Raw genomic sequence first — 1,153,433 nt, 5'->3', positions numbered from 1 at the left:
TGGATGTATGCACGAAAAAATGTCACGTTCCACCTGAGCCGAGCGTGCAAGCGAGAGCGCGGAACAAGCGATAGAGAGGCAAGATCGGACTTAGCGTTCGGATTGTGACGCATCTATCTTCTACCACTGTCTGTCTCACTCCCCGTGTAGGTATCGAGATTGTAAGTACGTGCGTCGGCCTCTACACAGGCCAGCGAGTAGGGACTCACGAGCATGCAGTGACGCGCGCGCGAGCTATGTTGGCAGTTGGCACATACTTCACCGGTTCGACCGATATTTTAAAATTAGAGAAACATAAATAAAGCATAGCATATTAAAGGTCATTGCGATCCTTATTTTAATTTTTAAGCGTCCTTAAGACGCTGAAACAATCTAATTTAAAATGATTATTATTATAAGGAAATTAACATTAGCTTAGATAGATAGATAGCTTCCTATTTATTTCCTATATACTATCGACCGTTCCCAATATTCAGTCTATCACTTGAGATAAAAATCGTAAATATCGTTGACTTTTCTGTCCCAATAAACTTATCGACGGTAACTCACCTTATCTGTACACGCGATAGATGTTTGTATGGAAATTTCAATTCACGTGTCCCAATATCAGGCAATAAGAATGACTTATCGGGTATATTGGGACAGCTTCAGATTATTGACAGCTAATTACTGACAGTAGAAGGTAGTAATTTATCTCTATCTGTAGATAGTATATTGGGAACGGCCGTAAGTTGTGATCTTCCAACGCATACATTACTATCTGCAAGTAATGTAGATTTAACAACGAAAGAATATTGATTAAATATTACGATTACATACCTTTTTTATATTATACAAAAAACTAAGCTATTTTTATAAGTTTTAAGTAAAGAAGTCAACCCTAATGTCGTCAGAAGAGGTAAGAGTCACGCGATAGAAAGAGAGGCAACTTCTAGGTGAATAAAAAAGTATGTTGCTTATTGTATGACAGCAAGAGTTTCTATCTCTATCTCTCTCTATTTATTGATTTTGCGGATTGAGACTTCCGTACTTGTAATATTATTATGAACATAAAAAATAAAACAATATTTATGAACGATCTTCGGCTTCATCTACAGGATCTACTTTACATTTGATAACCATGACATATCACGATTTATGAACTTTACGGCACTCGAACGGTTGTCTCAGTTGAAGAGAGCTCGCACGGAAAGCGAGAGGTCGCGGGTTCGAGTCCCGCATCGTTCTTAATTTTTTTTATAAAATATTATGGCTACGTCATATAAACGATCGTAGAAATAGATGTTTGCTCATGACGTTAGCACGTAATATTATCGTTCGTAAGCCGAATTTACAGACAACCAATCTTTTATTATAATAAGTGATCGGACGAACAAGAATTTCACTTAATAGTATTTGAAACTCAATATTCTGAGCGGCTTGATAGTCATTAGTCACTTTGAGACATAAGATGTTAAGCCTCTCTCATTAGCATAGTAATTTCACTAGCTACAGGCCTAACAGGGGCTTTCTACTAACACAATAATAAACTACAATGCAAATAGTGCTTGGCAACGGAACTAGATGCCGCTGTGGATCTGCAACCGCTTATAGTATGAATTGAAAGGAATTGTCATATGCTTAGATTAAGGATTGGTCTCGGCGGCGCTCCAACCGCTACCGATAGACAGACACCGCATTAAAACCGCATAACTACGCACAAGTGGGCGCCAAGCCAATACTCAAGCCAGTCTCGAACAATGTGTGACGGTGACATGCCACATGTTCTGTTAAACTTTGCTAATAATTGAAACTAAAATGCCGCGTTGCGTAGTAAAACTTTAAAAAGAATACTACAAGAAATAAGAAAGACACTGGGATCACATATCATCAGTATTTTGTATTTTTAACCGATTTCAAAAAAGGAGGAGGTTCTTAATTCGTCGGTATTTTTTTTATGTTTGTTACCTCAAAACTTTCGACTGGGTGAACCGATTTTGATAATTCTTTTTTTATTTGAAAGCTGGTGCTTCCTTTATGGTCCCATTGTATTTTGGTCCAGATCTTACAATGGCATCCATCAGAAAACCTCTTCAAATCTCTCTCTCAAAGTCTTAAATTTGCTATACATAGGTATAGCAAAGTGGATGATAAATTTACGAATAACTCAATATCGCAACAACCGATTTCGAAGATTCTTTTGATGTGAAACATCTATAGCCGCACGTAAAACCGATTTCTGGCGTGGCGACGCATGCCGTGGCGACGCGTCGCCTTGTCACAGTAATACCGTCCTCAGAGGCAACATCGAATATAACTATTACCGAAGTCACTGATTAAACGAATTAAGTAGTCACGATTTGAAATAAATTCGTAAATTTTTGTATTTTATGAAAATAAATGTTTATTCAATAAATAGTCATCGTTATCTGGAACAAAATCGTAATATTTTATTTTATCATTATGACATATTTAGTTTCTATCACAATATGTTTTTTTCTGCATATTACTTTTACAAAATAATGTCGATGTTTCACATCTGCCAGGCGTCCCGTGACGGCTCACATTTTTTTATTTAAAAGAGCTGTACATAAGTCACAGGATTCAAAAGCAAATTCTATATTGGTACCAAAAGTATTACATGATATTAATTGATTGGGACATTCTTTTAGGTGACAAAACCTGTGTCAGAAGATCCCGCTCTTCCATATTTATAATCACTTAGTAGGTACCTTACACTAATAAGGTGTGGGTGTGTGTGTGTTTTTTTTTTCTGAGGGGAAAAATACTTTTACGTATCATAAGATCAAGATCGTATTGATCTCGTATGTCGGGCTCGGTTTGAAGGCCAATACCGACTAAAAAACCGCCTCTTCTTCTATCTCCTTAGGCCCCATGGAATCGCCGCAAGGCATTTCTTCACGGGGGGAGAATCTAGTTTTTGCTTTTTCCAACTAAAAACTATAAATTTACTACAGTGGCTTTTCTTGCCCTCTCTAACCTACACAAGTCTTTTAGTATTTCTGCCGCGTATGCACTAGTTGCAACCCATGCTACTTCAGAAGTAAGCATTACGCTGATAAGGTTATCAGGTGTAATGCTTGTACCTACTGTCTTCTCCCATTTGTCCCGAGCGGTTATGTATCGATGGCATTTAAAAAATACATGAATTGCATCTTCAATTGCGTCTGTGCAGTTTGGGCAATCTGGGGAGTCTTCGTGTTTAAATCTGTGGAGGTACTGTCTGTAACATCCGTGGCCAGAGACCATCTGGGTCAGATAGTAGTTAACCTCCCCATGCTTGCGGTTAACCCATGGCGCAATTTCGGGTATCAGGCGGTTGGTCCAACGTCCCTTACTTGAAGTACTCCAGCGTTCTTGCCATCGTTGCAAACTCTTCTGTTTTTGTTTGCTTTTGAGTTCAGCTGGCAACATTGAGGTTTCCGTCTTCATGTGATGAAACATCGCTCTACGTTCTTCAGCCAGTATGTCTGGCGGTAGGGTTCCAGCTATGACAAATGCAGCTTCGCCCGAGACTGTACGGAAAGCGCTCGCTACGCGGAGAGCACTCAGTCTGTAAACTTGTGTGACTTTGCGTTGTACCTCTTGCTTTGCTAGTGCTTCTGACCAGGTGGCTACTCCGTACATCAGTATTGACGTAACTACCGATGCAAGAACCCTTCTTCTTTTTTGTTTTGGACCACCTACATTTGGCATGTGAAACATCTATAGCCGCACGTAAAACCGATTTCTGGCGTGGCGACGCATGCCGTGGCGACACGTCGCCTTGTCACAGTAATACCGTCCTCAGAGGCAACATCGAATATAACTATTACCGAAGTCACTGATTAAACGAATTAAGTAGTCACGATTTGAAATAAATTCGTAAATTTTTGTATTTAATGAAAATTAATGTTTATTCAATAAATAGTCATCGTTATCTGGAAAAAAATCGTAATATTTTATTTTATCATTATGACATATTTAGTTCCTATCGCAATATGTTATTTTCTGCATATTACTTTTACAAAATAATGTCGATGTTTCACATCTGCCAGGCGTCCCGTGACGGCTCACATTTTTTTTTATTGGAAAGGATATACTTCAAATATAGTTTGGTGACAGTTTGTTTAGGTTCTGATAACGGAATCCATGACAAAGTAGCGGAAATCTTCAATTCTTAGGAGCAAATTAACGATACTCGGACGAATCTTATTTATACACATATTTAGATAAATTGTTAGTTAGTGTACTTCAAATTCTCTAAAAATCAAAAAATCTGAATATTTTTAACAAAAAACAACCGACTACAAAAACACTGTATATAATATGCACTAACAAGTTTGAAAATAATTGCGTATTTTTAAATACAATCTAATTAATTATAGATTAATTAATTAGATAATAATAATAACAATAATCGTAACTAGAATTAGATTAATTAATTAGATCGTATACGCAATTATTTTTATACTTAGTGCATATTATATCTATTGTTTTGGAATAGTGTTTTTGAAGTCGGTTGTTTTCTGTTATTTTTTTTTATTAATTTCAATTTAAAAGAACACGAAGCGTTTGTTACAAAACTTTAACCATGCCATTGAGTGTCAAGATGCCACGCACGCAAGCAACTTTACAAATAGCCAATACACACTACAATATAAAGTTGCCGTTATAAAAAGCCATTTTCTTAGTTAGTGTGGTAGTAGTTGGAGCGCAGCGGAGACCAATCCTTAATCTAAGGTCATATGTATTGAAATCTCTTTGACTGAATTATTTGTATTGCAAATATATAGGTATTTGAAAGTGAAAAAAAATATAGGTTCCGGAAAAGTAATTAAATTATATAATATACTAGCTGACCCAACAAACGTCGTATTGCTATATACAGTAATTAAAAAAAATCAATAATTAAAATTTATGCCGATAAAAATTGGAAAATAATGTCAAAAAAATATATATTTAGGGGTGGGTCACCCTTATCATTAAGGGGTATGAAAAATAGATGTTAGCCGATTCTCAGACATACCCGATACCTATGCACACAAAAATTCATACAAATCGGTTCAGCCGTTTCGGAGGGGTAAAAATAAATATTTGTTTGACGGAAGCAACGCTCCGTAATTAAGAATAATAACAAATTTTGAGTTATCCCCAAGTCACGCCTAAAGAAGTCTTGCTTCAATAAGATTAGTGCATACCATAATCTAATATATAAAATTCTCGTGTCATGGTGTTAAACATTGAACTCCTCCGAAATGAAATTTTGAGAGCCCAGTATGGGTAGGTCTGAGAATCGGACAACATCTATTTTTCATCCCCCTAAATGTTAAGGGTGGCCGAGACGATGTTTTTTTTTATTTTTTTTTATTTGTTTGACTATGAGTCAACATTAAAAAATACATACAACTTCAAAATTCCACCTATCTACAATCAACAGTTACTTTTGTATCGCGATTTACAACGTTTGCTGGGTCAGCTAGTAATAATATACATTTCCCCAGTGAACGCATTGCCTATTAAAAAAATGATCTAGAATTCCCATCAAATAAGCAGTTTAGTTTAAAGTATTAAAATATAAAATCAATAGTGAACAGAGTGGTGGAAGACAAACTAAAAAGTGAACCCTGAGTCCATAGATGCGTGACTGCAGAGAACCGGATGAAGCAGTCTGGGGATTTTGGCATCTGTACAAGACAGCTTCCGGTACCAAACGTGAGAAACTATTTGATAGAACAGAGATTAAATAGTATTTAACCGACTTCAAAAAAGAGGTACTTAATTCCAGTGTATTATTTGAAGTTTTACTTCTTAAGGCGCGTTATGAAAAAATTATGAGAGTGAAATTTTGAAATGCGCGCGCATCACTTTAACACAAAAGTAACAGGTTGAAGTTGGTTATTAAAATACGTCTTTTATACATTGACAATTAACAATTAATGACATTTGACACATTTCTAACAAATTACTTTTTTTTTTTTTATATTAATTCGTTCTTTCGAACAGGCTATAGCCAGGGGCCTTACTGCCTTGTCGTTAGTATTTTCATTTCTTGGTATTTATTATTTTCACTATTTTGTTTTACAAAAAGTCCAATCCAGTTTTCTCATTTCATCTTACATTATTTCCATTTTCCTTTTCCAATTATGTATATTCGATAGAGAATATTTATAGTAGTTTCTTTCATCAAATCCAATCCAGTCTTAAAGTCATCAGTTATTTTACCATTTCCGTTAATGTATAATTCTCTAAAGAATATTTTCCATATTTTCCTTTTAGTAAGTCCAAATCCAGTAATATAGTCTCTAATAATTTTCCCCTTTTCTTAAAGTCAAATCCAGTGTAATTTGCATAACTTTTTAGAATAATACCTACCTATTTACATTATCTGTTCAGTTCGCGAATTGCGCTATGCTATTACTAGTTGTATATGTACAAGTTATAACGTATTTACATAATTATAAACAAATTTACAACGTATGTATCTACAAATTACAATGTATTTACAGTACTACATACAAATTTATACAAGGACATATAAGTTGATGTGTCCTTTAATAGATCTATTACTGAGAGCGGGATTATATTGGGTGCACCATATATTTCCAGTAGCTCATCCATCAGCACAAGGCGCTGTATGCCAAAGGACGAACAATCAAAAAAGATGTGATCCAGAGACTGATCTTGTTGCTTATTACAATGGTCACAAAAAGGAGAGGAGACAATTTTTTTGCGATGAAGATGAAAATTCAATCGATAGTGACCAATACGCATTCGTGTTATTGTAGTATAGAACTTTCTGTGAGCGTTATTTTTAAACTTACAAAACCAGGGTGTGCTATTAACGGGATTATCTAACAAAGTATACGAATGAGCCTTATTTTCAACTTCTGTACAATTGTACCAATATCTTCCCCAAAGAAGAGTCATACGCTGTTTTAGATTACTTATTATATCTGTATATGGTATGTTAATGTCTAGATCTTTGCAATCAGGATATAGGGATAGATCGGATATATTAATGATAGTTCTAGCTAGAAAATCAGCGCTTTCGTTTCCTGCTACTCCTATATGGGACGGGACCCAAACGAAATCCACTTTAATATCGATTAAACATAGTTCGAACCACAATTCCTTTATAGCAAAAATGATGTAATTGATGTTAGCACTCATTTTGTTATTTGACAAACTTTTTAACACACTCATACTATCACTAACTATTACCCACTTCTTATTAAGTTGATTTTGTTTCTTAATATGCTTTAAAGCAAAAAGAATAGCGACGGCTTCAGCAGTAAAAATACTGGCATATCTATTAATCTTAAAGCCAATACCCTTCCTAATTTCAGGAAGGTAGATTGCAAAAGAAACGTTATTATTGTTTTTTGCGCCATCCGTATAAACAAATTTACAATTAGACCATTCTGACAATAATACATGAACCTCCTCTTTTGAAGTTAAATTTGGATCTATTACAACATTAATTGCAGAATATTTACATCGAAAAGAACCTGCATGGCAGGGAAGTATATCATTATTCCGATGAATATTTAAATCTTGTAGAAATTTAAAAAATGAAGAAAAATCTTGCAAGATAAACAACTGTCTCTGAAATGAAGACGATTGATAAGCAATAAGATTCTTAAGAAGATTGTTCGTCGGCAAGCTATAGAGCTTTAAAATAAATCTTTCTTTAAGATAACTAAATCTAATACACAAAGGAGGAAGGTTGGCCTCGATTTGCATAGCAGCTATTGGGCTAGTTTTAAGTGCACCCAATATTGTACGCATACATTTATTTTGTATTTTATCCAGACTATTAACAATTTTGCTGTCTGCGGCGAAACAATGAAAGCCATATTCAAAATGACTACGAATAAGCGATTTATACAAAATTAACAATATTTTAGGGTCCGCTCCCCACGACGTTGCACACAAAGATTTTAATACATTATAAGCTTTATTCGCTTTAATTATAACACTATCTGTATATTTTTTCCAAGAAAGTTTTGGAGTAAATGTTACACCTAGAAATTTTATGTCACATGAAATAGGCAATGGAATGCCATTGTATAAAATGGGAGGCAATATGGTGCGTTTACGACCAATCACAAAGACTTTTGATTTGGTTGGATTAACATTTAAATTAAGATAAGAAAAGTATTGATATAAATTTACAAGTGCTTTATTAATAGTAGCGGCTAAATTAATCAGATCAACTCCCGATACATAGACGACTAAGTCATCTGCATACTGCAGGTTTACTATATTTGGCCCCAAAATAAGGTTCAATCGTCTTATGTACATAATAAAAATTAAAGGAGACAATATTCCCCCCTGACAAACACCTAGAGAAGAAAGTCGTGGTCCATACAAATGTTTATTAAATTTTACATATACTTTTCTGTCAGTCAAAAAGGATTGCATCCAATTTATTATTTTACCTGGTATCCCTAACATTGATAACTCGTCACAAAGCACGGCAATATTTACACTATTGAAGGCACCTGAGATGTCAAAAAATACAGACAAAAGATACTGATTACTTGCTAAACATTGATGCGCATCAAGCTGTAACTGCGCTATACTCTCCCTAGAAGACCGACCTTTGCGAAAACCAAACTGATTATTAGGCAAAAGACAATTTTGTTCTATAAAGAACTCGAGACGTTGTTTTAGAAGCTGCTCAAATATCTTCCCAACACAAGACGTGAGAGCTATAGGTCTATAAGAGTCAGGTAACATTTTATTTTTGTCTGGCTTTAAAACTGGGATTAAACAGTCTGTTTTCCATTCTGCAGGAATAGTATTCTCCTTCCATAGGCGATTAAGATTATTTAAAAAGATGTTGAGACTGTGGCAATTAAGTTTTTTGAGTAAAATATATGGAATGGTATCAAGACCGAAAGATGTATCTCTTCTAGTAAATAAAGCGGATTTTAGTTCTTGTAAAGAAAAAGGCTCTATCAAATATTTATTACTATCATTAACAACATTTACATAGTTAGTTAACTCATTTGATACAAAGTCAGAAGTATACTTTTGTAGAAAATCTGGAATCCAACTATCATTCAACACACTGTCAGGAATGTAAGTTTTGTTAAATTTGCGCATGTATTTCCAAATTGAAGACAAAGGAGTACAACGATTAAATGAATTGCACAAGCCTATCCAGCTATTTCTTCTTTCACTTTTTAAGATAAGTTTTTTTAAAGCCCGCAATCTCTTAAACTCCACATAATTTTCATCAGTGGAGTTGTTTTTAAAATTAATGTAACCATTTTTAGCATTTAAAACTGCTTCTGTACACCTCTGATTCCACCAAGGCAACCAAGGATATTTAAAAGATTTTTGTGAACAAGAACTAGTAACATTATTACTATTAGAACTTTTGGAAAACAGACAGCTAGGGATTGACTGCTTGGCAGCAGAAAGTAAAATATTACAAAAGGAATTAAAGCATCTATTGAAGATAAAGTGTCAAATTTAACATCATCCAAATAAGAAACAACTAAGTTACTATACATATTCCAATTCACCTGCTTATAATTAGGGTGAGTGGGCAAATGTAGATTATTACATAATGTGTTTTGAAAACTACTACTATCACTACTTACTGCCATTTTTATTATTACAGGGAGATGATAACTACTGCCCAGAGGACTGTCAATAACTGACCAGTCACATAAAAGAGCCAATGATGGAGTTACCAAAGTCAAGTCAAGAGCATTAGGACGCCAAGATGGAGATCCTATTGTGGTAGCTTGACCATTATTCAGAATAACAAGACCATTCTCATCTATAACCTCTAAAACATCTTTACCTCGAGGCAATGTATCAACACATCCCCACAACATGTGATGAGCATTGAAATCACCTGCAAATATCATTGGCTCTGGAATGGACTTAATTAAACTGTTTAAATTGTTTTTATTAAATGGAGGATTTGAATTGGAAGGACTGTAAAAACTCACAATACTCAGTTCTTTGTTATTAATTTTAATTTTAATGCAAACATTTTGTAGAGCACTATCAAAATATGTATTTATGTTAGAAAATGTGATATTATTATGAATAAAAATTGCTACACCATTGTGTTTATTACCACAATCATTCCTTATTGTGTTATAGCCTTTTATTAAAAAATACTGATGTGGTTTTAACCAAGTTTCCGAAATTATAGCAATATGGATATGATTTTCATATAAAAACCTTGTAAAAATAAGCCTATTACTAATAATACTTTGAGCGTTCCACTGCACTATATTCAATGTATCCATAATAACAATTAACTAGATGTCTTTTTTCTAAAAGTGTTATTCAGAATTTCCTTAATACTATTTGAATTTATAGTTAACTTATCTTTATTCGTACAAATTTGTAAAACTGCTTCAACCAAGAGGTTCATAAATTTGTCAGATTTTATAAGATTGCTCAGGTGTGTGTCAATATACTTTGAGTTTAATTGAGGGAAAGCAGATTCATTGAAGAGATCTGAGTATCTAACACTACGGGACTTCACTTTGTTTTCTTCAATTTTTTGTTTTTTCAGAGGACAGGTAGATGAGATAGCTATGTGATCTCCACCACAGTTGGCACATTTTGTTAAAGTTTTTGGACACATTTTAAAATTGTGATTGTCAGAACATATGGAACAAACTTCATTGTTTCTACAAAATTTAGCAATATGGCCAAATTTCATACAGCATAGACACTGTTTAATAGGGGGTACATATACATTAACCTCATGCCTCCAGTGATCAAGTGTTACATACTCAGGTAACAACGTTGATGCAAATGTGACTGCAACAGTTTGCGTTGGAACAAAGGAGACAACACCCTGTGGGTCCTTTACTCGCCGCATGAACCTTCTCACAGCAATAACTTTTTTACTCGATGCAATTAATTGATGAATTTTTTTGTTGGAGTAATCAGTGGGAACAGAAGTAAGAACTCCAGTGACCTCCGTTTCAGAAGCCGGAATTGAGGCAACCATCTCCAACTCGCTAAGTAACTTTTCATTTTTTAAAAATACATTCGCATTGTTAGGCAGGTCAAAGGTAACACCAACTTTAAAAGCATTAACGGACCTCAGGTGCAACACACCCGATACGCAATGCCTCCTGATTCCATTTGACAGACCCAACCTGTCCTTGTCTGATATTTTGACTTCACCCTGCTTGCGATTGAGAAATACAATAAATTCCTTCTTATTTGAATTTTCGTCGTACAACCTATAATAATTTGTCGCTCTATAAGGGGTATACTTCTCTTTATCCTTTCTTCTTACAATGAGACGTTCAGTCACCTCCGCGTCAGATACCGAGGATTCGGATAGGGGAAGTTCGTCTGCTGGTTCTGCGTCGCTCTGGCCGTTCTTCGGCCTTTTACCTGTACGCTTCCCCATGGCGATGGGGAAGCGCACTTAACAATTTATATATACAAAAATCGAATATTTATAAACCAGGATAAACAATTTACAAGTATGAAAAATATATGCACAATGAACAATAATTTAAACAATTTTTTTTTGTATAAGCGCGCCTTCCTTCGTTCACTCGTTCCCGCCAAACCCTAACAAATTACTTTGATTGTTTGTTTGGTTTCTTCGTCCATTAGGTCAGGCAAAGGTTTCAAGCCAATACAGCCGTATTCGTTAATATTCAATAATTTATTTCACGATTTATACAATATAGTTCTTTCTACAAACGTAGAATAGCACGATGAATTAATAATTTTAAGGATTTGTTTTGTTATACGCACGCAAGAAGTTATACTTCTATAATTATATAAGTGTACACACACTTTTTTTATATTTCTCTCTCTTTTTGTTTGAAATGATATTCTCGCAGATTGGTCTCATAGCAAAACAAATAAATCGAATTATGAAATGTATGAATAGGTAATTGAGGGAACTCGAGGAGTATAATTCTATATAGCGGCGCTTTGTTGAAAATTTTATATATAGAGTATTGCTGGCGCACCCCAGTATCAACTCGACACCTGATTCGCACGAAATTAGGATACGATTCCCACCATCTGGATGTGTGGCGGTCCTCCACAAAAAGTAATATTATAAATTGCACCGAAAAAAAACTGAGTTTCAGAAGTCAAGTTTACCGCCACAAACAAAATGAAAGCTAACAGCTATAAATTAAACATAAAACAAACCATCATAGCACAGTGTAATCGAATACAGAGGACTCAATGTAATTGACTTAGCCGCGCCCGCTTCGAAAATGAAAGTAATGTCATTATAAACGGGCTTTTAGCCAGTCGAGATCCTGTATAATTGTATTAACCCGCTAAAAACGAAGAACGGGATTTAAAGTAACTTTTGCAGCATTTGGAATATGAAACTGTGGTTAGCGCTTAAATAAGTACCTAAAGATGAAAGACGGCTCAAATAATGTTCTGACGAGTGCTTTGAGTACTTTTTCGTATCGACCTCTGTTGTCATTGAAAAACGGTGTAGAAACTTGTACAAAATTTGTTAAGTAGGATATAATGTTATAGTAGTAGCATAGGATCAAGGGCGAGGCTCTTTTGCACAGGATGCCGGCTTGATTATAATAATAATAATATTGACACACTTTTTACACAAAGTATCTTGCCCCAAGTTAAGTATATATAGCCTGTGTTATGGGTTACAAGACAATGATATATTTAATACAATATACTTACTTAAACATACTTAAATTCATATAAACATACATAAATACATTTAAACATCCATTTTCATCATATAAATGCTTGCACCTACCGGGATTCGAACGCGGGACCTTAGCCTACAATTAGCTTAGTAGGTAGGATCGCTAACGACTCGGCTATACAGGTCGTACTATGGGTACCACAACGGCGCCTAATCAGCCGTGAAGCAGCAATGTGTAAACATTATTGTGTGTCAGAAGGGCGTCGTAGCTAGTGAAATTACTGGGCAATCGAGACTTAACTTCTTATGTCTAAAGGAGACGAGCTCAATTGTTGTGCCGCTCAGAATTTTTGGGAATTTTCAAGAATTATGCCCAGCAATGCATTGTAATGGGGTATCAATTACCATCAGCTGAACGTTGTCCTCGTCTTGTCCCTAATAGTCGTAAAAAAAGTGCTCAGTGGACACATGACATTGCCCAGAGACATCGCTTCTTTGAGTCTTCTACCGCTTTTATCACGGGCAGTGTTGCAAAAACATGACATATCGAGACATGGACACTAAAGAAGGCCGACAGAGATCGGATTGATGCCTTGCTGCTGTCCAAGGGGGACAGCATTCCGCACCACCCAATCTATCCTTAACACTCTAGGTGTAAAACCAAGACTCTCATCCATGTGCCTGCGTAGAATCTTAGAGTTCTTTGGACATATCGCCAGAAAAGATGGCCACAACCTCGAACAACTGATGGTTACTGGGAAGGTAGATGGACGACGAAAGAGATCGCAGCCCTTTAAGATGGTCAGACCAAATCCGCACATCTCTAGATACCGGACTTCATGACGCACTGCACGTAGCCAAAAATAGACACAGATGGTGAACTATTGTCAAAAAGTTGAATTCTCAGAGAAATCACGACCCTCAGCAATGATGAATACGATGCGAGGAGGAGGAGGAGGTTGCAAAGAGCTGTTTGACCGATTCCTTTCCACCAAGCCACAAATAAGAATATCATACCCACCTTCTGGATGTCTGACATTACGTCCAACCAAACTATGATATAAGTTTCCTTATGCATTGCTTCCAGTACCGATAGTATACGATATTGGTACCTTCAAAAAAGCTCGAACACCTTCTTTGAAATCCGGCAACCCTCCTGTTATTGCTCTGGTGTTGCAAGAGAATGTGGGCGGCCGGATTAATTTTAAATCAAGTAACCCGTACGTTCGGTTCTTACTCTTCCATAAAAAATAGTTCAATATATTTAAATGCTTGTAGGCTGAAACAAATGTGATAACTCAGTCTTGTGTCTGAGGATGCCTCGTGTAGAAGCGAAACATGTGTCTAATTGTTTGAAGACCAATATTGGCGGAATCAACACTTAAAAAAACTCAAAACATTTATATAGTGATAACTCCATTAAAGCAAGGTTAATAATGCGGAATTCAATTATTTTTTAATCTATACTCATTACATACACAAATAAAATTTATAAACGATGCGGGACTGGAACCGGTGACCTCTCACGTTCCATGCGAGCGCTCGTCCACTGATTCAACCGTTCGATATAGGTATCGTTCATAATTCTTGATAGGTCTTATTCAACTCTCAGTTTGTTTATAAATTTAATTTGTATAAGTGAGGGTTGTCACTTCAAAAAATAACAAATTGTTTGTATTTATAAAAGTTTTACATTTACAATATCCACTCGTATAAATATAGTTATGTATAAATTACTCTGGCAATTCTTACTTCGACTGAATTTATTTATTTACAAGGAAACATAACAAACACATCACAAGAACTGAAGAATATAGGAAAGAGATACAAAATATAAATATAGATGCGACCTAACACATGTTGCACAAATACAATAATAACAAAAAGAAAAATCAAAAAACAGTCACAAACGCAAACATTCGCAGAAGTAACTAATTTGATTATGCGCATTGATACAAAAGATGTAGACAAATTAAATTAATTAAACTTGGGGCAACGATAACAACGATTTTAATTCTAAACTGTGTCTGAACACAGCAGGGGAGCACGAAAATATGTCGATGTCAAGAAAACTATTGTTGTAAGATTTACACATTCTGTGTAATGGCGCGCGAAACCCAATGTTTGTTCTTGGGGACGATAGCTCAAAAGTAATGCATAAGCGGAGAGACCTGGCTGGGACATAAAAGCCTACGAGACTGAGGAGCTCAGAAGATGTCAGCTCACCAGTACATATCTTCTTTAAAGTTACACAGTCTGTTATAGTGCGGCGCTGACATAGCTGAAGAAAGTTGTATTCAATGAATGAAACAATATGTCTGTGGTAACGTAAATATATACTGAATACTTTGGATTGAATATTATTATTGTTAAAAAGATTGGCTGAATAGAAAACTAAATTAATTTTTGTTAAATATGTTTCTTGCTATAAATTCGATCAATTGACTAAATTTGATTTAAATTATTTTAAAATAAATATATTGTGTTGCATTACAAGATTTGAAAATTATAAAAAACTAGCTGACACGACAGACGCTGTTCTGTCAATAGAAAAATATATATATAAGTATTCGTAAATAATAATATGTCTAACGCCATGGGAAATGTGTAATAAAATTGAGTTAAAAATGTAGTAATAAAATGATAAGGATTACTAGCATATTTGTGTACAGCTTATGCAATACAGCTTTATAATTGCCAGTATTTTAAAGTATTAAAATGGATATAGTATGCTATCCTTTAGAGATAGGCATATACCATCGTGGACCTTTGTGTAGACCTATATAAGATACACAATTCAGCTATAAATTATTTTGATATATCTCAAAGGGCTAAGACAGAGGTTTTGTGGAAATCTCCCAGATGCCTTATTTTTTCCGACACCAACAAATATCGTTAATTTATATAAAAACTAGCTGACCCTACAGACGTTGTTCTGTACATAATTAATAAAATACTGTTTTTTCGTAAAATACGCTCCCTGTCGTTAAAAAATGAAATCGTTTCACAGCAGAACTGTCAAACAGTGCGTCAATAAATTCTCTCATAGAACAAATGTCGATACAAAACAAATATTGAAAATAAAAATAAGTATGGGTCCCAAATCGAAATAAAAACTATCCTATCTCTCAAGTTGGACCAAACTGCACTCCATGAAGTAATCCCCATTAAAATCTGTTCTTTAGTTTAGGAGTCCATCGCGGACAAACAATGTGTCACGTAATTTATATATATTAAGATGTAAACAAAACCTTACTAAATTATATACTAAAACCTTCCTCGAGAACCACGCTATCTATTGGTGAAAACAGCAGGAAAATCAGTGCAGAAGTTTTTGAGTTTATCGCGAACAGACAGACAAACAGACGCGGCGGAGGACTTTGTTTTATAAACAGTAGTGATATAGACATATGCAAATGCATTTCTATTGTGTCAGTACATATATAAGAGTCTAAAATAACAAGTACTTTGATTTCTATTCAAAAGCTAGGTGTCAGTACATTACTTTTTATCACTTAGGTACTATGCTGTATGCAATGAAAAAGGATCAGATCATAAAGGGAATTGTCAACATTCAATACAACTCTTTACGAAGAAAAAAGTTGAGCCGGTTCTACACTGCCACCTCCAATCCAATTTCAATTAACGTGTCCAGAGGAGCGTTAACACTGCTTGCTATACGCGTCCCGTTCTATAGTTAAGGTGAGGACACATTGTGGATTAAAAGGGATTAATATATTATAATATTGTATCCGATGAGTATCTTGTATAGTCTTTTTACAAGCTCTACTTTTTCTCGATATATAATATAAAAATCAGATAGAATCAGTAATATAAATTAAATATCTTAATGACAATAACAGTTCATATTATGTGCCTATTGGAAAGAAAGAAAGATAGAAAGAAAAAACATTTATTTCAACACATACACAAAAATAACAAAATGAAGCAATTAAAAATGTATACAAATATAAAAGCGTGTGGTGTTTAAAAAGGAGCCACTCAGCATGTGTTTCAACACAAGTGTGTTGCAACGCTGATCTTCTGTGACCCCCGAGTGACACGGGAACCTCGAGGGCGACAACTCGCCTGTATTAAAATATTACTATACTAATTAAACTTACAACAATTAACTACTAAACTAAACTTAAAACAAGAACAAACATAAAAATAGTAATTACAATTATTAATAAAATAATGACAAATAATTAAATAAAATAAAACAAAACAAAAATCTCCAAGTCTCTTTGAACGCAACTAATGCTGGAATACTGACTTTGATATTCATTTACTAGATATTTTTTCATTTTTAATTATTATTTCTATGACCTTCTATAATAATATATAGAACGTCATTGGCCTATGTTATAGTAACCTTTACCACACAAACATGTATGTTTATTCGAACCTAAGGTCTGCTCTTGTGATACCTCTGTTGTTACAAGAGAGTAAGTCCTCCTCTTTTAAAAATATCTAAGCTTTTTAAAGCAGGAGTAATAAGTAAAATTAATTTATTTTAAAATTAATTTAATAAAGCTTCCCTTACACATAACATTTTGTATTTCTATTTATAAACATTAAAGTGTACATTCAAACTTTATAATTAAATTATATTACAAATTCAAAAGTCATTTCATCACTGTTAGTACGAGCACCGTAATTACCATTACGGTGGTAATACTCCTGTACTGGCTAGATTATGCGTACCACAACGGCGCATATTTCTGCCGTGAAGCAGTAATGTGTAAGTATTACTGTGATTCGGTTGGAGGGCGTCGTAGCTAGTGAAATTACTGGGCAAATGAGACTTAACATCTTATGTCTCAAGGTGACGCACGCATTTATTGTAGTGCCGTTCACATTTCTTGTGTCGTATCAATTACCATCAGCTGAACGTCCTGCTCGTCTCGTCCCTTATTGTCGTACAAAAATCTGTAATGACCCATTTTGTTCACACTCATCGAGAAAACCTTTGCCTCATTTCGAATAAATGGTATGAAAAACATACACAAATAAAATTTGAAAACAAAATTTTATGAACGATGCGGGACTCAACCCACGACCTCTCGCGTTCCGTGTGAGTGCTATCCCAACTGAGCTAACCGTTAACCGTTACCGTAATGAAGAAAATATTTCTTCTAGATATCTCTAAAAAATAACACAGTTAACTTCTAAGATTTTTGTACTGTACTGTGTAGACGTAGCCTTACAATCGACTACTCTTTATTCAAATATCTCTCAGGCGGGGCAGGATGCTAATTACGTAGCCTAGGGTGTCTAGAGCCTATTGGAAGCCTACTTTGTGTCATAATAGAGAGTGCTGGAACACAAATTAAGACAGCATTGATTGAGAAAACTTTCAATTGAAAATTTTGATTGGGTGTTTCAAATGATTTCGGTTTGTTAGCAAATGGGAAACTTGGTAATAATTTTAATTTGTACCACCAATGTAGTATAAAAACTAACATTTTGTTTATCAGTGGCGGACGTAGAGGAAAATTATTATATTTTTCAAATAGGATGTGAAATCACTTATTGAAAGTAAAAAAAAAACTACCACCCATTCCAAAGTGAATGCCTCAGGTCTGAGAAGAATGGGCGCAACAAACTCAGCGGGCATTTTTTTTTTCATCAAAAATATGTTTTACAATTAAAGTAACATTTACAAAGTAACATTGTACAATTAAACTTATTATTTAATAGCCTGAGGGCGGTCGCTCCATTCCCAATCTGTGGTATCATTAAGAAAGTCATTTATGTTATAGTAACCTTTACCACACAAACGTTTTTTAACAATTCTTTTGAATAACGTAACACCTTTGTTTTGAACATTTTCTGGGATCTTGTTGTAAAAGCATATACATCGCCCCACAAAAGACTTACTAACTCGACTAAGCCGAGTAGTAGGCATCATCAGTTTATGTCTGTTCCTGGTGTTAACATTATGGTTATGACAGTTTCTGGCAAATTCACTTATGTGCCTATGAACATACATTACATTATCAAGAATATATTGAGAAGCAACAGTCAAGATGTTAATTTCTTTGAATTTTGCTCTCAATGATTCTCTAGGACCTAGGTTATAAATAGCACGAATAGCCCTCTTCTGCAGCACAAATATTGTATTAATATCAGCAGCGTTGCCCCATAGCAATATAAGTAAAATAAAGTATACTAGTCGCGCCGTATATATGTCAGTTAATTGTCTAATTTTTTTAACCGCGTATGCTGCAGAACTAAGTCTGTTCGCCAATCCTTCAATATGGGGGTATTGTAATTTGTAATCTAGAGTTATGCCAAGAAATATAGCAGATTTTACTGGTTCTATCACCTCTCCGTTTAACAAAACATTTGCATTTACATTTTTGACATTTGGTACGGTAAATTTAATGAATTTAGTTTTCTTGCTATTTAACAATAGGTTATTAGCGCTGAACCAGTACACGATGTCAGATAAAATATCGTTCACTTCGTCATACATAGCTTGGTTTCTTTTCACTTTAAAAATCAGTGAAGTGTCGTCCGCAAACAATACTACCTTATGTTTTTTCTCTATAAGATTAGGAAGATCATTTATATAGATAAGGAAGAGGAACGGTCCAAGAATAGACCCTTGTGGTACCCCCATACTGAGAGGAGTCCCAGGAGATCTCCTGCCATTCACGTCGACCCTCTGAATTCTTTTGTTTAGATATGAAGTCAGAAGATCGAGCGAAGTTCCTTTTATGCGATAGTGGTATAGCTTCCTGACCAGCGTTGAATATTGAACACAATCAAAAGCCTTAGATAAATCACAGAAGATGCCAAGTGCATTCTGCGATTCCTCCCAGGCATCAAAAATATTCTTGATCAGCTCAACACCTGCATCCGTTGCTGAACGTCCCCCAGTAAAGCCAAATTGTTTCAAATGAAGTAACTTATGAGAGTTAAAGTAAGTAAGCATTTGGCTTAAAATTATTTTTTCAAAGTTTTACTAAGGGTCGGCAAAACCGACACAGGAGGATAGTTGTTCGGGTCAGAAGAGCATCCCGACTTAAATATTGGTGTAATTTTACTATGTTTCAGAAGGTCAGGAAACACGCCACGATTAATACAATTATTAAATACTATTGCAAGATATGGTGCTATGACATCAATTATTGAACTTATTATTTTAACAGAAATGCCCCATATATCAGCAGTTTTTTTCATGTCTAGAGATTTAAAAGTTTTAATTATTACTACAGGGCTAACAAAACTAAAATTGAAACTTTGTTGACATCCTATAACATTTTCCAGAAGAAGTGACTCAGCAACACTGGTGGAGGAGACAAGAGTGTTTGTGATAGAAACTGGAATCTCAGAAAAAAAATTCTCAAAAGCAGTAGCAACTTCCTGCTGAGATTGAACTATTGTATTGTTTATTGATAGATTATATTCAATGTTGCGGTCTTTCAATCTTCCAGATTCCCAGTTAATATTATATTGATTATTTATAGGTTTCATTCAAAAGAAAATGATACCTGGATCTTAATTTAAAAAAAAAATAGTTTTGGTGACATACAACAGTACCTTGTGCCTGTACTGCAAGATGGTGATTAAAAAGGACATAATATTATACCAGGGAACTCGTAACAAAGTATCAAGTCCATTGAACTGAAGAAGATTTTGCAAAAGAAAACAAACAATTAATTTTGAGAGACTTATTGAAGTAGCTTTTATTTACATAAAATGCTTTAAAATTGATTAATTTTAATTGTAACCATATTTTTGCACTAGGGTTTTTGAGTAAAAGTTATACCAATAATAATATATACATCTTAATATATATAAATTACGTGACACGTTGTTTGTCCGCGATGGACTCCTAAACTAATGAACGGATTTTAATGGGGATTACTTCATGGAGTGCAGTTTAGTCCAACTTGAGAGATAGGATACTTTTTATTAATTACAATTACATTTTTTATTAAATACACGACGACAAATAAACATACTAACTCAGGATACCCTAAACTTATGAAATATGGCACTATTACATCTGACGACCCTAAACAAATAGCAGACATGTTTTCAAAATATTTTCAGTCAGTTTTTGAATCTCAAACTGGTTCAAGTCGAGATACTGGTTACACGGTTGACGAGAGCCATTCCAGTGACTCGGATATCATTACAAATAATTTATGTTTTTGTAAAGAGGAAATTAGTAAAGAATTGTATATGCTTGACTCTAATAAAGGCCCTGGCCCAGATCAAATTAGGCCAGTTTTTCTCAAGCGTACATATCGGTCAATATGTATACCTCTACAGATTTTATTCAATAAGTGTCTCTCCGGTGGTGATTTTCCTCATTGCTGGAAATTATCTTATACAACGCCTATTTTTAAGTCAGATTCTAAGAGTGATGTTGAAAATTAGCACCCAATCTCAATCCTTTCCGCAATCCCTAAGGTCCTCGAAAGATTAGTGCACCGAAGCATTTATTCCGGCCTAAAGCCTGTTGTTATAGACCAACAGCATGGCTTTGCAACGGGTAAATCTACTCTAACTAATCTCCTTGTTTTTACTAATTATGTTTTTAGCGGTTTAGATAGTAAACATCAGATAGACACAATCTATACAGATTTTCAGAAGGCATTTGACAAAGTTGACCATATAATTCTATTACAAAAGTTGTCTTTTAATGGTATTAAAGGAAATCTTTTGCGATGGTTTACAGCTTACCTACATAATCGTGTTCAACCGGTGATTATAAATGGGTATACTTCATCTCAAGTATTAGTGACATCCGGCGTACCCCAGGGCTCAATCCTTGGGCCGTTGATTTTCTCCTTATTTATCAACGACATATCGACGTGCTTCCTACATTGAAATTATTTACTCTATGCAGATGATATAAACTTATATAAAAAGATACTTACACCTTCTGATGTGTCACTGATACAGGAAGATCTTGATAGGCTCGACGACTATAGCAAAAGATACAAATTATTTCTGAATTATAATAAGTGTCAGCATGTCATCTTTACTAGAAACACCCATAATATAATCACGTCCAACCTCACCCTTGGAGACCATGCCCTTGAATCTGTTCACCCTGTCAGGGATCTTGGGGCCCTTCTTGACCCTAAACTAACCTTGTAACCTTAAGCATGTGGGCATAATTATTAATAAAGCTTACCGAATGTTAGGCTTCATAACCCGTGTCACCAGACCTTTCAAAGATAAAGCCACATTTATTTACCTTTATAAAACGCTCGTGCAGTCTCAGTTGGAATATGCCTGTCCAATCTGGAATCCCCATTATGCTATATATGTTACGCAGCTGGAGGCTGTACAAAAGAAATTCTTACGCATTTTAAACTATCGTATGAATTGTGGTAGGGCTAACTACAATGAACTTTTAAAAACATACAATTTACTTTCACTTAGCCAAAGACGTCACTTAATAGACTGTGTCACCTTAAGAAAAATATGTGTGAATGAACTAGCTTGTCCTGAACTTCTCGAGCTTTTGCCATTCAATGTTCCTGCCAGATCTTTACACACGCACAGAACTTTCAACCTACCGACTCCTAGAACCAATATTGGGTTTCGCGCGCCTCTTCACAGAATGTGTTCATCATTGGATTCTCACATTAATGTCGACCTGTTTTCGCACTCCTCTACTGCTGCATTTAAGACTAAGTTAAAACAACAATTACTGTCCTTACCTTAAACCTTGTATATTTATTCATTATTATATCCCTGTCCGTGTCTTTATTTATAAAATACTGTGTATTCTTTTGTTTACTTATCCTATCGTTCTGTTGTCATGTATGTAAAATTGTATTCTTTTGTGTTCTCAGTGAAACTGTTCTAGGATATATCCAATATTGTAATTTGTATATTTATTTAACTTTATTTGTACTTTAGTGATGTATCTGTTTGTTTCCTTAATAAATAAATAAATAAATAAATAAATAAACACTACCACCGCTTCAGAAACAATTGGCGCTCTGAGACGGAAGAATTGGCGCAAAAAACTCTTCCAGCATTCTTTTTTGCGCTCTTTTTAAGTTAGCTTTAGTTATTAAAACTGACTGTATTACTTATGAAAATAAAATAAGATTCAGTGCATTAAAATCTAAGCCTTTAAAAGTCCAAATCTAATTGCCACTTAAGCTAAATCAACGCGGGAAAAGTCAGAGTAGCGCGCTTGTATAACAGCTACCTGTTGCTCAAAAGACAGGCATTTCATTATTTGCCTTCATTTATTAAGGTTACGATCCGTAACCTCGGATATACCCGATCCCTGGTGTTATGAGATTAATAATTAGTATCTCGGATACTCGCACTGTACAAGGTTCATGTAATAGCTTATTATAAGCCTTATAAGCCGTCAAAGCTTCGACACTGACGAGGGTAGTTGTACCTCGTCATTATGAGGCTAGCCCTCATAAGGTTTATGTTCTTTATACTAATTAAAGGCATAAAAGGCATTTATTTTCTCAAAATGGATTCCTTTCGAATTCTTTTTCATGTCATTTCTTATATACTAGATACTACTACCGCTTCGGAAACAAATGGCGCTCTGAGAGAGAAGAAGCGGCGCAATAAACTCTCCCAGTATTCTTTTTTTGCTATTCCTACTAGTGGTCGCCCGGAGGTCGACATTTGAAAATAAAACAAATCAAATCAAAATCACTTTATTACATGTAGGTCACGGAAATGACACTTATGAATGTCAAAAAAAAATATTTTTCTAATTGAATCTACCGTCAGTTCGTAAAGGGCGTTGAGCTGAAAAAGAAAGTGGCAAGAAACTCATTGCCACTCTTTAAATCAAAATTTACTTTATAATTCCTTTAATTTTAAGATTAAAATTAATTAGGGTTAATTTATTGACACGGGAGTGTGTCAGGGATTGCAAATAATACTCCACTTATAGGGACGAGTCTTTATTTGCCTTTACTTTTCTTAACGTGCACTTCGCCGGTCTGCCGCTGTTCCTCTTGTCGGCGGCGGTACCTTTAACGCGTCACACCGCACCGAACACTATGTCTCTTCCTCCTGGAACACTTCCACTTTTCACTACTTCTTCTTTTCTTCTTCTTCTTCCTTACACTTTCGAGTCAGAACTAGAACTGCCGTAGGCCACGCTTGGTACGGCTTATATACCCCCGGATCTGTCCTATTTTCAAAATGATTCTCCCATTCCATCTTTAAATTTAAATTGCACTAGAAATTTCTTTTAACTATTGTTATCCTGCTTACATATTATATATCCTCTTTACACTGTTCGATTTGATCTTGAACTTACTAGAAATTTCCAGTAACTTTACAAAATTCAAAAAAAATCCATACTTTGGAAGGTGTATCGAACCCGGCTCTACAGCGTCTAAAGTAAACACTTTACCGCTGAGGTACGAGTATTGCTGACGGAGTTGTTGAAATTAACAATTTGTTGAAGTTTGACAACTCTCATCATATACGTCGAAGCGTTGCTACGCAACATTAACAACGACTATATACCACTACAATGTATGTGTGCGTTATTTAGGCAGTAATGTTTCTAATATTTATTTTAATTAATTTAATGTATTTATAAGGCATTTTATATATGAGAATTAGCTTTATGCACTTCTTCTCCATATAAACTTTAACCGTGTTAAATTTCACGTTCATCTCTTCGCACATATTTATAAAGGTACAAATTTCAAGCTTTATTTTCCTGATAAGACTCATATTAACATTGATCACGAGAAATTTGTAACAAAATTTAAAAAAAAAATTTAATAGTGAAATTGTCATTCGAAAACGATTATTTTTTGTTGTTAAAGTTTTTTAACAGGCTTTTCTTAAAAGAAGGTTACGATTATGAAATTTTATATATTCAAATTCAAATATTTTTATTCAAAAAAGGATTCAAAATCACTTATTGGACGTGAAAAACTACCACCCATTCATATAGACTGCCTCAGACCTGAGAAGACCGGGTGCAAGAAACTAATAGGGCATTTTTTTAGAAACATATGGATTACAATGTAATATCGTACAATAGAAATGAATTAAAGAGCCTGAGGGTGTTCGCTTCATTCCCAGTCTGTGGTATCATTAAGAAAATCGTTTATGCTATAGTAACTTTTACCACACAAACGTTTTAACAATTCTTTAAAATTTCGTAACAGATTTGTTTTGTACATTTTCTAGGATCATATTGTAGAAGCATATAAAAGACTTACTAACTTGACTTAACCGGGTGGTAGGCATAACAAGTTTATGTTTGTTTATACAAAATTAAAGTCTTTTTCGAGTTCTTTTTAATTCAAAAGTATATCTTGTATATTTAAAAAGTAATTACAATTTTAAGAGTGCGATACTTGGTTTTGCAGGCCTGTATTGGTTACTTGATGTAAAATCTATAATAAATTCGTGCAAAAATCTTTTACAATTTAACAAAATCCTACTAATATTATAGATGCGAAAGTTTGTAAGAATGTATGGATGTATGTTTGTTGCTTTTTCACGCAAAAACTACTAAATGGATTCTTGAAAATTTACAATAATAAAGCTTATAAAACAAACAGAAAAATAAAACATACATATAAAAATACCAACATACTGAATCGCTAATAACTTGGGCATTCGATAGAACAAAAGACACATTCTTCCTTTATTTCTTTAGTAGTTTAATCAATCAGTCAGTTATATTTTTTTGAATAAGGTACATACATATAATAACATACATAATAAAATGCTATTATAAACAAGATTTAATTCAAATTTTCCATGAATGTTCACAAAAATTGGAGAAATATAGCACATAGCGTCCACACGGACTACGTCACGGGCATCAGGTAGTCTTTAATAAATTTTAGAAACGCGAATCGCTTAAATAACAACATTAATAATTACGTTATCATAATGTATTAAAATATACGGTAAGCAGTCAATCTCAAACAATGGAGGTACTAAAACTTTTATCCTTTTTCCGCCATTAAGTTTACGGTAACCGATAAATCGCAGAGGTTTACGTTTTACGTGTTACTCCCACATTACTTAATGTCAATGAAATACGCTTAAAAACCAGTGCTGAAGCCTTTGAAAATGATAAAAAGTGAAATAAAAAATAATAGTAGGATGAAACCCACTGGAAACGGAAGAGAATGTAACAAAAATGAAAGGAAAAATAAATTACGGGCGATCTGAGGTGTAATATGTAGCATGTTCCATATTTAGGCTTTCCCCCTTATTCATAATGGTCCGCTAACTTTAAACAGCCGCTAAGGAGTGTTTTTTCTCATTCTGACTAAGGTCAATAGAAGAAGACAGAGCGAGAATTAGCAATGCTTTAAGTTAGGAGACTATTATGAAATAGGGGGTTTGTTTATACTAGCTGATGTGTCTATCTGTATAAAACGTCATTGCTTACGACATAAAACGACAGTAATTTATTTCAAGGTTCGCGCTATCATTAAAGGCATTTTCATAGTATTATGTCCTATTTTATATTGTTAATGCAGTACAGCTTATAACAATACCATCTTTGTGATGCAGACTAGCCCTCGCTATACACACTATTTATAACCTAGGTGCTAAAGAATCATTAAAAGATTTTTGTTTAAGAAATAACCAAATTTAACTGTTGCATCTCAATATATTCTTGATAATGGTATGACGAATACAGGCATACGAAAGGTGTACGTTTTTTAAAGTACCCATGTCATACCGTCCTGGGAACACCTCACAAGGCAGCTCATTCCACACCTAAATAGTACGCGGATGAAAGTTTCTTGTAAACCGCACTGTGTTGGTCCGTCAAACATTCAGATTGTGAGGATGATAGCGTAACTTTTGGCTTGTCATGCGAAGGTGTATTTGGCGGCAGGAATCAGGTGAAACTGCTCTTCGGAACACTCTCCGTCATAATTGCGGTAGAGGACACAAATAGTCTTACCAATATAACGTTGGCCTAAGAAATAATAATGAAAAGATAAATGCAAAAACCTAATGTAAAAAATATAGCTATAGCCTACACGAGCTTTACTTATATAAAAATATTCTTTCGTTACACGGTGTAACAGCTGACACTGCGGATTTTTTGTATGAACGTCCTGCTCGTCTCGTCCCTTACTATCATTAAAAAAAGTGCGCTTTTTAAGCTGAAGCTTAAAAAGATTCAAAAAAGTAAATTCCTAATTCATAATTATTTATGTAAATATAACATATATCAATTTCCACTGTAAATTGTGTGAAAAAAGAATTATTGAAATAAGGAATTTAAAGATAAAATTTACTTGTTTGTGAGTAGGTGACCAGTCTCGGATAATTATGTTATAATGCTATAAAATAACGTATGATAAAATAATTATAATATTAAACTCGAGAGAACTTGATAAGATTATTAAAACGAAGAGTAAAACCGGTTATGATAAACTCGCTACTGTATCGAATTTAAAACAAGTTTAAATAAGTTTCCGTGGTGTAGCGGTTATCACATCTGCCTAACACGCAGAAGGCCCCCGGTTCGATCCCGGGCGGAAACATAGTTTTTTGTTAATTATTAATTAAAGAAATTATGTACCTTGTTTTTTAAATATTAGGGGTTAAAGTATGAAGTTGCTGATCTATACTGAAAAATTAAATTTCGTTTGTTTTTTGTTCATTTAATATTTAATAACCATTATTTTCTTTACATTGCTGCCATCTAATAGGAAGATTATTTTGGCCTTTGCGATAGAACTGTGGTGATCTAGATTCGACAAACTGTGTGAAAGTATTTTGTAATTTGTACTGGCTCCTTAGAAGGAAACGTTTTATCACGTAGAAAATTGTCTGGCGAATACGGAGGGTGACGAATGGTTTTTAATTGCAGTTCCTGTTGAGTTAAAACGGTGTCACATGCTGTATGAGGTCTCGCGTTATCATGGAGCAATAATGTTGAAGATTGATTCATGAGTCGGGGCTGTTTCACTGCTAGTTTTGCTATCATTGTTCGGAGTTCGGCACAGTAGACATCTGCCGTTATTGCTTGACCAAATCGGAGGAAGCTATAGTGAATAACACCATGCTGAGACCACCAAACAGCTACCATTATTAACCTTTTATTGGTAAGTTTTGCTTTAGGACAGTGTTGCGGTGTTTGACCTGGGGTCACCCATGGCATTCTTCGCTTACGGTTATCGTTAATAATCCACTTTTCATCGCATCTCACAATTCGATCCAATATTTCTTCGTTTCTGTATCAATTCAACAAGGCAACACAAGTTTCAACATGCGTTTCTTTCTGCATATCAGTCAAATCATGAGATACCCATTTTTGATATGATTTATTTTATTGATTTGACGCAAATGAGTCAATGTTGATGGTAAGGTTACGTTACATCATGTCGCTAATTCCTGGGTAGTTTGGCTCGGATCGGCTTCCACTATGTCTTTCAATTCATTGTTATTCACCTGTGTGGGCGGTCTTTCACGTTTTTACCAAACGTTTAAACCAAAAATCGCACGGTGCGATTATTAGCAGTCCCCCCTCCAAGCGCAACATAGATATTGATGTTGATTCTGCCGCGTTAGTTCCGCGTCGGAACTAGTATTCAAAAGTCACTTGAATTTTCGAAGTATCCATCTTTTTTATCTAAGCTGAATGAAAAAAAAAACAACTGAAAGTCGATAATCGAATGTAGCACATTTTTTTAAAGGTGAAAAAAGTTTTACTCAAAAATCTCAAACCATGAAGATTCTATGTCAATTCGGAATACCTATTACAATAAAACGGCAATTTTATACTTTAACCCCAATAGGGGTATTAAAATCATAAATAAATAACATTAGCCATATCTTAGATCATTTAACGTCTAGATAGACTGTGAACGCTCCCTTATTTGACACCAGCTGATTTCAAGTATAACGGGCGTGACAGCTTAGCTTCATTCAATTCACACAATATAAATGATTAGTTCACCTAATGCTGTTTTCACTTCTAAAAAGAGTTAAAGAGATGTGAAATATGTGTTTCCAGCTGAATAAACAATAAAAAATTAATAAACTGTGTTTGGAAGTGAGGCGCAAACAGACTACGACTGCTATCCATGAGAAAAATACTAAAAGTTCTGAATGTCTGGATTGTTCTAACCTTTAATATATACTAGAGTATATAATATAATAAGAATGGCACAATGTACAAGACAATTATAATCTATACTTAATGCCCAAGACCATTCAAATTCAAAGGATATGATATCACTTATTGCAATTAAAAAACTACCACCCAAAAACGAACCCTTAATAATAATTAAGAGTTCGTTTTTTTTAAATTTAATTTTGTAGTTCTTAGTGGTTGGTTACCCTGCCTGACCTAGAGGTCCCGGGTTCGAATCCCGAATCCCATGCAAACATTTATATGATGAGTAAAATATGAGGATAAAAATCCATGACTCGAATAACATATGGATGTTTGTTTCCGAGTCATAGATGTTTGTAAGTATTAATATATGTTTAAAATAATCATATTCATTAAAGCATTATTATCATTGTCTTGTACCCATAGTACAGGCTAAATGTATCGTTTGGGGCAAGATAATTTTTGTAAAAGTGTTTCAATATTATTGTATTATAGTACAAAGTCCTATCTTCTCGCCTCAATAGGGCTAACCAAAACCCAAGCGCTAGCAGCTATATTATTTGAACTAGCTGACCCGGCAAACGTTGTTTTGCCATATAAAGTATAATTCACGCGATAGTTTTATAAGTAATAAAATATTGCCTATATCATAGCCTGTACATCATTTTGTTCTATTGTCAATAGTTTTTGCAGCGCACGCAAAAATAGGTTTTCGATTTTACACCTTGTGTTACAAAATAGCAATTTTATTACGGATCCCTTATTTTGAAAAAAAAACATAGCCTTCCTCGATAAATGGACTACCCAACACTGAAAGAATCATTCAAATCGGACCAGTAGTACCAGAGATTAGCGCGTTCAAACAAACAAACAAACAAACAAACAAACAAACAAACAAACAAACAAACAAACAAACAAACACTGCAGCTTTATATATAAGTATAGATAAATTATTTTGAATATTATTGTATGTTTAAGTAATTATATTCTTTAAAATATATATTATCCTTGTCTTGTACCCAAAGTAGAGACTATCCCTAGTTTGGGGCAAGACAGTTTGTGTAAAAGTGTGTCAATATTATAATATTATATTATCACTGACTTAGCAAACGTTGTATTGCCGATATTAAAATCGCGATACAAAAGTAACTGTTGAACGTAGATGGGTGAAAATTTGAAGTTGTATGTATTTTTTAATGCTGACTCATAATCAAACAAATTTAAAAAAAATGTGAAACAAATTTTAAAAAAAAATCGCGTGGACCACCCTTAACATTTAGGGGGATGAAAAATAGATGTTGTCCGATTCTCAGACCTACCCAATATGCACTCAAAATTTTATAAGTATCGTTCAAGCCGTTTCGGAGGAGTTCAATGTTTAACACCATGACACGAGAATTTTAAATATTTATATATATAGATATATATATAGACTTTGTTCTTTTAAGTGAAATGAAAATTTGAACAACTATAATTGTTTTAACAGCATGTGATTTAACACTTCTTGGGTTATTACAATATATCGGTTTATTGGGGTATTATATCAAACAAAACATAAATTATTTAAAAGGTACGTTGTCACATAAACAAATTATTTTCATGTCACAGCTTATTCAAACTCAAAATCTTGGAAATGATTCACTGGAGTGAATCGGGAACCCGTGACAAATCAGTATTAAATGCAACGATAAAAATAAACAATATCATTTCATTACAGGGGGCTCTTATTTCATTTTAAATATATTTTTTATAAACGTAAATAAGGTGTGTTTTTTGTTTTCCTCCAAAGATCTCATATGTAACTAAGCAGTTAATTTCCATTTTTATTTACTACCGATCCGCCCCTTGCACTCCTTGCATCAGAAAAAAAAATTGCATTTGCTTTCCATGATAGAAGTGAAAACTTCATAAAGATGACGTATGTCATTCTTAATAAATTATTTTTCTTGTTCTAAAATCATAAATAAATAACATTAGCCATATCTTAGATCATTTAACGTCTAGATAGACTGTGAACGCTCCCTTATTTGACACCAGCAGATTTCAAGCATAACGGGCGTGACAGCTTAACTTCATTCAATTCACACAATATAAATTATTAGTTCATCTAATGCTGTTTTCACTTCAAAAAAGAGTTAAAGAGATGTGAAATATGTGTTTCCATCTGAATATACAATAAAAAATTAATAAACTGTGTTTGGAAGTGAGGTGCAAAAATCCATGCGAAAAGTACTAAAATTTCTGAATGTCTAAATTGTTCTAACCTTTAATATATACTAGAGTATATAATATTATAGGAATGGCACATTGTACAAGACAATTATAATCTATATTTAATGCCCAAGACCATTTAAATTCAAAGGATATGGTATCACATAATGAAATTCAAAAACTACCACCCATTCGAAAAAGTATGCCTCAGACCTGAGAAGAACGGGCGTAAAAAACTCAGCGGGTTTTTTTCTTCATAAAAATATATAAAACTAACTATAAAACTAATTATTTAAATAACCCGAAGGGGGTCGCTCCATTACCAATGTGTGGTATCATTAAGAAAGTCATTTATGTTATAGTAACCTTTACCACACACACGTTTTTATACAACTCTTTTGAATTTCGTAATACATTTGTTTTGAACTTTTTCAGGAATCTCATTGTAAAAGCACAAACAAAAGACTTACTGTCTCGTATTTACAGAGTAGTATAAGTTTATGTCGGTGTTAACATTATGGTTATGACAGTTTTTAGCTAATTCACTTATGTGCCTATGTACATACATAACCTTATCAATAATATATTGAGAAGCAACGGTTAACATATTTATTTATTTAAATTTTGCTCTCAATGATTCTGCAGAACGTAGGTTATAAATAGCGCTAATAGCGCTCTTTTACACTGTGTACCAAATAAGTCAAATTTACAGAAAAATAGATATATCTCAGCGCTTAGTTTTCTATAGGATTTTAAAAGAAAATAGTACTTATTTATTTCTTATTGTAATTCATGTACTTCACAGTATTAAAATACTCCTTGAAGATCAACGTTGGAATGAATTTCAGACATTTGATAATAGTCCAATAATGCACATCCTGTATAAACTCCCCGAGCGATCCTCGAGCCTCGCTACATACGAAGCGAAGCGCTGGTCCCTTCCGCACCAATAAACTTTCCATATTGTGAAGTTCTAATTTGAAATCTGTTTGCGTTACCGCCTGATCGACTTCTCTTCATAGATGTTTGTTTTTAATAACTATTGTTTGAAATCGTTCCTTTCGTGGATTCAATTCACGTTGTTGTTTTCTTACGAATCGATATATTACTTTTGATCAAAATCAAAAGACTGAAAAGTTCCGAAGTGATATATACAGAGATATATTTACCTGATTCCTGCCACCATAATAATCATCACCAATCACTTTCTTCTATGTGTGCTAGTTCGTCCACGTTGCGGTTTTCAAGGAATTGTCTACCAAATACAATTGAACTGTCAAATGAGCTTCTTTCTGTGATGTTCAGGTTGATACGACATTGGTAATAGCAAAACAGCATGATCTAGAAGACCGACAGACCCGTACGCTCGTTTTTCATTCTCTGTCATGAATAAGAAACACTCGATTTCCATCAATATATTGAGAGGGACTAAAAGTACTTTTGCGTCACTCTCCAAAAAACCTTATAATAAATTCTAAGAACGAAAAATAATTATCAAATTTTTTCTTTTTCTTATGCTGTTTGATCTTGCTATTCCCCAAGTTACATTGTCGTAGGTGAACTATATTTATTTAAAATGGCTTTAATCGTGGTTTCGGAGTTGATACCGACTAGTTTCGGTCCATTCGGAGTTCTTTCATCAGGGTGAGTGTAGTGAGTTTGCTGTGATGTCCCGTTTCAACGTGCGGATTTGCGCTCGCAGTGCGCGGCTTGACAGGGCGGCGGCGTGGTTTGCGCCAGATTGCGCGTTGATGAATTGTCGATGCGCACGGACGCACTGAAACTTTTGCGTTACTATTGATGTTCGTGAGTGCACAAATGTACTCACAATGTCCACTATACAATCATCGGCACTATGGGTCTTTTTTATGACACGGAACGAGACGAGCAGGATGTTCATCTGATGGTAATTGATACGCCTTGCCCATTAAATTGTAGTACCGCTCAGGATTCTTGAAAAACCCGAAAATTCTGATCGGCACCACAATTGCGCTCATCTCCTTGAGACATAAGATGTTAAGTCTCGTTTGCCCAGTAATTTCACTAGCTAAGGCGACCTTCAGAGCTAAACACAATAATGCTAACACATTACTGCTTCACGGCAGAAATAGGCGCCGTTGTGGTAACCATAATCTAGTCGGCATCCTGTGCAGAGGAGTCTCCTACTGGTAAAGTTCTTATTCCGAGATGCGTTTAGCAACACGGTATTCCAAGTAGGATCACATCCAGACTTGAAATTCTACGAAATTCCCTATTTGAGCTTCAATTAGTACGGAAATCCTTAAAAATATATATGGATCTCAATAATTATTATATGAACAACAAAGTTACGTATAAAATACGTACAATACCATAGTTCTTAAGTGACAGTTTAATTATTACCGACAGTCGTAAAAGTTCCTGAATTACTCCAGTTAACCCAGTGACCCCGCTATTTTCCAGTTAAGCCGTTGTGACAGATGTGTTACAGCGTTAATGGTTAATAATCACGCGAATGCCACGCAATTGTCACGTTCACTGAAGTCCTATAGACTTCAAAAGCGTTTATTTGTTAAGCATTTCCCAATGATAAATTAGTTTAGAAAAAAAATTCACTAATTCACAGAAGTATGGTGTTACCATATCGGGAAACCTAATGCCATTTTTATGGAATAATGATGAAAATTGGTCACCGCACCTACTTTTTTTCAATTAAAATTTAAATATTTTTATTCAAAATAGGATACAAAATCACATATTGAAGTCAAAAACTACCACCCGTTCGATAAGGTATGCCTCAGAGCTGAGAAGATTGGGCGCGAGAAACTCAGCGAGCTTTTTTTTTTTTGATAAAATCAATTTTTTATCGACATTTAAAAAGATGGAAGTCGGTCTTGTTTATAAGAAAAGGAAAAAAGGCAATGAAAAACGGGAGGATTCATTCTCCAGCCCTTTCGCATATTGAAAAGTATATGTGAAAAGTTTGAAACAGTTAGGATTAAGCATTGTGAGAATTATTCTTGGAAAAACCAAAACATAAATAGGATGGTTTATGTAAATTAAGACATTAATTAATTTAATTTAACATACAATTAGTTTATTAAATTAATTTATTAAATTATTAATTTAAGATCGTAATAACAATAATTAATTAAATTTAGATCGTCGGAATACGTTGGATGTGGGCAGCGCAGGACCGATCATCGTGGAAATCTCTGAGGGATGATGGTGATGTGTAATTATAGCGAGAAATAAAGGTTAATAGTATTTATTTAATTAACCCGAGTTACAGCGATAAATTATCAAGAAAATTAACCCAAACACAACAATATAGTGAGTTGGTGGGTAAAAAATGAGAAGTAAACTTTTTTAGACATATGACTTCTTACCAAAAAATGTATTTATGTTTAAAAAGCGCTGGATGTGTTTGAGGATAGGTATACAATGATTCGGTACTTAATTTTTGAACAAACATCTTTAAAAGTTAATGAAGTGTGGATACATCACTGCACTGTAATCGCAAGCGCCACAAGTCCGTGAGTTCACCCTCCCGCTTCTTACTTCCGCGCCCCTCGATCAGCGTGTAAGGCTCCATTCACACAGACCGGCTCGGAGAGCATCGACTGGCAATGACTCTTCTTTTCCGGCACGAGTTATATTCTTGCAACTGACTGGAGTTAACCAAGCCGTTTTACGTAGACCGGCTGGAAGAGCACAGAGAGCCGTTTGGGTGAACACGTTATCAGAGGCAGTGGGTGCTGGTTGGCTCCTCTTATTGTTTAAGACTAAGCGCGTAGGTTTGTTCTCAAGGATTCTCAATACAAAAGAAGTGAAATGTAAAAATAAACCCTATTACAATGAATCAAAACTTTGCTTTAAACGTCATAAAACTCTCCTCTCCGAGCTGGTTAGTGTGAACGGAGCGAGCCGAGCGTTTGTACGTGCGATGACCATGCGTTGCGTAACGAACTTCATATTTTTCAGCTAAATACGTAGTGGTCAATTCATATTATTTTAAATAAAACACTTTTAAATGATTTAAAACGAAAACGTCAAAGATAATATTTGTTGAAGCAATAAATGGCGCTAAGCTTCATAATGACAACTATGACAAAATACTATCTTTGACTCATTTCATCTGCAGTCCCCCTGAAAACGAGATTTGGAAAGATCTTGAATCGCTGGGCTACCTAAAAAAATGTAACTTTTACGGAAAAATCGAATGGAAAAACACAGTTCCAATTACACGCGTTAATCCTTTAAAAGTGTTTTATTTAAATGTGGTCGTGTTAATCAAAGAAAAGATAATTAATATTCTGTCAATCACGTCCGCGAGTGTCATTAGTGTTGTCACTATTAATGCTGTACATAGTTTTTTTTCTGTTCCGTGGTTAAATGAAGCAACTAGTGGGCCACCGGTAACTGATAAATTTTCTTTTGCAACAGCTGTACTATCTCAAATATTTCCTATAACAACTACAAACCACTATGATTGTTCTAGGCTTGTGCCATTTATACTCGTATCTGAGTAATATATTAAGTATTTTTCAAGAAGTACTAAGTGGCTTTAATAGCTGACCTTGCGTGACAATACGAAATACAATGTGCTTCCCAGTCCCCAAGTAAAGAGGTCGAAGCTTGTTAGTAGAGTCAACATTGTTTAAAGCTACGGGCAGGAACAAAGAAGTAGTATATATATTTATTTATATGATAGGAGGCAAACTGGCAAAAGGCTCATGTGAGGAAAAGTGGCAAGCGTTTGCTCATGGACATACGCAACACCAGGAGCACATGAATAAATAATTTATAATTTGGCAGTGATGTCGACAAGCTAGGACATCATGGACTGTCATCTTCTCGAGACATGCCGATACTTACGTACTTAACGATATCATACGCCAGTCTCTTGCCACCGTCAATGTGTCAAGTCTACTTGAGCCGACTGGTATTGCAAGACACGATGGCAAGAGACCGGACGGTATGCGTTTGATTCCATGTAAGATAGGTATGGGATGCAACCTCTTCAGACACACTGGGCCCTTCCCATCTACACGGAATCAACAAGAGAGCTGGTGCGGCTTGTGAAGCGGCTGAAAAAGCTTAAGCATGCAAATACAGGGGTTTAGCCTCCGAATATGAATTTGTCACATTCGGTGTCTAGATCTTTGGTCGGTGAGGTCTTAGCGCTATAAGGCTTTTTATGGAAATAGCAAAAAGGTTAGTCGATATCACAGAAGACCGAAGAGTAGACATCTACCTCGGACAAAGAATTAGGCTAGATATTCAAAAGGGGGACGCTGCTAATATCTTGGGGACGTAGCCGAAAGGGACTCCTTTAAATGATATATTTTAGTTATCTCAATATATTTATTTCTTTTGTGCGTCTGTTGCAACTGAACTACTCCTAAACGGCTGGACCGATTTTAATAAAACTTTCTGTGTGTCTTCAGGTGGATTCGAGAATGGTTTAGATTCACAGTTGAACTATCTGCGAAACGGTTGGACCGATTTTGATGACTTTTTTGAGAGATCCAGTGAATTTGACATTGGTTTAGCTCCTCAATTCCGTCCATATAATATAATTTTCCTGCTCATGTGTAACATACACTGTGAACTCCTCCTAACGGCTGGACTGATTCTTCAAATTTAAAACGTGTGTACAGGGCAACGTCTGTGAGGTCCACTAGTTATTTTATATTTTTTAAGGTTATTAGTTTTATGTTCATTGTTGTATTATATACTTTTTTATTTCTGTATAAATAAACATATATGGTAGATAAATTATTTTCATTTAAAAAAAATTAAAAAAAAAACAACCGACTTCAAAAACACTATTCCAAAACAATAGATAAAATATGCACTAAAAGTGCAGTCCTATACACGATATAAAAGGCATAAAAGGCATTTATTTTCTCAAAATTGATTCCTTTAGAATTCTTTTTGATGTCATTTCTAATAACTACAAGATACTACTACCGCATCGGAAACAAATGGCGCTCTGAGAGAGAAGAAACTCTCCCAGCAATCTTTTTTTGCGCTCTTTTCAATAAAAATATACAATATTGGACAGTCATTTCTGTCGCTATAAAATAATCACAATCTAGTCCCAGGCTGTCCGATCATTTAGATATTCAGCAGTGGAGTAATAGGATTTACGACAGAGCCATTTTTTTATAAAACATTTAAATTAATTTTTAGATAATGCCTGAACAGTGGCTGGGACTTTATTATAGAAGTGTATACATTTACCCTTATTTACACATGATCTACCTCGTTGCAACGAAGTGACAGTGTCTACGTTCGCAGATGACACGGCAATTCTATCTCGTAGTATATGTCCTAGAGAAGCGTCCATGATTCTCCAACGCAGCTTATTCAAATTGAAAAGTGGCTGAATAAGTGAAGAATTAATGTCAGTACCCAAAAGTCAGTCCAAGTAACATACAGCATAAGGAGAGAAGTCATCCTCCGGAATACTCAACTCCCCCAAAACAACTGTGATGAAATAAATTTTAAATAGGAGTTTATATTGGATGTTAGGACGGAACTCCAGACTGTCACTGGAAAATAAATTGCTTATATATAAGACCATCTTGAGGCCAATATGGATGTATTTTTTTTTATATATTTCCTCTTAGGCAAGACACTCTTGTAATGTAATACTTTTTTTTTATGATAATAAGCGACGAGACGAGCAGGACGTTCAGCTGATGGTAATTGATACGCCATGCCCATTACAATGCAATGCCGCTCAGGATTCTCAAAAAACCCGAAAATTCTGATCGGCACTACAGTTACGCTCGTCACCTTGAGACATCAGATGTTAAGCCTCATTTGCCCAGTAATTTCACTAGCTACGGCGCCCTTCAGACCGAACCACAGTAATGCTTACACATTACTGCTTTATGGCAGAAATAAAGCGCCGTTGTGGTACCCATAATCAAGCCTAACTTGTACTAATATGCGCTTCCTTAAACGCAAGTAATATAAATGTGAAGGAAGGAAAGAACCAGAAATCATATTTCTCCCAAAACACGCAATTTATCCCAGAGCTTCTTTTACTAAAACAATCCATCCCACTTATCTATACGCTGCGAAATAAAACCAACGGTAAAATGCATTCGCCTGAACCGGAATTCAATTTGGGCAAAACGTAAGCAATTCTCATATCGACGATCATTTTTCCCCTACACTTGTTTCCCCAACAATGATAAAAAAGATTCCATGCCTATCGAAGCATTCGTTAGGGGGACGGCTGCAACTCGATTGCAATACATAAATATTTAGATTTGGGTTCACGGTTATTCTTTTCGTAGTTCTACAAGTCTCGTAAATACTGTTAATGGTTGCAAACTTAGGAATGGGTTTTTCTTTCATGAAATATTTATTTTTAACACTTTTTGTATTAACTTGGATTACTTTTATATTCGAATTAAATAAGTAGCAGTAAAAAACATCTAAAAAACACGCTTTTTATAGAAAACCAAATTGAAAATTTAGTTTGAAATTTAAAATATACAACAATTGCTGCCTTATAGACGATATATGAAAATTATAAAAATTAACAAAAATCTTATTTTGCAAATAAAAAAATGGAATAAATGTATCAAATTAAAGTATTGTCATCGGTCGCCATAAATCTACGAAGTTTGATCGAATTCTGTCCGTTTCACGTGGGTCAAAATCGCGCCCAAATGAGTCGGTTTCAACAACACATATTATATACAGATGAAGCTTAAAAAAAAGCGTGTAAAAAAGCTAGAGATGTAAATGTATCGCAGATTTGATTCCCGCATTTAAGTTCCTTAAATTTCATTTAAAAATTTTATAATACAATATATTTCTTTAGATGAGTTTTGTAAAATTCTTCCAATCTTCAATATTTTTTCACGTTTCATAAGATTAAAATATAATACACTGATAGTATATTATGCAGTTATAAATATATAAAAACAAACAAACAAACAACAATCAAACGTCGGCTGGATTGTTATTTGGATAGCTTTACCTCCATACAGTAATAGAACAGTACTTTAACTTCATTCTAGAGCGCCCGAACGCACGCACACATACACAAGATTTACACCGGCTGCTAAGCAATCTTGGGGAGACAAAACTATTGAGTCAATCCGTATGCCCGCGCCGCCGAGACTAGTTGCTGTCCGAGTTAAATTAGCTGCACCGTTTGCGTAGTCTATCTTTTTGTATGTACCAACCCTAGCGCTCCGAAGGCGTAGGTATAAATGTCAACGAGACCGCTGAGTTACGCTACTATTCTTGACTTGTACCGTGGTTATAGCTAGATATGATAAAGGATTGGCGCACCGTACGGTTGTGAAATATTGATAATGAAGCCACAATGTAATAACACATAAAAATCACAAAATCTAAAATGTAACCTACTCTCGGAGAGTTCCAATCTTAAAAATCATCAATTAAAAATCATAATTGTCTTTGATTTAATTTCAAATAACACATGACAATCCAGTAATATTCAATATGGCCTAAGTACAATGAAAATTTCTCTTAATAATAGAAAAAACCTATAAAAGCTTATAAGAGTCACGCAAAGGGAGGCACAGAGAAAATATTTTTACTGAGGAGAAAATGTTTACTGACCAGCAACATTCTTATTCCCACAATGACCGAATTTATGCTTAAAGCTCTGTTAATGATCCTCGATTATACAGCAGAGTACAATTTGGGCTTATCCGACTTCAGTGAAGGTTAGGTGGGGTGTGAGCCTGGTATTTTGGTAAAAGAGCTAAGTATACCGCTTCAATCTATTTTTAATGTAGGAGAGATCGAAGAAATTTGGGCACCTCTGCGAAAAAAAGATAATTAAATAGCATTCCTTAAGTATGTCACAATATTTATACCACATAATGAGGAGATCCGTAAGAGAACCAGTCACCGAAGTAGCCCAAATGATTGCGAAACTCAGGTGGCACTGGGCAGGGCACAAAGGTCAGATGGCCGTTCGGGCAGTAGAGTCCTCGAATAGCGACCAAGTACGGGAAGACGCAGTGTTGGTAGACCTCCGACAAGATGGAGCGAGCAATGGTCAAGATCGCCGGAATACGTCTGATGAGGGCAGTGCAGGACCGATCGTCGTGGAGATCTTTGGGGGAGGCCTTTGTCCAGCTGTGGATGTCTTCCAACTGATGATGGTACTACATGATTACCTAAAATATCTGCCATAATATGTCAGCATTTTACAATCAATCTCAAAGTTATAAAAGGAATACTAAAACATATCCTTCAAAATATACAACAAAATATATAACAATACGTCGAACCGTATAATATTGTGTTGATATTGAATTATACTCTGTGCTCCATTTACCCACAAACCTAATAAGGTCACGTATAAATCCGTGTCAAACTTCAAACGTGATCGTGAACGAGAGACAGGGATGTCTGACATATGTGCCCGATACATAATCGTACGTGACCTGTGTACGATACAATTTGTGACAACGAAAACTATGCAGAAGCATTAAATAACAATATAATGTGCTTAGTTTGGTTCGACAAGAGTTTTGTACACAAATAAAATTTGAAAACAAAATTTTATAAGCGATGCGGGACTAGAACCCACGAGCTATGGCATTCCGTGCGTGACAACCTGAGAGTTGAACAAGACATACAAGATTTTATGACGATTCGTCACTCAAACCGTTAGCTCAGTTGGCAAAGCACTGGCACGGGACGCCAGTGGTCGTGGGTTCGAGGCCCGCACCGTTTATAAAATTTTGTTTTTCAAATTTTATTTGTGCATAAGAAATTGTTAAGAGTTTTTTAAGCGACTACAAAAAACGAGGAGGTTCTCAATTCGTCGCCATGTTTTTTTATGTTTGTTATCTCAGAACTTTCGACTGGTTGAACCGTTTTGATGATTCTTTTTTTATTTGAAGGCTGGTGCCTCCCGTGTGGTCCCGTTTGGTCGGTGTCATCCAAGATAGGTTTGTTACTACATACAAAGTTATAGGTGAGATGTGCTTGAGTCGTGAGGAGGCGAGAGCGGGTCGCGGCGGAAGGACACCGATGCCACAAATAACAAAAATCGTAACTAGAATTATATTAATTAATTACATTGTATAAAAATACGCAATTATTTTTTTTTTAATTTTAGTGCATATTATATCTATTGTTTTGAAATAATGGTTTTAGAGTCGGTTGTTTTTTTGTTAAATTTTATATTTATTTTTTAACCCTTCAACTAATTTTCTTCTGGACTGTCGCCCATGTGTCTGTCAGGAAGCTGTATCTCATAAACCGTAATAGTTAAACAGGTGAAATTTTAGCAGTTTTATTAAAGCCTCTTTAACATCAAACTTTATTATTACTACAAAATTGTTACTCTGTGAACGGCTAGATCACTTGGCGTTGCGTAGAGACGTTCATTTTGTGTCTTCTACCGCTGCAGTAGGAGGCTCCTTTGCACAGGATGCCGGCTAGATTATTGGTACCACAACGGCGCCTATTTCTGCAGTGAAGCAGTAATGTATAAGCATTATTATGTTTCGGTCTGAAGGGCGCCGTAGCTAGTGAAATTACTGGGCAAATGAGACTTAACATCTTATGTCTCAAGGTGACGAGCGCAATTGTAGTGCCGCTCAGTATTTTTAGGTTTTTCAAGAATCCTGAACGGCACTGTATTGTAATGGACAGTGCGTATCAATTACCATCAGCCTTCCTCCACAGTACGGTTTTCAAGGAACTTTCTTCAACAATACAACCAAGCTGTGGAATGAGCTTACTTGTGCGGTGTTTCCGGGACGATACGACATGGTTACCGTCAAGATAGAGGAGCGTTCACTTTTCTAATAGACCGGCAGAGCTCTTGTGATCCTCTGGAGTCGCAGGAGAATGTGGGCAGCGGTGATCACTTAACATTAGTTTACCCGCATTTACGTTCGTTTGTCCTCCCCTTCTATAAGAAAAATCTCTAACATATATTGTTACTGTATATATCTACAGTATATGGAGTTCATAGTACAAATTCTGAAGAAATATAAATAAGTAATTGCGTAGTAAAACGTGACTAGAGAATCCGTCTACAATAAGTGGAATCCCCTGTTGCCTGTGACGTCAATTTATATTGCTAAACGTAAGTTATAGAAATTTTCAAAGGCCAACACTGAGTCACGGAGTAGTTTTGAGACATAGACAGACGACAGATAAGTTTATCACTACAAGACACTTCCATTACGCTGTATGTACAATTTGTGATGAGACGTAACCAAAGATTAATGTAACATTGATGACTGGATGTGTCTTATTGTTGTGTATACAGAATTTTATCTCACTGTGTTTCAATTAAATTGAATAAGTCACTCTGAGAAAAATTGTACGAGTGAAATTATATCCTCAGAATTGCTTCAGTTAATCGATTTTCATATACCAGCCCGTGCTACACGCTCTAATAATTTGTTTCATCTCTCAAAAACCAGGGCAAATACTGGTATACGTACGCCACTACACAGAATGTTCTCCATAACTCTAGATTTAATGATGTAGATATGTTTTCGTGTTCCTCTAAAACTTACAAACTCAGAATAAAACAAATCCTGGCACAAACAGAGTAAGTTAGAAATCACGTAATGTCATCTAAATTGTAACAATGTCTACCACTGCATTATGTTACATTTATTTATTAACTGGTTGTCTGCAACTAAGTGTAATGTAAGTGTAAATTTAAATATTAAGTGTACTTAGTGAAACCGTTTAAGGAGACATCCTTGTGTCCATATTTCTATTTTTACTTTATCTACTTTATGTTTAAGGATGTATCTGTATTTGTTTCCAAATAAATAAATAAAATCGTAATATTAATTTATTTATTAATAGCGGCTTCTCAATACATATATGAAAATACCATGTAATACCACGGACTAGTAAAAAAAGAAGGACTCCGTGCCGTGATATTAGCAAGTGAAGCACCTTTATGATAGTGTGTGTGTACCAGTTACACAATTTATTCTCCCTTAAATAATGATATATCTACAAATACTTTTATAGTATTGTTTTTACACTTTTTCACAACGCAGGACGGCATTTTTAAAATATGTTATTGCCACGCAAATTGATCTGTCACAAACGATGGCAAATCTCATAATGGCGGCCGATCGGCTTGTATTAGTCTAAGTGTATGCGTGGGGCTATGTATTTACACGTTTACCGGCTTGTTTTGGTGCCTCACTGTTATGTAAGGTGACACGGAGTCCTTCTTTTTTTACTCGTCCGTGTGTAAAAAGAACATCATTAACTCCATAAAAAATGTAACGTTCACAAAAAAATACAACAAAAAAATATCAATTGTATCAAACACGTCTTCACAGAATTGTGTGGATAATTATTTTTTGGCTAAAGTGGAACCCGGGCATGTATGTCGGATGCAGACAGACTGATGGGCACTGGTCGTCACGCATTTGGTGCCTCGGGACGGGCAAGGACTTCGAGAAAAAGATGGCGTGATGATCTGGATACCTTAATAAGACCTGGTCGGAGCTGGCACAGGACCTCCTTCCAATTCTTTAATAATAATTTAATGATAGATTATAATAGCACGAGTGAATACATTCATAATATAGATATATAAGTACACACTATCTATACAAGAAATAATAAAATCATTATTCCAAAGACGAGACTCCGTAAAATATAAACATATTTGTATGTCTGCGTGTGCAGTTCTTCAACAAAATTCCTAATAATATTTAGTATGTTTAACTCCTTCTAAATTCAAAAGAATCGCCTCATTCTAACTTAAAAAGACTACTTACTATAAGATTAAAAAATGGTATTAGGTAATAAAGCTAGCTGAAGAATGATGGGTGGACCATCGTCACAACTAACGGTCGTTCCCAATAAACTATCTACAGATAGAGATAAATTACTACCTTTTACTATCAGTAATTAGCTGTACACCTGGGTCTTCCGCGCAGGTCCTCGGGGTAACTGTTCGGGGCGATGGCCCCTTTCAGTAGTTTAAACGCCGCCTGCAACTACAGACGGGGCACTGGGTGGGACCGGTTGGTAGTGTCATGTCCGGTGGTATCCTGCTGCAGTGCGATCGAGCGATCTGCGGACTGCGGCAGGGTGGTAGGTCCGTAGTTGGCTTGCGCCCGCCGTTCAGTGAGGACGAGCCCGCCGGTAGTGTACCGGTGAGCGCCCATTAGCCAGCGGCGAGGAAGCAGTCATGTCCTAGGAGACTAGGTCACGTGGTAGTCCTCTTATGTCCGGCGGTCGTCGATGGTATGGCGCGATGCCACGCAAATGCTGGGATCGCGCTCCATCGGCGCGCGCGAACACAGAGGTGCTCAGGCGACGAACGAAGTCCTCCAGGCTCTCCATGCGCAGGTCTCTGGAGATCACCTGATTCCGTACGAAGCGTGGTGCTCCGGAGACAGTGTGGAGCGCCAGCGACTGCTGCACTCGCAGCGACTTGCGACGCGTCTCGCTTGTCAGCGTAAGCCAGGCGGGGGCAGCGTAGGTGAGTCGCGTGCGAACGTACGCCTTGTATACGCACAACTTCGTACGGAGGGGGAGGTAATTAGCTGTCAATAATCTGAAGCTGTTCAATTATACCCGATAAGTCATTCTTATCGCATTGTATTGCAACGCGTGCAATTTCCATACAAGCTTCTATCGCTGGTAAGCTATACGTCGTCCCATTGGCAGACAGTGTGTACGGATAAGGTCAGTTACCGTCGATAAGTTTATAGGGACAGAAAAGTCAACGATAGTTACGATTTTTATCTCAAGCAAGAGATAGACTGAATATTGGGAACGGCCGTAAGTAAAGTTACAAAAATCTCTGTTCAACGCCATCTATAAGTTTTTATTGAAACTACATGGGCCCACAAATTATTGACTTGTGAAATGAAGAATGGTGGTGGTTCATCTAGTTATCATGGATGGCACTAGATGGACTGCAAGGAAAACGTGTGAAAAGCTGAAATAATAATTTTAAGGCTTCACCTTGTTGAAATTAGAATCATATTATTTATTTAAAACATTGGCAACGAGACAATCAACTTTAACCATTACATTAAATGAAAAATTATTAGTTAGGTGGACCATCGTCACAACTAACGGCCGTTCCCAATATACTATCTACAGATAGAGATAAATTACTACCTTTTACTGTCAGTAATTAGCTGTCAATAATCTGAAGCTGTCCAATTATACCCGATAAGTCATTCTTATCGCGTTGTATTGCGACGCGTGACTTGCAATTTCCATACAAGCTTCTATCGCTGAGAAGCTATACGTCGTCCCATTGACAGACATTGTGTACGGATAAGGTCAGTTACCGTCGATAAGTTTATAGGGACAGAAAAGTCAACGATAGTTACAATTTTTATCTCAAGCAAGAGATAGACTGAATATTGGGAACAGCCGTAAGTAAAGTTACAAAAAATCTCTGTGCAACGCCATCTATAAGTTTTTATTAAAACTACATGGGCTCACAAATTTTTACGTGTGAAATGAAGAATGGTGGTGGTATGCACCGTTCACCTAGTTATCATGGATGGCACTAGATGGACTGCAAGGAAATCGTGTGAAAAGCTGAAATAATAATTTTAAGGCTTCACCTGGTTGTCATTGGAATCATATTATTATTTATTTAAACACTACATTGGCAACGAGACAATCAGCTTTGCAGAATGTTAATAAATTAATTCTTTAATATAATATTATTATGATGCACTTGAACACGTTCTAAATACCAGGCCTCTCGAAATAGAATCTCGCGCTTAGTACGTCAACGCAAGCTACTTTAATTTCCATTTTTTTAAGTTTTTGATTTATGGTATACATGATTTATATTATATTGCTGAGAACATAATTTCATTGCCATTTTGATATTTTTTCTTTTTTTGAACAGGAAACATTACTATCATCACATAATGTGAAGGGTAAAAATTTCCAATCCTCCTTTTTTACAATGTTTACCACTCTACCTACGTTTTGCGTCGGTGTAGGTTTTATTTTATGAAAAATTTGGATTAAAATTATTTTAAACAAATCTTGATTGAATTTTCTACCTTATGGTTTACAAATAAGAGTCAAGATGCTTCAGATCTATTAAAAAAAAATTGTTGAAAGCGTGCAATTTCTGTTGATCGTCAATTCGGTGGGTATGTTTCTGCATGAATATATCATTTTTTTTAACAAAAAAACAACCGACTTCAAAAACACTATTTCAAAACAATAGATATAATATGCACTAAAAAGTATAAAAATAATTGCTTCTTTTATTTTTCTAGAGGAGTAAAATACATTTACGTATAATTGAAGACCCCGAAACGGGGCCCATATGTCGGGCTCGGGTGTAAACACCCCCTACCGACTAAAAACCTCCTCTGTGCTGATAGCCCTGAAGGCTTTTACAGCGAAGCCGGGCGGGGGCCTTGGAGGCCGACAATGTAGCTCACGGGCGCGGGGCGTCTCGGAAGGAGACTCGAACCTCGGACCGCCTGCTCACTAGGCTGGATGGAGAGAAGATCACTAACGATCTAATATATCTGTTAGTCCAGTGGACTCTAGGTTTGATGAGACTTCGCACTCGCCGGCGAGTGCGGTGATATATGTATGTAAGTATGTGTCACTCACACATAAGTGTGTGACTATTTGTGTGTAGTGTTATTGTAGGTGTGTGATTTGTGATGTGAGTGTGAGTGGTGTTAAACGATTACAGGATGAGGACTATCTCGTCAGGCTTCTATCAAAGTATGTGAATCGTATTATATTAGGTTGTGGCCGCTGGAAATCGTCAAAGTGACGAGTGGCAGCAGTTTGATGTACACGGCCGCGCCTACGTCTTCGAGGGCGGTGTGGTTGGTTTGGTGTCGGTGTTGGTGATGGTGTTGGTGTCGTGTTCGCGATCGTAATATAGTCGTCCGGGTCGACTAGTACGTGTTGAGGTCGCCTCTGTTTGTTCAGACTGTGGTCTAGAGGAGTGTAAGCACATGCCTCCCTCACAAAGATATTAAGGTTCTCGGCCACCTTATCAAAGTAGCGTCGCGATATCTCCTTGAAATGTTGAGCGATGGTCGGCAGCTCAAGATCGCGATGGAGATCTACGTTACGGCGGCGCTCCGGTGGCCGTGCGCGTGAATCTATTCTGAACCACTTGCAAACGCCGCAAGTGGCTCGGCGGCGCGTGGACAAACACGTAGCTTGCGTACGACATAATGGGACGTACGATGGTCTTGTACAATGTCACCTTGTGTCTGAGCGGTAGTTTGCTTCGCTTGCACACAAGTGGATACAGGCGGCTAAGGACAAACCGGGCTCTATTGCAAACCGTGCTGATATGTTTTGCGAAGTTCATGTTACTGTTGAACGTAACACCTAAATATTTATAATGTTGGGCCCACAGAATAGGGGTCCCATATAATTTAACAATAGGTATAGGGGCCAAAGATTTTATTTTATTAGTATTACCAAAGAGTACCGCTGCACTCTTTGAGGGATTGACTTCAATCCTCCATTTTCTGAACCAGTCTCCTAGTTCATTAACGGCGGCCTGAAGCACTCTTATATGAGTCGCGAGGCACCCCCGAGTGGCTCCATAATAAAGAGCCGTGTCGTCCGCGTATTGTGCGATTTGCACTTTCTGAGACCTCGAGAGATCACTCGTGAATTGTGAGAAGAGGGTCGGGGACAGAACTGAGCCCTGAGGCACTCCCGACCTGATGGGTTGGGGCGTGGATAACGTGCCTTCTACTCGATAGCGGAAGCTTCGTTCAGTAAGGTAGGCTCTTATGATGTGCACAAGCCTGTCTGGCATACCCAGTTCATACAGCTTAAAGATTAAGCCGTTATGCCATCCCTTGTCGAAAGCTTTCGCGACATCGAGAAAAACGGCCGCTGTAACTGTACGGTATTGGATTCGTTTGAGAATATACTCAGTGAGTCGGTGGGCTTGTTGGGGACACGAGTGAGCAGTCCTGAAACCAAACTGATGGTCGGGTATCATGTTCTGCTCCGCGATATAATATTTGAGGCGCGCGAGAATCAGACGTTCGTATAGTTTACCTAAAAAGTTAATTAAACTAATGGGTGTATAACTACTGGGACAAGTTTTACGTTTACCAGGCTTGGGAATACCGAAAACAATGTATTCCTTCCATTGTTTGGGGAACGCGCAATGTAATAGCAGTATATTAAAAACGGTTCTAATAAATTAATGAGTGTGGGAGGCAGGATTTTAAGAACCCTGTTATTTATAGAGTCGGGCCCCGGAGCCTTTTTGGAGTGAAGCTCCCAAATAATTCCTTTCACCTCTATACTAGAGGTGGGTTGTATTGGCTCGCCTGATGGGCTAAGAGAGATGCGACGTTCAACTTCACAGTTTACTTCATTAACATGGGCTGGGTCGGTAGCTGCGTTCGGGGTGCACTGACTCTCGAGACTGTCGGCAAAGCACTCCGCCTAATCCTCGTCATCGAGGGCCGGCAGCAGTCCCGGTCTGTCCAAAGGAGGCATTACTGTAGGCGGTTCCTGTTTGAACGCGCGAAACGTAGAACGCCACGTGCGTCGGCTTCAGGTCGCTGAGCAAGCGGTCCCAACGATCGCCGCGGAGTATCGAGTTGGCTCGGAGGGAGCCATTACCGAGAAGTGTAGTGTGTCTGTCACTGAAAAATAATTGCGTATTTTAATACAATCTAATTCTAGTTACGATTATTGTCATTTTTGGAATCGGTGTCCTTCCGCCGCGACTCGCTCTCGCCTCTCCTATAACTATGTATGTAGTTACAACCCTATCTACGATGACACCGCCTCCAAAAATAACAATAATCGTAACTAGAATTAGGTCAATTAATTAGATTATATAAAAATACGACATAATTTTCATACATTTTAGTATTTTTGTTATTTTTTTATATTTTGATTTTTAGTGAATTTGAAGTAGTGTACTTCAAATTTAAATTCAACTAACAATTTGTTTAAATATGTGTAGATATAATAAATTTTTAATACAGCAATGAACGTAAGCGCTTTGCAATTTGATAACAGACACTAAGTTATTCTGCCACAGATCGCACACTTACTGTAAGTTGTTAAGGAGTTCCATTGATCATCATATTCGACTACGACAATTACTGTAAATGACTTATATATCCTAATAGCATAAAAAGATTCGGCCGAGTATCGTTAATTTGCTCCTAAGAATTGAAGAGTTCCGTTACTTTGACATGGATCTTTGAAGTATATCCTTTCCAATAAAAAAAGAATCATCGAAATCGGTTGGCGCGATATTGAGTTAATCGTAAAGTTTGCTATACGTATGTATAGCAAATTTAAGACTTTTATGGTTTTCTCATGGATGCCATTGTCAGATCTGGACCAAATTATTAGGATTGGGACCACACGGGAAGCACCAGCTTTCATATAAAAAAAGAATCATCAAATTCGGTTCACCCATCCGAAAGTTTTGAGGTAACAAACATAAAAAAATACCGATTAATTGAGAATCTCCTCCTTTTTTGAAGTCGGTCAAAAATGTTATTATATTTTTTTTGTTTTAGTAAGAACACTTATTAAAATAGTTTATTAAAGCATATTACAAAATTATGAATTAACAAAACAAGTAATAATAAGTATCATTAATTTTTTTTTTTAATATAACTAATTTTCCACTTTTTTCGAAAGAAATTTCTGTGTAAAATAAAATAAACACAATTTGAATTATTTTATACATGTTCTTATGGCTTGTTTCAATAGCTGTAAGATACATTCACTCAGATCAAAAGCAATCCAATAATACGCATTGACAGAACGCTGCGCGAGCGCCATAATCGCACCGATCTCATCACCGATCTACTCCATACCGCGCGTATCATAGAGTGCTGATTCGCTTTGGTGAAATTACCCTAACTATAAGCATTCTTTTGCTACACCTGAAATAATACGCATAGATAGGTACACTTTCACACGCAAAAATTCGTGCGCCAAAATTGCCCGGTATTCTACTCTACGTTACGGGACATTCAACGTTTAGACAGCCCGGAACGCGAAGGGGTAGCCAAACTGTTACTATGTGACTTATGAGCATACTACACTGGCAGCATTTGTTGTCAGTTATAACAGCTGTCAGGCCTATGGACTTGCATCCTGTACCACTAAATTTTAAAAACAGCTGTCATATGTCATTCTAATAATGTAACCGGTTCGTACGTAATTCAGTATTGACTGATCAAGTATCAAGTGATTATAATTCACATTCAGTTCGTTCAGACTTCAGATTCACATTTCACGTATTACAAGTACAAATCCAACAAACCATAGTTGTTTATCGATCCGTTTCTCAGATAATATTGTAAAAAGTTCAAGTGATTTGTGCTTTTGGCGGTTACTTATTAATTGATTTAGCACTAAATGTTTGTACATCAACAATTAAAGCTATAAATTTAAATAATTTATTATAGAAAATACAATGTTTAAGTTTTCAATAAATGCTCTTCGCCGTTTATTTATTTTATCTTTTTATATTTCTGTGGTGATTTCATATGAAGTGGACACTTATGATTTCCTCATGCCTAATGTGTATCCGCATCGGGTGAGTAATTCAGCATAATTATTAAATACAACTACAGTTAACTTTATGTCATACTACCTTATTGTATACGAATTTAATTAGTAAAGAACAAATACATAATTGTCGAAGTATTATTATCAGATTGCCCTTTGTTAAATTACTTATATTTGTGATTATTTTTATTAAACATGTTTGAGTAATAATCTTATTTTATACCGAATACCGAAGTTGGTACATATATTTTCACTGTGCAGTTATCCAGTTCTTATTTGGTTCACACTTTCGTGGATATAACTTAAGAGGCTACATTTAAATATTGTGTCCTCTCTTTTTTATGTTCAGTGACCTTAACTGTATAGTTTTGTTCTTTTGGGTCTTGCTTTGTGATAGTACTTTATGTCTTTGGAGCTATAAATTTTCTTATTTCTACCTTTGTTACTATGGATAACTGTTTGCTGTTATTTTCTTTCATTAGCGCATAAAAGTCTCAAACAGAGTCATACAAGTAGTTTCTGCTTTATTTATTTGAAATATTCATTCAGCAAATGGTATTTTAGGTATATAATATTTAGTGATCCTAGTATAAAACAAGACTATGTATTTTTATTTTTTTTTATTAAACTTTAGACCATTGGTAATGTGATCATCAGCTTAAACTAAAACACAATCAAACAAGAGTAGTTAAAAAAAATACAATTTACAAGAAAGGGGGGCTTCTCCCCATGACCCTTTCAGGAAATTTAAATTTTCCTATGTTGGTCAGGCCTCTATTTTTACACCAATAATTACTTTTTATAACATTATATAGAAAGGAGTTACAAAATGTGATTCTCTTTGATGTGACTGTGACAAGATGAACCATAACCATTTTATAAATTTTTGAGAAGCACTAATGTCGTTTAAATTCAAAATAAATTTCATATACAGTATTCTAATATTTAAAAATTAGTGTCCATTATCTATATATATAAAAATGAATTGCTGTTTGTTAGTCTCGCTAAAACTCGAGAACGGCTGGACCTTTTTGGCTAATTTTGGTCTTGAATTATTTGTGGAAGTCCAGAGAAGGTTTAAAAGGTGAACAAATAGGAAAATGCTGCTAAATTTAATAAAAACAACAAATTTGTTTTTCCTTTGATGTGGCCATACATAATTTCTATGAGAGAATTTATTTGACAAATCTGCTGTGAAACAATTTAATTACGACAGCAGGGTGCATATTTTACGAATTAATTTTTGATGTTATGATATAATATTGACAAATTCATATAAAACATTATTTTATTTATTATATACAGAATAACATCTGTCGGGTCAGCTAGTATTACATATTTTGTTATCATGACAAATTATTGTGAAATAAAGATGTAATCAAGCATTTATCTAACTTATAACTAGATAGAGATTAAGAGATAGACTTATGTTGTGAAATTTAATAGATTATAATATATAATAAACTAGCTGACCCAACAGATGTCATTAAATGAATTTATGAGAAGCCTTCACAAACCTATTTCCACTTTATTTACTATTATTTTGTCCCCACACTAAACAGAGCCTGTTCTGTAGGCAATCAATTTACATTCGTCATTATATCGTTACCAATAAGAAGTGAAAGGTCATAGAGTGCACTGTGTGTGTGAGTGTGTGTGTGGGTATCTGTTTAATCAAGTATTAACGTTTTGTGAATGCTATCCTATCACTTTAAGAATAGTTTGAAAGAATGAAAGAACTTAAGTAAAAAATCTTATTAAGAAGTAAAAAATCGAATAAATTGATCTTCATATACATTTATAGATATGCTAATTGGTAATATATATACTACACTAAAATACTCTTTTTATAGAAATACTGCCATAATATATATTTGATTTCTTGAACTACCCTTGCAAATCTTTACTAACTGTTGTGTCTTCTTGCATTCAAATGATAATTAAATTTAAATAATGATTTATCTGTTTTAGGATGAGCTGTATCTGTGTACTCCAATAAGAATAGCACCAACACAAAAATTCTACATAGGTTTGTATTTCAGAGATATTTGTTGCATATGATGATGTTGTTCTGATTCCCAAGAGTGCTTACAGAGTAATATTGTTGATAGCTAGTTCATCATATTTTCATTAGAGGAGGGACAAGGTTGTAGAGATTCACCAAAAACATTTAACATTATATACCTTTTGTCTGTAAATTTTATTTTTTTAGGAAAAAATTGCACTTTCAAAAATGATTATTTTTTACCTTCTTCCAAGAAGCACCTACACAGATTACAAAGCATAAAATTAATAAAATTTGTCGTTTATTAAATTAGTATATGATATGTTATTTAACTTTACAGTAGTAACAAATAATTGATATTTGCAGTGGGATTCAAACCAAATGCAACAATGAACACGGCTCATCATATGTTGCTCTATGGATGTACAGAACCGGGATCTAATGATTCTGTTTGGTAAGTTTCACTTAACTTAGCTGATTTCATTTGTGTTTATTAGTTACAAGTGACCGTGAATGACTCTCTTGTGTCTCCTATCTACTTTGTAACTCTCCGTTCTCAATGTAACTCTTTATTAAATAAAGATATTATTCACTCTGGGTAATATATGAATCTGAATAGTTTTTGATCCCGACCACCTAGTACTCGAAGCAGGTTGGACTTAGTATCCCGAATTAGGAGGTTAAAAATATTGTAGTTGATAGAGCTTTAGTCCACGATTATAATGATACCACTCTTATTACAAGGTAATGCACCATTCCACCGAAAAAATCATTATAACCTAACCTCAAATTATGACATTTTTAAGGGTTGGGACATTTTAATGGGGAGGAAAGAAAGGGAAACGCCAGCCGCTGTCGCGGCCCGCTACACTCGGTTCGTGCGTTGTTTTAACTGTTCTAACATAACCTCAGCGATATTTATAAATTATAGAGAGCTTTCGTCCACGATTATAATGCTACTAATCTTATTACAAGGTAATGCATCAAGACCTTTCCAACAATATATTATGTGGGTCTGTAGGTATCTATTCTGCTGTATATAATAATATAGATGTGCCAGATATCATTAGTACCCATATCTATTATTGGCATATATTAAATGGACCTTTACATTTCCACAAATTTAATCACTAACATAAAATTCTCAATATTAGCATGCTTAGATGATTTATATGTCTAGATCTTATTGTTTTTGAGCTAGACAATTGGTGAAAACAGGCCAGTTTTATTACTTTAGTGTGTGTGTGACAAGCTACATCTTACACTCGCGATTTGTATGTCACTTTGTGTTAGTGTGCGTGTATTTGCGACGTTTTCACACCTGTCATAGTAGATCTATATCTAGATGTATAAGTGATCTAAGTAAGCAGCAATGAAATGATTTTTTTAATATTTTATACTAACACATGAATTTTGCAAAAATTTTGTTAACAAGATTATACATTGTCGTATTATTTTTTCTTGGGTACGCCACTCACATTTTTTGACACTTCTTATACAACTATTACATAAAATGTACTTATTTTGTATGTATTATACAGTTGCTATTATATGAGAGCTGTCCTTATGGTTGGCTTGTGTTGCATTTAGTTGGGGAATATCGGTTGAATACACACTTGCAAAGAACCTGGCAAATGCTTCAGCAGCTGCAGCTCCCGTAAGACTGTCATTCTGGTACTTTACCGTTATCTCAAACCCTCCTTTATATTATATGCAATGTGCTTCTAGAATCAAGAGTATTGCATTTAATATTAATTTCTATCTAATAGGCCCAGAAATCATCTAGTCGCTGGGTTTTCCTCCAATTTTCTATGTAATTTAAGTTTAATTTTAGTGTTTCTTCCTTCCTAACCGTGAACCAAACAGGCTATCGTTTACAGGTAGAGTTTTGCCGACATTTTCTACGCAAACAGTTATCAGACTGTAAATCATACTATAAAAAACATCTACTGCGTTATTAACATCGTGAGATTCTAAAACCGGTTCCCAGGCTATATTTGACAACATTGAATAAAGCAATTGAAATTCACGTTTACTCAAGCTCCAGTATTTCGAAGGGCTTATATTACTAGAGTCAATGATCTTTGAGCAATGAGGTGATTAGACACCTATAAGTCTAGCGGAGGGTGCACCCGTGCTACTTACAATCACCTTACAGGAACCATCCCGCAGCAAAATATCATCTTAAATTCCACCGTGTCAATTTCCTATTTTGTTTACATCTTTAAGTGACAAGAAAGATAGAAAATAACAATAGTAATTTTTACTGTGATTGAGCTATTTAGGATTCTCTTGGGATAGCTTGAACACCAGTTGAATAGCGAGTGCCATACGGTTTAGATCAAGGTAGCTCAGCTGGTGATCTTGTGTATATCACTCATAAATGGGTGCAAGCAGTAAAAGCGAATGGTATAATCGTTAGCCGTGGGTCTAGCATAGCGAAAGCCTTTGATCGAGTATGTCACAAAGTGCTAATGGGCTTCCCGAGAAGTAATGGCAAATGGGTTACAAGCTTTTTGGCTACTCGGAGCATCAAGGTTCTTGGTTGATATTGTATGCTCAGGCTTAAAACTGGTGTCCTGCTTGGCTGCGTGCTTACCCCTACACTGTTACTTCTGCACGCCAATGACATGCTGCAAATCAGCGGAATTCATTCCTATGCATACGACAGCAAAGGCTTTTCCTCTTGACCAATAAAATGTCTCCCTTTGTTGTATCCCGTTGATTCGATGTTACTCCTCTAATTGGCACAACTTATATCGGCATACTCGCCATCGATATTTCAAGCTACATTCAGTTCCGAGTTCATTTGGAAGAAAGCGCGTAATTGGACTAAAAAAATCCTTGGTGTAATTTTAGTAAGCCGCCGACTGCAACTATATAAGGCGCAAATTCAGCCTCACGGTGCTCCTAGTATCAGCTTCTGCCATTAGACCGCATATATCAAAAAATCCAACAATAAGTTGATAAAAGTTAGAATATTCGGTGTACCTTTTAAGTCGGTTAAAAAAGGATTCTTATATTTTTTAAAATTGATTTATTTGTGGCCATCGAAGTCCACACCCCGCAGATGCATTGATGAATTTGGGAAACCACCATTACCTATTGGTTCATGTTGAAAGATGTTTTTTTGACAGCCTAATTTATACTTTTGTTTTGGAACTTTTTATGTACCTTCGTTGTCCAGGAAGGTACTGGTTTTTCAAAGCGGAAATACTGTTTACTTCCTTACATTGATTAAAAGAGATTCAGAAATGCGAGTGCGATTCAACAAAAATAGTTCTAAATTATAATGCTGTCATTTATTATTAGCTACAATTCGGACAGAAAACTCATCAAATAGTCATATTCTCCTTATCTGCGAGATATCTAATCGTGGAAATGGATTGGACGAGGCTCTACTGTATGTGGGCGATGTATTGATCCAGTGAAACAGTGGGATGGGATTTCATTCAAAACGATTCGTCGCTTACGATCTTACGACAACGCAAAATAAATTAGCTTCTATTCATTGGATTGAATTAATGCTAGACTTTTGCGCAAGGGCGTAGCTAGGATTTTGTTAATCAATATATCATAGGTAAATGCGAATCTAGATTCAACCATTCATAGTAGGTAGGCAAGGGGTGCCTAATGGATAAAGAAGGGCGTTTAAAAACAATTGAATATCAACAGGTACATCTTCTTTGACATATTTGCCTGATGATTTAATTGTTGTCATTGACTTCGTTCTATTTGATGTTGCAACAAACAAATAACTCCTATCTATCAACAAACATAGCATTGTACTGGCAATTGTCCCTATTGGTATTATATATTCTTGATCATATATTGACAATATAATTGTAATCAATTTGTTACAAGTCGATGTCCCAATACACAAAAATTGGGGTTGAGCAGGTTATCAACTGTAAAGTAGATACTGTAGATGGAGCCACAACTTGAGAGTTTGAACAAGATATACGAAGTTTATCAACGATACGTCACTCGAACGATTTGCTCAGTGGAATAGCGCTCGCACGGAAGGCGAGAGGTCGCGGATTCGAGTCCGCATCGTTCATAAACTCTGTTTTCAAATTTGTGTAATATTATTATTGTAATAAGTGATATAGGTACATGGCTGGTCCAAGCTAGACGCTTAGCGCGTCTATCGGGCTATGCAGTCACAAACACGCCTTTAGTGTTCATGTTTTTAACTTTGATTTAAAAATGATTCTACAAATACTGTTGTACTGTGTCAAAATACAGTAGTAGTATAGAATTAAATTGTTAAAACTTTCGTGAGTCATTATTAAATTATTTATTCATCCGGTTTTACTCACGTTTGATCGGTGTCGGTACCGACTAGTTTCGGACCATTCGGAGGTCCTTCAACAGGGTGAGTGTGGTTGGTTCGCGCACCTCTTACTGCGGCCTTTGGCTCGTAGTGCGCGGCTGGACAGGGGGGGGGGCGCCGGTGGTGATGACGAGCACGGTATCTCTGACACTGTGTCATTATTGGTGTCCACGGGTGCACAAAATGTACTCACAATGTCCACTACGTGATCATCGGCACTATGGGTCTCATTGCGAGACGCGTTTTGTAACACTGGTTTCCATGTTGGTGGCAGAGCCCACCCCTTGTCTCTATTAAAATTAAGTCGACAGTCAATTTCAATGGCTTCCAGCAGCTTGCGAGACATAAACTTTTTATTACGAGCCAATACTTTCACCCTATCGAACCTAATATAATGTGACGTGTCGGAGTTTGGCAGAGCACGCCCTAAGCTGAAGGAACTCCGAATGGTCCGAAACCTAATTGGTACCGACACCGATCTAGCGAGAATATAGACGGATTAATAAATGATTTAATAGAATAGAACTTCAACTTCAAACCAGAGCTCCCGAATCGCACACATACACACGATTTACACGGCCGTTAAACAATGTTGGGAAGGCAAATCTATTGAGTGCCACGACGTACGCCGCCGAGACTATTAGCTGTCCTAGTTATACTCGTATAAGCTGCGCGGTTCCGTCCGCATCGTCAATCTTTTTGTATATGTACCAACCCTAGCGCTCCGTAGACGTAGGTATAAATTTCAAGGAGACTGCTGAGTTAAGCTACTGTTCTATTACTTGTATTGTGACTGTTCTGTGCAATTTTAGAGACAGGATAGTTTATATAATTATATCGATTTATCGTGTTATACTTTTTTGTACTTATGATACTCTCAATGGCCAAAAACTTTTTAACGGTTATATCGACAGCTTTGGTTCAGCTACTGAAGCAAGTTTTCATTAAAAATTAAATACAATTTATAATACAAGATAAGAATTTAAGAATATTTTTACATTTTTGAATTGTCTGTTTGTTGTTTTTGTGCATTTCAATGAAGCGCTTACTACTGCAAAGAAAATATTTTGTCTCCTGCTAGTAGGGGTCGCTTAGTGTAGTTAAGTATATGAGATGACATAAGTATAGGTGAAGGTAAAGTGGACGAAATGTGACAGGATCCTACTAAGGAGGAATGAGACTAAAACGTTAATTAATTGGTGGTGGTGTAATTATAAAGTCCAATATTATAATCATCCAACGTATTCCGGCGATCTTGACCAACACTGCGTCTTCCGGTAGGTACGTGGTCAGCTTCGTGGACTTTGCTGCCCCAACGGCAATCTTGACGTCGAACTATGTGACCTCCTTATTGGAATTCATTAAATTAAAAATTTTTGGAACTTATTGCTAGTATTAATTTTATTGTTATTTTATATATTATCGTTTCTTCAATTGTATTTTCTATTGGCTGGTTATGCCTGATAAATACATGATTATTACTATTATCAAACTTGTCAATGAGCATGACTTTCAAACGTTTATTTATTCATGGCTGCTACATAATATATAAATTCGTATTTTATTTAATTTCTGGTTAATACATTTTAGGAGCTGTGGTGAAATGCAAAGCAATGAAGTAGATGACATGTATACAACCTCCAGCCCTTGCAAGTCGGGATCTCAGGTAATATTACTGTTTTATGACAATAAGAGACGAGTTGAGCAGCCCGTTTTAGCTGATGGTAATTGATACGCCCTGCCCATTAAAATGCACTGCCGCTCAGGATTCTTGAAAAACCCAAAAACTCTGAGCGGCACTACAATCGCGCCGGCTAGTTATGGGTACCACAACGGCGCCTATTTCTGCCGTGAAGCAGTAATATTTATACATTACTGTTTCGGTCTGAAGGGCGCCGAAGCTAGTGAAATTACTGGGCAAATGAGACTTAACATCTCATGTTTCAAGGTGACGAGCGCAATTTTAGTGCCACTCAGAATTTATGGGATTTCAAGAATCCTAAGCGGCACTGCATTGTAATGGGCATGGCGTATTAATTACCATCAGCTAAACGTCCTGCTCGTGTCGTCCCTTATTTTCATAAAAAAAAACCTTAACATCCTGTGCAAAGGGATTTCTACTGGTAAGGTACTAGGCTAAAGTAACTTTCCTTTCTGTACGTTACTCGTGGATGGTTTTCAAGAAATACTTAATACTTTGAGTTCGCTAACGATCGTATTATTTAACGACTAGTGTATATAACTGTAAATAGTGTGACTTACGACTATGTCGCCGTCAACTGCCTTGCTAACAGCATTTAATGTCCGCTTTCTTATCATTTTAATGTTCTTCTCTGTCTCTAATAAATAACCTAATTAACAAACATGTATTAATACTATTTAACAACCTCAACGAGCCAGCTAGCTAACCGAACATTAGAAACTCATACAAATGATTTGAGTTTTCTTTAGTGTTAATTCGTCCAATATTTGTCTTTGAACAATTCGACACGTGTTTCGCCTCTACACGAGGCATCCTCAGGACGTGTTGTCTCGCCAAAATTGCCAAAATTGCTTAAAGACAAATATTGGTGGAATTTACACTAAAGAAAACTTATGGATTTCCGCAAAGTAACGCCTACTTCAATAGAATTTAATATAGAAACTCATCAAATCATCATCAACGCATGTAGAGTTTAAAAATCGAACCAAATTGCGATTAAAGTCACATGTAGGTACACGAAATAAAAATATAACTCTCAAGATACCTTTTATTACAATATCTGTGCCATCTACACTCCATCATAACACTGGCCAGAAGGTATGGTCGTCCAACGAGGTTTTATGCTACTTTCTTATGTCAACTGTCTACAAATCCTCACGGGACTCACTTGATGGCAGGTTATTAGTATCATCCGTCGGTTGAGCTAATTGGGAGATTGGAGCTAAGTTATATATAAAACGTGCAATCTGCACTACACGGTCGTCGAACCGAATCGAACCCGCTACCTACCACTTGACCTATTATACCCCTCGCTAGATATCGCATTTCTGAAAGTCAAAGGCAAAATCAAATAAAGTTTATTCAATTAGGCTTAAAATAAGCGCTTTTGAATTGTCACTATAAATATTTATTTCAAATTACAAAATCTACCATATGTTCGGAAAAAGTAGAGCTCGTGAGAAGACCATATTACAATTACAATGGCTGTAATATACGGCACAAATTAGTTTGTAAGTTGCTGGCTAATGGTAATCCATTGGCCATGTTTTAGGTTTGTTTCTAGATTGATGTTCATGCTCTGACGATTTTCTAGCCTGGTCATTGTAATGTTGCCAGCGAGAGCATATGAGGCGGCGATCACTTAGCCTTCATCATCTGTAGAAACTCCATTCGTTCCATCTATACATATTTTATTATAAACTCGTAACAATACTGTACATTAAGTATTTTTTAAATTCCAGAAATTATACAATTTTTCTCTGTATATCCCGGCAAATAGCAGAACTCATGAATTCAAACTTTGCATGAATTCTTACGAGAAGTCGGGACAACATATTAGCTTCCGTTCTCAATATATCTATCTACGGATAGAGATAAATTACAACCTTTTACTGTCAGTATTTAGCTGTCAATAATCTTAAGCTGTCCCAATATACCCGATTGGTCATTCTTATCGCCTTATATTGGGACGCGTGAATTGCAATTTCCATACAAACTTCTATCGCTGGTAAGCTATACGTCGTCCCATTGACAGACAGCGTGTACGGATAAGGTGAGTTACCGTCAATATGTTTATTGGGACAGAAAAGTCAACGATAGTTACGATTTTTATCTCAAGTAAGAGATAGACTGAATATTGGGGACGGCCGTAGGTCTTCATATTATCAGGCCAGATGCAGCAAAGTGTTTTTGCAGCTTTAAGAGTCCACGCGGACGATGTCAGGGCCAGCAGATAGTATACAAAAAAACCTACCTGTAATTAAATTAAGAATTTATAACATGTAAGTGTGTAACATAAATATAAAATGAATTATTGTTTGTCGTGTACGACATATACATAAAATTGATTTTATGCTCATATAAAATCAATCTCATGCATACGAATTCATTTGTGCTGCGGAAAATTCAATACTTTATATGAAATAATATTGTATTTTCTTTATGACTACGATTATAATGTTTCTCGTTAATTATTTATTTATTTTACCTTAAACAGTACAGTCGTAGATCAGTTACACTAATTAAAGATTTGAGTACCTACCTACCTACATATACATAAATTGAAATACTATGTTATTCTCACAGAAAACAAAAAAAATACTGTACAACAAAATACTCCGCTTACCTTCGAACAAATCGCATTTAGGCTTATATATGTGGTCATTTTATTATCTTATTCGAGTCCTAGAAGCTACAGTAGCATGTCATTACCGCGGTAGAGGGAGTTCATACCAGTGGAAGGCTCCTTTGCACAGGATGCCGGCTAGATTATGGGTACCACAACGGCGCCTATTTCTTCCGTCTGTCTGTAGCTAGTGAAATTACGGGGCAAATGAGACTTAACTTCTTATGTAATATAATAAAATATATATAATAGCTCGTCACCTTATACATATATATAATATATATGTATGTATAAGGTGACGAGCGCAATAGTAGTGCCGCTCAGAATTTTTGGGGATTTCAAGAATCCTGAACGTCACTGCATTGTAATGGGTAGGGCGAATCAATAACCATCAGCTGAACTTCCTGCTCGTCTCGTCCCTTATTTTCATTAACAAAAAACTATAATTTTTTCGCTGGAGGAAAAACGAATTAGTTTAGAAGTTTTCAAAAGTTTTAATTGATTATTCAATTTAATATTTCCACTAAGTGATACTTTTGATGACTATAGATATGTTAATAAATAATGATCAATTAATACATTGTGGTTGGAAAGTAGGTTATTGTAAACGAGCTATCATTAACACGCCTTTGAAGAAGGGTTTTTAATTGCTTCTGCAGCACAAACTTGCTGGTAAAACTGGTAATATAACATGACCTAATAAACAGTAGTTTAAAAGAAGATTGAGAATTTAATGCTCTGACGTACCTACGGACTCATTAATTTTTCTTCGTACAAAATCAAATAAAAAAAAAGTAAATAAACTAAAAATATATATATTCTTTAAGAATTTTCATAAATACGTTTATTTACCCTTACATATGATGTTGATCTTTTTTAACTAATACGCTTTTATTAGCTTCTGCTGTATGTCTGTTTGTAACCGACTCCATTGGACTTGATTTTGTTTACCTTTTCAAAGACAATCGTTCTTGAGGAGTAATCTCCAGTCGTGCGTCGGAGCTGACACACACTTTCTTTTTTGCAGGTGGTGTATGCCTGGGCCCGTGATGCTCCGAGTCTCCAGCTGCCTCAAGATGTCGGCTTTCTGATCGGCGATGGCTCGCCTATTAAGTACCTGGTGCTGCAAGTCCACTATATGGCCAAGTTTCCAGGTATAATATTACTTTATCTAGTCTATTCAATCAAAGGAGATGTGTCTACTTCACAACCAAGTGCTCATTATTATACAACAAAAAAGCCAACCAATAGATATGTTTTGGGTTAATGTCGGTTTCAGAAAATCTTATGAAGTCAAATGTTACCGGAAAAAAATATTAGGTATCGTTTAAATCTTAAAACTAAAACTTAACTAAAGCTTAAAGTAGAGTTTTGTAAACTAAAATATTATATTTTATACTAAAGGTCGGCCGCTCCTGTGATTCCTCTGATGATGCAAGAGAATGTGTGCGGAACACCAGGTGACCCGTACGCTCGTTTGTCCTTCTTTTCCATAAAAAAAATATTATACACTTATATTATATAGAGGATAATGATGCATGCGTCTTGTCTGGTTCTGCGCAGGTTACCCATAATAATTGTATAATATTACTAGCTGAGCCAGCAAACGTTGTATTGCCGATATTAAACGGCGCGATACAAAAGTACCTGTTGATCGTAGATGGGTGAAAATTTGAAGTTATATGTATTTTTTAATGCTGACTCATAATCAAAGAAATTATAAAAAAATGTCTAAAAAATTTGGCGTGCACCACCCTTAACATTTAGGGGGATGAAAAATAGATGTTTTCCGATTCTCTGACCTACCCAATAGTCACTCAAAATTTCATAAGAATCATGAGAATGAGAGAGTTTAACAACAACCACCGCGACATGAGACAATATGACAATTTTATATATTAGATATTTAAGAAGCTAAGTTGTTCTATGACTGGGAGTGACTGACTGAGTTTCTTATCACTTCTTCTCTCCATGTCAAAGCCCCTTTACGATCTGATGTAGCTATGACGTTTACCAAGTGTTGTTGCAATATGTTATGTTATTGTCATTGTTGTAAATGAATATTATTGTATTCTATTCTATAAACTTTGTTATTTATTACGTATTGCGTATTAATTTCGTGTTCAAATAATGGTAGCAGTATCCATAATAATCCATAGAGGTCCCGGGTTCGAATCCCGGTAGGTGCAAGCATTTATATGATGAATATGGATGTTTGTTTCCGAGTCATGGATGTTTAAATGTATTTATGTATGTTTAAGTAAGTATATTGTATTAAATATATCGTTGTCTTGTAACACATGCTATATGTGCCTAACTTAGGGCAAGATAATTTGTGTAAAAAGTGTGTCAATATTATTATTATAATACCAGCTATTTTTAGATACACAGACAGATACTGAGAAACAGTTATGCGATTGTCTACACACTGTGTCAGGCAAGAGTATTAATGATCGAAAAATTACTTTTATTGCAGAAGGCAAAACGGATGACTCTGGTGTTTTTCTACAGTATACGACAAAACAGTGAGTATTCTTTTATCCTTGTCATAAATCCAATTAAATAAGATCTGCAAAACTCATAAATAAGTCAGTGTTCATAAACGCCAATTACTTGCAGAATGTTTTAAATCCTCCTTGAAAATAGGTTGCAAATTATTTACATAACAAATTATTCAGATTTGCAAGGGCGACATCTCAATTCAGTATCCTAATATGCAAATATTGGAATTGAGCAGGTTATCAACAGCTGTAAAGTAGATTCTGTAGATGAAGCCACAGCCTGAGAGTTGAACAAAGCATACAAGATTTATCAAAGATACGTCACTCGAACGGTTGGCTCAGTTAGAAGAGCGCTCGCACGGAACGCGAGAGGTCGCAAGTTCGATTCCCGCATCGTTCACTAAATTTTGTTTTCAGTTTTATTTGTGTAATAAATCCCAGAAGTGAGGGTTATCACTTTAAAACATAACAAATTGTTTAGATTTGCAAGAGCGATCTCAAGTAAATTTCCTAATATGCAAATTTTCGGGTTGAGCAGGTTATCAACTGCAAAGTAGATCCTGTAAATGAAGCCACAGCCTGAGAGGTGAACAAAGCATAGAAGATTTATCAAATATACGTCACTCGAACGGTTGGCTCAGTTGGAAGAGCGCTCGCACGGAACGCGAGAGGTCGCGGATTCGAGTCCCGCATCGTTAATTAAATGTTGTTTTCAGTTTTATTTGTGTAATAAATCCAAGAAGTGAGGATTATCACTTTAGAACATAATACATTGTTTAGATTTGCAAGAGCGATCTCAAGTCAATTTCCTAATATGCAAATATTGGTGTTAACAGCTGTAAAGTAGATCCTGTAAATTAAGGCACAGCCTGAGAGTTGAACAAGACATTCCAAGATTTAGAGCCAGACCACAACACTGCGTCATATCGCAAAAACAAACATCGTACAGAAAACGTATTTTTACGTAATATTCAGAATATAAATTTGATTCGATACAGAAATTTTGAAATTTTTGAACCGACTTCTAAAAGGAGAAGGTTCTCAATTCGATTGGTATTTTTTCATAAGCATTTTTCTTTGTATAATTAGTATTCTGCGACGTCGTAGATTTTTACGATGCGATGCCGCAACGCAGTGTTGTGGACGGGCCCTTATCAAAAATACGTCACTCAAACGGTTGGCTCAGTTTGAGAGAGGTCGCGGATTCGAGGCCCGCATCGTTGATAAATTTTGTTTTTAAGTTATATTTGTGCTATTTTTTTTTGTAGAATGCGTCGTCAAGCTGGAGTGCTGCTGATGGGCACAAGTGGCGTGATCGGTCCGAATCGGGTGGAACATATGGAGACAGCTTGCACGATCCGGGAGGATAAAGTGATACACCCGTTTGCGTTCCGAACACACACGCATAGCCTTGGTGAGTTTGCTGGGACGGGGTTGTGGCGTTGTGATGAAAAAATTATTTTGGGTTAAGCTCGTTAGATATTTTTTTATGACAATACGAGACGAGCAGGACGTCCAGCTGATGGTAATTGAAACGCCTGCCCATTACAATGCAGTGCAGCAGAGGATATCCTATAAACCCGAAAGTTCTGAGCGCAGGCACTATAAATGCGTTCCTTGAGACATAAGATTTGAAGGCTCATTTGCCCTGTAATTTCACTACGGCGCCCTTCAATTCGAAACACAGTAATGCTTCACGGCAGGAAACGGCGCCATTGTGGTACCCATAATCTTTGCAAAGAAGCCTCCCACTGGTAAAAGATTGGCTTGTCTTGATAAAGGATACTATCTCTCAATATTATATTTAAACAAACAAAAATTACCCGCCTGTTTTAATTGTGATATTTTTTTTCTATTTCTTTGAAATACGTTCCTAGATTTAAGATACATTTTATAAGACCTAAGAAATCGGTTATGTGTTTTAAAATAATCTGCACGCCAAGTTTCGTATCTTAAATAAAAAAATATTTTTTTTTTAAATAATATCGTAATATTTATAAATAACCAGTGTTTAATTGTTTTTATGAATCAGAAAAAAACTGTGCCCCGCCGACTCTCTTAGTTATTGGCTAATAGCGATATTATAGTATCTTATATATATGAATATATATGAATCTCGGAAACGGCTCCAACGATTTTCATAAAATTTAGTATACAGGGAATTTCGGGGGCGATACATCGATCTAGCTAGGTCTTTCAATTTAAAAAAAAAATAGTTTTATCCGTGTTTTAATGAGAAACAGCTACAATAACATTAGAATACAAAGGTAAATTTCGCCACTATGTACAAGACTGTAATAGCTCAGATGGGACATTGGATGATCCGGAAAGCAGAAGACTCCGGTTCGAATGCAGATCTCCTATTAGTTTTTTTTTGTTCAAGTTTTGTACTTTCTTAAAAATCCGGCTCGGTCTAATATCTATAACTCAATTCCAGGTAAGCTAGTGTCAGGGTACGTGGTGTGTCAATCGGAGCGTGGGGACAAGTGGAACCTGATCGGCAGCAAAGACCCCCTGTTGCCCCAGATGTTCTACCCCGTGGAGGATCCCACGCCCATCCGGCCTGGTGACATAGTGGCCGCTCGCTGCGTTATGAACAACACTCACAACCACGTCGTCAAGATTGGGTGAGCTTCCATTGGCTATGGTTCTGACGTAACTCCCGGACTTCTAACACTTTTGGATGGAAGAGGAAGATAAACGAGCGTACGGGTCATAACTACAGCCCATTCTCTCTTGTCACTCAAGAGGAATCAGGAGCGTTGCTGGCCCTTTAATTGGTTGTAATTGCATTTTCGTTTCAAAGTACCTATGTCGAATCTTTCTGGGGATACTGCTTAAGGAGGTGCATTTAACTGTAAAGTAGATCCTGTAGATGGAGCGACAACCTGAGAGTTGAACAACACATACCAAGATTTACGAACGATACCTACGTCACTCGAACGGTTGGCTCAGTAGTAGATCGCTCGGATGGAACCCGAGACCCGCTGTTACGAGTACAGCATCGTTCATAAATTTTAGTTACATATTTTAATATATATATATCACTTTAAAATTTACAAACTGTATCCAGTCAGTATCCCAGGCAACAAAGCAAAAGATCCGATTTTGATTCCAGAGCAACAAACAAAGACGAGATGTGCAACTTCTACCTGATGTACTGGGTGGAGAACACGTCTCCTCTGCAGATGAAGTACTGCTTCTCCGCCGGGCCGCCCTTCTACTACTGGAGCACCGCGCAGCAAAACTTCAACCGAATACCGGACCTCGACGACTTTCAAGACAACCACGTGTAAGGAAAACACTTTACCAAATACTCTTGTCCACGACTGTATGACTAATCTTGATTATTTATTAATTAGATTCTACTTACTTAGTTGATGTTTTACCACTAACACATTAATGTTAAACCGGGTCTGATGTGACTGTCCCCGCATGGCAGTATAAAGGTCTACTCATACATGATTCGCATTCGATTCATATACGGTATTCGCTGCCACTGCGGGTAGAGCGACATACCGCGCGGGTTTCTCTCAGGTATTTAGTTTCAAGTTTCGCGGCCAGGGCGAACTGAACGGTATTCGCTGCCACTGTGTGTATAGCGACATAACGTGCGGGTTTTGCTTAGGTATTTAGTATCAAGTTCGCGGCTAGGGCGACCTGAACGGTATTCGCTGACACTGTCTGTGTTTCGTTCAGGTATTTAATTTCAAGTTTCGCGGCTAGGGCGACCTGAACGGTATTCGCTGCCACTATATGTAGAGCGACATACCGCGCGGGTTTCGCTCAGGTATTTAGTATCAAGTTTCGCGGCTAGGGCGACCTGAGCGGTACTCTCTGCCACTGGGTCTGTTGATGTAATGGATCCAATTTTGTTCTTAGCTGGTGAGTCAATTAAAGCTAATATAAGTAAAATATCCTTTTCATCACTGTCCATCGCTCATATCAGAAGCTGGGCGGTGTACATTCTTTGGCGACACAGAAATTACTGGCAAAAACTTCTCACTTTCGTGAGTGAAACTCGATAACCGCGCGGTATTGTATCCACAAGGGCAGCGAAATCCGCTTTGGTCTGAACAGTAATATTACCGAATACCCACTGGGTTTTCTATATCGCAGGCGGTCGCGGATACCGCTTGGATTTGAACAGGCCTTAAAAACCACGAGGTTGGTAGTCTCATGTGACGGCCCCAATGCGGTGTGATCTGACCGTCACTGTGCATTCACATATTTAGTGATACATTATCTTTCAATAGTTCTTTATAGTTATGTTAACTTATACTAGGGCCAACGAGATGAGAAAAATAATGTAAACAAACGGACCGTGACTGCGTTACATTGCGAAAACGAATGATTATTATCTCTGTCTTTATCACTCGTAAGCAGTAAGACGTCAGTTGGTGTCGTTGCGTGTTTCGTGGTACAGGAAAGCAACAACATTTGATCCGCCATTTTGTGAACAAGTTCATACCTGTTTGGATTGCGTTCGAAGTGATACATAAGTTTTAGTTTCCGTATTGACTTTACGTTATATCATTATTAATCCGTTTCTTGTTGGTTTTGCTGTTATTGTGAGTAATTGTTGATTTTAATTATGTAATCAGCCTAACAGCTCTAGACAACATTTGAAATATAATATCAATTAGTTTTAATGTTCAAAGATTTCGACGAAAATGTTTTGAACCCCTGAAACTTTGTTTACATTCTTTATCTCTTCTCGTTAGCCTTACTATACACTATATTTGATTAGTTTATTGAAATCATGAGATTAATTTTGACATCTGTGCTTATTATTCGATTCATGCTATTAGGGTTGTTTTGATAAAATAATTTTATACCATTATTAATTTTGTAGCTATGTTACAATGAGATCTTAAAAAGTGCACAAATGCACCACATAGACTGAAAATATACTAACGTGTAGACGACCTGGCAGCTCCTAATACGTGCCAATTACGATTTGGCATTTGTTGTGTGCGTTAGCTGGTTTAATATTCGCAACACTGAGCGCAATTCCAAGCGTGGCTGAATCGATTGAAAATCGGTTACCATAACAATAGGATTCGCATGCCTTTTCTATACGCTAGTGTATTCTAACGGCCTTACAAATAAAATTGACAAAGTTATAACTAAGCATAAACCAAGAATATGTAAAATGTTTACAAATAGACATTTTGCTCACGAATGGTTTGTTCGGACGTATAACGTTTCCCGCGTTTATTTGCAAGGCAGCTTGTCATTCGGAAAACTTCAGAATTATCATTGTATTGACAGTGTTGTCAACGATATTGTAAAAATTTTGCATTTTCTTTGTTTATCATCAGTTATAACTTTATACCAAGTTTATTTGTAAGGCCATAAGTCTTATAGTTAAAAACATAAAGAATTTTTAGATTGTAAGAATTATTATTTCCCCCTTTTTGGTGACAAAATATAACTTTAATTTAAGTAGTTTGTTATGTTTTAAAGTGATAACCCTCACTTCTGGGATTAATTACACAAATAAAACTGAAAAAAAAAAAATTCTCGCACGGAACGCGAAAGGTCGCGGGTTCGAGTCCCACATCGTACATAATTTTTTTTTGTTTTATTTGTGTAACTTACTTTAAGTAATAAGTGAAAATGCAAACCTATTTATTTAATTTACAAAATGCGAACTACAATTTACTCTATAAATTAATTTACAACATTAACTTTGTTACTAACGATACTCCTTGTAAGAGATTTATGTTTATAGCTGATCTCGATATTGTCTGCGAGTCCCTTTTTCTCTAGCAAAAATTGTATTATTTTCGTGGATATTTTCACCTTCCCATAATATTCATTTAATTACAATCTTATTAATAAATATACATAGAATAGAAGAAAAAGTATTGTCGAAATTATATTTTAATATAATTATATATTCGTAGTACGTAGTATTTGTTAGTTGCCAAAATAAAATCTCAATATTTACGTCTATCACATTCTTCTAGTCAGCATCCAATCACGTTCTAAGATGCCTAATTATGTTACGTCCGTTGTCATTGTCAATGTCACTTTCGTGACAATGACATAACAACGTAGCTCAATAGTATAACTCTTTGTATATGAGGTTTTAACTTTGTTTTTTGGAAGTTATAATTTATCAAAAGGCAATGTATTTTATAAAATAAAATATTGAAGTACTTTACGGAAATCCATAATTATCAAAATGTTTTGAGTTTTATTTAGTGTTAATTCCGTCAATATTTGTCTTTTAAACAATTCGACACGTGTTTCGCCTCTACACGAGGCATTATCAGCATATGTTGACTCGCCAAAATCTGGCACGAGGCGATTATTGGCGGAATTAACACTAAAGAAAACTCAAAACATTTGGATAAAAGGCAATGTATCAAAAGGCCATCTCGAAATAATTTTATTGGCAAAGTGTAAATATTAAGTGGTGGTTAAAAACGTCAAATTATATCGCACGAGTTAGGAAATCTGTTCTTTAAAGAAATTAATATTTTAAATCATTTCGCTCATTTCTAACTTTACATCATATTCGAAATATGTTTTCAAATTGCGTTCTTCACATTGTTTATATATTTAACAATGAACTTATAATTTTAACTTAAAATTCGAAGCATTTGTGTATGTAATAGTAGATTGCCACAGTACTTAATAATCACAGTATCTATATTTGAGAATTTCTGAAAGAGTACATGATAATAATTGTAATGCTTATACTCTAGAATTGAGTATATCCCTAGGCTATTGATTTTAAAATATATATATTTTTATTTTATTTGTAAATTCCATTAAGTTTGAAACTGTATTTCGGTGACATTAAATGTCGAAAATATAGACTAAAAGAAATGCTATTTTAAATAAGTAACTAATATCTCACAATATATCATATTTTTGAAAAGTCTGACATATTTTCCAGATCTGACGTATTTTTAATATTATTTATGTACGTTTTAACACTAACATTTCAATCTAAATGTATATGAGAGTAATTTAATGTTTTTTAGGTTCATTTATATTTCTGTACCAAGCTCGACTTCGAGCGGTTTTATAAGTAATTCATTGTCGGGATATATTTCACGGGGACACCACGGCGGCGCAACCAGTCGCCGCTACCAAAAAAATGTATGCAGCTATTTAGAGAGTTACTCACCTGGTGTCCTGTGCTTGTCCTGTGGTTGCGCAACCAATTTGATGGTGCGACCAGCTCGGAAGCGTCATGACTCTGGTGTCTAGTTTGGTAGACTGGTTGCGCCACCGTGGTGTCTCTGTGAAAATCAGCCTTAAGTGTCCATCTTACGATCCAATGATATGTTTAATAGTTCTCTATGTTTTAAGGCATTTTTTTGGTATATGGACCAATGCGGTTTAAAAATATCAAAAAAATAACCTTATGTGTAAGGTTTTACATTATTCATTGATTTATGGTGTACCTACAGAAATATAGAAATTTAAAATAGGTCCTAGTGTTTACTGAGAGTATTTACCCAGATGTAGCGTGTGTTGCCTGTTGTTTTAAATTCAATCAGAGAAATAATTAGGAATTGATATCAAATAGTTCTAATGATCTCATGAGAGTATTGATGTACTATGTATGACCAATTTGCATGCCATGACCAAAATCTTTCTTTTATTACTTCAAAATTTCTTTTATATGTTTCTTAACTAGTTTTACATTTGACAAATTTTGTTCAAATTCTTATTCGTAACTCTTTAAAAAGGCATAAGGCATTTATTTTCTCAAAATTGATTCCTTTAGAATTCTTTTTGATGTCACTTTAAACATTACCATCTCTGAGAGAGGAGAAACGGAACAAGAAACTCTCCCAGCATTCTTTTTTTGCGCTCTTTTTATTAAAATATACAATATTGTCATTGTTATTGCTATAAAATTATCATAATCTAGTCCCAGGCTGCCGATTACTTAGATATTCAGGCATTACCTCTGGTAATGTGTTTGCAAATGTTAATTTCGCATTTATAATGTGATTTGCCGAATGTTTTTACAATATGCGCTAGCGTCTCCATTTGGTTAAATACTCCAAGATTAGTAAGTAAGAAAAATATATTTATTTTCGGTGTCTAATGAGATATCAACGACTTGTGCATCGCTTACTGGACTTCGATTATTGTAAATAATGTTTCTTCCTCTCTTATTCTTACACTTCGATTATATCTCGAAAGTGTTTGAATGACAGAATATTATATTGGAGGTGCTCCTAGTATTATTTTGCAAGTGCAATAGCTTTTATTAGTAGAAAATTAATATTTTTATGAAATTTTATTTATGACTTTATATTTTTTCGCCTTACCTATTAATTTATATGTTTTTTTAAATTGCTGCAAGCGCTCACAAGATACACATAACTTTAAATTTTATTATTAAGTTTACTTTGGTCACGCAGTAGAGAAAATTTCGGTGATTGACCTAATACTCTTTGTCAGATACAAAGAGTATTAGTTTAGTATTTCTTGACACAAATTTAATTGTAGCTTTGAGACCATAGTATTGTATTTGAAAATTTATTTGCAAAAATTTTTTCTCACAATTTTTTTAATCTAAGTACCTATTTATAATATTTCTAAGGCACTAAATTTTTTTGTGTGATACTGATAACTGGGCAAATGAGACTTAACATCATAACTCAAGGTGACGAACGCAATTGTAGTGCCGCTTAGAATTTTTGAGTTCCTCAAGAATCCTCAGCTGATCCTGCACTGCATTGTAATGTGCAGGGCGTATCAATTATCATCAGCTGATCGTCCTGCTCGTATTGAACGTACTCTCATAAAAAAAGTTCTCTGGCCGCCTTAAACCTTTAATTACATCCATGTCTTATCGAATGATACGAAAGACAGAAGATTTAATATGTTATTAAATTTTTCAACGTTATATCACAATACTTAGATTCTTTGAGACTTATAATAAAATTTAAAATATTATACCTTCTCTTACTGAACTTGAAATATTTTAAAATCTTCAAGAATCATTGAATACAAAACGCCATATTTGTCAAAACCATAGACTAAGAATATAATAGCGTAGCCTGACAGCCCTGCAATGCATGGCTGACTGTTTAAGACTTATCAATCGAAATCGCTTATTTTTCTGTATCTCTGATAGAGATATTCTTGTCTCTGGCACGTTTTGGTTGTCTATACACTATTATATTGTTATTTTACGGTCGAAATCCCACAAGCCCACTAAACATTAACCATTTTTTGATTTCGTGACATTCCAGGGACAATAGCATTGAGTACTCAAATGAGTTGACTGCTTTTGCTACATTGTTGTTTTATAAATTGTATATTTTTAACTTTACATTAAGGATTGGTCTCCGGTGCGCTCCAGCTAGATACCTATTTCTTGTAGTATTATTTATTCAAAGTTTTACTACGCAACCCGGCATTTAGTTTCAACTATTAGCAAAGTTTAACAGAACATGTGGCACGTCAACGTCACACATTGTACGACGCTTACTGAGACTGGCTCGAGTACGCCCACCTGGGCGTAGTATGAGTTGCCGCACTTTGCGACTATTCCTGCGGTATCTACTTGGAGCGCAGCGGAGATCAATCCTTAATCTATGTTTTCTACATTCCTTCTACTACAAATTGTATAAATTGTTTTTTCTTAGAAAATGTGTCAACCTGTCATTCCTAATTAATGTGAAACCTCTTGTTGTATGGTTACAATGTTAGATGTGAAAAATGTATACAATAATAAAGTATTTAATTGCAAGGATTTTTATTATGTCATTATATCGATTAGACCAGTGAAATGAAATGAGTGTAGCTGACCTCTTATGTGCTCGCATTTTTGAAGGTAAGGTATTTTTTTAAATGAAAACAAGGGACGAGACGAGCAGGACGTTAAGCTGATGGTAATTGATACGCCCTGCCATTTCATTGCGGTGCCGCTCAGGATTATTGAAAAACCAAAATATTCTGAGCGGCACTGCAACTGCGCTCGTCACCTTGAGACATAAGATGGCAAGTCTCATTTGCCCAGTAATTTCACTAGCTACGGCGCCCTTTAGACCGAAACACTAATGTTCACACATTACTGCTTCACGGCAGAAATAGGCGCCGTTGTGGTACCCATAATCTAGCCGGCATCCTGTGCAGAGGAGCCTCCCACTGGTAAGGTATGTCTTATACCCATTCCACAATTTGGTGGTATGTAGAAGAAAGTTTCTAGAAACTGTAGGTACTATGGAATTACGCCACACAACCCGAGATTTAACGTCAAATAACTATTAAAGGGCTTAAACTAAGCGATTTCGAATCGTCGTTAAACATATCTAAGTAATTAATTTTTTATAATTTATTCCAAAAGTGAGGGATATCACTTTAAAAATATCAAATTGATTTGATAGAGCGATATGTCAATTTACTTATTAGGAAATTGACATCGCTCTGATGAAAATGAGGTTTTTAAGATTAATTAGTTACTTATAGTACCTAAATATTGGTTGGTGATTTCATCTTTGAATATCAGTACAAAAATCACTCAAGTAATACAGAAATATTGGAATGGACATTCAAATGTGAGCCTTCTTGAGTGTAAATTCCGCTAGGACGACACGTGTTTCGCCTCTGCACGAGGCATCCTCAGGAGATGTTGACTCGTCATATACTGGTACGAGACTCAAGTCTCGTCTCAAGACTGGATCTTGGAATAATTATGCATTCCGCAAAATAACGCCTAATTCATTAACAATTGAAATGGGCAGTTAACAAAGAGTGGTAAGTAAACATATTAATTGTCCCATTTAGAATTTCAAAAAAGTATCGAAGTTCTTGATATTTAATGCTTGATTCTCTTGGGACCCAAAACCTAAAGAATAACTCCATTTATTTTTTCTTAGAGAATTAATTTTATTTTTGAGTTACGATAACATGGAAAGCATAGAAAGCTCCATGAAAATTTTAAATTCATAACAAAGTGTAGTGTGTAATTATTTATGACTTTATATTTTTTCGCCTTACCTATTAATTTATATGTTTTTTTAAATTGCTGCAAGCGCTCACAAGATACACATAACTTTAAATTTTATTATTAAGTTTACTTTGGTCACGCAGTAGAGAAAATTTCGGTGATTGACCTAATACTCTTTGTCAGATACAAAAAAGTTTAGTATTTCTTGACACAAATTTAATTGTAGCTTTGAGACCATAGTATTGTATTTGAAAATTTATTTGCAAAAATTTTTTCTGACAATTTTTTTAATCTAAGTACCTATTTATAATTTTTCTAAGGCACTAAATTTTTTTGTGTGATACTGATAACTGGGCCAATGAGACTTAACATCATAACTCAAGGTGACGAGCGCAATTGTAGTGCCGCTTAGAATTTTTAAGTTCCTCAAGAATCCTCAGCTGATCCTGCACTGCATTGTAATGTGCAGGGCGTATCAATTACCATCAGCTGATCGTCCTGCTCGTATTGACCCTTACTCTCATAAAAAAGTTCTCTGGCCGCATTAAACCTTTAATCACATCCATGTCTTATCGAATGATACGAAAGACAGAAGATTTAATATGTTATTAAATTTTTCAACGTTATATCACAATACTTAGATTCTTTGAGACTTATAATAAAATTTAAAATATTATACCTTCTCTTACTGAACTTGAAATATTTTAAAATCTTCAAGAATCATTGAATACAAAACGCCATATTTGTCAAAACGATAGACTAAGAATATAATAGCGTAGCCTGACAGCCCGGCAATGCATGGCTGACTGTTTAAGACTTATCAATCGAAATCGCTTATTTTTCTGTATCTCTGATAGAGATATTCTTGTCTCTGGCACGTTTTAGTTGTCTATACACTATTATATTGTTATTCTACGGTCGAAATCCCACAAGCCCACTAAACATTAACCATTTTTTGATTTCGTGACATTCCAGGGACAATAGTATTGAGTACTCAAATGAGTTGACTGCTTTTGCAACTTTGTTTGTATATTTTTTAACCTTAGATTAAGGATTGGTCTCCGCTGCGCTCCAGCTAGATACCGCACTACCTAAGAACAGTAGCTTTAATATTACGGCAACTATTAGATGCTTGTGTGCATGGCGTCTTTCAAATCTTGTAACATACGTTTCGTGTTATTTTATATTGAAATTAATAATAGAGTCTTTCTAATTTCTTGTAGTATTATTTTTTCAAAGTTTTACTACGCAGCCCGGCATAACATTTCAGTTTCAACTAATAGCAAAGTTTAACAGAACATGTGGCACGTCAACGTCACACATTGTACGACGCTTACTGAGACAGGCTCGAGTACGCCCACCTGGGCGTAGTATGAGTTGCCGCACTTTGCGACTATTCCTGCGGTATCTACTTGGAGCGCAGCGGAGATCAATCCTTAATCTATGTTTTCTACATTCCTTCTACTACAAATTGTATAAATTGTTTTTTCTTAGAAAATGTGTCAACCTGTCATTCCTAATTAATGTGAAACCTCTTATTGTATGGTTACAATGTTAGATGTGAAAAATGTATACAATAATAAAGTATTTAATTGCAAGGATTTTTATTATGTCATTATATCGATTAGACCAGTGAAATGAAATGAGTGTAGCCGACCTCATATGTGCTCGCATTTTTGAAGGTAAGGTATTTTTTTAAATGAAAACAAGGGACGAGACGAGCAGAACGTTAAGCTGATGGTAATTGATACGCCCTGCCATTTCATTGCGGTGCCGCTCAGGATTATTGAAAAACCAAAATATTCTGAGCGGCACTGCAACTGCGCTCGTCACCTTGAGACATAAGATGGCAAGTCTCATTTGCCAAGTAATTTCACTAGCTACCGCGCCTTTTAGACCGAAACACTAATGCTCACACATTACTGCTGCACGGCAGAAATAGGCGCCGTTGTGGTACCCATAATCTAGCCGGCATCCTGTGCAGAGGAGCCTCCCACTGGTAAGGTATATCTTATACCCATTCCACAATTTGGTGGTATGTAGAAGAAAGTTTCTAGAAACTGTAGGTACTATGGAATTACGCCACACAACCCGAGATTTAGCGTCAAATAACTATTAAAGAGCTTAAACTAAGCGATTTCGAATCGTCGTTAAACATATCTAAGTAATTAAATTTTTATAATTTATTCCAAAAGTGAGGGATATCACTTTAAAAATATCAAATTGATTTGATAGAGCGATATGTCAATTTATTTATTAGGAAAATGACATCGCTCTGATGAAAATGAGGTTTTTAAGATTAATTAGTTACTTATAGTACCTAAATATTGGTTGGTGATTTCATCTTTGAATATCAGTACAAAAATTACTCAAGTAATACAGAAATATTGGAATGGACATTCAAATGTGAGCCTTCTTGAGTGTAAATTCCGCTAGGACGACACGTGTTTCGCCTCTGCACGAGGCATCCTCAGGAGATGTTGACTCGCCATATACTGGCACGAGATTCAAGTCTCGTCTCAAGACTGGATCTTGGAATAATTATGCATTCCGCAAAATAACGCCTAATTCAATAACATTTGAAATGGGCAGTTAACAAAGAGTGGTAAGTAAACATATTGTCTCATTAAGAATTTCAAAAAAGTATCGAAGTTCTTGATATTTAATGCTTGATTCTCTTGGGACCCAAAACCTAATGTATTAATATTGTATAAATAAATAATAATAATAAAATATAATAATTTAATATTGCAATAGCACACTACATTACCATTACACGTCAAAGAAGGATAGTAAATGCAAATATCGCAAGCGAAAAAGAGATAAATCTAATTTGTTAATTGCTTCGTATTTGAATAGAAAAAAAACAAGTAATTCATCAGATATGATTTTATACCGTACACCGTGATTTATGCCTAAATTACCATTCATTCTTGAGTTCATGTAGTAAAAGCTATAGAGTAGTTAAACTGCATTGAAATTAGGTAGATAATGAGTCATTCATTTTATAAAAAAATAATTTAATATTGATTATAATATATAGCCACATTGATGATATCAATTATTTATACATAAAATAATAAAAAACAAACAGACACCAAAACAAAACCGAAAGGTATGGTAAGTAATCCCATTTTTACAATTTTATGGACCCCAAAAAGTTTTAAGTTTACAATTATTATTTTTGTATCTTATATTTTGTATGAATGTCTTGTTGTTGAGGGTTTATTACAATAAGGTAATGGGAGAAGAAGAAAATGATCCATTGATTCTTCTGCAGTTAGCAAATAACACTCGCTGTCTACATCCGCTACCTACCCTAAAACTTGTTTTAGTAGTTTGATCGTTCACGACCCTATATACGCACTTGTTTATTAAAAATTATTACATTTCGTATTTACATTCACTGCAACAACGACTTTTTTACATCATTTCCTAAAATATTCTACCTCGATCATCCCGCAACAGACAGCATCAATATTTCGTCATTTCTGTACCTGCATTAATCTATGATCGGCTTGGCGGCGATCGGCGTTGTCATGGCGACATATTTATTTTGTTAGATAAATAATGAAATGAAATAAAATGTTATAATTCATGATTTCTTAACTGTGGTATGTAGTTCTATGGTTTTTTTTACTTTCGTAATTAGTGCATCTTCCCATAACACAAGACGGCATTTTAATGTTGTACCTATATCAAATTGTAAGCAATTCTGTCAACAACAAACGCGCGTGTACCGTTTTCGTATCGAGAGAGCGACTACGACCAAAGGAACCAATTGACTCCATTTAGGCGATTGATTTTCGGCGCGCTAGTGACATATCTATCTCTTTTAATACTATAATGTCATTGTTTGTAGCTTAAACTTTGGATAGGTCTAAAACGAGAGATATTTAGCTAAATTTTTCAGAAAATTTTCATTTCATCGTACCATAGTTTAGACTCCAGAGTATTTGACACAAAAATATGGACAAATCTATTGGAATCACAAAAGATTACTTAATTTCTCTGAATACATGTTTCCATTACATTTATATTACATTTTCATGGAAGATGTTTTTATAATCATTTTATATTTGTGTCAAATCATGAGACTTAAAACGCTACTAAGAAGGAGGTAAGGTGATAAGATATTACGATTTAGGGATGGACTTAATAATGCGCAGAGAGTTATAAAAACATTAATATTTGCAACGTACAGTTGGTAATTATGGTAGAGTTAATAAGGGTGTGAGTGATTCTGGGGGGGAGAGTAAACAGTGTTCAATGCAGGGATCGACCTCCGAAGGCCCCCTCCTCCCAGCATGTCCCCCCAACTGTGCACGTCCCTCGCCCTGCACGGCGTGTGGTGCGAAACAAGTGTGGATATTGAAAAATAATTCTTTTTAACCTTAAACTGAAACAACAATTTTATGTTCAATCAATAAATTAAAATGTTTTGGTTAAATTGTGAGTGATTGCTTGAAATATTACGTCAATATTTTTTTGGAACTGATAATCGAACCAAATGGGTAGGTTAACCTATATAATAATTACGTTAAAACGGAGTTACTTTATCTTTTGTTCATAATCCAGTCCTGTTATCCAATTGATTCCAATTCTTTCCGAAAAAATACAGCTTAGAAAGCGAGAAAGGCAATATATCAAACGAACGCACTGGCGTCAAAAACCCAAAAACACTTTGATCAACCATGTAAAACCTGAGTTGATCAGTGTTTCATATTGAAGCTTTGCAAGTAACTGTAGGTATGTGTAGCTATCGTCTGTGCCAGTATGTATTATTATATTATCTTTGAAGGGTTTAGACCCACAAAAGTCAATCTAGACTGGTGCAACCGTATTGAATATTGCGTATCACTAATGATGAGATGATAATGATATTTACTATAAGGCAAGTACATGATAATTTTTTCAATTGTTTCCATAACATTATTCAAAACATTTCTGTAATACCGCTATCTAGATGTAGGTAAATAGTGCCAACAACAAAACGCGTAAACGTAGGGTATCAAACCTTCCACAATGTCGATCTTAAGTGTGTAGAATATGTGTAGAAGGAGTTGGTAATTTAAACACACACAATTTTTATAGAGTTTCCTTAGAATTCACAATAAGTAATGAATGAAACTCAAATTTAGCACTCTAGCTTACATAGGGCACGACCTTCAACCGTGATAATGCTAGCAACTGTCAGGTGGCACTGCTGCGGTGCCAACTAACTTACACGAATCAAGTTAATGATAACTATAGTACATATAGTTATTTCTAATTACAGTGATAATTGTATAAAGTTTAATTATTAAGACAATAATGAATAACAGTAGTTCAATAAATGTAATTATTAATAGGGATATCTAATAGCTTGATGATGACGTCGGGAGTGCTTGTTAAGAGATTAACTAATTAATATAATAATCTTGCTGACATGATATGGTTGTAATATAAACAAGACCAAAAGGATCTTCCATACTATTGCATCTGGTTCCGGCAATGTGACGTGTGCAACCCATCTGCGTACGACTCCGCTGTCTCCACAAAATCATCGCATATATCTGCAATATGTTTGTCTACCTGTTGAGTATTGAGAAGTGGACGCTTTATTAATTATGGTAAAGTGCGTGGGCTTTATAATTAAATTGATTATCATGATTTTAAATAGCGCTCATTTAAGTTAGTACTTATTGTGCACCAATTAAAAGCTTCATTGAATAAATAATAATAAAGTACGTATATATTTTGAAACTGGGTTATGGATATAACAGTTTATCGTTTTGCGAATGATGACACAACGTAAGTATTCACCTCAAGTCAAGTAGTAGATATGATAGGATAATAACCTACCATCATTGTTCTTTCCACCTCAAACGTTTTTAAGTAGTTATTTAATCGCAAGCTTTGTGGAAATAGACATAAAGTCCCTCAAGCAAACTAAAGTAATTTACTTAAGAGTGGGGTTGTTGGTTCAAATTGGAAAGCTTTGCGGAATAAACTGTAAACATTTTATGAAACTGATTCCTTTGCGAGTCTGTGTTTTATTTCAAAAATAATAATAATACTTAGAGTCAATTTCTATATCGTTCTTTCAGAACTAATATCGACATTCTAACTATTAGATTCATTTAACATTTCATTCTCCGAACTGTATTTCTAAAGCTCCGTGAATGCAGTACGACTTTCATCAGATCTTTATTATTTGTTGGCTATCCTTAACCATCATTATGTCATCGGGCTGTCAAAACAATAACAGTATAGTAGTGTAGCTCTGGTTTTAAATTGTGTTTAAAAATATATTATAGACATTCAGTTTTTTAGTAAAGTGATATAAATCGAGGTGCAGTAAGTGCCGTAAAGCTAGTTTGCTTCAATTGTGTAAATATTGTTTTACATTTCTCAAACAGTGCAAGAAGTTACATCATACCACTATTGAAGGGAAGCGTCGCGTCGAACAGGAATATTAAAGAGTTAGCATTATATATTCTATTATTCAAGAACTTGATTGCATGTTACTTTGAAACAAGTTAAACTATTGCTATATTCAAACAAAGGCATATCAAATAACACTAACCACTACTTTGAATGTTGTTATTATCATTACTTAGTATGTAGGTAGTTCAAATTCCAATATCACTGTAGCTATCAAACTGTAAGTTGGCATCAGACAGTGACGGCTACGCTTGCGTCAGCTAACGTCTATCCAGACGGCATACGTCAAACGACCATAGGCATTGAAGACAAATCAAACAAGGTCAGTGTTGCCCACTCAAAAAAAGTAATTATAATAAAACAGAAAGGAAGGACAATTTAAGCTACTTTTTGACGAAATGAAATTAGAAATGCAGAAACAAACAAACATTATATTCGAAAAAATGAATCAAAAGTTAGAACCCCTTATAGAAGAAAACAAAATCATGAAAAACAAAATAGAAATTTTGGATAAATTACTTAGAAAAAGATAGAAACAAAAATAACATTATAATATTTGGATTGTCAGAAGAAGAGAAATCGTCATCAGAATTGCTCCAAAAAATAAAAGATACGTTGAAAACAGATCTAAAAATCAATCTGGAAGCGACCGATGTCTCAAAGGTTCATCGTATTGGTCTCTTGAACAAAAAAAATCAAGGAAGACCCGTTCTGCTTGCGTTTACAAACAGCTGGAAGAGAAGCGAGATACTGAAAGCTAAAAAAGGCCTAAAAATATCCTAGTTACAGAGGATTTTCTTAAGGAAGTGTTAGAAAGAAGGAAATAATTGAAACTGAAACTCTTGGAAGAACGTGCAAAAGGAAAGATTGCATTCATAGAATATGAATATGATCAGTTAGTGATAAAGGACGGAACCCAAGTAACGAAAAAAGGAAAAGAGATCAATCAACTTCGCCAGGAACCAGACTAAGCCCAAAAAACCAACAAACGCTTCATTATCAAAAGAAAACAGGAAAAACGCATTCGATATTATAAGAGAGAAATCAAAATTACAAACTAATACTTCTAACTCATCTCAAACTAAGTAGTAATTAAACACTACCAACCGTAGACAGGATCATCCCAACCCGGCTGGTCACCGTGGGATTTTAAGTGACCAAAACCGTCCATCACATAGATCAACCATAAAAAGCCAAAGTTCATTAAAAATTTGCACGTATAATTTAAAGTCACTAGCTTCAACTACACGCTTTCTAGAACTGATCAACGCACTAGAAAATGTAAATCATGATATTATAGGCCTTGCTGAAGTCAGAAGATTAGGATGCGAGATTGAAGAACACACAAATCATATCTTCTGTTTTAAAGGCGAAACAAAAAGTCTTCACGGAGTGGGCTTCTTAATAAAGAAACATTTAAAACACAATATAGTTAAATTTAATGGTATATCCGATATTTTAATGCAAAGATTGGACACGCTCAGAATCACGATCGCCTAGTAATGGGACAACATGGTTATGGCACCAGAAATGAAAGAGGAGAAAGACTTCTACAATATGCCTATGAGTATAACCTATCAATAATGAATTCATTTTTTAAAAGAAAGCCTAGCCGTAAATGATTTCTCCAGGAGACAAGATAAAAAATGAAGTAGACTTCATACTGAGCAACAGACCAAAGAATATTACTAACTTATAAATACTAATAAAGTTAACTTCTCATCTGATCATAGACTTGTGCGAGCTTCAGTCACTCTAAAAACACAAAATCTGAGCAGAAAAAACTTCAAACAATTCACAAATCCACTAAAATCTGAAACAGAAACAGTAAACTACAGAAGAACACTAGAAGAAAACTTATTAAAACAAAAGGAAATATTTGAAAAAAATAACGATGTTCCGAACTACTATAATAAATTGGAAGAAGCAATCATATCTTGTCTTAAAACTACAAAGGAAAAAACAATCAAAGAACATAAAATATTCAAAAATAGTACATTAGAACTAATAAAGAATAGAGAACAGAACTAAAGACGGCTAATATCAAAACAAAAGAATTAAAAGAAGAACTGAAATCGGTATATAAAAAGACCCACAAAGCCATCAGAGAAGACTATCAAAATTACAGACGGACAACCTTAGAGAAAAGTTTGCTGAATTATAGAAGTGCTAAAAGAGCCAACAAACAATTAAACTCACATAAAAGTTCGATTCACGATCTCAAACAGAATCAAAACAAAATTCAAACAAGACAAGACATAATAAATTGCGCAACGTCCTACTACAGAGAACTTCATAAAAAACCACCATATTCTTATATGTTAAATGAAACTACCATTGAGAGTAAGAACGAAAATAGAACTTCAACTCTAACTGAAGAAATAATAGAAAAAGAAATATTGAAAAATATTCAAAAATTAAAATTGGAAAAGAGCTTTGGCCCAGATAGAATCAGTAATGAAGCCCTGAAGATAGGAGCTCCATTGCTTATCACTTTCCTAACGAGGTTATTCAATATGGATGTAGAATCGGGAACAGTTCCACATCAATGGTGTAAGTCAGAAATTATACTGCTCTATAAGAAAGGAGAGCCAAGAGACATTGGCAACTATAGGCCAATTAGTCTTCTATCCAGTTTATATAAGCTTTTCTCATCATTGCTTTTCGGCAGAATAACAGACAAAATAGACAAAATGCAACCAGTAGAACAAGCCGGGTTCCGTTCCAGTTTCTCCACGATGGATCATATTCAAACAATAGAACAACTGATAGAGAAATTCAAAGAATATAATCAACCACTCTATATAGGGTTTGTAGATTACTTTAAAGCATTTGATAGTATTACTCATGGCTCTATATGGGAGGCATTGACATCATGCAATATAGAATACTGTTTTATACGAGTGATAAAAAAAAATTTTACTTACAAAGTACGAGTACAATACGCCTCGAAACTAGAGGAGAAGAAATAAAAATAGAAAGAGGCGTAAGACAAGGAGACCCTCTTTCACCGAAACTGTTCATAGCAGTATTGGAGAATGTCTTTAAACAATTGGACTAGAAGGCCAACGGCATATGGATTGGCAATAAGTACCTAAGTCACTTAAGATTTGCAGATGACATTGCACTTTGACAAGCTTTGAATAATGCTAGCAAAAAAGTTGACCTACATATGAACACCAGTAAAACGAAAATCTTAACGAATTACCATCATAAGCCTATAGAAATAGACTCAAATCAGATACAATTTGTAGAAAATTATGTATATCTTGGGAAGCAAACATCTTTTAACTCTAATAGTAACGAAGAAGAAAGAAGGATCAAAAAGTCTTGGAACAAGTTCTGGTCGCATAAAGAAATATTAAAAGGATCCTTCAGCTTAGAGTTAAAAAAGGTGGTAATGGATACATGTATCTTACCATGTCTCACATACGCAAGCCAAACATGGGTGCACACAAAGAAAATTAAACATCGGTTATTAAACAACACAACATGCCATGGAGAGAAGTATCTTGAGGCTCAGAAAGATACATAAAATCCCCAACAAAACCATCAGGAAAAAAACAAACCTGACAGATATCCTTGAACATGCATTAAAAATGAAATGGCCATTGCCATTGCCTAGCCACATGGGCAGGACATGTGGCTAGGGTCCCAGACCAAAGATGGACTCTAAAAGCGACAACATGGAGTGGTCCCTCAGGTAACAGATACCGAGGCAGACCCAAAATGAGGTGGAGTGATGACCTTCTTACAGTGGCAGGTAAAAACTGGCTAGAGAAAGCAAAAAAATAGAGAGTTGTGGAAGATGGAGGAGGCATATACCCGGATGGGATCAAGATTATAGTTTAAGTAATAACATTAGTTTAAGGTATATTTTTAAGTTACTTACACATTAAAATATGTAATCTATAACTCTTGAATAAATATGCTTATTATTATTATTATTATTATATCCTTAACCAATTTTGGCTTTCTGGTTTATGTCTCATGTAATAATTTGTAATATGCATATATAACAGAGATATCAATAATATGATTCAAACTAATTCAAGACTATAAACGACTGGAATCCAAAAATGCGCTCACCCCAGCTTCGACCAGGCTGATAGTATTATGAGTAAACAACTGACGCTTTACTAAAGTATAGCAAACCAATAGTAACTACTGTAGAAGTGAAAACTTCATTAGCTGCGTTGGACATATTTTGGTAGGGGAAAAATCTTATGGGTTCGCGTCACCGAAATGCCCATGACTGGCAAACGCGATATATAAATAATTTAAAATATAAATATATTATACTAAGACTCTTTTTGCATGGGTGAAATCTCATGAGTTCGCGTCACCGAAATGCTTTCAGCAGTATATCTGTAGCTATACAGCTGACGTATTGTGTAGCATTAGTGATGTGTAATGTGTATATCTTATATGAGAAATTGAATAGATTTAGTAAAAGGTTCAATGTGTGTGCATACACTGCATTTGTTGCACAATACAGTGCCTTGTTGAATTAATATACTTATTATTGAAAATAAGTTTTCAAAATAAATTGTAATTAAGATATTTCAAATCTAAATACATAAAGTTCTAAATTTTCACATCTATCGGCAGTATACTCACAATTTATTTAACAGTGTTGGACTGTTACAACTTAAAAACCAGTTATGCAGTTTTTAATTTTATTCATTACAAACAGATCAAATACAAATTATTCCCCATTATAATATTAGTACAAATAAATATTATTAAGTACAAAAAAAAATGTTGTGTGTATAAAGTACACATCTCAGAAGTGAAACTTCTTTGGAAAACTAATTTTTAAATCTCGTTTTACATATTTACATTTCAAATCTGTTCTCTAAACCAAATGTTTTTTGTCAATGGCCTACATGGCTTGTACTTGTAAAAATATAAGGAAATAAACCTAAAAAATTATTAAATAAGATATATGAAAATAATGAAATAAAAATAAAAGTAGAGCCTTTATTATTATTATTTTAGTTAATTAAAATTTTAAATTAATTATTTAATTTAATAATAATTAATTTTTTTATTTAATGAAATGTCGATTAGGGATTAATCAAAATGATAAAGGGATAAATAATAATCCTAAAAAAGTTCTAATTCAATTAAATGATAAGTTAAATAAATTAGTTGAAGGATCAAAAATAGAAAATAAATTATTTATCATTTTCAATTTAAGTAATTTATTTTTTTTAATTTTTTTTTTTAATTTTATAAAAATTAAAGTAAATATACTTAATAATTTATAATATTAAATAAAATAAAGATAATAATAAAAAAGAATAATTGGAATATTCAGTTAATAGGTATTATTTGAGGAATAAAAGAATATTATTAGATGTTCTACTTACTCTCGGCCACGCGCTAAACCTGCACGATACAACGCTAGTAGGGGAAATGTTCTATTTTTCTAGCCATTTTGTTGAATTCATAATTATGCGCGGCGGACATCTTGGATTTAAAAAAAAAGAAAATGGCGCGAACCGAAAATAGTGACGACTTGCAAAAAAATTTCTCTCATACGTGGATAAAGATGTTTCACTTCAATAATTATGCTATGTGTATCCTCTTTCGCTTATACCTTAAGAACTATTATACAAAGCTGTAATTAAGCAATATTATATTGGAATTATATAGCGATCACTTTCTACGCAGGAATTTTTAATTAAGATCAATAGTTATAATGACGGACGACACCAGGGAAACTAGTAATTGAAGCCTGTCTATATGTCAACCTTCTTAAGGCTGGCTTGTGTAAAAGGCAAACGCTTAATATTTTATGAGTTAATGTCAGATCGTACAGACTTAAAGTGTACTTTTTCCAATACTTATAATACAAATTAACACATAAGTTTAATTAAGAGCTTGTTGGGGTTAAATGAATGCTCAATAAATACTTACACACTATTTGCGACCATTTTGATAGAATAGTCAATGAATCAGCCAGAAACCTGATAATTATATGTGTTTTAAGGGTTCCGTAGCCAAAAGGCAAAAACGGAACCCTTATGGATGCATCATGTCTGTCTCTCCGTCCGTATGTCACAGTCACCTTTTTTCTGAAACTATAAGAACTATACTGTTGAAATTAAGTTATATTAAGTTGAAAATAAGAAATATACTGGTAAGTACATGTATTCTGTGAACCGCATACGAATTTTCACACATAAATAGAAAAAAAAAACAATAAATTTTCGGGGTTCCCCATACTTAGAACTGAAACTCCACAATCGAACAATCCGTATGGATAGGTCTTAAAAAATGATTTTGAGGTTTGTAATATCATTTTATAATAAGCTGAATAGCGCGAGAGACACTTCGAAAGTAGTGACATGTGTCCCCCCTGTAACTTCTGAAATAATAGAATGATAAAATTAAAAAAATATATTATGATGTACATTAACCATGCAAGCTTACACCGAAAAATGTTTTGCACGAGATCTAGTAAGTAGTTATTTTTAATAGTACTTAAATCCTACTAATAATAATAATATATACCGCAATTTACCTTACCAACTCAAATATAAAAAAATCATATTATGTTACTTGCTGCTACGGAACCCTTCATAGGCGAGTCCGACTCACACTTGGCCGCTTTTTATTTTCTTAAAAGTAGATATTTTATGTAAACGTTAACATATATAATACCTGGTCCATTTGATTATGTATTAGTTTTGCTTATTTCTCTTAGAATACGGCCCAAACTAACAATTTATCATACATTATTTCTATACCTCGAACATTTTTTTGAATAGTCCCAACTATAATTAAATATAGATTTGCTTGTCTAATCCCTTGAGTCTCGAAGAAAGAGGATTTATCAATTAAAGTAAGTCTTATAGCTTTTTGATATATTAAAGTGATCACTTAAGTTAGTTTCTCATCTATTACACACATACCGGCTGTTTATTTGTCATTTTATAGAATCCCTCTAAGGCAAAGTATAAAATTAAATATATTTTATACATTGCCTCTATAGTCCAGTTCTTCTAATAAATTATAAATTTATAAACATTGCCCTTACATATAGTAAAGTTATTGTTATATGTTGAAATATTTGAATAATAAATTATTGAAGAACATGGTGTGTGCCTGTGTACTTATTTTAATAATTATTGGAACTTATTTTAATAATTATTGGAATAATTTTATATTATTTTCATGTTGTTTTAATTCCTCACCATGTGGATGTGTGGATCCGCACGCCTTCCTTTTAAGGCCGTCAACGCTCCTGTGATTCCTCCGGTGTTGCAAGAGAATGTGAGCGGCGGTGATCACTTAACATCAGGTGACCCGTACGCTCGTTTGTCTAAAAAATTCCAAGTATTATCAAGTACTTTATAATGGTTTTTTTTTACTGACTTCAAAAAGGAGGAGGTTATCAATTCGATCGGTATTTGTTTTTTTATGTATGTTATTACATTATCACCGATTACTCTGAGATTTATGATCCGATTTACGTAATTCTTCATTTGTTTGATGCGAAATAGATGCCATTTGGTCCATATATTTTAAACATAGTTTAGCCCAGTAGTTTTCATTTTATGAACATTTATATAACCGATATAAAAAACTGAAAAGTATCAAATAACTTAAAATTGAATTTATTACACCTCTTATGCAAACCTTTACCTTTAAAATTAAAAAAATACTATTATTTGTATGTGCTACATATTGATAGCTTTGAAGTGGGTGCCAAGTCAAATGTAATAAAGGTACCTACACTCGCCACGCGTGACTCTGAGCGGGATAGCTACATCTAGAACAAAACAATCCAAGCCGACAGACACGCGTGGCCAGACAACCTAAATAATTCCAGTAAGTAAGCTGTTTATAATATTAAGTTTTATTTTGTCTAGGGCTTGGCACTGACTTGAAACCTATCAATAGGTAGCACATATAAATAATAGTATTTTATTAATATTAAAGGTAAAGGTTTGCATAAGAGGTGTATTTAATTAAATTTTTAGTTATTTGATACTTTTCAGTTTTTGAAGTAATTTTTTTTAAACCTAGTTTTTATTTTATTTAATTTCAAACTTTTTTTTTTCACAAAAGTTTAAACAGGTGGCGCAACAGTTCCAAAGTACAGAGGCAGCAAGTTGTATTTGTAAGGCTTGCTTCGTCGAAGCCTTAGTGAAGAATGGCAAGAGTTGAACAAGAGTTGTTATGGTTTTAGAATTTTTATTTTTGAACGAGAACAGAAATTGTTTAGATGTAGCTTTTGTGGGACATTTTGTAAACATAATTAAGTTAGTTTTATTGTAGGTACTTATTTCTATAATTTGTGGAATTATGGAAATATTTTTTGCCTTGCCTTTTTTATGAAAATAAGGGACGAGACGAGCAGGATGTTCAGCTAATGGTAATTGAAACGCCCTGCACATTAAAATGCTGTGCCGCTCTGGATTCTTGAAAAACCTCAAACATTCTGAGGGCACTACGATTGCCCTCGTCACCTTGAGACATAAGACTAGCTACCGCGCCCTTCGGACCGAAACACAGTAATGTTTATACATTACTGCTTCACGGCAGAAATAGCCGACGTCGTGGTACCAAATTAATGTTATATCAAATCGGAAGAAGGAAATAACACTTTGAACGTGAAAAGTTTTTTCGAAATACCATTTACCACCATCTCAGAAAAGGTTGAGCTTGTTGAAGTAGAAGAAGTGGCAAGAAACTCATTGCAACTGACACCAGAGCAATCACAAGAGCGTTGCCGATCTTATAAAGTGTCGAATAAACGTTCAAATGAATTCCAAAACCGAAAACTCATTAGTAAGAAGCGGGCGAGAATCAAACCAGGGGGCTCTGTGGTTCAAGTCAATTAATCATCAATCAACTTATTGCGATATCGATGCTTAATATTCATATAAATGAAATATTTAATTAATACTCAGTTATTATTATTCTATAGCTTACATACAGGGTGGCCGAGAAGTTGACGTCCAAAGTTAAAATTTTAATTTGGCTCATTTTATTGGCCAATGTTGTGGGAAGTTTTTAGAAATAATTAGAAGCCATAGGCATTCTATTTCATTTTTGATACCTTGAACATTTTCATGAATTTAGCTGGTGCAGTTATCTTGAACTTACGACTCAATTCTGAACTAGTTCCGCATTGTCTAAACTATTCATAGTTTCTTATGTGGTTATTGCAACTGTAGTTAAAATTATCAACAATAAAATTAACTAAAAGTGTTCAAACAATTAGAAAAAAGTCTTAAAGCACAATTAGGTGAAAAAAGCGGATAAAAGGGGCAAAAAATATTATCTCCTAAACTACGCAAAATCGTAGATACATAGGGGTGATTCGGATACACATCACCATGAGGCTTTCAAATTTTAGCTTTGGATGTCAACTTCTCGGCCACCCTGTATATCGTTGATGATTATTATCTAAGCAACCCACAGGTCGCATGAACAGTTTTATCTTTTACTGTGCTATTATAAAACGCGAAGTTATTCCAAATTTAAAACTTTTTCTTACCTTTGTCACTACATAATTGCATGACAAGGAAAAGTAATTTAAATGTTGGAGTAACTTTTCATTGCGTTAGAATTTATTTAAATAGGCGTTATTTAGCGAAAATCCATAATTAAATCTCGTGCCAGAATTTGGTAAGTCAACATCTCTTGAGGATGCCTCGTGTAGAGGCGAAACACGTGTTGAATTGATTGAAGGCGAATCTTAGCGTAATTCACGCACATGAAGGCTCAAAAGATTTGGATATTGCTTTTATTAATTAGTGTTTAATTATTTCAGTTTAGGTAGTTAAGTTACAAAATTTTATTTTTCAGTAAATTACAAAACAAGCAATGTATATCATCTACTCATAAAAGTATACCAGTGGGAGGCTCCTTTGCACAGGATGCCGGCTAGATTATGGGTACCACAACGGCGCCTATTTCTGCCGTGAAGCAGTAATGTGTAAGCATTACTGTGTTTCGGTCTGAAGGGCGCCGTAGCTAGTGAAATTACTGGGCAAATGAGACTTAATATCTTGTCTCAAGGTGACAGGCGCAGTTGTAGTGCCGCTCAGAATTTTTGGGGGTTTCAAGAATCCTAAGCGGCACTGCATTGTAATGGGCAGGGCGTATCAATTACCATCAGCTGAACGTCCTGCTCGTCTTGTCCCTTATTTTCATAAAAAAAAAGTGTCAATGTTATTTAGGACGACGCGCAATGTAAAACAACTTGTATCTTTCCTTTCAACTATTGTAGATTATAATTTGATTTCAGCGTGGTATATACTTACTCCATGTGAAAAAGACACTGCAACCTTTGGCAAACACACCAATTGAATTAATATTATATATTTTATTCAGTACACATACGGCCTTAGATTAATGATTGGTCTCTGCTGCGGTCCAACTAGATACCGCAGGTGTAGTTGCAAACAGCGGCAACTAATACTATGCCCTAGTGGATTCGAGCCAGTCTCGAACAATGTGTGACGTTGAGGTGCCACGTGTTCTGTTAAACTTTGCTAAAAATTGCACCTCAAATGCCAGGTTGCGTCGTAAAACTTTGTAAAAAGAATACTACAAGAAATAAGACAGACACTGGGATCAGATATCTTCAGTAAGTATTTTGTGTTTTATTCATTTCAATGTAAAATAAGACGTATGTTACAAAATTTGAAAAATGCCATTGAGTGTCAAGATGCCACACGCACACAAGCATCTAATAGTTGCCGTAATAAAAAAGCTATTGTTCTTACGTAGTGCGGTATCTAGTTGGACTGCAGCGGAGACCAATACTAAATCTAAGACATACGGCCTTATAAATAAACTTATGCATATTTTTGGTTTATTCTCAGTTATAAAATTATACCAAGTTTATTCGTAAGGCCGATACTATCAGGTTAAGGGAAGTTATATTATCTAAAGCTTACCCTATCCTCAATTTACTATTAATTATTGTAATTGGAACAGCTTCATCTAACTATTTCGGCTAGACTTTCAATTTGATATCTTATATCTTTAAACGAGCAATTCTTGTATATATATTATACCTATATATATATAATAGAAATCTCGCAAAGGGCACACAACGATTTTCATAAAATTTAGTATACAGGAGATTACGGGGGCGATAAATCAATCTAGCTAGGTTTCAGTCAAAAAAAAATAAGTTTTTACCGTGATATATTGAGAAACAGCTACAATAATATTAGAATAGAAAGGCAAATTTCGCCACTATATACAAGACTATAATAGCTCAGATGGGACATTGGGTGATCCGGAAAGCAGAAGACCCCGGTTCGAATCCAGATGTCCTATTCGTTTTGTTTTTGTTAAAGTTTTGTACATTCTTAAAAATCCGAGCAAGGCCCGGTCGTCCGGATATTTGACCATTACATAAGACAATGTCATGTAGTTACGTAAACAAATCGCAAAGAATCCGGGCTCTACGATCGATAAAGCTCGGAGCTGTCCTACTGTAAGTGTACTGTAATACACAACATTATCTTCAATAGCCAGTTTGTTAACACTAAGCCAGATATAACGCCCAAAGCGTCCAGAATTAGGCGTTCGAAAATACATGCACGATGCGTTTAGCGTTCGTACTTCATACGTTTCGCGGAGCGCGGCTTGAACGCGTCTACCCGGTATCAGCTGTGAGGTCAAGGCCATCCGGGTCAATGCTGAGGCTCCGAGCTCCCAGGGGTTGGGGAGAAGCGTAGGCGTCGCCATGGCAACCGGCCCACGCCACCTACGTACCCAGGTAGTCAATCAATTACCTAGCGAACGCTCCTACGAGTAATGAGATGTGATTGGATCAACCCTGCACTGACGCAGAGTGCTGTGTTGTTTTGTTCATTTTATGGTACCTATAAGTTGATTATATTATAACTAATTTAAAGATGAAGCGACAATTTATGCTTGTGTAAATAATTTGTTAGACAAAAACTGTTATTTAGATCATAAGCTACCTTCTTACTCTTTGCTTCGTTTCGATATTTTGTGCAAAAGCCTGAATAGTAAAAAACATATAAGTTATTACGTATTTGCTACTAATAAAAATACTGATCTAAGCCGGATAATTTTATGCAATATTGGAATAAAGGCAATTTAACTGGGGAAATTCAATTTGGTTAGGTAGGTACAACGTTTGGTAGATTGAAGATTCCCAATTTAATATTACCACCTATAAAATATGTATGACTTTGGATAAATAATCGTGTAGACATAGCTCAAGTATCAGCAGTTATTATATTTATATACAAATCAATGGTAAAGTTTGAAAGATTGGACATTTTTAAACCATTCGCTTATATACGTAATTTTATCATTAATTTCTTTTATTGAAAAGGAGGACAAACGACCGTACGGGTCGCCTGGTGTTAAGTGATCACCGCCGCCCACATTCTCTTGCAATACCAGAGGTATCACAGGAGCGTTGCCGGCCTTTAAGGAAGGTGTATGTGCTTTTTTGGTAGGCATCCATGTCGTATCGACCCGGAAACACCGCACTAGGAAGCTCATACGACAGCTTGGTTGTACGAAAAAGAAATATCGTTGAAAACCGCACTGTAGGGGAACGCCACACATCCAAATGATATTCTAATTTGTAGCGTGTCCTACGAAGTTGGAATACGGCGGCAAGAATCAGATCAAACAGCATTTTTCAAAAATCATTTTTCTTATGTTAACATTAGTAAAGGCCAGTCCGTAAAACCAGTTATGCCATATACCTATTTGATTTCGTTACATATTTAAATGTATTTTTAGCCGAACAAATATTTTTTTATGAGAGAAAGTGACAGGACAATACGCCCTGTCCGTTACAATGCAGTGCCACTCACGATTCTTGTGTGGCTTCGCAATTACGCTTGTCACTTTGAGGCATAAGATCAAGATCAAAATATCTCATTGGCCCAATTATCTCAGTCCAAGTCAACTTCGGCACCCCGAAACCGAAACACAATAATAACGCTAGCACATACTGTTTCACGATAAACGACATCCTTCTACAAAACCTCCAAAAAAAAAGAAGAAGTATTGAAAAGCTGTGAAATAAAGAATAGAACAAATTGTTAAGATTTGAATAAATTTGAAAGAGCGACATCTCAAGCAATTTCCCAATATGCAATTATTGGGGTGGAGCAGGTATTAACTTTAAAGTAGATCCTGTAGATGGAGCCACAACCTGAGCATTGAACAGGACTTACCAAGATTTACGATCCATGCGTCACTCGAACAGTTAGCTTAGTTGGTAAGAGCGCTCAGACAGCAGCCGAGAGGCGCGGGTTCGAATCGCTCATAAGTTTAAGTTTTTTTTTTAGTTTATTGATCAATACAGAACAAATACATACATTTTTGTTTTGATTTTAGTGGTATTTAATTATGTAAGTTACAAATTTAATTTGAATAATCAATCCCAGAAGTGATATCTTTTTAAATATATCAAATTGTTTAGTAAAGATAAGTCGAAATTGTACGTTTATTTAAAAGTTGACTGAAGTGTGGGTGTACACGCCAGCTACGAGCTTCCATGAATTATAATTACAAAAGACAGTTACTACTAACAACAAAGAACAAAAATCGATATGTACTTAAATCAGTCCTTCAGCCCGACTTGTAAACAAATACTCGCCGTGAATAAATAAAGATCCCATATACATTATATAGTAGATAAGTAGCACATGTGTTTTCAAGTCGCAAAACATTATATATTGACATTTAAATTTGTTTTTAAATTTTCATTCAAAATAGGATTTAAAAAATACCAATAATAAGGGACGAGACGAGCAGGACGTTCAGCTGATGGTAATTGATACGCCTGCCCATTACAAGCCAGTGCCGCTCAGGATTCTTGAAAAACCCAAAAATTCTGAGCGGCCCTCGTCACTTTAAGACATAAGATGTTAGTCATTTGTCCAACAATTTCACTAGCTACGGCGCCCTCAAACCGAAACACAATAATGCTTACTGCAACAATACTGCTTCACGGGAGAAATAGGCGCCGTTGTGGTACCCAAAATCTAGCTGGAATCCTGTGCAAGCGAGGCTCTCTCCCATTGTTGAAATCCCACTAGTTACAAAATATTATGTAGTATTGTACAATAAAATTTATAAATAAAAAGCTTCCGAGAAGCTTCTCAGCCTCTGGTATCATTAAGAAACTCATTTTTACTATAATAATCTTTACCACACAAACGCTTTTAACAATTCTTTTGAATTTGGTAACACATTTGTTTTGTACTTTTCTGGGATCATGTAAAAGTTCCGTTACTGAAAAAATATTTATTAGTACTATTGAGTTAACCCGAATAATATCAGCAAAAAATATGGGCCATATTAGATTTCACGAATTTTCATTTTACTCGTAAAACACCAAAAGATTCATCAATTTCTTTAGTAGCGTTTGAAACCTATATAATGTAAGGTTAATATATATAAAGGTATTCAATAAATTTATTTAAGTCTTACTTAAACATTTTACATTTTCGACTAAATTTTAGCCACTTGTATCCGTGCACGCGATACATTGTTAGAAGTAAGAATTTATGTTAATTTTACTAAATAATTAATGTGAAATACAATAGTATCTATTTCAAATTTAATTTCGTTTAGATATCAAATTATTCTTATTAAGGATTTCAAGGAACTTTCTGCCACGCACAACGCGATAATATTCCATTGGGCTGCATTAGTTTTGTGCTCGGCATAATTTCTAAAGATTCTAGATTATGCTAAACTTACACTTAGCTATGTTTTACGTAGGCAGAGTCTGAGCAAAGTCATAGATGTTATCATATAATTATATCATAGATGTTAAGAATAAGGTAGTAATTTTTGAAAGCAAAAACGTTTTATGTTTTAAAAAAACACGATAAATTATTTATACACAGAGGAGTGTGACGCTACGAGGCGTAGAGACACCGTGAAAACCATTGAAAATGTGCACGGGTCAATTCCCCTGGTGTTCAATGCGCGTGTGATCCTTCGGACTTGTAGCCTTTATCGCGTAACTAGAACAAGCCTTCTGAAAGGTTGTCGGTCAGACATGTGTATGATAAATAAATAAATAAAACATCTTTATTATTTAATTATTTATTTTAGACAACAATAGGTCCATATATAAATGTTAGTGAAATAGTCTTAAACTATGTTAGTAAAGACAATAATAAATTACATATAGATGTTAATAAGAAACTTATTCTACATTAGTTGATATAATTAATAAACTTACAAACAAAAGCAGACATCCAGTGTACTTTCAATGCGCTGTCCTGTCCGTTGGCTTAATTAATCTTATTCTAGTTACGATTATTGTTATTTTTGGAATCAGTGTCCTTCCGCCGCAACCCGCTCTCGCCTCTCGCCTCCTCACGACTCAAGCACATCTCTCCTATAACTATGTATGTAGTAACAAACCTATCTTAATATATCTAGATATCTAGACTCCAAAAATTACAATAATCGTAACTAGAATAAGATTCATTAATTAGATTGTATAAAAATACGTAATTATTTTTATACTCTTTAGTGCACATTATATATATTGTTTTGGAATAGTGTTTTTGAAGGCGGTTGTTTTTTTGTTATTTTTTTTTTATTTTATGATTTTTAGTGAATTTGAAGTACATTAACTAACAATTTGTCTAAATATGTGTAAATATACTAAACTTTTCAGTGCAACAATGAACGTAAGTACTTTGCAATTTGTTTACAGACACTGTTCCGTTACTTTGTCATGGATTCCGTAATCAGAACCTAACCAAACTCTCACCAAACTATCTTTGAAGTATATGCTTTCCAATAAAAAATAATTATCGAAATCGGTTGGCGCGATATTGAGTTATTCGTAAATTTATGATCCACTTTGCTATACGTATGTATAGCAAAATTTAAGACTTTTATGGTTTTCTCATGGATTCCACTGTCAGATCTGGACCAACTTACAATGGGACCACTCGGGAAGCACCAATTTTCAAATAAAAAAACTGTCTCGCCTTATCTACAGATAGAGATAAATTGCTACCTTCCATTACATTTAGGTATGACATCATCGACGGTAAAATATTCGAACACAATCTTAGCTTAATACAAGATATCCTTTGAAAATAGGTACCACCCAGGGCGATAGGAAACAGGGTGATTATCAAATCAAAACCGCGGGAAACTTGTACTTATCTCTCATGTTACGATTTACTACCGAAATTACTTAACGTAAGCAATCCTCCACTTGTGGCTCCTAATCTAAAGTCGGATGGGATCTTAAGACCGGGGTGGCGCCGTTGAACACCTTGCGCTCTTGAAACTCCACTTAGAAACCTATTGAGTTGCCAACAGGCGCCTTGAGCGACGCCGCTGTATTATTTTATATAACTGACCTTTATTGAATAATCCTCGAATATATTGCTACAAGTAGCGCCTCATAGTCGTTGTAAAGTTAAGTGTAAGGCACTTGGCATTATGCGCATTGATCACCTAAGACAAACTTAATCGTAGACATTTCTGCGTTAACATAGCCCAAGAGACTTGGGCGTTACAGACTAAACAAGCGCATTGGTGTACAAGGCAGGGCGAGACAGTACTTCACTATAAACCACCGCCTGCAACTATATAAGGCGCAAATTCAGCCTCACATGGAGTACTGTTCTCACCTCTGGGTGGACGCTCCCTATTCACAGAATCTTCCATTAGACCGCATACAACGAACAGCGGCTCGAATCATCGACGATCAAGTCATCTACAATCAGTTGATTCTTTGGCGTTGCGTAGAGATGTGGGTTCTCTCTGCATCTTCTACTGAATTTATCACGGGAGTGCATAAAGGAGCTATTCGTGTTGATTCCAACGGCCAAATTCCACTACCGGACATTACGACAAAATGCAAAATACCACCCGCATCACGTTGATGTTTGGCATTCCACATTCCGCGTTTTGCAAGAAATTTCTTGCCTCACACAACCACTTTGAGGATTCAATTACCAGCTGCTGTGTTCCCGCACCGATACGACTCAGGGACCATCAAGAAAAGAGCATACTCCCACCAAAGCCACCACGCAAAAAGCAGCTTAAACGCATCTCTTGATACGGATGTCCATGGGCGGCTGCCTCACCTCTCCCCATCCCGTGTGCTTCTTGCCCGTTTGCCCCCTCTTATATAAAAAATCTTAAACCTAAGCCTCAGAGATTGCAGTGTAGATTCTGTAATGCAGATGAAACCCCGTTAAGCATCCTTTCTCAATGTGGTGCTTTAAGGCCGCCATCCCAAGAAATCGCTAAAATAGCGCATTATTGAAACTATTTCTTGATGGTTTATATAAAGCTTATATTTTTACAAAAAAATAATTATACATCTACAGAATATGGGAAAAAAATTTATGTTTTCTTTACATTTCTATTTTTTATAGACTATGTGAAAAAAAATCACCAAAATACCCCTTACTGTTACAGTTGGAGCAATACTACTCGTAATCATTCAATCTAGATAAAAATTGTACGAAAATTTATTAATTGCACCAATACTATTTAAGGTGACATAATTTTGTTAGTTTTGTAAAGAAAATTGAATTATGTTTGTAATTAATTAAAAATGCTTCTAATTCTGAATTAAAACTATGGCGATCTGGTGCGAGAGAGGTTATCTAGCTCAGCTCGATTCCTCAAGGACATCGGCTCGGTCCCCAGCCTTAATGCGCAAACACAGCATCCTTGTGGAAAGACCAATTCTTCATCTTGAGATACGTTCGCTTACTGCAATAGATAGTATAATGGGGTTTATCAGTCTCAGCAGTGAGCTATAATTAACAGTAGCTATCACAATAGAACAAATTGGTCGCAGTGAAACATTGCTCTCCTGAACAGTATTAAAGTCGCTTTACCAAACATAACCATAGCTCAACAGACGATCCGTTTTTGGTCAACGGTTTTATGACCTGTAGACATAAAGAGCCTTGGAAATAAAAATAAAACAGATTTGGCCCTTGAAATATACACGCAGCCATAGGTTCGATTAACTCAGATATCATGTTTTAGGCCCGTTGTATCACACAGTATATAGACGTATACCTGCTAAGAATAATGACGACCAAATATGCCATATGTTTTATGACGTCTATGAATATCGTTTTAAATAAACTTCAAAGCAGAACCAGGCGTGTTAGGTACAAAAACAAAACTCCGGACGCACGGAAACCTCGAGGTAACTAAGCGGTCGGTTGTCAATCGCTTATTGCTACGGGCCTGTCGCTTTTATTCCCATCACAGATACATTTTTTCCTTTCTCTGTTTCTTCGATGTAGTATCGATGTAAAAGTCCAATTGTATCTAAAAACTTATTACAATACTAGATATAGATAGTTATTCTATCCTTTATCACCGTGTGAGTGGTGAGATAGCCTTGGCTTTGTATAGCTCGACCTTACAGACACAAATAAATAGCTAAGTAGAGGGAAAAGAGCCTGCAGTCTTAATCACGCACCTCAGCCCTGATTATAACTATATAAATAACTAATAATAGTAGTACGAGTAAAGTAGATTTATGAATGTGTTACGAACCCAACGCAGCTCCAAATTTTAATGGCGCGCATCTATTATAGCTATTCCTTTATAAAAGGAGTAACTTAGTGAGACTCTTTATTCTGTGGCAGAACTATCATAAATTAATATTATGTATACTAATTTCACAAACCGTATCAGAAAATATGTACGTTTTGGTTTCATCCTATTCACAGTATTCACAGTTCATAGATCTTAAATAAGTGCCCAGTGGTAATTGGGCCCCTTGGTTAATAAGATAGTATATTCTAACAACGTCTTAAAAGCTCCAATAATATTAAAAATGAACAAAAATACATTTATATACCACTGAGAACAAACAGCTTTATAATATGAAGTATGTATAGCTTAAGAGACCAGATGGATCTTTTACAGCCGACGACGTAGAAAACGTAAGAGTACTGATGGCCCACCACTTTCCGGGGGCTACCTATCAACCAACTGTAGCAACGCCTACACAACGGCCTCTTGACGAGGACTGGCGTAGAGCGGCAAAGATAATCAGACCCCGGGATATAAGGTGCGCCATCAAGACTCTGAAACCCTACAAGTCAAGCGGTCTAGACAACATTTTTCCAGCGCTTCTTCAAAAAGGCCTGGATATCCTAGTACCGCTACTAGTCAAGATATACCGGGTAAGCTTTGCCTGGGGCTATCTTCCAGAGCAATGGACTAGGGCTAAAGTACTATTTATACCTAAGGCAGGCAGAAAGGACTACTCCCTGCCAAGCTCCTTCAGACCCATTAGCCTAACCTCCTTTCTCCTGAAGGTTATTGAGAAAGTCTTGGACAGACACATAAGAGAGCATGCTCTAAGCCTAAAGCCCATTCATAGTTCTCAACACGCCTACTGTAGAGGCAGGTCTACAGAAACGGCCCTTCTACAACTTGTGGATAGAGTCGAGAAGGCGTTACAAGACAAACAGATTGCACTTTGTGCGTTCCTAGACATTGAGGGCGCCTTTGACAATACCCTGACAGACACGCTGGTGAAGGGACTAATTAACAAAAATGTAGACTCCACCACTGTCAAATGGGTAAGGTCAATGCTCTCAAATCGCAAAGCTCTAATCTCCCTCCATGGGACATCACTGGAGCTATACACTACGCGAGGTTGCCCACAAGGTGGCGTTCTTTCGCCACTTCTATGGACACTAGCAGTAGACGAACTACTTAGTAAGCTGGCAGAACTCAGAATTGATGCACTAGGGTACGCAGACGACCTAGTTATTATCGTCAGAGGTTTCTGCCAAAGCTTACTAAGCTCTATACTGCAAAAGGCGCTAAACACCATCTCACAGTGGTGTACAGCCAACAAACTGTCAGTCAACGCAGGAAAGACTGTTATTGTGCCATTCACGAGGAAACGGAGACTTAACAAACTGAAGTCTCCCACCTTGAACGGCTCTACTTTGGAATTCTCAGCTGAGGTTAAGTATCTGGGAGTCACATTCGACCAGAAACTCACATGGAATTCTCACATCGACAAAGCCGTGAAAAAGGCTAAAACAACCTTGGGTGTATGTCGACGTCTGGTAGGGAGACATTGGGGAATGCGCCCCAAGATCCTCCTATGGCTATTCAAAGCAATTGTGAGACCAACAATCACATACGCCTCCATTGTGTGGTGGAACAAAGCCAACCAGAAAACAACTGCAGACAGACTAAATAGCCTGCAGAGACTTGCCTGTGTGTTGGTAACCGGAGCCATGACGTCTTCTCCTGGTGCGGCCATTGAAGCAATGCTAAACCTACCGCCTCTTCCACTGTTCATACAGCAAGAGGCGAAGGCAAGCATGCTGAGGGCAATCGCCCAGGGGGGTTCATGTAACTGGATGTCGCAAACGCTTAGGACCTTAGAGGACTCAGTTATGCGAGACCACATATAAGCATGTTACCTGATCAGATGATTCCACAATTAATCTCTGTTAAACACTATATCGTGGAATTACCTTCCAGGGACGACTGGATGAACAACAAAGTCACGTGGAAGGACGGGAGCCTCATGTGGTTCACCGATGGGTCCAAAATGGAAAATGAAGTCGGCTGTGGGGTCTATGGAGAACGCCCCAGGTTTAAATCCAGCACAAACCTGGGAAGCTTTACCTCCATATTTCAAGCAGAGGTGTACGCCATCCTGGAATGCGCGGAAACCAATATCCAAAAAGGCTACTTCAATCATAACATATACATTCACTCTGATAGTCAGGCAGCATTGTTGGCTTTAGACGCTGACTTGACGTCGTCTAAGTTAGTCAATAATTGCGTCGAATGCCTGAATTCATTAGGCATGAAAAACAGAGTGATTCTCAGATGGGTCCCAGGGCACGCCGGAATCATAGGCAATGAAATGGCCGATGAGCTCGCAAGAGCTGGGGCTAAAGCAGTCCGATATGGTCCGGAACCCATTTGTGGACTGCCAAAGAGCGCCATCCGACACACCCTGAGTAACCAATGTAAACAAGAAGCACTTAAACGCTGGAACAACTCTTCAGGTTTAAACCACTCTAAAGCACTGATAAGGGCATTCAACAGCAGCTATGCGAATGAAGCCCTATCATTGAACAGGAAAAATCTATGCATACTCACTAGGATGCTAACCGGGCACTGTCGCCTAAACAAGCACCTCAGTGTGGTCGGCATCAGAAGCGACAAGGCTTGCAGGTTCTGCCTTGAGGATGATGAAACACCTATTCATCTACTCTGCGACTGCGGCCCACTAATGCATAAGCGTAACACAATCTTTGGCAACTACTTCGTACCTCCAGATAGTGTTTGCAACACTCGCGTCAAGGAACTACTGCGGTTCGTAAAGGCGGTAGGGCTTGACGATGAGCTCTAGTATGAGTGGCGAACACAATAGTCCAATTCTGGACGCGGTGTTACTAGGAACCTTCTAGGACCAGGAAATAGCCACCCTCTTCAAATAATAATAATAATAATAATGTATTGATTTGTCTAATATCAAGTTTTGACGGCTGCTAAGCCCTTCCATTAAAAAATGCCCACACGGACTGACCACCTACGAAATTTTACTACATAAGATAGTGGATTTATATTGAGATATATTATAGGTTCATGCAGGGATAATGGAATATAAATTGACTGAACACAGATGAATCACGGAGTAGTAAAAAAAAGGACTCCGTGTCACCCTACATAACAGTGTAGCACCAAAACAAGCCGATTAACGTGTAAATACATAGCCCCACGCACTGACTTACACTACTACAGGCCGATAGGCGCCCAGTATGAGAATTGGCATCGTCTTTGACAGATCAGTTTGCTTCTCAATAAAATATTTTAAAATTGCCATCGTGCGTTGTGAAAAAGTGTAAAAACTATACTATATAAGTATTTGTGGCCATACAATATGATTATTTAAGGGAGAAAAAATTGTGTAACTAGTATCCCCCGTAACCGCACACACACTAGCATAACGGTGCTTCACTTGCTAATATCACGGCGCGGAGTCCTTCTTTTTTTACTCGTCCGTGAGATGAATGTAAGTTTTGGGAAAGGAAGGAAACCACTAGGAACTAGGGATCAGGCATGGAAATTGGTTAGATTAAAATAATAAAATATCTTAATCTTAATAAGATGGGATAAATGAAAGTGCAAGAAGTTTTGAAAGAATAGTAGAAGTCTGGAAAAATAACATTATGTCAGCCTACTCTATATAATCGTAATACATGCCATCAGGCAAATGCCATACTCGTCTGGAAACTTTACCTCATAAAATATTTTGAATGAAAAAAAACCTGAATTTATAATTTGTCTCAACGGACTGAGCTAATATTTCAAGTGACTAGGATGTCAATCGTCATTTAATTGACTGGATTAATTTTACATTAAAGGAAGAAATGTCATAGAGACGGCTAAGCTAAACTGGTTTCTAAGAAATTGGGCGTCATATATAATAATAATATTGACACACTTTTTACACAAATTATCTTGTCGCAATATATAGCCTGTGTTATGGGTTACAAGACAATGATATATTTAATACAATATACTTAATTAAACATACATAAATTCATATAAACATACATAAATACATTTAAACATCCATGACTCGGAAACTAACACCCATATTCACAATATAAATGCTTGCACTTACCAGGATTCGAACCCGGGACCGCTAGAGATATATAGAGCGGTCCAGGTCCTGCCACATTTGGAGTATTGCTATCATCTCTGGTCTTGTGCACCCCAATATCAGCTAGAACCATTTGACCTCTTGCAACTCAGAGTTGCTCGAATTATAGTATTTTCTTTGATTGACGCGAGTGTTACACATTTAAATATAACACTTTTAAAGGATTAAAACGCGTGTCTCTTCCCTCTCGATTTCGTCTGAGTCCCCCTGACAACGAGATCTGGAAAGGTCTTGAAACGTCGGGTTAGCTTAAATAAAAATCTAACATTTACGCAAAAATCTAATGAAAAAACAGTTACAACTACAAACGTTTTAATCCTTTAAAAGTGTTTTATTTAAAAGTTGCTCGAATTGTCGCGGATCGAGTGCTCTGTGGACGGCTCGATCACTTGGCGTTACGTAGAGAGGTCGCTTCTAATTCACCGCATTTATCACGATTGGTGTTCGGAATAGCTATTTGAATATCTTCCCATTCATCTGGATTTGTGGCATTCTTCCTCAGTGCGATTTTCGAGAAACTTTCTTTCACGTACAACTAAGCTGTGGAATGAGCTTCCTTGTTGGGCTTCCAGCATGTCTTTCCTTTAGTGAATTTCCCTTACTGGGCTGCGGTGATGACTAAGCATCAGGAGACCCGTACGCTCGTTTATCCTCCTCTTCAATTAAACAAAAACTAGATTTGTAATGTTTGTGATGAAATAACAGACCACAATCAGTAAAAATATATTGATCAAAATAGTAAAAGGGCCCTTGTTGTATAAGATCTACCATCAACTGAGTCCCGTGGTCATCCGATGATGTCTGATATAAAAGAAAGCGACCAAGTGCGAGTCAGACTCACCCATAAAGGGTTCCGTAGTACTATGTTAAACAATGTAATCAAGTAACATAATGAAAAAGTGAACTAACTGAAATGACATATTTAAAAAAAAAAAAACTACTAACTAGGTCTCGTTCAAACCAATTTTCGGTAGAAGTTTGCATGGTAATGTACATCATGTATTTTTTTAAGTTTTATCATTCTCTTATTTTAGAAGTTACAGGTAAGGCGCAAACTATTCAGCTTAGTAAAAAATGATATTAGAAACCTCAATACCATTTTTGAAGACCTATCTATAGATACTCGACACGTATGGGTTTGAAGAAAAAAATTTTTTGAATTTCAGTTCTAAGCATGGGGAACCTCCAAAATTTATTGTTTTTTTTTTTTTCTATTTTTGTGTGAAAATCTTAATACAGTTCACAGAATACATCTATTTACCAAGTTTCAATAGTATAGATCTTATAGTTTCGGAAAAAAGTGGCTGTGACTTACGGACGAACAGACAGACATGACGAATCTATAAAGGTTCCGGTTTTTGCCATTTGGCTACGGAACCCTAAAAAGATACTTATTGGATTAGTAACACGTTCCATTAGCCTCGAGTTATGAACCTAATTTCGGATGTGATTCGAAGTGTTAAGTACACGCGTATTGCCTAGAAAAACATAAACGTGTAACAATTGGCGAACAGCCAAAAATTTTCTGTTCAACGTCCCAAGTAATATAGTTGCGGTGTTTACCTACCATTAAATATATAGCCAATCAGAACGTTGATGTACATGCTAATAATCGAGTTAACGTTATTGTAATGTTAAAATAATAAAGTAAAATTTGTTGTCTTAGGAAAGAAAAGAAAATTTTTATGGGGTATCATTTTAGTTACATAATATCTGTTAGAAAGTACGTTGATACAAAGTAACTTTAATTTTACAAGTATTCTGGCCTCACAGTAGCATTCCCTGTGTCGTGACGCCCAGTCTCTTCCCCTACATTAATCTATACATATATAAATGAATTGCTGTTCGTTAGTCTCGCTAAAACTCGAGAACGGCTGGACCGATTTGGCAAATTTAGGTCTTGAATTATTTGTGGAAGTCCAGAGAAGGTTTAAAAGGTAAATAAATAGGAAAATGCTGCTAAATTAAATAAAAACAACAAATTTGTTTTTCCTTTGATGTGTCCATACATAATTTCTATGAGAGAATTAATTGACGCACGGTTTGACAGTTATGTTGTGAAACAATTTCATTACGACAGCAGGGTGCATATTTTACGAATTAATTTTTGATGTTATGATATATTATTGAGAAATTCATATTAAAACATTATTTTATTTATTATATATACAGAACAACGTCTGTCGGGTCAGCTAGTACAAAATAAAAAGAGTTCGTGCGCAAAAGTAAAATTTGTTATAAGTATTTAACAACTGAATTATTGCCCACTTCAGAGAAGATAACAAATTAAATTTAAACAAAAGGTCACTATTGCAATTCACACCAAGCTGTCCTGTGTTTGCAGGACGATACGACATGTGTACCTTCAAAAAAAGCGCGTACACTCTTCCTTAAGGCCCGACAACGCTACTGTGATTCTGTTTAAGAGAATGTGATTACTTTACATCAGGTGATACTTACGCTCATTTGTCCGTCTCTACCATAAAAAAGATTTCTCTAACTTGGACGAAATTTCCTTCTTGCACTTCAAAAGCAACTCTCTTGTGATTCCTAGATGCTATAGCTGGCAGGTGGCACTCACTATCGAGTGACTCTGAGCTCATCAAGAAATAAGGCATCCGAATGAAAATATATGTATGTTTCAGTATTAGAAAATTATTCAGAAGCCATTACTACTCAGTTACAAATTTGAATAACTTTAACATTGCGACTTCTTGGCCCAGTGGTTAGGGCCCCTGACTATTAAGATCTCGACTAGTTCCGAGCTCGAACCCTGAAAGGTGTAAACGTGGCACCAACGTGGTATTCCAGCGATCTTGAACAGATCGTCGGTCCATCATTAAATATTATAATTGCATTTAATTCTTTTACACTTTATTAGTTTTTTATTATTAAAACGTGATATTAAAGTTTTTCTCGCCCACATTGAGAACAAATATTTCACAGCGATACAACCGCGGATCTATAGATCACGTTACATTGCCACGCCGTGTAACTCGATCTGCGCAGGCGCTTTCCGTATACGGCGTATGGCGTCGTCGACCAATCACAGCCTTGATCACGCCCATCTATGCATTGTATAGCTATAGTCTACAGATTTTCACGCTTACACACACGTTCAGATAATTCCGTAAAATTATTAAAATAATACATTTATTATTACTTTACTTTCTAAATACCAAATAGCGTTTCAAGCTAATTTGTGTTTTCAATTAGATGTTTCTCAGTGTCAGCTTTAAGTTCGCCTAAATCTACACAAAACTTTAGTTCATATTTATCAAATTTCAAAAATGTTATATGTCATGGAAGATAATAATAATAACTTTTACCAGCGGCAGGCTCCTTTGCACAGGATGCCGACTAGTTTATAGGTACCACAACGGCGCCAATTTCTGCCGTGAAGCAGTAATGTGTAAGCATATTTGGTCTGAAGGGCGCCGTAGCTAGTGGTATTATTGGGTAAATGAGACTTAACATTTTATGTCTCAAGTTGACGAGCGCAATTGTAGTGCCGGTCAGAATTTATGGGTTTTCAAGAATCCTGAGCGGCACTGCATTGTAATGGGCAGGACGTATCAATTTACCATCACCTGAACGTCCTGCTCTTCTCGTCCCTTATTTTCATAAAAAAAAATCGTGTTTTTTCACTCGGAAATACGAACATGTTGACGAAATAAATTAAATTGATTTATACATAATCTGATGCTGCAGCCAGGGTTATCTCTTCACTATGGAACTCTTCAAGGGTTAGTAGCACGGTCACGAAATTTTTTATGGAAGTTTATTTTTTATATCTGGTCACGTTTTTCTAATAACTGCTGCTGCTGTGATAATTGGCACGTTACAAGGGATCTCCATACTAATTATAAAATCATTTTAAATTTGAAATAACTTCTTAAACATGAAATATTCTCAATATAAATCAAATTTTTGTAGCCTTCCAAGCATAAGTTAATTATATTTCCGAATCCTTACTGAAACAATACCAATTAAATCGGAGACCACTCAAAATTTGTTTTACAGCTTAAGATCTTTCATAAAAACCAATAAAACCATCTTACATAGCACAGGAAATAAAAATTTACAACTGTAATTCGTACACGTTTGTCAAGATGTTCTCTAGGAAGTTAAATAGGTCGAGAAATTGGCCTCTAGCCAACTTCAGCTTACTCATAGCCGATGTAGCCAACGCACAGGCTAAAGGTTACCACTTTACTCAGAAGTTTTCATGGCTTCATTACGTGAGAACTGTAGCACCTCACTGTTACTTGGTTTATATAACAGTAATTAATGAGAAGCCTGTCGTAGGTTCTCGTATAAACTCGTGCACTGGAATGTTTTAATTAATCGATGGTATTTGCCATATAACAGATCTTACCTGAAGAGTCTTTTTATGACAATAAGGGACAAGGCGAGCAGGACGTTCAGTTGATAGTAATTGATATGCCATACCCATTACATCGCAGTGCCACTCAGGATTCTTGCAATACCCAAAAATTTTGAGAGACACTACAGTTGCGCTCGTCACCTTGAGACATAAGATGTTAAGTCTCATTTGCACACAATAATGCTTACACATTACTGCTTCACGGCAGAATAGGCGCCGTTGTGGTACATACACCTGTAGCATCCTGTGCAACGAGGCTCTCACTGGTAAATTCCCTTAGTCGCCTCTTATAACACTCTTGGTATATAACACAGTGTATGAACAGTCTGAACAAAAGACTTAGAATATACTAGCGTATATTTACCTGACAGTCCGATAATGCTTGACCAATTCTGATTTGTCAATGTATGCTTTAGCTAGTGGGTAGCTATTATATAGAAGGGACTTTATACCAAGCATGGCAGACTGTTTATGACTTGTAAATCAAAATCGGTTACAGTAAAGTATAGATTCGCTTTCCTTTTCTATCTTGCTGTATCTGCATTAGTTATGTTCTTCTCTCTCGGACACTATGTTCGTCTATACGCAAATATGTTGTAAGATAATGATTTGAACTGAATTGAATAGGATTCTACACACAAAACATCAATAATTTGTATTCTCACTAGATTTAATTACGGAAGATGGCCTTAACTTTTTCATAATCTTCTGTATAATACTTCGTTAGGAATCATATCAATAAAGTACCTAATGAGAGAGAAAATCATAAATATACTGACTGAATTTATAAATATTTCAAAGGTAAGCTTCGTGCTTCTGCAAAGAACACCTACGCATATATTTCCCTATCTATTGAGTAAACTCAGCAACTGTAAATTCGTAAACAAGATATTATTGTAGGTAGCATTTAAGTTTTCCAATCGAGACGTGGGCGTTTAGTAAGTCCGTTACGTGGATATTTGTGGGACATTTTAATGATTGCAGTGATAATAAATGGTGCCAAACAACTGCTTAATTTATCGTTCCGTTTGGTAATTTGGATACATTTTTAATATTGATTTTTATAGATAAAGTGCTGATTCAACGTTGTAACACTGGTCCAACTTTTGAGTTCTAAAAGTTGGTACCACAACTGCGCCTATTTCTGCCGTGAAGCAGTAATGTGTAAACATTACTGCTTTCCCATTGGTGAAATTGATTAAAGACAAATCATAGGGGAATTTTAACTCAATAACAATTGGATAATTATGGATTTTGCAAAATAACGCCTACTTTAATAAAATATGTTCCCAAATGTAACTTTCTAATTCTCGCAGTGTTCCATTTTCAAACACCGTAATTGTTTTTTAAATAATGTAATATAAAATGACCTGTCCGGAAACTTCCAGTACAGCCCACGTTTTTACTAAATCGAAAAGAATGAAGATTTTTATGAGAGACCAAAATTACTAGTAGCTTTCTATTACGTCAAACGTAAATCATGACAATTTTCGAATCTTGGTCTAGATCGGCATTTCGACAGTTGGCTAGACATGCATAAATTGAGGTCATCGTCTCTTAACACGTACAGTCGCATGCAAAAAGATAAAAACCGTTAGCAACAAAAAAAAATTGAAAATTTTAATGAACCCCGACCAATGTTACTACAATTGCTAAGAACCATCCCCATCATATCTGGTTACAAAAAACAAATCCGCATCCAAATAGTATCGTTAGTTAAAAAGTTAAAATGCCACAGTCACATAATAATTGCCCTTTTATTTCCTTAGCTAACATAAAAAATATACTTACATTTATTTAATATTTACATAGTGAAGGCCCCTGGTGGGTATAGTCTCCTCCAACAATTTCCAGGTTTTCCTTGGCTTTGCTTTCTGAGTCCGGTTTTCTCCAGTAATTTTTATGATCTCATCAAACCATCGTTTGGATGTCCTTGGAAACTAGCATATAAATATACAAGGGATAAAAATGCAAACAAACAAACAATGGAAAGAAAGATCTTGAATATAAAGCTGAAGGACGAGTAAATAAAATCAGGAAACATTCGCAATAAAACGAAAGTGATAGATACATATGAAAAAGACTGATGTGGAAATAGGCTGGTCGTATGGCCAGATCAACAGACGGACGGTGGACAAAGATCACGAATTGGTCTGGATCACGAGGCAAGAGAGCTAGAGGACACATAACAACATTGGGAGTTAAGAAATGGAAAAAAACGGCATAACTTTTAACTATTCAAGGCGTAATATTCCAATGGTACCAACGCCTCAGCTGTTTAAATATATTGATGAGTGACGATCCATATAACCCAGTGGCTATTGATCCTGCTCACTTAGCTGGAGGTCCCGGGTTCGAATCCCGGTAGGTGCAAACATTTATATGACGAATGTCTGTTTCCAAGTCATATAAGTTTATATGTATTTATGTATGTTTAAGTATATCATATTTAATATATCGTTGTGTTGCACCCATAGCACTGGCAATACTAATTCGGGGGAAGATAATTCGTGTAAAAGTGTGTCAATATTATTTATTTATTGAAAATTAAGCCAAACTTTATACTAAACCTAAACCAATATATTTATATAATAAAAAAGTGAAAGATCTTCTTAACGAATAAAAACGGTTACTTAACACTTTTGTATTTAACTGTACAAATTTTCAGCACACATTCGCAAGTAAAATCTTCCCAAGTACAGCTTCCAAAGCTGGCGAACCGCCAAACCGATTCTCAGATAAACATTGAACACTTTCTCTTTGAAATTAAATCAATTTTCATTTAGTGTCGTTAGTACGATGTTCGTCTTTTTATTAGCTATATCCATCATAGTCTACATAAATGTTTAAAACATTAGATATTGAAGTATTTTTGGAAAATGTCACCGTTTCAGTAGAGCTTATATAAGGCCGTGTAAATGTAACGAATATAATTCTTCTCAACTCTTAAGTGTAGCACTTAGACAATAAAATATAAGTGAAGTCTTCGAAAACAAAGATTAGAGGAGTCCTAAAAATGTTGCCAGTTACAATATTTTTCCTGGCAGGATGGACTCTGTTAATTGAAGATGCTAATATCATTCGGCTTATACTTATCATTAAGAAACCTGTTTGCATTATAACAGTATTAATAAAATGATGCATTTTCAAAATTTAACCAGTTTTACCAGTGGGAGACTTCTTTGAACAAGATGCCGGCTAGATTATGGGTACCACAAAGGCGCCTAACGGCTGACCCAAAGGCCATCCACGCAAATTCCCGCTAATTCCATACCTAAATGCTTCAAATTATACGTAATAAGACATTTACATACATACACACACACACAGAAACACGCGCAACAAACACACACACGCACACACACGCACACTCACACACACACATTCATGCCTACTGACGCACTGACACGATCTAGGTAATAGTCAGGGAAGCTTCCTAGGACCTTAAAACGTCAAGATCTGATGAAAACTCGGTTATTGAAAGACGCACCCCAGTATCAGCACGATCCATTTGACCGCATGCAACGTAGAGCAGCTCGAATTGTGGGGGACCCAGTGCTCTGTGAACGGCTGGATCACTTGGCGTTGCGTAGAGAAGTCACTTCATTGTGTGTCTTCTACCGCATTTATCACGGGGAGTGTTCCGAAGAGCTGTTTAACCTGGTTCCTGCCGCCGAATTCCACCTTCGCACGACACGCCGCAAGTTAGGATATCATCCTCGCCATCTGGATGTGTGGTGGTCCTCCACAGTGCGGTTTTCAAGGAGCTTTCTTCCACGTACTACAAAGCTGTGGAATAAGCTTCCTTGTGCGGTGTTTCCGGGACGATACGACATGGGTACCTTCAAAAAAAGCGCGTACACCTTCCTTAAAGGCCGGCAACGCTCCTGTGATTCCTCTGGTGTTGCGGAAGATTGTGGGCGGCGGTGATCACTTAACAACAGGTGACCCGTACGCACGTTTGTCCTCCTATTCCATAAAAAAAAACTCATTAAAACCAATAATTTCCCGAAATTTTGAATGAATTTCCTTTTTTCTTAGCGGGAAGTAAAAAGTGAAATCTTGTAATAACGAGGCTAGTGATTTCATCTACCTACAGATGTATTCTGTAGGTATATGTCGACCTACGTCTGCCTGTTGCACGGCGTCGCTGGCACCGGGCCAACTTCTCGGTTTCACGACACACACTACGCCTCATATCGTGCCAAGGTGCTACATCTATATAACATCGTATTCTATGCTTGTTAACGTATTCGCTGAGTTCTGGTCTTTTAAAAGCAGGTCACTTGTTGGTAAGTGATCGCAAACTTCCTTACAATACCCAAGACATTGACTTATTTACATACTAGCTGATGCCCGCATTCGTCCGCGTAGGTAAAGAGTATTTAAAAATAATAAGATTGGAATTTAAGATTATTTCATGCCCTAAGTCACTTCCGGTTCCCGTTTTCGCTCCCGTTCCCAACATATTATTATATAAACCTTATTTAGAGGAAGATTGCTTTGGCAAACTAAACCTTCTATTGGAATAGGTATAGCTCATCGAAGTGAATTTCAGTTTTTCATAAATCCCGCGGGAAACATAGACTTTTTCCGGGAAAAATGTAGCCTGTGTCCTTTCCCAAGCTCTTGTCTATCGCTTAAACAAATTTCATCAAAATCTGTTCAGTAGCTCCGCCGTAAAAGCGTACATTCACATTTATATTATTACTAGGAATTTGTTGTTTGAGGATTTGACAACTGCATCTTGGCAATGTATATGTTTTTACAAAATAATCCCAAAACACAATAAATGTATCTCGTAATTAAAAAGAATGTTATAAAGCGGTGTTGTGGTAAAGATTATAAGAACCATACCTTAATACTATTCAATTTTGAATATTATTTCATTTAAATCAATTTCTTGGGAGCTAATCTTTGATCTAAGATTTTCATCTTTGTAATTTTGAACAACATTCGGGACCACTTTTTGTATGAGCTCGGTTGTTGTTTCAGTAAACGGACAAAAATCGACAGGAAATGAAACGCACCCAGCCGAATCATTACAGGGATTGTGCCATTACCAAGGTCACTGAGTTGTATAGCAAATATTTTCTCCAGATCTATCATTTTTCGATTCACATAATATATTAAATATTGGGGTTGAGCAAGTTATCAACTGTAAAGTAGATCCTGTAGATGAAGCCACAACCTGAGAGTTGAAAAAAGAAAACAAACCATACAAGATTTTATAACGATACGACACTCGAACGGTTAGCTCAGTTGGTTAGAGCACCGGCACGGAACGCCAGAGGTCGTGGTTCGAGTCCCCGCATCGTTCATAAAACTTTGTTGTTTTTCAAATTTTATATGTGTATTAATCCTAGAAGTGAGGGTTATCACTTTAAAAACATAACAAATTGTTTAGATTTACAAGAGCGACATCTCAAGTCAATTTCCTAATATGCAAATATTGGGGTTGAGCAGGTTATCAACTGTAAAGTAGATCCTGTAGATGAAGCCACAGCCTGAGAGTTGAACAAAGCATACAAGATTTTATAACGATGCGACACTCGAACGGTTAGCTAGGTTGGTTAGGGCACCGGCACGGAACGCCGGAGGTCGTGGGTTCGAATCCGCATCGTTCATAAAATTTTGTTGTTTTTCAAATTTTATTTGTGTCATCTGCTGGTGTTGACCGTGAAATCACTGGTAAAATCATCTCTACACCAAATCAGTTTTTGGTTGTATTGCAGATCTTTCATAGTTGAGTCTAATGCCTCCAAAAACTTTTTATGTGCCGTCGTGCATTCATCCCACACTATCAACTTACACTGCTGCAACACCTTTGCCAATGCTCTTCGAAATGTTACAATATGTCGTACTTTTAAAGCGTTGAATATTTAATGGTTATTTTCATTTAAATAGATACATTATTATTATACTTTAAGACACCTTTGACGTCAACTGTTTGACTGGTAGTTTTTTTAAATAAAAGTGCTGTTTTTACTATTTTCCTACAATTTTTTATAATTTTTCTTTATTAAAACCTTCCATGTAGCGTAAGGAACTTTCAACACTATAGGTCGAGCCGTTCTTTTATTATATTGATAGGTTTGAAGTCGGTGCGAAGCCAAATGTTATAGTAGGTACCCTCACTCGCCACGCGTGACTTGAGCGGGATAACTTCGTCTAGAACAAAACAACCCAAGCAGACAGACACGCGCGGGTAGACTTCCTTAATAATTACAGTGAGTAAGCTGTTTATAATATTAAGTTTTATTTTGTTTAGGGCTTGGCACCGACTTAAAACCTATCAACAGGTAGCACATATAAATAATAGTATTTTATTAATATTAAAGGTGAAGGTTTGCAGAAGATATGAATTAAATTAAATTTTTTGTAAGTTATTTTATACTATTTAGTTTTTGAAGTCGGTTTTTCTTAACGTAGTCTTTTGTAGTCGCTCAATTATTACATTGATAAAATGATTCCATCTTGTTTCTTTGTACAGTCAATCTATCTTCCTTCAGCATATGACCCAACCACCCCATTATCTTCATCTTCAGTCACTACACTTTTATTTTCACGTCGCCTCTCTTACTATACTTTTTTTTAATCTGACACTCAAACTCACTTCAAACATACGCAAATATATACGAGTCGGTTTGAGGGAAAAATGGAAACCTATCGGTAATCTATTATACAGAAATCTTTGTATTATATAGAATGATATAATATATAGAATACCAATCTATCATCAATAAAACTGTATTAAAAGGCATTTATTCTCTCAAAATTTATTCCTTTAGATTTTTTTTTGATGTCATGTCTAATATACCAGATACTACTACTGCTTCGGAAACAAATGGCGCTCTGAGAGAGAAGAAGCGGCGCAAGAAACTCTCCCAGCATTCTTTTTTTTTTGCGGTCTTTTCAATAAAAATATACAATATTGTACAGTCATTTCTATCGCTTAAAATAATCATAATCTAGTCCCAGGCTGTCCGGTCACTTAGATATTCAGCTGTGGAGTAATAGGACTTACGACAGAGCCATTTTTTTTATAAAACATATTTTAAATTTATTTATAGATAATGCCTGAATAGTGGCTGGGACTTTATTATAAAAGTGTATTTGTTATGAGGTTACCAACTATGTTGCCGCCTATACACGAAGAGTTATAAACAAAAGTATATTATTGTTTTTTAAAATCTTATAATAATTAAAAAAAAAACTCATGTCTACATTTTCCTCCAAGTCACGTAAAACATGGTAAATTGACAGGGTCTATACTGTAGAATCTATAATATTATGTCGAAATTATCATCGAAATGAGTATTAAATTTCAAACGCATAACCTAACCGCGTGAAAAGCCATTCGTTTTCATGAAAAACGTTCATTAGGTGCGCACGCGCTTCTGACGCATATGAAAGATGCGCGACGGCCATTTTTTAGTGCGCTCGCAACTTGGCTTCGCGCCAGAGACGCCGTTTGGACGGTTGCCAATACATTCAACCCCTCTACGCCGACACAATGTACCGCAGACTGTGCTCGAATAATAGAAACGTAGATTTCTTCAATACAAACTTTATTATGAAATAACTAACCAACTATAATATGGAATGATTTGTCAGGAAACTTGAGATTTCTTCTTAACGAAGTGACCCTGCCTACTGAGCTAGATGATTCTTAATATATGTTTCCGAGTCATGGATGTTTAAATGTATTAATGTATGTTTAAGTCAGTATATTGTATTAAATATACTGTTGACTTGTACCCATAATACATACTGTGCCTAGTTTGGGGAAAGAAAATTTGTGTAAGAGAATGTCAATATTATTATTATTGCCTATGAGTTGGAGATTCGATAGTTCGTTAGAGGATAGTTTAGTAGATTATATAGAGGATAATGATGCGTGTTTCTTGTTTGGTTCTGCACAGGCACCGTAAGATTTTATACTATTATATTAAACTAGCTGACCTGACAGACGTTGTTCTGTACGTAATAAATAAAATACTGTTTGTATGTATTTGTCAATAATTTTTCATAACATCAAGAATTATTTCGTAACATATGCTCCTTGCTATTATAATGATATTGTTACACCGCAGAACTATCAAACCGTGCGTCAATTAATTTTCTCACAGTAAATATGTCCACACAAAACAAATATGGGGAATAAAAATAATTATGGGTCCCAAATCGAAATAAAAACCATCCTATCCCTCAAGTTGGACTAAACTGCAGTCCATGAAGTAATCCCCATTAAAATCCGTTCATTAGTTTAGGAGTCCATCGCGGACAAACAACGTGTCACGTAATTTATATATATTAAGATAGGCTAAGTTGTTATATGATTCAAAAGATGGGCTGGGAGTTTCTTATCAGTTCTTCTCTCCTTGTCAAAACCCTTTTACGAGCTGATATAGCTTCATGACGTTCACCAATTTTTATTCATGAAAATAAGGGACGAGACGAGCAGTACGTTCAGCTGATGGTAATTTATACGCCCTGCCCATTACAATGCAGTGCCCCTCAGGATTCTGGAAATACCCAAAAATTCTGAGCGGCACTACTATTGCGCTCCTCATCTTAAGATATAAGATGTTAAATCTCATTTGCCCTGTAATTTCACTAGCTACAGCGCCCTAGAGACCGAAACACAATAATTACTTCACGGTAGATAGCTGCCGTTTTGGTACCCATAATCTAGCCGGCATGCTGCTTAAAAGAGCCTCCCACTGGTAAAATTTTTACCAATAATATGTTCACCAATATGTAATGTTATTGTCACTCCCTTGTGGTAAATAAATATGTATCTATATCTTCATAACGGTGCTGCAAGTGTAAGTAATGGGCTACTGAAACTTAACATCTTTTTCAAGGTGACGAGCGCAATTAAAATTCCGCTCAGAAATGAATGTTCACCGAGAATTCTCAGCGGCACTGCATTGTCATTTCTAGGGTGTATGAACGTTTTACTCGTCCTGTCATCTCTTATTATAAAAAAACTTTTGAGTGATTTTTTTTCAACATGTAGTTGGCAACAGTTGCATATTATTTAAGCATAACGCTAGTGAAATTACTGGGCAAATGAGACTTAACATCTTGTCCCAAGGTGACGAGCGCAAATGTAGTGCCGCTCAGAATATTTGGGTTTTTCAAGAATCCTGAGCGGCACCGAAAAAGATACAAACATGAAAAGCATTCTCTGTATGGAAATCTTATAATTCAAGCAATCTGATGTTACAAATTCCTAAACAAAAGCATTTTCTTCGCTGAATATATCTTTGATTAAACTCAAATCGCGCTTAGATCGATTTCGTTATTTTAGATTGAAGAGAACAAATCGTTTTAATTATCGCGGGCCAATCCGAAGTCCCATTAATTTGCACAACACTTAGGATGTAAATGTAAATTTGTTCTGGCTGTAATTTCTTGGTACTTACATGGGAATTTTCGGACTCTTCATCGACCTTCTTCTATACTCTATGATTGCCGCTCCTGTCTATGTCTGTGTTAGTACGTGGAACTTCGATTTTTGATTTTTTTTTTCTAATCATTCTAATCATCTTAAATTATATTTTTATTAATATAATATTATTAAAATTTTTATTAAGCTTACACCTATAATGCCTTAATAACTTATTATCTAGCAGAAATCTTAGTAATTCTTAAGCCACCATTTTGGCTTCGGTTCAGTATCTATTTTTGACTTAAATTTGCAAACTGTAGAGATTTGTCTCTCTTATCCTTGGTTTATTATAACTTAAGATCAAAATGTTTTCTAAATAAGATCAACATAATCATTATCTGTGTCTCTCTGTTTAATATATAAATAACCGACTTACAATTTTTTCAGAACAATAAAATATGCACTAAAAATTAAAAAAATAATTACGTATTCTTCTACAACTAATCAACTTGTTTATAAAGTTCTCCTCAGCGAAATGAAATGAAAAATATTATACAAGTCAGTCAAATTATGACGACAATCTATTTTTGGAATCGTTGTCCTCCCACCGCGGCCCCGCTTTCCCCTCTCACCTCGTCACGCCGCACGTGCGATACAAGCACATCTCACCTATAACTATATCTGAAGTTAGAAACCTACCTTGGCTGACATGACAGGATGACAACAATCTATATATATATATAAAAATGAATTGCTGTTCGTTAGTCTCGCTAAAACTCGAGAACGGCTGGACCGATTTGGCTAATTTTGGTCTTGAATTATTTGTGGAAGTCCAGGGAAGGTTTAAAAGGTGAATAAATATAATATTCTCCAAATTTAATAAAAACAACAATTTAGTTTTTCCTTTCATGTTTCCTGATACCATCGTTCAGAAAACAAATTGAAAGAATAGTTTAAAATGAATACCTAATAAGAATTTTTATATCTTTCTAACTTTCTCAGGAGGTTAAAAATAAATTTAATTTTAGCTTACTGTAGTTGGCAGATTAACAACAATTGTTAGCTATCTATCATATTATTTTTTATGTAGAGTGGTAAGTCATAAGTTTGAGAGTGACAATGAAGTATATAGGCTTAGAATGCAACGAGTTCGTGCAAATCAAACAGCCTTAATATTTTCATTCGCGCTGACAAAACACCTGCCGGTGAACACACAAGGAGGTTTAATTCACCCACCATTGACGAAGTGGCTGTTGTCAATGTGGGAGAAAATTTACAATCTAAAGCAATTATTAGACATATTTTCTATTATTGACCAATTCATAAAAAACATTATTTTGTTTATTATTTACAGGACAACGTCTGTCGGGTCAGCTAGTAAGGAATAAAATCAAAACAGTGTGACAATCGTAGATTGTATGTATCATAAGGGAGCAAATATATTATTTTGCGCCCGAGATACACTCTACTTTTCGTCACCATAAGGAAATAAAAGGCGCCTCACATTTTATTGTAATATTATTATTTAATAAAACATAGAGTAACAACTAACTTGAAATTAAAGAGTATTTGACACATTTTCGCAATTATGAAAATTTTTTTGTAACAATTTATTTAGAAATAGAGATTGTCGTAGATTTTATAATGTGCGTGTTTGAAATAATGTCCGAATCTGGCTTATTTTGTGGAAAATGTGACCGTGAATATTATTATATATTTTTTTTTAAATATCCCTTCCCATTCATCATCATCATCATCAGCTGGAAGACGTCCACTGCTGGACAAAGGGTTCTCCCAAACATTTCTACGACGATCGGTCCTGCACTACTCTTCTCGACCAAATCTGGACCAGATCGTCGTTCCATCTTGTGGGGGGCCTACCTACACTGCGTCTTCCGGTACGTACGTTAGATATTCCCATTCTGTTACCATTATTTTGTTACGATTGGTTATATTTTGGAGAAAGAAATCCTGATTTTTGAGTTCTGATCCTGATTTTTTGTCGGAACTACAGTCATTACACACACTGATAATTGTCTCACCCGCGTTAGCATAACGGTATCTTGTTTTAGAATAAATCTTTATTCTAGAATTTTAAAAATTTAGAATAATTCTTTATTCTTAAATCTGAAAACGGCCTCAACTGATGTTTCTCATAGCTGGAGCGTTGCTGAATATCTAGTTGGTCATCTAGTTATACTCGTCATATTACTAACACATAATTTTATATTTACGATATTAATCTTATTATTCTGAAAAAAGACTATCGACATAATTCACTTAAAACGTATATAAATTCGTTTTTTAACCAATTTGTTACAGAAGCCTTCCAACCCACACTTCACTTAAAGGGCTTTACATATTTTAAAGGTTAATCTCGATAAAATTTATTCTTGTTTTCAGATTATGATATTTTCATTTACTTTTACTTAGAATATGAAATTGGTTTTACACTAATCCTTGGAACGTTTACACAAAGTTTTTGTGTTAGAAATATCTAAGTAAGGTATCAGTTAGGTATTTTATATAATTTTTATTAATGCCATTGGCCATTGAAATGGCAATCGTCCTCATGGAATGACCCTATTGGCTTGGGCACGGGAAAGGGCGCTGGTGTGGTTTGCGACTTGCATCAACACTCGGGCTCCTTCTCATGTCCAAGCCACTTCAGTTGTAGCCTAGGACTGCTGCTTCGACTGCCAAAGACAGCAAACGTCGCAAACATGTAGGTCTCAGTGAGTCTTACATCTTTTTACTGTTTGATGTTGAAACCACAGAACAGAAAAAACTAGTAGAAGTGGCATCATGTTATTTTACTATGGAAACTGATGTCGCCAAACTAGCACATTTATCTATTAAATATGTAATACACACACTTAATTCCGGCTTTATGATAGGCCTAAATTCACAATCACGAAAAGACATTATTACAAATTTATTTACATCAAATTCGAACTTAATACAATTACGCTAATCTCATATTGTTAAAGTGATAGTGACAACCTCAGAACTTTTCTTAAATTGAGAAAAATAACATGTAAAAACTAGAAGTGATAGGAACTCTATAACCATATATTTGACTTCTGTCAAAATACCTAGTGTTGTACAAAAATGAATAAATATCGATAGGTTAGTGAAAACTAGAAATGATCTAATATTTTTGTTCTTAGGTATAGTTTTATTGAAAAAGGATGGACAATATTTAGCTCAATTCATATAAAATCAAGACAGCGTACACGAATAGTCTTGGAAAGTTACATAATCAATATTATATTTACCTGGGAAGCAATACACGCATAAAACACACGGACTAGTAAAAAAAGAAGGACTCCGCGCCGTGATATTAGAAAGTGAAGCACCTTTATGTTATAGTGTGTGTGCGGTTACGGGGTATACCAGTTACACAATTACCAGTTATAGAATTTTGGGATTTTCAACAATTCTAAGCGGCACTGCATTGTAATGGGCAAGGCATATCAATTACCATCAGCTGAAAGTCTAAAAGAACCCGCGACCTCCCAGAGGTTCTTTTATTGTGTAGTATTTATTATTTGTTTTTGTTTTGCGCTAACTGTAAATATATTCTATGTCCTCCCTGGTGCTAACAATTCTGCCATTATCAAGTATACATTTTTATCAGTATAATTTTGAGTGCATATTCGTGCATGTTGCTTACCAGTGGGAGGCTCCATTGCACATGAAGCCGGCTAGATTACGGGTACCACAACCGTGCCTTCAAGCAGTAATGTGTAAACATTACTGTGTTTCGGTCTGTAGGGCGCCATAGCTTGTGAAATTACTGGGCAAATGAGACTTAACATCTTAAGTCTCAAGGTGACGAGCGCAATTGTAGTGCCGCTAAGTATTTGTTTTGCTTTTCAAGAATCCGGAGTGTCACTGCATCGTAATGGGCAGGGCGTATCACTTACCATCAGGTGAAGGTCCCGTATTTTCATACAAAAAATGTTGTAGTCGGTACTTCATTTATACCAATTTTCATAATCTTATATAATATAATAGGTATATTATTATTATCATAATAATAGCAGGACCGTTTAAAATAATACTTAATAAACATATTGGTGTAAATGGACCATAAAAGGTAAACGACATCGCGTTCTGGACTGAACAAGATAGATGTCTCCCTCAAGGCTTGAGACATCTATCGAGTCGGAAATGACAATTTTTATGCTAAGTGATTCATTCGATGTTTTATTTTTTTTTAAGTGGAACGACGTCTGACTCACACACACGTCACAGAAAGCAGCTGCGAAAGGATCTCATCTTACTTTGCGCACGGCACACGTGTCCAAAGTACCATTTCACTATTGATAATATCGTAAAGCCCATTCCATTGCACACTAAAAACGTCATTATTTTGGCTTCGTTTGGTATCATTTTGCATTGTCAATGTTTCACCTTGATTTTCATTCGGGGCGCGCCATACCGCGTCTGTTTTGCTTGGACGCAATTATCGGATTTACTGTTATTGTTTCAATACGGTAATACTTTATCCTCAGTCGCAATTTCAATTTCGAAAGCAATTTCAAAATCGAATAATAGCACATATTTGTAGTGACTCTCATAATTATTAGCAATCTTGAATAAACCACATTAATATGAACTTTGGAATGTTCAGAAATCGTGATTACATTATCGATATTTCACGAAGTTGAAAAGAGGTTGCTATTTGTAAATTCGAAAATACGCGTATAAAGGCTAGATGTTTACCCAAAGTAAGAACCTCTATTAAGGCGAGATAGCCAGCAATAGAAGATTAGACCAGGTAGGAGGTCAACTGTGAAATGTACCGACTTGGTAGGACTAGTGTCTTCTGAGGAGGCTCCTTTGTGCCGGCTAGATTATGGCTACCCCAATGGCGCCTATTTCTGCCACGAAGCAAAAACATTACTGTGTTTCAGTCTGAAGGGCGTCGTAGCTTGTAAAATTACTGGGCCAATGAGACTTAACTTATTATGTGTCAAGGTGACGAGCGTAATTACAGCTCAGAATTTTTGGTTGTTTCAAGAATCCTGAGCGTTCATTTCGCAGTCGACCTCCTACCTGGTCTAGTCTTCTAGTCAACTTCTGCTGGTCAATAAAGAGTCTCTATCTCGCCTGAATAGGGGTACTAACTTTGGCCAAATATCTTCCGTTTTTATGTACGTAGAGTCAAACCACCGCCCACTATGACCAAGTGATGAAAGCGATAGAATATTGACCTTCGAGTGCGTAAAGAAATATAAAATACCTCAAATGACTTATATACAGAAAAAATATTAATTTGAAAACAAATACAAATGCTATAGAAAGTAGTAGTTATAATAATAATAATTCCTAAATATTTTGTAAAAAAAAATTAAGAATGTGATAAGAAGTATAGATGCCAGCTAGATTAAGGGTACCACAACGGTGCCTATTTCTGCCGTGAAGCAGTAATGTGTAAGCATTACTGGGTTTCGGTCTGAAGGATACCATAGCTAATGAAATTACTGGGCAAATGAGACTTAACATATTATGTGTCAAGGTGACGGGCGCAATTACAGCTCAGAATTTTTGGGTCTTTCAACAATCCTGAGCGGCACTGCATTGTAATGGGCAGGGCATATCAATTACCATCAGCTGAACATTCGGCTCGTCTCATCCCTTATTTTCATTAAAAAAAAACAAAATTTACGGGCATTGCGCACTGGAACGGTTAGCTCAGTAGGTAAGAGCGCTCGGACGTTACCCGTGAGATTCGAGTTCCGCATCGTTGATAAATTTTGGTTTCAAATTTAATTTGTATAAATGTTGTAATAGTTAAAGAATGCGGTTCCTAGGAAGATAACCTAAAAATATTATTGTGCTGGCGTTTCTAATAGCAAATAAACTAAATGAAGTATCACCTCTGCAACAAGACTAATAACAAAAATCTTTCGTCTGAGAAGACGGCAATGAGGGGAGGAATGCAAGAAATGTCCAGTATCAAGTCGAGGCGGGAGGCAGACGGCTAAATTTAGCCGCGCGAGTCTCGGCGTGTGTTACAGCGCATGCGCGTTGCCAGATGTTTCATGCAGGACAATGGAACAGGTGATGGAAAATTAAACTTTATGAAACCCTGGTCTCGTTTAAACCCAGGTGTAAAGCGATCTGAAATAATTAAAATATCACAAATACACTATAACGTAAATCACTTCTGACCTAGTAGCTACGCAGACTATTTAGGTATTCTCGAAGTTCAGAAATTTATTCGGTTTAAATGTATTATACCGCACACAACATTTAATAAAAACCTGTATCTTCCAGAAAAATACGTGACTTACTACGTAGTAGTCCGACTATTATCATAGGATTTATTTTGTATATATTATGTTGAATTTTGTTAAAAGTTATGATTATACAATTTTTTTATATGAAAGTATATAATGTAGCAGTAGGCAGTAAAGTCCTCGAACGGTGACCACGTACGGGAAGGTGCAGTGTAGCTAGGGCCCCCACAAGATGGACCAACGATCTAGTCAAGATCGCCTGAATACGTTGCATGAGGGCCGCGCAGGACAGATCGTCGTGAAAATCTTTGGGGGAGGCCTTTGTCCAGTTCTGGACGTCTTCCGGCTGATGATGATGAGGAAACTTCTTATCACATCTTCTCTTAATACAATATAGTATGAATTCATTTGTACGGCAATTATTCTAGGATAGAAGCAAAAGACAAAACAAGAGGACAATTAGGAAATTATACAATTTCCTCGAAATTTAGGTTTTTTTTAAAGGCGTACCTAACGGTTAATATGTTTGGTACAATTCGTCACGAATATATAAGCCCGATACGTAAAATATCATATTAATATAAATATGAGAAAAGAACGAATTGCATACAATGTCTTATGGTACCAGATTACGCCAAAATCAACAGCATGCATTGATTGATGAATGAAATATAAGAGAATAGCTTAGAGTTTTCCAAAGCTCATATATCTTTTAATAACTCCGAATTTTCGCACTGAAAAACAGGAGCTATTCCACTTTTCGATACCTAATTGATGTATTGTGACATTTATCTTAGTATTTCGTTCAATCTCTGTCAAGTTTTACTATTGTACGAAATACAGTTGTAAAAATAAATTTCAAAACGTTGATAAAGTCAACGACTCTTGAAAATTATTGTCATGTTCACATTTAAAACTTTAGGACCAGATAATTCACCCATTTAAATAAAAACACAGACTTCTTCAAATTATTTAAATAAATGATTCATATTCTTACAAAGTAATACAGAATTCCTGCATAAACTTTGATCACTCCAGGTCGCATGAGTTCTACTGTAAACTGCTCGAGAGATGGTAGAAATGCATATGATATAACCACGGACGAGTAAAATAAGAAGGACTCCGTGTCACCTTACATAACAGTGAGGCACCAAAACAAGCCGGTAAACGTGTAAATACATAATACAAATACAAGCCGATCGGCCGCCATTATGAGATTTGCCATCGTCTGTGACAGATCAGTTTGCATCAAATAAAATATTTGTAAAATGCCGTCGTGCGTTGTGAAAAAGTCTAAAAACAATACTATAAAAGTAATTGTGGATATATGATTATTTAAGGGAGAAAAAATTGTGTATCTGGTATACCCCGTAACCGCACACACACTAGCATAAAGGTGCTTCACTTGCTAATATCACGGCGCGGAATCCTTCTTTCTTTACTAGTCCGTGGATATAACTATTGTAAATTATACGATTCAATAAACATATTTAACTCCACAAAAAATCAACTTGTCAGTATTAAACGGAGATTTCATACTTTTATCCCTATACTTAGATATCAGATATCAGGACCATGGCAATTTCATGTCCCTGCTTATCCCTATTGTAGACAGGGTTGATTGGGTGTATGTAGTATAAATATGAACTAGCTGTTGCGTATGACTCTGTTTTATAATACAGAGAAAAAATGTCGGCAGCACGTGCGGTCTTTTTGCCAATGGCGTGAATCATTAAAGAGACTCACCGACAATTTAACGTTATCCAATATCCAATATCCACTTTCATGATTGACGTATACACATATCGCATATCATATTACATATATATGCTGCAATTGTGGAAGAAAGATTGAACAAAAAATAAAAAAAGTTTATCAATAAAAAACGATTGAGTGGTTTTCTGAAACCACGCTAAAAGTGAAACTTTTTACACATTATAGACATATGACTAAAAATTTATGGAATAATATTCAATTAAGGGTATTAAATTAAATTTTATGCTTGGAAAATTGGAATGATAATGGGAAATAATAAAAGTAGACTAAGTCTCCAACTAATATTTTTATTGAACTCTGTGTCTTAGCCCTGGTTAAAAATATTGATTGAAAAGTATTAAAAATGATAAAATTTTAATACTTTTGAAAACTTTCAATTCTTTTTCATGTATATATAGATATACAGTTTACATGGGGTGACTGATTCCCAATACTTTTCAATCAATAGTTTTAACCAGTCTCTTTAATGATTCACGCCATTGGCAAAAAGACCGCACGTGCTGCCGACATTTTTTCTCTGTATTATAAAACAGAGTCATACGCAACAGCTAGTTCATATTTATACTACATACACCCAATCAACCCTGTCTACAATAGGGATAAGCAGGGACATGAAATTGCCATGGTCCTGATATCTGATATCTAAGTATAGGGATTAAAGTATGAAATCTCCGTTTAATACTGACAAGTTGATTTTTTGTGGAGTTAAATATGTTTATTGAATCGTATAATTTACAATAGTTATATCCACGGACTAGTAAAGAAAGAAGGATTCCGCGCCGTGATATTAGCAAGTGAAGCACCTTTATGCTAGTGTGTGTGCGGTTACGGGGTATACCAGATACACAATTTTTTCTCCCTTAAATAATCATATATCCACAATTACTTTTATAGTATTGTTTTTAGACTTTTTCACAACGCACGACGGCATTTTACAAATATTTTATTTGATGCAAACTGATCTGTCACAGACGATGGCAAATCTCATAATGGCGGCTGATCGGCTTGTATTAGTGTAAGTGTATGCGTGGGGCTATGTATTTACACGTTTAGTGGCCTGTTTTGGTGCCTCACTGTTATGTAAGGTGACACGGAGTCCTTATTTTACTCGTCCGTGGTTATATCATATACATGTCAACCATCTCTCGGGCAGCTCATTTATGCCTCTACAGTAGCATTCTTGCGACCTGGAGTGAACAAACTTTATGCAGGAGTTCTGTATTACTTTGTAAGAATATGAATCATTTGTTTAAATATTTGAAGATATCTGTGTTTTTATTTAAATGGGTGAATTATCTGGTCCTAAAGTTTTAAATGTGAACATGACAATAATTTTCAAGAGTCGTTGACTTTATCAACGTTTTGAAATTTATTTTTACAACTGTATTTCGTACAATAGTAAAACTTGACAGAGATTGAACGAAATACTAAGATAAATGTCACAATACATCAATTAAGTATCGAAAAGTGGAATAGCTCCTGTTTTTCAGTGCGAAAATTCGGAGTTATTAAAAGATGTATGAGCTTTGGAAAACTCTAAGCTATTCTCTTATATTTCATTCATCAATCAATGCATGCTGTTGATTTTGGCGTAATCTGGTACCATAAGACATTGTATGCAATTCGTTCTTTTCTCATATTTATATTAATATGATATTTTACGTATCGGGCTTATATATTCGTGACGAATTGTACCAAACATATTAACCGTTAGGTACGCCTTTAAAAAAATCCTAAATTTCGAGGAAATTGTATAATTTCCTAATTGTTTTCAATCAATAGTTTTAATCAGGGAGAGTACGACACATATTAAAAAACAAACAAAATAGTGTGGAGCACTGGCACAAATGAGTAATAGTCTATTCACTACACAGTCAGCTGCTGCGAACTATAGGCGCTGTCCGACCGTCACGCGACATGCAACACACAGCCGAAAGGGGCGATGTAATAAAAGTTTCACTTTAAAATATGTCTACTTCAAGAACGCGCTCTGTTATTCCCAACTATCGGGTGTGTGCAAACTAAGTCACATGCTATAGTCAATAGCTAACAATATATATTACCTGAGTGAGCCCCCCTCATTTGATAAAAACCACTGAATCATATGTTTTTTTATGCAATAGGAGGACAAACGAGCGTACGGGTCACCTGTTGTTAAGTGATCACCGCCACCCACAATCTCTTGCAACACCAGAGGAATCACAGGAGCGTTGCTGGCCTTTAAAGAAGGTGTACGCGCTTTTTTTGAAGGTACCCATGTCATATCGTCCCGGAAACACCGCACAAGGAAGTTCATTCCACAGCTTTGTGGTACGTGGAAGAAAGCCCCTTGAAAACCGCACTGTGGAGGGCCGCCACACATCCAGATGGTGAGGATGATATCCTAACTTATGGCGTGTCGTGCGAAGGTGGAATGCGGCGGCAGGAATCAGGTTAAACAGCTCTTCGGAACACTCCCCGTTTGGTTTTCGTCAAATTGGTATTAAACTAGCTATAACCAGCAGAACAAGTCGAACGTTAACTCGTTTGTCAAATATATGACAAGAGTTTAGAAGTAAATAGCAAAGAGCAGCTGAACATACAAATCCAAATCAAATATATCGTTTTGGAAAATTTTCCCAAGAATGACGTTTCTAAGAAAACTTTCCGATTCAGGTACTTAATATGTCAGTATTATAATTATAATGTTTACGTTGGCAATTTTGACGGAAGTAATAAATCTTCAATGCAAAATAGTGAACTTGCCAAAATCAATATGAATGATATCTTACTTTGGAGAAATATTTCTTCATAAATACATATTGCATTTTCCATTGATTGTACCTACCTATTGCATAATACATAAAATCATGTTAACGAGCTATCTACATCCACCATATCAATTCAGTCTTGGCCAACGATTTTTCACCATTACGTCCTACATAACTAACATAATATCGTTCTTACACCCTTACCACCGTCGTCATAAGGCTGATAACCGCATGCGCTGGTCAATAATACATTCTACATCGATCGTATACGAATCGAATTGCAGCTCTATGTTAATAGTGTTAAATTTGTTAATGGCGTGCGTTCTAGTATAGTATGGTTGCATAAATCACTCACGCACACATGCGCATAGGGCGGCCATCTTGCTTGCGCTTGGGCAGCGGATGGCACGTGCGAGCTATTTTCAGCAACGCGCCTCCCGCCCTAAACCCAACTGTGAATAATCCGACGTACTCAACACGTTCGATGATTTTCTTTTTGTAGTATTTTTTGACAATAATTTTATATTACAGGTTTAAATAATAGGGGATGGCTGAATGATAACTCTTTATTGCGTTAAAAATAATGTTACAAATTTGTAGATACATGTAAAACAGTTATGGTAGCACAATTATGCGGCCTTATCGCTACCCAGTGATCCCTTCCAGGTATCCTAAAGATGATTTTATTTATAACTTGGCAAAGGCAATAAATAAACATATCTACTATGGGATATACAGTCTTCACGTGCAGATTTCATTATATTATTATGCGCATATATAAGCTATTTACACGAGTAAAGTATGTAGGTACGGTACAAGTTTTAAACATTATATTAACAATGTGTTAGAGTTTTAAATTAAAACATGAATGGTAATAAATAGTATGTCTATTTTTGAGTGCATTTGCAATATCTATTTATCTTAATTTTTAGTTATATATATATTGATCTTAATTTTTGAGTTAAATCCGCTTGGGTTGTTTTATTCTAGACGAAGCTATCCCGCACAAAAACACGCGTGGCGAGTGTAGGTGGCTTGGCACCGACTTCAAACCTCAATCAAATCAATAGTTAGTATTTTATTAATATTAAAGGTATTACGTTTGCATAAGAGGTGTATAAATTAAATCTTTATTAAGTTATTTATTTCTTTTCAGTTTTTGAAGTTGATGTTTTTTAAACGTAGATTTATGTATTTTTTACTTTTTAGGGTCTGTAATAAGTTGTTCTGTAAACTATAGTAGGATTTTTCTAGAGTACATTAGATAAACTATAAGATTACGTATGCATTTTAATGTATATATAGAATAAATTTTTTTTAGAGTAAGTAGCAGCGGTAAGTAGAAGCGGCAACAGTAAGCGCGCAGCATCTTTCGTAAGCCTACCCGGCTTACGAGAGATGCTGCGCGCCTTAAACAATATAGGTCCCAAGAAACGTCAACGGAAAAAAGGAACCGACTACGAAATATGCTGTTCGAAACTCTATTTCACGTTCTTGTGAGACACTGAAATATCGTTAAGAACATTTGTAGGTTTTAAATTTGAACAGGTTAATACTTAATACCTAATGATACATAATCAACCTAAATGAAAACTCCTAAAAAGCCGTAAACAAACTATAATAATATTATCCACGTCAAAAAAGATTTTCATAAAAAAATTTCATAAAATGAGAAGTACTGGCCCAAATTATGTGAAATTTTAATGGTAACAAATAGCAAACATTCCGGCATCAAACTAAAGAAAAATCATGTAATTCGGATCATAAATTACAGCCAAACCTCCCCCTTTTTGAAGTCGGTTAAAAGTAAAGAAAAAAATTGCATGTATTGAAAATTCTTAAGATAATTTTTTTCAATAGCTGTTGAAACACGTTTTTGAATTTTTCAGTATCTGTTAGATTATTCTTTGATGTTCAGTGTCATCAACATCAGTCAACGTTTTTCATTTTGATCGTGGGTTTTAATGAGGCGTTTACTGTGACGAGAGATTAAACGTGCCGCAACGCGCTATAATAATGTATAGTAAGTAAGGACATTAATGGAGGTAAATTCATCTTTTTCTTCTACAATAGACAACTTATATGTGCTCCTTACTTGCGTTCAATTACTAGGATTGTATTCATCCGAGTGATAAAACTTAACCTTCATAGGATCACTCGTGTCTATCTGTCCATCTGTTCCAGCATACTTACACACCGAATAAGTCTTAAAAACTAAAAAACTAAAAATTTATATGAATAATAAGAATAGTTTATTACAAACTAAACAAAAAATCTTTTACAAAATGAACCTTTTGAGATGTCACATGAAAATTCTTATTGCGAGTGTCACAAACGTGAGTATAAACATTTTTATGGTACCGAAGCAATGATGTACCAAATACATATAGACAAATCACGTCATATAAAAACAAAGCCGAATTATGGAACATACCACAAATTTCACCAAAATATGCTTCGACTACTATGTCTATACTTTGCCACATTTACTCCAATTATTTAAATGCTTATTATTTATTCAGTTAGGTTACGTTTGTTGAATTTAGAACCCGATTCGGACAGTGACAGTTGACTCAAGACGAGAAGAAAAGTGTGCTTACATTGTCTTTAGGCCGCACTTTTGCCGTTCCGCTATCAGACTGCGAATGATATGTCCTTACACCTAGTAGGTATAGAACGTCATTGCTCTTTTCCGACACTAAAAGAATCACAAGAGCGTTACCGGCTTTCAAGGTGGGTTTAGCTTTACCTATTTGAAGGTCATATCGACCTGAAAATACTACGAATTGAATGAACTCATTTCACAGTTCTGTTGTACGTACTGGAGAGTCCTATTTTTTTTTAAATTAACCTTGCCATATATCTTCTTTCTGGTCGTCCTGTTCTGGTAGATTTGTTTGTGGTCATGTAATGTTATGTGCATTGACTGTGGTTTTTGCTAGACCTCTCTAGACTTCTATTCGTGGCGACTGAATTTCACATCAGTTCCATATGGTAGGGATGATATCCTAATTTGTGGATTGGGTAATTGTCAAATAAAGTCATATCACCAATATGATGACTAAACATATTCTTCTCTGAATATGTTATAATTCTTTGTGTGTCAATTTCAATACAACAAACGTCCATTATTAATAAATGACTGCGCCAGAAACCTTAGATTACCTACTCATAATCTATGCACCACTTAAATATTTAATACAATTCAATTGGTATGCAATGCTACAAAGGAAAAAGATCAATAAAGATTTTAAACTATAAAGCTCTGCAATCAACTGTCTATTAATTATTATTGTCTTATAAATAGTCATGTCCTTCGTTTGTTATTCTATTAGACTCTTGTGTTTTACTTCATCTTTTATTATCTTAATATATATAAATTACGTGACACGTTGTTTGTCCGTGATGGACTCCTAAACTAATGAACGGATTACTTCATGGAGTGCAGTTTGGTCCAACTTGAGAGATAGGATAGTTTTTATTTCGATTTGGAACCCATCATTATTATGATTTTCAATATTTGTTGTGTATGGATATATTTTCTATGAGAGAATTTATTGACGCACGATTTGACTATTTGACAGTTCTGCTGTGAAACAATTTCATTATAGCTAACAAAAAGCAGTAATGATGTACTATCATATATATGAGAGATTTCCACGTATATAGTCACTCATCGCAATATCTCTGGAACCATAAGGCGTAGAGACTTCAAATTTGGTAGAAATATTCTTTTTGCCGAGTAGAGATGAGCTAAGAACGGATTTCAAGAAATACCATCCGCAAGAGTTTTTTTATATAACAGAACAACCTCTGTCCGGTCCGCTAGTATAATTATAAATTTGAGTAGTTTTCTCTCCAAACGCAACATCTGGAAATGCATCAACTATTTACTGCGATAACAAACTGATCCCTTGTATTTACTATTAGCCATTATATAAATCATGGCACAGTTGTGTTCTATTGTTGAATGAAGTAATTATTGAATTCTCTTTGTTCCTCTGGTGATTCCATCTAACGGTTTAGGAATGTAGAATTCCTAACATATTTTATAAGTACATAAAACTAATGTCAAAGATGATCAAAAAGAAAATAAAAGCATATTATATTAACACCCTGGCAAAAAACTAATTAAAACCTATTTAAAAATATATTTATTGATTAATTTCATTGAAAACTAAGCATTTAAAGAAATTATTACCGATTTTACCAACCTGCTAGTGTTAGGTCGGTTAACATGCTTTCTTTCTTTAAGCCAAATGCTTACTTACTTTAACTCTCATAAGTTACAACATATGAAATAATTTGGTTTTGCTAGGGGTTGTTCAACAACGGATGTAGATGTTGAACAGCTAATAAAACATATTTTTGATGCCTGGGAATCACAGAATGGACTTGGTATCTTTTGTGATTTATCTAAGGCCGTTGATTGAAATTGTTTAAAATAAATGTATTATGAAATTCAAAATAATTGTCAAAAAAACGTTTGTGTGATAAAAGGTTACTATAACATAAATTACTTTCTTAATGATACCACATATTGGAAATGGAGCGACGTTCAGCTGATGGTAATTGATACGCCCTGCCCATTACAATGCAGTGCCGCTCAGGATTCTTGAAAAGCCCAAAAATTAGGAGCGGCACTACAATTGCGCTCGTCTCCTTGAGACATAAGATCTTAAGTTCCGTTTGCCGTTTGCCCAGTAATTTCACTAGCTACGGTGCCCTCAGACCGAAACACAGTAATGCTTACACATTACTGCTTCATGGCAGAAATAGGCGCTTTTGTGGTACCCATAATCTAGCCGGCATCCTGTGAAAAGGAGCCTCCCACTGGTGCTCTTGTTAATTATATGAAATCAAAAATCTGGTTTGAAAATTTTGTTATCAAATTAATTTTAGGTTTTAATTTTATAAATATTAATGATAGCATTGTGAAATCCGACATGTTTCAGTATAACTGTAGCGTGTTCTTACTTAGAAAACTCTATAACATATTTTGGACGTCAATTCACAAAACATACTGGATTATCAATTATATTATGTCGGAATTCTTAAGTACAATGTTACTGGGAAATAAAAATTTCATTTCGTTTATAAGCCATCGAATGAAGATAATAAGAGATTAATCTGATCCATCAAAAGTTTTCTTACTCCCGCTTGGTCTACTTCCTTTTGCAACGAGAAGGAACATATTTAAAGGCCAATTTACCAGTAGGCGCAGCAAGCGCAACTATTGCTACTGTAACCTATTTTGATTGAAGTCGTAAACTTTAAGCCACGGTTGTAATTCACAAGCTCAACAACGGCACCTATTTCTGCCGTGAAGTAGTAATGTGTTAGCATTGTTTTGGTCTGAAGGGTGCCATAGCTAGTGAAATTACTGGGCAAATGAGACTAAACATCTTATGTCTCAAGGTGACGAGCGCAATTGTAGTGCTACCCAGAATTTTTGGGCTTTTCAAGAATCTGGAGCGGCACTGCATTGTAATGGGCGGGGGTATCAATTACCATCAGGTGAACGTCCTGCTGGTCCTGTATTTCCATAAAAAAAAAGAATATTTTGGCAAATGATTTGTGCGACTAATTATATCAACTGTGAAGTATATAATGCACAAACGAAGCCAATCTATTTCTGCAGTCTAATATTAATTTGAACATGGAGCAAACCATCGGGCTGTCACTGAAGAAACGCGACTAACAATCCAGTTGTTTGAAACAGAGCAGGCGGCCGTGAATAAGTAATAAATGTTAGTAGTTCACTCCTTGCACTGTTGAGGAAATTCAATCAACTTCGCAGTGTATGGAAGGCATGGCAACTCGGAAACTTTGTGTAATTGTTTAACATCAAAGTAACTTTTTAACATGTAATTGTAGGTATAATAAAGACTTGTTTGAATTGCTATGTTCCTGGTACTGAAGAATCATAAAGCTAAAAATTTAAAGAAATTAAATTCTGATTGTTGATTCGATAAATGCTACACCAATTGAAAGCAGGCTAGAGAAGAAGGCATTTCATGTGATGTATAAATAAGATCATATGCAGAAAGTACTTTTTTTTAATGAAAATAAGGGACGAGATGAGCAGGACGTGCAGCTGATGGTAATAGCTACGCCCTGCCCATTACAATGCTGTGCCACTCAGGATTATTGAAAAACCCCAAAAAATCTGAGCAGCACTACAATTGCGCCCATTACAATGCTGTGCCACTCAGGATTATTGAAAAACCCCAAAAAATCTGAGCAGCACTACAATTGCGCCCATTACAATGCTGTGCCACTCAGGATTATTGAAAAACCCCAAAAAATCTGAGCAGCACTACAATTGCGCCCATTACAATGCTGTGCCACTCAGGATTATTGAAAAACCCCAAAAAATCTGAGCAGCACTACAATTGCGCCCATTACAATGCTGTGCCACTCAGGATTATTGAAAAACCCCAAAAAATCTGAGCAGCACTACAATTGCGCTCGCCACCTTGAGACATAAGGTGTTAAGTTTCATTTGCCCAGTCATTTCACTTGCCACTCACTTCATGGCGCCATTCAGACCTAAGCAATAATTTTTACACATTATTTCTTCAATGCAGCAATAGGCGCCGTTGTGGTACCCATAATCTAGCCGGCATGCTGTGCAAAGGAACCTCCCACTAGTACTGCAGGTGGGTCGGTCTTTCAACGACTTATCTTAAGCAGACTTGGATTTGTGATTTCCCACCCCAATTATGCAGCTAAAACAGCTAATTACCGAGGACTTTTTCAATCAGGTTTAACTGTAATTTTTTAGTCTGTTGTTTTCTTTTCTTTATTATTTTATATTATCGTCGTTTTATTGTCTACTTCTTATTAGGTTTATTCTTCTTCATTACTTTGTATGAAATAATTTATATTATTTAAGCACGATTCTTATATTGGATGCAGCACCTTACAAACTAATTTGTTTTATATATTACTGCCATTGTAAAATACTCTATTTGATTGAAAAGAGTGGCCGCTGAGTTTCTTGTATGTTCTTCTCACGCGCTTATCTTTTTCCCATTATATGGTAGTTTCAGTAATTTAAAAGAAATATTTATAGTGATGATTTAAGCGTTTTACACGATTACTAAAGCGTTTAATTTAAGCATAATTAAATAATGTTTACGTGACTTTGACTTAATTCTGATATAATAATATGTTCATTCCATGGAACTACAACGACGCCTATTTCTACCATGAAGTAGTAATGTGTAAGCATTACTGTGTTTCGGTCTGAAGGATGCCGTAGCTAGTGAAATTACTGGGCAAATGAGACTTCACAACTTATGTCTCAAGGTGACGAGCGCAGTTGTAGTGACGCTCAGAATTTTTGGGTTTTTCAGTAATCCTCAGCGGCACTTTGTAATAGGCAGGGTGTATCAATTACCATCAGCTGAATGTCCTGCTCGCCTCGTCCATTATTTTCATAAAAAGAGAATATTTCTTCATCTTAAGACCGAAATTTCTATCTTAAGTTACTTAAGTATTCTTTCTACAATGTTTAGAGTTTCTTCTAGATAGTTAAAGAAGCAATAGTCACTTTCTTGCTATTTTAAAGTATTTGTATATATACTCAGAACCTGGAATTCGAAACCATTAATCTTATTTTAATACTGAGTCTATATGTCAAGAAATAAATTATATAACAGCATGATCATTCAACACCTGGCTTCAATCCAAACATAGTGTCTGTGCCATAAGTCATATTCTCACTTCATTGAATAGAAACAGAATAATATACGATTTTCTATTTGTACCGAATCAATAACGGCTGTTGCATATCTATAAAATAATCCAGTTATAATAAAAAACATAGAAATTTAACTAGACTGTTTTTAGCGTTTCCATGGCGCTACCATTTTCAGTTAAAACTTTATCTAAAATTTATTATTCATTTTGTACCAATAAACATTTTACCAACTACTGAAGTATAGTTGGTCTCTAATTAATGCCTATGGTACTACGCTGTAATTGTCTAAGCATTTGTATATACTATTCCAAATAAATTCTTGGGAAAATATATTATATTTGCACGTGGAAGTTGCATATCTAATTTTCTTCAATTATCATTTTTTATTAGTAAAGATCTACTTATTTTATAGTGAACCCAAGTGTCTTATTGCTGAAAAGAACGAGATATTTTCTGCTATTAGAAACACTCCGATGTGTTAGTTTTTTCTTTTATCCTCTATGTTATTGTTTTCCTCCAATACCTGTAATATTGTCAGCTCGATACCATACTGCTATGTCATAAGCTTGGCAGTTGCCTGCGCATTCGTCACCGAGCTGGCGTGAGCTGCGTGAATGGGCTGTGGCGTCATGAGGAGCAAGCAGACAGCGTCTCGTTCAGAAACTCAGCACTAATTTTACCATCTGGCCCGCACACACCACTAAGTTTAGCCGCCCCGAAGATAGCCCAACCATCGCGCACAAACTTTTCACAATTAGACTATTATTTTTGGTAGCAAAGTCAGTCGGTCGATTATTAATAGAGGCTTTTCCGAGTTTATATTCGTTACGTGTGTTGTGGTGTTAACTTTTAGTGAATTTATACATAGACGCTTATAAATAGGATGTGCTGCGTCTGACGAACGGGGGAACACCTTCCTGAAATATCGTAGCACGGTCAGTGGTTCGCGTGTTTTTCGACGTATTGGTAAATGATTATTTATAAGTCGAAAGCGAGGGATTCGCGGGAGTGCCCCCGAGTTGGCGCTTGGCTTTATGACTTGCAACAATTGGAATGCGCACTCAAGATCTTCGAAACATTCTTCCTGGTTGATATGCTCGATTTCTTCTAGAATTTCGTAATTCCCCCTGACATCTGTGTAGGTACTTCAATTTTATTAAGTCTTTAACAGTATAAGTCGTTGAAACTTGAAGCTAAATTGCTGCAGTATGCTTTTCCGATAGGATCTTCTTAATTGGCCTTAATGAAGAGTATATTATTTTATTGACCTAATGTAATTCAACGATATAATTTACCAGTGGAAGGATTTGCACAGGATGCCGGCTAGATTATGGGTACCACAACGGCGCTTATTTCTGCCGTGAAGCAGTAATGTGTAAGTGTGATTCAGCCTGAAGGGCGCCGTAGCTAGTGAAATTATTGGGCAAATGAGTCTTAACATCTTATGTCACAAGGTGACGAGCCAATTATAGGTGCCGCTCAGTATTTATGTGTTTTTCAAGAATCCTGAGCGGCACTGCACTGTAATGGGCAAAGCGTATCATTTACCATCAGCTGAACGTCCATTATATTCCTCTTTTTATGAAAATCCAAAGAAGTTATCACTTGATAAGTGGTCACTCAGTAGTCCCTTCCAAGCTGGCTTTCAATGCATATTTAACAGTTGTTGAAAGCTAAAATTTGAGTTTGTCATGAACCTCTGGCGGATACTGATAAAGATGTGGTGTACAGTTTTTTATTCCTACATGCCAGCCCCTAGCATACAGTTTGATGGGAATAGACAGCAGGATATGCTCAGTGTCAACCAGATACTCATAGCCGATTGTCTCACATGTTTAAAAAGCATATTGTCGAGTTTAACTTCAACTGCTGCGGATACTCATTAAATGTGGTATATAGTTTGATGAGTATTGGCAGCAGGAGATCCTCAGTGTCTGAGAGTCGATCTTCTGATAGATATTGGAAGCTTATTGTTGAGTCTTACTTCAACTAATGCGGATACTCATACAGAAATGGGATACAGTTTGATGGAAATTGGCAATGGGACATCCTCAGGTCATACTCAGCAGCAAGATGACTTAATAATATATATTGTCATTTAATACAGCTAGTATAAAATGAATAAATTGAAAGTGTAGCTCATTTATAAATCACAGTTATGAGAGGAGTGGCGTCAGAGGCATTATGACATGAGAAATGCATTGGAACAGAAAAGGGAGGCACACTCCTAACCCCACTGAGCCAGACGGCTGAAGGTATTTTCGTCCGGCCCGATCTGTCAATTTGAATTAGCAATTGCAACATATCCAAAAGCTTCTACTATTCGCTACGGGTATATATACTATATGATGCCCGCGGCCTCAGCGTAGATAAAGAGTTTTTTAAATAATAAGCAAGTTTTGAATTGAAGATCATCTCATATTCTATTCCAGTTCCGGTTCCCGTTTTCGTTCCCGTTCCCAACATATTATATGAATCTTATTTCGAGGTAGATTGCTAGGATTGATTAGGTTATTAGTAGGTTATGTATAAAATTAATGAGCGCATCTCGCCGATAAACATAACGTTTGACGAGTAAATAAATATAATTTAAATGTAATTTGATATATGTTAATAAATAAAAAAATAAAAAAAAGCTCCGGCGTAAAAGCGTAACAAACAAACTTGCATTCACATTTATTATATGTAGGGATGTGTACCTCATGGAATATATAGGAAATTCACATTGTTTAAATATTGTATACACTACACCACACTGCAAGGCAATAAATAATATTTGTAAGACTCACAAATACACGAACTTTTTTTTATTTCTTAAATAATATCTATAGTATAACTAGTTGCCGAGTTAGTTGTAGTTAAAAAATCTATAAAATTATAGAAGCATTATTCAACATAAAAAAAATTAATACGGATCCCTTAATAAATTATATAAATAAAATAAAATAAAATAAGCCTTTATTGCTGTTCACAAATATTATAAGTGATACTTAATTAAATATAAACTTAAATCTAAATTATATGTTATGTTAAACAGCTTGTCTTTCGACAAAGGCCTCCTCTAAAGATTTCCACGCCTCTCTGTCTTTAGCTATTTGGGTCCATTTAGGTCCAGTTACTATTTTTACTTCATCTTCCCAACGTTTAGTAAGTCGCCCTTTTCTTCTACTAGTAGTAGTAGAAGAAAAGGGCGACAAACCTTAATAAATTAAAGAATGATTTATTGATTCCACTTTCTTATCATGACAATGGTTACAAGGTTGTATGAGTTAGTTGTAATTTATTAATTTTTTTATTATTTGTTTTGTTATTATGTAAGGTTGGTATGTAAGTACTATCGGGACCATTATCTCTGGAGCCCTATTACGAAAATCGAAGTACGAAGTTTCGGTTGACGGATCGCACATTATCCTATTACGAAAGTGTTTCGGATCCGAAAATCGAAACGAAGTTCGCGATAAGACATTGTGTCTTTCGTTTACCTTATTCCCAAATACACTTATGTCTATGGTTCCGAAACGAAATCCGTCTGCACGATTCGGAGCCGAAGTACTTTCGTAATGGGATTTAATTTGAAGTTCGTCGTTCTTTCGTTGCGGACCGAAACTTCGGCTGTCGATTGTGGTAATATGACGGCGATGATTTGACGTCGCTTTGTTACGGTGTGCAAAACAAGCATCACTATTACAGATATTATTAATAAATAAATAACGATTTATTTTTTCTGAATTATTCATTGATGTAATGATGTTGTGTTGTGATGCTGATTATTATTACTATAATGGTGAAAAACCAAAGAATATGGGTTAAGTACAAAAAATATTTATTAATCTACTATATTATATATTATGTTGGAACTATTAAAGCGACAAAGAACAACAGAAACCGCAGAAGTATTAACAAAAAAACAACCGACTTCAAAAACACTATTCCAAAACAATACATATAATATGCACTAAAATAAATTGCATATTTTTAAACAATCTAATTCTAGTTACGATTATTGTAATTTTTGGAGGATTCTCAAGAAACCCAAAAATTCTGAGCGGCACTACAATTGCGCACGTCACCTTGAGACATAAGATGTTAAGCCTCATTTTCCCAGTTATTTCACTAGCTACGGCGCCCTTCAAACCGAAACACAGTAATGCTTACACATTACTGCTTCACGGCAGGAATAGGCGCCGTTATGATACCCATAATCTATCCGGCTTCCTGTGCAAAGGAGCCTCCCACCCATCTTTTAACATATTCAGTTATATTAAATATTAGTGTATTACCTGTTATTTTGTCTCGAAGTTATGGCATAATAATAGTATACTAAAATCTTACAGACTACCGTTAATTTTATATTTAAGTTAAATTAAATCTAGGTAATTTAATTCCTTATTGTTGTTAATTAAAGCTAACCTAGTCACATGATAAGGTAAGCTAACAGCAATACTTAAATAATTTTTACGTCTAGATAGAGTCTCTTGCTGTTAGACAACCGATGAAAACAGGCCAGGTTTATAACTTTTGTGCGCATGACAAGCTACGTCTTACACTCGCGATTTGTATGTCGCTTTGTGTTAGTGTGCGTGCATTGTTCAAGAATATAGGTTAACTGTCAAACTCAATTTTTTCGACGTGTTCACAACTGTCACAATCTATCTAGATGTATAAATGATTAAAGCATGAATATCAAAATATCAAAAGATGTCAAATCAATTTAATGAGTTCATTGTAGTATTTTATGCAACAGTTGTATAAAGAGGGTCAAAAACATGAGTGACGTGGGTTGGGTGGTTGATATCACTAGTCAAATTATAATATCACAGCTTTGACAATATACCTCCGACATATACATATAGGTAGCAAAGACAGCTAAACTAGTATAAACTGTGTTTTAGTTGCCAGTTACTTCTAAGCATGAAAATAATAAATGTATGTAATTTAGTATGTACTACGTAATATTACTATGAACCCCACCATACCCAACCTAAAGTAATTCTCTGGTGAACCAACACAACTGTGCTTTTTTTGGCGATATTAATTTAATTTTGTTTTCTTCCTACTATAAAATGATCATTTCTTTTCAAAACACTTTTCATAAGCATCAACAAAAAATATTTAATTCAACTTGAACAATACCGCTCCATCCCCATTCGGCGTAATAAAACCCGACGGCCATCCTTGACTTTAGAAAAACAAACAACAAAAACGTATTCCTGTAACGGTGGAAGAAAAAAATGAGACAAATTGTTACAGGAAACGGGCCGCATGGCGAACAGAAGAAATCCGTCGGTCATTGACCCTCCGGCGCCCGGCCCGGTGTGTGTTACCGCCCTAATTGCATCCGCTTACGGTTTGGAAATTCAGGTGATAAAAGATAGAATCTGAAAAGAGTCCTATCCGAAACATTTCGTGACAGCAAACGCAAATATGAAATATTTTCACTAAGATTTTTATACGATTTCTATCAGCTTCCTCTGTATCTATACAGGATGTGATTGTTAAGTGTGCCGTGGTGATTATTCAGTAACTTTTTTTTATGAGAGTAAGGGACGAGACGAGCAGGACGTTCAGGTGGTGCTAATTGATACGCCCTGCCCATTACAATGCAGTTCCGCTCAGGGGTCGTGGAAAAACCCAAAAATTCTTTTCGACACTATGATTGTGCTCGTTACCTTGAGACATAAGATGTTAAGTCTCATTTGCCCAGTAATTTCACTAGCTACGGCGCCCTTCAGATCGAAACGCAATAATGCTTACACATTACTGCTTCACGACAGAAATAGGCGCCGTTGTGGTACCCATAATCTAGCCGGCACCCTGTGCAAAGGAGCCTCCCACTGGTCTCCAGGTTGTTACAGTTATCAAAACAATTCGAACTGATATCGAATGTACATTACCTTATCAATAAATTGACATCAATAACTTTTTAAACATCAAACAAGTCGTATACAAAATTGAAAGATCAAACACTTCCATACATTTAGTAAGAGATTACTAGAAAGGTCATTGTATAAATAAGGCTTTCAATGCTATAGTAAAGATAATAATGTTATAATAAGAGGTGTTTCTTAATAATACATACACAAAACATACAAATGAATTATATATAATATTTAATACTGACCCACTTTTACACAAATTATCTTGCCCCAAACTAGGCATAGCCTGTACTATGAGTACAAGGCAACAATATATTTAATACAATATACTTACTTAAACATACATAAATACTTAAGTATTTAAATACAATGGTATACTAATAGTGATAATTACATTAATACTAGTATTAATTCTAAAATTAATTCTAAATGCATTATCTCTAAAGGCAGTATTATAAAGTTTACAAATCATTTATATTGGATATTCAAGTGAAGTATACATAAAATAGTATTAACTTATTACCGAAAAATTATCACAATGAAACAGTTCTAGGTCACAGGTAGTTCGTTATATTAAAATTATATTTTGTTAATATTACAATTATTTAATTTATTATATTCATTTAATAATCACATTAAGTTAATAAATACCATGCCTTATACTTTGGCTGCACTTTATAACCGGTAACTCGTAAATTTCACGCTCAGCTAATAATTCAAGTTTTCTTCACCCTAGTAATGAAGTATAAACATATGTGAAATCAATTCAGACGGGGACTATATTATGAAATAATTTACCCTCCCCTCGAATTAGTTGCGCCGGCGCACCTTGGGTAGCATCTGTAGGTTTCAGGACTACACACCTGTCATGTCCGCGTTAGATGAGACGGAGAAGTAGTAATATTTCTTTTTTTGAGCTTTCAATGTACAGTGCGGTTTTCAAGGAGCTTTCTTCCACGTACTACAAAGCTGTGGAATGAGCTTCCTTGTGCGGTGTTTCCGGGACGATACGACATGGGTACCTTCAAAAAAAGCGCGTACACCTTCCTTAAAAGCCGGCAACGCTCCTGTGATTCCTCTGGTGTTGCGGGAGATTGTGGGCGGCGGTGATCACTTAACCACAGGCGACCCGTACGCTCGTTTGTCCCCCTATTCCATAAAAAAAATCATTAAGGTGGTAATTTAATCAAATAATTAGGGCTTATACCCTATAAATATGTAGCACGTACTTAAGTAATATTAAAGGTATAAGATTTGGACAAGAGGTGTATTCAAATCTCTATTAAGTTATTTTATACTTTTGAGTTTGTGAAGTCGGTTTTTTTAAACGTAGTTTTTTTAACTCACAATTTTTAGTTGAAGCTAGAGTTGTACTTATCTCACTTGAATTAGAATTAAAATTCTTAAATCTGAAAAAGGCCTAAGCCTAATTCTTCTTAATGATATGCCAAAGCAGAAAATGTGACTGATTGTATCGATCAAATTTAATCGATTCTGAATCTATCGAATAAAATATAAAGTACGATTAGTGATAATGTTACGTTACAATGTATGTAAAAGGTACTATTAGACGGACGCACTCATTACAAACCTTGCTACAAATTACATGCAAGTTTAAAATAATTATGCTTTTCAATGTACTAATTCAATTGTTTAGCAAAAGCAACTGCTGTTTGCACATGTTTACTTATTATTAGTTATAATTTTGTTGATCCAGCTCGGTGGTCGGTTGGTATTGATTTACCGACCGACTCGCCGCGATTTACATTTTGAATCACGCCCCAGTGTATGTAATGTAATTGCCTTTATGCGCCGAATGCCCATCTTAGCGTCTCTCATAATATTTATTTTATTTGAAGACTTATTAGGCCAGTTGTTAGTAACTACTTAGCTAGGACCTAGATTTGAATCTCAGGACTGCTCATTGCTCACCAGTACGGTTTTAAAAAAAAATCTTTGGTGGCTTTGAGTTTCCATATTCATACTGTGCTTCTCAGGCGTATAAAAATAGGGAAGTCCCAGGTCTAAAGGTGTCATAAAATGCGACTGAGGGCATTTACCAATGGCTCCTTTGCACTGGATGTATTATGGGTACCACAACAACGCAATTGTGTGCCGTGAAGCAGTAATGTGTAAGCATTATTGTGTTTCCGTCTGAGTCCAGTGAATTAACTGGGCAAATGAGACATAAGATGTTATGTCTCAAGGTGACGAGCGCAATTGTAGTGCTGCTCAGAATTTTTGGGATTTTCAAGAATCCCGAGCGGCACTGCATTGTCATATCAATTACCATCAGCTGAACGTCCTGCTCGTCTCATCCCTTATTGTCATAAAAAAAAACTTGGTTACTTTCGAATAAAGTGCGTCGACTATCAAGGATGATGATCCCTCGGGTGATACAAGAGTGGAAGCGCTGATGATCATATAAAGTGCTCATGCTGCGTTCTGCTCTTACATAAAAAAAAATTTTTATTATTAAATAGCTGATACCCGCGACTTCATTCGCCTACACACATGACTGAGCACGTAGTCCTTTAAAATTTGTTGTTTCTTATAACTTTAATAACTTTATATTGCAATAATTTGGTAGATAAGGGCCAAGTTTCTAAGGAGTAAAACTTGGAGACCTAATTGATATCTGGTAGTTTTCCCGTGACGCGCGCATAAATGTTAACTTTTACCATTATATTGATATAGATGAAGATATCGCAATTTTTTGTAAATAAGTGTCTGAGGACTAAAACTTAAAACCTTAATTGAAATCTATCCAGTAGTCTTTCCGTAATTTGCGCACAAATGAAAACCTTTTTTTTATTTTTATATATGAACGATTCTGTGACATGCATACTTAAATAAATTGTATCGTTGAGGGGTACCTGAAGTCAAAGTCATGTTTTATACGTGCTCAGTAAATAGGCATAAAAGGCATTTATTTTCTTAAAAATTATTCCTTTAGAATTGTTTTTGATGTCATTTCTTATATACTAGTTACTACCGCTTTGAAAACTCTCCCACCATTCTTTTCTCGCGCTCTTTTTAATAAAATATACAATATTGTACTGTCATTGCTATTGCTATAAAATAATCATAATCTAGTCCCAGGTTGTCCGATCACTTATGTATTCAGCTGTGGAGTTGTAGGATTTACGACAGAGCCATTTTTAAAATACCATTTAAATTTTTATTTATATATAATGCCTGAACAGTGGCTGGAACTCTATTATAAAAGTGTATACATTTACCCTTATAGCTATTATGTATCTTATGAAGCCTACTAAAATGAGTTATAAGCAATTCCTTATTTCTTGTGTTATAATAATGAAAATAACAATTAAGAGCAAAAAGGTGACGATTTTTGTGAACGTATATTAAATTTTCATAAATGTACTGACAATGAACAGTCATAATATTTATTTCTTTCAATTTTTCTTTGGGTGACTGTCTGTAACCAAGCTGATATACAGCACGAACAGATCTCTTTTGCAGAGCAAACACTACATCAGCAGCATGACCCCACAGTAAAATACCGTACGTCATGATGCTGTGAAAATAACTGAAGTACACAAATCTAGCGGTCGCAACATTAGTTTACTCTCTAATCTTTCTATAATAAAAGAAATGACAAATTTCATTTAATAACCTTATAAACTACAGAACGCATTAGGTCGCTACCCTCACACTCTCGTCTCCCCTCCTTCCTCTCCAACTTCCGGCCCAGCACCTGCGCCGGCGCAGAACCAAGCTTATGGCTTTTTAATATTCTTCAACAGTTTACATTTCATGGACTTTTTGTTTTCAGTGTTGATTGCCGTGTGATGTATGAACTGCGTTAACGAGATTTTTAAATTGTCGTTAAGTTGCGTATTAAAATAGTATAGTCTGTAAAATGGTCATTAATTTTGCTGTCACGACTTAAGAGTTGTCACCTTTTATGTAAACACAGTAATAATAAAATAATAAGGAAACTCTCCTTACTTTTGAAACAATTGTATTTTCGTTACGTTTAATTTATAGAAAATTCTTCATTTATATAGATTAAAATTCTAGTAACCATATCTTGAACATAAGTCGCTGAAGTACAGATTACAAAGCAGAAGAAAATTCAAAACAAAAGTACAATTACAATCAGATTCCATTTATTTTAAACGCGGTTGTCATTTATGAATCTATTTATATTAAAATAAAAGTGATTACCTCCGTCCACACTCTTCTAATCACCATAGGAATCACAGGAGCGTTGCCGTTGTTTAAGGTGTGAATACACAATGAAATAAAATTGCTTAAACTGCGTTTATTTGATAATGAGAATATAGTTTGAACAATATCCTACAATGATATCCTACAGTCAATGAAAATGTCTTTTTTAATGATACCACAGATTGGGAATAGATTGACTGCCCTCTATCAGGCTATTTAATAATAAATTTATATTTAAATTATATTGTGATTAAATTTCTTTTTCTCATTAAGGCTAAACTTTTCCGAAATAGTGATAAAATATTTTAAATAATTTACAATTTGACCTGAAGTGAATAAATATTTTTTCTATACCAATAAGGGATGAGACAAGCAGGTCGTTCGGCTGATAATTGATACTCCCTGCTCGTTATAAACGAGTACCGCTTAGGATTCTTGAAAAGCCCAAAAATTCTGAGTGGCACTACAATTGTGCTCGTCACCTTGAGACATAAGATGTTAAGTCTCATTTGCCCAGCAAATTTACAAGCTACGACGCCCTTCAGACAGAAACATAATAATGCTTACACATTACTCCTTCACGGCAGAAAAGGGCAACCTGTAACCATCCTAATCTAGATGGCATCCTACAAACGAGCCTCTCACTGGTAAATAATGCTTCTTTCTTTCAAACAAAAGGAGGGTAACGTTAATATCGAACGATTCACCTGAACTGCAGCGCAGTGCAAACAAAGCAGCACAAAGTTGCATTCATTATTCAATACCAGTTAAGTGGCAAAGCATCCGCCTACTACGAACATATATAATTCAGCCACTGACTTGACACGTCGACGCCTGACGTATCCACCCGACCCCCGACCCCAGGGGTGGGACGTCAGTTCCGTTCCCAATTATGCACACGTTGAAACGTCGCAACCACTTAGCTGGATGACCCTTAGACCTATTGGCCTTTTTATTTTTGTGAACGAGGTTAGGATGTTCGCAAGGTCGATATCTATAATTTACGTTTAACCCTTTTTAAAATCGTGTGTGAATGTGACGTGGAAAATTTTACGAAAACATATTTTTATCGAGGTATTTTTTTTTTGGCCTATCAGAAGCTCTAGTGCGAGTTGGCATAATGAAGAGAGTTTGCACCTTTAGGTTTTTGAGTAATTACCGTCTTGCATCCAGATTAACCATCATCCATGGTTATTTCGTCGGCCATCTATCTACAAAGTGAAAGTTTATAGAAATGAAAGTATATTGCAATGAACTACACACCACACTGATTAAAGGTCTATATTATATAGAATTATAAAAAATGTTAAGAAATATTAAAAAAACGGGCTTGTTATAATATGTTATCACTGGTATAGGTGATAGTTTGTAGTTCTCATAACTAGAAACAACTCTGAATAGAATGCAAATAGCGGATGAGACGAGCAAGACGTTGAGTTGATGGTAATTGATACGGCCTGCATATTACAATGCAGTACCGTTCAGGATTATTGAAAAACCCAAAAATTTTGAGCGGTACTACAATTGCGCTCGTCACCTTGAGACATAAGATGTTAAGTCTCATTTTTCCAGTAATTTCACTAACGGGCGCCGTACTTTCAGACTGAAACACAATAATGCTTACACCTACTACCACTACTATCTAACCATAATTTAGTCGCCATCCTGTGCAAAAGAGCCTCCCACTTTAAATTATTATTAACTATTTTAATTATACGTATAATTTATTACATCAATTTACACTTTGTACATTAATTTACGTAATAATATATGAGAACTGCATATTATTCAACTTCAGTCCTTGATGAAGGATTAAATCCGTGAGTAAGAGTTTATCATTTTATATTAATTAAATTTGTTTTTATAAAGTATTAGTCTTTAGATACAAATACTTTTTTTTGTAATAATTCATAGGAATTAAATTTTTTTTTTACTTAAATACTTTTTTCTCAATGTTCCAAAGTCAAGGTAATGTTCGAAAATAGAGATAATGAAAAAATATTTTATTAAAGATTGCGATGTTTTGAACAAAATAAATGATGATTGTTTAAAATGTTTTGTTAACTATATGGATCAGAGAAAAGCCGAACATAATATGGAAATTACTAATAAAAATTTTCAAATTGTATTTTTGAGCGAACTTGTATAGGAAGTGTGTAACGATGAAAAACAAGCACACATTAGCCTTATATAGAAATAAAAACAAAAGCCGAAATGCCGATACAGCACGAAATTGGATCGAGTGAAAGACGTAATGGTCTTTATGACTCAGATAATAGAAGGCCTCTGTTAACACTGGTTAATGTCTTAATGAATATGACTCGCTAAAATGCATACAAGCAAATCCAGCTGAACAAAGTCAGAGACAAAGCTTATAATAAAATAATAACAATGCATACCAAGCGCAAATCATTTAAAACTTAATTAAGCGCTAACAAGTCTCATTAAAACGTCGACGATTTCCGAACTTTTTGAAATAACTGCAGTCCGAGCGAACACCGAAAACCGCTTAACCTGTTAGTTTATTAATGAAAATTGAGCGACATCCGATGTAATCCACTAATATAGACTCGGATTCGCCTGAAGCCTAGAAATCTAGGACAAGATATTTCGGTACTGATACCCGCTGCCTGCACTTTCCTGATTAACTGTTTCATTAATTAATTGAAACTAGTACGTGCAATCTGTTTTGTTTGCACGACTTGAATAGTAATTATACAATCGTATGATTATCTGTTTTAATATTAGATTTTAAAATACGTAATTGAAGTAGTGTAGATATTGATTCCAATCAACGTATAATTCAAATTAATGAAATAGAAATTAGCCTCGCATATTTATATATTAGCATCGCCAACACAATAATCATTAACTAATTACATTAAATATTATTCTAAATATGTCTAAGTGTTACTGCACTTACAGGCAACGACTATATAACCCACCTATACATAATTTTTGAATTTCAATAATTGTGAAACATAAGAACTAATACTTAGATACAATATAATAAGATACAATACAATTATATGGTTAGTTTCTTTAAAGTGGAAATTAATCAAAATGTACATTTTTAATTTTAAATGAAATCAAAAAATTGGGAAGTTATCATTTATCCTGACTTTTAGGAACGGAATTATTAGTTAGTCAACAATTACTATATGACTATAGACGATATCTGACGACAACTTCGTGCGCGACCGCCCCACGGGGTGACAGGCGTAGCGGGGTCGGGGACAGGTGTAAAGATTTCAGCGGGTGGCAGAAGGTGTTGCGGGGAAGGGCAACGCGTAACACTGCTGTAAATAGCGTTTTGCTAACCGCTGCCGCGCACCCCGTGGGACGGTCGCGCAAGAAGTTCTCGGACTAAAGCAGCTAATTACATCAGGCACTATCATATAAGTTTTACTTCGAAAATTTGAAATTAGGCATCACATAACGCTAAGTCAATTAACACTTCATTGCTTATATTTATACGATCTTCTATGAAGTGTTATTTAATTAATTTGGACTGTCTTAACAACAGTTTGGCTTAAAAGTCCAAATTTATATTCCTGTTTTGGTTATTACTCAGTCTGCCGATTCTAATTAAGATGGTATATTCATTAAAATGATTTATTTCAAAATTCGTTTTAATTCCATTTGGTCTGTGTAAAGCTTCAATTAACCACTGTATTAGCACGTGCGTAGGAAAACATATTAAATTATTAAAATTGCAAAATCAGTTATGGCTAAATATTAGACCGATGTACCTGAGATTCCAAGGCAAGATGTCTGCAGCTGGGGGTCCCCCGCTAATCCTCTAGGAACTCCTGGTGCTAAGGCGCGTGTTACTTCCTCGCGGCGTGTGTTACATCGGTGTTCTCGGGAACATAATGCGAGGCGATTAGGTCGTTGATCACTCATGAAGCCTCAATTTACAATTATAATATAATTACTATGCGTATATTGCGTGCGAACTGTGTTGCTCGGTGAAAATTTGGTTATATTCGGCGCAAGAGACAACTGTCATTAGATTAGCCTCGCAGATGACAAAGCGTCTGATGTCTATGGTATCTCTCTGTGTTTTTTATTTCTACAGGAAATCGCCTGCTCTATAATTTGACATAACAAAATTACAAGAAAAGAGAATAGATAATTCAAACAAATTCAAACCCACATGCACACACTCACTAACACACACACACACAGTTTTCAGACTTGTATTCATTGTGCGATAATTGTAAAATTCAATTTCTCAACCATTAAAAATGTATAAGTATGTAATCTTTGAAATAAACGAAATTTAATTTAATATAATTTAATTTTAATAATTCCGGTGCATCCACCCACTTTTGAATAGGCGATGTTAAATAAATTTGGATCATATTAATCGAAATTAATAAACAAGAAAGCGATAATAAACACTTACTAACTACTTCTGCTAATAACTAGATACTAACTTACATTAAAAAGGCTGACTTTATATCACAAAACTGTTGCTTAATAGCGTCGTAAAACAATGACGTGTCCATTCACAATAAAATGATAGAAGACCGAAGTCTTTAATCAAGATATGGACATCTGATTGTTACTTATGGGGCATAAGTTGGTTCCCAAGGCAATCAATCGAATAATAAAAATATTGAAGAACTCTGAGAACTTATAGAAACTTATGTTTACGCCAGACTAACATACAAAAGTGATAATGAAATAGTTTGTCAAATCACAGCGCTTATGTTATTCGTAATTTTTTATTAGTTTCAATACGGGCAAGTTTTCAGTAATATACAGGGTGTAAAACAACTATATCCTAAAGGTGGAGTGTTGCAATTCGACCATGATTCTGAATATATTGGCACTGATAATTTACAAAATAAAAAAAATTGTGTTACGGATTATTTTTATTTTATTAGAATAAAAATACAATGCAATCAATTTTTAAATCATAACTATCTAATTATCTTTATTAATAGTCCCTAAAATTATAAGAGACCAACATATAATAATGTATTTCGGCGCAAGAACTGACAGCAGGTACTGTACACTCCATTACAATGCTTCATACAACAGTCTACATTTTTTTTTATGGAATAGGAGGACAAACGAGCGTACGGGTCACCTGTTGTTAAGTGATCACCGCCGCCCACAATCTCTTGCAACACCAGAGGAATCACAGGAGCGTTGCCGGCCTTTAAGGCCTACATAAATTTTTGACTATATTTTGCAACTACAGAACTTTAAGCCAAAATGCCAATAGCTATGATTCAGATATAGGGAGCTGTACGAGACCCCTTCCGTATTCGGAGGTTTTTTTGGTTACACCCGGTAAACTTTAAAAAATTCTGTTAGCTTTGTTCAACTCTCAGGTTGTGGCTTCATCTGCAGGATCTACTTGACAGTTGGTAACCTGCTCAACCCCAATATTTGCATATTAGGAAATTGTCTTGAGATGTCGCTCTTGTAAATCTAAATAATATGTTATGTTTTTAAAGTGATAACCCTCACTTCTAGGATTAATACACAAATAAAATTTGAAAAACAAAATTTGATTAACGATGCGGGATTCGAACCCACGACTTCCGGCGTTCAGTGCCGGTGCTCTAATCAACTGAGCTAACCGTTCGAGTACCGCTTCAATATAAAATTCTGCTTGCTTTGTTCAACTCTCAGGTTGTGGCTTCATCTAATTACTTTGCTTCAAATTTTTCTTACGTCAAATGTCAATAAAAGAAATTTTTTTGAGATTCCAAAAGTGCACGACTCGTTGTGAATTTATTAAATAACTTGTAAGATGCAAAAAAAATATAAAAAATAAATGAAAATGAAAAGTAAGAAACAATTTAATTTCAAACTTCGTTCAAATTTTTCCGCGAATATTATATATTTTATACGAATTCAAGACCCTCTAGCGAGTGAAGTTAATTACCAACAGAAACAATAGGATACTAGTACTAGTATTACCGGCGGTCACCAGACACAATTTAGTATAGTATTAAAGCTCTGTTTAGGAATAAAATATAGGTAACACACGGCTGCTCAAAGAACAAAACCTAGTTACCTGTAATAAAATATTAATAATGTCACTTGCTTTTATTTAATTCACCATAATTTGAACTCTTCGATTGGTTGACATTGCGTAGTAGTAGTCTTTGGTAGCCCTCTCATACAGTAAAAATTACAAAACTATCCGTTCCTTGTTTACACCGGGCATTATTTTTAAGCAACAAAGAACCAAAGTGAATAATTAACATAAATTATTAATTTAATTTAATTTTGAAACCAAACAAAGACCTTTATATTGTGCTTTTCTCTGTCGTGAGAAGTAATAATAAAACAAACTCAACGCCAGCACACAAAATAGAACCCTTAAAATGAAATATTTTATAAAACAACACGTAATCAGCCCATACGAAACCGCCCACGATAGTTAATATTACCTACGTCACTTTGACGTCAGGGCTCGGCAATATGAAAGCCGAATGCAAGCAGGATGTTATCGACCGATACCATTACAATCTATGGTATACACTTCAAATCATTGAAAATGTTTCCAATACATCGTTCGTTCCAATTACCGATATTACAATAAGATTAAACTTCAGATGTTACAGTTCAGACAATGCGCTGTTCATTTATCTAAAAGCATGCCGATCCCGATGTGGTTTTATAATTCATTGCTGGATTTCTCGGCTATTCTTCTATACTGTGACAGGTGCTCCGGGAAAATCAGAAGTATTATTGTACCTACAGTGATAAGTTGATTGTTAGTCTAGCTTTTAAACTTTTGCTTTTAATATTCGTATCGTGTTTATTGTAGATAAGTATACTTTAGATAAAGATATTTCTTCGTCGTCGTCGTACACTTTGATTTGATAATAACTGTGGTGTCCAATAATTAATGTTTCATGTACTCCTTAAATATTTGATGACGTAGTACATAGAACCGTTGATGCTTACCACTGTTCCTCTGGTTTGATCCTCCCTCCACGAAACAATGTGTTTTCGGGTCAAATTCATAGGTACGTTTACTCGACTCTTGATAGGTCGTCAATGCTCTTGTGATTCCTCTGGTGTAACAGGAGAGTATGGACCGCGGTGGAGTATGGGACCCATACGTTCATTAGTATTCTTCTTCCATAAAAGAGTTCATAGAAGAGCTATATACAAAGGAGCAGATAATTTTTAAGGATATTTTCTTCAGTTTGGATGTCTTTTTTGATTAAAACCTAAATAATATGATATTGACTGTGTGTTTTCGACGTCCAGATAGTTCACATATTACTGTTATTATTATTAGTTACAAATGATTTCAAAATAGTTTAAGATGAGTTTGACGCTGTAAAATTTTTAACCGGCTCGAAGGACCAAAATGGTCACGATGGGTAATCTTAAAGATCATATTTGTGGACTGTATGAATTAGGTTGAAGGGTCTCCTTGTAACACTAATTAGCATAATGTAGTAAAATTCCAGCGACTAACCTTGATATCTTCTGCAGGCCCCGCCAGGACGTCCCTCAAATTATCTCATCACAGACACAGCTTATTTGCAATTCCGACCAAATTCTAAAGATCTCAATTTTTGAAGGCGTGGGGTCTACACACTACATGGTGCCTCCGCGAATGACATCACAATCCAAGTTAGCTCTTTCATTATATGCAATGAAGCTCATTAGCTCAACCACTTAGATACCACCATTTTAATCATAAAATAATCAATCCAGTTTTACGCTTGTAAGCAATATTATTGTAGCTTAATTAAATGTTTGTGCCCAGTTTGAATGTTTGTAGATGAAAATTTCTTGATTGCGGATTAATGACAAAGATTCAGATGATAAAAATTGTTTTCAGTTGCGGAGAGTAATATTTTGTTTATTTGATGAATTATCAAATTCAAATTCAAATATTTTTATTCAAAATAGGATGTGAAATCACTTATTGAAAGTCAAAAAACTACCACCCATTCCAAAATCCCTCAGGCCTGAGGGAAATGGGCGCAACAAACTCAGCGGGCTTTTTTTTTCATCCAAAATATATTTTACAATTAAAGTAACATTTACAAAGTAACAAAGTAATATTGTACAATTAAACTTATTATTTAATAGCCTGAGGGCGGTCGCCCCATTCCCAATCTGTGATATCATTAAGAAAGTCATTTATGTTATCGTAACCTTTACCACACAAACGTTTTTTAACAATTCTTTTGAATAACGTAATACTTTTGTTTTGAACATTTTCTGGGATCTTGTTGCAAAAGCATATACATCGCCCCATAAAAGACTTACTAACTCGACTTAGCCGAGTAGTAGGCATCATCAGTTTATGTCTGTTCCTGGTGTTAACATTATGGTTATGACAGTTTCTGGCAAATTCACTTATGTGTCTATGAACATACATTACATTATCAAGAATATATTGAGAAGCAACAGTCAAGATGTTAATTTCTTTGAATTTTGCTCTCAATGATTCTCTAGGACCTAGGTTATAAATAGCGCGAATAACCCTCTTCTGCAGCACAAATATTGTATTAATATCGGCAGCGTTGCCCCATAGCAATATACCATAGGACATAATGCTATGGAAATAACTGAAGTATACTAATTCCTTCTAATATAAAAGTAAACGGAACATGTGATCAGCCTAGCGAAACTCTTTGAGAAAAAAGCGATTAACTCGATTGTATGAAACGTGCAGTCATTGATAGATTGACAGATGAAGACTAATCTTGTAAAAAACAGAGATAACCAAAATCCACTACGAATTATGCAAAGCTAAGTTTGAAAGCAAACAGTTGCTTTCAAATTTCGATTATATTCGTAGCCGGATTACAATTCGTCGCCCTATCGTAATTACTATTTCTATCTTATGTCAAATCTCACTTCACGTTTCATACTAAACTAAATTTCAATATTTACTTAGGTAGTCTCGTCTCTTATTACGTAGTATTTTTTCTTTGTAGTATTCTTTGCGCGTGACTAGATTGGCAGTCATTGAAAGGGCTCATCGAATAATCTATATATCAGAATCAAGTACCAGAAATAATAGCTTCACTCATACAAGGGATTACGAAGGAATTTACAATGTTCGTATGTAATGTATGTTAATCTCTAGGAAATCTAGTTTAGATTTTCAAGCTAATCGGTTAAGTCCTCTCTTGTGGAGAGCTCAGCGATTGATAACTGTGAATACTGCTTCTCTCATTGACTAGGTATTTATACATGTATAAGAGGACTTCTGTTTCATACTTATGTCTCAGCAAGCTATCATTACATTCAAAATTATGGATTTATATTACTTAGTTTTAAAACGTTTTCAGTTTTACAATAGTTGAGAAAGTAACTTCCATAGTTATTAGTAAAGAAGAAGATAATAGGGAAGTAGAAAAATGTATCTAAATAATATATCAGTTATCCTCTAACAGTCACTTATATGTTGTAAAATATTTGATAATATATTTTTTGATTATTGCATATATAAATTTAAAATTACAATATTTTATTGTTTCATGCTTTTTCTAGCGTCATTTTTAAGAAGTTTGGTTTTAGTTTTGAACTTAGTAAAATTCTCGCAGCGAATGATTTTCGCAGAACGAAAACGATTATCTGGAGAAAAATATTTATAGTCGTAAGAATTTCTTTAACAATGAATAATAATACTATAATGTTAACTTTTTTGCATGCTATTTAAATGAGCCGAGCCGAAGACAAGGTATTTATTTAAGATCTATAATGTATACTGTATTCGACGCAATAAATAAATTTCATTTAATTTTAGCTTATAGTTAGTGGTCATACCATATCCTTACTTTTTGGTATTATGCAACTGCACACTATAAAAGTTGCTCCAACGACAGCTGTCTAACTAAACAGTCCACTGTCAAACAGACGGACAGATATCAGAATCTTTGTGCAAATGTCCCCTTGATTACCATTTGGGTACTAAACCCTATAAAACTATCTAAAAAAGATATTAGGCTGATTAATATAACGAGAATTCTTGGTCCAGCATTGACGAGTCAACATCTCCTGAAGATGTCTCTTGAAGAGACAAATATGTGTTAAAGTGATTTAAAGAAACTGAATTGTGAATATAAAGTATATAATCCGTAATTCTTTTTTTATGAGAGAATAATGTGAAGCTGGATTTGTGATGTTTTAGTGAAGTTTGCAAACTGTGACCAAAACTAATTAAAAGCACCGCGTTTTTGTTTGCCATCGTAGCGCACGCGGTGCATTCGTCACTCATAAGTCGTAACCTGAACGTGCACAGGGGGCAGGATGTGAACCACATGGCCTGCCGGCACGGGCGTTACTTCAAGATATCATAATATGGACATTCCACCACAATATACTAAAGATAACACAAAAAACTGTTAGAGATCCCATGTTTGATGCGTTTGTGCCACACTAACTCATATATGATATATTATAAGTATAGATATAGCATAAGCATAACCAAAATAAAATCTATAGTAAATTTATATTACAATATCCAGTACAAAGCAAATATACACAAATCAATTCTTTGTTTAGGGAATAAGAGCGTACGGGTGACCTAGTGTTTAGTGATCACCGCCACCCACATTCTGCAACACCAGAGGAATCACAGGAGCATTGCCGGCCCGTAAGAAAGGTGTACACGCTTTTATTGAAGGTACCTATGTCGTATGTTATAAAAAACGGTTGTTTGTTGGAAATTGTTGCAATTTTTTTGCTAGTAGACCCATAATAATTCACTCACTTTTTTTAAACTGTCATGTTGGCCTATAAAACATCAATTTATTTATGTAAGTTATCTTTAAGTAGCCATAGTTTAACATATCTTTTAAATTTATTTTTGTCATATTAAAATAATTTTAGAAAAGGTATATCCATATATTGATAACCACATGAAAAATCTGTACTCAATGTTATATGTTAGGTTATCAGAAGCACGTGTGTAAGGCAATTTCATACGAACGAACTTAGTAACCCGTCTCTTTATTTTGGAAATATTAAAAGCGTTATTGGAGTTTTACATCATACAACTTTACTTTAAACATTATTAAAACGAGATAGGTATGTTTTATACTAGTTTTTAAACATGCCGATAATATTTTATGACTTTTTATTGTTTGCTTTTTATTCAATAGGTTTTTTTTTCGATTTGTGTCTATTTGTGGCTATTGTTACTTGTGTAAAACACATAATATAGTCATGCAATGTTTCTAAACATATAATTAGAATCTATCTATATTATAAATAAACTCTAGAGGCGACGTGTGTTTCTTGAAACTAAAGAAAATTGAACCCAAAAATACAGATTAAAAAAAATCTCCATCTGTTTTGTCTGTTTTTAACCCTTAATTAGGCGCATTAAGGAAATCACACAAGTAGTCGCATGGGTAACATCTGACCCCAAAGCTATAAATAAAAATGGAGTAGAAGGAACTCATACAATAAAATATATAAATAATGAAATGGTTTATAGAAATCATAATAAAAAAAATAAGAGTCACGCGATAGAAGGAGAGGCAACTTCTAAATAATAAAAATGTAGGTTAATAGCGCTGTGCAATCTGAATTTCATCTTATTGTTTGGCCGCAAGAGTCTCTATTTCTTTAATTGATTTTTCGGAGTGAGACTTCTGTACTTGTACTATTTCATATTCGTCTATACTAGATTTTTTTTGAGGGAGATTAAATACTTATTACTGACATTGTTCTCCGATTGAACACAAAAATACAAATTAAAAAAAATTATCCGTGTGTATGTCTCTTTTTTAAACACGCTGATCTGTTGAACTTCGCGACAGACTTACACGATTCTTCAAAGACTTCAGCGTAGCCTGGAGTAACGTTTAGGCTGTAAAATCGTTGCACGGAGCAAAAGTTGTTTTTGTTTTGGTTTACATACAAAATCTATTCTATAAAATACTTATTTACAGATGCATCCCTCAATTGATATTCTAAAATATAATTCTACTTAATTTCATTACTTAGTAACTAATGTTCTTACATTTTATTATCCAATTTCAATTATTTAGATACCAATTTACCGACATTCTGTAATATTTATATTTCTATGACAACTTGTTATTCATTATTATTAGTACCATCTTATGTATACCCATGACCACAAATAAATGATAAAATGAAATGAATTTTCCTATAACCGATTGTGCTGCCTTTGTCGACTGGAGCTTATTATACCCGAACGAGCGACACATAGCCGAGTGTGACAGCTTTGTCTTATTCAATCCCATCAAACCCACAACTTCGTCCGCATTAAAAGTCTATATAGATCTCCCCCGGGAACTTTTAAAAAAGATGTCACATTACGTGTTAAACATGTGAAACGTATCAATGAATATCTTAAGCAAAAATGGACAAAAAAAATAAGAAAAAATCGATTACTCACTGTAATAATTGGCCTCTAATAAGATGGACCTTGTCAAGCAGACAGACAGTCAGACCTATGATTTTAGATAATTTTAATCGGACTTACAGAATGTGAAACTAAAATTACCGTTGCGTAAAATTTTCTTATATTCCTTATAATTTTGAATTCGGTCGGAAACGTTATCGATGCTGTGGTAAGGATAATTTAATGCAGCTGCTGGATAATTTAATGATATTTTAAATGAAAGATCTTTGATTTAAAAAATGATCCACAATTCGTTATGACCCGGAGAACAATGAAAACTATATTGATATTGATGCATACCACCGTGTCTCGTCATCAAATTCCTCACGGTAGTTTGAGACGCGCTAAAACTTATTTTGATTTGTCAACGTGTACGATAATGTGTGTGTGATGTTTAATATTAAAAATACTAAAAACTAAAATTTAGGACTTGTCAATCCAAATCGGTTACAGTAAAATTATATTCGCTTTCCTTTTCCATCTTGATGTATCTCCGTTTGATTTGTTCTTTTCTCTCGCTCTCTTTGATCGTCTTAAGCTAGTATACTGTAAGTCTATGATATTATATGTATACTCTTTTATCAAAACTCTTCATAACGTTGAATCTCAAAAAAAAAGTTTTGGTTGAAGTTCAACGAATGGGCGACTAATTGTGAACATAGCCTTAGAATATTTCAGCGTAGACTTGCCCTAAAAAGACCCTCAACCTAAGAAGTTTGTAATTGCGCAGCTGCATTGCTAATTTTAAACCAGTATGCAAATCTGCACTTTTGCACTTTTAATGGCTTCCTTACGTGTTTTATGGTCAACATGGACTCATGGGGATAAACATTTGCAAGAGATTATTAAAGTTGTTTACATTTCATATTTATGTTCTCTCGATGTTATTAGATTAACTCATTACTGAAAATTTATTTTATCTGCTACGGCGTTTCTCATCACTACCACATCAGTTTTTATACGTCCAATATGGGACATAGGCTTCTCCTTCTATTCATTACTTTTGAAAGTGGGAGAGTCACGCTGCTGTCTTATGACGTCAGCACAATCGGGCCAGACTCGTCCGGGTTACTTACCACACTCGCACAGAATACCGGCGTGAAGTAGCGGCCTAGTGCCGCTATGTTTCGCATAGGTTAGTGTCGAGGACCGGAGGCCATTCCCCCCCGTCCTTTCCCCCCCCCCCAACAAAATATGAGAGCGGTCCTATTACCCCAGGAGGGTACCGGCTCTTGTAGAGCCGGAGAATCCCTCCCCGAGCATTCGCGCTCGGGCTGCCCCTCGTATTCTGGGGAGGGCACAGTACCGCGTATGTCACAGGACAAACAGGGCAGCAACACCACGGCACCCCGCTCCACGCTTAATGTGGACTTTTGTAACATCCGGGGAATTCACTCCAACTTAAACGCCGTCCACCACCACCTTGAGACGGCGCAGCTGGCCTTGTGTTTCCTTACGGAGACGCAGATATCTCGACCTAGCGATACGTCATATTTAACGTACTCCGGGTACAAAATTGAGCATAATTTCATGCCTCATGCCGGGGTATGTGTGAACGTTAGGGAGGATATCTGCTGTCGCCGTCTCGGCAATTTTGAGGGTAGGGGCCTGTCTACTCTCTGGCTCCGCGTAGATTTAGAGGACCGCGTCCGCATCTATGCGTGTGTCTACAGGTCCCATAGTGGTAACGCAGAAACGGATCACCTCATGGGCTGCGTTCAAGCGGCATTTGATGACGTGCTTGCTCAGATCCCCTCCGCTGAAATCGTAGTCTTGGGTGATTTCAACGGGCACAATGCCGAATGGCTTGGATCACGTACCACAGACTACGCAGGGCGATCTGTGCATAATTTTGCATTGGCGTATGGTCTGTCCCAATTGGTTGAGTCGCCGACGCGGCTCCCGGATGTGGATAGCCACATGCCGTCCTTATTGGATCTTCTGCTGACATCCCGATGGTTACCAGGTCTCTGTCGACGCCCCTCTCGGAACGTCCGACCATTGCCTGGTCAGGAGTGTAGTGCCTATCCGACGCCAACGTCGCAAACCACCAGCGACCCGCCGCGTTTGGCATTACAAGTCAGCAGATTGGGATAGGATGCGTTCCTTTTTTGCATCCTACCCTTGGGGCAGGGTTTGTTTCCTTTCGGATGATCCTAGTGCCTGCGCCGTTGCAGTAGCCGATGTGATACTGCAGGGCATGGATATTTTTATACCAAGCTCTGTAGTACCGATCGGTGGCAGATCACAGCCCTGGTTCGATGCGTCAGTTAAAGCAGCATCTGACTGCAAAAAACAGGCGTATCGAACTTGGGTTGCGGCGCTGGGCTCAAAGGATCTGAACTGCAAAGTTCTGAAGAGGAAATATAACCGTGCCTCCAGATTTTTTAAGCGGCAAATCGCCCGTGCGAAATCGAAGCACGTCGTCAAAATTGGCGAGCAGCTTTCCAGTTACCCGACCGGAACACGCAACTTCTGGTCGTTGTCGAAAGCTGCTCTTGGTAACTTCAACCAGCCGTCCATGCCGCCGTTGCACATGAGGAATGACACCCTGGCCCATACGGCAAAAGAGAAAGCCGATCTCCTGTGCACTCTTTTTTCCTCCAACTCGACTCTTGACGACAACGGAAAAACACCGCCGAAAAACATCCCGCGGTGTCAGAGCTCCATGCCTGAAGTACAGTTCCGACAGAAAACTGTTAGGCGAGCTCTGTTTTCGTTGGACGTCAGGAAGTCGAGCGGGCCGGATGGCATTTCTCCAATCGTGCTTAGAACGTGTGCCCCTGAGTTGACGCCGGTGCTAACGCGTTTATTCCGGCACTCTTATTCAAAAGGCGTAGTCCCTGATTCATGGAAGTCAGCCCTTGTCCATCCGATCCCAAAAAAAGGAGACACTTCGAATCCGGCAAACTACAGGCCTATTGCTATTACCTCCCTACTCTCCAAACTTATGGAGAGCATAATTAACCGCCAGCTCTTGGTATACCTTGAGGGTCACCAGTTGATCAACGACCGGCAGTACGGCTTTCGCCATGGTCGGTCGACTGGCGATCTTCTGGTATACCTAACACACAGATGGGCGGCGGCTATTGAAAGCAAGGGGGAAGGCCTGGCAGTTGGTCTGGATATAGCGAAGGCCTTTGATCGTGTATGGCACAAGGCGCTCCTCGCAAAACTTCCATCATTTGGGCTTCCCGAGAGCTTATGCAAGTGGACCTCCAGCTTCCTCACTGGGCGCAGCATACAGGTCGTTATCGACGGTTATTGCTCGAATCCCAAGCCCGTGAACGCTGGAGTGCCCCAAGGCTGTGTGCTATCTCCCACGCTGTTTCTTCTGCATATCAATGATATGTTGGACACCGCCAACATGCATTGCTATGCAGACGACAGCACTGGTGATGCCGTATACACGGGCCATGCAGGTCTCTCTCGGGAAAACGTCGACCAGTGCCGGGTGAAACTTGTGTCTTCTATCGAGTCCTCTCTCGAGAAGGTCGCGGAATGGGGTAAGTTGAACCTTGTCCAATTTAACCCCCAGAAGACTCAAGTTTGCGCGTTTACCACTAAAATAACCCTATTTGCCGTATCACCGCTCTTCGAGAACACTTCCCTTAAAGCCTCGCCTAGTATCGGAATACTGGGTCTCGAAATCTTGAGCAATTGCCAATTCCGTGGCCATCTGGAGGGCAAAGCCAAACTGGCTTCAAAGAAACTGGGCGTCATAAATAGAGCACGGCAATACTTCAAGCCGGCCCACATTCTAGCGCTCTACAAAGCGCAGGTCCGGCCTCACATGGAGTATTGCTGTCATCTCTGGTCTGGCGCACCCCAGTATCAGCTCGATCCATTTGACCGCGTGCAACGCAGAGCAGCTCGAATTGTCGGGGACCCAGTACTCTGTGAACGGCTGGATCACTTGGCGTTGCGTAGAGACGTCGCTTCATTGTGTGTCTTCTACCGCATTTATCACGGGGAGTGTTCCGAAGAGCTGTTCAACCTGATTCCTGCCGCCGAATTTCACCTTCGCACGACACGCCACAAGTTACGATATCATCCCCACCATCTGGATGTGTGGCGGTCCTCCACAGTGCGGTTTTCAAGGAGCTTTCTTCCTCGTACCACGAAGCTATGGAATGAGCTTCCTTGTGCGGTGTTTCCGGGACGATACGACATGGGTACCTTTAAGAAAAGCGCGTACACCTTCCTTAAAGGCCGGCAACGCTCTTGTGATTCCTCTGGTGTTGCAGGAGAGTGTGGGCGGCGGTGATCACTTAACACCAGGTGACCCGTACGCTCGTTTGTCCTCCAATTAACTAACTAACTAGTCGTAATTGAACTTTGGAATATGAAAAGACTACTTACTGGAGGTATCTAGTTTCTAGCGTAAGGAAAAATTTTATGATTGCGTGATTGAATATAAAATAACGGAACCAAATTAAACTAAATAAACTTTAACACTAGTGCTTTATTTATTTAGGTTTAAAATGAGGTAGACACTACCTAATTGCCTATATGATATGCACGCCCTTGTATGTATTGCGTTTAAACCAGTTTTAATAAAATGAATCTATAATCCACAATTTACATCATCAAATCAGTAAATGCCCCAATTTTTCCAATCAATCTTGGATACTAGTCCATAAAATTATAATCTAAAACTTTTAAAAAGAAATGTCTTTTAAATATTTGGCTGTGGTGTAGTAGCTGTAGGTGTAAGTGAAATAAAAAGAAACATCACTGCATTAAATCAATTTAATGATATGATAATTCAGAAAATACAATTTTGATAGGCCCAGTTGTTAGTAGTCCTCTCTTAGCCTTTTCCGCATTACCTTGATGTGTTTATCTGCATAACGCATACTGACCTTGGACATAGCTGACACGAATGACGTGACCCTTCTGAACTTTCATGCATAGGTTTCTAGCACGCAACTAAACGTATAAAACTTTAAAATACCTTCATAAACTAACCCTAAGTGAAGCTTTGTTTGTTCTAATTTTAAAATGAAATTATAAACACTGTTCTTTATTAATATTCAAATTTAGGAATGGCTTGATATTTTAAGTTTTGTTTTGTAAATAGGAATTGATACAATAGCATTATTATTTAAATATCAATTACAATATTATGTAATGCTTTGTAGTACTGTTCTTAGCATTTCAGTGACTTCTACGAGAGAAGTCCATAAAAGCTATCAATATGCAGAAATTATTTCTACTTCCACTTCGTCGTACATTAATTAAGACATAGCGTAGAATAAATGCAGTTCACTTAGAATTTTGATTATTGTTATTATAACAAGAGAGGTTGAAACTGCCTGCGTTGTTGAGACAGCTCCATTTCCTCCATCGTTACCACTTTCATTTCCATTGTCATCATCTTCGTTTCCATCATCAGCGTCTTCATTTCCGTTGTCTTCTTCAGTATTTCCACCATCATCTTCCTCGTTTTCATTATCGGTTTCCTGATTTTCATCATCTTCTTCATTTTCATTATCATCTTCTATTCTGTCGTCGATACCCCATCTGCTCTTGGCATCATTGAAATAGTTTTCGTAAATTTGTTCCCAAAATGTAAGAGTTTCCTGCTGAGGATTTTGAAGTTCAATATCCAATGATCCACCATCATTTATATGCACTTCCTCATCATCAAGAATTCTTAAATAATAAGTATTGTTGGACGTCAAAGGCCGCCACTGTACGCTCGATGTTTCACTCTTGGGGTTCCTATAAATGTATAAAACTTACAAATCACTATAAACTGCTGCATAAATATGTCTCGAATTAAAAAAAATATCAAGTTTTGTGGTTAATGTAACTGAATGACAAAAAGACTTGATAGATTTTGATCAACATTAATAAGAACTGGAATGTTTTTACATATGATATGCGAGATAGCACCCTACTGCCTAGTGCGTCATCGATACTTTGCTGCTAATAATCCTATTAGTGGTGCTACTTTCTGCTGTCTACCAGAAAGAATCGGTAAAACCACATCTAATAATCTGGACCCAGTTTTGAAGTCCATGTACACACCACAAACAGAGTCGGCAAGTTGTGAGCATCAGTTTGTATTAAATATTTCATTTAAAAATATTAATTAATATTAGTGATAACTCTATAATATTATGAGTTCTACAGTGATTTTCTTTGTATGCCTTCTACAGCTCCATTATAAACCGCTTTCTTACTGACCCATTTTAATTAGGAACTATTTATTTTCCTCATAAATATGCAAACTAACACACAAAATGATATCACATTTTTTCTTACTTTAATTACTTACCCTGTTTTAGCAAAGTTAGTCCATCTTTCAACTAAAATATCACTGACAGCAAGATCATTGGTTGAAATCGTAGTTTCATTTTCTACATCTTCATAAAAAAGATATCCAAGTTCCTCATTGTGTGCTGCTCCGTTAGCATTCAGAGGACCCACAAAAATTGATCCGAGAGGGCTTTTGTAAGAAAATTGGTAAAGGTACACGGATGCATTACTTGAAACAGCCCGTTTTTTTGCTTCTCTAATTGCTGATACCGTAATCATAGTATCACCATGATAGTATAAATAATTTTGAAAACTATTAATATTTATAGAGCTGTTTCCGAAATAAAAATTCCTTATATCTTTAACAACCAATTGCTCTTGCTCTTCGCTCTCAAAAATCAAATCAGATTGTACAAATTCAGGAAACGACTGATCCATTTTCTCCAACCAATCATCTTCTATTGCTTCTTTATACCGGATGGTACCTTCAATATCAACAAAACCAGTCAAAAATGGGATATTTAACTGTTCACCACTACTCAAAATTTCATGCGGAGACTTTGTTAAGAAAGGTACAGTGCCGTTTATTTCTCTCTCCAAACAGGGCGCAAAAGCCATTGAGTTGTCGGTTAAATTAAGATCATTCAAAACAGCCATAAGAGCAGATACACTTACACGTGTAAAAATATCAGATAGCATTTCTATGTCAGTTACTGTGTGTCCCAGAGCATTGGCTACAATAAGAGCATATTTGAGGTTATCTCTTGTAACTGCCCATGGAGTCATTGCGGTTCCACTTTGAGAGATAGCACTGTTCACAAGACCAATGGACATTTGTGATAGAGTGATTAAGTCAACTGCAGCGGCACCACTTCCATGTCCAAAAATAGTAACATTTTCCGGATCGCCTCCAAACGCTATAATATTTTGCCGTATCCATTGTAAGGCAGCGATTATATCTTTAAGTCCAGCGTTACCTGGAGCGATAGAATTGCCCAAGCAAAGGAAGCCTAGTATAGATTCTCGATAGTTTAGAGAAACAACAACAACATCCTTATCCATAAACCTTTTAAATGATATTTCTGGCTCCAATACCCCATCGAATTCGTTTCCTTTAACCCACACCATAACTGGTAAGCGACTTGTTTGATTAAGAGTTGGAGTAAAACATTTACTACCAAACAATCCTCTGTTCCTTCAAAGCCTTGTCCAGTAGCTCTTACACATTTAACATCATTTCTGTTTGCAATAAATGGTGTTTGAAAGTTTGGTGGCGGTCTTGGTCCCTGGAAAATAAATTTGAATGAAATTATACACACAATTGCTACTTAAAAATTTTATTCACGTTAGTCTTTTGCGAGACTAGCCATAGTCTTTAAGTATCTTATTTTAGCATTTCTCTAAGGATTACTAATACTTACATTTATTTCACAAATCAAGAGAGTAGTGATATTCCATTCATAGTCAGTATCATTAAATTCTACTTTCAAATCAACATCAAAATATACTAGAAATTTCTTTCACTTGATAAAGCTAATAAGTGTAGACATGTAAACTTACCTTAAATCTATTAATGCCTGACGTTGAATCAGCATACGGTATACCATAGAAGTGGTAATACTCATTGTACGTGCCAATAACTATTCCTTGAGAGATGTTCACTGTAGGCGGATCAATTGACTCCTGGCTCAATGTCTCACCAATAAACAAGTATAAAATAATAAACCACATGATTGTTACCATTACACTAACCGTAGAACACAAATGATATGCCTACAATATCTTATCAGGATTATTTCTCTTGGTCACTTGAAGATTTATCTTACAATATCTTATGCGAGATAAAGTTACACAAACAAAAGTACTAAAATTTATCCAGCCTTAGAATACTATATCGAGAAATTGTTTGTGCACTTTTGTCGCTAACTATGGGCCTTATGAGAAAGCTCATGGTCACTCAGAGGGCAATGGATAGGGCTATCCTTAGAGTTTCCCTGCGAGATGGAATCAGAAATGAGGAGGTCCGTAGGAGAACGAATTAAAAATTCCAAATTTTTGCGAAACTGAAGTGGCACTGGGCAGATCACATCCTTACCGGGATCTCCAGATTAATAAAATTTTAGTTTGTATATATGACCGCTTTGTGTTATATGATTGTATATAAGATCCATATATAACGATCAAAGTCGAAAGAAAGCTTATAAACGAAAGAGAAAGATTGTTGCGTTTGAAAGAGAAGAGAGACCCTTCGGTGGCCTTCGTTCGCTGTATGTGACTTGACAATTTTGATTTGTCAATGTGTGCGTTAGCAAGTAGTAGCTTAGACATACATAGTCTCGTGTCAGATTTTGGCGAGACAACACGTCCTGAGGATGCCTCGTGTAGAGGCGAAACACGTGTCGAATTGTTTTTAAAAACAAATATTGGTGGAATTAACACTAAAGAAAACTTAAATCAATTGTATATGTTAAGTCTCATTTGCCTAGTAATTTCACTAGCTACGACTCCCTTCAGACCGAAATACAGTAATGTTAACACATTACTGTTTCTTAAATACTGTTAAGTATGCGCCGTTGTGGTACCCATAATCTAGCTGGCTTCCTGTGCAAAGGAGCCACCCATTGGTATAGCTTGCTTAGTGCTCAAAATACTACTTAGCTATTTTCAACCGTGGCTTAAAGTTTACGACTTCAATCAAAATAGGTTACAGTAGCAATAGTTGCGCTTTCATATTCTATCTTGAATATAGTCAAAGTCAAAAATATTTTACGAACGAAAAATTAAAAGATTGCTCGTCAACGTATATATAATATAATATCTCCAAAATGGCAAAATGTCATCGAAAAAGTGGCACACATAATATATTATACTGTGATTAAATCTTGAAAAAAAAATGTATCGAAAACCTGATAGTTGAACAAAGAAATATCAAGATTTATGAACTTTACGTCACTCGAACGGTTGGTTCAGTGGAAGAGCGCTCACACAGCGAGTCGAGCTCGAGTCCCGCATCGCTTATAAATTTTGTTTTCAAATTTAATTTGCGTAATTAATCCCAGAAGTAGGGGTTACCACTTTAAATATATATATATATATATATATCTCCGTTAGAGATGTTCACCTTTCTCTCACGCATTGTTTGTCTTTTTTTTTTAATTTATTTAATCATAAATATATGCACAGTTGGTACTTAAATTTTACATCTCCCAAACTTTTGCAACAGTTTGTTGGCGAGTTTACGCTCTTAGACTATATCATACTATTGTGCATCTATAATAAATTATACCTAATTATGTTCGTTATATACACTATTACTAATACACATATAACATTACACACATAACATTAATTAGTTATCAATTCATAATATTCCTAAAAACATATTAAAATCTTACCTGTATACATATAACTACACTATACTACTTTAAATATTAAGGCTTACGTGGAGAAAGTGCTCTTTTAATTTTTTCTTAAGTACTACTTTACAGTCTTTTTTATCCTCTCTTAACCGTTCTATACTATTAAAAAATTTCTATACGTCTATGACGTGCAAAAGGCGAAACGTAATCTATAAACGTTATCTTCGCATATCTCAAGAGGCCCGATTTACTTGAGAATTCGCAGACATATCGACCGATGAAGATATAATATTTTCTGTACTTGTACCCCGTCCGGGATCAACAGGATAAGTAAATAAAGATCGTCACATAATATACGATAAAGAAGAAATCGACCGTTTTTATTGTATTGTTTGGGGAATAATTCTTGTCGCAGATAGTTTGTAGAAACTTAAAATTAAATCTCTTTGGCTGTACTAATTGGATCCGGCTAGTTTAGATAACATTAAATATATGTAATGAAGTCAAAGTCAAATAACTTTCTTCAATTAGGCTTAAGTTAGGTTCTTTTGAAACGTCACTATAAATACTTCTTTAAAATTACTGAATCTATCATATGTTCGGAAAAAGTAGAGCTCGTCAGAAGAACATAATAATATAATAATAATATTGACACACTTTTTACACAAATTATCTTGCCCCAAGTTAAGCATATATAGCCTGTGTTATGGGTGACAAGACAATGATATATTTAATACAATATACTTACTTAAACATACATAAAGTCATATAAGCATACATATAAACATACATAAATACATTTAAACATCAATGACTCGGAAACAAACATCCATATTAATCATATAAATGCTTGCACCTACCGGGATTCGAACCCGGGACCCCTAGCTTAGTAGGTAGGATCGCTAACTACTCAGCTATACAGGTCGTCTATACATACAAAAAAAGATGGCTGTAGTATACAAAACAAATTAATTAGTAAGGGCTGCATCATCAGCATGTTCAGGTGTCATTTAAAGAGATGTTTTGAACCTTACTCATATTTAAACGTACAGGTGGTCGTCAGGGCAGCAAAGTCCTCAAATGGCGACCACGTGCCGGAAGACGCAGTGGTGGTAGGTCCCAAACAAAATGAACCGATGATATTGTCAAGATCGCCGGAATAGGTTGGATGAAGGCAGCTCAGGACCGAACGTCGTGAGAGAACTTTGAGTTAAACCTTTATCCAGCAGTGGGCTTCTTTCGGCTGATGATGATTGTACGATTTTTGAAGAGATTGATAACTGGTGATGAATAGTGGATATAATAATAAAAATAATTATCACCATCACGAGCCTACTGAACTATACAAGGTTCCGGGTTCGAATCCCGGTAGGTGCAAACATTTATACGATGAATATAGATGTTTGTTTCCGAGTCATGGATGTTTATAATATGTATTTATGTATGTTTACAGTATATTGTATTAAATATATCGTTGTTTAGTGCCCATAGTACAGGCTAGGCCTAGTTTAGGGCAGGGTAATTTGTATCACAGTATGTCAATATTTTTATTACTATTATGTATGAAACGTCGTAGTCAAATGTCAGTTAGACTGCGTAAGCTGTCACAAAATCAGGGCTTACTCACAATAAGGTGGTACTGTGTATATGATGTGATTTAAAGGGTATTGTTCATTGTGAACTTTTACCGCCAGGCAGAACCATAGATTTTGAACTCTACTGCCAAAAACTGATGAAATTAAAGCATGAATTTGAAATAAAGCGGCCGGCATTGATCAATAGAATAAATAGGGTGTATTTCATCATGACAACCCTAGATAAACATCTTAAGACACTTAGCAACAATGAAAAGAGTTTGGCTTAGAGGTAGATAATATTGCATCCACCTTCACCACCTTAATCGGAATTCTCCTTCGTCGTCTCTTCAGAATTCTTTAGGCAGTGTTAGGTTAACTTCAAGAGAGAACTGCCAAATCTTATTGAGGTGTTTCTTTCATTAAAAGTTCCGAAAATTCTACTGCACCAGGATCACGCCACTATCTCCAAAATGGCCATAAGTCATCGAAAATTCTTGAAAAAAAATGTGTATTAAAACATGGTTCAACTACCATATATACCAGAGACATATCAAGATTCATGAACTTTACGTCACTCGAACGGTTCAGTGGAAGAGCGCTCGCATGGAACACGAGATGTTGCGGGTTCGATTCCCCGTTCATAAATTTTGTTTTCAACTAATTTTTAACTAAAATTTAATGTGTATATGTAACTCAAAAACAACTAAAAATTATCACTTTAAAAAATAAACAAATTATATGTATCATTATCACACTCAAGCCCAGTTTATCCAAACGAGCGTTACAAAGCCGAGCGTGACGGCTCAGTCACATTCGATTCCCACAAAATAAACAGCTAGTGCGGCTTAAGAAGTTTTCACTCAAAAACTATATATAAGTTTTAAAAGATTTTTTAAATTAATATAACAACATACTTATTCTTATCTAAGTAAATTGTTCTTTTTGATACAGCGAATTAATGAAGCTAATAATTAAATACTTATCAGTGGCTTTCATATGACTGTAAGTTTTTGTATTTCATCAAATTTATGATAAATATCTTTTGTAAGCTTCTATTTTATCCCATCTGCAATTTAGAATACTCGTGTTACAAATTACAGGACGCGTTCGTTAGTAGGTTGAGTACCTATCATATCAATCTTGTCTGACAAACTACTGCTCACTTCAAGTTACTGGATGGGAATGGAGCGACCACCCTCAGGCTATTAAACAGTAAATTGTATATAAGAAGAGAAGAACCGATATTTTATATTTTATGATTTAAAAAGAAAAGTGTGAGGCATAAATTTTCGAGTGAGTGGTATGTAGTTTTTGACGAATTATAAGTAATTTTAATTCCTTCTTTGAAAAAACGTATTTGTTTTTATGAAAATAAGGGACGAGACGAGCAGGACGTTCAACTGTTGGTAATTTATACGCCCTGCCCCTTACAGTGAAGTGCCGCTCAGGATTCTTGAAAAACCGAAATTTCTGAGCGGCACTACAATTGCGCTCGTCGCATTGAGAAATACGATGTTCAGTCTCATTTACCCAGTAATTTCACCAGCTGTGGTGCCCTTCACACCTAAACACAATAATGCTTACACATTACTGCTTCACGGTAGAAATAGGCGCCGTTGTTTCACCCATAATCTAGCCGGCATCCTGTGCAAAGGAGCCCCCACTGGTAGAATATTTGAATTTGAATTACTTTTTCTACTAGTTTCTATATGAGAGGAGAACAAAAGTGCGTTCGGGAGGAATCACAGGAGCTGTGCTGGTCTGTAAAAAAGATGTACACGCCAATAAGTAATAATAAATAATAATATAAACTCTGAGTTATAAGTGAATAAATGCAGAGCCTGTTAGAAGAAAATAACAAGCATTACATTTTGTTTTATAACTTTAATATTAAATACTAGCTGACCCGACAGACGTTGTTCTGTATATAATAAATAAAATAATGTTTTTATATGAATTTGTCAATAATATATCATAACATCAAAAATTACTTCATAAAATAGCACCCTGCTGTCGTAATGAAATTGTTTCACAGCAGAACTGTCAAACCGTGCGTCAATAAATTCTCTCATAGAAATTATGTATGGACACATCAAAGGAAAAACAAATTTGTTGTTTTATTTAATTTAGCAGTATTTTCCTATTTATTCACCTTTTAAACCTTCTCTGGACTTCCACAAATAATTCAAGACCAAAATTAGCCAAATCGGTCCAGCCGTTCTCGAGTTTTAGCGAGACTAACGAACAACAATTCATTTTTGTATATATAGATTAAAGTTTCTTCAAAATACTAGTAGTAAATTAATTAGGTCATTGACCTATCAAGATCAGTAAACGCAAACGCAATATCGTCTCCTATAGACCATTTGTGTCAATATTAAAACGTGTCGCAACAACGACTGAATTGTGGACCTTATGGCATGGGAATAGGGATGGGTTATTGCTAGTGTTGGTCCAATTTTTTCAGAAGTTCCCTTAGAGGGGGTGAGGTTAGCAGGACCTTGGGGGCGGGGTACAGATGCTACACACGTGTGGAGACAACGCGGCTTCATGAGAATTTCTGATTCATTGCCTTTTGTCATTCGAAGCGAATACTTTATTTGATTCCTTTTTGCAGTATTAATTATTAAATCAATTACATATGCTCTGAATTATTTTTGTTTTTATGATGATTTCATTGGAACGCACATTATTATGATATATCGTGGCAAACAAATTCTTTGATTGGTGATATGAAAGAGTTAATTAAGTTTTTATTTTACACATAGTTCGACGGATAGATTGTCGTTGGGGTAGTAAAGTCCTCGAATGGCGACCGGAAGACGTAGTGCTGGTAAACCTCCCACAAGATGGAATGAAGATGGATGGATGAATGAGGACAGCGCAGGACCGATCGTTATGGCGATCTTTGGGGAAGGCCTTTTGTCCAGCAGTTGACGTCTTCCGGCTGATGATGATGGCGATGAAATATTTTTTTAGACAATTTGAACAAATTTTGAAGACCCATATAGCCCAGTCGTTAGTGACTACAAAGCTAGAGGTTCGAATCCCGATAGGAACAAACATTTATATGATGAATACGGATATTTGTTTCCGAGTCATGCATGTTTATTTGTCAATGTAAGTTATGTAAGTATTAAAATACATCGTCGACTGACATATGGCTATGCCTAGTTTGGGGATAGATAATTTGTGAAAAGGTGTTAATCTAATACATATAGAAAACACTCATGTCGCGGTGTTTGTAGTTAAACTCCTTCGAAACGGCTTGACCGATTCTCATGAAATTTTGAGTGCATATTGGGTAGGTCTGAGAATCGGACAACATCTGTTTTTCATTCCCCTAAATGTTAAGAGTGGTCCACGGCAATTTTTTTGACATTTTTTTTTAATTTGTATGATTATGAGTCAGCATTAAAAAATACATACAACTTCAAATTTTCACCCATCTACGATTAACAGTTACTTTTGTATCGCGATTTTAATATCGGCAATACAACGTTTGCTGGGTCAGCTAGTATATTATAATATTTATATGGAACAATATCAAAAATTTTGGAATTACGTTGTTTGCTACAGAGACGTTCATGTAAGCATTTAAAACTTGATATTAGGCCTTTAAATACTTAAAAACATTTAAATAAATTACTTTTATGGATTAAAACGCGTGTAACATTGTTTTTACATCAGAATTTTGCGTAAAAGTTACATTTTTATTATTATTTTAGTTATCCGACGTTTTCAGACCTTTCAAGATACTATCTCAATACATAAAACTACTTAAAAACAGTTTATTTAGTAGCTTACACTTTTCTTCTTTAGCAAACTTTATCAAAATAACATACAATCACCTTTTTTGAATTTACCCTTCTTCATAAATTCAAATACAATATTAAATATTTTTATTCCAAATTGGATATGATATCACTTATTGAAAGTCAAAAACTACTAAAAATCCCAATATGTGGTATCATTATTAAAGTCTATGTTGTAGTATTATTACTTATTATTCTTATTAAGATTTAAGGATTTCAATGCACTTAAATCCTAGGATCTATTGTGCCCCCTTCTTGCGCTAGCGCAACTAAAAAGTTAAGGAGGAGAATCGAGTTACTGTGCCGAGATTTAAATTATATCCTCGAGACCTATTACTTTTAAAAGGCGTAGGATCCTCAGAGGGTCCAGGCAGAGCACGTCCTCTGCTTTAAGTGAAGGTGTTTTAAGACACCCCAGCCGGATTCTGGCAATGGCTTCGCATTCCAGAAGAATGTGTTTGGGGTTTCCGAAGCGGTAGTATTATCTGTATATTAGAAATGACATCAAAAAGAATTCTAAAGGAATCAATTTTGAGAAAATAAATGCCTTTTATGCCCAATTAACCTTTTCTGTAACAAACACAAACGTTTTTTTTTTTAATAATTATTTTAATTTTCTGGATCTTGTTGTAAAAGCATATACATTGGAGTTTCGTTATTTCTTTAACGGACCTCGACCTACTACCGTCCATCACGCACCTCCTTGCCTGTCTTCTTACAATTACATGAAACCTTTTACGCGTGTTTTCTTAACATTTATACTCTTGACCGGCGACCTCGGCGAACCATTGACGATCAAGTAAGGTACTGAAAAGGGGCCAGGGACTGCCAATAAGAACGAAATAAAGAGGTTGTTGCCAGGGCTCGAAAATTATTGTAAAAAAAACTAAATTGAGCATTCCCCACTAATTACTTCATTTTTTTCTTTTTCTACGAAATCTGATAAAAATATAAACCATTTATTGATTACAGGAGACCCTGAGAAACTCATGGCTTACATAATTAATACGTCTAGATAGTCTCTTGCTGTTAAACAACCGATGAAAACAGGCCAGGAATATTACTTTAGTGTGCGTGTGTTTCGCAATTTGTATGACACTTTGTGTTGGTGTGCGTGAATTGTTGGTGTGCATAAATAGAGATTAGTTCTAAACTCAATTTTTATAATATAAAGTATAAATGATCTAAGACTGGTGTATATATTATATCACATTTGCAAAGCAAAATTGAAAATTATTGCAAATAACTACGTACAGAACCCTCTCCTAGGTCGACTGGAACTACGCCAATATCTTTATTAATCAAGCGATGTAAATCCGGCATCAAAATATCTGAATTGCCGACAAATCCAGCACATTTCAAAACTGTTTATTATGAATTCCTATTCAAATCAACAAAATTAAAACCAATCGTCAATTATCTAATTAAGTCAGGTCGAACATAGGTCGAAACATCTTATATTTTAAGATGTTTCGTTAGTTAAATTAGAAATCTTAAAAAAAATAAACTACGTTTAAAAAAACCGACTTCAAAAACGGAAAAGTATTATATAACTAAAAATTTTAAGTTTTAGTGTCAGTTAATAATAATATATAATCAACTTGAATGAAAACTCCAAAAAAAGCCGTACACAGAAAACAATTATGTCATCCAAGTAGACTAAAACTTTATACAAATGTTCATAAAATGAAAACTACTTGGCCAAACTATGTAAAATTTTTATGGGACCAAATGGCATCTGTTTCACATGAAACAAAAGAAGAATTACGTGTATCGGATCATTAATCTCAGAGTAATCGGTGTACATACATAAAAAAAAATACCGATCGAATTGATAACCTCCTCCTTTTGGAAGTCGGTTAAAAAAAGAAATAAATAGATAATAAAGGCCCTGCCCTACCAATATTTTTTTCAAGATTTATTTTCTATTTTGTATTAGTACCTAGTTTAAACTTAAATAAGTACAGTTTCAACCATCAAGTGAACCCTTGTCTGTCGCTATATAAAACAAAAAACAGTAAGGGATTCCCGTTTTAAGTAAATTCTGTTATCTCCCGGATAGGACTCCTGCGATAGTTTTCAACATGTGGCAAACCACGTGGGTCCCGCACAAAAAACTTGTAACCCTTATGCCATATCTCCATATTATGTGCTTATTAAACATCAACCGTAGCACCTGGTTATAAGATTTCTAATTGTTTGCATGTTTCTGTGTTTTAAATATGCTTCCTTAGTTTTACCTTGTGGGAGATTCATATGCAAGAAGCAAGAGGTTAAAGAGTGTGCAACACATTCATTGCGTTAAGATCATTTTATTTTTTCCATCGCTTAGTTTACTTTCGATACAGAAGACCTTGTAGATGTCTTATGTGCTCCTAGTCTGTAATTTACAAAAAACTCTTAAATAAAACACTTTTATAGGATTAAGACCCGTGTAATCGTAACATGTTCTTACATTAGATTCTTGCATCAAAGTTAAAATTTTATTTTAGTAAACCTGATGTTTAAAGACCTTTCCAGCTCTTGTTTTCAGGGGGACTGCAGATGAAAATCTAACAATACAGTTAAAATTACACGCGTTTTAATCCTTTAAAAGTGTTGTATATAAATGTGTAAATGTTACACTCGCGTTAGTGAAAGAAAATACTATGTTTCTAAAAACTATTCATTCCTACATATATTTTTATAATGATAACTAGAAGTACGTAACTTGCCTGACTTATTTGTGTTTGCAGTTTGGATTTTGGAATGCAATGAAAATGAGAATGAAATTTTAAATTTAAGCTGCGAGGATTGTGCCGCCGGCAGAGGTGGCTTTAAACATAAACCGTACCATTTTTAATGTGGTTACTACGTCGAAGCGAGGAGCCTTTTACCAGTTGAAGGCTCTAGTTATGGGTACGACAACGGCGTCTATTTCTGCGGTGAAGCAGTAATGTGTTAGCATTATTGTGTTTCGCTGTGAAGGGCGCCGCAGCTGGTGAAAATACTGGGCAAATGAGACTTAACATATTATGTCTTAACTTGATGACCGCAATTGTGGGGCCGCTCTTTTTGAGATTATCGAGAATCCTGAGTGGTTTTTTTTTTTATGAAAATAAGGGACGATTAATTTTTGAATGATATTGTCTCTGTATTAATATTGTAACTGTATTCTCACATCGTAAACTCACTTGGGACCATAAATATTTTTTTTAAAGTAGGCTTCTTGAAAAACCCCAAATTCTGAGCGGCACTACAACTGCGCTCGTCACCTTGAGACATAAGATGTTAAGTCTCATTTGCCCAGTAATTTCACTCGCTACGGCACCCTTCAGACCAAAACACAGTGATGTTTACACATTACTGCTTCACGGCAGATAAAGGGGCCGTTGTGGTACCTGTAATCTAGCCGGCATCCTGTGCAAAGGAGCCTCCCAGTGGTGGTGGTGCTGCATTGTGATCAATTACCATCAGTTGAACGTTCTGTTCGTCTTATCACTTATTGTCATATAAAAAATACTTACAAGAGATATCTTTAGCATATTACACACATCTCAACACATCTGTTAGGTTTTTCTTCGGTTTTTACCAGTGTCTTTTCCTATTCTATTTCCTAAAAGTGGGAGGCTCAAAGGAGCCTGTGGAAAGGCACAGGATGCCGGCTAGATTTTGGGTACCACAACGGCGCCTTTTTCTGCCGTGAAGGAGTAATGTGTAAGCATTACTGTGTTTCGTTCTGAAGGGCGCCGTAGCTAGTGAAATTACTGGGCACATGAGGCTAACATCTTATGTCTTAAGCCGACGAGCGCAGTTGTAGAGCCACTCAAATTTTTTGGGGTTTATAAATAATCCTGAGCAGCACTGCATTGTAATGGGCAGGGCGTATCAATTAACACCAGCTAAACGTCCTACTCGTCTCGTCCCTTACTTTCATTAAAAAAAATGAAGAGTAAAACGCCGTATCCTTACAATGTAATGCCGTTACGAATTCCTAAATAATTTCTCAATTAGTAACGTAGAAAATAAATAATTATATTTGTTTTTGTGCTTGTATAGTTAATTAGTCTTTTTATAGCTTAAGGTTAGCAAAACAGTCACGTTTTCGGATATATTTGCGCTCTTATTTTCATAACAATAATGCTTCAATTATATGAGAGTCAAATTACTCTACTTTCGTTTACGTTATTTTATAGTTTTATTTAATAAATATTATGTTTTGGAATATTATATTCACTTCTCATGCTCTGAAACTGCTTATTTGTGCACGATATAGGCTGCACAAAATCGATTTTTGTGCACAAGTGCATTAAAGTATCTACTCATAAATGTATCTATATTAAGGCAAAGAAAATGAGCCATACAGCCAAAGTTAATAAAAAGTTCAGAGATAGAATTTGTTATTTTATAATATTTAATTTAATTTATTTGCCCTTTGTGTTTTTTTAAGACATAAAAGATATTAAAATTTAAATAGTTAAAATACGGTAGGTTATTTAATTAATTAAATATATATATATATATTACAAAATTAATTTAATAGTAGGCTGTATAGGTCTGGAGCCCAAGCCTAATATCAATGTCGTAAGATTAAAAAAAAAGCGGCGGGAAACATGTCTTGTTTTTTCGTGCGTTTATTAATTTCTTAAAATTTGCTAACATTGTTAAAAATGTCCATGTTATACTACTGTTTTATTTCCTCGCAATCGAAATGAAAAGCAGAGTTTATAACTCGTCCACAAAACCATTGTATCCTCGACAATACTATCAGCTAAAAGATTCGTATATAAATGGTTCATTTTGTGCACTCGTTGTATAATCTACTATTTATCGTGTGGAAAAATATAAAAGGCTTTGCATATAAGTCTGGAGTTGGGATTAATCAATACTTCAGGATTAGAATATTTATACGTGTTCTTTTTTTATGGAAAAGGAGGACAAACGAGCGTACCTGGTGTTATGTGATCACCGCCGCCCAGATTTACTTGCAATGCCAGTGGAATCACTCTTGTGGTGCTGACGTGTACGCGATTTTTTTGAAGATACCCATGTCATATTGTCTTGGAATCACCGCGCAAAGAAGCTTATTCCACAGTTGTGTAGTACGTGGAAGAAAGCAGATATCCTCCCTAACATACACACATACCCCGACATGAGGAAAAAAATAATGCTCAATTTTTACCCGGGGTACGTTAAATATATTTCGCTATGTCGAGATATCTGCGTCTCCGTAAGGAAACACAAGGCCGGCTGCGCCGTCTCAAGGTGGTGGTGGACGGCGTTTAAATTGGAGTGAATTCTCCTGATGTTACAGCAGTCCACATTAAGCGTGGAGCGGTGTGCCGTGGTGATATTTCCTCGTTTGTCCTCGGCCATGCGCGGTTCTGTGCCCTCCCCAGAATACGACGGGCAGCCCGAGCGAGAATGCTTTGTGAGGGATTTCGACTCTGGTAAAGCCGGTACCCTCCTGGGGTAAAATCTCTTTGAGGGTACGTCTAGGTAGAGCTTCTTGCTTTAAGAAACAGCATGACAAAAGTCCAGGTTTATTACTTTTTTATGCATGATAGCTACGTCTTGCAATCGCGACACGTCAGTCACGCTATGTTAGTTTGCGTGCGTTAGCTGAAATAGAGGCTAACAGTTAACCGCAATTTTTTTTGACGTGTTCACAGGTGTCAAAGTCTATCTAGTCAGTCAAAGTCTAACACTTCTGCCGTTAAACTGGTTATTTTTTAATTAAATAAATTCTTCTAAAATACTTATATCTTTCATTTTTGTATGATTTAATAATTAATAAATTAAAATTTTTGCTCAAAGCTAATAGACCAAATTACTTTATTTAAAAAAAAAATGAGTTGTACCTACGAAATTGCAATTATGTATTTATCTCAGGGTATCTCAATCAAAACCGCTTATGAGTGTTAATGCGGAAAAGAGAGCCCAGTACTGAACTCGGGGTATCAAAAAGTTACCATCGAATAATCTGTACTCGGATGATCACTTTGTTGACTCAAGCCTAGTGTTACGTAGCCGAGCGTGACAACTCAGTCTCATTCATAACGCACAAATAAGTTTTATTCGCAAGTAACTTTTAGCCATTACAATTCTTATTTCGTTGGGTGTTTTATTTCCTGTACAATAGCATTCCTAATTTAACTTTAACTTAACGTATTTTGTCGTTTTATACTCCTTTTGAAAATGCTACAAACTTTCCGAACCTCCAACGTGATAGAAGCCTTACTAACTATAAAGAAAAACAAAAATTTTGTTTTTCTAGAACTACGCTAAGTAAACAACCAACGTGACATTTTAGGGTTCCGTTTTTGTAAAATATACATTGTATTGTATTATTCGTTAAGTCTGAATTAACAGTGAATCTTTTTTTTTTCATAATGTTTCTGAAAATGTTTTTGACATGGCAGCCAAATTCAATTTTTTTTCTTATAATAATAAGGGACGAGACGAGCAGGACGTTCAGCTGATGGTAATTGATACGCCCTGCCCATTACAATGCAGTGCCGCTCAGGATTCTTGAAAAACTTAAAAATTCTGAGTGGCACTACAACTGCACTCGTCACCTTGAGACATAAGATTTTAAGTCTCATTTGGCCAGTAATTTCACTAGCTACGGCGCCCTTTAAAAAGAAACACAGTAATGTGTAAGCATTACTGTGTTTCTTTTTCTGCTTCACGGCAGAAATAGGCGCCGTTGTGGTAACCATAATCTAGCTGGCATCCTGTGCAAAGGAGCCTCCCACTGACTGGGATAATCTTACTGTTACCGAATGGTATTGAGTCATGGTAGTAACAGAGTCTTGATATTTTACAATATTAAGCCCGTGATGATCAGACCTTCGTTATTGTAATATAAAGGCTTATGTGGGAGGCTCCTTTGCACAGGATGCCGGCTACATTATGAGTTCCTTAACGGTGCCTATTTCTGCCGTGAAGCAGTAATGTGTTAACATTATTGAATTTCGGTCTGAATGGCGCCGTAGCTAGTGAAATTACTGGGCAAATGAGACTTAACATCTTATGTCTCAAGGTGAGGAGCGCAATTGAAGTGCCGCTCAGAATTTTTTGAGTTTTTCGAGAATCCTGAGCGGCACTGCATTGTAATGGGCAGGGCGTATCAATTACTTTCTTTCGTCGCTTTTTTTCAACAAAAAAAATTTAGGTACAAATAATTCCAGAATATACCGTTTGCATACCGGTTTTTGGCCAGACTGTGATTTGCAAAAGATTTCTGTAAGCCTTAAAAATTTTGGTAACGTCATATATTTAATATCACTAGCAATAAATTCAAATCGAATATTGAAGTGCTCGCCACATTTCAGTGCATTAAACCCGTAAGCGAATGATCGTTGCGCACGCGCCGACGCTCCGTCAAGGGGAAGAGTATATAAATAGAGAAGCAACAACTCACGGATTCTTGCGTTCAGATTACAGGCTTGACGGCTGCTACGTGACTTAACGTATGGCCACTTCATGAAAATCCTCTATCGTAAAATAAAATTCTGAATTTCGAATAAATTTCTGATATGTTATAGTATAAAGTTATACCGTGTATTATATTATATAAAGTCTTGAAGTAGTAATGTGTAAGCATTACTCTGTTTCGGTCTGAAGGGCGCCGTAGCTAGTGAAATTACTTTGCAAATGAGACTTAACATCTTATGTCTCAAGGTCATGAGTGCAATTGTAGTGCCGCTCAGAATTTTTGGGTTTTTCAAGAATATTGAGCGGCACTGTATTTTAATGAGTAGGACGTATCAATTACCATCAGCTGAACGTCCTATTCATCTCACTCCTTATTGTCATAAACAAAATGGTATCAGACTAGAACCTAGTTCCGGTGTCCCTACCAACCCCTCTGGTAGATAAGCGTTTATACTAAAGAAACGTACCTTCCATAGACACATAAAACTCAAATTGTATGTGGTACCTACTTAAGAATACTTTCGATGTATAACATCTAATACACCAGGTTAGACCATCTGTTGACTTGGCGAAGTGTAAAATATCATATCTATACTAATATTATAAAACTGCAGTGTTTGTTTGTTTGTTTGTTTGAACGCGCTAATCTCTGGTACTACTGGTCCGATTTGAATGATTCTTTCAGTGTTGGGTAGTCCTTTTATTGAGGAAGGCTATAGGCTATGTTTTTTTTTTTTCAAAATTAGGGATCCGTAATAAAATTGCTATTTTGTAACACAAGGTGTAAAATCGAAAACCTATTTTTGCGTGCGCTGCAAAAACTATTGACAATAGAACAAAATGATGTACAGGCTATAATATAGGCAATATTTTATTGCTTATAAAACTATCGCGTAAATTATACTTTATATGGCAAAACAACGTTTGCCGGGTCAGCTAGTATATTATATTTATTCAAAGTCAAAATCAAAAATAAATGGAGGGGTTGAAATAGGGAATGGCAGTGGCTATGAAAATTCGTCATTATCGAAGATAAAACCATTAAACTTTCTATTAAGGCACTTGATAAGAAATAATTTATAAACATTAATTGTTCGAGCATTTTTGAAACTTTGGACTACCTATGTAGGAATCCATCCCTATGGATTAATGTTCACAGGAAAATACTTTTTTTTATGGAATAGGAGGACAAACGAGCGTTCGGGTCACCTGGTGTTAAGTGATCACCGCCGACCACAATCTCTAGCAACACCAGAGGAATCACAGGAGCGTTGCCGGCCTTTAAGGAAGGTGTACGCGCTTTTTTTGGAGGTACCCATGTCGTATCGTCCCGGAAACACCGCACAAGGAAGCTCATTCCACAGCTTTGTAGTATTTGGAAGAAAGCTCCTTGAAAACCGTACTGTGGGGGACCGTGACAGATCCAGATGGTGGGGATGATATCCTAACTTGTGGCGTGTCATGCGAAGGTGGTATTCGGAATCAGGTTAAACAGCTCTTCGGAACACTCCCCGTGATAAATGCGGTAGAACACACACAATGAAGCGACGTCTCTAAGCAACGCCAAGTGATCCAGCCGTTCACAGAGCACTGGATCCCCGACAATTCGAGCTGTTCTACGTTGCACGCGGTCAAATGGATAGAGCTGATATTGGGGTGCGCCAGACCACAGCAATACTCCATTTAAGGCCGGACCTGCGCTTTGTAGAGCGCTAGAATGTAGGCCGGCTTGAAGTATTGCCGTGCTCTATTGATGACGCCCAGCTTCTTCGAAGCCAATTTGGCTTTGCCCTCCAGAGGCAATCGCTCGAGATTTGGAAACCCATTATTCTGATACTAGGCGAAGCTTTAAGGGAAGTATTGTCGAAGAGCGGTGATACGACAAATAGGGTTTTCTTAGTGGTAAACGCACAAACTTGAGTCTTCTGGGAGATAAATTGGACAAGGTTCAATTTACCCCATTCTGCGACCTTCTCAAGAGAGGACTCGATAGAAGACACAAGTTTCTATTAAAGAGACTGTCCATATGCGCTGTATCATAGAAGAGGGGAAAGAGTAATTTGTATATTATTGTGTTTTATTTGAAAAGTATCCTGAAAAATAAAAAAAATTATGCCCAAAGTAACTATTCAGTGCAAACAAAGTCGCGGGTAAAAGCTAGTAAATAAATAATTAAAAGAGGCTAGATGCAGGGTACAAAAGAGATTAATGTTCAATCATCAAATTCAGGCGGGGTAACAAACCTTTACTTATGCCTTATGCTAGTCCCTATACCAGCGGAAGGCTCCTTTGCACAGTATGTTGGTTAGATTATGGGTACCACAACGGCGCCTTTTGCTTCCGTGAAGCAGTAATATGTAAGTATTATTATGTTTCAGTGTGAAGGGTAGCAAAGGTAGCCTATGTCCTTTTTCTGTACTAAATACGCTCGCGCTGTGTACTAAATAACTCGCACAGCCACTTTGTGGAATCAACTACCGGCAGCGGTCTTCCCGAACAGACCTTAAAGGCCGGCAACGCATTTCTTGACACACCTGTTGTTGCTGATGTCCATGGGCGGTTGCCTCACCTCTCCCCATCCCGTGAGCCTCTTGCCCGTTTGCCCCCTCTCATATAAAAAAAAAAAAACAAAAAAAAACTAAATTTTATCAAAATCAGTTCGATGGTTTAGGCGTGAAAGCGTAACTAACACACTTACATTCACATTTATAATATTAGTAGGGATTGAATTAAAGAAGCTAATAGTCAAAACTAAAAAAACCTTTGTCTGGTGCATTGTTAAAGTGTTTTACATAAAATTTAACACTACATAATTTGTAAATCAAATTATAATAAATATATTATATATTTTCATTCTTTACCAATTATTACCAACCAGCTCATAGCTATAGTTACAATATTAACGTTAAAATTCTTATGTTGCAATCCTGTGTCGGTAACGCGACCGGCTTCTTAAACATTGCTGAGTGCACTCTAAGAAGAAAAATGTTATAAGTATAACACTGACTAGTAAAAAAATAAGGACTCCGTGTCACCTTACATAATAGTGTAGCACCAAAACAAGCCGATTTACGTGTAAATAAATAGCCCCACGCACACACTTACACTACTACAGGCCGAAAGGCGGCCATAATGAGAATTGTAATTGTCTTTGACTGATCAGTTTGCGTCTCAATAAATTTTTTTAAAAATGCCATCGTGCGTTGTGAAAAAGTGTAAAAACGATATTATAGAAGTATTTGAGGCCATATATGATTATTTAAGAAGGAAAAAAAGGTGTTACTAGTATCCCCCGTAGCCGCACACACACTAGCATAACGGTGCTTCACTTGCTACTATCAGGGTGTGAAGTCCTTCTTTTGTTTTTTGTCCATGAAGTATAAATGATAAGATATTTGTTAAAAAATAAATCTCTAGTGTCAAAAAAGTTTCAATCAATCGTTAAGACTCATTTAGGTTCTGGAAATTTCTAAGTACATTTATAACAAATATTCTTAGAATATATACTTCTTACTTCTTGAAAACTATTTACTTTCAAATTTATGAAATATTTTTAATGAAAATAGGATATGATATGACTTATTGAAAGTCGAAAACTATCAGCCATTCGAAACAGTATGTCTCAGACCTGAGAAGAACGGGCGTAAGAAAGTCAACGGGTTCTTTTTTACATAAAAAATATGGTTGCAATGTAATATCGTATAATAAAACTTATCATTTAATAGCCTGAGGGTGGTCGCTCCATTCTCACTCTGTGGTATCATTCGTAACAAATGCCTATTCTTGAATTACCTAATCTTGGCATAAAAGGCATAAAAAGCATTTATTTTCTCAAAATTGATTACTTTAGAATTCTTTTTGATGTCATTTCTTATAACTACTAGATACTACTACCGCTTCGGAAACAAATGGCGCTCTGAGAGAGAAGAAGCGGCGCAAGAAACTCTCCCAGCATTCTTTTTTCGCGCTCTTTTCAATAAAAATATACAATATTGTACAGTCATTTCTATCGCTATAAAATAATCACAATCTAGTCCCAGGCATGATCGGACATCATTTAGATATTCAGCAGTGGAGTAATAGGATTTACGACAAAGCCATTTCTTTATAAAACATTTAAATTTATTTATAGATAATGCCTGAACACTGGCTGGGACTTTATTATAAAAATGTATTTATTTACCCTTAAAGCTATTATGTATCTTATGAAGCCTACTAGAATCAGTTACAAGCAATCCCTTATTTCAAGTGTTATAATAATGAAAATCACTATTAAGAGCAAAAAGGTGACTATTTTTGTGAATGTATATTTAATTTTCATAAATGTACTGACAATGAACAGTCATAATATTTATTTCTTTAAATTTTTCTTTGAGAGACTCTATAACCAAGCACATAAATACTGAAACAAAGAAAAATTTTTTCTATTGAATATAACATCTATTACTTTAACAGTGTGTTAGCTTAATACATAAATATAAAACAATTTTAAATAAAAAAAGCTTATTCGAAGTGGTCTCCATTGGCTGCAATACAGTCCTTTAAACATTGAGGCCAGTTATCAATAGAAGCACGCACTCTGGGAAAAATCTTTACTGCAAACCGTACGGATTGTTTTACCATAAATTATAAACCAGCGGATTAAAATCGGGACTAGACGATTTCTCTTTATCACCCCACTCCATTTTAATATCGCAAGATATTGTAGAATGTATTGGCGCCAAAATGAGAAAACTCTATGAACAATCATATTAAAATGACAGATTCTAAATTCAAATGCAACATTTTGTTTTTTGTGTATTTATGGCTATACTATGTTTCTATGACTATGTATGCTTTCAGTTTCTTAGGTAGTAACTTCCATTAAATTTAATATTGAAGTTACTCGAAACGTGTGACTACATTATATCACACAAAGTCAACAAAAGTTTCGTAATTAAATTCGAGTTTATTTTTCAAAATTCCAGTCGCACGTCTCGTCTTGATTAACTTGTCTGTAATAGGGAAATGTACCATAATATGTAGAAGTAGAGCTCAATTTTGTCTAAATACTGCTATTGTTATGAAATCCAGCGTGGGTGTTTAATGGTTGTGTAGTGAGGCCTGGGGACAGCTGTCGCCCCCTCGAGCTGTCAGAGGGGTTTGTTTACACCCGACTCAATGATCGAACCACTCTTTCACATACATTCATATTAGAATTCGTTGTCTGTCGTTTTCAACTTCTCAGCTAAGTTAGTTACTGAATTAATACTAATATTTTTTTAGATTTAATTTACAAATAATTGAGACTGTGATATATACTGTCTACATCTTAAATACACTTTCAACGTTGATATATCGTGGTGTTTATCTACGACAGCGGTATATTAACCTCGACTGGCACTCGCCCAATAACAAGTAGTCCGCCATAAAATCTCTTAGAAGATTTACTTTTCATTTCAACAAGAAATGTAAATTATTAAACAGATCCCAATGGAGCGAATTATGCTAAACGTGATTTAAATAGAGTATTAAATAAGTGAAAATTCAATTGTCATTTTCCGCCCTCAAGCACACGCCCAAGCAAAAGCTCTAGGGCGGGCGAGATTCGTGCTAGCGCCTCTAGCGGCGGCGACGTGAACCACGGGTAGGGCGGCCATTGGCCGGCGGCTGTGACGTCACGTCGCCGGCAGCCAATAGGGGGGCGAGTGCTCGCGGCTGGCCGCAGTTTTCGCCGTCGCGCCTCGGTACAAGTTGTGTCGCTGTCAGGCCCGTTCCCCGCGCCCCCCGCGTTCATCTCGGCCGCATTCTGTCTGTGGGTGTCGCGCTGTATAGACTTCGCGTGTGTCGCTCAACTTAGTGCGCCGTTTGTGAGTGCTTGCTATTCCAATCGAGTGACAGTGTGACGAAACCAGTAGTCCATCGCAGAGGATGTTAACAGCTCACGGTAAGTGCTAATATAAAGTCGATGGACTCTTATCTCGGGCGGCGCCACGTGAATGCTCTATTTATAAGATGTAAACACGCGGCTAATTCGATTTGAAACAATTGCACTACTCTACAAAACGTAATACGGAATTAATTCGTTCTGACAGTCCGGTAACAATCTGCAACTGCATAGATTGCCGAGTTCCTGTAAGACGGTCCTAATAGAGTAATGAATTGTGTGTCGCGTACAGTCAAGAAACGAATACAACGTGAAAATGATTGCATCGTGTATTATTTGTATATTTGGTTGGGTTGGTTGTCGCCAGCGCGATAACATGACCTTGAGCGGTTCTGTCACGATTGCCGCTGCCGCATGACGAGTGCCGGCCGGTAAGCCTAAAAGATAATACGAAAACAATTAATTTCAATACAATCTTAATTAGCTTATCTTGATTAGGTACCACATACTAAAATATAAACCGTTTTTAAAAGAATTTAAATGCAATTAATAAATTAATTATTGCGGGTAATTTGGATTTTTGCCGTGGATATTGTCGGCATATTAACAAAACGGACAACTAAAAGAAGATTTACAATATCATAATGTGTTCTATTTAAAATAAAATAGTCTTATTAAAACGAAATAAACAGCTAAAAGTTTAACTCTTAACAGCAAAACAAAAACAGTAGAAGCCTGGAGTACCGATGCGCTTCAATTAACGTTGTACGACCATTTAAATGACTAATAACATGAGTAATTAGTGACCATAACCGTCATTGTTTCAGATACTGTGCTTAATTCTGAGGAAATTCAAGCGTAAATTAATTATGCGTTCGGAAACCGAATGAATAACTCTTCTAATCTGCTTTTGTTATGTCACTTTATGTTATCCTAGTACTTTATTCCTCTATAATGAGGTATTTAAAATACCAATAAGGTATGAATGCTTAATTCTTTTTCTAAGTTGTTCTTATATTAATGGCGCGTTTATCCGGTTGTATCACCTCGATTCAGTCAGGTTTGTAGGGCTTGGAATTCTTCGTTTCACAAACACTTTTCTTATAAAGTAGTCAGTCACTTAGTGATTCTTAATTATACAATTATTTATACAAAACAATTATACATTTAAAAACGTATAGTTACTTAACGAATATATAGGTAATTATGCTGAATTAATTACCCATTCATTCCTACATACACTAACTAATCCAATTAGAAAAACTACGAAGACGACCTTAAAGACTGGTTCTTGTGAAAAAAACACAAAAGTACAAAATTATGAAGATTTCGGATTCTCATTCGCACTTCACACACACTCGTTTATTTGAAAGATCACTTGGCACATGAGTCGAGAGTGCCGTCTCTGTCTTCAATGAGAGAATGATGTAGGTGCGAGGAGGACGCGTCGTATTCGCGGAGTGCGGTACGCGAACCGGCCATGCGAGATGCTCAGTCGTATCATAAATATTAATCAGGCACTGGTGTCAACAGCCACCGCGTAACGTGATACCGCCTCGACCCGCTGTGCGCCTAGTAGTCGCCGATGACGAGACATACATGTCTATATAATAGAAGGACACGCAATTTTAGCAGATCAGTGGCCTAGCCAGACTGTAAACAGACAGTTTACGCAAAACAATCAAAAATGTGTTAATTTTCAGTAAATTTGTAAGTTTCTGATCACATTGGTCTGTCATTTTAATTTTAGCAAATTGCGCACAGAATTTCGTGACCAGTTCCTCATACTATTAGTGGGTCAAAGAAAAGAAAAAACAATAATATTTATCAAGAACATATCCGTAAAGGCGCGTACGCAATCTACCGTGACCTGCCCTACTCAACAACGCTTTGATTTAAATATAACATAGTTATTTGTGTTTTAGTTTTAACTGCTATTACATCCTTTATTAAGAAACCAATTAGTGGAATGAATTGCTCATAAAATTACGCCAAGCAGTGTCATAATATTGTAATTATGGAACATTATATCGAATTTGATTCCAAATCATTATCAAGTAAAACGTGACTCTGTTATGGAAGAGGTAACCAAATCCACTTAGCGTTAAGTATATGTACCTGGTCTGTGTATGCACGTCTAATAAATAATGTATTTAGCTACTGGCTGTTGTATCCATTTAAGAAGGAAAATAAATCTAAATTCAAATTAGATTCTAATACGAATTGCTATTAGTGAAATTTAATGCGGGCGATATCTATACGATTATTTAGATAAAAAAAATATACAGTATGAATAAAATGAAACTAAGTAGCTATTGCGCCTCTGTAATGTATATCGACTCTGTAATTTAGTAGGATTCGTCAGTAAGACCTAGGTAACACTGAAAATCTTTAGAAAATGAAAAGTGGCTTAATGTAGAAAGTTGCCAATACTTTTAGGTCTTTTGTATGGCTATCTCGTCAAATATTCAAAAGTCCGTTTTGCGGAGTGCGTTAAAGTATTGTCGTCGAATTTTTTCCAAGACAACAGGCAAACAGCGATTGATATACCAGTCTGCAGTAACTGTCCTTCCATCTTCTCGCAACTGTCGCGAATTGACTTTTCCGACCAAAGAATGAGGCTATCATCTTTTTTCCTTGATTTCTTCCACCCACTGAGCTGATTGTCTTTTGGTTTTGGGTTCGTAGCAATATATCCAGCTTTTATCACCTGTGATGATTGTTAGTTGGTGAGTCACCGCCGTTGAACTTATCTAACATTTGGCGACACCAGTCCATGCGAAGGTGTTTCTGGCCGTCGGTTAAAGTATGGGGAATCCATCTGGTACAAAGCTTCCTGAAGCCTAAATGTTCGTGTAATATTTTTTGTCTCATACCAATGCCTAGGCTTGCCCGTATCTGCTGATAGGTCACTCTCTTATCTTTCTCTATCATGCGTCGCACAGCACTGATGTTATCTTCAGTAGTCGCTGTTAAAGGACGTCCCTCACGCGGATCATCATTGAGATTGCTACGTCCACGCTTAAACTCGTTAAACCAATTGTTAATAGTGGTACGAGATGGGGCTTCATTAAGAAATGCTAATCGCAGCCTATATTAGCTTTGTTGTTGAGTAAGCCCACAACGAAATTCATAATAAATCATTGACTGAAAATTTTCTCGCGTTAGGTTAATTTTCACGTGAAACAAGAGTTTAAGATTTGCTGCCAATTCACAAAAAAATGGCAAATGAATGAAAATATACTACATAAGGTTACCAAAGAGTTCTAAAATTGAATTTCAAAAAAAGTTATCATTAACAATATTTCTAACTGGCCAGTTTTAAACATTTTCAGTGTTACCCACGTAATAGAGAAATAGAGTTTCGGTCTTGAGCGGTGATAAAAACATATACAGACGTAAAGACTTAATGTGACGCATACAAATATGTAAAGAAATTTACTAAATATGAGGCTAAAAGACAAAATAACGAAAAATTAAGTGCGGTGAGAGAGTAAACAAACTAATGGACCTAATAAGAATTGGACCAAAAATAGTAAAATGAAATTGTGCAGACCATAAAGAGGAAGAGGGAGGCTTTTAGTCAGAAGTGGGATATATATATAAGAAGCATAATTGGATAGTATTTTATATATTAATAAGCAATAGTAAATTAATACGTAAAAACCATAGATTATTAATACGTCTAGATGTAACAGCTCTGAAAACGTCGAAAAAGGTAAGACGTAGCTTGTCACGCACACCAAAGTAATAAACCTAGTCTGTTTTCATCGGTTGTTTAGCAGCAAGAGGCCATCTAGACGTATAAATTATCTACGATAAAAACATGATATAAGCTTGATATTCGTATTGTTCCAAGCAGGGGTCGAACTACCAACCCGTTGCTAGATAGGCAGGCATGTATGGCACTCAAACAGCGGGTACGTCATAGCTCTACTTTTTTTGTAGCCGCGTGTGAGTAACGATCGTTTAGCACATGTGTCCAGACATGTACGTGTGCGTGTATAGAAACACGTTATGTCAATGTAGAGTCACTCTCTGTGGGCTTGAAGTTTTTTTTTAGTCGGCTTTATTGCGCGTTTTGTTGCCAGTTGAGCGTACTTTGCGATGGAACTCGTTCTTAATTACTGGTAGCTTTTAAGTATTTACTTTGTTGGATACAGTTTCGCAGTACTTTTATCGAATACCAAGATAAATTAGCATTATCTGATGAGAACTGTCTAGCTTGTAAAGTTGGAAAACTTTGTGTCTCTAAAACTCCATCTCTACTCTAATTTTTTACTCTTTTATCAGCTTGAACGATTTAGCAATGAAATGAAATGAAATTTTATTTGCAGGAAACATTGTACTTAAGATATTAACATAATATTATTGATAATCCAATATGTTTCGTCAATTGACATGCAAAATATGTTACAAAATCGTCTAAACACTGTTATACCGAAACATGTCGGATTTCACAATGCTATCATTAATATTTATAAAATTAAAATTTAAAGATATTATAATATGAGACGTAAATAACTTAATAATTCATTTAGTACCTATGTATAATGCTAACAAATTGAATTTCATAAAAGTATATTAATTTATATATATTATTATCAAATAGACTAATTTTGTTTTGAAAAATTCATTTAAACTATATAAGCACTTATTTATTAACCACTGATGCAGTCTTCTTTTAAAAACTTTGAACGGTAAATCTTTCAATTCATTGGGCAATTTATTATATATTTTCACAGACATGCTGTAACAATTTCTACTAAAAGATGCAGTTCTACAGAAGGTCATTATGAGTTTATTTGGATACCTTGTGTTTAAAACCTACAGGCTTTTTTTTATAGAAATCACACATATGTTTTTGAACAAATAGGCTTATCTCATAAATGTATAGGCATGGCAGCGATAGAATTTTCAATTTTTTAAATAGCGGTAGACAAGAATCTAGGGGGGCCGGCTCCACAAACCACAAACCGACTTGCCCCATATGACCAATCCATATCTTAAAGCTGAAACTACGAATGCATGATTTGCCATCAGCACTGGTTTTCACCAATTGTTTTTGACACGCGTCTGAGGACAAATACATGTTGGTTAATTTTTTTGCTAATTTTGTCAACATGTGACTTGAAGGACAAGTTGCTGTCTAAAGTAATACCAAGAAAATTGACAAGTTGTGCTTCTTTAATATTCTCATTATGATAATTAACATTAATATCTTGTCCTTTCCCATTCTTATTATAATACTGCATATACAGCACTGAGAAGATGGAGTTGACGAAAAATACAGTGTCTCAAGAATTTGTTTTTCTTTTTTCTTAAAAAGTAATTATAGTATACTCTACTATTCCTAGACTCTTTTAATTTACCATTATTTAGTGTGTTACATTGTTTCAATATATAATAGTGAAACAATCAAACAATATGATAATTGTCTTCCACACAAAAAGTGCAGGAAAAAGCATGTTAGTATTCACTTGCGTAAAAGAAGCGTTTAGTTTTGTCGTGTCACACTGAAATCAGCCCTATGTCACGGGGGCAAGGTTGTAATTCGTGTAAACGAACGATGACACTTGTCACGTATTAAAAGCATGGGCCACTTGTAACTAGAGTCACGAGTTGTTACGTAAGAGGCAGTAGTAATGTAGAGTTCATGCGGAATTTAAAACAGTGGCTTCATAGACCGTTGGTAAAAATTAATGAACTTGAACTTACGGGTTGGGATTGGACTCGATTGTGGTGGCGTCGTGGCGCGGTTCAATTCCCTTACCTAAAATATGGTCGAGGGAGGCGATGGCTGGTCCATGCGTCATGCTCGTGAACGTGCTCTACTTGTGGTGGTTGGATGATCCTGTTATCGAAACCTCTGCTATATGATTTTATAATTAAAGTTATTTAATATATTTTTATGATCGTCAATATAATGCTTACTTACATAATTCTAAGGCTGAGATTTATAGAGCGTACTTAGACTTTGCTTAAGTTAAACTTAGCGAACTTTAAGCTAAGCATTATCTTTGATTTTGTTTTTATAGACATTTCACAACTGAAATTATGCTGAGCTCAAACTAAGACAGCCCAATGCAAAGGTCAAGTTAGCGTTTTATTACACTCAGCTAAGTTTTACTTAAGTAAAGTCTGAGCATAGGCTAAGTATGCTCTATAGATCTCATCGTTAGTAACATTGAACGTACTTAAATTAAAAATACGATAGTTAACTTCAAAAAAATGCAAAAATGTTCAATTGGGTAAAAATCGTAGCATATATCTGAGGTAGCTTATACATAGATGTGGTTAAGTATAGGTTTTTATTATTTAATTCTAGTAAGACTTATGTAACATATAATTAAATCCCAGGGGTTCAGTACATAAATTATAAAAAAAAACGATCTATTCACATTGTAATTAAGAGACCGAGGCCAAAAAAAGTTTTCAAATTAGTTTTAATTTTTGCACGCTTAACTAAGAAATAGCCAGGGTCTTCAATCTTAGAACATTGATACTGGTTAGACAATTTTAATTCCCACTTACGAATAAAGATGCTAGTTATAATTTCATTTAATACATTCTTAGTATTTCGAATCGAAATACTTTTGACGTGTAGAGATTAATAGATTTTGATAACTCCACTAGCTTCTAATGATTTAACTACATAGGGCGAAAATATGTCGTATTCAAAATAGCGGTAGCTAGCCCATCCCTATCTACATTACTGGTTTAAGTATCGATTTAGTTTCTGTAGTTATTTAAAGTGCCTACTTCAACTAACAGATGGCGCAACATGAATTTCCCATCTCAAGATGGTCTATCTAGATCTCTATCGCCAACGATCTAGATTGATCTCTATTTCGCTTAAACAAAATGTACCTACTCCGTGGAAATGGCTAAGCCCAACCACCCCGTAGTGTATGAATCGTTTAAAGAAACAGAGACTTTCGCTTGTTGAAATCTATACAAGCAAATCTTACTTAAATAATACTTGATATTTAACAAAAAATATATCACAGTATTATTATAGTTCTTACAACAAAGTGACAGTAAATTACTTACGTAATCGTATGTCAGCCTTGTTAACGCTCTGTAATATAGTGTTAAATCAGATATAAATGCTCTTGAATTAACTCATAATTTAAATAATTAAACGAAACAAAACCAAATAAGTCATGTTCCTGCTTACTTTGACATATATCAATACTAACTGCCTAATTAGTTCTTAATATATTTATTACATAAAAACAGCTACTAATAAGTACTTATCTTAATATATATAAATTACGTGACACGTTGTTTGTCCGTAACTTACGTGACAGTCTAACTTAAGAGATAGAGATAGTTTTTATTTCGATTTGGTGCCCATAAATATTTTTATTTTCAATATTTGTTTTGTATGGACATATTTTCTATGAGAGAATTTAGTGACACACGGTTTGACAGTTCCGCTGTGAATCAATTTCATTATGACAACAGGGAGCATTATTTACGAAATAATTCTTGATGTTTTGAAATATTATTGGCAAATTCCTATACAACAGTATTTTTTTATTATCTACAGAACTTTCGTTTTATATATTAAACAAGTTACAGTCAAAGAGAATTAACTTCATTTTCTTTTTGGTAGGAGAAAATCTTATCTCTCTCTTGAGTTCGCCTCTCCGAAATGCTTATAGCAGTGTATCTGTAGCTATACAGCTGTTGTATTGTGCTACATAATTAGGGCCGTGTATATATTATAATTATTTTAAGTGAAATTGAATGGATTTTGTTAAAAGATCAATGTGTATTCAATGCACAGCACACTATGCATTGTAGAAATAAGTGTTTTGGTTTGATTAATATATTATTGAAAATAAGGTTTAAGAATAAATTGAAATCATTAATTTAATTTTAATACTAATAATATTGACACACTTTTACACAAATTATCTTGCCCCAAACTAGGCATAGCCTGTACTATGGTTACAAGACAACGATATATTTAATACAATGTACTTACTTAAGGCGACACTAAATGCCGGCGACCTTGAGCGATATAAGTTCACGGCTCTTATGTAACAAAGCCAATATTTTCAAAATTCTTGCGTCGAAAATTTAACATTTTAACAGGCGCAAACAGTTTAATTGCTTACAATCCTCATTATTGATTACTAATCGTAATAAATGTACCAACACAAAAAAGTAAAAGCTATAAGAACAACTTTTATGAGAGCAGTATACTAAACAAATGCATCATGCCGAGAAAAAACTTGTTCAACTGCAAATAAAACTGGTAATTTAGAATAGCTCTGCAGTGTTAATTTTAACTAACAGCAAGCATTAGCAACCTACAAGTAAGACTTAAGGGTATGTGTAACAGGATAATGTATTGTCCATAGCTCCAAATGCTATATTTTCACCACAAAACTTGTCTAAAACACCTTGTTTGCGTGTTTTCTGCTTACTCTTCGCGGTAAACATACATCAATACATTTAAACATCCATGACTCGGAAACAAACATCCTTATTCATCATATACCCGATTCGAACCCGGGACCTCTAGCTTAGTAGTCAGAGTGACTAACCATTCGGCTATATGTTTTTAAACATTATGAAATTTCTTATTGTAATACTAAAAGTTCTAAGTTTTCACTTCTTTCGGCAGTCTCTAAACCTGCGAATTGCCTGCCTATGGCGATGGAGACGAAGGTTATGATACCCTGGACAGCAAGGCACAGAGGAATTCCACCGCACTCAATTTTGTAACAGTTTCTTCCTCTCATACCAATTTATTCCAGCGTTCCAGACTTCGACTGTCATTACTTTTTTAACCAAATTTTAAATTATCTCACGAAGAGTTGCATGTAAACACAACCATCTAATCAGATAAGTATCTGCTTGGAGAATTATATAATTATTTATCATCCACGTGTTGGCTTAAGGTATTAGCACTATCGCTCTAAGTCAATATTACGGTCTATGAATTTGCAAACATGCAATAAAAATTTAATAAGTTTAAGAAATTTAAGGTTACTGAGGTAACCTTCAGCAATGTAAGTAAAAAGCCTATAAGAAGAACATCTTCGCGTTAAAAGAGACGTTGCGGTAAAGGAAGAGGACGCTTGCCGATGATCACGCGAGTGCCTTTTTTCGGGAGAGCGTTTTCTTTTGGTGAGGTAGGAAGTAGTTCATATTAAAAATTTATGTTTTTTTTTATGAAAGTAAGGGAAGAGACGAGCAGGATGTTCAGCTGATGGTAATTGACCTGCCTTGCCTTTCAGTGCCCCTCAGGATTCTTGAAAAACCCAAAAACCCTGAGCGGCACGACAAATGCGCTCGTCACCTTGAGACATAAGATGTCAAGTGTCATTTGCCCATTAACTTCACTACCTACGGCGCCCTTCAGACCGAAACACATTAATGCGTGCACATTACTGCTTTACGGCAGAAAAAGGCGCCAAAAGCATAATCTATCCAGCATCATGTGCAAAGAAGCCTCCCACTGGTAAATGCTCTAAGTACAGTGTCCGTGAGGCCATAAGTTTGACAAAACTTGACTTAGAATATTTATCATGTAATGTAATCATATAATCTATGTTTTTAATGTGAGTTTATATTGTAGCAGGGCATAGTGCTAACTGGATGTTAGCTGATTTGCCAATTTACATACAAGAGGCGTTGTCAATAGAAGTCAATGACTTGTGGAACCCGCATTAAACACAACTTTGTTCGTAATTAGTAACTATGTCTGTAGGTGAGTGGAGCGCGCGACTTGACTAAGTAGAACATCATCCCTACTAGCGGTGATGCATGCAAGTTGTCGACATCACATCTACGGATAAATCTTCGTTTGGTCATCTTTATTTTATTTATTATAAACAAATTATATTATGCGACACTGCATTGTATTGGCAGGGCGTATCAATTACCATCAGCTGAAAGACCTGCTCGTGTTGTCCCTTATTGTCTTAAGAAAAAAATAATAACAATAGAAAAACTTAATCAGAGAGGCTTAGAGCATTAATACGTCTAGATCTTAGTATATTGACACTAGATAGACTAGACTTTATGACAGTTGGAAAACGTCGAAAAAAATTGAATTTAGAACCAATCTCTTTTTTGAGCAATTCACGCACATTAACACAAAGTGTCATACAAATCGCGAGTGTAAGACGTAGCTTGTCACGCACACTAATCTAATATTCCTGGTTTTCAATAACAAAATAAAATAAGCCTTTATTGCTGTTCACCAATGTTATAAATGATACTTAACTAAATATAAACTTAAATCTAAATTATATGTATGTTCAACAGCTTGTCTTTCGACGAAGGCCCTCTCTTAAGAATTCCACGCCTCTCTGTCTTTAGCTGTTTGGATCCATTTAGGCCCAGCTGCTCTTTTTACTTCATCTTCCCAGCGTTTAGTTTGTCGTCCTTTTCTTCTACTATCATCTCTTGGATACCAGTCGGTTATTATTTTTGTCCATTTTCCTCATTTTTCTCTTAACATATGTCCTATCCTTTTAACTTACTAGACGTACACAAATCTATCCTATTACGCTTACTTATATTTCAATAACCTATTGACAGAGAGCATTGGACTATAACTATATTGGACATAACTATGGTTAGATAAGATCTTGTTATCAAACGGTGACAGCAATGTATCCGTAAGTTAAGCTAAGGGTAGATAGGTTATTGAAAACGGACGTAAATTATCTATGCAGAGAGGTATGAGAAAAAATAAAACTGCACATTGAAACCAATAATGAGGTTTGTCTTAATTTAACATGGCAACGTAGTGACAAATATTTATTAATTATAAGTAATTATGTGTTGGTTGACCTCGCTTTTGTTCGCTAATTGAATTGCAGTAATTATTATTCATATTATTTTTATATGTTAATTCTGATTTAACACCTACATGTTTTTTTTACTTAGTATTTATAATAGCCAGGTCAAGAGTACACTAAAACGAAGAGCATGTATGAAAGGAATAATGAAAGTGGACGAAGCGAAACAAGTATGTAAGGATCGTAGCAAGTGGAAAAAGTGGTCTCTGCCTACCTCTACGGGAAAGAGGCGTGATTATATGTATGTATGTTATAATAGTAGATTTTGTAACGATACGTCACTCGAACGGTTAGCTCAGTTGGTTAGAGCACTGGCACTGAACGCCAGAGATCGTGGGTCCGAGTCCCGCATCGTACATATTTTTTTTTTTATTTTATTTGTGTAGTTATAATAGTCTTACAATATACTAGTCTATATATTTACAAAGCGTAACTATTGTCACTTTAACATTATTATTGACAATTAAGAATCAGTCAGTCACTTTTGACATTAGCTCTTCTCAATGTTAAACCAATGTTAGCTAACACACATATTGACAAATCAAAATCGATCACAAATTATTGGGCTGTCCGTTTGTCTTTACGCTAGTATATAGAAGCGTCGGTGGCACAAAAGGTTGAAACTTTAACTCTCATTACGGAGCCCCCGTTCGATCCCGACACGTACCTACAGGACGTACGGATTTTCGAATTCATATGTCGACATTTTATAAAGTCAGCAACGCTCCTGTGATTCCTCTGGTGTTATAAAATTGAATGGGCTGTGGTGATGTTACCATCAGGTGACAAGTATGCTCTTTTGTCCCCCTTTTTTATTAAAAAAATATTTATTTATTAATATTCGGGAGAATTACTATTATAACTCATGAAATAAAAAACTAATGAAGGCTACTTAAAAGTTTCCAAATTTATGCAGAACTATTGATATAATTTAATTTTACGCCTTAAAACTATCTTCACGACAATTTTTTAATCTGGAAGAACTTATGAGATAAGGTTATTTTAAATTTGGGCTAGATGTAGAAAATAAATCTAGATCTACGTCATTTAACAAGTCGTTATAACTTCTGCAGGATCTAGTAATGAAGCTATTTGCACGATAGTTCCTCGCCATGAGTGTACGTAAAAGACTAGCGGCCTTACAAATAAACTTGAAAAAAATAAAAACTTAAACTTAAAATATCGTTGACAACGCTGCCAATACAATGATAATTCTGAAGTTTTCCGAGTGACAAGCTGCCTTGCAAAGAAACGCTGGAAACGTTATACGTCCGAACAAACCATTCGTAAGCAAAATGTCTATTTGTGAACATTTTACATATTCTTGGTTTATGCTTAGTTATTACTTTATGCCAATTTTTTTAAGACCGTAGGAGTATTGGAAAAGCATGCGCTAAATGCGATATTGTTATGGTATGTTTGACATCCGCACCAGCCATCATCACCAACATTGACGGGTGCGCTGACATATAACGAACCATGCAGTTTGCGTAACTTTGCAACCTTTTTTTATGGCATAGGAGGACAAAGGAGCGTACGGGTCACCTGTTGTTAAGTGATCACCGCCGCCCACAATCTCTTGCAACACCAGAGAAATCACAGGAGCGGTTCCGGCCTTTAAGGAAGGTGTACGCGTTTTTTTGAAGGTACCCATGTCGTATCGTCCCGGGAACACCGCACAACGAAGTTCATTCCACAGCTTTGTAGTACATGGAAGAAAACTCCTTGAAAACCGCACTGTGGAGGACCGCCACACATCCAGATGGTGGAGATGATATACTAACTTGTGGCGTGGTGTCGTGCAACATCTACGTATTGTTGTATTAATTTTATACGCTTTATATTAGCTTCACCTGCATGTTTGTATGTTTGTAACCGATTCGACGACCGACCGACCTTTGGGCGCGAATTTGACCCACTTTAAACGGCTAGATTTCGTTAAAACCTTGTAGATTTATCGAGGACCGATGACATTACACTAATTTGACTAAAAAAGCGTGGGGTGCTTTTTAATATATTATTAAAATAATAATTCTTCAACACTCCACGCTTTTTTTTTACAATAAAATGATTTTTTTTTTACACTATTTACAATTTAAATTTATTTTATATTTTTTAGTTGAATTTAATATAAAGCGTGCTTTTTAGTTTTTTTTAAACTATTATTTTTTAAAGGTTACTATAGTCTATGCGAAAAAAGAACTGACATAATATTTGAGGGCGCAGCTTCATTCAATTACCACTACTTTTGTAATGTTGACAACAAAATACTACGACTATGACATCTTGATACTTGTAAATTATTTTAGAATATAATGTTTTCATATTCCGTCTCAATAAATATTTTATAGGATGAGCCATATAAAAGTCACAATATTAGTTCCATTTTATGCCACGACGGTTCTCTTTCCGTACAGACTTTAAACTATGTATTTAATTGGAGACGTTGGATAATTTTTACGTCTAGATTGATTCTGTTGCTGTTAGACAACCGATAAAAACAGACCAGGAATATAAGTTTAGTGTGCGTGATAAGCTACGTCTTACACTCCCGATTTGTATGACATTCTGTGTTAGTGTGCGTGAATTGCTCAAAGTAGAGGTTAACTGTCAAGTTAAATTTTTTTCGACGTTTTCACAGCTTTCATAGTCTATCTACGTATAAATGATCTAAGTTGGAGCAAATCATAAATGTGCATGCCATGGATGTCATGACTAAATTATATTAAAAACAAAGTTCCTTTCGCTAAATCATATACTGACGTCTAAATTATAAGTCATTCTGAAAAAATCCCTGCTTTTTTAATAACCGCGGTAACAATCTACCTTACAAGTCATAATAATTTAATTTAGTAATGATTATTCATCCTAAAATAAAATATCAGCTTGATAAAACATCGAATACCTAACAAAAGCAATAACAATTAATTTATATGTTGACATTACAAGCAGCCTTCAATGTCAAGTACATAAAAAACATGTCTAGAAAACGATCTTCAATTTTTAACTTGATTCTAAATTTGAATGCACTTTTAATTTATTTGCATCTCTGTAACGCAACACGTTAAACAGAGTCCTGTTATAACGCAGTTAATACTATCATAATATTCAGGATTCTGGTAAGGATTTTTTTTTTGGAGTTATAACTTCTTATGGGAGGGTTAACCGCTCCGTAACGTAACGTGTTACGGCGCTAGTCTGTCTTGCTTCCCTTTCTCTCACTCATACGGCAGCCGTAGGCAGGCTCCTGCTCTCTGACTCTAACCAATTGTTACTTTTATAGAATTAAATAATGATACTAATAATGTACATTCACAAAATTGTAATAAACACTTATTCAAGACTTGTAACTAAGAATAAAATATATTTTATAAACAATAAAAGATTCTATTAATAAATAACCTTTCCTTACATTACTATTAATATACATAAAATTTAAGTTATAACCTAAGCTTTTCTCAAGTTAAACTATTTCAATATTAAATAGTTCAACTAAGATTAGTTTCATTTCATTAGTTCATTATAAATTGGATTGGTTTAGCTTAACCACCATGATATGGTCATTAAGAGATAATTTTCGTGTGCGGAGCCCTAATTCATTTCCTAAGTCACTATTATTACGTATTATATTTTTTTTTATGAAAAAAAAGGGATGAGACGAGCAGGACGTTCAGCTGATGGTAATTGATACGCCCTGCCCATTACAATGCAGTGATCCCGCTCAGGATTCTTGAAAAACCCATAAATTCTAAGCAGCACTACAATTGCGCTCGTCACCTTCACACATGAGATAGTAAGTCTCATTTGCCCAGTAAGATTCGAATTTTAAAAATCTATTGAGTTGTCTCTGAACTTAAGTATTTAAAACTCTATGTAAAATAAACTGCATATTGAACTTATCTTATGAATAAACTATTTGATAGATAACAAGATATTTTTTGTAACATTATAGTATTGATGTTTTATATAAGCGACTTTAAAATATCTGTAAAGACAATGTTGCTTACAATACTTCCACTGTTCGTTTCGCAATATCACGAGGGGTGCGGTGGAAGAGTCCGGGGAGTAAGGGGGTCGGGGTATGTACGGAGAAGGTTATCAGTATTGATAAGAGCTCATCCATCATTCGGTGTGTCTACTAGGCACGGAAGATTTCGAAGAAGGCTGAGAGCGACATCTGTCTTCATAAAACGTCGAGACACTTTTTCTACCAAAAATCTGTTAATTCTTATAAATGTTTTAGCTTTATTACCCACAGCCTGCCGCGACTGCGACGGGACGATTTTCATACTTTAAAAAGGAAATAAATTAATGTAATGTTAAATGCTTAACTTAAAATGTTTATTTACTAATGCGTTGAAGAATATATAGATTAAAAACTTAGTAAAGTGCATCAGATGTAAAGTGATATTTTTTTTTATATAAACAGTGAAACTGTTGAATTATTCCATTAAATAGCCTAGTTAAACTCCTTCGTCGCAACCAAACTAGACAGTAAGAATTAAATAGTATTTTCTTTTAGTAAAAAAAATAATGTTAAAGGATTATAACGCATTTATTTGTAATTAAATCAAATCAAAATTAAATTGAATTGAATTAAGTTTTATTATATTAATTAAATTAAATTAAATTAAGTTTTATTATAATAATTAAATTAAATTAAATTAAGTTTTATTATATTAATTAAATTAAATTAAATTAAATTTTATTATATTGATTATATTAAATCAAAAATTCAATTATGCAATGTTAATTAATTAAATATTATGTACTAACATAGTTTCTAAGAAATACTAACACTTATGGGCCAACAGTCTGAAAAAAACAGTATTTTATATTTTTTATTTTTTATTTGTAGTTGAATTTTTACATTAGATATTTGCGTTAAAGTAAGTGAAAATGTGAATGTGCAAAATTCACATTTAACAAGTAAATACTCAATAAATATAGTTTAAAATATGTTATAGCTACAATTAATAATAAAAATTAAGCCATTTTATTCCGCACTAAAAACAATTAAGATTTAAAAAACCAATAATCTTAAGCTATAAAATGTCTCTTAGTTCGGCGTGCCGATTGGCAAAGGATTTCCACTCTTTTCTGTTTTGGGCATCTCTTCTCCAGTAAGGTCTTGCTGTCAATTTTATTTCATCTTCCCACCTTGTGTGCTTCTTCTTCGTCTTCCTCGTTTTCTTTTGCCATCTCTTGGGTACCATTCTGTAAGTCTTTTTCTCCATTCCCCACTTTACTTTATTCGTAATTTTCCTTAGGTCAGTGTTTCTTATCTTATCCTGCAGTTTATAACCGGCCATACTCCTCTCCATTGATCTCTGTGTTACGGCAAGTTCCTCTCCCAATGCCTTGATTAGGGTCCAACTACAATATAGCTACAATTACATGCTATTAAATATTCACACCATTATGGAATTGTAATTGTTTTTTTTTAATGAAAATAAGGGACGAGACGAGCAGGATATTCAGCTGATGGTAATTTCGTATAGATTACAATACAGTACCGCTCAGGATTCTTGGAAAACCCCAAAAATTCTGAGCGGCATTACAACAGCGCTCGTCACCTTGAGACATAAGATGTTAAGTCTCATTTGCCCAGTAATTTCACTAACTACGGCGCCCGTCAGACCGAAACACAGAAATACTTACACATTACTGCTTCACGGCAGAAATAGGCGCCGTTGTGGTGCCCATAATCTAGCCGGCATCCTACATACAACCTAGATTATTAAGATTCCATTCACATGTCGCTTACTGGTTGCAACTAGACTGTTATCGCTTCCAATGTTCATGGCACAGGCGTAATGGCGGGATATCAAATATTGACTCCTTCGCTATCACCTTACGTCATACACTGGCATTTATTTGCTTATATATTTACGCAAATTATCGTTTTGGCTCATTGCTGTAATAAAAGATATAATAAAACACTTTAGTACTGTCCGATGTTAAAAATTATTTCAACGCATCTTTTTCTCTGTATTTAAATTTTTTTTTCCCATTTACGCAGTAATTTTTGTATTAATTATAAAGTTATATCTAATATGTAAAATTCTCGTGTCGCGGTGTTTGTAGTTAAACTCTTTCGAAACGGCTGGACTGATTCTCATGAAATTTTGAGTGCACATTGGGTAGGTCTGAGAATTGGACAACATCTATTTTTCATCCCCCTAAATGTTAAGGGTGGTCCAGACCAAATTTTTTTTTAAATTTGTTTGATTATGAGTCAGCATTAAAAAATTCATACAACTTCAAGTTTTCACCCATCTACGATCAACAGTTACTTTTGTATCGCGATTTAAATATCGGCAATAAAACGTTTGCTGGGTCAGCTAGTAATGTATATATTCGTATCTGCTTAGTCCTTAGTCAGACGCAGGAACGAAAATGAATGGCATATAAATAGGTGTCAAATTCAATAAAGTAAATTGAACTTTAATATAATTACAAAAAGTTCTTATACTGCGTAATAGGTTGGCACTATTTTTGAAATTCTCAAACAAACAAATTATCAAAAACAAAATTATAATCACCCTTACATTGTTGCACATGTAGGTACGCAGTCTGTGTCAGTGCCTACTGTAGCGCACGGCTACTAGTTTACTTACAGGGCGTTCCGAAATGATATTATAGGAATTTTATTTATTTACGGTGAATTATCTTTTTTTATTTTTTATTTTTTTTTGATATTTTCTGGGATCATGTTTGACGACCTGTATATCCGAGTGGTTAGCGATCCTACCTACTAAGCTAGAGGGTTCGAATCCCGGTAGGTGCAAGCATTTATATGATGAATATGGATGTTTGTTTCCGAGTCATGGATGTTTAAATTTATTTATGTATGTTTAAGTAAGTATATTGTATTAAATATATCGTTGTCTTGTAACCCATAACACAGGCTATATATGCTTAACTTGGGGCAAGATAATTTGTGTAAAAAGTGTGTCAATAGTATATGTTGTTATAACATAAATAATATTATAGCATCGTAACTTCATTGTTCTATCGCTAATCTACGCGACAAACTTATGATAGTAATCACCACGTAAATCTACAGATAAAATTAATAAGATATGTTTATTTTATTTTCATAATATTTGGGAAACTTTCAGCTATATAGTGACTTGGTTAGTAATTTCTTATGTTACGGAAGGCCTTTTATAAGTTACCGCTTTTATACAATGTAAGAACAACAACATATTTAATTTGCTAGTTTATGTCATAAATAAAATGACGTATAACATACAAATATAATTTAATTTAAAGAAATAAATATTATGACTGTTTATTCTCAGTACATTTATGAAAATTTAATGTATCTACACGTTCACAAAAATCGTCACCTTTTTGCTCTTAATAGTGATTTTCATTATTATAACACTAGAAATAAGGGATTGCTTGTGACTAATTCTAGTAGGCTTCATAAGATACATAATAGCTTTAAGGGTAAATGTATACACTTCTATAATAAAGTCCCAGCCACTGTTCAGGCATTATCTATAAATAAATTTAAATGCTTTATAAAAAAATGGTTCTGTCGTAAATAATATTACTCCATATTGAAAAGAGCGCAAAAAAAGAATGCTGGGAGAGTTTCTTGCACCGCTTCTTCTCTGTCAGAGTGCCATTTTTTTCCGAAGCGGTATTAGTATCTAGTAGTTATTAGAAATGACATCAAAAAGAATTCTAAAGGAATCAATTTTGAGAAAATAAATGCCTTTTTGCCTTTTATATATAAAAAAATAACACGTAAACAAAACGTACGTGTAGACACACAAACATTTATTATAATATACTGACATTCATCCCACACTATTTTGCTTATACACTCTACACTATATTGATTTATATGATATGTGTCCAACATGTCCCACGCCCCGCAGAATCCACCTCCTGAGCTGTTTCGGCGCCAAACCCGACGCCGACCACTCAAGATCAACTTGTGCTTACAATAGTTGAGATATCGTTATGCAGTTTATGTTACGGGTTGCAAGATAAACAAGCATGGTTATTGTAAACAAAAACGTGATTTATGATAGATTCGTGCTATCATATCGCCGCTCTATCGGAGTTTTACGAGAAATTGTCACTATAACATAACTTAACGCGTCAAAATAAAAATATTGGAACTGAATTCTTTGTATTATTTTTACTATTGTGGACACGTGATAAATTTTATCTTATGATTTCTTTCAAAATAATATTTTTTTCAATAAAATAATTTTCCCGTTGTATGCTAAACAAAAATGGCCGCCGTCAGCTAAAGCCAAATAAATACTAATATTATTTTGCCTTCAAAAGCGTGGCACTTTGTTAATTAATAATACACCCGGTGAAAAAAAAAAATTTTCTCTGGTATTTTTGTCTAGGAATAAGTAGATATTGGCACTTTTTTGACGGATGTCTTGCCGTGTCCATGGGGTAACGGTAGTATAGGACCATACAAACGCTAGCATTCTTTCTAAAAGATAGTTAAGTATTTGAAGTATAATAATAATAATTTATTTCTCTTAAAAACATAGTTTACAGCAGCTAGTGGCCGGAGTCACCTTTTAGGCAAATAATGCCTGTACCAGGTGTCTCCGCTCTTCCATTTCAGCAATGTGTTATTTTTAACAAAAGTTTTATTGACATGTTGGTGAAATAATAATAAAGTTATGAAATGAATATAAATTTACAATTTAAATATTTGTACCTAGCGTTATTTTTGAACACCTTGACAATTACAGCGATATAGATTTACAATTACAATTTTTAATTCTTAAAGAACATGTAAGTCATTTTTTATTATTATAAGATATACAATTAATCAGAATACTCAGGAAATGATGAACATATTGTAAAATATTAACAATGAAATCTTAATAATTCTAAACAATGTCATGGTCTACCTGTGTTTGTTTAACAAAGTAGGTAATTATTAAATAGTATGAGGGTTGCAGCCATTTCCAATAGAAAATGCAAGAGCAAATATTGACGGGCTGATAAGACGACCCCGCATTCTAATGCGTGATACCAAGGTTCATTAGAATGGCTTTCATTGCAAATTGTAGGCTCAGGTTTATTTATCTGCTTCTACCCGATACTTCGTTCATATTAGGCCTTGTCCACACAAACAGAACGACAACGAATGAAAACCAGATAAAAATCACATATCTCTTTCACTCGCCTTGCATTTTTCGTTTCATCCCGAATTTTTTTGGGATCCCAAAAAAATTCGGGATACGACAAATACGTATTTTTTACATCTCAATTTTTTCGTCGATCTATCGGACATTTGCGGATTCAAATCTCCACGTAAACTAATTAAACGCAAAAAAGCAATTGTGTGGATTTATGAAAGAAAAAAATCTAATTTATACATATTATGTTCTTCTTATTATTTATAACATTTCTTTTCTTATTCATAAAATAAATATATATAATGTAATAAAAAAAAACTTTGTCAGTGATAATAGCGCAAAGTAACTTATGAGTTTTATATCCGGAGATTTTGATGTCAAAGTATGAGGGCAATATTGACATATCAGTAGTTACGACATAGCTGAAGAATTAGGAATTGACCACGAAACAGTTTTGATCCATTTGAAAAAAAAATACACAATATAGTCCGATATTAGGGTGTCACACCCGCTCACTGACAGAAACCTACTTAGCCGTGTATTTGGGCCACCATGATTTTCCATATATTTCTCCATTTGTTTCACGTTCGTTGTTGGTTTCGCGTCCATTGGTCCCAGAAAATGTTAATAACAAAAGTATTACGTTATTCAAAAGAATTGTTAAAAATGTTTGTGTGGTAAAGGTTACTATAACATAAATTACTTTCTTAATGATACCACAGATTAGGAATGGAGTGAAAGTTTAATTGTACAATATTACTTTGTAAACAAAATTTTTCGATGAAAAAAAAAAGCCCGCTGAGTTCGTTGCGCCCGCTCTTCTCAGGTCTGAGGCATTCATTTTGGAATGGGTGGTAGTTTTTGACTTTCAATAAGTGATGTCACATCCTATTTTGAATAAAAATATTTGAATTTGAATTACTGCTTCACGGCAGAAAATGTCGCCGTTATGGTATGCATAAACTAGCCTGCCACAAAAGACTCAAGAAACAACTTTCCACATATTCGAAACCATTCGAAAACCATTTTACCTTCTCATCTATGAATGAAAACAGTCGGGACGCTTCGGCAGCATTCGTGTTTCTTCGGCTCAAGGTCAAACGGTGCGACCTCATTTCTAGGAGGATCGATGGGTGCCTAACCCCAAACCGAGTTCCAGTATTCGTGCTTTTTCAATGTCAAATAAATATCGCCTACATTGCTGGTTTCCGTGACAAGCTTTTTCTTCGACGAATCATACTCTTTCTTTTTATTACTAGACGCACAATAAGGCCGTTTTTGCTTCGTTATTCGGAAAGCCTTATCTTATTACATCTTAACACAAATCGAAATCACCTTGAGTTACGCCTTTCATTTAAAGTTAACTTTAAAAGAGTAAAAAATTGGGATAAAAACGGTCCAACAATTTAAAAGAAATACCTTTGAATAAATAATCTCGTTTTTTTTTTAATGAAAATTAGGGATGAGACGAGCAGGACGTTCAGCTGATGGTATTTGGTACCGCCCTGCCCATTTTAATGCTAAGGATTCTTGAAAAACCCCAAAAGTTCTGAGCGGCACTACAATTGCGCTCGTCACCTTGAGATGTAAGATGTTGAATCTAATTTGCCCAGTAATTTCACTAGCTACGGCGCCCTTCAGACCGAAACACAAAAATGCTTACACATTACTACTTAACGATAAAAATAGGCGCTGTTGTGGTACACATAATCTAGCCGGCATCCTGTGCCTCCAAGACCGTACACGATTAAGAAGATATTATATATATATATATATATATCTGTCTAATATATAAAATTTTCCTGTCATGGTGTTAAACATTGAACTCCTCCGAAACGGCTTGGTTTCTCATGAAATTTTAAGTGAATATTGGGTAGGTCTGAGGATCGGACAACATCTATTTTTCATCCCCCTAAATGTTAAGGGTTGTCCACACGATTTTTTTTCAATTTTTTTTACATTTTTTTTTAATTTGTTTGATTATGAGTCAGCATTAAAATACACACAACTTCACCCATCTACGATCAACAGTTACTTTTGTATCGCGATTTTAATATCGGCAATACAGCGTTTGCTGGGTCAGCTAGTATATATATATATATATATGTCGCAGGTATATTGTCAAAGCCGTGATATTACAATTTCACTAGTGATATTTTAATTAACTGGTACATTGTCAATCAACTTCATTTCTTACAATTTAATGGCCTGGTTTTATTGACATTATAATGTCACGAGTACACTAAGGGTTGGAAAAGCGTCACGTGTGCCAAACGCCTTTATAAATACCAACCATGTAATTACATGAACTGGTGCTCCAATACTTTTGTATAATATGGAATATGCATATTTTTAAGCTATTGCATAGCTTCTATCGCGGTCCTTGAGCGTGGAGACCGAATCCAGAAATTCCGTAACGAAAATAACCTAACATTTACTTACTAGATGTATATAGATATTTCGGCACAGTCATAACAGTTGCCGTGGAATAGCGGTTATCACGTATGCTTTTTGTGCAGAAGGTCCCAGGTTCGAGCCTGGGGTACATCTTGATTTTTTTAATTTTTTTTTTTTTTTTATCACGTTTTTTTAATTATTATAATTATGACAAGCATTTTTATTTAGTTTCACCTGTCCCGTTGTCTGTCTGTAATCAAAGCTTGCAAGTTAAATTTTACTCACTTCTCGTTTGCTTTTTTTTTAAATTAATTTTATCAAAAAAAAAAACTGCATAAATAAAGTAAATAAATAATTATAATTGCATAAGTTGATAAAAAATGCTATGCAATAGCTTTACCGCGGCAGTCCCCGAGTGCCACACGTCTTTTTTATATTTTAATCTATAAGTTCTCTTATACCTTTGGTTTTCAAGGCACTTTCTTCTACGTACAACCAAGCTGTGGAATGAGCCACCTTGGTGGTGTTACCAGGACGATATGTCATGGGTTCCTTCAAAAAAGAGCATATGCCTTTCTAAAAGGCTGGCAACGGTCCTAAGCGGTCTGAAAGAGAATGTGGGTGGCGGGGATCACTTCGCATACTTACTGATGATATGTGAAACAAGCATTTTAGTTTCAATTATTAGCAAAATTTAACAGAACATATGGCACGTCAATGTCACACATAGTTCGTGACTGGCTCGAGTCCACTTAGGCGTAATATTAGTTGCCACACTTTGCAACTACGCCTGTGGTATCTGTTTGGAACGCAGCGGAGATCAATCCTTAATATAGAGTACCTAAAACATTTAATCAGTTTAGGTTACGTACGTTGAATTTAGAACCCGGAGAAAAGTGTGCTTACATGTTCTTAAAGCACACTTTTGCCGTTCCGCTATCATACTGCGAATGATATGTCCTTATATTTGTAAAGGACGTTATTACAATCTGATACTATAACTTACATCATGTGAATATCGTTAAGTAATTGGTCAAGAAGTAAATTATCTAAAATTCCTTCCTGCAAAGTACTTCGAATTTTATCAAAATTTTGCAAACGCTAAAATGATAAGGTTGGTTACGTATTAAGATAACTTATATCTTACTCTTATCATTTGGAGATAATAATTTGCGTTGATTAAACCACTCCTACAATCAGCTGCTTTAATCTTTTAGAATTTTCTTACAAGTATAAACGGACGTAGTCCCTGAAAAACGTTCCAAGCCACAAACAAGACAACAAACATTTTAAGGAATTCGTGTTTGAAGTTTAATAAATATTAGTGTATTATACATGTGGGTTGGGCTACTAAGTCATGATGTCATTTAAAGAGTGATAGTAGGGCTACCATTTTTTGTCAGTCCGTTACTCAAGTTGAGGAATGATGTCCAAATATTATCCCCCTTATTCATAATGGTCCGCTTACTTTAAACAGCCGCTAAGGAGTGTTTTTTCTCATTCTGACTTAGGTCAATAGAAGAAGACAGAGTGAGAATTAGCAATGCTTTAAGTTAGCAGACTATTATAATAAGGGGGTATATGTTTTGGTCTTACTTACACTAAAGGCATTATATTACGTACTAGCTGACCCAACAGACGATGCTCTGTACATAATAAATAAAATACTGTTTTTTAATGAATTTGTCAATAATATTCCCTAATATCAAGAATTATTTCTCAAAATATGCTCCCTGTTGTTATAATGAAATTGTTTCACAGCAGAACTGTCAGTAGTAGGGATTCGCCGGTTCTGGCTCACAGTAGTGGGGATTCGCCGGTTCTGCCTCCCCGGTTCTGGCTCACTTCTTCGTGTTGCCTACTAAAAAAAAAAAAAAAGAAGTTTGGTGTCAAACTGGGGGTTTTGATGTATTTCCGAGCGATTGCGCTGATCCGTTTTTCGATATCTCTTATAGTTACAAAGTTAGCTTTTTAAGTTAAACAGATCCATACTCATTACTAATCAGTGGTAATTAACCTAATGATTGGTGAGCGACTCAATGTCGATTCTTTGAAAGTGATAGATGTAATTAGTAAATTACCTCTCACATTCGTTACTACGATTAAAACGACAGTTTTGTGCTGTGTTTATTATTAAGTTAACAGATGATATAAATAAAGTATATAATAAAACATCGTTGCAGATTGTATCATTTTAAAAATATTTGATGAAATCATTCAAACTCTTCTTATTAAACTTAAAGTATAGATACATTAAACAGTACTCGCAACACATGCTGCGGTAAATAAATTCTTTACTCTTGTAGTATTGTGGATATACATTCTGCAATTGCTTTGTAAAAACCTCAGCTTGAATCCCTGACTTGGACGATCATATGAATTGAAGTATTGTCCAATAACCTGCTCACCAATATGTATTGCAACCTAGTGAGAGCCTGGCTTATTTTCACTATCTACATTGTTGACAATATAACAGGGCGTTACAACGTATATCGACAATCGGTTTGCTGCGTAAACATTATTTTGAATACTTAGATCAAATTTCTTCAAATTTCATTGTATTCATATTACCGTCGAATAATGTATTTAAAAGTTATTGGATTACAACTTACAATAAAACAAAACATCATTTTAAGTACATATTTAATTTCAATATTATAAGGCAATATAGTAGTAAGTTTAACTAAAACTATTACACACCTTTACAAACGATCAAACATAAACAAAACTGCGGTAATCTACTGAAATATTATGATTTTTATCAATTTTATTGTACAACTTGAGTTAAGTGATAAAGCTCTTTGTCATTTTCTTAATGTAACAAATTTTGAGATAAATAAAATACACTTTAGTTTCTGTGATTATTTCCTTTCGCGAATATATCAACAATTCGACCATCAGATTTCCTCATCGAGTCATTAATTATTTTTAGTATTAGTTTAAGATTTTTCTTTCGCCAAACATATTATAGAGATCAGGTAGTTATATCTTGAAACTAATTGACATGGTTGAGATTGTATAAAGGTTGCAATTCATCAAAGCATCAGGTGATTTAGATACAATTTGTGTCACTGACATCATTCAAAAATATTATAAAATTATTTACGAAAACTGATTTTCCACACCCACACACAGTGCACCCTCTACTACAAAAAGGTTTCATATAATATAATGAGACAATTTATTGTTAAACTACCATTTATTGATTATATTTAAATAGAACTATTTATAAGTAAAACAATATACAGTACCTACATCATAACTTACTCCACAAGTTATATATCTAAATAAAAGATGTATCTACTCTCATTCTTTTCAAAAAAAAAAATCAAACTTAAAACTTATATAACATTTATTTTATTTTATGATGACTCCAAGCTAAGGTATCAATATAATTTGCTTAATATACCGTTTGGTATGACAAAGTAGATTTATTTATTCGTTGAGTGAAAATATTATGCTTTATTGACTTAAGTCTATGCATTGAACAATATTCATTGTTATTATTGAAATAGGCATTATTCATTTTCATATACTTACTTAGTAACACTTATAAAATTTGGAGTTGCAATTTCCCGCAACATCTTACGCATATATTTAGATCTAAGTCCTAGGAATTCATTAAATATGTTAACTTTGTTCCATCTTTAAAATAGCCTAACTTCTTATTATTGAGTTTTAGATAACAAAACATTTGTTCGGCATTGTCAGATGTTTCGAAACGCAAATGTGAATCAGGTTTTATAACTCTTTAAAAATTTATATATTAAAGTATAAGTATCAGTGTACAATAATTTTAATATATTTTGAAACTTATTTAACATATAGTTATAGTAAAAGTCATCGTATTAGAGTTTTAGAAATATTCAATATACCTGCAATATACCAAATAAATATGTTTATTGAGGAACAATTTAGTCTTTTGTAATTGAACTGCAACCAATTTTCATTTTAAAATAGATAAACTATGGAATTCTATCTTGGCAATGAAATCATACAGTGCAATTTTACATTTACTCTTTTTTCAATATTTTCCGTTGCTATTTATATATTTGAGGTATTCATTAATTTATAAAAATCTTTTTGAAATCAGATGTAGGTAGCTTGTTTATGCATGTTTGTATTTAAATCTATGTAATTTTGTAGCCATGCGCTTTGTTTGAATTTTAAAATAATATGATTTTTTTATAATGAGACGATTTATTGTTAAACTACCATTTATTGATTATATTTAAATATAAAAAAATATAAATAAAACAATATACAGTACATACATCATATCTTATTCCACAAGTTATATATCTAATCTATTCTTTTCAAAAAAAAATTCAACCTTAAAACTTATATAATATTTATCTTATTTTATGAGGACTCCAAGCTAAGGTATCAATATAATTTGCTTAATATACCGTTTGGTATGACAAAGTAGATTTATTTATTCGTTGAGTGAAAATATTATGCTTTATTGACTTAAATCTATGCATTGAACAATATTCATTCATATTTTCAAATAGGCATATCTTATAATTTTCCATTTTCATATACTTACTTAGTAACACTTTTATTAAATTTGAATGCGTATTTTCCCACAACATCTAATACATACGTTTAGATCTAAGTCCTAGGAATTCATTAAATATGTTAACTTTGTTTTCATCTTTATAATTATCGTATCGTACTTCTTTTTATTGACTTTTGGGTAGCAAAAAATTTTTTTCTGCAGTCAGAGGTTTTGAAACGCAAATGTAAATCAGGTTTTATATCTGTGTAATTTTTTTTATATTAAACTATCAGTATCAGTGTATAATAATTTTAATTTATTTCGAAACTTATTTAACTAGTGAAAGTCATGGCATTAGAGTTTTAGAAATTTTCAATATATAAAATCCCAACTAAATATGTTTATTGAAGAACAATTTAGTTTTTCGTAATAGAACTGCAACCAAATTTTCATTTTAAAAAAGATAAACTATGGAATTCTATCTTGGCAATTAAAATCATACAGTGCAATTTTACATTTACTCTTTTTTCCAATATTTTCCATTGTTCTTTATACATTGAGTTATTTATTAATTTATAAAAATCTTTTCGAAATCAGATGTAGGTAGCTTGTTAATGCATGTTTATATTTAAATCTATGTAATATTTTAACCATGAGCTTTGTTTGAATTTTAAAATTCTATGAATATTTTGTTTTTTCTGTGTGTGTGTGAGTGTGTGTGTGTGAGTGTGTGTGTGTGTGTGTGTGTGTGTGTGTGTGAGACATTGCTTTAAATTTCTGAAGTAAATAAAATATGTATTTTTATTACGAAGGTTTGGAACAAATTTTATGCTTTTCATCCGGAACATCAAAATTTGTACGGACATCTACCCATTCAAAACCTTCTGTAGGAAGGAATGGAGATACAGCCTATCCATAACGGTTATTAGCATCAAAATAAGTTATAAACGACGTTTTTCTTTGTCCTGTTCTTATTTGCCAGAAATATTCACAAATAAGGTCATTACAAATTTAAGAGTAGGCATATGTTTCGTCTTGAGAGACATGCAAATATTTCAGTGGTTTCGTTTTATAATATTGTAATATTATTTGTTTAAATTCGCTTTTTCATAACGATTCCTACATTGAGATATACAGTCTCAAATACCCGATCCAATAAAAGCTGTTTGTTCAAAGCCCTAAAGTAATTGTTATTTAATTTTTGTGCATTTTAACATAGCACCCCAACTTAACCCAGGCGCTGTATAATAATGTGCTGGATCTAGACCATATTATGTCTGTAAACATAGAGCTCGGAAATTTTCAAATACATATTTTGTTTAGAGTGAAACATTGATTTTAAGATATAAATCTGAATTATCTAACTTATAATCTTCATCGGAAATATGTGTGTCGGTAAATGTATTGTAAAATCTATCACGATCATGGAGTGCTGAAAGTTTTAAACAATCGTGTGGTGTTATAAATTCATATCGATAAATTCTTTTTTTCTAATACGTAAAAAAATATTATTATTTGGAAAATTTAGTCTTAAATTTTGAAATTGTTCTTCCTTCAAATATTTGACAAGTTTGTCTAAACTGAATGGAAAAAATTTAAACGAATCAACCTTTCAGTTGAATTTTACGATTATTTAATTTTATAGTTTTTGTGAATGCCTTGTATTTTTCTTACGTTTGAGGAATAATATCAATTACTTTTTCAATAGAATTTAATGCATGAACAACGGAAAAGATATTTATTATTCAAATCATCTTACAAGTAACCTCTATAAAAATAACGTAATGCAATTATATATTACTTTAAAAAAGTCACAGTTAATGAATCAGCTTTTTGTAATAGAATAACTTCATATTAAGAATAAAAAATATTTCTTATGAATCTTAATTACAAACAAGTTGCACTAACATTTAATAAATGTTAAACGTAACGTAATGAATCTTTTACGTTTTCATTTAAAATATTTCGCAAACTTATTTATTGAGTACTTATTCTAAGATGAAACTCAGTAATTGAAAAAATCAAAAGTAATTTTAAAAAAAGAGAAAAAATTAATCCTCACCCTACATTATAGTGCAACTACATGTTTGTAATTAAGATTCATTAGAAATATTTTTTATTCTTGAACAAAATCAGTGTGCAGACTAAAATTAACGTAAAAAATTGTAAGCAATCGAACAGATTTCTCAAATAGATATCATATCATTTTTGATAGAGTTCAAAAACATTTCTGGTGATTCTAATGTTTGTAATTTGTAAGATTTACTTACTCTTAATTTAATATGAAGTTATTCTATTACAAAAAGCTGATTCATTAACTGTGACTTTTTTAAAGTAATATATAATTGCATTACGTTATTTTTATAGAGGTTACTTGTAAGATGATTTGAATAATAAATATCTTTTCCGTTGTTCATGCATTAAATTCTATTGAAAAAGTAATTGATATTATTCCTCAAACGTAAGAAAAATACAAGGCATTCACAAAAACTATAAAATTAAATAATCGTAAAATTCAACTGAAAGGTTGATTCGTTTAAATTTTTTCCATTCAGTTTAGACAAACTTGTCAAATATTTGAAGGAAGAACAATTTCAAAATTTAAGACTAAATTTTCCAAATAATAATAATTTTTTACGTATTAGAAAAAAAGAATTTATCGATATGAATTTATAACACCACACGATTGTTTAAAACTTTCAGCACTCCATGATCGTGATAGATTTTACAATACATTTACCGACACACATATTTCCGATGAAGATTATAAGTTAGATAATTCAGATTTATATCTTAAAATCAATGTTTCACTCTAAACAAAATATGTATTTGAAAATTTCCGAGCTCTATGTTTACAGACATAATATGGTCTAGATCCAGCACATTATTATACAGCGCCTGGGTTAAGTTGGGGTGCTATGTTAAAATGCACAAAAATTAAATAACAATTACTTTAGGGCTTTGAACAAACAGCTTTTATTGGATCGGGTATTTGAGACTGTATATCTCAATGTAGGAATCGTTATGAAAAAGCGAATTTAAACAAATAATATTACAATATTATAAAACGAAACCACTGAAATATTTGCATGTCTCTCAAGACGAAACATATGCCTACTCTTAAATTTGTAATGACCTTATTTGTGAATATTTCTGGCAAATAAGAACAGGACAAAGAAAAACGTCGTTTATAACTTATTTTGATGCTAATAACCGTTATGGATAGGCTGTATCTCCATTCCTTCCTACAGAAGGTTTTGAATGGGTAGATGTCCGTACAAATTTTGATGTTCCGGATGAAAAGCATAAAATTTGTTCCAAACCTTCGTAATAAAAATACATATTTTATTTACTTCAGAAATTTAAAGCAATGTCTCACACACACACACACACACACACACACACACACTCACACACACACACTCACACACACACAGAAAAAACAAAATATTCATAGAATTTTAAAATTCAAACAAAGCTCATGGTTAAAATATTACATAGATTTAAATATAAACATGCATTAACAAGCTACCTACATCTGATTTCGAAAAGATTTTTATAAATTAATAAATAACTCAATGTATAAAGAACAATGGAAAATATTGGAAAAAAGAGTAAATGTAAAATTGCACTGTATGATTTTAATTGCCAAGATAGAATTCCATAGTTTATCTTTTTTAAAATGAAAATTTGGTTGCAGTTCTATTACGAAAAACTAAATTGTTCTTCAATAAACATATTTAGTTGGGATTTTATATATTGAAAATTTCTAAAACTCTAATGCCATGACTTTCACTAGTTAAATAAGTTTCGAAATAAATTAAAATTATTATACACTGATACTGATAGTTTAATATAAAAAAAATTACACAGATATAAAACCTGATTTACATTTGCGTTTCAAAACCTCTGACTGCAGAAAAAAATTTTTTGCTACCCAAAAGTCAATAAAAAGAAGTACGATACGATAATTATAAAGATGAAAACAAAGTTAACATATTTAATGAATTCCTAGGACTTAGATCTAAACGTATGTATTAGATGTTGTGGGAAAATACGCATTCAAATTTAATAAAAGTGTTACTAAGTAAGTATATGAAAATGGAAAATTATAAGATATGCCTATTTGAAAATATGAATGAATATTGTTCAATGCATAGATTTAAGTCAATAAAGCATAATATTTTCACTCAACGAATAAATAAATCTACTTTGTCATACCAAACGGTATATTAAGCAAATTATATTGATACCTTAGCTTGGAGTCCTCATAAAATAAGATAAATATTATATAAGTTTTAAGGTTGAATTTTTTTTTGAAAAGAATAGATTAGATATATAACTTGTGGAATAAGATATGATGTATGTACTGTATATTGTTTTATTTATATTTTTTTATATTTAAATATAATCAATAAATGGTAGTTTAACAATAAATCGTCTCATTATAAAAAAATCATATTATTTTAAAATTCAAACAAAGCGCATGGCTACAAAATTACATAGATTTAAATACAAACATGCATAAACAAGCTACCTACATCTGATTTCAAAAAGATTTTTATAAATTAATGAATACCTCAAATATATAAATAGCAACGGAAAATATTGAAAAAAGAGTAAATGTAAAATTGCACTGTATGATTTCATTGCCAAGATAGAATTCCATAGTTTATCTATTTTAAAATGAAAATTGGTTGCAGTTCAATTACAAAAGACTAAATTGTTCCTCAATAAACATATTTATTTGGTATATTGCAGGTATATTGAATATTTCTAAAACTCTAATACGATGACTTTTACTATAACTATATGTTAAATAAGTTTCAAAATATATTAAAATTATTGTACACTGATACTTATACTTTAATATATAAATTTTTAAAGAGTTATAAAACCTGATTCACATTTGCGTTTCGAAACATCTGACAATGCCGAACAAATGTTTTGTTATCTAAAACTCAATAATAAGAAGTTAGGCTATTTTAAAGATGGAACAAAGTTAACATATTTAATGAATTCCTAGGACTTAGATCTAAATATATGCGTAAGATGTTGCGGGAAATTGCAACTCCAAATTTTATAAGTGTTACTAAGTAAGTATATGAAAATGAATAATGCCTATTTCAATAATAACAATGAATATTGTTCAATGCATAGACTTAAGTCAATAAAGCATAATATTTTCACTCAACGAATAAATAAATCTACTTTGTCATACCAAACGGTATATTAAGCAAATTATATTGATACCTTAGCTTGGAGTCATCATAAAATAAAATAAATGTTATATAAGTTTTAAGTTTGATTTTTTTTTTTGAAAAGAATGAGAGTAGATACATCTTTTATTTAGATATATAACTTGTGGAGTAAGTTATGATGTAGGTACTGTATATTGTTTTACTTATAAATAGTTCTATTTAAATATAATCAATAAATGGTAGTTTAACAATAAATTGTCTCATTATATTATATGAAACCTTTTTGTAGTAGAGGGTGCACTGTGTGTGGGTGTGGAAAATCAGTTTTCGTAAATAATTTTATAATATTTTTGAATGATGTCAGTGACACAAATTGTATCTAAATCACCTGATGCTTTGATGAATTGCAACCTTTATACAATCTCAACCATGTCAATTAGTTTCAAGATATAACTACCTGATCTCTATAATATGTTTGGCGAAAGAAAAATCTTAAACTAATACTAAAAATAATTAATGACTCGATGAGGAAATCTGATGGTCGAATTGTTGATATATTCGCGAAAGGAAATAATCACAGAAACTAAAGTGTATTTTATTTATCTCAAAATTTGTTACATTAAGAAAATGACAAAGAGCTTTATCACTTAACTCAAGTTGTACAATAAAATTGATAAAAATCATAATATTTCAGTAGATTACCGCAGTTTTGTTTATGTTTGATCGTTTGTAAAGGTGTGTAATAGTTTTAGTTAAACTTACTACTATATTGCCTTATAATATTGAAATTAAATATGTACTTAAAATGATGTTTTGTTTTATTGTAAGTTGTAATCCAATAACTTTTAAATACATTATTCGACGGTAATATGAATACAATGAAATTTGAAGAAATTTGATCTAAGTATTCAAAATAATGTTTACGCAGCAAACCGATTGTCGATATACGTTGTAACGCCCTGTTATATTGTCAACAATGTAGATAGTGAAAATAAGCCAGGCTCTCACTAGGTTGCAATACATATTGGTGAGCAGGTTATTGGACAATACTTCAATTCATATGATCGTCCAAGTCAGGGATTCAAGCTGAGGTTTTTACAAAGCAATTGCAGAATGTATATCCACAATACTACAAGAGTAAAGAATTTATTTACCGCAGCATGTGTTGCGAGTACTGTTTAATGTATCTATACTTTAAGTTTAATAAGAAGAGTTTGAATGATTTCATCAAATATTTTTAAAATGATACAATCTGCAACGATGTTTTATTATATACTTTATTTATATCATCTGTTAACTTAATAATAAACACAGCACAAAACTGTCGTTTTAATCGTAGTAACGAATGTGAGAGGTAATTTACTAATTACATCTATCACTTTCAAAGAATCGACATTGAGTCGCTCACCAATCATTAGGTTAATTACCACTGATTAGTAATGAGTATGGATCTGTTTAACTTAAAAAGCTAACTTTGTAACTATAAGAGATATCGAAAAACGGATCAGCGCAATCGCTCGGAAATACATCAAAACCCCCAGTTTGACACCAAACTTCTTTTTTTTTTTTTTTAGTAGGCAACACGAAGAAGTGAGCCAGAACCGGGGAGGCAGAACCGGCGAATCCCCACTACTGTGAGCCAGAACCGGCGAATCCCTACTACTACTGTCAATCCGCGCGTCAATAAATTCTCTAATAGAAAATATCTTCATACAATAATTGGAAATGAAAATAATAATGGGTCTCAAATCGAAATAAACACAATCCTATCTCTTAAGTCTAAATTGCACTCCATGAAGTTAATCCCTATTCAAATTCTTGCATTAGTTTAGGGGTTCACTGGGAACAAACATCAGGACACTGGATTAATATGTTTTAAGGCGACACTAAATGCCAGCGACCTTGAGTGTTATATAATATTATTTTTAATTCGCATAATTTAATAATTATAGATCCATTGATTATTTATAAGATGACGAAAAAAAATTGGTAAAAAAGTACGTGGCTCACTGATATAATATAACTATAAGATAATTTTGGCAGCAGTTTCTGACAAAAACATAATCACATTATTACAATCTCATCTTCTTATCGATAATTTTTTTTAAATAGTTTTTATAGAAATTTTACCAGTGGGAGACTCGTTTGATTATGGGTACCACAACGGCGCCTATTTCTGCCGTGAAGCAGTAACTAATGTGTAAACATTACTGTGTTTCGGTCTGACTTAACATTTTATGTCTCAAGGTGACGACTGCAATTGAAGTGCCGCTCAGAATTTTTGAGTTTTTCAAGAATCTGAACACTGTATTTTAATCGACAGGGCGTATCAAATATTATCAAATCAAATCAAATCATCTTTATTTGCAAGATAACGTAATAATAAGATGTTGTTGGCTTATAATTAACAGGTGCTCTTATCCTAACCCATAAGGCATACAAACTTATAGTGGAATACATAGTTAGTTCACGTTTTAATTTCTGTAACAATTATAATATACTGTACTATACTAAAAAAAGATATACATCCCAAGCAAGCTTAAATTAACATCAATCATACAATAGTTATTATTTCATAGGCTTATTCATTTTAATTTATAATATAATGTCATTAGCTACACAATGATTTCAGATTCAGTCGAAGTTAATTTTTATTATTTACTATTTTATCGTCAAGAAAATCTTTTAATGAGTAGTATGCTTTTTTTATTAAGTAAGATTTGAGTGACTTTTTAAAGTAGAATTTATTTTCACGCTTAATATTGTCAGGTAACTTATTGTAAATTGTTGGTCCCATGCAAAAGATGCTGTTTCGATACAACTCTGTTCTGGACTTCAAAGGTCGTATTTTTGTTTCATATTTATTGATATTATTTTTTACCATAACTGCTACTTCATAAATATATATTGATGGTATGCTAAGAATATTTAAATTAATAACGTGAGGTTTACATGATTCGGTTGCTTTTAGTGAGCAGACAGATCGTCATCTGAATGTCCTGCTCGGCTCGTCCCTTATTGTCATACAAAAAACTTTAACGCCTGTAGTAATCGTCATCATACATGCTCTAAAGTTCCTACATTAAAATATCTTTTAGCAATTTGGTTAAATTTGTGACACTAGAACCTGTTAATACAAGATACCTATTCTATATAGGCTCACGATACTTAATTGAATTCTTCCTTAATACCTAACCTACCATCTAGATAGCTTACATTTAAAAAAATATTTATGGTCCCAAATGAGTTTACGATGTGAGAATACAGTTACAATATCATTAATACAGAGACAATATCATAAAAAAATATAATTTTAAATTTTACATACACATTAACATACAAAGACAGTCTCTCGAAGAAAAAATTTAAGAAATAAATATTATGACTGTTCATTGTCGGTACATTTATGAAAATCTAATATACGTTCACTAAAATCGTCACCTTTTTCTCTTCTTCTAGTGTTATAATAATGAAAATCACTATTGATTTTCATTATTATAACACTAGAAATAAAGGATTGATTGTAGCTTATTATAGTAGCCTTCATAATATACATAATAGCTTTAAGGGTAAATGTATACACTTTTATAATAAAATCCCAGCCACTGTTCAGGCGTCATCTATAAATAAATTTAAATGTTTTACGAGTATTAAAAATAAGCTCTGTCGTAAATCCTACTACTCCGCAGCTGAATATCTAAGTGATCCGACAGCCTGGGACTAGATTATAATTATTTGATAGCAATAGCAATGACCAGTACAATATTGTATATTTCATTAACAAGAGCGCAAAAATAATGCTGGGAGAGTTCCTTGCGCCGCTTCTTCGCTCTAAGAGCGCTATTTGTTTCCAAGAGACATAAAAATAGTAGTTTAAAAAAAAAAAAACACGCTTTTAATAGAAAACCGAACTAAAAAATAGAAAATCAAATTAGTGTAATGTCATCGGTCCTCAATAAATCTACAAAGTTTGAACGAAATCTAGCCGTTTAAAGTGGGTCAAAATCGCGCCCAAAGAAGTCGGTTGCAAACATACAAACATACAGGTGAAGCTAATAAAAAGCGTATAAAAAGGCATTTATTTTCTCAAAATTTTATTGATATATGATAACTTTAGAATTCTTTTAGATGTCACTTCAAACACTACCACCGCTATATGGGATAGTTTCTTTCGCCGCTTCTTCTCTCTCAGAGCGCCATTTGTTTCCGAAGCGGTAGTAGTATCTAATATATTAGAAATGACATCAAAAATAATTCTAAAGGAATCATTTTTAAGAAATTAAATGCCTTTTATGCCTTTTTCCAAAATCTTGCCAAATTTTCTTAAAACTATGTGAACGCTATCTACTTTTATGTAAATCCAATTATTAAAAACTCAATACGTTTACGTTGATAAGTAAATGTCATGATAACTGTGTACTTCCTTGTTGGTCGGTGCTCGGTTCGACCGTTCGTATTGTCTGCCCACTTCCTTGCACGACAACCTTGTGACGTCACGTGGCTTGTAGACGGGTCATCTTACTGCTCAATAATTAATTAATTCTACGAAATCAATATTAAATACTATGAAAAATTCTAGAAGTATGCCTCAGGAATCACCGGAATATATACGGAGGGCGTTCAATAAATAGTGGGAAAGGGTTAAAAACTCTTTTGAAACCAAAAACCGTAAATATGGGCTGGTAAAACTGGAATATTGAATAAATTAAAAAAGTTACAATATCTTATGTTATTTAGAAATGGAAGTCTTTCGTTTTCAGTTTGTCAGAGCTTGTTATCAAAAATGAATTAAATTCAATTGTATGACTTAAAAAAAAGAGAACAAAATCTTTTTGCAGCTCGTAGAGTCACAGTCTTAGATCATCTAAACGTCTAAATATTACCGCTGTAAAAACGTCGAAAAATTGAGTTTAGGTCTAACCTCTATTTTGAGCAATGCAAACAGACAAACACAAAGTGTTATACAAATCGTGAGTGTAAGACGTAGCTTTTCACGCACACTACACTAATATTCCTGGCCTGTTTTTATCGCTTGTGTAACAGCAAGAGACTCTATTTAGACGTATAAATTAATTCTATGGTCACAGTACATTTTATAGCCGAAAAAACTAAGATTTCAATTGGTAGTGTTTACAATCTATTTATTTTTTGGAAACAAATACAATACATCTTTATATAATAAATAGAAATAGAATTAAAGATGTCTCCTTAAACCGTTTCACTGAGTACATCCAATATTTTACACGAATCCTAAGTAACCGCGTACTAGGTTCCCAGAATGCTTACCGATTAAGATGACCCAGACAAGCAAATAGGACCGAACATATCTGGAGCTTCTTTGGAATAGTCACAAATAAATTCTAAAATTTTCCGATTTATATCCATAGACAATTTCACTATTATGATCCAGATTCAAAATTACGGTCTACGACCTGGAAGAGACTATTATTTCCAACCCGTAAAAAATTAAGGCGAGCCGTTCGACGGAAAGATCATGGGGTTCTCTTATCTGGAAATGTATCAGTAAAGGTTGAAAAAAAAAAATTGAATATCTTAATCATCGAACTACTGTACTGACTAATCGGTAATATTTACGTGTACTTATCTTAATTTTAAAGGAATTTTACAAACATGATTACATACATTAATATTTGTGATTTTGTAATTCTTTTGGCCCGTTAGGGAAAAATTATCAGAATGAATTTAAACGATGCGCGCACACTACGTCACCGAAATTTGACATTTTTTTTTATACGTGTGGGGGGTTTCCACGGCCTGTCACTCCACCGGGGTTTTCGGTAGGTTGGTGTGTCGGAATCGAAGCGACTAAAACCACACGGCGTACCATACCGCGCCTTGGTCCGGGCGGTGGAGTCAGGGACACGGATATTTTTAAATTTCCTTATTACTAATATTGTTCTATCTACAACCGTAAAATAGCACCACGAATAAAAAAATAAAGGATTTTTGTTACGCCAAAGAAGTAAATCTTTTCGCGTCCGTTCATAAGTAGATACACACACACACTTTTTTGCATATTTTCATTGATTTGCCATATTTTTGATATCATTCGTACAACACACGATAATGCTACGGCGCCGAAGAACCGCGCAAATTAATATAATTCATTAATTGCAACACTGACGAGTTGGCAGACAGAGAATTTAGATCGCCTAAATTAAAAACAATTTCTTTGTATTACTACTGAACCTAAAAGCGTTTATTACTGTTCAAATAAGATAATACACATTTATCTTGAAGTACAAAAAAAACATATCTAAATTTCCTTTATTTTATTGAGTGGATATCTATTTGCAGGATCTATAAAGTTAAAAAGAAATAGGTACTAACAGTAACAGTATATTTGATAAGTAACTAGTAGATAATCTTAATATATATAAATCCAGTGTCCAATGTTTGTTTTCAGTGAACTCCTAAGCTAATGAACGGATTTTAATGGGATGCATTCTAGTCCAACTTGAGAGAAAGGATAGAATTTATTTCGATTTGGAACCCATAATTATTTTTATTTCAAATATTAGTTTCATATTTTCTGTGAGAGAATTTATTGTCGCACGGTTTGACAGTTCTGTTTCGAAACAATTTCAGTATAATCTAACAACAGGGAGTATATTTTACGAAATAATTCTTGGAGTTATGAAATATTATGGACAAATTCATAAAAGCAGTATTTTATTTATTATGTACAGAACAACGTCTGTCGGGTTAGCTAGTATTTTTATAATTATCACCGAATTACACAGCTTGTTACAAAAATCTCAAGATTTTGAATATTAACAAAATTATTATTAGTATTATTAAATTATTAGAAACAAATATAAAAGTAAATAAGTGCGTGTCTATTTTACTTCATTATAAGTGTAAATGTTTAATTACACATTTTTTTATAAGTAGGCTCGTTAACGCTAATAGAAATAAAACTCATACACGCTAATGATATGCAAGAATTTATGAGAAAAATATGCTGACAAATCGTCCATGTTATTTACAAAGCAAGTTGTACTATTCATTAGTTGAAACGATCGTAACATCTAATATGTTTTAAATAAACCATGACACTAAAAAAATTTAAATCTTTTAGATGTCATTTCTAATATACTAGATACTACTACTGCTTCGGAAACAAATGGCGCTCTGAGAGAGAAGAAGCGGCGAAAGAAACTATCCCATATAGCGGTGGTAGTGTTTGAAGTGACATCTAAAAGAACTCTAAAGGTATCATATTATATCAATAAAATTTTGAGAAAATAAATGCCTTTTTATGTCTCTTTTTTCTAACCGGACTAGCATCACACCCCAAAATAAAATAATATGCAATGCATAATAATAATAACATGCAACGACACCTTCTAGGCCGTCTTTGCTATTATCGTTTCAAGTTGTATAGATGTATTTGCCATACAATATACATACTTATTAAATATTATTAAAATAATTAAATGTGATTTACTATTCAACAGGATTTTTTACTACCAAGTAATTTAAGTCATTTTGTTGATCGTTTATGCGTAGAAAGTAATGCAAATGGCGGCCTGAGAAATAGGAAGTCGACGAGAAGGGTTGAGTTACTTCTTTTTACATTTTATTTATCCGCAATTTTGTTTTATTTATTCAATTTTAAATGGTCATATTATATTCATTACATAATTTTTGGATATTTACATTTTGTGTAAATGATACCAAATTGGTGGTCAGAGTCTGGCATGATCCTTAGCGCCTAAACTATGTTTTGACTTTTGACACTCAACAGCGACATAGCACAGATAATATTAGTTTTTCAAGGTTTGCGCTTAATTCATTCACTCTGACATCGTAAAAAAAATCAAAATATTAGTCTATGGTTACGATAAACGAGAAAGAATTCGAACATTTGTTAGAGTATGATAGGTGCGAAATATTCGGAGTATTATCGTATCGTTCCGAATATATCGTTGTCGATTTCGCGAGTAGACCACCTGAAAGTACGCTGTATGTTTAGATTTACTTGCGAAGTTTTGACTCGGAAAATAAATTTTGATGTAAACTTAAGTATTTTATATTAATTTCAACTTTATAATAGCTCTTCGCGTTCCTGGGAAATAGCCTTGCCTCGCGGACAGTGAAATTATACAAAAGTTGCTCTTTAAAGTGAAATTTACCACTGGGAGGCTCCTTTGCCCAGGATGCAGGTTAGATTGTGGGTACCACAACAGCGCCTTTTTTTTAAATGAAAATAAGGGACGAGATAAGCAGGACGTTCAGCTGATGGTAATTGATACACACTGCCAATACAATGCAGTGCCACACAGGATTCTTGAAAAACCCAGATATTCTGAGCGGCACTACAATTGCCACCTTGAGACATAGGACGTTAAGTCTAATTTGCCCAGTAATTTCACTAGCTACGGTGCCCTTCAGACCGAAACAGTAATGTTTACACATTTACTGTTTCACGGCAGAAATAGGCGCCATGGCGTTTCTTTCGTGCAGTGAAGCAGTAATTTGTAGTATTGTTTTAGTCTGAAGGGCGCCGTAAATATTAAAAATATTGGGCAAATAAGACTATTGTTCTACTATTATTAATAAATTTAGATAAAGTCTTATTGATATTAAGAATCTATGGTATTTATTATTTAAATCAAGTCAAACTTTAGCAGCAAGGTAGACATTGTTTCGCGATGTCTAGAATTGCGGAAACGGCGTTGTATTTTTTATTCGTCATTTGATGGTCAATGCCGACACGGCCTTGCTCAGTGGAGCACGTCTGATCTAACAGTTGCATAACTCTAACGTTTAATTTGCTAATGAATGACTCGATACTATTCGACTCGATCGTAGCAACTCAAAGGATCGAATGATTATCGGAATCGATAGCTGGCATTTTTGATATCCCGATAACTTATTATTTAAAAGGAAATTCCCTTATTTGACAAGCTTATGTTAAAAGTGTATTTGCTTTGAGAAGTTTACTCGGTGTGCATAACCTAAAATGTATTTTTATGTATGTATGTATTTTTACTGTTGTACAAGGCGCTGTGCGACTTGCCATGACTGACACGACTATGATTATTGCCATCTAAAGTCCTAATATTTAACTATTAAACGAATATATCAACCAATAGCGTGTATTTTTTCTTGATCTCACTTTCTCTCCCACTCGTTCTCTCTTTACTCTCGCTTTATGGCTAAGTGCTTCATGCTACGTTCACCCTTTCTCACTTTCTCTCTATGGCTCTTCTTGGACAAAAAGTTCAAATTTTCGTGTTACTTATATTATTATTATTGTGTTTCATCCGCAAAATGTCACCCAAAGATATTTCTCTTCAAAAAGTTGTGTACAACGTTTGGTAAGTCAAATGTGGGAAGATTTTAATTCCTTGCAACACTAGAAGAACGATAGTAGCATGTAAATGTATAAAAAATATTATTCTGAGTGTAATGACTTACCCTTACATGTTGATCGGTGATGGCTAAATACAGATTTAAAAAAAACGTTTTTAAAATGTTAATTCGAATGCTACATCGCTCGTATTTTTAAAATAAAATAGTTACAAGGTCTTCTTATTTGACTAATTATTTACTCAAAGTCAAAATTCTATTGTGTGCCTATTCAAATGTGTTTCATAAGAGTTTGTGATTATATTTTATTCTTGGGATAATAAAACAAATTAAACTTAAAAAACATTGGTAATCAATAAAGGAATCGCCTCCAAAAAGTTGCTAATCAAATATTCATGTAAAAGCCTTGAGAATAGTAAAAACTTTCCGAATCACAATATCAAATCACTGACAGCTGTATCATAGAGAATGACTGTTTGTAAACATCGCCACAGATAACCTAACAAATGTCAATTGTACAGACGTTATAAAGTGCACCAAGTCAACGACACCGAGTACAACATGAGTAGCATTAGGTATTATCAAGTTAGCGTCATTGGTCGACGTTCGGATATTTTTAGCCTAGGCCGCACTAAAAATAGCCCACAGTACTACAGTTATTACTGAATTAATATTTCTAAAAATGGATCGTCTACGCGCGAATGATAACGGCAACACTGATAGTAGCGTCAACTATGACGTCACTTAAACCTGTTTGATCGTTTTTATTTGGTTTTTGATTAGCCGTTCGAAGTATTTAACTTTTGAGTTATCTATTGAAACAATCTATATCGCAATTCCATCTAATAGGCTCCGTAAAATTGCTTAATCTTTTAAAGAGGATTGTGTAAAGTATACTTAATAAAGTACAAAATGATATTAAAATATTTATAACCTGTTAAAAAAAATTAAATGCATCGTAAAAAAATAATTAACATGTAAAGCCTATTATAATGTCAAAGATTATTTTAATGATAAAGATAGTTGGAATTAATGTTCTAAATTTTGTTAGTGTATATTGTTATGCTCATTTGAATGCTATTGTAATTTTTGTACTTCATCCTGACTTGCACTAAATAACTTATAAAGTTTTACAGTGAAAAAAGATTTTTTTGACTTTGACTTATAATACAAAAAAAATAAAGTACAAATCGTTTGTATAGACTTTTAATCTTCTTTCTTTCGACAAAATGTTGAAAATTTTTAAATTTTTAGACTAGTGCATGTTTTAAATAAAAATTATTGGTATTTGTTAGTTTTTATAGTTTTATAATCAGCTTTATATATTAATATGTTCTTTCGAAAACAAACTTTAAATATACATGTTTAAATAATTATAGTGCAATTAATATATTAAAAGAGTATGAGAGCGAAATTGACACTATATAGTAATATATTTCTGTGTCAGTAATGTCTTTGTTCTGTCAATATGCCACGGTGATATATCTTAATATTTGTAATTAATATACATGTACAATACTCATACTGATAAAAGGTTTATGTGTTGACTAAGCCTAACTATTAGCTTACTTTGTCAAGTGGCCTTTTCTTTCTAGATATTATTACGAGTCTTCAAATTAGTAACTATTTAGTAACTATAGTAATTTGTTCAGTAAATTAATTTCACCGTCGATTTCTTTTTCAATTAAATGATTGCATAGTTAATCAGCAGTATGAGTTATTCATTGAGTATAGGGTTCAGTTTGGCGTAAACATTGCCGCAGCCCTGACGGGTTGTGTTCAATCGTTTTTCCGCATAGACTGTTAAACGGGTCACCTGCAAAATGATCCTTTCACACGCATTCGCCTTATTTGTCTACGTCGTTGTTTTTCAAACCTCTAGCACTTATCTCGTGTAACATTTTAAATACACTCCCTTTTTCTTTGGGAAGCAGGGATTTTAATTTTTAAAATATCTCACGTCATATTCTTGATAATGATATTCTATGAACAATAGAAATATTATCGAATTTTCTAGAATTTCTGATAATCATTATTATGTTAACGCTAGGAACAAACATAAAATTAATGTTTCTACTCTGTTAAGTCCTTTATTGGGCGATGTCATGTGTTTTTACATGTGATGATTCCAGAAAATGTATGAAACAAACTAAGTGTTACGAACGAGGTAAAATTTACTTTAACATAAACTACCTTCTTTCTTAAGATCACTTCCCAAGGAGTGAACCATAACCCTGGGATGGAGAGATCGTGCTCAAGCAATTTAATAAATAAATTTGATTTAATTGTAAAACTATTTAAAAAAATAAGCCTGCTGAGTTCTCCTCAGGCTCAAAATATATGCTTAAGAGGCATATATTTTTAAGTGCGTGGTAATAAGTGATTGTAAATCTTACGATAAATAAAAAAAAATTGAATTTATAATTAATAAAATTACTACAGATTAATAATGTTGTAGAAAATACTGATTTGTTTTATGTATAAATAATTTATATCTGTCAGCCTTAGAGCTACCTCTACTCAAAAGAATTGAAAACTCACTACCTGTGTGAGTCTTCAATACTTTTGAGTCTACGATCAAGCAGTTACCGTTGAATATCTGTTTCCTCAAAGCGAAATACTTCCGAGCTACGCTTTTCCCTATCTTACTTATTACCATTCCAATTGTGTCGTGTTTATTTACTACGTTGACATTGTGGCTAATGATTCTATATGTTTTGTTTCAGGTATGTTTTCATTTGCGATGAGTTAGTAACTAAAAATCAGTTAGTAATCGAAAATGAAGTACTGGAAAAATGGATTGAAAAGCAGTTGTGGATCGTAGGTTTGGATTTTTGGTCAATTTTATTTTATTTATAATAATAATAGTACGTATTAAAACAGGCATACAGTCAACTACCGATTCTTGCTCTTAATTTTTATCTAGGAGATTTTTAATTATTTTAATAACTTACATAAAGCAGTTTATTCATCAATGCCAATATTTATTAGCGTTGGTTTAGTTATGGATCAAATTCAAATTCAAATATTTTTATTCAAAATAGGATGTGAAATCACTTATTGATCGTCAAAAATCTACCACCCGTTCCAAAATGAATGCCTCAGGCCTGAGAAGAATGGGCGCAACAAACTCAGCGAGCTTTCTTTTTCATCAAAAATATGTTTTACAATTAAAGTAACATTTACAAAGTAACAAAGTAACATTGTACATTTAAACTTATTATTTAATAGCCTGAGGTCATCATAAGCTGAACATAATTTGAAAAAGATATTCAGATTTATTTTAAAATTTAATAACGTATTAAAAATTTGAGTAATTTAGTCAAAGTTATTGTTTAATTCTGAAGCTACTGTTATGTGTACAAATTGGAACCAGTTGTATTTGAAAATCGAGCAATTATTATTCTGGAATCTACTATTTAACCACAAAAATAATATATAAATACTATAAATTGTTCGCAGTGCATTTAAATGAACTATGTGTATAATACTTACCTACACTAAAACAATAATAATATTAATATCTGTAAAATACCAGATAAGCAATACTACTACTCATACAATTTAATATTACCAAACATAAGCCCTTATGTTCCCATTTCATATAAACTGAATATAAAATAAACACATGAATGCCAAGGTTTAACAAAGCCACGCTGACGTCATAACTCACAACTCCACACTTTAATTTGGAACAATGCCCTTACAATGAAGCAACTGTTAACTTTAGTTCAATCAATTGTTTCACAAGGTTACCGGGCTAGTTCACAAAATTACGTCAAATCATTTGAATTTCAATAGATCGACAATTTCAACGTGCCTTACACCAGCTGTTATAATATATGAGACAACATACAAAATCATTAACTGTTATTATTTTTATTGTAATGATCAAAACTAGTCAAGGCGCTATGATTTACCATACGAACCGTATGTGCGAGTGAGCGGGCTTCATCGGTAATACCGCTCCAACGTTTTGTGAGTGCAAGTGTAATTATATAATGAATAAGATTTTAAAACTATAATAAACACACGCACATTTTAAACATACTTTAGTGGTTGAAGTAATGAATAATTGTTATATTGTAATAGTCAAAATATTTAACGAGAATAACTTTTATATAACATGAGAGTTGTAGACGATATGACATCACTTTATGATCACCTATTGTAATAAAGTATCTTAAAACTGTGCCACTTCTAAATTTACAATACTATTTCACCATACTTACTGATTCCGGTACATGTTTCAGCAAAATTTATACAAGACGTCCCAAAGTGAAGAAGGACATGAAGGGAAAGTACCTTAATTATCGTAGATGTTATTTTTAAAAGTAAGTAATTCTGCATTCAAAGATTTTCTAAAAATTACTTGCCTCGTCTGGGACTCACACCGACTTAAATGTACCACTTCATAATTAAAATACTTTACAGCATAGTTTTTTTTGTTTAAAAGATTGGCGATTTGCGTTAGACAGGAGAGATCACATTTTGAGCATTTAATTAATTAATTTACAAAAAATACCCACTTAATTGACTACTTTCTCATATCTATATATCATAAAAGTAAGGGTTTTTTTTTTTTTAAATTTAAGCCGATTCGATTTCCAGACGAGGCAAGTAATTTTTAGAAAATCTTTGAATGCAGAATTACTAAGTTTTAAAAATAACATAAATCTTCTTTCAGTAAAATACCCTATCTATGATATTTAAGGTACTTTCCCTTCATGTCCTATAACTTTGGGACACCCTGTATGTATCTCTACAGATAATAACAAAACATGAAACATTCGCACAGGAATTTCCACTAAACTATAAATACTAAGATACGCATAAAGATTTACTCTTAACGCAGTGTCGGCGCGAGTAAAAATATTATGTTTAATAGGCACTTTTACTGTGTCATATAATTGCCTTTACAGACCGGTCTGCTGCTCGGTGCTTCGGTAGCAACGACTTTAAATTGCTGGTTGCTGCAGTCTGACATCGCTTGATCACTGCCATGCTCTTAAGTGTCCTGATATGAGGGTAATTTGAAATTTTATGCTGTTTACGCCGCTAACTGCATAGAATATTCTATTTTGTTTATTATTTTTGTAATTAGTCGCAGCGCTTACATTCTTGTTTTATTCTTCGGACCGGATGAGTGGCTAATGAGTGAGTCGGGTCGAATGCCAAAACAATTTATCTCTGGATTTTTTTGAAGTTGTCATTCTTTTGGCGCGTTAGGGAAAAATTTTCAGAGTTAATATTTAAGATGCGCGCGCACACCGTCACGCAAATTCGACACCCTGACTTTAGCTGCTCAATTAGAACATATCACACTTCAGCTCCTAAGCCTTTTGTAACTAATAGGTCAACTGAACCACAAACAATGGACGAGGATTAAATAAATTTCAATATAAATTTTATATTAATTTGTAAAATAAAAAATAATTTCTCTCTTATTGTATAAAAATAATTTAATGATATTTAATTGCACGTTATTTAACTAAATTATGCGGTAATTATATTTATTATATATATAATTATATAAGTTAAGGAGTTCACTGGGAACAAACATCAGAACACTGGATTTATATATACGAGTATATATAAAGATGAAAAGAAGTAGCAGGTAACTTATTGCCACTCTTTTAAATCAATACTTACAGCCTGAGAATTGTACATATTATTTTTATTACAATCTATCCGAAGATTACATGAGTAAGTTAAAAAAAACATAAAACTAATTTAATTGCAAATACTACCAAAGTTGTTGTTTATTGCATGTGTAGCGATGTGATGGTAAACTGAACCATATGATTAAGACTGAATTGAAAATCTAAACCAATCTCAAATTCATCGGGACACACAAAAAATCATCAAAAGTGGTCCAGCTGTTTTGGAGATAGTTCAATTGTGAATCTAAACCATCCTCGAATCCACTTGAGCACACACAAAAAAATTCATTCAAATTGGTCTGTTTAGGAGGAGTTCACTGTCAACACACGTATACAAAAGAAGACGAAGAAATTATATATATATAAAGATAACGATTAATATAACAACATTAAGTAAGAGAGAAATAAATAAAAGAATGTTTCTGTGACAAAATAATTAATGAATTAGTAAATCGTCAACTAAGTAAGTGACCCATAACGCAGAAATAACACGAAATATTCTTATAAGATTGTTATAAGTTCCATTTATATTACTATCATAATTAAATACTGCTTATATGTACTCATACCAATTCCCAATAGTCTTCGAATTGTCTCGAGGATAGATCCTGGATCTGAGATGGATCATATCATAGTTAATCCGCGGGTTCTCTTCAAGTAGCCGCTTAACAGTAGCCACATTATTTTCGTTGACGGCAGTTGAAGGCCGCCATTCACGAAATTCGTCATGTAAAGAAACCCGACCTCTCTTAAATTCAGCAAACCATCATCTCACGGTGCTCAAGCAAGGTGCTTCTCTCCCAAAAGCAGTTTGAAGTCGAGCGGCACAGTCTTGCGGTGGGAGAGAACTTCTAAAAACATAAAAAATCATCGCTCTAAAATATTTTCGCCTTAATTACATTTTCGTTGCGTTCGTAGAACTTTAATGTGTGATAAAAAACTATTGACAAATGATTTCCCGCCTATATATTTTTTTAATTACTATGAAGGTTACAACGTTTCAAAAAATTTAACATTCGAAATTCAAATAGTTCCGATTAGCTAGAAGTGCAAAACTTTTAGTGTGCCCCATGTATATAATACAATTATATAAATTAGAGTAATACATTTATTATCGATTTCTTACGCAGGATATTGTTTGACCCCATTTCGATACAATATCACGGCCTGATTCTGTTTCCTCTTTGCAAATTTGCTATATATTTTTACTTCTGTATTTTATAATTTTTTTTAAATTATAACTATTGGCCTGCCATCTGCCTATTATTAGGAATCCCCTAGAAGACTCAAGTTTTCGCGTTAACTACAAATATAATCCCATTTTTCGCATAATCTCCTCGAAATACCTAGTTTAATATCGAAATACTGGGTGAACCATACAATTCCGCGGTATCTGGAGGGCAAACTTTACTTTAACTTTCTTGCGCCCGTTCTACTCAGGTCTGAGCCATACTTTTTCGGATGGATGATAGTTTTTGACTTTCAATAAGTGATATGGTTGCTCAGGTTGTGCAGTTTATCATCTGTAAAGTAAATCCTGTACATGAAGCCACAACCTGAGAGTTGAACAAAGCATACAAGAGTTTATGACGATACGTCACTCAAACGGTTAGCTTAGTTAGAAGAACAGCCGCACGGGACGCGAGAGGTCGTGGGTTCAAGTCCCCCATCGTTCACATAATTTTATTTTCAAGTTTTATTTTGTATTTTAATCCCAGAAATAAGGGTGATCACTTTAAAATCATAAAAAATTCTTTGATAGTTCTTTTACTTTCAGATATCCCCTTGGTAAATAACTATCCTACAAATGATTTAAGTTTTCTTTAGTGTTAATTCCGCCAATATTTGTTTTTAAACAATTCGACACGTGTTTCGCCTCTACACGAGGCATCCTCAAGACGTGTTGTCTCGACGAGATTACAAATCTCGTGCCAGGTTTTGGCGTATAATTAAAAACAAATATTGGCGGAATTAACACTAAAGAAAACTTAAATCATTTGTATCTATAATTATGGATTACCGCAAAGTAACGCCTACTTCAATATTTTTTTTTTAATAATCATCCTCTTTGTATGATATCATGAATACAAATTATACGAGAGAATACAAACCAAGTTATCTTAATTAGTAGCTACCAAACTAAAATTAATAATTAAAATTACATTTAAAGTAGCTAAATAGTTATATAAATTTAATACAGATTTAATACGATGGTTATTGTAATTAAAAGGATAATGTATTTCTTGCCTTGATGTTAATGTTCGATCATTATCATTTTAGCAAGTACAGTTTCCCCTTACCATGCAAATATAACTAAATTATAAATTCTTTTGAAGCTCCAAGGCCGCGAAGTAGGTTTCGGCTAAGATTGTTCATTGCTTTTGCTGGGTAATTATTGAAATTATTATAATTGAAATATAAAAATGTGTTCGCATTACATATGTTGATAAATTATCAAGACTTAGCCCCACGTTTGACCTGTTATTATTTAAATTATATGTATAGACTAACCGTTCCAGCCCGCTTCGCTCGGCGAATTTTCAAAGTAAATGAATTAAACAATAAAAAAGTAACCACAAACTATCTAGGATGAATTTAGCATTGAATGGTGGTAGTTTTATGTCAATACTATCAGTGGTTTAGGCGTGAAACAGCCTCTAACAAAGACCATTTTCATTATATATATTGATAGAAGTTAGAACAAGATATTGCTATCTACCCTTATTGTAAATTTTACAAAGTTGAGGTGGTTTATCTTATAGCAAAGTAAGTGATCTATTAGAATTACACATCCTCGATCAAATTCAAATTCAAAAACACTTTATTCATATAAGTAGGTCACGGAAATGACACTTATGAATGTCAAAAAAAATAAGAATATTGTTTCTTATTGAATTTACCGCTACTTCGTAAAGGGTTAAGCTAATAAGAAGAAGTAGCAAGAAACTCATTGCCACTCTTTTAAGTCAAGATTTACATTTTAATTGTTTTACAAATCATTTCAATTACAATATATGCAAAGTGACGCAACAAAAATACTCAAATGTCAAAAACTAAAAGGCTTACGCGAGTAAGTCATTAAAAAAAAGTAAATTAATTTTTATAAACACAAGAGTAATTGAGTACAGTAGATGCATCAATCCACACATACAGTAAATAAATAAAGACGCAGTATGCGAGCTTTTTATTAAATAAAATATATAATAACTTTAATTTTAAGATAATTAAATAAAGGAAATAAAGGAGCAAACCTCCCGGTAACAGAATCATTCAGCCACCACCACCACATTGGTTGAAAAATGATAGAATCGGGAACTCCGTGGTATCATACATTATTAAAAACGCACGCACCTTTAAAGGTTTGTTGTGGTGGTTAAGTTTATAATTTTAATCATACATAAGTTGTATTATGTAAGTATTGCATGTGATTAAAAATACAATGTCACAACCTCTGATGTCATTCAAGTCATTCAGTCACAATTTACACCTACATCTGCGATGCAATACTATGCTTTATCTAAATAATGTTTCGACATTCATTATAAAATAAATCAAATTATACATATAGCCTTAGATTAAGGATTGGTTTCCGCTGCATTCCAACTAGATACCGCAGGCGTAGTCGCAAAGTGCGGCAACGAATACTACGCCCAACTGGGTGTACTCGAGTTCCTTCTTCGAGTTTACTTCTGTTAAACTATGCTAATAATTGAAACTAAAATGCCGGGTTGCGTAGTAATACTTTGTAAAAATAATACTACAAGAAATAAGAAAGACACTGGGATCACATTACATCAGTAAGTTTTTTTTTTTTATAATTACAACAAGATGCTACACACACAAGCATCGGATAGTTGCCGTGATAAAAAATTAAAAGCTATTGTGCTTAGGTATTGCGATATCTATTTGGAGCGCAGCGGAAACCAATCCTTAATCTAAGCCTAAGTCTATAGCCAATTTGTTCATTAAAAGACTAAGTTATAAATGTTCCTTACGATTGTGTATTATACAATTTTGTATTCACAAGAGTCACACACGTTACAATGTAACAATTTTTTATGATGAATTATCTGCGTATTAACTTGACATTATTCATTGTATTAATTTAAGTCGTTTTGAGCTCATTATGTAATAGAACTTAACATATTAATTAACTTCGTTTCTCATTATTCCTAACCAATTCAAGAGCTAATATAAATTGGAAATAATTTATTATAAATTTTAATGTGTAAGTAAAATCGCTCGATAGACATTAATTTGAAACCCAACGTACTTAATCGACTTCAGTATTTGAAACTAAACTGTGGGTTTCATAGATGAAAGTACATTGTACAAATTTATAGATAATATGATTGGAAATTGTATTGGGGTCGACTTTGGTGTATATTTCACAGTCAAGGGGGCGATTTTTGAATGTCGATCGCTCGAGTTCTAGGACGTGTATTCGAGATTAACTGATTAACAACATTTTTTATAAGAAGAACATAAATGCCAGTCGGAGGCTTCTTTGCAGAGGATGTGGCTAGGTGGGTACCTCATCGGCACCTATTTTTGCCGTGAAGCAGTAAAGTGTAAGCATTATTGTAATTCGGTCTGAAGGGCGCCGTAACTAGTGAAATTACTGGGCAAACGAGACTTAACATCTTGTGTCTCAAGGTGACAGGCGAAATTGTAGAGTCGCTCATAAGTTTTGGGTTTTTCAAGAATTCTGAGCTGAACATGCTGCTCGTCTCGTCCCTATAGTCATAAGAAGAACTCCTCAAATAAAAAGTTATAAAATATGACATAATGTAACACAGACAATGTAACCAATACATCGTGTTTACCTAACCCGTGTCTCGGCTGATGTGAAGGTTGTCGCCGATCGATAATGATGATCTCATTGTTAGACAATCAAGGAAATAACTATCACAAGCGACCATGGATTTTTGTTAATTGTGTGAATTCGTACGATTTTCATTGATCCATTGATTGTACGATAAGAAAATATTACGACTAAACTTGTAGCTATCCTATTTTACCTACGTACCACCAGTGAAGACTCCTTTGCACATTGTGGGTACCACAACGGCGCCTATTTCTACCGTGAAGCAGTAATGTGTAAAATCTAGCCGGCATCCTGTGCAATGGAGCCTCCCACTGCTAATGTTTTTGTAGTTTTGCTAATCGCTAACAAGAGATACATTATTTATTAAAGCAACTCTCTCGCTCAACGTTTTTCTGTAATTAAGCAGATATTATGACTCATTAAAATATACTTTTTGCTTATTTTTCTTGGTCCACGTAATATTTAACTTTTGTAAATTATTTATTTTTAATGTTAATAAGTAAATTAGTAAAAAGCCCTATAATTCCGGCGAGAGCATATTATTATAATTACAATATTAACGTATAGTAACTAGTTATTGATTACTAGGATATTGTTTAAATAAAATTAATATTACCTAATATTAATTAAATTTCGAAGATTTATACCTTTTAATACTTCTCAAGCCGGATCATTTACTATATATAATTATTTATAATATGTTGGCTTAAGTTGCGTTAGCACATTTAATTGAATAAATTCTTTAATAAATTTTAAAACTTTTACCAAATAGAGACCAATTTTCAATCAAGATTGAAAATATCATTCAGTAGTAGTTGTGTTATCAAAAAATTTGGAAGTGAAAACTTTTTGGTTGGGGAATAACTTATGGGTTCGCGTGACGGTTGATTGACCTCGCCATGCTCGATAAATATTGTGTCTATAAAATTTGCCAATGACTCCCCAATGAACTTAAATCTCTTTGAAGTCCTGCATTTGATGTGTGATCAAATCTTGAAAAATGAACCAAAAATATTCGGAACCAAAATCTTCATATAGGAAATATAATCTTTATATCAAGTTTATGAATATTATATAAATTGTAGAATATATTTGTTATGGATGAAATATGTTGAAAATCCAATTCATTAGATTGCTTTGTTTTTAAAAAAAATATATAATTATTTATGTTAATGTAAAAATTAATTCAAATTCAAATTCAAAATCACTTTATTCATGTAGGTCACGGAAATGACACTTATGAATGTCAAAAAAAAATTTTTTTCTTATTGAATCCACCGCTACTTCGTAAAAGGTTGAGCTAATGAGAAGAAGTGGCAAGGAACTTATTGCCACTCTTTTAAATCAAGATTTATGTAAAGTGATACAACAAACATACTTAAACGTCAAATAGTCAATGCCTTACACGAGTAAATCAAAAAAGTAAATGTAAGTAAATACAAAAGAAAAGTTATTGAGCACAGTAGCTGCATTATCCACACACAAGGTAAATAAATAAAGGTATTCTGTGAGAATTTTATAAGGGATTATATATAAAAAATAATAAAAATTATATAAAAAAGGGATTATATATTAAATACTAAAAGTAAAACTAAAAGACTATTACAATATTTTCTTTGATAAAACAATTTCTAATTAAAATACTTCTTGAAAAATATTTCTTAAAAACCCGAAAATAAAGTTACCACATTAATTATGAAATTGAGAATTTGTCATTGCAACTGTACACTGACAGCTTTTTACCTAATAGCTTTTATATCATAATGACGACCTGTATAGCCGAGTGGTTAGTGATCCTACCTACTAAGCTAGAGGTCCTGGGTTCGAATCCCGGTAGGTGCAAGCATTTATATGATGAATATGGATGTTTGTTTCCGAGTGATGGATGTTTGTATGTATCTATGCATGTTTAAGTAAGTATATTGTATTAAATATATCATTGTCTTGTAACCCACAACACAGGCCATATAATTTGCTTAATTTGGGGCAAGATAATTTGTGTAAAAAAGTGTGTCAATATATATTATTAATAATATTTTCCCTCCAAAAATCGTAGTCTTAAGTCGTGTCTAACTAAATAATTAACTTAAATATTTTGATATCACCGTATCATAACAAGCCGTATCATAACAATACGTAATATATAACAATAATATTAGATAACACTTAAGCACGCTGTTATATAACCTGGTGTCAATGTCAAGGTATCGAGCCATAACGAAACATAACACCTTTATCCACGCAAGTACGAAAACTATTAACATTCACGCACAAGGCATTTAACAGGATAAGGGTCCAGTATTATGGGCCCTTATGAGACTACCAAGGTACAGCAGATTATTAGTACGACATCAGGAACCCCATGTATAAATCTTAAATCATATTTTATACGTCTAGATTCTTGTTTCTCAACCTTATTTTGCGCACCGCCCACTTTGAGAATATGTTTTTTCTAGAGTATTTTCGTGTATTTTTATGCCTTTATATCTCATGCCTGACTATATCTGCGCCATTTCAATGTCCCCTAATTTTCTCTGGGTGTTCCACTGCCCCCCCGAAAGTCTCAAACGCCCACAAGAGGGCGTTATCGCCCACGTTGAGAACCTATGGTCTAGATAGACTATGACAGCTGTGAAAACGTCGACAAAGTGAAGAAAAATAATTTAGAACTAACCTCTACTTTGAGCAATTCACGCACACTTACACAAATTATCACGACGTAGCTGGTCACGCACACTAAAGGATAATTCCTGGCCTGTTTTGATCGTTTTTCCAACAGCAAGAGACTCTATAGATGTATCAATTATAAGAGGCATAAGCAATGGCTAACTGTACATATGGGCAACCACAAAAACTGATTTGGACTTCTAGAAATAAATATTATTAATACTTTGGTTTTATCTTTGATTTATGTATTTATAACACATTTAAATAATCATTACTAAAGAGGGCAATCGGTAAACTTTGCCATAAACTATCTATGTACAGGAAATACCACCTCCGAGGCAACGAATGACGTTAAACTTCACAATGACAAATATCTCGACTCCTGTCAACCGCCGTCACTCTGAAAACCAAAGCATGTAAATACTACGTAATAAGAGGCGGACTGCCTAATTAAAACTTTAAATTTAGTTTAGTATGAAACTTTTTGAATGATGATCGAATCGCGATCGAATAGTTGCGTTTTAATCCTTTAAGAATAATTTTAATACAATACTAGCTGACCCGACAGACGTTGTTCAATATATAAAAAAAAAATAATGTTTTTAAATGAATTTGTCAATAATATATCATAACATCAAAAATTACTTCGTAAAATATGCACCCTGCTGTCGTAATGAAATTGTTTCACAGCAGAACTGTCAAACCGTGCGTCAATAAATTCTCTCATAGAAATTATGCATGGACACATCAAAGGAAAAACAAATTTGTTAATTTTATTTTATTTAGCAGCATTTTCCTATTTATTCACCTTTTAAACCTTCTCTGGACTTCCACAAATAATTCAAGACCAAAATTAGCCAAATCGGTCCAGCCGTTCTCGAGTTTTAGCGAGATTAACGAACAGCAATTCATTTTTATATATATAGATTAATATTTTTTCTACCACACCCCTATACAGGTATTGGTTTATTATTAGTATACTTTTGTTGTTTATTTCTTATAAGAATCAGCTTATTATGGGATGAAATCACCTGAAATAAAAAAAATATTATTAGATTGTTACCACTAATCTCAAAAAAAAAAAAATTTGGATCTCATTTTATTTTAGAACACCGATTTATATTTTTTTAATTTTTCGTTACCCTCGCCCACATACGTGCAACGTATTTGAAGTTGGAATTTTATTTTGTAAAAAGTTTTATGTAAAAAATAAGAACGCATAATATTTAAAAATAAACTAGTAGATATTTTAATAAAAACACGAAAATATTTATCTTTCTAAACCTATTATATACAATTCTCAAATTATTTTTACTAACCATTTCTTATCATTCATCAAAATCTTAGAATTTAATAAAATATACATTGTCTGCAATTCAGACACTATATGCATTCTTAATAGGCTATTAATATGCAGGCATATAAATACAGTTTCTCAGTCAACTTGTAATTTTCTCGTCTCTAGCGTTACCTAGGGACAGGTGCATGTAACCATCTACGGTTTGCAAGTGTTTTTGTCCATCGAAGGAATCCAAACTATTCTGTACTGTGTCGTAGTAGAGTCCAAAATTACTAATGTAATACTGTACAGTTGTGTTCCCATGGTATTATCGGCGTCGGACGTTTATTTTTCAACAAGTCTAGATGATTCTGGTTTTGCAACTTACTTGACAGCTCGAATTATGTCCTGTAGATTGAGCTGCGTCGATTAAAATTTCAATTACAATTTTAGTTAAATTATCGCCTTGGTAAACAATGACGATGGTAAATACAGGGAATATTAAATAAATCGTTCATTTTTAAATATGCTTTTTTTTCGACCGCACAAAGGAAAAGGGCTACGTTAGTTATGTGAGACTTACGTAAAAACCTGTGGTTGGCTTTGGGTAATGTGCTTTCTAAGCCTTCATCGAATGCGATCTTCTCTTGGGGAGAGAGAGTTTCAAGTAGCACTCCCTTGGAGTACCTATCTGCGGGGATATCGCACAGAAGGTGCTATCTTATTGGAACTTAGCGACATCAGAAGAATGATCACAAATGGGAGGTGAATCTACATGTATCTGGTACCTGGCAATCGCGAAAGCTTTATAGAGGAGATAGAGCGTGTTATATGAGATGAGAGATACACCTCTAGGCTTCACTCGAACCGCACGATGTGGTAAGCTTTAAGCGCTAGAGGTCTTATAAGGAGATCACCAATTGATGATGCTCCATTAGCCATTCCACGACAAGACGGAGAATTCGTTCATCTCTGCACTGCGGAGTATACCTCTTCCAGATCATTCAGTTCTGTTTGGAGCTGGGGAGGTACTGCTCGTGGAAATAGGCATTTAATGCCTGGGAGGCAGGGCTGATTGTCACCATCAATTGGAGAGTAAAGGCATAGTAGTTCTATTCCTCAGTTGTGGATTTTTTTTAAATATGCTCAAATCTTAGATCATTTAGGTCTAGATAGAATGTGACAGCTGTGAAAAATGTCAAAAAAAATTAAGTTGACAGATAACCTATATTTTGAGCAATGTATGCACACTAACACAAAGTGACACACGAATCGCGAGTGTAAGACGTAGCTTGTCACGCACACTAAAGTAATAAACCTGGCCTGTTTACATCGGTTATCTAGCAGCAGAGGCTATTTAGACTTATACATTATGTAAGGCTCAAATTATTATTATAAGAAACAGTTTTTTTGCTGAATAGCTGTGTAATATAATACCAGTGGCAGGCTTCTTTGAACAGTATGCCGGCTAGATTATTGGTACCACAACGGCGCCTATTTCTTCCGTGAACCTGTAATGTGTAAGCATTACTGTGTTTCGGTCTGAAGGACGCCGTAGCTAGTGAAACAACTTGTCAAATGAGACTTAACATCTTATTTCTCGAGGTGACGAGACGAGAACAACTATTGTAGAAATTTTGGGCTTTTCAAGAAGCCTGCGCGGCATTGAATTGAAATGGGCAGGGCGTATCAATTACCTCCAGCTGATCGTCCAGCTCATCTCGTCCCTTATTTTCATTAAAATTTTATTACACTTGTAACTAAATAATAAGAAATATAAATCAATATTAAAGGAAAATATCTTCAAAAAAATTCAAAAACTTCAAAGGATTATAACCGCACACGAGTCAGATCATAGTAGGACAACTTCTTTTGACCTTGAGCGCGGCCATTTGCTTTTTTTTTGCGCGCGTTCAATGTTGCCAGCATGACGGCGTGCGGTGTGTTCGCTTTTACTTTTTTATTTGTTAAAATGGCAACTCGTTATGCAACTTTTTTGCCGAGGGAATGTTAACTGCGAATTATTTTTTATAATAATTAATGCATAATGCTTGTAAATATAGTCGTACTTACAATTGAATGTATACTTAACTACTTAAATACTTTACCAGTGGGATGCTCCTTTGCACAGGATGCCGTCTAGATTATGGGTACCACAACGACGCCTATCTGCCGTGAAGCAGTAATGTGTAAACATTACTGTGTTTCGGTCTGAAGGAAGCTAGTGAATTTACTGGGCAAATGAGACTTAATATCGTATGTCTCAAGGTGACTAGCGCTATTGTACTGCCGCTCAGAATTTTTGGGCTTTTCAAGACTCCTGAGCCGCACTGCAAAAGATTGTAATGGGCAGGGCGTATCAATTACCATTAGCTGAACGTCCTGCTCGTCTCGTCCCGTATTATCATAAAAAAAACTATATGTAGTTATAATTAACATTTAAGACTTAACTATGTATTTATATTTTAAATGACATTAATCGTATAGATATTTATAATTTATTGATAAATTATTTAAGATAATTGAATACAATTAATTACCGCTTACGATTCGAGTTTTAAAACAAATTTAATATTACTATTATTTTTAACTTTCGATACGTTGGTAAGAGACGAGACGTAACGAACTTAGTAGAATATCAAATTGAAACCAGTATTTTGTGAGTCGGACGTGCAAATAAAGAGGTCGGTACTCGGTACGTGCCATCGACCAAGATATATAACCATAAACGTTTTAATTTTTTTTTTTCGAAAGAAACAAGACGGGGCTTTCATAATATGTAGAAGATGTCTAATTTAATAACATCGCTACTAGATACCGCAGGCGTAGTTGTAAAGTGCGATAACTAATACTACGCCCAGGTGGGCGTACTCGAGCCAGTCTCGAACAATGTGTGACGTTGACGTGCCACATGTTCTGTTAAAATTTGCTAATAATAATTGAAACAAAAATCACATATCTTCAGTAAGCATTTTGTATTTAATTAATTTCAATGTAAAGTAACACGAGGCGTATGTTACAAAATTTGTGTTGGTGTGTGTGTATTGCTCAAAATGGAGGTTAACAGTTAACCTCAACTCAACGTATAAATGATCGATGCTAGAACAAATTCAATCAAAAAACGCTTAGGCCATGACTTTATAATGGCAACAAACGGAAGCCGTAGTACTTAAGAGCAGACTGGTACATAACAAGATCAAAGTTAGCATAACCAGATGACAGATAAGTAACAGAAGTTGTAAAATATCGTTATAAGATGTAAAATATTTTTTTTCTTAATTAATTAACCCATTATATTTACAACTAGCCACTGACCTCTACTATAAACTACTGGACTGGCGGCTGTCAAAATGCTTTTGTGCCTGTTTGATATTCGCCATTTTGGCGCTGTTGGCCATATGGCGAGAGTCTGCGGTACTAAAACTAGTGATGACAACCTCAGCAAACATCGATAGATGGTGGGAAACTATTTACAAAAAAATGTGTACTTTATTACGTTGATACTTGAAGTGTAAATAACACGTAAAACGAACGAAATTAATTAAAAATGCATAAATACTTCAGAGTACTGTACGTTCCTTTACAGTCATTTGCATTATACGTCAAAATTAGTTCTCTTGACGCTCGCGAGTGGCGCTTCAAAAAAGCATTAAAAATTGGTTATCAAACATATGGAATAGCCTATCGAGTGGTATTTACACAAGTCAGTGGCACTAGCTTACCCGCAACATTGTCCGCACTTACTTGTGTAAATGTAAAAAAAATTGTTCCAATACACACGCATATATAATACACATTACAATAATGTATACATTGAATTTTTTAACCGACTTCAAAAAGGAGGTTCTCAATTCGATCGGTATTTTTGTTATGTATATACACAGATTACGCTGAGTTTTATGATTTACGTAAATCTTTAGTTTGATGCAAAATAGATGCCATTTGGTGCCATAAAATTTTTTGCATAGTTTGGCCCAGTCGTTTTCATTTTATGATCATTTCTTATGAAAATTTTTGTTTACGTTGATGATGTTATTGTAGTTAGTGTACGTTTTTTTAGGAGTTCTCAAATAGTATTTTATAAATATTAAAGGTAAAGGTTTGCATAAGATATGTATTAAATTAAATTTTAATTAAGGTATTTTATACATTTTTAGTTTTTGAAGTCGGTTTTTTTAACGTCGGTTTTTATTTTTATTTAAAGGACGCAAAAAAGAGTACTACTGCCAGAATTCCTTGTGCCGTTTGTTCTCTATCAGCGAGTTTCCGAATTTCGAGAAATTATCTGCATTTTACTACCTATGACTCGGGAACAAACATTCATTTTCTTTATATTTTTATGAGTTCTTCTCCTCATGTAAAATCCCGTTTACGAACAGATGTATATTCATTACGTTAACCAAGTCTTGTTGGAATATGTAATGTTATTGTCACTCCCTATGGTAAATAAATATATTTCTATTTCTCTATTTCTATGTATCATAATAATTATTTAATTACATACAAAATCACAATTATATTACCACTAGCTGAACCGACAGACGTTGTTCTGTAGATAGTTAAAAAAAATACTGTTATATAGGAATTTGCCAATAATATTTCAAAACATCAAGAATTATTTCGTAAAAAATGCTCCCCGTTGTTATAATGACATTGTTTCACAGCGGAACTGTCAAACCGTGCGTCACTAAATTCTCTCATAGGCTATATGTCTATACAAAACAAATATTGAAAATGAAAATAATCATGGGTCCCAAATCGAAATAAAAACTATCCTATCTCTCAAGTTGGACCAAACTGCACTCCATGAAGTAATCCCCATTAAAATCCGTTCATTCGTTTAGGAGTCCATCGCGGACAAACAACGTGTCACGTAATTTATATATATTAAGATTAAATATGTAATCAGCTAATTTATTTAAACTTTCTTGACTACTTTTATTTAATTTATTTAACTATTTTGTTTTAATTTTTAAATCTTACTAGTATAACTATAAGTGAAAACTAACTACTAATTACTAAAAAAAGAATACAATTACATTAAACATCACCCTTGCAGCTACCGGGCTTAGAACCCTGACCGTCAGCTTTGTTGTCAAGATCGCTAACCACTTGACAAAGATTTCGTTAAAATCATTTGATAACCATGAAGATAACCAATAAATCCCTGAAACACAGGCAACATTTGGTAGCTGTATTTGATCTAACAGATAAATTATCTCGCTTTATCTAATCCTGCCTCCGAGTTTTCTGCCACGTTCTGACGATTGTATTATGATACCCGCTATAATGATTACTTTATAGATATCAATTCAATATGTTGTATGTTTTTGCGATATCACATTTCATTATTATTATTATTTTTAACAATAAGGGACTAGACGAGCAGGACGTCCGGCTGATAATTGTAACTCCCTGCCCATTACAATACAGTGCCGCTTAGGGTTCTTGAGAAACTAGACAATTCTGAGACATAAGATGTTAAGTCTCATTTGCCCAGTAATTTCACTAGCTACGACGTACTTCAGACCGAAACACTATGTGTAAGCACTATAGTGCTTACACATTACTGTTTCACGGCTGAAATAGACGCTGTTGTGGTACCCATAATCTAGCCGGCATCCGGTGCAAAGGAGCTTCCCACTGGTAAAATATATATATACTTGTTTGGTCTTCGTACTTTTTACTCAGAATTTTTCATAGTTTTTAATATTGATTTCGTAGAATTAATTAATTATTAAGCAGTAAGTAAGTAAGCTGGCATCCTGTGCAAAGGAGCCTCCAGCTGTGAAAAGTGCCCGAAAAAATAAGCCCGCTGATTACAATTCAGTGCCGCGCAGGATTCTAGAAAAGTCAAAATCTTTTTTATATATATAGGTATATATAAGAGGGGGGCAAGAGGCTCATGAGATTGGAAGTGGTCAGGTTAGGTTAGGTTAGAAGTTTCGTGTGTTTCGGTCTGAAGGGCGCCGAAGCTAGGGGAATTAATTACTGGGCAAATGAGACTTAACATCTTACGTCTCAATGTGACAAGCGCAATTGCAACACCAAGTGACAAGAGATGCATTATCGGGTTAGAGTATGTACTATGCTTGAAGATCGCCAAGTCCTATCGATTCGGCAAAACTGCAGCGGTTTATTGATTCCACAAAGTGGCTGTGCACTGCAAGAAGATGTAGATGGAAATTGGCATTTCAACCTGTTGTCCGGTGGTGGAATTCGGTTGCTGGTATCCACACGAACAACTCCTCGATAAGTAAAGCAAGAAATAAATCAGAATAGCCTAAGAGCTTGTTTCCACTTGTCGGGTGTTGGGTCCGGATCATAATCAGGTATCGGCGCTCTGTTTACATACGATTAATAATCTGTTATTGGCCATGGTCGAAGCTAGCAAATTTTAAGCACGCAAGACGTCTGTGCATGATGGAAGAAAAATCTATCTAAGAAGAAAACGAGGAAAGACAAACACGGAAAGAAAATATTGGGTGCACCCAATCCTGAGAAAAAGATTAAGTATGGGAACAATTCAGAACTTTATAACAGAATCGAGAAGTGACGAAATTAAGGTTTTCAATTATCTTCGTGTATAACTTTTTTTCGGATGTAGAGGACTGGTAAAGTACCCGACATTTCTTGTCGGATCCCACACAGAAGTAATTCGAAGCAAGCGAAGAAAACAGCACATGAGTCTTAAGAGATGTGAAATCTCAAATTTAAACGACAGATTTGCTTAGAAATCTTAGAGATATATCGGAACAATAGAAGATCTCTCATAATAATAATAAATAATTAGTGGCTTATTGTTTCAGAACAAACAGGCATATTTTACTTAATGTTACTATTCATGGCGAAATCCCATTGAAAAATTAACGATATCCAACTTACAAAAAACCGGATTGCTCATTCACGGCCTAAGAGTTCCATCCTTATTAAAATGATATGAACGAGAATTAAAATTAAACGATGACCCTCTAAATAAGTAAAAGTAAACATCTACTTCTTCTAAGGCAGTCCCTCACTGAGGATCATGATACCGTTTACCAATTTTCCAGATTGCCGTTCTGCACTTCTAGATGTCGGTTGCTTTGCGGAAAGCGTTACTCAGCGGGATCACCATCTCGTTCGATTTATTAGGTTCACTAACAGATTATACACTATTACTAGCTTATAAAAATAAAGAAAATAAGTATTAATTATGGTGCAAATAAAATTACGGGAAAACCGGCATGCATTTTTGAGTTGCACAAGTGCGGGGTTGCAAGTTTACAATCAAAATAATGTATTATACTAGTATAAATAATATAATGTACAAGTGAACAAGCAAAAAATAGTATTAATTTAATTTTGGATTTAAATCAAAACAAAGCATAAGTTATGTGGTTTCTGCACTGATAAATTGATGCAGTATTTTTTTGTAATCCTGAAGGGAGCGGGAGTGGATGTGAACACGAATAGTTTTGAAAAGATTATTGTGCTTCCGGCAGATCCTTTCTAAAACACCATTGGTACCGTTCCATATAAATTTTGTTTAGATAATAATATGATGTGGTAAAGGGGCTCCTCTTTCCGCAATTAAACTACAAAGTTTTTGCGTGCAGTATTGGCCAGTTACTCCAACCAGCCTAGCTCCTTCCAGAAGTTCAGAACAGCAGGTGTTCGTAGACTTCTCGGAGCTACGGAGTGGAATTACTGGGGAAATGAGACTTAACATCTTACGTCTCAAGTAAACGAGCGCAATTCAGAATTTTTAGGTTTTTCAAGAATGATAAGCGGCACTGCAATGTAATGGGCAGAAAGAAAGTGAAAGCGTTACAAACAAACTTATTAAACATTTGCAATATAAATGAAGGGATTATATAATTATATTTATGGGTACCACAAAACGTCGACCCGCGTCAATGACGTCACACCACAATTATATTATCATCACTGCGTCGCTTCAATATTTGCGTGTTATATTGCACGTGCTATCATTGATTTTTGAAGCGTGACGTCATAACCGGCCGCCATGACACGTACGAGCGTTTTCGCGCGTAATTCAAAATGTTTTCATAAAAATACTATAATTTGCCTTACAAGTTATTTTATTGCTGAATTATAGTATTATCTCGTCGTGTACCGACATAATAGATAAGAAATCAATAATATATCTTCATGATAATTATAAGGGCAGAAAATTTGTATCAAAATCCATACCAAATGTGTTCTTTATATGTTTACATGTTTGAATATTTTGGCGAAATACGATTCACGCCTGTTACAATTCACATACAAACTTTGTGCATTATTCTTTTTTTTTTCAGAGCCTTCAAAAAGACTCTCTGAGTTAAAATTTGTATATTTTATATTGGCAATTTATTTATATTTATTTTATTCATTTATATACTTAAAACACTATGTAACAGTACTAGGGTATAGGTATTAGGGCAATCGACCTCGTCTATTGCCTACAATTTCCACCATCGCAGGACTCACTAGCTTTCCTTTCTTGCTAGGTGAACAATATTTTACAATTTAGTATACAAATAGTGCAGTGCCATTCTTCTCGCAGATTTTCAATGTTAACTTTATTTTTAGTATCCGAATTGTATAAAAGCAGCCATTGAATGCCCTGTAGTACTTTCATTCTTTCGTATAACTTCGTTAGCACATTTCAAGGGCAGAGTGAGTCAGCCACAAAAGAAGGTAAATCTCAACAGTAAGAATCCAAAAGCCCACCTTAAGACGTTAAACCTAAAGTATCATTTTCCGCGAAAGCGTTTCTAGAGTATCACAGATTGAATAAACAGCTTGACACAGTTTTCCGTTTCGGGTCAGTCGGGTGCCTGTGGCCGGTAAACCAAAAACAATTTGTCTCAGAGATGGTTTGTAATATGTGAATGTAGATCACTTTTTTTACATCACGCTTAAGTTAAATTACCGTTGAATAAATAAATAAAATAAGCCTTTATTGCTGTTACTAATAATTACCTTATTTTCAAGCTATTGCGCGGGCCTTGAGCATGGAGACCGAATCCAGAAATTCCGTAACGAAAATAACCTAACACTTACTGACTAGATGTATATAGATATTTCGGCACGGTCATTACAGTTTCCGTGGAACAGCGGTTATCACGTATGCTTTTTGTGCAGACGGTCCTAGGTTCGAACCTGGGGTACATCTTGATTTTTTTAAATTTCTTTATTTTTTTATCACGTTTTTTTTAATTTTTATTATTATGACAAGCATTTGTGTTTAGTTTCACCTGTCCCGTTGTCTGTCTGTGATCAAATCTTGCAAGTTAAATTTTACTCACTTCCGTTTGCTTCTTTTTGAATTAATTTTATCAAAAAAAATACTGCATAAATAAAATAAATAAATAATTATAATTGCATAAGTTGATAAAAAATGCTATGCAATAGCTTTACCGCGGCAGTCCTCGAGTGCCACACGTCTTTTTTAATATATATTCTTAACTAATTCCTAACGATTTTTTAACAGCTTGTCCTTCGACATAGGCCTCTTTCAAAGACTTCCATCTTTCTCTCTCTCTCGCCATTCTCATCCATTCTGGGCCAGCCACTCCCTTAAGGTCATCTTTTTATTTGTCACCCTATTACTGTTACCAAAAGTTAAATTGACTCTTCGATTTATGGTTCTTGTTACCTAAAATTATATAATATTATATTAAATAGGCTAAGTTGTTATATGATTTAAAAAATGGGCTGGGAGTTTCTTATAATCTCCTCTCCCCTTCTCAAAGCTCCTTTACGAACTGATGTAGAATCATGACGTATGCCAAGTGTTGGTGCAATAGTTTATGTTATTGTCACTCCCTATGGTATATACCTATTTATGTTTGTATTTTTTTTTATTCTAACCGCGACTTCTGATTTAAACTTAAGAACTTTCCAATTTTAGTAGAAAACTATGGTATTCTTAGGTATATATATATCTTATTTGTATCCCTGACAACATGATATGATGATGTAAAGACGTGATATCAATCCAACTTACATTCGCATTTGCAATATTATAACAAGAGAATCTGTTGATCAAATCACAACCTCACCGTATTATTTGCAAGGCTAATTATGACTGCAAGAACATTTCATCAATATCGATCCAGTGGCATAGGAGTCCATCGGGAATTGCTACACACACATCGATTTATATATTTAAAAGTATGTAACATTATTGGGGTTCATACTCATTTACTCCTTCAGCGAAATCTACTGTTTGTCCGTTTGTCCAAATCGCTAATTACCTACGGCCTAACAAATTAACTTGATATAGTTATACCTGAGTATAAACCAAGAATATTCAAAATGTTGACTATATCGCTGACAACACTGTCATTACAATGATAATTGGACGTAGTTAAGCAGAACCACACAAAGGCACTTTTGAGTTATAAACATTTGAAGTTTCAGCTCTTAATAATCTTCCATATATAAATATCCTATATAAACATCCAAAAAGAAACAGCTTCGGTGTACATTTTCAAAATAAGGTTCACTACATGACAATTTCGACCTTCAGGAGTACGATGGCATACTTAACTCTATTTTGACCAAAGTATGGTTTGAGTATTTTCTGCATAACTACGTCCAATTCTGAAGATGTCAAGCAGGCTTGCAATTAAAAGCGGGAAACGTTATACGTCCAAATAGACAAATAATAAGAAAAAATATCTATTTGTAAATATTATATTATTAAAATTATTATTATTAATAATTATTATTTTCTATTTAATTGTGATTATGACATATCTTAAACGTTTATCTGTTACTAGCTGACCCAGCATTGTATTGCCGATGTTAAAATCGCGATACAAAAGTAACTGTTGATCGTAGATCGGTGAAAAATTGAAGTTGTATGTATTTTTTAATGCTGACTCATAATGAAACAAATTTAAAAAATTAAAAAAAAAAGTCGGCGTGGACCACCCTTAACATTTAGGGGGATGAAAAATAGATGTTGTCCGATTCTCAGACCTACCCAATATGCAATAAGTTTCATGATGTATCAAAAAAATCGGTCAAGCCGTTTCGAAGTAGTTTAACTACAAACACCGCGACATGAGAATTTTATATATAAGATTTAATTAAAATCAAATTAAACTCAACAATGTAATGTAATTTAAGTTAAGATGCGTATCACTCCGGCTAGGTATAAAACTGAATGAACCACATCAATGTAGATGTGGCGTTCAGGTAGATGCTCTTGGACGCCACGGGTTATCCTGCCTAAAATCGGCAGGCCGTATTAGTCGTCACGCCAGCATTAATGAAGTCATCCGCAGGGCATTTGCCGCTCTTAATATACCAGCTGTTTTAGAGCCAAATGGTACCCGCCGCGATGGCATCGTCCTGATGGAATGACGCTGGTGGCTTGGGCACGGGGAAGGGCGCTGGTGTGGGACGCTACTTGCGTCGACACTCTGGCTCCTTCTCATGTCCAAGTTACGTCAGTTGGTGCTGGGGCTGCTGCTTCGACTGCCGAAGACAGCAAGCGTCGCAAATATGTTGGTCTCAGTGAGTCATACATCTTTGTGCCGTTTGGTGTCGAGACACTTGGCCCGTGGGGCCCAGAGGCGCGGAGAATGTTCAAAATACTATCTTCGCGCCTCAATAAGGCTACTGGAAACCCAAGCGCTGGCAGCTATTTCGGTCAACGGATCAGCTTTGCTATCCAACGCGGTAATGCTGCCAGTATTCTTGGTACGCTTCCACGTAATGATAGTTTTAGTTTTATGTAGTCGTAGTATTGTAAATATAGTTACAAGATTTGTTTTGATTAAATAAGAATTGCTAGTTAAGATTGTTTGTATATCTGTGGGTGAAATGCCTGAAATAAATGAATTATTATGATAATAATTATGTAAACACTTTCATGTTCTTGGTTTTTTCTCAGGTAAGTTATACCATGTTTTTATTAATATATATCTACATTTTATTTAAAATATGAGTGCTTGTACATATATTATCGTTTCAGTTCAACACCTTTCTAATAATAACCTTGAAAAATGTGTAGAATTTATTTCCGTTATCAATAGCACTTTTGCAGCTCCAATGGGTGAAATTGGTGGTGGAGCAATTTTTATATCAGTTTATTGATCCCTTTGAAAATTAGTATCCTGTTATATTTGAACATACAGAACATTTTTGACGTATCCTTTGCTACTACCACTATAACAGTACAACGTCTAAACAGTTTATTTTTAAGTGGGACTACTTCTGGGATTAAATATACAAATTTGATTTGTATCAAAATTCATGGACGATTCGGGACCCGAACCCGCGGCTCTCGGGTTCCGTTCGAGCGCTCTTCCCAACTAAGCTAAATCTTAGCAGTTGCAAGAGCGACATCTCAAGTAAATTTCCTAATATGTAATTATTGGGGTTCAGCAGGTTATCGTCTGTAAAGTAGATCCTGTAGATAGAGCCACAGCCTAAGAGTTGAACAAGATATACCTAAATTTCGTTCGATGCGTGACTCGGACGGTTGGCTCAATTGGTAAGAGGGCTCGGACGGAACTTTTTTTTTATGATATTAAGGGATGAGACGAGCAGGACGTTCAGCTGATGGTAATTTAAACGCCATGCCCATTACAATGCAGTGCCGCTCAGGATTCTCAAAAAACCCAAAACTTCTGAGCGGCACTACAATTGCGCTCGTCACCTTGAGACATAAGATATTAAGCCTCATTTGCCCAGTAATTTCACTATCTACGGCGCCCTTCAGGCCGAAACACAGTAATGCTTACACATTAATGCTTCACGGCAGAAATAGGCGCCGTTGTGATACCCATAATCTAACCGGCTTCCTGTGCAAAGGAGCCTCCCACTGGAACTCGAGAGGCGCGGGTTCGAATCCGGCATCGTCCAAAAATTTTGATACAAATTAAATTAGTACAGCGCGTGCTGCCTTTCGCTAGTATTTGATAAAAAAGAAAGATATAACATTTTGAATTATGAGCTGATGAAACTTCCAATCCAACGAATCTGGACTTGTGTAAGACCTCGTTAAAATCTACGCTAGCTTGGCAAGAGCACTCAAATTGTGTTATTCAAAGCCGTACTCGAAGAAAAATGTCCAAAGGAATGAATTCGATTGAAGCGTAACATGTATGTAAGATTACCGTCAAGCTTTATTAATAAATATTTTCTTTTATTGCAGGCACTATTTACATCCGTATATCATATAGGTACCGAATAATACAAAAATATCTTATTCTTCTATGGCGTAATAAAACAATATCCTCGTGTTATTTTACGTTTATATATATCATTAAATTATTTTTACGAAATTAGAGAGATTCTTTTACATTTGTATATAATGTGAAGAGGCTTGGTTGCTGAAGTATGGTACAAATGGTCTAGTTGACCCGCTAACGTCAGGGTGTTGAATTTTCGTGACAGTGTGCGCGCGCATCGTAAAATTCACTCTGATAATTTTTCCCTAACGCGCCAAAGTATCTATAACTTAAAAAACTCAAGTACAAAGTATAACCAACCAAGCAGAAGCTACAACAAAATAAACAACAAAGACTCCCTGCGTCCAGATAACATCTGATCAGGCGCCATCTTTAATAATTATCATATGAACAGCAACACAAGCCACAATTGTCAACCCGACAATGAAAATGTTAAAGACATCGCCCTGACCTGACTGTCGGTTATCGATAATGCATGTAGTGTACAAAACGTGGATGTTTACTTCAAATATATTGTTATAAGTAATACATTGTGTACTTACTATGTACATTGTCTTGCGTGGCTTTCAATCAATGTAAGGTTTTCAAGGATTCTTTCTTGCTGGGAGACTCCTTTGCATGCGATGCAATATAAGTGACGTTCTATACACATTTAAACATACGCTCGTTTGTCCTCCTATTCCATAAAAAAAGCGGCCATTTATTATAATTAAGTACCTTAATGATGGGATTTAGATCTAACTATATGCGAGCTCATATAGGCTTGTAATAGCTTAACAAGCTAATATATATTCCAGTTTGATAAATATTAAATTACAAATTGTTTAGACGAAGACGAGCCAACGTACGCGTCACCAGATGTTATGTGATTACAGGAGCCTTGCCGGGCTTTGAGAAAGGTTTGCGCTTTTTTCGCAGGTAACCATATCGTATCGTTCCGGAAACAGGGCACAAGGAAGCTCATTCCACAGCTTTGTTATACTTGGAAAAAAGTACCTTGAAAACCAGAACTGTGGATGAATACCACACATCTAATTGGTGGGGATGATATCGTAATTTCGGCGTAAACTCTTTCCGTGGACCTCTTCTGTATTCAAATTAAAAAAGTCCAGTCTATAAACGATGACGTCAGACAAGTCGCGTTGTTAAAATCCCACGTTATTACAGTCCATTGCTTACAATGCCATCAATATGTACGGAACAACGTCGCGGCAATTGTTATTCCTTACACAAAACAGTTGGACGCGAATTAGTGACAAAACGCTGTCGTTTATTGCTGTCTCAACGAATTGGAAATTTATACATTTCCTTACTTGTGCCCTGCGAAGGAAACTACATACCATTACGGGCTTAAACATAAACTTAAAACTAAAAAAAACTAGAAAAAGCAATAAAAATAAATATGATTAGTTTTTTCGGACGTATAACGTTTCCCGCGTTTATTTGCAAGGCAAGATGAAGTCTTGTGGTACAGTTTCGACAGTGAGAACTGCACTCATCCAACGTATTCCGGCGATCTTGACCAGATCGTTGGTCCATCTCCTGCGGATCTCCTCATTTCTGATTCGATCTCGCAGTGAAACTCCGAGCATAGGTCATCAATTGGCTGGAATATTTTTGGTCAGTATTATCTTGATTATGAATGTATGCAACATTATGTAAAGCAACGATTACAAATTATTTCAAATATTAAGCTCATTTATATAATATTGACACACTCTCACACAAATTATTATGCCCCAAACTACGCATAGCTTGTACTGTGGGTACAAGGCAACGATATATTTAAACATATACATATAAATACATATAAACATCCATGATTCGGAAACAAACATCCATATTCATTATATAAATTATTGCACCTACTGGGATTCGAACCCGGGACCTTTAAGCTCTAATCATTCGGCTATATCGGTCGTCAAAACTACCAGTATTATTCTTTATTCTGCCGACCACTGGCTTTCAATATATTGCTTTGATTGCTTTTAATATAAGAATTAAGTATTAAGCGCTACATTGACTAAAATACGCGTTAAATACGTCCGAAATTAATTCAACATCCTTGAAAATGTTGGCCGTCCACGAAAAAAGTAATTAAAATATTACCCACCATATTAATTCAATTGTAAACTTCAACTCACACACACTAAAGCAATGTCCCTTTATCTATAGGCGTTTGTATGTGTGATTAAGTGACGTCACATTGTCGATTGTCATAACAGTCACGGCTAACGAGCAGTCGGTCATCGGAAACGGTTTGGTTTTGCGTTGGTATTTATTACGGCTGTGATTACCGATTAAAATAAATAAACATTGGAGGCAATCATTAAACGGTTGCTTACAGATTCAAAATGTTAATTGAGAGGATTTATTTGGCTAAACAAAAATGATATTGCGTTTCGTATAGGTGTTTAAAAATGTTTGCATGTGTATGTGCGTGTGTGTGTGTAGAATTTGTTTTTTTTTTTTCAAATAAGGCTGCTTAAGTGTCTAAAAAATTAAATTACCTATACAATGACGTAAACTTTATTCTGACATTCAGATTTTATTTACCATGATAAAATACTGAATTAAATTTAAGTAACCTGCTTCAGTTTTAAGTTCTCATTGTATAGTATAAAATAAAAATATTATATGTGTAGTTAGTTACCTACTGCTACTTCATGGAACTAAATTTTGTTTTAAATTAAAAAAAAATAAAATCAGTTTCCTATAAGGAAACTTGTTTGGATTATTATATTATTTACAATGTAGCAGTGTTATACTTTCCCATGCCTTGACTTAGCTTACGTGGCGGAATATCTCTGAGGCCATTTTGGCTATTATTACTGGATAATTAGCTGCAAATGATCTTTTTGGGTTCTCATTTCTTGCGCGGAAATCTAACTCAGTTTCCAAAATAAAATTGAACTAGCTTAAGCCGACAGAAGCTATAATATTATGTCAGTGAATCTCCCGGTAAAATCCATCCAGAGGTTTCGGAGGTACAGACAAACTGATGCAAACTTTCATATTAAGCTGTTTTTACGATAATACAAGCAGGCACTCCAATTTTATTTATATATACAGATTATCGTTATATGAAAAGTATAATCCACATATGCAATAGTTGTTACTGTCCAGTGAAATTTGTTCGGAATTCGGAATCGCCCGTGTCAACGCATTAATATTCATATCTCTGTAAATTGAACAGCTTTCGTTTTCTCTGAACTTGACACAGTTCACGGTCTTTGCTATTAAACATCCAAACAACGGAAGCCAATGAATATTGAACCTTATCTCGCTTATAATAAGATGTATGTGTTTGCATTGACTTGAAGGACATCTTTCGTTTGAATTCTCCCGCCCCAGGTGACAGCTCGCAGGCCTCTTAGAACGAAGAGTCGGGTCATGAAAACTTTGCCTCCCCTTCCCCTCCTACACAGCTGACGTCATCCCAGCCATCTTGCCAAAGACGCGTTGCTAAGCAACGCAACAACGCGCTATAGAGCTTTACAATGTTCGTAGGAATTACTTTCTGCATGATTAGCTCAGTAAGTCTCGAGCACCGACACAGTTGACGTGATTGATAAGCTACGATGAAATATGTATTAAATATTAATTAATAATGGAAATTACCCGCGTTCATTGTGATAGCCTAGACCACAACAATGCTGATTCATCTCACTCGCCCAACAAATCATAATAAACAAAGCGCATATCAAATGAATACGCGACAAAATTTAAATGCAAAACTTTTGATTATATAATCTATCTATATAAAAATGAATTGCTGTTCGTTAGTCTCGCTAAAACTCGAGAACGGCTCGACCGATTTGGCCAATTTTGGTCTTGAATTATTTGTGGAAGTCCAGAGAAGGTTTAAAAGGTGAATAAATATGAAAATGCTCGGAATTAAATAAAAACAACAAATTGTCCTCCGTGGTTCCGAAATCAAATTGAGAGAATAGTTTAAAATGAATAACTAATTAGAATTTTTATATCATTCGAACTTTCTCAGGGTGTAAAACAAAAACTTAATTTTCGCTAACTATATCAGATTATTTTTATGTAGATTGATAAATCTTAAGTTTTGTCACCAATTAAATTTCTGAAACCAAACTATTTTATTTGACATTTGAAATTGAGTAACAGACTGTATCATAACTGTGTGTGTCTGTCAAAATCAAATTGAAACCTTATAAATATCCAGTATTTCAGGAAAACTCTGTTTTGTAAGTAAGTAATATAATAAAAAATTATAATAAAGTTGCATTCATACCGAGCATTTTTTTTATTTGTTTTAAATCAGGATTCCTTTTGTTTGTTTTAACTTTATTTTATAAAAAGTTTAGGTCTTTTATTGTTCCATTGCGGGAGTACGAAGTCTGCCGTGTCAGCTAGTTGATAATTATAAAAGTATCTACATGACTCCGCCGATATATTTGTTTTCGATTTTGACACATGAAATTCTATTCATATTGAAAAAAACTTTATTCGCAAACAATGTGGCTTTTTATAATAGTAGAATATTATTTATTACAAAATAATAATATAGAAAACAATCTTAATCTTAATATATATAAATCTCGTGTCACAATGTTCGTCCTCAATGGACTCCTAAACTAATGAACGGATTTCAATGGGGATTACTTCATGGAGTGCAGTTTAGTCCAACTTAAGAGATAGGATAGTTTTTATTTCGATTTGGGACCCATAATTATTTTTATTTCCAATATTTGTTTTGTTTGGACATATTTTCTGTGAAAGTATTTTTGACGCGCGGTTTGACAGTTCTGCTGTGAAACAATTTCATTATAACAACAAGGAGCATATTATTATGTTACAATGAAAAATTATTGACAAATTCATCAAAAACGGTATTTTATTTATTATGTACAGAACAACGTCTGTCTGCTCAGCTAGTAAGTATATATAAATTACGTGACACGTTGTTTGTCCGCGATAGACTCCTAAACTAATGAACGGATTTTAATGGGGATTACATCATGGAGTGCAGTTTAGTCCAACTTGAGAGATAGGATAGTTTTTATTTCGATTTGGGACCCATAAATATTTTTATTATCAATATTTGTTACTTACCAATACTATAGTTCACAGCTGCATATTAGTAGTATAATTCACCATACCTTAGATTAAGGATTGGTCTCCGCTGCGCTCCAACTAGATACCGCACTACCTAAGAACAATAGCTTTTTTATTGCGGCAACTATTAGATGATTGCGTGCGTGGCTTCTTTCAAATTTTGTAACATACGCTTCGTGTTATTTTACATTGAAATTAATAAAATACAAAATACTTACTGATTATATTTTTTTTATGATAATAAGGGACGATACGAGCAGGACGCTCAGCTGATGGTAATTGATACGCCCTGCCCATTACAATGCAGTGCCGCTCAGGATTCTTGAAAAACTCAAAAATTCTGAGCGGCACTACAATTGCGCTCGTCACCTTGAGACATAAGATGTTAAGTCTCATTTGCCCAGTAATTTCACTAGCTTCGGCGCCCTTCAGACCGAAACACAGTAATACTTACACATTACTGCTTCACGGCAGAAATAGGCGCCGTTGTGGTACCCTTAATCTAGTCGGCATCCTGTGAAAAGGAGCCTCCCACTGGTAGATATATCACATATCCATCCCAGTGTCTTTCTTATTTCTTGTAGTATTATTTTAACAAAGTTTCACTACGCAACCCGGCATTTTAGTTTCGATTATTAGCATAAGATAAGGCTTACACATTACTGCTGCACGACAAAAATTGTTGCCGTTGTGGTACCATAATCTAGCCGGCATTCTGTGCAAAGGAGCTTCCCACTGGTGAAAACATTCATTTAAAAAATGAAAAATATATTAAATCTCAGATATATTATCCAGTGTACAATTGCTGGTTCAACGAAACATCTCTCTCGTCAGAAGTTCAAACAGTGGGCGGACACGTGCAGCTAGGCAAATATTTAACCCCCTCTTGATCCCTGGAAATGCAATCAAATTCCCTCCACCCACGCACACTGACGATTCATTAACTATTCAATATGAAAATAACATTAATATACAATCAAATCACAAAATATGCAAATAAGAATCTTGAATTGTTCCCAAATAGTATTTTCTTTAATTGACGCGAGTGTTAAACAAAGCATTTAAACTTAAAAATTATCAGATTTCTGCCGTGAAGCAGTAATGTGTAACTATTATTGTGTTTCGGTCTAAAGGGCGCCGTAGCTAGTGAAATTACTGGGCAAATGAGACATACATCTTATAGGGTGATGAGAGCAAGTGCACTGTGTAAGTGTGACTCATAATTTTTGTGTTTTTCAAGAATCAAGAGCGGCACTGCACTATAATGGGCAGGACGTATCAATTCCCACCAGATGAATGTTCTGATCGTCTCCTAAAATGTGCTCCTGCAAGGGTTGTGAAACGTCGGGTTAAATTAATAAATTATAAAAAATTTAACTTTAAAAAATACAGCTACTACAAGCATTTTAATCCATTAAAAAGTATTTTTTTCCGTACCTGACTGTGATATTCTCAGGTCTGTGACACTCTATTTTGAATGGGTGGTACCTTTTGAGTTAAATAAGTGATTTTAAATGTTTTGAATTTGAACTTGAATATCACAAATCCTGAATGTACAATTACCAATGAATATACACACTCTTCCATAAGTATGTTCCCTAAATTTTTATGGAAGCAAAAATTTCGACTGTGACACACATTCCGTGAAAAGTTCAGGTCAGTGCCTATGCTCGTAATAAAAGTAAAGCCTTATAGATTTTATACGTACGGATTTCTTATGCCAAGATTACCGATGACTATTTTGTGTAAAGCATGCTTATATCATGAATATTATATCGAAAGACAACTTATAACATATAATATTTAATTTCATATTTGAATGAAACATATTTGTATCACCTTTTTGAATTTGAATATTAAGGTTTTAAAAAGGAGATCTTTATATGAGACATTTGACTTTATTTATGCTTAAATAATTACTGATGACCATTTTGTGTAAAGTACGCTTATATCTTGAATATAAATATATTCCGAAAGACAGCTTGAATTTTGTTCATATTTGAAAGCATCAGTAAGTTTTGTATGCCCTTTTTGCATTTGAATTTGAATAATCAGGTTCTGAAAAGGACATCTTTACCTACATGAGACATTTGATTTCTTATGCTCAGATTACTGTCGACCATTTTGCGTAAAGCACGCTTATTTTATGAATATAATATATTCTGAAAGAAATACAGTTTAAAATACATTCTTCAACAAATTATTTAAATGAAGATCTTACATGAGACGGCTGTATCTCTAGAATTGAAATCTTGGCAAATTAATATTCATATACTTACATTATTATCTATGTATGTATAATAAAAATAAATGTGATAGCTAGTTAAGCTAGCAGCTTAAACTAGCTGCATTCCATGCATTTCTATTGAGGCCTTTGTACAAGACGTCAACCGGATTCCCTTTGCCAACTTTCATAAACACCTGTTCTATCTCCCTCACACCCTGCGCGTGTGACCTTGTCGGGGGTAAGGGGTCGGGGAGGCAAGGGGAGACAGGGAAAGCTCCCACGCGTAACGAACAACTTTTCCAATACAAACTCTGTACCGTTGCGTTAAAGTTTAATTTTCTCTGCGATTTCCATTGTACAGCGCCTCCGATCCCTGAACATATTATACTTAATTCCTGTGATTCTAATTTACTTTATAATAACAACATGGAGTTGTTTACGTCATTTGTTCACCACATATTAAGTTATAATAACTTGTGTGTACTTAAATTATTGTGATTATCTGTGTATCGTATTGATTTTGGGTTCTTATTTATTTCACTAGATTTTTTATTCGTATCATTATTTCATATGATTTAAATCTAGATCAAATATTTTTATGAAAGTAAATTAAATATTATCCAATTCTTACAGTCATATGCGAATTATCGCACGCTACTAAAGTTCCGTTAAAATGCCTGGTTAAGCATTTGTTAAAACTTAGAAAACTGCTCCAATAAGTTCAAAAAACATGTTCAGTTTTACGATTTCCTACAGCCGATATTTTGAGTCATACATAAGTAACTTTTCCATAGTGGGTCAAGCTACCTTAGGAAATACATTTGGGATATTTCGCCATAGTATCACAGCCTTATGATCCCGACCACTTAGAGACCCAAACTCAATTTTAAGCTTTTCTCACCAAGACATTTCCGACGATATATTTATGGGGCTCTGTGGATTGCCATGACCATCGAGCCTGCGCTGCCCTCATCCAACCAATTCCGGTCCATCTTGTGAGGATCCTACCAACACTAAGTCTTCCGGTAAGTGGTCGCCATTCGAGGACTTTACAGCCTCAACGGCCATCTGTCCATCGAGCTATGTGCCCTGCCTACTGCCGCTTCAATTTCGCAACCATTTGGGCTATTTCAGTAACTTTGGTTCTGCTACGGATCTCCTCATTTCTGATTCGATTTTTAAACGCTTTTTATTAGCTTCACCTGTATGTATGTTTGGTTGTAACTGACTCATTTGGGCGTGATTTGATGACCCACTTTTAACGGCCAGATTACGTTCAAACTTCGTAGATTTATTTACGACCGATGACAATACATTAATTAGATAAAAATATTCCATTTGCAAAATAAGATTTTTGTTAATTTATTTAATTTTCATTTATCGTCTATAAGGCAGGAATTGATATTAATTTAAATTTCAAAATAATTTTTCTATTTTTTAGTTCGGTTTTCTACAAAAACGTGTTTTTTGTTTTTTTTAACTACTATTTATTTCTTGTCTACCTAAATGTTGGCACAAGGCTTGCAAAAGCTGTTTCACAACGAAATGACAGGAAGTGTTAAAAAACATTTTATGTTTCATAAAATATTAAATAATACTCTTTCCATTTTGCGTAGGTTGAAAGGCTCTACTGGCGCTCAATCAATAGGAGGTAGAAGCTTTCAACCCAGAGAGAGTGCTACGTTTATTCTGTTTTTAGTTAAAAATGATACTTGTTATTTAATTATAATATCTACATTTTAGAGGCGTTTGTGCCATAGAATATTTCTATTACGACTGGTTTTCGGTTTTTTTAATGATATCATAATTAAATGTTTTTAACTTTCCGCTAAGAAAATTTTAGAAGTTATTAGTTTAAACTTTAACCCCGTTTTTCGAGAATCGAATTTAAATTAGATCACGATGTTTTAAGGTCCTAGAAAGCTTCCTGACAATATTGGGAATACCCACGACGGTGTCTGCATGTATGTGTGTGTGTGTATGTATGGCATGGACGGTCCGATTCGGTTCGTTAGATCTTAAGAACGAAGAAAAACTACGAAAAAAATAAATTCATGTAATTTTTTGGAATAATTCTAAGTAATCAGCTTTAAACATCAAAAAACCACGTCGATCGATAGAATCTGTTGAGTCCTTCGTGAGTTATCGTCGATGAAAGAAAGCCGAAAAAAGTGTTTTTTCGGAATTACTTCGAAATTTCATGTTAAGAGGAAATGAAAGAAGTATTCTTAATTGCACAGTTAAATTAGATTACCGTTAATCGGTAAGGCCACATTATATCTGCTGGGACGTGAAGCCTCTTCCCGTTCCCCTTTCACCCCCTCGCTCTCGTCCTGTTGCGTCAGTACGGTTTTGCAGTTTCATTACCGTTAGGTACATGTCGTGATAATTTCGAGCTACCACTGCCTTGTTTTTGAAGTTTTCATGGTAATGTTTTGACTTTTGTTGTTAATAGTTCTGTAGTTTATGTTGTTCTGTTTCGCTATAATAGTTCTGTCAGAAAAATTAATACTTTTATAGGTAGGTACTTAAACTAGTTGCTTTCATTGATTTTTCATTATTATAATAATAATAATTAATCAGCATCACAACACAACACCTCTACATCAATCAATAATACAGAAAAAATAAATCGTAGTTTATTTTATTAATAATAATATTAATATTATTTAGTGATGCTTGTTTTGCACACCGCAACAAAGCGACGATGTGACGTCATCGACGTCAAGTCCAGAGATAATGTAACCGAATAGTAACTGGCATACGTTTCTAAAATAATATTACATTTTCCTTCCTATTAATGAATTATCAAACCATTCCAGTGAAACACTCTAAGAAAAAACCGATTCACTCGATTTTATGAAACGCGCAGTCATTGATAGATTGACAGATGACGGCTATAATCTTGTAAAAAACGGAGATAGCCTAAATCCACAACCTTATAAGCAACTGTTCGCTTTCAAACTTAGCCGGATTATACTTCGTACATATTATTACTACTATTTCAAACTTATGTCAAATGACTGCACGTTTCATACTAAACTAAATTTCTATTTTTACTTACTCAGTCCCGCCTCTTAAAACGTAGTATTTACATCCTCTTTGTACCAAACAAAATATTGCGGTGTAAATAATAAATAATATTTAACCCCATGCCCCGAAATATTTACCCAACTTCATATTTTGTATTGCAACAATTGTGGTATTGTATTTAAACCTGTTGGATGCCAAGTTGAAGGTACATTGAAGTGCGCAGGTCCCTTTAAAATTATGTGAAGGCTTTTTTCACCATTGTACACGTACGGTTTACGCTCGCGCGCCTGTGTTATCCTTTTAAGGGAAAATGCAATGAGCCATAAGAAAAAAGGGGACGACAAGGTCGAGCAAGCCTATTGTCTCGGCTGCAACTACTTTCCACTACATTAGGTGTTGAAAATAGGCTTTTACTTAAGTAAATGAGCTTACGAGAATGATTCCCTAATGACCATCATCCCAGGAAATGAATGAAACACATTCAAAAGCATGGTAATAAAAGTAGTTTAAAAAAACTAAAAAACACGCTTTATTATATATATGTATTGTCAATCCCCGATAAATCTACGAAGTATGAATGAAATCTGGCTGTTTGAAGTGGGTCAAAATCGCGCCCTAATGAGTCGGTTACAAACAAACATACATACAGGTGATGCTAATAAAAAGCGTGTAAATACTTTTGTGTTTAAAGGTTATTATAACATAAATAATTTTCTTAACGATAACAGACTGGGAATGGAGCGAACACCCTCAGGATATCTTAATATATATTATAAAATACGTGACACGTTGTTTGTCCGCGATGAACTCCTAAACTAATGAACGGATTTAAATGGGGATTACTTCATGCAGTGAAGTTTGGTCCAACTTGAGAGATAGGATAGTTTTTATTTAGATTTGGGACCCATAATTATTTTTATTTTCAATATTTGTTTTGTATGGACATTTTTTCTATGAGAGAATTTAGTGACATACGGTTTGACAGTTCCGCTGTGAAACAACTTCATTATAACAACAGGGAGCATTTTTTACGAAATAATTCTTGATGGTTTGAAATATTATTGGCAAATTCTTATAAAACAGTATTTTTTTTATTATATACAGAACAACGTCTGTCGGGTCAGCTAGTTTAATTATAAATTTTAATGTACGATCTACATATTATATTGTAACTAAATTAAAAAAAAGCCCGCTGCGTTTCTTGCGCCCGTTCATCTAAGGTCTGAGACTTACTTTTTCACATGTATGAAATACGTTCAATAAGTGATTTTAAATCCTATTTTGAATAAAAAAAATGAAATTGGAATTTTAACATCATCACAAAATTTATTGAAAATTATTTTAAGGGTTTTTCAACGAAGGTAGTCGATAGGAGACCTATTTTAAGACACTGTTGGCCGTCTGTCATTGAGTGGGTATTGAATGAGACTGAGTTGTCACACTTGACTATGATACGCTCAGCGAAAGTTCAGGCAAAATTTTAATGTAATATTATTTGTTTTTTTTTTTAATTGTAAATTTTCATTACCTACTTCATAAAAATACTGGACAACAGAGTTTAGTTGGTTTCGTATTATTAACTTAAACTTAATGATGTGTTCACTTCTGTTATATGGCGTTAGTTTATTAGTCTTTGGTTCTACTATATCATGTACTGCAGGATGTGGCGACCAGATCAGACTACGGTGCACCATCACTAGGTCTGAAGTAGAACGACTGGGAAAGATTTGGAGGGACAAGAGGATTACCAAGAAGACTAAAGTCAGATTGATGAAATACTTTGTGTTTCCAATATTTCTCTATGGTGCCGTAACTTGGTCTCTAAGACTGTAGGATTGCCGTAAAATCGATGCATTAGAGATGCATTTCGCACCAAGGTATCCATCCTCAAAATGCTTCGTATTAAAGACAGACTATCTTCAATTGTGCAACTAAGAATACTGAAGTTCTTTGGTCACGTCTCTAGAAATGAGAAATCGATGGAGAGACTGGTAGTTCAGGGCCAGAAGGAAGGCAAGAGAGCACGCGGTCGTTCGCCAACCCGCTGGATAGACGCCATCACAAAGGCTACTGAGTCCATCATGATCCAGTGTACTCGCAACGCCTCTAACCGTCACAATTGGAAGCACATCGCCAGGAGAGCTACCCTTAGAAAGGATATCGACCTACCGAACACCCCACAGTGTACCGGCAATGCAACCACGACCACTCTGAAAAGAGTGTCCGACAGAGAAGCTAATTAGTCTTTATTCTTGTAAACCTCTGAAGAATGTCCCATAAAATTTAATGAGTTAAATTTAATATGTTCTAGACTTGAATGTTTTTACTTTCAATTAAAGAGGTTGTCATAATATTAAAATTGCGTACAATACAGGGTTATTTAAAAAAGAATTTATACTTGAAACGTCGATCACGAACTGACCAAACAAGATTGCTTCGATATAATATGAAAGTTATATCTGATTCATAAGCGTTGACAGACGCGTAGAAACAGGAAATAGCTGTTAATTTCGAAAAGGACATGGATGATTTTGATCCAATATATATATATATATTATGTATAATTTATCCGTCTAGATGGAGCCTCTTAGCCACTTGATAGACCACCGATGAAAACAGGCCAGGTTTATTACTTTACTATGCGTAACATGCTGCGTGTTACACTCGCGATTTGTATGTCACTTTGTGTAAGTGTGCGTGCATTGCTGAAAATAGAGGATAACTTTCAACCTGAATTTAAAACCTAGCCTATCTAGACGATTAAAAATGATCTTAGGTTCAAAACCAGTCAATTGTGATGCGGACATCGTACAAAATATGCCCACTATGTACTCTTTAAATAATATATTGTTTTAGTTGGTTATAATTATATTTAGACGTAAAATATCTTGCAGACTAATTTTTTTGATGTAAATTTATATTAGGCGTTAGGCCGACTCGAAATTACAAAACAAACGAATAAAAATTAAAATAGTTTAAATCAATGTTCTGTTATTTAGCCGACGAAAAGTTATTACTTTCCGCACTAGTGCTTTTCAATTCAATCGTTGTTTTTTTAACTTTTTCCTCAATAATTGCCCTAACTGCTCTTATTACTTCACCAAGGATTTAACTGTTTTTCATTGATTTACATTGACGTACTTTTAGACTCACAACTGCTTATTAAAATGTCCGAGCGGTTGATTATGGTGCGAAAGAGACAGACAGACGCGAACACAAGGCAAGAACATTTTGTTTAGACATTTGAAATGTCATTATTTAGCAAAATGATTAAAAAAGTCAAGTTAGTTACATAATTTTATTAATTTAAAGGGGCACTTACCTGAAGTTCGACACTCCATCCTTTTTAAGTTTGGATATGCTGTTATTTAGACAGTTTGTGAGTCTCGTGCCAGAACTTAGCGATTCCACACCTCCTGAGGTTGCCTAGTATCTCTACACTACTATTACGCGAAACACGATGAATTTAAGACAAATATTAGCGGAAGTTACACTCAATATAAATAAAAAAAAACATTAACAAGAAAAATGCACGCGTCTAAAATATATTCTACTAAGTCTTGGCGGTATGGATCAAAATCATCGCTAAAAGGATTCTATTAAAAAAAAACCGCCAACAGGCATCAAAATGCCTCACTCTATTATTGTTAGTGACATTTTTTTTTGTCAGACTAACATTGTATTTTATGATCATTTTGGAAGATAGCCTAGGGTCATTTACGTGCAATGTATTCTATGTTAGACACACAATTGTATTTGAATAAGTTATGAACGTTGAACGTCAAAGTGGAGAACCACGACATTCACCATTATATCTTCAATTATTGACGGCGATATCCGGTGATTTACATAATTCTGTTCGTAATCCAGGTGCAATACACCTACTGCTTTCCATTCATTTAGAAACGATTAACGTAGGTTGTTCATAATATTATGCTTCATATAATGTAGGTACAAAAATATCAATAAAAATTAAAGATTATTATTATTCAATCCTGAATTTTATAGGGATGATTTTTTTTAAAAAGCAACTGTAAATTTCGGTACAACTGCAAAAAGTAATGTCATTTTGTCGAAATGGAAATGTTTGAGTCGAGTGAAAATGAACAATCTGCAAGTGAAATTAACCATGTATTATAGTATCAAAATTAAAAAAAGTAAAGAAATCAACATTGACCTAGAACAAACAACTAGACTTCCAGTTTTCGCCGAGTTGCGTTTCGACCGCATTGTCGCATGGATTGGTGCGGTGTGATTGGGCGGTTTTTGTGACGTATTAGCCCTGTAAGAGATACGTAACAATGGTGAAGAGACCAAATTTGTCATGTTGTTTTTGTGTTTTATTATTTCTAATTGTTTCAACACGTTCAAGTTCTTCATATTTATGTATACTTATTGATATCCGCAAATTAACGCCAAATTCAATAAATTTTCTCATCAATTTTGTTCATTATACTAAAAGTTTATTAAAATTTGATGAAACAGCTACTCCGATTGTCCATTTAAACGTTTCTTTGAGAAATATTTTATCAAAAATAAATAAAAGCCATTTTTACTTCAACCACATATTTATTTTGAAGCCGACCTTGTAAGAATGACTTTCGCATTTGGCGGCATTTATCCCTATCAGTAACAGTAATTACCTATGCAATACAAAATAGTTATCTGATACCGTATGTAATATAGTTTTTTTTTTAATGAAAATAATGGACGAAACGAGCAGGACGTTCAGCTGATGGTAATTGATACGACCTGTCCATTACAATGCAGTGCCGCTCTGGATTATTGAAAAACCCAAAAATTCTAAGCGGCACTACAACTGCGCTCGTCACCTTGAGACATAAGTTGTCAAGTCTCATTTGCCCAGTAATTTCACTACCTACGGCGCCCTTCAGACCGAAACACAGTAATGATTACACATTATTGCTTGACGACAGAAATTGGCGCCGTTGTGGTACCCATCCAATCTAGCCGGCATCCTGTGCAAAGGAGCCTCCCACTGGTAAGCGGTTTGTGGTAGTATATATAATGAATCTATTTTGTTAACAGATTGCAGCTGTTGACGTATACAGAGCCAGCCAGCCGACCGGCCGCCATTTTTCTCTCAGCCGTTCCCTTCTAACCCTCCAAGATTGCTGCCACCATGGGTCGAAAGAAAATACAAATATCTCGGATTACGGATGAACGGAATCGGCAGGTTAGTGAGGCTATTAATTTATGTTCACAAACATCACAGATAAAATTTGAAAACAAAATTTTATGAACGTTACGGGACTCGAACCCACGACCTCTTTACCGTAGTCTACGGAACGCGAGAGGTCTTAAATTTTTGTTTTCAAATTTTATTTGTGCATTAATCCTAGAAGTGAGGGTCACTTTAAAAACAAAACAAATTGTTTAGATTTGAAAGAGCGACATCTCAAGTCAATTTCCTAATATGCAAATATTGGGGTCGCGCAGGTTATCAACTGTAAAGTAGATCCTGTAGATGAAGCCACAACCTGAGAGTTGAACAAAGCATACAAGATTTTATGACGATACGTCATTATGAAAAAATGATGAGACAAAAATTTTAAGATGCGCTCGCGTCTCTGTAATACAAAAGTAACAGTTGGATCCTAAATTTTTTTAACGTTTCCGTCATTCTTTATTTTTTCTCTTCATTGCCCTCTGAGCAACCATGAGCTTTCTCATAAGGCCTATAGTTAGCAACCACGTCTGCGTACCGTAAGTCATCACTGGCAACACAAACTGGTTAAAACCTTCGTCTACAGACACCGAGGTAGTTGGGACAAGAAGATTTCGAATTATAAGAATTCTACCAATATTTATCCCCATCACCTAAATATTGTCAAGTTTCATTAGAAATTACATCATCCCTTCTCTGTTCGGTGGTATTGGATCCTCACAATCATATCAAGAGGTGTGATCTGAACGCAGTATGACCTGATTCTTGCTGTCAGATTCGCGATATTATCATTCGACCAAAATGTAGGACATACATCCGTAGGATAGGCATTCACAGGCCGAAATTTAATGCGTTCCTTTGAAAAAAACTGCATGCCTGCTTTAAACGACGACAATAATAAAATAAAAATAAAATAAAAAAGCCTTTTATTCCCATACTAAATTACATAATTAAGTTAAACTAAATTTAAAAAATTAAAACAAACTTATAATTATTGTTAGTAAACCCAACTTAAGCCTAATATTATAAGAACTTAAAAAGAGAATAGTTTTATGTAAGTAATTTTTTTTTCTATTTCTTAATAATTAATGTTTAATTAGTAGTATGGGCCCCTCTTTGGGTGAAGGCGGACTCCAGTTTTTTCCACACTATACGGTCTTTGCCCAATATTAGCCAGTCTTATCCAGCGTATTCAATCACATCATCAGCCGACCCTACCAACCCTCCATCCAAAAAAAAAAAAAAACAATGACAATATCCTAGTATTATTACAACAATCCTTTCACAAAATGTACTTACCATGGACGCTTTTATGCCCTTCTGTTCTATATAGCTTTTTATAGCTGTTATTAATGTTTTTCTATCTTGTTTGGAAGATAAATTAAATAGAAACGAACGATCTTAAGGCAGTTTATTCATCTGGAAACAAATACATTCTTAAACATACAGTAGATAGTAGTAGTAAAACAAGAGATTTTAGAAGTTACAGGTGGGGACACTCATTTTACCATTTTCGAAGTGACTCTCGAGCAAATTATTCAGTTTAGAAAAAAAATATATTACCTCAATATCATTTTCGAAGACCTATTTATAGATAGAACATAAAATACTAATTTTATAAATAATTATAATATTATAATACAAATTAAAAAATAAATCGTTTTGCCGATCCACTATATACATACCACTTTAATTATCTATTGAGAAACTTAAAAATATAGTGAGCGTATCTATGTTGTCGTAACAAAACTAATTAATTTTATTTAAAAAATCCTTTCCCATTAGCAATGCATTTCGTAAAGATATAAAAAAACGAATGAACATATATTCACTTTCCTTCCTAGTTACTATATTATATATAACTGCATATATATATTCGTTATTCATATACATATGAAGAAACAAAGCTGCATTAAGCTAGGTGGTTGACCCTTTTAAAATAAAAAGTTGACTTGATATTACCCAAGGTTGTACGGTTTGCAGTACCTGATCCCACAGACTCTATATATACTTATGATATTTCTTTATATACATTTACATTCTTTTAATCTTTCGTAGATAGTAGCTTTACTGGTCTATCGGGGTCTTGTTTCTATATTTTTAATTCATCGTTTTCGAAGCTATTTATTATTATGTATGCTACCAGTGGGAGGCTCCTTTGCACAGGATGGCGGCTAGATTATGGGTACCATAACGGCGCCTATTTCTGCCGTGAAGCAGTAATGTGTTAACATGGCTTTGATTCGTTCTGAAGGGCGCCGTAGATAGTGAAATTACTGGGCAAATGAGACTTAACACCTTATGTCTCAAGGTGACGAGCGCAATTGCAGTGATGCTTAGAAGCTTTGGGTTTTTTTAAGAATCCTGAGCGGCACTGCATTGTAATGGGCAGCGCGTATCAATTACCATCAGCTGAATGTCCTGCTCATCTCGTCCCTTATTTTCATTTATAAAAGTTATACACTTTTTTGGCGTGTTAGGGAAAAAATATCTACACCCAAATTCGACACCCTGACGTTAGCTGGTCCTACCAAGCCTCTTGTAACTCATTTGTCTACTGAACCACAACCAATGGACGATAATTAGATAAATTTCAATATGTTAATGTTGTTTTATAAAAAATAATCAATTGTATAAAATAATTTAAGGATATTTTAATAAAAGCTTAATCAACAAAATTTTGCGGTATAATAATATCTTCATTTTTTTTATTTAAAACCTTCTTAATTAAAATATTGTTCTTTCTACAAACTTGAAATAGCACAAGGAATAAAAATAATTAAGTATTTTGGTTCTTCACCCTTAAGAGGTTTATCTTCTTGCGTGCGAACATACGTAAGTACTCACACACTTTTGTTGTGTTAAATTAGTTTAGTTATTTTGATGTTTATGTGAAGAAGAAGAAGTTTTTCACAGGATTCTGGCCAGAAAGTACAAGTCTTTTTCTACCGTGAAGCTGCAGTTGTATTGTGTATGGAAGAAGAGGACAAACGAGCAAGACCAGAGGAATCACAGGAGCGTTTCCGGCTTAAAAGGAAGGTGTGTTTCAACAAGGTATCCATGTCGTTTCGTCCCGGAAACACCGCTCAAGGAAGCTCATTCCAAAACTTGGTTGTACATGGAAGAAATTCCTTAAAAACCGCACTATAAAGAAACGCCACACATCCAGGTGGTGAGGATGATATTATAATTTATGGCGTGTCCTATTGTGTGTCGATTTGAAAAAACTCAAAAAGTGATCACTTTTATTCTTATTCGAATCACCTCAGTGTTGCTACCCCTGCGGTCACCTACCTTACGTGCATCGTAACAACCTCGCCATACAAGTGCGTCACACCTCAAAAAACATCTCTGAACCGCACCGTACATAATTAAAATTGATTAATTTATTGATAATTTAATCTCAGTGATCTCATCGATAGTTCATAACATCGATAATATATTATACTATCAAATTAAAAGACAAGATGGGATTATATTTTGAACTTTTTCGTTTATGCAAAATCGAACTCTTAATATATAACATATCATATGATACATAATAGCTTTAAGGGTAAATGCATACACTTTTATAGTGAAGGCCCAGCCACTTTTCTGGCATTGCCTATAAATAAATTTAATGGTTTTTATAAAAAATGTCTCCGTCGTAAATCCCCTACTCCACAGCTGAATATCTAAGTGATCGGACAGCCTGGGACTAGATTATGATTATTTTATAGCAATAACAATGACAGTACAATATTGTATATTTTATTAAAAAGAGCGCACAAAAAAATGCTGGGAGAGTTTCATGCGCCGCTTCTTCTCTCTCAGAGCGCTATTTGTTTCCGAAGAGGTGGTTCCTGATGTTCATGGCATCAGAAGGAATTCTAAAGGAATCAATTTTGAGAAAATAAATGCCTTTTATCAATAGTTATTAAGTAGACCTACACATACATATAATAACGTTGATTGTTGTACTAATACTCACACACACATACAAAAGTAATTTAAATTTACTAAAGTATCCTAAAACGTATTGTTAAGTATATCCAAATTGTAAAAGGTATAAAACAAACTTTAGATATTTTATAAAACCATAAGCGATAAAGGTATTTTATTTTGATATAAAATTTGAGAATCAATTTGTTACTACCAGATGCGAATTAGAAATAAATTATCATTTTTTATTGTCTTTATGGATCCCTATTTTTGCGATAATGGCTTACACATAAAAGATACATATAATATGCTGTCGTAGGCTGTTTTGTAAGACTATTTAAGGCGACACTAAATGCCAGCGACCTTGAGCGATATGAGTTCACGGCTGCCGGCCCGCCATCTATGTAACAAAGTCAATGTTTTCAAAATTCTTGCGTGGAAAACAGTTTATATGCTTACAATCCTCGTTATTCATTACTAATCTGAATAAATATACCTACACAAAAAAGTAAAGCTATAAGAATAACTTTTCTGAGAGTTGTACTAAAAAAATGCGTCATGCCATGCCAATAAACCTGTTTAACTGCAAGGAAAAGTGGTAGTTCAAATAGGCTCTGGAGTGAAAACTATAACCAACAGCAAGCATTAGAAACCTACAAATAAGACTTAAGTGTATTATATGCAACAGGATTAAGTGGTGTTCATAGCTCGAAATGCTATATTTTCACCAAAAAACTTGTATAAAAACAGCTTGTTTGCATGTATTCTGCTTACTCTTCGCCTTAATATAAATATTTACATTTACATTATATACATGTAACACTAGCAGTTTTTCCAGCACACGCCAGAATAACTCGCAGATAGTAGATTTTTTTTCTACTTGACACTTATGAGTACCACAACGGCGCCTTTTTCTACCGTAAAGCAGTAATGTGTAAGCATTATTATGTTTCGGTCTGAAGAGTAGTAAGTAGCTTGTGAAATTACTGGGCAAACAAGACTTAACATCTAATGTCTCAAGGTGACGAGCGCAATTGTAGTGCTGCTCAGAAATTTTGGGTTTTTCAAGAATTCTGAACAGCACTGCATTGTAGTAGTTAGTATTAGTAGGTAGAGTGTATCAATTACCATCAACTGAACGTCATGCTCGTCTCGACACTTATTGTCATAAAAAAGCTATATTATCGTGGAAATTCATTGAGCTCCATTTAGTGGTTATTGCGTGAAATTGCAACAAAGTTTATACATAAGGATACGTCTATAAGTCCGTACTTGTTAAACTGTGTGTACAGGCACAATTAATACGAGTGTCGGTGGTAGCGGTCGTTGGCCTTAGACGATAGTGATTCGCAGAGTGGTCTGCGGACTGATAGCGCCGCATGTGTTGCTCCTGACTTCGAACACTAAGGTCATCATGCCCTTCTAACCTTACTAACGAACCACTTCACTATCATCTGCTTTTTATGGTGCAAAAAGCTGGTACAGTGTAATTACAGACACATAAAATATTCTAGCATAAATCCTTTTTTTTCTTTATGAAAGTTAGTGACAAGACGGGCAGGATGTTTAGCTGATAGTAATTGATACGCCCTGCCCATTACAATGCAGTGCCGCTCAGGATTCTTGAAGAACCCAAAGCTTCTAAGCGGCACTACAATTGCGCACGTCACCTTGAGGCATAAGATGTTAAGTCTCATTGGCCTAGTAATTTCACTATCTACGGCGCCCTTCAGACTGAAACACAGTAATGCTTACACATTACTGCTTGACGGCAGAAATTGGCGCCGTTGTGGTACCCATTCAATCTAGCCGGCATCCTGTACAAAAGAACCTCCCACTGGTATGTGCAAAGGACCTCTCACATCGAGGTTTGCTACTATATGGGTCGTTATTTGTGATTCTTCCTCTCTTTTACTACTACTACGTTCATTATGTATAGTAATTTCTGCGTCCAAAATATTTTGTAACATGTGACACTAAGGCAGATCTATAGAGATTAGACTTTGCTGAGATTTTTAGTTTCGTAAAACTTAGCTGAGTGTGATAAAACGCGAACTTCAATTTTGCAAATCTGGCACGAGACTCCATTTTGGCGAGTCCACACGTCCTGAGGATGCCTCGTGTAGAGGCGAAACACGTGTCAAATTGTTTTAAAAACAAATATTGGCAGAATCAATACTAAAGAAAACTTAAATCATTTGTATAATTATGGATTTCCGCAAAGTAACGCCTAATTCAATAAATTTTCATAATTCCAGCTGTCAAATGAATATAAAAACGAAATCAAAGATTAGGATGATAAGCTTACAGTCAGCTAAATACGCTCTATCGATCTTAGTCTTAGAATGTAAAAATTTAGAAGTTTCTTAAAAATCCATCGGAAGGAGCATGTTAAATATCCACAAATGAAAGTTGATCATTTGACCGACTTCAAAAAGGAGGAGGTTCTCAATACGATCGGTATTTTTTTATGTATGTACACCGATTACGCTGAGATTTTGATCCGATTTACATAATTCTTCTTTGGTTTGATGCAGAATTTTAGCCATAAATATTTGACACAATTTCGCCCAGTAATTTTCATTTTCATACGACTTAATCCCTATTAATAGGGAGTATTTTATTAATATTAAAGGTATTAGGTTTGTATAAGACGTGTACTAAATAAATATTTATTAAATTATTTATTACATTTCTGTTTTTGCAGTCAGTTTTTTTAAACGAAGTTTTTTTTTTTGATTAATCAACCCACAGATTGGCAATCTTTCTGCTGTGAAGCAGTATTGTGTTCTGGTCTGAAAGGCGCAGTAGTCAGTGAAATTACTGGGCTGATGAGACATAACACCATATAAACAGCTCAAAATGATGAGCACAATTGTAATGACGCAGAGAAAATTTTGCATTCGATCAAGCATTGTGGCACTGCATTATTGCAGGGCGTATCATTTACAAAGTACACACCCTTCATGGTGCAAATTATATGGAGTAAGTCCATCACAGAATCGTGCCCCAAGATAACAACGTGGAGGACAATACACATTAGAATTGATAAACTTATAACGATAGCAGGCAAAACATGGTTTAGTATAACTTTATATAGAAAATAGTGGAAAAAGTAAGAATTTATTTTTATGAAAATACGGGACGATACGAGCAGGACGTTAACTGATACGCCCTGCAGTAATGATTAATAAAGATAAATTAAGTAATGTAATGGACATTGCAGTGCCACTTAGGATTCTTGAAAAGCCCAAAAATTCTGAACGGCACTGCAATCATTGTCACCTTGAGACATAAGAGGTTAAGTCTCATTTGCCCAGTAATTTCACTAGCTACGTCGCCCTTCCGATCGAAATACAGAAGGAAAAGGAGAAAAACGAGCGTAAGAGTCCTGACCTGATGTTAAGTGATCACCGGCGCCCACATTCTCGTGCAACTCCAGAGGAATCACAGGAGCGTGTTGAGTTTTTTTGTACGTGGAAGAAAATTCAGTCATCAGATGGTGGTGTTTGTCAATATGAATGTAACCTGTTAATAACGGCTTATATTATTCAAATTCAAATTCAAATACTTTTATTCAAAATAGGACTTAAAATCACTTATTGAACGTCAAAAACTACCACCCATTCGAAAGAGACTGCCTCAGACCTGAGAAGAATGGGCGCAAGAAACTCAGCGGACTTTTTTTTTATATAAAATATGGATTACAATGTGATATCGTACAATAAACATTTATAATTAAAGAGCCTGAGGGTGTTCGCTTTATTCCCAGTCCGTGGTGTCATTAAGAAAATCGTTTATGCTATAATAATATTGATGTCATATCATCATTTAATCGAGATGATATCGATAAACAATGTAGCACTGCTAACCAGTTGTTACATCATTGTGATAAGAATCAAGTTAAACAAACATTTACATACAGCTGACGTTACCCAAATTGTCAAAGCAATATCACCGGTAAGGAAATAAATTCCTGTACAAATTTTCTTTCAAATTTAATTAGTAGCAAAATTTATGGACGATGTGGGATACGAACCCGCACCTCTTGAGTTACGTCCAAGCGCTCTTACCAACTAAACCAACCGTCCGCATGAGGCATGAGCATAAATCTTGATATGTTCAACTCTCGGATTGTGGCCAGATCTACCAAGTGGGAGGCTCTTCTGCACAGGATGTCGGCTAGATTATGGGGACCGCAACGTCGCCTTTTTCTGCCGTGAAGCAGTAATGTGTAAGAATTATTGTGTTTGGGTCTGAAAGGCACCGTAGCTAGTGAAGTTACTGGGCAAATAAGACTTAACATCTTCTGTCCCAAGGTGACGAGCGCAATTGTAGCGCCACTAAATTTTTGGGTTTTGCAAGAATCCTGAGCGGCACTGCATTGTTATTGGCAGGGCGTCTCAATTACCATCAGTTGAATGTCCTGCTCTCGCTTCTCTTAATGTCATAAAAAAATCTACTTTAGAGATGATAGCCTGCTCAACCACTATAATTGCATATTAGGAAATTGACTTGAGATGTCGCTCACTTCTGTCGCACACTTAAAATATATCAATTAAACTAAATTGAAGGACCAATAATCTGTAATACAATAGACTTACTATATTTACAATACTAAGACTACATAAAATTAAAACTATCATTACGTGGAAGCGTACCTACTAAATTTGTATATAATATTATAATTACAGTAGTGAAGGAAATCTTTTAAAAAATTCCAAACTGTTTACATTCCTGTAATACACAGGAAATGACGAATAAGGTTTTCGTTATGAGGAAAATATGGTAAATATGTAAAAGTATGAACATTATTATCATTATAATTGTATAAATTTTGTATTCGTGTTATATTATGACTCATATTGATTGTCTTTTGGTATTTAAAATCATTGCATTGTAAATATAATTATTTCGTGACCCTTTTCACAAATTTAAAATTATGCACATTGTTTTAAAATTAAGACACAATATATTCATAATGCTTATTTGACTTCTACTGTTAGCGACACAGTAGACAACAATGTCATTTGAATTCATTCAAATCTTATTTCTGTACAATTTGTTATGTTTGAAAGTGATAACCCTCACTTCTGGGATTAATTATTATACAAATATAACTGAAAACAAAATTTTATGAACGATGCGGGACTCGAACCCGCAACCCCTCGCGTTCCGTGCGAGCGCTCATTCCAACTGAGCCAACTGTTCGAGTGACGTCTCGTTGATAAAATTTCGTATCCTTTGTTCAACTCTTAGGTTGTGGCTTCATCTATAGGATCTACTTTATAATGAATACAGGATATAGTTGATAACCTGCTCAACCCCAATATTTGACTATTAGGAAGTGACTTGAGATGTCGCTATTGCAAATCTAAACAATTTGTTATGTTTTAAAGTGATAACCCTCACCTCACCTCATTAATAAAACGTAAGTGTTTTATGAACACAATAACCTTATGACAAACTTATATTCACACACAACTTTATTCCACACACATACAAATGGAGACACACCCTCTTATTCATGAATATGGTTTATTTAAGTTTTTTATTTATTTTTTTAACTTGCTTGCTTAAGTCATTGAATATATAATATTTATTGCATCATACTACATAGATTGTTTATTAAAATTATATGTAAAATGAAGCTGTTAATGTTGATTAAAAAGCGCAGCAATGACTTTCTTGCTACTTCTCCGCATTGAAGCTAATCCTTTTGATAAGTCGTGGTTATTGTTAAAATAATACCTATCATTTCTTTAATCTAAATGAAAAAAATATATTGGATTTGATTTGATGTCACTCACTCAACCATACAACCTTTACGATAAAAAGAGGTTATTGATTGTGTTTTTTTTTAAATCATATAATTGTACCTTTTTTTTTTTTATTAGTTAAATGATTTGAAATTATTTGTTAACCATTAGATAATTAAAAACGTTTTAAATTTCAAAATTATTACGTAATAATTTTTAACATATAAAACCATGATATTTTTATTGTATCTGAATATAATTTTGTAGATGAATATCTAGTTCATAGCAGCCAATTTATAATATTAAATTTTCACTTACAGGTGACGTTCAATAAAAGAAAGTTTGGAGTAATGAAGAAAGCCTACGAGCTCAGCGTCCTCTGTGACTGCGAGATCGCTCTGATAATCTTCAGCTCCAATAATAAACTTTACCAGTATGCAAGCACGGACATGGACAAGGTAGTTATATAAAACAAGTACCTATACTAGTAAGATAGTCTCTAATATATAATATTATATAACTATGTAAATTATAATTGTAAAGTGTATTCATGAAAGAAATTTCAAATGTAATTTAATATTGCCTCAAAAACCAATTCTGAAATTCATATCTGAAGAAATATTCGAGTTTTTTTTGGATAAAATATGAAGAAAATAATGAAAAAATATAAAAATAAATTTAAATATAATATAATAATACTAATTTTCAGAAGTAATTGTATCTGTCTCAATTTCAGGTACTATTGAAATACACTGAGTACAACGAGCCACACGAGTCGCTCACCAATCGCAATATCATCGAGGTACATGAAGTACGGCGTCATCTGTGTGCCCGTGATCGCAATGCAATGTCCATGATATTGACTTATCCTATTAACAGCGTGCTTACTTACACTATTTCTTTTGCCTATAATTGTTACTAAAACAAAAACAAAAACTAAATTCTTTTACTACTAATTGTTGAAAAACTTTATCTAGATCCTTTCGTAAAATCGATGTTAGTAATAGCCTCACACGATCCCGTAAAACCAGCATGTTTATATCCTGTTAGAAAAATAGTGTTAAACACCAGACACCATTTGCTAACAGTTTATGATCACACACCCCAAATGTTTATGTTATTTTTCTCCGTACAGCATGGGTTTAGATTTGTTTGTGTTTATTTGAATTAGACGTGCCTACCTGATCTGTTGATCTGTCAGGATGAAGTCGGTGTTGTATCATTGCATTCGACACTACACACAAATGTACGCTAAAAAGTTTTCACTTACAATTAGGTTAGCGCTTTGTTACTTGATAGCACTCTGACCCTCAGTTAACTAAACAAATAACACTGTTATGATTTGATTACTAAAGAGGGTGTTGTTTTAATGCATGCTAGATTATTCGATCAATATTTAACGTTTTGGCTCGTCAAGCCACCTGAGCTTGTTTCGCTGACACTTACAGGCGCTAACGAAGAAAGAGCATAAAAATGGAGTGATGTCACCGGATAGTCCTGAAGCAGAGCCTGAATATAACCTCACACCACGGACCGAAGCCAAGTACTCGAAGATAGATGAAGAATTTCAAATGATGATGCAGAGGAACCAACTGAACGGAAGCAGGGTTGGCGTTGGCGTGACTGGGAGTAACTATAACCTGCCCGTCAGTGTTCCAGTTGGGAGCTACGACCAGTCACTGTTACAAGCTAGTCCTCAAATGCACACCTCGATAAGCCCACGGCCTTCGTCTTCGGAAACAGATTCAGGTTGGTATTTTTTATTCCATACAAAAACTTACGACTTAATGAAAGTAAAGATACAATAGAACCATACTTTTTGGTGTAATAAATTTCAAATATTTAAGCTACGTAGTTATACTGTGTATAATATAAGTTATATTTTAAAATACTATATTTGTCCCATCTTTTTTGTTTTATAAAAATTATTTAAGTCTTTTTACGTTTATTGATCGTGAAATAATTTTTAAATGCCTTAAATACTACTCTCCAATCACATTTTTTATGGAACGATATTTATTATTCTTTTTTATTAGATATAGTTTTGACAGCTGACAATACTCAATTTACATATAAAGTTTCAATCATCAGGCCACGGTTATACTAGAGGTATCTATACTCTCGTCTAAGTACCATACACTTGCCAAGTGTAAACCACCAATACTTTTGATTCCAGTATACCCCAGCGGCGGAATGTTGGAGATGTCTAATGGTTACCCTGGCTCGGGCTCCCCCCTGGGGTCTGGTTGCACAACCTCCCCGTCACCGGGACCGGCTCCCTCCCCGCACCGACATCCGCACAAGTCGCACGGACACGCGCCGCCTCCACACCACTCGCCTCGTCATAACAACCTGCGTGTCGTCATACCCAACTCCATGCCACCGCCACAAGATGACATCTCATATGCTGGAGAGGTGAGTAGAGTGTATCTTTTTAATGCTAAAGTACGCTCACGGCGCAGATATTTCGGTCATTGACCTCCTATTCAGAATCCGATCACGGCGTGCTTGTCAGTAGGACAGGTGGTATTGAAGTCTTGAATGTCTGATCCAGTCTCTGCTCACTAGTCCATATTGAGATAATATGTACTTCGACCTTTTAGCTTATGATTTATAACTTTATTTACATTACATTACAAGTTATTCGAAATAATTCTTACCTATTAAAAAATTTGTACTATTACAGTTATAATTTTAACTGCCGAAAAATCAACTCATTAACACTATCTAAGCCGTAATTTGATTGTTCGGTTATAATTTCCAGACTCCACTAAGCTACTCAGGACTTGGCAACTTCGGACCACAGGACTTCAGCATGACATCGGACATGGGAATAGGACTATCATGGGGCGCGCACCAACTGCAGACGCTTCAGCACAACAGGTACATGTCTGTGCCCAATTTATTTTTTTACATTTTTTAACGCATGCTTACTACAACTAACATACACTCAATCATCATTAAAAAAAACTTTTTAATCACTTATTAAAAGAATAATTTAATGAAAAGTCAGCATCCATTTGAAAAGATTTATTCAGTCTCTAATGAAATGGTTATTGTAGATGATAGCTGCTTTTTCTTGCTTGCAATAACAGAAGACTTAGTCAAAATCATTGAAATCTAAATAAACAGGTAATAGAACTGTTATAAGTGCTAATTCCTTGCGGGATGACTGCAGTCTATTTAATTACAATACATTGCTTAGTATGCTTGCAACGCTCCTTATAATGCGGATCATGCGCAGGAATTATGTACAAAATGACGACAATACAAATTAATTAAGAATTTCATACTTAAAAATTGATCATCTTATATTTTAATCCAAAAAACATCAGTTTAATAAAAAAAGACTTACAGATGAAATTAATATTGATATATTTGCAGAATGTTGAAGAATTTCCCTAGTTAGTTATAATAAATACTTGCTAGTTACCTATAAAACACATGCGAGGGGACATGTTTAACGTAGATATATCGCTATATATGTATATATGCTTCTAGTACCTTTTTATTTAGATCAATGTGGTCAAGACGCTTTTCATAGTTTAATTAAGATCATAAATTTATAAGAATGTTTTCTGTCATTCATACGTCACGTAATATAAGATAAGATAAGATCATTTATTTGTAGTCATGGGTATACATAGATGTTTCAAATCACAATAAAAGTTCTCCATTCCTTGCCCGCATGCTGTGGCGTACAAATAGTAATTAATAACAAGTCAAACAAATATATTTATACACAATGACAGTTAATTGTACATATCAATAATTGAATATTTTGAAATAACATATAACAAGTGAAATTGGTAAAAAGAAATTAAATTAAGTAATATGATATTTAAAAAATGTTAATTGAGTGTTGTATCTGAAAAGAAGTCTTTTATGGAATAGTACGATTTTGTCACTAGCACATTAAATAGTTTCTTTTTAAAACACGTCAACTTAAGTTCTGTGATAGTTGTAGGTATCTTGTTAAATATTCTCGGCGCCATTTCAAGAACACATTGTACATCGAAGCTGTGTTGCTGCCATGTAAACGTAATCTATCCTTGCTTCTCAAATTAATATTGTGGATTTGAGATGTTCTGATAAATGTATCAGGGTTAGTTTTTACAAATAATGCTATTTCATAGATATATAGTGAGGTCAAAGTAAGAATTTTAAGTTGGTTAAAGAAGGGTTTACAACTATCCCTTATTTTAAGACTACACATTGACCTAATGCAGCTCTTTTGGGCTTTAAAAATTATATCTTTTACGCATGAAAATTACACTAGATAATATGATAATATTATATAGTGTAATTTTCTTACTATTTTGAAATACCAATTTTCTATCATTAAAAGATAATATAATGATTTTACGAATAATATCTTAATAAATAAAATGATGTATTAAGAATGAAAATTATTAAGAAGTAATAAATAAAAAAAAGTTTTTTCAATAGATCGGTAAAACAAAGCAGCCAGGAAGTTCTTGATAATCCTGTATATAAGCTAATAAAATGTTGAGAGCACCTTCATTGCTGTCGAATAAAATATCATAAGTTCAAATGTAACTAATTTCCATATTCTTAAAATATTAAATCAATCATTACTAATTATTATAAAAAAAATTAAGCTCCACCGTAACAGCTGTTCGCTGCCGTGACCAGGATTCGAACCTGGGTTACTACGGCCACAACGTAGGGTCCTAACCACTAGACGATCACGGCTATCGGAGCGATTGCTGTTGTAACGAAATTAAAGATTAAAAGCTGAAAATCGATAAATTTTACGCACGAGTGCAGCCAAATTAACTCGAACACTTTTTGTTGAATGAAAAAGTACAAAAGGTTTCATGCCGTCCACTTTACTGAAATCCAATCGATTAAAATTAAATGATTTAATACAATGTTTTGATTTTAAATCTTTTTGTTACAAGGTTTTTGTATCTTTTATTTAAATGAGTAGTATGTGCCATAATTGATTTTCGCTTTAAAGCGCTTCATAGATTCTAATTAAAAACGACCATCAAGACATCTTGGAACTATAATATACTAGCGTATAGACTGCGAAAGAGATGAACATCTCTTACGGAGAGACAGCAAGATAGAAAAGGAAATTTCTTGTTACTAACCGTAATAGAAGCCGATTTTGTATTCACAAGTCGTAAGCTTGGCTTTTTTTTTTTGAAAATGAGGGACGAGACGAGCAGGACGTTCAGATGATGGTAATTGGCACGCCCTACTCATTTCAATGCAGTGCCGCTCAGGATTCTTGAAAACGCCAAAAATTCTGAGCGGCACTACAATTGCGCTCGTCACCTTGAGACTTCAGATGTTAAGTCTCATTTGCCCAGTAATTTCACTAGCTTCTAGACCGAAACACAGTAATGTTTACACATTACTGCTTCACGGCAGAAATAGGCGCCGTTGTGGTACCCATAATCTAGCCAGCTTCCTGTGCAAAGGAGCCTCCCACCTGTAAAATTCCTAAATAATAATAAACCACTAGCTAACACACACATTGACAAAATGGAGCACGCATTTTCACGCTGTCAGTTTGTCTAAACGCTACTTTATTCGAAATTTATTGGCTATACCTATTTTGTTCTTCGATAATTAAGTGGAAATGCGTCGATAATAATTATAATGTGTTTTTGTACAGTAGCAGCCTACCGGTGCTGGGTGGTGGGACCCCCCCTCCGGCCGCGTCCCCCAGCAATGTAAAGATCAAAGCGGAGCCGGTCTCCCCCCCACGCGCACCAGATCACCTTCACCGCGTCTCTACCGCACCACAGCCAGCACATATTTCTGGCATCATTGATGGTTAGTATTGCTAAGGTTCCATGACCAAAGAGTCGCATTCAGTATCGTCATCATTCCAGCCGGGAGACGGCCACTGCTGGGAAAAACCTCTCTCAAAGATCTCCTCGACGACCGGTCCTGTTTTGCCCTCATCCAACCTATTCCGGCGATCTTCACCAGATCATTTTTTCATCTTGTAGGGGCATTCCAACAATGCGTCTTCCGGTACGGGTCATCTGTCGGTCGAGCTATTTGTGCCCTGCCCACAGCCACTTCAGTTTCGCAACCATTTGGGCTTTGTCACGACTTTGATTGGATGGCGGTGGGGCAGTTAAGTCCTCGAATGGTGACCACGTACCGGAAGACGAAGCGTTGGTAGGCCCCCCACAAAATGGGCCGACGATCTGGTTAAGATCGCCGGAGTAGATTGGATGAGGGGCAGCGCAGGACCGATCGTCATGGCGATATTTGGGAGAGGCCTTTTTCCAGCAGTGGACATTTTCTGGCTGAAATGGGTTATTGATTTATGTTGAATTAATAGTTAATATGAAGATATTAACTTCCAGGTTCAATAACGTCAAGTAATTTAGGTTCTCCGGCAGGTCAGGACATGCGGCATGCCAGCAACATCCCCATCGACTACGAGCAGCCGCATACCAAGAGACCCAGGATCGAGAGCTGGGCCACATAGCTAGGCTGCGAGGCCTTCGGACCTTACCCGAGGCCCCTTCACCCGCACTGCTAGACGGTCTTGGTTAGGCCTCAGGCCTCATTCTGCACCAGCTCTTATTCGAGGCTGCTCCTTTGAGCTTTCGGTTCCCTGCCGTCCCGTAATCGCTCTTTTCCTGGTGCTGGCTTCTCCGAACGAACTTCTCTGGACGGTGCTTCAATGGCACGGGCAAATCAATAATAATGGAAAAGGGCGTTAGTATAAACCCTTGAGATTCCCTTAGTTTTGATGTTATCAATACCCATGTATACGTAACTTTTGATGTTGGCACATCCCGGTCCATTTGAACTTTAGGGTTTAATGTTATTGATAAGAACTAGATACAGCTGCTTGATTCTGCCCCTATAATATGTACTGTAACGGCCTTACAAATATAATTGGTATAAAGTTATAACTAAGCATAAACCAAGAATATGTAAAATGTTTACAAATAGACATTTTGCTTACGAATGGTTTGTTCGGTTGTATAACGTTTCCCGCGTTTATTTGCAAGGCAGCTTGTCATTCAGAAAACTTCAGAATTATCATTGTATTGACAGTGTTGTCAACAATATTGTAAACATTTTGCATATTCTTTGTTTATACTTAGTTATAACTCTATACCAAGTTTATTTGTAAGGCCGTTAGAGTTCTATTCCCTGTAAATAAATGTTAAATGTGCAATCCGTGCCATTGTCTGTTTAGCTTATATATTAAATGTTAGTCAAATAAATTTAGTCATAATATAATGTATGATCAAACCAGCCAAGATGAGAAGAGTGCGCCAGAGACGATGTACAAGTGGACAATCAAGGAGAAAGTGGACTTTGTGTTAGTGTTTTAATGTTTTTTTTTGTGCCATTTTAATTATCATAGTGTGACATCCGAACTTTGAATCTTTGTAAAGTAATCGTTAAGTGTAGTATCATCACAGAAGATAATAAGTAATTATGTACTATTAACATATTTATACACGAAATGCATAATGATATTTACATAATATGTATACACGTTAGGTACGAATGTTATGTAATGTAAGTAGGTAATAAGTAAGGATAGATAGACTATATGAATATACCACACGAAGCTTTAAAATTCTTATGATAGCACTCGCACTTGTAAAAAACACAGAATGACACGAATAAAAATTATTAATATTACTATAAAATTTACAAAGAAAATCGATCTCACATTGATCATTGTTGCAATTTGAACGTGCGAGAGTAATTCATTAGCCAGACCAAATAATGACGTCAATTTTGAATATGTATCATTATAGCTATTACAGTACTCGAAGTACATACCTACCCTAAGTTTAGTGGCGGTAAAGTTAGTATAGACGCGCTTGTTAAATACTTTCGTTAGTGTGAACTGAAATGTTACATATTTACAAATAATATAAGTATGTTATTATAACTTTATTCGTAAATGTGACAAATATTTTTTATATCGCACTATTCACATAGAACAGCCCTATTTTTAGACATAACTGGTATTGAAATCTATTTGATATGCACCAGTAAGAAAAGCTCAGTTCCGGCCATTTGAAAACTTTTCCATCAATAAATTCAATTTCAAATATTTTTATTCAAAATACCATGTGACATCACCTTATTGAAAGTCAAAAAAAATACCACCCATCCTCCAATCCAAAATGAATGCCTCAAGCCTGAGAAGAATGAGCGCAACAAACTCAGTGGGCTTCTTTTTTCATGAAAAAAAAATTCCCCTAAAAACAACTATTCCCCTGATTATGACATTCATAGGCGTTTTATATATAACCGTAAAATATTTAATAAAAAATATAATTCTACATACCTTAAATAATATTCCAATTCCAATACACTTGGTATTTATTAAAATTACATTTTGCTATGAAAGGATAAAATAAATACTAAACTAAATTTTCGACTTAAATAAATATAAAATAAAATATTTTAAGCCTTTTAACATTTCAATTGAAATGATTTTCAAATAATGATTAAGAAACAAAAAATACTTCTAATAAATAAAATACTTACTTTAACGGACAAGAGACGTACTAGGGAATCATAACATTATACAGTGGGGCCCCTTTGCACAGGATGCCGGCTAGATTATGGGTACCACAACGTCGACTTTTTCTGGCGCGTAACAGTAATGTGTAAGCGTTACTGTGTTTCCGTCTGAAGGTCGCCGTAGCTAGTGAAATTACTGGGAAAATGATACTTAACATCTTATGTCTCAAGGTGACGAGTGCAATTGTAGTGCCGCTCACAATTTTTGGGTGTTTCACGAGCCCTGAGCGACACTACATTGTAATGGGCAGTGCGTATCAATTACCATCAGCTGAACGTCCTGCTCTTCTCGTCCTTTACTGTCAATTTTGCTGCAACAGATTCCAATTAAAATACTACTAAAACTAAAATGAATAAAAATGTGGCCGGAATTACGCAATTTACTTACAGATTATTTATTTTGCTATCTCCAAATCCAAACTATTATCCAATGCAACAAAATGACATATTTCATCTTCTCAATTAGACCACTATCACACTGTAGTTGCCTTACTCACGGTGCCTATTTATAAACCATGAAATGTTTCATATACAATGTATGCAAATTTCACTTTCGTATATCCTAAGGTAGTAGATCTATAAATTTTGCATAATATTTTAAACAAGGAACTCGCAGTTAATAGCTGCGAACTGTTTCTCGTCCTCGAAAGCACGTTTTACTGCGCTGGTTGTATTGGGATTTACAAATATATATTTAATGTAAGATAGCTATTGTAATGTTTAGCATTGACCTGTATAAATACCACTAGACAGGCTATTCCATAATGTTTGACAACAAATTTTTGTGCCTGTTTGAAGCGCCACTCGCGAGCGTCCAGAGAACTAATTTTGACGTATAATATAAATGGCTGCGAAGGAATGTACAAGACACTGAAGTATTTTTGCATTTTGAATTAATTTCGTTCGTTTTCCATGTTATTTATCAACGTAATAAAGTACACACTTTTTTTGTAAATAGTTTCCCACCATCTACTGATGTTTGCTGAGGTTATCATCACTAGTTTTAGCACCGCAGACTCTCGCTACATGGCAAACAGCGCCAAAATGGCGAATATCAAACAGGCATAAAAGCACTTTGACAGCCGCCAGTCCAGTGGAATATAAAAGAGGTCAGTGATTGTTTAGTCACATTATTCTAACGTCAAAAATTGTTACGGCGCAGTGTTTTCTTTGTAACCACGGTAACGGAGCAGTAAGTCCGTGTACTTCTGTCTCGCTCGTAAGGTTAATGACCGAAAATATTTGTGCACCACGACTATAGTTTATATTCTTTATAATTATCGTTTTCATGTATATCTATCTAAACCAATTATATGAATGTTGTTGTAAATAAAATCACTATTTTAATACATGTGTAGATGTTAAATTTGCTACTTCAACTCACAGTAACAAAATGGATGTTATCTGTACAGGGAAGTGATGAGTTCAAAGTTTGTAAGCCTGAACTGTTTTTTCACGTTGTATATACACAACTAGTTAAAATGTATTTTAATATCGATTTGTAGAGTTCCAGTGTAGGGCCGTAGTTATAGCGTGAACTTCTGAGATTTTGCACTCATCCGACTGTGTTCTTTAAGAAGAGTTACTTTGTTCATAACTACAAGGTACTAGAAACAATAGAATCGCATGCCTTTCGCTAGAGGTACTTTGAATTAATATTTAATACGATTTTGTTCAAATATACATTCGTATCGGTACTATAATCAAATAAACTATGGCAGTTTATTTTCAGATTCAATTTTTTTTGTTACTTCTATTACGTTACGTTTAAAACCATTATATACAACACCAATATTCAAAAATGAAAAATTTACAGTTCTGTTCGAAGCTATGGAGTTCATTATATTATTTTGTAATAATGTGATAAGTAAATAATCGATCGAATTTCCGAGTCGTAATTTCAAAATACAAGTATTGAGAGAGTACGAGATACGAGTTAATTCGACATCGAGTTCACAATCGAGTAAGTGCAATTATCGAGTAAGTTCACCCTCCTACTGTTTGTATTCGTTAGTTATTGTGATAACATGTCTATGTTGATTCTTGTAAATTATAAATGTGTGTTGATTTGATCGTTCCTAATTGTTCCTTTGCTGAACTTGTACGTGCATTGTTAAAATTTGCTCAAATTATAATTGGCAGTGTTATTCCATACAAAATCCATTACTCGGCAATACTATTGTTTATTATATAAATTTGTGCCGAAAGCTGTTGTTAACAATATAAAGTGGACTGTAATTTTTGTTTAACGAACTGATGAAGAACATAATAATTTACCTTTCTTATAAATCCCTTCTTTTTTATGAGCATCCGAACAAATTATTTGTAAACATTTAAATTAATATTTAAAATAACTACCAAAATTATTATTATTATTATAAGATTTCCAAAACTTTAGTTAATATTTTCTATATACAAGCACTGGTCATATATACTCCAGTCGCGGACAAAACTGACCAATTAACTTTCTGTTTCGCTCACTCAAACGCGTGACATCTGTATCTTGTGAGGTCAACGTCCGACATTTTGCTTCGCCACCGGACTGTAGTATGTTATAATGATAACTAACAACATCTCTGTCATTAATATTGTACAATAATTATATCCGTCGATTGCACTATAAGTAGCGATACTTCGACTTGTATTATAAAACATAAGCTGGTATTGGGAGCATAATTTCCGAGGTTGTGACTTACTATCGGGAATGATTTCTTATAATATATCTTTTCTCGCACAACTGTGTTGTGTGTTTGTATAAAATTGTTTGCTTTGATTGTTTAATTTTTTATCTACCTTTATACCTTGGCAAGGGTTACAGCTGCCTATTATAACACGCAGGTCTATTTTACAAACATCGAAAATGGAAAACTTTTAATCTTCTATTTCCTACCAAATACTTCCTTTATAGTTTTAAGTGGTGATTATTTTAATGCCATGCAAAGTATTTCCAATTTAATTGTGTTTTATAATAGAATTCGATTTATTTCGAGTTGTTTTGTTTGTGTATAATTATGGTAGTAATATAGACCTGCCTGGTTATCTATGTTTAACCCTGTAGGTCAATACTGTGATGTAATAGCACCCCGCTTCGTAACCAATCAACAATCAGTTCATTGCATTTATAAAACGTAGACATAAGTTCCTCTGGATCATGCCGGATTACCAGAGGTATTTGTTAATACTTTCCTTTTACGTCTCGGTTTAATCAATCCAAATAGTTTCTAGAACTATATACATATCCTTTACGAATACTCAAGACAATTTCATGCTATGTCGTAACATCAGTTGTGCAATACATACTATAGTATCATTGCTTAGATAGTAGTTAGTAATTACTTTTGAATACAAAGGAAATCTGTTGTATTTTATCGGTATTTTACTGTAAATTCTTCGATGTTTCGTGGATATTACGGTTGTATAACGCCAGTTATCTTGAATCCTGAGAAGGGTTAACACACTCTCTCCTCGGCACGCTATGATGGCATTTTTGACATTTTTGTGCTAAAAACAACTTCAGAAACTGATTGTTGTTTTTTTCGGAAACGTTTTAATTGTAAAATTATTTCACATCACAATTAAAATTTGTCAAAACAGCCATAAATATTTTTCAAAGTCATAGTTGACCTTAGCGCGATTTGAGGAGTGGAAGAAGTTAGCCCCTCTCAAGTGACAAGTTTTTTTGACGTGGTATAAGTCAGTGTATGATTATTTTAGGAGGCCGGGCCAATTTTTGCATTATTAAGGTCACGGCTATGTATTGTTGTGTGGCAGACATCTGTCAGTTTGTATAAATGAACCATCTCAGTGGCTGAATGGATATATGTGTTGATGGACAGTGTTAGAAAATTGTTATAAATTATTTTGATGACTGTTCGAAGGATAATAAAGAGTTGGATGTCAGATTTTGTTGTTATTTTATCAAGTACTAGCTGAGCCGACAGACGTTGTTCTGTATATAATTAATAAAATAATGTTTTTTATGAATTTTTCAATAATATATCATAACATCAAGAATTACTTCGTAAAATATGCACCCTGCTGTCGTAATGAAATTGTTTCACAGCAGAACTGTCAAACCGTGCGTCAATAAATTCTCTTACAGAAATTGTGTATGGACATCAAAGGAAAAACAAATTTGGTGTTTTTATTTAATTTTTAATTCCGAGCTTTTCCTATTTATTCACCTTTTAAACCTTCTCGGGTCTTCCACAAATAATTCAAGACCATTTTTCCAAATCGGTCCAGCCGTTCTCGAGTTTTAGCGAGACTAACGAACAGCAATTCAATTTTATATATATAGATATACAATGCAATTGTAAAATCCATTGAACTACTAGAAATCAAATTAACTTAATTTTAACCGCAAGAATTATATTAAAAATTAACATATTTAAGAGTTATTAACTAAAATTAATGTAATTGAAAACTATCTACACTCGTCTACAAGGTAAGTAAAATAAAACACAAGATATATTTAACTAGATGAAAACTACCAAAAGCTACGAATTATAAAACTACCTCTCCAAACATTCCCTTTGAAGCAGTACTTGCTCTTGTTCTTTTCTTGACATAGTCATCATTTCTCCATAATATTTCTGCAGTAAACATATTCATATCATTATCAGTATCCACGGAGTTAGAACTTCTGAAATCATCTTCATAAAAATCATAGTTTTCATGCACTGCTATATCTTCTTTACTGACATGTATAATTTGTCCGTTTAGAGTCACATTTGATTCAAAACTTGTTGATTTTGAGTTGACATGCGATACACTGTCACTTACAAATATTTCATCTGGAGTTGACTGTGGTTGGATCATATCATCTAAACTGTCACTAGATGAAAGCCTTCTTTTTAAGTTGCGACAACGCTTAGTAAAGCCACCCATAACTTCGGATGTTAATGCGACGGCTGCTATAAGGAACCCAGCACCCAGCAAAAGAAACATTCCTTGTGTATCTTCTAATGTTAAGCCTTTTTCCTCTACTGTGGTAGTCCTAAGTGAAGTTGATACAACCTTAAAGCAAGTGATTATTTTATACATTAAAATGGATTCGTATAATAATATATTTGAGTCTTATAATCCTCCCAGTATTTGATGAGATCAAAGTTAATCTAATAAAACGGCTAAACAGATTGGGATGCAAATTTCATAGATGTATTGAAATGAGTTTTATCTTCCAAATGCTTATTGTCCTATTAATAATTACGCTATCCGCTTGTTAAAGCCATTTTAGCTACCAAACTGTTCTTTCTGGTAAAGTTTGAAGAGGGTTAGTGTTTTACTAGTAAAACATATTGCAACTAACTTACAAATCAAAATTATGCATATGTCACATTTTAGACTCCTGTCTAAATATTTACTATATATAATAACTCGAATTAATTTGAATGAAACTGTTGATCGTAGAAGGGTAAAAATTTGAAGTTGAATGTATTTTTTAATGTTGAATAATAATAAAATAAAAATAAAACTTTGTCAAAAAAAAATTTGCTGTGGCTGACCCTTATCATTAAGGGGTATGAAAAATAGATATTGGCCGATTCTCAGACCTACCCGATATACACATAAATTTTCAAACAAATTATTTTAGCCGTTTCGGAGGAGTTTGGTAACAAACACCGGGACACAAGAATTTTATAAAAAGTTGTAAGGTATATGACAGCATCTGCCCTGCATTAAGCGTCTATTAGTTTCTCAGATCGATGTCTGTCATTGTTAATTCCAACGAGAAAGTGATGGACTTTATAATATGTTAGCATTGACGTACTTTAAACAACTACATTCCCAATCGCGTATTAACAAGACGTCATCAAAAAATGTCCGAACAGAGTTGTATACATTAAGTCATACAGATAAAATAAAAACATTCATTCAAATTAACATCTTATTTCGTGGCAGTAATGTTCAAAGTCTATTGTATACGCTCATTAGGAGCTCGGACGCGAACACGAGGCAGGAAAATTTTGTTTTAGCAATCGAAATGTAAAAAATGAAATTTTGCAAAATTATTAAAAACGTGAAGTACACAATTTTGTTAAGTTAAAGGTACAATTACCTGAAGTACGATACTCCAGCCCTTTTAAGTTTGGATATGCTGTTATTTGAACAGTTTTTCACTGAATACTATCATTGCGTGGCGTTGTACTCAAAGCGCGGTCGAAACACAACTGAACGAAAACTCTGTCTAATAGAGGCGTAGGCAGGGTATAATTTTTGAGCGTGATAGTGGGTCTAGTTGCTTATTGTACGTCTATGTAGGTTAGAGTAAAAATCATTGATTTTTTTCAAATTATAAGCAGGAAGCCCGGTTTAAAACGATGAAATATAAATTCAACTAACCGACAAAAGGTTACCCTTGGAGCTCCTCTGCATTTCCCATCGCATTTCGTCAACAATTTTATGTATGATTCCACTTTGATACATTTGCCTAATATCATTATTAAATTTTGCTGCAAATATGGATTTTTTGGGGAAAGCTATCGTGACCCCAAATGGGACGAAGCATTCATTGGAAACGTGGAGAACTGCTCTTTTTGATCTGAAAAATTATGTTAAATTTTTACCCTTCTACGATCAACAGTTTCATTCAAATAATTCGAGTCCTGTCTAAATATATAGTAAATACTTAGACAGGAGTCTAAAATGTGACATAAGCATAATTTTGATTTGAAGTTAGTTGCAATATGTTTTACTAGTAAAAAACTAACCCTTTTCAAACTTTACCAGTAAGAACAGTTTGGTAGCTAAAATGGCTTCAATAAGCGGATAGCGTAATTATTTATAGGACAATGATCATTTAGAAGATAAAATTTATTTCATTATATCTATGAAATTTGCATCCCAATCTGTTTAGCCGTTTTATTAGATTAACGGTGATCTCATCAAATACTGGGAGTATTATAAGACTGTTGTTTATGTAGGATCAATGAGTGAGAAAATAATGAATTCACTTTTAAAGTAAGTACCTATGTACTATTTTATAGAAGCAGCTGTTAAGTATTTAACAATTGGCTTTGCGCTCTATAAGGGAAGAGTTAATACTCTAACTTCGAAGGCCGGTATGTATAACCTAATAACCAGATATAGACCTATACTGCCGGAATCGATATTCAGGGGATTTTTTATGGAAAAGGAGGACGAACGAGTGTACGAGTCATCTGGTGTTAAATGATCACCACCGCCCACATCTTTTGCAACCCCAGAGGAGTCATAGGAGCGTTGCCGGCCTTTGAGAATGCAAGGTTTTCACTTAACAGCAGGTAAACCGATTACCCGTTTACCCTCTCTAGTACAATCATCACAATTGTGATATTTTGCCCTAGCTGGAATGTCGACTTACAAAATTTACCTTCGATGCGATTTGTTCTATATTTCTGATAGAAGTTTTTCCGGATACAATATAATAATAACACACTTTTACACAAATTATCTTGCCCCAAGCTAGGCATAGCCTGTAACTATGGGTAGAAGACAACTATACATTTAATACAATATGTATACATAAATACATATAAACATCCATGATTCGGAGACATCCATATTCAACGTATAAATTTACCTGCCGAGATCGAACCCGGAACCTCAAGTTCAGTAGGGTCACTAACCGCTGGGCTATAAGAGTCGTCAAAAAAAAATATAAAACGTCTTACAAGTAGGTAACTATAAATATTTAACAAAAATGACTGGTTGAAAGTCTTTTTGAGGTGATAACGTCTTATAGCAGGGCAACCGCTTCGTCACGTAAGGCGAGAGAGAAGTACCCTCCGAAAAAAAACAATTAAAACAAAATTGTTTCTATTATTGCTAAGTAATAAATTTTTGTAATAAATAAAAGTTTTCTGAAATTTTGTGCCGTTTGCGACACTTTTGGTTTCTTCGTCCAATATTCAAACCCATATTCGTTAATATTCAATAATAAATTGTCAATGCTGTCTTTTCAAGATTTTTAGATGACATAAAATGCAGAAATATCGTTGCTAATTATTCTAAGCAATCGGCTATCATGAGAAAATTGTTAATTTTATAGGATTAAAGATATTAATAATTTACGTACTCAAAATTCTAATGTTCTTTATAACGTAGTATTTACATCCGCTTTGATGTACATATTCAAGAATTGTTACTATGATTACAATATATTTTATAATAATTAAAAAAAAATATATAACAATCTAAGCTTTTCTCAAGTTAAAAATTTCAATTAAGTAGTCCAACCTAGATTCGTTTAAGTTATGGTCAAGTCAGGCGTCCCGAGATGCACACGTTTTCTTACATGTCCCAGTTAAGCACACTAAGTGTTATTTACTTACTCAGATTTCGAAAAGTTAGCTTGAATTAGATACTCCAGCTCAGATTTGGATCCCAAAAAGGCGTACGGAAAAAAGAAAGCTTTTGTAACATTTCGAATGCCAGTCTCTATGTCCCTGACAAATTCTAATTTTTTCATCAGCTTATTTGTATTCTGGTCAGAAGAATTAAGAAACCATCTCTCCCAGCCGCCTCTGTCTATAAAAACAAATAATAATAATAATATAGACTAGCATTAAAATCTTAAACTTAATAGATATGAATAAATTTAAACTAATATTTGGTTATCTTTCCTAGATCTGTTTGCCAGTCGGCAAAGGCCTCCTCCAACCTTTTCCATTCCTTTCTTTCTTGAGCCACTCTGTTCCATGTGACTCCTGCCACTTGTCAAACGTCATCGTCCCACCTTTTCTGTGGTCGGCCTCTTTTCCGTTTGCCTTCCCTTGGGTACCACAATGTCACCCTTTTGATCCATTTCTCGTAATAGAAACAAAGGAGTTTGTAAATTTCTTTGGTATCGGATTGTTTTTTTTTTATCTTAGAGCTCGGGGAAGATTCTCAAAAAGCCGATACGTGCAGTGCACACTACCTGTAGATAGTCTACAACAACCAAGCGACACTCTCTTAGAACAAAGCGATACACTCGATTCTATGAAACGTGCAGTTATTGATAGATTGACAGATGACGGATATAATCTTGTAAAAAAAGGAGATAGGACGAAATCATCCACGTTTTAAGCAACTGTTCGCTTTCAAATTTAGCCAGATTATACTTCGTCGTCATAATGTAATTAATACTATTTCAAACTTATATTAAACCATTGCACGTTTCATACTAAACCAAATTTTAATTTTGACTTAGGCAGTCCCACCTCTTATTACGTAGTATTTACATCCCCTTTGGTCTATGATTTCTCGGCACCAGGCCAGTGAAAATTTTAAATATATTGTCAAGAAGATATTGTTCTGTCTTGACTATGGTCAGCTTTCCAAAAGACGTCTATAAAATACGACTTATTGTTGTGTTCTTTTCAGGCAATAAACATGATTTTTTTTATGGAATAGGAGGGCAAACGAGCGTACGGGTCACCTGTTGTTACGTGATCACTGCCGCCCACAATCTCTTGCAACACCAGAGGAATCACAGGAGCGTTGCCGGCCTTTAAGGAAGGTGTACGCGCTTTTTTTGAAGGTACGCATGTCATATCGTCCCGGAAACACCGCACAAGAAAGTTCATTCCAATTCCTTTGTAGTACGTGGAAGAAAGCTCCTTGAAAACCGCACTGTGGAGGACCGCCACACATTCAGATGGTGGGGATGATATCCTAAATTGTGGCGTGTCGTGCGAAGGTGGAATTCGGCGGCAGGAATCAGATTAAACAGCTCTTCGGAACACTCCCCGTGGTAAATGCGGTAGAAGACACACAATGAAGCGACTTCTCTACGCAAGTGATCAAGCTGTTCACAGAGCACTGGGTCCCCCACAACTCGAGCTGCTCTACGTTCAAATGCACGCGGTCAAATGGATCGAGCTGATACTGGGGTGCGCCAGACCAGAGATGACAGCAATGTTTGACAGATTCTAAATGTATCTAGATTATAATATTTACTTATTACTTTGATTTTTTGCTAACCTCATCTTACGATTTTTCTGTTACATACAAAACCAAAGTCGGAGTCAAAAAAACTTTATTTATTAAGGCTTACACTAAGCGTTTTTGAATCGTCACTAAATTTTTCATTTGAATTACTGAATCTTCCATAATATGTTCGGAAAATGTAGAGCTCGAGAGAATAACATACAAGAAACTCAACGATCACTCTTTTCAATCAAATAGAGTAAGTATTTTACAATGGCTGTAATATTCTGTATGTATTACTCTGTATTCTGTATGTAATACTCATTAGCTCAACCCTTTACAAAGTAGCGGTAGATTCAATAAGAAAAAATTTTTTTTTTGACATTCATAAGTGTCATTTCCGTGACCTACATGAATAAAGTTATTTTGATTTGATTTGATTTATTCATAACAAATTAGTATGTAAGGTGCCGCAACCCTTGCTCCTTAGGTTCGCCCCGAACAGAACTGCGACCATCCTTTTAGTAATTTCACTAGCTATAGCGCCCTTTAGATCGAAACCAATAATGTTTACACTTTACTGCTTCACGGCAGAAATAGGCACCGTTGTGGTACCCATAATCTAGCCGGCATCCTGGGCAAAGGAGCCTCCCACTGGTATAAAATAGCACTTGTATTACTGTGACCCGATTTGAAATGTCTGAATGCGAATTAATGTCTTATGTGCTAAACAAATAACAGAATACTAAACGGTGGTCTCATATACCATATGGCAACGGCAGCATACAGGAGGTTAAGACAAGATAAGACAGTTTCTATGATACACTTACAATAAACTAGCGTATATATATATATTTAGCGCAGCCTTATTGTTTTTCCTTATGGAGACACAGATATCTCGGCCTAGCGATACAAAATTGAGCATAATTTTTTGCCTCACGCCGAGGTGTGTGTACGTTAGGGAGGATATCTGCCTACTCTGTGGCTCCGCATAGATTTAGAGAACCGCGTCCGCATCTATGCGTGTGTATACAAGCCCCATAGTGGTAACGCAGAAACCGATCATCTCATGGGCTGCGTTCAAGCGGCAATTGACAACGTGCTTGCACAGATCCCCTCCGCCGAAATCGTAGTATTGGGTGATTTCAATGGGCACAATGCCGAATGTACTACAGACTACGCAGGGCGATCTGTGCATAGTTTCGCATTGGCGTATGGTCAGTCCCAATTGGTTGAGTCGCCAACGCAGCTCCCGGATGTGGACAGCCACATGCCGTCCTTATTGGATCTTCTGCTGACTACACATCCAGATAGTTACCAAATCGCTGTCGACGCCCCGCTTGGAACTTCCGACCATTGCCTGGTCAGGAGTGTGGTGCCTATCCAACGCCCACGTCGCAGACCATCAAGGACCCGCCGCGTTTGGCACTAAAAGTCAGCAGGTTGGGATAGGACGTGTTCCTTTTTTGCATCCTACCCTTGGGGCATGGTTTGTTTCCCTTCGGATGATCCCAGTGCCTGCGCCGTTGCAATAGCCGATGTGGTACTGCAGGGCATGGATATTTTTATACCAAGCTCTGTAGTACCGATCGGTGGCAGATCACAGCCCTGGTTCGATGCGTCAGTCAAAGCAGCATCTGACTGCAAACAGATGACGGCAAACTACAGGCCTATTGCTATTACCTATTGAAAGCAGGGGGAAATCCTGGCAGTTAGCCTGGATATATCGTGTATGGCACAAGGCGCTCCTCTCAAAACTTCCATCATTTGGGCTTCCAATGATATGTTGCCGTATACACGGGCCATGCAGGTCTCTCTCGGGAAATCGTCGACCAGTGCCGCGAGAAACTTGTGTCTTCTATCTAACTTGTGTCTCAAGTCCTCTCTTGAGAAGGTCGCGTAATGGGGTAAATTGAACCTTGTCCAATTTAACCCTCAGAAGACTCAAATTTGCGCGTGTACCACTAAAAAAAACCCTATTTGTCGTATCATCGCTCTGGGACAACACTTCCCTTAAAGCCTCGCCTAGTATCGGAATACTGGATTTCGAAATCTCGAGCGATTGCAATTTCGCGCTCGATTGGAAGAAAAAGTAAACGGGCTTCGAAGAAGCTGGGCGTCCTAAATAAAGCACGGCAATACTTCAAGCCGGCCCACATTCTAGCGCACTACAAAGCGCAGGTCCGGCCACACACGGAGTATTGCTTTCATCTCTGGTCTGGCGCACCCCAGTATCAGCTCGAAGCATTTGACCGTGTGCAACGACGACCTGCTCGAATTGTCGAGGACCCATTGGTCTGTGAGCTAGATCATCTGGCTTTGCAAGAGAATGTGGGGCGGCGGTGATCACATAACATCATTCCAGAAAAAAAAAGGAAAGCGAATATTGTTTCTGTTACTGATTTTGAACAGTCAGCCACGCTTGGAATTAACACCTTAGTATATTGAATATTAAACCACTAGCTAACGCACTCATTGACAAATCAAAATTATCATCGTGGTGTCAGGTCATCTATACGCTAGTATGTTCTAAGCCACCACATCACCGTTTTACCAGTGGGAGGCTCGTTTGCACAGGATGCCGGCTAGATTATGGGTACCACAACGGTGCCTATTTCTGCCGTGAAGCAGTAATGTGTAAACATTACTGTGTTTCGGTATGAAGGGCGCCGTAACTAGTGAAATTACTGGGCAAATGGGACTTAACATCATGTGTCTCAAGGTGACGAGCGCAACTGTAGTGCCACTCAGAATTTTTGAGTTTTTCAAAAATCCTGAGCGACATACTGCAATCAATTACCATCAGCTGAACGTCCTGCTAGTCTCGTCCCTTATTTTCATTAAAAAAAAGTCTATGACCTCTATTATGGACACCTGATGCTATATTTAGAGAAGTCTAACAAACCTAGTGTCCCCACTCGGTAAAATCCACTCAGTAATTGCTGAACGCTGTCTACTGTCTCTGGGTACAGGGGGAGAGTCACAAACGCTATTATAGAACCCGTGTAACAGCTTGTTATAATGATTGTAAACAACCAATACCAACCTGAAATAAAATATTAATTTTAATATCATCATCATCAGCCCGAAGACGTCCACTGCTCGACAAAGGCCTCCCCCAAAGACCTCCATGACGATCGGTCCTGCGCTGTCCTCATCCAACGTATTCCGGATATCTTGACCAGATCATCGGTCCATCTTGTGGGGGCCTACCAACACTGCGTCGTCCGGTATGTGGTCACCATTGGTCGAGGACTTGACTGCCCCACCGGCAATCTGTCCTTCTAGATATGGTGCCGTGCCCACTGCCACTAGTTTCGCAATCATTTCGGGTATGTCATTGTCTTTGGTTGTACGGATACGGATTTACGGATTTCCTTATTTATGATTCGATCTCGCAGGGTAATTCTGAGCATAGCCCTTTCCATTGCCCTCTGATTACACCGTGCTAGTTAATTTCCTAACTATATTGATATATAATATAACAGTCATTAACTTACCAATTAACAGCCTCGTAGTAATCTTGTCGGTCTTACTCCAGGAGTTCTTCCCGACAAATGTAAAACAGTTCGTGAACGTCCCAAAGACATACCAAAACATATTCTCAACTTCACCTGTGTTGTTTATCAAGTGGCTCAGGGTATGTTTATCAGAGAATGCCAGAGGGAAAATAGCTATTAAATACGTAAATGTTAAAGCAACCCATACATGCCAATGAAATGGTCCTAGAATTGCGCGATATCTAAAAAATTATAGTATTTAAGTTAAAATAGTATACACATAGGTACATCGCGTTCTCCTAATTTAAAGAAATCTAAGCACAGGTCCTTCAAAAATGTTGTTTTTTTTTCTCAACATTTGGTCTTGTCTCGTTTTTTAGTACCTACATGATTTTTGACTGTATTCTTCTAAATACAGCATAAAAGTTTTTATTGATAGAAAACAGTAGCAACTTAATAGAATAGAATAGAAACACTTTAGTAGCAATAAAAAGACAAATACCTTCAATTAATAGTATTAAATACAATCTTAAAATAATAAATTAAATGAATAATGTAACAAACATAATTCAAAAAAAAAATGAACTGTGTGGCGCGTGATTAGCTGCTAAAAGGAGCTAACTCAGTACATATGAACAGTATAAATGAACAATCCGCGGTCGGTTTCATATTTTATACTCCTACGTAAAGAAACAGTAGAGGCTTAAATTGAGTTTGTTGGAGAAGATTTTTGGTATTTTACTTAATCTTTGATACAATTTGATCACAATAGTAGCACAAAAAATATTAAACGTAGCTTATTATATTGAACAATATGCAAAATATGCCTATGTTTATCATTTGCATAAGATATGAAAAACACTTAGGTACTAAATATTACACTACACACACACACACTCACGCCTTGTTTCTGTCGGGGTAGGCAGAGACAATAGAATGCCACTTGCTTCTATCCTTACCAACCTCAAGCGCTAAAGAAAGAAGAAAGAAAATTTTCTTTTATGAAACTACCTTACTAAATGAATCCGTTCACATAACCAACAGAAAACATTTTTGAAATCAAGAAAACAAAATCGATACCTTGGTAATGCTGTCGATGCTAAAGTCACGAATGCCGCACAATCTTGAGAATGTGCGAAACTGTATTCCATGTCCCTGATTATTTCAGTTGTCAAATATAACCCCGCAACTCCAATATCAGATCGTTCGAGTGCAATTTCATTTGCAACTGCATCACTGGGTCTGTCAACATAATATACTATGTCAAAACTGATTATGAATAAAGTAACTCTTGTCATTTCGTAAAATATATGTGATAGCCTTATAGTAAGGGACGAGACGAACAGGACTTACAGCTGATGGTAATTAATACGCCCTGCCCATTACAATGCAGTGCCGCTCGGGATTCTTGAAAAACACAATAATTCAGAGCGCCACTACAATTGTAGTGAATTTTGCTCGTCACCATAAGATGTTAAGTCTCATTTGACCACTAATTTCATTAGCTAGTGCGCCCTTCAGACCGAAACATAGTAATGCTTACACATTAATGCTTCACAGCAGAAAATCGCGCCGTTGTCGGCAATCCTATGCAATGGAGGCTCCTACTGATTGCTTATTACATTAAATTTTATTTTATTTAACTTGCAGCTTAAATTATGGTTGAACTGAGTAGAAATCCTGTGGTATTTTCCGATGGTCTTAAATAAAACAGTTGATATATTTACCCCAAGTGGAGGTCGCGTGGTTCCACTATCTCTATAGTAAAGTTGTTTAGTTCCGATAGCACCTTAAGAATTCTTATTTCTATTCCATCCCAGACTATCCGAGGGTTTCCACCGTCTGCATCAGCTACATGTCTAGTAATGTACACAATATTGTTAATTCGGATAAAGATAATTTTATTTTTAATATGCATTTCACCTTTTATCGGACTCGGTATGCTCTGTGCATCCCCAAAGCGGTTAAAAAATGTTAAAAAATAAGTACTTTGCGTGCCGTAGCCAGCCTAGCGAAACTCTCTAAGAAAAAAGCGATTCACTCGATTGTATGAAACGTGCATTGATAGATTTACAGATGACGAATATAACCTTGTACAAAAAAGAGATCCACTACGTTTTAAGCAACAGTTCGCTTTCACACTTAGCCGGATTATACTTCGTGCTCTTCTTCTTCTCTTTGGCCGTAGCAGGCAACTAGGTGTTATGATGATGTATGAGTCACGCTGCCAATTATAGCGATACCATGAATTGGCCAAACTCAATCTGATCCACTCTCGCACGGAGAAATAGCGGCCAATGTGACAGCGGTCGTGGAAAAGATTTTAAACATACCCACAAGACAGTTTAACGCCAGCATTTGAGGGTAAAGACCTATCTACTCTATGGTTGCTCGTATATGGAGAGGACCGCACATATGCACATCTACGAGTGTTTTTGTCAAGATGTAATTGTGGTAAAATATAATAAAATCTGAAGCACAATGAAAATAAATTTCTTGATAGAAAAAAAAACCAGAGAATAACTATCCTCTGCTTCCATTAAATGGCGCTCTTTCGATGCCATATAAATCGTCGAATTGAATCGGTAAAAAATCTCACACTTGGCACTCAGAGCTTGACATTTTTTATCGTGTTAAATTACAATATTTGAAGTCATAATTAAATTTCTAAATAATATTTTACTTCACCTGCTTGTGATGCCAGGTTGACCTGTTATAGACTATAGTTAACACAGTATTTGTTGGATGCAATTACTAATTATGACAAGTAATCACGACCATCATGTTTACGAAGCACCTTATACAAACAATGAATTGAAGCTCTAAAGGTTGATGCATCCAATACACGATAATTAATATTTATACAGTTTATTCCTTATTACTTTTTATGAAATATATTATAATAAATTATTTAAACACGATTCATATTTTGCAACACCTTATAAAATAATTTGTTATGTATATTACAGCCATTGTAAAGAGCTCTATTTGATTATAAAGTTTTTCCATACATATGCTAAATTCAGTAATATAAAAGAAATATCTATAGTGGCTATTCAAAAGAGCTTTGTTTTAGGCTAATTGAATAAAGTTGATTTGAATTTGACTAAAACATTATAGGAAAATATTTTGACTTGACTGATATTGAAAAATATTAAATGACGTAAGCGTTACGTAAATTGTTATTGGCGACCGCGCAAACTGCTTATCATTTTACTGGTATTCGGGTGATAACAATTACGATACCTGCCGAATAAAATAATTGTTTTACAATTATTGTATTCGATATTTTTGAATACTAATTTGTTAAAAGATCTTGCAACATTCAATCTAATATTATCCGTCAATCCTGAAACTGCACGTACATTTCAAGCTGTATTATTTATAATAAAATTAAAAAATATAGTCTTACTTTTTGAAAACAAATGGTGGTTGGTTCGCAGCTGCGATAAGAAATCTATGACCTGCATAACCCTCACTAATCTTCCGTGGAAATAAGTTAACGTTCCTCGAAAATTTGCCTTTTTTCCATGATGTGAGAATAAAAGGTTTACTGGTGCCTAATCCATCAGAATATAATTGATGTGTGTAAAGTATATACGGGGCTTCCTAAAAACAAATACACTAAGCGAACTAAATATTTATAACAATTTTATATTCTCTAGAGTTGAAAGTCACTTCCTTACCAAACTATCATCGTCTTCCTTAAAACTTTGATCAATGACAAGCAAATCTGCAAAAATTCTTGACATTGAACTTGATAAAAACTCTTGAACAGCCCATTGAGAAGATTTAGTAATTACAACAATTTTGTTATTAGATTGTTTCCCTAATACACTAGCACTGCTTTTAACGTCATTAATAAATAAAATGTAATGCAGACATTCGTCTTTTGGACGCAGAATATTTGGTTCTATAAGACGTTTTTTATCATCTATAACACCGTGAACAAAGTCTACAGGAAAATTTTTCATAAGGTTTTGCAACAGATATCCTTCAGTTGAGTTGATTTGATCATCGTAGAGAATTACAGGTGTGCAATCATTTAGATAGGTTACTGTCACGTTATACAAAAGTTGAATGAGAGATTTTGATTGATCGTAAGAATTACTTTCATTTATAAAATGCTGGTGCCACATTTCTTCCCTAGTTTTTGGATTACCTCGAAGTACTGTGTCAGAAGATCTTTTATTTATATGCTTCAATCCAAAATTCTTTGCAATATTCATATAAACTTGAAGAGCTTTATCTGTTTCATCATTTATATTCGTAATATTACGAATAATACAACCTTTTTCATTAATCTTCGTGTTTTTAAATATTTTCAATTGCAATTTAGATAGATAGTATTCAGTATTTTCTTCTATTTTACAAATCGCTACACTGAAAATACTTGAACATATTATGAAGCATGATATTTTCATTTTGAAACACAGTGGCTTGACAAGATTCTATTCATGTGAAATACCTGCTGCACTTATTTTTATATCAGCAGCTATTCTCAAAGACCTTGAGTAGAATATGACATTGTTCAATATCAGGTGCTATAATTGAAATTTCATTTTTTATTAGATCAGTGAAAGCTTTTCGTGCTGCTATCCTAGTAAATTACACTTGAACTTATTACTTGAGGAATAACAAATGCGAGTATTTTGGAAGCCTTGAATTGAGTTCAAAGCCTGCATATGTATAAGTAATAGAAAGGTTATGATCAAATTGATTTGGACATAATTGAAAATGACCGGATAATTTAAAATCGCGCATTACTCATTGGGCAGCACAATAAAAGTATGTGTTACATTGAACCATATAAATGTTTGAATAAATTTGTTATAATAATTTGAATAAAATACATTCTAGAGGATTAAACAGCGAGTTATTGTAACTGTATATTCGTCATAAGTTATTTGCGTAAAAATTGCATTTAACCCGACATTTCGTGATATTTGCAGATCAAGTTTTTCAGGGGGCAATAAATAAATTATAAAAAAATGTAACTCTTAGCTAATGTAAAGATTTCAGTTACAAAAACACTAGTTTTAATCGTTTAAAAAGTATTTTATTTAAACGCGTGACACTCGCGTTAATCAAAGAACTATTACTATATACTATTGTTATGATAAATAAAGATAATTGGCAGTAGAATGCTGCTTAAAACGTTAGTATCCATCCCTACCCTGTGGCTTAAGAAACAAATCAGATTTGTTTTTTTATGATAATATAAGACGAGCAGGACGTTCAGCTGATGGTAATTGATACGCCATGCCCATTACAATGCAGCTCAGGATTTTCAAAAAACCCAAAAATTCTGAGTGGCACTACAATTGCGCTCGTCACCTTGAGACATAAGATGTTAAGCCTCATTTGCCAGTAATTTCACTAGCTACGGCGCCCTTCAGACCGAAACACAGTAATTCTTACACATTACTGCTTCACGGCAGAAAAAGGCGCCGTTGTGGTACCCATAATCTAGGCATCCTGTGCAAAAGGAGCCTCCCACTGGTTAATAGAAGAATAACCCTGACTCCATAGCAGTTTTACCGGTGATTGCTTAGTGTAATATGATTAAATAAAGATAACATAAAAATTTTAATAGACGTTTTTGTTGGTATTACTAAAACCACACGTTGTCCTATTACAATAGAGAGACCTTCTCCTCTGTTATACACTCTTGACTTGACTTTTAATAGGGGAATCCACCTCAAAATTTATCGCCATTTCTGTCCGTAGAGGTGATTCGGGTACAACAAAATGGACGTAATTAAGCAGAAAGGATTCAAACCACACAAAGGCTCTTTTCAGTTACAGGGATTTGAAGTTTCAGTTTCTCTAAATAAAATTCCATATAAATATCCAAAAAATACAGTTTCTGTGTACATTTTAAGAATAGAGTTTTCACTACATGACATGATTCGACCTTCAGGAGTATGATTGCATACTTGACTCTTTATTTTGACCAAAGTGTGGTTTGAGTTCTTTCTGCTTAACCACGTCCAAATATGAGACAGGACACAGTAGATTTGATCTGGTCGGTCTAATGCGTTCCACTTTACCCTGGATGACAAGGCATTCTATCAAGCAGCCGCCTCGCATCGCTACATATCCAAAGATATCGAGTATTCGGAACTGCACTTCGGCAGCATTTATGAACGATGCGGGACTCGAACCCGCGACCTCTTGCGTTCCGTGCGAGCGCTCTTTCCAACTAAGCCAAACGTTCGAGTGACGTATCGTGAGAGTTAAACAAAGCATACAAGATTTTATAATCACACGGAACGCGGGAGGTTGCGGATTGGAGATCCGCATCGTTCATAAATTTTTCTTTTCAGTTTTATGTTTGTAGATAAGATAAATGCTGTTTAATTATTTTGAGAAAAAACGGTTACGATCAATTACAATAAAAATATTACGAAATAAAAATATGCAATTAAAATCTTAAATATTTCTCACAAAGACCTTTCTGTTATACTTATCACTAAAATTATGAAAACGGGACGTGTATACAAATGACTTACCTAGTTTTGTTTGATATTAAGTTCCTGGAGTCTAGAAAAGTTTGTGTGAAAAATACACAAAGTATTAGTAGTAGAGAGAACCTCAATTTCATTTCGTCATCTCACACCACCATATATTGTGTTTTTTTTATGATGATAAGGGACGAGACGAGCATGACGTTCAGCTGATGCCGCTCAGGATTCTCAAAAAACAAAATTCTGAGCGGCACTACAATTACGCTCGTCACCTTGAGACATAAGATGTGAAGCCTCATTTGCCCAGTAATTTCACTAGCTACGGCGCCCTTCAGACCGAAACACAGTAATGCTTACACATTACTGCTTCACGGCAGAAATAGGCGCCGTTGTGGTACCCATAATCTAGCCGGCTTCCTGTGCAAAGTAGCCTCCCACTGGTAGCCACTACTATAGCCACTACTAACTACACCTCAATACTTAGATTGATTTCTTTTTATAAATATATATTTCTCAGTGAACATCTCAAGCGGTTGAAGAATTGGTCTTTCCAAAGAGATGCTACGTTTAAGCAGTAAAACTTAGATCATTATACGTCTAGATTGACTGGACTGTAGCAGCTGTGAAAACGTCGAAAAATATTGAGATTTGAGGTTGCCAGTTAACCTATATTTTGAGCGCTGTAAGACGTAGCTTTTCACGCACACTAAAGTAATAAGCCTGGCCTGCTTGCATCGGTTGTCTAACAGCAAGAGCCTTCATCTAGACGTATATATTATCTAAGCCTTAAAATATCACAATTATAAATCTCATGCGCTACAATGACATGAAGTTTGATTGACGCTCTTTTCCACAGGATGCCGGCTAGTTTATCGGTACCACAAACGCGCCTATTTCTGCCGTGGAGCAGTAATGTGTAAACATTACTGTGTTCCGGTCTGAAGGGCGCCGTAGCTAGTGATATCACTGGGCAATTGAGACTTGACATCTTATGTCTCAATTGCCCAAATTGCTCAAATGCCGCTCGGAATTTATGGGTTTTTCAAGAATCTTGAGCGGCACTGCAATGGGCGAGGCGTATCAAGTACCATCAGCTGAACGTCCTGCTCGTATCGTCACTTATTTTCATAAAAAAATACACATAGTAAGTATAGTAAAATTTGTGAATACAATAGTGCCTTATATCCTCAAGTATTTTTCCGAGCTTTTACTTTAAGCTAAAAGAAACTCTGCAGTTAACTAAATAAACTCTATAATTCTACTTTTGGAGGTGAGGGATTAAAACAAAAAACTCGTTAAATAAAACTTTATTATCAGCACATAATTCCTTCAAATTATGTTCTATAAATTCTGTTTAGAAATCATATCCATGGTAAAAAATCAAAGCCAAACATCAAATACATCCAGACAAAACTACCAAATTTAAATATTAAAGTAGGTACCTATATTTACAAATACGTTAATATCAAATTAATTAATATTTGCTATATTACCTGACAAGGTATGTAAAGCATCAAAAATTTATTAGAAATTACTTCAAAATAATCAAAACTTGTTGGAGATTCATTTATTCGATACAATATGACGTGCCAAATTTAATTTGAGACATTGATGAAATTTCATTGTTTTCACATTTTTGCAGTCAATCTCCCTGAAGTCATTCCAAAAAGATCGCTAGTTTTCGTGTAATTGAAGCAAATAAAAAAATAGACGGTCGCAAAGACATGTGCTACATCTTCACGTGATGTAGACAGACGTCTGCACAACAAATTACTTTGATTATCAAAAGGTTTCAGCTCAATTCTTACATCTTATTAATAATTTCACTAACATAAAATACTATATCTATATTTACAATAATATAATGAAGGCAGTGTCCATAATGTTGGCAAGAACAAAATTATTTAATTTTAATATGGCTCTCAAGCATTTGAAATATAATATTAAAAATTCAATTATCAAAATTAAATCGAGCCAGATTCAGCATATAAAAATATAGATTTAAACACTAATAGTACTGCAATTAATTGCACCAATTTCTAAAGCTATCCTAAACGAACTACTTAAATAATTAAAAATATCTATTAAATAGGTAGTTTTCGAAGTATATCTCATCCTAGATGATTGAAAACATACAATATCACAGTTTCCAATACACATTCATTTTCTAACATCAGTAAGCAATTCGAATCACATAAACGATGATTTTACTATATCCGTTTTCTGACCATCGAAATCAAAATGGCACTAAGTATTCGAGTGACAAATCAATTTTCTGTAAAAAAAAAACTCTAAAACCACATAAATACAAATCATAATATCTAATTGTTGAAATAACTTTCAAAATTTATGAATTTCTGGTGTTATTGTATAAATTAAATTGCTTCAACACATTTCTATATCTATGTTGCAATCTGCTAATTTATTTGTGGGTTTTTCAAAATATACTATTCAGTATTTTAAGGACAAAACGATATTCGCCTCGCTGGCTTCAATCTATTTCTAGTCTTAATTTTGTTTATTTCTCTTCTAATTCGTTATCGACTCGTGAAGATCTGATGCCTGACTTTCCAGTCCATGGATAGATTTCGGGACATGGCTGACAAGTCCTCATGTATCTGACACCTGATTTGTGCCATAGATTACATACTTTCGGATTGTTGCACTTCTTCGGCCGATCCTGTAAATAAAGAAGAAAAAAATAAGAATATTGAAGACTTGTTCCCAATATCCAGTCTATCTCCTACTTAAGATAAAAATCGTAACTATCGTTGACTTTGCTGTTCCAATAAACTTATCGACGGTAACTCACCTTATCCGTACACGCTCCTTGTCAATGGGACGACATATAGCTTACCAGCGTTAGAATTTTGTATGGACATTGCAATTCACGCGTCCCAATATAAGGCAATAAGATTGGCTTATCGGATATATTAGGACAGCTTCAGATTATTGACAGCTAATTACTGACAGTAGAAGGTAGTAATTTATCTCTATCTGTAGATAGAATATTGGAAACGGCCGTAAAACAGATATAATATAATAAAAAAACGTTAATAATATTATCTAAATAAAGCAAGTGGTATTGTACATTAAAAAACTTGAAACAAATGTAGAACAAGAGATAGAAAAATATTGGATAAAAAATTTATAGCACTTATAATCCTGTTACCTGATAGTTGCATTGGAACGGCTGGAAGCTATTAAGCCTTGAGATGGGTGTGGGATCACGCACCCACTGAAGGGCTTGCCAATTCGTTATAATCCAAACGTCCTTCATTTTGTTGATGAAGTCCAGGAACATAATAAAACCTTCCTTGTGGTGAGCTTGAGTGAACCAAGCCGCATGATAGAAAAGTCCAAACGGTGCTCTAAAAATTGGGGATTATTTAGTACGCGATAGTCGTTGTAGCATTAAAAATTTATAATGGAATATAGGCAAAAACAAATCAATAATTTTAATTCTTAAGAAATATCTAGATTTCAGCTAAGCTCAAGATAATCATGAAGGAACTTATTTAAATCATTTAGAGCGGCAATTTGTCACACGGTGAAAACACTCTCGTAATTCCTCTGGTTTTGGGATCATGTTGCATCGGTGATCACTTTAGATAGGTCTGGAAGCTCATTTATTTTTCTCTTATTTACTAAATAATAGAATAAAAAAATTTAAAAACATTTGCTTGGATGTGTCATTTTATCTACCTGTACCACAATAATCGGAATTACAAAGTAAAATTGGCCGAACGACATATTTATTTGTAAGCCCACAAATTAGGAGCCTAGTTGCAACGCAGAATTACATGAGCTACATTAAGTGGTTTGATTTTCTAGAATGTTTCTCAGAGCTTCTTTATCTAATTGCCAACCAAACCTGCCATGTGAAGTGTACATCCATATAATATTCAAGGAACTTTCTTTCACCTACAGACAAGCTCTAGAATGAACATATTTTCGTGGTTTTTCCAGATATGACATACCGAAAAGTATGTTTAGTGTATTTGTTTTTGAGAGCATAAGTAGCGATGATCACATACCATTATGCTTAATACTATTTTTATCCTCCACTAAAAAACATTTCGTAAAATATGGACCCATCATACTGCTTGGCGAAAAGGAGAATATTATATGCATGTTACTTTGATATATTTTCACGTTTGCCTTAATTATTAATACTTCGTCTTTACGATTAAGGTGTGCCTGAACCTGTTACTAGTGTAGTGTCTGTCGAAGTTCTTCAGGATCATTTTGTAAACATTTTCGGCCTCCGGTGGATTTGCACAAGCATCTCCCATAGAACACCTGCCTCCGTTAAGATCCTGCCACATCACCATAGGGACTTCCCAAACACCTAAAAATGTTAATTTATATTAATGAAAATGTGCATTGCATGTGTGTTGCATGATTAAGTATTAACTACAATTTAAATGTAAATTACTACGATTTCTGCAAATATTTGTGTCCAAAAATGCTGCATTCAATGTAAGAAATCGGTTCAGGTTTGTTAAAAAGACCTAAAAAGGCGCTTTAAATTTGTGTGGTGGGCGTCTAGTCGTATGTGTCCATTTATGTTCTTGTAAACAAAAGACATTGTTTTGTTGCCACCTGCAAGACGTAGATGCGTCGAGCATTTTAGTTATCAAAAACATAAGTGTCCGTCTTAGAAAACTGGCCTAGTGTCATGCGGTGGCGGTCAGACACCTACAGTTAAAATTCAAAGCGCCCTGAATTTTTATAAATTTGGGTTTTTATGAACATAAAGGACGAGACGAGCATGACAGCTGATGGTAATTAATACGCCCTGCCCATTATAATGCAGTGCCGTTCAGGATTCTTGAAAAACCCCAAAATTCTGAGCGGCCCTACAATTGCGCTCGTCACCTTGAGAAATAAGATATTACGTCTCATTTGCCCAGTAATTTCACTAGCTACGGTGCCCTTCAGAACGAAACACAATAATGCGTACACATTACTGCTACACGGCAGAAATAGTCCCTACCTCCTCCTCCCACTGATAGATACAAAATTGTTAAGAGACAGAATCAACCGTCAAAGAAATGCCTTCGTTACCGCCCTGTGACATTCTGCGATTGATATTAAGATTGCAGTGTCCACTTTCTTCTACCACGAAAATGTGAAATTTGTAAGTACCTCAGAAACAGTCCCACAGTGCAGTGTGCTATTCTAATAACAACAATTGAAGGTAGTCAATGCAATTAAACATTACTAGAATCATTCATCATTAAGGGCTAAAAATCATTGCTATTGCGACCTATTTCTGCTACGATAGTTCTACTCTGGATTAACACTCGTATTCGAATACTCTAATACTCAATGGATCCCTTTGTTTTTAAAATCCGAAGGAAAAAAACAATTGAACGTCAAACTATTCAGTGTTGTCCCTTTTGAAAGTCTACAATGTTTTAGCTATCATGTGAAAAAGTTCTACTCTGAAACGGCACACCAAGCATTTTATTTATAATATCCAAATTAGCCGAAATGGCAAATACATACTTTAACCCTAATACTTATTAGCAGTTCGGTTTTATCTGCTCCAAAAGATATATCGGTACTAACCTGGATATGACTTAGTTGGGCACGGTGGAATCATACAGTCGTGGAACAGTTTGTAGTCGAGAGTGTACGGCCAGCTTGGTGGTTTGTTCTCGTAAACCGGTAATGACGAGTCATAGGTGAAATTCGAGTCATACAACATTTTAAACATTTTATTGCCACCAACAGAAAGGAAAGGCGCTCTCATTCCTCGAACATCCTCTAATTTCACGCCTCCGTATGCGGCTAATAATTCTCGCTGACCACTTACTTCTCTGTTCCATTTCTTTTGTGAGAATTGCTCACCAAAACTATGGCTGTAAATTGATAATGATTAACTTACACTCACAAAATATTAATCGATATATTTTTAATCATGTTTGAATGCAAAAATTAATTTAGTATAAGTAAAAGAAAAACTCAAAAAAATCCCAGTCCAATTCAATTTAAAGAACCATACAAATGAAGCCCAATAAATTAAGATAACTTAACCATAAGCCTAGTATTTAGAAGAAAGATTCTTAAACCCTCAGCAGACAGAAAGATCAAAAGATTTCTGTTTTATGTGTGGTTTTGTAACAATAATGTGTGGTGCAATATATGTGTTTCTCAAACTTACGATATCGTGTGCGAGGCCATTTCGTGTCCAGCAGAGTATAAGTTCTGAACCTGACTGTAATCCGTCCATTCGTGTGAGACATAGAACGTAGCTGAGATGGGACAACCATTAGGATTTACTCGTCCTTTTTCAAAGAGATCGCTATACAATCCCTTGTTTAAGTCATTCACGGAATCGTCGAAAGTCAGCAGCACTATTTGTGGTACACTCTCCACCGGCATATCACCTATTATGTATAAGGATATGGATAGTGCATGTGTGTGTGAATTGAGAGGTGTATAAGTTGTGCCAGGAAAAAGGAAAAGAATTTTACAAGGTTTTAGTAAAATAATGATAGAGGAAGGTTAATTAGAATGGAAAGAAAAGAAATAAAAAATATTATTAGTAAATTAATTGCTCCAGCCCTCTTTGAAATATACTGATGGCCAAGAATAAGTTTGGAAAGTTATAAGCTGAGGGTACCTTCAGAATAAAGTAGTTATCGAAGTACTATTATAAGGTCATTTAATAGTCTATGAACTTACGATATAGTGTGGGAGGCAAATTCGTGGCCATCTACGTATAGGTTCTGTATTTGACTGTAGTCAGTCCACTCATGGGACACATAAAAAGTAGCAGTTATTGGGCAACCGTTTGGGTTGACTCGACCTCTCTCAAACAATTCTTCGTAGTACGGTTTATTTAGGTCATTGACAGCATCGTCGAAGGTGATGAGTACGATTTGCGGTACTTCGTTTACAGGTAAATTCCCTGAGATATTCAGCAAACTTATTAAATTAGGTGAGTTACATAAATACTTAAGATTATTTTACGGAAAAAAATCATATTAAGTAAGGAAAATTATCTGCTTAATTTCTTGCATTTAATTTGATTGCGCGGTCGGATAAATATTAGATACATTGTCTATTTACATTTTTCATTTTTTAAATGTCTTACCGGGTATGTCTTTTCCACCACAGAAGCAGTCTGGCAAGAGGCAAACATCTTTTCTGCACTTGGCAGCTGTTTTATCCGGTGTTGGTGTAGGGTACACTGGACCCGGCCTTCTTGGCGGATTGGCGTAAATGTCCACAAATTCGGTGGTTTTTGAAACAATAGCTGTGGATGGTTTCAATGTTGGACGCATTCGGCTGTTCAAAAAAAGATTATTGGTTAACCGCGTGCACTATAATAGCTGATTTCTTTATGAAAATAAATATATGAATGTAGAATAAGCAACTTTTGATGAACTTTTACAAAGTTGTAAATGAAAAGCGTTTGCAATGGAGCATATCATTATGATTATCTAACGTTGGAGGGGTTCCTCTGTTTGGAGCCGGCTGTGGTGACTCAGAGACACCCAAAGTTGAGTAATGCGAAGAGCCACGACCGCGAGTACTGACAGGCCTGTAAATAATAAAATGTATAATTGTAGGTCCAATATGTTTTGTAATTAGTATGCGTGAACGAAGAAAAAAGCGTGTCTTATAATGATTTTATTATTATTTTTATCAGTTTACTTGATCATAAAATAAAAAATAAGTTTACTTAAATATTCTTACCTTGATTTTATAAGTCAAGACAATTTCTTTTTAGACATTAGTAAGCGAACTTACACATCCATGCAAATTCAACACGACGATCTTAAAGCTTAACATCGTGTCAATCTATGTGCTTACTATTACAATAATGAATTGCGATGAGGTGCGAATTAAGTGAATTAGCTACATTGAGGAACTTTCTACTGTGATAACTATTGCGACATAAAATATGTAGTACACAGCCAGAAACGTGCAAAAGATATACGGAAATGGTCACGTCAGGAGTTAACAATTCAGATATTCTTTCTCGACCGACTGGAAGTCCCCCAATGAAAAAAGAAAAATAAATGCCAAAGCGAAAGTTGAAGAGAGGGTGCTATTAGAACATTCGAAAATTTTGTAGTCATGCGAGTTACTACGCGATGCAGAAAGTTACGCCATGTTGTAACAGGACTTTGAACGAAACCTTCACCTCTCACATGTGAGTTTGATAAAAATTTCAGGCTGTTTAGATTTGCCGGTGAGTAGTATACCTTTGGTATTTGATTTCGTTGCATTTTGGATTCGCTTGCAGACCGTTGTCTGTAGAGCAATTTGACGAAGATTGATAACTCCTGCGTCCACCTCCAAGGTTTGCCGCAGCTAACTTAATGGCAGGATTGATTCGAGAGGCCCGTGTAGGAAAAGGTATGCTCTTAGTTAGCGTCAAATCAATTTCGTTCTTAATTGTCGTCGTCGATTTTGTCGTACTTGTAGTCGAAGCAATGTCAGATATAGCATCACCAACTACAATGGGGGTTAATAAGTCAGACTTACTTGAACTACTTAAATCAGTCATTTTAGTCGAAGTAGTCGTTTCGTCATATTTTTTTTCAGTTGTAGTAGTAAGTTTATTATGGGGTGTTGATTGGCTATTCACAAGCTTGTAATATTTTCGAGATTTATGAGCTTGGGGCTTTGATGTGGCTAATTTCGTAAATTTGGATTCATGTGTTTCAGGTTTTTGAATATTTATGAATTCATGATTTGTAGAACTTTCCATCATGGTTGAAATATTTTTTTTATCATCTAATTGTATTGGCTGACTTGCAAGTGGATTTGTATCAATTGATAAATCAGGAGTTAGATTTTTATCTTCATAAGCATATTCATATTTATTAGAATCAGGTATTTTGATAGGAGCCTCTTCTGCATCTGTACTGGTAATAATTTGAAGATGCTTAACAAAATTTTGAAGAGGCTTTTCTTCCACGAAATTAGATTGCTTATTTTGGAATCCAATGTATACTTCTTTAGGTTCCGGAGGTGATGGCTCTAAAAGTGTCTCTATAGGTGGCAATGTGGTAGATAAATCATTATCAAAGAAAGTTTTGATGATATTCTTTATTTTGCTACTCAAGATTTCAGTAGTTTGATCACTTATATCCTCATCAAATACATGATACGTATAATAAGATGGCTTTCGGTGGGCGTCTATACTTTCAAATTTGTCTATATCTTTAGGTAGTATGGTGTTTTGTGAAGTAGTAGGTAATGAATAATCGGGGTCAACATTACCTTTTTTGTTTCGTAAATTATCTAATGTTTCGTATGGAGAAATAACTGGATCATCCCAAGGATGACTACTGATTGGACTTTGCAAGTTTTCATGCATGATACTTTTTGTCTTCACTTGAAAGCTTTTAGAGTCATTTTGTTTCTCATCGTTGTTTAAGTTATATTCTCTATTAATATTAGCTTCTGTTGGTATATCTAACTCCTTTCTGCTTAAAACAGGTGAAGCTGGCCTTTTTATAACTGTTTTCAAATAATATTTTGTTGTTTCGGTGGTAGTTGGTAGTGATGTACCCGTCGTAACCAAGATATCATCGTTAGGCTTTAGTGTCGTTTCACGAACTTCGGGTTTTGTAATTTCGTCTGTTGATGATTTTTCAAACTTCATGTCTTCCTTATATGTTAACTCGTGGTTGATACTAGATTTCAATTTTTCTTTAAGCTGGTCTGAGTCTTTTTCCGTATCAAAATAATACTTTTGAAAGTGTTGTTTTTTCTTACTGAAATTATTACTGTTACTTCTCTCTGTATAATTAAATGCTTCAAAAGGCTTAGTAATAACTGTTAATGTGTATGGATTTTTTGTATTATTTATATTGTGTCGTATTGAAAATCCTGTAGTTAAAGCTACCATTTTTTTACTAAAATCATTGGTTCTTGATTGTATTATTTCAAGATTATTTTTGTTATTAGTCAATGAACGTGAAGTAGGTCTAAGTGTCGGTATACTCTCAGTCAAAGGTAAATTTTCATTTAACCTGTGTACGTTATCAGTCCTTTCAAATGGCTTGGCTAGGGAAGACAAGTAATTTACAGTGGGAAAAGTCGAGGATGTAGTGGAATTGGTTGTATTTTGATAGGATTCGCGTAAGGGCTTTTCATCAGTAGACAATCTGTTGAATAGGAAAATAAAACTTTCTAATTGAAGTTTCGAGACTTTGAATTTACGAAAAAATTTTAGTTTATGTACCATTTGGATAATGTTATCTACAGATAGAAACCGTTAATGTATTAATAATAATTATATACTCGGATATTAATACAAAGCAAGATATTTAAATACCAGTTGATAGTTAGTTATCGTTATAAACATGTTCTTTAAGATACCACAAAAGCTATTATACACATCTAAGGCCCAATCTATATTCGATACCCTTATGTATTTCGATTGTAGTGCGCTCTACCACAATATACTGTTGATTTAACATGTAGACCAAAATTTTGAATATTTACATAAAAATCACCAAGTATTTTGCTACATTCTTACAATAATTATGAGGCTGGGAGATTAATTATAGTTATATTATTTCAGTGTCACTTTTTTTCCTTGTATTTTTCTCGATACTTCGGTTATACTATTTTGATTTTTCAAAATAAGGTGAAAACAATCTTTATGATAATATGACTTGTTGCAAGTTAACATGTAATGATTGATTCATGATAATATAATGTTGATTCTTGTTAGCGAATGAATAATAATGATGATGATTTTTATGAGAAAGCCAATGAAAACTCTAATTGATTGTATGTTTTGTAGTACCTTGGAGAATATCGGGATACTGTTATAGCTTCAGTGAATGGTGCAGTAGTTGGACGTTTTGTGGTAGTAGTCGTGGTTGTGGTGGTAGTTGTGGTAGTGCTTGTTGTAGGGGGAATTGTGCTATAGGAGGTAGCTTCATATAATGTTGTTCTCACGTTGCTTGGGATATGATCATAGCCCAACTCATTACCATCGCCCCTGGATTAATGTTGTAATTAATATTGTTTTAAGGCACAATTAAATAATATAGACTAGAAGAGTATCGAAAAAAGAGTTGTGAAAAAGTATTCTAATTGCAGAAATTACCTTATTTGCTGGCGTATGGCAGTTTGGTATTGATTTTGATTTGGAATCTGAAAGTAATATATACAATATCTTAAAATCATTACATTATTTTATCTTTATTTTACTCTATGTGATTTTGTTATATATGAACATCATCCTGCGCAGTATTATGCTGGATAATGTAAACCTTTTTTATTAAAGTTTACATTTCAAGACCAATAACCACCTCCACTGCTCTAATTCCTAATGATATACCATCAAATGCCTACACATGTGGAACTGGTATAACAAATTCATTTTAAATAATATTCTAGAAATATTGTAATTCAACTGAATAAAAACATAATACATATATTATTTTGCAAATATTGTGATTTTACAACACTTCATGAATGGTAACTGATTTGATTTACACGATTTCATCACCGCTCATCATCATTTCCGCCGGAAGACGTCCTACTACTACTACTACTACTCGACAAAGGCCTCCCCCAAAGATGAATATTATTTGATTTATTCTTAAGTAAATGTATAATATGCTGATAAGAATACTTACTTCTCCTTGAATGAGAGCATCGTCATAGTCATCCTCCAATACAGGTCTTGGTGTGTAAGATTCTACCGGTCTGCGCGACGGAGTCGGTGGTGGTGTGCCTCTGTAGGTCTGCTGGACTGCCGGTCGAAGTGAGGCTGGGTTATATTGCTGCACATAATCTGCCAAAACCCACCAATTACCCGTTAGAGAATAAGTGCCCGCACCCAGAGAATTCAGAAAGGAAATCTTAGAGGGTTTTTTATGGTTATTATTTCAGAAAAGTTATATTCTAGTTTGACTACTTATGTACATTACTTTGTGTATTTGATTTTTGATTTTGCTCTAGGTTAAGTTGGGAGTAGTAGTTAGATTAACGAGTTCCTATATTTATATTCAATGAATGAACTGTTCAATGTTAGAAATTGTGAGAAGAAAATAATTAAACGTAATTATTATTTTAAGATACATTTTAATTTAGTCGTAGTTACAGATAAAAGAATATATTAACTTTTTACAGTGCGAAACAACTTTATGTTAATAAAATAAACATGTTTCACTATAAACATAAAGAAACTGATTGTGTCATTACCTGGGTCTTTATACAATTCACCATCCTCATCGTATACGGCATAGTATGGATCATATTGATCAGGACTGTAAGCTTGGGAACTATTGTAAAGCATTTTAGGCCTTGGACTTGCGGAATAAGCTGTCGGTGTTACTCTCTCAGTTGGCTCCAAGCTGAAATTATAAGAATCGGGCTGGTGAAATTTTTATTTAAAATATTACATTTGCTGAAGTATGTACAAGGCCATTGAGTTATAAGTTAATTAAACATCACCAGTCAGCAGAATAGTCTGTGCAGTCAATGAAGTCGAAATAATTAGTCGAAAGTATAGGATTAGTAATAGTGCAACTTTACATAGCCTTCTGAACCATTTTGATTTTTAGTATGATAAATTGCAGTCGATTATTTAATTTCCTCGTCAAATTGTACTTGTTGTCGTTACCTGTTACTTTTATCGTCATGGCTAGTTTTAGTAAAACGAGTCTCTTGTCTTATGCTGTCAGATGGCGTAGTCTGTTTCATTTCCGCCACAATGTTGTGATGTCGTATTTTTCCTCGATTCAACAGTTTAGTATCTTCAATAATATCTATGTTTTCTGGAGTTGTCGGCTTCGCCAGTCTATGTCTTACAGTATATGGCCTAAGTGTGGTTTGATTTAAATATTTGGGTGGCTTAGGAGTATTTGGGTTTGGATTGTAATTAGGTATCTTAATATGAACCGTTCTATTTCGAGGCATATGATTAACAATAAAATAGTCATTATTTTCATGTTTATTGTCAACCATTACTGTGATGGGTAGTTTTACATTATTATTTTTAAATGGTAGCCTAAATGGCGTTTTGGTAGCAACCGATACATCATTGTGATTTTTGGTAACACTTTTGAATGTTATAGATGTGTTCAGATGAGAATTGGTCATGTCATCGTACTCTTGATAGTTTTGCGCCATTGGTGGGCGTTGTGGCTTCACTTCAGAACTTGGCATATATTTTGGTTTCACTACTGGCTCGTAATAGTATTGTTCATCTTCATCATCGTAGTAGTAATCGTTCATCTCAGGTGATGGTTTCGGTATTGGCTTACGAACTGGGGGTGATTTCGTGCTTGTTGTAGTGGTTGTTGCCAGAGTATTTTGGGAAATATCATATGCTTTATTAGGTGCATGAGAAGATGGTCGTAATGTTTGTGCAAATAAACTTTCAATATTAGGGATATCAGAAATAGAAGGCCTTAAAGTAGACCTTATATTTGAATAGTCTGTAGATGGATTTTTCCAGTAGGTTTGCAAAGCTGCCAAATGTTGATTTGCAAGCGTTGTTAGTGGTTTAGGAGTTGAGTGTTGAAATGATGATAAATAAACGTTATTTGGATTGCCAGTTGTTACCGTAGACGGCTTTATGCTTGATAATATATTGTCAGGTATTTGATAATTCTGCTTGATGGATAAATTTATGTTTGACGGTGTTGACGAAGTTTCTTGGTGATACTGAAAATTTCCTTTATGTTCGTAAAGCTGTTTGTTGTTATCTTGCTTTGGTGACCCAAAAAAGTTATGATTGAGTGGAAGTTGACGATCATCATCAAAATTTGGAGGTTTGAGCTTTAGAGCAGATAGTTTAGGTGTAGTTTCGTCGTGTTCAGTATGACTACTATGAAATTTGTCATAGTTGTTATATGCTTGCACGTTATGCTCAATCGGCTTTTGAAAGGATTGTGGCTGTTTTGTAGAAGACAGCAATTTTATTACATTTTCAGAATTATTTAACCCAGGAGGAGTATTGAATGGTCTAGAACTAGTGCTGAATTGAGAAAGATGCTTATTATTTATATTTGACTGAACCAAGTCTTTCTGATTATTGGGTACCACTCCAGACGCTGAATAGTGGGTACCTCTTAGCTTATCGATAAAAGCATCAAAGTCAAAATCAGGACGTGCAAATGGGTTCTCTATATTGGCAAATTTATAATTAGGATGAGTATATCCACGCGGTAAATCTACAGAGATAGGTTTAAAATTATTGTTATTACTACTGTCTTCATATTCTTCTGATTCTTCATCTTCTTCAGATTCATCATCATCATACTCTTCATCTTCTATGTCAATAGGGTTATTTTCATTTTGTTTTTCATCTTGGACGCTTAGATTATTGTTTTGATTCTTTGCTTTAAGACTGCTATGCGTGTTACTAGAACTGTATTTATTCGGTATCGTAGATGCTGAATAATTTTTTATAGGTTTTCCAGTGACATGTGTCGATGATAATTGAGATGAATCTATAAATGCGAAAGCGTTTGAGTGTTGAGCGGGTGTAACGCTTTGCACAAAGTATTGAGAGTTTGGATTTTGAACAGATGTGATATATTTTTTATTATAAGAACCGCCATTTAAGGATAAAAATTGATTACCATTGTTACTCAATGCTGATATTGGAGGACTTTTTGTAATAATGTGATTATTTATATTTATTTGAGAATGTTTTTGCTTTGTTGAATCAGATAAACTAGGTTTAAATGGTCTTTGGGAGTCAAAATCTTCAAAATGATATGTGTGGTAAGGGTTAGCCGTGGGATGATGGTGCCGTGTTGCACCATTAGGATTATTATTGTTTACATTATAATCAGAATTATATCTAGGACTTTGAATATTTGGATTATAATTTGGGTTTAATTGCTGGAAACTTCCCTCTTTATGATTTTGCCACTGTTTTGGTGGAGGTTTATAACCATTTTTTAAATAATATCTGATTTGTCGTTTTCCTCTCTCACTACCATCTTTTAAGGCGTCATAATCGTAATCAGTAGTCATTGGCTCTGTACTATCTTCGATGTATTCGAATTCATCCTCATCATTTCTCTTGGTCAGATTAGATAGAGTTTGCTCAGCAGAAAAAAATTGTGATTCAGTTGTATCACGTTTTCTTCTGAGTAGAGTCTTCTTTGAACGAGGACTTTCGTCTTTAGTTTCAATATCATTAGTCTCAATGTCTATAAGTCGGTCAGAAGTATTAGTCAATGATCTATATTTGTTGTCACTGAAAAAAATACAAACAGTCACTAAAATCACGTTGATGTTTATTGATAATTCTTGTAATGTTTTATTAATCTTCAATTCTATACATTTTTTTTTTCAAGTTACAACTTAAGAAATACTTAGTTAACCAATTACCTGTATGTCTGTGGCGCAGTCGTGATCGTTGCGGCTCTTCTTTCATCTACCTGAGTTCCAAACGAAAATGATCCTAGTTTACTATTTTGATTTATTGAGGCCGGGATAATATTTGCATTTAACGTACGACTAGACGATATCCCTTGAGATATATAGCCGTCTCTATCCTTTTGAACTTGTCCTATTGTTGATGGTTGTCCTCTATATACTCTTTGCTGTCTATCTGTTTCTATTTCTTCGACAGGAGGTAGATCGTCTACTTCGGCATATAACTGTTGCTGCTGTAAATTTAATACTTGAGCATGAGAGAAACGGCCTAATTCAAATTGACGGCAGTAGGTTCTGTAGCAAAGACACTTTTTAATTAATTTCATGAAAGAGGAGGATAAGCGACCAAGAACGAACAAGAGTGACCCGTATGGTCACCAGATGGTATTTGATCACCACCCCCACTATCTTTTGTAACACCAGAGGAATCACAAGAGACCTTATAAAGCATCGACTAAATCATATAAATAAATCATATTGGTATGTGGCTGGCGAGGATCGAACTGGGGGCTTAGTAATGAGAGTCAACGGTTCGACCTATTGTGCCACCAAACCTATATATATCATCAATGATTTAACAGAATAATGATGAATATGGGAATAATATATTTCACAAACTGAATTATTACTCTGATGTTACAAACAAAATACAACAAAACAATACAATTTGTAAAATGCCTGTGCCAAATCTTACAATGATTGGATAACTCAAATAGCTTTCTAGTGTATCTTGGAGTTATAAGGGCTTGCTTTGTGAGCATTATTTTTTTTAATTTTGTAGTTATCATCGTATGCTACAACACGGTTCGACATGCTCACTATAATGGCATTGCTTGGCGTCGTGTGTCGTCTTCTTCCCTCCCCAGCATAAGGGAAGTCATTCTTTACCTTTACCTTTTCGTATTCTTGACGGCTGTACTTAGGCTGTCCCCGTGAGGTGATGACAGGGTTGGGTTGTGTTCGAGCCGGCGGTGGGTTTCGGCGCGGAGCAGGTCTGGATGGGGCGGATTGTCTTTCATTCAGTCTCCCAAGGTCTTCAGCAACCACAGCGCCTGTAGCATCGCAACCCACATTGCGTGGCCAATCACAAGTTTGAAGTTCATGGCTGAAATATAAGTAAATTTTTTTAACTCAGCCGTGAATAATAAACATTTTATAACTATGTTATCTACAAAACTTGACCCCATACATGCATTTGATTTAAAAATATGATCATCTGAATCTGGAGTTAATAAGTTGTACAAATCATGTCAATTACTGTCCGGCTGGTCGAGAGGGGGTCATGTCCGACACTGGACGTCTTTCAGCCATAAAATTAAACTTTACATTAGGCTCCTACTTAAAAAAAAAATATACGCACTAAAAATAATATAGTTCAGTCAACACATGATTTAATGCTGTTACAGAATTACTAGCCTATCCAAGCCTAGCCTATCTGACAATAATGTAAGATACTAATATTATATAAACTAAGTATTCCATGAAGTTTCATCATCATCATCAGCCGGAAGACGTCCACTCCTGGATAAAGGCCTCTTCTCATCCAACGGCCAATACACCCCAAATATGAAAACAGACACTGAGTAGGTACATAAAAGGAATTAATTATGTTTACCTGTACATAAGACCCCCAGTACACGATTCGAGCAATGAGCTGCCAAATACACAGACGTAATAGAGGGTACAGTCGGTAGGGTGGGGGTAGTAGCCAAACTCCTCGGGACAATCGAAGTCAACTTCTCGTTTGTTGTTCGCGACGGGTACACTTCTACTGGAACCTGAGCGCTGCCTGGAACGTTCGTGTGCACCAAAACATTCTGAAACAGATGAGTTTTACATTAGCAGTAGTACTCAGAGCTATAGTTATTAGTTTAATACAGGAGCCATCGATCAGCAGATCACCACTACCCGCAATCTGTTGCAACACCATTAGAATCACAGAAGTGTTGCCAATCTGTATATTTTTTTATGAAAATATGGGATGCGACGAGCAGGACGTTTTATTGATCGTTATTGATTCGCCCTGCCCATTACAATTCAGTGCCGCAGAGGTTTCTTGAAAAATCTAAAAAATCTGAGCGGCACCACAATTGGGCTCGTCACCTTCAGTCGTAAGATGGCTGAGACATTATATGTCTCATTTTCCCAGTAGTTCCACTAGCTACCGCGCCCTTCAGACCGAAACACAGTAGTTTACACATTACTGCTTCATAGCAGAAATAGGCACCATTGTTGTACCCATAATCTAGCCGGCATCCTGTGCAAAGGAGCCTCCCACTGGTAGTGGTATGTAGTATAGGTTGTACATAGTCAAATAAACTTTATTTAATTAGGCTTAAACTTAGCTCCTTTGAATCGTCAATATAAATATTTATTGTAAATTACTATGGTCAATATGATCAAAAAAGTAGAGCTCGTGAGAAGAACATAACGGCGAAACAGAACGGCCATTCTTTTCAATTAAATCGAGTACTTTACAATAACTGTTTTTTTGTCACCCTCTTACACAAATTATCTTATCCCAAACTAGGCATAGCCTGTACTATGGGTACAAGACAACGATATATTTAAAAAGTAAACTTACTTAAACATACATAAATACAAATAAACATCCATGACTCGGAAACAAACATTCATATTCATCATATACATGATTGCACCTACCGGGATTTGAACCCGGGACCTCGAGCTTAGTAGGCAGGGTCATGAACCATTCGGCTAAATTAGTTACAAAAAATGTATCAGACACCCAGCGAATGATTCTGTTAAGTTTAGGTAGCGATCGGATTATTGGAAATTGAAGAAATTTCAATTATTATTTTAGTAGGGATAGTAATTTTACATTTTTTCTACAGATTAAGTTAATTTTAGCACAAAGTAGTAAGGGGATTCTGAAACTAAGTTGAAACGAACTTATTTTTTGAAAAATATACCGATACAGTTAAATATAATTAAGAACGATTTGAAGTTTCTAAAGATTTTTATCTAAATTATGTATTTTGTGTATTTTTGTGTTCCTTCTTAGAAGTAACTTGTAATGTTATGAAATGGCCACATAAATTAGATCTTAGATCAAACGGTATTAGAAATATATAATAAAATAACAATTTTTCCAAATTTGATTTGTCGTATCTTTAAAGAATTAATTAACATAGTTCGAAGAAGTGATGTAATAAAGTAAGTATTGCCTTGTTATTTTTATCAAGATAATTGCGATAGGATTAGGCGATTTACACAACAATTAACATGCAGTTTAACAAAGAAATCCACTATCAGATAGTCCATCGTATGTCGAAAGCCGGTAATTTTTGTTCTAATCTGAGCAATTACTAAGAGTTTCTCCACACATCCGACCTTGGAGTTAAGTTTTAATTATACAAAATTAAAGTAGGACTACTACTTTATAGATATATGCTTAACAATAGTACACCTTATTACGAATGCGAGAATAAATTTTTAAAATACTTTTACATTACTTCAGGTAGTTAGGATCTGGCGAAGATCCCTGGAATAGGTTGGATGAGGGCAGCGCAGGACCGATTGTCGTGGAGATCTTTATTTATTTATTTATTTATTGAAAAGACCAACAGCATAAATATTACAAATTAGTCTTAAAAATTAGTGTACATATAATAGCCAATTACAGGTCTCTCTATATAAACAAAAATCAACTAATGAGTTTTCAACTTAAATTACTTTAACTTATAAACAAAAAAATCGACTTAAATGAATTTCAACTTAATTTACTTTAACATAATAATATGTATAGTTTAAACATTAAAAGAATAATATTATGCGTATGAATGCGAATTTAATATATATATATCTATTATTATATTATGTTATTATCGGTTATAGTGTTTATTTTATGTTTGGATGTGTATGTGTGCGTGTAGTGTGGTTTGTGTATATGTGCGTGTGTTAATGTACCTATTTGTTCGGTTTATATTGCTCCAGTAACATTTTTTGTATCTAGTCTATTCATTAATATTTTAATAATTTCTGTTTTGAAGCTATTTTTACTGCGATTATGAATGTCGACATTCGAAAAAACTTCGTTGTAATGCTTACAAATTCTGTTAATGGGAGAATTTTTACCATAGTTCGTAGTGTAAAATGATAATGAAAAAAGAGGCGTATTTCTCGTTCGTTTTAGTGGTACATTGAAGTTAATACTAGCAAGTAATGTTGGGGAGTCCAGAAGATTAGTTATTATATTAAATAAGAACATTGTATCTAATAACGTTCGTCTGTCTACTAGTGAAATTATATTATGATGCATGCAGCCATCTTTGTAGTTGGAAAAAATTTTATGACGAAAGTTAAGGTGCCTTATAAATTTAGCTTGAATCTTTTCAAGTTTTTCAATATATGTCATATAATGGGGCGACCAGATACAACTTGCGTACTCTAAGACACTACGCACGTATGCATAGTAAACAGATTTAATACATTCAAGGTCATTAAATGGTTTGCAGGTACGTATCACAAAACCTAAGCTCTTGAACGCTTTATTCGCAACGTAATCAATATGCTCAGACATAGTTAGCTTGCTGTCAAAAATAACACCTAAATCCCTAACAACACCTACTTTATTAATAGGAATTCCATTTAGCGAGTATGTAAATTGTATCTTATTTACCTTACGACTAAACGATATCTGTTGACATTTAGGTGCATTAACTGAAATAAAATTGTTTTTATAATACTCAGATAGATTATTAAGAGTAATTTGTAATTCAATGCAGTCATTATGATTGTGTACTTTGTAAAATATTTTTTTATCATCTGCGTATAAAAGATGGTTGCATGGATTAAAATATCTGTATATATCATAAATATATGCGTTGTAAAGCAATGGTCCCAGGTGAGATCCCTGTGGAATACCTGATGGAATTTTCACAAAATCCGATCTGTACCCACCTACTATCACTGCCTGAGATCGATTAGACAGGTATGATTTAATCCATCTTAACAGATCCCCATGTATACCTAGACTTTCTAATTTGGCTAGCAAGATGATGTGGTCTACGCGATCGAAGGCTTTTTCGAAATCAGTGTAAACCACATCAACTTGACCACCATTTTCCATATTTTTAAGGACAAACTGTATAAATTCAGCTAAGTTCGTCAGGGTTGACTTATGTTTAAGAAAACCGTGCTGTGAATGACTTACTCCATTCATAACTGTGGGATAAATTTGATCGTAGACAAGTTTTTCAAATATTTTACTAAATGTATTAAGCATTGAGATAGGTCTATAATTATCAATTTTGGATTTCGAATTTTTTTTATGAATAGGTATGACATTAGCCTCTTTCCATTTAGATGGAAATATGCCCTCTGATAAAGATCTGTCATAAATATATTTGAGAGGTTTAACTAACACTCTGGCACAATTATGAATAAAGATAGGAGGAATATTATCGGGTCCGCTGGATTTATTAATATTAATCGTTTTGAGTAATCGTAATAATTTATTTTTACAGACGCCAGCCTTACCAATTGCATATGCGTCATTACATTTGGGTAATTGAAGACTGTCAAGGTTATAGTTTGAGGCGGGTTCGACAAAAACACTTTTAAAAAAAGTATTAAAACCATTACATATATCCGGGCCGTTGTTAAAGACTTGGTTGTTCAATGATAATGTCTTCGGGTAATTAGATTTTCGTCTCATGAGTTTCACGTAACGCCACATGTTTTTAGGACAAGTTTTAATATCTTTTTGAATTTTAGTTATAAATTTGTTATAAAGTTCACATTCTAAATTTTTCGATCTAGCTCGAAGTAAAGAAAACTCAATATAGTCTAGTGGGTTGTTAAATCTTTTCCATTTAGCATGCATTTTAGATTTTTCTCTGATAATTTTATTTAGTGTATTATTGTACCAAATGGGATAGTGATTGTTCTTATTTATTTTATATTTAGGTACCATCAGGCTGATGCATGTATAAATTTCATCATAAAAACATTTTAATGCGCAATCTACCGTGTCACATGATTCAAAAATATTATGCCAATTAAGATTGTTTAGGTAATCTATAATTTTATCATAACTACATTTTTTAAAATTATACTTCTCTATTGAATTTTCTTCCATGAAATTAAGTGATATATTTGAAGCATCAATTATTAGACATGGATGCGCTGAATCCTCACTGACTAATGAGATCAACGAACGAGTGGTGGAGGCAGAAAAGTTACTAAATACAAGATCTAAATTATTATTATATGAATTTTTAATAAAGTTTCCTTGTTCTAAACCTAATAAATTAAATTCTTCTAGTAATAATTGCCCTGCATTTTGAATTTCTACAGAACCCTTCTTAGTAAAAATTGGCCCTAGACAGTTATCCCAATTAATATACGGCAAGTTGAAATCACCTACAATCAAAAAATTATCATTTTTATGTGAATTCATGACATATGTGATACTGGAAGTAACATTTTCTAAAGTATGAGGTAAGTTATTATTAGGTGGCGCATATATTACTGCGATATGTAAGTTCGCACCAACTGAAATATTGAATGAACTAGCCGGAATAGTAACCCATATCATTTCGGTTGGTTGCACTACATTGTTGTTAGTCAAAAGGAATGCCCCTAGCTCACTGCGTACAAGTATCATAACTCCACCCCCTCTGGATGTATTCGTAAGAGCTAAATCTCTGTCTATTCGAAACACGTCATATCTAGGATCGCAGAATTCACTATCTAAAATCCCGTCGTGTAACCAAGTCTCTGTGATTAACACTAAGTCAAAATTATGTTTATTTAATTCCCTGTAAAATTCTAAAGTCTTTGTACGTAGGCCCCTAATATTTTGGTAAAAAATAACTAACGATTTATGAGTCATTATTTAGTTCAAAATTACAAATTGTGTAAAAAAGATGCAACGATAAATACAAATAAAAATTACTAGTGTTAGACGCCATTAAATTAATACAGCTATCAAAATTTATAGTAAGTAAGTGTAATAATAAATCAAAAAAAAGTGTAATAATAAAACAAAAACATAATGCGTTATTATATCGTATGAACAGAGTGCTATATAGCTTTAGCATGATCATTACATTATCTATCAGACATAATCGACAGTAAAAGCATAATAATGTTAAATATTGTATAATGTAATATTTAGTATAAAGTATAATAATTGTGGTAGCAGTATCGTGATAAATAAAAAAGCATAATAATGTTAAATATTGTATAATGTAATATTTTGTATAAAGTATAATAGTTGTGGTAGCAGTATAGTGATAAATAAATTTTGTTGTGTTTGAGTTCCTTGTTACTTGGTGATTATTATAATATGTATTGTTAATATACGAGTAAAAATAGTGTGAATATATATATACATGATAATATGACTGGGTGATTGCGTTGGTGTGTAATGCATGTATACAATAGTTAACTGTAATTATCGCAAAAGTAAATATGCAGATCGGTACTGAAAGTGATGGACAACAAATCACTTTATTTTTGAGAGATCTACCTCTTTGTTTATAGGTATTTTCGGAGATTTGTCGTCCCTTCGCACAAAAATTTGGCAATTTCGAATCCATATATACTTGTATGATTTTGATTTTGTAAGCTCTCGACACTTATAAAACAGACTTTTATTTTCAAGCGTGAGGTGTTCATTGACAAATACGCGCTGGTCGCCCTGTAGTCCCATGTGTTTACGAGTAATACCGCGACAGCGCCGTACGCCCGCTAAAATGTTGTCCTTAATATCACGGTTTTTGAACTTGACGATAATAGTGCGCGGTACACCGGGCCTCGATTGCTTCGGTTGTATGCGATTTACAAATTCTATATCCTGTGTGGTTAGGGTGACGTCGATAGACTTGGCTAACTGGATAATTAAGCTATTGAGCTGTTCGTTATTGTGTTCTGGAACTCCGATTATTTCTAGATTTAATAGTCTGTCCCACTGCTCTTTATTCTGTATTTGCGCGCTGAGACGAGCGCACTCAGTTTTCAATATAGTTATATCCTTTTCCTGTTGGCTAATAAGCTCAGACTGTTTTTCCAGGACGGATACTCGAGAGTCCAGTTTGTCCTGACGATCAGCGGCAAAGCAGGCTCCGGACTCGATCTCATTTAATCTAGTCTTAATATCTTTAAGTGAATCTGTCACTTCCGTTTTAAGTAACACGAAATCAGATGAGAATTGTTCCATTTTTTTTGATATAACGGATTCGACTGACGACTTTATGATATCAGAGATGGAGTCCATTAGATCTTTTTGGTATTTTAACATGGTAGTTTCACAGTGACATCCGATATCATGCTGTTTTCTTTTACGTAGGTTAACGTTACTTATGTCCATGTTGTGGCGAGCAATGTCAGGGTCCGACCCGTATCTGGATGGCGGTGTACGTTCCATTGTAACCAAATAAGAAAACTACTCCGACCGTTTGAGAATGCAATACGTTAAAAACCCAACTCAGTGTAGGTAATAGATACACGGTACACACACAACAGCGTACACACCTTATCACTGATGATGAGTTGAAGTAAGCACTACGTATATCTTATTCACTCACCCACGAACGCGTTACTATCGAGTGCGACTGCGATAGACACTTTGTTATCACGCAACACTGGTCACTATAATCTTTGTGTTAAGTTGATAATCCCTTGAGCTAACTTGTAATTAAATTGAAATAATATTAAAACAGAACGGCGCGCACGATCGACCTGAACGAGGCACACGCCGGTAATAATGATAATAATATCTTTTATTTGACACACACATAAAACATTACATAGCTACAAAAATAAGAACAAAAAATGAAAAATTATAACTAAAACTAACCTAGAACATATTTTACAAAGCTTAAATAAATAACTTTCCCCAGATATTATATTATAGCAGCTGTGTGGCAGTGTGTATCAAAAGGGATGCTACTTAGGTTACCCGTGACTATTGGTCACAGCACTGATTTTCAGTCGCTTCCGTTTGACGCTTGACGTCGCGGTGCTGAGTAATAAATTATTAGGCAGTAATAAATATTTATCCCAACATAATATTATATAAAAATAAAATAAAAAAAAAAAACCAACAAAATGTCCAACCTAGTACTGTTAATGCCCATTATTTTTTGAGCAACCAGAGCTGGCCAATCTGATCCGCCATTACGTATTGCTTCATTTTTACTCGAAAGTTTGAAATTGTACTGAGGTCTCGCAATGGTGGTGGCAGGTTGTTCCAGCATTTGGTCGCGCTATAACGAAAGCTACCTCTGAAGGCAGCTATATGATGTTTAGGCACGTTTAGCATCCAGTGTGATGCTCTGGTACTATAGGCCCTGTTTTTATCCCCTAGCAATGACAGTTTTTATATAGATAAGGAGGCATATGATATGTTATAACTCCAAAGAGTAAAACTGCAAAATGTGTGCGCCTACGCCTGTCGGACTCTATTTTTTATTTATATTAATTATGTTGTTTTTTTAATCAATATTTTATAAAGGTATATAAATGTAAAAATAAGATTCAATTGCAATAAATAAATTATTATTAATTTAACCTGATTCCTGCCGCCGAATTCCACCTTCGCACGACACGCCAGAAGTTAGGATATCATCCCCACCATCTGGATGTGTTGCGGTCCTCCACAGTGCGGTTTTCAAGGAGCTTTCTTCCACGTACTACAAAGCTGTGGAATGAGCTTCCTTGTGCGGTGTTTCCGGGACGATACGACATGGGTACCTTCAAAAAAGCGCGTATACCTTCCTTGTGATTCCTCTGGTGTTGCAAGAGAACGTGGGCGGTGGTGATCACTTAACACCAGGCGACCCGTACGCTCGTTTGTCCTCCTATTCCATAAAAAAAAATTACCGACTAAGATTACCATAACCTTGCAATGATCTGTAAAGTAAGTAACAGTAATTATAGTCAGCTCTCGACATTAGAGGGATGTGAATTAAAAATTTCTTATCTCATGTTAAGTCACGTTGCAATTTAATCACGACCGCTAGCACTGTGGGATTTGGAGCGAGTGTCCACTCTCAACGTAAATCATGTGAAACATTCATACAGAATTGTATGACAGTTTAGCTGAAGTAATTCAAATGTACCGGTTGCATTATCTCTGGACCTCACATCGATGACGTCACACCGTCGCTTTGTTACGGTGTGCAAAATAAGCATCACTAGACGAATATTATTGATAATTAAACAACGATTTATTTTATCAGTGTTATAGATTAACCAGTGGGAGGCTTCTTCGAACAGGATGCCGGCTAGAATATGGGTACCACAACGTCGCCTATTTCTGCCGTGAAGCAGTAATGTGTAAGCATTACTGTGTTAAGCGCAGTTGTAGTGCCGCTCAGAATTTTTGGGGCTTTTCAAGAATCCTGAGCGGCACTGCATTGCAACGGGCAGGGCGTATCAATTACCATCAGTAGACCGCCCTGCTCGTCTCGTCCCTTATTTTCAAATAAAAAAATATTGATGTAAATGCAATTGTGATAGTAATTATTATTATTATTAAAATGATGAAAAATCAATCTGGGTTTGAGTATAAAAGTTTTTATTTTTCTGCGACACAGAATAACTGAAACTACAGAACTATTAACAAAATCAAAACGTAACAATGAAAATATTGAGACATGTAATGTAGGGTAGTTAAAATGCAAAACGTACCGACGCAACAGGACAAGCGCGAAGGGGTGAAAGAGGAACGGGAGGGGGTTTCACGTTCCACAGAGGTCCAGAGAATATAAACAGTGTTTTTTAATGAGAAAAGGTAACGAGACACGTGAACTCTTTTTACTTAATCGAACCTTGGGAAGGTTGAAGAGTTATAAAACAGCTTAGGAGTTTGTTATGTATTGCAAACTTAGATGTTTGTTACAAAATCACACAAAAGCCACCGAATATATTTTTTATTATTATAATTCCAACTACTATGGGGCGATATATATGCTTTTACAACATGATCCCAGAAATTTTTTAAAACAAATATATTACGAAATTCAAAAGAATTGTTAAAAAAAATGTATGTGTGTGTTAAAGGTCGCCACGGACTGGGAATAAAGCGAACACCCTCAGGCTCTTTAATTATAAATGTTTATTGTACGATATCAAATTGTTATCCATATTTTTATATTTTAAAAAGAAGCCCGCAGAGTTTCTTGTGTCCATTCTTCTCAGCTCTGAGGCAGTCTCTTTTGAATGGGTCGTTTTTGACGTTCAATAAGTGATTTTGAATCCTATTTTGAATAAAAATATTTGAATTAGAATTTAAAAGCTTCCCCCTAGGTGTGTAAGCAACAACTAACTTTCGCCGCTTATTAAACGATCTTACAACAAATTCCAAGATAATAGCAGTAGGTATCTATAGTTCCAATGCAATAAAGGGTCCAAATTCATAATTAAAATTATGTCATAATACTGGTTTATATGTTTTTATATGAAATTCAATATTTTTTGTTTTAGTGTCATGAACGCTGTACATATACATATATACATTTTTAATAGATGTCACTTCAAAAATTAGTTAAAGTTATGATTAATTATTGAATGCTTAGTGTAAGATCTTGAATAGATAAATCAATCAATTTAAATAAAGAAAAACCAGAAGCAACTTTCGTAAGCCATATGATGAAAATGATATAAAGGTCATTGAAAAAACAACATTAATTATTGTTTTATGTATTCATATTATCATAATTACTTCGTAACTAAACAGGTAAAAGCTAAGTTCGTTTAAACTTTAAATGTTAAGTGCTTCCCTAAGTATGACTATGTAAAACAGCATCCTGTGAAGTTAAAGTTATTATATACTGCCCAGTATCAATTATATATAGATCACTTGATACTTGAATACCTTGACATTTACTTAACTTCCATATAAATTATTTCTTTGTACTTAGTCACAACTTAAATTTTGTAATTTATAATTTGACATATAACAAACTCTTGGCCTTACAAATAAACTTGGTATAAAGTTATACCTGAGAATAAACCAAGAATATTCAAAATGTTGACTATATCGCTGACAACACTGTCCATACAATGATAATGCTGAAGTTTTCCGTATGTAATGCAGCCTTACAAATAAACGCGGGAAACGATATACGTCCGAATAAATCAATCATAAAAAAATGTCTACTTGTAAACATTTTACATATTCTTGGTTTATACTCAGGTATAAATTAATACCAAGTTTATTTGTAAAGCTGTTTTGATTTGTTTACTAAGAACTTAGTAAAATCTGCATGGTGTAAATATGGATTCAAGTTATTAATATTTCTTTACTCCCAATCTGAAGAAGAAAGCAGTAGGGTTTTTTTTAATTATAAGCACTTAAGATGTTAATTTATAGACTATCCCCCTTATTCATAATGGTACGCTAACTTAAAACAGCCGCTAAGGAGAGTTTTTTCTCATTCTGACCTAGGTCAATCGAAGAAGACAGAGTGAGAATTAGCAATGCTTTAAGTTAGCAGACTATTATAAATAAGGGGGTGAAGCTTTAAAAAACGTATAACTTTTAAATAAACTTATAACTTGAACATGCTATATGTTTGAATATTATCAAGACTAATAACACAATTTTTTTTTTTAGAAATAAAAAAAAAAAAAAAAATTCCAAAGTTTCAAATATATGACAATATTATATGGTACGTAGCGTCTTATTTCCGACATAAGCCTCTTTTAAGTTTTGACACCCTTTTAATCTACTAACTACTAATTTTAATCTAATTTACCAGTGGGAGGCTCCTTTGCACAGGAAGCCGGCTAGATTATGTACCACAACGGCGCCTATTTCTGCCATAAAGCAGTAATGTGTAAGCATTACTGTGTTTCGGTCTGAAGGGCGCCGTAGCAAGTGAAATTACTGGGCAAATGAGGCTTAACATCTTATGTCTCAAGGTGACGACCGCAATTGTAGTGCCTCTCAGAATTTTTGGGTTTTTTTACAATCCTGAGCGGCACTACATTGTAATGGGCATGGCGTATCAATTACCATTAGCTGAACGTCCTGCTCGTCTTGACCCTTATTATCATTAAAAAAAAGTCTAATCTAATATGAACAATTTTCTTCAGCTTATTTAAAACTACAGGCATGAAAAGGCAAAGTAAAACAAATACTTATTGATTAAATAGTATAATAATCTATAATATGTTAATGAGTGTGATTATTAGTAAAACTAATTTATTATCATTATATCATCGATTTTATGATATTGAATATAATTTAACAAAGCGGAAAAATTAATTACCGGTAATTGTTAAAAAAAAACAATCTGAAGTCTTTAAATTAAACATATCCAGGAAGTTGGCAGTTATTAATGTGTTGCGTTGTTAAAGTTTATTACGATTATATTATTTTTATATTTATTTTAGTACGTTTAAACGATCAAAGTTCATTGAAAGATCACATTTTATGATATCCAGCCCATAATTAAATAAAAAAAAAGTAGGAATGCGCCAAGGTTGAATTCTGTGCCCTGGCCTGTTTAACGTTTATGGCGAATTAATCATCCGGGCGGTACTTGAACCTTGATACAAGGGATCCTGCATTGGTGGAAAATGGATCTCTGATCTTAGACAGATATAGCGATTTTCATTTTTATATCAATAGAAATAAGGGATTGCTTGTAACTAATTCTAGTAGGCTTCATAAGATACATAATAGCGTAAGGTAAATGTATACATTTTTATAATAAAGTCCCAGTCACTGTTCAGGCATTATCTATAAATAAATTTAAATGTTTTATTAAGAAATTGCTCTGTCGTAAATCCTACTACTCCACAGCTAAACATCTAAGTGATCGGACAGCCTGGGACTAAATTATGATGAATTTATTGCAATAAATAAGAAAAAAATAATAACAATGACAGTACAATATTGTATATTTTATTAAAAAGAGCGCAAAAAAAGAATTATGAGAGAGTTTCTTGCGCCGCTTCTTCTCTCTCAGAGCGTCATTTGTTTCCGAAGCGATGGTAGTGTTAGAAATGACAGCAAAAATAACTCTAAAGGAATCAATTGTGAGAAAATGAATGCTTCTTATGCCTTTTAGACATTACGGTGAAATGGTGGTCCTGGATACTAAACTTATAAATATTTATCTATCTTTAAGGTATGCCTATCTTATAATATGAATCTTTATAAAATTAAGGATAAAGCAAAAAGTTATAATATATTATAAAGTGTACACAATTCCGATGATTTTCTCTGTTTCATCATAGCTGAATTATAAAAACCACTCTCGTACTGATGAAATATTATACAAATACGATATTATTATGAACTAAATGTTTTAAGGCTATCAGTGTACAACAAATCTTATCTTATAAGGCGGGTAACGAAATACCCAGAAATATCATTAAACATAAAGTCCACGATCTAGACTATTGTTACACCACATAAATGCTTAAGACACAGGCGGGCTGTTATTTTGCAATGACATTTTCGAGACAAGTGGGCGCAGTGGCTAACAACCTGCTGGTTCGATTCCCGGCGACGGATAGCGACAAACGCCAGCCTAGTCGTGACTGACGCAACACAACAATTGTTTGTAAGTGGAGTATATTACGTTTGGTATAAGGGACACGCTTAAGCAATTTAGAGCGTATTTAAATTCTCCAATTTTATTTTTACTATAAGTTTCTTTATTACTTTTTCTTTTTAAGGACATAATTATCCTAGCTCTCACTTGAATAAAACATTACTTATTACACGCAATCGCATGATTTTATCTATACACTAGCCGTTCCCGCGCGTTTCGCTGGGCGAATTTTAAAAGGATTTTTTTTTTCATCTTATTACAAAACAATAAAAAAAATAAGTAACCCATCTAGGATAAATTTTGCATTGAATAGTGGTAGTTTCATGTCGCTACTATGAGTGGTTTAGGCGTAAAGAGCCTCAATCAAAGATCATTTTCATTATGTATGTTGAGATGACAGTTATGAATGACAAAAGTTTTCTTTATTATTAATTTACCACCACTTTAGGAAAGGTTGATCTATATTTTTTAAGTTATTACTTTACTATATTTACAAAACATTAAAACGTACTACAAAATGGTGTAAAGTGATTTAATTTAATAAGAAATTTAAACGCTAACTCTTTTGAACCACACCAATACTATCAAATTTACATTACACTTACAGTAATTTCATCAAACAATCGGCTAACTAGAAATCTATAAACTAAATAGCTTACAATCGTACACAAACAGAATAGTTACTTAATCCGTCGTGATCGCAATTCTCAGCCATACGCCTTCCCTTGGCGTAAGATAATCAGTGGTTATCCGGTCTAATTAGAATACAACCAGTGTTTAGCTGTCACGAGCGATTGAAAACGTGACTTGAAACAAATTTGTAGTGAAATGGATCACTTTCAGATTACGTAATAACATCAGCTGCTTATACGTAATTGAGAGTAACACTAGGTTTTGGATCGCTGAATACTTATAGCCTAAACACATGATCGGATTTGGTTCGGCGGAACTCTGAAGCGCTCCGGTAGCGAACCATATTCGATGGTATGTCGCGATATGCATCGCACAAAATTATTATTATGCCCTGTGCTTCCCAGGGGCATAAAAAGGAATAGGGAGCTCTCAGGCCCATGGGTATCAGTTACCAATAGGAGGCTCCGTTGCACAGGATACCTACGAGCTAGATTATGAGTACCACAACGGCGTCTTTTTCTACCGTTATCTCATTAATGTGTTTTGGTCTGAAGGGCGCCGTAGCTGGTGAAATTACTGGGCGAATGAGACTTAACATCTGATGTCTCAAGGTGACGAGTGCAATTATTACAATTGCTCAGAATTTTTGGGTTTTTGAAGAATCCTGAGTGGCACTACATTGTAATGGGCAGGGTGTTTCGATTACCTTCAGCTGAACGTCCTGCTCATCTCGTCCCTTAGTGTCATAAAAAAAAAATTACGGTCCGGAACGTACCAAGTACGATGCCGGACCACCGTACCAAATCCGATTATATGTCTAGGCTATAATAAAAATCATCACTGCTGCATTGATTCCTTTGGTTTTGTTAAAGAGCATGTTTATTTGTGGATGGTCAAAGTGATGAATAGCAAAAAATGCACAAACAAAACTCGTTGTTGTCTAACAGGAATAACCCAGTTTATGTGGAGATGAAAAAAGGATAAAACAGAATTATACTCCTGGGTAGGTTAAAAAAGTAAACTAGAACTGGAGAATTACCGCGCAGAGGGTTCAATAGGAACTGTTATAACAAGCCAAGACAATGAAATCACGCTGAACTGAGGTATTTTTTATTCAACTTATAATAAATGGCGGAACAAGTTCTATCGCATCTCCTCACAAAAAACCTAAGGAGGTCGTACCCCGACTTTAAAGGACGTTTCTGTTGTCCCTCTGCTCTGTAAAAGGAGGGAATGGTGATCAATTATTATCTGGTAATCTTTATTTTTTTCTTTGCTTGGTTTCATTTCTACAACCAAGCAGATAGAAGAATTTTTTGAAGTGAAACTTTCTGAAGCCTAGTTGGTCACTTTTTTTTCATATTTAAGAGGGAGGCAAATGGGCAAGAGGCTCAGTGATGGGGAGCGGTGAGGCAGCCGCCCATGGAGATCTGCAAAATTATGGGACAAAAGACTCCTATAAGGCTCAAATTCGGCCTCACATGGAGTTGTCACCTCTAGGCGGGCGCTCCCCAGTGCCATCTTCCCTGTACAATATAAGACTGAGTAAATATATTCATGAAGAGTTCATAAGTCAAAAACCCTGTTACAACAGTTTCCAAAAGATTTGCTTCCCATGAGGTAGACTTACATCGTTATGTTCAATTTTAAAATTTCCATTATTAAATTATGACAATACGCCTTGAGTATTATCTCGTTAGTGAATTTCGACACCATTCTCTGGTTATATAACAGATGCGATGACTGACAGACATTTTTTTATAATTAAAAGAGCCTCCTTTTCCGTAAGTCAAGAGCCTTATTGAATGGTTCATACTTTTAAATAAGTAGCATATTATTATGTTGCAATAATCAACTTTTTGCTTTCAGTTATGTAATTATACTTGACCTGTGACTCGTTGGTCGATAAATCAAATTGTTAAAGTTATAAAATATAATATTTGCGTGATTATATATTAGGACCTTTATTATATTCAGTGCGTTATTAAGAGCTCAGTTATTCAAATACGTATGCTAGCAACATAATCATAGTCACTTGACACAAATAGTACAAAGCATACAAGTTAAGGCGAAGAGTAAGCAGAAAACACGCAAACAAGGTGTTTTTAGACAAGTTTTTTGGTGAAAATATAGCATTTCGAGCAATGAACACTACTTAATCCTGTTACACATATCCTTAAGTCTTATTTGCAGGTTGCTTATGCTTGCTGTTGGTTATAGTTAACACTCCAGAGCCTTTTTGAACTACCACTTTTCCTTGCAGGTAAACAAGTTTTATGGCATGGCATGACGCATTATTTTAGTACAACTCTCAGAAAAGTTATTCTTATAGCTTTTTATTGTGTAGGTATATTTATTCAGATTAGTAATGAATAACGAGGATCGTAAGCATATAAACTGTTTTCCACGTAATAATTTTGAAAATATTGGCTTTGTTACATAGATGGCGGGCCGGAAGCCGTGAACTCATATCGCTCAAGATCGCTGGCATTTAGTGTCACCTTAAGATTTAGCTTTGTCTTATGTTCTTTAAACCACCGGAGACTGGTAACCTTTGATGTTATACTTATCATTCATGTAATCTATATTATAATATTCAAAATAGGATGTGATATCGACGAGATATATATACGAGACAGGCAACGCCTAGTGTGGGGGTCATTATAAAATGTTACTTTGTACATGTAAAGTACATTTTTTTTGTACATTTTCTGGAATCATATTGTAGAAGCATATACATCGCCCAATACAGGACTTACTAACTCGACTTAACCGAGCAGTAGGCATAACAAGTTTATGTTTGTTCCTCGTGTTAACATTAAGAATGTCACAGTTTCTAGCAAATTCCTCAATGCTTATGAACATATAGAACATTATCAAGAATAGATCACTTATTGAAAGTCAAAACTACTTAGTCGAAAAAGTATGCCTCAGACCAGTTCTCAGGGCGCAAGAAACTCAGCGGGCTTATTTTATTCATAAAAAATATGATTACAATGTAATATCGTACAATAAAACTTATTATTTAAAAGCCTTAGTGCTGTCGCTCCGTTCCCAATCAGTGGTATCATTAAGAAAGTCATTTATGTTATAGTAACCATTGCCACACAAATGTTATTTAACTATTTGTTTTTTAATATAGTAAAACATTATCTGGTATCTTTAAAAGCATATATTACGCCCCACAAAATACTTACTAACTCGACATAGCCGAGTAGTAGGCATTATAAATTTATGTCTGTTCCTGGTGTTAACATTATGGTTAAGACAGTTTCTTGCAAACTCACAGTATGTACATACATAGCATTATAAAGAATATATATATGTATAGCCCAAGAAGAATCTGTTATAATTAAATTATTAGAATTTCATTTTATTACAGCATTTGATTACAATTTATTAAATTGCATGCATGCGTTTGGAATTGTATGGCGTTTAGACTAAAACATTTATGCAACGATGGCTTTATCTGTCTTATTTTGTCTATCTTTGAAGGCCTAATGCTCTGCAGTGAGTTAGCTGAGAGATTTAAAAAAAATGTATGTTAGGGACTAATATGTTATCTCCAATCCGAACGTTTATAATTTTGTATAACGTAAAAATACCATGTAATAAAAAATATTGAAATGAAGCTGACTTCAACTTTAAATTTGCTACTGCTTCTAAACTACTGGTGACATTTTTATCGCTTTTGTAAGAGAGAATTGCTATTTTATTTCCCTATAAAGCAAACGTTTGAAAAGTTAAAAAAAAATATAACTTTGACAAAAGGGGCTTTATACTATATTCAATTCAAACGGCCGGGGGTCGGGTTCGCGGGTCACGGGAGGCAGTGTGCCGCTGACTTTTACATGAATTATATCATTGAAATAATATATATATATATATATATATATATATATATGTAGGATATCATCCCCACCATCTAGATGTAAATCGGTCCTCCGCTGTGCACTTTTCAAGGAGCTTTCTTACGTACTACAATGCTGTGAAATGGGTTTTCTTGTGCGGTGTTTCCGGAACAATACGACATGGGTACCTTCAAAAAAAGTGTGTACACCTTCCTTAAAGGTCGGCAATTCCTCTGGTGTTGCAAGAGAATGTGGGCGGCACCCGTACGCTTGTATGTGCTCCTTTTTCCATTATAATCCAAGTTAAAAGTGGTTTTAACTCGGATCACAGCTATCAACAGATGATGCCCTTAGGTCGGTCTTCCATCTATTTGTTTCCTCTCCTACAAAAATCATAGTCTTGATTTTACATCACAGAAGTCAGTTATAAGATTAATTTTTAAATAATTATTAATGACTTAATCATTTTAAGTTTTTAATAAGTTAATAAGTTTATGTATAAAATAGTACAAGCAGAATAAAATTTAATATTTTTTGTTTAACAAACTATCAATTACTAATTCTTTAGGAAGTTATTAAATGACCTCTCACCCAAAAATCAGTTAAATGTCGATGTCAATCAACCTCTAAATCCTATACAATTAAGTTTAATAAATATGCCTTTTACATAAGAAGCTTTTTCCTAATACTCAATGTTTAATTATGTAAGTACACAACAATGGAAACATGCTACATCATGTATTATATATACTAGTGTATCCGACATAAAATTGTTTTGTCGAAATAAAAGTAAATTGTTGTGATTTTAAGAAGCTATTTAACGCTATTTTAAACTTTTAAACAAAAGTAAGAACTAACTATCTCTTTCTTGAGATAAAAATCGTAACTATCGTTGACTTTTCTGTCCTTATAAATCCGTACATGCTGTCTGTCAATAGGATAACGTATAGCTTACCAGCGATAGAAGTTTGTATGGAAATTGCAATTCACGCGTCCCAGTATAAGGCGATAAGAATGACTTGTCGGGTATATTGGGACATCCTCAGATTATTGACAGCTAATAACTGACAGTAGAAGGTAGTAATTTATCCCTATCTGTAGATACTATATTGGGAACGGCCATTAGAGTACTGCTTTAGATTTTTCTAGCTATTAACAATTTACATTAATATATTAAAATTCATCGCTTAAATGTCATTGATTGTGACGGTGTCGTAGAAAGGGTCGTTTCTTCTGGCTGGTCCACGCGTCATGCGCGTGAATAAACGCTACTTGTACATGCATGATCCTGTGATCAGGAACTCTCAAATTCAAATATATACATGCGAATGAAGATATAATATCACTTATTGAAAGTCTCACTCAGGTCAGTGAGGGTCACTTATGACTGGGCCTCTTGCTGCTAGACAATCGATGAAAACAGGCTACGAATATTACTTTAGTGTGCGTGACAAGCTACGTCTTACACTCCTGATTTGTCACTTTGTGTTAGTATGCGTGCATTGCTCAAAATAGATGTTAACTCTCAACCTCAATGTTTATCGACGTTTTCACAGCTGTCACAGTCTATCTAGACGTTTAAATAATCTAAGACCGTGCCTTATTTCCTAATAATAAATGATAACCAAGACCAGTGCTATCCAATCGTTTAGATATAACTGTTGAGTAGTTAAAATTTACAGCAGTGACCTTTTTTAATAAAATCAATGAATATCCAAATGTTTTGAGTTTTCCTTAGTGTTAATTCCGCCAATATTTGTCATCAAGCAATTTGACACATGTTTCGCCTCCTCATCTCCTCTCTCTCATTGGCATCCTCAGGAGATGTTGACTCGCCAAACTCGGGCACGAGACACGGCAGTCTAGTATTGAGCTGTTTGAAGACAAATATTGGCGGAATTAACACTAAAGAAAACTCAAAATATTTGGATAATTATGGATTTCCGCAAAGTAACGCCTACTTCAATTAAAATCAATAAACACTATTACGCATATCATTCCTTCAAACAATAAAAAAACTCTTGTTTTGTAAGGGAAACATTAGCTGAGACCTTTTTCAGATTTAAGAACTCTGAAATAACATACCGTCGCGAAAACGCGGGCGAAACAATATTCATTGTGTTAAGGACAAATGCAGCTCCGATTGAAAGCCTTAGTTAAATAAACAGTCGTTAAAAAAAACTAAAAAACACGCTTTATATAGAAAGCCGAACTAAAAATAGAAAATTTATTTTGAAATTTAAAATTAACATCAATATAGACGATAGATGAAAATTATATAAATTAACAAAACACTTATTTTGCAAATTGAAAAAATTGAATAATTTTATCAAATTAATGTATTGTCATCGGTCCTCGATAAATCTACGAAGTATGAATGAAATCTGGTCGTTTAAAGTGGGTCAAAATCGTGGCCAAATGAGTCGGTTACAAACAAACATACATACAGGTGAAGCTAATAAAAAGCGTGTAAAAACTCAAAAAATCAGGGTTGTGTCCCAAAACTAACCAATTGTAATGAAATTTAAGAAACTGAATGAGAAGGAAATATTCCTTGTATGGCCTTTTAAGGGTTGCTGGCTGTGGAATTTGCACATTAATTTTAATGAATATAGACAATGTCTCAATGTAGTTATCAATTTATATTAATTGCATTACGCGAACCTTGTGTATATATATTTTCATTTCTCATACTCGGAAAGTATTGTCGTTTTGGTCTGATTATTGGGTAGAAAATGCTGCTTCCCTCCACAGAGAGGGAAAAACTCATACAAATGAACTTTAAAAATAGAACTGCTGTCCGTTGTGAAGAGTTTTATGTAAAAGAAAAACTAATAAAAAAAATGCTGCGGCCATGTGACTTTCTAAACAGCCAGTGAGAACTTAGCGCAAACTTCTTTGGGCGGAATAAGCCGCAACAATTACGCGGTGAGTTCCATATTTAAACTTCAAAAAGTGGACATAAATTGTCCTAATTTGACAATTAATTTTAAATAGGTACCACTAATATTATTACATATTATCTATGAATACTTTAGATAAACAAATAGTTTTATTTTCCTCATATTCGAAATGAAAAGTAGAGTGTTTAACACTGGTAAAAAAAATCAATTCCTACTCGGACTATAGCCGTCTAAATACCACGGGTAATGATTCTTTCGACCCTCGGTTAACAATCTACTATTTACGAGGGGAGGTCAAAAAGTTCGCGGAATGACTGGGAAAAAAGATGAAATGATACATTATGTTATTTTTCCTTTTCAATATATTCCCCCTTAACACGAATACATTTTTGGGATCTGGCATATAACTTATTAATACCGTCGAAAAAATAGGTTTTGTCTTGGGCGTCAAAATACGCCGAAATCGCCGACTTGACTTCATCATCGTCTCTAAATTTTTTTCCACGCAGCTCTTTCTTCATCTTTGGGAATAAATAAAAATCGCTAGGGGCCAGGTCTGGACTGTAGGGTGGATGGCGTAGTTGTTCAAAACCGCATCGATGAATGGCAGCCGTCGCAACATGACTCGTGTGAACGGGCGCGTTGTCGTGCAAAAGGAGTACACCTTTTGTCAGTTTTCCTCTTCTTTTTTCTTTAATAGCTTCTTTTAATCGGTCCAATAGGGAAGCGTAGTACTCTCCCGTTATAGAAACACCACGTTCTTTATAATCGATCAAAAGAATACCTTCAGTATCCCAAAAAATAGTCGCCATGATCTTTCCGGCCGATTGCGACACTTTAAATTTTTTTGGGGGTGGTGTGCCTTTTTTGTGCCACTGCATCGACTCCTGCTTTGACTCAGGCTCATAGTGGTGAACCCAAGTTTCATCACCGGTTACAATTCGGGCCATAATTTCTTCCCTAACTTCTCCACAGCGGTCCAAATACTCGCGGGAACAGTTGACGCGCTCACGTTTTTGCAGCGGCGTGAGCATTCTCGGGACCCACCTTGAACACACTTTACTCATGCCAAGATGTTGATGAAGAATATTTAAAATTGTGGTTTCTGATACTCCAACTGATGCTGCAAGTTGTTTCTTCTTCAACCTTCCGTCTTCCAATACAAGTTTTTCAACTTTTTCAATGATTTCCGGCGTAGTGGCCTCAATGGGCCGTCCAGGTCGAGGATCATCTTCAATTGACTCCCTTCCTTGCTTGAAAAGGCCGTGCCATTTGTAAATCATGGTTTTACCAGGAGCAGAGTCTCCGTAAACAGCTAACATCTCTTGCAAAATAGTTTGAGGCGTTTTTCCTTGTTTGGTGAGGAACTTTACGACGGCGCGATGTTCAATTTTCTCCATAGTGGCTAGTTTGTTCCCGATTTACTTGTTCACTCGTTTGTAACTCGAAAGCTAATGACCCAATTAGGCTAGAAATTGGCATATATAGTAATTATGAGTTACTCAAGTAGCGGCTACCTGGAGGAGCGACCTCACCCCCGCCAACCCCGCCATTCCGCGAACTTTTTGACCGCCCCTCGTATTGTTTTATCGCAAATGAGTGTTGACCTCAATGCATAACATAATGTCCTCAATCAAAAACAAATATTCCACGAGTGGTTGAGATAATAGACGGCTGTCATACATTCTACATCATTAGAACAATAAATCATATTTTATTACCTTGCGATTTATATGTTACCAACAAATAGAAGTGCGAACAATCTAATGCAATATTTACCTCAAAACAATATACTTAAGTGCCCAGCAAAGTGCCCAAATACATTAGAATTTGTACAGAAAAATAAATGTTTTTTTTTTAATGAAAATAAGGGACAAGACGAGCAAGACGTTCAGCTGATGGTTATTGATACGCCCTGCCCAATACAATGCAGTGCCGCTCAGGATTCTAGAAACCCCCAAGAATTATGAGCGGCACTACCTGCGCTCGTCACCTTAAGACAAGATGTTAAGTCTCATTTGCCCAGTAATTTCACTAGATACGGCGCCGTTTTGGTACCCATAATCTAGCCGGCATCCTGTGCAAAGGAGCCTCCCACTGGTAAAATTACAGTTCATAGTTACATGTATTTCAATGTATCGCAAGTTTCTCAAACGATTGAAAGGAATTAATCCTTATATCTAATTATATTTTGAAATATCCTGTTTGTACCGGATAAAAACTAAAATTTAATTTCTTCCATAATCGAGAAGTTCATTTATCATTTTATCCAACCCTTTTTAAGTTGAATTAAGTTTAGATATAACAATGCGATCTGGAGATGACAACTAATTACATAATTAGTTATAATATTATTACGAAGATTAGAGTTGATCGATAGGAACTTAAAGATGTAAGGGAATATTGACCTTATAAAAGGCATAAAAAGGCATAAAGGTATTCATTTTCTCGAAATTGATTCCTTTAGAATTCTTTTTGATGTCATTTCTAATAACTACTAGATACTACTACCGCTTCGGAAACAAATGGCGCTCTGAGAGAGAAGAAGCGGCGCAAGAAACTCTCCCAGCATTCTTTTTTTGCGCTCTTTTCAATAAAAATATACAATATTGTACAGTCATTTATATCGCTATAAAATAATCACAATCCTGTCCCAGGCTGTCCGGTCATTTAGATATTCAGCAGTGGAGTAATAGGATTTACAACAGAGCCATTTTTTTATACAACTGCAACGTTTAAATTTATTTATAGAAAATGCCTGAACAGTGGCTGGGACTTTATTATAGAAGTGTATACATTTACCCTAAAAGCTATTACGTATCTTATGAAGCCTACTAGAATTAGTTACAAGCAATCCCTTATTTCTAGTGTTATAATAATGAAAATCACTATTAAGAGCAAAAAGGTGACGATTTTTGTGATTATACTTGATAATCTAAGGACGACTCTGACATAACCTTTATTTTTTATCGTTTTAGTAATTTTCGGTATCAATTCTTAGTGATCTATAAAAGTGGAGTTGTTTGGTTGATTGATTTGTAACGGATAGATCAAGTGAACATTTAGTGTGATATAACAAGCAAAATTATAAATTTAATGCTGTTGTATTATTGGTGATCTCTATTGGTCTGTAAGGAGGTAGTGGTAAGGTGTTACCAAGTAAGAAGTATATTACTGGCTGCTGGAATATGTAGTAAATTTTTTATTGAATTTACTGGTGTTTTCCAAACCCCTATTCTCCTGACACGTAATAATGTTATAAAATGTGATTTTAGATTTGAATCATCATCATTATCAGCTGGAAGACGTCCACTGCTGGAGAAAGGCCTGCCCTCATCTAACCTTCTCCAGCAATCTTTACCAGATCATCGGTCCGTCTTATGGGGGCCCTGCCAATACTACTGCCTACTAAAATTGTTCAATTAATAACTTCGTAAACTTAACCGTACTATTTTTTTTACTGTTTATTTTCCTAATAACCGTTGATAATCAATTCACTGTTATGGTCCTTTTAAATATTACAAAAAGTATTTTTCTTAATGTGTGATATTCATAGTACCTTAGTGAAAAGAATATATAGATATCAATACAAATTGATAGTTATACTGAAATGGAATATTGTTAAATTAAATTCAACAAAAGTATTTGTGTATCTTGTGATAAGATCATATCTTAATATATATATTTCTTGTGTGCGTGTGTATGTCACTGAACTCCTCTTAGACGGCTGGACCGATTTTGATGAAACTTTCTGTGTGTCTTCAGGTGAATTCGAGAATGGTTTAGATTCACAATTAAACTACATCTTAAACAACTGGACCTATTTTGATGATTTTTTTGTTTGTTTCAGTGAATTTGAGATTGGTTTAGATTCTCAATTCCGTCCATATTATATAATTCTCCTGCTCATGCGTATGTTAGTGAACTCATTCTAACGGCTGGACCGATTTTTCAAATTTAAGACATATGTACAGGACAACGTCTGTCGGGTCCACTAGTATCTTCATATTATTTTACGGTAAAAAATGTTGTATCTTGAAACATTTGATCGTGACAAATAAAAAATTTGTAATTGTAATCCATAATATTTAAACCTAAACCTTTTCCGAAGTGATGGTAAATGTAAAAAGAAAAGATACCCAAAGAGGATGAAAAATTACGTGATAAAAGCCGGGATTGTCCTAGTAAAAATTGAAATTTAGTTTAGTATGACACGTGCAGTGACGTAAGTTTGAAATAGTAATTAAAATATTATGGCGACGAAGTATAATCCGTCTAAGCTTGAAAGCGAACACTTGCTTAAAACGTAGTGCATTTCGGCTATCTCCGCTTTTTACAAGATTATAGCCGTCATCTGTCAATCTATCAATGACTGCACGTTTCATACAATCACTATTTTCTTAGAATTTCGCTAAGCTAAAGACAACTTTTGAAAATAATTAGTGTCATTTCCTTGTCGTACATAGATAAATTGATTTTATTATCACTTATAAATTTTAATACACAAATCAGACTCACCCTTAGCCATTTCTATTCAACTAACAAAACTACCAACATAATAAATTAGCAGTCGATAGCGCGCGAAATTGTAACAGCTCTTCCGATATCCGTATACAGAGTGTCATAATATTGCAACAATCGGATTAAGTAACTTGGAAGTTATAAAATAACGGTCGTAATATTTCCTCCCGCAACTTAGAACTACCTGGTAGTAAACTGCGTACTGTTTTGTTGATCAGTAATGCCATATCTTTAGCATTCCATTGACAATTTTTTTTGGTTGCAACTTTAGTCAATAATTAAACTTTTAAATTATTACGTATTGCAAATGGTGTTACAATTCATGATTTTAATGACTGTGCATAAAAAAAACTTCTGAAAAGCGAATTGTATTATATATGGAATCTATTTTTATGGAAGAGGGGGACAAAAGAGCGTACCGGGTTATCTGGAGTTAAGCGATCACCGCCGCCCACATTATTTTGAAACACCAGAAACATCAATGGAGCGTTTCCGGACTTTAAAGAAGGTATATGTTTTTTTTAAGGTACCCATCATCGTCGTATCATCCCGGAAACACCGCACAAGGAAGTATATTCCACAGCTTTTTAGGACATGGAAGAAGAAGTTCTTTCAAAATCGCAAGAGGAACGCCACACATCCAGATCGTGGGGATGATATCCGTGTCTAATTTGTGGCGTGTCGTGCGAAGGTGGAATTCGGCGGCAGGAATCAGGTCAAACAGCTCTTCGTAATACTCCACGTGATAAATGCGGTAGAAGACGCACACCGAAGCGACGTCTCTACGCAACGCCAACTGATCTAGCCGTTTACTGAGCACTGAAGAGATAATTCGTATAGCTATGCGTTGCACACGGTCAAATGGTTTGAGCTGATACTGGTTCGAGTTGACCAACTAACATCAGGGATATTGAATTTGAGTGTTGGAGTGCGCGCACATCGGAAAAATTGACTCTGATAAATGTTCTCATACATAATATTATCATATACCTAAAACTAAAAACCTTAAAAAATATGATAACTAATACATATTATTCAAAGGAGTCCCTAAAAGGGCAAGGTTCCGAAGATACTGGCAGCGTTCCCCCTTTGAATAGCTAGACTAATTCTTTGTCCGAGGTAGCTGCCAGCTTTTTGGTCTCCTGTGATGTTGACTAACCTTTTTGCTTTTTTTTTAAAAGAGCTTTATAGCGCTAGGACCCCACGGACCAAGGGTCTCGACACCGAATGGGACAAATTCATATTCGGAATTCCTTAACATTAAAAACTGTTTCACAAGTAACGATTATATTTCTAAATGTTACAGCGTCATTCCATTACATATATTTATGAAATAAAATTACCTATTGTTATACACTAGTTGCTATATTGGTTAGCGTGGCTAAGCCAATCAGAGCATAATATTGTTATAAAATACTTTAATCCAGTTATACAATATATTATATTGTAACACAAATATGCACTTCGAACGAGAGTAATAAATTTCTTGTGTAATTATTTTTACACAAGTGCAAATAAAACTAAATGTGGCCCGCATCTGTGGCCATTAAGGCTAACACGAAGGCTGTGCTGCGTGAGATCATCGGATAAAACCTTACGTGCTCCTAAACATGCGTCTTTAGACGTGTGGTCTAAGTTATATTATTACAGCGACTTGGCTAAAAAAATTAAATCTTACATTTGCCTATTGCTTTAAATTTAATTATTAATATCCATTTAAATGACATATATCATCAAATTAATTATATTTAAATTAATTACAGGTAATTTGGGCTAATTTTTATAGGCACCTTAATCCTTCAACATTCATTTAAAATTAGTATAATCATGAAAACCGGATAGCTGCAGAATGAAGCAGTGGGGTTCTTGTACTAGGCATACGATTAAACGAGAAAATTTTGTATGTATAATTTTCAACCGGAAACAGATCAAATTATTTTGTATACTTTTTAAACAGGTACTTTTGTAAAAAAAATATATTTGCATGGCAACTTTAAAATTCGCCACCTTTCTTTTGTTGATATATAGGGACAACAATAATTATTATTGCCACTCGATCAAAATTATATAACGTAAATGAAATATTTTCCAGCTGGTTTTTAACATTTTAAGGAAATAAACTCCAATGGGGTAGCGGACCATAATTAACAAATAGAAGCCAGTGAAGGGCGGATTGTGGGATTTGGCCTGAAATATCTTTCAAGTGCTCGAAACTAAAATAAAATTTCAATATTAGTGGTAGGGTTGATCACCTATTAATGAATCACCCAATAAATCATTGCTATCACCTACCATACCCGTCTATCGCAGAGAGACTTTAAAAAATAAACGCTGTAGCACTGAAATTTGTGTATGTGTGTCTAAGAGTATCAAAAATCGAGTAAAAAGATTATTGCAATGACTAATAATTCTTATAAAATAAAATAACTCTAATCGCTAATTTCGTAACTTGCACCACAGCCGCTATATTTATGTGTCTGAGATAAATTCTGCTATACACCTTAACTAGTCCATTTCGAGTGAGAATTGCATAAGAATACGTCCACACTGTAACCACGGCCTGAGCTTGGCATCCATTACTGAACGATTTATAGCTTCATACATTTAAGTAATTCTTAGAAATCATGCTAACATTAAAGCTACAAATTCCTTCGTATATATCATCTTAAATTATGCTCTTATTTTTATTTGGAAACAAATACAGCTACATCCTTAAACACAAAATAGACATAGGGAAATAGAAATAAGGACACAAGGATGTCTCGATATCAAATAATTTTCATCCACGAAAAACCAAGCCTTGGAATGAGATTCCTTTTCCATTCCAGGATGGGTTCCAAAAGAAGCACGTCGACATTTCAAAAAGGCCGGTAAGAATGTGGGCGGCGGTGATCACTTGACACCGAGTGATCCGTACCCTCGTAGTGTCGTATGTGGACTGTAAAATTAATACAATATAACACAACACTATCAATGTAGATGTGGCGTTCAGGTAGATGCTCTTGGGCTATCCTGCCTAACAATTTTAGGCCTTATCAGTCGTCACTCCAGCACTTTGCCGCTCTTAATATGGAATGACCCTGGTGGCTTGGGCACGGGGGAGGGCGCTAGTGTGGGATGTGACTTGCTTCGCAGCTTTGGCTCCTTCTCGTGTAAAAGTTACGTCAGTTGGTACTGGGGCTGCTGCTTCGACTGCCGAAGACAGCAAACGTCACAAATATGTATCTCAGTGAGTCTTACATCTTTATTCTGTTTGCTGTCTATACACTTGGCCCGTGGGGCCCAGAGCCGCGGTGAATGTACTACCTACGCGTCTAAATGGCTTCTGGAAACCAAGCGCTGGCAGCTGGCAGCTCCTCCACAGTGCGGTTTTCAAGGAGCTTTCTTCCACGTACCACAAAGCTGTGGAACGAACTTCCTTGTGCGGAGTTTCCAGGAAGATACGACATGGGTACCTTCAAAAAAGCGCGTACACCTTCCTTAATGGCCGGCAAAGCTCCTTTAAATTCTCTGGTGTGGCAAGAGAATGTGGGCGGCGGTGATCACTTAACACCAGGTGACCCGTACGCTCGTTTGTCCTCCTTTTTACATAAAAAAAAGCTAATTCGTTCAACGGATCAGCACAGCTATACTCAGCGGATATGCTGCCAGTATTCTTGGTACACTTCCCCGTAATGATAGTTTTAATTAAATATAATCATATATAGTATTGTAAATATAGTTATAAGATTTTATTTGTTGAATAAAAAATAATGACACAATACATAGTGATATACAATATCACATAAATTTTTCCTACACAATAGGACAAAGTATGTAACAAGATCTTAGTATGTATAAATAAATAAAGTTAACTACTAATATGTCTTAAGTATATTTCAACATAATGAATTATTTCGTGATATAATCACAGTGTTGCCATGGCTTACTTGTTATTATTACATATGTATTTTAATCAACTGGAACTATCAGACTGCTCTAGAATAGTAAAAGGCGGTAGTCTTAAGCCTTCGTAAAATAATATTAACGTCAGTGTAACAGCTGGTTAAGGAAACTATTTTCTGTATCAGTTACGTAGTATTTGTTCGAATTGTAATAGGAATGGTTACTTCAATGTAATAGCGTTTCTGCTGTTAGAGCTCATTAAATTTGACTTGCTTGCAATGAAACTGGGTACAGTCGTGACGTGAAAATGAATAGTGTAACTATTATATTTTTTTATTTTATTTTATTTGACAAACCAACAATATTCATGCACAAATGTAAAAATATCAACAAGGAGACTTAAAACTAAAAGACACAGCAAAAATATCAATAACCGGCATGTACAAACGATTTACGGCCGTTCCCAATATTCAGTTGATCTGTTACTTGAGATAAAAATCGTAACTATCGTTGACTTTTCTGTCCCAATAAACTTATCGACGGTTACTCACCTTAGCGTGTGCGGAACACGCTGTCTGTCAATGGGATGACTTATAGCTTACCAGCGATAGAAGTTTGTATGGAAATTGCAATTCACGCGTCCCAATAAGGCGATAAGAATGACTTATCGGGTATATTGGGACAGCTTCAAATTATTGACAGCTAATTACTGACAGTAGAAGGTAGTCATTTATCTCTATCTGTAGATAGTATATTGGGAACGGCCGTTAGAGACAAACAGATTATTTAAAGTAGTGTAACAAAAATAATATAATTTTTACATATTAGGTCCCTGACGCAGGGACTCAATGACATTATGACGAAATCAGGCTGATGTGGAATTAAATAAATTGAGTTGCTGATTATTTTGAGAAAGTGTATCAAATTGGGGACAAATACGATTGATGAAGGAGTGATATGCTAGGTTAGTACGGCTACGACTATCTTTAAATATGTTGTTGGTACAAACTGTACGTTTAGGCATTTTACAATTGAAATTTATTTTTGGTAATAATGAAGTATCCGTTTGATTATTAACTATTTTATGAAGTAGCATCGTGTCAAGCAGTATATATAAGTGTATTCTGTATATTATATACTTTATCTTAGCTCTGACCAAGAGCTTAAGTTAGCAACCACGTCTGCGTTCCAAATGTCATCACTGGCAACATACACTGGTTAAAAACCTTACTTAAGTCAATTACTCAAATTTGTACCCCCAGATTTATAATAAACTTGTCCAGCTATGTAAATTTAAAGAAAACTCCATCTTCAAGGCTATAGACCTTCTATCAAAATATTTAATACAACTATCCTATAAGGAAACTGAAAATTTTCTTAATCCACACAATTAATACTTGTAAAGTTATTACTCCCATGAGACAGGCATAGCCTAGTGTGGGGGTCAGTATAAAATGTTAATTTGTACATGTAAAGGGCGAAATAAATGATTTTGTATTTTTTTTGAATTTCTTTTGCTAACCATATTTAATGTGATATTAACGTATTCACCCACTGTATCTAGATTAGATCTAACTTTCGATACAGGAATATTCCATCTAAAATCCTATAGTAACGGGCGTAGATTGATATTATCGGGGTTGCATCGGACTACGCTAAGCCTGAGGTCATTATTTGATTTGTTGATACTCATACCACATTTTAACTGTTGTAGGTGAAAAAACTCCCATAAAAATCGCTTTAAGAAAAGACTCCTATCAAAATTTCAATGCAATATATGTATAAGAAATACCACAGTCATATAATCTTAATATATATAAATCCAGTGTCCTGATGTTTGTTTCCAGTGAACTCCTAAACTTATAAACGGGTTTTAATGGGGATTGAGACCCATAATAATTTTTATTTCTAATATTTGTTTTGTATGGACATATTTGCTAAGAGTTTGACAGTTCTGCTGTGAAACAATTTCGTTATAACAACATTGAGCACATTTTACGAAATAATTCTTGATGTAATGAAATATTATTGACAAATTCATAAAGCATTGTATTTTATTTATTACAGCACCTGGCAAACGTTGTTTTGTCATATAAATTATATATGTAAACCTTCCTTGAGCTTCAACGAATCTATAACAAAAGATTTCATTGAGATCGGTTGAATAGTATAGGAGTTATTAGGGAACATACAAACATATATTCTCTTTTATATATATAGAAGATAGATTTAAAGAACAACGTCTGTCGGCTCAGCTAGTATTTAATATAAAAGAACCTCCGAACATTCATTTTAAAAATAAAATTAAAACAAGTGTGACAACATTCAATGTCTTTAAGAAACTTTTAAAGGACACGAGATATTACGAAACTTTGAATATAGGTTACGCGTTAACAATTGCACTCACGTAACGAAAGTTAACTACTTGAAGGACAGCTGATCTAGCGTGCGAGTGACTACAGAAGTACTTTGCACGTATATCCTGTTATATAACTGTTAAAGAGTTTGTATGTAATCGAGAGCAAACATAATCTAACTAAATAATCAATTTTCGAACGTTTATTTACGTCCTGTATAGCCCAGTGGTTAGTGACCCTGCCGAATCCCGGTGGGTCCAATAATAAGGAATATTTAGTATGACGAATATATATAATGATTTAAGTTTTCTTTAGTGTTAATTCCGCCAATATTTGATTTTAAACAATTCGACACGTGTTTCGCCTCTACACGAGGCATCCTCAGGACCTGTTATCTCGTCAAAATTAAAAAAATCCAAAAAAAAGTCTCGTGCCAGATTTTGACGAGACAACACGTACGTATATTATATATGTATATATAATATACAAATGATTTAAGTTTTCTTTAGTGTTAATTCCGCCAATATTTGATTTTAAACAATTCGACACGTGTTTCGCCTCTACACGAGGCATCCTCAGGACGTGTTGTCTCGTCAAAATCTGGCACGAGACTTTTTGTGGATTTTTTTTAATTTTGACGAGATAACAGGTCCTGAGGATGCCTCGTGTAGAGGCGAAACACGTGTCGAATTGTTTAAAAACAAATATTGGCGGAATTAACACTAAAGAAAACTTAAATCATTATATATATTCGTCATACTAAATATTCCTTATTATTGGACCCTATTATATTATATTATATATATAAGTATAATGAATTAAATATGTCGCTGTCTTGTACTCATTGTACCGGCTATGTGCCTAGTTTAGGGCAAAGATGTTTATGTAAAAGTATGGCATTTATATATTATTATAAATATATATTATTACACCAGATAGACCGATGATCTGGTCAAGATCGCCGTGATAGGTTAGATGAGGGCAGCACAGGACACATCATTGGGAAGGTTTTAGTCCAGCAGTGGACGTCTTTCTGATGATGATGATGAAACAAATATTATGCATCGAATGAATGAAATTATATGAATAGAAGAAATGTGTACCAATGAACTTTTATAACAAAAATATATCTCTTCATTTATATATTCTGTTCATAAATATTTCTTGTATATATTTATTTAACTACAGTGCATATAGATTAATGCATCTACTGTAACTGTTTGGCGATTTTATAATATAACTAGCTGACCCAGCAAACGTTGTATTGCCGATATTAAAATCGCGATACAAAAGTAACTGTTGATCGTAGATGGGTGGAAATTGGATTTGCATGTATTTTTTAATGCTGACTCATAATCAAACAAATTAAAAAAAATTAAACAAAATAAAATTGGCTTGGACCTTTAACATTTAGGGGGATGAAATGCATTGTCCGATTCTCAGACCTACCCAATATGCACTCAAAATTTCATGAGAATCGGTCAATCCGTTTCGAAGGAGTTTAACTACAAACACCGCGACATGAGAATTTATATATTAGATTTATTGAACTATTTATGATATGACACTAAGCATGTGTTAGTTTTTTATAATCATGGATAACCTTTCTCAATAATTATTATCATTTTGTAGATCAGTTACCTGAATTTGAACAATCAATTGAAAATAAGATTACAATTAACAATGTATTAGACAGTCAAGTTACTTCCGTTGCTTGTGATCTCATTACGATTAATACAAACTATTGTATAGCAATAATAAAATGTTCACAAAAATACTTATTATTACATAAACTATTGTTACAAGTGTTACATCTGTACTAAACAGCGCCTTTCATTGAACGAAATCACGATACGATCAAGGAAACTTACGACAGATTATTCCAACACAATAAGTGTATTTGAAAAATCGTAATATTTTCGATTCAAATAATAGAATTATTGCTTAATTTCTGCTCTAGTTGTTATTGGATTCAATTCACGAGTCTCCTGACAGTACAGCACAAGAATTAATCGGTAGTTACAGAGTTACCGGTGAAAGTTGCCCGCTTGCCCGCTGTACTTTGAATATTGATACTGTTACGTTTGAAAGTGATACAAATTATGCAATTTGTATCATTTTAGATATTGCTATAAGATTAGTCCGCTACGCATTAGTGCATGCTAATTAATTGATTTACTACTTCAAGCTTTACACGCAATATCTTATTCAGTGGAGTCTCCCTTGCACAGGATGCCGGCTAGATTATACCACATCGGCGCCTATTTCTGCCGTGAAACAGTAATGTGTAAACATTATTGTGTTTCGGTCTGAAGGGCGCCGTAGCTAGTGAAATAACTAACAGTCTCAAGGTGACGAGCGCAATTGTGGTGCCGCTCAGAATTTTTGGGGTTTTTCAAGGATCCTAAGCGGCACTATATATCATGAAAAAACCCGTAACCGACGGAGGCGTGCTGTTGACAGTCTACGGAGACACAATCCTCAGTAGTGAGGGGACGATGGAGAAGAAAAATAATATCAGTATAGATATAAAAAGACGAGTATATCAGAGATTTTATAATATCGATCGTAAATTCAACTTCATATTGCATAAGAGGTTGACTAACAGCAGTAGTTAAACACGATATCGTATGTGCATATGGCATTGACCGTCATTATAGGGAAAGCTGTAGTACTTGAGGACTTTGCTTTTTCTTTTACATATTCGTATTTATCTGGCCTTACTTTTAGTGCTGTATGTCATAGAGTCAAGTTACTTAATAGGACTTTTAATTATTACTGGCAACACCGGATCAATTACAAGAACATTGCCGAATTTGAACCTTTTAGACGAATTGTTTGCGTTTTATGAGTTACATAATACAATAATATAACTGTAACATAGTATTAGTGTATATTGAATATTTTGAAGTAAAACTTCTTTAGACGCGACTGAGGTAACTCAGATTTACAACGGATTTACAGACGGAAACAACGATAGCTTCCATCAGAAAATTAATATAATTTGAAAAATAAATTTGGAATAGAAAGAGCGACATCTCAAGACAATTTCCTAACATGCAATTATTGAGCAGGTTATCAATTGTAAATTGGATCCTGTACATGGAGCCACAGCCTGAGAGTTACAATACATACCAAGATTTACGGTCGATGGGTCATTCGGACGGTTGGCTTAGCTAAGAGCGCTCGGACGAAACCCGCGAGGTGCGGTTTCGTGTCCCGCATCGTCCATCTATTTTGGTACAAATTAAATTTGTATTTTCAGCCTCATTAGCAGTCTAATAAGTTCACTGTCTACCCGTTTTTCAAACCTGGACACAATAAAGCTTCTACATTTCTGCTTTACAACAGAAAAAGGCACCGCCGTCCACAAAACCAGCATTCTGTACAAAGAGGTCTCCCACTGGTATAACCTCATTCATATGAACGAAGATATATCTTGTTAATTTTCTTTACTTAGCCTTGTGCTGCACTTAATCTGTATTATTTAAAATATGGTTTATGTTGTTAGGACATATTATGAATAATAATGATGCAAATATTTTAGCAGTGCTTTAAATATGCCGACACCGTTTACGAAATACGTCCTTATAGCTTTGAACAAGATGTAAGTATATTAGCGTATGCGTTTATAGTTAAAGGAGTCTTTTAACTAAAACCTTATACGCTCATCCAGTGTTATTTAAATTAAATTTCATTTCAATTAAGATTTTTATTTTAAACTTATTTATTACTATCGACAGTGGGTAATAGTAGCATCAAGGTTGTTATCGAAAGTGCATGCTCCGATATAAACCCTATAAATGCTGGTGTCCCGCAAGGCTGCGTGCTATTCCCTACACTTTTGCTAATGCATACCAATGATATGCTACAAATCAGCGGCATTCACTACTAAGAAAATGACAACACAGGGTATGCCTCTTACACCGGCCGTGCCAATATCTCTCGCGATAGAGAATCCAGGCTATGCTATGCAAAGAAAAGGGCACGATCGAGTCATCTCCGATCTGCTTGATTATTGTGTTGTATAGATATGTGGGTTCTCTGTGCATCTTCAACTGGATAATATCACGAGGACTGCTTGTACAGATTTTGATACCAGTAGCCAAATTCCACCACCACCAGGCATTATGTCAAAATGTCGAATTCCACCCGCATCACGTTACGTCTGGTATTCAACAACCACGCATTTTGGGAGGACTTCTTGATTCGCAAAGCCACTGTGGGATCAATTACTGGCTGCAGTTTTCCAGAACCAATTTGACTTAGGGAACTCCAAGCTTACTAGAGCATACTGCCAGCTTAAAGGCCAGCAACGCATCCCTTGACCCCTGGTGTTGCGGATGTCCAGGCGAAGTTGAATCACCATTTCCTATCACGTGAGCTTCTTGCCTCAAAAAAACATTAGAAAAAGCCACGTTTGATATTATAAAAATTGTAATTACAGTTTGGTAGTGACAACACATTCTTTAAAATAACATCCAATTTAATTTTCTTACATTTTCGATGGTTAATTTATTAATGGCAATCTGTTTATCTTTTATTCATACGGTACGGCCAACTATCCATATCTAATGAGATGTGCTGCTGGTCCGATCTTAATCTCATTTGGGTAACCGTCGATTCTTACTTCGATCTTCTGACTTCATATCTAAGCAAAAGAATTCAGAGGGTCGACGTGAATGGCAGGAGATCTCCTGGGACTCCTCTCAGTATGGGGGTACCACAAGGGTCTATTCTTGGACCGTTCCCAATATACCATCTACAAATAGATATAAATTACTACATTCTACTGTCAGTAATTAGCTGTCAATTATCTGAAGCTGTCACAATATACCCGATAAGTTAATCTTATCGCCTTATATTGGGACGCGTGAATTGCAATTTCCATACAAACTTCTATCGCTGGTAAGCTATACGTCTTCCCATTGACAGACAGCGTGTAGGTACGGATAAGGGACAGAAAAGTCAACGATAGTTACGATTTTACTAAAGTAGGCCACAACCGGAGAATAAGAAAAGGCCCTTAATGAATTCATCGGTTTCATAATTTAATTTAGGTAGATAAACATGTAAGACATGTTAGTGTACAGAATCAATTAAAATGCTAATTACTCCATATCAATAAAGGAAACCTAACCACTTTTACTGAGGTCTTTGGCACTGATACTAGATTGGCGAGTGTCAGGAATTTTATTGAGATATAGCTGGCAAATTACAAAATGGCGCGTGGCAGATAAATCAACTAATTAATTATTAATAGTATCAATATAATCCTCATTGATTTATATGAAGATAATATTACATGTCAGAACGACAAAAGCGCTCCCATTGCAGCGCCATATTATTATCTACACTTGAGACAGTGTAGGTATAAATAATCCCCGCAGGCTCGAATGGAATAAAGTATAAACCTATATATACTAGTGGACCTGACAGACGTTGTCCTGTGCACACGTCTTAAATTTGAAAAATCGGTCCAGCCGTTAGGAAGAATTCACTAATATACACATGACCAGAAGAATTATATTACATGGACGGAATTGAGAATCTAAACCAATCTCTAATTAACTGAAACACAAAAAAAAATCATCAAAATCGGTCCAGCGACATTAACGTCTATATTTATTATCTTAATAATAACAATAATTCATTTACTATTTCTTCATCAAACAGGATCTAACAATCCTTAAGTAATAGAAATTTAGATGAAATCCCATTTCATCAATTTTTTATTTTTAAAGATTTAATTGGATTTATTATTTTAATTTTCTTCACTAGTGTGAACGAACGACCTCTGCTATAATATTACTAGAAGTCCACTAATTATGTAAACTGATCTACATAGCAAACAGCGACATCTGTTAGATATCCAATAAACTTGTTAATCAATTTAACTTTCTTAGTGTTTTTATAGTAATTATTTGTTGTCGCAAAACATAAACCCATCATTTTCGCTATTAATATTAATAAAATCTCTCTTTATGACAAAAATGCTGAGATTTTGCTGTAAAACAATTTATTCGCAAACGTAAAAACCTCAAGATACGTATTGAAGACCCCGAAACGGGGCCCATATGTCGGCCTCGGGTGTAAACACCCCCTACCGACTAACGTCGACAAGTAACCGACAAGATACGTACTAATAAAATAGTAGGTTTAAATAAAAAGTAATTAAAAAAACTGTTGCACAAATTTAATTGATTTATCTCTTGTTACAGAATTGCAAATTCTCCAGCCTCAATCCGTAACAGTTTCGTAATAATTATAAAAAAATATTGTTACGCACGTAACAGTTTTTACAACGCGCGCGACCTTGACTGAGCGCCACCTAGCGGAGTAATGAAAGTTTTCACTTTCATTGAAACTTGAAGGTTGGAAAAGTAGACTAACTTTCACAACTGAATGTTAAATAATTGTGATTTAATACACTTGACATATAAAGGTACCACTATATATTATAAACAATAGTTTTCAATGATTATTTGTCCATTCAGTATTTGTTTGATGATATTTTTATCGTATAAAAATAAATGCTAGATCAACTGGCTAATATTGCAAACTTTCTTTCCAATAATTATTAAAAAAACTTTTTCTGTAGACTTAAAACAGTTACTGAATAATTGACTTATTAATTTTAAAATTTAATAATATCGACTACTATCAAAACTACAAATCAATAATCTTTAAGAAATTAAAGTGCTATTATTTTAATTTGATTTCAAAGAATCATTTTATAAGGTATTAAGATTTAAGTTATTCGAATGTTTAAACCTTAAAGCTTATATTAAAATATCCATTTAACCTTATATAACCTTTAAACTATCCATGAATAAAACCTTAATCACTGTGTGTATGTAAAAATAGAATCATATTTCATTTCAGAGATGAACTAACCTAACTATAATGTATTATTTCAAAAAAAAGAACAAAAATATTATCAGTTATATAACCTTTTTGAATTCGCTAAAAAATATATCAATGAGTGTAAAGGAGTTTCGTTTCATTAAGTTGGCAGCACTTCGTAAGTAAGTAACATAATACTTAACAATGAAACTTCGACATAACAGACAGTCTATTTGTACATGTGCGTCTTAAATCCAATTTAATAGGTGAAGAACAATAATTTGCAAGCCGTTTACAATGTGCTAATACGGTAGAATTTATTCTTACAAAACAAGCACATGATTGCAATAGACGAATGTTGAAACGAGAATGTATAATTAGTGACCGATATGATAACTATCGAGTATCGACACAAACCCTAAGGCATTTGACGGAAATTACTCAAACGGTTACAATAAGAATACAAAACAAATGAGAACTTACTTAGGCTTACAAACTAGATAGATATTCTAAGCAGTTTGATATTTAAAGGTGTTTTTTTTATGAAAATTAGGGACTTAGGAAATTAGCAGATGGAAATTGATACGCTTTGCCCATTACAATGCAGTGCCACTCAGGATTATTGAAAAGCCCAAAAATTCTGAGCGGCAATAATAATCATTTCTGGGATAAAATATACAAACTTAATTTGTACCAAAATTTATGAACGACGCGGAACCTTTGCAGTTAAAGCAGTAAATTTTTTAAATTTCGCCACTAAATACAAGACTATAGTAGCTCAGATGGGACTTTGGGTAATCCGAAAAGCAGAAGACCCGGTTCAAATCCAGATGTTCCATTAGATTTTTTTTTGTTCAAGTTTTGAACATTCTTAAAAATCCGAGCAAGGCTCGGTGGTCCAGATATTACTTATTTATTCGTAAAACAAATAATTCAGTCAATGACATTTCATACAGTGAGTGGGTGCGGGGTTTTTGGGCGCAATTTATATAGCAAAACAAACTTTGCTGAGTCAGCACTTGTACTTTTTAAATAATAAAATTTAATACATTTAAAGATATTATCATTAAGTCCTTATGTATTGACGATGACCCCAGCTAACCTATAGCTAAAGATCAGGTTGAGTAACTGACAAGTGACCGCAAAGCATCTGACCGCGACTACAAGAGTATTGACCGCTTGTAACTATCAGATAACGAAGATGGGTTAGGTTAGGTTGGTTGGATATTAGCTGTTATAGTTAAATTTTTAGTCAATATTAACTTTAACAGTAGCGATGACTTTATATTATTATACATCATATTATTATGCTTCATATCAGCATAGCCTGAGTGTCTCATTGTCCCATTTTTTCATTATTTCTATTGTTTTTCTTTGTTTTTATCTTGCTTTCTCTTCTTTGCTATTTGATGTAGTCATGATATTGTATGTTAAATTTTTTTGGACTTTATTTGGATAAATTTTAAAATGATAATTATTTAATATTAAAATATTTTAAGTTTAGAATAAGTGAACTCGCTATTGCTCACATAAACACTTAAGTTTCATGAGGATGGCTTAAATTGTTTAGAAGTTTGTTTCTTGTATATTTTGAACAATAAAAAAAACAGAGTATTGAATGTGTCGCCCCTTCGTATTCCTTGGCATAGTTTAAGTTAAAAAGAGAATTATCAAGTCAATATCGAATATTTATTTGAAACTTTTGACAGGTTTCTATTTAGCTGTTTAACATTGTCAAAAGCTTTAACTGGCGAAAATTTGACGGCTTCAGTTAAGAGTTAAAGTTATGACGTTATTTAAAAGTTGTAAAGTGTTCCAACTCATTTTTTTGCTTAACCAGCACTTCAACGTGTTTGTTATTGCTAAAGTTAGTTGGTGAAACCTAGCCTTAGTGTTAATAAAATTACTTTAAGCGACTGCTTATGAGCAGTAAATTATAATTTTTATTCATTGCTAGATGGGAGGATTAATTTCTTCAGCCGTTTGTAGTAAGTGGTTCCAGCTTGGCCAGATATATACTGGCAATGCCTTGGTGAAGACATTCACCAGTACAGTTCATGCAAAGGAGCCACAAAACAATTAATGGAACCTTTATTAATCCAAATCTTTGTTCAGACTTTACTTACGTAATACTGAGTGTGAAAATGAATGTACTGACTTGACTTTTGCATTGGGATGTCTTAGCTTAAGATCACTATATTTCAGCAGTCAAAACTCAAATGATTATACAAATATGACGCTACGCGTACACTCAGCTAAGTTTTGCTTAGTTAAAGTCTTAGTGTATTAGCACTAAATTATTTTTACTTATTATTATTACTTTAAGAACACTTTAGTACAATGAGACCGGCTCTACTTATAAAAATCTTGCAAAGATCGCTTTGACAATTAATTATTAAATAACGAATACGGCTGTATGGGCTTGAACCCTCTGCCTGTCCTAATAATGGACGAAGAAACCAAAAAAACGCAAACGTCAGAAAATTTTAGGAACAAACTTCAACCTTTGCGTTACAGTGATGCGCGCGCATTTCAAATTTCACTCTCATCATTTTTTCATAACGCGCTTTAATAATGAAAAGGCTAAATATTATAATATAAAAAAGGAAGCTTGCTGAGTTTCTTGAGCCCATTTCTGAGGCATAAGTTTCGAATAGGAAGGTCCTATTTCGAATAAGAATATTCCAATTTATTAATCTAAAAAGGACGCGATAGGCGATAATATATACTAAATTAGTGATGTATTTATCCCGCGCTCAACGTACAACAAACATAAAAACAACCTAACTTCCCTTCGAAAAAGCCCCCAAGCCGGTTTAACAATCTATTATTCAATATTATAACAATTTACAAACAGTTTGACAGTTCCCGTCACTGCGCTAACCTTGTATTATGCAATAATGCAAGTCACCATTCACCAAACAAACTACTTCAACTCCATTGTTAGGATATAAGTTACAGTATCAAAACTAATACCTGCAGACAATAGTGAACATTTTGCAAATGTCAATGTTTATAGATGTCTCAAATAGGTTTATAGCCTACGTCGTATCGAAAAAGCTTTTAATAGCTTGGTATGCAATGACGTTCTATACATATAGACAAACTAGCCGTTCCTAGGCAAATTTTAAAAGGAAATCAATTAAATTTTATTCATAACTTTTTTTATTCATATCGAGTGCAATTCACGGAGAAATTGGTGTTAATCTGTCTTCATCACACATTCGACGACTCGTAGCTCATACGTCTTATTAGTGGGAAAACAGCAATAAAAAATGAAGGAACGTTGGAATTCGAAAAATAAGTAGCCATAAACCAACCATCTAGGATAAATTTCGCATCGAATGATGGTAGTTTCATATCGATACGATCAGTAGTTTAGGCTTGTAAGAGCCTCAAACACAGACCATTTTCATTATATATGTATATTAGCCGCTCCCGCCCGCTTCGCTGGGCGAATGTTAAAAAGAAATAAATTAATGACGGAACGTTGAAATTTGTAGAATAAGTAGCCATAAACCAACCATCTAGGATAAATTTCGCATCGAATTGTGGAAGTTTCATATCGATACAATCAGTGGTTTAGGCGTGAAAGAGCCTCAAATAAGGCCCATTTTCATTATATAAATATAGAAATATAGAAAAAGATCATGTCGTATAAAAGCAAAGCCGAAATATGGAACATGTCACAAATTACACTATAGCTTCACCTGCTATTTCTTTACATTGCCGCATAAAGGTTGATCCATCCAATATACGATAATTTATATTTATACGGTTAGTTCCATATTACTTTTTATGAAATAATTTATATTATTTAAACACAACTCATATTTTAGATGCAGCACCTTTCAAACTAATGTGTTATGTATATTACTGCCATTGTCAAATACTCAATTTAATAATTGAAAAGAGTGGCCGTTGTGTTTCTTGAATGTTCTTCTCACGAGCTCAACGTTTTCCAAACATATGGTAAATTCAGTAATTTTAAAGAAATATTTATAGTGACTATTTAAAAGCACTTAGCTTAAGTCTAATTGAATAAAATTTATTTGACTTCGACTTTATCTTGAGATTGACAGATTGTTTATTTGATGTGATGATGTGGCAGTGATGTGACAGTGACAGTTGACACACAACTAAGCACAAAGTGTGCTTACATTGTCTTTAAGCACACTTTTGCCGTACCGCTATCAGACTGCGAATGATATGTCCTTGAAAGTGTATAGAACATCATTGTTTGTATGTATCTATATAACAGAATCTTTGAGCGTGATTTTCACCCACTTTTAAACGTCGAATTCAATTGAATCTTTGCACACGTATCAAACAGCGATGACAATGCTATAATTTAAATAATCTATCGTAGTTTTATTATCTTAGTATCTATCTGGACCCAAGGCAGAATTTCACGCAAGTAAAGTAGAGACTAGCGAGCTAGTATTTACTTTTTGATTATGTCAACTCCCCCCCCCCCGCACCTTCCTCCAATGAGACCCGAATTTTTACTTTTGCGCATGTACATTGTGCATGGTATTTCTAAAAGCACATTAATAACGGAATTGACATGAAAACATTATAAACTACAGTAATAAACTCACGAAGATCAAACCTTATGTCGTAACAATAAAAACACGTCGGCAAGGAAGGGACTTTTACAACGCATTATTAAATATTAGCCAATAATATGAAAACAATAGTATTTACCTAATAATTACAACTTATCTACCATTACCTCGAAACCTATTGTTACGGTGCCAACCTTGCGTTATAACAAATTTCACATGCATAATCTATCGGAAACAATTCTAATAACCACACAGCAATCGAGTCGAATTATCGAATTACCAATCGATTAAATTAAGTAGGGTTCATCGATCTTCCACGCGGATGTGTTTGTTATTATCTGTATTTTTAATCGATTCTCGATTAGTTTTTGAATCATGTATGGTTAGTAGATAGTCTTACGGCCGTTCCCAATATATCTACAGACGCTGTCCCAATATACCCGATGAGTCATTCTTATCGCCGGGATGCATGAATTGCAGTTCCCATACAAACTTGTATCGCTGGTAAGATATACGTCCTCCCATTGACAGACAGCGTGTACGGATAAGGTGAGTTAACGTCGATAAGTTTATTGGGACAGAAAAGACAACGATAGTTACGATTTTTTATCTCAAGTAGGCCACAACCGGAGATAGATAGATAGAACGGCCGATAACTCACTTTTTCTTAAATCTTTTGTTTCCAATCGATTATTTTATATTTCATTCATGAGGCGATTTAAAGCTATCCCAGCCATCTGGATGTCTCACGTTCCTCTGCGGTTTTTCATTAACTTTCTTACACGTATAACAAAACTATGGAAGAAGCTTCCTTGTGCGGTGTTTCCAGGACGATACGACATATTATGAACTATCGTCAAAATTGTCAAATCACTTTAATGTTTTTTTTTTCCTACAGTCATAATAAACATGTAGGTCGAAATTAGCTTGAACATAAAATTCCTAAGTCACTGTTATCATTTTATTAGACACCAACATCCACCAATTGTCATACAATCTTTTTCGTGCAAATATAAACCTAACTGTTTTTTTATGATTTTAAAAGAATCATCGGCGAAGTGTTTGATGAAACAATTTTGTCGACGGTACGTTAAAAAAGTGTTTATACTTTTCTAAAAGGCCGACAGTGATCCTGTTCCTCTGGTACTGCAGGAGAATGTGGGCAGTGACATTAGTTCAGTAACATCAGGTACGCTCGTTTGTCCTCCTCTTTTTAAAAAAATTGTTTCAAATTTTCGATATAAAACGTATTTCCCAACCGAAAAACGCCGTAGGTTACATATATAAATATTTGTAATGCGTGTTTGGTCCTACACCAACCATAAATCTTCACAATTCCGTTCAATAAGACTTAAAGTAATTAAACTCAATGAGGAAAGTACTAGCATCTCATAAATATACAGAGAATGTAGAGTATGAAAGTAATCTAACATCTTCCCTTTGAATGCGCCGATGCACGAGAGAAAGTTATTAGCCCAATAATGACCACTCGTGCACTTTTTCTTACACTGTTGTTTGATTAAGACTTAAATGGAGGGGCTTGTAATGAGATTTATAAAATGTAAGAGATAATTTAAAGTTTGAATGAAGTTTCGATCAGGCGTGTAATATCTATTGCAAATTAATTACTATACTGGAAGAAAAACACGGAGGTAACTTTTTATACAGTCTCTCAAAGAAAAATTTAAAGAAATAAATATTATGACTGTTTATTCTCAGTACATTTATGAAAATTTAATATACGTTCACAAAAGTTGTCAACTTTTTGCTCTTAATAGTGATTTTCATTATTATAACACTAGAAATAAGGGATTGCTTGTAATTAATTCTAGTAGGCTTCATAAGATACATAATAGCTTTAAGGGTAAATGTATACACTTCTATAATAAAGTCCCAGCCACTATTTAGGCATTATCTATAAATAAATTTAAATGTTTTATAAAAAATGGCTCTGTCGTAAATCCTATTACTCCACTGCTGAATATCTAAATGATCGGACAGCCTGGGACTAGATTGTGATTATTTTATAGCGGTAGAAATGTGTTTCCGAAGCGGTAGTAGTATCTAGTAGTTATTAGAAATGACATCCAAAAGAATTCTAAAGGAAAGAAAAAGAAAAAAGCTCACGTGATAAGTAGTGGTGAGTCAACCAACTCTGGACATACGCCATACAAGGGATTCAGAGATACGTTGCCAGCAGGTAGAAGTATATTCTACGGTTCGGGAAAATAGAAGCCAGTAATTGACTCCACAAGTGGCTATGCGAGGCAAGAACTTTCTTGGAAAACGCGCGGTTGTGGAACGCGTGGGTGGAATTTGGCATTTTAATGTAATGTCCGGTGGTGGCATTCGGCCGTTAGTATCAACCTGAACAACTCCTGTGAGCACTCCCCGTGATAAATCCGGTACAAGATCCAGAGAGAACCCACATCTCTACCCAACGCCAAGAAATCTATGACTACTATATTATAATTATCATAAAAATGGCTATGACTAAAATATAAACTACTCTTTTACACGACTACAAACAAAATGCAAAGGTTTTGCTTACATGGTTCCGTATGCAACAACACCCCAATTAGAATTAATTCATTATCTAGATCATTTTCTGTCTACTTATATCTCTCTCCATCTCTTTTTCAAGGTCGAAGTCAAATAAACTTTATTCAATTGGGCTTAAACTAAGCGCTTTAGAATAGTCACTATAAATATTTCTTTTAAATTACTTAATTTACCATATTATGTTCGGAAAACGTTGAGCCCGTGAGAATAACATACAAGAAACTCAATGGCCACTCATTTCAATCAAATAGAGTATTTCACAATGGCTGTAATATACAAAACAAATTAGTTTTTAGGTGCTGCATCCAATATATGAAACGTGTTTAAATAATATCAAATATTCATCGAGATGTCAAAAAACATAAAATGCTAAAAGGGCTTAGTGATGACAGATTTCTTAAATTTAAAGAAGGCTTAGATTTTTAGCAATAGAGGTTACAAGTTTAAAGGGAATTTCAATGTTGTTTAAAGAATCTACGAAGTATAAAGTCATATGAATAGCAACCTTTAACGGAATTGTACAAAGTGTTTATAATTCAGGTTAAGCATGATAAAGGAATTTCGTTATGAACCTTACAATAAATAATTTGAAAGAGCAAGGGCAAAGCAAGTTTGTTCACACAACAGGGAAGTGTTTTTAGCTTTTATTTATCTTCGTTGCTTTTGAACCTGCATGATGTCCGTAAATAACTTTGTCGAAACAGACTCCGTATACAACGGTATTTAAATGAGCATAAATCATTTGTTACTTGGAAATGGAAAACGAACCGTTATTTTGGAAGTACTTCGAAAGGTGCTTGAGTTTTAAGAGTACACTTGTCGACGTCACTTTGCGTTATAGGTTGGGTTTCCTTTCAGTTCTTCCTTCTCTTTTTACGAACTGATGTAGCTTCATGATGTTAATCAAGTGTTGTTGCAATATCTTATGTGATTTTCACTCCCAAGTATTATTATTAAGTAGATTGTTAACCGAGGGTCGAAAGAACTAATTCCCGAGGTATTTAGACGCCCGAGCGCAGCGAGGTCGGCTATAGTCCGAGTAGGAATTGATACTTTTACCAGAGTTAAATACTCTACTTTTAAAACGAGTTGTTTATCTAAGCACAAATTACTATCCCGCCAATTTATGTCGACTTTTTAAATTTCAAATATGGAGCTTACTACGTAATTGTTGCGGTTTATTCCACTCAAAGAAATTTGCGCTAAGTTCACACTAGCTGTTTAGAAAGTCACATGGCCGCAGCATTTTTTAATTAGTTATTTTTTACATAAAACTGCTATGAACAGTTCTATTTTTAAAGTTTATTCCGGCCCAAGGGTGGGAAGTAATTTGTATGAGTTTTTCCCTCTCTATGGAGGGAAGCAGCATTTTCCACCCAATAATCAGATCAAAACAACATTACTTTCCGAGTATGAGTAATGAAAAATATATTTATATTCTATTCTCTTAAGTTTTACAAGCCATGTAATTTCATTAGCTACGGCGTCCATCAAACCAAAACTCAAATACTACTTCCGCACTTCTTCTTGATGACAGAAAAAAGGCGCCACTGTGGTACTCTTACCGATAGTTTATCCAGTGGAATAACACATACTATGTGTATGTATTATATTACCCGGGAGACCAAATTGAAACAGTTATCAAATTGCCTGCCTATTAAATGGTCGTCAAATCTGCCCGAGTGGCATATTTATATGTATACATTTACTTATATAGATAACATTAAAAAAAATCATTCAAATTAACACCTAATTTAGTGGCAGTAATGTTCAATGTCTATTGTATACGCTCATTAGAAAAAGTAATACGTAATAATAAGTCACGCGAGAGACGGACGCGAACACGAGGCAAGAACATTTTTTTTTAGCAATTGAAATGTAATAATTCAGCAAAATGAATAATAACGTCAAGTTAGTTACACAGTCTTGTTCACTTAAAGAGCATTTACTTGAAATACGACACTCCATCCTTTAAATTTGGATATGTTGTTATTTGGACAGTTTTCACTGAATACTTTGTCATTGCGTGGCGTTGTATTCAAAGCGCGGTCGACGCGTTGGCAGAGTTTTATTTCCGACAATTATTGAGATTGTGAGTCTATTTATTTATTGTACGTTAATGAATCGAAATGATTAAAATATATTGCGATATATTCAAAGGTTAAATAAAACATTTTATGGTACATCATTAAAGAGTCTAACTATTCTAGTAGCTTATGTAACTCGCTCCCAAAACTCGACGTATTGCAAACATACATTGTTCTTTTAAAACTGTACTTGTTTTGTGTGTTAGCGTAAATCCGAAACTATTCCGTGACACGGAATATAAATTAGGAACCTCCATAATATATTACGAGATAAGAATTTAAATGTTATATTTATGTTTGTAGAATCATTTTTAACATTACTTTGCAAATGATGCAATTTCGGTCAATGAACAATATTATAATAATAAAAATTTAAATTAAAATTAAATTATGAATTTTTTATGTTAGCTGTCGTAAGACAAGTATAGAAATTACTTGATGGTAAGTAAACAATTGTTTTTATTTTTTTTTTTAAATGTTCGCTTATGTTTTTGCAGGCAATAAATACTCTTACACGCCAATTATAAACAAGTAACGCAAAATCTGAAAAACATAATAGAATAATAACATTTGTGATGTAAAAGGCGTTAGACTTCAGTAAGTCTTATCAACTCAATAAAAACAAAACTCATATTTATAAGTGACAAGAACTTGATAATGTTATAGCAAGTTTATAGATGCAGCACCTTACTGTCTAATTTATTTTGTATATTACTCTATTGATTGAAAAGAGTGGCCAATCAGTTTCTTGTATGTTCTTCTCACGAGCTCTACTTTTTCCGAACAAATGGTAGATTGAGTAATTTAAAAGAAATATGTGTAGTGACGATTGACAAGTGCTTAGTGTAAGCCTGATTAAAAAAATTTATTTTACTTGGCCTGGTGTTAATTGTTTCCCATGATACCCGCCCCCAATCTCTTGCAAGACCAGTGGAATCACAGGCGCGTTGTCGGCCTTTAAGGAAGGTGTACCCATGTCGTATCGTCCCGGAAACACCGCACAAGGAAGCTCATTCCACAGCTTTGTAGTACGTGGAGAAAGCTCCTTGAAAACCGCACTGTGGAGGACTGCCGACGGATATGGTGGAGATGTTAATTTAAGCTAACAACCACTATATGATAATATTATTAACCTTTTAAACTGTGGGGGGCACCGTGATGAGAGTCAACAACGGTTCTACCTTTTGCACTACCAACTCTTTTTTACATGCAGCAAACAACTTGAACGGCTATTTTTATTATCCGTGTATCCTAAATTCCAAAAGAAACGTATCAAGGCGACAAACTGTGAAGCAACACTAAACAGTTCCCATGAATAATACTAAAGTTAAACCAAACTTTATTCCACAACAAGCTGCTGCTAAAACGTTATATTTAAAAGCAAAAATGTCGATTCGAACGATGTTATCGCATTTACAACAACCTATAAATAAGTATCTTAAAAGGTATTGTATGTACGACTATCCTTTTAAGAATTCACGAGATGGTAATTCGATATAATGTTAACTTCAAAAGGCTTAACTACAGATAATGCATTGAAGCTATTCCCGATCAATGCAAGTCAATCAAAGATTCATCGGTCCTCTTGGAAAATGCATTAAAGGATTGGCAACATAAAAGGAGGTATCAAAGGTTATTCGATCAGATACCACCAACACGTTCTTATAGTCTGAATACATGATCGGATTTGATACGGCCGGACCATCGGACGATTCTGTGGACGAGAGTGACCGCCTTATATGTTTTTCTTAGGACAATAAGGGACGAGACGAGCAAAACATTCAGCTGATGGTTATTTATACGCCCTGCGCATTACAATGTACACCAGATTCGTGCAAATCCCAAAAATTCTGATCGGCACTAAAATTGCGCTCGTCTCCTTGAGACATAAGGTGTTGTCTCGTTTGCCCAGTAATTTCACTAGCTACCACCCCCTTCGAAATACAATAATGCTTACACAATACTGCTTCACAGCAGAAACAGGCACCCAGTGGGAGGATTCCACAACCGCGCCTATTTCTGCCGTGAAGCAGTCATGTGTAAACTTTACCGTGTTTAGGTCTGAAGGGCGCCGTAGCTAGTGAAATTACTGGGCAAATGAGACTTAACATCTTAAGTCTCAAGGTGACGAGCGCAGTTATAGTGCCGCTCAGAATTTTTGGGTTTTCCATTAATTCCATCAGCTGAACATCCTGCTTGTCTCGTCCCGTAGTTTTATAAAAATAAACCGTTGTGGTTCCCATAATCTAGCCGGCATCCTGTGCAAAGGAGCCTCCCACTGGGAAAATATACGGCCCAGACGGTAAAAATAATAATTTTGTGCGATGAACATACCATCAAATATGGTTCGCTACCAGACCGCGTCCTATGTTTCGGCCGTACCAAATCCGATCATGTGTCCATAGCCTTATGAATCTCATGTCTATGGAATTAATTCGCTGCTGTCATTGAGATTACAACCGAAAGTAACAGAGGTCATTGTAATGTCCTGATTCTTGTAGAGGAAGCGCTGGCCATGTTAGAACCTTGGCCAATTGACGGCTCAAACATCGTCCATCTTGCAATTCAATTCCCAAACAATGTCTTTATGGATAATCTACAAGGGATAAACACAAAGTTGATTGTTGAAGGCGGAACAATGTAATAATATCCGTTCTATCTGAGACAATGGCTCGTTAGTCCATCTGTTGTATAACAGCAGGTGCAATCTAGCAATGTCAGACAAAAATTGTCCATTTTCTAATTTAACGCGCCAATTGTAAATTGTTGTGTAACAATCTTTCTGAATGCTGCACGGTGCGTCGCTTTGGCGCGTTAAGGAAAAATTATTAGAGTGAATTCTTACGATGCGCGCGCACACCGTCACTTAAATTCGACACCCTAACTTTAATGGTCAACTAGACCGTTTGTATCATAATTCAGCCACCAAATCTCTAGTAACTCATATGTCTACTGAACCACAACATTTGAACACAACTAAATAAATTTCAATATATGTATATTTTTTTAAATAAAAAAAAGTTTCATTTTAATTATATAAAAATATTTTATGATATTAATTAAACGTTAATTAACTAAATTATGGGGTAAAATTGATAAGAAGTCATTGATTGTATTAAATACCTTATTTATTACTATTTTGTTCTTTCTACAAATGCACAGGAATAATTTTTTTATGGATATATATAAATTACTAGCTGAAAAAAATTTGGTGTGTAAAAAATAGATTACGACCGATTCACATACCTATCAAATATACATATAAAATTTCATAGAAATCGATCAATAATTTTTGGAGGACTATAGCAACTAACAATGTGACACGAGATTTTATTTATTACTAGCTGACCCAGCAAACGTTGTATTGCCGATATTAAAATCGCGATACAAAAGTAGCTGTTGAGGTAGATGGGTGAAAATTTGAAGTTGTATGTATTTTTTAATGCTGACTCATAATCAAATTTAAAAAACAAATGTAAAAAAAAAATTTGGCGTAGACCACTCTTAACATTTAGGGGGATGAAAAATAGATGTTGTCCGATTCTCAGACCTCAGACTCAAAATTTCATGAGAATCGGTCAAGCCATTTCGAAGGAGTTTAACAACAAACACCGCGATATGAGAATTTTATATATTAGATAATAGATATGAAATATTTACAAAAGAAGAGAGAGGAGACATTAAAAGGAAGTTGGGCTTTGAAATTCAAGTGTTTTATAAAACATAGTTAAGTCCTTGTATTTGACAAAGTCACATTGATATTTAGACTACATTGTTTAACCTTAAAGCTTTCAAAATAGGCGGCTTGAATAACTATTATTATAAGGCCGACTTGACAGGTCCAACATTTCAAACTAGGTTTCAGATAATGAAACATGAGTCAAGTGGAACGAATTAAAAAACTGAAGTAATCGCGACGATCTAAATTCGGTTGAGGTTATTAGTCTTGTGTTCTATCGCGACGTTTTAATGAAATCACAGATATATGCGCATTACAAATAAACTTTATTCGATTCCCGCATCGTTCATAAAATTTTGTTTTTCAAATTTTATTTGTGTATTAATCCTAAAAGTGAGGGTTATCACTTTAAAAACATAACATATTGTTTAGATTTACAAGAGTGACATCTCAAGTCAATTTCCTAATATGCAAATATTGGGGTTGAGCAGGTTATCAACTGTAAAGTAGATCCTGTAGATGAAGCCACAACCTGAGAGTTGAACAAAGCAAACAGAATTTTATAACGAGGCGGTACTCGAACGGTTAGCTCAGTTGGTTAGAGCACCGGCACGGAACGCCGGAGGTCGTCGGTTCGATTCCCGCATCGTTCATAAAATTTTGTTTTTCAAATTTTATTTGTGTAATAAACTTTATATATAAAAGAATATGCAAAAATGTTTGCAAATAGGCATTTTGCTTATGATTGGTTTAATCGGACGTATTACGTTTCCCGCGTTTATTTTGCAAGGCTGCTTGACATTCGGAAAACTTCAGAGTTATCATTTTTTTTAAATTTATTTAGTGGCATGGGATGCAAGTCCATAGGCCAGAATTATCATTGTATTGACAGTGTTGTCAGCGATATAGTCAATATTTTGAATATTTTTGTTTTATACTTGGGTATAACTTTATACTAAGTTTATTTGCAAGGCTATTATTGTCTAGTCAATAAGTACAAAAAACTATTAATTCTTGATAAGGCTTCTAAAATATAAGCGATGGTTCATTCTATTTGTAATGACATGTAGACAAATGTATCGAAAGTATATATTCGCAAGCGCATAAAAAAATGCAAATTAAGATGAAAAAAGGAGAGCATTTAGTATTTCGTTAATAACTCAAAATCTATTAATGCATAGAAATTATGAAAAGGAAATTTCAAATAAAAACCTTTCGATTCTATTTTTACTATTTATAATTTTAGTTCTCCTGGGACTTTATCGTTATTATTTGAACTCCGTAGGCAGGCTTCTTTTTTTCATAAAAAATATAGGTACAAAGTAATTGTATACAATTAAATCCACTATTTAATAGCCTGTGGGCGGTCACACCAATTCCATCATATCATTTAGAAAGTCATTTACGTTATAGTAACCTTTATCACACAAACGTTTTTTAATAATTCTTTTGAATTTCGGATAACATTTGTTTTGAACATATTCTGGGATCTTGTTGTAAAAGCATATACATCGCCCCACAAAAGACTTACTAACTCGACTTGGCCGAGTAGTAGGCATTATAAGTTTATCTCTGTTACTTTACATTATGGTTATAACAGTTTCTAGTATATTAACTTATGTGCCCACATACATTACATTATCAAGAATAGATTGAGAAGCAACAGTCAAGATGTAAATAACAATTTCTCTAAATTTCAAATATATTTATTCAATGACATCTTAACAGGACAGTTTTGTAAGCTACTCGACTATTGAAAATCAATTAGAATCAAACGTTGCGATATTCACAACTCAATAATTAATTGATTTAGTGATCAATCTCTTTCAATTCGTTGTTATGGTGACGAAATTGTAGTGACTTTTGCGTAAATTAAAGATTAGCTTTTTACGTTTATTATTATTGTGACACGTAAATAAGGCCGATTTCCAACTTTATTTATTACGTTAGATTAAGGATTGGTCTCCGCTGCGCTCCAAATAGATACCGCAGGCGTAGTTACAAAGTGCGGCAACTTATCTACTACTACTCCCTAGTGGACTCGAGCCAGTCTCGATTGATGTGTGACGTTGACGTGCCACATGTTCTGTTTAACTTTGCTAATAATTGAAACTAAAATGACGGGTCACGAAGTAAATATTTAATAACACTAAATTAAATATAAAAGATCAAATAGCATCAGTAAATATTTTGTATTTTATTAATTTCAATATAAAATAACACGAAGCGTATGTTACAAAATTTGAAAGATGCCATTGATTGCCAAGATGCCACACAAGCTTTTAGATGCTTGCAATTATTAGTAGTTGCTGTAAAAAAGCTATTGTTCTTAGGTAGTGCGGTATCTAGTTGGAGCTCAGCGGAGACCAATCCTGAATCTAACTTTATTATACTTCGAGTCAAAGAAAATTATTTAAAGTAGGATGAAATTAGTCACAAAATCCTTTTTGTTCTAAATAGTGATTTTCGTTATTATATCACTAGAAATAAGGGATTGCTTGTAACCTATTCTAGGAGCCTTCATAAGATACATAATAGCTTAAGAGGCAAATGTATACACTCTTATAATAAAGACCCAGTCGCTGTTCAGGCATTATATAAAAATGGCTCTGTCGTAAATGCTACTAATCCACAGCCTCGGACTAGATTATTATTATTTATAGCAATAACAAAGACAGTACAATATTGTATATTTTATTAAAAAGAGCTCAATAAAAATAGAATGCTGGGAAAGTTTCTTGGGCCGTTTCATATCTCTCTGAGAGTGCCATTTGTTTACATCAAAAAGAATCAATTTTGAGAAAACAAATGCTTTTTATGCCTTCTAAAAAATATAAAAATAACCAAACAGAGAAGCAAAGATCTTATTTGAAAGAATATTCATTAAGTATTTATTAATCTTATATTTATAAAGCAAATACACTGTGAATTTATCACAGCAAAATGTACCTACTAGCTGGTGTCGTATTACGAAAACTTCAAAACAAATATAACACATTGATTGATTAGGTTGGACGGCAACTTTGGTATATTCTTTCTTAAAAATCAACACGGATCCGACTTAGTTAACTAAAGATTGATAGGTTAGATTACGGATATCTATCTCGAGAACAAATTGAAATTGAATCTATCAATGTTTTGTTATAATATTCACTAACATGATTGATTTATTATTAAAATTGTATGTTATTTGTTGCCCGACAATTGCGGTTTGAAAGGCGCTGTAGTTAGTGAAATTCTTGGGCATATGAGACTTAACATCTTATGTCTCAAGGTGATGAGCGTAATAGCGATATGGCGCTTAGAATTTTAGGTTCAATCCTGAGCGGCACAGCATTGTAATGAACAGATCATAGATAGAGATAGCTTCAAGAAAACGGAACTAAACAGATATAATATTATAAACAATAAGACTGTATGCGTTGTTATTTATCCCACACACTTAAGCCAGTATCAAGGATACTCCTACGATATCATAACTAACGAATATAACCCATATTGGGCAATGCATTAAAGATATTGACTGAATTTAAGTGCTATCAAGATATAATATAGATAGATAATTTTATACATTTACTTAATATTATTAATTATGTATTACTATATATGAATAGTACTTCCTGGCATCAAAATTATTATAAACGCAAGTAACGTCAATACTTATAAAGATATTTTTGTAGTAAAAACATATTTGCATAAGCCATACATGTCCATTGCTTACAGATCGATCAATTTAAATTCACAAACAAACAAATTACGATATCATTCCCACCATCTGGATATGTGGCGGTCCTCCACAGTGCGGTTTTCAAGGAATTTGTTCCACGTACAACAAAGCTGTGGAATGAGCTTCCTTGTGCGATGTTTCCGTGACGATACGACATGGGTAGCTTCAAAAAAGGCGCGTACACCTTCCATAAAGGCCGGCAACGCTCCTCTCATTCCTCCGTTGTTGCAAGAGAATGTGGGCGGCGGTAATCACATAACACCAGGCTCGTTAATTGCCCTCCTATTCCATAAAAAAAGTATAATTGCTATATTTTTTTAAACTATGCCGAACTCACATCAGTGCGAATTCTAGTTAGATTTCCTGTGGTATTACAAATTGTTAGCTATAAAATACAATGTTAATGATTATCAAACGGAAGCAAATATAGCTTAACCCTAATCACCCCAGTCTGTGTTAACGATCCCATTTGTCATGTTGCATAAGCTAACACAAAGTCAAGTTCAATAATAGTGAAAGTTTGACCTTAGAGGGATGACATAATGTGACCACAGAGTATAGACATAGATCGCAATGTCACGACTAAATTGTTGGAATTATTAGCAAAGAGGATGTAAATACTACGTAATAAGAGGCAGTACACGTGCAGTAAGATTATTGACATTAGCTTGAATTAGTAATTACAATTGGGTGTTGAAGTATACTCAAGAAAACGTATTTCTGCTATCGCCGTTTTCGCAAGATTATAGCAGTCATCTGTCAATCTAACAATGACTGCACGTTTCATACAATCGATTCAATCGCTTTTTTCTTATAGAGTTTCGCTCATAGTATTTTCTAGGTTTGATAATTTGATGTATTGCTATCGCAGTTGTATTTCTTTTGCTTGGTATTACGAGTTTTATCGTATTTTTGTAATATAGACAAAACAGTGCTAGAAATATGTTAAAAAAAAACAAATACCAAACGTTGAGAGCTTAGGCAATTTGACGTATAATTAATGATCTCAGGTTGAAAGAATAGAAATTGTAGCAGCTTGTAGGTTTTTTGAATATTAGGCTATTGTACAGCCTCAACTACAAATTAAATCAAAGATTTTATTTTGGTTTAATTCTAATTAGAGCTTTTTCAAAGCCTCTTGTGTATCACATGTCTACCGAACCACGACCAATGGACGAGAATTAAATATATTTCAATATATTGTATAAGTTGTACGATAATAAAAATCTTTTCTTTTTATTACATAACGATTATTTAATGATATTTACATAAAATAGCGCAAGGAATATATTATATTTTTTTTAATTTTTGTTTTATTACACCAAAGAAGAATAACTTTTTGAGTGCGTAAGTACTTATGTACACACATTTTTTTAGCTATTACTCTCTTTAATTCTTCATCAAGTGAATTAAATATACAATGTCGATATAATTATGTTGCATGCTTAGATTAACTGTGTCCGCTGCGCTCCAACTAGATACTGCACTACCTAAGAACAATAACTTTCTATTAGGGTAGCTTTATACTGTAGTGTGTATTGGCTATTTGTAAAGATGCTTGTGTGCGTGGCATCTTGACACTCAATAGCATATTTCAAAGGAAAATACGCTTCGTGTTATTTTACATTGAAATTAATTAAATTCAAAATACTTACTGATGATATGTGACCCCAGTATCTTTCTTATTTCTTGTAGTATTATTTTTACAAAATTTTACTACGCAACCATGCAAAGGCATTTTAGTTTCAATTATTAGCAAAGTTTAACAGAACATGTGGCAAGCCAACGTCACACATTGTTCGAGACTGGCTCGAGTAGGTACGCCCACTAGTAAATGCCACCAATCCTTAATCTAAGGTTGCACTACAATGCCATCAAATAACTCTCATAAAAGTACACTCGAGTTCATATGCCAACATACATCTGTCAGCTATGCACGAAGTATTCGCAAGTATACCCTTGACTTTTCAAGTCATGTTAATGAATAACCTATGAAGCTCTGGAATCCAGTTCAGGACAACTTCCGCATTACTTGACACTACTTTTATTGACCCCGTCTTGTCGACATAAATGCTTATAATAAGAACACTTAGCAACATAAGTACCTGTTCCACCGGCATAATTACAGGCGAATCTCACTGCAACCAAGTCTTACTGCAATTATTGTACAAGAACTAATTTACTAGTTTTCATTATAATTTTTCTACTATAACATTACTGGTAATAAAATTAAGACTGATGAAACTTCCCTATTTGAAGTGATAACTTCACAGCGCCGCTAAGCGCTGAGCATTTTTCTTGGGATGGGTATAAAATATTAAACTCGCGTCAGGACACGTGGCCTGATCCAAAGTACGTAAGACAGTTGTTGAAATTAGGGATGAAAGATTTATACTTCTACTAATAGTTCAGCTATTTGAACTTAATGATCATACGGTCATTGGAGCAGTGGTTGAATAATTGTGATTGCGAAGCCGAAACACCGCGAGAACGAGGGATCGAATCTCAGCCGTGAGATGTTTTTGCAGTTTTAATAATTTGGATTTAAGCTTTGTCGTTAGCGAAGACTCTCCCTAAGGCGATAGTTATACTAGTATTTCTTTATTCAAGTTTTCACTTCGGACAAACTTACATTCTTATCACAGATTGGGAATGGTAAGGCCGCCCTCAGGCAATTAAATAATAATAACTTTTATTGTGCGATATTACATTGTAGCCATATTTAAAAAAAAATCCGCTGAGTTCGTTGCGCTCGTTCCTCTCGGGTCTGAGGCATATTTTTGAATAAATATATTTGAATTTGAATATGGTAGGATTTTTAAACAATACATTAACTAATCTATCAAAACATAGTTGCTGGTGGAAAATTGGCAATGAACAAAATAGTTTTATGAACTTTTCTACGCGTCGAGTAATTGTGTGAGCTGAACTACATCATCCTCATCTATATTTCAGCCGAAAGACGTCCACAGCTGGACAAAGGCCTCCACCAAAGATCTCCACGACGATCTGTCCTGCGCTGCCCTTATCCAACGTATTCCGGCGATCTTGACCAGATCGTCGGTCCATCTTGAGGGGAGCCACCAACACTGCGTCTTCCAGTTTACTAATTATGGATGATAATAATAAATATAATTACTTTCTTCTTTGCCCAGGATGCCGGCTAGATTATGGGTACCACAACGGTGCCTATTTCTTCCGTGAAGGAGTAATGTGTAAGCATTATTGTGTTTCGGCTAGAAGGGCGCTGTAGCTATTCAAATTACTGGGCAAACGAGACTTAACATCTTATATCTAAAGGAGACGAACACATTTATAGTGCCATTCAGAGAGAGTGGCAATCCATTGTAATCTGCAAGGCGTATCATTTACTACCAGCTTAACCTCCTGGTCGTCTTGTCCCTTATTGTCATAAAAAAACTACGGTATTCTCCCGAAGTACATATACATATAATATAATGATAGATTCAGGTACCTATTATGTAACTCAATTTAGTCATCAAAATCAATAATGGTCTCCTCTGTTCGTTTTTAAATAAACAGAAAAAGAAGTAGCATGTGAAAGTCAATGACTTTCATATTTATCGTTTTATTTTGAAAGCAATTGACAGACCTCCGAGTTCTCAGAATGTTCTAGAACGAATCGATTGTATGGTAGTGTATAAAGTGCAGTACTTTTCCGATAGATATCTAAGGACAGGTACTGGCTAAGTGAACGTAGTTGGCCTTCACGAAACACGCCTTGTAAGGGTTGCCATGCGGAAATAATAACAAAAAACTAGTCCACATCTATAAATCATAAGAGTGCGCTTACACGATAATTATTTTTAGCAAAAAAATCGTTCAGTGAGTTATCTTAACTGAGATCTTTAGAGCGTACTCAGACTTTACTTACGTGTTAGCTTAGCATCTTAGATAGTCTATGCGTCTAGATAGAGCATCTTGCTGCTAGACAACCGATGAAAACAGGCCAGGTTTATTACTAACCCAAATATACTACAAGTCGCTCAGAATTTTTGGGTTTCTCAAAAATCCTGAGCGGCGCTGCATTGTAATGGGCAAGGCTTATCAATTACCATCCGCTGAACGTCCTAGTCGCTTCGTCCCTTAGTGTCATAAAAAAACATGAGATGTGATATCCTTAATATGACGGGCACAGTGCTATGTGATAGGGGTTTATTGTATTGTGCTGGCCATCGGTCCTTTTGTGATGTAAAGGACTGACGACACCGCGTAACACAATCATGCTTTTCCCATCAGAAATTCATATACACATAAATCTAATGAAAATTTGTATTTTTCCCCAATCTTGTTAAAGTATTTTCATTAATTAGGTATTTTCTACATACGCGGCTGCTAAGTCATCTAAGCACCAAATGATTCCAATTACCTGAAAGTAATAAATATAATTAATATTAATTAACAGAAAAACACAAAATACACAAGACTCTTTGCGCGTAAAGCCGAACGATGAAAATTAGAGTAACCCAGTTTTATTATTCAATTATAAATAAAAATCCAACGTGAACCCCATAACTGATAAAGCTGTTATTTGTGTCAATATAATATCGAGCGACACTTCTTTTCATTTAGAGATACTGTTCTCACCCCTGGGCCAGAGTTTCCCAGTACAAACTTTTTTCATTTGACCGCATAAAAGGCATTTATTTTCTCAAAATTGATTCCTTTAGAATTCTTTTTGATGTCATTTTGAATATACTAGATACTACTACCGTTTCGGAAACAAATGGCGCTCTGAGGGAGAAGAAGCGGTGCAAGAAACTCTCCCAGCATTCTTTTTTTGCACTTTTTTCAATACAACGAATTCTATCCGAATTCCACCACCGGACATTACGTCAAAATTCGACCCACATCACGTTACGTCTGGTATTCCACAGCCACGAATTTTGCTAGGACTTATTGCCTCGCCCAGCCACTTTGTAGAATCAATTACCTGCTGAATCATCAATGATCTATGATAAAGGCATATGAATAGGCCGTTTGATGAATCTTACTGCATCTTCAGCAGTCGAAATTCATCCTCACCGCTCCTTGCTTCCATAAAAAAATTATGTCTGAAACTTTTGACTTACGCAGCCATTTTATTGAGTCCTTTGCTCCTCGTATATTCTCGAACCAATACGAGTTATGGATCTTCAAGCAACGCAACTATTAATGTTAAAGTTCATGGTTGCCTGGTACAAAGAAAATTGAGGACTACGAATTACATACTTAGGCTTTTGATAAATTGACATTACTTTCAGGCTTTTCAGTTGCATGTATCACAGATAAATTGACATTTGAAGAAAATACTAGATATTATATTACTTCCATAGACTATTGTATAGACAATCAAAGAGAAGAACGTCTCTAACGGATATACAGCAAGATAGAAAAGGAAAGCGAATCAATTTGTTAGTGTAACCGATTTTCATTGACAGGTCGTCAACAGTCAGCCACGCATCGAATTAGCTCCTGACTATTTTGAATATTATACCACGCATGCATAATCAGGCTGTCACGTCATCTGTGCGTTATTATATTTAAGTCTATTAGTGTAGCAAAGTTTGCGTCACAATTACAAACATTTCAAGTCTCAGACTTGTATAATAGCACAGATAATAGTTTGATTTATAACGAGCTCTAGTTATCAAACCGGTGGGTCGACCTTGTCGACTAAAAGAATGAGTTATTGCGACTCGCAAGGTCGGCGAAGAAAGTTTACTTGTGAAACAGCTGTTGCATTGCTGAGCAAACTAAGCCCACAGCAATGCGAATTCTAATTAGATAGATTAATATTATACAGATAGTAAAATTTAATGTTTTTGAAGCTACTTTTGGCGCGTTAGAGAAAAATTATAAGGGTGATTTTTATCAAATTCGACACCCTGACATTAGCTGCTCAACTAGACCATTTGTATCATACTTCAGTTACCAAGCCTCTTGTAACTCATATGTCTACCGAACCACAATTAATGGACGAGAATTAGAAATTTCGATATTTTATTTCATTTTATATACAAGTTCTAAAATAAAAAAATAATCATTCCCTAAGAGTACATAAATTATTTAATAATATTTAGTTACACGTTATTTATCAAAATTATGCAATACAATAATTTTTTCATTGGTTGTTTTTAATACCTTCATTATAACAATATTGTTTTTTCTACAAACGTAAAATAGCACGAGGAATACATTTTTATAGGATTTATATTTTATTACTTCGTTCTTTAGACTTCTTGTGTACTTTTTTTGTACTGTAGCCTATCCGTAGAGTGAGCCTTCGAAATGTTTCGCCCATAGATCCTTTATACGTCCAGATACAATGTGAAAGCTGTGAAAACGTCGAAAAATGAGATTGACTGTTAAACTCCATTTTGACCAATGTACGCACACTAACACGACCTGACATACAAACCGCGAGTGTGAGACGTAGCTTAGTTAAGTTACTTTATTTATTTAGCTATAACGTAAATCTTGTTGATATCGTTTACGTTTAAATATTCCCGTCATTTGTAGTATTATAAAGTGTACGGTATTAAACTTATATGTATTTTTATTATAACATTTTAAAATCGCTTATAATTAACTTCACAGTTATTTTTCTTAAAAGTTAAAAGGTTTTATGTTATTAAGGTGAAATGTATTTTTTTCGAATGTACTTATATATGTTTAACATATTTATACGTACATTATGGAATACTATATAAATAATAATTACTTTTTCTAATGACAATAAGGGACAAGACGAGTACAACGTTCAGCTGATGGTAAATTAGTGAAATTACTGGGCAAATGAGACTTAACAACTTATGTCTCAAGGTGACGAGCGTAGTTGTAGTACCGCTCAGATTTTTTGGGTCTTTCAAGAATTCTAAGCGGCACTGCATTGTAATGGGCAGGGCGTATCAATTACCATCAGCTGAACGTCTGGCTCGTCTCGTCCCTTATTTTCATTAAAAAAAAAGGTTATTGACACGCCCTACCCTACTATTCCTATATTCTATACTACTCAGGATTCTTGAAAACCCAGAAATTCACCAATTGCGCTCGTCACCTTGAGACATAAGATATTAACTGCACCCTTCAGACCGAAACACAATAATGCTTACACATTACTGCATCACGGTAGAAATAGGTGCCGTTGTGGTACCCATAATCTAGCCGGCATCCTGTGCAAAGGATCCTCCCACTCACATGTATTTCTGTATTCATCAAAGTACTGGTCTTGTCATACAATTTAAATCCCGGCACACGTTTCCTAGTCAGTAGCCTCGATTTTTTTTACAGCTCATTTGTTTTTACAATAGATCCTAGGATTTAAGTGTATCTAAATCCCCTTCTTATAATAATAATAATAATAATAATAATAATACTATTCATCTAAATATTATTATTTTAATAATGATGTGTGGCTAGCTACATTTTTTGTCCGTCAATAACATATTCAATATAAGTAATTGAACAAACAAACTCACTCAAGGTGACGTCCGCCTCTGTGTCCGTATGTAAAAGCATCGCTTTGACCTTCTGTTTGTTGAGCCCACCGCTTAGAACTTTACATTAATAAACTTCCGTACGTAAGACTGAATTCAGGGACAGGCACACATAAAATAATTGAAAGCGAGGACAAAACACTTGCTCGAATTATCACTTAAATTGGTTTAAATAAAGGACTTTTAAAAGGAATAAACTGTGTGTAATTGTAATTGTTTTTTACTTAAGGTTTTTGCATTAAAGTTACATTTTTATTATTATACTTTTATAAACGAAAATACTAATTTGGTTTAAGGCCGCTATACCAATAAATCGACAAAATATAGTGTTGGAACGATTAATGGTTTATATAAAGTTTTTATTTAAAAAAAAATGGATAGATAAGATCTTGTCCTTAAACGGCGACAGCGATGTATCCGTAACTAGAGATACGTTATTGAAATCAGCCGTTAAATAAAACACTTTTAAAGAATTAGTGCGTGTTTGTAACTGTGTTTTTACATTAAATTTTTGCGTAAAACTTACATTTTTATTTTTATTTTAAAAACAGAGTTACAATTACACGCGTTTTAATATTTTAAAAGTGTTTTATTTAAATACCAAGGTTTGTGCCAACTATTACGTTGAACGCAATAATGAATATGTAATAAAAAACCAGTTCTTTGAAAATAATTACTCAAAATGACATAAAGTCATACAAGTGACATATATAATATATTAATTTCGTCACACGTCATACTGCCGTTCTAAAATTGTTTCACAAAAACATGTTTTGTTTTAATGCTATGAACATTTACTTGTACTCAAATGTAATTGTTCATATAGAAACTTTAACAAAAGCCGAAAAAGACACTTTAATAAAAGTGCGCGACTTAAATATATTGTTTATAGCGACGACCTGTATAGCGGAGTGGATAGCGATCCTACCTACTAAGCTAGAGGTCCGGGTACGAATCCCGGTAGGTGCAAGCAGTTATATGATGAATATGGCTGTTTGTTTCCGAGTCATCGATGTTTATATGTATTTATATATGTTTAAGTAAGTATATTGTATTAAATATATCGTTGTCTTGCAACCCATAACACAGGCTATATATGCCTAATTTGGGGCAAGATAATTTGTGTAAAAAGTGTGTCAATATTATTATTATTATTATTATATAACTACAGTGGCTATGAGCTCCTGATATTCGGTTCAAATATATATTAATTTGCACAAAGTAGATGTAATAAATAAATATTATTTTGAATAAATCATCAGTAAACTCTGCTTATCCCCTAAAAATATATATGTTTATTCATTTAGGTCATGGAAATGACACTTTTGAATGAATAGTTATTACCATATACCACCATATCGGTAAGGGTTGAGTTCTAATGGGGAAAGGTGCAAAGAAACTCACTGTATCTCTTTTAAATCAACATTTGCAGATACATAGCTTGAAAATAATCTAATTATGTAATAAGATCAACGACATTATATTTATAAACTCAGTGATCGAGCACAGGCCCCAAGCTGAGAACGATGCCCATTAGACTGAGCACTACACACTACACACTACTCACAACTCATAACACTCTCACATAGTCATACACACTATACACATATCTATTTAATAATAAAATAAAATAAAATAAAATAAAATAAAATAAATTTCAAAATCCCGCACAGATATCCACGAAATCCGATTACTAACATACTTGTGGAACCAGTAAGTAGGACAAATGCCCTTAAACATTCTCCATTATCAAGAATGTGTTCTGAGTACAATCGATTTTCCGCGTCCATAAAAGATTTTGATATTTTTCATGACACAGTGACAATTCTGAAAAAAAAACTAACCGCACATTTCTGTCTGTAAATAATAATAATATATTAGTTGATATTCATACAAACTATTTCTTCGTTATATTGTATCTATTATTGTTAGTAATCTGCTTAAAATCCATGTTAAATTTGTAGGTCGAACTGTATTTTGTATTTAAATTAATATCTTACAATGAGAGTGGTGTATGCACCAGTAACTGGCATTCATACCAGATTACAAACCTATAAGACCATAATTATTTTTAATGTTTTGTATGTAATGCTGTTGGTGTGTCAATAAATAAATAAATAAATAAATAAATAATCATGAATCACAAGCACACATTATTCAGGACTTCTTCTTCTTTATTTTATATAATTACCATTTATTTGCCTGCGTTATTATTTCATTATAATTTAATGTGCCAAACTTTGGTAAAGGCAATACATGCATATAGTTTATAGTATTAACCTGTAGAATAGAAATGCTTTAAAGTTTGCTTAAAGTAAATAAATAAAATAAAAATAAATACTTATTCGCAGTCTGAGAGCGGAACGGTGTGCCTAAATTTGTCTTTAAGTTTTTTTAAGGATACTTTTCTCCTTAGTCGTGTGTCAACTGTCAATGTTCAAATTGAGTTTTAAATTCAACATACGTAAACTAAGTACATGTTTTACATTGCTGCTTAGTCACTAAGAATATTTTAAGCAGCCTGAGTAAATGCGGCAATGTATAGAAATATCAGTCGAAGCTTATTATAGTGTAATTTGTGGCATGTTCCATATTTCGGTTTTGTTTTTACACCACGTAAGTTAAAAAATTAACATAATTTAATAAAAATAAATCGAGTTATTGAGTACAGTAGATGAATCAATCCAAACGCACTAAAAAAGGTTAAGCGAGCACTGATTTCACGATTATACGGATATTTAACTATAAATATATTAAATAATGGTTAACAACATGAACCAGATTTTCTGACAAGATCATTCTGCCATCACAAGTAGAGCAATTTATAAACATGACGCATGGACCAGCCATCGCCTCCCTCGACCATATTTTATGGAAAGCAAAGACCCAACACACGAATCTAAAGAAAGTTATTTATATACTAAGTTAGTTAGTTATATCTTGATGAAGTAACAGTTGTCAGACTGCCCCACATAGAATAAAATAATCAATTAATTAGAACCCAGTAAGTATTACATGCCGGTCAAGTATTCAACTTAACTGCATACGTGTGCATGTGCATAATTAATTTTTGCGTGGGAAAGATCTGACAGCAACAAGTACTTACTAATTAAATGCCTCGGCATTTAGAATCCGCTAATATCAAATGTGTATTCCTTGAACATGATTACGAATCCAATGATTTATATTATAATAATATTACTTCAAACATTATTAAAATCGCATCATCTTAATATATATAAATTACGTGTCACGTTGCTTGTCCGCGATGGACTCCTAAACTAATGAACGGATTTTAATGGGGATTACTTCATGGAGTGCAGTTTAGGCAAACTTTATAGATTGTATAGTTTTTATTTCGATTTGGAACCCATAATTATTTTTATTTCCAATATTTGTTGTGTATATATTTTCTATAAGATAATTTATTGACGCAAGGTTTGATAGTTCTGCTGTGGAACAATTTCATTATAACAATATATTCAAACAGCCAAATTTCAGAACTTCCAATGTGTCCATACTAACAGCAACGATTACCGAAAATCCAATTTTACTGCTCGAAAAGAAATTAATAAATAGAAGTTTAAAAAAAACACGACACAATTTTTATGTCCTCGATATGTCCTCGATAAATCTACGCAGTTTGAACGAAATCTGGCCGTTTAAAGTGGGTCGAAATCGCGCCCAAATGAGTCGGTTACAAACAAACATACATACAGGTGAACTTAATAAAAAATGTGTAATGAAAAGAGATCGGATACATATCTGTGATAAGCAGCTGAGAATATAATTACGGAAGAAATATGCACAGACACGGTGAAACTGATGCATTCCAATATTGGATGCGGAAAGCGAATCGACTTGTCGCCGCTGGTTATGTTATTATCTTCTGTTATTTGTGTTTTTTTTTAATGTTATTTATGGGTTCGACTCCCGGTAGGTGCAAACATTTATATGATGAATATGGCTTGTTTATTTCTGCGTCATGGATGGTTATATGTTTAAGTAATATGTATTAGATATATCGTTTCTTCTGCCCATAATACAGGCTGTCCCTATTTTGGGGAAAGATAATATGTGTGAAACTGAGTCATTATTGTAATATTATTAGCTTCTATATTTAAGCTTTTAAGTTGGTGTTCTGAGATTATAAAGACATCTATCGATTTGTCGATAATTATATGTATGATAGTCGCGTCCTCTTTCTTCAATGTGGTTCTTCTACGGTAGTTTTTTGAGGAAAAACCACAACCATTGAATCTAGTGCAAGAATAACACAATATGAATGACATTGTTCCTAGAGGGTACTATTACATTCATAAGTGTCATCACTACATAGTATAAAACAAAGTCGCTTTCTGTGTCCCTATATCCCTATGTTTGCTTAAATCTTTAAAACTACGCAACGGATTTTGATGCGGTTTTTTTAATAGATAGTGTGATTGAAGAGGAATGTTAATATGTACAATAACATCCATTAAATTGTGGAGAAATACTGTTATTTTTGAGGTTTCTAATGTGGTGTCGTAAATAATTACATTTTTTCCGCTTACATTTCAAACGCAGCCTGAACCCCGAGATTTGTCAAAATATTGTACTAAGTATTGTACACATGGAAAAGGTCTACTGAAAACTCCGCTATGGTATATGTCTGTCTCTTATGGATATCCCACAATAAGATTTTTTTGTCATTTACTTTTTACGACAAATAATGGCAAATTTTCGAAGCGATTTTAACCAATACAGCATTAATCGTTATCTAATTAAAAACCTTAAATACATTTTTGATTTTATATAGATCTATATGGCCCTTTACAGTATATTATTTAAACGAATATTTTCGAAAATATTACACATTTAATAGCACTTTGAATTTGGCACAGGACAACGTCTGTCGGGTCGGGTAGTTTTATTATATAATAATCAAATTAAAATGTAATTATTATTGTCTTATGTAAAACTTAGTAACGTATTGTCTATATTATACTTTATTTACCATCGATTTATAGTTATATTGAATTAAAAAGCATTTCACACCTAAGTATTTTATTTTTTACTACTAAATAATACTACTACTTATATATCAGTAAGGATTATGACATGGTTGTAAAAAATACATCATAAGTTACTAGAATCATAAAATTTTGGTAGATGAATTACTGTTATAAATCTGTTATTATTAATACAACTCTGTCACGCAGTCTGAATCGATGCGGAAGAGAAGACACGAAATAGAAAATGAGGGAAATCTTTACGCAGTGCTGAATATATTGAAAGTCGTTCTACTAGAAATAATTTTTACAACGAGGAAAGTAATGTATAACATCACTCGATTTATATGAATATATAGTGAATATTAAGAAAAGAGTGATACAAATATTTTAATAATATCTTATTGTTTTTTTTTATATAAAATTTTTTCATACTCAAAGACGTCTGGTCTAGTTGATAAGAGCACTGTGCAATATGTTAATCAAACAAAAACACTGTGTCAACAATGCACAGTATATACATTATATACACATTGAACTTTTCACTAAATCCATTCAATTTCACTTATAAGATATACACAGCACTAATGTTGCACAATACGTCAGCTGTATAGCTACAGGTATACTGCTATAAGCATTTCAGTGACGTCCTATAACTGTCTCACTATATATATTTGTATATATTTTTTTTAATTATTTACTTATCACGTGCGCTAAAAATAACCCCAACGCAGCTAAAGCTTTCACTTTTTTTTATGATAATAAGGGATGAGACGAGCAGGACGTTCAGCTGATGGAAATTGATACGCCATGTCCATTACAACGCAGTGCCGCTCAGGATTCTCAAAAAACCCAAAAATTCTGATCGGCACTACAATTGCGCTCGTCACCTTGAGACATAAGATGTTAAGCCTCATTAGCCCAGTAATTTCACTAGCTACGGCGCCCTTCAGATCGAAACACAGTAATATTGCTTCACGGCAGAAATAGGCGCCGTTGTGGTACCCATAATCTAGCCGGCCTCCTGTGCAAAGGAGCCTCCCACTGGTAAACTCCTCACTTCAAAAATAAATCATAACATTACGAAAGAAATCTACCGGCGCCATTAATAATAACCTTAAACATAAACACAGTGTAATTCAACACAGAGTGTACTAAATCAAGTATCAAGTGTGCCACAACGGTTTCATAACCGAGAGGTATGAGAAACTGGTCAATGGAATAATAATTATTGAACGAGGGAGTTAAATTGCGAAAATTCTCGCAGTGATCTGTACTAACGATGTTATTGTGGACGCCTACTGCTGCCAACCTACTCAAAAAATAATATAATGCGCTAACAACATATTTTATTTAGTGCCTAGTTTTAGCCTAGTGGCTAGCGATCCTACCTACTAAGCTAGAGGTCCCGGGTTCGAATCCCGGTAGGTGCAAACATTTATATAATGAATATAAATATTTGTTTCCGAGTCGTGAATCGAACATGACTTAAACATACATAAGTATGTATATTATATTAAATATATCATTGTCTTGTACCCATAAGAACAGGCTATGCCTAGTTTGGGGCAATATAATTTGTGTAAAATTGTGTCAATATTTTAATATTTTTATCTATCTAATATGTCAAACACTTGATAGAATGCGTGGTAAAATATAATACAGTAATTGTATGTTAGAGTTATCTATAACATTAAAATACTCAACATAACCTTAACTAACCTTTAAATCTTATTTTAGACTGTTGTAGCAATAAACAAAAGGAAATAAAATAAATATTAATGAGTTACACGTTTTGTTTCAATTTATTAAACTGATATATCGTCAATTAGTCATTTGTATAGATAAAAATTCAAAGCTTTTATTTAACAATCACTTAAAATGAGTCACAGTCTAGACAAGCTACCAGTTATAGAAAGAATTCGAATTACCTAGCATTATCTAAATGTGCAAATTTTTTAAGTTTCGAATTCTAAAGCAGTTAGTATAAATTAGCCGGGACTTAATGTGATAGAAAAAAAAGTTTAAAAATAAATATGATGACAATATGTTAAGTTTTCCGTCCTATTAACTGCATGCTTTTTGCGTTGTGATTAGTTCCACCACATAGTTAATTGATAATGACATGAATGACTCATCACAATATCTAATTAGGTACTATTTTTTCTTTCATCAACATCATCAGATGTAAGACGACCACTGCTGGACAAAAGCCTCCCCCAAAGATCTTCACGACGATCGGTCCTGCGCTGCCCTCGTTCAACGTATTCCGGCGATCTTGACCAGATCTTCGGTCCATCTTGTGGGGGGCCTACCAATACTACGTCTTCCGGTACGTGGTCGTCATTCGAGGACTTTTCTGCCTCAGCGGCAATCTGTCCGTCGAACTATGTGCCTACCCACTGCCACTAAAGTTTCGCAATCATTTGGGCTATGTCAGTGACTTCAGTTCTCATAGATTCGATCTCGCAGGGAAACTCCTAGACTTATAAATTATCTAAGGTATAAATGTTAGAAATTTTAGCGATAGTAATGATAAATCCGACGGCTATTTGTAACGGAATGCGGCCGGCTATGTACAAGTGCTTTAGTTTGTGTACATTCTATAATGCAAATGGCCTCAATTCTTACTTACATAATCCAATATAAGACTTGTCGCTTTAGAAGTAATATATCTTGTCGGCTTACTTTAAATTTAGGACTAAGGAAACGTTTACAGTTTATTATTGATTACAAATAGCATTATCAAAATGAAATCGAGACAGGCTTTGCAATAAAGATACAAAGATAAAGATTACAATACCTTATTACGTCAAATTTCACAGATGAGATTTTTTTATGACAATAAGGGATGAGACGAGCAGGAAGTTCAGCTGATACGCCATGCAAATTACATTGCAGTGCCGCTCAGGATTCTTGAAAAACTCAAAAATTCTGAGCGTCACTACAGTTGCGCTCGTCACCTTAAGATCTAGGATGTTAAGTCTCATTTGCCCAGTAATTTCATTATCTATGGCGCCATTAAGACCGAAATACAATAATGCTTACACATTACTGCTTCACGACAGGAAAAGGCGCCGTTGTGTTACACATAATATAGCCGGCATCCTGTGCAAAAGGAGCCTCCCACTGGTCCCACAGGAGAGGTCAAGTAGCTATATTATGTACTATTTTTATTTATTTTTTTTTACCTCGATATGTAAATATATCATAACTTTCAAAATTACCTCACAGTGATGAGGAGAAATATGTCTCAAATTATAACCAGTAGTACAGATTTTTCTGAACATTCCAGAATATATGGAATTATTTTGTTTTGGGGCCATTTAAAGGTTTTGTATTTAAGTTCTCATTTTTCTTACACAATAGTAAAGTTAAACATTATTTTCAAATCAAACCTAGTATTTTCATACATCGTTAAACATTTAAATAATATATTTTAACAAATGAATTATAAAAAAAAACTTTAACGCAAATACATTATATAAAAAATAGAATTTAAATTGAACGCGTTTTAATCCTTAAAAAAGTATATTATTTAAATTATCAACCCTAATTGTTAGCATATTTGAAATTTAAAACAGGTCACTGACTTATAAAGGCACTCACAGATATTAATATTTCGTAACCAAAGCTGCATATCGTAATCTGGTTTCCAATAACGACTCGTTGACAGCGTTACCGGTACAAGTGAAGTAACCATTTTCACTTACAACCTTTTACTTTTCTTTATTATTCTGTCCCTACTTTTAAATCTTTATTAAATTTTCATTTTTATAAAAAAATTGGAATGTACATTACTGTCTCTGCGTTATACAAATACATATACAAAAAATTATTTCAAAGATAAATAAACTTTAACGGAAAAAGTGGAGCTCGTGAGAAGAACATACATGAAACTCAACTAGAAACTCTTTTCAATCAAATAGAGTATTTTACAATGACTGTAATATTTTAAACAAATTCGTTTGTAAGGTGCTGCATTCAATATATGAATCGTGTTCAAACTTAAAATCGTTTGTATAAATATAAATTATGCTTTTTGGATACATCAACCTTTATCAATCCTACAAATACATAATAGTAATTAATATTAAGATATTAATTAGAAGTTTAGATTTTAGTAAAGAAATTAACAAGTAACTGTATTATTATATAATTAAGCAGCCAACAGACCTCTTCATCGAACCTTTAACAAAAAACAAAATAATCGAATCTAGTGTAAATAAAACCTAATTCTGACCTACTTCACCGTTAAATCGATTAACTCGAACTCAAATCGATTAGTTCCTCTCGATTCTTTATATTGAGCTGTAACAATCGCTTGAGTAACATAGCACTGGTTTTAGTGTAACATTAACTTATGTGTTATAATCTAACCTGAATAAATATATCTGATCAATCAATTATTCCATCACAAATCTCAATTATATTAATTAGTAACTATTATACTAAAGTATATTATAATGTACCGCTTAAAGTTTGTTTTAAGTTAAGATAATAAAACTTGAAAAAGCGAACCCAAGGATTTACTTACTTCTTTACTTAAAATCACTTATTAAAAGTAAAAAACTACCACCCATTCCGAAAGCTATGCCGCAGACCTGAGAAGAACGGGCGCAACAAACTCAGCGGGCTTTTTTTTTTCATAAAAATTTAGGTTACAAAGTAATATCGCACAATTAAACTTATTATAGTCTGAGCGCGGTTGCTCCATTTCCAATCTGTAGTATCATTTAGAAAGTCATTTATGTTATAGTAACCTTTACCACACAAACGTTTTTCAACAATTCTTATCTTATATCAGAATTATGTATGTACATTGTAGGTATCATTATTTAATCCTATAAAAGTAACAATTGGTTAGAGTGAGAGAAGAGGAGTCTGCTTACAGCTGCCGTGTGCGTGAGAGAAAGGGAAGCAAGACAGACTGACGCCGTAACGCGTTACGTTACGAAACGGTTTACCCTCCCATAAAAAGTAATTACTTAAAAAAACATTATTAAATGTATGAGAATATCTGTCTAAAGTAATTTGGTACTATTGTTTTTTCACCGGCTGTTAAATAATAAAATAAACAAAATAACATTACGCAAAGTTCCCTCTGACATGACAATAACAATACAAGATGGCCGAACAATAGTGTTTGGCGGGAAGAGGTATTAATAAGGTAATTAATCAAGTTCTCATTTGATTACGTGAGCGGATGTGAATACACTGTTTCATACAATGCCTTATTAGTTATACACAGAATGTAGTTAGGAAATCCGTTATATTTAATTAACAACAGTCTAAAAAGCCTCACAGTTTTGTTCAAAGATTGTTAATGAAGCAAAGAATTTGTAAGTTTAATACAATTAGTTACTACTATTTTCAATACGTTAAGTATAGGTACTACTAATACTACTATAACGTATATTATGCCAGAATGGGTCTCAGTGAATCAAACTTCTGCTGTGAAGCCACTAAAGGCCCCAAACACATCCTACATAAATGCGCGGCCTTTACCAGGGTCAGGTTGGGGTGTCTTAAGTGCCTAACTAACCCTCTGAGGATCCCACGCCTCATAAAAGTAATAGGTCTTGAAGAATTAATTTACACTTCGGCACAGTAAGGACAGGTTGCCTATCAAGTAGTCTCGACTTCCACATCTCCTTTTTATATAGAGGGACTTGAGGGCAGGCGCGCTAGTGCAAGCATGAGGCAATAATTTATAACCTAAAATAAAGTGTTTTTTTTTTTTCGGAAAAAATTTCCTTTTCGTCATAACAAATAAATTAATAACATTATGATTTAATTCAAAATCTCAAAACAAAAAGTACCTATTTAATTAATGCCTTGTCAAATGTCTTTACTCTTGCATCCCTTTGTGTTTGTGTTTGTTTTAACATGTGTATCCGGCCTAACGCGCAATTTGCAAGCGTTTTATTAATTTCAATAGACTACTAACTATACAGCAGTATGCTAGTTTTAATATTAGAACAATGAAGTTTTATATAGTTATATTTTTTGGTCGACTAACGGCCGTTCCCAATATACTATCTACAGATAGAGATAAATTACTACCTTCCACTATCAGTAATTAGCTGTCAATAATCTGAAGCTGTCCCAATATACACGACAAGTCATTCTTATCGCCTTATATTGGGACGAGTGAATTGCAATTTCCATACAAACTTCTATCGCTGGTAAGTTATACGTCAACCCATTGACAGACAGCGTGTACGGTTAAGGTGAGTTACCGTCGATAAGTTTATTGGGACAGAAAAGTCAACGATAGATGATAATTATAAAGATAGTTACGATTTTTATCTCAAGTAAGAGATACACTTAATATTGGGAACGGTTTAAATTACTGAATGACTTCGACTACATTAGCGTATATACGACCTTACAGCCCAATAATACGTGACCCATTTTGATTTGTCAATGTGTGCGTTAGCTAGTGGTTTAGTATTCAAAATACTGATACCAAACGTGGCTGACTGTTTACAACTTATCGATAAAAATCGGTAACACTAGCAATATTTTCTTACCTTTTCCATCTTACTGTATCTCTGTTAGAGATGTTCTTCTCTCTCGCACGCCTTGTCTATATGCTAGTATTTCGTAAGTCTATGCTGCAGAAAGATTCATTATTGTTTTCATTAAATCTAAAAAAAGGTTTTTTAACATTTAAAGCTTCTAAAACGAAAAAAGATCTGCGTACAATTTAATTGTTTCGCTTTCGAGTCTAAATATCTTTACTGTATCCATATAGCCATCCTACCCACGAAAATCCAATAAAAAGCTACATCCAAACCCCTTTAGGGTATGCGCAAGAACAACAATAAAATTTAGTATCTTATATTTCCAAATCAGGATACACTTTAGCCATTATACGAGTATTGACCTCATCAGTTCCACTATCCTTAAACTTCTTAAAGTGAACAACCTATTATAGAGCACTGACCCATCTTCATTTAGATCACATCAAGATAATTTCTCTTTCATTGAAAGATGAACATTATTTATATTAAATTAAAGATGATTATTATAAAACAAAACTTGAAATAAAATCGAAAGTCAACTCCGTCCAGTAATACTTTCGATAATTCACAAAAACAAATTTATTCTTAAACTTGCGGGACTAGATTCCAAGCTTACGTTAAGTGGTATTGAGTTTTTCAACATTATATTTAGTATCCAGATGTTTGGTATAAGATATTAATGTTTGTGTTTTTATGAAGAACTTTTTATCTTGTTTTATAACAACGCGAAAGTTTATTGAATGAGGCGTAATTTTGCTCAAATATTTTTTTACTAAGAATCACTATTTGTAAGATATCCTTGTTCTAAAAGTTTAAAAAATTACAACCTTCATGATATAAACACATTTACGCATATGAATATATACTTATTCAGGCACTTTATATAAGAAATAATGTGGCAAAAGTCCATTATATTACCATGGTTGCTAAGGAAGTTATTGAAAATCAAAATCGAAATTTTATATTTTTTCCTTGAAAATGATAAGTTTTAACGAAAATAAAGTTGTAGATCATAAAATTAGCTATAAAAATTATCCTATATTCTTGGATACAGTAAGTTTTATCGAAATCTAAGAATGAGACTAACTCAGATCTTTGAGTCTCTGTCTAGAACTCTGAAAGTCAACACCTCCTGAAGATGCCTCGTAAAGAGAGAAAACAAATGTCGGATTTTTTTTATGGAATAGGAGGGCATTCGAACCTGATGTTAAGTAATCACCGCCGCCCACATTCTCTTGTAACACTAGCGGAATCACAGGAGCGTTACCTGCGCTTAAGGAAGGTATACACGCTTTTTTTTTAAGTTAACCCATGTCGTATCATCCCGGAAACACCGCACAAGGAAGCTCATTCCACAGCTTGGTACGTGGAAGAAAGTTCCTTGAAAACCGCACTGTTTCTGATAAAAAATTTCCTAAATCTGTCTAACTTTATCATATTAAGTATTCATAATAGTAAATCAATATTTTAGACCACCTAGCCAATACTCCTTTTCATATAGCTAATATTACGTAATAATTTAATAATTCTCGGTTTGAATAATATTGTTAAGAATGGCTACTAATTTAAGGCTTATTTATTTTGTTTTAAGCACATAAATCTTTGCCTCAATCAATTTTAATACTTTAGTCACGAAATGCATCAAAATACAATAAAAACAACTTTTGTTATTAAGGTAAACTCTATAGCCAAATATAATTGTTCAATGACAAAAACCAAGCTTTGACTGTTCTGACACTTTTATAACGTATAACAAAGATTTTAGCAATTATGTGACATTGTTTGTCAATTAAAATTTTATTAAGTTAAGATAAATGATCATATAAAAGTCTAGATGGAGCCACTATCTGCTAGAGGACCGATGGAACAGACCTGGTTTATTATTATAGAGTGCGTGACAAGCTACGTCTTACACTCGCGACTTGTACGTCACTTTGTGTTAGTGTTCAAAATAGAGGTTAACTGTTACCCTCCATAATTTTTTCGACGTTTTCACAGCTGTCTCAGTCGCTCTATACGTATAAGTCATCTAAGTTATTAAGTTATTTTAGTGGAAATTAGAGTACATATGTTACAACAAATGTTTTTGGCGTGTGTCACCGAGTGAGATAAGGTCTTAATGATGGTAGGTGATTTTTTTATATATATATATGGGGCGAACGGGTAAAAGGCTCACCAGGCAACACCAGGGGGATCAAGAGATGCGTAGCCGGCCTTAAGAGTGTGCTCTTTCCTTTGTGTGAACGTTCCTAAATATACTATCTGCAGATAGAGATAAATTACTACTTTCTACTGTCAATAATCTGAAGCTGTCCCAATATATCCGATAAATCATGCTTATCGCCTTATATTGGGACGCGTGAATTGCAATTTCCATACAAACTTTATATCGCTGGTAAGCTATACGTCGTCCCATTGACAGGCAGCGTGCACGGATAAGGTGAGTTACCGCCGATAAGTTTATTGGGACAAAAAAGTCAACGATAGTAACGATTTTAATCTCAAGTAAGAGATAGACTGAATATTGGGAACGGCGGTAAGTCGTAAAGGTTCGGGATGAAAATGAGGTTACGCTCGTCTATAGTCATAAAGGACTATAATCATTAGCTTTACAATATTTATTCATCATTTTACCTATTTTGGGTATATTAAATTATCCATAAAGAGAGAGAGAGAGAGTAGTAGTGACATCGCTTCATTGGGTGTCTTCTACCGCATTTATCACGGGGAGTGTTCCGAAGAGCTGTTTCACCTGATTCCTGCCGCTGAATTCCACCTTCGCACGACACACCACAAATTAGGATATCATCCCAACCATCTGGATGTGTGGCGGTCCTCCACAGTGCGATTTTCAAGGATGTTCCACGTACTACAAAGCTGTGGAATGAGCTTCCTTGTGTGGTGTTTCCGGGACGATACGACATGGGTACCTTCAAAAAAAGCGCTTACACATTCGTTAAAGGCCGGCAACGCTCCTCTGGTTCCTGTGATTCCTCTGGTGTTGCAAGAGAATGAGGGTGGCGGTGATCACTTAACACCAGGACCGTACTCTTTTTCCATAAAAAAAAAAAACGAAAAAATTTACAAAGTTTTAAGGTAGATAGTAAAACTAAGCCATGTCATGTATGTTTGTTTGTAACCGTTACATAAGAACAAGTTATTACTTATGGCAGGCCATATGGATAACCTTTACTTGAATGCTGACATTTAAAGAGTTTTTGCAATATATACGCATATTCTTCATAAATGTTAAGTGATATTGATACATATATATATTCTGTTTATTGAAGTATAAAACGTAAATTGAAAATTTCATTGAAAGTGCAATCATCCAATTGGGAGAAAGGTATTTAAATAATTTGTTACTTTTTTAAAGTGATAAACCTCACTTCTGGGATTAATTACACAAATGAAATTTGAAAACAAAATTTATGAACGATGCGCGTTCCGTGCCAGCGCTGAGCTTTCAACTGAGCCAACCGTTCGAGTGACGTATCGTTGATAAAAACTTGTATGTCTTGTTCAACTCAGGTTGTGACTTCATAGTGAAGCCACAACATTAAACCAAAAAAAACAAATTGTTTAGACTTGAAAGAGCGACATCTCAAGTAAATTTCCTAATATGCAAGTATTGGGGTTGAGCAGGTTATCAACTGTAAAGTAGATCCTGTAGACAGGGATAAAAACAGGCCAGGAAAATTAGTTTAGTGTGCATGAGAAGCTACGTCTTACACTCGCGATTTGTATGACACTTTGTGTTAGTGTGCGTGCATTGCTCAAAATAGAGGTTAATACAAAATTTAATTTTTTTCGACGTTTTCACAACTGTCATAGTTTAACTAGACGTATATATCATCTAAGATATTTGTGTTTTTACTCGTGGAATTCGAAATGTAAAATGTAGAATGAGTAATGCGAGAGTATGTTCAGATTATTGACACATGACGTAATAAATAACACTCTTTATATAAAAATTAAAAAATAAGACCTTAATAATCTATAAAAAAAAAATCAGTAAGTTATGGTGAAGATCGCGGTCGGCAGGTAAGGTGCCCATGAAGCTGGCAATGTTACCTCTTTGTATGGCCAAACTTAACCTCTGACAGAAGTTTTATTACAATAAGGGACGAGACGAGCAGGACGTTCAGCTGATGGTAATTGATAAGCCCTGCCCATAACAATGAAGTACCGCAAAGGCCACTTGAAAAACCCGAATATTCTCAGCGGCACCACAATTGCGCTCGTCACCTTGAAAGATAAGATGTCAAGTCTCATTTGCCCAGTAATTTCACTAGGTAGTAATGTCTACTACTGCTACACGGCAGAAATAGGCGCTGTTGTTGTGCCCATAATCTAGCCGCCATGCAAAGGAGCCTCCCACTAGTATTGCTATACCAAGTAAATAAGTAAAAGCCAAACCCGTTTTCCGAACATCCTATCCATTGCTATTATTACGAATAATATTATAACCGTTCGAATAATTATCGTTCTATTGCGTACATTCACTCGTAATTGCGTGTTTAGAGAAAAATGCGATCGGCACGCCATTTCCGTAAACACACCTGAGATAGGTGACTTAAATAGCTCATTAATTATTAAACTTTTAATAATCGCTCTCACCTTTGAAATCCTGTAATTAATATCAATAGAACATTTTTTTTTTTATATAAGAGGGGGCAAACGGACAAGAGGCTCACAGGATGGGGAGAGGTGAGGCAACCGCCCATGGACATCCGCAACAACAGGTGTGTCAAGAAATGCGATGCCTTTAAGGTGGGAGTATGCTTATTTAAAATTTTATAGGAAATATAATATAATGGATATGTTTCATTCCAATTCAATTAATTTTCACTTAGTTATTTGACGGGACGAGACCAGCAGGACGTTCAGCTGATGGTATTGATACGTCCTTCCCATTGCAATGTAGTGCCGCTCAGGATTCTTGAAAGTCCCTAAATATTTTGAGTGGCACTACAGTTGCGTTCGTCAAGTTGAGACATAAGATTTTAAGTCTCATTTGCCCAGTAATTTCACTAGTTACAGTGCCCTTCAGACCGAACAACAATAATGCTTACACATTACTGCTTCACGGCAGAAAAAGCCGACGTTGAGGGTACCATAATCTAGCCGGCATCCTGTGCCAAGAAGCCTCCCACTGGTAAAAACCCTAAGTCACCTTACGACATCCTTGGGCCTGCGACTTCCTTATTCTTCTTATGTCCCGAGGGAGCACAGAAGCGTTAAAGAAGAAACGTTGGCCATTATATTTAGATCCTGAATCTGAAACATGGTTTTTCACATACGAGTCATATGGTATGTGAATATATGAGGGATCGCAAGAGCGTAAAAACTTGAAATTATTATGCTTTAGATACAGTTAAAATAGTTTTATTTAAATATTTAGATCAGTAACATATTTATAATTTACTCGATTACTAATAGCAATGAAATACCGCAGCTAAATCAAACATGATTTGGAAAACCCAACACTGGTCAGTTATAAGATACATTCTGCATATAATCTTGCGCAAACAATGATGTCAACGGTCGTCTTAAACATATCACGACCTTGACCGTTGAATATTACTTCACAACGATAGCCGGAATCTATTGGTTTATTTAAGACATTTAATTCTTTGAAATCGTGTGATTAAATAATAAACATTAACCAGCTCCTTTGCACAGGAAGCCGGCTTTATTATGGGAACCACAACGGCGCCTATTTCTGCCGTGAAGCAGCAATGTGTAAACATTACTGTGTTTCGGTCTGAAGGGCGCCGTAGCTAGAGAAATTACTGGGCAAATGAGACTTTACATCTTATGTCTGCAGGTGACAAGCGCAATTGTAGTGCCGCTAAGAACTTTTTGGTTTTTCAAGAATCCTGAGCGGCACTGCATTGTAATGGGTAGGGCGTATAAATTACCATTATCTGAACGTCCTGATCGTCTCGTCCCTTATTTGCATTAAAAAAAAATTAAGCTCATCCTAAAGCATAATTATCCAAATGTTTTCTTGAGTGTTAAGTCCGCCTATTACAGTAATTTGTCACTAAATACGACCTTTAATCATAATTATAAGGTTTGATCTCAAAGCAGTGAATAGTGTTAAAAGAATATATTTAGTTTTATTTAGATTAATTAAGATAATTTGAGCATTAATTAATATTAGAATGATGTAAAGTTATGTGATTGATTAATTTACGAATGAATGAAAAAGACAATGACACTATGTCCATTGCTGCATCTTCTAACTCACCTTAGAACTCCATACACGTTTAGCTATTAATCTAACTCAAAACGGCCTTGTGCGTAAAATTAAGGTGAACTAGAACACACTAAGATTGAAACAAAAATATAATCTTATTTTTTTTATATAAGAGGGGGCAAACGGGCAAGAGGCTCACGGGATGGGGAGAGGTGAGGCAACCGCCCATGGACATCCGCAACAACAGGTGTGTCAAGAAATGTGTTGCCGGCCTTTGAAGTGGGAGTATGCTTTTTTCTTGTAGGTCCCTAAGTCGTTTCTGTTCGGGAAGACCGCAGCCGGTAGTTGATTCCACAAAATGGCTGTACGCGGTAAGAAATTTCTAACAAAACGCGCGGTTGTGGAATGCCAGACGTCTACGTGATGCGGATGGTACTTTGCACGTAATGTCCGGTGGTGGAAATCGGCTGCTGGAATAAACACGAACAGCTCCTCTGAGCACTCTCCGTGATAAATGCGGTAGAATCTCTACGCAATGCCAAAAAAGCAAGCCGATCGGAGATGACTTGATCGTCGATGATTCGAGCCGCTCTTCGTTGTATGCGGTCAAATAGAAGAAGCTGGTACTGGGGAGCACCCGCCTAGATGTCATATTATATTATTATTGAAATATTTCACATAAAAATGTTATTTTACATAAAATAAATTTTACTTCAGTTTAAGCAATTATTTTTAAAATACCCTAAAATCCATTATGTTTTCCGAATGTACTGAAGATTAAATGTATATTAATTGATTATAATTCATCGTAATATTATAATAATATTGACACACTTTTATACAAATTGTCTTGCCCTAAACTAGACATAGCTTGCAACATGGATGCAAGACAACGACATACATACTTAAACATACATAAATAGATACATAATATAAATATACATGATTCTGAAACAAACATCTACATTCATCATAAAAATGTTTGCACCTACCGGAATTCGAATAGGGACCTCTAGCTAAGTGTGCATTGTGACTAACCACTGGACTATATGATAAAAAATTATATTACCTGTCGTTAATTAATAATTAATTATTTAACTGATTCATAGAGATGTTCCAATGAAGCAATGTTATTCGTTTCACTCCTGAATCGAAAAAGTAATTTATTTTATATTATTTGTAAGACAAACAGTACATTAAAAGAATATATACAACTATATAAATAAAAGAAAACCATTTACATGTCTTCGAATATGTCTAGATATACTACATTCGTGCATCTTAAATTATAAATAGAAAAACAAACAATTAAAAGAAAAAATATAAGTACTATTTTCTTAGATCGATTTAAAAAAAAATTGTAATTAGAAGTTAAGACTCCGAATTCAACCACTATTTAGCTATCGATTTTTTAAAAATGTTGAATGAGACAAAGGTCAAACTGCAGGGAATTAATATGTTGGTTTATATAATTACTAGATCTGATAAAGAAAGAACTCTGTCTGAAATGCATTAGTAATAATTCTATGGTGATTGTGGCTACCTCTAAATGCCACTAATAGTTGTAATCTAAGGTCTTAACAATACAGTAAACTTATTAATATCAATTTAAAATAACCACACAACATAAACATCTCAATAATAACTTACGGCCATGAATTTCTCAAATAAACATGACCTCTCGCTGCTTCTAAGTACTAAGTGGTAACTTAGCTTCACTTGACACTTGTAAATGTAAACGAGAAGCTAATGTTTATGCTAATAATTTAACCATATGATATTGTGTCTAAACTTGTGTTGGATGAAGTATTGTTTTGAATTGTGAAATGTATTACTAGTCAGAGCTATCAATACGAACGCACACACATACAAATCTGTAGTGTGTCATGTTAAAGATCCTTTACAATAGCGGCCTTACAAATATACGTGGTATAAAGTTATACTACACAATGTTGACTATATCGCTGACAACACTGTCAATACAATGATAATTCTAAAGTTTTTCGAATATCAAGCAGCCTTGCAAATAAACGCGGGAAGCGTTATACATCCGAATAAACCAATCGTAAGCAGCATCTATTCGTAAACATTTTCCACAGTCTTGGTTTATTCTCAGGTATAGCTCTATGCCAATTTTATTTGTAAGGCCATACGAGTTTAAATATCGTTCTGAGAGTTTCGTAGATTAGATAAAATAATATCAAAGAACAGAAATCTTTAAGAATTGAAATGCCATCAATATTTTTCGCTTAATATATATAATATAAAAAAAATGTAGTAGGCGTTACTTTGCGGAAATCCATAATTATCCAAATGATTTGAGCTTTCTTTAGTGTTAATTCCGCCAATATTTGTCCAATTCGACACGTGTTTCGCCTCTACACGAGGAATCCTCAGGACGTGTTGACTCGGAAAAATCTGGCATTGAATTTTGATTTTGATTTTCTCGAAACAATTAATAATATAGTCAAATACGTAATTTTTATAATAAATTCAGTACAACGCTATTTTAATAGCTGTATTATATTCAATGAAATGAACATTAGAAAAATTGGAGAAAATTTGATCTATTGATGAGCTAGTTTTGAGGATCTATTGATGAGTTTTTACTTTGATAGAATCAAACTAACACTACCAATAGACAAACCACGTCGTATAAAAACAAAGCCGAATTATGGAACATGCGACAAATAACATCGTAATAAGCTTCGACTGCTATATCTATACATTGCCGCATTTACTCCACATGCTTAAAATATTCTTGGTGAATAAGCAGCAATGTAAAGCATATATTCAATTTAGAACCCGATTCGTACAGTGACAATTGACACATGTCTAAGGTGAATAGTGTAATTATATTGTCTTTATTTACACTTTTGCCGTTCCGCTATCAGACTGGGAATGATATGTCCATAAATGTGTATAGATCATCATTGAACACGACCTACTTATGGCATATATTATCGTGTTATACAGTTGCTAAAGCCTTCTCCTATGTACTCTATGTTTTGTAAGTGCTATTAAGCTGCTAATAATGAACGATGAAAATAGTGCACTAAATTGAATGTTACCAACATTAATAGTTTTTCATATGAAACTTTGAAAGGTTTCTAATTTTGCGCAAGCGAATTAAGTATGTCTACGGCAAAATAAAGTATCTTTCGTAGTAATTGTATTTCGCTACATAAATAAAGTTCTAAGTGAATATATTATTTCAAAATCGATGGTGCAAGCTATACATTAAATGCTTACGAAACCGGCTCGAGAGAGGCAGAGGATTGGAGATGTGGTGCTGGAGTTGTAGGTTGAGGATACCTTGGACGGCCAAGTGTCGATCCTCTCACAGCTCAATATAAAAAGCCGTTTGTCCACGATATGCCACCAACGAATTCTCTCGTATTTTGGCCACATAATGCGAAGTTGTAATGAGAGCCTGGAGAAATTGTAGTTGTAACACAAATGGCAAGCGAGCCCGAGGCCGATCTTCTACCAGATGGACCGATCAAATAAAAGATATCCTCTCACAGCTCAAGGTGCCCGAGGTTTAGCAGAAGCCGATGGAAACAAATATATCACTCCAAGTGTGGATCACTTGTTGATGACCACAATCCTCAGTCATGAGGGACCACTAGAGAGAGAGAGAATATGCCTTATTTGATAATTGTACCAGTGAGTGACACTTAAATTTTATTCAAGTTAACTGTAAGCATATATCGACTGAATTCATATTTCTTTTTGAGACAACTGAAAGACAATTATCTATTTAAATTTTCTATGATAATTTATTATAAAATCAATAATTTCCAATATGGCATAAAGCCTTGATGCAAATAATTTTGTATCACAATAAACCCAAATGCTGACAAAGTGAGATATTATCTATTAAGATATTTAAATTAATACTAATGATGTCTCGAGGCAAGGCTTCCGACTAAATGAATTCTTTATTTGAAATTTATAGAAAAGAAACAGCGACTGTCTTATTAATAAACGTAGTGTAAAGTTACTTCAAGTTTAAAATTACTTCTCCCTGTTATGTAATTCTGTACTGACAAGGGTACAGTAAAGACAAAAAGTTTAATCTTGGAGTAACTTTACTTCGCGTGTCTTCAAAATATAGTATCAACTGTATCAATAGGGCTATTGGAAACCCAAGCTATGGCAGCTATTTTGGTCAACGGATCAGTTTAGTTATCCAATGCGGAAATGCTGCCAGTATTCTTGGTACACTTCCCCGTAATGATAGTTATATATTATATATTTATATAAGACATTAACAAATAATAAACAAAAATTTATAAGATTTGTTTTGTTTGACATATTGCACAAAATGTTATGAGTTATCTTCGAAGAGAGAGAGAGAGAGAATTAGAGAATCGAACCGAACGACCGCGTTAGGAAGCAACGTAAAACTCTTCTTCAATCAATTTGACAAGTGTTTCACCTGTACACGAGGCATCCTCAGAAGATGTTGACTCTCCGAACTCTACAACGAGAGCCAAAAAATATTTCCCAACGCATAGACTTAGTATCTAGTATATTTTATCCTGTATAAACGACCTGAGAGTCCTATTTTGCATGACCAATAATGTTTTGTTTTTTCAAAATATTTCTATGGAGCCTATTCTAAGATTGGCTGACTGTTTACGACTTGGCAATCAAAATTGGTAACAGTAATAGTTGATTCACTTACCTTTTCTATATCACCGTTAGCTCTCAATAGTAAGCAAGTCAGGGGCTTAGTATTCAAAATATTACTATGGAGCCTATTCCAAGATTGGCTGACTGTTTACGACTTGACAATCAAAATTGGTAACAGTAATAGTTGATTCACTTACCTTTTCTATATCTCTTCACCTGTGGGAGGCTCCTTTGCACAGGATGCCGGCTAGATTATGGGTACCACAACGGCGCCTATTTCAACCTCTGTTTCATTCTGTCTGAAGGGCGCCGTAGCTAGTGAAATTACTGGGCAAATGAGACTTAATATCTTATTTCTCAAGGTAAGTGCGCAGTTGTAGTGCCGCTCAGAATTTTCGGTTTTTCAATAATCCTGAGCGGCACTGCATTGTAATGGGCAATTACCATCAGCTGAACGTTCTGCTCGTCTCGTACCTTATTTTCATAAACAAATTCTTTCGTAAGAGAATGGTAATCTGTAATCGTGTCTCAGCCTAATCTTAGCACGAATTAAACCATTAACCTTTCGCTTGGGAAAATATGACAGAGCATTACAAAATAAACTCATTTACGTGAGTACCTTCTATACAATAACCATGACTAGAGGAGGGACGTGAGAAATGCATCTGTATTCATATTTAACCTTCCTCGGTATTGTGGATGATATAATACCTGAAACAATAAAAATTAATTACTTTTTATTTAGGTTTATGGCAAATTTTATTGGTTGAGAATTTTTGATAAGCTCACAATATCATCAATAGCATTGTGAAATAATATAATAATACTGACACACTTTTTACATAATTTATCTTGCCCCAAGTTAAGCATAATAAGCATAGCCTGTGTTATGGGTTACAAGACAATGATATATTTAATACAATATACATACTTAAACATACAAAAATTCATATAAACATACATAAATACATTTAAACATCCATGACTCGGAAACAAACATCTATATTCATCATATAAATGCTAGGTGCAAGCATGCTGCAATAGATTATCTTAATTTATATCGTTAATATTACAAATATATTTAAATATAATGTTTAGCTTAAATCCATTGATGTATAATAAACAACTAAACGCTTTTCTTTTAATTGTGTTTAGACCGCGCTTTAGATACAACGCCGCGCAATTACAAAGTGTTCAGTGAAAAACTGCCCATATCGAGTATCTTAATACAAGTAAGTGCCCTCTTTAAATAAACAAAATTACTTGTTACTCACTTGTCGTTAATAATGATTTTGCTAAATAATTACATTTCAATTGCTGAAAATTCATAGCCGGCGAAATGTGCGAAAGAGACGTCCGTCTCTTTCCCACATTTTGCACCATAATCATTGAGCTTTTTGTGAGCGTATACAATAGACTTTGAACATTACTGCCACTAAATAAGGTGTTGATTTGAATGAACGAAGTTAATGTATAAGTACCTATATTATATAACGCCGCTACGACATTTTTGATGACCTTTTAGTAAGCTATTGTAAATCTAATTGTTTATAGTAGGTTATTGCTTAAATCTGACAATTATGTCAGTTTTCAGTTTATCATACAAAAACGCGGGAATAATTGTTTTAATCAATTTTATCTAAGAACTGATCCTCTGTGCTATTACTAATTAACAGAAAAACTTTTTAAAAGTATATTAGATTTTCCTTTTGGACAATAATATTAAAAAATCACTGTTTTTTATTAGAAAACTAGCTGATATATACATACATATATATATTCAAACATATATTTTCTACTTAATTTGTGGACTGTATTTCCTATTTAGATCACAAATTAAGGCGATCGCCCACGAACCATTATAAAATATTTATCTAATTAGTATATTATAAGGTAGGTAGTGGGAGGACTTCTAAATATTCAACTAGACTATATTTTAAATGTCAAATTATGTGAATAGGATAAAGTATTTATTATTAGCTGTTACCCGTGACTTTGTCCGTATTTTTCAGTGTAACCATATAAGCTGGTGTTTCAATGCTGTCACATGCATATATACAATACAATCATAATATATTACTCATCGTTAAGGTAGCGTTCATAATATACATTTTCGATCGACAGTTTTGTCTCCGACTTACTTTGTAAATCCAACTATCACAAAAAGACTTTTCATTTCTCGGGTTAATATTACAGCCTTACGACACTTACAAATAACGTGGCTGTCTGTTAGCAATATAATTTTAAAAATCGGTTCAGTAGATCCATTACTTACTCCCTACAGCCTCACAAACTTTATTTCTTTATAATATAAGTAAGTGTAAATAATGTTGTTGTGAAATGAGAGCCTAACTTAATACAAAAGCACATATGATGTGTGTTTAGCAAGCAACGATGTATTTATCTATGTAGTTTGCTTATATTTATTTAAATTTGCTTATCTTATATCTTTAAACGAGCAATTCTTGTATATATATATATATATATATATATATATCTATAATCTGAATCTCGGAAACGGCTCCAACGATTTTCATAAAATTAAGTATGCAGGGGATTTCGGGGGTGATAAATCGATCTAGCTAGGTTTCAATCTAAAAAAAAATGGTTTTATCCATGTTTGAATGAGAAACAGCTACAATAACATTAGAATACAAAGGTAAATTTCGCCACTATATACAAGACTATTAAAGCTCAGGTGGGACATTGGGTGATCCGGAAAGCAGAAGACCCCGATTCGAATCCAGATGTCCCATTACTTTTTTTTTTGTTCAAGTTTTGTACATTCTTAAAAATCCGAGCAAGGCTCGGTCGTCCGGATATTATTTATTTAAATGACAGCAAAATACATAAAAGTTTATTAAATAATAAGAAGTAATATATATAGAGACGACTCAAACCCTCCTAGCTTATTTGACTTTGACCTCAAGGCCAGTATAAGAGTTTTCAGTGGTGGACAAATAGATTATTATTTTAATAGATAGTTTTGTTAAAAACTGACTACCAAGATAAAGAAACTGATCACTTTTATAGAGTGTTTATTACATTAACAAAAACGTTTACTTTTCAAGCACATATGATTTCTCTCTTAAATTATTATTTATTGCTTAGCCGGCATAAAACATTGCTAATACTTCCAGTTTGTATAGCAAGTGAAAACAGCGTCGACATCACTCACACATGCTCAGCTACAACATAATTAATGTAATTTGTACAAGTGTGCGTTAGCTCTCATTTCATATTCGAGAGACGTATTTATGTTGAAGATATTGTGGCAATGTTTGCTTTAAGAAAATTTATTGAATTAAGTCTCGTGCCAGATTTTGGCGAGACAACACGTCCTGAGGATGCCTCGTGTAGAGGCGAAACACGTGTCGAATTGTTTTTTAAAAACAAATATTGGCGGAATTAACACTAAAGAAAACTTAAATCATTTGTATAATGTTTGCTTTAATAATAAAGGACTTTAAGCTACGTCGAGCGGTTTTGTCTGCTTATCAAGTAATGTGTAACTGGTTCTACCCTGGCTTCCCATCATAGAATCTCAAACAAAAGCTTAAATAACTATAGACCTGTAGATTGCCGGATCCGAACTGTCTTCTTTTTTTTTTGGTCGGATGAACAACGGCTAACTTCCATGAGTCCGGGACTACGCCTTTGGAATATGAGTACCCGGAATATACGCAGCGCCGGCGTCAACTCAGGGGCAAACGTTTTAAGCACGATGGAAGAAATCCGGCCCGTTCGACTTCCCCCTGACATCCAACGATAACAGAGCTCGCCTAACAGTTTTCTGTCTGAATTGTAGTTCAGGCAGAGAGATCTTATTATATATTATTATTACAATGTTAATCGAATCACAAATCAGGAGATATATACAGTATAGTAAAAGTATAGTATATTTTGTAATTTTAAGTTCCCCATAATTGTCCTATACTTTAGAACTACTAATTGTAACATAAGATTAAGAAAATTGTATTCTATATGATGTGGTGTGCTTTAATAAATTAATAAAAAATAAATTTATTGTTTTCTGAAAATATTCTCATGAGCTGCGGTCTGAAGCGAATCGAATTTTACGTGTTTTCATTCATTCATATTGTTTTAAAAAAACTGCAGTTTATATAGTTATTTTTATGGGATATTCTTCACTTCTGTGGTTGAATTTACAAGAGATATTGAGCGCAGGATATGTGTGTGTGAGTGTGTGTTTAACTTGGCTTATAATCGTTTACAAATCTTTTTAATGATCTGTGAAATCATTGGTCTCCGATAACAAAGAAAATTTAAACAAAATAATACTTAAAATTAAAAGAAATACGGTTTACTTTCGAATGAGCAACGAGATATTTAGGGGTCATTACAAACCAGTCATCAACAGCGGCTACAACACATGATATAACAGACTGCGAAAGTCCATTTCTCCGATACATACGAAAAAGCGGCACGCGATTTCTAGCTGACTTTGCATGTTGGCGTTCAGTCAAGACTAACTGCCAAATCAATGAAATCATTCTTATAGATGGTGAATGTAATCCAAAAGGAAACTTTTAGAATTAAATTGATTTAAAAAGAAAAAACCGGTCTGTTAGTGTCAGTCAGAACTTCTGGAATTGTACAGATTAAGTATGACTTAAAAAAAAATCAAATTCAAATAAACTTTATTCAATTAGGCTTAAACTAAGAGCTTTTGAATCGTCACTATAAATATTTCTTATAAATTACTGACTCTACCAAAGGTATGTTCGGAAAAAGTAGAGCTCGTGAGAAGAACATACAAAAAACTCAACGGCCACTCTAATTAATCAAATTGAGTATTTTACTATGGCTGTTACATACATAACAAATTAGTTTGTAAATGACTACTTCCATTATATGAGTCATGTTTAAATAATATCAAATATTTCAAAGTAATAAAGAATAAACTGTATAAATATAAATTATCTCATATACCTTTAAGATGGGGCTAAAAATCTCAACGAGACTTTTATTACAATTTATTTAAAAGCAAAAGCTTACTATAAATGTAATAATTACATATCTTAAGCTATAATAACGTGTATTTAAAAACAAATCAAGTTTCATTATTTTACAATAAAAAGTATAATTTGTGCCAAAACTTAACCACGATATTGGAATCGAACCTGTTGTGGGAGATTACTACCCAACGGTTTAACCAATTAACTAAACGTCTAACATATGATACATAAATCAATATTAATGTTTCTCATTTTTATCAGTAATTTCTATTAAAGTTATCATAATAATAAGTTCATTTTTGTCCGTAACTTCTATTAAACTGGATATTTCACAGTAAATAATTTTACTTTACTAAGAAACTTTTTTATATTTCATTCTTAGATTAAGGATTGGTCTCCTGGACTTGGATTAAGTATTTTGTAATTCAATGTAAAATAACACGAAGCGTATGTTACAAAATTTGAAAGATGCTATTGAGTGTCAAAATACCATGCACATAAGTATCTAATAGGTGCCATAATAAAAAGCTATTGTTCTTAGGTAGTGCGTGATCTGGTTGGAGCGCAGCGGAGACCAATACTTAATCTAGGATATCATATTTATTATAAATATCTAAAACTATAAAAAATATCAGAAACCTATAAAATTCAAATAGACAGCTTTCATTAGCAATATCTAATAATAAAAACGTTTTAAAAATTACAAAACTCAGTTTTCAACATAACAATTTAGATTTATAGTGTACGTTGTATGTTTCCAAATTTTACAGAAAGGTTATAGATGAGGTAAAGATCTGCACATTCTCACGAATTCTTCACCGATTGCCAATACCCTGCCTCCATCATGTGAAAAGCACGCAACAATACACACTTTGCAACATACACTAATTGATTACTCAGTAACCCTGCGAGGCAGAAGCTGTCTAGCTCAAATCTGAACAAGTTTAACCGGAAAACTGTTGGAAACGTAACGGAATTGACAGCTACGGCGCACTTCAGACCGAAACACAGTACTGCTTACACATTACTGCTTCATGGCAGAAATATGCGCCGTTGTAGTTCCTATAATCTTGCCGGCATCCTGTGCAAAGGAGCCTTTGACTGGAAAAAAACTATTCAGCAATATATTAGTTCTCTTTTTGGTAAATTAACAATAAATTTTAAAGTGAATGTGGTTTTAAAAATAAATGTGAGCTTAATGACTTTATTACTTGGAGAAGTCATACTTCGTTCCGCTGGAAATAATGCAAACAATGAAAATACATTTTCAAAATTAAGTTTAATACTTTCTCTTGATAAAATAATTTGAGGTATTATTCTTAAATCTAGCTTAACTATTCTTTCACTTATAACTCTTGAATCGCGAATGAATTTGTTGGAAATTAAAGACTTAAAAACAAATTTGTAATTTGTTAGAATGAATGGGAAGACAGAACTTAATCAGACTAAATTTTGACTTCAAACTCAAATATTTTTATTAAAAATAGGATTTAAAATTACTAATTAAATGTCAAAAACTTCCACCCATTCGATATAGTATGCCTCAGACCCGAGAAGAACGGGCGCAAAAAAATCATCGGGCTTTTATTAGTAAAATTTCGCAACAATATAATATCGTATAATAAAATTTATTATTAAATATCCTGATGGCTGTCGGTCACCTAAGTAGCCTTTACCATACAAAAGTTTTCAACAATTCTTTTGGATTTCGTAACATATTTGTTTTGTACATTTTCTGGGATCATGTAAAAGCATATACATCGCCCAACAAAAGACTTACCAACTCTACTGAACCCAGTAGTAGGCATAACAAGTTTTTATTTGTTCCTAGTGCTAATTATGATTATCACAGCTAACCTACATACTATTATCAAGACTATATTGAGATGCAATAGTTAAAATGTTTATATTTTTTATTTTTCCTTTCCTTAATGATTCTAAAGAACCTAGGTCAGTGGTCGGCAAAGTGCGGCTCCAAAGCTGCATGTGGCTCTTTGGCTCCTTAAGTACGGCTCTGGTGGGAAGGAATAATAATAAGGAATAGCCACGGAAGGCGCAATAATATATTCATTTAAAAAAAATGGTTGGAAAAAAAATTCATCTAATTTTGATAAATTAATATTCGCTCAAACTTTCCAAGGAGATGCAAGCACACTGTTCACTTAATAATTGTTTATTAAGTATGAAATTTAGTGTACTACTTATTTAGTGTAGCATAATGTATAAATATAAGTTTAATAAACAAGCAGATTTGACTTCCAATTTATTTTTAAATGTTGTAATGTTCATATTTAGCTGTTTGAGTAATAAGTTTGTTGACCACTGACCTAGGTTATAAATAGCGCAAAAAATCTTCACAAATATGCTTGACTCTTCATACTATTTAAATAAAACACTTTTAAAGGATTAAAACGCGTGTAATTGTAACGGTTTTACATTAGATGTTTGCGGAAAATTTACATTTTTATTTTAGTTGACCCGACGTTTCAAGATCTTTCCAGATCTCGTTTTCAGCTGACTTTTACGCAAACATCTTATGTAAAACCGTTACAATTACACGCGTTTTAATCCTTTAAAAGTGTTTTATTTAAATGTGTAACACTCGCGTTAATCAAAGAAAATAATTCATACTATTTGACAAACCTCAAAACTAAACGCAATATAAATCAACTTCTATTTCGACGATTAACCAAAAATCTAAATTTACGTACAACAATTCTTGCTCCACTTAAAATTTATTTCTCATTACGTATTCAAGCAATCGTTGCAACGTAATACTTTTAATAATAAAATAAAAAGGTTAAAAAATATAATAACAACAGTGCCAAGCTCTTGCATAGCTTTAATTACTTTTATTACCGCTTACGCAACTTGTCAGACGGAATTAACAATGAGATTGTTTGAGCTACTTTCACGGTCAGCAATGGTGGGTGTACTTTCTTTGGAATTCATTGTTTTTGGTCATTATACGGTCACTGACGTAAGGTTTGCTTAGCTAATCGTTATTCGAGCGACTTGTTGTCTAGGAGTCGATCCGAATCAGGTATTTTTAATCACTTTTTAAATTCATTGGGTCGAAGATACGACTTAGAGTTACATTTTGTTTGAATTATTTGTTCTTCGGTCGTAGTATAGTTTACTTTTTACGTTATAAATACAGTAATGTTAAGCGGGACCTCTGTTAATGTTAATTATTGACTCTTAAATCTGTCTTTAGGTTAGTAAGTACCTACTTAATAGAAATGTAGATGGCAATGTAAATGTTACGTTATATGATAAAACGTGCTATTAATATTTTTCCATGTTTGTATAGGAGGGAATATTTCGGATTTCGTGAAAATATTTTTCCAAGAAACTTTTAACTATTATTTACCACAAGGAATCGAAAACAGTTTGGGACTGAACGGAAGTGAACAACCTTATGATCTGGATTAGTTATATCATATAATCGTTCACTGGAGTTTAAACTTTCATCACTAACAAAAAAATTAACATTGCTTTTTGTAGAAGTTTCTCAGGCTGTAATCCCAGGCAAAGGCGGAAGAACTTCTTTTCTTATTTGAGGAAGCTATTAATTATTACTTGTTGTATCTGATCCGAATAATAATTGTTGTAGCGAAATATATATTACTACCTGACCCGACAGACAGAGAGTTGTTCTGTTCATAATAAAAAAACTCTTGCGGATGGAATTTCGTAAAATCCGTAAAATCAATCAAAATTCTTAGCTGACCTCTACTAAGTGAAAGAATATTCCTACCAAATTTCAAGTCTGTAGCTCTAAAGGTTCCAGAGATATCGTGATGAGTGATTATATACGTGGAAATCTCTTATATATATATAGATACTAGCTGGCCCGACAGACGTTGTTCCGTTCATAATAAAAAAAACTCTTGCGGATAGAATTTCGTAAAATCCGTTCTTAGCTGACCTCTACTCGGTGATAAGAATATTCCTACCAAGTTTCAAGTCTTTAGCTCTAATGGTTCCAGAGATATCGTGATGAGTGACTATATATGGGGAAATCTCTTATATATATATATAGATATGTTATGTTTTGTCGTGATTATGTCAGCCGATACGTCACGTGTCAGAGACAGAACCATATGTGATTGAGATGCGATAACGAATATAAAATACCGGTCCATTAGGAAATAAACAAAAGTTGATTGGCTTCTATGCAAATAATTAAGAAGATTATATTTTTTAATTTTATTTTTTTTCTCATCTTTCGTGAATAGATACGGTATCGATCTAGTCAGCCTATTTTGTCGTGTTATTTTTTTTGTAAGAGTTTTCAATCAAATATTCATTAATTTTATAATGAATGAGTCAACAAATAAAAAATAAATTAGTATATACACGTAGTAACGTATCTAGGAAATATATGTTTTACAAAATTAAGAATTGTCACAGAAAACCAACCGGTTATAAAGTCATTATTAAAATTAGCGATTCAATACTTAACCGTTTATATTTTTTAATTGCTATTTAGGCGAATGCGTAATGCCGTTGGGGTAAAAAATATTATTTAAAGACGCTTACAAACCCACTATAAATGCTCTTTTCAAAGTTATATTAAAGAGACCTTTTTCATGCATACTTGTTTCGTAAAGGTGAGAGTATGTCAAAAAAAATTGTGAGGTATTCAATATAAAGCACTTTTAAAACTTTAAAATTTTTAATTTCTGACCAACAATCGTACAAACCAAAGAAAAAAGCCTAAAATAACCATTAGTTAATCAAGAATATACCTCCAAGTATAAAATGAACACATCCTTTCTCAATAATTGTTTCGAAACCACTAAAAAGCCATAAATATTATAATACCACCTACATTGAGAACAGGTAAAGCCTTGAGGCGACCTGCAGTTTGTCGCTTAAGTGTCTTTAATTGTGTAAACTTTAACCTTATATTATATAACTTAAGCATCATCAAGTTGGTAGCACTATCAATAATCGATACACAGTTCCTATTTGAATTTTTAAGCGGTAGTTTACGATTGTTTTCTTTTTTTATGATAATTGACACGAATTTTTAAAGGATTAAAACGAGTGTATAACTGTGTTTTACCTTAGATCATTAATACGACTAGATAGACTATGACAGCTTTGAAGAAATCGAAAATAATTAAGTTTAGAGTTAACCTCTATTCTGAGCAATGCACGCACACTAATACACAGTGAAATGCAAATTGCGCTTGTAAGACGTCGCTTGTCATGCACACAAAACTAATAATTCTGGCCTGTTTAATCAGTTGTCTAACAGCAAAATACTCTATGTAGAGGTATAAGTTATCTGAGGTAATATATTTTGCGTAATAATAGATTTTGCGTAAAATTTACATTATTGTTATTTAAATTATAATAAATATTAAAAATAACATCTTAATAATTATTATACTAAAACATACCTTTAGCTATAAATATCAGTACATAGTAAAGAGAAAAGATTTACTTATTTGTTTTGTTTTTGGCAACTGAATATTTTGACTAAACCGGCTATTTATATTTTCTAAATTTTTAAGAGCTGTCAAACATAGCACTGCGTTCAAGTTCAAGTTTCGTTGTTACATTTATAAAATAATTTTATTTTAATCCATGTGGGTTCTTTTTGTATATGAAAATATATTTGTTTTCTTTACTTATGTAAGTTTATACTTATTAGAGTATTTGTTAGTAGACAGAACATGAAACATTTGCGCAGAAGCGTCAAAAGTAAACTAAATACGCAATTTATCACCCGAGTTCGACAAAAGTGCAATTCCACTAATCTTATGTACCGAGGCCCTCTACTTCGTCTCACACCTATAAATTGTAACCTTATTATCTTTAATTTTCTGCCCTTCTTAGACAATATCCAATTTTTTTTTTCAAAGTATTTGAATGTATAGAATGCTTTATCATGTGCGGTTGTAAAGGTTTAAAAGTTTTTTTTTAATTAAACTTATGTCTTTGCATATATATATTTTATGTGATAGAAAGTGTTGAGGCAAACATCTATGGACATCTGCAAAACCAGGTGTCAAGAGATGCGGTCTTTGGAATGAAATTATTTATTTTGCTTTGGAATAGGGTATATGGAGACCACGAAAGGGGTTCAGGACTGTTGGGAGGCAGCCAGCAAGACGATTTGATAATAGCGGCAGGGAAGGACTGGATGCGGAAAACTCTGGACCGCACAAAATGGTGAAAATGGAAGCGACCTTCACTCAGCAGATCTATCCAATGATCAAGGTTGAAGAAGAAGAAGAAAAAGGGTATATATCCTTTAATATTACAATGTATACAAGTCAAAAATATTATAATAAGTTAAAATAATTTCTCATACCCGACTGTATAATCCTTACTTCTGATTGAATATGTCTGATCTCTTCAACATATTGTATGTTTGACTCAGTTAAGATCTACATGGGATGCGTTACATAGCCCTTATAAGTTAAATAGTTTAAGGAAACATATTTGCATAGTTTCTTCACAAAAGCCTAGGCCTTTTTGTATAAATTACTCGTATACCTAAGTGACGCACAGACGCGGACAGAATTGTAAACGACGCTGCTTGAGACATACGACCTTGGCCGGAATAGTTGTGATTTACTTGATTGCTAATGATTTACGAACATCAGACGCGCGTTTACGTATCGACATGAACATCAGTGTGTCAATGTAGAGTACCGTTAGCAAAACAGTGAAAGGAATGGGAGTGAAACGAAACTGCAAGTGACCTGTTATTACAAAGTATATATTCTGTTTATTCTCTATAGCAGATGATATCAGATATCAGAACAATTGGAAGAGAATTCGCAATTTTAAAGAAGATATTAATTCTATAAATAGAATAGATGTGTACTGTAAGATATACCCGGATATAGAATATGTTTGTTATATAGATTTTTGACTGGAAGTCACTTACTTTACATGTTTTAAAATAAACTCAGTATTTTCTTTGACTAAAGTGAGTGTTACATATTTAAATAAAAAACTTTTTAAAGCATTAAAACGCGTGTAAATGTTATTACATTTACTTTGTTGAAACGTCGGGTTAACTAAAATAATAATAATAATAAAAATATAACTTTTACGCAAAAATCTGATGACTTTATTTTAACAAAGTTACAATAACACGCATTTTAATTATTAAAAAAGTATTTTATTTAAATGTGTAACTATTGCGTTAGTCAAAGAAAATAACATGAGAAATTTATTTTGAAACATTTGCTCACTAAGTACACTGTTTCTTGTGTTTTTAGCATTTCTTTTCCTCCTGAATATATCCTCCAAATTCATGAAGGAGGTTTTAAGTCATAGTATGTCACAAACCTAGCGCAGAGCAAAAACTGTCTCAAATATTTATTATACTTCTGATGAAAATTGGCAGAAAGCGGCAAGAGGAGAAAAAAGTTTTCTGTACAAATTATTTGTATGTAATGAAAATTTTACAGCGTAAATACTAGGTGATTTAATATGGACATAATATAAATAACAAAACAATAGAAAATAATTTGAATAAATTATTGTAATTGGATTGGCTGAATATATAGAAACTGTTGTCCTGCCATCTCAAAGAAAGAAAAGAAACTTACTCCCGCAAAATTACATTTCTGCTTAATTATGATTATTTTAATACACGCTCTATTGAAAATATAAAAAAATAATAAAAACTAAATTAGAACTTTAATGTGTAGGTGGGTTATATATTATATGTTTCGTTAACCATGTCATGGACAGTATTTCGATGCCGTCAAAATAGGTATTTTAACCTTCCAAGATACTTTACTAGTAGAACTTAAATCAACACTAAATGATAGATTGGATTTTATATATTGACTCCGTTAAAAAGCGTTATATTAAATATAAAATAAATTTAAATATAGTAAATATTTTTTCAAAATTTTGGATATGAATTTAAACATGAAAATATGTACCTAAGATTGAGTTACAATAACGGTTAAAAACAATAGTTAAATACACTTTATTATTCTATGTTCAAATTTTTAAGCTATAAATTCTAGTTATTCACAGCTGCCCGATATCGTACATTAATCTATTAACTTCTCAATTTTCATAAAAATATTACTTGCTCCGTTGAATCTCATTATACATGGAAGAATGTGACGTTATAAACAGATAAATCATATGATGCATTATTATTATTACTACAAAATCAAGTAACTTATATTTTTACGATACGACATGAGCCGTGTGTGTCGTCCTGGAACTATCTCATACAAGGAAGCTCATTCATTGCCTTAGTTCTTTAAGTTCCTTGAAAACATAACTGTAAAGGAACGCGATGCGTCCAATCCAGTTGGTGGGGATGATATTCTAATTTGTGACATGTCGTGTGAAGGTTGAATTCGACAGTAGGGCTCAGGTCGAACAGCTGTTTATAACGTGATAAATGCGGTAGAAGACATACAATGAAGCGACGTCTCTACGCAACGCCTAGTGATCTATCTAGCCTTTCACAGAGTATGTATAGACATCTATCATATCATACAGTGCCTGTCAGTCTGCCATTTGACATAAAGATGTCATGTGCCTGCATCGTATAGTGGCAGTACCACGGCCACATTATTTCAGGACTTCGCTGGAACGTGAAACCCCCCCGTTCCCCTATCACCCCGTCGCGGTCGTCCTGTTGCCTCAGTACGGTTTGCAGTTTCATTACCGCTAGGTACTTGTCGTGATATTTTCGTGCTACTACTGCTTTGTTTTTTAATTTTCATTGTTACGTTTCGACTTTTGTTCTGTGTCGTTATAATAAATCTACCAAAAAAATATTTTTTTTTACTTTAACCAGATTCTTTCATAAGTTTTTCACCATTATAATTATAATATTAATCAACATAAAAACACAATACCATTACATCAATCAATAATACTGATAAAATATTTTTTTTTATTTATTCGTAACAATAATATCCTAGTAAAGCTTGTTTTGCACACCGTAACAAAGCGACGATGTGACGTCATCGACGTCAGTTCCAGATATAAAGGGTAGTTAACATATATATTTGGGAAATATTGATCTGTCCAAAGAAAGTTGCGTGGCAAAAGCTATTATAAAAGGCAGCATTCATACATACATCAAACATGAATTGTAACTTCTCAACAATACTCTTAAATTCTTTGTGACAACTTTGACATATTATTGTCGCTTTGTGTACTTCAACGCATGAATCTACAGTATATTATGCATGATGTGCAGATTTGAACTCGTCAATTTTACATCATCGAAGGCTATTTTTGGTTCGCCGTTATATTGAGCTGTGGATACATGAAAGTAGCATTACTTATCGAGTTTTCCTGTGAGCAATTTAGCTGCTTCCTACTACCGAATTCATAGAAAAGAATAGGGAAGTCCCAGGCCCATGGGTGTCGTAAGAGGCGATTAAGGACATTTACCAGGGGGAGGCTTTTTGCATAAGATGCCGGCTTGATTATTGGCGCAACGGGGCCTTTTTCTGCCGTGAAGCAGTAATGTGTCCGCACTACTTTTGCTGAACGAAAGCTGGGCTGTCAGTCAGCTTACTTATAGAATAAAATAAATCGTGACCTAAAAATATATCCTATGACATTACATCTTTGCAAAAAAGCTTTGAATGATTGACTAACTTATCTTATTTAAGATAAAGTGGAAAGTCTTCTGATCAGACTGACATGACAAGCATTCTACAGATGGAACCCAATTAAAGGTTCAAACAAACCCACATGCACACACACCCGCTCATTCACGTTCACACACTCATACACACAGTTTTCAGATTTGTTTTAATTGTGCGATTATTGTAAAATGTAGTTTTTAATCATTATTGTTTATTTCCATATTGTTTATCATTTGTGTATCATGTTCAATCAAGACAATCATTTAAAAATCTCATAATGCACTTAAAATTTATTTAAATTTAAATAAAGTGTTCTTTCAGTAAAATGTTAAATCGACAATATTTCTTACTTACTTACTGCCCCTCCATGTGGCATAGTCGTGGTACGTCCTGTATAGATTTAATTGAACTATTTGTTTAAATCCTTATCATATATAACAATAGGTTTATAAAACAGCCATTAGCTAACACGTTGTATTCTGACAGCCATTCGTTTGACCTTCGGTAGCGGATAAGAAATCGAAAGTAGTCTGATTTCTGTTATAGAGCTTAGACTGCCAATTAAAATACCACTCACCTAATAGTGTTATGGTTATATCAACAAATGTAGACCTGGCTCTTTTATTCAGTAAAAATACTTTGTTTTTGAATTGAAAACTTCTTTAGCGGCGATGAGTTATTTTTTATAATATGGGTATAAAATGTTAAACTCGCGTCAGGACACGTGGCCTGATCAAAAATTGGTAAGACAGTCGTTGAAATTATGGATGAAAGTCGATTTTTCTGTAAGATAAACTTTTTAATGTAAAATAATTGTTATTGTTCTGAAGTGTTATTTTTTTTTGTGTAATATAAATTGTCATTTTGAATTTATTGTGGAACAGTGGTGAACTATAAGTGAACATGCTATGTTATTGTACAATAACTGTTCCCGCAAAATTGCTCAAGCAAAACCGATGCGATGTTAGTGTTTCATTGAAAGCTTTGCGAAAGACGTGAAATATTATATGTATTTTACTCAACAATATGTAACTTTGAATCTACGAGACATCAAAGTCATAAATTACTTCATCTCCAATGTTATTTTAGACAGTTTCTTGAAAATGCGCAATAACTTATGAGATTTGTAAACTATATATTGGCAACTTTGTATTGCAGTGATATTCAGATAAAAATAAGTTAGATTTATTGAACCGACGTTTTGTACAAAAGCATCATATTTCCATTCATTTATGAATATAAAGTTATTTTCCCTTGTTCATTTATTTCAAGTTTAAATACTATCTACTATTATTACAAAAAAATAATTTAAACATGGCTTAGACACGTGTTTTGTTAAACAGTGACCAAACTATAACAACGTAACCTAACAATAATGATGTCTTTATTGGAGTTTATTTTTTTCTATAACAAAACAGTGTTTAGCTTGTGTTTAACTAAAATGTCAATTGACACAACATAAACTGTAGTGTACAGGAACAATCAATCTTAATATAATCTATCTATCTATCTGTCATCATAAAATAATCTAAATCTTTCATAAGAATATCTATTCGACACACCTTAGACAAGCTTCGACTCGTGTTTAAATATAAGCAATGTCTTAAGATTGTTGAACGCTATACACTAGAAAGACACAGATTTGTTAGTACAAACAGAACTTTTTTTAAACAAGTCTTCAACACATGTTTAACTTATTTGTAATAACACAGTATATTATATCTTATAAAACTTTATCTATTAATAAGAAATCTCCAATATGCTCATGTCATCGGCTATTATCTCCCAATATAATAAAACTCTTTCGACTTACTCATTTTGTGAAAATAGAAAGATTTTATAAATATTTAAATCAAATCAAAATCATTTATTCATGAAGGCCAAGAGAATGACACATGAATGTTAAAAAAAATATCTTGTTGAATCTACTGCTACTTTATAAAGGGTTGAGCTAATGAAAAGAAGTAGCAAGAAACTCATTGCCACTCTTTAAAATAAAGATTTACATTTTCATCGCTTTACAAATCATTTCAATTACAATATATGTAAAGTGACGCTACAAACATACTTAAACGTAAAAATAGTCAATGCCTTACGCGAGTAAGTAAAAAAAGTAAATATAAATTAATACAATTTTGTTGCAATATAATATTGTTTTAGTTATTAAATTATGAATTCGATTATAAATAAGATAAATTTATCGACGTAATAAAACCAATTATGATTGATATTATCAATCACCTGTCGTATTATACCCGCGCAGTGCGTAAATTTGCGCACGCGCATGCCTCCATTACACAACATAACAATTACTGTCCGTTCGCAACCGCACAATTAACGTCTATTTCCAAATACTTTGGTTAATGAATCGCATGAGAAACTGGTAGCTTTTTGCCCGAGTTATTTCTCATAGTGACAATGTGTCGCGATACAAGCGATAAACAATGAAAGTGTCTTGACAACTTATGGGAGCCTGGTACAATATAGGCTTAGACTATAATTGCTCGTACTTGTGAAGACTTATTTTGCTTTCGATTCAATAATAATTAATAATAATAATAATAATTCAATAATTTCCCTTCAATAATAATAATATTGACTCAATATTACACAAATTATCTAATCCCAAACTTTGGATAGCCTGTGCTATGGGTTGCAAGACAACGATATATATAATACGATATAATTATATAAACATACATAAAAACAAATAAACATCCATGACTCGGATACAAACATCCATATCAGCACATTATTGCATCTACCGGGATTCGAACCCGGGACCTCTAGCTGAGAAGGCAGGGTCAGTAACCACTGAGCTATATGGGTCAATGTGGCTTTTTAGATTGACATAGAATTCTTAATAATGTTGAAGTCAATCGAATTATATCTAGGCATTATTCGCATTTTGTATCTTAAAATAAGTCTCTTTTAATTCTCTTTGTAGTCTAAATAACAAATATTAATTATATATATTAATTATAATCATATATCAATTTAATTATGATATATGACAGGAAATAACCCTCTTTATGTTATTATTAATAATTTCAAAATACACAAAATATTAAATAGATTCATTGAGCATTTAATAAATATTTCTTTTTTAACTATACATCGTTTTGATCATACAAACTGACTTTCCGTAACTGTATATTCATCATTACTGGTCATATATACGCCCGTGAAAGTATTAATTGTAAAATTCATGTTATAAATACTATTCATACTAGCAACGAACTGTCATGTTATTCTCTCGATGAGTTGTAGGTTTATCAATTCATTCGGTAACTGCTTTAGAAAAGTTAAAAGAAATTCGGCTAGCGAGACAAATTACGCAAGACCTTGCAAAGAAAGCAGGCTTGATATTTTATACTAAGAGTTGAGATTTTACCGTTGCTTTACTAATAGTGAATAAACAACTTTAACTATAGCTAACAGATATGTTTGAAGCGAACCCTCCTATTCCTAGACTGTGCAAGATGGTAAACACTCATAGTGATTACATCGATATTAATTTCACGTCTTCTGTCAATACAGTTCGTAAATTATTTGTATGTAAGTTTAGTGAATAAAATGTAGTTACAACAATTATATTCCTCAGTCTTATATAATAATATTTAAATATTAAATCATTTAAACATTATTACTTGTTAGCACATATGTTTTTTTTTTCTTAAACTAATATTTACTTTGTGAAAATTAGAGCATGTACCTGTAATTGTTTGTTACATTAAATAAATTAAATAAATTTACAGATTTTTATTAAATTGATATTATAATAGAAGCCTTACTCTTACATTATTTACGCATTAGATTGCTGTCAATAAATTGTAATAGTACGAACAGTTCATTGACCAAACATACATTGATTACCTTTGTTTTTACGCACGGTATAACAACGTTAAAAGTTACTTCACTTTCCCTGAACAAATTGCTAGATTATATTATGTATTTATGTAACTGTGGGTATTTGTTCATCACATTTAAATAGCTTGTCTGAATTAATTATATGATTTACCTTTGCCGGTACACAAAGTGTAGAGTATTTATATAATCTGTTTCACTGATAGAGCAGCTTCATTATAGTTATAAATTTATTTTATTTTATAAACATATGCGCATAAAATACAAAATATCAACTCTGAAGACAAAAGCTGTCGCCGAAATAAAAATTATTCTAAATGGTTCAGTAAGAATACTTTCTAAAAGTATTTCTCGCGTATTTTTAAACTATTTATAGAAATAGAAAAACTATTATTGTTATTTTATTTGTAATAATAACATTAATTTTAATAATTAAATAAATAAAAACCTAGCTCTCTGTGAATATATATAACATACTTGTGTAGATTTAAATAAAACGTTAGTAAAATACACTGGTCTTAAATTCAAATTGAGAATTTACCTCCCTTTTTTAAAGTTACCAAATTTGTACTTAGTTCAGTTATATTACTCGTCTCCCGAGACCTTATAACCTAATTAATACAAAAATAAATATTTTCAGAATAAATAAATATAAATTTTAATTTTTTTAAAACTACATTTGCATAAAATACTCGATATGTTTGATATAAGCTAAAAAAGGTATTTAATTTCTCAAAATTGACTCCTTTAGAAAATAATTCTTTTTGATGTCACTTCTAACACTACCACCGCTTCGGAAACAAATGGCGCTTTTTAATAAAATATACAATATTGTACTGCCATTGTTATTGCTATAAAATAATCATAATTCAGAGCCATTTTTAATAAAACTTTTTTTATAGATCATTATCAACCTGAACAGTGAATGGGACTTTATTACAAATGTGTATACATTTAACGCTTAACCCTTAAAGCTATTATGTATCTTATAGCTAACCTGCAATGACAGCTAACGTAAGAAGCGCGGTCGCGCCGTAGTACTTCATAAAGCCCATCGTACACTCACAGTCACTTCACTGCACTACCGCATCACGCGTCGAATCACGCGGGAAGTCAGCTCAATACAGTGCCTTTGCTAAGCACGTTTCGTCGAACCACCACTTTGCGACCGGCCGCTTGCGACTCTGTGGTGGGGGCAACCAAATGTCACCTCTCAGGGTACTGATTTCAGGATGTGGTACAGATATTGCATTTCACAGATTATGTACGCAGTGGTATTTAAGTTCAAAGGGGGAAGTGTTATTTTAATACGTTGAGTAATAACTTTCATGCGGAAATAAATTCTGATATTTCTATTAATTTATATTAAGTCAAATTATATGTAGGATTTTTAGTTAGGTCACAGAAAGAGCGTTGATGTCTTTTCAATACAGCGTTATTTGTCTACGAGAATCGTCGTAGCAAGGAAAATCGTATCAAATTCATTCATTTATTCAAAATAGAGAAATAGAAAGAAAAGAAATTTAAAAACACTTCAATAAAAAACCTTGTTTATAATTAGTTTTAGTATTATAAGCTCAATATCATAGTCATTATTTTATGCGACTTATAATAAATTAAACTTTAATCGTATAATAAAACGGCAAAAACAGATTCAAAATCTACACAACATATTTTATAATTTGAAACCAATATTGACACTTCAGATTTTTATATAAATATATTTGAATTTAAATACAGCTCCAAATTTTAATGGATACATTTAAATCTATATACTAATTATTAAAAATTAATTGACTGTACATATTATCAAACTTTACCCTGTATATATATATACATATATATACTTATATATATATATATATATATATATATAAAGAGTTAAAAGTGTTGAATTACTAAAGAGGTTTTAAATAAAAAAATCGGTATATGCCTGACCAATGAACAAAACAGGAAACTATATTAAGGCGAATTTTATAATACAAAATACAGCTAGTTTTTGTTCTTTATTATTTAAATAACATGAGGTAATATAACAATATGTATATTAATAATTGTGTTAAAATTACTCTGGTAATTTTGCTCTGATTGAACACTCTCCTTTAGTCGACTTGAGCTGACTTTACCCAAACAAGCGTTACTTAACAAAGCGTCATAGCTTTCCTAAAAAAAATAAAGTCATCGCGTGTAAGGGTAGCCTGAAATTACTGCCCTTTATTAGGAAAGGTACACACAAACTCTATCTGTATGTCTTCTTAGACTGGCATCAAAACCTTTTCTATTGTAGGTACTTTTGATATAACCTTTCTCAGTATAGCATCGATCAGCCTATTTTTTTATAAAAATAAGGGGCGAAATGAGCAGGACATTCAGCTGATGGTAATTGATACGCTCTGCTCCTTACAATGCAGTGCCGCTCAAGATTATTGAAAAACCCAAAAATTCTGAGCGGCACTACAAAAGCGCTCGTCTCCGCTGATGTTAAGTCTCATTTGCTCAGTAATTTCACTAGCTACGGCGCCCTTCAGACCGAAACACAGTAATGCTTACACATTACTGCTTCGCGACAGAAATAGGCGTCGTTGTGGTACCCATAATCTAGCCGGCATCCGGTGCAAAGGAGCCTCCCACTGGTAAAGCTAGCGAAGATTTTGCTAAGCCCTCCATCGCATCCACACTATAAATCACCCTATAAATCAATTTAGGTTTAGGTTAAGGTAATAATTTCTAAATAACAGTAATAATTCGTTGCGCCGTTCGTTTTAAATCTATAAGGTTGCTATACTGTATCTATTTAAAATAAACTTCTTCACAAATAGGTACAAGGTTTCTGGCGAAAAAAACTACGTTTAAAAAAATCGGTTTCAAAAAACGAAGAGAAGTAACAAAAACTTCATTTATGCAAACTTTTACCCTTAATATTAATGAAATACTATTATTTATATGTACTACCTATTGATAGATTTTAAGTCGGTTCATAAAATGAAAACTACTGGACCAAACTATGGAAAAAAAATTTTTCAGACCAAATGGCAACGATTCCGCATCGAACTTAAGACGAATTAAGTAAATCGGATCATAAATCGAGTAATCGGTGTACATACATAAAAATATACCGATTGAATTGAGAACCTCCTCCTTTTTGAAGTCGGTTAAAAATATACTTCAAATATTGACCACAAATAATAAAATATGTTGAAAGTAAGTGCAATAGAGTGCAATCATATGATAATGAACTTAAATCTAATGATATAATACAAATAATAACACAATATAACTAAGTAGTCGTATATTCACACCATATAAGACAAGTTATGCATTTATCTTGGAAATGGTTGCACAATCCGGCGCTTTCTTATATTATTTTCACACGTTAAATATTTTCACATGAAAACGTCAGCAGTTATTGCTCAAACAATAACACTTGTCGGCCTTAGTAAACATAAATCCTTTAGAGTTGAAACATTAAAATTGTTCACATATATATTCACACTAGTACATAGCACAACGACTATGCAGACAAATGAACACTATTAATTACTAAAATTTAAGCTGAGGATACACTAGATAAAAAAAATTAACGAAAAAACAACTGACATATCTAACTATTCCAAAACAATGTAAAATAAATTAATAAAAAATTGCGTATTCTTCTTCAACTTAATAATCAATTTATTTTTAGAGTTCTCTTAAGTAAAATTAAATAAAAAATATTAGACTACCTAAAAGTCAATCAAATTATTAGGACAATATCCTCCTCCTCGCGTCGGTTTCCTCAGTGCTGAGGGTCTTGATCATCTCGACAGAGTCCTTTGTTGCGTATTATTTGCCGCCATCTGCCCCTGTCGGAAGCAGAGTGTAAAGCGTCGTGGACAGTGGTTTCAAGGGCAGTGCGAATCTGATCGGTCCATCACATGGGGCTCCTTCCTTTTGGTCTCCTTCCCTCCACCTTCCCTGTTACCATCAGTCTCTCCAGGTTGTCTTCATCCCTTCTGGCGATGTGGCCGAAGTATTCTAGGACCCTACGCAAGCAGATGGTAGAGAGCCTAGTTACAATGCCCAGACGTTTCAGGATCGACACATTAGTTCGGTGTGCTGTCCAAGGTATGCCCAACATTCTTCTCCAGCATCACATTTCGAAGGCATCGATTCGTTTTCGGTCTGCTTTCTTTCAAGTCCATGTTGCAGCGCCATATATGAAAATGGAAAACACTGATCGCACAAGACTGGTCTTGGTTTTCATGCTGATGGTTCTACTCTTCCATATCTTCTCTAATTGTGTCATGACGCCTTTTGCCATGCCGATCCTACGACGAATCTCTCCCTCGCAAGAACCATCGTTGCAGATTTCAGAGCCCAGGTATTTATCTAATGTAGTTATAATTATTATTGTTAATTTTGGAATCGGTGTCCTTCCGCCGCGGCCTCGGTCTCGTCCTCGACTCGTCACGTTGCGCGTAGTACACAAGCACGTCTCACCTATAACTATTTAGGTATATAGTTACAAGCCTACCGTGGCTGACACCGACTATAACGACCTGAATCATCAATGATCAAGTCATCTCTGATCGGCTTCTTTGGCGTTGCGTGGAGATGTGGGTTTTCTCTGCGTCTTTTTTTAATATGAAAATAAGGGACGAGACTAGCATGACGTTCAGCTGGTGGTAATTGATACGCCCTGCCCATTACAATGCAATGCCGCTCAAGATTCTTGAGATACCCAAAAATTCTGAGCAGCACTACAACTGCGCTAGTCACCATGAGACATAAGATGTCAAGTCTCATTTGCCCAGTAATTTCACTAGATACGGCGCCATGTCCATGGTTGTTAAAGAAAATCGCTTGTCTAATGGTGATAAAACGCGTCATTTATCTCTGAGACCTTATCTGCCTTATTAATAAACGCAATGTAAATGTACTCCAAGTTTTAATTTAATTCTCCCTGTCATTTAGTTCTGTAGTGAGAAAGGTAAGATAAAGACAAATAGTTTAAACTTTTAAATTTTGGAGAAACTTTACACTGCGCTTATTAATAAAACCGAATGTGTTAATCGAAACATAAAAATTACTGGTACACATTAGGGGTATTAACCTTGAATACGAAACGTAATCATTTCAATAATAATGTGCTAATGCCAGCTTTAAATTTTTCTAATTTATTACATACTAGCTGACCCGGCAAACGTTGTTTTGCCATATAGATTAGTTTTAGTGTTCGACCGTTTTTTCTCAGACTTACTTTTTAAAGCCGACAACCATGACCACGAAAAAGTCTTTTCATTTTTCGGGTTAATATAATGCAGCATAAGCATAAAATTGTGGCTTATTATACGTAAGAAAAAATTTAAAATCGTTTCAGAAGTTCCAGAGATTATTTATAGCATGCAGATTGCAGATTTCTTTTCTACTTACTTCACACTTCTTTTATATTTTAGATAATTCACACAATATTTTTATAAATTATAAGCCTATGTGTTATTCTGGTGTGTAAGCTATATTATTGTAAAGTTTCATCAAAATCCATTCAGAAGTTTTTGCGTTAAAGAAGTACAAACATACATCCAGACATACAAACTTTCACATTTATAATATTAGTAGGATAATTCTTGTTTATTATTATATTATTTAGTTTTTTTTTATCTAGTTATTGATAAGAAGTTCTTTTACGTGGGATTCTTCACGTTAACCTATGCTATTTGTTAGTTACTGTTTAGTCCATTTATTCTAGCAATGGACAGGTAATGTTCATTTCCTTTTTATTTTTTTTAATTTTGAACAGGTAATATAGCCTTTTTCTTTTCAAAAAATATTTTTTTTAATCATGGACCAGCCGTTGTCTTCCTTAACCATATTATAGGAAAGGCAACGACCCGCCCCACGACGCCGCCATAAGAAATAGCATTTAAGCGAGCATGATGAAGTCTGTCAAAAATAGTACACTATAAGATATATATAAGAATAGTACACCAAAAAAAAAGACACTGTAGCATTTATCTGTATTCTTTTGGTATTTGTGAAAAGTAAAACTCTAAACTTATATATTTATGTTGGTAAAACTATGACACTTATGTCAAAATCTTCCATTTGTATTTACAGGGTAGATCCCTACTGTACTTCTTTAATATCTCACAAAGTTTAAAAGGAATTTAAAGGAAGGTAGTCCAAAAAATATTCAAACTTGAAGCAAATTGTCGCCAGTGTATTCACAGACTTAAACGCGGCCTCTTTGATAACAAAGTTTAATCTATTCGTACGAGAATAGGTGAGCCAGACTACTGAATATGCAGTTATCTATGTTTGACGGTGTTTGATATTATATCTAATGCAACTGTGTGCTCACGAGTAATGACAACCTTGTGAGATTTCCAATGAAAACTAGAGTATGTGTGATGACATAATAATAAGCTGTGATCTGTTAAAAATTTTCTAATTTGTAATATAAACATTATAGCTGACTTAAATTATTTTCGGGGTAAAACTTTAATGTAATGATTTGTTTTAGGATGAAATATCAACTGGAGTTGCCTTAGATGTACACTCGAAAACCACAAACAATCCTATAACCCGTACAAATTAAAAAGCAGTAGACCTTAGTGGACAAGTTTGGGCTTTATTCAGAGTTTCTTTTGTTTTAGTTATTAGTTTGGACTTGTTACTGATTTGTTTGAATAATATATCGATAACGATGGTAATCTTATATATAAAAATGAATTGCTGTTCGTAAGTCTCGCTAAAACTCGAGAACGGCTGGACCGATTTGGCAAATTTAGGTCTTGAATTATTTGTGGGAAACCAGAGAAGGTTTAAAAGGTGAATAAATAGCAAAATGCTGCTAAAATAAATAAAAACAACAAATTTGTTTTTCCTTTGATGTGTCCATACATAATTTCTATGAGATAATTTATTGGCGCACGGTTTGACAGTTCTGCTGTGAAACAATTTCATTACGACAGCAGGGTGCATTTTACGAAGTAATTCTTGATGTTATGATATATTGTTGACAAATTCATATAAAAACATTATTTTATTTATTATATACAGAACAACGTGTGTCGGGTCAGCTAGTAATTAATAATTATATACATTGCTGATACCCATTGGGAGTATTAACCTCATATATCAAATAACATGCGTTATCATTTTCGTTGATGCTAAGAACTTTTTCAAAATATGCTAATTCCAACTTTATATTTTCATAATTTATTGCATATAAATCCTGTTTATCATTATATCATTTGAATAATTTAGTTTTTGTTCTTTCTTCTTCTTTTTAAAGAAGTTCTCTTACGTGGCGTTCTTTTCGGAGAACCAAAGTCACCCACATAGCCCGTGATTGTTCTGCTGATTGCGAAACTGAAGTGGCAAGGCACATAGTTCGACGGACAGATGGCCAGTAGGGCAGTAAAGTCCTCGAATGGCGACCACGTACCGGAAGACGCAGTGTTGCTAGGCCCCCCACAAGATGGACCGACGATCTGGTTAGGATCGTCGGAATACGTTGGATGAGGGCAGAGCGGGACCGATTGTTGTGGAGTTCTTTTCAAGAGACAGTGACCGGAGACAGCACCTTCTATTTTACGTATTTTGTCCCTGTGTAGTCTCATCAGGTTGCGGGCGAACCTCTTCGAGGACACCGGAACCGCATTCTTTGTTTGCCTGCATTCTTTGCTGTGTTGCATCCTATTATAAAAATGACAATAATAAAATTCATCGTTCCAATAACCCATATAGTATTCGATAACATGGTCGTAAGTGCATCATTGCAACATTACGTAACTTAAGTGAACGAAAAACAACCAGGTCACAGTATACTTTCGCGCAGCATAACGACCTACAATTTTAATATCGATTTGAATCCAATATTATGTTTGTTATGATCATTGGACACGAGGCTCACGTCAGTGAAGCCCGCAAATAGCAAAGAGGATGTAAATACTACGTAATAAGTGGCGGGACTGCCTAACGGCCGTTCCCATTATTTAGTCTATCTCTTACTTGAGATAAAAATCGTAACTATCGTTGACTTTTCTGTCTCAATAAACTTATCGACGTTAACTCACCTTATCCGTACACGTAGTCCGTTAATGGGACGACGTATAGCTTACCAGCGATAGAAGTTTGTATGGAAATTGCAATTCACGCGTCCCAATATAAGGCGATAAGAATGACTTATCGGGTATATTGCGACAGCTGTAGATAGTATATTGGGAACAGCCGTATGTAAAAAATGAAATCTAGTTTAGTATGAAACGTGCAGTCATTTGTGGATTTCGGCTATCTCCGTTTTTTAAAAGATTGTATTCGTCATCTGTCAATCTATCAATGACTGCACGTTTCATACAATGGCGTGAATCGGTTTTTTTCTTAGAGAGTTTCACTAGGTTGGCAAATAGTATTTTAAATCACTCTTCGAACATCAAAAACTACCACCCATTCGAAAATTTATCCCTCAGACCTGAGAAGAACAGACACAAGAAACTCAGCGAGCTTTTAATTTTTTATAACATTTCGTTACAATAAAGTTTATTATTTAAATAGTCTGAGACCGGTCGCTCTATTCCTAATCTGTGGATAAGAAATTTATGTATTACGTTATAGTAAGATTTACTGCATAAACGTCTCTTAACAATTCTTTTGTACTTCGTTACACGAGTTTCGTACACTTTCTGGGACTTACTAATTTGCTTTAACCCATAAATTATCATATATTATAAATGCCATATTTATCATTATTACTGTACATTTGACCATGGACTATCAAATCTCATTAAGGGCTTACCCTTAAGAGCTCTTTTTTTCATAAGAGGACGAAAATTTTTAAGCTGTCTGTAACAAAGTGGAAAATTAAGTTGAAGTTGTTATAGTGGGATTTTAGTCAAGGGTTAAAATATCTTCATATCAACAGTACTCCTTCTGACTCTTTTTCAGGGTAATACTACCACCACTGACTTCATCTGTTCTGCAACTTGGCTCTAGTGGTTCTGGAGTACCGGATCTTCAGAATATGTTACAAGAATAAAAAAATAAGGATAGAATATATTTTAGAATAACTGGAAAAGCGAAAGCTTCTTTATAAAACATATTAATTACAATTAATTAGAATTAATCATTCTTGTCCAACACCATCTTATTCTTGTCAAACTGAATTTGTGTCAAATAAAAGTACTTTATGGATTTTTTTATGAAATTGGTTAGTTGTTTTATAGTCAATCAGTTAAACAGTGGTAAAAGTCAACATTATAAGCTGTATGTTATTTATGTAAAATATACAACTGTTATAATTACAATAAAAAATGTGCTTTATGATGACATTGAAGGGTCACGACGATTAAGTCATTATAAGCGAATGTCATATTTAACATAAAAGCATGTCCAAACAAAATCTTAATCTATATATATAAAAATGAATTGCTGTTCGTTAATCTCGCTAAAACTCGAGAACGGCTGGACCGATTTAGCAAATTTAAGTCTTGAATTATTTGTGGAAGTCCAGAGAAGGTTTAAAAGGTGAATAAATAGGAAAATGCTGCTAAATTAAATAAAAACACCAAATTTGTTTTTCCTTTGATGTGTCCATACATAATTTCTATGAGAGAATTTATTGACGTACAGTTTGACAGTTCTGCTGTGAAACAATTTCATTACGACAGCAGGGTGCATATTTTACGAAGTAATTCTTGATGTTATGATATATTATTGAGAAATTCATATAAAAACATTATTTTATTAATTATATAGAGAACAACGTCTGTCGGGTCATCTAGTATATTATATAAATCCAGTACCCTGATGTTTGTTTCCAGTGAACATCTAATCTAATCAACGGATTTTAATGGCGATCACTTCATGGATGTATTGTGATTTAGTCCAACTTGAGAGATAGGATAGTTTTTATTTCGATTTGGGACCCTTAATTATTTCTATTTTTAATATTTGTTTTGTATGAACATATTTTCTGTCAGAGAATTTATTGTCGCCAGGTTTGACAGTTCTGCTGTGAAACAATTTCATTATAACATATTATCTTTTACCTATTCTGTGATTATAACAATAGGGACATTTTACGAAATAATTCTTGATGCTATGAAATATTATTGACAAATTCATAAAAAATATTTATTATGTACAAAACAACGTCTGTCGGATCAGCTAGACTTATTTTGTTTGCCATTTAAAGCTGAAATCCAGGAAAAAAGTGAAAAAAAGACTTAACTTTCAATGAATGTTGAAGGAAAGTAATAAAATCCATTGTAAATTTATTGAATTAGGTGCTATTTTTGCGGAAAACCATAAGTTTTCTTAAGTGTAAATTCCCCGTAAGATTTGTTTTTAATCAAATCGACACGTGTTTCGCCTCTACATGAGGCATCCTCAGGAGATGTTAACTCGCCTAACGCTGGCACGAGGTCTCCTGCGGAATCTTAGTGAAATTTACACTTAAATAACCCCAAAACATTTGGATAAAAACTAGTTATAACTATTATCACTACATTTACATCATTATAACCAAACGGTCATTATAGTCATTATCATCAGCCCAAAATGTCCTACGTAGGCCTCCCCAAAGAATTCCACAACGGCAGATCTTTGACGACATTTCTGAAACGTTTCTTATGCTTTATCATCTGGGGAGTCCGATTGGGTAAACGAAGAGCAGATTGAGTTGATGAGGTGTACAACTGCCGACAGGAGATTTAGATCTCATACGAAATCTATGGATTGGACGAAATTATCTTTGGTCTTCAGTTTTGTTAACAGACTATTCCTTTAAACAAACACCTCACAAACACTATTGATTCTTTTTTAAGTTATTTTTGGAATGAATAAATTAGCAGTTCGCCTCAATTCTGTAGATTTCTACAAATTTTTTTTTCCTCTAATTTCTTTTTCTTTTGCAAAGTGTCTTTCGAGTTTCCTATATTCTGACATTTCAAATGAAGATTGTTATCTCATATCGCGACATGTGCTCACAGTAACGATTGTCTGTATTCAGAGTTTTACCTTTTTTGTTTCAGCGGATCTTGTAGTACTTGGACCATAATGCTAAGACAGTTGTGTCAAATTAAGTGTTGTGATTCTAATCCAAGGATTAGAGCACGACTAATCCGGAGTGTAAACGAGCAGACGAGACCTTTCTTCGTACTTCAGAGAGTCCTTGAATGTCCTATGCGTAAACTATCAACTATTGCTTCCAGCTGTAGTATCTTCACATCCATCCTGAGAGATTATAGACTGCCTATTCAAATTCTTCTTCTAGTGATTTCTAGCACTCGCTGTTCCACCGTTACCATAAAAATGGAAGTGGTTGCCACGGTCACCATGCTTGGCATGCGGGTTGATGGTTTATTATGAAGTTAAACGTTGCTGGCCATTTCTCTATATTCTCTTACGACATCCAAGGTTAGAGCTGGGGTGGTTCTATTCTAGTCGGGAACCGATTTGCCACCTGAACTGGGATTATAAACTGACATTTATTAAGCGGGATATGCAGGCAGTAGCTATAATTTCTGACAGAGCAAACAAAGTTGGGTTAACAAATTAATGAAGATATTGGTATTCGCCTTCCTCAAATCAGCTCCAAAATCGTCTGACATCAAAAAAAACTATGCCAAATTTCACACTCCTCTCTCTTCAAGAATTAACATACGATACATAAATAAATTAACATCCTGTGAATATTCATATACATTAGTTGGTGATAGAGGTCATTACGATTCCGCATAACTAACTTAATTTGTTAATATATTTATATTCCATTATTATCAAAAATTATAAGTTCAGAATAGTTCCCCATATGTGCTACTGCGAAGGCAACGTAAGCAGTCTTGGTAATCATGGTCTATCATGTACTTATATTGGTATTTCCCGCCATGCCACCTTGAACAAGTCCTCCACAGTGCGGTTTTCAAGGAACTTTCTTCCACGTACTACAAATATGTGAATTTCAGGGACGATACGACAGGGGTACCTTCAAAAAAAGCGCTTGCATCTTCTTTAAAGGCCGGCAACTAGCCTGTGATTCCTCTGGTATTGCAAGAGTTTGTGGGCGGCTGTGATCGTTTAACACCAGGTGACCTGTACGCTCGTCTCTCATCCATTTCCATAAAAAAGAAATCATTCGTCTTGGATTTGCATCAACATGCCGGTAATCCTAGAGCCGAATGGTACTTCAGGTGACAATGACAAGATATCTGATACTCCTGATAGCAAGACGTTGATTTTCTGGAGTTGTGAGACTGAAAACTAGTGTGAGATGCGACATGTGTAAAAAGGCATAAAAGTCAATTATTTTCTCAAAATGAATTAGAATAATGTCTGATATCACTTCTAGCACTATCACCGCTTCGGAAACAAATGGCGCTTTGAGAGAGAAGAAGCGGCGCAAGAAACTCTCCCAGCATTCTTTTTTGCGCTCTTTTTAATAAAATATACAATAATGTATTGTCATAGTGCTATAAAATAATTATAATCTAGTCCCAGTCTGTCCGATCACTTAGATATTCAGCTGTGGAGTAGTAAGTATTTACGACAGAGCCATTTATTAATAAAACATTTAAATTAATTTATAGATAATGCCTGAACAACGACTGTGAATTAATTATAAAAGTGTATATATTTACCGTTACAGCTATTATGTACCTTATGAAGCCTACTAGAATTATGTACAAGCAATCCCTTATTTCTAGAGTCATATATATATATATATATATAAATATAAATATACAATATTGTAGTTAGTGCTATAAAATAATCATAATCTAGTCCTAGGCTGTCCGACCACATAGATATCCAGCTGTGGAGTAGTAAGTATTTACGACAGAGCCATTTATTAATAAAACATTAAAATTAATTTATAGATAATGCCTGAACAGCTACTGTGAATTAATTATAAAAGTATTTACCGTTAAAGCTATTATGTATCTTATGAAGCCTACAAGAATTATGTCAAAGCAATCCCTTATTTCTAGAGTCATATATATATATATATATATACATATATAGTGCCTAATTGATATAATATACATACCAACGGATCCTAAATATTTATCAAATAATAAGGCCATAAAGTAATAATTGACATTAATAAACATAATTCAATATTGTGCAATGTGGTTACAAATATGCATACCACAATATAAATTACTTGTTTAAATACTTTGCACAATATTATATTGATTATGGTCAATAAATTGCTCTGTTATTACGTATTTTATATTGCCATCCATTCACTAATGCAACTGTGTTTATTTGGATTAGGAGTAAGCGAGTTAGTGATGGTCCCTTCAGAATTCTTCAGATTAACTTCAACAGAGGACGGCCAAAACTAAACCTAAAACCAATGGGGGGCTCTATTGTGTCGGCTAGATTATGGGCCACAACGGCGCCTATTTCTGCCGTGAAGTATATTATATTATATTTTAGATTCTGGCAATACTAATAATAGATTTAGTTGTGAATTTATGTTTCAGTACATTTCATTGTAATACACTGGCCTTCAAAAGTAAGTATCACACTTTTAAAATTGGGATAACGTTTTAAGTTCATAAGATATACTTTCGAAATAAAAAGGACTCCAAAGAGAATTTAATTTTGTACATAAAAACTTTATAGTCGGTAACCTTCTTTTAAGAGTTGGCTGAAAAAAAACTTCAAAAATAAAACCTTTTTCAAAGTGGACGTTTTCGAATTACAATTTTACCATTCACATTTTTCTTTCTGTTTTAAATTTTTTTCAAGATCGATGGTTCATGTTTTAAAAATTTATGCTAAAAAGCACATAACATTTATTTATCATGCCTTTTTCAGTTGAAGAATGTGCTATAATCATGGCTTTTCTGGAACTAGGCATCAGTATGCGTTGCACTGCAAGAATGGTGGGTGTGACGGTACGAACGGTCCAGAAGGTAAAGCGAAGGTACGAAGAGACTGGACACCGTCTGAGGAAACCTTGTAATGGCAGACCCAGGTGTACCAGTGCCCGAGAAGATCGTTATATTATTTCCACTGTGTTAAGAAATCGCCACCAAAATGCAGTTGAAGTCCAGCAACAGCTACTTCAGAGCCGAAGGGACTATATTAGTGACAGTATAGTGAGAAGAAGACTTGCTGAAGCAAATTTGAAACCCCGAAGACCAGCGAAAGGCCCAAAACTCGAGAGACAGCATCGAGTAGCGAGACTGCGATACGCCCGTGAACACATGCAGTGGGATGAAGAAGAATGGTCAAGAATTTTGTTTGCAGATGAGTCTCGATTCTCCCTTTACACTTCTGATGGAAGGCGAAGTGTTTACAGGCTACCTGGTGAGCGATAGCTTCAAGCCTGCATCTCAGAAAGAGTCCAATACGGTGGAGGCAGTGTACATGTATGGGCTGGCATATCTTCAGGAGGTCGCACAGAGCTAGTAGCCATAGAAAATGGCACCATCACTGGGCAAAGATATGCTCAAGGGATTCTCAATGAGTATGCAGGGCCGTATTTAGCAAATATGGGTGATGGCTTGATGCTGATGCATGATAATGCCCGGCCACACACGGCTCATATCGTACAAGAGTATATTCAGGAAGTCGGAATCAGCGTGATGGCTTGGCCATGAAGAAGTCCTGATCTCAACCCGATTGAACACGCCTGGGATGAGCTTGGGAGGCTAGTCAGAAATCGCAGACCACCACCTACTACCCTCAGGGCACTAAAGCAGGCCCTGGTAGAAGAATGGGAGAATATTCCCCAACATCGGCTCCGAAACCTAGTGTTCAGTATGTCGAACCGGCTTGAAGCTGTAATCAGAGCTCGAGGAGGCAATACCAGTTATTAAAAATTAAATAACATGTAATACATTTTAGTTGAATTTTTTTATACTAAACTAAAAATGTCTATTTTCATTGTTTTATCTTTTTTAAATTAAAAATGTTACTTATGTATAATTTTAGTTTCTAAGAATTAAAGCCTATAAAATTTGCAACAAAATGTTTTTCATCTTAAATCTTTACCTTCTATAGTTAAGAATAAAATTTAATTTGAAAAGTGTGATACTTACTTTTGCAGGCCAGTGTAGTTGTAAACTTACATTGTACTTTCATTTATTTCTAAGATAACTTCTAAGGTAACAAAAGCGTACCAATTCTTTTGCTTATAATTTTTGTGACCTTATTATTTCATAGGCTATAATCGCTTTAAATAAATGAATTAGATTAAGTCTAATGACCTAAGTACTAAGGAAATATTTTCAAAAATGCTTATGCCCGATTATATCAAAAATTAAAAAATAAACCTTGTACAAACCAAGACCACTTATAAAGAGGATTAATATCAATACTACCCGCTAAAAGTTTCTTATAGAAAACACCACCTTTGGGTGCACTTAAAGGTGAACCAAGTCGTCCTTTTAGAATAGATGGGATCAAAAAAATAATACTGCCAAGTAATAAGGGCCAATATAACATAGGTAATTTGTACCATGAGGTAAAGTCGAATGGCATAAACGACAGCATGAGTGTTACAATAGCTATGTAAGCATGTAACTATGCATTGGGTATTCATTAGTTTTTTTACCACCATGGATTTTTCTAATTTAGGTGTGGATAACATTTAAATATAGGGCACTATTGTTGGCTATCTACCATACATTTCCATGCGCTTTTATGGCTTGGCATCGCGTACAAAATATAATGGAGTTTGGTCATATAATACTTTATATTTTTGTAGCCAATGCCATGACACTAATATATTATAGTAATGATTATTACCGAAGTCATGTTTTTTTTATGACAGTAAGGGACGAGACGGGCAGGAAGTTCAGTTGTTGGTAATTGATACGCCCTGCCCATAACAATGCAGTGCAGTTCAGGATGATTGAAAAACCCAAAAGTTCTGAGCGATTCTCATTTGCCCAGTATCACTATCACTAGCTATGGCGCCCTTTAGACTGAAACACAATAATGCTTACACATAACTGCTTCATGCCAGAAATAGGCGCCTCCCACTGGAATGAATAGTTTTGTATTATGGTTAGAGGTTTTTGTATTATCATTACAAAATCAGAATAGAAAAAAAAAATATCATCGTCCAAATTGTATGAGTTTTGAACGTAATAACGCCTACTTCCTTAGATCATTTATACGTTTAGATAGACTGTGACAGCTGTGAAAACGCACAAAAAAAAGGCTGACAGTTAACCTCTATTTTGTGCAATGTACGGACACTAACACAAAGTGTCATACAAATCGCAAATGTAAGACGTATTTTGCACGCACACTGAAGCAATAAACCTAGCTTGTTTTCATCGGTTGTCTAGTAGCGGGCGGCTCTATCTAGACGTATAAATTATCTAAGCATACTTCAATAAAATCTCTTATATGTTATTGTGACGTATTTCTACTGTAAAAGCAAGCTTACGAAATAATATAATAATTAATGAAATACTTTACAAGCAATTTAAATTTAAAGTCACTGTAAGTAACACTACTTAATTGCATAATGATTTAAGTTGTAAGTGATTAAGAATCATTTATTCCACGCAGCGATTTGTAATTGCCTTTATTGTTGTGTACTCATATGCAATAGTTTCGCCAGTGAATTGTTCTACTAAAAAGTAGTTTAAAATATTTTTAAGAGTTAGCACAGAGTTACTTTACTCACGTATATCAAGATAGCCGTAGAATAATTGATGTAATTGCTTTCGCCTGAATTTGGGGGTATGACTTAAAATTGGAGCATAATATTACCATAATTATGTGACTAAAATATTTACTGGAACTATTTTCCAAAGTCTTTTTGTTTATGTTATACTTTAATGGATATAATAAATTATCTCTTCATAGTTAATAGGCAATTAATAGTTAAAAATGCGGTTATAATAGTTATAATGTATGAAGTCCTTCTTGCTGTAGTCCGACAACTTCGTGCGCGACCGTCTCACGGGGTTACAGACGGTGGCGGGGAAGGGGGGATTAAGGATGTAAGCGGATAGCGGGTGGGATTGCGGGGAAGGGCAACGCGTGAGACTGCCGTCCCGTAGTAATGGAGCGCATTCCCAATCTGTGTGTTATTTATGTTATAGTAACCTTTCGCACATAAACTTCATTACCAATCCTTTTGAATTTCGTAATACATTTGATATGAACATTTTCTGGGATTTAAAAGCATTTACATCGCCCCACACTTACTAACTCGACTCAGCCGTGTAGTAGGCGTAATAAGTTTATGTTTGTAGCTGATGTTAACATTCCTAATAGAGGATCTGACAGCCCGATAATATATATTGACACACCTTTACACAAATTATCTTGCCCCAAATTAAGCATATAGCCTGTGTTATGGGTTACAAGACAACGATATATTTAATACAATATACTTACTTAAACATACATAAAAACATATATACATACACATAAACATACATAAATATGTAAACATCATGATTCGGAAAAAAACATCAATATTCATCATATAAATGCTTGCACCTAATGGGATTCGAACCCGGGACCTCTAGCTTAGTAGGTAGGATCGCTAACCACTCGGCTATACAGGTCGTCATAATGCATGACCAATTTCGATTCTTCAATGTGTGCGTTAGCTCAGGGTTTAATATTCAAAATACTATGGAGCTTTACGACTTATCAATGAAAATCGGTTACAGTAAATATAGATTCTATAATATATAATATTTCCTTTTCTATACCCTTATAGATTCGTCATGTCTGTCTGTCTGTCCATCCGTATGTCGCAGCGACTTTGTTTCCGGCGTTCGCTGCTCCTTGAGCACTATCAGCAATATTCTCGGCCCACACCCTTCTATCATGGCGTGTACTCATCATTTGCATACAAATGTGTCATAATGGATATTGAGGTTTCTCTTATAATTTTTTCACTTTCAATGTGCTAAAATGTGTGTCCCCCCCCCCCCCCCCTCCCCCAAGTTCTATCCTTATCAAAATCTCCACGGTAATTACCGCGGTGTATAATGGAGCGTGGGAATTGCTTCAAGGCTATTCTAGAGGTCCTGCCGCTACTATTAATACTTAGAGATAAGGAAGGCGGAACCTTGATTCTGTCCACGTACAGTTTGCCAATTCTAAACTCTAACTACTTGTCTCTTAGATATAATATCTGATACTCATTTTCTTTTACTATTGCTAGTCACTTAAAATGACGTATTAATATTTAAAATTTCAAAACTTCTTTTGACGCGCTAGGGAAATTTATCACATAGAAAATAAACATAATTTCAATATTTCACCAATGGGAGGCTCCTTTGCACAGGATACCGGCTAGATTATGGGTACCACAACGGCGCCTATTTCTGCCGTGAAGCAATAATGTGTAAGGATTACTGCATTTCGGTCTGAAGGGCGCCGTAGCTAGTGATATTACTGAGCAAATGAGACTTAACATCTTATGCCTCAAGGTGACGAGCGCAATTGTAGTGCTGCTCAATAATATTTGGGCTTTTTCAAGAATCCTGAGCGGCACTGCATTGTAATGGTCAGGGCGTCCCAATTACCATCAGCTGAACGTCCTGCTCGTCTCGTCCCTTATTTTCATTTAAAAAAATATACTTAGTCTGGCCATAAATACTCTTACAATTAAAAACAAACAAAATATTATATATTATAATATCTTTCAATTTTTTGTTAGTAAAAAATATAATATTAATGATGGCATTGTGAAATACGACATGTTTCAGTCACGGACGAGTAAAAAAAGGAGCATAAGTATTTAAGTATGTATGTATGTACTATGTAGTGAGTATTTTTTTACTAGTCCGTGGTTGACAGTATGAGAGTAGTGTGTTGGTACTTTGAGCACAATTCAATGTACCTAATTATACAGACATATGCTTATAATGCCTACTACTCGACTAAGTCGAGATAACAAGTCTTTTGTGGGGCGATGTATATGATTTTACAACAGGATCCCAGAAAATGTTCAAAACAAAAGTATTACGTTATTCAAAAGAATTGTTAAAAAACGTTTGTGTGTAAAGGTTACCATAACATAAATGACTTTCTTAATGATACCAAAGATTGGGAATGGAGCGACCGCCCTCAGGCTATTAAATAATAAGTTTAATTGTACAATGTTACTTTGTTTCTTTGTAAATGTTTCTTTAATTGTAAAACATATTTTTGATGAAAAAAAAATCCCGCTGAGTTTGTTGCGCCCATTCTTCTCAGGCCTGAGGCATTCATTTTGGAATGGGTGGTAGTTTTTTGACTTTCAATAAGTGATTTCACATTCTATTTTGAATAAAAATATTTGAATTTGTATTTGAAATTGAATCGAAGTTGTACAAAAAAGGGGAAGTATTCTAAATAAGTCAATAATAATTATGTAGACAATTCTATAACATATTTTGCATGTCAATTAACGAAACATATTGGATAATTTAATAATATTATGTTAACAATTATTTATATTTTTAATACAATATTTCTTGCAAATAAAATTTCATTTCATAACTATAATTGAAAGATCTAAAATGTAAAATACTTTAAGTATTCGACACAATAAATAAAATTAATTTCATTACAACATATGACCAAATAATTCTTGCTACAACGTTAAAATGTTTCTTTTACGAAACTCAGTAACACAATTAAATTTATTCTTCGGACGTAATTTTGTTATCAAATAATTCGTTTTATATGATTCTCTTTATCTGCAGTGCACCACAATCCAATAATATTGTTCAGATATTGTACTGAAATTAAGATTGTAAAATCTAGTTTACTCAATTGCATGAAATGTATCTAGTACTACCTGACCCAATAAACATTGTTCTGTACATATTAAATAAAATACTGTTTTTTTATGAATTTGCCAATAATATTTCATAACATTAAGAATTATTTCGTAAAATATGCTTCCTGTTTATAATGAAATTGTTTCACAGTAGAACTGTCGAACCGTGCGTCAATAAATTCTCTCATAGAAAAATATGTCCATAGAAAACAAATATTGGAAATAAAATTAATTATGGGTCCCAAATCGAAGTTAAAACTATCCTATCTCTCAAGTTGGACTAAAGTGCACTCCGTGAAGTAATCGCCAATGTAATCCGTTCATTTGTTTTTGGAGTTCACTGGCACTTACTTTAGGACACTGGATTTATATATATTAAGATAAGATGAAAACGAGCCTATTAATCAAAAGTATTTTGTGGCTGTTTTTATTTGCTATGGAAATTAAAAATATTTTTGGATAGTTTGTTCATAACTAATAAAATAATTTTTGATGTATCGCTTCATATTTAACGTAATTGAAATAATTTATAAAACGATGAAGGTGTCAATATTATATAAATGTTGATCAAGGAATTTCTTGCTACTTCTTCTCTTTAAAGCTTAATCTTTTTCAAAGTGGTAGAGTCGGTTAATGGTAAAATGTATAATTTTTTGCATACAAAAGTGTCATATTTTTGGGCTAAATAATATAATTTTTGGATTGATTCAGTAAGATGAAAGTTTTACTTTTTCTAACGTTTTATTCCTGAATACATTATATAGTATAGCCACATGTTCAGATGAAACTGATATGCGTTTAATCCGCTTCAAGTATGAGAATAGAAATAATTCTAAACTATTCCATACTAAAATACAGTGAGTAAAAAATATCGGCACAACGATAAGAATTGCATATGAGATTATAGTTTTTATTACACAGCATTAAAGAACTTTTCACTGTGTATTAGATCTAAGAATGTAATGTTGTGTACCCCATCTCGATATAATCTTGGGTCACGACCAAGCAAGAACTATTCGTTGTGTCGTAAATTTTTGTAAGCGCTCGAGTTTCCGCGTGCTTGTCTCTGGAGTGTGGGTTCTGTGTTGAAGGAGATCTTACACTACAGATGAGATGCAAAAGATATGTAGTAAATTTATCATTGTTCATTGGATGTTGATTGAATTTTAAAAAATTTTATGGAGAAGGAGGACCAACGAGCGTACGGGTCATCTGGTGTTAAGTAATCACCGCTGCCCACGTTCTCTTGCAACACCAAAGGAATCACAAGTGCGTTGCCACAAGGAAGGTGTTTTTGACGGACGCTTTTTTAAAAGATACCCATGTCGTATCGTGCTGGATAAACCGCACAAGTAAGCTCAATCCACAGATTTGCAAAGCTTCTTTAAAACCGCACTGTGGAGGACCGTCACACACCCATGTATATGGTGGGGATGATATTCTTATTTGTGCCGTGTCGCGCGAAGGTGGAATTCGGCGGCAGGAATCAGGTGAAACAGCTCTTCGGAACACTCTCCGTGATAAATGCGGTAGAAGACACGCAATGAAGCGACATCTCTACGCAACGTCAAGTGATCCAGCCGTTCACAGAGCACGTGGTCAAATCGAGCTGATACTGGGGTGCGCCAGACCAGAGATGACAGCAATACTCCATATGTGGCCGGACTTTCGCTTTGTAATTTATCTTCATTACTTTAACCAACCTGGGTTATCCCAGAATGTTAGCAGCCTATTTAACTGCTGCAACCTTCCAGGAGCGATACTGGAGATTAGGTGATGTGTTCCCAGTGAACAGGCATGCTCCTGCAATCCTTCCAAATACTGAAACCTCATAATTATGATCATAGTATCAATAAAGGAAAAGAAATCGGTGTGAGATTAACACCACATGACCATTGACTTCATCTTTATGAAGTGGCGGCTCAGTCTTATTCAATACTGAAAAAATAATGTGCTGTGTGCGCTTAAATGAAAAGTGAAATCTTTAACGGCAAAAAAAGGCATTTATTTTCTCAAATTTGCCTTAGAATTCTTTTTGATGTCATTTCTAATAATTACTAGATACTACTACTGCTTCGGAAACAAATGGCGCTCTGAGAGAGAAGAAGCGGCGCAAGAAACTCTCCCAGCATTCTTTTTTTGCGCTCTTTTCAATAAAAATGTAAAATATTGTATAATCATTTCTATCGCTATAAAATAATCACAATCTAGTCCCAGGCTGTCCGATCATTTAGATATTCAGCAGTGGAGTAATAGGATTTACGACAGAGCCATTTTTTTATAAAACATTTAAATTTATTTATAGATAATGCCTGAACAGTGGCTGGGATTTTATTATAGAAGTGTATACATTTACCCTTAAAGCTATTATGTATCTTATGAAGCCTACTAGAATTAATTACAAGCAATTTCTTATTTCTAGTGTTATAATAATGAAAATTACTATTAAGAGCAAAAAGGTGACGATTTTTGTGAACGTTTATTAAATTTTCATAAATGTACTAAGAATGAACAGTCTTAGTATTTATTTCTTTAAATTTTTCTTTGAGAGATTGTCTATAACCAAGCTGATATATAGCACGAACAGCTCTCTTTTGCGGAACAAACACTATATCAATGTAAGCAGCATGACCCCATAGTAGAATACCGTACGTCATGATGCTGTGAAAATAACTGAAGTACACTAATCTAGCGGTCGCAACATTCTCGTACTCTCTAATCTTTCTAACTGCATATGCCGCAGAGCTGAGTCTATCAGCTAGATGGGCAATATGTGGACCCCACTGAAGCTTTTTATCTAACGTGATACCCAAGAAGACCGTAGTGTCCACAAGTTCCAATCTCTGGTCATTTATAAGTAGTTTAGTTTAAGAACCGCCTTAGAGAGTTGTGACGGGTATGTATGAAATCATCGGTGTATCTTTAATAAAGGTTTAGCGTAGAGTGGAAAACAAAAAATAGTAACATCTTACTCTATGACCCGTCAGAAAGAAGGAAGGCTTCTTTGTATAGGATTCCAGCTAAGTGGGAACTAAAGCGATTCCTTTGTCTACTCTAAAAACAGTAATGTGCAAACATTATTGTGCTTCGGTCTAAAGGGTGCCGTACGTGTGAAATTATTGGTTAAAGGCCGCTTTCCCGAGAAATCGCCAAAATAGCACATAATTAAAACCGTTTCTTAACGGTTTATATTAAGCGTTTATTTTTACAAAACTATAAACTATACGCTTACTAACCTAACCTTACGAAGTACTCTTAAGTTCCAGCCATGCTAATTAATCAGTCATTTACCAATAACTATTTAACATGACATAGTTTTGTTATTTTTGTAAAGAAAATTATATTATGTTTGGAATAAATTAAAAATGCTTCTAATTCTGAATTAAAACTATTGCGCTCTTGTGCGAGATATGTAACCTAGCTCCGCTCAAATCCTCAAGGCCGTTGGCTCGGTCCCCAGCCTTAATGAGACTTAATTTCCTAAGTCTAATTCACTTTATTTAGTGTGAGTGCGTTTGTTGAAAATAAATGTTAACTGTTCGCCGCTATATTTTTCGACGTTTCCACACCTGTCACAGTCTATCTAAAAGTATAAATCATCTAATTATAAAGGTATCGATATTCACCGGTCGCATTGCATTTGTCTATATACACCTCAAAAATAACTATGTGCAAATATACAAAATTAATGACAGCTATTATAACAATCGTGTTTCTAATTAAAATACCAAATGGCACTACAAAATTAATGACGCTTTATACTTATGAGCTGCGTAAGACCATTTGTGACGACCTTGCGACGACCTTTCCGTCAAGCATTGAACCCTTTCAACTATCACCTGGTTTAACGAGAACCATATCAATTACTTTTTGATATACGATTACAACTCGTATGATACTACAATTATAGGCTATAATTGTACATTTTATAGTTAATCTGATTGTGTTTCCGTCTTATATGACGTCCGTATTACCCACAGTATTATATCCTGGATATGTTTATGTATTTTTGCATAAATTATTTCTACGTGGTTAAAAGAAACATTAAATTATTGGCATTTTAAATGTAATGGTAAGGTAATTCGTTCTACTTAAGACTTCTGGGCATTTTTGTCTCTTACTTTGTTAACAAACCAGCGTGTGTACGAAGCATCCTTACACAAACAATGAATTCAAATAGCCTAAAGGTTGATGCATCCAATCTATATTATATATATATGAGATTTCCGCCTATATTTTAACTCATCACGATATCTCTGGAACCATAAGGCGTAGAAACTTGAAATTTGATAGGAATATTCCTTCCTTTCACCGAGAAGGGGTCAGCTAGGAACGGTATTTAAGAAATTCCTCCCGCAAGAGTTTTTTTTTATTATGATCAGAATAACGTCGGTTGGATCAGCTAGTATAATAGGTGAAGCTCAGAATAAATTTAGCTGTAATGACTATAAAAACAAAATCAAAGATTAAAATAATCTAACACTGAGCTAAGTTTTACGTAAGTTAAGACTGAGCAAAGCCCAAGTACGCTCTCTCAAGTAAGATCTCAGTCTGAGTTCGGCGAGTCAACATATTCTGAGGATGCCTCGTGTACAGGCGAAACACGTGTCGAATATTATCTTGTAAATTGAAAATGGAATAATTTTATCCAATCAATGTATTGTCATCGGTTCTCGGTATATCTACGAAATGTGAACGAAATCTGGCCGATTAAAGTGGGTCAAAATCGCGTCCAAATTCGTCGGTTACAAACAAACATACATACAGGTGAAGCTAATAAAAAGCGTGTAAAAACAAAGATATAGTGTGTACTAGTCAGAAATAATAGCCAACCAAATCTGTACAGAAAATACAAAGACGTGCAATTACGTTGGTCGGTTACCAATTCGAGCGCAATTTATCTCGCTGTCGGCTCGAAGCCACAAGCCTTGTTCGGGAGCCTTGGGTATTAGAAACGACTGAGTAATTACCTGTTCTTTGCACTAAATATGCTTATAAGGAGATTGTTATAACCAGCAAAAGCTATTGTTTCAGTTAATGATCGTTTTGCAGATTTTTAGGCGTCATTATTCTCTTCTATTTTAAATTATTTAAGGAATATATGCCGTGAAATAGAAAAGAAATATATCGTCAAACAAAATATAAAACGGTTAAGAAATCATTGTAAAAAATAAACACTCTGAACTTTTTAATTAACACTCGTTACAGTTTCGTACCTCAAAAGGAAAAAGCGGATCACTTTTTACGTCCATCTGTCTGTCCGTCAAGAACCTTTATCTCGGGAACGCGTTGAGATATCAAGTTGAAATTAACACCATATATCCAAAGTATGTCACGGATAGAGATAAATCACTACCTTCTACTGTCAGTAATTAGTTGTCAATAATCTGAAGCTGTCCCAATATACCCGATAAGTCATTCTTATCGCCTTATATTGGGACGCGTGATATTCCATAGAAAATTCTATCGCTGGTAAGCTATACGTCGTCCGATTAACAGACAGCGTGTACGGATAAGGTGATTTACCGTCGATAAGTTTATTGGGACAGAAAAGTCAACGATAGTTACGATTTTTATCTCAAGTAAGAGATAGACTAAATATTGGGCACGGCCGTAAAAGCTGAGAAAAAAAGCGGCCAAGTGTGAGTCGGACTCGCCCATGAAAAGATCATAGCAGCAAGTAACATAATATAAAAGTTATATAGAAATGAAAATGATATTATTTAAATTGAAAAGGCAAAAATCTTTGCTCAAAATCATACAGTGCAAATTAGCTCTCATCATTTATACGTATTAAAAAAAAAAAAACTACTTACTAGATCTCGTTCAAACCAATGTTCGGTGGAAGTTTGCATGGTAATGTACATCATATATTTTTTTTAGTTATCATTCTCTTATTTAAGAAGATACAGGAGTTTTGAAAAACAGTGGCTGTGACATACACGGACAGACAGACAGACATGAATAATCTATAAGGGTACCGTTTTTTGCCATTTGGCTACAGAACCCTAAAAGTAAACGTGAAAAGAAAATACGGCCGTTTATGTCGCAAAAAACATACATTTGGACTCTCTCACGAAATAAAAACTTTCCGTTCACATATAACTATGAAATTAATCATTTACTAGACAAGTGGGAGGCTCCTTTGCATAGGATGCCGGCTAGATTATGGGTACCACAACGGCGCCTGCTGCCTTCTGCCGTGAAGCAGTAATGTGTAAGCATTACTGTGTTTCGGTGTGAAGGGCGCCGTAGCTAGTGAAATTACTGGGCAAATGAGACTTAACATCTTATGTCTCAAGGTGACGAGCGCAGTTGTAGTGCCACTCAGAATTTTTGGGGTTTTTCAAGAATCCTGAGCGGCTCTACATTGTAATGGGCAGGGCGCATCAATTCCCATCAACTGAACATCCTGCTCGTCCCGTCCCTTATTTTCATTAAAAAGAAACACCATCTTGTTCTGCAAGTATAGGGAAAAGTCTGAAAATTATACATTTGTAATTGAATCATAAAAAACAGGGTCTTCATGCAAGGAAACGCGATATAAATTTTAAATTGAGTTAATCGTGTCACACAGGGTATCACATGAAAGGGCTTCATCGGCACAAGCTTTAAATTATTTTTATGATGTAAACTTTTTGATTTATGACGAAGAAAAAAAAACTTTTCCGTTTTTTATAAGTATAGGGTCAGCTCGATCTTCTCAGGTTTTTAAGCTTACTATTATACAGGCTGTCCCAAAGTTATGGGACATGAAGGGAAAGTACCTTAAATATCGAAGATAGGCTATTTTACTGAAAGAAAACTTTATGTTATTTTCAAAAGTTAGTAATTCTGCATTCAAAGATTTTCTAAAAATTACTTGCCTCGTCTGGGAATCGAACCGACTTAAATGTAAAAATAAACATCCCTACTTTTATGATGCCAATCGAAAGAATGGTCAAAAACTAATAACTCTTCTTAAGTAACATAGTATTTTAAAAGAAAGGAACAACGTAAAATGAATGTTTTCCTACTTGAATTGGTACGAGTGGACCGATTAGATGGCCGGCCAGATCCCCGGACCTTACACCATTAGATTTCTTCTTTTGGGGATATGTGAAAGCTATGCTATACAAAAAGCGATACGAGAACGAGGGCGAGTTACAAACAGAATTGTACAATATCATATCGAGTATTCACCATAAAATGATAAGAAAATCTACAGGCAGCGGACTCATTAAAATATTGGCGATTTGCGTAAGGGATCACATTTTGAGCATTTAATTAATTAATTTACAAAAAAATACCCACATAATTGACTACTTTCTTTTAAAATACTATGTTACTTAAGAAGAGTTATTAGCTTTTGGTCATTCTTTCGATTGGCATCATAAGAATAGGGGTGTTTTTTTTTTACATTTAAGTCGGTTCGATTCCCAGACGAGGCAAGTAATTTTTAGAAAATCTTTGAATGCAGAATTACTAACTTTGAAAAATAACATAAAGTCTTCTTTCAGTAAAATAGCCTATCTTCGATATTTAAGGTACTTTCCTTGCATGTCCCATAACTTTGGGACATCCTGTATATACTTTTGGAAAAGTAACAAGAGAGGGCGCTTTATCAATATTAAGTAAGAAATTGCATATTTGGAAAACGCTATCTCGTATTTTATTGTTTGGTATAGCGGCATAGGATACACACTGGCAAAATTTCAACTATTTGAATATACACACTGTCAAAAGAACAAAACAGACAGACAGACACACTGACGGGTGGACGGACTGACTGATGAACAGCGGAACCATAGTTATAGGGTTCCCGTCGGTGTTTTGTGTTCCTAAAGAGGGCTTTTAGATCAATTTATAATATGCGACCAAGAGGCCAAGAGACCAAGGCCTGGCTTCGAGAAAAATTCAAGTTGATAATCCTTACCCTGCTTCAACAGAATTTTATACAATATCTTGCTTTATACTCAGGTATTATAACTTAACGCCATGTTTATTTGTAAGGCAAGAATTAGGTCAAACTCTTGAAAAGATGCTCGGTCCTCTTTAGTATGTTCACGACTGTTGATCAAAAGTCAAAAAGTTAAATCATCAAGTTGCTGGCAATTTTTTTTATAATAATAATGTTGACACACTTTTACACAGATTATCTTAAAACCCAAACTAGGCATAGCCTGTACTATGGGTACAAGACAACGATATATTTAATACAATATTCTTACTTAAACATACATAAATACATATAAACATCTTGCACTTAAATGTTTGCACCTTCCGCGATTCGAACCCGGGACCTCTACCTTCGTAGTCCGGGTCACTAACCATTCGACTATATGGGTCGTCATGGACCCTTTTGGGGACTCAAAACATTCCGCAGTAACATTTTAAAATAATTGAACTTTCTTATTATATTCTGTACTTACACATGTTAATTTTTTAATAAAAACCACCTATTTCACCACTTTTTCTTGGGATAGCGGCCTTTAGTGGAGAATCTACGCATAGACATTTCAATTAATTCATAGTACTACAATGAAGGTCGTTTCAAAGAAGTTCGCAATCGCAATAATACATAAACATCGTGACGGTGTAATTAAAACTGTATTGTTTCAAAATGTAATGCAACATGTTATTGTGAACTTTAAAAGGGTTAACTTATTTCGCAAATACAAATAAACCTGCGGCTTGTGTGCTATAAATTTTCAAATAATAACATCGTTGTGAAACCGTGGTGAATGCACTCATGCGTATATGTTATAGGGCAGCTCTGAGATATAATTTGTTAAGGCGCTACCTTACGATAAAATACATTCATGTAAGGTCAGTACAGCTTCTTGTGAGATAATTGTACTGACCTGTTTAAATGCTACTGGACAGACTGTTCCATATGTTTGACAGCAAATTTTTTGTGCCTTTTTGAAGCGCCACTAGCAAGCGTACAGATAAATAATTTTGACGTATAATACAAATGGCTGCGAAGGAACGTACAATATTCTGAAGTATTTTTATATTTTGAATTAATTTTGTTCGTTTTCCGTTTTATTTATACTTCAAGAATCAACGTAATAAAGTACACAATATTTTTGTATTTTTTTCCTTTCGATGTTTGTTTAGCTGAGGTTGTCATCACTAGTTTTCGTACCGCAGACTCAGACAGGCGCCAAAATGGCGAATATCAAACAGGCACAAAAGCACTTTGACAGCCGCCAGTCCAGTGGTATATAGTAGAGGTCAGTGGATAATTGTGAGTATCCGTATAAGAAGACATACGCAGCAGAAAGTGTACAATTATTTACAAATGTAAAGATTTCGGAAAGAAAATTTGAAAAAGAAATTGTGGAAATTTTATAACTATACAAGCTTTTACCCGCGACTTCGTCCAAGTTGAATAGTTACTTTGGGCATTTATTTTTATTTTTAGGATACTTTTCAAATATGCAATACACAATATACACACTGCTCTCTCCGCTCTTCTATGATACAGTGCATTTCCCTTGTCACTGTGGACAGTCAGTCTCTTTAATAGTATTTCCCTGTGAACTTTAATCTGCTATTTGATCCCCATGTAGAGAACTTCAAAAATGTTCGAACAAATGTGTTTAAATTATTTCTCAACAAGTGAAATACAAAGTTACATGGTTTTATCTTCGACAATGACGAATTTCCACACAAACTGCCATCCCCTATTTCAACCCCTCCATTTATTTTTTTTGCAATAAAAGGAAACCTGTGTCCTTTTTCAAGCTATAGTCTGTCTCTGTACTAAATTTTATCTAAATCGGTTCGGTGGTTTAGGCGAGAAAGCGTAACAAACAAACTTACCTTCACATTTATAATATTAGTAGGGAAGTAAGGATGTACAATACTTTGATTGATGACATTAAATTAAAACTTTCATTAAAGTTGAAAATAAAATTTCTGCCGTGAAGCAGCATTGTGTAAACATTACTGTGTTTCAGTCTGAAGGGCGCCGTAGCTAGTGAAATTCCTGGGCAAATGAGACTTAACATCTTATGTCTCAAGGTGACGAGCGCAATTGTAGTGCCGCTCAGAATTTTAGTGTTTTTCAAGAATCCTGAGTGGCACTGTATTGTAATTGGTAGGTCGTATCAATTACCATCAGCTGAACGTCCTGCTCATCTCGTCTCTTATTTTCATATAAAAAAAGTTACAAGTGTAAATGGTAGAGTTGCAGACCAAAACTCTATATAGTTACAGCTTAAGCTTATGCGGCTACGTTTATTCAAATTCAAATATTTTTGTTCAGAATAGGATTTAAAATCACTTATTAAACGTCAAAAACTACCGCCCATTCGAAAACGTATGCCTCAGACCTGAGAAGAACGGGCGCAAGAAACTCAGCGCACGGCGGGGTATAAAATGGTATAACTCCTTCACATTGCTTTCTATATAGCCCTATAGTTCTGAGGTCTACTAGTCCAGGGGTTTCTACCATTTATAAAGGAAGTATTTCGAAAACCCACTCCTTTAGAGAAAGTAATTTGTACATAATATATATATGGCGATATTGAATAATTGCGAAACTGAAATGGCAGTGGGCAGGGCACGTAGTTCGACGGACAGATGGCCTTTGGGGCAGTAAAGTCCTCGAATAGCGTCCATGTACAGGAAGATGCAGTATTGGAAGGTCTCCCACAAGATGGACCGACGATCTGGTCAAGATCGCCGGGATACGTTGGATGAGGGCAGCGCCGATCGTCGTGGAAATCTTTGGGGAATACCTTTGTCCAGCAGTGGACGTCTTCCGGCTGATGATGATGATATATGTGGCATTAAAGTCTTATGCAAAAGCTGATAGTTTACAAGAACCTTCCAGAAAGATATACGTGCTTATGTTAGGAATTCCTAACACAGATAAAGTACGTGTACATCATAAGACAACCCACACATTACAATGCTTGAGATAATGAGATAAAAATTATAAATAATCTACAGCTTCTAAGCCTTTATTAATATTTTAATAAGTTTTATGTCATATACAAAGATGTATCGCTGTTTCGAATTCAAAGTCACTGACATAGCCCAAATGATTGCGAAACTGAAGTGGAAGTGGGCAGGGCACATAGTTCGACGGACAGATGGCCTTTTGGGCAGTAAAGATCTCGAATGGTGACTATGTACCGGAAGACGCGGTATTGGTACGTCAACACTCGCGATTTGTATGTCACTTTTTGTTAGGGTGCTTGCGTTGCTGAAAATAGAAGTTAACAGTCAACCTAAATTTTTATCTCCGTTTTCACAGCTGTTACAGTATATCTACAAGTATAAATTATTTAATTTAAAATGTATCGACATTCATCGGTCGCCTTGCATTTGAATACGTAGACACCTAAAGAATGGGCCGACAAATATACAAAATTAATGACAGCTATTAAAACAATCGTGTTTCTTATCAAGCACAATTCTATAGTTAAAACTAGAGGACTGTAGACAGGCACGGGAAATACTCAACAACATTGAAGCCAATTCCAAATTATTATTTCTTCAACTTAATCAGATAACGGCGGCCCTAACTGGTCACAGTCCTTATAATAAACATGCATTTAATATAGGCATACCGAACTAACATCCCCTTGTGCAGGGTCTGCATGGTGGCAGAGGATACTGATGCAAATGTACTTCAACTTGTCCAGGTATAGCGGTTTTCATCATCTTCACCCCAAACACACTTCAGACAGTCTTTAGGAAGGACAACAAATATATTCCTACACAGTCTTCGAGTTGTGGAAATTAGCCAGATTTTACCGTTATTGTAACATACCAACTCAATTTGAATAAATTTGTGGAATGACTCTTCACCATCAATGCGACGATATTAAATTAATAAATAAAGTTATATAATATAATTTCATTGGCAAATTGGTAAAAAATTACGATTGTTTCTGAAAAAAATACGGGTTGCACTCCGGGAGTGCCAGCAGAAGTGCACCAATTGCTTTATTTATCAGTATAAATACACTAGCATTTATGTGGTTAAATACAATATTCATTTATTGAACGCTATCGTATATAAAAATAACAATTAATATTACATAAAAAATTTAACATTTCAGAATTATTACAATTATTTAATATTAAAAAGTTTATCTCCCAGAAAAATCTGCTTTCATCCATAATTTCAACGACTGCCTTACGAATTTTCGGTCAGGTCACGTGTCATGACGCGAGCTTAACATTTTATACCAATCCCAAGAAAAGTGCTCAGCTCCGCTAAAGAAGTTTTACCTCAAAAACTAAATCTAAATAGCATAGTTACGTTGCATTTGTTGTAATATTGAACTATCGAATGAAATATACACGTCTGATTATGGTTAGTAAACTATTATCTATTCCATCTTCTGCAAAAACTACATTCTTTCCCGATTCAATTTTACTTTGCCACGATTTCGACTGATTCCAATGTGAAAAATTCAATTTAAATTCCTTCAAGATTCCCACACCCACCTAATGCTCTTGCAACTTTATAAATGAGGAACGACCACAAGAAATAAATTATAAACAAAACTGGAAGTTTTTGCAAAGAAAAATTTATTCTTGTCTGATTGTTTTAGTCTACAAGCGCGCCAAATATATTTTTGTAATGTAAAAACCTAGTTTTTGTATTATTTTATTTTTATATACTTTTATTTATATTATAACAATATTATCAATTAATATTAACGTCTTAGATAATTTTTACGTCTAGATAGACTGTGATATGTCTAGTTAGACACCTCGAAAACAATAGCGGCGAACTGGCAGCCTTTATTTTCAGCAACACTCTAATAAAGGATGGCGAGAATGCATGTATTTTGGGACCCACTTAATGAAATCGCGTACATCATGGAAACTTATTAATAATTGTAGAACATAACAAAACTAATAAAAAAGCAAATCGTAAGTAAGTCTAAAAAAGTGGGAGACTTTTTCCTCCACCTAAAAGTAAAATATAACCTAAAATTATTAATCAATATCTATTGTTCAATCAATAATTTGTATCTTAAGTCTATGCCTGATTACTGTCTGCTATAAAATAATATTATATATATATGTAGAAGATTGGCCAGCAGCTAATAATTGAGGATTTACATTTCATTATTTTTTCAAGCAGGTATCGAATCTTTTAAAGATACTTACCTACTGATTTTAGTATCAAAAAACGATAATAATCTTATTGTGAATTACTACTGAATCACTGATTTGAGTAGGTATAGATAATATGTTATATTAAAAGTTAAATTATTAAGTTATTAAATTAAGTTTGATTTGAAAAACAAAATTTGTTTTTCACTTTTTATTTGCGTAGTTTTAAGTGAGGGTTATCACTTTAAAAACATAATATATTGTTTAGATTTACAAGAGCGACATCTCAAGTCAATTTCCTAATATGCAAATATTGGGGTTGAGCATGTTATCAACTGTAAAGTAGATCCTGTAGATGAAGCCACAACCTAAGAGTTGAATAAAACAAACAGAATTTTATAACGAGGGGGTACTCGAACGGTTAGCTCAGTTGGTTAGAGCACAAGCACGGAACGCCGGAGGTCGTGGGTTCAAATCCCGCATCGTTCATAAAATTTTGTTTTTCAATTTTTTTTTTAGGTATAGATAGTTTGATAGTGTCGAATCATTCATATAAAAATGACGGTGATGTCAAAAAATGTAGATGACAATCTAAGATGATCGTATTCATAACCAAGCCCTAATTAAGTTTTCAACTCTATCGTGTGCTCAAACACTGTTTTTTTCTTGTTTTTTACAAACTGCAAAAAGTACGTACAATTTTGAAAACTGGCAACATGCTTTCTCCAGTGTTGCAAGGAGCGGTAATAGTTTGAACAGTTTGTTATGTTTTTTTTAAAGTGATAACCCTCACTTCTAGGATTAATACACAAATAAAATTTGATAAGTAGATACTTAGATACGTCACTCGAACGGTTAGCTCAGTTGGAGAGCACTCGCACGGAACGCGAGAGGTCGTGGGTTCGAGTCCCTCATCTAACCATACATATAAATAAAATTGGAGTGTCTGTTTGTAATATTTCATTAACTGTTTTTACTATATGTATATTAATATATATCCATACACCAAAATAATATTTTTTTTACAATTTTTGTCTGTCTGTCTATCTGTTTGTTCCGGCTAATCTCTGAAATGGCTGGACCGATTTTGACAGGATTACTTTTATTAGCAGGTTGCTGATGTAATAAGGAGTAACTTAGGCTACGTTTATTTTAGAAAAATGAAGTAATTTTGCAATATTCAAGAAACGGTCTAAATAATTTATATGGCAAAACAACGTTTCCCGGTCAGCTAGTGGTTCATAAAATTATGTTTTCAAATTTAATTTGCGAAATATAGTTTGGTTCATAGCTATTTTAATTGTGCAACCAGCGCTGTTAGAATTGTAAATATTTTGTTAAAGTCTTATTGTACCGCAACGTAATTGCAATTTCAACACCTGCACTTAAAGAAATAATATTCATATTTGCATAACAATGCCGTACGTTACAGAAACCTAGCCGCATTTTAGGTAACGCTTACAAAAAGCGCCTTGAAAATTGAAATAAGCAATGAAAAATAAGTGAAAGTTGTTTTTGTAATGTATATCACGATTCTTAAGAATTATGGCTCAGAAACATTACAAATTAACAGTTTGAACTGAATGAACTGACTAACCAGATTGACTAATTCCTCATTTTCGCAGATCAATTTTGATCCTCTGTTTAGTAAATTATAAGAAATAGAAACTATGTCTAAAGTTTATTTTTATTTATTTATTTGTTAATGAATGTTACAGCTATTTATTAAACAATATAGATATAGTTTCTAACGATTAGTGATAAATGTACAATGTTCACAACTATATACGGTGAATTAGGGACACATAAATGGATTTTATTTAATAAATGAATTTTCAGCGGCATAAAACCTCTTTGTTTTTACAAAAAAAAAAGTTAGTGGTGAATGTTAAATTCTCACAACGATATTGGAGTAATATGGCACATATTTATTTATTACAATAATGTAAATGGATTCGCTTTCAAACTTAAAAGGCAAAAGGCATTTATTTTCTCAAAATTGATTCCTTTAGAATTCTTTTTGATGTAATTTCTAATAACTACTAGACACTACCACCGCTTCGGAAACAAATGGCGCTCTGAGTGAGAAGAAGTGGCGCATGAAACTCCCCATTCTTTTTTGCGCTCTTTTCAATAAAATCGCTATAAAATAATCACATTCTAGTCCCAGGTTGTCCGATCATTTAGATATTCAGCAGTGGAGTAATAGGATTGACGACGGAGCCATTTTTTTATAAAACATTTAAATTTATTTATAGATAATGCCTGAACAGTGGCTGGGACTTTATTATAGAAGTGTATACATTTACCCTAAGCCAGATTATACTTCGTCGCCCAAATGTAATTAATATTTCACACTTATGTCAAATCTCACTTCACGATTCATAATAAACTTAATTTGAATATTTACTGAAGCAGACCCGCCTCTTATTACGTAGTATTTACACAATATTTGAAAAACAAAATTTTATGAACGATGCGGGATTCGAACCCACGACCTCCGGGGTTCCGTGCCGGTGATCTAACCAACTGAGCTAACAATTCGAGTACCGCCTCGCTATAAAATTCTCTTTGCTTTGTTCAACTCTCAGGTTGTGGCTTCATCTACAGGATCTAATTTACAGTTGATAACCTGCTCAACCCAAATATTTGCGTATTGGGAAATTTACTTGAGATGTCGCTCTTGTAAATCTAAACAATATGTTATGTTTTTACAGTGATAACCCTCACTTCTAGGATTAATACACAAATAAAATTTGAAAAACAAAATTTTATGAACGATGCGGGATGTGTATTAATCCTAGAAGTGAGGGTTATCACTTTAAAAACATAACATATTACGTAGTATTTACATCCTCTTTGGCGAACAGTTGCTAAAACGTAATGGACTTCGGCTCTCTCCGTTTTTTACAATATTATAGCCGTCATCTGTCAATCTATCAATATGCAATTGTATGAAATATACAGTATATTTCATACAATTGCTTTTTTCTTACGGCCGTTCCCAAAATTCAGTCTATCTCTTACTTGAGATAAAAATCGTAACTATCGTTGACTTTTCTGTCCCAATAAACTTATCGACGGTAACTCACCTTATCCGTACACGTTGTCTGTCAATGGGACGACGTATAGCTTACCAGCGATAGAAGTTTGTATGGAAATTGCAATGCACGCGTCCCAATATAAGGCGATAAGAATGACTTATCGGGTATATTGGGACAGCTTCAGATTATTGACAGCTAGTAATTATCTGTCAATAATCTGAAGCTGTGTAGTAGTAGAAGATAGTAATTTATCTCTATCTGTAGATAGTATATTGGGAACGGCCGTTAGAGAGTTTCGCTAGGCTGTAGCTCAAATCAAGATATATTCCATATTAGATATAAGATGAATAAATAATTCTTAGAATGATATTTGAGTTTGATTTAGATACATAAATTAATAATGAATTAACTCATGTAATTGTCAAATAATTAATTTACTACAACCAATAGTAAGGAATGTTAATTATCACAAAACATATTTGCGAACATATCTCGCATAATATGATTTTAATTATGATTACTTTTTTATCCTCTAATCATTAAGTTAAAATAAAAATAGAAACGTCTACTTCTTTTTTTTTATTAGTCAAATTTACTGGTGTTATTTTTATTGTGAACCATCATCATCCGGAAGACGTCCACTGCTCGTCAAAGACCTCCCCCAAAGATTTCCACGACGATCGGTCCTGCGCTGCCCTCATCCAACGTATTCCGGCGATCTTGACCAGATCTTGTTGGGGGCTTACCAACACTGCGTCTTCCGGTACGTGGTCGCCATTCGAGGACTTTACTGCCCCAACGGCCATCTGTACGGCGAACTATGTGCCCTGCCTTCACTTCAGTTTAGCAATCATTTGGACTATGTCGGTAACGTTGGTTCTCCTACGAAACTCCTCATTTCTGATTCGATCTCGCAGGGAAACTCCGAGCATAGCCCTCTCGATTAGCGACCATGAGCTTTCTCATAAGGCCCATAGTTAGCGACCACGTCTGCGTACCGTAAGTCATCACTGGCAACACACACTGGATGAAAACCTTCGTCTTCAGACACTGTGGTATTTGGGACGAGAAGATTTTACGGAGCTTCCCGAACGCCGCCCATCCGAGTTGGATTTTACGAGTGACCTCTTTCGCGAAATTGGACCTGCAAGAAAATCAGCAGAATAACAAACTCGGCTCTTTTGATTTGTGATAAAATTAAAATTGTGTTACGTTTTTGATTTTCAGTATTCCAAGAGATTTTTTTAAATCAATAAAATTTACACTGTTTCATATAGCGCTGTGTTTCGCTTCCTAAATATCTAACGCGCCGTCCTGATGAGTACCTGTTTACGTAGGTCACACTAAAAGTTATTCATAACTTAAAAAAATAACATATTTTAACCAAAATATTATGTTTATTTTATTTTTAGTCGTCTTTCGCGAACTTTTTTTACCACCCTGCGTAAACAAATCGTAGAATACCTCTCGGCATTAACAGTCTTTTGATCTTCAAGTGGAATTTTGTGCACATGGGACCCGTAGCTGAGAAAAAAATGCGATCAATTTTTTACCAACGTTTCTCGCCCGCTTCGACTAAAGTGTAGTTGGCCTGTTCTCTTTTTCAAACACCCATTCACAAGATTGCTGTTTTTTTTTCGGGTTCAAAACAATAAATCCACGTTTCGTCTCCTGTGACAATGTCATAAACAGCATTAGAATATCCGTGTCATTAGCATCTGTGAGCACCATTCCACGCGAGCCCGCTTCTGCTCCGCTGTCAGTTCATGGGGGACAACAAAATTTCCGAACTTTCAATTCTTCGTGTAAATTTTCAGAACTTGGCTTATACCAATCCCCAATAGTCCTCGAATTGTCTCATAGGTAATCCGCGGATTTTCTTCAATTAGCCGCTTAACAGTAGCCACATTATTTTCGTTGATGGCTGTTGAAGGCCGCCCCTAACGAAATGTAACGAAACCTGAGCTCTCTCAAATTCAGCAAACCATCGCCCCACAGTGCTCAAGCAAGGTGCTTCTCTCCCAAATGCATTTTGAAGACGAGCGACACAGTCTTGAGGAGAGAGAGAGAGAGACTTTTAAAATCATAAAAAATCATCGCTCTAAAATCTTTTCGATTTAATTCCATTTTCGTTGGGTATGTAGAAATTTGATGTGTGATAGAAAAGAATTTACGAATGATTTCCCGCCAATTGTTTTTTTCATTACTAAGAAGGTTGCAACGTTTCAAAAAATATAACATTCGAAATTCAAATAGTTCGGATTAGCTAGAAGTGCAAAACTTTTAGTGTGCCCCATGTATACAGGGTGTCCCAAAGTTATGGGACATGAAGGGAAAGTACCTTAAATATCGAAGATAGGCTATTTTACTGAAAGAAGACTTTATGTTATTTTTAAAAGTTAGTAATTCTGCATTCAAAGATTTTCTACAAAATACTTGCCTCGTCTGGGAATCGAACCGACTTAAATGTAAAAAAAACATCCCTACTCTTATGATGCCAATCGAAAGAATGGCCAAAAACTAATAAATCTTCTTGAGTAACATAGTATTTTAAAAGAAAGTTGTCAATTAAGTGGGTATTTTTTTGTAAATTAATTAATTAAATACTCAAAATGTGATCCCTTACGCAAATCGCCAATATTTTAATGAGTCCACTGCCTGTTGATTTTCGTATCATTTTATGGTGAATACTCGATATGATATGGCACAATTCTGTTTGTAACTCGCCCACGTTCTCGTATCGCTTTTTGTATAGCATATCTTTCACGTCTCCCCAAAAGAAAAAATCTAATGGTGTAAGGTCCGGGGTTTCTGGCCGGCCATCTAATCGGTCCATTCGTACCAATCCAAGTAGGAAAACATTCATTTTACGTTGTTCCTTTCTTTTAAAATACTCTGTTACTTAAGAAGAGTTATTAGTTTTTGGCTATTCTTTCGATTGGCAGCATAAAAGTAGGGGTGATTTTTTTTTACATTTCAGTCGGATTGATTTCCAGACGAGGCAAGTAATTTTTAGAAAATCTTTGAATGTAGAAGTACTAACTTTTAAAAATAACATAAAGTATTATTTCATTAAAACAGCCTATCTTCGATATTTAAGGTACTTTCCCTTCATGTACCATGACTTTGGGACATCCTGTATACCCATCCTGCTCTGATCCCGTATGTATGACAAAAACCCACATATATTAAATTGTTATCAAGTTGTTGTGGTAAATTACTGAACACGAACTTCGATCATACGATTTTTTCAACAAAGTGAAAGTTCACTTGTCACCGCCATCGAAAAACATTCTAGAACGAATCTAATTATTACTGATTTCCTTGATTCTTTAAGTCTCTTTTGGTGATAATCTCTCTGATGACGCGTTTATCTATCAATGTATTTCAGAAACTAATTGCCTATAAAGAGGCCGGTCACAACAACATAAGTATTGTGTATTGCATAGCTTTAAAACTACACTAACCGCACATTACCACCACTCAATTGTACTTATAAACCCACCAAACAACATTCAAAACCTTAATTAAAATGCTTAATGGCACCACAAGCGATCGTGACAAATCCAATCAATAACGCATAGGTAATGAAGTAATTGAACCAACATATTTCTCCACAAGACATGTCGTAAGTTTGCCTTGAATTATTTTCGATACATTGTTAACAAATTATTTATAAAAGTTATGTATAACGAACTTGATTGGCGATTGTCATTGCAAAACGCAGACAATAGTCGATAATTTGAAAGATCTACGTATCTATTTTGTGAAGGTCTGTGAAAAGCTTGAATGAAGCGATTTAATTTGTCTTTTAAATTAAATCCTTCAAAAAAATAAAGGGTTGTCGGCGGAAGTGAAAACTTGATCATTAACGTTGTGCATTTTTGAATATTTTGGAATGATTAGGGACTAATTTCGTATGAATTGCTTTATTGATCAGTATAAAGTACCAGCATTTATGTGGTTAAATACAATATTCATTTACTGCGCATAAATTTAACACTTCAGAACTATTACAATTATTTTACAGTGAAAAGTATATCTTTCAGAAAAAATCACATTCTTGTGTCTTACGAATTTTTGATCAGGTCACGTGCTCTAACGCGAGTTTAACATTTTATACACATCCCAAAAGTGCTCAACGCCGCTCAAGTAGTTTTCATCAAAGCAGATCTTTAGCAACATGATATTAAGTAGTACTTAATACTACTACTGAATACTTCCTTATTATTCTAAAAACAAGATAAATAGACATTAAAAGACAAAAATTAATGGCAACCTTATAATGTTTTGCGTAATACAAATTACTTCATTATTTGTCAATTAAATCAACTATTGCAATTGCTCTTAAAAACCTCGTCACATTTACAAAAGATCAGTAGAAGTTGTTCCATTAAATCCATATCTATTAGCTATTAGTTTTGATAATATAATAAATATTTGTAATAAAGGACGTATAGTTAAATGTTTTAGGTGTCACGTAAGAAGCTTCGATACTTTTAAGTCGCTGTTGGCCATGAATTTTTTACGCAATTTTTACATCTACGTCTAAAGAGTTATTGAACGAAACCGCCTGTATTAGGATGACGGATATCCTTATAAAAACCAGACGAATAAATTATGTTGTTCAATAGGTGTATGACAATCGAGATTAAGATACGCTTGATGAAAGATTAATCGTTTATATTTCCTATGCCTGTATACCATGGTCCAAACAAGTGCTTCTTCTTGCCATAAATACTGAAACAAGGAAATAAAAATTTTCTATTGCAAATAGCATCTATTACTGTGTAATGCAATCACAACGATTCGGTTCTCTTTATCACCCCACTCCATTTTAATATCGCAAAATATTGTACAATGTATTGGCGCCAAAATGAGGAAACTCAAAGAACATTAATATAAAATGACAGATTCCACATTCAAATGTTATATTTTGTTTATCTTTAAGTATAACAGTATTTATGACCAGACAAAGTATATAATGACAGCAAATCTTAAGGTAGATTCTTAATGTAGCTTGAAGAAGAACAAAAGCACAATACAATAATAGAACAGTACTTTAACATCAAACTAGATCGCCGGAATCGACGCACGCACACATACACACGATTTACACGGCTGGTAAGCAATCTTGGGAAGACAAAACTATTGAGTGCCACGCTGTACACCGCTGAGACTGGTCGCTGTCAAAATTAAATTAACTGCGCCGCGCCGTCCGCTACGTCAATTTTTTTGTATTTACCAACCCTAGCGCTCTACCCAGAAGTAAGTATAAATTTCAAGGAGAGCGCTGAGTTAGGCAACTGTTCTATAACGTGTATTGTGGCAAAAGTTTTATGAGGAGAATGTATTTGATGGGAAGTAACTACATCTATCTACGTTCAATGAATTATTACCAACCAAATTTGTATCACCCAAGAAAAGATTTAATCAAATACTCCAACCACATAACCACGAATACTCTCTCAAACGGATACTTAAAGTCTGTTTGCCAAGAGTTTAAGTAATTAGAATTTTTAAATATATTGGAAAATGAATTTCGCGTATATTTTGATGTACTCTAAAATCGTCGGAGAATCACTAACCAAGAGCTATTTTTTGGGCCGCCCATGGTATTTTGTGGACGTCACAGCCAAGGACAAAGAAGGCTCCAGTGTGATTTTCTAAATATTTTCTTCCTGTGCCCCCATACCACAAAACACTGTGCGCAAAGATAAGCGACGCCCTTCATACAAATTGCGATAACTGGACGTGAGTCGGCCTTCCACGCTGAAGCATAATATTTGAACCTACGGACTATAAAGTCCAATCACAAATTATTGTATTTTGGAGACCCTAATATAAATGTAACGCATTATTAAATAATAGATATTTTAATTTGTGTGGGCAAGTTGGTCGCGGGAGACCTCGTAGAGCATTCGTGGACCAAATTGGGGACGTTTTGAGAAAAGGAGAGGTCCGGAGCACCCGCGACCGGCGAGCATGTATGAAAAGAGTAATGAATGTAGAGGAAGCGCGTGAGGTTTGTAAGGATAGAAGCAAATGGCATTCTATGTCTCTGCTTACCTCGACGGGAACAGGGCTTGAGTTTATGTATGTATGTATGTAGATATTTTAATGAGTGTAAAATCCGTTGTCGCAATTTACAAACGTTTCTCTAGAAACGAGTTATAGTAAGCGACAAAATGACTAGCGTATTTCCGTCGATATAATTCGGTCGATTAATATTTAAAGGTCGTCTAGTATTTTTGATCTAGTTTCATTATTAATCTCTGAATGAGACAATGTCAGAATATTTTACTTGAACTACAACGTAAGACCTTGCGCTACATTTAGTTTTTATTCAGTTGTTATAAGTAGAGTTTCTAATAGATGAAAAATTATATAATAAACTTGTAGGTTGGAGGATATATTTATCGTCATCATCAGCCGGAAGACGTCCACTGCTGGACAAAGGCCACCCCGAAAGATAAGCGATCTGAACCAGATCGTCGGTCCATCTTATGGGGGGCCTACCAACACTGCATCTTCCGGTACATTGAATCGTAGACTCTCTTCACAGATCCCGGTTCAAACCTCGCCCGTCAAGTACCAATGAGTTATCGGTTTTCGAATTCATATGTACGTTTATACGACGCTTTTTAAGGTTGGTAACGCTCTTGTGATTCCTCTGGTGTTGTTCCTCTCTCTTGTTAGAGAGTTTGGGCTGAGGTGATCACTTACCATTTCCATTCGTATTTACTCGTTTGTCCTCCTCTTGCATAAAAAATACAATTATTAATCAAACAATAATCCATTCATGTTTATTAATATAAGAAACTCGCGAAACTTTAATATAAAAAACGCAGACGTTGTACTGTATACACGTCTTAAATTTGGAAAATCGGTCTAGCCATTCTCGGAGTTCACTAACATATTTGGGCAGGAGAATTATATATCGACTGAATTGAGAATCTAAGCCATTCATAAAATTTACTGTAACATAAAAATTATTTAGTAGTTCAATTGTGAATATAAACCATTCTCAAATCCACCGGAAGTCAGACAGAAAATTTCATTAAAATTGATCCTGCCGTTTCTTAGTTAGTTCAATTATGAATATAAACTATTCTAGAATCCACCGGAAGACACACAGAAAATTTCATTAAAATTGATCCTGCCGTTTATTAGGTAGTTCAATTGTGAATATAAACCATTTTCGAATCCACCGGAAGACACACAGAAATATCTATTAAAATCGGTCCAGCCATTTTTGAATTCCTCATTCAGTGACAGCACAGAAGAAATATATATATCCATAACATACGACTTCAACTTACACGATTACCACTCAGCCTATCGCGTTTGGATCGAAGAAAAAAAATGCTGTGTAATTAAACCACACGACAAAAGTGAACGTGAGGCAAGGTTAGTAATACGAAATAAATAATAATATAATTCTGTATAAATGACGGTGGAAAATTTTGGTACGCCTTGCGTCATTTTTGTCGCATTCCCTAACGGCCGTTCCCAATATACTATCTACAGAATTACAGATAAAGATAAATTACTACCTCCTACTGTCAATTAGCTGTCAATAATCTGAAGCTGACCCAATATACCCGATAAGTCATTCTTATCGCCTTATATTGGGACGCGTGAATTGCAATTTACATATAAACTTCTATCGCTGGTAAGCTATACGTCGTCCCATTCACAGACAGCGTGTACGGATGGTGAGCTACCGTCGATAAGTTTATTGGGACAGAAAAGTCAACGATAGTTACGATTTTCGTCTCAAGTAAGTGATAGATTTAATATTGGTAACGGCCGTTAGTTCGATTTCTAATGTAAAATTCTATTCATGTAATAAGTGTAGGTAACCTATCGTCAAGAAAAACAATGAGTGATTTTTTTTAACACTGAGATATAAAAATATTTATTTAGGTAAGCACTGAGCTTGAGCTTGGGCAGAGCACTGGCACTGAACGCCAGAGGTCGTGGGTTCGAGTCCCGCATCGTTCATAAAATTTTGTTTTAAAATTTTATTTGTGTACAAAAATATTATTGTTCAATAAATCACAAGGAAAATCATTTAATAATTTTTGATTATTCTTTATAGCGCAGTCATTTTATATAAATGCAGAATCTGTGAGTCAAAAACTTGTTTAATATGAGAAATTATGCTTGAGTTAATTGACCCTGGGTGACTGTATCTAACGCGTCAATAAGTTGTTTTTTTTTTGTTTTCGCCAGGTCAATGCTGTGTCATGAGTCATTAGACTTTCAAACCTGTCGTGCAGGAAAGCGCATCATTAAATGATAAACGCATTAATATGCGTAAATCCCGCGACTTTTACCACGTAGCTTAATACAAAGAGGATGTTAATACTACGTAATACGAGGCGGGACTGTGTAAGAAAAAATTGAAATTTAGTTTAGTGTGACAAGTGCAGTCATTTGACAGAAGTTTAGAATTTCTAAATAGCAATTACAACATGGCGACGAAGTATAATCCGGCTAAGTTTGAAAGCGAACAGTTGCTTAAAACGTAGTGGATTTCGGCTATCTCCGTTTTTTACAATCCGTCATCTGTCAATCTATCAATGACTGCACATTTGATACATTCGAGTGAATCGCTTTTTTCTTAGAGAGTTTCACGTATGGCCTATACGAGATGAGTAATCTATCTTTAATTAACTCTCGTAAAATATTTTTGTAACATCGTACATGAAAAACTACACTTTAACGACACTGTGCACTTCTTAAGAACTATTTTTTTTTAATTTTGCAATCAGCCTTAGGTATTTTTTTTTTTAAATTTAATTAGGCGTTATTATGCGAAAATCCACAATTATGTTATAATAACCTTCACCACACAAACGTTTTTAACAATTCTTTTCAAATTCATACATAATAATATAACGTGTAAAGACACATGTCGTATTTATCAATCCATTGAAAGAAGAAACCTTGCGATCCTTCCTCATTCTATGCTCAGACAGCGCCTGAAGCATTGAATTTGCATAGTCTTTATGTATATAGATAGATTCTGACGTGTCTTACAACATCTAGAAGGCTTACTACAGTATGGTAGAATATATAGTGGATAATGATGCATAATTCTTGTCTTTGGTCTACCTAAAATTTCATAATATTATTTTAAGTAGGCTGGGCTGGGAGTTTCTTATCAGTTCTTCTCCCCATGTCAAAGCCCTTTTACGAAATAATGTAGCTTCATGACGTTTGCCAAGTGTTGTTACAATATGTTATGTTATTCACAATCCCTGTGGTAAATAAATATATATTTATATATATATATATTCGATTCTCATCAATATATGTTGGGTGATTTGAAAAATTTGTTCTTAAATAATTATAAAGTCGATCCTTATCCGCCACGTACCACAGCATAACTCGAATTCCCATGTACGTTTATTTGGCTCTTTATAATATCGGCAATCTTCTTGAAAATCCTCTGGTGCTAAACGAGAGTGCCGGCTGCGGTGATCACTTACCACCAGGTGACTAGTGTATGCTCGTTTGTTTTCCCCTTCCATAAAGTAAAAGTATTGGTACAAACAAAGAATTGTGTTTGTACTTATGTATGCACGCAAGAAGTTATACTTCTTTGGCGTAAAAAGCAAAAATGCTTAAAAATATTTTTTCCTCCTGCTATTCTACTTTTGTAGAAAGATATAATATATTGTAAATATCTTGCAAAGATGGCTTGAAAATTAATATTAAATAACGGATACGGCTGTATTGGCTTGAACCCTTTGCCTGTCCTAATAATGGACGAAGAAACCAAAAAAAAATAACGAATGTCGCAAATGTCAGAAAATTTTACAAACCAACTTCACCCTGTTACTTAGAGTGATGCGCGCGTATCTTAAAATTTCACTCTCATCATTTTTTCATAACGCGCCTAAAGAAGTACAACAATAATAATAACATTGAAATTATTCTTTAGGTAGGTCTGAAGGACAGAATATAAATTTAAATAATTGAAACACTTAAAATAGAAAATAAGATTAGAATTGTATGAGATGTTATTTATTACTTTAGTTACAAGGCATAAGTTGATCCTATCAATTTCAAATTTAAAGAGAGGCTTTCCATTATAAATGATATTATAAGTTATGATTCAAAATTTGTCAAATTCAGCAATCATAAGATGATCAAACAAGCTAATGAAATTTGAAAAGGTGAGGAAGTGCTAAAAGGTTATAAGTCCTTATAGCTCTAACAGTATCAGCAATTTATGGGAATGCATTTGATTGATTTGCTGCAAGAGATTTCTGTTTTGTAATTACACAGAATGATTGTGGGCTATTTTTTTTTTTGATAACTTATATCCAAAAATAACTTTGATGATATTGGCAAAGTCATTATTGTTACTTTTTCATTTCTCGTCCAGCTTAGACATTTCAGTTCAGAAGTACGTGACGGGCCTTGCGATAGATTTCTGTGATTCAAAAAAGAGGATTTCGTCATTGTTTCTGGCGGAGACGTTAAGAAGTAGTTTCATGTATGTAGATTTATGTTCGCTAATTGATGAAAATCTGTCAAAATCTAAGTCGATGAAAGGTTCTGAGTCCTTATAGCTCTAACAATATCAGCAATTTATGGGAATGCGTTTGATTGATTTGCTTCAGGGGATGCAGCTTTTCGTTTAGTAATGCCACCAAATGGCTGCGGGAATCTAGTGTTTTGTTCGCACCCTTCTTTTCTTCCATTAATATTCAATATTGGAATGTTCTGATATGCATTTAAAAATAATTTAACTGAAATCGGCCAAGTCACTAATGTTACTTCTTCCTTTTTCCTCCAGCTTAAGTATTTCAGTTCAGAACTACGTGACGGGCCTTGCGATAGATTTCGGTGTTTCAAAAAATGAGGACTTTGTCATTTTTTAACGTCTCCGTTAACGTTAAGAAGTAGTTTCATGTATGTAGATTTATATTCGCTATGGATATGGAATAATAAGGTTGGGGAAAGACAGTATGGGTGAGAATCAGTTAACGTTGTATACCTACTACGCAGTTAGTCTTACTCAGTAGTTTAACGTCCGTTCCCAATATACTTTCTACAGATAGAGATAAATTACTACTGTCAGTAATTAGCTGTCAATAATCTGAAACTGTCCCAATATAAGTCATTCTTATCGCCTTATATTGGGACGCGTGAATTGCAATTTCCATACAAACTTCTTTCGCTGGTAAGCTATACGTCCTCCCATTGACAGACAGCGTGTACGGATAAGGAGAGGTAGCGTCGAAAAGTTTATTGGGACTGAAAATTCAACGATAGTTACGATTTTTATCTCAAGTAAGAGATAGACTGAATATTGGGAACGGCCGTTACTCAGCAGTCTAACAACCGTTCCCAATATACTATCTACAGATAGAGATAAATTACTACCTTCTACTGTCAATCATCTGAAGCTGTCCCAATATAAGTCATTCTTATCGCCTTATATTGGGACGCGTGAATTGCAATTTCCATACAAACTTCTTTCGCTGGTAAGCTATACGTCCTCCCATTGACAGACAGCGTGTACGGATAAGGTGAGGTAGCGTCAAAAAGTTTATTGGGACAGAAAATTTAACGATAGTTACGATTTTTATCGCTAGTAGGCCACAACCGGACTGAATATTATTATTTTCAAGTAGGGAGTAACAAAAACATGTAGGTACTATGCTCCAACTATTCTTCATAGGTCTATGACGAATATCGCGGTCTATGAATGCTTCATGTAAACAGAACTACGCACATTTCCCATCGCATAAAATACTGCAACGCCCACTGTTTAATGCAAATGTTATGCGGTATCGTATCGTATCGCATGGAATCTGTTGTCACCGAATGTCGTAATCCTGCATTGTGTTCCTCAGATATTTTATCTAAGTTCAAATAATGACATTGAATTGGTTATTCAATAGTTCTGTTATCAGATTACATTTGGAATGTTTAGCATAACACACCTGAGTTTACATGTTACCAGTGGGAGGCCCCTTTGCACAGGATGCCGGCTAGATTATGGGTACCACAACGGCGCCTATTTCTGCCGTGAAACAGTAATTTGTAAGCATTGCTGTGTTTCGGTCTGAAGGGCGCCGTAGCTAGTGAAATTACTGGGCAAATGAGACTCAACATCTTGTCTCAAGGTGACGAGCGCAGTTGTTGTGCCGCTCAGAATTTTTGGTGTTTCAACAATCCTGAGCGGCACTGCATTGTAATGGGCAGGGCGTATCAGTTGCCATCAGCTGAACGTCCTCTCGTCTTGTCCCTTATTTTCATAAAAAAAAAAAATTTCGTGTTGTATGTGGAAACAACTATCGCTTGAGTCTTCAACAGAATAATTGAACATAACTTCAAAGCCTGTGTTCACTGGTATTGAAATAATTCATATAGTAATAAAAAAACCGACTTAAAAATCTCAAAAGTATCAAATGACTTAATAGAGATTTAATTAAATACACCTCTTATGCAAATCTTATACCTTTAATTTTTATAAAATACTATTATTTGTATGTCCTACCTAATGAAAGGATTAAAACGGCGCTTACCCGCTTGAGTTGTTTGGTTCTAGACGAAGCTATCCCGCTCAAAGTCACCCGTGGCGAGTGTGGGTACCTGCTATTACATTTGGCATGGCATTTAGAAACACGAAAATCGTTTTATAAATCTCAGTGTCATCGGTGTACATACATAAAAAAAATACTAATCGAATTGAGAACCTCCTCCTTTTCGAAGTCGGTTAATAATTAAATACAGTTCATACTAGTTTAGCTGTCTTTGCTTCTTCTTCTTCGTCGGATTACTCTTGACAGAGCAGTCGTGGTCACGTCGAACGACGAACGATTCTACGCCTATTGCTACGGCTATTGCTTCTCTGGCACATGTGTTGAGGGGAGTATTGGTTAAGGCTTTGATCTGGTCTGTCCAGCGCATAGGGGAGCGTCCTCTTGACCTACTGCCGTTGACCCTTCCCTGAACAACAAGTCTCTCTATGGCATGCTCTCCACGTCGCGTGATATGTCCGAAGTATCTGAGGATACGGGCTCTGACTATAGATGAAAGCCTTTCTTTCACCTTGAGCTCTTCAAGTATCGAGACGTTTGTGCGGCGTTGTGTCCAAGATACTCGTAGCATTCGTCTCCAAGACCACATTTCTAGTGCGTCAATCCTTTGTCTCTCTCGTTCTTTGACTGTCCATGTTTCGGCACCATATAGTAGTATGGGAAACACTAGAGATCTTACTAACTGAACTTTAGTCTGTCTGTCTGTCTTTGCTACATGTATGTTAATAATATAATTTAAAAATGTATTTTACACTTCTACTATTAATGATGTTGTAATATTTGAGAAATAAACGTAATTAATTATTCAACGAATATAAAATAGCGAGTTTTTTCTTCGCTGATAAAATTGCATGTTTTTCCGCGTCAGTGACTATGTGCTTTTTTATTATATACTGATTCTTGGTAATTATTAACCAATAAATCATGACGGAGCAGTACAAAACGAAGCTTAAGCTAACTTTTGTACATTAATTAGTGACCGTGAAATCCTGATTGCATGGCCTTAGTTTTGGAATCTTCCAAGTATACAAATTAATATAAAACCACAAAGTAGGGATGGATACTAACATCTATATATATAAAAAATAATTGCTGTTCGTTAGTCTCGCTAAAACTCGAGAATGGCTGGAGCGATTTGGCTAATTTTGGTCTTGAATTATTTGTGAAAGTCCAGAGAAGGTTTAAAAGGTGAATAAATATGAAAACTTTCGGAATTAAAAAAACAACAATTTTGTTTTTCCTCTGATGTGTCCTCGTCGTTCAGATATCAAATTGAATGGATAGTTTAAAATGAATAACTAATTAGAATCTGCATCTGTCTAACGTTCTCAGGAGGTAAAACACGCACATAAGTAAATTTTTTAGAAACTGTCATAACCATAATGTGAACACCCGTCCGTCTCAGGTTTGAGTCATACTTTTTCTAATAGGTGGTAGTTTTTGACTTTCAATAAGTGGTATGATATGTTAGTGATTTCTTCTCTGGAACCTATATATACTTAGTAATCGCAATACAAATAATTCAGTCAACGACAATTCACACAATACTTAATTTATATGGCAAAACAACGTTTGCCGGGTAAGCTAGTTGAGAATATTTCAGCTGGAATTCAAATAATTATTGGATATTTTTATACAAGGTAAGTAATGTTGTCATTTTCCTTATAAATGAGTCGTAATAACACTCTCAATTTATTTGTAATACGATATTTCAATTATTAGATTAGCGTGGGAACTTTGTCCAGTTTAATATTTACTTACCATTACAATAGCAGGACCAGTATAATTTGATCTGTTCACGCCCATGCAATTTTCGCAAGAATATTACTCCACAATAGAATTTCTTAGCAAACGACTGACCCTTCTAGGTAGGGCTTCCAATCCAACGTGCACACCCTTAAATTTTTATTCTATTCTAAAAGGATGTAGCAATAAACATCACGAAAATACGAAAAAGTTAATAACTTGATTTATTAAGAATAATAATTCACGCAGATTACCCTATTTTGCATCGCATGCACGCTTTTTTTCTGTCCTGCAAATCCCGCGGATCCCGCGCCCTTAATCCCGCATCTCGCGGAATTGGAAAATGGTGCGGGATCCCGTAAATACCGAGATCCCGCGGGGTTGAAAATTCATAGTTCCGCAAATGCCGAGATTGAATACAGGCCGCGGGATTGGAAGCCCTACTTCTAGGGTACGCTTTTGTTAATATTTACTAGCTGACCCGACAAACGTTGTTCTGTACATTATAAAATACTGTTTTATATGAATCTGTTAATAATATTTCATAATATCAAGAATTATTTCGTAAGATATGCTCCCTGTTGTTATAATGATTTTTTTCACAGCAGAACTGTTGAACCGAGCGTCAATAAATTCCCTCATGGAAAAGATGTCCATACGAAACAAATATTTGAAATAAAAATTACTATGGGTCCCAAATCGAAGTAAAAACTATCCTATACCTTAAGTTGGACAGAAACTGCACTCCATGAAGTAATCCCCATTAAAATACGTTCATTAGTTTAGGAGTTCACTGGAAACGAACATCGGGACACTGGATTTATATATATTATGATAATAATTTGGTATCGAGACATGCGGCCCAGCGGCGCGGAGATTGTACAAAGTACTATGATGCGCTTTAATAAGGCTACTGGAAAGCCTAGCACTGGCAGCTATTTTGGTCAACGGATCAGCCTAGCTATCCAACTATCTGTCAGTATTCTTGGTACACTTGATATTGTTCAAATTCAAATTCAAATATTTTTATTCAAAATAGGATGTGACATCACTAATTAAAAGTCAAAAACTACCACCCATTCCAAAATGAATGCCTCAGGCCTGAGAAGAATGGGCGCAACAAACTCAGCGGGCTTTTTTTTTCATTGAATAAATATGTTTACAAAGTAATATTGTACAGTTAAACTTATTATTTAATAGCCTGAGGGCGGTCACTCCATTCCCAATCTGTGGTATCATTAAGAAAGTCATTTATGTTATAGTAACCTTTACCACACAAACGTTTTTTAACAATTCTTTTGAATAACGTTACACTTTTGTTTGGAACATTTTCTGGGATCTTGTTGTAAAAGCATATACATCGCCCCACAAAAGACTTACTAACTCGACTTAGTAACTCGACTCAACCGATGACTAGTAAAATCCATTCTGCGTTAGGGTTAAAATAAAATTATCAAAAAAATTCAAACATTTTTTTAATTAAGATGTATTTTTTCTTATCTTCCCTATAATGGAAGTACTTTTCCTCCTTAACAAAACGCTTATGCTACTTCAAAGGAAGGTAATATATGTCTGACACAGGTTCTGAGAACCAGAAGTCAGACATATATGGCATTGCCCATTATAATGCAGTGCTGCTCACGATTCTTGAAAAACCCAAAAATTCTGGGCGGCACTACAATTGCGCTCATCATCTTGAGACATAAGATGTTAACTCTCATTTGCCCAGTAATTTCACTCAGCTATGCTAGATTATAGGTACTACAACAGCGCCTATTTCTGCCATGAAGTATTTATGTGTAAGCATTATAGTGTTTCGGTCTGAAGGGCGCCGTAGCTAGTGAAATTACTGGGCAAATTAGACTTAACATCTTATGTCTTAAAGTAACGAGGGAAATTGTAGTGCCGCTCTGAATTATTGGGTTTTCAAGAATCCTGAGCAGCACTGCATTGTAATGAGCAGGGCGTATTTTCATCAGCTGTAACGTCCTGCTCGTCTCGTCCCTTATTGTCATAAAAAAACCTTACGATCAAATAACCCGGACACGTTGGTCATAAATCTTTCAAAACAAAATGTCATTTAACAAGAATTTTTAAAATGTCAAAACTATAAGGAACCGCCATAACAGTGCATCTTTAAAATTTATTGGATGCCGGTCAGCTTACTGCCTTAATACTTTCTGTTTAAGAATTTTGTGTAATAAACGCTTGTAATAAACGACGTAGAATTATTTAAATAAAACACTTTTAAAGGATTAAAACGCGTGTAATTATAACGGTTTTACATTAGATGTTTGCGTAAAAGTTACATTTTTATTTTAGTTAACCAAACGTTTCAAGACCTTTCCAGATCTCGTTTTCAGGGGGACTGCAGATGAAGTGAGTCAAAGATTGTATTTGTCATAGTTGTCATTATGAAGTTTAGCGCCATTTATTTCCTCGGAGGTGGTATTTGCTGTACACAGATGGTTTTTGGCAAAATTTACTGACAGTGTCATCTTCTTTTTCGGTATGTGTAGCTTACTACGCACACTAGTTATTAGTGTAGAATTATTCCCGGGCAAGTATTTCTGTCCCATTCAATGCCCCCCTTTCAACTGCTTAAAATAATAGAATGTTCTCAATCAATCTGCTTTTTGTTTCGTGTTTGTTGATTAAATCCACTTGAAGTGATAATTTCTTATGTTGGGGTATGTACTTCAGGGATTATGTTATTTTTTTATGGAATAGGAGGACAAACGAGCTTACGGGTCACCCGGTGTTAAGTGAGTCACCGCCGCCCACATTCTCTTGCAACACCAGCGGAATCACAAGAGCGATGCCGGCCTTTAAGGAGGGTGTACGCGCTTTTTTTTTGAAGGTACCCATGTCGTATCGTCCCGGAAACACCGCACAAGGGAGCTCATTCCACCGCTTTGTAGTACGAGGAAGAAAGAACCTTGAAAACCGCACTGTGGAGGACCGCCACACATCCAGATGGTGGGGATGATATCCTAACTTGTGGCGTGTCGTGCGAAGGTGGAATTCGGCGGTAGGAATCAGGTTAAACAGCTCTTCAGAACACTCCCCGTGATAAATGCGGTAGAAGACATACAATGAAGCAACGTCTCTACGCAACGCCAAGTGATCCAGCCGTTCACACTGGCACTGGGTCCCCGGTTCAAGTCCCGCATCGTTCATCAAAATTTTGTTTTCAGTTTTATTTGTGTAATTAATCCCAGAAGTGAGAGTTATCACCTTAAAAACATAATAAATTGTTTAGTTTAAGTTATCACTTCTGTCAGGCGTCCCGAGACGCACACTTTTTTTTTAATTAGCAGTACTAGGTGAGAGACATTTTATAAAAGGAGGAGATATTTTTTATGATCTTATTTTGATCGGATATTAATCGGAAATGTCGAAAGGCTTTATAATACAATTTTAATTATAAATTTTTAATTAATATAAAATATAAAATCTTATTTATTAGTATCAAGAGCTATAAAAACACAAACCCAAATAAATAAACGGTTTCCTTGTATTGCCATATTATTCCAGTGAACAAAACAGCTTGTATATCGCTAATAATGATTTTTGAAGTTATACTTCTTTAGGCGCGTAATGAAAACATGACGAGAGAGAAATTTTAAGATGCACGTGCATCACTGTAACACAAAGTAACAGGTTGAAGTTGGTTCCTAAAATTGTCTGACGTTTGCGTCATTCTTTATTTTTTTTTGGTTTCTTCGTCCATTATTAGGACAGGCAAAGGGTTCACACAGCCGTATTCATTATTTAATACTTAATTGTCAAAGCCATCTTTGCAAGATTTTTACAAAATTGTTCTTTCTAAAAATGTAGAATAGCACGAGGAATAAATCGTTTTAAACTTCGTTAGGCCAAAGAACTATAGCTTCTTGCGTGGATATATAAGTACATACACACATATTTATTTCTATTCTTAAATTATTTTAGAATCGTCATATATAACTACGTACTGATCAAATATTTAACTAAACACCCGGTCTGTATATAATTTCAAATTTAAACCTATGTCCATTGTACAACGAAAGGTCACAGTAAACTGGACGATAAGTCCACTTTTGATATACACAATGGAATGTATGAAACACCTTGGCATTTGAGAATTGGTTCATATTGTTGACGTGAATTGAAGCAGGATTTATTTATTGATAAATTGTGCCTAATGTCCTTGTTTAATTATTATATTCACTTATGAATTAACTACATTATAGAATAATGTACCTAATGCGGATGTAATTATATGGTCACAAATGCCATTGAAGTCGTATTTGAAACTTGAAAACATTCAATACAAGCAATTATAATAGACGTATTTAAGTATTCATTCTTGTTAAAGATGTTGCCTCGCCTTGATTTTCGAAATAAACTTAGACTTGGTATGTACTGGCGTGTAGACGACCAAACAGTCCAATAATGTGTGGTTTTTTTTTATGAAAATAAGGGTCGAGACGAGCAGGACGGCTCTCTGTTACACCTATGATAGACAGATGCTTGTTCAAGGGACAGTGACCGGTGACAGAACCTACTGTCTTACGTATTTTTTCCCTGTGTAGTCTCATCAGGTTGCGGGCGAACCTCTTTGAGGGCACCGGAACCGCATACCGGTCAGTTACCGGTTAGTTGATCACCGCCGCCCACATTGCAACACCAGAGGAATCACAGGAGCGGTGCCGGCTATAATAAGTTAAGGATGGTTTACGCCCTTTTTTTTAAGGTACCCATGTCGTATCGTCCCGGAAACACCGCACTAGGAAGTTCATTCCACAGCTTTGTAGTACGTGGAGGAAGGCTCCCTGAAAACCGATCCAATCCTTTGTTGTTTCGCCATCCTGTTAGGTGGGATTGTTTTGTTTTTTCAAGCAGCCTATTTTTAAATTGGGCCTGAGCTATGGCTAGCATTGGTTCCGGTCCATATGCTACAGCTTTATCACCACTCCTATGGATCATATTAGTTGATCATATATAGACGCCAGGGTTATCATAAGAGAAAAGCAGTCTAGAGCAAACCGAGGAGAGGATTAAAACTTCAAATCAATGATTTTGAAATTACGAGCGACCCTATTGGTCGGCTTATTTTTGGTAAGAATAAAATATGTCTGTCTGCATTTTAAACACTCACTTACACGCTTTCTATTAGCTTCACCTGTTTCCATGTTTGTTTGTAACCGACTCATTTGGGCGCGATTTTGACCCACTTTAAACGGCAGGATTTCGTTCAAACTTCGTAGATTTATCGAGGACCGATGACAATACATGAAGTATAAAATGATTCCATTTTTCAATTTGCTATACAATGAGGCTTTTTTCAGGAGGATTGCTTCAAAAAAGGAGGAGGTTCTCAATTTGCCGGTATGTTTTTTTTTTACTATTTTTATATAAAGCTATAGTTCATAAGATATCGCGACAACACACAATGCTCATAAAACATAGTTTAACCTTGAGAGATTCAATATCACTCAGTCTAAAACAATAATTTGTCATGGCGTGTATTTTCGAACTGGTCGTGTTTCTACAGTTTAGGCCAAGGCTTGCCACTCGCCATAATAGCAATTGCAAAAACATTTAGAGCAATTAAAATTTATACATTTCGACTTGTACAGACAATAACAGTATATTATTACGAATACCCTTAGATTAGGGATTGGTCTCCGCTGCGATCCAACTACATACATACATACCACACTACCTGAGAACAATTGCTTTTTTACTATGGCAACTATTAGATGCTTCTTTGCGTGGCATCTTGACACTCAATGGCATCTTTCAAATTTAGTAACGTACGCTTGCTGTTATTTTACATTGAAATTAATAAAATACAAAATACTTACTGATGATATGTGATCCCAGTGTCTTTCTTATTTCTGTTTTCACGACATTTTAGTTTCATTTATTAACAAAGTTTAACAGAACTTTTGGAACTTCAACATCACACATTGTTCGAGACTGTCTCGAGTACGCCCTCTTGAGCGTAGTATTAGTTGCCGCACTTTGCGACTACGGCTGCGGTATCTAGTTGGAGCGCAGCGTAGACCAATCCTTAATGTAAGTGAATACCTTTGTATTAAAAAATATGTATCTCGATCAATGACGTTCGCGAGGTGATGCTCCGACATACCAACTTAGTAAAACGGTTAGCCAATCCCTATGAAAATTGGTATTCTGCTTTATTTGAACACGGAGAACAGAACTTTTGATTTCATAGCTATGAAGTCAAGTTTAAGGCGACACTAAATGCCAGCAACATTGAGCGATATGAGTTCACGGCTGCCGGCCCGCCATGTATGTAACAAAGCCAATATTCTCAAAATTCTTGGGTGGAAAACAGTTTATATGCTTACAATCCACGTCATTCACTACTAATATGAATAAATGAACCTACACAAAAAAGTACAAGCTATAAGAATAACTTTTCTGAGAGATGTACCAAAAAACTGCGTCACACCATGCCAAAAAACTTGTTTAACTTCAAAGAAAAGTGGTAGTTCAAAAAGGCTCGACAGTGTTAACTATAACCAACAGCATGCATTAGCAAACTACAAATAAGACTTAAGGATATGTGTAACAGGATTAAGTAGTGTTCATAGCTCGAAATGCTATACTTTCACCACAAAACTTGTCTAAAACACCATGTTTGCGTGTTTCTTGCTTACTCTTCGCCTTAACAGAGACATACCAACTCACTATAACGGTTAGCCAATCTTTATGAAAATTGGTATATATATAACACGGAGAATATAACTCCTGATTTCATATCGATAAAGTCAAGTTTATTTTTAATAAGTCTTGAAAGTGGTGCTTTGCTATTCCGGAATTGGTAATTTAACAGAGAATAAGAAATTATAGAAGGTAATATTACACTAATAGCCGAGTTTTTCGTTCGGTTGTACTGCAAAAACCATAAGATGCAGCGTGTTTTGGAGAAGTTTTTAGTGTTTGATATGATAGGTACATATTATTTTATTATTAACGAGGTAATATATAATAAAATTAATTAATCACCTCTGTTTGTACTTTAAAAATAATCGAAAAAAAAACTATTTTTAAGACAGCAAAATACCGCTATTACTATAGTTCAAGCCGGCCCACATTCTAGCGCTGTACAAAGCGCAGGTCCGGCCACACATGGAGTATTGCTGTCATCTCTGGTCTGGCGCACCCCAGTATCAGCTCGATCCATTTGACCGCGTGCAACGCAGAGCAGCTCGAATTGTCGGGGACCCAGTGCTCTGTGAACGGCTGGATCACTTGGCGTTGCGTAGAGACGTCGCTTCATTGTGTGTCTTCTACCGCATTTATCACGGGGAGTGTTCCGAAGAGCTGTTTAACCTGATTCCTGCCGCCGAATTCCACCTTCGCACGACACGCCACAAGTTAGGTTATCATCCCCACCATCTGGATGTGTGGCGGCGGTCCTCCACAGTGCGGTTTACAAGGAGCTTTCTTCCACGTACTACAAAGCTGTGGAATGAACTTCCTTGTGCGGTGTTTCCGGGACGATACGACATGTGTACCTTCAAAAAAAGTGCGTAGGTACACCTTCCTTAAAGGCCGGCAACGCTCCTGTGATTCCTCTGGTGTTGCAAGAGATTGTGGGCGGCGGCGATCACTTAACAACAGGTGACCCGTACGCTCGTTTGTCCTTCTATTCCATAAAAAAAACAGTTCCAAACAAACTTTAAAACGAATGCAATACAAGCATTATTAAAATAATCTATCAATATATCTGCGACGTATATAAAATACACATGTATGCGTCACTAACGACCAAGACTATTATTTTATTCGAAGGCAAAAACAATTGAGACAATTCGTGACATTGTAAACATGACCCGCCGTGAAAAGGTTATGTCAATTACCAGCTGTATGAAAAGTGCATTACACGACTAACATAAGAATAGGTAACATACGCTAACTAAATTATTCAACGTATTTCACAACCCTTCATTGAACAGAAGGCTGATTTCATCACCCCCTATTATCATCCGTGCAGTGTCAAATTTCGCTAAATATTCTCATGACGATGCATGTAACCTCTGCCTTAAATATGACAATAGCTCGTTGATTGCAACACATACGAGTAATCGTACAAGTTCAATACCAGAACGAGAAGAAAGGTCGTGGAGTAAATTTCGTACTTTACCAGAGGCTCCATTGCACAGGATGCCGGCTAGATTATGGGTACCACAATGGCGCCTATTTCTGCCGTGTAGCAGTAATGTGTAAGCATTACTGTGATTCGGTCTGAAGGGCGCCGTAGCGAGTGAAATTACTGGACAAATAAGACTTAACATCTCATGTGTCAAGGTGGCGAGCGAAATTGTAGTGCCGCTCAGAATTTTTGGGTTTTTTAATAATCCTGAGCGGCACTGCAAGGCATATTAATTGCCATCAGCTGAACGTCCTGCTCGTCTCGTCCCTTATTTTAATTTAAAAAAATACTCTCCTGACGGTGTATGTAACCTCTGCCTCAAATATATGACAATAGCACGTTGATTGCAACACATAGTCGTACAAGTTCAATACCAGAGCGGGACGAAATGTCATGGAGTAAATTTCATATTATTTGGGCCATATTTTATTTGATGAGCCATATAGCCGAGTGGTTAGCGACCTTGACTACTAAGCTAGAGGTCCCGGGTTCGAATCCCGGTTTAATTATATGATGAATATGGATGTTTGTTTCCGAGTCATAGATGTTTATATGTATTTATGTATGTTTAAGTTTGTATATTGTATTAAATATGTCATTGTCTTGTACCCATAGTACAGGCTATGCCTACTTTGGGGCAAGATAATTTGTGTAAAATTATGTCATTATTATATTATGTTAACTTTATTGCCTATTTATGCGTCTGCGTGCATAACAAGAGTGTTCCGAAGATCTGAAATTCTTGATATTTATAATCTAAGTCCTTAAGAATCAACAAGAGGAAAAACTTTAATGAAATAAAGTTTTCAATGAACTTTCTGCCAAGTAGAGCCAAAGTTTACTTCCTTTGCGCATGAGTAATTTAATAAGAAATGGGTACCCAACAGAAAGAGCGTTCAGAACTACCTATTTCTATGACAATAACGATCTTGTAAGTCGTTTGCTCCCTCGGCACAGGATGCCGGCTAGATTATGGGTACCACAACTACGCCTATTTCGGCCGTGAAACAGTAATTAATGTGTATGCATTATTGTGTTTCGGTCTGAATAGCGCCGTAACTAGTAAAATTACTGGGCAACCGAGACTTATGTCTCAAGGAGACGAATTCAATTGTAGTGCCGATCAGAATGTTTGAGATTTTCAATAATCCTGAGCGGCACTACATCTAAAAATTCACTGATGTTATTTTGTACAAAGAAGATATAAATTAGTGAATACAAGATTATATAGAGATTCAACAGTATATATATTAATATCTCATAATGATTCTCTTGGATTTAGTAATAAATAACACGAAAAGCCCTCTTCTGCTGCACAAAAATGGTATTAAATAAACAGATGGCTTAAGCTGCCGCATTAGATATTTCACAAAAAAAAAGTATGTTGCTTTATCAATCAACAAATTGAAATAAAACTTCCAAACTATTTTTACTGATGACTCAAGATGATAGCGATTTTATAATAATTTGTATCTTTTTTTGCAAATGGCCATCGCAGTCTTTAGCAGGGAATAATCTAATACTTCACATTTGTGTATCTTCAATATTTATGATAAACAATTTTTATATGATTTAACTATTGTATTGACACATAATATTTATGATTGATAACTTTACCGTGTGCATGACTGACAAGTCATGGGCAGTTAATTCATTAGGAATGAATATGACTGCTTGACCTCGGCCCCTTAGGGGTCCAATTCAGACAGATTGACGGTACTGTGTGTTCTAGTAGGGTCAGAGGGCGCCCCCACTGTTAAGCTTTACTGGTGGATCTTGAGTTTCATATTCCCTTCACTCCAAGTATTCCCAATAGCCTTCACTTTTGCATGATTGCTCGTTGACAGGTCCACTAGTGACAGCTATGTTTACGTATTCCTTAGAGATTTTGTGAGTTTTAGGCTTAATTAGGTATAAGACTATAATAATTAAGTTTCCCTGCGAGATCGAATCAGGAATGAGGAGATCCGTAGGAGAACTAAAGTTACCGACATAGCCCATAGTTCGACGGACAGATGGCCGTTGGGGCAGTAAAGTCCTTGAATGGCGACCACGTACCGGAGGACGCAGTGTTGGTAGGCCCCCCACAAGATGGACCGATGATCTGGTCAAGATCGCCGGAATACGATGGAAGAGGGCAGCGCAGGGCTGATCGTCATGGAAATGTTTGGGGGAGGCCTTTGTCTTTCGAGCAGTGGACGTCTTCCGGCTGATGATAATGATGAATTCAAGAAAAGCGCGTACACCTTCCTTAAAGGCCGGCAACGCTCTTGTGATTCCTCTGGTGTTGCAGGAGAGTGTGGGCGGCGGTGATCACTTAACACCAGATGACCCGTACGCTCGTTTGTCCTCCTATTCCATAAAAAAAAAAAAATGGTGGTCGATTGGGACTTCGTGACAGCGTTGCCAAAGATGATCGTTGGAAATTTTATTGAATTATTAACTTAACCATTTATAACACTATACAATTATTAACTGACTATGTATTTAATAAACCTCCAAGTTTGTGACACATGGGCAGATCCTGACTCACACTGGCGGGGTCTACGCGCAGGCACCGAGACAGGCGGAAACGAGAGGGGCGTCTGAGGGAAGAAGGGAGAGTGGGTATACCACTACGCCTTATAAACTCACGTTATTTACAAACAACAGGTATTATAGTTGTTGTTGAAGTCAAAACTTCTTTAGCCGCGTTGGGCACTTTTTGGTAGGGGAAAATCTTTTGGTTTCGCGTCACCGACATGATCATGACTGGCGTACGTGATAAAAAATAATAAAAAAATATATAATTATATATAGTTAGACACTTTTTAGATGGGTAAAATCGCGAGAGTTTGCATCACCGAAATGATTATAGCATTATATCTGTAGCTATACAGCTGACGTATTGTGCAACATTAGTGCTGTGTATATCTTATGAGTGAAGTTGAATGGATTTAGTGAATAGTTCAATGTTTATATACTGTACATTGTTGAAATAGTGTTCGTATTTGAGTAATAATTTAAATGTTTTTGAACATTATGAAATTTCAAATTTTAATACTTAAAGTTCCATGTTTTCACTTCTATTCGCAGTGTCTACAACTGCCAATTTTTTCTTGTCTATTCTGTTGCATATATCGCAGTTTTCGAAAAGTAATAATTTTTGATGCAGTAAATATGCTCTTGATGAAGATATATTTGTAACGCTTGGCATCTTCTATTTTTACTTTTCGCATTCCGCCAGCAGTAATTAGTCCGCATTTCTATTATATGTGCCTTTTCTTCCATCAAGTATGACCTTAGCATTATCGTTTTTCTTATGTCTCCAAGTGATGAGCGCAATATTGGGTATTTCTAGAAGCTTTTAAATCGAATTAAGAGTATGAAAATTACAGAACAGTTTGAACAGATCTACCAGTGGGAGGCCCTTTGCACAGGATGCCAGCTAGATTATGGGAACCACAACGGCGCCTATTTCCGGCGTGAAGCAGTAATGTTGCATTATTGTTTTTCGGTCTGAAGGGCGCCGTATCTAGTGAAATATTTCTGGGCAAACGAGACTTAACATCTTATGTCTCAAGGTGACTAGCGCAGTTGTAATGCCGCTCAGAATTTTTGGGTCTTTCAATAATCTTGAGCGGCACTGAATTGTAATGAGCAGGGCGTAACAATTACCATCAGCTGAACGTCCTGCTCGTCTCGTCCCTTATTTTCATAAAAAAATATGTGTCTTTCTGCCATCAAGTTATGACCTTAGCATTATCGTGCTTCTTATGTCTCCAAGTGATGAGCACAATATTAGGTTTTTCTAAAATCTTTTAAATTGAATTTAGAGTATGAAAATCACAGATCAGTTTAAAAAGATCTTTTTTGGCTGTTCTGTGATAAAAATCAAGTAGGTACTTGTATTAAGAGCAGCCTCGTGTCCGATAAAATTAACGCATTACAAGACAAGTCCGGGGTGTAGACAATAGAGTCAATGTCATTACAATCACGACCATATTCAGTTTATCTATAAATCTGTTAAGGCGATTTCTCTATGCATGTCGTTCTACGTGATTAGTCTGAAGCTGTTTAAAAGTATTAGTAGACCTTAGATTAATGATTGGTCTCCGCTGCGCTCCAACTAGATAGCGCTGGCAGCCGTAAAGTGCGACAAGTAATACTAAGCCCGTAAGCGTACTCGAGCCAGTCTCGTGTGGTCTCGTGGCGAACAATGTGTGACGTTGACGTGCCACAATGTTCTGTCAAACTTTTAATTAATTTCAATGTAAAATAACAAAATTTGAAATATGTCATTGTGTGTCAAGATGCCACGCACACAAGCATCTAATACTTCGTAATAACAAAGCTATTAGTAAATCTTAAATGATAAACGAAAGTCAGTAAAAAATTATATTTTTTGTGAGAACAGGTTGAACGATATGCTCTGTCCATTACAACGCAGAACCGCCCAGGAATACCGAGACATAAGATGTTATATCTCATAAGCCCCGTAATTTCAACAGTTAAGGCGCCCTACAAACCAAAACAAAATAATGCTTGCACAGGGCAATTCGAGCAGTCTATAAAATGCGTTCAAGGGATTCATTGAGAGGAAAGTTTAGTGAAAATCATATTATGACAGTACACTGCCAGTACGTATACGAGAACCTCTTGTACGCTCATAAACATACTAGCCAAATTCAAAAGAATAGTGATGTACATAATGTCAATACTCGAAACAAATATAAACTCGCAATTCCATCTACTAGGCTCCGTAAAATTGCTAAATCTTTTAAAGTGGAATGTGTAATTTTTATAATAAACTCCCAAATAATATTAAAATATTACCTATTAAAAATTTAAATGTATCGTAAAAAATAAATTAACATCTAAGGCCTATTATTATGTGAAAGATTATTTGAATGATAAAGATAGTTGGAATTAATGTTCTAAATTTTGTTAATGAATATTGTTATGCCCATTTGCATGCTATTGTAACTTTTGTACTTCATCCTGACTTGCACTAAATAACTTATAAAGTTTTACAGTGAATAAATATTTTTTTGACTTTGACTTTGACAGCCGGTAGCCTATATGGAGAGAATTCTCACACAGGTAAACGTGCGTGGATGGAGCGCCTTAAGTATAATATCTACTAATCAATGGATCGATTTCGATCAAGGTTAAACTTTTGTTTGTGATACACGAATATGAATGAATTACGACCATCTCTTTGTGATTGATTAATGATTCCATTTCCAATCAGAACGATGCTGCAATACTCAATCGAGATGAAAGCTAATCAATATTGATAATTGGAATTCAAAATGGAGTCTGTGTTCTGTTTGCGATACAAAACGGGTTCGCGGCTTCACTTGCGTCCGAATGATTCGAATATGTACATTTTTAGTTATTAAAATACAATTATATTACGTCTTAGCAACAGAATACTCATACAAAACAATACTGGCTGATTACATTAAATTAAAACTATCATTTCGGGGAAGTGTACCAAGAATACTGGCAGCAGTTCTGCGTTGGGTAGCTAGACTGATCCGTTGACCAGACTAGCTGCCAGCGCTTGGGTTTCCAGTACCCCTATTGAAGCGCGTAGGTCATTGTACATTCTCCGCACTTCTGGGCCCCACGGGCCAAGTGCTCTCGACACTAAACGGCACAAAGATCTAATCAGAAGTAAGAGTCTCTATTGTATTAACATTATAATCCTACATCCTGACTGTACTTCATGTTATAAGATTGCATTTTATCATTACGTTCCAATTGTCTTTGTCTCGCTTCATCAAAGAATTAGTTGTGTTTTTTTTCAGATATTTAATTCCGTGAAGTACCCACTACTTATCATAGATACAGTAAATTTTAAGATTATACATTAGTTTCACAAAATGATTATTTTATATATGAAAATACATACTAAAATTGTTGCTGTTAGTAAAAGGGGACTTCTCAAAGTTTTCACTAACAAATTAATAATTATTAGAATAACTTACTTACCGCAATTTTTTCACCGCTTTATAGCAGCAAATATACTATGCCTGCGATATAAAGATAATTGGAGCCTACAATATGTTAACCCGACCTCTTGTAATTAATAATAATGCAAAATTGAATTTTATCTATACTGAAGTTTTTGCGTCTTGCCTGGACATATATACATTCATAAACTGACATCATCATCATCATAACAGTCGGAAGACGTCCACTGCTGGACAAAGGCCTCCCTCAAGTATATCCACGACCAATCGAATGTATTCCGGCGATCTTGACCAGATCGTCGGTCCAACTTGTAGGAGGCCTACTAACACTGCGTCTTCCGGAACGTGGTCGTCATTCGGGACTTTACTGCCCCACTGGCCCACTTCCCACTGCCTCTTCAGTTTAGCAACCATCTCGGCTGTATCGGTGACTTTGGTTCTCCTACGGATCTTCTCATTTCTGATTCGATTTCGCAGGAAAACTCTGAGCATAGCTCTCCTGCCTTCTGAGCGACCATGAGCTATCTCAGGAGAGCCATAGTTAGCGACAACGTCTGCGTACCGTAAGTCATCACTGGCAACACACACTGGTTGAAAAATATCAAACTAACAATAAACTGGCTAACTTTTTTGAGTTAAGTATTTTTTGCAGAACGCACCCAACCACTATATTTTTTAAATATTTAATGTACAGTTTTCACTTTGTTACGATTTTAATAAGTACTAGCTGGTACCCGCGACTCCGTCCGCGTAGATAAAGGGTTTTATAAATTAATAAGCAAGTTGTGAATTAAAGACTACTACCTCATGTCCTATTCCAGTTCCGGTTTCCGGTTTCGCTCCCGTCCCCAAGATATTTATTATATGAATCTTACATCGAGGAATATTGCTAAGGCAAACTAAACCTACTGTTGGTATAGATAAAGCTCATCGACGTGAATTTAAGTTTGCACAAATCCTGCGGGAGCCATGGATTTTTTCAGGATAAAATGTCCTTTCCAAGGTCTAGTCTATCGCTGTACCAAATTTCATTACAATCGGTTCAGTAGCTCCGCCGTAAAAGCGTAACAAACAAACTTAAATTCACATATTTTATAATATTAGTAGTGATGTGTAGATGAGAGACTATATTCTACTTCACATAAGATAATATTTTACTGTATATTTAAGTGGTTATGAATATGTATTTAAGTTATTATAAGCTCACAATGGGATATTTCGGCTGCACTTACGCCTTATTGGTGGCGAGGTTAAGTGAATAGTTACGACCTTATACTGAGGTTATCCGTTTAATTACTTCAACAGTGCATATAGTGCGAAATAGAAACAATGTAATCGTTTGTATCGTAAAACCTTTGTGTTAATACATCACTATTCGTTGTTTGTATGGTACTGACCCGCCATGTACACAGGTACTCGTGCGTGATGAGTTACTTGAATGCAGGGCCGGATTTAAACTTAATGCCGCCCCTGGGCACCGGAAAAAAATCACCACCCCAATACTGGAATTTTACTTAAAATTATAATTTATATATTTTATTTTTCAAAACTGAAATAACTAATTTATTGCAGAAAGTATTAAAGTTTTTATAATATAAAATATAATTATTAATTTTTACTAAACGTGCCAAAATTATAATTTACAAATAATGGATAAATTACATTTCTTGAATTATCAATTAAACCAAAAATTATGAAGTAACAGAATTAATTAATCATATTGAGCAATCTTGATAAGATTTTTTTTTACTTTCAAAATTTTTCCGCCCTAAAAAATCTGCCGCCCTGGGCACTTGCCCCAACTGCCCCTAGTGTAAATCCACCGCTGCTTGAATGAGAATCGCAGAGGCGTATGGGTAACGCAAGTCTCAGCTTATTGTGCACATTATTCGTATTCTATACCTTAAAACAGTAAAAAAACCTTATACAGAGTTTATTAATATATACACGCAATGACTATTTCATTGTTTACACGCATAATATTTTGTCATGGACAAATTTAGGCTTTGAAATTATAGACTTAAAAAAAAACAGTGTAATCTTTTGATAATTATATCATGGATGTAATCAGGATATACATGGGGCACACTAGACACCTTCACTAGCTACGGCGCCCTTCAGACCAAAACACAATAATACTTATACAATACTGGCGCCGTTGTGGTACCCATAAACTAGCCGCTGTGCAAAGGAGCCTCTCAATGGTAAGGATCTAAACCTTATTTGTACATTATGTGTTACGTTGTCATTTATATTATAAATATATAATTAATAATAATAATATATAAATGGTTCATCTTTATTTGTATTAATATATACCTATTAATCGAAAATAAAACACAACAAATATGTTGAATAATAATGTAAAAATTTCAATTATATGCAAAGAACAGGCCAAGTTGTGAGATTAACTATAATCTAATTACATAGTAACATACATATTTCTTAGGCTAGGCTTACATAACATTCGTGAAATGAGTTGAGTTATGCAATACTCTATTAACTGTATACGTTTAGTTATTTTGACCCAATAGTCTACAACTAACTAATCATTATTATGACACTATTTGGAAATATTTGAGTAATTAAGAAACTCTCATCCTCATCATCAGGTGGAAGATGTCCACTGCTGGACAAAGGCCTCCACCAAAGAATTCCACGACGATCGGTCCTGCTCTGTCCTCATCCAACGTGTTCCGGCGATCTTGACCAGATCGTCGGTCGATCTTGTGGGGGTTCTATCAACTCTGCGTCTTCCGGTACGTAGTCGCCATTCGAGGACTTTACTGCCTCAACGGCCATCTGTCCTTCGAACTATGTGCCCTGCCCACTGCCACTTCAGTTTCACTTCACTTTTATAAGAAACTATACTCCTATCAAATACACACTACCCGCTATATCATAGTCTCATCATTATTATCATAATGTTACTGATCTGAAAAAATTATATTGGCATAATATTATACGTACGAATGTATTAGCCAACTTAGAATAATGGTGGGTTCACATGGAGCGATTTTAGTTGTGCTAGTTGTAGAAATATCGTTGCTAATAATAATTAATATTATTTAGAGAATGTAACGCGACTGGATTTCAGAGTGACGGATTCGGAGAGAGACTATCTATTGATGGATTGGATTTCAGAAGATATTTCTGGGTATTAAAAATGGCATCTGAATAACTTATTAAGATCAGTAAAAGAGTAGAGTCCATTAATTATTGTTATTGTTAATAAAAACTTTCTTTATACTAGTCACTGCACAAATTCACCCTGTGATTGATTCAAAACTAGTCAGTACTAACACCGATTAATGTGCAGTAAAGCCGATTTGAATAAAATATATAACTTAAACATTTATTATTATTAAAAAAAAATAAAAATATAGGTTTAGTGCTTAAATAAAATAAAAAATATAAATGTGTTAAATTTTCGTTTTTGATTTTGATGTGAATCTGTTCATATAGTTAAATTCGCAAACTAAGTAATAAAGTACGCAGTTGTTCAACAAAATTCTAAAATGGCACCATGTGATCCACGCTTTAACGAAGTAATTATAAATTCACTTACTGCTGAAACATACAACAGACATTTTTGTATAATAATATCCATTTTTTTTAGTTATAAGGATCAACAAACAGAAAAATATTCGATCTTAAATACACTACTACAACACAATGGAAGCGATCGCCCATGTTTGTATCACTTAAACAAAAGAATTTTCTCAATTAAATAAAGAAAACTTTATAATAAAGGCGAAGAGTAAGCAGAAAACACGCAAACATGGTGTTTTAGACAAGTTTTGTGGTGAAAGTATAGCATTTCGAGCTATGAACACTACTTAATCCTGTTACACATATCCTTAAGTCTTATTTGTAGGTTACTAATGCTTGCTGTTGGTTATAGTTAACACTGCCGGGGCTTTTTACGAACTACCGCTTTTCTTTGAAGTTAAACAAGTTTTTTGGCATGGCGTGACGCATTTTTTCGGTACTTCTCTCAGAAAAGTTATTCTTACAGCTTGTACTTTTTTGTGTAGGTCCATTTATTCAGATTAGTAATGAATAACGAGGATTGTAAGCATATAAACTATTTTCCACCCAAGAATTTTGAAAATATTGGCTTTGTTACATAGATGGAGGGCCGGCAGCCGTGGACTCATATCGCTCAAGGTCGCTGGCATTTAGTGTCGCCTTAACTACTGGACGAATTCTCAGAACTCATCAGCAAATTTATCTCTGAATAACATAGGCGGTAATTTATTTAAAATATTATAGAGTCCCTATAGAAATTGATTTAATGTAAAAATATTAGGAAAGCATCACAGCCAATATTGGTATGCAAAACATTGCTGTTCAAAATACAAAGGCGTTACTTTTTTTTTCCTTCTTATACTGTTCAGCCTTCACATTCGGGCGTAAGCGACATGTTTTAAATAATACTTTAATTTTTGAAGTGAAAACTTCTTTAGACGCGTCGGGCACTTTCTCGTTGGGGAAAATCTTATGGGGTGCACACCCCATCAACATGCTCTAGACTGTCGCACTCGATAAATAAATAATTAAAATAATATATAAATATCTATTATAGTTCAACACTTTTTGGATGGGTAAATAAATCTCGTGAGTTCGCGTTACCGGAATGCTTATAGCAGTATATCTGTAGCTATACAGCTGACGTATTGTGCAACATTAGTACTGTGTATATTATCTTTTAAGTGAAATTCAGTGGATTTTGTGAAAAGTTCAATGTGTACATACTGTGGATTGTTGTAATAGTGTTATTGTTTGATTTATACATTTAAATATTATTGAAAATAATATTTAAAACATTATGACATTTCCAATTTTAATACTAACAGTTCTAGGTTTTAACTTTTTTTTTTATTTACATTAAAGTTAACAAAAGAAAATACTTAAAGCTAGCATCAGAAAACCACACGGGTTTGTAATATATGCTAACAAAGAGTTAAAATCTAGGTACATTAACTACAGAACATTAGTGCCAGTTAGATAAATTGTGTAAATATATTTATTTTAAGTGACTTAAAAAGTGTGTTTTCAGTTTTTTTTTAATATTACGAGGATTTATACAGTTCCGTACATCAGTGGGTAATTCATTAATTAGGCGAGGAGCTAGGTAAGCATTCGTTGGTTCACCATATCTATTGAGCGCGCTCGGAGCGCATAAACAGCCCCGAGTGACGGCCCGCGTGCTTACAGGATGTTGTACTTTATCCCAGTATTTAGTATTGAAAAAGTTTTCTTTTAACATTGAATATTTCATCAGTACCTGCACCGGTAAAATTTTGCAATGTTTAAAAAGTTCAGTTTTGCAATAGTCACTGATTTTTGTTAGGCAAAAGTTTTAATATTCTTTTTTGAAGCTTAAATATTTCATTCAAATAGGAGTTATATGTACGTCCGTAACTACTCAAACCACATTGTATATAAGATTGAGCTAGAGAATTATATGGGTATACTTCTATAGATACTCTCTATAACTGCAATCTTTTTTTAGTTCGTAACCTGTAAGTAGTATGTATATCAAACATACAAAATATCAATGCTATTTGGTGTATAAATAACTTGATGATTTATGATCTGTTCATTATTGCAACACTTAAATCATGCCATGTTAGCCTTTAATAATAAGGTGTGGGTGCTAATCTGCTGCTTTAAATCGTAATGTCGATATATATTTAGATAATACCACGTATAAATAGCTGGTAACCGGTGCGCTTTGCTTCACCTAAACAAATATATTTACACAAAATTTCAAAATACAATTAAAAATCCTTTTTGTTAACGTATACTTAAACAAAATTCTCGTGTCACAATGTTAGTTGCCATACTTCTATATTAATTAGTAGGCCTGAGAATCGGTCGTAATCTATTGTTTGTAACACGATTTTTATTTATTTATTTATTTATATGGCAACACAATGTTTGCCGGGTCAGCTAGTCTTTATATATAAAGATAATATAGAGGCAATCTTTATACAAAAACAAATTGCAAAAATACTTACTTTTATATTAGTACTTTAGTTTTTCTCAGTATATCAAACTACCTCCTCCTTTATAATTTTAAACGCAAATCCAAGACAAATTGAATTACCGCGCCTTAACGTCTAAACTGTTTTGAATAGTGATATACCTACATAATTTATTCACTTAACGTCGTAAAAGAATCAAAATTTTAGTATATGGTATAAACGATAAAGAATTCGAACATTTGTTAGAGTAGAGTAGGTGCGATATATTCGGAGTAATAATGAATATATCGTTGTCGATTTTGTGAGTAGACCTCCTGGAGTCCTAAGCCATTTGTTTCACAGTTTGATAGCGAGCGGGAGATGGTTACCTTGATACCAGCACCGCTGTCAATATCGAGACTAGGGCAAACCCTATCAAAATATCCAGCGGGATGATGAGATTTGACAGTATTAACCTCAAATGACATCGAAATAGATAGTAACAATTGACAGAATAATAATTATATCACCCATTTACAAGTAGGTATGTTATACAACTTTAGTTATGTCATTCATATACAAGATATTTAACGATTTACTCAATAAATCATACATTTCGAAAACATGATTACCTGAAGATTTCTCGATAGAAATGAATCCCAAGCTAATAACTTTACGAACGGTCACCAGACTTTAAATACATGATAACAAAACTAAGTGTTTTCCATAAGAATTTGCACCAAACCACCAGTTACACCATATTCCTCCCAACCAGACCATAAGGGACGGGACAAAAAGGATAATTGATTAGCCCTGCCCATTATAACGCACTGCCACTCAGGATTCTTGAGGAAGTCACAAATTCTGACCGGCACTACAATTGGGCTCGTCACCAAGAGACTACCTAATTTCACTACCTACGGCGCCCTTCAGACCAAAACACAATAATGCTTACACATTACTGCTTCACGGCAACAAAAGACGCCGTTGTAGTACCCATAATCTAGATCTAAATGTCCTTAGTTGCCCTTAATTACCCTTGGTCCTAGGACTTATGGCTAATTGTAACAATATTTTAATATTTTCAACGAAAGCGGCACAAAATCTTCAAGCGTCGATACAACGTTACACTTTCCCATACGCAATAGCAATCAGTTCCGCCTAGCACCTGTAATAGTTGCTTCCTTCTGTTTTTATATCACCAATTGTTACATATTAATCAACTTATTCGTCTTCACAATTGTGAGAGTCATTGACTGAATCAACGAGTTTTTAGCTTAGAGCATTCAACAAATCGGAGACGAGTCCAAGGAAATATCCTGAAGTTAAAAGTTTAATCTATATAATCTAATATATAAATTTCTCATGTCGCGGTGTTTGTAGTTAAACTCCTTCGAAACGGCTTGACCGATTCTCATGAAATTTTGAGTGCATATTGGGTAGGTCTGAGAATCGGACAACATCTATTTTTCATACCCCTAAATGTTAAGTGTGGTCCACGCTAATTTTTTTTTTTATTTTTTTTTTTTATTTTTTTGATTATGAGTCAGCATTGACAAATACATACAACTTCAAATTTTCACCCATCTACGATCAACAGTTACTTTAGTATCGCGATTTTAATATCGGCAATACAACGTTTGCTGGGTCAGCTAGTATTATATATAAATGAACCCCTATTTCTACAGGTCACACTATAACTTGAGAACGGCTTTACCGATTTCATTCGTCTTTTATTTAAATATTTTCTAATACTTCTTAGAAGGTTCTTACATTTAATAAAATAAAGAAAATTGCGCAGATACTCAACGACTACTTACTTTTATTATAAACTATTTTAATGTTACCTTAAGTCAGTTTCATTGGTTTAGAGGATAAATAATTTTTTTTTTTTAACAGAAACATGTCTGCGGGTCAGCTAGTAAATAATAATATGCCTACTAATAGTATAAATGTGAATGTATGTTTGTTTGTTACGCCTTCAAGCCTAAACCACCAAACCGATTTTAATAAAATTTAGTAGTACAGAGATAGACTAGATCTTGAAAGAGGTCTACCTTTTATTGCAAAAAAATAAATGGATTGGTTGAAATAGGGGATGGCAGTTTGTGTGGAAATTCGCCAAAGAAAAAGATAAAACCATGAAACTTTGTATTTAGGCACTTGATAAGAAATAATTTATAAACATCGAGCATTTTTGAAACTTTTACCTACATGGCGATGAAATAGGAGATTAAAGTTCACAGGGAAATACTATTAAAGAGATTGTCCACAATGACAATGCGCTGTATCATAGAAGAGCGCTGCCAGCAGCGGAAAGAGCAGTTTCTATGTGTATTATTTGAAAAGTATCCTAAAAGAAAAAAAATGCCCAAAGTAACTGGATGAAGTCGCGGGAAAAAAAAATAAAAATAAAAATAAAAAGGCTTACTTATATCTTTACTTATATCTTACTAAATTAAATCTTTTGTATCATATTATTTAAATACTAACATACAAACAACAATACCTTATTACTTTACCTATATAGGACCCTCCGTTCTCAAAGGTTAAGGCGTCTTAGAGGTTTTTAAGTATCCCTATTCTTTGAAGTCTCCATCCGCTATTTAATATCATCAGACCACCGTTCGACCGAGTTGATGGTTGATCTCTAAAAGCCAAAATGTTACCATCAGAAGTGGTTATTGGTGGGTATCTTTACGAGGTAGAAAGAGGGACAGCTTAAGACTAAAGCTCTGTTCAAACTGAGGTGAATAACGCGCTTGACGTGGGACGCGTTTTAGAGCAATTCGCTTAGCCTCTCAAACTCACGACTTCGCGCGTATAATTTTTGGTTCTTCAGTGAAGAAAAATCAATATCCCGCCGGGTGTCCCGCTCTTGTATCGCTTCAACTTGAACGACTACTCGCGTCAATTTGAACACGTCCATACAAGTTAGCTGACACAATCGGCGTGAGCGACTTCCGTCCTGCGTCCCGCGCGATAGTAGCCTCAGTTTGAACAGAGCATAAATAGATTATCTAAAGATTTCGTCGATGTCAAAATAATTTCAAACTTCAAAAATCAAAGTTTTGAAGTCTGTCGGTTGTCAATCTATGACGGTTATCCAACAACTTTGAGCGGGAAGCTATTTATCACATTACTATTTAAAGAACAGCTGATCTATGTCGGCCATGTTTTTTTGCGTTCGAGTGCTTAAAATAGGTTTATAGAAGGGTCCTAGCTACTATAAGTATATATTATAAGTCATGTGAGCTTTATCGAAGAGATAATGAGCGTTTTAGCTGTAATATGCGATTATGATTACCATTTTTTAACAAGTGTATAATATTAGCGATGTTTTAAATCTCCGCTAAGTCATTATGAATAAGACGGTCAGTCGTTAACGGTCAATAGATAGGCCGCACTTCCTACATGTGCGATGTTCAAAACGGATGCATAAATACAATGTTATGCGGATATATTAAATTATTATCTGTATAGTATGCATAAGTCTAATTTTATCAAGATTATGTTCGTGAACAACATTGAATATAAAAATTAATGTTGAGGTTGTACGATAATTCTAAACAACAGTGAATTATTACGAAAATTAATTACAGCATTAATAATAATTTGAAATTGTATCGTTATTGTGTGTGAATAAGAGTCATTATTGCTTGATTGTTTGATAATATAATTAGATCTGGGTGGAGTAGGTACCTACGTTGAAAGGACTTGGAATAGACCTTGAGAATTGAAAGTGCGGACTGTAAAGTGTAAAGTACAACCGGAACACTTATAGACACTGTGTATGTTACAAGCGCTTGTCATTATTTATCACTAGCTTCTACCGCGACTTCGTTCGTGGTAAATTCGAATCTTGCGAAAAATTTAGGAATAAAATGTATTCCGTAACCCTGACAGAGTAAATAAATGTGCAAAAATTCATGTTTTATTATGAAAATAAGGGACGAGACGAACAGGACGTTCAGCTGATGGTAATTGTTGCTGCCATTACAATGCAGTGCCGCTCAGTATTCTTGAAAAAACCCAAAAATTCTGAGCAGCACTACAACTGCGCTCGTCACCTTGAGACATAAGATGTTAAATCTCATTTGCCCAGTAATTTCACTAGCTACGGCGCCCTTCAGACCGAAACACAGTAATGCTTACAAATTACTGCTTCACGGCACAATTAGACGCTATTGTGGTACCCATAATCTAGCCGGCATCCTGTGCAAAGGAGCCTCCCACCGGTAAATGTTGATCATTAATTATCAGTAATTAAGGCATAACATAGGTACAAACTTACATACACATTAATTTTGTATAATTAATTGGACTGGTATTTTTAACAGTATACAGTAACGTTGGTACAATTCTGTAAAAAAATAATTTATGAAATTATCAATTTGACTGTACCTATCAAAATAGCCTTTTCGTATACGTATATTATTTAAAGTTTTAAAATTTATTTTTAACTTATAAAAACCGATTACCTTACATATAAGTCCATGTAAATTTGCCAGAATACCTAAGTTCTTTAATGTACCGACTAAAGCAAACAGGAGATCATTTTATGTTACTTTATGTAAAATCCACAGATAATCATGGTAAAATCTGTTCCGTATTGTGTGGTTAAATAATTAATTATTTAAGTAGGAACTTGGGTACTTCGGTCCATATTATGATATTATAAATAGTATCATAATTTACAATTATATTCAAAATAATAATCTTATATCTTATATATATAAATATATATATAAATGAATTGCTGTTCGTTAGTCTCGCTAAAACTCGAGAACGGCGGGACCGATTTGGCTAATTTTGGTCTTGAATTATTTGTGGAAGTCCAGAGAAGGTTTAAAAGGTGAATAAATAGGAAAATGCTGCTAAATTAAATAAAAGCAACTAATTTGTTTTTCCTTTGATGTGTCCATACATAATTTCTATGAGAGAATTTATTGACGCACGGTGTGACAGTTCTGCTGTGAAACAATTTCATTACGACAGCAGAGTGCATATTTTACGAAGTAATTTTTGATGTTATGATATATTTTAATATTATTGACAAATTCATATAAAAACATTATTTTATTTATTATATACAGAACAACGTCTGTCGCGTCAGCTAGTGGTAAATAATATTATCTAGACTTCTTAAAGCCTGCAAAATAGTGTTCGCTTTATAAAAATAACGCAATTGAAATTAAATAAATGACCTAACCGAAAAATCTTTGTGAAATACATAGTTGGAAAAATTAAGTCTCTATAATGAAAAACATTATATTGTACCTACATAGAGCTAAACTTCTTATGATTGAAATTTTGGCAAAAGAGACGGGTCTGATTGTATTGGTCGGGCTGTTACTGAGCGCTCACTCCCGGCCGCTATCCCACTACTGCCCGATACGGGGACTTTTGGCTGCTGGGTTTCCCCCCTGGCCCGGTTCGCCCCTCCTTAGTTAACCTGCACCCCCAGACTCCTCCGGGGGGTCCATATTAATACCAGGCTTAGTGTGGACGTCCAGTCAACATGAGCCACACAGCACCAGAACTCCCGACCTCAAACCATCCACCGAATCACACCTCCGAGAAGCCGGATTACAGGAGACGCCACACTCCCAGTCGAGCAGTGAGTTGAAAATAACTACCATAATATACAAGTCAACCATAGAATCGAGTCAAATATAAAAAAAAAATACTTTTTATTTGTGTAAATATTAACAACTATGTATCACTTAAAATTTTTTATCAAATTCATCAATAATTAATACAAATTATGTGAGGGAAATCATATTTTATCAATTTTCTTTAAAACACTTTTTCAGAAATTCGTAATTTGCGACATCTATGTATTACCAATGCAACTAACAACGCATTGTAATGTTAAGTTATTAGGTCGAATACAAGTGTATAAAAAACCAACTAGGTGGCAGTTATCCAAACAATATACTGTATGTTCTAACAGCAGTTTAGAATATTGTTTAAATTTTTGTCTGTCTGTTGGAAACCATAGAGTAACATATTATGGGGAGAATAAAGTCATCAGCTTGATCGCCGATCAGGCGCTATCTCGTAAAAACTGGAAGAAATTACATTTTCTATATCTATAACTACACTACCTATACGTGCCTGTATATACGTCTTTTATGATTTAATTTTTATTCTAATATTTTAAACTAATTTAGACATAAATAAAACAACACATCTAACTACTTTTATATTTATTTACATTAAAATTTATATTAAAACCATACTGTATCAATCATACTGTTATAACTTGTCGGTTTACTGCCGTAAGAGAAATTGCATATGTAATTTGTAGATAAATTCGGAAACTAGATATCATGAGGATTCATTTCATATATAAAACAAATATAGTAAGTAATTATAAACTATGATACACAAAACAATAACAAAACACTTGACATATAATTGACAATTCCGCCTGCAAAGCAATTTTCAATAAATTTTTTCTCTAAATTTTGGCTCGGATACCTGATACTTAAACATAAGCCTATTACAATAATTATTAGGTATCGTTTCTGCATATTTAAATGAATTTACTATGTATTAAAGGAAACAAAAGAATTTAAAAAAACAAAAATTAATTAAATGTGCAATACAATGTATTCTGAAAATTCCGTAAGATTTGAAAATAATACTTAAATAAGAAATTGAGTCAAATGTCTCGCAAATTGGTCGCTAACGCCATCTAGCGATATAGGAAACTACTAAAGAGAGCTAATCGGCCTCCATAGAAAACGCCAATGTATAGAAGTGAAAGGACCCTGTTGGAAACTGTGATAAGAGCTGTTTCATAATTAATATTTTTTGTTGTTTTTAGTACGGCGATCATGCCATAACCAACTGAAGAGGGAACTTAATATTTCTATTGTGGTAATATACAGTATTTTATTCTGATTGTATTAAATGTAATATAATACTAATAAATGGAGCTTCATTGATATTGAATCAATTTTAATATGACATCCTATTTTTATTATGATTTATGATTGATGATGAATGAACAAATGTGTGAGGTGAAAAGTCGTTATGTAATAATGCCATATCAGTGATTCTTTCTTCTGATTAATGATATCTTTTTAGTCATATCAGTATATATATATATATATATATATATATATATAGATACAGATATCAGTATATAATTTTAACTTCGAAGCGACGTCACAGTGCCCTGTTGCGCTGTGGCCAGCAACGCGACGTTGCGTGATGGACCCTCACAATCTTGTTCTAGCTATAGACCCTCAGCCATATCGTTTGGTTTTATTTGTATTTGTTTTGGCCACTAGAGGAAGAAATGAGAGAATATATGAAAAGTTTTTTTCTATGGAATAGGAGAACAAACGAGCGTACCGGTCACCTGGTGTTAAGTGATCACCGCTGCTCACAATCTCTTGCAATCACAGGAGCGATGCCGGCCTTTAAGGAAGGAGTACGCGTAAAGTTAATAAATATTATATTTAATTAAGTATATAAAGTGGGCGTGGCCTGCGGTTATCTATCAGGTTTTTGGTTTGTTCGCACTCGCTAGTTGCAGCCGCGCGGTCAATTGAAGTTTTCGTTTAGTTATTTGTTATTTCTTCGTTTCTTTTTCAATGTGTTTCGACAAAATCTTTTAGCCCAGTACATCGTACGTAGCTGACGAAGGTGGTGAAAGTAGTTCGGAATCTGACGGTGAAAGGAGTTCTCTCAGGTAATTGGGCAGCTACAGCCCCAACCCATCCCAACTGTTTACTGTACCCCCGCGACTCCAGATAAAGTGAATTCCACCGCGTCTCACCAGTCATCCAGTGCAGCATGGCCGGACTTTAAGTGGCATTAATTTTTATTTTTATATGAACCAAATCGGGAATAATATTCAGACTTTAGGTTTCAGGACAAAGGAAATCTGAGCGGGTTTTATATATACATATATCATATCATTTCGTAAAGGGGCTTTGATATGGGAACTGATAAGAAACTCCCAGCCAGAATTACACAGAAAGCCTTTGCTGTCAAACAAGCTTTAATATATTTCTTGAATTTGTGCTCAGTGAGCTGGGACTCACTAGGTATACTGTCTGTTTTTTTTAATATACATTTTATTACTAAAAAAAATAAACTGGTTCTCAAATGAAGAACTAGCCGTCCATGGCCATGAAATAAATTAAAAAAAAACTTTCAGGTTTTACTGTCTTTTTTTTAATAGTGTCTATTGTTGAAACTTCGATTGTCAATTTTCAAACTCAACGATTTTTAATTATTTCGTGACATCAATTATTAATTCCTTAAATTTATATTAATTTATTCCAAAGATTTAAAAGTTTTGAAATGGAACCAGCACGTTTAAATTGTTGTGAACGGTATGTATCACATTTCTCTATTCGACAGTCGACACTGTGTTTGAAGTTGCGCGCTTATTATTATTGATTTTCCTTCAAAAATAGTCTTGCGAGCTACGATGTAAATAAATGATAAGCCGCTTCTTTCATTCTTGCTTATTTTTAGATACGTGAGTCTAAATAAAAATCCTGTTATTTCAGTGTCACGGAGTGTGTTGGTGCCGACGTTTCGTATCTGTCTCCTATAAAACCAAAATTAAGAAGATTTGTTGACATTTACTCACCACAACATCTAAATAAAACACCTAAACACGTAAGTTTTAGCGGTTAACTGGCATTTTTAATCATTCGTCGAACTATAACTTAGAATGATCCAATACTTTGCAGAGGCAACAATATTTGGGCTTAACAAATGAGAACAGATATAATACTCCAGAGAAGTGTATTGATGTTGACAATAGGTGCAGGTATGTTATTATAATCTGACAAAACTTTTATTTATCATTATCTCCCTAATGGTAGCACTTCACATGGCTATTTGTATTCGCTATTGGGTGTTTGTTGTATTTGGCAAAATATATGACGTTCAGGCAAACAGGCCCCTGAAATCCACTGACAGACAACGGATTGACGCGTTTGAGATGTGGTGCTGGCCCCACATGCTAAGGATACCATGGATGGCTTACCGCACTAACACCTCGATCCTTAAACAGCTTAAAATAGGGAGCAGTCCATGTCTATCCATTACATGTCTGCAGCGGATCATGAGATACTTTGGCCTCATTGCACGACGTGGTGCTGATGAACCTTGAATGTTTGATGGTCACCGGGAAATTGAGGGGAAGAGACCAAGAGGCCGGAGCCCACAACGCTGGTCTGACCAAATATCCGAGCAGACTAAACAACCCATGCTGCACTCCACCATGCGACAGACCGAAACAGATGGAGGAAAGCTGTAGACGAACTTAAGCGGAGTTACGATCCTCAGCAATGAGGGAACGACTGTGAAGAAGAAGAAGGCAAGCATGCAAATAAAGGCAAATACAACCATCCACACATGGCAGTCAAATAACAAACACACAAACATTTGGAAGCAGAATGCAAGGTGTTTACAGACACTAAATTCTAAATATGGCCATTGTTTGGACGTTTTATTTGCTTATTTGCCTATTTGACCCCTTTGTTGTGCCTCGAAAAACCAACAAACGCACGGTAATGTGTATTTGGTATTGGCCTTATTTTTCAAATAAGGCCAACACTTTGTCAAATAAACTGTCCACACATGGCAATTATTTGCCAAATATAACAAATACAAATAGCCATGTAAAGTGCCACCTATGGTAGGCATTTATTATTGTTGATTATAAATACCATTTGAATGAATAACATAGGTAGGTACATTTCGATTAATTTTGTATTGGTCACATGAAATGTATAACTAAATTCAATAATGCAAAAGGGACAATGTTTATTAGACTTTGTCAAAATAATATTTTTTTTTGAGTAAGTACAAGGTTTTTTTGTTAGACAAAAAAACCTCCTAAAAGATGACCTCAATATCTTGAACACTGAAAAACTTATCTTTTTATATATATTATATATATAAAGATTTTTATTGTTCCAATCTCTTTTTGTAGAACAGTCAAACCTCAAGAAAAAAATAGAAATGTATGTTACGACTGTTCATTTGAGGGTAATCAGAGTTTTCCCCGGCTGAAGCATAGGGTGAGGCCTATAAAGATGGATTTAGAAACTCCAACTAAGGTGAAGCCATCTACAGACATAGTTAGAGGTAAGACCTTGTCAAGGATATACTTGTGTGTACTATTACAATTAGATATGTGCCAACTATCATAGTCGACCACAAGTTGGCGATAATTGCAAACAACACCCACTACCTGGCTTCTTACCTTCTATGTATTTGTCAATAAAATTGATGTAGGGGGAATTGCAATAAATAAAAACCTTGTTTGCTTATTAATATTTTTATTTTATAATCATTCGATACATTTTGAAATGTAACAAAAAAAATAAAATTTGAAAAACAAAATTCTATGATTAATGCGGGATTCTAACCCATGACCTCCGGCGTTCCATGCCGGTACTCTAACCAACTAAGCTAACTGTTTGAATACCACATCGTTCATAAAATTTTGTTTTTCAGATTTTATTTGTGTATTAATCCTAGAAGTGAGGTTTATCACTTTAAATAACATAATGTAACAAAAAACTTTTCTTTGGTAATCAGGCTCCAAAATTAAATTATACTTGTTAAAAAACTATCTACTCAGCTTGGACAAACTAATAGGGATCTTTACAACGGATGAATTAGACGGCCAAATTGATAATCTGCACATCTCTTAGTAACAATAATATATTTATTTAAAAAATAAGTTATTTCATAGTTGATTGTTTAGCATGAGAGCAAACAATAATTTTAAAGGTGAGAGTAGTCTTGTCAATCCAGAATGGAGCTATAGATTCTTGAGTACATTCTGAGAATTACACTCAAGCCTGAAGCCTGTGTTGCTCCCGAAATGGACACAAATTTTTATCCTCATCTCTGAGAAAAGTAAATGCAACAAATTAATAAGATTTATTATTTACATTAAATGCTTTGTATCATTATTTTGGCATATGATACAATGTGTTCTCCACATAATAGGTATAGGTATTCACGGGCTACTTTCCGCAACTCGACGTCTGCTATGCGGCTATTTGGCGTCATAGGGTTGGGTTGCTAATCTTGCCATCCCAACTCCTCAAGGTAGTTACTCAAACTTCTGATGCCACTCACCCATGACTTCGGGGAGAGTCCTCGGTGACCCCAGGTGTTTGGCCCGTTCTGCACATAATATAATATAATACTTCCAATCTCATTACTTGATTATTAATTTTAAAATAACGAAGATGGAATGCATTTTGCATGTGCATTCACAAACTTTTTTTTTTATTGACATCGACTTTATCATACAGCAAGTCACTTGTTTATACAACACTTTTTATTTTTATTTATTAATATTACAATAATTATAACTTATGAAATAATTAAAACTAATGAAGGCTACTTAAAAGTTTCCACATTTATGTAGACCTATTGATATTATTTAATTTTAATTTTACGCTTTAAAACTATATTAATACAATTATTTAAATTGGAGGAACTTATTAGTTAAATTTATTTTTAATCTAGTACTAGATATAGAAAATAAATCTAGATCTACGTCATTTGACAAGTTGTTATAACTTCTGTAGGATCTAATAATGAAGCTATTTGCATGATAGTTACACCTCGCCAAGGGAGTATGTAAAAGGCTTGGATACGGATTGGAAAGGCATGCGCTACTAGTCCCAAGCATGCACAAGTAACATAAGTAACTCTGGACAGTCAATCTTACTGTTCGCTATACTGCATAAATACGCCAAATCTGCTGTACAACGCCTCTGCTGAAGCGGTAGCAAATGAAATATTTTTTTAAAACTTATTATTATTGAAACTTATGATAATTTAAAATCACTGTTTCATTATTCAAAGTTTTAATTACTGAATAAATATGTTGGTCAATATATGTTTTTATAAAATTGAATAAATATCAGCAGAAGCTCATTCTACAGTTTCCAGCGATATAATTTAACCAAAAGATAGGCATATTGATGATTGAAATATTTTTTCCAGTTGATGGCCCCAATGGTCTTCGCTTTAATGCTTCTCTGGCAGCTGGGGATGTAGCAGGGTCACCTGGACCTTCCCAGTCAGATCGGATACAAAATATTAATAGTAAAGCTGTGTTTACTGTTGAACCAGCTACTACGAAGGTAATTGGTTGGCATTATGAACAAATTATAAACAATATAATAAATTATTGATGGTAAAGATTCAATTTTATTTTAAATTTTAAATGGGAAAATAATTTAATCCACTATATTTTATGTTATATTTTTTAATATAATATACTAGCTGAGCCGACAGACGTTGTTCTGTAGATAACAAAAAAAAAAACTGTTTTATAGGAATTTGCCAATAATTTTTTATAACATCAAGAATTATTTCGTAACATGTGCTCCTTGTTACAATGAAATTGTTTCACAGGAGAACTGTCAAACCCTGCGTCAATAAATTCTCTCACAGAAAATATGTCCATACAAAACAAATATTGGAAATAAAAATAATTATGGGTCCCAAATCGAAATAAAAACAATCCTATCTCTCAAATTGGACTATTCTGCACTCCATGAAGTAATTCCCATTAAAATCCGTTCATTAGTTTAGGCGTCCATCGCGGATAAACAACGTGCCACGTAATTTATATATATTAAGATTTTATAACCACCATATTTTAATCCATAACAGAAAGATCTATTATATTGTAGCTTTATGTACAACATTCAAAATTTTAATAGTAAGATGCGTACAAAAGCGCGTCTAGCCATCGATTATCGGCGGCCGCGTACCGCGTGGTGACGAGAGCATTGCCGCGCTCGAACATGCCGAGGGGCGAACTGCTCACTGTCGGTTTTAGAGACCTCATCAAACAAGCTTGAAGTTTTAGTTAAGCCTAGCGAAACTCGCTAAGAAAAGCGATTCACTCGATTGTATTAATTGTGCAGTCATTGATAGATTGACGGAAACGAGCCGAAATCCACTACGTTTCGCCACAACTGTTCAATTTCAAACTTAGCTAGATACTCCTATAAGTTTACCTCGCCAATCGCCATACTGTAATTACTTTTATTTCAAACTGATGTCAAATGACTGCACGTTTCATACTACACTAAATTTAAATTTTTACTTAGGCAGTCTCGCCTCTTATTACGTAGTTTTTACATCCTCTTTACTTTCAGACTTCAGTCGTTCGCTCGCTCGCTCGCACGTTTTAGTTATAGTGAATGAGCTCGCGCGGTGAATACGTAAATTTATTTTTATTGTGTCTAACAACGGCTTCTTAACTGATGTCTTCGAGAAGTTTCACGCCATATTGCAATCTATTTAGATATAATTTCTTCATCCACCAACGAATGGATAGACACTGATCACATGATTGTGTTCATTATGATCATATTTTTTTTTAGACAATAAGGGACAAGACTAGCAGGACGTTCAGCTGAATGATGGTAATTGATCTGCCCATTATAATGCAGTTCCGCTCAGGATTCTTGAAACCCTAAAAATTCTTAGTGGTACTAGAATTGCGCTCGTCACCTAGAGACATAAGATGTTAAGTTTCATTTGCCCAGTAATTTCACTAGCTATGGCGCCCTTCAGACTGAAATTATTGTGTCTACTACATCTTCTTAACTGATGTCTTCCAGTAGTTTCACGCCATATTGTAATCTGTTTTGGATATAATTTATTAATGCTCCAACGCGTGGAGGGACACTGATCACATGACGGTGATCATTGTAATCATATTTTCAGTGGGAGTGTAATGGATCAGAAAGAAAGTGGCAACAGAAAAGGCTTACAATAATAAACTGTTTGTTTAGCCGCGGCGGGCTGTTTAAACTGGATCGGCTGCCCCATGCGGCAGTCGCGATAAACATATTGGCTCGCGTGCAAATAAACATCAACTCGAATCGAACGGTTGAATGAATATTTCATTTGTCCAAAATTCTTAAATTTATGTTGCAATATTCGAATAGAATAGAATAGAAACGCCTTATTTGCATTAAAACACACACCTTCAATTTACAGTATAAATCTTAAAATAATAAATTAAATGAAATAATTAACAAAAATTATTAAATAAAAAATGAACTGTGCCGCGCGTGATTCCCTGCTAATAGGAGAGGTCCTGAGTGAGGACTCAGTACATTGTTGGTCAGTGCAGAAGACTCCAACACAACACTGGTTTTCAGCAGCCCCTTGTGACATTTGGAGTATTACTGGAGCTATTATTAAATGAGTTTAAAAATATGCTTCAAATTGTTAGTGTTTCTTATAAAACATTACGTTTTTATTTTTAGATCCTGATTGTTAATAACAAGGCATGTTCATTACTTGGCTACTCATCGGGTGAGCTTTGTGATCTGAAGTTCTCTGATCTTCTCCGTAACAGAAGTCACAAAGCATTCAGATTACACACAACAGAGGATGGTGATACTTCAGAAGATGGCACTATTGTTTTATTAAGTGGAAAGGTAAGAATTGTAAAAGTACAAAATTAGCAGACATACAAAAAATTTATATTTTGGGAGAGACAAAATTGTGCATCGTTTTATGCAAGTACAATAAAAAAATAAAAATAAAATGAAAAACACCTTATTATGGTGTAATCTTTAATGAATCTTTTCTACTGAAGTAAATAAAAAAATATAAGTTACAAGACATCTGTGTTTTTGAAAAACTGAGTTGCCTTGACACACATGATAGTGAAGACTATGCTTTTGTCTGTGTGTCTGCATACTTTTTAATAACTAATTTTGTGTATAACAATAATATTCTGTTATAGGTTGTAGAGTTGTTATCTAAAGATGGAACATTGGTGCAAGTTTCTCTGTGGATCCGACAAATAGATAGTGATGGACCATGTTTGATCGTTGCTGAACCAGTTACCTGTAAAAATGTTTTGGTATGATTTCATCCGATTACTTAACGTGAATTAATATGAATATCAAATAACTCTTTTGGCCAAAATTTTTACAATACCTCAATCAGGACTGATTCTGAATTTCGCAGGCCACAAGTTAGAATATCATCCCCACCATCTGGATGTGTGGCGTTTCCTCCACAGAGCGGCTTTCAAGGAACTTTCTTCCACATCCAACCAACTTGTAGAATGAGCTTCCTTGTGCGGTGATTCCGGGAAGATACGACATGGGTACCTTAAAAAAAGCGCGTACACCTTCCTTAAAGACCGGCAACGCTCCCCTGGGGTTGTGCTGTCCGTCACAAACAGTTTGACACTCCTGTTTTACCACCGCCACCGCGAAATCACTATACTTGCTCACTTTTTAACGTTCTTAATGATTCTTTAGGACCTAGGTTATAAATAGCGTGAATGGCCCTCTTCTGCAGCACAAAGATGGGGTTGGCTATTCTATATATGTCCATAAATCTTTTTATATTAATACTAGCTGACCCAGCAAATGTTGTATTGCTGATATTAAAATCGCGATACAAAAGTAACTGTTGACTGTAGATGGGTGAAAATTTGTAGTTATATGTATTTTTTAATGCTGACTCATAAATAAAATTAAAAAAAAAAATGTAAAAAAAATAAAAAAATAAATTCGTGTGGACCACCCTTAAAATTTAGGCGGATGAAAAATAGATGTTGTCCGAGTCTCAGACCTACCCAATATGCACTCAAAATTTCATGAGAATCGGTCAAGCCGTTTCGGAGGAGTTCGGTCCCGCACACAGTGACACGAGAATTTTATATATTAGATTAGTATTAAATTTTTTATATTAATGACAGTTTAATTGAAGCCAGAGCGTATAGTTTAAGTTAAATATGTATGGTAAATATAAGGTACCTATTATACCAACTTACTTAAATTCAATGTTTGTGTAATAATACTTCGTGAACATGATGGTTGTGATTACTATCATATAACTAGTAGTAATTTCAAGTTGCCTATTAACTCAGGTACCCCAAAATATTTACTACACCTTGAATGTTTCAGTTCACAATTGATGCAGAAACTGGCATAATTTTAACATGTGACGGTGAGGATGCAGGGCTGTTGTTTCAAGCTGATGCTGCAGACAAACTTGTAGGGATGCCTATAGCTTCGTTGATACCCTCTATACAGATACCAGGATATGACACTAATATTCCGAAAAATATTTCTAAACAAAAGGCTGCAGGTAATTTATTTTAAGGTTTAACTAGTACTAATTCGACGCTCTAACATGGCGCCTATTTATGCCGTAAAGCAGTAATGTGTAAGCATTGATGTGTTTCGGTCTGAAGGGAGCCGTAGCTAGTGAAATTACTGGGCAAATGAGACTTGACATCTTATGTTTCAAGGTGACTAGCGCAGTTAGTGCTTCTCAAAATTTTTGGGTTTTCAATAATCTTGAGCGGCGCTGCATTGTAATGGGCAGGGCGTATCAATTACCACCAGCTGAACGTCCTGCTTGTCTCGTCTTTTATTATTTTTTATTTTCATAAAAAAAAAACTAATAATAATTATAATATTTACCATGATTCGAGGATTTTGGGGTTTCACCAGATTTTTAGTCCATGCCTATGCATTCTCAAAACAATTGACAGATTGATGTCTGTTTGAAAAGTTTTGACATTCCTCCTGCAAATCTAGTATGTATTCGACTCCACATTTGCTCTAATGATTAACAATTTAAAATTGATAAATACTATCTCACACAACAAACACATTATGTGGTAAATTTTGATTTCGAAAACCTTTTTTGAATAAAAATATTTGAGTTTGATATACTAATAAAATCACAAGATTTGAAAATCTTGGATTTTAATTACTGTTAAAGATTCCATTTTGTCAGGATGGGAGATATTATAAATACTTTTAAGATCATAATGATAGATTATTCATACACTAAAATTGAGGACTCTTTAAAGGAACCTTTGGTTAGGCACATAATTTATAATTTGTGTATTGCAGGTAGGACATTAGATGGTGGATCATTTCCATTGTGTCTATGGATATCAAAACCAGACACAAAAAATTCGTTAGCATCTGCAAAAACAAATGAGAGATCTATATTTGAAGTTAATGTGAGGGTAAGTTATAGTAACTGATTATTTATAATAATGTAATAGGTATTATTTTAATAATGTAATAAATTGTTTTCAAGAACGTTTTCTAAAGGGGCATGCCATAAAACAAAATGGGAGTTAGTGATAAAATTAGCCTAATGAACGAATGATGTAAGATGTGATTCCCCAAGTGTTGCGATAGAGAAAATTTTGCTGCGATAACAGCAGAAATGTCCTGACTTACAAACACACATGCCCTGATATGAGGCTAAAAATTGCGCTCATTTACCCAGGATATGTAAGATATCCTGTGTTGTTCAGTCGAGATATCTGCGTCTCCGTAAGGAATAACTTAGGCTATCTGCACCGTCTCAAAGTAAAGGTGGTGGATGCGTGATAGTGGAAGATGGAATGGATTGTTGTTGCTCGATTGTCTTCAGTAATACTTGGGGAGGGGTTCCTCGACTCTGCCATAACCCCACATTGTAGTCGATGGATGGGGAACGGTAGAGCTCCCGTTTTCGAGACTAACTTATGCGAAACATAGCGGCAGTAGGCTGCTACATCACGCCGGTTTTCTGAGCGAATGTTGCACTAATCTAGCTAAGTCTGGCCCGTTCCTACTGGACGGAATCATAGCTGTCCCGACACCATTGGGTCTGTTTCCCCAATTTTTTTTACGCCCCGAGAAAGCACAGGGCAAATTAAGATGTATTTGCTATTTATCTCGACTCCTAGTATGTTTCTACTTAAATTACAGGTGACAAATAATGTAAGCGGACTGCTAGTAGTCGACGAGAGTGGTATCATAACCGCATGCAACCAACATTTTGCAATGCTGACTTTCGGGAAACCGCAGTGTGACGTAATCGGCCATCACATTGAGCATGTTATACAGAACTTCTGCCGGGAGGCTGACCTGCTGAAGCTGCATGAGCCCAACAGGAACATGACCCTCTCGCCCGTTCCCAACGATGGCGATGACGATGCTGATGATGTTGGTGATGATAATGTGTCAAGTATGTCGTCCTATTAGACCTTATAATGAACTAATACATCATATAATCATGCAAGCACTTATATGATGAATATGGATGCTTGTTTCCGAGTCATGGATGTTTAAATGTATTTATGTATGTTTAAGTAAGTATATTGTATTAAATATATCATTGTCTTGTAACCCATAACACAGCCTATATATGCTGGACTTGGTGCAAGATAATTTGTGTAAAAAGTGTGTCAATATTATATTATATAACTAGCTTTTAATCTTCGTTGAATGTGTATCACCTTCGTGGATGAAAAAATATCATGTGGTAAATTAAATAAAACGAGATGCTCAGTAGCTGATGTAAGCAGAAATATCTCCGATTTGAAACGATATTGTTCTATTGATAATTTTGTACTACGACCATTTTGGATTCAAACGCTTTGTCCCCGAGAACCTTGTAAATTATATCAATATCGTTGCAATGATAATTTAGCTCGGCGGAAATCTAGAATTTCGAAAATGACCCCAAATTCGTTCTCTGGCATTCCCAGAGCTCTTGAAATGTTTCTCTTAAATTTCATAGCTTTCCTTGGCCTTCATCTATTAATGTGCACACGAAATTACAGGATAAAACATAGCCTATATCCCCTGACAAAGTGTTTGCACAATGTCATAACTGGTTAGATGACCAGTTGAGTAATTAGGCTTGCAAATGTAAAATATGCACTATTTCCCATTAACATTATCCATAAATTTTCTATTTTCGAAAATGAGTGTTTATAGATATGCCTGGCTGTCCCTAGAAGATTGGTTTGTCGTTCGAATAAGATCAGAGTTATTATTCATCTATGCATGGCCTAACCTACCCCTTAACGTATAAATAAAATAAGCGGCCATTTTAAGGGATGAATGAAATATTCAACAAAATACAGTTGTGATGAGCCTTAAAAATTTTACCAGTGTAACTGGTGTATGAGTATTACATTAAAATAAACAAAAAAGAAAACCTTAAGGATTAAGATCAAGTTATACATAGACTTTATACAAAGTATAAAATAATAATAATGACAACATAATAAAAGTCCAAAACCAATTATTGTCAATAAATTAAAATATTAATATCCGTTAGGTAGTCCTTAGTAAGTATAAGATAAATTACATAAGATTATCACATATGGAATTTTAAAATGTTTTTATTTACTAAAAGTAGTACTCCTTTTGACGACCTGTATAGCCGAGTGGTTAGCGATCCTACCTACTAAGCTAGAGGTCCCGGGTTCGAATCCCGGTAGGTGCAAGCATTTATATGATGAATATGGATGTTTTTTTCCGAGTCATGGATGTTTAAATGTATTTATGTATGTTTATATGAATTTATGTATGTTTAAGTAAATATATTGTATTAAATATATCATTGTCTTGTAACCCATAACACAGGCTATATATGCTTAACATGGGGCAAGATAATTTGTGTAAAAAGTGTGTCAATATTATAATTATTATTATTTTACAGTAGTCAGGTAATTTATTGTAAATAGTTATTGCCATGTGGTGTGTACTCTTTCTAAACAATCTGTAGCCTTTTAGGCGGCACAACTAGTTTGTTCCTTCACTCCTCATCAAACTCATTATAACTTTAAAAATAGCTTGGATTTTTCATAACTAAGTAATATCAATTCATATATATTGTATAGATAGGGTAAGGGAAGAACATGATACTTCTTAAATAAAGGCCCACAGATGTCCAATGGTTGCAATCCATATAATGCTCTCAGACAGGACATGCGCCATTGGACTGATACTATGTTTGAAGCCCCCTAAGTTGTAGCAGTTGGACATAAGTCAGCCAGCAAATGATTCCAGAAAACAGCCTGTGTGAGGCAGAAAGTTTCTGTTGTAGAAATTTAAAATAAAAACTGAAATTTCTCTTCTAAATATATAGTTAATCAGAATTATGTGTTTGTTAAATTATGGAATACCAATAATTGAATTCTTAAAGCATATAATATTGTTAGACTTGCCATTTTTTGATATGTTTAGTTTCAGATACTGACGAAGATTCCTGCGGAGCCTTTAACGGAAGTCAAAAGTCTGCTTGCACTTCACTCAACATCCAACCATCAATGCTATCCATGAATAAGGATAAATCATCAAGTGCTTTATGTCTTGACAAATCGAGTAGTCTAGTGACGCACACACCAACTCCGACACAGGACATGGTGTCAAGCATCAGCACAGAACAGAGGAACGACACCTCCGCTCTCCCGGATGTTACGTCTGCCATATCCGGTCTATCGATAGATGAAGACTTTTGCCATACATTATCCAAGTCCCGCTCGGAAAATATCCTCCGCTCTGAAGAAAGCAACCCGAGACAAACTAAAGAGAACGATTCTATATACTACACATCGCAGCATTCACAGGAGATAACACCCACTGGAATGTCACCCAAAATGCGGTTGTCTTTAGACTGCAGTAAATATAAGTGTAAGGATAGAAGCAGTGTGTCTTTGGACTTTAGTGATTCGAATGAGACGAGCGCGGATTTCCTGACGCCGATTAATGAGCTGCCTCCATCTGGATGTGACATTGAGGCGTTGCCCAAATATAATGGTAATGAGAGTGTGGATAGTTTGAGTAATGATGTGGATTTGGAGACACAAACGGAATCAGCACCACAGAAGAAATTTGAAGGTAGTTAACAAAAATTCACGCATTCATATCAACTATTTTATATAAAATCGAATAATTTTACAACAATAATCACTGCGCTCCGGGACAAATGGACCTATCCCAAAACAATACCCCTTTATAACTAACTGCATTTCGGACATAACGGAGGATACTTCATTACATCACAATGGCATGCGAATATCATATAATATAAATATATAGAGCTTTAAATATTTACGTTGAAACCGACGTAAAGAATTGCACTAAATATCAAAATCCCTTGGAAAAATAATCGATGTAATGGCCAGCGTTTGCCTGCGTTTGTACAATACATTAAATGTGGTAGTAAAAAGCTGATGAGCTTATAGGAACTATACTTATTTGTGATGACATGTTTATTTAATAATACAGCGTCATTATATAAAGTCTTACGGCCTTACAAATAAACTTGGTATAAAGTTATAACTGATGATAAACAAAGAAAATGCAAAATCTTTACAATATCGTTGACAACACTGTCAATACAATGATAATTCTGAAGTTTTCCGAATGACAAGCCGCCTTGCAAATCCGAAGAAACCAATCGTGAGCAAAATGTCTATTTGTAAACATTTTACATATTCTTGGTTTATGCTTAGTTATAACTTTATGCCAATTTTATTTGTAAGGCCGTTAGTGCCTATCCTTATTTGTCTTAAGTTATAAAACTAAACGCGTAACGTTAAAAAACGACCACATTTGTGATACCTTAGATGAAAGAAGGTATGGCGATGGTAATCCTGTAACAGGTGACTCCGATTCAAGAAATTATTCAATTATCCTCTTAATTTCTAGGTATTTCAAGCCATAATGCTAATTCTTTGCCGTTATTATATATTTATTATTATATTTACTCTGCGACAGAATGTAAATTTACTGTTTTAATTTTGATAAATCAATTATTACTTTGGTAGCCAGTGCTTTTTTTAGCACGAAGTGCTGTATGCTAAATACGATATTGAACTATTATTGGGTATGTTAATTGGTTTGACGTCATTTTTAGTTAGTGTTAATTTGGATATGCTGAGTTTTGTTACCATTGTACAATGTGAATTTGATTCTGATCAATTGAGTTTGTGAATAGTTTGTTTACTTAGTGTTGTAAGAAATATAATATATTTTTACCATTGTTTAGATGAGCCACCCGAAACCCCGTGTTTAGCCAAGCGTGCCCTACGGTCAGTTGTGACTACATCTACACCAACTCACTCTAGGAACAGTAGGACTGATTGTGAATGTACCACACACGTACACAAGGATGGCACTTACAGAGGTGTGGTACTGCACAATGATGGCACTGAACTAAGTAAGTACTTAAACTGCACCATAGAAGTTAGAATTGATTGTTATTTTTATTCTTTTATCTACACCCATAATATAAATCCTCTATTAAAGATTCTAAAACAGTTAGTCATTGCCAACATTAAACACCCAATGTCCTAAAAACCATTACATCATCCGAACGATTGATGTAATGTTGTACTGAATTTCATTACAACACTCCTTTGTTTTACTAACTGTTTTAGAATCTTTAATAGAGGATTCATATTATGGTTGTAGATAAAGTCTTGTATGCAACTGTTGATAATTAGGTATTAAAACCCACATTCGTGTTTTATTACCACTTATTACACAACCTTTGCTTACATAACTATATCATACAGGCTAGTATTCCTGTTCTACAGGTTACAGATACAGTGTTTGTGATGGTATTGATGTATTAAAAAGTATTCTATTATAGCTTTTTTCTACTCTACTTTTATCTGTCATTAATACAGCCACGATCATTAATATAACTATATACTTTATTGAGTCTTTCATGAAGTCTATACTCTATGGTTTAAAAAAGCATTGTTTGCCGTACTACAATGTCGCCAAAAAAGCACAATTTTCTTACGGCCGTTTTCAATATCCTATCCACCCTAAGTTTAACTTACGGATACATTGCTGTCACCGTTTAATGACAAGATCTTATCTATCCATAGTTATATCCAATATAGTTATAGTCCAATGCTTTCTGTCATTAGGTAATTGAAATGTATGTAAGCGTAAAAGGATAGATTTGTCTACGTCTAGTAGTTTAAACTAAGGATAGATAGGTTATTGAAAACGGCTGTTAATGCCACAGACAACTTAATCTAGGTAAGGTTAATTAGGTAGGCTAATAGAAATATATTAGCTAATACATAAACTATTTTTTACGAAACATAAAACTAATTATTTAATGTCAACTTAAGAAAAAAACTTTTAATATAAATTGCCAAGATTCTGGTAGGTATAATCTGTAATTTACAAGTCATTTCCCGTGTTGGCTATATAGATGTACCTTTGCCATTCCTTGAATTAAAAATAGAATCACTAACCGGAAGTTCGGAAGTTGGGGTCTCCAAAATGGCCGTTTTGTAAGCGTCCACAGCTTCTTCAGGTGATGAATGAATCTCTGACCACGCAATTTATTCTTTATTTTAGGGAAAGTATAGAAATCATTAGGGCTTAGGTCGAGGCTGTACGTCGGATGGTCTAATAATTCTATGTTTTCTTGCTCTAAAAACTCTTTTGTTCTGTGCGCGGTGTGAGAACTCGCATTATCGTGATGGAGGATGATGGTGGTGATTTTTAAAACCAAGGAGTTTTCAATTAAAAAGATTTGATTATGACAGGAACAGTGGAAATATTCCATTCCCTATACTTTCAGTGCAGCCCTCGTATTACATAGTGTTTACTACCTCTCTGGAATCACTAAAAACAGTGTCAGAGCAGTGGTATTTGATTAAATTTTGTTTTGTACAGATGTGGTGTACACAGTGTCGAGCATGCAGCTGAGTAGCGGCCGCACGGTGCGATGCGTGTGGCTCGGCGTGAGGCGCGAGCATACGCTCGGACACGCCACGCTAGCTTCGAGCCTCCCCTCCACTGCTGACGATTCGCTCGCCATGGTATGTATGGCTCCATGTCATAAAGGCATAAAAGGCATTTATTTTCTCAAAATTGATTCCTTTAGAATTCTTTTTGATGTCATTTCTAATAACTACTAGATACTAATACCGCTTCGGAAACAAATGGCGCTCTGAGAGAGAAGAAGCGGCGCAAGAAACTCTCCCAGCATTCTTTTTTTGCGCTCTTTTCAATAAAAATATACAATACTGTACAGTCATTTCTATTGCTATAAAATAATCACAATGTAGTCCCAGGCTGTCCGATCATTTAGATATTCAGCAGTGGAGTAATAGGATTTACGACAGAGCAATTTTTTTATAAAACATTTAAATTTATTTATAGATAATGCCTGAACAGTGGCTGGGACTTTATTATAGAAGTGTATACATTTACCCTTAAAGCTATTATGTATCTTATGAAGCCTACTAGAATTAGTTACAAGCAATCTATTATTTCTAGTGTTATAATAATGAAAATCACTATTAAGAGCAAAAGTCAACGAGAAAACGAAAGTCAGTCATGTCGACGAGAACACCAGAGCATGGGACATGCCAGACTCGACTCGAGCGTACACTACCTGCATTACCAAATACCGTAAAATGTGTAGGTGATGTCATAGTGAAATTTACGAAATGGTGAATCATTGATAAAAAGGGGGTCTACGTCTAACATCAACAATTTTTTATGCCCATGCTAACCTAACCTAAACTAACAGGGATTTTTCTTGTTATTGAGTATATTGAAAAACTAGCTGACCCGGCAAACGTTGTTTTGCCATAGAAAGTATAATTCACGCGATAGTTTTATAAGTAATAAAATATTGCCTATATTATAGCCATCATCATGTTGTTGCATCACATCATTTACATCATTTTGTTCTATTGTCAATAGTTTTTGCAGCTCACGCAAAAATAGGTTTTCGATTTTACACCTTGTGTTACAAAATAGCAATTTTATTACGGATCCCTAATTTTGAATAAATGGACTACCCAACACTGAAAAAATCATTCAAATCGGACCAGTAGTACCAGAGATTAGCGCGTTCAAACAAACAAACAAACACAGCAGCTTTATAATATTAGTATAGATAATTTAAATATTATTCTTTTATTGTGTTTTTTTTTGAGCTGATGGTCTGGTTACCAATGCTCTAAATAAATAAAACTAACTTACTAACGAAAACGTGATATGTAAATAATTCATTGTTAGTTATCTAATAGTTGTACTAATACAATCTTTTTACACACTCTGTTGAGAAAAGATAATTCATTAATTCAATCATGGTTTCCCTGTTTATCATGTCAGTCACAATACCTTAAAAAGATCGCGACAAACGGCTTGGCCGGGACTTTCCCTTAGTCTTTTGCGATTTCCGTCATCCAAACCTTTCAACTGTGTTCAAAATAATCTGATAATGAAATTGTAAATAAATGATAAAGCTCTGGATCTTTTAGAATTATATTTCAGTTGTATTATACAAATTGTTGATTTCAATGCGGTGGGAATTCAGTAGTCACTATAGGCGCGCCACAGGGTTAAATTTTGGGTCCTTTTCTCTTTTTATCTAAGTATATGAATGATCTCGTATTGACAATCATGAAATTGTATTAATTGCTTACTTTTTTTTAATTTAATCGCAGACAATTTTATTTTTAGAAGGTGAATTAGGCTATTCCTAATGTAGTCATTTGATTTAATTGGCCTAATATCTATGCTAAGTAGATTAACTTTTGCATAGCGAAAAAAAATTACTTAATTTATTTTGCCCAACGCAGAACAGTTTAGAATTATTATTTATATTAATACAGAAAAAGTCGAGTTAGTGGAACCGATGGTATTCTTAGGTATAAGTTGAGTCTCTTGAGTATAAGCTCCAGTGACCATACATTGATAAACATGTAAAAAAACTTACTTTTGCTACGTAAAAAAAAATCGTCAACTTACCGATGCTGATGATACCGCAACGATTGCTTATGTAAGTTACTTTCATAGTGTAACTAGCTGAATCAGCAAACGTTGTATTGCCATATAAAGTAATAAAAAAAATCAATAGTAAAACTTTGGGGTATAAAAAACAGATGACGACCGATTCTCAGACCTACTAAATATATCGCAAATAAAATTTATCGTACTACCATAATCATTATATTCGATTGCCATCTTGCAACTCTATTGCGTACCTATTTGTGGATGGAAGAGAACAACATTAAAATCGCGATACATAAATAGGTGTTCATCGTAGACCGGTGAAAATTTGAAGTTGAATGTATATTTTAATGTTGAATAATCATAATAAAATAAAAATAAAAAATTTAAAAAAAATGTTAAGGGTGACAACCCTTATCACGTAGGAGTATGAAAAATAGATAGTAGCCGATTCTCAGACCTACTGAATATGCGTATAAAATTTGGTAAAAATCAGTAAAGCCGTTTCGGAGGAGTATGGTAACTAACATTGTGACACGAGAATTTTATATATAAGATTACTCTGTATTCTACTCTTGCGTTATACTGTTGACATAAACACCATCTTTGTGCTGCAGAAACTGGCGATTCGAGCTATTTACTTGTCACTCATAATGGTGGCAACAATATATATTTGAAAATATTTTATATGATCATAAAATTATAATCGTAAGTTCATCAAAAAGGTGTCATGTCTATGATTTATGTAATGTAAAATCTGTGCTCCCTTGGCCTGAGACGGCTTGCAAGTAACGCGTGTGTTGTGCAATAAGTAAATAATATCTACGAAATTATGTGGTATTATTTCAAGACATAACAAAAGGGATGTTCGCAAAATAAGTACAACTAATTAATATAAACTACAGATGTATTAAAAAATTCTTCACAAAATTAGAATTCCAAGAGAGCCAGGAATGTACAAGTATCTTTTACAACAAACTTTCCAGCTATTGCTGGAAATTTCAAGGAAATTGCAAGGACCTTGATATTTCAAGGACCTATATTACAAAATATTAGATTATTAGGATGACACACAGCCTTGGGATCAAAGCTGCTTAACTACAATTAGCTTAAAATAAGTAATAAAGTAAGTAATAAAAATAAACGAAGATTGTAGTAGAAATATTTTTAAATATGACTTAGTTAGTTGTTTTCAAAATTAAAAACATGCGCAAGTGTTAGCTTAAGTGACATTAAAGAATAAAACATTTGAATTTAAATACAATTTAATAAATAATAAGAACAAAAAAAAAAACCTTTTAGAGAAATAATATATAGTTTCTTAAAAATGTCAAATACCATATTATTTTGTGTATAAATAACTGAATCAAACAAGAAGTCTGCTTAAATAAGCGACTTGAATAAACAAAATATTTGATAACATAATATATATAATAGCTATATGTGCGTCCGCTAGAATGTGAAAGGTAATTTCATTGTCGAGTGTATAGCTGAGGTGTCCGAGTGGTTAAGGAGTTGGACTTGAAATCCAATGGGTTATACCCGCGCAGGTTCGAATCCTGTCCTCAGCGAAATTATCTATTTTGTTTTTTTTCTTTTATTTTTTAACTAGCATTTTTTTTAAATTAATTACATTATAATTACCCATATTTTTTAAAATAAACATAAATACTGTAGTGAAAATTCGGCTATTGATATTAAAAGTGCTCTCTTTAAATGTTAAAAAAGTTTACTTCTTTTTGATTTTTAAAAAGATAGTGATGTCATTTTTCTGATTAGGTAACATACTTTCGATATCTTTTTGATATCTGTAATAGTTACGGAATAATCGCCTGGTCACTTTTAACGATTACACTCTGTATAATATTATGTTTATTGTATGTAACAGGGCAACAAGTCTGCTAGCAGCAGACCGCAGTCAATGTCCCTGAGTCAGTGCGGAGAGGAACAAACCGCTGGAGAATTCGGGAAACACTACGTAACGCTTAAACAGATTGGTATGCATTCATTCACTACTCGGTTACTATTTAGAAGAAGAGAATTTTTTATATATAAAATCGCTTATAAAATGCTCACAGAATACCTTTATTTATTTACGGTGTGTGTGGATGATGCAGCTACTGTACTCAATAACTTTTGTTTTGTATTAATTTACATTTACTTTTTTTGACTTACTTGCGTAGGGCATTGACTATTTGACGTTTATTATATTATAGAAAGAAAATCTTTTTTTTTGACATTCATAAGTCTCGTGCCAGATTTTGGCGAGACAACACGTCCTGAGAATGCCTCGTGTAGAGGCGAAACACGTGTCGAATTGTTTTAAAAACAAATATTGGCGGAATTAACACTAAAGAAAACTAAAATCATTTGTATAATTATGGATTTCCGCAAAGTAACGCCTAATTCAATAATTTTTTTATTCATAAGTGTCATTTCCTTGACCTTCATGGATAAAGTGATTTTGATTTGATTTGAAGGAAACTGCGGAAAATTTGATTGAAACAAGTTAACAAATAATTAAAAATGCAGTGGACAAGCTTAAAATAATTAAAGTGACTCATTACTGATTAACACATTAAAAAGATGTGCTGGGAGTTTCTTATCAGTCCCCTTCACGAACTGACTTCATGACGTTTACCAAGTGTTGTTGCAATATGTTATGTTTATTTATTTATTTATTTAAAGGTGCTCCAACAACACATACACAATACACTCTTAAACTTAAATATTGCACGAAAATAGATCCAGTGTATGAGTCAATTACAGGTGCACACATTATAAATGAGAATCATTTCTATTGGGCACTTATATACGGTATATAAAAAATATAATAATAAAAAAAATATGTGTTATTGTCACTTATAGTAAATACAGTGAAACCTGGTTAAGTGAGACATCAAAGGACCTGCAATGTCGTTTCACTTATAGAGGTATTCCACTTACCCAGTGTCTCAGATATACAGGTATAAATAAATATCTGTCTCATTTACAGAGGGTTCCATTAATAGAGGTGAGAATACAGGTTATTTCAGTTATACAGGTGCGATCATTAAATAAAATAACGTGTTATGTATGTAAATGAGTTTTAATAAAAAAAATATTATGTACTTAAAGGTAATCATACAAATATTCAATCACGTTTTTACACGTAATATGTATGTACGAATATGGAAACAAAGAGTAGAATTTGGCACATTGAATTCGGCACAAATTTCTTCGCGTGTCTTCCCACTTTCATAAACGGATATTAACTTCAGTTTTTCACGTAATGATAACGATTGTAGCTTTCGTTTTGACATTTTTCAAATAAACATCTGTATGATAGTAAAGCGAAACTAAAACTAAAGGTAATTGAAGCTCAAAATTTGTACTTACGTACTTGGAATTACGTGTGGAATTTGTGGGTAGAATAAGAATGAGTAAACAAACTATGTTCTCTAAACTTGAATCATAATGAAACCATTTGCAAAATTACTATAAGTGTATATGAGGTTCGTAAATTGCTTAAAGCTTTAAAAACTAATAAGGGAGCTGGCAGTGATGGAATCCCACCGATTTTTTTAAATAAGTGTGCTAACAATTTAGCCTTACCGCTATCCATAATATTTAATCTCTCCATTAACGTCTTCAGTAGTTTCCCTGATGTGTGGAAAGAAGCACTTATATTACCGTTACATAAAAGCGGATCAAGAGCCCAAATAGAGAATTACCGGCCCATATCGATTCTGAACGCAATGAGTAAGTTATTCGAAACAGTTGTCTATAGATACATATGCCCCATTATAACTAGATCTATTCCCTACGAGCAGCACGGATTTATGAAGAACCGTTCTACCGTTACAAATTTAGCTGTTTTTACGGATTACGTAGTACAGAGCATGGACGAGAAATATCAAGTGGATGTGATCTACACGGATTTCGAAAAAGCATTTGACCGAGTAGATCACGTAATTCTACTGCAAAAACTAAGCGTGCTAGGCGTAAATGGGAGCTTACTTCGGTGGTTTACTTCATACATTAAGAACCGTATGCAAGCAGTTGTGACGGGTAGTGCTAGAAGTAACTTTGTAATAATACCCTCAGGAGTACCACAGGGGTCCATCCTAGGTCCGCTTTTATATAACGCTTACCTATTTGATATTGGAAGTTGCTTCCACCTTGCACAGTATTTAATGTTCGCTGACGACACAAAAATATTTGTCAAAATACGTTCACTTGACGATTGTCATAAACTACAACATGACCTAAATGCATTGACAGAATACTACGCAAGGAACAGAATTATAGTTAATGTTAAAAAGTGCCATCATATTACTCTGACTCGTAAAAAAAATATAATTGAATTTAACTTCAAAATTAATGGCACATGTATACCCAGAGTGACTGCGGTTAGAGACCTGGGTATCCAAATCGATGCTAAGTTTTCAATGAATGAGCACGTTGATAATGTAGCAAATAGAGCTTTCAAACAACTAGGTTTCATAAAACGAGTGACCCGTTCCTTCAGTAATCTGGAATGTATAAAGGCACTTTACTTTGCGTACGTCCGGAGTATTCTTGAATACGCATGTAATGTCTGGACACCCCAATATATTATACATATCGAAAGGCTTGAAACCATACAGAAACAGTTTATTAAATACTTAACTTTTAAAGATTTTAAAGAATTCAACAGTTATGAGGAAGCGTGTTCTCACTATGGTATCGACACACTGGAACAAAGAAGGAATCAAAGTGACATGTTACTTCTGCAAGCAATTTTGAGTGGCTCCATCGACTGTCCTAGTCTACTGTCAGCCTTTTCATTAAACGCTCAATCTTTAAGATCGCGTCACACGCGCCTTTTACATGTTCCCAAACCTAATACAAATTATGCCCAAAATTCCATAATTCCGCGTCTGTCACGAATTTATAATAAACAGTACGCTGAGTTTGACGTATTTCACTTATCAAAAATTAAGTTAAAAACAGAAATAATAAAACATCATCGTAAAAAATAACAATAATAGGTAACGCAACACACACAAACACACACGCACACACACACACCACACACGCATACACACACCACACACGCACACACACACCACACACGCACACACACACCACACACGCACACACACACACACACAGACACGCGCGCGCTATTGTAATCTTTTATTTGTTAGTATATATAGTACATTTTTAAGTCTATTCTGTTAATATATGATTTCTTTTTATAATTTAAAATGTATGTAATCCTTAGTGGCTTTATGTAAAACCTAGGTTAATTTTGTAAAAATAATTGTTGTGTACGCTGTTGATTACTTTTATAATAAAAAAATAAAAATAAAAATAAAAAAATGATGATAAATCGAAAGAACAAATCCCAGATATAGAGGTTTACCTCGTCCCACTAACAGAGGTAATTCAGTGCCAAAGTGTTGGGACCTCAGCATGAGTTCCAGTTATGGAGGTTTCTCACTTATCCAGGTCCCACTTAACCAAGTTTCACTGTACATATATTTCTGTTTTATCACCGTGATTTGCGTCACTCAAATAATTTTTAGTATTTTAACAATTGGTGAAAGTGCTTAGATCATAAAAATGTATACCAATAGTGAATACTCATCATTGAGTAGTTCATCAATTCCACTTTACTAAATGATGCGTTCGACGCGCAAACACCATTCTTTGTGGTTTCCTTTCAAGTAGTATGAATTTATATTATTTTTATGACGATAAGTAACGAGACGAGCATGACATTCAGCTGATGGTAATTGATACACCCTGCCTATTACAATGCAGTGCCGCTCAGGATTCTCTGAGAGGCGCTACAACTGCTCTCGTCACCTTGAGACATAAGATGTAAAGTCTCATTTGCCCAGTAATTTCACTAGCTACGGCGCCCTCAGACCGAAATACAGTAATGTTTCTACATTACTGCTTCACGGCAGAAATAGGCGCCGTTGTGGTACCCATATTAACATTATAATATTATTCATAATTAGTGTCATTTGATTGACGTACATGAATAAAGTGATTTTGATTTGATTTTTGCTTATTTCCTTGAAATCAGGATGGATCACTTGGCGTTGCGTAGAGACGTCGCTTCATTGTGTGTCTTCTACCGCATTTATCACGGGGAGTGTTCCGAAGAGCTGTTTAACCTGATTCCTGCCGCCGAATTCCACCTTCGCACGACACACCACAATTTAGGATATCATCCTCACCATCTGGATGTGTGGCGGTCCTCCACAGTGCGGTTTTCAAGGAGCTTTCTTCCACGTACTACAAAGCTGTGGAATGAGCTTCCTTGTGCGGTGTTTCCGGGACGATACGACATGGGTACCTTCAAAAAAAGTGCGTACACCTTCCTTAACCGGCAACGCTCCTGTGATTCCTCTGGTGTTGCAAGAGATTGTCGGCGGCGGTGATCACTTAACAACAGGTGACCCGTACGCTCGTTTGTCCTCCTATTCCATAAAAAAAATCTCCTTTGAATTTTTTTGTAGTAGATACGAAATTTGTAAAAATTCGCTGGATTCAGCACAATATTGGTATTTATATTATAGGCAAAGGGGCGTATGGCTGCGTTAAAATGGCGTACCGCAGGTCAGATCGATTGTTGACGGTGGCCAAGTTCATCCTGAAGGAGAAGGTAGGCGCACAGTTCTGGGTGGACGGGCCCGACGGCAGGAAGGTGCCGCTCGAGCTCAGCCTGCTGATGTCGCTCAAGCATCCCAATATTGTGAGTCCTATTTTTGAAGTTATACTTCTTTAGACGCGTTATGAAAAAAAATGAGAGTGAAATATTAAGATGCGCGCGCATCACTATAGCACAAAAGTAATAGGGTGAAGTTGGTTCCTAAAATTTTCTGACGTTTGCGACATTCGTTATTATATTACACTTTCACACAATTTATCTTGTCCGAAACTAGGCATATATACATACTTACTTACACTTACTAAATATAGACATCCATGACTTAATGGATGTCTATAAGTATTTTTAAAGTTTGCACCTACCGGGATTCGAACCCGAGTACTCTAAGCTCAGTAGGCAGAGTCACTAACCATTGGGCTGTTCCCATATTTCTTTAGCTGATATAATAATAGTTATATTGATTTTATTTCGGATTCAAATCAAACCAAAGTCACCGACTTTTATTAATTAATTATTATATATAATTAATTTCTCTTAAAACATAGGTTTACAGCAGCTAGTGGCCGGAATCACCTTTTAGGCAAATAATGCCTGTATCAGGTGTCTCCGCTCTTTCATTTCAGCAATGTGTTATTTTTAACAAAAGTTTTATTGAAATAATAATAAAGTTATGAAATGAATAGCAATCTAAATATTTGGAAAATTATTTTTGAACAATACCACGACATAGATTTACAATAACAATTTTTAAAATCGTATCTAGCGAGCCAACCGATCCGACAGTGTGCGCAGTATGCTGTTGCGATTGTCGCGCATGCGGCGCATGGTAAGAGAGCACCGCTTTCGCGTGATGGCCGCAAAGCCATCTATCAGCACCCGGAACGCGTTATTTATTGCATTGAACGACAAAAAATAGTTAGGATATCAACCCCACTATCTGGATGTGTGTCGGTCCTCCACAGTGCGGTTTTGAAGGAGCTTTCTTGCACGTACTACAAAGCTGTGGAATGAACTTCCTTGTGCGGTGTTTACGGGACGATACGACATGGGTGCCTTCAAAAAAAGCGCGTACACCTTCCTTAAAGGCCGCTCCTGTGATTCCTCTGGTGTTGCAAGAGAATGTAGGCGGCGGTGTTTACTTAACTTTTCATTATATCATAAAAAATGTCGTCCGCAGGTTAGCGTGATAGACATGTTCGAGAATGATAAATATTTTCAAATGGTGATGGAGAAGCACGGCGCCGGTATGGATCTGTTCGAGTTCATCGAGAGGAGACCCAGACTGGACGAACCTTTGCTCAGCTATATATTTAGACAGGTTGGCTTATAACTCAGTTTAGTGGGAGGCTCCTTCGCACAGGATGCCGGCTTTTATATGGGTACCACAACGACACCTAATACTACCGTGAAGCAGTAATGTGTAAACATTACTGTGTTTCGGTCTGACGGGCGCCGTAGCTAGTCAAATTACTGGGCAAGTGAGACTTAACATCTTATGTCTCAAGGTGACGAGCACAATAATTGTACTGCCGCTCAGAATTTTTGGGTTTGTTCAAGAATCCTGAGCAGCGCTGCATTGTAATGGGCAAGGCGTATCAATTTTCACCAGAAATACGTACTGCACGTCTCGTCCCTTATTTTAATTTAAAAAACATTAATTATGTAAAATCGCTGGTAGACCCAATAAATTAATCAATTTAGCAAATTATAGTTTCATAGTTGTGTACAACTATAGGCTTTTTTATATTCAGTATGCATATATTTGAATTGTTAACATGGTACCGTCTTCAAAATATTAAAAAACATAAACCCAATTTTTTTTCTTTTAAATAGAATAAAATTGCGAGCTAATTGAAACTATCGAACTGTTCGCATGGATTAATACCTGCTTGATCTATTAGAATAGAAGTAATTTAACATATTATGTTGTAGTAAGGCATTACTAGAGATTTTGGACAAATTACAGAATTAACAAGGATTCATAATACTCATATTTTTTTTTAACAGATTGGCCAGGCTGTCGAGTATTTGCACTCGCTCAACATTCTGCATCGAGACATCAAAGATGAAAACGTTATCATAGACAACAAGTTTCACGTGAAGCTCATCGATTTTGGCTCAGCAACGTTTATGAGCAAAGACACATTGTTCTCGACGTTCTACGGGACCACAGAGTATTGCAGCCCAGAAGTACTGGCTGGAAATAAGTAAGTTTTTTTTTGTATTAATACTACTAGAAACAAACAAACTTGTTATGCCTAGTACTCGGCCAAGGCGAGTTTATAAGTATATATATATGGCGATACACACAAGTTTTAAAAGTAAAAAAAAAAATTGCTCCATATTTGAATAAAATTAATTTAATGATATTTAAATACACGTAATTTAACTAAATTATGCAGTATAATATTTTAATTGGTTGTATTTAATATCTTCTTTATTACAATATTGTATTTTATACGAACTTAAAATAGCGCGAGGAATATTTTTTTAACGATTTTTGTTTTATTACGCCAAAGAAAAATAACTTTTTGCGTGCGTACATAAGAACACACACACCTCTCATTATCCATCTCATCACCATTCATTATCCAACCAAATTTTCCATGTAATTCTATAATTGCAGGTATGCTGGTCCCGAGCTAGAGATGTGGTCTATGGGTATAACTCTCTATGTGCTCACATTCTTTGTCAACCCCTTCACGGACATCGAGGACACCATACAAGGTCCACTGTCTTTCCCACAGCTTGTATCCGAAGGTATGTAAAATGCACTACATATAATAGTCTTCAAATTCAAATATTATTATTCAAAATAGGTTACAAAATCACTTCTTGAATGTCAAAAACTACAACAATAAACTGCCACTGACCTCTACTATAAACCACCACTGACCTCTACTATAAACCACTGGACTGGCCGGCTGTCAAAGTGCTTTTGTGCCTGTTTGATATTCGCCATTTTGGTCCTCAGCAATCATCGATGTGATGGTGGGAAACTATTTACTAAAAAAAATTGTGTGCGTAAAAATTAACGAAATTAATTCATAATGCAAAAATACTTCAGAATATTGTACGTTCCTTCGCAGCCCATTTGTATTATACTTCATAATTAGTTCTCTGGACGCTCGCGAGTGGTGCTTCAAATAGGCACAAAAAATTGCCTGTCCAGTGAGTGGTATTTATACAGGTCAGTGTAAACTACCCATTCAAAATAGAGTGCCTCAGACCTGAGAAGAAAGGGCGCAAGTGGGCGCCTATTTCTGCCGTGAAGCAGCAATGTGTAACCATTATTGAGTTTCGGTTAGAAGGGCGCCGTAGCTAGTGAAATTACTGGGCAAATGAGCATTTTATGTCTCAAGGAGACGAGCACAATTTTGGATTTTTAACATATACATGTTAAAACTCATGCACGCGCTCATCCACACACAAACTCACACAATCGTTAAACCATTGCTTCCAGTCATACAGGTCTGCGAGCCTAAATTAGCAATCATAGTCACTGTGTAATGATTTTTAATATAATTAAAAAAAAGTTTTTAAGTTTTAATTCTGTAACTGTTTAAGTACTTGAAATCATTAAGGCACTAATAGCTTGTAAATTGTAAAAGTTCTTTTTTTAAATTATTAAACTTTAATAATTTAAAAAATCTTTAATTAAAGTTTTATTGATTAAAACCTTCATTATAAACATGAGTAAATTTGACATCACCGCGAACCCAATACACTCAGTACTCACCCTGATGTCACTCCGAATGGTCCGAAACTAGTCGGTACCAACTCCGATAAACCGTGAGTAAAGCCGTTTTAGACAAATAAATATTTTTTTTAGTAACACCTTGCCTAATTTACTACTTTACTTGTGCACAGACTTAGAGCACCTGCTTCGGTGGATACTGTGCAAGGAGCCGAGCCAGCGCTGCACCGTGGCGCAGCTGATGGCGCATCCGTGGATGAAGCAGCCGGTCAACATCAAGCAGTACATCTTCCACGAGATTCTGGAGTGTGGTCGGTAACCCAATAACCCTGTCCTGTCATGCTTACTACACCAACTTGCGTGTTACCATATGGAATTTATCATCTCTGGTCTGGCGCACCCCAGTATCAAGTGGAACTATTTGACCACGTGCAATGCAGATCAGCTGGAATTGTCGGCGACCCAGTGCTTTATGAACGACTGGATCACTTGGCGTTTCGTCGAGACGTTAATGTATTCTGTGTCAGCTACCGCCTTTATCATGGGGAGTTTTCCGAAGAGATGTTTCACCTGATTTCTGCCGGCGAATTCCACCTTCGCACGACACGCCAAAAATTAGGATATCATCCCCACCATCGGGATGTGTGGCATTCCTCCGCAGTGCGGTTTTCAAGAAACTTTCTTCCACATACAATGAAGCTGTGGAAGCTTCCTTGTGCGGTGTTTCCGGGACGATACCACATGGATACCTACAAATAAAGTGCGCACCTTCCTTAAAGGCCGGCAACGCTCCTGTGATTACTCTGGTGTTGCAAGAGAATTTGATCGGCGGTGATCACTTAACACCAGGTGACCCTCGTACGCTCGTTAGTCCTCCTTTTCCATAAAAAAATAACTATATTGAACAGAAAAAATATTCTCAGCCTTACTTTCGTTTATGAATGACACAAAAATGAGAACGACTTATGTAGTTATTTATTTATTTCAGAAACAAACGGTTATACAAAACTTTTAACAATTTATACTTAACAATACTTAAAAACCTATAGTTTCCTTTATTTTTAAACATAATGAACTAGATTTGCGCTACATAGAGTTAATATTAAACAAAAATCGATACTTGACATAAAAATGAAATATAATTTAATTATATATGAAGAGATAGAGGTTATTATAAAGATACAAATAGATTATAGCATTAAATTAACAAATCAAGAAAGAGTTTATTTGAAACATTTTTTTAAGGTCGACAATTTATCAAAGAAAACATCTGTGTCAACTAGATTTTCATTATCATTAAAGTTTTTACAAGCACGCTTAATAAAAGAATTTGCACCATAAAGTGTTCTACTACCTGGTATATAATACAAATTTTTAATACGACAACGACGCTCACGCCTGCGAGGCACTCTTAAATGTATCCGATTTAGTAGTGAGGGGACGTCAATATAGCTATTAACAATTTTGTATAAAAGGACGGATTCAACACAATTACGGCGGGATTCCAATGGCTGAAACTTGTGATGATTCAGTGATTCGGAGTAGTCAACATAATTATATCCTGTTCTGTGGTCCATAGATTTTACAAATTTTCGTTGTATTCTTTCTAAGCGGTTAATATCACATTTAAAATAAGGGTTCCATACCGCACACGCAAACTCAAGATGACTTCTAACAAAGCTATTGTAATAGTTATTTATGCAACTGTTGTGTAATGAGGGGTATTAAAACACGAATGTGGTACTCGTGTGATACTATTATCACATGAGTGTTTTAATACCTAATTATCAACAGTTGCATACAAGACTTTATCTACACCCAGAATATGAATGCTCTAAAAGATTCTGAAATAGTTAGCTTACTAACATTAAAACAGCGAGTTCTAGTAGTAACCTAATATCATCCAGTACTGATTATATACAAATAAACTAAGTATTAATGAAAGAATTATTTATTTTAGTAGTAATTTACATTTTGTATAGTGTAATTATTAAAATTCACTTGAATATTATGTCCTTTGCAGCGTTTAAAATATCCGGCGGTGTGCTGTCAAAACTTGAATCGCTCATTTTTTCAAGAATAATGGCGGTGTTTCGAATAACCTACCTTTTTTTTTACGTTCTGGTAGTGTGGAACGCGCGTAAACGAAAATGTTCTTTTTTTGAAATTCATACAGATATCACGCATCGAGCAATAAGAATGTGGCTGTTTGTTGAAACTCTGTGCATGAAGGGATCGAAAAACAAAAAACCAAGGAGTTGTTGTTATGGTATTCAGTACAACATTACAACACTCGTTTGGATGATGTAATGTTTATTACGACATTGGGTGTTTTAATGTTGGTAATAAGCTAACTGTTTCAGAATCTTTAATAGAGGATTTAAAGCATGGGTGTAGATAAAGTATCTTGTAGGTGAGGGAGTTCTTAAATGGTTTACCAATCCTTAGTATTAGTCCTAATTGCTGGTACGATTTAGATATAATGGAATCCATGAGAGGTATAAAAGTCAACTTAACTTATACTGATTTTTCATTCAAATTCAGTCAGTTTATTATCCATTTTTAGTACTCCTTGTCTAAAGAAAAACATTAATTAAATTAATGGCCCAGAAATGAAGAATTACATTTCATCATCATTCGGCCATACAGAACCCACAATAAATTCGGTTGGTGGCGATTATTCCAGTTATCATCGGTTATGGTTGGGGTTGATCACTAATCATCACTATACCGCTTCGGAAACGAATGCCACGCTAAGAGAGAGGAACTGACCTGAAGATTAAAAAAATAAACAGGAATTTCTGATATAAAGTCTTATTAATGACTTGACGAATACGTCGATATTTCACTAGCACTAAACACAATAATGCTTAGACACCACTGATTGACGGCAGAAAAAAGACACCACTGTTATGGCCATCTCGCACGCAGACTGCGCTAGGAAAACTCCCACTGGTAAATATAAAATTAGGCGTATATTGTAAACTTAGATCATTTGTACGACCGGATAGAGCCTCTTGCTGTTAGCCAACGCATGATATCAGGCCATGGCTATTACCTTATTGTGCGTGACAGCAGATACGTCTTATACTCCCGATACGTCAGTCACTTTGTTTTAGTGTGCGTGTGAAAATGGAGTCTAACAGTTCGCCGGTATTTTTTCGACACTTTCACGGCTTTTGAGTCTATCTAGACGTATAAATAATCTAAGGGTGTTAATTAAACATCGTAGTACCTCTTAATCTAGATTGGGATTATACTATGAATGTAATTAATATGAATTGTTATCATTATAGATCGTCACGAAGCCAATCCGGAGATGTACTTCAGCGGCAGTCTAAGCTCACCGAGAAGCAGCTCTCCTTTGTCACTTGCTGATCCTCTTGCTAAAGGTAGACTACAAGTGTATTTTTAAGACAATAAGGGACGAGACGAGCAGGATTTTCAGCTGATGGTAATCGATATGCCCTACCCATTACAATACAGTGCCATTCAGGATTCTTAAAAATCTAAAAATCTGAGCGACACTACAATAATTGCGCTCGTCGCCTTGCGACATAAGATGTTCTCAGTGTGATGTTGAAGTCTCATTTTGCCCAGTACTTTCACTAGATACGGCGCCTTCCAGACTGAAACGCAATAATGCTTACTCATTAATGCTTCACGGCAGAAATAGGCGCCGTTATGCTACCCATAATCTATCCGGCATATAGCCTCCTACTGGTGATAATTAAGTAAGTGGGGCCACCCCACGCGTTTCATTGCTGCAAAATCAAAATCATTTGATCAAACTGTTTGCTTATAAGTATAGACTTTCAATATTCAATCGTAGAGATACAAAAGCTTGCTAGATAGAAGAACATTTCTAACGGAGATACAGCAAGATAGAAAAGGAGAGCGTATCTATTGTTTCTGTAACCGATTTTCATTGACAACTCGTAAACAGTAAACCACGCTTGGCTCCTTAGTATTTTGAATATTAATCTACTGGCTAACGCACACTTCAGTAAGTATATTGTAATCTGTAAAATATTTTTGAGTAAATAATTTCATGGCATATTAATAATAAAATCAAAATTTTGTATCATATTACATTTTATGTTTGTTTTATTGTTTTTACTTGAAATTTGAGTAGTTATGTTGTAGTGCTTGATATGACTACATAGTGCTAAGATTAAACAAATTATATTCCGCATAAAATCGAGTGCCAAGAGTAGTAGAGAGTACCTATATGGGGTTAGTTAAAGAGATATATTGAGAAACATAATATTATATATGCATAATAACTGATTTTGAAAAACTTATTGACAATATTCTAATGGAAGTGAATGTTTTCCAAGTTATAGAAAGCTTTTCAGATATGGTGCCACCGATGAATTCAATGCAGAAATATTTTAGTGTTAGTGTGCGCAATTGCAATGCACATTGGTAGAAACCGGGAACTACTGACCTACTGTCAATTGGAAATTCATGAGAGATACAACCATCAAATAATGGGCATGGCATAGACTCGACCTATTATTAAATCATGGCTCCGAAACGTCCAGGAATGTACCAAAATCAACTGAGTAAAAGACCTATTTCACTTAAAACAGCACAATATTCGCAAAGCGGACTGACGGCTTGAGGGCTGAAAGGGGCTTGCTTGTTTGCCTGATCTCACATCAGTTTATTTTTGACCAATCAATCAATCAATCAAGTACCAATATGTGAAGGGCGCGTTTGTTTACAGAACGGTGGAACCCTTCGGAGGTGGCGGCGCGGTCGGAGAGCAAGAACGTGTCTGTGGAGGAGCGACGGCGGCTGGCCCGCGATCCCCAGTCTGACAACTACAGTCTACGGTCTTCTGCCGACGTACGTACAGTGACAACAAACATGCAACACATACGCGAGGCTTCACTGGCACTGTCATATTAAAATAAACTTAATATCGTATACCTTTAAACGAGCAATTCTTGTATATATATAATCTGAATCTCGGAAACGGCTCCAACAATTTCGGGGGCATTAAATCGATCGAGCTAGGTTTAAATTTAAAAAATGTAGTTTTATCCGTGTTTTAATGAGAAATAGCTACAATAACATAATACAAAGGTAAATTTCTCCACTATATACAAGACTATAATGGCACAGATGGGACATTGGGTGATCCGGAAAGCAGAAGACCTATTAGTTTTTTTGCTCGAGTTTTGTACATTCTTAAAAATCTGAGCAAGGCTCGGTCGTCCGGATATTACTACCATAATAGACGAACCTCGTGTGAAAGTGAGATAACTATCCTTACATAAAAACTTAAATGTGAGAAAGATACGTATCTTAATAGATGAAGACCATGAAACCGTTTTGAAACAATATAGTGTCCATTAGTCTCCGGTCACATTGGACCGCGTTTTAATTTTAGCGTTTTTATCGTTATTATTCTGTATTTTAACGGATATTAATTAAAAAATATAATGGTGTCGTAAACTGTATTAGATTGTGTTGTTATATATAGCAACAATCCAACTAAAGAATCATTTGACAGTTAAATTATACTGATTCTTCAATACTACTTTCGTGATGTTTATTTTCGTAGAACATGTGCTTAGTGCACATGCTCAATACTAAATAATACATTTTATATACGTAGTAAACACACATTCTAAAGATTATATTAATTAAAAAATATGTGTTAGAAAATAAAATATTGTATACGTGAATATGACGCCGTTTATCAATATTTGTCATAGGGATTTTCTAAAAGCAAAATACTACACACATCACCAACTCACTAAAACATCTGTAAAACCAGCACACATGAACTTTTTAAACTTAGACTCGCCGTAATAAAGAGAGTATTTGTCTATAACGCTAGTATACAAAATTTGTGCATATTAGCTTCCCTTTTGAATGGAATCAGTGCACACAAATTCTTGGAGTACCTATATGAAAACCACCCAGGGGAATCAATTACAATATCGTCATGATTTTCGGTTACGCGCCATGTTTGTTTTTGTTTGAAGTGCTACAGTACTGACTGACAACTCTGTCATTTAAAGTTTATTAAATACATTGTCTATACGTTTTTTTTTGAGTTTTGGTAGCTAACACGCGTGAGTCGAGTGTTATTACAGTTTATAATTACATTTTCTCACAGTGCCTATTAATAACTTGTGTGTAGCAGTTTTTATTATCTTATTGGTGGTGGAGTATTTTTACTAGTGAGTATTTATTAACAATTTAACATAGATATCTAATTGCGTGCTTACTAACTTAGACTTACTACCAACTTATCCATTATGGATATAACCCCCCCAGAACCTCCGGATCCTCCGGATATTCCATTACCTGGATCGAAACGTCTTTTACAGGACAGCGCAATACATAACGCAAATGCAGTCTCTAAAAAGAAAATTATTGATACCGATATGGCTTCTGCATCCATACAGAATATATATAATCACCCAACTTTAGTTGTGGGGATTAAAGAATACACCTCATTAGATAAAGGTCCATTTATTATTCATGTTTCCCGCACTGAAGAAGATCCCTCTTCAGGTTTAACAATCAGACCTATAAAATTTGGTCAACTTTTACACAGACATAAAGTTGCCAATATATGCCCGGATGGTATTCAAAAAGTTGGTAGGAATAAAATAGCAGTAATCTTCAAATCAGCTTCAGATGCCAACAAATTTTTAGATAACCCACTTTTAACTGCAAACAAATATGAAGCAAATATACCTAATTATAATATTACAAAGATGGGTATTGTCCGCCAGGTTCCGGTGGACTTATCCATGAATGAGTTTGTCGAGTCAGTTGATCTTCCCACAGGTTGTGGAAAGATTTTAAAAGCTCGCAGACTCAATAGAAAAGTTATTGAGGATAATAAAGTTTCTTGGATCCCAACCCAAACTATAGCTATTACTTTCCAAGGACAATCACTGCCTACCAGAATATTCCTATTTCATAACTCCCTTCCAGTAGAAACTTACCTTTTCCCCACTATTCAATGTCAGAACTGCAGCAGATTTGGACACATTAAAACTACACGCAGATCCAACTCAAGGTGTTATAAATGTGCCCAATCCCACTCTGGTGACTCATGTAATATACTAGAAAAAGATGCAAATTGTATTAATTGTTCTGGACAACATTTTTCCACCAATAAAGATTGTCCTGAACATGGTAGGCAAAGAACAATTAAAATAATAATGTCGCAAGAGAACATCTCTTATGTAGAGGCAGCAAAGCGTTGCCCAAAATCTACAACGCCATTCACAGAAATTCTAAGTAATCCTTCCTCATCCCATAATGCCCCTACAACCCACACGAGCCAGACTAGTATTCCTTCTGCTCCAACTACCTCATATAGGAAAACTGTTACTTCTCTTCCACACTCTAGAGCCCCATTAAGCAAGTCCTATGATAAAGCTGCTCATCAGGCCATTATTGCTGAGGTACCTTCAATGTTCCCCAATGGCTCAGCATTAATGCATCAGTCAATTCCCTCCTCTACAGTACAGAATGAAAACCTCCTGGAGGTTCTCCTTTCACTCATTCTAAGTCTCATATCAAGTAACACTCTTAACATACCGTCCAACGTTGCCCATAAACTATCTCACATCTTATCCCTTTGTAACAATCATGGGCCCAGTGACCATCCTTCAATGGAACACCAGAAGCCTACGTCCTAGGAAACCAAGCCTTATTCATCTTATAAATAAATACCTTCCCTCTGCCATCGCCATATCTGAGACATGGCTGGCCCCTGGATCACACTTCAGGGTCCCTCAGCATCAGCATGCCTCAGGGATGATCGAGCAGATGGTGTTGGTGCAGGCTGTGCCTTATTTATAAGACGCACCCTTCCCTTTTCCCTTCCTTTTCAATAATCCTTCCAAACCAACATCCTGGTATATATATATATTGTTGCTGCAAAAGTTTTGAACATCTCCATGGTCTCTATATACATCCCTCAACCTCATTCAACTATGATTGCAGACATCCTCTATTTAATCTCGTCTATTCCCTCCTATGATTCTAATGGGAGATTTTAATGCACATCACATGTCTTGGGGCTCTAGCACTACTGATTATTTTTCTCTTTCCCTTCTTGATATTTTTGATGAATGTAATCTCTGCATAATAAATGATGGCTCTCCAACCCGCAGGGTTGCTCCTTCTCAAAATCCAAAAAGTGCAGTTGACCTGACCCTATGTTCTCCTTGTCTTGCTTCTCTTATTTCTTGGAACATCCTTCAAAATTCCAATGGCAGTGATCACTATCCTATTATCATTTCATTACCTGATAAAGTAATCCCTGCTCAAAATTTTTCCCCTTCTCTCAAATACAGATTAACAAATGCTAATTGGCAGCAATTTTCCACTTGCCTTGATGAAAAAATTTTAAGCTTTCCCAATCCTAACCATTCAAATGCTGTTGAAAATTATAATAAATTAGCAGAGGCCATGATATTTAGTGCTGACCAAAATTTTCCCATAAAAAAACCATCCAATAGTAAAATTTCAACTCCTTGGTGGGATTCAGATTGCACCAAGGCTGCTAAGGATAGAAAATTAGCCGAAAAAACATATAATAGGAGCATGACTTTGACCAACTTCATTAATTATAAAAAAGCTGCTGCCAAGGCCACTAATTTATTTGCCAAAAAGAAAAAACAAGGTTGGATCAATTTTTGCCAGAGCTTATCTCCCTGTACTCCATCTACAATTGTATGGAAACAAGTTAAAAAATTTAGGGGTTCTTACAATCCTTCGGAGCATGACTGAAGTGTAGATCCATCTGTATGGCTTGAATCCTTTGCAGATAGGTTTTCACCCCCTTCAGTTCCTAATGAAGACTATCTCCCTTCACCTCCAATCCCTCTCTCATCAACTCATAGTTTAGACTCCCCTTTCTCTTTTTCAGAACTCCTTCTGGCATTGGATGGCTTAGTTGACACTTCTCCCGGGGCCGATGGCATCCCCTATTCTTTCCTTAAACAATCTTCAATCAGATCCCAAGAATATTATCTCAAAATTATCAATAACCTATTTGATGTCGGTGCCATACCTCCATCTTGGAAAAATCAAGTGATCATTCCTATACTCAAACCAGGTCAGAGTCCATCTAAAGCCACCAGTTATAGACCTATTGCCCTATCATCTGCTCTTGCAAAAATATGTGAACATATGATCAAAAATCGACTTGAGTGGTTTGTTGAATACAATAACCTCATTTCCGATTCCCAGTTTGGATTCAGAAAGGGGAAGAGCTCATTAGATAGCTTGGGTATCTTTACCACTGATATAAGATTAGCCCTTTTTCAAAAAGAACCTCTTTTGGCAGTTTTTCTAGATATAGAATCCGCATATGATAACGTGTCTCTTCCTCTGCTCAGGAGCAAACTCATTCAGCTGAGTATTCCAGCGAAGTTAACTCGATTCATATGCAATATGCTAATGGAGCGAACAATTACCATTAAAGGCCCATCCTCATACCTACCTCCTAAAACAGTTTGGAAAGGTTTACCTCAAGGTTCTGTTCTCAGTCCTTTACTATACAACCTGTATACCTCTGATATTTCTAGCACAGTTACCCCCTTTTGCCAAATCTTGCAATATGCAGATGATATTGTTCTATATACTTCTGATAAGTCTATACAGGCTTCTTCTAATCGTTTGAGTCATGCTCTAGAATATCTCTCATCATACCTCTTGCAACATGGGCTAACACTATCACCTTCCAAAAGTAGGGTAGTTTTATTCACCAACAAAAGACGTCTCCCTGTAATCAAAATCAAAATTTACAATATTGAAGTTCCTTTTGTCGATAATGTTGAGTTCTTGGGTGTATGGTTGGATCAAAAATTGACAGGTGTAAAGCACTTTAACTACATCTCCCAAAAGTGTGAAAAAAATATTAATATCCTTCGCTCATTATCTGGCGTTTGGTGGGGGGCTCACCCCTTCACCCAAAGATTGCTATACAATGCCATAATTCGTAGCCACATGGATTATGGCACGTACTTTTGATTCCAGGCAATAAGGCAGGTTTAGATAAGTTAGACAAATTACAGGCAAAATGTTTGCGCATTATATTAGGAGCTATGAAATCTAGTCCTATTAATGCTATGCAGGTCGAGTGTGTAGAACCTCCCCTCTCGCTTCGTCGACAGTTCCTCGCTAATAAACGGTTTTTTAAATTTGCGGAATTCCGGGATCACCCTTTGCTGCATAAATTAGATCAATTAGTTGGCCTATACAACAATAACCAAATTTCTCAAGATAAGAGATCATGTCTTGCCCATAGTTACCTATTGTACTCTCAACTCCCTAACCCCTTTTGTCAACTTTCGAAATTACCGCTATTCTCAATGGCTTTCAATGCACTCACCTTCCAACCCTTAATAATTTTAGATCTGGGCATTAATAAGTTCACCATAGAAGCTAACAAAACATTTTCTCATGTTATGCATTCAGATTTCCAAAATTGGCATAAGATTCACTGATGCTTCTAAAATACACATGAGCCCAGTTGGTGTTGCAGTATGGATTCCCTCCACAAGAATTGTATTAAGTTATAGCTGCCCAACTGTCACTTCGGTATTCACAGGGGAAGCAATTGCTATACTTGAAGCTATTTTATTTATTAAGTCCCATGGCCTAAACAATTGTATTATATTATCAGACTCCAAAAGCAAAAAGTAGGTTTCCAATTATACTTAAGATAAGAGAAAACTTGAAAGAGTGCTATGATCTCAACATCAACATAGTTCTAGCATGGATACCAGGCCATGCAGGTATAATCGGCAATGAAAATGCTGATGCTTGTGCCAGGTCAGCTGCTCATACAGGTTCCCAACAACATTCTCAAATCTTCTCTCATGACTTGTGCTCTACTTTGAAAATAAATATGTTTGAGAGGTGGTCAAACATCTGGCAGGTTTCCAAAACTGCTAAAGGCGTCTTTTATGGTGATATACAACCTGTAATCCCTTTAAAACCGTGGTTCTCGAAATTTAGATTCCCCAATAAATCAATAATATCAACAGTTTGCCGGTTACGCTTTAACCACTCTTGCACTCCAGAATTCCTAGCCAAATTAAGAATTAGAGACCATTCTCTATGTGAATGTGGACTTGATGAGGGAAATGTAGACCATTTATTCTTTAATTGCCCTTTAATGAAGTCTTCCTTGTACAACTTTATACCTCCTGAAATCCCCCGCCCCACCTCCATGAAATGCCTCCTCACCTTTGTTTTCACTCCTTTTGTAAATACTTTATGTAAATATATTAAACAGAATAATATTAAGTTATAACTAACACAATAAATGTTTTATATAAGTAATATTATCAGTGTTTGTCCATTATAATCTAACAGCATGTATATTTGTTTCAGGTATAATAAGAAAATAAATCTGTTTTGATTCTGGGCACCGGTCATTACTATAATCACTTATAAATTCGTTTACACCGATCAAATGACACACTCTAAGCTTGTTGGTCTACTGAAACGTGACATTGGCGAGTTGTGGTGCCCCTTCCACAGAAGCCACTAGAAAGAATAGAATAGAATACATTGTCTATACTAATTTAATTTTTGAAGTGAAATAAAAAAAATCGTCACACTTTTCTTTTACGCTCGACGGTGATTATTATGATGTTTATAATCTTAATGAAAATTAATACTTGCTAATTTAAATGCATTTTACATTTACTGTAGATACTTATTGATTGTAAGATTCACGTCTTACGTGTGTACACTATTACACACATCCTTTTTTTACTCAGTATTCGATTTTTCTTGAATGTCAGAATCTACCATAGTCATTCCGAAAGGCCAGAGACCGGCGTAATACTTGCTAGAACTTGTTTCTGTTTTATTACATGATACACCAGTTTTGATTCACTACTATACTTCTACACATCCTAAATCTATTTTGAATGGCTAACAAAAGAACTTTATCTATTTATTTTATTATTATTATCGTACACGTTCCCCAGTGGATTTGTATAAGAATAGTGTTAGGTTTTGTGTGCCAATCTCATCATGACTGTTTAGGTCGTCCCATTGGGACTTTTGTAATACCTCAATAATATTAGGGTCTGTGGATATGTCCGGGGCGTCGTACTGAATGCCGGTGTTTGTTATTATACCTGATAAGAAACCTCAGGGTTGCTTAGATAATCAGAAATGAGTACATCCGTAGGAGAACCGACGTAGCCCAAATGATTGCGAAACTGAAGTGGCAGTGGGCAGGCCACATAGCTCAAAGGCCAGATGGCCGGTGGGGCAGAAAAGTCCTCGAATGGCGACCACGTAACGGAACACGCATTGTTGCTAGGACCCTCCACAAGATGGACCGATGAACGGGTTAGGATCGCCGGAATAGGTTGAATGAGGCAGCGCAGGACCGATCGTCGTGGAGATCTTTGGGGAAGTCTTTGTCCAGCAATGGAAGTCTTCCGGCTGATGATGATGATGAAAGATACGTAGCGATCGAAGGTGGTTACAGTAAACAATTGTTTCATTCTAGATTCTCGATATATCGTCGAAGCCCGTGTCGGACGCCGCGCTCACCGACATCAGCTCGGACGCGACGGGCCACGCCGCCTGCGATATCGACTACGACTGCGAGCAATACGAGTGCGACAGCTGGGATGAGTGCGAGCAGGACAGCTTCTCGTGAGTGCGCGTGCGAACGGGACGCAGATACGTGCGGGCTGGCGTATACGCATACGACACCAATATGAGTGGACAAGACTATATTATTCGATAAAACTGACCGGAATATGGACGATATTATTGAAGAGGATGTAAATACTGCCTTACTAAAAATTTAAATTCAGTTTAGTATGAAACGTCCAGTGAACGGAGAGCACTGGAACTTTTTCTTTTGGTTTCTTTTGGCATAAGTTTGAAATAGTTACAATATGGCGACGAAGTATAATCCGGCTAAGTTTGAAAGGGAGCAGTTACTTAAAACGTCTACCTCCGTTTTTTCTTAGTTTCGCTAGGCTGGATATTATGCTCGAAGTACGCATTGACAAATTTGAATAATGACGTGACATACTATGGTCAAATTACTATGGAAATAATATTGCCTATATACATTGCAGTTGATTGAAACATGAGCGGATAAGCGACTAACAGCAATCAAAAAGGAGTTGATAGGATAAAGCTGAAAGTCGAATTTATTCCTGAAAATGGACAGAAAGAAAGTAGATTGAAATGTTGTATATAAAATAGGATTATATTTTAACTTTAAAAATTCTGAAAAAGGCTTCATCTCTGGCCTTAGTCTCGAATGCCAAAAGGTAACAAATAACATCATTGTAAATACATTAAAAACTTGATAAATAAATATTAATTTAAAGAAAATCATATCTTACCATAATAATATAATTATACATAATACTTTAAATAAATAACACTGGTGTAAGTTCAAACGCTTGCTTACGAATAGGCCCAAATATAATTTGAACATGTACTTAAGTTATCTTTTCCGTTGATATAACATCGACAAAATTGTTTCGTGTCCCGTTTTGTTGATAATCCTTTTAAAACCATATAAACAGGTTTATGTTTGTATGAAACACATTGTATGAGAATTAGTGAACTGTATGTGTCCAATAAAATAATAACAGTTACCTAGAAAATAGATGTTCAAGCGAATTTCAACCTAGTTATACACGATGCGGGACTCGAATTCGCAACCGGAGAGTTAAACAAGATATACGAAAATTTACGACCCATGTGCACTCGAACGGTTGTCTCAGTTAGACAGAGCGCTCGGACGGAACCTGAATGGTCGCGCGTTCGAGTCCCGCATCGTTCATAAATTTTGGTTACAAATTTAATTTGTATAATTTATCCCAGAAGTGAGGGTAATCACTTTAGTATAACAAATTATTTCGACTAACTTGTCTATTATGACTGTAGAATAATGACATAAGGGTGGGTTACGTTTCAATTTTGTCGATAGTACGTTTTTCTATGAGATCCGATCTTTTTCAAAATATAATATTTTATATCTTAGTATTACAACACTAAACTTAAACTACATTCCTAGTTAACTTTCAAATATAATATAATTTTTATTTGTTTATGTTCTGTTAACTTTCGTGCCTTTGATTTAATGTTGCTTTTATTGAAAAGAATTGAAATGTAAATAAAAATAATTTCGGAACACTGCATTTCATGGAATTTCTTAATGTTCAATTGCGAAATATGTGACATCTAGGCAGGGTGGTCTCACAATTGTGACCAATTGTGACAAGGGGAGGGGCAAAAAAATCACGAAATTCGTGTGACGTAATTTATTGATGGCCCCCAACCTAAAAGTATCATAAACGTGATATGTAAAAAACTGGCTTTTGTGTTCCCTTTTTAGTTTTTACTATGATTACTATTGCCCTGTAAGCGGCCATAGAAATTGTTAAGTTAACTACAGTAGTCATTTGATCTCAAAAGCATTTTATTTCTGTAATTTATAAATTTGTTAGTGGTAAGTAAATTCGGACTGAGTTGTGATAATGGATGTGTGAAGTATTGTTGTATATATTGTTCAGTCATTGTTTGTGAAGGCCAATGGTAATGGCACGTTTATTTAATAATAATAATTATGTTATCTTATTATTTAACACTGGATAGCTGTAGTATGTTGATAATATTTCAGTATTGTAAAATGGTAAGTTAAATTTATAAGTATTATATGACAATTTAACTATAAAACTTAAGTCAGTAACAGTAGCCTTACAAATAGACTTGGCATAAAGTTATACCTGAGAATAAATCAAGAATAGAATATGTTTACAAATTGACATTTTGTTTACGATTGGTTTATTCAAACGTATAATGTTTCCCTTTATTAGCAAGTCTGCCTGACCTTCAGAATTATGATTGTATTGACAGTGTTGTCAGCATTTTTCATATTCTTGGTTTATTCTTAGGTATAAATTTATACCTAGTTTATTTTTAAGGCCGTAAAGCTTTTGTAACTGTCGTGGTTTTTTGGATCATTGTAAGGTTTTACAAGTTTCCCGTCGATTACGTCGTCATTTCAAACCTTGGATGGTAGTCAAGTTCGATGTATTAAAACAATGAAATGGGGATAGATGGGTATAATATTAAAAAATCAATGCTAATAACTTGCTTCTACCAATGATTTCACTATCAAAACCACTTTCACCAATATAACTGTCGGGTCCGTATAAAAGTAATTATTGTATCTTATGACTGCGAGGATTTCAGTATTAGGGAAGAGTATTTTCTTAAATATCGCTTTAGTAAGTTTAGTTTTTAGTATTGTAGTGAACAAAAAGAACCAAAATACAGTTAGTAACAATATAAATACTTAGCGTTAGAATAGCGAGTAATATTTATTATGATAACCTGACGTAGTTGACTTCATAACATATCTTGTTTGGGTACAATTAAAACTAATTAACTCATGTAGATCGTCATGAAACGATAGAGTTCATTCTTCAGTTTGGTCACAGTATATATATCAGCTAAAGCAGTAAGGAAACTACGTACAAACGTTAAACGCACGCACACAGTAACAGGCAGGTTTCATATCTCAACGCGGCACGTGCAGGCCTCGCGCGACTAACAGCACTACGATGTTCCCAATATTCAGTCTATCTCTTACTTGAGATAAAAATCGCGCTATTTAACGATCGTTAACTTTTCTGTCCCAGTAAACTTAACGACGGTAACTCACCTTATCTGTCACACGCTGTCTGTCAAAGGGACTAGGTATAGCTTACCAGCGATAGAAGTGTGTATGGAAATTGCAATTCACGCATCCCAATATAAGGCGATAAGAATGACTTATCGGGTATACTGGGACAGCTTCAGAATATTGCCAGCTAATTACCGACGGTAGAAGGTAGTAATTTATCTCTATCTGTAGATAGTATATTGAGAACGACCATTAGAGGCCTTGTTGGGACCTGCGTGTGTGTGCGTAGTATCTTTACTGCTTTAGGGTATATATATTATACTCTGGTTTGGTTGTAAATAAATATCCATGAAAATCGCACCCTAGAGGAACGCCATACGTGTGGGGGCAATGATGTAATTTTACGTCAGTTGCCAAATGATACAGCTCTTCAAACTAACCGATTTAAGATCTCACTAGATTAAAAAAAAATAGAACTTATATTTACTTTCCCTCTTGGATCTTATTGTACCACTTGTTTCGAATTTTGAACCATTACATTAGGTCAGTTTCATCTATCAAAATTAAATTATGAAAGTATGTTATTTATAGTATTCACCGTAAAAATACCAAATAAATACTAATTTGTTATAATAAATGAGAATTATTTATAGTTTCAAATTCATAGTTTGATTATAGCAGTCTGTCACGTGAATAAAAACGCTTTCCACCATTCTGTGACGTCACTATAGCAGAAACAATTTGTTTTTAGCAACACACCAACGATACGAACTGTGAAAAGTCATTTTTATATGCGTTCACTGCATTTTTATTTTCAATACAGATTGCACTGCACATTTGACGTTTTTTTGTTTATGTTATGATGACGTCACGATCATGTCGCCTCCCTTTTTGGCGTTATATTCATCGTTGAAATTTAAAACAATTTTTCTTAGCATAAAGTGCAATTATTTTGAGGAAATGAAAATAGCAGTGGCTTTCCGATGATTTTCGAATTTTAAAAAAATCGAAGAATAGCCTATTGAGGACATGAGAACCCGGTGCCGGATTTAGCAAGCGCGGGGCCCGTAGCAAATTCTTTCGAAGAGCCTTGATCTAAATTGGAGTGTCTGACGTAAATTGTCTTATTAAGAAAAGTAACGATTTACGTTTTTATGACATCAAGTAAATTCAATATACCACATCCTAAATAAGTTTCACCCAAAAAATTACGCACAGTAGAGATGATGTATGGGGATTTATGGGGGGAGATATAAGCGTATGAGGTATTGGGCTAAAATTGTTTATTAAAATAATTTGGGTACAGTACCTTATATAGAGAGACACGATTACATTTTCACAAGAATACTACGCCACACACAGAAGGCGAATATAAATCACATACGGACACTGATAATATGTAATACGTTAATCACACAATACAAAACTTTAAAAATAAGATTAAAAATTAGAAACTGTTAAGAGATGCGTGAGCTTATAGCATTTAATGGCAAAAATCGAATGACAGTAAAATATTTAGTTAAATATCAAATTATGACCAAAGATTTTTGTCTACCCCCAGAATTTCAGATTATTTATTATACCGCAAATCTGTCATGAAATAATAAATATTATATCTATTTTGAATATAATTGAATTGAATTTTAGTATTATTCCTGATTGTATTAATAAAGATAAAAAACAAAACTAAAATAACGCATTTTAGCCACAGGTTTAAATATGCGGGGCCCATAGAAGTTGCTACTCGTGCTACGGAACAAATCCGGCATTGTAAGAACTATAAGCAAGGTGGTCTAAATACATTGTTTTAAAATATAATATTCAAAAATATTTATTTTAATTCATTCATACTAATATAAGTTTAATAAATTAGATCTTTAATATAAAAATATAGTTGGGCTATCGTTCTCATGACCTCAACTTATATACCAATTCTAGTCGGTAGATAATAATTGAGGCGGTGTTGCCAAATGATGCTTTATTATTTAAATTTAATATGTATTATAATATTTTAGTTTCGGCATTGGTGACGATACTGAGATCAATTTGCGATATATTAATGTATTAAAAATTTAATAAAGAGCATAATATATATTTTGTACATATATATATATGGATACAGGTGGAATCAAATACCTTCCAAAACTGGTGATTTGTAATCTAATGATTATAAATTGGGAAACCATAGTGATCTTACAAGGAACAGGCTCACTGTTTGAGCCAACTGGTAAAAATTTTAATTTTTTTTGATTAATGATTTTGTATAAACTTCGATCAAATTCAAGCATAGAGTAGGTATTTAACCAACAAGTAAAAAAGTTCTCTATACAGATTATACTATTAACTTGCTTACGTAAAATGCTCAGTACTAATCAAATCAAGCGACTAGCCCCGAGCGGTTGCTGAAATTATGGAATATATTTTTCTTAGTTTAATCTGCAATCCGTGGATTAGTTGAGTATGCCGTTGGACTGTATAGAACAGATCCTTTCTTTTAAGCCTTTTCATGGCTCTGGAACGGTTTAACAAAAAATAAAAAACGTTTTAAATTTCTGAGAGTTTGTATTGCATCCTTTGATTAACTAGGACAGCGCGACCAAGTGTTCAAACCTTGTTGCACATATTATATAGGACTCATACGTCATAATATACAACACTGACTAACTAAAAACAATGCTCACTCGACGTTTTGACCATACTTTAATTGTCACTTTTTGAGCGTGATTGGTCCTAGAGTCTCGGAGATGTACTTACTTCAATCCAATACCCAATGTAGATTGTAGACACAATCTGCTGTGTGACGTTTGTTTTTTTTTAATATAAAAGGAGCAAACTGCTAGGAGGCTCACGGGATGGAGAGTGGCACCGCCCATAGACTTCCGCAACATCAAGTGTCAAGAGATGCGAAGGCCTTTAATTGTAATTAACTCCACAAAGTGGCTGTGCGAGGCAAATTTCTTGCAAAACGCGTGGTTGTCGAATGCCGTCCGGTGGTGGAGTTCGGCCGCTGAAATCAAACCGAACAGCTCTGAGCACTCCCCACGATAAATGCGCTAGAAGATGCAGAGAGAACCCACATCTCTCATCTATGATGTTAATTTGTGTATCATCTGTTTGAGCCATAGACTTAGAATATACTAGCCTATACACGACCGGACAGCCCAGATAATGCATGACCAATTATATTTGTGAATGTGTGCAATATCAAACGTGGCTGACTTTTTACGACTTGTCAATCAAAATCTGTAACAATAGATTCGCTTACCTTTTCTATCTTGCTGTATCTCTGGTTTAAGCTGTCATTTACGCCTTAAATTTCTCAGTGCTTCATAATGGTTAAGTACTTTTAGTGTTACTCATTTTAAATTGTGAATAGCTAATTTAATTTGTGCTGGGGTGTCTCCGTTATTCGACCAGTGCCTTACGATGTGACATTTTGTGTTGCGATGTAAATATTTCCAATATAATATTAGTAAATAACGATTGTTTCATTTTGTACAATTTGTGTAAGCGAGCCCGTTCTACTTTTGATTGAAATAAATAATCTTAAAAAAAAAAGAAATAGAACAACCTATTCAAATAAAAAAATAAAATAATAAATACTATGGTACAAGTGAGCTATGGAAGTTACTCATTATAAACCAGTGTGGCTGTGGGTTGCAGTTGCAATCTATTTAATGGTGCTGGATAACCAATCAAATAATTATTTAAATATGAATGTCTAGGTATGAATTGCTTAATGTTCAAAAAATGAAGGAATAAGCTAAAAATTTATGCGCACGTACAGACTGCAATACATTATATTAAATCAACATGGCCCAAGTTCCTATCAGATTGCCACAACAGCAGAACCAGAGTAGCTAATAGGAGTCCATCAGTCCTGAGCTCTTATACCATTCCATAAACCGGAAAATACTGAAGACGTACCTCATCGAGTACACCCAATACGAAGAAGAGGACGACCTCGTAAGCAAGAGACGTATCCTAGAAGAAGAGGTCGACCAAAACGAGCATCTTAATCCTGTCTAATGGGACGTCTTCAGGGACAGAGGGGGAAGATGTAACAATCCAACATATTATTGCTAGTTCCTAAGAGATGCCAATAAATGGCCCAAGTCGTATACTGTATCTCGCTAGATTTCAGTAGCTACTCCAGTTTAAGAGTTCGCCTTGTAAATGGTTGGACATTTTGCTCGTGGGTGGTAGTTTGATGATCCTGTTACCAGAAAATGCTTCATGTTATAAAAATTTAAAATCATATATTTATATATTGAGCCGGCCCAAAAGCCTCGCAAATATCTAAGTCCCGATCTTCTCCAGTTACGCGCCCAATTGTTATTCGCCTTGTTCAACGATCCAAAAGGGACGAAATACTAAAGCAGCAAAGCTAAGACGTAATCTTACATCCGAAGGAATAACTGCTAAACAACCATCAAACATATATATTAACGAACGCCTTACGAAATTTAATCGGCAATTATTTCGTGAAGCACATCAACGAGCTAAGGAACATAACTTTAAATTCTGTTGGGTCCGAAACGGAACTACATATATAATATGTTCGTAAAGCTGAAAAACTCCGTTTGCTTCAAAAATAAGGAAACACAACAAAACATTTCAAACATTAAAGAACATACATCTTAAGAGTTCTATTTTGTTAGATTTCATAAGTATTAGTTTCACCACCTTGAAGTTATATAATTGTTTTAGATACAATCTTTTCTCAATCATATTCAAAGTATCACAACAACACTGGACGGCAGGTAATGATAGTATGGACGTCTCAAGGTCAGTAGAAATTTTCTCACATACAATTAACACAATCTAGACAGATCAGAGGTCACGCTCAGTAGGAATGAATTTAATATTAAACCCTGGATTACGCCTGGTTTAATCAGACAATCTCCATCAAAAGTACAAAAATAATCCAAACGATGAAATAAAAAAGATAATTTATATAAAATATAGAAACTTCTTTAATAATCCTGACGTCCCATCGACTAAAGTTCAATTACGAACGCTCACTTTTAATAGAATGTAAACATGATAAAAAGAAGCTATGGAAGGTGTCTGAAGACATTATCTACTCATCATAAACGCTCACAACAGAAAGCTCAACAATTAATAAAAACGTCTGATGAAGTAGACCAGCTGACGAGACTGAAATAAAACACCCGGTTAAACGGTCTATGAGTAGATAGTGCTGAAGCACTACTATTCCTGAAGGAATAGATGAAATAGGAGCAGTAGTACTTAAGCAAAACTCGGACCATATTACTTTATCGCTGACTCATATAATAAAATGTAGTATCACCACTGGAGTCTTTCCTGAATCGTGGAAGCTAGCAATCTCATTGCTCAGTGTCGTATCAAAAGTTTTTGAAATGGTAGTCAACTCCAGACTCACTTCTTATCTTAAATCTAAGGGCCTACTCTGTGATCTTCAATTTGGTTTTCGTCGAAGAAAATCCACAGAGGATGCATGTTTACTGGTAACAGAATTGATCTCACGGTACATGGACAGTGGACATCGATGTATTGGCGTATTCTTGTATCTATCTAAGGCATTTGATACTATTTCAGTTCAAATACTATTAAAGCGACTGGAATGAATGAGCATTAGGGGCCTTCCTTTGAAGTGGTTTGCTAGTTATCTAACTGGCAGGAAACAGTGTTTGTGTATAGGTAAACACATTCCACAGGGCTCTATCTTGGACCCAGACCCTGTTTTTTTAATTTTGTTTAATTTAAATGAAATGAAATTAAAGAATTGAATTAAATTAAACATTGAAAACGCGGATATTGATTGTTATGATGTCGACACTGTAATATTATTTAAAGGTAAGACTTGGGATGAAGCAAAACACATGTCAGAAAAAGGTCTCTCCGTAGTAGCTAACTGGTTAGATAATAATCTCTTGACTCTTAACAAAAAGCTAGTGCTCCAACCGACTGCGAATTCATACAAATACATAGATGTGATAAAGCAGCAGAAGCACCATGCTTTTGTCCAAAGATACAGAGGACTACAGAATCACGGTACCTGGGAGTCCAATTGGATGAAAACTTATCCTTTTCTGGAAGAGTTAAAAAACTTATGAATATTATAAACTTACTCAGTAACTCAGCTGATTGCCAATAGCTTAAATCAATTTATATTGCACTATGTCAATCAGTCATTATGTATTGCATAACAATCTGGGGAGGAGCTGCAAAATCTCATCTAATAATATTTATTAGAGAGAGCTCAATGACCCTTTCTCAAAGTCATGTGTTCCTGAAGCCACGACAACACCCTACAGACAATTTGTATAAGGAATGCGGCGTGCTAAGAGTTCGACAATTAGTATTCATATTGGCTAGTGTAATGAAGGAGCACAAAAATGTTCTCAATACTCCGGGTTTTGCCACTAATAAATTGAAACGCACGTTTAACATAACTCGCCCATGAGTTAATACCAAGTTTTCGGAACGACTGGCACCTTAAATATCTAAATATTTATATATTTTATGAATAAACATGTTGGTATTAGACTTAGGTTCAATAAATATGAAAATAAAAATCAGTAAAACCAAGGAGAATTAGAATACGAAAAAACTGAAAATATTTTGATCCCTTGTATTTAATTTGTCCTACATACACATGTTGTTACTTTCTTTTAAATTCAGTATCGATAAATTTGTAGTTATTTAATTGAATTATTACTTTACAGTATAGTATCTTCAAAATTTGTCATAGTAATGCCAATGATGACTACCAAGATAATGGTTTACTGTTAATCATAGCTTTATTTGATCCCACGATACAGTCTCCGACTAGTGTGGCGATTCAATGACAATCACAATAGAAGCTTAACCCCAAGTTTGTGGGGTATCAGCCCTTGTCCCCCGGCCGCCATCTTGGAAAAAGGGGTGCAAACACCTTTTTCGCGATATCTCGGAGACTATGCGTCCTACAAAAAAATCGTTAGGACATAATTTGTAGCAAATCGCTTTGCCTACAAATATGTTCAATAACTTTTTGCCCTTGGCGGGGGGACAAGGTTAAACTTCTATAGACCCCCACACGTCTCAAAAATAAAATTGCATCCTCTAAAAAATGCAATTTGGAATTTAATTACAATGCATTTGTAAAAAAATATTTTTATAGTTCGATGGTGTCGGAACATCTAACTATATAAATAATGACAGGGACAAAAGATGCCAAAAGAATATTGACGTCAATTGCGCAAAACGTTCCGTTATTGCAAGAGGACTTATTTATTAATAAATTATAATAATTTATTTCTTTAGACTCCAATATCTTAGCGACTCAATATTTTTATATAAACAAGGTATAAACTTAAGTTTAAAATTAATATAAACTTGTTCTCGTACGGTGCTTCCTAAATTTTTAAATTATGTCGGTCCCTTCTCGCCATCCTCTTTTACCTTTTCTAATGTTAAATGTTATATATTTTTTACAATCGCTAATGAAATTCTCGCATAATACCTATATATACTGGTAGGCTCCTTTGCACAGGATGCCGGCTAGATTAGGGAACCACAACGGGGCCTATTTCTGCCGTGAAGCAGTAATGTGTAACCATTGTTGTGTTCCAGTCTGAAAGGCGCCGTAGCTATTGAAATTACTGGGCAAATGAGCCTGAACATCTTACGTCTCTGGGAGACGAGCGCAATTGTAGTGCCGCTCAGAATTTTAGGTCTTTCAAGAATCCTGAACGGCACTGCATTGTAATGGGCAGGGCGTATCAATTACCATCACCTGAACGTCCTGCTCGTCTCGTCCCTTATTGTCATAAAAAACCTATACTTATTTAAAGTGTATACATCTACTGTTCTTACACAGTAACTCTTGCGGTTTTTACTTTTTAAATTACCTCTACTTTTTTACCTTACTTGTGTAAAGCGTTGAGTATTTGACGTGTACTTTTGTTGCACCACTCTACTTATTATATTGTAATTTGAATTATTTGTAAAGCTGTAGAAGAAGTGGCAATGAGTTTCTTACCACTTCTACTCATTAAAGCTCTCCACATTTTGAAGTGATGGTAACTGTAAACAGAAAACTTTTGAAATTCATAAGTGGTATTTCCTCGACCGACACGAATAAAGTGATTTTGATTTGATATGACCATGGACATTATTATGTCGGAAATAAGTTATAATGGGTAAGTAAAAAAAACAAGTATAATAAGTCATATTATTTGTAGTCATATTTACAAATTGAAAATACTTTATTTACAGTTCGACTTAGTATCGCTACATACGTAGAGATATCGCTAGACACAGATATTTATGTCCATTTTGTAATTAATATGAATTTAAAATCTATTCAAAGTAATTAGAACTTTATACGCTCCTTTTACGCAGATCCTTATTAACCTGATCTGTCAAACTTATCCTTCTAAATACTTCAAGTATTCACGCCACTCATTCGTCGTCGGTGCCGCGGGAAGCGAACCTTAAAATTCAGGCTCACTTTAGATTAACACGAGTATGATAAGCTAACCAACACTTACCAACACACAACCCTACCTGGCACAGGCTGCACATAAGCCTGACCTGGGTACGTTTTTTTTGAGCCTTACACGTCTCACAATACAATCTCTTGTGGTGGTTATTGGGCAATTTCTCAGTAGTAACCGGAAAATGATTGCCCGGTCGGAGACGCTGTTCGTTGCGCGCTTCAGTGTTCATCGAGACTTGTAACTTCTTCTTCAAAGGCTGTAACTTAACTTGTAAGGCTGGCACCTGGTTATAACCTCTGCCAAATCGGGCAAGTAACCCTTCCGCCACCGTCGTGCGGAAATCTCTGTGTGAGTACATCACACAGAGATTTGCGATTGCGATTGATTGGGATTGCGAGTGTATATTATATACGCATTAAGAAGACTGGTGTTCAGTAGCCACTTGAAGAATCTTTCAGGTCGATGCCGCCCATATTATGGTTGTACTCATCTACCGCGATTGGCTTGTCCATGGGTTTTCCAGCACGTTTTCCCGGTACCATTTGTTGTTGATGGTACGTAGACACTAAAGTGACTAGCTTTACGTCTTTCCACGTGAAAAGAGCTATGTCACCGCAGTGCCTATCTGTACAAGTCCCACGTGCAATATTATTGTGCTTTAAATCTTTAATGACCTGTGGGATGCCCTGACGCGCCTGGTTTATCGTACCCAATACATCTGTACGCCGGCTTTTAAGGTATCTCGTTAGTGATATCTGGTTGTACAAGCTGTCCATAGCGAGTATATGCCCAACATCCAGATACCCATCCATGAGTTCTAATACAACTTTGGCAGTTTTATTAGCGAACCCATGAACAGGTTCTGGATACACGGACGTTTCCTTTCCGGTGTACAACTTGGTCTTGAGCAAATAGCCAGTGGCAGACTCGCACAAGTTAAAAGATTTTATGCCGCAACGAGCAGCTTTCGTCCTTACACATTGCCGCCAGCTTAGACGGCCCTTCCAAAGTAGCAAGGACTCGTCTAGGCAGATGTGCTGCATGGGAATGTATAGTTCCGAAAACTTCTTGTGGCAGTGGTCAAGTATTGGAGCGACTTTTCTAACCTTTCATGCATAATAATTTATTTCTCCTATAAAGATAGGTTTACAGCAGCTAGTGGCCGAAATCACAATTTAGGCAAATAATACCTTTACCAGGTGGCTCCGCTCTTCCACTTTAGTAATGTGTTATTTTTAACAAAAGTTTTATTGACATGGTAGTGAAATAATAATAAAGTTATGAAATTAATAAAAAATTACAATTTAAATATTTGGAAAGTTATTTTTGAACACCATACCACTGCAGCGACATAGATTTACAAATATTATGAAAATAATTTAAATTCTTAATGAACAGGCAAGTACATTTTTTTAAAATTATTAACTTAAATGATAAATGTATGTTCCTATTATGTGTGTATTCGTGCGATACTGTGAGTGTTGGGTGTATGCGTGCGATACTGTGAGTGTTGGGTGCATGTGTGATATGTTATGTGTGTGTGAATATATCTGTCTGATCAATATCCTATATAAATTATAGTTTAGCCATTGGTTAAATCATAATATGTACATTATTTAAGAAGTTGAAGGAATATGTCTGTTGCCTCATAGTCGCGAGACACTAACCACTTCTCTACGATTTTTTACAATCGTTATATTGTTTTGAGTGAATATGCAGTTTCTTATTTGTTTTGTTATAAATTTGATTTGATAGACTATTGTATTGTGAGCCAGCAAACCTTGTTATGGATCGTGGCACTTTAGTCACATTGAGTTGCCTCCTACTTTGTTTTTTATTTACTTATATAACATACGGTACATCTTTGTTTTTTCATTAAAACATGTTTTCAGAAACAGTTTCCTCGCCGAGCGTAGGTAAACCGCAGTCAAGGTAAAGTTGTTCGATAGAATATCTATAACGTTTGAAATACATGGCCTTAATCAATGCTCGTTGCGAGCAATCAACGTCTAAAATCTTTGTTTTTGCTGCACCTGCCCATACTGGAATGCAGTAGGTTAGGATGGATTCAACGTGGCTGTCTTATTAATTAGATTTTTGAAAGTATGCAATGGCGAAGAATCTATCTGTTCTGCAAGTTGCTTACCAATGTCTGCAAAGAACTTGTTAATGAAATTTGCTGATAACGCGAAGATTTGGTGTTTAGTAACTCTGTGTTATTAGATTTAGTTTGACTTGAGTATGTGATGTTTTTTATATTTCTCCATAGTAATTTATTGTTAGCGACTGATTTTGCAATGAGGTCTCTTGCTTGTTTAGTATTTTTATTAAGTTATTTAGATAATGTCGTTATCTACTATATGTTATTTTTAATACTATATCATTTTTTGACTGCATTTGTAATTTATTTCTGTTATTTATACATCTAATAATACCGGTAGTAATTCACGGCTTATTAATACGTTTGCTCTTAGGCAAGGCTCTTTTCTTTATTCTAAAATCCTGTATGAAGCAAGAACCCAAGATGTATGAGAGTTGGTCCAACATATGGCAAGTATCCAAAAATTCTAAAGACAAATTTTATGGAGAACACCAAAAACCACTCTCCACTATTTAAACTATTTGTTGTGTATGCTTAAACCACGCTTTTTACTGTAGTATTTTTAGCTAAACTAAGGATTTGAGACAATTCCCTTTTTGAATATGGCCTAGATGATCGAAATTTGGATCATTTGTTCTTCAATTATCCTTTAATGCAACCTCCTTTATACAATTTTATGCCCCCTCAAGTTCTCCGCCCAACTTCCCTAAAATCGCTCCTCTCCCTAGCCTTGTAAATATCACTAAGCACTTATATTTCTGAAATTAAGTAATAAGTATTTGTGAATATCCTTTATAGTCTAACAGCATGACATAACGCATTCGACGACCCATAATAGCCCAGTTGTTAGTGTCCGTGTCTACTGAGCTAGAGTCCTGGGTTCGAATCCCGGTAAGTGCATACATTTTCATGTTCGTTTCCGAGTCATGGATGTTTATATGATTTTATGTATGTTTAAGTAAGTATATAGTATTAAATATATCGTTGTCTTGTACCCATAGTACAGGCTATGCCTAGTTTGGGGCAAGATAATTTGTGTAAAAGTGTGTCCATGTTATGTATAATGTATATTTCTTACAGGTATATAATATGAAAATAAAACTAGTATTAATCTTCAGCATCGACCACTACCATTAGAATTTAAAAAAAAATACTCTAAGTTTGGTGGTCTACTTTAAGGTGACATTGAATAAGTTGTGGTATTCCTTCCACCGAAGCCACAGTAAGAAGAATTGAATAGAACCCAAAGGCACACTTTTCACTAAATATTAACCCCCTTATTCATAATAGTCTGCTAACTTAAAGCATTGCTAATTATCACTCTGTCTTCTTCTATTGACTTAAGTCAGAATGAGAAAAAACATTCCTAAGCGGCTGTTTAAAGTTAGCGGACCATTATGAATAAGGGGGTAAATATTTACTGCTTTTCACAAATGATTCCTAATCCATTATCAAATGCTAAGTGCTGCAACAATAAAACTCCAACGTAACGGAATAAAAATATTGTATTTATTTAGATATTTGTAGCAACAAAAAGTGATATAGGTTAATAAGGATTGTTCAAAGCATCATTTATTGCACCATTGCAGTTCTCAGGATTAGAACAATTGATTGTTTTCGACAAATTGCTGACGGCAAGTTATGACCGTAAAGAGATTAGTATATTAGCAAAAGGCATCTGTTGTGATGTCCATCCGGAAAATGGTGCGGCGACGACCATGGGGGGTTGCCTCAAAAAGACCCTAGAGGTAGTGAGAGATGTGCAAACCAGCTTATGGACTGTCAGGAAGAGGCTCCGTCTACCTAAATTACTCCGCGAGCACGGAGTTGCTAGACTTAGCTTGGCTCGAAATTTTATTTTTCTCGGATAATGCCAGAATATCACTATGGGGAGGACCGACCGCGACGTCGGCGATTACTGCGAAGGCAGGAGGAACGATTCGCAGAAGTTTGCTTTGAAGAAATAACCCCTTATGGTGTAGGCTTAGTTATGTTTTAGGTAGCAATTAATGTTTCGGACCGTAAGGAGTTAGTGTTCATACAAAACGGCACTTTGAATGCACATCAGTACATCTTCAAGAATTCCTTCATTTTGATGTGAAACATCTATAGCCGCACGTAAAACTGATTTCTGGCGTGGCTACGCATGCCGTGGCGACGCGTCGCCTTGTCACAGTAATACCGTCCTCAGAGGCAACATCGAATATAACTATTACCAAAGTCACTGATTAAACGAATTAAGTAGTCACGATTTGAAATAAATTCGTAAATTTTTGTATTTCATGAAAATAAATGTTTATTCAATAAATAGTCATCGTTATCTGGAAAAAAATCGTAATATTTTATTTTATCATTATGACATATTTAGTTCCTATCACGATATGTTCTTTTCTGCATATTACTTTTACAAAATAATGTCGATGTTTCACATCTGCCAGGCGTCCCGTGACGGCTCACATTTTTTTTTACGTACAACCCGCATGAACGGTTCTTGGAGAATATTTTGTATTCGATTAAATTTAAGAGAGTTTTTACTTCTGGACATTTACATTTACTGGGACCGCTTTTGGTGGGTGCGATGTGGTTGGTTAATTTTGATCTCGTCACAAACAACTTTATAATAATTCTTATATTGTCGGTCTAATCTCTGTATATTTACGTGCTACGCGAAGCCTCAGTCTATCACTTTTAATACCTACATTTTACAATATTATGTTCACTTTAAGAAAACTTATGTAGAGTCCTAAAAGCGAATAGTTACATAGAAAATTATTCTGAGAGTTTTCTTAGTAGTCGGTGTGAATATACAGGGTGTCCCAAAACTCAACGATAACCTGGTACCGGGCGAGAGGCCAAGGTATACCAGTTATGAAAAAAATAAGAAAAAAAATCTATGTCACTTAGTCAAGCGATGATAAACATTTTTCGAAAATGTTAAAAATTTGACACCCTTTGTCGCATTTTTAGGTACTGTGATCGCAATTTTCACAATTTTACAGTGATTTTTTTTAATAATGTTATCTCAAATAACAGTGCTATTAATGGTAACAACAAATGAAAGTATTAATCATTGTTAACTAAGTAAAATAAATTAAATTTTGACGAGATATGGTTTATAAAATTTATGTCAGTCAACTTTGACACTCTACGTTGGAAAAAAAATGTACTACACTACCTATGGCAAGTTTTTTTAAAAGATGGCCCATTTAGTCTACATTTCAAAATAGTACAATACTTGCCACTTTTCTTGCCAATAAAACTGCTATTTCGTATTTTTTGCGAAAGGAACTCATGGAAAATTTAATCAAAATAAAACGGTAAATTATCGTAACACTTTATTATCCTCCTAAAATTAAAGCAGATGCTCAAATTGTTTCCCTCAAGCAAGAATACAAGCTCTGCATCGCCTCAGAAATGACCTGTTCACCAGTCTTGCAAATCTCCTCGCATTGATTTCTTCTGATGCTGTATCAATTTTTTGGCGCAATTCTTTTACATTTTGAATTGGTTTTGAGTAGACCTTTTCTTTTATGCATCCCCAGTAAAAAAATATACTGGATTCAGGTCTGGGGACCGAGGGGGCCATGAAATTGGTCTACGGCGTCCGATCCATTTACCGGGATATAATTCGTTTAAATATTCTCTTACAGGCCGGGCATAATGTGCTGGGCAACCATCTTGTTGATACCACATTTCTCTGTAGATGTTGAGTGGTACATCTTCTAGCAATGTCGGCAAATCATTTTGAAGAAAATGCAAGTAGGTGGCGCCATCTAAATTTTCAGTGAATTCAAATGGTCCAATTATTTGACCATTTAATATTCCTGTCCACATGTTGACTTTAAATTGGTATTGGGATCGATCCTCACGCATCAAATGCGGGTTTTCCGTATGCCAACTATGAAGGTTATGTAACTTTAAATAACAATCTCTTTTAAATGTCGATTCGTCAGTCCACAAAACTAAACTAAATGGTATGTATATAAAAACACAAACAAGTCTTACACTTTTAAAAGCTCTTACAGTAGTCATTATCGGTGGGCTCCCAGTTCGAGTTAGAGTCCTACCCGGACTCGTAGTGTAAGAATAAGCCGGAACAATGATATCACCGTCGGACATTATTATCAGTATCTGTAAAATAAAAGAAGTGTAGAATAGAATAATGTTAACCTCCATAATAATTTAAGTCGGAAAAATGCATACAGGTACATTATAATGAAATAAATATATACAATATTTAATTATATATAATATACAGGGTTGTTTTTTGAGAACGGCTGTGATGGCCTAGTCGGAAACTACGATAATCAAGGGCATGACTCGTTTCACGACTTTTCTCAAGTCTCTCAAAAATCTCTGTATAAATATACACCGTGTAACAAAAACCCTGTTGTTCCATATAGGTACAATATAGGCGTACCATTCTTATTTAATAAATACCAAGTACTGGTACATTCTTGTTTATATTTGTGATTGCTAATAAAATGGACACATTAAAGAAATGTTTGTACAATCTCAATTGTCAGTGAAATTCACTCAAAGCGGCAGCCCTATCACACGTGCCGCGCCGCATACCTAACTCACAGTAGACATATGTATGTCTACTGTGCCTAACCCTAGCCCTACTAACTACCTACCCCTTTTACTAAGCCGCCCGCGCAGTTCACTTTCGAAGGGACATAGGAATAACGTTGTGGAATACGTAAAATGTCTTAAAATACCGAGGCCGAAATGTGTTTGATTTAAAGTCCGATACATCTATTCTATGACGCTTTCGTACAAATAACATCAAACGTTGTGACAAATACCTTGAGCTACAAGGCAGTATATTGCACAATATCTTCGAAATCGTGAAGTTAATGTTATACTAAATAAGTGATTTAAGTCTTTTAAGTCTTTATCTATCATCACGTGCACTGCGGAAAGTATTGATGATAGAACAAAAAATGTTCTACAGTAATATAGACCGTATTAATATCTACAATAAATAATAGTTAAAAAAAACTAAAAAACACGCTTTATATAAAATTCAACTAATTCCCTGTTGATGGCGAATCTTTTGTCATTGCTTGAGACTGTTGGGGGTCTTGGTTTACGGCGAGTTCCCACTCGTTTATACTACGCCTGACACCCGCGATAATTTTCAGGTTCTCAGTGTCTGTTTTAGAGCCTTTGACTGGCTGAGTTCTTATGCCAAACATTATTGTTTTTGAGGTGACACACCCAATAGGATGTGAGCTGTCAGGTACAATCTAAATTTGATGAAGCGAGTAAGGGGTGCAATTCTATGTAGAGTCTATGTAGAGTCAGTCTGTTATTAGTAAGATTGCGCTGATTCCCCTTGTATCAACACAGAAAACCGCGTTCAAGTCCAGTAGTTAGTTCAGGAGATATTTAATTTCGAAATTTTTCAAGATGGCGGCCAATATGGCTGCCAAAATTTTGAAAGTTTTCTATTTCCTTCAATTTTATAGTTATTGAGACGCGGTTTTTTGCAGGATAGATCCCCTGGCTTCCTCTAGCTTCTCAAGAGAATAATATCGTATTTATATTATTTATATACATAAATGTGTCGAAACCTTGACTTAATCCTATAAATTTATTTATCTATCTTATTACTATGGACTATACCCAAAGGGGTGGTCGTCCTGAGTCTTATTGCTAATTTATCACAGTCTCTTCACGGGAAAGATGACATGGGGCCTTGGGGGGAACTTCGGGGTTGGGTACAACTACAGGATTAAGGGTTCCTTTTCAAGCCTGTTAAAAAAATTTATAATCCTAATTAGTATAATAATCCTATATTAAGGTGCCACTTAAGAATACACTGTTACGGGAGTGTTTAATTTAAAGTTTATAATAATTCTAAGTTAGCAAAATTTTTGAGAATATTTGAAAAATTTTATTTTGAAAATGTAAAAAGGGATTCCCTTAAGGGAGGATATTAGGAACAAGACCAACTATAATATTTGGTCCGGGGTCAAAAATGGTCTAGGACGCACCATTCCCGAGATATCCCGAGTTTTCTTTCTTGATTCTTCCTGGTGGAATAACTTCGTGTAGGGTGCTCCGATTTCTTCGCTCTAAATGGCGTCAAGGTGAGATTGTGAGGCGCTTCCCGACACGATGTTGAAAAATTTGCTACTCCCTCGGGAACACCGACCACGTGCCACGTGCTTTTAAGGAAAAATCCATATAAAATCGCCGCGCGCGGCCGGAAAAATCCGTGCGAGGTGTCAAACTCTTCGTCTTGATGAGACCTATCGCAAGAAGTAACACAATATAGGTGTCACCGCTTTAGTTTTTAAGTAATTGTCGACACAATGATTAATTTTATGGGTTATTATAGTTTTATAGGTCCAAAAATTTTTCCCCACTTTCGATATCTCTTTGCAATATGTCGTTAAGTAGAACTTTTTACGGCGCATCCAATGATATATCGCACTAGTTAGGGAAATAGCGTTTTCTGGTTGCACGTGCCACGCCCTATTGCACTTTCTTCTAAATTTCTCCGAAACGCGTGGCCAGAAAAATCCAGAAGTGGGCTCTGTGAGTGCAGCTCGACGAGACACAACAACTGACACCAAGAAAATGGTGGGGAAAAGATTCCGTTTTCTCAGCGTTCGCACTTTTCCACTTAAGAAACGTCGAAAACACGGTTTTTTAACACCTTTATACACTTTTTTACACCCGATCCCGTACCCGAAAATGAAAAGGTACCGTTGCATTCGCGGTCACGAGACGCTTCCACAAATGTATAGCACTCAAGTATACGCGAAATATTTACCACTTCTACTATTTTTCTATTGCGGAGCAACGTGTTTTTACTGTTTACTCATCCGTGATCAGACTGCGACTGGTTAGGTTGGGTTAAGTTAGGTTAGGTTAGGTTTGGTTAGGTTTAAGGACCGCAGAAGAGGAGTCGCGGCAGCTCCGCGATGAAGCGCGGCGGTTGTCAAACGACAACAATCGCCTGAGAGCGCGGGTCACTGACCTTGAGAATGACCTGAAGGCCATGCGCAGGGAGTTCTCGGAACGCAAGGCTGTGGAGAACAAAGTGGTGGCGGAGGCTCCATCCTCGGAGGCAGCCATCATCAAGAAGGTGGTCGAAGGTCTGAAGGGTGACCTGGCGCGATCCTTCGGCGAGATGATGGACGCCAAGCTGGCCGGTATCGAAGACCGGTTGCTGCCGGCACCGGTGGTCCGGCCGCCCCTGGCAGCTGCCGTCAGGCAGGTCGAGCGGAGCACTAGAGCGGACACCTCAGTGCTTATTTCAGTGGAAGCTCCCCAGGGCCCCCCTAAAGTCCCAGCGGCTAATGCTCAAGCCGATTCTTGGACCAAGGTGGCGGCTAGGGGGAAGAAGAAGGTAACGCAGCCTACTCCGCCAACGGCCAACACGACGCTGACCGCGCCGGCTAATCCGGCTCCGCAGGCGCGTGCTGGTATCCGCCGGATACGCGCGACTGAGTCCACCAAGCCAGTGGAGCCGGTGAAGCCGACCAAGGATGATGGGCTGACAGGACCACCCAAAGCAAAGGTGAGCCTCAAGCCGCCTTCAACTGCTGTGGTGGTCATCACCCTGTCGAAGGATGCGGTAGCGGGGGGCGCCACGTATGCTTGGGCACTCACCGCTGCTAAGCAGCGGGTCAGCTTGGCGGACATAGGGGTGAAGGAGGTCCGCACGCGGAAAACGGCCCTGGGAAGCCAAATTCTCGAAATCGGGGGGCCCGAGCGGTCTCAGCAAGCTGATAGGCTTGCTGAGGAAATACGGGGAGCACTAGTAGGGATCGCGACTGTCAACCGGCCTGTGAAATCCGTGGATATACGGATCAGCGGGCTGGAAGACAGCGTGACGCTAGATGACGTGGTGGGGGCCGTTGCTGCCAGGGGGAATGTTCCCCGCGAACATGTGCGTGCGGGGCGTATCTCCATGGGTATCACGATAGTAAAGTGTCCCACCACAGCAGCAAAGGCGATCATGCAGGATCGCCTTTGCTTCGGATGGAGCACCGTACGGGTCACCCTCCTTGAGGCCTTTACGGTGCTTCCGGTGCTACGGCATCAGACATGGCAGTGCAACGTGTACTGCTAAGGACCGCAGCGGCCTATGTTTTCGCTGTGGTAAGGCAGGGCACCTCGCACAAAGTTGCACCGAGGAGCCAAGGTGCGACGTCTGTGCCGATGCCGGCTGAGCTGGGTCTCGTCGTTCTTAACACCGGGGGAGTAGCGACGTGCGTGAGGCCTCAGGGGGCATCGAAAGTTGACATTACCCTCGCTTCCCCTGAGGCGTCATGCAGGGTCACTGGCTGGCGGGTGGTGGAGGATGTGGAGACCCTGTCGGACCATAGGTACATCCGACTGGGGGTCCTCACATCTAGTTGCTGCCCGGCTCCTGGGGTCCCACCGGAGGGGGTAAACTCGGCCTTCCCGAGATGGGTGATTAGCCACCTTGATCGGGAATTGGCCGAGGAGGCGGCGGTCTTAAGATCGTAGCTGAGGCCCGGAGTCCCAGCTATGACGGATGACGTGGAAGCGCTGGCTCTTGACTTTAAGAGGGCGATGAAGTCCCCCTCGGACTCTTCGATGCCACGTTGGAAGAGGGCCCCGCGCAGGACGGCTGTTTTCTAGTGGTCACAGGAGCTAGCCGTCCTACGCACCGAAAGCATAGGGGCCCGTAGGGCCTATCTGCGGAGTCGGCGTCGGAGAGGCGACACGCCTGAAATAATGGAGGGCCTTCGAACGGTATATTAAGACCAAAAGAGGGCTCTCCAGTCTGCGATCAGGCAGGCTAAAGAGAAGGCCTATGAGGACCTTCTCGATGGCCTGGAGAGGGACCCGTGGGGGCGCCCCTACCATTCAGCTCGAAACAAGTTGAAGGGTGGGGGGGCTCCGCTCACGGAGGTCTTGGAGCCAGCGCTTGTAGAGGAAGTGGTCGCGGGGCTCTTCCCCACCGCAGTGGACCTGATCCCGCCCAGGATGCGGGAGGGGGAGGTTGTGGAAGAGGCGACAGGGGAGGTCCAGGGCGTGACAGATGTGGAACTGGGCCTCTGCCTTGATCGCCTCAAGACAAGGAGGAAGGCTCCGGGCCCGGACGGTATCCACGGCCGTGTCCTGGCCCTGGCCTTCCCACATGTCGAGGGGTAACTCCGGGGACTGTTCGACAAATGTCTTAATGTCGGGCGGTTCCCGGAAGTATGGAAGGAGGGACGCCTATGCCTCATCAAAAAGGAGGGTAGGCCAATTGATTCTCCAGCGGCTTACCGACCTATAGTCCTGCTGGATGAGGTTGGGAAGCTGCTGGAATGGATAGTGGCCTCACGCCTAAGTCGCCACCTTTCTGCCGGGGGCCCGGACTTGTCCGAACACCAGTTCGGTTTTAGGAAGGGCCGCTCGACGCTTGACACCCTCACTGAGCTGAGGGCTCATGTTGAGAGTGTGGTGGCGGATGGTGAGAAAACCCCGGTGGGGTGACGGCCCGTGGGGGTTTCCACACGCGTGCGCAAAGCGTCAGGAGGCTGTATAGCGGGGTCCTGAAGAGCATGGCTCTGTATGGGGCCCCATCTGGGCAGATGCCTTAAACAGAAAAGGCAATGGGTCACTCCTCCGCAGGCCGCAGCGAGTGATAGCGAACCGCATAGCCAGGTGATATCGGACGGTATCATTTGATGCGGCTTGCGTTATTGCGGGCACTCCGCCCTGGGTCTTGGAGGCTCGCATGAGCGCCGCCCTATATCGCCTTAAGGCGGAAATGGGCGGCGAAAAGTGGAGGGAGCGCGAGGCGTCTATAAGGCGCGCGGCTGACGCTGCCATTATGCGGCAGTGGCGGGAGGAACTTGAGTCCTCCCAAGTGGGCGCGCGCCATTTCTTGTCTTTTCTTCCAGTCGCTTAGGACTGGAAGAAAAGACGAAAAGGAGAGATCTCCTTCCGCCTGGCGCAGGTATTGTCGGGCCATGGCTGCTTTGGACGATATCTGTGCCGGGTTGTGAGGAAGGAGGTATCGCCTCGGTGTCATCACTGTGATGACACCGAGGAGGATACGGCCGATCACACCCTCCGGAATTGCGCCGCGTGGGAAACGAGGCGTCAAGACCTGAGGACAGTGATCGGCCAGGACCTCTCGCTGCCTGGCATGGTCAAGAGCATGCTGGACAGCGAGGAGTCCTGGAAGGCGGCTTCCTTCTTCTGCGAGCACGTAATGCTACAGAAGGAGGAAGCCGAAAGAAACAGAGAGAGGGCATCAGTTGCCCTTCAGAGGGCAGCAGGGCGGGGCAGGAGGGGGAGAGGGGTCCAAGAAGACCTCTCAACCCCAGCCCCTAGCAGCCAGTAGTGGGCCACTGATGGCCTTTTCCTCGAGGTTCTCCGGTGAAATGCCGGAGAACCTCTCAAAAAGGGGAACTCTCTGCTTTCGAGGAGGTTTTAGTGGGTATTACCAAACTTGGCCAACTTCTAGCTACGTAGAAGATGGTCTAAGTGGTTGAGTCCCACACTCCCTGTGCCACATAGTGCACAGGGGTAGTACGTAAATGTATTTCCTCCTCTTTTAAAAAAAAAAAGGTTAGGTTAGGTTAGGTTAGGTTAGGTTAGGCGGAAGGGCTCAGTACCTGGGGTGCAATCCAGCACCTTGGGGAAGCTAACTGGACTTAGGGAGGCTGGTCCCAACTAGTTCTTTCTTTAAGAACTATGCGGGATGTGGCCTGACTAGAGTGATGCTCGTAGTAGAGCAACGAGGATGGGCTCGGTGTGCATTGACACTGCCTCCGTGCAGGTGGGAGAACCCAGTTTTCCTACCACCGTGAGTAAGTCCGTCTTGGCTTAGCCGCCCGGACGGTGAGGAAGAAAACCTCTTTAAAAAATTACCCTGATCCCGTGCTCTGGTGCGTGGCTAGGGGATGCATGGCTGATGGGTAGTTCAGTCGCAAGCGCACTCCCAGCCGAGGTACCTGCGGACCCCTCGGTTGGGCACAAATTTACGCTTGCCCGGGTATTGGGGGATCTCTGCCCGGGTCGACCTCTATTTCTCCCCCACTCGTGGGAACAACAATGAACCAAACTTAAAATAAAAAAACAAATAAAACAAATGTGAGGAAGAAGTTAGGTGAAAAGAGCGGAAATTCGTCGACTGACGACGAAATTGAGGTAACTCTACTAGAGGAGCCCCCAGCAGACGCTCGGAGAGGTAGTCGGAAGTCAGAGCGCCTCCGCTCGAAGGTGGATGAGATCTTGAGAGGACGGTCTCGTACATCACTGTCATCAGACACAATGAGAGGGAATGCGGAGCTCGAAGCCGAGACCCACAAGCGGGGTCACTCGAGGGAAGAGGAGGGTGACGCACCACATGGTTTATTGCCTCGAAAAGTGGCAAGCAGCCTTAAAGGGCGGTCGCGTACCCCAGTCCCGGCCCCAGCGGGTTCCGCATTCACGAGAGTGGGAGCCTACAACAGGGCTCGTGCAGAAGGCGAGATCGTCGCCGAAGAGGAAATTACGGATCTGCTCGAGAAGATCCGGGCGCCGATGGTTGGGGATTTCGATTCCCAAGCACCGGCATCTTTACCAAGTCTCCAGCCTCTTTGTCCAGACGAACCTGAACCACTGCGCTGGTGCGCAGGACCTCTTCCTGCAAACCGTGGCGGAGTGGTCTATTGGTGTTGCTGTAGCTGCAGAGCCCTACTATGTTCCTCCCTGCCCAAACTGGGTGGGCGATCGGGACGGTTCTGTGGCAATCGTCGCTTCCACGGCAGCTCATTCCCCACCCTTGTCGCTAAGAGACAAAGGTACGGGATATGTTGCTGCTGATTGGGGGGGAATAACCATATATGGTGTCTACCTTTCCCCCAACCGGAGTCCCCCGTTCCGGGGCGTAATATATCGGACTCGAGTGTCTGCGTAAGCGGACGCCCTATACCGACTAAAACCTCCTCTGAGCTGCTAGCAGCCCTGGCTTTCACAGCGAAGTAGGACGTGGGCGGTGGAGGCCGCAAAGACTACGCAACAACAGTCGCGGGGCGTCTCCTAAGGAGACTCGAACCTCAGACCGGCTGTGTGCTTGTGGGAAGGAGAGAGAATGAAAATGAAAAAGAAGATGAAATGAAGATGAAAAGATGAGAAGAACACACTCGCCGGCGAGTGTGGTGATGTTTAGTGTAATGTATGTAAGTGTGTGTGTATGTGTTTATGATTGTATGTATGTATGTTTGTATGTGTGTAAGTAGTGTAAATGTTAGTGTGCATGTATGTTTGTGTTTGTGTCTGTTTGTGGAGTGTGTTTGTGGTTGTGTAAGTGGTGTATGTCAGTCCGTCAGTCAGTCCGTGTGTGAGTGAGTGTAGTGAAACGATAACAGGACGAGGACTAACGTCTCGTCGGGTATCAAAACAATGTGTGGTGTATCTAGGGTGCGGGCCGCTGGCTATCGTCAGAGTGACGAGTGCCAGTGGTTTGCGGTGGTTGACCGCGCCTACGCCTGCGAAGGCGGTGTGTGCGTGTCGGTGTCGGTGTTTGTATGGGTGTCGCGTTCGCGATGGTGATGTCGTCATCCGGGTCTACCGTTACGTGTCTGGGACGTCTTATTGGGTTGAGACTATGGTGAAGGGGGGTGTACCCGCATGCCTTCCTAACCAAGATGTTGGGATGGTTAGGCGCCTTGTCAAAGAAGTGTCGCGAGATCTCTTTAAAGTGTTGAGCTATCGTCGGAAGCTCTAGGTCGCGGTGAAGGTCAACGTTTTGGATGAACCACGGGGCTCCGGTTGCCATGCGCGTGAATTTATTTTGAACTACTTGCAAACGACGTAAGTAGCTCGGTCGGGTGTGCGCGAAAACGACGCTTGCGTATGACAGTATGGGCCGTACGATGGTTTTGTACAGCGTCACTTTGTGTTTGAGCGGAAGTTTGCTTCGCCCACACACAAGTGGATAAAGGCGACTGAGGACAAATCGGGCTCTATTGCATACCGTATCAATATGTTTCTTGAAGTTCATATTGCTGTTGAACGTGACTCCTAAGTATTTGTAATCCTTCACCCCCGGTATGGGTGTTTCATACAATTTAATGACGTCGGTCGGTCGTTTATTAGCGCGTTTATTATTTAGAGGTGGCGCCTATTCTCGACCGACGGATACCTGTCATAAAGTCTAGTGGCTCTGTGCTTCTGTGTGAGTAAGTTCCTGACCTCTGGAGGCAGGTTTAGGCGATGCGGTTGCATCGTCGGAACCTGCCTGGAGCAGGCCTTGATCCTATTCTGTATATGTGACGTCACATGAGAGATAGCACTGTGAGCCGTGTCGACCGAGTCGATGACGTCCGGTATAAGGTCAAGGTCGTCGGACTTGATAGACTCGAGATCCTTTTCCAGCCGTTGCCAGTCGATCACTGTTTTCGTCGGTGGTTGAAAGTTAACCGGTGGGCCTAGATTTAGGACGACGGGCCGGTGGTCTGACTCTAATTCGTGAAAAACCTCGATTGAATTTACATTGAGCGTTACGTTCTTAAGTAACGCAACGTCTAGAATGTCGGGTCGGTGAGTGCCCGTATAACTGGCATCTGTGACACTGACCAGGCCCCCCGCGGTTGCGAGGAGCTTCGGCCCGGATGCCCTGAAGGGAGCAAACCGATTTAATATTGAAGATTTCCTTTCCCTCTTGCGTGAGGTCGAGGACGACGAGAACCATGTTAAATGGTTGTTTGTTGGTGGTTCCGCGCATACGGTGCACCTCGTGTGCAGGGTAACCCTGCTCTTTGAGGTCCGACAGAATGTCGGCCTCGTCTAACTCTCTGGGGACGTTCCCTCAGACGCTTCTCCTCAGGCAGGGCGTACGTGTGGAAACCCACACTCAGCTCTCTAAGAAGAGATGTCAAGGCGCGGTGGTCCGCTACCTCTTTGGTCTCTAATTTGATGAGAGATTGGTACGCCCTCGCCTGGGAGGAGAGCGTCTTCGGGATCCTATTTTCGATAACCAACCAGCGGCCTCGGTCTCCTATAAAAATAGGAGGCGGGCGCTTGGTCGGAGGCGGTACGCGGGCTTTAGCGGGCTCGGGCGCGGACGCGGGAGTGGAGCCAGTCGTGGCCGCGGGTTTCTCCCAACCGGAGTCTGAGCGATTTCGAGGTTTTCCTGAGCAACCTGGAAACCTCGATACGGCGAATTGCGTCTGGGCACGTCTTAGTGCTGGGGGACTTTAATGCTAAATCCGTAGCATGGGGTTCCCCCGGAAAGGACGCCCGGGGCGAGGCAGTGGAGGAGTGGGCGGCTACGATGGGCCTCTGTCTTCTCAACAGAGCCTCTACAAATACGTGTGTGCGACAGCAGGGGGGGTCGATAGTGGACCTTTCGTTCGCTACCCCTGCTGTTGCAACACGAGTAAGGAATTGGCGTGTCCTGGAAGAGGTTGAGACGCTCTCGGACCATCTCTATATCCGATTTGAGCTCTCCCGAACCCAGGACGCCAGAAGGGGTCACACGGCGCGGCATTTTTCCCGCTTTTCGCGGTGGGCTGCTTCTAAGCTTGATAGGGACCTACTGGAGGAAGCAGCCATACTTTACTCTTGGCTGTCTCCTCGGCCTCCTCATGAGGAGGTAGACATGGGGGCAGGCTGCTTTCGCGGCCAATGTCGTGCGGTGTGCCACAGGGGTCTGTTCTAGGACCACTCCTGTGGAACATGGGGTACGACTGAGTCCTTCGAGGGGATTTTCCCCCGGGGCTGGGGGTCATCTGCTATGCAGATGACAACTTGGCTCGGGGGAAAAACTTTGAGGAGGCGGCGTGCCTGGCTACCAGAGGCGTCTCTCAGGTAGTCGGGCGCATCGAGGCGTTGGGCTTACGGGTGGCTTTGGATAAGACTGAGGCCCTTTTGTTTCACGGGTCTCGTCGTGGTCCACCACCCGGGGCCTCAATAGAGGTGAACTCGGTCCTCGTACCGGTTCAGGCCCACATAAAGTATCTGGGCCTGATCCTTGACGGTAGATGGCTCTTCGACGAGCACTTCCGCCAGCTTTCACCAAGGCAAAGCTAAGTCTTAGGCTTAATTATTATTATTAATTTCTTTTAATTTTGCATATTTTATTATTATTAATATTATTTATTAATGTGCAAGTGTACAACTTAACTATAGTTGTCCACTTAATTATTATATTCCCCCTCTGCCTGACTCGGGCAGCGGGGGTTGTTGCCCGCCCTACCTAGTTAATAAATATGACAACCATGGCTTCACCAATGGTTCCCGACGAGGGCTTCTTCAGCGCTCTCTTAGATAAGTTATTTTCGGAGAAGATCGCTCCGCTTATTAAAAAAACAATAGATCAGACAGTGGATCCGGCTTTTAGAGTGAAATCCAAAAAATATAACTCGTCATCCGACGTTTCGGGTTCCGACGGGGAATCAGAAATGGAATTAGGAAATGACTCCGACGCAAGCTCCGTGGCCTCGGTCAAACCGAGAAAGGTGATCACCCGATCAGCCCGCCCGCCTGTCCTTCAGGCGTACTTTGACGCGCAGGCGACCCCTAAGGTCCCCGCGGTCAGTCCTGACCGCACGGAAGCCCCCCAGGCTTCCAGTGCTTCACCGGCCCAGCCGGAAACCGCTCTACCGTCGAGATCGGAGAGTGTCGCGTCGGATGCTGACGGCTTCATCACCGTCAGTCGCAAGAAGAAGCGCGGTCACGAATCGCCTTCTCTTGATGGCACACCCGCCAAGAAAGCCGCGGCCACGACTGGCTCCACTCCCGCGTCCGCGCCCGCGCCCCCTAAAGCCCGCGTACCGCCTCCGACCAAGCGCCCGCCTCCTATTTTTATAGGAGACCGAGGCCGCTGGTTAGTTATCAAAAATAGGATCCCGAAGACGCTCTCCTTCCAGGCGAGGGCGTACCAATCTCTCATCAAATTAGAGACCAGAGAGGTAGCGGACCACCGCGCCCTGACATCTCTTCTTAGAGAGCTGAGTGTGGGTTTCCACACGTACGCCCTGCCTGAGGAGAAGCGTCTGAGGGTCGTTATTAGGAACGTCCCCAGAGAGTTAGACGAGGCCAACATTCTGTCGGACCTCAAAGAGCAGGGTTACCCTGCACACGAGGTGCACCGTATGCGCGGAACCACCAACAAACAACCATTTAAAATGGTTCTCGTCGTCCTCGACCTCACGCACGAGGGAAAGGAAATTTTTAATATTAAATCGGTTTGCTCCCTTCAGGGCATCCGGGCCGAAGCTCCTCGCAACCGCGGGGGGCCTGGTCAGTGTCACAGATGCCAGTTATACGGGCACTCGGCACGCAACTGCAAACACACCCCGAGGTGTGTGAAGTACCTCGGAAAACACGGCACGCCGGAGTGCCCTCGACCAGCGCAATTGGCGGAGCCCCCGGCCTGCGCCTTGTGCGAGGAGAAGGGGCACCCCGCGAGCTATCGCGGGTGTCCCAAGGCACCCAAACACAAGCGTCACCCAGGGCGCCGCCAGCCGCAAGGCAGAGCAGAGAAGGTGGAGTTCACTCCGACCTTCAAACCTGCGCCGCCTCCGAAGGTAAACGCCTGGGCGAGGTCTCCTCGGGCTGCCAACGCTGCCACAGAGGCCACTCTCGCGGCCCCCGCGCCCCTCCGGCCACCGCTAGCGTCCCGCCCGGCGGCGTCGGTCCCGCGACCGAGGCCACCGGCGCCCGCGTCCGCGGCAACAGGTAACAAAGGCGGCAGCACCTTTGCCTTCATGTTCGAACTGTCAGAGCTGTTCGACATTGATGAAATCACAGCCCTGGCCAGCAGGCTCGATGCTGTCCGGGACGACCCGCCGTCGCTCCTGCAAGTTATGGCAGACAACGGCAAAATATTCCGTGCCCTCACCGATATAGGGCGAAAGTATAAAAACATTCACGATGCCTAATTACGTAAGCGGACGGGTTAAACCACATACGCTCCGTATAGCGTATTGTAACGCCCAAGGCCTTAAGCCTCAACTAGACTTGGTGAAGGAGTTCGCTCACCAACATCAATTAGACCTATTCTTAGTGCAAGAGACATTTCTAAAACCACGTATACGCGATCCGCGTATCGCTAATTATAACTTAGTCAGGAATGATCGCACCCGTATGGGCGGCACCCTCATTTATTTTAAAAGGTCTCTACACCGTATACCTATAGACCCTCCGGTCCTCACTAACATCGAGGCCTCTGCCATCCGGGTCAGTATGGCGAATCACCAGCCGATCACTGTTATTTCAGCTTATCTTCCGCCGAACAAACAAATATTAGACACAGATATAGAAGCATTACTCGGCCACGGGGCCGCAGTCATAGTGGGCGGCGATCTTAACCCCAAACACTCCAGCTGGAACAGTAGAGCCACAAATAGAAACGGAATTTGATTAGATTCTCTCACAGACACGCTGAACTTTTCAGTAATAGCACCCGACGAACCAACACGTTATCCGGATAACGTCGCGCACCGACCCGACATTCTAGACGTTGCGTTACTTAAAAACGTAACGCTAATGTAAATTCAATCGAGGTTTTTCACGAATTAGAGTCAGACCACCCGCCCGTCGTCCTAAATCTAGGCCCACCGGTTAACTTTCAACCACCGACGAAAACAGTGATCGACTGGCAACGGCTGGAAAAGGATCTCGAGTCTATCAAGTCCGACGACCTTGACCTTATACCGGACGTCATCGACTCGGTCGACACGGCTCACAGTGCTATCTCTCATGTGACGTCACATATACAGAATAGGATCAAGGCCTGCTCCAGGCAGGTTCCGACGATGACGATGAGAAGGCTGAATGCCTCGCCGATAGTCTCGAGAGTCAGTGCTCTCCAAATGCAGCAGCCGACCCGACACACGTTGACGAAGTTGATCGTGAAGTTGAACGTCGCTCCGCTCTGAGCCCTTCAGGCGATGTAATAAAACCCACCTCTTACGAAGAGGTGAAGCTAATCATTAAGGAGCTTCACTCCAAGAAGGCCCCGGGGCCCGACACTATAAACAATAGGGTTCTTAAAGTCCTACCCTCGACTCTTATTACTTTATTGGTTACCATTTTTAATATTCTATTGTCTAATAGCGCGTTCCCCGAACAATGGAAGGATTCCATTGTTATCGGTATCCCAAAACCCAATAAACCTAAAGCTAATCCGAGTAGCTATAGGCCTATTAGCTTAATTAACTCGATCGGGAAACTTTACGAAAGATTAATTCTCGCGCGTCTTAATCATTACATCGCGGAGCTCAACCTGATACCCGACATACAGTTCGGATTCAGAACCGCTCACTCGTGTCCCCAGCAGGCTTACCGACTCACCGAGTACATTCTCATACGGCGGCAATTTCACGCTACCACGGCAGCCGTGTTAGTATTCAAACTGTATCAACTGGGAGTGCCAGACAGGCTCGTGCGTATCATTTGAGCCTACCTTACTGATCGCTCCTTCCGATATCGAGTAGAGGGCACCCTATCCTCACCCAGACCCATCAGGTCTGGCGTGCCACAGGGTTTGGTCCTCTCTCCCACTCTTTTCTCGCTCTTCACGAGCGACATTCCCAAGTTTCCGAGTGTCCAGCTCGCTCAGTACGCTGACGACACGGCACTCTACTTTGGCTCCAACCGCTCAACTTTGAGCAAGAACATTAAAGTGCTTCAAGCCGCCGTCGATGAACTAGGCAACTGGTTCAGAAAATGGCGGATTGAAGTGAACCCCGCCAAGAGTGCAGCGGTACTCTTCGGTAACGCGAATAGCATCCGCGCTAAAAAACAACCGACCGACGTTATTAAACTGTATGAAACACCCATACCGTGGGTGAAGGATTACAAATACTTAGGAGTCACGTTCAACAGCAATATGAACTTCAAGAAACATATTGATACGGTATGCAATAGAGCCCGATTTGTCCTCAGTCGCCTTTATCCACTTGTGTGTGGGCGAAGCAAACTTCCGCTCAAACACAAAGTGACGCTGTACAAAACCATCGTACGGCCCATACTGTCATACGCAAGCGTCGTTTTCGCGCACACCCGACCGAGCAACTTACGTCGTTTGCAAGTAGTTCAAAATAAATTCACGCGCATGGCAACCGGAGCCCCGTGGTTCATCCGAAACGTTGACCTTCACCGCGACCTAGAGCTTCCGACGATAGCTCAACACTTTAAAGAGATCTCGCGACGCTTCTTTGACAAGGCACCTAACCATCCCAACATCTTGGTTAGGAAGGCATGCGGGTACACCCCCCTTCACCATAGTCTCAACCCAATAAGACGTCCCAGACACGTAACGGTAGACCCGGATGACGACATCACCATCGCGAACGCGACACCCACACAAACACCGACACAGACACGCGCCTACGCCTGCGAAGGCGGTGTGTGCGGTCAACCACCGCAAACCACTGGCACTCGTCACTCTGACGATGGTCAGCGGCCCGCACCCTAGATACACCACACATTGTTTTGATACCCGACGAGACGTTAGTCCTCGTCCTGTTATCGCTTCACTACACTCACTCACACACGGACTGACTGACGGACTGACATACACCACTTACACAATCACAAACACACTTCACAAACAGACACAAACACAAACATACATGCACACAAACATTTACACTACGTACATACATACAAACACACATACATAAAATCATAAACAAACACATACACTCTTACATACATTACACAAAACATCACCACAATCGCCGGCGAGTGTGTTCTTATCAACTTTTCATCTTTCATCTTCATTTCATCTTCATTCTCTCTCCTTCCCACAAGCACACAGCCGGTCTGAGGTTCGAGTCTCCTTAGGAGACGCCCCGCGACTGTTGTTGCGTAGTCTTTGCGGCCTCCACGGCCCACGTCCTACTTCGCTGTGAAAGCCAGAGCTGCTCACAGCACAGAGGAGGTTTTAGTCGGTATGGGGTGTCCGCTTGCGCGGACACTCGAGTCCGACATATTTCACCCCGTTCCGGGGCGTAAATACGTAACAGTATTTCCTCCTCTCAAAAAAAAAAAAATCGGAAAGTACCTGCATTCGGTCGCTAGGAGGGAACCGAGCCCCGCCTGTCACCACTGCGACTGGTGTGAGGACTCGGCTCAGCATACGCTGGCAGCATGCCCAGCTCGGGCAATGCAACGCCGAGCCCTCACTGCAGTCATTGGAGAGTATCTCTCGCTGCCGGCCGTCATACGCTCCATGGCTGGCAGCGAAAGGCATTAACCGCGGTCGCGACCTTCTGCGAGGATGTCATCTCGCAGAAGGAGGTGGCGGAGCAGGCTCGGGAGGACGATGTCCATTCGGACCGTATCCGTCGCCGGCGAACCGGGCGGCGGAGGGGCGCTTACATACGCCTCATGCCGCCCTGAGTGTGGCCGCGGGTGGACGGGACGGGTTTACCCATCCACCCGCCTTAATGGTCAGCCGCGAAGGGGCGACGTCCGCGTGTACCTGGACGCCGCCTAATTGAGAGTTATATAGAAGATGGTGCCCGCACCCACGCGGGCACGCGCCAGGAGGAGTACCGGATGTGTTAATAACGCCGTTCCCGGACTCCTCCTATCAAGGCGTGGTATGGTACACCGTGTGGTTTTAGTCGGTTCGATTCCGACAAACCACCCTACCGAAAACCCCGGTGGGGTGACGGCCCGAGGGGGTTTTCACACGTATAAAAAAAAGGTTAGGTTAGGTTAGGTTAGGTTAGGCTAGGTTAGGTTAGGTTAGGTTAGGTTAGCCTATAGCCTTCCTCGATAAATGGACTACCCAACATTGAAAGAATCATTCAAATCGGACCAGTAGTACCAGAGATTAGCGTGTTCAAACAAACAAACACTGCAGCTTTATAATATTATATTAGTATAGATACTACAATAATATTTAAAAACAATCTAGCTGACCTGACTGGCATAGTTCTGTTCATAGTTTATATTACTTGTAAGATACATTGTAATTCAAAAAAAAGACACATTACATTGTATCATATGAGGGCTAAGTTTATCTATTTATTTAAAACATAGTGGATTTTTAATAAGATATGGTCATTATAAGATGTTGCTAGGTTAGCTAATTACGGACAAAAGGACTTATAAGTTAAGACTGTATAAATTGATGGACTTGGTTTTACATAGGCCTCCCAACTCTTTATAGTAGAAGAGCTGAGTTGCAGTTTTTAAATGTTTATATCTTATTTTCAAGTCAACAAGCTTTGAACTTTAAAAATGGATAATATGTTGTCATATCATCACACTAATGTGAACATCACAAACCATTCTAATGTATCCACTTCTAGTTGTGTCAAATGTTTGCCAACACCCACCCTCATTAATATGACACTATTGTACATGACTGGTTTCTTACTTTCATTGCCATAGGTATCTTGAGTGATCATTTTCTTGGCATGAAAATTTTCATATCATGGCAAAGGTTTTTTAATAAAACTTTACTAGGCCTCAAATGTAGAGACATTTTAGGCAACATCACCTTCAATTTTATTTAAACGAAGCTTCTTGGATTCTTACCAACATATTCCAAATCTTCATCGAATCGGGACCGGTAAAATTTAGTAACATCTTAAAGGCGGAGGGGGGTGAGAGGAGAAAGGGGAAGGGAGGGAGATGTCCTTTCTGGCCTGGCACCACAGAAACATCTTTCTCTCGTCTCTCTTGAAAATCAAATTAATGTAACCTAACCTCAAAACATAAAACTTGCTTAAAAGGCAAGTAGAAGCACCGCGTCGCGGGCCTCATATTAAAAAAAAACCACGAAGGTGATGGCGGGTCATGCCCCTCTCTCACCTAAGCTGTCCGAGTTGGGGTATGGTATGACTCAAATCTGAAGCTCGCTTCGCTCGCTTTTACATCCTTAGTTCTTCTAGTGGCGTCCTTTACAGGCGTCACTCTCACAACTAAGTAGTAACTAGTAAGTAAGTACACTAACTTTCTTCTGAGCACATTTGTAGGATGTTAAAAAAACTAACACACAATAATATTATGTCGAAAATAAGTATATGAGAACCAAAACCGATATTGTACTTTCTGTTGCAAATATATATAATACTTGTAAGTGACTTTATCTAGATATATCTTCGATCAAACTATGAACATATTTTGAAAATCTACTCTAAATTTAATAAGTATGCAAGAATAACAACTTACTGATTTTTGAGTATAAATTATAGTAATAATTCAACTGGACAAAACCACAAACTGCGCACGCCGCACGATGAACCAAACACCAGTAAAGTAAATAAACAAATATTATGTGTCGTTCCCGAATGATCGAATGAAAAGACCCGGGTCGCCGCGGCAAGAGCGATTCGTTCTCTCCAGGGGTGGGACAGTCGCCTTAAAGCGACGTTTTCAGAAAACTGTAGTGCCATCTGTTAGTTGGCCCCAAAATTAAAGCTTTGTCAGCTGTCACTCACCTTGAAACCTGCCCACTGGTCATAAAATGGCGGCTACTCTCGTGTTCCATTTTGCATATTTTTGGTATTGAAATCGAAGTGTAAGTGCGTCGAGTCGAGCCTTGTGTTCCTCCGCCTTGCTGTTGCGAATTCACTCCAAAAATCTCCTCAATCTGTGAATTTCTACTTTTTGTGATAGAGACACTTTTGTTTGTGGAATTTATGAACTTTGGTGTAATGCCGAGACGTTGTGCTTTCGGTTGTGCGCTCCGTGTTAAGTAAATTATTCTCTTAAATCTTAACAGTATAGTTTATTGACTAATCTAGCGATAAATAAAGTATCATATAAGGTTGGTTCTAATCTCAGGTTCTACTACCGGTCCGTAGATTGAATTTGCAATCATGGTTAAAACTATTATAAACATACCGTTTTTCTTTATGTTGACCGAAAGATGAAACTCCAATCCCTCAAATCACCTTATGTCAGACTTCAGACTCCCCCTGACTAATATACACTTAATAATAATTGACAGCTGTGCTGGCTTCTGACACCGTTTTTATCAAGAGAAAGTCAATATATGAGTATAAATCCTAATACTAGCCCAATGGTCATAACACTAGGTTATCACAATTTGTCTGGTGGCTTTAATAGTCACTCAATTTATTTAATAATGTTATTTATTATTTTCAGAGATTCCAATGCATCATTTCCCAGATGCTGTCAAATTTCCTGAGCAGTTTATAACTTGGGTCAGTCCTGTTGGTAGAAACCCTGAAACATCTGATTTTGAATATTATAAGAAGAAGAAAATTTGTGATATATACACTTTTCTGACAGACACAGAAGTCGTAATCAACGGCTAGGCCCATTGGCAGTTTCGATGCTTCATCTGCCTGGTAAGTCCCCTAATTTAACACATAGTGAGTTAATATTCGATTCTATTCCATATTCTGTCAGATTTAGTTACACCACTAAGAATCTTTGTTGAATTGATGGTTTTTTTGAAGGTATATCATTCTGGAAACACCTGATTTTCTTACACAGTTGTGATTTCAAAATTCAATGGTAGCATTTCTAGCTGAAACTGGTTCATTAGCAATGTAAATCATTAAATTGATAAAACATAATCTTTACATATTCACATTAATTTTCAGGACAAGTTTAGAGTCAAGTAATCTTAGGACAAGCTTCATCCACACAACATTTACTGCCTACAATAATACAGCAAGACTGTTCAGGTAAATAATTTTTAAAACTTATTTACAATGTCGTCAAGGTTACTATAACATAAGTGACATTCTTAATGATACCACAGAAATGGCATGGAGCGGCCACCCTCAGGGTATTAAACAATAAATTTTATTGTATGATTTAACATTGTAATCATATTTTTATGCAAAAAAAGAAGCCCGCTGAGTATCTTATGCCCTTACTTCTCAGGTCTGAGGTATACTTTTTCCAATAGGTAGTATTGACTTTCTGTAAGTGATATTATATCCTATTTCAAATAAAATATTCAGAAAGAATATAAAGTCAAACTCAATTGCTGATAAAAATCTGTCAAAATTTAGCCTAGAAATGGGCATTGACAATTTGATTTTGTTCTGCTTTTAATCCCATGTCTTTTATGTATCTTCTTAAAATTATTGATATTTATGGATATACACATACAAAATTTTGATGTATTTCTTGGTTGTAATTTTAAAATCTTGGGCCCATAAAATGTTATTGATTGAAAATCCCACATTTGATCTTGATCTTAATGTCATGTTTTCATATAATATAGTCTTCATAATTTCATTTCATTTACATAAGATTTTACAAATCACAATAAAAGTTCTCCGGTTCTCTGTGGCATACAAATAATAAATAATCATTAATCTATTATTATATTTATTATTTACAGAGCCATATGTGAGCAACTTTATTTTAGAAAAAGCATCAACTTCAACAACATTCCAACCTGTGGCTGCAGGTAAAATTCACATATTTTTTTCAAATTAGCTATTATCATTAATAATAAATATATGTAAATTAATGATTATATTTTGTTTTGAACACATACCAAAATATTATATAATATAATTCTATCTATATACACAACTAAACCAAAAATAAAAACAAAATTTTATAATTTTCAATTTTGTGAGTAGTGTCGGTATGTCTTTTTTTCTATAATGGTTTTGTTTGACAGCTTATTTCAACTTGTGATTTAATTTGAGCTCTAGACTCTTAAGAAATGCTGCCCTGGTTCTACATTTTCTGAGGGCTACTTCATTGTGATTTGATTTTTGGTTTTATTTTTATTTTTCTCCATTATTGTCTGATTGAAATTGACGATTGAAATGATTTGAAAAGTATAGTTAAAATTCACTCTGACAAAGTGGGCAACAAACTACATAAGTATTATTTCCAATTTCAGATGCATCTCAACAATTTACTTCAGCAAGGTGCTGGTGATGCTGGAACATAGTCTTATTAGCAAGCCTGAAAGAACAGCTGGAAAAGGTATTAATATTATTATACTAATATTACAAATGGGAAAGATTCTGATTTCTTTTAAAAAATATTGTTTTTATACTTTTTTATCCAAAAAGTGCTGAATAAATTTGTATGAAATTTGGCATAGTTTATGATTTTTGTCTAGGTCGGCAAAGTAGTTCCCTCAAAGTCCCGGAGCTGGGGACAAAAATCAGCAAAATTCTTGTAATGGCCCATCATTTATTTTGTAGTATGTGAGTCAACAAAGTTAGGGAGTAGCACACCTGACATTGGCGGGCTTTGATGTAATATTACAACACTCATAAGAAATTAAACATAATACGAAATTCGAAACGTCTTTATTTAACAAACATTTACCATAAATGTGACAGTAATTTTATAACAGCAGATTAATGCATGACATGACATAAGACTATTGAGCCAAATGTCTTTTTTGATGAAGGCTGCATTGGTACCTGATAGGATTGAGAACAGCTAATGTCCGTGTGGGAATGAAATTTTGAATATAATTTTATTCATTACTAGCTGACCCGACAGACGTCGTGCTGTACATATTAAATTATTTTTCTTATCAAAACCTTTACTGGACTTCCACAAAAAATTCAAGACCGAAATTAGCCAAATCGATCCAGCCATTCTCAAGTTTTAGCAAGACTAACGAACAGCAATTCATTTTTATATATATAGACTTTAAGACTGAATCCCTTTTCATATTGTCCATTTATTTAATACCATATAATACATATATTATACTATACAATTTGTAAATTAAACATTCTTTCACAGATCTAATGGCTCCACAGCGCACAAAGATCAAGCATCTTCAAGCAGAAATATCGCGCTTGCGAAAAAAAGGACAATCTTTCAAAGCAAGGTTAAAAGGTGGTGCAGATCGATCAATCGAATTTTGTCCGGAAAATTAACATATGTGGGTGAAGACGAAACAAAAACAGATGCCCAACAATATTATGATAAACATAAACATTATAAAAATGAAAAATAATATGCAAACATTGCTTTTTATTTCTCCCACCCAATAACTTCAATTACTCATACCAACACTACTAAATCCTATCCTTTATGTTCTATCCTGTGGCAAAATTAAATTATTAACTCTACGCGCAATTTCAACATGGTAAAAAATTGCAATACCTACATTAAAAAGTAGAGTTAGTTATTTAATTGCGTCACAAAATTAAAAATGAATTTCATAATTTCGAGCTAATATATAGTTATTTTCGGGGCCAATTTTCAGATGGCGCTAGTTTTCAAATAGACAGCTCATAATGCGTAGAGAGGACTCTCTTTTCCCTATATATTATTATACTCTTTGGTTCTCTCGCAGTAGATATGAACCGCCAATCACAAATCGTTTGATCGAGCGTCGCGACCACTAGCGCTAACCGATTGAGCCGCACAGGGGTGGGACAGACGCCTTAAAAAGACGTTTTCAGAAGACTGTAGTGTCATCTGTTAGTTGGCCCGAAAAAGAAAGCTTTGTCAGCTGTCACTCGCTTTGAAACATTTCAACTTTTCTTTATTTGTGTCACTAACTCACTGCCCACTGGTCAGTGGTCATAAAATTGCGGCTAGTTCTAGCGTTTGCGCATATATGTAGCTCTCGTGTTCCATTTTGCAAATTTGCACTACTAAATCTATACTTACGCGTGGAACGAAGCGAATTCCTTGATTTTTTTATATTAACTACGGCTTTGGTAGCAAGACACAATGGCAACCATATTGTTAACTTTTATAACTACTTTAATAAAAATACTATTATCACAACAAATATTATGTCTCAAAACAATAAAACCACAAAAATACGATTCGCCAACGGATCACATGATAGCTCTTTGTTTGTTTGCCCCAAAGTTGGGACAAATAATAAAATTGGTTACGTGATAGAGATGCAACATCAATAGCTTTGTTACTTTCTATCTCAGCGTTAGTTGTATATCGCTTGTTGTTTCTATTTGTAATGAAGTTACCAAAGCTACTTCTGTACCGTTAATGTTCATAAGGTAATATTATATAATAATAAGTATGTAAGATTTTGTAGACGATTCGCTCAAAATAAAAACAATCTGATGAAAGTTGTGTTGGTAGTTGAATATTAGTTAGTACATTTTTGTTTAAAATGACTGATCGTGAATTGTGCATAATGTATATAATAAAACAAGCTAAAAATCAGACGATTTACTATGTTTTGCTGACTGATCTTTTTTTGATTGCAGATTTTTTATCTTTCCACTTAAATTAAGTGCTAGGAAATATATACTTAGGTACCATGTATAAAATACAACCTTTAAAAAATCCACTGACTTTAACCCATTGCTGCCAAGTCTAATAGCCTAAAGACATGATCGGATTGGTACGGCCGGACCATCGGGCGGTGGTGGGTGCCTTGCACCATATGATGCAGCGTCATACTTCGGCTAACGGTAATAATAATATTTTTTGGTTATATGTAACAATATATAACATACATAATATTACACATTTTACATTTAAACTAAATACAGTGTTCAGCAATCACTCAAAACTAAACATTAAGATCTTAAACCTCTACAGGAAAACTGTCGAAAATAATATTGAAGATGGATTATTGCAAAAGTGAAGAATCCGATTGCTCGCCGTCAGCTAACACTGCAGTTGTATGAAAAAAAAGTTGTTTTTGAATTCGAATTATAAAATCGGCAACCATTTTATAAAAATCTTTGGATTTTAAAAATACATTTCTTGAAATGCAAATTTGTGTTTAAATCTTCCGCTCTTTTGATGCAAGGCTTTTAATTTTTGAGACGTTGTGAACAAAAGTAAAGTAATATAAAATAATAACAATAATTTTGGCTGTCTGTTTGTTTATTTCAGTTTATCTCCGGAACGGCTGAACCAATTTGATGAGACTTTCCAGTGAAATAATAACTAAAATGAAATAAAGAAAAAATATACAAAAAAATGAAATTAGACAGAAAGGTGGCGTTTATTTACAACAGGGTAACAAGAGCTATTAATATGTTGCTTATTTTGGGCTACACTTTTCGCAAACAGTTTTTAGACTTTAGAATATGTTCAGCACGGTATCTCTGAAACAAAGAACTTTTCATATCTTGCCCTCCAAATAAGAATTTGAAACAAAATGCTTTGAGCTTAGATGACTATGTTTTCAAGGCTTCCAATATTGTCTGTACGGATGATCCAAACATCTTGGAATTTTTCATCTGCCGGGAATCTAAACAAAACATTAAATAATGTAATCGATAGAAAAAAAAAAGGTTTTCCTTACATACTATTCCATAAGAAGGCATGGCATTTTTTTATAGCTCTGAGTTTTACGAACATATAAATTGGTAGATAAACTGGGTATTATATTTTTTTATTATATCTTTTTATTGATATCAAAACTGTAACTGCACAACACTATGAAACCAATAATTAGCATATTTATCTAAATAAAATGGCTTCAAGTTATTGTTTTGCATTTCAAGACAGACATGATGAGATATGTCTTTCTCTTTTCAGTGCGTTGCGTTTTGCGTAGGTTAGAAAAGTTAAGCCAGTGCTGTACAGCTCAACTCATTGTTACTTCTCTATGGCATGATAATTACTCTGACACTAAGCCTTAACGGTGATTATTATATCTGGAGATTGGCTCCGAAAATAACTATATATAAGCATGAAATTATAAAATTCTTTTAAATGTTGTGACGCAATTAAATAACTAACTCTACTTTTTAATGTTGGTATTGCATTTACCATGTTGAAATTGCGCGTAGAGTTAGTTATTTAATTTTGTCACAACATAGAACTTAGAGGATTCACTTGCGGCGTTTGCAAGTGGTTCCTAATAGATTCACGCGCACGGCCACCGGAGCACCGTGGTTCGTTCGTAACGTAGATCTCCATCGCGATCTTTAGCTGCCGACCATCGCTCAACATTTCAAGGAGATATCGCGACGCTACTTTGATAAGGTGGCCGAGCACCCTTATATCTTGGTGAGGGAGCCATGTGCTTACACTCCTCTAGACCACAGTCTGAATAAACAGAGGCGACCTCGTCACGTACTAGTCGACCCGGACGACTATATTACGATCGCGAACGCGACACCAGCACCATCACCAACACCGACACCAAACCAACCACACCGCCCTCGAAGACGTAGGCGCGGCCGTGTGCATCAAACCGCTGCCACTCGTCACTTTGACGAATTCCAGCGGCCACAACCGATAATACCGATAATACGATTCACACACTTTGATAGAAGCCCGACGAGATAGTCCTCGTCCTGTAATCGTTTAACACCACTCACGCTCACATCACAAATCACACACCTACAATAACACTACACACAAATAGTCACACACTCACACATACTTACATACATATATCACCGCACTCGCCGGCGAGTGCGAAGTCTCGTCAAACCTAGAGTCCACTGGACGAACAGATATAATAGATCGTTAGTGATCTTCTCTCCATCCAGCCTAGTGAGCAGGCGGTCCGAGGTTCGAGTCTCCGTTCGAGACGCCCCGCGCCTGTGAGCTTCATTTTCGGCCTCCAAGGCCCCCGCCCGGCTTCGCTGTAAAAGCCTTCAGGGCTATCAGCACAGAGGAGGTTTTTAGTCGGTGGGGGGTGTTTACACCCAAGCCCGACATTTGGGCCCCGTTTCGGGGTCTTCAATACGTAAATGTATTTTACTCCTCTCGAAAAAAAAAAAAAAACTTTAAGGCGTCTGTCCCACCCCTGATTTACATCATCTTTGTTCCACAAACTTCGTGAAGGACACCAGCGCCCAGCGAGTGTTCAAGCGCGAGTTGGAGTCACTACTAATTGCCTAAACACATGATCGGATTTGGTATGGCGCCTCGCACCAATTGGTCTAGCGTCGTACTCGGTACGGTCCGGACTCCGGACAGTAATAATAATAATTTTGTGATGCTGGTTGGAATTGAGACACAGAAATTGTTATAATTAATGGAAAATTTTAAAATTTAAGATTTTGAAATTGAAATGAATAGTAACGTAGAAGCTTGGATGTCGATAGTAAATAGGAATAATATAATACGTTCGCAAGTTTAAACTTATACAAATACATGATATTCCGAAGAGACCACAGACTGCTCAAGTACACTTGTACAAATAAGAGTATAATGTCTAAACAACTCGTGTTTTGGGCAATGGATGATGCTTTGGAATCAGTTAGCTTTACTTTGAAAAAAAAATATGAAAAGTAATAAATAAAATCGAGTATCTGTATTCTTCAAGTAGTTTATAATAAATGAATAAAAAAATAATTCATTTTTGAACTCCAAGATGGCTGCACAAAATTAAGATTTCAACAATGTAATCAAATTGCAATGCGCTTACGTTCATTGTTGCATTGCAAAATTTAGTAGATCTACATATATTCACTAAAAATTAAAAATAAATAAATTCATTAGATTGTAGGTATAAAATACGCAATTATTTTTATACTTTTTAGTGCATTCAATCCATTGTTTTGGAAGAGTGTTTTGAAGTTGGTGATTTTTTTGTTAATTTGTTTTATATTTTTTTGTTAATGTGACAGGACACATAGCTCGACGGACAGACGGCCGGTGGGGCAGAAATTCCCTCGACTGGTGACCATGTAGTAGGAACACAAGATGGACCGACGATCTGGTCAAGATCGCGGAATACGTTGGATGAGGGCAGCGCAGGACCGATTGTCATGGCTATTTGGGGGAGGCTTTTGCCCAGCAGTGGACGTCTACCAGCTGATGACGATGATGATGATACAGCAAAAACTACTGAACTGAAAGCAATAATAGTTAAACCGTATGAGCCGCGTGTTTTGGAGATGATTTCAGTACAATATGTTGGTCCTACCTATATAGTAGAAATAGAAATAAGAACCTTTTCAGCCAATGACATTACAATAATTTCATTCATACATTGAGCGTGCGCGAAGCACCTTAATTTATGTCATGGCAAAACAAAATTTTCCGCGTCAGCACTTTTATCACATAAAAGAGATAACGAACTTAATCGTGAATTATTAAGATGATATACGACCTTATATCCAGGAGTTATAATGTAACTGTAACTGGACTGTAAACGATATAATATGATAAAGGACTTGAATCTCCCCGTTACCTTGCAAGGAAATGGAACATACAATTATTATTGTTATTGATAGAAGAAAACACCGGCAGCAAACAAAGAACTATGTTATGAAAATTTGCCCAACATTCATAATAGGTACTTAGGTTTAGGTTTGCGTTGGTTTGTTGTCAACAAAGAATAGAAAAGTAATATATTTATGTACCAAAGGAGTGACAATACCATAACATATTGCAACAACACTTGACTCTTCGATTAAGAATTGGTCTCCGCTACGCTCCAACAAGATACCGCACTACCTAAGAATGATAGCTTTTTTATTACGGCAACTATTAGATGCATAGATCTTTCAAATTTTGTTACATACGCGTGTTATTTTTCATTGTTATTAATAAAATACACATTACTTACTGATGATATGTGATTCCAGTGTCTTTCTTATTTGTAGTAGTATTATTTTTACAAAGTTTTACTACACAACCCGCCATTTTAGTTTCAATTATTAGCAAAGTTTAACAGAACATGTGGCATGTCAACGTCACATATTGTTTGAGAATGGCTCGAGTGCGCCCACTTTGGTGTAGTTAGTTTTTAGGTTAGTTGCCGCACTTTGCGACCACGCCTGCGGTACCTAGTTGGAGCGCAGCGGAGACCAACCCTTAATCTAAGACTTGACTATTCATAAGCACTTAGTTTAAGCCTAATTGAATAAAGTTTATTTGACTTTGACTATACCAGTTGGTAAAGGGGCTTTGACATGGGGAGAAGAAGTGATGAGAAACTTTGTTATTCTATCATTTAATGGCGCCATAATTGTTGTGTCACGCTATATAACTTATGTGGCAGAGTCGCATTCGGTAGTTCCTATAAAATATAATTCATAAGAAAATATTCTATAATAATAACTAAAGTATAAATTTCTACTAGCAGTCTTGAAAATTAGATGTGTCCAAATGTACCAAAAGTCAAATATCCAGTTCATATACAATAAATTATATAGAGTTAGATAGTTGTTTACAAAGAGCACATAATTCGTAAAGTTTCTCGTGGAATCTACTAACGACCCCTTTGAATACATTTATAATTAAATCTCGTAAAACAACTATTAGTGTCGTTGTTTGGAATTGTTCATAAAACATAAATAAATACCAAACAGCAAGTCTGTATAGCAGTCAACAGCTAAGAGATATATTTTCTTGGCATCATTTATTCTAAACATAAGCTTTTGGTACTTAAAGGTACTAAGAAGGGAAAGGTTTATGCTTAACTGATTACCAAATAAGGTTACCTACAATGTCTTTTTTATCCAAATAAACACATTCACTAAATGTTGAGACGAGTCTTACCTATACAAATTAGTATAAGACACATGTAAACATTTCTCATATATTTAATTTTACAGTCATCAAATAAAGTATATAAAACCAAATATAACATCGTTTCCTTATAAGTTCTGAAAAGTTTTCTTAATAAATTAAATATCTGTTTTAAGAAACGTTTAGCTTTGGCGCAAAAAGTTAACCTTTCTTAGACGTCAAATGCTGTCAAAAATAGATCAGCTCAGTTGGAGATGGAGAGGTCACATGCGAAGGATCCTGAACCAATGCAGTAAATTAGTATCAGAAAGTTATAACAGAGATGGTTATAGAAAATAAGGTCAGTAGGACAAACGAAGGAATGACGAGCTCACAGTTGGTTAGAATTGGATTTCACCAGTGGGAGGCACCTTTGCACAGAATGCCGACTAGATTATGGGTACCACAACGGCACCTATTTTTGCCATGAAGCTGTGTAATGTGTAAACATTACTGTGTTTCGGTCTGAAGGGCGCCGTACCGAGTGAAATTACTGTGCAAATGAGACTTAACATCTTATGTCTCAAGGTGACGAGCGCAATCGTAGTGCCGCTCAGAATTTTTGGGTTTATCCCTCTCTAATCCTGAGCGGCACTGCATTGTAATGGACAGGGTGAATCTATTACCCGGAGCTGAACGTCCTGCTCATCTCGTCCCTTATTTTCATAAAAAAAAAGACTAGTTCCCATGAACTGTAAGAGGATGATAGTAATGGAAACTGTTAGAAGCCTAGAGGCACATTGCTCTCAGAGAAATCCTTTTAAAGGCGTAAAATAAAAGGCACTTACTAAAATCTTTTTGAAGTCATTTCTAGTATACTATATATAGTATACATAGTCTGACTAATCTGTAGTCAAGACTTCAGGATAAACAGTTAATGTTTTAATTCAAATAATATATAAAGATGAAGGTGCCTACCTCAATTCATGTGATGCAAAAATTTTGGTGTAGCAAAAAGGCTCTTTAATTATTTTATAGCATGTAAACACAGTACAGCCATAAATGCTAGTTTTAAATTATTTTATTTATCATTAAAGGAAATGCAACCGCGAATTTTATTATTTAGTTAGATATTCAAATCGAATGTAGTTAAATGATACTATATATGATAATTAGGATCGGCATTGCTAGTCGGGTGGAAGGATTTTGGGTTGTTATAAAAAAAATCTAACCACGAAAGCTAGCGGAAGTGAAGAGAAAAATAAAAAAGAAATGGAGATTTTATGTTTAATTAAGTCTTTGTGATGAGACCAAAGAAAATATCCAAGAATCCGATTAACTTTCTAATCTAGCATTCAATATCGCACTTATTGGAAAGTTTCTTAGATCGAGAGGTTTGTAAAACGAGCAGTGACTTGAATAATTTATCGTTCTAAAAGTACTTTATTTCACGACTGAAGGACGTTGGGTATCTCCTTCTACATATTATTAAGTTTGTCTCAAGTTTGAATGTCGTATTGAATCTAAAAATAGATATTGCTGTTGTTAACACACACATGTTGTTACCTTACTTTTTTTTAATTTCTTGAATCTATATATATAAAAATGAATTGCTGTTCGTTAGTCTCGCTAAAACTCGAACGGCTGGACTGATTTGGCTAATTTTGGGCTTGAATTATTTGTGGAAGTCCAGAGAAGGTGAATAAATATGAAAATGCTCGGAATTAAATAAAAACAACGATTTTGATTTTTCTTTGATGTGTCCCCCGTCGTTCAGAAATCAAATTAAAATAATAGTTTAAAATGAATAACTAATTGTTTGCTTGCAAAATGAGCTGCCTTTCATTGAGCGGCAAAATTTAAATACTAAAAACATTAATTACAGACTAAAAGATTATCTACTAGAAAAATTATGGCAGCTAAGAGAATTTGAACCTGCTAAGTCATATTTATAAGTTATATTTATTCGTTTTTATGTCTTTTAAAATATTTTCACTGTTGTTCATTTAATTTATAGCATAAATTGTGAGTTGTGACGTATTATTTAGTGTTATTAGCATTAGTTGTTAACCTTTGTGGTTTTTTTAGATGCTAAGCTGACCTGGTTTTATATCGGTATATGTAATATGATAAATAAATAATTAAAAAAAAAAAATAGCATTTTTAATTCTTTCTAACTTTCTCAGGAGGTAAAAAATAAAATTAATTTTAGGTAACTGTAGTAGGTAGATTAACTACAGTTGTTAACTATATATCAGATTATTTTTATATAGATTGATAAATCTTAAGTTTTGTCCAAAAATAAAATTTCTGAACCTCACCGCACCAACAAAACAAAAAATTTATCAGAAAGCTTTGAATTGATTAACAGACTGTAACATAACTGTGTGTGTCTATCAATATCAAATTGATACCTTATAAATAGCTAGTATTTCAGGAAAACTCTGTTTTGTAAGTAAGGAATATCTTGTGTAATAAATCGAAAATAATAATAAAATTTCATTCGTACCGAGCATTTATTTTATATGTTTTAAGTTTATTTTATACAAATGTTTAGGTATTTTATTTATCGATTGAGGCAGTACGAAGTCTGCCAGGTCACAGCTAGTAATTGATAAATTTGTAGTTATTTAATTAAATTGTTATTTTACAGTATCGTCACAATTTGCCATAGTAATGACAATGATGACTACCTTGATAATGGTTTACTGTTAATCATAGCTAGCTTTATTTAATCCCACGATACAGTGTCTGACTAGTGTGGCGATTCAATGACAATCACAATGTAGTCATATATATAAGCTTGTAAAACATTTAAACTAATTGTAATTTAATGACAATGCATATGTAAAAATATAGTTTTTAATAAATTATTCTTATTTTTGTTCTTAAGAAGTTTGACCAGTGGGAGGCACCTTTGCACAGAATGCTGGTTAGATTATGGGTACCACAACGTCGCCTATTTCTGCCGTGAAGCAGTAATGTGTAAGCATTACTGTGTTTCAGTCAGAAGAGCGCCGTAGCTAGTGAAATTACTGGGCAAATGAGATTTAACATCTTATGTCTCAAGGTGACGAGCGCAGTTGTAGTGCCACTCAGAATTATGGGTTTTTCAAGAATCATGAGTGGCACTGCGTTGTAATGGGAAGGACGTATCAATTACCATCTGCTGAACGTCCTCCTCGCCTCGCCCCTTATTATCATAAAAAAGTAAGAAATCCAGTGTTGTAAACAAAAAATATTAAATTTACCAATTCATTTGAATGGTTACTTCTACATACTATGCCCTTTTTGGGGGAGACGACGTCTTCCGGCTGAAATGATGAAATGTGCCCTGCATATTTTATAAAGCTGCCTTAAAATTCACGGAAATATATTTCCTTTAAAGTTTGTGTGTAAAGATAGTAATAATGGAGAAAGTATAAAGGTGCTTTTGGCAAATGAACCGTATTTTGCTGATAACACTTGGATTACAGAGTGCTTACTACGCGAAAGAATAATATATGAGAGATAATTCTTTTGGGAATATCTATCTTAGTATTTTCTTTGGTTAACGCTAGTTTTACATTTTTTACAGTGTTTTTACATTAGATTTTGCGTAAAAATTACATTATTATTATTATTTTAGTTAACCCAACGTTTCAAGACCTTTCCAGATCTCGTTTTCTGGGGGACTGCAGATGAAATGAGTGCATTATCTCATGTAACTAAAACTACTATGTGCTACTAATTAAAACAAAAATGATTAACATGCTGTTTTCACCAAAGCGTAGTTCTTGACGAAGATTTTAGTATATAATTTGTTAAGTTTCTGTATATATATTTGTATACATTAAAGATATATGTCGGAGGTGTCGGATAAAACGGTCATATTTCAATGAAAACGATGTCTAAGCCCTTTGAGATATAACGAAATAATATATGGTCGAATTGTGTATCTTATATAGGTCTACAGAACATTTCGAGATGGCATATGTCTATCTCTTAAAGGTAACATACTATATCTTAATACTAACAGTAAAAATCCCCGATGGTAGGACCGACGACGCTCCACAAGCAGCGTCTATTTTCGAGCATGACACATGGACCAGCCATCGGTTCCCTCGCACATATGATAGAAAATGTAACGACCCGCCCCACGACGTGTTGCCACGTGACCGTCTTGTTCCTCATTTACTTAATTTGACGTTACGAAAATATATTCCAAGTAATGCTAGACAAAATCACTGATAAACTTAAACAACTTCGTTCTATGTATCTTTACCATTACTACTCAAGCTGATTTGAAACTTTTGTGTTTGTATTGCGAAGGAAGTTCTCGTAAATATTGGTGCCTTCAACTTAACAACGAAGTTCATCAAACTGTTTGGCTGACGATAAAGTTAACATAAGATATAACTTAACTATGAAAAGCTTTTGTAATAGTTGGCAATATGAGGGGATTGTTGATCTTTGATAGATTGCCCTTTGACCATATTGTGTGAGCGATACACGATACACTTCAGATACTTATGAACTTACTGCGATGAACTTAATATGGATACGATCGATTTTATTATGAGAAAAAGTGACAGATGAGGTACGGCCGTTCCCAATATACTATATACAGATAAAGATAAATTACTACCTTCTACTCTTACTAATTAGCTGTCAATAATATGAAGCTGTCCCAATATACCCGATAAGTTATTCTTATCACCATATATTGGGACGCGTGAATTGCAATTTCCATACAAACTTCTATCGCTGGTAAGCTATACGTCCTCCCATTGACAGACAACGTGTACGGATAAGATGAGTTACCGTCGATAAGTTTATTGAGACAGAAAAGTCAACGATAGTTACATTGTTCTGAGGGGCATCGCAATTCCGCTCGTCACTGACACATAAGTTTTTTTATGACAATAAGGGACTGATGGTAATTGATACGCCCTGCCCTCTGTGCGGCACATAAGATGTTAAGTCTCATTTGCCCAGTAATTTCACAAGGTACGGCGCCCGTCAGACCGAAATACACTAATGCTTACACGTAACTGCTTCAGGGCAGAAAAAGGCCTTGTTGTGGCACTCATAATCTAGCCGGCATCCTGTGCAAGGGAGCCACCCATTGGTCCCATTTTAAGTCTTATTAAACCAGTAATTTCACTCGCTAAGGCGTCCTTCAAACACAAACACATAGATAATTTATACGTCTAGAAACACAGTTGTGAAAACCTCGAAAAAATAGCCGCGAACAGTTAACATCTATTTTCAGCAACGCACGCACACTAATACAAAGTGACATACGTATCGCGAGTGTAAGACGTATCTTTTCATGCACACTAAAGTAATAAACCTGGCCTGTTTTTGTGCGTTGCCAAACAGCAATAGGCTCTATCTAGACGTACAAATTATATAGAAATACAATAAAGCATCACCCCTTTGTGTCGAACAATAGATTATTATAACAATCAAGTACAATAATAATATAATTAAATAATAATAAACAAATAAATAATAATAAATGAATAAATAATAACAATTAAGTAGGTTTAATTAAGATGATTCAACATTAAGAATCAATATCACTTAGATTCGAGCAGATTAAACTGATCAGGTCACATTTACAAGTATTATGACAAGATGGCGTGAGGTTAATTTAATACCAACAATAAGTTACAATTATATTGTATTGACGATTTTTTTTTGCAGAGGAGGGAAAATTCATTTATGTATTGAAGACCCCGAAACGGGGCCCATATGTCGTGCTCCAGTGTTTTGTAAGCGGACACCCCCTTACGACTAAAAACCTCGTCTATGCTGTCAGCACTTAAAGGCTTTTACAGAACTTTTGTTCCAAAAAGTTTGTATTGACTTACCAGCGTGTGGGCTATGAACACTTACGCGGGGTGTCTGATGATATTTTTGATATGATAGGTATATCAACAATTTTATAAAACGACTGAATCTCATTATTTAATATAGGATGCAATTTGTAAAAATGTATTAATTAAAAGTAATGTAGTTATATAAAAAAAAACAATAAAAAACAATCGACTTCAAAAACACTATTCAAAAACAATAGATATAATATGCACTAAAAAGTATAAGTATAATTGCGTATTTTTATACAATCTAATTAATTCATGTAATTCTAGTTACGATTACTGTAATTTTTGGAATCGGTGCGAAATTGAGTTATTCGTAAAGTCGCGCAAATACCTATAGCAAATTTAAGACTGATGGAGGTCATTGTCAGATCTAGACCAAATTGCAATGGGACCACACGGAAAGCAGCCAGCTTTAAAATAAAAAAGAATTATCAAAATCGGTTCACACAGTCAGAAGTTCTGAGGTAACAAGCATAAAAAACATACCGACGAATTGAGAATTTTTTGAAGTCGACGGCAATTGCGAGTAAATATGATATTAAAGTGTACTAAAGCCTCCACACATTTCGACGAGTACCTATAAAAAGCGATATGAACATAAATTTCATTCTACTCTTGTCATTTTCCATGAAATTACTTTCATTGACGCGATATTTTTCTTACGTTGCTTACTTATGCTGCAGTGATGATTACAAAATCGAAAAGAGAAAATTTGCCCACAGATATTGTCACACAATACGTATTGTATAAGTCAGATTTATTATATCTACCGAGTCATAATTTTAACAGTAAATTATTATCTTAATATATAAATAAATTACGTGACACGTTGTTTGTCCGCGATGGACTCCTATACTAATTTAACGGATTTAAATGGGGATTACTTCATGGAGTGCAGTTTGGTCCAACTTGAGAGATATGATAGTTTCTATTTCGATTTGAGACCCATAATTATTTTTATTTTCAAATTTTGTTTTGTATGGACATATTTTCTATGAGAGAATTTTATATAAATGACGCATGGTTTGACAGTTCCGCTGTGAAACACTTTCATTATAACAACAGGGAGCATCTTTACAAAATAATTATTGATGTTTTTAAATATTATTGGCAAATTCCTATAAAACGGTATTTTTTTTATTATCTACAGAACAACGTCTGTCGGGTCAGCTAGTATATATATGATAAAAAAATGAGGCATTTTTTAGAATCCTTTTATCACACTTATTTTTTTTTTATTAAAACTAATTATTCTTTATTACTGTCATCGTACATTGGATACTCAGATAATTATTTATTTCAGTTTAGAGTTCGTCTATTTTTATCTTTTGAATAAGTGTGTATGAAACCTTACAGTAAAAGTGTCTCACTGGAGACACTCCAGAACCCCCTTATAGTATTTTAGACCTAAATCATTACTTTAAACATGTAAATAGCTCATATAGCTAGTGACTGTTTGAAATTTTAAATAGTTTATTAACTAATAAGTGAGTTTGAAATTGTAATTTAAATTTGAAATAATAAAGACTAATTTTGATTGTTAAATTGAACTAGAAAACATATTTGTATTCGGCGAGGCTAAACTACCCGCTTATTCATGCGTAGAGTTAAACCGGATAAATCCAGCTTAATCCAGTTTAGCTCTAACATCGATACTAGCAAAAAGGGCACGAAATATCGTGTAAAGCGAAGCTGCGTATGCTTGAGCTGATATTGCTGACGTTATTCACTTAGCCAACTAGAATACGCTCCACTTAAAACCAATTTAATCTTAGTATCTTTCCTCAGGAAAAGTCACGTTTTATGGGATGCTTGACACGATGTTATTACACAATAAATATAAGAAGCGGTTACCGACAAAATCATTTTTAATTCAACGCTCCGTTTTCCATATATTTATATTACTTTTCAAAGGTAAAGGTTATTATATTAATTAGTCGCGAAGACGTGCATTGTTAGTAAAATATCATTATAATGGGGTGTAATTAAATTATGAAATTGGGTTTTTGTGTACTAGCTAATTTGGATTAAAATAAAGACATCTTGTTGGGAGATTTTGGGGAGTGATAGAAACTTTTTTAAAAGAACACCTAGAACATTATAGATTTAAAAATTAAAATGTTGAATTGTTTCTTTGGCATAAAGTAGTGTCTATATCTTGGGTATCAGATATAAAAATGGGAGAGACTATATAAATTATTACATTAGGCTTCAGTCCTTGACCAGTGGGCAACGTTTCATATTAATCCGCCGTTTTGAAAGAATCGATTACACGGGGAACACTAAAAGTTTTGCACTTCTAGCTAATCGGAACTATTTGAATTTCGAATGTTATATTTTGTGAAACGTTGCAACCTCCTTAGTAATAAAAAAACAATTGAAAGTCATTTGTCAATTGTTTTTATCACACATGAAAGTACTACGTACGCAACGAAAATGGGATTAAGTCGAAAAGATTTTAGAGCGATGATTTTTTATGATTTTAAAAGTTCTCTCTCTCCACAAGACTGTGCTGCTCGTCTTCAAATGCTTTTGGGAGAGAAGCTTGAGCACCGTGAAGCGATGGTTTGCTGAATTTGAGAGAGGTATTCAGATATTCAGTAGTCCTCGTGTTTTAAAAAATGGTTCAATCGCATAAAAATGTATTTTGAGAAGCAATAAACATAATATTATGGTTATAATATGTTGTTTTTTTAAGTTACGCAAAACTTTTAGTGTGACCTACGTACAATCTTTGAACTGTTGAAACATTAATAGTTCGTAACTCAAGTGCTACAAACGTTACTGCGCTACGTTTCTAGGCCACAACATCTCCTCACAAATAGAAACAAGCACATCCCCCGCAACATAAAATACTTCTACCCTCATTTCGTACCGTTGCAGGATTTATACCGTATTCGAAAGAGCAGGCACGATTTAGGTATTAAAAAGTGCGCTATGTAAACAAACGTAAACGAACGTTTTGTACGGATTCATTATTTGGGTCAAAAATGCTTAGAAGATACAAAAGAGTTCTATGCAGCTGTGAAAAATAAAAGTCAACTTTTGACCTTTATTTTTTTTATATTCGCGTAACTCTACTTTTTTTGTGAATTGTTTCTATACTCAATAACTTTATTATTTTATTTATTACTTACACATTTTATAGATTCACTTATGTTTGAAAGTGATAGGCACTGACCTCTACTATATACCACTGGACTGGCGACTGTCAAAGTGTTTTTGTGCCTGTCACGAACGAGTAAAAAAAGAAGGACTCCGCGCCGTGATATTAGCAAGTGAAGCACCGTTATGCTAGTGTGTGTGCGGTTACGGGGGGTACTAGTTACACAATTTTTTCTCCCTTAAATAATCATATATGGCCACAAATACTTATAAAGTATCGTTTTTACACTTTTTCACAACGCACGACGGCGTTTTTATTTAGACGCAAACTGATCTGTCACAGACGATGACAATTCTCATAATGGCCGCCTATCGGCTTGTAGTGTAAGTGTGTGCGTGGGGCTATGTATTTACACGTTAATCGGCTTGTTTTGGTGCTACACTGTTATGTAAGGTGACACAAGGTGTCCTTATTTTTTTACTAGTCCGTGGTGCCTGTTTGATATTTGCCATATTGGTGCTTTTGGCCATGTAGCGAGAGTCTGCGGTACTAATACTATTGAAGACGACCACAGCAAACTTCGATAGATGGTGGGAAACTATTTACAAAAAAACATTGTATACTTGATTGCGTTGATTCTTGAAGTATAAATAATACGGAAAACTAACGAAACTAATTCAAAATGGAAAAATAATTCAGAGTATTGTACGTTCCTTTGCAGCCATTTGTATTATACCCAAAATTAGTTTTCTGGACGCTCGCGAGTGGCGCTTCAAATAGGAACAAAAATAATTGCTGTCAAACAAATGGAACAGCCTGTCTACTGGTATTTATACAGGTCAGTCGTGATAGGCCATGCCGAGGATTCGTAATTGTGAAATGAGTGCGTTTGTTGGTTCTCGTCCTGTATTTCATGCATGTTATATTGAAAGTTTGAATGGTATTTAATCATAACTATTTGGAATCAATCCAATATTTTGAGTAAATAGTATATAAGCCATTAGTTCCAAGTAATTACACTTTCTATTGGGACACTCAAATTAAAATGCTACACTTCAAATTAAAATTCAAACTCAAATTCAAATATTTTTATTCAAAACAGGATTGTAAATCACTTATTGAACGTCAAAAACTACCACCCATTCAAAATAGACTGCCTCAGACCTGAGAAGAACGGGCACAAGAAACTTAACTATTTTTTTTACATAAAAATATGGATTACAATGTGATATCGTACAATAAACATTAATAATTAAAGAGCCTGAGGGTGTTCACTTCATTCCCAGTCAGTGGTGGCATTAATAAAATCGTTTATGATATAGTAACCTTTCCCACACAAACGTTTCTTAACAATTCTTTTAAATTTCGTTACACATTTGTTTTGTACATTTTCTGGGATCAGATTGTAGAAGCATATACATCGCCCAATAATATCTTTTGCCTTTTATTTCCAACCACTTTATACTTAAACAATTTCGAACGCAATACCTCATCCCAAATGGCCAACGCCCAAAGGCGGCTTCTAACGTACAAATACTCTTTAGTACTACTGAATAAAACTTTACATTTCTTGTGTATTTAAGAATAATACTGAACTTCACACTCATTACGAATTAATTACATTTTCCAATAAATTGACTAAATAAAATATAATGATGCTTTTTAATACAATCTAACTTACATCCGTCGAGTGGCCATAAAATTTTAGTCTCATAGTTTTATGTTTATGATAAATATTTGATTTAACAATTCTATTATTTTAAATTTAAAATGTTCTATTAAAAATTGGTCCGTCCATCAGGTCATATTTAAGATAAAGAGATGGTTACACACATTCACTTATGTAGACATGGAAGCTATTCTTGAAGTGATAGCTTATTATTATGCATATAATGATAATACTTTGTAACATATACAGACACACATATACAGAGTGTAATTTTTGACCTTTCGGTTCATATTGGTAACCATAGAATGTAAATTGGTTGCCTACAGGACAGGCTTTGCCTAGTGTAGGGACCAAATACTATGTAATATTATGCGATAAAGTGTCTGTATATAATAATAATAAATAAAATAAATATTATAACTATATAATAAAATTAATAAGCTGGACAAAACTTAATTACTTAGTTAGCTACTTAATTTTATCAATTATTATACTTCCATTGCAGGCATACAAATCAAACATTTCGGATGTAATACATCTTACCAATGGTAAACACTGAACAGTGTATCAGACTTGTACAGACTGTGTACTACACAGGTAATATAAGCCAATTATTTCAACCTATTATTAGATTAGTGTGTATTATTGGTATGTTTGTTCAACTCTCGGGTTGTGGCTCCATCTACAGGACCTATTTTATCCTTATAACCGATGCTTTTATGACATTAAGTGACGAGACGAGCATGACGTTTAGCTGATGGTAATGCGCCCTGACTATTACAATGAAGTACCGCTCAGGAATCTTGAAAAACCCAAAAATTCTGAGCGGCACCACAATTGCGCTCGTCACCTTGAGTTATCAGATGTTAAGTCTCATTAATTCACTCAATCTCAGTAATTACACAAGCTACGGCACCCTTCAGACTGAAACACAATAATGCTTACACATTACTGCTTCACGGTAGAAATAGTCGCCGTTGTGGTAACCATAATCTAGCCGGCATCCTGTGCAAAAGACCGTCCCACTGATAGAATAAACTAACGGCCGTTACAGTCTATCTCCGGCTGTAGCCACGGCCGTAAATGAATCTTAGATTTGAGAAAGAAACATACCAAGATTTACTGATCCTGCAATTAGGTCCAGCAGAACATATTCTTATGTCAAGGATATTCTTCTCAGGTCTGAGGCAGTCTCTTTTGAATGGGGGGTAGTTTTTGACGTTCAATAAGTGATTTTGAATAATATTTTGAATAAAAAGATTTGAATTTGAAATTTGAATTCTTTGTAATATGTTTAAATAAGCAATAACGTTACACATTATATAACAACATATTATTTACATATTGCATCATTTCTACAAAGTACCTAGGTACTTTTAATGAGTTTTTGTCATGTGACAGCACAATTTCACGCCAAATATAAAATAAACCACAATTAAACAGCACACAACCAGTCAGCCATTGTTTCCACGTTAATAAACACTTTGTTGTGTATATCACGAACAATAAACATTTTATCTGAACAAAAACTATCAAAACTATAATAATGCGAGAGCAATGGCGGCAGCACTCAATATAAGTGAACAGCTTTATAATTGGATCGCGTCTGCACGAACATTTAGATAGTCAATAAAATGACATTGTGGAAAATGTTGGTTTTTTAGATCTTTATAGTTTCTGGGAGATCGAAAGAAATCTCTCTGCTCTCTCGACTTAACATGCTAGAATTCAGTACAACTTCACAAGCTACAGAACTGGGTAGGACAGTTCTGTAGCCTGAGGGAATAAAGATGAATATTTAAAGTTACGCTGCAGGTTGAAAGAAAACCGGAAAACACTATCGTTAAGTCATATGACATTTACTTTATATCGAATTTAATGCCGTGATTGGTAAAAGGTTAGCCAATATTTGTTTTTAAGCTCACCAACTTAGTAAGGTTTCCACACACGTTGGTCATGACATATTATAAAACATTTTGCATGTCAAATGCAGAGGCACAGTAGACGTTCATATGTCTACTGTGGCAGAGGCGTGTAATATATAAGTTCATTCCGTTTACTCATAGATCAGACAGAAAAACACGATTTAAAATCCTCTGAAAATATAACTTCATGATATCAAAAATTGTTTTTTACAATATTTAGACCTAGAACTATAAAACCTGGGAAGTAATACCGTCTTCTACTACAAGTATAGAGAAAAATCTGAAAACTATATACATATTTGCAAATAAATCATACCAAATTGCACGGAACCATTTAATTTATATGACACTAGCTGACCCGACAGACGTTGTTTTGTTCATAATAAAAAAAAACTCATGTGGATGCAATTTCGTAAAAATCCGTTCTTAGCTGACTTCTATTCGACAAAAGGAATATTCATACCAAATTTCAAGACTCTAAGCCTTTTGGTTTCAGAGATATCGTGATGAGTTAATATATAGGTGAAAATATATATAGAATAGAACACTAGCTGACCCAGCAAACGTTGTATTGCCGATATTAAAATCGCAATACAAAAGTAACTGTTGATCGTAGATGGGTGAAAATTTGAAGTTGTATGTATTTTTTAATGCTGACTCATAATCAAACTTAAACAACAAATTTAAAAAAAAAATGTCAAAAAAATAAAAACAAAAAATTTGCCATGGACCACCCTTAACATTTAGGGGGATGAAAAATGTTTTCCGATTCTCAGACCTACACAATATGCACTCAAAATTTCATGAGAATCGGTCAAGCCGTTTCGTAGGAGTTTAACTATAACCACCGCGACATGAGAATTTTATATATTAGATAATGCCGGGATTGGTAAAAAGTTAGCCAAAATTGTTCATTAAGTAATCCAGATTTGTTTTAAAGCTTTCCAACTGAGTTAGGTTTCCACACAATATGTTGTTCATAACATATTATAAAGCATTTTGCATGTCAAATGCAGAGGCATGTGATATTTCAGCTCTTTCCGTTCACTCTTAGATCTGACAGCGAACATGATTTAATACCCTCTGAAAATATGACTTCATCATATCAAAAATTGTTTTAACAATCTTTAGACGTAGAACTATAAAACTTGGAAAATACCGTCTTATACAACAAGTATAGGGAAAAATCTAAAAATATTTGGTGGGCGGTTTTTTATTCTATAAATAAGCTACGTAATATAATATATATATAGTGTTATTTAGTTAACTAGACTATTATTGAACCATTATTATGACAATTACTAATTTTTAAATTCAAACTCTTAACTAGCTAACGAGCTTTTGCATTCTAACTTCTAAATACTATTTAGCGAATTTTTAATTTAAAATGTATTATAAATAGTTCTAATAATAAGAAGTTATCGTATGGTATATCTTTTACAAGCAGTAACTAAATACTATTTTGTTAACACATAATATTATTATACATAATATGTATTACTTGTGAGATACACTGTGTTTTTGAAAAAAAAAAAAAACCATAAACGGTGTTTTCATGGGATAGCCAAGTTAATCTATTTATTTAAAACATAAAATATTTTCAATATTGATGTGGTCACTATAAGATTTTGTTAGGTTAGCTGATTGTGTAATAACTGAAGACAGAAGGACCCGTAGGATATGTAGAGACTAAATAAATTTACTCACTTGGTATAACATGGATCTTACAACTTTTTACGGCAGAAGATCAGAATTGCAAGACGTTTTTTTAACACGTTAAGATTTGATGGTCATATAAAATGTAAGTAACAGAAACATTAATAATATACAAAGTGTCAGCACATTGTAACTCATATTAGCTCGCAACATCCTAAACTAACATCAAATATAACCCTCCTCGATAAGCTCACGCAAGACCTATATCTGCTTGAAGATATCATGCTACAAATCTTAAATAGTGTATTAAGAGATACTTTAATTTAATTTTGATATTATGATAGTTATGAGATAGATCCTGACTGGAATCGTAAAATCAAAGTCCGGCAACGTTTTAATACAGTAATCCCTTGGGTCCGGTGACCCCAGTCATTATAAATGCAATTGAAAGAAAAATCACTTATAAAATTATCGAGGTGTATTTAATAATGGTAATGGTCGCTAACTATGGGCCTGATGTTGCTCAGAGGGCTATTGCTCTCCATTGAGAGGGCTATGCTCGGAGTTTCCCTGCGAGATCGAATCAGAAATGAGGAGATCCGTAGGAGAACTAAAGTCACCGACGTGGCAGTAGGCAGCTGCACATAGTTCGACTGGCAAATGGCCGGTGTGGCAGAAAAGTCCCCGAATGGCGACCCGGAAGCCGCAGTGTTGGTAGGCCCCCACAAGATGGTCCGACGATTTGGTCAAGATCACCAGAGTACGTTTGATGAGGGCAGCGCAGGACCGATCGTCGTGGAAATCTTTGTGGGAGGCCTTTGTCCAGCAATGGACGTCTTCCAGCTGATGATGATGATAATAATAATTAAGATTTGATATTCATTTATTACAAACATGATATTCAATAGTGAGTAAGTCATTACATTCAAAATACCAAATAGAGAATAAAGTAAGAAATAACACATTTACCTATTTCCTATTTCATATTTTCCCCGCAGATTTTGAACTAATGAACGAATACTTTAATTTGAACCCAGCTAGCTTTCTCTGTCATTTGCTAAACTACTTAGTAAGTATATTCCTTGAAATATTATGTAATTAAAAAGCGCTTAAAACATAGAATCTACCTGCACCGGATGAAACCGAACTCAGCATAACCATTTTTCCATACGGGACGATATTTATTCGTGAAAGAAGTAATAAAAAAAGATAAGTTCACAAACACTCAAAAATTGGACTTACTTAATACAAAATGCTTTTAACCCGTTCTATTCTCCAAGATTTTCATGATTATAGCAACAAGACAGACGGACAGACTTGGTACAACTTACTAATGGCGTCGTCTTTTTTGTTGAAAATACTTTGAACGATGTGAATTTTTTTTTAAATCTTTAGCTATTATGTTCAAAGTCCACAAGATATTATTAAAAATATAAGTGATAAGGAATCACAAAAATTTGCTATTTGTTAGAGTTAAGTTTAAGCTAAATATCACTTAAGCATAACAAAAGCAAAGTCGTGTATTATAATAGATTTGATAAGACGACGGAAAATATCCAATTATCTCCCTTTTAAGTGAAGTACAAGTAAATCCCTGAGCACTTACCACGCTGAAACAACGTAATATCGTGTAAAACTTTGAGCTACGTTGTCAGTGTTCGTTATAACTTTTCACTTTACCATCTCATCTTAAAAGTTGACGCCAATTTCTCAATCTGTCAAACTTGAAAATGTAATCTCCTAACAACCCTTTTTCGGGTTCTCGCATTGCGCATGCCCTTTCATTCGAGATGTAGTTCGAAAGAGCATTCCGCCGGCGAACCTTGCGGAGGTAACAGTCCTGGCTCGTCAGTAAAACCGGAAATCAAATACAATCGCGTGTGACGAAATATTCGGAAACATATGATTCCAGTTTAAAATATTTTTAACTTATATTAAAGACTGTTAATGTGGTGTTTTTAATGTGCCAGTTACAATATGTTCGTTGATTCTGTGTTTGAATCTGCCTAGCAAAAAAAAGCATGAATATGAAACTCTTAACGCTGATAGCTTTGTGCGGTATGTATGACATGTTGATGCATTCTTAATTTTTCTCATTACTTATAAGAGGCTTTTTGCCAACTCCAGCTCTCAAAATGTATTTCGAATATTTATAGCTCATCTAAACATATATAAAATATATAGCATACAACAAGATTACAACAAATTTTTTATAAATAAATATTTGGTTACATTTCTTTGTTGGATACTAAATTTCTTACTTAATTTACTAAAAATTAGTGATGAAGAACTTAATTGCAGAAAAAAGTATGACTGTTTCCGCTAATAATCTGTACAAATATCAATATTAAAATGTATCGTACATTTTGAAATGTGCAGAAGGATTTTTGTTGAAGTAAAACTACTTTAGGCGCGACTACGAGGTAACTGGACGGCAATGTAATGGAAGTCCGTTACGGCAAGATGGCGTCACGTTTCTGTACCATCCGATTTTTGATTTCTTCGTCTATTATTAAGACAGGCAAATAGTTCAAGACCATACAGCCATATTCGTTAAAAAGAGAATTAAAAAGTGCAACAAACATTTTAAACAATATAAAAGATTATAAGTTATAATTTTAATGCTTGTACTCTTAGATTAAGGATTGGTCTCCTCTGCGCTCCAACTAAATACCGCACTACCTAAGAACAACATTTTTTTATTGTTATTTTTGTGCATGACATGTGAAATTAATAAATTTCATAATAATTACTGATGTTATGTGATCCCAGTGTCTTTCTTATTTCTTGTAGTATTACTTTTACAAAGTTTTACTATGCAGCCTGGCATTTTAGTTTCAATTATTAGCAAAGTTGCACGTCAGCGTCACACATTGTTCGAGAGAGGCTCGAGTCCACTTGGGCTTAGTATTAGTTGCCGCACTTTGCGACTATGCCTGAGGTATCTAGTTGGAGCGTAATGGAGATCAGTATTTAATCTAAGGCTTGTACTATTTGATTTTTAAACATTCCAACTGACGTGAACAGAATATCAATATGATTATAATTTCACATTATAAGCTTGACCAATTCGATATAACGGAAAGCGTTTACCTTTCGCACAAACGACATAATAAAAGGCATGAAAGCCATTTATTTTCTCAAAATTTGATTTCTTTAGAATTCTTTTTGATGTAATTTCTAATATACTCCTACTAGATACTACTACCGCTTGATACTATTACCGCTTCGAAAACAAATGGCGCTCTGAGATAATGTGATGGCAAAAAGTTATTGAGCTCTACGATAATTACAACTCGTAGGAACTTTGTACATTATCTTATTTGTAAGTGCGATACAATCGTATTTGCGATGACATCTTTATAAATGTACTGTCCATCCAGTGTCCTGATGTTTGTGTCCAGTGAACTCCTAAACTAATGAACAGATTTTAATGGGGATTAATTCATTGAGTGCAGTTTAGTCCAACTTGAGAGATAGGATAGTTTTTATTTCGATTTGGGACCTACAATTATATTTATTTCCAATATTTGTGTTGTAAGGACATATTTTCTATGAGAGAATTTAATGACGCACGGTTCGACAGTTCTGCTGTGAAACAATTTCATTATAACAACAGTGAGCATATTTTACGAAATACTTCTTGAAGTTATGAAATATTATTGAAAATTTTTTAAAAAACAGTATTTTATTTATTATGTACAGAACAACGACTAAGGGGCAACTAGTATATCATAAAGCATCACTACATGTGGATGACAGAGTTTATTAAATTATAGTCATAGTCACGTTAAGGACACTTGTGTTAATTTCTTTTTATTAACAAATAAATTCCTAATTTGTTCACTAGTTCCGAGATGCTTGGGTTGCGAGATGATTTAGCATCATATTGTACAGTATATTGATATTCATTTCAATTTATTACTAAAGCAATTTTTAAATATGTTCATTAATTTTCAAACCCTACCCATTACAATGCAGTGCCGCTCAGAATTCTTGAAAAAACCAAAATTCTAAGCGGCACTACAATTGCGCTCGTCATTTTGAGACATAAGATGTTAAGTCTCATTTGCCCAGTAATTTCACTACCTACCCTTCAGACAGAAACACAATAATTTTTACACATTACTGCTTCACGGCAGAAATAGGCGCCGTTGTGGCACCCATAATCTAGCCGGCTTCCTGTGCAAAGGAGCCTCCCACTTGTAAATCTGGTAGTTGAACCTGAATAATTAATGTGATCCTTTCTAGCCCTCGTGGGTGTTAAATGAGATCAATATACAGGTTTGGTGGCCTTGTACTACTTTAAATATTATTCGATGCCTGCGATACTGAATACGATACGGTACGGAAAGTGAAATAATACCTAATGTATTTACATAAAACACTTTTAAAGAATTGAAACGCGTGTAATTATAACTGTTCTTACATTAGATATTTGCGTAAAAGTTACAATTTTTTTAAATCTAATGTAACAACAGTTACAATGACACGCGTTTTAATCTTCTAAAAGTGTTTTATTTAAATGTGTTACACTCGCGTTAATGAAACAAAATACTAAATATCTAATGTATATATTTTTAATACGTGCTTTGCCAAAGTATTAGCAATATAATAAATGGACTTTCTATTTCTCTCCTGATACTTTTATTCCCACTGTAAGACAAAGACTCCTACGTAGTCACTTTACAATTATATTTAAAATACAAATATATATATTCAAAATAAGATATAATATTGGAAGCCAAAAACTACCACCCATTCCAAAAGGTACGCCTCAGACCTGAAAAGAAGGGGCGCAACAAACTCAGCGGGCTTCTTTTTCTTTATAAAAATATGGTTATAATGTAAAATCTTACAATAAAATTTATTATTTAATAGCCTGTTGACGGTCGCTTCCTTCCCAATCTGTGGTATCATTAAGAAAGTCATTTATGTTATAGTAACCTTTACCACACAAACTATGATTAAAATAATCATTAAATATAATTTCTCAAAGTTTAAAAGAGATTTACTAGTCGTAGTAATGAAATAGTAGATTGTTAACGCAAATTGGGTCGAAAGAATCAATTGCCGAGGTATATAGACGCCCGAGCGCAGCGAGGTCGGCTATAGTCCGAGTAGGAATTGATACTTTTACCCGAGTTAAAAATTGTAATTTTCATTTCAAATATAAGGAAAATAAAACTAGTTGTTTATCTAAGCACTGATTAGTACCTATCCCGCCAATTTATGTCCACTTTTTAAATTTTAAATATAGAATTTACCGCGTAATTGTTGCGACTTATATATATGCGGTTGCCGCGCAAAGAAGTTTGCGCTAAGCTCACACTGGCTGTTTAGAAAGTCACATGGCCGCAGCATTTTTTTAAATTAGTTCTTTTTTACATAAAACTATTCACAGCAGTTCTATTTTTAAAGTTCATTCCGGCCCTTAGGTGGGAAGTAATTTGTATGAGTTTTTTATTTTTATTACTTTCCGAGTATGAGAAATGAAAAAATGTTTAAACTGCCAAAAACTATTGTAATTTTCGAATAAAATAATTAAGCATTAATCGGATATAAGTCACCGATAGTTAAACTAAATAATTTAACAAGCTATAACTTCTCAAAGATTAAATTTATTTCATTCTTTTAAACCAAAAATCCAATCATTATAATGAAGCCTTTCGATCCCAGAAATCCAATTATTATTACTTACACTTAAAACGGCGCCAATTGAAAACTTTAATTATATTAAAAGGCAGTTAAATTAATACAAAATCCATAACAGCGTACATTATAACGTTTCTGTCTTCGACAACTCACTGGCGTCTGGCCAATGTTCGTAGTTTACGTTTTTATATTATTATTTTCACACAATTTGTTCAACATCGGAGTCTAGTTGAAAACTGTCAGGGTGACGTGGTGCGTACCTGTTTATTGTAGTATTGAGGTGTTGTTTTCGGGCTCTCTGAAAACAAAGTCACCGTGGTAATAAAATAGCGGTGCCGCTAAGGATTCTTGAAAAACCAAACAACCAAAACAATTCTGAGCGGCACTTCAATAGCGCTCGTCTCCTTGAGACATAAGATGTTCAGTCTCATTTGCCCAGTAATTTCATTAGCTACGGCGCTCTTCAGACCGAAACACAATAATGTTTACACATTACTGCACCACGGCGGAAATAGGCGATAATCTAGTCGGCATCCTGTGCAAAGGAGCCTCCCACTGGTTCCCAAGCAACTATTCTAAGGTTCTATTACCTACCTTATTCTCTGACTCCCTACCGAAGTCTCGCTCGAAGCATTTTTTTTAAATGGCAGCTTTCTTTGAAGCTGTCTCGATTTTCAATTCCAAGATAAAGATTATATGACATAGAAATGGTTGACGATTGATTATTAAAATATTTACATGAGCCGTAACAGAGGATTATTTATTATTAGTAAACCTATGTAACAAATAAATAATTGATTGATTGAGTGACTATCCTTAACTAAGTGTTGTTATAATAATATTATAAATCTTTATTTACGATATACCGTCTGGTTGCGTCAATTATCTTCATTGCGTATAATGAAAGGGCTAACTCGCGACGTCATTCGCGAAGCTACCGTGAAGAGTGTATGTCGACCCCCGCATCTCAACCGTGCATTCGATGCGCGCGCGCCCTTACCTGGTTTCTAAAACTTTTAATACGGACTTTAAATATGTACGGACTTGCAAACTGTCCTATTTTAAATTTCCCACCCTTTTTATTTCTTTCCAATTACCTACCAGTGGTGCCGCCTGGTGGACATCCTTCTACGTCTCGAAAACTGTAATGTCGGTTGAGCGCGTGCCTCCCGATGAAACGTAAAAATAAGGACTGTAAAGGCCCGGCAGAAGTTAAAACTAATAAAAAACTACTTTGTTCACAATAATATCTGTGAATGTGGTGAAGGTTTCCAGGACAGCCAAATCTCCGAAATACAAGAATAAACAACGGTGGTAGCAGGACCTGGTATTTTCTTCCTAGTACTTCCATTTTCCTTCTCATTCCACGTGTTTGCAAGTCAAGAGTTCTACCCTTTCCTTTTAGGGTTCGAGTAGTTTTAGCAAAGACTTTACCAGTGTGGGGCTCCTTTGCACGGGAACCCGGCTAGATTATGGGTACCACAAGGGCGCCTATTTCTGCCGTGAAGGATTAATGTATAAGCATTACTGTGTTACGGTCTGAAGGGCGCCGTAGCTAGTGAAATTACGGGGCACATTAGACTTAACATCTTATGTCTCAAGGTGACGAACGAGTTGTAGTGCCGCTCAGAATTTTGGGTCGTTCAAGAATCCTGAGCGGCACTGCATTTTTATGGGCAGGGCGTATCAATTATCATCAGCTGAACGTCCTGCTCGTCTCGCCCTTATTTTCATAACAATTCTACTGCATTGTGCTGATTGGTATGGCAAGAAGATGAACCCTGCGACCTTTTCCATATAGTCCACTGAAATTATCTTTAGGATTACCCATCGCGACCACCGTCTTTTATTCTAATAAAGCCGATGGTAACGATTTTAGGTCAATGTAAAACCGATTTGTTCCTGTTTCCCCCCGCAAATTTCGCCCCACACAAAAAATTCTTGTTTCGACCCATATTTTATTCCTGTTTCGTCTCGAAAATAAGAATAGTGAATAATTTATTATTTTATTCTTGTTTTGCCCCACTTTTTATTCTTTATTCGCCCCGGGTAGTAATTTATGTGTTTTACAACATGTTTTGTACGGACAGCATACAAAATATTTTAAAAATCATACTTTTGACGATAAATATCATTAATGAACTCAACAAGTTAGTATTCAATACCAGAAATCAATTAATGGAAACACGAGCCTTTTAACTAATTCAAATTGTTATATAAATTGGTTTAAAAACTCAATATCTTTAAAAAAACGTGTAGTATTTAATAGACCTGTCTGTGATTCGAATAGTGATTTATTAATAAATATTCTTTATATTATGATGATTATACAATCTTATTTATCCTTAAAATCCTAACTTTCATCTACCGCTTTCTCCACCTTCATCTTGATGCATGGACTTCGGAATCAAGATAATTTTACTATGTACTTGATTCGTTTATGATAATTTTGTGCCAAGTTTTGTTGTTATACTTTTGAGACAACCTAAGACAGCTGTGCCGCAATCTGCAAGAACACAATATCCTGTAATAGGTTTATGAACACCTTTCATGCCATCGTTTGGTAAACTATTGCTCTTATATATATCTAGAATATTGTTGTAATTCACATTTTTTTTTGTGGCTGTACAAAAATAACGTTTTAAAAAGTGGGACGAAACAGGAATAAAAATCAACGTGGGACGAAACAGGAATGTGGGACTAAAACCCGGGGCGAAACAGGAACACATTGTAAAACCAATGCCTTTGATTTTTTTTCTGAATTCTCCTAGGAAAGATTCTTAATCACTTTTAGTTACAGACTAGTATTACTCTAAGGAACATTATGCACTATGATCCAATGTTGGGCAGCACTTGGTCCACTATCCATACAAATTTCGTCAATCTCTTTTTAATATACATATGTTCGGTTTATATCATGAATAAGAATCTTAAAATTGAATGCTTAAAATTTAACTTCTTCTTTCGATTTCGATTACGTCGGGATTACTAGGAAATTCTTTAAGTTCAGGGATACGTATTAAAGTTCATGGCATATGTCCTGTATTGTAACCCTGATGGTGTGCAACTATTCTCGTTTCATGAGTAATTAAGTGCAAGCCATTTTCGTACAAATAAAAAATCTTGGCTGTCATAAAAATTAGCTCGGAATGACTGTAATATAAAAGCAAGTTGAAGAAGTTAGACAAGTATAAATATTTTATAATATTAATAACTTAATCCTTTTACTGTTAATTCCGCTTATATTCACAAAATCACGTCGACACGTGTTTCGCCTCTACACGAGGCATTTTCAGTAGCTGTTGACTGGCTAAACTCTGGGACGAGAGTTGAACTCTGTGTGACATGTGAAAGTGATTCTGTGATGTGCAATTTATCACGGGTAGTATTTATACGGGGACACGCCACAAATTAGGATTACCACGAACTTCTTCCACTTACAACCAAGCTGTGCAATGAGCTTCCTAGTGCAGTATTACCGGGATGATACGACATGGGTACCTTCAAAAACGTGCGCACACCTTTCTTAAAGGCCGACAAAGCATCTGTAATTCCTCTACTGGTGCAATTGTGGGCGGCGGTGATCATTTTACGTTGACATTTGTCCTCCACTTCCATAAAGAAATGTAACTCTGTAATATCTGTCAAACAGTCTAGAGTCAGGTGTGAAAAGCATAAAATAATATTTCATTTTATAAATTTTAAAGCCATGCTTTTAAAATGCTCCAATGAAGCACACGAAACAACTTTTAATTGTGTATGAACATGTCAATTACTACTTACAATGACTACTTACGCCGTGATGATTCTACTATTAGTATTATGCATTGAAATCTACACAATACAGTTTTCCTCAAACATTAAGACAATGAACTGCAATATCAAATAATATGTAAGTCGATTCTCAAAGATATGATAGCAATTTTAAAAAGTTCATATTTGAAAAGATTCCTTTATGTCCAGTCGATCATATCATGGTTGAACAGTTCTCCGAAGAAAGAAAACGCCGGAGTAAACCACAATCATCCGCTGGACTGATGCCAAACCGAACGAGCTTCACTATTTCTTACGGTCGAACGAACAATTGGTGGCAGTTAACCGCTAGCCATTAACAATAGAATTATATTTTAGTTTTAAATTAACTACACTTATGAAGAAATTTAGCGGACTGCAAGAAAAAGGGTTTGATTTTTCTTTTAGTAATTATTGCACATACCTACTGGCCTGACAAACAGCAATCAATCCTATAAAAAACTAAAGTTTTAGAATGTTTCTAATATTCATTTCATTTGAAGTGAAACTTTTTCATACGAGTATATACATATATAAGACGTATGAGAGAAATTTTATAGCAAATCGTCACGATTTTCGGTTACGCCATTTCGTTTTTTTTTATCCAAGATGGCCGTTGCGCAAATTTATGATTCCAACAATATTGATATCGAATCCGAGGTTCTCGAGGGTTCAGAGAACGAATTTGGCATCACGTTTTAAATGCATGATGGCCGCCGCGCAAATTTATGATCTCAACAATATGGATATCGTATCCGAGGTTCTCGAGGGTGCAGAGAACGAATTTGGGATCATTTTTGAAACACAAGATGGCTGCCGCGCAAAATTATGATTTTAACAATATGGATATCGTATCCGAGGTCCGAGGAACATCTTCCCTACTATCGTATCGTGCAGGTTTAGCGCGTGGCCGCGAGTAATTAGATCATCTAATAATTACTAATATTGACAAAAAACATTTGGTTTAGAGAACAGATTAGAATAATTAATACAAACGAGATTTAAAAAAAAGTTTTCAAAGAAGTTTCACTTCTAACACGTGTACTTTGTGCACGCAACATTTATTTATCGTTATTTATGTAATTATTGCGTATGTAGTGTTTGAAACATCATCATCATAGCATCTTACCATTTTTGTGGTAAGTTTTAGAAAAAATATTCTGTATTCCATTAAAAATAAGCTTACCTTTAGTCTAACGATATCTTACCCGAAAACAATCAGGTTTCAGGCAGGAGTACAGTTTACCATTGCTAGATGTAGTCGACGATACTTTAACAGCACAGGACGGGGGTAAAGAAACTATTCTGACGCTGCTTGATTACACACTTGCCTTTGAGACTATTAATACATCTTTATTATTTGCAAGACTGACCTTTTATGGATGTGATGCCAAAGTAGTCAAATGGTTTACTAGCGATTTATCCGATACATCACAACAAGTTAAAGAAACTGCTCTGGTAACGTTAGTACTTCTATCTTTTCTTCTGTAAACCGGTGGGTATCACAGGGATCTATTTTAGGACCGTTGCTATTTGCTATATATAGTGCTGATATAATTAAATCTATAAAAAACTGTAAATATCATTTATATGGGGATGATCTTCAACTTTTACTTTTTCAAACCTTGTGAAACAAAAAATGCCATAGAAATGATAATTCAGAACGTGAATCAAATATCGAACTGGTTAGACAGAAATTTACGGTGATAGAATGATCGAGGAATGTTTGCTAGCCCGTACAAAGTTACTCATTCAGAGAGTACAAAATGCTTGCGCTAGGTTTTGTTTTCCAATACCTCGTAGAGCTCACGTATCACCTTTTATTAACAGTGGCAAGTTATTGAATATGCAATCACGCCGATCACTGCACTTTGCCTCTCTACTCACAAAGCAACAAACTTTATATCTTTATGAAATACTCAAATTTTTGCAACGTAACGTTAGATGTGCTATATTATTAATTTGCCCTACACACAACACAGTCGCATTTCGTGCAAGTTTTCGGTATACTGCCACAAAACGCTGGAATAATATACCACCTTCCAATCAAAAGCTCTTCATCTGTCACTGCTTACAAGAAAAAACTCAAACGACACTTGCTAGAAGTTTATAAACTGTTGCTGTGTTATTAAGATTATATTAACCTACTTTAAATATCTAATAGTTGTTACTGATTTTGTAGTTGATTTGTTGGTGTCATAAGAATTATTTTATCTTGTTTTAAAGGTCAAATTTAGGGATATGAATTAGCTATTATATATTCAAATCTATTATTAGTTTATTTGTATGAAAACTTTTACCGATTATTATTATTATTATTATTCCTTAAATAAATAAGTGTATTATTTTGTTTTATGTAATTTTATTAACTTTCAATTAAATTTATAATAGTAGGGATAACGAGTTTATTTCTGTAGTCAACTTAATAATTGAATTAAATTTTTGTACGGAATGCTGAATGATTTTCCTAACTTATATCATGTTACTCATTATATCATTTCATAGTGAAAATCCCCGTCTAAATCGGAGTAAAATAAATGAATCCTTTACTTAAGGTTACTACCTAAATCAGTTATCACTGTCTATAGTCTATCTATAGTCGACATAGTTTTCAAACATGCCTAGAAGGGTCACGGTGTAAATACCTATTAATAAGACCAAATGACCCGCCGAAGCGACATCGTAAAATGTTCTTGACATCTGTGATGCGCTGTTGACCCAATAATTAAAATATCACATATTTCCACTTAAGACTTAAAGGGCAAAATTAAATATATATAATTTAAACTGGCTTAACATATTTTTAAGTTTTTATTAAGTCAAACATTTTGTTTTTAGAATATTTTAACGGCGTATTTTTTTATTTTAAACAATGTAAAACCGTGCTGCTGATAGAAAAAATTAAAGGCAAGGACACGTTTTTCATTACTAATTTAATTCTCCATCTTTAAAGTATGTAACTTTAACATTAAGAAATGTCAAAGTTAACCGGCACATCTAGAATTAATTAATTAATACACACTATGCAAATATACAATTTTTTTTTTATAAAAAAGTTCACATTATACTGTTCATACCCACAGGAGACATGATCAGCGCTGGTCTTCCGGACAACCCCAGGTGGTCTAGCGGATTGTCATACTACTTAAAGGTGGTAAACATATATGACGGGTTACCATACTAAAAAAAATACCACAATAAAAAGTAATAACAACAAAACAAAAATTTCGTGACCTGACTTAATTCGACAAGTTAGTAATATAATTAAGAACACTAAAATAGCAAAAAAAAAATGATAATAATAATAACAATTATATTATTAAGCATAAGAAACAATTTTATCTCACAGCTGATAGAAAAGAAAGCTTAGGATAGACCAAAGCATGCCATTTGTCAAATTTGTAGTAGGATTAATTACGATGGAACAAACAATGTTGATAAAGGCATTGTTATAAAAACAAAAATATTGGATCCTTTTATAGATAGTTTAGTCAAACCACTAGTGGTAAAAAAACCCATTACCTATTTGAAACTGCAATCGGCTTCTGCTTTGTTTCTGCACGTGACAGAGTGTCGAAATTTCAATTTTTAGCAAATAAATGTAAATAAATAAATATATTTATGATTGCAGAAAATTAAATCTATTTAAATATGATACAAATGAATAATTTTAGTAAAAAAAAAATAATGAACTACACATATTGAGATCGCCAAAAAAATAATTTAAAGAACAATCACAGGTTGTGGTGAAACAGTAAACATACTAGGATCTAGTCTAATTGTGAAAAGATATTGAATTTTTAATGACAGAATAACATTATTATTAATAAGAGGTACATAAGATGTTTATCAAGTGGTCCAGTTAAAGCGTAAAACTCGATTAAAAGTGCCGCAGAAGTTTCAAGATATAGAGCATCATAAAGACAATACGTAGAAGTTTAAATGCAGTTCTGATAGGTTTCACTAAATTGTAGCCACGGTATATAGTTGCAATGAGTTTTATATCTCAGACAAGTGAACTAACTTGTTATCTAAGTCTAGCACTACTAAGAAGACCAGTACTTTGCGATTTAGACAAACCTCTGATGTTTCTCATTCATGCATTCATACACTCACGCCTGTATTTATAATTACAATCCTCCGTTTGCCACAGTCCTGTTGTAACTTCCATAGCTTCCTCAACTCATGGCACTCCTGGTCTGGTCAAATGGTTGGATAGTCATGGTTTGGTTGAATGTAGGTCCAGGTAAGCCTTACCCAGCGGACAGTCACTCTGTCTGTGCAGTTTGTATACTTTCCTACGTTCTTCTACCTCTATGTGTCAACAAACAATTCTTTATATCTCAATATATTTTATCCAAAAATGATTTCATAACCAGAGTTTCATTCATTTTGCGACCATTTTAGGGACATAAGGATCTCTTCTCGTGGCTAACTCCAACACTCGATTTACATTGTCACCAATACAGAGCCAGCGTATAGCTTACATTTGAAAACTATTTTTTAAAGAAATTTATTTTGGATCACCAGAAAAAAGAGAAACTGTTGATTAAAGACACTAGTGGAATCTAGTTTTTTTTATGACAGTAAGAGACGAAACGAGCAGGACGTTACTGATGTAAATTGATACGCCCTGCCTATTACAATACAGTGCCGTTCGGGATTCTTGAAAAACCCAATAAGTCTGAGTGGCACTACAATTACGGTAGTCACCTTGAGACATAAGATGTTATGTCTCAATATCCCAGTAAATTTCACTAGAAACACAATAATGCTTACATATTAATGTTTCTCAGCAGAAATAGGCGCCGTTGTGGTACTCATAATCTAGCCGGCATCCTGTGCAAAGGATCCTCCAACTTGATTCTTTGTTTTTAATATTTTTCATCTCCTATAAACAAGCTTTTCAACTATATAAACTCTTTCAGTTGTTCCACTATTAGACCATCATAATGTACAGTCATATATGACTTTATTTACTTTTTTAAAAAACTCTTCAAATTCTTTTAGTAAGTGTTTTAAAAACTCAGAAAGTTGATAATGAAAACTGAAGCAGTGATCTTCAAAAATAAATGTTGCAAGAAACAAATTCATCTCTCTCAATTATAATTACTTCTACTCTACAATAACTCTACATGCATTTTACTTCATCTTCATTGTAATGAATAATTGTAATTGTTATTTTAAGTGTCGCATCTCACACAGATTATCTTGCTCCAAACTAGGCCTTGCCTATACTATGGATGCTAGGCATTTAATTCCAACTCATTCTGTAAAATTTAAATTCCTACAGTTAATAAGTCGTACCTAGAAAAAAATACAATAAAGTCGATGCGAGGGTAAAATGACCACTGAATGATAACCATGTTTACAAGTGGGAGGCTCCATTGCACAGAATGCCAGCTAGATCATGGGTATCAAAACTGCGCCTGTCTGCCGTGAAGCAGTAATGTGTAAGCATTATTTTGTTTTGGTCTGAAGTGCGCCGTAGCTAGTGAAATTACTGGACAAATGAGACTTAACATCTTATGTCTCGTAGTAATGAGCGCTATTGTACTGCCGGTCAGAATTTTTGTGTTTTTCATTAATCCTGAGAGCGGCACTGCATTATAATGGGCAGTGCGTATCAAATACCATCAACACAACGTCCTGCTCGTCTCGTCTCGTCGTCTCTTGTATAATAAGTATCGTCTTCTAACTGTAGAAAGTTGTCCAGTTATAATCTGTATAATACGATTAAATTGATGGCAGTTTACAACGAAATTTGATCATAAAGACAATACTTCATAGTTTAATAGCAAGTCTGGTCTAGGTTTAACTAAATTATTACTCCTAAGTAGATGAGACAGGTTTTAAATTTCAAGCTGGCTTGCTAGCTTCGACACGCTCATATTTTTAACGAAATACCGTGCAGACTTTTATTTTAGTTTCGTGGTCTCAATTAACCTTTTCTACACCGAGGTCGCATCTGATCCTAGCGGTTGTATAAATAATTATTTTGTCTATGTTTGTTTGTTGTATGTTCTTTGTTCTATCTTTTATTTTATCTGTAACAGCTTTTTAGAGCAGTTCGCCAGACTCATTCACGTAATAAATTATGCGATGACATTTTACTTTTTTTTATCTTGCAACAAAAATATTAAAAACTGAAGCTCAAAATTCCATTTCACACTCCAAGGCAATACTGCCAATAATAAACATTAATAGAATAATCAAACCTAGAAACCTAAGGTCAGTTTGTAAAGGATGGTTGGGAATTCAAATTAAAATGTATACAGCTGAGCTTCAGATTCTCAACGTCAAATCAAGTCAAAATCCCTTTATTCATAAGTTCACGGAAGTTCACGGCCTCTTCATAAAGGGTTGAGCTAATGAGAAAAAGTGGCAAGAAACTCTTTGCCACTCTTTCCAATCAAGCTTATATTTTCGTCGTTTTACAAATTATTTCAATTACGATAAAATATAAAGTGATCTTTTAATTTAATCTTTGTACTAACTACGTGATAAAGTCCTAGATTCGCCGTATTTTCTTTTATTTCTTTTTAGGATATCAGCGTATTCTGGCTTTAACTGCAGGTACTTTTAGTTATTACAGCAAGCAGCTTCTCCGATCTTTTATGTTCTTCTACACAAGATGTGTTGGTAAATATGTCGATATTACGATATACGAGCCTACCATTTATGCTTTTGAAAATGATAAAAAATCTAAAATGAACGATGGCTCTATATCAATTTGTGCAAGGTATTAACTGCAATGCTGTTTTCTTTAACTCCACAGTCCACATAATTGAGATTTAATATCTTAACCTTAAAAATATACGAGAAATGATAGAATTAGAATGAAAAAACATTGAAGTTCTTAAGTTGTTATCATATTATATGGACTAGTTACAGCTCTTAATTGTGATTTTCATTATTATAACACTAGAGATAAAGGATTGCGTGTAACTAATTCTAGTAGGCTTCATAAGATACATAATAGCTTTGAGGGTAATGTATACACTTATAATAAAGTCCCAGCCACTCTTCAGGCATTCTCTATAAATAAATTTAAATGTTGAAATTAAAAAATGGCTCTGTTGTAAATCGTACTACTCCACTGCTGATTATCTAAGTGATCGAACAGTCTGGGACTAGATTATGCTTATTTTATACCAATAGCAGTGACATTACAATATTTAATATATTTTTAGTAGAAAGAGCACAAAAAAGAATGCTAGGAGAGTTTCTTGAGCCGCTTCTTCTCTCTCAGAGCGCCATTTGTTTCCGAAGCGGTAGTAGTATCTAGTATATTAGAAATGACATCAAAAATAATTCTAAAGGACTCAATTTTGAGAAAATAAATGCCTTTTATGCCTTTACAAAGTATGCCACGTGACATTTTCGATTTACTACATTATTATTTACAACTAAGCCTTTGGAATATGTTTGTCTGTCAAGTCTAATAATAATGATACCAACTTTGTTTTTACCCAAGAATATCGCCTTTTAAGTACTATTTATAATTCCGAAGTAGTATGTTCTTGGATATCCTTCTGACATGTTTAATAGCGCGAATATCACAAGGACATGAGACTAGAGAGCCTTAAATTATCGAAGCTGAGACAACTGGCTCGTAGCCAATATTCACAATTCCACCTTTTTGTTTCAACCGAAAGCAATTTGTAGACTTACATTTACATTTAAATAAAACATCATATTTTATTGTCGCTACGGTTTGTCCCAGATAATGTTTAAAACAAAAGTAATAGTTATTCAAAAGAATTGTTAAAAACGTTTGTGTAGTAAAGGTTACTATTACATAAATGACTTTCTCAATGATACCACAGACTGGGAATGGAGCGACCACCCTCAGTCTATTAAACAATAAGTTTAATTTTAGAATACTACTTTGTAAACATATTTTTTTGGTTTAAAAAAGCCCGCTGAGTTTGTTGCGCCAATTCTTCTCAGGTCTGAGGCATTTGTTTTGGAATACGTTCCTATTTTGAATAAAATTATTTGAATTTGAATTTGATAAGTATAAGTTGTAGCAGCTCCCGGCAGCAGTAGACTGAACGGCAATTGCCGAATAGGAGGCAATAATAGGCACCATTCCTGTTTAATTTCCGCACCTATCCAATTAGTTCAACAGGATTAGTTCACTGAATGAATATTGTATATTTTCAAATGAATGTATGAACGGCGAGCATAATTTAGATTTGTATGTAGCTCCACCACTCCGTAAATCTTTTTCCCGCTTCTAGAATAGGCAAAGCGGTAATAAATTCAAGCACCTAATGTAACTTAGTGTTTTCATTTCGTGTATGCTGTACCTTTAACTCTTTACAACATATGTTAAATTGTTATCTTTATTTTACCTATATAATCGAGAATTGTTTTTATCCGTATTGGTTTAAAAAAGTGTAACGGCAGCATTTCAGACATTGCCAGTCTTCATTGGAGGCGACCTTCTCTAATAATACCCATTTATTTCATTTAAATAAAGTAAAAATAAAGTTTACTCTTCTCTATGGGATGTTTTCTGCATTATGTCTTTACGCAGACGAAGATGCAAGCGAAAGCATGTATATTTGTCATGTTTGTGTACAAGTACTTTAACGGTCTCGTGTGCAAAATTTGAAACATTTGAAACAACGTTTGTGGGGAAAAAATAATTGCTTTGGGTATTATTGTAATTAGGTCACCGCTTAAACGAATTAAGGTCGATTACACAGTGCGGCTACAATCCCAGAGGTTTTACTTACACGTAATATAGATGTTCGCTGCTAGCAAGCACAGCAGAAATATAACTAGGTTTCTGTGTTGCTTGTATATTGTGCTCAACAAAGGCCTACGATTCATTGAACTGAAACCGACACTAACGATGTTGTAAGCTTTATTCTCATATCAATATCATGTTCAATTCATAGAATTCTATACTTCTATACAAATAATAATAAAGCCTTTTTATTTTGAACTAAAAAATAATAAACATTTGAAAAAATCAATAATTTTAAGGTATAAAGTATAAACTATAAAATGTTTCTTAGTTAGGCGTGCTGATTGGCAAAAGCCTCCACCAACGATTTTACTCTTTTCTGTTTTCTGCAACTCTTCTCTAGTTAGGTCCTGCTGTCATTTTTATTTCATCTTCCCACCTTGTGTGCCGTCTTCCTCGTTTTCTTTTATCATCTCTTGGGTACCATTCTCTAAGTCTTTTGCAATATTCTTTCGATACTGGACAGTCAAACTTTTTCTGCATAGGTGCATAACATACTCAAAATTCTGACTGAGAAATGATGCTTAACATCGTATCACCAAAGGATAAATTGAACTTAACTGATACCTACTCAATTAAGACTACGGTAGACTAAGCTCCATAAAGTAATGTTTATTTTGTTACGAATGCCCTGAATGAATTACAAAATTGACTTTTTTTAATATCCACGCCCCATGTCATATACCTACCTAAATTGGCTTAAAATATCTTTGTTATTATTATAAACTAATTAAAAAAAATAAGTATTTAATTTATGAAACTTTGATTTTCTAGTTTATGTATATTTGTAACCTTACTTATTGGGGTATTGGATATCTATTATATTAATAAATATTTTATTCTCGAAGTCTCTAGAATTCTCTAGAGAATACCAGGGTTGAGAAGTAAAATTCCCAACAAATGCTAGACTAGACACCATTTTGGTTTTTAAATGTTCATATTGTTATTACTTATAAGATCTCTGTAAGCTTTTTAAACCAAACAAACCTTTTAATTATTAGTTATTATTACAATTTCAAATATCTGTATTTTTAAAGGGTACGTAGCTTGGGTATACACTAGTTTCAACTCAGACAACTGTAAAGTCAGTCATAACGAATCGATTCTAATGACGTTTGAGAGGAATTAATATAAATGTACACAACAATGTTATTATTTACTTTTTGAAGTGAAAACTTCTTTAGCGGCCTTCAGCACTATTCTTTGAAATGGGTATAAAATGTAAGACTCGCGTCAGGACACGTGACCTGATCAAAAATACGTAAGACAGTCTTTGAAATTATGGATTAAAGTTGATTTTTCGGAGAGATAAACTTTTTAATGTAAAGTAACTGTAAGAGTTCTGAAGTGTTAATTTTTTTAATGTAATATAAATTATCATTTTTGTGTAAGATAGCGCAATAAATGAATATTGTATTTAACCACAGTTAGTACTTTTATACTGCATATTTATAAAGCAATTCGTCCGAAATTATTCCCTAGCCATTCAAAAATGCACGAAGTCTATGTTCAAGTTTTCACTTCTTCCGGCACTGGAGGAGTGCAACCCGTTTTTTTTATATTAAACTGGCTAGCTAAAAGGCAATGACTGGCCTAATAGAAAGTGAAAACATCTAAAATGCACACATACAACAGATGTGTGTTAGATACTTTCCCGACCTTAAACGTGAAGTAATTAAGTTAATTAAATCAAACTGCTCGTCATTTTAATTATCCAAGCTATATTTTTTTGACTAATCTTCACTTGCAGCATATTTAATGTTTCGTTATACCACATAATATCTTTGACTGTCAAAATAAAAAAGAAAGTGGTATAACCGCCACTTTACTTAATTTAATTAAACATTAACTTTAAGGATACTTTGTGCAACTGACGGTTAGTCACAAAAAAAATTTTCATTATCACTAATAATTACTAGAATACCCGAATTACTCTTTATACGCGTAATACATATTCAACACGGTGTGGAAATTAAGTTTCTCTTTTTAGTGAAAGTATTCAAATTACCGTACAGCGCAAATCATATAAGTAGAGATTTAATAATTTTAATCCAAGTATATAAGAGTGTTGGAAAACACTCACGTTTCTATTAATGTTTCCAGTGCTAGAAACTTGGTTATTTTGTTTTCGTCGTTTCAAAGGAAGCAGGAAGGAGCTGGTTCCCAATATTATGGCTGATTTCCTACTTCCTTGTTGTCACCATAGCTGTACTTAGTTTGAAAGGTTATTTTAGTTGCTTCTTCATAGGGTTTCAATGTTTATATACTTTTAGTAGCTGGCCCAGCAAACGTTGTATTGCCATATTTAGTAATTAAAAAAAAATCTATAATTAAAATTTTTGGGGTATTAAAAATAGATGCAACCGATTTTCAGACCTACCATATAATAGCACATAAAATAATCATTATATTCGATTGCCATCTTGCAACTCTGTTGCGTATCTGTGGATGGAATTGAATAATATTAAAATCGCAATACAAAAATAGGTGTTGATCGTAGACGTGTGAAAATTTTAAGTTGTATGTATTTTTTAATGGATCTCTATAACGATTGCTAATTAGTCGGTGTGTTGCTTGGCCTGTAGGTATAACAAATAACCGTTGGAAAGTAATAGCGATATTATTACATAAAGTTCGAAACACAGACTTAAGACAGAAAACAAAAATCACTAATGTCACTAATGCTATAAGAAAATTTAAATGGCGCTGGACGGGACACACCCTTCGGGGTATAGACAAATGGAGCAAATGTATCACAGACTGGTATCCCAGAAACTTAAAAAGGAAACCGGGGGGACAATACAGGAGATGGTCAGACGAACTTAGGACGATATCAGGCAAGACATGGTAAAGGTTAGCTAAAGATAGAAAAAAGTGGAAGAATTTGGAAGAGGGACCCAGTACTCTGTGAACGGCTGGATCACTTGGCGTTGCGTAGAGACGTCGCTTCATTGTGTGTCTGCTACCGCATTTATCACGGGGAGTGTTCCGAAGAGCTGTTCAACCTGATTCCTGCTGCTGAATTTCACCTTCGCACGACACGCCACAAGTTACGATATCATCCCCACCATCTGGATGTGTGGCGGTCCTCCACAGTGCGGTTTTCAAGGAGCTTTCTTCCTTGTGCGGTGTTTCCGGGACGATACGACATGGGTACCTTCAAGAAAAGCGCGTACACCTTTCTTAAAGGCCGGCAACGCTCTTGTGATTCCTCTGGTGTTGCAGGAGAGTGTGGGCGGCGGTGATCACTTAACACCAGGTGACCCGTACGCTCGTTTGTCCTCCTATTCCATAAAAAAAAGAGGCCTTTGTCAATAGACAACCAGATAGAGATAGAAACTTAGTTAAGGATAGTTTGTAAGTATATATGTAAATGATACTATCTGAATAAAGGCTTATATTATTATTATTAATAGCGATATTATGACTACAAATGAACATTACAATTAACGTTGAAACAAATTAATTAACAGTATCAGGCGTGGTAACTGCTACGAATATGACTAAACAGTAAATTTCAAATCGAATTATCATTAACTTAGTTCTGGGAATTTTGTTTTACGTTTACGTAAAATGTGAGCCTTTTGAATATTAATAGAGAACCAGTTATTTTTTAGATTCACTTTATTCACATTATGTTATGATATAATGCTTTGTTACACTTCAAATTTAAGTAATAAATGAAATTGTATGTGTCAGGTACTACAAGTAGCATTTACTTCCTCCCATTGCAATCGAAGCAGCACAACCTATTGATTATTTTTTTTTGTTGATAAGATTTCATGGTTATCTAAATTATGTGTCGACATACCTAATTAGATGGATAATTTATTTTATTTTCAACCGAAAATAAAAAGAACAGGTTTAGAATTCGGCTGTTCGTTTATTTTATGGCGTTTACATTTGAAGAAATATACATATTTTATTGTCTCATTTTTATATTGATGTAAGAGATTTTACTTTTATTTCTTATGACTAAGCAATTGCTGAGATTTAAAAGGTCGACATCTCAAGTCAATTTCCTAATATGCAAAAATTTAATTTGTGTTATTAATCCCACAAATGACATCACTTTAAAAAATAAGAAATTACTGTGAATTGAATCATTTTTTTTTCTTCAAAACCCTTGCATTACTTTACTTAACATATTACCTTCCAAACAAAAAAATATTTCAAATCGATCAATAAGCGGATATATGGGGGAAGAAACATAAAAATAACAAAGAGTAGAATTGTAAATCTCCTCCGTTTTGAAGTCGATGGTAAATAAAACAACGACGACGCGCAGTCATTTGAGATTACTTAACGTCAAATCAAACACTTATTAGAACCACAAAAACGATACTCGTATTCATATTAATTTTTGCTATTAAATAGGTACAAATTTGGTCTTTCAATAGCTTAAAGTATCTCCTATTTAGCCATTACCAATACCATACAAACTTGGTTTTGGGCAAAAATTCTATTACAATATAAATTAATTTATTTTATATAACACCAAATTCACACACCAAAATTATAATTTGATATATTATAAAAAAATATTAAAGTCAAGATAAGAATAATCTACTTAGAATGCAATGTCAAAATCCTTTACTCTTTGTGGTCAAAAAACTCTTCTATAGAATAAAATGTGTTTTCAAGAAGCCAACTGTGTAAGGATTCCTTAAATCTTTAAAAAGGTAACAACTTAAATGAATCAGGGATCTTATTGTTAATTTTCATGCCCATCCTGGAGCTATTTTTCTGAAATAAATTGCTATGCGGATCCTTCTATCATCAGCTTTCCTAAGTATTCTAGTACTGTGGGTTTTTGTTTTTGCTGTAAGTATAGCACACTGTGATTTTCCTTCACAAATTTTGGCATCTCGTAAATGTAAAGACCGGGAGGTGTATATAGATAGAAGATGAACACTACATTCGCTGTTAGCGTATTAATAATGTAAATGATATAGTCTGTGACATGTGCTATGTCTTCATGTTTTGGTTCTGTAGTTTGTACGAATTGTACAACAACGTCTCATAGTCATAATAACAGACTTCACAAATTCACACCAAATCACTTATTACGAATCAACAAGCAGAACTTATTCAATTAGAATTAAATTATGCAGTATTGCACCACGGCAGTCATTGTTTGTTGGGAGCCGATGAACTGGGTCCAAGCAAAAAAATCGCACATGTGGAAGGGATAGCAGAAATTGTAGTGTATCTCGCTTACTCTCAATACTAATCTAATTATGTGTCTCTGTCCCATTATTATTCTTATTTTAGTGACGCATCTATTGTTCATCTACAGTAAACGTCAAAGACCAATCATTATTGAATTTATCCTTTTTATTCTTTAGACGCCTTATGAAAAAGTGATGAGAATGAAATTTTAACATGCGCGCATCACTGTAACTTAAAGGTAACAGGATGAAGTTGGTTCCTAAAATTTTCTGACGTTTGCGACATTCGTTATTTTTTTTTTGGTTTCTTCGACCATTATTAAGATAGGCAGAGGGTTCAAGCCGTATTAATTACTTAATAATAAATTGTCAAAGCCATCTTTGCAAGATTTTTACAATATTGTTCTTTCTACAAACGTAGAATAGCACGAGAAATAAATACTTTTAAGGATTTTTGCTTTGTTAGGCCAAAGAAGTATAACTTCTTGCGTGCATACAAAAGTACACACAGAGTTTTTTTATTTCAAGAATAAATAAAGTATTTTGTTTCAGCGGTGACGTCAGCGTACAAGATCACACAGCTGAAGGTGCCGCTGTACGCAGACCCCCGTCGTGCAGCCGAGCTGAGTTGTCAATTCGAAATGAACGACCACAGGCTGCATTCTGTCAAGTGGTATCGAGACCTGAACGAGATATTCAGATACAACCCTTCACAGAAGGTATATTAAACTCATAAAGGAGAGGAGTGAACTGTTATGCTTAAGCCCTTTTGAAAGATTTGATAAGTAGGGACACAAATTAGGAAGTAGTTTAAGAGAGTAGGAGGTAGCTTAATACGAATGCCGTTAAGCAAAATTGCTTTTAACGTAAGATGGAAAGTACTGGATTTTGATACTTAAGGCCAGATATAAGTTCATTTTCATATTCGTAGGAACAATTTTATAATGAATTTTGCACTGTAATATTTTTCCTCGAGAGGTCTCCTCATTGATAGCTTCATAATATGATTCATATCCAATTTAGGTCTCTCAAAATGTGTGCCTTTAATTTCATCTAAAAATTAGTCTTAAGGCTTATGAATATAAGATGGCGTTAAGTCTGGCCTAAATCGAGAAATCGTCATTATTTCTTTATCTGAAGCCTTCAAATACGCTTCTGTTACTTTATCTGAATGTGAGGACGTGTTGTCATGCTAAAGGATGCCATTGCTTTGATAATTCCTCCTCCTCTTCGCATCGTATTCATTATTGCTGAGTGTCGTGATTTCTCTGAGGATTCAACTTTTTGACAATAATTCGCCATCTTTGGCTACGTGCAGTGCGTCATGAAGTCTGGTTTTCAGGGATGTGCGGATTTGGTCAGACCATCGTATAGGGCTCCGATCTCTGAGGCTTCGTCCGTCTACCTTCCCAGTAACCATCAGTTGTTCGAGGTTGTGGCCATCTTTTCTGGCGATATGTCCGAAGGTTTTTACACCTAGAGTGTTAAGGATGGATTGGTTGGTGCGGAATGCTGTCCAAGGGATTTGAAGCATCTTTGATAATTATTAATGATTAAATTTGTATTTGAATCTTTAATCGCCCTTAGCGAAGCTTAAATTGTTCTAACTACTGCCAGTCTTTAATAGAAGTAGTGATAAGACTGCTAAAACAACAATAATATAATAACAGTAACGATGCATAAACTATATTTCTTGGCAGTGGACTACAATTCTCAATATTTATTGCAAGTTTCAGCAAAATATTGCCATGTCATATATACTTTTTGTTTTTGTTGAAATAACTACGTTACTCACTGAACGGTTTTTTGATTGAGAGCGATGCTGCGAAAATCAAATTATTTACGCGTTTCATATCCTTTTATATTGATCACTTTGAGTCTTGTCTGTTCTTGTTGCTATTTGAATTTTTACTTTATTATTTAATTCATAGTATTTTCTTTGATTACACGAGTGTTACACATTTAAATAAAACTGTTTTAAAAGTGGCAGTGGGCAGTGCACATAGTTCTATGGACAGATGGCTGGTGGGGCAAAAAAGTCCTCGAATGGCGACCACGTACCAGGAGACGTAGTGGTGGTAGATAGACCAACGATCCGGTCAAGATCGCCGGAATACGTTGGACGAGGGAAGCGAAGAATCGGTCGTTGTGGAGATCTTTGGGGGAGGCTTTTGTCCAGCAGTGGACGTCTTCCGGCTGATGATGAATCAATAATGACACTGATATATCTTTGTTTTCCAACAGCCAACGATACGTTTGTTCAACGTGACTGGCGTGATTGTTGAAGGCGGGGAATGTGAAGGTGGGTGCTGTATGGTGCGAGTGATGCCCACACCGGTAGCCACACGCGCTGCCTACAGCTGTGAGATATCCACAGAAGGACCCAAGTTTCTGATAGCGAGGGAAACTAAACTGATGACTGTTGTTGGTGAGATACTGATTAGTGATTACTATCAATTACATTCTATACATATAGACATATCATTCGCAGTCTGATAGCGGAACGGCAAAAGTATGCTTAAAGACAATGTTAACACACTTTTCTCTTTAGTCGCATGTCAAATACCAAGTCTAAGTGTGCTATAATAAAGTGCCCAAATAATACGTTCACGACGCAAAAAAAACATGGTGTGACTTATCACCGGTAAGTTTATTTTATTTGTATAAGATGGGTTGGCAAAAAGCAAGTACACAGAAATGAAAACTATAGAGTCGCTCGTTTTAATATTTATTTTTTAAAGGCCCAGTGAACAATGATTAGCAATATTGTATTTTGTGTACGTATAGAACTTATATGTATAGAACGTCATTGATTATTATGTACAATATTGAGCAACAAGGAAGAACGTAGAAATTATAGCTGAGCGTAATGCTGAGTAACTAACTAGTTCCGGATTTGTTGAAATATGATAAGAAAGTAAAAGTAAAGAAACAGGTGCTGCATTTTCCGCATCTACTTTGCGTATAATCAGTAACGAAAAGTGTAAGAAACAGGTGCTATTTTCGTAAAGTAATAGAAACAGGTGTTATTTTCCGCATCTACTTTGTGTATAATCAGTAACGTAAAGTAAAAGAAACAGGTACTATTTTCCGCGTCTACTTTGCGCAAAATCAGTAACGTAAAGTAAAAGAAACAGGTGCAATTTTCCGCGTCTCCATTGCACAAAATTAGTAATGTAAAGTAAAAGAAACAGGTGCAATTTACCGGGTCTACATTGCGCAAAATCAGTAACGTAAAGTAAAAGAAACAGGTGCATTTTCCACGTCTACATTGCGCATAATCAGTAATGTAAAGTAAAAGAAACAGGTTCTATTTCCCGCGCCTACTTTACGCAAAATCAGTAACGTAAAGTAAGTAGTCAATTTTACAAACATTATTACTGTTTCGTACTGAAAATTACAAAAATAATTTTAAGGTAAAATATAATATGTGCAGTGTTTATTTATATACTTTCAAGTACAACATCTGCGAACAATTACTAATTAAATTACAACTAACATTTAATACTAGTAGTTGCCCGTTGCATTCGCAACTAAACCTTCAATAAAATGCTTGAGTAGGGATAACAGAGAGAGTTGTCATACTGAAACATGCAGGGCCTGTCAAGCTGTCAAGTCAAGCCTGACAGCCATACAGTTGGCATAGCGACAACCCATTCTGCACGGACGCACGCCAAGAAAGAGAAGATATTAGTAGGATTATTGACAATTATTTTCCTATTGTTGTATGTAGTGATGTATCTGTAATAGATAAAAACAATCAGGGGATATAATGACAACTACCTAAGTCTATCTTAATATATATAAATTACGTGTCACGTTGTTTGTCCGCGATGGACTCCTAAACGGATTTTAATGGGGATTACTTCATGGAGTGCAGTTTGATCCAACTTGAGAGATAGGATAGTTTTAATTTCGATTTGGAACCCATCATTATTTTTATTTTCAATATTTGTTTTGTATGGACATACTTTCTATGAGAGAATTAGAGACCCCGCAAACTGCAGACTTTCGATCGGCCGATAGTTTGGTTGAGTTCGGCTGTTAAGTGCGCACACTGGCCTAACTATACAGTTGGTTCTGTGATGAGTGCGCACACTAGACAACTATCGGCCGACAGTTTTAGGGACGATTCGCTATTAGTTTTAAATCGGCTATTGATGAATCTGGCCGACTAAACAATCGGTGGTGTGCGCGCCTAGAAGAGCGCTGTACTGATTTAACAGTCGACCGATAGTTTGCTGACGGTTCAGTTTGAAGGCAAACGTGTAGCCCATCAAACTTTTATGTCGGCCAATACCGAATCGTTATAATGTGCGCACTCTCATACATCTGCATACTGATAAACAAACCAACCAAACTATCGGCCGATCAAAAGTCTGCAGTTTGCGGGGTCTCTTAAGTGACACACGGTTTGACAGTTCCGCTGTGAAACAATTTCATTATAACAACAGGGAGCAGATTTTACGAAATAATTCTTGATATTTTGAAATATTATTAGCAAATTCCTATAAAACAGTATTTTTTTATTATCTACAGAACAACGTCTGTCGGGTCAGCTAGTCTATATATATAAAAATGAATTGCTGTTCGTTAGTCTCGCTAAAACTCAAGAACGGCTGGACCGATTTGGCTAATTTTGGTTTTGAATTATTCCAGAGAAGGTTTAAAAGGTGAATAAATATGAAAATGCACGGAATTAAATGAAAACAACAATTTTGTGTTTCCTTTGATGCGTCCCCCGTCGTTCAGAAATCAAAGTAATAGAATATTTTAAAATGATTAACTAATTTTTAATTTTTATATCTTTCTAACTTTCTCAGGAGGTAAAAAATAAACGTAATTTTAGTTACTATAGTTTGTAGATTAACTACAGCTGTTAACTATCTATCAGATTATTTTTATGTAGATTGATAAATTTTAAAGTTTGTTCAAAAAATAAAATATTTGAACCTAACCACACCACAAAACAAAACACAAAATATAGTTTATCAGAAAGCTTTAAATTAATTACCAGACTGTATCATAACTGTGTGTGTGTCTGTCAATATCAAATTGAAACCTTTTATAGCCAGTATTTCAGGAAAACTCTGTTTTGTAAGTATGCAACATCATGAAGTTAATTACACATATACAATCGAAAATAATAATAAAATTTCATTCATACCGAGAATTTATTTTTATTTATTTAATAAAAAATTATTCCTTTTGTTTGTTTTAAGGTTCCGGGTCAGCTAGCATAAAATAAACTTCTTTCTTTTTCAAGCCGTATTTTCATTCTTTTCAGCTAATTTTATTGCATCATAAGCAGTGAAATGTGTCAAATATTTGTTCAATCAATCAATCAATCAAATTCTTTATTTGTTGATAAAATTAAGGATGAAGTGTACAAAGGGGTTGTATTTACGTTAACAACAAGATTATTATTAAAAAGCTCGAATTCTTCTCATATCGTATGTGTGTCAAATTCCTTTTAATTTCCCTGATCCTCCTAGTTAGGATAAAAAGATGAGGAATGAAATATTGTGTTGCCATCGATCATCGGTCATGATGCGTGTGCAACACACACACACACATACTCAAGCCTTGTTCCCGTCGGGGTAGTCAGAGACAATATAATGCCACTTGCATCTATCCTTACAAACCTCACGCGCTTCCTCTACATTCATTACTCTTTTCGTACATGCACGCAAGTTGCGGGTGCTTCGGAGCTTTCCTTTTCTCAAAACGTCCCCAATTTGGTTGACGAATGTTCTACGCGGTCTCCCGCGGCTGCGACCTACCTGCCCACACATACTTGCGTCAATCTTTCTTCCCTCATTCGCTCCACGAGTTCAAATTTTCAAATAAATTGGATATCTTCAAATGGGTGATTATTATGTTCAAATATTCGACGACATACTTTATTTATGACAACGTAAGGCGTATGATAAAAATGTAAGTCTGTGTTTAAAAAGTGAAGGTAGCAATATAGAACAGATTCTCTGATAAATTGGCAAGACTAGATGATTAAAACAGGGTAAAATCAGTGGAACGGAACTGAGCATTCCAAATTTCCTGTTATTGATTGGTGCAATTGCTAGGTCATACCTGGTCAGCTAGGTGAGATGAGGTGGGGTAGGTGAGATTGTAGTAATTATCATATCTATTCATGTCTACCACAGCCGTATTAACAGATTGTATTGTTCACCATTGCACATTACAGATAACTAATATTAATAATCTCAACCAGCCTATAATATGCTTGAGATTATTCAAATGCGTTTGAGGATAAATTGTACAGCCTCTATGGCAAATTGAGGATACATAATATAATATATATTTCCCGTAATATATTTTGCTTAAACTTAGCTATTTCCAGTGCGTAGGCCGATTCAATATTTTTATGCAGAATAGAATTTCAAATCATTTATAATTTACTACATATTCGAAAATGCATACCTCAGACCTGAGAAGAACACAAGGCACAAGAAACTCAATGGACTTCATCTTTTACTTCTTTTTTTATAAAATTTCGTTACAAGTAAATTATTATTTAAATAGATTGGTGGCAGTTGTTCCGATTTGTGTTATTATTATTTATCGATTGATTGCTAACCCTATAAATCCTGTTCGCTTGTGTGCTATGTTCCTGATTTGATCGAAAATATGTTTATGTAAAAACAAATGTATAATCATTCTTCTAACATCTATCTAACACTTTGAGCTTTAAATTATAATTTCATTACATTATTCATAACATATACACACACACACACACCCACAATTAATTAGTTTTAAGTTGGTAACATGGTTGTAATTATGGAAGAATGGGATCTTCAGACACAGGTTTTGTCACCTAAGAGAAGGTTCCAAACAATTATATCATGTAATATTTTATACCAATAAAAAATACTAAATGAAGAATTAGGTTTGACGAAAGTTGACTACAGGAAAGACTCTGTCATAAGCTAGATAGAAATTGATGAAAGGATAAATTATTGACAATTTAATAGTATTCCAAAGCTTTTGTTTCATGCAGATTAGATATATTTAGAAAGATTAAACCATGTATATTAAATATGCATTTATTGAAAATTTGTAAGCAATTATTTTTTTAGAGGGCCAGTGTATGCCAAATGGGATCAAAAAACGTATCCATATCAATAGGTAAAGAGGTTTTAAAAACTTATTTACAATATCTTCGACGACAATATCATTGACTTTTTAATGCCGTAGGTACGAGTATTCAATATAGTTTGATCTTTCTCAGCATTCTGTTAATTGCATGACTTTAACAAGAAGCAAGTATTTCCAGGCTTTCGTATAAGTTTAATTACTTACGCTCCTCGAGTACCCTTTCGTAGCGCTTGTTAGTCAAGAATTATCGCACACGTGCTGGTTCCATCTGTTTACTATGTTTAATCTGCAGAAATATCTAATAAATGTCGCATTTAATTATTGAAGTGAAACTTCTTTAGAATCGTTGTGATTTGAAACTTGATGAAACGAAAAAGCGAGACGATAGACACACAAATAGGTAAATGTATATGTGGTTAATCCTAATTCTCTTTTTATGTATTTATAAATATACAGTTTACATGAAGCGTGTGTTTATTTTTTTATACTTTTCAATGAATATTTTTCAAAGGAACTTTTCAGAAGTACACACACATATTTTGGCTGCAAGGAAATTACAAATTTTTGTGGAAATTTTGAAAATGTACAGCACAATTTACTAATAACCTGACTAAACTAATAATCTGATTTGAAAATAGATTTCTTTAATATTACTTTTAAATAAACGAGTTGAAAGATACTAAAAAGTATTATTGAAGTGAAAACAATTTTAAGCCACATTGAGAGATTTTTTGTGGGGAAAAGTTTATGGGTTCGTGTCACGGTTGACCACGACATGCTCCTGACGTAATGCGCTTGCGCCATACTAGTGACGTAAAGTATAGCGACTTGTGTACATGTTTGTTTGTTTGTTTGTTTGTTTGTTTGTAACAAATACCCCAATCACCAGCATCGCTTCCGGATGCCTGCAGAAACATAAAAAGACTGCTAGACTTCTGGAATGATCTGGGCTGGTTGGGGTAAAAACACAAATGAAAACGCACAATGGCCCAATCAAGAGGCTAAGTGTGTAAACAGCGCAGCTAAACAAGCAATTGTGTACATGTATACACATATTATACTATTATTGTGATTGTATTTACTCGAGTATATCATATGCGTGTTTAACTTTTTGGGTGGGTTATAGTATTCATATTTATACCACTGAAATTTTATAATGTAAATTTTCAGATAAAATTCGTTTAGTATATTATTATCTTAATATATTTTATAAATCCAGTGTCCTGATGTTTGTTTCCAGTGTAACTTATAAACTAGTGAACGGATTTTAATGGGGATTTCTTCATGGAGTGCAGTTTAGTCCAACTTGAGTGATAGGATAGTTTTTATTTCGATTTAGAACCAATATTTGTTTTGTATTGACATATTTTCTATAATAGCATTTATTGACGCACAGTTTGACATCTTACGAAATAATTCTCAATGTTATGAAATAATATTGACACATTCATAAAAAAACAGTATTTTATTTATTATGTACAGAACAACGTCTGTCGGGTTATATAATATAGTATATAATTTTTCATTTTATTTATTTATTTAAAATACAATGTAACATTACAGATTAAATCTAAAGCGTTAAGCGGGGTGCTTTTCAGGATATTATCAAAATAACCCTTCTACTCATATCTGTTCATAATATATTTGTTACTATTGATACCATGCACCCCGCGCTTTTTTTATAATAAAATCATTTTTCCTTACACTATTTTTAATTTAAATTTATTAAGATTTATTTTCTTTTTTTTTTGTGGGATTTTCTATAAAAGCGTATTTTTTTAGCTTTTTTTTAAACTATTTTTTTTTGAGATAATCGATATGGCAAAAGTGTAAGTTAGACAAATTTTGTATCGACACATCATAAATTTTATCGATTTTAAGAATTTATTTTTATAGAGGTCACCTAAAAGTAATAATTATGTTGTGTTCTTGTGTCAATATGCATTAAACGTTTTAGGAGACAGTATTTTTACGGTTTCTGAACGCACAGAATTTCAGAGGATTTCATTATGGGTTGCCATATTATAATGAATTGAAAACATGTAAAGGCCCTTGAAAACATGTAAAGTGACCCTGAGAATTTAAGGCTGTCGACCGAGCCAACGGCCTTGAGGAATCGAGCGGAGCGAGGTTACCTCTCTCGCACAAGATGCCATAGTTTTAATTCAGAATTAGAAGCAATTTTAATTTATTACAAACATTAATACAATTTTGTTTACAAAACAAAAAAACTATGTCATGTTAAGTAGTATTGATGTACAATTAATAAATTTTGGTACAATTTATCTAGATTGAATGATTGGCATGACTCCAACTGTAAAAGTTAGGGGTATTTTGGTGATTTTTTCCGCACTGCCTATAAAAAATAGAAATGTAAAGTATACATAAATTTTCTTCTCATATTCCGTAGATAAATATTAATTATTTTTTGTAAAAAATATAAGCTTTATATAATCCGTCAAGAAATGGTTACAATTATGCGCTATTTTGGCGATTTGTTGGAATAGCGGCCTTAAGGGGCATTTCTACGCCCCCTTAATCATTCTTTGATCTTTAACTTCGGATTTCGTTTGGTCGTGATTATAATACAAATGACTCTGCAAGTAAAAGTTGTTTTTTCTTACAGCTATGCCGGATAAAGACCCAGTTATTTATGGAGCACCGAAATTAGCCAAGCCTGGAGACCAGATAGTCCTCAATTGTAGTTCAGATTACTCTTTACCTGCGTCGGATATTAACTGGTATATTAACGACGAACTACAAAAGGTGGGTGACATTTTAATTTGTGTAATAATAGAATACAAAATATAATATATTAATATACAACATAATGTATCATCATGCTCATCAGCAAGAAGACATCCATTGCTGGACAAAGGCCTCCCCCAAAGATCTCTACGACGACCGGTCAAATATTTTTTAAACGGAGAGGTGGTAAAACCAGTGGAATATACTATATTTCTTGGCATCATTCTGGATTCCAAATTGCAATGGGGCCCCATATTGAAGGATTGGCGAATAGGCTTAGTTCTGCAGCATAATATGCGGTAAAAAAAAATTAGACAGTTAACTGACAGATACGGCGCGACTAGTATGCTTTAGTTATTTTCATAGTATTATGTGCTATGGTATATTGTTATGGGGCAGTGCGGCCGATATTAATACTATCTTCGTGCTGCAGAAGAGGGCTATTCGCGCTATTTATAACCTAGATCCTAAAGAATCATTAAGAGAAAAATTTAAAGAAGTGAATATTCTGACTGTCACTTCTCAATATATTCTCAATAATGATTTGTATGTTCATAAGCACACTGAAGAATTTGCTAGAAACTGTGACAGTCATAATGTTAACACGAGGAACAAACATTAACTTGTTATGCCTACTACTCAGTTAAGTCGTCTTAGTAAGTCTTTTATTGGGCGATGTATATGCTTCTACAATATGATCCCAGAAAATGTACAAAACAAATGTGTTACGAAATTTAAAAGAATTGTTAAAAAACGTTTGCGTGTGAAACTACTGATAGCATAAACGATTTTCTTAATGATACCACGGACTGGGAATGTAGCGAACACCCTCAGGCTCTTTAATTATAAATGTTTATCGTACGATATAATATTGTATTCCATATTTTTATAAAAAAAAGCCCGCTGAGTTTGATGCGGCCTTTCTTCTCAGGTCTGAGGCAGTCTCTTTTGTATGGGTCGTAGTTTTTGACGTTCAATAAGTGATTTTTAATCCTATTTTGAATAAAAATATTTGAATTTGTGCGTGGCATCTTGACACTCAATGACATCTATCAAATTTTGTAACATACGCTTCGTGTTATTTTACATTGAAATTAATAAAATACAAGATACTTACCGATGATATGTGATGTCTTTCTTAATTCTTGTAGTATTATTTTTACTACGCAACCTGGCATTTAAGTTTCAATTATTAGGAAAGTTTAACAGAAAAAGTGGCACGTCAACGTCACACACTGTTCGAGACTGGCCCGAGTCTACTTGGGCGTAGTATTTGTTGCCGCACTTTGCGACTACGCCTGCGGTATCTAGTTGGAGCGCAGTGGAGACCAATCCTTAATCTAAGATTACAACTAATTTATTACAAGTTAAGTTTAAGTAAAAATTTAATTACATTGTGATTGTATGATTTAAATTACAATTGCCAAGTTTTAGTACGCTATTTACTGCAGTTAATATTACTTTGTAGTTTTTCATGATAAATATTTTTTTAGAATATTGTTTATTAGTTTAATAAAACACTTTTTAAACGATTAAAACGCGTGTAATTGTAATATTGTTTTCACATACTCCTAAATACGGCGTACTCAAGCCAGTATCCAACAATGTGTGACGTTGACTTGCCACATGTTCTGTTAAACTTTGTTAATAATTGAAACTAAAATGACGGGTCTTACTGGCTTTTAAATAAAACACTTTTAAAGGATTAAAACGCGTGTAATTGTAACTGTTTCTACGTTAGATTTTTGCGTAGTTACATTTTTATTTTAGCTAACCCCACGTTTCAAGAACTTTCTAGATCTCGTTTTCAGGGGGACATCTAATGTAAAATGTTACAATTACACGCGTTTTCAGCCTTTAAAAGTGTTTTATTTAAATGTGTAACACTCACAATTAATCAAAGAAAATACTAGTAAGACTTTATAAAAATAATACTACAAGAAATAAGAAAGACACTGGGATTGCATAGCATCAGTAAGTATTTTGTATTTTATTAATTTCTATGTATAATAGCACGAAGCATATGTTACAGAATTTGAAAGATGCCATTGAGTGTCAAGATGCCACGCACACAAGCATGTAATAGTTGCCGTAATAAAAAAGCTATTGTTGTTAGGTTAGTGGGGTTTCTAGTTGGAGAACAGTGGAGACCAATCCTTAATCTTAGGTCATAATGATACATTTGCCAATAAATATCAAGTCCAAAGAAGCATTTAATATAGCGTTTGTTTCGTTTACCAGTGGGTCTCTTTGTTAGAGGCTTAACGTTCAAGCGATACTAAATCTTCAATAACGACCTTTTAAAATGCCTTGTTGTTACAACACAATGCTTTTCTCTTATGTTCCATATAACATTGTTCGTAGATTAATTGCTTACTCCGCAACGAATATGGTTTTTGAAATTCATTGCTATTTTGTATCTATTAATGATAATGAATGTAAAATTGAAAACAATTATTACTTATTATTTTATTGGCTTTGTATTTCCATTTGTGTATCGATGTTTGCTTTGTATTACATTATTATTAGATACAAGTGGGTTCTACCAGTGGGATGCTCCTTTGCGCAGGATGCCGGCTAGATTATGGGTTCCGGAACGGCGACTGTTTCTGCCGTGAAGCAGTTATGTGTAAGCATTACTGTGTTTCAGTCTGAAGGGCACCGTAGCTAGTGAAATTACTGGGCAAATGAGACTTAACATCTAATGACTCAAGGTGACGAGCGCGGGATTTTCAAGAATCCAGAGCGGCACTGCATTGTAATGGGCAGGGCGTATCAATTACCATCAGCTGAACGTCCTGTTCGTCTCGTCCCTTATTGTCTTAAAAAAATACAATTGGTGACACGGAAACTTATTGCTTTTACTGTTACATTTGTTTTTGTTTGTTATGGAAGAGGAGGAATAATGGGCCCATGTATCTACGTGTCACATTGATGGTATGTGTGGTCATATGATGGTTCTTATAAGACAAAAATAATTATAAAGTTAAATAACAAACATTTTGTAAACAATTTGCTATTTTTTTTAAGTGATAACATTATAAGTTATAAGTTCACGATATATGATTGATTTTTGCCTAAACGCTTCAAACATATCTGTTGGCTAGAATAAAAAAAATAACAAATTGTTTAGATTTGAGAGAGCGACATCTCAAGTAATTTTCCTAATATGCAAATATTGGGGTTGAACAGGTTATCAACTGTAAAGAAGATCCTGTAGATGAAGCCAAGACCTGAGAGTTGAACATGATCTATGAACATGACGTCACTCGAACGGTTGGCTCAGTTGGCAGAGTCGAGTCCCGAATTGTTGATAAATTTTGTTTTCAAAAATAACATATTGTACAATAAAAACTACATGCGCAACATATTCAGCACAAACCATAGAAGTTAAAAGGATAAATATTTTAGTAGACGGAGGGCCTTTTATTAAAAATTAGGAGACAATGTAAGAGACTTACTATGAATCCAATGTTACAAGCCGTTAAGAACATATAACAGTGATTTAGATGTAGATCTCAGTTACAAGGAGCACAAGACATTATAGCCCATCTTGATAGTAAAGTCTTTGTTGCAATAAATTGGATGCTATTATGTGACGTGAAGCGCCCTATTCGCTTGGATTCGAAGTGCTGGGATATAATGTGAAATGAAATAGCTTGCTTTAGTATTCTCAAGAAATCATTAGGGAAAGTCGACTGATGTTTGGAGAGGTAAACTTTGCGGCGAGGTATTTAATATCGTGCGTTTGTGAGCGTGAAAATCAATTAAAGTGGAATCGAAAAACTTTGTTAGGTGCTATTTAGAGATTAGTATAAGTTATTTAGATAGATTTTTAGTTGTCATTAGATTTTATTGTGTTTCGGTTTCAAGGGCGTCGCAGCTAGTAAAGTTACTGGGCAAATGAGACTTAACATCATCAAAGGTGACATTGTAGTGCCGCTCAGAATTTTTTGAGTTTTTCAAGAATCCTGAATGGCACTGCATTGAAATGGGTAAGGTGTATCAATTACCATCAGCTGAACGTCCTGTTGGTATCGTCCCTTATTTTCATATAAAAATATAAATCTCTGAGGGCTTGTGATTTTCTTATAAGGTATTACACAAGAGTACGGCTGTACGGGTTAGTTAATGACTAGTGATTATCACCGCTGATCATGTTGCAACACCAGGAATCACAGGAGCGTTGTCGGCTTTTTAGGTAGATATAGCAATATAGATTCATTTAATGAATTCGTATCGAAATATAAATACCCCACATGGTAGTTCATTTCTTATTTCTGTAGCGCATGGAGTCTTTGCAAACCGCACTGCAGAGGAACACGACACATCCAGTCAGCGAGGATGTTTATTTAGTTGTGCGAATAAAGAGGCTTCTGGGTTGAAACATATCTTACTATAACTGAATTCAACATTTCAGTCGGAAGACGTCCATTGCTGGACAAAGGCCTCCCCCAAAGATCGCCATGACGATCGGTCCTGCGCTGCCCTCATCCAACCTACTCTGGCGATCTTGACCAGATCTTCGGTCCATCTTGTAGGAACCTACCAACACTACGTCTTACACTACGTATTCGAGATCCTTACTGCCCCAACGACCATCTATCCGTCGAGCTATGTGCCGTGCCCAATGCCACATCAGTTTCGCAACCACTGGGCTATGTCGGTAACTTTGGTTCTCCCACGGGATCCTCATTTCTGATTCGCAGGGAAACTCCAAGCAAAGCCCTCTCCATCGCCCCCTGAGCGACAATGAGCTTCCTCATATAACTGAATATATAACATTAATTCAGTTCGCATGGAACACGAGAGGTCGCGGGTTCGAGTCCCCGCAACGTTAATTAAATTTTGTTTGCAAATTTTATTTTCTATTAAAGCGTATCTTTTGTTTTTTATTAAAGTGTAATTGTCATTTATCAGCCTGAGCTATGGCATCGCACTGAACTAAGCGCAGTTCAGTCCGGGGGTCTTCGAGCTTCGTGGCGTATTCTCAGACTCTCCGTGCCATCAGATGTTACTGGCGCCCTCCGAGTGAGATGCGAGGCAGTTCTCAGTGTCGAGCCGCCGGTTATCCGAGAAACTTCAGTCCTCATGACCTTGTTCTCTCGTACTCATCTATCTAAATATGTATCTAACAGAGGTTTGTATTACTTTCTTATCTTTGGCCCACATTTAGAAGCTAGAATTTGTATGTAACTTTGCTTTCTTTATTGAACTGTAATAATCCCTGTTCTTTCATATACTTTTGCTACAGTCACATTTCCCAAAACAAATACCAAATATGTCGTGCTTACATAAAATTTATCGTACTACAATAATTATTGCATTCGATTGCCATCTTGCAACCCTATTGTGGATCTGTGCATGGAACAGAATAATATAAAGATTGCGATACAAAAATAGAAGATCGTAGAAGGGCGATTGCATCTATTTTTCAATTCTGAATCATTATCAAATAAAAATAAATATTTTATCAAAAGAAAAAAAAAAAAATTTTGGCGTGAGTTATCATTAAGGGGTATAAAAAATAGATGTTGGTCGATTCTCAGACCTACCCGGTTTGTACACAAAATTTCATAGAAATCGTTTCAATCGGAGGAGTTTCTTATATTAGATATTTCTGTTTAAATTTGTTCAGCTGTATTTCCATAAAAGATCGACTCAAAATAAGCCATTGTATTAGTTTTTAAGAATGTCTACAATAAACATTACTGATAGTTTTCCTACTTTTATTCGTTTGACTCTTATGAATTAATTAAATTCTCTATTTTTTTTGTTATAGGTGCCCGGATTGTATATCAAGATTTAATGCTAGTGTCAGTAATTTTAAGTAATGTAAACATGATACTATCAGTAATATTGAGCTGATGAGAGCATTATTAATAATTACTGGTGATATTACCGTAAAACAAGTATGTAGTCATAAATTTTTTAATTGTTACATTGTTGTTCTATACAATTATATTTAATTGGACTGTATTTGATTATTTGTTTGAGGAATTAATGTGAGTCCTCTTTAAGCCCTACTTGAATGTGCAAAATCAGGCCAATGATAAATTTGTGACCACTAACCTTAGATTTTCTCGCCTCTACCTGCCTCCGATCCCTGATTTCCAGCTCGATGCACGGCACTCGTAGCTTAGTAGAAGTTCGTCACGGTCGTTAAAATGAGATTATGTGAATCAAAGGCGTTACCTACGACGTAACAATAGAACGAGGGGGTTTTCATACTGCAAAGTGACAGACAGCACCTCTCCGTTACAGTGATCTGACTTGGACTCTCGACTATAAGCCGTCGGGCATTGACAGCTGTCACTTCGACATGATGAGGGTAGTTAGAAAATATGTAAGCGGTCACTCAAATAATTTCAGCTAAGTTATATAATAAATGTACGAAATGTTTTTTAAATATTTAATGTAATTTTTTGTCAAATAATTTTATATGGTTTTCTGAGCATTAATAATAATAAAATCAATCAATTACAAATTATTTATGGCCAAGATTTCCTTAAACTAAATAGAATAAAAACCGTAAGTGGGGTTGCTATTACATAATATATTATTTTAAAATAAGGCAAAATTTTATTTCATTATTTTAATTTGATTCAAAACCTTAAAGGTTTCATTTGCTCAAAACTCTTGCGATATAGTTTTTTACTAGTTACGTAGGTAGGGCCTTTGGAAAACCTAGAAAATGTTCTGTAATATTTTTTAAAGCTCTTAGTAAAATTATTTTCTAAGAAGTTTGAGAGAAATTTTAAAAGGCGATAAAAGTTCTATTGTAATATTATATTTTTAAGTAGATACAAATTTTTAATTATATCATTGCTAACTGTAGCCTTTTCTTTTTACCGCCTCACAGAGAGTTTGAAAAGTAGAGAGATACTCCTCGTAGTAGAGTCCTCTACATCCTCGGTGTATATATACCATTATCAGCAAATTAATTATGAGAAATATACTAAATAGTAACACTTTTCATTAAGGATAGACCCTTAAACTATTTTATACAATAGTTCCATGGTATTAGCGAAAGACGTATTCGCTTAATTATTCCTTGTACCCATCATCCTCATTAAATTTCACCTTTGTGATTGCTTCTTTGAGATAAACAGTTGGAGTAATAGTATGGATAATAAATTTTAATATATTATTTAAATTTTATTTTATTAATTTTTATTTAAATAGTATTGTTAGATTAATGAATATGTAATTAGAAAATAAGAAATATACTGGATGAATATTAATAACAGTAATTTTACAATACGCTCCTGGCACACGAAACTGAAAGTATTTCTCGAGTAAAAAGTAAAGAAAGGAAGTAAAAAAGTATCTATTGAAACGAAATCTGAAAGTTAAGACTGAGCTGTTACGCTCGTTCGGGTTACATTTATAACTCGGATGCTGTTTTATTAACTAACTGACGATAATATCACATCGCATCACTATTTATGAAAGTGTGAGCAAGCGCGGCATATTGGTAATACTGCTCTTTCATTTCGCCAGTGCCACGAGTTTTGCCGATAACTTTAATTCCTTCTAGCACAACACTATGTAATTAAATTGTACACAATTTTACCACTGCTTAGTCTCGTGAAAACTAGTTTAAGTTTAATAATCTATGGCTGTGTATTATTGGACAGTGTGAGATTGTTTGTCAAGGTGAAGTGTCAAATTTATATTAAATAAACTATGATATAATATATAGAAATAGATGTTTTTATTGAAACTTCTTTCTCATATCTTTAGTGTCTTTAGTATTCTTCTGATGTAAATGATTCTTTTCTGGGCAGTAGTGAGTGGTAAGTAAACCATCAGCGGAAGTAAAGTAAAGTAAGTACCAGCAATTTTGCCAAAAATACAGATTATTTCTGGGAGTGCCGGCAGAAGTGAAAACTAGAACATTAACGTTATGCATTATTGAATATTTTGGAATGGTTAGGTATAATTTCGCACGAATTGCGCTCTTGAACTCGAACTCGTGAATTGAACTCGTGATTAGTATTATTAATTGAAAGAGAGAATGATAATAAACGGCATTAATAACTTAACAGATGACATGTACGCTCCAATTGATTATATTACACACACAAACACCTAATTTGACATAATAGCTAAGTAGTTGGAACTTAGATTAAATATTGGTCCCCGCTGCGCTCAAACTAGATACCACAAAGCGTGGCAACTAATACTACGCCGAAGTGGGCGTACTCGAGGTAGTCTCGAACAATATGTGTCGTTGACGTGCCACATGTTCTGTTAAATTTTGCTTATAATTGAAACTAAAATGCCGGGTTACGTAGTAAACATTTGCAAAATAATACTACAAGAAATAAGATAGACACTTCGATAACATATTATCATCAGAAAGTATTTTATATTTTTATAATTTTAATGTAAAATAAAACAAAGCGTATAATATAAGTTACAAAACTTGAAAGACGCCATTGAGTGTCAAGATATCACGCACACAAGCAACTTTACTAATAGCCAATACACAATACAATATAATAAGGTTGCCGTAATATGAAAGCTTTTGTCCTTAGGTAGGACGGTATCTAGATGGAGCACAGCGGAGACCAATCCTTAATCAAGAGTTTGCACTTAGAAGAACTGCCGTTCGAGAAACATGGTCCGAGTTTAATTACCGCTGCGAAAAATGCATATTTGGTAAATTTTGGGTGTATGTGTATACTACAGCGTTTAGGGTTCTGGAAAGCTTTAAATAATAACTTCCGACGGGTAAGAGGAAAAATTTCATTTCTTGATATAAAAATGAAATTGTAACGATAATATTAAACTTATTATTCCATAATTTGATGTCATTATATCGTTGGGTCGTGTTCGTTGGAGTTTCAAGCAACAGTGAAACACAATAATCTGTTGTCACCCAGATCCCATTATCTGAATTACTGATACAAATAATTTGTAGCTCCGTCGGAACGTGACATAATGATTCAATTGAAACATGAGTTATATTTGTTGAAGAATAACAAATATCAGTTTTTTATGTTAGGCATCAATTGACGGGTTTCATTTTGAAAATGGGAATCGTGGCGACGACACGGGTGTTATAATTACGGCATAATATCGGAAAAAAAAAATTAACAACTTGAAAAATTGTTTAGTTACAGCCAACTGAATTAAAATAATTTAACTCTGTAGCAACTTTGCGCTGTGCTTAGCTTGAGTTAAAAGTATATTTGTGTAAGAGGTAACCATTAAAAAATGCAATTTTATATTGAATATCTTTTTGGAATTCTTCTTACTATTTGTTCGGGTCAATTAAGTAATATTCATAATCATTCATCTTCCCTTCCCCGAAAGCGCACTATTATAATATACATACTTATTCTGGCCATGAATACTGATACAATTAAAAATAAACAAAATATAACATTGACACAAGCTTGTTGACCATAAGCCAGTTAACTATCTATTCCTGATAGATCTCAACATGAGAACTGGAACTTCTTGTAAATGAGACCAATCTGGAAGCATGACGGAGTGTTGAAGTAGCAGACGACGTTACACTTTAGAATGTTAGTTTTTGAAGTCTTTTGATAATAATAATAAGATAATAAGATACTGGAAGAACTATTTGAGATAACTACTTGCCAGTTATTATAATGCTAAAGTACAGTTTTACCAGTGGAAGGCTCCTTTGCACAGGAGGCTGGCTAGATTGTGGGTACCACAACGGCGCCTATTTCTGCCGTGAAGCAATAAAGAGCGAGCATTACTGTGTTTCAGTCTGAAGGGTGTCGTAGTTTGTAAAATTGCTGGGCAAATGAGACTTAACATCTTATTTCTCAAGGTGATGAGCGCAGTTGTAGTGCCGCTCAGAACTTTTGAGGTTTTTTAAGAATCCTGAGCGGCACGGCATTGTAATGGGCAGGGTGTATCAATTACCATCAGCTGAACGTCCTGCTCGTCCCTTATTTTCATAAAATAAAATCCGACGGAAGGTGGTGTGACTAATTACGAATTAGTCACCTTTCGGTCGCCGCTACATTCTTTACTATGAGATTATAGTAGTAGCGCTTCGACTAATAAATAAGTACCTATAGTGTAGTGTGAACGTGTAGTAAGTATTTGGTTGGGTCGAGTGAGTAAGTCTTTTGTTGGGCGATGTATATGCTTCTACAATATGATCCCAGAAAATGTACAAAACAAATGAGTTACGAAATTTAAAAGAATTGTTAAAAACGTTTGTGTGGGAAAGGCTACTATAGCATAAACGATTTTCTAATTGACACCACTGGAAATAAAGCGAAAACCCTCAGGCTCTTCAATTATAAATGTTAATTGTACGATATCCTTGTAATTCATATTTTTATATTTAAAAAAAACCGCTGAGTTTCTTGCGCCCATTCTTCTCAGGTCTGAGGCAGTCTCTATTGAATGGGTGGTAATATTTTGACGTTCAATAAGTGATTTTGAATCCTATTTTGAATAAAAATATTTGAATTTGAATTTGTGAAGAAAACCCACAGTTCCCAAACAAGAGATCTGCCCACGAGCATACCATCAGCAATCCCTGTGATATTCCAGGTTAGTGCGTTGTGTCCTTTATCAATCCTCTTTTACAGTCCACAAATATTGTAACAACAGCTGGTGATCCGTAAACTATCTACCACTTTATTATTATCATTATTACTGTATGTAACTTTGCTCTCTTGCCAAGTAAAAGACATTTATTTTCTATGATTCCCCGCTAAGTTCTTTTGTCGGTCTTTTAATGGTGACTAAGTAATACACATCTTCGTGATCAGTCAGTGTTTAATACAGAAATATCAATTATTATTATTCATAGTATAGAAAGAAAGAAAAATTATTTCAGTTCATCTCAGTAAAAGGTTCACCCATAGGTGATATTATGATCTGCAATCGTGCGCCATAGGTGCTCTGGTCTTCCGGAGAACCCCAGTTGGTCTAGCGGATTTCCATACTACATATATGTTATACATATTATATAAAAGGTTACCATACGAAAATAATAATATAATAAAACAGTAATAAACACAAAACAATAAATAGTTATAAAAAATTTCGTGAGCTGACCTAATTCAACAAACTAGTCAGTCTGACAGAAAATCCATAAATGTTAGTTACAATATTAATTAAGTATCTACAATAAAATAGTAAAAACAAATATAATAACTGTGGATGAGTACTAATTGCGTGATCGAATGAGTGCTAATTCTGCTGATATTAATAGGAACCTCTTTGAAAAAAAAAAACTAAACATCATGACAATAATTGTTACTAAAGGTCGTATATATGTCTTTCTCCGGTATGTATCAGTGTAACAATATTTTTAATGCTAATAAACGTATACTAGATTTAATCCTGTGCAGTGAACGTTGCATAGTATCATCCAGTGATTTTCCGTTAACAAGTGAAGACCCTTACCACAAAGCTCTTCAATTCGAGTTACGGCTGACATACATGCACACACTGAAACCAGCCCCTTGTAAGGTATACTGTTTTTATAATGCAAACTACCAGGAAATAAATAATGAGCTTTGTGCTATAGATTGGTGTAATATTTTTAGTCCTCTGAGTTTAGAAGAGTGTATTCTTGAATTTTATAAAATTTTAAACAATTTAATAAATAAATTTGTTCCACAACGTCCACTACGTTCATCGCACCATAAGCCTCCGTGGTATACTAAACCTCTCAGACGATTGCTAAATACTAACCAAAATTATCATAAACTGCGGAAAACGTGTAACAATCCATTAGATTTTGAATGCTTTAAGTCACTGCGTAAAAGAGCAATACAACTAGAAAAAAAGTGTTATGATTCTTACATTAATAATATTGAAGAAAAAATTCACAAACAACCTAAGTGCTTTTGGTCCTATATTAAATCAACAATATCAAAAACTGCTTTACCTTATGTACTATAAAGGCAGATCGAGTTCAAATGGTGAGCAAATATGCGACTTCTTTAACGAACATTTTTATTCGGTCTTCGAAAACTCAACCATAAATTCATTTAACTTGTCTGAAATTCCTTTGGCTAACAATACAATTTTTAATATAAATTCTATTCATATATCCAAAGATATTGTCTACAAATATCTTAAATCTGTAAATGTAGCCAAGGGTGCTGGCCCGGATGGTATTCATCCAGCATTTTATTTATGAAATCATTTAGGGAAGGCCGTGTCCCTGCCATTTGGAAAATGGCACTGGTCACTCCGATACCAAAAGGAGATATTAGCCAATTTATTGACAAGTATCGGCCTATATCAAAATTATGCCAATTTGGAAAAATACTAGAAAAAATTGTTACAGACCAACTATCATGGGCTGTAAGGCGTCATATAACTCCACATCAACATGGTTTCTATAAAGGTCGAAGTGTTGACACAAATTTAATTAGTTTTAGTGAACTCATTCTCGATGCTTTGGATGATAACGCATAGGTAGACGCTGTGTACACTGATTTTGCTAAAGCTTTTGACAAAATATGCCATAAGACCTTATTACATAAGCTTTATCGACTTGGTATACACGGTTATCTTTTTCGTTGGATACAATCCTACATAGAGAATCGTTATCAAGCTGTTGTCTTAGGTGGTTATACGTTGCGTTACAAATCTATTCCTTCTGGAGTTCCACAAGGGTCCCATTTGGGACCATTACTATTTATATTATATATTAACGATATTAGTGACTATATAAAAAATTCTAACTTACTTTTATATGCTGACGACACAAAAATCTTTAGAGTTATTAGAAATTTAGAAGACTGTAATTCTCTTCAAGTAGATTTGAGTAGCTTTGAATCTTTTTGTTATAGCAACCATCTTTTTTTTAACTCCGATAAGTGTTTTGTCATCACTTTTAGTAGAAAGCGATTACCAGTTATATTCAATTACAAATTGTGTAATAAAAAATTGACTAGAGTTACTCAAATGCGTGATTTAGGAGTTATCATGGATTCAAAGCTAAGTTTTTTGCCTCACATAGATAAAATGTTCAGCAAAGCATATAAACAGTTAGGTTTTATTTTACGAGTTGGAAAGCCATTTAAAAGGCCTTCCACGTATAAAATCTTATATAATAGTTTCGTTCGGAGTCACGTCGAGTATGCCTGTAGTGTTTGGAATCCTTTCCATACTATCCATACCAACCGAATCGAAAGACTCCAAAAAAAATTTGTAAAGTCACTCGATTATAATAGTAATTCTAGGTACTCCAGCTACGCTGAATCATGTTATATTCACAATATTGTCAAATTAAGTGATCGCCGAAACTCTTTTGATGCAATGCTACTTTATAAAATCGTAAATAACCACATTGATGCTCGTTTACTCCTACAGGCCCTTAGTTTTCAAGTCCCCAAAAGAAATATACGTACTTGTCGAAGTAAACCCTTGTTCGTAGTTAAAAAAAGTAGGACATGCTATGCTGGAAATAGTTATATAAGGCGGACCTGTCGACTTCTTAATGGAAAACTTGCTGACTTAGATATTTTTAAAGAAACCTTGTCCAGTTTTAAAAAGAATATACTAACTGTGCTAAGAAAAAGTGAGATTTGAACGATTATAACTGTTTAACCACAACATTTTTTTTTCTTTTATAATTTAGTAAATAAGTAAGTAAGTAATTTAGTAAATCTTAGTTTATTATTAACATTTTTTTTACTAGTGCCTCTTTTTATTTTTATTTTTATTTTTATTTTTATTTTTATTTTTATTTTGTATAACTTATTTTTCTCTGCTGTACTTTAGTCTTAATTGTCATAAAATATTAATTTTAAGGAAACTGTAGGTCTAATTTGGTACTAACATTTCTTTGTAAACCTGAATATGTATGTGACTGTTTGTTTCTAAATATATAAATAAAAATAAATAAATAATATATTTTTAAATAGCACTAGTGTCAAGTAAAACAGTTCCTTTGAGAGAACTTTTAAATGAGTATTAAGGAACACTTAAGTCTACTACGAAATCCTTGTTTATATTGTAAATTTGAATAAAGATTCAATACGGCAACAATTGAACAATATAACTAAAATAACAGTTAACACTTGAACTGTGAAATATTTGCATCAAAATAGAGTTCCAACAATGACATGTAAATATGAACTCCTTAACAATGCACAATGCACTTCGCTCCAATAATGGATAATAAAGAAAAATAGTTACAAGCAACATCAATGTAGGTGTTTTGCTTCTGTTCAAACATTTGAGTATTTTTTGGAACCACCTTATTTTAGGGGCACAACAAGTAAATCGTAGATCTTACCGCTGGTCTGTGACCCTGCGAAACTTATTGTTCGTTTATGCTATGTGGCAAGAACGCATCGGCAGCGGTGATTACTAACAGGTGAAGTGATTTTATTGAAGTAGGCGTTACTTTGTGGAACGGCTCTAAACGGGGCATCCTCAGGAGTTGTTGAAACGCCTAACTCTGGCACGAGACTCCGTGTCCCGTGCCAGATTTTGTTGATTGATTTGTTTAAGGACAAATATAGGCGGAATAAACACTAAAGAAAACTCAAAACATTTGGATAGGTGACATGCTTTCTCGTCAAAGGTATTTTTTGACGAAACGTTGTAACGTAATTCTTTATCAAATTTAATTATTCGAACTCTGTTTCTCAGCTTATGAACAGAAATTAGACAGTAAATATTAAAAAAAAAAAGATTAATTAGTACAAACTGTTCAACTGTTATAATATTGTTAATGCAAAGTTAAGCAAAAAGACGATTTAAGGATGAGCCACCTGATACAGTTTTATCTCGCCACATCTGCAGTTTTGCCTTGACCATGATTCCTACAGTTGATCACATTAGTTGTGGTAGATTCTTTCTGTGTTGGTGTTTATTGAGTGTGAAGTATTAGCACAGGTCATCTACTACTTTTTCTATATAAGAAGAAATATACCTTTATGAAAAGTTGCAAACCTGACACTTTGGTATTAATCGTTGGTATAATTGATGGCTGTATTAATTTTTATAAGCAAAATATTTGATTTTTTTTATGTTTATAGTTTTGTTTAAAATGAACAATGTCAAGCACTATTTGAGCGATTTTAAAAACTCTTGCACCAGGAGAATGATCGATTATCACTGAGTCTATTGGGACTCCTCTCAGTATGGACCACAAGGGTCTATTCTTGGACCGTCTTTCTTCCTTATTTACTTAAATTATCTACCGAACCTTGTAGAAAAATATACTAGGTAGTATTAAAATAAATTATTGAATTAGGCGTTATTTTGCGGGTTTCCATAACTATCCAAATGTTGGGAGTTTTCTTGAAAGTAAGTTTCGCTAAGATATATCATTTAATAAATTCAACACGTGTTCGCCTCTACATGAAGCATCCTTAGGAGATGTTGACTCGCCAAACTTCGGCATGAGACAGCAGTAGACAAGGTAGTATTATTTGCGGATGCGACTTCACTTAAATTCAAAGTGAAAAGAAACTTAAGTATACATGACGAAATAAACAGTGTTCTATCTGATATTGTTTACTGTCTAAGTAATAAACCATTTTTAAATAGAAAGAAGACAAAATTACTAAAAATTACCTCAAATGTTAAAAGCATAGGTAGATATTGTGAGTTTTTTGTGACACAGAGATTTAGGCAAACCGATGGAATCTACTATATTTCTTAGCATTGCTTTTGTTGAAGTTTTAAAATATTTTAACTCACTAGCTGACCGGACAGACGTTGTTCTGTACATAATAAATAAAATACCTACTGTTTTTTTGAATAACATAACATCAAGAATTATTTCGTAAAATATGCTCTGTGTTACTATATTGAAATTGTCACAGCCGAACTGTCAAATCGTACGTCAATACATAATCTCATAGACAATATGTCCATACAAAACAAATATTGGAAATAAAAATAATTATGGGTCCCAAATCGAAATAAAAACTATCCTATCTCTCAAGTTAGACTAAGCTGTACTCCATGAAGTAATAATCCCCATTTAAATCTGTTCATTAGTTTAGGAGTCCATCGCAGACAAACAACGTGACACGTTATTTATATATAATAAGATTAAGATTTTAAGATATTATTGAAGCATGAAATATAATAAAAAACAATATCCTATATTACATAATATAATCCGTGTTTACAGAAACGTCTTTGATTATTAAATAAAAGAGGTTCAGAGGGAACAGTGAAACACAATAATCCCATAAGGAGCCTTTCATCATTGTGTCCCGGATCCCATTATCTGAATTACTGATACAAATGATCCGAAGTTCCGTTGGGACGTGCCAAATGGTTAAATTAAAACGAAGTATAAATTGAGTCGTAAAATTTGTTTTCAACAAAAAATTATCAGGTTATAAGCAAGTATGTAATATAAGCAATATTTCAGTTTTGTTACTAATTAAAGATAATAATTAACCTTGACTCCTGAGATTAATTACACAAATTAATTACAATAGAAAAAAAAAGATGTATGTATTCGGGTATTATGTAGTCTAAAGCCATTGGAAATGTGTATTAAAATATAATGAATTAAAAATGAAACAAAAACATATATTTGAATGATTTTCAAATTTTATTAAGTAATAAAATGATAATGATCTAAATAGTATTTGTGTAAACAGCTCTTACATTACCGCTTTATAATAGCCAATTTTTTAAGTATTAAAATGGATATAGTATATTATCCATAGACATATGCCATCGAGGATTTTTATATAGACCTATATATGATACACAAATCCACCATATATTATTTTGTTATATCTGAAAGCGTTTTCGTAAAGCTCCCAGACGGCTTATATTTTTCCAACACCTCCAACAAATATCCTTAATGTATACAAATATGTATGTGCTTAAGAACACACGAACGAAGTACCTCTAAACTTCATCAAAGTGAGATAAATACATCAAAGTGAGATTTATAATATATATAATTATAATCGTGTACAATTTTTTTTATAGAAAGGAGGATAAACAAGCGTACGGGTCACCTGTTGTTAAGTGATCACCGCCGCCCACATTCTCTCGCAAAACCAGAGGAATCACAGGAGCGTTGCCGGCCTTTAAAGTAGGCGTACGCTGTTTTTTTGAAGGCACCTTTGTCGTAACGTCCCGGAAACACCGCACAAGGAAGCTCTTTCCACAGCTTTCGAGTATGTGAAAAATATTATATACATATAATTAATATACAGTTTATCATACATTGTATATTTAAAATATTTAGGTACATAAATTAATGAGAAAAACCTTTGCCGTTGTAATTTTTACAATATAACTTATCGTGACCACACACACTTAAAATACAAAGTCTAGTTTTATAGTTACTGAGGGATTATTGAAATTCATTTGGAACTTGATCGATAATTGGGTCATTTTGGTTGAGATGATTAACAGCAGCAGCAACTTGGCACCCAGTTTTAACTTTATTTATTAATGGATCGGTAGTGGTTTGTGCCTCATAAATAAAAACTTATTAAGCCACGCGGGACATTTTTTATTGGTATTGAATCTCGTTCGGGTTTAGTCAGCTAAGGTAATAAAAGCAGTCACCAAAGAGAAAGTAAATAGTACGTAATAAGAGGTGGGACTGCCTGAATAAATAAGTTTGAATTAGTAATTACAGTTTATTCACAGTTATTTTACTTCTGACAGGAGTCATAATGTGTTTTCGTTATGTTGGTGTTCCTGTGGAGTAGTTTTGTGAAGTTCCTAGCGATTTTCTTTAATATTTGTGAAATTTCATCTGTTAATATGCCGAAATGAATTCAAAGTAGCGGAAGAAATATAAGCGGTGCTTAATTTCTTTGAAAGAAAAAAAGACAATAATGCTACTTTAATTCCATTTGGAAATATTCGTCAACGAGTGGCTGCCAAATACCAGGTTCGTGGCAGCTTTTCCAACGGTTGGGGCTAAGTTCTTCAAGGCCAGCCGTTCAAAAAAAGCCGGAAAAATCTCTAAACTCAAATTGGTAGATGTACATGCCAAATAACCCTTCAGTCCCCGGACGATGCTTCCCAGTATAGGCAGCTAAATAGACAGATCTCCAAGACCAACTCGCGATATACTCCGCCACAATACAGCTTGTGTGAAGGCGGCCATAGAGCGTAACAAAGGCTCCAAAGTATTTGCACGAGATTTGTCTATTGGGCAGAGCCAACTGAAGAAGCTGAAGACCGGTGACGGCAGGATCGTTTCATCTAAACCTGAACTTTTAGGCAAGTCGAAAAGTTGTAGGGACATGGAGGGTTCTAGGGAGTTATACACGACCGCACGGGCACCTGTTATCAATACGGCTGAAGACCCAAGAGTCAAATTAACCCGATACTATACCGAAGATATCCAAAACTCCAGCCTGTACGAGATTAGAATGGCCCTAAAACAGCTTAAAAACAACAAGGATGATGGGAAGCTGGTGGTACCTGTACTTAAGATCCTCCAGAAGCAATTGAATTCCGTCATCCTCGAGGACAAAATGCCGCAAGCATGGCACAGAATTATAGAGGTGGTGTTCTTCAAAAAAGGAGATAAAATACTTTTGAAGGACTTTAGGCCCATAGCACTTCTGAGCCATGTATATAAGCTGTTTTATAGGGTTATCACGAAACGTATCCTGCGCAGGCTTGACGACATCCAGCCTCACGAACAAGCCGGTTTCCGAAAAGGCTTTAGCACCATAGACCACATACATACGCTGCGGTAGGTGGCTTTCGTGGACTATGAGATAGTCTTTGATTCGATCGAGATCTGGGCGGTGCTTTAGTCTCTCCAGAGGTTCCACATTGATTACCCATATATTGAAACGATGTGCGGGATGACTACCATGCCAGTCCGTCTCCAGGATCAGATCTCGAAGCCTATCCGTCTGCAGTGGGGAGTCAGACAAGGTGATGTCTCATGTCATATCGCACAAGCTGTTCACCGCTGCGTTGGAAGATGTCTTTAAGCTTTTGGCGTGATTAGGCATTAATATCAACGGCGAATACATCACTCACCTTCGATTCGCAGACGATATCGTCATCATGGCAGAGACGATGGAGGTTTTCAACTGGTCCGTGTTGCCAGTGATCACTTACGGTACGCAGATGTCGCCGCTAACTATGGGAGCTTATGGTCGCTTAGAAGGCAATGGAGAGGGCTATGCTCAGCGTTTTCCTGCGAGATCGAATCAGAAATGAGGAGATCCGTAGAAGATTTAAAGTCACCAACATAGCCCAAATGTTTGCGAAACTGAAGTCGTAGTGGGCAGGGCACATAGTTCCACGGATAGTTGGCCGGTAGGGCAGAAAAGTCCTCGAATGGCGACCACGTATCGGAAGACACAGTGTTGGTAGGTCTGTAGGTTTTTTGGACCTGCGGTCAGCCATTGCATTTTTCGCTTGCGGTTATGGTAAAGAATCCACTTATCATCGTATGTCACGATTCGATCCTTCCTTTCTGTATCGATTCAACAACGTTACACAAGTTTCAACACGCGTTTCTTTCTGCAGATCAGAAAAATCATGGGGTGCCTATTTTTTTATATTTTATTTTATTAATTTGACGCAAATGAGTCAATATTGTTGGTAAGGTAACCTTAAACCATGCGGCTAATTCCTGGATAGTTTGGCCCGGATCGGCTTAAACCATTTCTTTAAATTTATAATTATTCAATTGCGTGGGCGTTCTTCCATATGGTTTGTTCTTCAAATCAAAGTTTCCATCACGAAAGCGTTTAAACCAAAACCGCACGGTGCGTTCATTACCAGTCCCCGTTCCAAACGCAACATTGACATTGCGAGCTGTTTCTGCGGCGTCAGTCCCGCGTCGGAACTCGAATTCAAAAATCACTTGAATATTCGAAGCATCAACTTTTCTTTTCTACGCGGAGTAAAAAAAAACAACTGAAAGTCGATAATCGAACGTTGCACATTTTTTGAAAAGAAGAACTAGATAAGTACCACGTGAAAAAAGTTTTCATTCAAAAATCTCAAACCATGGAGGATCTATGTCAATTCAAAGTTCCTATTACATTAAAACGGTATATCATAATATAAATGTTATTACTTTTTTAATAAAGAAAAAAGGGAAGCAGTATTTCTTATTATTAAAATCGCCTTGATGAAGTTTACACGTGTCTACGTATATACGTTTCAAGTATTGAGCACGTATCGATTGATCTGATGTTAGTTTAGTTTAGTTAACACATCATTTTACTTTCACATTTCATTATAAATATAAGCATAAATATTGTGATACTTTTAAAATAGGTTTTAATTTTTCGCTATCTCGTTAACATTTATTCGCTTATTTATGTTATATCTTATACATACCTTTCAGATTATATTCTGTGATGATACTTGTTATAGTTCAGACATAGACTGGTAATTTCATCGATTCGTTGCACGACAATCTCTCTGTACAGGGTGGAGTCATCCACTTAAATATTCATATCTTGTTCGCTGAGCTCCTGAGAAATTTTCCTTGAAACTCGAGCGAGCGTGTACATACATACTCATCCAACCACAAATAAATCAGATTTCTATACGATAGGAGACAGTTTACATAATCATTTTCATGTTAGATATCATATGGACATGGAAATTTAAATGATTATAATTATGTTTATTTTATAGAAGTGGAGAAAAAACGAGCGTACGGGTTACCTGATGTTAAGTGATCACCGCCACCCTCATTCTCTTGCAACGCCAAAGTAATCACAGGAGCGTAGCCGGCCTTCAAGGAAGGTGTACGCGCTATTGTCGAAAGTACCCATGTCGTATCGTCCCGGAAACATCGCAAAAGAAAGCTCATTCCACAGCTTGGTTATACGCACTGTTGAGGAACACATCAATATCACATTACAAAAAATGAGGCCACACATCCAGATAGGGGGATGATATTTAAATATGGAATTCGGCGGCAGAAATCAAGTAAAACATCTCTTAGGAACACTTTCCATAATAAATGCGGTAGAAGACACACACGTGACGACTCTACGTAATTCCAAAACGATACTTTCTACGTAAATAATTCGTTCAATGTTTTGATAGTTAACGTTGAACTGTCAGACATTACAAGATGCTTGGTGTATAATACTAACAATTTTTTTTATATGAAAATAAGGGACGAGATGAGCAGGAAGTTCAGCTGATGGTAATTGATACACCCTGCCCACAATACAAGGCATTGCCGCTCAGGTTTCTTGAAAAACCTCAAAAAGTATGTGTGTACAATAGGCACATAAGTGAATTTGCTAGAAACTGTCATAACTTTAATCTTAACACCAGGAACACAATAAGCTTATAATACCTACTACTCAGTTAGGTCGAGTTAGTAAATCTTTTGTGGGGCGATCCCAGAAAATGTTCAAAACAAATGTATTACGAAATTCAAAACAATTTTTAATAATAAACGTTGGTGTGGCAAAGGTAATAATATATAAGGTTAAGGTAAAAATAATAACATAAATGACTTTCTTAATGATACCACAGATTGGGAATGGAGCGCTCACCCTCAGGCTATTAACCACATTATATAACCATATTTTTTATGAAAAAAAAGAAGCCCGCTGAGTTTTTTGCGCCCGTTCTTCTCAAGTCTGAGGCATACTTTTGGACTGGGTGGTAGTTTTTGACTTTCAATAAGTGATATCATATCCTATTTTGAATAAAAATATTTGTAGCATAGGCGTTACACAATTCTATTTTCCAATCAGAATGCATGAGCCTCATCGAAACCTCAGCCTTCATACATTCAAATAGTTTTTTTTTTTAAATATAATCATAAAATACAACATGTTAGTTTGTTTTCCTAAAACGCGTTCTCGATCTGAATAAAATTATGTCCTCTGTACAGGAATTGCATTCATTTGAATGATTTTAAATAACAGAGTGATCTGGATGACCGAAGTTTGCAAATTGTAAAATTTCTCTTTTTGATGTGAATGTACAAAAATGTTTCTAGCGAATGGATGGATAACGAGGGAATTCATTCGCATAAATTATTTGTTTTTGGTTCTAACTTGCATAAAAATGTTGATCTTTATAGCGGTGACATAGATTTTTTGTTATATAATAATATAATTAACCTTTTAATGTTGAAAAAGCATCTGATACTTTAATTTAAATACGCAAGATAATATAGTGCCATTCTTCCTACTCAGTAAAGTACAAAAGTCGTACATGAATGTGTAGATATTTGCGATGAAGTTCAAAAATATTTGGTGGAACTGAATTTAAATTTATTTAAAAGTTATATTAAGAGAGTTTCCGTCGGAAATGCATATTATCGATAAACTAGTATCCCATTTTATAAACGATAATATCTTTATTGAGTTCATCTCAGAAACTTATAGTATAAGTATCTGATTTGTATCGTATATTGCTCAAATTGTATCTATCAAAGATCAACAATCCCCACATATCGCAAACTATAACAAAAGCTTTTCATAGTTAGTTTATCGACAGCCAAACAGTTTGATGGAGTTCGTTGTTAAGTTGAAGGCGCCAATATTAACGAGAACTTCCTTCGCAATACAAACACAAAGTTTCAAATCAGCTTGAGTAGTAATGGTAAGGATACATAGAACGACGCTGCTCAAATTTATCAGCGAATCTTTCAAATATTATAATGAATATTTTGATGATTGTTTGATTACTGATTATTTTTTTATTTTTTATATGATTTACTGGGAACAAAATATTAATAACAACTGACACGTGCTTCTATTTTACTTGTTCTAATAAGTTAACAGTGCGGGATCATCCACGTAGCAAGAGTATCGTAGCAATAGCTACAGGCCCACGTAAAAGGGGTCCCCGCGTATCCAGCACATTGCGTCAGTATACATTTGCAGCATAAATGATTTATGTTCAAATTAAATTTGAAAACAAAATTTTTGAGCGATGTGGGACTCAAACCGGCTGTGTATTCTCTCAGGCTGTGGCTCATTTGATCAGGTGATTTTTTGTAATAAAATTAAAATTATATTAGTAAAAGAGGCTTCGAAAGTATTTTTTTGTTCTTTCTAAGTTAGAGCTGAGAACTAACTATATTACATAAGAAGTTCTCTACAAGTTGAAGAAGTATTAGAATATAAAAGTTACAAAGACCAGCTACTTCAGATGGTTCTTGTACGTATTATTGAATTTTCTCAACATAAACGGACACAGCCAGCTGTGTCCACTTCGCAAATGATCTTACATTTCGTTATCTGCTTATGAATGAAACTATATGGACTTAACAAACTCTATGAAGGCATTTTGTTTAAATTCTTGAGATGATCATTTTATTTTAAGCCAAACAGTATGATATCGTAAGTATCCATCCCTACTAGGTGATGGAATTAGTAAACATTAATTATTATGTAACGGAATATTTGAAAGTGATTTTCAACGAAGTCTTATCAAGCGGCTTGAAAAACAAATAAAGCATATTTTTTTTACCGACTTCAATAAAGGAGGAGGTTTTCAGCATTTTTTTGTTCTATCATTAATAGTTTCCGCAGCGCAAGTGATGACAGATTTTTGATGACTAATTTATTCACTCCTTGGGTTATATTATTGCATTTTTATTAGGGATCCCTATTTTTTTATGTAATATAGCCTATGTCACTCAGTGAAGATGCAGCTTTTGAGCTTTGGAAAAGCAATTTTTGAAATCGGTGCAGTAGTTTTTGTGTGAAAACATTACAAACATTCATACAAAAATACAAATGTTTCCTCTTTATAATATTAGTTTAGATGAAACGCTCTTGTGATTCCTGTGGTACAAGGCTGCGATGATCACATACTATTTTGCTTACTTATCCTCCTCTTACATAAAATATGAAACAAATATAATTGTGTTATGCTTACCACACAGCTACTTAGTAAGTCTTTTAGCAGATATACCTCTGCAAATTGAATAGATTTATTAAAATCTTATTTGTGATAAGGATATAAATGAAAAAATAATGGCAATAAAATTTATTTAGTTAATTAATTCAAATGTTAAATGCTATTTGATATTTTTGAGATACAGTCCTACGAGAATTCAAACTGACAAACATGATTTAAAATAATTATATTTGAGTTTATAGTAATTATTATTTTTGTATAAATACTCTACACCATGTGATAAAATTTCCTTCAACAAAACGAGAATTTGTTAATACAAATATTATATTATTTGAATCATTTGTAGCCAGGACAATGCAGTAAAAATCGGATGCAAATTCGTTTTTTGTTTCATGTTTCAAACAAATAATTCATTATTATGTACCTGTGCGGTGTCTCTCCGAATAACTATGATTCATTTCAAATACATAATATTATGTCCTGGAAATGTTGCCTGAAACTTTTGTGATGTTAATACATTAAATATGTTATATATGATATGAAGCATTTTATTCACATAATTCTGTACATTTTAAAAGACTGAGATATTTGTTCTGTTCTTCGAATTACATTTTAGAAAATTACTTTCGACGTTCTCATCGGATGTATAGTGAAGGAATTGGATTTGCGTACCGTCTAAAGGATAAATTGCTGATGACAATTGATAATAATAAAGGCTATCCTATTCTGCAACGCTAATATGACGTCTGTGCGGAAGTGCTAAACGAATATAAAAACATTATTCCAAAACATTACATATAATATGCACAAAAAAGTATAAAATAATTGCGTATTTTTATACAATCTATTTAATTTATTTTCTTCTAATTACGATTATTGTTGTTTTTGGAATCGGTGTCCTACCGCCGCGGCCCCGCTCTCTCCCACCTCACGTCGCGCGTGCGACTCAAGCACATTTCACCTATAACTTATGTATGTAGTTATAAACACCTACCTTGGCTGAAACCGACTGAAACCATTTCTTTAACAGACGCAGAGAGTTGTTTTTATTTTGTTGCATATTATATGTAATAGAGGGAATTTCAGGGCATTTGTTCTACTGCGAGAAACATAAAGAATTTTTGCAATTGGATGTCGTGGATCATTAGCATTCATTTTAAAGAATCCTAGCATCCTCGTTGCCTGTTTAACATTTGCGTCCAAGTGCGTTTTGAACTTTTACTTTGTATCCATGATCAATACCTAGATGTAGAATCTCATTTACTTCCTGCAGAGTATCGAAGTTTAAGTTGGATAAAGAAGGTATTGTATTGTTTTTTCTAGTACATTAATAAATGTGATAAGATTTATTTGTTTTAATATTCATACCATTCAAATCACACCATATCAATCAAGATCACTTTTGATTAGCTTAGCTCCCTTATTCATAATAGTCTGCTAACTTTAAGCATTGCTAATTCCACTCCTAAGCGGCTGTTTAAAGTTAGCGGACCATTATGAATAAGGGGGTAGGTATTTACATTGATGAATTGAAGAGGTGATATCATTGATGAATGCTGAAATTAAACGGGTCCTAGATGACATCCTTGTGGCACAGCTGAATACGTTAGATACTCACGCAAGCAGCAACCATTAAAAACCACATACTGAAATCATTTTGCTAGATAAGACCTAAACCAATCCAACAAGGATTCGTCGACCCTGCTTCGTCTTAGCATTTTTATGAGACAAGAATGACTTACTTTGTCAAAGGCACTTGAAAAATCTGTATAAATTGTATCCACTTGTTGACCTCTGGCTATTTTCTTACTTATAAAATACAAAAATGACACTAAATTTGTTTGGACAGAGTGTCCCTTTCTAAGCCCATACTGGCCTCCGAAGATTGCGCTTTCAAGAGGGCACGTGAATAATCACGTGTAATAATACAAGAGACTAAAACAGCTTAGAAATGCATGATAACAATGATATAGGGCGGTAATTTTTTGCGTTATTGTGAAAAATTTGAATGAACAATTCGAAGTTTGGCTCAGGTATCAGGTATTTTAGCAGGTATTATGTTTTTTCAAATGTGTATCTGCTTTCTGTATTTTTAAATAATAAAATTTAACTATTAAATACTAAAATATAACAAATAAATAAATACTCATATATAACATTATCATGGTGGTAAGCACCCAGTTAAAAGATCCTTTAAAGTAATTGCGAGTCTGGGTATTTTCTTTTGATATCCATTTATAATTCCTCTTATTAAATCCCTAATAAAACACGTTACAGGTGATTTTTAATAAAGCCAATAGGAAGCTCCTCAGTACTGGATGCTGGTTGTGATATTGAAGCAGAGTATTGTTCTGCGAGCATTAATATGTATTGGTATTCAATATGCTACATCTGGTGAAAGATAATACTCATCTACTGAGTATCAAAACAATCTTTTAAATCACTGTTTTATGAAATGTAATGAGCAAGTCGTGGCTCTTACTTGCCTGATCGAGTCATATCATTCCATGCTCGTGAAATTACTGGGCAAATGAGACAACATCTAATATCTTAAGGTGACGAGCGCAATATTAGTGGCGAAAAAAAATTATTAGGTTTTTCAAGAATCCTGAGCGGCACTGCATTGTATTGGGTAGGGCATTAAAAAGGAAAATATTCTTGTTGTTACTTCTGCTTCTAAACGTAAACACTAACATTACTATATTTTTATGTGAGTAAAAAAAAAGAAAATCCCTAGTCACAGTTCATTTACACTCGATTTATTATAACAGTTTCAAAATATTATTTTAGATTTCCATAAGCTCTTCAAATATTAAAACACTAAAAGCCGCTGTAAAGTAGGGATAAAACTTTATGGAGCAAGATAATAAGCCGAGCGAAATGTTTATTTCTACGGACGAAAACAATGTAACATTAAATTGAAATTCAGACTCGGAACAAATATTGACATTTAGATCACCGAGCAAAGCCGTCCACAGGATTTGTCGACCCTTCACAGCCTCTAAGCTGACTAGACAGCTCGAAACGATCCATTTCAAACATTAACAGCATCTTTCTATTGAAAAACACAAATGCTTTTAATAAATTAAATTTGAATACATATAATATTCTGTATTTAAATAAATAATATTAACTTTCGCATAGATGCAGTGGTAAGTACCTAAGTCTTTTTATCAAGCCCGATGGCTGCAGGTACATTACATATTTTTCCATTTTTTTTTATGACAGTAAGGGACGAGACAAGGAGGACGTTCGAGTGATGGTAATTGATACGCCCTGCTCATTACAATGCAGTGCCCCTCAGGATTCTTGAAAAACCCAAAAACTCTGAGTGGCACTATAATTGAGCTCGTCACCTTGAGACAACATAAGATGTTAAGTCTCATTTGCCCAGTAATTTCACTAGCTACGGCGCCCTTCAGACCGAAACACAGTAATGCGTACACATTACTGCTTCACGGCAAAAATAGGCGCCGTTGTGGTACACATAATCTAGCCGAAATCCTGTGCAAAGGAGCCTCCTACTGGTGTTTTAATCCAATATGTCAGTAATTTTATTTAATATAATCAATCTGGGCATTAAACAACCATTGATGTTATAATTGGATAACAAATTTAATGTTATATTAATGTACAATTTCTGTTTGATGATCGCTTTGGTATGGGTGACTCGAAGTAGAAGAAAGTTTGTAGCTTCTATTCAATCTCAGAGTAAGTATAATGTTCGTGATGATTATAGCATTTTATATTTTATTTTATCTAATAGACAGCCATTCTGTTTATTTAATTTTATCATTTCTAGTTAATTTGTTGTATTTGGTTACATGCATTGTATTATTTATTTCAGTTATTACAACTTCAAACTATGACCTTACCGTTACCTCATACAAAACCTTCTCGCCTGATACTTCTAATTGAATTATATTTATTTTTGGTAATTGTGCTGTATGAGTACCTTTATTTTTAACCGACTTCAAAAAAGGCGGAGGTTCAAAATTCTTAACGAACTCCTTACGACTTACAGTGAGGGTGGGATCTGTGGCATTATTTCTAACTGCCTGTAATCAAATTGCAAAGTGCTTACGTTCATTGCTGCATTGAAAAATTTAGTATATCTACACATATTTAGACAAATTGTTAGTAAGTGTACTTCAAATTCACTAAAAATAAAAATATAAAAATAATTTTAGAAAAAACAACCGACTTCAAAAGCTCTATTCCAAAACAACAAATAATATGCACAAAAAAATATCAGTCGCACTAAATTATACGTTCTGCGTTATTAAGGTTGTAATGTGCAACAATCTATAATTTTTTTTTTATTAATATATATCGACATTTATAAAATCTAGATCACTGAACACTTGCTTTTAATTAAGTTTAATTACTGCAAAAATTCAAAGTATTTCTTTTAATGCTGACGGGTAATATTAACGATTTAGAGACAATTTTGAGACATAGTTCGACGTTTTCTGGGAGGACCTTTAAAAATGGTTATAAATGTTGATAAAGAATATTTTTTTTCATGTTGAATCTTTGAGAATACTTCTTGATATAATTTAAGTCACTGATACCGCTTTGGATACAAATGGCCGTCTGAGCGAGAAGGAACGGTCCAAGAAGCTCTCCCAGGGTTACTTTTTTGGGCTCCTCTTTCATTTCCTAATTATTATCGTCATCATTATTATCATCAGCCGGAAGACGTCCAACGCTGGACAAGGGCCTCCCCCAAAGATCTCCACGACGATCGGTCCGGCGCTGCCCTCATCCAACATATTCCGTCGATTTTGACCAGAACGTCGGTCCATCTTGTACATCCTACAAAAACTTAACTATAATGGTTCTGTTATAACATAAATAAATCAAAACGTACAATAAAAACAACGATTCATAGAGAAGATAGAGCAAGTATTCTCACTATCTTGTGATGGGAATTTCTTAAGGGCTAGAGCGGGATTTCTAACGAGATAATAAAATAATCATAATAATTGTATATTAAAATATTACCACCTAAATGCACCTAATTTTTTTTTTATATATTTTTAATTTTCAATTTGTAATTTTTAATTTATACATTTTAATTCCAATTTATAATTAATTAATCAATTAAGTAATGTTTTATACCTTTTTTAATGCAAAATTGGCTATGGACGGTATAAACTGCCCGAAATAAAATATTTTTATTTTATTTATTATTTATTAAAGTTTCTCCTTCCAACTATTACTACCCAGCTGTATATTTAAGTGATCGGACAGCCTGGAACTAGATTAATATGATAATTTTATAGCAATAACAATAACAGTACAACATTGTATATTTTATTAAAAAGAGAGCAAAAAAAGAATGCTGTGAGAGTTTCTTGCGCCGCTTCTTCTTTCTCAGATCGCAATTTCTTTTCTAAATGGAGGTAGTGGTAGAAATCACATCAAAAAGAATTCTAAAGCAATCAATTTTGAGAAAATAAATGCCCTTTATGCCTTTTTCTAAGTTTACAAGACATTAAGGTAGATATTTCATAATTTTCAATAAATTTCTTGGAAACTCATCATAAATATTTCCATCGTCGAAACGTCGAAACTATATTGCAGGCATCTCTGTAATTCGAAATCTTCTGCATAAATAATTTTTAATCTCCGCTGCTGCTAAGATACAAAAATACCAGCTCTTACAATTTATGCTGCAATGACCTTACTACGTTGGAGCCACTCCAGTTAATCTATTTACAACACAAAAAACACTACCCTTGTTTCGAATATTCACTTTCATAAACTTCACGTAGATCTCTGGCTTAAGATCAAATTAACGATGTGCAAAGTTCAGTCGATTTTAGAATAACAATACTGCTTGATATTTTCTTATAATTATTTTTGCACTTTCACATAAGCACAGCCTGTGGGTATCAGTAAGTTATTACACAATTAGCTAACCTAACAACATCTTATAGTGACCATAATATCAGTATTGAAAATATTTTATGTTTTAAATAAATAGAATATCTTGGCCATCTCTAATTTTATCCACAACGAAGTTAAAGGGGGTCAAAAATGGCCTGAACTGCTTCGAGAAAAGGATTACCATCCTTGCCAGCCGTGTCGCTTATGTTTTTGCTGGACTTGGCGGCAGATATAGGAGCATTACCTTAGTGTATATATGTTACATCAATTAATGTTTAAAAAGTAGTCTAATTTTAGATAATATATTATACTCATACAAAGTTATGTTTGTACTATGATTTTTAAGGAAGCGGAGGACAAACTTTTTTTATGAAAATAAGGGAAGAGATGAGCAGGACGTTCAGCTGATGTTAATTGATACGCCCTGTCCATTACAATGCAGTGCCGCTCAGGATTCTTGAAAAACGCCAAAAATTCTGATCGGCACTACAACTGCGCTCGTCACCTTGAGACATAAGATGTTAATTCTCATTTGCCCAGTAATTTCGCCCTTTCGATCGAAACAGTAATTTTTTTATTTTATTTTAAACAGACCAGTATACCTATACTTTAGTGTGCTTTTCAAGCTACGTCTTACACACTTGCGATTTATACGCTAGACTTTCTGTTACGGTACACTTTGTGCTAGTGTGCGTGAATTGCTCTAAATAGAGGTGAGTCATAAATACAATTTATTTCGACGTTTTCAAGCTGCCATAGTCTATCTAGACGTAGAAATAATCTAAGACCACAGGAATTACAGGACCGTTGCCTAATTTATAAGGCATCGAATAAACGTACTTAATATGAATGTGGAATCGAGTCTCATGGTCTCATGTCTGTTTAATACATAAAAGTATTAAAAGGTACAGGTTTATAAGTACTGTAAATATGGTAATAAAGCAATTTATACAATTTATAAAAATCAAGTGAAGAATTTGTTGGAAATTAAATTTCAAATAACTTTTCTACCCGCATGTCTTATGTAAATAAGTGACGCACCTTCGGCCCGTGTGGCAGATTGCATTTTAATTAAACTAAGTGCTAATATTAATTAATGGTGGTTTATCAATATTTGTCATAGGTTCGTGGACCAAAAGCAAAGTAGTACACACTTCACTAACTTACTAACACATCATACACACATACCAGTGGGAGGCTCCTTTGCACAGGAAGCCGGCTTGATTATGGGTACTACAACGGCGCCTATTTCTGCCGTGAAGCAGTAATGTGTAAGCATTACTGTGTTTCGGTCTGAAGGGCGCCGTAGCTAGTGAAATTACTGGGCTAATGAGGCTTAACATCTTATGTCTCAAGGTAATGAGCGCAATTGTAGTGCCGCTCAGAATAAGCGGCACTGCATTGTAATGGGCATGGCGTATCAATTACCATCAGCTGAACGTCCTGCTCGTCTCGTCACTTATTATCATAAAAAAAACTGTAAAACTAGCACACATGAACAATATTTTAAGATTAGTCTCGCCGTAATAAATAGTATGTTTGTCTATTACGCTAGTATACTTAATTTATGCGTATAACATAATTTAATATAATAGTTATGCAGGAGTATAAATATCTCAACGGAAACAATGAATCTTAAAGATATATGGTCTTACACAATATTATCGAGAAAATCAAACTCCAATAGAAGTTGTTACACAGAGTAGTATATTGGCTAATTCCAACTATAGAGGTCTGTAACTATCTTCGAAGTTAATAGTACCAAAGTTTATAAAGTTTGAGAACTTGTAAATCTACACAATATTGAAGTAGCTTCGTATTGCTGAGCAATTTAAGTCGTCTGCACTCTGCACTTAGAATGGAATCACATTCGTTAAATTTTTGAATTTTTTTTTATAATTTTGTGTTAATATTTGACTACCTATTGTATACTTGGTGTAGGTGTAGATGTTATATAATGTAACCATGAAATATGTACTTTTATCATAGAAAATTTATACGCTATGCAGAGAATCTTGCTGTTAGACAACCGAAAAAAACAGGTCAGGAATATTTGTTTAGCGTGCGTGACAGGCTACGTCTTACACTCGCGATTTGTATGACACTTTGTGTTAGTTTTCGTGCATTGCTCAAAAGAAGCCTCTACCACCCTGATAGAGGCTTCATTATTCGTTTTCAAGACTGAGTTAAAATTTTGTTTGTCATCTAAAACCCACGTGTGGTAAATTTTATGTAAGATCCGATTTCCGTACACGTAAAGTACAGACATATATTATGTACAAGAATAGGTAGCAACAAAAAAAAATTATATATCAACAGAATACGAGAAGAAAATTCATTTTTTCTTAACATTCATATTTATTATAGACAGCGCGAAAAAGTCACAAATGTACCCCTAACTTTTACAGTTGGAGCCATGTTAATCATATCATTCAATTTAGATAAAAATTGTACAACAATTTATTAATTGTACACCACTATTTAACACGTCATGAGTTTTGAAAAGAAAATTGTATTATGTTTGTGTAATAAATTAAAAATGCTTCTTATTCGTCCCTTATTTTCATAAAAAAAAACGTGGAAGAAAGCTCCTTCAAAACTGCACTGTGCAGGATCCCCACACATCCAGATGGTGGGGATGATATCCTTATATTTGGCGTGTCGTGCGAAAGTGGAATTCGGCCTCAGGAATCAGGTGAAACAGCTCTTCGGAATACTCCCCGTGATAAATGCGATAGAAGACACACAATGAAGCGACGTCTCTACGCAACGCCAAGTGATGCAACCGGTCACAGAGCACTGGGTCCAGACAATTCGAGCTGCTCTGCGTAGCACGCACGTAAATATTTTGATTTTAATATCCAGGTAAATTTAGATAAAGAAAAAAAAAATTTTTACAAAATTACTTCCATAATAATATATAACCTTCTTAACACTTAGAAGTGTTAAAAAGGTGATATATTTACAGCCAGGCAACTTTAGAAACTTTAGAAAGTTGCCTGGCTGTAACTAGAAAACAGGGTAATTAATTATCTAAAATTTAGTTGAGTAATTAAAAGATTAACACGTCCGCTCGCTGTTATGAGGGATGCTTAGATTCATGTTTAATAAAACGAACACAGGATTAGCTGCTAAATGCTAATGGTCTTGGTAACAGTTAATTAAGTTGGAACTCGAGGACGCCTCGACCCCGACCTTTGGGTGGCTTGTAACCTGTTTAAAGTTATCTGAAGCAGCGTTTTAACTTATTAAAATCAAATTTCTTTCTCTCTTTGTGAAGTAACTTTGCTTTTAAGACTTACATTTTCACCCAAGCTGTAAAATTGAAAACTCATGAAAAATTCTATTCAACGAAATATCAGACAAGAAAAAGACGTTCTATATCAATAAGCTGCTTTCTTTATCTCAACCCAAACAATGGGCATTCGATAAGCGTTAATATTACCAAAAATTAGATTCTCACTTCTAATTTATTTTATTTAAAATTGACTTTAACAATCTAACACCTTAAGTAATAAGTACGATTATATTTTTAATAAACTGAAATAATTGTATTATTTGCATCATATACATTTACAGCAAGTTTTTACCAATGGGGCGGCTAGATTATGGGCGCCACAACGGGGCCTATTTCTGCCGTGAAGCAGTAATGTGTTAGCATTATTGTGTTTCGATCTGACGGCGCCGTAGCCTTTTTTTTAGTAACTTTCTGGGCAAATAAAGTCTCATTCAACATCTTATGTCTCAAGCTGACTAGCGCAATTGTCGTTCCGCTCAGAATATTTGGGTTTTTCAAGAATCCTGAGTGGTACTGTACGGACAATCAATTACCATCAGCTGAACATTCTGCTCGTCTCGTCCCTTAATGTCATGAAAAAAAGTATTGTAGAGTAATAATAATTCTTTATACAGGTCCGTTAGGAGTGGTAGTGATGTAAAACGAGACAGAGTCAGCACCAGCTCGGAGTCAATATCTGCGAAGGAATCTTGAATGTCAGGGTTTTCGGGTCAATTTGAACTTCTCTCAAGTCTTTACAGTTACCTTAAATTTTAATATCAGATTAACCACAAGAACACCTATCCATTTTTCAAGATAAGTGACAAATTATTAAGTGAGGTTTGCCGAAATCGATGGAATGGTCGAGAAGACATTATTGAATGGTAACTACGCTCATCTAAATCCACTATTATTTGTCAACAATAAAGGAATAATCAATAGTTAACTTTCAATGTGGACAATATCTGATAAAGTCAATATAGCATTATTTAAAAAAAATCAGTATTTATTGAGCTTAGCATTAATTATCATGCCACAAATACAAATTTGAATATATTATACATTATATTGTAACTGTTTATTTATAATGTTTAAAATAATATTTATAGTACTTTGATATTATCTTTATATATATAATTCTTCTTTAGGTGTGTTGACTGTGAACTCCTCCTAAACGGCTGGGCCGATTTTGATGATTTTTTGGTGTGTTCCAGTGAATTTGAGAATGGTATAGACTTAAGATTCAAAATTCAGCCGATATATAATTCTCCTGCCCATGTGTACGTTAGTGAAATCCTTCTAACGGCTGGACCGATTTTTCAAATTTAAGACGTGTGTACAGGACGTCTGTCGGGTCCGCTAGTATATTATAAATCTTATTTTTTTTTTATAAACTACATTGTAGGTAACATTACCTACTTAACTTTTACTTACCTACTTTTTACTTTTCAAATATTTTTTTATACTAATAACAAAAAAAATCCGGCTTTTATACTAAGAAAGTCCCACAAATGCTGAAGAAATTGAAATTGAAACGAATCAAATGTCACGAGGGGCTGCTGAAAACCAGTGTTGTGTTGGTGTCTTCTGCACTAACCAACAATATACTGAGTCAGTTCCTTTTAGCATGGAATCTCGCGCTGCACAGGTCATTTAATTTTTTTTTGATTATATTTTAATAATTTTTGTAACATTTAATTTAATTTATTACTTTAAAATTTATACTGTAAATTGAAGGTGTGTGTTTTTATTGTTAATAAAGTGTTTCTATTCTATTCTTATCAGGTATGATAACAAAACCCGTACTGTTAATCTGTTAACAACAATATTAATTGTCTTCTTGTCAAGTGATATTTCACTTTGATTAGTATTTCTAGTTCTGATCTGTTATCAAAGAGCTATTGATTTATCAAAGCGACCTGGCTGAGACTTGACTATGACTGACGTTTTAATTAATCTTCCGATACAACCTTACAATATACATTGACAGCTTCTGTTTGCTTCTGACATGCTTCCCATATTGGATTTGGTGTTCACTAATAGCCTACGTCCTATGCCTACGTCAGTGATATGAATATATTTAGTCAAAGGAGAATTGATACGAATGTTTGTTCAAGTGTATATATAATATATCGCTTTCACAAATCATCAAATGAATATTATTTTATCTTTACATATCTTTATATATATTATGTAATAAATAAACAAAAAAGATAGTTGACAATGCCGAGCCGATGTTGAAACGTTAGGTATTTGTAAATAAAATTGTAATATCTCTGTTTTTTTAATCAAGTACATATAATTAAGAAAGATTAAGATTAAGAAGTATTTGAAAAATCTCCTCGCAGAACTATTTTGGGGATCAATTTATTATTATTTAAATGTTATTATGATTATGCAAATTATGCAAAATTTAAACGATTACTTGCTTACCTATTCAGTGATTCGTTGCCAAGGTTTCGCAAAAATGTAAAAAAATGTATTGTAAATAGATAATTAATAAGTATTCTTGATTTGTTTAATACATTTATCTTGACTTGTTTGGTAGATTTAGTTAACTTCCTAATTTCATTACATCATAGATGGTTATTTATAACTTTTACTTATTTTATATAAATATTTCACACATAATTTAACATGCGGTATTCACCTTAAAAGGTAATGCATTTAGTAATAAGACCCTTGTACATTAGCATAATTATAAATGTAATATTGTAATTACCACTGGTGAATATAAATAAATAAATATAGCAACGTGACACAAAATTATAATTCTCCTAACAGCATTTACCTTTGTATGTAAATGTATTAATGATATTATTTTTGTTAATTCTTTTAACAAGGAAGAGTTTTCCAAGCCGTTTCTCGCTTAACAGTGTGCCATTTTATTTTCAAAGTGAAGGTAGTGATATAACTGCCGTTGAAAATATCAAAAGGAATTTTGAGAAATATGTTTTCTTTTATTGAACTGCAATGAAGAATTAAGTATATATTAATTAAGTAATATGTATACGTATACAAAAGGCATATAAGTTATAATATATTACTAATATATATACATAAATTATTATATTATGTGTAGAGTTTAGTTTTATTAGCACATTTATTCCTATATCTATATTAGTTACCCCAAACCCTTAGATAAATCCAAATACAGGCAAAATTCTTACTTGTGGCGAGTGAGCCGTAACTTTAATAAAATTGATAAGCGAGTAGGCTAAGATCTATTCTGCACAAACGTACTATCGGCCAGGAAGTTGTTGTGTAACGAATTGTTTGACTAAATAGAGTATACTGATATTATCTACTGCTATCGTTGACTTACTAGTATTTTACTGAGGACTTTTAATTGGCTTTTTGTCACTATTAGACTTTTATTTAAAATCATTGTACGCCGTTGGTCTTCCTTTATGAATTAAATAAATAAAAAAGTAAGATCTACAGTAGGAGAGTGGCTTTTACAATTGAGCCATGATGAAACCGATAAAATTATCAAATCAAAATAAATATAACTTAATATATGTATTTAATTATGAATATTTTTATAACTATGTATTTGCTTTATATATTAAGTACTATTTAATTTTATGAAGTCTCTTATTATAAGATATGTATACTTTAAAGTCAGATAAACATTGTTAGTTTTAGTTCATTTTCATTCATTATTAACATTAAGTAAAATTATATAGCAGACGGTAATCACTGGTTGGCTCTGCACAGTGTTTCCTAGTGAGCCATCCAGAGGAATTTAATATATTGAAGGTGCCTCTTTGTTTCTGTTTTTGAGACAGACACTGTAAATTTATATTAGGCATGAAGAACAATGTATATAATTATAATTTATAATAAATAAATGAAATATATTTTAGAAGCAAATTAAGGTAACACTTCTATTTTATTAAAGTAATACCTAACTGTTTTTCTATAAACAAATTGTTACTTCTAATTAACTCAACTAATAGACTACATTGCATGTATTCTCAGGTACAATACCTGAGTACTGGAAATTATTGAGCGATAACATTCCATGTTTCCTACATATTAAACATATTATGAAAAATTCAGGCAGTGAATACTATAAATTCTCTCCTTTCTTACGACTAAGTCGTAACACGTGCTTCACATTTCTCTCAGATATAATTATCTGTAACCTGTGAAATAGTAATAATTGTACTGAAGAGTACAATTTGTTGTTTCGCAATAAAATATTGTACAGGTGTTGTTGGTTATTGTATGTATAGTTATAAGTGTTACGTTTCTCCTTTAAGGAAAACTAAGTCGTTATATAAACTAAGTAATTATAAGGCTAGTCTACTCTAACTAAGTCGTTAGTTAGTTATTATGCTAGTTAGTAAGCAACTATTGAACCTAAAGTGTAATTTCTAGTTAATATTATGAGAAAAATAATTATTTAACTTTAAATAACCGTTATGGTATTCAGTAATAATTAAATATAAAAAAAGGTTTTAACAAAAAAACAATCGACTTCAAAAACACTATTCCAAAACAATAGATATAATGTGCACTAAAAAGTATAAAAATAATTGCATATTTTTATACAATCTAATTAATTAATCAAATTCTCGTTACGATTATTGTTACTTTTGGAATCGGTGTCCTTCCGCCGCGACCCGCTCTCGCTCTCGCCTCCTCACGACTCAAGCACATCTCACCTATAACTAGGTATGTAGTAACAAACCTATCTTGGATGACACCGACTCTCCCCGTGATAAATACAGTAGAAGACACCCATTGAAGCAACGTCTCTACACAACGCCAAGTCCCCAACAATTATAGCTGCTCTGTGTTGCACGTGATCAAATGGATCGATTGATACTGGGGTGCGCCAGACCAGAGATGACAGCAATACTCCATATGTGGCCGGACCTGCGCTTTGTAGAGCGCTAGAATGTGGGCCGGCTTGAAGAATTGCCGTGCTCTGTTTATGACGCCCAGCTTCTGAAGCCAATTTGGCTTTGCCCAGGTGACCACGGAATTGGCAATCGCTTGAGATTTCGAGACTCAGTATTCCGATACTAGGCGAGGCTTTAAGAGAAGTGTTGTCAAAGAGCGATGATGAGACAAATGGTTTTTTTTGTGGTAAATGTGCAAACTTGAGTATTATGGGGGTACAATTGGAAATGGTTCAATTTACCCCATTTCGTGACCTTCTCGAAAGAGCACTTGATAGAAGAAATAAGTTTCTCCCGGCACTGGTCGACGATTTCCCGAGAGAGACCTGCATGGCCCGTGTATACGGCATCACCACTGTAATTGTCGTCTGCATAGCAATGTATGTTGGAGTTGTCCAACATATCATTGATATGCAGAAGAAACAGTGCGGGAGATAGCACACAGGATTGGGGCACTCCAGCGTTCACGGACCTCGGGTTCGTGCAATAACCATCGACAACGACTTGAATGCTGCGCCCAGTGAGGAAGCTGGAGGTCCACTCTCGGCCGCCGCCCATCTATGTATTAGGTATACCAGAAGATCACCTGCCGACCGACCATCGTGAAAGCTGTACTGTCAGTCGTTGATCATCTGGTGACCTTTAAGAGCTGGCGGTTAATTATGCTCTCTATGATTTTGGAGAGCAGGGAGGTAAAAGCGATAGGAAACAACCGGCTCTTAGCATTATGAGTTGACTACAGCTCGCCATAATTCGTATTACAAACAATCATGCAGAGTGCTCTTCCCTGATACGTAGTACACATTACCTCTGGAACGTATTTTCTCGATAAAGTTACCCTTGTTTCTGATAATGCTCTAGTTATAAACTAGAAACTTACCATTAAAAATTCTTAAGTAGTAATATTATTATTAACTTTCCTCACTGCCAATAAACTTGCGGCAAAGTTTTAGATGTCACCTCATTATGATGCAGATTGAGTTCAAAAAGTTGGAACATCAGCTCTTGGTTAGCTAAATTAACTCGTTATCTAACTTACTAACTCGTTAGCGAGTAATACTATTGAATCCGTGTGTATTATTGAAGTTATACTTCTTTAGGCGAGTTATGAAAAAATGATGAGAGTGAAATTTTAAGATACGCACGCATGACTGTAATACAAAAGTAACAGGGTGTAGTTGTCTCCTAAAATTTTCTGACATTTGCGATATTCGTTATTTTTTTTTTGGTTTCTTCGTCCACTATTAGGATAAGCAAAGGGTTGAAGACCGTACAACTGTATTCGTTATTTAATACTTGATTGTCAAAGCCATCTTTGCAAGATTTTTACAATATTGTTCTTTCTACAATCGTAGAATAGCACGAAGAATAAATAATTTTAAGGATTTTTGCTTTGTTAGGCCAAAGAAGTATAACCGTGAATACATAAGTACACAAACATGTTTTTCTATACATTTTATATACTTTATTTAAAATTTACGTATTTATTTACATGCGGTCACTGAGTATTAACTTACTTAATTTTATAAGATTTAGTTTTATTCCAAGTTACTTTTAGTTTGCTACCATTTAAAAACTTAGCTTATATATATTTTTTAAATTAATAATTTACAAAATATGAACAAATTATATACATTGTTATAAGCCACAGAGGTTTGACCTCAATGCATTATGTTAGTCTACGCCTTAAATTCTATGCCTACATACAATTATCTATCATCAAATGTCTATAAAAAATAACTAAATATTTATTATGACGTCACCAAATGGCCAAACAGAAGAAACGGAATTGAAAACTTATTTTTTTTTAATGATCATACGCTTTGTCCATTACAATGCAGTGCCGTTCAGGATTCTTGAAAATTGCAAATGCAATGGCTGAAAATTCAGCTAAAAAAACCCGCGGCTAAAGGAGTTTTCACTACAAAAATTGTTTATAGCATAATAATCCAAGTATCTCGAAGAGACTACAGAACTTTATTATTATTTAAATTGGTGTCGGAGAGATAGGGGATTCTGTTGAAGGCAGTTGGAGTCAGGCGCCGAGAAATACTCAGTAAAGTTCGATTAACGAGTTTTAAAGATTTATTGGTGTTAAAGTTTCACAAGAAATACGACCTTTTTAATTTTACTGGCTGTATTTATGTGTTTTTTAGATTTGCATTATTTAATCACTTTACCCTATACTCTTACTTCATTTCCTTTAGTAATTTTGGCTGGATAAACAATCACATTCTCAAAGTTGTGATACGCTCGCTTTTTTTTTTAAAATTAGATTGGTGTTAGACATTAGACTTTTAGTTTTTTCAAACCAATCTTATAGAAATAAAATAAACTTACCGGTGAAAAGTCACACCACCTTCGTGTTGCGTCGTTAACGTATTATATAAGCACATTTTTATATATAAACATCCTGTGCAAGGGAGCCTCCCACTGGCAAAAGGTTTTATAGTTATTGCTATCACTAAGTATATTCCCGCTTGTATCTGAATTTATGCCGTAGACAATAACAGTAGAAAAACATAAGATAATGTCTAGTAACATGAGAATTACTCCCTGGAATAATAGCTTTAAGAGTGCGCGATATCGTTCTCGTTTCGGTGAGAGGCGGATTACGTACGATCCGATGCGATTACTTTAATGATACGACGATTATCTTCAAGGATATAAATGTTTGACAAGCACCTAATTACGTTTGTATCAGTATTAAAGATTAATGTAAGCATCTTTTATCTTGAGCTTTCATGGCAAGATTTCGTGTTTAAGAGTAATCCTGAGTGTGTGATTAACAGTGCTATACAATGTATAAATATAATAGTTAATGTTATATGTAGTCGCAGGATCAATTTGTCTGAAAAAAATTGAGAAACTGAAAATTCAATGGATAATAGTATACCGGAAAATAGGAATTATTCACATGGATTATTGATTTTAATATATTATGTACACGCAGTGTGTGTTGCCAGTGATGACATACGGAACGCAGACGTGGTCGCTAGCTATAGGCCTTATGATGAAGCTCATTGTCAGTCACAGGGCAATCTAGAGAACTATGCTCGTAGTTTACCTGCGAGATCGAATCAGAAATGAGGAGATCCGTAGAAGAACCGGAGTCACTAACATAGCCCAGCTGATTGTGAAACTGAAGTGGCAGTGGTCAGGGCACATAGCTTGACGGACAGATGGCGGTTGGGGTAGTAAAGTCCTCAAATGGCGACCACGTACCGATAGACGTAGTGTTGATAGGTTCGACAATCTAGTCAAGATCGCCGGAATAGGTTGAATGAGGGCAGCGCAGGACCGATCGTCGTGGAGATCTTTGGAGGAGGCCTTTGTCCAGCAGTGGATGTCTTCCGGCTGATAATGATGATGACAAGCAAGAAAATGTGAAATGAACAATTTTGAAGCATTGCCATTTTGTTCCGTTCAGGTCATATTACATTACCTATGTCAATTATAAAAATGATTTTGGATCAATCGATAAAAATATTCCAAACCCTTATAATATTCGGGATAAAGTATGAAATTGCCGATGTATACTTTATAATTTAAATAAAATAATTACCATAATTGTCAATACATTGCTGCCATCAAATATGAAGACCATTTATGCCTTTGCGATAGAATTGTGGTGATTTAGATTCGACAAACTGTATGAAAGCAGGAGACAGTCTCCTGAGAAAAAAAACTTTTTATCGGACTGAAAAACATATTAGGTAGATAATTGTCTAAATCTCGAAAAAAATGTCCGTTGGAGCACGGTTTGGCGTACACGAAGGGTGACGAATGGTTTCTAATTGCAGTTCCTGTAGATTTAAAACGGTTTCTCGTGCTGTGTGAGGTCTCGCGTTGTCATGGAGCAATAATAGTGAAGATCGATTCATGAGTCGGGGAAAAAATCTCAAACCATGAAGGTTCTATTTCAATTTGAAGTACCTATTACAATAAAACGACAATTACATACTTTAACCCCTGTTATTATTATGTAAAAGAACTCAGAAAGAGTTGAACATTTATGTAATACAATTTATGTTTGCTACTGCAAATTCTATTCCAATGAATATTTTATTTCTAAGGCCGTGTTCGTATATAAATTTATCTCAGTTGTTGTTTTGTGATAAAATATGTGTTATCATTGGAACGCGCAGTTCTTTTTACAAAGTAAAAGATAAGAAAAGATAGATTTTATGAGGTCGTTTTAAAAAAAGGTTTTGATAAGGGAATTTACCTAAAGGGTAGATAATAATTTCATTTCAAATTAAAGCAACTCTTATCTTTCTGGAAAAGTTTTGGTTTTATTAAAAATAAAATCTATGCTGGCTTTTGCTTTCATTCGAACTGCTATAGGTATTTTTTTAGAAAAGGAGGACAAACAGACATTCTCCTGCAACACCAGAGGAATCACAGCAGCGTTGCCGGACTTTAAGGTATAGTCCCGCAAACACTGCACAAGGAAGCTCATTCCACAGCTTTATACCAAGTGGAAGGAAGCTCCTTGAAAACCGCACTGTAATAATTAGGTACAAAGTCTGAACTTTATTCCTAATAAATTAAAGGACCTCGTTTTTGTGTAGACTAATTAATAGCAACTAGAGAAAAAACTTTTTAAATTCAATGCTAAGCTGTTTCATTTTTATCGAAGAGGTGATCACTTGATGGTTATAATAATAATAATAATATGACATTTATTTCAGGCATTTAAAACCCATTACAATAAATTTTATAACATAGGATAATAAAATTACTTAAAACTAAAATTGCCCCAAAGGGGGGTTCGTAAAAAGAGTACTGTACTGATAAAACTATTTTCGGTTACTGTCACGATGTACCAAAAGCCAGTATTTGGAGTTTAAGATTCTTCGGGCGCTCAGAGAATACACTGATAATTTCGTTTTCGGATTCGCGAATGCGAGACCAAAAAGCCGCAAATCTGCGAAATAATCGGGGACTCTGGCGTCGGCAAACATGCCCGTTGCACTGCAATATTTGGGCAGTCTCATTAGAGTACGGAATGCATTATTATACTTTACTCTGATGCTGCTTCGTGCACTTTTAGTACAGTTGACCCAAAGCTGACACTTGGTAGGCTATTATTAACAGTCATTACTCTCTTGTAACATCAGAGGATTCACAAGAGACAATAACACATAGGTAGGCAGGCGGTGGACCGTTGAAGTGGACCGGTGAGAAAATAACAAATATCACTAAGCTCTATATAAGAACTATGCTTGTAAAGTGACACATACCATTATGAGCCCATGCTCATCACGGATAAAATAGCGGTACATGCGGGTCTACGACAAGGGTGCCTTCTTTCACCTCTTCTTTTCCTTGTCGCTCTTGATGGAATTCTAAAAAAAGTAACGCACAACAAGCCCCACGGTATAGAATGGGGCATAACAAATACTCTAGAGGATTTGGATTATGCCGGTGATATATACCTCTTAAGCCACACGCGCAGATATGACCGACCTGTGCGAGGAAGCAGCGAAGGCGGGACTTAATCTTAATATAAGGAAGACTCAAGAAATGAGGTGCGGGGCAACGAGCTTAGTCCCGTTGCTCATTGGCACAGAGGTGGAGTGGAACGCGTCCACAAGTTTTTTATTTCGGGAGCTGCGTGTCAGAGACTGGAGCGACTAGTATTTCACGGATCGCCAAAGCACGACCAACCTTCGCACGGCTCCGATCTGTATGGCAATCACGGAAACTGACACGGAGAGCTCAAAATATTCCGGTCCAACTTGAAGACCGTATTGTTGTGAGACGTGGAATGTCACTAAGCCCATCTCTCATCAACTTCAGGTCTTCGATAACCGATGCCTTCGAAATATCCTCGGTATTCGCTGGCTCGACAAAATTTCCAACGATCATCTTTGGCAACGCTGTCATGAAGTTCCAATTGACTACCAAATAAAACGCCGCAAATGGAGCTGGATAGGCCACACACTCCGGAAGGATCCCAACCATATACCGAGGCAAGTTCTAGATTGGAACCTACAAGGAAAACGCAAACGTAGCCGTCCAAAGCAAACCTGGCGGCGGACTGACATTGAAGTAGCAAAGGACATCGGAAAGACCTGGAGTGAAATTAAGAGAGATTAACTGTGGATGCCCTCTGCCAAGCTAGGGGATACAGGTATTTAATGAGGCAGGCGGTGGACGAACCTTTATCTATCCACTAACGCTTCTAGCACAACATACGTCCAATTAAGGTGAAACTGCTACTCAATAACCATAGCATTAAATAAATGAATGCCTGGTGATTAACATATTTTAAAGGGAAAAGAGGGGACTAGCGGTTAGACTTCTTCCATAGGTATGCTAGGTTCTCTTTTCTTCTTAACACGACACCTCACTTGATTTTAAGATAATATCCAGTTGCACACGCTCCAAATAGTTTAATTAGTCTCTTCGATTAATATATTAAGTATATAGGTAAGCAACGATTAATATAATGACGGAGTGCGTGTATATGTACGTATATATTGATATACTTATTTATTAATTATCTATTGTTATGTAAATATTATAAAAATGATAAGTTTAGCGGCGTATCCAATGCGTCTATGCAGGTAATAATAACTAAAGCATGTTGACAATATCTGTAAACCTATGAAGCAAAATATATTCAAAATATTTGTTAGAAATGGACGAGAATTCCAGACTTGTAGACAAAACTTGTTGTTGTTTGAGATTCTCGCTAAGCTTTAATTCAAAAATAATGACAAATTAATAGTAATTTATTTATTGAAAACTTGCCTTGTGGAAAGGTAATTCATACAGCCGGGCACTTATTAATAGGATGTGAGCTGCTAACAAATAAGTATTACTAGCATACCAACTTAATAAAATGTACTAGATTAAATGCATAGGGTCAATTAAACATATTTTTTCGTGTTTCTTCCTTATGCTACTAATATAATAAATGCGAAAGTTTGTGAGTGTGTGTTTGTTTGTTACTTCTTTACGCAAAAACTACTGAATGGATTTTAATGGAAATTACTTTATAAAAACATATTGTGAAATTTCAAAAATATGAGTGTCTGAAGCGTGGTACCTCTGAGCTAACCACTTCATACCCTGGTATGTATATTGACGATGATGATAAACAACCGAGTGCGCGATATTATGGTGTGGTCTGGTGACGGTTGATGGGACGGGCGCGCAGCCGGTTTTGTGACTGTGGGCGAGGCAGTTATTAATTGCTAACGCCTACAGTTCCAATAATCGCAACAATCTCTCGATCCCTCTCAATCGTTTGTAAGCACAGAACAGTTTAAAGAGATTTAAATATTTATCTCTTTTACCTATTCCATGTTTGTAAGCATCTACGTGATACAAAAAGCTGGGCTTAGATCGCAATTTATGCTCCAATAAACGACGAAACTACGTTAGAATGACTTCAGCCGCTGAATTTGTTTGCTACGAAAAAGAAAAACTGTTTTGGATAAATTCTCTCCAATAATTGTTTAGTGCAATTTGGGAATGCAGTAGTAAAATTATTGTCTAATTGTGTTAAAGGAAAATATTTGAAATACGAGAAATATCCAATTATTAGAGAGTATATTTATATTGATTTGAGAATTTTTATTTATTATAAGTGTTACAAAGTTTATTAATAGAAAACAGGCTGTAGTTTAGTCCGCCATACTCTATAAGAGGTAATAATATAAATAATATTGAAGCTGCTGTTGCTGACCTTGTGTTGGCAGGCGTGGTATTAAGGAGTTGTGGCTTCATCTACAGGGTACATCTACACAAACTGAAAATCAAACAAAGACATATCATATAAACTTGGCTCAGTGGAAGAGCGCTCGTACAGAACGCGAAAGGTCGCGGGTATTTGTTCCCAAGATAAAGTGGGAAGGTAGTCGTTAAACGTTCATAAGGGTATGAATCGTTGTATATCCGATCCATGTTTGGGCTAAGTAGAATTTAAACAATTATTATTTTAATACAAGTCTAAATGTTTAGTAACATTTTGGAAGTTATTAATCGGTATTTTCTTGCATTATACTTTTAAGTACGGTACTTTGTTAATACGTCAATATATTTTGGATTTTTTTTATTTATAAAACATTTCCTCTTTAAACTTATATATTTTCTTAATACTATAATTATTAATAATAAATTTCCAAGATATACAAAAATTAAATAAATGAAATAATTTCTGGTTTGGTGAAGCTCAAGATGTGAGGCACGTATTTGAAACATCTTTGATAGTACTTTAATATCAGCTTACCGTCAATATCACCGCATTTTATTTTCCTTTCATGAATTTCACAGAAAATACTATAATGTTAAAATCCCCATATAAATATTACAACCCAACAGTAAAACATATGAATTTTATTGTTTGGCTAGATTGACTCATACTTTATTAAGTTTATTTTTAATGTGATTTGCACTCTACACTCCCCCCCATCTTGAAAGTACATTTAAAGAATTGAAGGCGGTCAAATATTTTTCTAAGAGTGTTACATGCTGAATAAATAACGCACTAAAAAAATAAGGACACCTTGTGTCACCTTACATAACAGTGTACCACCAAAACAAGCCGATTAACATGTAAATACATAGCCCCACGCACACACTTACACTACTACAGACCGATAGGCGGCCATTATAAGAATTGTCATCGTCTGTGACAGATCAGTTTGCGTCTCAATAAAATATTTTAAAAATGCCGTCGTGCGTTTGTGGCCATATATGATTATTCAAGGGAGAAAAAATTGTGTATCTAGTATCCCCCGTAACCGCACACACACTAGCATAACGGTGCTTCACTTGCTAATATCACGGCGTCATCTTTTTTTAACCATCCATCTTAATTTTACTATTATTTCCGTTTACTTTTATTTTTTATTTTACACACACAAATTATCTAGCCCTAAATTACACAGACGTATCGCTTCTGTTGTGTTATTAAAAAAATTAATTTGTGTATACCCTTAATAAAATAGTAAAACTAGGCAAACAATTGGAAACACCTGTTACGAATTGTGATTAATTATTATTACAAATTAGGATGTCGTAAAAACGCGTTATATGAATATAGCCGTACCGGTATAAAATGTACTCTTAATTTATTGTAACACTCGAAGTCTTGCCTCAGGCAGTTTGAAAGTTACAAATCCCGCAGTGACGGTGTGAGGTGATAATGAAGACGCTTCCTACTTATGGTTACACGAAGTATCTTTATGTTTTAAGGTTGTGTTGATGAGACCGCTCAAGTCTGTTATGTTCCAGTAAGTGATTCTAATATCACATTGCACTTCCTTCCTCGCACACCAACTCAAACACACACACACACAAACATAAATTAAGTTATCTTTCAATACATACATTAATTGCTTACCGGAGGTAAAGAAATGTGAAATTGATTATGGTCCACACATTATCTTTATCTGTAGATACAATACAGTCGTCATTTCATGTCTGCAATTTTTCTCATCTAACTTTAATATTTTTTCAAAGCGAAAATTTATACTCATTGTACTTATCTTAGCGAGACTATAAACAGTTCTTTGACAATTTGTCTGTATTTCAGTATTTGTGGCGTTTGTAAATGTTTATCTCGGACACTGTTAAACTTATCTGATGGAAGTTTTCACTGATGTGTTATGCAAAGATCATTGTAAAATTTAATGATAGTGTCATTCCATTCCGTCCAAAACTTAAAATGCATAACACTTTGAACATTAAATTCAATAGTCCTCTCGCAATGTCGCTCGCTCACTTTGAAAAAATATATTAACTTAATTCTTTCACAAACACAAATACCTGACTGACTTTTATATTCATGAAACATTCTTTATGGTAGAGGAGGACAAACGAGCATACGTAAGGGTCACCTGATGGTATGTGATCACCGCAAGTGCAATGCCAACCTTATATAATGTCAAATTAACGTACATATGAATTCGAAAACCGAATTTACATTGAATGTAACGGGTCGAATGTAACATTGAATGAGGATCGATCCGGGATCATTAGGGTTCGTATTGCGCCATCGGCGCTTTCAAATAAAAGTCATTTAGTAATCGACATCCAAAAATGAATAAAATCGTCTTTATTCGTAGGTGTTCTTCGTGTTATATAAATAATTTGATGCTAAGCGCTCGAATATTTAAAAACATGCCGAGTAACTGTAGGAAAGCATTTTTCCCACGTTTCAGTCTAATTACACTCGTTCTCTCAGTTATGACGTCATAAGTTTCACGTAGGTGATAATGAGGAAATTAGTGGAGCTTGGGTATGATTTTATATGACTGTTTGTCGGGGTTCGATCGACGCAAATTTGTAGCTTATAAGGGAACGTATTACGGCTTACAAATAAACTTGGTAATAAGTAATACCTGAGAATAAACCAAGAATATGGAAAATGTTGACTATATCGCTGACAACACTGTCAATACAATGATAATTCTGAAGTTTTCTGAAAGTCAAGCAACTTTGCAAATAAACGCGGGATACGTCCGAATAAACCAATCATAAGCAATGTCTATTTGTAAACATTTTGCATATTCTTGGTTTATTCTCAGGTATAACTTAATACTAAGTTTTTTTAGTTAGGCCATTAGTGTTTAGAGACATCAACGAATTTTCTAGAAACTGTGATAGCCAAAATGTTAGTGTACTTATAAAGAGAAATAAGTTTAAACCTAAATTACATGATGAGTTAATCAAAGGAGATATTTATTTAAAGCCTTTGATGGGCTGACAATTAATAAGGAATTAGAATAGGTTGGATATAAAAGACTGGAACACAACCAGTTATAATCTTAATAAAATATACATATTCAGCTCGTTCACAGAGTAACTCTTAACTTATCAAAAGTTAGCAATTAGACGACACCAGAACCAAAGGTTAAGCTAAAAACTACTAAAAACTTAATACAACCGTATCTATTAGTCCTGGCCAGTCTCCATGGGCCGAAAACTAAACTTCCAACAACGCCCTCAGGAAGAAGCAAAACTAATTATACATACACTGTGTAGGTAATGTAAATATTGCTTTATGAATATAACACATTAAAAATTGTTATAAGAATGAATTTTTCCCTTTTGTCACGTGTTCTTAAGCCGTTATGAAGCGAATCTATTATACAGTTCGGGTAGCTCGCCGCGCGGGACTCTAACCGAGCTTAGCGTCAGATTTTAGTGTTACACGAGGTCGTCAGACCGTTACATGATATATATACAGAGTAGCAGCTGCCGCATGTTCTCCAAAATCAAAACGTAAACAGTTTTCGATATGGATCATAATATAGATTATTGAATAGTGAGAAAATATATGAATTATAGTATACAGAATAAATAGGTTATAGTTAACTAAAGTTTTTTAAAACCACGTTATCTAAGATTAAGCTCTCCGCTGCTCTCCGACTATATACCGCACTACCTAAGAATAATAAATTTTTTATCACGGCAACTATTAGAAGCTTGTGTGCCTCTTGACACAAAATGGTATCTTTCAACTTTAGTAACATACGCTTCATTTTATTTTACATTGAAATTAATAAAATACAAAATACTTACTGATGATATGTGATTCCAGTGACTTTCTTATTTAATGTAGTACTCTTACAAAGTTGACTACGAAACGTTAAAGTTTAACAGATCATTTGGCATGTCAACGTCACACATTGCCGTAGCGCAAACCAATCCTTAATCTAAGGGTAAAAGTAAATAATGTTAATAATATTCTAAAATTAAATAATAAGGCCGAATTATGTTCGCATGTCAAAAATTATAAAAATTATTAGAGTAGTTCTAGTGTTGAAACATCATTATAAGCCATGTATGGATAGAAAATCATTCAATTAAATTACTTTCAATCGAAAACCAGTTTTTGCTTGTTGTAGTCAAAGCCGTTCCTTCCCTGAATTCCTGAACTAGATTTCATTATTATCGGTTTCATTAGGGAGCAAAAATCGCGAAGGCGTAAGTAATGTGAATTAAAATAAAGTAGAAAACATTAAAAGGGGGTCGAATTTCTAATACGCTTAGATGCAAGCATGTTAATTGAATTGCTAATGAGGTACGAATACGTATGAAAGCAGGCTCTTAAATAGTAAAAAACTGGAGTGTGCCGTGTTATATTACTATCAATAATAATTGTATCCGTTGGATGAGCCACAATTATCTATTCGCTTTTCTTATAATTTGGATATGGCAAATTATAGTTTAGAGAAAGCATTGACAGCATACTCATTGTCAGTCTCGCGTGAACACTCGCTAAGCTTACACATACCGCCTGTTACCGTCCTTCCAACATACCGGCGGTTATACCCAACATACCAAAGGTTGAAAATAACATATATTTTCAACCTTTGGTTCAAAATTTTGCAACTGCAATATGTCTGAGTGTGCAATTTGCAATGAAAAGTTTAATGATGGGGTACAGTGTTCTCTTTGCCATAACCTACTATGCTTTGGGTGTGCTAACATATCGGAAACCACATGGAGGCGCTATGGATCAGAAAAAATGTCGCAATGGAAATGTGCAACGTGTCGCGGGCTATCATCCACCACGCCGGTGCTCACCGAACCTGCTTCTCTTGAAACTCTCATGAAGGAGCTCCGTAATATGAAGCGCCAGCTGTCCAGCGTGCTTGCGTTGAGAGAAGATATACGAACCATCAAAAAGGAACTGTCCGATATTAATGACACGTGTGTGTACACGAGCCAAAAAGTAGACGACCTGAGTGGTAGAATAACGAGCGTTGAATCCAGAGTCAGTAGTGTTGAAAAATTACAGGATACGGTAATATGCCTTCAGAGTGAGTTGTCTAAGACGAAGCTCGCATTATCTACGATGGAACAAAGATCGCGTCTTAATAATGTGGAAATCAAGGGTATCCCTATCAAAAAAGATGAAAATTTATTCACAATCCTAGACAAAGTCAGCACGAAGATCAATCATGTTGTGCCAAGGGCTCAAATCAACTATATATCTAGGGTTCCTATGCACAATTCAAAGGAAAAGCTGATAATCGTCAGCTTTTTAAACAGATATGTAAAAGAAGACTTCATCGCAGCGGCTAGGGCGCAAAAGGTTACGACCACGGATATTGGCTTCACAGGATCAATAAAGAAAATATATATTAAAGACCACCTCAGTATGGACCTTAAGAAGCTTTTAACATCTGCCAAAAACGTTGCTCATGAGAAGAATTATAAATTTGTGTGGGTTAAACATAGTAAAATTCATGTGCGCCGTGATGAGACATCGAGAGTGTTTGTTATACGCCAAGAAAATGATTTAAACAAGATTGTTTGAAATGTGGACATCCCCATTACCTAAGTGTAACCTTTATTAATATTAATAATTTATCGTTTGTGTATAATATTTCAGTATTGATAAGTTATAAATTGTTTTGCACCCCTGACTTGCTTATAACCGGTCACTTTTACAACTTTGTTACTTTATTCATTTCGATAACTAAAACGTACAATATGTTTGTCTCGCTTACCCTTATGAGTTTTGCCTATAATTGCCATCTTAATCGTATGCCTCACTATTCTTACTTAGACACAGTATTTAGAATCTACCCGCAATTTCTTAAAATTACGTATTTATTTAATAAATGCACGAGTAAAACAACACCGCATACCTTTAAAATTATTATTAAAATGATTCGTATTATGTTTTTAAGTAATAGTATTGATAATGTCTTATAATATCTATAATTTAAGTATTTATTATCAGAACGTCCGTGGTCTAAGAACAAAAACTAATGAAGTTTATCGTAAAGTCTGTATGAATTCTTATGACGTAATTATATTTACTGAGACGTGGTTAGAAGACAGCATATCTGACTCCGAGTTCCTGGATGATCGGTACCTAGTTTGGCGACGTGACCGTGATTATAGTTTAACGGGTCAAACAAAGGGCGGTGGTGTTTTAATAGCTACACGTAAACATATGCAAGTTAAGTTGCTGCCGCAATTTAACTCAACAGCAGAAGACCTTTGGATAAGTGTATGCATCAAACAAGCAAATACACGTAAGTGGATTGATTTGTATCTCTGTGTTATTTATTTGTGCGAGCAGAATAATGGCTTGTCATTTAGTAATCAATTGGCAAACTTCCTCACAAAATTAAATTATGCGTCATCAGTCAACCCTTCCGATGCTTTTTTGGTTATTGGTGATTTTAATTTAAGCGGTATTGTTTGGCAACCTACAAATAGTAGTAGTTTTAATAGTACTTGCATGAGTTCTTCGGATGAGTATTCGCTAATGGACGAAATGAGCGCATTATGCCTGCATCAGTTTAACGGCATACTTAACAAACAGAACAGACTATTAGATCTAGTTTTTTCGAACCAATTAATCTATATATCCGAGTGCACCGATCCTCTTACACCCATTGATACTTACCACCCTGCTTTGTTGATAGATGCAAAATCATTTGAAACCACGTTATTAGATCACGCGCCACGGCTCCGCTATATTTATGATAAAGGTTATTTTCAAAATATTAACAATAGAATCAGAGGTATTGACTGGCAAGGCGAGTTTTTATCTCGCCCTATTGACGAGTGTGTTAGCTTCTTAAATGAAACGGTATATGCCCTTCAAAATCAGTATATACCAATAAAACGTGCACGGAACTATTCGTATCCAGTTTGGTATAACTCAGCTCTGATAAAAGCGATTAAGGAGAAAAGTAAATACCATAAAAAATTTAAGAACTACGGTAACAAATCGGATTATTTTACATATAATTTATTACGTAATAAAGTTAACCAATTAGAACAGTATATGAAATTAACTGAGGATTCAATTATAAAAATCCAAAACATTTTTGGAAGTTTGTGAAAAGTAGGTCACAATCTCATTGTATGCCTAGTCTAATGACATACAATAATAATAGCTTAACAAGTGGAGAAACTATCTGTAATGCGTTCTCAACATACTTTCAAACAACATTTCTTAACCCTACGACACATAACAATAGAAGCATATCCTCTTATTCTTCAGATAACGGTGACTTAACTCTTAGTTCTGATTTAAATATTAATTCTGATATTCAAAATATTGATATTAATGTGCGTGAAATAAAATTATTACTTGATAGGCTAGATATAACTAAATCTCCAGGCCCTGATAACATTTCGTCATTTTTTCTTAGAAAATGCTCTTCCACTATTGTTCTTCCTATCTCCATGCTTTTCAGTAAATCACTTTCTACTGGTTTTGTCCCTAAGTTATGGAAATCGGCATTTATTACACCAGTACATAAGAAAGGGTCTCGATCTGAAATTACGAATTATAGACCAATTTCAAAACTTTGCATTATTGCTAAAGTCTTTGAGAGGGTCATATATAAGCAATTGTATGCTAACTTAAAAAACACCTTTAGTCCCTTCCAACATGGATTTCTGAAAGGTAGATCTACTGTTTCTAATCTTTTACTTCTCAACAATTTTATTACTGACGCTATGGATAATGGTATGCAAGTCGATGTCATCTACACCGACTATAGTAAGGCGTTTGATAAAATCGACCACAATAGATTAATATGTAAGCTATCTCAGTCGGGAATACGGGGTGACTTGTTACGGTGGTTCTCGTCATACATAGATAATCGATCACAAACTGTTGCACTAAATAACTACATTCTAGTTGGGTTCCAGTTCCTAGTGGTATTCCCCATGGATCACTACTTGGTCCACTTCTTTTTATTATCTATGTAGGTGATATAGATTCCTGTTTTAAGTCTTCCAATTTACTTTCCTTCGCTGATGATATGAAAATATTCTCTTCAATAACATCAATCCTTGACATGATTGCCCTTCAAGAGGATCTCAACCGCCTAGAGGAGTATTGTCTTACTAATAAACTAGAATTTAATACATCAAAATGTTCAGTAGTCACATATACCCGTAAGATTAACATCCTACAAACAATTACACATTAAGAGGTCAGGTGCTCTCTAGATGCAATGGTACGAGGGATCTCGGCGTGAGCCATGACTCTAAGTTGCTATTCAATGATCACATTGATAAGATAGTTAACAAGGCTTCAAAGGCATTAGGTTTTATTAAGCGCATTTCAAAGAATTTTAATAATATTAAGACTATTGAGATACTATATTGTACTTTTGTTAGAAGTAATCTGGAATATGCTTCACAAATTTGGAATCCTACATATAGTACGTATGTTGACCGTCTAGAAAGTGTTCAGAGGCGATTTTTAAAATATCTTTGTTTTAGATTTAAGGTACCTTACGATTCTAATAGCTATGTTGATTTGTGTAAAAAGTTTCACTTCTTACCACTGAAAGAACGGCGGAATATAACTGACTTTTTATTTATGTTAAAAATTATAAGCAATCATGTCGATTGTCCAGATCTGCTGCATAAAGTTAATTTTAATGTACCTCAAAAAACTTTTAGATATAGCCCTCCACTTTGCGTTCCTGCTGTTAGTAGTAACTATAGGCAAAACTCATATGTGGTGCGAGAGTGTAAAACAGTGAATAATGTGAGTAGATTATTAGATATTGACATATTTGCTACAAGCATTTCCAAGGCAAAGCAGTGCATAACCCTCAACTTTTTTAATTAAGTATTGTTTTTTGTTATCTGTTTAAAAGTATCTTTATTGTCATGAATTTGAGCCGAAAAATAGTGTTCACGTACATATTTTATATTACTTCTATTAGTGAAAACCTGTAATTGGCTATCTGTTACTATTTAAGTTTCTAAAGAAATTGTATTAGCTGTTGGTTTTCCTTAAATAAATAAATAAATAAATAAATTGTCATTTGAGTGGCGAATCTAATGACAGTTATATCTTGCGACACACACAGTTATATCACCGAGCAACACAGCCTGCACCTACGCCTAATATACGCATATTATAATAGAAAATTGATACTTCAACAGTGGTCAACGACCTAATCGCCTCGCATTAAGTTCTCGTTGTAACACCACGCATAAATCCTTTTCCTACACACGCCGAGAGGAAGTAACCTTTAGCACCAGGAGTTCCTAGAGGATGAGCGTGTGCCGCTAAAATATTACAGCGGTTTTTCAAGAGATTTTACCCCAGGAGGGTACCGGCTCAACCAGAGTCAGAGTAGCCCTCCCCGAGCATTCTCGCTCGGGCTACCCGTCGTATTCGGGGAGCGGGGAGGGCACAGAACCGCGCATGTCCAAGGACAAACGAGGCACGTAACACCACGGCACTCCACTTCATGCTCAACGTGGTCTTTTGCAATGTCAGGGGAATTCACTTCAATTAAAACCACCATCGTCCACCTCCACCTTGTGTTTCCTTACGGAGACGCAGATATCTCGACCTAGCGATATGTCATATTTAACGTACAAAATGGAGCATAATTTTATGCCTCATGCCGTGGTATGTGTGTACGTTAGCGAGGATATCTGCTGTCGCCGTCTCGGCATTTTTGAGGGACAGTGGTCAAGAGTGTAGTGCCTATCCGACGTCCACATCGCAGACCATCAGCGACCCGCCGCGTTCGCATTCTACCCTTAGGGCGAGCTTGACACCACTGCTAACGTGTTTATTCCGGCAATCATATACAAATCCGTAGTCCTTGACTCACGGAAGTCAGCCCTTGCCCATCCGATCCAAAAAAAAGGAAACAGTTTGGATCTGGCAAATTACAGGCTATTACCTCCCTGCTCTCCAAAATCATGGAGAGTATAACTAACCGCCAGCTCTTGACCTAGAGGGTCACCAGATGATACAACGACCGACAGTACGGCTTTCGCCATGGTCGATCGGCAGGTGATTTTCTGGTATACCTAACACATAGATGGGCGGCGGCTTTCGAAAGCAAGGCGGAAGGCCTCGCAGTTAGCCTGGATATAGCGAAGGCCTTTGATCGTCTATGGCACAAGGCGCTTCTCGCAAAATTTCTATCATTTACATCTTATGCAAGTGGACCTACAGCCTTCTCACTGGGCGCAGCATACAGGTCGATATTGACGGTTATTGCTCGAATCCCAAGCCCGTGAACGCTGGAGTCCCCCAAGGCTGTGTACCCACTGTATCTTCTGCAAATCAATCATATTGGACACCTCCAACATACATTGCTATGCAGACGATACCACGGGCGATGCCGTATACACGGGCCGTGCAGGTCTCTCTAGAGAAATCGTCGACCGGTGCCGGGAGAAACGTGTCTTCAATTGAGTCCTCTCTTGGGAAGATCGCGGAATGGGGTAAATTGAACCTTGTCCAATTGAACCCCCAGAAGACTCAAGTTTGCACGTTTACCACAAAAAAAAACATTTGTCCTATCACCGCTCTACAATAACACTTCCCTTACAGATTCGCCTAGTATGGGAATTCTGGGTCTCGAAATCTGGAGCGATTGCCAATTCCGCGGCTATCTGGAGAGCAATGCCTAATTGGCTTCGAAGAAACTGGGCGTCATAAATAGAGCATGGCAATACTTCCAGCCAGCCCACATTCTAGCGCTCTACAAAGCGCAGGTCCGGCCACACATGGAGTATTGCTATTATCTCTGGTCTGGCGCATCCCAGTATCAGCTCGATCCATTCGACCGCGTGCAACGCAGAGCAGCTTGAATTGTCGGGGACCCAGTGCTCTGTGAACGGCTGGATCAATAGGCGTTGCGTAGGGACATCGCTCCATTGTGTATCATTTACCACGGGGAGTGTTCCGAAGAGCTGTTTCACCTGATTCCTGCCGCCGAAGTTCACTCTCGCACGACACGCCACAAGTTAGAATATCATCACCATCATCTGGATGTGTGCGGTTTGCTTTCTTCCACGTACTACAAAGCTGTTGAATGAATTTCCTTCTGTGGTGTTTCCGGGACGATATGGGTACCTTCAAAAAAAGCGCGTACACTTAACACCAGATGACGCGTACGCTTGTTTGTCCTCCTTTTCCATGAAAAAAAATATAGCGTCAAAAAGAGTAGTTTCATAATTTTCTTTATGCTGTCATAAGTTTGGTAACTTTAGGCTAAAAGTTATAGTGAAGTCTACGCTTAACACAATATAATATTTTCGTTGAAAGTAAAAGCCGTATGAAGTATTGAGTGGTTTTAATACGAATAGAACGCGACCGCATTTTACTGCAATAAAGCGGTCTATTAGAATGGCTCGATAAAACACACTGGCTCCTTGGTTTGGTTTTCATATAAACTAATTATATTGTATGTTTTGTTGTTATTCTACTCTGTATAAACTTAGGTCGGTAGGTATTATAGCGATACAATAACATTCACATTATTAATAAAGAATAATATTAAAATGCTATTGTAAAGGAAAGAGAGGAAATTATAACTTGTTTGCTATACTCTTTATTACCACTTATAATATGATATTAAATACCGCTTCCAAACCGCTGTCTCTGTCTTGTATTTATCGTTCTTATTATTTGAAGTGAAAACTTCGTTAGAGGCGTTGAGCACCTTTTTTAGGTTGGGCATAAAATGTTAAAGTTGCGTCAGGACACGTGACCGAATCGAAAATTTGTAAGACAGTCGTTGAAATTATGGATGAAAATTGATTTGTGTGAGAGACTTTTTAATGTAAAATAATTGGAATGTTCTAAAGTGTTAAATTTTTTATGTAATATAAATGGTCATTTTTGTGAACGATAGTGCAATAATATTATTTAACCACATAAATGCTAGTACTTTTACGGATATATAAAGCAATTAGTGCGAATTTCCTCTCTACCTTCTACCTTCTCAAGAATGGTATATTGATACACTTGTGCCGATGTTTTGATACCTTTTTCACCAAAAGTATGGCTAAATTACTCCTTCATAGCTTATACCCCACCAAACCATCACTGAAGTTGGATAGTGCTCACGTTGCACTATGTGGACTAATTGCGAAGCTTCGTTAGAGCTTTGAGCATAAATACAGTCATTTTGTTTGTTAAAATCTTGTTCAATTCCAAAAATTTTCTCATCCGTAAACAAAATTTTTCTGTGACCTCCCTTAGCTAAACGCTTCAGTAGTTGTTCCATTTTACCACCCTATTCTTTTTAAATTATCAGTTGAGATAATATGACCAACACGTTTCTTAAAGGCTGCAAGTCCTTAGTCATCTTTTAAAATACGCGACATGGTTCTAGGTGCTATCTTGATCTCCCGAGATAAAATCTTTTGCTTTCGGACAGGACTTCTCCGAATTCTTTCCCTTACTGCTTTGACCACCTTTTTCGTACGAACACTACGTGGACGGCCAGATCTTTTTCTGTCACAAACAGAGCAGATCTTATTGTAGCTATTAATAGCCCGGTACACAAACATTTCACTAATACCAAGCGTATGGAGAGTTCTAGGAATTGCATTTGTTTTCATACCTTTATTAACCAAATTACTTTGTGTAATACAATCACAGCGATTCGGTTCTCTCTATGACCCTACTCCATTTTAATGTCGCAAAATATTGTACAATGTATTGGCGCCAAAATAAAACTCAATGAATAATCATATAAAAATAACAGATTCGAAATTCAAATGTAATATTTTTAATTGTAACAGTATGTATGGCTAGACTAAGTTTATTTTTCCTATAAATATTTTTGACCTATGCAATGATAATTTAATTTGTATTTATTTACTTCAACTTTATACACTCAAAAATCACTTAATTGAAAAAAACATGTTGGAAAAGTTAATTAACTACAGTTGCTAAATCACTTCAGTCTAATATGAAAAGTTTTCCGACGAGAGCTCATAAATTTTATAACAAACCAAGCAACTGAGGAAAACTAAAAAAACTCTCTTGCGTTTCATTGTAATTACACTTATACTCTTAGTTATGACGTCATTAGTTTCACGTAGAGAGGGCAAGATAATTGAATAAAGGTGTTTTTAGGGTTCCCTAGCAAAATGGCAAAAAAACTGAACCCTTATGGATTCGTCATGTCTGTCCATCCGTATGTCACAGCCACTTTTTTCCGAAACTATAAGAACTATACTGTTGAAACTTAGTAAGTACATGTATTTTGTGAACCGCATTAAGAACTTTTATAACATGTTACTGGCTGCTACGGAACCCTTCATGGGCGAGCCGCTTTTTTTAATCACCAGAGGAATTACAGAAGCATTGCTGGTATTTTACAAATGTGTACTGGCTTTTTTGAAGGTACCAAGTCGTATCATCCCTGAAACATCGCAAAAGCTCAATCCACAGCTTAGTTGTATGTGGAAAAAAGATCCTGGAAAACCGCTATGTAGACGAAACGAAACATCCAGATAGTGGAGGTTATGTCCTAATTTGTGATATGACATGCGAAGGTGGAATTCGGCGAGAGGAAACAGGTCAAACAGCTCTTCTACCACTCCCCGTAATAGATACGGTAGAAGACTAACTTCGTAAAATCATAAATACACTCTGTAAACAAAATATTTTTGATATTTTGTTTAAAAAATATAATCTATAACATATACACTTAAGAATATGGATTGGTCTCTGCTGCGCTCCGACTAGATACGGCAGTAATACTACGCCCAAGTGGGCGTACTCGAGTCAGTCTCGAAGAATATAACAAAATGTGACGTTGACGTCCCACATGTCCTGTTAAACCTTGCTTATAATTGAAACTAGAATGCGGGTTGCGTAATAAAACTTTGTAAAAATAATACTCCACGAAATAAGAAAGATATTGGGATCAAATATCATCAGTAAGTATACACATCAAAAAAGTCTAAGCAATTAATTAATTTCTAAGTCTTTATTCACTCAAAGTGCATAGGTATGTAAACTTTTTTTGTTATTGATGATATTGTGGCTGGTTGTAAAAAAAAATTCGATTATGTTTTTTTTTTTTCATAAAATTAAATGAAAGGGAATTTCTTTGAATTTAAGTGCGTTTTTATTGCTACGTTTAGTCTTGATTTTATAATTTTACCAACCATTTAAATAAAGTTAGCGACAAAATTGAATTGTTAGATATTCTTTACGTCATGGAGCGACGTCATTTGACGGCAAATGAAATGCAAAGAGCTGTAGGGATGTTGCAATAAATCTCAGGTATCTCGGCATTTTGGCATTCATAGAAGTATTATTTGTCGTCTTTGGCAGCGCTACAATAATACAAGGGAACCCGCTGAACGGCATTCAGGCCGTAAAAGGAGTACAACCACTCGGCAAGACCGGTACAACTGACTGCAAGATGCCAGCCGATGTCAACCGCTCGAGAGATAAGTTTGAGGCTACAAAATTCAAGTGGTGTTGATGTAAGTCCCCAAACTGTGCGAAATCGACTGCATGAGTACGGCCTACGAGCTCGACGTCCAATTAGGTGCCCACCGATACGTCACGGGAATTGCGCTCGTCGAAATGAATGGTATAGAGAACGCAGACCATGGACCCAGGAACTATGGGATAAAATTATGTTTTTCAATGAGTCGCGATTCGGGTTTAGGCCTGATACAAGAAGGGTGCAAAAGTACCGTCAGCCCAGAAATACTGAAAGGCTGAGGTGCATTCAGGAAGTTCATCCATACAGCGGCTCAACAGATATGGAATGGGCAGGGATTATGAAGAACAGGCGAACTGAGCTCGTTTTTGTAAATGGAAACATGAACGCTGAAAATTACGTTGAGGATATTTCAGAGCTTATGTCCATCCATTTGCACAAACCTTTGCCTCCGATTTTACGTTAATGCATGACAATGCGCGTTCACATACAGCTCGGCGAACTAGTCAATACTTGGCAACGGAGAACGTCCGGGTATTGCCCTGGTCTGCACAATCGCCAGACCTCAACCCCATCGAGCACGCATGGGACATCCTCCAGAGACGTGTTTTGAAGGACTTGGACGGAGTGAAAACAATCCAACAGCTGAAGGATTAGCTACAATTCTATTGGGAGCGAATACCGCAAGATGACATAAACTCATTAATTCAATGAATAATCGTTGCCGACAAGTTCTGAATAGTAGAGGAGGCCATACTTTGTATTAAATTATCCTATTCTTTCACAATAATTTCATTTTCTTTAGAAATTTCATTTTTTTCAAAAATGTTTAGTTGGTACCTTAGTTTCTGCAGTATATTCTAATATTGTTAATTTCTGTTATTAAAAGAACTTATAAAGACAACAGCTGTTATTTTTACATTATAGGACCCTAAAAATATTATTTTAAAAATAAAATACAACGTTATAATGTGAAAAACAGTTTTTTCTGTTCTGTGTGAAAAACCATCCTAAAATTTAAATTAGTACATGTTGCTTAGACTTTTTTGATGTGTTTATTTTGTATTTTATTAATTTTAATATATAAATACAGAAATCATATGTATGTTAAAAATTTGAAAGATACCATTGAGTGTAAAGATGCCACGCACACAAGCATCTTTACAAATAGCCAATACACACTACAATATAAAGTTGCCGTTTCAAAAACATATTGTTCTTAGGTAGTACGGTATCTAGTTGGAGCGCAGTGGAGATCAATACTTAATCTAAGCATATACATATTATGTACGCAATTGCTGTAGAAATAAAAGTTGAAGAGTTCACACAGTTACACATGACCACATCGACTTTTATGTATAACGGGCTTGTATAATTAATATACCTGTTAAGTTAAATAAAACTAAATTTTACGTTCACTTTCTTTAGAATTTATGAATGTTTTTAATCGCTATTTTTAAAGTAATCTTTTTTTTAGTTAAGTAAGAATATCACCCCTTATTTTAAATGTGGTACCGTTTTTCAAGAATCCTGAGCGGCACTTCATTGTAATGGGCAGGGCATATTAATTATCATCACCCGAACGTGCTACTCGGCTCGTGCCGTATGGTCATAAAAAATGAAGTTTTATATATATTATATTTTGATATTTTTGCCAGCTATTAACGGATTTAATAGATAGATAATTGTCTGATGTTTAGCAAAAAATATTAATTTATACTTAATTTTAAATAAGGTTTGTCAACAGACTGCAGGTTTAAGTTTATTATTAAAATACATTTTATATTAAAATGTAAACAAAATTACAAGTTCAAGGGTCCCTCATTTGGTAGCGGGTGCTTGGTGACCCTAAGCTCATTTTTTATGTAGATTGGATTGAAGAAAAGTTTCACAAAATCAGAAGCTGACGCTGAGAACAAAATTTATTTGTTATCTTTACGTATCCGTGATTTAAAAGGCTTTCTTAGAGTAAATATATATATTTTTTATGAATATAAGGGGCGAGACGAGCCGGACATTCAGTTGATGGTAATTAATACGCCCTGACCATTACAATGCAGTGCCGCTCAGGATTCTTGAAAGACCCAAAAAGTCTGAGCGGCATTACAATTGCGCTCGTAACCTTGAGACATAAGATGTTCAGTCTCATTTGCCCAGTAATTTCACTAGCTACGCCGCCCTTCAGACCGAAAAAAAGTAATGCTTACACATTACTGCTTCACGGCTGAAATAGGTGCCGTCGTGGTACTCATAATCTAGCCGGCATCCTGCGCAAAGGAGCCTGCAACTGCTACTGGTATATACAAATAAAATGAAAGTATCTGTATGTTATATCGAGATACCTTCTTTATACTTAACTTGTAACGTAAGCATTATCGACTATGAATGTTTGCTATTTATAGCATAAATAAAATAAACGATTTTGTCAGAAATTTTATAAATTTAATATAATTTATTGCAAAATACAAAATTGTAAAGTTTTATAGCATTTTTCCGGAGAGGTCTCCTGAAAGGGTCCCTTTTTTCTTTGAGAGTTCTTAAGATAAAAACAAAATAGACATTACACAAATACAATTTTAACAAATTTATGAACGATGTGGGACCTGAACCCGCGACCTCTCGCGTGCGAGCGCTCAACTGTAATTAATCCCAAAAGTGAGGGTTATCACTTTAAAAACATAACAATTTGTTTAAAATAGATTTTCGAATAAAATTTCGTTATAGGTTTGCGAATAGCTATGACGTTCGAGTAAACTACTTGGTGGCGCATAGAAACCTTGAGGTCTATTCGCAAAATCGACAACGATACATTCGGAACGATACGACAATACTCCGAATATAATATTATCGCAATTCGCACCAACCCTACTCTTACAAATGTTCGAATTACGCAGAACCGTCTTTACATAAAACAACCGTACAATAGATGAAACAGAGTAGATACAACTTCTTTTAAAACACAAATAAAATTAGGTATTGTAAAATAATTCCTAAATACAGCTCAATAAATGTTTTAGTGAATTTATATAACCTCAAATGATTTATATAATAGTTTGTTCATTTGATTTGAACCAACATTACGAAGTACGAAAATGGCGCTGCAAGCAAGTTTCGAAATACAATTAAGAAAGACTTATTGCATAATGATAAAGTTTGAATAACGATATTAATTCTAATATGAATTAATTTGAACATTTACACATTCAATTAAATATTTTAACAAAAAATGAAACATCAAACATCTTGAAACAATTCAAACAGTCAAAACAGTGTCTATTAAATTAGTTAGACCTTAATAAATAACAGTAAGTAAGACAATAATTTATGTTTACAAATAACTATTTGTATTTAAATCTTATATATTTCAGATATATCTATAATTTTATGTGGTCGTAGTATTGTAAATATAGTTATAAGATTTGTTTTGATTAAATATTAGCTAGTAATTCTATAATAATATATTCATTTGAGGGTAGGTGGCGATTTGTGCCCATATATAGAAAAGGTCGACGGAATACATAATATTATTTAAATTTAAAGTGAAATACTTATTTTTAACGAAAATGGAAACAACTTAAAACTAAATATAAATATTAGTTATGTAAAAAAAAACAAAACAAAAGCTTAGGTAAGCACTTAGGTGCTAAGAAGACATATGAACAACATGACAATCTAAAGAGTTTACGAATACCCTCAATGTTAACAATACAAGTATTGTTGTTTTTAATACAGAGTGATTATTTTATTAACTAACAACAGTACAAGAACGTTGAGGGGGAGGGTGAAAAATAGCTATTTTATATCTATCTATGAAATAACTATCTTAAGTAACTAATTAAAACGTTAATTGAGTTTTGACAGAAAATAAAGCTTTAGATTAAATTTTATGATTTTTTTTGTATGTAATATATGAATACTTTCCATAAAATATGTATTTAATTTACTGTATTACTTGAATTCGAACTTACATGAAGCAAGTATAAATCATAAATAAAGCAAGTGAAAAAATAGTAATATTTTAGTTTCAAGATACAATGGGATCTCTATAAAATTCCTTTGATGTCATAAAAATATACTAAACCTACGCTCCTACTACTTATAAAATACAAAGAACAATATTTCTATCGAAGACAGTCTACGAGAGAATATAAAGTATTCGCTTCAAATTTACATTTTAAATAACAATGGCAGCTGGTATCGACGAGTTCCAGAAGTTGTTCAACTATAAAGAACTCGGATACAGATAAAGTTATACTCAGAGTTTCCAGCAGCTTATATTATAAAATATGGAGACAGTAAGGTTTGTTATTCTTCAGACGTTCTCACTTCAAAACATTCAAGGCCCAAGTGATAGCATCCATCTTGTTTATCTTTATTTAAGGCGGGGGACCGAGCCAACGACCTGAGGAATCGAGCGGAGCTAGGTTACCTAGGTACAAGATCGCCATAGTTTTAAATCGGAATTAGAAGCATTTTTTAATTAATTACAAACATTATACAATTTTCTCTACAAAACTGTGTCATGTTAAATAGTATTGGTGTGCAATGAATACATTTTCGTAAAATTTATATCTAGATTGAATGATTAGCATGGCTCCAACTGTAAAAGTTAGGGGTATTTTGGTGATTTTTGTTTCGCACTGTCTATAAAAAATAGGAATGTAATGAAATAATGGGTTTTCTCCTTATGTTCTATAATATAGATATATGATCATTTTTTGTAAAAATATAAGCTTTATATAAACCGTCAAGAAATGATTTCAACTATGCGCTATTTTGGCGATTTCTTGGGATAGCAGCCTTAAGAATCTCTCAATCAGTAGTAATACTAATGTTTCGAAAGCTGTTTTACCCTTCATTAATAATTAAGATTTGTAAAGTTTAATTTATTCTTAGATGTATGATCACTTGATCTTATTCTGCTTTTTAAACTTATAGTATCATAACTCATGCATTCTCATTAATCAATTGCAGCCAAACGTAAATCCACACTTCACGGAATTATATATCTCTTGATTTTCTGTGGATTTTATACTATCAAAAGTTTATTCATGTTTCTGTAACCTGTGATGGATATTATTTTAATTGAATATATAATACATACTTAATATATTAACTAATTTACCATAACTAATAATAATTATTACGGAGAATTAGATTCCGAAAATACTGATAAAATTTGAATCCCCTATATTTATTTTTCCCTATATTAAACATGTCCTACCTACATGTATTACAAACACACACTCATACACACACTAAAACACATGTTTTTTTTTTTTTAACTTTCTTTTAAATTTAGTATTTTAATTTAATTAAATTTAATAAATTTAGTTATTTTAATACCAAATTATCAACAGTTGCACACAAGACTTTATCTACATCCGTAATATGAATCCTTTATAAAAGATTCTGAAACAGCTTACTGCTAACATTAAAAAAGCCAGTCCTAGTAACTATAATATCCAAAGGATGAATTATTATGAAAACGGATGATATAATGTTGTACTGAATTTCATTACAACACTCGTTTGGATGATGTAATGGTAATTAGGACATCGGGTGTTTTATTGTTGGCAATAAGCTAACTGTTTTAGAATCTTTAAAAGACGATTTAATGCATGGGTGTAGATAAATATTTTAACTTATTGTAATTTTCTTTACAAAACTAACAAAACTATGTCATGTTAAATAGTAACATAACATAATATACTAAACATATAAAAATATATAATAAACACAACAATACAATGCGTAATATGTAAAAAGATCATTTTTGGTGCATAATTTACAATATATGATGTAAAATCGCACCTCAATCAAAAAATCATGTTGCGCTTAAAATCACTTCCATATTTAATAATAAACAATTATTATTATTAAGTCAGTTTACCTCATAACAAGTGATTAACTTGAACAGATCTATAAATAATTAATCTCTCATCAAGCATGAATTATTTCATGAAAAGTCATGTAAACATTTTAAAACATGCCAAGAAAGTCAAATAGCATTTTGCAAGTGATTTTTCAACGTCCCGTCTAATAGCACTCCCAGCTATGACGTCAGAGTTACAGATTGAACAAATGAGCCGTGCAGGTTTGAAAGACTCAGTGAGTCGAATCAAGTTACGACGTTATGGCAAGGATTTGTTCGATGTTGAAATTGATAGGTCCTTGATATTTTATTGATTGAAGTTTTGATTCACTCAATAATTAATTAATCTGTTATTTTTTCGTATCAAATAAAAAAAAACTAACTCCGCTGCTCAAACTAGATACCACTGGCGTAGTCGCAAAGTGCGGCAACTAATACTACGCGCACCTGGGCGTACTCGAGACAGTCTTGAACAAGGTTGACGTGCCACATGTTCTGTTAAATTTTGCTAATAATTGAAACTAAAATGCCGGGTAGCGTTGTAAAACTTTGTAAAAATAATAATACTACAAGATATAAGAAAGACACTGGGATCACATATCATTAGTATGTATTTTATTAATTTAAATGTGAAATAACACGAAGCGTATGTTACAAAATTTGAAAGATGCCATTGAGTGTCAAGATGTCACGCACACAAGCATCTAATAGTTGCGTTAGGTTCTTAGGTAATGCAGTATTCAGCTGGAACGCAGCGTAGACGAGATCCTGAATCTAAGGTAGCTTTGTACATACATGACATGACGCGTAACACCCAAGATGGAAGTTCTGTTTCGAGTTTGAATACATTTCATATTATTATGTAAACAAAATTACAAGTTCAAAAGGCTTTCATTTAGAAGCGGGAGCTTGGTGCCCCCATAGCTCATCTTTTATGCAGATTGCGTCGAAGAAATTTTAAAGAACTAGCAGCTGTTACAGAGGATAGCATTCCATAAAAAAATATATATTACTACCTAATGATATTACTGTTATCTGAAACATTCCCCAAAATGTCCAAGAATCTTCACGAAACTTTACTTGCAATACTACGCCAAAATGTTTAACATGATTAGTAATGAATTATTCATAGGAAACAAATATAAATAAATACATTATAAACAATTTGTTATGTTACTCCTGGAATTGATTACACAAACTGGGATTAAATTACCAACTTTAAAGTACATCCTGTAGATGAAGCCACAACCTGAAAGTTAGACAAAGCATACAATATTTTATGCCTAAACGTCACTCGATCAGTTGGCTCAGTCGGAAAGAGCGTTCGCACGGAACGCGGTAGGTCGCGGGTTCGAGTCCCGCATCGTTTACCAGTGGGAGGCTCCTTTGCCCCAGATGCCGGCTAGATTAAAGGTACCACAACGGCGCCCATTTCGGCTGTGAAGCAGTAATGTGTAAGCATTATTATGTTACGGTCTGAAGGGCGCCGTAGCTAGTTAAATCACTGGGCAAATGAAACTTGACAACTTAAGTCTCAAGGTGACGAGCGCAGTTGTAGTGCCGCTCAGAATTTTTTGGTTTTTCAATAATCCTGAGCGGCATTGCATTGTAATGGGCAGGGCGTATCAATTACCAACAGCTGAACGTCCTGCTCGTCTCGTCCCCTATTTTCATAAAAATAATCGTTCATAAAATTTTGTTTTCAGTTTTATTTGTGTAAATACATTTTAATGTCAAGAAAATGTTGCTCCGAACATTTATTGGACACATAAAAGTAATCCGTTATTTATTCAGAAGAGACGTTTTTTACAGAAGAGGGCTTTGTTAAATAACACAATCAAGATTTTATCAAATTCAAATTAAAGTTTCCATCACGAAACCATTTAAGCCAAAACAGTAACAACGATTATCATGTTCATGAAGCATCCTTACGTAAACAATGAATTCAAGCTCTGAATGTTGATGTATCCAATATACGATAATTTAATATTTATACAGTTTATTCTTTATTACTTTTTATGAAATAAATTATTTTATTTATTTATTACGAAAGTGCTTAATTTAAGCCTAATGGAATAAAGTTTTTTTGGGTGACTTTAAAAAAATGCTTTGGGAAGTTGTTAACGTTCAATAAGTGATTTGGAATCCAATTTTTTAAAAATATTTGAATTTGAAAATTGGATACACAGAATGTTGAAATAAGCCTTTTTAAAGTATTTTCTACTACGATAATTCCTCTTCTCTTCCAAAATTTCTTTCGTTGCCAATAAATTGCATTTTTTGATATGTCATCATTAGCCGGAAGACGTCCACTGCTGGACAAATTCCTCCCATATAGGATCTATAGAGATCTCCACCACAATTGGTTCTGCGCTGCCCTCATCCAACGTATTCCGGCGATTTTAACCAAACCATAGGTTCATCGTGTGGGGCTTCCAATACTGCGTCTTCCGATAGCTATGTGCCCTGCCTACAGCCACTTCAGTTTCACAATCATTTGCGCTATGTCGGTGACTTCGGTTCTCCTTGTTCCTGATTCGATCTCCACTACATTTTAAAATGTATTTCCATATATTTAGTTTAAATCTAGTAAGTTAGAAAATAATTCCTAAAGTAGGTACCCTGTAGATGTTTATATGTATTTATGTATGTTTAAGTAAGTATATTTTTTCTTGTACCCATAGTACAGGCTATGCCTAGTTTGGGGCAAGATAATTAGTGTAAGTGTGTCAATATTATTATTATTATTTTATGGTATAGTATCTTATTATTAAGTATTTACAGTTCATCACTATTTTAATAACTGACGATCCATAAATTTCCATAAAAAAAAAACGGTTCCCCTGCAAGCAAGGGTCTGAAATAAATGGACTGAACAAATTGCTGCATTTGAAGTATAGTGGCGCTACGAGGATTTCTTATTGAACTCGGAAATTTTGTGCAAAAGCTTTTAGAGGAAATAAAAAGAACGAAAAGGGAAATTCAAGCCGTTCTTTGTAGAACGGCTTACAAGCGGAACTCTCACAAAGCACTACTTCATTTAGCGTTGGTTAATGACCGTTATAAAGCCTTTGAAACAACTACCTGAATGAAGAAATAACATGTATTTTCATTAATTTAGATACACACATTAATTTTAATTTAATAAAAAATTAAGAAAATACAATATTCACTCTGTATAAAAAGCAACGATACTTTTATTGTTAACATTGAGGGTAGTCGTAAATTCTTTAGCTTGTAATGTTGTTCATAATAATATGTCTTAGCACCTAAATGCTTATGCTTTTGTTTTGTTTTTTTTACAGGTAATAATTACAAGTTGCTTCCTTTTTCTTACACGGACACGGTAACACTCGAATGAGTTTATATATGCACGAGAATTTTGATATGTATATGTAATTTGTTAATAATAAATAAAAATTAATACTAATTTTGCTTCCACGTTTTGTTTACACTTTTAAATGAAGAGCGCTTTTTCGAAGCAGATTTTTGATTATTTTACAAAAAAAGGTTATCTTTGATTGATATTTTTTAATACTTTTTATTTTGTATTGTGTAACCAGAGGTAAATTTAATATTTAAGGAACAAACAATACATAGGTATTTAGAAGACTGCAATCAAAAGTTTAATCCAATATCTTATAGATAGTGGTCGAAGTCGATGGACTTTTCATTGTTAGAGACCGTTCTGTCTCATGTCTTATTCAGAGCCACTTTGTACAACTTGAAACTCATCTTTCAGTTTAAAGCGATCTGTGTAAGTCGATACACAATACATAACGTATTAATATATTGTAGGTTAGATTTCACCTCAATAAATGTATTCCTTTACATTGGAGTAAGTATTAATAAATTTGATATTATTATTATAAGCCTGAGTGACCGTTTTTGTACTAAATTTAAAAATGATTAAAAGTCGAAGCTGTTTCAAATCCTACATTTAAGATAAGGAACCTAATTAATAATAATAATAATTTAAAAAAAATATATAATAATTAAACCTAATTATTAACAATCACTAAAATATTAACAGGACTGTAGTATTATTTAGGTACCTATACTGTTATTTAACTGCGCTTTGGGCCTTTCAAATATATTAGCATTCGACCTTAAAATTAAAAAAAACATACCGGTGGATTGAGAACCTACACCTTATTTGAAGTCGGTTAAAAAGAAAGGAAAACGTTTTCAGTTTAGGCACACAAAATATTTTTTTATTTTATTTATTAAAAATATAGAATCACAGTACTGAAACGAATGTTTACAATATTATGTTGTTATTATTACTTGACCAATCACGATATTATGTTAATAATTATTATCTGACAATTAAGTTCTTTTTGTACAAAAATAAAAGTTTTTTCATCTTAATTTGTGCATATCAATCGTAATTTTTCCTTGCGATAATACCCTTGAATTAAATTTTTCTAGAGATTGTTCTTAATCCGATTCGTATTTTAGAAGCTTAACAGCACAAACTAAATAAAATAATCCTCAACATCTGTATGTATGGTGTCTGTCTATAGCACGCTTGTAAAAGAACTTTCTTCCACGTACAACCAAATCGTGGAATGAGCTTCCTTGTGCGGAGTTGCCAGATCGATACGCTATGGGTACATTCAAAGAATGCTAAACTGCTCGTACACGCACTCAAAGCCGGCAATACACATGTGTTATCTGCATATACTCTACATAGAGTATTGGCAGTGGTGATCACTTGCCAATAAGAGACCCGTACAATTCTATGCTCAAAGTCAAATTAACTTTATTAGTCTTTAAATTTACCTTCCTCCTTTTGTATTTCTAAAAGCATTCCAAAAAACCACTTCTATTTAAAACCTATAACTTATGACTCAAGCGGACGAGCGTAACTCGAGCAATTGCGCTGGATATGGGCAGGGCGTATCACTTAAACTCAGGTGATCATCTTCTTCATCTCTTCACCTTAACAAGTGAAGAAGATGCAATAATACTGTGCTGGCATAGTCAATTTTGAATAATATTATGTTTTTATACTGTCAATTATATTAATAATTAAACTCTTATAAATAACCTAAAACTTTTAAAACGTTTTTCTTTTAATGTTATTTTTCTTAACTAGACTCCACTTCAAAGTAATAACAATTGGTGTGATCTTATAATAGATGTATGTGTTATTTTCACAAAGTAATAATTAATTGCGGACCTTCTGAAAGTTGGCAACAGACAGTGTGACGAGGCATTACTTTAGTGTGAGGCCAATCTTGTTATTCAGTTATGATGATTGAAAATATTTCATTAATTCCTAGGATTATATAATTACTATGTGTAGGAATGCAACAATATGGAATTTTTTAATAATGAAAATTCTGTGTGAGTGGAATATGTTCGTTAATTGATCAGAATGCGAGTGATTTAACAGGTATAAATATGTCGTAGGTATATTGTCAATTACTAATTGTTTAAGGACAAATATTGGCGTAATTGAATAAAGAAAACTCAAAACATTTGGATAATATACTAAATTTATTATAAAATAAGTTTTAATCTGTTATCAGCTCGCTGAACGTCGATTTAGGTTCAGATCTTCTACCTTATACCCCGTTTGCTCGTATATAACACGAATGCATAAAACTACAATATCTCTTGATACAGAACCAACGTTAAGGTTGCAAGGTAATATTTTATGTGCATATTTGTTACGAAAGTATATTTCTTAAGATCTTCTGGCTGGACTTGATAAATGTTTAACTTCCTGCTTTTTATTGTTCTTTAGTTAATCTAATATTTTATAGCCAAGTATTTTATGTGTGGACAAAGAATATGTATTAGTACAAGTAAAGAAGACTCATTCTGCAAAATAAATTGAAGAAATTTATTTATTTATTAGCATCGCCAACACAATAATCATTTACTAATTACAGTAAATATTATTCTAAATAAGTTTAAGTCTAAGTGTTATTGCATTTACAGGCAACGGCAAGTATTACATACCTATACATGTAATACGAAATTAAAAAACAAAAATTATGACTTTTGAGTTTTAATTGTGCAATATAAGAACTAATACTAAGATACAATATAATACAATACATTTATATAATAAGATACAATACAATTATATAATTAGTTTCTATAAAATGAAAATCAATTGAAATATTTAGTTAAATAAGTAAAATTTTAGTTTATACCGAAAAGCAGACAACTTATCATTAAAAATGTCTATACTTCGATCAACGTACGGAAGGCTATTATAAGTGCGAACAATTTTATTAAAAGTACGAAAGTGACCTAGGTTAGACTTTGCAGCTTTTGTTAAAAATGTATAGGTGTCTGCTGATTCTCGGGGGTGTCATGGGAGCGGATACATTTATTAAGAAATAGGGACTTTTACAGCCATACAAAAAGGTGCAATTCAGATAAACACTGCGCTATACAGAGTTAAAATAAACACATTATCAGATCTTTCATTCATAAGTCAGAGCAAAATCAATATGACTTGTAACCCTGAAAATATTATTACTTTAATATTATTGTTCAGTAGTCGAACTGTAATTTTATTTAATGGGCCTTCTTTCTAATAAATGTCTTTTTATTGGATGATTTGGATTATTTGGATTATTTGGATGATTTGGATTAAAAATGGATGATTTTGTTTATGGAAAAGGAGGATAAACGAGCGAACGGTCACCAGGCTGGTTGTGACGTGATCACCGCCGCCCACATTCTCTTGCAACACCAGAGGAATCGCAGGAGCGTAGGCGGCCATTAAGGAAGGTGTAAGCGCTATTTTTGTAGGTACCCATGTCGTATCGTCCCGGAAACTCCGGACAAGGAAGCTCATTCCACAGGTTTGTAGTACGTGGGAGAAAGCTCTTTGAAAACCACACTGTGGAGGACCGCCACATATCCAGATGGTGAAAATGATATCCTAACTTGGGGCGTGTCGTGTGAAGGTGGAATTCGGCGAAAGGCAGGAATCAGGTAAAACAGCTCTTCGGAACACTCCTCACCGATATTAATTAATGGAGAAGTAAGCTACGTAGCTTACTTAAATATTTATCAGAAAAAGAAATCATCATCATATAAAGTCAAGATGGTCGCCGATACAAAATGGCGGATAATTTATGTTTTATTAATCCCATCAATATGGGTATCAAATGAAAGGGCTCAACAAGCAGAATACAATATACTATAAAAAATTGAAATCCAAGATGGCGGCCGCTACAAAATGGCGGATAACGTAGGTTTTATCCATCCCATCAATATGGGTATCAAATGAAAGTGCTCAACCAGTATAATACAATGTACTATATAAAATTAAAATCCAAGATGGCGGCCTCTACAAAATGGCGGATAACTTAGGTTTTATCAATCCCATCAACATGGGTATCAAATGAAAGGTCTCAACAAGTAGAATACAATTTACTATGCAAAATTGAAATCTAAGATGGTCGCCGCTACCAAATGGCTGATAACAATTTTTTATCAATCTCACCAATATGGGTATCAAATAAAAGGGCTTGACAAGAAGAATACAGTGCACTATACAACCTCAATATTTAAGATGGGCGCAACCACCAAATGGCGTATAATAATAAGATTTAAATTTAGAAATTGAATCTGTAATTTAGGTATCTGATTAATCCAGCCTGAATCCACCACCCAAGTCAAGATTTTGTATCGTGTTGAGGACTGTGTGGCGTTAGGGTGGCTAAAAATGATACGTCGTTAGCGGTACACCACCCAAGTTAAGGTGAAAGGTTAAAACGCGCCGAGAACTGTATGGCATTAGGGTGGATAAAAATGATATGTTGTTAGCATTTTCCCCTCAAGACTCAGGCGCATCTTGTTGTACATAGCCTTGCCCCTTTATTGGACCTCCGGGGGGTCGACCATTTTTAAATGTCCATTACTTATGGGAACAAAATGGTAAAAAAAAATATAAAAAATACAAACACAAATAAAACAGAAAATGCAACACAACGTAAACGAAGGCTTCAAAAAGCGAAAGAAAAGTATAAAACAAAACGAGCTAAAGAAAGTGAAGGTGATAGAAATAGTCGATTACAGAAACGAAGAGAACAATTAGCGTCAAAAACACCTGAGCAATATGAGGCCAGGTTAAAAAAGCAACGTCAGCGATATACACAAATGATCGTATACTTAGGTGCGAAACTGTTTGAAGAAGGTCAAGCCTACGTGGCTCTTAGTAGAGTAAGATCTTTGTAGGGACTACGTATAGAGGAGTTGGACTGGAATAAACTAACGTGCAAGAAACCTTGCAATAATGAAGCACTAAATGAATTAAACAGAATACGAAATGAAAACTAAAAACTAGAAAATAAAAATAGGTTAAAAAACTATTTAAGTTAAACGGTTTTATGTTAAACATACATTGTAATGTTTAAGATAAATGTACTAAAAACCAAAAAATAATAAAATAGATACAGTCGTGGGAATTATAAACATATGCATAGACTAGACTAAAATAAAACCGTGGGGCACGTCAATTGGTATTACATGGCTGTCACAACTTTTTACAGTAGAAGAACTGAGTTTCGAGACTTGGTTTTTTACAAGTTATTTTTTACGAGTTCAATTTTTATTTTAAGAAATTTAAATGTTAATTAATTTAAGTTGAATAATTGAATTGAATAAACTTCCATCGTACTAAATCAAGCATTACGGCATGTATCTAGATGCTTATACCAGGCATTATAACAAAACTACACAAACCTATATTTCATATCTAAAGTTAAGGTTTGCGTTTACCCCTAACTCTGGGATAAAAAGAAAAATATCCGAACGTTTAAATAAAACACATTTAAAGGGATAAAACGTGTGTTATTGTAACATTCGAACAGTGCGTCCTGGTTTATGGAGCCGTGACTTGGACGCTGACTCGGCAGCTCGTCCACCGGCTACAAGTCTCCCAAAGGGCTATGGAGTTACATTGGGGATTTCTCTACGTGATCACGCCCGGAACACCGAAATCCGCAAGAGAACGGGACTAACTGAAATTGCAAAAACCATAGCCTCTTGGAAGTGGAAGTATATTTGTCGTAGGACTGATAGAAGATGGGGCAAAAAAGTTGTTGGAGTGGGGGTGAAAGGGTTTCAGTAATATTGGGAGACAGCCAGCAATATGGACGGACGTTTTGGTGCGAGCGACTGGGAAGAACTGGATGCGGAAAACTCAGGACCGCACAAAATGGTCTAAAATGGAAGAGACCTTTACTCAGTATTAGGTAGGTCAAGGTTAAAGAGGAATTGTTACATTGTTTTTACATAAGATTTTTGCGTAGAAGTTACATTTTTATTATTATTTTAGTTAACCCGACGTTTCAAGACCTTTCCAGATCTCGTTTTTAGGGGAACTGCAGTCTGTGTAACCTTTACGCAAAAATCTAATATAAAAACACTGTTATAATTACACGCGTTTTAATCCGTTAAAAGTGTTTTATTTAGATGTGTTACACTCACGTTAATCAAAGAAATTATTGACCCACATATAAGCGGGTTAAAAAAATCTTCATCTTTTAAATAGTAATATTCTTGTATTGTGTTCTTGCTAGAACTGAGAACTCTTATTAATAATAACGTCTTCTTTAAAAGTAAATATCACTAAATCTCAACAAATTGATGTAATATTATCATAAAAACACGCATTTTATTCAACAACGCCCTTTAATAGTATGTCTCAAATAATTTATTACCGTTTTTCGCACCCGCTGCTGGGGTGTGAAGCTCTTCTGTATAATAAATTAACTTGAACGGCTTTGGTAACTGTACATAATATAGTAACGCATACTATATAAGTTCATAAGCATTACAAATACAGGGAATAAGTACCTATAACGCGCTAGAGTGAAAATAAGTAATAGGCATAAATAATCCGTATAACGCGTTTTATGACTTCGTAATTCGGAATGATAATAACTAATCACAATTCGTAATAAGTATTTCCAATTTTTTCTCTAGTTTCACTATTTTATTATGGTTCTTAATACACAATTTTAATAAAATAATTTAATTTTGAAATAACACAATTGACACACGTGCAATGGTACGCAAAGCTAATTATGAACTGTACAAATTACTATAAATTTCACAGTACATAAATATGTATGGAGATCCCCGCGTTATATGGTGGAATTGTAATTCTTTCGTCGTGTTATAAAGGAGAATAATAACGCGTAATATTAAAACGCGTTATACAGAAATATGTATATCGTTATAGGGTGATTTTCTGTATATATATTCGTTGCACATCTGACAATATTTTTTATTCTGTGCTCAGTACGAGTAGACCTAATGAAGTGTCATTCTTTGGTGTAACGTAACGTAAATAGCTTTTCCGTAAATTATTATTGCTTTATCGTAGTGTTGATATTTTTATTATTCAGTTAAGTAACTGCAGCAGCATTGTTTAGTGAAATTCAGAATGAATTTCATATTATAGAGTAGCTTTAATTTTAAATTTTATGCCAACATTTTAAATTTTATTTTTTATTTTTCCACCTAGTAAAACAAACTAGAGCAAATTGTGTTCAAAATGGGTCGGGTTATTACCCATTACGTTGTTAAACGGGTTAATTAGGACTATGAAACTCAGAACGTAGCGTCGGCGTCCTGTTTTGTTGAATTTTGTATGAGTTAGTGTCGTCGCTGTTTTGTAGCTCAGGCTTAATTCAAATTTAAGTCACATCGTAACTCTTGCTCAAAGTTCTGACCACAGAACAGTTTAAAGAGATCACTTTTAACTATCCTTTGATTATTACTCACCCTTTCTGTCCTTTAATATCTTATAATAATGGTTATATGATTGAACGACGTAAAACTTAGTGTCCCTACAATTTGCTTTTTGTTAAAGTGTTAACTTGTAAACTTAATTTGCAAATATTGAGGTTGAGCAGGTTATCAACTGTAAAGTAGATCCTGTAGATTAAGCTACAACCTGAGAGTTTAAGAAGACATAGGTACATAATTTATCAACGACACCTTACTGTCCCTGTTTTTGTTTAAAAAGTATCTAGCTTTTCTAATCACAGAACAGGTTCTATTTATATGCATTTAGTCGTTTAGTAGTAGTATTTTTTCCGATCATACTTTGGACTTTATGCACATAATAATTATTATGTGTATTGTAACCTGATTGCATTTTTTTACATTTCAGTAAGCGAAACCAATTTAATCGTTTTACCACGTGTTGTAAGACACAGCACTTAAATAATTAAATACTACATCGCCTCATACGCGGAAATGACCCAATAAGTTAACGGATCCCAGACGTTTAAGAGTGAAGTAAACGGTTGAAGTAAGTCTAAAAAATCACCAAATTACCATTTATATTAGAAATGTTCTTTGTAGATAGGTTACCTAATATATTGTATTTTCTGGAGGTTATAAGTCAGGTGTCACTTGGACCTTTGCTGCTTCTGATACGGTACTCATATTACTGTGGACTGAAGATCGAGTAATTTATCATATTAAACGATCCACTGTGATCTTATTCTGAATATTTAGGGCTTCATTTATATTGTGATATCGTGCTACTTCTTTTATAAATCTATATCACAAACATGTAAATATCTTTGAAGAACAATGAAGATAATGTCATGCTTTTTAATTTTCTAATCCTTGATAATATAACCCTGAAGACAGTTAAGCTCAAGGGTAAATGTCTTACAGATTGGTTCCATTTTCAACATGCAATTAAACATTTACAGAAAACAGCTACTGACACTTCTTTTGATAAGCTTTGGTCAAATGCTACTTTGATAATACATCCAAGACATAAGCATAATTGTAATGGTATGATATATAGTATTTCCTGATATAAATTCGACTTGAAATAGCGTCCATTAAAATTTTATAAGGACTTTGAAGCGTCATTTACTTCGTCTGTTTTTTATTGTTTATTTATTTTGGAAAATGTTGAAATATGTTTTATTTATTTGAAAAATTACCGTCAAATATATTTCAGTATATATTTGGTCCAATACAGTATAGTTAGATTTTATATCCACAATTTATTACACACAAGCGATTTTTCACTTCAAGGTAGATCGATGTTTTTCACATAAGACACATTTTGTAATGAAGAAGTGGTAGAAATCGGTATGGCTCAGTCACTCCTTCATAGCTAATACCCCACCAAACCATCACTGAAGTCATATAGTGCCCACGTTGCACTCTGTCGAATAATTTGGAAAGCTTGCTTAGAAGTTTGAGCATAAATACGGTCAGTTTGTTTGTTAAAATGTTGCTCAATTGTAAAAAATATCTCAGACGTTTTTTCTGACTGACAATTTTTTTCTGTAACCTCCCTTTAAGTACCACTTCAGTAGTTGTTTCGATTTTACTACCCTGTTTTTTTTTAATGATCAGTTAAGGAATAACCACGAACACTACGTGGACGGCAAGATCTTTTTCTGTCACAAACAGAGGAGGTCTTTGTACCTATTAATACACAAACATTTTACTAATGCGTATTGGGAAGTTTTAAAAATTGCATTTGACTCCATATCTACTTTGTGTAATGCAACCACAGCAATTCGGTTCTCTTTATCACCCCACTCCATTTTAATATCGCCAAATATTGCACAATGGCCCCAAAATGAGAAAACTTAATGAACAATCATATAAAAATGACAGGTTCCAAAATGAAATGTAATATTTTGTTAATTTTTAATTGAAACAGTATTTATGGCCAGATTAAGTAAATATCTAGGAATTCCTAATAATTATTTCATATTTAAATTAATTATATTTGATAATTTATCAATCCGATAAATAGTTTCATTTTCACATCCCGGTTTGTAATACAGTAATCACATACCTCTTAGTAACGATCTTTCAGAACACGTTTCTTAAACACGAGTAACACACAGTCTCTACAAATTTCCGACATTGCTAGGAGTGTTTCATTATATTAATGTTGACATAATAACTATTGTACAATGTCTCTTGAATAATAATATGGTAATTATATATATTGTTCACATATTGTGTTAGAGAATGTTAACAATTCCTACGAGGGTGTAATTTGTAGTCATGAAGTAAAGCTGAGAATATTAATACAAACAACCAAATAATGGAATCCCATTTTCTCCTGAGTTATACTTAGTACTTTATACTATACCGAAAAGGAAAATAAAACATTTTGTTTAATAAAACACTTTTAAAGGATTAAGACGTGTAATTGTAACTTTGTTTTTAATTTAGATATTTGCGTAAATTTTAGCTAACCCGACGTTTCAAGACCTTTCCAGATCTCGTCCCTCTGAAAACTATAGTAAATTTATTACATCTTAGATTAAAGATTGGTCTCCTCTACGCTCCAACTAGATACCGCAGGCGTAGTCGCAAAGTGCGGCAACTAATACTACGCCCAAGTGGGTGTACTCGAGCCAGTCTCGAACAATGTGTGACGTTGACGTCTGATGGATGTTCTGTTAAACTTTGCCAATAATTTAAACTAAAATGCCGGAATGCGTAGTAAAATTTTGTATAAATAATACTTCAAGAAATAAGAAATACACTAGGATCACATATCATCAGTAAGTATTTTTTGTTTTATCAATTTCAATGTAAAATAAGCCTATGTTACAAAATTTGAAAGATGCCATTGAGTGTCAAGATGGCACATAAGCATCTAAATAGTTGCCGTTATAAAAAACTATTGTTCTTAGATGGTGCGTTACTAGTTGGAGCGCAGCGGAGACCAATCCTTAACCGAATTACACTTATTAATTTTGCAAATTTAAGTAAGTATAAAGCCTTCAAATAGCTCCCGGCAAAGGCTGTCACGCAAAAAATTGTATCTGGCTACAATGATATTATAGTATTAAAAGAGGTAGATATGTCACTAGCCCGCCGAAAATGAATCGCCTAAATGGAGACAATGGTCCCTTTGGTCGTAGTCGCTCTCTCGATACGAAAACGGTACGCACGCGTTTGTTGTTGACAGAATTTCCTACAATTTGATATAGGCACAACATTAAAAGGCCATCTTGTGTTATGGGAAGATGCACTAATTACGAAAGTAAATAAAAGTCATAGAATTACATGCCACAGTTAAGAAATCATAAATTATAACATTTAATTTGATTTCATTATTTCTCGAACAAAATAAATATGTCGCCATGACAACGAGACTCGAGTCTCGAAGACATAAATTAACGAACAGAAACGACAAAATATTGATGCATTCTGTTGCGGGATGATCGAGGTCGTATAGTTCTCGTATATTCCTTTCGGTATATCCCTTGCTAACTGTAGAAGAATCAATGGATCATTTTCTTCTTCTCCCATTATATTATTGTAATAAGCCCTAAACAAAAAGACATTCATACGTAATATAAGATACAAAAAATAATATATTTTAGGATCCGTCGTTGGTAAAATTGTAAAAATTCCTTACTGTACATGAGTAAATAAAAATACCGTTTTGCTCTAGTAAAAAAGCAACTTGCCGCGGAGAAATTGAACCACTTCCCCTGGAAATATTTTTCTCTAAAAGATTTTTCTGTGTGGACATAAACACACGTTCTCACTCACGCACATACGCAAACACACACAAACACACACTTACATACACTTGCAAGGGTAATCAAAATACCTTTTTTTTCTAATATTACATTCTATAAAAAAATAACTTAAGTAGGTAATCGGGGAGCCACAATACATCCACTCCCGCTCAACAACTTAGGGAGGACGGGATGGCTGAAAAACAGCGCTGCACGGAAACATAAATCCATGATTCCATGTCAGGTGAAGCTGAGCCTTTTCCTTTTGCCTTTGTTTAATCGCGTATCCTAATTGTTCATTTTATATTTGTAATGATTTGTATAGCAATAAAGAATTATTATTATTACATTTCGGTTTTATTTTGTTATGTCTGTATGTTTTTATTATTTTGTGTACAAATAATTGATATCATGAATGTGGCTATATATTATAATCAATTTTAAATTATTTTTTTAATAAAATCAATGACACTTTATTTACCTAATTTCAACGCAGTTTTACTACTTTATAATGCATACATGAACAACTCATGAATGAATCGTATTTTAGGCATAAATCATGGTGTACGCTAAAAAAATATATCTGATGAATTATTCTATAGTTTTCTGTTCAAATACGAAGCAATAAGCAAATTAGATTTATCTCTTTTTTGCTTGCGATAATTGCATTTACTTTCCTTCTTTGACGTGAAATCGTAATGTAGTGTGCTATTGCAATGTTAAATTAATCATGTGTGCGATAGTGTATCATTTACAAACACCAAATGTTGTCTAGGTAGCCTATCTATACTTTTAAATATCATTGTCTGGCTACTAGCGTTTTTCGTCAAATTATTTAATAGCAAAACAAAAAATAATTAGTAAATTAAATGGATTTTCAATCTACTTTTTGCTCGTATATTAAATAAATATGCCACTATGCGAGACAGTGTATTAATACTGACAATAATCATTAAGATGTTCATAAATTATTTCAAAGGAGAATTTCAGGTTATGTTAAGTTATAAGCCACAAAAAATTGTCTAAAGACGAGCTTAAATGGAGCCAATTTCCCTATTCAAAGTCAATTTAAGTATCTTTTGAAAAAGTTAAGGCATTCAAATTGAGTGAAATTCCATAAATTGTTTGGTAGTTCATTTACTCTAAGATGAGAAAAGAAATTCCATCAATGTGTGTTAAAATTGGTTTTAATGTTTTTTTTAAAGAAAGTATTTTTTTTTAAAAGGAAATTAGATTAATAATTGCAGTTTATCTAATTTTATTAATGTGTAGTTCACGTTGATAATTTATCAATAAAATTTATATACTGTCTTACAACAGAAACAGAAATAAAAAATAGAATAGAAATATTTTAATATTCAAACAAAACAAATCTTATAACTATATTTACAATACTATGACTACATAAAATTATTAAAACTATCATTACGTGGAAGCGTACCTAGAATACTGGCAGCATTACCGCGTTGGATAGCAAGGCTGATCCGTTGACCGAAATAGCTGCCAGCGCTTGGGTTTCCAGCTGTAGCCTTCTAGTATTTTGGACATTCTCCGCGCCTCTGGGCCCCACGGGCAAAGTGTCTCGACACCAAACGGCACAAAGTTCTAAGACTCACTGAGACCAACATATGTGCGACGCTTGCCGTCTTCGGCAGTCGAAGCAGCAGCCCCAGCACCAACTGACGTAACTTGGACATTAGAAGGAGCCAGAGTGTCGACCCAAGTCGCGTCCCATACCAGCGCCCTTCCCCGTGCCCAAGGCACCAGCGTCATTCCATCAGGACGCTTGCCATCGCGGCGGGTTGATAGAAATTGTTGCAGATAAGCGACAAGTGAACCAGACATTGTACCGGGACGACAATGCATTGTACCGGCGCGTCACTTTGAGAATTGCAACATAAATGAATAAAGAAAACTTCACTTTCCTACAAGTTTTACATGGAACTATTCAGAAATATTATCATAGCTGAATAAATGTACAACTTATTGATAACATAAGTCATTAATAAGTATTATTACTTAAAAATGAATTTCACTTTGCACCGAGTAAGGTGTTTTCCTAATACTCAATTTTTAAGAAAGATCTTAAAACGTTTCTATAAAACTAGGCCAGAACATTGTTTCTTGCAATATTAAAATTCTTAATTGCACCGGAATATATACAACAAAGATACGCATTTTCTTATTAATTAAGAGTTCTTAAACATTTTTAAGCAATGTGGAGGTATTCAAGAACTAAGACTTTGTCATCAAGAGAACAATACAGTCTTCATACTCGTATTGTCGGGAAAACAGTTAATATTAATTCACAACGGCTAAAAATAATGTGTGGTTTATTTTTCTATTTAAATCATATATGATTTCTTGTTCTTGTCAAAACAAAAAAGTTATAACTATGATAATTGAATTTGAATTTGAATTATTATATTATAATTGAGGACTCTACCATACTTACTATATCTAACTATATTAGACAAAATCCGAGATTAAAAATATAATTTGGGATTTTTATTTAAAATCTAATAAAGCTATCTGTGAAGTATACGGTTGAAATAAAAAAAAATCACACTTACCTACATTGTTATTACAAAATCTTATTTGAAGGTCGATCGCTATATGAATTATATCACCTCAACCATCTGACTAATAAGCCGGGAGTCTCCACTGTATTCGCCGTAAAAAGGCGCGTCTTTTGAAATATAGCAAGTATATACATACAAGCTATAAACACACCAAAAAACGTCGTGAACGCGGAGCGAGGTGATAACGATGTTGCCACTACGACCGCACAACGACTTCAACCTAACCTAACCCTTTTTTTTTTATGCGTGTGGAAACCCCCACGAGCCGTCACCCCACCGGGGTTTTCGGTAGGGTGGTGTGTCGGAATCGAACCGACTAAAACCACACGGTGTACCATACCACGCCTTGATAGGAGGAGTCCGGGAACGGCGTTATTAACACATCCGGTACTCCTCCTGGCGCGTGCCCGCATGAGTGCCGGCACCATCTTCCATATAAACTCTCAATTTGGCGGCGTCCAGGTACACGCGGACGTCACCCCTTCGCGGCTGACCACTAATGCGGGTGGATGGGTAAACCCGTCCCGTCCACCCGCGGCCACACTCAGGGCGGCATGAGGCGCATGTAAGCGCCCCTCCGCCACCCGGTTCGCCGGCGACGGATACGGTCCGAGTGGACATCGTCCTCCCGAGCCCGCTCCGCCACCTCCTTCTGCGAGATGACATCCTCGCAGAAGGTCGCGACCGCGGTAAAATACCTTTCGCTGCCGGCCATGGAGCGTATGATGGCCGGCAGCGAGAGATCCTCTCCAATGTTTGCAGTGAGGACCTGACGCTGAATTACCCAGGCCGGGCATACTGCCAGCGTATGTTGAGCCGAGTCCTCACTGCAGTCGCATTGGTGACAGGCGGGACTCAGTTCCTTCCTTGCGACTGAGTGCAGGTACTTCCCGAAGCAACCGTGCCCAGAAAGCACCTGCGTCAGTCGGAAGGAAAGAGCCCCGTGCTGTCGCCCTGCCCACTCGACAATGACCGGCTGGAGCGCCTCCACGGCAGCAATTCCAGCACGTGGAGCCTCCAGCCGGTACGACCATCGAACTAGGATGGCTCGGCGGGCGGCTTTTCGCCACTCGCGTACCTCTTCGGGCGGGGGCCGACTGCCACTACCCGCTCGAAACTCAGCCGTCCGCCGATAAACTTCGGCGAGCACTTCCGCTTCCAAATCCCACGGGGGCGTCCCGGCCAATGCGCACGCCGCCTCCGTCAATACGGTGCGGTAACCGCGTATGACTCTAACCGCCATAACCCTCTGAGGACGCCAGAGGCGCGCCCTATTTTGGGCGGTCAGAGCCGCCGCCCACACGTGACCCCCAGCCCCGGGGGAAAATCCCCTTGAAGGACCCAGTCGTCCCCATGTTCCACAGGAGTGGTCCTAGAACAGACCCCTGTGGCACACCGCACGACATGGGCCGACGTCTGAGCAATCCATCTCGGTCTTCGTACATGACGGTACGCTTCTCTAAATAGTCTGCCACCAGCCGCCTCAGGTACTGCGGCACTCCGTGATAAAGGAGTGCTTCCCTAATGCAGCTGAACGGCAGACTATTGAATGCGTTGGCGATGTCCAACGACACCGCCAACAGCACGCCACCGCAGCTCACTGCCTCTTCGGTCACAGCCCTCAGGCGCATTGCAGCGTCGATCGTCGAACGCCCGGCTCGGAAGCCAAATTGGGCGTCCGACAAATCGGAGCCAACCTCACCCAGATGTCGGACGATGCGGGTAAATATCACCCTCTCAAACAATTTACCCGCCTCGTCCAGCAACACTATGGGCCTGTAGGCTGCGACCGAGTCTGCAAGCCGCCCCGGCTTCGACAAGAGAACCAGCTTCCCACTCTTCCAGCAGTCAGTAAACCGTCCGAACACCAGGCTCGCGTCCAACAGTTCCCTGAGGCGGTCCATCATGTGGTTGAGGGCTAAGGCCAGCACTCGGGCAGGAATCCTGTTCGGCCCAGCCTATCTCCGCCTCTATAGCGGGCGGAACGATTTCCCTTTCGGCCTCCCCGTCATCTCTGGCGAAAGGGGCCATCAACGGGGGCGCGTGTTCCACTTGTTGTGGGAAAAGGCCCTCAACCACTTCCTGCAGGAAGCTGGGCTGGAGAGTCTCCGTAAGGGGGGGGGGCCTGTGCACGCAGCTTTTGTTGCGCCGCACGGTATGGACGACCCCAGGGGTCACGATCGAGGCCCTCCAGCATCTCCTTTCTCTTGTCTTCTTTGGCGCGGCATATGGCCAGCTTCAGAGTTTTCCGTGCAGCTCGGTACTCCTCGTGAAACCGGTTCTCTTCCCCCTCTTCGCGGTGAAGCCGCCGGCTGCGAGTGTAAGACCTCCGGGCAAGAATGCAGGCCGCACGGAGATCCAACAACTCTTGGGACAATCAGTAGACCACCTTCCTTGGAGGCCGACGACCGTACAAGCGGGGCATGGCTGCATCGCAAATCTGCGTAATCGCATCGTGAAAGCAGCCTGCCCCCATGTCTACCTCCTCATGAGGTGGCCGAACCTAACCTAACCTAACCTAACCAAACTTTTTTTTTTAACGTGTGGAAGCCCCCACGGGCCGTCACACCACCGGGGTTGTCGGTAGGGTGGTGTGTCGGAATCGAACCGACTAAAACCACACGGTGTACCATACCACGCCTTGATAGGAGGAGTCCGGGAACGGCGTTATTAACACATCCGGTACTCCTCCTGGCGCGTGCCCGCGTGGGTGAAGGCACCATCTTCTATATAACTCTCAATTAGGCGGCGTCCAGGTACACGCGGACGTCGCCCCTTCGCGGCTTACCATTAAGGCGGGTGGATGGGTAAACCCGTCCCGTCCACCCGCGGCCACACTCAGGGCGGCATGAGGCGCATGTAAGCGCCCCTCCGCCGCCCGGTTCGCCGGCGACGGATACGGTCCGAGTGGACATCGTCCTCCCGAGCCCGCTCCGCCACCTCCTTTTGCGAGATGACATCCTCGCAGAAGGTCGCGACCGCGGTAAAATGCCTTTCGCTGCCGGCCATGGAGCGTATGAACCTTCCAATAACCTAACCTAACCTAACCTAACCTAACCTAACCACACTGCATATGAGGAAAATAGGGATGGAGCTCGGTGTGGGGCCTCTCATAATTGAAGGAGACGCAAATGCGAAGAATCTCTGGTGGGGGGGAAACAGCATGGATAAAAGAGGCGAAAAACTTTTGGGTACCCTCGACGAAATGGGACTACAGGTACTAAATTTAAACGATAAACCTACCTTCGACACGGTGAGAGAGGGAAAACGATATACCAGCTACATCGACGTAACAGCGTGCTCGGTGAACCTATTAGATAAGATAGAAGGATGGAAAGTTGACGATACCTTGACCAGCTCTGACCACAATAGTATAACATTCCATGTGCAACTGAGGAAATGTGATGCCGTTGGCGTTTCCAGGACAACGCTAAAATATAATACGAGAAAAACCAATTGGAACCAATTTCGTGAGAAATTGGTGCAATTGATACAAAACCGTGAGCTAGAACCCGGATGCGTCAACGACATAAAAGAAATAGAAAAACTCGACGACATAATAAAAACATACACATTTATCATTACCATGGTATGTAATGAAACTATTGCCAAAAGAAAAAACATCGACAAAGTGGTGTACCTTGATGGTCCCAAAAACTAGAAAAGCTGAAGAGGGAAACGGCCACCTTGAAAAATAGGATCCCACGAGCAGCCCGAGTACGACGTGCCAGAGTAGTCGAAGAGTTCCTTCAAAAGAAAGAAGAATATGAAAATGAAACAACAACCGCACAGATACAGAGCTGGAAGGATTTTTGCGGAAAGCAGGAAAAGGAGAGCCTTTGGGACGGTGTTTACCGAGTAATAGGACGAACTAGAAAAAGAGAGGAGGACATCCCACTTGAACTAGATTCGCAAACTCAAAGCCCAAGGAGCTCAGTACGGCTCTTAGCCGATATATTTTATCCGGCTGATAGTGAGGAGCAAGACAACGAGGAACATAGAACGGTCAGACTTCTTGCTGAAAAGGTCAACAACGTAGACAGCAGTAAAGGGAAACATGACCCTCCCTTCACACTGACCGAGTTAAAAACCGCAATAACATCCTTCAACCCCAAAAAGACATCTGCAGCCATGCGATCGACACAGATCCCAACATCTTTTTGGCGATCCTTAATAAATGCCTGGAGCTCTCCTATTTTCCTAGAGCCTGGAAGGAAGCAATAGTGATAGTATTAAGGAAACCCGGCAAAGATAACTACCGATCCCCAAAATCATATAGACCAATTGGCTTGCTGCCGGTCCTGGGGAAAATTTATGAGAAAATGATCATCAAAAGATTAAGATTTCATATTTTGCCTAGGATGAGCATGCGCCAATATGGGTTCATGCCCCAGAAGAGCACCGAAGACTCCCTCTATGACCTAATGAATCACGTGATCGTATCTGATACAAAAGAAAATAGTAACTATAGACATAGAGGGAGCCTTCGATAGCGCTTGGTGGCCACGGATCAAAACCCGACTAGCTGAAGAGGACTGCCCTATAAACCTTGGGAGAACTATAGACAGTTACCTAAGCGATAGGTATGTATCGGTTAGGTATGCCGAAAATGAATACCGTAAAAAAACACATATGGGATGCGTACAAGGGTCAATTGGAGGACCCTTATTATGGAATCTTTTGCTGGATCCACTCCTTAAAGGTCTGGAAAAACGGGGTGACTACGTGCAGGCATTTGCAGATGACATAATTCTGGCTTTTTGCGGTGACACAGCGCAAGAAATACAATGTAGTGCAAATGAAGCACTCGAATTTGTACGGGCGTGGGGTGTAGCCAATAGATTAAAATTTGCGCCTCAGAAAACAAACGCCATGATACTAACGAGAAAAATCAAGTTTGACATCCCCCACCTAAGCATGGGTGGAACTGATATTAGAGTGGTAAGCGAAATGAAAATACTTGGACTTACAGTGGATAACAAATTGACATTCAACACACATGTCAATAATGTCACAAAAAAAGCAGTAGCCGTATATAAACAGCTAACACGAGCTGCAAAAATATCCTGGGGACTGCAACCAGAGGTAATCCGGACAATATATACTGCCACCGTAGAGCCTATCATACTCTACGCTGCGAGCGCGTGGGCACCGGCCACAAGCAAACTTTGTGTAAAAACAAAACTAAATGCAGTGCAGAGGAGTTTTACACAAAAAATATGTAAAGCTTACCGGACGGTGTCCCTTAACTCTACGCTCATTCTGTCTGGAATTCTGCCCCTCGACATTAGAATTAGGGAAGCAGCCACCTTGTATGCAGCGAAAAGGGGAAAAGAAGTGCTGGGGATGGGAGACATCGAAATAGAGCACAGAGTTCCTGCAGTGGAGATACCACATCCAGCTGAGCAAGTAATCATGGAGCTACGCTACCTGGCCAACCAAGAGCACGTGGATAAAAATAGCGATTTCGATGTGCGCATATTTACAGACGGCAGCAAGATTGATGGTAGGGTTGGGGCTGCTCTATCCTTGTGGAAAGGGGAGGTCGAAACCAAAGCTGTCAAACTTAGTCTGCCGTCTTACTGCACCGTGTATCAGGCGGAGCTCTTGGCTATCAGTGAAGCAACTAAAATTGCTCAGCAACGCAAAGAAAACTCCTTTGCTATCTATAGTGACTCCATGGCGGCTCTACAAACTGTCTCAAATCCAAACTCTACCCATCCGCTCGCCGAACAAGCCAGGACCAACATGAAAATTTTATCTCAGGCTAGCAAAACTGTTGTCTTACACTGGATAAAAGCACATGCTGGCTTGGACGGAAATGAGCGAGCCGACCACCTGGCAAAAGAAGCGGCACTGAAATCAAAAAAGCAGCACAACTATGCTAAATGCCCAATTTCCTTCGTTAAAAACACCATCAGAAAGAGATCGCTTAGCAAATGGAATGATCGGTATACACAACACCACACGGCAAAAACCACAAAAGTCTTTTTCCCAAATGTTATTAGCTCATATAGAATTACGCGTAAAATAAATATCACGGGAATAACCACCCAAATTCTTACGGGTCACGGAGGATTCTCTGAATATCTGTACAAATTTGGCTGCAAGGGGAGTTCGTCGTGTATCTGCAGATTGCGAAGAAACACTGTTGCACATCATTGTAGAGTGTCCCGTCTATGCTCTTGAAAGATGTAAAATAGAGAAAGATATAGATATAGAAATAACCGTAGACAATATTGTAAATATAATAAATAGTAAAAATAGGGATAAATGCTTAGAATACTGTAGAAAAATAGTTATAAAGGTAAATAAACGCAACAGTTGTAATTAAGAAAAATATGTTAGTAGAATATTAAGATATTTTAACATAACATATACATATTGTAATGTATACATAAATAAAAAATTTAGAATGTATTCCTAGAAATTAAGTAGTAGAAAACATAAGTAAAAAATCTGTAAATAAAGAACTGTATTGGTGTAATTATTACCCGACAAATATAGATTAAGTAAATAGATAGGAGCATAGCCGGCAAACCCAGCCGTAACAGGTATACATGATTGAGGTACGAAAGTGTACGTATGCAGCATGAAAGTACGAGAAGTAGCAAATGCGAGAACTTGTATGAAAGAGTCCATTAGATAAATAAAGACTGCGGCCTTCATAGCCGGAGGTATAGGAAAAAAAAAACCAAACCTAACGTAACCTAACCTAACCTAACCTGGACCTCTTGCGATTGTTAAAATGTACTCATATGAGTGTCAACTAAAGCTGAGGTGATTCATTAGATTTCTGCTTTCTTGAGACATAATAGTGGGACGCTCCTTTGCACCGGATGCCGGCTAGATTATGGGTACCACAACGGCACCTATTTCTACCGTGAAGCAGTACTGTGTAAGCATTACTGTGTTTTGGTCTTAAGTGCACAGTTGCTAATGAAATTAATTGACATCTTATGTCTCATGAAAAAAAATCTGAATGGCACTACAATTGCGCTCGTCACCTTGAGACATAAGATGTAAAGTCTCATTTGCCCAGTAATTTCACCAGCTACGGCACCCTTCAGAAAGAAACACAGTAATGTTTACACATAACTACTTCACGGCAGAAATAGCCGCCATTGTGGTACCCATAATCTAGCCGGCATCCTGTGCAAAGGAGCCTCCCACTGGTGAATGTTTCTCAATCTTTTAAGAATGTGACATAAACTACTTCACATGAAATGCTGAAAATGATTTATTCAAACTACTTACACATTCAATATCAAATGAACTCTCCAACAATACCTCAAAGAAAGCATATTATTCATTCAGTTTCAGATAGAACTGCCAGAGCGCTGACATAAAATTGAATAACGTATTGTTACTTAGTAGTTTATTATTGCTATTTTATTTTCATGTCACTTCTACATATTTTTACTACTCTACTCTTAATTTGAGTGAACTTAATGTGGTGTAACGTACATAGTAAGTGACTTTTTGGTAAATTATTATTACCGTATTTCGGGTTATTGTTATGGTTATTGTTCACCCAAGCTGCTGTACTTATTTTGTTTGATGACCGACTGACATTAAATTTTTTTTTATGAAAATAAGGGACGAGATGAGCAGGACGTTCAGCTGATGGTAATTAATATGCCCTGCCCATTACTATGCAGTTCAGGATTCTTGAAAAACCCAAAAATCTGAGCGGCACTACAACTGCGCTCGTCACCTCTGTCTCAAGACAGAAAGATGTTAAGTCTCATATGCTATTAATGTAATGAGTAATTAGTATATTGTACAACTCGTGCGACAAGTTGTCGATTGAGTTGGTAATCGACAACGTTGCACGAGTTGCACATACTATTATGTGTTACAAATGCGACGATTTATGTATTATTTCCGACTTCATATTCGTTTGTAAGCTTTTGTAACTCACATTATAATTTTATTTATTAAGTAAAACTGTCAAGACGCGTCAACCTAAATTCAGTTTCGATATTTCAATTGTGTTTTATCTTTTGTTATTATTTTAGCAATATTATCTAAATTTGCGTGTGCCAAGTATAATTTGCGTGCGATAAGTAAACTTTTCGCACTCAAACAACATTTTCATTTACGACTCAAAATTTACGGGTTATTTTAAAATGGGCAAACGGCTCATTTTAAACCGCAACAGCGAGCGCCAAGATAATACCCTTTTGCCCTGTACTTTCTCCGGGGCGTAAAAAGAATAGGGGAGTCCCAGGCCCATGGGTGTCGTAAGAGGCGACTAAGGGCTTTTTAGAAGTGGGCGAGTCACGCTGCCGTCTTATGACGTCAGCACAATCGGGCCAGACTCGTCCGGGTTAATTACCACACTCGCACAGAATACCGGCGTGAAGTAGCGGCCTAGTGCCGCTATGTTTCGCATAGGTTAGTGTCGAGGACCGGAGGCCATCCCTTCCCCCCCCCCCTCACACAAATTATGAGAGCGGTCCGTAAAAAGATATTACCCCAGGAGGGTGCCAGCTCTACCAGAGCCGGAGAATCCCTCCCCGAGCACTCTCGCTCGGGCCGCCCTTCGTATTCTGGGGTGGGCACAGAACCGCGCATGACCGAGGACAAACGAGGCAGGAACACCACGGCACCCCGCTCCACGCTCAACGTGGACTTTTGCAATATCAGGGGAATTCACTCCAATTTAATCGCCGTCTACCACCACCTTGAGACGGCGCAGCCGGCCTTGTGTTTCCTTACGGAGACGCAGATATCTCGCCCTAGCGATACGTCATATTTAACGTACCCCGGGTACAAAATTGAGCACAACTTTTTGCCTCATGGGTATGGGTATGTGTGTACGTTAGGGAGGATATCTGCTGTCGCCGTCTCGGCAATTTTGAGGGTAGGGACCTGTCTACTCTCTGGCTCCGCGTAGATTTAGACGACCGCGTCCGTATCTATGCGTGTGTCTACAGGTCCCATAGTGGTAACGCAGAAACCGATCATCTCATGGGCTGCGTTCAAGCTGCAATTGACGTCGTGCTTGCACAGATCCCCTCCGCTGAAGTGATGGGGTTTTGGGTGATTTCAACGGGCACAATGCCGAATGGCTTGGATCACGTACCACAGACTACGCAGGGCGATCTGTGCATAATTTTGCATTGACCTCCAGCTTCCTCACTGGGCGTAGCATACAGGTCGTTGTCGACGGATATTGCTCGAACCCGAAGCCCGTGAATGCTGGAGTGCCCCAAGGCTGTGTGCTATCTCCTACGCTGTTTCTTCTGCATATCAATGATATGTTGGACACCTCCAACATGCATTGCTATGCAGATGACAGCACTGGTGATGCCGTATACACGGGCCATGCAGGTCTCTCTCGGGAAATCGTCGACCAGTGCCGGGAGAAACTTGTGTCTTCTATCGAGTCCTCTCTCGAGAAGGTCTCGGAATGGGGTAAATTGAACCTTGTCCAATTTAACCCCCAGAAGACTCAAGTTTGCGCGTTTACCACTAAAAAAACCCCATTTGTCGTATCACCGCTCTTCGAGAACACTTCTCTTAAAGCCGCGCCTGGTATCGGAATACTGGGTCTCGAAATCTCGAGCGATTGCCAATTCCGTGGCCATCTGGAGGGCAAAGCCAAATTGGCTTCGAAGAAGCTGGGCGTCATCAATAGAGCACGGCAATACTTCAAGCCGGCCCACATTCTAGCGCTCTACAAAGCGCAGGTCCGGCCACACATGGAGTATTGCTGTCATCTCTGGTCTGGTGCACCCCAGTATCTGCTCGATCCATTTGACCGCGTGCAACGTAGGGCAGCTCGAATTGTCGGGGACTGAGTGCTCTGTGAACGGCTGGATCACTTGGCGTTGCGTAGAGACGTCGCTTCATTGTGTGTCTTCTACCGCATTTATCACGGGGAGTGTTCCGAAGAGCTGTTTAACCTGATTCCTGCCGCCGAATTTCACCATCGCACGACACGCCACAAGTTAGGATATCATCCCCACCATCTGGATGTGTGGCGGTGGTCAAGAAGCTTTCTCCCTCGTACTACAAAGCTGTGGAATGAGCTTCCTTGTGCGGTGTTTCGGGGACGATACGACATGGGTACCTTCAAAAAAAGCGCGTACACCTTCCTTAAAGGCCGGCAACGCTCTTGTGATTCCTCTGGTGTTGCAAGAGAATGTGGGCGGCGGTGATCACTTAACACCAGGTGACCCGTACGCTCGTTTGTCCTCCTATGCCATAAAAAAAAAAATAATACTTTTCCCGAATGGGTAATACAAAATATAGGTACCATGTTGGTTTCATTTACTACATTGTGTGTCTGTCTTGCAATCTGTGATAGGTCGATCACTCGACTGAAGTATTATTTATGTACCAGATTTTTCCGCTTTTCCGCATTACCGCATTTCAACAGTAATATAACAGTTCTTGTATTGTTCTGATGCGTGTAGTAATTACAGCGCACACAGCACTAATAACACAAAATTTATTGATTGGTATACTTTATTAGATTACAATTGACAAATGAAGTGAAGAAGAAGATTCGAATTGGAAAGGACCTTCACTTATCTTGGGGATATATTTTATACCAATACCAAAACAATTCCCGTCGAGTAATTTATTTAAAAATTAGGTCAGTATGTAAACTGAGTTAGACACATTGTATAGAGTACAATGTGTCAATCGCCATCACGCACCTCTACTAATACCACTGGACTGGCGGCTGTCAAAGTGCTTTTGTGCCTGTTTGTTATTCCCTATTTTGGCGCTGTTGGCCATAGCGAGAGTCTGTGGTACTAAAACTTGTGATAACAACCTCAGCTAACATCAATAGATGGTGGGATCTATTTAAAAAAATTGCTGTCAAACATATGGAAGAGCCTGTCCAGTGGTATTTATACAGGTCCGTGAACGCTCGCCATCCAAGGTAATTGACCGCCTAAGACTTCAATCGCGACACATCCGACGTAGCTGTAAGACGTGACTTGAGTGATGTAAAAATTGAGAATTCCATCTAATATTTTTATAAAAACTTTAAGACTTACTTTGCAAATATTGAAAACATAAACGATGGGATCATAATATGATGGATATAATATGTGAATAGGTATGTGGAACACTTCCTGTGATAAAGTCAAAGTGTTACAGACATCATGCGTTGAGACCCAAGTTCTTTAGGAGAACAAACACATAAAATTATGGTGTATTACACGAGGGAAGAACTGGCACAACTGTTTATACTATAATAAACGAAGCAATTACTTCAATTTAATGTAATATCTTACTAGGGACCTAAACTAAAATATATTCACTTTGATTGCGAAAATCGGTAGTTAGTGATGTATTTTTTTTATTAAATAAAACAGTGTTAATAAAGCTGAGTGGTCAAATATTTAACTAAAATTTGTGCTTAAGAATTTTTGCTAACATTCATGACGGTGAATATTGAGACAATTTTATTGTGAGGCATTCTTATTTCGGCCATATTAATCGTATGTTATTTATAAGGCAAAAGGACGAGTGATTAAAAAAATATGAGGACTGCTCATAAAACATACCACAAACAAGATTACAACATTATCAATTACGAGAGCACTTAATCAAATAACGCCTTATCGAACATTGTTGCGAATTACTTGGCAGCTCTTGCATGTACTTCATCTATGTAGGTAAGGTACATATTATTATCACAGTTAGGAAATGTACAATATTTTTTTTATTAAAGAAAGGGACGAGACGAGCAGGACGTTCAGCTGATGGTAATTGATACGCCCTACCCATTACAATGCAGTTCACGATTCTTGAAAAACCCAAAAATTCTGAGCGGCACTACAATTGCGCTCGTCACGTTGAGACATAAGATGTTGAGTCTCATTTGCCCAGTAATTTTTATCAATAATCAATCAAATTATCTATATATTATCTACATATTTTACTCAAATTCAATTATGATAGTCACTCTCTCTCTCTACGTTCTTGTCAGGTCGTGATCATTATGTAGAAAGTTGTGATGCCCCTCTCGATGATTTTATTATCTCTCTCTGTTTATTATCTCTACTGAATCTCTACTGAAGATCTTATCAGATCAGTCAATAGCGTAATGCGACTTTATACAGCCATCCACTTTACCACTGAACAACAGAAAGTTGGCAAAAGGATCTAATATTCCTCCTCTAATATTATTTCGTTTGCAGGGTCATTTTTTTTCGCAAACTTATAAATTATATTTGTGATTCATACCATTTTGTGTTTAACATTCTCATGGTATGTTCACAAAATATTATATTTGAATTACAAAGTACTTATATCTAAACAGTTTTCGTTTGACTCCACAATTATTGTCATCATCATCATCAATATTCCACCCGAAAAAGTATTCATCACTACCACATGCACTGCCTGGGTATTCTTATAAAATAGTGTCGCGATCCATGACGCACGACAATTTTTAAAGAGATTTTTTTAATACTACGCTCGAGTAGGCGTTCTCGAGCTAATCTCGAACAATGTGTGATGTTGACGTGCCACATGTTCTGTTAAACTTTGCTAATAATTGAAACTAAAATGACGGGTTGCGTAGAATAACCTTGCAAAAATAATACTACAATAACTAAGAAAGACACTGGGATCACATATTATCATCAGTAAGTATTTTGTATTTTATTAATCTCAATGTAAAATATATAAGCGTAACCGTTACAAAATTTGAAACATGTCATTGAGTGTCAAGATGTCACCCACACAAGCATCGAATAGTTTCCGTATTAAAAAGCTATTGTTCTTAGGTAGTGCGGTATCTAGTTGCAGCGCAGCGGAGACCAATCCTTAATCTAAGAGTTATACAATGGCTAGTTTTTCACTACCCAAAACGTTGTTACTGGTCTCTCACTCTAACATAAGTATGTTTAAAATATCCGAATATGATTCTTTGAGAATTCAAATTGTAATGGTGTCGAATAAGCATTTTCTAACTAAACTTTCTTTACAACAATCTTCACTGTGGATCACTTCGTTTAATGAGCCTGACGAAAGAAACTTAATAATAATAATAATAATAACATGTCATTTATTTCAGGCATTTTAAACCCATTACAGTAAATTGAATAAGATGTACTTAAAAATAAAATTGTATACATCACAGTACTTAATAATTAAATAACTTAAAACTAAGATTGCCCCAAAGGGGGGTTCGTACAAAAAGTAATGTACTGATAATACTATTTCCGGTTAATGTCACGATGCACCGAAAGCCAGTAATGGAGTATAGGATTCTCTGGGTGCTCAGAGCATACACTGAGAATTTCGTTTTCGGATTCGCGAATGCGAGACCTAAAAGCAGCAACTCGTGATCTTATCACTGCGAACTAATCGGGGACTCTGGCGTCGGCAAACATGCCCGACGCACTGCAATATTTGGGCAGTCTCATCAGAATACGGTATGCATTATTATACTGCACTCTGATGCTGCTTCGTGCAGTTTTAGTGCAGTTGACCCAAAGCTGACACGTGTAGAAGCATTGACAATATGCTCTAAATAGTGTCAGCTTCGCCTCAGGACTGCACCGTGCAAACCGGCATGCGAGCATATTGCATCGAACAGCCAGAGCCCTCCGCTCGCGTTCCATATCTTCGCTATCACACAAATTCTCATTTAGGATATGCCCCAAGTACCTGAATCGGTCCACTCTATCTATGGATGCACCCTCTAAAAAGACCATCGGAATTCTCTCCAGACCTTTCTTAGCCGGAAACACCATCATTTGTGTTTTTTTTACATTATATTTTAGGCCATGCTGCCCTGCATATTTTTCACAGATAGCCAGCAGTTTCCTGAGGCCTCTTATTGAGGGACTTAAAAGCACCATATCGTCAGCGTAGCTGAAGTTATTCACGCACGTTTTCCCTATATGACAGCCAACTCCGGCATTCCTAAGTTCCACAATCAGATCATTGACATAAAGGCTAAAGAGGTCCGGAGAGGTTAGCCCTCCTTGACGCACGCCGCACTCTAATCTAAAGTCATTAGAGATGGCGTCGCCCCATTTTACATAATTTGTTTGGTTTTCGTACGAGTATCTCAACAGATCTACAGTTTTTTGCGGTACATTCGACCAGGTGAGTTTTTGCCATAGTAATTGGTAGTTTACCAGATCAAAAGCTCGGCTCAGATCTAAGAAGCATGCGTATACAGCGGTGTCCCTACGTGTGTAGTAGCTAACTGTCGATTTGAGAGCAAATATAGCAGAATCCGTTGAGAGACCGGGACGAAAACCAAACTGCGCATCATCAATCTTTAAATTACGGTTTACATCTGGGTAAATTAATCTCTCCAGTATTTTTCCTATAATTGTACCTAACGAAATTGGCCTATAGTTTTTGAGACTGGAGAGATCGCCAGTTTTATTTTTAGGGATAGGAACCACCACAGTTCTCATGAGGTTTTTTGGCAATTAACCTGTATTTATGCAAATGGTAAAGAGCTCCGCCAATTTACTATAAATTTTATCACCTGCATAAAGTATATGCTCCAGGCTCAATCCATCAAAACCTGGAGACTTTCCCCTTTTCATTTTAGTTGTAACACTGGCTATATGGTCCGATGAATAACGAAGAGGTTTAAATTCAGTACTACTATCATTACGAGGCGATGAGGCATATTCTGCTTTACGAGTAGACAATGGGTCCACTTTGAAGTGGTGCGAAAATAAGTCGGCAATGAGTTTTGGTTCATGCTCTTTATCAACGCTCGCAGGTAAATTTGATCTATAGTTCAGACGTTTCGTGGCCTTCCAGAATTTTACGAAGTTTTTATCTGCCTGATGCGAGGCTAGAATATCCATCTTTATCTGGTCCTCGTTATTTTGGCACCACTTCAATTTATTTTTAAAAATCTTACGACTGTCCGCCATTTTATCGAAAATCGCACTAGTTTGCGGTTTACCACCATAGCCAGTATTTGAAATAATATCTCGCTTTTTGGTGACTCTCACGAACGTGGTAGTTCCATCCCAAAACTTTCTTTTGTCTTACGGGTGCATCGTGACACACACTCTTTTTGGCAGCGTCTTGTAAAACCTTAACAATACTGTCATAATAGCGGTCTAATAAAAATAAATGGGCATTACATAAAATAAAATTACTAAAATTACAATTGATACAGCCAACCTCCGATAGGAGATGGATGAAGATGAAGATCGGTTATTATGACGTCCACTTATATTACGACATATTATAATTCTGCAACGCAGCCATATCAGATGTTAAAATTGAACCCAGCCCACATTCCTTCTCTACCACCCCGAGAATCCTGGAAACGGTATCGATATTGCTCCAATGATAATTTTAAGCTGTCACCATCATAAATTTCTACAATTATCGCGAATTTGTTTGTTGCCACCCTGAGCATCTTGAAAATAATATCCATATTGTTGCTTCGATAAATTTGCGTGGCAGCCATCTCGGATTTCAAATATTATCCCAAATTTGTTCACTTAGTATTAGTTAAATTTTCTATGAAAAAATATTAAAGAAAAAAGATTAAATATTTCGAAAGTAGTTTATAAAAACATATGTGTTTTACTAGCGCTTATATTGATATTAAGAATTAATTCAATTATAAACACACGTGATTTAAATTCAAATTGAACACAAGCTCAAATAAGATTGGTGTAAAATCTCTTCTCTGTAATCAGCTTAACTGAAGCCTTTTACAAATTAACTGCAACTAAAAGCCCTTTCGATGGAAAATGTAAAACAGTGGACTGGCGCTCAATGTACATGGCTGCTGCCTGCTAATGATTTTTTATGGAAAAGGAGGACAAACGAGCGTACGGATCATCTGGTGTGAAGTGATCACCGCCGCCCACATTCTCTTGGAATACCAGAGGAATCACAGGAGCGTTGCCGGCCTTTAAGGAAGGTGTAAGTGCTTTTTTTGAAGGTACCGATGTTGTATCGTCCCGGAAACACTGCATAAGGAAGCTCATTCCATAGCTTTGAAGTATGTGGAAGAAAGCTCCTTGAAAACTATACTGTGGAGGACCGCCACACATTCAGATAGGGGATGAAATACTAATTTATGGCGTGTCATGCGAAGCTGGAATTCAGCGGCAGTAATTAGGTGAAACAGAACGGAACACTCCCCGTGATAAATGCGGTAGAAGACACACAATGAAGCGACGTCTCAACACAACGCCAAATGATCCAGCCGTTCACAGCGCATATAACAATAACATCAAATATTACTCAAAAAAGCCTTGAAAATATTATGTGAGCGAAGGAAATTGCGGCACCGTGCTTATAGCGAAAACAGAACGAAATCGGTCAGGGGAAAATATTTTTGTTGTTCTTGTTATAATGGACTCAACATGCATGTTTGCATGTGCCTGCTTTCAATTGTCTACTTAGTACTTTTTCCCCCATGCACATTATATTTCATCACAGTATGGCTTAAGCTCTCCCCTACAGCTAATGTTACAATTGTGTAATAGTATTTTTAATATAGGTGATAACATTGATATCTTTTTAATCGACTTCAAAACAGGAGGAGTTTCTCAATTCGTCGGTATTTTTTTATGTTTGTTACCTCAAAACTTTCGACTAGGTGAACTGATTTTGATGATTCTTTTTTTATTTAAAGGTTGGTGCTTTCCGTGTGGTCCCATTGTAATTTGGTCCAGATCTGACAATTGCATCCATGAGAAAACCATAAAAGTCTTAAATTTGCTATACGTACGTATAGCAAAGTGAATGATTAATTTAAGAATAACTCAATATCGCGCCAACCGATTTTGATTATTCTTTTTTTATTGGAAAGGATATACGATAGTTTGGTGAGAGTTTGGTTAGGTTCTGATTACGGCATCCATGACAAAGTAACGGAACTCTTCAACTCTTAGGAGCAAATTAACGATACTCGGCCGAATCTTTTTTATGCTACTACTATGCCGGATACTTAAGTCATCTAGCATAACAAAGTTATGGTCAAGTACCTAATTGTCATAGTCGAATATGATTATCAATGGGACTCCTTAACAACTTACAGTAACGGTGCGATGTGTGGCAGAATTTCTTACTGTATGTAATTAAATTGAAAATCGCTTACGTTCATTGCTGCATTGAAAAAATTTGTATATCTACACATATTTAGACAAATTGTTAGTTAGTGTATTACAAATTCACTAAAAATAAAAAAAACAAGAAAAATTAATAAAAAATCAACCGACGATTATTATAATTTTTGGAATCGGTGTCATCCAAGATAGGTTTGTAACTACATACATAGTTATAGGTGAGATGTGCTTGAGTCGTGAGGAGCCGAGAGGCGAGAGCGGGTCGCGGCGGAAGGACACCGATACAAAAATAACAATAATCGTAACTAGAATTAGAATAATTAATTAGATTGTATAAAAATACGCAATTATTTTTTACTTTTAGTGCATACTATTGTTTTGGAATAGTGTTTTGAAGTCGGTTGTTTTTTTTGTTATTTTTTTTTTAAATATTCTTAATTTTAAAAAACATATTTGTATTGGTCTACAAAAATTGTATATTTTTAGATTTTAAAATATATAATATACATAGATTTAGTATAGTAGGGTTGTGCCTAAATATTATAATTGATGTACATTTAAACTGTTTTATTATATTTGTTTAATTCTCAGTGCATAAGTTATCAATTGTATCTAGTTGGTAAGCCTTTGTGAATATTTTTGTAGATAAATACCTAAATTAAAGTATTTCCTTCTTATCACACAGTCGTAACAATGAAAAAACTGTAGTATGTGTAATGTGTACTGAGTAACTGTAACAAAATTACTATATGATTTGAGTCGACAACACCTTCAAACCAGGTCACAACCACAGAATAGGTTAAAGACATGGTCACAACAGTTTATGTACTCGGATATTTTGCGGATTTTATAAGGATTAATATTTCACATATAATTAATTAGTCTACTGCTTATCGTGCAGGGCGTAGCTTCCGCCGTATTTGTTCGCTGCCGTATCAAGTATACCCGTAGCCTTCTGGGCTACGGGGGCCCCCATCGTGAGTAAGCAAAAATTAATAAAAAACCTTTGCTTGCTGAAGAAAAGGCAAGGAGAGTGTATATTTGACACATAATTATGATGAATAAATATTTCTTTTAATTTATACAATTTTTTTTTTTCATTTGTGAGAAATCTTTACCATAAAGGCCCCGAAGTAAATTTTTATAAGGGGCCCCGCCAAGGCACGCTACGCCACTGTTATCGTAAAATATATATTTTAAAAGGTTTCCTATAGTGAGTACATTTTCTTACAATTTGTGATGTGAGTAGACCAATACAATTGCATCTGGTGCGCTGACCGCAACCACTAGCAATTGCGTTCTCTGACACGTTTAATCGCTGGTTGGAACAAAAATCGATGTCCAATTTATATAGAATTAATATATAGAATTAATATCATTATTCTGTATCAAACTTTATTATTTTATGCAATTAGTCTTTCTTAATTGCATTTCGAAACTTGCTTGCAGCGCCATCTTCTTACTCACTAATGTTTATTCAAATTCGATGAACAAACCATATTATATAAATCATTTATCAAGTTATATAAATTCACTAAAACATTTATTAAGTAAAATAAATATTAAGCTCAGTCGATATCGGTGCGCCGCTAGGTTTGCACGTGCGCGTATTAAATCGTTTACGTGTTTATTTAGTGAAGTATCTTTTCGAGTGAACTGCGCCCGCGCTCGCGCGAGGCCATTAAGTGTTGTTGACAATAGATCCTTCCGTCGTTTCTGTTACCCAAACTGTCGCGTTCCTCAGCAAAGAACAAGCCGTTATCATAGATACAGTTGACGACTTCCCTATTAAAGAATACGCGTATGCGTTTGCAAAAATAATCGATTCCACCCAAATAAGATTCCTAAGTCGAATGTCGAATAATAGAATCTGCGTTTATGTATCTTCTACAGATATCGCTGATGAGCTAGTAGATAAACACCAGTGCATTTTAATAAATAACAAAAAATTACCTATTCGACCCCTAATTACCAAAAATAAACGTATAATATTCTCCAACGTTTGTCCAATTATTCCACACGCCATACTGGAGAACAAATTGACAGAATTCGATATAAAATTAGTATCTCCAGTGACTTTTATTAAGGCTGGCTTGAATGATCCTGGTTTTAGCCACATTTTAAGTTTTCGGCGTCAAACATACATTTCTCCAGAGGACCTACCAAAAATGCCTGACCGTATTCAAATAGACTTCGATGGCAGCACATACTGGATCTACACCTCTTCTGACTCCATGACATGCTTCATTTGTAATAAAGTGGGACATGTCGCCAGCAAATGTTCTGAAAATGTTAACACGGCAAATAAAATTATACCTACTGAAATAAAGGATACAACAAGTATCGTTACTTCAGATTTTCTACCATTAGACTCGTTCAAAAGACCACACCCACCCACAACTGAGTCGTCCCACACTATTGATAGTCCGCAACCCCAATTTACTGAAACTTTAAATTCGGAACAAATTTCAATGAGCGATACAGATTCAGAGAATATGTCTGAGGACACAACTTACTTAAGTGACACACTGTCATCAAAAGATTTGGCCAAGAATTCACGCAAAAAGAAGAGAACCTCCTCATCAACTAGTGACTTGGTGGTAGCTAATTGGGAGAAGATAAGTACAATCATCACTTCGTCGCCTCAAAACTACCCGATGGATCAACTACAGTTTAAGAATTTTCTAGAAAACACTCATGGAGTTCAAGATATAAGTATTATTTGTGATCAGTATTCTAAGGACCCTTCCACTATATTAAGAATGTTAACGGACCTATATCCTCATTTTAATAATAGAAGTATTAAAAGTCGCATAACTCGCTTACAACGAAAACTTAAATTATTATATAAAAACAAAAATGTCTAGGTTAGATATACTTCAATGGAATGTCAACGGCTTTTATCGGCGTAAACAAAGACTAAAAATTTTATTACATGAATGGAACCCTAGTTGTATTTGTCTACAAGAATCTAACTTTAAAAATAATTATTGTCATCAAATCTCAGTATATAATGCTATATTTAAAAATAGAAATAATATTTCCCAGGCAAGTGGGGGAGTGGTGTCTTATATTAGGTCCAATATTTTTATATCAGAAGTCAATCTTAATACGAATTTAGAAGCCGTTGCATGTATAATAAATTTTCCTACCAAAATGACTGTATGTAATATTTATTTACCAAATAGTGTTGCTTTAATTGATCGATTGATTTAGCTTTATCATCGTGCGCTATTGCTCCATTGTTTCAGTGGAATGTGTTAGATAACCCCCATGATAGTGACCACTATCCTATTATATTAAGTCATTCATCTTCTTCGGAAGAAAATAGTTCTCACGTTCCTAAATTTCCTTTTCTAAAAGCAAATTGGGATATATATAAATCGCTTATAGATAAAGGGATTGGAGAATTATGTGACATTCATTTAGTTAATGAAACTACGATTGATTTATGTTTATCTAAATTTAATAATTTAATAATTGATTCCGCAAACCAAGCCATTCCAAAGTCGCATGGTAATAAAAATAATCGAAAAAAATTGCCTTGGATTACAAATGATTGTATTACTGCTATAAAAGATTACAAAAGGGCACATAGAAAATATCTAAAATTTAAGTCAATCGAATATTTGATTAATTATAAAAAAACAAGATCTTTTGCTAGAAGACTCTTGAAAGAAACTGAGCTTAAATCCTGGCATGATTACACTTCTTCAATAACTCCTCAAACTCCGTCTTTAGAAATCTGGAATAAAATAAACAGGTTAAGAAATCGTAATATAAATACACTTTCCCCTTTCTTACTTGATGATGATTCAAATAAAATTACAAACAATATTGATAAATGTAATGCTTTAGCAAAAAACTTTGCAAAAAATTCGTCAAATTCTAATTATAGTAATGAATTTATCTCATATACCTCAAATATCCACGTTGATTTAGCTAGCAATATAGATAATAGCACTATTTTAGAAGAGGAAAACAGAATAAACAGCTTACTTACCATTGAGGAGCTTCATTTTGTTTTAAGGAACTGTAAAAATTCTTCTCCTGGTCCTGATGGTATTCCTAATTGCCTAATTAAGAATCTGCCAAAAACTGGTATATCATATCTCTTAAAGTTATACAATAAAATTTGGCAAAATAATTTATTTCCCGAGATATGGCGTACATCGATCATTATCCCTATTCCAAAACCAGGCAAGGATCATACCCGTCCTCAAAATTACAGGCCCATTGACCTGTAATCTTTGCAAAATATTGGAAAAAGTTATTGCAAATCGCATTCGTTGGAAATTAGAACACGAAAAACTTATATCACCATTTCAAAGTGGCTTTCGTAAATTTCGTTCGACTAATGACCATTTAGTATTACTAGATTCAGCTATTTGTGACGCTTTAGCTATAAAGGGTCACCTATTAGCAGTATCAATGGACATTGAGAAGGCTTACGAAATGGTTTTACAAAAAAGGTAGTACTTCGTACCTTAAGACGTCTTAAATTTACAAGAAATGTAACAATGTTTATAAATAATTTTCTATCCAATAGAAAAATTAAAGTTAAAATTAACAACAAATATTCTGATCCTGTTGAAATCGATAATGGACTTCCTCAAGGTTCTGTAGTCAGTGTAATTATATTTATTTTAACTATTAATGATGTCCTTACTGTCATAAAGTCTCCAGTCAAAGGTTTGCTTTTCGCTGATGATTTAACTTTGTATTGCATTGGTAAAAATATTTATACATCTATACAGATGGTTCAAAATGCTCTCAGTTCAATACAGAAATGGTCTCACGAAAATGGCTTCAAGTTTTCTAAATTTAAGACAGAGTTCATAATATTTTCTAGACAAAATAATCCCTTCGATAATGTAACACTACATCTTGATGGCCATCCGCTTACTAGAACTTACTGTATTAAGATACTCGGTATGCTATTTGATAGTAAACATACGTGGAAAGCCCACATTAAAAAGTTAAAAGCCGACTGTTTAAACATTTAAATATTATTAAAGTTTTGTCGTCTATCACGTGGGGTTCTAATAAAAATTGTTTGATAAATGTTTATCGTGCTGTAATAAGATCTAAGCTTGATTATGGATCAATAATTTATGATTCATCCAATAAAAATTCACTAAATAGTTTAAATTCAATTCAAAATACGGCCTTAAGGTTATGTTTAGGGGCATTCAGAACTAGTCCCTCTCACAGCCTAATTGTAGAATCAGGTGAACTTCCTCTGTGGCTTAGGAGAATCAAGCTTTGTCTTTCTTATGCGTATAATGTTACTTCAACTCCGTTAAATTCTGTTAACCATATTATTTCGGTCGAACATCTACGTAACTTACTGCAGACAGAAGTAAGACTGCCAGTTCCACTAAGATTACGCTTAAAAAAATACTTGGATACTTTAAATATTTCCCTACCTAAATTATTTGCTCGACATATTCATCCTATTCCCCCATGGACAAAAAACAATGTTAGAGTGGATTTATCCCTCAGCAATTTTAGTAAAGAATCCACTGATGCTTTAGTTTATCGTAAAAAATATTTTGATCTACTTGAAAATTACCGTGACTATAAATTAATATACACAGACGGATCTGTAACTGATAACGGAACCGGCTGCTCCATTATTATCGAATCAGATTCCACCGCAATTAGTTTACCAAAACTATTTTCTATATTTCTCTGTGAAGCCTATGCAATTTACTGTGCCATCAAAATGATTTTAACAAATCCCGTAAGCCCAAAATATGCGATTTCCACTGACTCGAGGTCGTCCCTTTTAGCTATTCAAAACTGCTTTTCTGAAAACCCTCTAATACAATTGATGCAATCTGTCGTTTTTCAGTTGAAAGAACTATCAGTTGATGTAATAATGGTATGGGTACCCTCTCACCAGGGAATAGACGGTAATGAAAAAGCCGATAAAGTGGCCAAGGAAGCTAGTTTGATGCCCTACAATAGTAATGAAATACCTATCATACTTCTTGACGCCAAACGCGAATTATATAATGTAATAAATCTTACGTGGCACCAAAATTGGAATACTGAAACTTCTAAATTGCACTATTTCAGGCGAGATGTTTTTGAAGGTGAAACCAAATATATTTTAAAATTTAATAGAAAAGAACAATGTATATTAACACGTCTGAGAATAAGCCATACCAATGCATCTCATGTACATTATATCACGAAAAGCACTCCTAAGTCTTGCCTTAGAGGTAGCTCACCATTTACAGTCAAACATGTTTTGTTCGAATGTGCTAGTTATATTTCTGAAAGACAAATGTTTAACCTAAGTAGTGATAGATGCCTAATATTAAGTGATCCTGATATGTATTGTAATGTTCTACGATTCCTCAAATTTTGTAATCTTTTTAGTTTGATATAATTATTGTATTTGTGATCGTGGTCGCTGATAACCTTGTTGTTCTAAGCGACCTTAAATAAAGGAGAAAAAAAAATATTAAGCTGTATCTAGGAATTATATTACAGTACCTAATTTTATTTAAAAGAAGTTGTATCTACTTTTATCTATTGTAAGGTAGCTATAAAAGCGGTTGTTTTATGTAAAGACTCTTTAGTTCAAGTTCAGTTCTATACTAGCAATTGTGAGTGTATAAGCTGAGAAATTCTTAGTGTCTTACTTCAACGTGATGGACCCTGATCGAGAAAACCCTGGCGTAACGCCGACATATACCAGAAGATCGCCCGCCGACTGACCATGGCAAAAGCCGTATTGTCGGACGTCTATTAACTGGTGACCCTGTAGGTGTACCACAGCTGGCGGTTAATTATGCTTTCCACGATTTTGGTAAGCAGGGAGGTAAGCTATAGGCCCGTTGTTTGCCGGATCCGAACACAGTCCTTTTTTCTGGATTGGATTGACAAGGACAGACTTCCATGAGCCCGGGACTACGCTTTTTGAATAGGTGTGAGTAATTAGAATTAGCACCGGCGTCAATTCTGAGGCACGGGTTCTAAGCGCAATGGTAGAATTGTCACCAGCCCGCTCAAATGCCTTATGTCCAGCGAAAACAGAGCTTGCGGAACAGTTTTCTGTCTGAATTGTACTTCAGGTATAAAGCTCTGACACCGCGGGATGGTCGGCGGTGTTTTTCCGTTGTTGTCAAGAGGTCGTCGGATTTCTCATTTGCAGTATAGGCCAGGATGTCAAGCATCATTATATACTAAATAGGTGTCAGCGAAAGCCCGCTGTGCAGGGCCTGCATGGAGGCAGAAGAGACGGCCGCACATATCATTCTGGAGTGTAGGAGTGTGGCCACATGCCGGGCCAGACACCTGGGGTCACCAAGGACTCTCCCCGAGGTTATGGGTAACATCAGAGGTTTGATGAACTACCTTGAGGTGCTGGACTGGAAAGGTAAGCCGCCCACGTCACCACTCAAAATAGGCGCGCCATAGTCGTTGAGTTGTGGATAGTAGTCCATAACCTATAACCTTCCGGTACAAATTAGATTTAAAGTATTAAGTACAATTTCCAAAAGCAGTTTGTATAAAATAAAAGCGAGAACTTAAATATGAAAACGAACAGCCTCGATCGCAGAAACTATTCGTAAAATAAAACTGATTTATAAATAAATCCAAGTTCAAGGCAATTGTGGATCAGCTCTAGAGCTTCAGACGCCAGTCTGACACATTGAATAATAGATCACAAGAAGAGCTAGTTAGTCTTCGTTTACTTAGCCTCGCATTGTTTGTTTCAAATAACAAAAGAAAATGAGGTTATTTCTATGTTGATATGTATGATTACATTCACACACATACGACGACTTGCTATAAGATTTACACCCATACATATTACAACTGGTTGACTCACAATAATTATTGTTTCTAATATTCGGGGTCAAAGTATGAAATTGCCAATTTTTACTGAAAAATTGGAAAACTTTTTTTTTTAATTAAACATATTTGTTTAATCAATATAACTATCATTATTATTAATACATTGCTGACATCTAATAGAAAGGTCATTTATGCCTTTGCGAACTGTGGTGATCTAAATTCGAAAAACTATGAGAAAACACTGTTGCAGTTTTAAACTGGGGTCATTTTTCTCAGACGCTTATCTTAAAGAATACCCTTTTCGTCGCATGTCACAATTCGTTCCAATATTCCTTCATTTCTGTATCGATTCAACATGGCAATACAAGTTTCAAAACGCGTTTCTGCAGAGAAGTCAAATTATGAGGCACTCATTTATTTTTTATTTTTTTATTGATTTGATGCAAATGAGTCAACATTGTTGGTAAGGTAACCATGCCGCTAATTCCTGGATAGTTTGGCTGGGATCGGCTTCCACCATCTCTTTCAATTATTTTTCACCTGTTTTTTGTCTTTCACGTGGTTCGTTCTTCAAATAAAGGGAACATTGCCCGCACGAAATCGTTTAAACCAAAATCGCACGGTGCGTTCATCAGCAGTCCCCCCTCCAAACGTAACATGGATATTGCGAACTGTTTCTGCCGCGTTAGGTCCGCGTCGGAACTCGTATTAAAAAATCACTCGAATTTTCGAAGAATCCATCTTACTTGCCTCAGCTGAATAAAAAAACTACTGAGATATGATAATCGAATGTTGCAAATTTTTTAAAAATAAGAACTACGTAGGAACCATATGAAACAAGTTTCACTTAAAAATCTCAAACCATGAAGGTTATTTGTCAATTTAAAGTACCTATTACAATAAAACGGCAATTTCATATTTTAACCTCTATTAACACGCTCCCATTGATGGAATGAGAATAGCTTATAATAGCAGTTTAGCTAGGGCTACCAGTATCATAAAAAATATCTATTCACATACGATATAATCAGAAATATAGTTTTATGTATAAGTTTGATTGGTATCTACTATCTAGTTACTAAATTTGGGTATTATAATAGTTAAATTTGTTATTTTTATAACAAAACCACGATTTATCCAAAGTCTTCTGATATCTTTACAGCGACGAAGAGAAAAGTGTTCATTTGGATTTTTGCCTGTCGTAGCACGTAACGGTTTAGCGATAAACCGGTGTATATTTCCTTGTTTTTCACATAAAACAGGGGATCAGAATATGTCTACGATTTATATTACGACTTGATCCTACACGAGCGAAGCAAATCGCCTAGAAAAATTTCGTGTTCGCAGGTACCATTTGAAGCTTTCTGAATTATGATATAAAATATTAATATAACATAGTAGAAGGATATTTATATATTTTAGATATTAAAGGTACATTATTAATCACTTGTAGAAATACTCATCTGACGTAAATAATGGAAATACATATTTGAATTAGATTCCATTGAGTGTCAAGATGCCACGCACACAAGTTCACCAGTGGGAGTCTCCTTTGCACAGGATGCCGGCTAGATTATAGTTAGTACAAAACGCAGTAATGCTTACACATTACTGTGTTTTGTACATTTATGTGTCTGGTCTAAAGGGTGCCGTAGCTAGTGAAATTACTGGACAAATGAGACTTTAAATTTTATGTCTCAAGGTGAACAGCGCAGTTGTAGTGCCGCTCAGAATTTTTGGGGTTTTTCAAGAATCCTGAGCGGCACTGCATTGTAATGGGCAGGACGTATCAATTACCATCAGCTGAACGTCCTGCTCGTCTTTTCCCTTATTTTCATAAAAAAAACACAAGCATCTAATAGTTGCCGTAATAAAAAAGCTATTTTTCTTAGGTATAGGGATAATCGAAGCGCAGGGGAGACCAATCCTCAATCTGAGAGCGGGTTCTTTGAAACAAAATTTTATCTGCCATCGCTTATCTAGTTTGAAACGTAAATTATCTTCAAAATAACATTAACGTTCGTCTGGATCTTATTGGCATTGAGTGAAATTATTGTTGTCGTCTTATTTCACAAAGTTCTCAATTCTCTCTTGATCTGTTTGACCTCTACCTGAAATTTATTAGTGCTCTGTGAACGGCTCTATCACTTGGCGTTGCGTAGAGACGTCGCTTCATTGTGTGTCTTCAGCCGCATTTATCACAGGGAGTGTTACGAAGAGCTGTTTGACCTGATTCCTGCCGCCAATTCCATCTTGGCACGACACGCCACTTATAAGTATATTATCCCCACCATCTGGATGTGTCTTCCACTGTGGTTTTCAAGGAGATTTCTTCCACGTACTACAAAGCTGTGGAATGCGCTTCCTTGTGCGGTTTCCGGGACGATACGACATGAGTACCTTCAAAAAAGCGCGTACACCTTCTTCTAAGGTCGGAAACGCTCCTGTGATTTCTCTGGTGTTGCAAGAATGTGGGTGGCGGTGATCACTTAACACCAGGTGACCCTTACGCACATTTGTTCTCCTTTTCCATAAAAAAATATTAGCTTTGCTTTGTTAGATTTTCAATGTTCTCAAATATTATTATTACAGTACATTATAATTTAAGACTACAAATATAAATTATTCCTTTGAAAATTTGATATCAATCGCTCCTTATTACTTCATGATGTTAAATGGCTTTGTATTATTTATAAATTACTAACTGTCTCTCTTTCAATTTGAGAAAATGTATACTATTTTAGATTTATTAATCTGATAATCATAATTTGTGTTTATTTTCGTAGTTAATACACTATGAAGGTACAAAGTTCTTTGTATTATTTGTGGGAAAAAAGTTGTAGGCACGTGCCAACAAATTTTTTCCTATCGAATTTTCTCCCTTCGTTTAAAAATGTACTTACTATTCTTCGTACATTGAAAATCTTACCCTTACCAGTTCTTAAATTTGTGTCTTCATATTAACGTTTAGTTAAATAGTTTTAATGCTAGTTGCGAATAAATTGCTTAAGTATAAGGCTATTTGAACTAAATTTACTTTCAGTTGTGAAATTCGGCCAATCGTTAGTGGGTTTTTGTAATCCGATAATTTTGTATTTCCATTTAAAGGGTGCCTTAAACTACAGCTAATGAATGTGGTACACGACGAACTGAAACACATTACTGAGTGTCCATTCTGGTGTTCAGGACCTTTGTTAATTACGCGAATTCACTCTCCGTCAGATTGTACGCATTGTGAAGACCACAAATTGGCATCAAAAGGTAGTTTCTGTTACATTCCTTATTTTTTTTTATCAAAATAAGGGTCGAGACGAGAAGGAAGTTCAGCTTATGGTAATTGCTACTCCCTTCCCATTACAATGCAGTGCCGCTCTAGATAATTAAAAACCAAAAAATTCTGAGTGGCATTACAATTGCGCTCGTCACCTTGATACATAAGATATTCACGTAGCATCCTTACACAAAAAAGAAATTCGAGCTTGAAGGTCTGTACAGTTCATTCTTTACTACATTTTATGAAATACATTACAATATTTAAACACGATTCATATCTTAGATGCAGCAGCTTACAAAGTAATTTGTTGTGTATATTACAGCCATTGTAAAAAACTCTATTTGATTGAAAAGAGTGGCCGTTGAGTTTCTTGTATGTTCTTCTCACGAGCTCAACTTTAGATTGAATTAAAATTTGTAGAATGGTAGATTCAGTAATTTAAAAGAAATATTTTTAGTGACGATTCGTAAGCCCTTAATTTAAACCTAATTGAATAAAGTTACTTTGACTTTGAACGTATAAATTCTAGCCAAAAGGATAGATGTGTGAAATTTATAAACTTAATGGCACTGCTCGCAGCACTGTTGCGATATGGTTAATGTTTTCAGTAAATTGAACCGATCGGTGAACCGTGAGTACGGCCTGACGCTGTTTCAAACGACATATGAAATAATACTATAAAATATATTTATCCATTAGATTAATTAGGTCAAACGTATTGAGGACATTATAATCTTTTATTAAATCATTTTTTATTATTTGCATCGGTGATAACAAATACTATCTTGACTCATTTCATCTGCTGTCTCCTTGAAAACGAGATCTGGAAAGGTTTTGAATCGTCGGGTTAACTAAGATAATAATAAAAATTTAATTGTAACGCAAAAATATTATGAAAAACCAAAGTAACAATTACACGCATTTTAATCGTTTAAAAAGAGTTCATTTTCAGCTCATTACAGGTAAGGACCTGTATTTGCATATCTTTCGACAATTTTTTTAAAATTAAAGTTATATTTAAAATTCTTGTATCCATTTTACTTCCAGAGACTATGAATTTCAATACGCCTTACAAATTTAAATTCATACATTTTTATTCCAAATAGGATGTGGTATCACTTATTGAAAGTCAAAAACTACCACACATTCCAAAAATAATGCCTATTTATATATATAATTATATTCATAATATTAATATTTCACCTGAGAAGAACGACCGTAACAAACTCAGCGGGCTTTTTTTTTCATAAAAAATATGTTTACAAAGTAATATAGTACAATTAAACTATTTAATAACCTGAGCGCGGTCGCTCCATTCCCAATTTGTGTTATCATTAAGAAAGTCATTTATGTTATAGTAACTATTAAACAAATTTTTCAAGTTTTGTGAAGTGATGTAGTCTAAAGCCATTGGAAATATGCATTTGAAGTCAATGAATTAAAAATGAAACAAAAACGTAATATTTCTACATACATACATTTTATAATATGTAATAGTAATAAAATGATAAGGATTAATATCGTATATTTTGTGTAAACAGCTTTTACATTACCGCGTTATATTTGCCAATTTTTCAAAGTATTAAAATTTATATATATCTTATCCTTAAGAGATTAAATATGCCCTCGATTCTGCAGGCCTGTATAAGATAAACAATTCCACCATACATTATTTTGATATATCTGAAAGGGTTCGGACAGCGCTTTTTTTTTATGGAATAAGAGGACAAACGAGCGTACGGGTCACCTGGTGTTAAGTGATCACCGCCTCCCCCAATCTCTTGCAACACCAGAGGAATCACAGGAGCGTTAACGGCCTTTAAGGAAGGAGTATGCGCTTTTTTTGAAGGTACCCATGTCGTATCGTCGCGGAAACACCGCATAAGGAAGCTCATTCCACAGCTTTGTAATACGTAGAAGAAAGCTCCTTGAAAACCGCACTGTGGAGGACTGCCACACATCCAGATGGTGGGGATGATATCCTAACTACTATTAACGCGTAACTTCACAGAGCACGTAGTAGCGACATTTAAAACAAAACTTTTATTAAATGTTTTGTATTTACCCATGTATATAATATATACAGTATAGTACAACGTTAATACTTCTTAATTAATTAAATAAAAGTGTTATTATTGGTGTTTTCTAACTGTGTTGTGTTAAATTTTAATATTTAAATATATTGCACTTCGAATTATTTTAAAGTACCCACAACATTTGTTTTGAAAGTGTTACACGTTCTGATATTATAATTATTATATTAAGTAGTTTCTAAAACAAATAATGCCTAACAAGTGTCCTGATTGTGGGAAATTCTTCGCAGTGGCTGACAGTTCTAAGTGCAGTAAGTGTTCTATTCTATATCACCGACAGTGCAACAATATCAGTCCTGATTCGAGAATCAGTAATAAATGGGTATGTAAGTCATGTAAAGGAAGATCAAACAATAAAAGGGTAGACTGTAACCGGTCTCAGGATGGCGAAGATGTCACCATCGATTCTGAACCTAGCGAGACCCCGTGTCTAATTCGAGAAATTCAACTGTTGCGCTCAGAGTTGTCGGGCTTTAGAGTTGAGATGACAAAACTGTCATCATTGGTATCTGAATTTAATACAAGGCTCGATACAATAGAACAACGGGTGTCAAATCTTGAGGACGCCTCAAATTTAATTAAATTCGAAGACGTCCAACAACAAAATGCTCAGCTGAACAGTTCACTTGATGCGTTACGGAAGCGACTCAATAATAGCGAACAAGAGCGACTACTGAACGACGTAGAAATTACCGGAGTAGAGGAAAGTGGAGGCGAGAATCTCCTCCATGTCGTCATCACCGTAGCGCAGAAGATAGGTCTAGCCATCGACGAGCGTGACATCGTCAACGTGCACCGGCGCGGGGCCCTGCGAGCCGCGCGGGGTGAGGCGACGTCGAGCGGGCCGGCGGGAGGTGAGGGCACGCGCCCGCGAGCTTTAGTGTGTAGGCTCGCTCGCCGACACCTGCGTGACGAGCTGCTGCACGCGGCCCGGGTACGGCGCCACGCTGATACGTCGGGGACCGGCATAGGTCACAAACCGCAAAGGTTCTACGTTAACAAACATTTAACATTCGATAATCGTAACCTGTTCTATAAGTCGCGTGAACTAGGCCGAAAACTAAATTGGCGTTTTATATGGACTCGTGATGGTCAGATATATGCTAGACGAGACAGTTCGTCTAAAAAATTTATAATTCGATCAGAGTCTGATTTAAAAAAGGTTTTTTGTGTTTAATATTTATTTGTTATTGTCAGTTAGATTTCAGATTTGTTAGTTTTTTTAATATTTATTTTAATTTCTATATGTTTCATTTTAATTTTATATTATATATTTTTTCCATAGGTTTCTTAGGAGTGTTTAATTTTATGAATGATATAGTAGTATCGAATTTATACAAAAGAGTACTGTGCGGCAAATCTAAATATTATTTAAATTTTAAATTTTCAAATGGGGTGATGAGTCACGTTTTGCGTATTAGAAATTTATTATATTATATTCTCAATTTTATTAAGATAAATTACATCAAAAATAAAATGCGGTCTAAAATCAGCTATATTATGCAGTTTAAATGTTATATATCAAACGAGCTTTATTCTTTTATAATATTATATAATTATCTTATAAATTTAAAAGTTTCGTTATTGTATGGTTGCTTTAATGCTATAGTTTTTGATCGTTATTTATTAGTATTTTATCACTTTATTACACATATTCAATATACTACTTTAAATATATTTATATATTATTTAATTATTATATATAATATTATATTTAAAAATTATGCCAAATAGGAAGGACAAATTAAAAATTGGGCTACTTAATCCGGGATCCCTTGGCACAAATCACGACGAGTTTCTCGTAGCAATGGATCGGCACAACGTGGATCTGATGTGTATCAATGAGACGTGGCTGCGCACTGGGCATGAGGGCCTCGCTCCAGCCCCGGCTGGCTACAGACTGCACCACGTGCCGCGCCCTCCCAGCGTGCGCTCGCGCGGGGGTGGTGTTGGCTTTTACGTGAAGAAAGATATTTCGATGCGGATTCTGTCGCACCCTATTGCTCCTACGGTTGAACAAATGTGGCTCAAGGTCGAGGTAAGTGGTAATAAGCTTGTAGTCGGTACAGCATATCGCCCTCCGTGGATGGACCCTGAGACATTTTTTGATGCGTTAACGGAATCTTTGGGATCGTTTGTCTGGTGTGACAATGTCGTTATATTGGGTGATTTCAATATTAATGGGTTGTGTAACAATCATCCGAACTTTAAAAAAATGGAACTTTTTTTAAATTCGTTTAATCTAATACAGCACGTCTCGACACCTACGCATTTCACTGCTCACTCAGAAACACAACTAGATTGTGTGTGTGCTAACAGAACACTTTCTGTCACACATGTTGTTGTGGATCATATAGAGGCATTAAGTTCTCATGCGTATATCACATGTATCTTGGATTTTCCCAAGCATCAAATGAAACCAAAATTTATTACCTACAGACCCTTCAAAAATATTGATAGAATTAGTTTTCAACAATCACTGGACAGCATTACATGGGACAAATTATTATTAATGAATAACGTAAGTGATATAGTTCTCAATTTTACTAGTATTATTATATCTTTGTTTGATTTTTATGCACCTAATACAACACGATTTACTCGAGATACTCAATACCCTTGGATTACGTATAATATAAAATTGATCATGAAAAGGCGGGATGAAGCATTTAAAAGAGCTCGTAAAACTAATAATGTAGCACATGTACAGTTTTATAAGGACTTGAAACGTTATGTTCCTCAAGCACTGCGTCGTGAAAAACAAGTATACTTTAACACATATATAAACTCCAATATTAAAAAACCGAAAATATTGTGGAAGCATATTAAGGACCACATTAGGCTAAAAAATAAAATTTGTAATTTACCTCATCATCTTAATGATCCAAATAAAATCAATTCCCACTTCCTTCAAATTCCAGGCACTGGCCATGTGACATTATCAACTCTGACTTACTATGAATTTCACAGACACAGTAATACAACATTTGAATTTAAAACGATTGATGATATTATAGTACGTAAAGCTCTTTTTGAACTTAAATCGCAAGCGATTGGTATTGACGAGATTTCACTTGACATGTTACTACTGACAATGCCTAAAATACTATCCGTACTAACACATATAATAAATGTCTCCTTCCAAACTAACTCATTTCCAAACTTATGGCGTCATGCTATTATCCGTCCTGTGCCAAAAAAAGACAACCCCGATGACTTTAAAGACCTCCGACCCGTTAGTGTTCTTCCTTGTCCTTCTAAAATAATTGAAAAAATTGTCTATAAGCAATTAATAAATTATTTAGAAACCTATAAAATTTTACCAGATCATCAATCCGGGTTCAGAAAGAAAAGAGGTACCATGACTGCACTCTTAGACGTAGTTGACAACATTCTAGCAGCTCAGGATGTGGGTAAAGTAACCATTTTAGTATTGCTTGATTATTCTCGTGCTTTTGACACCTTAAATTTAACTCTATTACTATCAAAATTAGCCTACTATGGACTCAGTGAAAATGCTATACAATGGTTTCATAGTTACCTCAGTCATAGAACTCAGAAAGTTGTAACCACAGAAGAAGATGGTAAAGTTCGCTATTCAGACTGTAGTAACATGAAAAGAGCAGTTCCACAGGGTTCTATATTAGGCCCTCTTTTATTTATTTTGTACAGTGCGGACATATTGCAAAATATAAAGCACTGTAAGTATCAAATGTATGCAGATGACATTCAACTATATTTATCTTTCAATCCTCACGACATAGTTGATGCAATCAATTTAATTAATTCAGATTTAAACGAAATTTACAAATGGTCAGAGAAAAACTCATTAATTCTCAACCCAGCTAAAACAAAATATATGATTTTCGGTACACAGAATGGTTTAAATACAATTGAGCGATACAATCTTGATATAAAAATTAATAATTATAAAATTGAACGTGTGCATGAAGCAAAAAATTTAGGACTGATAATGGATGAAAGTCTGCGATTCGAGAAATATATAAACTTGACAATTTCAAATTGTTTTTATCGTCTTAAAGTCTTATATAAATTAAGACAATACTTAAATTTAGAAACACGCATCCGTCTGTGTGATGCTCTCGTCCTTTCTAAATTTAATTATATGGACACCGTTTATGGCCCACGACTACTTAGTAAAATTAAAAATGCCATACAGCGAGTACAAAATGCGTGCGCTAGATTTTGCTGGAATATTCCTCCCCGTAGTCACGTTACACCATATCTCAAAGAGGCAAAAGTACTCAAGATGGACGGAAGAAGGCATTTACATCTTGCTGTGTTACTCTTTGGCATAATTGCTTGGAAAACACCAGCATACTTACATCAAAAGCTAGAATGGCTTGGACAGCATAAAGCTTTGAATATGGATACGAGGTCAGCTTTTCGGATATTAGCTATTCCAAGCCACCGAACTGCTGCGTTTCGGGGAAGTTTTAGATATCAAGCCACCAAGTGCTGGAATGATTTGCCACCTCCACTTCAACTTAGTAATACCATTCAAAATTTCAAAATAAAAACTAAAAATTACCTACTTAATGATATTTATAAACCTGTTTAACTGATTGTACCTCTTTTAAATTTAATATTATAATATTAACATTTATACTAACCATAATATATATTAAAACTTATTTATTATGAATAACCTCATTTTTTATGATTTTTCCGTCGTTAGAAGATCTACATGATCTTCTTTTAACGTTAATATATTATTATATTAATATATTTTTTTAAGAGTTAAATTAAAAAATTAGTTCTATACTGCATTTATTTATTTATATTCATAATTATAATTTAAAAATTACTAGTCGCTGCTACTCCCAGACTCAATAATGTTGGGGCTACTGAAAACCAGTGCTACATTGGCACCACGCTATTGCAGCTTTTTACTGAGTTAGCTCCATTTGGTGACATTCACTGCCGCACAGTACCTTTTTAGTTTTAAGCTATAAATTGTATTATTTAATTTGTTTTATTTGTTAGTTCTAAGAAATTATTACTTATTTTGGTTTGTATCATTTTAATAATTGTGTGGTGGTGGTTTTTGTTATCAATAAATTTTTATTCTATTCTATTCTATTCTAACTTGTGGCGTATTTTCATTGAAAGCTCCCAGACGTAATCCAAATACAAATCTCATTAATCTATACACAAATGTAAACAAAAACTTAACAAATTATACATTAAAACCTTCTTCGAGAACCACGCTATCCATTGGTGATTCATGAAAATCAGTACCAAAGTCTTTGAGTTTATCGCTAGAAAAGACAGACGGACAGACGCGGAGGACTTTGTTTTATAAAACTATGTAGTGATATAGTTAGTACATCAACGGGGCTCATGTTTACTGGAGTTCTTAAATTATGTAGATCTTTTAATAACGGGTAGCTAAAAATGCTGCTTTATACGCCGGAACGTATTTAAGTGTCAAAATATTATTTCAATCATTTTGTATGGCGCATGTCGCACTAGAACGGTGCTGGACTGCGCGTTGCTGAGCGTCGCGGATTAGTTGTGTCCGAGAGAAGATATTGACGCGCAGTGCAGCGACGCTCAGTGCAGCGACGCTCAGTGCAGCGACGCTCAGTGCAGCGACGCTCAGTGCAGCGACGCTCAGTGCAGCGACGCTCAGTGCCGCTACGTTCAGTGCAGCGACGCTCAGCGCAGCGACGCTTAGCGCAGCGACGCTCAGTGCAGCGACACTCAGTGCAGCGACAGTCAGCGCAGTGACGCTCAGTGCAGCGACGCTCAGTGCGACACAGCAAGCCACACGTAGCTTCATTATGCATACTGTTAATTGTTAAGTTTATAGAATTCTGTTTTCGACATTCTGAAATAAGTGTGAAATCGTGCCGAGTTATTAAGAAGGTGAGGAAATAAATAATGATATTCACTTTCTTGATAGCGTGACCTTGGTATTCAGCAATTAATTTCTCTTTATTGTTTTTCTTCTGCACACAATAAAGAAGTAATGTCCAAATCCTGGTACAGAGATGACACGAGCTGTCGCTTACTGTAGTTGTAGTGCGATAGGTACCGTCTAGCGACGTGAAACGACGCGCACCGCAACGTCGTTTTAATGCGATCCGGCCTTAAAGGGTAACACGGCACCAATCCTAACGACTGTTTGTTTGGTATTTCGCCAAATAATGGTATTCACAAAAATCATTAGAGAAATTGTTTTGAGCAATAAGTATTCGTCATTAACTGCTATTATACTGATTTGTTGTAGTTTATTAAGACTAGTAACGAAGTTGTATTCATCTTGGTTCTAATATTTATTTTACTGTTGTTACGTGGCTTTTACACCATTTTTCAAATCCTGATTGGTTAATGGTTCAGAATAAATCTGTATGTACATACCCACCATACGCAGTAAATTTCATGTAAACGAGCTCTACCATCTTACGGCCGTTCCCAATATACTATCTAAAGATAGAGATAAATTACTCCCCTTTACTGTCAGTAATTAGCTGTCAATAATCTGAAGCTGTCCCAATATAGCCGATAAGTCATTCTTATCGCCTTATATTGGGACGCGTGAATTGCAATTTCCATACAAACTTTTATATCGCTGGTAAGCTATACGTCGTCCCATTAACAGACAGTGTTCATGGATAAGGTGAGATTCTGTCGATAAGTTTATTGGGACAGAAAAGTTAACGAAAGTTAAGATTTTTATCTCAAGTAAGAGTTAGACTGAATATTGGGAACGGCCGTTGAAAAACTAACATAACCTAACTTTCTTCAAAATTGTTTTTTTTTTTTTCTGAATTAATTCCAACCAGCATTTTTTTTTATGAATGAAAATATAATTCTAATGCGTTATCAACACACAAAAATATTTGTACGTGGCCCAAGCTTCATGCAATTCTAGTCATTCTCCTTTACTTCGAGTTCATGTTGAAACGGACTTTTTTAATTGACCTCGATTTTATATATACAAACATTTTTATCAATATCAAAACATTTAGGCTGTTAGTTAAAATTCGTTGTCTCATACTGTTAAATAAATATTAACGTTTCATTTTAGCTGCGAGCGAATTGTAATGTTAATATCGTCTGTGGTTAGCAGAGCAAATAACACAATGTTATGAAGTCTATTCTGTACGAGTCTTGTTGCGGATTAATAATATGTAAATGAAATACGGACTTAATCAAACTACATTAAAAATACCTTGTTAATTATAGTAAAATAAATGGTGAATTATATTAATATAGTCACTACATTATTAATTAAAATGAAATGTGAATAATATGATTAGATCGCTATCTAGCCCTTATTCTGTGCAAGGAATCCTCTCACTAGAAAGATATCTGAAGAATGTATTATTTAGATGTTAGATGTTTATTTTATAGTAATACTATTTAATTTTATTTGAATACTGTAAGATAATAATATTTTACAGTAATAATATAAATTACAGTGAAAATCAAATAGCCTTGTCTATTAAGTATATTAATTATACAATACAAAAGTTACGATATACTTATTGTAAACAAGTTGATTAGTGTTAAAAGTATTCGTGAAATTATTATACTAATAAAAAAGTCTAGATTTGTGTTCTAAAAGTGATCTCAAAGTCTTATCATCGCCACTCTCATAAAAAAGAACAATAAGCTGGCAGTAAGTGATATTAATTTTTTTTACAAACCTTGAGTGTAAATCCAAATATAACACATATCAATAACTTTCCAACAAGTAAACACACAAATACTAAATATCTCACACTCAGATCAACTAATTAGTTTCTTGTGTATAACAGCTGATATTATAATAAAATAAAATTGAGGGTAACTCTCACTTTAGTAACATTGCATAGTGACGTGTTACGGCTATAGCTGATCACGTTATAAACTGGGTACGAGTAATATACACTTGAAATCACCGAGTGATCCGTAGTTCGAAACCCAAAGTCCAATATTTGATTCGCTTCGATATGCTAAAGAAGACTTCGTTGCAGCCGGGCGTGCCTATAAGGGTCTTAATATATCGGACATAGGATTCGAAGGAAAGGAGCACATCTTTATTAACGACCACCTTACAGCTCGGAATAAACATCTCCTTTCACAGACCAAGGCACTAGCAAAGGAAAAAAACTACAAGTATATTTGGGTACAGCATGGCAAAATACTGGTGCGTTTCACCGACAGTTCTCCCCCTTTACATATAAGATCAGAGAAAGACTTATCAAAAATCAATTAGTATATTTAATTCTGTGTATAGTAACCAATAAGCAACATTGTAACTCTTTTCTTCATGACTACTCACATTCCTATCGAAGTTTTATTCAATCACTAACGATAGACACTTTATTTGTTAATCACTTCGTAATAATACAAACAATTCTAAATTTAATTTCTGGGTGCTTCTTTGTGTATGTGATTTTTATCCGTAAATATTATTTAAATCCGAATTTACTTTTATATCTATTATATTCATTGAGTGAGATTTCGTGTGTCGTAAACACTCGGTCAGATTATAAATCAGATAGTGAACTTATGTTACACTTAACGATGACTTTTTATTTTGTTAACAACTTACCATTCAAGACTAACGATCGTGCTATTTACCTAGTTGTCAGTGACCAGTTTTGTTATTATTATAGTAAATTATTTGTATATCCTTTTATTGCATTAGTCTGTTATATTAACACCTTAATTGAGTTTGTGTCATACAGCTATTATAATTTACTATTAAAATGGGTAACTTAAATATATATTACCAAAATGTTCGAGGACTGCGGACAAAGACGGATGTTTTTTATCGCAACGTCTGTATGAGCGATTACGATATTATCGTCTTAACTGAATCTTGGCTCAACGATATGTTTTGTGACAGTGAACTATTTAATGAAACGTATAATGTGTGGCGAAACGACCGTAACTACGATCTCACTCGTCAAACAAAGGGTGGAGGTGTACTCATTGCTGTTAAGAACACAATACATGCCCGGGGCAACCCGAGCTGGAGTTCATCAACTGAAGATCTGTGGGTTACGTTATTTATACCTCGTACTCGAACAACCACAGCCACCCACATTCACTTATGTTCAGTCTACCTCTGTAATCAGGCGGAAGGATATTCCTTTAATGTTCAGTTAGCAAACTTTCAAAACCAGCTACTCACACTTATTAACACCTACAAAGATGACAAATTTCTAGTACTGGGTGACTTCAATCTAAGTGAAATTCAGTGGGTTTCTTCATCTTCTGAGGATGGACTTATTCCGCATAATCTAACCAAACAGATTTACTTCGATTTTGCTGATAATATTAATATGTGTAGTTTGAAACAATATAATCACTTAACAAACAATATCGGCCGTATACTAGATCTCGTACTCTCAAATGACTCTGTATCAGTATTCCAGTGTGCTACTCCGCTTGTACCTGAGGACTCGCCTCACAAAGCTATATGTGTAGTCCCTTCCCTGAATTATAAGCCCTTATCATCTCAAAAAACCGAAATTTTCTGTTTCAAGCGTGCCAACTACGACAAAATTCGTAAAATATTGTCAGAGGTCGACTGGGAGGAAATTGTCTGTTCAGGCGACATTAACGAAGCACTTGACTCTTTTTACAAAATAATATATAAATTGCGAGATGAGTTTGTCCCTAAATGTAAGTCGCGCAATGTTAAATATCCCCCGTGGTATACTTCATCTGTAATCAGAATGATTAAAGAAAAATTCAAATTCTTTAGAAAGTTCAAAGTCTATGGAAACAAATCAGACGAAGCCTCTTTCAGAGTTCTCAGAGAACGTGTTGATGCAACTGAAAGGGAATGTTATGATAATTATATGAACAACATTGAGCAATCCATATGTACTAATCCCAAAAAAATGTTTTCATACGTCCTAGATAGGCGTAAGCGTGGTACCATTCAATCCATAATGACATTTAAAGACAAAAGTTGTACTAAAGGAGATGATATTAGTGAGCTGTTCTCAGACTATTTTTATACTACTTTTTTATCGAGCTCATCGCCTAGCTCTCAAATGCCTCCACCATCATCAAATCCGGCCTTTGAATTGGGGAACCTAGAAGTCAGTTGCAAACAAGTATATGAACTCCTTAAGTCATTAGATCTGAAAAAATCTTCAGGACCTGACCATTTACCAGCTGAATTTATCGTGGCATGTGCCTTCAAGCTGTCATTACCAATATCATTTTTGTTTAAGAGATCCTTCAACGAAGGTCTGGTTCCCCTCAAATGGAAAACTGCTTATGTCTCTCCAATACATAAAATAGGTTCCAGGGAAAATGTAGAAAATTACAGGCCAATATCCAAACTTAGCTTATTTGCAAAAGTTCTTGAGAGACTTGTGTTCACGCAAGTTTACAAAACATTTAGTTCGGCTTTTGATCAATGTCAACATGGATTTTTAAAAGCACGCTCTCTCATAAACTTAGCAGTGCTAAATGACTACATATCTCAACAAATGGTACAGGGTAATCAAGTTGATGTTATACACATGGACTATACGAAAGCATTCGACCGAATTAAATTGAATGTTATATACATGGACTATACGAAAGCATTCGACCGAATTGACCATTGTATTCTTCTCAAAAAGCTTACAGCACTTGGTGTCCGTGACGATTTATACAATTGGTTTAAATCTTATCTCTCTGATAGAAAACAGGCTGTTGTTCTCAATGGCTACTGCTCTTCTTGGAAAAATATAGCCTCTGGGGTCCCTCAAGGATCATTACTAGGACCTATGCTTTTTATAATTTTCATAAATGACATCGGACGATTCATTAAAAATTCGAATTACCTTTTGTATGCAGATGATATGAAAATTTTTGGTACAGCAAATAATAAGACAGATACATTACGCATTCAAGAAGATTTGTATAGACTGGATGACTATTGTACTGTGTACAAATTAGACCTTAATGTATCCAAATGTTTCTACATGCATTACACTACTAAGCCTACCCCTTTCCCTCATATGTATATTTTAAAACAGGAACGTCTATTTGTGGTAAACGAAACAAGAGATCTAGGTGTTGTCCATGATAGCAAAATAACTTTCGTACCACATATTGATGAGACTATCATTAAAGCGTCTAAAGCACTAGGTTTCATAATACGTACAGCCAAACCTTTCAAAAGTATGAAAACATTAAAGATTCTCTACTGTTCTTTCGTTCGCAGCCATCTTGAATATGGTTCACAAATTTGGAACCCAATGTATGCTGAACACATTAATCGAATTGAAAGGGTTCAGCGGAAGTTTACACGATATCTAGGCTTTAAGTTTAAAATACCTAATGTAAGCTATGAAGAACGCTGTACATGTGGAAGCCTATTATTAGCTCGAACGAATTATGTTTGTTAATTATTTTAATGTGTGTAAAACCAGCTGTTGGCTTTCTTAAAAATATTAAATAAAATAAATAAATAAATAAATTTATTATCTCAGTTGGATGGATATTAAATAAAAGGATATTTATCAACAAAGTCACATAAAGGAAAATATCAAAGGTGTATTATAAGACATGTTTATATACGCAAATGAAGGCTTTAAAAAGCAAAGAACATTCCCTACCTTAAGGCCGCTATACCAAGAAATCTCCAAAATAGTGCGAAAAAAAATCACAAAAATACGCCTAACTTTAACAGTTGGAGCCATGCTAATCATTCAATATAGATAAAAATAGTACGATTTTTTTTGTTAGTTTTGCAAACAAAGTTGTATTATATTTGTATTAAATAAATAATGCTTCTAACTCTGAATTAAAACTGTGGCGATCTTATGCGAGAGAGGTAACATAGTTCCGCTCGGTTCCTCAAGGCCATTCGCTCGGTCCCCAGCCTTAACAGAGTGTGAGTAATTAAAGTTTTAGGGACGGCTAATTGGAATTATGTCATTATTCTGACGCTGAATACGAGCTACAGAGATTGAATAAAGCTAGTTTAGTTTGGTGTAATTAACTTTAGAAACTTTGTTACAATTTTAAAGCTGCTTCTTGATAATGGATGGTCATTCTGTTTTGTTGTGTCTAGATTACAACTGCGTAAAATATTCTGCAGCTTATATAAACATTGCATTGGCTATACACATTAAATTTAATAAATGGTATTGTTTTAAAATATTATTGTTTGAAAAATATAACAGTATTTCTTTTTATACAACGATTATTTGCTATTTGTACATTTGATAACTAATTACATCGTTTACTAAATTTACGAAATATTAAAGAATTTACTGTGCAGGAGTAAGCTTACATAAAATAATAATAATATTATTAATAAAATAAAATAAAGATTAATTCGGAAAATTTAATATTTTTTTTTTCAATTGTTTTGGACCTGTGTAACCATAATATATAGTTTGGATTATAGTACATTTCAATTTTAAAAATAAGCATTTAAATAAAATAGTTTTTAAAGGATTAAAACGCATGTAATTGTAACTGTTTTTACATTCGATTTTGCGTAAAAGTTACATTTTTATTATTATTTTAGCTAACCCGACGTTTCTAGACCTTTCTGGATCTCGTTTTCAGTGGAACTACAGATGAAATAAAACATGAAAAAAACATCAACGGTAATTATATCAGCCAGTTATTGTATACTGCCTGAAATAATTACTGTTGATGATCTAACAATATTAAAAGCGATCATTGATTCTCAGCGTGCATTCAGTAATAATTGACCAGGCTAGTCCGTAATATTATATCTGGTGGCTGTAAAAATACCAATTCAAATTCAAAGTATGAAATTTTATACTATACTAGTGGACCAGACAGACGTATTCCTGTACACACGTCTTAAATTTGAAAAATTGGTCCAGCTGTTAGGAAGAGGTAGTTCGGCTGTAGCTGAAGACACAGACCAATCTCAAATTCACTGGAACACACAAAAAAAATCACCAAAATCGGTTGAGCCGTTGAGGAGGTAGTTCAATTGTAAATCTAAACTCTTCTTGAATTCACTTGAAGACACACAGAAAGTGTCATTAAAATCGGTCCAGCCGTTTAAGAGGAGTTCAGTTCAACAGACGCAAAAAAGAAATATATATATTAAGATATGATAAGATGTAACATGAAGAATTTTGACATATAAGTTGCTTTTCTAATATGTCGGTGATTCCAGTCTGTGTGATTTCACAAATGACTTTATTACCATGTTACGTATTCATGGAAGCTCTGTAATCATGTTTGCATCAGCTTCGTGGTAATAAACATTGCTGTTAGATTGAAATGTGTTTAATTTGGAACCATTCGTAAATATTATTTGTTAAATTTATTCAAACAAAACAAATCTTTTAACTATATTTATAATACTATGATTACATTAAATTAAAACTATCATTACGTGGAAGCGTACCAAGAATACTGGCAGCATTTCCACGTTGGATAGCTAGACTGATGTGTGGACCGAAATAGCTGCACTTGGGTGGCCAGTAGCCTTTTTGAGGAGAGAAGATAGTACTTTTTAGTAGAACGGGCCAACCTGAGACCGACATATTTGCGATGCTTGCTGTCTTCGGTAGTCGAAGCAGCAGCCCTAGCATCAACTGTACGTCAGTTGGACATGAGAAGTAGCCAGAATGTTGACGCATTTCGCGTCTCACACCAGCGCCCTTCTCCATGCCCAAGCCACCAGGGTCATTCCATCAGGACAGGGTCATACCCGCCGCGATGGCAAGCGGTAAGCCGTTTGGTTCTAAAACAGCTAATATATTATAAGCTATATATTAAAGAATTAATGTTTCATGTTACTGCACAGCACGTGTGACGTTAACATATTCAAGATGTTTAGTACTTTGTATTAAGTTTTAGTAAAATGTGTTCATTCGATCATTAAGGTTTTATATTATAATTCTATTTATAACAGGATAAGTTTAGTTTATTTATTGAATGAAGTGTAATTGTTCGTTCACAATCCCTGCATTGAATACGTTTCACTCTTTACTCCTCCCGCAATTGGCGGTCTTTCTGTTTGATTGATAGCTTCGGAGTACGCATGTTAGGATTACATCTGCGAAGATCTACGGGCTTTCTAACCATTTGCGATATACAGAATAATGAACTGATTGAAACTATGAAGGTTGTGAAGTACATGATACTTAGAAAAAATTCTTTGAAATCTTTTTATTTTTATTTACATTAGAAGCTATTTAACTTGAGCATTTAATTAAATTGCTTTGTACAGCTAGCTCACAATTTTTGTCGAAATGATTTGTATGATACAACAAATATAAAAACTTATTGGAACGAAGTTCCTTACGGCAGGCTTGGAGGGGATAGGGATTTTGCTGCGCGCCCGAACTGAAAAAAATGTGATAGTAAAACCGTAAGAAAAAATCCGCGGAAAAAAGTGCGTGGAAAAGTGCGTGGAATAAATCCGTTAAATGAGACGTGCGCAGGTGCGACAGTCGCATACACAAGCGAGTAGTGTATATAATATTATCAATATTATTATATTAATATATGATAACGATTATAGCAATATAAGAACGATTTTTTTTGCAATTTGTGTCGGTTCTACATTAGCCGAAGGAACTTCGTTCCTACCTGGTGTCCCCAACACCACATCATTTTTTTTTAAATTTAACATCTTAACAATACTTTTGCTGTCTTAATAAAGCGTTGAGTAGTCATTTAATCAAAAATAAAATTCATTACAAATATTTAGGAATACTAGCAAATATGCTTAATGAGATTCAAATTTTGTTATTTGTTTTTACATTATAATAAATAAATTTGGTTTATTTCAAAGATTACATACACATTTTACTGGTTGAGACTTCCCAGTAAGTTGTCTTAGGACACTTCTATTAGAAATTACGCTTTGATGACAAATTTTTTGAGAGTTCGTAACATTTTCCGCACAACACAAAAAATTTTCGTGTCAAAAACATAAAACCAAAGTCACGAATTCCGTTATGTACTTTTTATTATAAGAAGCTATAGTTTCATAGCTTTAATATATTTAATCTGGAATATGCATTGAAATTAAAGACAGTGATTCTGTGTAAAAAGAGTGAAATCCCCAGGCAGCAATAGATGACTTCCTTCAAACAAACGAGTATTTTATATGATAATCATGCATAAAAGTATTAATGCGAGTTTTGCTTAAGATTAGATTCAGAGCTAAATATTTTTTTTTATCAAATTTTGATTTAAGGATAAATTAGTTTCAGCAATTTTATATTTTGTCTTGAAAGTATACACGATGAATATTGTTCGCACCATTTGACCAAAATTCATTATTCATACTCATATTCCCTCGTTTCCCCCTGCTGCAATCGCACTACTATGTATATATAATATTGATTTATATTGACTTAACTTGCGCCCGATCGAGGGTGGTAGAGCTACTAATTCAGTTACCTTCCGGCCACCGCTACTTACGCAAGTGATTCGTGAATCGCACGGCACCGCTCGCTCACCGCAAATCATCACCGATCGTTAAGTAGCAAAAAATATGGTCAAATTATAAAACCAATCTCGATTAATTATTAACTTGTATTAAATTACTTAAAAAAAAATTCACTGCCCCACTCAGTAATAAACACTAAGGAATGGAACAAAATAATACTGCATTATTAGATATTGTTAGATGGAAATTTTTCAAAATTTTGCTCCGCAAAGTTTAGCCGGCAAAGATTATTGCAGTATCGCCTCAGAGAATTTAACTTAATTACATGAAATATTATATAATAGTTCTTAAAAATAGATATAATATATTTAATCTATAAACAAAAACCATTATATTTTGTAGTTTTAGAATATGTGAAATTGTTTAACCTGGCTCCTAGTAAAAAATATCATAGAAATTGCACTTAAAGAATAGTACGAAAGTACTTGTTCTCTTGGATAAAAAAGTGATTTCACAAGAGTATAATGTGCCACATGGCGCGTGTCATGAGGCTATCTCGGATGTTTTTGAGTATACTCAGGTTAATAGAATATAGTAATGGTCCATATCGAGCGCTGTATAGAGCGCACACATGCTACCGATTTTTGAGCAGAAATTGTTCCAATATCGATAACATGTGTAGGATTTATTAAGAAAATTATATAGTTAATTTTTGTGGATATCATGAATATTTTATTTGTCAGGCTAAAATCAAAATCGGATCGAAAAATATTTGAAGAGGTATAATAATATCGTCTTTTTATTAATAGCCAGCCGCTTTTGTCTTTTTAATAAATACTTCGGTTCGGCAGAGAGTAACAAATGCATTTAAGGTTCAGGATCACGCCAACGACCTTCAGCGTTTGGGCGGAGCTAACTATCTCGATTCACGCGCGCACACCATTCCCAAACTAATATAATTCGCGGAAGTCCATTTGTAGTGAATAAAGTATAAGGTTCGTTATGTCAAAGTTTTTTTATTTAACTTTTAAGACAGAAAATAATGCTATTCTTGGTTGTTAGAGCGATAAAAATATCACTAGTTGTTTAGAAGTAGTAGCAAATTTAAAATTAATGACAGCTTTATTTCAAAAAAAATTATTAAATGGTATTTTACGTTTTACAAAATTTTTAAACGTTTGGGGTTGAGGTTATGTATCATTCCCTGACATATATATTTTTTAAATATCCCAGCTAATTCAGCAAAGATGATCATTTCACGTTACCAGGCGGCTTAATAAAATTACTCTCACAAGTTCACTTGACATTTCCGAACAAAACGTTGAATTATTATTAGTGTTTCGATTATTAACATGATTATTTGGATACCACCGGTCAGACTGAAATAAAATCAGTAGTTAACTTATGATGCGTATCTTTGAAATAAAAGCGTTATTCAGTTGTAGTGTCTTCAAGGCAGTTTTGCTGCAGTTAGATAAAATAGCTTCAAAGTTAAACTCAGCAGAAATCGATATGTTATTTATTTTGCACGCACAGACAAAATTCGTAAAATATTGTCAGAGGTCGACTGGGAGGAAATTGTCTGTTCAGGCGACATAAATGAAGCACTTGACTCTTTTTACAAAATAATATATAAATTGCGAGATGAGTTTGTCCCTAAATGTAAGTCGCGCAATGTTAAATATCCCCCGTGGTATACTTCATCTCTAATCAGAATGATTAAAGAAAAATTCAAATTCTTTAGAAAGTTCAAAGTCTATGGAAACAAATCAGACGAAGCCTCTTTCAGAGTTCTCAGAGAACGTGTTGATGCAACTGAAAGGGAATGTTATGATAATTATATGAACAACATTGAGCAATCCATATGTACTAATCCCAAAAAAATGTTTTCATACGTTCTAGATAGGCGTAAGCGTGGTACCATTCAATCCATAATGACATTTAAAGACAAAAGTTGTACTAAAGGAGATGATATTAGTGAGCTGTTCTCAGACTATTTTTATACTACTTTTTTATCGAGCTCATCGCCTAGCTCTCAAATGCCTCCACCATCATCAAATCCGGCCTTTGAATTGGGGAACCTAGAAGACAGTTGCAAACAAGTATATGAACTCCTTAAGTCATTAGATCTGAAAAAATCTTCAGGACCTGACCATTTACCAGCTGAATTTATCGTGGCATGCCTTCAAGCTGTCATTACCAATATCATTTTTGTTTAAGAGATCCTTCAACGAAGGTCTGGTTCCCCTCAAATGGAAAACTGCTTATGTCTCTCCAATACATAAAATAGGTTCCAGGGAAAATGTAGAAAATTACAGGCCAATATCCAAACTTAGCTTATTTGTAAAAGTTCTTGAGAGACTTGTGTTCACGCAAGTTTACAAAACATTTAGTTCGGCTTTTGATCAATGTCAACATGGATTTTTAAAAGCACGCTCTCTCATAAACTTAGCAGTGCTAAATGACTACATATCTCAACAAATGGTGCAGGGTAATCAAGTTGATGTTATACACATGGACTATACGAAAGCATTCGACCGAATTAAATTGAATGTTGTATACATGGACTATACGAAAGCATTCGACCGAATTGACCATTGTATTCTTCTCAAAAAGCTTACAGCACTTGGTGTCCGTGACGATTTATACAATTGGTTTAATTCTTATCTCTCTGATAGAAAACAGGCTGTTGTTCTCAATGGCTACTGCTCTTCTTGGAAAAATATAGCCTCTGGGGTCCCTCAAGGATCATTACTAGGACCTCTGCTTTTTATAATTTTCATAAATGACATCAGACGATTCATTAAAAATTCGAATTACCTTTTGTATGCAGATGATATGAAAATTTTTGGTACAGCAAATAATAAGACAGATACATTACGCATTCAAGAAGATTTGTATAGACTGGATGACTATTGTACTGTGTACAAATTAGACCTTAATGTATCCAAATGTTTCTACATGCATTACACTACTAAGCCTACCCGTTTCCCTCATACGTATATTTTAAAACAGGAACATCTATCTGTGGTAAACGAAACAAGAGATCTAGGTGTTGTCCATGATAGCAAAATAACTTTCGTACCACATATTGATGAGACTATCATTAAAGCGTCTAAACTAGTGGTGCGTTTCACCGACAGTTCTCCCCATTTACATATAAGATCAGAGAAAGACTTATCAAAAATCAATTAGTATATTTAATTCTGTGTATAGTAACCAATAAGCAACATTGTAACTATTTTCTTCATGACTTCTCACATTCCTATCGAAGTTTTATTCAATCACTAACGATAGACACTTTATTTGTTAATCACTTCGTAATAATACAAACAATTCTAAATTTAATTTCTGGGTGCTTCTTTGTGTATGTGATTTTTATCCGTGAATATTATTTAAATCCGAATTTACTTTTATATCTATTATATTCATTGAGTGAGATTTCGTGTGTCGTAAACACTCGGTCAGATTATAAATCAGATAGTAAACTTATGTAACACTTAACGATGACTTTTTATTTTGTTAACAACTTACCATTCAAGACTAACGATCGTGCTATTTACCTAGTTGTCAGTGACCAGTTTTGTTATTATTATAGTAAATTATTTGTATATCCTTTTATTGCATTAGTCTGTTATATTAACACCTTATTTGAGTTTGTGTCATACAGCTATTATAATTTACTATTAAAATGGGTAACTTAAATATATATTACCAAAATGTTCGAGGACTGCGGACAAAGACGGATGTTTTTTATCGCAACGTCTGTATGAGCGATTACGATATTATCGTCTTAACTGAATCTTGGCTCAACGATATGTTTTGTGACAGTGAACTATTTAATGAAACGTATAATGTGTGGCGAAACGACCGTAACTACGATCTCACTCGTCAAACAAAGGGTGGAGGTGTACTCATTGCTGTTAAGAACACAATACATGCCCGGGGCAACCCGAGCTGGAGTTCATCAACTGAAGATCTGTGGGTTACGTTATTTATACCTCGTACTCGAACAACCACAGCCACCCACATTCACTTATGTTCAGTCTACCTCTGTAATCAGGCGGAAGGATATTCCTTTAATGTTCAGTTAGCAAACTTTCAAAACCAGCTACTCACACTTATTAACACCTACAAAGATGACAAATTTCTAGTACTGGGTGACTTCAATCTAAGTGAAATTCAGTGGGTTTCTTCATCTTCTGAGGATGGACTTATTCCGCATAATCTAACCAAACAGATTTACTTCGATTTTGCTGATAATATTAATATGTGTAGTTTGAAACAATATAATCACTTAACAAACAATATCGGCCGTATACTAGATCTCGTACTCTCAAATGACTCTGTATCAGTATTCCAGTGTGCTACTCCGCTTGTACCTGAGGACTCGCCTCACAAAGCTATATGTGTAGTCCCTTCCCTGAATTATAAGCCCTTATCACCTCAAAAAACCGAAATTTTCTGTTTCAAGCGTGCCAACTGCGTGCATTACACTACTAAGCCTACCCCTTTCCCTCATACGTATATTTTAAAACGGGAACGTCTATCTGTGGTAAACGAAACAAGAGATCTAGGTGTTGTCCATGATAGCAAAATAACTTTCGTATCACATATTGATGAGACTATCATTAAAGCGTCTAAAGCACTAGGTTTCATAATACGTACAGCCAAACCTTTCAAAAGTATGAAAACATTAAAGATTCTCTACTGTTCTTTCGTTCGCAGCCATCTTGAATATGGTTCACAAATTTGGAACCCAATGGATGCTGAACACATTAATCGAATTGAAAGGGTTCAGCGGAAGTTTACACGATATCTAGGCTTTAAGTTTAAAATACCTAATGTAAGCTATGAAGAACGCTGCAAGCGCTTCCACCTTCTACCACTTAAAGCTCGTAGAGATATTTCTGATATAATCACCTTAATCAAAATACTAAGAAGTATGATTGACTGTTCTATATTACTGACCAAAGTCTGTCTGGCAGCCCCTAGTAGATTGTTAAGACAACAGCCTATCTTTGCTGTACCATTCTGTCGCACAAATTATAGAAGGAACACATTTATTTAAAGAGCTATGCAGTCATTCAATCATTTTTGTGACACGGATAATATTGATCTCTTTAACTCCAGTATTAATTCAATTAGAGCCCATTTGGTAAAACAATTTAGCAGTGATTAACAAATTAACATTAGGAATGAAATTACTCTTTTTTGATCTTGCTCTCAACTGGCGATAGGAGTGCGATTTTATTTAATAATTTTATGAAGTTTTATTTAATAATTTTTAATTATGCTTGTGTTGTTTGTTTGTAATTAATATGTTAGATTTAATAATATTATACTTGTTCCTATGTACATGTGGAAGCCAATTATTAGCTCGAACGAATTATGTTTGTTAATTATTTTAATGTATGTAAAACCAGCTGTTGGCTTTCCTAAAAATATTAAATATATCAGGAAAATATCAAAGGTGTATTATAAGACATGTTTATATACGCAAATGAAGGCTTTAAAAAGCAAAGAACATTCCCTACCTTAAGGCCGCTATCCCAAAATAGTGCGAAAAAAAATCACAAAAATACGCCTAACTTTAACAGTTGGAGCCATGCTAATCATTCAATATAGATAAAAATAGTACGATTTTTTTTGTTAGTTTTGCAAAGAAAGTTGTATTATATTTGTATTAAATAAATAATGCTTCTAACTCTGAATTAAAACTGTGGCGATCTTATGCGAGAGAGGTAACATAGTTCCGCTCGGTTCCTCAAGGCCATTCGCTCGGTCCCCAGCCTTAACAGAGTGTGAGTAATTAAAGTTTTAGGGACGGCTAATTGGAATTATGTCATTATTCTGACGCTGAATACGAGCTACAGAGATTGAATAAAGCTAGTTTAGTTTGGTGTAATTAACTTTAGAAACTTTGTTACAATTTTAAAGCTGCTTCTTGATAATGGATGGTCATTCTGTTTTGTTCTGTCTAGATTACAACTGCGTAAAATATTCTGCAGCTTATATAAACATTGCATTGGCTATACACATTAAATTTAATAAATGGTATTGTTTTAAAATATTATTGTTTGAAAAATATAACAGTATTTCTTTTTATACAACGATTATTTGCTATTTGTACATTTGATAACTAATTACATCGTTTACTAAATTTACGAAATATTAAAGAATTTACTGTGCAGGAGTAAGCTTACATAAAATAATAATAATATTATTAATATAATAAAATAAAGATTAATTCGGAAAATTTAATTTAGCTTCGTGGTAATAAACATTGCTGTTAGATTGAATTGTGTTTAATTTGGAACCATTCGTAAATATTATTTGTTAAATTTATTCAAACAAAACAAATCTTATAACTATATTTATAATACTATGATTACATAAAATTAAAACTATCATTACGTGGAAGCGTACCAAGAATACTGGCAGCATTTCCACGTTGGATAGCTAGACTGATGTGTGGACCGAAATAGCTGCACTTGGGTGGCCAGTAGCCTTTTTGAGGAGAGAAGATAGTACTTTTTAGTAGAACGGGCCAACCTGAGACCGACATATTTGCGATGCTTGCTGTCTTCGGTAGTCGAAGCAGCAGCCCTAGCATCAACTGTACGTCAGTTGGACATGAGAAGGAGCCAGAATGTTGACGCATTTCGCGTCTCACACCAGCGCCCTTCTCCATGCCCAAGCCACCAGGGTCATTCCATCAGGACAGGGTCATACCCGCCGCGATGGCAAGCGGTAAGCCGTTTGGTTCTAAAACAGCTAATATATTATAAGCTATATATTAAAGAATTAATGTTTCATGTTACTGCACAGCACGTGTGACGTTAACATATTCAAGATGTTTAGTACTTTGTATTAAGTTTTAGTAAAATGTGTTCATTCGATCATTAAGGTTTTATATTATAATTCTATTTATAACAGGATAAGTTTAGTTTATTTATTGAATGAAGTGTAATTGTTCGTTCACAATCCCTGCATTGAATACGTTTCACTCTTTACTCCTCCCGCAATTGGCGGTCTTTCTGTTTGATTGATAGCTTCGGAGTACGCATGTTAGGATTACATCTGCGAAGATCTACGGGCTTTCTAACCATTTGCGATATACAGAATAATGAACTGATTGAAACTATGAAGGTTGTGAAGTACATGATACTTAGAAAAAATTCTTTGAAATCTTTTTATTTTTATTTACATTAGAAGCTATTTAACTTGAGCATTTAATTAAATTGCTTTGTACAGCTAGCTCACAATTTTTGTCGAAATGATTTGTATGATACAACAAATATAAAAACTTATTGGAACGAAGTTCCTTACGGCAGGCTTGGAGGGGATAGGGATTTTGCTGCGCGCCCGAACTGAAAAAAATGTGATAGTAAAACCGTAAGAAAAAATCCGCGGAAAAAAGTGCGTGGAAAAGTGCGTGGAATAAATCCGTTAAATGAGACGTGCGCAGGTGCGACAGTCGCATACACAAGCGAGTAGTGTATATAATATTATCAATATTATTATATTAATATATGATAACGATTATAGCAATATAAGAACGATTTTTTTTGCAATTTGTGTCGGTTCTACATTAGCCGAAGGAACTTCGTTCCTACCTGGTGTCCCCAACACCACATCATTTTTTTTTAAATTTAACATCTTAACAATACTTTTGCTGTCTTAATAAAGCGTTGAGTAGTCATTTAATCAAAAATAAAATTCATTACAAATATTTAGGAATACTAGCAAATATGCTTAATGAGATTCAAATTTTGTTATTTGTTTTTACATTATAATAAATAAATTTGGTTTATTTCAAAGATTACATACACATTTTACTGGTTGAGACTTCCCAGTAAGTTGTCTTAGGACACTTCTATTAGAAATTACGCTTTGATGACAAATTTTTTGAGAGTTCGTAACATTTTCCGCACAACACAAAAAATTTTCGTGTCAAAAACATAAAACCAAAGTCACGAATTCCGTTATGTACTTTTTATTATAAGAAGCTATAGTTTCATAGCTTTAATATATTTAATCTGGAATATGCATTGAAATTAAAGACAGTGATTCTGTGTAAAAAGAGTGAAATCCCCAGGCAGCAATAGATGACTTCCTTCAAACAAACGAGTATTTTATATGATAATCATGCATAAAAGTATTAATGCGAGTTTTGCTTAAGATTAGATTCAGAGCTAAATATTTTTTTTTATCAAATTTTGATTTAAGGATAAATTAGTTTCAGCAATTTTATATTTTGTCTTGAAAGTATACACGATGAATATTGTTCGCACCATTTGACCAAAATTCATTATTCATACTCATATTCCCTCGTTTCCCCCTGCTGCAATCGCACTACTATGTATATATAATATTGATTTATATTGACTTAACTTGCGCCCGATCGAGGGTGGTAGAGCTACTAATTCAGTTACCTTCCGGCCACCGCTACTTACGCAAGTGATTCGTGAATCGCACGGCACCGCTCGCTCACCGCAAATCATCACCGATCGTTAAGTAGCAAAAAATATGGTCAAATTATAAAACCAATCTCGATTAATTATTAACTTGTATTAAATTACTTAAAAAAAAATTCACTGCCCCACTCAGTAATAAACACTAAGGAATGGAACAAAATAATACTGCATTATTAGATATTGTTAGATGGAAATTTTTCAAAATTTTGCTCCGCAAAGTTTAGCCGGCAAAGATTATTGCAGTATCGCCTCAGAGAATTTAACTTAATTACATGAAATATTATATAATAGTTCTTAAAAATAGATATAATATATTTAATCTATAAACAAAAACCATAATATTTTGTAGTTTTAGAATATGTGAAATTGTTTAACCTGGCTCCTAGTAAAAAATATCATAGAAATTGCACTTAAAGAATAGTACGAAAGTACTTGTTCTCTTGGATAAAAAAGTGATTTCATAAGAGTATAATGTGCCACAAGGCGCGCGTCATGAGGCTATCTCGGATGTTTCTGAGTATACTCAGGTTAATACAATATAGTAATGGTCCATATCGAGCGCTGTATAGAGCGCACACATGCTACCGATTTTTGAGCAGAAATTGTTCCAATATCGATAACATGTGTAGGATTTATTAAGAAAATTATATAGTTAATTTTTGTGGATATCATGAATATTTTATTTGTCAGGCTAAAATCAAAATCGGATCGAAAAATATTTGAAGAAGTATAATAATATCGTCTTATTATTAATAGCCAGCCGCTTTTGTCTTTTTAATAAATACTTCGGTTCGGCAGAGAGTAACAAATGCATTTAAGGTTCAGGATCACGCCAACGACCTTCAGCGTTTGGGCGGAGCTAACTATCTCGATTCACGCGCGCACACCAATCCCAAACTAATATAATTCGCGGAAGTCCATTTGTAATGAATATTTATATTTTGTAATATTATTTAACTTTTAAGACAGAAAATAATGCTATTCTTGGTTGTTAGAGCGATAAAAGTAAGGGTTGCAGCTGCAATCAGGGAACGAGTTAGACACATTTCCTGATCTCAGATACAAACCTACCGTACTTATGAAAGAAAATATCAATTTGTTGGTATTTATTGTTATACCTATCGCATGACCTTTGGAGAAATTTATTTCTGCAGTAGTTACTATTAACTCGTGGAAGATGAAATGTGTACTGCTGCCGACAATTTCGCTTTTAAGGTTTTCGTGCTATATATTTGATTTTATTCAATAAATAAGGACTATCGATCAACCCATTGACTAATTTATATAAAAAAAATTGACCCTTATGTTCTCGTCTTAATTCTAAGGAAGTTAAACCATTAGCCGAGAAACCAAATCTTTTATAGATGCACTTATGAAACTTACGCTGGATTCCCTCAATCATATCTACGTGACAGGCATACTGTGGGTTCCAAGCAGTGGAAGCGTATTCCAACTGGGATCTCACTAGGGAGTTATAGAGTAAAATAAGAGATTTAGGGTTTTTAAAATCAGTTGTTTGGCGAAGGGCAAATCCAAGCATCTTGTAGGCTTTGTTTTTAATTTTATTAATGTGTGATTCAAAATATAGTTGTTTGTCCAACATTATACCAAGGTCTCTCACCTCGTCAACTCTGCGGAGTTTATTACCCAATAAATAATAATTTTGCGTTGACACTGTCTTCTTTCTTGTAAATGATATGGTGCAACATTTGTCAACGTTCAAGTGTAAACCATTATTTGAGCAATAGTCAGTGAGACGATCTAAATCTTCCTGCAAACTGTTACAATCTAATTCCGTTTTAATAACTTTTAATAATTTAGTATCATCAGCATACATTAATAACTGAGATTTTTTTATACAGTTGACCACATCGTTGATGAATATATTAAAGAGTAATGGTCCGAGGTGGGAGCCTTGTGGTACGCCAGATGTTATGGGTACAAATGATGTAGTGTATCCCTTGACAGTTACAGCTTGGGTCCTATCACGGAGATACGATGTGAGCCATCTCAAAAGTTCACCGTGAATACCTATTGCTTCCACTTTTGCAATTAATAATCTGTGGGAAATTTTGTCGAACGCCTTCGAGTAATCGGTATACACGGCATCAACGCGAAACCCCTTGTCCATAGCATCGAAAATCATATCTAGCATCTCACAAAGATTTGTTTCCGTGGAACGCTTATTAATAAAGCCATGTTGAAACGGTGTTAATAATGGTCGCACTGCTGAAAATAAGGCATCATGTACAATTTTTTCAAACAATTTTGGAATGACTGATAACTTTGAGATCCCACGGTAATTCCTTATATTGTGCTTATCGCCGCTTTTGTGAATAGGGACAATAATGGATCTTTTCCAAATCTTAGGTAAGATGCCTGATCTGAGGGAGCTCTGAAATAGAAGCGTTAGAGGTATGGATAATTGTTTACTACATTTTTTTAGAAAGAGGGGATGAAGGCCGTCTGGGCCACAGCCTTTGGTAGGGTCAATAATTGATAAGAAATTTTCTACAGTTTTAAAATTAATTTCTACATATCCAATAACAGCTTGATAGTACTCACTTGCATAAATACTCGCGTTCAAAGTGTGGTTAAATTGTTTTTCAAACACGGATTCAAAGAATTTATTAAACAGTTGGGCTATATGTTGTCCGTCGTTGGCATTTTCGTTGTCTAAATATAAGCTATCAGGTTAATTAATAGTATATTAACCTTATATTTTGACTGCATAAATGACCAGAAGCATTTTGAGTTTAGAGCAATATTGTTTTCTACACGATTAATATATAATTGATAGCATGAAGCCTCCATTTTCTTGGATTCGTGTCTAAGATCAGAGAATAGAAAGTAGTCGGATTGCCTTCCATATATTTTCCATTTCTTATGTATCCTTATTTTTCTCTTTACAATTTTAATTAAGGGACGTGAATACCAGCATGGATAGTTGGTGCTGTTTATAACTAATTTAGATGGAATATACTTATCGATAATTGAATTCAATACAAGATAAAATTCATCGACTGCCGCATTTATTTCTTTATCATCCAGTAGGTCGCACCAGTTAATTTTTGCTAATTCCTCGTCAATCAGGTTATAATCTGCCAAGTGAAATTTTCTCACGCACTGTTCTCCGCACCCTCGAGAACCTCGGACACGATATCCATATTGCTGAAATCAAAATTTTGTGCGGCGGCCATCTTGGATTTCAAAAATGATTCCAAATTCGTTCTCTGCACCCTCGAGAACCTTGGATACGATACCCATATTGTTGAAATCATATTTTTGCGCAGCGGCCAACTTGGATTGCAAAAATGATCCCAAATTCGTTCTCTGCACCCTCTAGAACCTCGGATACGATACCCATGTTGTTGAAATCATAATTTTGCGCGGCGGCCATCTTGGATTTCAAAAATGATCCCAAATTAGTTCTCTGCACCCTCGAGAATCTCGGATACGATATCCATAATGTTGAAATCATAATTTTGCGCGTAATATAACATTTCTCTCATACGTCGATAAAAAAATTTACTTCAAAAATGCATAAAAAATATTATCACAGTAATTCCGTACTCTAGCACAACTGTAAGTTTTAAAAAATATTACGCGGTCCTTCTGGGTCGGCCGTGTCCATGCGTACCTATCGAATCTAACGTTCGCGCAATTTTTACCTAGTGTTGGGAAAACCTCGCCTTAATGAAAAACAAAATACTTACTCATAGTTATGTGATCCCAGTGTCATTCTTATTTTTTTCTAGTATTATTTTTACACAGTTTTACTATGAAACCCGTCATTTTAGTTTCAATTATTAGCAAAGTTTAACAGTACATGTGGCACGTCAACTTCACACATTCTTCGAGACTGGCTCGAGTACGCCTTCTTGGGCATAGTAGTAGTTGCCGCACTTTACGATGACGCCTGCGGTATCTAGTTGGAGCACAACGGAGACGAATCCCTAACCTGAGTATTTAATTTTACAAAAGCAACAAGAAATAAATAACAGGTTATTTCAATTGGAGCATTTGATGTTAAAGGTTTATAGCAATAATATCCTAAACGTAAAATGTAAATACAAATTATTTGAATTATTCTACAATATTCCCTTTCATCAAATTTTATGATCGTGAATAGGGAATAAACGAAAACAATAATCATTTTCCCTTTTAGTAGGCAAATAATTAATTATAAGAAGCCCTTAGTATTATGACATTCTGTTTATTCTTTATAATGGATAAACTCTAATAATTAATTCAATTTTAGTCAAACAAAACAAATCTTGTAACTATATTATTGATAATACTATGATAACAAATTAATTTTAAACTATATTTAAGGGGAAGTGTACCAAGAATACTGGCAGCATACCCACGTTGGATAGCTGGGCTTATCCGTTGACTGAAATAGCTGCCAGCGCTTGGGTTGCCAGTAGCCTTATTGAGACGCTAGATAGTACTTTGTACATTCTCCACGCCTCTGGGCCCCATGTAAAAGGTAAAACTCACTGAGACCGACATATTTGCGACGTTTGCTGTCTTCGGAAGTCGAAGCAGCAGCCCCAGCACCAACTGATCTAACTAGGACATGAGAAGGAGCCAGAGTGTCGACGGAAGTCGCGTCCCACACCAGGCTCCCGCATGTACAAACCACCAGAGTCATTCCACCAGGAAAATTAAACATACACTTATGACTTAAGCTTCTCGAGGGATGAGAATTGGCTCACTTAATGGTAGGTTATCTTCACCACACACAAATCGAGCATAATAATATTATGTGGAACACGAGAGAACTTTCTCTACAATGTAAATTATTTAATTTCAAACACTCGAGGAAATATTACCAATGATTTCCAGCAAGAATCAAACCTACAGTCCGTTAGTACGGATATTCATTAGAGAAACACATCACAGTAGATCTCTCCGCAATGTTTTTACAATTTGACTATGCAATATAACAACCATATTCCACTCACAACATATAGATGTCTGGCTTCTATCCACGTGTTTTGCGAAAAACTTTTGAAATAAAGTAAACATCCTCGGAAACTGGAACGTGTTAAAGATCACTTATGTAAGGTATTGACCAATGATAACAATCAATGATTTAAGATGTCAGTTTTTTACAAGATGTTGCTTCATCACCAGATAACTCAAAGGTACTTATGCCTATTAAATTCACTTATTATTTAGTTAGTATTAACCCCGACAGTCTTACCTATAATTACTGTCGTCAATCTTCTAACACTCTCTTATTAATAGTATTCTAATTTTATGGTTTGGGTAGCCATTTATTTGTGAATCAATTACACTTTACCGAATGATAATTTCAGTTTCCAAATACTTGATTTGTTGATGAAACAAACAAAAACGCCTATTTGAGGAAGTCATTCCATTACTTATATATTCTATTATCAGATCAATATTGATATTTACAATAGGAACAATCTCGAAGTATATCAAATCAAATCAACTCAAAATCACTTTATTCATGTGGTTCACGGAAATGACACTTATGTCAAAAAAAAATCTTATTGAAATTACCACCACTTCGTAAAGGATTGAGCTAATGAGAAGAAGTAGCAAGAAACTTATTGCCACTCTTTTAAATCAACATTTAAATTCCCATCGATCTTTACAAATCATTTCAATTACAATAAATGTAAAGTGATGCAACAAAAATACTATATACCATTGAAAATGTAAATAAAGTCAAATTCAAACATCATTTATTCAATAAGGTCAACTACAAACTAATAAAGTATTAAAAGGGACGTACTTTATTACCATTTAGTTATGTATGAAAGGTTCAGATTGTTTAAGCCGCTTAACTGATTCGTTCCCGAATATTCAAAGATTTTAATGGATCAGTTCAAATGAATAAAATATTTCAGCAATTTACAAAAGTTAAACTTCATTTAATATTTTAAATGGATATTTAATTTTGTTGAATGCAACTCCAACAGATTTCATTAAGTATTACAAAATTGGATACTTATGCAAATAAAGAGTAGGTTATTGGTTTATATTGAAATGTATTATAAATTTAAAGTAATGTGATTACATCGTAGTGTATAAGACTTATATTAAGGAATGTTAGACACCGCAGACGTAGTCGTAAAGTGCGGTAACTAATACTATGCCCAAGTACTCGAACCAGTTTCGAACAATGTGTAACGTTGACGTGCCACTTGTTCTGTTAAACTTTGCTAATAATTGAAACTAAAATGCCGGGTTGCGTAGTAAAACTTTATTAAAATAACACTTCAAGAAATAAGAAAGACACTGGGATCACAATATATCATTAGTATTTTGTATTAAAACGTAAATACTATAAATCAAATTTCACAAGCGTAATTCAATATCCATGACTCGAAGGCACAAAAGGAGATTGGACGCTAAAATAATAAAGCATTATTCAAGTAAGTTACTCTGATACTTTGATAATTTATACTCACTGTTAATATTCCAAGGCCTATTATTAAAGCCCCAACTAGTTCATCATAATACAATATATTCAAACACATTTCTCTAATAATCTCAATTATGTTACAGCCAAACATTTATTGGAATATTACATAATTGTGGCAGTGTTAGTACGAGAATATTGACACGAGAGTGGGTCAGGGATTGGAAATAATACTCCGCTTATAGGAACGAGTCTTTATTTGCGTTCACTTTTTCTGAACTTGCACTTCGCCGGTCTGCCGCTGTTGCTCTTGTGGGCGGCGGTACCTTCAACGCGTCACTCCGCACCGAACACTAAGTCTCTTCTATCTTCTTCCTCTTGGAACACTTCCACTTTTCACTACTTCTTCTTTTCTTCTTCTTCTTCTTTACACTTTCGAGTCAGAACTAGAACTGCCGTAGGCTACACTAAGTACGGCTTATATACCCCCGGATCCGTTCTAGTTTCAAAATGATTCTCCCATTCCATCTTTAAATTTAAATTGTACTAGAAAATTCTTTTAACTATTTTTATCCTGCTTTCACATTTTCCATCCCTTTTTTTCTGTTCGATTTGATCCTGAACTAACTAGAAATTTCCTTTAACTTCACAAAACCCAAAAAAATCCATACACTGGTAGGTGTATCGAACCCGGGTCTACAGCGTCTAAAGTAAACACTTTTCTGCTGAACTACGAGTAATGCTGACGGAGCTGTTGAAATTAACAATGTCTTGAAGTTTGACAACTCTCGTCATATATTTCGAAGGGTTGCTACGCAACACTGCCCCCTCCCAAGACATGATCGTCCCGATCATCGTTGCTTCCGTAGTACTTAGCCACCCGATCGACATGTACTATTTTCGGGGGACTTCGAGGGGTACGCTGGATCCTGAGAGTCACATCATTTATCATTGTGATTACTTTGTATGGTCCCTCCCAACTTGGTTGGAGCTTCGGAGACTTCCCCTTTCGCCTTACAGGATTGTGTAACCAAATAAGGGTTCCCTCTTCAAAACCAGGAATATTAGCTCTTCGATCGTAGCGGGTCTTCATCTGTTCACTTGCTTTAAGCCCAGTTGTTCTAATTTCCTCGTAGATGTCAACCATCTTTTTTCGTAACACATCCACATATTCTGTTATACTTTTCGGAGTATCCGGTGGACAGCCTGAGAGTAAATCAGCTGGCAATTTCAATTCCCTTCCAAAATTGGCGTACGCAGGAGTCACCGTTGTCGTCTCGTGTATTGCGCTTCTATACGACATAAGAAACAGTGGAATGTACTCATCCCAGTTATCCTGATGACTGTTCACTACTTTTGCCAGATGTCGCTCCAATGTTTGGTTAAACCTCTCCACCATCCCGTCCGACTGTGGATGATATGGCGTAGTTCTGTTCTTATGGATTCCCAAGATCTTGCAAACTTCTTGAAATACTTGTGATTCGAAGTTCCGCCCTTGGTCACTGTGCAACTCCAAAGGCACACCGAATCTGCAGAAAACTTCATTCACCAGCTTCGTCGCAACGGTAATTGCTTCTTGATTCGGTAGAGCAAATGCTACCGGCCACTTCGTGAAATAATCCATCACCACCATTATGTAACGGTTTCCAGATTTGGTGACTGGGAACGGTCCGGCCATATCCAGAGCTACTCTTTCCCACGGAGCCCCAACATTGTACAACTTCATAGCTCCTCTGCTTCTGGTCTGAGGTCCTTTGACAGCAGCCCAACTCTTGCATTTTCGGCACCAGTCTTCCACATCATCACGGCAATGCAACCAGTAAAATCGTTCTTTAATTTTTGTGAGAGTTCATCTTATTCCCAAATGTCCACCTGAAGAACCATCGTGATAAGCTCTCAGGATCTCGTTCACCTTCTCCCTGGGAACGACCAGTTGCAGATGGCAATCTTTTCCTTGCGGGGTTTCCCATTTACGGCAGAGCAACCCGTCATGCATCACCAAACTGTTCCATTGTGCCCAGAGACTCTTGGTAGCCGTACTGTGTCTAGCCACTTCAGACCATTTTGGTTTAAGTGATCCACTTGCTAGCCAATGTAAAAGTGGTTGTAGATCCTTATCATTTTCCTGAGCTCTCCTCATTGCATCGTTGCTCCAGTTCTCGTCGATCGAATCTGTTCTGAACAGCCGGATCATAAAATTCTCTTTCTCCTCCTTACGAATGCAATGTTTGCATTCCATCGGACAAGGTCTTCTAGATAACGCATCTGCATTTCCATGAATTTTTCCTCCTAGATGCTCGATTTCAAAGTCATACTCTTGAAGTTGCTCAATCCATCTGGCCACTTGTCCTTCCGGATTCTTGAATTTTAGTAAACACTTCAAGGTGGCATGATCAGTCCTTACGAGGAATTTGCGACCCAACAAGTACTTTTTGAAATGTTGTAATGTCTTCACCACTGCCAGTAACTCCCTACGAGTTACACATTAGTTTCTCTCCGGCTTTGATAAAGATTTGCTAAAGTATGCAATTACAACTTCTTGATCTCCTCTCTTCTGAGATAGCACTCCACCAATTTTAGTGTTGCTAGCATCAGCATCCACTATGAATCTTCCCTCTGTGTCAGGATATCCGAGGATAGGTGATTCACATAGTCTTTTCTTCAACTCTAAGAAAGCTTGTTCGCATTCTTCATCCCAGGAAAAGGCTCTTTTCTCCTCCGTCAGTCGATGTAAGGGCTTAGCAACATCGGAAAACCCTTTCACAAAGCGTCGATAATAAGAGCATAGTCCTAGAAATGCTCTCACATGTGTCTTTTCTGTCGGCGACGGAATATGTCTCGGCCAGTCTTTGACAGCACTTATCTTGGCAGGATCCGTCGCAACGCCTTGCTCCGAGATAACGTGCCCCAAGTAATTCACCTGACGTTGAAAGAAGGAACATTTCTTTGGACTCAACTTAAAATTAGGCACCCTGCAGTTTTGTGAAGACTTTTTCGAGCTTCTTAAGATGATCTTCAAAACTTCGTCCCATAATGATTATGTCATCCAAGTAGACAAGGCAGGTTTCTCCCAACATACCTGCCAGCACATGCTCCATCAACCTTTTGAAAGTAGCTGGGGCGTTGCATAATCCGAAGGGCATTGTTTTGAACTGCCATAACCCTTTTCCGGTTGAAAAAGCCGTCTTCTCCTTATCTTTAGTAGTACCAGTACCAGTACCCACTTTTCAAATCAAGAGTAGAGAACCACGTCATGCCACAAAGTGAATCTAATGTGTCATCGATTCTTGGCAATGGATAACTGTCTTTCTTAGTTACATCGTTCAAACGCCAATAGTCCACACAAAATCTAGTTGATCCATCCTTCTTCTTCACCAGAACCACTGGAGAACACCATGGACTCGATGACGGTTCTATCACACCATTTTCTTTCATATCCCGAATCATGTCTTCCACTTCTTGTTCACGTGCAAACGGAATATGTCTTGGTCTTTGCCTTATCGGAACAGTGTCTCCTGTATCGATCTTGTGTTTCACCAAACCAGTTCTTCCGATGTCCCCGTCGTTCTTCGAGAACATACCGGCGTAGCATAGCAGAAAATTTCTCGCTTTTATTAACTGTAGCTTGGTAAGATTGTCCTTACAGCCATCCAGAAGTTTCTGTATGTTCACATCCTGGCTTGCAGCTACGGTCTTCCTCCCTTCTTCACACTTTCTTAACCAAGCTATCTCCTCACAACCTCCTATCACTGTTCCTTTCCTAATGATTTGCTTGTCCTCATGAGGATTAAACACGGGAACCATCGCAATTTGGGAGTTTCCCACAACAGTCCTGGCTGGGGTCCATTTCGTCTCCGATGTCTCTCTTTCTATTAAAGCGCATTTACAAGGTCTTCCTCTGTCATCTCTTGGCAGGACTACCGGGACTAGGGTCTGCGATCTCGGATTTAAAGTAGTGTCTCGTAATTACAACACTTTCCCAAAAGTTCCGCCTTTTATTGGAATTTCTTCACCTCCATGCTTCAATACACCATGTTTCATGTTAATCGTACACTGATGATTTCGAAGAAAATCCAACCCAATGATGCAGTCATCTGTGATATGTGCGATTACCACTTTTTGCCAGTACAACGTATTACCGATTTTCACGGCCACGATCTTCTCTCCCAGTGTTAAGTTTGCATTTTCTCGCATATGTCGTCTTCCGATGCTCTCTAGTCTTCTTTGGCTAACGACTGTACGTGAGGCTCCCGTATCCAAAGTGAAACGGCAAGATTTTCCATTTATCATTATCTCTATAACTAAAGTGTTTCCGTCACATGTCTGCTTAACGAAGATCCTTGGGGCTTTGCTTCTACCAGCCAGCGCCCACCCCACTGCCCTGGCCTTTTCTAGTTTTCCTGCTGCTCCAGCGGTGATGTTGAGACCGCCGCATCCTTCCTACCTTGCGTTATGCTCTCACGCAGGCGTGAGAGCGTGTGCAAGGGGCAAGTGCTCCTAATGTGTCCTCGCTCCCCACACCCATAGCATACTGGGCTATATGCTTGCCTTCGGCTGGAATCTGCTGGTACAATTTTGCGGAGTCTCAACCCCCGAGAATCGTGGCGAACTGCCTCCACTTCCAACGCATGTGTCACCGCTTCCTTCAAGCTAGTATGATGACTCAGTCGTACGGCTGCTCTTATTTCGGCGTCCCGTATTCCATCGATGAACACTTGGAGCAACATTTCTTCTTTTGCAGTTGGCGACGACTGATATGCTTTACGCACTAGCTTCTCAGCTTCGAGGGACCACTGCTGCAGAGTTTCGTTGGCCCTTTGACTGCGGTCCTTAAGCTGAGCCCGATACACATGCTCAAGGTGTTTATCGCCATAACGTGCCTCCAACGCGTTAAGAAGGTCCGTATAGGTTACTTCCTCCTTCCCAGCGCCGAGTGCTTCCAATACGGAAAGTGCTTCATCACGGAGCGCTAGTGTGAGGGCAGAGTGTGCTTCTTGGTCACTCCAACCACTTGCTCTTCTGACCGTCTCTAATTGTAGCTTGAAGGCGGCCCAGGAAGACTTGCCGTCGTAGGGGGTACTTTCAAACTTCTGGTAGATGTGATTCCGCAGGTGACTCCTGGGTTGGCTGAAGGACCCCCACACACGACCTTCCTATTGAGCTGATAAAAAGTTACTTCCATCTCCCCCATCTTCCTTTCCACAGTGTCAATCCGGGCGATCTCCTTTTCTACAGTGTCAATCCTGGCGATCTCCTTTTCTACAGCGTCAATCCGGGCGGAGTTTTTCTGCACCACTGATAAAATTTCCTTGGAGAGGCCTTCATGCACACCTCGCAGCTGCTCCTCCTGTCGACGTGCTTGCTCTTCCTGCAAGGCTCGCAGCTGCTCCTCCTGTCGACGCACTTGCTCCTCCTGTCGAAGCGCTTGTTCCTCTTGCAAGCCCCGCAGCTGCTCCTCCTGTCGGCGCGCTTGCTCTTCCTGTCGGCGCGCTTGCTCCTCCTGTCACGGTCGCACTGAGTCCAGAGCCGGATGCTTTTTGTGACTCGTCCTCTGCCGCTGCAGCTGCTCCCGCTCGCGTGGTCACTCCCTTCTCGTTCCTGGGCACTAATGGCATCTTTCCAATCCCACTTCTGACACCAATTGACACGAGAGTGGGTCAGGGATTGGAAATAATACTCCGCTTGTAGGAACGAGTCTTTATTTGCGTTCACTTTTTCTGAACTTGCACTTCGGCGGTCTGCCGCTGTTCCTCTTGTGGGCGGCGGTACCTTCAACGCGTCACTCCGCACCGAACACTAAGTCTCTTCTATCTTCTTCCTCTTGGAACACTTCCACTTTTCACTACTTCTTCTTTTCTTCTTCTTCTTTACACTTTCGAGTCAGAACTAGAACTGCCGTAGGCTACATGCCGTAGGCTTAGTACGGCTTATATACCCCCGGATCCGTTCTATTTTCAAAATGATTCTCCCATTCTATCTTTAAATTTAAATTGTACTAGAAAATTCTTTTAACTATTTTTATCCTGCTTACACATTTTCCATCCCTTTTTTTCTGTTCGATTTGATCCTGAACTAACTAGAAATTTCCTTTAACTTCACAAAACCCAAAAAAATCCATACACTGGTAGGTGTATTGAACCCGGGTCTACAGCGTCTAAAGTAAACACTTTTCCGCTGAGCTACGAGTAATGCTGACGGAGCTGTTGAAATTAACAATGTCTTGAAGTTTGACAACTCTCGTCATATACTTCGAAGGGTTGCTACGCAACAATATGTATACTGAAGAAAGACACTATAATTAATTCAGTTCAATTTATTTATTAAAAGATTATTAAATTACAAAATAAGAATAATAATACAAGTCTTACTTAAAAGCTAGTTAACACTGTGCCTGAACTAGGTAATCCTGTGTTTCAGACGAAAGAGCTGATATTGAAACTAAATAATCACAAAAAAAAACTTAATAAAGTAAAAATGTATAAATTAATCTAGAGGTTAAGTATATAAGTAAACAATGTCTTCAAACTATTAACTAATATAATATCTATTAACTAATAATAATATATTAACTAATACAAATAAAATATAGATAATGTTTATTTTAACACTATTAGTAATTTATACAACTATAATTATTGTTATTATGAGGAAAACAGAAGCCAGTTCACATTAACAAAAATATTTATAATCAAAATACATACAAGTTAATTGCACCATGTTCATAGCTAAACATTAAAAAAAAATCGTTTCTTTCTTTAAATGCACAGTTGTAAATTGAATCTAATCAACTGTAATTTTCTTCTGCATTCAATTCACAAAGGTGTTCGACCTATTTTACTTATATATATCCCTTTCTAGGTATATTAAAAAAAACATATTCGAATTTGTAAACTATCGTTTAGTGTAGTTATACGTTTTTAGTACATAATATAGCTTAAAAATATATTCAAATACATATTATAATATATTCTATCTCAAATCCATCCGGTGATACAATATAATTTATGGTGATTTAAGGAATCCAATAACTTTTATAATACGGGTTTATATTTTCAGACCTATAACCATATTTATTTCATTTGTCGTATCACCGTTTTTTGGCAACACTTCCCTTAAAGCCTCGTCTAGTATTGGAATACTGGGTCTCGAAATCTCGAGCGATTGCCAATTCCGTGGTCATCTGGAGGGCAAAGCCAAATTGGCTTCGATGAAGCTGGGCGTCATAAATAGAGCACGACAATACTTCAAGCCGGCCCACATTCTAGCGCTATCTCTATCTACAAAGCGCAGGTCCGGCCACATATGGAGTATTGCTGTCATCTCTGATCTGGCACACCCCAGTATCAGCTCGATCCATTTGACCGTGTGCAACGCAGAGCAGTTCGAATTGTCGGGGACCCAGTGCTCTGTGAACGGCTGGATCACTTGGCGTTGCGTAGAGGCTTCGCTTCATTGCGCGTTTCTACCGCATTTATCACGGGGAGTGTCCCGAAGAGCTGTTTCACCTGATTCCTGCCGCCGAATTCCATCTTCGCCCGAAACGCCATAAATTAGGATATCATCCCCACCATCTGGATGTGTGGCTGTCCTCCACTGTGCGCTTTTCAAGGAGTTTTCTTCCACGTACTACAAAGCTGTGGAATGAGCGGTTTTTCCGGGACGATACGACATGGGTACCTTCAAAAAAAGCGCGTGTACCTTCCTTAAAGGCCGATAACGCTCCTGTGATTCCTCTGGTGTTGCAAGAGAATGTGGGCAGCGGTGATCACTTAACACCAGGTGACCGTACGGGTACTTGTATGTCCTCCTTTTTCCATAACCTGCGTTAAGTGATCGTGAGAGCGTACCTGTTGTTAAGTGATCACCGCCGCCCACAATCTCTTGCAACACCAGAGGAATCACAGGAGCGTTGCCGGCCTTTAAGGAAGGTGTACGCGCTTTTTTTGAAGCTATTCTTTTTTTAAATTATCAGTTAAGTAATGACCAGCACGTCTCTTATAGGTTGTAAGTCCTAAGTCATCTTTTAAAATACGCAACATGGTTCTAGGTGTTCTATTCATCTCCCGAGATAAAATGTTTTGCTGTCGAACAGGATTTCTTCGAATTCTTTCCCATACTGCTTTGACCACCTTTTTCGGACGATCACTACGTGGATTGCCTGATCTTTTCTGTTAGAAACAGAGGAGGTCTCTTTGTTCCTATTAATATCCCGGTACACCAAAATTTTACTAAAACCAAGCGTATGGAGAGTTTTAAAAATTGCATTCGGCTCCATACCTACTTTGTGTAATGCAATCACAGCGATTCGGTCCACTCCATTTTAATATCGCAATATATTGTAAAATGTAATATTTTGTTTTTTTTTTCAAATTCAAATGTAATATTTTGTTTTTTTTTTTTTTTTTAATTGTAACAGTGTTTATGGCAAGACTAAGTATTACTTCTACTACTAGTACTAAGTATACTTCTTCAATGTATGTTTCTGCACGGCATTATACATAACAAATTTGATTGTACAGATTTGACCAAGAAATTAAATTATGTTATTCCTAGATCAGCCCATATCCGAGGACTGTGTTATCGTAAACGTTTTGCAACTGGTAAATTTCGTACTAATGCAGGAATAAGATCACCTCTGCATCAATTAGTTGACAATTACATCAAAGAATTCGTTAGTGTTGATATTTTCCATTTATCCGAGAGCCAGTTCAAGTGCCAAATTAAAAAAATACTGGATAATATTTGATTTATTTACATACATTCTTTTAAATACCTACTGATCATCATAAGTGCTTTAGGTTAATATCAATGTAAATATAGTCATAATTTAGTGTACATTTGTGTTGATAATTATTTCTTTTGTTTTCCTTTTTGTGTTTATTAATTGTTTGATTTTTATAAATTTAATTTACTCCAACTAGCCATAATAGTAAGAACATTGTTTATTTCTCTTTAGTTTCAATTAGTATTGTATAAACATTTCTTTTTGTACCTAACATTGAATACCTCAAAGTTTTTCATAGTAAGATGTGGATAGCGTATCTGACTACAATTTTATTAGACTTATATGTTATTTCTTTATGTATCTACTTTGAAAGTTATAGTTGTTTGCTTTTCCTAATAAAAAAAAAATAAGTAGTGATACAGTGTTATAGCAGTATGTGACAGATTTACTACGGAGAAATATAAACGATCGTTAATAATTATGTTTCATATAGAAGTCAGTAGTATGGTAAACTGAGTAATTTAAAAGAAATATTTGTAGTGATGATTCAAAAGCGCTTAGTTTAAGGCTATTTGAATAAAGTTTTTTTGACTTTGACTTTGAATCCTTTATAACAAAATCGCATGTCATTCCTAATATAATTTTAAATCTTCAAGTTCGCCGACTAAACCTACAAAATTTATCAAGGGAGTATTAAATATAAGGCACGTCCTACGTTCATCAATTTGGTCTGTCAATGTTTCATTCGTCAACGTTATCGGAACACGCAGTTCGGAATGAACAAAGAAATTAATTGTCAAGATTAGCCGCTACAAATTTCAGGCACTCAGTAAAATACAAGCCATTTATTTTATGATTTTTGGTTTTGGTTACGCCGCAATTGTCTATTCTTTTTTTGTAATTATTGCTATGGAAAACTATAGTGCAGATAGTAACTGTAGAAATAGAGAGATACCTATAGACAACAGACACATTGGTATGTGATTGGCTAATCTAATGCCAATTGAATCTCGCGCCTGTTTGTAACCAATTGTCACCGGACACCGGCACAGTTCGCAGGCATAATAATTCATCAGTGGCCATCGCATAAAAGTACTCGGTGTAACGCAATTCATTCAGCAAACGCCGAGAGGACACAAAGCAAACTTTAGATCCAGGAGTTCCTAGAGGATTAGCGGGGGGCCCCCAGCTGCAGACCATCTCTTGCTCGAACCTCAGGTATGTCTGTCTGTTGTTTCACCATAACTTATTTTCATTTTTATTAACATATGTTTTCCTACGCACGCGCTAATACAGGTTTATTATTTTATGTGTATTAGCTTAGCTCTGTATATTCTTAGTCTGTGGTATTACCACTATGAACATATATGTTAACATTCGTCTCTTGTTACAGGTATCCTCCCTCAAAAATGGCGAAAGTATTATTTTTTAAGAATATACATGAATAATTTATAATAATAAATATATAAATATTCAATTGTGCTAATTTGTAAAAATATAAAAAAAATAACTATCAATTTTTATATAATCAATGAAATTATTCAAAAAAAATTCTAAGAACCGCTGCAGTTACAATGAACAGTTAGTAAAACATAAAACCCTATCCTTGAGTCAACTAACCGTAAACGGTTAATTGACGCAGTACCGCTCTATAAAATTTGTAATGGCGAGAATAAGTCATCCCAATTGTTATCTGAGATTAATTTCCGTATACCATCTATAGCCACTACACCACAAAACTTATTGCATGTCTCTAAAACTAGGACCAATATTAGTAAACATGCGCCCGTACTTCACAGAATATAAACTACACTACATAATCTCACGTTGAATAACATTGACATGTTTTCGTGCTCCCTTTTTATCTATAAAACTAATCTTAAAAAAATATTCAGTTCTAATCTTGCTTTCTATATTCAAGTTTAACAATTATATAGCTTACTTTCACCAAGTTTTACTTGCCTTTGCTGCGATTAACTTTTATTGTAAATTATACGTGCACTCTTGCATCTAAGCAGATGTCGCTTTTATCTTTATCTACTTCCATGCTTTAAATCCTCTATTAAAGATCCTGAAACAGTTAGCTTATTGCCAATATTAAAACACCCAATGTTCTAATAACCATTACATCATCCAAACGAGTGTTGTAATGTTGTACTGGATTTCATAACAACACTCCTACGTTTTTTTTCGATCCCCTCATGCGCAAAGAGTTTCAACAGACAGCCACATTCTTATTGCTCGATGCCTGGTATCTGAATGAATTTCAAAAAAAGAACATTTTCGTTTACGCGAGTTCCACACTACCAGAAGTCACGCACCGTAAAAAAAAGTAGGGTATTCGAATCCCCGCCATTTTTATTGTTTTGTTTACTAAAAATGAGTGATTCATTTTAAACGCTGCAAAAAAACATTATATTCGAGTGAATTTTAATTATTGCAGCATACAAAATGTAAATTGAGCTGTCGCGCCAAAAACATCGTCTACGGATTAACGTGTAGTTCTTGGCTACATCTACGCTACGTCAAGTAGATAGCCTACCACGCGACTGACGTGCATTATAATGAAGTGGCGAAGTGTAGCCACGCAGGCGAATGTTGTCGCGACAAAATCCTTTGATGCACGCCCGTTTACTGACAGTCACGCAATGTGCAATCGGCTGCGCCCGACACACAACAAGATGCGGCGAATGGCGTGCCTGTTTTTATTAGCGGGCTGAGACATTGACTGAGACCTACATTGAGATGCCCCCAGCACGTCACGGTAGACCCGGATGACGATATTACTATCGCAAACGCGACACCTATACAATTACCGACACACAGGCAGGCAGTATGCCTTCGCAGGCGTAGGCGCAGTCAACCCCAGCAAACAGCTGGCACTCGTCACTCTGACGATGGCCAGTGGCTCGCAAATTAGAAACAACCAAGCACAATCATTGTTTTGATACCCGACTACATGCTAGTCCTCGTCCTATAATTGATTCACTCACTATATTATCAGGAAGTATCAGCATAATTGACGCCGCCATAGATATCGCTCTTGTGTACAGTATTATTGCATACGTTGACTTCTTAGGTTGGGTCTGCTGCGTCAATTTTTTGACAAAACACTTTAACAAAACAAGTTAGCAAAAGAGTACGTCCGCTGCACCTGTTTTTGGGTATGTTAATGTTTCATTTCAAAAATGAGTTCCGACGAAGTGCATCCAGCTTTTAGTATTTATTTCTATAATCAACTTATGTAACTTCCCAAAGAACTGGTCTTTCTCTTATCAGTTGTTTAAAAAAGAAAATATTTTCCTCCATCTCCATCACAAGCAAACCAAATAGAATTATTGCTATCTACGAATGAAAGGTATGTCTACATTTAGTGAATGCTACAAAATTATGCGTTAATTTCCCTCCCCGCAGGCGAACGCGGGTGGAATTTCCCTCCCGGCAGGCGGAATTAATGAAGTAGTAGTTATGTTAAAATACAAAGAATAGATCACATAATATGATGATTTCTGTTGTTTAAGTAGTTAACTTATTATCTAGTCAAATATAAAAAAAAATCTGAAATATATTTACATGAATCCAATTAGGTTTCTAGAATATAAGATTAATAGCGATACAAGATAACAATAAATACACTGCCAGAAGAAGTGATACATTAAAAATCATTGTAGCCAACAAAAATATAAAAATCTACAAACATAAGGTAGTTCCACAACACATTATTTGATTGTGATAATTTGTGGAGTCATTTCATCAAGTTTCATGCCTATGAAAGAATAATGGTTTCAAAGACTGACAATTGCCATTTCTTCTCATCAAATCTCTGAAATACGGAGCTACTCCATAAAATATCTCTCACCATACATTCAAGATATCCGCGTAAAAGTAATCATAATACATTTAGCAGACCTCATATAAAATTAAAAGAACTGAACTCCCCAAATTATTAGAGTTGGTGTACAATATAACTTAAATATAACATGTTTGTTGGAAAACACTCAAATGTGGGAGGCTTCTTTGCAGTGGATGCCGGTTAGATTATGGGTACCACTACGGCACCTATTTCTACCGTGAAGCAGTAATGCGTAAGCATTATTGTGTTTTGGTCTAATGGGCCCGTAGCTAGTGAAATTACTGGACAAATGAGACTTAACATACTATGTCTCAAGGTGACGAGCGCAATTTTAGTGCCATTCAGAATTTTTGTGTTTAATAAGAATCCTCAGGGGCACTGCATTGTAATGGGCAGGGCGTATCAATAACCATCAGTTGAACGTCCTGCTCGTCTCGTCCCTTATCGTCATAAAAAAAAAGATAAAATGCTGGGTACTGATTTACACCCACAACAATTATTCTAAAAACAATATTTATACGTAACACAAGAATAGTCTTAAATTAAAGTCATAATTCTCGGGATAAATCTAATCCATTAGACGAAATACCGGTATTATTACTTTCGCAATTACCGGGAGAAGTTGAGCTTTATTGAACTGTTTTGCCATTTACGAAATCAATTCCCCGCTAATTACGTTCCGTATACAAAGAAAGGTGATTTATGTCCCCATGTCATATACGAATCTCAAAGTTTTTTAAAAAGAAGATTGATTCCAACCATTCTAAGCATAGCCCTCTCTATTGCCCTCTGAGCGTCAGTGAGCTTTCTCCTAATCATAAGGCCCATAGTACTCGACCACGTCTGTGTTCAATATGTCATCACTGCCAAAACACACTGGTTAAAAACCTGCGTATTCAGACAGTGGTATTTTGGACTTCAGCCCATCCTAGTTCGACCAATGACAGCTCTTTCCCGAAATTGGACATGTCTAACTGGTTAGGCTGGAATAGGAGGACAAACGAGCGTACGGGTCACCTGTTGTTAAGTGATCACCGCCGCCCATACTCTCTTGCAACACCAGAGGAATCACAGGAGCGTTGCCGGCCTTTAAGGAAGGTGTACGCGCTTTTTTTGAAGGTACCCATGTCGTATCGTCCCGGAAACACCGCACAAGGAAGTTCATTCCACAGCTTTGTAGTACGTGGAACTGGATTATTTGTCCAAGATACTCATCAAAAATTTCGAGAGTACAGTTCCCGACTGTTACGGGAGTAGGTGTGACATGGGCACATTTAGACATGATCTTCATCTTGTCCATTCTATTTGAAACTTACTCCTTGGGAAGCGGTATTGGTTTCATCGAGCATGTGGCTTAAGGCTTCCATGGTATCTGCCATGATTACGATATAGTCTGCGTATCGAAGGTGAGTGGTTTACTGGCTCTTAATAGTTATGCCCAGCCTGTTCCAGTCCAGAAGCTTAAAGACATCTTCCAATACAGCGGTGACAGCTTTGGCAATATGACACTGCCTTGTCTGACTCCTAGATGTAATCAGATACGCTAGGAGAACTGATAGTGGAGACTGACTGACATGATGGCGTTACTATACAAACACTTCAACGCTTCGATATATTATGAATACTCAATGTGGCACCTCTGAAAAGACTGAGGCATCACCCAGGTCTCGATCGAATCAAAGGCTTTCTCGTAGTCCACGAACGCCAAGCATAGTGGCAAGTTATACTCCGCCGTCTTACGTATAACCTGCCGCAGCGTGTGTGTGTGGCCTATGGTGCTAAAGCCTTTTCGGAATCCGGCTTGTTCGGGAGTCTGGAAGTCGTCAAACCTGCGCACTAGACGATTCGTGATAACCCTAGAAAACAGCTTATATACTATAGCTTCTATGGATAGCCCTACAGATACAATACAACATTGTATTAAACAAAAGTTATAATAAAAGTATCCGCATCAAAAAAAAAATAACTTCTTTAATTCCTCTAATTTATGGCTTTGGTTATTGTCAAAGTCTGAAGGTAAAACAGTTTTAATAGTCTGTGGTAATCGCGCGCTCGACCTCTTATTAAACTTCCGTTTCATTCTGAATTTTGGTAGTCAGCGTTTGATAGTAACAGCCGACGTGGTCCATTTATTTGGTCTTCCCATTAGGAGCTTACTGTAGCTAATTTATGTTACAAGTATAGGCGAGGTTTCCAAAACAGATTACAGGGATGCGGTGGAATTGCGACACCAGCCCGATGCAAATAACCTGAAAGGGGTAAGACTACTCACTATTTTTTTTTTTAATTTTTTAAGAAGTTTTTTTCATTCCTGATATTATAAATTTACACAAATAAAATTTGAAAAACAAAATTTTATGAACGATGCGGGATTCGAACCCACGACCTCCGGCGTATGCCTCCTGCATATTAGGAAATTTACTTGAGATGTCGCTCTTGTAAATCTAAACAATATGTTATGTTTTTAATGTGAAAACCCTCACTTCTAGGACTAATACACAAATAAAATTTGAAAAACAAAATTTTATAAACGATGCGGGATTCGAACCCACGACCTCCGGCGTTCCGTGCTGGTGCTCTAACCAACTGAGCTAACCGTTCGAGTACCGCCTCGTTATACAATTCTGTTTGCTTTGTTCAACTCTCAGGTTGTGGCTAGTAGTAGTGGCAGATATTAGTGACCCGCTTCCTGATTTGCTCTTGTCTTCCTACAAATAACCGTGTAATCGGTTGAGAAATGAATGCAGAAGCGGGTCATTCGAGCTATCAATAACCTAGGTCCTAAAGAATTGTTGAGATCAAAATTTAAAGAAATGAATATCATGACATTTGTCTCTCAATATATTCTTGATAATGTTAATGTATGTAAATAGGTACATAAGTGAATTTGCTAGAAACTGTCATAACCATAATATTAACACTGGGAACAAACATAAACTGCTTACTCTCGCCTAAGTCGATTTAGTAAGACTTTTGTGGAGCGTTGTATATGCATTTACAACAAGATCCCAGATAATGTTCAAAACAAATGTATTACGAAATTCAAATAATAATAATAATAATATTGACACACTTTTTACACAAATTATCTTGCCCCAAGTTAAGCATATCGCACTATTCCTGGAGAAAGGAAGTAAGTGATTTTCACCAATTTTTCAGGAGCTTAAAAAAACTGTGCTACATTTTTATTATGATCTCTAGAAATAAGTTTCAAAGAGAAAATTGTAGATCACAGTTGCCTTAAACTACACGTGTTATTTAATTTAGGAACAGCTTGATGTACTTCGAGATAATCGAAAAAAACACGGTTACTTCTGTATTCCACGAAACACTATTTGCAGGGGTAATTACAATTATTGCTTTCTCGTTATGTATTTTGAAATTTTTTTAACCTTACCACGTGTGCTATTCATATATTCGTTTTTTCTGTAGAAATTATAAAGTTAGACTTAGTTAGACATAATGCCGAGTAAAAAGTGTGTGAATTGTGATAAAAATATAACACAAAAGCTACCAGGATTAGAATGTAGCCGCTGTAATAAATCCGTGCATGCAACAAGTACATGTGCAAAGCTTACCGCTAAACAATTAGCGGCACTTCGAAATTCTGAAGGCTTAGAATGGAGTTGTGAACAGTGTCTTGGCAATATAACCCGCCGCACATCTTTCTTTATACCTCCTGAAGCCAGTTCCGACGAGGAAGATACTGGACCACACTCAGTACTTAACCATAAAAAGCTAGTTGCCAGTATCACTCGTGAAATGCAAAAAGTAATTAAAACGGAATTATACGAACTAACGAGCGCAATGGACCACATGAACGGCCAAATTACAGATTTAGAATAAATTATAAGACATCAAGATGTTACCATAAAATCACTTCGTACCAAAAATATTGAACTGATAAATAGAAATAAAAACCTAGAACTCCGTCCAGCCCCAGCAGAGCAACAGATTAGTGGTATCGAACAAAAAATTTTGGTTAGTACTATAGAAATAGCAGGCGTTCCAGAAATCCCTAATATGAGTCTGGATCAAGTAATGCAATGTATAGCTCAAAAACTGGAAGTGAACCCGTCTGATATTGTAACCTGTCGCCGAATGCCTAAGTCAAAGGACCGCCCTCACCCAGGACACATTAGTTAAAGTAAAGTCCGATTCAGTGCGTAACTAGTGGTTGGTGTCTTCTAAGTGTAAGGATATTACAGCTGGAGATATCGTACAGAGAGCTCCTGCAGACCAAGCTGCTCGTCGAGTATTTATACGTGAAGCACTTACCTACCGAACAAAAAATCTACTATACAATGCTAAACTAAAGTTGAAAGATACCTAAAAATTCATTTGGTGTAAATCAGGTACTATTCATGTTAAAAAAACAGATGATAAGAGCCGCCCTCACATTATACGCTTTCTATCAGATATTGAATCCCTAGCAAGTAAACAATAATAAATTATTAGCTGTGTATCTACTTCAGATCACTAGATTTTATTTAACAATAAGACTATTACTTTATAATAATGGATACTGTAAGCACTTCCATCAAAAGTACTGAATTATTTAATTGTTCAACCATAAATACATTCGTCAATTCTGTTCCATTTAACCCAGTTCACTTGTTATGTGTGCATGTAAACATTCGATCTTTAATCAACAATTATGATAAGTTATTAGTCTTGATCAAATCATGTAAAACTCCTATTGATTTAATTGTATTAACGGAGGTCAACTTAAAAAATAGTACCATCAATTTATATAATATACCAGGCTATAGAATGCACAGTGAGCTTCGCTCTAAACAAAGGGAGGAGGAATAATAGTCTACGTTAAAAATAATCTTAAATTTACAACAATATCCACCAAAACAACAAGCTTTTTAGACAATAACTGGCACGTTAATTGATGCAAATAATCACCCGGTCACTCTCTGTGCAATATATAGACCACCACACACGGATAAATTAACTTTCATAAACGAATTATCACTAATTTTACGTAATGTTAAAACTGATGATGCATTCGTGTTAGGTGACACGAATATTAACTTAAAATGTGACCACAGCACAAAAACTAAGTATTTGGACATGCTCTCCGAACTCGGATTCATTATGGGGATATCAGATTACACTAGAATCGAATTAAGATTAAATAAAGTCACAAAAAGTTGCATTGACCATTTGTTTACGCGTCTCATTCATTTGAATCCGTGTACGGCGACTGTCGATACAGTTCTGGCAGATATCGTGTTATTGTAGTAGCTTGCGAGTGTCCAGGCATGAGCAAATATACAGCGTGTTCCAACAAAAAAAAAACTTTATTATTGTGATAGTGAAACCTTGCAACAAGAATTAAATGAAATAGACTGGTCTAGCATAGTAAATATGACATGTCCAAAATATATAACTTTATAAATTCAGGTTTTCAACATGCGTATACTAAATCCCGCAGACCTAATAACGATAAATACAAAGTGAAGAATTTTAAGCAACCATGGATAAAACTGTATATTATTCAATTATCAAATCAAAGGGAAAATATTTTCAAAGAATGGAAAAAAGATACATCAAACGTGTGTCTTTGTCTTAGATATAATAAAATTCGAAATAAAATAAATAAAATAGTGGAACTAGAGCGAAATAAATTCTATCAAAACAAAATTAATATCAATGCAAAAAATCCCAGGGAATTATGGCGAATAATAAATTCTGTTTGTGGTAGAATTTCGCATAGTATTGATGATGTTATATCTAATGCATTTAATACGGCAAAAGAATCACACTCGAACATTGCAAATCGCTTTACATGCGCAGTAAAATCTATACTCCCAACCTGTGACGTCAAATTATTATTATTAAAACATAAAACTAACAATATATTTTCTAATGTGAGCTTAAACTTCAGAAAAGCTGGCAAAAAGAATCAGTAGAGAAAATTATCAGTAACTTGAATAACTCAAAAGCTCCCGGTACTGACAGTATAAAAATTAAAGATTTTAAATCTATTTCTACCAAAATATGAAATACAATCTCACATCTTATTAATTGCAGCATTCTAACAGCAAATTACCCTGACGAATTAAAGCTAAGTTTTATTCGCCCCATATATAAAAATGGTAAACAAGATGAAGTAAGTAATTATCAACCCATTTCTACTACTATTTTCTATAAGGTAGTGGAGAAATACATAAGTGCCCTGATGCGTCATTTTATTCTAAACATAAAATAATATGTAAGAGTCAATATGGTTTTCAGCCAAAAAAGAGCACAACATCCCTTCTATCAGATTTTTCGGATACTGTTAACCAATACCTGGATAATAGGAAGCATGTGCTAGCACTATTTTTTAGATTTCTCCAGGGCTTTTGATACTTTAGATCATGGTTGCTTAATAAACAAATTAGAAGACTCCGGTATAAGAGGTCATCTACTTCAATGTCATATTATGTAAAGGTTCTAAATGCTTCTAGCAAGGTGATTTCCGTCACGGAAGGCACAGCTCAGGGATCAGTGCTCGGTCCGCTTCATTTCATTGCTTATGTCAATGACATGACGCTTATGTCAATGCAATATTTTAGAACACTCTAAAATATTGCACCTCATACCAATATGCAGATGACACATGTCTGTTAACAGGTGAAAAGAATATCAAGATGCTCTCGATAAACTTTAAAGCGACTTTGATTTTATCAATAAATGGTGCCATGACAACGGACTTGTCCTAAACGCTAAAAAAACCAAACTAATACATATTCGATCCCCGTACATAAAATCAACAATTGATACTACCCAAATAGTAAAAGCGCATTTATATATATTATATATACATATATTTGCTTTCACCACAACTTGGACCCTAGTATTTGCAGCTATCCTACAATTGACTCGGTTACTACGCACACATATCTTGGATTAATTATAGACCATAAATTTAACTGGCACCCTCAAATAAATTCAGTTTGTGATAAGCTTAGAGCTTTCCTCGCAAATATTAAAATAATTAAAAGTAAACTACCTTATAAAATTTTACTGTTGCTTTATAACACATTGGCCGATACAATAGTAAGTTATGGTATTAGTTCGTACGGTAGAACTTACAAAACGTATTTAAATGAGATCGAAAGGTTGCAAAACAGAAATTTAAAACAAATTGTTTCAAAAAACATTAAAGAAACTAACCAAAATGATGAGTTCAATTTATTCAAACACTGTAAGGTGCTACCAGTACAATCTAAATTTTACTACAATATATTAAAAGAACAAATGTTCAATGAGAACATTCTACAAAAATATAATCATGAAACCATTACACGCAATCAAACAAATAAATTTTATAAAACGGTGAAAGCCAAAAATGTATACGGTGAGAGAACTACAGCATACTTAGTACCCTGCCTACTTAATACAATCAATCCAGAAATAAGAAACAAGATAAATACAAAAAATATTAAAACAAAATTAAAGTTATTCTTTTTAAACAACCTGTATATTGGTCATAACTGTATGTCTTGAGTTGCCTTTCGTTGTCGAAGCCATGATTAGTGCGTAGCGTGATGTGCTATCCGCAATTGAGTACTTAACTATTCGTTATAAAGTTGAGTATTGTTTACTAATTAATATATCTAAACAGACGGTCACTCAAAAAATCAATATTGCGGTATTAATTGCGGTGGCAGGCCATGCGACTCACCCGTGCTACAATAAGTACTGATGTTGTTGTACCTACATTTTTTTTTCGTTTGTATTGTACCTATATTATTAAATTGTGTATTTATAAGTTAATATTAATATTTATTGTAGGCGATAATAGTATTTCTTCTAACATGCCGGACAAACCTCTGTGGTTTTTGGCCTGTTATATAATAATAAATTGTAATGCTATTTTTCATAATAAAAAAAAATATATATGAACTAATTTAACTCTACTTACGGCTTTATACTCTCTTATATTTCATTATAATCTGGAGTTGTATGTATAATCACGTTGTTATTTAACGGAAATTCCTTTTTTGTACATAGAGTTACGTATTTCTAGGGAGCTGTTTATTATAGTTTAGTAAGTGTTTTTATAAAAATAGCTCTTATAATGCGGAAAGTAACCGAATATTTAATTTGTTTCATGTAATACCTACTTCTTACAGTAAATAGTCTATTATGTGCGTGTATGTTAGTCTAAACTATAAATATAGGGACAAACTAATTTAGAGAAATTGAAAACAAACAGGGTTATTCAATTTTTATTATTTTAATCAAGCAATGTTCAAAATAATGATATTATCTCTATGTGTGTCTACAATTATTGGTGTCTCGTCATCGAATTCACATTTTATTTGCCCCGGACATTGAGGATCTGACGAAATCTCTTTTACTTTACTCCAACTTACTTTCTTTCCGAAGTCATCTGTTTCCCGATTCTTATAGTTGACAACAAGCTTTTTGAAATCGGAAAAAATGTCGTGACTCATTTCTTTGAGGTTGTATTTTTGACCTTGTACTTTTGTATATCGAATGATTGCATATATTTCTTCTGGAATAACGTGTACGTGATTATTTTTGCTTTTTTCAAAGCAGAAGTGCATCGAGTCACACTCATATTGGGTATGACCTTTCTGTAAAAATCTGTGCGTAATTTTTATACCTAATGCTTTAAATGCGTGAATATACAGTGCAAAAACAAACCAATTACGATTTTGTCCAGTGCAGTTATCCGAATAAAAAGAAATTACTTTGATTACTTTCGCAGTTTCAATTTTTAGGTAACACCATAGATAGCTGGCTATTTCATTGGCACCTCTTTTTGCTGTTTGGGCATGTCACAATGACCACTTTTTGTCAATATTTTAAATACTGTGAAATTATACACTGGGTACTTGCGTTTATAATGGAATACTCCAACTTCTGATTGCGGCAAGTTTAATACTTTTTCCAAATCAAAACAAGCCACAGTGTTTTCTTTAGGATCAAATTCTTCTTTTTCTTGGTTTTTAATTTTTATTATAAACTCCTTGTTTTAATGTGCTTTTCATATTCTTTTTTCCACTGTTCTTTTGTTTTCAGAATCAGCCTGCTCCTATTACAAGCTACAAGTTTCGCACAATTCTTTTTTTGGCTGGAAGAAGCCAGTAGTAAATATATTACAGTACCATCTCTCGGATGCTGGAGTAACATTTTCACAATCTGGGTTATTCTTAATCTCGATTAAGTATAAACAATGCATTTTGGCGTAATTAAGCTTTCCATCTAGAAATTCTCTTTGTGTTCGTTTACCGAGATAATGCGATTCTTTACATGGAAACATATTAATATGATCAATGACACTTTTGGTTGTACGTGGGTAACACTGAAAATTTATTTATTAATTAATTTATTTACAACACTTACGTCTAGCATTACAGGAATATTCTTAAAATGTTTAGAGGCCAGTTAGAAATATTGCTAATGAAAACTTTTTTTTTTAATTTCAATTTAAGAACTCTTTTGGTAACCTAATATACTATATGCATTCATTTGTCATTGGGTTTTGTGAATTGGCGGCAAATTTAAAACTCTTGTTACATGTGAAAATGAACCTGATACGAGAAAATTTTCGTTCAATGATTTATTATGACTTTCCTTGTGGGCTTACTTAACAACAAAGCTATGATAGGCTGCGATTGGCATTTCTTAATGAAGCACCATCTAGTGCCAATATTAACAATTGGTTTAACGACTTTAAGCGTGGACGTAGCAATCTCAATGATGATCCGCGTGAGGAACGTCCTTTAACAGCGACTACTGAAGATAACATCAGTTATCTTCAGTAGTCGTGCGATGCATGATAGAGGAAGATAAGAGAGTAACCTATCAGCAGATACTGGCAAGCCTAGGCATTGGTATGAGTCAAGTTCAAAAAATATTACACGAACATTTAGGCGTCAGGAAGCCTTGTACCAGATGGATTCCCCATACTTTTACCGACGACCAGAAACACCTTCGCATGGACTGGTGTCGCCAAATGTTAGATAAGTTCAACGGCGGTGACTTAAATGCTGAATTTAACATCGTCACAGGTGATGAAAGCTGGATATATTGCTATGAACCCGAAACCAAAAGACAATTAGCTCAGTGGGTGTTTCCTTTCCGAGGATCGGCAAACTAAGGTAAAGAAAGGAAGAAGTCAAGGAAAAAGATGATTGTCTTATTCCTTGGTCATAAATTACACAATAGTCCTAGATTGTAAAATACAGGAACAAGTGTTTAAGTATATTAAACATTTTCTTGTAATTCTTCTTTTAAAATTTACGTAAACATAATTATGACTCTAGTAGCGGGATAATTGTAAAGCGAATAAATGTAAATATGCATACCTCTATTTTATGCTGGAATTTTATGTTTTCTAAAGGCGCAAACTTTTAGTATTTTTGCATTTATTCCTTCATTTTTGTCGATAGCTTCACGATATTTTGACAGAAGGTGTAAACCATGATGTTCGCTTTATTTATGTAATAAAACATTTTTGACGCAAGTGTAGTTATGTCTTTTTTACAGGGGTAGTGCGATATATAGCCTGTGGTATGGGTTACAAGACAACGATATATTTAATAGAATATACTTACTTAAACATACATAAATTCATATAAACATACACATAATCATACATAAATACATTTAAACATCCATGACTCGGAAACAAACATCCATATTAATCATATAAATGCTTGCACTTATATGATGCACCGGGATTCGAACCCGGGACCTCTAGCTTAGTAGGTAGGATCGCTAACCACTCGGCTATATAGGTCGTCAAATGAATTGTTAGAAAACTTTTGTGTGGTAAAGGTTACTGTAACATAAATTACTTTCTTAATGGGAATATAGCGACCGCCGACAGGCTATTAAATAATAAATTTTATTGTACGATTTTACATTGTTACCATATTTTTATAAAAAAAAGAAGTCCACTAAGTTTGTTGCGCCCGTTCTTCTCAGGTCTGAGGCATACCTTTTGGAAGGGGTCGTGGTTTTTGATTTTCAATAAGTGACTTTATATCATATTTTCAATAAAAATATTTGAATTTAATATTTCAACTATACGAAGTGACTATAAACGTTCTTTTCTTGGTATAGATGTCAAACTGGTTAAATAATAATACTGCATTATTCAATTTGCTTACCATCAAAATATTAAGACACAATTATTTCGTTTGTTTTAGTCTCAGTGATTGGAACCATAGAGTAAGTTAATTAGTTAAACGGAAAGCGGCGTCTCCATTTATTGCTTCTGTTACTAAAACTGGTTTGTTGTGGAATTAATTTCAAATGCACTACACAGTTGAATGCAAAGGTAGTTTTATTTAAAAGCTTAGTTCATTCTGGTTTCCAACCTCAGCTGGAAATGAGAATTCTTTATGAGATTACTTAAATGTCTGTTCTTCTGTCTAGCAGTCAGGTTCATATTTCTTAGAAATGAGTTAATGTATGAAGAGTTTTTTTATGACAATAAGGAACGAGACGAGGTGGACGTTCAGCCGATGGTAATTGATACGCCCTGTCCATTAAAGTGCCGCTCGGGATTCTTGAAAACCCTTGAGACGTCAGATGTTAAGTCTCATTTGCCCAGTAATTTCACTAGCTACGGCGCCCTTCAGACCGAAACACAGTAATGCTTACACATTACTGCTTCAAGGCAGAAATAATTTTGCAGTTTGTTGTTAATCTGTAAAAATCAGGTGTTAGGTTGCTCAATTTTCAAGGAAATAGGTTTGACTAATAAAATATTATACTTCTGTAAACAAAGAGTTTAAACTTATTAAATAAAAAAATAACTTATTAAATAAAAAAGTATCCATTACGTTTATATTTTCTATAACTTTTACAAATACCCGACATTGCAATAATAACATATTATTAATTATTGATGAGCGCTTGGTGGGCGCGCTTCGACTTGGTACTGCCGGCGTAAAATACGGAAAAAATACTACCGAAGTAGAATCTAATTGCAATTTATATGGAATGTGGGCTTCCTGAGTATTCATTTACATAAATAAATTTTAGTCATAATTAACTATTTATTTAGTGTTTTAACAATTTATTTTTATGGAAAAGGAGGACAAACGGGCGTACGGGACATCTGGTGTTAAGTGATCACCGCCGCCCACTTTCTCTTGCAACACCAGAGGAATCACAGGATTAATGCCGGCCCTTAAAGAAGGTGTACGCGCTTTTTTTGAAGGTATCCATGTCGTATGGTACCGCACAAAGAAGCCTTTTTGCGGTGTTTCCGGGAGGAATGGAATGGGCTTCCATTCCACAGCTTTGTAGTACGTGGAAGAAAACCTATCTTGAAAATCTTTATAAAACTATAGACGATCTACGAATCCTCTATATCCCTTAATAAGACTGCATATTTTTCATACTTTCTAATTCATTTCATTAATTTATTTACAATCCATAATTTGATCGCTCTGAGAAATGGCCATCCTTTTAAAAACTATATTTAAAATATTCTCATAATATTCTACGTTTGTTGCTTTTCATAGTTTTATCACCCGATACAAATATACCTATCACTACATATTATAAAACAAAGTACTCCGTCGCGTCTGTCTGTCTGTTCGTGATAAACTCAAAAACTACGGCACTGATTTTCCTGCTGTTTTCACCAATTATTGGCATGGTTCTCGAGGAAGGTTTTAGTATATAATTTTATAAATTTTAAGTTTTTGTATACATTTTTGTGTATATTAACAATATTTGTTGGAGGTGTCCAAAAAAAGCCGTCTGGGAGCATTCAACGATAACGCTGTCTCAACCTTTTGTGATATAACATAACAATGTATGATTGAATTGTGTATCTTATAAAGATCTACAATATCTATTTTAATAGATTTTTTAAATTGACAGTTATACAACGGTTACGTAAAAGCTGTTTACTCAAGTACGATGTTATTTTATTAAAAGACATTTATTTTCTCAAAATTGATTCATTTAGAATTCTTTTTGATGTCATTTCTAATAAGAAACTTTCCTAGCGTCCTTTCTTTGCGCTCTTTTGAATAAAATATACAATATTGTACTGTCATTGCTATTGCTATAAAATAATCATAATCTACTCCCGGGCTGTCCGATCACATAGATATTCAGCTGTGGAGTAGTAGGATTAACGACAGAGCCATTTTTTAATAAAACATTGAAATTTATTCATAGAATTATAATAATATATAAAATTATATATATAAAATTTGATTAAACATTTCCGATGACTTTATTTGACTACATCATTCCCGAAAACTTACATAATTTGTTTTTATATTGACAGAACAGCGTCTGTCGGGTCAGCTTGTCAAATTATAAATCATTTAAGCTGTGATGGGCAGTAATATCCGTTTAATTGTGCGTTCACAATCCTTGCTTTGTAAATGTTTGTCCTCTCTCAGTGTTCTGTCTATCTCAGTTTGTTTGATGGCTGGAGATTACGTGTCAGGATTTCAAGAACCAAATGAATTTAGCGATACCAACCATCAAATAAGTTTGCGACGGAATTTTTTTAAGCGAGTCGTGATAGATTTGGAGAGTTGTGATGTCAATGAGACAATACTTAGATTGAGGATTGGTCTTCTCTGCGCTCCAACTAAATACCGCACTTCCTAAGAACAATAGCTTTCTTATTACGGCAACTATTAGATGCTTGTGTGCGTGGCATCTTGACTCTCAAATCACATCTTTCAAATTTTGTCACATACGTTTCGTGTTATTTTACATTGAAATAAATAAAATATAAATACTTACTGATGATATGTGATCCCCAGTACCTTTCTTATTTCTTATAGTATTATTTTAACAAAGTTTTACAATACAACCCGGCATTTTAGTTTCAATTAACAGAAGAAGCATAGTTTAACGTCACACATTGTTCGAGACGGCTCGAGTGCGCCCATTTAGCGAACTTAGGGCGCACTTTGCAACTACGCCTGCGGTATTTAGTTGGAGCTCAGTGGAGACCAATTCTTAATCAAAGGAGATGTTTGAACTGTCGGAGATCCATCTCTGTCGGGATTGTCGACGATGGATATTGCCCGGACACGTCGCTTGATTCTGTATCCTTTCGTACCACATATATATACATATCACGGGAGTATACTGTAGAGCTGCCTGTCCCAATTCCTATCACTAAAATAAAATAAATCGCCTCAAATTAAAATAATATTTGTATAATTTTTTTATGGAAAAGGAGGACAAACGAGCACACGGGTCACCTGGTGTTAAGTGATCACCGCCGCTCACATTCTCTTGCAACATCAGAGAAATCACAAAAGCGTTGTCGGCCTTTAAGGAAGGTATACGCACTTTTTTTAAACACCGCACAAGGAAGCTCATTTGACAGCTTTGTAGTACGTGGAAGAAAGCTCCTTGAAAACTGCACTGTGGAGGACCGCCACACATTCAGATGGTGGGGAGGATATCCTAATTTGTGGCGTGTCGTCCGAAGGTGGAGTTCAGCGGCAGGAACCAGGTGAAACAGCTCTTCGGAATACTCTCCGTAACAAATGCGGTAGAAGACGCACAATGAAGCGACGTCTCTACACAACGCCAAGTAATCCAGCCTTTCATAGAGCACTGAGTCCCCGACAAGTGATCTGGTCCATCACGTATCATGACACCCGTAGGTTGTATTGTTCAATATTCCCTAAAAAATCTCTTCACAAGACGGTATTGCAGAGCATAAATATTTGCTACAATTCTGTTCTTCACATAAATACAGAAATAACAGTCTTACATTTTAAGCTGCGTTGATAGTAAAACTATTTCATTGTCCAATTCCTTAAAATAACGCGAGAATTCCCTGAGGATCTTATGAAGTTGACTTCATTCGAAGGTGCGAATAATAATTTTCAAATAAAATATTGAGTGGACTTTTATTGTTTGTGCTGTCAGTAAATTTCTAGTGTTTATTAAGATATCTTTAAAACGAAAAATTGTCCTAGTATTCACTGAAAAAATGTATTCGTCAATTAATATCAGAGCGATAGATTTAATAATTATAAGCTCACTGCCAAATTTAAGTAGTGGAATTCCTTTCAGAAATAAATTTGATCAGCTACGTTATTTATGACTACACTCTTGTAATTATATTATTCTTTAAGCAGTTAATTAATCGCTTCATTTTTTCATGTTCTATATTACAGTGCTATTGGAGAATAGAAGATATATTTTTTATAAATTGACTGACAGTGACAGCTGAGTTTCTTGTAATGCCCCACAACATGAAGAAAATGTGTTGAAGTGAAGCATGAATGGAATCAACATTGAACATGAAGACTAAAGAAGTTTTCACTTTATAAGAAAAAAAAATGCACACTGAGGAATAATATAATAATACATACGTTAGTATCCATACCTAATCTGTAGAAGAAGAAGAACTTGCAGACTTTGTCTTGAGGCCGATGAAACGCCTCTTCATCTCCTCTGCGATTGCGGCCCATTAATACATAAGCGTAACACCATCCCTGGCAACTACACCCTACTCCCAGATGATGTTTGTAATACTCGAAACACACCCAAGAAGATACTGCGTGCGGTTCGTAAATGCGGCAGGGCTTGACGACGAGCTGTAAGTATGAGTGGCGAACGAAATAATTCATTTCTGAACGCGGTGTTACTAGTACTTATAAGGACTAGACAAATAGCCACGCTCTCCAAATAATAATTATAATAACATACTTAGTGTTTTGGCTACAATATTATTAATAAGGAAATAGCACATTAACAGCTTTTACTAAATGTATAACTTAAAATCCGTGTGTGTGGTAAATACTAGAAAACAATTTTTTTATTTATCTGCCTGATTTTTTTATGCTAATGGTAATTGATACGCCCTGTCTTTAACAACGTAATGCCGCGCAGGATTCTTGAAAAACCCAAAAATTCTGGACGGCACCACAATTGCGCTCGCCACTTTGAAACACAAGTTGTTAAGTCTCATTTGCCCAGTAAATTCACTAGCTATGGCGCCCTTCAGAGCGAAGCACAATAAAACTTACTCATTATTGATTCACGGCAGAAGTAGGCGCCGTTCTGGTACCCATAATCAAGCCGTCATCCTGTGTAAAGGAGCCTCCTACTGGCTAATTCTGGCTAAACTTCAAAAAAGCTACTTTATTTATACTACCGCAAGCAATTGCGAAACATAAAACGTAACATTATTCTATAATTTTATTCATGAGTTCAATCCAAAACGGAAAAGTCTTATAGTTATAACCTACAATGTAACAGTACTGCTAAGCCCAAGCTTAATCCACTTCATAGAAGTTGAATTTAGATTTTGAATAGCATTGCCCATTTTCTAAATGGTCGTTCCAGCGTAGATATTTTCCGCAAATGACATCTCCCAGTTATATATTATTGCATACTAAAACTGAACAATATCAAACCATCTCTGGAATATTCACCGTTGTCATTGAGTTTTACATTTTTCCTCCAATAAGATATCGAACTACCTAAGAATAATAGCTTTTTATATTACGGCAACTTTATATTGTACCTAAGTATTTTGTATTTTATTAATTTCAATGTCAAATTACACGATGCGTATTTAAGTTACAATATTTGAAAGATTCCAGTAAATGTCAAGATGCCACGCACACAAGCATCTTTACGAATAACCAATACACACTGCAATATAAAGTTGCCGTAATAAAAAAGCTATTGTTCTTAGGTAATGCGGAATCTAGTTGGAGCGCAGCTGAGACCAATCGACTAAAACCCAGAATAATATAAACAAATTTGTGACGCTCAGAACTTTTCACTTTTGACGTGCAGCCCTGCGACAAGAGTTTTTCTTTGTTTTATGACCTTAACAGGAGTTGGGTGTATTTCTTGTACGTGAAACGTCTTTAACACATCGAAAAAATTCCAAAGAGACCGTAACAAATGTTTCTAAGCGTAACGAATGCTTATGCATATTAAGGTGATGATAATTGATCTTCAAATCCGGTCAAGCAATAATAGCGGATGTCTATGAACTGGAATAACGAAAAATGATGGTGAAACTCGAAGTGAGGTAGCCCTGAGAGAGTACACATAATATGACATGATGAATCTATAAGAGTTCCGTTTTTTGCAATTGTATACGGAATCCTAAAGAGGAACATACATAACTATTATTACAACAATTTCTTCACCATTTGATCGTATATTTAATACTATAGGGAACAAGGGTTGTTTTGATACTCAACGAGACGTTAGTCCTCGTCCTGTAATTGTTTCACTCCACTCACACTCGCACACGGACTGACACACGCCAGATACACAATCACAAATACACTCCACAAACTGACACAAACACGTACATACATGCACACAAACATATACACATACCTACATACATCCAAAACACTCGCCGGCGAGTATGTTTTCTTACCATTTCATCATCATTTTTTCTCCTTCCCACAAGCACACAACCGTTCCCAGGTTCGAGTCTCCTTAGGAGACGCCCGGCAACTGTTGTTGCGTAGTCTTTGTGGCCTCCACGGACCACGTCCTATGTCGCTGTAGCCTTCAGAGCTGGCAGCACAGAGGAGGTTTTTAGTACCCTCACACCCGAGTCCGACATATGGGCCCCGTTTCGGGGTCTTCAATACGTAAATGTATTTTCCTCCTCTCCAAAAAAAAAAAGTTGTAAACCCAGCAATATCCTAGATAGTTTTGTAACATCAAGGAGTTCTTATCCGCACAAATCTCATTGTTATAAGGTTGACCGTAAAGCTTAAGAATATGATTTTATTTAAATTCCAAAATTGACGCGAATAAGAAAACAATCGAGATAGAGAGAAAGAAGAGATCATGAAGTCAGATAAGAACGGTCGGCCTTCGGCCTTAAGGAATGTTTAATAAGAATTAAGTTACATATAAGAAAGAATAAAGGAATAAATAATAAAGTAATAGAAGAAAACGCATATAATTATATTAGTAAATGTATTAGTAACAGAATTTCTTATGAACTATATTAGAATTATTTGTCAAATATATTTATAAACCTAGAGCTATCTGTATCATGTGTTTCTGGAAGGAACAGTCAGCTCTGGCAGCGTTCATCTTTAGGATGCTGTTACTGCTAACACGTAGACGCATGCTGCTAACACATGGAGACCGCTTTTTTGCGCATTATGGAAATTATCCACAAATGCATCAGCAAACATTCCAGAAGAACTACAACGCCACGATAGCCCCAACAGCATCCTAAACGCATTAATACAATATGTGACACGTAGAACGCTATCAGCCCCGCTCGAATAGGACACCCACACACTGCTCGAGTAAATAGTCTGGCAGAATGCTTTGAATAATAGGACTTTAACATTATTTCTGCATCGTACAAACCTGCGGGCGAGCATATTACTCCTCACTGACAGCGCTCTACGCTCCCGCTCTATGTCATAATATATTGTATAATTTTTTTTATGAAAATAACGGACGAGACGAGCAGGACGTTCAGCTGATGGTGATTGATGCGCCCTGCCCATTACAATGCAGGGCCGCTCAGGATTCTTGAAAAATCCCAAAAATTCTGAGCGGCACTACATCTGCGCTCGTCACCTTGAGACATAATATGTTTAGTCTCATTTCCCCAGTAATTTCACTAGTCATATATATATTATCTTCTATTGTCATATCATATTATATTGTTTGATTGTACAAAGATCTCGCGTGTGAGGAGGAGGTACTCGTAGACTAGGTAGAAAATTAATGATGATTAGTTCCTCATTCACCCCGCAGTTTCGCCCCGCACAAAAAATTCTTTTTTGACCTGGATTTTATTCCTATTTTATTAAGAATAGCGCAAAAAAAGAATGCTGGGAGAGTTTTGCACCGCTTCTTCACTCTCAGAGCGCCATTTATTTCCGTAGTGGTAGAAGTGTCTAGTATATTAGAAATGACATGAAAAAGAATTCTAAAGGAATCAATTTTGAGAAAATAAATGCCTTTTATGCCTTTTTATTTAATCTTCAATTGTATTGTTGAGTTGGACAACTAACGTAATCGGTCACCTAATTAGAAGTGATCACCGCTTCCCACAATCTCTTACAACACCAGACTCATTAAAAAACACCTCTTGATTTTATAGCCGACTGAAAATAAAAGTATATATCGCATTTGCAGATATATCAGAGGAAACAACTCGTAAACAATGTATAGAGAACCTATATCATAAATTGTTTATTCAGTAAAACAATCAATAACTACTACTGCATTAGTACGAGAAATTAAATTTAAATTAAACTCAGTAATGATTTACTTTGATGCTTACAAAAAACATTTCATGCCCTAAAAATCACAATTATTTAAAGAACGTTAAAGATTTAAACGATTATTTCTCGCCACACGTTTCTTTTTTTATGGAATAGGAGGACAAACGAGCGTACGGGTCACCTGGTGTTAAGTGATCACCGCCGCCCACATTCTCTTGCAACACCAGAGGAATCACAAGAGCGTTGCCGGCCTTTAAGGAAGGTGTACGCGCTTTTTTTGAAGGTACCCATTTCGTATTGTCCCGGAAACACCGCACAAGGAAGCTCATTCCATAGCTTTGTAGTACGAGGGAGAAAGTCCGAGGAGAAACTCCTTGAAAACCGCACTGTAGAGGACCGCCACACATCCAGATGGTGGGGATGAAATCCTAACTTGTGGCGTGTCGTGCGAAGGTGGAATTCGGCGGCAGGAATCAGGTTAAACAGCTCTTCGGAACACTCCCCGTGATAGATGCGGTAGAATACACACAATGAAGCGACGTCTCTACGCAACGCCAAGAAATCCAGCCGTTCACAGAGCACTGAGTCCCCGACAATTCGAGGTGCTCTACGTTGCACGCGGTCAAATGGATCGAGCAGGTTCTTCTAAGGAAGTCCATTGTTCCCCCAGGAATATAAAGTTGACAATTTCAAATTCAAATTCAAATATTTTTATTCCAAATAGGATGTGAAATCACTTATTGAAAGTCCAAAAAAAAAACTACCACCCATTCCAAAATGAATGCCTCAGGCCTGAGAAGAATGGGCGCAACAAACTCAGCGGGCTTTTTTTTTCATCAAAAATATGTTTTACAATTAAAGTAACATTTACAAAGTAACAAAGTAACATTGTACAATTAAACTTATTATTAAATAGCCTGAGGGCGGTCGCTCCATTCCCAATCTGTGGTATAATGTTTTTAATTTTATAATAATGTTTTTTAACAATTCTTTTGAATAACGTAATACTTTTGTTTTGAACATTTTCTGGGATCTTGTTGTAAAAGCATATACATCGCCCCACAAAAGTCTTACTAACTCGACTTAGCCGAGTAGTAGGCATCATCAGTTTATGTCTGTTCCTGGTGTTAACATTATAGTTATGACAGTTTCTGGCAAATTGACTTATGTGCCTATGAACATACATTAGATTATCAAGAATATATTGAGCAGCAACAGTCAAGATGTTAATTTCTTTGAATTTTGCTCTCAATGATGCTCTAGGACCTAGGTTATAAATACACATTCTCATAAATAATTCGACAATAAATTGGGCTTACTTTTGACATAAGAACCAGCACAAAGACACAGCTATAAATTGAATACAATTTGTAATAAAAAAAAAATTGTAAAATTCGCTCGTGTTTCGAGTCTTATATTTTTGACAAGGGAATACCATTGTTTGCTCAAGTAAGCATGAAACATTGCGAAACCACGGAAAACTTTGTATGATCAAATCTTTTAAATTAAGTCTTTTTCTTTCTAAAATACGAAATAAAATTTCATATACTTGGAGTAATATTATGAAATAATAAGAAGTAAAAACCTAAAACAAATATGTATAATTATCATAATGGTTGCCCACAACTTATTTTTATTTTTATCGACTGATCTTTATTCATATCGGATTATCGGATATTCGGATATCACCATTGACCATGTTTTTTCGCTAATATTTCTAACTCTAAGTGAATTAACAGCTTTCATTCTTATTATCAAGTGCTAATTATTTTTTTTTTGTCACAACTAGAGGTTTCTATATAGGTTATAGGGAAAGGCATTTTTTATTAGAATTCGACATAGATGCTTATAAAAAAAGCAAAAACATGAGTATGGCCCAAACCTTTCTTCAAAACAGCACTTAGTTCAAGTAATAAATAGATACGCACGCAGTATAATATAGATATGTTTAGTATACTTATTATACTCATGATACTACGGATAAAGTTTACTTTGCAGCTTGTTGTTATTGTTGACACGTTGAAATCAAGTACAAAGGATTGCGTTATTAAGACGATACAGCTCCGTAGGTTAAGGAATAGACTCCGCTGCGCTCCAACTAGATACCGCAGGCGTAGTCGCAACGTGCGGCAACTAATACTACACCCAAGTGTGACGTTGATGTGCCACATGTTCTGTTAAACTTTGGTAATAATTGAAACTAAAATGTCGGGTTGCTTAGTAAAACTTTGTATAAATAATACTACAAGAAAATAAGGACACTCGGTGTCTTCACTTGTTATCAGTACCTAAGTATTTTGTATTTTATTAATTTAAATGTAAAATAACACGAATCGATGTTATAGAATTTGAAAGATGCCATTGATTGTTAAGATGCCACGCACACAAGCATCTAATAGTTACTGTAATAAAAAAGCTATTGTCCTTAGGTAGTGCGGTATCTAGTTGCATGGCAGCGGAGACCACTCCTTATAAAAACGCTAAAGATTTCAATGATACGAAGAAGAATATAAGCATACGAACAAATACTGTAATTCTTGCGTTGAAAATCGAACGATCGGATTACGATTATCCTAGAGGATAGGAGATCTCATTTCTAAACCAATTTTATCGTTTTGCCAATAGTGAAAGGCTTTGGTAACTTAAGAGGAGAATAGAGGTTTGATGCTTTTTTATACTTTTGGAACGTATAATATGATATATATATTTAATAACCAGCGGTTATCAAATCCCGTGAATTTTTAAAATTGACTACACGAAATTTCAATTTTTCCAAGTCCCAAGGTGCTTGTAATTGAGAATACTACACACATTTTATGGGTATACGTGCAGCGTTTTTAATTTTTTCATCATTTTGTCATTTAATAAAAAAAAAAAATAATTCCATCATCTCGTACTCTCTATACCATTTTTAATTTCATTTGCATGGTGGTTATTGACTTCTTTCTATCTGAGACAAATAAATTTCACATAATATATTTATACCTACACAGACGATAATATCTCACGAAAATCTAAGTAGTTTTATATCCATAGGAATCAAATCCTGAAAATTTTCTAAAATCGAGAAGTTAATGGCTATTTCTCAAAAATCGAGTTTTACGGTCCTAGGACGCTTCCCTGACTATTCCCGCGATAGTGTCCGTACTTTACCGATCGACTGAAATCTGCATGAAAATCGATTTATTCATTCAAAAGCTATTGCAGTTTAAAAACTTATAAAATAGGGTTTTATTTAACTGTCATCAAACTGTTGAGCTCGAAACATAGAACAGCTAACTCTTTGAGCTCGAAGAGCTCAAAATAACATAATATGTTTTTTTGTTAACTATAATATTATTATAGTTTTGAGCTTGATATCTAAATTCCTCACCTATATCTGCAATGAAACTGCTACAGAAAAACGTATCTTTATTTAATACAAACATTAAATTTAAGCATGTTGCTCGCATAGAGATTATTAAAACGTTTAGACTAATTAGCGTTAAGAAAACTAAAGATCTCTGGGGAATCTCTGGGGAATCTCTGTTAACGTAGTGAAATCTGTAATAGAAATTGTAGCCAAAGACTTAGCTTTTATTTTCAATAAGTGTGTAGATTGCGGTATATTTCCAAACCAAATGAAACAGAGCAAGATCACTCCTCTATATAAGTCGGGAGATAAAGCTGACCCCACCAATTCTAGACCCATATCACAACTACCAACCTTTAGCAAGATTTTCGAAAGAATTATGTTTACGCAATTAATTAACATTTTTACAATAATAACCTCATGCATAATAAACAATGTGGTTTTACTAAAGGTCTTTCAACCACAGATGCTAGTATCGAGTTAATAAGAAATATTTTGAATGCTTGGGAGGATTCATGGGATGCGTTAGGAGTGTCTTGTGATTTATCCAAGCCATTCGACTGCGTCCATCATGAAACCTTACTTCAAAAATTTCACCACTATGGGGTTAGAGATGTTTCACTAGATTTAATAAAATCATACTTGTGTAATAGGATTCAAAGAGTAGACATTAATGGAAAAAGATCAACAGGCTCTATCATATCGATGGGTCGATACCGCAGGGCTTAATCTTGGGTCCTTTTTTGTTCCTGGTTTACGTCAATGATTTAACATACCTTATTCAAAATAAACATGATGTTATACTGTTTGCTGACGATACATCTTTGTTATTTCAAATAAAACGCCAGCAAAAAACTTACTGTCAGGTTGACGACGACATTGCTGAAGTAGTAAATTGGTTTAATGTTAATAACTTACTTTTAAACGAAAGGAAAACAAAATGTGTAAGGTTTACACTTCCAAATATAAAGCACCAACCAACACCTATAAAAATTAATAATGACAAACTTGATGTAGTAGAAACGACAACATTCCTAGGCATTACATTAGACTTTAAGCTACAATGGGGTGCTCACATAAAAAACTTATGTAATCGACTTAGCTCTGCAGTATTTGCGATAAAAAAAATTAGGCAAATGACAGATGTTGAAACGGCTAGACTTGTATATTTCAGCTACTTTCATAGTGTCATGTCTTACGGAATTATATTGTGGGGTAGGGCTGCAGATATTGAAAACATATTTGTGCTGCAGAAAAGAGCAATTCGAGCAGTCTACAAAATGCGTTCAAGGGATTCATTGAGAGAAAAGATTAGTGAAATAAATATTATGACAGTACACTGCCAGTACATATACGAGAACCTCCTATACGCCCATAAAAATATTAGCCAATTTAAAAAGAATAGTGATGTATACAGTGTCAATACTCGAAACAAACATAAACTCGCAATTCCATCTACTAGGCTCCGTAAAATTGCTAAATCGTTTAAAGTGGATTGTGTTATATTTTATAATAAACTCCCAATGAAATTAAAATGTTACCTATTAAAAAATTTAAATGTATCGTAAAAAATAAAATTAACATCTAAGGCCTATTATAATGTGAAAGATTATTTGAATGATAAAAATAGTTGGAATTAATGTTCTATATTTTGTTAATGAATATTGTTATACTCATTTGAATGCTATTGTAACTTTTGTACTTCATCCTGACTTGCACTAAATAACTTATAAAGTTTTACAGTGAATAAAGATTTTTTGACTTTGACTTTGACTTGAAGAGCTCAAAATCGTCATAAGTTAAATTGGAAGCCTTTACTGTGGTTTAAGTATGGAAATACCGGGAAGTTGCAGGGATGACCTATAGGGTCAACCGTTTTCCTAATTTATTTCTTCAACTCCGTACAAACTTAAAAATGTCTAAGAGAAAAATTTATCTTTCATTCTTTAGTTCCCGATTATGTTTTAAAATATACATTTATTTGAAGTCTGTACTTTTTCCTTTGTAAATTGAAGAATATTATTGACATACATTTTTTTTCTGAACAATCATAAAAAATACGAAAATAACATTATACGATTTAAATATAAAAATACATTATCGTAACATATAATATTCAGTAGATACTCTGTGTTTCAAATAAAGCACATTTGTAACCGTCGGCCTTAGATTGAGGATTGGTCTCCACTGCGCTCCAACTGGATACCGCACTACCTAAGAACAATAGCATCTTGACACTCAATGGCATCTTACAAATTTTGTAAGTGTTGTCTTTCTTAATTCTTGTAGCATTATTACTACAAAGATTTACTACGCAACCCGGCATTTTAGTTTAATTATTAGCAAAGTTTAACAGAACATATGGCACGTATAACACACACACATTGTTCGAGACTGGCTCAAGCTTGGGCGTAGTTATAGTTGCCGCACTTTGCAACTACGCCTGCGGGATCTAGTTGGAGTGCAGCGGAGACCAATCGTATCTAAGCTGTCAGCTATGTTTATGAGCACCACAAAGCTGATGCAAACTAGATTGCATACACTTGTAAGTAAGGCCCATCAGGAAATCATGCAGACTTGAAATCCACAAAGAAAGGTTACTTATGTTATGAAGAGTTACGTCAAAGAAGACGTTGGTATTTTTAATTCCGTAGAGACAAATTGGTTTAGCCATTTCTGAGATAAGTATTAATATTATAGTGGATACGCTTATATTTAAATATTATTACTTACTACTTATATAATTATATTGTTCCACATTTATTTCGTATTATAATAGGTTTTTAATTATAAATAACTAACTATTAAGAAAATTATTGCGAATCTGAAGTGCCAGTGGGCAGGGCACATAGATTGACACGAAAGTTCTCGATTGGCGAGCACATACCGTAAGACGTAGTGTTGGTAGGCCGCCAATAAGATGGACCGACAATCTGGTCAATATCACCGGAATATGTTGGACGAGGGCAGCGCAAGACCAACCATTGTGGAGAACTTTAGGGGAGGTCTTTGTCCAGCAGTGGACGTCTTCCGGCTGATGATGATAAAGGAAATAAATCGTTAATTAATTATAGTGATTGATTACGTTCGAAGACACAAATTATCAAGTTCATGCGCAATTATAATACTATAATTCAATATAATATGTAGCTAACATCTGCTGACAGAATATAATAAGACACAAATTCAATTGTGATCTCTGAAACACAATTAATTACACTCTGATAGGTTTCCATTTTGCAAAGCTTTCACTTATTAATATCAGTGACATAAACCAAAGACGTCTGCTATTCAAATCTATTCCCCTTTGAGTAATTACGTTGATAGATCCAATTATAACTCTGATACTAGTGGAATGTTAGTAATTATACACTGCTATCTGTTTGTAATAAGTCAATGTAATTTATTATAAGTTAGTTGTTGTTTATTAAAGAATATATTTATTATGTACATATAAATCTATTAAATTAATGAGAAGACTAATTCTAGATAGTTTGTTGTGATTCAATTAAGATCATTGGAGACCACTGTTTTATTATATTTTTCAGCAGTAAACATTTCATTATGTAAATGGTTTTTATGACTCATAGAAACGGCAACGCTCCTGTGATTCTGATGGTGTTTCACAAGCATGAAGGTGGCGATGATCACTTAACACCAGATGAACCTAATGCTCGCTAAACCTCCTCTATCTCAAAAAAAACCATAACAACAAAATAAAACATAAAGTATTACCTAATTATTATACTTAATTCAAGCTGTTTATTAATAATCTGTAATATTAAAATTATAGTAAAGCTACACAAATTGAATATGAAAACAAAATTTATGAACGATGCGAGATCAGAACCCACGGTCTTGCGAGCACTCTTCCACTGAGCAAACCGTTTGAACCAACATATTCAGATTAATGAATTTAACGTCACTCGAATGGTTGGCTCAGTGGAAGAGCGCTCGCACGGAACGCGAGAGGTCGCGGTTCCTAAATTATGTTTTCAAATTTAATTTGAAAAGTTTGATTAAATTTAATTCCAGAAGTGAGGGTTATCACTTAAAAAAAAGAAAACAAATTGTTATAGTAAATCTTTCAACCAACCAAAGAACATAAATTGATGCTCAACAAACAGTTTTTGTTGCATCTACTCGTGAAAAATACAATATTTTTTTGTGTTAGGATTAGGGATCAACAATAATTAATGCTCTATATTATTATGCTAGCTTTGTCCCGCGATTTCGCCAGCGTTAAATGCAGTTATCACCGCTACCATATTTATGTTCTCCTGGTGTCTATATACTAATGCGACGAGTGCATGACGTCAGAATATATGAAGGTATACTCGCGTCATACATAATATAATCTCTTCTTCAACTATGATCGCCTAAACACTACATAATACTTCCTATCTCATTCTCTCGCCGGCTAAATCCTATAGATTAACCTGTTTGTGTCTCTATGGTCTCGCTTTTACGTTTCATCGAGTTTCAAATCACAAAGATTCTAAAGAAGTTTCACTTCAAAAATCTATGAGCCTTATCTAACTATCCGATGCAAAATGTACATTAAACCTCTTAACTGCATATGAAGTCCTGGTACATTTTGCTAGGATGACACATAATTTCAACCGCCATGAAAGTCATTACTATCACCCCTACAATAATTATGTTCTCCTGGTGTCTATGTAGTAATTTGTCGAGCGCATGACGTCAGAATATATTAAGATATACTCGCGTCATACACAAGGCAATCTTTTCATCAATTATGATCGCCTGGTACCAAAAGACTGTTTATCTCAATCTCTCGCCGGCTGAATCCTATAATATTTTTACCTATTTATGTATCGTCTCTATCGTCTCGATTTTTCATTTCATCAAGTTTCAAATCTCAACGATTCTAAAGAAGTTTCTCTTAAAAATAATTAATTCATTATTTAAATCTCAGATTTTAATAATGATCATCACAAGCGTTATATGACAGTTTTTGATGAATCGCAAATTCAGCTCGTTGTTAGCCGTGACTGATCCGTGTCGATATTTTAGAGATAAATTATACTCGCGATCTGATAGAACCCCTTTGACATCAAAACTCATATCATATTCATAACCGCACACTTAAAATGTATAAAATTTGTATTTTCACACTGCAGGAACAAATCTGATAGCGAGATATATATTGCCTAGTCTTGTATAATCTGTGTATCTTGTTGAGAATTTCATATGGATTGTAGAAATTTATCAATTTTGGTTTAATTAATAACTCAACTATAAAAATATGTTTTTTTCTTAAATTTTAAGTTTTCGTTTCAAAAGTAATTATAGTTTTGACGTCGGAATATCTCTTAAAAAATACCAATGTAAAAGTGTGTGTAATGTGGCAGTACCTAACAAATCTGGTGTATTTATTTTCGACTAGTAATATTCCATTCCAAGTATACTCCACTGCGCTCCAACTAGATACCGCACTACCTAAGAACAATAAATTTTTATTACGAAAACTTTATATTGTAGTGTGTATTGGCTATTTGTAAAGATGCTTGTGTGCGTGATATCTTGGCACTCCATTTAGTGGCATCTTCCAAATTTTGTAACTTATATTATACGCTTCGTTTTATTTTACATTGAAAAAATTAATAAAATACTTACTGATGATATGTGATCCCAGTGTCGTTCTTATTTCTTGTAGAATTATTTTTAAATAGTTTTATTACACAACCCGGCATTATTTTAGTTACAATTATTAGCAAAGTTTAACATAACATGTGGCACGTCAACGTCACACATTGTTTGAGACTGGCTCGGGTACGCCTACTCGGGCGTAGCACAAGTTCCCGCACTTTGAGACTACGCCTGCGGTATCTAGTTGGAGCGCAGTGGAGACCTATCTTCAGTAAGTATTAAGTAAGTAGTAAGTATTTTGTATTTTATTAATTTTAATGTAAAATAACACAAAGCGTATGTTACCAAATTTGTGTCAAGTGTCAAGATGCCACGCACACTAAGCATTCAATAGTTGCCGTAATAAAAAAGCTATTGTTCTTAGGTAGTGCGGTATCTAATTGGAGCGCAGCGGTGATCAATCCTTAATCACAGACTGGAAGATTCTGAAATCCTTTCATCTTTTTTCGACCAAATAAATTTTCATTACGATATAACGCCCTTGGTGGACATTGCCTTACAAATACTTCTGAAAACGATTTAAAGTTGCCTGTACCAGAAAAGCCTGGTCACGGACGAAATCCAAATTTAATTAAATATTACAAACAGTCCTAGCTTGATCTGCTAGTTTGATTTTCATTTGAATTTATTACTTATTTTTTTTTTTGATGTAAATCTTTTCATCTTTTGTAGGGTACCGAAGCCTAATGGCAATAAACGGAATCCTTATGGATTCGTCACGTTTGTCTGTCTGTCCGTGTATGTCACAGCCACTTTTTTCCAAAACTATAAGAACTGTTGAAACTTGGTTGAACTTGGAAACTTGGAAGATGTATCCTGTGAACCGCATTAACATTTTCACACAAAAATAGGAAAAAACAATAAATTTTTGGGGTTAGAACTAAAACTCATAAATTGTTTCATCCAATCCATACATGTGGATCTATGGATAGGTCTTCAAAAATATTATAAATATTTTAAACTAAAATTGAATAGTTTGCGCGAGAGACACTTCCTAAGTGGTAAAATGTGTCCCCCTCGCCCTGTAACTTCTAAAATGAGAGAATGATAAAACTAAAAAAAATATATGATGAAATGAAATGAAATATATCTTTATTGCACACTACAAAATAATGAAACATAACAAAAATCGAGACTACAAAAAGCAATAGGCGGCCTTATCGCTTAAGAGCGATTTCTACCAGGCAACCTGTAATGAATCAGTTATAGTTGAAATGATAACAGAAGGTGGTGTTATCGATATGCATATAATTTAAACATACAGTAAATAATTCCAAGAAAAGAACTAGTATTGAATTTGTCACAGTAATAAATGTTAATTATGGAGCATTGTTTTGAAAGATTGGAGAGTTTGAGCCTTTCTGATTTCAGAGGGAAGAGAATTCCATAGGTTAACAGCTTGTACATCAAATGAATTGTTGAAAAAGGAAGTTTTATGAACAGATGTACAAAGCAAGAGATTACGGACAGACCGAAGATATAGTTGGTGATGTACATACCATGCAAACTTCTACCGAAAATTGGTTTGAACGAGATATAGTTAATAGTTTTTTATGAGAGCTCATTTGCGCTGTATTGTTTTGAGCAACGATATTTTGCATTTTCCATTAAAATAACTATATATCATTTTCCTTTCTATGTAACTTTTATATTATGTTCCTTACTGCTATGAAACCCTTCATGGGCGAGTCCGACTTGCACTTGGCAGCTTTTTTTATTAAGCAGCTATTTATATTGCTTTTTATCTTAACTCTAAATTTCAATTTGTCAGTATTCTTTGTAAGGTGCTTCTTAAAATAGCACGATTTTCTTTTATCGCGTATATTTCTTTTGTGACTCTGAAACGGAGCTATTAGAAGACACAAAACAAGGTTTCTGAAACGATTGAGCTATTCCAAGACTAGATATTGCGAAATTATTATAACATTCATGTAGAGCTGTAAATATTTATAACTTTATTTCATAAGAATATAATATAATGAATTTACATAATTTAATTGTTATTAAAATGCTATGTTTAAATAGGTTTATGTGCTTAGATTAAGGATTGATCTCCGCTGCGTTCCAACTAGATACCGTACTATCTAACAACAATAGGTTTTTTATTACGGCAACTATTAGATTAGCGCTTGTGTGCATGGCATCTTGACACTCAATCTATATATATAATCTATATCATGAATAGCATCTTTCAAATTTTGTAACTTGTATACGCTTCGTGTTATTTTACATTGAAATTAATAAAATACAAAATACGTACCGATGATATATTGAGATTCCAGTGTCTTTCTTATTTCTATTAGTATTATTTTTACAAAGTTTTACTACGCAACCCGGCATTTTAGTTTCAATTATTAGCAAAGTTTAACAGAACATGTGGCATGTCAACGTCAACGGTATCTAGTTGCAGCGTAGGTGAGAGCAGTCCTTAATCGAAGGCGGTTCGTATTTCCTTTGCATTACTTCGCATAGATTGTAATTAAAGTAATTTGCATCATTATGAAGTAGTAAAAATTTAATTAAAAGAGTGACAGTGAGTTTCTTGCCTCTTGTCTTTAAATTTCCCAAATTATCTCTTTTCTTATCTTATCTCTTGATGCCCAGAATATTAATTTATTGGGCTGAATCATCTTTTTCACATACAGATTAAGTAAAGTTATTCTACGTTTCAGAATTTATCTTTGAAATAATTAACATAATTATAAACTACTAGAACTAAGAGGGATAGTAATACTGTTAACCGAATCAAACCGGTTTTCAATCGTTTAAATAATCCAGTAATTTTCCCCACCCTCTGACCTCTTTGCGTCGACAAATTTTTTATTTGCGGTTGAATTAAATCTCTCCCGACGGAAATTAAACATTTTTGCTTCAATGAGATAAGTTCCAGTTTTAATTTATTCCGGAGAAGGAAACTATTGCATGAATAGTAATAATGACTATGATTTTATGATATAGATTGGTGCCATTAATACAAAATTTTTACAAAAAACAACCTGCCTCAAAAACACTATTGCAAAATAACAGATAATATGCACTCAAAAGTATAAAAACAATTCTGTATTTTTATACGATCTATTTAATTAATTGAATTCTAGTTACGATTATTGTATTTTTTTGGAATCGGTGTCCTTCCGCCGCCATCCGCTCTCGCCTCTTGCCTCCTCACGACACAAGCACATCTCACCTATAACTATGTATGTAGTTACAAACTTATCTTGGCTGACACCGACTTAAGTATCATACTAGCATAAAAATATTCGGCCGAGTATCGTTAATTTGCTCCTAAAAATTGAAGAGTTTCGTTATTTTGTCATGGATCCCAATGTCAGAACCCAACCAAACTATCCTTAAAGTATATCGTTTTCAATAAAAAAAGAATTATAAAAAATCGGTTCACCCAGTCGAATGTTTTGAGGTAACAAACATTAAAAAAAAGAATATACCGACGAATTGAGAACCTCCTCCTTTTTTGAAGTCGGTTAAAAATATTCAAAGTCACTAAAATCGGCACACATAGCAAGTTTAGTATAAATAATATTTTTATAAGTCAATTACTTTCCAAGTCTTTAGAAAATGATGATATTTTATTATCTTATTGTTTTATATATTTTCTTAAGTCACACACGCTTGCATGTCATGCTTTTCTTCATTTAGCAACTTGGTTAAATTCACAAATAAAAATTGAAAACAAAATTTTATGAACGATGCGGTACCTGAACCCGCGACGGGCGTGAGCGCTCTCGCGTTCTGTGCTATCACTCCTTCCAACTTTCCAAACGTTCGAGTGACGTATCGTTGATAAAATCTTTTATGCTTTCCTCAACTCTCAAGATGTGGTTTTCAAATTTCATTTGTGTAAATAATCCCAATAGTGAGGTATAAACACTTTAAAAATATAATAAATTGGTGACATTCACTCAGAAATTAAAATGGTGAAAATTTTCCACCGCACGGTTCCGGCGTTTTCGGAAGCACTTAATATCCTTCAAAATCAAAAAAAGTTGAGTTGAGCCACTAGTATATGAATATTATGTTGTTAAATTGTCTTTGATAAATAAGGTAAATAAACAACTTTCTGTTTAATAAAATTACCTCAACTACTCCGTCCATTAGGGTGAATATACAAACTGTATTATCTTATAATAATATGGGAGGTGAATTATAATGAATCTATTAAAGCAAGCGGTGTGGTTTCCTCATCAACATTGCACGTGATTTGATGTGGCTGACCGCAGCTCACATATAGGGTTGCCAATCCTACTATATAATATAGTATGCTACTAGAAAATTAACTGCAGTAGGCGTTATTTTGCGGAAAACCATAATTCTCCAATTATATATACATATATATGTTTAGCGGTGGGAGACTCGTTTGCCAGGATGTCGGATAGATTATGGGTACCATAACGGCGCCTATTTCTGCCTTGAAGCAGTAATGTGTAAAAATTACTGTGTTTCGGCCTGAAGGGTGTTGTAGCTAGTGAAATTACTGGGCAAATGAGACTTAACATCTATCGTCTCAAGGTGACGAGCGCAACTATAGTGCCGCTTAGAATTTTTAGGTTTTTCAAAAAACCTTAAGCGGCACTATATTGTAATGGTCAGGGCGTATCAATTACCATCAGTTGAATGTGCTGCTCGTCTCGTCCCTGATTTTCATAAAAAAAATGTATTGTGTTTTCTTGGGTGTTAATTCCGCCAATATTCGTCTTAAAACAATTGACACGTGCTTCGCCTCTTCACGAGGCATCCTCAGGAGATGTTGACTCACCAAACTCTGGCACGGGACTCTATTAACTATTAAGTATCCTACTATTTAAGGTGTCTTCCTACTATTATTTTAAAAATATAATATAGTAGTTTCGACTATTATATTATAGTACACATACATCATTATAGTTTCAACTACTATATTATATCAGATTATCGGTGATGAACAAAGAGGAAACATGGACGCAATAGACCCAGTATCGGTTGGATAAAAGGAGAGTAAATGGAACACCATTATAACTAACAATTAGATTGTAATTATAGTTACGAAGGGTTCCTTAAATATAAGAAACTATCAACAAAAGCTCAAAGCAGTAAAAATATTATAGGAATTATTTAAAATATATTTTTCGCTATCTAATATATTTTTTTGAGTACTTTTCCCAGTGGGAGGCTCCTTTGCACAGGATGCCGGCCAGATTATGGGTACCGCACCGGCGCCTATTTCTGCCGTAAAGAAGTAATGTGTAAGCTTTACTGTGTTTCGGTCTGAACTGGTCTGTGCGCTAGTGAAATTACTGGGCAAATGAGACTTAACATCTATCGTCTCAAGGTGACGAGCGCAATCGTGTGCCTCTCAGAATTTTTGGGGTTTTTCAAGAATCCTGAGCGGCACTGCATTGTAATGGGCAGGGCGTATTAATTACCATCAGCTGAACGTCCTGCTCGTCACGTCCCTTATTTTCATAAAAAAAACAAAAAGAAAACTAAATCAAGAATTATTATATTCGGTCTAAAAATAGGTGGCAGCCCTACTCACGCAACACACATTAGGTACTCTGCTCAACGTAGATTACTACCTGACAGGAAGACTTAATAGGTATTATTTGCTACATTGATGTTGTGGTTGAAACTGGTGAATTTCCAGACGCATTCAAATTATCGATGGTCAAGCCGTTACAAAAAAGACGACAAAAAAAAGTTAATTGTACCTACCACCCAATTGCACTCGTATGTATTTTTTTAAAAGTCTTTGATAAAGCTATAGAGCCGGTTAGCAATTTTTTTTACAAAAAAATAATATAATCAACAAGCAACAATGTTGTAGGAAAGCCAAAGGTATGGCACCTGCATTTAAACTGGTAAACAAAATAGCAGAATAAATAGATAAAAATAAAACCAACGAGTGTAATTAAGACCAATCCCAAGAAATCTCCAAAATATTAATAAAAAATTTGAAACCATTTCTTTACGGTTTATATGAAGCTTATATTTTTACAAAAAATAATTGTATGTCTACAGAATATAAATAATTATTAAGTTATACAACTATTTTTTTACCGTGTTGTCCTTTGGTACGTTACTCTGTTGTATGTTTTTTCACAGATATTGCCTAGCTGTAGGTACATATGACAAGATTTTTCAAAAGCTTTCTTGAATTTTATCAAATTACTTTTGTCAAGGAGAGCCGTTTAGAAGGAATTGAAATATGATTTGTATTATTCAAATAGATATTATATATGGAAATATACAAATTAGACATAGATAATTGAGGTTCCGAGGAAGAGATGGTCTGGAGCTCGGGTCCCCGCTAATCCTCTAGGAACTCCTGGTGCTAAAGTATGTGTCTGGTCGGCGTTTCGTGAATGAATTGCGTTACACCGAGTACTTTGATGCGATGCGAATATTCCGTTGACCACTAAACATGCGTGCGACTTTGACGGTGCCCGGTGACAATTGGTTATTAACCGGCGCGAGAGCCAATTGGCATTAGATTAGCCAATCAGATACTAATGCCTCTGTTGTCCATAGTTATCTCTCCATTTTCTACAGAAATCTATTTGCACTATAACTTGCCATAACAAATAATTACAACAAAGAGAATAGACAATTGGGACGCAAACATAATATACATTATGAGGTACGTAAGTAATTGAACTAAATAAAATGTACCGAGCGTAAACCTAGTTACCCTGTTTGCCTTATTAACAACATTCGACTCAGGTAAGGCAGAACTTCATTAGTTTTAGTGGGAAGGTAATTTGCCAATGAACCTAGGCGTTACTCGATTCAGTAAAAAGTTCATTGCGTTGTACACATCAATTTGTATTATCTTATTACGACAACGTTATACTGTGGTGTGTATTGGCTATTTGTAAAGATGCTTGTGTGCGTGGCATCTTGACACTCAATGGCATCTTTCAAACTTTGTAACTTAAGTTTAAGCGGATTTATATCCGCTTCGTGTTATTTTACATTGAAATGATTATATGTGATCCCAGTGTCTTTCATATTTCTTGTAGTATTATTTTTATAAAGTTTTACTACGCAACCCGGCATTTTAGTTTCAAGTATAAGCAAAGTTTAACAGAACATGTGGCACGTCAACGTCACACATTGTTCGACACTGGCTCGCCTTATATACGCCCACTTAGTCGTAGTATTAGTTGGGGCACTTTGCGACTTCGCCTGCGGTCTCTAGTTGGAGCGGAGACCAATCCTTAATCTAAGATGTTAAAGTTGTAAAATTAAAATAAACAACATTAAGTGAATAATTAAAAGACCTTGAATGACATACTTATGATATTGTTATATCGAGCACGGCGTCTGAAAAAAAAATTCAAATTTATATATACTATTAAATATGGATCAGACTTAATTAATCTTATCTTATAAGATTAATTAATATTATATGATTTATTAATATTAATTATGATAATACAATTTTATGGCCTTAGGGAAGGGAGTCCAGGAAAACTGGGAAAAACCTGGCTATTCGTTGTTAAATATGAACTTTCATACTACTTTATTGCTATCTTAGAAATCATGACTAGTTAATATAATAAATACACAGATATATTGACATACTTAAACACATAATAATTAAGAGAAGTGACTACCTCACGTAGAAGGATGTGGGGTAAGGGAGGGAGAGGGGAAGAAATAACCCGGTTTTGGACTAGATTAAATATTTATTGAACTAAATTATATCAGATTTGGTTTTACATAAGTTGGTTAAACCTGACTAGATCTCTGTTTACATGCGTGCGTGTGTGCGTATTCATTGAGTTTGATGTAGTTGTGGTGTGGCGAGTGGTACTTGTATCGTTTGATACTTATGCTGTAGTCCGGTTAACGTCGCTCTACAGTCAACCTAGTTGCTCGTAAAACCGTAGCACTGCGTCTGACTGGCTGGCGAGGCCAAGGTACGAAAAAGTAGGTGGCGACGTTAGCAACTACGAGCAATGATAAGATGCTACGAGCTCAAAAACAAGGCGCAATCGTTTCTTCTAAGTCCTACGTATTATATCATTACCATGGTGTATCATATTTTTTTATGACAATAAGGGAGGAGACGAGCTGGACATTCAGTTGATGGTAATTGATACACCCTGCCTATTACAATACAATGCCGCTCAGGAAAACCCAAAAACTCCGAACGGCACTACAATTGCGCTCGTCACCTTGAGACATTGGATGTTTAGTCTCATGTACCCAGTAATATCACTAGCTAGGGCGCCCTTCAGACCAACACACAATAATGCTTACACATTACTGCTTCACGGCAGAAAAAGACACCAATCTATAGTGATGAACGAAATTTAATACACAGATATGGATTCATAATATTTACAAGCGTTTGTTAATTAGGTAAACATCAACGTCCGAATAAATTCACGCTAAAATACTTCTTAACATACATTCAAGAGAGCCTGTAGATAACTACCGTATACAGTACATAATACCATTGGAACTAATTTAAACAATTGACAACATATGAAGGGGTAAACGATTTTAAAGTGATTATAAAATACTTTTTGGCATTGGTTTGGCATTTTAAGTCGGTGTCATCCAAGATAGGTTTGTAACTACATAGTTATAAGTGAGATGTGCTTGAGTCGTGATGAGGCGAGAGGCAAGAGCGGGTCACGACGGAAGGACACCGATTCCAAAAATAACAATAATCGTAACTAGAATTAGATTGTATAAAAATGCGCTATTTCTTTTTATACTTTTTAGTGCATATTATATCTATTGTTTTGAAATAATGGTTTTGAAGTCATTGTTTTTTTGTTAAATTTTTATTGATTTTCATGATACATCTTATTGATCGAAAAAAGACCAAAAAAGTAACAGTTTAGTAAACATAAAATAATACAGATATAATAAAGAAATATCTTTGTCACAATAAAAGAAACTAGTATATATATAACTTATTCTATTCATTGACCTAAATAAAAAGTACTTAAATTGATTTTAGCGAAAAACAGACGTAAATAAAAATTGTAAAAAGCACTGGCGTTTATAATGTATGTATAGAAACCGATTTCTTTCCGTCAACCATTAGAAATAGTTCTACGAACACACCGGACCGTATTTTCACGGCTACGAATCGGATTCGGATCGGACGTAGTGCGAAAGCGCTCTTAGACAGATAGATACGTTCAATCACCGAAAAATATTCCCTTGGATGTTCGTGACCTACAAAATAAGCATTATAAGACAAGGCAGGATAAAAAATATTACCAAAAAAATATGTAACAGAGAACACCCATATACATAACTGACATAATCGAAGACAAACATACTTTTCTAAGCTTCTTACTAAGAACGTAACTTCCCACACAATAATGGCTTAAGGATCAAAGAAATATATTCCAAAGAAACATATTTTGCTGAGATCAAAGAGCTACTGATTTAGGGTAAATATTTACGAATACGAAGATTTGCTACTATTCTTAAATGTATATTTTTTGCTTACTGAAAATAGAGACTATCCTTAACATGCAAACATCTGTTTAAAATTTTTGATTTAGTAATTGAACTGTAGTGAACACTGTCAGTAAATGACTAGAATCACTTACAACTACTCTATTGGTCGACTACCTTAGGTCATCATCTCAGCTGGCCCACCACATCCTTAAACATTCTTGAAACAAATTCAAAGATGTCATTAGAAAAAAACTGCAATTAAACATATCAGCGGGCCAACTTTGAACTAGATAAAGGCAGGGTTACAGATTAAATGGAGTAAGATGATTAAAAGGGGGTGGGGTCTACTCTTCATGATGGATGAAAAGCTGCTTATAATCAAGTATCCAAGTATCCAATGAATAAAAATAGGAGTTATTCGTGAAAATTGCCACAGAACTTAAAAGTGACGAAAAATAGTAAAGTTAATCCGTATAATCATTTTAATTTCAATTTAATAAGCCTGAACGAAAAATTAATAAATGATAGATCTTTTGTGAGGTTTACTATTGAAGGAATATTAAAATATGATATTGCGTGGTCGTGGTAATTAATTAAACGTGATTCAATTAATTTATTAGTTTAATAAAGTACTGAGAAGACATTAATCAGTGACAGTTCCAGTTGTATCCAGATATATAAAATAATGATGTGCATAGAACTCCCTTTGATTTTTGCTCCAACATTTTAAGCATTTTGCATTATTTTCAGTGCTACTAATTTTCAACAGACACGTTCAGGTATATGCCGGTAAGTGTAACTGTTAAAGCACTCAACGGCAGTGGACTTTGACCCATAACTTTTCGTTTCAGCAACGTCTTCTTTACTTCCTTTGACGGCTAGTTGCGAATAGTATCCTGTGTGCATACGAAATATTTACCTATTAGTATTCAGCACTATTCCACTGTTTTCGTTTACAGATCAGGTATGTATATATTTTTGTATTAACATAAATCACCTATTCAAAAAAGCATCGAACGCTCAAGCGAAGAAAAAGTTATACTTATACTAGCTGACCCAGCCAACGTTGTATTGCCATATAAAGTAATTAAAAAATAGATGCAACCGATTCTCAGATCTACCAAATACATCGTACTAAAATTATTGTATTCGATTGCCATCTTGCGGTTGGAACAGAATAAAATAAAAATCGTGATACAAAAAAGTTGTAGATCGTATAAGAGCGAAAATTTGAAGTTGTATGTATTTTTTATTTCTGAATCATATTAAATAAAAAAAAAACTGTCGAATAATTAACAAAAAAATGTTGAGATTTAACAACCCTTATCACTTAGGAGTATAAAAAATAGATAGAAGCTGATTCTCAGACCTACTGAATATGCGTATAAAATTTGGTAAAAATCAGTAAAGCCGTTTCGGAGAAATTAGGTAACTAACATTGTGACACGAGAATTTCATATATAAGATTTTGTATCTACAGATATACATACTTCTAATATTCCTTTCCTCCTGTAAATAGGTACTCAACAGGCCCACAAAAGCTTTGTACATGAAAATTATAATAGTTGAATTTTTCTTTCACAAAAGTTATCTAGCGTTTAACTAAGCACAGGAGCCTGTATGGTGCTTTTTATAAAATACCTCATACATGCATTAAATAATTATTTTCATGACTTGAAAAATTCATCTTGAAAATGTTTGCACTTTCCGGGACAAGAAACAGGGACTCCTGGTTTAATTCATGTCAATACATGCTGGACCAAGAAGTCGTCAAAATTCGTAATTGTACGGAAATTATGTTGCTCATAACAATATTGATGGAACCTAGGATAGTAATCAAGCAAACCTTGTACACCTGTGTCCTATTTTGGAACTAATAACTCGAGAACTACATATTCATAATTGAGTCAGTTAAGGTAGAGCTTTATATTCATGGAAATTAGATAAGAGTTGAGGATTTATTACATCGCATAATTTCTTAAAATAAATCATTTATTGAGTTATATGAAAAAAAGACAATTTCGCAACGACACCACTTCCGTAAAGTTAAAGAGTATGAAAAATTGGCAGGAAACTCTTTTAAAAAATTATTAATAGTATCAGTTTCAATATTTTGCAAAGTGATGAAATAAAATTTATTGACTGACTTGGGTAAGTAAACAAAGATGAAATAACGACTCCATACATGGGGCACACTAAAAGCACTACCGGTTTTAGTGCACATTATATCTATTGTTTTGGAATAGTAGTGTTTTGAAGTCGGTTGTTTGTTTTGTTAATTTAAATTTTGATTATTAGTTACATTATTAGTGAATTTGAAGAACACTAACGAAAAATTTGTCTAAATATGTGTAGATATACTAAATTTTTCAATGCAGCAATGAAAAATCTAAAATATGTAAATTTATCATCCACATACGTATAGCAAATTTAAGGCTTTGTGTTCTCATGGATGCCATTATCAAATCTTCACCACTCGAGAAGCACCAGCTTTCAAATAAAAAAAGAATTATCAAAATCGGTTCACCCAGTCGAAAGTTTTGTGGTAACAAACATAAAAAAAATACCGACGAATTGAGAACCTCCTCTTTTTTTGAAGTCGTTTAAATAATTAAACTTTCTTAAATTCTTGGTAAAATTATGGACATACTTATCAGTGAAAGTTAATAAGGATGTTTGGGAGACCGTAGCGCGGGGTGAAACGCTAGTAGCTATGTGTCGCTTCTTTTTTTTTAGGTTTCATTACGAACTACGAATTATAAGCACCTACCAAACTGTTTGCAGAATTAATTGATGATTAGAGCAAAGACTATAACAGAATGTTTATTTCTATCATCATATAAGCAGATCAGCCGGAAAAATCTATTATCTATTACCAATTATATCTAGGCTGACTATAAAATTAATACTCACACGTAGAGAGCCTCGTCTGTGCATAAACAGAGGTTTTTGTCTCATCTACCTCCTGTAGGATCCTAACCATCTACCTATGTGAGATTTTTCATTTGATAGGTATTTTAATTATATTTTCAACGCTGATAGGAAACAGCGTGATACCCTCTAAAGGTGGCCAAACTCACGCTGGATGTGGTTGACTCACTGGTAGACTAAAGAAAGGCATAAAAATAACAAAGCACACTATAGAAGCCTGAAGCAGCAGAAAATGACTAACTTTTTAACGATTGCCATAATACCATCACGTTGTTCAAGAATGAACACCCCCGATGGATGTCCATTTCGAAATTGGTTGTAATATTACCACTATTAGTATAAGAGAAAAAGATTTGAAAACAGGTTGTGTTATGGTTGACTTGTGGAGGCTTTATTAATAGGCCCGCTCCGTCTTAGAATATTAAGAGCGAGTACAACGTGGCTCAAAGATTCAAGAATAACTAACTCGAAAAACCTCAATAATCTGACACCCAATCTCCTTGTGTGACTTTGAGCCACGCATACCGAATTGCTTACTGAAGATAAGATAGTTTGATTGAAAACACACAAATAGTACTCACGACTTGATAGCATCCCCATTTTATAAGTTTATTAAATGGACTGGTAAGAATGTAAATATTAATTCAATGATAAAACTGTAGTAAATACTACTGAATTCGATAAGAATAAAAAAATATATAAAAATCTTTCAAATTTGTTATAATAATTTTTTTTCTATTTATTTATTTTATTACAATAATTTTTTAAATATTGGTAAGGTACATATCATCTGTAGTTGATTTCTTGTAGGTATTAGTATGTAATTAATGTACTCGTAGCCAATTGTTACTTTCTATAGATTGTATGTAGGTATAGAATTTAATGTTAACATTATATTTTTTGTAAAAAACTTAAATAAGGCGTAAACTAAGATAATGCATTGAGGTCAAACTTCTGTGGTTTTTGCAATTTATCTTATTCGTATACACAAAATTCCGCCAACTTAGCATCTAAAAACCATATAGGTTACAATTAATGGTAATAATTAGTTAATAATAGTTAGTTAATAATGAGTCACAACGTAAGTTATTAATTAAAATTAAAAAACAGTGAAAATGTTGTTAGACTTAAAAACGAATAAATATAACTTAGCATGTTTATTGATCTTGTCTTAGCTACTATAGTTTTATTAATAGTTAATCCTTTAATATATAATTAATGTTTTGAGTTGTTCAATTTTGCCGCTCAATAATTCTCTGAAGATATCGCACTAATCTCGATTTATGAAAGATTTATCGTTGCGATCAGTCTAAAATATCGCTATTGATAATCCACGACCGCAACACAAATCTCTCAGTGTCAAACACCGTATCCAATAAATCTGTTCTATAGTGTAATAAATAATACCAACTTGTATTCACCCGTTATTAGATAAAAATCGATGACATCAGTAAAACTTAATAATATTTTTCACCCCTTTATATAACCGTTCGTAGTATAGTTTTTAACTTCCACGTGTGCAAACATATAAACCAGCGCTTGCAATAGATCTAGAAAATTACAATTAGATGTGTTCATCAAAACCAGTTTTGCTTCCAACGAGTTCTCCAACGCAATAAGACATGTTATTAAAACTGCTGCAAAGGACTCGATTGCAGGCACTAAATGGAAGGGAGATACGAAGAAATAATGCTTAGTAATGCTTAGTACGCCTAATATTGAAACTCCATTATTATAAAAATAAACCTTCTAGGGATAAAGCCATGCTATTTGACATAGAGGCTATATATATATGACAAAGAAAGTCATTGAAAAAAATAGATTAGCGAAGGAGTTGCCCAGAGGAGCAGCAAAAGATCGTATTTTGTGGCAAATAAAGTACGATTTAAAATTATGTAGCCGGAACAAAAAGAAAGACAGACACAATATATTTTGATATGATATTCGTTCCGTGATAACATACCTAATGTATAGGATTTCTTAATATATGGGTATATTTTCTAATCGGTAGTAAAGGTAAAGAAAGTATTTGAAGATTTGAAACTTCTTTAACTTAGAGTAAGTTTACTTTTCAGTATTTAGGAACACCGTCTCTTGAACATTTGTACTTTTGTCAAATATAACGAGATGAGCAGTCGTTTACCTGATGGGAAGTGATATGTCCTGCCATGCAGTGTCGCTGTGGTATCCATCGAGCCTGTCTTCGATACATAGAAGCCTAGCACTGGTAAATTTAACATAAGACTGATAGGTTGATTGTTGGAAATGGTAAGTAACATTTTGCGCCGTTAATGTTTGTCGGTACAAAAATTAACCGACGGGCTGAGACTGAGCTTAAGGCTGCATTTAGTTCTCGACCGACTGTGCATAAAAGGCATTTATTTTCTCAAAATTGATTCCTTTAGAATTCTTTTTGATGTCATTTCTTATACTACTAGATACTACTACCGCTTCGGAAACAAATGGCACTCTGAGAGAGAAGAAGCGGCGCAAGAAACTCTCCCAGCATTCTTTTTTCTACGCTCTTTTCAATAAAAATATACAATATTGTACAGTCGCTATAAAATAATCACAATCTAGTCCCAGGCTGTCCGATCATTTAGATATTCAGCAGTGGAGTAATAGGATTTACGACAGAGCCATTTCTTTATAAAACATTTAAATTTATTTATAGATAATGCCTGAACAGTGGCTGGGACTTTATTGTAGAAATGTATACATTTACCCTTAAAGCTATTATGTATCTTATGAAGCCTACTAGAATTAGTAACAAGCAATCCCTTATTTCTAGTGTTATAATAATGAAAATCACTATTAAGAGCAAAAAGGTGACGATTTTTGTGAACATATATTAAATTTTCATAAATGTACTGACAATAAACAGTCATAATATTTATTTCTTTAATATTTTCTTTGAGAGACTGTCTATAGCCAAGCTGATATATAGCACGAACAGCTCTCTTTTGCAGTGCAAACACTATATCAATGTCAGCAGCATGACCCCATAGTAATATACCGTACGTCATGATGCTGTGAAAATAACTAAAGTACACTAATCTAGCGGTCGCAACATTCGTGTACTCTCTAATCTTTCTAACTGCATATGCCGCAGAGCTGAGTCTATCTGCTAGATGGGTAATATGTGGACCCCACTGAAGCTTTTTTTCTAACGTGATACCCAAGAAGACCGTAGTGTCCACAAGTTCCAATCTCTGGTCATTTATAAGTACGTTGGTTTGTACCTCCGCTGTGTTTGGTGTAATGAACCGTAAACACTTTGTTTTTTTACTGTTTAAGTGCAGATTATTCGTCTCAAACCAACGTACTATCTTTGAGAGTGCATTGCTTACCTCGTCATCAATATCCGCACGTCGCTTCACTTTAAAAATAAGTGAAGTATCATCAGCAAACAATACAATCTCATGGCTATCATCTACCACAAACGGTAGATCGTTAATATATATAAGAAACAAGAAAGGACCGAGAATAGAACCCTGTGGAACACCTATTCCCACAGGTTTACCCGAAGACCGTTTGCCATTTACATCGACTATCTGAACTCTTTCGCTGAAATATGATTTTAACAGATTCAGACAGCTCTATTTTTCACTCCATAATGCTTTAGTTTTAGGAGTAAAGTTTCATGCTGGACGCAGTCAAATGCTTTTGACAAATCACAAAAAATGCCCAATGCATCCTGTGACTCTTCCCAGGCGTCAAAGATGTGCTCAATGAGTGTAGTACCCGCATTAATTGTTGATAAGCCCCTAGTGAAACCAAACTGATTTTTGTTCATTAATTTACAACAATGCATTTGTAGCTGTTGAAGCAAAAGTTTTTCAAAAATTTTACTAAAAACAGGCAGCACTGAAATAGGTCTGAAATTAGCAGGGTCAAAAGAACTGCCCGATTTAAACAAAGGTATAACTTTGCTGTATTTCATGAGGTCAGGGAACACACCCTCATCTATGCATTCATTAAATATTATTGCTAATTCAGGTGCTATAATGTCAAGTATGTATTTAACAATATTAGTCGAATGGCCCCATAGGTCTTTTGTATTTTTTAGGTTAATTAATTTGAAGATTTTTATTATATCGCTACCTGTAACATACTTAAATTTCAAGTCAGTAGAAGATACTGGTACGTGTAATTTAAGCATATCATATGCTGCTTTTGGCGAAGAGTTAAGGTATTTGGTCGTGACAATCGGGATTTCGGAGAAGTATTTATCAAATTCATTTGCAATTTCTATTTCCGAATTTATAACGCGTTTAATAATATTTAAACAGATAGAGGTGTTACGGCAATTCGATCTACCAGTTTCATTGTTAATTACACTCCAAGTCGCTTTTACTTTATTATTACTGTTTTTAATTTTATCTGCAATGAAACGTGTTTTCGCTTCATGACAAGCTATTTTAAAGAGCTTGGAGTATTTTTTTACATATATTTTAAATTCTTCACTATTATTGTAATGTTTCTCATAATAAAGGTCATATAAGCGTTTACGACTTTTGTGGATACCCATTGTTGTCCAGTCATTAAAACTATGTTTGTTGTTTAATGTCACCGTTACTGGAGTAAAAATCCTGTCAAATTCCTCACAGAAGGAATTGAAGACTAAGTTGTAGTGAAAATTAGCAGTTTCGCCACAGTGTAAAAATGGTATAGTATTTACCAAATTATTTCTAAATCTCTCAAGACGGCTACCCGTAACTGGTATAATCGTCACCTTTTTTGGTCTGACATTGTCCAATCTTGTATTTACTTTTATAAGTTGCCCACTATGGTCGGACTGAAGATTATTAATTATGAGTTTACTAGTAATAGTAACATCTGTAAAAATATTATCTAAACAGGTTGCTGTTGTAGAAGTGATTCTAGTAGGTTCCCAAAATACATTGAACAAATTAAAACTTTGAAATAAATTTTTAAGGCCGACAATTGGCCGAAGGTTCAAGCAAGTTTATATTAAAATCTCCACACACTATAATTGACTTGCTAGTTTTGCTAAATTTTGATAGTACCTCCTCCATTCTATGTTGGAATTGTTCATATGATGCAGTGGGGGGGCGGTATACACTTACAATAATAAATTGCTCTAGTTCTATACAAGCTATCTCAATTAGTTGTTCTATAGAGAGATTAACAATATCTCTTCTATTTTTACATTTTAATCTATTATTAATAATAATTAGGGAACCTCCATGTATTGCCCTACTTCTACAAAACGAACTGACTACTTTATGTTCTCTAAAACTAAACTGGAGCTGATGACTCTGATGAGTTCTGTAATACATAATATATCTATATTACAGCAGCTCAAAAACAGTTCAATTTCTAATTCCTTACTTGAGATACCTTGTATATTCTGGTGAACAATATTTATGAGCTTTATATTATGATTATCTATAGCAGTAACATTTATATTTGGTGAATGTTGCCTATTTTGTATGATATTGCAAGAGTTGTCCTCCCTTGTCAAATAACTTAATTTAAATTAATTGAAGAAAAATCTTCATTGTTATATTGACCGTATTTGTTTGTGGCCGTTGACATAGGTCAAGCGTAGCTTAATAATGTATACATATGAAGGTGTACACTCCAGTGCTGATGAATCGCTACGCGCGTACAGCTACGTCGCGCTGACTAGATTCGTCGGTCAAGCTCGTCGGTCGCTGACGCGGTATCACGGTAATATACTGCAATAGTACACGCGCAATCAAGTTTGCTGCTTTAGTGCTCAACTGAAAGCATACTTGATTGCTTGTGTGTAATTGCGAAGAAAAATGAATCCATTTTTAACCTCTTTAATAAGGGCTTTCTACTTACGCAAACGTCAAATTGAAGGAGAAATTTATTATACGAATTTTTGATTACGATATTAAAATCAGCGTGGCAATGAACGCACTATAGGTATAGGTATTCACGGGCTACTCTCCGCAACTCGACGACTGCTGTGCGCCTATTTTGCGTCATAGGGTTGGGTTGCTAATCTTGCCATCTCAACTCCTCAAGGAAGTTACTCAAACCTCTGATGTCACCCATGACCTCGGGGAGAGTCCTCGGTGACCCCAGGTGTTTGGCCCGGTATGTGGCTACACCGCAGCACTCCAGGATGAGGTGTGTGGCCGTTTCTTCTGTCTCCATGCAAGCCCTGCACAGGGGACTTTCAGTGACACCTATATTAAACAAATGTTTGCTAAAGGGGCCGTGACCCGTTATTACATGAGTTATCTTACGTAATCTTGATCGTGTGAGTTTCACCAGCTTACGAGAGAGCCTCTGATCTATGCATGGTAGAGCCTCTTTTGCTTATCTGCATCCACTCATCTCCGTCCAGTATTGATTATGTAGCTCCTTGGTGTGCTGCCTTATGACTGATGTGGGCCAACCAGAGGGGAGAGGGACTATTGGTTCCGGTCCAATGGCTATCATTTCTGAGCCCCTCCTTGCTAATTCGTCAGCGGCATCATTACCTCTGGAGCCACTGTGACCCTTGATCCACAGCAGAGTTACGCGATTGTTTTTATCACATACTTCCGTCAGGGAACAGTAACAGTTGTTTATAAGCTTTGAGGTGATAATATTGCTTTGTAGGGCTTGTAGTACTGATTTGCTGTCCGTAAGGATCCGGATGGAGTAATCCTTTACCTTACGTGTCAGAGTCGCCGTAGTCGCTTCGATGATGCCCATGCATTCCGCTTGGAAGACAGAATTATGAGCACCAAGTGTTGCAGCTATGTTTATGTTTAGATCTTCAGAAAACACTCCGTAACCCGTTCCAGACCTTGTTTTCGAGCCGTCAGTGAAGATCCAGAGCTCCTTTCCATTACGACACTCTTTCGGTTCTTCATGCAGCTGTATTTTATATTTCTTGTCAATAATAAATTGCTTTGGAGACCTGTCACTTACTGCCAGCAGCAGTGGTTCCTTTACAATCACCTCATTTAGGACCTCTGAAGAAGCAGATTTATTGGTCTTCCAAAGATTTTGTGTTTTTAACCTTGCCGCAGCGGAGGCTGCCTCTTGTTTTATGAATAGGTGTAGCGCTGGAAGATTCAGCATGGCTTCTAAAGCTGCAGTAGGTGTAGTTCGCATACATCCTGTAATGGCCATACAGGCTAGTCTTTGGAAACGTTGTAGTTTGTTACATGTGGTTTTAAGTTTAGTGCGTGGCCACCAGACTACTGCGCCGTAACATAACATGGGACGTATTACCGTTGTGTAAAGCCATAGTACGATATATGGGGCGAGACCCCATGATTTTGCTACCATTCTACGGCATTGCCAGAAAGATAAAGGAGCCGTTTTTATTTTCGCCTCTATATGAGCACTCCAATTCAGCTTACTGTCCAGTAATACTTCTAGATACTTTACCTCGTTTGTTAGTTGGAGTTCAGTATCAAACAGTTTTGGTAGTTTGTAGTTTTCCAGAACTCGTTTGTTAGTAAACATTATCAGTTCCGTTTTTGTTGGATTAACTGATAAGTCGTTGTTTTTACACCATTTTTCCACGATGTTCAATGCTGCATTTGTTACTTCGCATACTGTATTAGCAAACTTTCCGCATATTAAAATGGTTAGATCATCTGCGAAACCTACAGTATAGTATAGGTTTTGGTTGAGGGTGGTAATCATATCGTTTACAACGAGGTTCCACAAAAGAGGCTAGATTACACCTCCTTGGGGGCAACCTTTAGCAACAATCGCTTTTTGTGACTCACCTTCAGCAAGTAATATGACTCTACTTTTCAGCATGTTATCAATCCATGTGTTAAGTGTTGTACATACTCCATGGCGTTGTAGGGCATCCTTTATTTTGGTGAATTTTGTCTTGTCGAAGGCACCTTCAATGTCTATGAAGGTTCCTAGGCAAAAGATCTTTTCTGAAAGTGCACCTTCTATTACATTTACTACTGCTTGCAGTGCAGATTCAGTGCTTTTCCCTTGACTATACACATGTTGATTAGGGTGTAAAGGTATTCTTCGAAGGTAGTTTTCCCTCAGTTCTCTCTCGCATAGCCTTTCCAGAGTTTTCAAGATGAAGGAGGTAAGCCTAATGGGTCTGAATGATCTAACATTAGAGTAGTCACTTTTACCTGGTTTTGGTATGAAAATCACTTTCACCTCCCTCCATATTCGGGGTATGTATCCATGCGCTAGACACGCCCTGAATATGTCAATCAGCAGGTTTAGAAGGGTCTCTCCCCCCCATTGTAACAAAGCAGGAAATATTTCGTCCGGCCCCGCTGACTTAAAAGAGTGAAAGGTATTAATGGCCCATTTTGTTTTCTCAATGGTAACCACCTTGTGGGCTATCCGCCAGTCTTTTTCTTCAGGAGAAGAGTATTCATCCATCCACTCTATTTTCTGCATGATTTTGCAGCCAGGGAAGTGTGTTTCTATAAGGATTTGCTCCGTCTCTTCAGGTGACTTAGTGAAGGTACCATCAGGTTTCCGCAGGGAACCCAGAATTTGTCTGGGTTGCCTTGAAAGGACTTTTCTTACCCTGTTTGCCTGGTTTTGGCATTCAATGCCATTGCAGTATTTCCGCCAACTTTCAGATTTTCTATATCTGATGCGTTTTTTGTACTTAGACTTAGTGTCTTTGTAGCTATCCCAATCGCTTTGTTGGCCTGTGTTCATTGCCCGGTTTAATTCTTTCCTCACCTTCCTCCTTAGTCTCTCCAATTCAAGTCCCCACCATGGTTGGGATTTTGGTTTGTCTGAATTGGCAGGGGTGAGGGGGCATATAGAATGATAACAGGTAATCATGATTTCCTTAATTCTTATTGCCTGTTTTTCAATGTTTTCAACTCCAGTTATCTTCTCTGGGTTTGTCCCCTCTTTCAGACGTGATTCCATCATCAACTTGTATTCGACGAGGTTCGTTCTGCGGGGGTTCCTTCGAGGAGATAATTTAATAGTGTTTACCTCAAGGTTGAAGAGTATCCATCTGTGGTCTGAGCAGGATGCTTCTCTTGACACATGCCAGTTGGATATAATATTAGACATTCCTTCCGATGCCAGAGTAATGTCAATAATTGTACTGCTCCTCCTATTGATAAAAGTGGGTTCTGACCCTATGTTTATGATATCTAGGTTAGTAGTAAAGAGATATTCAGCCAATTGCTTACCTCTTTCGTTTGGTGTCTGCATGCCCCACAGCGCGTGGTGCGCGTTGCAGTCTGCAGCCACTAACAACTCGCATTTGGCGGTGGTGGATCTTTACCGTCGGGCATGTACACCAAAGCGATCACCATCGGTGGCTCATTTGTATTCCTGTCCAGTAATTGTATAGTGCATATATCCCTGGAACAAAAATCTGTTAGTGGATGCACCTGTAGGTTGTTTGAAACGTATATACATATCCTAGGGTGTTCTGGACCTGAGTAGTGGATAACCTTACCTCCAATATTGGAGAGCTGACATATGCGGCCTCGTCTAACCCATGGCTCCTGGATTAGAGCGAGTGCTGTAGGGTTAACCTCCAACCATTTCCAGAGTTGAGCCGTTGCGGTTTCACTATGGTGGAGGTTTATTTGTATGATGCTGCACTTATGAGAAGGGGATGCCATCTTTGGATAGCAGAACCTCCTCGCCGTCCCCGATGTATAGCTCATCCAGCTCCTTGGTGCACACAGTGTCATCCTTGGAGCCCGTCGACAGTGTGTCTTCGAGCTCCATCAGGTTGACCAGCGCTTCCTCTGAGGGGCAATTCAAGACGCGCGCACCGGTAGCGGTGGGGTCCTCTAATTGAGCGTCCTTCGGTTCTGACTGTGCAGCTTCATTGTCTGTTTTCTCAGCAGAAGAGTCCTCCTGGTTTGTAGGCTTGGAGGGAGCGACTTCAATAAATTTTCCCCCCGGTCCCTGGAACTTTATGTATACCGAGCCCAGCATGAAAGATAGACGGCGCTCGTGTTCCATCACTGTAGGGACTTTCTCCTCTGGTACACTGATTATAATGAAGGTATTGTCATTATGTTGGTGAAGTGCGTGTAGCAACTAGCTGTCTACCTCGGCCCAAGAATTTTGAAACCGGAGCATTCCGCCGATTGCTTTGGTGTCTTTCCAAACACCAGGCAGAAGGATGCCGCATCTTATGCGGTTGGGCACTTCCCATATATGTTTGACCGTCAGGTTATCGTTGTTTGATAGTACTCGAATTCGCGCACCACAGTTTCAGGACTCCCCCGTCATAGACGGGTTTGCCAAAAAAGGCTGCCCCATCCCCACCTGAAGCAGCCAGCATGGCGACCATGAGTTTTTTCTCGAGATTCTTCTGGATCAGCTGTACTGACGTGGCATCAATGTGGCCTGTTTTAACTGATGTAATTGCTACAACCAAGTCGTTCTTTGCAGCATCGGCGTATGAGTTAGGTTTGGGCCTGTCGAAAGTCTTGGCCCTTTTGTGGTCTCCCCTCGGAGATTTGGATTCGTCTACACGGGGGCGTTTGGACAACACAACGGGCTGGACTACGGCACCAGTTTTGCTGAAGGAAGGCCCTTGGTGGTCGTGGGCCTTCCTGAAGATGGGTACAGTTTGTTTCCTCGCTTCACTAGTACCTCTAAAGGTACTAGGTTGCGGTTCAGGTACCTTAGGCTTAGCAGGAGGTGCTGAGGGCCCAGAATTTGGATCTTTGGCTTTCCGCAGACGGGCCGCTATTCTCCTCTGCCTCCTGTTTGGCCGATGGTGTACGGTCTGTGTGGGTACCGATTGCAATTGATTCGGTCCCTCTAGGGGCTTTACTTGCTTTCGGCCCTTACGTTCAACAAGGGTCCAACCTGCCTCCAATCTATCGACTGTTTGGACGGACACTGCAGAGGCAGTATCCATGCCCATAGACGGTTGGCTGGGTTTAACCGGAGTCGCACCCTCCCTTTGTTTTGGTGGCTCTTTTGCCAGTATATTCCGTGTGCCAGCAGATGCTGAACAATCTCCGGAAGTGTGGGTTACCTTTTTGGATTTCTCCTCCAAGGGCCCAGTTGTGGTACCTTTTGGTATTGGGGTTTTTTGTGGATCGTTTGGGTTCCATAGTTTAAACCGGGTATGTTTCATTTCCCACCCTCCACGGAGTCCGCACCTGGGGCTGATTAACTTGACCATCAGGGCTGCGTCGGGAGTATAGGCCCCACTGGGTGATGCACATGCGCGACATCAGGAGTTCGAGATGAGTGGCTGGTGGATCGATCCGTTCCACCAGGTCCTCCACCCATTCTTGCCCCGTCAGCATGGCCAGACACCGATCCCGAACCTCGCCTGTGGCCCTGCCGTTGCGGGAACACGAGACCATTACCCACCTGGCGGCTACTCACGGGGCTACCGTTTAGCGTGAAATCAGGGCCAATGGGAGCGTATTGCGTTACAGGGGTAACAGAACCCCGACCCCTGTCCCGTTCAATTCCCCAGGATTCCGTCATCCCCGCGTACGGCGATCGACTGCGCAGGCCTAGACGCAGGTGGACGCTATAAGATCTTCCGGTTGGCATCCACTTACCGCCGGAAGAGTAGAGCAGATATTAGCCATCAGCCAGCAAAAGACAGCCATTGCACAGCGATTAGTGAAAATCGCAGCACAATAACTATCAATCACTGACTAATGTTACCAGGACGCACCGGGGTGGTGAGTGTCGCTCCATTCAGATTGTGGGTAACACTTCTTTACGGAGCGACGCCCCCGCCCACACTTGGAGGTTTCTGCTAAGCGCCCCAATGAAAGCACTAATTTATCGCCTTAGCACGTTAGAGGTCCGACGTACGCCAGACCGACGAGCTCGACCGACGATTTTCGTCAGGTCTTCGTCTAGGTCCCGACCTAGCTGTACGCGCGCAACAATTCATCAGCGATGGACAGTACACGTTCATATGTTTTCATTGTTATAGCTACGCATGAACGACGTCATTATTATAATATAGAAAAGATGAATTATAAAAATAGCAACTTACTAAATATTGGGTAAAACTTAATAATAATAAAAAAATATTCTTATATCGCATGCGTGTTGATACATTTTAATTATCCTGGAGAACCAAATACTATATAGTCATAAGGACCGACCTTACGTTACACCACATATTCATATGGAAGCGAGCTTATTATAAAGCCTCTTTCTCCCCAAGAGGAGGTCGCCTTCGATGAAGGCTTAGAGGGCACCTGCCCAAAGCCAACTGCAGGTGGTGTTTAGTGGGTAGGCACCTAGGTTTTCACGTGAGTCCCACATAACCAACGCAGACTTAGGCTGCGTTGGTATGCATGAGCATTCACCACCTCCCTACCGTCGTTATCCCGGAGGGTAGCCCTTTCCCTTTGTTTGGGCGCAAAAAAAAGGCATCTATTAATCTTCCTTGAGCGTTCTTTTTAATTTCCGTCGGAAAATATTTAATTTAACCGCAAATAAAACTCTTAGTTGGTCGTCGTCGGAAAGAGGTTAAAAGAAAAGGAAAATCACTGGATCCTTTGAATTGTTCACTTCGTCTCATTAGACGGGACTTTGAAGCAAGGAAGTGCCCTTCCAATGTTTTCAAAGATACATGTTTAAAATATGGTTCTGTGATAACGAGCTGAATCTCGCATTAAAGAATCATGAAAAAAGTTTAGCCTGCACGTTAGTGTATTTGTACTTCGAATATAAAAGTATCGAAACGTGAAAATCTGCTGTTCATGACCCTACTACTCATAACACTACAATAATAGACATGAATAACTTTTAAACGGTTTAGTAATGTTCAAACGTATCAAAAAAATTAATGGAAAATATCATATTTAAAGATATTGTATTTTAATATATTTACGCTATAAACACACTTAGGCGTTATATAAGCCCTCGGTTGCGCCGTAAAAGCCATTATGAGTTACCAGCCGTTGACTCTTTTCGAAAAAGGACAAAAAAATAATATTTGTATTTACCAAAATGATTTATTTTTGGTAAATACAAATAATATTATAGAAATGATTTTAATATTTTATATAAAAAATTCAGTCCAATCTTTTATTTCTCCTTTTCAAAATTTATTTGTTAGCATAACGATTAAGATGTTTTGGATTACAATGAAATCTCATTTAAGGTAAAAACCCAATTAAAATTGTTTTTATTGTTTTGGGTTTTCTATATAAGTATTTAAAATGTCCATAGAAAGATAATAAATAATGAGATAAAAGGAAAACTTAATCTCTATATCATAGTCCCGCCTGTATCAAAGAGACACTGCTTCTCAATTGCTGAAAAAACTCTGTGGAAAAAACAGTATGTTAGTAGCAGATTTTATTATTATTATATAAAGGCAATGAACATCTGCTTATATAATAAATAATACTTACGTTTAACGCTGCGAGAACAGCTTACAGTGTGGACGTGTTACGAATTAATTAAAAACAAAATAAAGTGGTGACAAACAAATTTCATCTCTAATACATCCGAGGTAAGACAGATTTTAGTGCGCATATTATTATTGTCCGTACGACTTTTGTTCTCTGAGTAGTGTGGCGCTGTACCGATAACGTGAGGAACGCCATAGATCAATATGTCCGCAAAACGATCTCCGACTAGAAGTGACTTGGCATCTGCGCGAAGTGGATCTTACCCAAATTTGCCAAGTAAAAGTAATCCTTCTCAGTCATCGGAATTATCGCAAATAAGTACGCGAAATAAGCGAAAATTTGCTGCAAAAAATGAAGAATTAAAGACTGAATTCTCGGATATGAAACTTGAGTTCATGGAATTAAGAAAACAAATGACAGCACTGCAACTACAAATGTCGGAAATGATGACGTATCTCACATCTAATAACACTATGCAAATAGATAATTTCTCTAAATTAAGCGAAGATATCTCAGTCATAAAAAACCAAGTTAGTGACATAAAATCTACTACTGAAGTCTTGAACGAAGAGCAAAGCAAATTAAAATCAGAAATTATGAACATCAAAAGCGCAAATAGTTTAACACAAAAGCAGATCGAGTTATTAGAATCTAGAATGCAAAACATAGACTCAAACATGCTTAGTTTAGATGCAAGCCCGAAAATGAAAGCACAAGAAGAAATTATTGCGGAACTAAATGAGCGAAACATGAGATCCAGAAATTTGTTAATATCAGGCATAACCGAATCAACATCTACAGACCCGAAAGAGAGACAGGACTATGATAAGAATGCGTCCTGGAGTATCCTAAAAACTATGTACACAGATTGTCCTCGACCTGAAAAAGTATTACGCTTAGGAAAATATAACCCAGAAAAACACCGTTTAATCAAAGTTTGTTTTGAGTCTTCGGAAACAGCTCTGCATATACTTCGAAACAAATCAAGTGTGATGAATGAAGTGAATAAGCTTTACCCTGATCAAACACCCCAGCAGCAATCATTTATGAAATATCTCAGAGAAGAGCTAGAGCGTCGAACAAAAAGTGGCGAAACAAATCTTGTCATAAAATACGTTAGGGGTGTGCCGAAAATAATTTCTGCTCCGCCAAAAAACTGATAACTGATACAAAAAAGGAAAACTGGGACACAACCTCTTTTCAAATTGGCAAGAAGTGTTCCGATATTACAACTACCAAGAAGTCTTTAAAATGCCTGTACGCAAATGTTCGCAGTATTACTAAGCCAGGAAAATTAGACGAATTAAGATGCATTATTCAGTCTTTCGAAAATACCATCATCCATTTAATAGTTATAACAGAAACATGGATCAACTCAGAGGATGAGGCAAATAGAATTCAGCTTCCAGGTTATACTCATTACTACAACTACAGACAAGAGGTCAGGGGTGGTGGTGTCTCAATTTTTGCCCATAACAGTCTCAAACATAATTTTATTGAAAAACACTCTGTTGATGAAAATCATTATCTTTGGATTCATATAAGCAAATTTTGCTTAGATGTAGGTGCAATATATAAACCCGGACGTACTAACCACACAGATTTCTTAGACTTTTACTCAACGCAGCTGGAAAAAAGGAAAAGGGCTTTAATACTTGGAGATTTTAATTATGACCTACTAAGCACCGACAAAACTGTTCAGAATTACAAACTTACAGTAAAAGAAAGTGGCTTTGAAATAATAAATAAAATTCACCAAGACTATTGTACCCGTGAAACTGATAAAACTAAAACTATTTTAGATCACGTTTGCTCAAATTTAAAACAGAATAAATTCCACTTGGCAATAATAGAATCTAGTATGTCAGACCATAAACAAATTTATTTTGAAATTCACAACTATAAACCAGAACCCTTGAAGACACTTACATATCAAGCGATTGACTATCAAATACTCTATAAAAACATTGAAAGCTGCACCAAGGATAGTAAACAATCAGAATATTGTATTTTAGAAGAGAACATAATAAAAAGCATAAATCAGAGTAGAATAAACAAAAAAAAGATATGCAACACAGTTAAACAAGATTGGATAAATAAAAATATCATAGAGGGTATAGATAGAAGAAATGCACTATGGCTAAAATATAGAAAAAATCCTCATGATACTAAAATAGGTCAAGAGTTTATGACAGAGAAAAAAAATGTGGCGAAAATCATACAAGACTGTAAAACTAAATATTATTGTAAATCTTTTAGAAATTGTCAAAATAAGCCTTCAAAAATGTGGTCCCTAATAAATACCCTATGCTGCAAAAAACCGAAGGATGTAACTGCTCCAGCTAAGCTAGAAACCGAAGAAGATTCTATTTGTGATCCAGTCGAAATTTGTGAATATTTTAATTATTTCTTTTCTACTATTGGTGAGACTCTGGCTAATGCAATATCTTCTACATACCATAAGTCTAATGTGTTTATTGGTACTAAGACAGTGTCGACACAACTTTCTCAACTATCACTCACATCTACCGATGAAGTCAGCAAGATAGTAGACAATCTTAATAGTAATACGGCTGCTGGCATTGATGGCATAAACACTAAAGTTATCAAATGCATCAAGACATTAATCATCTCCGATCTCACAAACTGTATAAATAAATGCCTCAAACGAGGCATTTTCCCCGACAGCTTAAAACTTGCCAAAGTTACTCCCATTTTTAAGTCAGGCAGTAAAAGTGATCCAGGCAACTACCGCCCGATATCTGTTCTCCCTATTATCTCAAAAATTTTTGAAAAAATTATATATAATCGCTTAGAAATATACCTAAACTCTAACAATATTATATCACACAATCAATATGGCTTTCGGAAAAAATCAAATACACAATCAGCTACAATAGACCTTTTAACAAAACTAAAAGTAAATATAGACCAAAAGAAAATAGCTCTAGGGATATTTATAGACCTAAAAAAGGCGTTTGACACTGTAAGTCATGAAATACTCTTGGAAAAACTAGCAAATCTAGGAATAACGGGCTATGCACATAGCATGTTTAGATCCTATTTGTCAAACCGTAGTCAGAAAGTGAAAATCGGAGAATATAAGAGTAAGCCGAAACCTGTTAATTTTGGCGTTCCTCAAGGATCAATATTAGGTCCAATGCTATTTCTGATCTATATTAATAGCATAAATGAAATAGGTTTAACAGGAAACATAACTTTATACGCTGACGATACATGTTTATTTTACTATGGCAGCTCAATACACACAATTATTACAGATGCACAAAATGATTTGATTTTACTCAATAAATGGTTTCAATATAATTTACTTACTATAAATACCTTAAAAACAAACTACATTATATTTAAATCCAAAAATAAAAAAATCCCTAACTATCAACCTCTTAAGATAAATAATGTAGAAATAAAAAGGAGTGATAAGGAAAAATATCTAGGACTCATTCTTGATTGTAACCTTACTTGGAAACCACATATTGACAAAGTCAGAAACAAGCTTGCCTCTCTCACTGGACTATTACGGAGTATAAGACGATGTCTTCCACAAAAAGTGCGTTACCTTATCTATAACACACTTGTTAAGCCTCACATTGATCATATGGTAGAACTCTGGGGCTCGGCAGCTAAAACCAATTTAAATATAGTGCAAAGAGCCCAAAATAAATTGATAAAGGTACTATTTAATTATAATTATTTAACGCCAACTGAAAAACTTTACAAAAAAATAAAATTACTTAATGTTACTCAAACATATATTTATAATACTTGTTTATTAGTAAGAAAAATTTTAACGAAAAATATACATACACAAATAAGTTTCACTAAAAAAGTACAAGTTCAAAAAATTATTTTAAGAAATGCTAATAATTTAATATGTCGAGCACCAAGAACTAATTACGGTAAGAAAAATATTATGTACGAAGGCGTACAATTATATAATAAGCTCCCCAGTGACATAAAAAATACACAATCTTTACAAACCTATAAAAAACTCCTGAAACATTACATATTAAACAATTATCAAAATAATGAATAATAATCCTATATTCCACTATATTAGATGTAAACCTACATATATTATTAATTAATATGTGTACAATACTATAATACTACTAACAACATTATAATTTAATACTAATAACATACGCAACTATAAAAATAAATTAAAAACTTACCGAAATATTCATATATATTTTCTATACATATCTACTTTAAATGCTTTAATTAACATAAAATACATACACGTAATTAGTGTCATTAAAAAAAAATATATATATATATATAAAAAAAATTATATCAAACTATCCTTACCCCGACGTGCCATGCCGTATCTAGTAGCTCTTAATGCATGTGTTGATCATAATGTTTACGCGGTTTTTTCATTTCTACCCACTTTGTTTTGTATAGACTCGCAGTACTACGAATAAGATACCTAATGTTTATATTGTTTTCTCATGTAAGTGAATATGTTCTGTTCTTAATGAGAATAAAGTTCTTTAACCATAACATCTGCTTATATAATAAATAATACTTACGTGTGCTATATAAATTCACGGCTTCGGGATTGATATTTCCTTTCTCCTATGCTAAACTTAGAAATCAAAATTGGCACAAGTGAAGTTGAGGGTAAGACCTAGTATTAAACCTTAGATAATTTATAAGTCTCAATAGAGTCTCTTGCTGTTAGACAACCGATAAAACAGGCCAGGAATATTAGTTTAGTGTGCGTAACAAGCTACGTCTTACACTCGAGATTTTTGTGAATTGGCGACAAATCTAAAACTCTTGTTACACGTGAAAATGAACCTTACGCGAGAAAATTTTCTGTCAATGATTTATTATGACTTTCGTTGTGGGCTTACTCAACAACAAAGCTATGATAGGCTGCGACTAGAATTTGTTAATGAAGCCCCATCTCGTGCCACAATTTACAATTGGTTTAACGAGCAATAGCGTGGACGTAGCAATCTCAATGATGATCCGCGTGAAGGACGTCCTTTAACACGACTACTGAAGATAGCATCATTGCTGTGCGACGCATGATAGAGGAAGATAAGAGAGTGACCTATCAGCAGATACGGGCAAGCCTAGGCATTGGCATGAGTCAAGTTTAAAAAATATTACACGAACATTTAGGCGTCAGGAAGCTTTGTACTAGATTCCCCATACTTAAACCGACGACCAGAAACACCTTCGCATGGACTGGTGTCGCCATATGTTAGATAAGTTCAACGGCGGTGACTCAAATCTGTATTTGACATCGTCACAGATGATGAAAGCCGGAAATATTGCTACGAACCCGAAACCAAAAGACAATCAGCTCAGTGGGTGTTTCCTTTCGAGGATCGGCCAACTAATGTAAAGAAAGGAAGAAGTCAAGGAAAAAAGATGATTGCCTCATTCTTTGGTTGGAAAGGTAATTTCGCGACAGTTATACTAGAAGATGGAAGGACAGTTACTGCAGACTGCTATGTCAATCGTTGGTTGCCTGTTGTCTTGGAAAAAAATCGACAGCAGCACCCTCGAAGCAGGATCCTCCTTCACCACGACAATGCTTCAGCGCACTCCGCAAAACGGACTGTTAAATATTTGACTTTGGCAGGTGTCGAGATAATGAATCATCCGCCATACAGTCCTGACCTGGCGCCCTGCGACTTTTATTTAGTCCTAAGAACTAAAGATAAAATTCGAGGTATTCGCTTTACGAGCCCTGAACATGCGGTGAAAGCGTAAGAAAATGCCATATAAGAGACCCCTAAGGAAAAATGGGCCCACTGCTTTTCTCAGTGGTTCCATCGAATGCGAGGATATGTAGAGAGGAACGGAGATTACTTCGAAAATCAATAAAAGTATTGACAACTTTCTACATTAAGCCGTTTTTCATTTTCTAAACATTGTCAGTGTTACCTAGGTATGAAGTGAACTCGGGATTCTGCTACTAAAGCCGTCAGTAACAGTTAATTAACTTGAAAATCCGGCCGTGAACTGAACATTCGGGTAGGCACAATATAATTTCCTTTTGAAAAGGACTTCCATACAAATTTACTAACGATGTGGCTTCTTAAAACTAATTTTCATTTGCGAGTAGTTAATTTAAAAATTCTTACACATTACACTTAAATTAACGATTTTTTTTCCTAATTTTAATAACGTTACGTAATAAATAAAATATCAAGTATAATTTGCAATTTCTTAGAGTCAGAATGAGTAAAATACACATTATTTGTCATTTCTTTTCTATGCGTTGAATCTTACAAATTATTTGGAATTACCAGAAACTACGAAGATACAGATTAAATAATAACATTTCAATAATTTTGTAAAATAAACATTTTCTTTTTTTGTTATGTCGGCTAGTTTAAAATTAACCATCTATTTTTATCATAGTGTTAAAGCGTCAAAAAAAAACTCTATTCAGTTTTTGATCTCATTCTGTTGGCCGCAGAGTTAAAAATTCCGAACCGAGATGAGAGATTAATGCAACAATAAAATAACGAATTAAGTTAAAATTATTGTAGTGGGCTTGGGATTTTTATAGCTGTAATTTAATAATATAGCAATAATTAATCAAATGATAATTTAACATTTCATATAACAAAGTATGTTTTATTATTATTCACACTACAATCTTACCAGTGGGAGGCTCCTTTGCACCGGATGCCGGCTAGGTTATGGGCCTAATTCTGTCTCGTAATGTGTCCAGTATTGTGTAAGCTTTACTGTGTTTCAATCTGAACGGCGCCGTAGTTAACGAAATTACTGGGCAAATGACACTTGACAACTTGCAAATGACACTTGACAACTTACAAATGCGCATGTCTCAAGGTGACAAGCGCATTTGTAGTGCCACTCAGAAATGTTGGGTTCTTTCAATGATCATGAGGGGCACTGCATTGTAATGGGAAGGGTGTATCAATTACATCAGCTGAATGTCCTGCTCGTCTCGTCCCTTATTTTCATTAAAAAAAAACCTGAATGTGTCTTGCAATTTAAACACTACAAAAAAATTATATTATTCAAAAATGAGGTCTTTAAAACATTCTAATCGAAAAGAAATATACTGTGGTCTACTAACTGAAAGATATTCATACACTGCTGATTACTTGATATAAAATAAAATTAAAATAATTGAAACAGTGAATCAACGTTTGGGTTCCTATCATCAGCTATTCTCAGCACTTTCTTAAGTTCCTCATCTATCTTCGTGTGTTCCACTGTCTTCTGTCTCTCACTATCTGACATATCAGCGTATTTATTTAACTGAACCTTCTGTGCCCCTTCCTTTGAATTTATCTCATTAATTTTTCGCAAGGTCTGCATAAAATAACTAAATCTTTCATAGTATTCCACATCTTTATATGATTTTCCATATTTCTTTAAAAAATCTCTGAATATATTTTCCCCCTCCTTTACGTTGTAAGCAATAATAGCTCGTTCATTATAGCCACTAATAAGATAGAGACAGTTCAGTAATAATGTCAGCACAAACCAATATTTCATTGTTCATTCAACAATGGTTAAAGATAATACATTACTCGTGAATCAATTAAAACGTAATCAAATTGCATGAAATTTCAATTATTGAGTGCTTTTCGATATTTGCGAATTATAATTCGGGTTCGAAATGTTTTGTTACTTTATCGATGATTTCATATTTTAATTCAGTATTAATATTTTAAATGATGAACAAGTTAGAGAATCTTGGAGGTTTGATTAAGAACAGCGGGTCGTAGGTTAAAAAACTATTAAAAAGATAGTATATGTGACTAAATACAACTTATACGAAACGAAAAAGCGATGTATAATACAAAATAAAAAGAATTATCTTTCACTGCACTAAATGCAACGAAATTATAGTACATACAACATAAGTATGGCTTAAGATGGGAAAATGCCGCAATTACTATTTTAGTCTAGAATATGTGAACAGAAAACTACTAAATACTTCCAACAGAATCACAAGCCATGATTACTCTGAAAGAGAAATTTTCACAAATCCTTTAATATCTTTCTTCTTATTTGCAAAGTATGCTGCATGAGGAAGGACTAAATACGGGTCATTAGCTTTTAAGCCTATTATTAAAGGATTTTATTATGTATCTTAAAATTTTGCTTATAATTTGAATTAAGGCCATCATTGTATCAATAATAAACATCTAAAAATAGTATAAGTATATAGTATAATTAAACAAGTTTTTAATAAGGTACCTAGAAAAAAAATCTGTATAAGAGGGGGCAAACGGACACAACATTCACGAGATGGGGTGGTGAGGCAAACACCCATGGACATCATGCACAAAATCAAAATTACGTATATAGAAATTGTAAATTAACGAAACTTTAACTAAAACAAATCTTATAATTATATTTACAATACTATGATAACGTTAAATTAAAACTATCAGTACGGTATCTATACTATCAGTACCAAAAATACTGGTAGTATTTCCACGTTGGATAGCTAAGCTGATCCGTTGACTGAAATAGCTGCCAGCGTTTGGGTTGCCACTAGCCCTATTGAGGCGAGAAGGTAGAATTTTAAACAATCTTACAATTGAGTTGTACAAAGTTATTAATATTGAACATATTAAGAAAAGTAACTGACACTGTACCTTAAGTTTGATTGGAGGCGCTGAGTGAGATTGGTTTCATACTCAACGTTGTTGTACTGCCAATGAAATGACCATGTTTTGATTTGATTGTTTTAAAAGTAGGATTGAATTTTGCTTGCAGGGTCATCCACGTTGAGATTAATCTTATCTTGATCAAAAAGATCTTACAGACAGATGGGCAGTTTGGAGAGGTTCTGTAAAATTCACTTTATATAATAAAAAACGTAAGAATGAATGGATCTATTGGTTGTCTCATTATTATGTTAATTTTTTGACCATGACACACATAATATTACATAAATCGTATGAATCGTAAGAATGTTTCGCATAAAGATATTATTTGGCAATGAATACGACACTAATAATTTTGAAAAAAATGTTGAGATCTACGAACAACTTCTGCAAAATAATTTTTCCTGTTACTTTTTGTATACTAACTACGCTATCATTCAAACCGTATATAATTTACGAACCATCCCTTTGGCATTGACTATAACAACATAGTTGTTTTACGCAAACAGCACAAATAAATAGATTTTTTCTAAAATCTTAATCTAAAATGAATTTTAGATTGAAAAATGAACTCATTCTCAATCACCCGTCAGACGATAAATATTGGACTGGAGCCACTGGACTAAAGCTCTTCAGATGTCAGCAATTTCAAAAACGTGGTTTTCTTGATAAAGCTCCTAAAAATATATGCGATGGCTCTTTTGATTTGGAATGACGTCTAAAAATCTATCGAAAGTATGTATTATCCTAAGATTAAGGATTGGAGAGCTGCGCTCAAGCTAGATACCGCAGCCGTAGTCGGAAAGTGCAGCAACTAATAATACGCCCAAGTGGGCGTACCGGAGCCAGTCTCGAATAATTTGTGACGTTGACGTCATGTTCTCTTAAACTTTGTTAATAATTGAATCTTTAATGCCGGTTGCGTAGTAAAACTTTGTAAAATGAATACTACAAGAAATAAGAAAGACACTGAGATCACATATCAATAAGTATTTTGTATTTTATTAATTTCATACTCAACTGCGATATAAAGTTGCCTTAGATTTATTTTGGCCTTCATTGTTTGTTTGTACACTTTAATCAGATTTCGTATAAATTATGCACAATTTTCATGTTCTTATTATGACAACACTTAATTGAAATCGATCCTGTATTAAAATACAATTTGAATCCCACGTCATACTCCTTATTTATAGGTATTCGTTCGTATAATTAGTAAACACATACAAATCAATCTTCCTTTTAAAATTTTTATTTTATGACAAAAATTAGAGTACTTGAACATCACTCTAAGAACTCAAAGTGGTAATATTGCGGATGTTTAGCAGTTTATTCCCGGAAAAGGTCGTCCAATCCATTATTCGTCGCCACCATATCTTGAATTGCCGCAATAGAATTTGCCCATTGCTCTATTAGATTCTGCTTTACTGTTCTTTTGTTTTATGATCGTATTTTTATTATTTGAAAGTGGACACAAAATGTCTCTTTATATCTTCTTAATTATATTTCAGTTTTCATGGCTCTTATATGTCGTGTATACAATAACTACTGTATTCTACATGAGTGTGCCAAAATAGTTATTTATGCAACTGTTGTGTAATAAGGAGTATTAAAATACGAATGTGGATTTATGTGTGATAATAGTATCACATGAGTGTTTTAATACCTAATTATCAACAGTTGCATACAAGACTTTGTCTACACCCATTATATGAATCTTCTATGAAAGATTCTGAAATAGTAAGCTTACTGCTAACATTAAAAATGCCAGTCCTAGTAACCATAATATCATCCAAAGGAGTGTTATTATGAAATCGGATGATATAATGTTGTACTGAATTTCATTACAGCACTCGTTTGGATTAATATAATGGTTATTAAGACATTGGGTGTTTTAATGTTGGCAATAAGCTAACTGTTTTAGAATCTTTAATAGAGGATTTAAAGCTTGCGTGTAGATAAATATATATTACGATACTCTTGGAGAAGTATCGAGGGGTACAAATATATCCCCACAGCTGCTCGACAGCGATTGTACAATTTTTCATCTGCACATCAATGATATCTTGCCTCCAAAATGGTCGCTATATACCCTGGTCATACAGGTCTTTCTCGGAAAATCATCTCTCAGTGGCGATAAACTTGGATTTATTATCGATACTGCTTTTGCGCATGTTTTAGAATGGAGTAAAATGAACCTTGCTCAATTTAACCAGATTATTTAGACAAATTTGCTTCAAAGAAACTGGGAAGTTATTAGTTGAATGAGACAATATTTCATGTAAATAAACATTTTAACACTCTATACGACTCAGGTGTAGCCATATCAAATGCCTTTGTAATTTCCTCAGTATTCCCTAGCCCCACAAAGGTTTCAATGATTATCTTTGGGTACACTGCAATGAAATCCCTAACGATCTAAACATTCAACGCCGCAAGTGGAAATATCACATACTCTAAAAGGTATCCAACAATATATCAAAGCAGAAAAATTGCACAAGCACCACCTGAGATAAGTAGGGAATTAACACCCGCGATTGTATCGCCTTTGGCTCGGGTGACAACATTCCTACTTCTGTCCCTAGGTCCGTAATATACTATATTAATCCATTGAATTGTTATATGAGTTCTGCATTTTTTAGAGGACGCAATATTATTTTTGGGACATGTGTAAAGTGTGGTCTATAGAACCTTAACCCCTAGTTTGTGGGGTTGCAGCCCATGTCCCCCGGCCGCCATCTTGGAAAAAGGGGTGCAATCACCTTTTTCGCGATATCTCGAAGACTATGCGTCCTCCAAAAACTCGTTACGATGCTCATGAGCATTGTCGAACCATGCGTTTTAAATGAAGGAAATTAAAATAGAAATATAGAAAAATTTTCCTCAAAAGACTATCTACAAAATTGGCCTGAGATATTTTTTGTATAAAAAAAAATATAGAGCAAAAAAAGAAAAATTTTTTATAGAAATTTTCTCACTTTTTTGCTTATAACTTCTTTAATATTAAGTTAAGGTTAAAAAGTTGTGGAACATATTTGTAGGCAAAACAATTTGCTACAAATTATGTCGCAACGATTTTTTGTAGGACGCATAGATTTCGAGATATCGAAAAAAGGTGTTTGCACCCCTTTTTCCAAGATGGCCGCCGGGGGACAAGGACTGCAACCCCACAAACTTGGGGTTAAACTTCTATTGACCAACCTCAGGACCCCAACCTGAAATAGAGATTGTGAGATGTATGTACAAGAGACTCAATGTTTGTCAGGTGCTGTATTATCGAGCAGTGGACGGATAGTGAAGACAAACGGAGATCGTATGTGCGGGGTAATTTTGAATTAGCGTTAAGTCCAGCATCTTTCCTAAATTTTGGTATAAGTACATATAAATTGGGAAATTGTGAATTTAAAATTAGCTATTGTATAGAGTTATATATTATATATTTGTACATGTAAAAGGAAATTTCTCGTTTACAGTCAGTCTCAATAAATGCTAAAATGCCAACTGATTTTGATAGGAATTAGTGTTAATATTGTTTGTAATTACTAGATAACTCAGGTTTCACTTTATACACTCTGCTTCGTGTTTAGAAGTCAAACATAACTACTATTTTAAACATAATTCGTGCGAAAGTTACTGATTAATAAGCATATGCTTTGTTCAAAAAAATTATGTAATTAGTGTTAGCTTCTCGACAAATGTTTACGATGTTACTTTATTTCATACAATTTATCATGCCAAATAAAATCATTTTTGTAAGGTCTACATAGTATATTCCAGAAACTATCATAACAGTGTGAGATTGGATACACTAAAGTATAAAATAGAAAATGCGAGTCCCAATATTGTATCATGTTTCATATTAACTTTTTGATATGACGACGCAGCGTTATCAGAAAGAATCCTGTATTTTTACAGAGTCACGTCTTCAGTGAAAATAATTTTGGTATTTTTGTAGAAACTACAATAGGAATACTGAAGAGTGTTATTTGATTAGCTACTGGTGAATAGATGGAGCTCATATGGTTACGGTCATATGGTTAAGACAAGTTTAGATTTTTTTAAATGAAAATAAGGGACGAGACGAGCAGAACGTAACGATGGTAATTGATACGCCCTGTCCATTACAATGCGGTGCCGCTCAGGATTCTTGAAAAACCCCAAAAATTGTGAGCGGTACTACGTGGGTAACAATGAAATTTTAGAATAGTTTTCATTAGAAACATTGCTAATGAAAACTTTTTTTCGATTTCATTTTAAAACTCTTTGGTAACCTAATGTAGTAATTTGCATTAATTTGCCATTTATTTTTGTGAATTGGCGACAAATCTAAAACGCCCTGTGCTGCCTCGGGGCGTAAAAAGAATAGGGTAGTCCCAGGTCCAAGGGTGTCGTAAGAGGCGACTACGGGCTTTTTGAAAGTGGGAGAGTCACGCTGCTGTCTTATGACGTCAGCACAATCGGGCCAGACTCGTCCGGGTTACTTACCACACTCGCACAGAATACCGGCGTGAAGTAGCGGCCTAGTGCCGCTATGTTTCACATAGGTTAGTGTCGAGGACCGGAGGCCATTCCCCCCCGTCCTTTCCCCCCCCCCAACAAAATATGAGAGCGGTCCTAAAAAATAAATTACCCCAGGAGGGTACCGGCTCTTGTAGAGCCGGAGAATCCCTCCCCGAGCATTCGCGCTCGGGCTGCCCCTCGTATTCTGGGGAGGGCACAGTACCGCGTATGTCACAGGACAAACAGGGCAGCAACACCACGGCACCCCGCTCCACGCTTAATGTGGACTTTTGTAACATCCGGGGAATTCACTCCAACTTAAACGCCGTCCACCACCACCTTGAGACGGCGCAGCCGGCCTTGTGTTTCCTTACGGAGACGCAGATATCTCGACCTAGCGATACGTCATATTTAACGTACCCCGGGTACAAAATTGAGCATAATTTCATGCCTCATGCCGGGGTATGACCGCGTCCGCATCTATGCGTGTGTCTACAGGTCCCATAGTGGTAACGCAGAAACGGATCACCTCATGGGCTGCGTTCAAGCGGCATTTGATGACGTGCTTGCTCAGATCCCCTCCGCTGAAATCGTAGTCTTGGGTGATTTCAACGGGCACAATGCCGAATGGCTTGGATCACGTACCACAGACTACGCAGGACGATCTGTGCATAATTTTGCATTGGCGTATGGTCTGTCCTAATTGGTTGAGTCGCCGACGCGGCTCCCGGATGTGGATAGCCACATGCCGTCCTTATTAGATCTTCTGCTGACTACACATCCCGATGGTTACCAGGTCTCTGTCGACGCCCCTCTCGGAACGTCCGACCATTGCCTGGTCAGGAGTGTAGTGCCTATCCGACGCCAACCTCGCAGACCACCTACAAGTCAGCAGATTGGGATAGGATGCGTTCCTTTTTTGCATCCTACCCTTGGGGCAGGGTTTGTTTCCCTTCGGATGATCCTAGTGCCTGCGCCGTTGCAGTAGCCGATGTGCAGGGCATGGATATTTTTATACCAAGCTCTGTAGTACCGATCGGTGGCAGATCACTGCCCTGGTTCGATGCGTCAGTTAAAGCAGCATCTGACTGCAAAAAACAGGCGTATCGAACTTGGGTTGCGGCGCTGGGCTCAAAGGATCCGAACTGCAAAGTTCTGAAGAGGAAATATAACCGTGCCTCCAGATTTTTGAAGCGGCAGATCGCCCGTGCGAAATCGAAGCACGTCGTCAAAATTGGCGAGCAGCTTTCCAGCTACTCGACCGGGACACGCAAGTTCTGGTCGTTGTCGAAAGCTGCTCTTGGTAACTTCAACCAGCCGTCCATGCCGCCGTTGCACATGAGGAATGACACCCTGGCCCATACGGCAAAAGAGAAAGCCGATCTCCTGTGCACTCTTTTTTCCTCCAACTCGACTCTTGACGACAACGGAAAAACACCGCCGACCATCCCGCGGTGTCAGAGCCTGAAGTACAGTTCCGACAGAAAACTGTTAGGCGAGCTCTGTTTTCGTTGGACGTCAGGAAGTCGAGCGGGCCGGATGGCATTTCTCCAATCGTGCTTAGAACGTGTGCCCCTGAGTTGACGCCGGTGCTAACGCGTTTATTCCGGCACTCTTATTCAAAAGGCGTAGTCCCTGATTCATGGAAGTCAGCCCTTGTCCATCCGATCCCAAAAAAAGGAGACAGTTCGGATCCGGCAAACTACAGGCCTATTGCTATTACCTCCCTACTCTCCAAAATTATGGAGAGCATAATTAACCGCCAGCTCTTGGTATACCTTGAGGGTCACCAGTTGATCAACGACCGGCAGTACGGCTTTCGCCATGGTCGGTCGACTGGCGATCTTCTGGTATGCCTAACACACAGATGGGCGGCGGCTATTGAAAGCAAGGGGAAAGGCCTGGCAGTTGGTCTGGATATAGCGAAGGCCTTTGATCGTGTATGGCACAAGGCGCTCCTCGCAAAACTTCCATCATTTGGGCTTCCCGAGAGCTTATGCAAGTGGACCTCCAGCTTCCTCACTGGGCGCAGCATACAGGTCGTTATCGACGGTTATTGCTCGAATCCCAAGCCCGTGAACGCTGGAGTGCCCCAAGGCTGTGTGCTATCTCCCACGCTGTTTCTTCTGCATATCAATGATATGTTGGACACCGCCAACATGCATTGCTATGCAGACGACAGCACTGGTGATGCCGTATACACGGGCCATGCAGGTCTCTCTCGGGAAAACGTCGACCAGTGCCGGGTGAAACTTGTGTCTTCTATCGAGTCCTCTCTCGAGAAGGTCGCGGAATGGGGTAAGTTGAACCTTGTCCAATTTAACCCCCAGAAGACTCAAGTTTGCGCGTTTACCACTAAAAAAGCCCCATTTGCCGTATCACCGCTCTTCGAGAACACTTCCCTTAAAGCCTCGCCTAGTATCGGAATACTGGGTCTCGAAATCTCGAGCAATTGCCAATTCCGTGGCCATCTGGAGGGCAAAGCCAAACTGGCTTCAAAGAAACTGGGCGTCATAAATAGAGCACGGCAATACTTCAAGCCAGCCCACATTCTAGCGCTCTACAAAGCGCAGGTCCAGCCTCACATGGAGTATTGCTGTCATCTCTGGTCTGGCGCACCCCAGTATCAGCTCGATCCATTTGACCGCGTGCAACGCAGAGCAGCTCGAATTGTCGGGGACCCAGTCCTCTGTGAACGGCTGGATCACTTGGCGTTGCGTAGAGACGTCGCTTCATTGTGTGTCTTCTACCGCATTTATCACGGGGAGTGTTCCGAAGAGCTGTTCAACCTGATTCCTGCCGCCGAATTTCACCTTCGCATGACACGCCACAAGTTACGATATCATCCCCACCATCTGGATGTGTGGCGGTCCTCCACAGTGCGGTTTTCAAGGAGCTTTCTTCCTCGTACCACGAAGCTGTGGAATGAGCTTCCTTGTGCGGTGTTTCCGGGACGATACGACATGGGTACCTTCAAGAAAAGCGCGTACACCTTCCTTAAAGGCCGGCAACGCTCTTGTGATTCCTCTGGTGTTGCAGGAGAGTGTGGGCGGCGGTGATCACTTAACACCAGGTGACCCGTACGCTCGTTTGTCCTCCTATTCCATATAAAAAAAAAAAAAAAAAAAACTCTTGTTACACTTGAAAATTAACCTAACGAGAGGAAATTTTCGGTCAATGATTTATTATGACTTTCGTTGTGGGCTTACTCAACAACAAAGCTATGATAGGCTCCGATTAGCATTTCTTAATGAAGCCCCAACTCGTGTCACTATTTACAATTGGTTTAACTAGTTTACGACGTAGCAATCTCGACGATGATCCGCGTGAGGGACGTCCTTTAACAGCGACTACTGAAGATAACATCAGTGCTGTGCGACGCATGATAGAGGAAGATAAGAGTGACCTATCAGCAGATACGGGCAAGCCTAGGCATTGGTATGAGGCATTGGCAAGTTCAAAAAATATTACACGAACATTCTTGCGTCAGGAAGCTTTGTACCAGATGGATTCCCCATACTTTAACCGACGACCAGAAACACCTTCGCATGGACTGGTGTCGCCAAATGTTAAATAAGTTCAACGGCGGTGACTCAAATGCTGTATTTGACATCGTCATAGGTGATAAAAGCTGGATAAACTTCTGTGCAATCCTAGAGAATACTCCCAAGGGAGTGCGGCTTGCGCCTCTCTTCCCCAAGAGATGGTCGCCTCCGATGAAGGCTTAGAGGGCACATTGCCCAAAACCAACCTCAGATGGTCTTTAGTGGGTAGGCACTTAGGTTCTTACGTGAGTCCCACATAACCAATGCAGACTTAGGCTGCGTTGGTATGCATGAGCATTCATCACCTCCCTACCGTCGTTATCCCGGAGAATATTCCTTTCCCATTGTCTGGGCGCAAAAAAAAAGTCTAGTAGGCATTACTTATTGTGAATTCGAAGGGGTAACGCTGCCCAAATTGTATTGAGTAAGTAATTTTATAATTATTAGTGGAAACTGTAAAATACAGATATTACAATTTTATTAACACACACTACACTTATAAAAAATAATTAGGTACCATCACCTTACCGGATTTTAATATCAAATATCTAGTTCGTTACCTTGAGATTGTCGGTTATGAATTTCTCCAATATTTGATAAAGTGCGATGTGAACGTTGAGATAAGCCGAGCCATAAAAGCAACCATTTGAGATTCAATAAATTGTGTAAGGGCTCGGAATCCATTTGATAAACGACCGAGATAATGATGTGGTGTATTCAATATTTTGTAACATCTAACAGCAATTACATACTATTTGTGTGAACGGTACATATGTACATATTATATATATAAATGTACATACGTACATATTATATACATAAATGTACATATGTACATATCAAGTGTTAGTTAACCGATTAGTATCCCGCCAATTTATGTCGACTTTTTAAATCTAAAATACGAAACTCACCACGTAATTGTTGTGACTTATTCCGCTCAAAGAAGTTTACACTGGCTGTTAAGAACGTCACATGGCCGCAGCATTTTTTTTTAATAGTTTTTTTTTAACATAACACTCTTCACAGCTGACAGCAGTTCTATTTTTGAAGTTCATAGTGGAATGTATGTTGTAGATTCTGTAGATAATCTTAAGCTTTAAAAAAAAAAAGATTAACATCCATAAAGTAGAGTGGGAGGCTCCTTTGCAAAGGATGCCGGCTAGATTATGGGTACCACAACGGCGCCCTTTTTTTGCCATGAAGCAGTAATGTGTAATCATTACTGTGTTTCGGTCTGAAGGGCGCTGTAGCTGGTGCAATTACTGGGCAAATGAGACTGAACAACTTATGTCTCAAAGTGACGAGCGCAATTGTAGTGCCGCTAAGAAGTTTTGGGTTTCTCAAGAATCCTGAGTGGCACTGCATTGTAATGTGCAGGGCGTATCAATTACCATCAGCTAAACGTCCGGCTCGTCTCATCCCTTATTTTCATAAAAATTAAAAAAAATCCATAAAGTAGAGTTTTGAAAAAATAAACGCATACGTTAAATCAATAACTTATTATCAATATTTCGTTGTGGAGAATTCATAATTTACTTAATACTTAATGAATAACAACATAACTTTATCTATACTTAGATAACATAGCTTGAGAAAATACCCCATTTATCGTATTACCGCTCTACGACAACACTTCTCTTAAAGCCTCGCCTAGTAACGGAATACTCGGTATAAATCTCGAGGGATTGCCAATTCCGTGACCATCTGGAAGGCTTTGGCTTCGAAGAAGCATTAATTGAGCACGGCAATACTTCAAACCGGCCCACACTCTAGCGCTGTACAAAGAGCAGCCACACATGGAGTATTGCTGTCATCTCTGGTCTGGCGCACCCCAGTATCAGCTCGATCCATTTGACCGCCTGCAACGCAGAGCAGCTCGAATTGTCGAGGACCCAGTGCTCTATGAACGGCTAGATCACTTAGCGTTGCGTAGAGACGTCGCTTCATTGTGTGTTTTCTACCGCATTTATCACTGAGGATGTTCCGAAGAGCTGTGTAACCTGATTCCTGTCACCGAATTACACCTTCGCACGACAGGCCACACGAAGAATACGAAGTTATTGTGGGAATATCTGATATGATTCAGGCCCTGTAGTTTGTATCTACTATTCTTATTTACACTTATAGGCTGAGTTCTATAGAGCGTACTTAGACTTTGCTCAGACCTTACTCTCGTGACCCAGCTGAGTGCAAGCATAGTATAATGTTTGATTTCGTTTTTATAGTAATTTGATGACTGAAATTATACTGAGCTTAAGCTAAGACAGCCCTACACAAAAGCACCGCTCTTCGACAACACTTCCCTCAAAGCCTCGCCTAGTATCGGAATACTGGGTCTCGTAATCTCGAGCGATTGCCAATTTCGTGGTCATCTGGAAGGCAAAGCCAAATTGGCTTCAAAGAAACTGGGCGTCATTAATAGAGCACGGCAATACTTCAAGCCGGCCCACATACTAGCGCTCTACAAAGCGCAGGTCCGGCCACACATGGAGTATTGCTGTCATCTCTGGTCTGGCGCACCCCAGTATCAGCTCGATCCATTTGACCGCGTGCAACGCAGAGCAGCTCGAATTGTCGGGGACCCAGTGCTCTGTGAACGGCTGGATCACTTGGCACTTTGGCTTGGAACAGACGTCGCTTCATTGTGTGTCTTCTGCCGCATTTATCACGGGGAGTGTTCCGAAGAGCTGTTTAACCTGATTCCTGCCGCCGAATTCCACCTTCGCACGACACGCCACAAGTTAGGATATCATCCTCACCATCTGGATGTGTGGCGGTCCTCCACAGTGCGGTTTTCAAGGAGCTTTCTTCCACGTACTACAAAGCTGTGGAATGAGCTTCCTTGTTTCAGGGACGATACGACATGGGTACTTTCAAAAAAAGCGCTTACACCTTCCTTAAAGGCTGGCAACGCTCCTGTGATTCCTCTGGTGTTGCAAGAGATTGTGGGCGGCGGTGATCACTTAACAACAGGTGACCCGTACGCTCGTTTGTCCTCCTATTCCAAAAAAAAAAGGCAAGTTCGCGTTTTATCACACTCAGCTGAGTTTTACGTTAGTAGTGTCTTAGCAAATATAGTAAGTACGCTATATAGATCTCAGCCTTAGTTTCTTTGTTCATTTCAAACTGCTTGTATCGATAATATTGACGGAAGTAACAAAGAGGAACCAAACTGATGAACGTAGTACGTGACTAACCTTTTAATACTCACTTGATAAATACCGATCGTGGAGTCGCTTAGCTCGACAAAATCTCTAAATGCACAAAATATATTATGAAAGATTTTTTGAAGTTGAAATTTCTTTAGGCCCCTTTTTATTTTAGGTGCCTTAATTATTAACACACGCTCTCGGCTATGTAGCCGAGTATCCCTTGCTCGGATAAAAAACTCGAGTCGACTAACGGCCGTTTTCAATAACCTCTATCCTTACTTTAATTTAATAGATGTAGACAAATCTATCCTTTTACGCTTCATTACATTTCAATAACCTATTGACATAAAGCATTGGAATATAACTAATACTATAACTGTATTTGACATAGCTATGGATAGATAAGATCTTATCATTAAACGGTGATAGCAAAGTATCCGTAACAAGAGATACGTTATTGAAAACGGCCGTAAGAGTATAACCTTTATACATTATATATATACCTATTATTAGCTATAATGTTATAATAATAGAATTAAATGACGATAGCCGACAGCAGGGCCTGTTTGTATGTTGGTCATTCAATAAAATTAAATATGTCTCTTCGCAAATATTATAACTAACAGAATAAGATTATAAACTAGTAAATAGTATAATAATGGATGGATCATAGTTGTAAGAAAATATTTTTTTTTTTATATCACAATAATAATAGAACCGTCTTAATTGAGGTAACTCTTCTGTCGTCTAGTCGTTAGAATATACAATTTTTAGGGTTCCGTGGCCAAATGGCAAAAAACAGAACCCTTATAGATTCGTCATGTCTGTCTGTCTGACCGTCCGTATGTGACAGTCACTTTTTTCCAAATCTATAAAAACTGTTGAAACTTGATAAGTAGATGTATTCTGTGAACCGCATTATGATATTCACACACAATAGAGAAAATCAATTAATTTTGCGGGTTCCCCAAACTTAAAACTGAAACTCAATTTTTTTTTCTCAAGCCCATACCAGTGGAAGCCTTCTTTCCACCGGATGCCGGCTAGATTATGGTTACCACAACAGCGCCTATTTCTGCCGTGAAACAGTAGTGTGAAATATACTGGGTAAATGGCCGTAGCTAGTGAAATATACTGGGTAAATGGGACTTAACAAATTATTTCTCAAGATGACGAGGCAGATGTAGTGCCGCTCAGAATTTACACAATTACCATCTGCTAAACGTCCTGCTCGTGTCGTCCCTTATTTTCATCAAAAAAAAAACGTGTGGGTATCTTTAGGTAGGTCTGAGAGCTATATTGAGGTTTCTAATATCATTTTTTTTGTAAACTGAATGGTTTGCGCGTGAGACACTATCAAAGTGGTAAAATATGTGTCCCCCCTGTAACTTCCAAAATAAGAGAATGATAAAACTAAAAAAAATATATATGATGTACATTACCTTGCAAACTTCCACTGAAATTTGGTTTGAACGAGATCTAGTAAATATTTTTTTTTAATACGTCATAAATCGTTACAACGAACATTAAGAACTTTTATATTATGTAACTTGCTGCTACGGAACCCTTCATGGACGAGTCCGACTCGCACTTGGCCGCTTTTTTATAAATAATTTTACTCTATTTTCCCACACAGTAGTGTTTGTAATCGAATTTGTAACCGACACATCCTAAATTTCTGGAAAGTAAATATACCCAGAAGCTACTTATAAAACATATTTTTACAGCAAGATCTCACACTATTTCTTTTCCGGGGCCATTTTGTTGCTAATCCCGAGAGCACGGTACATCCTCTTGTGCCACCATTAGGGGATAATAGAACTACTTAATAATTATTATTCCCAAGATGCTCGTTAATGAACGCAGGTACTTATTAACTGCTACGTAAGCGTTCTGGCATCCTTGCCAGCTTCCTAGCTGATTCGTATGTTTGGTTTTACGTGATTGAAAGTTCCTCAGGTCATTGTAAAGACTGTAAATATTATAGTAAGTGTAATACACTGCTATGTTTCAAAACATTTTTTAAAAGAAATAGCCAGTACCACAGTTTCATCAGTGGGAGGCTCCTTTGCACAGCATGCCAGATTATGGGAACCACAACAACGCCTATTTCTGCCGTGAAGCAGTAATGTGTAAGCATTATTGTGTGTGAAATTACTGGGCAAATGAGACTTAACATCTTATGTCTCAAATTGACGAGCGCAATTGTATTGCCGCTCAGAGTTTTTGGGTTTTTCAACAACGCTGAGTGGCACTGCATTTTAATAGGCAAGGCGTATCAATTACCATCAGCTGAACATCCTGCTTGTCTTATTATCATCAAAAAACGTATCTCCGCTATGCTGAACACAAACTGCAATTAACAATGAAGTTGAATTTTCATTCAAGACAATCTGCGTCTGTAATCTATGGAATGGGTTCCTGTGAGTATTGTTGGCTCAATATGACATTATATTTTGTTTTATTCTTATTCATTATTTTCTAGTTATTGTAGAAGGGGTTGGTAATTTAAACGAACCTATAAAATTGAATTATTTGAATTTTTCGCATTCCATTATGGAGATTATTCGATTCGCAATTTCTGAAGACTCATGAGTACCTATCACTGACCTGTACTATATACCACTGGACTGGCGGCCGTCGTAGTGCTTTTGTGGCTGTTTATTATTCACAATTTTGGCACTGTTGGCCATGTATCGAGAGCCTGCGTTACTAAAACTAGTGATGACAAGCTCAGCAAGCATCGATAGATGGTGGGAAACTATTTACAAAAAAAATATTATGTCGGCAAAAATACTTCAGAGTATTGTACGTTCCTTTGCAGCCACTTGTATTATACGTCAAAATTAGCTCTCTGGACGCTCTTGAGTGGCGATTCAAAAAGGATAAAAAATTTGGTGTTCAAACATATGAAACAGCCTGTCCAGTGGTATTTATACAGGTCAGTGGTACCTATACATACGTGTTAATTAGTGACTACCGTCACATGAGTAAATAAACGGTATTAATTTACTCATGTGCTACCGCGGCACATGCTACAACTACCCTTTAGTTAACCATGTGACCACGCTCCGCGCGTTAACTGACAAAACTGAAACAAATTATTATCGTTGGCGACTTCTATAAACTTCAAATTATCACAATTGTGTAATAGATAGATATATAACTTAAGAATGCATAATAATATATTGAGCCTAATTTTTATAAACATTTTCTATTCAATTCAGTATTACCTAGTAGGTAAAACCGAGGTGAGACGAAGCTATCCTATGTTTCTTGGAAGTAATAACCATGTAATATTATCTGATAAAAACCCGATAGATAATAAATATTTGATGGTAATACGAATTGGTCTACAATCAGATAATATTTTTCATTTTTGTCAAAAATACATAAGAACCTAAACTAAGCTCGTGAATATTTGTAACTTGTTTTTCGGAAATACGGCGAACTACAGTTTTAATAATTTTGAAGACGTTTAGTTAATATTGTAATTTCAAGTTGGAAATAATTCGCATTAATTAAGGGAATTTATAAAGGTGTTGTGATTGTGGTTTCTTTTACTCTAATATAATATAATGCGGACTACTTTATAATACTTTTCAATATGTGATCATTAGATTAAGGATTGGTCTCCGCTGCGCTCCAACTAGATACCGCACTACATATGAACAGTAGCTTCTTCATTACGGCAACTATCAGATGCTTGTGTGCGTGGCATCTTGACACTCAATGGCATCTTTCGAATTTTGCGCTTCGTGTTATTTTACATTGAAATTAATAAAATACAAAATACTTACTAATGATATGTGATCCCAGTGTCTTTCTTATTTCTAGTAGTATTATTTTACAAAAGTTTACAACGCAACCCGGCATTTTAGTTTCAATTATTGACAAAGTTTAACAAAACATGTGGCACGTCAACGTCACACATTGTTCAAGACTAGCTCGAGTACACCCACTTGGGCGTAGTATTAATTGCCACACTTTGCGACTACGTCTGCGGTATCTTGTTGGAGCGCAGCGGAGTCCAATCCCTAATCCAATATGTAATCAGATTAAAATATTTTTGATAAAAAAATATCTATGGTTTTGATATACATCGGATAAACAGTTTACTAAATCAATTTAAATTACGTTGTGTCGTAGTGAACTAGTAAATAACTTGACGCAGAGATCAACTTTGGTGTTATTATCTATGCCACATGTTCTGTTAATCTTTGCTAATAATTGAAACTAAAATGCCGGGTTGCGAAGTAAAACTTTGTAAAAATAATACTACAAGAAATAAGAAAGACACTTATGATTACGTATTAAGAAAATCACTGGGATCGCATTACATCAGTAAGTATTTTTTATTTTATTAATTTCAATGTAAAATAACACGAAGCGTATGCTACAAAATTTGAAAGATGCCACGCACACAAGCATCTAATAGTTGCCGTAATAAAAAAGCTATTGTTCTTAGTTGCGATATCTAGCTGGAGCGCAGCGGAGTCCAATCATATATTATGTCGTAATATTTATATTTATTACTTTAAGGTAAATAAAACACACATATTAATTAATTATCTTTATAATTTCCATCTACATATCATTCGGGTTTACAGACTGTTTTAAATTCAGATTTAAAATCAATAAAAAAACAACGGACTGCAAACGGGGAAAACAGCCTGCGAATCAAGTATATCAAAGGCATGCCTAAAATTGTCAGCTCTCTTCCAAAAAACGACATTTTGTAACTAATCGCAATAAAAAAGATAAAACCACTACATACCAAGTCCTCAACAATTATGATGGCTTAATAACAAATAAAAAATCACTGAAATGTCTATATGCTAACGCACGGAGCATAGTTAAACCTGGAAAGCTTGACGAGCTACGATGTATAGTGGATTCATTTAAAACTGCACTGCATCTTATAATTTTATCAGAAACCTGGATTAAAAGCGACGAAGAGGCCAAAAGACCTCATATACTGGGTTACACTCACTACTATCACTACAGAAAAACTACAATTGGAGGAGGGGTCTCTATTTTTGCTAGCAAAAAATTGAAAAATTATCTAATTGAAGAACTTTCGCAGGATAATAACCACTTCTTATTTGCTACATTTGGAAAAGCTATCCGTGGATATTGGTGCCATATATAAACCTGGTCAAACAAATGTCAAAAACATTCTAGACACTCTCTCAATACAAATAAATAACAAGAAAAGAGCAGTAGTTTTTGGTGACTTTAATTTTGAATTATCGTCCCCCGACAACTTAGTAGAAGATTATAAGGATACACTCAAAGAAAATGGTTTCAAAATTATCAACAAGGTCAACTATGAACACTGTACTCGTGAAATACCACAAAAGAAAACCCTGCTAGACCATGTATCAACTAATCTCAAGGGTCACCAGTTTCATATGGCTGTCATTGAATCCTCAATGTCAGACCATAAACATATATTCTTCGAAATAGATAAATTTGAACCAGAACCAAAACAAAAAATAGAATATGAAACCATTGATTAAACTAAACTCAATAAAATTGTAGGAATTCATAACAACGAGAATGGCAATGATAATTATGCACAATTTGAAAACAGATTGAAACAAACTATTCAGTACTGCAAAGTAAAAAAAACTAAGATACTGAACCCTCCAAAACAGGACTGGGTAAATAAAAGCATATTACATAAAATAAATCAAAAGAACATACTCTGGAAAAAACATAAAAGTAATCCAAAAGATGAGGAAATTGAGAAAAAGTTCGTAAAAGAAAGAAAAACCGTTTCAGAAGAAATACAAACTATGAAGAGTAATTACTATTATAATAGATTCTCTGAATGTAACAAGAAACCAAAGAAGATGTGGGACCTAATAGATAGCTTAACTAACAATAATATAAGGGAAGTCTCAATACCAGCTAAACTGAAAAAAGGGGATGAGGAATTGAAAGATGGACAGGAAATTTGCGAATATTTTAATGAATTTTTTTCGACTGTTGGTTTATTGCTAGCGGAGGCCATTCATGCAAAGTACCATAATAACAAAATCTATACTGATGCAACACCTACCGATATCAATCCTAATTTTGGCCTTAGTAAACTAAATTTCACGACAAAAAAAGAAATCATTAAAATAATAAATAACTTAGATGTGAATACTAGCTCCGGAATCGATTACATAAATACAAAAACTTTAAAATCTATTAAAAACACTATAGCTGACGAACTTAGTCGGTGCGTAAATATTTGTTTAGAAAGTAATAGTTTCCCTGCGTCTCTCAAAATAGCCAAAGTGACTCCTATTTATAAATCAGGAACCAAAACAGATCCTAGCAATTATCGACCCATTTCTGTACTCCCAGTATTATCCAAAATCTTTGAGAAAATTATATACAATCGGCTAGAATCCTACTTGAGCTCCATTGATTATCTATACCCTAAACAATACGGATTTAGATCAAAATCCAATACATTATCTGCCACTGTTGACTTAGTAACTAAAATAAAAAATAATATAGACGGCAGAAAAATTGCTTTGGGCATTTTCATAGATCTAAAAAAGCCTTCGACACGGTTAGCCACAAAATTCTTCTGGACAAATTAAAAGATATAGGTATCACCGATTACGCTCACAAAATATTTGAATCATATCTAACTGACCGTTTTCAAGTGGTGAAGATCGGTGAATACCAAAGCAAACAAAAATTAATAACTTATGGAGTTCCTCAAGGCTCGATTCTTGGATCCATATTATTTCTGGTTTATATAAACAATATAAGTAAACTAGCCCTTAAAGGAGAACTGTCGCTATATGCCGATGATACCACCTTGTTTTATTATGGAAATAAAATTGAAGACATAATTCGAGACGCCCAAAATGATCTTAACATACTTAATATCTGGTTTCAATGTAATTTGCTTACCCTTAATATAAACAAAACCCACTATGTAATATTCGCACCTAAAAATAAAAAAAATTATGACTTTGAACAGCTAAAAATAAATAATATTACTATAAGTAGGTCAGATTCCGAACTATATTTAGGTTTAACTTTAGATAATAGGCTTACATGGAAACCACATATTAAAAATATTAAAACAAAATTAGTATCTCTAACTGGAGCCCTTCGCAGTATTGTACGTTGCCTGCCCCATAAAGTTCGTTATTTAATCTATAACTCCCTTATAAAGCCACACTTAGATTACCTGATCCAAGTCTGGGGATCAACAGCTAATACTAATCTTAAAGTACTACAAACGGCACAAAACAAATTGATTAAAGTATTATTTAACTATGATTTCTTAACATCATCAGAAAAAATATATAAAGAAACAAAATTAATGATCATAACTAATACCTACAAATACTACCCTTGTATCTTAATCGGAAATTTATTATCAAAAGAAATACATTCAAACATAACCTTAACAATAAAAAATAAATATCCCCAATTACAACGATTAAGAAGTGCCAACAATATAATCTTATACCAACCCAGAACTAATTATGGTAAACGAAATATAACTTTTGAAAGTGTTGACTGTATAATAAGCTTCCTAAAAATATTAAAGAGTGCAACAGTATGCACATTTTTAAAAAACTCCTAAAGGCCCATTTTAGCAATAAAACTGAAACATAAATAGAAATATCTTGAAGTTAATTGGTAACCCATTGAATAGAAATAATATTGTCTGTTGTCACATCTAGTAACTCATTATCGATGACATTTATTATACTCGGTATAAATCTCGAGGGATTGCCAATTCGGTGACCATCTGGAAGGCTTTGGCTTCGAAGAAGTATTAATTGAGCACGGCAATACTTCCAACCGGCCCACACTCTAGCGCTGTACAAAGAGCAGCCACACATGGAGTATTGCTGTCATCTCTGGTCTGGCGCACCCCAGTATCAGCTCGATCCATTTGACCGCGTGCAACGCAGAGTAGCTCGAATTGTCGGGGACCCAGTGCTCTATGAACGGCTAGATCACTTAGCGTTGCGTAGAGACGTCGCTTCATTGTGTGTTTTCTACCGCATTTATCACTGAGAATGTTCCGAATAGCTGTGTCACCTGATTCCTGCCGCCGAATCACACCTTTGCACGACACGCCACAAGTTAGGATATCATCAGTATCAAAATCTGATATGATTCAGGCCCTGTAGTTTGTAGCTACTATTCTTATTTACACTTATAGGCTGAGTTCTATAGAGCGTACTTAGACTTTGCTTAGACTTTACTCACGTGACTCAGTTGAGTGCAAGCATAGTATAATGTTTGATTTCGTTTTTATAGTAATTTGATGACTGAAATTATACTGAGCTTAAGCTAAGACAGCCCAATACAAAAGGCAAGTTCGCGTTTTATCACACTCAGCTGAGTTTTACGTTAGTAGAGTCTTAGCAAATATAGTAAGTACGCTATATAGATCTCAGCCTTAATTTCTTTGTTTATTTCAAACTGCTTGTATCGATAATATTGACGGATGTAACATAGAGGAACCAAACTGATGAACGTAGTACGTGACTAACCTTTTAATACTCACTTGATAAATACCGATCGTGGAGTCGCTTAGCTCGACAAAATCTCTAAATGCACAAAATATATTATGAAAGATTTTTTGAAGTTGAAATTTCTTAAGGCCCCTTTTTATTTCAGGTTCTTTAATTATTGACACACGCTCTCGGCTATGTAGCCCTTGCTCGGATAAAAAACTCGAGTCGACTAACGGCCGTTTTCAATAAACTATGTATCCTTAGTTTAACTTAATAGATGTAGACAAATCTATCCTTTTACGCTTACTTACATTTCAATAACGTATCGACATAAAGCATTGGACTATAACTAATAATATAACTATATTGGACATAGCTATGGATAGATAAGATCTTATCATTAAACGGTGATAGCAAAGTATCCGTAACAAGAGATAAGTTCTTGAAAACGGCCGTAAGAGTATAATCTTTATATTATATATATACGAGTACCTATTATTAGCTTTAATGTTATAAAAATAGAATTAAATGACGATAGCCGACAGCGGGGCCTGTCCTTATGTTGGTCATTCAATAAAAATAAATATGTCTCTTCGCAAATATTATTACTCACAGAATAAGATTATAAACTAGTTAAAAAATAAACTGTTTTTTATCACTTAATGATAATCACGCCTAAACTACTGATCGTATCGACATGAAACTACCACCATTCGAATCAAAATTTATCCCAGATGGTTTATTCTATTATTTTATTGTTAAAATTTAATTCCTTTTTAAATTCGCCCAGCGAAATGGACACAATTAGATTATAAGCTAGTTAAATAGTATAACAATCGATGGATCATAGTTGTAAGAAAATATTTTTTTTATATCACAATAATAATAGAACCGTCTTAATTGAGGTAACCCTTCTGTCGTCCAGTCGTTAGAATATACCATTTTTAGGGTTCCGTAGCCAAATGGCAAAAAACAGAACCCTTATAGATTCGTCATGTCTGTCTGTCTGACCGTCCGTATGTGACAGTCACTTTTTTCCAAATCTATTAAAACTGTTGAAACTTGATAAGTAGATGTATTCTGTGAACCGCATTATGATATTCACACACAATAGAGAAAAACAATTAATTTTGCGGGTTCCCCAAACTTAAAACTGAAACTCAATTTTTTTTTCTCAAACCCATACCAGTGGAAGCCTTCTTTGCACCGGATGCCGGCTAGATTATGGTAACCACAACAGCGCCTATTTCTGCCCTGAAATAGTAGTGTGTAAGCATTAATGTGTTTCTGTCTGAAGGGCGCCGTAGCTAGTGAAATATACTGGGTAAATGGGACTTAACAAATTATTTCTCAAGATGACGAGGCAGATGTAGTGCCGCTCAGAATTTTTGAGTTTTTCAACAATCCTGGGCGGCAATGCATTGTAATGGACAGGGCGTATCAATTACCATCTGCTAAACGTCCTACTCGTGTCGTCTCTTATTTTCATCAAAAAAAACGTGTGGGTATCTTTAGGTAGGTCTGAGAGCTATATTGAGGTTTCTAATATCATTTTTTTTGTAAACTGAATGGTTTGCGCGTGAGACACTATCAAAGTGGTAAAATGTGTGTCCCCCCTGTAACTTCCAAAATAAGAGAATGATAAAACTAAAAAAAATATATATGATGTACATTACCTTGCAAACTTCCACTGAAATTTGGTTTGAACGAGATCTAGTAAGAGAGTAGTAGTAGTTTTTTAATACGTCATAAATCGTTACAACGAACATTAAGAACTTTTATATTATGTAACTTGCTGCTACGGAACCCTTCATGGACGAGTCCGACTCGCACTTGGCCGCTTTTTTATAAATAATTTTACTCTATTTTCCCACACAGTAGTGTTTGTAATCGAATTTGTACCCGACACATCCTAAATTTCTGGAAAGTAAATATACCCAGAAGCTACTTATAAAACATATTTTTACAGCAAGATCTCACACTATTTCTTTTCCGGGGCCATTTTGTTGCTAATCCCGAGAGCACGGTACATCCTCTTGTGCCACCATTAGGGGATAATAGAACTACTTAATAATTATTATTCCCAAGATGCTCGTTAATGAACGCAGGTACTTATTAACTGCTACGTAAGCGTTCTGGCATCCTTGCCAGCTTCCTAGCTGATTCGTATGTTTGGTTTTACGTGATTGAAAGTTCCTCAGGTCATTGTAAAGACTGTAAATATTATAGTAAGTGTAATACACTGCTATATTTCAAAACATTTTTTAAAAGAAATAGCCAGTACCACAGTTTCATCAGTGGGAGGCTCCTTTGCACAGCATGACAGATTATGGGAACCACAACAACGCCTATTTCTGCCGTGAAGCAGTAATGTGTAAGCATTATTGTGTGTGAAATTACTGGGCAAATGAGACTTAACATCTTATGTCTCAAATTGACGAGCGCAATTGTATTGCCGCTCAGAGTTTTTGGGTTTTTCAACAACGCTGAGTGGCACTGCATTTTAATAGGCAAGGCGTATCAATTACCATCAACTGAACATCCTGCTTGTCTTATTATCATCAAAAAACGTATCTCCGCTATGCTGAACACAAACTGCAATTAACAATGAAGTTGAATTTTCATTCAAGACAATCTGCGTCTGTAATCTATGGAATGGGTTCCTGTGAGTATTGTTGGCTCAATATGACATTATATTTTGTTTTATTCTTATTCATTATTTTCTAGTTATTGTAGAAGGGGTTGGTAATTTAAACGAACCTATAAAATTGAATTATTTGAATTTTTCACATTCCATTATGGAGATTATTCGATTCGCAATTTCTGAAGACTCATGAGTACCTATCACTAACCTGTACTATATACCACTGGACTGGCGGCTGTCGTAGTGCTTTTGTGGCTGTTTATTATTCACAATTTTGGCACTGTTGGCCATGTATCGAGAGCCTGCGGTACTAAAACTAGTGATGACAAGCTCAGCAAGCATCGATAGATGGTGGGAAACTATTTACAAAAAAAATATTATGTCGGCAAAAATACTTCAGAGTATTGTACGTTCCTTTGCAGCCACTTGTATTATACGTCAAAATTAGCTCTCTGGACGCTCTTGAGTGGCGATTCAAAAAGGATAAAAAATTTGGTGTTCAAACATATGAAACAGCCTGTCCAGTGGTATTTGTACAGGTCAGTGGTACCTATACATACGTGTTAATTAGTGACTACCGTCACATGAGTAAATAAACGGTATTAATTTACTCATGTGCTACCGCGGCACATGCTACAACTACCCTTTAGTTAACCATGTGACCACGCTCCGCGCGTGAACTGACAAAACTGAAAAAAAATTATTATCGTTGGCGACTTCTATAAACTACAAATTATCACAATTGTGTAATAGATAGATATATAACTTAAGAATGCATAATAATATATTGAGCCTAATTTTTATAAACATTTTCTATTCAATTCAGTATTACCTAGTAGGTATAACCGAGGTGAGACGAAGCTATCCTATGTTTCTTGGAAGTAATAACCATGTAATATTATCTGATAAAAACCCGATAAATAATAAATATTTGATGGTAATACGAATTGGTCTACAATCAGATAATATTTTTCATTTTTGTCAAAAATACATAAGAACCTAAACTAAGCTCGTGAATATTTGTAACTTGTTTTTCGGAAATACGGCGAACTACAGTTTTAATAATTTTGAAGACGTTTAGTTAATATTGTATTCTACTAATTAGATTAATATCATGGTACAATGTGAAACCAAAGCCTTCGGTGGTCAATCTCCTTTAATTATAATTATCCCAAAATTTAGAAATGATCCCGAAGAATAGCTGTTCTAACTGTTTGGTAATTTTACCAAACAGTTAGAACAGCAGTAGTTAAATTTCTTTCACTGCCTATAATTAATCAGCTGAAACTGTGCAAGCATTTCTTAGCTCAGGGATTTTGTTGACCATTTTAGAATAATTATACTTTCCCTATAAAATTATATCTAATATAAAAAATTCTCGTGTCGCGGTGTTTGTTACCAAACTCCTCCGAAACGGCTAAGCCGATTTACTTATATGAAATTTTGTGTGCATATGGGATAGGTCTGAGAATCGGCCAACATCTATTTTTCATGATAAGGGTGACCCCATCTCTAAATACGTTATTTTTATTTTTTGCCATTTTTTTATTTTTATTTGAATCAGCATTGAAAAATACATACAATTTCATAAATTTTATGTACTACATATTCAGTATTTCTTCATATGTTTTTTATACCCCAAAAATTTTAATTATTTATTTTTATGACTTTAATTGGCAATATATGCTACGCAAGGCAACGTATGCTGTGCCAACTAGTTTATCATAATATTCCTTAAAAGTTACAAAACCTATGCAAGTAAATCTAGTTTCATATAAGGTATCACAGACATATTTAACTAGAAGGCTTTCATTGACATGTTGGCGGTTTGCCAAATATCCATTCTTTGAACTTAACACCGTTATTCCATTATACTTATAGTCTGTGAATGTAAATTGTGTACATTTCTAGGTAAATGAGTCAAAGCTTTATAGAAAAAGCAAGGAAAGCCCTTGCTAATGTCTTGACTACTTGATGTGAGATATTATTTGAACGCGAAAATTGTGCGTAAATATAACTTCAAGAGCAAGGAACCCTGAAAATAATTTGAGTATTGTACATTTAAAATCTGTGTCTAGATATATAATATGTATTAATATTCGAACATTGTAAGCGATCTTTTGTAACCTTTAGGTCAACGTCTTCAGGGGGACTGTTAAATATATAATTAAAATGTTATATTTTTAAATATCTTTTGTAAGATTCATATGAATTAAAAAACATTATTAAAACATTAATTACAAAGAGGATGTTAACACTACATAATAAGAGGCGGGACTGCCTTAGCAAAAATTGAAATTTAGTTTTGTATGAAACATGCAGTGATTTGACATAAGTTTGAAATAGTAGTAATTAATGGCCATAGGCGACGAAGTATAATCCTGCTAAGTTTGAAAGCGAACAGTTTGCTTAAATCGTAGTGGATTTCAGCTCCATCTCTGTATTTTACAAGATTACAGCCGTCATCTGTCAATCTATCAATGACTGCACGTTTCATTCAATCGAGTGAATCGCTTTTTCTTAGAGAGTTTTGCTAGGCTGCCGACGCATTTTAGATATGTCATTTAGAGATGTGCCGACTAGTCTGCGACTAATCAGTAAAGCCGACTATCCGGCAACTATCATAGTCGGCCACTAGTTGGCGATTATTCAGCAAAAAAACGTCGACTATCCTTCTTACCTTGTATTTGTCAAGAAAATTTATGAGGACACAATAAATAAAATCCTTGTTTGTTTAGTAATATTTTTATTTAATAATCATTGTATACATTCTATAAATGTAGTATACATTAAAATAAAATTAAACTTGTTGAAAAAAATATATCTATTCGACCAGCTGGCATCTTTACAAACAACTAATCGACTAGTCGGTCAAAGTCATAATCGGCACCTCTCTAGTAAGTATGCCTAGTCTCAAATATCTTTTATTAATTATATTGAGACGTTGAAACAAATTTATAAAAATGCGTGAGAGTGCCCATCAATTACTTAAAAATAAATTCAATTGGACGATAAATAGCTTATCAGATGAGTCAACCATCGCTTAAGTCGATTCACGTTTCGCCATCAAGAGTTAAGTTGATATTAATAACTGTGTTGTCAATTAATTATATTGATTGTTATTGTTATTATATATCTGTTATAATTATTATACATATTATCATAGACGGTTCTAGAAGATCACTTCTGACAAAGAAAAACAAAACTATTATTTAATTTCAAGTTGGAAATAATTCGCATTAATTAAGGGAATTTATAAAGGTGTTGTGATTGTGGTTTCTTTTACTCTAATATAATATAATGCGGACTACTTTATAATATTTTTCAATATGTGATCATTAGATTAAGGATTGGTCTCCGCTGCGCTCCAACTAGATACCGCACTACATATGAACAGTAGCTTTTTTATTACGGCAACTATCAGATGCTTGTGTGCGTGGCATCTTGACACTCAATGGCATCTTTCGAATTTTGTAACATGCGCTTCGTGTTAATTTACATTAAAATTAATAAAGTATGTGATCCCAGTGTCTTTCTTATTTCTAGTAGTATTATTTTACAAAAGTTTACAACGCAACCCGCCATTTTAGTTTTAATTATTGACAAAGTTTAACAAAACATGTGGCACGTCAACGTCACACATTGTTCAAGACTAGCTCGAGTACACCCACTTGGGCGTAGTATTTATTGCCACACTTTGCGACTACGCCTGCGGTATCTTGTTGGAGCGCAGCGGAGTCTAATCCCTAATCCAATATGTAATCAGATTAAAATATTTTTGATAAAAAAATATCTATGGTTTTGATATACATCGGATAAACAGTTTACTAAATCAATTTAAATTACGTTGTGTCGTAGTGAACTAGTAAATAACTTGACGCAGAGATCAACTTTGGTGTTATTATCTATGCCACATGTTCTGTTAAACTTTGCTAATAATAATTGAAACTAAAATGCCGGGTTGCGTAGTAAAACTTTGTAAATATAATACTACAAGAAATAAGAAAGACGCTTATGATTACGTATTATGGAAGACTCGGGGATCACATATCATCAGTTAATATTATGTATTTTATTAATTTCAATGTAACATAACACGAAGCGTTACAAAATTTGAAAGATGCCACGCATACAGGCATGTAATAGTTGCCGTAACAAAAAAAGCTATTGTTCTTAGTTGCGATATCTAGCTGGAGCGCAGCGGAGACTAGATATCCACCAAATTCAAAAGTTTGGGAAAAGTTAATAAAAATTAAGTAGTAATTTTTAGTAACCTTGTTTTAAAATAATGTATACTGTCTATTATTATAAGTTTTTAGGTAAATAAAAAACGCATATTAATTAATTATCTTTATAATTTACATTGACATAACTTTCAGGTGAACAGACTGTTTTAAATTCAGATTTAAAATAAGTATTCATGGATTATATTATTATATTGTGTTATAAAATGTCATCATCAACCACGATATTATGATTCATGTACCTGGAAGTTGAAAAAATATAATTATTTTAATTGTTTGCGTTTTTTATGAAAATAAGGTACGAGACGAGCAGGACGTTCAGCTGATGGTAATTGAGACGCCCTGCCCATTACAATGCAGTGCTGCTCGGGATTCTTGAATAACTCAAAAACTCTGAGCGACACTACAATAATTGCGCTCGTCACCTGGAGACATAAGATTTTATATCCCATTTGGCCAGTAATTTCACGAGCTACAGTGCACTTCATAGTAATGCTTACACATCACTGCTTCACAGTAATCTAGCCAATCGCAAATCCAAACAAATGTTTACTATCCTCCGGTGTGTAATCGGCAAATTTATTAATGTCAAAGGTCGCTGTATTGGAAGCGTTCGCTTTGTTTATTTTCTCTAATATTCTCACAAATGCGTCGTTGTGAATCTTTCTATCTTCGTCATTCGCGTACTTTCTGTCGTAATCTTTGATAAACTCCTCAAATAATTGCGGCGCATCTTCTAATTTGTAATGTGGCTTTTCAGTCAAACTCCCGTCCCGTTGCCATTTTAACACTGCAAAATAAACAAACAATAAGCAAAGAGAATACAAACACTGCGTGCATGATGCGTGTTATTAATGTGAAGTCTGAACTGACAAGTGATAATGTCAATTGTCAGAGAATGAATGCAGCCTCGCATAGTCAGAGTCTGTCAAGGTTAATGTTGCCAGTTAATCGATTTCTATGCAACTATTAGATGCTTGTGTGCGTGGCATCTTGACACTCAATGGCATCTATCAAATTTTGTAACATACGCTTCGTGTTATTTTACAAAGAAATTAATAAAATACAATATATTTACTGATGATATGTGATCCCAGTGTCCTTCTTATTTCTTGTAGTATTATTTTTACATAGTTTTACTACGCAACTATTTTAGTTTCAATTATTAGCAAAGTTTATCAGAACATGGGGCACGTCAAAGTCATACATTGTTCGAGACTAGTTCGAGAACGCTCACTTGGGCGTAGTATTAGTTGCCGCACTTTGCGACTACGCCTGTGGTATGTAGTTGGAGCGCAGCGAAGACCAATCCTTTAACTAAGACTGAAAATGACAATGCGTATTTCAAATTATTTTATTGCATATTGTACTTCAGTTTTAGAGGTCGGATAACAAGTTATCAAATTCAAATATTTTTATTCAAAATAGGATTCTAAATCAATTGTTGAACGTCAAAAACTACCACCCATTCAAAAAAGACTGCCTCTGACATGAGAAGAACGGGCGCAAGTAATCAGCGGGCTTATTTTTTATAAAAATATGAATTACAATGCTATATCTATCTAATATATAAAATTCTCGTGTCACGTATACGTAATTGAACTCTTCCGAAACGGCTCGACCGATTTTCGTGAATCTTAGCGTGCATATCGGCTAGGGTGGAGAATTGGACAACATGTAATTTTCATCCCCATAAATGTTAAGGGCTACCCCTAAATTTTTTGTTTTTATTTTTTTTATGTTTCAGCATTAAAAAATAGATACATCTTAAAATTTTTGCCCTTCTACGATCTAAAACTATTTTTGTATTGCAATTTTTTATTATTCTGTTCCATCCACAAATCCGCTATAGGGTTGCAAGATGGCAATCGTATACAATAATTGTTGTATGATAAATTTGGTAGGTTTGAGAATCGGTGGCATCTACTTCTTATACCCCAAAAACTTTTTAATTACTTTATATAGCAATACAACGTTTGCTGGGTCAGCTAGTCCTACAGTAAACATTCATAATTAAAGAGCCTGAGAGTGTTAGAGTCGCTCTTTTTAATATTTATTTTTTAAAGGCCCAGTGGAGAATCATTAGTAATATTGTATTTTGTGTACGTATAGAACGTATATGTATAGAACGTCATTGGTTACTATGTACAATATTGAGCAACAAGGAAAAACGTAGAAATTATAGCTGAGGTTAATGCTGAGTAACTAGTTAGTGGTATATAATTTTTGGTTCCAGATTTGTTGAAAGATGATCTGAAACTAAAAGTAAAGAAACAGGTTTTATTTTCCGCTTCTACTTTGCGCATAATCAGTAACGTAAAGTAAAAGACACAGGTGCTATTTTTCGGGACTATTTTGTGCATATTTTCAGGTGAAAGGACTCCGGGGTCCCGGGGTAAAGCCCAGCATCAGATAGTATATTTTACAAACACTATTACCGTTTCGTACTGAAAAATTCCAAAAATAATTTTCAAGTATATGTGCAGTGTTTTTATTTATTTATCAAGTACAATGACAGACAACAAGGTAATTAAATTACTTCTAACATAATATTATCGACAATTATTTTCCCATTTTTACTAATGTATCTGTAGGTAATAGATAAAAACAAATTTTACAATGCGGTTTCAAAGCAATAAAAACCACTGAGGCTTGTACAATTGCTAAATTAAGTCTACACCAACAGAGTTAAATTAATAAAAGAAAAAATAGTTCACAATCACTTAGCTATACATTATAATTATACAAATAAAAGTAAAAGTACTTGATACAATTAATAGTTAAGCACGATAAGTTGATCGGTGGTCAGTCAAGTCTTAAAAAGTATTTTTTTAAATTCTGTTTTAAATTTGTCTCATTCAACGAGTCGGTCAAGTCACGTGGCAGTTTATTAATCAGTCTAGGTACTATGTAAGCTGTTGTTCTTTCACCGAACGCATTGGATGCCCGAGGCATGTGCAGCCGGTTTAGACTAACAGCGCGCGTATACACGGGGTGATCTATGGCTGTTTTTAATTTATTATTAAAATAATTTTCTTTTAGTATTGCATATTCAATTTGCTTAAATATTGACAACACTTGACAATGCTTAAATAGCCCGCTTTCGTTACCCTGAAATTTACGTTTAATTTGATTTGATATTATTATTTTAAGAATTTGAATTTGAATTTTATTAATTTTGTCAAGGTACGAATTGTAAGTACGACCGTAACTGCTCAGTCCATACTGAACGTACGATTCGGCTAACGCGTTATAGAGCATTATTTTGACTTTATAGGGTATGCGATTTTTAAGAATTGAGATACTTGCAAGGAATTGTCTAAGTTTGTTGCATACATAGTCCACATGATTACTCCATTTAAATTTATCGTCTATTATTAACCCAAGATATGTGTGAGATCTAACTATTTCCAAGGGTGTGCATTTACATGAGTGATAGTTTTTATGTAGGCAGACATGTTCGTGAGCTGTTATGTTTTTATTGGTAATTTCTTAATAAACGGTGATTTTATCAATAAGAGCTTAGTTTTATTTGGATTAAGAACAAGGCCTATATCATGACACCACCGGGTAAGGTTATTGAGGTCCTGTTGCAAAAAATCACAAGCCTTTATTGGATCTTTGTCCGCGATTACGAGACAAGTGTCGTCCGCAAATTGGAAACAAGTGCAGTTTTTTATACAATCTTTGATGTTATTGACGTATGAAAGAAAGTGAAGCGGCCCTAATACTGAACCTTGAGCGGTGCCCTTTCTCACCATGACTGGCTTACTCAACATGTTGTCTATTTTCACTTTGTATGTCCGATTTTTTAGATGGTCACTGCACCATTCCAGTATTGGACCACGGACTCCACAAAAGTCTAACTCCTGAATAAGTTGATTATGCAACAAAGTATCAAAGGCGCGAGAGAAGTCTATAAATAATACTAAAACGTGTTTTTTAAGATTTAAGTGACTATTCACTTCGTCAGTAAATTTTGATAAAAGGTTTGAAGTACTCTTACCAGCCTGGAATCCCAATTGATTTTGTTGTAGTACTTCATGTTTCCTGTAAAAACCATGTATTTGTTCGCATATAAACTTTTCAACAATTTTATCTATCGATGATAGTATTGTTATGGGTCGATAGTTATCATAATCACAATGTTTACCTTTTTTAAATATAGGCCTCACACAGCCTTCTTTTAATTCATTTGGGTAATGACTTTTGCTTATATTTATTAAGTTTACAATAGCCGTGGAGACATCTCTTCCAATTAATTTAATATCTGATACCTTGATACCATCCAGACCAGGTGCCTTACGTGAGTTTAAGTTTTTATAATTTTATAGACCGAATCGCTTGAAGCTTTTTTTAAAAAGATACTGGAATCATTTGGTTGGCGGCAATATTTTGTTTATAAAGTTTTATGTTGCATGTTGGACTAATATCATTCACTGCATTATCAAAGCTTTTCGCAAAGTTATCTGCAATGATTTCAGTATGCAACCATTGCGCATTGAATGCATTAAGAATTGCTGAATCAATAGATGTTGACACACGACCTAACATTTGGTTTATTATTTGGTACATTTTTTTTTTGTATTTCTAAAGTTATTACTAATTTCTTTTTGGTTTTTTTGCTTCTAAAACCTTGTGTATCTTGTTACGAACTTTATTATATTCTAATCTTAATTTAGGATCGTAATCATTATTTTTCCATTTGCGAAAGAGTTTCTCACGCTTTTTACAAAGTTCATTGATATTATTATCGATCCAAGGCAGCTTATATTTATTTTTACCATTATCTAAACCTATCCTTTTTTTATATTTTATATATTTCTATAAAATTATAAAAACTTAAACTCACGTAAGGCACCTGGTCTGGATGGTATCAAGGTATCAGATATTAAATTATTGGAAGAGATGTCTCCACGGCTATTGTAAACTTAATAAATATAAGCAAAAGTCATTACCCAAATGAATTAAAAGAAGGCTGTGTGAGGCCTATATTTAAAAAAGGTAAACATTGTGATTATGATAACTATCGACCCATAACAATACTATCATCGATAGATAAAATTGTTGAAAAGTTTATATGCGAACGAATACATGGTTTTTACAGGAAACATGAAGTACTACAACAAAATCAATTGGGATTCCAGGCTGGTAAGAGTACTTCAAACCTTTTATCCAAATTTACTGACGAAGTGAATAGTCACTTAAATCTTAAAAAACACGTTTTAGTATTATTTATAGACTTCTCTCGCGCCTTTGATACTTTGTTGCATAATCAACTTATTCAGGAGTTAGACTTTTGTGGAGTCCGTGGTCCAATACTGGAATGGTGCAGTGACTATCTAAAAAATCGGACATACAAAGTGAAAATAGACAACATGTTGAGTAAGCCAGTCATGGTGAGAAAGGGCACCGCTCAAGGTTCAGTATTAGGGCCGCTTCACTTTCTTTCATACGTCAATAACATCAAAGATTGTATAAAAAACTGCACTTGTTTCCAATTTGCGGACGACACTTGTCTCGTAATCGCGGACAAAGATCCAATAAAGGCTTGTGATTTTTTGCAACAGGACCTCAATAACCTTACCCGGTGGTGTCATGATATAGGCCTTGTTCTTAATCCAAATAAAACTAAGCTCTTATTGATAAAATCACCGTTTATTAAGAAATTACCAATAAAAACATAACAGCTCACGAACATGTCTGCCTACATAAAAACTATCACTCATGTAAATGCACACCCTTGGAAATAGTTAGATCTCACACATATCTTGGGTTAATAATAGACGATAAATTTAAATGGAGTAATCATGTGGACTATGTATGCAACAAACTTAGACAATTCCTTGCAAGTATCTCAATTCTTAACTTCGTTCTTTTCAACAATGTCTTTGACAACAATTTCATTGACTTTTTAATTCCCTAGGTATGAGTATTCAATATAGTTTGTCAGCATATCTTTCTCAGCATTCTGTTAATTGCATGACTTTAACAAGAATCAAGTTTTGCCAGGCTTTCGTATAAGTTTAATTACTTACGCTCCTCGAGTACCCTTTCGTAGCGATTGTTAGTCAAGAATTAACGCACACGTGCTGGTTCCATCTGTTTACTATGTTTAATCTGCAGAAATATCTAATAAATGCCGCATTTAATAATTGAAGTGAAACTTCTTGAAACGAAAAAGCGAGACGATTGGGATAGACACAAATGGGTAAATGCTTGGTAAATGTATATACATTTTGGAGAATTAGAATATAAAAGTAATATGGCCTGTATGATTATATTCTACTCTGTGTATTAGGCTGAACTGATGGCGAACGTCATCTTTCAAAGTGTGTTTGAAGTTGTCACTGTATACGTCACTATCGGTGACGTGATTGAAGTTAGTTATTATTGTCCATCAGTAGAGCGCTCATCGAGAAGTCGCATTCGTCTTCAAGCTAGCGCCCGCGCCGGTTGTGCGCACTGATCGACTTAAAACAACATGGATCATACCAAATCCGTGACGCCCGATTTTTGATCCAAATAAATCTCCGAGATATAATGATCTCGTCTTTTCTTACAGCTATGCCGGATAAAGACCCAGTTATTTATGGAGCACCGAAATTAGCGAAGCCTGGAGATCAGATAGTCCTCAATTGTAGTTCAGATTACTCTTTGCCTGCGTCGGATATTAATTGGTACATTAACGACGAACTACAAAAGGTGGGTGACATTTAAATGTGTATAATAATAGAATAAAATAGATTTATTATTATACAATATAATGTATTATCATAATCATCAGCCGGCAGACGTACACTGACAAAGACCTCCCCCAAAGATTTCCACGACGATCGGTCCTGCGCTGCCCTCATCCAACGAATTCCGGCGATCATGACCAGATCGTCAGTCCATCAGCTTGTTGGGGGTCTACCAACACAGCGACTTCCGGTATGTCGTTGTCGTTCGTGGACTTTTTTTACCCTACTGGCCATCTGTCCGTCAAACTATGTGCCCTGCCCACTGCCACTTCAGTTTCGCAATCATTTGTTCATATTTCTGACTTTGGTTCTCCTACGGATTAATATAATAATAATTATGTGCGGTGTCATCCAAGATAGGTTTTTTAGTACATACATAGTTATAGGTGAGATGTGCTTGAGTCGTGAGGAGGCGAGAGGCGAGAGCGGGTCGCGGCGGAAGGACACCGATTCCAAAAATAACAATAATCGTAACTAGAATTAGATTAATTAATTAGATTGTATAAAAATACGCAATTATTTTATAATTTTAAGTGCACATTATATCTATTGTTTTGAAATAGTGCTTTTGAAGGCGGTTGATTTTTTTGTTAATTATTTTTTAATCTGAGATTACAACTAATTTATTACAAGTTCAATGAAATTCAATGAAATCGTGATTGTATGAATTAAATTACAATTGCCAAGTCTTATTACGCTATTTACTACAGTTGACATGTACGCTCCAATTGATTATATTACTACTAACACCTAATTTGACATGATAGCTAAGTAGTTGGAACTTAGATTAAATATTGGTCCCCGCTGCGCTCAAACTAGATACCACAAAGCGTGGCAACTAATACTACGCCGAAGTGGGCGTACTCAAGGTAGTCTCGAACAATATGTGTCGTTGACGTGCCACATGTTCTGTTAAATTTTGCTTATAATTGAAACTAAAATGCCGGGTTACGTAGTAAACATTTGTAAAAATAATACTACAAGAAATAAGATAGACACTTGGATAACATATTATCATCAGAAAGTATTTTATATTTTAATAATTTTAATGTAAAATAAAACAAAGCGTATAATATAAGTTACAAAACTTGAAAGACGCCATTGAGTCTCAAGATATCACGCACACAAGCAACTTTACAAATAGCCAATACACAATACAATAAAATAAGGTTGCCGTAATATGAAAGCTTTTGTTCTTAGGTAGTACGGTATCTAGATGGAGCACAGCGGAGACCAATCCTTAATCAAGAGTTTGCACTTAGAAGAACTGCCGTTCGAGAAACATGGCACGGGTTTAATTCCCGCTGCGAAAAATGCATAATTGATAAATTTTGGGTGTATGTGTATACTATAGCGTTTAGGGTTCTGGGAGCTTTAAATAATAACTTCCGACGGGTAAGAGGAAAAATTTCATTTCTTGATATAAAAATGAAATTGTAACGATAGTATTAAACTTATTATTCCATAATTTATTTATTTATTTATAGGACAACCAGTAGTTGTTACATTCTAATATGCTTAAAATATATCAAATATTAACAAATAATGAGTTGAATGTACAACAAATTAAGGTGTCACAACATGCACAGTCTTTGCTTCCGTGACACCAAGAAAACAATTATATAAAATAAAGCAAAAATTATAAAATCAAGATACGAATTTGAAAAGAAGGAAAAAAAGAGAAGAAGAAGAATATTAATCATATTCATATTTATCATATTTTGGCGCCTAACAATCTCGTAATACTTTTTTTAAAAGCAGGTAAAGAATCTTTAAAAATATCTACTTCACCACAGATAGTGTTATAAGTTCTTGATAGACGTGGTATGGGAGAAAATTGCTTAAGGTTAGTTTTGGCAAATGGCTGATGGAACAGGCCAGCTCCGACCTGCGCACGCCTTGGTCTCGGCGGGGAACTCGTAAGCTGATTAAGTGCACGAGTGATGGACTGTCGAACTGATTTCTAATTATTTTGTATAAAAATATTAGATCTAGCATTTGTCGTCGAACAGAAAGACTTTTCAAGTTAAAGTGTCTCAACTTATCGCAGTACGATGGCAATTGCTTATGTACCCCACAAGGAAAAGCAAGGTGCCATAAGAACCGTTTTTGAATGCGTTCAACTCTTAATTGGTGAATGTTGTATTGAGGAGACCAAACGATGCTACAGTATTCTAGATTACTGCGCACATAGGCATTATACAGGGTTATTTTAGTTGTTGGATTGCGGAATTTTTTACAGTTACGGATGATGAAGCCTAGCATTTTTGAAGATTTATTAATAACATTATCAATATGAGGCAGAAACGTTAATTTGTTATCAAAAAAAACCCCTAAGTCTCTAATATCAGTTTTATCCTCTAGAATTAAACCATTAATGCTATATTGAGTTCTGAGTATATCGCGGTTGCGAGTGTATGTGATAGAGTAACATTTACTTGTGTTCAATGTCATTTTATTACTAGTACACCATTTGTATATTGCATTAAGATCTTCTTGTAATAAATCGCAATCTAAAGGGCTTGTTATAGTTCTGCATAACTTCAGGTCATCTGCAAAGAGATAAGCGCTACTGTGTTGGATGTGAGATACAATATCATTAATAAATAAATTGAACAGCCATGGCCCCAAATGAGAACCCTGAGGTACTCCTGACATCACTGCGTAATTGTCGGATTTGAAGCCCTTCACCTCTACGTATTGAGTTCTGTTCGATAAGTAGGAATTAAACCATTCCAAAAGCGTCCCGCCTATTTCAAATAACTTTATTTTTTGCAATAAAATAATATGGCTAACTCTATCGAAGGCTTTTGCAAAGTCCATGTAAATAGCGCTTACTTGTACACCAGCATCAACTGCATTTACTATTTCATTATGGTATACAACCAAGTTAGTGCTCGTTGAACGGGATTGAGTGAATCCATTTGGTCATCTGGTCCAGCCCCTTTGTGAACATCAAGTTCATTTAACTGTTTTAGGATGCTTTTTGACCAATATTAATTTTGCCAATGAAGTTAGTATTATGAACAGTTGTACTAATTTGTGTGGTTGGATGAGCTGAAGTATTATCAAACGTTGAAGAAAAGTAGTTAGCAAACAAGTTACATATGCTCTGCCCATCGGATGCAGTTGTATCATTGAGAGTCATATTTTGAGGTATCTGAACTAAATTACTGCGTTTATTTTTTAGATACGAATAAAAATATTTGGGATTAATTCTAATACTATCTTCAGCCCTTTGTATATAATTATTATAGCATGATGTAGCTAGTTGCTTACATCTCTTATTTAAGATTTGAAGCGAAATTTTATCTTACGGGTTTTGATAGACCCTTTATTTATGTAAAAGTTTATTTTTCTCTTTTGTTAATTTAGTTAATTGCTTATTGAACCACGGTGGATACTTGTCTTTAGTTTTAGGTACAAATTTTTCTATTAGACTGTGTAATGAAGTGTAAAAATGCAATGACATTTCATTTACACTTTCACACTGAGAAAATTTCTTAGTCCATTCTATTTTATTTAGTTCTATATTAATATTATCATAGTCAGCTCTGTAAAAGTTGTAGCGCAAAATATTATTGGTTTTTAGAGAAGTACCATTGAAATAATGTATTGTTATTTCTAAAGGAGGGTGGTGTGTGTCAATGTTGATTAGGGCGTCATCACAAGCTCTGACAACTGTGCCAGATGTATTGCTCAGAACCAAATCTAATACCTTCTGTGTGTTGTTAGTAACATTGTTAAACTGTACGAGATTATTAAGCGCCAAGAAATCCACAAACATTTGACCTAATAAGGAACCGTTATTAATTATTGGAGATGAATTGCTATTAATGGAAGAAAATGGCCATGAAATAAAGTTCATGTTGAAGTCACCTACTATGTGGATATTATCTATTTTCTCAGAAACTCGATTAAAATTATCTATAAAGTGCTTAAGCATATTTATACTTAAGGGAGGTGGGAGGTATACAGCACATAAATAAATAGTTTTACTTTTACTGATATCAATGCTAACAAATAGATCCTCACATTGGCTATCCCCTTCCTTATAGTGATTTGAATTAAATTTATTTGATACTGCGATCAGAACTCCACCACCATCCTTGCCTGCATTAAAAACCGGAGCTTTGCCTATCTTTCCTGTATATCGTGTAACGACTGTCAAACAATTCTGCATTATATATTCGATCATTAAGCCAAGTTTCAGTTAAAATTGTAATGTCATAGGTTGAACATGTAACTGAGCATAAAAAATCATGTGTTTTAGTGCGTAGGCCTCTTACATTTTGGTAATATACACTTAAACTATTCAATTTTAGAATTATCATAATAATGTGATTATATCGTTGGGTCGTGTTCGTTGGAGTTTCAAGCAACAGTGAAACACAATAATATGTTGTCACCCAGATGCCATTATCTGAATTACTGATACGAATAATTTGTAGCTCCGTCGGAACGTGACTTAATGGTTCAATTGAAACATGAGTTATATTTGTTGAAGAATAGCACATATCAGTTTTTTGTGTTAGTCATCAATTGATGGGTATGATCATATCTCCCACAATTTCTTCGAGTTTTCATTATGAAAATGGGAATCGCGACGACACGGGTGTTATAATTACGGCATACTATCCGAAAAAAAAATTAACAACTTGAAAAATTGTTTAGTTACAGCCAACCAACCACCAAAACCATTAAAAAAATGCAATTTTATATTGAATATCTTTTTGGAATTCTTCTTACTATTTGTTCGGGTCAATTAAGTAATATTCATAATCATTCATCTTCCCTTCCCTGAAAGCGCACTATTATAATATATGTACTTTTTTTTATATGAGAGGGGGCAAACGGGCAAGAGGCTCACGGGATAGGGAGAGGTGAGGCAACCGCCCATGGACATCCGCAACAACAGGTGTGTCAAGAAATGCGTTGCCGGCCTTTAAGGTGGGAGTATGCTTTTTTCTTGAAGGTCCCTAAGTCGTATCTGTTCGGGAAGACCGCTGCTGGTAGTTGATTCCATAAAGTGGCTGTACGAGGCAAGAAATTTCGAAGAAAACGCGCGGTTGTGGAATGCCAGACGTCTACGTGATGCGGATGGTACTTTGCACGTAATGTCCGATGGTGGAATTCGGCCGCTGGAATCAACCCGAACAGCTCCTCTGAGCACTCCCCGTGATAAATGCGGTAGAAGATGCAGAGAGAACCCACATCTCTACGCAATGCTAGAGAATCAAGCCGATCGGAGATGACTTGATCGTCGATGATTCGAGCCGCTCTTTGTTGTATGCGGTCAAATGGAAGAAGCTGGTACTGGGGAGCACCCGCCCAGAGGTGAGAACAGTACTCCATGTGAGGCTGATTTTGCGCCTTATAAAGTTGCAGGCGGTGGCTTTTAGTGAAGTACTGTCTCGCTACACGAAGCTTTTTAGAGGCCAGTTTGGCCTTCTCTTCCAAGTGACTACGGAACTGAACGTCGCTCGATATATCGACGCCAAGTATGCCAATACAGGCTGTGGCAGTTAGAGGAGTGATCTCGAATCGAGGCGATACGACAAAGGGAGACTTTTTAGTGGTGAACGCACAAACTTGTGTCTTCTTGGGGTTGAATTGGACTAAATTTTGTCGGCCCCATTCCGAGACTTTGCAAAGCATAGTCTCGATTTCAGACACAAGTTTGATCCGGTTCTCGTCGACGCTATCCCGGGACATGTTGGCACGGCCGGTGTAGGAAGCATACCCCGTGCTGTCGTCTGCATAGCAATGAATATTGCTGATTTGCAGCATATCATTGATATGCAGAAGAAACAGCGTAGGGGATAGCACACAGCCTTGCGGGACACCAGAGTTTATGGGTTTTAAGTCGGAGCATCCACCGTTGATAACAACCTTGATGCTCCGATCAGCCAAAAAGCTAGTGACCCATTTGCACAACTTCTCGGGAAGCCCATAGGATGGCAGTTTCGCTATAAGCGCTTTATGCCACACCCGATCAAAGGCCTTCGCTATGTCCAAACTCACCGCCAACACCTCTCCCTTTGACTCAACCGCTTGCGCCCATTTATGGGTGAGGTACGCAAGAAGATCACCAGCCTAAGAAGCGGGGCCGTGATGGGCGCGTGATCGGCACGGTGCTCCGGATCAGGCAGTGGTCCGACGATCCCATAGGAGGGTCAACGGAAACTAGGTAGCCGTTCGGATGTGAGGTCAACAGAAGGTCCAACAGTGAAGGTGTATAATCTTGCACATCTGGGATTCGCGTTGGCGCAATAACCAGTTGCGTCAGACCATATGCTAAGGCGAAGTCGTGAACAGATCTCCCTGCATGATCGGTGGTACGTGAGCCTAGCTATTCGGCCTAGCCATTCGGCTTATTCTGGCCATAAATACTGATACAATTAAAAATAAACAAAATATTACATTGACACAAGCTTGTTGACCATAAGTCAGTTAACTATCTATTCCTGATAGATCTCAACATGAGAACTGGAATTTCTTGTAAACGAGACCAATCTGGAAGCATGACGGAGTGTTGAAGTAGCAGACGACGTTACACTTTAGAATGTTAGTTTTTGAAGTCTTTTGATAATACTGGAAGAATTATTTGAGATAACTACTTGCCAGTTATTATAATGCTAAAGTACAGTTTTACCAGTGGAAGGTTCCTTTGCACAGGATGCTGGCTAGATTATGGGTACCACAATGGCGCCTATTCCTGCCGTGAAGCAATAATGAGTAAGCATTACTGTGTTTCGGTCTGAAGGGTGTCGTAGCTAGTAAAATTGCTGGGCAAATGAGACTTAACATCTTATGTCTCTCGGTGGTGAGCGCAGTTAGTGCCGCTCAGAACTTTTGAGGTTTTTTAAGAATCCTGAGCGGCACGGCATTGTAATGGGCAGGGTGTATCAATTTCAATCAAGTAATACACATATTCGTGATCAGTCAGTGTTTAATACAGAAATATCAATTATTATTATTCATAGTATAGAAAGAAAGAAAAATTATTACAGTTCATCTCAGTAAAAGGTTCATACCCATAGGTGATATTATGATCTGCAATCGTGCGCCATAGGTGTTCTGGTCTTCCGAAGAACCCCAGTTGGTCTAGCGGATTTCCATACTACATATATGTTATACATATTATATAAAAGGTTACCATACGAAAATAATAATATAATAAAACAGTAATAAACACAAAACAATAAATAGTTATAAAAAATTTCGTGACCTGACCTAATTCAACAAACTAGTCAGTCTGACAGAAAATCCATAAATGTTAGTTACAATATTAATTAAGTATCTACAGTAAAATAGTAAAAACAAATATAATAACTGTGGATGAGTACTAATTGCGTGATCGAATGAGTGCTAATTCTGCTGATATTAATAGGAACCTCTTTGAAAAAAAAAACTAAACATCATGACAATAATTGTTACTAAAGGTCGTATAATATATTTTTAAATAGCACTAGTGTCAAGTAAAACAGTTCCTTTGAGAGAAGTTTTAAATGAGTATTAAGGAACACTTAAGTTTACTACGAAAACCTTGTTTATATTGTAAATTTGAATAAAGATTCAATACGGCAACAATTGAACAATATAACTAAAATAACAGTTAACACTTGAACTGTGAAATATTTGCATCAAATTAAAGTTCCAACAATGACATGTAAATATGAACTCCTTAACAATGCACAATGCACTTCGCTCCAATAATGGATAATAAAGAAAAATAGTTACAAGCAACATCAATGTAGGTGTTTTGCTTCTGTTCAAACATTTGAGTATTTTTTGGAACCACCTTATTTTAGGGGCACAACAAGTAAATCGTAGATCTTACCGCTGGTCTGTGACCCTGCGAAACTTATTGTTCGTTTATGCTATGTGGCAAGAACGCATCGGCAGCGGTGATTACTAACAGGTGAAGTTATTTTATTGAAGTAGGCGTTACTTTGTGGAACGCCTCTACACGAGGCGTCACCAGGAGATGTGGAAACGCCTTACTCTGGCACGAGACTCCGTGTCCCGTGCCAGATTTTGCTGGTTGATTTGTTTATGGACAAATATAGGCGGAATTAGCACTAAAGAAAACTTAAAACATTTGGATAGGTGACATGCTTTCTCATCAAAGGCGTTTTTTGAGAAAACGTTGTAACGCGAATCTTTATCAAATTTAATTATTCGAACTCTTGTTTCTCAGGTTATGTACAGAAATTAGACAGTAAATATTTAAAAAAAAAATGATTAATTAGTACAATCTGTTCAACTGTTATAATATTGTTAATGCAACGTTACACGAATAGACAATTTAAGGATGAGCCACCTAATATAATTTTGTCTCGCCACATCTGCAGTTTTGCCTTGACCATGATTCATACAGTTGATCATCATCATGATTAGTTGTGGAAGATTCTTTCTGTGTTGGTGTTTATTGAGTGCGAAGTATTAGCACAGGTCATCTACTACTTTTTCTATATAAGAAGAATGTATGCGCTGGATCTAGGTGAAAATTTTAATTAGGAAGCCGGTGTAAGGAAATAAGACAGGAGGACTTACCAGAGCAGCAGCGATTCTTCCACCACGTGCCGGGTCGCGAATTTCCCTCTTTATTTTGTAGACGTTTTCTTTGAGTCACCACCACTCTTTCTTCCCGAGTTCGATAATTATAAAACTAGGACTCACAAGACACTTGATCGTGAGATTACAGGTAAGGAGACGAATTAATGAGTTATCACGGCGTTGACAAGTTCAATATTTGCTCAATACAAGTTCAATACTCATTCAATACTAACTAAGTAATTACTCCTCGCGGAACGCATCGATCCGCTGCGCTCGCGCTACTCCGTAAGTGGGAGGGATAGGGTGCAGGTAGGAAAGAGAAGGAATTAGTGCAACTCTTTGTGCACCCACAATATTTAATTCATTAGTAAATTAATTAATTAATGCGGTGACTGTTTCACTATTTATAAAAACCCTTTAGGCATATTTGGCCTAAACATGCCCCTTAGTTTGATGGAACCCAGTTCTTTCAACCAACCTAATTAAGTTAAAAGGTAATTAAAGTTAATTGTACAACAATGTTATTTATATCTATTGACTTATTTAATATAATAATCTAATTTTTATTTTAAGCTACTAGTATTTTATGTTAATACTAAGTGGACTGTATGTAATTATTGAGATGGAAGTGGATATAATTTGACTACCGGTCGGCGATATACACCCGACTTAGTACGTACATCGACAACCCTCACAACCCCGTCTTTATCGGGAAATATCTTTTCAATTATACCCAGAGGCCAATCTAAAGGTGGACTATTATCTGAGTACAACAATACAATGGTACTTTCTTTAATTTGTGACGTATTGCTCAACCATTTATTACGACACTGCAATGTATTTAAGTACTCTAACTTCCATCGTCTCCAGAATGACTGCAATAGACTGTCAATCATACGCTTCCTGTCTATAATATTCACATCTCTAGGAATCGATTCAGAAGGAAACGACTTTAAGGGCGTTAAAGTTAGAAAATGAGCCGGGGTTAATGGCAACGGCTCAGAAGGGTCTGAACTAAGGACAGACAGAGGCCTGGTATTCAGCACCGCCTCAATCTGCGTTAAGAGGGTATTCATTTCTTCTACAGTAAGTAGCTGAAGACCAACTACCTTTTGCAAATGCATTTTTACAGTCCGAATATTACCTTCCCATATACCACCAAAGTGTGGAGATGCAGGTGGATTAAGTTTCCACTCAATTGCATTGCCTGAAAGCTCTGATGTTAGCTTATTATTATATTCTTGTGATGACGTTAATTTGTATATTTCGTCCAAGTATGACTTGGCGCCAATAAAATTAGTACCGCAATGACTATAAACGAATTTAATGGGGCCACGTCGTGCTATAAAACGTTTAAAAGAATTTAAAAATGATTCTGTACTTAAGTCGCTCGACAATTCTATATGCACCGCTTTAGTGACGAGGCACACAAAAAGGCAAATGTAGGCCTTCTGACTACGAACACCACGCTTACGATAAGGAATAACGCGTAAGGGACCCGCATAGTCGACTCCGGTGTGAAAGAATGCCTTAGCTTCCTGTACTCTGGCTGCAGGCAAATCTGCCATTGCAGGAAATTCATTTTTAGGTTTAAATTTAAAACAAATATTACATAATTGTACTCGTTTACGAACAACATTTCGAGCAGACAATATCCAATATTTTTGACGTAATATTGACATTAATAATTGAGGTCCAGTATGCAAATATTTTTGGTGATAATGATCTATTATTAAATTTACAATATGATCACGTGGGGGAAGTAATATAGGATGTTGACTATCGTAGGGCAAATCGGCATTACTCAAACGTCCGCCGACGCGGAAAATACCATTATGCACAAACGCTTTCAATTTTTGAAAGGCAGGTGACAATGTTTTATTACACTGTATTTTACTGAATTCATCATGAAAGTAATAACGTTGCAATTCCTTTATAATTGTTAATTCCGCGTAATCTAAATGGGTAACTTGAAAGGTTTTGGGTAATTTCTTCAAAAACCGTAATATATAAACTACAATTCTAATTAATTTATTCCAAGACGAAACTCTTAATGCAAGAGAAAGTATAAGAGGAAGCTCAATCTTATCTACTGAAACTAAAACAGTAGGCTTTCTTTCAGGGACATCAATATCAGTAGTCTGATTATATTCGCTAATAGGCCACTGGGACATGGGCAGATCGGCAAAGCGCGGACCATGGTACCACAGTGGATGAGCAGCCAGTTGTGCTGGAGTAAGGCCACGCGACAAACAGTCGGCAGGATTTTTCTTTACCTGATATAAAATAGAAGTTACTAGGCAACAACAGGGTTTGAATTTTAGCAACCCTATTCGCCACAAACGTATGCCAACGAGATGCTGGTGCATTGATCCATGCTAAAGCTACCATGCTATCCGTGAATGCATAAATATTATTAATTCTTATACGCTGCGAATATGTCTCGATAACTAAACGCATTAATTAAGCTAAAATTAAATTACCGCAAAGTTCTAATCTAGCCAATGAAACGGTACGTATAGGAGCTACTCTAGATTTAGCCCAAATTAAATTAGTTAAGAATTTATTATCATTTGGAAAATAAATATGAAGATAAATGACTCCACCATAGGCTTTCTCGGAAGCGTCCGCGAAGCCTAAGACACTAACAACGCACTGTGGGTCGTATCCTACAAAACGCGGAATTTTAACGGTTTCCAGAACATGTAATTCCGACTCAATTTGGCGCCACAAAGAAACTATTTTTTGTGGTGGCTTTTCATCCCAATCAATGTGTTCACTCCACAATGATTGAATAATTAATTTTCCCAGTAGAGTGACTGGGGCCACCAATCCCATTAAGTCCCATATTCGGGCAATAGTGGATTAAATATTACGTTTCGTGCATTCACATTCACGAATGTTTACTGTGAACGCAAAAACATCTTCAGACTTCACTAGGTTCTGAATAAGAACAATCGGCTAATTGAATGCCTTTTAAATATTCTAGACGTTCGCAATCAATTGTAGCGGACGGTAACTCGCCGGTAATACGATGAGTCACTAAAGGCTTAATAGTAAAAGAAATGGAATCGTCCAAACGTGAACGTAAAGTAATATTAGTATATCCTTCAATAGGATTCGTTAAGTCACCTACTCCATAAACATATTTTGTGGGGAAGGGCAATAGTTGTAAATTTAATTTCTTACAACAATTAAGTTTAATTAAATCCCTTTGCGACGCGCTGTCCACTAAAATCCGAACGGTGTTTTTATTTCCCCCCGCAATCAATAACGTTACATTGCGCGGTATCGAGTAGAATAGTATGACCAGGCGATAGTGCGCGCGGTACGTCGGCGCTCGGATTAATGGCACACAAAGAAATAGATTGTGGCGATGCGGCCGTCGCATGCGCAGCTTACGATGAACTAACATTAGTGGCAAAGCTGGCATTTGTTATCCGTTCACTCAGTATTTTCGAGTGAGGTTCGCGATTTAATTCAGACGTAAAATGAAGAAGTGAATGATGACTCCGTGAACATTGCGTACACGTCGATTTAGAAGTACAGTGACGAACTGTGTGTTCTTTACTTAGACAATTGACACAGCCTTTATTTAATTTAATAAAATCAAAACGCTCCGTGGGTGATAATGCATTAAATTTCTTAGAAAACCGCAACTGAAAATGTTCTGTATTACCACAGCAATAGCATTTGTTTTGATCTTTAATAACAAAAGTCTTACTAATTTTATTATAACTATTACTATTGGGACGAGAAGTTGAAACGGACGTACTATTCTTTACCGACTTGTTACTAGACTGCCTCGTACCTACAATATTATTAGCTCGTTGTAAAATATGTGACTGATTACGAATAAAGTCTATAAATTGCGAACATGACGGAAGTTTAACTGAAGTACCGTGATGCATTTCAAACGATTTCAAAATATTTAAGCCAACCTTTTTTGAACCTAAATGAATAAAAATAAAATCTTCCAAACTATCTAAATTTAATTGTTTAACGAACTAATTAGAGATGAATATTTATCTATGAAGTTATCTAGACTATTAGAACAATCTTCGTTAACGGTTAAGGTAAGTTTAACAGCGTATCGAAGTACGATGCAGCCAGTACGCGCTTGTCGTTATATTTATTAATTAATGTCTGCCAGAGAACAGAATAGTTTTCAGCCGTTGGCATAAAACCCTGACAAATAGTTAATGCCTTTCCCGTTAATTTACCCATTAAATACTGAATTTTCTCACTATCATTTAGTTCTATATTTTCGTGAATACTTGACTTGAATGTTTCATAAAATATAGGCCAATTTTCTAATTCGCCATTAAAAGACATTAATTCAAGCTTCGGTAATTTTGGGCTTGACTTGTGAAACGCCATTTTGGTTTCACAGGTATTGTGCGTATTGGGACGCGATGACAACTGCGAGTATTTGAATCTAACAGACGCATATAGGTCTTCAAAAGCGAGCATGGCTGCATAATTTGGCTCACCAGCTTTTACTTCTGAAGCTAACAACTCATTACGTTCGTCTAATGTACGTACTAAGTCCAATCGAATAATGTCGATCGTACTAGCCTTAGACAAAAATGTGTCTATTTTATCGGCAGTATCTAACTTCGCAATACTATCGTACATATCCTGCATACGTGTAAAGTAGGCCTTTACTTTAATTTCTTACCTACGTAAATTACGGTCAAATATTTGTTCTTGTGATTTAGAAGTGGCCATCGTTAATTAGATATCTACTGATTGATGTAATGTTAAGTAAGTAACAGTGAAACAGCCAACGTATTAAGTATTAACAATTTAATATGGCGGCCGGCTAACAGAATTAACAAATTTAATTAAGTTAGATATCCCTGGCCGAAGTGACCAAAAAATATGTATGCGCTGGATCTAGGTGAAAATTTTAATTAGGAAGCCGGTGTAAGGAAATAAGACAGGAGGACTTACCAGAGCAGCGGCGATTCTTCCACCACGTGCCGGGTCGCGAATTTCCCTCTTTATTTTGTAGACGTTTTCTTTGAGTCACCACCACTCTTTCTTCCCGAGTTCGATAATTATAAAACTAGGACTCACAAGACACTTGATCGTGAGATTACAGGTAAGGAGACGAATTAATGAGTTATCACGGCGTTGACAAGTTCAATATTTGCTCAATACAAGTTCAATACTCATTCAATACTAACTAAGTAATTACTCCTCGCGGAACGCATCGATCCGCTGCGCTCGCGCTACTCCGTAAGTGGGAGGGATAGGGTGCAGGTAGGAAAGAGAAGGAATTAGTGCAACTCTTTGTGCACCCACAATATTTAATTCATTAGTAAATTAATTAATTAATGCGGTGACTGTTTCACTATTTATAAAAACCCTTTAGGCATATTTGGCCTAAACAAAGAAATATACCTTTATGAAAAGTTGCAAACCTGACACTTTGGTATAATTGATGGCTGTATTAATTTTTATAAGCAAAATATTTGATTTTGTTTTATGTTTATAGTTTTGTTTAAAATGAACAATGTCAAGCACTATTTGAGCGATTTTAAAAACTCTTGCACCAGGAGAATGATCGATTATCACTGAGTCTATTGGGACTCCTCTCAGTATGGACCACAAGGGTCTATTCTTCGACCGTCTTTCTTCCTTATTTACTTAAATTATCTACCGAACCTTGTAGAAAAATATACAAGGTAGTATTAAAATAAATTATTGAATTAGGCGTTATTTTGCGGGTTTCCATAACTATCCAAATGTTGGGAGTTTTCTTGAAAGTAAGTTTCGCTAAGATATATCATTTAATAAATTCAACACGTGTTCGCCTCTACATGAAGCATCCTTAGGAGATGTTGACTCGCCAAACTTTTGCATGAGCAGTAGACAAGGTAGTATTATTTGCGGATGCGACTTCACTTAAATTCAAAGTGAAAAGAAACTTAAGTATACATGACGAAATAAACAATGTTCTATCTGATATTGTTTACTGTCTAAGTAATAAACCATTTTTAAATAGAAAGAAGACAAAATTACTAAAAATTACCTCAAATGTTAAAAGCATAGGTAGATATTGTGAGTTTTTTGTGACACAGAGATTTAGGCAAACCGATGGAATCTACTATATTTCTTAGCATTGCTTTTGTTGAAGTTTTAAAATATTTTAACTCACTAGCTGACCGGACAGACGTTGTTCTGTACATAATAAATAAAATACCTACTGTTTTTTTTGAATAACATAACATCAAGAATTATTTCGTAAAATATGCTCTGTGTTACTATATTGAAATTGTCACAGCCGAACTGTCAAATCGTACGTCAATACATAATCTCAAAGACAATATGTCCATACAAAACAAATATTGGAAATAAAAATAATTATGGGTCCCAAATCGAAATAAAAACTATCCTATCTCTCAAGTTAGACTAAGCTGTACTCCATGAAGTAATAATCCCCATTTAAATCTGTTCATTAGTTTAGGAGTCCATCGCAGACAAACAACGTGACACGTTATTTATATATAATAAGATTAAGATTTTAAGATATTATTGAAGCATGAAATATAATAAAAAACAATATCCTATATAACATAATATAATCCGTGTTTACAGAAACGTCTTTGATTATTAAATAAAAGAGGTTCAGAGGGAACAGTGAAACACAATAATACCATAAAGAGCCTTCCATCATTGTGTCCCGGATCCCATTATCTGAATTACTGATACAAATGATCCGAAGTTCCGTTGGGACGTGCCAAATGGTTAAATTAAAACGAAGTATAAATTGAGTCGTAAAATTTGTTGTCAACAAAAAATTATCAGGTTATAAGCAAGTATGTAATATAAGCAATATTTCAGTTTTGTTACTAATTAAAGATAATAATTAACCTTGACTCCTGAGATTAATTACACAAATTAATTACAATAGAAAAAAAAAGATGTATGTATTCAGGTATTATGTTGTCTAAAGCCGTTGGAAATGTGTATTAAAATATAATGAATTAAAAATGAAACAAAAACATATATTTGAATGATTTTCAAATATTATTAAGTAATAAAATGATAATGATCTAAATAGTATTTGTGTAAACAGCTCTTACATTACCGCTTTATAATAGCCATTTTTTTTATATCAATATCCTTAATGTATACAAATATGTATGTGCTTAAGAACACACGAACGAAGTACCTCTAAACTTCACCAAAGTGAGATAAATAGTAGAAAAATAATACATAAATGAATAATATTTACAATATATATAATTATAATCGTGTACAATTTTTTTTATAGAAAGGAGGATAAACAAGCGTACGGGTCACCTGTTGTTAAGTGATCACCGCCGCCCACATTCTCTCGCAACACCAGAGGAATCACAGGAGCGTTGCCGGCCTATAAAGTAGGCGTACGCTGTTTTTTTGAAGGCACCTTTGTCGTAACGTCCCGGAAACACCGCACAAGGAAGCTCTTTCCACAGCTTTCGAGTACGTGAAAAATATTATATACATATAATTAATATACAGTTTATCATACATTGTATATTTAAAATATTTAGGTACATAAATTAATGAGAAAAACCTTTGCCGTTGTAATTTTTACAATATAACTTATCGTGACCACACACACTTAAAATACAAAGTCTAGTTTTATAGTTACTGAGGGATTATTGAAATTCATTTGGAACTTGATCGATAATTGGGTCATTTTGGTTGAGATGATTAACAGCAGCAGCAACTTGGCACCCAGTTTTAACTTTATTTATTAATGGATCGGTAGTGGTTTGTGCCTCATAAATAAAAACTTATTAAGCCACGCGGGACATTTTTTATTGGTATTGAATCTCGTTCGGGTTTAGTCAGCTAAGGTAATAAAAGCAGTCACCAAAGAGAAAGTAAATAGTACGTAATAAGAGGTGGGACTGCCTGAATAAATAAGTTTGAATTAGTAATTACAGTTTATTCACAGTTATTTTACTTCTGACAGGAGTCATAATGTGTTTTCGTTATGTTGGTGTTCCTGTGGAGTAGTTTTGTGAAGTTCCTAGCGATTTTCTTTAATATTTGTGAAATTTCATCTGTTAATATGCCGAAATGAATTCAAAGTAGCGGAAGAAATATAAGCGGTGCTTAATTTCTTTGAAAGAAAAAAAGACAATAATGCTACTTTAATTCCATTTGGAAATATTCGTCAACGAGTGGCTGCCAAATACCAGGTTCGTGGCAGCTTTTCCAACGGTTGGGGCTAAGTTCTTCAAGGCCAGCCGTTCAAAAAAAGCCGGAAAAATCTCTAAACTCAAATTGGTAGATGTACATGCCAAATAACCCTTCAGTCCCCGGACGATGCTTCCCAGTATAGGCAGCTAAATAGACAGATCTCCAAGACCAACTCGCGATATACTCCGCCACAATACAGCTTGTGTGAAGGCGGCCATAGAGCGTAACAAAGGCTCCAAAGTATTTGCACGAGATTTGTCTATTGGGCAGAGCCAACTGAAGAAGCTGAAGACCGGTGACGGCAGGATCGTTTCATCTAAACCTGAACTTTTAGGCAAGTCGAAAAGTTGTAGGGACATGGAGGGTTCTAGGGAGTTATACACGACCGCACGGGCACCTGTTATCAATACGGCTGAAGACCCAAGAGTCAAATTAACCCGATACTATACCGAAGATATCCAAAACTCCAGCCTGTACGAGATTAGAATGGCCCTAAAACAGCTTAAAAACAACAAGGATGATGGGAAGCTGGTGGTACTCCTGTACTTAAGATCCTCCAGGAGCAATTGAATTCCGTCATCCTCGAGGACAAAATGCCGCAAGCATGGCACAGAATTATAGAGGTGGTGTTCTTCAAAAAAGGAGATAAAATACTTTTGAAGAACTTTAGGCCCATAGCACTTCTGAGCCATGTATATAAGCTGTTTTCTAGGGTTATCACGAAACGTCTCCTGCGCAGGCTTGACGACATCCAGCCTCACGAACAAGCCGGTTTCCGAAAAGGCTTTAGCACCATAGACCACATACATACGCTGCGGTAGGTGGCTTTCGTGGACTATGAGATAGTCTTTGATTCGATCGAGATCTGGGCGGTGCTTTAGTCTCTCCAGAGGTTCCACATTGATTACCCATATATTGAAACGATGTGCGGGATGACTACCATGCCAGTCCGTCTCCAGGATCAGATCTCGAAGCCTAACGGTCTGCAGTGAGGAGTCAGACAAGGTGATGTCTCATGTCATATCGCACAAGCTGTTCACCGCTGCGTTGGAAGATGTCTTTAAGCTTTTGGCGTGATTAGGCATTAATATCAACGGCGAATACATCACTCACCTTCGATTCGCAGACGATATCGTCATCATGGCAGAGACGATGGAGATTTTCAACTGGTCCGTGTTGCCAGTGATCACTTACGGTACGCAGATGTCGCCGCTAACTATGGGAGCTTATGGTCGCTTAGAAGGCAATGGAGAGGGCTATGCTCAGCGTTTTCCTGCGAGATCGAATCAGAAATGAGGAGATCCGTAGAAGATTTAAAGTCACCAACATAGCCCAAATGTTTGCGAAACTGAAGTCGTAGTGGGCAGGGCACATAGTTCCACGGATAGTTGGCCGATAGGGCAGAAAAGTCCTCGAATGGCGACCACGTATCGGAAGACACAGTGTTGGTAGGTCTGTAGGTTTTTTGGACCTGCGGTCAGCCATTGCATTTTTCGCTTGCGGTTATGGTAAAGAATCCACTTATCATCGTATGTCACGATTCGATCCTTCCTTTCTGTATCGATTCAACAAGGTAACACAAGTTTCAACACGCGTTTCTTTCTGCAGATCAGAAAAATCATGGGGTGCCTATTTTTTATATTTTATTTTATTAATTTGACGCAAATGAGTCAATATTGTTGGTAAGGTAACCTTAAACCATGCGGCTAATTCCTGGATAGTTTGGCTCGGATCGGCTTAAACCATCTCTTTAAATTTATTATTATTCAATTGCGTGGGCGTTCTTCCATATGGTTTGTTCTTCAAATCAAAGTTTCCATCACGAAAGCGTTTAAACCAAAACCGCACGGTGCGTTCATTACCAGTCCCCGCTCCAAACGCAACATTGACATTGCGAGCTGTTTCTGACGCGTCAGTCCCGCGTCGGAACTCGAATTCAAAAATCACTTGAATATTCGAAGCATCAACTTTTCTTTTCTACGCGGAGTAAAAAAAAAACAACTGAAAGTCGATAATCGAACGTTGCACATTTTTTGAAAAGAAGAACTAGATAAGTACCACGTGAAAAAAGTTTTCATTCAAAGTTCCTATTACAATAAAACGGTATATCATAATATAAATGTTATTACTTTTTTAATAAAGAAAAAAGGGAAGCAGTATTTCTTATTATTAAAATCGCCTTACATTCGTTCGCATTCGCCTTATATACGTTTCAAGTATTGAGCACGTATCGATTGATTTGATGTTAGTTTAGTTTAGTTAACACATCATTTTACTTTCACATTTCATTATAAATATAAGCATAAATATTGTGATACTTTTAAAATAGGTTTTAATTTTTCGCTATCTCGTTAACATTTATTCGCTTATTTATGTAATATCTTATACATACCTTTCAGATTATATTCTGTGATGATACTTGTTATAGTTCAGATATAGACTGGTAATTTCATGGATTCGTTGCACGACAATCTCTCTGTACGGGGTGGAGTCATCCATTTAAATATTCAAATCTTGTTCGCTGAGCTCCTGAGAAATTTTCCTTGAAACTCGAGCGAGCGTGTACATACATACTCATCCAACTCATTTTCATCATACAAATCATTTTCATGTTAGATATCATATGGACATGGAAATTTAAATGATTATAATTATGTTTATTTTATGGAAGTGGAGGACAAACGATCGTAAGGGTCACCTGACGTTAATTGATCACCGCCTCCCTCATTCTCTTGCAACACCAGGGGAATCACAGGAGCGTTGCCGGCCTTTAAGGAAGGTGTACGCGCTTTTGTTGAAAGTACCCATGTCGTATCGTCCCGGAAACATCGCAAAGAAAGCTCATTCCACAGCTTGGTTATACGCATAGTTGAGGAACACATCAATATCACATTACAACAAATAAGGCCACACATCCAGATAGGGGGATGATATTTAAATATGGAATTCGGCGGCAGAAATCAAGTAAAACCTCTCTTAGGAACACTTTCCATGATAAATGCGGTAGAAGACAACGATACTTGCTACGTAAATAATTCGTTCAATGTTTTGATAGTTAACGTTGAACTGTCAGACATTACAAGATGCTTGGTGTATAATACTAACAAATTTTTTTATATGAAAATAAGGGACGAGATGATCAGGAAGTTCAGCTGATGGTAATTGATACACCCTGCCCACAATACAAGGCATTGCCGCTCAGGTTTCTTGAAAAACCTCAAAAAGTATGTGTGTACAATACGCATATAAGTGAATTTGCTAGAAACTGTCATAACTTTAATCTTAACACCAGGAACAGAATAAGCTTATAATATCTACTACTCAGTTAGGTCGAGTTAGTAAATCTTTTGTGGGGCGATCCCAGAAAATGTTCAAAACAAAAATGTATTACGAAATTCAAAACAATTTTTAATAATAAACGTTGGTGTGCCAAAGGTTACTATAACATAAATGACTTTATTAATGATACCACAGATTGGGAATGGAGCGACCACCCTCAGGCTATTAACCACATTATATAACCATATTTTTTATGAAAAAAAAAAGAAGTTCGCTGAGTTTTTTGCGCCCGTTCTTCTCAAGTCTGAGGCATACTTTTGGAATGGTTGGTAGTTTTTGACTTTCAATAAGTGATATCATATCCTATTTTGAATAAAAATATTTGAAGCATAGGCGTTACACAATTCTATTTTCCAATCAGAATGCATGAGCCTCATCGAAACTTCAGCCTTCATACATTCAAATAGTTTTTTTTAAATATAATCATAAAATACAACATGCTAGTTTGTTTTCTTAAAACGCGTTCTCGATCTGAATAAAATTATGTCCTCTGTACAGGAATTGCATTCATTTGAATGGTTTTAAATAACAGAGTGATCTGGATGACCGAAGTTTGCAAATTGTAAAATTTCTCTTTTTGATGTGAATGTACAAAAATGTTTCTAGCGAATGGATGGATAACGAGGGAATTCATTCGCATAAATTATTTGTTTTTGGTGCTAACTTGCATAAAAATGTTGATCTTTATAGCGGTGACATAGATTTTTTGTTATATAATAATATAATTAACCTTTTAATGTTGAAAAAGCATCTGATACTTTAATTTAAACACGCAAGAAAATATAGTGCCATTCTTCCTACTCAGTAAAGTCCAAAAGTCGTACATGAATGTGTAGATATTTGCGAAGAAGTTCAAAAATATTTAGTGGAACTGAATTTAAATTTATTTAAAAGTTATATTAAGAGAGTTTCCGTCGGAAATGCATAAATCGATAAACTAGAATTCCATTTTATAAACGATAATATCTTTATTGAGCTCATCTCAGAAACTTATAGTATAAGTATCTGATTTGTATCGTATATTGCTCAAATTGTATCTATCAAAGATCAACAATCCCCACATATCGCAAACTATTACAAAAGCTTTTCATAGTTAGTTTATCGTCAGCCAAACAGTTTGATGAAGTTCGTTGTTAAGTTGAAGGCACCAATATTAACGAGAACTTCCTTCGCAATACAAACACAAAAGTTTTGAATCAGCTTGAGTAGTAATTGTAAAGATACATAGAACGACGCTGCTCAAATTTATCAGCGAATCTTTCAAATATTATAATGAATATTTTGATGATTTTACAACGTCAATTTATTTCTAAAAACAACCTGATAATTAATAATTTATTAATACTAATATAATCTAAATTAATATCTACACACAAACACACACGCCCAATCTCACTTACAAACACACTCGTAGTCGTAGTCAAACACCGAGTGTCACTCACACATAATTGATTGCATGATCCGCCCTGTTCGTTGGCATTTCTTTTTCTATTTCAATAAACTAAATACTATACTTCCTACCGAGTATTTAATAGTTTTATTTATTTAAAATTGTAAATTGAAGATTATTAGTTTTAAAATGATGGATAAGGCCTGGAAATGTGGCCTTCTGGCATAGGATTTTCTCACTTAACGGAAAGTCGCAACACTTACTATGTACAAGTTTTGTTACTGCAACAAATATTATGTTTTCATTCAATCTTGCCAGTTTAATCATACATACATCATTTTGAGAATTACAATATATAGCCTTGCATTGCTAGCCTTTTGGCCTCTCTAACATAAAAAAAAAACAATTTTAATTCGTGTAATTAATCCCAGAAGTGAGGGTTATCACTTTAAAAAATAACAAATTGTTTAGATTTGAAAGAGTGATATCTCAAGTCAATTTCCTAATATGCAAATATTGGGGTTGAGCAGGTTATCAACAGCTGTAAAGTAGATGATGTAGATGAAGCCACAGCCTGAGAGTTGAACAAGACATACAAGATGTATCAACGATACGTTGGCACCTTAAAAATAACACATTGGTTATAAAAAACACATCGCCAGCTTTAATATGCTTTCTTTGAAAATTATTTCCTATAATATTTACTGGGAACAAAATATTTAGAACACGTGACACGTGCTATTATTATTACTTGTACTTGTTCTAATCACCTAACAGTGCCGGATCAAACACTTAGCAAGAGTATCGTAACAATATCGTAGAATACAAGACCCACGTAGAAGGGGGCCCCGCGTATCCAGCGCCCACTTCCGTCACTATACATTTGCAGCATAAGTGATTTTTGTACAAATTAAATTTGAAAACATAATTTATGAACGATGCGGGACACATACGCGCGACATCTCGAGTTCCGTGCTCTTCTTCCGTGTGATGTTCCACTGATCCAACCGTCCGAGCGACGTAAAGTTCATAAACCTTGATATGTCTTCTTTAACTCTCAGGTTGTGGCTTCATTTGATCGGGTGATTTTTGTAGGAAAATTTAAATTATATTAGTCAAAGTGGGTTCGAAAGTATTTTTTGTTCTTTGTAAGTAAGAGCTGGGAACTAACTATATTACATAAAAAGTTCTCAACAAGTTGAAGTGTTAGAATATAAAAGTTGCAAAGACCAGCTACTTCAGATGCTTCTTGTGCGGATTATTGAATTTTCTCAACATAAACCGGCACAGCCAGCTGTGTCCACTTTGCAAATGATTTTATATTTCTTTGTCTTTTTATGAATGAAACCATATGGACTCAACAAACTCTATGAAACTATTTTGATTTGCTTCTTGAGACGGACATTTTATTTTAATCCAAACAGTATGAAATCGTAAGTATCCATCCCTACTAGGTGATGGAATTTGTAAACATCAATTAAGTATTATGTAACGGAATATTTGAAAGTGATTTTCAACGAAGTCTTAGCAAGCGGCTTGAAAAACAAATAAAGCATATTTGTTTAACCGACTTCAATAAAGGAGGAGGTTTTCAGCATTTTTTTGTATTATTATTAATAGTTTCCGCAGCGCAACTGATGACAGATTTTTGATGACTAATTTATTCACTCCTTGGGTTATATATATATCATTGAGAAATCCGACATGTTTCAATATAACAGTACGATTAGTGTTTAGACAATTTTGTAACATATTTTGCATGTCAATTGACGAAACATATTGGATAATCCATTATATTGTTAACACCTTAAGTACAATGTTTCCTGCAAATAAATTTCATTTCATTTCATTTCATATTATTGCAGTTTTATTAGGGATCCCTATTTTTTTATGTAATATAGCCTATGTCACTCAGTGAAGATGCAGCTTTTGAGCTTTGGAAAAGCAATTTTTGAAATCGGTGCAGTAGTTTTTGTGTGAAAACATTACAAACATACATACAAAAATACATATGTTTCCTCTTTATAATATTAGTTTAGATGAAACGCTCTTGTGATTCCTGCGGTACAAGGCTGCGATGATCACATACTATTTTGCTTACTTATCCTCCTCTTACATAAAATATGAAACAAATATAATTGTGTTATGCTTACCACACAGCTACTTAGTAAGTCTTTTAGCAGATATACCTCTGCAAATTGAATAGATTTATTAAAATCTTATTTGTGATAAGGATATAAATGAAAAAATAATGGCAATAAAATTTATTTAGTTAATTAATTCAAATGTTAAATGCTATTTGATATTTTTGAGATACAGTCCTACGAGAATTCAAACTGACAAACATGATTTAAAATAATTATATTTGAGTTTATAGTAATTATTATTTTTGTATAAATACTCTACACCATGTGATAAAATTTCCTTCAACAAAACGAGAATTTGTTAATACAAATATTATATTATTTGAATCATTTGTAGCCAAGACAATGCAGTAAAAATCGGACGCAAATTCGTTTTTTGTTTCATGTTTCAAACAAATAATTCATTATTATGTACCTGTGCGGTGTCTCTCCGAATAACTATGATTCATTTCAAATACATAATATTATGTCCTGGAAATGTTGCCTGAAACTTGTGTGATGTTAATACATTAGATATGTTATATATGATATGAAGCATTTTATTCACATAATTCTGTACATTTTAAAAGACTGAGATATTTGTTCTGTTCTTCGAATTACATTTTAGAAAATTACTTTCGACGTTCTCATCGGATGTATAGTGAAGGAATTGGATTTGCGTACCGTCTAAAGGCTAAATTGCTGATGACAATTGATAATAATAAAGGCTATCCTATTCTGCAACGCTAATATGACGTCTGTGCGGAAGTGCTAAACGAATATAAAAACATTATTCCAAAACATTACATATAATATGCACAAAAAAGTATAAAATAATTGCGTATTTTTATACAATCTATTTAATTTATTTTCTTCTAGTTACGATTATTGTTGTTTTTGGAATCGGTGTCCTACCGCCGCGGCCCCGCTCTCTCCCACCTCACGTGGCGCGTGCGACTCAAGCACATTTCACCTATAACTTATGTATGTAGTTATAAACACCTACCTTGGCTGACACCGACTGAAACCATTTCTTTAACAGACGCAGAGAGTTGTTTTTATTTTGTTGCATATTATATGTAATAGAGGGAATTTCAGGGCATTTGTTCTACTGCGAGAAACATAAAGAATTTTTGCAATTGGATGTCGTGGATCATTAGCATTCATTTTAAAGAATCCTAGCATCCTCGTGGCCTGTTTAACATTTGCGTCCAAGTGCGTTTTGAACTTTAACTTTGTATCCATGATCAATACCTAGATGTAGAATCTCATTTACTTCCTGCAGAGTATCGAAGTTTAAGTTGGATAAAGAAGGTATTGTATTGTTTTTTCTAGTACATTAATTAATGTGATAAGATTTATTTGTTTTAATATTCATACCATTCAAATCACACCATATCAATCAAGATCACTTTTGATTATCTTAGCTCCCTTATTCATAATAGTCTGCTAACTTAAAGCATTGCTAATTCCACTCCTAAGCGGCTGTTTAAAGTTAGCGGACCATTGTGAATAAAGGGGTAGGTATTTACATTGATGAATTGAAGAGGTGATATCATTGATGAATGCTGAAATTAAACGGGTCCTAGATGACATCCTTGTGGCACAGCTGAATACGTAAGATACTCACGCAAGCAGTAACCATTAAAAACCACATACTGAAATCATTTTGCTAGATAAGACCTAAACCATTCCAACAAGGATTCGTCGACCCTGCTTCGTCTTAGCATTTTTATGAGACAAGAATGACTTACTTTGTCAAAGGCACTTGAAAAATCTGTATAAATTGTATCCACTTGTTGACCTCTGGCTATTTTCTTACTTATAAAATACAAAAATGACACTAAATTTGTTTGGACAGAGTGTCCCTTTCTAAGCCCATACTGGCCTCCGAAGATTGCGCTTTCAAGAGGGAACGTGAATAATCACGTGTAGTAATACAAGAGACTAAAACAGCTTAGAAATGCATGATAACAATGATATAGGGTGGAATATTTTTGCGTTATTGTGAAAAATTTGAATGAACAATTCGAAGTTTGGCTCAGGTATCAGGTATTTTAGCAGGTATTATGTTTTTTCAAATGTGTATCTGCTTTCTGTAGTTTTAAATAATAAAATTTAACTATTAAATACTAAAATATAACAAATAAATAAATACTCATACATAACTTTATCATGGTGGTAAGCACCCAGTTAAAAGATCCTTTAAAGTAATTGCGAGTCTAGGTATTTTCTTTTGATATCCATTTATGATTTTCACATCAATACTTTAATACCTATAATTTGATGTCACATAGATTGTATATTGAAACCAACACAAATAACAAATATCGTTGTTGCATGACAAATGGTTTCTCGTTGATAATAGCCCGAATATTAAAGCTGGCTGCGGTTTTGATAACATTGCATGTGACGTTTGCATTGCGGCGGAATACATTACATGAAAATGTTTGCACTGCGTTATTATGTTTGTGTAACCTTCTCTGTAAGTTAACTTTCCAAATAGCTGCTGTTAATATAATTCCTGTACTTTACTTTCCCCGGGGCGAAAAAGAATAGGGGAGTCCCAGGCCCATGGGTGTCGTAAGAGGCGACTAAGGGCTTTTTAGAAGTGGGTCACGCTGCCGTCTTATGACGTCAGCACAATCGGGCCAGACTCGTCCGGGTTAATTACCACACTCGCACAGAATACAGGCGTGAAGTAGCGGCCTAGTGCCGCTATGTTTCGCATAGGTTAGTGTCGAGGACCGGAGGCCATCCCTTCCCCCCCCCCCACAAATTATGAGAGCGGTCCGTAAAAAGATATTACCCCAGGAGGGTACCGGCTCTACCAGAGCCGGAGAATCCCTCCCCGAGCACTCTAGCTCGGGCCGCCCTTTGTATTCTGGGGTGGGCACAGAACCGCGCATGACCGAGGACAAACGAGGCAGTAACACCACGGCACCCCGCTCCACGCTCAACGTGGACATTTGCAATATCAGGGGAATTCACTCCAATTTAATCGCCGTCCACCACCACCTTGAGACGGCGCAGCCGGCCTTGTGTTTCCTTACGGAGACGCAGATATCTCGACCTAGCGATACGTCATATTTAACGTACCCCGGGTACAAAATTGAGCACAACATTTTTCCCTCATGCTGGGGTATATCTGTACGTTAGGGAGGATATCTGCTGTCGCCGTCTCGGCAATTTTGAGGGTAGGGACCTGTCTACTCTCTGGCTCCGCGTAGATTTAGACGACCGCGTCCGTATCTATGCGTGTGTCTACAGGTCCCATAGTGGTAACGCAGAAACCGATCATCTCATGGGCTGCGTTCAAGCGGCAATTGACGTCGTGCTTGCACAGATCCCCTCCGCTGAAATCGTAGTCTTGGGTGATTTCAACGGGCACAATGCCGAATGGCTTGGATCACGTACCACAGACTACGCAGGGCGATCTGTGCATAATTTTGCATTGGCGTATGGTCTGTCCCAATTGTTTGAGTCGCCAACGCGGCTCCCGGATGTGGATAGCCACATGCCGTCCTTATTAGATCTTCTGCTGACTACACATCCCGATGGTTACCAGGTCTTTGTCGACGCCCCTCTCGGAACGTCCGACCATTGCATGGTCAGGAGTGTAGTGCCTATCCGACGCCAACGTCGCAGACCACCAGCGACCCGCCGCGTTTGGCACTACAAGTCAGCAGATTGGGGTAGGATGCGTTCCTTTTTTGCATCCTACCCTTGGGGCAAGGTTTGTTTCCCTTCGGATGATCCTAGTGCCTGCGCCATTGCAGTAGGCGATGTGATACTGCAGGGCATGGATATTTTTATACCAAGCTCTGTAGTACCGATCGGTGGCAGATCACAGCCCTGGTTCGATGCGTCAGTTAAAGCAGCATCTGACTGCAAAAAACAGGCGTATCGAACTTGGGTTGCGGCGCTGGGCACAAAGGACCCGAACTGCAAAGTTCTTAAGAGGAAATATAACCGTGCCTCCAGATTTTTTAAGCGGCAAATCGCCCGTGCGAAGTCTAAGCACGTCGTCAAAAATGGCGAGCAGCTTTCCAGCTACTCGACCGGGACACGCAAGTTCTGGTCGTTGTCGAAAGCTGCTCTTGGTAACTTCAACCAGCCGTCCATGCCGCCGTTGCACATGAGGAATGACACCCTGGCCCATACGGCAAAAGAGAAAGCCGATCTCCTGTGCACTCTTTTTGCCTCCAACTCGACTCTTGACGACAACGGAAAAACACCGCCGACCATCCCGCGGTGTCAGAGCTCCATGCCTGAAGTACAGTTCCGACAGAAGACTGTTAGGCGAGCTCTGTTTTCGTTGGACGGCAGGAAGTCGAGCGGGCCGGATGGCATTTCTCCAATCGTGCTCAGAACGTGTGCCCCTGAGTTGACGCCGGTGCTAACGCGTTTATTCCGGCACTCTTATTCCAAAGGCATAGTCCCTGACTCATGGAAGTCAGCCCTTATCCATCCGATCCAAAAAAAAGGAGACAGTTCGGATCCGGCGAACTACAGGCCTATTGCTATCGCCTCCCTGCTCTCCAAAATCATGGAGAGCATAATTAGCCACCAGCTTTTAGTATACCTAGAGGGTCACCAGTTGATCAACGACCGACAGTACGGCTTTCGCCATGGACGGTCGGCAGGTGATCTTCTGGTATACCTAACACATAGATGGGCGGCGGCTATTGAAAGCAAGGGGGAAGGCCTGACAGTTAGCCTGGATACAGCGAAGGCCTTTGATCGTGTATGGCATAAGGTGCTTCTCTCAAAACTTCCATCATTTGGGTATCCCGAGAGTTTATGCAAGTGGACCTCCAGCTTCCTCACTGTGTGCAGCATTCAAGTCGTTGTCGATTGTTATTGCTCGAACTCGAAGCCCGTGAACGCTGGAGTGCCCCAAGGCTGTGTGCTATCTCCTACGCTGTTTCTTCTGCATATCAATGATATGTTGGACACCTCCAACATGCATTGCTATGCAGATGACAGCACTGGTGTTGCCGCATACACGGGCCATGCAGGTCTCTCTCGGGAAATCGTCGACCAGTGCCGGGAGAAACTTGTGTCTTCTATTGAGTCCTCTCTCGAGAAGGTCGCGGAATGGGGTAAATTGAACCTTGTCCAATTGAACCCCCAGAAGACTCAAGTTTGCGCGTTTACCACTAAAAAAACCCCATTTGTCGTATCACTGCTCTTCGAGAACACTTCTCTTAAAGCCGCGCCTAGTATCGGAATACTGTGTCTCGAAATCTCGAGCGATTGCCAATTCCGTGGCCATCTGGAGGGCAAAGCCAAATTGGCTTCGAAGAAGCTGGGCGTCATCAATAGAGCACGGCAATACTTCAAGCCGGCCCACATTCTTGCGCTCTACAAAGCGCAGGTCCGGTCACACATGGAGTATTGCTGTCATCTCTGGTCTGGTGCACCCCAGTATCTGCTCGATCCATTTGACCGCGTGCAACGCAGAGCAGCTCGAATTGTCGGAGACCCAGTGCTCTGTGAACGGCTGGATCACTTGGCACTTTGGCTTGGAACAGACGTCGCTTCATTGTGTGTCTTCTACCGCATTTATCACGGGGAGTGTTCCGAAGACCTGTTTAACCTGATTCCTGCCGCCGAATTTCACCATCGCACGACACGCCACAAGTTAGGATATCATCCCCACCATCTGGATGTGTGGCGGTCCTCCACAGTGCGGTTTTCAAGAAGCTTTCTCCCTCGTACTACAAAGCTGTGGAATGAGCTACGACGACATGTGTACCTTCGAAAAAAGCGCGTACACCTTCCTTAAAGGCCGGCAACGCTCTTGTGATTCCTCTGGTGTTGCAAGAGAATGTGGGCGGCGGTGATCACTTAACACCAGGTGACCCGTACGCTCGTTTGTCCTCCTATTCCATAAAAAAAAAATCCTCTTATTAAATCCCTAATAAAACACGTTACAGGTGATTTTTAATAAAGCCAATAAGAAGCTCCTCAGTACTGAATGCTGGTTATGTGATATTGAAGCAGAGTATTGTTCTGCGAACATTAATATGTATTGGTTTTCAATATGATACATCTGTCGAAAGATAATACTCATCTACTTAGTCTCAAAACAATCTTTTAAATCACTGTTTTATGAAATGTAATGAGCAAGTCGTGGCTCTTACTTGCCTGATCGAGTCTTATCATTCCATGCTCGTGAAATTACTGGGCAAATGAGACAACATCTAATATCTTAAGGTGACGAGCGCAATATTAGTGCCGAAAAAAAATTATTAGGTTTTTCAAGAATCCTGAGCGGCACTGCATTGTATTGGGTAGGGCATTAAAAAGGAAAATATTCTTGTTGTTACTTCTGCTTCTAAACGTTAACACTAACATTACTATATTTTTATGTGAGTAAAAAAAAAAGAAAATCCCTAGTCACAGTTCATTTACACTCGATTTATTATAACAGTTTCAAAATGTTATTTTAGATTTCCATAAGCTCTTCAAATATTAAAACACTAAAAGCCGCTGTAAAGTAGGGATAAAACTTTATGGAGCAAGATAATAAGCCGAGCGAAATGTTTATTTCTAATGTAAAGACGAAAACAATGTAACATTAAATTGAAATTCAGACTCGGAACAAATATTGACATTTAGATCACCGAGCAAAGCCACATCACCACAGGATTTGTCGACCCTTCACAGCCTCTAAGCTGACTAGATAGCTCGAAACGATCCATTTCAAACATTAACAGCATCTTTCTATTGAAAAACACAAATGCTTTTAATAAATTAAATTTGAATACATATAATATTCTGTATTTAAATAAATAATATTAAATTTCGCATAGATGCAGTGGTAAGTACCTAAGTCTTTTTATCAAGCCCGATGGCTGCAGGTACATTACATATTTTTCCATTTTTTTTTTATGACAGTAAGGGACGAGACAAGGAGGACGTTCGAGTGATGGTAATTGATACGCCCTGCTCATTACAATGCAGTGCCCCTCAGGATTCTTGAAAAACCCAAAAACTCTGAGTGGCACTATAATTGAGCTCGTCACCTTGAGACAACATAAGATGTTAAGTCTCATTTGCCCAGTAATTTCACTAGCTACGGCGCCATTCAGACCGAAACACAGTAATGCGTACACATTACTGCTTCACGGCAAAAATAGGCGCCGTTGTGGTACACATAATCTAGCCGAAATCCTGTGCAAAGGAGCCTCCTACTGGTGTTTTAATCCAATATGTCAGTAATTTTATTTAATATAATCAATCTGGGCATTAAACAACCATTGATGTTATAATTGGATAACAAATTTAATGTTATATTAATGTACAATTTCTGTTTGATGATCGCTTTGGTATGGGTGACTCGAAGTAGAAGAAAGTTTGTAGCTTCTATTCAATCTCAGAGTAAGTATAATGGTCGTGATGATTATAGCATTTTATATTTTATTTTATCTAATAGACAGCCATTCTGTTTATTTAATTTTATCATTTCTAGTTAATTTGTTGTATTTGGTTACATGCATTATATTATTTATTTCAGTTATTACAACTTCAAACTATGACCTTACCGTTACCTCATACAAAACCTTCTCGCCTGATACTTCTGATTGAATTATATTTATTTTTGGTAATTGTGCTGTATGCGTACCTTTATTTTTAACCGACTTCAAAAAAGGCGGAGGTTCAAAATTCTTAACGAACTCCTTACGACTTACAGTGAGGGTGGGATCTGTGGCATTATTTCTAACTGCCTGTAATCAAATTGCAAAGTGCTTACGTTCATTGCTGCATTGAAAAATTTAGTATATCTACACATATTGAGACAAATTGTTAGTAAGTGTACTTCAAATTCACTAAAAATAAAAATATAAAAATAATTTTAAGAAAAAACAACCGACTTCAAAAGCTCTATTCCAAAACAACAAATAATATGCACAAAAAATATCAGTCGCACTAAATTATACGTTCTGCGTTATTAAGGTTGTAATGTGCAAAAATCTATAATTTTTTTTTATTAATATATATCGATATTTATAAAATCTAGATCACTGAACACTTGCTTTTAATTAAGTTTAATTACTGCAAAAATTCAAAGTATTTCTTTTAATGCTGACGGGTAATATTAATGATTTAGAGACAATTTTGAGCACATAGTTCGACGTTTTCTGGGAGGACCTTTAAAAATGGTTATAAATGTCAATAAAGAAATTTGTTTCATATTGAATATATACTTCTTGATACAATTTAAGTCACTAGCACCGCTTTGGATACAAATGGCCGTCTGAGCGAGAAGGAACGGTCCAATAAACTCTCCCAGTGTTACTTTCTTGGGCTCCTCTTTCATTTCCTAATTATTATCATCATCATCATCAGCCGGAAGACGTCCAACGCTGGACAAAGGCCTCCCCCAAAGATCTCCACGACGATCGGTCCGGCGCTGCCCTCATCCAACATATTCCGTCGATTTTGACCAGAACGTCGGTCCATCTTGTACATCCTACAAAAACTTAACTATAATGGTTCTGTTATAACATAAATAAATCAAAACGCACAATAAAAACAAAGATTTATAGAGAAGATAGAGCGAGTATTCTCACTATCTTGTGATGTGAGTTTCTTAAGGACTGGAGCGGGATTTCTGTATATAATAGTCATAATAATTTTATATTGAAAACGGCGAAACATTACCACCTAAATACACCAAAAATTTTTCTTATATATATATAAGAAAAATTTTTGGTGTATTTGGTGTATTTTATTATAATAAAGTAATTTTTAATATTTTTAATTTTTAATTTGTAATATTTTATAATTTATACATTTTAATTCCAATTTATAATTTTTAATTAATAAATGTTATCTAATTAATTTATCAATTAAGTAATGTTATATACCTTTTTTAATGCAAAATTGGCTATGGATGGTATAAACTGTCCGAAATAAAATATTTTTATTTCATTTATTATTTATTTAAGTTTCTCCTTCCAACTACTACTCCCCAGCTGAATATCTAAGTGATTGGACAGCCTGGAACTAGATTAATATGATTATTTTATAGCAATATCAATGTACAGTACAACATTGTATATTTTATTAAAAAGAGCGCAAAAAAAAGAATGCTGTGAGAGTTTCTTGCGCCGCTTCTTCTTTCTCAGATCGCCATTTCTTTCCTAAACGGTGGTGGTGGTAGACATCACATCAATAAGAATTCTAAAGGAATCAATTTTGAGAAAATAAATGCCCTTTATGCCTTTTTCTAAGTTTACAAGACAGATAGATAGATATTTCATGTATTTCATTAAATTTTTTGGAAACTCATCATAAATATTTCCATTTTCAGTAATGTCAAAACTATATTGCAGGCATCTCTGTAATTTGTAATCTTCTGCATAAATAATTTTTAATCTCCGCTGCTACTAAGATACTAAAATACCAGCTCTTGCAATTTATGCTGCAATAACCTTACTACGTTGGAGCCACTCCAGTTAATCTATTTACAACACAAAGAACACTACCCTAGTTTCAAATATTCACTTTCATAAGCTTCACGTAGATCTCTCTCTGGCTTAAGGACAAATTGACGATGTGCAAAGTTCAGTCGATTTTTGATTAACAATACTGCTTGATATTTCCTTATATTTACTTTTGCACTTTCATACAAATTATATATATAGGATATCATCCTCACCATCTGGATGTGTGGCGGTCCTCCACAGTGCGGTTTTCAAGGAGCTTTCTTCCACGTACTACGAAGCTTATGCTTACTAATGAGCTTCCTTGTGCGGTGTTTCAGGGACGATACGGCTTGGGTACCTTCAAAAAAAGCGCGTACACCTTCCTTAAAGGCCGGCAACGCTCGTGTGATTCCTCTGGTGCTGCAAGAGATTGTAGGCGGCGGCGATCACTTAACAACAGACAAGCCGTACGCTCGGTTGTCCTCCTATTCCATAAAAAAAAAATAGGCACAACCTGTGGGTGCCAAACAATAATATGCCATAAAAGAAACAAGTCACAATCACAGATATTTTCCCGTAATCTGTTGTAAGATCCATGTAATACCAAATGGGTCAATTTATTTAGTCCCTACTTCCTTAAGGGTCCTTCTGTCTTCAGTTATTACATAATTAGCTTACCTAACAACATCTTATACTGACCATAATATCAATTTTGAAAATATTTTGTGTATATTTTATATAAATAAATAGATTATCTTGGCCATCTCTAATTTTATCCACAACGAAGGTATAGGGGGTCAAAAATGGCCTGAACTGCTTCGAGAAAAGTATAGTACGGTCGTGCCGCTTGCGTTTTTGCTGGACTTGGAGATATAGGTGCATTACCTTAGTGTCTACATGTTACACTAATTAATGTTTAAAAAGTAGTTTGTTTTTAGATAGCATATTATAATTTAAGAACACAATTTATTTCGACGTTTGCAAGGCTGCCATAGTCTATCTAGACGTATAAATAATCTAAGACCAGAGGAATTACAGGACCGCTGCCGACCTTAAAAGGCATCGAATAAACATACCTACATGATATGAACGCGGAATCAAGTCGCATGTCTGTATAATACATACATAAAAATATTAAAAGGTAAAGGTTTATAAGTACTGTAAATATGGTACTAAAGCAATTTATATCATATTTTTATTAATTAAAGAGTCGTATAAGGGAGAATTGATAATTAATTATCCAATAAGTATTACCCTGTCAGCTAAATGAAAACAGAGTTAATTGGACAGCTATTTATTCACCGTCTTACGTTAATAAAGTAGATGATATTGTTAATATTAAACAGAGTCTCCCTACTGCAGGTAATGGAGAGAGCGATTATGGAAACGACTTCACTTCAGACTAAATATCTATTATAATAATTGAATATATTCATATACTATGTAATAGTTCACTCGACCTAATTATAGACATAATCTTTACTTGGGGGATATATGTTAAAATAATTCTAAATTAATTTTGCTTTTTAAATGTTTAATATAATAAATTTTATGTGTTCCTTATTTGGTATTAATGTTAAATGACAGTTAAGATAATTTTCACATTGGTTTTATTAACTTAATTGTATACGTAATCTAACATCACACTGGGACTCCCAGTGTCGTGAGCTCCACTTGTCAACAATATTTTACCACTTGTCTCTCGCGTAAACTATTCAGTTTAGATAAAGATGATATAAGAAACCTCAATATCATTTTTGAAGACCTATCCACGTATGGGTTTGATGAAAAAAATTTTTGTGTTTCAGTTCCAAGTTTGGGGAACCTCAAAAATTTATAGTTTTTTGTGTGAAAATCTTAAAGCAGAATACATCTAATTACCAAGTTTAAACAGTATAGTTATAAAAGTTTCGGAAAAAAGTGTCTGTGACATACGGAAAGACAGACAGACATGACGAATCTTTAAGGGTTCCGTTTTTTGCCATTTGGCTACGGAACCCTAAAAATAATTGTCACTCTTGTCTCTTATTAATGAGTAGGTACTTTCACTGTCACTCAGTCAATAGACCACTACCTACTCACTCGCTCTTGATTTTCGTGATTGTGTTGTTTTGTGTGTTCTCAACTTCTCAGTCATTCTGTTTTTATTCGTTCTACTTATAACTCGGCTTTTCTAACAGACTCTGATTGCTTGCAATATTGAAATACTCTGGCTTATATTTCTAAACTTTGTGACTTGCTCCAACGTTAACCTCGCATTGTAAAAGAAATACCGATTTTAACATACGAAATGGAAAGTACATTTCACATTTCTTTTGGCTCTGCCGGCGGTTCTATGGTGTTAGAAAAGTATTCAGTAGTCTCATCAACTCAACTCTTATTGAGATGTACATAATTTAATGGGTAATACCTATTCGTTGCAGCTTCTGAAACATCTGAATTTCTATTTTCAGTCAATCTGCGTTTATACATATAATCATAATAAAATAAATACTAAAATAAAATACTTTTTTAAGGATAATGATAAACCGCGTTTACTTGTAACTGTAAGTTACATTTTTATAATTCCCGATGTTACGTGACTTTTGCAGGAGCACGTTTTCAGAGGGACAATATACACATCAGATTGAACATTTCGTTTAAAGCTCATTGGGGTTATTGTTTTTCACAGAACTCTAATACCCTTTACCATAATACAAGTGTCTAAATCGGTTGCTTGTACAAGCACCGTGTAAAATATCATAAATATTTAGATAAAATATGTTATTTTGATATAACCGTACTTTAAATTTTATCAAAGTCCTATATTATAGATCGAAATAAACATTTGAGAAGCCCACATTTCTAAATTATAAATATAAAGTCCTCGAATGGCGACGACGTACAGGTAGACGAAGTGTTGATAGTCACAAGATTGACAGACGATCTGGTCAAGATCGACGGAATACGTTGGGTGAGAACAGCGCAGGACCGATTGTTGTGGAAATCTTTAGGGGAGGACCTTGTCCAGCTGTGGACGCCTTTCGGCTGATGATTTTGATGATGATAAATATAAAGTTTATCAAGTAATTATTCAAGTGAGTGATTTTGTAGATACAAATTTCGTTCCTACTTGTTAGTATACAGATAATAGTATATATTATGCAATACTTGCTAAAAGAAAACTCATAAGAAAGGAAAATGTCGAAATCCGCTCCAGAACCGATGAACATGGAACTTCCACCATAATTATTTAAATATTTTATTCTAATCGTAGCAAATATTTGTATCAAACGGACACTTGTGAATCAAAACCAGTATTTAAAAAGAATTGCACCTGACTAATTATAATGATAGCCGAGATATTTGATCCATAGACTACATACAATCATAATAGTCGATTTGGTTTGCTAACATCCTAATTTTTACATGTTGTTTCTTAGCAATCTCAAACTGATTATATGAAAAATCACAATTACTTAAATCGATATTATACCGTTTATTTTTAATTCTATTGAACTAAAACGATTAAAAAATATTAATGTCAGTCTCTTTCTGTCATTCTTATTAGTCTGTGCTGTCACTGGTACTAGCTCTCTACCTTCAGTTGTGTTGTTGTTTGTTCTCAGCGTAACAGTAGTTCTGTATTTATTTATACCTACTTAAAACTCGACTATTCAAACGGAAATTGATTTCTGGGGTTGGTACTAATACTATTAGGTAGTTGATTGCCTTGTTAGTCAATATATATGTATATATGTAGGAGGCTCCTTTGCACAGAAAGCCGGCTAGATTATGGGTAACACAACGGTGCCTATTTCTGCCGTGAAGCAGTAATGTGTAAACATTACTGTGTTTCGTTCCGAAGAGTGCCGTGGTTAATGAAATTACGTCTGATTTGCCCAGTAGCCCAGCCCGAGCGCTATTGTAGTGCCACTCAGAATTTTTGAGGTTTTCAAGAATCCTGAGCGGCACTGCAATGTGATCAATGCAGAATGAATACGCCCGTATAGTAGGGCGTATCAATTACCATCAGCTAACGTCCTGTTCGTCTCGTTTCTTATTTTAATCTAATCTAATATTATGATAAAAAAAATATCATAATATTGTATCATTAATGTGTTATTGACTGCTCAATTATAACCTCAAAATGTGTTTTTTTAATAACGCGATATCCTTAAGTGTCCGTTTTATAAATCATATGTGAAGAGAATCTGTAGGTAAGGCGAATAATGTGATTTTAAAACAATATTCTTTTGAACATTTATCACGAAAATATCATGTTATTATATTTCAAAAGGAAGCTCTTGTCGATCGAACGACCACTTTCTCTAACTTTTCTTTCATTTTTCTCGCTTGATTTGTGTTCCGTATTTCCGGGCAGGGTAGTTCGCCACTACTACCTCCCCCTCCACTGCCGGGGGGGCAGTCTCCAACCCCAGCTGCAGGCTATATTGGATATCTGTCAAAAGAAATCGCGTACCAACTTTATAATATCGCATCTTATATTTAAATAAAATGTAAGTAATTCATGAAAAGTTAAGCCTTTTTCTATATTGTTGCAAGTTCTATAGCGGTTATTGCCTGTCTTACAATTTAATAAATCGACGCCGTAGTCATCAATATTATGCACAAACCCGTAAACTTGTAATATAACATCCGGCAACGATTTTCCTCATATTTATTTAATGTAGGAATAAATAACTCGGCACAAATAGCCTTACCGTTGTAGAGAAACTTAATAATTATTATTTATGAACTTAGATTATATACATATCTAGATTGACCTTCGTCATTAACACCCATTCCCAATATTCAGTCTATCTCTGGTTGTGGCCTACTTGAGATAAAAAATCGTAAGTATCATTGACTTTTCTGTCCCAATAAACTTATCTACGGTAAATCATTTTATCCGTACACGCTGTCTTTCAATGGGACGACGTATAGCTTACCAGCGATATACCTAAAGTTTGTATGGAAATTGCAATTCAAGCGTCCCAATGAATGACTTATCGGGTATATTGGGTCAGCTTCAGATTATTGACAGCTAATTACTGACAGTAGAAGGTAGTAATTTATCTCTATCTGTAGATAGTGTATTGGGAATGGCCGTAAATCGATGCGTCACAGACAGTTCAATTGCCATAGACGTGTTTGCGTGCTATTCTATCTGTACACGTATCTTTGTGTGCGTGGTATGATACCATGTTATAGCGATCACCCCCGACCATCCTGAATATTGGGGAAAATTGATGTTTTTAGTATCGAAAATGTTATGAAGTGCATGGTTGTGCATCTATTAACCATTGCATTTAATAATAATAGGAGAGGGACTAACGAATGTCAGTCGAGCATGCCTGATGATAAGTGCTCATCACCGATTGTACTCTCTTACATCACCGGAGGAATAATTTTTGTGTCCTCCCTTTGCGTACCGCGTCAGTAGTTGTTTCGATTTTACCACGCTATTTTCTTTTTTAATTGACAGTTAAGAAATGACCAGTACGTCTCTTATACGCACCTAAGTCATCTTTTAAAATATGCGACATGCTACTAGGTGCTATCTTCATCTCCCGAGATAAAATCTTTTGCTATAGGACAGGATTTCTTCGAATTCTTTCGCTTACTGCTTTGACCACCTTTTTTGTACGAACACTACGTGGACAGCCAGATATATTCGTCACAAACAGAGGAGGTCTCATTGTACCTATTAATAGCCCGGTACACAAACATTTTACTAATACCAAGGTTATGGAGAGTTTTAAAAATTGCATTTTGCTCCATACCTACTTTATCTAGATGATTGCATAATCACAGCGATTCACTTCTCTTTATCACCCCACTCCATTTTATAATCTCAAAATATTGTACAATGTATTGGTGCCAAAATGAGAAAACTCAATGAACAATCAATAAAAATGTCATATTCCAAATTCAAATGTGATATTTTGTTTATTTTTTATTATAACAGTTTTTATGGCCAGACTAAGTCTACAGCTGATGAAAAAGCGAGAAATGTTAATTAGCGAATATTTCTTGCTGGTCTTAACGAGCAAAAAATATTGGCTTGAGAATCGAAAACAAGTTATTTCTCTTCAAACAGAATATTCGTGTCTCCTTGAAATTGTTTAACTCCTGACTTAAGTAATTTAATCCGACTAATCCTCGGTAAGGCTGGCCCGTACTTACCTGGCACTGTGTAAGAGTTACGCCACGGCACTAAGCACATTGAATTTGGAAATTACTTTTAGTTAAGTTAATTTAGGTTACACAAATTAAATTTGAAAAGAAAATTTATGAACGATGCGGGACTCGAACCCACGACGACCTCTTGCGTTCCGTGCGAGCGCTCCTCCACTAAGCCAAATTGTAATTAATCCCACTTCAAAAAATAATAAATTGCTTGGATTTGAAAGAGCGACATCTCAAGTTAAATTGCGAATATGCAAATATTGGGCTTGAGCAGGTTATTGTCTGTAAAGTAGATCCTGTAGATTGTAGATGAATCCACTACCTCAGAGTTGAAAAAAGACATATCAATTCGTGAATGTGACGTCACTCAAACGGTTGGCTCAGTCGAAGAGCGCTTGCACGGTACGCGAGAGGTCGCAGGTTCGAGTTCCGCATCGTTCATAAATGTTGTTTATAAATTTAATTTGTGTAATTAATCCCAGCAGTGAGGCATGTCACTTACAAAAAACAACAAATTGTTTAAATTAGGTTTTTATAAAGTTCTTAAAGAGAAATTTGAAGTATCCTCCTTTTATTAATGTATAAATTATGTAGGTAAGGTTTATGAAGATAATCACTACTATCACATATATATACACTAGTTTTAAACAATATTCATGAAAAGTACATAAAATAGAATTAAAAAGTATACCACGTACCAGGTATGAGAACTACTAAAGAAAAAAAACAGAATTACGAACACATTTTCTGATATAATGTTTATGATAATTTAAACAATACATTTGTACAAAGACTAAAAACATAGCAGAAATTTTTGTTATATCCAAAATGTAGAAAATATTGGATAAACACGAAATGCCTAATGAAAAATGATGTTTGTTTACCATTACAGCCCTCGTGATTTTGTTAAAAATACTGAAAATCAAAATTGTTTTGTTTTTATTGAGTTTTACTTCTATTCATTATATAGCAAATTTCGCGTATCTTCGTGGTAAATTATATAAATTATTAACCCACAAATATGTATACTCTAAAGTATCTGTTTCGGCAAACGTTGTTTTGCCATATATATTATTTTATGTAACTAAGTTGACTACTTTCGTCATGTTCACATTCAACATATGCACTAAAACACCAAATATTACATTTTATACACGCAGTAAAGATTCTATTTTCTTAAAATTATAAGCATTTAAGAAAAACATGTAACATAATAAAATATTGTATACGTGAATATGTCATAGGGATTGACCAAAAGCTAAGTACTACACACTTCACTCAATCACTCACTCACACATCTGTATAACTAGCACACATGAACAATATTTTAAATTTAGTCTCGCCGCGCGCAGTATTGAGGAGAGTATTTATCTATTACACTAGATACTAAGTTTATTTATTTGTTTATTAAAGCACACCACATAATGAACAATATAATTTTCTTAATCTTATGTTACAATCAGCAGTCCTAAAGTAACTATAATATAAAATAGGACAATTATGGTGAACATAAAAATTACAAACAAAAAATACTCCCTAATTACTTCAGAAAAACAGAATTAATAATATGGCTACAATAAAACCAAAATCGGAAATGAAAGTACAAATTATAAATTTAACTTATAAATTGAAATTAATTTTTAATGGAAACGAAAAAAAAAGAAAAACTACTTATTTGACTAATGCAGATTGAGTACCAGCTAATTATTATAACACTAGAAATAAGAGATTGCTTGTAACTAATTCTAGTAGGCTTCATAAGATACATAATAGCTTTAAGGGTAAATGTATACACTTCTATAATAAAGTCCCAGTCACTGTTCAGGCATTATCTACAAATGAATTTAAATGTTTTATAAAAAAAAATGGCTCTGTCGTACATCCTATTACTCTAACAGATTACATATCTAAATGATCGGACAGCCTGGGACTAGATTGTGATTATTTTAAAGCGATAGAAATGACTGTACAATATTGTATATTTTTATTGAAAAGAGCGCAAAAAAAGAATGCTGGGAGAGTTTCTTGTGCCGCTTCTTCTCTCTCAGAGCGCTATTTGTTTCCGAAGCGGTAGTAGTGTCCAGTAGTTATTAGAACTGACATCAAAAAGAATTCTAAAGGAATCAATTTTGAGAAAATAAATGCCTTTTAAGTGTTTAACAACACTTACTTTGAATCTGACCAACCCACTACCGAATACATGAAGTTCTGAATTGGTGTTGTTAAACTTATTGTACTCGCAAAGAATTCGTATTTTTCGAATTCAGATAAGTTTATGCGTATAACATAATTTAATATAACATTTTCGCAAGGTTATAAATATCTCAACGAAAACAATGAATCTTAAAGATATATCGGTCTTACACAATATAATCGAGAAAATCAAACTCCAACTAGGAAGTTGTTACACAGAGTAGTATATTGGCTAATTCTAACTATAGAGGTCTGTAACTGTCTTCAAAGTTAATAGTACCAAAGTTTATAAAGTTGGAGAACTTGTAAATCTACACAAAATTGAAGTAGCTTCGTATTGCTCAGCAATTTAAGTCGTCTGCACTCTGCACTTAGAATGTAATCACTTTACATTCCTTTAATTTTTGATTCTTCTTTAAAATCTTGTGTTAATATTTGACTACCTATTGTATATTTGGTGTAGGTAGATGTTATATGATGTAACCATGAAATATGTCCTTGTAATCTTAGAAAATTTATACGCTATGTAGAGTCACTTGCTGTATGACAACCGATAAAAACAAGTCAGGAATATTATTTGTTTAGCGTGCGTGACAAGCTACGTCCTACACTTGCAATTTGTATGACACTTTGTGTTAGTTTTTGTGCATTGCTCAAAAGAAGCCTCTATTACCCCTGGGTGATAGAGGCTTCATTATTCGTTTTCAAGACTGGGTTAAAATTTTGTTTGTCATCTAAAACACTCGTGTAGTAAATTTTATCCAAGTCGTAAGATCCGATTTCCGTACACGTAAAGTACAGACATATATTATGTACAAGTAACAAATTTGTAGACGGTTTAAATGAAGCTTAAATTTTCACAAAAAAATAATTATATATCAACAGAATACGAGAAGAATGTTCATTTTTTCTTTACATTCATATTTTTATAGACAATGCGAAAAAATCACCAATGTACCCCTAACTTTTACAGTTGGAGCCAAGTTAATCATATCATTCAATTTCGATAAAACTAATACTATTTAACATGTCATGAGTTTTGTAAATAAAATTGTATCATGTTTGTGTAATAAATTAAAAATGCTTCTTATTCTGAATTAACACTATGGCAATCTTGTACGAGAGAGGTAACCTAGCTCCGCTCGATTCCACTTAGCCATTGGCTCGGTCCCCAGCCTTAATAGTAAAAGCTTAAGATAATAAATCATATACAAATTTATCCTAATTTTACCTACCCGTATCCTAAAAGAAGAAACAATTATTCGTTCCTAAGCAACGCTGGCTATAAAGTATCATGTAATAAAATTCTATGTTCCCGACACATACATAACAATATCATAAAGAATTCACTCCATGCTACAGCCAGCTACTTGTACTACGACCAAGTCATAACACGTGCATCACATTCCTCATACATTATTTCAGTGTAATATGCGAATGAACTAAAGATGGTACCATTAAGCCACTAGTAAATTTATCATAAAAATGATAAATTTTACTTTTTATGACCAATCTGGAATTATGTTGGAGTGCTGAGGTAGCAGACGACGTTACACTTTAGAATGTAATTACAGTTATTTTTTTAAATCTGTTGATAATACTGAAAGAACTATTTATATAATATATAACCACTTGTATAATATATACACCAGCTACAGTTTTGCCAGTGGAAGGCTCCTGCCCAGGACAGCACAGGATGCCAGCTAGATTATGGGTACCTCAACGGCGCCTATTTCTGCCGTGAAGCAGTAATGAGCATTACTGTGTTTCGGTCTGAAGGGTGTCGTAGCTAGTGAAATTACTGGGCAAATGAGACATCTTATGTCTCAAGGTGACGAGCGCAGTTGTTGTGCCGCTCTGAACTTTTGGGGTTTTTCGAGAATCCTGAGCGGCACGGCATTGTAATGGGCAGGGCATATCAATAACCATCAGTTGAACATCTTGTTCGTCTCGTCCCTTTTTTTCATAAATAAAATAATTCAAATTACAATACCAGTTCCTGAAGTTCAGATGTTATTATCACGCTAATAATCAGATAAATATTTTTTTTTCTTATTTATGTAGTAATCATTTTACAAAATTATATCTGTATATTAACTAATAGTAAATACCAGTTACCTTCCAGCCACCGCTATAAACGCAAGTGATTCGTGAATCGCACGGCACCGCTAATCAACTCATCATCGACCGCGTAGTTAAACTCGCCACATCACTGTATTAACTAATGATTGTATGAGATTATAGTAGTAGAGATTCGACTAATATAGTAGTAGTATTATTTAGTAGTATTATTTAATAAACATGCCTCTATTGGGCAAAATTGTAAAATAATCGACATACAAGCCTCTATTGGGGAATGTATTAGTACTAATGTACAAAAATATAACAATGAATATTTTTCTTCAATTAATTTAAATTAAGTTATTTGACAAGGGAGGACAACTCTTGCAATATCATACAAAATAGGCAATATTCACCAAATATAAATGTTACTGCTATAGATAATCATATTATAAAGTTCATAAATATTGTTCACCAGAATATACAAGGTATCTCAAGTAAGGAATTAGAAATTGAACTGTTTTTGAGCTGCTGTAATATAGAAATATTATGTATTACAGAACATTGGCGTAAGAGTCATCAGCTCCAGTTTAGTTTTAGAGAACATAAAGTAGTCAGTTCGTTTTGTAGAAGTAGGGCAATACATGGAGGTTCCCTAATTATTATTAATAATAAATTAAAATGTAAAAATAGAAGAGATATTGTTAATCTCTCTATAGAACAACTAATTGAGATAGCTTGTATAGAACTGGAGCAATTTATTATTGTAAGTGTATACCGCCCCCCACTGCATCATATGAACTATTCCAACATAGAATGGAGGAGGTACTATCAAAATTAAGCAAAACTAGCAAGTCAATTATAGTGTGTGGAGATTTCAATATAAACTTCCTTGAACCTTCGGCCAATTGTACTAGCCTTAAAAATTTATTTCAAAATTTTAATTTGTTCAATGTATTTTGGGAACCTACTAGAATCACTTCTACAACAGCAACCTGTTTAGATAATATTTTTACAGATGTTACTATTACTAGTAAACTCATAATTAATAATCTTCAGTCCGACCATAGTGGGCAACTTATAAAAGTAAATACAAGATTGGATAATGTTAGACCAAAAAAGCTGACGATTATACCAGTTACGGGTCGTGGCCGTCTTGAGAGGTTTAGAAATAATTTGGTAAATACTATACCATTTTTACACTGTGGTGAAACTGCTAATTTTCACTATAACTTAGTCTTCAATTCCTTCTGTGAGGAATTTGACAGGATTTTTACTCCAGTAACGATGACAGTAAACAACAAACATAGTTTTAATGATTGGGCAACAATGGGGATCCACAAAAGTCGTAAACGCTTATATGACCTTTATTATGAGAAACATTACTATAATTGTGAAGAATTTAAAATATATGTAAAAAATACTCCAAGCTCTTTAAAGTAGTTTGTCATGAAGCGAAAACACGTTTCATTGCAGATAAAATTAAAAACAGTAATAATAAAGTAAAAGCGACTTGGAGTGTAACTAACAATGAAACTGGTAGATCGAATTGCCGTAACACCTCTATCTGTTTAAATAATAATAATCGCGTTATAAATTCGAAAATAGAAATTGCAAATGAATTTGATAAATACTTCTCCGAAATCCCGATTGTCACGACCAAAGACCTTAACTCTTCGCCAAAAGCAGCATATGATATGCTTAAATTACACGTACGAGTATCTTCCACAGATTTGAAATTTAAGTATGTTACAGGTAGCGATATAATAAAAATCTTCAAATTAATTAACCTAAAAAATACAAAAGACCTATGGGGCCATTCAAATTATATTGTAAAATACATACTTGGCACCTGAATTAGCAATAATATTTAATGAATGCATAGATGAGGGTGTGTTCCCTGACCTCATGAAATACAGCAAAGTTATACCTTTGTTTAAATCGGGCAGTTCTTTTGACCCTGCTAATTTCAGACCTATTTCGGTGCTGCCGGTTTTTATTAAAATTTTTGAAAAACTTTTGCTTCAACAGCTACAAATGCATTTTTGTAAATTAATGAACAAAAATCAGTTTGGTTTCACTAGGGGCTTATCAACAATTAATGCGGGTACTAGACTCATTGAGCACATCTTTGATGCCTGGGAAGAGTCACAGGATGCATTGGGCATTTTTTGTGATTTGTCAAAAGCATTTGACTGCGTCCACCATGAAACTTTACTCCTAAAACTAAAGCATTATGGAGTGAAAAATAGAGCCCTATATCTGTTAAAATCATATTTAAGCGAAAGAGTTCAGATAGTCGATGTAAATGGCAAACGGTCTTCGGGTAAACCTGTGGAAATAGGTGTTCCACAGGGTTTTATTCTCGGTCCTTTCTTGTTTCTTATATATATTAACGATCTACCGTTTGTGGTAGATGATAGCCATGAGATTGTATTGTTTGCTGATGATACTTCACTTATTTTTAAAGTGAAGCGACGTGCGGATATTGATGACGAGGTAAGCAATGCACTCTCAAAGATAGTGCGTTGGTTTGAGACAAATAATCTGCACTTAAACAGTAAAAAAACAAAGAATTTACGGTTCATTACACCAAACACAGCGGAGGTACAAACCATCGTACTTATAAATGACCAGAGATTGGAACTTGTGGACACTACGGTCTTCTTGGGTATCACGTTAGATAAAAAGCTTCAGTGGGGTCCACATATTACCCATCTAGCAGATAGACTCAGCTCTGCGGCATATGCAGTTAGAAAGATTAGAGAGTACACGAATGTTGCGACCGCTAGATTAGTGTACTTTAGTTATTTTCACAGCATCATGACGTATGGTATATTACTATGGGGTCATGCTGCTTACATTGATATAGTGTTTGCACTGAAAAAGAGAGCTGTTCGTGCTATATATCAGCTTGGTTATAGACAGTCTCTCAAAGAAAAATTTAAAGAAATAAATATTATGACTGTTCATTGTCAGTACATTTATGAAAATTTAATATATGTTCACAAAAATCGTCACCTTTTTGCTCTTAATAGTGATTTTCATTATTATAACACTAGAAATAAGGGATTGCTTGTAACTAATTCTAGTAGGCTTCATAAGATACATAATAGCTATACGGGTAAATGTATACACTTCTACAATAAAGTCCCAGCCACTGTTGAGGCATTATCTATAAATAAATTTAAATGTTTTATAAAAAAATGGCTCTGTCGTAAATCCTATTACTCCAATGCTGAATATCTAAATGATCGGACAGCCTGGGACTAGATTGTGATTATTTTATAGCGATAGAAATGACTGTACAATATTGTATATTTTTATTGAAAAGAGCGCAAAAAAAAGAATGCTGGGAGAGTTTCTTGCGCCGCTTCTTCTCTCTCAGAGCGCTATTTGTTTCCGAAGTGGTAGTAGTATCTAGTAGTATAAGAAATGACATCAAAAAGAATTCTAAAGGAATCAATTTTGAGAAAATAAATGCCTTTTATGCCTTTATGCCTTTTATATAGGTACCTATATTGAAGTGTGAAGAAACAGTTCCCGGACAAGAGACGATTGAGATTTCATCTGCGCACGAACATAGCATCTGCAACCCCTGTGATATTACAGGTTCGCACTTACTCCTTTAATCAATCCTTTTATTCACGCCTTAACTCATACTGCAACTCTCACTCACATCCTGCAACAGCAGCTGATGATTATTCATTGTTGATTGAACCAGATTAACCAATATTCATAAAATATATCAACTTTTTAAAACTTCTAAAGTTGCCTAGCTGTAACTCAGAAACAGAGTAATTAATTATCTTAAATTTAGTTGAGTAATTAAAAGATTAACACGCCCGCTCGCTGTTATGAGGGATGCTTAGATTCATGTTTAATAAGACGAACACAGGATTAGCTGCTAAATGCTAATGGTCTTGGTAACAGTTAATTAAGTTGGAACTCGGGGACGCCTCGACCCCGACCTTTGGGTGGCTTGTAACCTGTTAAAATTTATCTGGAGTAGCGTTTTAACTCATTAAAATCAAATTTCTTTCTCCCTTTGTGAAGTAACTTTGCTTTTAAGAATTACATTTTCACCCAAGATGTAAAATTGGAAAGTCATGAAAAATTGTATTGAACAAAATATCAGAGAGCAAAAAGAGGTTCTATATCAATAAGCTGCCTTCTTTATTACAACCCAGACAATGGACATTCAATAAGCCTTATCATTAACAAAAAATGAGATTATGACTTCTAATTTATTTTATTTGAAATTAACTTTAACAATGTAACACCTTAACTAAGAACTAAGATTAAATTATTAATAAACTGAAATAATTGTATAATTTGGATCATATACATTTACAGCAAGTTTGTACCAGTGGGGCGACCCTTTGCACAGGATGCCGGCTAGATTTGGGCGCCACAATGGGGCCTATTTCTGCCGTGAAGCAGTAATGTGTTATGATCTGAAGGGCGCCGTAGCTGGTGAAATTAGACTTAACATCTTATGTCTCAAGGTGCTGACCGAAATTGTAGTTCCGCTCAGATTATTTGGATTTTTCAAGAATCCTGAACGGTACTGCATTGTTATGGGCAGGGCGTATCAATTACCATCAGCTGAACGTCCTGCTCGTCTCGTCCCATAATGTCATGACAAAAAGTATTGTAGAGTAATAATAATTCTTTATACAGGTCCGTTAGGAGTGGTAGTGATGTAAAACGAGACAGAGTCAGCACCAGCTCGGAGTCAATATCTGCAAGGAATCTTGAATGTCAGGGTTTTCGGGTCAATTTGAACTTCTCTCAAGTCTTTATTACCTTATAGTCTTCATTATATGGTTACTATCTTATCATATAGTCTTTATTATATGGTTACCTTTAATTTTAATATCAGATTAACCTCAAGAACACCTATCCATTTATCAAGATAAGTGACAAATTATTGGGTGAAGTTTACCCAAATCGATGGAATGATCGAGAAGACATTATTGGATGGCAACTATGCTCATCCAAATCCACTATTATTTGTCAACTAGGTATAATCAATAGTTAACTTTCAATATGGACAATATCTGAAAAAGTCAATATAGCATTATTTAAATTATCATGCCACAAATACAAATTGATTATTTTATACATTATATTATAACTGTTTATTTATAATGTTTAAAATAATATTTATAGTACTTTGATATTATCTTTATATATATAATTCTTCTTTAGGTGTGTTGACTGTGAACTCCTCCTAAACGGCTGGGCTGATTTTGATGATTTTTTTGTGTGTTCCAGTGAATTTGAGAATAGTATAGACTTAAGAATCAAAATTCAGCCGATATATAATTGTCCTACTCATGTGTACGTTAGTGAAATCCTTCTAACGGCTGGACCGATTTTTCAAATTTAAGACGTGTGTACAGGACGTCTGTCGGGTCCGCTAGTATATTATAAATCTTATATTTTTTTTTCTATAAACTACAATGTAGGTAACATTACCTACTTAACTTTTACTTACCTACTTTTTACTTTTCAAATAATTTTTTATACTAATAACAAAAAAAATCCGGCGTTTATTCTAAGAAAGTCCCACAAATGCTGAAGAAATTGAAATTGAAACGAATCAAATGTCACGAGGGGCTGCTGAAAACCAGTGTTGTGTTGGTGTCTTCTGCACTGACCAACAATATACTGAGTCAGCTCCTTTTAGCATGGAATCTCGCTCTGCACAGTTCATTTAATTTTTTTTGATTATATTTTAATAATTTTTGTAACATTTAATTTAATTTATTACTTTAAAATTTATACTGTAAATTGAAGGTGTGTGTTTTTATTTTTAATAAAGTGTTTCTATTCTATTCTTATCAGGTATGATAACAAAACCCGTACTGTTAATCTGTTAACAACAATATTAATTGTCTTCTTGTCAAGTGATATTTCACTTTGATTAGTATTTATAGTTCTGATCTGTTATCAAAGAGCTATTGATTTATCAAAGGCTGAGAGTTGGATATGACTGACGTTTTAATTAATCTTCCGATACAACCTTACAATATACATTGACAGCTTCTGTTTGCTTCTGACATGCCTCCCATATTGGATTTGGCGTTCACTAATAGCCTACGTCCTATGTCTACGACAGTGATATGAATATATTTAGTCAAAGGAGAATTGATACGAATGTTTCTTCAAGTGTATAATATATCGCTTTCACAAATCATCAAATGAATATTATTTTATCTTTACATATCTTTATACATATTATGTAATAAATAAACAAAAAAGATAGTTGACAATGCCGAGCCGATGTTGAAACGTTAGGTATTTGTAAATAAAATTGTAATATCTCTGTTTTTTTAATCAAGTACATATAATTAAGAAAGATTAAGATTAAGAAGTATTTGAAGAATCTTCTCGCAGAACTATTTTGGGGATCAATTCACCTGTGTCGTGATTATGCAAAATTATAAACGATTATAAATGCTTACCCATTCAGTGATTCGTTGCCAAGGTTTCGCAAAAATGTTAAAAAATGTATTGTAAATAGATAATTAATAAGTATTCTTGATTTGTTTAATACGTTTATCTTGACTTGTTTGGTACATTTTGTTAACTTCCTAATTTCATTACATCAGAGATGGTTATTTATAACTTATACTTATTTTATATAAATACTAGCTGACCCGGCAAACGTTGTTTTGCCATATAAAGTATAATTCACGCGATAGTTTTATAAGTAATAAATTATAGCCTGTACATCATTTTGTTCTATTGTCAATAGTTTTTGCAGCGCACGCAAAAATAGTTTTTCGATTTTACACCTTGTGTTACAAAATAACAATTTTATTACGGATCCCTAATTTTGAAAAAAAAAAACATAGCCTATAGCCTTCCTCGATAAATGGACTACCCAACACTGAAAGAATTATTCAAATCGGACCAGAATAGCGCGTTCAAACAAACAAACAAACACTGCAGCTTTATAATATTATATATAAATATTTCACACATAATTTAGCATGCGGTATTCATCTTAAAAGGTAATGCATTTAGTAATAAGACCCTTGTAAATTAGCATAATTATAAATGTAATATTGTAATTACCACTAGTGAATATAAATAAATTTATTTATTTATAATTTAAATAAATTTATTTATTTCAATTATAATTCTCCTAACAGCATTTACCTTTGTATGAAAATGTATTAATGATATTATTATTGGTAATTCTTTTAACAAGGAAGATTTTTCCATGCCGTTTCTCGCTTTTCAGTGTGCCATTTTATTTTCAAAGTGGAGGTAGTAATATAACTGCCCTTGAAAATATCAAAAAGAATTTTGAGAAATATGTTTCTTTTATTGAACTTCAATGAAGAATGTATATATTAATTAAGTAATATGTATACGTATACAAAAGGCATATTAGTTATAATATATTACTAATATATATACATAAATTATTATATTATGTGTAGAGTTTAGTTTTATTAGCATATTTATTCCTATATCTATATTAGTTGTTACCCTTTACCCTTAGATAAATTCAAATACAGGCAAAATTCTTACTTGTGGCGAGTGAGCAGTAACTTTAGGCTTTAGGTTTAGATCTATTCTGCACAAACGTAATATCGGCCAGGCAGTTGTTGTGTAACGAATTGTTTGACTAAATAGAGTATACTGATATCTACTGTTATCGTTGACAGTATTAACGAAAGTGTTCGTAACTATTTTAAACTAGTAATTTACTATCCGTAAGGACTTTAAATTGGCTTTTTGTCACTATTAGACTTTTATTTTAAATCATTGTACGCCGTTAGTCTTCCTATATGAATTAAATAAATAAAAAAAGTAAGATCTACAGTAGGAGAATTGCTTTTACAATTGAGCTATGATGAAACCGAGGAAATTATCAATTCAAAATAAATATAACTTAATATTTATATTTGATTATGAATATTTTTATAACTATTTGCTTTATCTATTAAGTACTATTTAATTTAGTGAAGTCTCTTTTTATAAGATAGGTATACTTTAAAGTCAGATAAACATTGTTAGTTTTAGTTCTTTTTCATTCATTATTAACATTAAGTAAAATTATATAGCAGACGGTAATCACTGGTTGGCTCTGCATAGGGTTTCCTAGTGAGCCATCCAGAGGAATTTAATATATTAAAGGTGCCTCTTTGTTTTTTTTTGAGATAGACACTGTAAATTTATATAAGGCATGAAGAACAATTTATAAAATTATAATTATTAATAAATAAATGAAATATATTTTAGAAGCAAATTAAGGTAACACTTCCATTTTATTAAAGTAGTAATACCCAACTGTTTTCCTATAAACAAATTGTTACTTCTAATTAACTCAATTAATAGACTACATTGCATGTATTCTCAGATACAATACCTGAGTACTGGAAATTATTGAGCGATAAAATTCCATGTTTCCTACATATAAGCATATTATAAAAAATTCAGGCAGTGAATACTATAAATTCTCTCCTTTCCTACGACTAAGTCGTAACACGTGCTTCACATTTCTCTCAGATATAATTATCTGTAACCTGTGAAATAGCAATAATTGTACTGAAGGGTACAATTTGTTGTCTCGCAATAAAATATTGTACAGGTGTTGTTGATTATTGTATATATAGTTATAAATGTTACGTTCTCCTTTAAGGATGTAAACGAAATAATAAGGTTAGTCTAATCTAACTTAGTCGTTAGTTAGTTATCATGCTAGTTAGTAAGCAACTATTGAACCTAAAGTGTAATTTCTAGTTAATATTATGAGAAATATTTTTAACTTTAAATAACCGTTATGGTATTTTGTAATCATTAAATATAAAAAGCAGGACAAACGAGTGTACGGATAAACTGGTGTTAAGTGAACTGTGCCACCCACATTCTCTTGCAACACCAGGGGAATCACAGGAGTGCTGCCGGCCTTTAAGGAAGGTGAAGGTGCTTTTCTTGAAGGGTATGTCGTATAGTCCCGGAAACACCGCACAAGGACGTAGAAAAAAGCTCCTTGAAAACCGCAATGTGGAGGACCACCACACATCCAGATGGTGAGGATGATAATATCCTAATTTGTGGCAAGTCGTGCTAAGGTGGAATTTGCTGGCAGGAATCAGGTGAAGCAGCTGTTCGGTACACTCCCCGTGATAAATACAGTAGACGACCCACAATGAAGCGACGCCTCTACACAACGCCAAGTGAGCCAGCCGTTCACAGAGCTCTGAGGCCCCAACAATTTGAACTGCTCTGCGTTGCACGCGATAAAATGGATCGATTGATACTGGGGTGCGCCAGAACAGAGATGACAGCAATACTCCATATGTGGCTGCGCTTATTAGAGCGCTAGAATGAAGCCAATTTGGCTTTGCCCAGATGACCTCGGAATTGGCAATCGCTCGAGATTTCGAGACCCACTATTCCGATACTAGGCGAGGCTTTAAGGGAAGTGTTGTCAAAGAGCGGTGATACGACATATGTTTTTTTTTTGTGGTAAATTCGCAAAATTGAGTATTCTGGGGGAATAATTGGAAATTGTTCAATTTATCCCATTTCGCGACCTTCTCGAGAGAGCACTCGATAGAAGACACAGGTTTCTCCCGGCACTGGTCGGCGATTTCCCGAGAGAGACCTGCATGGCCCGTGGATACGGCATCACCACTGTTTTCGTCTGCATAGCAATGTATGTTGGAGTTGTCCAATATATCATTAATATGCAGAATAAACAGTGCGGGAGATAGCACACAGGCTTGGGGCACTCCAGCGTTCACGGACCTCGGGTTCGAGCAATAACAATCGACAACGACTTGAATGCTGCACACAGTGAGGAAGCTGGAGGTCCACTTGCATAAACTCTAGGGAAGCCCAAATGATGGAAGTTTTGAGAGAAGCACCTTATGCCATACACGATCAAAGGCCTTCGCTGTATCCAGGCTAACTGTCAGGCCTTCCCCCTTGCTTTCGATAGCCGCCGCCCATCTATGTATCAGGTATACCAGAAGATCACCTGCCGACCGACCATCACGAAAGCTGTACTGTCAGTCGTTGATCATCTGGTGACCTTCAAGAGCTGGCGGTTAATTATGCTCTCTATGATTTTGAAGAGCAGGTAGGTAATAGCGAGAGGAAACAACCGGCTCTTAGCATTGTGAGTTGACTACAGCCCGCCATAATTCGTATTACAAACAATCACGCTGAGCGCTCTTCCCTAATACATAGTACACTTTACTTTTGGAACGTATTTTCCCGATAAAGTTACCCTTGTTTCTGATAATGCTCTAGTTATAAACTAGAAACTTATCATCAAAAATTCTAAAGTAGTAATATTATTATTAACTTTCTCACTGCCAATAAACTTGAGGCAAAGTTTTAGATGTCACCTCATTATGATGCAGATTGAGTTCAAAAAGCTGGAACATCGGCTCTTGGTTAGCTAAATTAACTCGTTATCTTCAAAGCGAGTAATACTATTGAATCCGTGTGTATTATTGAAGTTAAACTTCTTTAGGCGAGTTATGAAAACATGATGGGAGTGAAATTTTTACATGCGCGCGCATCACTGTAACACATAAGTAACAGCGTGAAGTTGGTTCCTAAAATTTTTCACGTTTGCGACATTCGTTATTTTGTTTTTGGTTTCTTCGTCATTATTAGGTAGATAGGCAACGGGTTCAAGTCCGTACAGCCGTATTCGTTATTTTATAATTAATTTTCAACGCCATCGTTGCAAGATTTTTACAATATTGTTCTTTCTACAATCGTAGAATAGCACGAGGACTAAATAATTTTAAGGATTTTTGCTTTGTTAGGCCAAAGAAGTATAACCGTGAATACATAAGTACACACACACGTTTTTCTATACATGACTTACTTTATTTAAAATTTACGTATTTATTTACATGCGGTCACTGAGTATTAAAGTACAAACGTTATATAAATCGATTCTCGAAAAAATTTTATATTTAAATTAGGTTACTTACTTAATTTTATAAGATTTAGTTTTATTCTACGTTACTTTTAGTTTGCTACCATTTAAAAGATTTACTTATATATATATTTTTATATTTTTTTTAAAATTAATACAAATACAAAATATGAACAAATTATATACATTGTATAAGCCACACAGGTTTGACCTCGATGCATTATCTTAGTCTACGCCTTAAATTCTATACCTACATACAATTACTAATATCTATAAAAAACAACTAAATATTTATCATGACGTCACCAATTTTTTTTAATGCAAATAAGTGACGAGACAAGCAGGATGTTAATTTGATAGTAATTAATACGCCCTGCCTACTACAATGCAGTTCCGCTCAGGATTCTTGAAAAACCCGAAAATTCTGAGAGGCACTACAATTGCGCTCGTAACCTTGAGACATAAGATGTTAAGTCTCATTTGCCCAGTAATTTCACTAGCTACGACGCCCTTCAGACCGAAAAAAAGTAATGCTTACACATTACTGTAAACACATTTCATAACAGTGATTCGATCCCTCGACCTCGCGGTGTTTCAACTTCGTAATCACAATGATTCAACCACTGGTCCAATGACCGTTTGATCATTATGATGAAATAGTTTAACTATAATCAGTTAGAAGTATAAATTTCATCCAAAATTTCAACGAATGTCTTACGTATTTTCGATCAGGCAACGTGTCCTGACGCAAGTTTACAATTTTATACCCATCCCATGAAGAGTGCTATAGCGGCTAAAGAAGTTTTCACAAGTGTTCACTTCAAAAATTGTTTATAGCATAATAATCCGATTATCTCGAAGACACTACAGAACTTTATTATTATTTAAATTGGTGTTGGAGAGATAGGAGATTCTGTTGAAGGCAGTTGGAGCCAGACGCCGAGAAATACTCAGTAAAGTTAGATTAACGAGTTTTAAAGATTTATTGGTGTTGAAATACGACCTTTTTAATTTTATTGGCTGTATTTATGTGTTTTTTAGATTTGCATTATTTAATAACTTTAACCTATACTCTTTCTTCATTTCCTTTAGTAATTTTGGCTGGATAAACAATCACATTCTCAATGGTGTGATACGCTCGCCTTTTTTTTTTAAATTATAATAGTCTTAGACATTAGAATTAGTTTTTGCAAACCAATTGCTATCATCTAAGTATACTCCCACTTGTATCTTAATTTATGCAGTAGATAATAGCAGTAGAAAAACACAAGATAATGTCTAGTAACATGATAATTACTCACCTGATTACGTTTGTATTATTATTAAAGATTAACGTAAGCATCTTTATCTTGAGCTTTCATGACAAGATTACGTGTTTAAGAATAATCCTGAGTGTCCGATTAACAGTGCTATACAATGTTTAAATAGATTAGTTAATGTTATACGAGTATTTAGTTTCAGGATCAATTTGCCTGAACAAAATTGACAAACTCAAAATTCAATGTATGATAGTAATTAATTTGACTACTGGAAAATAGGAATTATTCACATGGATTATTTTTTTAATATATTATATACACGCCGCCCAGTGTGTGTTGCCAGTGATGACATACGGAACGCAGACGTGGTCCTTATCGAGGAAGGCCATTGTCAGTCACAGGGCAATCTAGAGGACTATGCTAGTAGTTTACTTGCGAGATCGAATCAGAAATGAGGAGATCCGTAAAAGAACCAAAGTCAGCGACATAGCCCAGCTGGTTGTGAAACTGAAGTGGCAGTGGTCAGGGCACATAGTTTGACAGACAGATGGCGGTTGTGCTACATATATATGAGAAGTAGCAAAAAGCCAGTATTTGTAGTTTAAGATTCTCCGGGCGCTCAGAAAATACACTGAGAATTTCGCTTTCGAATTCGCAAATGCGAGACCAAAAAGCCGCAACTCTGCGAAATAATCGGGGACTCTGGCGTCGGCAAACATGACCGATGCAATATTTGGGCAGTCTCATCAGAGTGCGGAATGCATTATTATACTATAATCTGATGCTGCTTCGTGCACTTTTAGTGCAGTTGATCCAAAGCTGACACTTGGTAGGTGATCTTCACGGACATAACTCTCATGTAACAACTAAGGATTCACAAGAGCAGTGCCGATCTTATGAAGCATTAAACGTAAATTTGAATTCAAAGACCAATAACACATAGACAAACAGGCGGTGGACGAACCTATATCTATCCACTAACGCTTCTAGCATAACATACGTCCAATTAAGGTGAAACTGCTACTCAATAACCATATCATTAAAATAAATGAATGCCTGGTGATTTACATATTTTAAAGGGAACATAGGGGACTCACTTGCAGTGAGACTACTTCCATAGGTATGCTAGGTTCTCGTTTCTTCTTAACACAGCACCTTACTTTAAAGATTAATTCTGGTTACACACACTCCAAATAGTTTAATTAGTCTCTTCGATTAATATATACATTATATAGGTAAGCAATGACAATAATTTGTAATATCTTGTTTGAGCACAGCACGTTCCGTGGTGCGGGGATTTTACAACTGAACCGCAGGGGGTACGGGGAAGGCAGAGGTTAGTATTTATTTAATAGAATGAAGGACTGCGTGTGTATGTATGTATATATTGATTCAATAATTAATTAATTAATTTTATTTTATTTTTATATGTTAATATTTGGGAGACCTACAATTATAACTTATGAAATAATTTAAATTAATGAAGGGTACTTAAAAGTTTCCATATTTATATTTAATTATCTACTATTGTTTTGTAAATATGATAAGTTTAGTTAGTTAGTTATCCAATCCCTCTATGCAGGTAATAATAACTAAAGCATGTTAACAATATCTGTAAACCAATGACGCAAAATATATTGAAAATATTTGTAAAATATTTCAGTTGGTGCTGGGGCTGCTGCTTTAACTGGCGAAGACAGCAAGCGTCGCAAATGTCGATCTCAGTGAGTCATACTTACATCTTTGTGCCGTTTACCATCGAGACACTGGGCCCGTGGGGCCCAGAGGAGCGGAGACTGTACAAAGTACTATATTCGCGCCTCAATAAGGCTACTGCAAACCCAAGCGCTGTCAGCTATTTCGGTCAACGGATCAGCCTACCTATCCAACGCGGAAATGCTGCCAGTATTCTTGGTACGCTTCCTTCGTTGTTCGTAATGATAGTTTTAATTTTATATAGTCACAGTATTGTAAATATAGTTATAAGATTTGTTTCGTTGAGTACTTAAACTCAAATAATATTAATACAGTATATAAAAAAATTTAAGATTTGCACGAGAATTCCAGACTTGTACGCAAAACTTGTTGGTGTCGGAGATTCTCTTGAAGGATAAATTCAAAAATAATGACAAATTAATAATACCAAATCTTTTATTGAAAACTTGCCTTGTGGTGATGTAATTCGTACAGCCGGGCACTAATTACGCATAAATATGTTTTTTTTTTATTTATCATATTACGTATACCGATATAAAACTAGGTCAAATTAGCATCTAAAAAAACCACAAAGGTTAACAACTAATGCTAATAACACTTAATAATACGTCACAACTCACAACTTATGCTATAAATTAAATGAACACAGTGAAAATATTTTAAAAGACTTAAAAACGAATAAATGTATTACTCGTATACCAACTTACTAAAATATGGACAAGATTCAAATATACATAGGGTCAATTATAAATGCGAAAGTTTGTGAGTGTGTGTTTGTTTGTTACTTCTTCACGCAAAAACTACTGAATGGAATGTAATGAAATCTTACAATAATAGGTATAGCTTACACATTAGAATAACACTTAGACTTATTCTGATGTTTATAAAGATATAGTGGGAATTATCAAAAATATGAGTGTCTGGCGCGTGGTACCTCTGAGCTAATCGCTTCATAGACTGGTATGTGATGTATATTGACGATGACGATAAACAACCGAGTGCGCGATATTATGGTCCGGTCTGGTGACAGGTGAATGGGACGGGCTCGCAGCCGGTTTTACGACTGTGGACGAGGCAGTTATTAATTGCTAACGCCTACAGTTCCAACAATCGCAATAATCAATTAATCGCAGGGTACCTCTCTCGATCCCTCTCAATCATTTGTAAGCACAGAACAGTTTAAAGAGATTTAATTATTTATCCTTTTGCCTGTTTTGTGTATGTAAGCATCTATGTGATACAAAGAGCTGGGCTTAGATCGCAATTTATGCTCCAATAAACGAACTACGTTGGAATGACTCCAGCCGCTGAATTTGTTTGCTACGAAAAAGAAAAACTGTTCTGGATAACTTCTCTCGAATAATTGTTTAGTGCAGTTTGGGACTACAGTAGAAAAATTATTGTCTATTTGTGTTAAAGGAATTAATTTAAAATACGAGAAATATGCATATATTAGAAGTATATTTATATTGATTTGAGAGTTTTTATTTATTATAAGTGTTACAAAGTTTATTAATAGAAAACAGGCTGTAGTTTAGTCCGCCATACTCTATAAGAGGTAATAATATAAATAATATTGAAGCATCTTTTGCTGACCTTGTGTTGGCAGGCGTGGTATTAAGGAGTTGTGGCTTCATCTACAGGGCACATCTACACAACCTGAGAATCAAACAAAGACATATCATATGAACTTGGCTCAGTGGAAGAGCGCTCGTACAGAACGCGAGACGTCGCGGGTTGGGGTTGCGCATCACTTAAAATATAAAATTACAAATTTGTTTATGAAAATAGTACTATCGAATTGATCCGAAGATAAAGTGGGAAGATAGTCGTCAAAACTCCCTTACGAATCGTTGAACCCATGTTTGGGCTAATTAGAATTTAAACAATTATTATTTTAATACAAGTCTAAATGTTTAATAACTTTTTGGAAGTTATTAATCGGTATTTTCTTGTATTATACTTTTAAGTACGGTACTTTGTTAATAGGTCAATATATTTTGGATTTTTTTTATTTATAAAACATTTCCTCTTTAAACTTATATATTTTTTCAATACTATAATTATTAATGATAAATTTCCAAGATATACAAAAATTAAATAAATTAAATAATTTCTGGTTTGGTGAAGCTCAGGATGTAAGGCACGTATTTGAAACATCTTTGATAGTATTTTAATAACAGCTTACCGTCAATATCACAGCATTTTATTTTCCTTTTATGAATTTCACACAAAATACTATAATGTTAAAATCCCCATATAAATATTACAACCCAACAGTAAAACATATGAATTTTATTGTTTGGCAAGATTGACTCATACTTTATTAAGTTTATTTTTACTGTGATTTGCACTCTACACTCCCCCCATCTTGAAAGTACATTTAAAGAATTGGAGGCAGTCAAATATTTTTCTAAGAGTGTTATGTGCTGAATAAATAACGCACTAAAAAAATAAGGACACCTTGTGTCACCTTACATAACAGTGTACCACCAAAACAAGCCGATTAACATGTAAATACATAGCCCCTTTCTTTTTTTTTTAATAATATGTCGGACTCGAGTGTCCGCGTAAGCGGACGCCCTATACCGACTAAAACCTCCTCTGTGCTGTTAGCAGCCTTGGCTTTCACAGCGAAGTAGGACGTGGGCCGTGGAGGCCGCAAAGACTACGCAACAACAGTCGCGGGGCGTCTCCTAAGGAGACTCGAACCTTAGACCGGCTGTGTGCTTGTAGGAAACACACATAGCCCCACGCACACACTTACACTACTACATGCCGATAGGCGGCCATTATAAGAATTGTCATCGTCTGTGACAGATCAGTTTGCGTCTCAATAAAATATTTTAAAAATGCCGTCGTGCGTTGTGAAAAAGTGTAAAAACGATATTATATAAGCATTTGTGGCGATATATGATTATTCAAGGGAGAAAAAATTGTGTAACTAGTATTCCCCGTAACCGCACACACACTAGCATAACGGTGCTTCACTTGCTACTATCACGGCGTCATCTTTTTTTAACCGTCCATGTTTATTTTACTATTATTTCCGTTTACTTTTATTTTTTATTTTACACACACAAATTATCTAGCCCTAAATTACACAGACGTATCACTTCTGTTATGTACCTTTCATAAAGGTATTGATTCATTCAAGCTTAGCAGTTTCATCAATATGGAAGTGTGTGTCTGTCTACACCGACTATAACACGGCTGCTTTAATACAAGTACAGAAAGCGCCCCTATACCGCGGGCTATTTTAACGTAATTTCATATACCGCGATTTTACTTGCCTCTATAACACGGGCATATCTATAACGCGAGGCTTTCCCACATACAGTACAGTTCCATATTTGTACAGTTCATAATTAGCTTCGTTTCCTACGTTTGCACGTTTGTCAATTGTAATATTACAAAATTTAATTTGTGTATTAAAAACCCTCAATAAAATAGTAAACTAGGCAAACAATTGGAAATACCTGATACGAATTGTGATTATTATTAGAATAATTACGAATTACGGTGTCATTAAATCGCGTTATACAGACATAGCCGTACCGGTATATAATTTACTCTGAGTTTGTTGTAACAGGCGACGTCTTCCCTCAGGCAGTTTGAAAGTTACTAATTCCGCTGTAACGTTGTGAGGTGATAATGAAGACGCTTCCTACTTATGGTGACGCCTAGTATCTTTATGTTTGAGGGGTGCGTTGATGTGACCGCTCAAGTATGTAATGTTCCAGTAAGTGATTCTAATATCGCATTGATACCACACACACACACGCACGCGCGCGTCCTTGCACACACATCAACCCAAACACACACACACACACACACACACACACACAAATTAAGGCAGGGCACATAGTTTGACGGACAGATGATGATAGTAAAGTCCTCGAATGGCGACCACGTACTGGAAGACGTAGTATTAATAGGTTCCACAATCTGGTCAAGATCGCCAAAATAGGCTGGATGAGGGCAGCGCAGGACCGATCGTCGTGGAGATCTTTGGAGGAGGCCTTTGTCCAGCTGTGAATGTGTTCCGGCTGATAATGATGATGATATACAAGCAAGAAAATGTGAAATGAACAATTTTGAAGCATCGCCATTTTCTTCCGTTCAGGTCATATTACATTACCTATGTCAATTATAAAAATGATTTTGGATCAATCGATAAAAATATTCCAAGCCCTTTTAATATTCGGGGTAAAGTATAAAATTGCCGATGTATACTGAACAATTTTAATAAAATTATTATCGTAATTATGAATCCATTGCTGCCATCTAATAGGAAGATCATTTATGCCTTTGCGATAGAACTGTGGTGATTTAAATTCTACAAACTGTATGAAAGCAGGAGGCCGCCTGGAAAGTAGCTCCTGAGAAAAAAACTTTTTATCGGACTGAAAAACATATTATCAGGTAGAAAATTGTCTAAGTCACGAAAAAATTAATAGTCCGTTAGGGGCACAGTTTGGCGTACACGAAGGGTGACGAATGGTTTTTCATTGCAGTTCCTGTAGAGTTAAAACGGTTTCTCGTGCTGTATGAGGTCTCGTGCTGAATGAGGTCTCGCGTTATCATAGAGCTTTAATGGTTCAGATCGATTCATGAGTCGGGGTAAGAATCTCAAACTAATCAACAAAGAAGGTTCTATGTCAATTTGAAGTACCTATTCCAATAAAACGACAATTTTGTACTCTAACTCCTATTATTATTATGTTAAGAAACTCAAAGAGTCAAACATTTATGTAATACAATTTATGTTTGCTATTACAAATTCTATTCAAATGAATATTTTATTTCTAAGGCCGTTTTCGTGTAAAAAATTTATCTCAGTTGTTGTTTTGTGGTAAAATATGTGTTATCATTGGAACGCGCAGTTCTTATAACAAATTAAAAGATTAGAAAGGAGGTCGTTTTAAAAAAGGTTTTGATAATGGAATTTACCTAAAGAGTAGATAATAATTTCATTTCAAATTAAAGTAACTCTTATCTGTCTGGAAAAGTTTTGGTTGTATTAAAAATAAAATCTATGTTAGCTTTTGCTTTCATAGGTACTTTTTTATGTAAAAGGAGGACAAACGAGCGTACGGGTCACCTGGTGTTAAGTGATCTCCGCCGCCCACATTGTCCTGCAACACCAGAATAATCACAGGACCGTTGCCGGACTTTAAGGAAGGTATACGCGTATACATGTAATATATTTTTTTGAAGGAACTCATCGTCCCGAAAACATCGCACAAGTAATCTCATTCCACAGCTTTGTGGTACGTGGAAGAAGTCCTTGAAATCCGCACTGTAATAATTAGGTACAAATTCTGACCTTTATTTCTATTAAATTAAAAGAACTCCTTTTTGTGTAGACTAATTATTAGAAAGTAGAGAAAACACGTTTTAAATTCAATGCTAAGCTGTTTCATTTTTACAGAAAAGGGAATATGAATGGCGGTGGTGATCACTCGATGGTAAGTGAGCATCACGGCCATTAGTCTCTTGTATCACCAGAGGATTCACAAGAGCATTGCCAACAGCAAACTTTACAATAATATAACATACACATTAGAATAAGACATAGGCTTATTCTGATGTTTATAAAGATATAGTGTGAATTATACAAAATATAAGTCTTTGGAGTGTGGTACCCCTGAACTTATCACGTCATAAACTGGTATTCAAAGCAGATAAAGTTTGTCTATTACACTACATCAATTGGACAAAATTTATGTTATGGAATAGTTATGACGATGACGATAAACAACCGAGTGCGCGATATTATGGTGCGGACTGGTAACAGGCGAATGGGACAGGCGCGCGGGGCAAGTGAGTTATTTACTTTAAACGCCTGATGTTCAACATATCGAAGGGAGGTAGGAGGCACACGTGGCTTGGTCACGCGATTCTAACTCACAAAATCTGAATGTTAATGCTGATCGAAACCGCAATCGTTAGTAAGCACAGAACAGTTTAAAGAGTTTTAATTATTGATCTCTTTTACCTGTTCTGTGCTTGTAAGCGTCTACGTGATACAAAAATATGGGCTTAGTTCGCAATTTATGCTCCAATAAACGAACGACGTTGGAGCGACTCCAGACGCTGAATTTGTTTGCTTTGATAAATAAAACCTGTTTTGAATGACTTCCCTTGAATTGTTTGGTGCAGTTTGGGACTGCAGTAATTAAATTATTGTATAATTATGTTAAAGGAAAATATTTGAAATACGAGAAATATGCAGTTATTAGAAGTATATATATATATTGATTTGAGAATTTTTATTTATTAATTTAATTTTAGATAACAGAACATAGTTTTGTCCGCCATACTTTAATAATAGCTAAAAACACTGATTTTCATTATTATAACGCTAGAAATAAAGTATTGCTTGTAACTAATTTTAGTATTCTTCATAAGATACAAATTTAATGGCTTTATTGGTAAATGTATACACCTTTATAATAAAGTTCCAACTACTGTTCTGGCATTACCTATAAATAAATTTAAATGTTTAATTAAAAAATGGCTCTGTCCTAAATCCTACTACTCCACTCGAATTCTAAAGGAATCAATTTTGAGAAAATAAATGCCTCTTGTGCCTTTTTTATGAGGCAATAATATAAAGAATATTGAAGGGTGACCTTGTGTTGGCAGGTCTGGTATTAAGGATTTCTTATGAGAATGGTACTTCCGAACTTATCTGATGATATATTGGGAAGGTAGTCGTCAAAACTCTCTAATTAATCGTAGTATATCCAATCCGTGTTTTGGCTAAGTATATTTGAAACAAATATTATTTTAATACAAGACTAAATGTTTAAAAACAATTTGGAAGTTGTTAATCGGTATGTTCTTGCTTTTCAACTCTGTTGTCAGATCTAATTTAGAATATAACTCAGCCGTTTGTTGCCCATATCTCAGAAATATATATCACGAATAGAGTCTGTACAAAAGAAGTATCTTTCAAAATTATTTTTTTTTTGCAAATAAATATAGCCGTAATGATAGCTATGAGAATAGATTAAACATATTTCAAATGAGGTCTCTGCGAATACGTAGAAATGCTTCACAATTGCTGTATTTACATAAACTTTTAAGATATGATATGGACTGTCCTTCGCTTTTATCACAAATCGGTTTGCATGGCAAGCCAAACAAGGCAGGCAGCCTTCAATTATGGGCTTAGTACTTTTTCCCCAATGCACATTAAATTCCACCACAGTAATTATGGCTTAAACTCTCCTCTACAGCTAATGTTACAATTATATAATTGTATTTTTAATATAGATGAAAACATTGATATCTTCTTTTCAAGTTTTCTTAATTTTAAAAAACAAATTTATATTGCTCTCCAAAATTTATAGATTTTAGATTTTAAAATATCGTATAGTAATGTTGTGCCTACCTATAATTTAAGTACATTTAAAATATTTTATTATATTTGTTTAATTATAAGTGCATAAGTTAATACATTGTATTTAGTTGGTAAGCCTTTATGAATAAATAAATAAATAAAAGTTTTAAGTGCGGTACTTTGTTAATATGTCAATATATTTTGGATTTTTTTTTATTTATACAACATTTCCTTTATACTTATATATTTTTTCAATACTATTATTATAATTATTGATGATAAATTTCCAAGATATACAAAAATTAAATAACATATTACGTGGTAACTACTTCTACTTCTCTACAATAACGTACTCTATACAAACTAAACTAACTAAACCAGAAGGGTTTAGTGAAGCTCAGGATGTGAGACACGTATTTGAAACATCTTTGATATTACTTTAATATCAGCTTACCGTCAATATCAACGCATTTTAGTTTCCTTTCAAGAATTTCACAAAAAATACTATAATGTTAAAATCCCCATATAAATATTACAATCTTACAGTAAAATATATGGAATTTTATTGTTTGGCTAGATTATCTCGTACTTTAATAAGTTATTTTTTTATGTGATTTGGCCCCTCCCCATCTTGAAAGTATATTTAAAGAATTGGAGGCAGTCAAATATTTTTCTCAGAGTGTTACATACTGAATAAATAACGCACTTTATATTCACGGACTAGTAAAAAAATAAGGACTCCGTGTCACCTTACATAGCAGTGTAGCACCAAAACAAGCCGATTAACGTGTAAATACATAGCCCCACGCACACACTTACACTACTACATGCCGATAGGCGGCCATTATGAGAATTGTCATCGTCTGTGACAGATCAGTTTGCGTCTCAATAAAATATTTTAAAAATGCCGTCGTGCGTTGTGAAATAGTGTAAAAACGATACTATTTAAGTATTTGTGGCCATATATGATTATTTAAGGGAGAAAAAATTGTGTAACTATCCCCCGTAACCGCACACACACCAGCCTCAAAGTACACAGACGTATCATATATGTTATGTACTTGTTATAAAGGAATTTATTTATTCAAACTTAGCAGTTTCATCAATATGGAAGTGTGTGTCTGTTTACACCTTTAACACGACTGCTTTAACACAAGTACTGAAAGCACCCCTATAACGCGGGCGATTTTAATGAATTTTGAATTTTAACTTATCTCCATATAACGCGAGGATTTTCCACATACATATTTCTGTACTGTGAAATTTATAATGATTAGTACAGTTCATAATTAGCTTCGCCTACGTTTGCACGTTTGTCAATTGTGTGATTAAAAAATTTAATTTGTGTATACCCTTAATAAAATAGTAAAACTAAGCAAACAATTGGAAACACCTGTTACGAATTGTGATTAATTATTATTACAAATTAGGATGTCGTAAAAACGCGTTATATGGATATAGCCGTACCGGTATAAAATGTACTCTTAATTTGTTGTAACACTCGAAGTCTTGCCTCAGGCAGTTTGAAAGTTACAAATCCTGCAGTGACGGTGTGAGGTGATAATGAAGACGCTTCCTACTTATGGTTACCCGAAGTATCTTTATGTTTTAAGGTTGTGTTGATGAGACCGCTCAAGTCTGTTATGTTCCAGTAAGTGATTCTAATATCACATTTATACCACACACACAGACACGCGCGCGTCCTTCCTCGCACACCAACTCAAACACACACACAAACAAACATAAATTAAGTTATCTTTCAATACATACATTAATTGCTTACCGGAGGTAAAGAAATGTGAAATTGATTATGGTCCACACATTATCTTTATCTGTAGATACAATACAGTCGTCATTTCATGTCTGCAATTTTTCTCATCTAACTTTAATATTTTTTCAAAGCGAAAATTTATACTCATTGTCCTTATCTTAGCGAGACTATAAACAGTTCTTTGACAATTTGTCTGTATTTCAGTATTTGTGGCGTTTGTAAATGTTTATCTCGGACACTGTTAAACTTATCTGATGGAAGTTTTCACTGATGTGTTATGCCAAGATCATTGTAAAATTTAATGATAGTGTCATTCCATTCCGTCCAAAACTTAAAATGCATAACACTTTGAACATTAAATTCAATAGTCGTCTCGCAATGTCGCTCGCTCACTTTGAAAAAATATATTAACTTAATTCTTTCACAAACACAAATATACTGTCTTTTATATGCATGAAACATTATTTATGGTAGACGAGGACAAACGAGCATACGTAAGGGTCACCTGATGGTATGTGATTACCGCAAGTGCAATGCCAACCTTATATAATGTCAAATTAACGTACATATGAATTCGAAAACCGAATTTACATTGAATGTAACGGGTGAGGATCGATCCGGGATCATTAGGGTTCGTATTGCGCCATCGGCGCTTTCAAATGAAAGTCATTTAGTAATCGACATCCAAAGATAAATAAAATCGTCTTTATTCGTAGGTGTTCTTCGTATTATATAAATAATTTGATGCTAAGCGCTCGAATATTTGAAAACATGCCAAGTAACTGTAGGAAAGCATTTTTCCCACGTTTCAGTCTAATTACACTCGTTCTCTCAGTTATGACGTCATAAGTTTCACGTAGGTGATAATGAGGAAATTAGTGGAGCTTGGGTATGATTTTATATGACTGTTTGTCGGGGTTCGATCGACGCAAATTTGTAGCTTACAAGGGAACGTATTACGGCTTACAAATAAACTTGGTAATAACTAATACCTGAGAATAAACCAAGAATATGGAAAATGTTGACTATATCGCTGACAACTCTGTCAATACAATGATAATTCTGAAGTTTTCCGAAAGTCAAGCAATTTTTGCAAATAAACGCGGGAACCATTATACGTCCGAATAAACCAATCATAAGCAATGTCTATTTGTAAACATTTTGCATATTTTTGGTTTATTCTCAGGTATAACTTAATACTAAGTTTTTTTAGTTAGGCCATTAGTGTTTAGAGACATCAACGAATTTTCTAGAAACTGTGATAGCCAAAATGTTAGTGTACTTATAAAGAGAAATAAGTTTAAACCTAAATTACATGATGAGTTAATCAAAGGAGATATTTATTTAAAGCCTTTGATGGGCTGACAATTAATAAGGAATTAGAATAGGTTGGATATAAAAGACTGGAACACAACCAGTTATAATCTTAATAAAATATACATGTTCAGCTCGTTCACAGAGTAACTCTTAACTTATCAAAAGTTAGCAATGAGACGACACCAGAACCAAAGGTTAAGCTAAAAACTACTAAAAACTTAATACAACCGTATCTATTAGTCCTGGCCAGTCTCCATGGGCCGAAAACTAAACTTCCAACAACGCCCTCAGGAAGAAGCAAAACTAATTATGCATACACTGTGTAGGTAATGTAAATATTGCTTTGTGAATATAACATATTAAAAATTGTTATAAGCATGAATTTTTCCCTTGTGTCGCGTGTTCTTAAGCCGTTAAGAAGCGAATCTATTATACGGACGTTCGGGTAGCTCGCCGCGCGGTCACTCTAACCGAGCTTAGCGTCAGATTTTAGTGTTACACGAGGGCGTCAGACCGTTACATGATATATTTATACAGAGTAGCAGCTACCGCACGCTCTCCAAAACCAAATCGTAAACAGTTTTCGGTATGGATCATAATATAAATAAATGAATAATGAGATAATATAATATATGAATTATAGCATACAGAATAAATAGCTTATAGTTTACTAAAACTTTTTTAAAACCACGTAATCTAAGATTAAGCTCTCCGCTACGCTCCAACTAGATACCGCGCTACCTAAGAAGAATAGCTTATTTATCACGGCAACTATTAGAAGCTTGTGCATCTTGACACTCAATGGTATCTTTCAACTTTAGTAACATACGCTTCATTTTATTTTACATTGAAATTAATAAAATACAAAATACTTACTGATGATATGTGATTCCAGTGTCTTTCTCATTCAATGTTGTATTATTTTTACAAAGTTTGACTACGAATCGTCAAAGTTTAACAGATCATTTGGCATGTCAACGTCACACATTGCCGTAGCGCAAACCAATCGTTAATCTAAGGGTAAAAGTAAATAATGTTAATAATATTTTAAAATTAAATAATAAGGCCGAATTATGTTCGCATATCAAAATTAATAAAAATTATTAGATCAGTTCTAGTATTGAAACATCATTATAAGCCATGTATGGATAGAAAATCATTCAATTAAATAACTTTGAATCGAAAAGCACTTTTTGCTTGTTGTAGTCAAAGCCGTTCCTTCCCTGAATTCCTGAACTAGATTTCATTATTTTCGGGTTCATAAGGGAGCAAAAAACGCGAAGGCGTAAGTAATGTGAATTTAAATAAAGTAGAAAACTTTAAAAGGGGGTCGAATTTCTAATACGCTTAGATGCAAGCAAGTTAAATGAATTGCTAATGAGGTACGAATACGCATTGATAATGGAAAGCACGGTCTTAAATAGTTTTAAAACTGGAGTGTGCCGTCTTATATTACTATCAATAATAATTGTGTCCGTTGGATGCGCTATCGCTTTTCTTGTAATTTGGATATGGCAAATAATAGTGCAGACGGTTTCCTGTAGAAAGAAAATACATAGAGAGAAACCATAGACAGCAGACTGGTTGTCATTTGAGTGGCGAATCTAATGAGAGTTATCTCTTGCGCCGGTCTATACCAATTAAATTATCACCGAGCAACACAGCTCGCACGCAATATACGCTTATATACGCATATTATAATAGTAGATTAATACCTCATCAGTGGTCAACGACCTAATCACCTCGCATTAAGTTCTCGGTGTAACGCCACGCATAAATCGTTTTCCTACACACGCCGAGAGGAAGTAACCTTTAACACCAGGAGTTCCTAGAGGATTAGCGGGTGCCGCTATGTTTTGCATAGGTTAATGTCAAGGACCGGAGGCCTTAGTAGTGCCTATCCGACGTCCCACATCGCAGACCAGTAACGACCCGCCGTTTGGCACTACAAGTCAGCAGATTGAGATGATGCGTTCCTTTTTTGCATTCTTCCCTTAGGGAAAGGTTGACACCGGTGCTAACGCGTTTATTCCGGCACTCATATACAAAATGCGTAGTTCCTGACTCATGGAAGTCAGCCCTTGTCACAGTTCAGATCTGGCAAACTACAGGCCTATAGCTATTACCTCCCTGCTCTCCAAAATCATGGAGAGCATAACTAACCGCCAGCTCTTAGTATACCTAGAGGGTCACCAGTTGATACAACGACCGACAGTACGGCTTTCGCCATGGTCGATCGGCAGGTGATCTTCTGGTGTACATAGCTGGGCGGCGGCTATCGAAAGCAAGGCCTGGCAGTTATCCTGGATATAGCGAGGCATTTGATCGTGTATGGCACAAGGCGCTTCTCGCAAAACTTCTATCATTTGCATCTTATGCAAGGGGACATCCACGGTTATTGCTCGAATCCCAAGCCCGTGAACGCTGGAGTGCCCCAAGGCTGTGTGTCAACAGTTTCTTCTGCAAATCAATCATATGTTGGACACCTCCAACATACATTGCTATGCAGAGGATAGCGCGGGCGATGCCGTATACACGGGCCATGCAGGTCTCTCTAGAGAAATCGTCGACCGGTGCCGGGAGAAACTTGTATTGAACCTTGTCCAATTGAACCCCCAGAAGACTCAAGTTTTAACGTTTACTACAAAAAAAAAACCATTTGTCGTATCACCGCTCTACGACAACACTTCCCTTACATTTTCGCCTAGTATGGGAATTATGGGTCTCGAAATCTGGAGTAATTGCGAATTTGGCGACCATCTGGAGAGCAAAGCCAAATTGGCTTCGAAAAAGCTGGGCGTCATAAATAGAGCACGGCAATACTTCAAGCCAGCTCACATTCTAGCGCTCAACAAAGTGCAGATCCAGCCACACATGGAGTATTGCTATTATCTTTAGTCTGGCGCACCCCAGTATCAGCTCGATCCATGCGACCACGTGCAACGCACAACAGCTAAAATTGCCGGGGACCCAGTGGTCTGTGAACGGCTGGATCACTTGGCGTTGCGTAGGGACATCGCTCCATTGTGTGTCTTCTACCGCATTTATCACGGGGAGTGTTCCGAAGAGCTGTTTCACCTGATTCCTGCCGCCGAATTCCACTTTCGCACGACACTCCACAAGTTAGGATATCATCACCATCATCTGGATGTGTGCGGTTTGCTTTCTTCCACGTACAACAAACCTGAGGAATAAACTTCCTTGTGCGGTGTTTCCGGGACGATACGACATACGTTCATTCAAAAAAAGCGCGTACACTTAACACCAGGTGACCCGTACGCTCGTTTGTCCTCCTTTTTCATGACAAAAATTTAGCAATAAAATGAGTAGTTTCAGACTTTTCGTTATGCTGATGCAACTTTACGCTAAAAGTTATACTGAAGTCTACGCTTAACACAATACAATATAATATTTTCATTGAAAGTAAGTATTGAGTGGGTTTAATAGAACGCGACCGCATTTTAAGGCAATAAAGCGGTTTATTAGAATGGCTCGATAAAACACACAGGCTCCACTGGGAATATCTGTTTTCATATAAACTAATTATATTATATGTTTTGTTGTTATTCTACCGTTTAAAAACTTAGGTAGGTAGGTATTATTGCGATACAATATCTTTCACATAATTGATAAAGAATAATATTAAAATGGTATTGTAAAGTGAGAGGAAATTATAACTTGTTTGCTATTTATATTATACCCTTTATTACCACTTATAATATGATATTAAATACCGCTTCTGTCTTGTATTTATCGTTCTTATTATTTGAAGTGAAAACTTCTTTAGAGGCGTTGAGCACCTTTTTTAGGATGGGCATAAAATGTTAAAGTTGCGTCAGTACACGTGACCGAATCGAAAATTTGTAAGACAGTCGTTGAAATTATCGATGAAATTTGATTTTCTGAGAGAGAAACTTTTTAATGTAAAATAATTGGAATAGTTCTGAAGTGTTAAATATTTTATGTAATTTATATGGTCATTTTTGTGTACGATACCGTAATAATATTATTTAGCACATAAATGCTAGGACTTTTGCTGAGAAATAAGACAATTAGTGCGAAATTCCTCCCTACCTTCTCTAACTTCTCAAGAATGGTATCTTGATACACTTGTGCCGATGTTTTGATACCTTTTTCACCAAAATTATGGCTAAATTACTCCTTCATAGCCCCATAACTTCATATTATCCCCACCAAACCATCACTGAAGTTGGATAGTGCTCACGTTGCACTGTGTGGACTAATTGCGAAGCTTCGTTAGAGCTTTGAGCATAAATACATTCATTTTGTTTGTTAAAATGTTGTTCAATTGCAAAAAATTTCTCATCCGTAAACAAAACAGATTCCAAATTCAAATGTTATATTTTTAATTGTAACAGTATTTATGGCCTAGTCTGGCCTAGTATATTATTTCCTATAGATATTTTTGTCCTATGCTATGATAATTTTATTTGTATTTATTTACTTTAACTTTATACACTCAAAAGTCACTAAATAGAAAAAAATATGGTGGAAAAGTAAACTACAGATGTTAAATCACTTCAGTCTAATATGAACAGTTTTCCGATGAGAGCTCATAAATTTTATAACAAACCAAGCAACTGAGGAAAACTAAACAAGCTCTCTTGCGTTGCATTCTAATTACACTTTCAGTTATGACGTCATTAGTTTCATGTAGAGAAGGCAAAAGAATTGAATAAAGGTGTTTTTAGGGTTCCGTAGCCAAATGGCAAAAAAACGGAACCCTTATGGATTCATGATGTCAGTCCGTCAGTATGTCACAGCCGCTTTATTCCGAAACTATAAATTAATAAATAATAAATTCTTTATTTTGCTAGAAAACATGTAACAATGGGTGTAAGTTGTTTTAATGTATCAATGTTATCGGCCATTTCTGGCATGCAAAATTATTATTAACAAAATTCTAGTTATTATTATAATTGATTAACAAACTCTATATTTTAAGCACTTAGGTTAATTTAAATTATAATTATTATTTTAAATGTCATTATTTAAAGACTAGAATTAATATATATTTTAAAGTCAATTTAATTTAACCTAATGTGTCAACATTTCATTTATGGAATAAAAACATTTATCTATAAGCCATGTAAAAAGATCCTTTTTAAATCGTTGGACGGGTAATACGCGTAAGCTTGGAGGGAGTTTATTAAATATTTTTATACACATGACATAGCTACATTTTCCGTAGGATGCATTATGAAATTTGTGTGCAATCACCAGTCTGTCACCGTTTCTTGTATTTCTCGGATAAATAAATGGTCATGTTGTTTGACAAAGATACATATTTCGTATATATACATACAGGGAAATGGAAGAATACGTAATTCTTTCAACAGTGGTTCACACGAATCTAAGTAAAAAGCTCCTGTCATATCTCTTAAGCATCTCTTTTGGGCTATGAAAGCCCTATTAGCCTCGCTAGAGTTTCCCCACAAGATTAGTCCATATCGAAGTACTGATACGACATAACCATGATAAGCTGCCAGGACTGTACTTTGTAAAGCCGTTTTACGCAATCTATATAACACATAAACATATTTATCAAGTTTTTGGCATACCATGTCTACATGCTCTTTCCATTTTAGATTTTTATCTAGAAGTACTCCTAAAAATTTAACATGCAAAGCTTCTTCTATTTGGGTATTTGTATAATTTATCTTAAGGCTATAGTTATTAGAGCGGTTACTTAAACTAAATTGCATAAATGAGGTTTTTTTAATATTAACTTGAAGATTATTATCCTCTAGCCAATTTACCACTGTATTAATTTCATTATTAATTTCACTTTCATAAATATCAATCTCATTTTTATTATTACATGTGATAATTATTGATATATCATCGGCAAATAAATAACAGTAATTTTTTGTCACACTAGGCAGGTCATTAATATAAATTAAAAATAATAATGGTCCAAGGACGCTTCCTTGCGGAACACCAAACCTATTTAATTTAAAGTTTGATTGTTGGGCAATTATGGTAGCCTTTTCGTCGATAGAATTGATCTCCACACATTGCTTACGGTCTTTTAAGTAGGACTCCATCCAGTTAAGAGCTGGTCCTCTAACGCCATTTTGCTCCAACTTATCCAACAAGATGGTGTGTGATACGAAGTCAAAAGCCTTGCTCATATCAAAAAATATTACACACGTTGGTTTTTTTGAATCTATATTTTCTGCTATTTTGTTAACCAGTTTAAATGCAGCTAATGTTGTCGACTTGTTTTTTTGAAAGCCAAATTGTTGCTTGTTTATTATATTATTTTTTGTAAAAAAAATTGTTAAACGGCCATACATTGCTTTCTCAAAGACTTTTGAAAAAATAGATACGAGTGCAATTGGGCGGTAGTTATTAAGTTGTTTTTTATCGTCTTTTTTATGTAGTGGCTTGACCACCGATAATTTTAGTGCGTCTGGGAATTCACCAGTTTCAAACGACAAATTGATTAGGTATGTTATAACTGGTACTTGTTCATCTTTGCATATTTTAATAATTTTTGTGAGAATTTCATCATAGCCTACTGCTTTAGTATTCCTCAACAATTGTATTATTTTTAATGTTTCGTTTTCCGTTACTGGATTGAGAAAAATACTACTTCCAGTTTTATTTTGATTTATACAAGGTTTCAACTTTCGCTTTGTCAGACATTTATCACTGCTGTTAGTCAAATTTATCCAATAATCATTAAAACTGTTTGCTATATCTATAGTGTTATTAATCTCATTATTATTTACTATAACTGATTCTATACAAGTGTCACTATTGTTACTTTTTGTTTCATTTTTAATAATTCTCCACGTCGCATAGCATATGTTTTTACTGTTTGCTACATAATGGATATTACTCAATTTTTTTGATGTGGCAATACAATATTTAAGTGTTCTTGCATATTTCAAATAATTATTCTTATTGCTATCGTCTTTTTTTCTACATTTTCTATATCTTAATACTCTTTTTATTTTACAGCTTATTCGAATACCTTTAGTTATCCATTTGGGCTTTCCATTGGATTCCATATTTTTAATTTTTATTCTCGGAAAACAAAGTCTATATAATAGAGTTACTAAGGAATGAAATTTGCTAAAAGCGTTATTGAAATTTTTTTCTTCATAGACTTCATTGAACGACAAGCTTTTTAGGTAATTTTTGAATATCTCAATATTATAATTACTATAATTACGTTTGTACATAAACATAGATATTTTATTTTTAATGTTAACACTTTCGAAACTTAGAATTTGGTTTGTGTTATGGTCAGAAATATCGTAATTATGTAAAGAACCTATAGCGCCATCAATATTACTTATTATATGATCAATGCATGTGCTATTTCTCGTTGGTAGATTAATGTGTAATCTAAATTTAAAGTTTTGCACGATTTGCTTTAACTGTTGAGAAATTTTATTACAATTCAGTGTATTAATATTAAAATCTCCTGATATAATAATTTTTTTATTCTTTTTACAGTATTTCTGAAGCACGGTTCTTAGTTTTTCAAAAAATATACTTACATCAGAATCAGGTGTCCTGTAGATACAAATGATAAACAAATTTTTGTCCACTATGTCTATCCCACAACATTCAAATGCTTTCGGTTCACACAAAGTATGTAGGTATTCTAAATTTTTTGATCCTATCCCTTGTGATGTTAATATACAAACACCACCCCTTCTTTTTATTCTACTGTAATTTGATGCTAACAGATACCCATTTAGTTTTATATTACTTTCATGCCCTTTTGGAATGAATGTTTCCGTGAAGCATAGTATGTCAATTTTATCTGTATTTTGCAGATCTTCAACCATGATTTCTATTAAGTCTTTCTTTGCTAGAAAGCCAGCAACATTTTGGTGAAGAACTTTACAAGTGCATGTTGAATTATTAATTTTTGGCACGAAAAAACAGTTTTTCCCCATTTTTGCTGGCATCAACTTTATTTGGTTTAAAATAAAAAGGAATTGTTCCCTTCTTTGGTGCATCCTGAGATGAATTTAAAGTTTGATCATTTTTTGAAGTTACGCCATGAGTCACTTTCTTAAAATAATATGGTATCGTTCCTTTTAGTGTGGAACGATTTATGTGTCTTTGTTTTTTGAAATTCAAAAACCTTTTATTGTAGTCTATTTGGTCAATTACGAGATTTATTTTATGGCATATATTATAATACGGCGTGTTATTTCGATAAATGTTTTCATCGAGATTAAGAAACGTACAATTAGGAAACTTGTTACATATCAATCGCAACATGTCATTAAGTTTCAGTTCATTCAAATGCCTACTGAAAGTCACACTAGTTACAATAATATGGACTTGTGGTAGAGAATTTATTTTTGTATATAAGTCAGATGATATATTAATTGGATCACAGTCATTTTCACCTACAGTTAATATTAATTTGTCGTTACAGGAAAAATCATACAACTCACAAGATTTGAGGATGTCCCCTGTCGTTGCATCGGGTTTGATGAACGCTTCAATTGTATATTTTTCATACGGATTAGTTCTTCTCGACTGAATGAGCGCTGAGGATAAATTTTTAGATTGTTGGCTTCCTATAATGTAAATTTTTCTTGGTGATTTTCTTTGAATATTGGTACTTTTTTGAGCGAGTTTTTTATTCAATTCAGAATTTAGTGGTACTGCTGGTGCATTTTCTAAATTAATTGGTATTTGTTCTATTGCTTTATGAGATATTATATTGTTCTGTATAGAGGATTTTACTGACGGTGTGCGTTTAGATTTCTTTGTTTTTGTTCGTAGCGGTGTGGAGTTGATTGAAGAATTACCGTCGCTTAGCAATGTTTTAAGTAATTTTATTTGTTTTTCATTTTCTTCAATTAACTTTCTTTGTTATGTGTTTTCTATATTTAGTTTGGCAATTTCTTCATGAGCACTTTCTAATTGCCCAGATAGGCTTGCTAAGTCCTGTTTAAGGTCTAAAACCTGTGAGCTTTCGACAGTACCAAGATCTGGTAAACTACATGTGCTGACATCTCTGAATGTTGAATTATGTAGGTCTTTCATTTAACTACAAAATGTTATATTTTCTAATGATTGATTATGTAGTGTGAGAGTATTCTTGCTGGATAAATTACTAATATTTGAAATGGTTTTATCTAACGAGATACTTTGTGTCAGCTGTTCAGTATTTGAAAGATTTTTTATTTCCTGTGTAGAGCTTTTCCTACATTTATGACATTTCCATTTGAGTCTCTTATTGGTCGACATTGAATTGTATCTTTTTAAAGTAATGCTAGCACATTTTAAGTCAAACGTGTTATTGCAATTAGTACATTCTAAATATTCTTTCACTTTTATAGTGTGTGTGCATGCTGCGCAGATATTCCTTCGTTTTGATCTGGTATACATCCTGCTATAATATTATTTACAATAGGAAAATATTATGATCTATGCTCAATCAATTATATGTAAAAGGACAATCAATTATTTACAAAAAAGCCTTAATAAAAATTAAAATACAAAATAAATTATGTACCTGTAAGGATTCAAATAAAATTCCAATGAAATAAACAACAATAAAATTAAAATTGGCCAAAACATATAAATAAAAACACGTTATATCTACAAAAATGAAAAAAAAAAGAAAACATAAGATTCGAACCGTAATCATCAACACGTTAGTCCGATGTCAAACAACAAAGCTATTCAATAATTAATAACCGGGTTGAAATGTGTGAAGTGACAAGCTACAAGCCCACGTAAAATATAGGCTCAGACGTCATAAAGATTAAGCACGGATTTTGAACTACCGACGCAAGTTATTTTACACCAACACAAATTTACTTAGTGTCTTTGAGCGCAAAAATCACAATGGTTGAATTTAGTTAAATAATACCGTCACTGTTGATTTCACGTTGTAATGAATAGCCCTTGTATTTGTTGTGTTTGTTTAATTATTATGATAGTTATCAATATCACCTTGTTGTAACAGTAATCTAATGAAACCCTAATGAAACGTCGAAGATTGCACTCGGAATTCAAAGGTATTTAGTGCCGGATGAAACGGATAATTTCTGTGAAGTAACGCCTGTATTTGAAGTATCGATACTAAACTTCATTATAAAACTAATGTAAAACAGACTTGATTTATAATTTTTACTTATCTTTTGACTTCAACTTTTACGGAGACAACCGCTCACTGACACCATGACACTCGAAACACAATATTGAAATATTAATACTAATATTACTCGATGAAATAAGGATTCTATAAACTGGATTGTCACACACTTTAAATTTAACTTCAAAATTTAGTATTTTACACCGTAAACATCCTCACACTACTCAAAATAATTAAATACAATTAAAGTGTTAGGGAGCACTCAAGAAACACGTCACTTTGTCCGATCGACTGATCCGACTCCGATATAGGAAGATCGATATAGGAATTAATACACACACTATATTAATTACGCCAACATTTACTACTACTATTATATAAGAAAAGAATATTCACTCAATTAAACATGGGTTCCTCAACAGAGCAGCTTGCAACTGATAAAATATTTAAAATAATTATTAAAATATAAGAACTATACTGTTAAAACTACTTACCATAGATGTATTTTGTGAACCGCATTAAGATTTTTACACAAAGATAGAAGACAAGCAATATATTTTGGGGGTTACTTAGTTACTACGATACTTAGAACTGAACTTGATTTTTTTTCATCAAACCCATACGTGTGGGTATCTATGATCCAGATCTTCAAAAATGATATTGAGGTTTCTAATATCATCATTTTCTAAACTGAATAGTTTGCGCGAGAGACACATCCAAAGTGGTAAAATGTGTGTGTCCCCGCCCCTCTGTAACTTATAAAATAAAAGAATGATAAAACTAAAAAAATATTTGATGTACATATATGTATGGTTTGAACGAGGTCTAAGAAAGAAGAAGAAGATTTTTTTTATAATACATCATAAATAACCTAATTAAAAAAAATACACTACTATTAAAACACCGGTCAAAGTTACAACGAACTATAAGAACTTTTATAACATGTTACTTGTTGCTACGTCTGCACTTAGCCGCTTTTTTTAATCACCAGAGGAATTACAGAAGCATTGCTGGTTTTTTTACAACTGTGTACCTACTGGCTTTGTTGAAGGTATGAGCACCTTCAATGTCGTATCATCCCGGAAACATCGCAAAAGCTCAATCCACATCTTAGTTACAACTAAGATGTGGATTATTATGAGCTATTGAGCACGTACACGTGGAAAAAAGTTCCTGGAAAACCGTATGTAGACGAACACCAAACATCCAGATAGTAGAGATTATGTCCTAATTTGTGATATGCCATGCGAAGGTGGAATTCGGCGACAGGAAACAGGTCTAACAGCTCTTCTACCAATCCCTGTAATAGATATGGTAGAAGACTATTTAACATACATTTAAGACTATGGATTGGTCTCTGCTGCGCTCCGACTAGATACGGCAATAAACTAGGCGAGCAAGTAATACTACGCCCAAGTGGGCGTACTCGAGACAGTCTCGAATAATAAAACAAAATGTGACGTTGACGTCCCACATGTCCTGTCAAACCTTGCTTGTAATTGAAACTAGAATGCGGGCTTGCGTAATAAAACTTTGTAAAAATAATACTACACGAAATAAGAAAGATATTGGGATCAAATATCATCAGTAAGTATACACATAAAAAAGTCTAAGCAACATGCATTATATTAGAAATTTACCATTTATATTAATTAATTTCTAAGTCTTTATTCACTCAAAGTGCATAGGTATGTAAACTTTTTTTGTTATTGATGATATACTGGCTGGTTGTTAAAAAAAAATTCGATTATGTTTTGTTTTTTTTCATAAAATTAAATGAAAGGGATTTTTTTTGAATTTAAGTGCGTTTTTATTGCTACGTTTAGTCTTGATTTTATAAATTTACCAACCATTTAAATAAAGTTAGCGACAAAATTGAATTGTTATGGAGCGACGTCATTTGACGGCAAATTAAATGCAAAGAGCTGTAGGGATGTTGCAAGTGGGAAGTAATAAATCTCAGGTATCTCGGCATTTTGGCATTCATAGAAGTATTATTTGTCGTCTTTGGCAGCGCTACAATAATACAAGGGAACCCGCTGAACGGCATTCAGGCCGTAAAAGGAGTACAACCACTCGGCAAGACCCGTACAACTGACTGCAAGATGCCAGCCGATGTCAACCGCTCGAGAGATAAGTTTGAGGCTACAAAATTCAAGTGGTGTTGATGTAAGTCCCCAAACTGTGCGAAATCGACTACATGAGTATGGTCTACGAGCTCGACGTCCAATTAGGTGCCCACCGATACGTCACGGGAATCGCGCTCGTCGAAATGAATGGTAAAGAGAACGCAGAACATGGACCCAGGAATAATGGGATAAAATTATGTTTTCTGATGAGTCGCAATTCGGGTTTAGGCATCATACAAGAAGGGTGCGAGTGTACCGTCAGCCCGGAAATACTGAAAGGCTCAGGTGCATTCAGGAAGTTCATCCATACAGCGGCTCAACAGTTATGGCATGGGCGGGTATTATGAAGAACAGGCGAACTGAGCTCGTTTCTGTAAATGGAAACATGAACGCTGAAAATTATGTTGAGGATGTTTTCAGACCTTATGTCCATCCATTTGCACAACCCTTTGGCTCCGATTTTACGTCAATACATGACAATGCGCGTTCACATTCAGCTCGGTGAACCAGTCAATACTTGGCAACGGAGAACGTCCGGGTATTGCTCTGGCCTGCTCAACCCCATCGAGCACGCATGGGACATGCTCCTGAGACGTGATTTGAAGGACTTGGACGGAGTAACAACAACCCAACAGCTGAAGGATTTGCTACAATTCCTTTGGGAGCGAATACCGCAAAATGACATAAACAGTCTCATTAATTCAATGAATAATCGTTGCTGACAAGTTCTGAATAGCAGAGGAGGCCATACTTTGCATTAAATTCTCCTATTCTTTCACAATAAATTTATTTTCTTTAGAAATTTCATTTTGTTAAAAAAAATTTTTAGTTGCTTATGTACCTTAGTTTCTGCAGTATATTCTAATATTGTTAATTTCTGTTATTAAAAGAACTTATAGAGACAACAGCTGTTATTTTTAAATTATAGAACCCTACAAATATTATTTTAAAAACCATCCTAAAATTTAAATTAGTACATGTTGCTTAGACTTTTTTGATGGGTTTATTTTGTATTTTATTAATTTTAATGTATAAATACAGGAAGCGTATGTAAGTTACAAATTTTGAAAGATACCATTGAGTGTCAAGATGCCACGCACACAAGCATCTTTACAAATAGCCAATACACACTACAATATAAAGCTGCCGTTTCAAAAAGCTATTGTTCTTAGATAGTACGGTAGCTAGTTGGAGCGCAGCGGAGATCAATCCTTAATCTAAGCATATACAAATTATGTACTAAATTGCTGTAGAAATAAAAGTTGAGGAGTTCACTCAGTTACACATGACCACATCGACTTTTATGTATAACGGGCTTTTATGTATACATTTTTTTATGGTTGTTGCATGTTATAAAGTTGAATAAAACTAAATTTTACGTTCCCTTGTTTTATAATTTATGAATGTTTTTAATCGCTATTTTTGAAGTAATCCTTTTTTTAGTTAGGTAATAATATCACCCCGTGTTTTAAATGTCTGTCGGGAGGCTGTCTTGCACACGTGAAGCAGTAATGTGTGGACATTTCTGTGTTTCGATCTGAAGGGCGCCGTAGCTAGTAAAATTCCTGGGCAAATGAGTGTCGCTAAGAACTATATTTTTTTTGGGTTTTTCAAGAATCCTGAGCGGCACGTCATTGTAATGGGCAGGGCGTATCAATTACCATCAGCTGTCCCTGTTAACAAAATATGCTTAGCTTTTTATTGAAAAAATTATAATCGATAACATATATACTTAGGTTAAGGATTGATATCCGCTGCGCTCCAACTAGATACCGTTTTTCAAGAATCCTGAGCGGCACTTCATTATAATGAGCAGGGCGTATTAATAATTATCGTCACCCTACGTCCTACTCCGCTCGTCCCTTATTATCATTAAAAATGAAGTTTTATATATTATATATCTTGATGGATGTTTAGTAAACAATCTTAATTAATTCTTAGTTAATTTTAAAAAAGGTTTGTCATCCAGATTGCAGGTTCATATTATTAAATAAATTTTATATTAAAATGTAAACAAAATTACAAGTTCAAAGGTAATTGCATAGGTAATAGGCATTTGGTAGCGGGTGCTTGGTGACCCTAAGCTCATTTTTATGTAGATTGGGTTGAAGAAAAGTTTTACAAAATCTGACAATGAGAACAAAATTTATATGTGTACTCTGCGAATCCGTGATTTAAAAGGCCTTCTTAAAGTAAATATATATACAAAGATAATGAAAGTATCTGTATGTTATATCGAGATAACAACTTTACACTTACTTAAGTTGTAACGTAAGCATTATCCCCTATGAATGTTTACTTTTTCTAGTATAAATAATATAAGCGTATAACAATAACTATTTTGTAGGAAAAGTAATATTAATATTATAATTTATTGTATAATACAAAATTATAAAGTCTTATAGTATTTTTCTGGAGGGGTCTCCTGTGAGGCTATTTCTTTAAGAGAGACTTCTTAAGATAAAAGCAAAATTCGTTATACGTTTACAAATCACCATGATGTTCGAGTAAACTGCTTGGTGGCGCATAGAAACCTTGAGGTCTACTCGCAAAATCTACAACGATACATTCGGAACGATCCCATAATACTCCGAATATATCGCACCTACCCTAATCTAACAAATGTTCGAATTCCTTATCGTTTATCGTGGACCATACACTGATATTTTCATTTTTTACGATGTTAGAGTGAATGAATTATGTGCAAAACTTGAAAAACTAAATATTATCTGTGCTATGTCGCTGTTAAGTGTCAAAAATCAAAACATAGTTTAGACGTTAAGGAGCAAATTTTCCCGCATTTGCTGTCTCCTTCTACGAGCAATGTTTTTTCCTTGGTGGCTTCTAATGTTAGCAGAAATGTCGATATTGTTTGTAACTGATTTTTTTTTACAGAAATTAACAAAGTCATAGTTATGGCTAAACTTTATGCAATGAAAACTATGACCATGCTTGTTTTTGACCATGTTTTTTAACTCTCATGTGATCACTTACCCATTACTTCTGATTTATCACTGTGCAAATTAGCAAAGTCCGCTTATGTTACGGCAACAAAGAAAGTACGATAGGCGTCTAAACTAAAGCTTACACCAAAAGACTCAAGAAATTGACTCCACAATCCCAATAAAAGCACAACTACAACTTGAAACGATAATAGTAACGACAGCCTAGAAGGTGTCGCATGAATTATCGTAAAAGTGACGTATGATTATTTGTCAAATTCGAATATTAATTACTGACATTTATAACTAAGCGAATAATGTTTCGTTTGTTCAGTCATCGTTTCGATATTTAATACTCGGATATAACTAAGAGTAGGATTCGACACGACTAATTCCACGATGTATCGAATATATAGAAAACATATTATGATATTAAAAATGAAAATATGTTATGGTAAAATAATAGACGTGTATACCTGAGATTCTGAGGAAGAGATGGACTGCAGCTGGGGGCCCCTCGCTAATCCTCTAGGAACTCCTAGTGCTATAATTTGCTTTACTGTCCTCTAGGCGTTTGGTGAATAAATTGCGTAACACCGAATATGCGTGCGAACTGCGCCGGTGCTCGGTGACAATTGGTTATTAACCTTCGCGAGAGTCAATTGGCATTAGATTAGACAATCCAATATCTCCCTATTTCTACAGGAATCTATCTGCACTATAGTTTGCCATAACAAAAATTACAAAAAGAGAATAGACAATTGCAATGCAACCAGCCCAATCCAACCAGTACGATCGATGATGATAGTAAAAAAAACCTTTCCAGTTATAAGAAAATAACTATAAAAATTCGTTCAGCTTACGATCAATAACGACAATAAATTTCTAAGGAATTTCTTGGTCTTCCATATTATATTGCAAGCAACAACGTGATACAAAAGTTAGGCCTTAAGACGCAATGTATACAGCAATAAACGTTGGAGCAACTCCAAACAATAAATTTGTTTGTAACAAACAACAAAGAAAACCAATTTTGGATGACTTCTCTCACATTGCTTGGACAGTTTGCTGAACAAATTAAATTTAATTAAAACTACGTATAATATGAAAATTATCAAGCTCTCGTAATTATTAAGATACAGCTGTCTTTTTTTGATATTTTTATAAAAGAAAAGGACATAGGCTACCTTTTATCGCGAATAATATGCTTGGCGGGGTTGAAATTGGGGGAGGAAGTTTGTATGAAAGATTAACATTTTCTAAGATACAACCATAAAATTTGGTATTTAGAGGCATTTGATAAGAATTAAATAAATATTTGTTCTAGTGTTTTTAAGATTTAGACCTGTGTGGGGATGAAAAAGGGGGATGAAAGTTCTATAGTTGATAATAAAATGTATTAACCACAACAGGTTATTCTGTATTATTTGCAAAGTAAGTATTAAATAAAAAATGTTGGCCTAAGTAACTATTGCCTGCACTTGAAGTCGCGGGTAAAAGCTTGTACTTAATAAATACGGTTCCAAAATAACATCGTTTTATATGTCAGTATGTATAGAACGTCATTGGTCAGAGGAGCACAAATTGTTAATAATTTTGCAAACAAACAAACAACAAACAACAAAGCGCAGGTCCGGCCACACATGGAGTATTGCTGTGATCTCTGGTCTGGCGCACCCCAGTATCAGCTCGATCCATTTGACCGCGTGCAACGCAGAGCAGCTCGAATTGTCGGGGACCCAGTGCTCTGTGAACGGCTAGATCACTTGGCGTTGCGTAGGAAGTCGCTTCATTGTGTGTTTTCTACAGCATTTATCACGGGGAGTGTTCCGAAGAGCTGTTTAATCTGATTCCTGCCGCCGAATTCCACCTTCGCACAACACGCCACAAGTTAGGATATCATCCTCACCATCTGGATGTGTGGCGGTCCTCCACAGTGCGGTTTTCAAGGAGCTTTCTTCCACGTACTACAAAGCTGTGGAATGAGCTTCCTTGTGCGGTGTTTCAGGGACGATACGACATGGGTACCTTCAAAAAAAGCGCTTACACCTTCCTTAAAGTTTGGCAACGCTCCTGTGATTCCTCTGGTGTTGCAAGAGATTGTGGGCGGCGGTGATCACTTAACAACAGGTGACCCGTACGCTCGTTTGTCCTCCTATTCCATAAAAAAAAAAAATTGTTGCGCCCTCTAGCATAATACAAGGTAAATGCAGTTGAGTGGAGAATATAATGGAAGCGGTGAGTAGTAAAGTAGGTACTTCAGGTCTCGCCAGAGAGGCTCGATACACTATAATTATATATTTTCATGAGTACCTCCTACAACTCCGGATAGTGATTTTTCGAAAAAAGCAACATTTTGTTGTGCAGTTGATTCAAAACACTACAGTAAAATTTAATAGTTTCTAGAAGTGTATACTGCGTGTAGATATTTTATATATTTATTTATTATTAACAAATTTCTGTACATACATAAACTCATTCGAGTTATACGTATCTATATGTCGGCGTTAAACCAAGGTTTCCTTGAATTGTCCATCATGAAGAAATACAACACTAAGAATTTCTCAGTTTATTGAAGCACAACTGCTAGTATAGATATGAACCGTCTTTACATAAAACAACCGCTTTTATAGCTTCCGTACAATAGATGAAACAGAGTAGATACAACTTCTTTGAAAACACAAATAAAGTAAGGTATTGTAAAATAATTCCTAAATACAGCTCAATAAATGTTTAAGTGAATTTATATAACCTCAAATGATTTATATAATAGTTTGTTCATTTGATTTGAACCAACATTACGAAGTAAGAAAATGGCGCTGCAAGCAAGTTTCGAAATACAATTAAGAAAGACTTATTGCATAATATAATTAAGTATGAATAACGATATTAATTCTAATACAAATTAATTTGAACAGTTGCACATTCAATTAAATATTTTAACAATAAATGAAACATCAAACATCTTGAAACAATTCAAATAGTCAAAACAGTGTCTATTAAATTAGTTAGACCTAAATAAATAACAGTAAGTAACACAATAATTTATGTTTACAAATAGCTATTTGTTATCTTATCTTATATATTTCAGATATATCTATAATAATATATTCATTTTAACGATAAACTAAAACATAAATATCAATATTTGCAAATAATTGAGGGTAGGTGGCGATTTGCGCCCATATATACAATTGGTCGACGGAATACATAATATTATTTAAATTTAAAGTGAAATACTTATAATTAAAGAAAATGGAAACAACTTAAAACTAAATACATGTATTAGTTATGTAAAAAAAAAAACAAAAGCATAAGCACTTAGTGCTAAAAAGACATATGAACAACATTACAATCTAAATAGTTTACGAATTCCCTCAATGTTAACAATACAAGTATTGTTGTTTTTAAATCAAAATGATTATTTTATTAACTAACAACACTACAAGAACGTTGAGGGGGAGGGTGAAAATTAACTATTTTATATCTATCTATTAAATATCTTAACTAACTAATTAAACCGTTAATTGAGTTTTGACAGAAAATATTGCTTTAAATTAAATTTTAAGATTTTTTTTGTATGTAATATATGAATACTTTCCATAAAATATGTATTTAATTTACTGTATTACTTGAATTCAAACTTACATGAAGCAAGTATAAATCATAAATAAAACAAGTGAAAAAATAGAAATATTTTAGTTTCAAGATACAATGGGATCTCTATAAAATTCCTTTGATGTTATAAAAATATACGAAATTGACGCTTCTACTACTTATAAAATACAAAGAACAATATTTCTATCGAAGACATACTACGAGAGAATATGAAATATTCGCTCTAAATTTACAATTTAAATAACAATGGCAGCTGGTATAGACGAGTTTCAGAAGTTGTTCAACTATAAAGAACTCGGAGACAGATAAAGTTATACTCAGAGTTTCCAGCAGCTTATATTATAAAATATGAAGACAGTAAGGTTTGTTATTCTTCAGACGTTCTCACTTCAAAACATTCAAGGCCCAAGTGATAGCATCCTACTTGTTTATCTTTATTTAAGGCAGGGGACCGAGCCAACGACCTTGAGGAATCGAGCGAAGCTTGGTTACGTTGGTTTTAAGTCGAAATTAGAAGCATTTTTAATTTATTACAAACATTTTACAATTTTCTTTACAAAACTAACAAAACTATGTCATGTTATGTTTTGGTGTGCAATTAATAATCGTCAATTTTATATCTATATTTAATGATTAGCATGGCTCCATGGCTATAAAATTTAGGGGTATTTTGGTGATTTTAGTTTCGCACTGTTTATTAAAAGTAGAAATGTAATATAAAAATGAATTTTTGTCTCATATTCTGTAGATATATGATTATTTTTTGAAAAAAATATAAGCTTTATATAAACCGTCAAGAAATGGTTTCAATTATGGTTGTTTGGCGATCAATATCAACAGTTGCACACAAGACTTTATCTACACTCATAATATGAATCTTTTATAAAAGATTCTGAAACAGTTAGCTTACTGCTAACATTAAAAAAGCCAGTCCTAGTAACTATAATATCATCCAAAGGATGAATTATTATGGAAACGGATGATGTAATGTTGTACTGAATTTCGTTGCAACGCTCGTTTGGATGATGTAATGGTTATTAGGACATTGGGTGTTTTAATGTTGGTAATAAGCGAACTGTTTTCGAATTTTTATTAGAAGATTTAAAGCATGGGTGTGGATAAAAGATTATACTTATTGTAATTTTGTGACAATGCATATGTAAAAAGATCGATTTAAAGATTTAATTGGCGTATAATTTACAATATATGATGTAAAATCACACCGCAATCAAAAAATCATGTTGCGCTTAAAATCACTTACATATTTAATAATAAACAATTATTATTATTAAGTCAGTTTACCTCATAACACGTGATTAACTTGAACAGATCTTAAAATAATTAATCTCTCATCAAGCATGAATTATTTCATGAAAAGTCATGTAAACATTTTAAAACATGCCAATAAAGTCAAATAGCATATTTCAAGTAATTTTTCCACGTCCCGTCTAATAGCACTCCCAGCTATGACGTCAGAGTTACAGATTGAACAAATGAGCCGTGCAGGTTTGAAAGACTCGGTCAGTGTAATGAAGTTACGACGATATGGCAAGGATTTGTTCGATGTTGAAATTGATAGGTCCTTGATATTTTATTGATTGAAGTTTTGATTCACTCAATAATTAATTAATCTGTTATTTTTTCGTATCAAATAAAAAAACTAACTCCGCTGCTCAAACTAGATACCACAGGCGTAGTCGCAAAGTGCGGCAACTAATACTACGCTGGGCGTACTCGAGACAGTCTTGGACATCGTTGACGTGCCACATGTTCTGTTAAACTTTGCTAATAATTGAAAAAATAAAAATAAAACTGCAAGAAATAAGAAAGACACTGGGATCACATATCATCAGTATGTATTTTATTAATTTAAATGTGAAATAACACGAAGCGTATGTTACAAAATTTGAAAGATGCCATTGAGTGTCAAGATGTCACGCACACAAGCATCTAATAGTTGCGTTAGGTTCTTAGGTAATGCAGTATTCAGCTGGAACGCAGCTTAGACGAGATCCTGAATCTAAGGTAACTTTGTACATACATGACATGACGCGTAACACCCAAGATGGAAGTTCTGTTTCGAGTTTGAACACATTTCATATTATTATGTAAAAAAAATTACAAGTTCAAAAGGCTTTCATTTAGAAGCGGGAGCTTGGTGACCCCCATAGCTCATCTTTTATGCAGATTGCGTCGAAGAAGTTTTAAAATATAAGCAGCTGTTATAGATGATAGCATTCTATTAGAAATTATAATACATAATAATATATATATTCTATAATATAATAATATATTCTATAAGAAATTATAATACTATCTAATGACATTAATGTTATCTGACACATTCCCCAAAATGTCCAATAATCTACAAATTTTTTCAAAATTCAATGCCTACTAATTATGATTAAATAATGAGATTATTTTTATTCATAAGCAAAAAATATAAACAAATACATTATAAACAATTTGTTATGTTTTAAAGTGATAACCTTCACTCCTGGGATTAATTACACAAACTCGGATTAATTATCAACTTTAAAGTACATCCTGTAGATGAAGCCACAACCTGAGAGTTGAACAAAGCATACAAGATTTTATGAAAAAACGTCACTCGTTCGGTTGTGAGCCAACGGAAAGAGCGCTCGCACGGAACGCGGTAGGTCGCGGGTTCGCGACCCGCATCGTTTACCAGTTGGAGGCTCCTTTGCCCCCCGTGACGGCTAGATTAAGGGTACCACAACGGCGCCCATTTCTGCCGTGAAGCAATAATGTGTAAGCATTACTATGTTTCGGTCTGAAGGGCGCCGTAGTTCATGAAAGTAGTGGGCAAATGAAACTTGACAACTTCTGTCTCAAGGTGACGAGCACAGTTGTAGTGCCGCACAGAATTTTTGGGTTTTTCAATAATCCTGAGCAGCACTGCATTGTAATGGGCAGGACGTATCAATTACCAACAGCTGAACGTCCTGCTCATCTCGTCCCTTATTTTCATAAAATTATGTTATCAGTTTTATTTGTGTAAATACATTTTAATGTCAAGAAAATGTTGTCCCGAATATTCAGAGCGCCATTTGTTTCCGAAGCGGTAGTAGTATCTAGTAGTTATTAGAAATGACATCAAAAAGAATTCTAAAGGAATCAATTTTGAGAAATAAATGCCTTTTTTTATTAATAATTAAACCAAATTATTTATAATTCCTACAATATTAACTGGAATGTAGTATTATTTAGGTACCTATACTGTTATTTAACTGCTGTGCACTTTGCGCCTTGCAAATATATTAGCATTCGACCTTAAAATTAAAAAGAAAACATACCGGTGGATTGAGAACCTCCTCCTTTTTTGAAGTAGGTTAAAAAGAAAGTGAAACATTTTCAGCCTCAGTGCCTAAGCTGAAAATTTTTTTTTAAATTTAGCAAGATATTTTATTTTTATTTTTTTTATTAAAAATATGAAATCACAGTACTGTAACGAATGTTTACAATATTATGTTGTTATTATTACTTGACTTTGAATTTATTAATAATCATTATCAGACAATTAAGTACTTTTTGTACAAAAATATTTTTTTTTGCATCTTAGTTATCCTTGCGATAAAACCCTTGAATTAAATTCTTCTAGAGATCGTTTTTAATCCGATTCGTATTTTAGAAGCTTAACAACACAATATAGATAATATAATCCTCAACATCTGTATGTCTATAGCACGGTTGTTAAAGAACTTTCTTCCACGTACAATCAAACTGTTCAATGAGCTTCCTTGTGCGAAGTTGCCAGATCGATACGACATCGGTACTGGTAATGCTAAAATGCTCGTAAATGCGCTCAGAGCCGGCAAGACATGTAGAGTATTGGCAGTGGTGATCACTTGCCAATAAGAGACCCGTACAATTATTTGCTCAAAGTCAAAGTCAAATTAATTTTGTTAGGCTTTAAATTTGCCTTCCTCCTTTTGTAAATCCATTTGTAAAACCACTTCTATTAAAAAAGTTATAACTTATGACTCAGGCGGACGAGCGTAACCCGAGCAATTGCGCTGGATGTGAAATAAACTCAGGTGATCATCTTCTTCACCTCATCACCTTTACAAGTGAACAAGATGCAATAAAGCAGTGCTGGAAAAGTCGAATTTGAATAATATTATGTTAAAATATAGTTATAAAAAATATTTTTATATTGTCAATTATACTAATAATTAAACTGCTATAAAAACATATTACATATTTTAAAACGTTTTTCTTATTAATAAATAAACTGCTATAAATAACATAATATTTTTAAAACGTTTTTCTTTTAATGTTTTTTTTCTTAACTAGAATTTTGTTAGGCTTTAAATTTGCCTTCCTCCTTTTGTAAATCCATTTGTAAAACCACTTCTATTAAAAAAGTTATAACTTATGACTCAGGCGGACGAGCGTAACCCGAGCAATTGCGCTGGATGTGAAATAAACTCAGGTGATCATCTTCTTCACCTCATCACCTTTACAAGTGAATAAGATGCAATAAAGCAGTGCTGGAAAAGTCGAATTTGAATAATATTATGTTAAAATATAGTTATAAAAAATATTTTTATATTGTCAATTATACTAATAATTAAACTGCTATAAAAAACATATTACATATTTTAAAACGTTTTTCTTATTAATAAATAAACTGCTATAAATAACATAATATTTTTAAAACGTTTTTCTTTTAATGTTTTTTTTCTTAACTAGACTCCACTTCAAATTAATAACAATTGGTGTGATCTTATAATAGATGTATGTGTTATTTTCACAAAGTAATAATTAATTGCGGACCTTCTGAAAGTTGGCAACAGACAGTGTGACGAGGCATTACTTTAGTGTGAGGCCAATCTTGTTATTCAGTTATGATGATTGAAAATATTTCATTAATTCCTAGGATTATATAATTACTATGTGTAGGAATGCAACAATATGGAATTTTTTAATAATGAAAATTCTGTGTGAGTGGAATATGTTAATTGATCAGAATGCGAGTGATTTAACAGGTATAAATATGTCGTAGGTATATTGTCAATTACTAATTGTTTAAGGACAAATATTGGCGTAATTAATTAAAGAAAACTCAAAACATTTGGATAATATACTAAATTTATTATAAAATAAGTTTTAATCTGTTATCAGCTCGCTGAACGTCGATTTAGGTTCAGATCTTCTACCTTATACCCCGTTTGCTCGTATATAACACGAATGCATAAAACTACAATATCTCTTGATACAGAACCAACGTTAAGGTTGCAAGGTAATATTTTATGTGCATATTTGTTACGAAAGTATATTTCTTAAGATCTTCTGGCTGGACTTGATAAATGTTTAACTTCCTGCTTTTTATTGTTCTTTAGTTAATCTAATATTTTATAGCCAAGTATTTTATGTGTGGACAAAGAATATGTATTAGTACAAGTAAAGAAGACTCATTCTGCAAAATAAATTGAAGAAATTTATTTATTTATTAGCATCGCCAACACAATAATCATTTACTAATTACAGTATATATTATTCTAAATAAGTTTAAGTCTAAGTGTTATTGCATTTACAGGCAACGGCAAGTATTACATACCTATACATGTAATACGAAATTAAAAAACAAAAATTATGACTTTTGAGTTTTAATTGTGCAATATAAGAACTAATACTAAGATACAATATAATACAATACATTTATATAATAAGATACAATACAATTATATAATTAGTTTCTATAAAATGAAAATCAATTGAAATATTTAGTTAAATAAGTAAAATTTTAGTTTATACCGAAAAGCAGACAACTTATCATTAAAAATGTCTATACTTCGATCAACGTACGGAAGGCTATTATAAGTGCGAACAATTTTATTAAAAGTACGAAAGTGACCTAGGTTAGACTTTGCAGCTTTTGTTAAAAATGTATCGGTGTCTGCTGATTCTCGGGGGTGTCATGGGAGCGGATACATTTATTAAGAAATAGGGACTTTTACAGCCATACAAAAAGGTGCAATTCAGATAAACACTGCGCTATACAGAGTTAAAATAAACACATTATCAGATCTTTCATTCATAAGTCAGAGCAAAATCAATATGACTTGTAACCCTGAAAATATTATTACTTTAATATTATTGTTCAGTAGTCGAACTGTAATTTTATTTAATGGGCCTTCTTTCTAATAAATGTCTTTTTATTATGAAATGGATGATTTTGTTTATGGAAAAGGAGGATAAACGAGCGAACGGTCACCAGGCTGGTTGTGACGTGATCACCGCCGCCCACATTCTCTTGCAACACCAGAGGAATCGCAGGAGCGTAGGCGGCCATTAAGGAACGTGTAAGCGCTATTTTTGTAGGTACCCATGTCGGAATCTCCTTACAAGGAAGCTCATTCCACAGGTTTGTAGTACGTGGGAGAAAGCTCTTTGAAAACCACACTGTGGAGGACCGCCACATATCCAGATGGTGAAAATGATATCCTAACTTGGGGCGTGTCGTGTGAAGGTGGAATTCGGCGAAAGGCAGGAATCAGGTAAAACAGCTCTTCGGAACACTCCTCACCGATATTAATTAATGTAGAAGTAAGCTACGTAGCTTACTTAAATATTTATCAGAAAAAGAAATCATCATCATATAAAGTCAAGATGGTCGCCGATACAAAATGGCGGATAATTTATGTTTTATTAATCCCATCAATATGGGTATCAAATGAAAGGGCTCAACAAGCAGAATACAATATACTATAAAAAATTGAAATCCAAGATGGCGGCCGCTACAAAATGGCGGATAACGTAGGTTTTATCGATCCCATCAATATGGGTATCAAATGAAAGTGCTCAACCAGTATAATAAAATGTACTATATAAAATTAAAATCCAAGATGGCGGCCTCTACAAAATGGCGGATAACTTAGGTTTTATCAATCCCATCAACATGGGTATCAAATGAAAGGTCTCAACAAGTAGAATACAATTTACTATGCAAAATTGAAATCTAAGATGGCCGCCGCTACCAAATGGCTGATAACAATTTTTTATCAATCCCACCAATATGGGTATCAAATAAAAGGGCTTGACAAGAAGAATACAGTGCACTATACAACCTCAATATTTAAGATGGGCGCAGCCACCAAATGGCGTATAATAATAAGATTTAAATTTAGAAATTGAATCTGTAATTTAGGTATCTGATTAATCCAGCCTGAATCCACCACCCAAGTCAAGATTTTGTATCGTGTTGAGGACTGTGTGGCGTTAGGGTGGCTAAAAATGATACGTCGTTAGCGGTACACCACCCAAGTTAAGGTGAAAGGTTAAAACGCGCCGAGAACTGTATGGCATTAGGGTGGATAAAAATGATATGTTGTTAGCATTTTCCCCTCAAGACTCAGGCGCATCTTGTTGTACATAGCCTTGCCCCTTTATTGGACCTCCGGGGGGTCGACCATTTTTAAATGTCCATTACTTATGGGAACAAAATGGTAAAAAAAAATATAAAAAATACAAACACAAATAAAACAGAAACTGCAACACAACGTAAACGAAGGCTTCAAAAAGTGAAAGAAAAGTATAAAGCAAAACGAGCTAAAGAAAGTGAAGGTGATAGAAATAGTCGATTACAGAAACGACGAGAACAATTAGCGTCAAAAACACCTGAGCAATATGAGGCCAGGTTAAAAAAGCAACGTCAACGATATACACAAATGATCGTATACTTAGGTGCGAAACTGTTTGAAGAAGGTCAAGCCTACGTGGCTCTTAGTAGAGTAAGATCTTTGTAGGGACTACGTATAGAGGAGTTGGACTGCAATAAACTAACGGGCAAGAAACCTTGCAATAATGAAGTACTAAATGAATTAAACAGAATGCGAAATAAAAACTAAAAACTAGAAAATAAAAATAGGTTAAAAAAACTTTTTAAGTTAAACGGTTTTATGTTAAACATACATTGCAATGTTTAAGATAAATGTACTAAAAACCAAAAAATAATAAAATAGATACAGTCGTGGGAATTATAAACATATGCATAGACTAGACTAAAATAAAACCGTGGGGCACGTCAATTGTCTACAATCGTTGATTAAAATGTTTGTTTTGTAATGTTACACTATAATTAGGCAGTTGTTCAATCGACAACGATGGACGTGTGATAGGTAGGGCTAGAATGTGGAAACCAGCTAGCAAGCTCGATTATAAGCGAGTTTTAGGGTTTCATATTGGTGAGCGAGTAGTACTTTTATCATATGTTTTGTCGATTAAAGACAAACTACGAGCAGTGAAACGATTCCTCGCCAGCCAGCAGTGTGAATGTCCAACGATAAACTAGTTGAAACATCTCTTTTATTTACATGGAGTGTATAAATATTGGAATTTCCATGAGCAAGAAAATAGTAAGTAATTTCTTCACCGTCTGCGGGCCAGCTGCCTATTTTAACGATGAATTAAACGATTCTTCTATCGCACATTAAGTCGATAATTTGTAGACAATTGACGTGCCCCACAGTTTTATTTTAACTCGTAGTCTATGCATATGTTTATAATTCCCACGACTGTATCTATTTTATTATTTTTTGGTTTTTAGTACATTTATCTTAAACATTGCAATGTATATTTAACATAAAACCGTTTAACTTAAAAAGTTTTTTTACCTATTTTTTTTTAATAATACATTCAAAAACAAGGACGTAATTTCAAACCACTTTAAAACGAAAAGATCTTGAGAGAAAAGCTTAAGTTTTCTTAAGTCATCTGTGTCGCAATTAACAAATTGAGACTCTGTCATAATGTAATTGAGGCACAACAACTCTTGATTTTGCTACTTTTAACAATTTCTATTCATTGTTAAGTATAATGTAACATTATTTCGAAACAATGCATTATGTTGAAAGACAACAAATGAAATTGCGAGGTATGAAATAGAACATTTTGTATTTAGGTAACAAAATTGTATCAGTATACATTTGAATTGTACTTATTGATTTTAAGTGCTTCTGTTGATTATAAAATCTACAAGTTTTTCAAAGTAAGTTTACACATTTATCTGGGGGTACGGTAGTGCCCCGCCAAGCAATAATAAGCGTCACGGCCGTCGTATCATTTCTCGAAGCAGTTAAGTCTCAGTCAAGCCAGGTAAGTCTCAAGTAATACATATTTTATTAAATTAGATTATTTTGTGCGATGGCCAAGTTAATCTATTTATTTAAAATATTAACGATTTTTCGTATTATATAGTCACTGTAAGATTATGTTAGGTTAGCTAACTAGTTATAATGACATAAGGACCCTTAAGTAAATTGACCGACTTGGTATTACATGGCTGTCACAACTTTTTACAGTAGAAGAACTGAGTTGCGAGACTTGGTTTTTTTAAAAGTTATGTTTAACGAGTTCAATTTTTATTTTAAGAAATTTAAATGTTAATTAATTTTAGTTGAATAATTGAATTGAATAAACTTCCAAATTCCATACTAAATCAAGCATTACGGCATGCATCTAGATGCTTATGCCAGGCATTATAACAAAACTACACAAACCTATATTTTATATCTAAAGTTAAGGTTTGCGTTTACCCCTAACTCTGGGATAAAAAGAATAATATCCGAACGTTTAAATAAAACACATTTAAAGGGTTAAAACGTGTGTTATTATAACATTCGAACAGTGCGTCTTGGTTTATGGAGCCGAGACTTGGACGCTGACTCGGCAGCTCGTCCACCGGCTACAAGTCTCCCAAAGGGCTATGGAAAGAGCTATATTGGGGATTTCTCTACGTGATCACGCCCGGAAAACCGAAATCCGCAAGAGAACGGGACTAACTGAAATTGCAAAAACCATAGCCTCTTGGAAGTGGAAGTATATTTGTCGTAGGACTGATAGAAGATGGGGCAAAAAAGTTGTTGGAGTGGGGGTGAAAGGGATTCAGTAATATTGGGAGACAGCCAGCAAGATGGACGAACGTTTTGGTGCGAGCGGCTGGGAAGAACTGGATGCGGAAAACTCAGGACCGCACAAAATGGTCTAAAATGGAAGAGACCATTACTCAGTATTAGGTAGGTCAAGGTTAAAGAGGAATTGTAACATTGTTTTTACATTAGATTTTTGCGTAGAAGTTACATTTTTATTATTATTTTAGTTAACCCGACGTTTCAAGACCTTTCCAGATCTCGTTTTTAGGGGAACTGCAGTCTGTGTAACCTTTACGCAAAAATCTAATATAAAAACACTGTTACAATTACACGCGTTTTAATCCGTTAAAAGTGTTTTATTTAGATGTGTTACACTCACGTTAATCAAAGAAATTATTGATCCACATATAAGCGTGTTAAAAAAATCTTCATCTTTTAAATAATGATATTCTTGTATTGTGTTCTTGCTAGAACTGAGAACTCTTTTTAATAATAACGTCTTCTTTAAAAGAAAATATCACTAAATCTCAACAAATTGATGTAATATTATCATAAAAACACGCATTTTATTCAACAAAGCCCTTTAATAGTATGTCTTAAATAATTTATTACCGTTTTTCGCACCCGCTGCTGGGGTGTGAAGCTCTTCTGTATAATAAATTAACTTGAACGACTTTGGTAACTGTACATAATATAGTAACGCATACTATATAAGTTCATAAGCATTACAAATATAGGGAATAAGTACCTATAACGCGCTAGAGTGAAAATAAGTAATAGGCATAAATAATCCGTATAACGCGTTTTATGACCTCGTAATTCGGAATGATAATAACTAATCACAATTCGTAATAAGTATTTCCAATTTTTTCTCTAGTTTCACTATTTTATTATGGTTCTTAATACACAATTTTAATAAAATAATTTAATTTTGAAATAACACAATTGACACACGTGCAATGGTACGCAAAGCTTATTATGAACTGTACAAATCACTATAAATTTCACAGTACATAAATATGTATGGAGATCCCCGCGTTATATGGTGGAATTGTAATTCTTTCGTCGTGTTATAAAGGAGAATAATAACGCGTAATATTAATCCCGTTATACAGAAATATGTATATAGGGTTGTTTTCTGTATATATATTCGTTGCACATCTGACAATATTTTTTATTCTCTGCTCAGTACGAGTAGACCTAATGAAGTGTCATTCTTTGGTGAAACGTACGTAAATAGCTTTTCTGTAAATTATTATTGTTTTATCGTAGTGTTGATATTTCTATTATTCAGTTAAGTAGCTGCAGCAGCATTGTTTAGTGAAATTCAGAATGAATTTCATATTATAGAGTAGCTGCCAACATTTTAAATTTTATTTTTTATTTTTCCACCTAGTAAAACAAACTAGAGCAAATTGTGTTCAAAATGGGTCGGGTTATTACCCAATACGTTGTTAAACGGGTTAATTAGGACTATGAAACTCAGAACGTAGCGTCGGCGTCCTGTTTTGTTGAATTTTGTATGAGTTAGTGTCGTCGCTGTTTTGTAGCTCAGGCTTAATTCAAATTTAAGTCACATCGTTGCTCAAAGTTCTGACCACAGAACAGTTTAAAGAGATTACTTTTAACTATCCTTTGATTATTACTCACCCTTTCTGTCCTTTAATATCTTATAATAATGGTTATATGATTGAACGACGTAAAACTTAGTGTCCCTACAATTTGCTTTTTTTTAAAGTGTTAACTTGTAAACTTAATTTGACAGAGCGACATCTCAAGCCAGTTACCTAATATGCAAATATTGAGGTTGAGCAGGTTATCAACTGTAAAGTAGATCCTGTAGATGAAGCTACAACCTGAGAGTTTAAGAAGACATAGGTACATGATTTATCAACGATACCTTACTGTCCCTGTTTTTGTTTAAAAAGTATCTAGCTTTTCTAATCACAGAACAGGTTCTATTTATATGCATTTAGTCGTTTAGTAGTAGTATTTTTTCCGATCATACTTTGGACTTTATGCACATAATAATTATTATGTGTATTGTAACCTGATTGCATTTTTTTACATTTCAGTAAGCGAAACCAATTTAATCGTTTTACCACGTGTTGTAAGACACAGCACTTAAATAATTAAATACTACATCGCCTCATACGCGGAAATGACCCAATAAGTTAACGGATCCCAGACGTTTAAGAGTGAAGTAAACGGTTGAAGTAAGTCTAAAAAATCACCAAATTACCATTTATATTAGAAATGTTCTTTGTAGATAGGTCACCTAATATATTGTATTTTCTGGAGGTTATAAGTCAGGTGTCACTTGGACCTTTGCTGCTTCTGATACGGTACTTATATTACTGTGGACTGAAGATCGAGTAATTTATCATATTAAACGATCCACTGTGATCTTATTCTGAATATTTAGGGCTTCATTTATATCGTGATATCGTGCTACTTCTTTTTTAAATCTATATCACAAACATGTAAATATCTTTGAAGAACAATGAAGATTAGTCATGCTTTTTAATTTTCTAATCCTTGATAATATAACCCTGAAGACAGTTAAGCTCAAGGGTAAATGTCTTACAGATTGGTTCCATTTTCAACATTAAACAAGCAATTAAACATTTACAGAAAACAGCTACTTACACTTCTTTTGATAAGCTTTGGTCAAACGCTACTTTGATAATACATCCAAGACATAAGCATAATTGTAATGGTATGATATATAGTATTTCCTGATATAAATTCGACTTGAAATAGCGTCCATTAAAATTTTATAAGGACGTCATAAGCGTCATTTACTTCGTTTGTTTTTTACTGTTTAATTATTTTGGAAAATGTTGAAATATGTTTTATTTATTTGAAAAATTACCGTCAAATATATTTCAGTATATATTTCGTCCAATACAGTATAGTTAGATTTTATATCCAAAATTTATTACACACAAGCGATTTTTCACTTCAAGGTAGATCGATGTTTTTCACTTAAGACACATTTTGTAATGAAGATGTGGTAGAAATCGGTATGGCTCAGTCACTCCTTCATAGCTAATACCCCACCAAACCATCACTGAAGTCATATAGTGCCCACGTTGCACTCTGTCGAATAATTTGGAAAGCTTGCTTAGAACTTCGAGCATAAATACGGTCAGTTTGTTTGTATGTTGCTCAATTGTAAAAAAAATCTCAGACGTTTTTTCTGACTGACAATTTTTTTCTGTAACCTCCCTTTAAGTACCACTTCAGTAGTTGTTTCGATTTTACTACCCTGTTTTTTTTTTTAATTATCAGTTAAGGAATAACCACGAACACTACGTGGACGGCAAGATCTTTTTCTGTCACAAACAGAGGAGGTCTTTGTGCCTATTAATACACAAACATTTTACTAATGCGTATTGGGAAGTTTTAATAATTGCATTTGGCTCCATATCTACTTTGTGTAATGCAACCACAGCGATTCGGTTCTCTTTATCACCCCACTCCATTTTAATATCGCCAAATATTGTACAATGTATTGGCCCCAAAATGAGAAAACTTAATGAACAATCATATAAAAATGACAGGTTCCAAATTGAAATGTAATATTTTGTTAATTTTTAATTGAAACAGTATTTATGGCCAGATTAAGTAAATATCTAGGAATTCCTAATATTTATTTTATATTTAAATTAATTATATTTGATAATTTATCAATCCGATAAATAGTTTCATTTTCACATCCCGGTTTGTAATACAGCATGAAATTCCCTGGCCGAAGTGCTAAAGCTATATAACATTCACATCACATACCTCTTAGTAACGATCTTTCAGAACACGTTTCTCAAACACGAGTAACACATAGTCTCTATAAATTTCCGACATTGCTAGGAGTGTTTCAGTATATTAATGTTGACATAATAACTATTGTACAATGTCTCTTGAATAATAATATGGTAATTATATATATTGTTCACATATTGTGTTAGAGAATGTTAACAATTCCTACGAGGGTGTAATTTGTAGTCATGAAGTAAAGCGGAGAATATTAATACAAACAACCAAATAATGGAATCCCATTTTCTCCTGAGTTATACTTAGTACTTTATACTATACCGAAAAGGAAAATAGAACATTTTCTTAAATAAAACACTTTTTAAGGGATTAAGACGTGTAATTGTAACTTTGTTTTTAAATTTTGATTTTTGCGTAAATTTTAGCTAACCCGACGTTTCAAGACCTTTCCAGATCTAGTCCCTCTGAAAACTACAGTAAAGTTATTACATCTTAGATTAAAGATTGGTCTCCTCTACGCTCCAACTAGATACCGCAGGCGTAGTCGCAAAGTGCGGCAACTAATACACCCAAGTGGGTGTACTCGAGCCAGTCTCGAACAATGTGTGACGTTGACGTCTGATGGATGTTCTGTTAAACTTTGCCAATAATTTAAACTAAAATGCCGGAATGCGTAGTAAAACTTTGTATAAATAATACCTACTTCAAGAAATAAGAAATACACTAGGGTCACATATCATCAGTAAGTAATTTTGTTTTATCAATTTCAATGTAAAAATAGCCTATGTTACAAAATTTGAAAGATGCCATTGAGTGTCAAGATGGCACATAAGCATCTAAATAGTTGCCGTTATAAAAAACTATTGTTCTTAGATGGTGCGTTACTAGTTGGAGCGCAGCGGAAACCAATCCTTAACCGAATTACACTTATTGATTTTGCAAATTTAAGTAAGTATAAAGCCTTCAAATAGCTCCCGGCAAAGGCTGTCACGCAAAAAGTTGTATCTGGCTACAATGATATTATAGTATTAAAAAAGGTAGATATGTCACTAGCCCGCCGAAAATGAATCGCCTAAATGGAGACAATGGTCCCTTTGGTCGTAGTCGCTCTCTCGATACGAAAACGGTACGCACGCGTTTGTTGTTGACAGAATTTCCTACAATTTGATATAGGCACAACATTAAAAGGCCATCTTGTGTAATGCCATCTTCCCATAGGAAGATGCACTAATTACGAAAGTAAATAAAAGTCATAGAATTACATACCACAGTTAAGAAATCATGAATTATAACATTTAATTTGATTTCATTATTTCTCGATCGAAATAAATATGTCGCCATGACAACGAGACTCGAGTCTCGAGGACATAAATTAACGTACAGAAACGACAAAATATTGATGCTTTCTGTTGCGGGATGATCGAGGTCGTATAGTTCTCGTATATTCATTTCGGTATATCCCTTGCTAACTGTAGAAGAATCAATGGATCATTTTCTTCTTCTCCCATTAAATTATTGTAATAAGCCCTAAACAAAAAGACATTCATACATAATTTTAATTTTTAGGATCCGTCGTTGGTAAAATTGTAAAAATTCCTTACTGTACATGAGTTAAAAAAGTACCGTTTTGCTCTAGTAAAAAAGCAACTTGCTGCGGAGAAATTGAACCACTTCCCCTGGAAATATTTTTCTCTAAAAGATTTTTTCTGTGTACGGACATAAACACACGTTCACACTCACGCACATACGCAAACACACACAAACACACACTTACATACACTTGCAAGGGTAATCAAAACACTTTTTTTTTTCTAATATTACATTCTATAAAAAAAAATAGCTTAAGTAGGTAATCGGGGCGCCACAATACATCCACTCCCGCTCAGCAACTTAGGGAGGACGGGATGGCTGACAAACAGCGTTGCACGGAAACATAAATCCATGATTCCATGTCAGGTGAAGCTGAGCCTTTTCCTTTTGCCTTTGTTTAATCGCGTATCCAAATTGTTCATTTTATATTTGTAATGATTTGTATGGCAATAAAGAATTATTATTATTACATTTCGGTTTTATTTTGTTATGTCTGTATGTTTTTATTATTTTGTGTACAAATAATTGATATCATGAATGTGGCTATATATTATAATCAATTTTAAATTATTTTTTTAATAAAATCAATGACACTTTATTTACCTAATTTCAACGCAGTTTTACTACTTTATAATGCATACATGAACAACTCATGAATGAATCGTATTTTAGGCATAAATCATGGTGTACGCTAAAAAATCATATCTGATGAATTATTCTATAGTTTTCTGTTCAAATACGAAGCAATAAGCAAATTAGATTTATCTCTTTTTTGCTTGCGATAACTGCATTTACTTTCCTTCTTTGACGTGAAATCGTAATGTAGTGTGCTATTGCAATGTTAAATTATTCATGTGTGCGATAGTGTATCATTTACAAACACCAAATGTTGTCTAGGTAGCCTATCTATACTTTTAAATATCATTGTCTGGCTAATATCGTTTTTCGTCAAATTATTTAATAGCAAAACAAAAATAATAAGTAAATTAAATGGATTTTCAATCTACTTTTTGCTCGTATATTAAATAAATATGCCACTATGCGAGACAGTGTATTAATACTGACAATAATCATTAAGATGTTCATAAATTATTTCAAAGGAGAATTTCAGGTTATGTTAAGTTATAAGCCACAAAAAAGTGTCTAAAGACGAGCTTAAATGGAAGCCAATTTCCCTATTCAAAGTCAATTTAAGTATCTTTCGAAAAAGTTAAGGCATTCAAATTGAGTGAAATTCCATAAATTGTTTGGTAGTTCATTTACTCTAAGATGAGAAAAGAAATTCCATCAATGTGTGTTAAAATTGGTTTTAATGTTTTTTTAAAGAAAGTATTTTTTTATTTTTTTAAAAGGAAATTAGATAATTAATTGCAGTTTATCTAATTTTATTAATGTGTAATTCACGTTAATAATTTGGCAATAAAATTTATATACTGTCTTCCAACAGAAACAGAAATAAAAAAATGAATAGAAATATTTTAATATTCAAACAAAACAAATCTTATAACTATATTTACAATACTATGACTACATAAAATTATTAAAACTATCATTACGTGGAAGCGTACCTAGAATACTGGCAGCATTACCGCGTTGGATAGCAAGGCTGATCCGTTGACCGAAATAGCTGCCAGCGCTTGGGTTTCCAGCTGTAGCCTTCTAGTATTTTGGACATTCTCCGCGCCTGTGGGCCCCACGGGCAAAGTGTCTCGACACCAAACGGCACAAAGTTGTGAGACTCACTGAGACCAACATATGTGCGACGCTTGCCGTCTTCGGCAGTCGAAGCAGCAGCCCCAGCACCAACTGACGTAACTTGGACATTAGAAGGAGCCAGAGTGTCGACCCAAGTCGCGTCCCATACCAGCGCCCTTCCCCGTGCCCAAGGCACCAGCGTCATTCCATCAAGACGCTTGCCATCGCGGCGGGTTGATAGAAATTGTTGCAGATAAGCGACAAGTGAACCAGACATTGTACCGGGACGACAATGCATTGTACCGGCGCGTCACTTTGAGAATTGCAACATAAATGAATAAAGAAAACTTCACTTTCCTACAAGTTTTACATGGAACTAATTAGAAATATTATCATAGCTGAATAAATGTACAAGTTATTGATAACATAAGTCATAAATAAGTATTATAACTTAAAAATGAATTTCACTTTGCACCGAGTAAGGTGTTTTCCTAATACTCAATTTTTAAGAAAGATCTTAAAACGTTTCTATAAAACTAGGCCAGAACATTGTTTCTTGCAATATTAAAATTCTTAATTGCACCGGAATATATACAACAAAGATACGCATTTTCTTATTAATTAAGAGTTCTTTAACATTTTTAAGCAATGTGGAGGTATTCAAGAACTAAGACTTTGTCATCAAGAGAACAATACAGTCTTCATACTCGTATTGTCGGGAAAACAGTTAATATTAATTCACAACGGCTAAAAATAATGTGTGGTTTATTTTTCTATTTAAATCATATATGATTTCTTGTTCTTGTCAAAACAAAAAAGTTATAACTATGATAATTGAATTTGAATTTGAATTATTATATTATAATTGAGGACTCTACCACACTTACTATATCTAACTATATTAGACAAAATCCGAGATTAAAAATATAATTTGGGATTTTTATTTAAAATCTAATAAAGCTATCTGTGAAGTATACGGTTGAAATAAAAAAAAATCACACTTACCTACATTGTTATTACAAAATCTTATTTGAAGGTCAATCGCTATATGAATTATATCACCTCAACCATCTGACTAATAAGCCGGGAGTCTCCACTGTATTCGCCGTAAAAAGGCGCGTCTTTTGAAATATAGCAAGTATATACATACAAGCTATAAACACACCAAAAGCCGTCGTGAACGCGGAGCGAGGTGAAAACGATGTTGCCACTACGACCGCACAACGACTTCAACCTAACCTAACCTAACCTAACCTAACCTTTTTTTTTTTTTTATGCGTGTGGAAACCCCCACGAGCCGTCACCCCACCGGGGTTTTCGGTAGGGTGGTGTGTCGGAATCGAACCGACTAAAACCACACGGTGTACCATACCACGCCTTGATAGGAGGAGTCCGGGAACGGCGTTATTAACACATCCGGTACTCCTCCTGGCGCGTGCCCGCATGAGTGCCGGCACCATCTTCCATATAAACTCTCAATTTTGCGGCGTCCAGGTACACGCGGACGTCACCCCTTCGCGGCTGACCACTAATGCGGGTGGATGGGTAAACCCGTCCCGTCCACCCGCGGCCACACTCAGGGCGGCATGAGGCGCATGTAAGCGCCCCTCCGCCGCCCGGTTCGCCGGCGAACCGGGACTAAAACCACACGGTGTACCATACCACGCCTTGATAGGAGGAGTCCGGGAACGGCGTTATTAACACATCCGGTACTCCTCCTGGCGCGTGCCCGCGTGGGTGAAGGCACCATCTTCTATATAACTCTCAATTAGGCGGCGTCCAGATACACGCGGACGTCGCCCCTTCGCGGCTTACCATTAAGGCGGGTGGATGGGTAAACCCGTCCCGTCCACCCGCGGCCACACTCAGGGCGGCATGAGGCGCATGTAAGCGCCCCTCCGCCGCCCGGTTCGCCGGCGACGGATACGGTCCGAGTGGACATCGTCCTCCCGAGCCCGCTCCGCCACCTCCTTTTGCGAGATGACATCCTCGCAGAAGGTCGCGACCGCGGTAAAATGCCTTTCGCTGCCGGCCATGGAGCGTATGAACCTTCCAAGAACCTAACCTAACCTAACCTAACCTAACCTAACCTAACCTAACCTAACCTAACCTAACCTAACGAAGAGGCCATCAGTGGCCCTCTACTGGCTGCTAGGGGCTGGGGTTGAGAGGTCTTCTTGGACCCCTCTCCCCCTCCTGCCCCGCCCTGCTGCCCTCTGAAGGGCAACTGATGCCCTCTCTCTGTTTCTTTCGGCTTCCTCCTTCTGTAGCATTACGTGCTCGCAGAAGGAGGAAGCCGCCTTCCAGGAAACCTAACCTAACCTAACCTAACCTAACCTAACCTAACCTAACCTAACCTAACCTAACCTAACCTAACCTAACCACACTGCATATGAGGAAAATAGGGATGGAGCTCGGTGTGGGGCCTCTCATAATTGAAGGAGACGCAAATGCGAAGAATCTCTGGTGGGGGGGAAACAGCATGGATAAAAGAGGCGAAAAACTTTTGGGTACCCTCGACGAAATGGGACTACAGGTACTAAATTTAAACGATAAACCTACCTTCGACACGGTGAGAGGGGGAAAACGATATACCAGCTACATCGACGTAACAGCGTGCTCGGTGAACCTATTAGATAAGATAGAAGGATGGAAAGTTGACGATACCTTGACCAGCTCTGACCACAATAGTATAACATTCCATGTGCAACTGAGGAAATGTGATGCCGTTGGCGTTTCCAGGACAACGCTAAAATATAATACGAGAAAAACCAATTGGAACCAATTTCGTGAGAAATTGGTGCAATTGATACAAAACCGTGAGCTAGAACCCGGATGCGTCAACGACATAAAAGAAATAGAAAAACTCGACGACATAATAAAAACATACACATTTATCATTACCATGGTATGTAATGAAACTATTGCCAAAAGAAAAAACATCGACAAAGTGGTGTACCTTGATGGTCCCAAAAACTAGAAAAGCTGAAGAGGGAAACGGCCATCTTGAAAAATAGGATCCCACGAGCAGCCCTTGTACGACGTGCCAGAGTAGTCGAAGAGTACCTTCAAAAGAAAGAAGAATATGAAAATGAAACAACAACCGCACAGATACAGAGCTGGAAGGATTTTTGCGGAAAGCAGGAAAAGGAGAGCCTTTGGGACGGTATTTACCGAGTAATAGGACGAACTAGAAAAAGAGAGGAGGACATCCCACTTGAACTAGATTCGCAAACTCAAAGCCCAAGGAGCTCAGTACGGCTCTTAGCCGATATATTTTATCCGGCTGATAGTGAGGAGCAAGACAACGAGGAACATAGAACGGTCAGACTTCTTGCTGAAAAGGTCAACAACGTAGACAGCAGTAAAGGGAAACATGACCCTCCCTTCACACTGACCGAGTTAAAAACCGCAATAACATCCTTCAACCCCAAAAAGACATCTGCAGCCATGCGATCGACACAGATCCCAACATCTTTTTGGCAATCCTTAATAAATGCCTGGAGCTCTCCTATTTTCCTAGAGCCTGGAAGGAAGCAATAGTGATAGTATTAAGGAAACCCGGCAAAGATAACTACCGATCCCCAAAATCATATAGACCAATTGGCTTGCTGCCGGTCCTGGGGAAAATTTATGAGAAAATGATCATCAAAAGATTAAGATTTCATATTTTGCCTAGGATGAGCATGCGCCAATATGGGTTCATGCCCCAGAAGAGCACCGAAGACTCCCTCTATGACCTAATGAATCACGTACGATCGTATCTGATACAAAAGAAAATAGTAACTATAGACATAGAGGGAGCCTTCGATAGCGCTTGGTGGCCACGGATCAAAACCCGACTAGCTGAAGAGGACTGCCCTATAAACCTTGGGAGAACTATAGACAGTTACCTAAGCGATAGGTATGTATCGGTTAGGTATGCCGAAAATGAATACCGTAAAAAAACACATATGGGATGCGTACAAGGGTCAATTGGAGGACCCTTATTATGGAATCTTTTGCTGGATCCACTCCTTAAAGGTCTGGAAAAACGGGGTGATTACGTGCAGGCATTTGCAGATGACATAATTCTGGCTTTTTGCGGTGACACAGCGCAAGAAATACAATGTAGTGCAAATGAAGCACTCGAATTTGTACGGGCGTGGGGTGTAGCCAATAGATTAAAATTTGCGCCTCAGAAAACAAACGCCATGATACTAACGAGAAAAATCAAGTTTGACATCCCCCACCTAAGCATGGGTGGAACTGATATTAGAGTGGTAAGCGAAATGAAAATACTTGGACTTACAGTGGATAACAAATTGACATTCAACACACATGTCAATAATGTCACAAAAAAAGCAGTAGCCGTATATAAACAGCTAACACGAGCTGCAAAAATATCCTGGGGACTGCAACCAGAGGTAATCCGGACAATATATACTACCACCGTAGAGCCTATCATACTCTACGCTGCGAGCGCGTGGGCACCGGCCACAAGCAAACTTTGTGTAAAAACAAAACTAAATGCAGTGCAGAGGAGTTTTACACAAAAAATATGTAAAGCTTACCGGACGGTGTCCCTTAACTCTACGCTCATTCTGTCTGGAATTCTGCCCCTCGACATTAGAATTAGGGAAGCAGCCACCTTGTATGCAGCGAAAAGGGGAAAAGAAGTGCTGGGGATGGGAGACATCGAAATAGAGCACAGAGTTCCTGCAGTGGAGATACCACATCCACCTGAGCAAGTAATCATGGAGCTACGCTACCTGACCAACCAAGAGCACGTGGATAAAAATAGCGATTTCGATGTGCGCATATTTACAGACGGCAGCAAGATTGATTGTAGGGTTGGGGCTGCTCTATCCTTGTGGAAAGGGGAGGTCGAAACCAAAGCTGTCAAACTTAGTCTGCCGTCTTACTGCACCGTGTATCAGGCGGAGCTCTTGGCTATCAGTGAAGCAACTAAAATTGCTCAGCAACGCAAAGAAAACTCCTTTGCTATCTATAGTGACTCCATGGCGGCTCTACAAACTGTCTCAAATCCAAACTCTACCCATCCGCTCGCCGAACAAGCCAGGACCAACATGAAAATTTTATCTCAGGCTAGCAAAACTGTTGTCTTACACTGGATAAAAGCGCATGCTGGCTTGGACGGAAATGAGCGAGCCGACCACCTGGCAAAAGAAGCGGCACTGAAATCAAAAAAGCAGCACAACTATGCTAAATGCCCAATTTCCTTCGTTAAAAACACCATCAGAAAGAGATCGCTTAGCGAATGGAATGATCGGTTTACACAACACCACACGGCAAAAACCACAAAAGTCTTTTTCCCAAATGTTATTAGCTCATATAGAATTACGCGTAAAATAAATATCACGGGAATAACCACCCAAATTCTTACGGGTCACGGAGGATTCTCTGAATATCTGTACAAATTTGGCTGCAAGGGGAGTTCGTCGTGTATCTGCCATGCAGATTGCGAAGAAACACTGTTGCACATCATTGTAGAGTGTCCCGTCTATGCTCTTGAAAGATGTAAAAAAGAGAAAGATATAGATATAGAAATAACCGTAGACAATATTGTAAATATAATAAATAGTAAAAATAGGGATAAATTCTTAGTATACTGTAGAAAAATAGTTATAAAGCTAAATAAACGCAACAGTTGTAATTAAGAAAAATATGTTAGTAGAATATTAAGATATTTTAACATAACATATACATATTGTAATGTATACATAAATAAAAAATTTAGAATGTATTCCTAGAAATTAAGTAGTAGAAAACATAAGTAAAAAATCAGTAAATAAAGAACTGTATTGGTGTAATTATTACCCGACAAATATAGATTAAGTAAATAGATAGGAGCATAGACGGCAAACCCAGCCGTAACAGGTATACATGATTGAGGTACGAAAGTGTACGTATGCAGCATGAAAGTACGAGAAGTAGCAAATGCGAGAACTTGTATGAAAGAGTCCATTAGATAAATAAAGACTGCGGCCTTTATAGCCGGAGGTATAGGAAAAAAAAAAAAAAACCAAACCTAACCTAACCTAACCTAACCTAACCTGGACCTCTTGCGATTGTTAAAATGTACTCATATGAGTGTCAACTAAAGCTGAGGTGATTCATTAGATTTCTGCTTCCTTGAGACATAATAGTGGGACGCTCCTTTGCACCGGATGCCGGCTAGATTATGGGTACCACAACGGCGCCTATTTCTACCGTGAAGCAGTACTGTGTAAGCATTACTGTGTTTTGGTCTTAAGTGCACAGTTGCTAATGAAATTAATTGACATCTTATGTCTCAAGAAAAAAAAATCTGAATGGCACTACAATTGCGCTCGTCACCTTGAGACATAAGATGTTAAGTCTCATTTGCCCAGTAATTTCACTAGCTACGGCACCCTTCAGACCGAAACACAGTAATGTTTACACATAACTGCTTCACGGCAGAAATAGCCGCCATTGTGGTACCCATAATCTAGCCGGCATCCTGTGCAAAGGAGCCTCCAACTGGTGAATGTTTCTCAATCTTTTAAGAATGTGACATAAACTACTTCACATGAAATGCTGAAAATGATTTATTCAAACTACTTACACATTCAATATGAAATGAACTCTCCAACAATACCTCAAAGAAAGCATATTATTCATTCAGTTTCAGATAGAACTGCCAGAGCGCTGACATAAAATTGAATAACATATTGTTACTTAGTAGTTTGTTATTGCTATTTTATTTTCATGTCACTTCTACATATTTTTACTACTCTATTCTTTATTTGAGTGAACTTAATGTGGTGTAACGTACATAGTAAGTGACTTTTTGGTAAATTATTATTACCGTATTTCGGGTTATTGTTATGGTTATTGTTCACCCAAGCTGCTGTACTTATTTTGTTTGATGACTGACTGACATTAAGATTTTTTTTATGAAAATAAGGGACGAGACGAGCAGGACGTTCAGCTGATGGTAATTAATATGCCCTGCCCATCACTATGCAGTTCAGGATTCTTGAAAAACCCAAAAATCTGAGCGGCACTACAACTGCGTTCGTCTCCTTGAGACAGAAAGATGTTAAGTCTCATATGCTATTAATGTAATGAGTAATTAGTATATTGTACAACTCGTGCGACAAGTTGTCGATTGAGTTGGTAATCGACAACGTTGCACGAGTTGCACATACTATTATGTGTTACAAATGCGACGATTTATGTATTATTTCCGACTTCATATTCGTTTTTAAGCTTATGTAAGTTATATTATAATTTTATTTATTAAATAAAACTGTCAGGACGCGTCAACCTAAATTCAGTTTCGATATTTCAATTGTGTTTTATCTTTTGTTATTATTTTAGCAATATTATCTAAATTTGCGTGTGCCAAGCATAATTTGCGTGCGATAAGTAAACTTTTCGCACTCAAACAACATTTTCATTTACGACTCAAAATTTACGGGTTATTTTAAAATGGGCAAACGACTCATTTTAAACCGCAACAGCGAGCGCCAAGATAATACTTTTCCCGAATGAGTAATACAAAATATAGGTACCATGTTGGTTTCATTTATTTCATTGTGTGTCTGTCTTGCAATCTGTGGGATAGGTCGATCACTCGACTGAAGTATTATTTATGTACCAGTTTTTTCCGCTTTTCCGCATTACCGCATTTCAACAGTAATATAACAGTTCTTGTATTGTTCTGATGCGTGTAGTAATTACAGCGCACACAGCACTAATAACACAAAATTTATTGATTGGTATACTTTATTAGATTACAATTGACAAATGAAGTGAAAAAGAAGATTCGAATTGGAAGGGATCTTCACTTATCTTGGGGATATATTTTATACCAATACCAAAACAATTCCCGTCGAGTAATTTATTTAAAAATTAGGTCAGTATGTAAACTGAGTTAGACACATTGTATAGAGTACAATGTGTCAATCGCCATCACCGACCTCTACTAATACCATTGGACTGGCGGCTGTCAAAGTGCTTTTGTGCCTGTTTTTTATTCCCTATTTTGGCGCTGTTGGCCATAGCGAGAGTCTGTGGTACTAAAACTTGTGATAACAACCTCAGCTAACATCAATAGATGGTGGGATCTATTTAAAAAAATTGCTGTCAAACATATGGAAGAGCCTGTCCAGTGGTATTTATACAGGTCCGTGAACGCTCGCCATCCAAGGTAATTGACCGCCTAAGACTTCAATCGCGACACATCCGACGAAGCTGTAAGACGTGACTTGAGTGATGTCAAAATTGAGAATCTCATCTAATATTTTTATAAAAACTTTAAGGCTTACTTTGCAAATATGGAAAACATAAACGATGGGATCATAATATGATGGATACAATATGTGAACAGGTATGTGGAACACTTCCTGTCATAAAGTCAAAGTGTTACAGACATCATGCGTTGAGACCCAAGTTGTTTAGGAGAACAAACACATAAAATTGTGGTGTATTACACGAGGGAAGGACTGGCACAACTGTTTATACTATAATAATCGAAGCAATTACTTCAATTTAATGTAATATCTTACTAGGGACCTAAACTAAAATATATTCACTTTGATTGCGAAAATCAGTAATTAGTGATGTATTTTTTTTATTAAATAAAACAGTGTTAATAAAGCTGAGTGGTCAAATATTTAACTAAAATTTGTGCTTAAGAATTTGTGCTAACATTCATGACGGTGAATATTGAGACAATTTTATTGTGACGCATTCTTATTTCGGCCATATTAATCGTATGTTATTTATAAGGCAAAAGGACGAGTGAATAAAAAAATATGAGGAACTGCTCATAAAACATACCACAAACAAGATTACAACATTATCAATCACGAGAGCACTTAATCAAATAACGCCTTATCGAACATTGTTGCGAATTACTTGGCAGCTCTTGCATGTCCTTCATCTATGTAGGTAACGTAAATATTATTATCACAGTTAGGAAATGTACAATATTTTTTTATTAAAAAAAGGGACGAGACGAGCAGGACGTTTAGCTAATGGTAATTGATGCGCCCTACCCATTACAATGCAGTTCACGATTCTTGAAAAACCCAAAAATTCTGAGCGGCACTACAATTGCGCTCGTCACGTTGAGACATAAGATGTTGAGTCTCATTTGCCCAGTAATTTTTATCAATAATCAATCAAATTATCTATATATTATCTACATATTTTACTCAAATTCAATTATGATAGTCACTCTCTCTCTCTATGTTCTTGTCAGATCGTGATCATTATGTAGAAAGTTGTGATGCCCCTCTCGATGATTTTTTTATCTCTCTCTGTTTAGTGTATTATCACTGAAGTCTACTGAAGATCTTATCAGATCATTCAATAGCATAATGCGACTTTATACAGCCATCCACTTTACCACTGAACAACAGAAAGTTGGCAAAGGGCTCTAATATTCCTCCTCTAATATTATTTCGTTTGCAGGGTCATTTTTTTTCGCAAACTTACAAATTATATTTGTGATTCACACCATTTTATTTTATGTTTAACATTCTCATGGTATGTTCACAAAATATTATATTTGAATTACAAAGTACTTATATCTAAACAGTTTTCGTTTGACTCCACAATTATTGTCATCATCATAAACATTCCACCCGAAAAAGTATTCAAAACTACCACATGCACTGCCTGGGTATTCTTATAAAATAGTGTGGCGATCCATGACGCACGACAATTTTTAAAGGGATTTTTTTAATACTACGCCCGAGTAGGCGTTCTCGAGCTAATCTCGAACAATGTGTGATGTTGACGTGCCACATGTTCTGTTAAACTTTGCTAATAATTGAAACTAAAATGACGGGTTGCGTAGAATAACCTTGCAAAAATAATACTACAATAACTAAGAAAGCCACTGGGATCACATATTATCATCAGTAAGTATTTTGTATTTTATTAATCTCAATGTAAAATATATAAGCGTAACCGTTACAAAATTTGAAACATGTCATTGAGTGTCAAGATGTCACCCACACAAGCATCGAATAGTTTCCGTATTAAAAAGCTATTGGTCTTAGGTAGTGTGGTATCTAGTTGCAGCGCAGCGGAGACCAATCCTTAATCTAAGAGTTATACAATGGCTAGTTTTTCACTACCCAAAACGATGTTACTGGTCTCTCACTCTAACATAAGTATGTTTAAAATATCCAAATATGATTCTTGGAGAATACAAATTCTAATGGTGTCGAATAAGCATTTGCTAACTAAACTTTCTTTACAACAATCTTCACTGTGGATCACTTCGTTTAATGAGCCTGACGAAAGAAACTTAAGTACTCGTGAGAGCCTTTTTCAACAAAGTAAAAAGAGATTTATTGAACAAAGGGACAGTGATAGGCGTATCGATACCGGCTCATGGACATTTCTCCTCTCCTGAATAAATCTGTTAATTCCGCTAAGATTCGTCTTCAATCAGTTCGACACGTGTTTCGCCACTATAAGAGGCATCATATGTCACCATCATAAATGTCTACAATTATCGCGAATTTGTTTGTTGTCAACCTGAGCATCTTGAAAATAATATCCATATTGTTGCTTTGATAAATTTGAGTGGCGGCCATCTCGGATTTCAAATATTATCCCAAATTTGTTCACTTAATAGTATTAGTTAAATTTTTTACGAAAAAATATTAAAGAAAAAAGATTAAATATTTCGAAAGTAGTTTATAAAAACATATGTGTTTTACTAGCCCTTATATTGATATTAAGAATTAATTCAATTATAAACACACGTGATTTAAATTCAAATTGAACACAAACTCAAATAAGATTGGTGTAAAATCTTTTCTCTGTAATCAGCTTAACTGAAGCCTTTTACAAATTAACTGCAACTAAAAGCCCTTTCGATGGAAAATGTAAAACAGTGGACTGGCGCTCAATAGTACATGGCTGCTGCCTGCTAATGATTTTTATGGAAAAGGAGGACAAACGAGCGTACGGATCACCTGGTGTGAAGTGATCACCGCCGCCCACATTCTCTTGCAATACCAGAGGAATCACAGGAGCTTTGCCGGCCTTTAAGGAAGGTGTAAGTGCTTTTTTTGAAGGTACCGATGTCATATCGTCTCGGAAACACTGCATAAGGAAGCTCATTCCACAGCTTTGAAGTATGTGGAAGAAAGCTCCTTGAAAACTATGCTGTGGAGGACCGCCACATAATCAGATAGGGGATGAAATACTAATTTATGGCGTGTCATGCGAAGCTGGAATTCAGCGGCAGTAATCAGGTGAAACAGATTTACGGAACACTCCCCGTGATAAATGCGGTAGAAGACACACAATGAAGCGACGTCTCAACACAACGCCAAATGATCCAGCCGTTCACAGCGCATATAACAATAACATCAAATATTACTCAAAAAAGCCTTGAAAATATTATGTGAGCGAAGGAAATTGCGGCACCGTGCTCACAGCGAAAACAGAACGAAATCTGTCAGGGGAAAATATTTTTGTTGTTCTTGTTATAATGGACTCAACATGCATGTTTGCATGTGCCTGCTTTCAATTGTCGACTTAGTACTTTTTCCCCCATGCACATTATATTTCATCACAGTATGGCTAAAGCTCTCCCCTACAGCTAATGTTACAATTGTGTGATAGTATTTTTAATATAGATGATAACATTGATATCTTTTTAATCGACTTCAAAACAGGAGGAGTTTCTCAATTCGTCGGTATTTTTTTATGTTTGTTACCTCAAAACTTTCGACTAGGTGAACTGATTTTGATGATTCTTTTTTTATTTAAAGGTTGGTGCTTTCCGTGTGGTCCCATTGTAATTTGGTCCAGATCTGACAATTGCATCCATGAGAAAACCATAAAAGTCTTAAATTTGCTATACATACGTATAGCAAAGTGAATGATTAATTTAAGAATAACTCAATATCGCGCCAACCGATTTCGATTATTCTTTTTTTATTGGAAAGGATATACGATAGTTTGGTGAGAGTTTGGTTAGGTTCTGATTACGGTATCCATGACAAAGTAACGGAACTCTTCAACTCTTAGGAGCAAATTAACGATACTCGGCCGAATATTTTTTATGCTACTACTATGCCGGATACTTAAGTCATCTACCATAACAAAGTTATGGTCAAGTAATTGTCATAGTCGAATATGATCATCAATGGGACTCCTTAACAACTTACAGTAACGGTGCGATGTGTGGCAGAATTTCTTACTGTCTGTAATTAAATTGAAAATCGCTTACGTTCATTGCTGCATTGAAAAAATTAGTATATCTACACATATTTAGACAAATTGTTAGTTAGTGTATTACAAATTCACTAAAAATAAAAAAACAAGAAAAATTAATAAAAAAACAACCGACGATTATTATAATTTTTGGAATCGGTGTCATCCAAGATAGGTTTGTAACTACATACATAGTTATATAGTGAGGAGCCGAGAGGCGAGAGCGGGTCGCGGCGGAAGGACACCGATACAAAAATAACAATAATCGTAACTAGAATTAGAATAATTAATTAGATTGTATAAAAATACGCAATTATTTTTTACTTTTGGTGCATACTATTGTTTTGGAATAGTGTTTTGAAGTCGGTTGTTTTTTTTTGTTATTTTTTTTTAAATATTCTTAATTTTAAAAAACATATTTATATTGGTCTACAAAAATTGTATATTTTTAGATTTTAAAATAAATAATATACATAGATTTAGTATAGTAAGGTTGTGCCTAAATATTATAATTGATGTACATTTAAACTGTTTTATTATATTTGTTTAATTCTCAGTGCATAAGTTATCAATTGTATCTAGTTGGTAAGCCTTTGTGAATAATTATATAGATAAATACCTAAATTAATGTATTTCCTTCTTATCACACAGTCGTAACAATGTAAAAACTGTAGTATGTGTAATGTGTGCTGAGTAACTGTAACACTTACTATATGATTTGAGTCGACAACACCTTCAAACCAGGTCACAACCACAGAATAGGTTAAAGACATGGTCACAACAGTTTATGTACTCGGATATTTTGCGGATTTTATAAGGATTAATATTTCACATATAATTAATTAGTCTACTGCTTATCGTGCAGGGCGTAGCTTCCGCCGTATTTGTTCGCTGCCGTATCAAGTATACTGGGCTTCTGGGCTACGGGGGCCCCCATCGTGAGTAAGCAAAAATTAATAAAAAACCTTTGCTTGCCGAAGAAAAGGCTAGGAGAGTGTATATTTGACACATAATTATGATGAATAAATATTTCTTTTAATTTATGCAATTTTTTTTTTCATTTGTGAGAAATCTTTACCATAAAGGCCCCGAAGTAAATTTTTATAAGGGGCCCCGCCAAGGCACGCTACGCCACTGTTATCGTGAAATATATATTTTAAAAGGTTTCCTATAGTGAGTACATTTTCTATCCGACAATTTGTGTTGTGAGTAGACCAATACAATTGCATCTGGTGCGCTGACCGCAACCACTAGCAATTGCGTTCTCTGACACGTTTAATCGCTGGTTGCAACGGAAATCGATGGCCAATTTAACAAACGAACCGTTTATTAGTACGATAGAGGTGGAACTATTTTGAATTGATTTGTGGAAAAGCTGGAATACCTTTGTTCGAAGGTTTGTTGTTGAAATATTTTTATTTATTAAAACTTATATTTTTGGTGGTTGTTATAAATGTGAAAAGTATATTAAGACTTCAAATTGATATATATATTCACAGGAGTGAACCATACGATTTAATCTATCATATCAGATAAGCGTATGTCGTAGTAGTAGCTTTTATTTCGCGTTGTAATCCTTGGTTTAAATTATACCAGCATCAAATCGTCACGTTGTCGTAATCATAAAGGAAATTTCATGAATCCTTTGATCTTGATTGTCACCGGCACATAAGTAAATATATGGCAAGTGGCTGATCGACTAAAAGGGTACGATATGTTGTGTCTCCTTAAAGTTTCATACAGGTCGTAAGTCACATGTTAAGCATCCCTTTCGCATACAAAGACAAAACCTTATACTATATGAGTGCTGTGGGCAAGATTTACGAGTAAAAGACCTCCAACCAACAATTACCAACATTCTGATTACATAATATTACTTATGAAAAAGATTAGCAATCTATGATATTTAAAACTTTATAAAACCTATATATATATATTATAAACTTCAATGACTAAGTATGACGTTATTACTGTAGATTTTATTAAATACTAGCTGACCCGGCAAACGTTGTTTTGCCATATAAATTATTTCTAAAATAATCGTAGCCTAATTTACTCCTTATAACATAAGCTACCTGCCAATAAAAGTCCCGTCAAAATCGGTTGAGCCATTTCAGAGATTAGCTGGAATAAACAGACAGACAGACAAAAATTTAAAAAAAAAATGTTATTTTGGTATATGTACCGTATATATATTACATTTTATAGTTAGTTTTATAATATGAGAAAATTTCATGCGATAACAATTCACTTTGTTAAGGAGTTCAGTATGTAACATCGATAAAAGGTTTAAGAAAAGCAAGGCGCTACCGTTTTTATATCTTATCCTACTAATATTATAAATGTGAATGTAAGTTTGTTTGTTACGCTTTAACGATGGAAGCTACCGAGCCAATTTCTATAAAATTTGGAAGAGCGATAGACTAGAGCCTTTTTGTTCCGAAAAAATTCATGGATCGCGCGGGATTTTTGATAACCTGAAATTCACGTCGATGAGCTATAACTATATCAAGTATAGTTTGCCATAGCAATCTTCCTCAAAATAAGATTCATATAATATATTGGGAACGGGAGCGAAAACCGGCACTGTAATAGGATATGAGATAATCTACATTTCCAATCTTGCTTATTATTTTTAAAAACCTTTTTTCTACTCGGACGAAGTCGCGTTCATCAGCTAGTTGAGTTATACATATATTTAAAGCAATTATTTAAAAAAAATCAGTTCAGGAGTTTGCTCCTCAGAGCACCACACAGACATAAAAACTTTACGAGGAATTTACTTCGTGTAGCGCTGTGAGATATTGTCGTGAAAATAATATAGAAACTTTTAAACTTTTTGTTACATTAAAAGGCGCAAATTGCAACCTACCGGCAATAGTTGGCAACTATTGATATTTATGTTTAGTATATCATTAAAATGATTATAATTGTTGTAGATATATCCGAAATATATAGGATTTATTTACAAATAGGTATTTGTATACATAAAACCGTTATTTATTGAGGTATATATAATTTAATAGACACTGTTTTGACTGAATGTTTTGAAGATGTTTGATGTTTCATTTATTGTTAAAATGCATAATTTACTGTGTAAATGTTTTAATTATTTTGTATTAGAATTAATATCATTATTCTGTATCAAACTTTATTATTTTATGCAATTAGTCTTTCTTAATTGCATTTCGAAACTTGCTTGCAGCGCCATCTTCTTACTCACTAATGTTTATTCAAATTTGATGAACAAACCATATTATATAAATAATTTATCAAGTTATATAAATTCACTAAAACATTTATTAAGTAAAATAAATATTAAGCTGTATTTAGGAATTATATTACAGTACCTAATTTTATTTAAAAGAAGTTGTATCTACTTTTATCTATTGTAAGGTAGCTATAAAAGCGGTTGTTTTATGTAAAGACTCTTTAGTTCAAGTTCAGTTCTATACTAGCAATTGTGAGTGTATAAGCTGAGAAATTCTTAGTGTCTTACTTCAACGTGATGGACCTTGATCGAGAAAACCCTGGCGTAACGCCGACATATACCAGAAGATCGCCCGCCGACTGACCATGGCATAAGCCGTACTGTCTAACGTCTATTACAGGGTGACCCTGTAGGTGTACCACAGCTGGCGGTTAATTATGCTTTCGACTATTTTGAAAAGCTGGGAGGTAAGCTATAGGCCCGTTGTTTGCCAGATCCGAACACTGTCCTTTTTTCTGGATTGGATTGACAAGGACAGACTTCCATGAGCCCGGGACTACGCTTTTTGAATAGGTGTGAGTAATTAGAATTAGCACCGGCGTCAACTCTGAGGCACAGGTTCTAAGCGCAATGGTAGAATTGTCACCTAGCCCGCTCAAATGCCTTACGTCCAGCGAAAACAGAGCTCGCGGAACAGTTTTCTGTCTGAACTGTACTTCAGGTATAGAGCTCTGACACCGCGGGATGGTCGGCGGTGTTTTTCAGTTGTCGTCAAGAGGTCGTCGGATTTCTCATTTGCAGTATAGGCCAGGATGTCAAGCATCATTATATACTAAATAGGTGTCAGCGACAGCCCGCTGTGCAGGGCCTGCATGGAGGCAGAAGAGACGGCCGCACATATCATTCTGGAGTGTAGGAGTGTGGCCACATGCCGGGCCAGACACCTGGGGTCACCGAGGACTCTCCTCGAGGTTATGGGTGACATCAGAGGTTTGATGAACTACCTTAAGGTGCTGGACTGGAAAGATAAGCCGCCCACGTCACCACTCAAAATAGGCGCGCCATAGTCGTTGAGTTGTGGATAGTAGTCCATAACCTATAACCTTCCGGTACAAATTAGATTATAAAGTATTAAGTACAATTTCCAAAAGCAGTTTGTATAAAATAAAAGCGAAAACTTAAATATGAAAACAGAACAGCCTCGATCGCAGAAACTATTCGTAAAATAAAACGGATTTATAAATAAATTCAAGTTCAAGGCAATTGTGGAACAGCTCTAGAGCTTCAGACGCCAGTCTCTGACACATTGAATAATAGATCACAAGAAGAGCTAGTTAGTCTTCGTTTACTTAGCCTCGCATTGTTTGTTTCAAATAACAAAAGAAAATGAGGTTATTTCTATGTTGATATGTATGCTTATATTTACACACATACGACGACTTGCTTTAAAATTTACACCCATACATATTACAACTGGTTGACTCACAATAATTATAACATTGCCCGCACGAAATCGTTTAAACCAAAATCGCACGGTGCGTTCATCAGCAGTCCCCTCTCCAAACGTAACATGGATATTGCGAACTGTTTCTGCCGCGTTAGGTCCGCGTCGGAACTCGTATTAAAAAATCACTCGAATTTTCGAAGAATCAATCTTACTTGCCTCAGCTGAATAAAAAAACTACTGAGATATGATAATCGAATGTTGCACATTTTTTAAAAATAAGAACTACGTAGGAACCATATGAAACAAGTTTCACTTAAAAATCTCAAACCATGAAGGTTATTTGTCAATTTAAAGTACCTATTACAATAAAACGGCAATTTCATATTTTAACCTCTATTAACACGCTCCCATTGATGGAATGAGAATAGCTTATAATAGCAGTTTAGCTAGGGCTACTATCATAAGAAATAACTATTCACATACGATATAATCAGAAATATAGTTTTATGTATAAGTTTGATAGGTATCTACTATCTAGTTACTAAATTTGGGTATTATAATAGTTAAATTTTTTATTTTTATAACAAAACTACGATTTATCCCTTTGGATAAATCGTAGTTTTGTAGATTCAGAAGACTTTTCTTCTGATATCTTTATAGCGACGAAGAGTAAAGTGTTCATTTGGATTTTTGCCTGTCGTAACACGTACCGGTTTAGCGATAAACCGGTGTATATTTCCTTGTTTTTCACATAAAACAGGGGATCAGAATATGTCTACGATTTATATTACGACTTGATCCTACACGAGCGAAGCAGATCGCCTAGAAAAATATCATGTTCGCGGATACCATTTGAAGCCTTCTGAATTATGATATAAAATATTAATATAACATAGTAGAAGGATATTTATATATTTTAGATATTAAAGGTAGATTATTAATCACTTGTAGAAATGCTCATCTGACATAGATAATGGAAATACACATTTTAATAAGATGCCATTGAGTGTTAAGATGCCACGCATACAAGTTCACCAGTGGGAGGCTCCTTTGCACAGGATGCCGGCTAAATTATGGGTACCACAACGGCGCCTATTTTGGCCGTGAAGCAGTAATGTGTAACCATTACTGTGTTTCGGTCTGAGGGCGCCGTAGCTAATGAAATTGAAATGAAATTACTGGACAAATGAGACTTAACATCTTATGTCTCAAGGTGATGAGCGCAGTTGTAGTGCTGCTGAGAATTTTTGGGGGTTTTCAAGAATCCTGAGTGACACTGCAGGGCATACGCATACGCCCAATCACCATCAGCTGAACGTCCTGCTCGACTTATCCCTTATTTTCATAAAAAAAACACAAGCATCTAATAGTTGCCGTAATAAAAAAGCTATTGTTCTTAGGTAGTGCGGTGTCTTATCGAAGCGCAGCGGAGACCAATCCTCAATCTGAGAGCGAGATATTTTGAAACATAATTTAAAATGCTACTTCTTATTTAGTTTGAAACATAAATTATCTTCAAAATAACATTAACGTCTGTCTGGATCTTATTGGCATTGAGTGAAATTATTGTTGTCGTCTTATTTCACAAAGTTCTCAATTCTCTCTTGATCTGTTTGACCTCTACCTGAAATTTATTAGTGCTCCGTGAACGGCTCTATCACTTGGCGTTGCGTAGAGACGTCGCTTCAAAGTGTGTCTTCAGCCGCATTTATCACAGGGAGTGTTACGAAGAGCTGTTTGACCTGATTCCTGCCGCCAATTCCATCTTGGCACGACACGCAACTTATAAGTATAACATCCCCATCATCTGGATGTGTCCTCCACTGTGGTTTTCAAGGAGATTTCATCCACGTACTACAAGCTGTGGAATGCGCTTCCTTGTGCGGTGTTTCCGGGATGATACGACGTGGGTACCTTCAAAAATAGCGCGTACACCTTCCTCAAAGGTCGGAAACGCTCCTGTGATTTCTCTGGTGTTGCAAGAATGTGGGTGGCGGTGAGCACTTAACACCAGGTGACCCTTACGCACATTTGTTCTCCTTTTCCATTAAAAAAATATTAGCTTTGCTTTGTTAGATTTTCAATGTTCTCAAATATTATTATCACAGTACATTATAATTTAAGACTACAAATATAATTATTCCTTTGAAAATTTGATATCAATCGCTCCTTATTACTTGATGAAATGTTAAATGGATTTGTATTTTTTATAAATTACTAGCTGTCTCTCGTTCAATTTGAGAAAATGAATACTATTTTAGATTAATTAACCTGATTATAATAATTTCAGTTTATTTTCGTAGTTAATACACTATGAAGGTATAAAGTACTTTGTATTATTTGTGGGAAAAAAGTTGTAGGCACATGCCAACCATTTTTTTCCTACCACATTTTCTCCATTCGTTGAATAATATACTTACTATTCATCGTACCCTAAAAATCTTACCCATATTAACTTTGTGTCTAGATATTAACGTTTAGTTAAATAGTTTTAATGCTAGCTTCGAATAAATTGCTTAAGTATAATATAGTTATAAGGTCTGTACAGTTCATTCTTTACTAAATTTTATGAAATAAATTACATTATTTAAACACGATTCATATATTAGATGCAGCAGCTTACAAAGTAATTTGTTGTGTATATTACAGCCATTGTAAAATACTCTATTTGATTTAAAAGAGTGGTCGTTGAGTTTTTGTATGTTCTTCTCACGAGCACAACTTTAGATTGAATTAAAATTTAGAGACTGGTAGATTCAGTAATTTAAAAGAAATATTTTTAGTGACGACTCGAAAGCCCTTAATTTAAGCCTAATTGAATAAAGTTACTTTGACTTCGAACGTATAAATTCTTGCCAAAAGGATAGATGTGTGAAATTTATAAACTTAATGGCACTGCTCGCAGCACTGTCGTGATATGAATTATAGTTTTCAGTAAATTCAACAGATCGGTGAACTGTGAGTAACGCCTGACGCTGTTTCGAACGACATATTAAATAATATTATGAAATATATTTATCTATTAGAATAATTAGGTCAAACGTTTTGAAGACATCATTATCTTTTATTAAATTATTTTTTATTATTTGCATCGATGATAAAAAAAATACTATCTTGACTCATTTCATCTGCAGGCTCCCTGAAAACGAGGTCTGGAAAGGTCTTGAAACGTCGGGTTTACTTAAATAATAATAAAAATTTAACAGTTACGCAAAAATCTAATGAAATAACAAAGTAACAATTACACGCATTTTAATCCTTTAAAAGGTGTTTTGTTTAAATATTTCCTCTGAATTTGAAAAAAAATATTATTTCAGCTCAATAAAGAAAAGGACCTAAATATAGATTTTGATGGCATTTGCATATTAAACGACTATTTTTCAAAATTAAAGTAATATTTAAAATTCATGTTTCCATTTAATTTCAAGCAATTATGAATTTCAATAAGCTTTAGAATTTCAAAATTAAATTTAAATATTTTTATTCAAAATAGGTTGTGATATCACTTATTGAAAGTGAAAATCTACCACCCATTCCAAAAAGAATTCCTCAGACCTGAGAAGAACCGGCGCAACAAACTCAACCGGCTTTTTTTCATCAAAAAATATGTTTACAAAGTAATATCGTACAATGAAATATATTAATTAATAACTTGGGGGCGGTCGCTCCATTCCCAATCTGGGTATCATTAAGAAAGTCATCTACGCGAACGTTTTCTAACAATTCTTATCGAATATCGAAATACTTTTGTTTTGATAACTTTCTGGGATCTTGTAGTAAAAGCATATACTTCGCCCTTCAAAAGACCTACGGCCGTTCCGTAAAGGTGAGTTACCGTCGATAAGTTTATTGGGACAGAAAAGTTAACGAAAGTTAAGATTTTTATCTCAAGTAAGAGATAGACTGAATATTGGGAACGGCCGTTAAAACACTAACATAACCTAACATTCTTCAAAATTGTTTTTTTTTCTGAATCTGTAATTCCAAACAGAAAAATAATTTTTTTATGAATGAAAATATAATTACAAAGCATTATCGACACACAAAAATATTTGTACCTGGCCCAAGCTTCATGCAATTCAAGTCATTCTCCTTTACTTCGATTCCAAAAAGAATTCCTCAGACCTGAGAAGAACCGGCGCAACAAACTCAACCGGCTTTTTTTCATCAAAAAATATGTTTACAAAGTAATATCGTACAATGAAATATATTAATTAATAACCTGGGGGCGGTCGCTCCATTCCCAATCTGGGTATCATTAAGAAAGTCATTTATGTTATTACCTTTACTACGCGAACGTTTTCTAACAATTCTTATCGAATATCGAAATACTTTTGTTTTGATAACTTTCTGGGATCTTGTAGTAAAAGCATATACTTCGCCCTTCAAAAGACCTACGGCCGTTCCGTAAAGGTGAGTTACCGTCGATAAGTTTATTGGGACAGAAAAGTTAACGAAAGTTAAGATTTTTATCTCAAGTAAGAGATAGACTGAATATTGGGAACGGCCGTTAAAACACTAACATAACCTAACATTCTTCAAAATTGTTTTTTTTCTGAATCTGTAATTCCAACCAGAAAAATAATATTTTTATGAATGAAAATATAATTACAAAGCATTATCGACACACAAAAATATTTGTACCTGGCCCAAGCTTCATGCAATTCAAGTCATTCTCCTTTACTTCGAGTTCATGTTGATACGGAATTTTTTAATAGACCTCGATTTATAAAAACAAACGTGTTATATCAATTTCAAAACATTTAGGCTGTTAGTTAAAATACGTTGTCTCAAACTGTTAAATAAATATTAACATTTCATTATAGCTCCGAGCGAATTGTAATGTTAATATCGTCTGAGGTTAGCAGAGCTAAAATAATACAATGTTATCAAGTCTATTCTGTACGAGTCATGTTGGGGATTAATAATATATAAATGAAATATGGACTTAATCAAACTACATTGAAAATAACTTGTTTACTATAGTAAAATAAATGATGAATTATATTAATATAGTAACTACAGTAATTACAAAACTAAATAAAATGTGAATAATATGATTAGATTGCTATCTAGCCTTAGTCATTCTGTGCAAAGTATCCTCTCACTAGAAAGATAACTGAAGAATGTATTATTTGGATGTTTCATGTTTATTTTACAGTAATACTATTTAGTTTTATTTAAATACTGTTTAAGATATGGGTTAGTGTCAAGCCCCCAGGCTTACTCCATCAGGTAGGGTTAATACCCGCTGCGATAGCAAGCGGCAAGCCATTTTCCTCTAAAACAGCTGGTATACTAAGACTTTGTTAAAGAATTAATGTATCATGTTACTACACAGCACGTGTAGTGTCTTCAAATATTTTCAAATTCTATAATCAAAATGTTAAAGTTATTATTGCAGATATTGCTTAACTTATTGATTCAAAATGTTTTAGTACTTTTTAAGTTTTAGTAAAATGTTTTCATGGTGTTTAATTTTGATTCTAGTAGCATATTTATTGATTGAAGTGTAATTGTTCGTTCACAATACCTGCATTGAACACGTTTCCCTCTTTATCCTCTCACAATTGGCAGTCTTTCTGTTTTATTGATGGCATCGGAGTACGCATGTTAGGATTACATCTGCAAAGATCTACGGGCTATTTTAGACCATTTGCGTTATACAAAATAATGAACTGATTTATACTAAGAACGTTATGTAGTAAATGGTACTTAGAAAAAATTCATTTAAATCTTTTTATTTTTATTTTCATAAGAAGCTATTTAACTTGAGCATTTAATTAATTTGCTTTGTAGAGCTCACAATTTTTGTTGAAATGCTTTGTATGATACAACAAATATAAAAAATATATTAAATTTAACATCTTAACAGGGCTTTTGCTGTCTTAATTAAGCTTTGAAAAGTCATTTAATCAAAAAGAAAAATATGGTTCCGTTATTGCATACTTTAAAATAAATTACAATTATTTAAGAATACTTGAAAATATAATACTGGCACGATTTATGAGATTCAAATTTTGTTATATATTTTTACATTCTTATAAATAAAATTTTGTTTATTTCAAAGATTGCATATAAATTTTAGTGGATGAGCCTTCCCAATTAGTTGCCATAGGACTGTATTGTATAAGGAATTACGTTTCGATGATTAAATTATAAAAAAATAAGGTTCAAAATAATTAAGGTTCTTAAGTTAAATAAAGATATTTCCCATCCCAAATTTTCACTTAAATAAATCCAAAATATTTACCTCTGTTATATTAACATTATTATTTGGGTACCGACGGTCAGACTGAAATAAAATCAGTTGTTAACTTATGATGCGTATCTTTGAAATAAAAGCGTTAATCAGTTGTCGTGTCTCCAAGGCAGTTTTGCTGCAGTTAGATAAAATAGCTTCAAAGATATACTCAGCAGAAATTGATATGTTATTTATTTTGCACGCAAAGACAGTACTTCAAAACGAATGAAACACAAATCTCTCAACTCAAACTTTTCCCTTTAAGATAACAAATCTTTAGATTTTAAACTGTAGTTTACAAGAAATATATCAAAATTAAATGTTAGGAAGTTTCTGATTTATATCTCTGCGAAGCCAGCGTCTGAATTTTTCCTAACATACATTGTTGAACATGCCTCATATTAAATATACTTTTCACCTCTCCAGTACGAAAAGCGCGCTATGGCTACGTGAAAACTCACAGCAAAAACGCTTTTTTTTTGTCTCGGTACCTCAGCAGTCTATATTCAATTCTAGACCACTTCGCCAATTCGCGCGCGATAGTCTAGTTGACGAGTGCCTTTTTGGTGAACTTTTTTCAGCAGTCTCCGAAAATTATGATTGAGGTGTCATTCGATTCGGAATGGCATCTAGATGGTTTTCGAAACGGTTGGTACGTATGCTCGATGTTCCCATCTTCCATTAAAAAAAAATTACACAAATTAAATTTAAGAACAAAATTTATGAACCACGCGAGACTTGAATCCGCGACCTCTCGCGTTCCGTTTATCGAATTATTCAAAAAACGTTTAAACAATATAAATATTATTTCAGATCAATACAGGTAAGAACCTTAATATAGATTTTGATGGCATTTGCATATTAAACGACTATTTTTCAAAATTAAAGTAATATTTAAAATTCATGTTTCCATTTAATTTCAAGCGATTATGAATTTCAATACGCTTTAGAATTTCAAAATTAAATTTAAATATTTTTATTCAAAATAGGATGTGATATCACTTATTGAAAGTGAAAATCTACCACCCATTCCAAAAAGAATTCCTCAGACCTGAGAAGAACCGGCGCAACAAACTCAACCGGCTTTTTTTCATCAAAAAATATGTTTACAAAGTAATATCGTACAATGAAATATATTAATTAATAACCTGGGGGCGGTCGCTCCATTCCCAATCTGGGTATCATTAAGAAAGTCATTTATGTTATAGTAACCTTTACTACGCGAACGTTTTCTAACAATTCTTATCGAATATCGTAATACTTTTGTTTTGATAATTTTCTGGGATCTTGTAGTAAAAGCATATACTTCGCCCTTCAAAAGACCTACGGCCGTTCCCAATATTCAGTCTATCTCCGGTTGTAGTCTACTTGAGATACAAATCGTAACTATCGTTGTCTTTTCTGTCCCAATAAACTTATCGACGGTAACTCACCTTATCCGTGCACGCTGTCTGTCAATGCGAGGACGAATAGCTTACCAGCGATAGAAGTTTGTGTAGATATTGCAAGTCACGCGTCCCAATGTAAGGCGATAAGAATGACGTATCGGGTATATTGGGACAGGTTTAGATTATTGATAGCTAATTACTGACAGTAGAAGGTAGTAATTTATCTCTATCTTTAGATACCATATTGGGAACGGCCGTAAGACGGTAAAGCTCGTTTACATGAAATTTACTGCCTATGGTGGGTACCTAGCTACAGATTTATTCTGAACCATTAACCAATCAAGATTTGAAAAATGGTGTAAAAGCCACGTAACAACAGTAAAATAAATATTAGAACCAGGATGAATACAACTTTCTTAGTAGTCTTAATAAACTACAACAAATCAAAGCAGTTAATGACGAATATTAATTGCATTTTTAATAAAAATCTGCTCAAAATAATTTCTCTAATGATTTTAGTGAATACCATAATTTGGCGAAATACCAAACAAACAGTCGTCAGACAGCGTGCAAGGATAAGGTGAGTTACCGTCGATAAGTTTATTGGGACAGAAAAGTTAACGAAAGTTAAGATTTTTATCTCAAGTAAGAGATAGACTGAATATTGGGAACGGCCGTTAAAACACTAACATAACCTAACATTCTTCAAAATTGTTTTTTTTCTGAATCTGTAATTCCAACCAGAAAAATAATATTTTTATGAATGAAAATATAATTACAAAGCATTATCGACACACAAAAATATTTGTACCTGGCCCAAGCTTCATGCAATTCAAGTCATTCTCCTTTACTTCGAGTTCATGTTGATACGGAATTTTTTAATAGACCTCGATTTATAAAAACAAACGTGTTATATCAATTTCAAAACATTTAGGCTGTTAGTTAAAATACGTTGTCTCAAACTGTTAAATAAATATTAACATTTCATTATAGCTCCGAGCGAATTGTAATGTTAATATCGTCTGAGGTTAGCAGAGCTAAAATAATACAATGTTATCAAGTCTATTCTGTACGAGTCATGTTGGGGATTAATAATATATAAATGAAATATGGACTTAATCAAACTACATTGAAAATAACTTGTTTACTATAGTAAAATAAATGATGAATTATATTAATATAGTAACTACAGTAATTACAAAACTAAATAAAATGTGAATAATATGATTAGATTGCTATCTAGCCTTAGTCATTCTGTGCAAAGTATCCTCTCACTAGAAAGATAACTGAAGAATGTATTATTTGGATGTTTCATGTTTATTTTACAGTAATACTATTTAGTTTTATTTAAATACTGTTTAAGATATGGGTTAGTGTCAAGCCCCCAGGCTTACTCCATCAGGTAGGGTTAATACCCGCTGCGATAGCAAGCGGCAAGCCATTTTCCTCTAAAACAGCTGGTATACTAAGACTTTGTTAAAGAATTAATGTATCATGTTACTACACAGCACGTGTAGTGTCTTCAAATATTTTCAAATTCTATAATCAAAATGTTAAAGTTATTATTGCAGATATTGCTTAACTTATTGATTCAAAATGTTTTAGTACTTTTTAAGTTTTAGTAAAATGTTTTCATGGTGTTTAATTTTGATTCTAGTAGCATATTTATTGATTGAAGTGTAATTGTTCGTTCACAATACCTGCATTGAACACGTTTCCCTCTTTATCCTCTCACAATTGGCAGTCTTTCTGTTTTATTGATGGCATCGGAGTACGCATGTTAGGATTACATCTGCAAAGATCTACGGGCTATTTTAGACCATTTGCGTTATACAAAATAATGAACTGATTTATACTAAGAACGTTATGTAGTAAATGGTACTTAGAAAAAATTCATTTAAATCTTTTTATTTTTATTTTCATAAGAAGCTATTTAACTTGAGCATTTAATTAATTTGCTTTGTAGAGCTCACAATTTTTGTTGAAATGCTTTGTATGATACAACAAATATAAAAAATAAATTAAATTTAACATCTGAACAGGGCTTTTGCTGTCTTAATTAAGCTTTGAAAAGTCATTTAATCAAAAATAAATATATGGCTCCGTTATTGCATACTTTAAAATAAATTACAAATATTTAAGAATACTTGAAAATATAATACTGGCACGATTTATGAGATTCAAATTTTGTTATTTATTTTTACATTCTTATAAATAAAATTTTGTTTATTTCAAAGATTGCATATAAATTTTAGTGGATGAGCCTTCCCAATTAGTTGCCATAGGACTGTATTGTATAAGGAATTACGTTTCGATGATTAAATTATAAAAAAATAAGGTTCAAAATAATTAAGGTTCTTAAGTTAAATAAAGATATTTCCCATCCCAAATTTTCACTTAAATAAATCCAAAATATTTACCTCTGTTATATTAACATGATTATTTGGGTACCGACGGTCAGACTGAAATAAAATCAGTAGTTAACTTATGATGCGTATCTTTGAAATAAAAGCGTTAATCAGATGTCGTGTCTCCAAGGCAGTTTTGCTGCAGTTAGATAAAATAGCTTCAAAGATAAACTCAGCAGAAATTGATATGTTATTTATTTTGCACGCACAGACAGTACTTCAAAACGAATGAAACACAAATTTCTCAACTCAAACTTTTTCCTTTAAGATAACAATTCTTTAGATTTTAAACTGTAGTTTACAAGAAATATATCATAATTAAATGTTAGGAAGTTTCTGATTTAATTATATAATTGTTTCTCTGCGAAGCCAGCAACTGAATTTTTCCTAACATACATTGTTGTACATGCCTCATATTAAATATACTTTTCACCTCTCCAGTACGAAAAGGGCGCTATTGCTACGTGAAAACTCACAGCAAAAACGCTTTTTTTTTGTCTCGGTACCTCAGCAGACTATATTCAATTCTAGACTTTTTCGCCAATTCGTGATTTAAAGTCAGCACTCGCAGCAAAAAATAACTTTGCTAACTTGTTGAACAAATAACTATTGTCATGCCATAAATACTGTTACAATTAAAAATAAACAAAATATTACATTTGAATTTGGAATCTGTCATTTTTTATGATTGCTCATTGAGTTGTTTCATTTTGACGCCAATACATTGTACAATATTTTACGATATTAAATTGGAATGGGGTGATACAGAGAACCTAAACGCTGTGATGAGACCTCCTCTGTTTGTGACAGAAAAACATCTGGCCGTCCACGTAGTGTTCGTACGAAAAAGGTGGTCAAAGCAGTAACGAAAAGAATTCGACGATATTCTTATAATTTTTTTTTGTTTCAATATTTATAGCAAGACTAGGTAAATTATCGTTATTTAATGCATGATGCATTTAGAGATTGAATTTAACGTTTGTATAAGGATGGTTCGTGAACATGATGGTCGTGATTACTGTCACAATTACTAATTTTATCCAATAAATACAATCAAGAATCGTGAGCGGCACTGCATTTTAATCACTGACCATTAGGGTAACTTGTCTTTCTCGACTAGTCACTTTTTTTCGTAACAAAAGGTAAAACAAACTATCACGCGATTGATTCATATTTCGACTAATAGTCTAGTCAATAAGTGCCTTTTTGGTCAACTTTTTTCAGCAGTCTCCGAAAATTATGATTGAGGTGTCATTCGATTCGGAATGGCATATAGATGGTTTTCGAAACGGTTGGTACGTATGCTCGATGTTCCCATCTTCCATTAAAAAAAAAATACACAAATTAAATTTAAGACAAAATTTATGAACGACGCGAGACTAGAATCCGCGACCTCTCGTGTTCCGTTTATCGAATTATTCAAAAAACTTTTAAACAATTAGTTATTTTTTTAAACTTCTGGTTTTTATTACACAAATTAAATTTAAATAAATTCTTGGGTTCGAGTCGCCCATCGGATTTTTTTTAAGTTTTGTTTTTAAATTTAATTTGTGTAATTAATCCGAGAAGTGAGGGTTATCACTTTAAAAAAAAATTACAACTTGTTGAAAAATTTATTAGTCCTTATTCATAATCCATCGTTACATGCTGACTATTTGTCAACCACGCGTTTATGTGAATGAAATTCAAATACAGAAGTTGTAGCCAGTTGTAGCCTGATATTCGGTTTATGGAACTTATATCCGTGAACCGACCGCACTTCAATTTAATACCTCCTCAGGGAAGCTGTGATTCAGAATCCGTCGTAAAATGTGTTTGATTTTGAGTCCAAAATATATAACCGTTAAAATAACGACGCTATCACAACTTGGATCTTTATTGACAATATAAAAACGAACTATCTACATGTAAATGGGAAAATATACTGTTTTTATGTTTCATGTATATATATATTTTTATATTTTAATTTATTGAAGCGGGGATGGAGTTAAAATCTAGAAACACAGATATTATATTTTATTCATTCCTGACCCGTGCGAAGATGGAATTCGGCGGCAGGAATCAGGTGAAACAGCTTATGAGATTTATTTTATTTCGCAACGCCAAGTGATCCAGCCGTTCACAGAGCACTGGAAAATTCGAGCTGCTCTACGTTGCACGCGGTCAAATGGATCGAGCTGATACTGGGGTGCGCCAGACTAGAGATGACAGCAATACTTCACATGTGGCCGGACCTACGCTTTGTAGGGTGCTAGAATAACGGCTTAAAGTATTGCCGTACTCTTTTTATGAGGCCCAGCTTCTTCAAAGCCATTTTGGCGTTGCCCTCCAGATGACCATGGAATTGGCAATCGCTCGAGATTTTGAGATCCAGTATTCCGAAACTAGGCGAGGCTTTAAGTGAAAATTGTCGAAAAACAGTGATACGACAAATGGTATTTTTTGTGGTAAACGAGCAAACTTGAGTCTTCTGGGGGTTAAATTGGGCAAGGTTCAATGTACCTGATAGATAACACAAGTTTCTCCAGACATTGACCGAGAGAGACCTTCATGGTCCGTGTATACGGCATCACCAGTGCTGTCGTCCGCATAGCAATATTCCTGCAGGAGAAGGCTTCAATGTATTCCGATTGGAGTAGAGGTACTGTTCTCGCTCAGGATGCTTTAATGCGTTTCATCCGGTGTGTTGGATGTTACAAGCTGTTTGTGTGTTAGTACCTTTTCCATAATATATGTACATAATATATGTAATACATATATATGTTCTATAGTTTCATCTTGAACTTCTTAGGAGCATAAAACTATCATAGTTTTTTTTGCTGTGGGAGGCCACCAGTGTCAAGCTCCTTTGAACAGGATTACGGCTAAATTATGGGTACCACAACGGCACTTGAAGTAGTAATGTGTAAGCATTAATGTGTTTCGGTCTGAAGGAAGCCGTAGCTAGTGAAATTACTGGTTGAATGAGACTTAACATCTTATGACTCAAGATGACGAGCGCAAATGTAGTGCCACTCAGAATTTTTGGGTTTTTCAGTCATCCTGAACGGCACTGAATTGTAATGGGCAGGGCGTATCAATTAACATCAGCTGTCCAACGTTCTTCTCATCTCGTGCCTTATATTGATTTAAAAAAAACCCACTTTGTCTGCTTACCTACATAAAAAACACCTATTTAAAAAAAATATAAATACGAATGAAGCAAAGCATTTATCATTAGCATTACAAGAACTGCAGCTTACGCTTGTATTTTAATGAAACTATGTGGAAGGAAAAATCCGTGTCAGACTTATTCTTATACCGAATTTTCTCTATGTTACATAAAAGTTTCTGGCGAAGCGCTCAAGTTGTTAGATCAACTTAGAATGGTAATTCAATAGATAAGTAGTTTATAATAGCAGTTTGGGTAAACTGTACTCAAGTGAGAACTCACTGCACTCTGTAAGTCGGATCAGGTATTTTAACATTGTGTTTGGCATAGTAAATGAATATTTATTCAAAAAAAATCTGAAATTGGTAGAGTTCTGGTGACAGGCATCGTCATGCTTGCCTAATGGCACTGCTTGTGGCGGCGACGTGGGGCGGGACATTCCTGTCCCTAAAAAATGGTCGATGGAGGCGATGGCTAGTCCATGCGTGAACGGGCGCTACTTGTGGTGGCTGGATGATCCTCTCACCGGGGAGTGTGCTTTAAGCTTTTTTTTATTTTTTTTTAAATTAAAGTTATAATATATTATTGTTTATATAATATAATAGCTAATAAAATGCTTCCATAATGCCTTTATTTTATTTGCGGTTTGTGTGGATTGATGCATCTACTGTATTGTACTATATATATTATATACTCAATAACTATAACTATGTTTTTACTTATTAATGTACATTTATTTGACTTACTCGTTTAAGGCATTTAGTAATTGACGTTTGAATATTTTTGTTGCATCAAATTGCATATACTGTAATTGAAATAAAATCTTTGTAAATTTCATTGAAAATAAGAACTTGAAGAATACCATTCTGTTGCTCGTTCTTCTCTAAGGAAATCTCATATCCGAATGAGCTGTATGAAAAATGACATACATTTCAAGTGTAATACAATTTACCTACAAAAACAATATTTTTAATTTGATTTAATTTGAATAGATTCGCTTTCCTATTCTATCTTGCTGTATCTATACTAGTGATATTCTTGTCTCTCGCACGCTGTTTGTCTATACGCTATATAAGTCTATGGTTCTGATACACAATAAGAACGGCAAATAAAGCCATTTTAGAAACAATAGGCCCGGGGATAGCTACTATCTATGTTAGCTCTTTTCAGTATCCCTTTAGAATCACCTGCTTTATCAACTTATAAAGGAGTTTGCTTTTGGCGTGTCATTTATACATTTCGCTATATTTTTTATGAGTATAGACGAGGAGCTGACGCATATTATTTGATTTTTTAAAGATAAATTTATCTTTCTTGATTCTATCTAGTTATACATTAAGAAGTGGTAATATCACTAGTACTAAACTGTGAGTCCAGGTATAACGGATTATAACAATTATTTAGTTGACTACTTTAGACCAATAAGCTTAGATAAATATTGAATATGAGATTAAGGATAGGTCTCCACTGAGCTCCAACTAGATACCGCACTACCAAAGAACAATAGCTTTTTTATTATTATTAGATATGCTATTAGATTCTTGTGTGCGTGGGATCTTGACACTCAATGGCATCTTTCAAATTTTGTAACACACGCTTCGTGTTATTTTACATTAAAATTAATTAAATACAAAATACTTACTGATGATATGTGATCCCAGTGTCTTTCTTATTTCTTGTATTATTAATTTTACAAGGTTTTACTTCGCAACCCGGCATTTTAGTTTCAATTATTAGCAAAGTTTAACAGAACATGTGGCACGTCAACGTCACACATTCTTCGAGACTGGCTCGAGTACGCCTTCTTGGGTATAGTATTAGTTGCCGCACTTTGCGACGACGCCTGCGGTATCTTGTTGGAGCATAACGGAGACCAATCCCTAACCTAAGTATTGAATTTTAAAGTTTCTATCAATGCATTATAATAAACATTAGTACGTTTCAGCAATCAACTTTTAATTTATAACGGTTGAAAATATTACAACGATTGTAAATTAATAACAAGAGATAAATAACAGGTTATTTCAATTGGAGCATTTGATGTTAAACGTTTATAGCAATAATATCCTAAAGGTAAAATGTAAATACAAATTATTCGAATTATTCTACAATATTACCTTTCATCAAATTTTATGATCGTGAATAGGGAATAATCAAAATTAATAATCATTTTCCCTTTTAGTAGGCAAATAATTAATTATAAGAAGCCCGTTGTATTATGACATTCTGTTTATTCTTCATAATGGATAAAGTCTGCTAATTAATTCAATTTTATTCAAATAAAAAAAATCTTATCAGTATATTATTTATAATGCCATGATAACAAATTAAATTAAAACTATCATTACGGGGAAGTGTATCATGAATACTGGCAGCATTTCCACGTTGGATAGCTATGCTGATACGTTGACCGATATAGCTGCCAGCGCTTGGGTTGCCAGTAGCCTTATTGAGACGCTAGATAGTACTTTGCACATTCTCCACGCCTCTGGGCCCCATGGGCCTATTGTCTCGACACCAAACGGCACAAACATGTGAAACTCACTGAGACCGACATATTTGCGACGTTTGCTGTCTTCGACAGACGAAGCAGCAGCCCTGGCACCAACTGACGTAACTTGGACACGAGAAGGAGCCAGACTGTCGACGCAAGTCGCGTCCTACACCAGGCTCTCGCGTGCCCAAGCCACCAGGGTCATTCCATCAGGAAAATTATATTATACACTTATGACTTAAGCTTCTCAAGAGATGGGAATTGGCTCACTTAATGGTAAGTTATCATCACCACACACAAATTGAGTATAATAATATTATGTGTAATCCGAGATAACTTCTCTTTCTCTTCAATGTAAATTATTTAATTTCAAACACTCGAGGAAATATTACTAATGATTTCCAGCAAGAATCAAATTGTAGGTTCCTATTGTAGGTTTGATTCTTGCTGGAAATCGTTAGTACGAATATTCATTAGAGAAACACATCAAAGTAGATCTCTCGTTACGCAACGTTTTTACAATTCGACTATGCAATGTAACAACCATTTTCCACTCACAACATATATATGTCTGGCCCATACCCACGTGTTTTGCGAAAAACTTTTGAAATAAAGTAAACATACTCGAAAACTGGAACGTGTTAAAGATCACTTATGTGAGATCAATGATTTAAGATGTCAGTTTTTTACAAGATGTTGCTTCATCACCAGATCACTCAAAGGTACTTATGCCTATTAAATTCACTTATAATTTAGTTGGTATTAACCTATTCTTGTTACGTCTATATATACGCAGATATATAGGCTAACAATATATTTTATATATCCTTATTTCTAATATTAGCTGCGTTGCATATACGAATGCAGAATTTAATAAATTTGGCAGCCGTATTCTTACTACTAATCAGTTCGTGTAGGGTGTTCGCCTCTATATTTACACCTGTGCTTTGTTCAAACTCGAACCTAAGTTGGCTATGTATGGGGCACTCTATCAAAAGGTGGGGGACTGTTTCATACTTTTCTGGGTCACAAGCGCACGATGGACTTTCCCTGCACTTGAAGCGGTTCAAGTATTGGGAAAACCCACCATGCCCCGTGAGGATTTGGGTTAAAGCACCTGTTCGCTGTATTTTTCTAATTGATTTATAGGCTCGTATAGCGTCAGGGAAGAATAATTTTGCTATGCCCGCAGTGTCTCCTGTCTTATACCTCTCATTCCAAATTTGTAGAGATGAGTTCCGAATATATCTGCGAACGTAGGAAATCGGACATCGGTCGTAATCTGGCTTCCTCTTGGAGGTAAGCGCCGCATTTTTCGCCAGCTCATCGGCCCGTTCCTTACCCTGGAGCCCTGCGTGTGCTTTGATCCAAAATAAGGAAACATCTTTCTTCTGGGTCAGTGCTTTGTGCAGGTTCTCTCGCGTCTCTACAGCTAGGGTATGAAGAGAGCCGTGGTTCACGATCGTCTCCAGTGCTGCTCTAGAATCACTATAGATACCGTAACTTGTCTCGCTTCTCTTGAGTATTATCTCTGTTGCTTTACATATGGCTAGAAGTTCAGCCTGGTAGACCGTGCAGTACGCGGACAGACAAAGCTTTCGGTTCTGGATCTCAGTCTCTTCTTTCCATACTGAGAGTGATGCTCCGACCTTTCCCTCCAGCTTGCTGCCGTCAGTGAAAATTCGCACCGACTGCACATTGAACTTGTCTACCAGGTCTTGATTTGTCAAACACAGGAACTTCAGGTTCATATGTGTAGCAGGATGGGGTGAGTCTATAAATTTCATAGCACTATCAATCACTCTATCTCCCAGCTCCACTAGGGGTAAATTTCTCCCGACTCTGTACAGAGCGGCTGCTTCCTGTACTCGGAGGTCAAGTGGCAATAATCCCGACAATAGTATTGCTGAGTGTAAAGAAACTGTGCGATATGATTTACAGAGCGTCTGAGCGAAACCCCGTTGGACCATGTTGAGTTGTTTCTGAATGCCCAACTTCTTTACTGCATGTACCCAGGCTGAAGCCGCATACGTGATAATCGGTTCAATCACTGCTACATATATTGTGCATATTATTTCGGCGTTCAGACCCCAGCTTACACTTGCCGCCCTGGAAAGCTGTTTATTTATGTTTATGGCCTTCCTACACTGTGCCGCTATATGGCCGTTAAAGGTTAGATGGTCATCGATGATAAGTCCCAAAATCTTAATTTTCTTTGACATGCCTATGTCGACCCCAACCATGCTCAACAATGGGGTGTCATATTTAAGTTTATTTGTTAACAGCATAGCATTAGTCTTATGCGGTGCAAACTTTAATTTATTCTGGACACCCCATCTTTGAACAAACTCCAGAACCGCATTGGCCCGTTCCTGAATTTCTAGTGCCATGTTCCCGTCAAATATTAAGACAATGTCATCAGCAAAGGCCTGACAGTATTCCCCTCTCTCTTCAAGTGAGCGCAGCAACGTGTCAAGAAGCAAGTTCCATAGCAAAGGACCGCTAATAGACCCTTGCACGCAACCCTTGGTGGTGTTTCGGGTGCTTTCCTCGCCTGCAAACCTCACTCTTACTTTTCTGCAGTCAAGATAGCTGTCTATTAGCCTCCTGATGTTAACTGGACAGTTTTCCTCGGCTAGTCGGATTTTGATGGCAGGCCACCAGGAACTATCGAAGGCGCCCTCTATATCCAGTGATACTAGAGTAACGAGCTTTTTTAGTTTGATCTTACCCTTAATGTAGCCCACTACATTATAGAGGGCGTCCTCGGTGCCCCTTTGGGGCATGAATCCATATTGCCTGGTACTAGTCCTCGGAACCAGGTGCCACTTCATCCTTTCTACAGTCATTTTCTCCAAGATTTTTCCCAGGACAGGCAGCAGTCCGATTGGCCTATACGCCTTGGGGTTCCTATAATCCTCCTTGCCAGGTTTTCTGAGCACTACAACAGTTGCTGCCTTCCAAATGTCTGGGAAGTGTGCAATCTGCAAACACTTGTTGAACAGGGCAAGAAATGCGTCCGGGTCCTGGGAGATTGCTGTACTGCAAATATCAGCTGTAAAGCTATCCACTCCTGGTGCTTTCTTTGGATTAAAGCTCTCCATCGCGATCTTCAGTTCTAACGGGGTAAACGGTGGGTCATGGATCTCATCATGTTTCCAAGCGTTTACCTGTTCTGCCTCATCTCTAGTGCGGCGATGGTCGTTGTTATCTGTATTTACTTGGTCCTCAGGGTAGAATAGCTGAGCTAATAAGTGCGCCGATTCTAAGGGGTTTAGTTGTTCGCTATCTTTGTTTTTTAGGGTTAAGTCCTCTTCTCTCCTAGCCGTTCTTCCGATTATTCAGTAAATTCCCTCCCACATCCCCTCTCTGTCTTGCCTCTCGCAGAACGCCTTCCAGCTCTCAGTGCGCGCTTTTCTGATATGGAACTCATAGTCTTCTTTCTTTCGCAGGTATTCATCTACAACTTTGTTTCTACGGTGTGGGGCTGCATTTCTTATCCTTCGTCTGAAAGTTACCATAATTCTTCTCTTATTTGCGAGCTCCTCGCTCCACCATGGGACTTTAAGTATTTCTTTTATCTTTTTGGTTGGTATGCTTACTTTGCATGCTGTAGTGATAGCTTTCGTGTATCTGATCACCATACTTTCTAGTCCATCTTTGGTTCTGATTTCATTAATAGAATCACAATTTATATTATTATTATGTTTCATTTCAGCCAGTGTTTTACGAAATTGTTCCCAATTTGCTTTTCGCGTATTGTAGAGGCGAGTAGTCCTCTGAACTTTTAGGCCTTTGCTCTTTTGCAACTGAATTTGGAACAATATCGTATTATGATCGGAGCTTGTTACACTTTCGTCTACCCTCCAGTCATCTATTAGTCCCAGTAAGTTGTCAGTGCATGTGGTGATATCAATGAAGCTTCTGTACGCTTTGTTCCCTCTAATGGTGTCGAACGTGGGCATATCACCTGTGTTTAATACCTGCCATCCTGACTCTTCCAGGGTACACGACATTTCAATGCCCCTACAATCTTCCATGGAACTGCCCCAACAGGTGCTCTTTGCGTTGCTGTCACCCCCCAGAATCAGTCCTGTAAAAGAGAGCTCTTCGCCAATGTTCTTCAGCTGATCCAGGTATGGCCCTATGGGTTGATCAGGTTCTAAATAAAAAGACACTACCGCGATTTCCCATGCGCTGGTTCGGATCTTTACTACAACAATGTTGTTGGTCGTGAGTTTCGGGTACTGTAGTACATCAAGTTCATCGTCGAAGACGACTATTGCCGCCTTCACAGTCCCATCTCCAACTGCTGCATTCTGGTTGACTCTTGCCCCGCGGTAGTCTTTAAGCCTTCTCAACCTTCCCACGTACGGCTCCTGGATCATTGCTAGTGCGATCTTGCGGTTTTTAGCTTCTATCATGAGCTCCGCTGTTGCCAACTATTTTCTTTGAAGATTAGCCTGAGCCACTAGATAACCTACAGTAGGGGTTGCTGCTTGTATGCTATTGATAACCTCTGCAATACGCTACTTTAGCCCGAGCCAACGCCTCCCACTTCCTACGCACTGTGCAGTCGGAGCTAAAGGCATTGTGTTCATCATCAATCTTTGCTGCGGTGCAGTTGCAGCATGTAGGTGCTGTGCCCAGCCATCCAGTTTGCACACTCGTCACGCATGTGGGGCCCCCCATAATGGCTACATTTTGGTAACGTCTCCCTGCAGAATCGACGTCCGTGTCCATATCCCAGGCACCCTGAGCACTGCACTAGAGGTGACTGATCTTCAACTTTAACTCTTTGCATGTCGATATGGACATAACCTCTGTTAATGAGTCTTTTGTAGATCTGCGGGGAAACCCTTAGTACAACATGATTAATGTGCAGATTTCTAGCCCTTCTTTTAAATCTTATCTCCACCCTATCGTCTTTACTGTCTAGGTTTACAAATATTTCCTTGTTTTGATTTTTGAGTACTTGCAGGATGTCCTCATTGCTGTTATAAGTAAAAACATCTCTGAGCACGACCAATGGATCTTGATTTTTGATTTCCTCCACAATGAGGTTATTTTCAGCGCCCTTCAATCGCTCTTTGAGTTTCTCTTTTGCTTCTTCAGTTCCGCAGCCAACTACAATTTTCCGGTCCTTTACTTTGCGAACTCGCTCCACCTTTACAAAACCATCCTTGGCATTCACTGTTTTTCGAATTCTGTCCAGTACTTCTTCTCCTGTCTCTTTTTCATCCTTGGAGGCGATAACGACCGAGTGTAGTGTTGCTGGTCTTTCCCGCAGTGACCTCTTGTCTGGTGCTGACACTACACTCGCATATGTTGCGTTAGTCAGGGGCCTGTGGTAATTGACTGACTCCCTAATTTTCTCCATTTCTTTGCAGGTGCTATCAATTTTTGCCCCTTGAACCTGTAACAACTTAAGCAATTCTTTTCCGTCTATTTCCCCTATATGTTCGGCCTTACTGTGATTTTCCTCTTTAGCCTCGGTATTAGTACCTTTTTCTTCAGTTACGAGTGTTTGTTTCGCTATTGCTACTGTCCCTGTCTTCGCCGCTGTTGCGTCCTTCACTACAGGTTATCAATCGCCGTGATGATGCCCTGCTTGAGATCCGTCTTCAGATTCCGAGATTGACTGACGCAGGTCTTCGCCCTTTGGAGCCAGATCCGCGCCTGGGCTACCCTGTCAGTCGACTTAATCAGGACTTGTGTTGATCTCGGTGATATCCCAGGAGGCTTTACCGATACCGTATCCTTTGATTCTTGAAGGAGCACTGGCCTCTGTTTTTCCTTGGCGCTTACCCGCGATACCCTTGTTGGTGTCGTCTTTGTAGGTGATTGTGTTTTGGAGGTGCAAGGCTTTGGATCATTTTTCCCAGACTCCCATACCCCTATACTACGTCTAACATTTGAGGTCAGTCTCATTTCATTCTGAGAAGGCTCAGCCTTCTTTGTCTCTATAGGGGAAGTTTCGAGATCGTCCTCACTAATTGTCTTTTTTGACGGTGTACGAATGGTTGCCATTTTATAGGGGAGAGCTTCGTCAATTGTTAATTAATAATATTAAAAGAGCTAATCGCATGTCAAGTGAAAGTATGAAACAACTAACCTAAGTGTGCTGGTCAAAAGACACAAGACACGTATATAAACAAAACATAAAAGAAATAAAGAGAGTAGAGATTTGCTCTACCTAAGTCCGTTTCACCCTCTTCGGGCAACAGTCAACTTTAATTGCCCAATAAGACAATAATTAAGTGGAGTTAAGATCCAGTTACAATGTGTACGGTCAGAGGCGGTTGTATATGATAAAATAACTAATAACTAATACAATAACTAATTACTGAATTAATAATATACTCAGAATATAGAGTAACAGTCGCCGAGTCCAACGCTGAAAACCGCGTCACGCTACGATGCTTGGGGGCTGAGTTATAGTGTTTTTTAACTTTCCAATATGGCGGCCATAAGTCAAATTTATTTTTAATTCCCGATCCAGACACCGTACGAAGTCGTGCGATAGCTCTTTGAACTCGGTTTGATTAACTCTATGCTTCTATACTGAAAGCTCTACCTAGTAGAGTTGTAATTTTTTTTGTGTTAAAAACGTGTCAAACCTATAGAATAAAAAAGGGGAATATTATTCCAAAAAATCTCAACTCCGTGAGACAACTGGTTGCCGAGTTATAAAAGTTTAAAAAATTTCAAGATGGCGGCCAATATGGCCGACTACCAGATCGCTAATGGCTAATTTAGATACTAATTGTCTAAAGTATATCGAGATTGGGCTTGTTTTAAAGATAATTTTGCGGTTAGTTTAACTATATAATTTATTTATTTTTATTCTCGCCCCCTGATTTATTATTCAATGAAAACTATGTTTTTAACACAAAATTTTAGTTTAAAAATAGAAATATGGTGGTATAAATTTTGAAAAAAAATTCTACTGAGTCTTACAATTTTCTATTAATTAATGACATTAAATGTAATTTTATATGAGGGAGGGAACTACCCCCACGTGTTCACCCCAAAATTTCAAAAATTCATAACTTTGTGATTATAAGGTAAATAATTTTGGAATTTTGAATATATGATAAACTATATAATCTCTTTATAGAGCAATTTTAAGAAAAGTGGTGTCGCGGATCGTTATGTTAACTTGTGAATTTTTGAAAATTTTTGTCAATGATTTTTGTAGTTTAAAAATTTGGATTTTTTTAATGCTCCAATTTTCACAGGATTACCTCAGTTCGCCAGGGCTCTTCAGCGCGCATCCAATGGTGTGCTGCACATGTATATTTACTTATTTTTAGAAAACACTAATTTTAACAAATTTTCTTTTTTCTGTAAGCGGCTGCAAGAAGTAACTTTGTAATTTCTTTCTTACTTTATGATGTGTTCTTTCATAACAAACCTTGGTATCACCATGTAGAACGTCAAAGGCTCTATAAGAATGTATACCAAAAGCTAAAATGAACTTTCACTGCTATAGATTTTTTGGTTACAAACTTAAGTTGGAGAACTCGAAACCGCAAAAAGGCTTGTTTATAGTCCAAATTTCAATGAAATTTTTGGTTCTTTTTATTTTCTTTAAATGCTAATCAAGGCCGTTCTTTTGACGTCTCTGGATGTTTTGGGACTCTTCAGATGGCCGAGATAGCACTACTGAGGGGTTGTTTTTTGCCTTCCCTACTTCGGGTCCTCACCTGAAAAATCAGGGAGTGGTCTCCAAAGATGGGGGCAAAGAATATACACAAAACTGCACTTGAAAAATTATATGTCGTCGATCTTATTCGCTTCGATATGTCCTTTTTTAATTTTTCGAATTTCGTTTTTTGGTCATAGAATTCCCAAAAAATAATCAATTTTCACCAAACTACCACTGTTTGTAAGAACTAATTAGCGCGCATCTAACGATGTATCACTTGACTATATTTACACTAAAAAACCTATTATTACAATTTTTCAAGCACGGAGCGACTAAAAATCGTGACGTTCACACTGGTGGTTTGAACCAGACTCGGGTTAGGTTAGGTTAGGTTCCGGCGAACCGGGCGGCGGAGGGGCGCTTATATACGCCTCATGCCGCCCTGAGTGTGGCCGCGGGTGGACGGGACGGGTTTACCCATCCACCCGCCTTAATGGTCAGCCGCGAAGGGGCGACGTCCGCGTGTACCTGGACGCCGTCTAATTGAGAGTTATATAGAAGATGGTGCCCGCACCCACGCGGGCACGCGCCAGGAGGAGTACCGGATGTGTAAATAACGCCGTTACCGGACTCCTCCTATCAAGGCGTGGTATGGTGCACCGTGTGGTTTTAGTCGGTTCGATTCCGACACACCACCCTACCGAAATTGATACATGTGACGGCCCGAGGGGGTTTCCACACGTATAAAAAAAAAAAGGTTAGGTTAGGTTAGATTAGGTTAGGTTGGAGGGGCCCACCTCCTGGCGCTTTCATCGAGGTGAACGGAGTGCGTGTCCCAGTGGCCCCCTGCATGAGGTACCTAGGCCTTTCGTAAAGGATTGGGCTAATGAGAAGTATTAGCAAGAAACTTATTGCCACTCTTTTAAATCAACATTGTCATTTTCATCGTTTTACAAATCATTTCAATTACAATAAATGTAAAGTTATGCAACAAAAATACTATATACCATGATTGAAAATGTAAATAAAGTCAAATTCAAACATCATTTATTCAATAAGGTCAACTACAAACTAATTAAATATTAAAAGGGACGTACTTTATTACCATTTAGTTATGTATGAAAGGTTCAGATTGTTTAAGCCGCTTAACTGATTCGTTCCCGAATATTCAATGATTTTAATGGATCGGTTCAAATGAATAAAATATTTCAGCAATTTACAAAAGTTAAACTTCATTTAATATTTTAAATGGATATTTAATTTTGTTGAATGCAACTCCAACAGATTTCATTAAGTATTACAAAATTGGATACTTATGCAAATAAAGAGTATGTTATTGGTTTATATAGAAATGTATTATAAATTTTAAATAATGTGATTACATCGCACTGTATAACACTTATATTCAGGATTGGTCTCCGCTGCGCTCCAACTACATACCGCAGACGTAGTCATAAAGTGCGGCAACTAATACTACGCCGAAGTGGGCGAACTCGAACCTGCAATGTATGACGTTGACGTGCCACATGTTCTTTTTTTTTATGGAATAGGAGGACAAATGAGGGTATGGGTCACCTGTTGTTAATTGATCACCGCCGCACACAATCTCTTGCAACACCAGAGGAATCACAGGAGCGTTGCCGGCCTTTAAGGAAGCTGTACGCGCTTTTTTTGAAGATACCCATGTCGTATCGTCCCTGAAATACCGCACAAGGAAGCTCATTCCACAGCTTTGTAGTACGTGGAAGAAAGCTTCTTGAAAATCCCACTGTGGAGGACCGCCACACATCCAGATGGTGAGGATGATATCCTAACTTGTGGCGTGTCGTGCGAAGGTGGAATTCGGCGGCTGTTAAACTTTGCTAATAATTGAAACTAAAATGCCGGGTTGCGTAGTAAGACTTTGTAAAAATAATACTACAAAAAATAAGAAAGATACTGGGATCACAATATATTTACATTAGTTACATACTGCGCGTCACCAAACTGTTCAATATGTATAATTGTGATAGCCGATTTAATCTTTTTAGTGGTAGTATAAAAACCATAAAATGTGTGTTCGCAAATGATTATACGATATCAAAAAATGTATCATAAGTGTGTCTTTATATCTGTGTATGTATAAGTGTTTCTATTCTAAATCTATAGTTATAGTTACGAGTAGACTAAGCAAATTTATTTCTTTCTAAATACAAGCTTCCAAAGCTTGTAATTAGCATTTAGATTTATGTTTACTTGACCTACATGAATAAAGTGATTTTGATTTGATTTGATTTGTGAACATGATCATAATAACATTCATTCATTAACGAGTTTTTGTTTGTCTTAATTAAGGGAATTAAAGATTGAAACACATATCCTTAAAATCATTATTCCACATGTGGATCAATTCATGAATTACTATATTTTATGTCCTTTTAAAGTATTTATCTTAAAGTATTCTTCTTTATATGGCTTGACGATTATATATTATTATAATAATCAATTTACTTAGATGGGCTTCTAAAATTACTTCAAATTTCCACGTAACCAACTTGAAGTTGATCTTAGACGCTACTGACAAGTACCGTTGAACTTAACACATTACCAGTGGGAGGCTGCTTAGCACAGGATGCCGGCTAGATTATGGGTGCCACAACGGCGCCTATTTCTGCCGTGAAGCAGTAATGTGTAAGCATTATTGTGTTTCGGTCTGAAGGTCGCCGTAGCTAGTGAAATTACTGGGCAAATGAGGCTTTCATCTTATCTCTCAAGATGAGAAGCGCAATTGTAGTGCCGGTCAGAATTTTTGGGATTTTCAAGAATTCTGAGCGGCACTGCATTGTAATGGGCAGGGCGAATTAATTACCATCAGCTGAACGTACTGCTCGTCTGATTATCATAAAAAATAACACGAATTACTAAATAACAAGCCCAATAATTCAACTGTACTAAAACCCGATTGAAGGTACAGGAACTCAATTTAAAAAAGTATAATACTCATCTAGAGTGTCCGAGTACCACGCAGATATCCCCGTACTACAATTACTCCGGTCGTGTCTCAACGCACTAGAACAGTCTTTGGCGTGAACTGCACTATTCCTCGTATAAAGTATATTATAAATTCAATTCGAGAATTGATATAAATATTGATTCCCCTAACACTAATCGTAAATTAGTTATCAGAAATCTAGTCAGCCACATATTTTAATTTCAGATAAGTTTATTTTATTTTATTTTTTTAAGCTTAGATTTAGATTTTTGTTATATGTAGTTCTTATTAAAACTCTTGTTATTAGTTTCCCTAACTATCCTTAAAACAATTCTCATTGGTTATTGCAAACTTTAAAATTATTTTTGCATAATTATTTTTCCTTGTTTTTATTCGTTTTTAACTTACTTTTAGATTTATAAAGTACCAATGAAAAGCGAATTTACGTTTGAATGATTTTTCATACTCTGTGCGTGTAATTTAAATTGTTAATTGTATAAGAAATATTTTATGTAAAATCGCTGGTAGACCAATAAATGAACTATAAATTGAAATATAAAACTAACGTATATGCGGTAAATCAAATTTCACGAGCATAATTCAATATCCAAGACTCGAAGGCACAAAAGGAGATTGGACGCTAAAATAATGAACCGTTTTTCCAGTAAGTTATTCTGAAACTTTGATAATTTATACTCACTGTTAATATTCCAAGGCCTATTATTAAAGCCCCAACTAGTTCATCATTAGACAATGTATTCAAACACTAATCTCAAATATATAATAACTAAACATTTAATGGAATCACAACATAGTATAAAATAGAATCGCTTTCTCTGTCCCTATATCCCTATGTATGAACAGTATCTTTGATCAATTATTAATCAAGAGCAAGGTTCCGGCCGTTTTTTTTGAAAATACATTGAGTAAAACGCTAACGCTCCTGTGATTCCTCTGGTGTTGCAAGAGATTGTGGGCGGCGGTGATCACTTAACTACAGGTGACCCGTACGCTCGTTTGTCCTCCTATTCCAAAAAAAAAAAAAATGTAAATAACATAGTCAACAATCCTTTATAACAAAATCGCAGGTAATTCCTAATATAATTTTAAATCTTCAAGTTCGTCGACTAAACCAAAACAATTTATCAAGGGTGTATTAAATGTAAGGCACGTCCTACGTTCATCAATTTGGTCTGTCCGTGTTTCATTCGTCAACGTTATCGGAACACGCAGTTCGGAATGAACAAAGAAATTAATTGTCAAGATTAGCCGCTACAAATTTCAGGCACTCAGTAAAATACAACACATTTATTTTATGATTTTTGGTTTATTATTTTAATCTTCGATTAAGAATTGGACTCCGCTCCGACCTAAGAACAATAGCTTTTTTATCATAAACAACTATATTGTAGCGTGTATTGGCTATTTGTAAAGATGCTTGTGTGCGTGGCATCTTTACAATCAATGGCATCTTTCAAACTTTGTAACTCATATACGCTTCGTGTTATTTTACATTGAAATAAATAAAATACAAAATATGTGATGAAATGTGATCGTAATTTTGTCTTTTTTGTTTCTTGTAGTATTCTTTTTTAGTTTCAATTATTTGCAAAGTTTAACAGATCATGCGGGACGTGAACGTCACATTTTGCTCGAGACTGGCTCGAGTTCGCCCACTTAGGCGTAGTATTAGTTGCCGCACTTTGTGACTACGCCTGCGGTATCTAGTTGGAGCGCAGCGGAGATCAATCCTTAATCTAAGATTTTAATATTTATTTTCATATTATGCTAAGATCTATTGCATAACATTACATTATTATCTACTACCACAACTATGTTATAATCATAAGGCGTTTAATATCTAATAAACATTTTATTTTAGTCTTTACAGCGTGGTGCTTCTTACAATGGCGATATTAAATGAACACTCAGAGAGAGGGCAGGGAGAAAGGGAGAGGGCAGAGCTAAAACAAAAATCAAATCAAAATCACTTTATTCATGTAGTATTCATGTCAATTAAATGACACTTATGAATGTCAAGTTTTCTTATCTTTTTACATTTACTGTCACTTCACAAGAGGTTGAGCTTTAGAGAGAAGAAGTAACAAGAAACTCACTTGCCACTTTTTAACGTCTTTTAACGCTACTTAACCGAAATCATAAAAAATAAATCTTGCAATGCATACACGCTCCAATACTTACTATTATTGTTTTGCAAATTGCGTATGTATAAAAATTTGACCAATCAGAACGCTCGAGCTCTCACACTGCATGCATGCAACTTCATTTGTAATATACCTATATATTATAATACCACTATAGTGTATCCATTACATTACAATGCCACTGAAAGCACGGCTTTGACAATACACCTGCGTCCACGGACGAGTAAAAAAGAAGGACTCCGCGCCGTGATATTAGCAAGTGAAGCACTGTTATGCTAGTGTGTGTGCGGTTACGGGGGATACTAGATACACAATTTTTTCTCCTTTAAATAATCATATATGGCCACAAATACTTATATAGTATCGTTTTTAAACTTTTTCACAACGCACGAAGGCATTTTTAAAATATTTTATTTAGACGCCAACTGATCTGTCACAGACGATGTCAATTCTCTTAATGGCCGCCTTTCGGCCTGTAGTAGTGTAAGTGGGTGCGTGGGGCTATGTATTTACACGTAAACCGGCTTGTTTTGGTGCTACACTGCTATGTAAGGTGACACGGGGTCCTTATTTTTTTACTGGTCCGTGACCTGCGCCATAATATTGTACAAGATACTACAAAATATATAAATGAAATTTTTTCCTTAGTAAAATTTTTATTAGTGCTATATTTCAAAGGTATGTAAAGTATTCAAACAAATATTACACCATCGATTGAATTGCAATTTTAATGTTAAAAGGTAACAAGCTATGTTTCTTTCGGTTATTCTCAATTACTCATATAAGATACTAGCTGACCCGGCAAACGCCATGTTTTGCCATATAAAGTATAATTCACGCGATAGTTTTATAAGTAATAAAATATTGCCTATATTATAGCCTCTACATCATTTTGTTCTATTGTCAATAGTTTTTGCAGCGCAAAAACTATTGACAATAGAACAAAATAGGTTATAGGAATAGGTTATAGGAAATAAATAGGTTTTCGATTTTACACCTTGTGTTACAAAATAGCAATTTTATTACGGATCCCTAATTTTGAAAAAAAAACATAGCCTATAGCCTTCCTCGATAAATGGACTACCCAACACTGAAAGAATCATTCAAATCGGACCAGTAGTACCAGAGATTAGCGCGTTTAAACAAACAAACAAACAAACAAACACTGCAGCTTTATAATATTAGTATAGATATGACTAACTGAATATTGATAAAAATAATTGACTAATAATATAATATGTATAATAAAAATAAGTTCACTGTTGCTCAGCGGGCAATGGAGAGGGCTATGCTCGGAGTTACCCTGCGAGATCGAATCATAAATGAGGAGATCCGTAGGAGAACCAAAGTTACCGACACAGCCCAAATGATTGCAAAACTGAAGTGGCAGTGGGCAGGGCAAATAGCTCGCCGGACAGATGGCCGTTGGGGCAGTAAGGTCCTCGAATGGCGACCACGTACCGGAAGGCGTAGTGTTGGTAGGCCCCAAACAAGATGGACCGACGATCTGGTCAAGATCGCCGGAATACGTTGGATGAGGGTAACGCAGGACCAATCGTCGTGGAGATCTTTGGGGGAGGCCTTTGTCCAGCAGTGGACGTCTTCCGGCTGAAATGATGATAAATGAAATATATGTTTAGATGATACATTTTTTCAATAAATGATACAAATATCCCACGTGGTAACGAATTATTTAATTAACAATAAATTGTAACTAAGAAACAAAATCGTTAAGACATAATAACTAATGTTATAAAATACTCGTAAACGTTTGATTTTCTTAATTTGTAGTTTCGTTAGGAGGATCTTTCTCATTCTCGTAGGCAAGAGAGAAGGTATTAAATAAACACTTCAAGGAATTGGGCAAATATTACCAGAGTTAATTCTTCTTTACTTGTTTTACTCTTAAGGCTCAATTCTATTACTAAACCAGTACTTGTACGTTAATCGATTTTCATTTAAGTTGGTAGCGGGGGTTTTGAGGTTAAGGTTTTAGGGATTTCTTTGTGTTAAGCGTTATACGGCAAAATACATATCTTGGAAAAGGTGTTTTGAATCTATTAAAAGGCATAAAGGCATAAAAGGCTCAAAATTGATTCCTTTAGAATTCTTTTTGATGTCATTTCTTATACAACTAGATACTACTACCGCTTCGGAAACAAATGGCGCTCTGAGAGAGAAGAAGCGGCGCAAGAAACTCTCCCAGCATTCTTTTTTTTGCACTTTTTTCAATAAAAATATACAATACTGTACAGTCATTTCTATCGCTATAAAATAATCACAATCTAGTCCCAGGCTGTCCGATCATTTAGATATTCAGCAGTGGAGTAATAGGATTTACGTCAGAGCCATTTTTTTATAAAACATTTAAATTTATTTATAGATAATGCCTGAGCAGTGGCTGGGACTTTATTGTAGAAGTGTATACATTTACCCTTAAAGCTATTATGTATCTTATGAAGCCTACTAGAATTAGTTACAAGCAATCCCTTATTTCTAGTGTTATAATAATGAAAATCACTATTAAAGGCAAAAAGGTGACGATTTTTGTGAACATATATTAAATTGTCATAAATGTACTGACAATGAACAGTCATAATATTTATTTCTTTAAATTTTTCTTTGAGAGACTGTCTATAACCAAGCTGATATATAGCACGAACAGTTCTCTTTTGCAGTGCAAACACTATATCAATGTCAGCAGCATGACCCCATAGTAATATACCGTACGTCATGATGCTGTGAAAATAATTAAAGTACACTAATCTAGCGGTCGCAACATTCGTGTACTCTCTAATCTTTCTAACTGCATATGCCGCAGAGCTGAGTCTATCAGCTAGATGGGTAATATACATATTACCCATCTAGGTAATATGTATATATAATATTGGTGATTAAAATGTTTGTAATTTATACAGCTGAAGCTATATATCTATTACTTTTGAAGATGAGAGTGAAATTTTAAGATGCGCGTGCATCACTGTAACACAAAAGTAACAGGGTGAAATTGGTTCCTAAAATTTTGTGACGTTTGCGACATTCGTTATTTATTAATTTTTTTCTAACACACACATCTCATCTCACAGACACTATTAAAATGAAGTACACTACATCACTTCATCATCACTCACGTTGAATAACATTGACATGTTTTCGTGCTCTCTTTTTACCTATAAAACTAATCTTAAGAAAATATTTAGTTCTAATCAAACTGAAATCTAATAATATTTCAGTTTTTCTTTCTATATTCAAGTTTAACATTATTATATAACTTACTTTCACCAAGTTTTACTTAGCTTTACTGCGATTAACTTTAATTGTAAATTGTACGTGCACACTTGCACCTAAGCAGATGTCGCTTTTATCTTTATCTACACCCATGCTTTAAATCCTCCATTAAAGATTCTAAAATAGTAAGCTTATTGCTAACATTAAAACACCCAATGTACGGAACCATTACATCATCCAAACGAGTGTTGTATTGAAATTCAGTACAACATTATATCATCCGTTTACATAATAACACTCCTTTGGTAAAAGGAAGTAAATAAATAAATAAAAAATCATGTAATTGTAGCAACATTATTTTCACTTCATTACTCAAAAACAGCTCGTTTTTACTTTATTATCTTGACTTAATTTATCAAGCCCAAGATGGAATGTTAGTAAATAGAAAGGGAATCTCATTTATCGTTGTGATCCACCTCCGCTATATGTCAACGTCACCTTTATTTACCTCTCACTTATCCCACCAACATCTTCACTGCTGGTTTATCATAAGTGTTTTTTAATAAAAAGGCATTTATTCTTTAAAAATTTATTCTTTTACAATTCTTTCATATGTAATTTCTAATATATTTGATACTACTATCGCTTTGGAAATAAATGGCGCTCTGAGAGACAAGAAGCGGCGCAAGAAATTCTCCCAGCATTTTTTTTTGCGTTCTTTTTAATAAAATATAATAACTATATATAATATAATAACTCTTTTTAACATAATCTAGTCCCAGGCTTTCCGATCACTTAGATATTCTGTATGTGGAGTAGTAGGATTTACGACAGAGCCATTTTTTTTTTAAATAAATCATTTAAATTTATTTATATATAATGCCTGAACAGTGGCTGGGACTTTGTTATAAAAGTGTATACATTTACCCTTGACCTATTATGTAATTATATTATGCTGAACTAAATCCCTCGGGAAAGATTTGTTTTTATTTTTCACTGAGCAAGGGTTGCGGTCGTTGTGATTTTTCTGCACAGATGTATTTTAGGGTTAATGGAATAAATAAAGCTAGTACAGGATAGATTCGTTTCTAACGATCGATCAAGCAACAAAATTAAATAATAATAATAATAATCCTTTATTCAACTAATAATATGTGGTACAAAATGTTTTTGTGCCCTACCCTCTGCGATAGGATACCCTGAGTTGCAGAGGCTAGGTCCTTCCGAAAGGCTATCCATTATTAAACATAATTAGCAAACTCACTAAAAAGAGGTATGTGTGTGTGCGTGTATGTGTATGAGTGCGTGTGTGTGTAAGTGTGTGTGTGAATGTGTGTGTGTGTTGCTGTATGTGTGTGTGTGTTTTTTTTTTTAAGTATTTGTTGTGTATGTCAAACTGTGCACAAGATTAAATAAATGTTAGTAATTGAATATTAAGTTTTAATTTTAAGAACATTTTCTGTATCTTCGTATTTTAATACTATTAGCCATGATTTTAAAGATTTTGTTAACGAGAATTTATTTACTTTACTTATATTTTTATTATATTTACTGAAGTAGTTGTAAGCGTATGCCGAATTAAATTCATACTGTGACTGAGCAAAGCCTGTTTTAGTGATTGGGGTACGAAATGTGTTTATTCTGTTATTATCATTAGAATTTATATTACTTTTTACATGAAATCTTGAAATTATTCCATAAATATATGATAAATTCCATAAATATGTGATGATAAATGAGAATTAATATTTTTTTTTATAAAATAGAAGTAAATTAGGTTAGCAACCGGAACAGACAGAGTGACATAATTTTATAATTCGTAATTCGTATTCTAAGTTCAATGTAAATGTTTACGTTTTTACAAAAAAAAAAAAAACTGTAAATTTGAAAGTCTGAAGTACAAACAGAGCAGAAACTTCAATTTAATATGAACAGAAAATTTATAAAACTGGAGTATAACTACGAAATCTTACGCATAATTATAGACCCACGGAGTTGTGCCATGTTGTGGATCTCTTTGATGTGATGGTAAATACCTACAACGCTGTCGGCTGCGCCCGACACACACCAAGATGCGACGAATGGCGTGCCTGGCTTTATTAGCGGGCTGAGACATTGACTGAGACCTATATTGAGACGCCCCCGACACGTCACGGTAGACCCGGATGACGATATTACTATGGCAAACGCGACACCTATACAAACAAAGACACACAGGCAGGCAGTGTGCCTTCGCAGGCGTAGGCGCACTCAAACCCAGCAAACCGCTGGCACTCGTCGGCCAGTGGCCCGCAAATTCACTCAAAAATCTCAAACCATGAAGGTTCTATGTAAATTTGAAGTACCTATTACAATAAAACAGCGATTTCATAACCCCTATTAATAATATAACTCCAATAGTATAAATGAATTCCACACTCCACAGAATTTTAAATTTAATCACAAACATTTTGAACTGTAGTATATGAAATCGAGTTTCTGGAAAAGTTTTCATGATTCTCTAGATCTTTCAACTCACGTTTGCATAGTTTATGTAGCGCATGAAATACCGCAAACGATTTTAATGAAACTCACCCGTCGACTCTTGTTACTGAGGAGCTTAATGGCTTTAAAAAAATTAATGAAGTAGAAGTTATGTTAAAATACAAATAATAGATCACTTAATATGATGATTCCTGTTGTTTAAGTAGTTAACTTATTATCTAGTCAAATATTTAAAATATCTGAAATATATTTACATGAATCAAATAAGATTTCTAGAATATTATATTAATAGCGATACAAGATAACAATAAATACACTGAGAGAAGAAGTGATACATTAAAAATAATTGTAGCCAACAATAATATAAAAATCTACAAACGTAAGGTAGTTCCACAACACATTATTTGATTGTGATAATTTGTGGAGTCATTTGATCAAGTTTCATGTCAACGAAAGTATAATGGTTTTCTTGCCATTTCTTCTCATCAAAGCTCGAAATACGGAGCAACTCCATAAAATATCGCGTCAAAGTAATCATTAATATATTTAGCGGACCTCTTATAAAATTAAAAAGACTAAACTCCCCAAATGATTAGAGCTGGTGTACAATATATCTTAAATATAACATGCTTGTTAGAAAACACTCAAATGTGGGAGGCTTCTTTGCACAGGATGCTGCTAGATTATGGGTACCACTACGGCGCCTATTTCTGCCGTGAAGCAGTAATGCGTAAGCATTATTGTGTTTTGGTCTAATGGGCCCCGTAGCTAGTGAAATTACTGGGAAATTGAGTCTTAACATCTTATGTCTCAAGGTAACGAGCGCAGTTGTAGTGCCGCTCAAAATTTTTGAGTTTCTCAAGAATCCTGAGCTGAACGTCCTGCTCGTCTCGTCCCTTATTGTCATTAAATAAAAGATAAAATGCTGGGTACTGATTTACACTCACAAGAATAATTCTAAAACAAGATCTATAGGTAACACAAGAATAGTTTTAAATTGAAGTCATAATTCTTGTGAATAAATCCAATCCATTAGACGAAATACCGGTATTATTACTTTCACAATTACCGGGAGAAGTTGATGACTTTATTGAACTGTTTTGCCATCTACGAAATCAATTACCCGCTAATTACGTTCCGTGTACAAAGTAAGGTGATTTATGTCGCCGTGTCAGTTACGAATCTCAAAGTTTTTTAAAAAGAAGATTGATTCCAACCATTCCAAACATAGCCCTCTCTATCTGAGCGACTGTGAGCTTTCTCATAATCATAAGGTCCATAGTAAACGACCACGTCTGTGTTCAATATGTTATGACTGCCCAAACACACTTGTTTAAAAACCTTCGTATTCAGACAATGGTATTTTGGACGATGGTTTTACGGAGTTTCCCGAACGCAGCCCATCCTAGTTCGACGACATGACGAGTGACAGTTCTTTCCCGAAATTGGACCTGTCCAACTGGATTATTTGTCCAAGGTAGACATACTCATTAACAATTTCGAGAATATAGTTCCCAACTGTTACGGGAGTAGGTGCGACATGGACATATTTAGACTTGATCTTCGTCTTGTCTATACTCATTTTGAAACTTACTCCTTGGGAAGCTGTATTGGTTTCATCGAGTATATGGCTTAAGTCTTCTATGGTCTCTGCCATGATTACGATATCGTCTGCGAATCGAAGGTGAGTGGTATTGTCACCGTTAATATTTATGCCCAGCCTGTTCCAGTCCAGAAGCTTAAAGACATCTTTCAATGCAGCGGTGACAGCTTTGGCGATATGATACCGCCATGTCTGACTCCTAGATGCAGTCAGATAGGCTAGGAGACCTGATCCTGGAGACTAACTGACATGGTGGCGTTTCCAAACACTTCAACGCTTCGATATATTATGGATAATCAATGACGCACCTCTGAAGAGACTGAGGCACCGCCCAGATCTCGATCGAATCAAAGGCTTTCTCATAGTCCACGAACGCCAAGCATAGTGGCTCGTTATACTCCGCCGTCTTACGTATAACCTGCCGCAGCGTATGTATGTGGTCTATGGTGCTAAAGCCTTTTAGGAATCCGGCTTTTTCGGGAAGCTTGAAGTTGTCGAATCTGTGCACGAGACGATTCGTGATAATCCTAGAAAACAGCTTATATACTATAGCTACTATGGATGCTCCTATAGATCAAAGACAACATTGTGTTAAGCTAAAGTTACAATAAAAGTGTCCGCATCAAAAAAATAAAATTATTTTATTAAATAAAATTATTTTATTATATTATTATTATATTTCCTCAAATTAATGGCTTTGGTTATTATCAAAGTCTAGATGCAAAACAGTTTTAAATGTCTGTGGTAATCGCGCGCGCTCGACCTTTTATAAAACTTCCGTTACATTCTGAATTTTAGTTTTCAGTAACGACGTTGTCCATTCATTTGGCCTTCCCCCTTGGCAGATGGCATTCCTTGGGGGAGGCTCTTACCACGAACGAGGTCCATGCATTAAATAATTACTTACTTGATAATTAAATCAAAATATAATAATTAAAGTAATTACAAAATAGAAACTAGAAATCAGATTCATCTAAGTATAATAAATGTAATTGAATATTGGTTAATATGTTACCAATTGTTATCGTTTAATATGTACTAAGCATGGAATTAAACAAATTATTTTTATATAAAATATTATTATTTATAAGGCTTAATTATTATTATTAGGGGGTCAGCTTACTGTAGTTAATTTATGTTACAAGTCTTGTGAGATTTCCCAAGGTAAGACTACCCACAAAATTTTTTTTTTTTTATTAAATATCATAAGAAGTTTTTTTTTATTCCTGGTATTTATTTTTCATTTTTACATTGACATTAGAAATAAGACATACATACTGAAATTGTTTTGAGTAATAACTGCAGTGTTCATAAAATGACAGACTGGATGAAAGCTAACAAGGTCCACATTGTTTTTGGATTTACTTTAACATTTTTTGACGACCCATATAGCCCAGTGGTTAGTGATCTGCCTACTGAGCTTAAAGGTCACAGGCCCGGATCCCGATAAGTGCAAACAACAACAGTAATATGATGAATAGGTATATATGCTTGATTCCGAATCATGTAATTGTATATCGTATTAAATAGCTTTCAGTATTGTATTCATAGTACAGGCTATGTCTAGTTTGAGGCAAGATAATTTGTGTAAGAGTGTGTCATTATTGTTATTATTTTAGTTAATTTTCTCCTATAATTTTGAGGCATTCAGAAAAAAAACAACAGGATCTGCTTTGCGAAAAAAATGTGGAACTACACACTTTCAAATGAAAAAAAAATTTGAATCGGTTAATTAGCTTCGAATTTCTTCGGTAACAAAATATTTTTGTCATTAGTAACCCTCTTGCTCATTTGCTCTTGTCTTCCTACAAATAACCGTGAAATCGGTTGAGAAATGATTTCAGAAGAGGGCCATTCGTGCTATCTATAACCTAGGTCCTAAAGAATAGTTGAGATCAGATTTTAAAGAAATAAACATCTTGACTGTAGCCTCTCAATATATTCTTGATAATGTTATGTGTGTACATAGGCACATAAGTGAATTTGCTAGACTGTCATAGCCATAATGTTAACACCGGGAACAAACTTAAATTGTGAGACTTTTGTTAAGCGTTGTATATGCTTTTGCAACAAGATCCCCGATAATGTTCAAAACAAATGTATTACGGAATTCAAAAGAATTGTTCAAAAACGTTTGTGTGGTAAAGCTTACTAAAACATAAATAACTTTCTTAACGATACCACTGATTGGGAATAGAGCGACCGCGCACAGGCTATTAAATAATACATTTTATTGTACGACTTTACATTGTAACCATATTTTTGTCCGCTAAATTTGTTGCGCCCGTTCTTCTCAGATCTGAATGTTACCTTTTGGAATGGGTGGTAGTTTTTGACTTTCAATAAGTGATTTTATATCCTATTTTGAATAAATATATTTGAATTAAATATTTAAACTCTACGAAGTGACTATAAACGTTCTTTTCTTGGTATAGATTTAAAACTTTAAGAACTGGTAAAATAATAAAACTGCCATATTCAGTTTGCTCACCATAAAAATATTAAGAGTCCATCCACACTATTAATTATTTCGTTTGTTTTAGTCTCAGTAATTGGAACCACAGAGTAAGTTAATTAGTTAAACGGAAGGCGGCGTCTCCATTTATTGCTTCTGTTACTAAAACTAGTTTGTTGTGGAATTAATTTCAACTGCACTACATAGTTGGATGCAAAGGTAGTTTAATTTAAAAGCTTAGTTCATTTTGGTTTCCAACCTAAACTGGAAATGAGAATCCTTTATGGGATTACTTAAATGTCTGTTCTTATACGATATGATACGCCCTGCCCATTAAAGTGCCGCTCGGGATTCTTGACAAACCTTGAGAAATAAGATGTTAAGTCTCATTTGCCCAGTAATTTAACTACCTATGGCGCCCTTCAGACCGAAACACAGTACTGCTTACACATTACTGCTTCACAACAGAAATAAATTTTGCAGTTTGTTGTTAATCTGTAAAAATCAGGTGTTAGGTTGCTCAATTTTCAAGGAAATAGGTTTGAGTAATAAAATATTATACTTCTGTAAACAAAGAGTTTAAACTTATTAAATAAAAAAATAACTTATTAAATGAAAAAGGATCCATTACGTTTATATTTTCTATAACTTTTACAAATACCCGACATTCCAATGAATGGCTAACATAATTATTAATTATTGATGAGCGCTTGGTGGGCGCGCTTCGACTTGGTACTGCCGGCGTACTTATAAAATACGGAAAAAATAATACCGAAGTAGAGCCGAGTATAGATGTAATTTATATGGAATGTGGGCTTCACCGCCGCCCACTTTCTCTAGCAACACCAGAGGAATCACAGGATTGTTTCTGGCCTTTAAGGAAGGTGTACGCGCTGTTTTTTCAGGTAACCATCTCGTATCTTCCCAGAAATACCGCATAAGGAAGTTCATTCCACAGCTTTGTAGTACGTGGAAGAAGGCTCCTTGAAAACCGCACTGTGTATTATCGTTAATTAAAAACATATCTTGAAAATCATTATAAAACTATAAAGAATCTATGAATCCTCAATATCCTTTCATAAGACTGCATATTTTTCATACTTTCTAATTCATTTCATTAATTTATTTATAATCCATAATTTAATCGCTCTGAGAAATGGCCATCTTTTTAATAACTGTATTTTAAATATTCTCATAATATTCTACGTTTGTTGCTTTTGATAGTTTTATTACCCGATACAAATATACCTATCACTACATAGTATAAAACAAAGTACACCGTCGCGTCTGTCTCGTCTGTTCGTGATTAACTCAAAAACTACGGCACCGATTTTCCTGCTGTTTTCACGAATTATCCATTGACATGTGTCTCGAGGAAGGTTTTAGTATATAATTGTATAAATGTTAAGTTTTTGTATACATTTTTGTATATAATATAGTTTGGAGGTTTCGTTAGGATTAACAAAATAATGTATGCTGGAATTGTGTATCTTATTAAAATCTACAATATCCATTTTAATAGTTTTTATAAATTGACATTTATACAATAGTAACGTAAAAGCTGTTTACTCAAGTACGATGTTATTTTATTAAAAGACATTTATTTTCTCAAAATTGATTCATTTAGAATTCTTTTTGATGTCATTTCTAATAAGAAACTTTCCTAGCGTCCTTTCTTTGCGCTCTTTTGAATAAAATATACAATATTGTACTGTCATTGCTATTGCTATAAAATAATCATAATCTACTCCCAGGCTGTCCGATCACATAGATATTCAGCTGTGGAGTAGTAGGATTAACGACAGAGCCATTTTTTAATAAAACATTGAAATTTATTCATAGAATTATAATAATATATAAAATTATATATATATAAAATTTGATTAAACATTTCCGATGACTTTATTAGACTACATCATTCCCGAAAACTTACATAATTTGTTTTTATATTGACAGAACAGCGTCTGTCGGGTCAGCTTGTCAAATTATAAATCATTTAAGCTGTGATGGGCAGTAATATCCGTTTAATTGTGCGTTCACAATCCTTGCTTTGTAAATGTTTGTCCTCTCTCAGTGTTCTGTCTATCTCAGTTTGTTTGATGGCTGGAGATTACGTGTCAGGATTTCAAGAACCAAATGAATTTAGCGATACCAACCATCAAATAAGTTTGCGACGGAATTTTTTTAAGCGAGTCGTGATAGATTTGGAGAGTTGTGATGTCAATGAGACAATACTTAGATTGAGGATTGGTCTTCTCTGCGCTCCAACTAAATACCGCACTTCCTAAGAACAATAGCTTTCTTATTACGGCAACTATTAGATGCTTGTGTGCGTGGCATCTTGACTCTCAAATCACATCTTTCAAATTTTGTCACATACGTTTCGTGTTATTTTACATTGAAATAAATAAAATAAAAATACTTACTGATGATATGTGATCCCCAGTACCTTTCTTATTTCTTATAGTATTATTTTAACAAAGTTTTACTATACAACCCGGCATTTTAGTTTCAATTAACAGAAGAAGCATAGTTTAACGTCACACATTGTTCGAGACGGCTCGAGTGCGCCCATTTAGCGAACTTAGGGCGCACTTTGCAACTACGCCTGCGGTATTTAGTTGGAGCTCAGTGGAGACCAATTCTTAATCAAAGGAGATGTTTGAACTGTCGGAGATCCATCTCTGTCGGGATTGTCGACGATGGATATTGCCCGGACACGTCGCTTGATTCTGTATCCTTTCGTACCACATATATATACATATCACGGGAGTATACTGTAGAGCTGCCTGTCCCAATTCCTACCACTAAAATAAAATAAATCGCGCCCAACGCCTCAAATTAAAATAACATTTGTATAATTTTTTTATGGAAAAGGAGGACAAACGAGCATACGGGTCACCTGGTGTTAAGTGATCACCGCCGCTCACATTCTCTTGCAACATCAGAGAAATCACAAAAGCGTTGTCGGCCTTTAAGGAAGGTGTACGCACTTTTTTTAAACACCGCACAAGGAAGCTCATTTGACAGCTTTGTAGTACGTGGAAGAAAGCTCCTTGAAAACTGCACTGTGGAGGATATCCTCCCCACCATCTGAATATGTGGCGGACATATTCAGATGGTGGGGAGGATATCCTAATTTGTGGCGTGTCGTCCGAAGGTGGAGTTCAGCGGCAGGAACCAGGTGAAACAGCTCTTCGGAATACTCTCCGTAACAAATGCGGTAGAAGACGCACAATGAAGCGACGTCTCTACACAACGCCAAGTAATCCAGCCTTTCATAGAGCCCTGAGTCCCCGACAAGTGATCTGGTCCATCACGTATCATGACACCCGTAGGTTGTATTGTTCAATATTCCCTAAAAAATCTCTTCACAAGACGGTATTGCAGAGCATAAATATTTGCTACAATTCTGTTCTTCACATAAATACAGAAATAACAGTCTTACATTTTAAGCTGCGTTGATAGTAAAACTATTTCATTGTCCAATTCCTTAAAATAACGCGAGAATTCCCTGAGGATCTTATGAAGTTGACTTCATTCGAAGGTGCGAATAATAATTTTCAAATAAAATATTGAGTGGACTTTTATTGTTTGTGCTGTGAGTAAATTTCTAGTGTTTATTAAGATATCTTTAAAAAGAAAAATTGTCCTAGCATTCACTGAAAAAATGTATTCGTCAATTAATATCAGAGCGATAGATTTAATAATTATAAGCTCACTGCCAAATTTAAGTAGTGGCATTCCTTTCAGAAATAAATTTGATCAGCTACGTTATTTATGACTACACTCTTGTATTTATATTATTCTTTAAGCAGTTAATTAATCGCTTCATTTATTCATGTTCCATATTACAGTGCTATTGGAGAATAGAAGATATATTTTTTATAAATTGACTGACAGTGACAGCTGAGTTTCTTGTAATGCCCCACAACATGAAGAAAATGTGTTGAAGTGAAGCATGAAGGGAATCAACATTGAACATGAAGACTAAAGAAGTTTTCACTTTATAAGAACAAAAAATGCACACTGAGGAATAATATGAGGAATATAATACATACGTTAGTATCCATACCTAGTCTGTAGAAGAAGAAGAACTTGCAGACTTTGTCTTGAGGCCGATGAAACGCCTCTTTATCTCCTCTGCGATTGCGGCCCATTAATACATAAGCGTAACACCATCCCTGGCAACTACACCCTGCTCCCAGATAATGTTTGTAATACTCGAAACACACCCAAGAAGATACTGCGTGCGGTTCGTAAATGCGGCAGGGCTTGACGACGAGCTGTAAGTATGAGTGGCGAACGAAATAATTCATTTCTGAACGCGGTGTTACTAGTACTTATAAGGACTAGACAAATAGCCACGCTCTCCAAATAATAATTATAATAACATACTTAGTGTTTTGGCTACAATATTATTAATAAGGAAATAGCACATTAACAGCTTTTACTAAATGTATAACTTAAAATCCGTGTGTGTGGTAAATACTAGAAAACAATTTATTTATTTATCTGCCTGATTTTTTTATGCTAATGGTAATTGATACGCCCTGTCTTTAACAACGTAATGCCGTGCAGGATTCTTGAAAAACCCAAAAATTCTGGACGGCACCACAATTGCGCTCACCACTTTGAAACACAAGTTGTTAAGTCTCATTTGCCCAGTAAATTCACTAGCTACGGCGCCCTTCAGAGCGAAGCACAATAAAACTTACTCATTATTGATTCACGGCAGAAGTAGGCGCCGTTCTGGTACCCATAATCAAGCCGTCATCCTGTGTAAAGGAGCCTCCTACTGGCTAATTCTGGCTAAACTTCAAAAAAGCTACTTTATTTATACTACCGCAAGCAATTGCGAAATATAAAACGTAACATTATTCTATAATTTTATTCATGAGTTCAATCCTAAACGGAAAAGTCTTATAGTTATAACCTACAATGTAATTGTACTGCTAAGCCCAAGCTTAATCCACTTCATAGAAGTTGAATTTAGATTTTGAATAGCATTGCCCATTTTCTAAATGGTCGTTCCAGCGTAGATATTTTCCGCAAATGACATTTCCCAGTTATATATTATTGCATACTAAAACTGAACAATATCAAACCATCTCTGGAATATTCACCGTTGTCATTGAGTTTTACATTTTTCCTTCAATAAGATATCGAACTACCTAAGAATAATAGCTTTTTTTATTACGGCAACTTTATATTGTACCTAAGTATTTTGTATTTTATTAATTTCAATGTCAAATTACACGATGCGTATTTAAGTTACAATATTTGAAAGATTCCAGTAAATGTCAAGATGCCACGCACACAAGCATCTTTACGAATAACCAATACACACTACAATATAAAGTTGCCGTAATAAAAAAGCTATTGTTCTTAGGTAATGCGGAATCTAGTTGGAGCGCAGCTGAGACCAATCGACTAAAACCCAGAATAATATAAACAAATTTGTGACGCTCAGAACTTTTCACTTTTGACGTGCAGCCCTGCGACAAAGAGTTTTTCTTTGTTTTATGAGCTTAACAGGAGTTGGGTGTATTTCTTGTACGTGAAACGTCTTTAACACATCGAAAAAATTCCAAAGAGACCGTAACAATGTTTCTAAGCGTAACGAATGCTTATGCATATTAAGGTGATGATAATTGATCTTCAAATCCGGTCAAGCAATAATAGCGGATGTCTATGAACTGGAATAACGAAAAATGATGGTGAAACTCGAAGTGAGGTAGCCCTGAGAGAGTACACATAATATGACATGATGAATCTATAAGAGTTCCGTTTTTTGCAATTGTATACGGAGTCCTAAAGAGGAACATACATTACTATTATTACAACAATTTCTTCACCATTTGATCGTATATTTAATGCTATAGGGAGCAAGGGTTGTTTTGATACTCAACGAGACGTTAGTCCTCGTCCTGTAATCGTTTCACTCCACTGACACTCGCACACGGACTGACAGACGAACTGACACACACCAGATACACAATCACAAATACACTCCACAAACTGACACAAACACGTACATACATGCACACAAACATATACACTTACCTACATACATCCAAAACACTCGCCGGCGAGTATGTTTTCTTACCATTTCATCATCATTTCACTTCACCTTCATCATCATCTTTTCTCCTTCCCACAAGCACACAACCGTTCCGAGGTTCGAGTCTCCTTAGGAGACGCCCGGCGACTGTTGTTGCGTAGTCTTTGTGGCCTCCACGGCCCACGTCCTATGTCGCTGTAGCCTTCAGAGCTGACAGCACAGAGGAGGTTTTTAGTCGGTACCCTCACACTCGAGTCCGACATATGGGCCCCGTTTCGGGGTCTTCAATACGTAAATGTATTTTCCTCCTCTCCAAAAAACAAAAAAGTTGTAAACTCAGCAATATCCTAGATAGTTATGTAACATCAAGGAGTTCTTATCCGCACAAATCTCATTGTTATAAGGTTGACCGTAAAGCTTAAGAATATGATTTTATTTAAATTCCAAAATTGACGCGAATAAGAAAACAATCGAGATAGAGAGAAAGAAGAGATCATGAAGTCAGATAAGAACGGTCGGCCTTCGGCCTTAAGGAATGTTTAATAAGAATTAAGTTATATATAAGAAAGAATAAAGGAATAAATAATAAAGTAATAGAAGAAAACGCATATAATTATATTAGTAAATGTATTAGCAACAGTATTTCTTATGAACTATATTAGAATTATTTGTCAAATATATTTATAAACCTAGAGCTATCTGTATCATGTGTTTCTGGAAGGAACAGTCAGCTCTGGCAGCATTCATCTTTAGGATGCTGTTACTGCGAACACGTAGACGCATGCTGCTAACACATGGAGACCGCTTTTTTGCGCATTATGGAAATTATCCACAAATGCATCAGCAAACATTCCAGAAGAACTACAACGCCACGATAGCCCCAACAGCCTCCTAAACGCATTAATACAATATGTGACACGTAGAACGCTATCAGCCCCGCTCGAATAGGACACCCACACGCTGCTCGAGTAAATAGACTGGCAGAATGCTTTGAATAATAGGACTTTAACATTATTTCTGACAGCGCTCTACGCTCCCGCTCTATGTCATAATATATTGTATATTTTTTTTTATGAAAATAACGGACGAGACGAGCAGGACGTTCAGCTGATGGTGATTGATGCGCCCTGCCCATTACAATGCAGGGCCGCTCAGGATTCTTAAAAATCCCAAAAATTCTGAGCGGCACTACATCTGCGCTCGTCACCTTGAGACATAATATGTTTAGTCTCATTTCCCCAGTAATTTCACTAGTCATATATATATTATCTTCTATCGTCATATAATATTATATTGTTTGATTGTACAAAGATCTCGCGTGTGAGGAGGAGGTACTCGTAGACTAGGCAGAAAATTAATGATGATTAGTTCCTCATTCACCCCGCAGTTTCGCCCCGCACAAAAAATTCTTTTTTGACCTGGATTTTATTCCTATTTTATTAAGAATAGCGCAAAAAAAGAATGCTGGGAGAGTTTTTGCACCGCTTCTTCTCTCTCAGAGCGCCATTTATTTCCGTAGTGGTAGAAGTGTCTAGTATATTAGAAATGACATGAAAAAGAATTCTAAAGGAATCAATTTTGAGAAAATAAATGCCTTTTATGCCTTTTTATTGACAACTAACGTAATCGGTCACCTAATTAGAAGTGATCACCGCTTCCCACAATCTCCTACAACACCAGACTCATTAAAAAACACCTCTTGATTTTATAGCCGGCTGAAAATAAAAGTATATATCGTATTTGCAGATATATTAGAGGAAACAACTCGTAAGCAATGTATAGAGAACCTATATCATAAATTGTTTATTCAGTAAAACAATCAATAACTACTACTGCATTAGTACAAGAAATTGAATTTAAATTAAACTCAGAAATGATTTACTTTGATGCTTACAAAAAACATTTCATGCCCTAAAAATCACAATTATTTAAAGAACGTTAAAGATTTAAACGATTATTTCTCGCCACACGTTTCTTTTTTTATGGAATAGGAGGACAAGCGAGCGTACGGGTCACCTGGTGTTAAGTGATCACCGCCGCCCACATTCTCTTGCAACACCAGAGGAATCACAAGAGCGTTGCCGGCCTTTAAGGAAGGTGTACGCGCTTTTTTTGAAGGTACCCATTTCGTATTGTTCCGGAAACACCGCACAAGGAAGCTCATTCCATAGCTTTGTTGTACGAGGGAGAAAGTCCGAGGAGAAACTCCTTGAAAACCGCACTGTAGAGGACCGCCACACATCCAGATGGTGGGGATGAAATCCTAACTTGTGGCGTGTCGTGCGAAGGTGGAATTCGGCGGCAGGAATCAGGTTAAACAGCTCTTCGGAACACTCCCCGTGATAGATGCGGTAGAAGACACACAATGAAGCGACGTCTCTACGCAACGCCAAGAAATCCAGCCGTTCACAGAGCACTGAGTCCCCGACAATTCGAGCTGCTCTACGTTGCACGCGGTCAAATGGATCGAGTAGGTTCTTCTAAGGAAGTCCATTTTCCCCCCAGGAATATAAAGTTGACAATTTCAAATTCAAATTCAAATATTTTTATTCAAAATAGGATGTGAAATCACTTATTGAAAGTCCAAAAAAAACTATCACCCATTCCAAAATGAATGCCTCAGGCCTGAGAAGAATGGGCGCAACAAACTCAGCGGGCTTTTTTTTTCATCAAAAATATGTTTTACAATTAAAGTAACATTTACAAAGTAACAAAGTAACATTGTACAATTAAACTTATTATTAAATAGCCTGAGGGCGGTCGCTCCATTCCCAATCTGTGGTATAATGTTTTTAATTTTATAATAATGTTTTTTAATAATTCTTTTGAATAACGCAATACTTTTGTTTTGAACATTTTCTGGGATCTTGTTGTAAAAGCATATACATCGCCCCACAAAAGTCTTACTAACTCGACTTAGCCGAGTAGTAGGCATCATCAGTTTATTTCTGTTCCTGGTGTTAACATTATGGTTATGACTATGGTTATGTGCCTATGAACATACATTAGATTATCAAGAATATATTGAGCAGCAACAGTCAAGATGTTAATTTCTTTGAATTTTGCTCTCAATGATGCTCTAGGACCTAGGTTATAAATACACATTCTCATAAATAATTTGACATTAAGGTGGGCTTACTTTTGACATAAGAACCAGCACAAAGACAGCTATAAATTGAATACATTTTGTAATAAAAAAAAATTGTAAAATTCGCTCGTGTTTCGAGTCTTATATTTTTGACAAGGGAATACCATTGTTTGCTCAAGTAAGCATGAAAGATTGCGAAACCACGGAAAACTTTGTATGATCAAATCTTTTAAATTAAGTCTTTTTCTTTCTAAAATACGAAATAAAATTTCATATACTTGGAGTAATATTTTGAAATAAATAATAAGAAGTAAAAACCTAAAACAAATATGTATAATTATCATAATGGTTGCCCACAACTTATTTTTATCGACTGATCTTTATTCATATCGGATTATCGGATATTCGGATATCACCATTGACCATGTTTTTTCGCTAATATTTCTAACTCTAAGTGAATTAACAGCTTTCATTCTTATTATCAAGTGCTAATTAATTTTTTTTTGTCACAATTAGAGGTTTCTATATAGGTTATAGGGAAAGGCATTTTTTATTAGAATTCGACATAGATGCTTATAAAAAAAGCAAAAACATGAGTATGGCCCAAACCTTTCTTCAAAACAGCACTTAGTTCAAGTAATAAATAGATACGCACGCAGTATAATATAGATATGTTTAGTATACTTATCATACTCATGATACTATAGATAAAGTTTACTTTGCAGCTTGTTGTTATTGTTGACACGTTGAAATCAAGTACAAAGGATTGCGTTATTAAGACGATACAGCTCCGTAGGTTAAGGAATAGACTCCGCTGCGCTCCAACTAGATACCGCAGGCGTAGTCGCAACGTGCGGCAACTAATACTACACCCAAGTGTGACGTTGATGTGCCACATGTTCTGTTAAACTTTGCTAATAATTGAAACTAAAATGTCGGGTTGCTTAGTAAAACTTTGTATAAATAATACTACAAGAAAATAAGGACACTCGGTGTCTTCACTTGTTATCAGTACCTAAGTATTTTGTATTTTATTAATTTAAATGTAAAATAACACGAATCGATGTTATAGAATTTGAAAGATGCCATTGATTGTTAAGATGCCACGCACACAAGCATCTAATAGTTACTGTAATAAAAAAGCTATTGTCCTTAGGTAGTGCGGTATCTAGTTGCATGGCAGCGGAGACCACTCCTTATAAAAACGCTAAAGATTTCAATGATACGAAGAAGAATATAAGCATACGAACAAATACTGTAATTCTTGCGTTGAAAATCGAACGATCGGATTACGATTATCCTAGAGGATAGGAGATCTCATTTCTAAACCAATTTTATCGTTTTGCCAATAGTGAAAGGCTTTGGTAACTTAAGAGGAGAATAGAGGTTTGATGCTTTTTTATACTTTTGGAACGTATAATATGATATATATATTTAATAACCAGCGGTTATCAAATCCCGTGAATTTTTAAAATTGACTACACGAAATTTCAATTTTTCCAAGCCCCAAGGTGCTTGTAATTGAGAATACTACACACATTTTATGGGTATACGTGCAGCGTTTTTAATTTTTTCATCATTTTGTCATTTAATTAAAAAAAAAAATTCCATCATCTCGTACTCTCTATACCATTTTTAATTTCATTTGCATGGTGGTTATTGACTTCTTTCTATCTGAGACAAATAAATTTCACATAATATATTTATACCTACACAGACGATAATATCTCACGAAAATCTTAGTAGTTTAATATCCATAGGAATCAAATCCTGAAAATTTTCTAAAATCGAGAAGTTAATGGTTTTACCCTATTTCTCAAAAATCTAGTTTTACGGTCCTAGGACGCTTCCCTGACTATTTCCGCGATAGTGTCCGTACTTTACCGATCGACTGAAATCTGCATGAAAATCGATTTATTCATTCAAAAGCAATTGCAGTTTAAAAACTTATAAAATAGGGTTTTATTTAACTGTCATCAAACTGTTGAGCATAGAACACCTAACTCTTTGAGCTCGAAGAGCTCAAAATAACATAATATGTTTTTTTGTTAACTATAATATTATTATAGTTTTGAGCTTGATATCTAAATTCCTCACCTATATCTGCAATGAAACTGCTACAGAAAAACGTATCTTTATTTAATACAAACATTAAATTTAAGCATGTTGCTCGCATAGAGATTATTAAAACGTTTAGACTAATTAGCGTTAAGAAAACTAAAGATCTCTGGGGAATCTCTGGGGAATCTCTGTTAACGTAGTGAAATCTCTAATAGAAATTGTAGCCAAAGACTTAGCTTTTATTTTCAATAAGTGTGTAGATTGCGGTATATTTCCAAACCAAATGAAACAGAGCAAGATCACCCCTCTATATAAGTCGGGAGATAAAGCTGACCCCACCAATTCTAGACCCATATCAGAACTACCAACCTTTAACAAGATTTTCGAAAGAATTATGTTTACGCAATTAATTAACCATTTTTACAATAATAACCTCATGCATAATAAACAATGTGGTTTTACTAAAGGTCTTTCAACCACAGATGCTAGTATCGAGTTAATAAGAAATATTTTGGATGCTTGGGAGGATTCATGTGATGCGTTAGGAGTGTCTTGTGATTTATCCAAGCCATTCGACTGCGTCCATCATGAAACCTTACTTCAAAAATTTCACCACTATGGGGAAAATCATACTTGTGTAATAGGATTCAAAGAGTAGACATTAATGGAAAAAGATCAACAGGCTCTATCATATCGATGGGTCGATACCGCAGGGCTCAATCTTGGGTCCTTTTTTGTTCCTGGTTTACGTCAATGATTTACCATACCTTATTCAAAATAAACATGATGTTATACTGTTTGCTGACGATACATCTTTGTTATTTAAAATAAAACGCCAGCAAAAAACTTACTGTCAGGTTGACGACGACATTGCTGAAGTAGTAAATTGGTTTAATGTTAATAACTTACTTTTAAACGAAAGGAAAACAAAATGTGTAAGGTTTACACTTCCAAATATAAAGCACCAACCAACACCTATAAAAATTAATAATGACAAACTTGATGTAGTAGAAACGACAACATTCCTAGGCATTACATTAGACTTTAAGCTACAATGGGGTGCTCACATAAAAAACTTATGTAATCGACTTAGCTCTGCAGTATTTGCGATAAAAAAAAATTAGGCAAATGACAGATGTTGAAACGGCTAGACTTGTATATTTCAGCTACTTTCATAGTGTCATGTCTTACGGAATTATATTGTGGGGTAGGGCTGCAGATATTGAAAACATATTTGTGCTGCAGAAAAGAGCAATTCGAGCAGTCTACAAAATGCGTTCAAGGGATTCATTGAGAGAAAAGATTAGTGAAATAAATATTATGACAGTACACTGCCAGTACATATACGAGAACCTCCTATACGCCCATAAAAATATTAGCCAATTTAAAAAGAATAGTGATGTACACAGTGTCAATACTCGAAACAAACATAAACTCGCAATTCCATCTACTAGGCTCCGTAAAGTTGCTAAATCTTATAAAGTGGATTGTGTTATATTTTATAATAAACTCCCAATGAAATTAAAATGTTACCTATTAAAAAATTTAAATGTATCGTAAAAAATAAATTAACATCTAAGGCCTATTATAATGTGAAAGATTATTTGAATGATAAAGATAGTTGGAATTAATGTTCTATATTTTGTTAATGAATATTGTTATACTCATTTGAATGCTATTGTAACTTTTGTACTTCATCCTGACTTGCACTAAATAACTTATAAAGTTTTACAATGAATAAAGATTTTTTGACTTTGACTTGAAGAGCTCAAAATCGTCATAAGTTAAATTGGAAGCCTTTACTGTGGTTTAAGTATGGAAATACCGGGAAGTTGCAGGGATGACCTATAGGGTCAACCGTTTTCCTAATTTATTTCTTCAACTCCGTACAAACTTAAAAATGTCTAAGAGAAAAATTTATCTTTCATTCTTTAGTTCCCGATTATGTTTTAAAATATACATTTATTTGAAGTCTGTACTTTTTCCTTTGTAAATTGAAGAATATTATTGACATACATTTTTTTTCTGAACAATCATAAAAAATACGAAAATAACATTATACGATTTAAATATAAAAATACATTATCGTAACATATAATATTCAGTAGATACTCTGTGTTTCAAATAAAGCACATTTGTAACCGTCGGCCTTAGATTGAGGATTGGTCTCCACTGCGCTCCAACTGGATACCGCACTACCTGAGAACAATAGCATCTTGACACTCAATGGCATCTTACAAATTTTGTAAGTGTTGTCTTTCTTAATTCTTGTAGCATTATTATTACAAAGATTTACTACGCAACCCGGCATTTTAGCTTCAATTATTAGCAAAGTTTAACAGAACATGTGGCACGTATAACACACACACATTGTTCGAGACTGGCTCAAGCTTGGGCGTAGTTATAGTTGCCGCACTTTGCAACTACGCCTGCGGGATCTAGTTGGAGTGCAGCGGAGACCAATCGTATCTAAGCTGTCAGCTATGTTTATGAGCACCACAAAGCTGATGCAAACTAGATTGCATACACTTGTAAGTAAGGCCCATCGGGAAATCATGCAGACTTGAAATCCACAAAGAACGGTTACTTATGTTATGAAGAGTTACGTCAAAGAAGACGTTGGTATTTAGTAGTAGAGACGTGCCAAGGGAATTTTTCAATTAATGTCATATAAGGCTGATTTACTTTTATATTGTGAATTATTGATGTTTATTATGATTGATATGTTTTCCTTTGCAATATAAAACTGATAACATAAAACAAATGCTAAATACGTATCTAGGTAAGGTACCTAAATTAGGTGAGAGCTGCATTCAAATTGGTTTAGCCATTTCTGAGATAAGTATTAATATTATAGTGGATACGCTTATGTTTAAATATTATTACTTACTACTTATATAATTATATTGTTCCACATTTATTTCGTATTATAATAGGTTTTTAATTATAAATAACTAACTATTAAAAAAATTATTGCAAATCTGAAGTGCCAGTGGGCAGGGCACATAGATTGACACGAAAGTTCTCGATTGGCGAGCACATACCGTAAGACGTAGTGTTGGTAGGCCGCCAATAAGATGGACCGACGATCTGGTCAATATCACTGGAATATGTTGGACGAGGGCAGCGCAAGACCAACCATTGTGGAGAACTTTAGGGGAGGTCTTTGTCCAGCAGTGGACGTCTTCCGGCTGATGATGATAAAGGAAATAAATCGTTAATTAATTATAGTGATTGATTACGTTCGAAGACACCAATTATTAAGTTCATGCGCAATTATAATACTATAATTCAATATAATATGTAGCTAACATCTGGTGTCAGAATATAATAAGACACAAATTCAATTGTGATCTCTGAAACACAATTAATTACACTCTGATAGGTTTCCATTTTGCAAAGCTTTCACTTATTAATATCAGTGACATAAACCAAATATGTCTGCTATTCAAATCTATTCCCCTTTGAGTAATTACGTTGATAGATCCAATTATAACTCTGATACTAGTGGAATATTAGTAATTATACACTGCTATCTGTTTGTAATAAGTCAATGTAATTTATTATAAGTTAGTTGTTGTTTATTAAAGAATATATTTATTATGTACATATAAATCTATTAAATTAATGAGAAGACTAATTCTAGATAGTTTGTTGTGATTCAATTAAGATCATTGGAGACCACCGTTATATTATATTTTTCAGCAGTAAACATTTCATTCTGTAAATGGTTTTTATGACTCATAGAAACGGCAACGCTCCTGTGATTCTGATGGTGTTTCACAAGCATGAAGGTGGCGATGATCACTTAACACCAGATGAACCTAACGCTCGCTAAACCTCCTCTATCTCAAAAAAAACCATAACAACAAAATAAAACATAAAGTAATACCTAATTATTATACTTAATTCAAGCTGTTTACTAATAATCTGTAATATTAAAATTATAGTAAAGCTACACAAATTGAATATGAAAACAAAATTTATGAACGATGCGAGATCAGAACCCACGGTCTTGCGAGCGCTCTTCCACTGAGCAAACCGTTTGAACCAACATATTCAGATTAATGAATTTAACGTCACTCGAATGGTTGGCTCAGTGGAAGAGCGCTCGCACGGAACGCGAGAGGTCGCGGTTCCTAAATTATGTTTTCAAATTTAATTTGAAAAGTTTGATTAAATTTAATTCCAGAAGTGAGGGTTATCACTCAAAAAAAAGAAAACAAATTGTTATAGTAAATCTTTCAACCAACCAAAGAACATAAATTGATGCTCAACAAACAGTTTTTGTTGCATCTACTCGTGAAAAATACAATATTTTTTTGTATTAGGATTAGGGATCAACAATAATTAATGCTCTATATTATTATGCTAGCTTTGTCCCGCGATTTCGCCAGCGTTAAATGCAGTTATCACCGCTACCATATTTATGTTCTCCTGGTGTCTATATACTAATGCGACGAGTGCATGACGTCAGAATATATGAAGGTATACTCGCGTCATACATAATATAATCTCTTCTTCAACTATGATCGCCTAAACACTACATAATACTTCCTATCTCATTCTCTCGCCGGCTTAATCCTATAGATTAACCTGTTTGTGTCTCTATGGTCTCGCTTTTACGTTTCATCGAGTTTCAAATCACAAAGATTCTAAAGAAGTTTCACTTCAAAAATCTATGAGCCTTATCTAACTATCCGATGCAAAATGTACATTAAACCTCTTAACTGCATATGAAGTCCTGGTACATTTTGCTAGGATGACACATAATTTCAACCGCCATGAAAGTCATTACCCCCTACAATAATTATGTTCTCCTGGTGTCTATGTAGTAATTTGTCGAGCGCATGACGTCAGAATATATTAAGATATACTCGCGTCATACACAAGGCAATCTTTTCATCAATTATGATCGCCTGGTACCAAAAGACTGTTTATCTCAATCTCTCGCCGGCTGAATCCTATAATATTTTTACCTTTTTATGTCTCGTCTCTATCGTCTCGATTTTTCATTTCATCAAGTTTCAAATCTCAACGATTCTAAAGAAGTTTCTCTTAAAAATAATTAATTCATTATTTAAATCTCAGATTTTAATAATGATCATCACAAGCGTTATTTGACAGTTTTTGATGAATCGCAAATTCAGCTCGTTGTTAGCCGTGACTCATCCGTGTCGATATTTTAGAGATAAATTATACTCGCGATCTGATAGAACCCCTTTGACATCAAAACTCATATCATATTCATAACCGCACACTTAAAATGTATAAAATTGGTATTTTCACACTGCAGGAACAAATCTGATAGCGAGATATATATTGCCTAGTCTTGTATAATCTGTGTATCTTGTTGAGAATTTCATATGGATTGTAGAAATTTATTTGGTTTAATTAATAACTCAACTATAAAAATATGTTTTTTTCTTAAATTTTAAGTTTTCGTTTCAAAAGTAATTATAGTTTTGACGTCGGAATATCTCTTAAAAAATACCAATGACCTATCTTCAGTAAGTATTAAGTAAGTAGTAAGTATTTTGTATTTTATTAATTTTAATGTAAAATAACACAAAGCGTATGTTACCAAATTTGTGTCAAGTGTCAAGATGCCACGCACACTAAGCATTCAATAGTTGCCGTAATAAAAAAGCTATTGTTCTTAGGTAGTGCGGTATCTAATTGGAGCGCAGCGGTGATCAATCCTTAATCACAGACTGGAAGATTCTGAAATCCTTTCATCTTTTTTCGACCAAATAAATTTTCATTACGATATAACGCCCTTGGTGGACATTGCCTTACAAATACTTCTGAAAACGATTTAAAGTTGCCTGTACCAGAAAAGCCTGGTCACGGACGAAATCCAAAGTTAATTAAATATTACAAACAGTCCTAGCTTGATCTGCTAGTTTGATTTTCATTTGAATTTATTACTTATTTTTTTTTTTGATGTAAATCTTTTCATCTTTTGTAGGGTACCGAAGCCTAATGGCAATAAACGGAATCCTTATGGATTCGTCATGTTTTTCTGTCTGTCCGTGTATGTCACAGCCACTTTTTTCCAAAACTATAAGAACTGTTGAAACTTGGTAAGATGTATCCTGTGAATCGCATTAACATTTTCACACAAAAATAGGAAAAAACAATAAATTTTTGGGGTTAGAACTAAAACTCATAAATTGTTTCATCCAATCCATACATGTGGATCTATGGATAGGTCTTCAAAAATATTATAAATATTTTAAACTAAAATTGAATAGTTTGCGCGAGAGACACTTCCTAAGTGGTAAAATGTGTCCCCCTCGCCCTGTAACTTCTAAAATGAGAGAATGATAAAACTAAAAAAAATATATGATGAAATGAAATGAAATATATCTTTATTGCACACCACAAAATAATGAAACATAACAAAAATCGAGACTACAAAAAGCAATAGGCGGCCTTATCGCTTAAGAGCGATTTCTACCAGGCAACCTGTAATGAATCAGTTATAGTTGAAATGATAACAGAAGGTGGTGTTATCGATATGCATATAACTTAAACATACAGTAAATAATTCCAAGAAAAGAACTAGTATTGAATTTGTCACAGTAATAAATGTTAATTATGGAGCATTGTTTTGAAAGATTGGAGAGTTTGAGCCTTTCTGATTTCAGAGGGAAGAGAATTCCATAGGTTAACAGCTTGTACATCAAATGAATTGTTGAAAAAGGAAGTTTTATGAACAGATGTACAAAGCAAGAGATTACGGACAGACCGAAGATATAGTTGGTGATGTACATACCATGCAAACTTCTACCGAAAATTGGTTTGAACGAGATATAGTTAATAGTTTTTTATGAGAGCTCATTTGCGCTGTATTGTTTTGAGCAACGATATTTTGCATTTTCCATTAAAATAACTATATATCATTTTCCTTTCTATGTAACTTTTATATTATGTTCCTTACTGCTATGAAACCCTTCATGGGCGAGTCCGATTTGCACTTGGCAGCTTTTTTTATTAAGCAGCTATTTATATTGCTTTTTATCTTAACTCTAAATTTCAATTTGTCAGTATTCTTTGTAAGGTGCTTCTTAAAATAGCACGATTTTCTTTTATCGCGTATATTTCTTTTGTGACTCTGAAACGGAGCACAAGACGAAGAACAAAACAAGGTTTCTGAAACGATTGAGCTATTCCAAGACTAGATATTGCGAAATTATTATAACATTCATGTAGAGCTGTAAATATTTATAACTTTATTTCATAAGATTATAATATAATGAATTTACATAATTTAATTGTTATTAAAATGCTATGTTTAAATAGGTTTATGTGCTTAGATTAAGGATTGATCTCCGCTGCGTTCCAACTAGATACCGTACTATCTAACAACAATAGCTTTTTTATTACGGCAACTATTAGATTAGCGCTTGTGTGCATGGCATCTTGACACTCAATCTATATATATATAATCTATATCATGAATAGCATCTTTCAAATTTTGTAACTTGTATACGCTTCGTGTTATTTTTCATTGAAATTAATAAAATACAAAATACGTACCGATGATATATTGAGATCCCAGTGTCTTTCTTATTTCTATTAGTATTATTTTTACAAAGTTTTACTACGCAACCCGGCATTTTAGTTTCAATTATTAGCAAAGTTTAACAGAACATGTGGCATGTCAACGTCAACGGTATCTAGTTGCAGCGTAGGTGAGAGCAGTCCTTAATCGAAGGCAGTTCGTAGTCAGATGTTTCAGTATTTGCATTACTTCGCATAGATTGTAATTAAAGTAATTTGCATCATTATGAAGTAGTAAAAATTTAATTAAAAGAGTGACAGTGAGTTTCTTGCCTCTTGTCTTTAAATTTCCCAAATTATCTCTTTTCTTATCTTATCTCTTGATGCCCAGAATATTAATTTATTGGGCTGAATCATCTTTTTCACATACAGATTAAGTAAAGTTATTCTACGTTTCAGAATTTATCTTTGAAATAATTAACATAATTATAAACTACTAGAACTAAGAGGGATAGTAATACTGTTAACCGAATCAAACCGGTTTTCAATCGTTCAAATAATCCAGTAATTTTCCCCACCCTCTGACCTCTTTGCGTCGACAAATTTTTTATTTGCGGTTGAATTAAATCTCTCCCGACGGAAATTAAACATTTTTGCTTCAATGAGATAAGTTCCAGTTTTAATTTATTCCGGAGAAGGAAACTATTGCATGAATAGTAATAATTACTATGATTTTATGATATAGATTGGTGCCATTAACACAAAATTTTAACAAAAAACAACCTGCCTCAAAAACACTATTGCAAAATAACAGATAATATGCACTCAAAAGTATAAAAACAATTCTGTATTTTTATACGATCTATTTAATTAATTGAATTCTAGTTACGATTATTGTATTTTTTTGGAATCGGTGTCTTTCCGCCGCCATCCGGTCTCGCCTCTTGCCTCCTCACGACACAAGCACATCTCACCTATAACTATGTATGTAGTTACAAACTTATCTTGGCTGACACCGACTTAAGTATCATACTAGCATAAAAATATTCGGCCGAGTATCGTTAATTTGCTCCTAAAAATTGAAGAGTTTCGTTATTTTGTCATGGATCCCAATGTCAGAACCCAACCAAACTATCCTTAAAGTATATCGTTTTCAATAAAAAAAGAATTATAAAAAATCGGTTCACCCAGTCGAATGTTTTGAGGTAACAAACATTAAAAAAAAGAATATACCGACGAATTGAGAACCTCCTCCTTTTTTGAAGTCGGTTAAAAATATTCAAAGTCACTAAAATCGGCACACATAGCAAGTTTAGTATAAATAATATTTTTATAAGTCAATTACTTTCCAAGTCTTTAGAAAATGATGATATTTTATTATCTTATTGTTTTATATATTTTCTTAAGTCACACACGCTTGCATGTCATGCTTTTCTTCATTTAGCAACTTGGTTAAATTCACAAATAAAAATTGAAAACAAAATTTTATGAACGATGCGGTACCTGAACCCGCGACGGGCGTGAGCGCTCTCGCGTTCTGTGCTATCACTCCTTCCAACTTTCCAAACGTTCGAGTGACGTATCGTTGATAAAATCTTTTATGCTTTCCTCAACTCTCAAGATGTGGTTTTCAAATTTCATTTGTGTAAATAATCCCAATAGTGAGGTATATCACTTTAAAAATATAATAAATTGGTGACATTCACTCAGAAATTAAAATGGTGAAAATTTTCCACCGCACGGTTCCGGCGTTTTCGGAAGCACTTAATATCCTTCAAAATCAAAAAAAGTTGAGTTGAGCCACTAGTATATGAATATTATGTTGTTAAATTGTCTTTGATAAATAAGGTAAATAAACAACTTTCTGTTTAATAAAATTACCTCAACTACTCCGTCCATTAGGGTGAATATACAAACTGTATTATCTTATAATAATATGGGAGGTGAATTATAATGAATCTATTAAAGCAAGCGGTGTGGTTTCCTCATCAACATTGCACGTGATTTGATGTGGCTGACCGCAGCTCACATATAGGGTTGCCAATCCTACTATATAATATAGTATGCTACTAGAAAATTAACTGCAGTAGGCGTTATTTTGCGGAAAACCATAATTCTCCAATTATATATACATACATATGTTTAGCGGTGGGAGACTCGTTTGCCAGGATGTCGGATAGATTATGGGTACCATAACGGCGCCTATTTCTGCCTTGAAGCAGTAATGTGTAAAAATTACTGTGTTTCGGCCTGAAGGGTGTTGTAGCTAGTGAAATTACTGGGCAAATGAGGCTTAACATCTATCGTCTCAAGGTGACGAGCGCAACTATAGTGCCGCTTAGAATTTTTAGGTTTTTCAAAAAACCTTAGGCGGCACTATATTGTAATGGTCAGGGCGTATCAATTACCATCAGTTGAATGTGCTGCTCGTCTCGTCCCTGATTTTCATAAAAAAAATGTATTGTGTTTTCTTGAGTGTTAATTCCGCCAATATTCGTCTTAAAACAATTGACACGTGCTTCGCCTCTTCACGAGGCATCCTCAGGAGATGTTGACTCACCAAACTCTGGCACGGGACTCTATTAACTATTAAGTATCCTACTATTTAAGGTGTCTTCCTACTATTATTTTAAAAATATAATATAGTAGTTTCGACTATTATATTATAGTACACATACATCATTATAGTTTCAACTACTATATTATATCAGATTATCGGTGATGAACAAAGAGGAAACATGGACGCAATAGACCCAGTATCGGTTGGATAAAAGAAGAGTAAGTGGAACACCATTATAACTAACAATTAGATTGTAATTATAGTTATGAAGGGTTCCTTAAATATAAGAAACTATCAATGAAAGCTCAAAGCAGTAAAAATATTATAGGAATTATTAAAATATATTTTTCGCTATCTAATATATTTTTTTGAGTACTTTTCCCAGTGGGAGGCTCCTTTGCACAGGATGCCGGCCAGATTATGGGTACCGCACCGGCGCCTATTTCTGCCGTAAAGAAGTAATGTGTAAGCTTTACTGTGTTTCGGTATGAACTGGTCTGTGCGCTAGTGAAATTACTGGGCAAATGAGACTTAACATCTATCGTCTCAAGGTGACGAGCGCAATCGTGTGCCTCTCAGAATTTTTGGGGTTTTTCAAGAATCCTGAGCGGCACTGCATTGTAATGGGCAGGGCGTATTAATTACCATCAGCTGAACGTCCTGCTCGTCACGTCCCTTATTTTCATAAAAAAAAACAAAAAGAAAACTAAATCAAGAATTATTATATTCGGTCTAAAAATAGGTGGCAGCCCTACTCACGCAACACACATTAGGTACTCTGCTCAACGTAGATTACTACCTGACAGGAAGACTTAATAGGTATTATTTGCTACATTGATGTTGTGGTTGAAACTGGTGAATTTCCAGACGCATTCAAATTATCGATGGTCAAGCCGTTACATAAAAAAGACGACAAAAAAAAGTTAATAACTACCACCCAATTGCACTCGTATGTATTTTTTTAAAAGTCTTTGATAAAGCTATAGAGCCGGTTAGCAATTTTTTTTACAAAAAAATAATATAATCAACAAGCAACAATGTTGTAGGAAAGCCAAAGGTATGGCACCTGCATTTAAACTGGTAAACAAAATAGCAGAATAAATAGATAAAAATAAAACCAACGAGTGTAATTAAGACCAATCCCAAGAAATCTCCAAAATATTAATAAAAAATTTGAAACCATTTCTTTACGGTTTATATGAAGCTTATATTTTTACAAAAAATAATTGTATGTCTACAGAATATAAATAATTATTAAGTTATACAACTATTTTTTTACCGTGTTGTCCTTTGGTACGTTACTCTGTTGTATGTTTTTTCACAGATATTGCCTAGCTGTAGGTACATATTACAAGATTTTTCAAAAGCTTTCTTGAATTTTATCAAATTACTTTTGTCAAGGAGAGCCGTTTAGAAGGAATTGAAATATGATTTGTATTATTCAAATAGATATTAGATATGGAAATATACAAATTAGACATAGATAATTGAGGTTCCGAGGAAGAGATGGTCTGGAGCTGGGGTCCCCGCTAATCCTCTAGGAACTCCTGGTGCTAAAGTATGTGTCTGGTCGGCGTTTCGTGAATGAATTGTGTTACACCGAGTACTTTGATGCGATGCGAATATTCCGTTGACCACTAAACATGCGTGCGACTTTGACGGTGCCCGGTGACAATTGGTTATTAACCGGCGCGAGAGCCAATTGGCATTAGATTAGCCAATCAGATACTAATGCCTCTGTTGTCCATAGTTATCTCTCCATTTTCTACAGAAATCTATTTGCACTATAACTTGCCATAACAAATAATTACAACAAAGAGAATAGACAATTGGGACGCAAACATAATATACATTATGAGGTACGTAAGTAATTGAACTAAATAAATTTACCGAGCGTAAACCTAGTTACCCTGTTTGCCTTATTAACAACATTCGACTCAGGTAAGGCAGAACTTCATTAGTTTTAGTGGGAAGGTAATTTGCCAATGAACCTAGGCGTTACTCGATTCAGTAAAAAGTTCATTGCGTTGTACACATCAATTTGTATTATCTTATTACGACAACGTTATACTGTGGTGTGTATTGGCTATTTGTAAAGATGCTTGTGTGCGTGGCATCTTGACACTCAATGGCATCTTTCAAACTTTGTAACTTAAGTTTAAGCGGATTTATATCCGCTTCGTGTTATTTTACATTGAAATGATTATATGTGATCCCAGTGTCTTTCATATTTCTTGTAGTATTATTTTTATAAAGTTTTACTACGCAACCCGGCATTTTAGTTTCAAGTATAAGCAAAGTTTAACAGAACATGTGGCACGTCAACGTCACACATTGTTCGACACTGGCTCGCCTTATATACGCCCACTTAGTCGTAGTATTAGTTGGGGCACTTTGCGACTTCGCCTGCGGTCTCTAGTTGGAGCGGAGACCAATCCTTAATCTAAGATGTTAAAGTTGTAAAATTAAAATAAACAACATTAAGTGAATAATTAAAAGACCTTGAATGACATACTTATGATATTGTTATATCGAGCACGGCGTCTGAAAAAAAAATTCAAATTTATATATACTATTAAATATGGATCAGACTTAATTAATCTTATCTTATAAGATTAATTAATATTATATGATTTATTAATATTAATTATGATAATACAATTTTATGGCCTTAGGGAAGGGAGTCCAGGAAAACTGGGAAAAACCTGGCTATTCGTTGTTAAATATGAACTTTCATACTACTTTATTGCTATCTTAGAAATCATGACTAGTTAATATAATAAATACACAGATATATTGACATACTTAAACACATAATAATTAAGAGAAGTGACTACCTCACGTAGAAGGATGTGGGGTAAGGGAGGGAGAGGGGAAGAAATAACCCGGTTTTGGACTAGATTAAATATTTATTGAACTAAACTATATCAGATTTGGTTTTACATAAGTTGGTTAAACCTGACTAGATCTCTGTTTACATGCGTGCGTGTGTGCGTATTCATTGAGTTTGATGTAGTTGTGGTGTGGCGAGTGGTACTTGTATCGTTTGATACTTATGCTGTAGTCCGGTTAACGTCGCTCTACAGTCAACCTAGTTGCTCGTAAAACCGTAGCACTGCGTCTGACTGGCTGGCGAGGCCAAGGTACGAAAAAGTAGGTGGCTACGTTAGCAACTACGAGCAATGATAAGATGCTACGAGCTCAAAAACAAGGCGCAATCGTTTCTTCTAAGTCCTACGTATTATATCATTACCATGGTGTATCATATTTTTTTATGACAATAAGGGAGGAGACGAGCTGGACATTCAGTTGATGGTAATTGATACACCCTGCCTATTACAATACAATGCCGCTCAGGAAAACCCAAAAACTCCGAACGGCACTACAATTGCGCTCGTCACCTTGAGACATTGGATGTTTAGTCTCATGTACCCAGTAATATCACTAGCTAGGGCGCCCTTCAGACCAACACACAATAATGCTTACACATTACTGCTTCACGGCAGAAAAAGACACCAATCTATAGTGATGAACGAAATTTAATATACAGATATGGATTCATAATATTTACAAGCGTTTGTTAATTAGGTAAACATCAACGTCCGAATAAATTCACGCTAAAATACTTCTTAACATACATTCAAGAGAGCCTGTAGATAACTACCGTATACAGTACATAATACCATTGGAACTAATTTAAACAATTGACAACATATGAAGGGGTAAACGATTTTAAAGTGATTATAAAATACTTTTTGGCATTGGTTTGGCATTTTAAGTCGGTGTCATCCAAGATAGGTTTGTAACTACATAGTTATAAGTGAGATGTGCTTGAGTCGTGATGAGGCGAGAGGCAAGAGCGGGTCACGACGGAAGGACACCGATTCCAAAAATAACAATAATCGTAACTAGAATTAGATTGTATAAAAATGCGCTATTTCTTTTTATACTTTTTAGTGCATATTATATCTATTGTTTTGAAATAATGGTTTTGAAGTCATTGTTTTTTTGTTAAATTTTTATTGATTTTCATGATACATCTTATTGATCGAAAAAAGACCAAAAAAGTAACAGTTTAGTAAACATAAAATAATACAGATATAATAAAGAAATATCTTTGTCACAATAAAAGAAACTAGTATATATATAACTTATTCTATTCATTGACCTAAATAAAAAGTACTTAAATTGATTTTAGCGAAAAACAGACGTAAATAAAAATTGTAAAAAGCACTGGCGTTTATAATGTATGTATAGAAACCGATTTCTTTCCGTCAACCATTAGAAATAGTTCTACGAACACACCGGACCGTATTTTCACGGCTACGAATCGGATTCGGATCGGACGTAGTGCGAAAGCGCTCTTAGACAGATAGATACGTTCAATCACCGAAAAATATTCCCTTGGATGTTCGTGACCTACAAAATAAGCATTATAAGACAAGGCAGGATAAAAAATATTACCAAAAAAATATGTAACAGAGAACACCCATATACATAACTGACATAATCGAAGACAAACATACTTTTCTAAGCTTCTTACTAAGAACGTAACTTCCCACACAATAATGGCTTAAGGATCAAAGAAATATATTCCAAAGAAACATATTTTGCTGAGATCAAAGAGCTACTGATTTAGGGTAAATATTTACGAATACGAAGATTTGCTACTATTCTTAAATGTATATTTTTTGCTTACTGAAAATAGAGACTATCCTTAACATGCAAACATCTGTTTAAAATTTTTGATTTAGTAATTGAACTGTAGTGAACACTGTCAGTAAATGACTAGAATCACTTACAACTACTCTATTGGTCGACTACCTTAGGTCATCATCTCAGCTGGCCCACCACATCCTTAAACATTCTTGAAACAAATTCAAAGATGTCATTAGAAAAAAACTGCAATTAAACATATCAGCGGGCCAACTTTGAACTAGATAAAGGCAGGGTTACAGATTAAATGGAGTAAGATGATTAAAAGGGGTTGGGGTCTACTCTTCATGATGGATGAAAAGCTGCTTATAATCAAGTATCCAAGTATCCAATGAATAAAAATAGGAGTTATTCGTGAAAATTGCCACAGAACTTAAAAGTGACGAAAAATAGTAAAGTTAATCCGTATAATCATTTTAATTTCAATTTAATAAGCCTGAACGAAAAATTAATAAATGATAGATCTTTTGTGAGGTTTACTATTGAAGGAATATTAAAATATGATATTGCGTGGTCGTGGTAATTAATTAAACGTGATTCAATTAATTTATTAGTTTAATAAAGTACTGAGAAGACATTAATCAGTGACAGTTCCAGTTGTATCCAGATATATAAAATAATGATGTGCATAGAACTCCCTTTGATTTTTGCTCCAACATTTTAAGCATTTTGCATTATTTTCAGTGCTACTAATTTTCAACAGACACGTTCAGGTATATGCCGGTAAGTGTAACTGTTAAAGCACTCAACGGCAGTGGACTTTGACCCATAACTTTTCGTTTCAGCAACGTCTTCTTTACTTCCTTTGACGGCTAGTTGCGAATAGTATCCTGTGTGCATACGAAATATTTACCTATTAGTATTCAGCACTATTCCACTGTTTTCGTTTACAGATCAGGTATGTATATATTTTTGTATTAACATAAATCACCTATTCAAAAAAGCATCGAACGCTCAAGCGAAGAAAAAGTTATACTTATACTAGCTGACCCAGCCAACGTTGTATTGCCATATAAAGTAATTAAAAAATAGATGCAACCGATTCTCAGATCTACCAAATACATCGTACTAAAATTATTGTATTCGATTGCCATCTTGCGGTTGGAACAGAATAAAATAAAAATCGTGATACAAAAAAGTTGTAGATCGTATAAGGGCGAAAATTTGAAGTTGTATGTATTTTTTATTTCTGAATCATATTAAATAAAAAAAAACTGTCGAATAATTAACAAAAAAATGTTGAGATTTAACAACCCTTATCACTTAGGAGTATAAAAAATAGATAGAAGCTGATTCTCAGACCTACTGAATATGCGTATAAAATTTGGTAAAAATCAGTAAAGCCGTTTCGGAGAAATTAGGTAACTAACATTGTGACACGAGAATTTCATATATAAGATTTTGTATCTACAGATATACATACTTCTAATATTCCTTTCCTCCTGTAAATAGGTACTCAACAGGCCCACAAAAGCTTTGTACATGAAAATTATAATAGTTGAATTTTTCTTTCACAAAAGTTATCTAGCGTTTAACTAAGCACAGGAGCCTGTATGGTGCTTTTTATAAAATACCTCATACATGCATTAAATAATTATTTTCATGACTTGAAAAATTCATCTTGAAAATGTTTGCACTTTCCGGGACAAGAAACAGGGACTCCTGGTTTAATTCATGTCAATACATGCTGGACCAAGAAGTCGTCAAAATTCGTAATTGTACGGAAATTATGTTGCTCATAACAATATTGATGGAACCTAGGATAGTAATCAAGCAAACCTTGTACACCTGTGTCCTATTTTGGAACTAATAACTCGAGAACTACATATTCATAATTGAGTCAGTTAAGGTAGAGCTTTATATTCATGGAAATTAGATAAGAGTTGAGGATTTATTACATCGCATAATTTCTTAAAATAAATCATTTATTGAGTTATATGAAAAAAAGACAATTTCGCAACGACACCACTTCCGTAAAGTTAAAGAGTATGAAAAATTGGCAGGAAACTCTTTTAAAAAATTATTAATAGTATCAGTTTCAATATTTTGCAAAGTGATGAAATAAAATTTATTGACTGACTTGGGTAAGTAAACAAAGATGAAATAACGACTCCATACATGGGGCACACTAAAAGCACTACCGGTTTTAGTGCACATTATATCTATTGTTTTGGAATAGTAGTGTTTTGAAGTCGGTTGTTTGTTTTGTTAATTTAAATTTTGATTATTAGTGAATTTGAAGAACACTAACGAAAAATTTGTCTAAATATGTGTAGATATACTAAATTTTTCAATGCAGCAATGAAAAATCTAAAATATGTAAATTTATCATCCACATACGTATAGCAAATTTAAGGCTTTGTGTTCTCATGGATGCCATTATCAAATCTTCACCACTCGAGAAGCACCAGCTTTCAAATAAAAAAAGAATTATCAAAATCGGTTCACGGTTTGTGGTAACAAACATAAAAAAAATACCGACGAATTGAGAACCTCCTCTTTTTTTGAAGTCGTTTAAATAATTAAACTTTCTTAAATTCTTGGTAAAATTATGGACATACTTATCAGTGAAAGTTAATAAGGATGTTTGGGAGACCGTAGCGCGGGGTGAAACGCTAGTAGCTATGTGTCGCTTCTTTTTTTTTAGGTTTCATTACGAACTACGAATTATAAGCACCTACCAAACTGTTTGCAGAATTAATTGATGATTAGAGCAAAGACTATAACAGAATGTTTATTTCTATCATCATATAAGCAGATCAGCCGGAAAAATCTATTATCTATTACCAATTATATCTAGGCTGACTATAAAATTAATACTCACACGTAGAGAGCCTCGTCTGTGCATAAACAGAGGTTTTTGTCTCATCTACCTCCTGTAGGATCCTAACCATCTACCTATGTGAGATTTTTCATTTGATAGGTATTTTAATTATATTTTCAACGCTGATAGGAAACAGCGTGATACCCTCTAAAGGTGGCCAAACTCACGCTGGATGTGGTTGACTCACTGGTAGACTAAAGAAAGGCATAAAAATAACAAGGCACACTATAGAAGCCTGAAGCAGCAGAAAATGACTAACTTTTTAACGATTGCCATAATACCATCACGTTGTTCAAGAATGAACACCCCCGATGGATGTCCATTTCGAAATTGGTTGTAATATTACCACTATTAGTATAAGAGAAAAAGATTTGAAAACAGGTTGTGTTATGGTTGACTTGTGGAGGCTTTATTAATAGGCCCGCTCCGTCTTAGAATATTAAGAGCGAGTACAACGTGGCTCAAAGATTCAAGAATAACTAACTCGAAAAACCTCAATAATCTGACACCCAATCTCCTTGTGTGACTTTGAGCCACGCATACCGAATTGCTTACTGAAGATAAGATAGTTTGATTGAAAACACACAAATAGTACTCACGACTTGATAGCATCCCCATTTTATAAGTTTATTAAATGGACTGGTAAGAATGTAAATATTAATTCAATGATAAAACTGTAGTAAATACTACTGAATTCGATAAGAATAAAAAAATATATAAAAATCTTTCAAATTTGTTATAATAATTTTTTTTCTATTTATTTATTTTATTACAATAATTTTTTAAATATTGGTAAGGTACATATCATCTGTAGTTGATTTCTTGTAGGTATTAGTATGTAATTAATGTACTCGTAGCCAATTGTTACTTTCTATAGATTGTATGTAGGTATAGAATTTAATGTTAACATTATATTTTTTGTAAAAAACTTAAAATAAGGCGTAAACTAAGATAATGCATTGAGGTCAAACTTCTGTGGTTTTTGCAATTTATCTTATTTGTTCACATTTTATAAAATATGTATTTTGATAAATAAAAAAAAAACGTATACACAAAATTACGCCAACTTAGCATCTAAAAACCATATAGGTTACAATTAATGGTAATAATTAGTTAATAATAGTTAGTTGATAATGAGTCACAACGTAAGTTATTAATTAAAATTAAAAAATAGTGAAAATGTTGTTAGACTTAAGAACGAATAAATATAACTTAGCATGTTCATTGATCTTGTCTTAGCTACTATAGTTTTATTAATAGTTAATCCTTTAATATATAATTAATGTTTTGAGTTGTTCAATTTTGCCGCTCAATAATTCTCTGAAGATATCGCACTAATCTCGATTTATGAAAGATTTATCGTTGCGATCAGTCTAAAATATCGCTATTGATAATCCACGACCGCAACACAAATCTCTCAGTGTCAAACACCGTATCCAATAAATCTGTTCTATGGTGTAATAAAAAATACCAACTTGTATTCACCCGTTATTAGATAAAAATCGATGACATCAGTAAAACTTAATAATATTTTTCATCCCTTTATATAACCGTTCGTAGCATAGTTCTTAACTTCCACGTGTGCAAATATATAAACCAGCGCTTGCAATAGTTTTAGAAAATTGCAAGTAGATGTGTTCATCAAAACCAGTTTTGCTTCCAACGCAATAAGACATGTTATTACTAAACTGCTGCAAAGGACTCGATTTCAGGCAGTAAATGGAAGGGAGATACGAAGAAATAATGCTTAGTGGCAACTTTTGACACCAAGAACGCCTAATATTGAAACTCCATTATTATAAAAATAAACCTTCTAGGGATAAAGGCATGCTATTTGAAATAGAGGCTCTTGATATATGACAAAGAAAGTAATTGAAAAAAATAGATTAGAAAAGGAGTAGCCCAGAGGAGCAGTGAAAGATCGTATTTCGTGGAAAATTATGTTCGATTTAAAATTATCGAGCCGGAACAAAAAGAAAGACATACACAATATATTTTGATATGATATTCGTTCCGTGAAAACATACCTAATGTATTGGATTTCTTAATATATGGGTAGATTTTCTAATCGGTAGTAAAGGTAAAGAAAGTATTTGAAGATTTAAAACTTCTTTAACTTAGAGTAAGTTTACTTTTCAGTATTTAGGAACAACGTCTCTTGAACATTTGTACTTTTGTCAAATATAACGAGATGAGCAGTCGTTTATCTGATAGGAAGTGATATGTCCTGCCATGCAGTGTCGCTGTGGTATCCATCGAGCCTGTCTTCGATACATAGAAGCCTAGCACTGGTAAATTTAACATAAGAATGAAAGGTTGATTGTTGGAAATGGTAAGTAACATTTTGCGCCGTTATTGTTTGTCGATACAAAAATTAACCGACAGGTTGAGACTGAGCTTAAGGCTGCATTTAGTTCTCGACCGACTGTGACCGTTGACATAGGTCAAGCGTAGCTTAATAATGAATACATATGAAGGTGTTCAGTCCAGTGCTGATGAATCGCTACGCGCGTACAGCTACGTCGCGCTGACTAGATTCGTCGGTCGCTGACGCGGTATCACGATAATATACTGCAATTGTACACGCGTTATCAAGTTTGTTGCTTTAGTGCTCAACTGAAAGCATACTTGATTACTTGTGTATAATTGCGAAGAAAAATGAATCCATTTTTAACCTGTTTAATAAGTGCGTACTACTTACTCAAACGTCAAATTGAAGGAGAAATTTATTATACGAATTTTTGATTACGATATTAAAATCAGCGTGGCAATGAACGCACTAATTTATCGCCTTAGGACGTCAGAAGACCGACGTACGCCAAACCGACGAGCCCGACCGACGATTTTCGTCAGCGGGACCTAGCTGTACGCGCGCAACAATTCATCAGGGCTGGACAGTACACGTTCATATGTTTTCATTGTTATAGCTACGCATGAACGACGTCATTATTATTATATAGAAAAGATGAATTATAAAAATAGCAACTTACTAAATATTGGGTAAAACTTAATAATAATAAAAAATATTCTTATATCGCATGCGTGTTGATACATTTTAATTTTCCTGGAGAACCAAATACTATATAGTCATAAGGACCAACCTTACGTTACACCACATATTCATATGGAAGCGAGCTTATTATAAAGCCTCTTTCTCCCCAAGAGAAGGTCACCTTCGATGAAGGCTTAGAGGGCACCTGCCCAAAGCCAACTGCAGGTGGTGTTTAGTGGGTAGGCACCTAGGTTTTCACGTGAGTCCCATATAACCAACGCAGACTTAGGCTGCGTTGGTATGCATGAGCATTCACCACCTCCCTACCGTCGTTATCCCGGAGGGTAGCCCTTTCCCTTTGTTTGGGCGCAAAAAAAAGGCATCTATTAATCTTCCTTGAGCGTTCATTTTAATTTCCGTCGGGAAATATTTAATTTAACCGCAAATAAAACTCTTAGTTGGTCGTCGTCGGAAAGAGGTTAAAAGAAAAGGAAAATCTCTGGATCCTTTGAATTGTTCACTTCTTCTCATTAGACGGATAATTACTCGGGACTAAGAAGCAAGGAAGTGCCCTTACAATGTTTTCAAAGATAATATGTATAAAATATGTTTCAATGATAACGAGCTGAATATCGCATTAAAGAATCATGAAAAAAGTTTAGCCTGCACGTTAATGAATTTGTACTTCGAATACAAAAGTATCGAAACGTGAAAATCTGCTGTTCATGACCCTACTTATCCTAACACTACAAAAATAGACATGAATAACTTTTAAACTGTTTCGTAATGTACAAACGAATCAAAAAATTTTATGGAAAATATCAATTTTTTTGCAGAAAACAAAAGTTTTCTTAATAATATTGTATTTTAATACGCTATAAACACACTTAGGGGTTCTTTAAGCCCTCGTTGCGCCGTAAAAGCCATTATGAGCTACCAGCCTTTTTCGAAAGGAGTCAATCCTTTCGAACAAGGAATAAAATAATATTTGTTGTTACCAAAAATAAATCATTTTTGGTAATTTGTTGTTACCAAAAAAAATACAGACCATTCTTTTAAATCTCCTTTTTTTAAAAGTTTTTTTATTTATTTAAATTAATTTCGTAGCATAACGAGATTGAGATTAGTTGGATTACAATGAAACCGCATTTAAGGTAAAAACCCAAATTAAATTGTTTCTTATTTTGAGTTTTTTTTCGTGGAAATATCTAAAATGTCCATTGAAATAAATAATACTTAATAAAGAAAACTTAACTAGTGAAATACACGACGCTCGTTCTGCACTGTTTCTCAATTGTTACTGAAAAACAGTAGTAGTATGGTAGTAGCAGATTTTATTATTATTATTATATAAAGGCAGTGAACATCTGCTGATGAACTTAGAAATCAAAATTGGCACGAGCGAAGCTGCGGGTAAGACCTAGTATCAAGCCTTAGATGATGTATACGTCTTGATAGTCTCTTGCTGTTAGACAACCCATAAAAGCAGGCCAGGAATATTAGTTTAGTGTGCGTGACAAGCTACGTCTTACACTCGCGATTTGTATGACACTGTGTTAGAGTGCGTGAAATGCTTAAAATAGAGGTTAGTTCTAAAGTCTATCAGAGTGTATCTAGACGTATAATAATATATAATGATCTAAATATTGTAACAAGTAGTTCTTATAAGAATTCCTTATTATAAGGTTGGCCGAAAAGTTAAATAATATTTTATTTTAAAATAAAATATTGACGTGGATGAGAAAAGAATCGAAGAACACAGATTAGAGAATGAAGTAAATTAAGAACGGTCGGCCTTCAGTCTGATATTTAATATTAAATAAAGTAATGTAACATATTGAAAGATAATAGAAGAATATACGTATTAAAAGAAGGAGATTGTATTACTCTGTAACGATCCCGCGTGTGAGGAAGGAATCTCGCGCTACAGTAATAAACATACTGTATCTAATATGTGTGTTGCATGTTTTACGGCCGTTCCCAATATTCATCTCTTACTTGAGATAAAAATCGTAACTATCGTTGACTTTTCTGTCCCAATAAACTCATCGACGGTAACTCACCTTATCCGTGCACCCTGTCTGTCAATGGGACGATGTATAGCTCACCAGCAATATAAAGTTTGTAAAGAAATTGCAATTCACGTGTCCCAATATAAGGCGATAAGAATGACTTATCCAGTATATTGGGACAGCTTCAGATTATTGACAGCTAATTACTGACAGTAGAAGGTAGTAATTTATCTCTATCTGTAGATAGTATATTGGGAACGGCCGTTAGTGTAAAAGCAAAAGCTCAAGTGTCAAATGAACTGGGGATTCTGTGACTGAAGCCGTCAGGTACAGTTAATTAACTTGAAAATCCGGCCGTGAACACTCGGGTGGGCACAATATAATTTCCTTTTGAAAAGGACTTCCATAGAAATTTACTAATGAAGCTTCTTTAAATAATTTTTATTTGCGAGAAGTTAATTTAAAAATTCTTACACATTACTCTGAAGTTAACCATTTATCTCCTAATTTTAATAACGCTACGTAATAAATAAAATATCAGGTATAATCACGGACTAGTAAAAAAAGAAGGACTCCGCTCCGTGATATTAGCAAGTGAAGCACCTTTATGCTAGTGTGTGTGCGGTTACGGGGGATACCAGTTACACAATTTTTTCACCCTTAAATAGTCATTTACGGCCACAAATACTTATATAGTATCGTTTTTCCACTTTTTCACAACGTACGACGGCATTTTTTAAATATTTTATTGAGACGCAAACTGATCTGTCACAGACGATGACAATTCTCATAATGGCCGCCTATTGTCCTGTAGTAGTGTAAGTGTGTGCGTGGGGCTATGTATTTACACGTTAATCGGCTTCTTTTGTGCTACACTATTATGTAAGGTGACACGGAGTCCTTATTTTTTTACTAGTCCGTGATAATCTGTCATTTATTTTCTACGCGTTGAATCTTACAAATTATTTTAATACAGATTAAAATAATCACATTTTAATAATTTTGTACAATGAACATTTTCTTTTATCGTTATGTCGGCTAGTTTAAAATTCGCCATCTTGTTTTTATTATAGTGTTATAGCGTCAAAAGTAACTGTTGGACGCAGAGTAAAAAATTCTGAACCGAGATGACAGATTAATGCAACAATAAAATAAAGAATTGAGAGAAATTATTGTTAAAGAAATAATTATTGGCTTGGATTTTATATATCTGTAATTTAATAATATAGCAATAATTAATCAAATGATAATGTAACATTTCATATAACAAAGTGTGTTTTATACTAATTCACACTACAATCTTACCAGTGGGAGGCTCCTTTGCAGCGGATGCCGGCTAGATTATGAGTACCACAACGGCGCCTATTTCTGCCATGTAATGTGTAAGCTTTACTATGTTTCAGTCTGAAGGGCGCCGTAGCTAGTGAAATTACGGAGCAAATGACACTTCACAACTTATGTCTCAAGGTGACGAGCGCAGTTGTAGTGCCGCTCAGAATTTTTTGAAGCTTTCAGTAATCCTGAGCGGCACTGCATTGTAATGGGCAGGGTGTATCGATTACCATCAGCTGAATGTCCTGCTCGTCTCGTCCCTTACTTTCATTAAAATAAAACCTGAATGTGTCTTTCAAATTTAATACTACAAATAAATTATATTATTCTAAAATGAGGTCTTAAAAACATTCTAATCGAAAAAAAATTTACTGTGGTCTACTAACTGAAAGATATTCATACTGTGCTGATTACTTGATATAAATTAAAATAATTGAAACAGTGAATCAACATTTAGGTTTCTATCATCAGCTATTCTTAGCACTTTCTTAAGTTCCTCATCTATCTTCGTGGTGTGTTCCACTGTCTTCTGTCTCTCACTATCTGACATATCAGCGTGTTTATTTAACTGAACCTTCTGTGCTACTTCCTTTGAATTTATCTCATTAATTTTTCGCAAGGTCTGCATAAAATAACTAAATCTTTCATAGTATTCCACATCTTTATATGATTTTCCATATTTTTTAAAAACTCTCTGAATATATTTTCCCCCTCCTTTAAGTTGTAAGCAATAATAGCTCGTTCATTATAGCCACTAATAAGATAGAGACAGTTCAGTAATAATGTCAGCACAAACCAATATTTCATTGTTCATTCAACAATGGTTAAAGATAATACATTACTCGTGAATCAATTAAAACGTAATCAAATTGCATGAAATTTCAATTATTGAGTGCTTTTCGATATTTGCGAATTATAATTCGGGTTCGAATTGTTTTGTTACTTTATCGATGATTTCATATTTTAATTCAGTATTAATATTTTAAATGATGACCAAGTTAGAGAATCTTGGAGGTTTGATTAAGAACAGCGGGTCGTAGGTTCAAAAACTATTAAAAAGATAGTATATGTGACTAAATACAACTTATACGAAACGAAAAAGCGATGTATAATACAAAATAAAAAGAATTATCTTTCACTGCACTAAATGCAACGAAATTATAGTACATACAACATAAGGATGGCTTAAGATGGGAAAATGACGCAATTATCATTTTAGTCTAAAATACGTCAACAGAAAACTACTAAATACTTCCAACAGAACCACAAACCATGATTACTCTGAAAGAGAAATTTTCACAAATCCTTTAATATCTTTCTTCTTATTTGCAAAGTATGCTGTATGAGAAAGGACTAAATACGGGTCATTAGCTTTTAAGCCTATGATAAAAGGATTTTATTATGTGTCTTAAAATTTTGCTTATAATTTGAATTAAGGCCATCATTGTATCAATAATAAACATCTTAAAATAGTATAAGTATATAGTATAATTAAACAAGTTTTTAATAAGGTACCTAGAAAAAAAATCTGTATAAGAGGGGGCAAACGGACACAACATTCACGAGATGGGGTGGTGAGGCAAACACCCATGGACATCATGCACAAAATCAAAATTACGTATATAGAAATTGTAAATTAACGAAACTTAAACTAAAACAAATCTTATAATTATATTTACAATACTATGATTACGTTAAATTAAAACTATCAGTACGGTATCTATACTATCAGTACCAAAAATACTGGTAGTATTTCCACGTTTGATAGCTAAGCTGATCCGTTGACTGAAATAGCTGCCAGCGTTTGGGTTGCCACTAGCCCTATTGAGGCGAGAAGGTAGAATTTTAAACAATCTTACAATTGAGTTATACAAAGTTATTAATATTAAACATATTAAGAAAAGTAACTGACACTGTACCTTAAGTATTATTGGAGGCGCTGAGTGAGATTGGTTTCATACTCAACGTTGTTGTACTGCCAATGAAATGACCATGTTTTGATTTGATTGATTTAAAAGTAGGATTGAATTTTGCTTGCAGGGTCATCCACGTTGAGATTAATCTTATCTTGATCAAAAAGATCTTACAGACAGATGGAGAGTTCGGAGAGGTTCTGTAAAATTCACTTTATATAATAAAAAATGTAAGAATGAATGGATCTATGGGTTGTCTCATTATTATGTTAATTTTTTGACCATGACACACATAATATTACATAAATCGTATGAATCGTAAGAATGTTTCGCATAAAGATATTATTTGGCAATGAATACGGCACTAATAATTTTGAAAAAATATGTTGAGATCTACGAACAACTTCTGCAAAATAATTTTTCCTGTTACTTTTTGTATACTAACTACGCTATCATTCAAACCGTATATAATTTACGAACCATCCCTTTGGCATTGACTATAAGAACATAGTTGTTTTACGCAGACAGCACAAATAAATAGATTTTTTCTAAAATCTTAATCTAAAATGAATTTTAGATTGAAAAATGAACTCATTCTCAATCACCCGTCAAACAGTCAATAAATATTGGACTGGAGCCACTGGACTAAAGCTCTTCAGATGTCAGCAATTTAAAAAACGTGGTTTTCTTGATAAAGCTCCTAAAAATATATGCGATGGCTCTTTTGATTTGGAATGACGTCTAAAAAATCTATCGAAAGTATGTATTAGCCTTTGATTATGGATTGGAGAGCTGCGCTCAAACTAGATACCGCAGCCGTAGTCGGAAAGTGCGGCGTACCGGAGCCAGTCTCGAATAATTTGTGACGTTGACGTCATGTTCTGTTAAACTTTGCTAATAATTGAATCTTTAATGCCGGTTGCATAGTAAAACTTTGTAAAATTAATACTACAATAAGGGAGACACTGAGATCACATATCAATAAGTATTTTGTATTTTATTAATTTCATACTCAACTGCGATATAGAGTTGCCTTAGATTTATTTTGGCCTTCATTGTTTGTTTGTACACTTTAATCAGATTTCGTATAAATTATTCACAATTTTCATTTTCTAATTATGACAACACTTAATTGAAATCGATCCTGTATTAAAATACAATTTGAATCCCACATACTCATTATTTATAGGTATTCGTTCGTATAATTAGTAAACACATACAAATCAATCTTCCTTTTAAAATTTTTATTTTATGACAATAATTAGAGTACTTGAACATCACTCTAAGAACTCGAAGTGGTAATATTGCGGAAGTTTATTCCCGGAAAAGGTCGTCCAATCCATTATTCGTCGCCACCATATCTTGAATTGCCGCAATAGAATTAGCCCATTGCTCTATTAGATTCTGCTTTACTGTTCTTTTGTTTTATGATCGTATTTTGGCGATTTTATATCGAAAGTGGACACAAAATGTCTCTTTATATCTTCTTAATTATATTTCAGTTTTCATGTCTCTTATATGTCGTGTATACAATAACTACTGTATTCTACATGAGTGTGCCAAAATAGTTATTTATGCAACTGTTGTGTAATAAGGGGTATTAAAATACGAATGTGGGTTTATATGTGATAATAGTATCACATGAGTGTTTTAATACCTAATTATCAACAGTTGCATACAAGACTTTGTCTACACCCATTATATGAATCTTCTATGAAAGATTCTGAAATAGTTATCTTACTGCTAACATTAAAAATGCCAGTCCTAGTAACCATAATATCATCCAAAGGAGTGTTATTATGAAATCGGATGATATAATGTTGTACTGAATTTCATTACAGCACTCGTTTGGATTAATGTAATGGTTATTAAGACATTGGGTGTTTTAATGTTGGCAATAAGCTAACTGTTTTAGAATCTTTAATAGAGGATTTAAAGCATGCGTGTAGATAAATATATATTACGATACTATTGGAGAAGTATCGAGGGGTACAAATATATCCCTACAGCTGCTCGACAGCGATTGTACAATTTTTCATCTGCACATCAATGATATCTTGCCTCCAAAATGGTCGCTATATACCCTGGTCATACAGGTCTTTCTCGGGAAATCATCTCTCAGTGGCGATAAACTTGGATTTATTATCGATACTGCTTTTGCGCATGTTTTAGAATGGAGTAAAATGAACCTTGCTCAATTTAACCAGATTATTTAGACAAATTTGCTTCAAAGAAACTGGGAAGTTATTAGTTGAATGAGACAATATTTCATGTAAATAAACATTTTAACACTCTATACGACTCAAGTGTAGCCATATCAAATGCCTTAGTAATTTCCTCAGTATTCCCTAGCCCCACAAAGGTTTCAATGATTATCTTTGGGTACACTGCAATGATATCCCTAACGATCTAAACATTCAACGCCGGAAGTGGAAATATCACATACTCTAAAAGGTATCCAACAATATATCAAAGCAGAAAAATTGCACAAGCACCACGTGAGATAAGTAGGGAATTAACACCCGCGATTGTATCGCCTTTGGCTCGGGTGACAACATTCCGCAGATGAGAACGACCTACTTCTGTCCCTAGGTCCGTAATATACTATATTAATCCATTGAATTGTTATATGAGCTCTGCATTTTTTAGAGGACGCAATATTATTTTTGGGACATGTGTAAAGTGTGGTCTATAGAACCTTAACCCCAAGTTTGTGGGGTTGCAGCCCTTGTCCCCCGGCCGCCATCTTGGAAAAAGGGGTGCAATCACCTTTTTCGCGATATCTCGAAGACTATGCGTCCTACAAAAACTCGTTACAATGCTCATGAGCATTGTCGAACCATGCGTTTTAAATGAAGGAAATTAAAATAGAAATATAGAAAAATTTTCCTCAAAAGACTATCTACAAAATTGGCCTGAGATATTTTTTGTATAAAAAAAAATATATTAAAAAAAAAATATAGAGCAAAAAAAGAAAAATTTTTTATAGAAATTTTCTCACTTTTTTGCTTATAACTTCTTTAATATTAAGTTAAGGTTAAAAAGTTGTGGAACATATTTGTAGGCAAAGCAATTTGCTACAAATTATGTCGCAACGATTTTTTGTAGGACGCATAGATTCCGAGATATCGAAAAAAGGTGTTTGCACCCCTTTTTCCAAGATGGCCGCCGGGCGACAAGGCCTGCAACCCCACAAACTTGGGGTTAAACTTCTATTTCCACACATGTCCCAAAAATAAAATTGCGCCCTATTAAAAATGCAATGTTCGGTCCTTAAATTGTAACATTTCAATGGACAATATTCAGTTATATCAAAATGACACTTATGAATGTCAAATATTTTACCGGAAAATTTGAAACTCATTGCCAAGCTATTTAATCTATATAAATATACAGTTCGACTGTTTAATTTTATATCGTTGAAGTTACTCATCAAAGACGTCATTTCAAGTCGAGATAAGTCGATAAAACTTTATTGAAATAGGCTTAAACTAAGCGCTTTTGAATGGTCATTCTAAATTATTATTTCATTCAATTTACTGAATCTAAATACGTATGGAAGTAGAGATTGTGAGATGTATGTACAAGAGACTCAATGTTTGTAAGGTGCTGTATTATCGAGCAGTGGACGGATAGTGAAGACAAACGGAGATCGTATGTGCGGGGTAATTTTGAATTTGTGAATTAGCGTTAAGTCCAGCATCTTTCTTAAATTTTGGTATAAGTACATATAAATTGGGAAATTGTGAACTTAAAATTAGCTATTGTATAGAGTTTTATATTATATATTTGTACATGTAAAAGGAAATTTCTCGTTTACAGTCAGTCTCAATAAATGCTAAAATGCCAACTGATTTTGATAGGAATTAGTGTTTTATATAGTTTGTAATTACTAGATAACTCAGGTTTCACTTTATACACTTTGCTTCGTGTTTAGAAGTCAAATATGACTACTATTTTAAACATAATTCGTGCGAAAGTTACCGATTAATTAGCATATGCTTTGTTCAAAAAAATTATGTAATTAGTGATAGCTTCTCGACAAATGTTTACGATGTTACTTTATTTATTATAAAATCATTTTTGTAAGGTCTACATAGTATATTCCAGGAACTATCATAACAGTGTGAGATTGGATACACTAAAGTATAAAATAGAAAATGCGAGTCCCAATATTGTATCATGTTTCATATTAACTTTTTGATATGATGACGTAGCGTTCTCAGAAAGAATCCTGTATTTTTACAGAGTCACGTTTTCAGTGAAAATAATTTTGGTATTTTTGTAGAAACTACAATAGGAATACTGAAGAGTGTTATTTGATTAGCTACTGGTGAATAGATGGAGCTCATATGGTTACGGTCATATGGTTAAGGCAAGTTTAGATTTTTTTAAATGAAAATAAGGGACGAGACGAGCAGAACGTAAAGATGGTAATTGATACGCCCTGCCCATTACAATGTGGTGCCGTTCAGGATTCTTGAAAAACCCGAAAAAAAATTGTGAGCGGCACTACGTGGGTAACACTGAAATTGTTTAGAATAGTTTTCATTAGAAACATTGCTAATGAAAACTTTTTTTCAATTTCAATTTTAAAACTCTTTGGTAACCTAATGTTGTAATTTGAATTAATTTTCCATTTATTTTTGTGAATTGGCAACAAATCTAAAACTCTTGTTACACTTGAAAATTAACCTAACGAGAGGAAATTTTCGGTCAATGATTCATTATGACTTTCGTTGTGGGCTTACTCAACAACAAAGTTATGATAGGCTCCGATTAGCATTTCTTAATGAAGCCCCATCTCGTGTCACTATTTACAATTGGTTTAACTAGTTTACGACGTAGCAATCTCGACGATGATCCGCGTGAGGGACGTCCTTTAACAGCGACTACTGAAGATAACATCAGTGCTATGCGACGCATGATAGAGGAAGATAAGAGTGACCTATCAGCAGATACGGGCAAGCCTAGGCATTGGTATGAGGCAAGTTCAAAAAATATTACACGAACATTCATGCGTCAGGAAGCTTTGTACCAGATGGATTCCCCACACTTTAACCGACGACCAGAAACACCTTCGCATGGACTGGTGTCGCCAAATGTTAGATAAGTATTGACGGCGGTGACTCAAATGCTGTATTTGACATCGTCACAGGTGATAAAAGCTGGATAAACTTCTGTGCAATCCCAGCGAATACTCCCAAGGGAGTGCGGCTTGCGCCTGTCTTCCCCAAGAGATGGTCGCCTCCGATGAAGGCTTAGAGGCCACATTGGCCAAAGCCAACCTCAGATGGTCTTTAGTGGGTAGGCACTTAGGTTCTTATGTGAGTCCCACATAACCAATGCAGACTTAGGCTGCGTTGGTATGCATGAGCATTCACAACCTCCCTACCGTCGTTATCCCGGAGAGTATTCCTTTCCCATTGTCTGGGTGCAAAAAAAAAATCTAGTAGGCATTACTTATTGTGAATTCGAAGGGGTAACGCTGCCCAAATTGTATTGAGTCAGTAATTTTTATAATTATTAGTGGAAACTGTAAAATACAGATATTACAATTTTATTAAGTGCGTTTAGATTACCAACCCCTTCTACACTTATAAAATAGAATTAGGTACCATCACCTTACCGGATTTTAATATCAAATATCTAGTCCGTTACCTTGAGACATTGTCGGTTATGAATTTCTCCAATATTTGATAAAGTGTGATGTGAACGTTGAGATAAACCGAGCCATAAAAGCAACCATTTGAGATTCAATAAATTGTGTAAGGGCTCGGAATCCATTTGATAAACGACCGAGATAATGATGTGGTGTATTCAATATTTTGTAACATCTAACAGCAATTACATACTATTTGTGTGAACGGTACATATGTACATATTATATATATAAATGTACATACGTATATAACAAGTGTTAGTTAACCGATTATTATCCCGCCAATTTATGTCGACTTTTTAAATCTAAAATACGATACTCACCGCGTAATTGTTTTGACTTATTCCGCTCAAAGAAGTTCACACTGGCTGTTTAGAACGTCACATGGCCACAGCATTTTTTTTTTAACATAACACTCTTCACAGCTGACAGCAGTTCTATTTTTGAAGTTCATAGTGGAATGTATGTTCTAGGTTCTGTAGATAATCTAAAGATTTAAAAAAAAAACAGATTAACATCCATAAAGTAGAGTGGGAGGCTCCTTTGCACAGGATGCCGGCTAGATTATGGGTACCACAACGGCGCCCTATTTTTGCCATGAAGCAGTAATGTGTAATCATTACTGTGTTTCGGTCTGAAGGGCGCTGTAGCTGGTGCAATTACTGGGCAAATGAGACTTAACAACTTATGTCTCAAGGTGACGAGCGCAATTGTAGTGCCGCTAAGAAGTTTTGGGTTTCTCAACAATCCTGAGTGGCACTGCATTGTAATTTGCAGGGCGTATCAATTACCATCAGCTAAACGTCCGGCTCGTCTCATCCCTTATTTTCATAAAAATTAAAAAAAATCCATAAAGTAGAGTTTTGAAAAAATAAACGCATACGTTAAATCAATAACTTATTATTATTATTTCGTTGTGGAGAATTCATAGTTTACTTAATACTTAATGAATAACAACACAACTTTATCTATACTTAGATAACATAGCTTGAGATTTAGTGAACTTCAAAGTTCAGGCACAGATGTTTAGTATTGAAACTGATTATTTATGCACAACAGAACTAAGTATTGAAGCCACAGGAGAAGTTATGGTTTATAAACATCTACAAGAAATGTTTATTATAACCTATTAAACTTAAATGAAGGATTATTATAGGACTTTCGAAGGTAATTTTGAATCGAAACGATACAATTGAGAATTTTTCATAAAAGTAGTTGCGGTAAGATACAGGTCGTTGTCGACGGTTATTACTCGAACCCGAAGCCCGCGAATGCTGGAGTGCCCGAAGGCTGTGTGCTATCTTCCACGCTGTTTCTTCTGCATATCAATGATATGTTGGTCACGCACTGGTGACGGTGACATACTCGGGCCATGCAGGTCTCTCTCGGGAAATCGTTGACCAGTGCCGGGAGAAATTCGTGTCTTCTATCAAGTCCTCTCTTGAGAAGGTCACGGAATGGGGTAAATTGGACATTGTCCAATTTAACCAACCAAAAGACTCAAGTTTGCGCTTTTACTACTGAAAATACCCCATTTGTCGTATTACCGCTCTACGACAACACTTCTCTTAAAGCCTCGCCTAGTTTCGGAATACTCGGTATAAATCTCGAGGGATTGCCAATTCGGTGACCATCTGGAAGGCTTTGGCTTCGAAGAAGTATTAATTGAGCACGGCAATACTTCCAACCGGCCCACACTCTAGCGCTGTACAAAGAGCAGCCACACATGGAGTATTGCTGTCATCTCTGGTCTGGCGCACCCCAGTATCAGCTCGATCCATTTGACCGCGTGCAACGCAGAGCAGCTCGAATTGTCGGGGACCCAGTGCTCTATGAACGGCTAGATCACTTAGCGTTGCGTAGAGACGTCGCTTCATTGTGTGTTTTCTACCGCATTTATCACTGAGAATGTTCCGAATAGCTGTGTCACCTGATTCCTGCCGCCGAATTACACCTTTGCACGACACGCCACAAGTTAGGATATCATCAGTATCAAAATCTGATATGATTCAGGCCCTGTAGTTTGTAGCTACTATTCTTATTTACACTTATAGGCTGAGTTCTATAGAGCGTACTTAGACTTTACTCACGTGACTCAGTTGAGTGCAAGCATAGTATAATGTTTGATTTCGTTTTTATAGTAATTTGATGACTGAAATTATACTGAGCTTAAGCTAAGACAGCCCAATACAAAAGGCAAGTTCGCGTTTTATCACACTCAGCTGAGTTTTACGTTAGTAGAGTCTTAGCAAATATAGTAAGTACGCTATATAGATCTCAGCCTTAATTTCTTTGTTCATTTCAAACTGCTTGTATCGATAATATTGACGGATGTAACATAGAGGAACCAAACTGATGAACGTAGTACGTGACTAACCTTTTAATACTCACTTGATAAATACCGATCGTGGAGTCGCTTAGCTCGACAAAATCTCTAAATGCACAAAATATATTATGAAAGATTTTTTGAAGTTGAAATTTCTTAAGGCCCCTTTTTATTTCAGGTTCTTTAATTATTGACACACGCTCTCGGCTATGTAGCCCTTGCTCGGATAAAAAACTCGAGTCGACTAACGGCCGTTTTCAATAAAATATGTATCCTTAGTTTAACTTAATAGATGTAGACAAATCTATCCTTTTACGCTTACTTACATTTCAATAACCTATCGACATAAAGCATTGGACTATAACTAATAATATAACTATATTGGACATAGCTATGGATAGATAAGATCTTATCATTAAACGGTGATAGCAAAGTATCCGTAACAAGAGATAAGTTCTTGAAAACAGCCGTAAGAGTATAATCTTTATATTATATATATACGAGTACCTATTATTAGCTTTAATGTTATAAAAATAGAATTAAATGACGATAGCCGACAGCGGGGCCTGTCCTTATGTTGGTCATTCAATAAAAATAAATATGTCTCTTCGCAAATATTATTACTCACAGAATAAGATTATAAACTAGTTAAAAAATAAACTGTTTTTTATCACTTAATGATAATCACGCCTAAACTACTGATCGTATCGACATGAAACTACCACCATTCGAATCAAAATTTATCCCAGATGGTTTATTCTATTATTTTATTGTTAAAATTTAATTCCTTTTTAAATTCGCCCAGCGAAATGGACACAATTAGATTATAAGCTAGTTAAATAGTATAACAATCGATGGATCATAGTTGTAAGAAAATATTTTTTTTTATATCACAATAATAATAGAACCGTCTTAATTGAGGTAACTCTTCTGTCGTCCAGTCGTTAGAATATACCATTTTTAGTGTTCGGTAGCCAAATGGCAAAAAACAGAACCCTTATAGATTCGTCATGTCTGTCTGTCTGACCGTCCGTATGTGACAGCCACTTTTTTCCAAATCTATTAAAACTGTTGAAACTTGATAAGTAGATGTATTCTGTGAACCGCATTATGATATTCACACACAATAGAGAAAAACAATTAATTTTGCGGGTTCCCCACACTTAAAACTGAAACTCAATTTTTTTTTCTCAAGCCCATACCAGTGGAAGCCTTCTTTGCACCGGATGCCGGCTAGATTATGGTTACCACAACAGCGCCTATTTCTGCCGTGAAACAGTAGTGTGTAAGCATTAATTTCTATGCAAGAAAATCTAGTTTCAAATAAGGTATCACAGACATATTTAACTAGAAGACTTTCATTGACGTTGGCGGTTTACCAAATATCCATTCTTTGAACTTAACACGGTCTGTGAATCTCTGAAAGTCTGTGAATGTAAATTGTGTGCATTTCTAGGTAAATGAGTCAAAGCTTTATAGAGAAATGATTACCTTGCTAATGTCTTAACTACTTGATGTGAGATATTATTTGAACGCGAAAATTGCGCGTAAATATAACTTCAAGAGCAAGGAACCCTGAAAATAATTTGAATATTGTACATTTAAAATCTGTGTAGATATATAATATGTATTAATATTAGAACATTGTAAGCGATCTTTTGTAACATTTAGGTCATCGTCTTCAGGGGGACTGTTAAATATATAATTAAAATGTTATATTTTTAAATATCTTTTGTAAGATTCATATGAATTAAAACACCGACAACACATAATATGTGTACTTGACGAATGATAGCACTAGCTACAAAGAGGATGTAAATACTACGTAATAAGAGGCGGGACTGCCTTAGCAAAAATTGAAATTTAGTTTTGTATGAAACATGCAGTGATTTGACATAAGTTTGAAATACTAGTAAATAATGGCCATAGGCGACGAAGTATAATCCTGCTAAGTTTGAAAGCGAACAGTTTGCTTAAATCGTAGTGGATTTCGGCTCCCTCTCTGTATTTTACAAGATTACAGCCGTCATCTGTCAATCTATCAATGACTGCACGTTTCATTCAATCGAGTGAATCGCTTTTTCTTAGAGAGTTTTGCTAGGCTGACGACGCATTTTAGGTATGTCATTTAGAGATGTGCCGACTAGTCTGCGACTAATCAGTAAAGCCGACTATCCGGCAACTATCATAGTCGGCCACTAGTTGGCGATTATTCAACAAAAAAAGTCGACTATCCTTCTTACCTTGTATTTGTCAAGAAAATTTAGGAGGAATTACAATAAATAAAATCCTTGTTTGTTTAGTAATATTTTTATTTAATAATCAGTGTATACATTCTATAAATGTAGTATACATTAAAATAAAATTAAACTTGTTGAAAAAAATATATCTATTCGACCAGCTGGCATCTTTACAAACAACTAATCGACTAGTCGGTCAAAGTCATAATCGGCACCTCTCTAGTAAGTATGCCTAGTCTCAAATATCTTTTATTAATTATATTGAGACGTTGAAACAAATTTATAAAAATGCGTGAGAGTGCCCATCAATTACTTAAAAATAAATTCAATTGGACGATAAATAGCTTATCAGCTGAGTCAACCATCGCTTAAGTCGATTCACGTTTCGCCATCAAGAGTTAAGTTGATATTAATAACTGTGTTGTCAATTAATTATATTGATTGTTATTGTTATTATATATCTGTTATAATTATTATACATATTATCATAGACGGTTCTAGAAGATCACTTCTGACAAAGAAAAACAAAACTATTATTTAATTTCAAGTTGGAAATAATTCGCATTAATTAAGGGAATTTATAAAGGTGTTGTGATTGTGGTTTCTTTTACTCTAATATAATATAATGCGGACAGCAACTACTTTATAATACTTTTCAATATGTGATCATTAGATTAAGGATTGGTCTCCGCTGCGCTCCAACTAGATACCGCACTACATATGAACAGTAGCTTCTTCATTACGGCAACTATCAGATGCTTGTGTCCGTGGCATCTTGACACTCAATGGCATCTTTCGAATTTTGTAACATGCGCTTCGTGTTATTTTACATTGAAATTAATAAAATACAAAATTAAGTATTTTGTATGATATGTGATCCCAGTGTCTTTCTTATTTCTAGTAGTATTATTTTACAAAAGTTTACAACGCAACCCGGCATTTTAGTTTCAATTATTGACAAAGTTTAATAAAACATGTGGCACGTCAACGTCACACATTGTTCAAGACTAGCTCGAGTACACCCACTTGGGCGTAGTATTAATTGCCACACTTTGCGACTACGCCTGCGGTATCTTGTTGGAGCGCAGCGGAGTCCAATCCCTAATCCAATATGTAATCAGATTAAAATATTTTTGATAAAAAAATATCTATGGTTTTGATATACATCGGATAAACAGTTTACTAAATCAATTTAAATTACGTTGTGTCATAGTGAACTAGTAAATAACTTGACGCAGAGATCAACTTTGGTGTTATTATCTATGCCACATGTTCTGTTAAACTTTGCTAATAATAATTGAAACTAAAATGCCGGGTTGCGTAGTAAAACTTTGTAAATATAATACTACAAGAAATAAGAAAGACGCTTATGATTACGTATTATGGAAGACTCGGGGATCACATATCATCAGTTAATATTATGTATTTTATTAATTTTAATGTAACATAACACGAAGCGTTACAAAATTTGAAAGATGCCACGCATACAGGCATGTAATAGTTGCCGTAACAAAAAGAGCTATTGTTCTTAGTTGCGATATCTAGCTGGAGCGCAGCGGAGACCAATCCCATATTATGTCGTAATATTTATGTTCAGATTAGCACCAAATTCAAAAGTTTAGTAACCTTGTTTTAAAATAATGTATACTGTCTATTATTGTAAGTTTTTAGGTAAATAAAAAACGCATATTAATTAATTATCTTTATAATTTACATTGACATAACTTTCAGGTGTACAGACTGTTTTAAATTCAGATTTAAAATAAGTATTCATGGATTATAATAATAATATATAATATTGACACACTTTTACACAAATTATCTTGCCGCAAACTAGGCATAGCCTGTACTATGGGTACAAGACAACGATATATTTAATACAATATGCTTACTTAAATATACATAAATACATATAAACATCCATGACTCAGAAACAAACATCCATATTCATCATATAAATGATTGCACCTACCGGGATTCGAACCCGGGACCTCTAGCTTAGAAGTCAGGGTCACTAACCATTCGGCTATATGGGTCGTCGATTATATTATTATATTGTGTTAAAAAATGTCATCATCAACCACGATATTATGATTCATGTACCTGGAAGTTGAAAAAATATAATTATTTTAATTGTTTGCGTTTTTTATGAAAATAAGGTACGAGACGAGCAGGACGTTCAGCTGATGGTAATTGAGACGCCCTGCCCATTACAATGCAGTGCTGCTCGGGATTCTTGAATAACTCAAAAACTCTGAGCGACACTACAATAATTGCGCTCGTCACCTTGAGACATAAGATTTTATATCCCATTTGGCCAGTAATTTCACTAGCTACAGTGCCCTTCACAGTAATGCTTACACATCACTGCTTCACAGTAATCTAGCCGGCATCCTGTGCAAAGGAGCCTCCCACTGGTAATCTAAAGTCACAGCTTTGTTTGTATTTAAAGTTAATAAAAACAATAAACATGTTTAATGTTACAGTTAAGTACTCACGTTTCTTAAATCCAAACAAATGTTTACTATCCTCCGGTGTGTAATCGGCGAATTTATTAATGTCAAAGGTCGCTGTATTGGAAGCGTTCGCTTTGTTTATTTTCTCTAATCTTCTCACAAATGCGTCGTAGTGAATCTTTCTGTCTTCGTCATTCGCGTACTTTCTGTCGTAATCTTTGATAAACTTCTCAAATAATTGCGGCGCATCTTCTAATTTGTATTGTGGCTTTTCAGATAAACTTCGTCCAGTTGCCATTTTAACACTGCAAAATAAACAAACAATAAGCAAAGAGAATACAAACACTGCGTGCATGATGCGTGTTATTAATGTGAAGTCTGAACTGACAAGTGATAATGCAGCCTCGCATAGTCAGAGTCTGTCAAGGTTAATGTTGCCAGTTAATCGATTTCTATGCAACTATTAGATGCTTGTGTGCGTGGCATCTTGACACTCAATGGCATCTATCAAATTTTGTAACATACGCTTTGTGTTATTTTACAAAGAAATTAATAAAATACAATATATTTACTGATGATATGTGATCCCAGTGTCCTTCTTATTTCTTGTAGTATTATTTTTACATAGTTTTACCACGCAACTATTTTAGTTTCAATTATTAGAAAAGTTTATCAGAACATGGGGCACGTCAAAGTCATACATTGTTCGAGACTAGTTCGAGAACGCTCACTTGGGCGTAGTATTAGTTGCCGCACTTTGCGACTACGCCTGTGGTATGTAGTTGGAGCGCAGCGAAGACCAATCCTTTAACTAAGACTGAAAATGACAATGCGTATTTCAAATTATTTTATTGCATATTGTACTTCAGTTTTAGAGGTTGGATAACAAGTTATCAAATTCAAATATTTTTATTCAAAATAGGATTCTAAATCTATTGTTGAACGTCAAGAACTACCCATTCAAAAAAGACTGCCTCTGACATGAGAAGAACGGGCGCAAGTAATCAGCGGGCTTATTTTTTATAAAAATATGAATTACAATGCTATATCTATCTAATATATAAAATTCTCGTGTCACGTATACGTAATTGAACTCTTCCGAAACGGCTCGACCGATTTTCGTGAATCTTAGCGTACATATCGGCTAGGGTGGAGAATTGGACAACATGTAATTTTCATCCCCCTAAATGTTAAGGGGCTACCCCTAAATTTTTTGTTTTTATTTTTTTTATGTTTCAGCATTAAAAAATAGATACATCTTCAAATTTTTGCCCTTCTACGATCTACAACTATTTTTGTATTGCGATTTTATATTATTCTGTTCCATCCACAAATCCGCTATAGGGTTGCAAGATGGCAATCGTATACAATAATTGTATAAAATAAATTTGGTAGGTCTGAGAATCGGTTGCATCTACTTTTTATATCCCAAAAACTTTTTAATTACTTTATATGGCAATACAACGTTTGCTGGGTCAGCTAATCGTACAGTAAACATTTATAATTAAAGAGCCTGAGAGTGTTAGAGTCGCTCTTTTTAATATTTATTTTTTAAAGGCCCAGTGGAGAATCATTAGTAATATTGTATTTTGTGTACGTATAGAACGTATATGTATAGAACGTCATTGGTTACTATGTACAATATTGAGCAACAAGGAAAAACGTAGAAATTATAGCTGAGGTTAATGCTGAGTAACTAGTTAGTGGTATATAATTTTTGCTTCCAGATTTGTTGAAAGATGATCTGAAACTAAAAGTAAAGAAACAGGTTTTATTTTCCGCTTCTACTTTGCGCATAATCAGTAACGTAAAGTAAAAGACACAGGTGCTATTTTTCGGGACTATTTTGTGCATATTTTCAGGTGAAAGGACTCCGGGGTCTCGGGGTATCAGCATCAGATAGTATATTTTACAAACACTATTACCGTTTCGTACTGAAAAATTCCAAAAATAATTTTCAAGTATATGTGCAGTGCTTTTATTTATTTATCAAGTACAATGACAGACAACAAGGTAATTAAATTACTTCTAACATAATATTATCGACAATTATTTTCCCATTTTTACTAATGTATCTGTAGGTAATAGATAAAAACAATCAGGTGACATGATATGAAAACTACCTCTTTCTATATAAAATAATCCATTTTATTTTTTAATGTATCAATATCAATAGGTAAAGTGGTTTTAAAAAACCTTATTAACAATATCTTTGACGACAATATCATTGACTTTTTAATTCCCTAGGTAATACTCGTAGTATTCAATATAGTTTGATCTTTCTCAGCATTCTGTTAATTGCATGACTTTACCAAGAATCAAGTTTGCCAGGCTTTCGTATAAGTTTAATTACTTACGCTCCTCGAGTACCCTTTCGTAGCGATTGTTAGTCAAGAATTATCGCACACGTGCTGGTTCCATCTGTTTGCTATGTTTAATCTGCAGAAATATCTAATATATGCCGCATTTACAAGCATCTAATAATTGAAGTGAAACTTCTTTAGAATCGTTGTGATTTGAAACTTGATGAAACGATAAAGCGAGACGATTGGGATAGACACAAATTGGTAAATGCTTGGTAAATGTATATATATCTCGGAGAATTAGAATATAAAAGTAATATGGCCTGTATGGTTATATTCTACTCTGTGTATTGGGCTGAACTGATGGCGAACGTCATCTTTCAAAGTGTGTTTGAAGTTGTCACTGTATACGTCACTGTCGGTGACGTGATTGAAGTTAGTTATTATTGTCCATCAGTAGAGCGCTCATCGAGAAGTCGCATTCGTCTTCAAGCTAGCGCCCGCGCCGGTTGTGCGCACCGATCGACTTAAAACAACATGGAGGATACCAACAACGTGACTCCCGATGTTTGATCCAAATAAATCTCCGAGATATACTGATCTCCTCTTTTCTTACAGCTATGCCGGATAAAGACCCAGTTATTTATGGAGCACCGAAATTAGCGAAGCCTGGAGACCAGATAGTCCTCAATTGTAGTTCAGATTACTCTTTACCTGCGTCGGATATTAATTGGTATATTAACGACGAACTACAAAAGGTGGGTGACATTTTAATGTGTATAATAATAGAATAAAATAGATATATTATTATGCAATATATTGTATTATCATAATCATCAGCCGGCAGACGTACACTGACAAAGACCTCCCCCAAAGATTTCCACGACGATCGGTCCTGCGCTGCCCTCATCCAACGTATTCCGGCGATCATGACCAGATCGTCAGTCCATCAGCTTGTTGGGGGTCTACCAACACAGCGTCTTCCGGTATGTTGTTGTCGTTCGTGGACTTTTTTTACCCTATCTGTCCGTCGAACTATGTGCCCTGCCCACTGCCACTTCAGTTTCGCAATCATTTGTTCATATTTCTTACTTTTGTTCTCCTACGGATTAATATAATAATAATTATGTGCGGTGTCATCCAAGATAGGTTTGTTACTACATACATAGTTATAGGTGAGATGTGCTTGAGTCGTGAGGAGGCGAGAGGCGAGAGGCGAGAGCGGGTCGCGGCGGAAGGACACCGATTCCAAAAATAACAATAATCGTAACTAGAATTAGATTAATTAATTAGATTGTATAAAAATACGCAATTATTTTATAATTTTAAGTGCACATTATATCTATTGCTTTGAAATAGTGTTTTTGAAGGCGGTTGATTTTTTTGTTAATTATTTTTTAATCTGAGATTACAACTAATTTATTACAAGTTCAATGAAATTCAATGAAATCGTGATTGTATGAATTAAATTACAATTGCCAAGTCTTATTACGCTATTTACTACAGTTAATATTACTTTGTAGTTTTTCACGATTCATATTTTTTTACAATATTATTTATCAGTAAGATAAAAACTTTTTAAACGATAAAAACGCGTGTAATTGTAACTGTTTTTACATTAGATTTTTGCGTAAAAGTTACATATTTTTTTTTAGCTAACCCGACGTTTCAAGACCTTTCCAGATCTCATTTTCAGGGGGACATCTATTTAATCTAATCCTTTAAAAGTGTTTTATTTAATGTGTAACACTCGCGTCAATCAAAGAAAATACTAGTAAGACTTTGTAAAAGTAATACTACAAGAAAAAAGAAAGACACTGGAATCATATAGCATCAGTAAGTATTTTGTATTTTATTAATTTCTATGTAAAATAGCACGAAGTATATCTTACAGAATTTGAAAGATGCCATTGAGTGTAAAATGCCACGCACACAAGCATCTAATAGTTGCCGTAATAAAAAAGCTAATTTTCTTAGGTAGTGCGGTATCTAGTTGGAGCCCAGCGGAGACCAAGCCTTAATCTAAGGTTATAATGATACATTTGCCAATAAATATCAAGTCCATAGAAGCATTTAATATAGCGTTTGTTTCGTTTGCCAGTGGGACTCTTTGTTAGAGACTTAACGTTCAAGCGATCCTAAAAACAAAAAAATAAATGCAGAACGTTATTTATAAGCACATACAATAGAAATTATTTATAGTTATAATGGTGCTATTACGACTCTATAGGATAGGAAAAATTAGGACACAATGTTAGGGAATTATTGTGAATCCAATCTTGCAAGCCGTTAAGGACATATTACAGTGATTTAGATGTAGATCTCAGTTACAAGGAGCACAAGACATTATCACCCATCTTGATAGTAAAGTCTTTGTTGCAATAAATTGGATGCTATTATGTGACGTCAAGCGCCCTATTCGCTTGGATTCGAAGTGCTGGGATATAATGTGAAATGAAATAGCTTGCTTTAGTGTTCTCAGGAAATTATTAAGGTAAGTCGACTGATGTTTGGAGAGGTAAACTTTGCAGCGAGGTATTTAATATCATGCGTTTCTGAGCGTGAAAATCAATTAAAGTACAATGGGAAAATTTTTGCTAGGTAATATTTAGAGATTTTTAGTTGTCTTAAGAGATTATTGTGTTTCGGTCTAAAGGGCGCCGTAGCTAGTGAAGTTACTGGGTGAATGAGACTTAACACCATGTCTCAAGTTGACGAGCGCAATTGCAGTGCCGCTCAGAATTATTTTGGGTTTTTCAAGAATCCTGAGTGCCACTGCATTGAAATGGTAAGGTGTATCAATTACCATCAGCTGAACGTCCTGTTGGTATCGTCCCTTATTTTCATATAAAAATATAAATCTATAAGGGCTTGTGATTTTCTTATGAGGTACACAAGAGTAATGACTGTACGGGTTAGTTAATGACAAGTGATTATCAACGCCGATCATGTTGCAACACCAGGAATCACAGGAGCGTTGTCGGCCTTTTAGGTAGATATAGCGATATAGATTCATTTAATGTATCGAACTATAAGTACGCCACATGGTAGTTCATTTCTTATTTCTGTAGCGCATGGAGTCTTTGCAAACCGCACTGCAGAGGAACACGACACATCCAGTCAGCGAGGATGTTTATTTAGTTGTGCAAGTTAAGAAAGAGGCTTCTGGGTTGAAACACCTTTTATTATAACTGAATTCAACATTTCAGCCGGAAGACGTCCACTCACTGCCGGACAATGTCCTCCCCCAAAGATCGACATGACGATTGGTCCTGCGCTGCCCTCATCCAACCTACTCTGGCGATCTTCACCAGATCGTGGGTCCATCTTGTGGGGGCCTACCAACACTACATCTTCCGGTACGTGGTCGCAACGACCATCTATTCGTCGAGCTATGTGCCCTGCCCATCGCCACTTCAGTTTCGCAACCATCTGGGCTGTGTCGGTAGCTTCGGTTATCCTACGGATCTCCTCATTTCTGATTCGCAGGGAAACTACGAGCATAGTCCTCTCAATCGCCCCCTGAGCGATAGTGAACCTATAGCTGAATATATTACACTTATTCAGTTCGCAAGGAACGCGAGGGGTCGCCGGTACGAGTTTTTTGATTTGTGTATTCATTCAGTTTTCTATTAAAGCGTAACTTTTTAATTTATTAAAGTGTAATTGTCATTTAACAGCCTGAGCTATGGCATCGCACTGAACTAAGCGCAGTTCAGTCCGGGGGTCTTCGAGCTTCGTGGCGTATTCTCAGACTCTCCGTGCCATCAGATGTTACTGGCGCCCTCCGAGTGAGATGCGAGGCAGTTCTCAGTGTCGAGCCGCCGGTTGTCCGGAAAACTTCAGTCCTAATGACCTTGTTCTCTCGTACTTATCTATCTAAATATGTATAGAAGCTAGAATTTGTAAGTAACTTTGATTTCTTTATTGAACTGTAATAATCCCTGTGCTTTCATATACTTTGGCTACAGTCACATTCCCAAACCAAATACCAAATATGTCGTCCTTACATAAAATTTATCGTATTACAATCATTATTGTATTCGATTGCCATCTTGTAACCCTATTGTGATCTGTGCATGGAACAGAATAATATAAAAATTTGCAATGCAAAAATAGTAGGTCGTAGAAGGGCGATTGCATCTATTTTTCAATTCTCAATCATTATCAGATAAAAATAAAAAAAATTGTCAAAAGAATAAAAAAAAAAAATTTTGGCGTGGGTTACCATTATCATTTAGGAATGAAAAATAGATGTTGGTCGATTCTCAGACCTACCCGATTTGTACACAAAATTTCATACAAATCGTTTCAATCGGAGGAGTTTCTTATATTAGATATTTCTGTTTAAATTTGTTCAGCTGTATTTCCATAAAAGATCGACTCAAAATAAGACATTGTATTAGTTTTTAAGAATGTCTACATTAAACATTACTGATAGTTTTCCTACTTTTATTCGTTTGACTCTTATGAATTAATTAAATTCTCTATTTTTTTGTTATAGGTGCCCGGATTGTATATCAAGATTTAATGCTAGTCTCAGTAATTTTAAGTAATGTAAACATGATACTATCAGTAATATTGAGCTGATGAGAGCATTATTAATAATTATTGGTGATATTACCGTAAAACAAGTATCTAGACATAAATATTTAATTATTACATTGTTGTTCTATATAATTATATTTAATTGGACTGTATTTGATTATTTGTTTGAGGAATTAATGTGAGTCCTCTTTAAGCCCTACTTCAATGTGCAAAATCAGGCCAATGATAAATTTGTGACCACTAACCTTAGATTTTCTCGCCTCTACCTGCCTCCGATCCCTGACTTCCAGCTCGATGCACGGCACTCGTAGCTTAGTAGAAGTTCGTCACGGTCATTAAAAGGAGATTATGTGAATCAAAGGCGTTACCTACGACGTAACAATAGAACGAGGGGGTTTTCATACTGCAAAGTGACAGACAGCACCTCTCCGTTACAGTGATCTGACTTGGACTCTCGACTATAAGCCGTCGGGCATTGACAGCTGTCACTTCGACATCATGAGGGTAGTTAGAAAATATGTAAGCGGTCACTCAAATAATTTCAGCTAAGTTATATAATAAATGTACGAAATGTTTTTTAAATATCTTCTTATTTAATGTAATTTTTTGTCAAATAATTTTATATGGTTTTCTTAGCATTAATAATAATAAAATCAATCAATTACAAATTATTTATGGCCAAGATTTCCTTAAATTAAATAGAATAAAAAACGTAAGTGGGGTTGCTATTACATAATATATTATTTTAAAATAAGGCAAAATTTTATTTCATTATTTTAATTTGATTCAAAACCTTAAAGGTTTAATTTGCTCAAAACTCTTGCGATATAGTTTTTTACTAGTTACGTAGGTAGGGCCTTTGGAAAACCTAGAAAATGTTCTGTAATATTTTTTAAAGCTCTTAGTAAAATTATTTCCTAAGAAGTTTGAGAGAAATTTTAAAAGGCGATAAAAGTTCTATTGTAATATTATATTTTTAAGTAGATACAAATTTTTAATTATATCATTTTATGCCTTTTCTTTTTACCGCCTCACAGAGAGTTTGAAAATTAGAGAGATACTCCTCGTAGTAGAGTCCTCTACATCCTCGGTGTATATATACCATTATCAGCAAATTAATTATGAGAAATATACTAAATAGTAACACTTTTCATTAAGGATAGACCTTTAAACTATTTTATACAATAGTTCCATGGTATTAGCGAAAGACGTATTCGCTTAATTATTCCTTGTACCCATCATCCTCATTAAATTTCACCTTTGTGATTGCTTCTTTGAGATAAACAGTTGGAGTAATAGTATGGATAATAAATTTTAATATATTATTTAAATTTTATTTTATTAATTTTTATTTAAATAGTATTGTTAGATTAATGAATATGTAATTAGAAAATAAGAAATATACTGGATGAATATTAATAACAGTAATTTTACAATACGCTCCTGGCACACGAAACTGAAAGTATTTCTCGAGTATAAGAAAGGAAGTAAAAAAGTATCTATTGAAACGAAATCTGCAAGTTAAGACTGAGCTGTTACGCTCGTTCGGGTTACATTTATAACTCGGATGCAGTTTTAACTAACTGACGATAATAACACATCGCATCACTATTTATGAAAGTGTGAGCAAGCGCGGCATATTGGTAATACTGCTCTTTCATTTCGCCAGTGCCACGAGTTTTGCCGATAACTTTAATTCCTTCTAGCACAACACTATATAATTAAATTGTACACAATTTTACCACTGCTTAGTCTCGTGAAAACTAGTTTAAGTTTAATAATCTATGGCTGTGTATTATTGGACAGTATGAGATTGTTTGTCAAGGTGAAGTGTCAAATTTATATTAAATAAATTATGATATATATAGAAACTGATTTTTTTATTGAAACTTCTATCTCATATCTTTAGTATTCTTCTGATGTAAGTGATTCTTTCCTGGGCAGTAGTGAGTAGTAAGTGAACCATCAGCTTAAGTACAGAGTACCAGCAATTTTGCCCAAAAAAATACGGGTTACACTCTGGGAGTGCCGGCAGAAGTGAAAACTTGGACATTAACGTTATGCATTATTGAATATTTTGGAATGGTTAGGGATAATTTTGAACGAATTGCGCTTTCGTACACAAAAATGACAATATATATTACATAAAAATTGAACACTTCAGAGCTATTACAATTATTTTACATTAAAAAGTTTATCTCTCACAAAACCATTTTCATCCATAATATCAATGACTGCCTTACGAATTTTTGATCAAGTCAGGTGTCCTGACGCGAGTTTAACATTTTATACCCATCCCAAGAAAAGTGCTCAACGCCGGTTAAGAAGTTTACACTTCAAAAAATGTGACTCGTGCTTAGTATTATTAATTGAAAGAGAGAATGATAATGAACGGCATTGATATATTATCAGATGACATTTTTTATTTATTTATTTTGATTAAAACGGTTACAACACTAATTACAATAATCAAGTACGTTAAACTATAATTGTTAGACGCTGTAATGTACGCTCCAATGAATTATATTACTTTTTTTTTATGGAATAGGAGGACAAACGAGCGTACGGGTCACCTGGTGTTAAGTGATCACCGCCGCCCACATTCTCTTGTAACACCAGAGGAATCACAAGAGCGTTGCGGGCCTTTAAGGAATGTGTACGCGCTTTTTTTGAAGGTACCCATGTCGTATCGTCCCGGAAACACTGCACAAGGAAGCTCATTCCACAGCGTTGTAGTACGCGGAAGAAAGCTCCTTGAAAACCGCACTGTGGAGGACCGCCACACATATGGTGGGGATGATATCCTAACTTGTGGCGTGTCGTGCAACTAACACTTAATTTGACATGATAGCTAAGTGGTTGAAACTTAGAAGAAGTTTCTCGATGGGAAACATGTATATTTGTAAAATTTTGGGTGTATGCTTTAACTAATAACTTCCGACGGGTAGATGAAAAACTTCATTTCTTAATATAAAAATGAAATTGTAACGATAGTATTAAACTTATTATTCCATAATTTGATGTCATTATATCGTTGGGTCGTGTTCGTTGGAGTTTCAAGCAACAGTGAAACACAATAATCTGTTGTCACCCGGATCCCATTATCTGAATTACTGATACGAATAATTTGTAGCTCCGTCGGAACGTGACATAATGGTTCAATTGAAACATGAGTTATATTTGTTGAAGAATAACACATATCAGTTTTTTGTGTTAGTCATCAATTGACGGGTATGATCATATCTCCCACAATTTCTTCGAGTTTTCATTATGAAAATGGGAATCGTGGCGACGACACGGGTGTTATAATTACGGCATAGTATCCGAAAAAAAAATTAACAACTTGAAAAATTGTTCATTTACAGCCAACTGAATTAAAATAATTTAACTCTGTAGCAACTTTGCGCTGTGCTTAGCTTGAGTTAAAAGTATATTTGTGTAAAAGGTAACCATTAAAAAAATGCAATTTTATATCTTTTTGTAATTCTTCTTACTGACACGGGACTGGGTCAGGGATTGGAAATAATACTCCGCTTATAGGAACGAGTCTTTATTTGCGTTCACTTTTTCTGAACTTGCACTTCGCCGGTCTGCCGCTGTTCCTCTTGTGGGCGGCGGTACCTTCAACGCGTCACACCGCACCGAACACTAAGTCTCTTCTATCTTCTTCCTCTTGGAACACTTCCACTTTTCACTACTTCTTCTTTTCTTCTTCTTCTTCTTTACACTTTCGAGTCAGGACTAGAACTGCCGTAGGCCACGCTTAGTACGGCTTATATACCCCGGGATCCGTTCTATATTCAAAATGATTCTCCCATTCCATCTTTAAATTTAAATTGTACTAGAAAATTCTTTTAACTATTTTTATCCTGCTTACACATTTTCCATCCCTTTTTTTCTGTTCGATTTGATCCTGAACTTACTAGAAATTTCCTTTAACTTTACAAAACCCAAAAAAATCCATACACTGGTAGGTGTATCGAACCCGGGTCTACAGCGTCTAAAGTAAACACTTTTCCGTTGAGCTACGAGTATTGTTGACGGAGCTGTTGAAATTAACAATGTCTTGAAGTTTGACAACTCTCGTCATATACTTTGAAGGGTTGCTACGCAACACTGCCCCCTCCCAAGACATGATCGTCCCGATCATCGTTGCTTCCGTAGTACTTAGCCACCCGATCGACATGTACGATTTTCGGGGGACTTCGAGGGGTACGCTGGATCCTGAGAGTCACATCATTTATCCTTGTGATTACTTTGTATGGTCCCTCCCAACTTGGTTGGAGCTTCGGAGACTTCCCCTTTCGCCTTACAGGATTGTGTAACCAAATCAGGGTTCCCTCTTCAAAACCAGGAATATTAGCTCTTCAATCGTAGCGGGTCTTCATCCGTTCACTTGCCTTAAGCCCAGTTGTTCTAATTTCCTCGTAGATGTCAACCATATTTTTCCGTAACTCATTCTGTTATACTTTTCGGAGTATCCGGTGGACAGCCTGAGAGTAAATCAGCTGGCAATTTCAATTCCCTTCCAAAATTGGCGTACGCAGGAATCACCATTGTCGTCTCGTGTATTGCGCTTCTATACGACATAAGAAACAGTGGAATGTACTCATCCCAGTTATCCTGATGACTGTCCACTACTTTTGCCAGATGTCGCTCCAATGTTTGGTTAAACCTCTCCACCATCCCGTCCGACTGTGGATGATATGGCGTAGTTCTGGTCTTATGGATTCCCAAGATCTTGCAAACTTCTTGAAATACTTGTGATTCGAAGTTCCGCCCTTGGTCACTGTGCAACTGCAAAGGCACACCGAATCTGCAGAAAACTTCATTCACCAGCTGCGTCGCAACGGTAATTGCTTCTTGATTCGGTAGAGCAAATGCTTCCGGCCACTTCGTGAAATAATCCATCACCTCCATTATGTAACGGTTTCCAGATTTGGTGACTGGGAACGGTCCGGCCATATCCAGAGCTACTCTTTCCCACGGAGCCCCAACATTGTACAACTTCATAGCTCCTCTGCTCCGGGTCTGAGGTCCTTTGACAGCAGCACAACTCTTGCATTTTCGGCACCAGTCTTCCACATCATCACGGCAATGCAACCAGTAAAATCGTTCTTTAATTTTTGTGAGAGTTCTTCTTATTCCCAAATGTCCACCTGAAGAACAATCGTGATAAGCTCTCAGGATCTCGTTCACCTTCTCCCTGGGAACGACCAGTTGCAGATGCAGATGGCCTTTCCTTGCGGCGTTTCCCATTTACGGCAGAGCAACCCGTCATGCATCACCAATCTGTTCCATTGTGCCCAGAGACTCTTGGTAGCCGTACTGTGTCTAGCCACTTCAGACCATTTTGGTTTAAGTGATCCACTTGCTAGCCAATCTAGTGGTTGAAGATCCTTATCATTTTCCTGAGCTCTCCTCATTGCATCGTTGCTCCAGTTCTCGTCGATCGAATCTGTTCTGATCAGCCGGATCATAAAATTCTCTTTCTCCTCCTGACGAATGCAATGTTTGCATTCTATCGGACAAGGTCTTCTAGATAACGCATCCGCATTTCCATGACTTTTTCCTCCTCGATGCTCGATTTCAAAGTCATACTCTTGAAGTTGCTCAATCCATCTGGCCACTTGTCCTTCCGGATTCTTGAATTCTAGTAACCAATTCCGGTGTTGCTAGCATCAGCATCCACTATGAATCTTCCCTCTGTGTCAGGATATCCGAGGATAGGTGATTCACATAGTCTTTTCTTCAACTCTAAGAAAGCTTGTTCGCATTCTTTATCCCAGGAAAAGGCTCTTTTGTCCTCCGTCAGTCGATGTAAGGGCTTAGCAACATCGGAAAACCCTTTCACAAAGCGTCGATAATAATAGCATAGTCCTAGAAATGCTCTCACATGTGTCTTTTCTGTCGGCGTCGGCCATTCTTTGACAGCACTTATCTTGGCAGGATCCGTCGCAACGCCTTGCTCCGAGATAACGTGCTCCAAGTAATTCACCTGACGTTGAAAGAAGGAACATTTCTTTGGACTCAACTTCAAGTTGGCACCCTGCAGTTTTGTGAAGACTTTTTCGAGCTTCTTAAGATGATCTTCAAAACTTCGTCCCATTATGATTATGTCATCCAAGGATCTTCGTTAAGCAGACATGTGACGGAAACACTTTAGTTATAGAGGGAATGATAAATGGAAAGTCTTGCCGTTTCACTTTGGATACGGGAGCCTCACGTACAGTCGTTAGCCAAAGAAGACTAGAGAGCATCGGAAGACGACATATGCGAGAAAATGTTAACTTAACACTCACAACAGCCACCGGTCAGCGCATACCAGTCCAGGGAGAGAAGATCGTGGCCATAAAAATCGGTGATACGTTGTACTGGCAAAAAGTGGTAATCGCGGATATAACAGATGACTGCATAATCGGGTTGGATTTTCTTCGAAATCATGAGTGTACCATTGACATGAAACACGGTGTATTGAAGCATGGAGGTGAAGAAATTCCAATAAAAGGCGGAATTTTTGGAAAAGTGTTGTGCTTGAGGGACACTACCTTAAATCCGAGATCGCAGACCTTAGTCCCGGTAGTCCTGCCAAGGGATGACAGAGGAAGATCCTGTAATTGCATTATAATTGAAAGAGAGACATCGGACACGACGTGGATCCCAGCCAGGACTGTTGTGGGAAACTCCCAAATTGCGATGGTTCCCATGTTTAATCCTCATGAAGAGAAGCAAGTCGTTCGGAAGGGGACAGTGATCGGAGCTTGTGAGGAAATAGCTTGGTTAAGAAAGTGTGAAGAAGGGAGGAAGACCGTAGCTGCAAGCCAGTATGTGAACATACAGAAACTTCTGGATGGCTGTAAGGACAACCTTACCTAGCTACAGTTAATAAAAGCGAGGAATTTCCTGCTACGCTACGCCAGGATGTTCTCGAAGAACGACGGGGACATCGGAAGAGCTGGTTTGGTGAAACACAAGATCGACACAGGAGACACTGTTCCGATACGGCAAAGACCAAGACGTATTCTGTTTGCACGTGAACAAGAAGTGGAAGACATGATTCGGGATATGAAAGAAAATGGTGTGATAGAACCGTCATAGAGTCCATGGTGTTCTCCAGTGATTCTGGTGAAGAAGAAGGATGGATCAACTAGATTTTGTATGGACTATCGGCGTTTGAACGATGTAATTTAACGGACGATCAGATTTCTATACGATAGGAGACAGTTTACATAATCATTTTCATGTTAGATATCATATGGACATGGAAATTTAAATGATTATAATTATGTTTATTTTATAGAAGTGGAGAAAAAACGAGTGTACGGGTTACCTGATGTTAAGTGATCACCGCCACCCTCATTCTCTTGCAACACCAAAGGAATCACAGGAGCGTTGCCGGCCTTCAAGGAAGGTGTACGCGCTATTGTTGAAAGTACCCATGTCGTATCGTCCCGGAAACATCGCAAAGAAAGCTCATTCCACAGCTTGGTTATACGCACTGTTGAGGAACACATCAATATCACATTACAACAAATGAGGCCACACATCCAGATAGGGGGATGATATTTAAATATGCAATTCGGGGGCAGAAATCAAGTAAAACATCTCTTAGGAACACTTTCCATAATAAATGCGGTAGAAGACACAGACGTGACGTCTCTACGTAATTCCAAAACGATACTTGCTACGTAAATAATTCGTTCAATGTTTTGATAGTTAACGTTGAACTGTCAGACATTACAAGATGCTTAGTGTATAATACTAACAATTTTTTTTATATGAAAATAAGGGACGAGATGAGCAGGAAGTTCAGCTGATGGTAATTGATACACAGGTTTCTTGAAAAACCTCAAAAAGTATGTATGTACAATAGGCACATAAGTGAATTTGCTAGAAACTGTCATAACTTTAATCTTAACACCAGGAACAAAATAAGCTTATAATCAGTTAGGTCGAGTTAGTAAATCTTTTGTGGGGCGATCCCAGAAAATGTTCAAAACAAAAATGTATTACGAAATTCAAAACAATTTTTAATAATAAACGTTGGTGTGGCAAAGGTTACTATAACATAAATGACTTTATTAATGATACCACAGATTGGGAATGGAGCGACCACCCTCAGGCTATTAACCACATTATATGACCATATTTTTTATGAAAAAAAAAGAAGCCCGCTGAGTTTTTTGCGCCCGTTCTTCTCAAGTCTGAGGCATACTTTTGGAATGGGTGGTAGTTTTTGACTTTCAATAAATGATATCATATCCTATTTTGATTAAAAATATTTGAAGCATAGGCGTTGCACAATTCTATTTTCCAATCAGAATGCATGAGCCTCATCGAAACCTCAGCCTTCATACATTCAAATAGTTTTTTTTTTTAAATATAATCATAAAATACAACATGCTAGTTTGTTTTCCTAAAACGCGTTCTCGATCTGAATAAAATTATGTCCTCTGTACAGGAATTGCATTCATTTGAATGGTTTTAAATAACAGAGTGATCTGGATGACCGAAGTTTGCAAATTGTAAAATTTCTCTTTTTGATGTGAATGTACAAAAATGTTTCTAGCGAATGGATGGATAACGAGGGAATTCATTCGCATAAATTATTTGTTTTTGGTGCTAACTTGCATAAAAATGTTGATCTTTATAGCGGTGACATAGATTTTTTGTTATTTAATAATATAATTAACCTTTTAATGTTGAAAAAGCATCTGATACTTTAATTTAAATACGCAAGAAAATATAGTGCCATTCTTCCTACTCAGTAAAGTCCAAAAGTCGTACATGAATGTGTAGATATTTGCGATGAAGTTCAAAAATATTTGGTGGAACTGAATTTAAATTTATTTAAAAGTTATATTAAGAGAGTTTCCGTCGGAAATGCATATATCGATAAACTAGTATTCCATTTTATAAACGATAATATCTTTATTGAGCTCATCTCAGAAACTTATAGTATAATTATCTGATTTGTATCGTATATTGCTCAAATTGTATCTATCAAAGATCAACAATCCCCACATATCGCAAACTATTACAAAAGCTTTTCATAGTTAGTTTATCGTCAGCCAAACAGTTTGATGGAGTTCGTTGTTAAGTTGAAGGCACCAATATTAACGAGAACTTCCTTCGCAATACAAACACAAAAGTTTTGAATCAGCCTGAGTAGTAATGGTAAAGATACATAGAACGACGCTGCTCAAATTTATCAGCAAATCTTTCAAATATTATAATGAATATTTTGATGATTTTACAACGTCAATTTATTTCTAAAAACAACCTGACAGTAAATAATTTACTAACACTAATGTAATCTTAATTAATATCTACACACAAACACACACGCACAATCTCACTTACAAACACACTCGTAGTCGTAGTCAAACACCGAGTGTCACTCACACATAATTGATTGCATGATCCGCGCTGTTCATTGGCATTTCTTTTTCTGTTTCAATAAACTCTACTTCCTACCGAGTATTTAATAGTTTTATTTAATTTAAACTGTAAATTTAAGATTATTAGTTTAAAAATGATGGATAAGGCCTGGAAATGTGGCCTTCTGGCATAGGATTTTCTCACTTAACGGAAAGTCGCAACACTTACTATGTACAAGTTTTGTAACTGCAACAAATATTATGTTTTCATTCAATCTTGTCAGTTTAATCATACATACATCATTTTGAGAATTACAAATATATAGCCTTGCATTGCTAGCCTTTTGGCCTCTCTAACATAAAAAAAAACACATTTAATTCGTGTAAATAATCCGAGAAGTGAGGGTTATCACTTTAAAAAATAACAAATTGTTTAGATGTGAAAGAGTGATATCTCAAGTCAATTTCCTAATATGCAAATATTGGGGTTGAGCAGGTTATCAACAGTTGTAAAGTAGATGATGTAGATGAAGCCACAGCCTGAGAGTTGAACAAGACATATAAGATGTATCAACGATACGTTGGCACCTTAAAAATAACACATTGGTTATAAAAAACACATCGCCAGCTTTAATATGCTTTCTTTGAAAATTATTTCCTATAATATTTACTGGGAACAAAATATTTAGAACACGTGACACGTGCTATTATTATTACTTGTACTTGTTCTAATCACCTAACAGTGCCGGATCAAACACTTAGCAAGAGTATCGTAACAATATCGTAGCGTACAAGACCCACGTAGAAGGGGGCCCCGCGTATCCAGCGCCCACTTCCGTCACTATACATTTGCAGCATAAGTGATTTTTGTACAAATTAAATTTGAAAACATTATTTATGAACGATGCGGGACACATACGCGCGACATCTCGAGTTCCGTGCTCTTCTTCCGTGTGATGTTCCACTGATCCAACCGTCCGAGCGACGTAAAGTTCACAAACCTTGATATGTCTTCTTTAACTCTCAGGTTGTGGCTTCATTTGATCGGGTGATTTTTGTAGGAAAATTAAAATTATATTAGTCTAAGTGGGTTCGAAAGTATTTTTTGTTCTTTGTAAGTAAGAGCTGGGAACTAACTATATTACATAAAAAGTTCTCAACAAGTTGAAGTGTTAGAATATAAAAGTTGCAAAGACCAGCTACTTCAGATGCTTCTTGTACTTATATTATTGAATTTTCTCAACATAAACCGGCACAGCCAGCTGTGTCCACTTTGCAAATGATTTTATATTTCTTTGTCTTTTTATGAATGAAACTATATGGACTCAACAAACTCTATGAAACCATTTTGATTTGCTTCTTGAGACGGACATTTTATTTTAATCCAAACAGTATGAAATCGTAAGTATCCATCCCTACTAGGTGATGGAATTTGTAAACATCAATTAAGTATTATGTAACGGAATATTTGAAAGTGATTTTCAACGAAGTCTTAGCAAGCGGCTTGAAAAACAAATAAAGCATATTTGTTTAACCGACTTCAATAAAGGAGGAGGTTTTCAGCATTTTTTTGTATTATTATTAATAGTTTCCGCAGCGCAAGTGATGACAGATTTTTGATGACTAATTTATTCACTCCTTGGGTTATATTATTGCATTTTTATTAGGGATCCCTATTTTTTTATGTAATATAGCCTATGTCACTCAGGGAAGATGCAGCTTTTGAACTTTTGAAAAGCAATTTTTGAAATCGGTGCAGTAGTTTTTGTGTGAAAACATTACAAACATACATACAAAAATACAAATGTTTCCTCTTTATAATATTAGTTTAGATGAAACGCTCTTGTGATTCCTGTGGTACAAGGCTGCGATGATCACATACTATTTTGCTTACTTATCCTCATATTACATAAAATATGAAACAAATATAATTGTGTTATGCTTACCACACAGCTACTTAGTAAGTCTTTTAGCAGATATACATCTGCAAATTGAATAGATTTATTCAAATCTTATTTGTGATAAGGATATAAATGAAAAAATAATGGCAATAAAATTTATTTAGTTAATTAATTCAAATGTTAAATGCTATTTGATATTTTTGAGATACAGTCCTACGAGGATTCAAACAGATAAACATCATTTGAAATAACTATATTTGAGTTTATAGTAAATTTTTGTATAAATACTCTACACCATGTGATAAAATAAAATAAATAAATAAATCCCTACAACAAAACGAGAATTTGTTAATACAAATATTATATTATTTGAATCATTTGTAGCCAGGACAATGCAGTAAACATTCGCAAATTCGTTCTTTGTTTCATGTTTCAAACAAATAATTCATTATTATGTACCTGTGCGGTGTCTCTCCGAATAACTATGATTCATTTCAAATACATAATATTATGTCCTGGAAATGTTTCCTGAAACTTGTGTGATGTTAATACGTTAGATATGTTATTTATGTTATGAAGCATTTTATTCACATAATTCTGTACATTTTAAAAGACTGAGATATTTGTTCTGTTCTTCGAATTACATTTTAGAAAATTACTTTCGACGTTCTCATCGGATGTATAGTGAAGGAATTGGATTTGCGTACCGTCTAAAGGCTAAATTGCTGATGACAATTGATAATAATAAAGGCTATCCTTTTCTGCAACGCTAATATGACGTCTGTGCGGAAGTGCAAAACGAATATAAAAACATTATTCCAAAACATTACATATAATATGCACAAAAAAGTATAAAATAATTGCGTATTTTTATACAATCTATTTAATTTATCTTCTTCTAGTTACGATTATTGTTGTTTTTGCAATCGGTGTCCTACCGCCGCGGCCGCGCTCTCTCCCACCTCACGTCGCGCGTGCGACTCAAGCACATTTCACCTATAACTTATGTATGTAGTTATAAACACCTACCTTGGCTGACACCGACTGAAACCATTTCTTTAACAGACGCAGAGAGTTGTTTTTATTTTGTTACATATTCTTTGTAATAGAGGGAATTTCAGGGCATTCGTTCTACTGCGAGAAACATAAAGAATTTTTGCAATTGGATGTCGTGGATCATTAGCATTCATTTTAAAGAATCCTAGCATCCTCGTGGCCTGTTTAACATTTGCGTCCAAGTGCGTTTTGAACTTTAACTTTGTATCCATGATTAATACCTAGATGTAGAATCTCATTTACTTCCTGCAGAGCATCGAAGTTTAAGTTGGATAAAGAAGGTATTGTATTGTTTTTTCTAGTACATTAATTAATGTGATAAGATTTATTTGTTTTAATATTCATACCATTCAAATCACACCATATCAATCAAGATCACTTTTGATTAGCTTAGCTCCCTTATTCATAATAGTCTGCTAACTTAAAGCATTGCTAATTCTCACTCTGTCTTCTTCTATTGACCTAAGTCAGAATGAGAAAAAACACTCCTAAGCGGCTGTTTAAAGTTAGCGGACCATTGTGAATAAGGGGGTAGGTATTTACATTGATGAATCGAAGAGGTGATATCATTGATGAATGCTGATATTAAATGGGTCCTAGATGACATCCTTGTGGCACAGCTGAATACGTAAGATACTCACGCAAGCAGTAACCATTAAAAACCACATACTGAAATCATTTTGCTAGATAAGACCTAAACCATTCCAACAAGGATTCGTCGACCCTGCTTCGTCTTAGCATTTTTATGAGACAAGAATGACTTACTTTGTCAAAGGCACTTGAAAAATCTGTATAAATTGTATCCACTTGTTGACCTCTGGCTATTTTCTTAATTATAAAATACAAAAATGACACTAAATTTGTTTGGACAGAGTGTCCCTTTCTAAGCCCATACTGGCCTCCGAAGATTGCGCTTTCAAGAGGGCACGTGAATAATCAAGTGTAATAATACAAGAGACTAAAACAGCTTAGAAATGCATGATAACAATGATATAGGCGGTAATTTTTTGCGTCATTGTGAAAAATTTGAATGAACAATTCGAAGTTTAGCTCAGGTATCAGGTATTTTAGCAGATATTATGTTTTTTCAAATGTGTATCTGCTTTCTGTATTTTTAAATAATAAAATTTAACTATTAAATACTAAAATATAACAAATAAATAAATACTAATATATAACTTTATCATGGTGGTGAAGCACCCAGTTATAAGATCCTTTAAAGTAATTGCGAGTCTAGGTATTTTCTTTTGATATCCATTTATGATTTTCACCTCAATAATTTAATATCTATATTTTTTTGTCACATAGATTGTATATTGAAACTAACACAAATAACAAATATCGTTGTTGCATGATAAATTGTTTCTCGTTGATAATAGCCCGAATATTAAAGCTGGCTGCGGTTTTGATAACATTGCATGTGACGTTTGCATTGCGGCGGAATATATAACATGAAAATGTTTGCACTGCGTTATTACGTTTGTGTAACCTTCTCTGCAAGTTTAACAAATTTCAAACTAAATAACTACTGTTAATATAATTCCTTTTATTAAATCCCTAATAAACACGTTACAGGTAATTAATTATTGATAAAGCCAATAGGAAGCTCCTCAGTACAGGATGCTGGTTGTCTGATACTGAAGGAGCGTATTGTTCTGCAAACATTATTATGTATTGGTTTTCAATGCGCTACATCTGGTGAAAGATAACAATACTCATGTACTGAGTCTCAAAACAATCTTTTAAATCACTGTTTTTTGAAATGTAATGAGCAAGTCGTGGCTCTTGCTTTTCTTTTTTTTACTCACATAAAAATATAGTAATGCAAGTGTTTACGTTTAGAAGCAGAAGTAACAATAAGAATATTTTACTTTTTAATGCCCTACCCAATACAATGCAGTGCCCCTCAGGATTCTTGAAAAACCCAAAAAAGTGAGTCGCACCACAATTGCGCTCGTCACCTTGAGACAATACAAGACGTTAAGTCTCATTTGCCCAGTAATTTCACTAGCTACGGCGCCCTTCAGACCGAAACACAATAATGCTTGCACATTACTGCTTCACGGCAGAAAAAGGCGCCGTTGTGGTACCCATAATCTAGCCGGAATCCTGCGCAAAGTAGCCTCCCACTGGTGTTTTAATCCAATATGTCATAAATTTTAAATAATATAATCAAAGTGGGCCATGATCAACCGTTGATTTTATTGGATAACAATTTTAATGTTATATTAATGTTCAATTTCTGTTTGATGATCGCTTTCGTATGGGTGACTCGAAGTAGAAGAAAGTTTGTAGCCGTTCCGTTATATTATTTTTTTCAGTTATTACGACTTCAAACTATGACCTAATCTCTGTGTTCCTCAAAAGTTTCAAGAATTTGTAATTTCAAACCATTCCTCCGTTTGAAAATTCAAATTCCTTATATTAAATTTAAATAAATATCAAATAGTGTTAAAAGGATTGTGGCGAAAATTTTTTATAAATAATATATATATAATAATATCACACTTTTAGACTGGTCACTTCTAGAAGTATAAACATCACAATAAAATTATAAAATCAAATAAGCACAGCCATATAAATAAAAAACCTCGTATTTCTTGAGGAAATTCAACATCACTAAATCTAATAAACTCGTTAATCGTAGTTGGCTGAGTGCTTCCCGGCGTCTGACTTCAAATCCATTGTGCACTCATATCAATTGCAAAAAGATATATTTTAGTCTTTCCACTTGTCAGCTGCCCGTGAATTATTTAAACGAATGTTGTTTTTATTCCTTGCACCTCGAAGGCAAGAGTTTCCTTGGCGTATATTGGATATACCTCCTCCTATGGTTGTTTCTATTGTCAATATATGAGTAGGATATTCTTTTTTATAATATTCATTTCACTTACCATTTCTATACCTATTATATATTAACTTTCTTCTCAAATTATAAGTATCTCATAATATTGTTACGGATTTGATTTTGATACTTAAAGTTACTGAGGCCTTCATGGTACCTTCTGTATGTAATATAATTAATTATTACTTCTTCTTCTATAGAATCGAATGTCATATCTAATAATAATTATTTTATTCTAGGACCTTAATCTTCTTTTGAGAATCTTCTTTGCATTCTAATAATTGTTGGTACATTTCAGCATAGAACTCGATAGTATCGGTTAGGTCCCCCATTATTTTCCCCGTATTTTTAATCGACTTAAAAAAAGGCGGAGGTTCTCAACTCTTAACGAACTCCTTAACGGCTTACAGTAAGGGTGCGAACTGTGGCATAATTTCTAACTGCCTGCAATCAAATTGCAAAGTGCTTACGTTCATCGCTGCATTGAAAAATTTAGTATGTCTACACATATTTAGACAAATTGTTTGTTAGTGTACATCAATTCACTAAAAATAAAAATATTGATATAATTTTAACAAAAAACAACCGACTTCAAAAACTCTATTCCAAAACAACAGATAATATACAAATATCAGTCTCACTAAATTATACGTTCTGCGTTATTAAGGTTGTAATGTGCAATAATCTATAATGTTTTTAAATTAACATATATCGATATTTTTAAATCTAGATCACTGAACACTTGCTTTTAATTAAGTTTAATTACTGTGCAAAAATTCAAAGTATTTCTTTTAATGCTGACGGGTTACATTAATGATTTAGAGTCAATTTTGAGCACATAGTTCGACGTTTTCTGGGAGGACCTTTAAAAATGGTTATAAGTGTCGGTAAAAGCATTTTTTTCATATTAAATCCTTGAGAATACTTCTTGATACAATTTAAGTCACTAACACCGCTTTGGATACAAATGGCCGTCTGAGCGAGAAGGAACGGTCCAAGAAACTCTCCCAGTGTTACTTTTTTGGGCTCCTCTTTCATTTCCTAATTATTATCGTCATCATTATTATCATCAGCCGGAAGACGTCCAACGCTGGACAAAGATCTCCACGACGATTGGTCCGGCGCTGCCCTCATCCAAAATATTCCGTCGATTTTGACCAGAACGTCGGTCCATCTTGTACATCCTACAAAAACTTAACTATAATGGTTCTGTTATAACATAAATAAATCAAAACGTACAATAAAAACAACGTTTCATAGAGAAGATAGAGCAAGTATTCTCACTATCTTGTGATGGGAGTTTCTTAAGGGCTAGAGCGGGATTTCTAACGAGATAATAAAATAATCATAATAATTGTATATTAAAATATTACCTAAATACACATAATGGTTTTTATATATTTTTAATTTTTAATTTATACATTTTAATTCCAATTTATAATTAATTAATCAATTAAGTAATGTTTTATACCTTTTTTAATGCAAAATTGGCTATGGACGGTATAAACTGTCCGAAATAAAATATTTTTATTTTATTAATTATTTATTAAAGTTTCTCCTTCCAACTATTACTACCCAGCTGTATATTTAAGTGATCGGACAGCCTGGAACTAGATTAATATGATTATTTTATAGCAATAACAATAACAGTACAACATTGTATATTTTATTAAAAAGAGAGCAAAAAAAGAATGCTGTGAGAGTTTCTTGCGCCGCTTCTTCTTTCTCAGATCGCCATTTCTTTTCTAAATGGAGGTAGTGGTAGAAATCACATCAAAAAGAATTCTAAAGGAATCAATTTTGAGAAAATAAATGCCCTTTATGCCTTTTTCTAAGTTTACACGACATTAAGGTAGATATTTCATAACTTTCATTAAATTTCTTGGAAACTCATCATAAATATTTCCATCTTCAGTAACGTCGAAACTATATTGCAGGCATCTATGTAATTCGAAATCTTCTGCATAAATAATTTTAATCTCCGCTGCTGCTAAGATACAAAAATACCGGCTCTTACAATTTATGCTGCAATAACCTTACTACGTTGGAGCCACTCCAGTTAATCTATTTACAACACAAAAAACACTACCCTTGTTTCGAATATTCACTTTCATAAACTTCACGTAGATCTCTGGCTTAAGATCAAATTAACGATGTGCAAAGTTCAGTCGATTTTTGAATAACAATACTGCTTGATATTTTCTTATAATTATTTTTGCACTTTCACATAAGCACAGCCTGTGGGTATCAAAAAATAATATGTCATCAAAAACATAACTTGTAAAAATTATTATTCTTTACGTCACTATACTGAACTATGATAAAAAAACAACATGGCGCGTAACCGACAATCGTGACGAAATTGCTATTTCTCTCACACGTCGATAAAAGAGTTTCACTTCAAACACAAGTCTCGTAATTTAGTTTTTCTACCGTAAAAAGTTGTGAGATACATGTAATACCTAGCAGGTCAATTTATTTAGTCCCTACTTAAGGGTCCTTCTGTCTTAAGTTATTATATAATTAGCTAACCTAACAACATTTTATAGTGACCATATCAATATTGAAATTTACTTTGTTTTAAATAAATAGATTATCTTAGCCATCTCTAATTTTAACCACAACGAAGTTATAGGGGAGTCAAAAATGGCCTGAACTGCTTCACGAAAACTGTAGTACGGTCGTGCCGCTTATGTTTTTTCTGGACTTAGCGGCAGATATAGGAGCATTACCTTAGTGTCTCCATGTTACACTAATTAATATTTAAAAAGTACTCTTTTTTTTGGGTAGTATATAGTCTTAAACAAAGTTAGGTTTGTACTTTTTTAAGGAAGCGGAGGACAAACAAGCATGCGTGTTATCTTTTTTTACTGAAAAATGGGGCGAGACGAGCAGGACTTTCTGGTGATAGTAATTGATACGCCCTGCCCATTACGATGCAGTGCCGCTCAGTATTTTTTTTTTTGGGTTTTTCAAAAATGCGCTCGCCACCTTGAGACATAAGATGTTAAATCTTATTTGCCCAGTAATTTCACCAGCTACGGCGCCCTTTAGACCGAAACACAGTAATGTTTGTACACATTACTGCTTCACGGCAGAAATTGGCGTAGTTGTGGTACCCATAATCTAGCCGGCATCCTGTGCAAAGGAGCCTCCCACTGGTAAAATATGATGGTAAGTAATTACCACAGCCCAAACTCTCTTGTAACATCAGAGACTTATATAATTTATACGTCTAGATAGAGTCTATTGCTGTCAGTCAACAGTAAAAAACAGGCCAGGAATAATACTTTAGTATGGTGACAAGCTACGTCTTACACTTGGGATTTGTATGACACTTTGCGTTAGTGTGCGTGAATTGCTCCAAATAGAGGTTAGTCCTAAACACAATTTTGTTTCGACGTTTTCAAAGCTGCCATAGTCTATCTTGACGTATAAATAATCTAAGACCACAGGAATTACAGGACCGTTGCCTACCTTATAAGGCATCGAATAAACGTACTTAATATGAATGTGGAATCGAGTCTCATGGTCTCATGTCTGTTTTATATATAAAAGAATTAAAAGGTACAGGTTTATAAGTACTGTTAATATGGTAATAAAGCAATTTATACAATTTGTTATGTTTTTAAAGTAATAAACCCTCATTTCTGGGATTAATAACACAAATAAAATTTGAAAACAAAATTTTATGAACGATGCGGGACTCGAATCCACGTCCTCTCGCGTTCCGTGCGAGTGCTCTCCCAAATGTGACGTATCGTCATAAAATCTTGTATGCTTTGTTCAACTCTCAGCAAATCAATTTACATCGTAATATTTTTTTTATTTAAACAGTCGTTTATGGGAGAGTTAATAATTAATTATCTAATAAGTATTACAATGTCAGTTAAATGAAAACAGAGTTAATTGGACAGCTATTTATTCACCGGCTAACGTTAATGAAGCAGATGATATTGTTAATATTAAACAGAGTCTCCCTACTGCAGGTAATGGAGAGAGCGATTAAGGAAACGACTCGTTCACTTCAGACTTAATATCTATTATAATAATTGAATATATTCATACACTAGTCCACTCGACCTAATTATAGATATTATCTAAAGATAATAACCGTATTATATATTATATATTCTATATGAGAACCCCATACGACGTGTTCAGTTAACTACTGTATGTTGTTTAACCTACCTATGACTTATTTCTTCTATCAAAATCTAATCAAATGTATTATATTTAAATACAATTATTGAAGAAAACAAATCTTATAACTATATTTACAATATTACGACTACATAAAATTAAAACTGTCATTACGTGGAAGCGTACCAAGAATACTGGCAGCATTACCGCGTTGAATGGCAAGGCTGATCCGTTGACCGAAATAGCTGCCAGCGCTTGGGTTTCCAGTAACTGTAGCCTTATTGAGGAGCGAAGATAGTATTTTGAACATTTTCCGCGCCTCTGGGCCCCACGGGCCAAGTGTCTCGACTCCAAACGGCACAAAGATGTATGACTCACTGAGACCAACATATTACATACATGTCTCTTATTAATGAGTAGGTACTGTCACTGTCACTCAGTCAATAGACCACTACCTACTCACTCGCTCTTGATCTTCGAGATTGTGTTGTTTTGTGTGTTCTCAACTTCTCAGTAATTCTGTTTTTATTCGTTGTACTTATAACTTGACTTTTCTAACGGACTCCGATTGCTTGCAATATTGAAATACTCTGGCTTAGATTTCTAGACTTTGTGACTTGCTCCAACGTTAACCTCGCATTGAAAAAGAAATACTGATTTTAACATGCGAAAAGGAAAGTACATTTTGCATTAATGTGGCTCTGCTGGCAGTTCTATGGTGTTAGAAAAGTCTTCAGTAGTCTCATTAACTTGACTATTTTTGAGATGTACAATAATACACGATTTAATGGGTAATACCTATTTGTTGCAGCTTTTGAAATATCTGAATTTCTATTTTCAGTCAATCTGCGTCCAAGACACATAATAAAATAAATACTAAAATAAAATACTTTTTTAAGGATAAGGATAAACCTCGTTTACTTGTAACTGTAAGTTACATTTTTATAATTCCCGATGTTACGTGACTTTTGCAGGAGCACGTATTCAGAGGGACAATATACACGTCAGTTAGAACATTTCGTTTAAAGCTCATGGCTTTATTGTTTTTTAAAGAACTCTAATACCCTTTACCACAATATAATTATCTAAATCGGTTGCTTGTAAAAGCACCGTGAAAAATATCATAAATATTTAGGTAAAATATATTATTTTGATATAACCGTTCTTTAAATTTTATCATAGTTTTATATTATAAACAGAATAAACATTTGAGAAGCCCACATTTCTAAATTATAAATATATAGACCGTTTTATAAATAATATGTGAAGAGAATCTGTAGTTAAGGTGAATAATGTATTAACACAGAACAATGTCCTTTTAAAACAATATTTAGTTTGAACATTTATCACGAAAATATCATATTATTATATTTCAAAAGGAAGCTCTTGTCGATCGAACGACCACTTTGCCTAACTTTTCTTTCATTTTTCTCGCTTGATTTGTGTTCCGTATTTCCGGGCAGGGTAGTTCGCCACTACTACCTCCCCCTCCACTGCCGGGGGGGCAGTCTCCAACCCCAGCTGCAGGCTATATTGGATATCTGTCAAAAGAAATCGCGTACCGACTTTATAATATCATTCATGAAAAGTAAAGAGATTTTCTATATTGATGCAAGTTCTATAGCGGTTATTGCCTGTCTTACAATTTAAGAAATCGACGCCGTAGTCATCAATATTATGCACAAACCCGTAAACTTGTAATATAACATCCGGCAACGATTTTCCTAATATTTATTTAATGCAGGAATAAATAACTCGGCACAAATAACTTTACCGTTGTAGATATAGAAACTTAATAAGTATTATTTATGAACTTAGGTTATATACATGTCTAGATTGAGCTTCGTCACTAACGGCCGTCGCCAATATTAAGTCTATCTCTTACTTGAGTTAAAAATCGTAAGTATCGTTGACTTTTCTGTCCCAATAAACTTATCGACGGTAACTCACCTTATCCGTGCACGCTCTCTGTCAATGGGACGACGTATAGCTTACCAGCGATATGCCTAAAGTTTGTATGGAAATTGCAATTCACGCGTCCCAATGAATGACTTATCGGGTATATTGGGTCAGCTTCAGATTATTGACAGCTAATAACTGACAGTATAAGGTAGTAATTTATCTCTATCTGTAGATAGTATATTGGGAACGGCCGTAAATCGATGCGTCACAGACAGCTCAATTTCCATAGACGTGTTTGCGTGCTATTCTATCTGTACACGTATCTTTGTGTGCGTGGAATGATACTAAATTATAGCGATCACCCTCGACCATCCTGAATATTGGGGAAAATTGATGTGTACAGTATTGAAAATGTTATGAAGTGCATGGTTGTGCATTTAATAACAATAGGAGAGGTACAAACGAATGTCAGTCGAGCATGCCTGATGATAAGTGCTCATCACCGCTTGTACTCTCTTACATCACCGAAGGAATAAATTTTGTGACCTCCCTTTGCGTACCGCTTCAGTAGTTGTTTCGATTTTACCACACTATATTCTTTTTAAATTATCAGTTAAGATATTTTTCTGTCACAAACGGAGGAGGTCTCATCGTACCTATTAATAGCCCGGTACACAAACATTTTACTAATACCAAGGTTATAGAGAGTTTTAAAAATTGCATTTTGCTCCATACCTACTTTATGTAGATGATTGCATAATCACAGCGATTTACTTCTCTTTATCACCCCACTCCATTTTATAATCTCAAAATATTGTACAATGTATTGGTGCCAAAATGAGAAAACTCAATGAACAATCAATAAAAATGTCATATTCCAAATTCAAATGTGATATTTTGTTTATTTTTTATTATAACAGTTTTTATGGCCAGGCTAAGTCTACAGCTGATGAAAAAGTGAGAAATGTTAATTAGCGAATATTTCTTGCTGGTCTTAACGAGCAAAAAATATTGGCTTGAGAATCGAAAACAAGTTATTTCTCTTCAAACAGAATATTCGTGTCTCATTGAAATTGTTTTACTCAAAACTTAAGTAATTTAATCCGACTAATCCTCGGTAAGGCTGGCCCGTAGTCACCTGGCACTGTGTAAGAGTTACGCCACGACACTAAGCACAATGAATTTGGAAAGTACTTTTAGTTAAGTTAATTTAGGTTACACAAATTAAATTTGAAAAGAAAATTTATTAACGATGCGGGACTCGAACCCACGACGACCTCTTGCGTTCCGTGCGAGCGCTCCTCCACTAAGCCAAATTTGTAAATAATCCCACTTCAAAAAATAATAAATTGCTTGGATTTCAAAGAGCGACATCTCAAGTCAAATTGCGAATATGCAAATATTGGGCTTGAGCAGGTTATTATCTGTAAAGTAGATCCTGTAGAATGTAGATGAATCCACTACCTCAGAGTTGAAAAAAGACATATCAATTCATGAATGTGACGTCACTCAAACGGTTGGCTCAGTCGAAGAGCGCTTGCACGGTACGCGAGAGGTCGCAGGTTCGAGGTCCGCATCGTTCATAAATGTTGTTTATAAATTTAATTTGTGTAATTAATCCCAGCAGTGAGGCATGTCACTTACAAAAAACAACAAATTGTTTAAATTAGGTTTTTATAAAGTTCTTCAAAATAAATTTGAAGTATCCTCCTTTTATTAATAGGTAAGGTTTATGAAGATAATCACTACTATCACATATATAAATAGACTTGTTTTAAATAATATTCATGAAAAGTACAAAAAATAGAATTAAAAAGTACACCACGTACCAGGAATGAGAACTACTAAAGAAAAACAACAGAATTACGAACACATTTTCTGATATAATGTTTATGATAATTTAAACAATACATTTGTACAAAGACTAAAAACATAGCAGAAATTTTTGTTATATCCAAAATGTAGATAATATTGGATAAACACGAAATGCCTAATGAAAAATGATGTTTGTTTTCCATTACAGCCCTCGTGATTTTGTTAAAAATACTGAAAATCAAAATTGTTTTGTTTTTATTGAGTTTTACTTCTATTCATTATATAGCAAATTTCGCGTATCTTCGTGGTAAATTATATAAATTATTAACCCACAAATATGTATACTCTAAAAGTATCTGTTTCGGCAAACGTTGTTTTGTCATATATATTATTTTATGTAACTTGGTTGACTACTTTCGTCATGTTCACATTCAACATATGCACTAAAACACTAAATATTACATTTTATACACGCAGTAAAGATTCTATTTTCTTAAAATTATAAGCATTTAAGAAAAACAGGTGTAACATAATAAAATATTGTATACGTGAATATGTCATAGGGATTGACCAAAAGCTAAGTACTGCACACTTCACTCAATCACTCACTCACACATCTGTACAACTAGCACACATGAACAATATTTTAAATTTAGTCTCGCCGCGCGCAGTATTGAGGAGAGTATTTATCTATTACACTAGATACTAAGTTTATTTATTTCTTTATTAAAACACACCACATAATGAACAATATAATTTTCTTAATCTTATGTTACAATCAGCAGTCCTAAAGTAGGTAGGTATAGGACAATTATGGTGAACATAAAAATTACAAACAAAAAATACTCCCTAATTACTTCAGAAAAACAGAATTAATAATATGGCTACAATAAAAACAAAATCGGAAATGAAAGAACAAATTATAAATTTAACTTATTAATTGAAATTAATTTTTAATGGAAACGAAAAAAAAAGAAAAACTACTTATTTGACTAATGCAGATTGAGTACCAGCTAATTATTATAACACTAGAAATAAGAGATTGCTTGTAACTAATTCTAGTAGGCTTCATAAGATACATAATAGCTTTAAGGGTAAATGTATACACTTCTATAATAAAGTCCCAGTCACTGTTCAGGCATTATCTACAAATCAATTTAAATGTTTTATAAAAAAAAAATGGCTCTGTCGTACATCCTATTACTCCACTGCTGAATATCTAAATGATCGGACAGCCTGGGACTAGATTGTGATTATTTTAAAGCGATAGAAATGACTGTACAATATTGTATATTTTTATTGAAAAGAGCGCAAAAAAAGAATGCTGGGAGAGTTTCTTGCGCCGCTTCTTCTCTCTCAGAGCGCCATTTGTTTCCGAAGCGGTAGTAGTATCTTATTATAGTAGTTCTTTTTGATGTAGTTATTAGAGTTCTAATAATAAAATAATGTCAGTTGACATCAAAAAGAATTCTAAAGGAATCAATTTTGGGAAAATAAATGCCTTTTAAGTGTTTAACAACACTTACTTTGAATCTGACCAACCCACTACCGAATACATCAAGTTCTGAACTGGTATTGTTAAACTTATTGTACTCGCAAAGAATTCGTATTTTTCGAATTCAGATAAGTTTATGCGTATAACATAATTTAATATAACATTTTCGCAAGGTTATAAATATCTCAACGAAAACAATGAATCTTAAAGGTCGGTAAATATATCGGTCTTACACAATATAATCGAGAAAATCAAACTCCAACAAGAAGTTGTTACACAGAGTAGTATATTGGCTAATTCTAACTATAGAGGTCTGTAACTGTCTTCAAAGTTAATAGCACCAAAGTTTATAAAGTTGGAGAACTTGTAAATCTACACAAAATTGAAGTAGCTTCGTATTGCTCAGCAATTTAAGTCGTCTGCACTCTGCACTTAGAATGTAATCACTTTACATTCCTTAAATATTTGATTCTTCTTTAAAATCTTGTGTTAATATTTGACTACCTATTGTATATTTGGTGTAGGTAGATGTTATATGATGTAACCATGAAATATGTACTTGTAATCTTAGAAAATGTATACGCTATATAGAGTCTCTTGCTGTAAGACAGCCGATAAAAACAGGCCAGGAATATTTGTTTAGTGTGCGTGACAAGCTACATCTTACACTCGCGATTTGTATGACACTTTGTGTAAGTTTTTGTGCATTGCTCAAAAGAAGCCTCTATCACCCCTGGGTGATAGAGGCTTCATTATTCGTTTTCAAGACTGGGTTAAAATTTTGTTTGTCATCTAAAACCCTCGTGTAGTAAATTTTATCCAAGTCGTAAGATCCGATTCCCGTACACGTAAAGTACAGACATATATTATGTACAAGTAACAATTTTGTAGACGGTTTAAATGAAGCTTAAATTTTCACAAAAAAATAATTATATATCAACAGAATACGAGAAGAAAATTCATTTTTTCTTTACATTCATATTTTTATAGACAATGCGAAAAAATCACCAATGTACCCCTAACTTTTACAGTTGGAGCCAAGTTAATCATATCATTCAATTTCGATAAAACCAATACTATTTAACGTGTCATGAGTTTTGTAAATAAAATTGTACCATGTTTGTGTAATAAATTAAAAATGCTTCTTATTCTGAATTAAAACTATGGCAATCTTGTACGAGAGGGGTAACCTAGCTCCGCTCGATTCCACTTGGCCATTGGCTCGGTCCCCAGCCTTAATTGTAAAAGATTAAGATAATAAATCATATAAAAATTTATCCTAATTTTACCTACCCGTATCCTAAAAGAAGAAACAATTATTCGTTCATAAGCAACGCTGGCTATAAAGTAAATGTTCCCGACACATACATAACAATATCATAAAGAATTCACTCCATGCTACAGCCAGCTACTTGTACTACGACCAAGTCGTAACACGTGCATCACATTCCTCATACATTTTTTCAGTGTAATATGCGAATGAACTAAAGATGGTACCATTAAGCCACTAGTAAATTTATCATAAAAATGATAAAAATGATAAATTTTACTTTTTATGACCAATCTGGAACTATGTTGGAGTGCTGAGGTAGCAGACGACGTTACACTTTAGAATGTAATTACAGTTATTTTTTTAAATCTGTTGATAATACTGAAAGAACTATTTACATAATATATAACCACTTGTATAATATATACACCAGCTACAGTTTTGCCAGTGGAAGGCTCTTTTGCACAGGATGCCAGCTAGATTATGGGTACCTCAACGGCGCCTATTTCTGCCGTGAAGCAGTAATGAGCATTACTGTGTTTCGGTCTGAAGGGTGTCGTAGCTAGTGAAATTACTGGGCAAATGAGACATCTTATGTCTCAAGGTGACGAGCGCAGTTGTTGTGCCGCTCTGAACTTTTGGGGTTTTTCGAGAATCCTGAGCGGCACGGCATTGTAATGGGCAGGGCATATCAATAACCATCAGTTGAACATCTTGTTCGTCTCGTCCCTTTTTTTCATAAATAAAATAATTCAAATTACAATACCAGTTCCTGAAGTTCAGATGTTATTATCACGCTAATAATCAGATAAATATTTTTTTCTTATTTATGTAGTAATCATTTTACAAAATTATATCTGTATATTAACTAATAGTAAATACCAGTTACCTTCCAGCCACCGCTATAAACGCAAGTGATTCGTGAATCGCACGGCACCGCTAATCAACTCATCATCGACCGCGTAGTTAAACTCGCCACATCACTGTATTAACTAATGATTGTATGAGATTATAGTAGTAGAGATTCGACTAATATAGTAGTAGTATTATTTAATAAACATGCCTCTATTGGGCAAAATTGTAAAATAATCGACATACAAGCCTCTATTGGGGAATGTATTAGTACTAATGTACAAAAATATAACAATGAATATTTTTCTTCAATTAATTTAAATTAAGTTATTTGACAAGGGAGGACAACTCTTGCAATATCATACAAAATAGGCAATATTCACCAAATATAAATGTTACTGCTATAGATAATCATATTATAAAGTTCATAAATATTGTTCACCAGAATATACAAGGTATCTCAAGTAAGGAATTAGAAATTGAACTGTTTTTGAGCTGCTGTAATATAGATATATTATGTATTACAGAACATTGGCGTAAGAGTCATCAGCTCCAGTTTAGTTTTAGAGAACATAAAGTAGTCAGTTCGTTTTGTAGAAGTAGGGCAATACATGGAGGTTCCCTAATTATTATTAATAATAGATTAAAATGTAAAAATAGAAGAGATATTGTTAATCTCTCTATAGAACAACTAATTGAGATAGCTTGTATAGAACTGGAGCAATTTATTATTGTAAGTGTATACCGCCCCCCACTGCATCATATGAACTATTCCAACATAGAATGGAGGAGGTACTATCAAAATTAAGCAAAACTAGCAAGTCAATTATAGTGTGTGGAGATTTCAATATAAACTTCCTTGAACCTTCGGCCAATTGTACTAGCCTTAAAAATTTATTTCAAAATTTTAATTTGTTCAATGTATTTTGGGAACCTACTAGAATCACTTCTACAACAGCAACCTGTTTAGATAATATTTTTACAGATGTTACTATTACTAGTAAACTCATAATTAATAATCTTCAGTCCGACCATAGTGGGCAACTTATAAAAGTAAATACAAGATTGGACAATGTTAGACCAAAAAAGCTGACGATTATACCAGTTACGGGTAGCCGTCTTGAGAGGTTTAGAAATAATTTGGTAAATACTATACCATTTTTACACTGTGGTGAAACTGCTAATTTTCACTATAACTTAGTCTTCAATTCCTTCTGTGAGGAATTTGACAGGATTTTTACTCCAGTAACGATGACAGTAAACAACAAACATAGTTTTAATGATTGGGCAACAATGGGGATCCACAAAAGTCGTAAACGCTTATATGACCTTTATTATGAGAAACATTACTACAATAGTGAAGAATTTAAAATATATGTAAAAAATACTCCAAGCTCTTTAAAGTAGTTTGTCATGAAGCGAAAACACGTTTCATTGCAGATAAAATTAAAAACAGTAATAATAAAGTAAAAGCGACTTGGAGTGTAATTAACAATGAAACTGGTAGATCGAATTGCCGTAACACCTCTATCTGTTTAAATAATAATAATCGCGTTATAAATTCGAAAATAGAAATTGCAAATGAATTTGATAAATACTTCTCCGAAATCCCGATTGTCACGACCAAAGACCTTAACTCTTCGCCAAAAGCAGCATATGATATGCTTAAATTACACGTACGAGTATCTTCCACAGATTTGAAATTTAAGTATGTTACAGGTAGCGATATAATAAAAATCTTCAAATTAATTAACCTAAAAAATACAAAAGACCTATGGGGCCATTCGACTAATATTGTAAAATACATACTTGGCACCTGAATTAGCAATAATATTTAATGAATGCATAGATGAGGGTGTGTTCCCTGACCTCATGAAATACAGCAAAGTTATACCTTTGTTTGAATCGGGCAGTTCTTTTGACCCTGCTAATTTCAGACCTATTTCGGTGCTGCCTGTTTTTATTAAAATTTTTGAAAAACTTTTGCTTCAACAGCTACAAATGCATTTTTGTAAATTAATGAACAAAAATCAGTTTGGTTTCACTAGGGGCTTATCAACAATTAATGCGGGTACTAGACTCATTGAGCACATCTTTGATGCCTGGGAAGAGTCACAGGATGCATTGGGCATTTTTTGTGATTTGTCAAAAGCATTTGACTGCGTCCACCATAAAACTTTACTCCTAAAACTAAAGCATTATGGAGTGAAAAATAGAGCCCTATATCTGTTAAAATCATATTTAAGCGAAAGAGTTCAGATAGTCGATGTAAATGGCAAACGGTCTTCGGGTAAACCTGTGGAAATAGGTGTTCCACAGGGTTCTATTCTCGGTCCTTTCTTGTTTCTTATATATATTAACGATCTACCGTTTGTGGTAGATTATAGCCATGAGATTGTATTGTTTGCTGATGATACTTCACTTATTTTTAAAGTGAAGCGACGTGCGGATATTGATGACGAGGTAAGCAATGCACTCTCAAAGATAGTGCGTTGGTTTGAGACGAATAATCTGCACTTAAACAGTAAAAAAACAAAGTGTTTACGGTTCATTACACCAAACACAGCGAGAGTACAAACCATCGTACTTATAAATGACCAGAGATTGGAACTTGTGGACACTACGGTCTTCTTGGATATCACGTTAGATAAAAGCTTCAGTGGGGTCCACATATTACCCATCTAGCAGATAGACTCAGCTCTGCGGCATATGCAGTTAGAAAGATTAGAGAGTACACGAATGTTGCGACCGCTAGATTAGTGTACTTTAGTTATTTTCACAGCATCATGACGTACGGTATATTACTATGGGGTCATGCTGCTGACATTGGTATAGTGTTTGCACTGAAAAAGAGAGCTGTTCGTGCTATATATCAGCTTGGTTATAGACAGTCTCTCAAAGAAAAATTTAAAGAAATAAATATTATGACTGTTCATTGTCAGTACATTTATGAAAATTTAATATATGTTCACAAAAATCGTCACCTTTTTGCTCTTAATAGTGATTTTCATTATTATAACACTAGAAATAAGGGATTGCTTGTAACTAATTCTAGTAGGCTTCATAAGATACATAATAGCTATACGGGTAAATGTATACACTTCTACAATAAAGTCCCAGCCACTGTTGAGGCATTATCTATAAATAAATTGAAATGTTTTATAAAAAAATGGCTCTGTCGTAAATCCTATTACTCCAATGCTGAATATCTAAATGATCGGACAGCCTGGGACTAGATTGTGATTATTTTATAGCGATAGAAATGACTGTACAATATTGTATATTTTTATTGAAAACACCGCAAAAAAAAGAATGCTGGGAGAGTTTCTTGCGCCACTTCTTCTCTCTCAGAGCGCCATTTGTTTCCCAAGCGGTAGTAGTATCTAGTAGTATAAGAAATGACATCAAAAAGAATTCTAAAGGAATCAATTTTGAGAAAATAAATGCCTTTTATGCCTTTATGCCTTTTATATAGGTACCTATATTGAAGTGTGAAGAAACAGTTCCCGGACAAGAGACGATTGAGATTTCATCTGCGCACGAACATAGCATCTGCAACCCCTGTGATATTACAGGTTCGCACTTACTCCTTTAATCAATCCTTTTATTCACGCCTTAACTCATACTGCAACTCTCACTCACATCCTGCAACAGCAGCTGATGATTATTCATTGTTGATTGAACCAGATTAACCAATATTCATAAAATATATCAACTTTTTAAAACTTCTAAAGTTGCCTAGCTGTAACTCAGAAACAGAGTAATTAATTATCTTAAATTTAGTTGAGTAATTAAAAGATTAACACGCCCGCTCGCTGTTATGAGGGATGCTTAGATTCATGTTTAATAAGACGAACACAGTATTAGCTGCTAAATGCTAATGGTCTTGGTAACAGTTAATTAAGTTGGAACTCGGGGACGCCTCGACCCCGACCTTTGGGTGGCTTGTAACCTGTTAAAATTTATCTGGAGTAGCGTTTTAACTCATTAAAATCAAATTTCTTTCTCCCTTTGTGAAGTAACTTTGCTTTTAAGAATTACATTTTCACCCAAGATGTAAAATTGGAAAGTCATGAAAAATTGTATTGAACAAAATATCAGAGAGCAAAAAGAGGTTCTATATCAATAAGCTGCCTTCTTTATTACAACCCAGACAATGGACATTCAATAAGCCTTATCATTAACAAAAAATGAGATTATGACTTCTTATTTATTTTATTTGAAATTAACTTTAACAATGTAACACCTTAACCCAAGCGGTAGTATTTTTTTTTACATTTATTTTATTTAATATTTGTTCTAGTGTTTTTAAGATTTAGACCTGTGTGGGGATGAAGAAGGGGGATGAAAGTTCTATAGTTGATAATAAAATGTATTAACCACAACAGGTTATTCTGTATTATTTGCAAAGTAAGTATTAAATAAAAAATGTTGGCCTAAGTAACTATTGCCTGCACTTGAAGTCGCGGGTAAAAGCTTGTACTTAATATGTACGGTTCCAAAATAACATCGTTTTATATGTCAGTATGTATAGAACGTCATTGGTCAGAGGAGCACAAATTGTTAATAATTTTGCAAACAAACAAACAACAAACAACAAAGCGCAGGTCCGGCCACACATGGAGTATTGCTGTCATCTCTGGTCTGGCGCACCCCAGTATCAGCTCGATCCATTTGACCGCGTGCAACGCAGAGCAGCTCGAATTGTCGGGGACCCAGTGCTCTGTGAACGGCTAGATCACTTGGCGTTGCGTAGAGACGTCGCTTCATTGTGTGTTTTCTACAGCATTTATCACGGGGAGTGTTCCGAAGAGCTGTTTAATCTGATTCCTGCCGCCGAATTCCACCTTCGCACGACACGCCACAAGTTAGGATATCATCCTCACCATCTGGATGTGTGGCGGTCCTCCACAGTGCGGTTTTCAAGGAGCTTTCTTCCACGTACTACAAAGCTGTGGAATGAGCTTCCTTGTGCGGTGTTTCAGGGACGATACGACATGGGTACCTTCAAAAAAAGCGCTTACACCTTCCTTAAAGTTTGGCAACGCTCCTGTGATTCCTCTGGTGTTGCAAGAGATTGTGGGCGGCGGTGATCACTTAACAACAGGTGACCCGTACGCTCGTTTGTCCTCCTATTCCATAAAAAAAGAAATTGTTGCGCCCTCTAGCATAATACAAGGTAAATGCAGTTGAGTGGAGAATATAATGGAAGCGGTGAGTAGTAAAGTAGGTACTTCAGGTCTCGCCAGAGAGGCTCGATACACTATAATTATATATTTTCATGAGTACCTCCTACAACTCCAGATAGTGATTTTTCGAAAAAAGCAACATTTTGTTGTGCAGTTGATTCAAAACACTACAGTAAAATTTAATAGTTTCGAGAAGTGTATACTGCGTGTAGATATTTTATATATTTATTTATTATTAACAAATTTCTGTACATACATAAACTCATTCGAGTTATACGTATCTATATGTCGGCGTTAAACCAGGGTTTCCTTGAATTGTCCATCATGAAGAAATACAACACTAAGAATTTCTCAGTTTATTGAAGCACAACTGCTAGTATAGATATGAACCGTCTTTACATAAAACAACCGCTTTTATAGCTTCCGTACAATAGATGAAACAGAGTAGATACAACTTCTTTGAAAACACAAATAAAGTAAGGTATTGTAAAATAATTCCTAAATACAGCTCAATAAATGTTTAAGTGAATTTATATAACCTCAAATGATTTATATAATAGTTTGTTCATTTGATTTGAACCAACATTACGAAGTAAGAAAATGGCGCTGCAAGCAAGTTTCGAAATACAATTAAGAAAGACTTATTGCATAATATAATTAAGTATGAATAACGATATTAATTCTAATACAAATTAATTTGAACAGTTGCACATTCAATTAAATATTTTAACAATAAATGAAACATCAAACATCTTGAAACAATTCAAATAGTCAAAACAGTGTCTATTAAATTAGTTAGACCTAAATAAATAACAGTAAGTAACACAATAATTTATGTTTACAAATAGCTATTTGTTATCTTATCTTATATATTTCAGATATATATATAATAATATATTCATTTTAACGATAAACTAAAACATAAATATCAATATTTGCAAATAATTGAGGGTAGGTGGCGATTTGCGCCCATATATACAATTGGTCGACGGAATACATAATATTATTTAAATTTAAAGTGAAATACTTATAATTAAAGAAAATGGAAACAACTTAAAACTAAATACATGTATTAGTTATGTAAAAAAAAAAACAAAAGCATAAGCACTTAGTGCTAAAAAGACATATGAACAACATTACAATCTAAATAGTTTACGAATTCCCTCAATGTTAACAATACAAGTATTGTTGTTTTTAAATCAAAATGATTATTTTATTAACTAACAACACTACAAGAACGTTGAGGGGGAGGGTGAAAATTAACTATTTTATATCTATCTATTAAATATCTTAACTAACTAATTAAACCGTTAATTGAGTTTTGACAGAAAATATTGCTTTAAATTAAATTTTAAGATTTTTTTTGTATGTAATATATGAATACTTTCCATAAAATATGTATTTAATTTACTGTATTACTTGAATTCAAACTTACATGAAGCAAGTATAAATCATAAATAAAACAAGTGAAAAAATAGAAATATTTTAGTTTCAAGATACAATGGGATCTCTATAAAATTCCTTTGATGTTATAAAAATATACGAAATTGACGCTTCTACTACTTATAAAATACAAAGAACAATATTTCTATCGAAGACATACTACGAGAGAATATGAAATATTCGCTCTAAATTTTCATTTTAAATAACAATGGCAGCTGGTATAGACGAGTTTCAGAAGTTGTTCAACTATAAAGAACTCGGAGACAGATAAAGTTATACTCAGAGTTTCCAGCAGCTTATATTATAAAATATGAAGACAGTAAGGTTTGTTATTCTTCAGACGTTCTCACTTCAAAACATTCAAGGCCCAAGTGATAGCATCCTACTTGTTTATCTTTATTTAAGGCAGGGGACCGAGCCAACGACCTTGAGGAATCGAGCGAAGCTTGGTTACGTTGGTTTTAAGTCGAAATTAGAAGCATTTTTAATTTATTACAAACATTTTACAATTTTCTTTACAAAACTAACAAAACTATGTCATGTTATGTTTTGGTGTGCAATTAATAATCGTCAATTTTATATCTATATTTAATGATTAGCATGGCTCTATGGCTATAAAATTTAGGGGTATTTTGGTGATTTTAGTTTCGCACTGTTTATTAAAAGTAGAAATGTAATATAAAAATGAATTTTTGTCTCATATTCTGTAGATATATGATTATTTTTTGAAAAAAATATAAGCTTTATATAAACCGTCAAGAAATGGTTTCAATTATGGTTGTTTGGCGATCAATATCAACAGTTGCACACAAGACTTTATCTACACTCATAATATGAATCTTTTATAAAAGATTCTGAAACAGTTAGCTTACTGCTAACATTAAAAAAGCCAGTCCTAGTAACTATAATATCATCCAAAGGATGAATTATTATGGAAACGGATGATGTAATGTTGTACTGAATTTCGTTGCAACGCTCGTTTGGATGATGTAATGGTTATTAGGACATTGGGTGTTTTAATGTTGGTAATAAGCGAACTGTTTTCGAATTTTTATTAGAAGATTTAAAGCATGGGTGTGGATAAAAGATTATACTTATTGTAATTTTGTGACAATGCATATGTAAAAAGATCGATTTAAAGATTTAATTGGCGTATAATTTACAATATATGATGTAAAATCACACCGCAATCAAAAAATCATGTTGCGCTTAAAATCACTTACATATTTAATAATAAACAATTATTATTATTAAGTCAGTTTACCTCATAACACGTGATTAACTTGAACAGATCTTAAAATAATTAATCTCTCATCAAGCATGAATTATTTCATGAAAAGTCATGTAAACATTTTAAAACATGCCAATAAAGTCAAATAGCATATTGCAAGTAATTTTTCCACGTCCCGTCTAATAGCACTCCCAGCTATGACGTCAGAGTTACAGATTGAACAAATGAGCCGTGCAGGTTTGAAAGACTCGGTCAGTGTAATGAAGTTACGACGATATGGCAAGGATTTGTTCGATGTTGAAATTGATAGGTCCTTGATATTTTATTGATTGAAGTTTTGATTCACTCAATAATTAATTAATCTGTTATTTTTTCGTATCAAATAAAAAAACTAACTCCGCTGCTCAAACTAGATACCACAGGCGTAGTCGCAAAGTGCGGCAACTAATACTACGCTGGGCGTACTCGAGACAGTCTTGGACATCGTTGACGTGCCACATGTTCTGTTAAACTTTGCTAATAATTGAAAAAATAAAAATAAAACTGCAAGAAATAAGAAAGACACTGGGATCACATATCATCAGTATGTATTTTATTAATTTAAATGTGAAATAACACGAAGCGTATGTTACAAAATTTGAAAGATGCCATTGAGTGTCAAGATGTCACGCACACAAGCATCTAATAGTTGCGTTAGGTTCTTAGGTAATGCAGTATTCAGCTGGAACGCAGCTTAGACGAGATCCTGAATCTAAGGTAACTTTGTACATACATGACATGACGCGTAACACCCAAGATGGAAGTTCTGTTTCGAGTTTGAACACATTTCATATTATTATGTAAAAAAAATTACAAGTTCAAAAGGCTTTCATTTAGAAGCGGGAGCTTGGTGACCCCCATAGCTCATCTTTTATGCAGATTGCGTCGAAGAAGTTTTAAAATATAAGCAGCTGTTATAGATGATAGCATTGTATAAGAAATTATAATACTATCTAATGACATTAATGTTATCTGAAACATTCCCCAAAATGTCCAATAATCTACAAATTTTTTTACGAAATTTGACATTCAATGCCTACGTACGCCGAAATATTTAACATGATAAGTATGCGTTAATTTATGATTAAATAATGAGATTATTTTTATTCATAAGCAAAAAATATAAACAAATACATTATAAACAATTTGTTATGTTTTAAAGTGATAACCTTCACTCCTGGGATTAATTACACAAACTCGGATTAATTATCAACTTTAAAGTACATCCTGTAGATGAAGCCACAACCTGAGAGTTGAACAAAGCATACAAGATTTTATGACGAAACGTCACTCGATCGGTTGTGAGCCAACGGAAAGAGCGCTCGCACGGAACGCGGTAGGTCGCGGGTTCGCGACCCGCATCGTTTACCAGTGGGAGGCTCCTTTGCCCCCCGTGACGGCTAGATTAAGGGTACCACAACGGCGCCCATTTCTGCCGTGAAGCAATAATGTGTAAGCATTACTATGTTTCGGTCTGAAGGGCGCCGTAGTTCATGAAATTAGTGGGCAAATGAAACTTGACAACTTCTGTCTCAAGGTGACGAGCACAGTTGTAGTGCCGCACAGAATTTTTGGGTTTTTCAATAATCCTGAGCAGCACTGCATTGTAATGGGCAGGACGTATCAATTACCAACAGCTGAACGTCCTGCTCATCTCGTCCCTTATTTTCATAAAATTATGTTATCAGTTTTATTTGTGTAAATACATTTTAATGTCAAGAAAATGTTGTCCCGAATATTCAGAGCGCCATTTGTTTCCGAAGCGGTAGTAGTATCTAGTAGTTATTAGAAATGACATCAAAAAGAATTCTAAAGGAATCAATTTTGAGAAATAAATGCCTTTTTTTATTAATAATTAAACCAAATTATTTATAATTCCTACAATATTAACTGGAATGTAGTATTATTTAGGTACCTATACTGTTATTTAACTGCTGTGCACTTTGCGCCTTGCAAATATATTAGCATTCGACCTTAAAATTAAAAAGAAAACATACCGGTGGATTGAGAACCTCCTCCTTTTTTGAAGTAGGTTAAAAAGAAAGTGAAACATTTTCAGCCTCAGTGCCTAAGCTGAAAAATTTTTTTTAAATTTAGCAAGATATTTTATTTTTATTTTTTTTATTAAAAATATGAAATCACAGTACTGTAACGAATGTTTACAATATTATGTTGTTATTATTACTTGACTTTGAATTTATTAATAATCATTATCAGACAATTAAGTACTTTTTGTACAAAAATATTTTTTTTTGCATCTTAGTTATCCTTGCGATAAAACCCTTGAATTAAATTCTTCTAGAGATCGTTTTTAATCCGATTCGTATTTTAGAAGCTTAACAACACAATATAGATAATATAATCCTCAACATCTGTATGTATGGTGTCTGTCTATAGCACGGTTGTTAAAGAACTTTCTTCCACGTACAATCAAACTGTTCAATGAGCTTCCTTGTGCGAAGTTGCCAGATCGATACGACATCGGTACCTTCAAAGAATGCTAAAATGCTCGTAAATGCGCTCAGAGCCGGCAAGACATGTAGAGTATTGGCAGTGGTGATCACTTGCCAATAAGAGACCCGTACAATTATTTGCTCAAAGTCAAAGTCAAATTAATTTTGTTAGGCTTTAAATTTGCCTTCCTCCTTTTGTAAATCCATTTGTAAAACCACTTCTATTAAAAAAGTTATAACTTATGACTCAGGCGGACGAGCGTAACCCGAGCAATTGCGCTGGATATGAAATAAACTCAGGTGATCATCTTCTTCACCTCATCACCTTTACAAGTGAACAAGATGCAATAAAGCAGTGCTGGAAAAGTCGAATTTGAATAATATTATGTTAAAATATAGTTATAAAAAATATTTTTATATTGTCAATTATACTAATAATTAAACTGCTATAAAAACATATTACACTGGCCTTCAAAAGTAAGTATCACACTTTTAAAATTGGGATAACGTTTTAAGTTCACAAGATATACTTTCGAAATAAAAAGGACTCCAAAGAGAATTTAATTTTGTACATAAAAACTTTATAGTCGGTAACCTTCTTTTAAGAATTGGCTGAAAAAAAACTTCAAAAACAAAACCATTCCTTTTTCAAAGTGGACGTTTCCGATTTACAATTTTACCATTCACATTTTTCTTTCTGTTTTAAATTTTTTTCAAGATCGATGGGTCTTGTCTTAAAAATTTATGCTAAAAAGCACATAACATTTAATTATCATGCCTCTTTCAGTTGAAGAATGTGCTCGGATCATGGCTTTTCTGGAACTAGGCATCAGTATGCGTCGCACTGCAAGAATGGTGGGTGTGACGGTACGAACGGTCCAGAAGGTAAAGCGAAGGTACGAAGAGACTGGACACCATCTGAGGAGACCTTGTAATAGCAGACCCAGGTGTACCAGTGCCCGAGAAGATCGTTATATTATTTCCACTGTGTTAAGAAATCGCCACCGAAATGCAGTTGAAGTCCAGCAACAGCTACTTCAGACCCGGAGGGACTACATTAGTGGCAGTACAGTGAGAAGAAGACTTGCTGAAGCAAATTTGAAACCCCGAAGACCAGCGAGTGGCCCAAAACTCGAGAGACAGCATCGAGTAGCGAGACTGCGATACGCCCGTGAACACATACAGTGGGATGAAGAAGAATGGTCAAGAATTTTGTTTGCAGATGAGTCTCGATTCTCCCTTTACACTTCTGATGGAAGGTGAAGTGTTTACAGGCGACCTGGTGAGCGATACCTTCAAGCCTGCATCTCAGAAAGAGTCCAATACGGTGGAGGCGGTGTACATGTATGGGCTGGCATATCTTCAGAAGGTCGCACAGAGCTAGTAGCCATAGAAAATGGCACCCTCACTAAGCAAAGATATGCTCAAGAGTTTCTCAATGAGTATGCAGGGCCGTATTTAGCAAATATGGGTGATGGATCGATGCTGATGTATGATAATGCCCGGCCATACACAGCTCATATCGTACAAGAGTATATTCAGGAGGTCGGTATCAGCGTGATGGCTTGGCCATCAAGAAGTCCTGAGCTCAACCCGATTGAACACGCCTGGGATGAGCTTGGGAGGCTAGTCAGAAATCGCAGACCACCACTTACTACCCTCAGGGCACTAAAGCAGGCCTGGTAGAAGAATGGGAGAATATTCCCCAAAATCGGCTCCGAAACCAAGTGTTCAGTATGCCAAACCGGCTCGAAGCTGTAATCAGAGCTCGAGGAGGCAGTACCAGTTATTAAAAATTAGATAACATGTAATACATTTTAGTTGAATTTTTTTACACTAAACTAAAAATGTCTATTTTCATTGCTTTATCTTTTTTAAGTTAAAAATGTTACTAATGTATAATTTTAGTTTCTAAGAATTAAAGCCTACAAAATTTGCAACAAAACGTTTTTAACCTTAAATCTCTACCTTCTATAGTTAAGAAAAAAAATTAATTTGAAAAGTGTGATACTTACTTTTGCAGGCCAGTGTATTTTAAAACGTTTTTCTTATTAATAAATAAACTGCTATAAATAACATAATATTTTTAAAACGTTTTTCTTTTAATGTTTTTTTTCTTAACTAGACTCCACTTCAAATTAATAACAATTGGTGTGATCTTATAATAGATGTATGTGTTATTTTCACAAAGTAATAATTAATTGCGGACCTTCTGAAAGTTGGCAACAGACAGTGTGACGAGGCATTACTTTAGTGTGAGGCCAATCTTGTTATTCAGTTATGATGATTGAAAATATTTCATTAATTCCTAGGATTATATAATTACTATGTGTAGGAATGCAACAATATGGAATTTTTTAATAATGAAAATTCTGTGTGAGTGGAATATGTTCGTTAATTGATCAGAATGCGAGTGATTTAACAGGTATAAATATGTCGTAGGTATATTGTCAATTACTAATTGTTTAAGGACATATATTGGCGTAATTAATTAAAGAAAACTCAAAACATTTGGATAATATACTAAATTTTTTATAAAATAAGTTTTAATCTGTTATCAGCTCGCTGAACGTTGATTTAGGTTCAGATCTTCTACCTTATACCCCGTTTGCTCGTATATAACACGAATGCATAAAACAACAATATCTCTTGATACAGAACCAACGTTAAGGATGCAAGGTAATATTTTATGTGCATATTTGTTACGAAAGTATATTTCTTAAGATCTTCTGGTGGACTTGATAAATGTTTAACTTCCTGCTTTTTATTCTTCTTTAGTTAATCTAATATTTTATAGCCAAGTGTTTTATGTGGACAAAGAATATGTATTAGTACAAGTAAAGAAGACTCATTCCGCAAAATAAATTGAAGAAATTTATTTATTTATTAGCATCGCCAACACAATAATCATTTACTAATTACAGTATATATTATTCTAAATAAGTTTAAGTCTAAGTGTTATTGCATTTACAGGCAACGGCCGCAAGTATTACATACCCATACATGTAATACGAAATTAAAAAACAAAAATTATGACTTTTGAGTTTTAATTGTGCAATATAAGAACTAATACTAAGATACAATATAATACAATACAATACATTTATATAATAAGATACAATACAATTATATAATTAGTTTCTATAAAATGAAAATTAATTAAAATATTTAGTTCAATAAGTAAAATTTTAGTTTATACCGAAAAGCAGACAACTTATCATTAAAAATGTCTATACATCGATCAACGTACGGAAGGCTATTTATAAGTGCGAACAATTTTATTAAAAGTACGAAAGTGACCTAGGTTAGACTTTGCAGTTTTTGTTAGAAATGTATCGGTGTCTGCTGATTCTCGGGGGTGTCATGGGAGCGGATACATTTATTAAGAAATAGGGACTTTTACAGCCATACAAAAAGGTGCAATTCAGATAAACACTGCGCTATACAGAGTTAAAATAAACACATTATCAGATCTTTCATTCATAAGTCAGAGCAAAATCAATATGACTTGTAACTCTGAAAATATTATTACTTTAATATTAATGTTTAATTATTGTTCAGTAGTCGAAGTGTAATTTTATTTAATGGGCCTTCTTTCTAATAAATGTCTTTTTATTATGAAATGGATGATTTTGTTTATGGAAAAGGAGGATAAACGAGCGAACGGTCACCTGGCTGGTTGTGACGTGATCACCGCCGCCCACATTCTCTTGCAACACCAGAGGAATCGCAGGAGCGTAGGCGGCCATTAAGGAAGGTGTAAGCGCTATTTTTGTAGGTACCCATGTCGTATCGTCCCGGAAACTCCGGACAAGGAAGCTCATTCCACAGGTTTGTAGTACGTGGGAGAAAGCTCTTTGAAAACCACACTGTGGAGGACCGCCACATATCCAGATGGTGAAAATGATATCCTAACTTGGGGCGTGTCGTGTGAAGGTGGAATTCGACGAAAGGCAGCAATCAGGTAAAACAGCTCTTCGGAACACTCCCCGCCGATATTAATTAATGGAGAAGTAAGCTACGTAGCTTACTTAAATATTTATCAGAAAAAGAAATTTAATTTCAAATATATAATTTATATACATTTCATTGCAGTACATAATAGTAATTTTAATAATACATTCAAAAACAAGGACGTAATTTCAAACCACTCTAAAACGAAAAGATCTTGAGAGAAAAGCTTAAGTTTTCTTAAGTCATCTGTGTCGCAATTAACAAATTGAGACTCTGTCATAATGTAATTGAGGCACAACAACTCTTGATTTTGCTACTTTTAACAATTTCTATTCATTGTTAAGTATAATGTAATATTATTTCGAAACAATGCATTTTGTTGAAAGACAACAAATGAAATTGCGAGGTATGAAATAGAACATTTTGTATTTAGGTAATAAAATTGTAACAGTATACATTTGAATTGTACTTATTGATTTAAAGTGCTTCTGTTGATTATAAAATCTACAAGTTTTTCAAATTAAGTTTACACATTTATCTGGGGGTACGGTAGTGCCCCGCCAAGCAATTATAAGCGTCACGGCCGTCATATCATTTCTCGAAGCAGTTAAGTCTCAGTCAAGCCAGGTAAGTCTCAAATAATACATATTTTATTAAATTAGATTGTTTTGTGCGATGGCCAAGTTAATCTATTTATTTAAAATATTAACGATTTTTCGTATTATATAGTCACTGTAAGATTATGTTAGGTTAGCTAACTACGTTATAATAAGTAATAAAGACATAAGGACCCTTAAGTAGGGACTAAGTAAATTGACCGACTTGGTATTACATGTCTGTCACAACTTTTTACTGAGTTGCGAGACTTGGTTTTTTTACAAGTTATGTTTAACGAGTTCAATTTTTATTTTAAGAAATTTAAATGTTAATTAATTTAAGTTGAATAATTGAATTGAATAAACTTCCATCGTACTAAATCAAGCATTACGGCATGCATCTAGATGCTTATACCAGGCATTATAACAAAACTACACAAACCTATATTTTATATCTAAAGTTAAGGTTTGCGTTTACCCCTAACTCTGGGATTAAAAGAATAATATCCGAACGTTTAAATAAAACACATTTAAAGGGTTAAAACGTGTGTTATTGTAACATTCGAACAGTGCGTCCTGGTTTATGTAGCCGAGACTTGGACGCTGACTCGGCAGCTCGTCCACCGGCTACAAGTCTCTCAAAGGGCTATGGTAAGAGCTATATTGGGGATTTCTCTACGTGATCACAACCGGAACACCGAAATCCGCAAGAGAACGGGACTAACTGAAATTGCAAAAACCATAGCCTCTTGGAAGTGTAAGTATATTTGTCGTAGGACTGATGGAAGATGGGGCAAAAAGTTGTTGGAGTGGGGGTGAAAGGGATTCAGTAATATTGGGAGACAGCCAACAAGATGGACGGACGTTTTGGTGCGAGCGGCTGGGAAGAACTGGATGCGGAAAACTCAGGACCCCACAAAATGGTCTAAAATGGAAGAGACCTTTACTCAGTATTAGGTAGGTCAAGGTTAAAGAGGAATTGTAACATTGTTTTTACATTAGATTTTTGCGTAGAAGTTACATTTTTATTATTATTTTAGTTAACCCGACGTTTCAAGACCTTTCCAGATCTCGTTTTAGGGGAACTGCAGTCTGTGTAACCTTCACGCAAAAATCTAATATAAAAACACTGTTACAATTACACGCGTTTTAATCCGTTAAAAGTGTTTTATTTAGATGTGTTACACTCACGTTAATCAAAGAAATTATTGATCCACATATAAGCGTGTTAAAAAAATCTTCATCTTTTAAATAATAATATTCTTGTATTGTGTTCTTGCTAGAACTGAGAACTCTTATTAATAATAACGCCTTCTTTAAAAGAAAATATCACTAAATCTCAACAAATTGATGTAATATTATCATAAAAACACGCATTTTATTCAACAACGCCCTTTAATAGTATGTCTTAAATAATTTATTACCGTTTTTCGCACCCGCTGCTGGGGTGTGAAGCTCTTCTGTATAATAAATTAACTTGAACGGCTTTGGTAACTGTACATAATATAGTAACGCATACTATATAAGTTCATAAGCATTACAAATACAGGGAATAAGTACCTATAACGCGCTAGAGTGAAAATAAGTAATAGGCATAAATAATCCGTATAACGCGTTTTATGACCTCGTAATTTGGAATGATAATAACTAATCACAATTCGTAATAAGTATTTCCAATTTTTTCTCTAGTTTCACTATTTTATTATGGTTCTTTATACACAATTTTAATAAAATAATTTAATTTTAAAATAACACACTTGACACATGTGCAATGGTACGCAAAGCTAATTATGAACTGTACAAATCACTATAAATTTCACAGTACATAAATATGTATGGAGATCCCCGCGTTATATGGTGGAATTGTTATTCTTTCGTCGTGTTATAAAGGAGATTAATAACGCTTAATATTAAAACGCGTTATACAGAAATATGTATATCGTTATAGGGTGGTTTTCTGTATATATATTCGTTGCACATCTGACAATATTTTTTATTCTGTGCTCAGTACGAGTAGACCTAATGAAGTGTCATTCTTTGGTGTAACGTAACGTAAATAGTTTTTCTGTAAATTGTTATTGCTTTATCGTAGTGTTGATATTTCTATTATTCAGTTAAGTTGCTGCAGCAGCATTGTTTAGTGAAATTCAGAATGAATTTCATATTATAGAGTAGCTGCCAACATTTTAAATTATGTTTTTTATTTTTCCACCTAGTAACACAAACTAGAGCAAATTGAGTCCAAAATGGGTCGGGTTATTACCCATTACGTAGTTAAACGGGTTAATTAGGACTATGAAACTCAGAACGTAGCGTCGGCGTCCTGTTTTGTTGAATTTTGTATGAGTTAGTGTCGTCGCTGTTTTGTAGCTCAGGCTTAATTCAAATTTAAGTCACATCGTAACTCTTGCTCAAAGTTCTGACCACAGAATAGTTTAAAGAGATTACTTTTAACTATCCTTTGATTATTACTCACCCTTTCTGTCCTTTAATATCTTATAATAATGGTTTTATGATTGAACGACGTAAAACTTAGTGTCCCTACAATTTTCTTTTTTTTTAAAGTGTTAACTTGTAAACTTAATTTGACAGAGCGACATCTCAAGCCAGTTACCTAATTTGCAAATATTGAGGTTGAGCAGGTTATCAACTGTAAAGTAGATCCTGTAGATGAAGCTACAACCTGAGAGTTTAAGAAGACATAGGTACATGATTTATCAACGATACCTTACTGTCCCTGTTTTTGTTTAAAAAGTATCTAGCTTTTCTAATCACAGAACAGGTTCTATTTATATGCATTTAGTCGTTTAGTAGTAGTAATTTTTCCGATCATACTTTGGACTTTATGCACATAATAATTATTATGTGTATTGTAACCTGATTGCATTTTTTTACATTTCAGTAAGCGAAACCAATTTAATCGTTTTACCACGTGTTGTAAGACACAGCACTTAAATAATTAAATACTATATCGCCTCATACGCGGAAATGACCCAATAAGTTAACGGATCCCAAACGTTTAAGAGTGAAAAAAAAAACGGTTGAAGTAAGTCTAAAAAATCACCAAATTACCATTTATATTAGAAATGTTCTTTGTAGATACGTCACCTAATATATTGTATTTTCTGGAGGTGATAAGTCA

The 1,153,433-nt window shown here is 35.1% G+C and overlaps 6 protein-coding genes, 3 long non-coding RNA genes and 1 pseudogene across 23 annotated transcripts; 5 read left to right on the top strand and 5 right to left on the bottom strand.

The window, feature by feature from the left end:
- The first annotated feature begins 50,140 nt into the window (after nucleotides 1–50,140).
- LOC126976346 (peptidylglycine alpha-hydroxylating monooxygenase) lies at nucleotides 50,141–76,157 on the top strand. 2 transcript variants are annotated; one of them, XM_050824646.1, is made up of 11 exons: nucleotides 50,141–50,481; nucleotides 52,425–52,482; nucleotides 52,825–52,912; nucleotides 58,385–58,460; nucleotides 62,150–62,276; nucleotides 63,599–63,647; nucleotides 64,892–65,037; nucleotides 66,061–66,250; nucleotides 66,742–67,160; nucleotides 67,252–72,267; nucleotides 74,943–76,157. In XM_050824646.1, exons 1-9 carry the CDS (start codon nucleotides 50,359–50,361, stop codon nucleotides 66,917–66,919), a joined length of 1,035 nt encoding a protein of 344 aa, XP_050680603.1. In that variant the 5' UTR covers nucleotides 50,141–50,358; the 3' UTR covers nucleotides 66,920–67,160; nucleotides 67,252–72,267; nucleotides 74,943–76,157. The 2 variants fall into 2 exon arrangements, with proteins under 2 accessions (XP_050680603.1, XP_050680602.1); XM_050824645.1 differs by having other exon boundaries at nucleotides 66,742–72,267.
- Nucleotides 76,158–92,602: 16,445 nt separating this feature from the next.
- LOC126976344 (myocyte-specific enhancer factor 2) lies at nucleotides 92,603–293,432 on the top strand. 7 transcript variants are annotated; one of them, XM_050824638.1, is made up of 9 exons: nucleotides 92,603–92,743; nucleotides 271,158–271,305; nucleotides 281,297–281,434; nucleotides 281,713–281,778; nucleotides 282,425–282,725; nucleotides 283,153–283,391; nucleotides 283,741–283,865; nucleotides 286,627–286,787; nucleotides 287,333–293,432. In XM_050824638.1, the coding sequence occupies exons 2-9, from the start codon at nucleotides 271,252–271,254 to the stop codon at nucleotides 287,455–287,457; spliced, it is 1,209 nt and encodes a 402-aa protein (XP_050680595.1). In that variant the 5' UTR covers nucleotides 92,603–92,743; nucleotides 271,158–271,251; the 3' UTR covers nucleotides 287,458–293,432. The 7 variants fall into 7 exon arrangements, with proteins under 7 accessions (XP_050680595.1, XP_050680599.1, XP_050680598.1 ...); XM_050824642.1 differs by lacking the exon at nucleotides 92,603–92,743 and adding an exon at nucleotides 186,580–186,783 and having other exon boundaries at nucleotides 282,437–282,725; XM_050824641.1 differs by lacking the exon at nucleotides 92,603–92,743 and adding an exon at nucleotides 186,580–186,783 and having other exon boundaries at nucleotides 283,741–283,859; nucleotides 286,630–286,787.
- LOC126976342 (venom carboxylesterase-6-like) lies at nucleotides 163,159–166,427 on the bottom strand (annotated as a pseudogene).
- Nucleotides 293,433–294,442: 1,010 nt separating the features above from the next.
- Nucleotides 294,443–307,065, bottom strand: LOC126976343 (ionotropic receptor 21a). The gene is made up of 8 exons (XM_050824636.1): nucleotides 306,613–307,065; nucleotides 306,339–306,535; nucleotides 304,654–304,785; nucleotides 304,007–304,168; nucleotides 302,927–303,168; nucleotides 302,332–302,472; nucleotides 297,848–298,043; nucleotides 294,443–294,551 (listed from the first exon to the last, which is right to left on the bottom strand). The coding sequence occupies exons 1-8, from the start codon at nucleotides 307,063–307,065 to the stop codon at nucleotides 294,518–294,520; spliced, it is 1,557 nt and encodes a 518-aa protein (XP_050680593.1). The 3' UTR covers nucleotides 294,443–294,517.
- Nucleotides 307,066–310,687: 3,622 nt separating this feature from the next.
- On the bottom strand, nucleotides 310,688–430,421 carry LOC126976339 (uncharacterized). 5 transcript variants are annotated; one of them, XM_050824631.1, is made up of 16 exons: nucleotides 430,263–430,421; nucleotides 326,402–326,603; nucleotides 325,681–325,891; nucleotides 324,739–325,019; nucleotides 321,592–321,743; nucleotides 321,024–321,181; nucleotides 320,489–320,535; nucleotides 320,183–320,380; nucleotides 317,622–319,535; nucleotides 316,859–316,954; nucleotides 316,505–316,698; nucleotides 316,093–316,318; nucleotides 314,974–315,266; nucleotides 313,603–313,747; nucleotides 312,569–312,767; nucleotides 310,688–312,076 (listed from the first exon to the last, which is right to left on the bottom strand). In XM_050824631.1, exons 1-16 carry the CDS (start codon nucleotides 430,318–430,320, stop codon nucleotides 311,915–311,917), a joined length of 4,536 nt encoding a protein of 1,511 aa, XP_050680588.1. In that variant the 5' UTR covers nucleotides 430,321–430,421; the 3' UTR covers nucleotides 310,688–311,914. The 5 variants fall into 5 exon arrangements, with proteins under 5 accessions (XP_050680588.1, XP_050680586.1, XP_050680589.1 ...); XM_050824629.1 differs by lacking the exon at nucleotides 316,093–316,318 and adding an exon at nucleotides 315,569–315,794; XM_050824632.1 differs by lacking the exon at nucleotides 316,093–316,318 and adding an exon at nucleotides 315,569–315,794 and having other exon boundaries at nucleotides 321,024–321,139.
- Nucleotides 430,422–507,769: 77,348 nt separating this feature from the next.
- On the top strand, nucleotides 507,770–554,062 carry LOC126976341 (PAS domain-containing serine/threonine-protein kinase). Its single transcript, XM_050824635.1, has 22 exons — nucleotides 507,770–507,898; nucleotides 508,079–508,190; nucleotides 508,265–508,344; nucleotides 509,515–509,669; nucleotides 511,554–511,693; nucleotides 513,842–514,015; nucleotides 514,327–514,446; nucleotides 515,504–515,687; nucleotides 516,464–516,582; nucleotides 517,319–517,577; nucleotides 519,596–520,243; nucleotides 521,397–521,567; nucleotides 523,052–523,197; nucleotides 527,013–527,121; nucleotides 531,682–531,857; nucleotides 532,951–533,091; nucleotides 533,781–533,980; nucleotides 534,400–534,533; nucleotides 535,644–535,781; nucleotides 538,767–538,862; nucleotides 540,203–540,324; nucleotides 547,997–554,062. The coding sequence occupies exons 1-22, from the start codon at nucleotides 507,867–507,869 to the stop codon at nucleotides 548,147–548,149; spliced, it is 3,609 nt and encodes a 1,202-aa protein (XP_050680592.1). The 5' UTR covers nucleotides 507,770–507,866; the 3' UTR covers nucleotides 548,150–554,062.
- Nucleotides 554,063–584,835: 30,773 nt separating this feature from the next.
- Nucleotides 584,836–587,550, top strand: LOC126976349 (uncharacterized). Of its 2 annotated transcripts, XR_007731889.1 has the most exons (5): nucleotides 584,836–584,973; nucleotides 585,232–585,315; nucleotides 585,984–586,052; nucleotides 586,500–586,585; nucleotides 587,366–587,550. It is a non-coding gene; the product is annotated as an uncharacterized LOC126976349 (long non-coding RNA). The 2 variants fall into 2 exon arrangements; XR_007731888.1 differs by lacking the exon at nucleotides 586,500–586,585.
- A 22,478-nt stretch (nucleotides 587,551–610,028) lies between these two features.
- LOC126976347 (uncharacterized) lies at nucleotides 610,029–1,110,547 on the top strand. Of its 2 annotated transcripts, none has more exons than XM_050824648.1 (6): nucleotides 610,029–610,261; nucleotides 632,135–632,301; nucleotides 633,827–634,010; nucleotides 641,328–641,467; nucleotides 646,370–646,589; nucleotides 1,108,684–1,110,547. In XM_050824648.1, the coding sequence occupies exons 1-6, from the start codon at nucleotides 610,225–610,227 to the stop codon at nucleotides 1,108,767–1,108,769; spliced, it is 834 nt and encodes a 277-aa protein (XP_050680605.1). In that variant the 5' UTR covers nucleotides 610,029–610,224; the 3' UTR covers nucleotides 1,108,770–1,110,547. The 2 variants fall into 2 exon arrangements, with proteins under 2 accessions (XP_050680605.1, XP_050680604.1); XM_050824647.1 differs by lacking the exon at nucleotides 1,108,684–1,110,547 and adding an exon at nucleotides 647,232–649,106.
- LOC126976348 (uncharacterized) lies at nucleotides 886,782–1,102,269 on the bottom strand. 2 transcript variants are annotated; one of them, XR_007731886.1, is made up of 2 exons: nucleotides 1,101,919–1,102,269; nucleotides 886,782–886,930 (listed from the first exon to the last, which is right to left on the bottom strand). It is a non-coding gene; the product is annotated as an uncharacterized LOC126976348 (long non-coding RNA). The 2 variants fall into 2 exon arrangements; XR_007731887.1 differs by lacking the exon at nucleotides 886,782–886,930 and adding an exon at nucleotides 1,101,110–1,101,523.
- On the bottom strand, nucleotides 887,282–977,052 carry LOC126976350 (uncharacterized). Its single transcript, XR_007731890.1, has 3 exons — nucleotides 976,909–977,052; nucleotides 952,414–952,476; nucleotides 887,282–887,478 (listed from the first exon to the last, which is right to left on the bottom strand). It is a non-coding gene; the product is annotated as an uncharacterized LOC126976350 (long non-coding RNA).
- Nucleotides 1,110,548–1,153,433: the final 42,886 nt, after the last annotated feature.

The sequence above is a fragment of the Leptidea sinapis genome, chromosome 40 (genome assembly GCF_905404315.1).
Source record: "Leptidea sinapis chromosome 40, ilLepSina1.1, whole genome shotgun sequence".
NCBI lineage: Eukaryota > Metazoa > Arthropoda > Insecta > Lepidoptera > Pieridae > Leptidea > Leptidea sinapis.
Note: the sequence above shows the minus strand (reverse complement) of the source record. Positions and strands in the feature narration are given on the sequence as shown.

Coding starts and splice junctions, on each gene's coding strand:
- LOC126976339 (XM_050824631.1), bottom strand. CDS start 430,320: ATGGGCTTTATGAAGTACTACGGCGCGACCGCGCTTCTTACGTTAGCT. Junction 325,892..326,401: donor ACTGGGGGTCTTATGTACAG/GTAAACATAATT, acceptor CTTATATTTCAG/CCATGAACTTCAAACTTGTG. Junction 320,536..321,023: donor ATGCTCTCATTCAAGGAGAA/GTAAGTATTCTT, acceptor TATTACTTTCAG/ATTCCAAATCAAAATCAATA.
- LOC126976341 (XM_050824635.1), top strand. CDS start 507,867: ATGGAACCAGCACGTTTAAATTGTTGTGAACG. Junction 515,688..516,463: donor TTCTAAACAAAAGGCTGCAG/GTAATTTATTTT, acceptor TGTGTATTGCAG/GTAGGACATTAGATGGTGGA. Junction 535,782..538,766: donor CCACGAGATTCTGGAGTGTG/GTCGGTAACCCA, acceptor TTATCATTATAG/ATCGTCACGAAGCCAATCCG.
- LOC126976343 (XM_050824636.1), bottom strand. CDS start 307,065: ATGTGGCACCAGCATTTTATAAATGAAAGTAATTCTTACGATCAATCA. Junction 303,169..304,006: donor GCATCGACAGCATTACCAAG/GTATCGATTTTG, acceptor ATAATTTTTTAG/ATATCGCGCAATTCTAGGAC. Junction 298,044..302,331: donor TTACCGAGTGGGGACACTAG/GTTTGTTAGACT, acceptor TTGTTTTTATAG/ACAGAGGCGGCTGGGAGAGA.
- LOC126976347 (XM_050824648.1), top strand. CDS start 610,225: ATGAATATGAAACTCTTAACGCTGATAGCTTTGTGCG. Junction 610,262..632,134: donor AACGCTGATAGCTTTGTGCG/GTATGTATGACA, acceptor ATTTTGTTTCAG/CGGTGACGTCAGCGTACAAG. Junction 641,468..646,369: donor TTAACGACGAACTACAAAAG/GTGGGTGACATT, acceptor GTCATTTATCAG/CCTGAGCTATGGCATCGCAC.
- LOC126976344 (XM_050824638.1), top strand. CDS start 271,252: ATGGGTCGAAAGAAAATACAAATATCTCGGATTACGGATGAACGGAAT. Junction 282,726..283,152: donor GTCTTCGGAAACAGATTCAG/GTTGGTATTTTT, acceptor TTTTGATTCCAG/TATACCCCAGCGGCGGAATG. Junction 283,392..283,740: donor ACATCTCATATGCTGGAGAG/GTGAGTAGAGTG, acceptor TATAATTTCCAG/ACTCCACTAAGCTACTCAGG.
- LOC126976346 (XM_050824646.1), top strand. CDS start 50,359: ATGTTTAAGTTTTCAATAAATGCTCTTCGCCGTTTATTTATTTTATCT. Junction 52,483..52,824: donor AACACAAAAATTCTACATAG/GTTTGTATTTCA, acceptor TGATATTTGCAG/TGGGATTCAAACCAAATGCA. Junction 63,648..64,891: donor CTACAGTATACGACAAAACA/GTGAGTATTCTT, acceptor TTTTTTTTGTAG/AATGCGTCGTCAAGCTGGAG.